Here is a 1,153,433-nt window from a genome sequence, read left to right on the forward strand (position 1 = left end):
CCTAAATCACAACCCTAACCATAAGCTTAATCACAACCCTAAGCCCAACACACCCCTAATCCTAATCTCAACCCTAACCTCAAACCTAACCCTAATCCTAATACACCCCTAATCCCAACCCTAACCTTAACCCTAATCCCAAACCTAACCCTAATGCCAACCCTAACCCTAAAACCAACCCTAACCCAAACCCTAATCCCAACCCTAACCCCAGCTCTAACCCTAACTTTAGCCCCAACCCTAGCCCTAACTTTAGCCCCAACCCTAACCCTAGCCCAACCCTAACCCCAACTCTAACCCTAACTTTAGCCCCAACCCTAGCCCTAACCCTAACTTTAGCCCCAACCCTAACCCTAGCCCAACCCTAACCCCAACCCCAACTCTAACCCTAACTTTAGCCCCAACCCTAGCCCTAACCCTAACTTTAGCCCCAACCCTAACCCTAACTTTAGCCCTAGCCCAAACCCTAGCCCAAACCCTAATTGGAAAATAGAAATACATACTTTTTTATTTTATTATTTTTTCCTAACTAAGGGGGTGATAAAGGGGGGGTTATTTACTTTTTTTTTTATTTTGATCACTGTGATAGGATCTCACAGTGACCAAAATAAAATAAGAGGAAACTCTTCCTCTGCCGGCCGGCATATCACAGCGCACTGCGCATGCGCCCGCCATTTTCTTAATGAAGAAAGAAGCTGGGACCAGGAGAGGAAGCAGGAGGACCCAGGGACACCAGTAAGTATAACAGGGTCCCCGATCCCCTATTTCTCTTTCCTCTGATGTGCGATCACATCAGAGGACTGAGAATAACACACCGCATTTTTTTTTGCGGTCGCCGGTAAACGGTTATTTACTGGCGATCACAGAACAGGGGTCGGTAAAAACCGACCCCGATCATGTTCTTTGGGGTCTCGGCAGCCGATACCCCAAAGATCTTCCGGGTGCCGTCCGGCGGGCGCACTCCGCCCGCCATTTATTGCCGGAAGATGGCGGTGCCCATGGGGAACCACGAGGAGCACCGGGGGAGACAGGTGAGTATTGGGGGCGATCAGGGACCCCATTTCTCTGTCCTCTGATGTGCGATCACATAGGAGGACAGAAATTAAATGGCAAATCGCTTTTTTTTTTGCTACCGCCGGTAAACGGTTAATTACCGGTGATCGCAACCCAGGGGGCGGTAGAAACCGACCCGAATCATGCTCTCTGGGGTCTCTGCTACCCCCAGCAACCGAGACCCCAGAGAAAATCTGACTGGGTGGTGCTATACACTTTTTCCACAGCGCCGTGGTTTAAGTACCCTTAACTGCTGCCGTTAAAAGGTGTATCGGCGGTCGTTAAGGGGTTAATGAACATTATGCGTTTTTTTCCGTGATGCATTTTATTCGCGGAAAAAAAGCGCAACATATGCACAAAAATTGCAGATTGCATTCTATTAATAGGATGCTTAATGGCTGCGCATTTTTTGTGTTTTTATAGCGAAAAAATCGCGAAAAATCCGGAAAGTGTGCACACAGCCTTACAGACACAAATTCAAACAGGGCTGATTTGAACACTCTGGACAGTCGGGATACACAGAGTACTCTGATAGGCACACATTCAGACACACGGATCTTGGTTACGGATTTAGGTACTGGCCCACATGGGCTGGGAAATGAGGTTCAGGCTCGGGCCGCACTAGGACCAGAAGACTTCACAACTAAACTATCAAACTACCTAATGATTCAATGTTGCTTCAGCACCACCCTATTGGGAGGGTTTCCTTTTAAACAGGATGCCGGTAGAGGGAAGCAGGTAGCCGGAGTCTCTGCATGGAGGGGAGCAATGAGGGGAAGATAACGTTACATGGACCTAATGGAAAAGAGAAGAATTATCTGGGTAGAAATACAAAATGAGCAATTTAAAGTACAAAGTGTTGTATAACATGATTGCAATATATTAAGATAATTTTGATTGAAGTGCCTCTTTAATGGTGTTCTCAATGCCAAGAAATACAGGCAGGTAGCCATCCATCATGAAATACCACTCAAGAGTAGTCTGGTTCCCTTTGATTCTGCAGCAGGACAATGACTCCACACATACAACCAATGTATGAAGAATTCACTCCATTATAAAGAACAAGGAGTCTTAAAAGCAATGGAATGATCCCTAGAGAGCCCCTATTTCAACATCAAAGTGGTGTGCAATTACATGGAGACAGAAGGATTTGCATATGCCTACACCAACCGTTCTGTGGCTGGTGCTTCAAGATATTTGGAAAACCTTTTTGCCGAGTTCTTTCGAAAACTGTAGTAGTATACTTAAGTCAACTGATGCTGTTTTGAAGGAAATTGATGATGCAAAAAAAAAAAATATTTTGTTCATTAACTTTTTAATCAATTAAAATGCAAACTATAAAACGTTTTTTTCTTAATATTCTTATTCTGCTGCATTTTATAAAACCTATTTTTGCACAGTACTGTATATTACACATTCAAATGATTCATAAACTTTTTAAAGCATTATGGTCATGCACTGCCTTAGCAATGTGTTTTCTCCTTTTCATAATAGTATAACATTCAATAGGAAGCATTAACATTTGGAGGAAAAAAATTAAGAACACAGTCACAACTAAACAATCTCTAATAGCATAGCACACTCTAGTGGTTATTGTTACCACTGCATGTGCGCAGAATATGCTCTCCTAATTATTCAACTATTTCCTCTTAAAACTATATAAACATTTGGACTAAATCATGGAAAGGTTGATTTTTTTTTTTTTTTTTTTTAGTATTTTCAAGAATTCTGAGCGACAACACAAGCGAGGAGTGGATTGATCAATTGACTATTAAGTTTGCATAAAATTTCCTGAAATTTGTGGTTTAATAGGAATCTGAATATTCAGATTCAATTTTAGGTTTGCAAAAAAAAAAAAAACTCTTGCTAATCACCATTTACCACACTACTGAAGCATCAGAGAGCAGACAAAAGTCAATTTGTGTTCTCGCGCTGGCTTCCTCATAATGCTATGCAGCTATGACATCTTACCTGGGACATCACAGATCAGCGGTTCCCAGTGGAGCCGTGTATGCAGCCATTTCCCTTCTCCAGAGTCACTGTGTATGTCTCTCACACCTGTAGAGAGTAAGCTCTTAAGGTCACCAGGCACTCTCTTAACCTCTCACCTATAGAGAGAAAGTTAATATGGTTAGCCAGGCACTTTCTCTTAAGGCCCCGTCACACTTAGCGACGCTGCAGCGATACAGGCAACGATGCCGATCACTGCAGTGTCGCTGCAGCGTCGCTGTTTGGTCGCTGGAGAGCTGTCACACAGACAGCTCTCCAGCGACCAACGATGCCGAAGTCCCCGGGTAACCAGGGTAAACATCGGGTTGCTAAGCGCAGGGCCGCGCTTAGTAACCCGATGTTTACCCTGGTTACCAGTGTAAAATGTAAAATAACAAACAGTACATACTCACCTTCGCGTCCCCCGGCGTCCGCTTCCTGCACTGACTGAGCGCCGGCCCTAACAGCAGAGCGGTGACGTCACCGCTGCGCTTTCACTTTACGGCCGGCAGTCAGTCAGTGCGGGAAGCAGGCGGCAAGGGACCTGACGGACACTGGAATGTGAGTATGTACTGTTTTTTTTTTTTTACTTTTACGATGGTAACCAGGGTAAACATCGGGTTACTAAGCGCGGCCCTGCACTTAGTAACCAGATGTTTACCCTGGTTACCAGTGAAGACATCGCTGAATCCGTGTCACACACACCGATTCAGCGATGTCAGCGGGACCTCAACGATCAAAAAAAGGTCCAGGCCATTCCGACACGACCAGCGATCTCACAGCAGGGGCCTGGTCGCTGGTACGTGTCAAACATAGCGAGATCGCTAATGAGGTCGCTGTTGCGTCACAAAACTTGTGACTCAGCAGCGATCTCGCTAGCGATCTCGCTAAGTGTGACGGGGCCTTTACTGTCTCTCACCTGTAGAGAGTAAGCTCTTATGGTCAGCCAGGCGATTTTACTCTCACACCTGTAGAGAGTAAGATGTTATCATTAACCAGGCACTTTCTTTTACTCTCACCTACGGAGTGTAAGCTCTTATGGTTAGCCAGACATTTTCTCTTACTCTTTCACCTGTAGAGAGTAAGCTCTTATTTTTAGCCAGACAATTTTACTATCTCACCTGTAGAGAGCAAGCTATTATGGTTAACCAGGCACTTGCTCTTACTGTCTCTCACGTGCAGAGAGTAAACTCTTATGGTGAGCCAGACGATGTTACTCCCTCTCACCTGTAGAAAGTAAGCTCTAATGCTTAGCCAGATGATTTTACTCACTCTCCTGTAGAGAGTAAGTTCTTATGGTTAGCCAGACAATTTTATTGTCTCACCTGTAGAGATTAATCTCTTGTGGTCAGCCAGGCACTCTGTCTCCCCTGTAGAGAGTAAGCTCTTATGATCAGCCAGGCACTCTCTTAATGTCCCTCACCTGTAGAGAATAGACTCTTGTGGTTAGCCAGGCGATTTTACTCACTCACCTGTAGAGAGTGAGCTCTTATGCTTAGCCAGACTATTTTACTCTCTCTCCTGTAGAGAGTAAGCTCTTGTGGTCAGCCAGGCACTCTCTTACTGTCTCATCTGTAGAGAGTAAGTTCTTATGGTTAGCCAGACAATTTTACTGTCTCACCTGTAGAGAGTAAGCTCTTATGGTCAGCCGCCTGTCTCACCTGTAGAGAGTCAGTTCTTATGGTTAGTCAGACGATTTTACTCCCTCTCACCTGTAGAAAGTAAGCTCTTATGCTTAGACAGACGATTTTACTCTCTCCTCTAGAGAGTAAGCTCTTGTGGTTAGCCAGGCACTCTCTTACTGTCTCACCTGTAGAGAGTAAGTTCTTATAGTTAGCCAGGTACTTTCTTTTACTGTCTCTCCCCCGTAGAGAGTAAGCTCTTATGGTCAGCCAGGCACTCTTAATGTCAATCACCTGTAGAGAGTAAACTCTTATGGTTAGCCAGACGATTTTACTCCCAATTCACCTGTAGAGAGTAAGCTCTTATGGTTAGCCAGACAATTTTACTGTCTACCTCATTTTCTCTTATTGTCTTTTATCTGTAGAGAGTAAGTTCATATGGTCAGCCAGGTACTTTCTCTTACGGTCTCTCACCTGTAGAGAGTAAGCTCTTATGGTCATCCAGGTACTTTCTCTTACGGTCTCTCACCTGTAGAGAGTAAGCTTATATGGTTAGCCAGTATAGAATAGTAATAACGGTCCTAGGAGCGCTGGAAATGAGACCAAAACAAGGATTTTAGTGTTGAACCACAACGCGTTTCAATGGTTAAACCGTCTTCATCAGGTGGAAGTTTATTAATGGAGAGCAGGAAGGGGAATTTAAACAAATAGCAACCAATAAAATTCACAGTCAGCAGGTCACATGATAAGAACAAGTCACATGATAAAATAGTAAGGTCACATGGTAAAAACACAATAGGAATAAAAATATGTATATATAAAAAAAGATTAAATAAAGCCCCTAGACCTGATTAGAATATAAACATGATTAAAACCAGAAATAAGACAACATATAATAAAATGACAATATAAAAACGACTTAAAAACAGAGAGATCACTTGTTAACCCATTCAATGGTAAGATTTAACCCTGATAGGAATAATTTTATGTTGCATAGCCTAATATTATGGCGATGCTTGTTCAGTCTTGCGTGCATGGTCTGTATAGTCCGTCCAACGTATTGGAGCCCACATGCGCATTCTATTAGATATACTACAAATGAGGATTGACGGTTAACATGGTAGCTGATTCTGTAATTAATAGTAGTATTGGATGTGAATTCTTTAACACCATTTCTGATGGAGTTACAACATAGACATTTTGCAGATCTGCAAGCAAAACAGCCGGGATTTTTTGTTAGCTGGGTCGCTGATATGGCACTGGGCTAATAACTGTATTGCTGGGTGCAACTAGGTTGCGGAGTGTGCGATTCCGCCTATAAATTATTCTGGGGTGGGTAGGGATGTGACCTGAGAATATAGGGTCACCTTCCAACATGAACCAATATTTTTTCAAAAAACTTTGGATAGTAGCATGAGATTGATTAAAAGTTGTAACCAAGCTCCACTTGGCAAATTCAGAGGTCACGGATTTAGCACCCCTACTAGTATTACTTTTAATTTTCTGTATACATTCATATTGGGACAATATTCCTGTTTTAGAAAGGGCATCTTGAACCAGTTTTTTAGGGTAGCCTTTTTGTAAAAAACGTTGCTCTAAGACATTGGCCTCTTCAAAAAAATCCTTGTCTCTTGTGCAATTTTTTCTTATGCGCCAATACTGCCCATACGGGATGTTACGGATCCATTTGGGAAGGTGTCCACTATTAAAATTCAAGTAACTATTCACATCCACCTTTTTAAAGTGTGTAGTGGTGGAGAAACAGCCCTCAGTGTCAACATGTACCATTAGATCTAAAAATTGAATTGTGGAGCGTGAGAAATTAGCTCTAAAGGTAAGACCCCAAGAATTAGAGTTGAGACTGTGAACAAATTCAAGGGCTTCCAATTCAGCGCCTGTCCAAATTAAAAAGAAATCGTCTATGAAGCGACGATAAAAAACAAGCTTACCAGCAGCCAGATGGGACTGTTAAAGAATTCACATCCAATACTACTAATATTAATTACAGAATCAACTACCATGTTAACTGTCAATCCTCATTTGTAGTATATCTAAAAGAATGCACATGTGGGCTCCAATACATTGGACGGACTATACAGACCATGCACGCAAGACTGAACAAGCATCGCCATAATATTAGGAATGGTTTTATGTTGCATAGCCTATCAAAGCATTTTTTAACCAAGCACCAAAAAAATTTAGAATCTCAAACTAACGATTATAGATTTTATACCAGACAATGTTTCTGATCGGTATGGGAGCTTGATTAATAGGGAAAGTTTCTGGATTTTTAAGTTGGGGACTCTGGCGCCTGAAAGATTAAACTTACCATTGAAAGTGACCCGTTGAAGCGCCGGACCTAGGCGCAAAACGGCCGTTGTCTCGTCCGTTGCACTCCTGCACTTTCTTTCTCCCGTCCCTCGTGCCGTGAAGACTCGTTGTTTCTCCTATGAATCAATAAAGAATCATTGAACTGCAAGACTGGTGAGTGCTATGGCGCTTCTTCCTATTTTTGTCCTTACCATTGAAAGGGTTAACAAGTGATAATCTCTGTTTTTAAGTCGTTTTTATAGTGTCATTTTTTATATGTTGTCTTATTTCTGGTTTTTATCATGTTTTATATTTTAATCAGGTCTAGGGGCTTTATTTAATTGTTTTTATATATACATAATTTTGTTCCTATTGTGTTTTTACCATGTGACCTTACTATTTTATCATGTGACTTGTTCTTATCATGTGACCTGCTGACTGTGAATTTTATTGGTTGCTATTTGTTTAAATACCCCTTCCTGCTCTCCATTAATAAACTTCCACCTGATGAAGACGGTTTAACCGTTGAAACGCGTTGTGGTTCAACACTAAAATCCTTGTTTTGGTCTCATTTCCAGCACTCCTAGGAGTGTTATTACTATTCTATACTGCATTTTGTATCCTCCTAGAAGGTTAACGGCTGGAGCTGCGGTGAACCCTTTGCTTTTAATTTTAACTGTGACCCTCACAGCGCTCCCCAGTGACCGCTTTCTTTTCCCTTGAATTTCATAAATGGTTAGCCAAGCACTTTCTCTTACGGTCTCTCACCTGTAGAGAGTAAGCTCTTATGGTCAGCCAGGCACTTTCTCTTACCGTCTCTCACCTGTAGAGAGTAAGCTTATATGGTTAGCCAGGCACTTTCGTTTATGGTCTCTCACCTGTAGAGAGTAAGCTCTTATGGTCAGCCAGGCACTTTCTTACTCTCCTTCACCTGTAGATAGTAAGCTTTTATGAACAGTAATGCAATTTCTTTTACCCTCTCTCACCAGTAGAGAGTAAATTCTTATGGTCAGCACGTTTCTCATGTCCCCATGTGTATTTGCTGAGCAATTACAAGCTTTACAGGATTGACATTCACAAATTATTTTGCTGCTAATCGAATTTGGGAAAATTAGCCAAAGTCAGCGAACGTTTATTCAAAAGATTTGCGCATCTCTAAGCAGGATCAGTTTTGTTCACTTAAATCTTACAAATACATGAACAATCATGCAAGTATTTTGTAGCAACTGTTGAAAATTCAGCAGCCAATGCTCTTATAAAACAGAATGCTTTAATTACTTCTCAGCAATTGCTCATATCTTTCAATGACCCACATCTGATTTCTAATATAATATAAAGCTAAGACCTTAAAAAAATTGTCTCAAATCCATAACACAGTAAAGTACTTGTAGGAACACACAACTTGGTAGTTTACCCCTTATTAAAAACTAGATGGTGGCCAGATTCTAAGGCATCGGGTATTCTAGAATATGTATGTCCACGTAGTATATTGCCCAGCCACGTATTATATTGCCCAGCCACGTAGTATATTGCCCAGCCACGTAGTATATTGCCCAGTGACGTAGTATACAGCACAGAGCCACATAGTATATTGCCCAGTGACGTAGTATATTGCCCAGTGACGTAGTATATTGCCCAGCCACGTAGTATATTGCCCAGCCACGTAGTATATTGCCCAGCCACGTAGTATATTGCCCAGTTACATTGTATATTGCCCAGTGACGTAGTATACAGCACAGAGCCACATAGTATATTGGCCAGTTACGTAGTATATTGCCCAGCCATGTAGTATATTGCCCAGTGACGTAGTATACAGGACAGAGCCATGTAGTATATTGCACAGCTCATGTAGTATATTGCCCAGCGACGTAGTATATTGCCCAGCCACCCATGACAAAGGTTAAAAAAATAAACCTATACTCAGGCGCGTTGTAGCTCTGTCGCCTGTGTGGGGTGCAGGCGGAAGCTTCCGGTCCCAGGGTGTGATGACGTCGCGGTCACATGACCGTGTATCGGTCACATGACTGACATCACGGCAGGTCCTTCCCGCGCAGGCGCGCAGGACTTGTGATGACGTTGCGGTCACATGACCGTGACATCATGGCTGGTCCTTCTGCCAGACCATCCTTGCCACCGGAACGTTCCGCTTGCATCGCGAGGAGCGGGAAAGGCGGCGTAGGTGAGTATATAATCATTTTTTTTTAATTATTATTTTTGACATTAGATGTTTTTACTATTGATGCTGCATAGGCTGCGTCAATAGTAAAAAAAACTTGGTCTCACAGGGTTAATAGCAGCGGTAATGGAGTGCGTTACCCGCGGCATAACGCGGTCCGTTACTGCTGGCATTAACCCTGTGTGAGCGGTGACCTGAGGGGTGTATGCGGGCGCTGGGCAGTGAGTGCGGTAAGTAAAGAGCGGCCATTTTCTTCCGGACTGTGCACATCGCTGATTGGTCGTGGGCGTTTTGCCACGACCAATCAGCGACTTGGATTCCATGACAGACAGAGGCCTGTTATGAACTGGTAGTTTAGGAGCAACATGGGACGTGCTCTGAAGGAGGTGGTACCTGTACTGATCGCAGTTCCTGAGCTTAACACAACACTAGAAGTAGCCGTGGGATGTTCCTGTCACTCCCTAGACACCACGTCACAGCCGGAGGACTAACTACCCCTAAAGATAGAAACAGGAAAGCTATCTTGCCTCAGAGAAAATTCTCAAAGGACAGACAACCCCCCACAAATATTGACTGTGAGTGGAGAGGGAAATGACATACACAGAATGAAACTAGGATGTAGCAAAGGAGGCCAATCTAGCTAGATAGATAGAACAGGACAGAATACTGTGCGGTCAGTATTAAAAACTAGAAAAATCCACCACAGAGTTTACAAAAATCTCCACACCTGACTAAAGGGTAAATCTGTTTCCAGATCTTCCAGCTTAACTGAATAAATCCATACTGACAAGCTGGACTAGAAAAAACATAGAATGTGCTGAACGATAAAGTCCACAACAAGTGGAAAGCAAAAGAACAAAGCAAGGACTTATCTTTGCTAAACTGGTCAGAATATCAGGGAAATCCAAGAGAGATGTGAATCCAAGCAGGAACCATTGACAACTGGCACTGGCTGAAGGATAGAGCCAGGATAAATAGCCAAGCAAGAATAGACGATCAGTGGAAGCAGCTGCTGACTGCTAAATCCAAGGAGCAGCAGTTCCACCTAAATCCACCGGAGGGAGCCCAAGAGCAGAACACACAAAAGTGCCACTTACAACCACCGGAGGGAGCCCAAGAGCGGAATTCACAACAGTACCCCCCCCTTGAGATGGGGTCACCGAACCCTCACCAGAGCCCCCAGGCCGATCAGGACGAGCCAAGTAAAAGGCACGAACCAAATCGGCGGCATGGACATCGGAGGCAACAACCCAAGAATTATCCTCCTGGCCATAACCCTTCCACTTGACGAGATACTGAAGCCTCCGCCTCGAAAAACGAGAATCCAAAATTTTCTCCACCACATATTCCAACTCCCCTTCAACCAACACCGGGGCAGGAGGATCAACAGAGGGAACAACGGGCACCACATATCTCCGCAACAAAGATCTATGGAAAACATTATGGATGGCAAAAGAGGCTGGAAGGGCCAAACGAAAAGATACCGGATTGATAATCTCAGAAATCTTATAAGGACCAATAAACCGAGGTTTGAACTTAGGGGAAGAAACCTTCATAGGAACATGACGAGAAGATAACCAGATTAAATCCCCCACCCGAAGCCGGGGACCAACACACTGACGGCGGTTAGCAAAACGTTGAGCCTTTTCCTGAGACGTCAAATTGTCTACCACATGAGTCCAAATCTGCTGTAACCTGTCCACCACAGAATCCCCACCAGGACAATCAGAAGGCTCAACCTGCCCCGAAGAAAAACGAGGATGAAAACCAAAATTACAAAAGAAAGGCGAAACCAAAGTAGCCGAACTAGCCCGATTATTAAGGGCAAACTCGGCCAACGGCAAGAAAGCCACCCAATCATCCTGATCAGCAGACACAAAGCATCTCAAATAGGTTTCCAAGGTCTGATTAGTTCGCTCAGTTTGGCCATTTGTCTGAGGATGGAACGCCGAAGAAAAAGACAAATCAATGCCCATCCTAGCACAAAAGGCCCGCCAAAACCTAGAAACAAACTGGGAACCTCTGTCAGACACAATATTCTCCGGAATGCCATGCAAACGAACCACATGCTGAAAAAACAATGGAACCAAATCAGAGGAGGAAGTCAATTTAGGCAAAGGTACCAAATGGACCATTTTAGAGAACCGGTCACAAACCACCCAGATAACAGACATCTTCTGGGAAACAGGAAGATCCGAAATAAAATCCATGGAAATATGCGTCCAGGGCCTCTCAGGGACCGGCAAAGGCAAAAGCAACCCACTAGCGCGGGAACAGCAAGGCTTGGCCCGGGCACAAGTCCCACAGGACTGCACAAAAGAACGCACATCCCGCGACAAGGAAGGCCACCAAAAGGACCTAGCAACCAAATCTCTGATACCAAAAATCCCAGGATGACCAGCCAACACTGAACAATGATCCTCAGAAATTACCTTACTAGTCCATCTATCAGGAACAAACAGCTTCCCCACAGGACAGCGGTCAGGTTTATCAGCCTGAAATTCCTGAAGCACCTGCCGCAAATCAGTGGAGATGGCAGAAAGAATCACCCCTTCTTTAAGAATGCCAACCGGCTCAAGGACTCCAGGAGAATCAGGCAAAAAACTCCTAGAGAGGGCATCAGCCTTAACATTCTTAGATCCCGGAAGATACGAGACCACAAAATCAAAACGGGAGAAAAACAGGGACCATCAAGCCTATCTAGGGTTCAGCCACTTGGCCGACTCGAGGTAAATCAGATTCTTATGATCGGTCAAGACCACAATGCGGTGCTTGGCTCCCTCAAGCCAATGTCGCCACTCCTCAAATGCCCACTTCATAGCCAACAACTCCCGATTACCAATGTCATAATTGCGCTCCGCAGGCGAAAACTTTCTGGAAAAGAAGGCACACGGTTTCATCAAGGAACCATCAGAATTCCTCTGAGACAAAACGGCCCCTGCCCCAATCTCAGAAGCGTCAACCTCAACCTGAAAAGGAAGAGAAACATCCGGCTGACGCAACACAGGTGCAGAAGTAAATCGGCGTTTAAGCTCCTGAAAGGCCTCAACAGCCGCAGAGGACCAATTCGTCACATCAGCGCCTTTCTTCGTCAAATCAGTCAGGGGCTTAACCACACTGGAAAAGTTGGCAATGAAACGGCGATAAAAATTAGCAAAGCCCAAAAATTTCTGAAGGTTCTTCACCGATGTGGGTTGAATCCAGTCATGAACGGCTTGGACCTTAACAGGATCCATTTCTATGGACGAGGAAGAAAAAATAAAACCCAAAAAAGACCTTCTGAACTCCAAATAGGCACTTAGACCCCTTCACAAATAAAGCATTATCACGAAGGATCTGAAATACCATCCTGACCTGCTTCACATGAGACTCCCAATCATCGGAAAAAATCAAAATATCATCCAAATACACAATCATGAATTTATCAAGATAATTGCGGAAAATATCATGCATGAAGGACTGAAATACAGAAGGAGCATTAGAGAGCCCGAAAGGCATCACAAGGTATTCAAAATGGCCTTCGGGCGTATTAAATGCAGTTTTCCATTTGTCACCCTGTTTAATACGAACAAGATTATATGCCCTGTCATGATTCTCAATGGCGAGAGAACATAGCCCAGCATATATGAGAACTAGCTCTTGGAAGATGGAAACTATACTGACCATGAACTAAACCTGCCGCACAACTAGAAGTGGCCGGGTAGCATGCCTACGTTTTTTATCCCTAGATGCCCAGCGCCAGCCGGAGAACTACCTAATCCTAGCAGAGGAAAAGACAGTCCTGGCTCACCTCTAGAGAAATTTTCCCAAAAGGCAGACAGAGGCCCCCACATATATTGGCGGTGATTTTAGATGAAATGACAAACGTAGTATGAAAATAGGTTTAGCAAAATCGAGGTCCGCTTACTAGATAGCATGAAGACAGAAAGGGCACTTTCATGGTCAGCAGAAAACCCTATCAAAACACCATCCAGAAATTACTTTAAGACTCTAGCATTAACTCATAACACCAGAGTGGCAATTTCCGCTCACAAGAGCTTTCCAGACACAGTAACGAAACAGCAGCTGTGAACAGGAACAAAATGCAAAAACACACAAGGACAAAAGTCCAACTTAGCTAGGAGTTGTCTAGTAGCAGGAACATGCACAGAAGGCTTCTGATTACATTGTTGACCGGCATGAAACTGACAGAGGAGCAAGGTTATATAGCGACTCCCACATCCTGATAGGAGCAGGTGAACAGAGGGGATGATGCACACAAGTACAATTCCACAAGTGGCCACCGGGGGAGCCCAGAATCCAATTTCACAACAGTACCCCCCCCTCAAGGAGGGGGCACCGAACCCTCACCAGAACCACCAGGGCCATCAGGATGAGCCCTATGAAAGGCACGGACAAGATCGGAGGCATGAACATCAGAGGCAGTGACCCAAGAATTATCCTCCTGACCGTATCCCTTCCATTTGACCAGATACTGGAGTTTCCGTCTGGAAACACGAGAGTCTAAGATCTTTTCCACAACGTACTCCAACTCACCCTCAACCAACACCGGAGCAGGAGGCTCAACGGAAGGCACAGCCGGTACCTCATACCTGCGCAACAATGACCGATGAAAAACATTATGAATCGAAAAGGATGCAGGGAGGTCCAAACGGAAGGACACAGGGTTAAGAATCTCCAATATCTTGTACGGGCCGATGAACCGAGGCTTAAACTTAGGAGAAGAAACCCTCATAGGGACAAAACGAGAAGACAACCACACCAAGTCCCCAACACAAAGCCGAGGACCAACACGACGACGGCGGTTGGCAAAAAGCTGAGTCTTCTCCTGGGACAACTTCAAATTGTCCACCACCTGCCCCCAAATCTGATGCAACCTCTCCACCACAGCATCCACTCCAGGACAATCCGAAGATTCCACTTGACCGGAGGAAAATCGAGGATGAAACCCCGAATTACAGAAAAACGGGGACACCAAGGTGGCAGAGCTGGCCCGATTATTGAGGGCGAACTCCGCCAAAGGCAAAAAAGCAACCCAATCATCCTGATCCGCAGACACAAAACACCTCAAATATGTCTCCAAGGTCTGATTAGTCCGCTCGGTCTGGCCATTAGTCTGAGGATGGAAAGCAGACGAAAAAGACAAATCTATGCCCATCCTAGCACAGAATGCCCGCCAAAATCTAGACACGAATTGGGTCCCTCTGTCAGAAACGATATTCTCCGGAATACCATGCAAACGAACAACATTTTGAAAAAACAGAGGAACCAACTCGGAAGAAGAAGGCAACTTAGGCAAGGGAACCAGATGGACCATCTTAGAGAAACGGTCACACACCACCCAGATGACAGACATCTTCTGAGAAACAGGCAGATCCGAAATAAAATCCATCGAGATGTGCGTCCAAGGCCTCTTCGGGATAGGCAAGGGTAACAACAATCCACTAGCCCGAGAACAACAAGGCTTGGCCCGAGCACAAACGTCACAAGACTGCACAAAGCCTCGCACATCTCGTGACAGGGAAGGCCACCAGAAGGACCTTGCCACCAAATCCCTGGTACCAAAGATTCCAGGATGACCTGCCAACACAGAAGAATGAACCTCAGAGATGACTCTACTGGTCCAATCATCAGGAACAAACAGTCTACCAGGTGGGCAACGATCAGGTCTATCCGCCTGAAACTCCTGCAAGGCCCGCCGCAGGTCTGGAGAAACGGCAGACAATATCACTCCATCTTTAAGGATACCTGTGGGCTCAGAATTACCAGGGGAGTCAGGCTCAAAACTCCTAGAAAGGGCATCCGCCTTAACATTCTTAGAACCCGGTAGGTAAGACACCACAAAATTAAACCGAGAGAAAAACAACGACCAGCGCGCCTGTCTAGGATTCAGGCGCCTGGCAGACTCAAGGTAAATTAAATTTTTGTGGTCAGTCAATACCACCACCTGATGTCTGGCCCCCTCAAGCCAGTGACGCCACTCCTCAAAAGCCCACTTCATGGCCAAAAGCTCCCGATTCCCAATATCATAATTCCGCTCGGCGGGCGAAAATTTACGGGAAAAAAAGGCACAAGGTCTCATCACGGAGCAGTCGGAACTTCTCTGCGACAACACCGCCCCAGCTCCGATTTCAGAAGCGTCGACCTCAACCTGAAAAGGAAGAGCAACATCAGGCTGACGCAACACTGGGGCGGAAGAAAAGCGGCGCTTGAGCTCCCGAAAGGCCTCCACAGCATCAGGGGACCAATCAGCAACATCAGCACCCTTCTTAGTCAAATCAGTCAATGGTTTTACAACATCAGAAAAACCAGCAATAAATCGACGATAAAAGTTAGCAAAGCCCCAAAATTTCTGAAGACTCTTAAGAGAAGAGGGCTGCGTCCAATCACCAATAGCCTGAACCTTGACAGGATCCATCTCGATGGAAGAGGGGGAAAAAATGTATCCCAAGAAGGAAATCTTTTGAACCCCAAAAACACACTTAGAAGCCTTCACACACAAGGAATTAGACCGCAAAACCTGAAAAACCCTCCTGACCTGCTGGACATGAGAGTCCCAGTCATCCGAAAAAATCAGAATATCATCCAGATACACAATCATAAATTTATCCAAATAATCGCGGAAAATGTCATGCATAAAGGACTGGAAGACTGAAGGGGCATTTGAAAGACCAAAAGGCATCACCAAATACTCAAAATGGCCCTCGGGCGTATTAAATGCGGTTTTCCACTCATCCCCCTGCTTGATTCGCACCAAATTATACGCCCCACGGAGATCAATCTTAGAGAACCACTTGGCCCCCTTTATACGAGCAAACAAATCAGTAAGCAGTGGTAACGGATATTGATATTTAACCGTGATTTTATTCAAAAGTCGATAATCAATACACGGTCTCAAAGAGCCGTCTTTCTTAGACACAAAGAAAAAACCGGCTCCTAAGGGAGATGACGAAGGACGAATATGTCCCTTTTCCAAGGACTCCTTTATATATTCTCGCATAGCCGCGTGTTCAGGCACAGACAGATTAAATAAACGACCCTTAGGGTATTTACTACCCGGGATCAAGTCTATGGCACAATCGCACTCCCGGTGCGGAGGTAGTGAACCAACCTTGGGTTCTTCAAAAACGTCACGAAAGTCAGACAAGAATTCAGGAATCTCAGAGGGAATAGATGATGAAATGGAAACCAAAGGTACGTCCCCATGAGTTCCTTTACATCCCCAGCTTAAAGGGAACCTGTCACCTGAATTTGGCGGGACCAGTTTTGGGTCATATGGGCGGGGTTTTCGGGTGTTTGATTCACCCTTTCCTTACCAACTGGCTGCATGCTGGCCGCAATATTGGATTGAAGTTCATTCTCTGTCCTCCGGAGTACATGCCTGCGTAAGGCAAGATTGCTTGCGCTGGTGTGTACTCCGGAGGACAGAGAATGAACTTCAATCCAATATTGCGGCCAGCATGCAGCCAGCGGGTAAGGAAAGGGTGAATCAAACACCCGAAAACCCCGCCCATATGACCCAAAACGGGTCCCGCCAAATTCAGGTGACAGGTTCCCTTTAACACAGACATAGCTCTCCAGTCGAGGACTGGGTTATGAGATTGCAGCCATGGCAATCCCAGCACCAAAACATCATGTAGATTATACAGCACCAGAAAGCGAATAACCTCCTGGTGATCCGGATTAACACGCATAGTCACTTGTGTCCAGTATTGTGGTTTATTACTAGCCAATGGGGTGGAGTCAATCCCTTTCAGAGGTATCGGAGCCTCCAATGGCTCCAAATCATACCCACAGCGTTTGGCAAAGGACCAATCCATAAGACTCAAAGCAGCGCCAGAGTCGACATAGGCGTCCGCGGTAATAGATGACAAAGAACAAATCAGGGTCACAGATAGAATAAACTTAGACTGTAAAGTGCTAATTGAAACAGACTTGTCAGGCTTCTTAGTACGCTTAAAGCATGCTGATATAACATGAGTTGAATCACCACAATAGAAGCACAACCCATTTTTTCGTCTAAAATTCTGCCGCTCGCTTCTGGACAGAATTCTATCACATTGCATATTTTCTGGCGTTTTCTCAGTAGACACCGCCAAATGGTGCACAGGTTTGCGCTCCCGCAGACGCCTATCGATCTGAATAGCCATCGTCATGGACTCATTCAGACTCGCAGGCACAGGGAACCCCACCATAACATCCTTAATGGCATCAGAGAGACCTTCTCTGAAAATCGCCGCCAGGGCGCACTCATTCCACTGAGTAAGCACAGACCATTTGCGGAATTTTTGGCAGTATATTTCAGCTTCATCTTGCCCCTGAGACAAGGACATCAAGGCCTTTTCCGCCTGAAGCTCTAAATGAGGTTCCTCATAAAGCAACCCCAAGGCCAGAAAAAACGCATCCACATTGAGCAACGCAGGATCCCCTGGTGCCAATGCAAAAGCCCAGTCCTGAGGGTCGCCCCGGAGCAAGGAAATTACAATCCTGACCTGCTGTGCAGGGTCTCCGGCAGAGCGAGACTTCAGGGACAAAAACAATTTGCAATTATTTTTAAAATTTTGAAAGTGAGATCTATTCCCCGAGAAGAATTCAGGCAAAGGAATTCTAGGCTCAGACATAGGTGCATGAACAACAAAATCTTGCAAATTTTGTACCTTTGTGGCGAGATTATTCAAACCTGTAGCTACACTCTGAAGATCCATTTGAAACAGGTGAACACAGAGCCATTCAAGGATTAGAAGGAGAGAAAGAGAGGAAGGCTGCAGCATAGGCAAACTAGCAAGTGATTCAATTAAGAGCACACTCAGAACTAGAGGGGGAAAAAAAAAAAAAAAATTGTAGCAGACTTCTTTTTTCTCTCCTTTCTCAGCCAGTAATTTAACCCTTTTTTGGGCCGGTCAAACTGTCATGATTCTCAATGGCGAGAGAACATAGCCCAGCATATATGAGAACTAGCTCTTGGAAGATGGAAACTATACTGACCATGAACTAAACCTGCCGCACAACTAGAAGTGGCCGGGTAGCATGCCTACGTTTTTTTATCCCTAGATGCCCAGCGCCAGCCGGAGAACTACCTAATCCTAGCAGAGGAAAAGACAGTCCTGGCTCACCTCTAGAGAAATTTTCCCAAAAGGCAGACAGAGGCCCCCACATATATTGGCGGTGATTTAAGATGAAATGACAAACGTAGTATGAAAATAGGTTTAGCAAAATCGAGGTCCGCTTACTAGATAGCATGAAGACAGAAAGGGCACTTTCATGGTCAGCAGAAAACCCTATCAAAACACCATCCAGAAATTACTTTAAGACTCTAGCATTAACTCATAACACCAGAGTGGCAATTTCCGCTCACAAGAGCTTTCCAGACACAGTAACGAAACAGCAGCTGTGAACAGGAACAAAATGCAAAAACACACAAGGACAAAAGTCCAACTTAGCTAGGAGTTGTCTAGTAGCAGGAACATGCACAGAAGGCTTCTGATTACATTGTTGACCGGCATGAAACTGACAGAGGAGCAAGGTTATATAGCGACTCCCACATCCTGATAGGAGCAGGTGAACAGAGGGGATGATGCACACAAGTACAATTCCACAAGTGGCCACCGGGGGAGCCCAGAATCCAATTTCACAACAATGCCCCTCGAAGGTCAATCTTAGTAAACCAACCAGCCCCCTTAATTCGAGCAAACAAATCAGAAAGCAAAGGTAAAGGGTATTGGAATTTGACCGTGATCTTATTAAGAAGGCGATAATCAGTACAGGGTCTCAAGGAGCCATCCTTCTTGGCAACAAAAAAGAATCCCGCTCCCAATGGTGACGAAGACGGCCGAATATGCCCCTTCTCCAAAGACTCCTTGACATAACTCTGCATGGCGGCATGCTTTGGCACAGACAGATTGAAAAGTCAGCCCTTAGGGAACTTACAGCCAGGAATCAAGTTAATAGCACAATCACAGTCCCTATGTGGAGGAAGGGAACTGGACTTGGGCTCATCAACTACATCCTGGAAATCCGACAAAAACTCAGGGACTTCAGAGGAGGGGGAAGAGGAAATTGACATCAAAGGAACGTCACAATGTACCCCTTGACAACCCCAACTAGTCACAGACATAGATTTCCAATCCAGCACCGGATTATGTTCCTGTAACCATGGAAAACCCAGTACAACAACATCATGCAAGTTATGCAACACCAGAAAGCGGCAATCTTCCTGATGTGCTGGAGCCATGCACAAGGTTAGCTGAGTCCAATACTGAGGTTTATTCTTGGCCAACGGTGTAGCATCAATCCCCCTCAAAGGAATAGGGCTCTGCAAAGGCTGCAAGGAAAAACCACAGCGCCTGGCGAATTCCAAGTCCATTAAGTTCAGGGCAGCGCCTGAATCCACAAATGCCATGACAGAAAAGGACGATAATGAGCAAATCAGGGTCACAGATAAGAGAAATTTAGGCTGTACAGTACTGATGGTAACAGACCTAGCGACTCTCTTCGTACGCTTAGGGCAATCAGAAATAACATGAGCAGAATCACCACAGTAAAAACACAGCCCATTCTGACGTCTGAATCCCTGCCGTTCTGCTCTAGTCAAAATTCTATCACATTGCATAGGCTCAGGACTCCGCTCAGAGGACACTGTCATATGGTGCACAACTTTGCGCTCGCGCAGGCGCCGATCAATCTGAATGGCTAGAGACATAGATTTGCTCAAACCAGCAGGCGTGGGGAACCCCACCATAACATCTTTAAGGGCTTCAGAAAGACCCTTTCTGAAAATTGCTGCCAGAGCCTCCTCATTCCATTTAGTGAGCACAGACCATTTTCTAAATTTCTGGCAGTATAATTCTGCCGCTTCCTGACCCTGACATAGGGCCAACAAGGTTTTTTTTCTGCATGATCCACAGAATTAGATTCATCATACAATAATCCGAGCGCCTGAAAAAATGCGTCTACATTAAGCAATGCCTGATCCCCTGATTCAAGGGAGAATGCCCAGTCCTGAGGGTCACCACGCAGCAGAGAGATGACGATTTTAACCTGCTGAATGGGATCACCAGAGGAACGGGGTTTCAAAGCAAAAAACAATTTGCAGTTATTTTTAAAGTTCAAAAACTTGGATCTGTCCCCCCCAAAAAAATCAGGAGTAGGAATTTTAGGCTCCAAAGCCGGAGTCTGGACAACGTAATTTTAGATACTCTGTACTCTTTCAGCAAGTTGATCCACACGAGAAAACAAACCCTGAACATCCATGCCAGAGCCAAAATCCTGAACCACCCAGAGATTAAGAGGAAAAAAAAGACAAAACAGACTGCAGAAAAAAAAATGGCTCAAAATTTTTCTTTTTTCCTTCTTTTGAGATGCATTTAATTCATTTTTGGCCAGTTGTACTGTTATGAACTGGTGGTTTAGGAGCAACATGGGACGTGCTCTGGAGGAGGTGGTACCTGTACTGACCGCAGTTCCTGAGCTTAACACAACACTAGAAGTAGCCGTGGGATGTTCCTGTCACTCCCTAGACACCTTGTCACAGCCGGAGGACTAACTACCCCTAAAGATAGAAACAGGAAAGCTATCTTGCCTCAGAGAAAATCCCCAAAGGATAGGACAGCCCCCCACAAATATTGACTGTGAGTGGAGAGGGAAATGACATACACAGAATGAAACTAGGATGTAGCAAAGGAGGCCAATCTAGCTAGATAGATAGAACAGGACAGAATACTGTGCGGTCAGTATTAAAAACTAGAAAAATCCACCACAGAGTTTACAAAAATCTCCACACCTGACTAAAGGTGCGGAGGGTAAATCTGCTTCCCAGAGCTTCCAGCTTAACTGAATAAATCCATACTGACAAGCTGGACTAGAAAAAACATAGAATGTGCTGAACGATAAGTCCACAACAAGTGGAAAGCAAAAGAACAAAGCAAGGACTTATCTTTGCTGAACTGGTCAGAATATCAGGGAAATCCAAGAGAGATGTGAATCCAAGCAGGAACCATTGACAACTGGAACTGGCTGAAGGATAGAGCCAGGATAAATAGCCGAGCCAGAATAGACGATCAGTGGAAGCAGCTGCTGACTGCTAAATCCAAGGAGCAGCAGTTCCACTTAAATCCACCGGAGGGAGCCCAAGAGCAGAACTCACAAAAGTGCCACTTACAACCACCGGAGGGAGCGGAATTCACAACAGAGGCCGCGACCAATGAATATCCGCGACAGACAGAAAGACGGAAGTGACCCTTAGTATGAGAATGGAGAGGATCTACTATATAATTGTCTATTAAGAAATCATAGCATGTTCCATCAGATGTCATCTACGTTGAGGTATTCTTCTCTGGGTACACATGGTTCCCAGGAATTAACCTATATTGTCTTTCTGCTGAGCAGCATGTTTGAACCTTAAAGGGTTATTCTCATCTCTGCCTTTCATGGCCAATGTGGGAATAACTTGTAGATTTCAGGCAACAGAGGCAGGGTACTGAAAGCAGCTGAGCACAGCGGCTCTGTGCCATGTGAGCTACTCCCATAGAAATGAATGGCGGTTACAGAAACGGTAGTACAGCGAGCATATTGATGCACAAAGGAATAGATACACTTATACCATTTTTACACATTACAGCATAATTTAAAAAAATGAAAGCATTTAATTTAAATAATGCTTTATTTCAAATAATCAATTTCCAAAATACAGTAAAATAGAGAACCATCATCATTCTAGAGAAGTGAAGCCTGTATCCATTCAGTCCTCTAAAACATAATTCGGATTCACTACCAAAATATGATTTTCCTCTGAAGCTTCATCATCATTTTTCTCATCTAGGGATTTTAAATCAGATTTGCTGAGTTCTATCAATATATGATCCTTAAAAAAAAAAATGGAGAAAAGCGAATTAACAGTAGAAAGTTGTATATGAAAGGCATTTCCTAGAGCTCAACTAATTTATTCCAGTGGAATTGAATTCTCAAACTTTATACAAATTTATATTGTTCAGAAAATTGATTTTTTGTAATTTTCTGCAAGTGAATTCCAGCCAGCATTTTGTTGAGCCATAGATCGCTGGCAAAAGGATAACAACCAACCTTGCTTTGCTTACATGTTTAGCCTTTCACACTATGCTGTTAGCTTTTGGAAATCGAAAACAGCTGATAACACTGTGCGCCATTCTGTTATGACATATCGAACTTCTACATTTGTAAATGTGGTTGTAATACTTAGTAACATGGACCAGTTGAAGCGCAAGTTAAGCGCGAAACGTTCATTGTCAGTCATGTCTCTCCCTTGAAATCCCTGCACCTGCCTTCACGCTGATAGCACCATCATACTTTATGATGCAGTTGTCCTGAATGAATTGAAAATAAAAATGGACTGACTTATTCAAACCGGGTAAGTGCGGTTTTTCTTCAACTTATTTTGATTAAATTTTTACCATTTATCTTAGTTTGACTGTTTTTATGACTGTCTTACTACACAAAATTGCTTTTTTTCCATTAATATTACTTATGTTATTTACATTTGGTGATAAGAGCATGATCATTTCATTGGAGGATCTCGAATAATAAGGCTGTTCTTTACTTATACACTATTGGCTTTTCTGTATGGATCTTGCTGAATCTTGTGTACCAGACAATAATTTACCGATTCTGCAGGGGATTGGGGTTGTATTGTGCATATAATGGTTCCTACCCTGGCGGGTGGAAGCCTGCTATGGTGTACCATGTCAATTGGCACATTTGTTTCTCATATAGGGATTCATGGAGCTAAACGGGTGTTATACGACCAGTCTCTGAAAGATAAACCTGTCATTCTAGCTCTGCTGATGTTCTTTCATCTTTGGAACAAACTCAGCTTTGTCACATAGTTGGCGGCATTTTCCACCACATTTTGCCCTTTATTCCAGTTCAGTTTATTTTTCCTGCTACAATATACGCAAATGCAAAACAACTGTTTTGTTAGCAAAACCAAGTTTTATATTCAGCCAATTTGTTTTTAGGGGCATGTCTTCCTCTGTGAGTAATAATTACTTGAAGAATTTTCTTGTTTGCTCAATGTCTCTGAAAGCTTAGAATGAGTCCTGGAATTCCTTCAATTTTACCTTAAAGACCAAATGGTGTGCTATCTGTTATTCTAGGCACAGCTGTGTGTCCAAAACTCACATTGGTACCATATTGGATGTACTTTTGAACACTGAAAAGCAAGTGCAATAAAATTTGAGGTGTGTTCCTTAGAACGTACAAAAAAAGTCGTAAAAGACAGTGAAAAAAATGCAAATTGGAATATTTCAAACTTGTGTTCCATCAACTGCATAAAAAATGGTGGTATCAAACTACTCACTACCTCCATAGATAAAAACATTAGAGGGTATGATTCACAGAAAATACATTAATGGGGATTTCTGTTGGTCTTGAACCACACAGGCTCTGCAAATATGACAGCCTATTCTAAATAGTGCCAAATTTGTGTTCCAAAATTCGCATAGTGCCCCTTCCGCTAAAATATCTGCCATTTTTGTTTGGATACCTCTTGACTAGTTATGGGCAAGCACTAAAATGATCGAGTGCTTGTTGGTCGGGTCGAGCAAATTGGAATACTCGGGTACTCGATCCGAGCCGCGAGCCTTATGCAAGTCTATGGGAATCCCGAGCATTTTTACAGCGATCCCCCCAGGGGTCCTTTAGAGGTCTAAAAAAGTCTGAAAATGATGGAAGCACTGCACAGATGACAAGGAAACATCATGGTGATCACCCCTGGAAGCATTTGTGACTCCTAGGTCACAGCTGTAAACAATGTTGTCAGAGTTTCATGCCATTTTTACAGGTGCACCAAAAAATACAAAATAAAACCAAAATGGATTTTTGCTGGGAAATATGTTAAGGTACATCCTTTCCAGGGTAATGACTTGTATATAAGGTAAAATAATTAACCTCAGACCAGAATGCTCCTCCACCACTTGGGCTATGTTCACACGCAGTGTTTTTTATGCGTTTTTCAACTTTAACATTGCTTTCAACCAATACAAATGCATTCACTGGGAAATGTCATTGTAAGATTTAACAACCCTAGCTGGCCATGTGGTGTGTGACACATAAGGTGACACATCTTGTTTCATTTATGATGGTGGGACTCTTAAAGTCACAAAGCCTATTTTTAGAGGGGCATCAGGTGGCATTAATATTCTTAAAGGGCCATTATTAACCCCTTAAGCCCCAAGGGTGGTTTGCACGTTAATGACCGGGCCAATTTTTACAATTCTGACCACTGACCCTTTATGAGGTTATAACTCTGGAATGCTTCAACAGATCCCGGTGATTCTGACAATGTTTTCACATAACATATTGGACTTCATGATAGTTGTAAAATTTCTTTGATATTTTTTGCCTTTATTTGTGAAAAAAACTGAAATTTGCCGAAAATTTATAAAATTTTCCAATTTTCCAATTTTGAATTTTTATGCCCTTAAATCACAGAGATATGTCACACAAAATACTTAATAGGTAACATTTTCCACATGTCTACTTTACATCAGCACTATTTTGGAACCAACATTTTTTTAGTTAGGGAGTTATAAGGGTTAAATTTGACCAGCAATTTCTCATTTTTACAACACCATTTTTTTTTTTAGGGACCACATCACATCTGAAGTCATTTTGAGGAGTCTATATGAGAAAATAACCAAGTGTGACACCATTCTAAAAACTGCACCCCTCAAGATGCTCAAAACCACATTCAAGAAGTTTATTAACCGTTCAAGTGTTTCACAGGAATTTTTGGAATGTTTGAAAAAAAAAATGAACATTTTACTTTTTTCCCACAAAAAATTTACTTCAGCTCCAATTTGTTTTATTTTACCAAGGGTAACAGGATAACATGGACCCCAAAAGTTGTTGTAAAATTTGTAAACCATTTGGGCGCATGGCAGAGCTCAGAAGTAAAGGAGCGCCGTTTGACTTTTCAATGCAAAATTGACAGGAATTGAGATGGGACCCCATGTTGCGTTTGGAGAGCCACTGATGTGCCTAAACATTGAAACCCCCCTACAAGTGACACCATTTTGGAAAGTAGACCCCCTAAGGAACTTATCTAGATGTGTGCTGAGCACTTTGACCCACCAAGTGCTTCACAGAAGTTTATAACGCAGAGCCGTGAAAATAAAATTATTTTTTTCCACAAAAATTCAATTTTAGCCTCCAGTTTTGTATTTTCCCAAGTGTAACAGGAGAAATTGGACCCCAAAAGTTGTTTTCCAATTTGTCCTGAGTACACTGATACCCCATATGTGGGAGGAACCACCATTTGGGTGCATGGCAGAGCTCGAAAGGGAAGGAGCGCCATTTGGAATGCAGACTTAGATGGATTGGTCTGCAGGCATCACGTTGCATTTGCAGAGCCCATGATGTACTTAAACAGTAGTAACCCCCACAAATGACCCCATATTGGAAACTAGACCCCCCAAGGAACTTATCTAGATGTTTTGTGAGAACTTTGAACCCCCAAGTATTTCACTATGGTTTATAACGCAGAGCCGTGAAAATAAAAAATCATTTTTCTTCCACAAAAATTATTTTTTAGCCCCCAGCTTTGTATTTTTCAAAGAGTAACAGGAGAAATTGGACCCAAGAAGTGGTTGTCCAATTTGTCCAGAGTATGCTGATACCCCATATGTTGGGTAAACCCCTGTTTGGGCGCACGGGAGAGCTCGGAAGGGAAGGAGTACTGTTTTACTTTTTCAACGCAGAATTGGCTGGATTGAGATCGGATGCCATGTCGCGTTTGGAGAACCCTGATGTGCCTAAATAGTGGAAACCCCCAATAGTAACTGAAATCCTAACCCAAACACACCCCTAACCCTAATCCCAACCACACCCCCTAACCCCAACCACGCCCCTAACTCCAACACACCCCAACCCTAACTTTAGCCCCAGCCCCAACCCTAACTGTAGCCCTAACCCTAATTCTAGCCCCAACCCTAACCCTAGCCCAAGCCCTAACGGGAAAATGGAAATAAATACATTTTTTTACTTTTATTATGTTCCCTAACTAATGGGGTGATGAAGGGGGTTTGATTTACTTTTACAGCGTTTTTTTAGCTGATTTTTATGATTGGCAGCTGTCACACACTAAAAGACACTTTTTATTGCAAAAAATAGTTTTTGCGTCTCCACATTTTGAGAGCTATAATTATATTTTGGTCCACAGAGTCATGACTTTTGGATATGGGATGGACCCAATCCTTCTTAAAACCACCATAACTACTGTAAACCTAGGTACTAAAATAAATACACAAAACACATTATTTTGGTTGTCAAAATGGCCACAGCTTTTATTCAAATCACAGGATTAAATAATCACAGTAGGATTCAGGTGGAGCGCTAGTACATTGGGATTCACAAGTACTGCGATATCCCCAGCTGTCTGACATACAGCACCAGGACAGACAGCCATAAAGGGGCGGCATGCACTGGCTTGCCATTCAAGCAGAGCCAGTAAACTTTCAGGGAACCAATGACCCTATTATCCTCACACCTGTGCTTAACCACTGTGCCCGCCCCTGATTGATGTTACCATTACAACGTCCTTGACGCTGGCCACAAAAGCCGAGCTTGCTCACCACCATGAGGTTTTACATCCTCTATTAGTTAAAATGAGTCTACCTTAACTTGTCTGCAACTTCCACCTGACTACTAAACCGCCACCAGCGAGGCCATTTGACACCTTGAATGGACTCGACCCCCATCACCCATGCCTAATAAAGTCATCAACCAGTTATGCATGCTATGGAAACACTGTGCATATAAGTAACAAAATTCCAGGACTACAGATTAATTTTAACAATGCAACACTTCCAAATTATGATCGATAATACGGTAACTACAGCAAAATAACAGCCGCTAAACATCCTCCAATGTGAATCCTATAATGGGTAATGCAGAAACTAAACCATAATAAAGGGGTAGCCTGCCTCAAAAACTATTATACCGCATGTATTGTAGCCAGCTCTAATAACTCACTAATTCACAGATTTTAGTTCTAGAAACCACCATTACATACAGTAGCTGGGCTGTGTAGTAACCAATTCTTAAACCCACTTACTATTACTACCCAAAAAGTGATGTGTATATAAAGAGAAAGATACTATAAATAAGGAGTAATTAAAAGCCATACACAATATAATATTAACATTATAACCGATCATTAAATAATTTAAACAATTTCCGTAATATTTGGACATAGTAAATCAAATAAGCCTATAGCAAAAAAGTCTACAAAAGCATTATTGATAACCTTGCCATGCCATTGTTAATTGCTTTATAGGCACTTGATAACAAATACCATTCACCCTCTCTAACTGGGACAAAGGCATTGGGAATAAGCACATCGCCCTTCGTGTTAATGCGCTTGATTTCTTCACCTTAGCTGCTCCCACTGGCTCAAGGGCATCGGGATGCACTTTATTACCTTTCCCTTAGTCACTCCCACTGACACCAGGGCACCCATATTAGGTACATTGCTCTTCAGTTTAATGCCCCCGATTACTGCATTGTTCAGATGACAACCTTGAAAGAACCAGGAGTTGGTCAATATAAACAGTAAAAATCTGTGCCTCAGCATTCTCAAGTCACATGGAAAAAGAGAGCGTCCTTGAAGCTACAGATTGTATTGAAATGCATGACCACTTTTTTTTTTTTTTTTAAGCTATTGTTCCGAGCTCATAGGACCCAATTTAATTTGCAGGCATGTAGAATATGATTGCCATGACCACAGGGATTTTACCCTAACTGGGTCTTGTAAGATATAAATGCTTCTGGAGACCAGGGGGCCATACTGTGATGGTCACTCCTCCACACCAGGGGGCCAAACCAAAGATGGTTACCCCTCCATACCAGGGGGTCATACTATAATGTACACCCCTCCATCCAGGGGCCATACCCGAGATGTTTACTCCACCACACAAAGGGTCATACTATGATGAATACCCCCCTAAACAGAGGGTCCATACCTGAGATGGTTACCCCTACTGACCAAATCATAATTACCTTCAAGGACCCACTAAAATAGAAACAAGTGTTTTTTTGTTTGTTTGTTTTTTCAATACACACCTTTATTAAAACAAACATACAATAACCCAACAAAGCATAAATAACCTTAGCTCGCTGGGAGGAGTCCTTGAAGCTCATAAGATCTGGTGATTACCAAACATAAAGTGAACATAAAATGTACCAACAATTACTTCCAGCCGTTACCCCACTGGCTCGGGAGCACCATAACCACAGGGTTCCAATGTTCACTTGAACTTCCTGAGGATCCGACAAACCCTTGCCGAAACTCCCCTCCACATTTCACCAGATCCAGAACCATATTTAATGCCAAAAGGAAGAATCCATATCCCAATGGATCCCCCAGACCAATTTGCAACCAACTTCAAGGACCCCCCCAACTGCCCGGCTCCAGGTAATCCACTCAGTCTGTGCTATCCACCATCTTAGGTAATATAAAATTAAGCACTAGGTGGATTATACACCATTCCTGCAAATATATGAAGGGGACAATATAAAAAATAAAACAGCATACAATAAAACATCACAGCATAAAGAACATTAACATGCTGGGAGGAGTCCTTGAAGCTCATAAGATCTGGTGATTACCAAACAAAAAGTGAACATAAAATGTAACAATTACTCCTAGCCGTTACCCCACCAGCTTGGGAGCATCAAACCACAGGGTTCCAATGTTCACTTGAATTTCCTGAGGATTCAACAAACCCTTGCTTAAAATCCCCTCTACCATTCACCAGATCAAGAACCAAATTAAATTCCAAAAAGAGGAATCCATATCCCAATGGATCCCCCAGACCAATTTATAACCAACTTCAAGAACCCCCCCAACTGCACAAGATGTGGGATAAGTGAAGATGAAAACACTATGTAAGTTTACAACCAAGGTATATTACAGGGTGATACTGGAAAATGTCCCATCATAAGGTCAGATACATTCGATGATGGGCAATGCTGTGTTATATGCTGTAACACTAAAGAAGCCGCCTGCTCCTATACAGCAGTTACAGACAGGCTCTCTAATCACCAGCTGCACATACATCGTAGGAAAATATATATGTAGGTCTAGTATAAGCTGCCTGCAGCCATAAGTGTATGTGCAGAAAACTGCAAGGTCTGTGTCCCCAGTCAGTCACACCACCTACATACAATAGACAGGGCTGAAAACTGGGCCCATGATGTGTTCTCCAGCGTAAGGTGCAGCATCACACTAGGAGTGCCCACTCACTGCCTGCCATGTGCTGAGTTATTAGCGCCCACTCACTGCCCGCCATGACTGCGCTAGGAGTGCCCACTCACTGCCTGTCATATGCTGCATTATTAGTGCCCCACTCACCACCACGCCATGTGCTGAATTACTCCCCGAATAATTATTGGCACCTGATAAAAATATATATAGTAAGGCTCCAGGTAATCCACTCAGGCTTGTACTATCCACCATCTTAGGTAATATAAATGAGCGCTCAGTGGGTATAACCCGATCCTGCAAGCATATGAATAACAATATACAGAAAGAGGGGGTGGATATATCAGGCAGGACAGCATGCAACATAATAGGACTAAAGGCTGACATATCTCCAGAAATAAAGCACGGATTTTGAAGTCATGCACAGATTATATGTGCAGCAAGGAAAGTAAGCTGGATACCCAGGATCTAACATGTACTCAAAGTCTGCATACATGATAAGCATGCTGCACAGAGATGGAGCCTTTACTCATATCACATATATAGTGAGTAACCTGGTTATGCTGGATCTGTACACCCAGCATCATCAGACTGTACTGTAGCAGAGATGGAGCCTTTACTCACATATCACATATATATAGTGAGAGTAACCTGTTATGCTGGATCTGTACACCCAGCATCACCAGACTGTACTGTAGCAACAATGAGGTCACATACAGGTCACCAGACTCCATAAATGGGAAGGGGGGAATCAGCACACAGCAGCATGCAATGCACAGACATGAAGTGCAGCCTCTTCCCTCATATATACGGTATAAATACACACCATCCCCTGTTACTGCTCCCCCTCACCAGTGACTAATCCCTGTAACTGCCCAGCTCCACGCTAGCAATAGCAGACACTGTATGTGTCAATGCTCTAACCTATCAGACATATACCAAAACTCATGAAGACTCTGTATAATACAGCAGAAATGTGATACAACAGCCATGTCTGTATGGAGGTCACACAGGAGCTGTCTCTGCAGTGTGTGAGGCAGCTTGTAACAGACCGATGAAGGAACATGGCAGCTACATGAATCTCTGAGGCAATATTGCTCCCAAATAAGATGTAAGAGATGATACTACACTAATACATGATGAATGTGGAGTAGTACAGTCATGGACAAAAATTTTGAGAATGAGACAAATATTAATTTTTCCAAAGTCTACTGCTTCATTTTTCTAATGGCAATTTGCATGTACTCCTGAATGTCAGAGTGATCAGCTTTACAGCAATTACTGTACTTGCAAAGTCAATATTTGCCCAGAAAATGAACTTTAACCCCCAAAACACATTTGAACGTCATTGCAGTCCTGCCTTGAGGGTACTGTCACACAGTGGCACTTTGATCGCTCCGACGGCACGATCCGTGACGTTGCAGCGTCGCTTGATTATCGCTCCAGCGTCGTAGACTGCGGTCACACTTTGCAATGCACGGCGCTGGAGCGATAATTTCATGACGTAGTTTCGATGTATCGTGCACACCTTTGTTACACGCTGCGATCATGCCGCCACAGCGGGACACTAGACGACGAAATAAAGTTTCAAACGATCTGCTATGACGTACGATTCTCAGCGGGGTCCCTGATCGCAGTAGCGTGTCAGACACAGCGATATCGTAACTATATCGCTGGAACGTCACGGATCGTGCCGTTGTAGCGACCAAAGTGCCACTGTGTGACAGTACCCTAAAAGGAGCAGCTAACAATTTTAGTGATTAATCCATTAACACAGGTGTGGGTGTTGATGAGGACAGGGCTGGCGATCAGTCATGATTAAGTAAGAATGACATCACTGGATACTTTAAAAGGAGGCTGGTGCTTGGTATCATTGTTTCTCTTCAGTTAACCATGGTTATCTGTAAAGAAACACGTGCAGCCATCATTGCACTGCACAAAAATGGCCTAACAGGGAAGAGTATCGCAGCTACAAAGATTGCACCTCAGTCAACATTCTATCGCATCAAGAACTTCAAGGAGAGAGCTTCCATTGTTGTCAAAAAGGCTCCAGGGCGCCCAAGAAAGACCAGCAAGCGCCAGGACCGTATCTTAAAACTGTTTCAGCTGTGGGATCGGACTACCAGCAGTGCCGAGCTTGCTCAGGAATGGCAGCAGGCTGGTGTGAGTGCTTCTGCACGCACTGTGAGGCGGAGACACTTTGAGCAAGGCCTGGTTTTAAGGAGGGCAGCAAAGAAGCCACTTCTCTCCAGAAAAAACATCAGGGACCGACTGATATTCTGCAAAAGGTACAGGGAGTGGACTGCTGAGGACTGGGGCAAAGTCATTTTCTCTGATGAATCCCCTTTTCGATTGTTTGGGACATCTGGAAAAAAGCTTATTCGGAGAAGAAGAGGTGAGCGCTACCACCAGTCTTGTCTCATGCCAACTGTAAAGCATCCTGAAATCATTCATGTGTGGGGTTGCTATTCAGCCAAGGGAATCGGCTCACTCACAGTCTTGCCTAAAAACACAGCCATGAATAAAGAATGGTACCAGAAAGTCCTCCAAAAGCAACTTCTCCCAACCGTCCAAGAGCAGTTTGGCGCCCAACAATGCCTTTTCCAGCATGATGGAGCACCTTGCCATAAAGCAAAGGTGATAACTAAATGGCTCATGGAACAAAACAGAGATTTTGGGTCCATGGCCTGGAAACTCCCCAGATCTTAATTCCATTGAGAACTTGTAGTCAATCATCAAGAGACGGGTGGACAAACAAAAACCAACAAATTCTGGCAAAATGCAAGCATTGATTATGCAAGAATGGACTGCTATCAGTCAGGAGTTGGTCCAGAAGTTGATTGAGAGCATGCCAGGGAGAATTGCAGAGGTCTTGAAGAAGAAGGGTCAACACTGCAAATATTGACTTGCTGCATTAACTCATTCTAACTGTCAATATAACCTATTGGTACTCATAATATGATTGCAATTATATTTCTGTATGTGATATAAACATCAGACAAACACTGATAAAAACCAGAGGGCAGCAGATCATGTGAAAATATAATTTTGGTGTCATTCTCAAAACTTTTGGCCATGACTATATATCAGCCATGTCTGCAGGAAGGTACACATGAGGGAACATGGTGGCTACATGAATTTCTGAGGTAAAATTCATCCCATATATGATGTAGGAGCTGATACTACACTAACACATGATGTGTGAGGTGAATGTACTCCTATCAGCTACAATGTGAGGTGATAACCCCAGTATTATACTCCTTGACACTGCAGACATGTTTCCTCCTGTCCATCCTGTAAGAGAAAGAGGGAGAGCCAGAGTTGCCTCCCCTATATAAGCCCCACCCTCCTCACAGTAAGGCCGGCCTCACACTGGGCGTAAGACAATACGCCACGTATTATACGTCCGTACTACGGCCGTAATACGGAGAAATGTTCCCAAAATATTGATCCGTAGTCAGGGTGTGTCAGCGTATTTTGCGCATGGCATCCTCCGTATGTAATCCGTATGGCATCCGTACTGCGAGATTTTCGCGCAGGCTTGCAAAACCGACATCTAATGGATTTATGTGCTCAAATGTTCGGGAAAACATATATACAGTATATATATATATATATATATATATATATATATATATATATATATATATATATATGTGTATATATATATATATATATATATATATATATGTCATTGAGACACATATATATATATTCTGTATTTAGATTTCATTCAGCGCGATATGTGTTAAAAGCCGGTAATTCAATTGCCGGCTTCTCATTTCTCCTGCACAAACCCGACAGGATATGAGACATGGTTTACATACAGTAAACCATCTCATATCCCCTTTTTTTTGCATATTCCACACTACTAATGTTAGTAGTGTGTATGTGCAAAATTTCAGCGCTGTAGCTGCTGAAATAAAGGGTTAAATGGCGGAAAAAATTGGCGTGGGCTCCCGCACAATTTTCTCCGCCAGAATGGTAAAGCCAGTGACTGAGGGCAGATATTAATGGCCAGGAGAGGGTCCATGGTTATTGGCCCCCCAGTGGCTAAAAACATCTGCCCCCAGCCACCCCAGAAAAGGCACATCTGGAAGATGCGCCTATTCTGGCACTTGGCCACTCTCTTCCCACTCCCTGTAGCGGTGGGATATGGGGTAATTAAGGGTTAATGCCACCTTGCTATTGGAAGGTGACATTAAGCCAGATTAATAATGGAGAGGCGTCAATTATGTCACCTATCCATTATTAATCCAATAGTACAAAAGGGTTAAAAAACACACACACGATTTAAAAGTATTTTAATGAAATAAACACAGCGGTTGTTGTAATAATTTATTGTTCTCTCAATCCATCAGGAACACCCTCGCTTGGAAAAATAATAAACGCACAAGATACATACCTTCTGGTGAACCGTCTCGTCCCACGAAGTAATCCATCTGAAGGGGTTAACTAATATTACAGGCAGGAGCCCTGCTAAATGCAGCTGTGCTCCGTGCTTGTAATTCCCCAGCGAATGAATGAAATGTAGGTCATTGACCTACATTTCCTTTAGTCGCGGTGATGCGCCCCCTGGTGGATGTCCTCATATGACCTGGAGCGTGGGAAAAAGTTCCCAGGCTGCAGTTCATCAGAACATCCACCAGAGGGCGCCTCACCGCGACTGAAGGAAATGTAGGTCAATGACCTACATTTCATTCATTCGCTGGGGAATTACAAGCACGGAGCACAGCTGCATTTAGCAGGGCTCCTGCCTGTAACATTAGTTAACCCCTTCAGATGGATTACTTCGTGGGACGAGACGGTTCACCAGAAGGTATGTATCTTGTGCGTTTATTACTTTTCCAAGCGAGGGTGTTCCTGATGGATTGAGAGAACAATAAATTATTACAACAACCGCTGTGTTTATTTCATTAAAATACTTTTAAATCATGTGTGTGTGTGTTTTTTAACCCTTTCCAACAATTGGATTAATAATGGATAGGTGTCATAATTGACGCCTCTCCATTATTAATCTGGCTTAATGTCACCTTCCAATAGCAAGGTGGCATTAACCCTTCATTACCCCATATCCGACCGCTACAGGGAGTGGGAAGAGAGTGGCCAAGTGCCAGAATAGGCGCATCTTCCAGATGTGCCTTTTCTGGGGTGGCTGGGGGCAGATGTTTTTAGCCACTGGGGGGCCAATAACCATGGACCCTCTCCTGGCTATTAATATCTGCCCTCGGTCACTGGCTTTACCATTCTGGCGGAGAAAATTGCGCGGGAGCCCACGCCAATTTTTTCCGCCATTTAACCCTTTATTTCAGCAGCTACAGCGCTGAAATTTTGCACATACACACTACTAACATTAGTAGTGTGGAATATGCAAAAAAAAAGGGGATATGAGATGGTTTACTGTATGTAAACCATGTCTCATATCCTGTCGGGTTTGTGCAGGAGAAATGAAAAGCCGGCAATTGAATTACCGACTTTTCACTAACACCGCTGCGTATTTCTCGCAAGTCACACTGCTGGTCAGTGTGGAATCCGTATTTTTCTCGCCCCCATAGACTTTCATTGGCAATTTTTTTGCGCAATACGGTGACAAACGCAGCATGCTGCGATTTTGTACGGCCGTAGAAAGCCGTATAATACTGAACCGTAATATACAGCTAATAGGAGCAGCCCCATTGAGAATAATTGTGCCGTTTATTTTGCGAGTTTTACGGACGTAGTTTATGCGCTCATACGTCCGTAAAACTCGCTAGTGTGAGGCCGGCCTAATACACCAGGCACAAACATCTAAACTCCTTCCTCTTAAAGCAACAACACTTTTTAAAATCTGCAATACAAACAAAAGCTGCAGGAGTTTTGGGTCCACCCATCCCCAAGTCATGTCATCCTCCGTCTAGTCTCCGGTGGTTTCTTGTGAAGTCTTGTTTTTTGCGGGACGAGTTGACATTTTTATTGGTAACATTTTTGGGCACGTGACATTTTTTGATCGCTTTTTATTCTGATTTTTGACCAAAAACCAGCTATTCATGAAATTCTTTTGTGGGAGGCGTTTATTCCGTTCCATGTTTGGTAAAATTGATAAAGCAGTTTTATTCTTCCGGTCAGTACGAATACAGAGATACCTCATTTATATCATTTTTTTATGTTTTGGCGCTTTTATACGATAAAAACTATTTTATAAAAAAAAATATTTTTGCATCGCTTAATTCTGAGGACTATAACTTTTTTATTTTTTCACTGATGATGCTGTATGGCAGCTCGTTTTTTGCAGAACAAGATGACATATTCTGCGGTACCATGGTTATTTATATCCGTCTTTTTGATCGCGTGTTATTTAACTTTTTGTTCGGCTGTATGATGATAAAGCATTGTTTTTTGCCTTTTTTTACGGTGTTCACTGAAGGGGTTAACTAGTGGGACTGTTTTATAGGTCGGGTCGTTAAAGACACGGCGATACAAAATATGTGTGCTTTTATTGTTTTTTTATATTTAGATAAAGAAATGTATTTATGGGAACAATTTTTTTTCTTTTCTTTATTTATGATTTTTTTTTTTTAAACACATCTAAAAAAAATTTTTTTACATTATCACATTGTCCCGGGGGGGCATCACTATACAGTGAAAGATTGCCGATCTGACGCTTTGCAGAGCACTGTGTCATTTCAGCGATCTGACGTGCATTGCTCCAGGCTTACAGGCGCCTGCTCTGAGCAGGCGCTTGTAAGCCACCTCCCTGCAGGACCCAGAAGTAGCCCCGTGGCCATTTTGGACCCGAGGTCTGCAGGGAGGAGACGCTCGGTACAAGGTGAGCACATCGCCTTGTACCGAAGGTCTCAGGGAAGCCCGCAGGGAGCCCCCTCCCTGCACGATGCTTCCCTATGCCCCGGAACGCTGCAATCACATTTGATCTCAGTGTGCCGGGGGTTAATGTGTCGGGGGGCGGTCCGTGACCGCTCCTGACACATAGTGCCGGATGTCAGCTGCGATAGTCAGCCAACACCCGGCCGCGCTCCCCCAGTGAGCGCGGCTGATTACATATGACATACTATCTAGTCACTGGGAATTAAGTCCCAGGTCACCTCGACGGGATAGTACATCATATTGGATTAAGGGGTTAAACAGTGTGTCTCCTTTTCTGTTATTGCCTATGCAGTGAGTGGCTGGGCTGCAAAGCATTACGATGCACCCCATTACCCCTTTCATGAGAGGTATAGGAGGGCTTCCTGAAAAAAATTTGCTTTGAATGCAAGTCCTGCTCTGCTATCAAGTCATATGCACCAAAGGAAGCCTTTGACCCCAGGTAATGTATGTCCCCAGGAAAACCCACTTCACATTCATTTTGTACTCCAATACAATTTTCTTATGTTTTGACTGCAAGGCCTGCTGTGCTACCAAGTCATATGCACCCCAATAAGCCTTTGAACCCAGGTATTGGATGGCCACAGGAAAGCCCACTTCACATTCTTCAGTTGGTCCTGCCATACAGTTTTTATGCATTGAATGCAAGGGCCGCCTTGACCCAAATTTGCACTCACCCCAATCCCCCCTTGGAAGAAAGATGGAGGAGGGCCTCATAAAAAACAAACTGTCCCATTACAAAGGGGCGGGTCTCCTAGAGTTGTAATTCCCATACACTAAGTGTATGGGCTGACAAAGATTTCCCCATGGGGGTACATTATCTAAAAATTTTTTATGGGGATCATAGACACCCTTGGCAAAAAACAGACTGCTGTAGGAGCATAGAACACGTTCACCCTGGTGTTCTAGTGGCGGTGGATGATGAGACGTGGAAGAAGGCCTCATTAAAAAACAGGTCCGAATTAAAGGAGCGGGTCTCCTAGACTCGAAATGCCCATACATTAAGTGCATGGGCTGACAAACATGTCCCCCTGGGAAATACATTTTTTTTTGCTTCAAATTCGTAACAGGCATCATAAAAAACACCCTAGCACAAAAATGTTGTGACTTTTGCATCACGGAATACATTTGCCCTGGTGTTACAGTGGTTGTGGATGTTGAGGATGAGGATAAGAAGGAGGATAACACCAAAAAGACAAAATTAGGAAGCCTATACCCATGTGTGGATGTGAAGAGGTGCATGAGAATACACCTCTCCAAAAAAGAATGTAATTGAGGTTATGTTTCTCTGTTTTTATTCAATGGTGTACAGAAGTCTTGCCCAATTCAGCCCTTGTTCATTTTTATAAGAGTCAGCCTGTCAGCATTTTCAGTTGACAGGCAGATGCGCTTATCAGTTATAATTCCGCCAGTGGAACTAAAAACCCGCTCTGACAAAGCTAGCAGCAGGGCAGGCCAGGACCTCCAAGGCGTAGAGAGCAAGTTCATGACACATGTGTCATGGGAGACCTAGGTAGGAAAGAGCTAATAACCCGGCAATTTCCCTCAGACTAGGGAAACCCTGACTGACCCTCTCCCAGAGTTTACACTGATGGTGTGCATGTCTGGGCCTCCACCCTCGCCCTATCTCCTGTTTCAACCCTAGGCTGAAACCACCACCCCCCCACCAGTGAAGAGACCACACTCCAATACCCACAGTTAGCACAGACAAGGATAACAGAAAAATAAGCACCACGCCGCAGTCACTCAGGAATACACTATAAATGCAAAGGGCAAAACAAATACAAATATGGGAAGGAGAAAATAAGACAAAGGGAAATACACCACCAGCAACGATACTCCAACTACTTAGCTCACCACTCCAGACCGAGATAACCACGCACAAGACAGAAGCTATAATCATCGACGCCCAATGTTCAGGAGAACTATTTAAAGGCAGTGGGCATGGCCCAGCTTCCAATCCGAGCACCAGGTAAATTAACCCCGGACCAGCTAGATAAAATCTAGCCGACGCCAATGAGCGCATAGTGGACAAAAGCGGAATTACATCTGTCTGTCGGATGACCTGGTCTGAACAGCGTCCAACATGACAGTACCCCGCCTTCTCCAAGGGACCCCAGGGCCCTCATGGCTTATAGGACCCGGCTTGTCCGGATGGCGGCGGTGAAACAACCTGACCAGCCGATCCGCATGAACGTCCGAGGCTGGTACCCAGGACCTCTCCTCAGACCCATAACCACGCCAGTGTATCAAGTACTGTAAAGTGCGGTGCACTACACTAGAGTCAACCACCTTGGAGATTCCAAATTCCAAATTACCATCCACCAAGACTGGAGAAGGCATTGGTGTCGTGTCCACAAGACCCACAACCTTCTTTAACAACGATCTGTGGAACACATTGTGTATTTTATACACCGTAGGAAGCTCCAACCGGTACGCTACTGGGTTAATGACAGCGGCGACCCTAAATGGACCAATAAACCGTGGACCCAATTTAAGGGATGGTATTTTGAGTCTTATGTTTTTTGTGGATAACCACACCCAGTCATCCACACTCAGGCCAAGACCTGGCACACGCCTACTATCAGCCACACGTTTGTACCTAGCACCCACACTCAACAGGCGCTGTTTAACTCTCCTCCAGACTGATGATAATTGTGCTCCTAACTGGTCTTCCTCCGGGACGCCGGAAGAGCCCCCCTGACAAAGTACAAAATTGAGGATGAAGCCCGTAAACAAAAAAACGGAGACTCCCCAGATGACTCCTGGCAGTGATTATTGATGGCAAACTCAGCCAAAAGAAGGAACTTCGACCACTCCTCCTGGTTATCCGAAACAAAGCAGCGCAAGTACTGTTCCAAATTTTGGTTCATACGCTCGGTCTGACCATTTGACTGAGGATGAAACGCCAAAGAATGAGACAACTTGATCCCCAGCTGTGAACAAAATGCTTTCCAAAATTTTGCCACAAACTGAGACCCCCTATCAGAAACGATGTCAGATGGAACCCCATGAAGTCTTACCACCTCCTGCACAAATACCTGAGCCAGAGTCTTAGCGTTAGGCAACGAAGGCAAAGACACAAAGTGCGAAATTTTTGAGAACCGATCAACAATCACCAAGATGACCGTGTTCCCAGCTGAGGAGGGCAAGTCAGTGATAAAATCCATGGAGATTTCCGTCCATGGCTTACTAAGTACCTCGAGAGGAAGTAGAGTGCCAACAGGACGGGAGCGGGGCGTCTTAGTCCTTGTGCACGTGGTGCAAGCTGACACGTATGAGACCACGTCCAGTCCTTGGGCCACCAAAACCGACGTGACACCAACTCCAAGGTACCCCTAACCTCTGGATGGCCAGCCAGGACAGCATCATGATGCTCCGCCAAAACCTTTAAGCGGAGATGAAGCGGTACAAATGTTTTGTTGATGGGAAGCTCAGATGGTACCTCCTCCTGGGCCTCGGCAATCTCAGCCTCAACCTCGGTAGTGAGAGCCGAAACCACAACACCCTTTTGGAGGATGGGTACTGGATCTTCCTGAGACTCTCCCCCCGGAAAACACCTGGACAAAGCATCCGCCTTAGTGTTTTTAGAACCAGGTCTGTAAGTGACAACAAAGTTGAACCGCGTGAAAAACAATGCCCAGCGAGCCTGCCTGGGAGACAGACGCTTGGCAGGCTCCAAATAAAGCAAATTCTTATGGTCGGTAATAACAGTAACCTGATGAACCGACCCCTCCAAGAAGTGTCGCCATTCCTCAAAGGCCAATTTGATTGCCAACAACTCTGTTGCCGATATCGTAGTTACGTTCGGCGGGTGACAGTTTCTTGGAAAAATAGGCGCATGGACGCAAACCGCTCAAGGATGAGCCTTGTGACAGCACCGCCCCCACACCAACCTCAGACGCATCGACTTCTACAACAAAAGGTTTCAATACATCTGGCTGCACAAGAATGGGAGCCGAAACAAACCTGTTCTTAAGAGATTCAAATGCGCACACAGCAGCCTCAGGCCAAACAGAGAAATTGGTACCCTTTTTAGTCATGTCAGTTAGCGGTTTAGCAATGATAGAAAAATCCTTGATAAACTTCCTATAGTAGTTAGAAAATCCAAGGAACCGCTGGAGTGCTTTTAGGTTATCAGGCCGTTCCCAATGCGACACCGCTTGCACCTTAGCAGCGTCCATTTTAAAACCAGAAGCAGACACACTATAGCCCAAGAAAGGCAACTCCTGTACCGAAAATACACATTTCTCCAGTTTTGCATATAGCTTATTCTCTCTGAGAAGCTGTATCACCTGCCTGACATGATCTAAATGAGTATCACGGTCGCAAGAATATATGAGGATGTCATCTAGGTACACAATAACGAATTTCCCCAAAACATGCGAGAACACATCATTTATGAAATGTTGAAACACTGCAGGTGCGTTTGTCAACCCAAATGGCATCACCAAATTTTCAAAATGACCCTCAGGGGTATTAAAAGCCGTCTTCCACTCATCACCTTGATGGACTCTTATGAGGTTGTACACCCCCCTGAGGTCAAGCTTGGTAAACCACTTAGCACCTGCCACCTGGTTGAACAAATCCGGTATCAATGGCATAGGGTATGGATCACGAACCGTAATCTGGTTTAACTCCCTGAAATCCAGACACGGCCGTAGTCCACCATCTTTCTTCTTAATGAAGAAGAACCCTGCTGCCACTGGTGAGGATGAAGGCCTGATGTGCCCTTTGCTCAAACTTTCAGCAATGTAATCCTTTAGTGCTTGTCTCTCCGGACCGGAGATGTTAAACATCCTTGCTTTAGGCAATTTGGCCCCTGGTTTAAACCGGATAGTACAGTCATAGGAGCAATGTGGTGGCAACTCTGTACAACGCTTCTCAGAGAACACATCCACAAAATCCAGAAGTGACTCAGGAATGCTTGAAGTCACAGGAGAAACACATGTGGCCAAGCAATTCTCCTGATAGAAATCACTCCATTGAATTATGTCCTGAGTTTTCCAGTCAATAACCGGGTTGTGTGTAGACAACCATGGAAAACCCAGAACCAATTGTGCCGGAAGACTCTTGAGCACCTTACATGTAACCTGCTCGAAATGAAGAACCCCAGTGTGGAGTTTAACCTCAGCCACAAACTCAGTAATCTCCCCCTGTGGGAGAGGAGCAGAATTGATGGTGACCACGCAGATAGGATAAGGCAGTTTTTCGATCCTAAAACCAGCAGTGCACGCAAACTCCTCATCAATGAGATTTGTAGCAGAACCACTATCCACAAAAACAGTGATTGGCAGCTCTCTGCAAGCGACAACAACTTTGGCAGGGAGCATGCACTTAGAAACCATCATGGAGGATATACATAAGCTCAGATTGGACTCCTCCACACCCTCTGAGCTTAGAAGTTTTCCACCGTTGCGTTTTTCTTTGACAGCAGAGGACAGATATTACTAAAATGACCAGTTTTACCGCAGTAAAAACAGGCTCCCTGCTTCCTGAGTACAGGGGCTCGATGCTTAACATGTGACACCCCTGCGATTTGCATAGGTTCCGTGGGCTCACCTGCAGCAACCTCACGTGAACCTAAACCTTCTCCCACAGGCGGCGTCTCATGATCCCCCTGACGCAAACGGCGATCAATGCGGACAACAAGACTCATAGCGGAATCTAGTGAAGCAGGAGTCTCGTACATCAGGAGGGCTTTTTTAACCCTATCAGAAACTCCGTGAATAAAGTGACTCCACAGCGCGGGATCATTCCACTGTGTGTCGAACGCCCAGCGGCGAAATTCCGAACAGTAATCCTCTGCAACACGCTCCCCCTGGCGAATAGTGCGTATCTTAGATTCTGCTAGAGCCATTCTGTCCAGATCATCATAAATGTGTCCTAGAGCAGAAAAAAAACTCTCCACTGAGTTAAATGTAGCAGAATCAGACGGCAAAGAGAACGCCCATGCTTGGGGATCCCCGCTTAATAATGACAACACCAGGCCCACACGCTGAGCCTCATTACCGGAGGAGATCGGGCGCATACGGAAATACAGTTTGCAAGCTTCACGAAAAGAAACAAATTTACTGCGTTCCCCAGCAAACTTTTCAGGCAAAGGAAACTTAGGCTCAGCAATTTTACCTGTAACTCCGGCTTGCACATTAGATACTGCTAGTCCCTGTTGCTGCACTGCCCCCCTCAACTCAGTGACATGTAGGGATAGCGCCTCCAACTGGCGGGTTGTGGAAATCATGGGATCCATGGAAATAATGTTGGCCGATTATAATGTCATGGGAGACCTAGGTAGGAAAGAGCTAATAACCCGGGCCCCTGCGATTTCCCTCAGACTAGGGAAACCCTGACTGACCCTCTCCCAGAGTTTACACTGATGGTGTGCATGTCTGGGCCTCCACCCTCACCCTATCTCCTGTTTCAACCCTAGGCTGAAACCACCAGCCCCCACCAGTGAAGAGACCACACTCCAATACCCACAGTTAGCACAGACAAGGATAACGGAAAAATAAGCACCACGCCGCAGTCACTCAGGAATGCACTATAAATGCAAAGGGCAAAACAAATACAAATATGGGAAGGAGAAAATAAGACAAAGGGAAATACACCACCAGCAACGATACCCCAACTACTTAGCTCACCACTCCAGACCGAGATAACCACGCACAAGACAGAAGCTATAATCGGCGACGCCCAATGTTCAGGAGAACTATTTAAAGGCAGTGGGCATGGCCCAGCTTCCAATCTGAGCACCAGGTAAATTAACCCCAGACCAGCTAGATAAAATCTAGCCGACGCCAATGAGCGCATAGTGGACAAAAGCAGAATTACCGCTGTCTGTCGGACGACCTGGTCTGAACAGCGTCCGACATGACAACGTGTCCAGCTTGGATACCCAATAATTAAAAGGCACAGAGGAATCACGGAGGAAATTTGCACAGTCAGCAAAGTACTCCCTCAGCACTTTCCCAAACATTGCACTTTATGTGAAAGCACCCCTTGTCTGTGTGCCAGCACGATGGAAGGGTCTGAGAAAACGGTCCCAGAACTTTGCCATTTTTACCCTGCCTGTGCTGGATTGTACTTCTGTCTCTCTCACCTGTACTCCTTGGTTGTACAACAAACTCTGATGTCTGCTGCCAGCGTTGTCAGATGGGAGGTTTATTAGTAATTCCACTACAAGGGCCCTCTGGTACTGCACCATTTTAGTACACCTGTCTGCCTCTGAAAGAAGAGATTGAAAGTTCTCCTTGTAGCGTGGGCCTAGAAATGTTACCAACCAGTAATGAGTGTCACCAAAAATTGTAATAATGCACAGTGCAGCAAAGTCAGCCATGGGTGCCAGACTGCTAACATGCAAGACTTCCATGTCCTCACCAACAGGAAGACTGACCATGCTGTCCTCAGACCAACCACGCTGAACAGACGGTGTGACAGCTGTGCTTGTAGTACAGTTTATACACATGAAAGTAGCTCCTGCTCTTCCTCCTCTTCTTCATTTTCTGCCAATCCACATTGGGACAACATGAGGCTGGGCTGTGTGTAATCACCCTGTACAGTTCCTTGCTCCATGTCCTCATGCTCCGCCTGCAATGCATCCTCTAATTGTGAACAGAGAGGTTTTCAGAATGCTGAGAAGATGGATGGTGATGCTAATTATGGCATCATCGCCGCTCACCATCTTGGTGCAGTCCTCAAAAATTTGGAGGATTGTACATAGGGTTGAGCGAAACGGATCGTTCATTTTAATAAGTCGCTGACTTTTGGCAAAGTCGGCGTCTCATGAAACCCGACCGATCCCTGTGTGGGGTCGGCCATGCGGTACGCGACTTTCGCGCCAAAGTCGCGTTTCAATGATGCTAAAAGCGCCATTTCTCAGCCAATGAAGGTGGACGCAGAGTGTGGGCAGCGTGATGACATAGATCTCAGTCCCCACCATCTTAGAGAAGGGCATTGCAGTGATTGTCTTGCTTTCTGCGGCGTCACAGGGGCTATAAAGGGGCGTTCCCGCCGACCGCCATCTTACTGCTGCTGATCTGAGCGTAGGGAGAGGTTGCTGCTGCTTCGTCAGAAGCAGGGATAGTGTTAGGCAGGGTACATTCACCCCCAAACCGCTTGTGCTGTAGCGATTTCCACTGTCCAACACCACCTTTTGTTTGCAGGACAGTGGAAGCTACATTTTTTATTCCTCAGCGCTGTAGCTCATTGGGCTGCCCTAGAAGGCTCCCTGATAGCTGCATTGCTGTGTGTGTACGCCGCTGTGCAAACCAACTGCTTTTTTCAAAGCACAAATCCTGTTGTTCCTTCCTTTCTGCACAGCTATCTTGTTTGTTTGTCTACACTTTTGTGTGCAGCAGTCCTTTTTATAGCTGCCTGCCATACTTTTCTGAGATTACTGCAGGGAGATAAAGATTGGCAAGTCTGCCTCTGTGCCAGTGCTGTGTGTGGCATCTGTCTCTCCTTGTGTGCCACCGAAAACCAGTGTGCAATATTGGGCCATTTTTTTTTTTTGGTAAATTCTCCCTGTAAAAAAAAAAAAATAGAGGGAGATTAAGATTGGCATTTCTGCTTGAGTGCCGGTCCTGTGTGTGTCATCTGTCTCAGATTATTGGGGCACAGAAAACCTAGTGTGTAACATTGGGCCTGATTTTCCTTTCAGTGTCAGGCACCTATAAAGGTATATATAAATCCTACAGAAGTTTGAGTTCCCCTTATAAGTTGTTTTACAGTAACAAATACCGTTACTTTGGTTACGTTTTGCAAACAATGAGGAAGTCTAGTGGAAGAGGTCGTGGCCGTGGGCGGTCATTGTCAGCTGGTAATGATGGTAGTGGAGCATCAGGTGGTCATGGTAAAAGCAGTACAGCACCTAAGTCTCGAGTTGTTGAGCCAGGTTCGTCGTCTGGCTACACAAGGCCTCGAACGCTCTCTTTTCTGGGAGTAGGAAAACCACTTTTGAAGCCGGAGCAGGAGGAACAAGTATTGGCTTTCATTGCTGACTCTGCCTCTAGCTCTTTCGCCTCCTCCTCGGAAAGTGCCAAATGTCAGAGCAGTGCATCGTCAGTGGATGCTCCCGGTCAAGAACAAGTCGCTTCCTTGTGTCCTTCACCCAGAACAACAGTGAAGGATGCATCAGGAGACACAACGGGTTACTCCATGGAGCTCTTTACACATACCGTTCCTGGGTTAGACAGTGAAACAGTTAACAGGCCATGCCCATTAGAAGTTGAATCGGACATGGAGTGCACAGAAGCACAGAAGCACAGCCACAGCCAGATTACTATGCTGTTCCTTTGACTCAGACCAGAACATTGCCCTCGCAGTGTACTGAGGCAGAATCAAAACCAGCGGAGACTATGGTGCCCCGTCACGAACACTACCACCGGCTTACACGGTGACACAGACGAAGTTGCACACGACATAGAAGAGGAGGTCATAGATGACCCAGTTGTTGACCCCGATTGGCAGCCATTGGGGGAACAGTGTGCAGGCGGCAGTAGTTCTGAAGCGGAGGAGGAGGAGCCACAGCAGGCATCAACATCACAACAGGTTCCATCTGCCGGGCCCGTATCTGGCCAAAAACGCTTGGCAAAACCAAAACCAGTTGGAGGACAGCGTGGCCATCCAGTTAAAAAAGCTCAGTCTGCAATGCCTGAAAAGGTATCCGATAGTAGAAAGAGTGCAGTCTGGCATTTTTTTAAACAACATCCAAATGATCAGAGCAAAGTCATCTGTCAAAAATGTTCAACTACCTTAAGCAGAGGTCAGAATCTTAAAAGTCTAAATACAAGTTGCATGCATAGACATTTATCCACCATGCATTTGCAAGCCTGGACTAACTACCAAACGTCCCTAAAGGTTGCAGCACCCTCGGCCAATGAAGCTAGTCAGCAACGCTACATCCCTTCCCTCCCTGTAAGCCCACCATTTCCCGCACCACCTGCAGTATCTGTGCAGCTTTCGTCGCCAGGCCAAAGCAGTCAGGGAATCACCAGGTTAGTAGTAGGAAACACTGCATGTAGGGCACCGGCAAGAATACCATCTCCAACCCTCTCTCAGTCACCAAGGTCCACCGGCACCCCCGCTAGTTCCACCGTATGCAGCTCTCCAGTCCAGCTCACCCTACATGAGACTCTTGTTAGGAAAAGGAAGTACTCATCCTCGCATCCGCGTACACAGGGTTTGAACGCCCACATTGCTAGACTAATCTCATTAGAGATGATGCCCTACCTGTTAGTTGAAAGCGAAGCTTTCAAAGCGCTGATGGACAACGCTGTACCACGCTATGAGCTACCCAGTCAGCACTTCTTTTCTAGAAAAGCCATCCCAGCCCTCCAACAGCATGTTAAAGACCGCATCGTCCATGCACTCAGGCAGTCTGTGACTACAAAGGTGCACCTGACAACAGATGCATGGACCAGTAGGCATGGCCAGGGACGTTACGTGTCCATCACGGCACACTGGGTGAATGTGGTAGATGCAGGGTCCACAGGGGACAGCAATATTGGGACAGTTCTGCCTAGCCCACGGTCAAGGAAAGAGTTGGCTGTAGGCATCCGCCCCCCCTCCTCCTCTTCCTCGTCCTCCTGCAGAAGCGAGAGCTCGTCCACAGACCGCAGTCGCACATCCACTCCATCCGCAGCTGCCACTGTTGCACACCAGGTGTGCCATTATGGGACAGCTAGTGGCAAGCGTCAGCAGGCTGTATTGGCAATGAAGTGTTTGGGCGACAACAGACACCGCGTAAGTTCTGTCCGAGTTCTTGCAGAAAGAACTCAGTCATGGCTGGGCACTGTACATCTTGAGGCAGGCAAGGTAGTGAGTGATAACGGAAGGAATTTCATGGCTGCCATAGCCCTTTCCCAACTGAAACACATTCCTTGCCTGGCTCACACCTTAAACCTGGTGGTGCAGTGCTTCCTGAAAAGTTATCCAGGGTTACCCGACCTGCTTCTCAAAGTGCGCAGACTTTGCTCGTATATCCGCCGTTCGCCCGTACACTCCAGCCGTATGCAGAACTAACAGCGGTCTTTGAACCTTCCCCAGCATCGCCTAATCATCGACATTGCCACAAAGTGGAACTCCACACTGCACATGCTTTAGAGACTGTGCGAACAGAGGCGTGCTGTTATGTTTTTGTGGGAGGATACACATACACGGGCAGGCAGTTGGATGGCAGACATGGAGTTGTCAGGTGTGCAGTGGTCGAAGCTACAAGACCTGTGTCAAGTCCTTCAGTGTTTTGAGGAATGCACACGGCTGGTTAGTGCAGACAACGCCATAATAAGCATGAGCATCCCCCTAATGCGTCTGCTGATGCAAAGTTTGACGCACATAAAGGAGCAGGCGTCTGCAGCCGAGGAAGAGGAAAGCCTTGATGACAGTCAGCCATTGTCTTGTCAGGGCCGTGTAGAGGACGCGGTAGCGGGCAAAGAGGAGGAGGACGAGGAGGATGATGGGGATGAGTACTTTTTTAATGAGGAAGTTTCTCCTGGGCCAACCGAAATTAGTGGCGTTGCAAGGCCGGGTTCTGTTTTTTTAAGGGCGACAAGTGACGTAGATTTGCCTGTAACTGCCCCTCAAACCAGCACAACCGCAGATTTGACAACTGGAACTTTGGCCCACATGGCGGATTATGCCTTACGTATCCTCAAAAAGGACCCACGCATTACTAAAATGATGAGCGATGACGATTACTGGTTGGCCTGCATCCTTGACCCTCGCTATAAAGGCAAATTGCAAAATATTATGCCACATGAGAACCTCGAACAAATATTAGCAACCAAACAAGCTACTCTTGTAGACCGTTTAATTCAGGCATTCCCAGCACAGCGCCGGTGATGGTTCTCACACGAGCTGCAGGGGGCTACAGGGCAGAGGTGTTAGAGGTGCACAAATCAGAAGTGGCGTTGGACAGAGGGGTTTTCTGACCAGGTTGTGGAGCGATTTCACAATGACCGCAGACAGGACAGGTACTGCAGCATCTATTCAAAGTGACAGGAGACAACATTTGTCCAGTATGGTTACTAACTATTTTTCATCCCTTATCGATGTTCTCCCTCAACCGTCATTCCCATTTGATTACTGGGCATCCAAATTAGACACATGGCCTGAATTGGCAGAATATGCATTGCAGGAGCTTGCTTGCCCAGCAGCTAGTGTGCTATCAGAAAGAGTATTCAGTGCTGCTGGTTCAATATTAACCGAAAAAAGGACTCGTCTGGCTACCCAAAATGTGGATGATCTAACCTTCATTAAAATGAACCACTCCTGGATTTCAAATTATTTTGCCCCACCTTTCCCGGCTGACACCTAGCTTTCCTATAAAAAGGTCTTGCTTGTGGACTGGTCTTACTGAGTGTTCCAATCTCTTAATTTGCAGCAGCTGTTTGTCCAGCATACGACATGTTTACACCTCCCTCAATGGGAAAAGTCCCCCCACGGGGCCGTGGTCTCGCCACTTGGCGCAAGCACCCGTTAGAGTGCCGTTTGTCTGAAGAGGTGGGTGTGCCCGCTTTTGGTCGACGGCACTGCCACTGGGTCCCTCATAGTACAATAAAGTGTCTCTGGCGGTGGTGGCGCGCACCCAATGTCAGACATACCGTTGTAACATGAGGGGCCCTGGGACAGTACCGCCGGCCACAAGAGAGTTCACCCCCCCAGCTCAAACTGTGCTCTACCACGTGCAAAATTATCTCTCACAGCTCCACCAATGTTTAGTCTATGCGCTGACATCATTCAATGCCTGGCACTGACAATACCAATTTGTTGACATCTATGATGCTAGTTAAAGTAGTCTGGGTCAGTGTCCTATATTGACACCAGTAAATACTTACTGCCAAATTACTATGTCAGAAACTCAGCAGATGAGCCCACCCCTGTACCTAAGTATGCCACACTTTTTTTTTTTTTGTTTTTTGGCGAGACATTAACATCTATTTATTTTTTGTGAGTACTAACTGTGTCAGACACTCCTTGCAATCGTCCTCCGCTGACCACACTAATGCTGCCTGTGTACCCCTGCGAGATAACTCTGTGCCTTGAGCCTATTTTTATTTATTTTAGGCCTAGTAAGCCTGTCTGCGGTCCCTCCTTGCAATCCTCCTCCGCTGACCACAATGCTGCCTGTGTATCCATGTAACCGATTTAAAACTGCCTTGAGCCTACTTTTTGTTATTTTAGGCCTAGTAAGCCTGTCTGTGGTCCCTCCTTGCAATCCTCCTCCTCCGCTGACCACAATGCTGCCTGTGTATCCATGTAACCGATTTAAAACTGCCTTGAGCCTACTTTTTGTTATTTTAGGCCTAGTAAGCATGTCTGCGGTCCCTCCTTGCAATCCTCCTCCTCCGCTGACCACAATGCTGCCTGTGTATCCATGTAACCGATTTAAAACTGCCTTGAGCCTATTTTTAGTTATTTGAGGCCTAGTAAGCCTGTCTGCGGTCCCTCCTTGCAATCCTCCTCCGCTGACCACAATGCTGCCTGTGTATCCATGTAACCGATTTAAAACTGCCTTGAGCCTACTTTTTGTTATTTTAGGCCTAGTAAGCCTGTCTGTGGTCCCTCCTTGCAATCCTCCTCCTCCGCTGACCACAATGCTGCCTGTGTATCCATGTAACCGATTTAAAACTGCTTTGAGCCTACTTTTTGTTATTTTAGGCCTAGTAAGCCTGTCTGCGGTCCCTCCTTGCAATCCTCCTCCTCCGCTGACCACAATGCTGCCTGTGTATCCATGTAACCGATTTAAAACTGCCTTGAGCCTATTTTTAGTTATTTGAGGCCTTGTAAGCCTGTCTGCGGTCCGTCCTTGCAATCCTCCTCCTCCGCTGACCACAATGCTGCCTGTGTATCCATGTAACCGATTTAAAATTGCCTTGAGCCTACTTTTTGTTATTTTAGGCCTAGTAAGCCTGTCTGCGGTCCCTCCTCCTCCGCTGACCACACCAATGCTGCCCGTGTACCCCTGGAACCTATTTTAAAGTGCATAGAGCCTATTTCTTTATTTTATGTAATATTAAAAAAGCCATGATGGACTACGCTGTCCCACGCTACGAGCTACCCAGTCGACACTTCTTTTGCAAGAAAAGCCATCCCAGCCCTCCACCAGCACCACCTCCATTGTCCATGCACTCTGGAAATCTGTGAGTACAAAGGTGCACCTGACAACAGACGCATGGACCTGTAGGCATGGCCACGGAAGGTTACGTGTCCATTACGGCGCAATGGGTTAATGTGGTGGATGCATGGTCCACAGGGGACAGCCTACTAAGTCTGTCTGCAGTCCCTAATTCAAATTGTCCCCCACTGTCTAAATCTGAGCTTCAACCTTCTGGCTGTCATTAAGTGCTTTTTTTAAAAAAATTGGTGGTTGGGGCCTAATAACTGTTTGCCGCTCCCTGGTGTTGTCCTCAACTGAATAAATCTGAGCTTCAACCTTCTGGCTCTCATTAAGTGCTTTTTTAAAAAAAATTGGTGGTTGGGGCCTAATAACTGTTTGCCGCTCCCTGGTGTTGTTCTCAACTGAATAAATCTGAACTTCAACCTTCTGGCTCTCATGAAGTGTTTTTTTAAAAAAAATTGGTGGTTGGGGCCTAATAACTCTGTTTGCCGCTCCGTGGTGTTGTCCTCCTCCTGAGTGTTCTCCTCCTCCTTGGTGTTCTCCTCCAGGTTGCCTTGTCTGAGCTTCAACCTTCTGGCTCTCAAGTGCTTTTTTAACTAAAAATTGGTGGTTACGGCCTACTAACGGTGTCTGCCACTCCATGGTGTTGTCCTCCACTGTATAAAGCTGAGCTTCAGTCTTTAGGCTTTATTCTTTGGCCCTGTATCTGTGTTTCCTCCTCATCCTGCCCATTGCCCAGCCACTGCTAGATGAGTCTGCTGGTACATTGACCTAGACCACTACATTCCCCTTGCACTCTACACAGCCAGAATCTGACCCTGCTGAAAGTAAGGTTCCCCTTCCCACATGTTATACCACCTTACACAGGGACAAAGAGGAAGGTGCAGATGAAAGTGCAGGTTCCTTCATCAGGTGGGGGGGCATACTCGTTGGTGACGTCACTGGCACAGGGCCCCTCAGAGTACGCAAAAGTGTCGCTGCTGGTGGGAGGCGCCCCCGCCGTGCAAACACACCGCTGTACTTTGAGGGGCCCTGTGCCAGTGCCAATGCCAACGAGTGGGCTCCCCCCTGCTTGCTTAGGATCACAGCACTTGCAAACTTGACATACTTACCTCTTTCCCTGCTCCACCGCCGTGACATAGTCCACGTTTCCTGGGCCCACTAAAAACTTGAACCAGCCCTACCCCCCACAACTTTTGCCAAATGACCCCCAATTTCCAATGCCCAACTATTATTATAAAGTTAATTAAGATTGACAAGCTTCAGAAACAAGAATGGATGTTTTTGACATTAAAATTGGCACTGTAGGTGTTTTCCTGGCCTCCACTCACTGCCGATTATGCTTCCCCATTGACTTGCATTGGGTTTCGTGTTTCGGTCGATCCCCGACTTTTAACGATAATCGGCCGACTGCACTCGACTCGATTTTGGACAAAGTCGGGTTTTGCAAAACCCGACTCGATCTTAAAAAAATGAAAGTCGCTCAACCCTAATTGTACATATGTCTGACATCCATGTCCACTCCAGAGGTCTTATTTGTGGAGTCTGAACTGAATAACAATGGCCTTGTTGATGCTGGTAGTCAACTTCTGCTCACCAATCCTTTCCAACATATGCAGTGTAGAGTTCCAATGCGTGGGGACGTCACACTCCAGTCAGTGAGCTGGAAGCTGCAAATGCTGCTGAAGCATAGCAAGGGTGGCTGAAGCTGTAGCTGACTTTCTAAAATGGGTAGACAGATAGTGTACTTTCACTAGCAGATCCGGCAGCTCCGAGTAGCTTTTGAGAAAACGTTGAAACACGAGGTTAAGCACATGGGCCTGGCAAGGTACGTGTGTGAGCTCACCTTGCCTCAGAGCCCCCACCAGGTTCTGGCCATTGTCACTCACGACCATGCCTGGATGTAGGTTTAGCAGTGTCAGCCAAAAATCTGACTGCTCTTTCAGCGCTGTCCACAACTCTTCAGCATTGTGCGGTTTGTTATTTAGGCAGATTAGCTTCAGCACAGCCTGTTGCCGCTTGGCTGAGGTAGTGCTTCCAGCTTCTGACTGATGCGCTAATTTCAGAGATGGAGGCTGAAGAGGAGGAGGTGGTGCAGGAGCTGTAGACTGTGGGGTCAACCCTGATTGACATTGGGCCCGCAATCCTCGGTGTGGGGAGGATGTGTTCCATCCCAAGGTCCAACAGGCTCCTGGCTTCCACTATGTTAACTCAGTGTGCAGTCAGTGGGATGTACCGTCCCTGCCCACAAGCATGTGTCCACGTGTCTGTGGTTAGGTGGACTTTCCCAGTATTAGTATTGTTGAGGGCATGGGTAATGTTGTGGGACACGTGCTGGTGTAATGCCGGTATGGCACACTGGGAGAAATCATGGTGACTGGGGACACAGTACCTTGGGACTGCCGCCGCCAACAGGTTGCGGAACGCTTCCATCTCAACATGCCTAGAAGGCAACACTTTGACAGCAAACAGACGAGAAATGTGAGAATTTAGTACTCTCCTGGTTCTCCTCCTACCTCTCCTTCACTGTATCCTTTGCCGGCTCCTCTTCCTCTCCTTGTCCCCTTTTTATCGGGGTTCCACAGGGCTCAGTCCTAGGCCCCCTCCTCTTCTCTCTATACACGGCCCCTATTTGACAAACAATCAGCAGATTTGGGTTCCAGTATCATCTCTATGCTGATTACACCCAATTATACACTTCTTCCCCTGTCATCACCCCTACCCTAATTCAAAATACCAAGGATTGTCTGTCTCCTGTCTCTAACAACATGTCCTCCCTCTGTCTGAAACTAAATCTCTCCAAAATGGAACTTCTTGTGTTTCTCCCTTCTACTAACCTCACTCTTCCCAACATTGAAATTACTCTGGAGGGTTCAACCATAAATCCCAAACAGCATGCCCGCTGTCTTGGGGTCATATTCGACACCGAACTTTCCTTTACTCCCTATATCCGATCACTCACTCGCTCTTGTCATGTGCATCTTAAAAACATCTCCAGAATCCGACCTTTTCTCACCGTTGAAACTGCTAAGACTCTTACTGTCGCTCTTATTCATTCTCGTCTGGACTACTGCAACTCTCTTCTGATTGGTCTCCCTCTTACCAAACTTTCTCCTCTCCAATCCATCTTGAATGCGGCAACCAGGGTCATATTTCTGTCCAACCGCTTCACCGATGCCTCCATCTTGTGCCAGTCATTACACTGGCTACCCATTCGCTACAGGGTCCAGTATAAACTCATCTCTCTCACCCACAAAGCCCTCCACAGTTCTGCACCGCCTTATATCTCCTCTCTCATCTCTGTCTATCACCCTACACGTGCCCTTCATTCTACAAATGACCTAAGGCTAACATACCCCATAATCCGAACCTCGCACCTCCGTCTCCAAGACTTCTCTCGTGCTGCGCCAGCTCTCTGGAATGCACTTCCCCAGACCATCAGACTGATACCTAGCCCCGACCTATTCAAGCGGGCTTTAAAAACCCATCTCTTCAAACAAGCCTACCACATCAACTACTCAGTAAACCAACTTTGCCCTGTTCCCTCCTTCCAAATATTATTCTAAATCTGCACCCTACTATTCATCTGTCTCCACACCCTCCATGCACATGATAACTACACTTGATACTTGACTATTGCACTTAAACACACAGGCTGATGACCGGATCATGCAGCTTTATATGAAAATCCCTATTTATTATAATTGCCAGACCTGAAATAACAAGCACTTTTCACCTATTGTATCCACCCCCCCATTTCCTTGTAGATTGTAAGCTTGCGAGCAGGGACCTCACTGCTAATGTCACTGTTTAAATTGTCTTAACTTGTTTTGATTTTGTCTGTACATGTCCCGGCTTAATTGTAAAGTGCTGCGGAATATGTTGGCGCTATATAAATAAAAAATAATTTTATTATTACTGTGGCCTGTGGGCATTGGCTGGGTATTTACGCTTGCGTTCCAATGACTGGGATATAGACAACTGAAGGCTGCACTGTGACAAGGACGTGGACAGGCTTGATGTTGGTTCTAGTTGACTCTAGGCAACAACAGGTGCAGGGCATGAGACATCTTCGCATGCACCATGGATTGGCTTGTACACAAAACAGTGGAAGAGGCAGGGGTGTCACCTGCACACAGTGTTCCTTGAGCCTGGGGTTTGGCCCTCAAAGTCCGGTGCTTTGCAGCCATGTGCCTGATCATGCTGGTGGTGGTGGTCAGGCTGGTAGCTTTGCTACCTCTGCTGATGGCAGGGCATGGCAGGTGCTGCAAATGGCCTGTTGGGGGTTATCGGCAGAGTCTTTAAAAAATAACCAGATTCAGGAAGATCTAACAGTTGGAATGGCAACTTCTGTCATGTTGGTGTTACGGGGAATGGATGCACGCCTTCTGTCTGCGACCACTATACTGCTTGTTCCTGCCTGTTGAGGTGCTATGCCTCCTTCCCCATGTGTGCTGCTGTCCTCGCTCTGCATGTCCTCCTGCCATGTTGGGTCAGTTACTATGCCATCCACCACCTTGTCTTCCACATCCGCACCCTGCTCATCCTCCTGACTTTATGGCAATTGTGTCTCATCATCATCCACCTCTTGTGACTTTCCCACCATCGCCTTCGTGTGACCGTGGCTGCTCAAATCTTTGGGCATCTCTACATGTGATCTCATCTTGCCCCACTTCAAGTTGACTGGCCGAGAGTCCGGAACGTTTAAAGGAAAAAGTGAACAGCTCTTCGGAGTGTCCAAGTGTGGGATCAGTTGTCTCAGGGCACTCGGCATGCTGGGAGGAAGGAGGATCAGGGTGAGTAATATCCGGTCCACACTCACGGTTACTCAGACTTGACCATGTGGAAGACGTGGTGGTGGTGGCTAAGTGACTGGAATTATCCACTATCAAACCAACAACTGTTACACACTGCTCTTGCTTCAGTAGTGGTGTGCTGCGGTGCCCTAGAAACTGGGAGAGGAAGGTCGAAGAAGAAGATGTGGGTCTTTGTTGTGGCCCAATTTAAGCTTTGTCACGGCCTCGTCCTCTGCATGCACCATAAGCATCCACTTCCCCGTCCCTTGCCCCTTGTCCATTTTAAATGGACTACTGAAATATTTTAAAAGTTCAATACAAATGGCTTAATTTAGAGAAAACTTATATGTAATCAGTGTGCCAAAAAAACACACTTTTAATTCAATGGAATGATGGTAATTTTTTTATTTTGTTTTTAACAAATTTTAACCCCTTCACCCCCGGAGCTTTTTCCGTTTTTCCGTTTTCGTTTTTCGCTACCCTCCTTCCCAGAGCCATAACTTTTTTATTTTTCCGTCAATTTGGCCATGTGAGGGCTTATTTTTTGCGGGACGAGTTGTACTTTTGAACGACATCATTGGTTTTAGCATGTCATGCACTAGAAAACGGGAAAAAAATTCCAAGTGCAGTGAAATTGCAAAAAAAGTGCAATCCCACACTTGTTTTTTGCTTGCCTATTTTGCTAGGTTCACTAAATGCTAAAAGTGACCTGCCATTATGATTCTCCAGGTCACTACGAGTTCATAGACACCTAACATGACTAGGTTGTTTTTCACCTAAGTGGTGAAAAAAAATTCCAAACTTTGCAAAAAACAAAACAAAATTGCGCCATTTTCCGATACTCGTAGCGTCTCCATTTTTCGTGATCTGGGGTCAGGTGAGGGCTTATTTTTTGCGTGCCGAGCTGGCGTTTTTAATGATAGCATCTTGGTGTAGATACGTTCTTTTGATCGCCCGTTATTGCATTTTAATGCAATGTCGTGGCGACCAAAAAAACGTAAATCTGGCGTTTCGAATTTTTTTCTCATTACGCCATTTAGCGATCAGGTTAATGCTTTTTTTTATTGATAGATCGGGCGATTCTGAACGCGGCGATACCAAATATGTGTAGGTTGGGTTTTTTTTTTATTGATTTATTTTGATTGGGGCGAAAGGGGGGGTGATTTAAACTTTTATATTTTTATTTTTTTCACATTTTTAAAAACTTTTTTTTTTTTTACTTTTGCCATGCTTCTATAGCCTCCATGGGAGGCTAGAAGCAGGCACAGCCCGATCGGCTCTGCTATGCAGCAGTGATCATAAGATCGCTGCTACACAGCAGATTTGCAGGTGTGCTGTGAGCGCCGACCACAGGGGGGCGCTCACAGCCACCGGCAATCAGTAACCATAGAGGTCTCAAGGACCTCTATGGTTACAATGGAGGAGCATCGCCGACCCCCGATCATGTGACGGGGGTCGGCGATGCGCTCATATCCGGCCGCACGGCCGGATGCGGTAGTTAAATGCCGCTGTATGCGTTTGACAGCGGCATTTAACTAGTTAATAGCGGCGGGTGATCGCGATTTCACCCGCCGCTATTGCGCGCACATGTCAGCTGTAAAAAACAGCTGACATGTCGCGACTTTGATGTGCGCTCACCGCCGGAGCGCACATCAAAGCGGGGGTCCCGACATGTGACGTACTATACCGTCACATGTCGGGAAGGGGTTAATGATAACTAGGGTAAGACACACCAAAACCAGTTCAAATGAGCACTCTAATGGAACAATTTTAAACTTCAGATAGAGGAGGCGACTGACAGAGAAACCACAATATTCAATATGTGGCCTTATTTTAGTATTTGATAAGAAAATTACTGTCATGAAGTAGGCTAACAACGCCAAAAAAATGGAATGTATGTCTGAAAAGCAAGTTTTTGAAGCCCACAGATAGACCAGGAGTCGGACGGAGATAACAGACTGTTGTATTATGTGTTACCTAAAAAAAAAGTATTCAAACGAGAGAGAAGATATGCAAACCAATGGGATCAACCTTAAATAATCAATTTTATTGTACAAAAGTCATAATCCACATAATCCATAAACAGAGCCAGGCAAGACATACATTTAAAAACATTTAAAACAATGGTATGGCAAAATAGACCATAAAGAATTTTACCCGAGGGGAAAAGGGAAGCTAATACTTCACAACATATGTAGAACAGGAAAGATTACCAAAAAGTGCTAAGTATGCGAATACACCAATCTTAGTCAAATATAAATCCTATTGTTTGCTGCCAACTGACCCCCTGAGTACTATGACAAATAACATGTACTCCAGCCTAAGGGTATGTGCACACGTTGCGGATTTCTTGCAGAAAATTTCCGGTTTTCTTCAGGAAATTTCTGCAAGAAATCCGCATTTTTTTTTTTGCGTTTTTTTTCCATTTTTTTTGCGTTGTTTTAGCATTCTGCAAGCGTAATTAGCTTGCAGAATGCTAAAGTTTTCCAAGCGATCTGTAGCATCGCTTGGAAAACTGACTGACAGGTTGGTCACACTTGTCAAACATAGCGTTTGACAAGTGTGACCAACTTTTTACTATAGGTGCAGCTTATGCAGCATCTATAGTAAAAGATAGAATGTTTAAAAATAATAAAAAAAATAAAAAAAAAAAGGTTATACTCACCCAGACATCTCCTCAGCGGCGTCCGTTCCTCTTCCTATAGCTGGTCTGTGCGCACAGGACCTTCCGTGACGTCACGGTCACGTGAGCGGTCACATGACCGCTCACGACCAATCACAGGACAGTGACGTCATCGGCAAAGTCCTTCACCGCACATCAGCTACAGGAACCGAAGCGACAGCATGCAGTGGAGGCGGGAAGACATCGAGGGTGAGTATAGGACTATTTTTTATTTTAATTCTTATTTTTTGACCACTTATATGGTGCCCAGTGCGTGGAGGAGAGTCTCCTCTCCTCCACCCTGGGTACCAACCGCACATAATCTGCTTACTTCCCGCATGGTGTGCACAGCCCCGTGCGGGAAGTAAGCAGATCAATGGACCCCTAGGTGTGCGGAATCCCCTGCAATTCCACATTTTAATGAACATGTTGCTTTTTTTTCCGCGATGCGATTTTTTCGCAGAATAAAGGCTACATTTGCACAAAAAATGCGGAATACACTTAAAATAATAGGAGGCATATGTAAGCATTTTTTTCGCGTTTTTATCACGTTTTTATAGCGAAAAAAAAAACGCGAAAAAAACGCGAAAAATACTTAACGTGTGCACATGGCCTAATATCAGGAGAAGATATATCGTGGATCCTATCTTGTCCAAAACAGCATGTGTGCAAACAGATGGTAAACAAGTAAGAGCAGACCCCTGTAGAAAAATAATCAGTGAAATAAATATACTGCAATACTACAATGTCCTAGTTATTTAAATAAACATATGCATACACACACCATATGGAAATACAAGAAATCAAGATCCAATGTCCTAAGGCATGAATAAGTGTCAGTCTATGCAAGAAATAAATAGGTGTAATTCCACAGCAGTTATAGAGGTAAGTTACCCAGTCCTATCCCTCGGGAAAAAAAGCCCTGAATCCCTGATTATTTTTCTACAGGGGTCTGCTCTTACTTGTTTACCATCTGTTTGCACACATGCCGTTTTGGACAAGATAGGAACCACGATATATCTTCTCCTGATATTAAGGCCCCGTCTCACATAGCGAGATCGCTAGCGAGATCGCTGCTGAGTCACAAGTTTTGTGACGCAACAGTGACCTCAGTAGCGATCTCGCTATGTGTGACACGTACCAGCGATCAGGCCCCTGCTGCGATGTCTTCACTGGTAACCAGGGTAAACATCGGGTTACTAAGCGCAGGGCCGCGCTTAGTAACCCGATGTTTACCCTGGTTACCAGCGTAAATGTAAAAAAAAACAAACAGTACATACTCACCATCTGATGTCCGTCAGGTCCCTTGCCATCTGCTTCCTGCTCTGAGTGCTGCCGTACAGTGAGAGCACAGCGCAGCAGTGACGTCACCGCTGTGATCTGCTCTCACTGTACGGCGGCACTCAGAGCAGGAAGCAGACGGCAAGGGACCTGACGGACATCAGAAGGCGAGTATATACTGTTTGTTATTTTTGGTAACCAGGGTAAACATCGGGTTACTAAGCGAGGCCCTGCACTTAGTAACCCGATGTTTACCCTGGTTACCCGGGTGCTGCAGGGAGACTTCGGCATCGTTGAAGACAGTTTCAACGATGCCGAAGTCGTTCCCCTGATCGTTGGTCGCTGGAGAGAGCTGTCTGTGTGACAGCTCCCCAGCGACCACACAACGACTTACCAACGATCACGGCCAGGTCGTATCGCTGGTCGTGATCGTTGGTAAATCGCTATGTGAGACGGGGCCTTAAGGCTGGAGTACATGTTATTTGTCATAGTACTCAGGGGGTCAGTTGGCAGCAAACAATAGGATTTTTTAAGGTACCGTCACACTTAGCGACGCTGCAGCGATATAGACAACGAGCCGATCACTGTAGCTGTAGAGACGTCAAACACAGCAGCTCCAGAACGATGCAGGAACGATCCTGTGATGTAATGGTGACTCACTTATCATTCTCACAGGTCGTTAGCTCCATGTAAAACATTGCTGACATAGTTGCTTTTGCTGTCAAACATGACGATACACGCCGACCTGACGACCAAATAAAGTTCTGGACTTTTAGCCCCGACCAGCGATATCACAGCCGGATCCAGATCGCTGCTGCGTGTCAAACACAACGAGATCGCTATCCAGGATGCTGCAACGTCACGGATCGTTGTCGTTCTCGTTGTAAAGTTGCTGAGTGTGAAGGTACCTTTATATTTGACGAAGATTGGTGTATTCGCATACTTAGCACTTTTTGGTAATCTTTCCTGTTCTACATATGTTGTGAAGTATTAGCTTCCTTTTTCCTCTCGGGTAAAATTCTTTATGGTCTATTTTGCCATACCATTGTTTTAAATGTTTTTAAATGTATGTCTTGCCTGGCTCTGTTTATGGATTATGACTTTTGTACAATAAAATTGATTATTTAAGGTTGATCCCATTGGTTTGCATATCTTCTCTCTCTGTTCAGTAATTATTTATATGCAATGGTTGATCCCTAATTTTTGTATTGGAGTGGTGCTCGCTTTTCTTTCTCTTTATCTAAAAAAGTATTCAAAGTGAGAGCTAGTAAAAAATGTTAAACTTTGTTAAAAATTACTAATACATAATTACCCAAAAATACATAAGAGCAAATGGAGCGCCCCCAGACGCAGGGCCGCGGGGTACTCGGTACCGGGCCTCTCTGTCTCGGTCTTGGGGTTGTCATGGTGGCTAGACCCGGTCCGTGACCCTGCTAAGGGGCGTCCAATGAAAGGTGTGATGATGGTGCGTGGTGTAGGTCGCGGTGAATAACGAGGACACAGGGTTGCAGTCTCTTTACCTCTTTACTGAAGGCTTCAGGGTCCGCAATCCAGAGTACTGTTAACAGGGCTGGCTGAGACCGGCCGGTCCGAAGGCACATCCAGAGTTCCCTTTGCAGGTGGAAATCAGTGTCTACCTTCTAGCACCTGTGTTTTGTAGTACTTCCCTGCTGAGCACCACGGGATAGTCCTCACAACTGTTGTGTCTGTTTCTGATGTTCTTTCTCTCTCCGTCGCCCAGATGATATGGATGGGACGCACCGGTATGATGGGTAGGCCTGGAGCTATTTTATAGGGACCCTAGGGACGCCCCTCTCCCACAGTTTGCCTCCGTTGTCTTCGTTAGGTGTAATGGTGAGACAGCCAACCTATGGTTAACTGCCCGGCCGTAGTCTAATGTAATGCGTGGAGTCTCTTACTTTCTCGGCGTTCCGGCCACTGGCTACGCGCCTCAGAAGGATGTTGCTGATCTTGGGGCACGACTCCTTCTGGTATTATCTCCTTTTTGCTGTATTTCTGTTCCTCTCTTCTCCACAATAAACCTCGCTTCTTGTCCTTTCATAGGAGTCTGCCGCTGTAAGGCACAGGCACAACTCCGTAACGATCTTGTCTCTTTCTAGGACTCTGCCAGGATCCCACCCCTGACAGGTCCTCTCTCTAGCTCTTCCCAGCTACGTTCTCCCTGACTTCCTGTCCAATCCCCAGTTTTACCAGAGCGTGAGGAGTGGCCTACTAGATAGAACCACTCCCCCTGGTGGCCGGAGTGTGAGGTGTAGTGTGTGTGATACCTGGTCAGGTGAACTCCTTTAGTGCAATCAGACATAACATCACTCCCCTTAGTGGCAGAGCGACATTACTGCAACGACCAGGACTCTGGGGCGCTGCACAAATATTTCTCTTACAGGAAAATTGATGTAAAAGACAATATCAAAATCAATGTGTGACAAGGGACAAGGAATGGCAGGTGGCCCATAAAGATATACGAGAGTCTCACTGGAAAAATTCATATACACAAATAATGTGGCACAAGATAAAAATGACACCAAAAGCTACTTCATAAAAAACATAAATGTGGAATAGAAGGTGTTAAAAATATATTTTATATGTAATATATAATTAACAACATTGTTCATACTGTATACCTATGACTAAGAACTTTGTTCGAAACGCGTCAGGTGTTTAGGGGCTGTGTCTCCACAAGAGGTTTTCTTCATTGACATGAGAATAAAATACTGAAGATTTTATTTAGAGACACCTGGTGCTGGAACCCCCTATTTTTTCTTTTTGCTATTGCTACTGAGTGGCATCCAGCCACTTGTTCCTGGCACCTGTGTTCATTTGGATTCCGGTGAGGCACCACTAATCCTTTTTCCCTGCTCCCTGTATGATGTTACACATTGATTTTGATATTGTCTTTTTATGCTAGTAATTTTTAATAAAGATTCTTTTATATCAATTTTTCTGTAAGAAAAATATTTGCTCTTACGTATTTGTGTAATCATGTATTTGTAATTTTTAAAAAAGTTTATCATTTTTTACTAGCTCTCACTTATGAATGCTTTTTTGTGTAATATATTATATTTGGTATTCTTTGTTTTTATGATCAATATATTTATGGTATTTCTTTTCTATATGGGTGTTCTATTGTAATATGTGGTCTAGAGTTTTAAAAAAAAATGTAACCATAAAATACTGTATAGACCAAGGGTAGCAGACAGACAAAACAGTGGAATGTATGCATGAAAAGCAAGTATTTGGAGACCACAGATAGACTGATCAAAATGTGACCTTGATTTATTTGGGCCCACCAAATGTGTGTCAATAAGTAGGCTAGGACACTGAAAAAAAAATTGGAGTACTAAAATTGTAAAATATTTAGCGCAATGATATGTTACGCGTGTGGCGTACAAATCACAGTGATAAATATAAGAGCTGTAGCTAAATATTTTTGGGCCAGCTAAAGATTTTTTGTCAGCAAAATGGTGTCCAAAAATGTTGTAAGACACTCCAAAAAATACTATAGTACCAAAAAAAGGCAGAATTTTCTGCGCACTCACATCTGATGCCTGGGACAAAAAACGTTTAAATTGTTAGATTTTCACGCTCTTGTATTAAAATGACCTGGCTGTAGTCTGCAGTGTGACCAAGCAAATAAATGTAGAAAAAAGGGGGCTATGGGTTGCTTTGTAATAAAATTAGCAGGTATAAGGTGCAAAAAACAAAAAAAATAATAGCCATGGATACCTGCAGCTACGAATATATAAAATTTAAACAAATAAACATGAAGTGCAATCTTATTTTGTGGCCGAGAGCAGAAAAATCGAGCTCTCCCAGAATTAATGCCCAGACTCACTGGGTCACCAGGACAACTCCAACAACCATAAAATAAAACGAAGAAACGGAGTATACAAATCCCAAAAACCATAGTAATCATAAAAGAAAAAAACTTTATTTTTACAAATATACATATCAATAAATAACAGGTATTGTCACCCATAGATAGGAAATACGGAAGAAACCTAAAGGTAAGCTGGTTTAGGTGGGAAGAGCTAAGTACATCCAGGGCAAGCACACTATCAACAATTATAATATTCCAAGTATTACCCACATAGCGAGGGATATTTCAATACAGTACAAGGGTGCCAAAGGCAGTACCCTGCATAACGCTCCTAGTCAATTAATTATCCATGCATGCTTACCCATGAAGTGAACGGACGACTCTCTCACTTGCCCCAGCAGCCCCCTGTATATATAAAATACGCAGCAGCAGACAGTAATGGAGCCTTTTGATGTATGCACGGAGATCAATATGCTCACATACAGTGCCTGCATGCCTTGCACTGATGTAGGAAAGATATATATCTTGGTACAGTGTTAGCCAGTAGATAGAAAAATATTTAGAATTGAGAGTCCTCAGTGGTTGATACCTTTTAATGGCTAACTGAAAAGATGGTAATAAATTGCAAGCTTTCAAGACTACTCAGGTCTCTTCATCAGGCATAGACTAATAGAAATTCTGGAGAATTACATATTTATGCACAAAATAAAAGTGTTGAGCATTCCAATACCGCAAGTATCGGGTATCGGCCGATACTTAGCGGTATCGGAATTCCGATACCGAGATCCGATACTTTTGTTGTATCGGGAATCGGTATCGGGATCGATATAATGTGTAAAATAAAGAATTAAAATAAAAAATATTGCTATACTCACCTCTCCGACGCAGCTGTTCTGTTTGATGAATTCTGTCATGAATCACACTCTGAGTATCTCCAGGCTCTTTATTCACATCATGCCTCAACCTCCATTACATGAATCCAGTGAACAACAACATCCAACAAGTTGCAAACAAAGAATATAGAACACACATAAAAGTAGTGAGACCCCTAGAGGCCACATGAACATATAACATATTGCTACATCCTTTCTCTTTTAACTGGAGGAACAATAAAAGATACTAAACTAAAGTATACTATGACAAAGTTAGAAATTAACCTAGTACGTCCAGTTAGATATAATCTTTGAGGTGCGCCGGCTTTTTGCTAATTCTGCCAGCTCTGGTAATATAAGATGTGTCCCTTTCTACATCTGGTACATCTGGTAGTTCTTCTGATATTGTCTGTCTCTGGCCAGAGTCCTCACCCTGATGGTCAGCTGTCACTGTTGGTGCCTGACTTGTACTTTCTGCCTCGTTGTCTTGGGTGTCTGGATACTGTTCAAAAGGCCATGAATCATCTCTTTCTCGCGTTTTCCTCAAATGTCTCCGATTCCTCCTTAGTCTTCTTCCGTCGTCTGTTAGAATTTCGTAGGACCGAGGTCCCAGTTTCTGGACAACCTTTGCCTTTTGCCAGTGTTTGTCAAATGTGCTGCTTGGCTGCAGCCGAATGTTGTCATTTCTCTGGAGCTCAGGCAGATCCTTTGCCGATTTATTGTAATAGAAAGCTTGCCTCGCTTGATTCCTCTGTAATTTAGCTTCGATGTTTCCCATCAGCTTTGGCTCTAACAGATGACACGCAGTTGGTACGAGTGTCTTTGTACGCCTACTCATGAGCCTCTGTGCCGGACTGCTGTCTAGGCCTTGGGTGGGTGTGTTTCTATGATCCAGTATAGACAGATATACATCAGCACCCGCCTGGTTTGCTTTCTGCATGAGTCTTTTGGCCGTTTTTACTGCTGACTCTGCTTTCCCATTACTCTGAGGATATCTCGGAGAAGACGTCTGGTGTTCAAATTCCCACTTCTTACTGAAAGTTTTGAATTCTTCCGACGTAAACTGTGCCGCATTGTCAGAGAAAACGATATCTGGAATGCCATACCTGGCAAAATGGGCCTTGAGTTTTTTAATCACTGTTCTCGCCCTTGTGTCCTGCACCAAATCAACCTCCCAGAAGTTAGAGAAATAGTCCACTGTAATCAGGTATTCTTTGTCATTCCATGTGAACAAGTCTGTTCCTATTTTTGACCAAGGCCTATGTGGAATTTCATGAGGTTGCAATGTCTCCTTTGGTTGCTTATCTGTTGTGAAATTGGATTCTGGGCTCCCCCGGTGGCCACTTGTGGAATTGTACTTGTGTGCATCATCCCCTCTGTTCACCTGCTCCTATCAGGATGTGGGAGTCGCTATATAACCTTGCTCCTCTGTCAGTTTCATGCCGGTCAACAATGTAATCAGAAGCCTTCTGTGCATGTTCCTGCTACTAGACAACTCCTAGCTAAGTTGGACTTTTGTCCTTGTGTGTTTTTGCATTTTGTTCCTGTTCACAGCTGCTGTTTCGTTACTGTGTCTGGAAAGCTCTTGTGAGCGGAAATTGCCACTCTGGTGTTATGAGTTAATGCTAGAGTCTTAAAGTAATTTCTGGATGGTGTTTTGATAGGGTTTTCTGCTGACCATGAAAGTGCCCTTTCTGTCTTCATGCTATCTAGTAAGCGGACCTCGATTTTGCTAAACCTATTTTCATACTACGTTTGTCATTTCATCTAAAATCACCGCCAATATATGTGGGGGCCTCTGTCTGCCTTTTGAGAAAATTTCTCTAGAGGTGAGCCAGGACTGTCTTTTCCTCTGCTAGGATTAGGTAGTTCTCCGGCTGGCGCTGGGCATCTAGGGATAAAAAACGTAGGCATGCTACCCGGCCACTTCTAGTTGTGCGGCAGGTTTAGTTCATGGTCAGTATAGTTTCCATCTTCCAAGAGCTAGTTCTCATATATGCTGGGCTATGTTCTCTCGCCATTGAGAATCATGACACTTATCATTGCAGGATGCACATATTTCACATTGTGCTATGTAATTTTTTATGTTGTCATTCATTCCTGGCCAATAAACTGATTCTCGTGCACGACGTAGGCATCCTTCCATGCCTAAGTGAGAAGAGTGCAATGTTTTCAATATGTCTCTTCTGAGAACTTCAGGTATAACAGCCCTGTCTCCTTTAAAGATGATTCCTTGCTGCACTGACAATTCATCTCTTATGTGGAAGAATGGTGAGACTTCCCTCGGAGCATGCTGCTTGTATTTTGGCCAGCCCTGCAAGATGACAGTTTTTAAACTCTGGAGACTTTTATCCTTCTCTGTAAAAATCTGGATTTGCTTGACCTTTTCTTTTGACACTGCAAGGTAGTTACACATGTTGATGGTTTCAATGTCTTCCTCCTCATCCTTTGTGCTAGGAAGGTAAGCTCTGCTTAGCGTATCTGCAATCAGTAAGTCTCTTCCTGGACAGTACCCGATGTCAACATCATATTTCTGAAGTCGCAACAGCATGCGCTGTAGTCTCTTTGGGGCATTTAGTAATGGTTTCTTTGTAATGCTCTCCAATGGTTTGTGATCCGACTGCACTGTTACCCGTCGACCATAGGTGTACTGGTGAAAGTTCTCCATCCCAAATACCACAGCCAGTAGTTCCTTCTCAATCTGCGCATATCCCTGCTCTGTTGTTGTAAGGGCTCTGCTTGCAAATGTAATTGGCTGTTTGTTCTGCATTAATGTGGCTCCAAGGCCTTTTTCCGAAGCATCACATTGTACCACCACTTCTCGATCTGGATCGAAATACTTTAGGGTTGCTGTATCTGCAATGGCATTCTTTACTGCTCGGAAAGCAGTCTCCTGGCTTTCTGTCCATTCCCAGCGCACATCTTTGTGGGTTAGCTGTCTCAGTGGCTCACACATGTCTGACAGATGTCTGCAAAATTTTGAGAGATAATTCACCATGCCCAAAAATCGTTGTACTCCAGAAACATCAGTAGGGGTAGGCAAATCTTGTATTGCTCTCACCTTTTCAGGATCCACTCTGACCCCAGTTGAAGTCAGTCGATGACCAATATAGGCCACTTCTGTAATTTTCAATTTGAATTTGTCCAAATTCAGCTTTATGTTTTTTTCTCTGCATCTGACCAAAAATTGTATCATCTTCTGATCGTGATCCTTGACTGCAGATTCCATATTTTCACCTTCTCCCACTACCAGGATATCATCCGCTATTGTCTTCACTCCAGTAAGTCCTTCCAAAGCCTGCATCAATTTCTGCTGGAATATCTCTGGAGCAGGTTTTAGTCCCATGGGCATTTTCAGCCATTTAAAGCGTCCAAATGGTGAAGAAAATGTTGTCAATAAACTTGAATCTTCAGTCAGGGCCACATGCCAGAATCCATTTTTTACATCACATACAGAAAATATTTTAGCCTTTGATAAATCTGGTAGGACATCATCTAATGTTGGCATTGGGTAATGGTTTCGTTTCAGCGCCTTGTTGAGTGGCTTAGGATCAATAAATATTCTTAACTTGCCCGATGGTTTCTGCACTATGACCAAACTGCTGATCCAATCTGTGCTCTTGTGGACTGGTGCTATCATGCCTCTTCTCTGTAGATCTTGCAGTTCTACTTTCAGCGGTTGCATTAAAGCTACAGGCACTCTTCTTGTGGGTAATCTGGTGGGCTGCACTGTGTTGTCAATTTCTAGCCTATATTTACCTTCAAAGCACCCATCACCTTCAAATACATCAGCATACTCTGCTTTTATTTTCTGCATGTCCAAGTTGTGCTCTGCATTTAGTTTTGGATTTTGTATATCCTGGGCAACTTCAACAGACATAATGTTCTGAGACTGTACTTTTATTAAGTCCATTGCCTGAACTGCTTTTACTCCCAGTAATGGTACATGGTTACCACCCCGTAACACGGTAAATTCAACTCTATAACTCTTTCTGTTACATGGGTTTCGTATTTTTAGCTTACATGTCCCCATTGGTTTCAGAACACTTTTGTTGTACATCACCAGTACCTTGTCAGTTGGCTCAATAGAAACCTGTTTGTTTAGCAGATCAAATGAAATTACATTGCAGCTTGCTCCACAATCCAGCTGAAATCTAATGGGCTTCTCATCCAACAAGAATGTTGCATAAAGCTGCTTGGCATCCTTCACTACTGCCTGCCCGACTACATTGACTTTCTCTGTTGTAGACTGCATTTGTAGCCATGTAATGTCCTCTGCACTGTCAGTGTCTGGTGTCACAGTGTGGAGCTGTCTGTACTGTTTGCCTCTTCCCTGCCTGCAGACAGCAGTGTAATGATTCTTCTTGCCACATGACCTGCAGGTTTCCCCATATGCTGGACACTTGGTTTTGTCTCTCTCATGTCTTTTCCCACAATACTTGCAGTGGACAGTGTTTATAGGGGAGCTTGGTCTTGTCTTTCCTTCCATAGATACTGCATGTACCTTGTCATCATCATTCTCACTGGTGCCTGCCATCATCTTCAGGCTGTGCTGTGTGAGCTCAGCAGCCCTGCAGATTTGCATACATTTCTCTAAAGTCATGCCTTCCTCTCTCAGTAATCTTTCTTTGAGATGACTGTCCTTTATGCCACACACCATTCTGTCCTTGATTAGACTGTCCCTGATCTCTCCAAAGCCACATGTTTCTGCAAGTCTCCTCAGCTCTGTCAGATATCTGTCCACATTTTCACCATCCTCCTGATGTCTTGTGAAAAACTTATATCTTTCCACTGTCTCATTCTTCTTTGGGTCACAGTGTTTATCAAATGCCTGCACAATGTCTGCTAGGAGGAGGTTGTCTGTGTCTGGGAGCAAGGTGTGGGCTAATTCTCTGCCATTTTCCCCAATTAGGTAATAAAACAGCTTTACTTTCCGTTTGTTGTCAGTGGGGCCCACAGTCAGATCCACATACAGTGTAAACTCTTCCTTCCAATGTCTCCAGGTCTGGGACAGATTACATGAAGTGACATCCAGTCTCTGAGGGGGCTTCAGACCAGTCTCCATTTTGCTGTACTGTCAGGGAATCTGTACTTACAGTTGCAGTGATCTGTGCAGTTCCAGCCTCATATAAGCTCTGAGAATTTGTAGTGTCATGATTCTCAATGGCGAGAGAACATAGCCCAGCATATATGAGAACTAGCTCTTGGAAGATGGAAACTATACTGACCATGAACTAAACCTGCCGCACAACTAGAAGTGGCCGGGTAGCATGCCTACGTTTTTTTATCCCTAGATGCCCAGCGCCAGCCGGAGAACTACCTAATCCTAGCAGAGGAAAAGACAGTCCTGGCTCACCTCTAGAGAAATTTTCCCAAAAGGCAGACAGAGGCCCCCACATATATTGGCGGTGATTTAAGATGAAATGACAAACGTAGTATGAAAATAGGTTTAGCAAAATCGAGGTCCGCTTACTAGATAGCATGAAGACAGAAAGGGCACTTTCATGGTCAGCAGAAAACCCTATCAAAACACCATCCAGAAATTACTTTAAGACTCTAGCATTAACTCATAACACCAGAGTGGCAATTTCCGCTCACAAGAGCTTTCCAGACACAGTAACGAAACAGCAGCTGTGAACAGGAACAAAATGCAAAAACACACAAGGACAAAAGTCCAACTTAGCAGGGAGTTGTCTAGTAGCAGGAACATGCACAGAAAGGCTACTGATTACATTGTTGACCGGCATGAAACTGACAGAGGAGCAAGGTTATATAGCGACTCCCACATCCTGATAGGAGCAGGTGAACAGAGGGGATGATGCACACAAGTTAAATTCCACAAGTGGCCACCGGGGGAGCCCAGAATCCAATTTCACAACATTGTAGGTTCTGTGCCCGGCTGCCACCATGTTCTGTTTGATGAATTCTGTCATGAATCACACTCTGTGAGTATCTCCAGGCTCTTTATTCACATCATGTCTCAACCTCCATTACATGAATCCAGTGAACAACAACATCCAACAAGTTGCAAACAAAGAATATAGAACACACATAAAAGTAGTGAGACCCCTAGAGGCCACATGAACATATAACATATTGCTACAGCAGCCTACACCTTACCGAGGAAACCGGCAGCCTTGTTTGCTTGCTTGTTGTGATTGGTCGCGTCGCGGTCACATGGGCGGCACGCGACCAATCAGAAGCCGTGATGTCACGGAAGGCAGTAAACGCGCGCATTTTAAGCAAACAAGGCTGCCGGTTTCCTCGGTAAGGTGCAGGCTGCGTCGGAGAGGTGAGTATAGCAATATTTTTTATTTTAATTCTTTATTTTACACATTAATATGGATCCCAGGGCCTGAAGGAGAGTTTCCTCTCCTTCAGAACCTGGGAACCATCAGGGATACCGTCCGATACTTGAGTCCCATTGACTTGTATTGGTATCGGGTATCGGTATCGGATTAGATCCGATACTTTGCCGGTATCGGCCGATACCGATACTTTCAAGTATCGGACGGTATCGCTCAACACTACACAAAACATCACACAAAAAAAAAACATGGCTAAGACAGGTGACATGAAGGAGAATTATCATGAGTGCTAAATAGTTTTTTTCTGTGATGTTTTGTGCATAAATATGTGATTATTCAGAATTTCTTTTAGTCCATGCCTGATAAAGAGGCCTGAGTAGTCTCGAAAGCTTGCAATTTGTTACCATCTTTTCATATTTTGCACTGATGTAGTAATATACCTTGTAGTAAAGAAAAAGCACAAATAGTGTCTTATCTCACGATTTAAAGGAAGATTCGCCAGTAATGTAACTGCTCACCTGATGTATAATATTCATAGGCATACAGTGCCGGCTGCCGCAGATCCAACGATCGACACAGATCCACCGGTCGACACGCGACCATAGCTAAATCGCTGAATAGGAAGATTTGTGGGTTATGATCCACGCTGCCAGCTCATCCAGAAACAGACAAAATGTACAATTAAGCAGTGGTTTATTCTACATTTTTCGGAGTGCATATGACTCCTTCAGGAAAATACCACATAGACTTGTGGTATTTTCCTGAAGAAGTCATATGCACTCCAAAATGCGTAGAATAAACCACTGTTCAATTGTACATTTTGTCTGTTTCTGGATGAGCTGGCAGCATGGATCATAACCCACAAATCCTCCTATTCAGCGATTTTGCACTGATGTAGATAAGCGCACATAGACTTCCCTGCCTACCAAGCACTGCAATCTATGTACCCCCCTAATTAGCCCTAAAAAGGACTGTTTGTTTATCAGGATTTGTGGACTGAACACTAGCTGACCCACACTAACTAATAAAAGAACAAATCTGACCCTATCTCAACAGCAGCTCTCCCAACACTAGCTGAATCCGGTGCAGAGTGCACCGAGCAGGGCGGCACCAGGTCTCTTATGGACCTGATGACGCTGTGCGGCCAGCCAATCACTAATACCACAACAAAGATGGCTGCGGTATTACAGTGCATGGCAGACAATTCCTGCATGTTCATTGGCACTCTAAAAAGCACCAAAATTTAAAGACGGAGACCCAAAATGCTCAGTGTTTGCAGTGTACACCGAGTACTGTGATACTTGGGCGAGTACCGAGTAGTTGTAACACCCCAGGTTGTTACAGTGATGTTGCCTTCCTTTCAGAGAGGGCGATATCATGATTGGAAGCAATGGAGTTCTCTTAACCAGGTAAGCACACACATGCACCACATTCTGAATCCAGGGCATAAGGGGGAGCTCTGAACCAGGATTCACGGGAGCGTCCCCCAACTTTATGTGCTCTGGCCTGGAGGAGGAGTTAGAGAGTTAATCCTGAGAGACCACAGAGAGCAGATGTCTAGAAGAGATGTGGAGCAGACAGCCGGAGCCGTGCAGCCAGTGAAGTGCTGCAGCTGCAAGAAAGGATAGAGAACCTGAAGCGTGAAGTGCAGTGTAGCACAGGGGAAAAGAGCATGGGAGTGGAAGAGGGCTCATCAGTTGAACAGCGGCAGGACACCCTCAGAGCCAGAGCGAAGCAGCCGGGTACCGGGAGCCTGAGGCCTTAGTGAAACTGTAGGACACTTGGCAGAACCGGAGGACTAAGAACTTTATGTGATTGTCCCACACCACAACTGAGACACAGCAGCACCTGAAGAGCCCGGGGCATGATAGAGTCCCTGTAAAATGGCTCAAGCTGTCCGTCATGCAGCTCCTTGTCTTAGGACAGGGGGATAAGAGGACTTTGCTAAACAGCTTCAAGCAGTAGGGACCTCATAGAACAGTGCTAGTTGGAAAGGCTTACAGACCACACCTGGGAGAGGGATTTCCCCAATTGCCTCCAAGTCGGCCAGACCCTAACTACACCTGTACCTGGTACCCTGGACTGAGGCCTGTTACATCTACAGTAAACCAGGTAAAGACTTTACAACTTGTGTCCTCTCCTTATTAGTCGGCTTACACCATCTGGCCCACATACCTTGAGAGCCCTGGGGACTCCGCTTCACCTGTGGGAAGCGTCACAATCATTGCTGCAACAATATCCCCAGAGGACACCTTTTAAAGCAGTGGCGGTCCCCCTATTGACTGAACACCACAGGTGGCATCACGACAGACTTTACCACAATTCCCCTTAAGGCCATGTGCACACGTTCAGTATTTTTTGCGTTTTTTGTGCGTTTTTTCGCTATAAAAACGCGAAAAAAATGCTTACGTATGCCTCCTATTATTTACAGTGTATTCCGCATTTCTTGTGCAAATGTTGCATTTTTTTCCGCAAAAAAATCGCATCGCGGAAAAAAAAGTTCATTAAATTTGCGGAATTGCGAGGATTCCGCACAACTAGGAATGCATTGATCTGCTTACTTTCCGCATGTGGCTGTGCCCACCATGCGGGAAGTAAGCAGATCTTGTGCGGTTGGTACCCAGGGTGGAGGAGAGGAGACTCTCCTCCACGGACTGGGCACCATATAATTGGTAAAAAAAAAAAAGAATTAAAATAAAAAATAGTCATATACTCACCTTCGATGGCCCCCGGAGTCTTCCCGCCTCTCAGGAAGGACCTGCGATGACGTCGCGGTCTTGTGATTGGTCGCGTGACCGCTCACGTGACCGCGACGTCATAGAAGGTCCTGCACACACACACCATCTATAGGAACGGACGCCGCTGAGGAGTTCGGCTGTCTGCACGTGAGTATAAGCATTTTTTTAATTTTTTTATTATTTTTAAACATTCTATCTTTTACTATTGATGCTGCATAGGCAGCATCTATAGTAAAAAATTGGTCACACTTGTCAAACACTATGTTTGACAAGTGTGACCAACCTGTCAGTCAGTTTTCCAAGCGATGCTACAGATCGCTTGGAAAACTTTAGCATTCTGCAAGCTAATTTCGCTTGCAAAATGCTAAAAAAAAAACGTGAAAAAACCGGGAAAAAAACGCAAAAAAAAAAAAAATTTTCTTTGCAAGAAATCCTGACGTGTGCACATACCCTAAAAGTCTATTCCCTTTTAATTGGATGCCCAGGGCCACGGACCAGGTCACAGCCACCATGACATCCCCTTTAAGAGCGACCGGACCCAGTACTGAGTAGGGCGCGTCAGTGGCGAACATGCTCGCTCATCACTACTTTTGACTACATGTGGGGTATCGCTGCGCTCGTAAGTAACAACCTGTGGGTTCACGTTTTGGTCTAATCTCTGGCCAAAGTGAGAAATTTGGGTGTAAAACAAGATTTTTGTGCAAAATATGAGCTTTTTTAATAAGACGACCTAATGTGTAATGTTTTGTGTCATATCTGTTCAATCTCATAAAACCCTTGAGGAATGTAGTTTCCAAAATGGGGTCAGTTGTGGGGGGTTTCTGCTGTTTAGACACATCAGATCCACTCTCAATTACAGTTAATTTTGTGTTCAAAAAGTTAAACTGTGCTCCTTCCCTTCCAAGCTCTTCCGTGTGCCCAAACACTGGTTTTCCCCCACATATGGAGTATCAGCATGCTTAGGAGAAATTGCACAATAAATATTTTGGTTCATTTTCTCTTTTTACCCTTGTAAAAATAAAAAAAAAATGTTTCTGAACTAAAATTTGTGAAAAAAAGTAAAATGTTTATTTTTTTCCTTTGACATTGCTTCAGTTCCTGTGAAGCACGTGAAGGGATAAACTATGAATGAGGTTTTGAGCACCTTGTGGGGTGCAGTTTTTAGAATGGTGTCACATTTGGGTATTTATCATATAGATCCATCAAAGTCACTACAAATGTGAGGTGGTCCCTAACCCCATCATTACCTTGGGATTTTCCGTTTTTCCGGGTTTGTTTTTTGCTCCTCTCCTTCCCAGAGCCATAACTTTTTTATTTTTCTGTCAATTTGGCCATGTGAGGGCTTATTTTTTGCGGGACGAGATGTACTTTTGAACGACATCATTGGTTTTACCATGTCATGTACTAGAAAACGGGAAAAAAATTCCAAGTGAGGCGAAATTGCAAATAAGTGCAGTCCCACACTGGTTTTTTGTTTGGCTTTTTTGCTAGGTTCACTAAATGCTAAAACTGACCTGCTATTAATATTCTCCAGGTCAGTACGAGTTCATAGACACCTAACATGACTAGGTTATTTTTTATCTAAGTGGTGAAAAAAAATTCCAAACTTTGCTTAAAAAAAAAATAAATTGCGCCATTTTCCGATACTCGTAGCGTCTCCATTTTTCATGATCTGGGGTCGGTTGAGGGCTTATTTTTTGCGTGCTGAGCTGGCGTTTTTAATGATACCATTTCGGTGCAGATATGTTCTTTTGATCGCCCGTTATTGCATTTTAATGAAATGTCGTGGCGACCAAAAAAATTCTGGCGTTTCTTATTTTTTTCTCGCTACGCCGTTTAGTTATCAGGTTAATGCTTTTTTTTATTGATTGATTGGGTGACTCTGAACCTGGTAATACCAAATATGTGTAGGTTTGATATTTTTTTATTGATTTATTTTGATTGGGGCGAAAGGGGGGTGATTTAAACTGTTATATATTTTTTATTTTTTTCACATTTTTTTTTACTTTTTTTTTTTTTTTAATTTTGCCATGCTTCTATAGCCTCTATGGGAGGCTAGAAGCAGGCACAACGTGATCGCCTCTGCTACATAGCAGCGATCTAATGTTCGCTGCTATGTAGCAGAAATGCAGGTGTGCTGTGAGCGCCGACCACAGGGTGGCGCTCACAGCTGCCGGGGATCAGTAACCATAGAGGTCTCACAGACCTCTATGGTTACAATGTACAAGCATCGCCGACCTCCGATCATGTGACGGGGGTCGGCGATGCGCTCATTTCCGGCCGCCTGGCCGGAAGCGCAGGTTAAATGCCGCTGTCTGCATTTGACAGCGGCATTTAACTAGTTAATAGGTGCGGCCAGATCGCGATTCTGCCCGCGCCTATTACGGGCACATGTCAGCTGTTCAAAACAGCTGCCATGTCCCGGCTTTGATGCCGGAGCCCGCATCAAAGCGGGGCTTCTGACCTCGGACGTACTATCCCGTCAGGTCAGAAAGGGGCTAAAAAAAATAATTTTTACGTTTTTTTGTAAAAATTAAAAAGTGCTGATCAACTTTCAACTTGTCTCAAAAATTGTGCTCATGTAAAGTAAACATGTGGGAAATCTTATTAACCATTTTGTGTGACATCTCTCTAATTTAAGAGCATAAGAATTCAAGTTTGAAAATTGCAACATATTCAAAATTTTTGCCAATTTTTCATTTTTTTTTTTAACAAATAAACGCAGGTCATAGAGAAGAAATTTTACCACTATCATGAAGTACCATAGGTCACGAAAAAAAAAACTCAGAATCAGTGGGATCCGTTGAAGCGTTCCAGAGTTATAACCACAAAGTGACAGTGGTCTGAATTGTAAAACTTGGCTTGGACATGGTCAAAATTGGCTTGGTAATTTAAGGGTTAAATTACTGCAACTCCTATCTTGATTGACAGTGCTATTTGCACAAAGTGGAGGCTTATTTTTAGGCCATGTGCACACGTTCAGGATTGTTAGCGTTTTTTTCGCGTTTTTTCGCTATAAAAACGTGATAAAAACGCGAAAAAAAACGCTTACATAAGCCTCCTATTATTTACAGGGTATTCCGCATTTTTGGTGCAAATGTTGCGATTTTTTCCGCGAAAAAATCGCATAGCGGAAAAAAAAGCAACATGTTCATTAAAAATGCGGAATTGCAGGGATTCCGCACACCTAGGAGTGCATTGATCTGCTTACTTCCCGCACGGGGCTGTGCACACCATGCGGGAAGTAAGCAGATTATGTGCGGTTGGTACCCAGGGTGGAGGAGAGGAGACTCTCCTCCACGCACTGGGCACCATATAAGTGGTCAAAAAATAAGAAATAAAATAATAAACAGTCCTATACTCACCCTCGATGTCTTGCCGCCTCCTCGCACGCTGCCGTTCGGTTTCTGTACCTGGTGTGCGCTGAAGGACCTCGCCCAATGACGTCACTGTCCTGTGATTGGTCGTGAGCGGTCATGTGACCGCTCACGTGACCGTGACGTCACGGGAGGTCCTGTGCGCACAGACCAGCTATACGGAACGGACGCCGGTGAGATGTCTGGGTGAGTATAAGCATTTTTTTATTTTTTTTATTATTTTTAAACATTCTATCTTTTACTATAGATGCTGCATAGGCAGCATCTATAGTAAAAAGTTGGTCACACTTGTCAAACGCTATGTTTGACAAGTGTGACCAACCTGTCAGTCAGTTTTCCAAGCGATGCTACAGATCGCAGGGAAAACTTTAGCATTCTGCAAGCTAATTACGCTTGCAGAATGCTAAAAAAACGCGAAAAAAACGGAAAAAAAACGCAAAAAAAAAAATGCGGATTTCTTGCAGAAAATTTCCGGTTTTCTTCAGGAATTTTCTGCAAGAAATCCGCAACGTGTGCACATACCCTTACTGTCTTGGTGCAGGAGAGAAATCACAAATCAGTCTCCATGCAGCTGATCATGCTCCACAGAAATACCCAAAAGAAGTCCTCAGCAAGAGGAGAGGGATTTGTATGCTCTCCTGATAGGAAGTGATAAGTGTGACAAGGCAATGTCAGAAGTGAGGAGAATGATTTGCATGCTCTCTCCAGCAGAGGGATAGTGATTACATTAGGATAATACAGAGGATAATCTTCAGACCATGCTGTCAATTAACCCCTTAGTGAACACCAATACCTTTTTTTATTGACCTCACATATCAGACAATAGCATTCCCCTACTGGTGAAAATGCAGCAGCTGATGCCTTGCTGTATCAGCATTGATAGGTGTTGGCACCAACCATGGTTTTTTAACCCCTGAGATGCTGCTTTCAATAGTGACTACTACTTCATCTAGATGGTTAACAGAGTGTGGGGGTTCCCTCTTTAACCCCATCGGCATCCTGAGATCATGATTGTGTGGTCCTGATGTTTACCATGGCAATTCACTGCCAAATAACGGCCTTAGAGTCCGACAGCTATAGCGGCCTGTTGAAATGATATAAAAATGTAGGTGGTAAAATAACATTTTTCCTTCTTTTCATGCCTCTGCATTAATTCATGAAAAGCACCTGAAGGGTTAATAATCTACCAGACAGCAGTTTTCAATACCTTGAGGGGCGTGGTTTTTAAAAATTGTCTTATTTTTGAGGATTTTGCTACATGTAGGTATGCTAAAGTCACCTCAAATCTGAATAGGTCTCTAATAAGTTTTTGCAAATTTCCTTGAAAAAAAAATTTAAAATTGCTGCTACAGCATGCTTCTAGCATCCTAACAAAATAAACGGATATTTTAAAAATGGTGTTGATGTAATGCAGACATGATGTAAATGTTATTTACTGAGTATTTAATGTGGTATGACTCTCTGGATTAAAGGAATAAACAGTCAAAGTTTGAAAATTACTAATTTTTTGAATTTTGAAACATTTTGGATATTTTTTTATAAACAAACACAGAAAATAAATTTACTTTTAACATAAAGTATAATGTGTCACGAGAAAACAGTCTCAAACTCAATGACATCTGTTGAAGTGTTCTAGAGTTATTACCACAAAGTGACAGTGGTCAGATTTGAAAAATGTGGCCCGGTCACTAAGGTGTTAACAGAAGGAATAGCTGTAATCTAAATGGGTGGAATGGTACTCATTGGATAAACAGATTAAAAAAAAAATCTAACCAGGTGTAATGTAATGTAAATTTGGAATGAAAGACTACTTTTAAAACCGGTAACTGATTTGGAGAACCACCACAATTATGTTACCATTCAGTAACCACTTGTTATGGTTATGATACCAGTTCAGAACCAGACAACTTTCCTCTGCTCCTGACCAGGCACATTTTCAGGCAGTAATGCTCAGAGGGGACGCAAAATAAAGATCAATACCAGGTAGTGAATAGAGTTGAGCAATGTTGGAATAAGTTTAAATGCAACAACTCCATTCCTGTTGTAGTCTGCATTGAATGTCTATGAGTGTTCATTTGTCAGCTATGCTGTGATTGTTAAAGTTTGTAAAAAAAAAAAAAAAGGGTCAGAGGACACTCACTGATTGCATCAGTCTGCTGCTGTTTCCTTCACAGAGAGACATGTGTTACATGGACTAGATTATATCGGTAGTTACTGTCAAAGCTTTCTTATTTTGTTCCAGTTCAAGCTGCATATATTAAACACAGTTTGCCTTACGTTGGATTCTGCTGCTTATATGAAGTAACACGCGCTGCTGTGGTAATACTCCGGCTAACAGGTTATGGGCCCAGCCACCGGAAAGTAAATGGTAAAAAGCCCAGTCACCGGAATAAGCAGCGAGCCAAGCGCAGACAGCACAGAGGAACCCCCGGAATACAAGGACACCGGAACGCAAAGGTACCGCAGTGTACAGAGCACCGGACAGCGCAGCTTAAAGGGCCAGTAACAAAAAAAAAAGAGGTACAAGAGACAAGAATGTCTACAGAAAGGAATGCAGTGAAGTACACAGTGCCAAGTCTCACAAATCACAATTACAGCTCCTGGAAATTCAAGGTAAAGATGTTACTTATAAGAGAGGGTACATGGAAATGTATTGAACAGCCTGTGCCTGACCCAGTACCGGGTGATTGGCTAGAGACTGATCAGAAAGCACAAAGCACTATTTCCCTCAGCATAGATGATAACCAGATTGTACATGTATGCAAATGTGATACTGCAAAGAAAATGTGGGAAGAATTACAGAAAGTGCATGAAAGGTCAAATCTCAGCAATAAGCTATATCTTATGAGAAAGCTGTATCAGTCTAAATTAAGTGATGGCCAGCATATGCAGGACTATATCAGAAACACCCTAGAGATTGTGGAGCGCCTAAGGGGTATTGGTGAAGAAATTAAAGATTTTCATGTTGCTGCATTACTATTAAGTGGTCTTCCAGAAAGTTATGACACGCTTGTGACTGCATTAGATGCCAGACCAGATGATGAACTCACACTAGAATATGTGAAAGGGAAACTTGCAGATGAATACAAGAGAAAGTCAGAGACTATTAGCAATAATATATGCAAAGCAGAAACAGCATTAAAGACACAGTACTTTTCTAAAGCTCAGAGTCATTTAAAGGAAACTCGTGAATGTTTTGTCTGTAAAAAACCTGGTCACCTTAAAGCAGACTGCAGAGTGTGGAAAGCAAGAATGAATCAGTTTAAAAAGCAGGACAGTCATCAAAAGGTTAAAACAGCTGTAAAGAAGGAAGATGCATGTATTGCGACTGCATTTGGGGTCAGCACAAGCCCATATGCAAACCATGTTTGGTGTATTGACTCTGGAGCGACTGCTCACATGACACGTGATAAGGATTTCTTCATTAATCTAGATGAAAGCAAGTCTGAAAAGGTAATTTTAGCTAATGGTCACTATATGACATCAGAAGGAATAGGAGATGGTTATTTCCATTGTCAAGTTCAATCCTCAGCACAAGTCAGAAAAATCCCAGTTAAAGACGTGCTGTATGTTCCCAAACTTGAAAGTAACCTTTTATCTGTAAAGAAGCTTGCACAACAAGGAAATATAGTTACATTTAAGGATGACAGATGCATCATTTCAAAGAAGGGTCATACCCTTGCCGAAGGAAAAATCAAAGATGAACTTTATCAGCTGAAATGCAATGAAACTGTTTACAGTGCTAGACAAGATTTTCATAAGGACTGTATTCATGTGTGGCACAGACGCCTAGGCCACAGAGATCCAGAAGCAGTAAAGAAACTAGCTCAACTTGCAAATGGTATTGCAATCAACCAGTGTAATCAAACAATGAAGTGCACAAGTTGCCTAAAAGGGAAAATGTCCAGAAAATCGTTTCCTAAAGTAAGCACTACTAAATCTGCACAGATACTGGATTTGATACATACAGATGTGTGTGGTCCAATGAGTGTTCTTACTCCCAGCAAGAAGAGATATTTTCTCACATTCATTGATGATTATTCCAGATATACTGTTACTTACCTACTTCAAAGTAAAGATGAAGTTCCACAGAAACTTGAAGAATATCTTGCTGCAGTTCTTAACAAATTTGGAAGAATACCAAAGGTACTGCGAGCAGATAATGGAACTGAATATACAAGTGGTAAAGTGCAAACCATCCTGAAAAAGAATGGAATCGTGTTCCAGACAACCGTTCCATACAACCCAGAGCAGAATGGCACAGCAGAGAGAAAGAACCGAACTCTTTGTGAAAGTGGAAGAAGTATGCTATTTGATGGAAACCTACCTACAACATATTGGGGAGAAGCCATCATGACTGCTACCTATCTTCAAAATCGACTGCCAAGTAAAGCTACAAGTAAAACTCCATATGAGCTATGGAACTGTGAGAAGCCCAACCTGAAGCATCTCAGGATATTCGGAAGCAAAACTTTTGTGCATGTTCCCAAAGAAAAACGTTCTAAGTGGGAATCTCATGCAAAGGAAGGAGTTCTTGTGGGGTACAGTGAAACTCAGAAAGGATACAGAATCCTGCATCCACAGACCAACACAGTAACAATCAGCAGAGATGTAGTGATTGATGAAAACTCAGTATCGCTCAAATTTCATGAGGTTACGCAAATAATTCAACCTAAGGAACAAGAATTTCAGTCAGTGATTCCAGACATTGAAGAGAATCTCAAAGAAAATACTGAAGTCTGGATATGCTCTGAAAGTACTGAAAAAGAAACAGAAGAACCAAGCCAACCTCAGGAGATCAGAAGATCAGAAAGATCAAATAAAGGAATTCCAGCTAAACGCCTTTCTTATATGGTCAGATCAATTCCAGAAGAAGAGCCACAGTCATGGCAGGAAATGCAAAAACTGCCTATTCATAAGAAGCAAAAATGGATAAAAGCTGCTGATGAAGAAATGGAATCCCTTCATAAGCTCAAAACATGGGAGCTCACAGAGCTACCTCAAGGCAAGAAAGCAATTGGATGTAAGTGGGTCTTTAAGAACAAATATGACTCCGAAGGTAATATTCACCGTTTTAAAGCAAGATTGGTCGCAAAAGGATATTCACAAAAATATGGTGAAGATTATGATGCTACTTTTGCTCCAGTTGCCAAGCAAACTACATTCAGAACTTTATTATCCATAGCTGCTGTTCAGCAGATGAAAGTAAGACATTTTGACATCAAAACAGCCTTTCTACATGGAGACATTGAAGAAGAGCTGTACATGACTCAACCAGAAGGCTATGTTAAAAGGGGTAAAGAGAACCTTGTTTGCAGAATGCAAAAATCTCTCTACGGCCTTAAGCAATCAGCAAGAGCATGGAACACTAAGATGAACAAAGTGTTAATCGACGAAGGATTTAAAAGGTCTCAAGCGGATCCATGTTTGTATACAAAAAGTGTATCACAAGATTGGATGTATGTTATTCTATATGTGGATGATGTAATAATAGCGCATCAAGAAGAGAGAGAAATTTCAAAACTAGGTCAAATTCTGAACAAGCATTTCGAGACCAAGGACCTTGGAGATGTGACATACTATTTGGGAATCCAAATCCAGAGAGAGGAAGATGGAAGTTTTCTTCTTAATCAAAATTCTAAAATCTCCACAGTTCTAAACCAGTTTGGAATGTCAGAAGCCAAAGGCATATCAACTCCAATGGATCCATCTTACCTAAAATTGGAAGGAGAAGAAGATCTGCTACCCACAAATGACAGTTACAGACAAGCAGTGGGGGCACTTCTATACATAGCAACCACAACCCGTCCAGATATCTCAGCCACAGTGGGAATTCTCTGCCGACGTGTAAGCAAGCCACGCCAAAGAGATTGGAATGCAATTAAGAGACTTCTTCAGTATCTTAAGGCAACCCAAGAGTTAAGTCTAAAGATTTCTGCATCAGGAGATCTAATTCTCAGAGGATATGTAGATGCAGATTGGGCTGGAGACTCAAGTGATCGAAGATCAACAAGTGGTTACTTGTTCAAGTTAGGACACACTTCAATCTCATGGTCGAGTAGAAAACAAGTGTCAGTTGCATTGTCTTCTACAGAAGCAGAATATACATCAGCTGCTCATGCAAGTCAAGAGTTAATTTGGTTGAAGCAACTTTTGGAAGAATTCGGCAAACCACTAGCTGAACCAACTGTTATCTATGAGGACAACCAAGGATGTATCAAGCTCGCCAGCAGTGAAAGGATAAGTGCAAGAACAAAGCACATTGATGTTAAACATCATCACTTGCGTGACTTAGTAGAGCGTGAAGTTCTAAAGTTTGTTTACTGTGAATCTGACAAGATGTTAGCAGATGTTTTGACAAAGCCATTGTCAAGAGCCAAGTTTGAAGAATTCAGAACTGCAATGGGACTAACAGGATAAGCAGTTGTTGAGTGGGGGTGTTGGAATAAGTTTAAATGCAACAACTCCATTCCTGTTGTAGTCTGCATTGAATGTCTATGAGTGTTCATTTGTCAGCTATGCTGTGATTGTTAAAGTTTGTAAAAAAAAAAAAAAAGGGTCAGAGGACACTCACTGATTGCATCAGTCTGCTGCTGTTTCCTTCACAGAGAGACATGTGTTACATGGACTAGATTATATCGGTAGTTACTGTCAAAGCTTTCTTATTTTGTTCCAGTTCAAGCTGCATATATTAAACACAGTTTGCCTTACGTTGGATTCTGCTGCTTATATGAAGTAACACGCGCTGCTGTGGTAATACTCCGGCTAACAAGCAAACTTGCTTGGGTCCCTGCTTATTCGGCAAGCTATAGCGCTTACCGAATAAGTTGCAGAGGGAACCCGGCTTCCTGGATCGCTCCAGCTGATCAGTTCTGCAGTTGCATGTGTCACGGCTGTGTGACAGTCATGACACATGCATGGAGAGTCCAACAAACAGGCTCTCCATGCATGTGCCGTGATGGTCACATGCAGCCAAACAGCTGATCAGCCGGCGTGATCCAGGAAGCCGGGTTCCCTCTGCAGCTTGTTCAGTAAGCTCTATAGCTTGCCTAATAAAGAGGGACCCGAGCAAATTTGCTCAACTCTGGTAGTGAATCTCTCTGCTTATACGTTAACAACAGCTCAACTTAAAATATTATCTGGGGGTTAACCTTCTCTCCTTCACATCATCTAGAGGCATTCACATCAGTGAAGGACACACCTCTTCACCAGGAAATTTATCCGTAAGAAGTTTCATACTAAAAATCCTGAACCATATCAATTATTTACTAAAGAAGAAGGAAGCACAGGAGATTTGGACCTCTTTAATAGAGTTGAGCGAATTTCTTCGGATCCCCGCTTATTCATCAAGCTATAGCGCTTCCCGAATGAGCTGCAGAGGGAACTCGAATACATAGAGAGCATTGGCTGATCAGCTGATTTCTTTGGGTACCCACTTGCTCAGTAAGCTATAGCACTTGCCGAATAAGCTGCAAAGGGAACCCAGATACATGGAGCGTGCCGGCTGATCAGCTGCTCCGGGCCCAGCTGCATGTGTCGTGGCTGTATCACTACCACAGTACACGAATGTAGAGCCCAATAAACTGGCTCTCCATGCATGTGCTATGACAGTGACACAGCTGCCACACATGCAGCTGCGGCGCCGAGCAGCTGATCAGCCGGCACGCTCCATGTATCCGGGTTCCCTCTGCAGCTTATTCGGCAAGCGCTATAGCTTGCCGAGCAAGTGGGGACCCACAGAAATTTGCTCAACTCCACTCTTTAGAAGAGGAGAGTACCCTCCACAGGTAAGTGTGATCCCACAGCAATTGCTTACCAAATCTGAAAAATTTCCAACTTTAGGCTTTTGCCCAGCAATTGATATTTTTAGTAGGCTGGTAACTCAAGACATTGAAGCTTTAGCAAGGGACCAAAAAGGCCTCTCCAATTTACCTATGTATGCGCATACTGCCCTCAAGGAGCTTAAATCATGGAAGGATGTCATATATAAGCCAGTTGACAAGGGTTGGAACCTTGTCATTTGACCCACAAAACAATATGAACAACAGGCTAACAAGTTATTGAATGACCACATTGCTATCGAAAACTTACTTTTAATCCCTTGCTTTTCTTTCACAGCCAATTGACGGACATTATGGAGAAGGCCTTTTCCCAGGGCATTATCTCCAAAAAACAACTTCTTGACAATATCAGAGATGACCACCCTAAGCTTCCAACCTTCTCTCTGATCCCGAAACTGCACAAAAACCCCATGGATCCCCCAGGTCGCCCAAATGTTGCAGTTATCAATGGGCCTTGGGAATTGATTTCAGAGATTGTGGGTTATTTTCTAAAACCGTTGGTTACTACCTTACCATCTTACATTAGGGACACCACATCTGCCCTTCAGCAATTGGACCAGCTGTTTCTTGATGACCGTATGGTCATCATAACGGCAGATGTGGAGTCCCTCTATACTTCCATCCATTACATGGATGGATTAGAAGCTGTACGCTGGTTCCTTAACTCCAATTGGAGTTAGAGCTGGTCCTGCGGGTCATTTAAATACAGATATCTTAAGAAAATCCACGGCTACAAATTCCTTCTTAGCAGCTGATTGCTCTCATGCCAGGTCTACCATCCGGGGGATCCCCATAGGCCAATTTCTCCATGCCAAGAGAATTTGTTAAAGTGTGGAGAATTATGATATTCAGGCTTCTGACCTTACACGGAGATTTATCAAAAGAGAATACTGCAAAAAAAAAAAAAAACAATTAAAAAGCTTAGAGCTGAAAAAAAAAAAATGTGTAATCAACTAGTCTACGGCCCATCAACATCTGGGATGCAGGATAATTCCAATCAGGGACAATTTATTTCTTCCTACAACAACCAACGGAACAACTTGACCAATATTCTGTGTAAATATTGGTAGGTCTTTTTGGTTGATCCCACTCTACGGCACATGAGACCGGTCCCACTATGATTTGTGGCCAAGAGATCGACCATCTTGACAGATTTTCTGATTCACAGTCACTATGAATCAGCAAAGACCAGAACCAGCCTAGTGATGCAGCTTGGATCACCAGGCTTTTTTCCATGTGGCCTCTGCAAGGGTTGTCTCAATCATGTTAAATCCATAACCTTCACCAACCACGATTGTTCCCATTCTTATGACATTCATAAACATCTGTGTTGTACTTCTGATGAAGTCATCTGTCATGCTCAATGTCCATGTGGGAAAGCATATATCGGCATGACTACTAGAGAACTCAAGGTAAGAACACATGAACATGTTAGGTATATAGAAAAAAGCTAAAACCTAGATTCCTTGCCGAGAGCTTGGGGTTTTCATCGTTTCCCTAATGTAGGCATGCAGAGGCATCTTTTTTAGGATGTGGAGAGGGATTTGTTTAGTTTGCTAAATTGCTGCACTATTCTGTTTTTTCTTTATTTTAGATTATATGTCTAATTTGTTGTTATATCTATATCATATGATGGGGATGTTCACCCTGCATGGTTACCTTTGGGTTAAGCTGATGGTCCGCTATCCTCATGAACACATGTTTTTGTTCTGATGGTTCCAGAGATACCCAGGTGGGAAGAAAAATTCACATGTTTTTGGGATTCCCTTGGCTCCCAACAGGTCTTCAGTAGAGTTGAGCGAATTTGATCAGGTCCCTGCTTATTCGGCTAGCTATAGCGCTTGTTGAATAAACTGCAAAGGGAACCAGGATACATGGAGTGTGCCAGCTGATCACCTGTCCGGCACTGCGGATACATATGTGGCGCGGCAGTGTCACTGTCACAGCACATGCATGGAAAGCCCAACATACAAGCTCTCCATGCATGTGCTGTGACAGTGACACATCTGCGCCACATGCAGCTGTGATCCTGGACAGATGATCAGCGGGCACACACTTCATGTATCCGGGTTCCCTCTGCAGCTTATTCGGCAAGCGCTATAGCTTGCCAAATAAGCAGGGACCCAATCAAATTTGCTCAACTCTAGCCTTCAGCCATGGTCCTGTGTATCCGATGGATGAATATGATCCTGTGGTTACTTGAAAAATGAAGTACTTACTGGATTCGTGGTTCCTGTAAAACATACTGCCCTCTGCATCAGTTCCCCACTCTCCTCTGATGGTGAGATAAGTAGCTCATGAAGCAAATGAAGTGAAGAAAGAAGGTTCCGTTTATTGTGCATCTAACAAATGTTAAACGTTTTCTGTCCACAAGAGGACATTCATCAGAACTAACTGGATGCCGGAGCGGAGCCTGTATGTAGCAGCGCATATGTAGTATGCGACCGACATCACTGACAGCGCTCATCCCCAGCGACATCGGTCGCATACTACATATGCGCTGCTATATACAGGCTCCTCTCCGGCATCCAGTTAGTTCCGATGAAGGTCCTCTTGTTGGCCAAGACCTTAAACATTTGTCGGATGCACAATAAATGGAACCTTCTTCACTTCATTTGCTTCATGAGTGCCAAGTTTTTGAACATTAGATACAACGGGCTGGATACCCTACTAGGGCAACGATAACTATTTTTTGAGTGCCGTGCTTTTTGCTTGTTTCGGTGAGAAAAGTAGCATCGGATAATTATTTTCTCGAGCTGGACTAGAGAAGGAATCCTATGTATTTGATGCCCCCCCTCCACTGCCTTCTTCCCCCCTTCTTGGACGGCCAATGGGACTATGCAGCTATCATCGAACTCAAATTTTTCACCCCAGGGTGACCATCATGACAGCACCACCAGGAAGTTGCCCTTCATATCCTTGATCGGGACAGTAACAGGGGAGGTTAAATAGCCCCTCCCCACCTCCACCCCTCAGTGATTTTACAAAGTACCACACCAGGATGGATATAACGCAGTTTTATTGAACATCCGCTCTACACGTTTATATCACATATCAGACAGAAATTCAAGGAAGGGTAAATAATGGGAGCTGTCATGATGGACTCCTGGAAATACCATTACCGGTAGGACCAATTCCTAGTTTCCAGGTCATCCCTCCTGAGAGCACCACCAGGAGAAATACCAAATAACTCCTATTCAGGGCGGGATTACAGCTTGGAGGACTTTCCTCCCAAAGATAGTCTGTTGATTTGACAGAATGTCCAGCTTGTAGTGTTTGCAAAAGGTATTTGAGATAGACCAAGTTGCCGCCCGGCAAATTTGGTCCATGGATGCTGTTGTGAATTAGACTTTTTTGGCTCCCTCTTGTGGTCACTAGTGATATGACTCTGGGATTGTCTTTCCTCAGTTTGGCACCCACCTGGGTCGTTAGTCCAGGGGTGTTGCTATATGAACTCCCTGAATTCTCAGTCTGGTGCCTGGCATCGTTGTAATCAGTTCTTTCTGTTTGCTCCTGTCTGCTGGTCCTGGTTCGTGCAAAATTAAGCTAAGTCCTGCTTCCTTGTTTTTTGGTTATTTGTATTGCTCTTATTTTTTGTCCAGCTTGTACTAAATGTGATTCCTGATTTTGCTGGAAGCTCTAGGGGGCTGGTATTCTCCCCCCGGGCCGTTAGACGGTTCGGGGGTTCTTGAATATCCAGCGTGGAAATTTTGATAGGGTTTTTGCTGACTGTAGAAGTCATCTTACTATATTCTGCTATTAATCAGTGGGCCTCTCTTTGCTAAATACCTAGTTCATTCTTACATTTGTCTTTTCTTCTTACCTCACCGTTATTATTTGTTGGGGGCTTGTATCCAACTTTTGGGGTCTTTTCTCTGGAGGCAAGAAAGGTCTATCTTTTCCCTTCTAGGGTTAGTTAGTTCTCCAGCTGGCGCGAGACGTCTAGAACCAACGTAGGCACGTTCCCCGGCTGCTGCTATTTGTGGTGCTAGGATTAGATATACGGTCAGCCCAGTTACCACTGCCCTATGAGCTGGTTTTTTGTGTTTGCAGACTTAGTATTTATTTCTGAGACCCTCTGCCATTGGGGTCATAACAGTATGCCAGGCCAAAGTTGAATGTTTAATGCATTGCAGAAGTGGGATTATAAGAAAGGAAATTCTGAGTTTTTTTTTTTTTTTTTTTTCTTTCTTCTTCCCCTTTACCTTTGAGTGGCTTGAGCTTGCTGAAGACATGAATGTCCAGACCTTGATTACAAGTGTGGACCAGCTTGCTGCTCGTGTGCAGGGCATACAAGATTTTGTTACCAGTAGTCCTATGTCTGAACCTAAAATACCTATTCCTGAACTGTTCTCTAGAGACCGATTTAAGTTTAGGAATTTCAGGAATAATTGTAAATTGTTTCTGAGACCCCGTTCATCTGGAGACTCAGCTCAGCAAGTAAAAATTGTTATCTCTTTCTTACGGGGCGACCCTCAGGATTGGGCCTTCTCGCTAGCGCCAGGAGATCCGGCATTGGCAAATATTGATGCGTTTTTTCTGGCGCTCGGATTGCTTTACGAGGAACCCAATCTTGAAATTCAGGCAGAAAAAGCCTTGCTGGCTATTTCTCAGGGCCAGGATGAAGCTGAAGTGTATTGCCAAAAATTTCGGAAATGGTCCGTGCTTACTCAGTGGAATGAGTGTGCTCTGGCCGCAAATTTCAGAAATGGCCTTTCTGAAGCCATTAAGAATGTGATGGTGGGTTTCTCCATTCCTACAAGTCTGAATGATTCCATGGCGCTGGCTATTCAAATTGACCGGCGTTTGCGGGAGCGCAAAGCCGCTAATCCTCTTGTGGTGTTGTCTGAACAAACACCTGATTTAATGCAATGTGGTAGAATTCAGACTAGAAATGAACGGAAAAATCATAGACGTCAGAATGGGTTGTGTTTTTACTGTGGTGATTCTACACATGTTATATCAGCATGCTCTAAACGCCTAACAAGGGTTGTTAGTCCTGTCGCCATTGGTAATTTGCAACCTAAATTTATTTTGTCTGTGACTTTAATTTGCTCATTGTCTTCCTACCCTGTTATGGCGTTTGTGGATTCAGGTGCTACCCTGAGTCTTATGGATCTGTCATTTGCCAAGCGCTGTGGTTTTGTTCTTGAGCCGTTGGTAAATCCTATCCCTCTTAGAGGTATTGATGCTACGCCATTGGCGGAAAATAAACCACAGTTTTGGACACAGGTAACATCGGGAGGTGATTCGTTTTCTTGTTCTGCATAAAATGCATGATTTGGTCGTTTTGGGGCTGCCATGGTTACAGACTCATAATCCAGTCTTGGATTGGAAGGCAATGTCTGTGTCAAGTTGGGGCTGTCAGGGAATTCATGGTGATTCCCCGCCGGTGTCTATTGCTTCCTCTACTCCTTCGGAAGTTCCTGAGTATTTGTCTGATTTTCAGGATGTATTCAGCGAGTCCAGGTCCAGTGCTCTGCCTCCTCATAGGGACTGTGACTGCGCTATAGATTTGATTCCAGGCAGTAAATTTCCTAAGGGAAGACTATTTAATCTGTCTGTGTTATGACCCCAATGTCAGAGGGTCTCAGGAATAAATACCAAGTCTGCAAACACAAAAAACCAGCTCATAGGGCAGTGGTAACTGGGCTGACCATATATCTAATCCTAGCACCACAAATAGAAGCAGCCGGGGAACGTGCCTACGTTGGTTCTAGACGTCTCGCGCCAGCCGGAGAACTAACTAACCCTAGAAGGGAAAAGAAAGACCTTTCTTGCCTCCAGAGAAAAGACCCCAAAAGTTGGATACAAGCCCCCAACAAATAATAACGGTGAGGTAAGAGGAAAAGACAAACATAAGAATGAGCTAGGTATTTAGCAAAGAGAGGCCCACTAGCTAATAGCAGAATATAGTAAGATGACTTATATGGTCAGCAAAAACCCTATTAAAATATCCACGCTGGATATTCAAGAACCCCCGAACCGTCTAACGGCCGGGGGGAGAACACCAGCCCCCTAGAGCTTCCAGCAAGGTCAGAAATCACATTTAGTACAAGCTGGACAAAAATAGTAGCAAAGCAAGTAACTGAAAAAACAAAGAAGCAAGACTTAGCTTAATTTTGCAAGAGCCAGGACCAGCAGACAGGAGCAACAGAAGGATCTGATTACAACGATGCCAGGCACTGGACTAAGGATCCAGGAAGTTAATATAGCGACACCCCTGGACTAACGACCCAGGTGAGTGCCAAACAGAAAAAAGACAGTCCCAGAGTCATACCAGTAGTGACCACAAGAGGGAGCCAAAAAGTCTAATTCACAACATGTCTGTACCTGAGCATACCGCAATGCGTTCGTATATCAAGGAATCTCTGGAGAAGGGGCATATCCGTCCATCCTCTTCCCCTCTTGGTGCTGGATTCTTTTTTGTGGCCAAGAAAGACGGATCTTTGAGACCTTGTATTGACTATCGGCTTCTGAATAAAATCACTGTTAAATTTCAGTATCCTTTGCCTCTGTTGTCGGACTTGTTTGCCCGGATTAAAGGTGCCAAGTAGGGTTGAGCGACTTTCATTTTTTTAAGATCGAGTAGGGTTTTAGGAAACCCGATTTTGTCCAGAGTCGAGTCGAGTGCAGTCGGCCGATTATCGCTAAAAGTCGGGGATCGACCGAAACACGAAACCCAATGCAAGTCAATGGGGAAGCATAGTCGGCAGTGAGTGGAGGCCAGGAAAACACCTACAGTGCCCATTTTAATGCCAAAAACATCCATTCTTGTTTCTGAAGCTTGCCAATCTTAATTAACTGTATAATAATAGTTGGGCATAGGGAATTGGGGGAAAGTTGTGGGGGGAGTAGGGCTGGCTCAAGTTTTTCGTGGGCCCAGGAAATGCGGACTACGTCACGGCGGTGTTGCAGGGAAAGGTAAGTATTTAAACGTTGCAAGTGCTGTGATCCTGAGCAAGCAGGGGGGGGCCCACTCGTTCGCATTGGCACTGGCACAGGGCCCCTCAAAGTACGGCGGTGTGTTTGCATGGCGGGGGCGCCTCCCACCAGCAGCGACACTTTTGCGTACTCTGAGGGGCCCTGTGCCAGTGACGTCGCCAACGAGTATGCCCCCCCACCTGATGAAGGAACCTGCACTTTCATCTGCACCTTCCTCTTTGTCCCTGTGTAAGGTGGTATAACATGCGGGAAGGGGAACCTTACTTTCAGCAGGGTCAGATTCTGGCTGTGTAGAGTACAAGGGGAATGTAGTGGTCTAGGTCAATGTACCAGCAGACTCATTTAGCAGTGGCTGGGCAATGGGCAGGATGAGGAGGAAACAGATATAGGGCCAAAGAATAAAGTAGGCTAAATGCAGTTCAAAATTGGTAACAGGACTAAACAGGCGGCATTGCTTTGTTCAGTGGAGTAGCAAACCCAAGAGCAGCAGACACTATTTCAAGGGCCTAACCACACTAGTAGGCCAAATGCAGTTTAATATCTGATAGTATAGGGCGAAAGCCAGAATGTGGAAGCTCAGCTTTGTTCAGTTGAGGACAACACCAGGGAGGGGCAGACACCTTTAGTAGGCCGGAAAAGCCTATTGCATTTTTTAAAATGGTAATTTGGAGCAGAAGGTTGAAGCTCAGCTTTATTTAGTTGAGGACAACACCAGGCAGGGGCACACAGACAGACACCTTTAGTAGGCCGGAAAAGCCTATTGCATTTTTTAAAATGGTAATTTGGAGCAGAAGGTTGAAGCTCAGCTTTATTTAGTTGAGGGCAACACCAGGCAGGGGCACACAGACAGACACCTTTAGTAGGCCGGAAAAGCCTATTGCATTTTTTAAAATGGTAATTTGGAGCAGAAGGTTGAAGCTCAGCTTTATTTAGTTGAGGGCAACACCAGGGAGGGGCAGAAGCCGTTAGTAGGCCCTAACCACCATTTTTTTTTTTAAAAACCACTTAATGAGAGCCGGAAGGTTGAAGCTCAGCTTTATTCAGTTGAGGACAACACCAGGCAGGGGCACACAGACAGACACCTTTAGTAGGCCGGAAAAGCCTATTGCATTTTTTAAAATGGTAATTTGGAGCAGAAGGTTGAAGCTCAGCTTTATTTAGTTGAGGGCAACACCAGGGAGGGGCAGAAGCCGTTAGTAGGCCCTAACCAAAGTTGAAGGCCAAATGCAGTTTAATTTCTGATACTATAGGCCGAAAGCCAGAAGGTGGAAGCTCCGATTTAGACAGTGGAGGACAATTTGAATTAGGGACTGCAGACAGACTTAGTAGGCTGTCCCCTGTGGACCATGCATCCACCACATTAACCCATTGCGCCGTAATGGACACGTAATCTTCCGTGGCCATGCCTACAGGTCCATGCGTCTGTTGTCAGGTGCACCTTTGTACTCACAGATTGCCAGAGTGCATGGACAATGCGGTCTTCTACATGCTGGTGGAGGGTTGGGATGGCTTTTCTCGCAAAAGAAGTGTCGACTGGTTAGCTTGTAGCGTGGTACAGCGTAGTCCATCATGGCCTTATTAATAGTAAATAAAATATATAACTAGGCTCTATGAACTTTTAAATAGGTTCCAGGGGTACACGGGCAGCATTGGTGTGGTCGGTGGAGGAGTATTGCAAGTAGGGGCTGCAGACAGGCTATCAAAGGCCTAAAATACCAAACAGTAGGCACTCATGGCAGTTTTACATCGGTTACATGGATACACAGGCAGGCACTCCAGGCAGCATTGTGGTCAGTGGAGGAGTATTGCAAGTAGGGGCCGCAGACAGGCTATCAAAGGCCTAAAATAACAAACAGTAGGCAGTCATGGCAGTTTTACATCGGTTACATGGATACACAGGCAGGCACTCCAGGCAGCATTGTGGTCAGTGGAGGAGTATTGCAAGTAGGGGCCGCAGACAGGCTATCAAAGGCCTAAAATAACAAACAGTAGGCAGTCATGGCAGTTTTACATCGGTTACATGGATACACAGGCAGGCACTCCAGGCAGCATTGTGGTCAGTGGAGGAGTATTGCAAGTAGGGGCCGCAGACAGGCTATCAAAGGCCTAAAATAACAAACAATAGGCTCATTGCAGTTTTACAGCGGTTACATGGATACACAGGCAGCTAGGTGGTGAGTGGAGGAGTATTTAAAGTAAGGACCGCAGACAGGCTATCAAAGGCCTAACATAACAAACAATAGGCTCATGGCAGTTTTACAGCGGTTACATGGATAGACGGGCAGGCAGCTTGGTGGTGAGTGGAGGAGTATTTAAAGTAGGGACCGCAGACAGGCTATCAAAGGCCTAACATAACAAACAATAGGCTCATGGCAGTTTTACAGCGGTTACATGGATACACGGGCAGGCAGCTTGGTGGTGAGTGGAGGAGTATTTAAAGTAGGGACCGCAGACAGGCTTCAAAGGCCTAACATAAGAAAATGGGCTGGCTGTAGGCACTTTATAATTGGTTCCAGGGGTACACGGGCAGCAGTGGTCTGGCCAGTGGAGGACTAGTGGAAGGAGGGACCGCAGACAGGCTTCAAAGGCCTAACATAAAAAAATGGGCTGGCTGTAGGCACTTTATAATTGGTTCCAGGGGTACACGGGCAGCAGTGGTCTGGCCAGTGGAGGACTAGTGGAAGGAGGGACCGCAGACAGGCTTCAAAGGCCTAACATAAAAAAATGGGCTGGCTGTAGGCACTTTATAATTGGTTCCAGGGGTACACGGGCAGCAGTGGTCTGGCCAGTGGAGGACTAGTGGAAGGAGGGACCGCAGACAGGCTTCAAAGGCCTAACATAAAAAAATGGGCTGGCTGTAGGCACTTTATAATTGGTTCCAGGGGTACACGGGCAGCAGTGGTCTGGCCAGTGGAGGACTAGTGGAAGGAGGGACCACAGACAGGCTTCAAAGGCCTAAAATAACAAACAATAGGCTCATGGCAGTTTTACAGTGGTTACATGGATACACGGGCAGCTTGGTGGTGAGTGGAGGAGTAGTGCAAGGAGTGTCTGTCCCAGTACTCCCAAAATATAAATAGATGTTAATGTCTCGCAAAACAACCAAAACAAAAAAAAAGGTGGCATACTTAGGTACAGGGGTGGGCTCATCTGCTGAGTTTCTGACATAGTAATTTGGCAGTAACTATTTAATGGTGCCAATATAGGACACAGACTACTTTAAGTTGCATCATAGATGTCTACAAATTTGTATTGTCAGTGCCAGACATTGAATGATGTCAGCGAATAGACTAAAGATTGGTGGAGCTGTGCGACATAATTTTGCACGTGGTAGAGCACATTTTGAGCTGGGGTAGGGGGGAACTCTCTTGAGGCCGGCGGGACCGCCCCAGGGCCCCTCATGTTACAACGGTGTGTCTGACGTTGGGTGCGCACCACCACCGCCAGAGACACTACATTGTACTATGAGGGACCCAGTAGCAATGCCGTCAACCAAAAGCGAGCACACCCACCTCTTCAGACAAACAGCAGTCTCACGGGTGCTTGCGCCAAGTCGCGATACCATGGCCCCGTGTGGGGAGTTTTGCCATTTAGGGAGGTGTAAACATGTCATATGCTGTACAATCAGCTGCAGCAAATTAGACATTAGAAAAGTAATTCACAGGCAAGAGCTTTTCATAGGAAAGCTAGGTGTCGGCCGGGCAAGGTGGGGCAAAAGATTTCGAAATCCAGTTGTGGTTCATTTTAATGAATGTTAGATCGTCAACATTTTGGGTAGCCAGACGAGTCCTTTTTTCGGTTAATATTGAACCTGCAGCACTGAATACTCTTTCTGATAGGACACTTGCTGCCGGGCAAGCAAGCTCCTGCAATGCATATTCTGCCAATTCTGGCCAGGTGTCTAATTTGGAGGCCCAGTAATCAAATGGGAATGACGGTTGAGGGAGAACATCGATAAGGGATGAAAAATAGTTAGTAACCATACTGGACAAATGTTGTCTCCTGTCACTTTCAATTGATGCAGCAGTACCTGTCCTGTCTGCGGTCATAGCAAAATCACTCCACAACCTGGTCAGAAAACCCCTCTGTCCAACGCCACTTCTGATGTGTGCACCCCTAACACTCCTAGTCTGCTGCCCCCTGGAGCTCGTGTGAGAACGATCACGTGCGCTGTGTGCTGGGAATGCCTGAAGCAAACGGTCAACAAGAGTTGATTGTTTGGTTGCTAATATTAGTTCCAAGTTCTCATGTGGCATAATATTTTGCAATTTGCCTTTATAGCGTGGATCAAGGAGGCAGGCCAACCAGTAATCGTCATCGTTCATCATTTTCGTAATGCGTGTGTCCCTTTTTAGGATACGTAAGGCATAATCCGCCATGTGGGCCAAAGTTCCAGTTGTCAAATCTCCGGTTGTGATTGGTTGAGGGGCAGTTGCAGGCAAATCTACGTCACTTGTGTCCCTCAAAAAACCAGAACCCGGCCGTGACACGCAACCAATTTCCTGTGCCCCCGGGAAAGGTTCGGCATTAAAAATATACTCATCCCCATCATCCTCCTCGTCCTCCACCTCCTCTTCGCCCGCTACCTCGTCCTGTACACTGCCCTGACCAGACAATGGCTGACTGTCATCAAGGCTTTCCTCTTCCTCTGGTGCAGACGCCTGCTCCTTTATGTGCGTCAAACTTTGCATCAGCAGACGCATTAGGGGGATGCTCATGCTTATTACGGCGTTGTCTGCACTAACCAGCCGTGTGCATTCCTCAAAACACTGAAGGACTTGACACATGTCTTGTATCTTAGACCACTGCACACCTGACAACTCCATGTCTGCCATCCTACTGCCTGCCCGTGTATCCTCCCACAAATAAATAACAGCACGCCTCTGTTCGCACAGTCTCTGAAGCATGTGCAGTGTTGAGTTCCACCTTGTTGCAACGTCTATGATTAGGCGATGCTGGGGAAGGTTCAAAGACCGCTGATAGGTCTGCATACGGCTGGCGTGTACAGGCGAACGTCGGATATGTGAGCAAAGTGCACGCACTTTGAGGAGCAGGTCGGAGAACCCAGGATAAGTTTTCAATAAGCACTGCACCACCAGGTTTAAGGTGTGAGCCAGGCAAGGAATGTGTTTCAGTTGGGAAAGGGAGATGGCAGCCATGAAATTCCTTCCGTTATCACTCACTACCTTGCCTGCCTCAAGATCTACTGTGCCCAGCCACGACTGCGTTTCTTGTTGCAAGAACTCGGACAGAACTTCCGCGGTGTGTCTGTTGTCGCCCAAGCACTTCATAGCCAATACAGCCTGCTGACGCTTGGCAGTAGCTGGCCCATAATGGGACAACTGGTGTGCAACAGTGTCATCTGCCGATGGAGTGGTTGGCAGACTGCGTTCTGTGGAAGAGCTGTAGCTTCTGCAGGAGGACGAGGAGGAGGAGGAGGAGGGGGTGCGAACACCTACAGCCAACTGTTTCCTAGACCGTGGGCTAGGCACAACTGTCCCTAAATTGATGTCGCCTGTGGACCCTGCATCCACCACATTCACCCAGTGTGCCGTGATGGACACATAACGTCCCTGGCCATGCCTACTGGTCCATGCATCTGTAGTCAGGTGCACCTTTGTACTCACAGATTGCCTGAGTGCATGGACGATGCGCTGTTTAACATGCTGGTGCAGGGCTGGGATGGCTTTTCTGGAAAAAAAGTGTCGACTGGGTAGCTCGTATCGTGGTTCAGCGTACTCCATCAGGGCTTTGAAAGCTTCGCTTTCAACTAACCGGTAGGGCATCATCTCTAACGAGATTAGTCTAGCTATGTGGGCGTTAAAACACTGTGTACGCGGATGCGAGGATAAGTACTTCCTTTTTCTAACCAGAGTCTCATGTAGGGTGAGCTGGACTGGAGAGCTGGAGATCGTGGAACTTTCGGGTGTGCCGGTGTACATGGCAGACTGAGAGACGGTTGGAGACGGTATTGTTTCCGCCGGTGCCCTAGATGCAATATTTCCTCCTACAAAACTGGTGATTCCCTGACCCTGACTGCTTTTGGCTGGCAAAGAAACCTGCACAGATACTGCCGGTGGTGCGGAAAATGGTGTCCTTACAGTGACGGAAGGGATGTTGCGTTGCTGACTAGCTTCATTGGCCGAGGGTGCTACAACCTTGAGGGACGTTTGGTAGTTAGTCCAGGCTTGAAAATGCATGGTGGTTAAGTGTCTATGCATGCAACTAGTATTTAGACTTTTCAGATTCTGACCTCTGCTTAAGCTAGTTGAACATTTTTGACAGATGACTTTGCGCTGATCAGTTGGATGTTGTTTAAAAAAATGCCAGACTGCACTCTTCCTAGACTCGGATCCCTTTTCAGGGATTGCAGACTGAGCTTTAACCGGATGGCAACGCTGTGCTCCAACAGGTTTTGGCTTTGACACGCGTTTTGGGCCAGATACGGGCCCGGCAGATGGAACCTGTTGCGATGTTGATGCCTGCTGCGGCCCCTCCTCCACCTCCGCTTCTGAACTACTGCCGCCTGCACCCTGTTCCCCCAATGGCTGCCAATCGGGGTCAATAACTGGGTCATCTATTACCTCCTCTTCGAGCTCGTGTGCAACTTCGTCTGTGTCACTGTGTCGGTCGGTGGTATAGCGTTCGTGGCGGGGCAACATAGTCTCATCAGGGTCTGATTGTGGATCTGTACCCTGAGAGGGCAATGTGGTGGTCTGAGTCAAAGGAGCAGCATAGTACTCTGGCTGTGGCTGTGCATCAGTGCACTCCATGTCAGAATATACTTGTAATGGGCATGGCCTGTTAAATGTTTCACTTTCTAAGCCAGGGACGGTATGTGTAAAGAGCTCCATGGAGTGACCCGTTGTGTCGCCTGCTGCATCCTTCTCTCTTGTTGTAGTTTTTGCTGAGGAGGACAAGGAAGCGACTTGTCCCTGACCGTGAACATCCACAAGCGACGCGCTGCTTTTACATTTACCAGTTTCGGAAGAGGAGGCAAAAGAGCTAGAGGCGGAGTCTGCAATGTAAGCCAAAACTTGCTGTTGCTGCTCCGTCTTTAAAAGCGGTTTTCCTACTCCCAGAAAAGAGAGCGTTCGAGGCCTTGTGTAGCCTGACGACGAAACTGGCTCCACAGCTCCAGACTTAGGTGGAATATTTTTATCCCCACGACCACCTGATGCTCCACTACCACTACCATCATTACCAGCTGACAATGAACGCCCACGACGACCTCTTGCACCAGACTTCCTCATTGTTTTAAAATCTTAACCAAAGTAACTTTATTTGTTGCTGTCAAACAACTTACACGGTGAGCTATAACTTCAGTATGATTTCAATATCCCTTAACAGGTTGGTGAGACCACAAGGAAAATCAGGCACAATGTTACACACTCTGTTTTCTGTGGCACAAAATCACAGAGATGACACACACGCAGGACTGTCACTCAAGCACTAATGTCAATATTAATCTCCCACCTAATTTATTTTTTTTTTTTTCTCAGGGAGACTTTAGAAACCAAATAATATTAAAAAAAAAAAAAAAAAAAAAAAGGCTTTCTATGGCCCACAATTAGAGAGAGAGAGGTGGCACACCCAGGAGTCAAGACTGGCGCACAAGCTGAAAGGGCAATATTACTCTCCCACTGTTTTTTTATGTTTTTTTTTTTTTTTAAGGGAGACTTTAGAAACCCAATAATATTTAAAAAAAAAAATAAATAGGCTTTCTATGGCCCACTGAATGAGAGGGAGAGAGGTGGCACACCCAGGAGTCAAGACTGGCACACAAGCTGAAAGGGCAATATTACTCTCCCACTGTTTTTTTATGTTTTTTTTTTTTTTTTTCAGGGAGACTTTAGAAACCAAATAATATTAAAAAAAACAAAAAAAAAATAGCCTTTCTATGGCCCACTGAATGAGAGAGAGAGGTGGCACACCCAGGAGTCAAGACTGGCACACAAGCTGAAAGGGCAATATTACTCTCCCACTGTTTTTTTATGTTTTTTTTTTTTTTTTTTCAGGGAGACTTTAGAAACCAAATAATATTAAAAAAACCAAAAAAAAAAATAGCCTTTCTATGGCCCACTGAATGAGAGAGAGAGGTGGCACACCCAGGAGTCAAGACTGGCACACAAGCTGAAAGGGCAATATTACTCTCCCACTGTTTTTTTATGTTTTTTTTTTTTTAAGGGAGACTTTAGAAACCCAATAATATTAAAAAAAAAACAAATAGGCTTTCTATGGCCCACTGAATGAGAGGGAGAGAGGTGGCACACCCAGGAGTCAAGACTGGCACACAAGCTGAAAGGGCAATATTACTCTCCCACTGTTTTTTTATGTTTTTTTTTTTTTTTTTCAGGGAGACTTTAGAAACCAAATAATAAGAAAAAAAATAAATAAATAAATAGGCTTTCTATAGCCCACTGAATGAGAGATAGCACACACAGCAGTGGCACACAAGCCCTGACTGAGGCCAATATTTTTCTCCCACTGATTGATGTAGTGTTTTTGTGTTGAGGTAGATTTTAGAACACAAATCAAGGAAAAAAAAAAAATGCTTTCTATGGCCCACTGAATGAGAGAGAGGTGGCACACCCAGGAGTCAAGACTGGCACACAAGCTGAAAGGGCAATATTACTCTCCCACTGTTTTTTTATGTATTTTTTGTTTTTTAAGGGAGACTTTAGAAACCCAATAATATTTAAAAAAAAAAATAAATAGGCTTTCTATGGCCCACTGAATGAGAGGGAGAAAGGTGGCACACCCAGGAGTCAAGACTGGCACACAAGCTGAAAGGGCAATATTACTCTCCCACTGTTTTTTTATGTTTTTTTTTTTTTTTTTCAGGGAGACTTTAGAAACCAAATAATATTAAAAAACCCCCCCAAAAAATAGCCTTTCTATGGCCCACTGAATGAGAGAGAGAGGTGGCACACCCAGGAGTCAAGACTGGCACACAAGCTGAAAGGGCAATATTACTCTCCCACTGTTTTTTTATGTTTTTTTTTTTTTTTTTCAGGGAGACTTTAGAAACCAAATAATATTAAAAAAACCAAAAAAAAAAATAGCCTTTCTATGGCCCACTGAATGAGAGAGAGAGGTGGCACACCCAGGAGTCAAGACTGGCACACAAGCTGAAAGGGCAATATTACTCTCCCACTGTTTTTTTATGTTTTTTTTTTTTTTCAGGGAGACTTTAGAAACCAAATAATATTAAAAAAAACAAAAAAAAAAATAGCCTTTCTATGGCCCACTGAATGAGAGAGAGAGGTGGCACACCCAGGAGTCAAGACTGGCACACAAGCTGAAAGGGCAATATTACTCTCCCACTGTTTTTTTATGTTTTTTTTTTTTTTTTAAGGGAGACTTTAGAAACCCAATAATATTTTAAAAAAAAAATAAATAGGCTTTCTATGGCCCACTGAATGAGAGGGAGAGAGGTGGCACACCCAGGAGTCAAGACTGGCACACAAGCTGAAAGGGCAATATTACTCTCCCACTGTTTTTTTATGTTTTTTTTTTTTTTTCAGGGAGTCTTTAGAAACCAAATAATAAGAAAAAAAATAAATAAATAAATAGGCTTTCTATAGCCCACTGAATGAGAGATAGCACACACAGCAGTGGCACACAAGCCCTGACTGAGGCCAATATTTTTCTCCCACTGATTGATGTAGTGTTTTTGTGTTGAGGTAGATTTTAGAACACAAATCAAGGAAAAAAAAAAAATGCTTTCTATGGCCCACTGAATGAGAGAGAGGTGGCACACCCAGGAGTCAAGACTGGCACACAAGCTGAAAGGGCAATATTACTCTCCCACTGTTTTTTATGTATTTTTTGTTTTTTAAGGGAGACTTTAGAAACCCAATAATATTTAAAATAAATAAATAAATAGGCTTTCTATGGCCCACTGAATGAGAGGGAGAGAGGTGGCACACCCAGGAGTCAAGACTGGCACACAAGCTGAAAGGGCAATATTACTCTCCCACTGTTTTTTTATGTTTTTTTTTTTTTTTCAGGGAGACTTTAGAAACCAAATAATATTAAAAAAAAACAAAAAAAAATAGCCTTTCTATGGCCCACTGAATGAGAGAGAGAGGTGGCACACCCAGGAGTCAAGACTGGCACACAAGCTGAAAGGGCAATATTACTCTCCCACTGTTTTTTTAGGTATTTTTTTTTTTTTCCAGGGAGACTTTAGAAACCAAATAATATTAAAAAAAAAAAAATAAATAAATAGGCTTTCTATAGCCCACTGAATGAGAGATAGCACACACAGCAGTGGCACACAAGCCCTGACTGAGGCCAATATTTTTCTCCCACTGATTGATGTAGTGTTTTTGTGTTGAGGTAGAATTTAGAACACAAATCACGGAAAAAATAAATAGGCTTTCTATGGCCCACTCAGTGAGAGATGGCACACACAGGGATGGCACTGTAGCAGAAATGCCAATCTTAATCTCCCACAAAAAAAACAAAAAAAAAACAGGGACTGTCCTACAATTACTATCTCCCTGCAGTAATCTAAGCCAGGTATGGCAGGCAGCAATAGGAGTGGACTGATGCACAAATTAAATAAAAAGTGTGGACAAACAAAAAAGATAGCTGTGCAGAAAGGAAGGAACAAGAGGATATGTGCTTTGAAAAAAGCAGTTGGTTTCCACAGTGGCGTACACACAGCAATACAGCTATCACGGAGCCTTCTAGGGCAGCCCAATGAGCTACAGCGCTGAGGGGAAAAATAAAAAAAAATAGCTTCCACAGTCCCTGCACACCGAAGGTGGTGTTGGACAGTGGAAATCGCTGCAGCACAAGCGGTTTGGTGGTTAGTGGACCCTGCCTAACGCTCTCCCTGCTTCTGACGAAGCGGCAGCAACCTGTCCCTAAGCTCAGATCAGCAGCAGTAAGATGGCGGTCGGCGGGAACGCCCCTTTATAGCCCCTGTGACGCCGCAGACAGCAAGCCAATCACTGCAATGCCCTTCTCTAAGATGGTGGGGACCAGGATCTATGTCATCACGCTGCCCACACTCTGCGTTCACCTTCATTGGCTGAGAAATGGCGCTTTTCGCGTCATTGAAACGCGACTTTGGCGCGAAAGTCGCGTACCGCATGGCCGACAAGCACAGGGGTCGGATCGGGTTTCATGAGACGCCGACTTAGCCAAAAGTCGGCGACTTTTGAAAATGATCGACCCGTTTCGCTCAACCCTAGTGCCAAGTGGTTCACCAAAATAGATCTTCGTGGTGCGTACAACCTTGTGCACATTAAGCAAGGAGATGAATGGAAAACTGCATTTAATACGCCCGAAGGTCATTTTGAGTACTTTGTGATGCCTTTTGGGCTCTCTAATGCTCCTTCAGTGTTTCAGTCCTTTATGCATGATATTTTCCGGAAGTATCTGGATAGATTTATGATTGTTTATCTGGATGATATTCTGTTTTTTTCTGATGATTGGGACTCGCATGTAGAGCAGGTCAGGATGGTGTTTCAGGTTTTGCGTGAGAATGCTTTGTTTGTTAAGGGCTCAAAGTGTCTCTTTGGAGTACAGAAGGTTCCCTTTTTGGGTTTTATTTTTTCCCCTTCTGCGGTGGAGATGGACCCAGTCAAGGTCCGAGCTATTCATGATTGGACTCAACCCACGTCAGTTAAGAGTCTTCAGAAGTTCTTGGGTTTTGCTAACTTCTACCGTCGTTTTATCGCTAATTTTTCTAGCGTTGTTAAACCTTTGACGGATATGACCAAGAAAGGTTCTGATGTTGCTAACTGGGCTCCTGCAGCCGTGGAAGCTTTCCAAGAGTTGAAGCGCCGGTTTACTTCAGCGCCTGTTTTGTGCCAGCCTGATGTCTCACTTCCTTTCAGGTTGAAGTGGATGCTTCTGAGATTGGGGCAGGGGCCGTTTTGTCGCAGAGAGGCCCTGGTTGCTCTGTAATGAGACCATGTACTTTTTTCTCTAGGAAGTTTTCGCCTGCTGAGCGGAATTATGATGTTGGCAATCGGGAGTTGCTGGCCATGAAGTGGGCATTTGAGGAGTGGCGTCATTGGCTTGAGGGTGCTAAGCATCGTGTGGTGGTCTTGACTGATCACAAAAATCTAATGTATCTCGAGTCTGCTAAACGCCTGAATCCTAGACAGGCCCGTTGGTCATTGTTTTTCTCCCGTTTTGACTTTGTGGTCTCGTATTTACCAGGTTCAAAGAATGTGAAGGCTGATGCTCTTTCAAGGAGCTTTGTGCCTGACTCTCCTGGAATCGCTGAACCAGTTGGTATTCTTAAAGAGGGAATAATCTTGTCAGCCATTTCTCCGGATTTGCGACGTGTGTTGCAGAGATTTCAGGCTGATAGACCTGACTCTTGTCCACCTGACAGACTGTTTGTTCCTGATAAGTGGACCAGCAAAGTCATTTCCGAGGTTCATTCCTCGGTGTTGGCAGGGCATCCGGGAATTTTTGGCACCAGAGATTTGGTGGCTAGGTCCTTTTGGTGGCCTTCCTTGTCACGGGATGTGGGGTCATTTGTGCAGTCCTGTGGGACTTGTGCTCGAGTTAAGCCTTGCTGTTCTCGTGCCAGCGGGTTGCTCTTGCCTTTGCCTGTCCCGAAGAGGCCTTGGACACACATTTCCATGGATTTCATTTCAGATCTTCCGGTGTCTCAGGGCATGTCTGTCATCTGGGTGGTATGTGATCGCTTTTCCAAGATGGTCCATTTGGTATCTTTGCCTAAGCTGCCTTCCTCTTCCGATCTGGTTCCTCTGTTCTTTCAGAATGTGGTTCGTTTACACGGCATTCCTGAGAATATCGTGTCTGACAGAGGATCCCAGTTTGTTTCCAGGTTCTGGCGATCCTTTTGTGCTAAGATGGGCATTGACTTGTCGTTTTCGTCTGCCTTTCATCCTCAGACTAATGGACAAACGGAGCGAACTAATCAGACTCTGGAGGCTTATTTGAGGTGTTTTGTTTCTGCAGATCAGGATGATTGGGTGACCTTCTTGCCGTTGGCTGAGTTTGCCCTTAATAATCGGGCTAGTTCCGCTACTTTGGTTTCGCCATTTTTCTGCAACTCTGGTTTCCATCCTCGTTTTTCCTCAGGACATGTGGAGCCTTCTGACTGTCCTGGGGTAGATTCTGTGGTGGATAGGTTGCAGCAGATTTGGAATCATGTGGTGGACAACTTAAAGTTGTCACAGGAGAAGGCTCAGCGTTTTGCCAACCGCCGCCGCGGTGTGGGTCCCCGACTTCGTGTTGGGGATTTGGTATGGCTGTCTTCTCGATTTGTTCCTATGAAGGTCTCCTCTCCTAAATTTAAGCCTCGCTTCATCGGTCCTTACAAGATATTGGAAATCCTTAATCCTGTGTCCTTTCGCTTGGATCTTCCGGTGTCGTTTGCCATTCACAACGTGTTCCATAGGTCTTTGTTGCGGCGGTACGTTGTACCTGTGGTCCCTTCTGTTGAGCCTCCTGCTCCGGTGTTGGTTGAGGGCGCGTTGGAGTACGTGGTGGAGAAGATCTTGGATTCTCGTCTCTCCAGGCGGAGGCTCAGTATCTGGTCAAGTGGAAGGGCTATGGTAAGGAGGATAATTCCTGGGTGGTTGCCTCTGATGTGCATGCGGCCGATTTAGTTCTTTCTGTTTGCTCCTGTCTGCTGGTCCTGGTTCGTGCAAAATTAAGCTAAGTCCTGCTTCCTTGTTTTTTGGTTATTTGTATTGCTCTTATTTTTTGTCCAGCTTGTACTAAATGTGATTCCTGATTTTGCTGGAAGCTCTAGGGGGCTGGTATTCTCCCCCCGGGCCGTTAGACGGTTCGGGGGTTCTTGAATATCCAGCGTGGAAATTTTGATAGGGTTTTTGCTGACCGTATAAGTCATCTTACTATATTCTGCTATTAATCAGTGGGCCTCTCTTTGCTAAATGCCTAGTTCATTCTTACGTTTGTCTTTTCTTCTTACCTCACCGTTATTATTTGTTGGGGGCTTGTATCCAACTTTTGGGGTCTTTTCTCTGGAGGCAAGAAAGGTCTATCTTTTCCCTTCTAGGGTTAGTTAGTTCTCCGGCTGGCGCGAGACGTCTAGAACCAACGTAGGCACGTTCCCCGGCTGCTGCTATTTGTGGTGCTAGGATTAGATATACGGTCAGCCCAGTTACCACTGCCCTATGAGCTGGTTTTTTGTGTTTGCAGACTTAGTATTTATTTCTGAGACCCTCTGCCATTGGGGTCATAACAGGATGCACCCGCACGCTCTGCCCATGAAGCAGAGATTGCTCTCAGTGAGTGAGCTTTTAGGTGTTCTGGATGAGATTCACCGGCTGAAATATGCACAGCGCAAATGGTAGATTTAATCCATTTGACTAGAGTAGCCTTTGAGGCTTTTTTGCCTCTATTCTTCCCAGACATCTGGATAAAGAGGTTTGAGTCAATCCTCCAGCCATCTGTAGGTTTTAGATATTGCAATACTGTTCTTTTAACATCCAGGGAATGGAGAGAACGTTCTTTGTCATTGTTTTAGTTCTGGCAGAACGTAGGCAATACAATTTCCTGGTTTCTGTGAAAGCCTTTCACTATTTTTGAGAGAAACGAAGGATCCAATTTTAGAATGATGAAATCTTCTTGTATTTTTAAGTATGGATCTGTTATGGACAGGGCTTGGATCTCACCTATTCGCCTTGCAGACGTTATTGCGACTAGGAAGACAGTCTTGAATGTTACAGACTTTAGGTCTGCCTGATCTAGTGGCTCGTATGGAGCTTTCCGTAATTCGTTTATTACCAAGCTGAGGTTCCAGGGGGGTACTGAACTATGTATTGTTGGTCTGATACGTTGCATAGCTTTGATGAAGCTCACTACCCAGGGGTGATCAGCTAGTGGATAATCATAAAAGGTGCTTAAAGCTGAAATTTGTACCTTTAGCGTACTAGGCATCAAACCCATATCAAAGGCTGCTTGAAGAAAATTTAAGATCTGAGGAAAATCTGGTTCTTGGAAAACGGATATTGGAGTTTTGCTCTGTGTGCAAAATTTATTCCAAATTTTTTGGTATATAGCCAAGGTCACTGGCTTCCTGCTTTTTGCATGGTTGAGAAAACCAAATCCGATAGTCCTTTTGATCTTAGGATCTCTTTTTCAAGATCCATGCTGAAAGTTGTAGCATGTCTAGATTTTGATGGACCAGCGGTCCTTGCGTCAGAAGGTCTTGCCTTAGCGGTAGTAGAACTGGTTCTTCCAATGCCATCCACTTCAGCAGGGGAAACCAGCTCCTCTTGGGCCAATATGGCACTATTAGGATTACCACTGCCAGACTTTCCTGAATCTTTCTCAGAACTCTGGGAATTAAAGCGAGTGGAGGGAATGCATACGCAAGTTCCATGTCCCAGTGTTGAGCGCCAAGGCGTCTACGCCAGTTGGATTGTCTCTTGGATTTCATGAAAAGAATTCTTTTGTCTTTGTATTTTGCTTTGAGGCGAATAAATCTATTTGTGGAGTGCCCCATTGATGAGTTAGCTGAACAAAGACTTTTCCATTTAGAGACCACTCCGAAGGTTGCACCTTTTCTCTGCTGAGAAAGTCCGCTATCTGGTTCTCTGAACCTTTTAGATGTACTGCTGTGATGGACTTCACGGTGCCTTCTGCCCAAGAGAGTATTGATTCTGCTAGTCCCTGGAGGGGACAGTGCCTCGGATGTCCCTGATGAAGAAGAAAGGATATCGTGATCGAGTTGTCTGAGAAGATTCTGATGTGATGCCCCTGCATCTCCTCTTGGCACCTTTTTAGTGCTTCCTAAACCGCTCTGAGTTCCCTGTAATTGGAGGAACTGTTGCGTACCGATGTGGGCCATGTTCCTTGAAGGTAACGTCCTTCTATGTGGGCTCCCCAGCCTCTTAAGCTTGCATCGGTGGTTATATTTACACATGGAGATACTCTCCAGGGTCTCCCTTTTTTGAGGTTTTCTATGTTGACCCACCATGAGAGGGACTGTTTTACCTCGCTGGGTAACAACATCTTGTTGTCTAATAAATTTCTTTCCATTCCATACCAAAAGGACTTCCCGTTAGTGTTGAGCGATACCGATACTTTCAAGTATCGGAAGGTATCGGATAGTATCAGCCGATACCCGAAAAATATCGGATATCGCCGATACCGATACCCGATACCAATACAAGTCAATGGGACACCAAGTATCGGAAGGTATCCTGGATGGTTCCCAGGGTCTGAAGGAGAGGAAACTCTCCTTCAGGCCCTGGGATCCATATTAATGTGTAAAATAAAGAATAAAAAAAAATATTGATACACTCACCCCTCCGACGGAGCCTGGACCTTACCGATGTAACCGGCAGCCTCCGTTCCTAAGAATGAGCGCGTGAAGGACCTTCGATGACGTCGCGGCTTGTGATTGGTCGCGTGAGCGGTCACATGACCGCTCACGCGACCAATCACAAGCCGCGACGTCATCGAAGGTCTTTCACGCGCTCATTCTTAGGAACGGAGGCTGCCGGTTACATCGGTAAGGTCCAGGCTCCGTCGGAGGGGTGAGTATATCAATATTTTTTTTTATTCTTTATTTTACACATTAATATGGATCCCGATACCGATTCCCGATATCGCAAAAGTATCGGAACTCGGTATCGGAATTCCGAAACCGCAAATATTGGCCGATACCCGATACTTGCGGTATCAGAATGCTCAACACTACTTCCCATTGAAGAGTTCTGGAGTGAAACTGGCTCCATTGTACGCTGGGAATACATGAGGTCATCAGACCTAGAATCCTCATAGCTTTCCTGATGGAAATGTATTTGTGTTTCCTTAATGTTTGAAGTTCGTTTTTGATTGTCCGTTGTTTTTGGTCTGGTAGGAAGGAGTATTCCTGTTTGGAATCTAGTAGCACTCCCTGAAATATTTTCTGTGTTTCTGGTTTGAGCCTTGACTTTTTTGAATTTATTATCCACCCTAGACGCTTCAGGAATGATATGGTCATTTTTAAGGATTCTTCCATCTGCGGAGACGAATCTGCTATCAGCAGCAGATCGTCGAGGTATGGAGCGATGAGAACTTCCTTTTCTCTTAGGTGAGCATGACCTCCGTCATGAGTTTTGTGAATATTCTTGGGGCAGAGGCGAGACCGAATGGTAGACACTGAAACTGGAAATGAAGTATCTTCTTGTGGCTTCTTATTGCAAACCTGAGGAATCTTTGGTGTGAGGGATGGTCGGGCACATGATAGTATGCATGTTTGAGATCTAGCGCGCACATTACTGAGTTATTTTTTTATTAAAGGTATGATTGATCGGAGACACTCCAACTTGAAGCGTTTGTAAGCCACCCATTGGTTTAATGGTCTTAAGTTTATTATTGTATGGTATTCTCTGCTTGGTTTCTTTATGGAGAATAGGCTGGAGTAATGTACCTGAAACCGCTGGTGATGGGGTACCGGAACTATGACTTGCAGCTCTAAGAGTTCCTGTATGTCTGTTAGCAGTCTTTGATGAACTGCTGATGACTCTGTACGCTTCAGACAGTACCTTTTGGGGGGTAGGTGAGTAAATGCTATCCTTTTCCCCTGTGCAACTGTCTGTAGAATTCACTGATTCTGAGTAATATTCTACCATCCCTCTAGGAAGTACTGTAGTCTTCCTCCTATATTGTTGGCGTCATTGTCTGCTGGGTCCTGATGATTAGTCTAGAAAGGAACCTCTTCCTCTGCCACTTTTAGGGTAGCTCCATCTACTGGACTTCCCTTTCCCTCTGTAGTCCTGCCTCGGGTGGGAGCGAGTTTTCCGAAAGAATGGCATCTTCTTTGGCTTTTCTTCGGGAAAGCCTTTTCCCTTGTCGGATGCTTTCTTGAGCAGCTCATCTAGGACTGGACCGAAAACATGTGACCCTGAGAATGGAATTGAACACAGTTTGTTTTTCGATTGAGTATCTCCCGTCCAAGATCTCAGCCACAAGGCCCGTCTTGCCGCATTTGACAGTGCATTGTTTCTGGCAGCAAACCGCACTGACTCCTCTGAAGCATCTGCCATGAAATCAGTCGCCATTTTCAGCACTGAGAGGGACTTCAGAAATTCTTCCCTGGGAGTCCTGTCTTTAATATGACCTTCCAGCTCGTCTACTGAGACTCTCATGGATCTTGCTACAGAGGTGGCGGCTATCTTTGTCTTCATAATGGCCGCTGACGACTCCCAGGCTTTTTTAAGGAGATCTTCTGATCTTTTATCCATCGGATCTTTTAACCCTGACGAGTCTTCAAAAGGAATAGATGCTTTCCTTGAGACTTTAGCTACCGGAATATCAATTTTTGGGACAGATTCCCAGACTTTAGTTTTTTCTGGATCAAAGGGAAGACTGTACTTGAAATCCCTTGGGACTACTAGCTTTTTTCCCCCACATCTTCCCATTCCTCCAGTATCATCACCGTTATATGGTTGTTGACTGGAAATACTCTATTTCTGCGGGTCCTCAGGCCCCCGAACATTTTGTCCTGAACCGATAGTGGTTCAGTGGAGTCCTCTATTTTCATAGTGCTCCTAACTGCTTTTAGTAGCACATCCGTGTTTTCGGACGAGAACAGGTATCTCTTGCATTCCTCTGGAAATACAACCGAGGAATTGCCACCTTCACCAGAGTCCGGGTCGGAATATCCTGAAACCTCTCCTTCTGAACTTAAGTCCATATCCTATCTGGGCCTCTTAGGGTGATGAGAGTGGGGTGGCACCAATGTTGATATTGTAGCCTGGACTTCGTCTCTAATCATGGTTTTAATGTTAGTTAATAACGAAGCTTGTTCGTCTTTGAGTAGTTTAGCGATGCACACTTCGCATAACTTCTTGTTATAACCATCTGGTAGTTTGGTGGCACATAACGGACATCTGATAGCCTTTTTCTTAGTGGCAGACAGCTTGGGAATGTCCTTGTCCTAAAAATGTAAAGGAAAGCCCTGTAGCTACGGATCTAAAGTCCCACTAGGTACTTCCACATCACGTCTACTCAAATGGTCCGTGGGCAGCTCTAAGGACTGGACTTCTGGACGACTAGCACCTTCCATCTTACTAAGTCAGGTGTGCTGTCAGCTGTCAGTCATTAAATAGTCAGTCTTACCCGACTTCAAGACATCTGATTCGTCCTCCTTCCGAGTTCAGCTGCTTTCATCTACGGTGATTGCAGGTCCCAAGCTGTACTGCGCATGCGCCATCTGGAACGCACGCTGACCAGCCTGGGACCCTGATCCTGGCGCCATCATGTCCCGGACTCCTGTTCCGCCGACGTATCTCGGTGCACCCGGAAACCACCAGTGCCGCCGACTGCAGGAACCTGGCCGCACACCCCAGAAGTCGTCACCAGTGCCATCTGACACAGAGTGCCGGACCAGAAGTTCGGGGAAAGCCACCGGCACCATGTGGAGACTGAGGGAACAGCGCCAGACACCGCATCAGCAGCCGCTGCTTCAACCATTCACAAAGGGAGCACTCAGCTCTACCTTGTCACGTGGGGGACCTCCGTCGATATCCTGCAATTTGGGGAGTCTGTTATGATCTGGTGGCCTAGGAGCAGCATGAGACGTACTCTGGAGAAGGTGGTACCTGTACTGACCGCAGACCCTGAACTTAACACCACAACTAGAAGTAGCCGTGGAATGTACCTAACACTCCCTAGACATCTCAACACAGCCAGAGGACTAAATACCCCTAGAGATAGAAAAGGGAAAACTATCTTGCCTCAGAGAAAATCTCCAAAGGATAGACAGCCCCCCACAAATATTGACTGTGAGAGGAGAGGGAAATAACTTACGCAGACTGAAATCAGGATTTAGCTAAGGAGGCCGCTCTAGCTAAATAGAAAGGATAGGACAGAGTACTATGCAGTCAGTATTAAAACACTAGAACATATCCACCACAGAAAATACAAAATCTCCACATCTAACTAAAGATATGGAGGGTATATCTGCCTCTCCGGAGATACCAGCTTGGCTGAACAAATCCTTATACAGACCAAGCTGGACAAGACAAAACATGGGAAAGAACTGAACAATTAGGCCCACAGCATGTGGACTGCAAAAAACAAAGCCAGAACTTATCTTTGTTGAAATGAACAGCAAGCAGGAGAGACCAGGCAGGGATGTGAATCCTCCAGGAACAATGGACAACTGGCACTGACTAAAGGGTCAAGCAAGACTAAATAGCCCAGTCAGAATTGCAATAAGTGGACACACCTGATGAATGCAGCGATCCAAAGACAGCAGCGCTACCACTTATAACCACCGGAGGGAGCCCAAGAGCAGAATTCACAACAGTACCCCCCTTGAGGAGGGGTCACCGAACCCTCACCAGAGCCCCCAGGCCTATCAGGACGAGCCAAATGAAAGGCACGAACCAAATCGTCAGCATGAACATCGGAGGCAACAACCCAAGAATTATCCTCCTGGCCATAACCCTTCCATTTGACAAGATACTGAAGCTTCCGCCTCAAAAAACGAGAATCCAAAATCTTCTCAACCACATACTCCAACTCCCCATCAATCAACACCGGGGCAGGAGGATCAACAGAGGGAACAACGGGCACCACATATTTCCGCAACAAAGATCTATGAAAAACATTATGGATGGAAAAAGAGGCTGGAAGGGCCAAACGAGAAGACACTGAATTGATAATCTCAGAAATCCTATAAAGGACAAATAAACCGAGGCTTGAACTTAGGGGAAGAAACCTTCATAGGAACATGACGGGAAGACAACCAGACCAAATCCCCAACCCGAAGCCGGGAACCAACACACCGACGACGGTTAGCAAAACGCTGAGCCTCCTCCTGAGACAACACCAAATTGTCCACAACATGAGCCCAAATTTGCTGCAACCTGTCAACCACAGAGTCCACCCCAGGACAATCAGAAGGCTCAACCTGCCCTGAAGAAAAACGAGGATGAAACCCAGAATTACAAAAGAAGGGTGAAACCAAGGTAGCAGAACTAGCCCGATTATTAAGGGCAAACTCGGCCAATGGCAAGAAAGCTACCCAATCATCCTGATCAGCAGACACAAAGCATCTCAAATAAGTTTCCAAATTCTGATTAGTTCGCTCGGTTTGGCCATTTGTCTGAGGATGAAATGGGGAAGAAAAAGACAAATCAATGCCCAGCCTAGCACAAAAGGCCCGCCAAAACCTAGAAACAAACTGGGAACCTCTATCGGACACAATATTCTCCGGAATGCCATGCAAACGAACCACATGCTGAAAAAACAATGGAACCAAATCAGAAGAGGAAGGCAACTTAGGCAAAGGTACCAAATGAACCATCTTAGAAAACCGGTCACAAACCACCCAGATAACCGACATCCTCTGGGAAACCGGAAGATCAGAAATAAAATCCATAGAAATATGCGTCCAAGGCCTCTCAGGGACCGGCAAAGGCAAAAGCAACCCACTAGCGCGGGAACAGCAAGGCTTGGCCCGCGCACAAGTCCCACAGGACTGCACAAAAGAACGCACATCCCGTGACAAAGAAGGCCACCAAAAGGACCTACCAACCAAATGTCTGGTACCAAAAATCCCAGGAAGGCCAGCCAACACAGAACAATGAACCTCAGAAATCACTTTGCTAGTCCATCTGTCAGGAACAAACAGTTTCCCCACTGGACAGCGGTCAGGTTTATCAGCCTGAAATTCCTGAAGAACCCGTCGTAAATCAGGGGAGATGGCAGAAAGAATCACCCCTTCCTTCAGAATGCCGACCGGCTCAAGGACCCCAGGAGAATCAGGCAAAAAACTCCTAGAGAGGGCATCAGCCTTAAAATTCTTAGAACCCGGAAGATACGAGACCACAAAATCAAAAAGGGAGAAAAACAGGGACCATTGGGCCTGTCTAGGATTCAGCCGTTTGGCAGACTCGAGGTAAATCAAATTCTTATGATCGGTCAAGACCACAATACGGTGCTTGGCCCCCTCAAGCCAATGTCGCCACTCCTCAAATGCCCACTTCATAGCCAACAACTCACGATTGCCGACATCATAATTGCGTTCCGCAGGCGAAAACTTTCGAGAAAAGAAGGCACACGGTTTCATCAAGGAACCATCAGAATTCCTCTGAGACAAAACGGCCCCTGCCCCAATCTCAGAAGCGTCAACCTCAACCTGAAATGGAAGAGAAACATCCAGCTGATGCAACACAGGGGCAGAAGTAAATCGGCGTTTAAGCTCCTGAAAGGCAGAAACAGCCGCAGAGGACCAATTCGTCACATCAGCGCCTTTCTTCGTCAAATCGGTCAGGGGTTTAACCACACTGGAGAAGTTGGCAATGAAACGGCGATAAAAATTAGCAAAGCCCAAAAATTTCTGAAGGCTCTTCACGGATGTGGGCTGGATCCAATCATGAATGGCCTGAACCTTAACCGGATCCATTTCTATAGATGAGGGAGAAAAAATGAAGCCCAAAAAATTAACCTTCTGTACTCCAAAGAGGCACTTAGACCCCTTCACAAACAAAGCATTATCTCGAAGGATCTGAAATACCATCCTGACTTGTTTCACATGAGACTCCCAATCATCTGAAAAAATCAAAATATCATCCAAATATAAAATCATGAATTTATCAAGATAATTCCGAAACATATCATGCATGAAGGACTGAAACACAGATGGAGCATTAGAGAGCCCGAATGGCATCACAAGGTATTCAAAATGGCCTTCTGGCTTATTAAACGCAGTTTTCCATTCGTCACCCTGCTTAATACGAACAAGATTATATGCCCCTCGAAGGTCAATCTTAGTAAACCAACTAGCCCCCTTAATCCTAGCAAACAAATCCAAAAGCAAAGGCAAAGGGTATTGGAATTTGACCGTGATCTTATTCAAGAGGCGATAATCAATACAGGGTCTCAAGGAGCCATCCTTCTTGGCAACAAAAACCCCCCCTGCTCCCAATGGTGAAGAAGATGGCCGAATATGCCCCTTCTCCAAAGACTCCTTAACATAACTCCGCATGGCGGCATGTTCTGGCACCGACAGGTTGAAAAGTCGGCCCTTAGGGAACTTACAGCCTGGAATCAAGTCAATAGCACAATCACAGTCCCTATGCGGTGGAAGGGAACTGGATTTGGGCTCATCGAATACATCCTGGAAATCTGACAAAAACTCAGGAATTTCAGAAGAGGGGGAGGAGGCAATTGACATCACAGGAACGTCACCATGAACCCCCTGACAACCCCAACTAGTCTCAGACATAGATTTCCAATCTAATACCGGATTATGCACCTGTAACCATGGGAACCCCAGCACAATAGCATCATGCAAATTATGCAACACCAGAAAATGACAATCTTCCTGATGGGCTGGCGTCATGCGCATGGTCAGCTGTGTCCAAAACTGAGGTTTATTTTTAGCCAACGGTGTAGCATCAATGCCCCTCAAAGGAATAGGACTCTGCAAAGGCTGCAAAGGAAAACCACAATGTCTGGCAAATTCCAAGTCCATTAAGTTTAAAGCGGCGCCTGAATCCACAAATGCCATGACAGAAAATGACGATAATGAGCAGATCAGGGTCACAGATAACAGAAATTTAGGTTGTACAGTACTGACGGTAACGGAACTAGCGATTCTCTTGGTACGCTTAGGGCAATCAGAAATAACATGAGCAGAATCGCCGCAGTAAAAGCACAACCTATTCTGACGTCCGAATCCTTGTCGTTCAGCTCTAGACACAATCCTATCACACTTCATAGGCTCAGGACTCTGCTCGGAAGACAACGCCATAGTGTGCACAACTCTGCGCTCGCGCAAGCGCCGATCAATCTGAATGGCCAGAGACATAGAATCACTCAGACCAGCAGGCGTGGGGAACCCCACCATAACATCTTTAACGGATTCAGAAAGTCCCTTTCTGAAAATTGCCGCCAAGGCATCCTCATTCCATTTAGTCAGCACAGACCATTTTCTAAATTTCTGGCAATACGATTCTGCCGCTTCTTGACCCTGACACAGGGCCAACAAGGTCTTCTCAGCATGATCCACTGAATTAGGTTCATCATACAATAACCCTAGCGCCTGAAAAAAGGTGTCTACATTAAGCAAGGCCGGATTCCCAGATTCCAGGGAAAATGCCCAATCCTGAGGATCACCACGCAGCAGAGAGATGACAATTTTAACCTGCTGTATGGGATCACCAAAGGAACGGGATTTGAGAGCAAAAAACAGTTTACAGTTATTTTTAAAGCTCAAAAATTTGGACCGGACTTCAAAAAACAAATCAGGAGTAGGAATTTTAGGCTCCAAAACCGGAGTCTGAACGATATAATCGGAAATACCCTGTACTCTAGCAGCAAGTTGATCCACATGAGCAGCCAATTCCTGAACATCCATGCCAGCGCCAAACTCCTGAGCCACCCAGAGGTAAAGAGGGAAGAAAAGACACAACAGACTGCAGAAAAAAAAATGGCTCAGCACTTTCCTTCCCTTCTTCTGAGATGTGATTAACTCATTGTTGGCCAGTTGTACTGTTATGATCTGGTGGCCTAGGAGAAGCATGAGACGTACTCTGGAGAAGGTGGTACCTGTACTGACCGCAGACCCTGAACTTAACACCACAACTAGAAGTAGCCGTGGAATGTACCTAACACTCCCTAGACATCTCAACACAGCCGGAGGACTAAATACCCCTAGAGATAGAAAAGGGAAAATTATCTTGCCTCAGAGAAAATCCCCAAAGGATAGACAGCCCCCCCACAAATATTGACTGTGAGAGGAGAGGGAAATAACATACGCAGACTGAAATCAGGATTTAGCAAAGGAGGCCGCTCTAGCTAAATAGAAAGGATAGGACTGAGTACTATGCGGTCAGTATTATAACACTAGAAAATATCCACCACAGAAAATACAAAATCTCCACATCTAACTAAAGATATGGAGGGTATATCTGCCTCTCCAGGGATACCAGCTTGGCTGAACAAATCCTTATACAGACCAAGCTGGACAAGACAAAACATGGGAAAGAACTGAACAATTAGGCCCACAGCATGTGGACTGCAAAAAACAAAGCCAGAACTTATCGTTGTTGAAATGAACAGCAAGCAGGAGAGACCAGGCAGGGATGTGAATCCTCCAGGAACAATGGACAACTGGCACTGACTAAAGGGTCAAGCAAGACTAAATAGCCCAGTCAGAATTGCAATAAGTGGACACACCTGATGAATGCAGCGATCCAAAGACAGCAGCGCTACCACTTATAACCACCGGAGGGAGCCCAAGAGCAGAATTCACAACAGGAGTCCTTCCATGAGACTCCTGCGGCCCAGAGCCCCCTCCAGGAGGAAAAGACCGCCCTCGGGAGCGCCTGTTCTACCAAAACCTGACTCCGGCATCAGGTAAATCCGTTCTCTTCTGGAGAACTCTCTCCTGCGTCTGTCCCTGATAGGGACAGGAAATACACTGAGGGGTGGAGGTGGGGAGGGGCTATTTAACCTCTTCTGTGTTCCTGTCCCTATCAAGGATATGAAGGGCAACCTCCTGGTGGTGATGTCAGGAGGGACGACCTGGAAAATAATATTATAGTGTCTTAGTTTATGCACAGCTAATGGTTTACTCTTATGATGCCATTGTAGTATGCTTAATTTGCATTCCTAATCTCTCCACTGTGCAGTTTATTACACTGACCTTGCTTAGAACCTGCTCTGTGAACCTTTATGGATTTGTCCTTTACTATATTGGTTGGGTAGGTGTTGGAGTTGCCCCTACTGGGTGCTTTGTGTATTATTGATCTAAGTCTTTTAAAATTATTTTACGTTAACCCCTTTGCGACATGCGTTGTACAGTACAGATGTCGCATCTCCCCCTTTGATGTGGGCTCCAGCAGTGAGCCTACATCTTTCCCGGCACAAGTCAACTGTTGTGAATTTTTCTATTTTTATTTTAACACAGCTTGGAATTATTATTTTTTTCACCACTTCGATAAAAAAGAACCTAGACATGTTTTGTGTCTTACCTGAAGAATCATAATAGCAGGTCAGTTTTAGCATTTAGTGAACATGGTGGAAAAAAAAAAAAACAAGTGTGGGATTGCACTTTTTTTGCAATTTCACTGCACTTGGAATTTTTTTCCAATATTTGAGTACATGATAAGGTAAAATCAATGTCTTTCAAAATATCAACTTGTCCTGCATTGATGGAAAAACGAAAAAAGTTATGGTTCTGGGAAGAAGGGGAGCAAAAAACAAACGCAAAAATGAAAATGGGCTTCAGCGTGAAGGGGTTAATGTAATATTTCAATAAATAATTCAGTTTTATCTATGGATTTCTTCACTTAGCCAAATTGCTTACTACAGATAGGATACTGGTTGTCTTACATTTTCAGGCAGTGTCAGAAAGGCCGAACAGAGAACCAGAGGATCCTCTAGTATCCCTTCCTCCTTGCATCTGTAGGTTTGGAGAATCATTTAAAGCATGATTACATTGAGTTCTACAGTACTACCTTATCTAAACTATGTGCCACTTAATGCCTCCTTTCCCCTCACACACTACTCTCTTCCTTGCTGTAAAGGTAGATAGTGGGCTAGGGTCTGCAGCTACATTGAGTAAAGCCTTTTTCTAGTACTCCACAACTCAGCAGTAAAATTAAAGTTTTTTGTATGTGTACTTATTTGGTATATGTGTTTATTGTGTACAGTGTGTGAGTACTTATACTCCTTTTGTATTAACTGTCAATGTGAGCAAGGGATGATGTAGGAAGAGGGCCCCCAGTCGCCCATAACCTTCAACATCCATATTATCCTTAACTGAATGAGAGCCCCCACACAACTATACACATACATTATATATGCATATAAACATTCATACTTCATATACACACTCACTTCCTGACAGATACATGGGTTGAGCTAGAGGCCTTCAATCAGTTACAGAGGTTGAGAGCTAGAGAAAGTGCTCTTTCTATATTAATAAAGCCATAAAGGGAACCTGTCACCCCGAAAATCGACAATGAGCTAAGCCCACCAGCATCAGGGGCTTATCTACAGCATTCTGTAATGCTGTAGATAAGCCCCCGATGTATCCTGAACGATAAGAAAAAGAGGTTATATTATACTCACTCATGGGCGGTCGCGGTCCGGGGCCTCCCATCTTCTTACGATGACGTCTTCTTCTTGTCTTCACGCTGCATCTCTGGTGCAGGCTTACTTTGTCTTCCCTGTTGAGGGCAGAGCAAAGTACTGCAGTGCGCAGGCGCCGGGAAAGGTCACAGAGGCCCGGCGCCTGCACACTGCAGTACTTGTACTTTGCTCTGCCCTCAACAGGGCAGACAAAGTACGCCTGCGCCAGAGCCGCAGCATGAAGACAAGAAGAGGAAGTCATCGTAAGAAGATGGGAGGCCCCGGACCACGACGCCCACCGCAGCGGGCCGCCCCTGAGTGAGTATAATCCTGGGTAAAAGTTTAAAGTGGAGGTCCCAAATGCTCACATATTGCTCCATCACACAAACATTTCTGTTGCATTTACATGCGCTGAGTTCAGGCCGCTTAAAGAGCGCGATCAACAATATTGAAGTCATTCGATGCTTTTTTCCTAGCCTCTTTACTTCGGCTGAGGAAGAATGATGGGGACAGATAGTCCTCAATACAGTATAATGCAGGCCCCATATAGTACATATAATAGAATGCACTCCCCTTGGTCCTTGATAAAGTATACTGCAGCCTCCTCAGAGTATAATACAGCCACGCACAAACACAATGTAATGCAGCCCCCACACATAACAATTTAGCCCCCGTACAAACACACAGACACACAGACACAGTATAGTGCAGCCCCCCTACACACAGTATAATGCAGACACCCAGAGTATAAAGCAGCCCCCACACACAGTATTATGCAGCCATCCCCCACACATGGTATAATTCAGCCCCACAACACACAGTATAATGTGGTGCCCCCACACACTGTATAGTGCAGAACCCACAAACACACAGTATAGTACAGTTCCCCAACACAGTATAATGCAGCCTCCCCACATAGACAGTATAGTGCAGTCCCCACATACACACACAGTATATTGTGGTTCTCCCACACACAGTATAATGCAGACCTCACAAACACACAGTATAGTGCAGCCCCCACACACAGTATAATGCAGCCCCCCTACACAAAGTATAATGCAGCAGCCACACACAAAGTATAGTGCAGCAGCCACACACACTATAATGCATGCACACAATACTTACCTCTTCTTCATTTCCCCACTGCTCTGGTGTCGCTCCACTGCTGGCACACACTAAGTCAGAGGCAGAGGGGGAGTGATGGGAGAGGGAGTGTCATCTGATGCTTCCTCTCCATCACAGCTTTCAACTGTATCGGCATCTATGATGTTGATAAGTTGAATGCGCAATGCGAGGGGTGGCACTGGGCCCCTCTTACTCACAGTCCCCATAGCGGCTAGCTGGAGGCCCCTGGATGAACGTGGACCCTAGGCAGCTGCCTGGTCTGGCTGCCCCTAACACCGGCCCTGCATATACCTCAGGTGCACACTTGAGCACTAGATTATTTTTTTCTTCATCCATTGTAAGAAAATGTACACATTCCACCTGAAATACGCTTGAAAAAGTGCTACAAAAGCAAACCATAAAATAAACTAAATGCACAGCAATGTCAAAGAAACATTGGCGTGTACATATTCCTTATTGTGCATAATCTTAACTGCTTCAGGGTTCAGAAACCATGGAATGGAAAGTGGTATACTCATTATTCTTGACAGTATTAAATAAAAGACGCTGGCAGCAGAGCCGCCACAAGAATGACAGAAAAATGGCAGGTAAAGCCACTTTAGGAAAAGGAGTTTTCCTGACATGGCATCACCTAGGTAAACTCCGTAGCTGTGTCAGAGTCTAAAAGATGCCATGTGCATATAGCCTAACAAACCCAACAAATATAAATTGGAATGTTTTCCTTTGTTACATAAAACAATAATACTTACGAAGTGAATTAATCTGTAAATTACTTTTTCAATTAAACTTTTTCGAAGGATTAATTCAGTTTCAGTTTCGATGTCACTTTCAATTTCTTTCAGATACCAGTTAACCAGGTCACTTTTCCTCAGCTGGCAGTCATCTTCCGCTGTATGAAAAACATCATTAGGTATGAAATCAAAAGTCTGACAAGTGCACGACACCGAGTCTTTTTCCCTTAGTACTTTTTAATTTATTTTTCATAACTTAAAAGTACATTTCACTAGTTTTTATGCTAAATATTAACGTATGTTCTCATGTGGGATTTAAAATAGTAATAGTATAGTAAAAGCACTGAAGAATTTATGCAGAGTATGTTTATCAGTGAGACTTAAGGCCCCGTCACACACAGCGACGCTGCAGCGATACAGACAACGATGCCGATCGCTGCAGCGTCGCTGTTTTGTCGTTGTGTGGTCGCTGAGGAGCTGTCACACAGACCGCTCTCCAGCGACCAACGATGCCGAGGTCCCCGGGTAACCAGGGTAAACATCGGGTTGCTAAGCGCAGGGCCGCGCTTAGTAACCCGATGTTTACCCTGGTAACCAGTGTAAAATGTAAAATAACAAACAGTACATACTCACCTTCGCGTCCCCCGGCGTCCGCTTCCCGCTCTGACTGAGTGCCGGCCCTAACAGCAGAGCGGTGACGTCACCGCTGTGCTGTGGTTTCACTTTACGGCCGGCAGTCAGTCAGTGCGGGAAGCAGACGGCAAGGGACCTGACGGACACCGGAATGTGAGTATGTACTGTTTTTTTTTTTTACATTTACGATGGTAACCAGGGTAAACATCGGGTTACTAAGCGCGGCCCTGCGCTTAGTAACCCGATGTTTACCCTGGTTACCAGTGAAGACATCGCTGAATCAGTGTCACACACACCGATTCAGCGATGTCAGCGGGACCTCAACAACCAAAAAAAGGTCCAGGCCATTCCGACACGACCAGCGATCTCACAGCAGGGGCCTGGTCGCTGGTACGTGTCAAACATAGCGAGATCGCTACTGAGGTCGCTGTTGCGTCACAAAACTTGTGACTCAGCAGCGATCTCGCTATGTGAGACGGGGCCTTTAGGCCCCCTGTCAAAGGCCTCTCACTTGGAAATACAGTTCTCCTGCTTTGCAATGATGAGGGGCAAACACCCTGAAACAATTCTACAAATGGAGCTTCTTATTTGGCTTGTTATTATCCTATGTATTGTGGAAATGCTTCTTAAAAGGGATTGTCCAGCCTTAGAGTGACTGGAGACTTGTGAATCCTCACAGTGCATGCGCTACGCACTGAGAATTCTCCTGGGCTGGTGCCAGGAGTGGGCACTTTCTGACTAGAAATGTCCAGTCTCTCTCAATACACTTGCACTAAGCAAGGCCACGCACGTCTACCTGGCATATGACCACATGCATGCAAATCAAATACTAGTGGTGGCATGGATAACAAGAAAAAAAAAAGGTAAAATTTTGGAGGAGTGTGTATTTTCATTAAATTCCAACTTAAAACCTTTGCTCAATGAGGACATTGGGGGGAGCTGTGACAATCTTTAGTCTGTATGGGCAAGTATACACTGTGTACAGAATTATTACACAAGTTGTATTTTGATCACATGATGCTTTTTATACATGCTGTCCTACTCCAAACAGTTCAAACTTGAGAGCCAACTACCAATTAAGTAAATCAGGTGATGTGCATCTCTAATGAGGAGGGGTGTTGTCTAATGACATCAAAACCCCATATAAGGTGTTCTTAATTATTAGGCAACTTCCTTTCCTTTGGCAAAATGGGTCAGAAGATAGATTTGACTGGCTCTGAAAAGTCCTAAATTGTGAGAGGTCTTGCGGAGGGATGCAGCAGTCTTGAAGTTGCCAAACTTTTGAAGCGTGATCACCGAATAATCAAGCGTTTCATGGCAAACAGACAGCACGGTCGTAAGAAGTGTGTTGGACAAAAAAAGCGCAAAATAACTGCCCATAAATTGAGGAAAATCAAGCGTGAAGCTGCCAAAATACCATTTGCCACCAGTTTTGCCATATTTAACAGCTGCAACATTACCGGAGTAACAAAAAGCACAAGGTGTGCGATACTCATGGCAAAAGTGACATGGCAAAGTTAAGGAAGGCTGAAAAACGACCACCGTTGAACAAGAAGCATAAGATAAAACATCAAGACTGGGCCAAGAAATATCTTAAGACTGACTTTTAAAAGGTTTTATGGGCTGTTGAAATGAGAGTGACTCTTGATGGGCCAGATGGATGGGACAGACGTTGGATCAGTAAAGGGCAGAGAGCTCCACTCCGACTCAGATGCCAGCAAGGTGGAGGTGGGGTACTAATATGGGCTGGTATCATCAAAGATGAACTTGTGGGACCTTTTCGGGTTGAGGATGGAGTGAAGCTCAAATCCCAGACCTACTGCCAGTTTCTGGAAGACAACTTCTTCAAGCAGTGGTACAGGAAGAAGTCGGTATCGTTCAAGAAAAACATGATTTTCATGCAGGACAATGCTCCATCACATGCCTCCAACTACTCCACAGCATGGCTGGCCAGTAAAGGTCTCAAAGAAGAAAAAATTATGACATGGCCCTCTTGTTCACCTGATCTGAACCCCATAGAGAACCTGTGGTCCCTCATAAAATGTGAGATCTACAGAGAGGGAAAACAGTACACCTCTCGGAGCAGTGTCTGGGAGGCTGTGGTGGCTGCTGCACACAATGTTGATCGTAAACAGATGAAGCAACTGACAATCTATGGATGGAATGCTGTTGAGTGTCATCATAAAGAAAGGTGGCTATATTGTCATTAATTTTGGGGGGTTTTGTTTTTGCATGTCAGAAATGTTTATTTCTACATTTTGTGCAGTTATATTAATTTACCAGGTGAAAATAAACAAGTGAGATGGGAATATATTTGGTTTTTATTAAGTTGCCTAATAATTCTGCACAGTAATAGTTACCTGCACAAACAGATATCCTCCTAAGATAGCCAAATCTAAGAATAAACCCCACTCCATCTTCCAAAAAATATTAAGCTTTGATATTTAGGAGTCTTTTGGGTTGATTGAGAACATAGTTGTTGATCAATAATAAAAATAATCCTCTAAAATACAACTTGCCTAATAATTCTGCACGCAGTGTAAATGGCAATAATAAAGAGATGATAATTGCAGTTTGCTCCTAATGGAGCTGAACAGGTATTTGCTGATACAAATTAAGAAGGCAGCAAATAATAGGGCCCTTATTTTGGTTGATGTTAACTATCCAGACATTCAATGGGACATCTTCTGGTTGTGCTAAAATCTGCAATTTCTTATCTGCAGTTCAGGACAATTACGTCTCTCAGTTGGTACATAAACCACCCAGGGGAGGCTATCTGCTAGATCTGGTCATGTCAAACAGACCAGATACAATTTCAGATCTACAGGTCAGGGAACATTTGGGAGGCAGACAACATAATATGGTAAGTTTCATTGTAATTTTGAGTACAACATTTTAAAAGGGGAAATGCAAAAACCAGGAACATAGGAAAAGCTGAATTCAACAAATTAAGGGAAGAGTTAATTGTGTAGAATGGGACCATATATGGTAACTAGGAATACCAAACATAAAAAGTGCACGTATAAAGATATACTATTAGAATCCTGTAGAAAACATATACCCTCTGGTAATGAAATGTCCAGGAATAAAACGAAATCATTATGGATACATAAGACAATACAAAGTAAAAGATAAAAACAAAGGGCATTAAAAACTTGAATACCGAGAGAACAGAAATAGCATTTCAGAAGTATAAAGATTTCAATTAGAAATGGAAATAAGAAATCAAGCTAGTAAAGGTATCTACATAAAAAAAAAAACAATTTGCCAATGGCAAACTAAATCCCAAATATTTTCTTAATAAATACAGCTCTGGCAAAAATTAAGAGACCACTGCAAAATGTTCAGTTTGTCTAGTTTTTCTTTTTATAGGTATATTTTTGAGTAAAATTTAAATTGTTAATTTATTCTATAAACTTCTGACAACATGTCTCCGAATTTCCAAGCAATAATTTTTGTATTTTTGTTTTTTACAAAAAAAAGCTTTGTTCAGTGGAGGAGAAAAGCAAGGAGCGGCAGACACCGTTAGTAGGCCCAACCAAACAAGTAGGCCAAATGCAGTTTAATATTCGAAACAGGAGTAAACAGGCGGCATAGCTTTGTGCAGTGGAGGACAACTGTAATGGGAGGCTGACAGTTAGTAGGCCCCAAAAAGTAAGTAAACTAAACGCAGTTCAAAATTTGGTAACAGGAGTAAACAGGCGGCATAGCTTTGTGCAGTGGAGGACAGCTGAAATGAGTGACGCAGACACAGTTTGTAAGCCCACATTAAAAAAGTTGGCTCCAAGCAGTTCAAAAATGGAAACAGGAGTAAACTGGCGGCATAGGTTTGTTCAGCGGAAGACGATTGTAATGAGTGGCGCAGACAGACTTAGTAGGCCTAAAATAAAAAAGTAGGCTCAATGCAGATTAAAATTGGTTACAGGGGTACACAGGCGGCATAGCATTGTTCAGCAGAGGACGATTGTAATGAGTGGCGCAGACAGACTTAGTAGGCCTAAAATAAAAAAGTATATGAAGGAACAGATGAATGACCTCGGGGAGACCAAAACATCCAACACTGCGGAGACACCATCACGTGTTTCTCAATGCAGTGATCCAGAACACTGCCCCCATCCCTTATGGGAAATATGCAAATGCATGTAAAGTAAGCTGCGGAGACACCATCACGTGTTTCTCAACGCAAGCAATGAATAGCCAGGCCTTTCTCCGGGAAGGAACAACCACGGGAAGGGCAGCATCCAATAAAGGAGAATATCCAATAAAGGAAGACCACCTATGCCAAGCATGGTATCCATCCACAAACAGCTGTTTCGGGGTTTTTGCCCCTCATCAGTGTGGAGTAGGAAACTGGCTATTAGGAGCAGTGCCTGGTGAAAGGCTATGAAGGAACAGATGAATGACCTCGGGGAGACCAAAACATCCTGTGGATGGATACCATGCTTGGCATAGGTGGCCTTCCAAATAATTTGAAATCCATGATTGGTTCATTTTAATGAAGGTTAGATCATCAACATTTTGGGTAGCCAGATGAGTCCTTTTTTCGGTCAGTATTGTACCAGCAGCACTGAAGACTCTTTCTGATAGCACACTAGCAGCTGGGCAAGCGAGCTCCTGTAATGCATATCCTGCCAATTCAGGCCTGGTGTCTATTTTAGATGCCCAGTAATCAAAGGGGAATGACATGTGAGGGAGAACATCAATAAGGGAGGAAAAATAGTTTGTAACCATACTGGACAAATGCTGTCTCCTGTCACTTTGAATCGACAGTACCTGTCGTGTCTGTGGTCATTGCGAAATCACTCCAAACCTGGTCATACAACCCCTCTGTCCAATGCCACTTCTGATTTGTGCACCTCTACCACCTCTGCCATGTTGCCCCCTACAGCTCGTGTGAGAACCATCACCGCTGCTGTGTGCTGGGAATGCCTGAACCAAACGGTCTACAAGAGTTGCTTATTTGGTAGTCAATATTTGCTCAAGGTTCTCATGTGGCGTGATATTTTGTAATTTCCCTTTATATCGTGGATCCAGGAGGCAGGCCAACCAGTAATCGTCATCGGTCATCATTTTTATAATGCGGGGGTCCCTTTTAGGATACGCAAGGCAAAATCAGCCATGTGGGCCAATGTTCCAGGTGTCAATTCACTGCTTGTGCTGGGTTGAGGAGCACTTTCTTGCAAATAAACATCACTTGTCTCCCGCTAAAACCCTGTACCTGACCTTGCTACGCCACCAGTTTCTATTGCCCCCTGAGAAGCATCCTCCTCCCATAAATATTCATCCCCATCCTCCTCCTCATCTTCGTCCGCCACCTCATCCAGGAGAGTTCCCAGAGCAGACAATGGCTGACTGTCATCAAGGGTTCCCTCATCCTGGGCTGCAGACGCCTGCGCCTTAATGTGCGTCAAACTATGCATCAGCAGATGCATTAGTGGGATGCTCATGCTTATGATGGCATCGTCTGCACTTACCAGCCCTGTGCATTCCTCAAAACACTGAAAGACTTGACAGAGGTCTTGTAGCTGCGACCACTGCACACCTGACAACTCCATGTCTGCCATCCAACTGCCTGCCCGTGTATGTGTATCATCCCACAAATACATTACAGCACGCCTCTATTCGCACAGCCGCCTCTGAAGCATGTGCAGTGTGGAGTTCCACCTTGTTGCAAGTTTGATTATTAGGCGGTGCTGGGGAAGCTTCAGCAATCACTAATGGTTCTGCATACAGCTGGAGTGTACGGGCAACCGGCGTATGTGCGAGCAAAGTCTTCGCACCTTCAGGAGCAGGGCTGGTAACCCCAGATAACTTTTCAGGAAGCACTGCACCACCAGGTTCAAGGCGTGAGCCAGGCAAGGTATGTGTTTCAGTTCTGAAAGGGCTATGGCAGCCATGAAATTCCTTCCGTTATCACCGACTACCTTGCCTGCCTCAAGATGTACACTGCCTAGCCATGACTGAGTTTCTTGCTGCAAGTACTCTGCCAGTACTTCCACGGTGTGTCCGTTGTCACCCAAACACTTCATTTGTAACACAGCCTGCTGACACTTACCACTAGCTGTTCCATAATGTGACACCTCGTGTGCAACACTGGCAGCTGTAGATGGAGTGGTAGGGCGACTGCGCTCTGTGGACGAGCTTTCGCTTCTGGAGGAGGAGGAGGAGGAGGGGTGTCGAACGCCTACCGCCAACTGTTTCCTAGACCGTGGGCTAGGCAGAACTGTCCCACTATGGCTGTCCCCTGTGGACCCTGCATCCACCACATTAACCAGTGCGCCGTGATGGACATTTAACGTCCCTGGCCATGCCTACTGGTCCATGCATCTGTTGTGAGGTGCACCTTTCTACTGACTGATTGCCTGAGTGCATGGACAATGCGGTCTTTGACATGCTGGTGGAGGGCTGGGATGGCTTTTCTCACTAAGAAATGCCGACTGGGTAGGTCATAGCATGGTACTGCGTATGCCATCAGGGCTTTGAAAGCTTCGCTTTCAACCAACCGGTAGGGCATCATCTCTAACGAGATTAGTCTAGCAATGTGGGCGTTCAAACCCTGTGTACACGGATGAGAGGATGAGTACTTCCTTTTCCTAATGAGAGTCTCTTGTAGGGTGAGCTGGACTGAAGAGCTGCATATGGTGGAATTAGTGGTGGTGGCGGTGGTGGACATGGCGGATTGAGAGAGGGTTGGTGATGGTATTCTCGATGTTGGCCTGCATACATTGTTTCCTACCAATAACCTTGTGATTCCCTGACTGCTTTGGCCTTGCGACGATACCTCCACATTTGCTGCTGGTGGTGTCCTAAATGGTGGGCTTACAGTGAGGGAAGCAATGTAGCGTTGCTGACTACCTTCATTCTGAGCGGGTGCACCAACGGTACGGGACGTTTGGTAGTTAGTCCAGGCTTGCAAGTGCATGCTGGTTAAATGTCTACGCATGCACGTTGTATTTAAATTTTGGACTTTCTTCGCTCTGCTAAAGGTCTTTGAGCATTTCTTACAGATAACCAAGATCCGAATGATCAGTGCAAAGTTAAAAAACTCCCACACTGCACTCTTCCTACTATCGAATACCTTTTCAGGCATTGCACGCTGTGCTACCTTAACTGGATGGCCACGCTGTCCTAAAAGTGTTTTTGGCCAGATACGGGCCTGCCAGATGAAAGTTGTTGCGATGTAGATGCCTGCTGCGGATCATCCTCCTCTACTTCAGAGCTACTGCCAGCGGCACCCTGTTCCCCCAATGGCTGCCAATCTGGGTCAACAACTGGGTCATCTATCACCTCCTCTTCAATGTCATGTGCACCTTCCTCTGTGTCACCGTGTAAGGTGCTATAGCGTTCGGGACGGGGCACCATAGTCTCATCAGGGTCACATTCTGGCTCAGTACACTGCGATGGCAATGTAGTGATCTGATTCAATGGAACAGCATAATAATCAAGCTGTGGCTGTGCATCTGTGCACTCCATGTCCGATTCATCTTGTAATGGGCTGTTAACTATTTCCCTTTCTAACCCTGGCACGGTATGTGTAAAGAGCTCCATGGAGTAAACTGTAGTGTCGCCTGCCGCATCCTTCACTTTTGCTTTGGGTGAAGGACACAAGGAAGCGACTTGTTCCTGACCGAGAACATCCACTGACGACTCGCTGCTTTTAAATTTGGAACTTTCGGAAGAGGAGGCGAAAGAGCTAGAGGCTGAGTCAGCAAGGAAAGCCAAAACTTTTTCCTGCTGCTCCAGCTTTAAAAGCGGTTTTCCAACTCCCAGATAAGGGAGCCTTAGAGGCCTTGTGTAGCCAGAAGATGACGCTGGCTCAACAACTCGAGCCTTAGGTGCTATTTTGCTTTTCCCACTACCACCAGGTGCTCCACCACCACCATCATTACCAGCTGGCAACGACCGCCCATGGCCTCTTCCACCAGACTTCCTCATTTTTGGGAAAATGTAACCCAACTAACAACCGTTATATGGTACTGTAAAACAAGGTAGAAGGTGTATATAAACTTGTTGGCAATTTAAATCTCCCTTTTTTTTGCGGGGTTGACTGGAGCAAAAAACAGGCCCTGTGTATTACACTGTACAATGTAAGTGGCAGCACGTGGATGGAAGATATACGACAAACAGAACTGACGTATATGAACTTGTTGGTAGTGTTGAGTGATACCTTCCGATATTCAAAAGTATCGGTATCGGATTGGATCGGCCGATATCCAAAAAATATCGGATATCACCGATACAGATACCCGATACCAATGCAAGTCAACGGGACACAAATATCAGAATGTAAATAAGCCCTTTCTGTCCTATATGCTGTTCCGGAGGGGGGAAGAGTGTGGGCGGTGCATGGGTGGACACTGAGTGTCTGTGTGTGCGGGCGGGGTCTGTGCGGGCCTGCCAGAGATTTAATTCTATGTGGGGCTGTATGCAGGCTTCCCAGGCTCTATGCAGCGTGCCGGGGCTGTATGTGGGCGGCCCGGGCTCTATGCGGCGTTGGGGGGGGTGTCTGTATGGCGTGGGGGGGGGGTCTGTGTGCGACGTGGGGGGGGGTCTCTGTGCGGCGTGGGGGGGTCACTGTGCGGCGTGGGCGGGTCACTGTGCGGCGTGGGGGGGTCACTGTGCGGCGGGTCAGGGCTCTGTTTGGCATGCTGGAGCTCTGTGCATGTGTGCAGGCATCGTCTGATGGGATTAGAAGTCCCATCGGACGATGCCTGCTACACTGACAGTGATTGACACATTAGCCAATGATGGGACAGTACTAGTTGAATGTAAAATAAAAAAATACTCCATATATGCATGCATGCATGCTACATGCATGCTACATACATGCTACATACACACATGCTACATGCCACATACATGCTACATACATGCTACATACATACATACTACATACATACTACATACATACATACATATTACATACATATAGACATACAGTACATTAAACATAGATTACAGACTCACCATTACTTGTCATTTTGATCCCCGAAGCCAGTGTCAACCTGTAAAAAATATGAAAAAAAACAAACAACCAATATACTCCCTGTCCGCAGAAATCCACGACGATCTCCTGTGGAGAACGGCAGCAAGAGCTGTTGCAACCGCTCTCCAGGGGCTCCAGGAACACAATGACAGGAGGAAGGTATCCTTCCGCATTGTATTCCTCCGCCGCTGTAAAAAAGAAAAGTCCCTAGTCTCACTTTATGGCATTGCTGGTTGAGAAATTTTCCCAGGCAGCAATTGCCACAAAGTGAGACTTTGTCCTAAGGTAACCTCTCAGTGATGCACTGCAGGAGCCATTGTCTCCTGTCAGTGTGTCACTGAGGGTTCTATAGAGCAGTAACATCACCCGATGTCACTGTTCTATAGGGGAGATCATCGTGGGATACTCGTTATTAATTGGACTACGGCAGACAGGTAGTATGCGGTTTAATATTTTACGTTTTTTGCAGGTGCTGAAGTATGGTAAGTATGGTGAAATGAAGAATATTAAAATACTTTTTCCTAAAGTGTGCGTGTTTTATTAACCCTTTCTTACTATTGGATTAATAATGGATAGGTGTCTTTTTGACGCCTCTCCGTTATTGACCCGGCTTAATGTCACCTTACAATAGCAAGGTAACATTAACCCCTTATTACCCCATATGCCACCGCTACACGGGAGTGGGAAGAGAGGGCCTAGGTGCTGGAATTGGCGCATCTTATAGATGCGCCATTTCCGGGGCGGCTGCGGACTGGTATTTGTAGCTGGGGGGGCCAATATCCATGGCCCCTCTCTAGGCTATGAATATCAGCCCACAGCTGTCTGCGTAGCCTTTCTGGCTATAAAATATAGGGGGACCCCACGTCATTTTTTGGGGAGGTCTCCCTATTTTAATAGCCAGTAAAGGCTACGCAGACAGCTGTGGACTGATATTCATAGCAGGCTACAAATATTGGTCCCCAGCCATCTGCTTTCCCCCTCTGGCGCAGAAAATTGTGCGGGAGCCCACGCCGTTTTTTTTTTTTTTTTTTTTTTTTTAAATTCAACGCTCAAAAGGGCCTGTTTCACACTTGTGTCGGTACGGGTCCGTCGCTATGCGTCGGGCCGACGTACCGACGCACGTTGTGAAATTTGTGCACGACGTGGGCAGCGGATGCAGTTTTTCAACGCATCCGCTGCCCATTATGAAGCGCGGGGAGGAGGGGGCAGAGTTTCTGCCGCGCATGCGCGGTAGAAAGTGGCGAACGCGATGGACAAAAAAACGTTCACTTGAACTTTTTTTCGTGCCGACGGTCCGCCAAAACACGACGGATCCGTTGCACGACGGACGCGAGTCTATGGGAAAAAAACGCATCCTTCGAGCACATTTGCAGGATCCATTTTTTCTGCCAGATCAGTATTTTCTCATAGAGTTGTATTAGCGCCGGATTGCACCTGATGGCCACACGTTTCATCCGTTTTTTGCAGGATCCATCAAAAAGGCTGTTTCCGCTGGACGGAATACACATACAGAGGAACGGTTTTTCTGTCCGGCGAAAAAACGCACAGCGACGGATCCAGCAAAAAACGGATGAAACAGATGTTAAATGATGAATACGGCCTCCGAATCCGTTTTTTCATGCATGTTTCCATTCAAATCATTAACATTTTCTATTTATTTCCAAAAACTGCATCAAAACCGGTCAAAAAAACGGAACAAAAACTGCATCAAAAATAGCATCAAAAACAGCATCTAAAACCGCACCAAAAACCACACCAAAAACTACATGTCGTGTTTTGGCGGACCGTCGACACGAAAAAACGTTCAAGTGAACGTTTTTTGGTCCGTCGCATCCACCATTTTCTACTGTGCATGCGTGGCAGAAACTCCACCCCCTCCTCCCCGGACTTCAGAATGGGCAGCGGATGCATTGAAAAACTGCATCCGCTGCAAACGTCTGGCACAAATTTCACAACGTGCGTCGGTACGTCGGCCCGACGCATAGCGACGGACCCGTACCGACGCAAGTGTGAAAGAGGCCTTTAAGAGCATTGAATTTAAAAAAAAAAAAAAAACCGGAAAAAAACTGTGTGGGCTCCCGTGCAATTTTCTGCGCCAGAGGGGAAAAGCCGACAACCGGGGGCCAATATTTGTAGCCTGCTATGAATATCAGCCCGCAGCTGTCTGCATAGCCTTTACTGGCTATTAAAATAGGGGGACCACCCAAAAAATGACGTGGGGTCCCCCTATATTTTATAGCCAGAAAGGATACGCAGACCGCTGCGGGCTGATATTCATAGCCTAGAGAGGGGCCATGGATATTGGCCCCCCCGGCTACAAATACCAGTCCGCAGCTGCCCCGGAAATGTAGGATGTGCCAATTCCGGTACTTAGCCCCTCTCTTCCCACTCCCGTGTAGCGGTGGGATATGGGGTAATAAGGGGTTAATATCACCTTGCTATCGTAAGGTGACATTAAGCCGGGTTAATAACAGAGAGGCGTCAATAAGACGCCTATCTGTTATTAATCCAATAGATTAACCCAAAGAAAGGGTTAATAAAACACGCACACATTAGGAAAAAGTATTTTAATATTCTTCATTTCACCATACTTATCATACTTCAGCGCGTGCAAAAAACGTAAAATAATAAACCGCACACTACCTGTCCGCCATAGTCCAATTAATAACGAGTGTCCCTCGACGATCTCCCCTATAGAACAGTGACATCGGGTGATGTCACTGCTCTATAGGACCCTCAGTGACACACTGACAGGAGACAATGGCTCCTGCAGTGCATCACTGAGAGGTTACCTTAGGACAAAGTCTCACTTTATGGCAATTGCTGCCTGGGAAAATTTCTCAACCAGCAATGCCATAAAGTGAGACTAGGGACTTTATTTTACAGCGGCGGAGGAATACAATGCGAAAGGATACCTTCCTCCCATCATTGTGTTCCTGGAGCCCCTGGAGAGCGGTTGCAACAGCTGTTGCTGCCGTTCTCCACGGGAGATCGTCGTGGGACACTCGTGGTTTTCTGCAGACAGATTATATTGGTTGGTTGTTTTTTTTCATATTTTTTACAGATGACACTGGCTTCGGGGATCAAAATGAAAAGTAATGGTGAGTATGTAATCTATGTTTAATGCACTGTATGTCTGTATGTTTGTATTGTATGTAATGTATGAATGTATTGATTGTATGTATGTATGTATGTATGTATGTATGTATGTAGCATGTATGTATGTATGTAGCATGTATGTATGTATGTAGCATGTATGTATGTATGTAGCATGTATGTATGTATGTAGCATGTATGTATGTATGTAGCATGTATGTATGTATGTAGCATGTATGTATGTATGTAGCATGTATGTATGTATGTAGCATGTATGTATGTATGTAGCATGTATGTATGTATGTAGCATGTATGTATGTAGCATGTATGTATGTAGCATGTATGTATGTAGCATGTATGTATGTAGCATGTATGTATGTAGCATGTATGTATGTAGCATGTATGTATGTAGCATGTATGTATGTAGCATGTATGTATGTAGCATGTATGTATGTAGCATGTATGTATGTAGCATGTATGTATGTAGCATGTATGTATGTAGCATGTATGTATGTAGCATGTATGTATGTAGCATGTATGTATGTAGCATGTATGTATGTAGCATGTATGTATGTAGCATGTATGTATGTAGCATGTATGTATGTAGCATGTATGTATGTAGCATGTATGTATGTAGCATGTATGTATGTAGCATGTATGTATGTAGCATGTATGTATGTAGCATGTATGTATGTAGCATGTATGTATGTAGCATGTATGTATGTAGCATGTATGTATGTAGCATGTATGTATGTAGCATGTATGTATGTAGCATGTATGTATGTAGCATGTATGTATGTAGCATGTATGTATGTAGCATGTATGTATGTAGCATGTATGTATGTAGCATGTATGTAGCATGTATGTATGTAGCATGTATGTATGTAACATGTATGTATGTAACATGTATGTATGAAGCATGTGTGTATGTAGCATGTGTGTATGTATGTATGTAGCATGTATGTATGTAGCATGTATGTATGTAGCATGTATGTATGTAGCATGTATGTATGTATGTATGTAGCATGTATGTATGTATGTAGCATGTATGTATGTATGTATGTAACATGTATGTATGTAACATGTATGTATGTAACATGTATGTATGTAACATGTATGTATGTAACATGTATGTATGTAACATGTATGTATGTAGCATGTATGGAGTATTTATTTATTTTTTTACATTCAACCCATTAGCTGGATGATGGGACGACTACTGTCCCATCATTGGCTAATGTGTCAATCACTGTCTTTGTAGCAGGCATAGCCCGATGGGACTTGTAGTCCCATCGGACCACGCCTGCACAGACACAAAGACCCCCGGCAGTCCGCACAGAGCCCCGGCAGGCCGTACAGACCCCAGAGAGGCCGCACAGACCCCCCGGCAGGCCGTACAGACCCCCCGGCAGGCCGTACAGACCCCCCGGCAGGCCGTACAGACACCGGAGAGGCTGCACAGACCCCGGAGAGGCCGCACAGACCCCCCGGCAGGCGTACAGACCCCCCGGCAGGCACGCACAGACCACCCACAGTCCCGCACAGACCCCTCCCGCACAGACACGCCCCACCCACACTCAATTATACTACATTTTTGCACTGTGGGAACTTCCGATTCCGGTATCCGATATCGCAAAAATATCGGAACTCAGTATCGGAATTCCGATACAGCAAATATCGGACGATACCCAATATTTGCAGTATCGGAATGCTCAACACTACTTGTTGGCAATTTAAATCTCCTTTTTTTTTGGGGGGGGGGGAGGCTGGAGCAACAAACAGTCCCTGTGTATTACACTATACAATGTAAGTGGCAGAACGTGGCTGGCAGATATACGTCAGTTCTGTTTGTCGTATATAAACTTGTTGGGAATTAAAATCTCCCTTTTATGGGAGACTGGAGCAAAAAAGGCCCTTTGTATTACACTATACAATGTAAGTGGCAGAACATGGCTGGAAGATATACGACAAACAGAACTGACATTTATAAACTTGTTGGCAATTTAAATCTCCCTTTTTTGGGCGGGAGACTGGAGCAAAAAACAGGCCCTGTGTATTACACTATACAATGTAAGTGGCAGAACGTGGCTGGAAGAGATATATATATATATATATATATATATATATATATATATATATATATATATATATATATATATATATATATATATATATATATATATATATTTAAAAAAAAAAAAGAAAAAAGGACTGTACTACAATTTCAATCTCCCTACAATGATCTCAGGACAAGTATGGCAGCCAGCAATAAAAAGGACTGCTGCACACAAAAGTGTGGACAAATAAACAATAGAACTGTGCAGAAAGGAGCAACAGGATTTTTGCTTTTAAAAAAGCAGTTGGTTTGCACAGCGGCGTACAAATAGCAATGCAGCTATCAGGGAGCCTTACAAGGCAGCCTAATAAGCTACAGAGCTGATGCACAAAAATCTAGCCTCCACTGTCCCTGCAAAGAAAAGGTGATGTTAGACAGTGGAAATCGCCACCGCACAAGCAGTTTGGGGGTTAATCTTCCCTCCCTAAGTATATCCCTGCTTTTGACGAAGCTGCAGCAACCTCTCCCTATGCTCAGATCGGCAGAAGTAAGATGGCGGTCGGCGTGCACGCCCCTTTATAGCCCCTGTGACACCGCAGAAAGCAAGCCAATCACTGGCATGCCCTTCTCTAAGATGGTGGGGACCGAGACCTATGTCATCACGCTGCCCACACTCTGCGTCCACCTTCATTGGCTGAGAAATGGCGCTGAACGCATCAGACGAAACGCGACTTTGGCGCGAAGATCGCCGACCTCATGGCCGATCCCACACTAGGATCGGGTCGGGTTTCATGAAACCCAACTTTGCTTAAAGTCGGCGATTTTTGAATTTGTCCAATCGGTTTCACTCAACCCTACTTGTGACTATCCATCATCCTCTTGATTATATTCCAGAGGTTTTCAATGAAGTTCAGGTCTGGAGATTGGGCTGCCCATGACATATATGGTGGTCTCTTAATTTTTGCCAAAGCTGTACATTAATGTCAAAAAGAAATAAAAATGGATGGTATCTGCTCCTTAAAAGATAATAGTAACAAGAATTTTAGAGGACAAATAAAAAAGGCTGAGATATTAAAACAGGCAAGTTTCATCTGTGTTCACCAATGAAGTGAATGTTCCAAAGATCATTTTTCAAGGGCAAAAATCAAAGTTCACCAACTGATTTAACTAATTTTAAACATGAACCATGCCTGTGTCTGAGAAAATTAATATTTATAAATTTCCAGGCCCAGATGGCATTTATCCACGGATATTGAGGGAATTCAGCTCAATGATTGACAGACCAATGTACCGTATCTCATCTTGTTAGACTTTCTTGTAACAGGGGTGGTGCCAGGGGATTGAATGACGGATGTGGTGGATACCGGAAAGCAGCGGTAACTGCAGTATTGTGCAAAGTTTGAGAACATTATATTAGTCTCTGCAATATATTCTTATAACAACAGGCAACCAGCATGGATTCATGAAAGAGAAGACAGGTCTAATATGTTGGATTTCTATGAGGAGGTCAGTGCATATCTGGATATTGGTAATGTGACAAATGTGATTTATTTGGACTTTGCAAAAGCATTTGATACTGTACCACAACAGTGACTATTGAAAGCTACATGGAGATGGGTGAAGAACTGGCTAAAAGACCAGAAAAAGTTGTAAACGGTACATTCTCTAAATGGGATATAGTCAGCAGTGGGCCCACAGGGATCTGTGCTAGTACCGATTCTTTTTAATCTCTTTAATCTTAATCCCATCCACAAGGTTATTAATAAAGTGTTCGTCTTTGGTAACGAAACCGAACTACGCAGGATATTAAAATCTGACCTTGGTATTAGAATATTACAAAATGATCTGGGTAATATGACCGAATGGACAAACACTTGGCAAATAAGATTATATGTATAAGATTGTATTGTGTAAGATGTATAAGATATAAGATTATATGTAGCTGAACAGAGTATTGCACCTATTGCAGCATACACATTAAATGGGAGTATACTCTGGACTGCAGAACAGGAGAAGGACTTTGGTATTCTGGTTACAAGTAAGCGGAGCAGCAGCACTCAATGTCAAGCAGCAGGAGCAAAGTCAAACAAGATTTTAGGCTGTATAAAAGATAAAATTCAGTGATCCTAACATATTATTACACCTCTATAAATCACTTGTGAGGTCATATCTAGAATATGGGATACAGTTTTGCGCTCCACATTTAAAAAAATGATATTTGGAAGTTAAAGCCAGATCAAAGGCGGGCAAATAGATTCTTACTAGCAATGGAAGGCCTTTGTTATGATGAGAGTTTGGAAAAGTTGGGCTTGTTAGCTTGGGATAAAAAAAAAAAAAAAAGTTTTAGAGAAGTTCTCATTTCTATGTGTAAATATGTGTGGACCAGGAGCACACAGTACGGGTGGAAGAAAGGCAATTCCAGCAGCTAAATACGAACGGGTTCTTTACAGTTAGAGCAGTCAGACTGTGGAATGTCCTACCACAAGAGAAAGTAATGGCAGAGACTATAAAAGCTTTTTAAAGGGGCTAGATTATTTCCTAATCACAAATGGCATTGTGCGTTATAGATAATTTAGTGACAAAGAATGCAAAATTAGTGGAGAAAGGTTTAACTTTATGGACCTAGGTCTGTTTTCAACCTACGTAACTATGTAATAGATGGCACTAGAGTCTGTCCTTCCTCTATAAAGAGGTTAATTGCAAATTAAAATGCACAGCATGTCAATTTATACTGTGGATGTTGCTACATATTTCACCTTTTGTCGTTGGTTGCACATTCAAGACTACTGTATCTGTGGTGGTATTTATCACTATGGATTCTGTAGGAATATACCCTTAGAAAAGCAAATTGCATCAACTGGAGTTTAGACATACTGGTTCCAATTCATTTTAGCCATCTTTTTGTCTAGAATAACGCATTTTAAGAAAATGCTCAGATGGCGTCTTTAATGCAGAATTTTCCATGGCAAAAAATGATTAAGGAAAATATTGGTCATTTTTGTGAAGCTTCTTCTTGGTGCCTGTTCAGTCACTGTTACAGGAGTTCTGACTTAGCTCTATAAAGTCATGTACATAAAACAGGCAGCCAGAAAAATTTATATATGTTACTTCCTTAAACCACTTTCTGAACCCTGAAGTGATTAAAAGAAGTGAGAAAAGAAGGTACATGTGTAACTCTGCCTAAATCCCTTCCGCTTCACCATGCCTGTCTAATCTCCTGCCCTGGACACCGGCAAGTCACTGGTACAGTGCATAGAAGTTAGGCACCAAAACCCTAATCTTGCCAATAAATCTCACCCCCTATTCCTCCTTACTGACTGAACATGCTCTAGTGTTATATGATACATGGATGGGCCATGGGGGAGAGATATACGACTATGGGAGAGCAGTAGAGGGAGAAATGTTTCAGGAAGCATGGGCCAACTGTGTGTGCAACAGCATGCACAAACGCAATGGGCCCTGATCAATGACTCCATGCCCATCATCCCAGCATAGAAATTCACATGTTTGTGCCTCATGTCAGATTCCAGAGCCAGGAACTTGGGGATAATCTGACGTGACATCACTGGAAGTGAAGAGATTCTCAGGCAGGCATCATGTGATCAGGAGAGCATCTTGGGTTACTGAAAGATTTGGGAAAGCAAATTAATTAACAATAGACTTAAAAGGAGTTAGCACTAAATAAGGATTGGAACGAACATTGCTGTTTAACTTACACTCTTCCATCTTTTGCATGTAGAAAACAAGCAAGTTAGAGATTTGTTTATACTCCGAAAAAGACATTTTTAATGGAACACTTTGATCTGATTTTTCTGTTACATCAGGTTGGTTTGTTTCCATAGCCTCTTCTTTGTGATACGCACTTGGGTTGTCATCTTCCCCTGTGATGATAAATAATCAATAGTCAAGTGGAGTGAAAATGTGCTGAAGGTAAGTAGTATGTGGAAGATCAACACTGTTTTTTTTTTTGCTGCAGCCAATCGCTGGCCACAGCTGTCATGTGTTTGTCACTGCTGCAGTCAGTGATCAGGTGTGTCAGACACATGCCTGTTGCAACCTGAAAATTACCAGCTCTGTTCCCATGCAACATTAGCAGAAAACCAGAGGTCGCTAAGATGAGCATGCTGTTATGATCCTAGTGGCAAGGATCGCAGGTCAGACTAGCTAAGTAACTGAACAGACTACTAGCTCTGGGGAAGTGGAAACTAGATTGACCGCAACCTGATCCTATCCGCAAACAACTATAGGCAGCCGTGGAACGTTATCTAAAAAATCCTAGACGTCTCGTCACGGCCTGAGAAACTGACTATTCCTGGAGGGAAAGTAAGTCCTCACTTGCCTCAGTGGAAGACCCCAAAGATATAGAATAGCCCCCCACAAATATTAATGGTGAGTTAAGGGGAAAGCACAAACGCAGAGATGAAATCAGATTTAGCAAATGAGGCCCGCTAATACTAGATAGCAGAAAATAGGAAGGAAGCTGTGCGGTCAATAAAAAACCCTATTCAAAATATCCACGCAGAGATTGCTCGAGCCCCCGCACCAACTAACGGTGCGGGGGAAGCAACTCCGTACCCCAGAGCTTACCAACAAAAAGAAATCACATGTTAGCAAGCTGGACTAGACTCATCATACACAGAAATCATATTGCAGGCAGATGAGCAAAACATATTCAAACAGAACTTAGCTTATCCTGAAGAGGCAGAAAACGAGATAATCAGGAGTAATCAGAATAGCACTGAATACATTGACAGCCGGCTACAAGTGGAAGTGAAGCAGAGCTAAATAGGAGCCTCCCTGGTGAATAACGAGGCAGCTGATCCAGCAGACCTGCAGGATAATAAACCAAACCACCAGGGGGAGCCAAAAAACCAAAGTCACACAATACCATCTGTGACCACAAGAGGGAGCCTGAAAACGGAGTTCACAACAGCATGCATTGTATTAATGCCAGTTGAATGAGGGGGTATGAGGATATGGGGGTAGAAGAATAGTAGGATGAAGGTGGTTGTGGAAAACTCCTAGAAACATTTACAGACATTTTCTGTATTATGCTGTAAAGAATGGTAACACTATAGTCTTGGTACTAGCTGCACAATTTTCCAATTGATCAATTAAAATTGGTTGTGCAATGACTGTTTAATAAATGCATGTGCACTTTTGCTGGTGAACCTGCAAATACAGTGCAACCCTATCACTCAATTTACATTTTTTTTTTCAAACCGCTAGGGACCTGTTTTTGACAGATTAGAGGAACTGTATTTTTATGCTGCATTCACACATTTCTGTGAAATACAAGAAATCTTGTGGTTCTTGTATAATTAGTGTTACAAGTTTTCAGCTAGTGATATGCCTGTGCTCCAGGGCAGGACTGTAGGCAAAGTCTTATCTTCCTGCGTAACGTCAGAGAAACCAAGGTAAAGGTACCTTCACACTAAGCGACTTTACAACGATAACGATAGCGATCCGTGACGTTGCAGCGTCCTGGATAGCGATATCGTTGTGTTTGACACGCAGCAGCGATCAGGATCCCGCTGTGAGATCGCTGGTCATTGCTGAAAGTCCAGAACTTTATTTCGTCGCTGGATCTCCCGTAGACATCGCTGGATCGGTGTGTGTGACACCGATCCAGCGATGTCTTCACTGGTAACCATGGTAAACATCGGGTTGCTAAGTGCAGGGCCACGCTTAGTAACCCGATGTTTACCCTGGTTACCATTGTAAAAGTAAAAAAACAAAACACATACTCACATTCCGGTGCCCGGCGTCCGCTTCCCTGCACTCCTCCTGCATCCTGTTTAAGCGCCGGCCGTAAAGCAGAGCGGTGACGTCACCGCTCTGCTCTGTGGGAGATGCCGGAGATGTTCGGCGCTGACACAGGATGCAGGAGGAGTGCAGGGAAGCGGACGCCGGGCACCGGAATGTGAGTATGTGTTTTTGTTTTTTACTTATACAATGGTAACCAGGGTAAACATCGGGTTACTAAGCGCGGCCCTGCGCTTAGTAACCCGATGTTTACCCTGGTTACCAGGGGACTTCGGCATCGTTGGTCGCTGGAGAGCTGTCTGTGTGACAGCTCTCCAGCGACCACACAACGACTAAACAGCGACGCTGCAGCGATCGGCATCGTTGTCTGTATCGCTGCAGCGTCGCTAAGTGTGAAGGTACCTTTAGACTCTGCCTACAGTCTTGCCACAGAGCACAAGCATATCATTAGGTGAAAGCTTCTAACACTGATTATGCAAGATGGATTTCTTCACCCCAGGTATCATTTTAATCAGCTTAACACTGTCAGTCTGACAGTGCTTGTAGTTTATTTAGCAATATCCTGGTGACAAGTTCGATTTAAGTTGACAGGTTGGTCAGCATATGCAATGTTTGCTTAAGGTACAACCATAGAATCTTAAAAGGTATGAGGTCTGTTTTTGACTGGGCCACTAAACACCTTTGATAATATTTTGCTTGCAATTTTAGTGTAGATTTTCTAGGGTGCTTCGGATCATTGTTCTGTCACATGACCCAGTTCAGGCTTTAGCTTTTGGATAGGTGTCCTCACACTTGACTCTAGAATACTTTGGTAAATAAATGTGTCAATTGTTAATTCAATGACTGCAATGTGCCCAGATGTTGTGGCAGCTAAACCAGCCTAAATTATCACCTCTCCTGCCAGGGATATAATTTGTCAGAACTTTCTTAGGGTACTGTCACACATTGGCACTTTGATCGCTACGACGGTACGATCCGTGACGTTCCAGCGATATCCATACGATATAGCTGTGTCTGACACGCAGCAGCGATCAGGGATCCTGCTGAGAATCGTACGTCGTAGCAGATCGTTTGGAACTTTCTTTCGTCGCTGGATCTCCCGCTGTCATCGCTGGATCGTTGTGTGTGACAGCGATCCAGCGATGCGTTCGCTTGTAACCAGGGTAAACATCGGGTTACTAAGCGCAGGGCCGCGCTTAGTAACCCGATGTTTACCGTGGTTACCAGCGTAAAAGTAAAAAAAAAACAAACAGTACATACTCACATTCCGGTGTCTGTCCCCCGGCGTTCTGCTTCTCTGCACTGTGAGGGCCGGCCGGAAAGCGAGCACAGCGGTGACGTCACCGCTGTGCTTTCCGGCTGGCACAGACACAGTGGAGAGAAGCAGAACGCCGGGGGACAGACACCGGAATGTGAGTATGTACTGTTTGTTTTTTTTTACTTTTACGCTGGTAACCACGGTAAACATCGGGTTACTAAGCGCGGCCCTGCGCTTAGTAACCCGATGTTTACCCTGGTTACCCGGGGACTTCGGCATCGTTGGTCGCTGGAGAGCTGACTGTGTGACAGCTCCCCAGCGACCACACAACCACTTACCAACGATCACGGCCAGGTCGTATCGCTGGTCGTGATCGTTGGTAAATCGTTTAGTGTGACAGTACCCTTAATCCCAGAAATTCCTGATATCACAGGCAGGGAAGGTCTCGAGTACCACCCACTGTGATCTTTGGAGCAAACAGCTCTTTTCTGCCCCCCTATAGTCCGGACAATTACACGATTGGCCGACGATCAGCGGAGAAAGCCACAGCCTGCTTGCACTACTAGGCCGGCTATTGGAAAACTAACGGTGAGTGTATAGCATTATACACGTCAGGATTCCAACACATGGAATATGTGTATACACCCCTGTATGGTCTCTGCTAACTCTCCGATGACCCCAGTCTACTCGCCGCCACTACTAATCTGTCTTCGTCGATTAGGGTACCGTCACACATTGAAATTTCCATCGCTACGACGTTACGATTCGTGACGTTCTAGCGATATCGTTACGATATCGCAGTGTCTGACACGCAGCAGCGATCAGGGATCCTGCTGAGAATCGTACGTCGTAGCAGATCGTATGGAACTTTCTTTCGTCGCTTGATCACCCGCTGACATCGCTGGATCGTTGTGTGTGACAGCGATCCAGCGATGTCTTCGCTTGTAACCAGGGTAAACATCGGGTAACTAAGCGCAGGGCCGCGCTTAGTAACCCGATGTTTACCGTGGTTACAAGCGTAAATGTAAAAAAACAAACCGTACATGCTCACCCGTCGGTGTCCTTCAGGTCCCTTGCCGTCTGCTTCCTGCTCTGAGTGCCGGCCGGAAAGTGAGAGCAGATCACAGCAGTGCTGCGCTCTGCTCACTGTACGGCTGCACTCAGAGCAGGAAGCAGACGGCAAGGGACCTGAAGGACACCGACGGGTGAGTATGTACTGTTTGTTTTTTTACGTTTACGCTGGTAACCAGGGTAAACATCGGGTTACTAAGCGCGGCCCTGCGCTTAGTTACCCGATGTTTACCCTGGTTACCCGGGGACTTCGGCATCGCTCCAGCGCCGTGATTGCAACGTGTGACCGCAGTCTACGACGCTGGAGCGATATTCATACGATCGCTGCGACGTCACGGATCGTGCCGTCGCAGCGATGAAAATTTCAATGTGTGACGGTACCCTTAGACACAGTTTACGATAGCTTATGCCTTCGAGGCATAGTTTACAGAACAGAAGGAACAGAATTATTAAATTTCATATTTAATCCAAAGTGAGGTAGTGTTTATGAAAAATATACAAAAGATTTTACAAAGGGGTCAAAATAATACAGCATAAACAGTTACATAAAATAAAAGGGATTAACAGGAGAACTTACTACACCAATCACAGATGATTCAGTTTAGCCGAAGGATACCGCTTCGATTTGGCTGTCAAACTGGATCCGTGCATACAGGATATGTAGCTCTCGGCACGAACACTAATGATAATTGGGATTGATCTTTTATCAGACCCCGAGTCCCACCTACACCCCCCTCCTGTGATGACCTCACAAGGGCCGGTTGTGGGCTGTCTCAGCCCTTCATGATTTTAAGAAATCCCAATTTATGCAATAACTCCTCATCGTGCAATCACAGAAGTTTGAGACTGATGTCATCTTTTGTATCCGGATTTTATCTACGCTTAGAGACCAAACATGGCCTAGCTAGTGTTTATATGGCCCCTATGGATTTGGGGCCTTTTGGCAGGGGTTATAATTAAGAGACTAGTCATGCCAGTGCTGAAAATGTGCATCTCATTAATATCTGATGTATAGACATTCCAATACTCTCTATTTTCTCCTGGAGACATACTGTCTGTCTTAAGGTACCTTCACATGAAGCGACGCTGCAGCGATAGCGACAACGATGCCGATCGCTGCAGCGTCGCTGTTTGATCACTGGAGAGCTGTCACACAGACCGCTCTCCAGCGACCAAGGATGCCGAGGCCCCCGGGTAACCAGGGTAAACATCGGGTTGCTAAGCGCAGGGCCGCGCTTAGTAACCCGATGTTTACCCTGGTTACCAGCGTAAAAGTAAAAAAACCAAACAGTACATGCTCACCTGCGCGTCCCCCAGCGTCCGCTTCCTGACACTGACTGAGCTCCGGCCCTAACAGCAGAGCGGTGACGTCACCGCTGTGCTTTCACTTTCACTTTAGGGCCGGCGCTCAGTCAGTGTCAGGAAGCAGAGGCTGGGGGACGCGCAGGTGAGTATGTGCTGTTTGTTTTTTTTACTTTTACGCTGGTAACCAGGGTAAACATCGGGTTACTAAGCGCGGCCCTGCGCTTGGTAACCCGATGTTTACCCTGGTTACCAGTGTAAAACATCGCTGGTATCGTTGCTTTTGCTTTCAAACACAATGATACACAGCGATCGGACGACCAAATAAAGTTCTGGACTTTATTCAGCGACCAGCGACATCACAGCAGGATCCTGATCGCTGCTGCGTGTCAAACGAAACGATATCGCTAGCCAGGACGCTGCAACGTCACGGATCGCTAGCGATGTCGTTTCGTGTGAAGGTACCTTAACTCATTATAACTGCAGTGACCATGGCTATTTGTAAAGGAGATCTCTTTTGATCCACTCAAAATCTGATGAAACTTTTCCTGTCTATTGATCTATGGACAATAGACATACTCTTTGGTCACCTGGGCATAAAGAGAAATCCTTGCATTTAAATTAAGCGGCTTAAAATCTCTGTACACTGCATTTTACATAAAGACAGCATGGAGCACTAGCTCCTGCCTCATCAGGACAAATGGTAGAGGGAGAAAAAGGAAGGAGGGATATGAGGGACCTCAAGTATTTAAAGGGAACCTGTCACCCCGTTTTTTCAAGATGAGATAAAAATAGCGTTAAATTGGGGCAGAGCTGTGCTTTACATTAGTGTATTTTTTGTGCCTTTATTCCCCACCTATGCTGCCAAAATACCTTTGTAAAGTCACTGTTTTGGGCTGTCACTCACGCTGGTCTGGCCAAATGGGCGTGGTGACATCGCTGTTTCTCCCCCAGATCTTGCTCATCTTTCCGTTGGTGGTGTAGCGGTGTGCGCAGGCCCAACAGGCGAATCCACTGCGCAGCTGAAGGAAAAGAGCGCAATCTGCACTATTCAGCTGTTTATCGGTGGGCGCGGCCATCTTCCTGAGGCCGCGTGTGCGCAGATGGTAGTGCTCGGCTTCCCGGGGCTTCAGGAAAATGGCCGCGGGATGCCGCACGTGCGCAGATGGAGATCGCGGCGGCCATGTGAACGGCGGCAGATGTGAACTCAGCTTCAGGAAAATGGCCGCCGTGATCTCCATCTGTGCACGCGTGGCATCCCGCGGCCATTTTCCTGAAGCCCTGGGAAGCCGAGCACTAACATCTGTGCACGCGCGGCCTCAGGAAGATGACCGCGCCCACCGATAAACCGCTGAATAGCGCAGATCGCGCTCTTTTCCTTCAGCTGCGCAGTGGATTCGCCTGTTGGGCATGCGCACACCACTACGCCACCAACGGAAAGATGAGCAAGATCTGGGGGAGAAACAGCGATGTCACCACGCCCATATGACCAAACCAGCGTGAGTGACAGCCCAAAACGGCGACTTTACAAATGTATTTCGGCAGCATAGGTGGGGAATAAAGGCACAAAAAATACACTAATGTAAAGCACAGCTCTGCCCCTATTTAACGCTATTTTTATCTCATCTTGAAAAAACGGGGTGACAGGTTCCCTTTAAGTATTTTCTATGACACCTCCTTTTACACTTGAAAAACACGCCAGTCCGGTGTCAAAACGTGTCGTGGAATAAAAACCACTTCTATTGCAGGATCTTGATATCAGTAGCTCAGCCTAAAACAGTGATTTATTTCTTTGCGACAATTTCCTGTAGGATGTTTTAGGGTGTTCAAAGATGCCATTTACTGTGTGGCACATGAGATGTTGAAGATTTTGACATTCTAGTTCTGTGCAGAAGGAGGAGACAAAATTTACTGGGATCTTTTGATTTAATGTTTTATAGCCTCAGCATCTAAATTTTAGGAACATTTTTCAACTAAGGTGGAAAAGGTTTATATACTGCCAGTAGTGTAGCTACCGGGGGGGGGGGGGGGGGCAGAGGGTGCGGTGGCCCCGGGCCTGGTGCTCTGAGGGGGCCCACCCTGAGCTATGCTTCTGTAACTGTATCGGTGTGCGCAGCGCGCCGATACAGTTACCTTCTGCCGTCTGACGTCGGTGATGCTGACAGGGGGCGCGATGAGTCACTGCCCGGTGCAGAGTCGAGCGATAGCTCAGAGCAGCGCAGAAACTAGTAGGAGGAAAGGTGAGTATTTATTTATTGTTTTAAGGGGTGCTGCCTTATAGTACAGAATCTGCCTATGGGGGGGGGTCTGCCTAATACTACAGGGTCCGCCTATAGGGGGGTCTACCTAATACTACAGGGTCTGCCTATGGGGGTCTGCCTAATACTACAGGGTCTGCCTGTGATGGGGGTTCTGCCTAACACTTCAGGGTCTGCCTATGGGGGGTCTAATACCACAGGGTCTGCCTATGAGGGGGGTTCTACCTAATACTACAGGGTCTGCCAATGGGGGTCTGCCTAATACTACAGGGTCTACCTATGGGGAGGGGAGTCTGCCTAACACTACAGGGTCTGCCTATGGGGGGGGGGGTCTGCCTAATACTACAGGGTCTGACCTATGGGGGGTCTGCCTAATACTACAGGGTCTGCCTTATACTACAGGGTCTGCCTATGGGCGTCTGCCTAATACTACAGGGTCTGCCAATGGAGGGGTCTGCCTAATACTACAGGGTCTGCCTATGGGGGAGTCTGCCTATGGGGGGTCTGCCTTATACTACAGGGTCTGTATTATACTACAGGGTGTGCCTATGGGGGGCTTGCCTTATAGTACAGGGTCTGCTTACGGGGGTACTGCCTTATACTACAAGGTCTGCCTATAGGGGTGCTGCCTTATAGTACAGGGTCTACCTATGTGGGTGCTGTCTTATACTACAGGGTCTGCCTATAGGGGTGCTGTCTTATAGTACAGGGTCTGCCTATAGGGGTGCTGCTTTATACTACAGGGTCTGCCTGCGGGTGCTACCTTATACTACAGGGTCTGCCTATGGGGTGCTGCCTTATACTACAGAGTCTGCATATGGGTGCTGCCTTGTGCTATAGAGTCTGCCTATGGGGGGTGTAGAGCGCCCCCACACTGCCGCAGGGCCTAGGGGTACCCGGAGCCGGGCCTCTGGGTCTCAGTCCTGAGGTTGTCACGGTGGCTAGACCCGGTCCGTGGCCCTGTCTGTCAGTGGGGGACGTCCGGTAGAATAAGTGATGATGATGGTGCAGTAACGGTGGTGTAGCGGTGCAGTTGTGGGGTGTAGGTCGCGGTAAATAACGAGGACACCAGGTTGCAGTCTCTTTACCTCTTTACTGGAGATCTCTCAGTCCGCAGTCCAGAATACGGTTCACCAGGCTGCGCAAGTCCGGTCGGTCCGATGGCACTTCCAGAGTTCTCCTCACAGGTGGAAATCAGTGCCCTCCTTCTTAGCGCTATGTGTTGTAGTCCTTCCCTGCTGTGCTCACGGAAAGTACCCCACAACTGTTGTGTCTGTTTCTTAAGTTCCCTCACAACTCGATTCACTGATGTTTTTCTCGTATTCCATCCCTCCCTGTTATTCAGGTTGGAACGGCACCCGTTTGTCAGGTAGGCCTGGAGTTCTTCCGGGACCCTATAGACGCCCCTCACCCGCAATTGCCCCCCAAGACTTCATAGGTGATATGTGGTAGACAGCCCGCCTTAAACTGACTGCCCTGCCGCTGTTTGGAGTATGGGTTGAAGCTGTATGCTATTCCACTCCCTCGGCGTTCCGGCCACCGGTAATGCGCCTCAGTAGGATGTTGCTCCGGTCCTACAGCATGACCCCTACTGGTATTCTCCTTTTTGCTTGATCTCGTTTCTCACTCAGCACAATCTATCTCGCTTCTAGTCCTTTCTTGGGCACCGCCGCTATGCTGAGCAGGCACGGTCCCGTTACGTTCTTTCCAATGCCAAGCCTCTGTCAGGATCCCACCCCTGACAGAGACCCTACTGTCTATTCCTCCACAACACCCTCTGTCACAAGGTGTTGCTTCGTTCAATCCAGTCAGCTTTCTCCTCTAACTTCCTGCCTGACCCCCAGTTTACCCACTATGGTGGGGAGTGGCCTAATGAATAGAACCCTTAGCTCCCCCCGGAGGCCCTGCTGTGAAACATATTGGTGTCTGTGATACCTGGTCAGATGAACTCCTTCAGTGCCATCGAACGCACCATGGCTCCCCATAGTGGCGGATCCACAGTACTGCAACGACCAGGACTCTGGGGCGCTGCACTTGCATTATACAATATAGAGTAGGCCTATGGGGAGTGCATTATACTATATTGAGGACTATCTGGTGCATTATACTATATGGAGGCTATCTAGAAGGGCATCATACAGTGTGGGGATGACAGTGCTGAAACCATCAGTTTAGAGGATACTAAGGGGTCAGTATGCTGTGTATAAGAGAGCATCATGCTGTGTATAGGGGAGCTGTACAGGAGGCAGACTCAGGACATTATTAAATGTAAAGTGGGCACTTATTGTTATAGGGGAACTCCGCTTACTGTGACTATCAAAGGGGCACACAGGACAATATTACTTTCCAGGGGGCAAAATATGGGCACAGTTTTCTAGGGCACTTGCACCCGGCATTGCTATATTATAGAGGGGTGCCTTAGAATTTAGAGGGCACAGAGAATCACACAGCAGTGGCAGTAATAGGGACACATACGGCAGCAGTGGTTCAGTATTGGGCTATCAGGTGCAGTAATAGGGACACCTACGGCAGGAGCGGTTCAGTATTGGTGTATCAGGGGCAGTAATAGGGACCCATATGGCAGCAGCGGCTCAGTGTTGGGATATCAGGGGCAGTAATAGGGACACATACGGCGGCGGCTCAGTATTGGGGTATCAGGGGCAGTAATAGGTACGTTTGAGGCAGCAGCGGCTCAGTATTGGGGTATCAGGGGCAGTAATAGGGACACGGTGGCAGCGGCTCAGTGTTGGGATATCAGGGGCAGTAATAGGGACACATACGGCGGCAGAGGCTCAGTATTGGGGTATCAGGGGCAGTAATAGGGACACATACGGCGGCAACGGCACAGTATTGGGGTATCAGGGGCAGTAATAGGGACACATACGGCAGCAGCGGCTCAGTTTTGGGGTATCAGGGGCAGTAATAGGGACACATATGGCAGCAGCGGCTCAGTATTGGGGTATCAGGGGCAGTAATAGGGACACATACGGCAGCAGTGGCTAAATAATGGGGTATCAGGGGCAGTAATAGGGACACGGCAGCAGCGGCTCAGTGTTGGGATATCGGGGGCAGTAATAGGGACACGGCAGCAGCGGCTCAGTGTTGGGATATCAGGGGCAGTAATAGGGACACATATGGTGGCAGCGGTTCAGTATCGGGGTATCAGGAGCAGTAATAGGGACACATACGGCAGCAGCGTCTCAGTATTGGGGCATCAGGGGCAGTAATAGGGACACATACAGCAGCAGCGGCTCAGTATTGGGGCATCAGGGGCAGTAATAGGGACACATACAGCAGCAGCAGCTTAGTATCGGGGTATCAGGTGCAGTAATAGGGACACATACGGCAGCAGCGGCTCAGTATCGGGGTATCAGGTGCAGTAATAGGGACACATACGGCAGCAGCGGCTCAGTATTGGTGTATCAGGCGCAGTAATAGGGACACATACGACAGCAGCGGCTCAGTATTGGGTTATCAGGTGCAATAATAGGGACACATACGGCAGCAGCAGCTCAGTATTGGGGTATCAGGGGCAGTAATAGGGACACATACGGCAACAGTAGCGCAGTATTGGGGTATCAGAAGGATGAGGAGTTTGTGCAGGTTGGGAATAGATGGTGACGGGGCTGGAATATGAGAAGTGAAATGTGTCTTTGTTATATTCTCTACAGACGAGTCCTGGTTGGAAGAAGTTGTCATGTCAGTCTGCGTCAGATGGAAAAAGACAGGAAAAGTGACGACTCCATCATAAAGAATGTCAGCGGTAAGTCATTATCTGTAACTGTACTTTGATCTGTTATATGATCTGTAGGACTGGTATCTACCACTGACCATATGGCGGGAATATCCATGTTGGTCGTTATATAGAGATTATCTTGAGTAACAGCGCTGTCATCTGCTGAGGTTCTCCTCCACTATTAGGGCACGTCACCGAGTTGTAATCAAGGTTACCTGGTTAGGGGCCCACTCAGAAGCTTCGCCCACCCTGAACTAAAACCCTAGCTATGCCTCTGTATAGTACAGTCCACATTGTACCTGTCTGGAAGTTGTATTTGACCACTGTTTGGCAGGATCTATTTGACAAATAGTATTCTTCATTCTCTGTAAGGGAGCTGTCACACAGACATCTCTCTCCAGTGACCAACGATCAGGGGAACGACTTCAGCATCGTTGAAACTGTCTTCAACGATGCCGAAGTCCCCCTGCAGCACCCGGGTAACCAGGGTAAACATCGGGTTACTAAGTGCGGGGCCGCGCTTAGTAACCCAATATTTACCCTGGTTACCATTGTAAAAGTTAAAAAAACCCAAAAAAACTACACTCACATTCTGAGGTCTGTCACGTCGTCCACCGGCGTGCACTGAATGTGTCAGCGCCGGCAGTAACAGCGGTGACGTCACCGCTGTGCTCTGCTTTACGGCCGGCGCTGACACATTCAGTGCAGAGAAGCTCTTGGCAGCAGCGCATGCATATTACAGGGCTCTTGCCAAAAGCAGTTTTAACCCGGTGGACGCCGGGGGACGTGACACATCAGAATGTGAGTATGTACTGTTTTGTTTTTGTTTTTTTTAACTTTTACAATGGTAACCAGGGTAAATATCAGGTTACTAAGCGCGGTCCTGCGCTATGTAACCCGATATTTACCCTGGTTACAAGTGAACACATCGCTGGATCGGCGTCACACACGCCGATCCAGCGATGACAGCGGGTGATCAGCGACCAAAAAAGGTCCTGATCATTCCCATCGACCAACGATCTCCCAGCAGGGGCCTGATCGTCAGTCGCTGTCACACATAACGAGATCGTTAGCGGGATCGTTGCTACGTCACCAAAAGCGTGACGTTGCAACGATATCGTTAGCGATATCGTTATGTGTGACTCAGCCTTAAGGTAGAATGATTCAATTTTTCAGTGGTGGTCTGATTTAATTACTATGTGTTTGCATTCTTTGATCACACATTTTTGAAGCTAAACTATTCTATATAGAAAGTTTATTAGGAACACTGACAAGTGAAAAAGTACATAAGCTGCAATGAGTTAATATAGCCAATTTCTCACAAGCATTTTTGCTGCGTATTTTCATATGCCGAAATGCAGCTTATTACAGTTCCAGCAAAGTGGATGAGATTTATATAAAAGCTAATGTTAACTTTAAAAAAAACAAACAAACAAAAAAAAAAACACGCTGCCAGGATGTGCAATTTTAAAATCTGCAGAATATAAATTTCTCTTGCTGTAAAAATGTGTTTTATTTGCATAATTTCCTCAGTCTTGAAGATGTGGACAATACACAGATAAAAAGCAGTACAGACCCATATAATCAGCACATTACTATTAATGCAGTTTTATCAAAGGTAGATTACTGAGAAATCTGGAAGTTTCCAAGACCAAAGTAGTTTATTTCAAACATGACTGATCAAAGCTATAAAACCTTCAGCATAAAACTCAATATGCATTAAAAAAAAGCAATAAAATAGTAAGTAATCTTACATCAGCTAATTGGCACAGAAATGCTGTGGAACATCTGTATCAAAAACACAGCCAATTCTCATTGAGGCTTCATATGTTTCATTGCTACTTTCCCACAGAGCATAGGGTGATGAGACATAAATACAGTCCTGAAATGTGCCTTAGGGTATGTTTCCACGTTCAGGAAACGCTGCGTTTTTGACGCTGCGTTTTTCTGCTGCGTCAAAAACGCAGCGTCCAGATGTTACAGCATAGTGGAGGGGATTTCATGAAATCCAGACTCCACTATGCGTTTAAAAACGCATGCGTTTTTGCCGCGAAAACGCATGCGTTGTGCGTTTTTTCAAAACGCTGCATGTTGCTACTATGAGCAAAACACGCAGGTACACCACACCGCAGGTGACCTGCCAGTGACCTCAGGTGCAGTTTTGGTCAGGATTTTACTTGCATAAAATCCTGACCAAAGACTGATGCAATCCTGAACGTGGAGACATACCCTTAGGCTTGAGTCACACCAGCATATGGCATCAGATGCGAGATGATTGGATGCAATATGCCAATGACCCTCGGCTCCTGCTCTGCTGCACCCTGTATATCAGAGCATTCAATGAAAACAATTGGCTAAATACCATTTTTAATTCAAACTATTCAAAAAACACAAAATTAGTTTAATACATTTATCTGGAGCTCTAGAAATCTCATAATGAACATTCCTAACATGCAATTTCTACTGCAGATGTCCCTCACAGTAGAAATTCTGCAGTAAGTCTTAATGGCATAGCGTTCCAAAAATGCATTACAAATGATAAAATCTGTGGCAACATTCTCAGCCTAAAAATTTATATACTGCAACTTTCAATTCCCCAGTGCCAGTCAATTTACGCTGTAAATATTCTCTACAACACATGTATGGGATTTCTTAAATTCCCATAGACAGCACTGTGGCTGAAAACCTAAATCAGATTTTCTTGTCTGAAAATTTTAGATCCCATGAGAACATGTACCATATGGAATCACATGCTCACCACATAGTAAAATAATTATTGGAAAACAAAAACTTTAAGGGATATTCAAGCCTAAAGCCTAGAAAAATGAATAAAAGTTAAAACTTCTGTAATTAGAAAGGCAGGCAACTTACAGATGGATAGTGGACTTGAGATCAGAATGGTTCTTTAATATTTAGCCATCAGCTCTGATCCCTAGGAGAATTGTCAGTATCAGTAAGCAACTGGGGCCATTTGTCACAGCTGGCCGTCAGCCCACTTTACAGAAAAGAGGCTGCCTTAGCGACTAAACTGAGCAGATTTCTAGATATATAAAAGCTGGCTTGGCCATTACATTGAGTAATCAACTAGCCTCATTAACACACAGCTCTAACCACATCCTAGCACAGATTATCCCCATAGAAGCAGAAAAAAAGCTTTTGTGAATACTTTTCTGCCCAATGATGACAAAAGGCACCAAAATATATTGATGGTTAAAACTTTAGTAAATTTGGTCATTGTATGCTCTGAAAAATCCACAGTCCAACCATAGAGCATCTTAATCTTTCAGTCCAATACATTATTGTGCAACAGTGTTGAATCTGCAGCATGAATAATATTCAAATTGCAACCTAAATAGAAGGTCAGTGCAAGACTGAGTGAGTGGGAATCGATGAACTCATTTGATTTTCTAACAAATCAAATGTGGGAAAGTGTGACATATATTTATAGATTACATCTCCAATCATATGATAAGCACTTTACACTTTTTTCTAAAATTAACAGCTGTTATATTGAGAGCGAACTTATGTTCCAGACAATAAAAACTGTTCATATTTTCCAAAATGTTATATATTTATTATTAATGATAGCTAAACCATACCTTCCACAATCTTTTCTTCATCTGGATCAAAACTGACATCAGGTGTGTCTACACGAATGATGGATTTGTTCAGCAGTCTGAAGGCTTCTTTCACATGTTTTGGTTGAACCTGAAGTTTGCAAAAATGTTCAACAGTGTCCCATTTCAGTAAAATTCACAGCATTATTTTCTTCTAAGCCAGACAACAGCTACCAAATAATTTAGACTTGGCAAGACTAGTTACCTCATCGGAGCAGTGCATACGAGCCATGCTTTCAGATAATCTGATCAAACTTTCAAGCTGCCTGACTGTAATTCTCCATGCAGATTTTGTGACACCACTACCATCACGCTGTCGGAGGCGCCGATATTGTTCAACAATGAACTCTTCTGCTTCCTTAATTATCTTTAGATTGCAAGAAAAGATCGTAAGCATAAATATGAATAAAAACCAATTTACACAACACTGGAGATGGCTAGAGATAGATGGAGGGAGAATCTGTCAAAAGGTGAGATACATTATTGAGCAAATGAACAAACTATGGTACTTTTAAAGTTGATGTCTTAGTGTTACACAGATCCTTTCTCTTGACCATTTTACCTGCAACTGACAAAATTTGATGAGTTCATGACTGTCAGACTTTTTTTTTGTTTTTTGTTTAAAGCATGTATTGTGGGTAATTCCAGTATGCATAGTGTCATAGGTGCTAAAGGGAGAAAAGCTACCACATGTGGTTCAATCCCGCAAAAAAATAAATAAAAATAAAGCTCATGTAGCATAAAAAAAAGTTGTAAAAAGTTATGGTAGTTAGAAAGGTGGCTAATCATCACTTGCTGCATATGGTAACAATAGACCAGTCAGTGTGTGCCCATATTGACCTGACCCCTCTCTACTGAAGAAAGTGTGTCAGAACTGGACTATAAATGTATCAATGTAAAAAGCCTGATTACATTTCAAGATGCACATCACATTTTGACGCAAGAGTGCTATCCACAATTTCCACGGACAGCACTCGTATTTGTGATGGTCTATGGTACCATACAAATTTCCGTGATTTTTTTGGCAAACTGAGTGGTCCGCTGAAATTTGCTGTGACGTGTCAAATTTTGATCAGACAGTTGAACATTGGATGTCTGAATGAGGCGTAAAACACATTATGATGCTTTAAGCCAGTGTTTCCCAAACTCGTGTCTTCACGGCCGCAAAAAGAACATGATTTCTGGATTTCATTGGCATTACAGAGGAGAGTGTAGGGAGGAGAGCCAAATTAATGGTCTCTCCTGCGTGTCCGGGCCGGAACCGGTCGGGGCTGTCACCTGTGTTGCAGGGGGAAGAGACTGCTGACTGGAGCAGTACAGGACACCTGACTGATGGGGGCGAGTCCGACTTAAATAGCAGTTTGAGCGGGAAGACAGGACAATTTGTGGGGACCAAGCTTTGATTAGAAAGACTGTTAACTCCCTCTTCATAGACCCACACCCGGTAGCTGTGCCCATACCCCCAGCTAGCCAGACTGCCAACATGTTCTACCCTCAGCCCAGGGAGACTTCCTCATTGGGTAGCGACCAGGATAGAGTACGTACCTTCGCGCCGCTCACCACCGCAGAGACATCGCTTAGTTCTATCCTTGCGGTGCTTGCTAAGGACCGCCCCGTGCCTGTGGCTGTCTCCGCTGGACTGTGTGCTCCTACTGCGGCCTTGCTCACTCAACTCTCTGCTTCTTTTCCTGTGCCTCTGACCATCACCGCTGCCTCACCGTGCGCACGGATCAGGAGATCGCGGGTCAAAGAACCCGGAGGATTCGTCGTCGCAAGGAGAAAGTGCATCGCTCATCTGCAGGACCGGATCGGAGAAACCTTGCGCTGCCAGAGGCGCCGCCAAGAGATTTTTCAGCCACCTTCCTCCAGCGCACAGAGACCGATCAGTTAACCGGTTACATTCTTTTTTTGCATTTGACCTTTCCCCCATCTTCCAATCACATCATTTACCCCTCTGCTTGTATAATTACTGCTCATATCTATATAAAGAATCTATTAACCCTTGCTCTGCTTCCTGTGTGTCACTGCATCCTACGCACCTACTAGCATCCTACAAGAGCACCTCTGGCAATTTCTGATGCCTTGATAATTGCATCAGCTGTGTAATGGTAAAGAAATCCTTAAAACATGATGTGCTGCGGGCAGTGTGGACTGTAATTTGGGAAACTTTGCTTTTGGCAGTGAAATGTTGCTAAACCTTGTGCTCTCAAAAAGGGAATAAATATCCAATAACTGGATAAAGACTGTAGAAGAAAAAAATTAAATCCATGAATGACAGTCAAGGATGTCCATAATTCACACAAACAAAAAGTTAGACCAAGAACCAAAACATTCATGTGAAGTTCTATTTTCTAAGGAATCTTAAAAAACATACTTCTAGTACTGCTCAACTGAGGAAATTACTTCAAAGTATTTTGCATAGTCAGGGACTGCATACACATGTTGCAGGCTGATGAAGCTGGGCTTAACAGGCATTTATTTGTTGGAGTATGCTATGTTTGGAGATTATTTTGAGCAAACAGATGGTGGTGTGTTAACCATTATAGTGCACTATAAAGAGGACCTACAGATTCTACAAAACTTGTGTCATATTTTCCAATATGCTTGCTGATGACGCAAATGACTGTTATATGTTCTAAGTGAAACTGTTTCTTCTCCAATGATGTCCCAGTGCCAATTCTGCTGAATGAAATATGAAACATGATCTGAAAACACTGTAGTATGTATGCAAATCTGTAAAAAGTCAATGATCCCCAAAAGGATTCTGCTTCCTGCATAAGGAAATGCATACTTTGTTTTCGGCTTATGAAAAAAACTTATATAGTTAAATCAAAATGTACAAATATATATTTTGCTATCAACATAATATATTTTATTCTGACTACTAAAATGATTGGTGCAAATTGCATCTTGACAAATTTTGCAAAGTCAACCTATAAAAGTAATTACAGACTGCAATACTTGGTTGTTACAAGTCCCAAAAATAATTGACATTGGAGCACTGAGTTACTGCAAGTCCCAGAATAATGAAATAAATACATATACAGTAGAATACAACCAGGCATGGACTTGTAATCTGCCATGCTGTGTAGATTCTTTGAGGGTCGAATTTTTTTTTTTTTTAAAAGATAGTAGTGACTACACTGATTATGCAGGCTCGGCATAATTCATGCAGTCACCATAGATAAAAGGGCCTGTGGTCAAATCAGTCACAGATACTGAACACATCAGGAGCTTGGAACAACACAAACAGGTGGGTAAGAGGAGCATGGAAAGCCTCCTTACACACTCGCTCTACTTCCAATACTCCATGTGCACCGGTCCGATAGGTTGGCAGTTAATAAAATGCTAGCAGGGAAGGAAGGTTTAGGGGAGGAGTTTCCTATTCTCCCACGCAAAGTCACCTAGAATAGAGTCAAGATATGTGAACACGTTGGCTTAATTTAAATATTTTGGGGAAGGTACAGAGGCTGTATAATCTTAATGATACTAACCTTACATGCCATTTAACAGGAACCTATAGGCTCCCCAGCCCCTCCTAAACCACCACCATAATTTTGTGCAAAATATTCTTGAATTGGAAGATCTTGTATGTGCCAGAAAGTTCTTTCCAGGTCTTAAAAAAAAGTTATAAATCTGGCTTGTGGAATGCAAATTAGCCTGGCGTTGTCTCACAGAAAGTTGATTCATTCAGACTAGCCTTGCCTCCGTTTTTTTTTTTAATCATACCCAAGTGAACTTGCTCTCATGCATTGCAAATGTATGTTCCGGCTCATTTCTTTGGTTTTTCTGTAGTTTCTTGTACTTTGTACAAACAGAGGCTCACCTCTTTTTTGAGCTAGGCATTTCCTCTTTATAGATTCCCATGGCCATGTCTCTGAACAGTCGGACCCACGTTCTCCTCTGTACTGTACATTGAGGTCAGCTGACAAGATGAGGTTTTAATACTATAAGAAAGGACGGTACCAACTAGGTATTTCGTATACACCTTTTGATCAAAATAGTGTTAAATACCCTATGTTATTTACATGTGCAATGCCCACAAGGGCCGTGGGGTACTCGGAACTGGGTGGGGCAGTTCTTTGGGGAAGTCACGGGGTCATGACCCAACTCTGTGGCCCTGGGTGTGCAATAAAAATGCAAAGGGAAAAGTTATATGGGATTGATTCGTGATGACACCCGTGGTACTCGGCAAGGGATTGCAGACGCTGCGGTTCAGGTCCACTGGGGCCGATGGTGACACAGCAAGGATGTTTCAGCTCTCCACGGGTAGAGCGGTGCCCATGGGCAGATATAGAGTAGATTAGATGATGGGTACTTTTGCAGTACAGGGCAGGTGACGCAGCAAATAATTCTGAGGACACAGCAGGGTGCAATCTTCACACTTTACTCAGTTTGCTTGGTACAATCACCAGCCGGGTGCTGTGTCCTCCGGGTTAGTGGTCCAGCCAGCTCTCAGGTAATTTTGGGGTGCACTTTTCCAGGACCCCCTTCTTGTGTACCTTTCCAGGTCATCTCTCCCTGCGCTGGCCCACGCTCTCCTGCCCTGCGCCTTACACACAGTGTCCCAAGCCGGCAGCCTCAGGTCCTGTCAGGCGATGTCCCTCTGGTCCCCTTGACCCTAGGTGGCTGCCTTTTTAGCGAATGTGCTTAGATTTGGCTGTGGCACATACAGACACCAGAGCCTCTGGTTTGCTAGCCGAGTCCTACAGTCTCTCCACTAGTCTGGGGCCAGTCCCCCACTGCGACCTGGTCCCTCCACCTGATTACAGTTGGCTTGGATTCAGGTGCCATGGGTGGATTCTTCACTTCCCTTGCCCCTAAGAATCCATATCCCTTGAGCTCCTCTCACTCCGCAGCAGCTCTCTCCTTCCTCACACTAACTAACTCACTAACTCACTCCCCTCACTTCCATTTACATGACAACGCCTCACTCCACCCACACCCTCTACTTATTTCCCCTTTGAGCCTGAAATGGGGCCCTCCCTCAATATGGTCCACCCAGATCCCCTGGCCTGGAGTGGTGTGGTGTTGGATGCTAGTGTACGGGTACCTGGTAGTGCCTCCTCCTTGCCAGAGAGTGGGGTACCACACCACTGGCTGAGGTGCAGTACCTCTGTGGCGACTGGACCCTCGGGGTGCCACATACCCCTCCTCTGTTAAACACAGCATGCTGGAACAGAGTACAACAGATATTACAAACATGCAAATAATTTTCTGAAATGCATTTCAACTGGTAAAACAATTAAACAAATAAGTATTTCTTCCCTTTATGGAAGGTATTTCCTTACTTAAACGTTGCATGTAAACAAAAACAAAACCAAGCATTATTCTCAATAAAACTCTCTCAATCAAATTTAATAGGTTGCAGTGAGATCCCGAACCGGGTGTCTTTCTCAGTGCACTATGAGGGAACCCGTCTCAACCCCCAATGTAGGCCCTGGGCGTGGCTACAAGGCATAACTGGTCAACTCATTGTACCACTTTTCAGCCATGCCAGACGGTTTTTATTCTTTGGTCAGCTGTGAAATGTAGAGTGTCCTACTCACACTCAAGGTTTGCTGTAAAACCAACAAGGAGCACATTAAGTGCTAACTATTTACAATAAGAGTTCTGGTCATTCACCGTCCATGACCACACTGTCTTTAAACTCCACAAGCACACACTCTAACTTCCCTTAGCAATCACTTACTTCCTCTTCCAAGGCAGTTCTTGATGCCTGCAACCTCCTGGCCAGGAAAGTTCTCTTTCAGGTATCACGCCGGGTGACACAAACTGTCCAGATTCTGCAGCTGATGTCGGAGTGGCCTGTGTGTGCACTGCTTTTTTGCTGAATCTTCAGGGACTGGTGCAGCATCTGGGGTTGAAGCTGCTGGTTGCCCTTCTGGAACTGCACCTGATGGCATGGGAGCAATACATCCCCACCTTTTTTTTTTTTTTTTTTTTTTTAACATTGAGGGCAGACCACCACCTTTCACCCACATGCAAGGTGTAGGTCACTAAGTCTCCTGGGTGCAAGTGTCCCTCTAGCAGGTGTGACTCTGTCTCTGCGGGTCACAAATAGTTCTGAGACCATCCCAAACTCTGATGAATCCCCAGCCCTTATTCAAGTCAAATGACACTACGGTACCCTGCCTCAGCGGACCCCGGTCAGCATGTCTAGCCTTGCGGGCCTGGGCCTTGGCCTTCATGTTCCACTCTTCCATTGTTCTCCATTGGGCCCTTTGCTCCAGTTCCCCTGCCTCCCTTCTGGGCACTTGCTGCTGGCAGTGGACCTCCCAAGTAAGAGTCTCTACCTGGTTTTCTCCCACTTGGGCCTCCCCTGGGAACCCCATCAAATCCGTCCCCTGTTGCTCCCAACAGATAACCACTCTCTCACTATGCACCTCCCGGGACAAGAGTTCCGCCTGGCTGGGTTTTAGGGCTGGTGGGGTTTTTAAACTTTTTCTGACATATGATGTACTATCCCGTCAACGTGGTATGGGCCCGTATGACCACCGATGGGACAGTACGTCATCACCGATCAGCCGCGCTCATGGGGGGAGCACGGCCGATGGGGTCCGGGTATCAGCTTACTATCGCAGCTGACATCCGGCACTATGTGCCAGGAGTGGTCACAGACTGCTCCTGGCACAGTAACCCCGGAACACTGTGATCAAACATGATCGCAGCGTTCCGGTGGCATAGGGAAGCATCACGCAGGGAGGGGGCTCCCTGCATGCTTCCCTGAGAACCTCGGAGCAACGCGATGTGATCACTTTGATCCGAGGGTCTCCTACCTCCTCCTCCCTGCAGGCCCCGTATCCAAAATGGCCACGGGGCTCCTTCTGGATCCTGCAGGGAGGTGGCTTGCAAGCGCCTGCTCAGAGCAGGCGCCGGCAAGCTTCCTGAAATGCCTGTCAGATGGCTGATCTGAAACAATGCACTGCAAAGTGTCAGATCACCGATCTGACACTATACAGCCATGTTCCCCCCTGGGACAAAGTAAACAAGAAAAAGAAATATTTACATGTGTAAAAAAAAAACCTAAATAAAGAAAAAAAAAATATTGGTCCAATAAATACATTTCTTTTTCTAAATAAAAAAAAAATAATATAAGTTACACATATTTAGTATCGCCGTGTGTTATGTTTGGCTGGTGGTTAGGAGCACTAGAAATGACCAGATGAGCAAACTAGCAATACAGGACGAGCTCTGGGAAGTGGGAGCTCTGCTGACCGCAACCCCTAATCCTATCACAACAACTAGAAATAGCTGTGGAGCGTTCCTGACTCTGCCTAGACGCCTCTTCGCAGCCTAAGAGCTAACTACCCCTAAAGATAGAAAATACAGCCTACCTTGCCTCAGAGAAATTCCCCAACGAAATAGGCAGCCCCCACATATATTGACTGTGAGTTAAGATGGAAGTCACAAACACAGGAATGAAACAGGTTTCAGCATAGGAGGCCAGACTAACTAAACAGACAGAGGATAGAAAAGGTATCTTTGCGGTCAGCATAAAAAACTAACAAAAAACCACGCAGAGTGTGCAAAAGAAACCACTGCACCGACTCACGGCGCGGTGGTGCCACTCTGCATCCCAGAGCTTCCAGCTAACAAGATTAAATCATACTAGCAAGCTGGATAAAAACACAGTGGTAACAAATAAGCTAGCAGGGACTTAGCTTTTGCTGAAATAGACAGGTCATCTGAAAGATCCAAGAGAACTGAACCAGTACTAGGACATTGACAGCTGGCATCAAGTAACGATCTGAGTGGAGTTAAATAGAGCAGCCAGCCAAGACCTGAACGAGATCAGCTGGAGAAGGAATCTCAGAACCAGCAGCTCCACTCACAGCCACCAGAGGGAGTCCATGAACAGAACTCGCCGAAGTACCATTCATAACCACAGGAGGGAGCTCGAGAACAGAATTCACAACAGCCGTGTCTGTAACAACCCGACCTATAAAACTGTCCCAGTAGTTAACCCCTTCAGTGAACACCGTAAAAAAAGGCAAAAAACAACCCTTTATTATCATACCGCCGAACAAAATGTGGAATCACGCGATCAAAAAGAGGGATATAAAAAAACATGGTACCACTGAAATCATCATCTTGTTCTGCAAAAAATGAGCCTCCATACAGCGTCATCAGCGAAAAAATAAAGTTATAGTCCTCAGAATAAAGCAATGCAAAAATATATTTTATATAAAATAGTTTTTATCGTATAAAAGTGCCAAAACATAAAAAAATGATATAAATGAGGCATCGCTGTAATCGTACTGACCCGAAAAATAAAACGGCTTTATCAATTTTACCAAATGTGGAATGGTATAAATGCAGCCCCCCAAAAGATAGTCATGAATTGCTGGTGTTTGGTCATTTTGCCTGACAAAAATCGGAATAAAAAGCGATCACAAAATGACACATGCCCAAAAATATTACCAATAAAAACATCAACTCATCCCGCAAAAAACAAGACCTGACATGACTCTGTGGATCAAAATATGGAAAAATCACAGCGCTCAAAATGTGGAGGTGCAAAAACTATTTTTTTGCAATAAATAGCGTCTTTTATGTGTGTGACAGCTGCCAATAACAAAAATCCGCTAAAAAACCTCTATAAATAGTAAATCAAACCCCCTCTTCATCACCCCCTTAGTTAGGGAAAAATAATAAAATAAAAAAAATGTATTTATTTCCATTTTCCCATTAGGGTTAGGGTTGGGGTTAAAGTTAGGTTTGGGTTAGGATTAGGAGTGGGGCTGAAGTTAGGGTTAGGGCTAAAGTTAGGGTTAGAGTTGGGGCTAAAGTTAGGGTTAGAGTTGGGGCTAAAGTTAGGGATGGGGCTAAAGTTAGGGATGGGGTTTGGATTACATTTACGGTTGGGATTAGGGTTAGAAGTATGTCAGGGATAGGGGTGTGGTTAGGGTTATGGTTGGGATTAGGGTTAGAGGTGTGTTGGATTTAGGGGTGTGGTTAGGATTGGGATTAGGGATGTGTTGGGGTTAGGGGTATGGTTGAAATTAGGGTTAGGGGCGTGTCCAGGTTAGTGGGGTGGTTAGGGTTATGGTTAGAGTTGGGATTAGGGTTAGGGGTGTGTTGGGGGTTTCCACCGTTTAAGCACATCAGGGGCTCCCCAAACGCAACATGGCGTCCGATCACAATTCCAGCCAATTCTGCATTGAAAAGTCAAATGGCGCTCCTTCCCTTATGAGCTCTGCCATGAGCCCAAACAGTGGTTTACCCCCACACATTGGGTATCAGCATACTCAGGACAAATTGCACAACAACTTTTTGTTTAAAAAAATATGATTTTTTATTTTTACGGCTCTACATTATAAACTTCTGTGAAGCACATGGTGGGTCAAAGTGCTCACTACACATCTAGATAAGTTCCATAAGGGTCTACTTTCCAAAATGGTGTCACTTGTGGGGGGTTTCAATGTTTAGGCACATCAGGGGATCTCCAAAACACGACATGGCTTCCTATCTCAATTCCAGTCAATTTTGCATTGAAAAGTCAAATCACGCTCCTTCCCTTCCGAGCTCTGCCATGCACCCAAACAGTGGTTTACCCCCACATATGGGGTATCGGCGTACTCAGGACAGATTTCACAACAACTTTTGGGGTCCAATTTCTCCTTTTACCCTTGGTAAAAAAAACAAACAAATTGGAGCTGAATTACATTTTTTGTGAAGAAAAGTTTTAAATGTTAATTTTTTGTTAAACATTCCAAAAATTCCTGTGAAACACCTGAAGGGTTAATAAACTTCTTGAATATGGTTTTGAGCTCCTTGAGGGGTGCAGTTTTTAGAATGGTGTCACACTTGGGTATTTTCTATCATATAGACCCCTCAAAGTGACTTTAAATGTGATGTGGTCCCTAGAAAAAATGGTGTTGTAAAAATGAGAAATGGCTGGTCAACTTTTAACCCTTATAACTCCCTAACAAAAAAAAATTTGGGTTCAAAAATTGTGCTGATGTAAAGTAGACATGCGCAAAATGTTACTTATTAATTAAGTTTGTATGATATATATCTGTGATTTAAAGGGCATAAAAATTCAAATTTGGAAAATTGCGAAATGTTCTACATTTTTGCCAAATTTCCATTTTTTTACAAATAAACACAGGTAATATCAAAGAAGTGTTACCACTATCATGAAGTACTATATGTCACAAGAAAACATTGTTAGAATCATCAGGATCCCTTGAAGCGCTCCAGAGTTATAACCTCATAAAGGGACAGTGGTCAGAATTGTAAAAATTGGCCCTGTCATTAACGTGCAAACCACCCTTGGGGGTAAAGGGGTTAAGGGCCCAACTAAGGTATCCTCGGCTACCAGGGCAACTACAGCTGCCATATCTTTTTCCTCTCCAGAGCCAGTCTCCTCCTCCTCTACTGCTGGTCGCGAGGTGACCATCTGCTCAGACGTCTTCAGCAGGGCCTCCTTCCACCTCGCTACCGCAGTAAGTTGCATCTTCATGAGCTGGCGACTTAACTCCTTCACCTCTGCTCCATGGGACTCCTGGTCCACTGCGGGCAGTTGGTCTGAGTCCTCCTGTTGGCTGGGGGAGTCCACTGCTTCCACAACACGCTCCGGAGCCCTTCATCCACCGCTCGCCATGGTGCTCACCGGGTAACTTGTTGCCTCTCCTGCAGCACACTCTCTCACATCTCCACAGGCACTCCCTCCATACTCCACCCTTTGTGGGTGGAACTTCCTCCTTTTCCCACCAACCATAGCAGAAGGAGGATTCTTCTCGCTGACAGACAAGTCCTTCTTGCATTGAAGTATTTACAGTGGGTGGGTATGGCTTTTTGCGCCATTTGGCAACCCGGCCCACAATAGGCACACGGGACTCTGTTTGCAGATCCAGTCCATCCTGTTCGTGATGCCAAAATGGAGCACCCGCTAGGGCCATGGGGTACTCAGGCCAAGTCTGACGGTTCCTCGGGGGGTATTGTCACAGCAGCAGTTACCCGGTCTGTGGCCCTGGGCATCCAATAAAAGTGAATTTAAGGGGGAATAAAGTTTATAGAGGATTAGTTTCTGACGCCACCCTTGGTGTTCGGCAATAGGGAAGTGGCTGACGCTGCGGTTCAGGTTCACTGGGGCAGATGGTGAAGCAGCTGAGGTGTTGCAGCTCTCCACAGGTAGAACTAGGCCACAGGACAGTAAAAGTGTTAGGGTACCGTTACACTAAACGATTTACCAACGATCACGACCAGCGATACGACCTGGCCGTGATCGTTGGTAAGTCGTTGTGTGGTCGCTGGAGAGCTGTCACACAGACAGCTCTCCAGCGACCAACGATGCCGAAGTCCCTGGGTAACCAGGGTAAACATCGGGTTACTAAGCGCAGGGCCACGCTTAGTAACCCGATGTTTACCCTGGTTACCATTGTAAATGTAAAAAAAAAAAAAACCACTACTCACATTCCGATGTCCGTCAGGTCCCTCGTCGTCTGCTTCCCGCACTGACTGTCAGTGCCGGCCGTAAAGCACAGCACAGCGGTGACGTTACCGCTGTGCTTTGCTTTTACTTTACGGCCGGCGCTCACAGTCAGTGCGGGAAGCCGCCGGCGAGGGACGTGACAGGCACCGGAATGTAAGTATGTAGTGGTTTTTTTTAACATTTACCATGGTAACCAGGGTAAACATCGGGTTACTAAGCGCGGCCCTGCGCTTAGTAACCCGATGTTTACCCTGGTTACAAGCGAACGCATCGCTGGATCAGTGTCACACACACCGATCCAGCGATGACAGCGGGTGATCCAGCGACGAAAGAAAGTTTCAAACGATCTGCTACGACGTACGATTCTCAGCGGGGTCCCTGATCGCAGTAGCGTGTCAGACACAGCGAGATCGTATGTATATCGCTGGAATGTCACGGATCGTGCCGTCGTAGCGACCAAAGTGCCACTGTGAGACGGTACCCTTAGAGTCAATGATGGTCAATGTTGTAGTGCAGGGCAGGTGATGCAATAAATAATTCCGAGGACACAGCAGGGTACAGTTTCCACACTTTACTCACAGTTCCTAGATGCAATCCCCACCCGGGTGCTGTGTCCTCTGGGTCTGTGGTCCAACCACCTCTCAGGTAATTTGGGGTTCACTTTCCTAAGACTCCCTTTCTTATGTTCCTTCCTTGGCCACCTCTCTGCGCTGGCTTCATCCTCCTGCCCTGCGCCTCACACACAGTGTCCCGAGCCAACAGCCTCGGATGTTGTCGGACAACGTCCTCCTGGTCTCCTTGATCCTATTTGCCTTTTCGACGAATTTATCGATGTGGCTTTTGCACCTACAGTTACCACAGCCTCCAGTTTGCTAGTTGAGACTTGCAGTTCCTCCACTAGTCTAGAACCGGTGCCTCACTGCGACCTGGTCCTTCCACCCGACTACAGTCGATGGATTCCTCACTTTCCTGGCCCCTAGGACCCCTTCTTCCTCTGTCTCAGGAGCTTCTCTCTTCACGTCTGCTCTGATCAACTCCTCCCCACCAAATCCTAATTGACTGACTAATTCCTCCCTCTTTTTTCAATGACAACTCCTCACAACTGTCACTATCTCCACCCACACCCACTACCTAGTTCCCCATCCAGCCTGAGATAGGGCCCTCCCTCAATATGGTCCACCCAGATCCCCTGGCCTGCAGTGGTGTGGTGTTGGATGCTAGTATGGGTCTAGGGTAGTGCCCCCTCCTTACATGAGAGCAGAGTACCACACCTCTGGCTGAGGTGCAGTACCTCTGTGGTGACTGGACCCTCATGGGAGCCGCACTTAGGTATCCATTGAGTAGTGCGGGTGTTTGAGTTAGATGTTTACGGCTGCTTGTTTTGCGGCTGTCACATAGTCATAAAACATGAGGGGATTGCCCATGTTTGTCAGGCAATCCCCACATTTTATGACTAACAGCCACAAAACGTGGCCACAGGGTTGCATACATCTCATTCAAGCACCTGCGCTACTCAGTGCATACCAGAGAATCCTTAGCAAACTTGAGTAACGAGCACTTGCGCTCATCACAAATGGACACTGAAGCAATGTACAAAGGAAGGGAATTTTTTTTTTATTGAAGCAGCATCCAAGGCACTGAAAAATAGGGCGCAAGTCGTGGATTCATGTAGACCCCTAAAATGGGGAGAAGGTCCCCAATAATTATTTTCCATCCCTCCAAACCAGAAGGCCACAGAGAGGGTAAGTGATATTCTGTGCTCTCCATAGTCAAAGCCGGTGGAGGGTTGCTTTCATGCTCCCAGAGTACAACCAGGCTTCAAACCTAGTGGAGCAGGAAACTCTGTGCAGTGTTTACCTGCCCAAAGCGGACCAGATCTTCAGCTGGGTTAATAAAAATGTCCCTTTCTAGCCAGAAGGCCAAGAATAAAGTCAAGGTGTGGCCTGCTAGGCAGCCCGAGATTCAGCTGGGGTCTCACGCCTAGTAAGTTCAGATTCCCACCATGGCAGCTACTCCTGGGCACGTTGCAGAGAAAACTGATAAAGCACTTACTTCTAGAGACTTGTCTACTGAAGTGATATCCCCGGCAGCTGCGTGTACACCATCAAGCCCTTTGCGATCTCTCTGCATTAAGCAGCGAGATCTTGCAAATTATCATGAAATCTTGCTTTTTAATGCAGAGACACATATGGTACTTGTGGCTGTCAGGGACAATACTGAAAGTAAAGCAAGCCGCCCCCCCTCCAGCGTGGGCCGAGGTCAGCATAACAATGGGTTAGAGGGGGTGGGGACAGGGATTTAGTGGGGGGTTATGCTAAGGGGGGCATTTATAGGGTAAGGTAGGAGTGGGGACACTTTAGTTTTCCTAGCTTTCCACTCACAGTAGGCAATAGTGATGGGCAGTCCGGCTCTTTTTGGTGATCCGGCTCATGGCTCCGCTCACCAAAAAGAACCAGCTCTTTCGGCTCACAAAACGGCTCTTTTTGGATCCTAAATGGATCCCTATTGAATAGCTGTTCAGGCGTCTGAAACTCCGCCCACCTACCACAGAAACTCCGCCCACTTCTAAGAGCCAATTAAATTGAAGAGTGGGCGGGGTTTTGCTAAGGTGGGCGGAGTTACGCCTCCTGAAGTCCGGGATTTTACGCCCAGTGAGAGCCATTCAGGAATTTTAGTGGCTCTCACTGGTGTGCCGGCTCCCATCGTTCACAGCAGGGAGCCGGCTCTTTGCGTCGGCTCGTTCGCGAACGACACATCACTCGTAGGCAAGAACAGTCCCCTTGTCACACTGCTGCTCTTACTATGTCATCAGTGCAGCAGATTATGGAGAGCCTCAGGTTAGCAGTGGAGGTGCAGCCACCTAACTGGCTGCAGGAGCAAGTTTCCAGGATAATAAGTGGGGGAGCAGGGACAGTGGTGGTGGAATCCCCACGTGAGCCGCGTCCTAGTCTTGTGCGGCCCCCAGAGCACATGTCTCCTGACATGGCTCCCCGGACCCAGTGCAGGTGCAGGAGCACCTCCAGGGACCCTCCAGACAGGGTGCCAGGTTGCAAGCATGTTAGCAAGCCCTGACCTGGGAGGAATCTACAGGCCAGGCTGGGTCCAGCGGTGGTTAGCAGGCCTTCGCCTCAGCCTGTGTTGGGGTAGAGCCTGCGCACGCCAGGAATTGTGGGACCAGTAACTTCATGGCAGGTCATCTTGGCGATGATACAGTTGGGAGGCCCCCCTCTTCCTCTGCCTCTGACAACAGGATGTTCTAGGACGTCCAGCCATACTCCGGCAGTCAGAGCAATCAGCCCTGTTATAAACACCTGGAGTGCCCCCTATGGCTTCAGGATCCTCAGTGAATGCCGCGCAGCCTCTGTTTCCAGTGGATGTATCGGGCTGATTCTATGGGGCAGTGGGGTAACAGCTGGGAGCAATCTATGGTCTGTTTATTTTATGTCCACAGTTTATGTTTGGTTAATCACTAGTGTTGAGCATTCCGATACTGCAAGTATCGGGTATCGGCCGATACTTGCTGTATCGGAATTTCCGATACCGAGATCCGATACTTTTGTGGTATCGGGTATCGGGTATCGCAACAACATTAATGTAATAATGTGTAAAAAAGAGAATTAAAATAAAAAATATCGCTATACTCACCTGTCCGACGCAGCCGGGATCTCAGCGAGGGAACCGGCAGCGTTGTTTGTTTAAATTTCGCGCTTTTACTTGGTTACGTGAAGTCCCGGCTTGTGATTGGTCAGGGCGGCCATGTTGCCGGGACGCGGACCAATCACAGCAAGCCGTGACGAAATTACGTCACGGCTTGCTGTGATTGGTCCGCGTCCCGGCAACATGGCCGCCATTAACCAATCACAAGCCGTGACGTCACGGGAGGCTGGACATGCGCGTATTTTGAAAAGCGCGCGTGTCCAGCCTCCAGTGACGTCCCGGCAACATGGCCGCCATTAACCAATCACAAGCCGGGACGTCACGGGAGGCTGGACATGCGCGTATTTTGAAAAGTGCGCGTGTCCAGCCTCCCGTGACGTCACGGCTTGTGATTGGTTAATGGCGGCCATGTTGCCGGGACGCGGACCAATCACAGCAAGCCGTGACGTAATTTCGTCACGGCTTGCTGTGATTGGTCCGCGTCCCGGCAACATGGCGCCGTGACCAATCATAAGCCGGGACGTCACTGGAGGCTGGACACGCGCGCTTTTCAAAATACGCGCATGTCCAGCCTCCCGTGACGTCACGGCTTGTGATTGGTTAATGGCGGCCATGTTGCCGGGACGCGGACCAATCACAGCAAGCCGTGACGTAATTTCGTCACGGCTTGCTGTGATTGGTCCGCGTCCCGGCAACATGGCCGCCCTGACCAATCACAAGCCGGGACCTCACGTAACCAAGTAAAAGCGCGAATTTTAAACAAACAACGCTGCCGGTTCCCTCGCTGAGGTCCCGGCTGCGTCGGACAGGTGAGTATAGCAATATTTTTTATTTTAATTCTTTCTTTTACACATTAATATGGTTCCCAGGGCCTGAAGGAGAGTTTCCTCTCCTTCAGACCCTGGGAACCATCAGGAATACCGTCCGATACCTGAGTCCCATTGACTTGTATTGGTATCGGGTATCGGTATCGGATTGGATCCGATACTTTGCCGGTATCGGCCGATACTTTCCGATACCGATACTTTCAAGTATCGGACGGTATCGCTCAACACTATTAATCACCAGATTTTGGGAGCTTCAAGGACCCTCCCAGTGTTATTTATATTATTGTTAAGTATTTGCATGTTGTATAAATAAAAGGTTGCTGTGGCTGAAATTATCCAAAATTATGGTGTCTGTTTTAATTTTGGTTCTTGCAGTTGAGGGGAGGTTATTGGGTATTTAATTTGGTGGGGTGGGTTAAGGTTATGAGAGGGTTCCCTCCGGAAACATCGACAATACCAGTATCAAGCACTTGCTTCTGAATACTTCTTTTTATCAGTTTTCCCTGTCTTTGTTCACTGCTTCAGTGTCCATGACTGTTATCCTTATGTTGTGTTTGTATGAGAACATGCCGATCAGAGGACATTCTAGCATGACAGTGATGGACAGTGAAACAGAAAGCAGTTGGAACAACACTGGTCCCTGTTGCAGATTCATGCCACAGTGCTGAACATGATCTCTCTTTTCTAAGCAGTGAGGTCAGTTCTGAGTTATGGCATTACAGTGCGACTCAGAATTCTGGGTACTGCTGGCAACTTTTTACAGATTGCATACCATCCATGGGTCATTAGCTTGATATGCAAATGTGTTTACCTTGCGATTTTTAATTAGTTATAATTATATTATGCATTATATTAATTATTATATCAATTTTTATGGGTAACTAAAATAATAAAAAGGAGGGGTGATGTTTGGTGATCAGTACTTTTAAAAGTAACAAGTTAATTATTACAGATATTACAAAACAATATTTTGCACTACATTGGAAATTTTATATTGAGGGTGAGGATTTTTTCCTTTCATAATTTCACACACAACCCCAAAAATTATGTCCAATTTGCCTTTTTTCCCCTCTTTTTTGTGTTGTTCAAATACACTCAAAAAGGAAATAAACAGGTGTATAACAAAACGTATAAATGCAACAATTTTCTGGGAGAAATACTTCATTTTCTAACTATGCCCATATGGTTGAAAGGAAAATTTGCAGCTTTATTACCAAGGACACAATTTTGTAATGGTGAGGCACAGAGGAAAATAAAAAACTGTTCCAGAATCAGTGGAGGAGCACCATTTGAATGAAGTGCACAGTTTAAATTAAAAAAAAAATATATCAAGAGAAAGATCCTTTTTCAAGGAGGCTTCCCAAGGACAAAATTCACTTGAATCACAATCCAATCACAAACTAAAATGTTTCTATACAAATGCACAAAGCATGGGCAACAAACAAGGAAAATTGGAACTACTAAACGCAGGAGAAGAAATATGATGTCATTGGAATCTCTGAAACTTGGTGGGAAGATACACATGATTGGATTACAAGGCTAGAACAACACAACTTATTTGCAAGAAACAGACTTGATAAACGAGGAGGAGGTGTTGCATTGTATGTTAGGGTACTGTCACACTATACGATTTACCAACGATCACGACCAGCGATACGACCTGGCCGTGATCGTTGGTAAGTGGTTGTGTGGTTGCTGGGGAGCTGTCACACAGTCAGCTCTCCAGCGACCAACGATGCCGAAGGCCCCGGGTAACCAGGGTAAACATCGGGTTACTAAGCGCAGGGCCGCGCTTAGTAACCCGATGTTTACCGTGGTTACCAGCGTAAAAGTAAAAAAAAAAAAACCGTACATACTTACATTCCGGTGTCTGTCCCCCGGCGTTCTGCTTCTCTCCACTGTGTCTGCGCCAGCCGGAAAGCACAGCGGTGACGTCACCGCTGTGCTCGCTTTCCGGCCGGCCGGCGCTCACAGTGCAGAGAAGCAGAACGCCGGGGGACAGACACCGGAATGTAAGTATGTACGGTTTGTTTTTTTTTACTTTTACGCTGGTAACCACGGTAAACATCGGGTTACTAAGCGCGGCCCTGCGCTTAGTAACCCGATGTTTACCCTGGTTACAAGCGAACGCATCGCTGGATCGCTATCACACACAACGATCCAGCGATGACAGCGGGAGATCCAGCGACGAAAGAAAGTTCCAAACGATCTGCTACGACGTACGATTCTCAGCAGGGTCCCTGGTCGCTGCTGCGTGTCAGACACTGCGATATCGTATGGATATCGCTGGAACGTCACGGATCGTACCGTCATAGCGACAAAAGTGCCACTGTGTGACAGTACCCTTAGATAAGCGTATATCTGCACAGAGATTGAAGCTTCAGAGACTGGGAGTTCAGTGGAAACTGTTTGGGTAAGAATACAAGGAGAGAAAAATTGAATGCACACCATTGTAGTCATTTACTACAGGCCGCCTGTGCAAGCTGAAGATACGGATAAACTCTTTATGCATCAAATGGCCAAGTTCTCCAAAAAATATGACAGTGGTCATGGAGATTTCAACTATCCAGACATTTGTAGGGAATCTCACTCAGGCAAAACTAACAGGTCAAGCAAATTCATATCCTGTCTTACCGACAGCTTTATCTTCCAAAGGTAAGGGAGAAAACAAGGGGATCTACTACCTTGGATCTAATCGAGAGGAGGAAGACTGGTGAAGACTCAGACTTCAAGGTTATATTTCAGAAAGGCAGATTTTAAGGGACTCAAAGAGAATCGGAGGGATCCAATGGCTGTATATCCTTAAGGACAAAAATGTCCAGGAAGGATGGGAAATCTTGAAAAATTAGATTCTCAAAGCACAATCGTTAACAATTCTAAAAAGAGGGATGAATACAAAGCATTTAAGGAAACCAGGATGGATGGACACAGAACTTAAACACATGCTAAAAAGAAAGAAAAATGTTTATCAAATGGAAAGAGGGAGGCATATCTAAAGAAGAATATAATGGTGTCTGCAGAACCTGCAGGGCACGAATCATTATCTAAAGCTGACAATGATTTAAGGGTTGCAAGAGACGTCAAAAGCAATAAAAATGGATTTTGGGGATATGTCAAAAGTAAAAGAAAAGTCAAAGATGCTATAAGATTTTTACAGGATGAAAATGATGAAATGGTAAGAAACGATGTTAAGAAGGCTGAACTTTTAAATTCCTATTTTGCATCTGTTTTCTCTCAGAAAGAAAATGTATCAACTGATCTTCACTGTCCTATTAAATTAATAGAAGAATCCAGGATATCTATAAACAGGAAGATAGGGAGGAAACACTTAACTAACAAATGAATTCAGGTCTCCAGGTCCAGATGAATTACACCCCAGAGTACTGAAGGAGAAAGCAGAAGAAATTTTTGAACCACTCACCATAATCTTTGAAAATTCTTGGATAACAGGAGAAGCCCCAGAAGACTGGAGAAGAGCAAATGTTCCAATCTTCAAAAAGGTGAAGAAGGTGGACCCAGGGAACTATAGGCCGGTGAGTCTGACTTCTATACCAGGAAAAGTATTTGAAAAAATTATTAAACAACATGTATGTAAGTACTTGGATAAGAATGAAGTGATTAACCAGAGTCTGCATGGGTTTGTAACTAATAAGTCATGTCAGACTAGCTTAATTTCCTTTTATGACAGAATCACTGACTGGGTGTATCAGGGAAATGCTGTACATATAGTATATCTTGACTTCAGCAAAGCATTTGACAAAGTATCTCACACAATCCTCATTGAAAAAAATTACTAAGTATGGAATGGACAAGGCAACTGTTAGATGGATTCATTACTGGCTTAGTGATCGGACACAAAGTGTTCATAAATAGCTGTACATCCAGTTGGAAGAATGTCTCAAGTGGGGTACCACAGGGTTCTGTCCTGGGCCCTGTATTGTTCAACATCTTTATCAATGATTTAGATGAAGGAATTGAGGGTACACTGATTAAATTTGCTGATGACACAAAGCTAGGAGGGATAGCTAATACTATAAAAGAGAGGATTCAAAAAGATACATTAACTGGAGTAGTGGGCAGCAACTAACAGAATGGTTTTTAACAAGGAAAAATGCAAAGTACTGCATCTGGGCAATAAAAATGAAAAAAAGCATATAAAGAATGGGAGGAATAGGGCTAAGCAACAGTGCAGTGCCCCAGGGTCCTGGTCGTTGCAGTAATATAATTCTCCTCTAGGAGGGAGTGATGTTACATTTGAAGGCAATAAAGGAGATCTCTTTACCAGGTAACACCAACACACATCATACTCCAGTCCGCCAGGGGGAGCTATGCTCCTATTTATTAGGGCACTCTTCACAATTAGGCAAAACTGGTGGTCTGGATAGAAAGTGAGGCAGAAAGAAGCTGACTGAGCTTGACTCAGGCAGCTGCTAGCTGAGCTCCACTCAGTTAGTGGGTCCTTGACGGGTGGGATCCTGTCTGAGGCCTAGACAGAAGGCCATGGAGCTGCGCCTGCCCCACGTGCGGTAGCCCCTAAGAAAGACACAAACAGAGAATTGTATTGTAAAGCGTGAGGAGAAGTCATAGCAAAAGGAGAGGAAACCAGAAGGAGTTCTATCCTGCACAGGCTGCCTCCTTCTGAGGCGCAGGATCCCAGTAGCCGGAACACCGAGGGAGCAACAGTCCTTTATGCCTTGCTCTGGAGACCAACAGGACAGCTAATTCCATGTTACTGATCCGCCCTATACCCAGGTGGCACGGTGGCAATTTGTGGAGGCCGGGGCATGCAAGAGTCCCTGTAAAAAGCCTCAGGCCACCAGTCATATGGGTTTGTCCTATCCATCAGGGGGACAGAGAAAGAGACATAACATCTAGAACATCTACAACAGTTGTGAGGACCTTTTGAGAGGCTCAGCAGTAAGGTACTACAACACCCAGGCGCTAGAGGAAGGCCACTGATTTCCACCTGGATAATGGGACTCTGGATTTACCTCCAAACCAGCCGGACTCTGCCTACCCTGTGATCTGGTGCTCTGGACTGTGGATGCTGATGCCTTCAGTAAAAAGGTAAAGAGACTGCAACCTTTTGTCCTCGTTCTTCCCTGCGCCTCTCACCATCCACCATCTACACACTGGGAAGTCCTGGGGATACACTTCACCTGTGGGAAGATATACCATCTAGCTGCCATAACATCGCCCCAGCGGACCCCTTAAAGCAGGGTCGGTCACCTGTTATGATCCGGTGGTAGGATCACAAAACTGACCTGACCTGTAAAGAAGAATATTAGGACAAGTTCTGGGGATGTGGAAGCTATACTGACCGCAATCCTGATCCTATCCACACACACTAAAGGCAGCCGTGGAGTGTTACCTAAAAACCTAGACGCCTCTTCACAGCCTGAGAAACTGGCTACCCCTAGAGAGAAAGCAAAGACCTCACTTGCCTCAGAGAAATAACCCCAAAGTTTTAGACAGCCCCCCACAAATAATAACGGTGAGATAAGGGGAAAATACAAATGTAGAAATGAAACAGGTTTAGCAAATGAGGCCCGCTAACACTAGACAGACTGAAGATAGCTAGGAATCTGTGCGGTCAGTACAAAAACTATCAAAAACAAACCACGCAGAGAATACAAGAACCCCCACACCGACTCACGATGTGAGGGGCGCACTCTGCACCCCAGAACTAACCAGCAAGCGAAAAATCACATTAAAGCAAGCTGGACTGAACTCATCATATACTGAGAAACGTTTTCAAGGAAATAATGAGCAAAATGAACAAGCAAGACTTAGCTTCTCCAGTAGGAGACAGGTCACAAGGAAGATCCAGGAGTGATCAGAATCAGGACTGAATACAACGACAGCAGGCAACAAGTGAAGGTCCAGGTGAGTTAAATAGGAACAGCAAAGCAGGAAATGAAGCAGCTGAACCCAGCCACAGACCAGCCATATCGCTAAAGGCCACCAGAGGGAGCCCAAGAACAAACTCACACAGTACCACTCATGACCACAGGAGGGAGCCAGAGAACGGAATTCACAACAGTCACCCTGACCGAATACCACAGGTGGCGTCACGAACATTTCCCCTTTAAAAGACCTTTCTCCCCCCCATTTACAACAGACGTCCCTAGGGCCATGGACCGGGTCAGCCACCGTGACATCCCCCGAAGGACCCGGTACCGAGTACCCCACTGCCCTACGGGGGCGCTCCAACAGCACATGTGAAAAAGACTTGGGTATACTAATAAATCAAAAACTGAACATGAGTTAACAGTGCGTTGCAGCAGCAAAAAAGGCAAATGCAATTCTGGGATGTATTAACAGAAGCATACAGTCTAGATCACGCAAAGTCATTATTTCCCTCTACTCCTCTTTGGTCAGACCGCATCTGGAATACTGTGTCCAGTTTTGTGCACCACATTTTAAAAAAAGACATCAACAAACTGGAGCAAGTTCAGAGAAGAGCGACCAGAATGGTCTGCAAACCATGTCCTACGAGGAACGTTTACAGGAATATGGGAATGTTTAGCCTGCAAAAAAGACTGAGAGGTGACTTAAAAGCTGTCTACAAATATCTCAAGGGCTGTCACATTGTAGAAGGATCATCTTTATAATCATTTATATAGATTTGTGAAGGGTGCACTCCTATGACAATAACATATGACACTAACAATACAGGGTGCAAAACCTAGTCTGTATAAACCGTAAACTAAGCAAAAAGAGAAAAAGACTAGACTAAATAATGGTATGCACATCCACAATTTGTAAGAAAACGGAAAAAACTTATTACACATAACACAATGATAGTAACATAGTAAGATAGTTATTAAGGTTGAAGGAAGACTTTAAGTCCATCTAGTTCAACTCCTAGCCTAACCTAAGATGCCCTAACATGTTGATCCAGAGGAAGGCAAAAAACCCATGTGGCAAAAAACCCATATGGCAAACAGTAAGCTCCACATTGTGGAAAAAAATTCCTTCCCGACTCCACATACGGCAATCAGACTTGTTCCCTGGATCAACGCCCTATCATAAACCATGATAAAACCATTCAAAAACATATATACATAACCAATAATCCAACACCCCTCCATGCTATATAGGCCATATAATTAAGGAAGTAGTTGATCTTGCTATGAATACACACATCAATATTAAATCATGGTCCGTAAACCTAATGAACTAGTCACATGTATGTTTGACAATTGTATACTAACAGCCGCCCATATTGCATCAAAATTGTGTTATAATCGCAGATAAAAAAATATATTACATTGGTGCTCAGCCAAACAATTAACAATGGTGTACCTGAACCGTTGTATGTGGCACAGTGTAAAGCACATACAATGCCATATAATAAATCCCAACATGCAGATTCATTCCCCCCCTATGGTGCCACGGGCGTCAATTCCCAAAGGTGTAGGATCCCATATAAAGGAACAAATATACATATAATATATATATATATATATATATATATATATATATATATATATATATATATATATATATATATATATATATATATATATATATATATATATATATATATACACACACACACATATATATATACACATATATACACACACACACATGCATACATACATACACACACTATGTTCCAAATTATTATGCAAATTACATTTTTATCAGATTTTTCTAAATGGTCGGTGCAAATGACAGTCAGTCTAATAAAAGTCATCACCTGTTAGATTATACAAAGAGTTTTATTGAAGAAACCTCCCAATGATAACAGTATAATCTCCAAAATGAATAAAAACTCAAAATGCACTGTTCCAAATTATTATGCACAGTAGAATTTTTATACATTTGATAGGTTTTAAAGAACTGAAAATGCTCATTTGTGGAATTTGCAGCATTAGGAGGTCACATTCACTGAACAAAAAAGCTATTTAATGCCAAAACATCCTAACAGGCCAAGTTACATGTTAACATATGACCCTTCTTTGATGTCACCTTCACAATTCTTGCATCCATTGAACTTGTAAGTTTTTGGAGAGTTTCTGCTTGTATTTCTTTGCATGAAGTTGGAATAGCCTCCCAGAGCTGCTATTTGGATGTGAACTGCCTCCCACCCTCATAGATCTTTTGCTTGATGATACTCTAAAGGTTCTCTATAGGGTTGAGGTCAGGGGAAGATGGTGGCCACACCATGAGTTTATCTGCTTTTATGCCCATAGCAGCCAATGACTCAGAGGTATTCTTTGCAGCATGAGATGGGGCATTGTCCACTTGAAGATGATTTTGCTCCTGAAGGCACGTTTCTGCTTTTTTGACCATAGAAGAAAGTTGTCAGTCAGAAACTCTATATACTTTGCAGAGGTCATTTTCACACCTACAGGAACCTTAAAGGGCCTTACCAGCTGTTTCCCATGATTCTGGCCCAAAACATGACTCCTCCACCTCCTCGCTGACGTTGCAGCCTTGTTGGGACATGGTGGCTATCCACCAACCATCCACTGCTCCATCCATCTGGACCATACAGGGTTGCTCAACACTTATCAGTAAACAAGACTGTTTGGAAATTAGTCTTCATGTATGTGTGGGCCCAATACAACCATTTCTGCTTGTGAACACTGTTTAAGGGTGGCCGAATAGTAGGTTTATGCACCACAGCAAGCCTTTGAAGGAGCATAGACCTTGAGGTTCGAGGGACTCCAGAGGCACCAGCAGCTTCAAATATCTGTTTGCTGCTTTGTAATGGCTTTTTAGCAGCTGCTCTCTTAATCCAATAAACTTGCCTGGCAGAAATCTGCCTCATTATGCCTTTATCAGCACAAACACATTTGTGCTCAGATACAGCCACAAATCTCTTAACAGTACGATGGTCACGCTTATGTTTTTGGAAAATTTCGAATGTTTTCATCCCTTCACCAAGGCATTGCACTATTTGATACTTTTCAGCAGCAGAGAGATCCTTTTTCTTTCCCATGTTACTTGAAAACTGTGATCGGCCTAATAATGTGGAACATCATTTTTAAGTAGTTTTCCTTTAATTAGAATCACCTGGAAAACCAATTATCACATGTGTTTAAGATTGATTTCAGTGATCCATTGAGCCCTGAGACACAATACCATCCACGAGTTTATTTGAAAAACAAAACAATTAAATCTTTATGACACTTAAATCCAATTTGCATAATAATTTGGAACACAGTGTATATATATATGTATAGTGACATACATATACTATACACACACACCAAACATGAGGGGAAAAAAATGCCGCAATAACCGTTGTATCACAGAACTGGGAAATAAAAGCCAAATACACAACCCGGCAGGAAATCACCCAGCAGGTCTCATGAGAATTTAAAGAGGCTGTGTTTGCCTATGAGCTGTCAATAATGTGGTCATAATGCCAGTTCTAAGAAGATAGTCAGAGCCAAATCAGCCCAAGAGCAAAAGGAGGAGTGAGGCAAGAGCCCCACGTGTATCCCTGCCACCTCATTTGCATAAGGAAAGACTAGAAGCAATGGAATGCAACTGAATGGGAGGAGACACAAATTAGAAATTAGAAAAAACGTTTTGACAGTTAAAGTGATCAATGAGTGGAACAGGCTGCCACGAGAGGTGGTGAATTCGCATGGCTAATGTTGTGGGACAAGTGCTTGTGTAATGCCAACGGGAGAAATAGTGGCAGCTGGGGACCTAGTACCAAGGGATGGTCACCGCCCTCAGGTTGTGGAAAGCCTTCGTCTCCACGATCCTAAAAGGCAAAATTTTCAGCGCAAGCAGTCACGAAATGTGTGAATTTATTAGTGTGGCCTGTGGGGCATGGGCTGCATATTTGCGCTTGCATTCCAAGGACTGTGGAATGGACAACTGAATGCTGCACAGGGACAAGGACGTAAACATGCTTGCTGATTGTGCTAGTTGAGTGTGTGGAATGACAGGTGCAGGGCAGGAGGTCTCTCTGCATGCACAATGGACAGGGGATTGGCTTGCATGCACAACAGTAGAAGAAGCAGTGGTGTCACCCGCAGACACTGTCCTGGACACTGAGGTTAAGCCCACAAAGTCAGGTGCTTTGCAGCCATGTACCTGATCATGTTGGTGGTGGTCAGGCTGGTAGTTTTGCTACACCTGCTGATGCTGGCCTGTCAGGTGGTCCAAATGGCCTGTTTGGGGTTATCAGCAAATCCTTTAAAAAACAACAACTTCCGCCGTGTTGGTGTTAGACGGAATGGTTGCCCACCTTCTGTCTGCAGCCACCACACTGCTTCTTCCTGCCTGTTGGTGTGCTGCGCCTCCCTCCCCGTGTGCTCCTGTCCTCACTCTGCATGTCCTCCTGCCAGGTTAGGCTACGTTCACACTAGCGTTGTGCGCCGCTGCGTCGGCGACGCAACGCACAACGCACGCAAAAACGCGGCAAAACGCACGCAAAAACGCTGCGTTTTGCGACGCATGCGTCGGTTTTTGCCGAAAATCGGACGCAAGAAAAATGCAACTTGTTGCGTTTTCTTGGTCCGACGCTTGCGGCAAAAAAGACGCATGTGTGGCACAACGCAACAAAAAAAACCGCATGCATCCCCCATGTTAAGTATAGGGGGCGCATGACGCATGCGTCGCCGCTGCGTCGCCGACGCAAACCCGACGCACATTAGCTTAACGCTAATGTGAACGTAGCCTAAGGTCAGTTATTACATCATCCACCACCTCTGTCTGTCTGGGATGATTTAGTGAATCCGGCTTCGAGTAGGGGGTTGGACCAGATGACCCAGGAGGTCCCTTCCAACTCTACCATTCTATGAATCAAGAGATGTTGAAGTAAAAATGGATGTGTTTAAAAAAAATGTTCCTGTGCTGAGAATATATTAAATGTGCCTTTTCTGTTAACGGTGTAATGGCCGTGTCTGACAGTGCAGTGACATGGTCTGATCATACCACAGCTCCTCAGCGGGAATGTAAGGGGAGCAATTTTCTCCAGATAGCTGGACAATTTTGTAACTCTATTAACTTGCAAATTACCTTATAATTGCAGATTAATGTGTGTTTGGCAACATGGCATGTTCCATATATTGTTTACAGCAGCACAAAATATGGTGATATTCTCTGCCCTGCAGGTGGACATGGCAGTTGGAAATTTAAGTTAACACTTGCACTCTATAAAAGGTACCTCAAACTGTACCCAATTTGTGATTTTTCTGTCCTGTTGAGCTTATAGGGAACAGGTCACATGAAAAAAAATGCCATTAATGTGCAGATATAGGATTAATCTATAGATTAATAACATTGTGAATATGCCTGGTGCTAGTACTTAGACCCCAGCTTTCAGGTTTTAGTCAATCGGGTAGCGCCAGTTCAGTCACGTCTTTCTCTATACACAGAGCGGTGTCTGAACCCCGAATGTTACCAGGAGGAATAAAATGTATTTCTTGCCAGCAGTGGGGATCTAATTGTCACCACCGGCAGGCTAAGAACTCCATTAACCCCATATCTGAAGGTTAGTACAAAGGGCTCAGACCCAATCCCAGGACTGTCCCTCTGTATTTAGGATCAAACAAAGCATAAATGCAGATATTTTTCTGTATGTTTTCTGCAGTTGTCTGAACAAAACTACACAATAACAATCTTCGATTATTGCATTTTTGCTATTTGTTTTAATGTAGTTTTAGCTTCTCCTTTATATGATTGTTGCCTAGTACAAAAAACTTTTATTCTGCACTTAAAAATTTTATTTTATTTTTTTTTTAAACATGCAATTTTTCAGGGTCCCCGTAAAAGCTTAGAGAAATAAAAGCAGCACCAGAAATGTTCAACAGTCTTTAGACACACAGTGGGCAGAGTCTTTGTAAGGGGGTGTGGCCTGTACTGTCGTTTTCATGCCCCTGAAGACACCAATCGTATTGTCTTGTAATTTGAATACGATTATGAGTCTTACTATAAATTTTTTTTATTTATGTGGATTTATATATAGTGTGATATGATAAAGTATACTGTATAAGTAATGCATAGTGTTGGTAGTTCCAGGGCAGTGAGGGCTGATAGCAAAAGTGAGTACATATTGTTCTGGGCGGAATGAGGCCTTACATAAATTCACTGCGGACATTGCTGCTACACCCAAAGTTTAAAGTTCCATTCAGGTGCCATGGTAAGCAACTCAACCCCTTCCATACAGAAGAATATGCATGTGGAACAGCGGGTGGAACAGGAAAACGGACCTCAGGTATACTCTGGAACTTGACTAACCAGCATGCAGGAGAGCACATGTGCAGCTTTATCTCTCCTGACTGGATGGGGCTTCACACCATTGAGGAGGAGATTATATGGAGAAAGATGTTCCCCCAGCATGGACTGGCACGGAGACAAAATAAAAAATAAAAAAAAAAACAATCCTGGGAGCAGTAGTGTCTGCTTCCCCTGCGATATTGGCAGCTTAAACCGACCCTAACTGGTTTATACCAGTGTTCAGGAAGTGTGCGAGCTCTGATCTGGGAGGTTCCTCCCAGCCATTTCTATGGCAGCTTGTTGTGAGAATGATCATTTAACTTTCATATACACATATTGGCCAGTAGATGGCAGTAAAGCACATTTATGAATTGTCGGTATACAATGCAATGTATTACATCTTCTAGCCAGTGGCATAACTAGGGGGGCAGCCGGGGCATGTGCGGGTCCGCAGTGTCTCCCCCGGCTACTGCATTCTGCCACCCCCGGTCTGGGAGTCAGCTGTTCTCTATGCCGACTGTCAAGCTGACAGCCGGCACAGAGAAGCTACAGAGTGCCGGCTCCCAACATGTGCAAAGATGGAGGGGGGCCCCTGCAGGGTGGCTGCGGCAGGCAGGGAGAGATACCTGCAGCTCTGCTGCCTACAAGACAAAATAGCAGCAGAGCTGCAGCGATCTGTCTTCCTGCCCGCACTTCCTCTCACACAGACGCGCCGCTGGATGATGTCATCATTCAGCGGCCGGCTGTGTCAGAGGAAGGCGATGGAGATGCTGTGGCAGAGCGAGGAGAGGTGAGAGGAGTGTGTGTGTGTGTGTGTGTGTGTGTGTGTGTGTGTGTGTGTGTGTGTATGCGTGGTGCGCTGCAGGGGAATGTGCAGAAAAGTAAATGGTGTGTGTGTGTAGGGGAGGAGAGGGCAATGATGGGGATGGTGGGGGAGGGGAGGACAATGATGGGGCTGACGGGGAGAGAGCAATGATGGGGATGGTGGGGGAGGAGAGGGCAATGATGGGGCTGACGGGGAGAGAGCAATGATGGGGATGGTGGGGGAGGAGAGGGCAATGATGGGGCTGACAGGGAGAGAGCAATGATGGGGATGGTGGAGGAGAGGGCAATGATGGGGCTGACAGGGAGAGAGCAATGGTGGGGGAGGAGAGGACAATGATGTGGCTGATGGGGAGAGGGCAATGATGGGGATAGGTGGAGGAGGAGAGGGCAATGATGGGGCTGACGGGAGAGCAATGAGGGGATGGTGGAAGAGGAGAGGGCAATGATAGGGCTGACTGGGAGAGAGCAATGATGGGGATGGTGGGGGAGGAGAGGGCAATGATGAGGCTGACGGGGAGAGAGCAATGATGGGGATGGTGGGGGAGGAGGAAATGATGGAAGTGGTGGAATGGGCAATGATGGGGATGGTGGTAGAGGAGGAAATGATAGAAGTGGTGGAATGGGCAAAGATGGGGATGGTGGGGAAGGAGGAAAGGATGGATGTGGTGAAAAGGGCAATGATGGGATTTGGGGGAGGAAATGCTGGAGGTGGTGAAATGGGCAATGATGGGCGTGATGGAGAATGCAATGATGGAGGTGGAGAAGAGAGCAATGATGGGGTGGGGTAGAGGACAATATTATGTGTGTGGACAATTTGAGTGGGGATAGGGGGATTTATTATGTGTGGGCAGAATTTGGGGTGGGGCAATTTTTTATTCAGCAGGACTCCAGGAGCACTTTAATGACACTTGTATCTTTAACCCCTTCACGCCATGAGCCGTACTATTATGGCGCTGCCGTCACTGCATTTGTGCCAGCCGCAGTACTAGTATGGCGGACCGATCACCGCGGTCTCGCGTTGAGCGCCGCCGTGATTGGGTGCGGGTGTCAGCTGTATATGACAGCAGACACCCCGCAGCACTACCCACGATCGGCGCTATCGCCGATCGTTGGCATTTAACCCCTCTGATGCCGCTGTCAATCGTGACAGCGGCATAGAGGTGGATCGCGCAGGGATGGGGGCTCCCTGCGCTCTCCCACCGGAGCAACGCGATGAGATCGTGGAACCAAGATGGCCGCGGGACTCCTTCCGGGTCATTTACTGACCTGGCTTGCCGGCGCCTGCTGAGAGTTCCTAATAGCAGGCGCCGGCAAGCCTCTGTAAGTTGCCTGTAAGATCGTTGATCTGACAGAGTGCTATGCACACTGTCAGATCAACGATCTGATCTAAAACAGTGATGTCCCACCTGGGACAATGGTAAAAAGTAAAAAAAAAAAAAATACAATGTATAAAAATAAAATAAAAAAATCCCCAAATAAAGGAAAAAAAAACATTTCCCAATAAATACATTTATTTATGTAAATAAAAAAAACACAATAAAAGTACACATATTTGGTATCGCCGCGTCCGTAACGTCCCGCTCTATAAAACTAGCCCACTAGTTAACCCCTTCAGTGTACACCACAAAAAAAAAACAAAGCAAAAAACAACGCTTTATTATCATACAGGCGAACAAAAAGTGGAAAAACACGCGATCAAAAAGACATAAATAAATAACCATGGTACCGTTGAAAACGTCATCTTGTCCCGCAAAAAAAAGCCGCCAAACAGCATCATCAACAGAAAAATAAAAAAGTTATAGCTCTCAGAATAAAGCGATGCAAAAACAATTATTTTTTTATATAAAATAGTTTTTATTGTGTAAAAGCGCCAAAATATAAAAAAATTACATAAATGAGGTATCGCTGTAATCGTACTGACCTGAAGAATAAAGCTGCTTTATCAATTTTACCACACGTGGAATGGAATAAACGCCCCCCTAAAAGAATTTCAGGAATTGCTGGTTTTTGTTCATTCCGCCTCCCAAAAATCAGAATAAAAAGCGATCAAAAAATGTCATGTGCCCGAAAATGTTACCAATAAAAACGTCAACTCGTCCCGCAAAAAACAAGATCTCACATGACACTGTGGGCCAAAATATGGATAAATTATAGCTCTCAAAATGTGGTGATGCAAAAACTATTTTTTGTAATAAAAAGCGTCTTTTAGTGTGTGATGGCTGCCAACCATAAAAATCCGCCAAAAAAACGCTATAAAAGTAAATCAAACCCCCCTTCATCACCCCCTTAGTTAGGGAAAAATTATATAATTTTAAAAAATGTATGTATTTCCGTTTTCCCATTAGGGTTAGGGCTACGGTTAGGGCTAGAGTTAGGGTTAGAGTTGGGGTTAGGGCTAGGGTTAGGGCTGGGGTTAAGGTTGGGGTTAGGATTTCAGTTATAATTGGGGGTTTCCACTGTTTAGGCACATCAGGGGCTCTCCAAACGTGACATGGCGTCCGATCTCAATTCCAGCCAATTCGGCTTTGAAAAACTAAAACAGTGCTTCTTCCCTTCCGAGTTCTCCTGTGTGCCCAAACAGTGGTCCCCCCCAACATATGGGGTATGAGCGTTCTCATGACAAGTTGGACAACAAATTTGTCCTGTTACCCTTGGGAAAATAAAAACGTGGGGGTTAAAATATCATTTTCGTGGGAAAAAATATATTTTTATTTTCACGGCTCTGCGTTATAAACTGTAGTGAAACACTTGTTGGTTCAAAGTTCTCACAACACATCTAGATAAGTTCCATAGGGGGTCTAGTTTCCAATATGGGGTCACTTGTGGGGGGTTTCTACTGTTTAGGTACATCAGGGGCTCTGCAAATGCAACATGACGCCTGCAGACCAATCCATCTAAGTCTGCATTTCAAACGGAGCTCCTTCCCTTCCGAGCTCTGCCGTGCGCCCAAACAGTGGTTCCCCCCATTTAGGGGGTATCAGCGTACTCAGGAAAAATTGGACAATAGCTTTTGTGGTCCAATTTCTCCTGTTACCCTTGGGAAAAAAAAATTGCGGGCTGAAACATTTTGTGGAAAGAAAAAATGATTTTTTAATTTTCACAGCGCTACATTCTAAACTTTAGTGAAACAATTGGGGGTTAAAAGTGCTCACCACACATCTAGATAAGTTCCTTAGGGGGTCTTCTTTCCAAAATGGGGTCCATTGTGGGGGTTTCCACTGTTTAGGCATGTTAGGGGCTCTCCAAAGGCAACATGGGTTCCGATCTCAATTCCAGCAAATTTTGCATTGAAAAGTCAAACAGCGCTCCTTCCCTTCTGAGCTCTGCCATGTGCTCAAACAGTGGTTTATCCCCATATATGAAGTATCAGCGTACTCAGGACAAATTGCACAATAACTTTTGGGGTCCAATTTATCCTGTTACCCTTGGGAAAATAAAAAATTTGGGGCAAAAAGATCACTTTTTGTGAAAATTAATATGACATTTTTTTTACGGCTCTACATTATAAACTTCTGTGAAGCACTTGGAGGTTCAAAGTGCTCACCACACATCTAGATTAGGTCCTTAGAGGGTCTACTTTCCAAAATGATGTCACTTGTGGGTGTTTCCACTGTTTAGGCACGTCAGGGGCTCTCCAATCGAGCCATGGGTTCCGATCTCAATTCCAGCAAATCTTGCATTGAAAAGTCAAATGGCGCTCCTTCCCTTCCGAGCTCTGCCATGTGCCCAATCAATGGCTTACCCCCACATATGGGGTATCAGCGTACTCAGGACAAATTGTACAACAAAATTTGTGGTCCAATTTCTCCTGTTACCCTTGGTAAAATAAAATAAATTGGATCTGAAGTAAAAATTGTGAAAAAAAAGTTAAATGTTCAATTTTTTTTAAACATTCCAAAAATTCCTGTGAAGCACCTGAGGGGTTAATAAACTTTTTGAATGTGGTTTTGAGTACCGTGAGGGGTGCAGTTTTTAGAATGGTGTCACTTTTTGGCATTTTCTATCATATAGACCCCTCAAAGTCACTTCAAGTGTGAGGTGGTCCGTAAAAAAAATGGTTTTGCAAATTTTGTTGCAAAAATGAGAAATCACTGGTCAACTTTTAACCCTTATAACTCCCTAACAAAAAAAAATTATGTTTCCAAAATTGTGCTGATGTAAAGCAGACGTGGGAAATGTTGTTTATTAACTATATTATGAGATATAACTCTCTAATTTAAGGGCATAAAAACTAAAAGTTTGAAAATTGCTAAATTATCATAATGTTCGACAAATTTTTGTTTTTTTCACAAATAAATGCAAGTCATATCGAAGAAGTTTTACCACTATCATGAAGTACAATACGTCACGAGAAAACAATGTCAGAATCACCAGGATCTGTTGAAGCTTTTCAGAGTTATGACCTCATAAAGTGACAGTGGTCAGAATTGTAAAAATTGGCCCTGTCACTTAGGTGAAAACAGGCTTCGGGGTGAAGGGGTTAAGGGCGTCATGTGGAGATTTTCTGCAAAAGAGCGGAGAAGATGGAAGTCTGCAGCGACGAGCTGTGGATGAGAAAACGCATCATGGGATTTGGACAAGATGAAGAAAAGAAGGAGAACGACTCCAGAGACGACGTCATCTATAAGGTACCTGGATGTAAATGTTATTTGTGATACTGATTAACTCATGTTTTCATTTATGTTAGGAGCATTAAACGGGATCTCCAGACTGAGTTCTCACAGTGCGCACTGCACACTGTCAGGATTCTCTCATGCTGGCGATTTACATACATGCCGTCACATGCTGACTAGACATGTGTGGCCTCACTCAATGAAAATGAACTGAGTGAGGCCGGGCACGTCTAGTCGGAATGTGGTCAAAAGTATACAAATCGCATGCTTGTGCTGACATGACTGTCCACCGGCAAGGGAGAATCCTAAAAGTGTGCAGTGCATTCGTTGTGAGAATTCAGAAGTTTGCAATGTCAGGATTCAGCTCTGCAGGTTCCAATAGTCATCACATGGACACTTCACTCATATGCGATTTTCATACTTATGGTCCTGTGACAACGAGCTTCTCTTCTGCTTTTCGGTTTTTCACTGAACATTGAGAGCATTAGAGAGAGGAGCTCGTGGGTACATGTCTAAGTGTGAAAATCGCATATGTCCTTGGTTGGGGGGGTGCGCCAAAATGAATACTTGCCCCGGGTGCCAGAAACCCTAGATACACCTCTGCTTCTAACTCAGAGTGGCCAAACTAATTCTGACACACTGGAACAAATAATGCCACACTACAACTGTCTCATTCATTCAGTAGCATTAGAACTGGTCCTGGGGTACTACATTAGTTCAGCAATATACACATCAGAAAAGTAGGAATTATGTTGTTTCCAGGAGTCCAACATGACAGCACCATGAGGAGGTAGTCCTTGTCCTTGATAGGGACAGGAACACAGAAGAGGTTAAATAGCCCCTCCCCACCACAACCCTCCAATGATTTTTCCAAGTGCAACACCAGGATGGATGAATTTTTTTTTTCTTTTTTTATTGAATTTCCTCTCTACATACGTTCAGATCACAGACAGGAAATCCAAGGGAGGGCATATATAAGGAGGAGTGCTGTCATGTTGGACTTCTGGAAACACCAATATCGGTAGGACAAATTCCTACTTTCCAGGACATCCCTCCTGACAGCACCACCAGGAGAAATACCAAATAACTCCTAGTAGTGTGGAATCACTGCTTGAAGGATTTTCCTTCCAAAGGCCGTCTGTTGGCTTGACAGAACGACCAACTTATGGCTGCCAAAGGTATTTACATTTTACCAGGTTGCAGCTCTGCAGATTTGATTCATAGCTGCCCCTGCGCTCTCTGCCTACGAAGTCGAGATTGCCATCAATGAGTGAGCCTTGAGGTTTTCTGGCCGAGTTTTCCCCGCAGAGACGTACTCTGCGCTAACTGTTGACTTTATCCACCTAGCGAGCGGAGATTTTGATGCTTTCTTCCCTCTGTTCCTTCCTGCCATTTGGACAAAGGTTTGAGTCCATTCTCCAGTCTTCCATGAGTTTTAAGTACTGTAGAACTGTCCTCCTCACGTCCAAGGAGTGAAGTGAGTTCCTTCTCATTATATAGTTTTGGCAGAAAGCAGGCAAGATGATCTCTTGGCTTCTGTGAAAGTTGGTAACGAATTTAGGAAGGAACACTGGATCCAGCCTTAGGATGCTACAGTCCTCTCAAATTTTTAAGTAAGGGTCTTTTATAGAAAGGGCCTGAATCTCACCTATACTTCTGGCTGAAGTTCTTGCCACCAAGAAGACTGCTTTAAGGGATACAAACCTTAGGTCAGCCTGGTCCTAAAGGTTTGTATGGCATTTTGCGCAAAGTGTTCAAGACTAGTTAGATTCTATTGGGGCTCAGAGCTCCGTATCGTAGGCTTAATATGCTCAATAGCCTTACCGAATCTCACTATTCAGGGATGATTGGCCAGCGGATAATCAAAGAATGACCCCAAAGTGGATATATGCACTTTCAGCATACTAGGTGTCAAACCCTGATTGAAGGAAATTAATATGTGAGGAATATCTGGACCTGAAGTGATGGAGGCTGGGACTCTACCTTGGAGACACAATTTCTTCCAGATCTTGAGATATATAGCCAAAGTTACCGGCTTCTTGCTTTTTGAACTGTAGAGATGACTGACTGCTCTTTTGACCTCAGGATCTCCCTCTTAGGATCCAGGCTGACAGGTGCAGCATTTTTAGGTTCTGATGGTAAAGTGGGCCCTGAATTAGAAGGTCCTGTCTTTTTGACCGGAGAATTGGATCTTCTAATGATATCCACTTCAGTAGGGAAAACCAACTTATCTTGGGCCAGTAAAGGTACCGTCACACTCATCGACGCTGCAGCGATATAGACAACGAGCCGATCGCTGCAGCGTCGCTGTTTTGGTTGCTGGGGAGCTGTCACACAGACAGCTCTCTCCAGCGACCAACGATCAGGGGAACGACTTCGGCATCGTTGAAACTGTCTTCAACGATGCCGAAGTCCCCCTGCAGCACCCGGGTAACCAGGGTAAACATCGGGTTACTAAGTGCAGGGCTGCACTAAGTAACCCGATATTTACACTGGTTACCAATGTAAAAGTAAAAAAAAGCACTACATACTCACCTTCTGATGTCTGTCACGTCCCCCGGCGTCCGCGCTGCTGCTCAGAACTTCCTTCACTGAATGTGTCAGGGCCGGCAGAGCACAGCGGTGCCGTCACCGCTGTGCTCGGCTTTACAGCCGGCACTGACACATTCAGTGCAGGAAGCTCTGAGCAGCAGCGCGGACGCCGGGGGACGTGACAGACATCAGAAGGTGAGTATGTACTGTTTTTTTTTTACATTTACAATGGTAACCAGGGTAAATATCGGGTTACCAAGCGCGGCTCTGCGCTTAGTAACCCGATATTTACCCTGGTTACCATTGTAAAACATTGCTGGCATCGTTGCTTTTGCTGTCAAACACGACGATACACACCGACCCAACGATGAAATAAGGTGCTGGCCTTCTAGCTCCGACCAACGATATCACAGCGGGATCCAGATCGCTGCTGCATGTCAAACACAACGATATCGCTATCCAGGACGCTGCAACGTCACGGATCGTTGTCGTTCTCGTTGGAAAGTTGTTCAGTGTGAAGGTACCTTTAGGGACTATTAGAAACACCCGGCTCGCCTTGATTTTCCTTAATACTGTTAGTCTTAATGCAAGTGGTGTGAAAGCATATGCCAGCTTCATATCCAAGCTTTGGGCCAAGGCATCCACATCAATCAGATTGTCTCTTGGATTTAACAAAACAACTCTTGTTTTGGCATTTTTCCTGGAGGTAAATAAATTTATTACTGACAGCGCTGTGTCAGCTGACAAAAGACTTCCTTGTTTAGAGACCACTCTGAAGGCTAAACCTTTTCTTTGCTTAGGAAATCTGCTACCTGATTTTTTTGAGCCCTTCAGGTGTACTGCCATGACTGACAGTGTCTTCTGCCCAGGAAAACATTCTTCCCGATATCTCCTGTAGGTGATGTGCCTTGGACCTCCCTGTTGCAGAAAAAGCAATACTGTGGTAGAATTGTCTGAGAAAATTCTGACGTGTTGATTAGCGATGAGCGAGAGTAGTCGTTGCTCGGGCTTTCCCGAGCACGCTCGGGTGACCTCCGAGTATTTATAACTGCTCGGAGATTTAGTTTTCATTGTGGCAGCTGAATGATTTACAGCTACTAGCCTGCTTCATTACATGTGGGGATTCCCTAGCAACGAGGCTACTCCCACATGTACTCAGCCTGGCTACTAGCTGTAAATCATTCAGCTGCTGTGATGAAAACTAAATCTCCGAGCAGTCAAATACTCGGAGGTCACCCGAGCAACGAGTACACTCGCTCATCACTAGTGTTGATCCTTTAGCTGTAACTGATATCTCTGTAGTGCTTCCCATACTGCTCTGAGCTCTCTCTAACTCGAGGAGCTGTTGTGCACTGATGCGGGCCCTGTTCCTTGAAGGTATTGCCCTTCTATGTGGCCTCAAAAATCCCTGTGGCTCGCATCCGTAGTGATGTTTATGCATGGTGAGACTTTCCAGTGTCTTCCTTTCCCGAGGTTTGATATCTTGGCCCACCAGGACAGAGATTACTTTGCCTCCTCAGAAAATATCATCCTGTTTTCTAGCGAGGTGTCTCTGCCACCCCAGGCTGAAAGGACTTCCCGCTGCAAGACTCTCAAATGGAATGGACTCCATTGTATGCTGGAGATGCATGAGGTCATTAGACCTAAAATTCGCATGGCTTTCCTGATCAGAACACACTTCAGTTTCTTGATAGTTTGCATTTCTTCCTTGATTGCTTGCTGTTTGTGCTGTGGGAGGAATGAGTACTCCTCCTTGGAATCTAGGAGTACACTCAGGAACACATTCCTCTTTTCTGGTCTGAGGCTTGATGTTTTTAGATTTATTAATCATCCCAGACGTTCCAGGACTGTAATAGTTGTTGTTGGATGCAACTCCATTTGCTCTGGCAAGTCTGCTATCAGGAGTTGGTCATTTAAGTACGGGATGATGAGGATTTCTCTTTCTCTCAGGAAGGCCATTATTTCCACCATGAGCTTTGTGAAAATCCGAGACGCAGAGGAGAAACTGAACGGAAGACAACAAAATTGGAAATGCTGTATCTTTCCCTGGTCCTTTATTACAAATCTGAGGTATTTCTGTTGCGAAATATGGATGGGTACATGACAGTAGGCACTCTTCAAACCTAACATGCTCATGACAGAGTCCTTTTTTATCAGAGGTTTGACCAACTTCAATGACTCCATCTCAAACTGTTTGTGAAGTACCAGCCGATTAAGCAGTTTCAGATTGATTATTGTTCGGTACTCCCCTCCTGGCTTCTTTATGGAGAACAGATTAGAACACTGTCCCTGTTGTTGTAGGGACCGTGGCACATTAACTATGACCTGCAAGTCTATAAATTCTTGTATGTCTTAAGAGTCTCTGGTGGACTGCTGGAGACTGGGTAGATGTTAGACAGTATCTTCTGGGAGGCAACTGCGTGAACTCTATTCTGTACCCCTGAGCGACTGTCTGCAGAATCCTTGTATCCTGCCAGCCCCCCAAGGAAGTACTGAAGCCTCACCCCATTGCTCCTGGCATTATTGTCTGCTGGGTCTTGTGATCCTTGGTTCTGAAAGGAGCCTCTTTCTCGATCACCCTTGGGGTAGCTCCACTTGCCCGACTTCTCCTTCTCCCTATAGTCCTATCTGGGATGAGACAGTCTCCGAAAGGCAGGCATTCTCTTTGGCTTTCCTTCCCAGAAAGCCTTTCTTTTTATCAGACGCCTTCTTAAGTAACTCATCTAGGACTGGTCCAAACACCTGTAGGCCAGAGAAGGGAATCAAACATAACTTAATTTTTGACTGGGAATCCCCTGTCCACGCTCTTAGCCATAAAGCCTGCCTTGCTGCATTCGATAGTGAAACGACTCTGCCAAAGCGTCCACCATGAAGTCTGTTGCCATTATTAGCAATGGTAGTGATCTCAGGATCTCTTCCCTTGGAGTCTTGTTCTTTATACAACTCTCCAACTCATCAACCCACAGACTCATTGATCTGGCTACTGAAGTGGCTACTATGTTCACCTTAGTAGCTGAAGATTATTCCAATGTCTTTTTAAAGGAGATCCTTTGCCGTTTTGTCCATCTGGTCTTTAAATGTAGAGGAGTCCTCAAAGGGAATAGCTGTTTTTTTGGAGACCCTCGTTACTGGTATATCAATTTTTGGGACCGTTTCCTAAACTTTGCTCTCATCCAGATCAAAGTGGAGGCTGTATTTAAAGTACCTCAGAACAACCAGCTTCTTCCTTACATCTTCCCACTCTTCCAGTATCATTGCTATAATGTCATTATTTACTGGGAAGACTGTTCCTACGGGCCCTTAGACCCCCAATCATATATCAGAGGTTCAGCGGGGTCCTCAATTTTCATATTACTCCTGATGGCTTGTAAGAGTACGTCCATGTTCTCAGAGGAAAATAAGTATTTCTTTCTCTCCTCAGGAAGCAATACTGTGGAACTTTCGCCTTTGCCCGTGTCGAGATCAGAGTAGTAAGACAACTCTCCTTCCTCTGAGCTTGGGTCCACATCCCACCTGGGTCTTTTAGGTCTAGGTGACTGAGACGGCATTAGAGTGGAATATGTATCTCTTCCCTAATCATGGTTTTCATGCTGGCTAGCAATGAGACTTGCTCTTTAGGGAATTTAGTAATGCAATCCTCACAGAGCTTTTTATCATAGCTCTCTGGGAATCTGACATTACATATGGCACATCAATTAGCCTTCCTTTTGGTCAATGAGGTGGACTTCCTAGGTGTCCCTTGTCTCAAAAGACAATATATGAAAGACCCTTGTAGGCTATTTGGATAGTGAAAGTAATGCGAATTAATACACTTCACTCACATGATCCAAGGATGGCTCCAAGTACTGGACATCAGAACAGCTAGCACCCTCCATTGTAAAGTAGGAGTGCTGCCAGTTGTCCCTCACCCTTAAGTAATTAGTCTCACCAAGCTTCAGGACATCCAATTTTCAGATCCTTCCGAGCCCCAGCTGCTGCCAATCCTGATGAATGTGTCCTGCAGGTGTTCAGCAGTTTTGAGGCAGCTCTGCCTGGAATGCATGCTGGAACACAGGAGAGAAACACTGGTATCTGGCACCATATTCCCGGGTGTGCACCATTCATGTGACCCCCATCGTGCGTACACAGCCCTGGAAGCCGTGTCACCGGCGTGCACACCAATGACACGGTCTGCTACATCGGAAGTTCAGCCGAGAGCACAAGCTGTCTGCTGGAAGCAGACCATCATTGTGTGAGACTCAGAACTGGAAGCAGATGCCCAGAACCCTCAAGAGAGGGAAGCGGCTAAGCCCAGGAGCCCACAGCTCGACCAGATGCTGAGGGACCCTCTGAGGTGTCAGCATGGTTCACCATAAGCCCGAATGCCAGCATGCGCTGCTTCATAATCAACACACCTCCTGGACATGGCATCCGAAGCCCAGAGTCCCCTAGAGAGGGATGTGTCTATCCCCGGGAGCCCCCAGCTTGACCGGATGCTGAGGGACTCTTCCAGAGAGTGTCATCGAGGCTCCAAGCACAGGTACGGTCCGCAGAGTCTATTCCTTGTTCAGAGAACCTTTCCACATGTGTGCTCCTCTTCTGCATCGGTCACTGATAGGGACAAGAAAAACATTGAGACCTATGGCTTTATTATTTGTTCATTCATTCACGGTCGTAGCAGCCAGAACTTTCTCATCTTTATGTAGCTTCACTATACGACATCTGACTTTGTATCTGTAAGGGCATGTTCACACGTTGCAAAAAAAAGTGTTTTTTGTTTTCTACAGGTGTGTGCACCAAATTATCCAAAACAGTCATCTCTGATAGTTGCTGCATTTTTTCCCCTTTATTTGATGAGTTTCTGGTTCTTGTGCAGATGTGAAGCTCCATTTTGAATGTGTTTTTATAGTACAAAAAAGCTTTGCTTCTGCACTAAAAGTAACGCTAGCTTTTACATGTGTTTTATTTTTTTGGCTCCACTTAGAAGCCTAGAGAAAAAAAAAAAATCTAAATCTCACAGTTTAGCAGCATCATCATCATTTGACGCACAGAGGATGCAGTTTCCATAAAAATTACATCCACTTTGTTTCGACAGTTAAACACACAGAAATTTCAGTGCAAAACAAAAGCAGCAGAAAATTTACAGCATTTATGCTACATGTTAACACGGCCTAAACTTCCAAGCAAAATGGATGTGATCCCATGAAATCCCCACCCTTGGTGTCTAAAGATGCTGCTAAACACTAGATTTTTTCAAAGTCTTCATCTAAAAAAAAGATGAAAAAGAAAACAAAAAACAACAAAAACACGCTGTTGCAGTGTTTAAGTTCAGAATCAAAGCTTTTCTGTTCTAATAAAACAGGTAACACTTTTTAAAATCTGCATTACATAAGGAGAAAACGCATAAAAGAAAAGCAGCAAACATGCAATAATCAGATGACTGTTATTGTGCTACATGGTGAAGAAACCTGTTCAACGTTGCATTATTTTTTCTTTATTAAACCCATAAAAGAAAAAAACAATTTAATATTTTAAGACATTTACCAGTCCCTGTAAATCTGATGGCAGTGTTGTGCTAGTCATTACAATTACAGAGACACCAAATATGTATGCAATTTGCCAATTTGTAATATTATTTTAATGCACTTTAAAAAAAAATTATAATTTGAATGGTTTTATTTTTTAGTAATTTTATGGGATGAAAAAAAAATCTTATTCTCCCTCTAGAATAAAAATACATAAATTGTACACAGTAGTATATTTCTAACAGTACAATTTGCATTTGGAGTCGCCAATATAAATTCAAGTACACAAAATTCTCCCTGACATCACTACATCCTGTGGCTCAATAGGTTTAGCTCCTGCCTGTAATGTTGAAGGTTGTTGGCTCAAGTACCAAGGAGACTTACAAAAAGAAAAAAATACATTTTTGTAATTGCTCTTTATTATTTTTAGTAGTTTTATGGGAACAAAAAAATTACTTTCTTCACCTCTATTATACAGGGAACATAGAAACACATTGTTATATACCGTACATTGTATCTCTACATACATGTATAATTTGCTTCTGGGTTCACTGCCTGCAATACAGCTTACGATTTCCAAATTATCCTATGTTGATCATTTTTTTGTCTGTGGCTCATAGATAGAGCTGTTGCCTGCAAATATAGAGACGCGAGTTTGAGTCCCTGGGAGGCCCGACCACAGGAGTAGTTAATATTATAATTTAGTTTATGTCTGTGCAGGGATATGCAGCCCCAACCCCTGAGGAGGAGAAATGGAGTGATGACTATGCCAGGGAGAGGAGTATATTAGAAGTCGGGACAAAGCCCTGACGTGCCTGGACCGAGCTCTAAAATCGGGACACTGCCACTGAATCTGGGTGGGTTGGGAGCTATGAGTTTAATCATGATTGCATTTAATAAAGCAGCATTACAGCAGGCCTAGGCTTCTCTAACTCAAGATCCTGCCATTTATATGTGCTTTTACCACGCATGCATGTCGAGACTGTTTGTTGGGCTCTCCATGCATGTGTTGTGACTGTTACACAGCCGGTACACATGCAGCTGTGGCGCAGCTGATTACATCGGTAACATGGATACCTGAAACACTCCCGATAGCTATTAAGGTTACCGATACAGCTATTTGTGAAGCTCTTATCCAAAGCCATTCGATCAACCCTAACCTCTCCACCATGGCCAAGACTATAGAGCTGTCCAAGGACACCAGGGACAAAATTGCAGATCTGCACAAAGCTGGAATGGGTTATAGGACAGTAGGCAAGCAGCTTGGTGAGAAAGCAACAACTGTTGATACAATTATAAGAAAAGTGAAGAAACAAGAGATGACTGTCAATCTTCCTTGGTCATGCAAGATCTCGCCTCGTGGGGTGAGAATTCTGAGAAATGTCAGGAATCAGCCCAGAACTACATGGGAGAACCTGGTAAATGACCTGAAGAGAGCTGTGACAAGTGTCTCAAATGTTTCAGTTCGTTACACTATGCAGTAATCCTGCAGGGCATGCAAGGTCCCCTTGCTCATGCTAGTACTAGGGTTGAGCGACTTACTTTTTTGGGGTCGAGTCGGGTTTTGCGAAACCCGACTTTGTCAAAAGTCGAGTCGAGTGAAGTCGGACGATTATCGCGAAAAGTCGGGGATCAACCGAAACATGAAACCTAATGCAAGTCAATGGGGAAGCATAGTCGGCAGTGAGTGGAGGCCAGGAAAACACCTACAGTGCCCATTTTAATGGCAAAAACATCCATTCTTGTTACTGAAGCTTGTCAATCTTAATTTACTTTATAATAATAGATAGGCATTGGAAATTGGGGGTCATTTGGCTAAAGTTGTGGGGGGTAGGGCTGGTTCAAGTTTTTAGTGGGCCCAGGAAACGTGGACTACGACACGGCGGTGGAGCAGTGAGAGGCAAGTATGTCAAGTTTGCAAGTGCTGTGATCCTGAGCAAGCGGGGGGGTCCACTCGTTGGCATTAGCACTGGCACAGGGCCTCTCAAAGTACAGCGGTGTGTTTGCATGGCGGGGGCGCGTCAAACCGGCAGCGACACTTTTGCGTACTCTGAGGGGCCCTGTGCCAGTGACATCGCCAACGAGTATGCCCCCCCCCACCTGATGAAGGAACCTGCACTTTCATCTGCACCTTCCTCTTTGTCCCTGTGTAAGGTGGTATAGCATGCGGGAAGGGGAACCTGAATTTCAGCAGGGTCAGATTCTGGCTGTGTAGAGTGCAAGGGGAATGTAGTGGTCTGGGTCAATGTACCAGCAGACTAATATGGCAGTGGCTGGGCAATGGGCAGGATGAGGAGGAAACACAGATATAGGGCCAAAGAATAAAGTAGGCTAAATGCAGTTCAAAATTGGTAACAGGACTAAACAGGCGGCATTGCTTTGTTCAGTGGAGGAGCAAACCCAGGAGCAGCAGACACCGTTTTAAGGGCCCAACCACACTAGTAGTCCAAATGCAGTTTAATATCTGCTACTATAGGCCGAAAGCCTAAAGACTGAAGCTCAGCTTTATACAGTGGAGGATAACACCAGGGAGCGGCAGACACCGTTACTAGGCCCCAACCAAAGTAGTAGGCCAACTGCAGTGTGACATTAAAAAATACTTAATGAGAGCCTGAAGGTTGAAGCTCAGACAAAGAAACCTGGAGGAGAACACCAAGGAGGAGGAGAACACCAAGGAGCAGCAGACACCGTTACTAGGCGCCGACCAAAGTAGTAGGGCAACTGCTGTCTTATATAAACAACTACTTAATGAGAGCCTGAAGGTTGAAGTTCAGCTTTTTCAGTGGAGGACAGCGTGATTGAGTGGCGCCGCAGACAGACAAAGGTAGTATGTGTTAACTTAAAAAGTTGGCTCTATGCATTTTTAAATTAGTTACAGGGGTACACAGGCAGCATTGGTGTGGTCAGCGGAGGACAATTGGAAGGAGGGACCGCAGACAGACTTCCTAGGCCCAAAATATTAAAATAGGCTCTATGCAGCTTACACTTGGCTACAGGGGTACACAGGCAGCATTGGTGTGGTCAGTGGAGGACAATTGGAAGGAGGGACCGCATACAGACTTCCTAGGCCTAAAATAATAAAATAGGGTCTATGCAGCTTCCATTAGGTGGAAGGGGTACACAGGCATCATTGGTGTGGTCAGTGGAGGACAATTGGAAGGAGGGACCGCAGACAGACTTCCTAGGCCTAAAATAATAAAATAGGCTCTATGCAGCTTCCATTACGTGGCAGGGGTACACAGGCAGCATTGGTGTGGTCAGCGGAGGACAATTGGAAGGAGTGTCTGACACAGTAAGTACTCCAAGTCCCAAAACCTAAATTGATGTTAATGTATCCCAAACAAAAACCAAACCAAAAAAAAAAAGGGTGGCATACTTAGGTACAGGGGTGTGCTCCTATGCTGACTTTCAGACATTGCACCGTATATACTCGAGTATAAGCCGACCCCCCTAATTTTGCCACAAAAAACTGGGAAAACTTATTGACTCAAGTATAAGCCTAGGGGGGAAAATGCAGCAGCTACCGGTAAATGTCAAAAGTAATAATAGATACCAATAAAAGTAAAATTAATTGAGACATCAGTAGGTTAAGTGTCTTTGAATATCCATATTGAATCAGGAGCCCCATATAATGCTCCATACTGTTCATTATGGCCCCATAAGATGTTCCATATTAAAATATGCCCCACATAATCCTGCATAAAGGTTAATAAAGGCCCCATAAGATGCTCCATAGACACATTTGCCCAATATAATGCTGCACAAATGCTGTTTATGGCCCCATAAGATGCTCTATAAAGATATTTGCCCCTTATAGTGCTGCACAAACGTTATGGCCCTATAAGATGCTCCATACAGACACTTGCCCCATATAGTGCTGCACAAACATTATGCCCCTATATAGTGCTGCAGAAACGTTATGGCCCCATATAGTGCTGCAGAAACGTTATGGCCCCATATAGTGCTGCAGAAATGTTATGGCCCCATATAGTGCTGCAGAAACGTTATGGCCCCATATAGTGCTGCAGGAATGTTATGGCCCCATATAGTGCTGCAGGAACGTTATGGCCCCATATAGTGCTGCAGGAACGTTATGGCCCCCATATAGTGCTGCAGGAACGTTATGGCCCCATATAGTGCTGCAGGAATGTTATGGCCCCATATAGTGCTGCAGGAATGTTATGGCCCCATATAGTGCTGCAGGAATATTATGGCCCCATATAGTGCTGCAGGAATGTTATGGCCCCATATAGTGCTGCAGGAATGTTATGGCCCCATATAGTGCTGCAGGAATGTTATGGCCCCATATAGTGCTGCAGGAATGTTATGGCCCCATATAGTGCTGCAGGAATGTTATGGCCCCATATAGTGCTTCAGGAATGTTATGGCCCCCATATAGTGCTCCAGGAATGTTATGGCCCCCATATAGTGATGCAGGAATGTTATGGCCCCCATATAGTGCTGCAGGAATGTTATGGCCCCATATAGTGCTGCAGGAATGTTATAGCCCCATATAGTGCTGCAGGAACGTTATGGCCCCCATATAGTGCTGCAGGAATGTTATGGCCCCATATAGTGCTGCAGGAATGTTATGGCCCCATATAGTGCTGCAGGAATGTTATGGCCCCATATAGTGCTGCAGGAACGTTATGGCCACATAGATGCTCCATACAGACACTTGCCCCATTTGCTGCGATAAAAAAAATAAATCACATACTCACCTCTCCGTCGCTCAGGCCCCGGGCACTTTCAATAGTCACCTCTCCTCGTTCCGGCGCCGATCAGTCTCCAGCACTGACGTTCAGCATAGGGCGCGCACTGACCACGTCACCGTGTCCTCTGACCTCAGCGTCACTGCTGGAGACAGATCGGCGCCCGGAACGAGGAGCAGGTGACTATCGCGCAGCGCTGCGCTCCCCTCCCATATACTCACCTGGTCTTGCCGCTGTGTAGATCCTGCTTCTCCGACGCCGCAGCGCTTCATCCTGTACTCAGGGGTCACATGGTACCGCTGATTACAGTAATGAATAGGCGGCTCCACCCCTATGGGAGGTGGAGCCGAATATTCGTTTACTGCAATGAGCAGGACCATGTGACCGCTCAGTGCAGGAAGACGCTGAAGCTGCTGCTGCCGGTGCTGGGGAAGCAGGGACCGCGCCTGGACTAGGTGAGTATTTTTAGACAGCCCCCACTCCCCCTCCCCTGCCGACCCCCGGTATGACTCGAGTATAAGCCGAGAGGGGCAATTTCAGCCCCAAAAAGTGGACTGAAAATCTCGGCTTATACGGTAATTTGGCGCAAAGTACTTACTGGTGTAAATGTAGGACAGGGCCCCTGACTATTTTAACTAGCATCATACATGTCAACAAATTGTTATTCTCTGTGCCAGGCATGGAAGGATTTCAGCGCATAGACTAAACAGTGGAGCAGCGACAGATAATTTTGCAAGTGGTAGAGCACTGTTTGACCTGGGGGGACACTCTCTCGTGGCTGGCGGTACAGGCCCAGGGCCCCTCATGTTACAACGGTGTGTCTGAAGTTGGGTGTGCGCCACCACCGCCAGAGACACTTCATTGTACTATGAGGGACCCAGTGCCAGTGCCGTCGACCAAAAGTGGGCACACCCACCTCTTCAGACAAATGGCACTCTGACGGGTGCTTGCGACAAGTGGCGAGACCACGGCCCCGTGGGGGGAGTTAGGCCATTTAGGGAGGTGTAAACATGTCGTATGCTGGACAAACAGCAGCTGCAAATTAAGAGATTGGAACAGTCAGTAACACCAGTCCCAAAGCAAGACCTTTTTACAGGAAAGCTAGGTGTCAGCCGGGAAAGGTGGGGCAAAATAATTTGAAATCCATGAGTGGTTCATTTTAATGAAGGTTAGATCATCAACATTTTGGGTAGCCAGACGAGTCCTTTTTTCGGTCAGTATTGAACCAGCAGCACTGAATACTCTTTCTGACAGCACACTAGCTGCTGGGCAAGCAAGCTCCTGCAATGTGCAGCGCCCCAGAGTCCTGGTCGCAGTAACGTCGCTCTGCCGCTAAGGGGGGCGATATTGCGTCTGATTGCACTAAAGGAGTTGACCTGACCAGGTAACACTTACACTACACTTCACACTCCGGCCACCAGGGGGGGTGGTTCTATCTACTAGGCCACTCCTCACACTCTGGTAAAACTGGGGGTTGGACAGGAAGACAGTGAGAAGTAACTGGGAAGAGCTAGAGAGAGGACCTGTCAGGGATGGGATCCTGACAGATTCCTAAGAAAAGACAAGAAGCGAGGTTTATTGTGCTGAGTGAGAAAACGGGAATACAGCAAAGAGGCGATAGGACCAGAAGGAGTCGTGCTGTAAGATCGAGGCAACATCCTTCTGAGGCGCAAACAGTCGGTGGCCGGAACGCCGAGAAAGTAAGAGACTTTAAGCAATACTTCAAACCACGGCAGGACAGCCAATTATAGGTTGGCTGTCTCACCCAAATCACCTAAGCAGACAACGGAGGCAGCTGTGGGAGAGGGGCGACTCTAGAGTCCCGGAAGATCTCCAGGCCTACCCAGTCATACGGGTGCGTCCTAGCCATATCATCTGGGGGACGGAGAGAGAACGAACATCAGAGGCAGACAGAATCAGTTGTGAAGACTATCCCGGGGTGCTCAGCAGTGAAGGACTACAACACATAGGCGCTAGCAGGTAGACGCTGATTCTCACCTGTAAAGGGGAACTCCTAATGTGCCTTTGGACCGGCCGGTCTCAGACAGCCCGGTTAACAGTGCTCTGGATTGGCTAACTCGAAGCCTTCAGTAAAGAGGTAAAGAGACTGCAACCTGTTGTCATCGTTATTTACTGCGACCTGCACCGCACCACCACAACATCATCACCATTCCCTCCACCTTTATTGTACGCCCCTCAGCAGGGTCACGGACCGGGTCTAGCCACCGTGACAACCCCAGAACAGAGACTCAGAGGCCCGGTACCGGGTACCCCTTGGCCCTGCGACAGTGGGGGCGCTACAAATGCATATTCAGCCAATTCAGGCCAGTCTATTTTGGATGCCCAGTAATCAAAGGGGAATGACGGTTGAGGGAGAACATCGGTAATGGAGGAAAAATAGTTAGTAACCATACTGGACAAATGTTGTCTCCTGTCACTTTGAATGGATGCTGCTGTACCTGTCATATCTGCGGTCATTGCGAAATCACTCCACAACCTGGTCGGAAAACCCTTCTGTCCTACGCCACTTCTGATCTGTGCACCTCTAACACCTCTGCCCTGTTGCCCCCTGCAGCTCATGTGAGAACCATCACCGGCGCTGTGTGCTGGGAATGCCTGAATCAAATGGTCTACAAGAATAGCTTGTTTGGTTGCCAATATCTGTTCGAGGTTCTCATGTATCATGATATTTTGCAATTTGCCTTTATAGCGAGGATCAAGGAGGCAGGCCAACCAGAAATCGTCATCTGTCATCATTTTTATAATGCGTGGGTCCCTTTTGAGGATACGCAAGGCATAATCCGCCATGTGGGCCAATGTTCCAGTTGTCAAGTCAGTGCATATGCTGGGTTGAGGAGCACTTTCTGGCAAATCAACGTCACTTGTCTCCCTCAAAAACCCTGAACCCGGCCTTGCACCGCCATCAGTTTCTATTGCCCCCTGAGAAGCTTCCTCATCCAAAAAATAGTCATCCCCATCATCCTCCTCTTTGCCCGCCACCTCGTCCTGTAGACTTCCCTGAGCAGTCAATGGCTGACTGTCATCAAGGCTTCCCTCGTCCTCGGCTGCAGACGCCTGTTCCTTTATGTGCGTCAAACTTTGCATCAGCAGACGCATTAGGGGGATGCTCATGCTTATTACGGCGTTGTCTGCACTAACCAGCCGTGTGCATGCCTCAAAACACTGAAGGACTTGACACAGGTCTTAAGAGCTTTGACCACTGCACAGCTGACAACTCCATGTCTGCCTTCCAACTGCCTGCCCGTGTATGTGCATCCTCCCACAAATACATAACAGCACGCCTCTGTTCGCACAGTCTATGAAGCATGTGCAGTGTGGAGTTCCACCTTGTTGCAACGTCGATGATTAGTCGATGCTGGGGAAGGTTCAAAGACCGCTGATGGTTCTGCATACGGCTGGAGTGTATGGGCGAACGGCGGATGTGAGAGCAAAGTCTGCGCACTTTCAGCAGCAGGTCTGGTAACCCCGGATAACTTTTCAGGAAGCACTGCACCACCAGGTTTAAGGTGTGAGCCAGGCAAGGAATGTGTTTCTGTTGTGAAAGGGCTATGGCAGCCATAAAATTCCTTCCGTTACCACTCACTACCTTGCCTGCCTCAAGATGTACAGTGCCCAGCCATGACAGAGTTTCTTGCTGCAAGAACTCGGACAGAACTTCCGCGGTGTGTCTGTTGTCACCCAAACACTTCATTGCCAATACAGCCGGCTGACGCTTGCCACTAGCTGTTCCATAATTGGACACCTCGTGTGCAACAGTGGCAGCTGCGGATGGAGTGGTCATGCGACTGCGGTCTGTGGACGAGCTCTCGCTTCTGCTGGAGGACGAGGAGGAGGAGGGGGGACGAACGCCTACAGCCAACTGTTTCCTAGACCGTGGGCTAGGCAGAACTGTCCCAATATTACTGTCCCCTGTGGACCCTGCATCCACCACATTAACCCAGTGTGCCATGATGGAGACGTAACGCCCCTGGCCATGCCTACTGGTCCATGCATCTGTTGTCAGGTGCACCTTTCTACTCACAGATTGCCTGAGCGCATGGACAATGCGGTCTTTTACATACTGGTGGAGGGCTGGGATGGCTTTTCTCGAAAAGAAGTGTTGACTTGGTAGCTCGTAGCGTGGTACAGCGTAGTCCATCAGGGCTTTGAAAGCTTCGGTTTCAACTAACTGGTAGGGCATCATCTCTAACGAGATTAGTCTAGCAATGTATAACGCTCGCGCCGAGACTGGATGGCGCGGGCGCCTGGGGGTGTGGCCCCACTGGACCACAGACCGAACTTCCCTGGAAGGGGCGTAACTAAGTAGCTTCCTAGGTGTTCGCTGGAGCCTCTGATGGTGAGGTCAGACTTGTGCAATAGGAAGCTACCAGGTACCACTCCAGGGTGGAGTCGGACTGTGGATGCTGATCCCACCGGGAACAAGACACAGGCAGGCAGGCACGGCTGTGAAACTGGCTGACAGACGGGTATGGCTGAGGCCCTGACGGGCAGACTGGCTTGACAGAGATACAGGCAGACAGGCGGGCACAGCTGGCACTGGCAGACAGGATTGATACTCTGGTAGGAACTGGTATTCAGGTGGGTGTATGGAAACAGGTAAGAACCTGTTCAGACTGGAGAATATAAAGAAACAGGTAGAGTAAGAGCAGGAGGAGGAGCTAAGAGTAGAGAAGAAGGCAGAGCCCAGGAAGAGCAGAGGAGGAGAGGGTAGAGCAAAGAGTAGAGAAGGAGAAGGTAGCACCAAGAGCGGAGGCGCTGGAGGCGGAGCCAAAAGCGGAGGCGCTGGAGGCGGAGCCAATAGCGGAGGCGCTGGAGGCGGAGCCAAGAGCAGAGGCGCTGGAGGCGGAGCCAAGAGCCAGAACCGCAGGAGGTAATGCCAAGAGCAAGAGAGTGAGGAAACAGGTTGTGGAGAGGAAAGCTGAGAGGCACAGATCCACAGGTTGTGGAAGAACTGAGCAGAGTAGCGCAGAGGCACGGGTAGTGGCGAACAAGGCAGAGAGATGCAGAGCCACAGATAATGGCAAGCAGAGCAGAAAGATAAGGCGGAGGTACACACAGCAGAGTGGGAAATGACAAATGACAAATAAGGAACAGGAACGGACATAGACCAGAGTACAGACAGGAACGGACACGGATACGGATAAGGATACACAAACAGAACACAGATGAAGGCCTGCTAGTTGCAGCCCTCAGAGACAGGAACAGACACGACCTGGCAGCTCAGTAGCAAGTGCTAACTGAGGGAAATAGTTTGCTCAGGCATCCTCCAATGGGTGAGGATGCCTTAAGTATCAGAGGCCTCAAGGCTATTGGTCAGGAACACCCCAGGGAGGTACACACAGTCTCAATAAGAATCCGGAGTGGCTGGCGCCGCCCCCCTATGCACACAGCCAGGAAGTGTACACAGAGCAGGCGGCCATGAAGCACATGGCATGGAGCCGGCAGCAGACAGATCTCACAGCATGGCACTGGGTGAGTGAGTTGATGTAACAGGCAGGTGGGGAATGGAAGGCCATGCAGTGATGCCGGCAGGGTTGTTACTCAATGTGGGCGTTCAAACCCTGTGTACGTGGATGCGAGGATGAGTACTTCCTTTTCCTAACGAGAGTCTCATGTAGGGTGAGCTGGACTGGAGAGCTGCATACGGTGGAACTAGCGGGGTGCCGGTGGACATGGGTGACAGAGAGGGTTGGTGATGGTATTCTTGATGGTGCCCTACATACAGTTTTTCCGACCACAAACCTGGTGATTCCCTGACTGCTTTGGCCTTGCGACGAAACCGCAACATTACCTGCAGGTGGTGTGGTAAACGGTGGGCTTACAGTGAGGGAAGGGATGTCGCGTTGCTGATTAGCTTCATTGTGAGAGGGTGCTACAACGTTAAGGGACGTTTGGTAGTTTGTCCAGGCTTGCAAGTGCATGGTGGTTAAATGTCTATGCATGCAACTTGTATTTAAATTTTTAACATTCTGACCTCTGCTGAAGGTCCTTGAGCATTTCTTACAGATGACTTTGCGCTGATCATTGGGATCTTGGTTAAAAAAATTCAAGACTGCACTCTTCCTATCTGATACCTTTTCAGGCATTACACACTGAGCTACTTTAACCTGATGGCCACGCTGTCCTACAACTGGTTTTGGTTTTGCCACACGTTTTTGGCCAGATACGGGCCTGCCAGATGGAACCTGTTGCAATGTTGATGCCTGCTGCGGCTCCTCCTCCTCCGCTTCAGAGCTACTGCCGCCTGGACCCTGTTCCCCCAATGGCTGCCAATCTGGGTCAACAACTGGGTCATCTATGACCTCCTCTTCTATGTTCTGTGCACCTTCCTCTGGGTCACCGTGTAAGCTGGTGCTATAGCGTTCGTGACGGGGCTCCATAGTCTCATCGGGGTCAGATTCTGGATCAGTACACTGCGAGGGCAATGTTCTGATCTGAGTCAAAGCAACAGCATAATAATCTGGCTGTGGCTGTGCATCTGTGCACTCCATGTCCGTTTCATCTTGTAATGGGCATGGCCTGTTAATTTCCCTTTCTATCCCAGGCACGGTATGTGTAAAGAGCTCCATGGAGTAACCAGTTGTGTCGCCTGACGCATCCTTCACTGTTGTTCTGGGTGAAGGACACAAGGAAGCGACTTGTTCCTGACCGGGAGCATCCACTGATGACGCACTGCTCTGACATTTGGCACTTTCCGAGGAGGAGGCGAAAGAGCTAGAGGCAGAGTCAGCAATGAAAGCCAATACTTGTTCCTGCTGCTCCGGCTTCAAAAGTGGTTTTCCTACTCCCAGAAAAGGGAGCCTTCGAGGCCTTGTTTAGCCAGACGAAGACGCTGGCTCAACAACTCGAGACTTAGGGGCTATATTGCTTTTCCCATGACCACCTGAAGCTCCACGACCACCACCACCACCATCATTACCAGCTGGCAATGAACGCCCACGGCCACGACCTCTTCCACCAGACTTCCTCATTCTTGGAAAAATGTTACCAAACTAACAACCGTTATGTGATCCTGTAACACCAGGTACAAGGTGTGCGTGAACTTGTTGTGAATGTAAATCTCCCTTTTTTATGTGTGGGAGAATGCAGTGAAAAATGAGGCCCACTGTATTACACTAGACAGTTTGATTGGCAGAAAGAGGCTGGCAGATATGGCACTAACAGGAGTGACGCAGATAAAAACACTGGCAATAGAAATGTCCCTCTTTGTGTGTGGGAGAATGCAGTGAAAAATCAGGCCCACTATATTACAGTAGAGAGTTTGATTGGCAGAAAGAGGCTGGCAGATATGGCACTAACAGGAGTGACGCAGATAAAAACACTGGCAATAGAAATGTCCCTCTTTATGTGTGGGAGAATGCAGGGAAAATCAGGCCCACTGTATTACACAACACAGTTTGATTAGCAGAAAGAGGCTGGCAGATATGGCACTAGCCGGACTGACGCAGATGCACACACTGGTAATAGAAATGTCCTTTTTTTTTATATGGGAGACAAGGGATTGAATCAGGCCCACTATATCACGGTATAGTTCCTGTGGCACAAAATGACTGACAGATACCACAGTGTTGTGAATTAGACTTTTTTGGCTCCCTCTTGTGGTCACTAGTGGTATGACTCAGATTGTCTTTCCCTAGTTTGGCACCCACCTGGGTCGTTAGTCCAGGGGTGTTGCTATATGAACTTCCTGAATTCTTAGTCTGGTGCCTGGCATCGTTGTAATCAGTCCTTTCTGTTTGCTCCTGTCTGCTGGTCCTGGTTCATGCAAAATTAAGCTAGTCCTGCTTCCTTGTTTTTTGGTTATTTGTATTGCTCTTATTTTTTGTCCAGCTTGTACTAAATGTGATTCCTGATTTTGCTGGAAGCTCTAGGGGGCTGGTATTCTCCCCCCGGGCCGTTAGACGGTTCGGGGGTTCTTGAATATCCAGCGTGGATATTTTTGATAGGGTTTTTGCTGACCGTATAAGTCATCTTACTATATTCTGCTATTAGTCAGTGGGCCTCTCTTTGCTAAATACCTAGTTCATTCTTACGTTTGTCTTTTCTTCTTACCTCACCGTTATTATTTGTTGGGGGCTTGTATCCAACTTTTGGGGTCTTTTCTCTGGAGGCAAGAAAGGTCTATCTTTTCCCTTCTAGGGTTAGTTAGTTCTCCGGCTGGCGCGAGACGTATAGAACCAACGTAGGCACGTTCCCCGGCTGCTGCTATTTGTGGTGCTAGGATTAGATATACGGTCAGCCCAGTTACCACTGCCCTATGAGCTGGTTTTTTGTGTTTGCAGACTTGGTATTTATTGCAGAGACCCTCTGCCATTGGGGTCATAACACCACAGACCGCACTCGCACAGATGCACAGGTTTGGCAAGATTATTCTCCCTTTATTTAAATTTTTTGGGGGGATATGTGAGACAAGTGATTTAATTAGGCCCACTGTTATACAGTAGGTTTTCTGTGGCAGAAAAAAAAATAAATAAATAAATGATGCCACACACAGGACTGGCACTAATGCAGATTTGCCAATCTTAATCTCCCACTTTTATTTTTTTTTCTGGGAGAATTGTGAATAAATCGGGGCCACTGTATTAGAGTATATTTTCTGTGGCAAAAAGTAGCTTGAAGAGATATAACCAAAAAAAAAAAAGGAACTGTACTACAATTACTATCTCCCTACAGTAATCTCAGAAAAGTATGTCAGGCAGCAATAAAAAGGACTGCTGCACACAAAAGTCAAAAGTGTGGACAAACAAACGAGATAGCTGTGCAGAAAGGAAGGAGCAACAGGATTTGTGCTTTGAAAAAAGCAGTTGGTTTGCACAGCGGCGTACACACAGCAACGCAGCTATCAGGGAGCCTTATAAGCTACAGAGCTGTTGCACAGAAATCGAGCCTCCACTGTCCCAAAAAGAAAAGGTGGTGTTGGACAGTGGAAATTGCTACAGCACAAGCGGTTTGGGGCTTAATTTACCCTGCCTAACGCTATCCCTGCTTCTGACGAAGTGGCAGCAACCTCTCCCTATGCTCAGATCAGCAGCAGTAAGATGGCGGTCGGCGGGAACGCCCCTTTATAGCCCCTGTGATGCCGCAAAAAGCAAGCCAATCACTGCCATGCCCTTCTCTAAGATGGTGGGGACCAGGACCTATGTCATCACGCTGCCCACACTCTGCGTGCACCTTCATTGGCTGAGAAATGGCGCTTTAAGCGTCATAGGAAATGCGACTTTGGCGCGAAGATCGTGTACCGCATGGCCGATCCCACGCTGGGATCGGGTCGGGTTTCATGAAACCCGACTGCCAAAAGGCGGCGACTTAATGAAAATGACCGATCCGTTTCGCTCAATCCTAGCCAGTACATGTCCAGGCCCCATTGAAGTTTGTCAATGATTATCTGAATGATCCAGAGGAGGCATGGTATTAGGTCATGTAGTCAGATGAGAAAAAAAATAGAACTTTTTTTGCATCAACTTCACATGCCATGTTTGGAAAAAGAAGGATGAGTGAAGCCCCAATGACACCGTTCCAACCGTTAATCATGGTAGGGGAAACATAATCAATGCTTCAACATATCTCACTGATTCGGAGACTGTTTTTTGTTGACATATTGTACTTCATAATAGGGGTAAAATTTGTTAAATATAACTTGTGTTTATTTCTGAAAATATCAGAAATTTGGCAAAAATTTTGAAAATGTCGCAATTGTTAGACTTCTTTTTTATGCCAGTAAACCAGAGAGTAATGTCGCACAAAAAAATAGTTACCTAATAACATTTTCCACATTTATACTTGACATCAGCACAATTTTTTAAACAACTTTTTCTTTCTTAGGAAGTTATAAGAGTTAAAAAGTTGATAATCAATTTCTCACCTTTACAACAAAACTTCTGAAACCAGTTTTTTTTTTTTTTTTTTTACAAACCACATCACATTTGAAGTGACTTTGAGGGGCCAATATGACAATACACAAGTGACACCATTCTAAAAACTGCACCCCTCAAAGTGCTCAAAATCATATTCAAGCAGCTTATTAACCCTTCAGATGCTTCACCGTAATTAATGGAATGTCAAAGGAAAAAAAAAATGAATGTTTTACTTTTTCCCATGAAAATGTTACTTTAGCCTGAAATTTTTAATTTTCACAAGGGCAACAGGAGAAAACAACAAATTTCATGGTGCATTTTCTCTTGAGTACGTTGATACATCATATGGTGGAAAGCTACTGTCTCGGAGAGCGGCAGGGCTCGGAAAGGAAGAAACAGGATTTGCCTTTGGAATTCAAAATTGTCTGGAATTGATTGCGGATGCAAGGTCGTGTTTGGAGAGCCCCTGAGGTACCTAAACAATAGAAACCCCCAATAAATGACCCCAATTTTTAAACCAAACCCCTCAAGCGGTACAGTGAGCATACTTACACCACAGCTGTTCCATAGAAATCTATACCATTGGGCAGTGAAGAAAAAATAATTAAATTTGCACCACAAAAAATAGGTTAATAGGAAAATGGTCACTACACCCATAGATGAATTCCCAGACGGTGTCATTTCCAAAATAGGGTCACTTCAGGGGTGATTCTTCTGTTCTGGCACTTGCAATGACACCCCTCTGAGATTGCATCTAGGAGTGTAGTGACCATTCTCACTCCACGGTTGAGTTCCAGAATCAAGCACGCAGTGGAAGTTTAAGAGCAAAAATTGCACATATGCCATAGTAGTGAACAATATATTGTGCCCAGCTTGTGTCTCTGGAGCCATCCTCCCACCTCCCCCTGGAAATTGTTAAGTGAGCTCTACTTGAATGTGTCATTCACCAAATAAACCAAATGCTTGAATGACAAAATGGGATAGATTTATACAGTTTAAAAACGTGGTTTTGGGTGGAAGATTTTAAAGCAGTCACTGAGGCATCAGGCTGGTAATGATGGGCATTGTGGGTAATAGTAGCAAGTATCAGGCTTCATTCTTCTCTTGGAACAGACATCTTCTCTGGGGGTTCTTCCTCTTTCTGTTGCTAGGATGGGTGGAATAAAATGTCACTCAGTGAGTCTTTTGACATCTTCAGATTCTAATAGATGGGCAGGGACAATATTTTCAAAAACAAGATTTTTAATGACCTTTTCCTGATCATCAAGGAAAGTACCATATTTTTCGGCGTATAAGACGACTTTTTAACCCCTAAAAATTGTCCCGGAAGTCGGGGGTCGTCTTATACGCCGGGTACGGGTGCACAGAGTGATCCTGGATGGTTCCCAGGGTCTGAAGGAGAGGAGACTCATTCAGGCCCTGGGATCCATATTCATGTAAAAAATAAAGAATAAAAATAAAAAACTATGGATATACTCACCCCTCCGACGGACCCTGGCTCTCACCGGTGCAAGCGTCTGCCTCCGTTCCTAAGACTGCAGTGAGTGAAGGACCTGCAATGACGTCGCGGTCACGTGACCGCGACATCATCGAAGGTCCTTCATTCACTGCATTCTTAGGAACGGAGTCAGACGCTTGCACCGGTGAGAGCCAGGGTCCGCGGGAGGGGAGAGTATATCCATATTTTTTATTTTTATTCTTTATTTTTTACATGAATATGGATCCCAGGGCTTGAAGGAGAGTCTCCTCTCCTCCAGACCCTGGGAACCACACGCCATATAAGATGACTGGGCGTATAAGATGACCCCCGTCTTATACGGCGGGTATATCCCAAATTCCATATTTTATATGGAAAAGTTGGGGGTCGTCTTATACGCCCAGTCATCTTATACACCAGAAAATACGGTATCTTAATTCCCTGCATTTTTATTTAACAAAAAATTATATGTGGCCACCTGAAACAAATAAATGACTAAGTTTTTATACCAGGTATAGGATTTTCATGATGATACCTGGTATGGCTGTAGAACCTGGTCTGCAAAGTCCACACCCACCATGTATTTGTTGTAGTTAATGACTAACAGGTTTTTACTTTGGAGTAGTGGATCCTAGTTCTACAGTGGCCCTTGTGGCATATGAGGATAAAAATAACTTTCTTATGCTTTTACTGGAGAGCAAGCAGCTCTCCATTGCGCACAGCCCCTGACCGGCCCTATTGGAGCTTTTCATAGACCAATGATTTTGGAAACCCCTAACAGTTTTTATGAATGGTCCCACAAGCAGCTATGTTATGTTCAACAAGACTTAAATAGGAGCATGCTGGTGTAGTAATTGCCTAAATACAAATTGTAGCCTTTTTGTAAAAATGGATTTTGCTCCTCAACTTCTTTTCTAGATGTCCCCATATAAGTAGGGTATCCTGGTGGGTTAAGTTGGCTTTCACCTCATAAGTGTGAAAAGCCGACGTGCAACTGGTTGAACTCTTGCACATTTTATAGAGCGTTATTACGAACCTTGCCCTCTGAGATGGAATACATTGCTTGAGGTGCAGCCTTCCTTTGAATTTTACAAGGGACTCATCAGAAATATTTTGTGTTGGGGTTTAGAGCTTTAAGAACGTTTCTGTCAAGTCTTTGAAGGTGGGTCAAATTTTATATAGTTGTCATGTTCTGGGGCATTTCTGAGAAGGCAGAATCTCATGGCCATTTCATAACATAGGGGTGGCTTTACCAGGGCAGTTGGACCAGTAGGACCGAATGCTCGTTCTTTTAACAAGTCCCATGACAAAATGTAAGTCCTAAAAAATGTTTTAATTTCCGGAACATTAGTTATTGTTGAAAAATTGGACCTAACCTAATAGTATTGTGGATTCTGACTGATAATTTAGGACGTGTACAAATTTGTTTGCAGGACAATAAGCTGTAGCAAGCTGTCAAATTATTATTATATATATATATATATATATATATATATATATATATATAAATAAATATTGGTCAAAATCTTGCACTCCTGCATTTATACCTGGAGTGGAATTAAAATCAAGGATTAATGGAGTTGCCAAATCTGAAGCCTACCACCTGGGAAATGCTACATCAAGTGGCAAAGCCCCTTCTACAATGGCATGCGCCAATTTACTAGTACCAGGGACATCGCTTATACCTGGCAGTGTTCTTAGATTTGAAGACGTTTCTCTAGTAACGCCATTTGCCCCTCTTGTTGTACTACTCCTTGTGTTTGAGGATAGACCAGAATCACTGCTCATTTCTGAGCCATCACTGCCGCCGCTACTAAAGCTCTCGATACGCATATAGTCATCTGAAAATTGCACTTTCTTCACTGTCATAGCATAAAATGGAATATGACTTCTCTGCAGTTTAAGACTGATGGGCTATGTTATTAGTTTTTATATATTTTTTTTCCAGACGTAATAGAAAACTCAACAGTATTCGTTATAGTTTAGTACAAACTAAGCGCCCTACCAAATTATGCATAATTACCTATAATATATATATATATCCTAATTGATGTAACTAACTTTTGTGACTACTATTATATTATTGGTAAAACAATTGCAAACAAGCCAAAACCCAAAAGGCTTTACTTTTTTCTTTTTTTTTTTTTTTACTACATGGCAAGATCACTGACAGCTGCTTGCCAGCACCACTTGTCGCACTGTTTCTCATCTGAGCTCTTATTGACAGGAGATCAGAGGAATAACAACATTTTTATAATGTTGATAGCTCAGAAAAGTTTTTTGCTATAACTAACTTTACCAGTGATTGATCTCATTGGCTGTCATGAGACTGACATCACCAGGACCTGAACCAATCAAGTCTCAAGGTCAGCAGTCAGTGTCAGCATTTTACACCGGAATACCAACGTTATAAAGGTATGTAGGGGTCCTGAGCAACACAAAACCACTGATGATGGACAAACTTTGGTGCTGCCTGAAGCCCTGCAAGCGCCAATGTTTATCTAGCATTGGTGGTTGGGAAGTGGTTTAAAAGATTTTGAAAAAAATAATTTAAGTAAACCAAAACTGAATCTTATTAAACCATTAGAAATTTCAGTGTAATTTAGGAAGGAAGCAAGAACTGCCAAAATGTGATGGAAGAGGGACTTAAACAACCTGTATTAGACAAAAAGGAGGGCCTCATACCCATTCTGTTCAAATTGTCATGTAGTGGTACTCCTACACTTATAAAAGCTCTGCATACAGTGCAAAGCCTGTTAAAAATTACAAGCGTCATTAATACACTCTTGAAAGCACCAACTAAAGTGCCTCATTCAAATATTAATAAAGTGTATTTATGGTATTTCTAGACTCAAAAGGCTCTGTACACAGAGCAAAGTAAAAAAAAAAAAAGTTATATGAAGGGTCATCCATGCAATTTTGAAGGCAACAACTGGAGGGCCTCATTCAAATATTGAAGATTAACCCCTTACCGAAATGAGCAGTACTACTCTGCAGGAGCTGAGTTACCACAAAGAAGTATATGCACCGCACTTGAGCGGCGCGACGATCATGGGCATTCAACCCCTCTGATGCCTCTGTCAGTGATGGCGACATTGAGGAGCATAGCACAGGGAGTTGGCTCCCTCTATACTTCCATCAGCACAATGCAATCACGTTGTGCTGATTGGTGGCCGCAAAGTATCAGATCAGCGATATGCTACTATTTCAGTGATGTCCCATCATGAAACATTGTAAAACATTTTTTAAAAAGTGTAAAAAGATTTTCAAAAATCCCCAAAGAAAACAAGATTATTTCAATAAATTAATTTATGTGAAAAGTAAATGAAAAAAAAAGTACACATTTGGTATCAAGGTGTCCGGAACAACACACTCTATAAAACTGTCCCACTAGTTAAACCCTTCAGTGAACAACGTAAAAAAATTAAAATAAAAGCAAAAAACAATGCTTTATCATACTGCTGGACAAAAAGTGCAATATAACGCGATCAAAAAGATGAATGTAAATAAAAATGGTACCACTAAAGTCATCTTATCCTGCAAAAAACAAGTCATACAGCTCCATCAGCAGAAAAATAAAGTTGTAGCTCTAAGAATAAAGTGATGCAAAATTATTTTTTCTGTAAAAATAGTTTTTATTGTGTAAAAGTACCAAAACCTAAAAGCAATATAAATGTGGCTGTAATCGTACTGATGCAAAGAATAAACTGCCTTCTCAATTTTACCACATGCAGAACTGTATTTATGGAAAAAAAAAATTCCTGACTTGCTTTTTTTTTTTTTTTTTTTTTTAATTCTACCTCCCAAATTCCGGAATAGAAAGCGATAAAGTGTCATGTGTCCAAAAATGGTGCCATTAAAAAAAGTCAACTCGTCCTGCAAAAAACATGCCCCCACTTGACTCTGTGGCCAGAAATATGGAAAAAATTAGAACTCAAAATATGGGATGCAAAAACTAATTTTTGCCATAAAAAGTCTTCTAGTGTGTGAGAGCAGTCAAACATAAAAACCTGATATAAATCAGATATCACTGTAATCGCACCGACCTGAAGAGGAACAGCATAAAAAAAATAAATTAAAAATTATTCACTTGCTGTTTTGTTCATTCTGCCTCCCAAAGACAGCAGTAAGGCTTGGTGCATATTTATCCTGCGCTCTGTGTTTACACCGGGGTTTCCGTGTAAATCTCTGAAATACGTGATGGAACCTGTGGTGGAAGATTCCCTATAATGAGGCACATGGAGACACTGTGGACGCCGTCTGACCTGTGATATGGCGGTGTCCATCCTTTTAGGCGTGCATAAAACCGAATTTGACCAGAGTTTTGTGCACTTCTGAAAAGAAGGACACAGCTGAACAGAGGCCAGACTGAGTCCAGAGTAACTCTGCTACCTGATTATAGTGAATGGATCCATCTGTGGTCTCATCCGAATTATGTCACTTGGGGATTTAGATGGAAACACCAAAGTAAGTGCTCAACGTAGAGTGCCAGATAAATGTGACCCTAAATGTTAAGTAAAATGTTTCCAATAAAAGCTTCAACTTAATCCACAAAAAAAATAAGTCCCCACTCAGGTCAGTCATCTGTTAACGGAAATAAAGGGTGCTTCCACGTTTCTGGTTTCACAAAGTCTCTGTAAAAGCAAATTCAAATGCCAAACTCCTTTCTGAGCCCCAGTGTGTCTAAACCACATAACACCCACATTTGGCTTTTCTGTAGTGATGAGAGCCTGCCTAATTTACAGGTTCATGTCTCCAGAAGCATGAGCTGTGCATAACATACGGGTGACTACAACACACTGGTCACTACAATGGCAATTTGCAATTTTCACTCAGCAACATCCACTGCTGCTTGTTTCTGGAAAACACCCATGGAGTCAAAATCATCACTACACCTGTAGATAATTTCCCAAAGGGGTAGCATTTCCAAAATCGGGTCACTTGAGAATGAATTTGGCTTTTCTAGCCCTTAGGGGGCTCTGTATATGGACTCTGCAAACTATTCTAGGAAAATCTGAGCTCTGACACAAATAGCGCTCCGTTCTTCCAGAGTTTCTCCGTATGGCTATGCAGTACCGTACAGCCACATATGGGGTATTGCTACATTCAGAAGAAATTGTGGGACAATTGTGGTGCCAATGTAAAATTTGGGGCTAACACAATTTTGGTGGTAAAAATGTAAATTATTTTTTCTTCACTGCCCAATGGTATACAATTTTGTGACACCTATGGTGTCAATATTATCACTGCACCCCTAGATGAATTAATTGAGAGGCTTAGTTTGTAAAATAGGGTCACTTATGTGGGGTTTCTGCTGTTCTGGCACCTCAGAGGCTCTGCCAATGTGACATGGCACGCTCAAACCAGTCCAGCAAAATGTTAACTCCAATATGGCTCTTCTTCCCTTCTGAGATTTGCACTGTGCCTTAAAAGTAGTTTATGACCTCATATGAATCATCTGTGAACTCAGGAGAAATTGCACAACACATTTTGGGGTCTATTTCCCCTGTTAACCTTCTGAAAAAAAAAAATTGGTCTAAAGGAAAATCTGTGAAAAAGTTACTTTTTTTCCTTCCACACTCCATTGAAGTACCTGAAGGGTTAATAACCTTCTTGAATGTGATTTTGAGCATCTTGAGGGGTGTAGTTTATTTTGTTTTTGTCATATAGGCCCCTCAAAGTCACTTCAAATGTGTCCCTAAAAAAAAAAAATGGTTGTAAATTGTTTGTTTTAACCCTTCAAACTTCCTAACAAAAAAAATTGTTTCAAAAATTGTGCTGATGTAAAGTAGAAATGTGGGAAATATTAACCATTTTGTGAGAAATGACAGATTTAACAGCATAAAAATTAAAAGTTTAAAAATTCCTAAATTTTCACCAAATTTCTGATTTTTTCACAAATAAACAAGTCATATCAAATAAATTTTTACCAATATCATGATCTACAATATGTAACAGAAAAACCATTCAGTGGGATCTGATGAAGACTTTTAGAGTTACGACTTCATAAAGTGACACTGGCCAGAGTTGGAAAAATTTGCCTGGTCAGAAAGGTGAAAACAGGCTTCTGGGTGAAATGGTTAAAAGCACTGTGCTGCTGTCACTTGGTGGTGTGGAAAAGTCAGGGCCAACCCAGGCTTTGTTCATTTTTATCAGAGTGAACCCATGCCAGGTGTCCAACTTTGAGACTCAATAGTTGAATGTCGCAGAGGAATTAGAAAGTATGATGGTTTTATCGGCCAGGTACTTGACAGTATTAAAAAACAATTTTCTCCTTGTCAAAAACACCCAGTCATCAGGGCCTGAATACTGGGAAGGTGTCAAGAAATTGGCCCAGATTAGATGGGACAAAGCTTGTGTGGGTTCTAGCTTTTGTTGCGCTAATAATCAGCTTTTGTTCATCCTCCAACACCTCATTGCTACCCAATCTGCACTGAGAACATGAAGGCTGTGTGCCCACGTTGAGTTTTTTTATGCCTTTCCGCCGCAGCAGAAACGCTTAAAAAATGCTTAAAATACGCATTCCCATGCAGTCCTATGGGATTCCGCAGTTGCTAGTTGGTAAAATCCGCAGCATGTTCATTATTTCTACGGAATTGCGGCAATTCCACCGCCATAGGATGACATGGAGACACTCACTTTACGCATGTGGCTATGCCCATGATGCGTAAAGTGAGCTCTTCATGTGCATTGAATTTCCATGGTATGCACTGACTTTTCCCCAGCTCTCCCTGGCTCCTGAATGTCTCTGTATATTGCATTGAATTCTCTATGCCTTCCCTGGATCTGAGTGTCTTGGTGCAGCACATATAATCCTTTTTTGGTATGCTTTCTTACCTATCAGCCTGTTTCCATGACCTGTTTCATGTATCTCATTGTGTTATTCTGGCATCTCTCTGAGTGGTCACTCCAACCCCCCCTCTCTATGACCTCTGCCTAAATCTCTACATCTGGTCTCCCATACCCAGCCACCTCCTCATTCACACCTGATTGCCCTTAACTGGGGATATATTCACATGCAGGCGTCTGCTACAGACGCAGTCTGCTGCATTTCATCTTTTAACTTCCATCTTTTAACTTCCATCTTTTTAATTATGAATTTGAATTAGACTGAATTGGACTGGAATTGACTGGAAGGTAACAGAACACCAAACCACTACGTTTCGGTTTCTTTTCTCATTCACCCCCATACTACTTTCCTTCTTACAATCTCCTGCAATCCCTCCACCTTGTAAGGAACTACTCATTTCTCCCTCAATACTCCCCAGCCACCTCACCTCCTCCTCAGAACTGTTCCTCCACATACAATCCTTTTTCTCCAGACACACACGGCCGCATCATGTCCTATCCTGCAACCACCTTCTAACGCTCTCTCTGCTACTCCTCATTGCTGGTGATGTATCCCCTAATCCTGGCCCACCTCAACACATCCCCACGCTCATTTCTAACCCCCTACCTCGATCCTCCGCACGTTTTCCAAACCATGACAACCTCATACCCATTCTTCCAGCCCCCACTCCCCCAGTCCCCTTACCTGGAGCACTATGGAACGCATGCTCCGTCTGCAATAAACTGCCATTTATCCATGACCTCTTCATCACCAAGAAACTCTCCTTCCTTGGCATCACGGAAACCTGGCTCACCCCCTCTGACTCAGCCTCTCCAGCTGCGCTTTCCTACGGCGGTCTCCACCTCTCTCACACCTCTCGCTCCACCAACAAACGTGGTGGAGGAGTTGGCTTGCTCCTGTCCGACACCTGCTCCTTCACTCCAATCTCGCTACCACCCTCCGCTACTCTTCCCTCATTTGAGGTGCACTCCATCCGCATCTATTCCCCCTCCAACCTCCAGCTGGCTGTCATCTACCGCCCCCCAGAACTAGCCATCTCCACCTTTCTCGACCACTTCACCACATGGCTACTTCATTTCCTCTCTGTTGACATCCCCACTATCATCATGGGTGATTTCAACATCCCGATTGACACTTCCACCTCAGCTGCCTCTAAACTTTTATCACTGACTACCTCCTTTGGCCTCACTCAATGGTCCTCTGAGGCCACTCACAATGATGGCCACACGCTGGACCTAGTCTTCACCCGCCTCTGCTCCCTTACTAATCTCACTAACTCTCCCCTCCCCCTGTCTGACCACAACCTACTGACATTCTCTTCCCTCTCCTCTCCTAGTGTGCAACCCCCACTCCACGAACTCCCTCGCAGAAATCTCAAACATCTCAACTTACAATCACTCTCTGAGTCCCTTCTCCCTCTTACAGACATAGCCTCCCTTCATGACAGATGCTGCTGCTGCTTTTTAGAACGCCACAATAATAGCAACACTTAATCCGGCCGCCCCGCTCATGCATAGCAAAACTCGAACAATCACCAGGCAGCCCTGGCTGACCAGCCTGACTAAAGAACTGAGACGGGCTTCCAGGATCGCTGAGTGGAGATGGAAGCTATCCCGCTCTGCTAACCACTTCACCGCATACAGGCAGTCCCTTGCCAGCTTCAAGTCTGCGCTCACTGCCGCAAAACAAACTTACTTCTCATCTCTCATATCCTCCCTGTCTCACAACCCTAAACAGCTTTTCAACACTTTCAATTCTCTACTCCGTCCCCCTGCACCCCCTCCCTCCCCTCTCATTTCTGCTGAAGACTTTGCCTCTTTCTTTAAACAGAAGATCGATACGATCAGAGAAAGCTTTGGCCCACAGCGCCCACTGCCCCTCTTAGCTGCTCACCCCTGCTCCTCCAAAACCAGCTTCTCCACCATGACAGAAGATCAGCTCTCCACCCTCCTGTCAAGATCACACCTCACCACCTGCACGCTTGACCCGCTCCCATCCCACCTCATCCCTAACCTTTCCACGGTCTTCATCCCAACCCTAACGCACCTCTTCAACCTCTCACTCACAACAGGTGTCTTTCCCTCATCCTTCAAGCATGCCAAGATCACACCCATCCTCAAATAGCCCTCCCTCGACCCATCCTCTGTGTCTAGCTATCGCCCGATATCTCTTCTTCCTTATGCCTCCAAATTGCTGGAGCAACACATCCATCTTGAACTGTCCTCTCACCTCTCCTCCTGCTCCCTCTTTGATCGATTACAATCTGGCTTCCGTTCCCATCACTCAACTGAAACTGCCCTAACTAAAGTCACCAATTGCCTACTAACTGCCAGGAGCAAGCGACACTACTCTGTCCTCCTTCTCCTGGACCTGTCTTCTGCCTTTGACACCATGGACCACTCTCTTCTGCTACAAATCCTCTCATCTCTTGGCATCACAGACTTGGCCCTTTCCTGGATCTCATCATATCTGACAGATCGGACATTCAGTGTCTCCCTCCGCCACACCACCTCCTCACCTCGCTCCTTGTCAGTCGGTTTTCCTCAAGGCTCTGTTCTAGGACCCCTACTCTTCTCCATCTACACCTTCGGTCTGGGACAGCTCATAGAATCCCACGGTATGCAGTACCATCTCTATGCTGATGACACGCAGATCTACCTATCCGGACCTGACCTCACCTCCTTACTTACCAAAATCCCGCACTGTCTGTCTGCTATTTCAGCCTTCTTTTCTGCTCGCTTTCTACAACTGAACATGGACAAAACAGAATTCATCATCTTTCCCCCATCTCACTCTACCCCTCCACCAGACCTATCCATCAATGGCAATGGCTGCTCACTTTCCCCAGTCCCACACGCACGGTGCCTCGGGGTGATCCTCGACTCTGCCCTCTCTTTCAAGCCACAAATCCAAGCCCTTGCCTCCTCCTGCCGCCTTAAACTCAAAAACATTTCCCGGATCCGCACATTCCTTGACCGCGACACCGCAAAAACACTAGTGCATGCCCTTATCACCTCCTGCCTCGACTACTGCAACCTCCTACTCTCTGGACTCCCCTCTAGCACTCTGGCACCACTCCAATCCATCCTACACTCTGCTGCTCGACTAATCTACCTGTCTCCCCGCTATTCCCCAGCCTCTCCCCTATGCCAAGCCCTTTACTGGCTTCCTTTCGCCCAGAGACTCCAGTTCAAAACCCTCACAATGACCTACAAAGCTATCCACAACCTATCTCCTCCATACATCTGTGACATGATCTCCCGGTACCTACCAACACGCAACCTCCGATCCTCTCAAGACCTCCTTCTCTACTCCCCTCTCATCTCTTCTTCCCACAACCGCATCCAAGACTTCTCCCGTGCTTCCCCCACACTCGAACTCTCTACCCCAGCACATCAGACTCTCGCCTACCATAGAAACTTTCAAAAAGAACCTGAAGACTCACCTCTTCCGACAAGCTTACAGCCTGCAGTGATCCTGAACCTACTGAACCGCCGCACAACCAGCTCTACCCTCTCCTAGTGTATCATCACCCATCCCCTGCAGACTGTGAGCCCTCACGGGCAGGGTCCTCCCTCCTTATGTACCCGTGTGCCTTGTTTTTGCTCATGTTTAATGTATTTGTCTATATTTGCCCCGTATTTCACATGTAAAGCGCCATGGAATAAATGGCACTATAAAAATGAATAATAATAATAATAATAATAATAATAATAATAATAATAATAATGGAACCCAGGGTCTGGAGGAGAGGAAACTATGCTCACTCTTCAGCTGTTATGAGCAAAGTCTGACGAGAATACTTACTGCGTTTTTCAGCTGGCGTTGCACAACTGGCCTCTGCTGCTCACAAAGCCTTGCCAACATGTGCAATGTGGAGATCCAGAGCATGTTACATTGCCCACCAGTCAGTGAGATGGAACTTGCATGCACTGCCAGAGCGGCTGCAGGTGTAGCTGTCTTGCGGAAATGGGTGCTGACACGGCACACCTTGACCAGAAGCTCTGGCAAATCTTGGTAGGTTTTTAGAAACCAAAAGGACTACCAAGTTGAGCACATCGGTGAAGCATGGTCCGTGTGTGAGCTTGCCAAGCTTCACAACCATCACCAGGTTACACGACCATGCCTGGTTGGAGGGTTCAGTGGCGGAATCTGTGTAGTCTATCATTTCTTTCAATAACTGTGCTGCAGTGTGTGGTTTGTCTCAGAAAAATTAGCTTCAGCATAGCCTATTGCCACTTTGCTGAGGCAGTGCTGCAGAGCTTCCGGGTAATGTGGACAATGTGCTTTGAAATAACACATTTCATCCAGAGGTGTGGGATTCCGGTTTCAGGTAAGGAGGGGGCACTAACCGGGACTCCACACCAGCACCCAACACCACAACACTCTAGTCAGGGCATCTGGGTGTACCCTATGGGAGGATGGCCTCATCCCAGTCTGGAGAGGGATATTAGGTAGAGGGTGTGGGTGGAGCTCCCTGTCAGAGGGAGCTAGAGAAAGGAGAAGCTACAGAAAGAAGAGAAAGGAGGGGTCCTCGGGGCACAGATAGTAAGCAATCCATCAGTGGGGCCCGCATCCACGCTGACGATCGCCAGGTGGAGGGACTAAGTTGCAGTGGGGAACCGGCACCCAAGACTAGTGGAGGACTATAGGACTCTGCAAGCCAGCCGGAGGCTGCAGCAGCTGCATGTGCTGCAGCCACATACAACACATTCGCTGAAAAGGAAGCCACATAGGATCCAGGGGACCAACAGAGTGTTGCCCGACAAGATCTCAGGCTGCTGGTTGGGACAGTGTGTGAAGGTGCAGGGCAGAAGGGTGCGAGCCAGCGCAGTGAGACAGACAGGAAAGAAGCATAGATAGGGGGTTCTAGAAAGTGCACCTAATTTACTTGAGAGCCTCTATCCTGAAGAACACAACACCCCTGCTGGGGACTACAACTAAGAACTGTAAGTAAACGTGTAGAAACTGCACCCTGCTGCGACCTCTAAATTATTATTGCATCACCTGCCCTGCACACAACCACCATCATCACGTTTAACACCATCACTGCCCTGGGGTGTAGCTCTACCTATGAAGAGCTGTAACAACACTGCTGCATCACCATCAGCCCCAGTGGTCTCTTCAAGCAGCGTCGGCTAACCTCTCCTATTTGCCGAATACCACAGGTGGCGTCACAAACAATTCCCCTTTTGCCATAAACTTTATTCCCATTTCATCATCACTCTTATTGAACACCCAGTGCCACGGACCGGGTCACTGCTGCCATGACACATCCCTTTAAGAACCGGCCCAGTATAGAGTATCCCCACGGCCCTGGCGGGTGCTCCAGATGCAAATGCCCATTTTGATTGTTTCATAACTTTTAAAAAAAGCCTCTGACTGGGGAACACCTAATGCTTTGACCGAGAAATTTATTAGTGTGTGTGTGTGGAACAGATACCCACCTTCTCGCTCTGACCACCCCACTGCCTCTTCCTGCCGGTTTCGGTGTTTCGCTGCTGCCAATCCCTCACCCAAATCACTTCTAGCCTTGCTCTGCATGCCAGCTTCCTAGGTTTAATCAGTGACTTAATCATTCACCACCTTGTCTTCCACCACCGCACCTTGGTACTCAGGATTTGGTGACTTAATAGGCCAAGAAAGCAAAAATTCTGCTGGGGTATGTAAACTTTTGAGCCCAACTGTATATATTCAGCTATGGACTGCAAAGCCCCAAGTCCTGCCTAGAGGCTGTATTCATCCACTCTCCCTGCTCCAGCTGTCTCTAGGCCAAATGCATGATGTATTGCATAGAGACAGCAATGCACAAGATTAGCAAATAGAAGAACTTCGTATGATGGTTCAGAAAAGTACCACCATTAGTGCACTCTGATTGCACGATAGCTCAGTGGTTAGCACTGCAGCCTTGTAGTGCTGTGGTCATGGACTCAAATCTCACCCCATGTTTGTGAGGGTTTCCTCCAGGTACTCTGGTTTCCTTTCACATTCAAAAGACATACTGATAAGGAATTTAGATTGTGAGCCTTAATGGGGACAGTGCTGATAATGTACGTTAGGTCACCATTAATCCTAACCAATGCATATAGGGAACACTCCAAAAGATCTGCTATTTTCTTTTAGATCCTGTGCCAGTCACCTATCCATGACAAATTGGCCCTTTTCAAAGTGCCCAGATGCTTAGTTCTGCCCATTTTACTACTTCCAACATATGAATTTCAGTAGCTGACTGTTTATTTGCTGTCTAATGTAACCCACCCCGGCGCCATTCTCACAAGATCAATGTTATTGACTTCACTTATTGTAACTATTCTAAACACACAACATATGTTGTACAACATTAGAAATACATAGTTATATAATGTAAGTTTCATTGGTATTATGTCATCATAAACCATACAGTAATAATGATACATTAAACATTTAGATATTTTTCAACATTGGTGACTATGGGGGTTTAATGTAGAAAAGCAGCGGAGACTAGAGTTGAGCGACTTACTTTATTAGGATCGAGTCGGGTTTCGCAAAACCCGACTTTGTCAAAAGTCGGGTCGAGTGAAATCGGCCGATTATCGCGAAAAGTCGGGGATCGTCCGAAACACGAAACTCAATGTAAGTCAAAGGGGAATCAAAGTCGGCAGTGAGTGGAGGACAGGAAAACACCAACAGCGCCCATTTTAATGTCAAAAACATCAATTCTTGTCACTTAAGCTTGTGAATCTTAATTTTCCTTATAATAATAGTTAGGCATTGAAAATTGGGGGTCATTTGGCTAAAGTTGTGGGGAGGGGGATAGGGCTGGCTCAAGTTTTTTGTGGGCCCAGGAAACACGGACTACGTCACGGCGGTGGAACCGGGAGATGTAAGTATTAAAACTTTGCAAGTGCTGTGATCCCGAGCAAGCAGGGGGGGCCCACTTGTTCGCATTGGCACTGGCACAGGGCCCCTCAAAGTACGGAGGTGTGTTTGACGGCGGGGGCGCCTCCCACCGGCAGAGGCACTTTAGCATACTATGAGGGGCCCTGTGCCAGTGACGTCGCCAACGAGTATGCTCCCCCATCTGATGAAGGAAAATGCACTTTCATCTGCACCTTCCTCTTTGTCCCCGTGTAAGGTGGTATAGTATGCGGGAAGGGGAACCTGACTTTCAGCAGGGTCAGATTCTGGCTGTGTAGAGTGCAAGGGGACTGTAGTGGTCTAGGTCAATGTACCAGCAGACTCATCTAGCAGTGGCTGGGCAATGGGCAGGATGAGGAGGAAGCACAGATATAGTCCCAAAGAATAAAGTAGGCTAAATTCAGTTCAAAATTGGTAATAGGAGTAAACAGGTGGCACTGCTTTGTTCATTGGAGGAGAACAACAAGCAGCGGCAGACACGGTTAGTAGGCCCAACCAATCTAGTAGGCCAAATGCAGTTTAATATCTGATGTAGGCCGAAAGCCTGAAAATTGAAGCTCAGCTTAGTTCAGTGGAGGAGAAAAGCAAGGCGCGACAGACACAGTTACTAGAGCCCAACCAAACAAGTAGGCCAAATGCAGTTTAAAATTTCCTATAGGCCGAAAGCCTGAAGATTTAAGCTCAGCTTTGTTCAGTGGAGGAGACAAGCAAGGAGCGGCAGTCACCGTTACTAGGGCCCAACCAAACTAGTAGGCCAAATGCAGTTTCATGTGTTATGTAGGCCAAAAGCCTGAAGATTGAAGCTCAGCTTTGTTCAGTGGAGAACACCAAGCAGCGGCAGACACCATTAGTAGGCCCAACCAAACAAGTAGGCCAAATGCAGTTTAATATCTGACATCGGATGAAAACTGAGGCTCAGCTTTTTTGAGTGGAGGACAACTGTAATGGGAGGTAGACCGTTAGTAGGCATAAATAAGAAAGTAGACAAAATGCAGTTCAAAATTGGTTAGTGGAGTATACAGGCGGCATAGCTTTGTTCAGCGGAGGACAACTGTAATAAGTGGCTCAGACAGACAGAGTAGGCCTACAATTAAAAAAGGTGGCTAATTGCAGTTCAAAATTTGTAATAGGAGTACACAGTCGGCATAGCGTGGTTCAGCGGAGGAGGACAAGTGTAATTAGTGGCTCTGACACACTGAGTAGGCGTAAAATAAAAAAGAACGATATATATGCAGTTCACAATTGGTAAGAGGAGTACACAGGTGGCCTTGCTGGGTTCAGCGGTGGAGGACAACTGTTGTGAGAGTCTGACACAGTTACTAGGACAAAATAAATAAGTAGGCTAAATGCTGTTCTACATTGGTAAGAGGAGTACACAGGCGGCCTAGCTTGTTTCAGGGGGGGACAGTTGTAATGTGTGGCGCCGACAGACAGAGGCCTAACCTAAAAAAAGTTGTCTAAATGTAGTTCAAAACTGCTAGCAGGACTAACCAGGCGGCCTAGCTTGTTTCAGGGGGGGACAGTTGTAATGTGTGGCGCCAACAGACAGAGGCCTAAAATAAAAACCGGTGGCTTCATGCAGTTCTAGACTGCTAGCAGGACTAACCAGGCAGCCTAGCTTGTTTCGGGGTGGGGACAGTTGTAATGTGTGGAGCAGACTGACAGACAGAAGCCTAACATAAAAAAGGTGGCTAAATGCAGTTCAAAACTGCTAGCAGGACTAACCTGGCGGCCTATCTTGTTTCAGCGTGGGAGGACAACTGTTATGAGAGGCTCACACAGTTACTAGGCACATAAGTAAGTAGGCTACATGCAGTTCACAATTGGTAACAGGAGTACAGAGGTGGCATAGCTTTGTTCAGCGGAGGTCAACTGTTAGAAGTGGCTGACAGTTAGTAGGCCAAAATACTAAAGTGGGCTAAATGTCAGCCAAGGAATTGGTCATAAATAAACTGGTGGCATAGCGAGGTACAGGGGTGGTCTCCTCTGCAGAGTTGCAGACAGGGGTCGTTAGCGCAAAGTATTAAGGGGTCTAAATGGAGGCCAGGCCCCTGTATATTTTTACTATCATCTATCATTGCAACAAATTTGTTATGGCAGTGCCATTTAAGGATTTAACAGCACAGACTACACAGTGGTGGGGCAGGGAGAGTTAAGTTTTGCAAGTGGTAGAGCACAGTTCGAGCTGGGGGGGGGGGACACTCTCTCATGGGCGGCGGTACTGGGCCAGGGCCCCTCATATTACAACGGTGTGTCTGACGTTGGTTGTGCACCACCACCAGAGACACTTCATTGTACTATGAGGGACCCTGTGCCAGTGCCGTGGCCCAAGAGTGGGCACATCCACCTGTCCAGGCAAACTGCACTCGCACGGGTGCTTGCGCCACGTTGTGACCACGGCCCTGTGGGGGGAGTCAGCCCATTTAGGGAGGTATAGAAATGGCCTATGGTGGACATTTGGCAGCTGCAAATGGCGGAATTGGAGCCGTCAGTAAGAGGAGGCCAAAAGCAAGACATTTTTCAGGCAAGCTACGTGTCAGCAGGGGAAGGTGGGGCAAAATACTTTGAAATCCATGATTGGTTCATTTTAACCCCTTCATGACCCAGCCTATTTTGGCCTTAATGACCTTGCCGTTTTTTGCAATTCTGACCAGTGTCCCTTTATGAGGTAATAACTCAGGAACGCTTCAATGGATCCTTGCGGTTCTGAGATTGTTTTTTCGTGACATATTGGGCTTCATGTTAGTGGTAAATTTAGGTCGATAATTTCTGAGTTTATTTGTGAAAAAAACGGAAATTTGGCGAAAATTTTGAAAATTTTGCAATTTTCACATTTTGAATTTTTATTCTGTTAAACCAGAGAGTTATGTGACACAAAATAGTTAATAAATAACATTTCCCACATGTCTACTTTACATCAGCACAATTTTGGAAAGAAATTTTTTTTTTGCTAGGAAGTTATAAGGGTTAAAATTTGACCAGTGATTTCTCATTTTTACAACAAAATTTACAAAACCATTTTTTTTAGGGACCACCTCACATTTGAAGTCAGTTTGAGGGTTCTATATGGCTGAAAATACCCAAAAGTGACACCATTCTAAAAACTGCACCCCTCAAGGTGCTCAAAACCACATTCAAGAAGTGTATTAACCCTTCAGGTGTTTCACAGCAGCAGAAGCAACAAGGAGGGGAAAAATTAACATTTAACTTTTTAGTCACAAAAATGATCTTTTCGCAACAATTTTTTTATTTTCCCAAGGGTAAAAGGAGAAACTGGACCACGAATGTTGTTGTCCAATTTGTCCTGAGTACGCTGATGCCTCATATGTGGGGGTAAACCACTGTTTGGGCGCACGGCAGGGCTCGGAAGGGAAGGAGCGCCATTTGACTTTTTGAATGAAAAATTGGCTCCAATCTTTAGCGGACACCATGTCGCGTTTGGAGAGCCCCCGTGTGCCTAAACATTGGAGCTCCCCCACAAGTGACCCCATTTTGGAAACTAGACCCCCCAAGGAACTTATCTAGAAGCATAGTGAGCACTTTAAACCCTCAGGTGCTTCACAAATTAATCCGTAAAAATTAAAAAGTACTTTTTTTTCACACAAATTTTCTTTTAGCCTCAATTTTTTCATTTTCACATGGGCAACAGAATAAAATGGATCCTAAAATTTGTTGGGCAATTTCTCCTGAGTACGACAATACCTCATATGTGGGGGTAAACTACTGTTTGGGCACATGGTAAGGCTCGGAAGGGAAGGAGCGCCATTTGACTTTTTGAATGAAAAATTATCTCCATCGTTAGCGGACACCATGTCAGGTTTGGAGAGCCCCTGTGTGCCTAAACATTGGAGCTCCCCCACAAGTGACCCCATTTTGGAAACTAGACCCCCCAAGGAACTTATCTAGATGCATAGTGAGCACTTTAAACCCTCAGGTGCTTCACAAATTGATCCGTAAAAATGAAAAAGTACTTTTTTTTCACACAAAATTTGTTTTTGCCTCAATTTTTTCATTTTCACATGGGCAACAGGATAAAATGGATCCTAAAATGTGTTGGGCAATTTCTCCTGAGTACGCCGATACCTCATATGTGGGGGTAAACCACTGTTTGGGTGCACGGCAAGGCTTGGAAGGGAAGGCGCGCCATTTGACTTTTTCAATGGAAAATTAGCTCCAAACGTTAGTGGACACCATGTTGCGTTCGGAGAGCCCCTGTGTGCCTAAACATTGGAGCTCCCCTACAAGTGACCCCATTTTGGAAACTAGACCCCCCAAGGAACTTATCTAGATGCATAGTGAGCACTTATAACCCCCAGGTGCTTCACAGAAGTTTATAACGCAGAGCCATGAAAATAAAAAAATATTTTTCTTTCCTCAAAAATGATTTTTAGCCCGGAGTTTTTTATTTTCCCAAGGATAATAGGAAAAATTGGACCCCAAATATTGTTTTCCAGTTTGTCCTGAGTACGATGATACCTCATATGTGGGGGTAAACCACTGTTTGGGCGCACGGCAGGGCTCGGAAGGGAAGGCACGCCATTTGGCTTTTTGAATGGAAAATTAGCTTCAATCATTAGCGGACACCATGTCGCGTTTGGAGAGCCCCTGTGTGCCTAAACATTGGAGCTCCCGCACAAGTGACCCCATTTTGGAAACTAGACCTCCCAAGGAACTAATCTAGATGTGTGGTGAGCACTTTGAACCCTCAAGTGCTTCACAGAAGTTTATAACGCCGAGCCATGAAAATAAAAAATTATTTTTCTTTCCTCAAAAATGATTTTTTAACCCACAATTTTTTATTTTCCCAAGGGTAACAGGAGAAATTGGACCCCAAAAGTTGTTGTGCAGTTTCTCCTGAGTACGCTGATACCCCATATGTGGGGGTAAACCACTGTTTTGGCACACGTCGGGGAGCGGAAGGGAAGTAGTGACGTTTTGAAATGCAGACTTTAATGGAATGCTCTGCGGGCGTCACGTTGTGTTTGCAGAGCCCCTGATGTGCCTAAACAGTAGGAACTCCCCACAATTGACCCCACTTTGAAAACTAGACCCCCAAGGGAACTTATCTAGATGTGTGGTGAGCACTTTGAACCCCCAAGTGCTTCACAGAAGTTTATAACGCAGAGCCGTGAAAATAAAAAATGTGTTTTCTTTCCTCAAAAATATTTTTTTAGCCCAGAATTTTTTAATTTTCCCAAGGGTAACAGGAAAAATTTGACCCCTAAAGTTGTTGTCCAGTTTCTCCTGAGTACGCTGATACCCCATATGTGGGGGTAAACCACTGTTTGGGCACATGGCGGGGCTCGGAAGGGAAGTAGTGACGATTTGGAATGCAGACTTTGATGGAATGGTCTGCGGGAATCATGTTACGTTTGCAGAGCCCCTGATGTGCCTAAACAGTAGAAACCCCCCACAAGTGACCCCATTTTGGAAACTAGACCCCCCAAGGAACTTATCTAGATGTGTGGTGAGCACGTTCAACCCCCAAGTGCTTCACAGAAGTTTACAACGCAGAGCCGTGAAAATAAAAAATAATTTTTCTTTCCTCAAAAAAGATGTTTTAGCAAGCAATTGTTTATTTTCACAAGGGTAACAGGAGAAATTGGACCCCAATATTTGTTGCCCAGTTTGTTGTGAGTACGCTGATACCTCATATGTGGGGGTAAACCACTGTTTGGGCGCACGTCAGGGCTCGGAAGGGAAGTAGTGACATTTGAAATGCAGACTTTGATGGAATGGTCTGCGGGCGTCACGTTGCATTTGCAGAGCCCCTGATGTGCCTAAACAGTAGAAAAAACCCACAAGTGACCCCATTTTGGAAACTAGACCCCAAAAGGATCTTATCTAGATGTGTGGTGAGCACTTTCAACCCCCAAGTGTTTCACATAAGTTTATAACGTAGAGCCGTGAAAATAAAAAATAATTGTTCTTTCCTCAAAATTATGTTTTAGCAAGTAATTTTTTATTTTTGCAAGGGTAACAGGAGAAATTGGACCCCAATAGTTGTTGCCCAGTTTGTCCTGAGTACGCTGGTATCCCATATGTGGGGGTAAACCACTGTTTGGGCGCACGTCGGGGCTTGGAAGGGAGGGCACACCATTTGACTTTTTGAACGCAAGATTGGCTGGAATCAATGGTGGCGCCATGTTGCGTTTGGAGACCCCTGATGTGCCTAAACAGTGGAAACCCCTCAATTCTAACTTCAACACTAACCCCAACACACCCCTAACCCTAATCCCAACTGTAGCCATAACCCTAATCACAACCCTAACCCCAACACACCCCTAACCACAACCCTAACCCCAACACACCCGTAACCCTAAATCCAACCCTAATCCTAACCCTAATTCCAACCCTACCCACAACTGTAACCCCAACACAACCCTAACCCTATCCTTAACCCTAACCACAAGCCTAATCTTAACCCTATTTCCAACCCTAGCCCTAATTCCAACCCTAAGGGTACCGTCTCACATAACGATTTTCCAACGATCACGACCAGCGATACGACCTGGCTGTGATCGTTGGAAAGTCATTGTGTGGTCGCTGGGGAGCTGTCACACAGACCGCTCTCCAGCGACCAACGATGCCAAGGTCCCGGGTAACCAGGGTAAACATCGGGTTACTAAGCGCAGGGCCGCGCTTAGTAACCCGATGTTTACTGTGGTTACCAGCGTAAAAGTAAAAAAAAAAAAACGTACATACTCACATTTCGGTGTCCTTCAGGTCCCTTGCCGTCTGCTTCCCGCTCTGACTGAGTGCCGCCGTACAGTGAGAGCAGAGCGCAGCGGTGACGTCACTGCTGTGCTGTGCTCTCACTTTCCGGCCGGCAGACAGTCAGAGCGGGAAGCAGACGGCAAGGGACCTGAAGGACACCGAAATGTGAGTATGTACGGTTTTTTTTTTTTTTTTTTTACTTTTACGCTGGTAACCACGGTAAACATCGGGTTACTAAGCGCGGCCCTGCGCTTAGTAACCCGATGTTCACCCTGGTTACAAGTGAACACATCGCTGGATCGCTGTCACACACAACGATCCAGCGATGACAGCGGGAGATCCAGCGACGAAAGAAAGTTCCAAACGATCTGCTACGACGTACGATTCTCAGCAGGGTCCCTGATCGCTGCTGCGTGTCAGACACAGCGATATCATATGGATATCGCTGGAACGTCACGGATCGTACCGTCGTAGCGACAAAAGTGCCACTGTGAGACGGTACCCTAACTCTAATTCCAACCCTAACCCTAAGGCTATGTGCCCACTTTGCGGATTCGTGTGAGATTTTTCCGCACCATTTTTGAAAAATCCGCAGGTAAAAGGCACTGCGTTTTACCTACGGATTTACAGCGGATTTCCAGTGTTTTTTTGTGCGGATTTCACCTGCGGATTCCTATTGAGGAACAGGTGTAAAACGCTGCGGAATCCGCACAAAATTGACATGCTGCGGAAAATACAACACAGCGTTTCCGCACGGTATTTTCCGCACCATGGGCACAGCGGATTTGGTTTTCCATAGGTGTACATGGTACTGTAAACCTGATGGAAAACTGCTACGAATTCGCAGCGGCCAATCCGCTGCGGATCCGCGGCCGATCCGCTGCGGATCCGCGGCCGATCCGCTGCGGATCCGCGGCAATCCGCTGCGGATTCGCAGCCAAATCTGCACTGTGTGCACATGCCCTAACCCTACCCCTAACCCTACCCCTACCCCTAATTCTAACCCTAGTTCTAACCCTAACCCTAGCAGAAAAAAAAATAAAAATATTTTATTTATTTTTATTATTCTCCCTATGGGGGTGATAAAGGGGGGGGGGGGTCATTTACTTTTTTTTATTTTGATCACTGCGATAGGCTATATCGCAGTGATCAAAATAGATCTGGAACGAATCTGCCAGCAGGCAGACTCTGCGGGCGCAGTGCGCGTGCGCCCGCCATCTTGGACAATGGCGGCGCCCATGGAGAAGCCGGACGGACACCGGGAGGCCAGGTAAGTATGTAGGGGGGGTGATCGGATCACGGGGGGGGGACCGGAGCACAGGGAGGGGGCACCGGAGCACGGGGGGAGCGGGCAGGAGGACGGAGGAGCCGGCAGGCGGACGGAGGGGACCGGACCCCGTAACGGAGCACCGGGGGGGCGATCGGTGGGGTGGGGTGGGGGCAGGTTAGGTTTTCCAGCCATGGCCGATGATATTGCAGCATCGGCCATGGCTGGATTGTAATATTTCACCGTTTTTTTGGGTGAAATATTACAAATCGCTCTGATTGGCAGTTTCACTTTCAACAGCCAATCAGAGCGATCGTAGCCATGAGGGGGTGAAGCCACCCCCCCTGGGCTGAAGCACCACTCCCCCTGTCTCTGCAGATCGGGTGAAATTGGAGTTAACCCTTTCACCCGATCTGCAGGAGCGCGATCCCTCCATGACGCATACGCTGCGTCATAGGTCGTTTTGGCACCGACTTTCATGACGCAGCGTATGCGTCAAAGGTCGCTAAGGGGTTAATGAAGGTTAGATCATCAACATTTTGGGGAGCCAGACGTGTCCTTGTTTCGGTCAGTATTGAACCAGCAGCACTGAAGACTCTTTCTGAGAGCACACTAGCAGCTAGGCAAGCGAGTTCCAGTAATGCATATTCTGCCAATTCGGGCCAGGTGTCTAGTTTAGATGCCCAGTAATCAAAAGGGAATGACCTGTGAGGGAGAACATCGATAATGGCGGAAAAATAGTTTGTAACCATACTGGACAAATGCTGTCTCCTGTCACTTTGAATCGATGCAGCAGTACCTGTCGTGTCTGCGGTCATTGCAAAATCACTCCACAACCTAGTGAGAAATCCCCTCTGTACAATGCCACTTCAGCTTTGTGCACCTCTAGCACCTCTGCCATGTTGCCCCCTACAGCTCGTGTGAGAACCATCAGCGCCGATGTGTGCTGGGAATGCCTGAACCTACAAGAGTTGCTTGTTTGGTAGCCAATAATTGCTCAAGGTTCTCATGTGGCATGGTATTTTGTAATTTGCCTTTGTATCGTGGATCCAGGAGGCAGGCCAACCAGTAATCATCATCGGTCATCATTTTGATAATGCGGGGGTCCCATTTTAGGATACGCAAGGCATATTCTGCAATGTGGGCCAAAGTTACAGGTGTCAATTCACGGCTTGTGCTGGGTTGAGGAGCACTTTCTTGAAAATCTACATCACTTGTGGCCCGCAAAAACCCTGTACCTGACCTTGCAATGCCACCAGTTTCTATTGCCCCCTGAGAAGCATCCTCCTCCCATAAATATTCAGCCCCATCCTCCTTCTCCTCCTCCTCCTCCTCCTCTTCATCCACCACCTCGTCCCGGAGACTTCCCTGACCAGACAATGGCTGACTGTCATCAAGGCTTCCCTCCTCCTTGGCCGCAGACGCCTGCTCCTTGATGTGCGTTAAACTTTGCATCAACAGACGCATTAGTGGGATGCTCATGCTTATGATGGCGTCGTCCGCACTGACCAGCCGTGTGCATTCCTCAAAACACTGAAGGACTTGACAGAGGTCTTGGAGCTTCGACTACTGCACACCAGACAACTCCATGTCTGCCATCCAACTGCCTGCCCGTGTATGTGTATCCTCCCACAAATACATGACAGCACGCCTCTGCTCGCACAGCCTCTGAAGCATGTGCAGTGTAGAGTTCCACCTTGTTGCAACGTCTATTATTAGGCGGTGCTGGGGAAGATTCAGCGCTCGCTGATGGTTAAGCGTACGGCTGGAGTGTACGGACGACCGGCGGATGTGCGAGCAAAGTCTGCGCACCTTCAGGAACAGGGCTGGTAAATCAGGGTAATTCTTAAGGAAGCACTGCACAAGGTTCAAGGTGTGAGCCAGGCAAGGTATGTGTTTCATTTCGGAAAGGGGTATGGCAGCCATAAAATTCCTTCCGTTATCACTGACTACCTTGCCTGCCTCAAGATGTACACTGCCCAGCCATGACTGAGTTTCTTGCTGCAAGTACTCAGCCAGTACTTCCGCGGTGTGTCTGTTGTCGCCCAAACACTTCATTTGCAGCACAGCCTGCAGACGCTTACCACTAGCTGTTCCAAAATGGGACACCACGGGTGCAACACTGGCAGCTGCGGATGGAGTGTTCGTGCTACTGAGCTCTGTGGATGAGCTTTCGCTTGTGGAAGAGGAGGAGGAGGAGGTGCAAACGCCTACAGCCAACTGTTTCCTAGACCGTGGGCTAGGCAGAACTGTGCCACTATGGCTGTCCCCTGTGGAACCTGCATCCACCACATTAACCCAGTGTGCCGTGATGGACACGTAACGTCCCTGGCCATGCCTACTGGTCCATGCATCAGTTGTTAGGTGCACCTTTCTACTGACCGATTGCCTCAGTGCATGGACAATGCATTCTTTGACATGTTGGTGGAGTGCTGGGATGGCTTTTCTCGCAAAGAAGTGTCGATTGGATAGGTCATAGCGTGGTACTGCATAGGCCTTCAGGGCTTTGAAAGCTTCGCTTTCAACCAACTGGTAGGGCATCATCTCTAATGAGATTAGTCGAGCAATGTAGCCGTTCAAACCCTGTGTACGCGGATGAGAGGAAGAGTACTTTCTTTTCCTATCTAGAGTCTCTTGAAGGCTGAGCTGGACTGGAGAGCTGCATATGGTGGAACTAGCGGGGGTGGTGGTGCACATGGCAGATTGAGAGAGGTTTGGTGATGGTATTCTTGATGTGGGCCTACCTACAGTGTTTCCAACCAAGAACCTTGTGATTCCCTGACTGCTTTGGCCTTGTGACAATACCTCCACATTTGTTACTGGTGGTGCCATAACCGGTGGGCTTCCAGTGAGGGAAGCAAAGTTGCATTGCTGGCTAACTTCAATATGAGCAGGTGCATCAACGGTACGGGAAGTTTGGTAGTTAGCCCATGCTTCCAAGTGCCTGCTGGTTAGATGTCTACACATGCACGTTGTATTTAAACTTTGTAGATTCTTCCCTCTGCTAAAGGTCTTGGAGCATTTCTTACATATAACTTTGGACTGATCATTCGGATCTTGGTTAAAAAATTGCCACACTGCACTCGTCCTACTATGGAATACTTTTTCAGGCTTTGCACGCCGTGTTTTTTGACACACATTTTGGGCCAGATGCGGGCCTGCCAGATGACAGCTTTTGCGATGTAGATGGATGCAGCAGATCCTCCTCCGCTTCTGAGCTACAGGCAGCGGCACCCTCTTCCCCCAATGGTTGCCAATCTGGGTCAACAACTGGGTCATCTACCACCTCCTCTTCAATGTCATGTGCACCGTCCTCTGTGTCAACGTGTAAGGTGCTATAGCGTTCGGGATTGGGCACCATAGTCTCATCAGGGTCAGATTCGGGCTCAGTACACTGCGAGGGCAAAGTAGTGATCCGAGTCAATGGAACAGCATAATAATCAAGCTGTGGCTATGCATCTGTGCACTCCATGTCCGATTCATCTTGTAATGAGCTTTTAACAATTTCCCTCTCTAACCCAGGCACGGTATGTGTACAGAGCTCCATGGAGTAAAGTGTAGTGTTGCCTGCCACATCCTTCACTTTTGTTTTGGGTGAAGGACACAAGGAAGCAACTTTTTCCGGACTTGGAGCAGCCACTGACGACTCGCTGGTTTTAGATTTCGAAGCTTCTGAAGAGGAGTTGAAAGAGCTAGAGGCTGAGTCAGCAAGGAAAGCCAAAACTTGTTCCTGCTGCTCCGGCTTTAAAAGCTGTTTTCCAACTCCCAGATAAGGGAGCCTTCGAGGCCTTGTGTAGCCAGACGATTACGCTGCCTCAACACCTCAAGCCTTTGGTGCTATCTTGCTTTTCCCAGTACCAACAGATGCTCCACTACCACCACCACCACCATCAGTACCAGATGGCAACGACCGCCCACGGCCTCTTCCACCAGACTTCCTCATTTTTGCGGAAATGTTACCAATATAAAAACCGTTATATGCTACTGTTAAACAAGGTAGAAGATGTATATTAACTTTTGGAGAATTTATATCTCCCTTTTTTTGGCGGGAAGACTGCAGGAAAAAACAAGCCCTGTGTATTACACCACACAATGTACAAGGCAGAACGTGGCTGGCAGATATACGCCAAACAGAACTCACGTAGATCCACTAAGTGGCAATTTAAAGTTCCCTTTTTTTTGTGGGGGGAGACTGCAGGGAAAAACAGGCCCTGTGTATTACACCACACAATGTACAAGGCAGAACGTGGCTGGCAGATATACGCCAAACAGAACTCACGTAGATCCACTAAGTGGCAATTTAAAGCTCCCGTTTTTTTGTGGGGGGAGGGGGGGGGGGGGGAGACTGCAGGGGATAACAGGCCCTGTGTATTACACCACACAATGTACAAGGCAGAACGTGGCTGGCAGATATACGCCAAACAGAACTCACATAGATCCACTAAGTGGCAATATAAATCTCCCTTTTTATGTGTGGGACACTGCTGCAAAATTCAGGCCCACTGTATTACACTACACAGCATAAGTGGCAGAAAGTGGCTGGCAGATCTACGCCAAACAGAACTGATGCAGATGCACTGAGTGGCAATATAAATCTCCCTTTTTTTGTGTGGGACACTGCAGTAAAAAAAACAAAAAAACAGGCCCACTGTATTACACTACACGGTATATGTGGCAGAAAGTGGCTGGAAATATATATAAAAAAAAGGGACTGTACTACAATAACTATCTCCCTACAATGATCTCAGGACAAGTATGGCAGCCAGCAATAAAAAGGACTGCTGCACACAAAAGTGTGGACAAATAAACAATAGAACTGTGCAGAAAGGAGCAACAGGACTTTTGCTTTTAAAAAAGCAGTTGGTTTGCACAGCGGCGTACAAACAGCAATGCAGCTATCAGGGAGCCTTATAAGCTACAGAGCTGATGCACAGAAATCTAGCCTTCACCGTCCCTGCAAAGAAAAGGTTGTGTTGGACAGTGGAAATCGCTACAGCATAAGCGGTTTGGGGGTTAATATTTCCTCCCTAACAATATCCCTGCTTCTGACGAAGCTGCAGCAACCTCTCCCTATGCTCAGATCGGCAGAAGTAAGATGGCGGTCAGCAGGCACGCCCCTTTATAGCCCCCGGGATGCCGCAGAAAGCAAGCCAATCACTGTCATGCCCTTCTCTAAGATGGTGGGGACCGAGACCTATGTCATCACGCTGCCCACACTCTGCGTCCATCTTCATTGGCTGAGAAATGGTGCTTAAAGCATCATACGAAACGCGACTTTGGCACGAAGATCGCCAAACGCATGGCCGCTCCCACGCTGGGATGGGGTCGGGTTTCACGAAACCCGACTTTGCCAAAAGTCGGCGATTTTTGAAAATGTCCGATCCGTTTCGCTCAACCCTAGCAGAGACACCATCACGTGTTTCTCAACGCAAGCATTGAATAGCCAGGTCTTTCACTGGGAAGGAACAACCACGGGAAGGGCAGCATCCAAGAAAGGAAAACCACCTATGCCAAAACATGGTATCCATCCACAGACAGCTGTTGCGGGGTATTTGCCCCTCATCAGTGTGGAGTAGGAAACTGGCTATTAGGAGCAGTGCCTAGTGAAAAGGCTATAAACATAAGGATGAATGACCTCGGGGAGATCAAAACATCCAACACCGCGGAGACACCATCACGTGTTTCTCAACGCAGTGATCCAGAACACTGCCCCCCATCCCTAAAGGGAAATATGCAAATGCATGTAGAAAAGCCGCGGAGACACCATCACATGTTTCTCAATGCAAGCATTGAATAGCCAGGTCTTTCACCGGGAAGGAACAACCACGGGAAGGGCAGCATCCGAGAAAGGAAAACCACCTATGCCAAAACATGGTATCCATCCACAGACATCTGTTGCAGGGTATTTGCCCCTCATCAGTGTGGAGTAGGAAACTGGCTATTAGGAGTAGTGCCTAGTGAAAAGGCTATAAACATAAGGATGAATGACCTCGGGGAGATCAAAACATCCAACACCGCAGAGATCACTGTGTTGAGAAACACGTGATGGTGTCTCCGCGGTGTTGGATGTTTTGATCTCCCCGAGGTCATTCATCCTTAGGTTTATGGGGGTTGAATGGCATCTTTGGGATCTATACTTTTTTTTTTTTTTAAACTTTTGTTAAAGGATTTTTAGAAAATGCCCAGCCAGTCACCTACTATATAGAGGATATTTCCTTCCAGTTCCTTTTCATCAGGAATGGGAAATTTGAGGAGATTAGGATTTCTTTTTAATTTTATGTAATCCATTCTAAACCATTGAGAAAACCACTTTATATATTGAAGAAAATAGATTCTGAACACTCACTTTTGGCTGGAATTGACGAGCAAACAGTAAATATCGCTGAATGTCTTCTAGGGAGTAAATTCGTTCTATAGATTCCTCATTTCTTGCATGTAAATCAACAATCCTTCGTGCTATAGCGTAGTCTGTTACCTAAGCAAAAAAACAAACAAAACATTTCAAAATATTAGAATTAATTTGGTATTCCATTTTTCATCTTTAAAAGATTCTAGCAGCAAAGAATAACTGTTTAACCCAATTACTGTTTTCCCATTTTTCTCTGCTCTTCTGACTTTATAAAGCCAGAGGTGTCAAAGAAGAGGGCAGGGTGGAGATAGAGGGAAAACAATTTGATGGGAAGATGCTCTTAAATGTTTGGCCACACCAAGGGTGAACAGAGTACCTGTACTTTATTTGGACAGTCAATCTGTCCTATAGAATCCATTTAAAATCTTATGTGTATAACTTACAGTCTTAGGATGTCCAGATTAGTCATAGGTTGATAAATGTGTGAAGTTGGCTCAGGAGCCAAATCCGTTTCGCATAGCTGCCATCTACTGGTCACTAAAGCATCTAAAGCTTGTTCTTATGTCTACAGTTTAACTATTTAAATACCACTGTCAATCTCTGCCAGGGGTGATTAACCCTTTCACGACATGCGTCGTACATGTGCTGGGCATGTCGTGTCTCCCCCTTTGATGTGGGCTCTGGCGGTGAGCCCACATCAAAGTTGCGACATGTCAGCTGTTTTGTACAGCTGACATGTGCGCGCAATAGCGGCGGGTGAAACTGCTATTCACCCGCCGCTATTAACCTGTTAAATGCCGCTGTCAAGCGCAGACAGCGGCAATTAACCGGCGCTTCCGGCCAGGCGGCCGGAATTGACGTCATCGCCGACCCCTGTCACATGATCGGGGGTCGGCGATGCATCAGGATGGTAACCATAGAGGTCCTTGAGACCTCTATGGTTGCTGATGCCGGATTGCTGTGAGCGCCACCCTGTGGTTGGCGCTCATAACAAGCCTGCATTTCAGCTAAATAGCAGCGATCTGATGATCGCTGCTATGTAGCTGAGCCAATCGAGTGGTGCCAGCTTCCAGCCTCCCATGGAGGCTATTGAAGCATGGCACAAGTAAAAAAAAATGTTTTTAAAAATATGAAAAAAATATAAAAAATAACTGTTTAAATCACCCCCCTTTCGTCCCATCCTAAATAAAACAATAAAAAAAAAATCAAACCTACACGTATTTGGTATCGCCGCGTTCAGAATCGCCCGATCTATCAATAAAAAAAGCATTAACCTGATCGCTAAACAGCGTAGCAAAAAAAAATTAGAAACGCCAGAATTACTTTTTTTTTGGTCGCCGCGACATTGCATTAAAATGCAATAACGGGCGATCAAAAGAAAGTATCTGCACCGAAATGGTATCATGAAAAACGCATGCGGCCACGTGGGGCCGCTCATTTACAGTAATGAATATGCGGCTCCACCTCCCATAGGGGTGGAGCCGCATATTCATTACTGTAATTGGCAGCCCCACGTGACCGCATACAGGAGAAGATGCGGCCAGACCAGGAAGCAGCGACAGCCAACAAGGGAGGCGGGTGAGTATTTTCAGAAGAGCGGGGGGGGGGGGGGCGCACAGGGGGTGGGAGGGCGGGGGACACAGATCTTTATTTTAAACACTATTATTCATATTTTCTCTGCAGCAAACGCTGCTGCAGGGAACATATGAATCGCGAATTCAGCACAATGCAGGGGACAGCGCTAAACTTTAGCGCTGTCTCCTGCACGGTGCGTGTAGTACCCAGTGTGCACACGGGCGGCACACGTTAGCCCCATTAGAGGATTTGAAGATGCAATTGTCTGATTGTGGAAATCATGGTCTCCTTTGAGGCACAGTTTCAGAGGAGCTACATACTGACAGGCAGGAGGCCAGCAGCTGACCCCAGCTGTCTAACCTATCGGTGACTCGGGATCACGTCACATGCATGATGATGGAAGGAGATAATCACACGCACGTCAGCGCTTGACACCGGCGCTTAAAACTCAGCCCCATCACCTACAAAGTATTGAGTAGGCTCACCGTGCGAGCGCCTCCGTACACCAGCTTCGTGTGTGTGTGTGTGTGTGTGTGTGTGTGTGTGTGTGTGTGTGTGTGTGTGTGTGTGTGTGTGTGTGTGTGTGTATATATATATATATATATATATATATATATATATATACACACTCACTGGCCACGTTATTAGGTACACCTGTCCAACTTCTTGTTAACACTTAATTTCTAATCAGCCAATCACATGGCGGCAACTCAGTGCATTTAGGCATGTAGACATGGTCAAGACAATCTCCTGCAGTTCAAACCGAGCATCAGTATGGGGAAGAAAGGTGATTTGAGTGCCTTTGAACGTGGCATGGTTGTTGGTGCCAGAAGGGCTGGTCTGAGTATTTCAGAAACTGCTGATCTACTGGGATTTTCACGCACAACCATCTCTAGGGTTTACAGAGAATGGTCCGAAAAAGAAAAAAAATCCAGTGAGCGGCAGTTCTGTGGGCGGAAATGCCTTGTTGATGCCAGAGGTCAGAGGAGAATGGGCAGACTGGTTCGAGCTGATAGAAAGGCAACAGTGACTCAAATCGCCACCCGTTACAACCAAGGTAGGCCTAAGAGCATCTCTGAACGCACAGTGCGTCGAACTTTGAGGCAGATGGGCTACAGCAGCAGAAGACCACACCGGGTACCACTCCTTTCAGCTAAGAACAGGAAACTGAGGCTACAATTTGTACAAGCTCATCGAAATTGGACAGTAGAAGATTGGAAAAACGTTGCTTGGTCTGATGAGTCTCGATTTCTGCTGCGACATTCGGATGGTAGGGTCAGAATTTGGCGTAAACAACATGAAAGCATGGATCCATCCTGCCTTGTATGGAGCATCTTTGGGATGTGCAGCCGACAAATCTGCGGCAACTGTGTGATGCCATCATGTCAATATGGACCAAAATCTCTGAGGAATGCTTCCAGCACCTTGTTGAATCTATGCCACGAAGAATTGAGGCAGTTCTGAAGGCAAAAGGGGGTCCAACCCGTTACTAGCATGGTGTACCTAATAAAGTGGCCGGTGAGTGTATATATATATATATATACACTCACTGGCCACTTTATTAGGTACACCTGTCCAACTTCTTGTTAACACTTAATTTCTAATCAGCCAATCACATGGCGGCAACTCAGTGCATTTAGGCATGTAGACATGGTCAAGACAATCTCCTGCAGTTCAAACCGAGCATCAGTATGGGGAAGAAAGGTGATTTGAGTGCCTTTGAACGTGGCATGGTTGTTGGTGCCAGAAGGGCTGGTCTGAGTATTTCAGAAACTGCTGATCTACTGGGATTTTCACGCACAACCATCTCTAGGGTTTACAGAGAATGGTCCGAAAAAGAAAAAAAATCCAGTGAGCGGCAGTTCTGTGGGCGGAAATGCCTTGTTGATGCCAGAGGTCAGAGGAGAATGGGCAGACTGGTTCGAGCTGATAGAAAGGCAACAGTGACTCAAATCGCCACCCGTTACAACCAAGGTAGGCCTAAGAGCATCTCTGAACGCACAGTGCGTCGAACTTTGAGGCAGATGGGCTACAGCAGCAGAAGACCACACCGGGTACCACTCCTTTCAGCTAAGAACAGGAAACTGAGGCTACAATTTGTACAAGCTCATCGAAATTGGACAGTAGAAGATTGGAAAAACGTTGCTTGGTCTGATGAGTCTCGATTTCTGCTGCGACATTCGGATGGTAGGGTCAGAATTTGGCGTAAACAACATGAAAGCATGGATCCATCCTGCCTTGCATGGAGCATCTTTGGGATGTGCAGCCGACAAATCTGCGGCAACTGTGTGATGCCATCATGTCAGTATGGACCAAAATCTCTGAGGAATGCTTCCAGCACCTTGTTGAATCTATGCCACGAAGAATTGAGGCAGTTCTGAAGGCAAAAGGGGGTCCAACCCGTTACTAGCATGGTGTACCTAATAAAGTGGCCGGTGACTGTATATATAATATATATATATATATATATTCCTTGTGGCAGACTAATGTATTTCAAAGTGAACCAAACGAGCTACATTCCATGTTTATAGATTATACCCACATTGATACACCATAGAAAACTGCCAGGACAAAACCATTTAAAGTTTTGCTGCAAATGTATTAAGCTCAGGGGATTGCTTAGACTAGGTACAGTTCTATCCAGTTCTCCTCCTTCTGTAAAAAAAAATGTTAATACAAAATTATAACTATTGTTCCACATATTTTATTACACCACCCAAGTTAGAAGAAAATAAAATATTTCAAGAAATCTGCTACAAAATGATAATGCTATAATTAATAGAATTCATACACTTTAAAAAGCACAAAATAAAGATAAAAGTTAAAATCTTTTATCTGTACAAAAATCAGAACACTGGAAAATAAATACTTTTGAAAAGTTTATACCTCATTGCATTCATCTACAAGAATGAAGAAAAGGTCAAATCTGGACATTATTGGAGCTGAAAGATTTACATTTTGCTTCAATGACTTTGATCGTTCATATCTTCCACCAACAGGATTTGCTGCTGCCAGGATGGATGTACGAGCATTTAATGTGGCCTTACAGAAAATAAAAACATAACAGATTGTTGCGATTGCAACAGTTATTATACTACTCTACATAACACTAATAGAAGCAGGATGTCAAATACATAATGACCCAAATACATCTGTGAAAGTTACAACAAAATTTAAAGGGAACCAGTTAGTGGGTGTTTGCTTTGTAATCTAAAAGCAACAATGTGCAATGGCTGAGACCCCAATTCCAGTGTAGCTCACTGGTCTGCATAATTTACAAAAAAAAAAACGAGAATATATATATATATATATATATATATATATATATATATATATATATATATATATATATATATATATATATATATATATATATATATATATATATATATATATATCCACCTGGACCTGAAGGAAGACACGTGGTATCAAAACATGTCGTCCATGAGGGATTGAAAGTATGAAATATTGTGACTGAAGAAATCTGGAACTTTTCAATGGATAAATAAAAGGTATATTTTACTCTACCATTGGACTGATCGCTGGAGAAACAAAGTTTTTTTTCTTTACATGTGTGGATCTGTCCCAATCAGTTTTCCGTGCAACCACAGGTTGGATGTATTTCCGGTTTCTTTAAAGTGGTGAGCTGGCTTTGCCAAAAACACACACACATATACATACATACACATACATACATACATAAATACACACATACATACACACACACATATACATACATATATATATACACACACACAAAAAAAAAAAAGAAATGTACACATATATACAAACACACATACATATGCACAAAGCAGTTTACTCCGCATCAGTTCTTGCAGCCCTGTATAACCCTTCCTACACTACTGATTAGCTGCTTTCTGTCACTGTAGACAGAAAGCTGCTAATCAGTGGTGGCAGTGGACTTACACAGAGCAGTGGACTAGGATTCACCAGACACTTTGTCCTGCAGCAATGATAACCTGCTGATAAAAACTCTGATTTGATTGTAACAGCAATCATAATCAGATATTGTGCGGATTCCACCTGCTGTTTTACACCTGCGGATTCCTATTGAGGAGCAGGTGTAAAACGCTGTGGAATTGACATGCTGTGGAAAATAAACTGCAGCGTTTCCGAGTGGTATTTTCCGCACCATGGGCACTGCGGATTTGGCTTTCCATAGGTTTACATGGTACTGTACAACGCATGGAAAACTGCTGAGCATCCGCAGCCAAATCTGCAATGTGTGCACATACCCTAAAGCTGTGTGCACACGTTGCGGATTTGCCTCTGGAATTTTTTGTGCGAATTCTGCATCTCTTGGCAGAAAACGGAGGTGCAGATTTGATGCATTTATGCGGATTTTGTGTGGATTTCATGTGTTTTTACCCCTGCGGATTTCTATAATGGAATGGATACAAAAATGCTGCACATCCGCACAAATAAATGACATGCTCCTTTTAATCAACAGCGTTTTCCGTGTGGAATATTCCGCACCATTAGCACAGCATTTTTTTTTCTATTGATTTATATTGTACTGTAAATCACTTGCGGATCTACAGTGTTTCTGCACGGAAAAAAATGCTGCGGATCCGCAATAAATCCGCAACGTGTGCACATTGCCTTATAAGTAACATCCTGCCCATTAATCACCTGAAAAGGCAGCCATTTAGTAGCCTAAAGGAAGAGATATTAAGTTTGGGTCCAAACTGAAAACACCAGAGTGGCAGTGGTTTGAAAGTTTAAGTAAAATCTCAATTTTATTAAGCTCTGGACACTTTTCAAAAATGTGTAAAAACTATGTTAATATTAGGCTGTAATAAATAGCAATTCCCCCTCCCATATATTGAGTTATTACTATTTTGATCCTAATTATTCTAACGTATAAAGGGAACCATATACACTGTGTGTAGAATTATTATGCAAGTTGTATTTTGGTCACATGATACTTTTTATACATGTTGTCCTACTCTAAGCTGTTCAGGCTTGAGAGCCAACTACCAGTTAAGTAAATCAGGTGATGTGCATCTCTGTAATGAGGAAAGGTGTTGTCTAATGACATCAAAACCCTATATAAAGTGTACTTAATTATTAGGCAACTTCCTTTTCTTTGGCGAAATGGGTCAGAAGAGAGATTTAGCGGGGCTCTGAAAAGTCCAAAATTGTGAGATGTCTTGCAGAGGGATGCAGCAGTCTTAAAATTGCCAAACTTTTGAAGCATGATCACCGAACAATCAAGCGTTTCATGGCAAATAGCCAACAGGATCGCAAGAAGCGTGTTGAGCAAAATAGCTCCCCATGAATTGAGGAAAATCAAGCGTGAAGCTGCCAAGATGCCATTTGCCACAAGTTATGCCATATTTCAGAGCTGCAACATTACTGGAGTAACAAAAAAAGCACATGATGTGCGATACTCAGGGACATGGCCAAGGTATGGAAGGCTGAAAAATGACCACCTTTGAACAAGAAACATAGGATAAAACGTCAAGACTGGGCCAAGAAATATCTTAAGACTGACTTATCAAAGGTTTTATGGACTGATGAAATGAGAGTGACTCTTGATGAGCCAGATGGATGGGCCAGAGGCTGGATCAGTAATGGGCAGAGAGCTCCACTCCGACTCAGACGCCAGCAAGGTGGAGGTGGGGTACTGTTATGGGCTGGTATCATCACAGATGAACTTTTGGGACCTTTTCGGGTTGAGGATGGAGTGAAGCTCAACTCCCAGACCTACTGCCAGTTTCTGGAAGACAACTTCTTCAAGCAGTGGTACAGGAAAAAGTCGGTATCGTTCAAGAAAAACATGATTTTCATGCAGGACAATGCTCCATCACATGCATCCAACTACTCCACAGCGTGGCTGGCCAGTAAAGGTCTCAAAGAACAACAAATAATGACATGGCCCCCTTGTTGACCTGATCTGAACCCCATAGAGAACCTGTGGTCCCTTATAAAATGTGAGATCTACAGGGAGAGAAAACAGTACACCTCTCGGAACAGTGTCTGGGAGGCTGTGGTGGCTGCTGCACGCAATGTTGATCGTAAACAGATCAAGCAGCTGACAGAATCTATGGATGGAAGGCTGTTGAGTGTCATCATAAAGAAAGGTGGTATATTGGTCACAAATTCTTGGGGGTTTTGTTTTTGCATGTCAGAAATGTTTATTTCTAAATTTTGTGCAGTTATATTGGTTTACCTGGTGAAAATAAACAAGTGAGATGGGAATATATTTGGTTTTTTATTAAGTTGCCTAATAATTCTGCACAGTAATAGTTACCTGCACAAACAGATATCCTCCTAAGATAGCCAAATCTAAAAATAAACACACTCCAACTTCCAATAATATTAAGCTTTGATATTTATGAGTCTTTTGGGTTGATTGAGAACATAGTTGTTGATCAATAATAAAAATAATCCTCTAAAATACAACTTGCCTAATAATTCTGCACACAGTGTAGGTTATTAGAGACAATTTAAATTACTTTGCCATCAGTAATAATAATATAATACACCAGTCTTATTAAAAAACACCTTTTCTTGTTTATGCCTTTTTTCTGCATAGAAATCATCATTACACACTACAAGTCAGTATACAAGTGTGAAAAGCTACAAGCATTGCACGTTTGTGGCATTTTCCTTGTTGATTTTGCCTTTGGACTGCAGTTTACAGATAGATAATATATATACACACAAATACAAACACTTGATACCCTTACCTTCACCCCAGCTTTTGTGATTGATATGGTCTGCTGTTCCATAGCTTCATGAATAGCCACCTGATCTTTTAAATCCATTTTGTCAAATTCATCGATGCAACAAACGCCCTATACAGGTATTAAGGTAAATAAAAGTGATTATAGATCATGCATGTGAAAAAAAATTATTGGTGTAATACACTCAACATTGAAATTCTAACACTAGTAAGAAAAGTCACGGAAGTCACAGGATGGATAGACATGTTTAAATGCAAATGTTGTAAAATGGAAACAATTTTCCAAACATCTCGTAACTAGTGTTGAGCATTCCGATACTGAAATATTGGGTATCGACCGATATTCACGGTATCGGAGTTCCGATACTTTTAGTATATCGAATTCCGGAATCGGAAGTTCCCATAATGCAATGAGCCAGTTTGATTTTATTCTGCCAATGAGGATCCTAAGAAGTGTGGGCACATCCTGTTATGCATGTTAAGCATGTTAACTAATGGCATGGCTGTGATTGGCTGCTGAAATGATGTCATGATGCACTATGAAAGCCGCCGCCATTTTGGGTTAACTCTGCTGTGAATTCAGTTAGGGACAGGACGCTGCTGTTCTGACTGAGGGACAGTTTAAGCTAGTGATTTGCTTTATTGTGCTTTACCCAGGCTACTTTATCCACCGCTGTAGCTTTCTTTTGCCTTGGAGCGCTGTTCACGGCTGTCTACGAGGTCTCTGTGTGTGAGTGCAGCTCACGCTTTAGTGTGTTCTGCAGCCACCTCCGGTTGTAGTCCGCTCAGCGTGCGTCACTGCCTCGTACATTGTCCTTTATTGCATTAGTGCTGCTCATTTTTCCTGATTTCTCCTATTAGTGTGGTTCATCCGTATCCAGCTAGATTGCATGCTAAAAACTATAAAGGAGTAGCTAGAGGAGCCCTTCTGCAGCCTTGTGACCTGCAGTCCCAGCCAGATTAGTATTAGCCTATTTTTTGGAGCCTCATCTATTGCATTGTAGGTTACCTTCCTGCATTGCAATAGCTAAAAAAGTTTGCGATACTATCGGCTTTACATCTTTGGGCACATCCAGTGTCTTTTTGTAAAAAAAAACAAAAAGTTAATAAAGTTCACCAAACACTCCACTTTAATATGAGCTAATGTGGCCTATACAACTGTAAAATCTAGTCCACTCTTTATAAAATAAGTGTTTCTTATACCTGTTAGCAGCTGTTCAGGAATAAGCACACTAAGCCCTTAGTACTTTTCTGCCTATCTTTATCAGTCTACCAAGATGAAGAAGGCAGGGAGCAAGACACGTGGTTGTGGAGTTTCTGCAGGGACAGGACGTGGGGATTCTGTGCCTGCTGCGGGCACCAGTGACTCTGCATCCCCCAGTTTTACCAGGGAACAGCCTTTATGCGCAGCTTTGTAGGAGCTCGCCGTACCCCACTGCTGCAGGAAGAACAAATTGAAGCCGTTGTCGGATGGATGGCAGCTAACATATCAACTTCAATTAGTGCCACATCCTGTCAGGTCCAGAGCACTGAAGAGCACCCATTTGTCTCTTCACCACCTGCCAAATTGCCCAGGCAGTCAGAGAGCTCTGGACAGGAGCCATCTCTTCTACTGTTCTATGAATCTCTTTGCTTGGAAAGAGGGGGCCAGCCAAGCAGCATTCGAGAATTTGAAGAAGAGGTAGTATGCAGTGATGTGCAACAGATTTGCCTCTCTGAATCTGAAGAGGCGGGTGGGCCAGTGCCTGTGGTCAGCACACCTCAGTACGCATCTGATGATGAGACTCAGGTGCCACTTTCAGGTGTGTACTGTGCTGTCGAGACTACCCAGGAGAAGCAGTTGTTTGAAGAGGGTAGTGTAGATGAGGTCCTTGACCCATCATGGCATGAGGTACAGGAAGGTGGTGGGAGCAGCTCTGAGAAAGATTCCCCTAATGGCCCAAAAAGGAGAAAGAGGGAGGGGGCGGACTTGGTTGCCTGTAGCCTCCACTTCGGCACCCATTAGGAGCATGCATCTTCCAAAACCAAAAACGGGCGCTCCCAAGACTTGCAGTGCCTGGTCCTTTTTTGATACAGTTGCAGATAACATTTGCTTTGTCAAATGCAAGCTGTGTAATCAGAAAGTGAAGAGAGGGAGAAGTGTCAGCAACCTCAATACCACAAATATGTGGAAACATGTGTGGACCAAGCACGTGGTGGAGTTACAAAGACACACCGAAGACCTAGGCCAAACTACAGCGCCACCTACACCTCTTCAGCTCGTGTTGTAGCCTCTTCCTCCAGCTCACACACAGCTGGTTTGGCTTCCTCACAGGATCGCCATGGAAGAACCTCTGGCACTGTTGTACAGAGACACAGTGCAATTCCACCCACAGCACTATGTTTCCTGTCATCCTCACACTCCCAGGCCAGTCTACAGCCATCGGTAGCACAGGCATAGGAGAAAAGGCGCCCATACTCGGCAAACCACCCCCGAGCACAGGCTCTGAATGCTGGCATTGCAAAACTACTGTCCCTTGAAATGCTCTCATTCAGGCTGGTGGAGACTGACACCTTCCGTAACTTCATGGCATTAGCAGTCCCACAATACAACAGGCCCAGTCGCTTTTATTTCAGCAGGCAAGCCATCCCTGCCCTGCAAAAGCATGTGGAGGGAAACATTAAACATGCGCTACTAAACGCTGTCAGTAGCAAGGTCCACCTGACCACCGATGCATGGACCAGTAACCATGGACAGGGATGATACTTTTCCCTCACTGCCCATTGAGTAAATGTTGTGTAGCTGGGTACAGATCTTGAGAGTGGCGCTGTACGTGTTCTGCCAACTCCAAGGATTGCAGAAATCCTGTCTGTACACATTGACTCCTCCTCATACTCCAGTTCCTCTGAATCAGCGCTGCAGGAGCTCCAATTAAACCTCTGGCTACACTCTGTTTCTCATGGGCTCCAACACCGCCAGTTGCTGCTCAGAAGTGTCTTTGGGACAGGTACTCCCGCCTGTCCAGCCTGGTGCCAGTACGCCAGCTGTTTCCGGGTAGTGTCAACGTCACTTTGCCTCCAATACGTTGTCCTGTCGGGTTGCGGTCGGGTTAGCTGACTATGGTGCCTGCAGTTTAGGTGCTTCCTATGTGGCCTGCAGGATCTGGCAATGAAGGCTGGTTCCGTAGTGCCAATAGGACAAGCACCCCCTGTAGGACTGTGGGTTTTGGTAACTCCGGCCGGCTCGCAGCCTTGCAACTTTTTTTTTTTAGGTGTACCTTCTGCTGCCTGAGTTCCAGTACCATTAGCTGGTTCTTTGGAAGTCAATCTTGAATACGTCCCCGTGGGTTCCAGTAACATCAGCTGGTTCCAGGCAGAGCCTTTGGCTTAGGTGCCTCCTTCTCGGTATCCGAGTTCCACCATCGTCTGCTGGTCCTTGGTAGTGCTTTCTGGCACGGGTACCTCCTGTTTAGTAACCGGGTTCCAGTACCATCAGCTGGTCCTCGGTAGTTCCATTGGCTCTTGTACCTTCGGCTACCCATCCAGGTTCCAGTACCGTCAGCTGGTTCTCGGCAGTTCCTCAGCCTTCTTGTACCTTCTGCTACATTTCCAAGTTCAAGCTTTTTGAAATGGTTTTCACACTAGATCTCCCTGACAACGACCCTGAAGACAATGACCCTGAAGACCACCCCGAAGTAGATGACGACCCCGAAGACCCCCCCGAAGGAGACACAGAAGATGACCCTGAAGAAGATGACCAAGAGGACAAAGAACAAGAAGACAAACACCAAGATACAGAAGAACAAGAGACAGAAGACCAAGAAGCAGAAGAACAAGAAACTGCAGAACAAGAAGCAGAAGAACATTAAGCATAAGACTAAAAATCAGAGCAAAAGATATTATCTAAATTATAAGCAGAAGACGACTAAGCAGTGTATGGGGGTGAGTCCTTTCCTCCTCGTGGTGCCCCTGGAAAAGACCTGCTGCTGCAGGCCAAACTGTTGTAAATCTTTTGTGACAGGCAGAACAAAACAACACAGCCAAACTAGGTCACGTGTTGCTTGTGCTACTGTGAGCAGTGTTTGTAGTCTAAACTAACTATCATGGAATGCAGTGTCTCTAATCACACAAACCAGTCAGACTTGCAAAGGGAATGCCAGCAGCTGACTGTAATTTCTTGCACAACTGCAGTCAGCTTGGCACACAATTCATTTGCCAGCCATAAATAACATTGATAGCATGCCAAGATGTGCGTTTCTGCGTGTGGCACTTATACTCCATACTGAAGAGATATAGAGGTTTTCACAATTTGTTTCCATGTGTACATCATTTGCATATCATTAACATGACTTGCTACTGTGATTTTCCTTCTTGGTATTGCGATATAAATGTTGTGGAATATGTTAATTTCACCAATATTAAAACAGTCTTAAGACTTCATATGAAATAGGGTGATCACCTTGGCCTCAGATTTACTGTATGAAAAGGAGATTAAACAGAGTATAGGCTCAAACAAAATGTGCTCAGCAGGTCCACTACTTTTATAGCAAATGTAACAAATCTAAAAAAAAAAAATTTTGTGTTGTGGAGCATTTATTATACAGCTCTGGCAAAAATTAACAGACCACTGCATAATTTTCAGTTTGTCTGATGTTTCGCTTTTACAGTATATGTATATTTTTGAGTAAAAAGTAAGTTGTTCTTTTATTTTATAAATGTCTGACAACGCCTCCGAATTTCCAAGCAATACATTTTGTTTTGTTTTTTTCAGAAAAAAAGAAATGGTCAAAAAAAACAAAACAAAAAAAAAACAGTGCTTTCAGACCTCAAATAATGTAAAGAAAACAAGTTCAAAATCATTTAGAAACAATATTAATGTTTTAACTCAGGTAGAGTTCAGAAATCAATATTTTGTGGAATAACCATGATTTTTAATTACAGCTTTCATGCGTCTTGGCATGCTTTCCACCAGTCTTTCACACTGCTTCTGACAGAAAAATGTAAGCAGTTCTTTGATTGCTTGTGACTATACATTATCCTCTTTATTACATTCCAGAGGTTTTCAATTGGGTTCAGGTCTGGAGATTGTGCTGCCCATGACAGGGTTTTGATGTGGTGGTCTCTTAATTTTTGCCAGTGCTGTATATTTTTAGGAGTTGAATGTTTGGCATCTATGACAACAAAACGGATTATTAAATTGCTCATCTCACATTCCTTTGAATTCACAATTTTGACATGAATGTGGGCTTTCAACCCCAATTAATTTTCATAGTTCTGGAACCCATACAAAAGGACTAGAATAAGGGTATGTGTCCACGGGCTGGATTACATCTGGATTAGCTGCGGATTGAACGCTGCGTACAACTGCAGCGTTCAATCCGCAGTGTTCAGATGTTACAGCATAGAGGAGGGGATTTTATGAAATCCCATCTCCACTAAGCGCGCAAACACGCATCCAGCGGCGCTGCCTTTCCGGACATGCGGCACATCTTTTTTAGACCGCAGCATGTCTGTTAACCTTGCAGCAATGCTCCATCTCCACAAGGTAAATAATACAGTCCTATCTATAGGGTGCGGCGATTCCGGATGTGTTCAATGAACACATCCAGAATCATGGCGCATACAGAAGGGGGCGGCGCTTTGGGCGGAGCAGGTTTTCCACTCAGTCCAAAGCACCGACAATCCGGCCCGTGGAGATGCACCCTGAAGTGTGTGCATCTATGAAAATGCTATACTCTTTGCACTAGTAATTAAATTAGTGGAGAGCACTATGGAGACAGAGGGACCTGGCCTGGATGCAGTGGTAAGACTTATCTGATTGTTGGCTGAGTGCAAAATGGCTGTTAAATGTGTTTATACCATTTGATCTTTTGCATGTGTGGGTGTTAAGGCAAGGGGATGGTCAGGAATGGAATTCTGACAACTATTTAAAAGGTTTATGGGGAGTAGGGCTGTGAACAAATTTGGAGTCAGGAAGCCTCCTTCATAATTGTCACTGTCCTGTGTCAGTCTAACACACAGAACCTGCGGTAGCATGTGAACCTGGGATCAGAGGAGATTATAGCTGAATATAAAGACACCTGTCAAAATAGAAGAAAATTTGTGTACTTTACACACTGATCTGTACTGCAGGTCATGCACTCTGAATGGAGGATAAACCGAAGGAGGAGGAATAAACAGACTGAAGAGTGCACAGCAGAATAAAAAGACAAGGCTGTCAGTAAATCTGTCCCCCTAATCCCACAACCATCACTAACCAATAAACTGGTTGCAGCCAACTTAAATAAGGTGGTCATGCAACAATGAGCAATTGCTCCCAACCAAATTCCAAGTAGGAGTGCTCAGACTATCAACACATGTGAACTGAGTGAAGCAGAGCACGTCTAACCAGCATCTGACCTATATACATGCAAATCTCACACTTACTGCCACTTGACCACCTGCTCTTGCAACTGGCATTAGAGAATCCTGACTGCGTATGATGGGACTATGGAGATGCAAGCACATGGATATCCAAAATAAAAAGGTACTGTCCATGTCCCATTGATCATGGGATCTAACCAAATTTAAAAAGGTAGCTAGGATCTACCACTAATTAAAAACAGTTCATTAATAATACTATTAACCACCGCGCTAAACCGAAACTGGAATATCAATGTACTTACTTTTGATATGGCTATTACTATGTTGTCTGGGGTCCCTTGTGAGTGAAGGGTTACACCTGGTTACAGTGGTTTGCTGAAAGGTAAAGTGTGCTGCACACTTTACCTTTCAGCAAACCACTGTAACCAGGTGTAACCCTTCACTCACAAGGGACCCCAGACAACATAGTAATAGCCATATCAAAAGTAAGTACATTGATATTCCAGTTTCGGTTTAGCGCGGTGGTTAATAGTAGTATTAATCAACTGGTTTAATTTTTAACAGAGTTTTGCACAGAACCTGTTTTAACCACCTGCAGCTTCCGTGGCTTCCTACCTCATCCTTCCAGGTGAATAAGCGCCAGTGTATATACGTTTTTATTCACTAATTAAAAACAGTTTTAAGCCTCCTTCATACTTCTGATTTTTCCATATAGCAGAATTAATGAACTGATTATTCTTATCAGACTTTGATCAGAGTGTGGTCCATTTTTCTCATAGGTGGAGAGAAAAAAAATTCTCCACCTTCTCCATTCTTACAGCCCGTGAAAATCGACCTCAATGACGTCATCCAAGTGTATTCTGATTCATGGTCACATTGAATTGAATGACAGAGTGCGATCTAACCCTTGGATATAAGTCACCCAGGTCTCTAAAACCAAAATCATGTGAATGGCTAAATAGACTATCACAGATACTAGTGCAAGCCTTTAAGACCATGGTTAGCACTCTTATTGTATATTCAACCTGCAAATGAGGCCTTAGGCTGATTGGAGGAGATCAAGCCTCTTTCACACATCTGGTTTTGGCACTTAAATATTCATAAAATAATGGAGTGTCTCCAAAACACAAAAACAAGTGTCAATCTTTCAATTATAGTTTTTTATTATAAGTTATACTCCTGTTTTTTGCTTAGAAAGCTGTTGCAAAATACTGACGTGTGAATGAGGCCTTAAGCTATTTTTTTGGTCTTTAGTTTGGCATATTCCTTTACGACCCGTAAGGCAGGCAAGGTTATAATACACCTTTTGGGGCTCATCAGTTAGATAGAATGCTAGCACATCTACCCAGTGCTCAGCAAAAGCTACCCCTGCTCTGTGACTCTTTCAAATACCGTATATAAATGCCTCAATATCATACCCCTGGGGCATCTCTTGCATGGCACATTTTTCCACTATACAGACTTGAGAGTAGTCATCTGGACCTGGTGGTGGGGCGGTTTCTCTGCTGCAGACATGACCTGCCAGGACTTACATATTCCATTGCTGCTGTTGTGTTAGGCATTTTTCTCCTACTGGGCTTGCTGCTGCTGGGGCTACTGCTGGCTTTGGAAAAGGTGCATGATCAGCTTCTCCACCATTCGAACACCATTTCATCCTTAAAGCCACCTTCACTTCGAACATGCAGTTTGTCTACAGCATTCTGGCTATTCCGGGCACATGTCAGCTGCTCAAAACAGCTGACAAGTACCGATGGCGCCGGAGCCCACATCAAAGGGAGATTCCCTAGTAACCAGGCAACCCCCACATGTACTTATGTTGGCTAACAGATTTAAATCATTCAGCTGCGGCAATAAAAACTAAATTTCCGAGCACTAAAAAATACTCGGAGGACACTCGAGGGTGCTCGGGAAATCAAGTAACGAGTACCAGTGGCGTACCACTAATAGCGGCAGACCAAATGGCCACTTTTGAGACCATGAGTTGAACAAACTTGTTGCTAAAAGGCTCCTCTACTGTGCCATTTAGCTGGAAGTCTGTCTCAGCACAGCAGGCATAGTCTCAGTTCACACAATTCATTCAGCAGCTTATTGGGGGAACAGGGATAGGCAATTAGTTCATATATATTTTATATTCATCATTTGGGAATTTGTGGGGCCTTATACTGTAGTAAGGACTACTGTGGGGGTACAGTGTGTGGGGGAGCTCGTGGGAACAGTGTTTGTGGTGGAGACTGTACAGACCATCATACTGTGGGTACCTTCATCCTACTGTGTGGGGTTCTGTGAGGGCCATCATACAGTGTGGGAATGTGGGGCCAATCATCCTGAGTTGGGGTGATTTTGTAGTCATCATACTGTGTAGGTGGTTGTAGAGTCATCATGCTTTGCAGAGGGGACTATATTGTCATCATATTGTGCGTGTGGGGAATTTACTTTATGGGGTATCATACAGTGTGGTCGATGCATTTAAATCTATAGGGCGGTAAAGACAGTATCATAATGGGTGAGAACACTAAAGTACTTCAGTATGGGCACATTTACTTTGTACATGCCACAAGACATTTCCCGGTCTTCAAAAGTTGAGAGATATGGACTTTTGTGACTACACCTATATGTTTTGATTTCACTTAGGCCAGGGTCACACTTGCAAGTGTGATGCAAGAAACTCACGCGAGTCTCTTAGATCAATAGCTGGCACTGCCGCCGGCACTCAGGATCGGAGTGTGCGGCTGCATGTATTTCGATTTTGACTTGCAGATTTAAATGTGCACCATGTTAATTCTTTCAGCTTTCTCGCTGCAGATTTCACCCATACTAATAAGTGTGGAAAAATCTGTACCAAAAACACACATAAAAACCATGGCAGAAAAGTACCAAAGATACCCCCTATATATTACGCAGCATTATTCCTGCCAAGAGATGCAAAAATAATTCAGAAATTATCACTGCAAGGACCCAGGATGGGCAACATCTGTACAGGATCTTTTCATCTACGATGCTACTGCAGGGTACATAATGCATTACATAGCAGCTCCAAATTAAATCAATCAGCTCTATAATGCATAGATTAACCAGCATATAGGTAAAGGGTCATAAATGAGAACAGGTAAAATACTGGGGAATTCATTTACAGTGTGAAATAAGAAAATGGAATGTAGTTGTGCTTCACTGATCCCATACATTCACTCATTTCTGTGTAAGAGTTTATTATGAAGAATGACAATGTTAGAATTTAAGTTCCATAATTAAAGTTACATTAGTGCTGCTCCATGAAATAAAATACCTAAAAGCACATACATTATCTGCCAACATCAGTGCTCCAGCTTCAATGACAAATTCATGAGATTCTTCATCCTTTACAACAGCAGCTGTCAAACCTGCAGCACTGCTAGCTTTGCCACTAGTGTACACTGCTCGGGGACTAAATTCTTCAACATGCCTGTAGTTAGGAAAATAAGGCAAAAAGTTGCAAGTACTGTTTTTTAATAATGTATTTTACAGTATATTCCTATTATAGATAGGTTTGATGCAGTGCAGTGACAGTAACGTTCCATGGCAGCATCAACAAACACAAAGCATTGTTCAGACCAACATAATAGTCCAATCAGAAGGAGGAATTGCTCTTGTAGAGTTGAACTTCAAAAATGCCTTACAACCACATTATCCAGAATGTAGTAGTTCTACTCCATTACACAATATTTGCTTGCCAGGTATTTTTAACGTCTACTTAAGTAGAACTGATCGGGTCACCTGAAAACCCATTACTATGGACATTGTTTTCTTATTTTGAAGTGTGTGTGAGTAAATTTGAGAAGAGTCCAAAATTTTAAAAGTAAAATCACACAAGATGGAAGCAGGACACTGTCATGGATCGTTATTTTGCTGCAATATGAGCTTAAAATGCATACTAGTCTTTGTAAATGCAGCCAAATTTAAGTTATAGCTGACAATCCAAAGTGTTCTCAGTGCAAAGGTCTCAAATCAATGGTTCAAGTTTAAAAATAATCTTTTTGAAGAATTTTGTTTAGGGAGCGAACGTACTCTCATAATATTTTCGAGTCCCTGCGCCTGCATGTTTTGCGGCGGTAAACAACAGCAACACATATGGGGATTTCGAAACAAACAGGTAATCCCTGAATGTGTGGCTACTGTCCATGCAGCTGTAGGAACTCGAATATATTTGAGCACGCCCAAGATACTCAGCTAACACTAGGGCATGCTCGAATAACATTATCTAACCATCTTGGCTCTACACTAATTTTGTTTCATCAAGTCTTCTATGCTAGCAGTTCTATCTGGGCCAGAGCTTCAATCTATTTTCTCATAGAAGGCTACAATTCTAAAGATCAACCTTGCTGAGAAATTCTGGAATTGGTTTAGGGAGACATTTTTTTAAAACAGTCAATACAGTGTGGACAAAGCACATTTATACAATCAGCAAATAGACCTTAAATATGGAAATCGGTCAGCAGATTTTTGATACCCCATCTGAAAGGAGCATGGTGTAGGCATACATCACACACATAAAGCTGTTATTCGGTCTAAGGGTAGGGTTATATCGAGCTAATGAAAACAGAATACAACATATCTGCAGGTTTAGTAGCCCCCTGATAAAATCACTTAGCAGGAGATTATCAAAACTACAGCAAGCAGACCAGTAAGTGACATCACTGCAGTCAGGGACTTCATTGCTTAATCGGAGATCAGCTTAATGTAATGTTAAACAAAGATGTGGTAGCAGACTCCCTTTTAAAAAGGTTGGCCAGGTCAGCTTTATTTTCACCAATATAATGGGTGGGAGGGTGGTGAGAATGGTGTTCCACTCCTTTGATAACTCCTGTCATTTAAATGTATTTTACCCTATTGTATATTATTCTCCTCTGACTGTAGTTCCTGTTTTGTTGGGTATCACAGGGTCAATTGCATTGCTCGGCCTATAGCGGGGAGGAAGATTGGGAATCTCTGGGTTAGTTGTACATTAAGTGAGTGGAGTTCAAAACGTGGCAGGAAAAAAAGGACACTTTGGTCAAGGTAGAAAAAGAAAAGCAGAAAGGTAACTTCTAGGAAGAGGATCTCCATTTGTGGCAGCAGAATACTCTTTGCAGGTAAGTTGGGGAAGGGGGACGTATGGCCAGGAAACTTTGTTACTTAGTAACAGCTAGTAAGGCCAAAAAAACACATTTGTTTTCCGTCAGAATAAATCCCCAGATCTACGTCCTTCTAAAGAACCTAATAACTTTAAGATACAATATTGTTATGCTCCAGGAAGACATCCAGGCCTCTCTTAAACCCCTCTGCAGAGCGCTCAGATGAAAGTCGCAGGGGGCCAGTGGTGGAGAGAATAAAAACCTTTAATCCACAACGGGTTTCAACGCCATATCGCAGTCTTCATCAGGTGGCGGCGATATGCCGTTGAAACGCGTTGTGGATTTAAGGTTTTTATTCTCTCCACCACTGGCCCCCTGCGACTTATCTGAGCGCTCTGCAGACTGCATTGTATTTTTTTTTTCTTCACACTCCATCCCTCCCTCGGGGGGAACACAGCTGGAGCTGCTACAGGTGAACTGCATGCAGGGCCGGACTGGGACTAAAATTCAGCCCTGCATTTGAAGTTACACAGGCCCACTTGTCACATGGTGACTGTATAATATCTTTGTACACTTGTAGGCAGGGCCGGTTTTAGGCAAAGTGGGGCCCTAGGTAAAGTTTAAAATGGGGCCCCAAATGCTAACATATTGCACATCACACAAAAGCATTTCTGTTGTATTTACGTGCGCTGAGTTCAGGCCGCTAAATGAGTTTGATCGACAATACGGACGTTGTTCAACGCTTGTTTCCCGGCCTCTTTCCACCAACTGAGGAATAATGATGGGACAGAACGATCACTAATAGATCACTAACAGACCACCATACAGTATCATGTTATCAGCAGCACATCTACAGTTTACGCTGGCGATGTGCTGCTGAGAACAATGATTTTTGTTCCAGCAAGAACAATCTGAATATGCAGCATTTTACTTGTTTAGTAAAATACACCCCATAGTCCTCCATATATTATAATGTGCCCCACAGTCCTCCATATAGTATAATACACTCCCTATAGTCCTCCATATTAAAATACACTGCTCAGTCCTCCACATAGTATAATACACTCCTCACAGTGCTCCATATAGTATAATGCACCGCCATAGTCATCCATGTACTACAATTCACTTCCCATAGTATAATGCACCCCATAGTTCTTCATATAGTATAACATATTCCCCATAGTCCTCAATACAGTATAATGCAGCCCACATATAGTATAATGCAGCCACCCCACAGAGTATAATGTAACCCCCCGTAGAATATAATACAGCCCACCTCCCTTATAATATATAATGTAGCCCCCCATAGAATATAATGCAGCCCCCCATAGTATATAACACAGCCTCCCCCATAGTATATAATATACCCCCACAATAGTATATAAAACAGCCACATAGTACATAACATGGCCTCCCCCATAGAATATAATATACTCCCCATAGTATATAGCACAGCCAGCATAGTATATAGCACAAACCGTATAGTATATAGCACAGCCTGCATAATATAGCACAGCGCGTGTAGTAGATAACACAGCCCACGCAGTAGTATACAGCACAGACCAAACAGTAGTATACAGCACAGCCCAGAGCACTATATACAGCACAGCCCACAGAGCACTATATACAGCACAGCCCACAGAGCACTATATACAGCACAGCCCACAGAGCACTATATACAGCACAGCCCACAGAGCACTATATACAGCACAGCCCACAGAGCACTATATACAGAACAGCCCACAGAGCACTATATACAGCACAGCCCACAGAGCCCTATATACAGCCCAGCCCACAGAGCACTATATACAGCACAGCCCAGAGTAATATATACAGCACAGCCCACACAGTAGTATACAGCACAGACCAAACAGTAGTATACAGCACAGCCCAGAGTACTATATACAGCACAGCACACAGAGCACTATATACAGCACAGCCCACAGAGTACTATATACAGCACAGCACACAGAGCACTATATACAGCACAGCTCACAGAGCACTATATACAGCACAGCCCACAGAGCACTATATACAGCACAGCCCACAGAGCACTATATACAGCACAGCCCAGAGAGTAATATATACAACACAGCCCAGAGAGTAATATATACAGCACAGCCCACAGAGTACTATATACAGCACAGCCCACAGAGCACTATATATATATATAGCACAGCCCAGAGAGTAATATATATATATATATATATATATATATATATATATATATAAATCAAGTATTGATATGCACCAGTCTATTGGAATGTCAAAAAGCACGGTGTGACTAATAGTATAAAATATAACTTTTAATATATATCTATTAAAAAGTTGGTGTGTCCAACTACATAAAAAACACACAGAAGACTCCACAAAAAATCCCCAAATCAGGGGAATAGCATCAAAATCCAACCCTCGAAGTTACTACACACACATCAGTGCATCAGTAATATACGGGGTACAATATGCGCTCTTATGTCGGAGTGTTTGAGCACAACCATATATCACAAAGTTGTGACCGTCCGCTGCCCCCACATATCATATGGGGATGCAGTATTTGAACATAACCATAAATCACAAGGTTTATATGTCCATGAGCGATCGCATATCAGCTGTCCCCACCTGTCACAAGAAGATACAGTAAAATGCGAACAAGTGCCAAAATAATTGGAACAATCTCACCTCGGAATTTCCTGTGATATGGGTGAGAGTTCCCGTGGTAACAGCATCCAGAGGGGGGGGGCCTATAATTCTGGCCGCACATCAACCCGTCCACACTTTTTGAGCGAGTAATCAAGACCCCATAAATCACCGCATCACCCATATCACAGGAAATTCCGAGGTGAGATTGTTCCAATTATTTTGGCACTTGTTCGCATTTCACTGTATCTTCTTGTGACAGGTGGGGACAGCTGATATGCGATCGCTCATGGACATATAAACCTTGTGATTTATGGTTCTGTTCAAATACTGCATCCCCATATGATATGTGGGGGCAGCGGACGGTCACAACTTTGTGATATATGGTGGTGCTCAAACACTCCGACATAGGAGCGCATATTGTACCCCGTATATTACTGATGCACTGATGTGTGTGTAGTAACTTCGAGGGTTGGATTTTGATGCTATTCCCCTGATTTGGGGATTTTTTGTGGAGTCTTCTGTGTGTTTTTTATGTAGTTGGACACACCAACTTTTTAATAGATATATATTAAAAGTTATATTTTATACTATTAGTCGCACCGTGCTTTTTGACAATATATATATATATATATATATATATATATATAGCACAGCCCACAGAGCACTATATACAGCACAGCCCAGAGAGTAATATATACAGCACAGCCCACAGAGTAGTATACAGCACAGCCCACAGAGCACTATATACAGCACAGCCCACAGAGTAATATATATAGCACAGCCCACACTGTAGTATACGGCACAGCCCACATCTCTTCTCTTCCTCCACCCCCCCGAGAATGGCCCCACACAGTCCAGTAAAAAAAAACAACTCTCCTCACCTCTCCTCGTGCCCCGCGTTGCTTCCTGGTTCCTGCTCCTGTCTCAGCAGCTGCAGTCTGCCCGGGGGACACAGCAGGTGCGCGATGATATGACGTCATCGCGCACTCGCAGTGTCAGAGCGGGGAATGATGGGAGAGGGAGCGTCTGTAGACGCTCTCTCCTCCATCATTGCGTTCAACTGTACAGGCGTCTATACGCCGGTATAGTTGAATGCGACGGCGGGGGCGGGGGGAGGCGGATCGAGCGACCCACTACTGGCACCGGCCCTTCTGGCATTTGCCAGAAGTGCCCGATGGCCCGTCCGGCCCTGACTGTATGTAACTCCCCTTACCTGCCGACAGGACTATTCCCCAGCGTTCCCCAGACTGCACTTCATTTCCTCTCTCTTGAACCCCTCGACTGAGTTCAGCTTCACCACCTCTCCTCAGACAAGGAATTCCAGATTCTCACTGCCCTAACAGTAAAGAATCTTCTTCTATGTTGGTGGAAAAAACTTCTCTCCTCCAGATGCAGAGAATGAACCCTTGTGACCGTCACCTTCCTTGGTATAAACATATCCTAGGAGAGATATTTGTATTGTCCCCTTATACTTATACATGGTTATTAGATCACCACTCAGTCATCTTTGGTCTAGATTGAATAATCCTAATTTTGCAAATCTCTCTGGGTATTGTAGTTTCCCCATCCCCTTTATTAATTTTGCTTCCCTCCTTTGTACTTGCTCTAGTTCCATTATATCCTTCCTGAGCACCGGTGCCCAAAGCTGTACACAGTTCTCTATGTGCGGTCTAACCAGGGATTTATACAGAGGCAGTATAATGCTCTCATCATGTGTATCCAAACCTCTTTTAATGCACCCCATGATCATGTCTGCCTTGCCAGCTGCTGCCTGGCACTGGCTGCTCTACCTAAGTTTATCATTAACTAGGATCCCCAAGTCCTTCTCCATGTCAGATTTACCCAGTGGTTTCCCGTTCAGTGTGTAATGGTAATATTGATTCCTTCTTTCCATATGCATAACATTACATTTATCATTGTTAAACCGCATCTGCCACCTTTCGGCCCAAGTTTCCAACTTATCCAGATCCATCTGTAGCAGAATACTATCTTTTCCTGTATTGACTGCTTTACATAGTTTTGTATCATCTGCAAATATTGATATTTTACTGAGTAAACCTTCTACCATATCGTTAATAAATCTGATGAAGCGAATAGGCCCCAACAACGACCCCTGCGGTACCCCACTGGTCACAGCGACTCAGTTAGAGAATATACCATTTATAACTACCCTCTGCTTTCTATCACTAAGCCAGTTACTTAACCATGTACACACATTTTCCCCCAGACACAGCATTCTCATTTTGTGTACCAACCTCTTGTGTGGCAAATGCTTTGGAAAAATCAAGATATACCACATCCAATGACTCACCTTGGTCCAGCCTATAGCTTACCTCTTTATAAAAATGGATTAGATTGGTTTGACAGGAGCGATTCCTCATAAACCCATGCTGATATGGAGTTAAACAGTTATTCTCTTTGAGATAATCCAGAATAACATCCCTCAGAAACTCTTCAGATATTTGTTAGAGTGTTAGAGGCCCTAAGTGTACCTTGGGAACAGAAAAGGGTCAACCAAGTCTTCCTAGAAGTGAGTCAGGCTAGGGGCACATACAGGGTACCGTCACACAATGGCACGATTCGTGACGTTCTAGCGATATAGTTACGATCTCGCAGTGTCTGACACGCAGAAGCGATCAGGGACCCTGCTGAGAATCGTACGTCGTAGCAGATCGTTTGAAACTTTCTTTCGTCGCTGGATCTCCCGCTGTCATCGCTGGATCGGTGTGTGTGACAGCGATCCAGCGATGCGTTCGCTGGTAACCAGGGTAAACATCGGGTTACTAAGCGCAGGGCCACGCTTAGTAACCCGATGTTTACCGTGGTTACCAGCGTAAAAGGAAAAAAAAACAAACCGTACATACTCACCATCTGATGTCCTTCAGGTCCCTTGCCGTCTGCTTCCCGCTCTAACTGACTGCCGGCCGGAAAGTGAGAGCAGATCACAGCGGTGACGTCACCGCTGCACTCTGCTCTCACTGTACGGCGGCACTCAGTCAGAGCGGGAAGTAGACGGCAAGGGACCTGAAGGACATCAGATGGTGAGTATGTACGTTTTTTTTTTTTTCCTTTTACGCTGGTAACCACGGTAAACATCGGGTTACTAAGCGCGGCCCTGCGCTTAGTAACCCAATGTTTACCCTGGTTACCAGCGAACCTCGGCATCGTTGGTCGCTGGAGAGCGGTCTGTGTGACAGCTCCCCAGCGACCACACAACGACTTACCAACGATCACGGCCAGGTCGTATCGCAGGTCGTGATCGTTGGTAAATCGTATAGTGAGACGGTACCCTAAAGTGGCAGCCACAGGCACTTAGTTTATGTGGTTATGGAAAGAGGGTAGAAGGAGAGTAATCTCTGGAAAAGCGCAGCTAAAGTTTTTCTATATCTAGAAAGGTTGGAGGTTCCCGACTTGTTTTACAAATTAGCAACTGCTGCTGAAAATGTGCTTTGTTTACAACTAAAGCTTACAGTAAAGTTGACTGGTGTGGTGTGGTTTCCCATTCGTGGGGTCACTAGGAAATCAGGGCCATGCAATGTATGGCAGACCAGAGGAGCTGGAAAGTGTCCATTGAGGTAATCTGTTCACACACTGAAAACTTACCCCATTTTTCTGTAGTGGTCGGGGGTGCCAAAAAGTAGTCTCTCGCCCATGGCTACTGCCTCGTGACATAGCAACAGTGTTTCGTAGCACTTAATATACAAGCATTATAGGTTCTCTTTAGCTATTTAACTTGAAGCTCTTGGGCCCCCCAATGTAGAATGTCCAACAAGGCCCCATCTATCATGGTTGTTTAATTGCATTAGTTTTCATATATGGGCAAAATAGACCATTTAGGCACCCTTAGGCTCCATGAACTGAGTGAGCCAGCACCCAATATAGTTACACCCTTGGTTATCTTCCTACACTTGTTGTAGCCTTGTCACAGACTGATCAGAGCTCTAGTCCACAAAATTTAAGTCTAAAAAAATAGCCTTTCCAAATTAGCAACAAAACACATGGGAAGTTTAACAGACCAAAACGACAGATTCCACCAATTGTCATGGAAGACAGTCTCACAATTTACGAACGAGAGATTGGCTTGTAGGCAATTTTTTGAGTACTTTCACAGTGAACGCATTTACAGTATATATATATATATATATATATATATATATATATATATACATATATACATATATACATATATACACTCACCGGCCACTTTATTAGGTACACCATGCAAGTAACGGGTTGGACCCCCTTTTGCCTTCAGAACTGCCTCAATTCTTCGTGGCATAGATTCAACAAGGTGCTGGAAGCATTCCTCAGAGATTTTGGTCCATATTGACATGATGGCATCACACAGTTGCCGCAGATTTGTCGGCTGCACATCCCAAAGATGCTCCATACAAGGCAGGATGGATCCATGCTTTCATGTTTACGCCAAATTCTGACCCTACCATCCGAATGTCGCAGCAGAAATCGAGACTCATCAGACCAAGCAACGTTTTTCCAATCTTCTACTGTCCAATTTCGATGAGCTTGTACAAATTGTAGCCTCAGTTTCCTGTTCTTAGCTGAAAGGAGTGGTACCCGGTGTGGTCTTCTGCTTCTGTAGCCCATCTGCCTCAAAGTTCGACGCACTGTGCCTTCAGAGATGCTCTTAGGCCTACCTTGGTTGTAACGGGTGGCGATGTGAGTCACTGTTGCCTTTCTATCAGCTCGAACCAGTCTGCCCATTCTCCTCTGACCTCTGGCATCAACAAGGCATTTCCGCCCACAGAACTGCCGCTCACTGGATTTTTTTTCTTTTTCGGACCATTCTCTGTAAACCCTAGAGATGGTTGTGCGTGAAAATCCCAGTAGATCAGCAGTTTCTGAAATACTCAGACCAGCCCTTCTGGCACCAACAACCATGCCACGTTCAAAGGCACTCAAATCACCTTTCTTCCCCATACTGATGCTCGGTTTGAACTGCAGGAGATTGTCTTGACCATGTCTACATGCCTAAATGCACTGAGTTGCCGCCATGTGATTGGCTGATTAGAAATTAAGTGTTAACAAGAAGTTGGACAGGTGTACCTAATAAAGTGGCCGGTGAGTGTATATATATATATATATATATATATATATATATATATATATATATATATATATATATATATATATATATATATATATATTTGTCTAAGGTCCACTTCCTTCTGTTTGTCACAGAAATCCCGTGTCGCTGATTGGTCGCGCCTAGCCGGCCGCGATCATTTAGCGACAGTCATAGTCCGGCCGCGAATTGGCCCCTCCCTACTCTCCTCCAGTCAGTGCCCCCTCCATACTCGCAGTCCGCTAACGCGGCCATTAACCCTGTTAAGTGTGACCAACTTTTTACTATTGATGCTGCCTATCCATTTTTTAATTAAAAATAATTTTAAAAAATCAATCATATTCTCACCTTCCGGAGTTCGCGGCAACCTTTCCCGCTCCTCGCGATTCTCCGGTCCCAAGAATGCATTGCGGCAATGACCCCAGATGATGTAGCGGTCTCGCGAGACCGCTACATCATCACTGGTTATTGCCGCAAGACATTACTGGGAGCGGAGCATCGCGGGGAGCATCGCTAAAGGCCTGGGCTGGATCCGGGAGCCACCGGAAGATGAGTATATAACTTTTTTATTTTAATTCTTTTTTTTAACAGTGATATGGTGCCCACATTGCTATATACTGCGTGGGCTGTGTTATATACTGTGTAGGCTGTGTGATATACTTCGTGAGCTGTGCGATATACTACGTGGGCTGTGCGGCCGGCTGAATCCTGTGTATTCACTGCATTATTCTGAAATCTTCATAAATAGACTACAAACATATTCTAGATTACCCGATGCATTAGAATCGGGCCACCATCTAATAAATAAATATATATATATATATATATATATATATATATATATATATATATATATATATATATATAGATCTAAGGTCCATGTCTGTGTCTGTCTGTCATGGAAATCCCGCGTGACTGATTGGTCATGCCCAGCCGGCCTTGACCAATCAGCAACAGGCACAGTCCAGCCGTGAATTGGCCCTTCCCTACTCCCCTCCAGTCAGTGCCCCCTCCATTCTCCCCTCCAGTCAGTGCCCACATGGCGTTTTAGCAGTCCATTAAACGGACTGCGTTACACCATGGCATAACACTGTGTAACGCAGTCTGTTAACGCTGCCATTAACCCTGTAAGTGTGACCAACTTTTTACTATTGATGCTGCCTATGCAGCATCAATAGTAAAAACATATAATGTTAAAAATAATAATAATAAAAATCATTATATTCTCAACTTCCGGCGTCCGCGGCAGCCTTTCCCGCTCCTCGCGACGCTCCGGTCCCAAGAATGCATTGTGGCAAATACCTGTGATGACGTAGCGGTCTCCCGAGACCGCTACATCATGGGTTACTGCTGCAAGGCATTACTGGGAATGGAGCATCGCTAAAGGCCTGGGTTGGATCTGGGGGCCGCCGGAAGGTGAGTATATAACTTTTTTATTTTAATTCTTTTTTTTTAATTTTTTTTAACAGGGATATGGTGCCCACATTGCCATATACTACGTGGGCTGTGTTACATACTACGTCGCTGTGCTCTACACTAAGTGGCTGTGCAATATACTGCGTGGGCTCTGCTATATACTGCGTGGGCTGTGCTATATACTACATGGCTGCCATATACTACGTAGCTGTGCTATATACAGTACAGACCAAAAGTTTGGACACTTTCTCATTTAAATATTTTTCTGTATTTTCATGACTGTGAAAATTGTACATTCACACTGAAGGCATCAAAACTATGAATTTACACATGTGGAATTATATACTTAACAAAAAAGTGTGAAACAACTGAAATTATTTCTTATATTCTAGGTTCTTTAAAGTAGCCACCTTTTGCTTTGATGACTGCATTGCACACTCTTGGCATTCTCTTGATGAGTTTCAAGAGGTAGTCACCGGGAATGGTTTTCACTTCACAGGTGTGCCCTGTCAGGTATAATAAGTGGGATTTCTTGCCTTATAAATGGGGTTGGGACCATCAGTTGTGTTGTGCAGAAGTCTGGTGGATACACAGCCGATAGTCCTACTAAATAGACTGTTAGAATTTGTATTATTGCAAGAAAAAAGCAGCTAAGTAAAGAAAAACGAGTAGCTATCATTACTTTAAGAAAGGAAGGTCAGTCAGTCTGAAAAATTGGGAAAACTTTGAAAGTGTCCCCAAGTGCAGTGGCAAAAACCATCAAGCGCTACAAAGAAACTGGTTCACATGAGGACCACTCCAGGAAAGGAAGACCAAGAGTCACCTCTGCTTCTGAGGATAAGTTTATCCAAGTCACCAGCCTCAGAAAATCGCAGGTTAACAGCAGCTCAGAGTAGAGACCAGGTCAATGACACACAGAGTTCTAGCAGCAGACACATCTCTACAACAACTGTTAAGAGGAGACTTTGTGCAGCAGGCCTTCATGGTAAAATAGCTGCTAGGAAACCACTGCTAAGGACAGGCAACAAGCAGAAGAGACCTGTTTGGGCTAAAGAACACAAGGAATGGACATTAGACCAGTGGAAATCTGTGCTTTGGTCTCATCAGTCCAAATTTGAGATCTTTGGTTCCAACCATCGTGTCTTTGTTCAAAGCAGAAAAGGTGAACGGATGGACTCTACATGCCTGGTTCCCACCGTGAAGCATGGAGGAGGAGGTGTGATGGTGTGGGGGTGCTTTGCTGGTCACACTGTTGAGGATTTATTCAAAATTGAAGGCATACTGAACCAGCATGGCTACCACAGCATCTTGCAGCGGCATGCTATTCCATTCGGTTTGCGTTTAGTTGGACCATCATTTATTTTTCAACAGGACAATGACCCCAAACACACCTCCAGGCTGTGTAAGGGCTATTTGACCAAGAAGGAGAGTGATGGGGTGCTACGCCAGATGACCTGGCCTCCACAGTCAACAGACCTGAACCCAATCGAGATGGTATGGGGATGAGCTGGACGCAGAGTGAAGGCAAAAGGGCCAACAAGTGCTAAGCATCTCTGGGAACCCATTGAAGACTGTTTGAAGACCTTTCCCGGTGACTACGTCTTGAAGCGCATCAGGAGAATGCCAAGAGTGTGCAAAGCAGTCAAAGCAAAAGTTGGCTACTGTGAAGAACCTAGAATAAAAGACATAATTTCAGTTGTTTCACACTTTTTTGTTAAGCATATAATTCCACTTGTGTTAATTCATAGTTTTGATGCCTTCAATGTGAATGTACAATTTTCATAGTCATGAAAATACAGAATAATCTTTAAATGAGAAGGTGTGTCCAAACTTTTGGTCTGTACTGTACTACGTGCTTGTGCTATATACTACGTGGCTGTGCTATATACTACGTGGGCTGTGTTATATGCTACGTGGGCTGTGAGACTCTTTCGCCCGGGGCCCTCAAAAACCTGCAGCTGGCCCTGGCTTCACTGATTGATTGATTGGTCGCGCAAGGGATTTGAACCACGCTTCGCTAATTGGTCGCGCCCGGCCGGCCGAATCCTGTGTATTCATTGCATTATTCTGAAATCTTCATAAATAAACTACATACATATTCTAGATTACCCGATGTGTTAGAATCGGGCCACCATCTGCAATTGTGTGACTCACGATATAGATATATAGACACACACACACCTGTGAGTGCTTACCGCTCTACAATGTCAACAATAAATTAAGAATATTCCTTAGGCTAGGGTCACATTGCGTTAGGGCAATCCATTTAGCGCTAAGCGCTAGCGGATTGCGCTAACGCAATGTCTTTTTCGGGGTCGCGCTAAATGTCCCCGCTAGTGCAGATCCCCGATCTGCGAGAGCGGGGAATGGACCGCGGGCGCGCCGCGTACGCTGCAAGCAGCATCCGAGGCGCGCTACAAAAGACCGGCACATCACTAGCGCGTGCCGAAAATGACACGCGCTAGCAATGCGCTTTAACATTGCCGGCAATGGGAGCGCTAACGGACGCGGTGCACGGCGTTAATTTTGCTGTGCAACGCTGTCCGTTAGCGCCCTCACATTAACGCAATGAGAACCTAGCCAACTTAGCACTAGCACACTAGTGACCATTAAATGTGGCATATACCAATGTGATTCACTGCCCCCATTGCTGTTCTGCATATGATTGAACCCCCTCAGTCAGATAATCAGAGTCTGGCTATAGAGTGGAAGTACCATTAGCCATCTCCTCTACATGGAGGACATCAAGCTGTATTAATAAAATGAACAAGATATAGATACATTGATCCAACCTGACAAGCCTCTACAACGTTGACATGGGGATGTCCTTCGGATTGGAGAAGTTTGGCTGGTTGGTAATAAAGAGAGGCAAGGTAACTAAGACTGATGAGTAGAACTACCAATAGGGCTCATATTGAGACCGGTTACAATTACCTTGGCATCCCATGAAGATACGGTAACCAAGATGAAGAGGCAAGGAAAACAGCAACATCCAAATACCATAAACGAGTAACAAATCCTGAAAGCCAGCTCAATGGGAAGAATAAGATCCGTGCCATCAATACATATGACCTGCCAGTTATCAGATACCATGCTGGCATAGTGTGCTAGCCAAAAGAAGAGATAGAAGCTGAAGATGTGAAGACCCGGAAGTTCCTTACATGGAGGTTTCCACCCCAAGTCCAACACCCAAACATTGTATACCAACAGAAAAGAGGGTGGTCGAGGCTTGATAAGTGTTCAAGCCACCATCATGGACGAAACAAAGAGTATCCAAGAATATATCAGACATATGGAAGCAAAGAATGAGATGCTGAAAGAGAGCCTGAGGCAGCAACAACAGTCCTAATAGGAAGAAAAGGAAAATGAAATACCATGGCAAGATGAGCCGCTGCACACAATGTACCATCACCAGATAACGGAGGTGGCTGATAAGGGAAAATCCTACAAATGACTGGAGAAAGCTGAACTTCAAGATAGTTCAGAGGCACTGATCATACCGGCACAAGAACAGGCACCAAGTACCAGATCCATAGAAGCAGGAATCTACCATACAAGACAAGACCCAAGGTGCAGACTATGCAAAGAGGCCTCGGAAACAGTCCAACACATGGTGGCAGGATGCAAGCAGGAACAGCGTATATATCGAATGCCACAACCAAGTAGCTGGAATTGTATGCAGGAACATCTGCACATCGTATGGGCCAAGTCCTCCAAAGTCCAGATGGGAGACCCCACAAAAACAGCAGTAGCAACAGCAGGCACAGTGTGTCAGACTGCAATAACGCGAGATCAATGTATCACACTAAAAACTGCATCACCAACTAGTTTGCAACTGGGATGCAAAAGTCATTGGAGATCCACGAGTTGTTCATTTTGATGAAAGTTAGGCAATCTACACTTTCGGAGGACAGCCATATGCACGTATCCATCAGGACAACACCAGCAGCGCTGAAGACACGTTCTGATAGAACACGGACAGACATCACAAAACCTCTAAGGAGTGACTTTCAAGTTGTTTACAATGTGTCCAACTTGTACTCTGTTCTGCTGGAGCACGTGTTGGTCTAAAAAAATGTGTGACGACTCAAATTGCTTATGCCACTTCCACTGCTAATGTTTTTGCGTAGATGACTCGACAATCCCAAGGTTAGAAGTCTTTAACTGCGACGCACACTCTGTGCCTTACTGCTGTCTTGGGGAAAACCACTCTTAAGATTGTCTACAAAGTCATGTTTTGATACTCCAGCATGCACGCACATCACTTTTAAGGGAGGGGAATATCTGGCAAAATTTGCCCTTGTATCGTGGAACAGAGTGACAACCCAGTAGTCAGCCCTAATTCTAATCCTAATAATACGGGCATTATGTTGCAGATAGCGTAGCAAGAAAGCGCTCATGTGTCAGTCGCATCCATGAGGTTCAAGTCCATAGTGTGTTGGTAGATGGGCAACACTCACGGTTGCTTCCGCTGTCCCCTCCTGCCAACCTTGGAAAACAGAGAGGGGATCACTATCCTCTTCATCTCCTTACTATTCCACGACCATCAACTCTTCCTCCTCCATTTGTTTCTCAGCTCTGCACATTTACTAGTAGTTGGTTTGGTACAATAAGCCCCCTCTCGATGGCTGTAATCCATGCTTCTATGGCACCTGCCTGTGCGAATACAGTCTGGAACTTAGAGATATTGTTATTCATTCCGCGTTCTCCTCTGCTTCCACCTCTTCCACTGGGACGACCACCTCCTCCCGCAGACTATTCAAAGTGTGCTCCAGCATGTAGATGACCGTAATAGAGATGCTGGTGACTGCATTTTCAGCGCTAACCATCTTAGTAGCCATTTAAAAACTATGCAGAGGGTGCAGAGGTCCTTCATCTGTGTCAACTCCACAAGCATGAATTGCGCCATGTCTGTACTGCATTGGCCCAGGCTATGCAGAAAGAACATACTGCCCCAGAGTTCGTCGCTGCTGCCGTAGTCGCTGCAACATGTGCAGAGTGGAATTCCACAGTGTCGGCACATCACATATCAAATGATTAATCTGTAGGCCAAAAGACCTTTGAAGCGATCCAAGTCAATGACCTGCAAGTGTGAATGTTGGAAATGAGCACACTGCAGCCGTGCTTTCTACAGCAACACATCCAGGCCAGTATTGTGGCAGAGAAATTGCGGTACCACCAGGCTGAGGATGTGATCCGTGCCATGTGTGAGGCTGCCCCAGGTAGCTCCACCTCCAGGTTTGCACAGTTATCACACACGGCCTTCCCAGTTCTGGGTTTAGTGGAGACAGTCATTGATCAAACTTGGCCTGGATAGCTGTCCACATCTCTTGAGCAGCGTGACTGCCATCTCCAAGGCATATTAATTTAAATGTTGGAATGCTTGTCTCATTAAGGTACAGGGTGCAGGTAGAAGCCATAGAGAAGGTGGAGCAGGCAGAAGCAGTGGAGGAAGCGTTATATACAGAGGTTTGTCCCAGAAGCCTTGGGGATTCCAAGACTTGTGGAGCAACCTCTCCTCTGCCTGCCCCCACAGCCACCCACTGCCCAGTTAGTGAGATGTAACACCCCTGGCCAGGACTGCTTTTCCAGGTGTCAGTGATGAAATGCTCACTGGCAGATAGATTTTTATTTATTTATTTTTAAGGAACAGGCGATTTTGTCTGCGACATGCTGGTGTAGCGCAGTCACAGCTTTCTTAGAGAAGTAATGGCAACTGGGCAACTGGTACTGTGGGACTACGATGGTCATCGTCTTTCAGAAACAGTCTGTATCCACGAGGTGGAAAGGCAGCATTTTCGTGGCCAATAGATTCAAGATGGTGGAGTTCAACCTCAGCTTTAGAATGTGTAGGAGGAAACATTCTTTTACGTGACCACAACTTTGGGACCGAGGGCAGTTTGTTGTGCTGAGAGTTTGGAGTAGGGTGAACACGACAAATTGTTGGACTGAGTAAGTCTACGTTCACATTTGCGGTCGGCGCCGCAGCGTCGGGCGCCGCAGCATCGCCGCATGCGTCGTGCGCCCCTATATTTAACATGGGGGCCCATGGACATGCGTTGCACTTGCGTTTTGCGATGCATGCGTCACTGCGGCGCACGCGTCCGGGCGCAGAGGACGCAGCAAGTTGCATTTTTGCTGCGTCCAAAATCAAACAAAAAAAGGATGCATGCGTCGCAAAACGAATCGTTTTGCATGCGTTTTGCTGCGTTTTTGTTTGCGTTGTGAACGTAGCCTAAGGTGCAGGTGGAGATGTTATGGTGGATTAAAAAAAGATGTGTTGTGGTCGGTGAAACAAAAACCAGCAGGCACCTCCACTTCCGTGGACAGTGACGAGCCCTCACTCAACCTGACAGTAGGGGGGTAAACAAGTGGAGGTTCTATGGTTGGAAACCTGTGTGTGAACACATGCCATGGTGACAGAGTAGGATCATGCAGCAGATGTGGTTGATGGGATGATTTGTGGATGGCAAGGCCCACTAGTCTATTTTAGCGCAGTGAGATTCTCAGGCTAAGGCATGTTGATCTCGCATATGCCAGTTCACGCATGTAGTAGTCAAATTATTAAAATTTTTGTCTCTACTGATTTTTTTTTGCAAAGTTGGCAGATGCTGGTTGGCTTATCCTTTGCAGTCTCAAAAAAGGCTCATACTAGGCAAACCTTGCCACCCCTGTGACTGCAGACTTGCAACCGCTGCTGGCCACTGCTAGAGTTGTGGCTGAGAATCCAGTGCTTGTTGTGGTTTCATCATTCAGTGTGTGCAGCAAGCGGCAATGTAACCTCCTCCTCTTCCGCCTCTGCTGAGCTACTCAGCTGCATGCCTAAAGGTTCACTCCAAGTGGGATCTACAATCTCAATCATTCTCTGTTCTCCCACTACTCACCCCAATAATTACCCTTCTTCTTGCCGTGACATCACAGTACAGTCTCATCAGGGTCACCTCCACTCTCTGGGGTTAATGTTTGGTGATGAGGGTCTGGATTTTGGCGTCCGAGCTAAGAGGAAAAAAATGTTGGCATTTGTGCAGATGCTTTCCTTCTCTGGATTCTGTGAATCTTTGAAGCAGACCTCTGATGCCCATGGAATAGAATGTGTGAACAGCTCTGCAGACTCTTCCATCTGTGGTTCTCCACAGTTAGTAGGGCAGTTGGAGAGATGTGACGCGGGGGTTATTAGGGTGCCACCTCTGAGAACTGTATTGTGTGTGATAAGTTGGAGGAAGAGAAGGAGAGGCCACTTGGTGCAGCACTTGCCTTCCACTGGAGCACATGAGGTTTCTGGCTCTCATCTACAAAGCGTACTGCTGTGCGGCTGCCAAATAAATGGAGTCGAGTAGCCCATCCAGTAACAGATGTCAGTGGCTCTTGGATAGGAGACTGTTCAGTAGAGCTTTCAGTAACATTACCACCTAACTCACGTACACATCGAACACCAAGCCTATTCCCCCTTCCACCATGATCTCGCCATTTCCCCACTTTTAACCAGCTTTTTCACAAACCAAGGCCCAGATCTGTCAGTCTTCTGTAATTAAATTAACAATCATTATTAAGGTTTTGAGATAGTTTGCCTGCACAACAATATTCGCTCAAATGATTTTACATTAGCTCAAAGGATTAGGAAATATGGGCTCCTGTCTGCACAACACTATTAGCAACCTAGTTAGGTGCTGGAAAGTCAATTTCACACAGGGCAGGATCCTATCTAACTAAATGACAACTTTCAGCAGCCTCTCTATGCTGCTACACTGACAAAATGACGCCAGCAAGACAACATGTCCACTTTTTTTTTTTTTTTACATGGAGCAGAACGTGTAACTTTGGCAACCAATGACAAAGCTCTTGTGTGGACTTTGTGGGCCCTTGTGTGGATATTGTGGATGGTCTATGCGCCCTGATTGGCTGCCAAAATCTATACATATTAGGTCACAAAAAAAAAAAAAAAAAATAGGTACCTACGGATAATTAGGTTTCCAGGAGTCCAACCTGACAGCACCATGGAGGACTTCCTACTCCTCCTTGCATGGACAGGAAAAGAACACAAGAGGTTAAAAGGCCCCTCCCCACCTCATTCCCTCTGTGTTTTAACAAGTACCACACCATGGATGATGCAACTTAACACATTTGCTTAACAGTGTCATATTACGACATATGACATAACATTCAGGGAGGGAACTACCCGTGCTGTCAGGATGGACTCCTGGAAACATAATTACCAGTAGGTGCAATACCTATTTTCCAGGACATTCCTCCTGACCGCACCATGGAGAATATCAAAGTATCTCCTCAGGGCAGGATCACTGCCTGGAGAACCATTCTCCCAAAGGCAGTTTGTTGGCTAGACAACATGTCTAATTTGTAATGTCTACAGAACATATCCAGCCTGGACCAGGTTGCGGCCCTACAGATCTGGTTTACTGATGCCTCCACCATTTCGGTCCAGGAAGTAGACACCGCTCTTGTCGAGTGGGCTTTCAAGGTCTCGGGGGGGGGGGGGATGCCCTGTGAGTGATAGGTAAGGGAAATCACTGAAGTTATCCACCAAGCAATGGTGGCCTTAGAGGCCTTCTTCCCTCTATTACCCCCCCAGTCGAGACAAACGAGTTATGGTCCTGTCTCCAGCTGCAAGTGGCTTCGATGCAATCGATGACAGCCTGTCTGACATGTAATGTGTGCAAGCCGCTCCCTCTAATTCAAGTTGAGGTAGTAGAACACGGCACTCACACTGAAGGAGGGGAGGTTCTCAAGTAGGGTATCCAGTCCCAAATATCCAGAATTAGAAAAATAAAAAAGGCACTCAATTGGTATTGTAGCTTAAAAATAAATCATTTAATGTGCATCCATAGGCAAATCGTTGAACGTTTTCGGTCCACATCCGGACCTTCATGAGAACAAATTACTGGTACGGTAGATAATGTTAATGTCCTGCCGTTTGCAGATCCAACGAGGGTCGCGGAGGGTGAGCGCTCGGTCGCATACCACTTTGCGCTGATGCACACAGGACTCAAAACAGCATCCAGGCATTCTGAAACCATCACTGGACCTGCGAATGGCAGGATATTAACATTATCTACCATACCAGTAATTTGTTCTGATGAAGGCCCAGATGTGGAACAAAAATGTTCAACCATTTGCCTATGGATGCACATTAAATGATTTAATTTTCATCCTTCTCATTCGAGGGGGATTTTACAGAATGAGAGTAGAACAATCTCCTGGTTTAAATTTTAGCAGGAAGCTACTTTTGGTACAAAGGCGGGGTCTAATTTTAGTGTTATATGGTCATCCCAAATACGAAGATAAGGGTCCTGAACGGACAAGGCCTGAATCTCACCTATACGCTTTGCTGTGGCAATGGCTACTAAAAATGCTGTTTTCATGGTTCGATGTGAAATGGACATCTTTTCCCCTGGGACGAAAGGCTTCGAACATAGGGACCTAAGGATCAAGTTAAGATCCCAAGGGGGAACTGACTGTGGGGCACAGATGCTGAATTGCCCCAAAACACCTTATTACCCATGGATGAGAGGCCAGGGAGTAGTCAAAGAAGGTGCTTAAGGCCAATATCCGGACCTTAACGGTACTGGGTCTAAGCCCTTTATTAAAGCCCACCTGGAGAAAGTCTAAGACGCTTGGGATATCTGGTTTCCCTGCAGTCAAGTCAGATCTGCCACCTTCCAGACAGAACCTCTTCCACATCTTAAAATATATAAGATAAAATATATATAATATATATATATAAGAAGTAACTGGCTTCCTGCTGGATTGGATCATGCATATGACCTGGTGCGACAGCCCCAAGCCCTCAAGATGTCCCGTTCAGGATCCAAGCCGAAAGATGAAGTCTTCCTGGATCCTGATGGAAAACTGGACCCTGGTGGATGAGATCATCCCTCTGTGGAAGCAACACCGGATCTTCTGTTGCCATAAAACCCAGAAGCGTAAACCAGCTCTTTTTCAGTCAATATGGGGCAATCAAAAGTACCCTCGCCTGATCCTCTTGTATCTTCCTGAAGACCGCAGGAATGAGTGCTATTGGGGGAAAAGCATAAGAGAGGGACTGTCCCCAACTCTGACTCAGTGCATCGATGCCTTTTGGATCGTCGAAAGGGTTCATCAAGTAAAACCTGTCTGTCTTTGCATTCTTCCTGGTAGCGAACAGATCTATGAGAGGCCTGCCGCAGCGAAGTCAAGTACTGGAACAACTCCTTGTTTAGCTTTCATTCCGTGGGCCAGATCTTCCGTCTGCTCAGGTAGTTCGCCACAACATTTTGAGACCCCTCGAGATGGACCGCTGTTATTGGCAGGACTGTCTTCTCCACCTAGAAAAAAAAAAAAGAAAAACATCACCCTTGCCAGATCCTGAAGCATTCAATGTCTGGTGGTGCAGGAAGGATGCCACTGTCCGAAAGCATCTTGACGCGCTGGCCTCTTAGTCAAGACTGGTTTCGTCTATAGCAATGTACACACGGTGCAGATTTGCCTGCGGATCTGCAGCAGTTTTCCATCAGGTTTACAGTACCATATAGACCTATGGAAAACCAAATCTGCTGTGCCCATGGTGTGGAAAATACCACACAAACGCTGCGTTGTATTTTCCGCAGCATATCAATTCTTTGTGTGGATTCCGCAACATTTTACACCTGCTCCTCAGTGCGTTTTACCTGTGGATTTTTCAAAAACGGTGCAGAAAAATCCGAACAAGAATCCGCAGCATGGGTACATAGCCTTAGGGCTTCCCACACGGCGAAGAGTTCTCTGTAATTGGAGGATCTGGACTTTATGTCCGGAGGCCACTTTACCAGGAGAATTCTTGGGGAGGAAACCCAAGAAATCCCCACTTTTAAATTTCTTGGCTGAATCCACCACAGAAGGGAGCTCTTCCCTGCCGGGCACGAGGATATTTTGTTGTCGAGGGAGGACTGGCGATGATTCCAGACTGACAGGACGTCCCTCTGCAAGGCTCTTGAGTGAAACTGTGCCCAGCGGACACAAGGGATACATAACGTCATGAGGCCTAAGACAGCATTGCGGACCTGATAGAAAAACAGACAGTGCAGCTCACCTCCAGGCGTCCTGCTTCCTGTTTGAGACAGCTCAGCTGGATGACATCATCCAGAGTGCTGTCTCAGACCGAAAGCTGCCAGTGAGGAAGAGGCTGCCTGGATGAGGGGGGAGACAATGATGGTGGTGGAGGAGGCAATGATGGAAGTGATGAGCAATGATGGTGGGGGAGGCAATGATGGAGGTGATGGGCAATGATGGTGAGGGGGGCAATGATGGTGAGGGAGGCAATGATGGAGGTGATGGGCAATGAGGGTGAGGGGAGGCAATGATGGAGGTGATGGGCAATGATGGTGGTGATGGGCATTGATGGTGAGGGGAGGCAATGAAATGGGCAATGATAGTGGTGGGGGAGGCAATGATGGAGGTGGTGGAATGGGCAGTGATGGGGGTGGTGGGGGAGAATGATACGGGTGGTGGGGAGAAGGCAATGATGGAGGTGATGATGAGGAGAATTATGGGGGTGGAGAGGGGCTGCATTATACTTAATGAGGGGGCTACATTATATTCTGTGGGGGGACTGCATTATTATCAGGGGACTACATTATATTATGGGGACTACATCATACTATATGAGGGGGCTACAGTATACTCTATGGGGGGCTGCATTATTCTCTCAGTAGACTACATTATATTTTGGGGGCTACATATTATATGAGGGGGCTACAGTGTACTCTGGGGGGCTCCATTATATTCTGTAATGGGGCTGCATTCTCAGGGGACTACATTATATTCTGGGGGGCTACATCATACTATATGAGGGGGGCAGCATTATAACCTATGAGGGGGCTACAGTATACTCTATGGGGGGCTGCATTATATTTTGTGGTGGGCTGCATTATACTATTTGAGGGGGGCTGCAGTGGGCTGCATTATATTTTGTGGTGGGCTGCATTGTACTATTTGAGGGGGGCTGCATAATACCATATAAGGGTGCTACATTATATTCTATGGTGGGGACTGTGTTATACCTGAGGGGGTTGCATTATATTTTGTGGGGTGAGGCATTATATTCTATGAGACTGCATTATATTTTATGAGGGGGGCAACACTATATTGATGGCTGGACCATCATTGTAAATACATTATTGTAAATACACACCTGTGCTTTGTATCTCCGCCACCTCATTGTAGATTGTAAGCTCTCACGAGCAGGGTCGTCTTATTTTGCGTTATTATTGTATTGTTAACGTTGTTACCTATGACTGTTGTGTTTGAAACTGTTAAACTGTAAAGCGCTGCGGAATATGTTGCACTATATAAATAAAGATTATTATTATTATTATAATATTCTATGAGGGGGCGACATTATATTCTATAAGGGGTCTACCCCTCTATGATTCTACCCAAACCCTTGCTACATAATTAGGACATGTTCTACCTTATATTATACCCTGATATTAGCGTGTTTTACCACACAATTGGTGGTCTTGTATCTATTTCTATGTAGCTACATACTGGGCCCCAAGAATGATTTTCTCTGGTGGGCCCAAGGTGCTCCAGTCCGATGCTGGAGAATACTGTATGAACTTTTAAACATGCATAATAACTAGTGATGAGTGAGTGTACTCGTTGCTCGGGTGACCTCCGAGTATTTGTTAGTGTTCAGAGATTTAGTTTTCGTCACCTCAGCTGAATGATTTACAGCTACTACCCAGCCTGAGTACATGTGGGGGTTGCCTGGTTGCTAGGTAATCCCCACATGTAAGCAAGCTGGCTAATAGCTGTAAATCATGCTGCTGAGGCGATGAAAACTTAATCTCCGAGCAGTTATAAATACTCAGAGACCACCCGAGCAACAAGTACACTCGCTCATCACTAAGGCTGGTTTCACATTTGCGTTTGTTTCCACAGCGTTTGTACCGCATATAAACGCATGGGTCGTGTATTCCTATATTTAACATTAAAAATGCATGCTTTTTTTTGGTTCGCGTTTTGCCGTCGTCTCGTCGTTTGCGGCTTGGCGCGGAAATGCAACATGTAGTAATTTCTGGAGGCATCCATTTGCCGCAAGGAAACGCATGCGGTCGATTGTGCAAGGATTGCGACAAAAAACACATTGCTGTCTATGTAAACGCATGTGTTTTTTTGCACATGCGTTTGGTTGCGTTTTTGAACGCATGCGTTTCAATTGAGAAAAACATGTCTAGACACTGATAAGCCACCCCCCACCATCAAGGTGATAAAAGGGAGGGTGTGGACAGTTGCATGTCACTTCTCACCAGACGAGACACAGACAGGCTACATCTTGGAGGAAAAGACCCTGAACAATGTGAGTATATCCTAGCCAATGCTTTTATTTTCTATTTTCTGTCTCTACATTTCCTAATTTCTGCCATTTCTTTCTACATGCATCAGAATGTCTTCTTCGGATTCTTCATCTGGTGAGGAGTTTCGGCCAGGACAGTCGGAAGTGGAGCATGTCCTCAGTGAGGTGAGTACTTGCCTCGTCAGATTGGTAAGTATTCACTGTCACATCGACACATGTGACAATTTGATTTTTTCTGTTTTTTAGAGCTCTTCTACTGCGGCTGAGACAGGGCAGAAGCAGCGAAGTCAAGGTCCGGTGGAAAGGCGGCAGCGGGTACGTATACAAGGCTGACTGTCCACAGTGTATTATTCTTGAATCTTACTTTCTTTACACTCATATTTCTTTACTTTTTTCTTCTGGAATCCTTTTGTATGTTGACTTTCCTATTCATGCCATTTCTCAGCATCTTTTTTCTTTCTTTTCCTTATGGGTAATTCCACATCAAGTGGACCAGTTTTAAACATCGTCCCCACTCGACCTTCTCAGATTTTGCAGAAAATTTATAAGGATGTACATGTATGTTTGAAAAGAGGTTCTGTAAATTTTTAGGGCCAGATCTCAAATACATTGGGCACTGTTGACCTTTCACTGGAGGTTCCACCAAGCATGCTGCTTCAGCTAAGAGGATTTTGCAAACTTTGGCACATAGCCATTAGAGTTCTATACTGGCTATGATGCTGAAATTTGGCATACTAGCTCAACTTTTGCTGCTTAACACGATAAAATTATTACCGGCTATGACAAAACAATATTTTGGCCGCAATTTTGTGTCAAAGTAGCTTGAAAAACGCATCGCATAAAATGTATGCCAAACTTTGCCCATATATAACTCAAGACCAAAAACCAATAGTAACTGGTGCTTTGCCCTGTACACCAAACATCTACATGACTTTGCATTGCTGCAATATCACGGTCAAAGCATATGTATTTGTGGAAATATTCACACCCACATATGATGAAAAACTTTAAAAAAACGAATTTTACCTATTTTTAGGTCAAATTTCTCAAAAAGGGTTCCCCTAAAATATATTAATTCTGATATCATTAGAAAGAGCACATTTTTCTCTACAAGGATCATTGTTTGTTTTTTTGGAGTCTCTCAGTTTAAGAAATGAAAAATGCCACTGAACATGGTGTTATTTATTAATACGCAATGAATGGTAACTGCACTATTCAAACCCTTGCGTTGGTCCATGGTGGTTATACCACAACCAATTCCCTACGAATTGGTATTATAATCCTATTAAGAATTGTAATAATGCTGTCTTTCGAGAATTGGCAGCCCCATCGCCTAGGAGCCATGGCCGATAGCCGTGCAAGGCGAGCCTCGGGCGGTCTCTTTATCGCAGGTTCCGAAGCCTGAGGGTGGGTGTCTTTGCCTAGGATCCCAAGCCTAATATTGGGTATCTTTTGTTGGTTCCCAAGCCATAATGTTCAGTCTAAGTGGTCTGGAATTGTTGCTGAATTTGCAACATAATCGGTTCAGAAAAGCTATATTGTCGGCCCATTGCTGTCCAAAAAGGTCCAAATCTTGACATTGGCACCTAAAAGTTGGTCCATTAAGGCTATATCAGACGAATTCGGTGTCTCTGAACGAATGGTCAAACAAGCTCGAAAGCTTAAATGTGAACATGGGATCTTAGCCTTACCTAGAATCAAGTGTGGCAAGAAGGTTTCTGAGGAAGTGAAGAAATAGGTGCAGGCATTTTTTGAGGATGATGAATTCAGTCGAATGTGCCCTGGTAAAAAAGACTACGTATCAGTGCGAATAGCAGGAGAAAAAAAGCAGATTCAAAAGCGACTATTACTGAGCAATATGAGGGAAATGTTTGTTGCCGATCGGAATGGCCCTGAAATTGGATTTTCCAAGTTTTGTGAGCTTCGGCCAAAGTGGTGTGTAACCGTTGGATCTGCTGGAACACATTCCGTTTGTGTGTGTACCATTCACCAAAATGTCAAACTAATGCTTGCAGCATGCCCAATCAATGATGACTACAAAGAGCTCATATGCAAAATGGTCTGTGGAATTGAATCCAAGGACTGTATGCTTGGCCGTTGTGATAAATGCCCGGGTCCTGAAGTTTTAAAAGAATTTCTAGTTAATGTGTTTGTCAACAGTGACCCTGAAGATATTATTGAGTTCAAACAATGGATTCACACTGATCGAGATACGCTTGATACCAAACAACTGACTATAGAAGATTTCACTGAAGAATTGGTTTTGAAAATTTCTAAACTTTGTAGCCATCACTACATCGCCAAGCATCTAAGTTGATATCTGAAATCTTTGAAGGAAAATCTGAGACCTGGAGAGTTTGTGATCCTTATGGACTTTGCTGAAAATTACTCATTTATTGTTCAAGATGCCATTCAAGGTTTCCACTGGGAAAATAGTCAAGCTACAGTACACCCATTTGTAATTTACTTCAAGGAGTTAAATGTTGAAGCTGCGCGGAACATCAGCTTGTGCATAATCAGTGATTGCTCAAGACATGACATTTATATATGTGTGCTGCATACGTATGATATGGGAGTGTGAGGGACGAGGGAGACTCCGTTTTGGATTTATTAATTCAGGACCAATATGTTGCCCAGAGATCTTCCTCCATTCCTGAAGTTGCAGTCCACACTCACTTTCTTAACAGTAATTGTGGAGTATCTCAAGACTCTCATCTATGGGATTCGTCATATCCACTACTTCAGTGATGGATCTGCAGCCCAATACAAAAATTTCATAAATTTTCTCTATTTGTGCCACCACAATGCTGATTTCAATATCAGCGCTGAAAGGAATTTTTTTGGTACCAGTCATGGGAAGTCGCCCTGTGATGGGATTGGAGGGACAGCAAAGAGGTTGGCAGCTCGTGCCAGTCTTCAACGCCCAACTGAAAACCAAATACTGACCCCGGTGGATTTATTCAACTTTTGTAACAAGCAACTGCATGGAATCAAGTCTTTTTTGTTCCAAAAGAAAAAATTGACGAAATACTGGTAGTTCAAGAAAAAAGGTTGAAAGATGGACATACGATTGCTGGAACAAGAGAAAATCACCAGTTTGTGCCAATTGATGACAAAAAGATTTGCATTTCAAGGGTGTCAAATGACCCATCATCTTTCATTGCCCATGTAGATAGATCTGTCAGATCAGAAATGCCTTTTGTGCCAATTGCAAACCTCCAGCCAGGGCAATACATTGCCTGCATTTACGATAGGAACTGGTGGATTGGAAATATTTCTGAAATTTCAGTCGACGAGCATGATGCATTAATAAATTTTATGCATCCTAACTTTTCACTGGCCTGTGAGAAATGATACATTCTGGATTCCCGAGCAGTCAATCATTGCAATAATTCCAGCACCAGCTGCAACAGCAATGGGCCGACAATACAGCTTCTCTGAACCGATTGTTGCAAATTCAGCAACAATTCCAGACTCCAAATTCGTTTTTTTTAAGTTTTTCATCATATGTGGGTGTGAATATTTCCACAAATACATATGCTTTGACCGTGATATTGCAGCAATGCAAAGTCATGTAGATGTTTGGTGTACAGGGCAAAGCACCAGTTACTATTGGTTTTTGGTCTTGAGTTATATATGGGCAAAGTTTGGCATAAATTTTATGCAACGCGTTTTTTAAGCTACTTTGACACAAAATTGCGGCCGAAATATTGTTTTGTCATAGCCGGTAATAATTTTATCGTGTTTAGCAGCAAAAGTTGAGCTAGTATGCCAAATTTCAGCATCATAGCCAGTATAGAACTCTAATGGCTATGTGCCAAAGTTTGCAAAATCCTCTTACCTGAAGCCGCAGGCTTGGTGGAACCTCCAGTGAAAGGTCAACAGTGCCCAATGTATTTGAGATCTGGCCCTAAAAATTTACAGAACCTCTTTTCAAACATACATGTACATCCTTATAAATTTTCAGCAAAATCGGAGAAGGTCGAGTGGGGACCACTGGTCCACTTGTCATTGAATGACCCCTATGTAAATTGAGCAAACTTTAATTACTTTCTTTAATTTTTAGGTTTCACAACGGGAGGATGACCTAATCGAAAATGACCTCCTTATCACCCTGGTCCAGGAGCGAGTCCCGTTGTGGGACACCCGGGATCCACTGCACTCAAACAACATCACGATCCGGCGGTTATGGAATGAGGTGGCCCAAGCGATGTGGGATGGCTGGGACAACGCCCTGACACGGGTCCGAGCTGCATTTGGTAAGTATTGCACTGCAGTGTGAAGCAGCAGAGACCTTGGTCGTGCTCACTCGACTGTGTGTGATGAAAGAAACTCTCAGGAGTTTCTCTCATCACACACAGTTGTGTGAGCAGGGCCAAAAGTCCTTTTTCTGACCACAATTTTTTTTTTAACAGTATCCAAAGTCAAAACACGTTGGCGTTCGATGAAGGACCGCTTCAACAAGGACCTGAGTCAAGAGAGCCGTGTTCCCAGTGGTTCAGGAGCAAGGATCAGAGGCTACAAATATCATCGAGTACTGTCATTCTTAAGACCGGTCCTTGCCCAGGGCTTCAGTAGGTTTTCACACATCTGAAAGGCCTCATCCCCAACCATAACAAATGGCATCGGTGGTCCTTGAGTGTTGGGAAGAGGTTGTGGCGGGGGAAAATTGAAATTTTTTCCATACACACGGCGGCCCATATCCGAGTTCTTGAAAGTCTGCGAATCGTTGCCACGGCCAAAAGCTCCAATGTCCACGGCAATGAAGCGACAGTTCGCATCGTCTATTGCCATGAGCACAACAGAAAAATATTTTTTGTAATTGAAGTACTCCGATCCTGTTCTGGCTGGTTTGGTAATGCGAATGTGCTTTCCATCCACAGCTCCTAAACAGTTGGGGAAATCACACACACTCCAGAATTTCTCCGCAATTTCTAGCCACATGTCCAAGGTGGGTAGGGGTATAAACTCATCCCGGAGTACATTCCACAAAGCCCGGCAGGTGTCCGCAACTAGTCCGGACAGGGTGGATATTCCAAGCCGGTATTGGAAGTGGAGGGATGATAAACACTCTCCGGTGGCCAGAAATCTGTAAGAAAAACAAACACAAAAACCATTACAATCTATTCTTTTTATGGTGTGGTTACGCTAAAGAAAGAAAGGAAAATACCCAAAAAATACATGGCAGAAAACAGTAAATTTGGACTATAATTGGTTTAGATTTGGAACGTACCTTAATGTAACCAGCAGACGTTCCTCGGGTGGAATCGCTTTACGGAGCTGGGTGTCCTGTCGCCGTATGGCCCCTTGGACACGAGACAGCAAATCCAGGAATGAGTCTTGCGACATTCGTGTGTATTCCTGGAATTTCTCCGGGTTGGCATTAAGCTTGGCATAGAGCGTGTGTTAGGCTCCACGGCTCTCACGTAGTTCGATAATGGGGTGCCTCCAAAAACGCCTACATTGTCTCCTTCTCCATCTTTGGCAATTTCTGTCTTGCTCCCAAGCGAAAGCACAGGCAAGAAACAGTTTGAAGCTGAAATCCAGGTTGAAATAAAAGCTCTCCATGCGAAGATCCATCATGACACAGGATACAGTAGCAAACTGTTAAAATTTCAGTAGCCCTAGGGTCTATATATAGAGATCCCATAATACACGCCCTATGTAGTCCCATTGGCGGTGTCTGGTTATCTTGATTTTTCTCTTGTGAAATTTCTCATCATGCGCACCAAAAACGCAAACGCAGGAAAAAAACGCATGTAAACGCGTACAAACGTGGCGTTTTTTTAACCGCATGCGTCAACGCATGCGTCCAAAAAACACCGCGTTTGTACGCGTTTACATGCGTTTTCTCCACCACTTGCGGATGCGTTTTAAACACTGCAGATTTAAACGCAAATGTGAAACTAGCCTAATAATTACCTGTTAAAGGACAAGTGGGCCACAGGACTATGTGTGGTCAGGACCTTCATTGTATATAGTTCCTCGACCTGACGCAAGTATAAACCATCAGCGTGGCCGAAGAGCCAGAAAACGTCAGGTCTAGAATCCCATAGCCACGCCCGAGAATGAAGCAAAGGTGGGTTGGGGCGGTTCCCACTGAGGAAACTCAAAAGTCCTTAGGGAAACGCAAATGGAACAGTGTTGCCCTCATGAACTTAATTGTCAATGGTTTACCATTTTTGAGGTTTTTGTAATTTTTCATTTTTGAAATCTTGTAACAGTTCTAATTGTTAACCTGTTTGTGGGATTGGGGGGGAGGGTATTCATTTTATAGGAGGGGAAGATAGTGCAGATAGAGAGCTGGGCACAAATAAGGAAGTTGGGGGTGGCGGTGGCATGGGGGGTGGGGTTAGAACAGTTAATAATTTAAGAAAGAATAGAGGTACAGAGAGTAACATCAAGTGCATGTATACTAATGCCAGAAGCCTCGCCAACAAAATGGACGAATTAGAACTAATGTTGTTGGAGCATAATTATGACATGGTGGGGATATCTGAGACGTGGCTGGATGAGAGCCATGACTGGGCTGTTAACTTGCAGGGCTATAGCCTGTTCAGAAATGACCGTACAGATAAGCGAGGGGGAGGGGTGTGTCTATATGTAAAATCTTCCTTAAAACCCATCCTGCGTGATAATATAGGTGAATTTAATGAAAATGTGGAGTCCCTGTGGGTGGAGATAAGGGGAGGGGGAAAAAATAATAAATTACTGATAGGGGTTTGTTATAAATCTCCAAAAATAATGGAAGCAATGGAGAATATCCTCGTAAAGCAAATAGATGAAGCTGCGACTCAAGGAGAAGTCATTATTATGGGGGACTTCAACTACCCTGAAATAGATTGGGGAACAGAAACCTGCAGTTCCAGCAAAGGTAATCGGTTTTTGACAACTATGAGAGACAATTACCTTTCACAGCTGGTTCAGGACCCAACAAGGAGGGGGGCACTGCTAGACCTAATATTAACCAACAGGCCAGACCACATATCAAATATAAGGGTTGGGGGTCACTTGGGGAATAGTGATCATAAAATAATAAGTTTTCATGTAACCTTTAATAAGATGGGTAGTAGGGGGGTGACAAGGACACTAAACTTCAGGAGGGCAAATTTCCAACGGATGAGAGAGGATCTTGGTGCAATTAACTGGGACGATATCCTGAGACACAAAAATACACAAAGTAAATGGGAGACGTTTATTAGCATCCTGGATAGGACCTGTGCACAGTATATACCGTATGGGAATAAACATACTAGAAATAGGAGGAAACCAATATGGCTAAATAGAGCTGTTAGGGGCGCAATAAGGAACAAAAAGAAAGCATTTAGAGAATTAAAGGAAGAAGGTAGTGATGAGGCATTAAATAAATACAGAAAATTAAATAAATTCTGTAAAAAGCAAATCAAGGCAGCAAAGATTGAGACAGAGAGACTCATTGCCAGAGAGAGTAAAAATAATCCCAAAATATTCTTTAACTATATAAATAGTAAGAAACTAAAAAATGACAGTGTTGGCCCCCTTAAAAATAGTCTGGGTGAAATGGTGGATGAGGATGAGGAAAAAGCCAATCTGCTAAATGACTTTTTTTCATCAGTATTTACAAAAGAAAATCCCATGGCAGCCAATATGACTAGTGATAAAAATTCCCCATTAAATGTCACCTGCTTAACCCAGCAGGAAGTACAGCGGCGTCTAAAAATCACTAAAATTGACAAATCTCCGGGCCCGGATGGGATACACCCCCGAGTACTGCAGGAACTTAGTACAGTCATTGATAGACCATTATTTTTAATCTTTAAAGAGTCCATAATAACAGGGTCTGTACCACAGGACCGGCGTATAGCAAATGTGGTGCCAATATTCAAAAAAGGGGCAAAAACTGAACTCGGTAATTATAGGCCAGTAAGTTTAACCTCTACTGTGGGTAAAATCCTGGAGGGCATTCTAAGGGATGCTATACTGGAGTATCTGAAGAGGAATAACCTCATGACCCAGTATCAGCACGGGTTTACTAGGGACTGCTCATGTCAGACTAATTTGATCAGCTTCTATGAAGAGGTAAGTTCCGGACTGGACCAAGGGAACCCAATGGACGTAGTGTATATGGACTTTTCCAAAGCTTTTGATACGGTGCCACACAAAAGGTTGATACATAAAATGAGAGTAATGGGGATAGGGGAAAATATGTGTAAGTGGGTTGAGAGCTGGCTCAGGGATAGGAAACAAAGGGTGGTTATTAATGGAGCACACTCGGACTGGGTCGCGGTTAGCAGTGGGGTACCACAGGGGTCAGTATTGGGCCCTCTTCTTTTTAACATATTTATTAATGACCTTGTAGGGGGCATTCAGAGTAGAATTTCAATATTTGCAGATGACACTAAACTCTGTAGGGTAATCAATACAGGGGAGGACAATTTTATATTACAGGATGATTTATGTAAACTAGAAGCTTGGGCTGATAAATGGCAAATGAGCTTTAATGGGGATAAATGTAAGGTCATGCACTTGGGTAGAAGTAATAAGATGTATAACTATGTGCTTAATTCTAAAACTCTGGGCAAAACCATCAATGAAAAAGACCTGGGTGTATGGGTGGATGACAAACTCATATTCAGTGGCCAGTGTCAGGCAGCTGCTACAAAGGCAAATAAAATAATGGGATGTATTAAAAGAGGCATAGATGCTCATGAGGAGAACATAATTTTACCTCTATACAAGTCACTAGTTCGACCACACTTAGAATACTGTGCACAGTTCTGGTCTCCGGTGTATAAGAAAGACATAGCTGAACTAGAGCGGGTGCAGAGAAGAGCGACCAAGGTTATTAGAGGACTGGGGGGTCTGCAATACCAAGATAGGTTATTACACTTGGGGCTATTTAGTTTGGAAAAACGAAGACTAAGGGGTGATCTTATTTTAATGTATAAATATATGAGGGGACAGTACAAAGACCTTTCTGATGATCTTTTTAATCATAGACCTGAGACAGGGACAAGGGGGCATCCTCTACGTCTGGAGGAAAGAAGGTTTAAGCATAATAACAGACGCGGATTCTTTACTGTAAGAGCAGTGAGACTATGGAACTCTCTGCCGTATGATGTTGTAATGAGTGATTCATTAATTAAATTTAAGAGGGGACTGGATACCTTTCTGGAAAAGTATAATATTACAGGGTATATACACTAGATTCCTTGATAAGGCGTTGATCCAGGGAACTAGTCTGATTGCCGTATGTGGAGTCGGGAAGGAATTTTTTTCCCCATGGTGGAGTTACTCTTTGCCACATGGGTTTTTTTTGCCTTCCTCTGGATCAACATGTTAGGGCATGTTAGGTTAGGCTATGGGTTGAACTAGATGGACTTAAAGTCTTCCTTCAACCTCAATAACTATGTAACTATGTAACATGTTGTTATGTTTCCTCAGTCTGGGAGTACTGAACTTCACTAAGGGGGAATGTGGCACCTCGGGAGTCCAGATGCCACAGTGGCAATGCCTCCCTCACAAGTGGTAATGCCATGCCTGGAAGCAAGAAGGGATCCCCTTAACAGGTAACACTAGCATGCAACACTTTCCTGACTCCGGACCAGAAGGGAGAGCACTAAACACAGTTTCAGGGGGATTTCGCTATAAGTGCTGGTCTGGAGGCGGGGTTGGTTAGTCAGACAGTGAATGAAGAGGAAGCAAGTGAGGAGAAGCTGGCAATAGGAGCCTCGATTGAGCTCACCCCAGGACTGAGCGCAAGAGACCGGACACCGGAGTATGTGGTTGTGTGGGAACTGTATGCCACGCAATTGAATCCAGAGAACAGGAGATTGCAGGTCTCCTGAAGGCACAGCAGCAAACTAGAGAGCCTCGAATCACCACGAGGGAGTGACATCAGGAAAAGTCTTAAGCTGCCTGCCATGAGGGTAGAGTTCCACTAAAAAAACAAAGAGGGATTTGAAGAGAGCTTAAGGCATCAAGAACCTAAAGAACAGCGCAGTAGGGAGGTTTCCAACCCCACCTGGCTAGGGGAATTCTGAACTGCCTCTAGGCTGCCCGGATTTCCAATACCACCTGTACCTGTGCTCCAGACTGCACCTACAAGTAAGGGTAAAGAAACTACAGTCCCTGTGACCTCCAATAACTCCTGCACCACAACTTCCACAACCCATCAGACTATTCTGGTAGCCCTGGGGCCATGCTCCACCAGTGGGGAGCAGGACCATCCTTGCTTCATCACCATCAGCCCCAGCGGTCCCTCCTTTAAGCAGAGTCAGCCATCTATACCCGAATACCAAAGGTAGCGTTATGAACAATCCCCTACAAATATTCCCTCATCCCTTTTAATTGTGTGCCCAGGGCCACGGACTGGGTCACTGCTACCGTGACCACCCCTTTAAGAATGTCTGACCTGGTTCAGAATACCCCACTGCCCTAGCAGGTATTGCACAGCTGAGCATGTATACAGCTTAGTGAGAAAATAAATCTTCATGACCTACTTTTTAATAATTTTAACTTTGTCTCTTTCTGGGATTTTAAATCCAACCTTGGACCAACTGGGGGTGGGGGTGGTGAGGCCCTTGCATTTGGGGACACTGGCATGCTGTGTGGCTTGTGAGTGAGTTGGGAGCATGGAGTCCGCACTAGCATTGCCCCCCCCCCCCCCACACACACACACAAATACTCACCTCTCCCTGCTCCCCGCTGCTCTGGTCTCTGCAGCGTTTTCTCACTCTGATGTTTCAGGGCATCCTCTGTCCTGAGCAGTGCAGAGAGTTAGAAGATGCTAAAGAGACCAGAGCAGCGGGGAAACAGAAAAGGTGATTATTTGATTTTTTTTTTTTTATGGAGCACCATGTGGGGCCATTACATACTGTATGGCACACCATGCGGAGCCATTACATACTGTATGGGCCCATTACATACTATATGGAGCACTGTATGGGGCCATTATATACGGTATGGGGCAATTTATGGGGCCATTTTATACTATATTGGTCAATATACAGGGCCTTTATATACTGTATTGGGCAATATATGGAGCCCTTTTATACTATATTGGGCAATATACGGGGTCCCTATATACTGTATGGGGCAACATATGGACCATTATATACTGTATGGAGCAATATATGGGGCCATTTTATACTATAGTGTGCAATATATGAGGCCTTTATATACTGTATGGGGCAATATATGGGCCATTATATACTGTGCGGGGCACTATATTGGCAAATATGCGGGTCCTTATATTCTCTATGGGGCAATATATGGGCCATTATGTACTATACGGGGCAATATATTGGGCCCTTTTATACTATATTGAGCGATATACGGGGACTTTATATACTGTATGGGGCAATTTATGGGCCATTACATACTGTATGGGGAAATATATTTGGCCCTTTTATACTATATTGGACTTTATGGAAGTGCATTGAACAGCAGGGTTGATTACTGCGGAGGGGAAAAAAAAAATTATTTAAGGCTGTGTGTCCACTAGAGATGAGCCACCTCCCTAGTGTTCGGGTTAGGTTCGTCGAACAGGGAGATATTCGCCGAACTGTTCGACGAACACCGTCGAACCCCATTGAAACCAATGGCAGGCAAACACAAACACATACAAACACATGGAAAACACCTTAAAAGGTGTCCAAAAGCTAACAAACTGCTCAGAAGACACAACATGGAAAAGTCACAACTACACATAGTCATGCGAAAAGAAAAGAGGTGGAGGAGTAAAACGAGGAGGAGACACAGATATAGGCATGTCATGCCCTTCTAAAGTTAAGAAAGGCTGGAGTAAAAATCTAAACTCACTCTACCAACACCCAGATGTCTTGACAAAAAAAAAAAAAGAAATCTTTAGGTAGAATGGAGGTGGGTCCATTCAGAACACTTTTCTTAGAAGACGTAGTGGTAACCCCGTTGGGAGTTGTGCCAAAAAATGAACCCAATACATTCAGACTAATCCACCATTTGTCATATCCAAGGGGCAGGTCAGTAAACGACAACATCGACGCGGAACCAAGTACAGTACTATGTACTGTACCTCCTTTGACGAGGCAATCAGGTGGGTCAAGAAGTTGGGAAGGGGCACCCTAATGGCCAAAACAGACATTGAGGGGGCGTTCCGGTTACTACCTGTGCCTCCGAATAGTGTCCTCCCATTGGGCTGCTTCTGCTACATAGATCGCCATTTGCCCATGGGGTGCTCCATATCCTGCTCATTATTTGAGGCGTTTAGTTGCTTCCTCGAATGTGTCGTCATGGACGTTTGTAAGGCGGCACATATTATCCATTACCTCAATGACTTCTTATGCCTGGGCCCAAAAGATTTGCCACAGTGTGAAAACACACGTTAGTCCACCTGTGAGAAGGAGAGAGCTGGAGGGAGAGTGGACACCCCAGAGCCGAGGAGTTAGATTGAGAAAGAAAGAAGGCGGTGTAGCTTGCTTCATGGGTGGGGTACTCTGCTGAGTAGCAGAAACTGATACTAGGCCCAAAAGGATTTCCTTGGCCAAATGCCATTAAAAAATAGTAGTTAGGTAAACAGGCGGTGTAGCTTGCTTCATGGGTGAAGTACGCTGCTGAGTAGCACCAAATTCTACTAGGCCCCAAAGGATTTCCTGGGCCAGATGCTGTTAAAAATAGTACTTCGGTAAACAGGTGGTGGGTGGCTGGGCTACTCTGCTGACTAGCAGACACTGAATCTTTGGAGCAGACCTCTGAATCCCAGGCCATAGTATGAGTAAACAACTCTGCAGACAACCCCACCCACCTGGAATTGACGATGGCAACGTCATGTAAAACTCAGCAAGGAGACTAAATCAAAGAGTCTCCATTTTTTCCAAAAATTCGGCCACAGACACCACTTAAGTGGCATCAATTTCGCCAGAGTTCTTTAAAACGGTTGGTGAGGTGATTTTCAAAAATCATCAAGCTTTTAGTCTCCCCAAGATGACAAAGGTAGAAAAGTCATTGCGGATCCAGGATTTGTTCATCTTGATGAACGTTAGTCTGTCTACATTGTCACTGGACAGCCGCATGCGCTTATCTGACAGCACACCACCAGCAGCGCTGAACACACGTTCAGAGAGAACGCTGGCTGCGGGGCACAACAAGATCTCCAAGGCGTGAGTGGCGAGCTCAGGCCATTTTTCAAGATTGGAAGCCCAAAATGAGCAAGGGTCCAGTTCCACAGTCATGGCATCGATGTTAACTTGGAGATACTCTTGTACCATTCTTTCTAGGCGTTGGCTGTGCGTCAGACTTCTTGTCTCCTGTGGCCTTGCAAAGGATGGTCTAAAAAAATAATGAAATGATTGGAAAAATTGCTGTTACCACCAGATACGATGTTACTGTTACGGTTTGAATGATGACTCGATGGCAAGTTAGAACTCAGAGATTGACTACGTGCACCTCTGGTGTTTTGTGGAAAAGCAGATGTTAGATTCTGTAACAGTCTCTGCTGATACTCCTGCTTGCGTGAATCCCTTTCTATGGCAGGAATTATTTCGCCAAATTTGCTTTTGTACCGGGGATCTAAGAGTGAGGTAACCCAGTAGTCGGCATTACTTCGGATTCTGACAATCCGAGGGTCATGTTGCAGGTAGTGCAGCAAGAAGGCACTCGTGTGTCTTGCGCATCCAGGAGGACCAAGTCCTTGTTGTCTTGGTGGTGGCGAGGTGAGAATCATGCTTCCATCGTCTGCCCTCTCCCCCCAACCTCGCACAACAGAAATTTGATCAAGGTCTCCCTCATCTGATGAGTCTTCCATGCCCAGCGCCAGTTCGTCCTCCACTTCTTCCTCGCCTCCTGCACCTTCCTCAACAGTTTGGCTGCTACCATGCGCCCTCGGTAATCCCTCTTCCCCCAGCCTCCAATGCCAGCCGTCTTGGTGCTGCCAACCTTCTTGACCTTGGAGATATGATCCCTTCCGCATACGACTCCTCCTGTTCCTCCTCCTCCTCCTCTTGTTCCACCACCTGACTCTGAACACTGTGTAAGGTGTGCTCCAGCATGGAAATCACTGGAATGGTCATGCTGATAAAGGCATCGTCAGCACTAAACATCTTCGTTGCTATTTCAAAACTGTGCAGAAGGGTGCATAGGTCCCTGATCTGAGACCACTCCTGCAGCGTGATTTGCCCCACCTCTTGATGTCATTGGCCCAGGCTATACATCATAATGTATTGCACCAGGGCTCGTCGGTGCTGCCACAGTCGCTGCAACATGTGCAGAGTTGAATTCCACCGTGTGGGCACATCGCATTTCAGCCAGTGAACTGGCAGGCCCAACGACTTCTGTAGAGATGCAAGTCGTCGAGCTGTGGGATGCAAACGGCAGAAGTGAGCACACAGTGACCGTGCCCTCTGCAGAAGCCCATCTAGTCCGGGATAGTGGGATAAAAATTGCTGGACAACCAGGTTCAAAACGTGAGCCATACAAGGCACGTGTGTGACATTGCCCCGGCGAAGGGCCGCACCCAGGTTTGCAGCATTGTCGCACACGGCCTTCCCTGGCTGCAGGTTCAGTGGAGACAACCATTGATGGAACTCGGTCTCCAGAGCTAACCACAACTCTTCAGCTGTGTGACTCACATTTCCCAGACATTTCAATGTAAACACTGCCTGATGCCATTGAGCCCTGGTGACAGCATAGTGAGGAGGTGTGCAGGATTCCTTCTGCGCAGTTACAATGCGGGTGGCATTACCAGACAGGCTTTGGGTGCAGGTGGAGGACCGAGAGGAGGCAGAAGCAGTGGAGGAACTTCTAGATACAGAGGATCGACGAGCAACTCATGGGGACAGCAAGACTTGGACAGCAGCCCCTTCTCCTGATGTCGCCGTAGTTACCCAGTGCCCAGTCACCGACATGTAATGCCCCTGTCCATGTCTACTCGTCCAAGTGTCTGTTATGAAATGCATCCTGTCACACACAGAGTTTCTCAAGGAAGCAGTGATGTTGTGTGCGACATGCTGGTGTAGCGCAGGCACAGCTTTCTTTGAGAAGTAGTGGCGACTGGGCATCTGGTACTGGGGCACTGCGATGAACATAAGGTCTCAAAAATCCTCTGTGTCCACCAGGCAGAAAGGCAGCATTTCTGTAGCCAACAGCTAGCAGATGGAGAAATTCAATCTCTTAGCTTTGTCATGGCTAGGAGGAAATGGTCTTTTACTTTTCCACATCTGAGGGACTGAGGGCTGGCTGCCGTGCATAGACGGAGTTGAGTAGGGTGTCCCCGGCAAACTGCTGGTCTGTGAGGAAGGTGCAGGCGGAGATGTTATGTTGCCTTGATCAAAATGTGGTGTCGATGTCGGAGAGTGCTTAACACCAGCTGGTGTTTCCACTTGCAAATGTCCTGACGACCTGCCAATCACACTGGCTGTTGCGGGTAAAGAGGTGGAAGGTCTGCTTCCAAAACCATGTGGGACTGCTGTCCCCACAGTCATAGAGGATGAAGAGGACGTGGATGCACTTGATGGGGCAGACGGTGGTTGACCCGGCCCACTAGGCCGCATTGTAGCACAGTGAGCTTCCCACTGCAATTTATGCCTTATATCCATGTGATGGTTCATGCATGAAGTACTCAAGCTAGTGATTTTGTGGCCTCTACTGAGATTTTGTTGACAAATCTTACAGACAACATGAGTTGGGTCATCCTTTGCGACGTCAAAAAATGCCCAGGCTATGCAAGGCTTAGAGCCCGTGCAACCTGAAGAGCCACAACGACTTCTGGTCTGAGGCACAATTGGGGTTGAGGATGCAGTTGTTGACGTGCTTCCAGTACTCCGTCTCTGTCCAGGAAGGCGCACCGTTACCTCGTTGTCAGACTCATCACTATCATGCTACTCCACCTCCTCTGCTGACCTCATGGACTGGCGGACTGGGGGTTGACAGTAAGTGGGGTCTACAACCTCGTCATCATCATCCTGTGTGTTCTCACACCCGTCGTCCTCAGAGCCAACCTCTTCCTGCCCCGACCGAAAAGTCAAGTTTTCGTTCCAATCAGGTATCTCAGTCTCATCATCGTCTTCTTCATTGTCTCCACCAACAGGAGTTACAGTTTGGGAACATTATGCATACATTATGCTCAGAACCTTCTTCATCTGGGCCTGGACCTGACTCACAAAGATTCTGGGCATCAGTGCAGATCATTTCCTCGTCTGGATTCACAGAAGCTCTGGAGCAGACCTCTGATTCCCAGGCTATAGTATGCGTAAACAGCTCTACAGACTCAACCATGTGTGCTACCCCATGCTCAGACAGGCATCTGGAGACTTGGGAGCTGTGAGGAAGCAAGTGCGATTGGGGTGACAACTCTGAGGACTGAAATAGTTGTGATGTTGAAGTTGACATGGAGGAGAGCCCACTTGAATGAGCAGTTGATATCCGTTCAAGCACCTGCTGTTTTTGTGCCTCATCTGGAATATTTGGCGATGCTTGTAGCGATGGTCGTAAGAAAGGGATCATATCAGATTGTCCATGAAAAGAAGTAGACATCTTACCTTGGCTGGAAGATGGTCTTTCTCCTGCAGATGTTACTGTTGCTTTACCACCTACCCCACGGACACAACCTTTTTTTTCCCTTTCCAACACGCCTATTCCCCTTTTCACCAGCAGCAGGCCTTTTGCCACTCATTTTAGTGCTTAATTGGCAACTCTGTATCTGAAGTTGTTGGCACAACAACCGATGGATGAAAACCGAGCAGAACTGAGTGGCCAAACTGTGGTACTAGGCCTAAAACTATCAACTGGATTAGATGCAGTGAAAATAGAGATACACAGGTGAGGCGGTGTAGCTACCTTCACAGGCGGGCTACTCTGCGGACGTGCAGACAATGCTACTAAGCCCAAAACCCCGAAACTATTTACTGGGTTAGATGCCGTAAAAATTGAGATACACAGGCGGTGTAGCTAGCTAGGTGGGGTACTCAGATGACTATCAGACAATGCTACTAGCCCAAAAGGATTGGCTGAGCTAGATTACACCAAATGCTGTGACTAACACTTGCACGACACTGGCTCAGACCTGCCTGGCAAACAGTGCTATGAACTGCTGTAACCTACCTGAAAAGGGCTGATATTACAACTAGTCCCAACTCCCTAAACCTCTCTCAGAAAATTCGCTGGCAAAAAAAGACTCTTTGACTGTATAGCGCCCACAGCAGCAGCGGTGCCGTCTAACACTAAGTTGCAGCAGTGAGGAAATGGTGACGACGGAGCAAATGGCTGGTTCTCATTGCGCCAGGAGTGACATGTGACATACACAGCCAATGACACATGCCCTTGCTTGTCTGCATCACATGCACATTGCTGTGTGTGTGCGCACTGCTGATAGGCTGAGAGACTGCACCGCCCCTCTGTAAATGCGGGAAAGAAAAAAAAAATGGAGATCGGCGTTATTTCAGCACAGATCTATCCCCCGCCCACTATACACTGAAACAGTCTATTAACAATGATAAACAGTTTTAATGTGCAAATCAAGCTAGGCTTTTGGTGAACAAACAGTTATCGAACAGAAACTCGAACAGCCGAATTTTAAGCAAATTGTTCGGGTTCGTCGAATGACTCGAACACCGCCCCAAAACAGCTCGAATTTGAAATTGGCGAACAGTTCGACTCGAACACCGCTCATCTCTAGTGTCCACGTTGTGGAAACGCTTAAAAAACGCTAACAAAACGCATCTTATTAACTTTAATTGCATTCCGAAATTGCTGTGCCCATGCTGCGTGTTTTTCCGCAGCAGAATCGCATTGCAGTAAAATATGAAGCATGTTCATTAATTTTGCGGAATCGCATCGATTCTGCCGCCATAGAGTGGTATAGGAAAATGCTTGGAAAAAACGAATGAAAAACGCGACAAAAATGTATCAAAATCCGCATGCGTTTTCACCAGTAAGGCCATGCAGTTTTGATGAAGAAAATTCTGCAACGTGGGCACATACCCTAAATCTTCTGCGTAGCGAGTGTGAACAAGCTGAGTGTGACCGGAGCGTAAGTGTGAACGGTGGTGTGTGACTTTGGATTCAGGGAGTTTCCAAGGGAGGAATTACTGAATTGCTGTCTGTATTTTATTAAATTTTATTAATACTTTGTATTTATTTTTATTTACCGTAACTTTTCTGCCTGGTGCAATCCCCAATAGGAAATGTGCTCCACTATTGTTAACCCCTTTCTGACATCGGACAGGATAGTACGTCCAGGTCAGAACCCCCGCTTTGATGCGGGCTCCGGTGGTGAGCCCGCATCAAAGCCGGGAGGTGTCTGCTGTTTTGTACAGCTGACATGTGCCCGCAATAGCGGCGGGTGGAAGCGTGATCCACCCACTGCTATTAACTAGTTAAATGCCACTGTCAAACGCTGACAGCGGCATTTAATTAGTACTTCCGGCCATCGGGACGGAAATGAGCGCATCACTGACCCTCGTCAGCAATGCGTCGGCATGACAAACAGATGTCTATTGATGACCATGGAGGCTATTGAAGCATGGCAAAAGTAAAAAAAATATGAAAAAAATAAAAATATAAAAGTTTAAATCACCCCTTTTGCCCCATTCAAAATAAAACAAACAAAAAAAATCAAATATACACATATTTGGTATCGCCGCGTTCAAAATGGCTAGAAAAAAAGAAAAAAGAAAAAAGGATTAACCTGATCGTCAAACGGCGTTGAAAGACAAAAAAAAAAAAATTGGGTCGCCGCGACATTGCATTAAAATACAATAACAGGCGATCAAAAGACCATATCTGCACAAAATTGTATCATTAAAAACATCAGCTCAGCACGTAAAAAATAAGCCCTCACCAACCCCAGGTCACGAAAAATGGAGACGCTACGGGTATCGGAACATAGCGCAATTTTTTTTTAACCTAAGTTTGGAATTTTTTTCACCACGTAGATAAAGAATAACCTAGACGTGTTTGGTGTCTATGAACTCAATGACCTGGAGAATCATAATGGCAGGTCATTTTGTGAACCTAGCAAAAAAGCCAAACAAAAAACAAGTGTGGGATTGCACTTTTTTTGCAACTTCACCGCACTTGGAATTTTTTTCCCCGTTTTCTAGTACATGACATGCAAAAACCAATGATGTCGTTCAAAAGTACGACTTGTCCCGCAAAAAATAAGCCCTCACATTGCCATATTGACAGAAAAATAAAGAAACGTTATGGCTCTTGGAAAGAGGGGAGCGAAAAACTTCAACACAAGACTGAAAAAAGCTGGGTTCATGAAAGGGTTAATGCCATCCAGTGTACATATTGCCACATGTATGCAATCCTTGAACAGCTGGTCGAAGGTGCATACTGCTGTGCGAGATGTGAGCACGTTGTGCATTTGGAGGCCCAGATACTGGATCTAAATGTGCAGCTGGCAACACTGAGATCCATAGACAATATGGAAAGGAGTCTTCTGCTCACTGAGCAGACGCTCAATGGGATAGATGAGGGGGGATGGTAGGATGGAGCTGCAGGACAGTGAAGCAGCTAGCTGGGTGACAGTTAGAAAGCGGGGTAGAGGGAAGAGTGCCAGGGAGGCTAGTCCTGATCTGGCACACCCCAATAAGTTTGCTGAGTTGGCAGATGAGGGGGGTGCCAGTACAGGGGTAGCACTGCTGCAGCCAGGCATGTCCTCTGAAAGCCGGAGGAGTGTCTGCTCCAGTAAGGAGGGAAATAAGAGAGCAGGGCAGGCCAGACAGGTGCTGGTAGTGGGGTACTCAATTATTAGGGGAACAGATAGGGTAATCTGTCACAAAGACAGGGCTCGAACAGTGTGCTGCCTACCTGGCGCTCGAGTCTGACACATCGCTGATCGGGTTGACAGATTACTGGGAGGGGCTGGTGAGGACCCAGCGGTCATGGTGCACATTGGCACAAATGACAACATTAGAGGTTGGTGGAAGGTCCTTAACCCCTTCATGACCGTGGGATTTTTCGTCTTTCCGTTTTCGTTTTTCACTCCCCTCCTTCCCAGAGCCATAACTTTTATATTTTTCCGTCAATTTGGCCATGTGAGGGCTTATTTTTTGCGGGACGAGTTGTATTTTTGAATGACACCATTGGTTTTACCATGGCGTGTACTAGAAAACGGGAAAAAAATTCCAAGTGCGGTGAAATTGCAAAAAAAGTGCAATCCCACACTTGTTTTTTGTTTGTTTTTTTTGCTAGGTTCACTAAATGATAAAACTGACCTGCCATTATGATTCTCCAGGTCAGTACGAGTTCATAGACACCAAACATGTCTAGGTTATTTTTCACCTAAGTGGTGAAAAAAAATTCCAAACTTTGAAAAAAAAAAAATAAATAAAATTGTGCCATTTTCCGATACCTGTAGCGTCTCCATTTTTCGTGATCTGGGGTCAAGTGAGGGCTTATTTTTTGCGTGCCGAGCTGGCGTTTTTAATAATAGCATTTTGGTGCAGATACATTCTTTTGATCGCCCGTTATTGCATTTTAATGCAATGTCGCGGCGACCAAAAAAACGTAATTCTGGCGTTTCGATTTTTTTTCTCGTTACGCCGTTTTGCGATCAGGTTAATGCTTTTTTTTATTGATAGATCGGGCGATTCTGAACGCGGCGATACCAAATATGTGTAGATTTGATATTTTTTTTATAGATTTATTTTGATTGGGGCGAAAGGGGGGTGATTTAAACTTTTATATTTTTTTTATTTTTTTCACATTTTTTTTTACTTTTTTTTTTAAACTTTTGCCATGCTTCTATAGCCTCCATGGGAGGTTAGAAGCACGCACAGCCCGATCGGCTCTGCTACATAACAGCGATCATCAGATCGCTGCTATATAGCAGAATTGCAGGTGTGCTGTGAGCGCCGACCACAGGGGGGCGCTCACAGCCACCGGCGATCAGTAACCATAGAGGTCGGTCTCAAGGACCTCTATGGCTACAATATACAAGCATCGCCGACCCCCGATCATGTGACGGTGGTCGGCGATGCGCTCATTTCCGGCCGCCCGGCCGGTTAATTGCCGCTGTCTGCGTTTGACAGCGGCATTTAACTAGTTAATAGCGGCGGGTGATCGCGATTTCACCCGCCGCTATTGCGCGCACATGTCAGCTGTAAAAAACAGCTGACATGTCGCGACTTTGATGTGCGCTCACCACCGGAGCGCACATCAAAGCAGGGGACCCGACATCGGACGGTATAGTACGTCCGATGTCGGGAAGGGGTTAAAGATGATTTCAGGGAATTAGGCTGCAAACTTTAAGCAAGGCCCTCCAAAGTGGCATTTTCCAAAATACTGCCTGTACCACGTGCCACGCCAGAGAGGCAACGGGAGATTATGGAGGTTAATAAGTGGCTCAAGAATTGGTGTAGGAAGGAGGGGTTTGGGTTCCTGGAGAACTGGGCCTACTTCTCAGCTACAGGTTCTATGCTAGAAATGGCTGCACCGCAATGGGGAGGGTACAGCTGTGCTGGGGGAGAAAATGGCTAGAAGGTTGGAGGAGTGTTTCAACTAGGGATTGGGGGGAGGGTATTCATTTTATAGGAGGGGAAGAAAGTGCAGTTAGAGACCTGGGCACAAATAAGGAAGTTGGGGGTGGCGGTGGCATGGGGGGTGGGGTTAGAACAGTTAATAATTTAAGAAAATAGAGGTAGAGATATACATAAAGTGCATGTATACTAATGCCAGAAGCCTCGCCAACAAAATGGACGAATTAGAATTAATGTTGTTGGAGCATAATTATGGCATGGTGGGGATATCGGAGACATGGTTGGACGAGTGCCATGACTGGGCTGTTAACTTGCAGGGTGTAAGCAGGGCCGGCGTTATGCACAGGCAGACCAGGCAGGTGCCTGGGGCCCCCTCTCCTCCAGGGGCCCCATGCTGCCTGCTGGTTCCACAATGGAGCTTACTTACAATTCAAATAGCACAAGGCAGTGCTTCGCTTTGCAGAAGAGGCAGACATATAAGTGTATCTGTGTCTTATCTGTTCTGCAATGCGAGCGTCTCCCAGCGCTGCACTGCCTTGTGTTATCTATTGTAATGTCAGCAACTCGGCACTTGGCTGCAATTCCGGAGGCAGAAGCAGTCAGGCGCGTTATACTGACCTGACCTGCGCTCTGCATGTTCTCCTGTTCTTCCACTATGGTCATCCATCCTCACTCTGCAGCAGGCGTCAGGGTTATAATTTATACTGTGTCCTGGGCTGGCAGCTGCTGTTCAGTGGCAGGACCTTCCTATGTAATACCTGACCACTGATGTTGTCCTGACACTGCACAGCAGCCCCTGTCAGGAGGACACAGTACAGGAGCTGTGCTGCCACCCAGGAGAAGTGTTCCCATATAGACACTTCATCACTGCTCACTGGTGAGTTTTTTTGAACTGCACTACGACACCAATCACACACTGCAGTCTGCACAGCAACCAAAACTCCAATGTAATTAATGTAAAAAAGTGATATAAAAAAAATGAATGATACCTTCTGTCACTCGTCAGCATCCTGCACAGGCTGCTCTGCAGTGTGCTTTGGCACAGGAGTGATGATGTCACTCAGGGCCGGACTGGCAAATGCCAGAAGGGCCGGTGCCAGTAGTGGGCCGCTGCACACTGTGCCGTTGTCAGCGGCGCCAGCACCGACTCGCCCCCCCCCCCCCCCGCCAGCACCGCTGCATTCAACTATACCAGTGTCTATGACGCCTGTACAGTTTAATTCAATGATGGAGGAGAGAGCCTCTGATGACGCTCCCTCTCCCATCATTCCCTGCTCTGCCTCTGACACTGTGGGTGCGCGATGACATCGCGCACTGTGTGCCAGGCAGTGCAGCGGCAGCCGCTGAGACTGGAGCAGGGAGCAGCGCGAGTACGAGGAGAGGTGAGGAGTGTATTTTTTTATTTTTTTTTTAACTGGACTGTGAGGCCACTCTCGGGGGGGGGGGGGGGGGCTGTGCAGTATACTACTATGTGGGATGTGTGTGCTGTATACTACTGTGTGGGCTGTGCTGTATACTACTGTGTGGGCTGTGCTGTATACTACTATGTTGGCTGTGTTATATACTACGTGGGCTGTGCTATATTATGCGGGCTGTGCTATATACTATGCGGGTTGTGCTACATACTATGCTGCATTATATTCTATGGGGGGCTACATTATATATTATGGGGAGGTGGGCTGTATTATATTCTATTCAGGGCTACATTATATTCTATGGGGGGCTGTATTATATTTATATTCTATGAGGGGTGATTGCATCATACTCTATGAGTTGGCTGCATTAAACTATGAGGGGGGCTGCATTATATTATATGGGGGGTTACATTATACTCTGAGGGGTGGCTACATTATACTCTGTAGGGTGGTGGCTGCATTATACTATATGTGGGCTGCATTATACTGTATCGAGGACTATGGGGAATACATTATACTATATGAAGAACTATGGGGTGCATTATACTGTGGGAAGTGAATTGTCCTACATGGATGACTATGGCGGTGCATTATACTATATGGAGAACTATGAGAAGTGTATTATGCTATATGGAGGACTATGAGGAGTGTGGAAGACTATGTGGAGGATTGAGCAGTGTATTTTAATATATGGAGGACTATAGGGAGTGTACAGTATTATACTATATGGAGGACTGTGGTGCACATTATAATATATGGAGGACTATGGGGTGTATTTTACTAAACAAGTAAAATGCTGCATATTCAGATTGTTCTTGCTGGAACAAAAATCATTGTTCTCAGCAGCACATCGCCGGTGTTAACTGTAGATGTGCTGCTGATAACATGATACTGTATGGTGATCTGTTAGTGATCTATTAGAGATTGTTCTGTCCCATCATTATTCCTCAGCTGGTGGAAAGAGGCCCGGAAACAAGTGTTTTACAACTTCAGTATTGTTGATCAAACTTATATAGCGGCCTGAATTCAGCGCATGTAAATACAGCCGAAATGCTTTTGTGTGATGTGCAATATGTTAGCATTTGGGGCCCCATTATAAACTTTGCCTAGGGCCCCACTTTGCCTAAAACCGGCCCTGACAGTATCGCACTGTTCCTGGACCCTGGGGTTCGGCCGACAAAGTTGGGTGATTTGCTGCCATGCGCCTGATCATGCTGGTGGTGGTTAGGCTGATAGTTTTGCTACCCCTGCTGATGCTGGCCTGGCAGGTGGTGCAAATGGCCTTTTGGGGGTTATTGGCAGACTCTTTAAAAAACAACCAGGCTGTTACGGAGACATTCAGTGTCTCCCACACCACCTCCTCACCTCAACCCCTGTCTTTCGGTGTTCCCCAAGACTCAGTTCTAGGACCCCTACTCATACCCATCTACACCTTCAGCTTAGGACAGCTGATGTAATGGCAAGGTTTGCAATATCATCAGTACGCCGATGACACGCAGATCTACCTATCTGTACCGGACATCACCTCCTTACTGATCAAAATCACACGTCTTCCTGCTATTTCATCCTTTTCTGCTCACTTTCAAACAGCAGACATGGACAAAACAGAATACATCATCTTTCAACCATCTCACGCTAAATAGACATGAGAGCTGTGTGTGCATCTTTCCATACCACTTTAGTAAGAAGGAAAGTTTGCCCAAGAGAAAATGATTTTCCAGACATTCATGGCCTTTTTTGCACATTTTTTGCAGGTGTGATCTTAATCTTCTTGGTATGGATGTGGTAAGCTTCAAAGTCCTCATCCTGAAAAGGATGTGCCTTAACATATTTCCCAGCAAAATCCATTTTGGTTTTGTTTTTACATGTTTTTTGGTGCACCTGTAAAAATGGCGTGAACACCTGGATGAAGTTCTTACAGGTGGCATATGCAGCAGATTTGGTGGTCTGGTCAGAGTCACGACAGCAAACTTTGTTAAGTGATCTGTCATCACCAAGCAATGTTCATATCCCCAATGTGCTAGGCCAATTGTCAGAAAGTCTATCAATAATACCACTAGAGGGGCCGAAGTCACTATGGTCTGAGTGGGAGCCCTCTGTTCCGGCAGCTTGGCCAATTCGCAGCTTCTACATAGCCGACAAGTATCCTTCACTACAGCCTTCAGTTGAGGATGATAAACTAATCTTTGTTCCTGAGAAGACGTTTCAGTGGCTACAAAGTGAGCTCCTCATGTGCCTCTGTGGCCATCTTGGACAGCACCGCTTTGGGGATCAACGCCTGAAAGGTAACACCCAGCTCCAGCTGAAGTTGGATTCTACAATACAATATTCCGTTCTTTAGCTGGAGTCTTTCCCACTGTTGTATCTGCAGAGCTCCCAGGGGCAGAGTATCTATTTCTCGCTGGCCAGGCAACTGCTTTATCGCCACCCACTGTCTCATCCGAGCGAGTTCTTAGTCTTGTTGCAACCGGACCCATTAGTCATGAGATTGTGCCAATATGTACTCTCAGGGTGCCATCGACACCTGCCCCAGCATGGCTGCCACTGTCCTGGCAGAATCCTGGAACTCAGGAACTTCCTCAGCCTCCAGCTCTTCATCCCGATTGGGCCCGGCGCCTGCGCACTGCAGTACTTTGCTCTGCCCTCAACAGGGCAGACAAAGTATGCCTGCGCCGGAGCCGCAGCGTGAAGACCAGAAGAGGACGTTATCTGATGAAGATAGGAGGCGCCGGATTGGACCGCGACACCCATCGGACCAGACGCGGGAACGCCCCTGGGTGAGTATAATATAACTTCTTTTTCTCATCTTTTAGGATACATCGGGGGCTTATCTACAGCATTCCAGAATGCTGTAGATAAGACCTTGATGCTGGTGGGCTTACCTCACTCTCGATTTTGGGGGTGACAGGTTCCCTTTAAGAAGAAATATTGTTATAGGAGCACTCCGTATTGTGGTTGTCAAAGATACACATGAGACATTATCACTTTCTAGTGGCAAAATGTGGACACATTTCAAAGGCACTTGCACAGGGAATTAGTATTTTCTAGGGGCTAATTTTACTATCTAGAGGGCCCCAAGGAGGCATTACATTAAAAAGGGTACAGTGGTGGCATTACTCTGTGAGGCAATAAGAGGAGCACTATTATTGTACTACACAGTAGGTGCAGCAAGGGAGACACCTCAGCAGTGGCGACTCAGAAATGGGGTAACATGATTTTTAGATTGTGCAGGTTGAAAATAGATTGGGACTAGGCTGGAAATATTTAGTATATTGAGTCTCTTTCTCTGCAGACGATCCCTGGCTGGAGGAAGTTGTCATTTTGGTCTGGGCCTGCTGGAAAAGATGTAAAAAATGAACAATTCCATCAAATGTAAGTCACCATCTATAACTGTACTGTAATCTCCTATACCATCTACAGCACTGGTATCTACCACTATATTGGCACCATATGGCGGATATATATATATTTTGGACAAAATAATGGAAACACCTAACATTTTGGCATCAATCTTCGAACATGTGATAAACATGCAAACCGTGACATATGGTAATGTTTTGTAGTTGATTGTTTGGGTTATGTGATATGTGTATGTAAATTAACTGTTAGTTTTGCATAATTGTAAGAACATTGATGAGAACCTGATACCAATGGCAGATCTCTCGGATTTTCAAAGAAACCAAAATTGTTGGTGCTCGAATGGCAGGCGCTAGTGTAACAGAAAGTGCCCAATGCTTGGCGTGTCAAGAGGTACTGTCAAAGTAATGACTGCGTTTGAAAGAAGGAAAAACGTCTGCAGCAAGGCACAGGTCCTGCCGAAAGTCAAAGTTGACAGAGACCGTCGGACTCTAAAGCGAATTGTGAGAGAGGTTCGCAATACCACGGCTCCGAAAATCACTGCTGAGCTCATTGAACACCTACAGAACCCTGTTTCCACGAAAACGGTTCGTCGGGAGCTGCACAAATCTGGATTCCACGGAAGAGCTGCAATTAGAAAACTGCTGCTCTCAATGACAAATGGTTCCAAGCATTTAGAGTGGTGTAGAAACCTCCAGAATTGGTCCCTCGAGCAGTGGAAACTTTGATATTCTCAGACAAATCATCGTTTACTCTATTTCCGACCTCCGGCCGAGTGTACGTTTGGAGACAGCCGAAAGAAGCATTCCATCCAGACTGCCTTCTCCCAACCGTAAAACATGGTGGAGGTTCTGTGATGATCTGGGGTGCTATTTCGTGGAGATCCGCCGGGCCAGTGATATCCCTTCATGGAAGAATTATCAGCCGAGATTATTTAGGCATTTTGGGCGACCAAGTGCATCCAATGGTTCAAGCACTGTTTCCGGAGGGGAACGCCATCTTTCAGGATGATAATGCACTAATTCATACAGCTCGAATCATTAAAGCATGGCACGAGGAACATTCTAATGAAGTTCAGTATCTCATCTGGCCCCCACAATCCCCAGACCTCAACATTATTGAGCATTTTTGGTCGATTTTAGAGATTCAAGTTAGACGTCGATTTCCGCCACCATCATTGCTCAAAGAACTGGAGGGTGTTTTAACTGCAGAATGGGTTAAAATTCCTTTGGAAACAATTCACACCTTGTATGAATCCATACCTCGGAGAATTGAGGCTGTAATAATCGCAAAAGGTGGACCTACACCATATTAAACTACCTTTTCTGTATATAATATAATTTTTTTTTTTTTTTATAGGAGATTTATTTTCAGTACTACCAGGTTCTTGCTCAGGTACTTGCTCAGGTTCCGCCAAGCCCACAATAAGGGTGCTCCGCTATAGCTAAGGTTACATGGTTAGCTCTCCTCTCACGTCACCGTCAGCTCTGGTCCTTCTCCCAGCTCCTGCTTATGATTTGGCAATATCATGCCTCCAGAGAAGAATTTCCAGTAATGGCACATTGGACTTAAATTATAACCTGAAATGTACAAACTAATATGCCCACATTGGAGATGAACTAAAAATAAAAAAATGTATTCAGCTATGCAGCCATCATTCCATGACATTTCCAGTTTAACTGTGCTAAAAATGGTGAAAGGTCCTCCTTTATGTATGGATCACGTTTTACTTTATACAAGCACTTAAAAATGGAGAAGCTACTTACAATATCAGTTCAAAGTGTTAGGCTAGTTTCACATTTGCGGTAGAATCCGCAGCGTTTAATCCGCAACCTGAAATGCACGATAAACCATATGCAAACACGTGCAAATGCAGGTTTGTTTTTTTTGTTTGTTTTTTTAAACCCCTTCACCCCGAAGCCTGTTTTCACCTAAGTGACAGGGCCAATTTTTAGAATTCTGACCACTGTCTCTTTATGAGGTCATAACTTTAAAACGCTTCAACGGATCCTGGTGATTCTGATACTGTTTTCTCGTGACATATTGTACTTCATGATAGTGGTAAAACTTCTTCGATATGACTTGCATTTATTTGTGGGAAAAAAAAAAAATTGTCGAAAATTATGAAAATTTAGCAATTTTCAAACTTTTTTTTTTATGCCCTTAAATTAGAGAGTTATATCTCATAACATAGTTAATAAACAACATTTCCCACATGTCTGCTTTACATCAGCACAATTTTGGAAACATCATTTTTTTTGTTAGGGAGTTATAAGGGTTAAAAGTTGACCAGCGATTTCTCATTTTTGCAACAAAATTTGCAACACTTTTTTTTTTTACAGACCACCTCACACTAGAAGTGACTATGAGGGGTCTATATGACAGAAAATGCCCAAAAGTGACACCATTCTAAAAACTGCACCCCTCAAGGTACTCAAAACCACATTCAAAAAGTTTATTAACCCCTCAGGTGCTTCACAGGAATTTTTGGAATGTTTAAAAAAAATTGAACATTTAACTTTTTTTTCACAAAATTTTTAATTCAGATCCAATTTGTTTTATTTTACCAAGGGTAACAGGAGAAATTGGACCAAAAAAGTCGTTGTACAATTTGTCCTGAGTACGCCGATACCCCACATGTTGGGGTAAACCATTGATTGGGCACATGGCAGAGCTCGGAAGGGAAGGAGCGCCATTTGACTTTTCAATGCAAGATTTGCTGGAATTGAGATCGGAACCCATGTCGCGATTGGAGAGCCCCTGATGTGCATAAACAGTGGAAACCCCCACAAGTGACACGATTTTGGAAAGTAGACTCTCTAAGGAACTAATCTAGATGTGTGGTGAGCACTTTGAACCCCCAAGTGCTACACAGAAGTTTATAATGTAGAGCCGTAAAAAAAATTCATATTAATTTTCACAAAAAATGATTTTTTTGCCCCCAATTTTTTATTTTCCCAAGGGTAACAGGATAAATTGGACCCCAAAAGTTGTTGTGCAATTTGTCCTGAGTACGTTGATACTTCATATATGGGGATAAACCACTGTTTGAGCGCATGGCAGAGCGTGGAAGTGAAGGAGCGCCATTTGACTTTTCAATGCAAAATTGGCTGGAATTGAGATCGGAACCCATGTCGTGTTTGGAGAGCCCCTGACATGCCTAAACAGTGGAAACCCCAACAAATGACACCATTTTGGAAAGAAGACCCCCTAAGGAACTTATCTAGATGTGTGGTGAGCACTTTTAACCCCCAATTGTTTCACTAAAGTTTAGAATGTAGCGCTGTGAAAATTAAAAAATCATTTTTTCTTTCCACAAAATGATGTTTTAGCCCGCAATTTTTTTTTCCCAAGGGTAACAGGAGAAATTGAACCACAAAAGTTATTGTCCAATTTGTCCTGAGTACGCTGATACCCCATACATTGGGGGAACCACTGTTTGGGCGCACGGCAGAGCTCGGAAGGGAAGGAGCGCCGTTTGAATTGCAGACTTAGATGGATTGGTCTGCATGTGTCATGTTGCATTTGCAGAGCCCCTGATGTACCTAAACAGTAGAAACCCCCAACAAGTGACCCCATATTGGAAACTAGACCCCCCAAGGAACATATCTAGATGTGTTGTAAGAACTTTGAACCAACAAGTGTTTCACTACAGTTTATCACGCAGAGCCGTGAAAATAAAAAATATTTTTTTTTCCACAAAAATAATATTTTAGCCCCCACGTTTTTATTTTCCCAAGGGTAACAGGACAAATTGGACCCCAAAAGTTTTTGTCCAACTTATCCTGAGAACGCTGATACCCCATATGTTGGGGGGGACCACTGTTTGGGCACACAGGAGAACTCGGAAGGGAAAGAGCGCTGTTTTAGTTTTTCAAAGCAGAATTGGCTGGAATTGAGATCGGACGCCATGTTGCGTTTGGAGAGCCCCTGATGTGCCTAAACAGTGGAAACCCCCAATTCTAACTGAAACCCTAACCCCAACCCCAGCCCTAACCCTAGCCGTAACCCCAACCCTAACCCTAGTCCTAACCCTAGCGCTACTTTCACACTAGCGTTTTTTGCATACGTCGCAATGCGTCGTGTTGGCGAAAAAACGCATCCTGCAAAGTCATCTGCAGGATGCGTTTTTTCCCCATAGACTAACATTAGCGACGCATTGCGACGTATTGACACACGTCGCAACCGTCGTGCGGACCGCCGGCAGCAAAAAATGTTACATGTAACTTTTTTTGTGCCGACGGTCCACCATTTCCGACCGCGCATGCGCGGCTGGAACTCCGCCCCCACCTCCCCGCAACTCACAATGGGGCAGCGGATGCGTGGAAAAACAGCATCTGCTGCCCCCGTTGTGCGGCGCTTGCACAGTATGCGTCGGTACGTCGGGCCGACGCAGCGCGACGGCCCCGTACCGACGCTAGTGTGAAAGTAGCCTAACGGGAAAATGGAAATAAATATATTTTTTAAAATTTTATTATTTTTCCATAACTAAGGGGGTGATGAAGGGGGATTTGATTTACTTTTATAGCGTTTTTTGTGCGGATTTTTATGGTTTGCAGCCATCACACACTAAAAGACGCTTTTTATTGCAAAAAATAGTTTTTGCATCACCACATTTTGAGAGCTATAATTTATCCATATTTTGGCCCACAGAGTCATGTGAGATCTTGTTTTTTGCGGGACGAGTTGACGTTTTTATTGGTACTATTTTCGGGCACATGACATTTTTTGATCGCTTTTTATTCCGATTTTTGGGAGGCGGAATGAACAAAAACCAGCAATTCCTGAAATTCTTTTAGGGGGGGCGTTTATACCATTCCACGTGTGGTAAAATTGATAAAGCAGTTTTATTCTTCAGGTCAGTACGATTACAGCGATACCTCATTTATGTATTTTTTTATGTTTTGGCGCTTTTACATAATAAAAACTATTTTATATAAAAAAATTATTGTTTTTGCATCGCTTTATTCTGAGAGCTATAACTTTTTTTTTTTTCTGCTGATGATGCTGTGTGGTGGCTTTTTTTTTGCGGGACAAGATGACGTTTTCAGCGCTATCATGGTTATTTATATCTGTCTTTTTGATCGTGTGTTATTCCACTTTTTGTTTGGCGGTATGAGAATAAAGCCTTGTTTTTTGCCTTTTTTTTTACGGTGTTCATTGAAGGGGTTAACTAGTGATATAGTTTTATAGGTGGGGTCGTTACGGACGCGGCGATACTAAATATGTGTACTTTTATTGTGTGATTTTTTTTTTATTTAGATAAAGAAAAGTATTTATGGGAATATATACAGTAGGGCAAAAAAGTATTTAGTCAGTCAGCAATAGTCAACTATGGGAGACAAACTGAAAAAAAAATCCAGAAAATCACATTGTCTGTTTTTTTATCATTTTATTTGCATATTATGGTGGAAAATAAGTATTTGGTCAGAAACAAACAATCAAGATTTCTGGCTCTCACAGACCTGTAACTTCTTCTTTAAGAGTCTCCTCTTTCCTCCACTCATTACCTGTAGTAATGGCACCTGTTTAAACTTGTTATCAGTATAAAAAGACACCTGTGTACACCCTCAAACAGTCTGACTCCAAACTCCACTATGGTGAAGACCAAAGCGCTGTCAAAGGACACCAGAAACAAAATTGTAGCCCTGCACCAGGCTGGGAAGACTGAATCTGCAATAGCCAACCAGCTTGGAGTGAAGAAATCAACAGTGGGAGCAATAATTAGAAAATGGAAGACATTCAAGACCACTGATAATCTCCCTCGATCTGGGGCTCCACGCAAAATCCCACCCCGTGGGGTCAGAATGATCACAAGAACGGTGAGCAAAAATCCCAGAACCACGCGGGGGGACCTAGTGAATGAACTGCAGAGAGCTGGGACCAATGTAACAAGGCCTACCATAAGTAACACACTAAGCCACCATGGACTCAGATCCTGCAGTGCCAGACGTGTCCCACTGCTTAAGCCAGTACATGTCCGGGCCCGTCTGAAGTTTGCTAGAGAGCATTTGGATGATCCAGAGGAGTTTTGGGAGAATGTCCTATGGTCTGATGAAACCAAACTGGAACTGTTTGGTAGAAACACAACTTGTCGTGTTTGGAGGAAAAAGAATACTGAGTTGCATCCATCAAACACCATACCTACTGTAAAGCATGGTGGTGGAAACATCATGCTTTGGGGCTGTTTCTCTGCAAAGGGGCCAGGACGACTGATCCGGGTACATGAAAGAATGAATGGGGCCATGTATCGTGAGATTTTGAGTGCAAACCTCCTGGTCCTGGAGTCCTGGAGTGGCCTAGCCAGTCTCCAGATCTCAACCCTATAGAAAACCTTTGGAGGGAGTTGAAAGTCCGTGTTGCCAAGCGAAAAGCCAAAAACATCACTGCTCTAGAGGAGATCTGCATGGAGGAATGGGCCAACATACCAACAACAGTGTGTGGCAACCTTGTGAAGACTTACAGAAAACGTTTGACCTCTGTCATTGCCAACAAAGGATATATTACAAAGTATTGAGATGAAATTTTGTTTCTGACCAAATACTTATTTTCCACCATAATATGCAAATAAAATGATAAAAAAAACAGACAATGTGATTTTCTGGATTTTTTTTTCTCAGTTTGTCTCCCATAGTTGAGGTCTACCTATGATGTAAATTACAGACGCCTCTCATCTTTTTAAGTGGTGGAACTTGCACTATTGCTGAATGACTAAATACTTTTTTGCCCCACTGTATATATTTTTTTTCTTTATTTAGGATTTTTTTTTCTTTTTTTTTTTTTTTTTTTTTTACACATGTGGACATTTTTTTTTTTTACTTTTTTTCTTTGTCCCAGGGGGGGACATCACAGATCGGTGATCTGACAGTGTGCACAGCACTCTGTCAGATCACCGATGTGACAGGCAAGGGCAGAGGCTTGCCGGCGCCTGCTATTAGGAACTCTCAGCAGGCGCCGGCAAGCTAGGTCATCTCATGACCCGGACGGAGTCCCGCGGCCTTCTTGGATCCGGGGACTCCTTCCAGGTCACCGGAGCAGCGCGATCTCATCGCGTTGCTCCGGTGGGAGAGCGCAGGGAGCCCCCGTCCCTGCGCGATCCCCCTCTATGCCGCTGTCACTATTGACAGCGGCATCAGATGGGTTAAATGCCCGCGATCGGCGATAGCGCCGATCGTGGGCATTGCTGCGGGGTGTCAGCTGTCATATACAGCTGACACCCGCACCCGATCACCGCGGCGCTCAGCGCGAGACCGCGGTGATCGGTGCGCCGTACTAGTACTGCGGCTGGCACAAATGCAGTGGCGGCAGCGCCGTACTAGTACGGCACATGGCACGAAGGGGTTAAAGACACATAAGGTAACGCATGCAGTTAAAAAAAAAAAACTGCGTTTCCACACCTTTTCATGTGTTTGCGTTTTCTGTGGGCATGGTGGAAAATTTAACAGGAGAAAAGTCTCCTGGTTACAATAATGCACGTAATAATTCTAAACAAATGCCAGTCAATTATTGTTGGTTTGCCATGTATTATTTGTATTTTCCTTTATGTGTTCAGCTAAACACCAGCATAAATAGAATTGATTGTAATTTTTTTTAATTTTATTTCAGATTTCTGGCTACCGGAGAGAGCTTATCATCGCTACACTTTCAGTACTGGCTTGGAATTTCCGCCTTGTCTGGAATAGTTGCAGACACCTGCCGGGCTTTGTGGAACATTCTCCGGGATGAATTTATCCCCCTACCCACCGCAGACATGTGGATGGAAATTGCTGAAAAATTCTGGAGTGTGTGTGATTTCCCCAACTGTTTGGGAGCGGTTGATGGAAAGCACATACGTATTATCAAACCAGCCAGAACAGGATCGGAGTACTTCCACTACAAAAAATATTTTTCTGTAGTGCTCATGGCAATAGCAGATGTGGACTGTCGCTTCATCGCCGTGGACATTGGAGCTTTTGGCTGTGGCAATGACTCACAGACTTTCAAGAACTCTGATATGGACCGACGTGTGTATGGCAAAACATTTAATGTCCCCTGCCATGACCTCTCCCCAACACTCAAGGCCCACAGATGCCATTTGTAATGGTTGTGGATGAGGCCTTTCAGATGTGTGAAAACCTACTGAAGCCATATTGCAGTCGGGAGTTGAACCACACTAAAAGGAATTATAACCACAGACAGTCCAGGACCCGAAGAACAGTAGAGTGTACCTTTGGGATTCTTGACTCAAAATGGCACATTCTTGGGACAGCCATTAATGTAAAAATGGAGACAGTCGATGAGGTGGTCAAAGCCTGTGTGGATCTCCACAATTACATAATGGCTAAGAAGCGACCCAACATTGAACTGGATGAACCAGTTGCAAACCCATTGCCAGATTACCAGCATCACCCGCTGCGGTCAACTGTTGAAGTTTGCCACATGCGGGACCAATTTACTGCCTATTTTGATTCTGATATTGGACATGTGGCATGGCAAGATAATTTTGTGTAAAATGTGCTGTTGGGTTTGAGTCTGTACCAGTTATGTTTTAAATGTTAGTAACATTTTTGCTTAATAAATAACATGTTTTGAGCTCTTTACCGAGTCTCCTATGTATTTCCTCTAAAAACCACTTAGGTTGCTAGTGGTAAGGTAGTTGACGTCATTACATCCTGATTCTGTTCTGCAGTATCTATTTTTTTATTATCCACTGAACACATTTTTCAAGTGAATAAAGAAAAGAGTTTTTTCACTATCTCGTTGAGCTGGATTCCTCATTTCTTCCCTGACTTCTCCACGTCTTGACCAAGGATGTCAATCATGATGAGCTGGACTTTGTTCGATAGTATCTATTGAATGCAGACTGAAGAGATGATGGAGGTATAATACAAAGCAGATCTATACTCACCAGGTCAGGTGTCAGAAATAATGAATTCATGATGTGCAAAACCCAGCCTCATGAATTCACCATTTCTGACACCTGTCCAGGTGTGTATAGATATGCATTGTATGGCCTCCATGGTCTCTTCAGTTTGTGTGAAATAGATTACATAGACTGAAGAGAAAATGGAGGCTATACAAGGCAATTCTCTACTCACCAGATCAGGTGTCATAAATAATTAGTTTGACACATCACCTGTGGAGTATAGTTCTGCTTTGTATTACCACCACTGTCTCTTCAGTCTGCGACACAGATTAAGCAGACTGAATAGATTATGGAGAAAATAGTACTTTTTTGCCACCTCATAGCTCTATACCAAACACACAAGCTGCAGTGTTGTACTAACTAACTACTGGAGCTATGAGGTGGCAAAAAAATAAAGTGTATGGCGCAGTGTGTTTATTCGGCACACGGTGTGTGTTGCTGATGGCGAAATACACAAATAACCAAACAGTATTGGGGCAAAATACATTAACATTTATTTTTAACCCCCCCAAAAAATTAACTGCGCCTGCTTGGGGTAGAGTGACAGAACTGGGGTGTGTGTAGCTATGAGGCCTGGCAAACTGTGGACAACACAGGGGTTGCAGGAGAAGGGGCAATTAAAGTAGTGGGGTCTGGGAGTTCGGCGATGGTGCTTGACGCATGAAAGGGCAGAGACACACTGGAAGGGTGAGACAAACCTGACATTACAGACACATTGGGAGTTGAGGGGGGAGGAATTGAGATAGTCCTTTGCTTTTTATTTTTTTTCCCTTTTTGATCGACGCGAAAGTCTGGGGTGCCTCGATGGGCTGATTTCTTGCAGCCTGGTCATGGTGGCCGACCTGTCAGGATCAGTGTGCCGCTGCTGCTGCATGGTTGTGGTGGTGGGGAAGGCCATGCCAGGGTCCTGCTGCTGCATGGTTTTGGTGTTGAAGGCCAACCCAAGGTCCAGTTGCTGCTGCTGCATGGTTGTGGTGGGGAAGGCCATGCCAGGGTCCGGCTGCTGCATGGTTGTGGTGGGGAAGGCCATGTCAGGGTCCAGCTGCTGCATGGTTGTGGTGAGGAAGGCCATGCCAGGGTCCTGCTGCTGCATGGTGGTGGTGTGGAAAGCCATTCCAGGGTCCGGGTGCTGCTGTTGCTGCTGCTGCATGGTGGTGGCAGTGGAGGAGGTCCAAGCAGGAGCAGCAGTTGTCATGGTGGTGGAGGTGGGCTGTCCAACAGCACTCGGCATGGTGGTGGTGCTGTAGTGGTGTCCGGCAGTGCTTGGAATGGTGGTGGCCATGCAGTGGTATGCAGCAGAGCTCAGCATTGAGGTCAGGCATGACAGTGTTGGCACAGGTGGAAATGCCACCACTGGCTGCTGAAAATACCGACTCTGCTGCATAGCCTGCACGTAAGCAGCATTGCAGGCCTGCATGACACTAAGCTGGAGATCAGGAGTAAGGTGATCCAGCATGCCCTTTCCTATTTGATCATTTTGTTTTTATGTGTTGGCCTCTGGAGGTCAGCTTTCGCTTGGTCAAGGCTTTTGGTGACATCCTGGATAAGTGTATCCATATGGTTTATTGCACTATCCAGTCGGTCACCCATCTCCTTGAGTCCATCATGAAAGACCGAGCTCAAGTGCAAAAACTCGGGCATGAGTGACCTGTCTGAGGCCCTCTGTCGCTGCCGTGAAGAGCACCCCCCTCAAAAAAAAAAAAAAAAAAAAAAAAAAAAAGAGGCAGAGGTCTGGGACAGGAGAACACCTGATGGACCAGCTTCCTGGTCTCCAGTCTGTGTTGCAGGCCCACTTGCTGCAGCTCTGCTGGATGGCTGAGATGGGTCCGTGGCTGTTTGATGAAGGACCGCTCCAGCACCAGGGTCAAGAGTGCTGCTCCATGTGCTGTGAAAAAAAGAAAAAAAAAAAACATTACTACCAAACATTTACAATAGTAAAGCGCCAACTCCTGTGGAATAGAACAATACAGATTAGGCAATACAACAACCCATTACACCACAAAAAATACTTATCCGTATTTTTCAGACTATAAGACGCACCGGACTATAAGACGCACACAGGTTTTAGAGGTGGAAAATAGGGAAAAAAAATAATAATTGGTAAAATTGAATAACATACTATTATATGTGGTGTTATTATATATAATAGTATGGTATTATATTGGAAGCTGCGGGCAGAAGATGGTGGTGCGGGACCAGTGTGGTGTCTGTAAAGTACTATATGAAGATGCTGGAGGGTGAGTGTAAGAATGGTGGTACAGGGCTTATATTTAAAGCACCACTCCAGAACTGAAAAATAAAAATAACACTGGAGTGCTGCTTTAAGATCCCACTGGGAGAACTATAACTCCCAGCATGTCCTGTAGATCCTATGGCATTCTGGGAGTTATAGTTCAACACAGGAGTGGCAGAGTGCTTTATTGTGTGTTGTAAAGACGAACCTTTTAATTGTGCCACCCAGCCAGCCACATGGAGCATCCCATGACTGCACACACGGAGCTCTCCCTCGTGATGCCTCTCCACATTACCGGTCATAAGAGGAAGCAGATTCTAGTGGGGAGTCTGAAAGACCTGTGATGACATCAGAAGAGGGAGGGCTCTGTGCTGCCATGTGACGCTTCAGCCTGCCCACTTCATGACATCACACAGGTCATTATATCAGCATCCAGCACAGCCAGGCAGGTATGCGGAGATCTTGTTTCCACAGGCCCCTGCTGCTGCCCCCTCCTCCACCGGACACACATTTCACCCCAGCTGCTGCAGGAATCCAGCGCTGAGGAAACCATGTGTGTTTCAGTGAAGGACTATTCATTTGCTGCTCCCCTGCTCACTGCTCAGCTGACAAGTGGGCGTGGAAGCGACTAATGAATATTCACTGCACTTTAATCGTCGGGACCATGTGGTTTCCCCAGTGCTGGATTCCGGACAGCTGGGACATTTTTCTGCCTCCTGCAAATGGGATCACAGTGCGATCCCACTCGCTGCTGCCCCCTCCCGACATGCTACATTCCGACCATAAGACGCACCCACACTTTCCTCCCATATTTGGAGGAAAAAAAGTGCATCTTATGGTCGGAAAAATACGGTACGTTCTCTGGGCAAGGACTGGTCTCAAAATGCAAGGATGCGGTGATATTTATATTTGTGGATCCTTGCTCCAGAACCACTAGGAACCCGGCTCTCTTGAGGAAAGTCCTTGTTGAAGCGATCCTTCATCAAACACCAACGTGTTTTGACTTTGAGCACTGTTGAAAAACATAAATAATGATTAGACAATGCACTTTTAACCGTGATCACACAACTGTGTGTGATCCCGGCCAAGGTCACTGCTGCGGCACACCGCATTGCAATACTTACAAAATGCATGTAGGACCCGAGTCAGGGCATTGTCCCAGCTAGGGTTGAGCGAAACGGATCGTTCATTTTCATAAGTCGCTGACTTTTGGCAAAGTCCGGCGTCTCATGAAACCGAGCCGATCCCTGTGTGGGGTCTGCCATGTGGTACGCGACTTTCGCGCCAAAGTCGCGTTTCAATGACGCTAAAAGCGCCATTTCTCAGCCAATGAAGGTGGACCCAGAGTGTGGGCAGCGTGATGACAGTTCTCAGTCCCCACCATCTTAGAGAAGGGCATTGCAGTGATTGGTTTGCTTTCTGCAGCGTCACAGGGGCTATAAAGGGGCGTTCCCGCCGACCGCCATCTTACTGCTGCTGATCTGAGTGTAGGGAGAGGTTGCTGCAGCTTCTTCGGAAGCAGGGATAGTGATAGGCAGGGTACATAAAGCTACAAACCGCTTGTGCTATAGCGATTTCCACTGTCCAACACCACCTTTTGATTGCAGGGACAGTGGAAGCTACATTTTTTTTCCTCAGTGCTGTAGCTCATTGGGCTGCACTAGAAGCCTCCCTGACCCTGATAGCTGCGTGTGCCTGTGTGTACGCCGCTGTGCAAACCAACTGCTTTTTTCAAAGCACAAATCCTGTTTTTCCTTCCTTTCTGCACAGCTATCTTGTGTGTTTGTCCACACTTTTGTGTGCAGCAGTCCTTTTTATAGCTGCCTGCCATACTTTTCTGAGATAACTGCAGGGAGATAAATATTGGCAAGTCTGCCTCCGTGCCATTGCTGTGTGTGGTATCTGTCTCTCACTGTGTGCCACCGAAAACACTGTGTAATACTTGGCCATTTTTTTTCTTTTTTTAGGGTAAATTCTCCCAGAAAAAAAAAAAAAAATAGTGGGAGATTAAGATTGGCATTTCTGCTTGAGTGCTGGTCCTGTGTGTGCCATCTGTCTCAAATTATTGGGGCACAGAAAACCTAGTGTGTAACATTGGGCCTGATTTTCCTTTCAGTGTCAGGCACCAATAAAGGTATATATAAATCCTACAGAAGTTTGAGTTCACCTTATAAGTTGTTTTACAGTAACAAATAGCATTACTTTGGTTACGTTTTGCAAACAATGAGGAAGTCTAGTGGAAGAGGTCGTGGCCGTGGGCGGTCATTGTCAGCTGGTAATGATGGTAGTGGTGGTGGAGCATCAGGTGGTCGTGGTAAAAGCAGTACAGCACCTAAGTCTCGAGTTGTTGAGCCATGTTCGTTGTCTGGCTACACAAGGCCTCGAACGCTCTCTTTTCTGGGAGTAGGAAAACCACTTTTGAAGCCGGAGCAGGAGGAACAAGTATTGGCTTTCATTGCTGACTCTGCCTCTAGCTCTTTCGCCTCCTCCTCGGAAAGTGCCAAATGTCAGAGCAGTGCATCGTCAGTGGATGCTCCCGGTCAGGAACAAGTCGCTTCCTTGTGTCCTTCACTAAAAACAACAGTGAAGGATGCGTCAGTCGACACAACAGGTTACTCCATGGAGCTCTTTACACATACCGTTCCTGGGTTAGACAGTGAAACAGTTAACAGGCCATGCCCATTAGAAGTTGAATCGGACATGGAGTGCACAGATGCACAGCCACAGCCAGATTACTATGCTGTTCCTTTGACTCAGACCAGAACATTGCCCTCGCAGTGTACTGAGGCAGAATCAAAACCAGCGGAGACTATGGTGCTCCGTCACGAACGCAATACCACCGGCTTACACGGTGACACAGACGAAGTTGCACACAACATAGAAGAGGAGGTCATAGATGACCCAGTTGTTGACCCCGATTGGCAGCCATTGGGGGAACAGGGTGCAGGCGGCAGTAGTTATGAAGCGGAGGAGGAGCCGCTGCAGGCATCAACATCACAACAGGTTCCATCTGCCTGGCCCGTATCTGGCCAAAAACGCGTGGCAAAACCAAAACCAGTTGGAGGACAGCGTGGCCATCCGGTTAAAGAAGCTCAGTTTGCAATGCCTGAAAAGGCATCCGATAGTAGAAAGAGTGCAGTATGGCATTTTTTTAAACATCCAAATGATCAGCGCAAAGTCATCTGTCAAAAATGTTCAACTACCTTAAGCAGAGGTCAGAATCTTAAAAGTCTAAATACAAGTTGCATGCATAGACATTTATCCACCAAGCGTGGACTAACTACCAAACGTCCCTAAAGGTTGCAGCACCCTCGGCCAATGAAGCTAGTCAGCAACGCTACATCCCTTCCCTCCCTGTAAGCCGACCATTTCCCACACCACCTGCAGTATCTGTGCAGCTTTCGTCGCCAGGCCAAAGCAGTCAGGGAATCACCAGGTTAGTAGTAGGAAACACTGCATGTAGGGCACCGGCAAGAATACCATCTCCAACCCTCTCTCACTCACCTATGTCCACCGGCACCACCGCTAGTTCCACGATCTCCAGCTCTCCAGTCCAGCTCACCCTACATGAGACTCTTGTTAGGAAAAGGAAGTACTCATCCTCACATCCGTGTACACAGGGTTTGAACGCCCACATTGCTAGACTAATCTCATTAGAGATGATGCCCTGCCGGTTAGTTGAAAGCGAAGCTTTCAAAGCGCTGATGGACAACGCTGTACCACGCTACGAGCTACCCAGTCAGCACTTCTTTTCTAGAAAAGCCATCCCAGCCCTCCAACAGCATGTTAAAGACCGCATCGTCCATGCACTCAGGCAGTCTGACTACAAAGGTGCACCTGACAACAGATGCATGGACCAGTAGGCATGGCCAGGGATGCTACGTGTCCATCACGGCACACTGGGTGAATGTGGTGGATGCAGGCTCCACAGGGGACAGCAATATTGGGACAGTTCTGCCTAGCCCACGGTCAAGGAAAGAGTTGGCTGTAGGCGTTTGCCCCCCTCCTCCTCTTCCTCCTCCTCCTGCAGAAGCGAGAGCTCGTCCACAGACCGCAGTCGCACATCCACTCCATCCGCAGCTGCCACTGTTGCACACCAGGTGTGCCATTAAGGGACAGCTAGTGGCAAGCTTCAGCAGGCTGTATTGGCAATGAAGTGTTTGGGCGACAACAGACACACCGCGGAAGTTCTGTCCGAGTTCTTGCAGAAAGAAACTCAGTCATGGCTGGGCACTGTACATCTTGAGGCAGGCAAGGTAGTGAGTGATAACGGAAGGAATTTCATGGCTGCCATAGCCCTTTCCCAACTGAAACACATTCCTTGCCTGGCTCACACCTTAAACCTGGTGGTGCAGTGCTTCCTGAAAAGTTATCCGGGGTTACCCGACCTGCTCCTCAAAGTGCGCAGACTTTGCTCGTATATCCGCCGTTCGCCTGTACACTCCAGCCGTATGCAGAACTATCAGCGTTCTTTGAACCTTCCTCAGCATCGCCTAATCATCGACGTTGCAACAAGGTGGAACTCCACACTGCACATGCTTCAGAGAGTGTGCGAACAGAGGCATGCTGTTACGTATTTGTGGGAGGATACACGGGCAGGCAGTTGGATGGCAGACCTGGAGTTGTCAGGTGTGCAGTGGTCGAAGCTACAAGACCTGTGTCAAGTCCTTCAGTGTTTTGAGGAATGCACACGGCTGGTTAGTGCCGACAACGCAATAATAAGCATGAGCATCCCCCTAATGCGTCTGCTGATGCAAAGTTTGACGCACATAAAGGAGCAGGCGTCTGCAGCCGAGGAAGAGGAAAGCCTTGATGACAGTCAGCCATTGTCTGGTCAGGGCCGTGTAGAGGACGCGGTAGCGGGCGAAGAGGAGGAGGAGGACGAGGAGGATGATGGGGATGAGTACTTTTTTAATGAGGAAGCTTCTCCTGAGCCAACAGAAATTAGTGGCGTTGCAAGGCCGGGTTCTGTTTTTGTAAGGGAGACAAGTGACGTAGATTTGCCTGTAACTGCCCCTCAAACCAGCACAACCGCAGATTTGCCAACTGGAACTTTGGCCCACATGGCGGATTATGCCTTACGTATCCTCAAAAAGGACCCACGCATTATTAAAATGATGAGCGATGACGATTACTGGTTGGCCTGCATCCTTGACCCTCGCTATAAAGGCAAATTGCAAAATATTATGCCACATGAGAACCTCGAACAAATATTAGCAAGTATAGCAACCAAACAAGCTACTCTTGTAGACCATTTGATTCAGGCATTCCCAGCACACAGCGCCGGTGATGGTTCTCACACGAGCTGCAGGGGGCTACAGGGCAGAGGTGTTAGAGGTGCACAGATCAGAAGTGGCGTTGGACAGAGGGGTTTTCTGACCAGGTTGTGGAGTGATTTCGCAATGACCGCAGACAGGACAGGTACTGCAGCATCTATTCAAAGTGACAGGAGACAACATTTGTCCAGTATGGTTACTAACTATTTTTCAGCCCTTATTGATGTTCTCCCTCAACCGTCATTCCCATTTGATTACTGGGCATCCAAATTTGACACATGGCCTGAATTGGCAGAATATGCGTTGCAGGAGCTTGCTTGCCCAGCAGCTAGTGTGCTATCAGAAAGAGTATTCAGTGCTGCTGGTTCAATATTAACCGATAAAAGGACTCGTCTGGCTACCCAAAATGTGGATGATCTCTTCTTCATTAAAATGAACCACTCCTGGATTTCAAATTATTTTGCCCCACCTTTCCCGGCTGACACCTAGCTTTCCTATAAAAAGGTCTTGCTTGTGGACTGGTCTTACTGAGTGTTAAAATCTCTTAATTTGCAGCAGCTGTTTGACCAGCATATGACATGTTTACACATCCCCCAATGGGAAAACTCCCCCCATGGGGCCGTTGTCTCACTCTCGACACTTGGCGCAAGCACCCGTTAGTTACAGTGCTGTTTGTCAGAAGAGGTGGGTGTGCTCGCTTTTGGTCGACGGCACTGCCACTGGGTCCCTCATAGTACAATGTAGTGTCTCTGGCGGTGGTGGTGCGCACCCAACATCAGACACACCGTTGTAACATGAGGGGCCCTGGGGCGGTACCGCCGGCCACAAGAGAGTCCCCCCCCCAGCTGAAACTGTGCTCTACCACGTGCCAAATTATCTCGCACAGCTCCACCAATGTTTAGTCTATGCGCTGACATCATTCAATGCCTGGCACTGACAATCAATACCAATTTGTTGACATCTATGATGATAGTTACAGTAGTCTGGGTCAGTGTCCTATATTGACACCAGTAAATACTAATTTACTGCCAAATTACTTTGTCATAAACTCTGCAGATGAGCCCACCCCTGTACCTAAGCATGCCACCCTTTTTTTTATTTATAGTTGTTTTGCGAGACATTAACATCTATTTATTTTTTGGGAGTACTAACTGTCAGACACTTCTTGCAATACTCCTCCACTGACCACAATGCTGCCTGCCTGTGTATCCATGTAACCTATTTTAAACTGCCATGCCTGCCTATTGTTTGTTATTTTAGGCCTTTGATAGCCCGTCTGCGGCCCCTACCTGCAATACTCCTCCACTGACCACAATGCTGCCTTGAGTGCCTGCCTGTGTATCCATGTAACCGATTTAAAGCTGCCATGCCTGCCTATTGTTTGTTATTTTAGGCCTTTGATAGCCTGTCTGCGGCCCCTACTTGCAATACTCCTCCACTGACCACACCAATGCTGCCCGTGTACCCCTGGAACCTATTTAAAAGTTCATAGAGCCTAGTTATATATTTTATTTACTATTAATAAGGCCATGATGGACTACGCTGTACCACGCTACAAGCTAACCAGTCGACACTTCTTTTGCGAGAAAAGCCATCCCAACCCTCCACCAGAATGTAAAAGACCGCATTGTCCATGCACTCTGGCAATCTGTGAGTACAAAGGTGCACCTGACAACAGACGCATGGACCTGTAGGCATGGCCACGGAAGATTACGTGTCCATTAAGGCACAATGGGTTAATGTGGTGGATGCATGGTCCACAGGGGACAGCCTACTAAGTCTGTCTGCAGTCCCTAATTCAAATTGTCCTCCACTGTCTAAATCAGAGCTTCCACCTTCTGGCTTTCGGCCTATAGTATCAGAAATTAAACTGCATTTGGCCTTCAACTTTGGTTCCGGCCTACTAACGGTGTCTGCCCCTCCCTGGTGTTTGTCCTCACCTGAATAAAGCTGAGCTTCAACCTTCTGGCTCTCATTAAGTGCTGTGTTTTTAAAAATTGGTGGTTAGGGCCTACTAACGGTGTTTGCCCCTCCCTGGTGTTTGCCCTCAACTGAATAAAGCTGAGCTTCAGTCTTAGGCTTTTGGCCTAAAGTATCAGATATTAAACTGCATTTGGCCTATTAGTGTGTTTGGGCCCTTAAAACAGTGTCTGCTGCTCCTGGGTTTGCTACTCCACTGAACAAAGCAATGCCACCTGTTTAGTCCTGTTACCAATTTTGAACTGCATGTAGCCTACTTTATTCTTTGGCCCTATATCTGTGTTTCCTCCTCATCCTGCCCATTGCCCAGCCACTGCTAGATGAGTCTGCTGGTACATTGACCTAGACCACTACATTCCCCTTGCACTCTACACAGCCAGAATCTGACCCTGCTGAAAGTAAGGTTCCCCTTCCCGCATGTTATACCACCTTACACAGGGACAAAGAGGAAGGTGCAGATGAAAGTGCAGGTTCCTTCATCAGGTGGGGGGGCATACTCGTTGGCGACGTCACTGGCACAGGGCCCCTCAGAGTACGCAAAAGTGTCGCTGCTGGTGGGAGGCACCCCCGCCGTGCAAACACACCGCTGTACTTTGAGGGGCCCTGTGCCAGTGCCAATGCGAACAAGTGTGCCCCCCTGCTTGCTCAGGATCACAGCACTTGCAACGTTGAAATACTTACCTCTCCCTGCTCCACCGCCGTGACATAGTCCACGATTCCTGGGCCCACTAAAACCTTGAACCAGCCCTACCCCCCACAAATTTGCCAAATGACCCCCAAGTTCCATTGAACAACTATTATTATAAAGTTAATTAAGATTGACAAGCTTCAGAAACAAGAATAGATGTTTTTGGCATTAAAATGGGCACTGTAGGTGTTTTCCTGGCCTCCACTCACTGCCGACTATGCTTCCCCATTGACTTGCATTGGGTTTCGTGTTTCGGTCGATCCCCGACTTTTAGCGATAATCGGCCGACTGCACTCGACTCGACTCTGGACGAAGTCGGGTTTCACAAAACCCGACTCGATCTTTAAAAAATGAAAGTCGCTCAACCCTAGTCCCAGCCATTCCACATCGCTTTGGCTACCTTATTCCATAGATGCCAGATCATCACGTTGTCCGAGTGCTGCAGAACCCGGGTGTCCCACAACGGGACTTAATCATGGACAAGGGAGATTAGGATGTCATTGTCAATGAGGTTCTCATCCCGTTCTGGAACCTAAAAAATTAATAAAGACATTGATGTTGGATACATTAACATAAGGAAAAGAAAGAAAACAACAGAGACAGAAAACTGGCATGAATATTCAAAGTCAAGAAAAAAAGTAGTCAAGAAGAAAAAGGGAGAGACGGAGGAAAATAAAGAAATGAACAGTGAAGAACAGTAAAGTCAGGATACAATAAGAAGTCAGCCAGCCGCTGCTGCCTTGCCACCCGACTGTGTCCACACTGCTCCTGCTCAGCCTCTGCCGCAGTGGAAGAACTGTTCTAAAAAAAGGAAACAAAAAATGTGTCACATGTGTAGATGCGAAAGAGAATACTTACCAATCTGAAGAGGTGAGTACTCACTACACTTTCATTTCCACCTTGTGCAGGCCCAAACCATTGCTCCTCAGAAGATGATGACATTCTGATGCATGCAGCAAGAAAAAAAAAAAGACTGAAATTAGGACATATAAAGACGGAAAATAGAAAATAATGACATTGCCTTTGATACTCACATTGTTCAGAGTGTTGATTCCTCCCAGGTTCTTTCCTGCGTCTGTCTGCTCTTATTCCCAGTCTGATGGACTGCAAATGCCCACTCCCTCCTTTTATCAGTTTGTATGAGGGGGTGGCTAATCAGTGTCTATACATGTTTTCCTGTGATACAACGCATGCGTTCACAAACGCAAGCAAACGCATGTGCTTGCGAATGCATTCATTCACATAGACCGTAATGTGCGTGTTCTTTTTGCCACATGCATACCACTAACAGCCGCATACGTTTCGAGGCGGCAAATTGACGCCTCTGAAATTACTACATGTAGCGTTTACCGCGCCAAGCCGCAGACAACGAAACGACGCATGCATCGTCAGACGCAGCAAAACGCAACCCATCGCAGGCACCTGAGTCCCTAATGTTAAAGATAGGAATACACAACGCATGCTGAAAATTGCAGCACAAACGCTGCGGACACAACCGCAAATGTGAAACCAGCCTTAAAAACATTTTTTTTTTAATCTATAATTATTGCATACTTTCATTTTATCCTATTTACCGCTTGTTTGACAGCAACATTTTATGGTGTACTTGATTCTATTTGTACTGCAAATAAATGTAACCTCTTCACGACTTTTGATGTACATTTACATCAAAGGTAGTGTCCATGACATTGATGCCAGTTATGCAAATTGTCTCTTCAGAGAGGATGAGAACTAGAACTCTAGTGCCACCTATTGGAAGGTAGCAATCCTATAAGTCAATGTTGACCCTTTAATGAGCCCTGTCACATGACTTAGGATAATAGCCAAACCAGAATCTCATTTTGCAGACACTGTTCCAGGGTACTGACCCTCGTCAGTGCAAAGCGGAGATCTGGTTTGGCTGTGCCAGCTCACATATTATGGCCAATTTACTCAGTCATTGTGTGCCTTTAACAGCTGTGGCTAGAGAAGTGCACCATCCGCAGCTGTTAACCCACCCATTGTCATGCCCGTCACATTCATCCCCACTCATCGCCATGCCACACGATTGTGGGGCACCGATGGTTTATCATAACAGCCAAGGTTCTGCTGATGACCCCTATAACTCTCATAACTATTTGCCTATGAATGCTGGCCCTTAGTCGATTTTCAAAAGAGGTCACTTCTGCTTCACCGCTGCAATGTATAGCACAAGCGATTGCTTCAAGTCTTAACAGGATTATTCATTGCAGAAGAAGAAAAAAACACATTTGGTATCACTGCTTTTGTAAAACTTCGTTCTATCAGTATAGAAAAAAAGATCTGATTGGAAAATGGTGTAACTATAAAAGTTAAAGTCCTATGTCCCCAAAAATGTTATAGTCTTTGAAAATTGGGCCATAAGCAAATTTTTTATCTTACAAAATTCCACATTCACACCACATTAAAAAACAAAAAACAACAAAAAAAACAAACAAAACACACACACACACACACACACACACTAACTATACATGTTTGGTATCTGCATACATGAACTGACTCATATTGCCAGGTCAGTTTTTACCATACAGTGAATGGGACGCCCGCCAGGGCCTAGGGGTACTCTGTACCGGGTCCGGTACTGTAAGAGGGTAGTGCTGATATGGACAGTAACACGCTGCCAATTTAAGAGACAGAACCCCCTTGTCTGGTGTGATGAAATGTCCTGCTTCCCCCTGCTATAGACTGTGAAGATGAACTGCCCTAGAATGAGGGGAGGTGTTGAGCCTGAACTGTGTGTGAGCTGAAGCTGCTAGAGAGAACTGTGTGCTGTTTGCTACAAGAAAGGTCCCACAGTCTGGGATAGAGTGTACTTGTGAAATTTGCAAGACTTTTCTGGGTACAGCAAAGGTGGCTGTTCTGTGCTAGTTTGTGAAGCCACGAAGATACTGAGAAAGGGACTTACAGTTTCCAGGAGCATCCCTAGGATCCAGAAGCAAGGAGAAGACCACGCTTCATAGAGCTGACAGAAAGCCATGCGCACCGCCATATTAGACTGCTGGGGGCCCCCCTGGGACTGGACCTGAGTCCCCAACATCACCGTGAGTCTGTTCCTGTTTGATGCACCTGTTAGGGCCTAGTGTAGGCTTCAGTAGTCAGGACACGGAAGCCGTGTGGCCTGCTTAGTAAAGGCCAGGGAGGTTATATGTAGAGTAGTATCGTTATTTGTTTATTGTTTAAATTTGCGTGAGAGACATATTCTGAGTCTGTAATAGTTGGAGCACTGTGCTATGTTGCGGACAAGATAAAGTTTATAACTCTTGTAAAGTGTCTCTTGCCATTGCAGAACCCTGTTTGCATCTTCCTCACCCACATCATTCCTTGCCTCCCAATAAATCTACCCTTGGTTGTTTGCACCTCATCTTGTGTACAGTAGTCTTCCTGCACCGTGGTGGTCCCCCGGCCATCGCTTCAGTACTTAAAGGGGATTTGACACAGCGGCAGCGACCCGGTTCGTAGCCCTGGGCGCCCAAGTAAAAGGGATAGTCTTTAAATGGAGTTGCAAAGTGATAATGGAGCGCCCCCAGATGCAGGGCCGCGGGGTACTCGGTACCGGGCCTCTCTGTCTCAGTTCTGGGTTGTCACGGTGGCTAGACCCGGTCCGTGACCCTGCTAAGGGGCGTCCAATGAAAGGTGTGATGATGGTGCGTGGTGTAGGTCGCGGTGAATAACGAGGACACAGGGTTGCAGTCTCTTTACCTCTTTAATGAAGGCTTCAGGATCCTCAATCCGGAGTACTGTTAACAGGGCTGGCTGAGACCGGCCGGTCCGAAGGCACCTCCAGAGTTCCCTTTGCAGGTGGAAATCTGTGCCTACCTTCTAGCACCTGTGTGTTGTAGTACTTCCCTGCTGAGCACCACGGGATAGTCCTCACAACTGTTGTGTCTGTTTCTGATGTTCTTTCTCATAACTTTTTTCTGTTCTGATGTTCTTCTCCGTCCCCCAGATGATATGGCTAGGACGCACCCGTATGACGGGTAGGCCTGGAGTTCTTCCGGGACCCTAGTGTCGCCCCTCTCCCACAATTGCCCCCTATGTCTGCTTAGGTGATTTAGGTCAGACAGCCAACCTATAATTAACTGTCCTGCCGTTGGTTTGAAGTAATGCTTGGAGCCCAATACTTCCTCGGCGTTCCGGCCACCGGCTACGCGCCTCAGTAGGATGTTGCCTCAATCTTACGGCACGACTCCTACTGGTGTTATCTCCCTTTTGCTGTGATCTCGTTTCTCACTGCTTCACAATAAACCTCGCTTCTTGTCCTTTCTTGAGATACCGCCGCAATGTCGTGCAGGCGAGGTTCCTTAACGTTCTGTTTTGTTCGCTAGGCCCCTGTCAGGATTAACCCCTGACAGAGACCCCCCTGAATCTTCTCAAGCAACCCCTTCTCTCACTCGGTGTTGCCTGGGCAAAACCCAGTCAGCTTCTCTCACTTTCTATCCAACCCCCAGTTTTACCAGATTGTGAGGAGTGGCCTAATGCCTAGTATCCTTAGCTCCCCCTGGAGGCCAGACTGTGAAGTGTATTGGTGCCTGTGATACCTGGTCAGGTGAACTCCTTCAGTGCAATCAGACGTACCATCACTCCCCTTAGTGGCAGAGCGATGTTACTGCAACGACCAGGTCTCTGGGGCGCTGCAATAACAGTTTGTGATGCCACCTGTGGCATTCCGTCAGGGGTGACCGACGCTGCTTAAAGGGGTCCCCTGGGGGTAATGACACTGCAGTAAAGATGGTATCACTTCCCACAGGTGAAGCTGGGTCCCCAGGGCTCCCAGTGTGTGTGATAAGAATGGTGTGGTGTCAGAATAAACAGAGGACACAGGGTTGCAGTCTCTCTACCTGGTTTACTGATGTAGTCAGCTTCAGTCCAGGGTACCGGCAACAGGTGTCAATGGAGTCCAGGCAGCCTGAAGATGAGTGAGATTCCCTTTGCCAGGTCAGATGGCGAGCCTTCCACTATGCGCTGAATATTAGTCCCTTGCTGCCTGTGGCTTCCTTACAAGGTCCTCTTTTACCCCCTGTCCTGGGACAGTACCTGCACGGTAGTCAACTCAAACTGATTCTTTGGGGTCTCTATCCACGGTGACTCCGGGCTTTGGTTATTGCTGTACCTCAGGTGCAATGTGGGCAAGTGCCATTCAGTTTCCTGCCCACTGGTTCTGCCGTGGGACTTGTAGTTCCACACAGTCTCGGGCTCTCGGTGTCCGGTTTCGGAGCCTCAGCCTGGAAGGTGCCCAGTCACGATTCCCTTCCAGCTACTGTTTCTCCTGTGCTCCTTCACTGTTCTTTGTCTGCTCCAGACTAACTAGCTCGTCCTCCAGATCAGAATGTATATAGGGAAGTTCCCCTGAAACCAGGGTTAGCGCTCCCCCTTCTGGCCTGGAGTCAGAAAGTGTTGCATGTACAGGTTACCTGCCAAAGGAACTCTCCTCGTTTCCAGGCATGGCATCACCCTCCCCGAGAGGAAGGCAATACCACTGTGGTACCTGAACTCCTGAAGTGCCACATGAACATGGTTAATAAAATAAAAAATAAAAAATGTGGAATTGCACTTTTTGCAGTTTCAATGCACTAGGAAAGCAAAAAACTCCTTGATTAAATGAATGGTGTAATTCAGAAGTGCAAGTCATCCCACAAAAAACAAGCCCTGATACGGCTATGGAGAAAAATGGATCTTGGAATAAGAGGAGGAAAAAAATAAATAAAAAAATAACAGAAAATCACAAGGTCATGAAGGGGTTAAACAATTTTCCCATTAAATTATAAGTACACAAAAATACGCAGAATTTACATCTGTTTGTGAACATTTATTTTCCAGGATGTAAAAACCTTAGTCATATGGTCACGTTTTTATCCGTTTTTCAGGTTTTTTTTCCCAGCACTGGGGTTGTGTGTGTGGAATGTGTTTAGGGGCAGTGCTCTCCCCATACACTATAGATGCTGGCTATGTTAAATATCCAACATATGCCTAACAACAGGGGCTGGAGTTGAGCCCTTATCTCTGTTAACCAGTTAGATGCTGCTGTCAAAGTCCGGCGACATTTAAATACTTCTCTTGCCTGTGCGTGGCTGGACTGGACTTCCATTGATGCCCGTGATGTTATCACAGGACACAGATGGGTTACCATTAGTGATGAGGGAATGTACCCGTTGCTCGGGTTTTCCCGAGCACGGTCGGGTGACCTCCGAGTATTTATGACTGCTCGGGAGATTTAGTTTTCATCGGGGCAGCTGAATGATTTACAGCTACCAGCCAGGCCGAGTACATGTGGGGGTTGCCTGGTTGCTAGGGAATCCTCACATGTAATCAAGCAGGCTAGTAGCTGTAAATCATTCAGCTGCGGCGATGAAAACTAAATCTCCGAGCAGTCAAATACTCGAAGGTCTCCCGAGCGTGCTCTGGGAAAACCCGAGCAACGAGTACACTCGCTCATCACTAGTTACCATGGCAGAAAGAGAAAAATGCCTGCCAGCCAGCTTTTTATTATTTTTTTTTTTTTCACAAACACCACAATGGTGAGAATTTATTATCCCAATCTCATCCCACTGGGATTATTTTACTGTATAATTCAATATGTTGTGGAATAAAATAAATGGTGTACTTCAAAACCACAGCTCAGAGGAGAAACATTACCCCCTGGTTTCTGGTGAGACGCCGCCCCTCACACAGCCAAACCAGATCTCCACTTTGCACTGACGAGGGGCAGTACCTGAAACACAGTGTCTGCAAATTGAGATTCTGGTTTTGGCTTTTATCCAAAGTCATGTGACAAGGCTCGTTAAAGGGAACCTGTCACCCCCAAAATCGAAGATGAGCTAAGCCCACCGGCATCAGGGGCTTATCTGATAAGCCCCCGATGTAACCTGAAAGATGAGAAAAAGAGGTTAGATTACACTCACCCAGGGGCGGTCCTGCTGCGGTCTGGGTCCGATGGGAGTCACGGTCCGGTCCTGATGGGCATCGCGGTCCGGTCTGGGGCCTCCTATCTTCATAGGATAACGTCCTCTTCTTGTCTTCACGCTGCAGCTCCGGCGCAGGCGTACTTTGTCTTACCTGTTGAGGGCAGAGCAAAGTACTACAGTGCGCAGGCACTGGGCCTCTCTGACCTTTCCCGGCGCCTGCACACTGCAGTACTTTGCTCTGCCCTCAACAGGGAAGACAAAGTACGCCTGCGCCGGAGCCGCAGCGTGAAGACAAGAAGAGGATGTGATTGTATGAAGATGGGAGGCGCTGGACCCGGACCGCAGCGGGACCGTCCCTGGGTGAGTATAATCTAACCTGTTTTTCTCATCTTTCAGGATACATCGGGGGCTTATCTACAGCATTCCAGAATGCTGTAGATAAGCCCCTGATGCTGGTGGGCTTAAATCATCTTCGATTATGGGGGTGACAGTTTCCCTTTAAAGGGTTGAGATTGACTTTTAGGATTGCTACTTCCTATAGGTGGCACAAGCGTTCTAGTCCTCTTCCTCTGTGAAGAGACAATTTGCATATTCCCAGAGGAGCATTGCACCTCATCTCAGCATGCTTCACTTGTCACTCTCCACAAGGAGAAATGTTACTCATTGGAAAAATACAGATCATAATCCACATACAGATATGTGGATTGAAAAGTAAAAAAAAAAAAAGGTATGGCCCTTGAAAGAAGTGTTTGGAAAAAATGCAAATGTTAAAATAAACTTCATTGTGGAGGTGAGGGGTTAATATTTATATATACAAAAAAAAACAATTAAAATTCTTACTTTAGAAACTGGCTTTTAGATGTACTGGGATCTCCAATAATGCACACATTAATATCGCCTCTCAGAGATGTACCTTCCAGCGTTGTTTTAGGTACACCTCCAAATAACATTAAAAGTACACCTCTCTTTATTTCATCATTACCTAGGAAATGAAAAGCAGCATGTTAAAAATCTAAATTCTGTATTTCTACCATATGCAGGAAAATAATAGGCTTCAATACAATTGTACAACAAACACAAAAAGGGGCAAACATACCCGGATGCAACTACTTCAGCGGCACAGAAGTCCAGAGGTTTACAGAGGCTCTTAACTGTGCAAGGGCAGCTGGTGAGGGAAATGTGGCTTAATACTTGGGATTGTGGCTCAAACAATGGGGATGCATGATTGGTGGCAGGGAGGGAGGTTGTTGGAGGATATAAGATGGGGTTGCCATAAAATTGGGGGTGAGGGGACATGTATAAATATCAGAGATAATGGGAGTAATACTCCTTTTTGAAATCCGTGTCCCTTAAGCTACAAATGTCTAGGAGCTGCCAGGTTTATTGGATGGCACACAGGGTCGCCATCAGGGCATTACTGCCCTGACTCTTGTATGGGGCGAAGTGAGCCAAGGTAAAGGGAGAGTAAACAGTAAAAGGAATTAAATGGGCTTGGGGTGGAGAAAGTGATAATAAACGGAAGGTGGAGTACATGGGGCAGTGAATGACAAACTGAGGATGGGAGGGTGCAAATTATAATGAATTGAGGGTGGGGCAGGAGAGAGGACATGACATTGAACTGAGTTGGAGGGGAGCATGTAAATATAATGAATCGGCGGTGATGGGGGTACAAAGTGAAAGAGTTGGGGATGCAGCAGTGACTGGAAAGAATTTAGGGGAAAAAGTACAAGTTCTAATTAACATTTATTGGGTGGTGAAAGTGGCAATTTATAGTTAGTGGGGGCACAGTGGAGGATTACAATTTATATTTGGAATGGTGGGTTGCATAATAAATTTTAAATTAATGGTGGATGCACATCTGTAATCAGCTGCGTAGTGAAGTAGTTGGGAAAAAAAGTGGAGAATATGCTCTGGAAGTGGTGCTCTAGATAACTTATTTTCTACAGAAATGACTCCTGGCCTGAAGAAGAGATGGTCTACACTGGATGAAGAAGAAAATCAAAGATTAAGGACTTCAACGAGAGATGTCACTGGTGAGTCAGTGTCATACACTTAAATTATACACTGTATACTCTATACATAGCTCCTGTATATATTGTCACTACTGATCATTATTACCTGTACACTGACACTATATACAGAGCTCCTGTGCATAATGCCAATATTATTGTGTTTTTTTTTTTGTTTTTTTTTTTAAATTATCAACATTGCATTATTCGATCAATATGTGGTGGCAACATGAGGTCCATCCAGGGTTTGACGGTATTTGTACCTTGTATGTGATATTATTGGACATTTTAAAATATATATACGACAAATTCCCTTAAATGAAAATAAATACAAGTGCCTAAAAAGATTTTGCCAAAAGATTATACCTTTTCATGGTGGCGGTTTAAAAAGTCTTTTGGCCAAAACAAAAGCTGATGGCTATATGTGTAATATGGTGCTAGATGGGAACTGTTCATGTGTGATTCATGAGGACGTAGTGCAGAAGTGTAGTTTTTCCAAGAGTGGACAGTGGGACTGTGGGAGATTTGAGAGATGGAGGTAAAGCTTGCGTTTAGCCTCAAGGGATCCTGAAAATGTTGCCAGTATGAGGCCTTGAAATTCCTGGTGGAAACCCTGGGCACACAGTTTCATAGAATCACTCATCCATGAAAATCACAGATCAGAGAATTAAATCCATGAGACTCAGTATGGAGACCAAGCATTGTATCTTAATTAGGCTACTTTCACACTAGCGTCGGGCTCGGCCCGTCGCGGTGCGTCGGGCTGAGGTTCCCGATGCTAGCGTTGTCTCCACCGCACAACGGGGGCAGCGGATGCATTTTTCCAGCGCAACCGCTGCCCCATTGTGAGGTGTGGGGAAGTGCGGGGAGGTGGGGGCGGAGTTCCGGCCGCGCATGCGCGGTCGGAAAAAGCGGACCGTCGGGAGCAAAAAATGTTACATGTAACGTTTTTTGCTCCCGACGGTCTGCCACTGCACGGCGCAACCGTCGCAAATTCGTCGCTAATGTTAGTCAATGCAGAAAAAAACACATCCTGCAAGCACTTTTGCAGGATGCGTTTTTTCGGCAAAACGACGCATTGCGACGTAATGCAGTTAACGCCAGTGTGAAAGTAGCCTTAACCAAGCGACAATATGTAGCAAACCAAGAAGAATAGACTTATCTGTATGTGTTGGCTTTTCAATTTAAGTGTTGTTTTCTGGTTGGTCAAGAAAACAAACTTTTGTTTGTGACCGCATGTAATATTGACTTGTAAACTGATATTTCATACAAGAGTGTGCTTTTATCCTGGATAACTAGTGAGATTTACTGATATATTAATTGTACATTGTCTAGCCAACGTAGTCTGTTGAAAATAGTTTTCAAATTTTTAGTTTAAAATATAGGAGGAAAATCTATGCAAACCGATTACATAATCAAACAAGGCAACTGGGTCGTCACCATTCTTACCCTTATCTATGAGGCTGGACTGGAGGACACTTGTTAAAGGGAATCTGTCACCCCAATTTTCGTCTATAAGATGCGGCCACCCTATTCTTTAATGCTGTAGATAAGCCCCCGATGTAACCTGCAAGATAAGAAAAAACGGTCATATTATACTCACCAAGGGGCAGTCCTGGTTCGGTCCAATGGGCTTCGCGATCCGGGTCCGGCACCTCCCATCTGACATCCTCTTTTGCTTCCTGCAGAGGCTCTTGCTCAGGTGTGCTTTATCTGCGCTGTTGAGTGCAGAGAAAAGTACTGCAGTGCACAGGCGCCGGGCCTCTCTGACCTCTCCCGCCTGCGCACTGCCTTGCTCTGCCCTCAACAGTGCAGATAAAGTACGCCTGCACAGGAGCTGCCACTGGAAGAAAATAAGAGGACGACATCGTATGAAGATGGGAGGCACTGGACCCAGATCGCGACGCCCATCGGACCAGAGCGAACTGGGACCGCCCCTGGGTGAGTATAATATAACCAGTTTTTCTTATCTTGCAGGTTACATCGGGGGCTTATCTACAGCATTACAGAATGCTGTAGATAAGCCCCTGATGTCGGTGGCCACATCTTATAGGCTACAATTGGGGAGACAGATTCCCTTTTAAGAGAATCTGTCACCTAATTTTGGCCCTATAAACTGCGACCACCGCCATCAGGGGCTTATCTACAGCATTCTGTAATGCCAATGATAAGCCCCCCGATCTAACCTGAAAGACAAGAAAAACAAGATATATTACACTCATCTGGGGGGGCAGTCTGGTCCGATGGGCATCACGGTCCGGGTCCAGCGCCTCCCTCTTCATACGATGTCGTCCTCTTCTCTGCTACTGTCATGGCTCCTGTGCAGGTGTGGTTCTCTGCACTGTTGAGGGCAGAGCAAAGTACTGCAGGGTGCAGGCGCCGGAAAAGGTCAGAGGCGCCCGGGGCCTGCGCACTGCAGTACTTTACGCTGCCCTCAACAGGGCAAACAATACGCCTGTGCAGGAGCCACAACAGAAGCAAGGAGGATGAAGACATTGTATGAAGATGGGAGGCCCCGGACCCACGACACCCATCAGACCCGAACCGAACTCGGACCACCCCTGGGTGAGTATAATCTAACTTGTTTTTCTTATCCTTCAGGTAACATCGGGGGCTTATCTACAGCATTACAGAATGTTGTAGATAATCCCCTGATGGCAGTGGCCACAGTTTATAGGGCCAAAATGAGGTGACAGATTCCCTTTAATCATAAAAAGAGGCAATATGGCTCTGCATAGGCTGACAGATAGAGAGACAGCCAGAGATTCTGCCAAGACATCCATAAATCCAAAAGGACCAGACAGAGGACACCTGACAATTCATCATGGTTCTATCACATGGTTCTAACGCAAGGGTTTGAATAGTGCAGTTACCATTCATTGCGTATTAATAAATAACACCATGTTCAGTGGCATTTTTCATTTCTTAAACTGAGAGACTCCAAAAAAAAACCCAATGATCCTTGTAGAGAAAAATGTGCTCTTTCTAATGATATCAGAATTAATATATTTTAGGGGTACCCTATTTGAGAAATTTGACCTAAAAATAGGTAAAATTCGTTTTTTTTAAGTTTTTCATCATATGTGGGTGTGAATATTTCCACAAATACATATGCTTTGATCGTGATATTGCAGCAATGCAAAGACATGTAGATGTTTGGTGTACAGGGCAAAGCACCAGTTACTATTGGTTTTTGGTCTTGAGTTATATATGGGCAAAGTTTGGCATAAATTTTATGCGACGCGTTTTTCAAGCTACTTTGACACAAAATTGCAGCCAAAATATTGTTTTGTCATAGCCGTTAATAATTTTATCGTGTTTATCAGCAAAAGTTGAGCTAGTATGCCAAATTTCAGCATCATAGCCAGTATAGAACTCTAATGGCTATGTGCCAAAGTTTGCAAAATCCTCTTAGCTGAAGCCACAGGCTTGGTGGAACCTCCAGTGAAAGGTCAACAGTGCCCAATGTATTTGAGATCTGGCAATAAAAATTTACAGAACCTCTTTTCAAACATACATGTACATCCTTATAAATTTTCTGCAAAATCGGAGAAGGTCAGTAGTAGAGCATAGATATGTCTTGTCAAACTCAATTTGACAGGTGGACACGCCCCTATCAAAGTGTATCAAAGTGTGTAACCCCCCCCTCCTCCCCTCCCTGTCAGCCAGCTGTCCACCCTGTCAGCCAGCTGTCCTCATTGTCTGGCTGTTTTTGATATAGATTAATATTATTATCACAGTGTTTTAATATTGTTAATACTGTGATTATTATCACAGTAAGTGTTTTTTATATTAGATCTTTCGTTTACTGGTTTGGGATTATTGAGTCTGATACTATATTTGCTAGATTATCCCATCTCGCTGTCTATTCTGAATGAGCCTGTGTACAGGCTGCAGGGCTGCAGTCAGAAAGTGTGTGAGTCTCCTCTATTCCTTAAATAAACACAAAACAGGTGTGTGTCTGCATGACATACATTCAAGCCAGAGTTTCTGAGTTTAACAAGATATAGTATCACTGATTTTACAAGTGTTCAGAAAGTGGTGATAGAATAATTTTCAACACTGTCAGAGTGTGTGTTAAGAGGTGTTTACCAATTATGTGTTCTGACCAGCAGATAATTAATTAAAATCGCATAAAGCGTGTTAAGTAGACATTACACCAAAATCATGGTGAATCAAAATGTATTAAATTGGTTACTGATACGATTCCAGCAAATTGATAATAAATTGTTATCAAAGTGGCAGCAAAGCATATTAAATAGCTATCGCACCGAAATCATAGTGTATCAAAGTGTATTATTACAATTTATTTGACCACCAGATAATTAATTAAAATCGCATAAAGCGTGTTAAGTAGACATTACACCAAAATCATAGCGAATCAAAATGTATTAAATTGACTACTGATACGCTTCCAACAAATTGATAATAATATCAAAAGTGTACCAATAATATTTATTCTCTTTTATTGACATTTTCATAAACCTATAGTCCCAATAATATTTATTCTCTTTTTATTGACATTTTCATAAACCTATAGACCCAATAATATTTATTTGACCAGCAGGTAATTAATTAAAATCGCATAAAGCGTGTTAAGTAGACATTACACCAAAATCATAGCGAATCAAAATGTATCAAATTGATTACTGATACGCTTCCAACAAATTGATAATAATATCATGGGAGAATGAGGCTGTGTTTCTGTAGTATTATTCTGCAGTGAGCTTGAAGTCTGGTACTATAACTGCTAACAGCTGCCAAGAGTTTCTGTGGTGGTGATTCAAACAACCCACTTGCTAGCAGCTGTTAAAATGTATCAGTACTGGCCACTAACTAGATGTCAGGGGTGTGTGTGTTAAGAGGTGTTTACCAAATATGTGAAACTTCTTACAAAATAGAGAACTTTTCAGATAAAAGTAATAACGTTTATACAAACTTCTTACAAAATAAATATCAATGCTGCAACGTACAAAATAAATAGCACGATGATTACACATCATTACACTTCTTATAATGTGCTAAGGAACCTCTTTTTATTGACATTTCATAAACCTATAGTCCCAATAATGTTTATTTGGCCAGCAGATAATTAAAATCGCATAAAGCGTATTAAATAGATATCACGCCGAAATCATAGTGTATCAAAGTGTATTATTACAACTATTATTACATAGGCCCCTTTATTTATAGTCCCAATAATATTTATTTGACCAGCAGATAATTAATTAAAAGTGCATAAAGTGTGTTAAATAGACATCATACGGATACCGTAGTGAATCAAAATGTATTAGCAGCGCCAGAGCCACGTATATTATTCCATCTTTCTTTAATTCAACATTATTTTATCACATATTAATTTCACAGCTGTCTGTGCCGTCTATTTGCACACAACCATTTGAATCCATGTTTTGCTGACCTTAATCATGTTGTATAACAGATGTGTTTCTCCTGGTTTTTCTAGCGCAGCTCGCTGAGCGTTACCACTGTACTCATTTCTCTTTGCTGCTTCTGAATGTACACTATTCTCGACCATGGACCGTTTTCCTTTAAAAAATAAGAATATTATTGAATATAATGTTTTACATATGTTGCAGTATTTTATTTTCCTGGTGTTACTTTAATAATAATAATAATAATCATACACCGCAAAATTGTGTCAATATTGGGGCTACTATGAAATTTTCCATAAAAATCTTCTCGGCTATCCGAAGACACGTAAGAAACAAATGCATGACTTTTAGCAGCGCCAGAGCCACGTATATTATTCCATCTTTCTTTAATTCAACATTATTTTATCACATATTAATTTCACAGCTGTCTGTGCCGTCTATTTGCACACAACCATTTGAATCCATGTTTTGCTGACCTTAATCATGTTGTATAACAGATGTGTTTCTCCTGGTTTTTCTAGCGCAGCTCGCTGAGCGTTACCGCTGTACTCATTTCTCTCTGCTGCTTCTGAATGTACACTATTCTCACCCACGGACAGTTTTCCCTTAAAAAATATGAATATTATTGAATATAATGTTTTGCACATGTTGCAGTATTTTATTTTTATTAATAGTTACTTTTAACTATTCTTTTAGAGTGTCTAGTAGATTTGTATTCTTTGCCTGATATATTTCTACACAAAGCTTCAAAACTATTTTGTAATTTATAATGTATCACAGTAGTTTCATATGAAGTTACATCTTAGGCTCTGTTCAGACTATTGTAATATCTGTAGCTTAAAATAGAGCCAAATAACTACTTACAAATCCGGACATACAGCATTGATTTTAATGTGGTCTAAGGGGGTTCTATCAAGGTCTCCACATAATAGTTATGGAAAGAATAATGCTACAGAATTGGTCGCTCCAGTTATAAAACAAAAGTGATGAAAATTATCCATGATGATAATGTGAAAAAGGCTTATGCAGTGGGTTTATGGATCTCTACAATAAACAACATGTGTAGAAATTTGGTTCTAGAACTTGCTGGATTAGTGAATATAATAACGTTTGTCATATTTTATAACATGCAGCTAATATTTATTGCTTCTACTACACGGCAATTGTCACATTCAGTTATTTTTATTTATTTATTTATTTATTTATTTCTTTCCTTGGAATTTGTTAGTCATTACAATTATTTTTGCTCCCAAGATAGGTTTTTAGAGTCACCAAGTTACATAAATGTGCAGGCTCCTGAATATTACAATTACAAAACATTCAAAGTTTGTTTCTCCACTTTTTGCAGATAATAAATCTTAATTTCTTTATAATTTGACTTTTAGTTATAGTTTGTTTCAGTTCTTTGCCGTTCTATGTATACCGTAAATTTTGCCTCCTTTCACTGAATAATATAAGACAAATTATTTTTATTCAAAAACATCTAACTTACGTATACTTTTAAAGCTTTGTTACATTTCTAGCCAGTCTACACCATGCTGTGTAACATAAATACATGTGGTCTTGTAGTGTTCTAATATAGTGCACCAAACATGATATGGTTTTTGGTTTCTCTGAACTGTCGCAAACAAAACATATAAGGTAGTACGGCACAAGATGTGAGCGTACCCGCAGCTCACTGAGCATTACCACGGTACTCACTTCTCTTTGCAGCTTCTGAATGTACACTACTCTCACCCATGGAGAGTTCTCCTTTAAAATATGAATATTATTGAATATAATGTTTTACTTATGTCACAGTATTTTATTTTCCTGGTGTTACTTTTGTTCATGTATTACTGGTCTCTGCTGCAGTTGTGATTCGTACCTTTCTATATAAATATGGGTAAATGAATTGTCCATTATAGATTTTGAATCCGTGTTTGTAGACCATAAACATTTTGTATAACAGATGTGTTTCTCCTGATTTTATTTTTTTTCTTGGTTAAGGGATCACAGATGTTTTAATAAACTTTGAATAAATAACTGTGCATACATAAGAAACCTTGCAATATATCTTTATAGAAATAATACTTCTGCACTCATGGCCACTTCTCCTCCGCCTTTGCCTCCTGAACTCATCATTCACTGTGAAACAATGCAAAAATCCATCTTTGGGCTGTGTGTGTTCTGTATGTTGTGTGTGTGTGTGTGTTGTATGTGTTCTGTATGTTGTGTGTATGTTTGTTGTGTGTGTTGCATGTGTTGTGTGTGTTTTCTGTATGTTGTGTGTGTATGTTTGTTGTGTGTGTTGCATGTGTTGTGTGTGTTCTGTATGTTGCGTGTGTGTGTGTGTTGTATGTGTTCTGTATGTTGTGTGTTCTGTATGTTGTGTGTGTTGTATGTGTTCTGTATGTTGTGTGTATGTTTGTTGTGTGTGTTGCATGTGTTGTGTGTGTTTTCTGTATGTTGTGTGTATGTTTGTTGTGTGTGTTGCATGTGTTGTGTGTGTTCTGTATGTTGTGTGTGTATGTTTGTTGTGTGTTGTATGTGTTGTGTGTGTTCTGTATGTTGTGTGTGTATGTTTGTTGTGTGTGTTGTATGTGTTGTGTGTGCTCTGTATGTTATGTGTGTTTGTTGTGCATGTGTTCTGTGTGTTTGTTGTGCGTGTGTTCTATCCTTTCGACAATTCTCATCTTTCTTTACAGAGCCATAAACTTTTAATGGCAAAATGTTGATGCCTCCAACAGCCCAAAGATGGATTTTTGCATTGTTTCACAGTGAATGATGAGTTCAGGAGGCAAAGGCGGAGGAGAAGTGGCCATGAGTGCAGAAGTATTATTTCTATAAAGATATATTGCAAGGTTTCTTATGTATGCACAGTTATTTATTCAAAGTTTATTAAAACATCTGTGATCCCTTAACCAAGAAAAAAAATAAAAATCAGGAGAAACACATCTGTTATACAAAATGTTTATGGTCTACAAACACGGATTCAAAATCTATAATGGACAATTCATTTACCCATATTTATATAGAAAGGTACGAATCACAACTGCAGCAGAGACCAGTAATACATGAACAAAAGTAACACCAGGAAAATAAAATACTGTGACATAAGTAAAACATTATATTCAATAATATTCATATTTTAAAGGAGAACTCTCCATGGGTGAGAGTAGTGTACATTCAGAAGCTGCAAAGAGAAGTGAGTACCGTGGTAATGCTCAGTGAGCTGCGGGTACGCTCACATCTTGTGCCGTACTACCTTATATGTTTTGTTTGCGACAGTTCAGAGAAACCAAAAACCATATCATGTTTGGTGCACTATATTAAAACACTACAAGACCACATGTATTTATGTTACACAGCCTGGTGTAGAGTGGCTAGAAATGTAACAAAGCTTTAAAAGTATACGTAAGTTAGATGTTTTTGAATAAAAATAATTTGTCTTATATTATTTAGTGAAAGGAGGCAAAATTTACGGTATACATAGAACGGCAAAGAACTGAAACAAACTATAACTAAAAGTCAAATTATAAAGAAATTAAGATTTATTATCTGCAAAAAGTGGAGAAACAAACTTTGAATGTTTTGTAATTGTAATATTCAGGAGCCTGCACATTTATGTAACTTGGTGACTCTAAAAACCTATCTTGGGAGCAAAAATAATTGTAATGACTAACAAATTCCAAGGAAAGAAAAAAAAAAAAATAAATAAAAATAACTGAATGTGACAATTGCCGTGTAGTAGAAGCAATAAATATTAGCTGCATGTTATAAAATATGACAAACGTTATTATATTCACTAATCCAGCAAGTTCTAGAACCAAATTTCTACACATGTTGTTTATTGTAGAGATCCATAAACCCACTGCATAAGCCTTTTTCACATTATCATCATGGATAATTTTCATCACTTTTGTTTTATAACTGGAGCGACCAATTCTGTAGCATTATTCTTTCCATAACTATTATGTGGAGACCTTGATAGAACCCCCTTAGACCACATTAAAATCAATGCTGTATGTCCGGATTTGTAAGTAGTTATTTGGCTCTATTTTAAGCTACAGATATTACAATAGTCTGAACAGAGCCTAAGATGTAACTTCATATGAAACTACTGTGATACATTATAAATTACAAAATAGTTTTGAAGCTTTGTGTAGAAATATATCAGGCAAAGAATATAAATCTACTAGACACTCTAAAAGAATAGTTAAAAGTAACTATTAATAAAAATAAAATACTGCAACATGTGCAAAACATTATATTCAATAATATTCATATTTTTTAAGGGAAAACTGTCCGTGGGTGAGAATAGTGTACATTCAGAAGCAGCAGAGAGAAATGAGTACAGCGGTAACGCTCAGCGAGCTGCGCTAGAAAAACCAGGAGAAACACATCTGTTATACAACATGATTAAGGTCAGCAAAACATGGATTCAAATGGTTGTGTGCAAATAGACGGCACAGACAGCTGTGAAATTAATATGTGATAAAATAATGTTGAATTAAAGAAAGATGGAATAATATACGTGGCTCTGGCGCTGCTAAAAGTCATGCATTTGTTTCTTACGTGTCTTGGGATAGCCGAGAAGATTTTTATGGAAAATTTCATAGTAGCCCCAATATTGACACAATTTTGCGGTGTATGATTATTATTATTATTATTATTATTATTATTATTATTATTATTATTATTAAAGTAACACCAGGAAAATAAAATACTGCAACATATGTAAAACATTATATTCAATAATATTCTTATTTTTTAAAGGAAAACGGTCCATGGTCGAGAATAGTGTACATTCAGAAGCAGCAAAGAGAAATGAGTACAGTGGTAACGCTCAGCGAGCTGCGCTAGAAAAACCAGGAGAAACACATCTGTTATACAACATGATTAAGGTCAGCAAAACATGGATTCAAATGGTTGTGTGCAAATAGACGGCACAGACAGCTGTGAAATTAATATGTGATAAAATAATGTTGAATTAAAGAAAGATGGAATAATATACGTGGCTCTGGCGCTGCTAATACATTTTGATTCACTACGGTATCCGTATGATGTCTATTTAACACACTTTATGAACTTTTAATTAATTATCTGCTGGTCAAATAAATATTATTGGGACTATAAATAAAGGGGCCTATGTAATAATAGTTGTAATAATACACTTTGATACACTATGATTTCGGCGTGATATCTATTTAATACGCTTTATGCGATTTTAATTAATTATCTGCTGGCCAAATAAACATTATTGGGACTATAGGTTTATGAAATGTCAATAAAAAGAGGTTCCTTAGCACATTATAAGAAGTGTAATGATGTGTAATCATCGTGCTATTTATTTTGTACGATACAGCATTGATATTTATTTTGTAAGAAGTTTGTATAAACGTTATTACTTTTATCTGAAAAGTTCTCTATTTTGTAAGAAGTTTCACATATTTGGTAAACACCTCTTAACACACACACCCCTGACATCTAGTTAGTGGCCAGTACTGATACATTTTAACAGCTGCTAGCAAGTGGGTTGTTTGAATCACCACCACAGAAACTCTTGGCAGCTGTTAGCAGTTATAGTACCAGACTTCAAGCTCACTGCAGAATAATACTACAGAAACACAGCCTCATTCTCCCATGATATTATTATCAATTTGTTGGAAGCGTATCAGTAATCAATTTGATACATTTTGATTCGCTATGATTTTGGTGTAATGTCTACTTAACACGCTTTATGCGATTTTAATTAATTACCTGCTGGTCAAATAAATATTATTGGGTCTATAGGTTTATGAAAATGTCAATAAAAAGAGAATAAATATTATTGGGACTATAGGTTTATGAAAATGTCAATAAAAGAGAATAAATATTATTGGTACACTTTTGATATTATTATCAATTTGTTGGAAGCGTATCAGTAGTCAATTTAATACATTTTGATTCACTATGATTTTGGTGTAATGTCTACTTAACACGCTTTATGCGATTTTAATTAATTATCTGGTGGTCAAATAAGTTGTAATAATACACTTTGATACACTATGCTTTCGGTGCGATAGCTATTTAATATGCTTTGCTGCCACTTTGATAACAATTTATTATCAATTTGCTGGAATCGTATCAGTAACCAATTTAATACATTTTGATTCACTATGATTTTGGTGTAATGTCTACTTAACACGCTTTATGCGATTTTAATTAATTATCTGGTGGTCAAATAAATTGTAATAATGAAAATGTCAATAAAAAGAGAATAAATATTATTGGGACTATAGGTTTATGAAAATGTCAATAAAAGAATAAATATTATTGGTACACTTTTGATATTATTATCAATTTGTTGGAAGCGTATCAGTAATCAATTTAATACATTTTGATTCGCTATGATTTTGGTGTAATGTCTACTTAACACGCTTTATGCGATTTTAATTAATTACCTGCTGGTCAAATAAATATTATTGGGTCTATAGGTTTATGAAAATGTCAATAAAAGAGAATAAATATTATTGGTACACTTTTGATATTATTATCAATTTGTTGGAAGCGTATCAGTAGTCAATTTAATACATTTTGATTCGCTATGATTTTGGTGTAATGTCTACTTAACACGCTTTATGCGATTTTAATTAATTATCTGCTGGTCAGAACACATATTTGGTAAACACCTCTTAACACACACTCTGACAGTGTTGAAAATTATTCTATCACCACTTTCTGAACACTTGTAAAATCAGTGATACTATGTCTTGTTAAACTCAGAAACTCTGGCTTGAATGTATGTCATGCAGACACACACCTGTTTTGTGTTTATTTAAGGAATAGAGGAGACTCACACACTTTCTGACTGCAGCCCTGCAGCCTGTACACAGGCTCATTCAGAATAGACAGCGAGATGGGATAATCTAGCAAATATAGTATCAGACTCAATAATCCCAAACCAGTAAACGAAAGATCTAATATAAAAAACACTTACTGTGATAATAATCACAGTATTAACAATATTAAAACACTGTGATAATAATATTAATCTATATCAAAAACAGCCAGACAATGAGGACAGCTGGCTGACAGGGTGGACAGCTGGCTGACAGGGAGGGGAGGAGGGGGGGGGGGGGGTTACACACTTTGATACACTTTGATAGGGGCGTGTCCACCTGTCAAATTGAGTTTGACGAGACATATCTATGCTCTACTACTAAGGTCGAGTGGGGACGATTTTTAAAACTGGTCCACTTGATGTGGAATGACCCTATACTGAAAGTATCGGAACTCCGTATCCAATACAGCAAATATCTTCTGATACCCGATATTTGCAGTATCGGAATGCTCAACACTACTTGTGACCATTAGGGTTGAGCGACTTTCATTTTTTTAAGATCGAGTCGGGTTTTGCAAAACCCGACTTTGTCCAGAGTCGAGTCGAGTGCAGTTGGCCGATTATCGCTAAAAGTCGGGGATCGACCGAAACACGAAACCCAATGCAAGTCAATGGGGAAGCATAGTCGGCAGTGAGTGGAGGCCAGGAAAACACCTACAGTGCCCATTTTAATGCCAAAAACATCCATTCTTGTTTCTGAAGCTTGTCAATCTTAATTAACTTTATAATAATAGTTGGGCATTGGAAATTGGGGGTCATTTGGCAAAAGTTGTGGGGGGTAGGGCTGGTTCAAGGTTTTAGTGGGCCCAGGAAACGTGGACTACGTCACGGCGGTGGAGCAGTGAGAGGTAAGTATGTCAAGTTTGCAAGTGCTGTGATCCTAAGCAAGCAGGGGGGGCCCACTCGTTGGCATTGGCACTGGCACAGGGCCCCTCAAAGTACAGCGGTGTGTTTGCACGGCGGGGGCGCCTCCCACCAACAGCGACACTTTTGCGTACTCTGAGGGGCCCTGTGCCAGTGACGTCGCCAACGAGTATGTCCCCCCACCTGATGAAGGAACCTGCACTTTCATCTGCACCTTCCTCTTTGTCCCTGTGTAAGGTGGTATAACATGCGGGAAGGGGAACCTTACTTTCAGCAGGGTCAGATTCTGGCTGTGTAGAGTGCAAGGGGAATGTAGTGGTCTAGGTCAATGTACCAGCAGACTCATTTAGCAGTGGCTGGGCAATGGGCAGGATGAGGAGGAAACACAGATATAGGGCCAAAGAATAAAGTAGGCTAAATGCAGTTCAAAATTGGTAACAGGACTAAACAGGCGGCATTGCTTTGTTCAGTGGAGGAGCAAACCCAGGAGCAGCAGACACTGTTTTAAGGGCCCAACCACACTAGTAGGCCAAATGCAGTTTAATATCTGCTACTATAGGCCAAAAGCCTAAAGACTGAAGCTCAGCTTTATACAGTGGAGGACAACACCAGGGAGCGGCAGACCCCGTTAGTAGGCCGTAACCACCAAGCTTTTTAAAAAACAGCACTTAATGAGAGCCAGAAGGTTGAAGATCAGATTTAGACAGTGGAAGACAATTTGAATTAGGGACTGCAGACAGACTTAGTAGGCTGTCCCCTGTGGACCATGCATCCACCACATTAACCCATTGCGCCGTAATGGACACGTAACCTTCCGTGGCCATGCCTACAGGTCCATGCGTCTGTTGTCAGGTGCACCTTTGTACTCACAGATTGCCAGAGTGCATCGACAATGCGGTCTTTTACATGCTGGTGGAGGGTTGGGATGGCTTTTCTCGCAAAAGAAGTGTCGACTGGTTAGCTTGTAGAGTGGTACAGCGTAGTCCATGATGGCTTTATTAATATTAAGTAAAATCTATAAATAGGCTCTATGAACTTTTAAACAGGTTCCAGGGGTACAAGGGCAGCATTGGTGTGGTCAGCGGAGGAGGATTGCAAGGAGGGACCACAGACAGGCTAATGAAGGCCTAAAATAACTAAAAATAGGCTCAAGGCAGTTTTAAATCGGTTACATGGATACACAGGCAGCATTGTGGTCAGTGGAGGAGTATTGCAAGTAGGGACCGCAGACAGGCTAATGAAGGCCTAAAATAACTAAAAATAGGCTCAAGGCAGTTTTAAATCGGTTACATGGATACACAGGCAGCATTGTGGTCAGTGGAGGAGTATTGCAAGTAGGGACCGCAGACAGGCTAATGAAGGCCTAAAATAACTAAAAATAGGCTCAAGGCAGTTTTAAATCGGTTACATGGATACACAGGCAGCATTGTGGTCAGTGGAGGAGTATTGCAAGTAGGGACCGCAGACAGGCTAATGAAGGCCTAAAATAACTAAAAATAGGCTCAAGGCAGTTTTAAATCGGTTACATGGATACACAGGCAGCATTGTGGTCAGTGGAGGAGTATTGCAAGTAGGGACCGCAGACAGGCTAATGAAGGCCCGCAGACAGGCTAATGAAGGCCTAAAATAACTAAAAATAGGCTCATGGCAGTTTTAAATAGGTTACATGGATACAAAGGCAGCATTGTGGTCAGTGGAGGAGTATTGCAAGGAGGGACCGCAGACAGGCTAATGAATGCCTAAAATAACTAAAAATAGGCTCATGGCAGTTTTATATAGGTTACATGGATACACAGGCAGCATTGTGGTCAGCGGAGGAGGATTGCAAGGAGTGTCTGACAGTTAGTACTCACAAAAAAAAATAGATGTTAATGTCTCGCAAAACAACAAAAAAAAAAAGTGTGGCATACTTAGGTACAGGGGTGGGCTCATCTGCTGAGTTTCTGACAAAGTAATTTGGCAGTAAATATTTACTGGTGTCAATATAGGACACTGACCCAGACTACTTTAACTAGCATCATAGATGTCAACAAATTGGTATTGTCAGTGCCAGGCATTGAATGATGTCAGCGCATAGACTAAATATTGGTGGAGCTGTGCGAGAGAATTTTGCACGTGGTAGAGCACAGTTTGAGCTGGGGGGGGGTGAACTCTCTTGTGGCCGGCGGTACCGTCCCAGGGCCCCTCATGTTACAACGGTGTGTCTGACGTTGGGTGCGCACCACCACCGCCAGAGACACTTCATTGTACTATGAGGGACCCAGTGGCAGTGCCGTCGACCAAAAGCGGGCACACCCACCTCTTCAGACAAACAGCACTGTAACAGGTGCTTGCGCCAAGTGGCGAGACCACGGCCCCGTGGGGGGAGTTTTCCCATTGAGGGAGGTGTAAACATGTCGTATGCTGGACAAACAGCTGCTGCAAATTAAGAGATTGGAACACTCAGTAAGACCAGTCCACAAGCAAGACCTTTTTATAGGAAAGCTAGGTGTCAGCCGGGAAAGGTGGGGCAAAATAATTTGAAATCCAGGAGTGGTTCATTTTAATGAAGGCGAGATCATCCACATTTTGGGTAGCCAGACGAGTCCTTTTTTCGGTTAATATTGAACCAGCAGCACTGAATACTCTTTCTGATAGCACACTAGCTGCTGGGCAAGCAGCTCCTGCAATGCATATTCTGCCAATTCAGGCCAGGTGTCTAATTTGGATGCCCAGTAATCAAATGGGAATGACGGTTGAGGGAGAACATTGATAAGGGATGAAAAATAGTTAGTAACCATACTGGACAAATGTTGTCTCCTGTCACTTTGAATAGATGCTGCAGTACCTGTCCTGTCTGCGGTCATTGCGAAATCACTCCACAACCTGGTCAGAAAACCCCTCTGTCCAACGCCACTTCTGATTTGTGCACCTCTAACACCTCTGCCCTGTAGCCCCCTGCAGCTTGTGTGAAAACCATCACTGGCGCTGTGTGCTGGGAATGCCTGAATCAAACGGTCTACAAGAGTAGCTTGTTTGGTTGCTAATATTTGTTCGAGGTTCTCATGTGGCATAATATTTTGCAATTTGCCTTTATAGCGAGGGTCAAGGATGCAGGCCAACCAGTAATCGTCATCGCTCATCATTTTAATAATGCGTGGGTCCTTTTTGAGGATACGTAAGGCATAATCCGCCATGTGGGCCAAAGTTCCAGTTGGCAAATCTGCGGTTGTGCTGGTTTGAGGGGCAGTTACAGGCAAATCTACGTCACTTGTCTCCCTTACAAAAACAGAACCCGGCCTTGCAACGCCACTAATTTCTGTTGGCTCAGGAGAAGCTTCCTCATTAAAAAAGTACTCATCCCCATCATCCTCCTCGTCCTCCTCTTCTCCCGCTACCGCATCCTCTACACGGCCCTGACCAGACAATGGCTGACTGTCATCAAGGCTTTCCTCTTCCTCGGCTGCAGACGCCTGCTCCTTTATGTGCGTCAAACTTTGCATCAGCAGACGCATTAGGGGGATGCTCATGCTTATGGCGTTGTCTGCACTAACCAGCCGTGTGCATTCCTCAAAACACTGAAGGACTTGACACAGGTCTTGTAGCTTCGACCACTGCACACCTGACAACTGCATGTCTGCCATCCAACTGCCTGCCCGTGTATGTGTATCCTCCCACAAAAACATAACAGCACACCTCTGTTCGCACAGTCTCTGAAGCATGTGCAGTGTAGAGTTCCACCTTGTTGCAACGTCGATGATTAGGCGATGCTGGGGAAGGTTCAAAGACCGCTGATAGTTCTGCATACGGCTGGAGTGTACGGGCGAACGGCGGATATGCGAGCAAAGTCTGCGCACTCTGAGGAGCAGGTCGGGTAACCCCGGATAACTTTTCAGGAAGCAGTGCACCACCAGGTTTAAGGTGTGAGCCAGGCAAGGAATGTGTTTCAGTTGGGAAAGGGCTATGGCAGCCATGAAATTCCTTCCGTTATCACTCACTACCTTGCTTGCCTCAAGATGTACAGTGCCCAGCCATGACTGAGTTTCTTTCTGCAAGAACTCGGACAGAACTTCCGCGGTGTGTCTGTTGTCGCCCAAACACTTCATTGCCAATACAGCCTGCTGACGCTTGCCACTAGCTGTCCCATAATGGCACACCTGGTGTGCAACAGTGGAAGCTGCGGATGGAGTGGATGTGTGACTGCGGTCTGTGGACGAGCTCTCACTTCTGCAGGAGGAGGAGGAAGAGGAGGAGGGGGGGCGAACGCCTACAGCCAACTCTTTCCTTGACCGTGGGCTAGGCAGAACTGTCCCAATATTGCTGTCCCCTGTGGACCCTGCATCCACCACATTCACCCAGTGTGCCCTGATGGACACGTAACGTCTCTGGCCATGCCTACTGGTCCATGCATCTGTTGTCAGGTGCACCTTTATAGTCACAGACTGCCTGAGTGCATGGACGATGCGGTCTTTAACATGCTGTTGGAGGGCTGGGATGGCTTTTCTAGAAAAGAAGTGCTGACTGGGTAGCTCGTAGCGTGGTACAGCGTTGTCCATCAGCGCTTTGAAAGCTTCGCTTTCAACTAACCGGCAGGGCATCATCTCTAATGAGATTAGTCTAGCAATGTGGGCGTTCAAACCCTGTGTACGCGGATGCGAGGATGAGTACTTCCTTTTCCTAACAAGAGTCTCATGTAGGGTGAGCTGGACTGGAGAGCTGGAGATCGTGGAACTAGCGGTGGTGCCGGTGGACATAGGTGAGTGAGAGAGGGTTGGAGATGGTATTCTTGCCGGTGCCCTACATGCAGTGTTTCCTACTGCGAACCTGGTGATTCCCTGACTGCTTTGGCCTGGCGACGAAAGCTGCACAGATACTGCAGGTGGTGTGGGAAATGGTGGGTTTACAGTGAGGGAAGGGATGTAGTGTTGCTGACTAGCTTCATTGGCCGAGGGTGCTGCAACCTTTAGGGACGTTTGGTAGTTAGTCCAGGCTTGCAAATGCATGGTGGATAAATGTCTATGCATGCAACTTGTATTTAGACTTTTAAGATTCTGACCTCTGCTTAAGGTAGTTGAACATTTTTGACAGATGACTTTGCGCTGATCATTTGGATGTTGTTTAAAAAAATGCCAGACTGCACTCTTTCTACTATCGGATGCCTTTTCAGGCATTGCAAACTGAGCTTCTTTAACCGGATGGCCACGCTGTCCTCCAACTGGTTTTGGTTTTGCCAAGAGTTTTTGGCCAGATACGGGCCCGGCAGATGGAACCTGTTGTGATGTTGATGCCTGCTGTGGCTCCTCCTCCTCCGCTTCAGAACTACTGCTGCCTGCACCCTGTTCCCCCAATGGCTGCCAATCGGGGTCAACAACTGGGTCATCTATGACCTCCTCTTCTATGTCATGTGCAACTTCGTCTGTGTCACCGTGTAAGCCGGTGGTATAGCGTTCGTGACGGGGCACCATAGTCTCCGCTGGGTTTGATTCTGCCTCAGTACACTGCGAGGGCAATGTTCTGGTCTGAATCAAAGGAACAGCATAGTAATCTGGCTGTGGCTGTGCATCTGTGCACTCCATGTCCGATTCAACTTCTAATGGGCATGGCCTGTTAACTGTTTCACTGTCTAACCCAGGAACGGTATGTGTAAAGAGCTCCATGGAGTAACCTGTTGTGTCGACTGACGCATCCTTCACTGTTGTTCTTGGTGAAGGACACAAGGAAGCGACTTGTTCCTGACCGGGAGCATCCACTGACGATGCACTGCTCTGACATTTGGCACTTTCCGAGGAGGAGGCGAAAGAGCTAGAGGCAGAGTCCGCAATGAAAGCCAATACTTGTTCCTCCTGCTCCGGCTTCAAAAGTGGTTTTCCTACTCCCAGAAAAGAGAGCGTTCGAGGCCTTGTTTAGCCAGACAACGAACCTGGCTCAACAACTCGAGACTTAGGTGCTGTACTGCTTTTACCACGACCACCTGATGCTCCACCAACACTACCATCATTACCAGCTGACAATGACCGCCCACGGCCACGACCTCTTCCACTAGACTTCCTCATTGTTTGCAAAACGTAACCTAAGTAACGGTATTTGTTACTGTAAAACAACTTATGTCAGGTGAACTCATACTTCTGTAGGATTTATATATACCTTTATAGGTGCCTGACACTGAAAGGAAAATCAGGCCCAGTGTTACACTCTAGGTTTTCTGTGCCCCAATAATTTGAGACAGATGGCACACACAGGACCAGCACTCAAGCAGAAATGCCAATCTTAATCTCCCACTAATTTTTTTTTTTTATGGGAGAATTAAAAAAAAAAAAAAAAAAACAAACAAACACAATATTACACACTAGGTTTTCTGTGGCACACAATGAGAGACAGATGCCACACACAGGACTGGCACAGAGGCAGACTTGCCAATCTTTATCTCCCTGCAGTAATCTCAGGAAAGTATGGCAGGCAGCTATAAAAAGGACTGCTGCACACAAAAGTGGGGACAAACACACAAGATAGCTGTGCAGAAAGGAAGGAACAACAGGATTTGTGCTTTGAAAAAAGCAGTTGGTTTACACAGCGGCGTACACACACAGCAACGCAGCTATCAGGGTCAGGGAGCCTTCTAGGGCAGCCCAATGAGCTACAGCGCTGAGGAAAAAAAAATGTAGCTTCCACTGTCCCTGCAAACGAAAGGTGGTGTTGGACAGTGGAAATCGCTACAGCACAAGCGGTTTGGGGGTGAATGTACCCTGCCTAACACTGTCTATCCCTGCTTCTGACGAAGCGGCACCTCTCCCTACGCTCAGATCAGCAGCAGTAAGATGGCGGTCGGCGGGAACGCCCCTTTATAGCCCCTGTGACGCGGCAGAAAGCAAGCCAATCACTGCAATGCCCTTCTCTAAGATGGTGGGGACTGAGATCTATGTCATCACGCTGCCCACACTCTGTGTCCACCTTCATTGGCTGAGAAATGGCGCTTTTAGCATCATTGAAAAGCGACTTTGGCGTGAAAGTCGCGTACCGCATGGCCGACCCCACACAGGGATCGGGTCGGTTTCATGAGACGCCGACTTTGCCAAAAGTTGGCGACTTATGAAAATGAACGATCCGTTTCGCTCAACCCTAGTGACCATCCATCTTCCTCTTGATTACATTCCAGAGGTTTTTAATGGGGTTCAGGTCTAAAGATTGGGCTGCCTACGACAGGGTTTTGATGTGGGGATCTCTTAATTTTTGCCAGAGCTGTAGATGTCGATGTGCATGTGTATGGAGCTCCCAATAGGACCATGGGGATACTTGATACCGGGTCTGGCAGTACTTAAAGGAGTGGTCACGGTGGCAGTGACCCAGTCCGTGGCCCTGGGTTTCCAATTAAAGGGGAATGAGGTGTAGTGGAAAATAAAGTCTATGGGGAAATGTTCATGATGCCACCTGTGGTACTTGGCCAGGGATGGCTGACGCTAAAAGGGATCCGCTGAGGCCGTTGGTCATGCAGCTAGATGGTTTTGCTCTTCACACGAGGAGCGGAGGCTCCTGTGCTACCAGGACAGTCTATGAGGGGTTGTAGATGCTAGGGTCCAGGAAATATTTGCTGGTGACAGGTGATCTTGGAAATCTGGTCAGCCTGGAAGCGTTTCAGAAACCCCCTAGCCAGGTGGGGTTGCAAGCCTTCCTTCTGCACTTAATTCTCTGTTCTTGGTGCCTTAGCTTTCTTCAAGTCCCTTTCTCAGTCTGTTTTTCAGGTGGAACACTACCCGCATGGCAGGCAGCTCGAGCCTTTTTCAGGTGTCCCTCTCTCATGGTGACTCCGGGCTCTAGTCTGCTGCTTTGCCTTTGTGTGTCAGTTGCAGCCAGGAGACCTGCTATCTCCTGCCCTCCCGTTTCAGTTGTGGGACATACACTTCTCACACATCCTCAGACCCCAGTGTCCGGTTTCCTGCCCTCAATCCTGGGGTGAGCTCAATCGCAGCTCCACTCCCAATTTCTCTCCTTTCACTTTCTGACACAGACTGACTTCTAAGTCCTCCTCCAAGCAAGAACTTACAGGGAAGTTACCCTGAAACCTGGTTTAGAGCTCCCCCTTATGGCCTGGAGTCAGGAAAGCATTAAGCTACTTACTGGTAGCGGCATTTTTTGGAGGCCCATGACAGCACTACGAGAGAGGGGATCCGCCCTTCAGGAACAGGAAACCTACAGATACAAAAGGGCGGCACCTCTCCCATGAATCAGTTGTATTTCAGAGCCTGAGAGGACTACCGCGGTTAGTGGCACACAATTATACAATATATTCAATATATACAGTTTAAACCGAAAAATATTTTATTACAATGTAGCTAGACACCACACATGAGATCTATATATCTCCTTAAATACATATATACAGGTTCAGGAAGTGCAACCCCCACGTGAATAGGGAGGGAACTAAGGGTGCTGTCATGTCATGTTATATATTCACATGCAGGCGTCTGCTACAGACGCAGTCTGCTGCATTTCATCTTTTAACTTCCATCTTTTAAATTACATCTTTTTAATTATGAATTTGAATTAGACTGAATTCTAGAATGCATTTGGCTACTCATCACTACTACAATATTATCATCATCTGTACCATCTAATCAAGCTGTTCTCCTCTTCCCACAGTTATGCATAGACTTTTTCCCAGCTCTCCCTGGCTCCTGAATGTTTCTGTTTATTGCATTGAATTTCCATGGTATGCATATACTTTTCCCCAGCTCTCCCTGGCTCCTGAATGTTTCTGTTTATTGCATTGAATTTCCATGGTATGCATAGACTTTTCCCCAGCTCTCCCTGGCTCCTGAATGTTTGTTTATTGCATTGAATTTCCATGGTATGCATAGACTTTTCCCCAGCTCTCCCTGGCTCCTGAATGTTTCTGTTTATTGCATTGAATTTCCATGGTATGCATAGACTTTTCCCCAGCTCTCCCTGGCTCCTGAATGTTTCTGTTTATTGCATTGAATTTCCATGGTATGCATAGACTTTTCCCCAGCTCTCCCTGGCTCCTGAATGTTTCTGTTTATTGCATTGAATTTCCATAGTATGCATAGACTTTTCCCCAGCTCTCCCTGGCTCCTGAATGTTTCTGTTTATTGCATTGAATTTCCATGGTATGCATAGACTTTTCCCCAGCTCTCCATGGCTCCTGAATGTTTCTGTTTATTGCATTGAATTTCCATGGTATGCATAGACTTTTCCCCAGCTCTCCCTGGCTCCTGAATGTTTCTGTTTATTGCATTGAATTTCCATGGTATGCATAGACTTTTCCCCAGCTCTCTCTGGCTCCTGAATGTTTCTGTTTATTGCATTGAATTTCCATGGTATGCATAGACTTTTCCCCAGCTCTCCCTGGCTCCTGAATGTTTCTGTTTATTGCATTGAATTTCCATGGTATGCATAGACTTTTCCCTAGCTCTCCCTGGCTCCTGAATGTTTCTGTTTATTGCATTGAATTTCCATGGTATGCATAGACTTTTCCCCAGCTCTCCCTGGCTCCTGAATGTTTCTGTTTATTGCATTGAATTTTCTATGCCTTCCCTGGATCTGAGTGTCTTGGTGCAACACATATAATCCTTTTTTAGTATGCTTTCTTACCTATCTGCTTGTTTCCATGACCTGTTTCACGTCCCTCATGTTATTCTGGCATCTCTTTGAGTGGTCAGTCTAACCCCTCCCTCTCTTTATGACCTCTGCTTAACTCTCTACATCTGGTCTCCCATACCCAGCCACCCCTTCATTCACACCTGATTGCCCTTAACTGGGGATATATTCACATGCAGGCGTCTGCTACAGACGCAGTCTGCTGCATTTCATCTTTTAACTTCTATCTTTTTAATTATGAATTTGAATTAGACTGAATTGGACTGGAATTGACTGGAAGGTAACAGAACACCAAACCACTACAATGTTTCGGTTTCTTTTCTCAGTCACCCCCATACTACTTTCCTTCTTACAATCTCCTGCAATCCCTCCACCTTGTAAGGAACTAGTCATTTCTTCCTCCATCCTCCCCAGCCATCTCACCTTATCCTCAGAACTGTTCCTCCACATACAATCCTTTTTCTCCAGACACACACGGCCGCATCATGTCCTATCCTGCTCCCACCTTCTAACACTCTGTCTGCTACTCCTCATTGCCGGTGATGTATCCCCAAATCCCGGCCCAGCTCAACACATCCCCACGCTCATTTCTAACCCCCTACCTCGATCCTCCGCACGTTTTCCCAACCATGACAACCTCATACCCATTCATCCAGCCCCCACCCCACCCCGGTCCCCTTACCTGGAGCACTATGGAACACATGCTCCGTCTGCAATAAACTGCCATTTATCCATGACCTCTTCATCACCAAGAAACTCTCCTTCCTTGGCATCATGGAAACCTGGCTCACCCCCCTCTGACTCAGCCTCTCCAGCTGCACTTTCCTACGGCGGTCTCCACCTCTCTCACACCTCTCGCTCCACCAACAAACGTGGTGGAGGAGTTGGCTTGCTCCTGTCCGACACCTGCTCCTTCACTCCAATCTCGCTACCACCCTCCGCTACTCTTCCCTCATTTGAGGTGCACTCCATCCGCATCTATTCCCCCTCCAACCTCCAGCTGGCTGTCATCTACCGCCCCCCAGAACTAGCCATCTCCACCTTTCTCGACCACTTCACCACATGGCTACTTCATTTCCTCTCTGTTGACATCCCCACTATCATCATGGGTGATTTCAACATCCCGATTGACACTTCCACCTCAGCTGCCTCTAAACTTTTATCACTGACTACCTCCTTTGGCCTCACTCAATGGTCCTCTGAGGCCACTCACAATGATGGCCACACGCTGGACCTAGTCTTCACCCGCCTCTGCTCCCTTACTAATCTCACTAACTCTCCCCTCCCCCTGTCTGACCACAACCTACTGACATTCTCTTCCCTCTCCTCTCCTAGTGTGCAACCCCCACTCCACGAACTCCCTCGCAGAAATCTCAAACATCTCAACTTACAATCACTCTCTGAGTCCCTTCTCCCTCTTACCGACATAGCCTCCCTTCATGACACAGATGCTGCTGCTTTTTATAACGCCACAATAACAGCAACGCTCAATTCGGCCGCTCCGCTCATGCATAGCAAAACTCGTACAGTCAACAGGCAGCCCTGGCTGACCAGCCTGACTAAAGAACTGAGACGGGCTTCCAGGATCGCTGAGCGAAGATGGAAGCGATCCCGCTCTGCTGACCATTTCACCGCATTCAAGCAGTCCCTCGCCAGCTTCAAGTCTGCGCTCACTGCCGCAAAACAAACTTACTTCTCATCTCTCATATCCTGCCTGTCTCACAACCCTAAACAGCTTTTTAACACTTTCAATTCTCTACTCCGTCCCCCTGCACCCCCTCCCTCCCCTCTCATTTCTGCTGAAGACTTTGCCTCTTTCTTTAAACAGAAGATCGATACGATCAGAGAAAGCTTTAGCTCACAGCGCCCCCTCTTAGCTGCTCACCCATGCTCCTCCAAAACCAGCTTCTCCACCATGACAGAAGATCAGCTCTCCACCCTCCTGTCAAGATCACACCTCACCACCTGCACGCTCGACCCGCTCCCATCCCACCTCATCCCTAACCTTTCCACGGTCTTCATCCCAACCCTAACGCACCTCTTCAACCTCTCACTCACAACAGGTGTCTTCCCCTCATCCTTCAAGCATGCCAAGATCACACCCATCCTCAAAAAGCCCTCCCTCGATCCATCCTCTGTGTCTAGCTATCGCCCGATATCTCTTCTTCCTTATGCCTCCAAATTGCTGGAGCAACACATCCATCTTGAACTGTCCTCTCACCTCTCCTCCTGCTCCCTCTTTGATCGATTACAATCTGGCTTCCGTTCCCATCACTCAACTGAAACTGCCCTAACTAAAGTCACCAATGACCTACTAACTGCCAGGAACAAGCGACACTACTCTGTCCTCCTTCTCCTGGACCTGTCTTCTGCCTTTGACACCGTGGACCACTCCCTTCTGCTACAAATCCTCTCATCTCTTGGCATCACAGACTTGGCCCTTTCCTGGATCTCAACATATCTGACAGATCGGACATTCAGTGTCTCCCTCCGCCACACCACCTCCTCACCTCGCCCCTTGTCAGTCGGTGTACCCCAAGGCTCTGTTCTAGGACCCCTACTCTTCTCCATCTACACCTTCGGTCTGGGACAGCTCATAGAATCCCACGGTATGCAGTACCATCTCTATGCTGATGACACGCAGATCTACCTATCCAGAACTGACCTCACCTCCTTACTTACCAAAATCCCGCACTGTCTGTCTGCTATTTCAGCCTTCTTTTCTGCTCGCTTTCTACAACTGAACATGGACAAAACAGAATTTATCATCTTTCCCCCATCTCACTCTACCCCTCCACCAGACCTATCCATCAATGTCAATGGCTGCTCACTTTCCCCAGTCCCACACGCCCGGTGCCTCGGGGTGATCCTCGACTCTGCCCTCTCTTTCATGCCACATATCCAAGCCCTTGCCTCCTCCTGCCGCCTTAAACTCAAAAACATTTCCCGGATCCGCGCATTCCTTGACCGTGACACCACAAAAACACTAGTGCATGCCCTGATCATCTCCCGCCTCGACTACTGCAACCTCCTACTCTCTGGACTCCCCTCTAGCACTCTGGCACCACTCCAATCCATCCTACACTCTGCTGCTCGACTAATCTACCTGTCTCCCCGCTATTCCCCAGCCTCTCCCCTATGCCAAGCCCTTCACTGGCTTCCTTTCGCCCAGAGACTCCAGTTCAAAACCCTCACAATGACCTACAAAGCCATCCACAACCTATCTCCTCCATACATCTGTGACATGATCTCCCGGTACCTACCAACACGCAACCTCTGATCCTCTTAAGACCTCCTTCTCTACTCCCCCCCTCTCATCTCTTCTTCCCACAACCGCATCCAAGACTTCTCCCGTGCTTCCCCCATACTCTGGAACTCTACCCCAGCACATCAGACTCTCGCCTACCATAGAAACTTTCAAAAAGTACCTGAAGACTCACCTCTTCCGACAAGCCTACAGCCTGCAGTGATCCTGAACCTATTGAACCGCCGCACAACCAGCTCTGCCCTCTCCTAGTGTATCATCACCCATCCCCTGCAGACTGTGAGCCCTCGCGGGCAGGGTCCTCCCTCCTTATGTACCCGTGTGCCTTGTTTTTGCTCATGTTTAATGTATTTGTCTATATTTGCCCCATATTTCACATGTACTGTAAAGCACCATGGAATAAATGGTGCTATAAAAATGAATAATAATAATAATAATGATAATAATAATAATAGGCCTCCGAAAAATGCCGCTACCAGTAAGTAGCTTAATGCTTTATTCGGACTCCCATGACAGCACTACGAGAGATTTACAGAGATGTAAGCTACCTTAGGGAGGGACTATAGATTGTAGCACCCTTAACCCGAAGGCGAGATCAGAAGAGTACCCCAAATCCAACCGATAGTGCTTAAAAAAGGTGGAAGGGGATGACCATGTGGCCGCCTTACATATCTGTTCCACTGATACTCCAGATCATTCCGCCCAAGATGATGCCATGGCCCGGGTGGAATGTGCCTTCAGATTCTGCGGAGCTGGCCCCCCACCTGCTGTGTAAGCCAGAGAGATAACCTCCCTAATCCACTTAGCTAGCAAATACTTTGATACTCTACACCCTTTCCTCAGACCTTGGAAGGAAAGAAGCAGTGCGTTATCTTTCTTCCAAATATCGGTGACAGATATATGGCAAAAGAGATCTCCTAACATCTAACGTATGGAGTTCATGCTCTTTAGGATTGGAAGGATTAGGAATAAAGGCTGGCAAGACTATGTCCTGCTATCTATGAAATCATGTTGCTACCTTCGGTAGGTATGCTGGATCCGGTTTAAGGACCACTCTGTCTGATAAGAATTCCATGTATGGGGGAAGTCTAGAAAGCGCCTGGATATCCCCTCTCCTGCGAGCTGAGGGTATGGCGACTAGAAAAGCTGTCTTAAGAGTCAACATTTTAATTGAGGCATCCTGTAGAGGTTCAAAGGGGGGTTTTGTTGAGGATGACAGAACTAAATTTAGATCCCACGGAACCGTTCTGTCTTTATGTATTGGTCTAGATCTATTAACCGCTTTAATAAATCTTGCTATCCAATATTTGTTAGCTATATTACAGGAAAATAGGGCACCCAGGGCTGAAACCTGCACTCTTAGGGACCCCTTCTTGGATATTACATTTTGAGCAGGATAAGAACTTCCTCCAGGTCCTAGAGTAGATTCTTGTAGTTATTTGCTTTCTACTCTTTAGGAGCGTTCTACAAAGTTTGGAAAAAAACCTCTATCTAACAACCGTGACCGTTCAAACTCCAAGCCGTTAAATGGAGCGATGCCACTTGTGGATGGAAGACCGGTCCTTGAGAAAGTAAGTTCTGGATCTCTGGTAGTACCCAGGGAGCAGATACTGACATTGTCCTGAGCGAGGCAAACCATGTTCTTCTGGGCCAAAAGGGGGCAACAAGGATGACTTTTGCTCGATCTTCACTGATTTTCCTCACCACTAGAGGTAATAGGTTCAACGGTGGGAACGCATAGGCCAGTGGGAAATCCCATTTTATTAGGAACGCATCCACTGCCAGGGGATTCTCCCTGGGATTTAGAGAGCAAAAATTTTTTTACTTTTTTGTTGCTTTTGGTGGCAAACAGATCCACCACTGGCTGACCCCATCTGTGGACAATATGATTGAAAATGTCCTCGTTGAGATACCATTCTCCTTGCTTTAGTATGTTTCTGCTGAGGAAATCTGCTGTCATATTTTCCTTTCCTTTGATGTGAAGAGCCATCAAAGATCGAAAATTTGACTCTGCCATCCGGAACAAGCGTTCCGTGATCTGCATTAACGTTTCGGAATGTGTTCCCCCTTGGCGGTTTATATAAGCGACTGCAACTCTGTTGTCCAATAGGATTCTGACGTGCTGGCCCTGCAGATATATGAGGAATTTTTTAACAGCTAATTCAACCGCCAACAACTCTCTTTGATTGGATGAGAATGTTGTGAAGGGTTCCCATTGTCCATGGACCACCATGTCTCCCATACAGGCTCCCCACCCTGAAGAGCTGGCATCTGTGGTTATTACCCGGGTAACATCGATTATCCAGGGAACCCCTACTGATAAATTTTGTTTATCTAGCCACCATTTAAGGGACTCTAATGTTATTGACCCCAACGTTAATTTTTCATTTAAAGTGCCCCATAAGGCTCTGTCATAGAATAGGACTTCTTTTTGTAGGGTTCTGATATGAAACTGAGCCCATTTAACTGCTGGAATGCATGATGTGAGTGAGCCTAGTAGGGACATTGCTTGTCGAAGCGTCATGGAGGGTGTATTAATTGCTCTCGACACTTGATTTTGAATCTGTTCCAATTTCTCTATAGGGAGAAGACACTGTTGTGTTTTTGAATTTAACAGTAACCCCAGGAATTTTTGAACATTTTGGGGCTGTAATTTAGATTTTTCGAAGTTTATGACCCAACCAAGGTGTTATAATTTAGTTTTAGTAATTTCTCATTGTGACAGGCAATGATCTACCGAATTTCCCACAATGAGGAAATCATCTAAGTAGGGGATTATAAGGATGTTCGATTCTCTTAAATGCGCCATGACTTCAGCGATTATTTTAGTGAACACTCTAGGGGCAGAAGTGATCCCAAAGGGGAGTGCTCTGAACTGAAAATGTTGAATCATTCCCCCCATTAACACTGCTACCCTCAGGTATTGCTGGTAATCTGCATGAATAGGTACATGATAGTAGGCATCTTTTAAATCCACTACTATCATAAAACAGTTGACAAAAAGCATTTTTACTGCTGAATTAATGGATTCCATTTTAAAAGTATGTTTCACCAAAAATGTATTGAGACCTTTAAGATTTATAATAGTTCTATAAGTCTTATCAGGTTTTTGAATCAGGAATAGGGGAGAGTAAAACCCTTTCCCTTCCTGAGAATGCGGCATGTCTACTAGGACATTTTTAGAGCACAGAGTCATTACTTCTTCTAACCCAGATTGTTCAGTGGGAGATGAGCGCAAGGGGGTTAACTTACATTTATTTTGTGGAGTCTGAATGAACTCGAGTTTAAGTACTTGAGATAGTGTTTTTTATCCAAACATTGTTTGTGATTGTCGACCATTCTGCAGAGAAATGCAACAATCTCCCCCCCACGGGAATTGCTAGTCATTGATCCTGTTTTCTTCTTTCTGTCGAAGAATGACGAAACATGAATCCTGTACCTCGTTTTCGTTTATCATCCCATCTGGATCTATCTCTAACTGGTGAGAAGGTACGCTTCCTTCCCAGATTGAACTTCCTTTTGTTGAAGGGACGACAACATGAACCAAATAAGTTTGGAAATTTCTTTTTGTCATCTCCCGCTTTTTCTAATAGTTCATCCAAGGTGGGTCCAAATAAGTATTCACCTTTACAAGGGATAGCACAGAGCTTTGCTTTCGCTTGCATATCCCAGGCCAGCATTTTAACCACAGGGCTCTTCTAGCAGCATTAGAGAATCCTGCTGCTCTGGCTGCCAATTTAACGGAATCAATGGAAGCGTTTGACAAAAAAGCCGCCCCCTCCTGAATTACTGGTAATGCTGCGAGTATAGTCTCTAGAGGCTTCCTGTTTTAACTGCTCCTCCAATTGGTCCAACCAGACCATCATTGACCTTGCCGTACAGGTCGACGCCACTGCAGGTCTTAAGGAGCCGGGCTGCCATCTCCCAAGTACCTTTTAGGAAGGTGTCCACTTTCCTATCTAGGGGGTCTCTAAAGGTTCCCATATCCTCAAATGGGAGAGAGGATCTCTTCGCCACCTTGGCAATTGCCGCATCTAATTTAGGGGCTTTCTCCCAATTGTTGACTGCTGGGTCCTCAAAAGGATATCTACGCTTCTGCGCTGGTGGCACAGACCCTTTTTTCTCAGGTTTTTCCACTCTTTGTTAATAAGCTCTTGTATTTTCTCAGAGGGAAAACTCTACGCCTCCTTTGCTCTAGTCCACTGAACATCATTTGTTCTTTGGACAGCTGAGGCTTGGGCTCTGTTATACCCATAGTGCCTCTGACTGCCTTAATTTATCTACCCTCTCTATGGGTAAACAAAAACGAGCAGCGTCTTCTTCCGAAGAGGATGATGACGCTGCTGAATCGTCTGAGATTCCACTCTTGTCTTTATCCTCAGATGAATCGGATGTCCACTGAGTTTTTTGCTTAGAGCCTCCTGCTTGTGAAAGGTTCTTAATGGACTGTCTGACCTCCATTCTAACCATTTCCTTCAGACTGGCCGCCATAGAAGAGGATTCTTCCGCTGCCTGAGGGGGCAAGTAAGGCAGACTAGCCTATATAAGATCTAAATGCCATATCCCCTCCCTTTCCAAGACCTCACCGTCTGCTGGATACAGGGGTCACAGTTTTTTAGGGTGTGAGTCAGGCAAGGGAGCCCCGCAGATGGCACATACCCTATGCTTCGTCTTACTGACGTTTTTTCTTCCCTGTGCAAAAACATATGAGGGGAGACTAGTCACTGAGTGAACTTTCCCGAAGATCACTTACCGGTGGTTGCCCACACCCAGAGAGATACCGAAGTACGAGGGGGATTTTTCTTGGCTGATGCTCCAGACCCCTGTCTGGAGGAACTTTTGCGTCTAGATCCATCGCTCCTTCTCTCGTGTTCGTTCTCCTTAGGCTTCTGGGATGCTTCATCCAGCAGCAAAACCTGCTGATCCTGATCAGACTCCATCTTGAGCAATTTGGAGCCAGAAGCAGGGAATACGCAGCTGGAGCTCTCTTATATAGCCCCTCCTTCGGTCAGCATACCTTGCTCAGCGTCGGTCCGGATTTTCCACCTCCCCTGCAGCTGTAGGGAATCACCCGGGCCCTGAGGGAGAGCGGCGTGCAATCTCCGGTGGGTGCCACCATCTTGGAGCTCCCGTGCATGCGCAGAAGCCCTGCGACCCGGAAGTCGTCGCCGGCTCCGCCTTCCGATGTCACCACAGTTCACAGCGCTTCCTGTCAGCGCTGCAACCCTTGTGGAATGCCAAGGCCAGCCAGCTGCACTCCTGGCGGCGCCACCTAGATGCTGCTGCCCCGTTAGAGCCCACAGCACTCGAGGGAGGGACCGACATACTTACCGCACGCTGGCTCTGGAGACAGGAAATCCCCTGGCGACCGCTCCTTGCTGTTAAGGCCACAGCCGTGCAGCCCTGCCAGGACCACCATGACCACATCAGGTACCCCGCACCGGCCGAAGTAGGAGACCCCCTCGCTACCTGAATCGGCCGGTCGGCCTGGAATCCCTGTAGAAATTATTCTGTAGGATCCAGTCCCTTTAGGAACAGGAAACCAACTGATGCATGGGAGAGGTGCCGCCCTTTTGTATCTGTAGGTTTCCTGTTCCTGAAGGGCAGATCCCCTCTCTCGTAGTGCTGTCATGGGAGTCCGAATAAAGTGTTGTATGCCAGTGTTACCTGCTAAGGAAATCTCATCTTGCTTCCAGGCATGGCATCACCATCCCCGGCAGGAATTCAATATCACTGTGGCAAGCGGACTCCTGAGGAATCACATGTACATATACATACACACACACACACAGCGGGTACAGAAAGTATTCACACCCCTTTAAATGTTTTCACTCTTTCATTGCAGCCATTTGGTAAATGAAAAAAAGTTAATTTTCTCATTAATGTACACTCTGCACCCCATCTTGACTGAAAATAAAAGGTAGTAATTTTTGCAAATTTATTATAAAGAAAAACTGAAATATCACATGGTCATAAGTATTCAGATCCTTTGCTCAGAATTGCGTAGAAGCAGCCTTTAGAGCTAGTACAGTCATGAGTCTTCTTGGGAATGATGCAACAAGTTTGTCACACCTAGATTTGGTGATCCACTGCCATTCTTCCTTGTAGACCCTCTCCAGTTCCATCAGGTTGAACGGTGAATGTTTGTGGACAGCCATTTTCAGGTATCTCCAGAAATGCTCAATTGGGTTTAGGTCAGGGCTGTGGCTGGGCCAGTCAAGAATGGTCACAGAGTTGTTCTGAAGCCACTCCTTTGTTATTTTAGCTGTGTGCTTAAGGTCATTGTCTTGTTGGAAGGTAAACCTTCTGCCAAGTCTGAAGTCCAGAGTACTCTGGAAGTGGTTTTCATCCAGGACATCTCTGTACTTAGCCGCATTCATAGCATGATGCTGCTACCACCATGTTTCACTGCTGGGATTGTATTGAGCAGGTGATGAGCAGTGCCTAGTTTTCTCCACACATACCACTTTGAATTATCACCAAAAAGGCCAATCTTCATCTCATCAGACCAGAGAATCTTATTTTTTCAGTCTGGGAGTCCTTGTGTTTTTTTTTTTTTAGAAAACTCTGTGGGCTTTCTTCTGTCTTGAACTGAGGAGAGGCTTCAGTCAGACTACTCTGCCATAAAGGCTCAGCTTGTGGATGGCTGCAGTGATAGCTGACTGTGGAACTTTCTCCCATCTCCCTACTGCATCTCTGGACCTCAGCCACAGTGATCTTAGGGTTCTTCTTTACCTCTCTCACCAAGGCTTTTCTTCCAAGATTGCTCAGTTTGGCTGGACGGCCAGGTCTAGGAAGACTTCTGGTGGTCCCAAACTTCTTCCGCTTAAGGATTATGGAGGCCACTGTGCTCTTATGAACCTTGAGTACTGCAGAAATTCTGTTATAATCTTGTCCAGATCTGTGCCTTGCCACAATTCTGTCTCTAAGCTACTTGGCCAGTTCCTTTGACCTCATGATTCTCATTTGGTCCGACATGCACTGCGAGCTGTGAGGTCTTATATAGATAGGACTATTTGGAAAAGCCACACCTATCAGTTTAATTAAACAGCTGGTCGCCAATGAAGGAGTAGATCCATCTCAAGGAGGATCACAAGGAAATGGACAGTATGTTACTTAAATATGAGTGTCTGAGCAAAGGGTCTAAATACTTATAACCATGCGATTTTTCAGTTTGTCTTTATTAAATTTGCAAAAATGTCTACATTTGTTTCTTTTCAGTCAAGATGGGGAGCAGAGTGTACATTATTGTAAAAAAATGAACTTTTTTGAATTTACCAAATGACTGCAATGAAACAGTAAAAAATTTAAAGGGGTTTGAATACTTTCCGTACCCACTGTATATAGTACTTTAGGGGAGATGCCCAATATGGAGCATGTTTTTAAAGATAGTCCGCAATCAATCAGCCTATATACACAATACCGGAGACAAATATAGCGATATTCATGCTCGACATCCTATGTTTTAAATGCCAAACCCATGGACAATCATGTAAACTAATACCAACTATAATGGGGGCGGTTTTGTTTGAATTAAGATGTCCATCTTGTGTCAGATAGCTAGGGATGAGCGAGTACCATAATCGCTATACTCATAACAAGTAATTTGTAAAAATCGTGTATTCTTTCTGAATAGCGAGCACAATGCAAGTCAATGGGAAATGCGAGTAATTTTCTGCTGGATCCTACAAAGGGTTGTGGGGACCTGAGGAAAAGGCTGAAATGGATGGCAATGTGATGAAACAGAATGGGAAGAGCCTGGAGAATATTACTGCATGCATTTCTGTCTCACGTATACACAAGATACAAGAACAACTACCAAGCCTAAAAAACTATTGAATATATATCCCACATGTCAGACACAATGTGGGGCAACCTGTCACAAGGGCCTCCAATGACAAATATTAGTTTGGTAGCACCAGTCTACATTCAAGGTTTGTCCACTCTACAATGTATATAGGGTTTGTAAAAATTAGCTCTATGGGCCGTGTCATTGTTGCGCATGAAGCCACTATTCCAAGGGCCTTCAATCACAAATAGTAGATAGGCTGGAGTAGGAACACTATCCTGATTTGTCCACTGCACAATGTGCATAGGGTTTGTAAAAATTAGCCCTATAGGCCGAGTCATGGTTGATGGAAGGAAGGAAATGGGTTTTTATGGGAAAGGGTTGACGTTAAACAGTAGTAGCATGAATCAGCATTTTTGGTGAATTTAGGTTGGCTTGTTGTCATCTGGAGGGATTGCAAACTGTGGAGATATCCAGTCCTTGTTGAATTTAATCAGAGTTAGGGTATGTGCACACATTGCGGATTAGGCTTAGGAATTTCTAGTGCGGATTATGCCTCTCCTGGCAGAAAACGCACCTGCGGATTTGTAGCGTTTTTTGTGCGGTCCCGCAGCGGTTTTTTGTGCATTTTTTGCTGCGGTTTTCTTGCGGATTTTCTGTGTTTTTTACCCCTGCAGTTTTCTATAATGGAATGGGTACAAAAACGCTGCAGATTCATAAAAAAGAAGTGACATGCTACTTCTTTTAACCGCAGCGTTTCTGCAGCGGATTTTCCGCAAAGTGTGCACAGCAGTAGTTTTTTTCTCATTGATTTACATTGTACTGGAAATCAATTGCAGATCTGCAGCGTTTCTGCACTGCAAAAATGCTGCGGATCCTCAGAGAATCCGCAACGTGTGCACATACCCTAAGGCTGTCTGCATTTTCCGTGGAGAGGCGTGTGCGCTTATCAGTAATGATTGACCCAGCGGAACTGAAAACACCCTCTGACATCACACTAGCAGCCGGGCAGGCCAGCACCTCCAAGGCATATAAGGAGAGATTCCGCAAAGTGTTCAGCTTTAACACTCAATTAAAAGGGACTTGAAGCATCAGAAATGACGCACGTAAGGTTATTTAAGCACCCGTTGACCATGTTCTGCAGCTTCTCCCTCCTTGACATTGTTTGTGCACATTTTACCCCACCTCTGTTGGACCTGGTGATTGTGTCTCTCCCCATTATCCCTTGGTTTTGAAAACTGCCACTAATTCTGCCACCAGTATTGTCTGAGGGTGATGCTTTCAGAAACTGATCTACAACGGCCCTCTTGAACAATTCCATTGTAAAACTTTTTGGCGACTCCAAAAGGAGAGAAGTAAAAAATTATTTTTGTACCGAGTATTGAGAAAGGTGGCCAACCAGCATTATTTGTTGTATAAAATATGTATCACGTGAGGGTCTTGCCATAGACTCTTACACATGAACTGCACCATGTGAGTCAAGCTGTAAAAAGCAAATGTTCTGTATCCCAACAGTAGGAACAGTACCCATCCTCTCCTCATGCTGACTCACCTCCTCATCCTCCTCCTCTCCAGCCCATCCACGCTGCACAGACATGAAACTTAGGTTGGGTGTCCCCTCTGTAGCATTAGGAGTCCCATAGTTGCCTCTGAATATTGGCTGAGTTGGGTAGTATCACCCATTGTGAAATTTGGCTCCATACCAACATGCTGGGCACTCAACGCTTCTTCTTTAAGAATAAGAATATGCAGTGATTGTTTCAAGAGACACAGCAGCAGGATGGTTACACTGACAATAGCCTGATCACCACTCACGAACTTGGTGCAGTACTCAAAGTTCTCAAGAACCTCACAATGTCAGCAATCCACACCCACTCGACAGTTATGTGTGGTGGCTGACAGTCTGACAGGAATGTCAAAGCTGGTATTCAGCTACTGTCCTATGCTGCTCACCAATCCTTGCCAACATATGATAGGTTGAGTTCCACTGCATGGGCAAGTTGCAAATGAGTCGGCGACTTGGCAAATTCAAGTGCTTTTGCAGCGCTGTAAGACCAGAAAAAGCGGTAGAAGAATGGTGGAAATGGGCACTAATACGGTGCATCTTCTCAAGTAGGTACGGCAAGGCAGGGTAACTTCACAAATTTCAGAACTTGGTTCAGCACATGAGCCATGCATGGCATGTGTACCAGCTTGCCTACTTTTAAAGCTGCCACCAGGTTACGCCCATTATCGCAGACGACCAGACCGGGTTGGAGGTGCAGAAGGGAGAATCACTGATTGGTTTGTTTTAAAGCTTGTCACAGCTCTGCTGCAGCATGTGGTTTGTGACCTAAACAGATCAGCTTCAGCAGCGTGTGTTCCTGCGCCTTCTTTCCTAGCTCTCAGGCACGGACAATCAGATGCTTCGCTGGGACAAGGAAGTGGATGTGGTTGATATTTCTTGTGTGTGAGCAACCTCAGCTTGTGAGCAGGAGGTATGATCACCTACTTCCGGAGCATCACTTTCTGAAGAACATAGCCCAGCCGACATAGCAGTGGTTTGACCGACAGATACAGATTTGGTACCTTGATGTTCCGCCCATCTACTGGGGTGATTGGCTGCCATGTGGTTTTGCATACTGGTGGTGCTCAGGCTGCCTTTGACCTGGCCTCTGCTCAACTTTGTATGGCAGATGCTACAGACTGCAATGGTTTTCTCTGAAGGACTTTCAGAAAAAAAATTTCCACACAGTGGCTGAAGGTCCACTTGCCGTTACTTGGTGCACAGCGGGATGCTCTTGGGAACAACTGACCCAGTTCTCACTCTGGGCAAACCACAACCCCTTGATGCCTGTGTTGGTGCTACATATCCATCTTCCTCTGTGTTGCAGTGATAGCTATGTGTGCCAACGGTCTAGGTCGGATCAGTGGACTCATCATTGACCACTTCATTTTCCATCTCAGCCTCCCTCCCAGTTGACATTGTAGGCTGACATGATGGCAACTTAGTCTCATTATCATCAGCCTCCACCTCTGGATACTGTAAATGATGTTCCTCCAAGTGGCTTTCTTATGGCCGTAGGTCCTCAAATTCTTGAGCATCAATGCACGCCACCTTCTCCCGTCCCTCTTCAATGCTGCATGGTGATAGGCCAGAGTCTCCTGTGACTGATAATGGTGGGAGGAAGGAAAACCAGCTTCAGGAATGGATGGGCCAGCCTTCTGTGTATCGACAGAAGACTGTGTGGTTGTGGAAGATTTGCTGTGGCTTGACAAATGCGTAGAGGCCTTGTCTGCTATCCAAGACAATCTGCTCATGCTCTTCTCGCTTCCACACACATTTAGGTTCCAGACCTGTAAATTTTTCCAGGAACATAATGGATGCAGCAAGCTTCTTCTCACCTGACACAGACCCCGTGCCTTTTCGCACACCACTGAAAACACCACATCCCTGTCCGTTAACAGGCTTTTTTGGCATTCTGGGTATTAATCGCATATTTACTGTTGTTGATGGAACAAGCCAAGCTAGCTGCCACAGCCAAAATAGTGGGGAAAATGGCCTGGTGCTTGCTTGGTAGCAGGCAGTAGGAAAGGTTTGGATTACTGATTTGCATAGGGCACTAACCGCCTTTTTAAGTGGACTAATGTGAACAGCATAAGCCAGACCCGGAATAAAAAAAACACAGCAGAGAAAGTAGACCAGTGCTTAAAAAACAAACAAACAAAGAGGTAGCACTAACTGCTAGTACTCTGTGCTGGAAAAATATTGTTTTGCCTCTACAAGAGCTGTTTTAAGATGGTCACTGGAAGAAAACTTTAACCTCTCCCTACCAATACACAATCTCTCCCTCCCTGTACTCTGACTTTGTTGTGTGTCTTCAGCTCTGAAAAGCTAAATCACAGTAATGCCACAACCAAGATGTCTGCAGCTTTACTGTGATTGGTTAAGAAGGCCAGCATGTTTAGTGGCTGCAAAGGAGGTGCCAAACCTGCAGGGTGGGACATCCGAATATAGCGAGGCAAGTACAAAAATACTCATTGTAACGAGTAACCCGAATACTGCACTATCCATGCGAATAGTAACGAATACACTTGCTCATCACTACAGATACCCTAATGAAAGCCAAATAGTACTCATAAATAAAGCAATGTCTGATGGTTTTAACATCCAGCATGTGACAAAAAAAAAAAAAGTTTGCAGCAAAACTGATTGTATTCTTGTGCCATATTCCTATATGGCTATATGGATAACTGTTCTGGTTAAGTATATATGTACTGATGCTGGTTCAGCTGATATTCATAAAGTGATGGTTGTTCTGGTGCTGTATTCATGTACTACTAGTGGCACTGATGATGTGTTCATGTAGTGATGATGGTTCTGGTAATGTATTCTTCACCAAAACCATCATCATTACATGAATATGATGCAAAATCATCAGAACAAAAACAGAACATGCGAGCCATCAATAGCACATAAATATGGCACCAGAACCATCATCAGTGCATGAGTACATCACCAGCTTAGTACAGCAATTATAATGTCAAATCAGGCCCATATACATTTGTATTTCATTAACCTGCAAGTCTGAGCATGTCCTTAAGGGTAAGGAGCTGCTAGGAGTTTTCAGTCATTATCAGACTGCAGATCATACAGGAACTACAGAACTGATGGACATAGTCAGTATGAACAAGTAAATATTGACAGCTAGGTACCTTATATGCAACATCTCTGATTGGAGTTGTTTGCTTCTTTCCATCTCCATCTTGTCCAGATGCCATGATAGTGTTTCACAATTTGACCATCTGGTAAATTGTGTTGCCTTATGTAAATGTCATTATGATGCTATTTTATGATGTCATGTACACTGCCAGCTAATAAGATCATATTGAACACTGCAGAATTTGGTGGCAAAGTCAAACTAAACTTATGTTCTCTAAACCAATATAATCAAGCAGCTTGTCTGCATCCCATAGTGCATCTGGGCACCACGTATTTCACAGGTAAATAGATCACACACATTTAATCTATTCCCATGATTTGGACCAGGTCTCTGCTTTACTTTGCTTCATATTGGCACTTTTGGTGATCGAGTCCACATGGGTGCTCTTACTGATTTCCAGCAATATGCATTGCAATCGCAAGTCAATGGTTTTAATGATTTGACTATCATTATATACAAAGATAATTTTTAGATTTGGTTTAGTGTTTAACAGTATTTTTTACTCCAATTTCCATTTTTGGAGAAAAAAACACAAAAGCAAAGCGGAAGAGTGGCACTTCCAGCAGCTCAAAAAACAAGGATTTTATATATCAAGCAGTAAAAAAGAAACAGGGTTACAATATTGATGTATTTCTGATGTCCAGGAAGGCTTTAATCAAAGTAATACTATTGATAAAATCCTTGTTTTAATGAGCTGCTGGAAGTGCCACTCTTACTCTTTTTCCTTCTATTATTGCGGTGCTGCACCAGGTGGAGACATGGCACCCTCCAGTTTTGCCTCCCATGGACTATAATCTTACAAGCGTGGTAAGCTCCATCCATCCCCTTTTTTTCTCTAATTTATATTAGTATGATTAGTGTGATAGTATTATATATGAATCCCTGAAAGCCCCCAGAGGCTTAAAAATATTCTGTTAAAAAGTACAACTCATTAAAACATTGACTCAGTCTACAGCTCTGGCAAAAATTAAGAGACCACAGCAAAATGTTCAGTTTGTCTGATATATGTTAGAGTAAAATGTAAATGTTTCTTATACAACTTCTGACAACATGTTTCCAAATAATACATTTTGTATTTTTTCTGAAAAAGAAGAAATGGTTAAAATGACAAAACAGTGCTTTCAGACCTCAAACAATGCAATGAAAACAAGTTCAGAATTATTTAGAAACAACAATACTATGGCGTGGCTTCGGTCTCTGGCTATGTGAGACGTGCGATCAGGGAGCTCCTGAGGTAAAAACCTCCAATCCAACTTTAATCCCTACTTTTACAAACCATCCACACAATTTTATATGGGTGATTGATACAGCCTTCCCCAGGCTTATTTTAGACCAAAAAGAACAAAAATTGGCCCTTCACTTAGGAAGATTTATTTACCTCATGGTAATCTGAGGCCTACTAGGAGCATGTGAGGACAGCCATTGCCGCCATCAACAACAGTGTCTTCAACCCCGGAGCACACTCCTGCCCGCAGCACAGACCCGGAAGCCTTCGCCGCTGCAGAGAACACAAGGAGACGGCTGCAGCTCTTGACGCGATCACCGGACCCGGAGCAACTGCCTGCTAAACAGCCGCCCCAACGCAATGGGACCCTCAAACAGCACCGTCGCTGTGCCCGACCACCAGACCCGGTGTCTCCACAGGACCACGAACGGAGAAGACGCTCCGGACACAGGACATCGACGAGGTGGTGAACAGGGACGCCATCACTGCACCCGAATACAAGATCAGAATTCCCCTCCAGACCACCAGCAGGACCACCAGCAGAGAGGACACTCCGGACACCGAACATCAACGCTGCGGTGAGGCCTTGTAGTGATTTCCCACCCCCCTGTTACCAGAGGAATATCGGTTTCCTTAACATTTTCCCGCCTTCCAGTCAACTCAGGTACGCTCGACCACACTGAGGTGCCATTAATACTCCGGCTGTACCCCGCTTAATATACCCGGACTCAGAGTCCACACTTGTGGCTCCATTAACTTATCATACCTGCCTGGGGCTGTGGGCTGTTATGTCACATTAACAATACTTCTCAGGGTATGCTGGGCCTTATGGTCCCCATCTCCCTTCAGCTACAACTTGCTTATTTTTGCTAACTTCACCTTATCAGGGTACTAACCCAAGATAGCTGCTATACTATAGCATTGTTTCTCAGGGCTTGCTGCGCCCTGTGGTACTCCTTCTAACAAAGGATCTGCAGGTCATCTGCTGTACTAAATCACACTGGGGCTGTGGAATAACAAGTACCCTCTCACCCCTGATACAGGAGTACTATAAACAGCACTGGCAAGGCCTTTGGTAGCAGGCCATACATTTAAACTACAGCAGCGTTTTACAGGGCTTGCTGCGCCCTGTGGTACCCCCCCTTCTCACAGTCTTCCAACAAAGGAACTGGACATTTGCTATACTAAACCTCCCTGGGGCTTTGGGAAAACAAATACCCTCTCTCCCCTGATATAGGAGCACTGTAAACAGTCCGTAGCAAGGCCTTTGGTATCAGGCCACACGTTTATACTACAGCAGTGTTTATCAGGGCTTGCTGTGCCTTGTGCTACCCCTCTTTCCACAGTCTGCATTCCAACAAAGAAATTGGTAAATCCCCGCCCTTGGGGCTGTGGGAAAACAAATACCCTCTCACCCCTGATACAGGAGGACTATAAACAGACCTTGGCAAGGCCTTTGGTATCAGGCCACAAGTTTATACTACAGCAACGTTTTTCAGAGCTTGCTGCGCCTTGTGGTTCCCCTCCCTCCACAGTCTTCTCAGACTAGAGAATTCTTTTACATCTACTGTACTCTCTCTACAGGCTCCTGACCCTAACCTCTGGAGAGGTAGATTACTACTGGATACACTTGCTTAAATTCTTGTTTATATTTGCTGCAATATATTTTCTTTTCTTCCCTCCTGACAGGATTTGATAAGATCTAATTGACATAAATTACTATCAGTACTCTGCTTTTTCTTAACAGGTTTAAATATCTGTGTAGTTCTGTAAGCATATTTGATAGTTATTATTGACGAAGATACTCTGAATAGCATCATCACCATGGGGAAAAAAGAGGGAACCATTTCTAAATCTAACATTCCCCAACTCTCTAAGCAAACCAAAATGCAAGGAGAGGAAAGAATACATTACCACTGCTACTCTCCAGGGGACAAGGTTAACACTTTGAGCCCTGAAAAATCCAGATCCCCCATAAGAGATGAGAGAAAAACCTATAATACCCCTCAAAAAATAAAAAAATGGAATCCTCCAAAATTACCTCAGATAGAGGGTCAACCTGAAAGTATGGACTCATCTCAGTCCAACAAAAGAAAAGAACGAGAGGAGGAGAGACAAAAAATCTTCACACCATCTCAAGGAACAGAACAAGGGGAAGAAGATTACTCCAGCTTTAGTGACTCTTCCCCTAACATAAGGCCACTAAAAAATAAACTCAAGTTAGACAATGACCAAGATACAACCCCACCGAACTTATTGGCCACAAACCCTAATCAAATCTCCTCCCTCAGCAACAACACTAGTACTGAGGCATATATGCTTAATCTAGCTAACAAAATTAACGAAAATATGTCAAAAAGCTTCGACATCCAAGCCAAACGGTTTGAGACTACTCTTGAACAACTTAACATAAAAATCTCTGATCACGAAACAAGAATTGATGCAGTAGAAAAAACTACTACAAAATCCTCCAAAATTATCCATGATCTATCTTCAGAGGTCAAAAGGCTAAAAATCAAATTGGCTGACATAGAAGACCGTAATCGTAGGAATAACGTAAAAATACGAGGTATTCCGGAACATATCCACACGGACAACCTCTCAAACCATGTAAAATCCATCTTTAAAAAAGCTATTCCTACTCTATCAGACTCAGATCTAATCATAGATAGAATCCACAGACTCCCAAAACCCTCCAAAATTGCACCAGATATCCCCAGAGATGTAATTCTCAGAATTCATTTCTACAACACCAAGGAAAGAATATTGCAATACTTAAAAAATGAAAAAACCTTTCCAGAGCCTTATAACAACCTCAAAATATTTGCAGACCTGTCCAAGGAGACACTGGATTCCAGGAAAACGTTTAATGCTATTACCTCCACACTCAGGGACAACAATATCCCATATAGATGGGGATTCCCTCTCAAACTCCTAGTTTTTTCAAATGGAAAAACCATTCCAATCTTCACACCTGAAGAAGGCCAAAAATTTATTGCTTCATTAAAAGACAACCCCTCACATAGAGGTTACCGTTGAAAATACATAGGTCATGGTCATGATCTTGTCTTTGAACTTTCGGTTTAGATAATTCATTCATCATAAGCGGTTATTACATATGGTTTGCTTCCCTATACAAGAGGTTAATTTTCTTCTTCCTCAGTTCCCGTTTAGTTCATACCCCCAGGAAGATATATACCACTGTGAGTGGGTTCTTGTATTAAACAAACTTCTCAATTGTTGGTGTATTCTATACACCCCATTTTTGAATTGTAGAATTGTAAATATTTAATTCACTTATAGGTGTACCACATACACCTTAATTCTTGATCAATAGAGGTACGTTCTAGTATTGACGAGTGAGACTTTTATTTCTACTTTAACTTCCACTTTCCCCAACTCTTTCTACACAAGACACTATAAACATGAACCTTAAAATCATGACATACAATATTAAAGGATTCAATAGTCGTAGGAAAAGATTTTCCCTATGGAGAGAACTTGAAAACTCCAAAACAGACATAATATGTGTCCAAGAGACCAAATTTAAAAATGAAGACCACCCAAAATTTGAACACAAAAATTTCCCACATATATACCAATCTAACAATTCAAAAAAGAAAGCGGGGGTAATGACAATAATAAAAAACTCGATCCCATTTGAATTTATTGAAGAAGTCAAGGACAATAACGGCAGATACCACATCCTAATTTGCCATATTAACAGCATAACCTGCACAATCGCCAACATCTATGCTCCTAATAAAAACCAAAAAAAATTTCTAAATAAATTCATTAAAAAATTCGACCAAAACAAAAAAGGTATACCCATTATACTGGGAGACTTTAACTCCACCCCAGACCACCTCCTTGACTCTTCTTCCAAAAAGAGACCACAAAAAGGAGATCTCAACCCTTGGCTGTTCCAGAATGAGCTCTACGATACGTTTCGATGTATCAACGCCTCTTCCATTGAATACTCCTTCTCAGAGACTCATCAATCAGCGTCCAGAATAGACCTAATTATTGCCGACGTCTTTACTTTGGCAAGGTTTACAAAAATTTATATAAAAGACAGAACAATTTCAGATCATTCCCCGGTGGTTGGAGAGCTCGTTCTGGGACCCCCAATAAACAACAAAACTCTGTGGAAATGTAACTCTAATATAATCAACAATCCCATACATAAATCCTCAATAGAATCCTCGATTAAACTGTACTTTAAAGAAAATTGTTCTGACTCCACTAACCCCATCATTAGAGGCAGTGATTAGAGGTTTGCTGATCCAGATTTCTTCCAGAAAAAAGAAAGAAAAAAGGGCGGAAACAGAAAGAATCCAGTCTCTTCTAAAAAATAAAATTAATGAACAAATTGCACTCCCCTCCTTCTACGTTACAGTCTGAAATATTGAAATTGACACAAGAACTAAAATTACTATTATTCTCCCCTTATGAAGCAGCAGTCAAAAACTCTAAATATAAATTGTATACATCTTTAAACAAGCCCACTAAATTTATGTGCAATCGCATTAAAAAACGAAGGCTCCATAACAGAATTGACAAAATAAAAAATTCAAAAGGAACAACAATATCCCACCCCCAAGACATAGTAAATGAATTTGCAAAATTCTACGAGAGGCTATATAACATCAACCCCCCCAAAAAACCCCTTCAACCCCACCAAGATGCCATAACCTCATTCCTTTCTTCAATCAACCTCCCAAAAATAACAACGGAAGACAAGTCAATCCTATCAGCTCCCTTTGATTTAGAGGAGATAGAGGATTGTATTAAGCAACTAAAGCCATCAAAATCCCCAGGTCCCGATGGCTTTGGCAACGATTATTATAGAACTTTCTACAAAACTCTCTCCCCCCATCTCTTGCAATCATTTAACATGGCCTCATCCTCGGGTACCTTCCCTACTGAAATGCTCGAAGCTTCTATTGTTTTAATTCCCAAGCTCAAAGATAACCCTGAAGACATTGCCAATTTTAGACCCATTTCCTTAATCAATTGCGACATCAAAATATATGCCAAAATTCTAGCTAATAGGCTTAATCTGATACTTCCCACCTTAATAAATAATGACCAGATCGGGTTTGTCGTGGGTCGCCACGCTTCAGACGGTACCAGGAGAATCATCAACGCCATCAAAATAGCTAATCAATCAAAACAAAGCACCCTGATTGTCTCTCTAGATGCAGAAAAAGCTTTTGACCGTCTGGAGTGGGGCTTCCTACGACAGACCCTCATCAAATTTGGGTTTGATAATTCCTTTATTACTACAATTATGGCCCTCTACTCCAACCCTAGAGCAAAAATCGTTGCTAACAATCATGTATCTCCCTCCTTCGCTATAACAAATGGTACAAGGCAGGGATGTCCCTTATCCCCACTCCTTTTTATCTTAGCCATGGAGCCCCTTGCACAAATGGTCAGACAAAATAATAACATCAAGGGATTGGAAACCCCCTCTCGCCAATACAAACTAAGTATGTTTGCTGATGACATCATTCTCACCCTAACAGACCCTATCAACACCATGTCAGAACTTCACAAGATATTGGATTCTTTCTCAAATGTCTCCTATTTCAAAATTAACGCAACAAAATCAAAAATCCTACCCTTAAATGTAGATGAAGAGCAAATTAAAAAAATTAAAGCTTTTTCCCCCATTACCTGGGCTAATAAAGAACTTACCTATTTAGGGATTAAGATCACTAAAAATCTAAACAACATCATAACAAATAATATTAATTACTTAATTAAAACTATAAAAAATGACACTACCACCTTTGGGCATAAATTCCTCTCCTGGTGTGGCAAAGTCCTCACAATAAAAATCTTTACGCTACCTAAGATTCTATACATTCTGAGCTCCATTCCTCTTCCCATTTCAGTATCATACCTTACATCTCTCCAAACCATCATTAATAAATTTATTTGGAATAATAAAAAACCCAGGACACCCTCAAGTATCACTTACAAAAAAAGAGCATATGGGGGCTTGGGGATTCCCAATATAGCTGCCCATTATTACACATCCTTGATAAAACAAAGCAGATTCTGGCTAACAGTATCAAAACCCCCAGCGTGGTTAGATATGGAAACCCTTCTAAATAAAAACAACCACCCCAAAGATTTAATTATAAAAACACTAACTGGTCATCAACTCAACTCAGTGACTCACCCAATATTCCAGGCCACCATACATGCTTGGGAAAAATTGTCCAGATCAAGAAAGGGAACATCCAAAAAATCTATCTTGGTTAAAATTCCTCTCTCCACTATTTCTACATGTAACAATATTACACTTCCAACTCTATGGGAAGAAAGGGGAATTAAGAGATTGGGAGAAGTCTATGATGGTAGCTCTTTCATAAAATTTAGCAACCTAAAAGAAAAGTTTAGACTCCTGTCATCGACGTTTTTACAATTTGTAATGTTAAAAGAACAAGTCACAAAGTTTCTCCAGAAGGGTCCTAAATTCTCCGAAGCATCCTTAAATTTAGTAAGTAACACGGAACACGGAGTCTTTTGGAGTCACAAATATATTTATGACTGGTTTAATCATGATTGGGAAATGCCTAAACATCCCTATATACGCAAGTGGGAAAGGGAACTGCAGTCTACCTTTACCAGAGAAGATTGGGAGGACGCTCTGTCTTCCACATATGATTCCACGTTATCTATGTCTCTTCAAGAATGTCATTTCAAAGTAAATACCCGCTGGTACTATACTCCAGCAAGATTAGCTCATATTAATCAAGATGGATCAGCCTCCTGTTGGAGAAAATGTGGCATTAAAGGGGACCTCCTTCACATGTTTTGGCATTGCCCAAAACTAAAACCTCTCTGGACACAAATATCTACCCTTATTGACAAAATTTATGGCAAACCACTAAATTTAACTCCCCATATAGCTTTGCTTTCCCTGGGCCTCGAGGACCTTAATCTAGATAAAAGGAATATGATTATACAAATATTACTGGTAGTAAAAAACAGCAGCATAGCTTTTAACTGGAAACATCTCCCTCCTTCATTTTCAGACATAATAGAACAACTATCTCTCCATAGGACATATGAATTATCCTTCGTCCTAGCGAATAACCAACTAGAGAAATATACAAATAAGTGGTCTCACTGGGACAATATATATCCATAACATCTATTCTCATAGATATATATCCAATATACGTACCTTAAAAATTGTTGTATAAAGTTTACTTTATTTTTGTACATTTCAGTTTATTTTTACTGTATATCTATAAAGTGATATAAAGCGTTTATAATACCCAAAATTGATATTGAAGCAAAATAAAGCTTTATAGAGAATGATTAAACATAAAAATATTATATGGTATGTTATGTTACATATTGGCAAAAATGCCTATAAAAATGAGTCATGTTTTGTTACGAAAACGAAAATATTGGAATGTACTTTTTCTGTACTTTCTCTAAATCTTTAAAACGATATGAAGCGTTTGATACGCTTAAAATTGTTAATGATACAATACAAAGTCTTATAGACACCCATTATATGTCAAATGTCTATTATAATATGGAATATTATATGTTATATGTTACCTAATGACAAACAATGCCTTCAAACTTGAATCTTGCCATGTTGCTAAAATGAAAATAAAAACATTGGAAAAGAAACAACAATACTAATGTTTCAGCTCAGGAAGAGCTCAGAAATCAATATTTTGTGGAATAACCATGATTTTTAATCACAGCTTTCATGCATCTTGGCATGCTTTCCACCAGTCTTTCCCATTGCTTATGGAGCAAAAATTTAAGCAGTTCTTCTTTGTTTGATGACTTGTGACTATCCATCATCCTCTTGATTACATTCCAGAGGTTTTCAATTGGGTTTAGGTCTGAGATGGGGATGCCCATGACTGGGCTTTGATGTAGTTTTTGCCAGAGCTGTATATGAAAAAGGGACTTGAGATGTATTGTATTTTTGTATATATTATTATTATTTTGTATATATTATTGTACTTACCATGTATTGTAGGAAACAGACTTGTGCATAAGTTATGGTACAAATTCTTGTCTTGACTCATTTCAAATACCTTTTCCCATTCTTGAACAGTCATTTGATTTTTTATACTTTCTGCGGTTTGATCTTCCTCTCTCAAATCTTTTCCTCCAAACTGTAAATATGTTTAACATTTAGATGAACTGATCACAGTATGCAAATAGGTTTAAAACAGTCACATTCGATGTTTTAAAGGGAACTCGTCACCAGAACAAATGCTATTAACCTGCAGATATGGGGTTAATTTGTAGGTAAATAGCATTATTTACCTGCCCGATGCCCACAATTAGCCAAAATCTGCAAGGTAACACGGCTGCGGGCCCAGGCACTGCTCTAAGAATACATAATGGTGGCTATAACAGCAGCCCTGAACTTGAGTGACAATGGTTCAACACTGGGGTCGGCTGTCAGTCAGTGCCAGGGCCGCAGTTACCTCTATACTGAATCAGCACTAGCCTTGCCCCATGATTGAAACTAGCCTTATAGTTCTGTGTGTACACGTTGTGGATTAGCCTTATGAATTTCTGGTGCCGATTCTGCCTCTCCTGGCAGAAAACGCAGCTGCGGATTTGTTGCGTTTTTGTGCGGATCCACAGCGTTTTTTGTGCGTTTTTGCTGCATTTTTTTTGCGGATTTGCTGCGTTTTTACCCCTGCGGATTTCTATAATGGAATGGGTACAAAAACGCTGCAGAGACACAAAAGTAGTGACATGCTAATTTTAAACCGCAGCGTTTCCGTAGCGGATTTTCCACAACGTGTCACCAGCTTTTTTTTTTTCTCATTGATTTACATTGTACTGTAAATCAATTGTGGATCTGCAGCGTCTCTGCACCGCAAAAAATGCTGCGAATCCGCAGAGAATCTGCAACGTGTGCACATAGACTAACAGGAGGAATAAAGTTCATGTAATCCCAGCAGCGTTCAGCTAAGTGTGGGCGCCAGGCAGGTTAATAATGATATTAACCTGCAAATTAATCCCATGTCTGCAGGTTAATAATATTTTTTCTGGTGACAGTCTCCTTTTAAAAACTACTTACATGAGGGTTTGTAGCCCCCACATGACATGCTAAAAAGGCCAGGCGGTATGACAAGTCTCTGACTCCCAAGGCTTTTAGACCCTGAATTCCTTCAGCATTAAATCCTTCGCCACCTGTGACTTTTGCTCCAGTTTCCATTCGGGCATCTACAAACAGAAGGTAATATGAAAAAGTAGGCATGCGAGTAACTTGTATATGATATATACAATATTTTATTTAACCCCTTCACCCCCAAGCCTGTTTCACCTTCCTGACCAGGCCAAATGTTACAATTCTGACCAGTGTCAATTTATACAGTTGGAATGTAAAGTATTCAGACCCCTTTAAAAATGTTCACTCTGTTTCATTACTGCCATTTGGTAAATTAAAAAAAAGTTCATTGTTTTCTCATTAATGTACACTCTGCACACTTTTGCTTATTTATTAAAAAGAAAAACTGAAATATCACATGGTCAAAGTATTCAGACCCTTTCCTCAGTCACTCATATTTTAGTCACATAGTTAATTTCCTTGTGATCCTCCTTGAAATGGTTCTACTCCTTCATTGGAGTCCAGCTGTGTTTAATGAAACTGATAGGACTTGATTTGGAAAGGCAAACACCTGTCTATATAAGACCTCACAGCTCAAAGTGCATGTCAGACCAAATGAGAATCATGAGGTCAAAGGAACTGGCCAAGGAGCTCAGGCAGAATTGTTCCAAGGCACAGATCTGGCCAAAGACTACAACAGAATTTTCAGTACTCAAAGTTGCTAAGAGCACAGTGGCCTCCGTAATCCTTAAACAGAAGAAGTTTGGGACCACCAGAAGTCTTCCTAGACCTGGACGTTGAGCCAAACTGAGCAATCATGGGAGAAGAGCCTAGGTGAGAGGTAAAAAAGAACCCCAAGATCACTGTGGCTGAGCTTCAGAGATGCAGTAGGGAGAAAGTTCCACAAAGTCAACTATCACTGCAGCGCTCCACCAGTCAGGCCTTTATGGCAGAGTGGCCAGACAGAAGCCTCTGGTTAGTGCAAGACATATGAAAGCCAGCATAGCGTTTGATAAAAAAAAACACATGAAGGACTCCCAGACTATGAAAAATAAGATTCTGTGGTCTGATGAGACGAAGATAGACCTTTTTGGTGATAAATCTAGTGGTATGTGTGAAGAAAATCAGGCACTAATCATCACCTGCCCAATACAATCCCAATAGTGAAACATGGTGGTGGCAGCATCATGCTATGGGGGTGTTTGTCAGCTGCAGGGACAGGACGACTGGTTATTATTGAAGGAAACATGAATGTGGCCAAGTACAGAGATATCCTAGCTGACAACCTCTTCCAGAGTGCTCTGGACCTCAGACTTGGCCTAAGTTTCACCTGTTCAGACCTAATTTATGTTTGGATGTGACGGTCAGTTTTTTGAGATTTGTACTCCTTGGTTGTCCAACGAACTGTGACCTCTGCCGCCAGGGTTTTCAGATGGGAATTTTTATTTATATTTTTAATTCCACAACAAGGGCCTTCTGGTACTGCCCCATTTTAGTAGACCTATCCGCCTCTGGAATAAGAGATACAAATTTCTCCTTGTAGCATGGGTCTAGAAGTGTCACCAACCAGTAATGACTGCCCCCCAAAATTTTGAGAATGCATGGGTCATGGGAAAGGCAGCTAAAGCTCAGCCATGCGTGCCAGACTGCTAACAAGCAAGACTTCCTTGTCCTCACCAAGAGAATGACTGACCATGCTCTCGTCCTCCTCCCTGTCCTCAGGTGATCCATGCTGAACAGACGGTATATGACAGTTGTGCAGGTGATACCGTCTAAAGCGCATGAAACTAGCTCCTGTTCATCCTCCTCATTGTCACCCAATCCACATTGAGATGAGATGAGGTTGGGCTGTGTGTAATCACCCTGTATTGTTCCTTGCTTCATCTCATCGTGCTCCGCCTGCAATGCATCCTCCGATTGTGAGCAGATAACATTTCAGAACACAGAGAAGATGAATGGTGTTGCAAATTATGGCGTCATCGCTGCTCACCTTGCTGATGCTGGTAGTAAACAACTGCCCTCTTCTGCTCACAAATCCTTCCAAATATCTGGCAGTGTAGAGTTCCAACGTGTAGGGACATTACACACCAGTCGGTGAGAGCCAGAAGCTCCAAACGCTGCTGAAGCATGGCAAGGGCAGCAGAAGCTATAGCTGACATTCGAAAATGGTCACACATGTGGCGTACCTTGACAAGCAGATATGGAAGTTCCTGGTATGGTTAGAGAAACTGCTGAACCACGAGGTTAAGCACATGGGCCAGGCATGGAACGTTTGTGAGCTAGCTTCACATCAGAGCTGCTACCAGGTTCCAGCCATTGTCACATATGACCATGCCTGGCTGTAGGTTTAGCGGTGTCAACCACAGATCTGCCTGCTTTTTTAGAGCTGTAAACAGCTCTTCAGCATTCTGCGGTTTGTCACCTAAGCATATTCGCTTCAGCACAACCTGTTGCCACTTGGCTGAGGCAGTGCTTCCAGCTTGTTCCTGATGTGATCATTTCAGAGATAGAAGCTGAGAAGGATGTGCTGGTGCAGGAGCTGTAGACTGGGGGGCAACCCTGATTGTCGTAGGGCCCACAATTCTTGGCGTTGGGAGGACGTGTTCCATCGCAAGGTCCGACTGGGTCCCGGCTTCCACTATGTTAATCCAGTGTGCCATCAGCGAGATGTACTGTCCCTGACCACAAGCACTTGTCCACGTGTCCGTGGTTAGGTGGACTTTCCCAGCAACTGCATTGTTGAGGGAATGGCTAATGTTGTGGGACAAGTGCTTGGATAATGCGAAAATGGCACATCGGGAGAAATAGTGGTGGCTGGGGACCTAGTACCAACGGATGGCCACCGCCATCAGGTTGCGGAAAGCCTTCGTCTCCACGATCCTAAATCCAAAATTTTGAGCACAAGCAGTCACAAAATGTGTGAATTTAGTAGTGTGGCCTGTGGGACATGGGCTGCTTATTTGTGCTTGCGTTCCAAGGACTGGGGAATGGACATCTGAATGCTGCGCTGGGACAAGGATGTAAACATGCTTGCTGATTGTGCTAGTTGAGTGTGTGCAATTACAGATGCAGGGCAGGAGGCATCTTCGCATGCAACATGGACAGGGGATTGGCTTGCACGCACAACAGTGGAAGAAGCAATGGTGTCACCCGCATACACTGTTCAGCCCACAAAGTCAGGTGCTTTGCAGCCATGTGCCTGATCATGTTGGTGGTGGTCAGGCTGGTAGTTTTGCTACACCTGCTGATGTTCCACCTTTCAGGTGGTCCAAATGGCCTGTTTGGGGTTATCAGCAGATTCTTTAGAAAAAAAACAAGTCTCGGGAAGACCTAACAGTTGTACTGGCAACTTCCGCCGTGTTGGTGTTACGCGGAACGGTTGCCCACTTTGTCTGCAGCCCCCACACTGCTTCTTCCTGCCTGTTAGTGTGCGGCGCCTCCCTCCCCGTGGGTGCTGCTATCCTCACTCTGCATGTCCTCCTGCCAGGTTAGGGCAGTTACTATATCATCCACCACCTCGTCTTCCACTTCCACACCCTAGTCCTCCTCTTGACTTTCTGGCAATTGTGTCTCATCTTTATCCACCTCTTGTGACACTTTTCCACCGACACCTTCGTGTGACCATGGCTGCTCAAATATTTGGGCATCGCTACATGCGATCTTCTCTTGCCCTGCTTCAAGTGGACCGGGCAAGAGGCCCAAATGTATAAAATGATAAAGTGAACAGCTCTTTTGAGTGTCCAAGTGTGAGAGAGATCAGTTGTCTCCGGGTACTCGGCATGGTGTGAGGAAGGAGGATCAGGGTGAGGAATATGTGGTCCAGACTCATGGCTACTGAGACTTGCAATGTGGAAGACAGGGTGGTGGCGGTGGCAAAGTGACTGGAAGCATTATCAGCTATCCAACCAACAACCTTTTGACACTGCTCTGGGTTCAAAAGCAGTGTTCTGTGGTCCCCTAGTAATTGGGACAGGAAGGTCGGGCAATTAGATGTGGGTGTTTATTGTGGCACAATTACAGCTTGCCCATGGCCTCGGACTTGGAATGCACCATCACGCCTTGCCCATTTTAAGTGGAGGACAATATTTTTCGCATTCAGTACAAATGGCTGAATTTTGAGCACAATTATTTGTGATCTGTGTGACAGACAAACTACAGTTTTAAATAGCTTGCCTGTAGGTAACTATTTTTTACCAGAAAACTGGTGTTAACACACTGCAACAAAATTTAAATGGAGGACAGAAAGGGCAGAATTTTGAACGCAATTATATGTGATCCGTGTGACGGACAAAAAAAAAAAAAAAAGTTTTAAATAGATGGATTTTCAGAGCCGTAATATGGAAAGCATCTGGCTGTATTCTGCAGTGCCAACAAGGAAAAGGAGCAGAAAAACTGTTCACTGGATTGCTTTTTAAGCAAATAATCAGGATTAAGATCGGAAAAAAATATATATATTCCTGGCCCCTGATACCTGGGCTTGGTCTAGAAATATCTGTCAAAGCAGCAGCAGCAGCAGACAGAACTGGAATGGACCCTTTGCTATATGCACTGTAGTCTACCACATACATTGCCTGCCTGCCTAGCATGGACATCTATGCAGCTGGATTAGTCCTCAGAAGGACTTAGTTGAGATGGATGTGTGTCTAATGCAGCGCCCCAGGGGTCCAGTCACCACAGAGTACTGCAACTCATCCAGAGGTGTGGTATTCCACTCTCTGGTAAAGAGGGGGTATGGCTCAGAATCCTACACCTGCATCCAACATTAGACAATTCAGTCAGGGCACCTGAACATACACTAAGGGAGGAAGGTCTCATCTCAGGCGGCATAGGAAAGGGTGTTGGAGGAGTGGGTGAGGTAGATAGAGTAGTGGAGGAGCTTGTTAAGACATCAGCTTAGGCAGAGATTGTGAGATAAGTGGAGCTGAGCAGACATGGGGGTCTGCAGCTTCTGTGAAACAAACAAACGAGTTCCCAGAAAGTGACGGAACTTAAGAAAAGTGAAATGACAGAAAGAACCAAAGGAAGGGGTCCTAGAGGCATGGGTAGTGAGAAGTTCACCCATGTGGCTCGTATCCACACTGACCATCGGGAAGAGGAACCAGGTCGCAGTGCGGGACCAGCCCTCAAACTAGTGGAGAAATTAAGAACTCAGCTAGCTAATTGGAGGCTGTGGCTTTTGAAAGAAGCAGGGCTACATCTGAACACATTGGCTGAAAAGGCAGCCGAATAGGATTCAGGGAGGACTTAACACTCACTGCCCGGCAGGGTCTGTGGCTGCTGGCTTGGGACACTGTGGCAGGCGCAGGGCAGTAGAGTCGATAGCCAGCGCAGAAAGACGGCCAGAGAAAGGAACATAGAAGGAGGGTTTTGGAAGGTGCACCCAAATTGTTTGAGCACTGGCTGGACCACAAAGCTGGAGGACACAGCACCCCGGCTGGGGCAAATAAGAACTGTGAGTAAAGCATTGAATACTGCACAACAATGTGTCCTCACTAGTGTTGAGCGATACCGTCCGATACTTGAAAGTATCGGTATCGGATAGTATCGGCCGATACCCGAAAAGTATCGGATATCGCCGATACCAATACAAGTCAATGGGACACCAAGTATCGGAAGGTATCCTGATGGTTCCCAGGGTCTGAAGGAGAGGAAACTCTCCTTCAGGCCCTGGTATCCATTTTACTGTGTAAAATAAAGAATTAAAATAAAAAATATTGATATACTCACCTCTCCGGAGGCCCCTGGACATCACCGCTGGTAACCGGCAGCCTTCTTTGCTTAAAATGAGCGCATTTAGGGCCTTCCATGATGTCACGGCTTCTGATTGGTCACGTGCCGCTCAAGTGACCGCCACGCGACCAATCACAAGCTAAGACGTCATTCTCAGGTCCTAAATTCCTAGAATGAGGAGTTTAGGGCCTGAGAATGACGTCACGGCTTGTGATTGGTCGCGTGGCGGTCACATGAGCGGCACGCGACCAATCGGAAGCCGTGACGTCATGGAAGGCCCTAAATGCGCTCATTTTAAGCAAAGAAGGCTGCCGGTTACCAGCGGTGATGTCCAGGGGCCTCCGGAGAGGTGAGTATATCAATATTTTTTATTTTAATTCTTTATTTTACACAGTAATATGGATCCGATACCGATTCCCGATACCACAAAAGTATCGGATCTCGGTATCGGAATGCTCAACACTAGTCCTCACTTTAATTTACTGTGCCATCCACCCTGCACTACAGCCACCACATTTGCCATCATCACTACTTACAATCTACGTGCCCTAGGACTAAAGCTCTGCCTGTGGAGAGAGTGTATCAACACTGCTGCATCACCATGAGCCCCAGCAGTCTCTTAACCCCTTAACGACCGCCGATACGCCTTTTAGCGACAGCAGTTAGGGGTACTTAAACCACAGTGCCTTTAATTAACGGTGATGTGAAAAAAGTGAATAGCTCCCCCCAGAGTCGGATTTTCAATGGGGTCTCGGTTGCCGGGGGTAGCCGAGACCCCAGAGAACATGATTCGTGGTTTTTTTTTTACAGACCCCCAGGTTGCGATCTACAGTAATTAACTGTTTACTGGCGGTCACAGCTAGAGGAGTTGGGCTAAAGCTAGGACTTGGGTTAGGGCTAACGTTAGGGCTAGGGCTAAAATTAGGGCTAGGGTTGGGGCTAAAGTTAGGGCTTGGGTTGCGGCTAAAGTTAGGGTTAGAGTTGGAAATGTGAAAGAGGCCTTACCCTAATCCCATCGGTACGGGGCCTTTGCAATCCAATGGCCCAACGTACCAATGGACGTTGTGCAAAATTGTGCACAACGTGGGCAGTGGATGCAGTTTTACGATGCATCCGCTGCCCATTCTGAAGTGCAGGGAGGAGGGGGCGGAGTTCCGGCTGCGCATGCACGGTCGGAAATGGCGGATCTGACGGATGAAAAACATTCCCTTTAACGTTTTTTCGTCACGACGGTAAGCGAAAACACAACGCATCCGTCACAATCCGTTGTCAATAAAAGTATATGGCAAAAAAACGCATCCTGCAAGCACATTTGCAGAATCCGTTTTTTTTACCAAAACGATGGATTGTGACGGATGGCAAAAAAGGAAGTGTGAAAGAGGCTTTAGGGTTTGGATTAGGGTTGGTATTAGGGTTAGGGTTGGCATTAGGGTTAGGCTTGGGATTATGGTTAAGGTTAGGGTTGGCATTAGGGTTAGGGGAGCGTTGGATTTAGGCTAAGTGCACACATCGCAAAATTGCCGCGGAAATTCTGCAACTCCTGCTGCGGGTATATTGCATGCGGAATTGGCATGCGTATTCCCGCTAAAAACCAGCATTTTGCAAGCATAATTAGCTTGCAGAATGCTAGCGTTTTCCAAGCGATCTGTAGCATCGCTTGTAAAACTGATTGATAGGTTGGTCACACTTGTCAAACATAGCGTTTGACAAGTGTGACCAACTTTTTACTATTGATCCTGCCTATGCAGCATCATTAGTAAAATATATTGTAACGGGGTCTACCGTGCTGGGGTACCTCTTTCAGTACCACCCCGTGGTTCAGGAGGTCCACTCTGCTTTGGCTGGAGTCTGAATGAAGGACGCTGGCTGGAATTATTTTATTACATGGGCGCATATAAAAGATCACTGCTTCTCCACGTATTTCCAGTGTGACAACACTTTACTCACTGGACACAGAATATATCACACAGATACAGAGGGCAGGCCAATTGAAAAGCAGCAGGCCAGACATACATTACAATAGCCGATATTTACTGTGGGAGTTACAAAGGTGGGGGAGGTCAGAAGGACAATATCTTGTCCCCTCTGCCCAGGGGCGCAGCGTGTGGACTGATGCATTTCACATGGAACCTATTATACATACATATGACTGCACAACACATTCTGGGTGCTGCGGGGTTCCGTAACAGATATAATGTTAAAAATAATTTAAAAAAATATTAAAAAAATGGTTATTCTCACCTTCCGAAGGTAGCCGATCTCCTTCCTATAGATGCTTTGTGTGCAGGACCTGCGGTCACGATGTCATCACAGGTCCTTCACACAAAGCATCCATGGGAACAGAACCGGCCGCGTGCATAGCTGAGAGGCGGGAAGACACCGGGGGCCATCAGAAGGTGAGTATATAACAATTTTTTTTTAAATTCTTTTTTTACCAATTATATGGTGCCCAGTCCGTGGAGGAAAGTCTCCTCTCCTCCACCCTGGGTACCATCCGCACATGATCCGCTCACTTCCCGCATGGTGGGCATAGCCCCATGCAGGAAATAAGATCAATGCATTCCTTGGTGTGCGGAATCCCTGCGATTCCGCAAATTTAATGAACATGCTGCCTTTTTTTCTGGAATGCGATCCCGCTCAGGAAAACAACGCAGCATGTGCACAAAAAATGTGGATTGCATTCTATTAAATAGGATGCTTAATGTGAGCGTTTTTTTCATGGTTTTATAGCATTTTTATAGCGAAAAACCACAGAAAAAATGCGAAAAATCTGCTACATTTGCACACAGCCTTAGGGTTTTGATTAGGGTTATGGTTAGGGTTGGTATTAGGGTTGTTTTGGGGTTAGGGTTGTGATTATCGTTAGGGTTGTGATTAGTGTTGAGCATTCCGATACTGCAAGTATCGGGTATCGGCCGATACTTGCTGTATCGGAATTTCCGATACCGAGATCCGATACTTTTGTGGTATCGGGTATCGGGTATCGCAACAACATTAATGTAATAATGTGTAAAAAAGAGAATTAAAATAAAAAATATCGCTATACTCACCTGTCCGACGCAGCCGGGACCTCAGCGAGGGAACCGGCAGCGTTGTTTGTTTAAATTTCGCGCTTTTACTTGGTTACGTGAAGTCCCGGCTTGTGATTGGTCAGGGCGGCCATGTTGCCGGGACGCGGACCAATCACAGCAAGCCGTGACGAAATTACGTGACGTCACGGGAGGCTGGACATGCGCGTATTTTGAAAAGCGCGCGTGTCCAGCCTCCAGTGACGTCCCGGCAACATGGCCGCCATTAACCAATCACAAGCCGGGACGTCACGGGAGGCTGGACATGCGCGTATTTTGAAAAGCGCGCGTGTCCAGCCTCCAGTGACGTCCCGGCAACATGGCCGCCATTAACCAATCACAAGCCGGGACGTCACGGGAGGCTGGACATGCGCGTATTTTGAAAAGCGCGCGTGTCCAGCCTCCAGTGACGTCCCGGCAACATGGCCGCCATTAACCAATCACAAGCCGGGACGTCACTGGAGGCTGGACACGCGCGCTTTTTAAAATACGCGCGTGTCCAGCCTCCCGTGACGTCACGGCTTGTGATTGGTTAATGGCGGCCATGTTGCCGGGACGCGGACCAATCACAAGCCGTGACGTCACGGGAGGCTGGACACGCGCGTATTTTAAAAAGCGCGCGTGTCCAGCCTCCAGTGACGTCCCGGCTTGTGATTGGTTAATGGCGGCCATGTTGCCGGGACGTCACTGGAGGCTGGACACGCGCGCTTTTCAAAATACGCGCATGTCCAGCCTCCCGTGACGTCCCGGCTTGTGATTGGTTAATGGCGGCCATGTTGCCGGGACGTCACTGGAGGCTGGACACGCGCGCTTTTCAAAATACGCGCATGTCCAGCCTCCCGTGACGTCCCGGCTTGTGATTGGTTAATGGCGGCCATGTTGCCGGGACGTCACTGGAGGCTGGACACGCGCGCTTTTCAAAATACGCGCATGTCCAGCCTCCCGTGACGTCACGGCTTGTGATTGGTTAATGGCGGCCATGTTGCCGGGACGCGGACCAATCACAGCAAGCCGTGACATAATTTCGTCATGGCTTGCTGTGATTGGTCCGCGTCCCGGCAACATGGCCGCCCTGACCAATCACAAGCCGGGACCTCACGTAACCAAGTAAAAGCGCGAATTTTAAACAAACAACGCTGCCGGTTCCCTCGCTGAGGTCCCGGCTGCGTCGGACAGGTGAGTATAGCAATATTTTTTATTTTAATTCTTTCTTTTACACATTAATATGGTTCCCAGGGCCTGAAGGAGAGTTTCCTCTCCTTCAGACCCTGGGAACCATCAGGAATACCGTCCGATACCTGAGTCCCATTGACTTGTATTGGTATCGGGTATCGGTATCGGATTGGATCCGATACTTTGCCGGTATCGGCCGATACTTTCCGATACCGATACTTTCAAGTATCGGACGGTATCGCTCAACACTAGTTGTGATTAGGGTTATGGATCGGGTTGGGATTAGGGTTAGGGGTGTGTTAGGGTCAGGGTTGGAGTTAGAATTGGGGGGTTTCCACTGTTTATGTACATCAGGGGGTCTCCAAATGCGACAGCCAATTTTGCGCTCAAAAAGTCAAATGGTGCTCTCTCCCTTCTGAGCTCTGCCGTGCGCGCAAACAGTGGTTTACCCCCACATATGGGGCATCACCATACTCGGGATAAATTGGACAACAACTTTTGGGGTCCAATTTCTCCTGTTACCCTTGTGAAAATATAAATGGGGGCTAAAAAATCTTTTTTGTGAAAAAAAATATTTTTTATTTTCACGATTCTGCATTATAAACTTCTGTCAAGCACTTGGGCATTCAAAGTTCTCACCACACATCTAGACAAGTTCCTTGGGGGGGTCTAGTTACCAAAATGGGGTCACTTGTGGGGGTTTCTACTGTTTAGGTACAACAAGGGCTCTGCAAACGCATCATAACGCCCTCAGACCATTCTATCAAAGTTTGCATTCCAAAACGGCGCTCCTTCCCTTCTGATCTCTGCCGTGCGCCCAAACAGTGGTCCCCCCACACATGGGGTATCAGTGTACTCAGGACAAATAGGACAACAACTTTTGGGGTCTAATTTCTCTTGTTACCCTTGCAAAAATACAAATTTGGGGACTAAAAAAATCTTTTTTGTGGAAAAAAATATGATTTTTTTTCATGGCTCTACATTAGAAACTTCTATGAAGCAGTTGGGGGTTCATAGTGCTGACCACACATCTAGATAGGCTCTTTTGGGGTCACTTGTGGGGGGTTTCTACTGTTTAGATACATTAGGAGCTCTGCAAATGCAACATGACGCCCGCAGACCATCCCATCAAAGTCTGCATTCCAAGCGGCGCTCCTTCCCTTCCGAACCCCGATGTGTGCCCAAACAGTGCCCCCTCCCACATATGGGGTATCAGCATACGCAGGACAAACTGGTCAACAAATTTTGGGGCCCAATGTCTCCTTTACCCTTGAGAAAATAAAAAATTGCAGGCTAAAAAATCATTTTTGAGGAAAAAAAAGGATTTTTTTATTTTCACGGCTCTACTTTATAAATTTCTGTGAAGCACTTGGGGGTTCAAAGTGCTCAACACACATATAGATAAGTTCCTTAAGGGGTATACTTTCCAAAATTGTGTCATTTGTGGGGGGTTTCCACTGTTTAGGCACATCAGGAGCTCTCCAAATGCGACATGGCGTCCGAACTCAATTCCAGCCAATTCTACATTGAAAAAGACAAACGGCACTCCTTCTCTTCCAAGCTCTGCGGTGCGCCCAAACAGTGGTTTACCCCCACATATGGGGTATCGTCGTATTCAGGAGAAATTGCACAACAAAATTTATGGTTAAATTTCCGTTTTTATACTTGCGAAAATAAAAAAAATTGGTTCTGAAGTAAAATGTTTGCAAAAAACGTTAAATGTTCATTTTTTCCTTCCACATTGTTTCAGTTCCTGTGAAGCACGTAAAGGGTTAATAAACTTCTTGAGTGTGGTTCTGAGCACCTTTAGGGGTGCAGTTTTTAGAATGGTGTCACACCTGTTTTTTTTCTATTACATAGACCCCTCAAAATGGCTTCAAATGTGATGTGGTCCCTAAAAAAAAAGGTGTTGTAAAAATGAGAAATTGCTGATGGTCAACTTTTAACCCTTATAACTCCCTAACAAAAACAAAATTATTTCCAAAATTGTGCTGATGTAAAGTAGACATGTGGGAAATGTTATTTATTAACTGTTTTGTGACATCTCTCTCTGATTTAAGGGCATAAAAATAAAAATGTTGAAAATTGCTAAATTTTAAAAATCTTCGCCATATTTCCGTTTTTTCATAATTAATTGCAAGTAATAGCGAAGAAATCTTCAGAACAAACTTGAGTGAATGGCACCAGGACGCACAATACTATAATGGAGCGGATGTACCGTATGTAACCCTTTTCAGACCCACAGCATGCAGTGTAAATTTTAACTGGAAAGTGGTGCTCAGCTTTCAAAAATACAAAAGCATGCAACACAAACAGAGCGGAGAACAGAAAAAAGCGGCACTCACCAATGTCAGCGCAGTGATGTTCTTTAATGTGTCATATTTGTTAAAATACAACAGCAGGACATCAACCCGTGGACCCATGGAAGCGCTGATTGCGTGAAACGGCTGTCGTCCAGTTCACCCTCCCCGCACCCTCATCGCCTACAACCTGCTGTTGTAGTTTAACAAATATGACACATTAAAGAACATCACTGCGCTAACATTGGTGAGTGCCGCTTTTTTCTGTTCTCGGCTCTGTGTTTGTGTTAATAGCGAAGAAATGTTACCACTAACATGAAGTACAATATGTCACGAAAAAACATTCTCTGAATCAGCGGGATCTGTTAAAGCGTTCCAGAGTTATAACCTCAAAGTGACAGTGGTCAGAATTGTAAAAATTGGCTCGGTCATTAAGTACCAAATTGGCTCTGTCACTAAGGGGTTAAAGCAGTGTTGACTAACACCTCATATTTGCCGAATACCACAGATGGCATCTTGAACATTACAATATTACACTTTATTTCCATTTTCATTAACCCCTTTTACTGGATGCCCAGGGCCACGGACCGGGTCATGACCACCGTGATCACCCCTTTAAGAACAGAACCGGCTGGTACCGAGTACCCCACGGGCGCTCCACTAATATAATGTAGTATACTTACACTAACTAAAACAAGTGCGACACCCGCTAGGGCCGTGGGGTACTCGGAACTGGGTTGGATGGTTCTTAAAGGGGTGGTCACGACAGAAGTGACCCGATCCGTGGCCCTGGGCATGCAATGAAATAAAAGGGTTTGATGATGGAAATAAAGTTTGTAAGGGATAAGGGGAATGTTCGTGACACTACCTGTGGTTTTCGTCAAGGGATAGCAGACGCTGCTTTAAGAGACTGCTGGGGCTGATGGTGGTGCAGCATAGTTGGTCCAGATCTCCACAGGCAGAGCTAAGTCCCAGAGCACTTATGATGTTAAAGATGGGGATGATGATGATGTAGCGCAGGGTGAATGGTGCAATAAAGAGGACACAACAAGATGCAGTCTTCACATTTTACTCACAGTTCAGATGTTATTCCCCAGCTGGGGTGCTGTGTCCTCAAGGTCTGTGGTCCAGCCAACTCTCCAATAATTTGGTGCACTTGTCCAGAACCCCCTTTGTATGTGCCTTTCCTGGTGGCTCACCTCTCCTGCCCTTCACACCCAGTGTCCCGAACCGGTAGGACCGGGTCCTGTCAGGCAATGTCTTCACTGTCCCCTTGATCCGCTTTGTCTACCTTTTCAGCAAAATAGATGTGCTTGTGGCTGTCGCGCTTGCAGACATGACAGCCTCCGGGTTCCTAGATGGGACATGTAGTTCCTCACTAGATCAGGGGCCGGTTCCCCTACTGCAACCTGGTCCCTCCATCTGGCGATGGTCAGTGTGAATGTGGGCCCCAAGGGTGGTCTCCACACTTCCCGTGCCCCTAGGACCCCTTTGTTCCCTCTGGGAGCTTCTTTCTTTTCTATTCAGACTGTCTGGAGCTTCAGACCTACATGTCTGCTCTGCTCCACTTCTCCTTATAGACTCCTCCCTCCTGTCTCCCCTGCAACTCACTCTCCACCCACACGTACTACCCAATTCCTCCCTTACCTGGGGAGGTCAGGTGTTGGGTGCTAGTGTTAGGGTTCTGTGCAGTGTCTCCTCCTTACCTGAGATTTGGGGTACCACACCTCCGGCTGAGATGCAGTACCTCTGTGGCGACTGGACCTTCAGGGGCAACACACAAGGAAATCTTTCCCTAGCTCCGCAGCAATTCTCCCTACACTGCCCGATTCCAGAGTAGTCTAATGAGCAAGGCGGTGTCAGGTTTGATATAGACCTGATAACGCGGTGCGGCCAGCCAATCACTAATGCCACAACCAACATGGCTGCGACATTAGTGTGTGGCAGACAATCCCTGCATGTTCTTTGGCTCACTAAAGAGTGCCAAACATGCAGGGTGGGGACCTGAGCTCCTGTTGAGCAACCCTGGAAATACTTGGCGAGCAGTGAGATGCTCAGGCGAGTACCAAGTAGTGTCGAACATGCTCACTCATCACGGTTTATTATGGAAATGTTAGATGTGGTGGCCAACTGCTGTTTAAGAACACTAGAGTTCAGAGGGGAGGGGCATTTGAAAGCAAAGAATTCACTATTTTCATTTGGGAAGCGAGGAGTCATTTAGCTTTTCTAGAGCCTTTGTATTACCAGTAATGTGGAAGCCCCATATAGTTCCATTGATAGATGATGGACCTGAGTGGGGACTTGCTTTTTTCGGGTTGAGTTTAAGTTTTCATTGTAAACATTTTGGATCAGAATTATCCCGTGCTCTACACTAAGCACTTACATCAGTTTTTCCATCTAAATAGGATAAGTGTGCGAAGAGACTTACTGCGATTTTTGTGAAGCAAAATGAACAAAATCAATAGTCTGTCAAGAATCTGTTTAAAAGTTTCACATCCCTCCTCATGCGGTATAAGCAATTATAAAGACATTCTATTGGTTGGTGCAATTTATAGCGAGAACAGATTTATTTTTTTTCATGTTTGGCTGCTGTCACTAAAAGATGCCCCCAGACGCAGGACCGCGGGGTACTCGGTACCAGGCCTCTCTGTCTCGGTCCTGGGGTTGTCACGGTGGCTGGACCCGGTCCGTGACCCTGCTAAGGGGCGTCCAATGAAAGATGTGATGATGGTGCGTGGTGCAAGGTGCGATGAATAACGAGGACACAGGGTTGCAGTCTCTTTGCCTCTTTACTGAAGGCTTCAGGATCTGCAATCCAGAGCACTGCTAACAGGGCTGGCTGAGACCGGCTGGTCCGAAGGCACATCCAGAGTTCCCTTTGCAGGTGGAAATCAGTGCCTACCTTCTAGCGCCTGGGTGTTGTAGTACCTCCCTGCTGAGCACCACGGGATAGTCCTCACAACTGTTTTTTCTGTTTCTGATGTTCTTTCTCTCCGTCCCCCAGATGATTTGGTTAGGACGCACCCATATGACGGGTAGGCCTGGAGTTATTCTGGGACCCTAGAGACGCCCCTCTCCCACAATTGCCTCCTATGTCTGCTTAGGTGATTTAGGTGAGACAGCCAACCTATTATTAACTGTCCTGCCGCTGTTTGAAGTAATGCTTGGAGCCCAATACTTCCTCGGCGTTCCGGCCACCGGCTACGCGCCTCAGTAGGATGTTGCCACGATCTTAAGGCACGACTCCTACTGGTCCTATTCTTTGTGCTGTGATCTCGTTTCTCACTTCTCCACAATAAACCTCGCTTCGTGTCCTTTCTTAGGATGCCACCGCAATGGGTGCAGGCGCGGCTCCGTAACGTTCTGTCCTTTTCGCTAGGCCGCTGTCAGGATCCCACCCCTGACAGAGACCCCCCCTGAATCTTCCCAGGGACTCCCTCTCTCACAGGATGTTGCCTGGGCAAAACCCAGTCAGCTTCTCTCTAACTTCCTATCCAGCCCCTAGTTTTACCAGATTGTGAGGAGTGGCCTAATACATAGAACCCTTTGCTCCCCCTGGTGGCCAGAGTGTGAAGTGTAATGTGTGACTCTGATACCTGGTCAGGTGAACTCCTTTAGTGCCATCAGACGTAACATCACTCCCCTTAGTGGCGGAGCGTCGGTACTGCAACGACCAGGACTCTGGGGCGCTGCAGCTTTGTTTTTACATCGCCATTTTGGAGAGCAATCATTTTTCTATATATTATTGCTGAAAGTCATGAGAAAGACATTTTTTGGCAGGATGAGTTGCCATTTTTATTGGTACCATTTTTGGGCACAACATTTTTTGTTTGCTTTCTATTCTGATTTATGGAAGGCAGATTTAACAAATTAGCAGTTCTGGATTTTTTTTTTGCGCTGTCCCATGTGTGGCAAAATTGAAGACAGCTTTATTCTTTGAGTCAATACAATTACAGCAATATCATTTTTATATCATATTTTATGTTTTCCGGCTTTCATGCAAAAAAAAATATGTTTTTTACCTGCTCTTTCCCAGCCTCCTAAAGGTTATGATTAGGGTTGAGTGAAACGGATCGGACAAATGGAAAAATCGCCGACTTTCGGCAAAGTCGGGTTTCGAGAAACCCGACCCGATCTGTTATGATCCTTAGTGGCTGAGGATCACAGATAGGACTAGCTAAGTTACTGAACATAGAACAAGCTCTAGGGAGGTGGTAACTGGACTGACCGCAAAACCTGATCCTAACCAAAACACACTAAAGGCAGCCGGTGAACGTGCCAAATTCCTGGACGTCTCGACGCAGCCTGAGAAACTTGCTACCCCTATAGAGAAAGTAAGACCTCACTTGCCTCAGAGAAATGACCCCAAAGATATAGTAAGCCCCCAACAAATATTAACGGTGAGGTAAGGGGAAAATACAAAACGTAGAAATGAAAACAGATTCAGCAAATGAGGCCCACTAATACTAGATAGCAGAAGACAGGCAGGGAACTGTGCGGTCAGTAAAAAACCCTATACAAAATATCCACGCTGAGAATACAAGAACCCCCACACCAACTAACGGTGTGAGGGGAGAAACTCAGCCCCCTAGAGCTACCAGCAAGCAAGGAAATCACATATTAGCAAGCTGGACAAGGACAAGTAAATAACCAAGAAAACATATTGAACACTAATGAGCAAAAAATAACCAAACAGAAAACTTAGCTTCTCTTGAAGAGACTGATAGCGAAGGAATTCAGGAGAGATCAAGATAGCACTGAATACATCGACAGCAGGCAAACACTGAAAGTCCAGGTGAGCTAAATAGGAAACCAGCTAACAGATAACGAGACAGCTGATCCACCTCAGACCTGCAGAAAGACACAAAGAGCCACCAGGGGGAGCCCAAAGACAGCACTCACACAGTACCACTTGTGACCACAAAAACAGAGTTCACAACACCGATCCCACTGTGGGATCGGCCATGAGGTCGGCGATCTTAGCGCCAAAGTCGCGTTTCGTATGATGCTTTCAGCGCCATTTCTCAGCCAATGAAGGAGGACGCAGAGTGTGGGCAGCGTGATGACATAGGTCTCGGTCTCCAACATCTTAGAGAAGGGCATGACAGTGATTGGCTTGCTTTCTGCAGCATCCCAGGGGCGTGCACGCCGACCTCCATCTTACTTCTGCCGATCTGAGCATAGGGAGAGGTTGCTGCAGCTTCGTTAGAAGCAGGGATATTGTTAGGGAGGAAATATTAACCCCCAAACCGCTTGTGCTGTAGCGATTTCCACTGTCCAACACCACCTTTCCTTTGCAGGGACAGTGGAGGCTAGATTTCTGTGCATCAGCTCTGTAGCTTATAAGGCTCCCTGATAGCTGCATTGCTGTTTGTACGCCGCTGTGCAAACCAGCTGCTTTTTTAAAAGCAAAAGTCCTGTTGCTCCTTTCTGCACAGTTCTATTGTTTATTTGTCCACACGTTTGTGTGCAGCAGTCCTTTTTATTGCTGCCATACTTGTCCTGAGATCAGATCAGATTTTCTCCTTTGCCTCATTGGGGGACACAGGACTGTGGGTGTATGCTTCTGCCGCCAGGTGGCTGACACTAGGTAAAAATAAAAAAAAGTTAAGCTCCTTCTCCATCATATACACCCTGACACTGGCTACCAGAGAATCCAGTTCTTGCTTAGTGTCTAAAGGAGGCACACCATCTGGGTCCCGGATCCTTTGGACCCCTTTTTTTCATCTCTACATCGTATGGATTGAGAGGGGCAACGGACCCTTTTGAGGGTCCGATCTCCCAAAAACCAGCAACGGGCAAGTACGTGCGAGTATCCTCCACATATCCTTCCCCGTGACGTGGGATCATTCACCGGACTTGGCCCTGACCACCCTGAGGTATTTAGACCCTAGGCTGTACAGGTGCCCCTAAACATCCGTGTGGCCCCCCTTGTTTCTACACCTCTTCTCCACTGCGGTGATATATGGGGTGATGGACGGTCCCTCTCCTTGTCCTAGTGCAGGAAATGGAGCTAGGGTTCCTGCACCGTCATTTTGCTCAGGCTCTCCCTTGCTGGATTTCCTGCTTACGTTGGAAGTATATACAGGATACTTCGCTTGCATAAGGGGAGAAAATGTGGGGCTCCTGACTCCGGCGCTGTTTACCTTAGAGGCCTCCAGGCATCTCTGCGCCTATCTAGCTTAGGGGAATGAGAGACGCTGCAGTCCACAGAGCTCCGTCGGCACTGCGATCCCGGCGCCGCAGCCTCTTCCGAATCTTCAGGCCCCGGCCCGGCATCCAGCATGCTCTTCCGGGTCAATCTGGCACCAGCAAACCGTGCTATGAGGCTCCGCCCCCTCCGGAACATCTACTTCCGGTTCCGCCCCCTCCTTTCCCGGCCTAGGAAAAAAATCGAGGCCCCGGCTTCAGGCCTACTACAGGCCACATCGTATCTCGGCGGTTCCGCCTCCTGTGATCTGCTGGGGATAAGGGAAGCACATGGGTTCTGCATCGGGGTTTCGGTCCACACCATACTCGTGGGGACACAGGACTGGGGTAAGTGCTTCTCTCTCCAGCCGACTGCAGAAGCATTGTTTTTTTCCCCAGACTCCGGCCCCGGGTATAGCATTTACGTATTACCATGTCTAGAAGGGTCAAAACTCACACGGTTTTATATACAGTTTGTGCGGTTTGTCATGCTGCATTTCCGCATGCCCAGAGGTAATCGTCTCTGCGAGGCCTGCGACTCTGAACACGCCCAGGAGCCCCCCCTGCTAGCTCCCCAGCAATCTCTCCGGCTCGTGCCTCTCAAGCAGAGGCTCGAGCAGTTCCACCGGAGTGGGTCACGTCCTTGTCGCAATCCATGGCATCCCTAACTGAAGCAATCAAATCCCTTCAGACCCCGGCAGTCAGGGCCAGCAGTCCATCTGTCTCAGAGAGGGCCTCGGGGTCCCAGGAGCCTTCAGCCTGCAGGGGCCGCGCTCGCGCTAGACAGACGCATGGAAAGTGAATTCGCACAGCGCCGTTTAGACCGTTAGGTGCTTCAGCATCCTGGAGCTCTGTATCACGTTCTCCTTCCCCAGCAGAGAGCGGGGAAGTTGAGACAGACTGAGTCAGAAGAGTCCCTTAATTTTGAGACTCCTGGGTTTCAGGAATCTGTAGATAGCCTGATTGAGGCTGACAATCAGTCCCTAGGGATAGAAGACGAACTCGCCCTATCCTCAGATCACAAAGTCTCATTTAAGCGGGCCAAATGGGCCCACAGAGTTTTTTCCTCTCACCTCGAGCTTGAGGACCTGATTCGGCGTAACCGGAGCACCCGGACAAGCGTTTTTCGGGGCAAAAAGCCTTGACTAGGTATCCCTTCGCTACTGAGCTATGTAGTAAATGGGCAGAAAATCCTTCTGTAGATCCTCCGGTGTCCCGTTTAGCCTCTAACACTTTGCTCTCTCTTCCTAGTGGCTCATCAATTAAGGATCCTACAGATCGTCTTATAGAGAGCTTGACTCGTTCCGTTTTTGAGGCTTCAAGTTCTGCACTTTTTCCCTCTTTTGCGGCAACTTGGGTTGCTAAAGCTATGATGTCTTGGTCAGAGTCTTTAACAAAAGCTCTTCAAGAGAGGGATTTGCCAGCAGAGTTAGCGGAAATGTCCTCTCAGATAGCACTTGCTGGTAGCTATCTGATCAATGCATCCTTAGATGCTGCAGACTGTGCCTCTTCTGCTGCAGCTAATGCAATTGCCATTAGAAGGGCACTCTGGTTAAGGACATGGCAGGCAGACTCTACCTCTAAAAAGTCGCCTACAACCCTTCCATATCAGGGGGGGGGGGGGTCGCTTATTCGGAGAGAAACTGGATCAGCTGATTTCTGACTCCACAGGAGGGAAGAGCAGGTTTCTTCCGCAGCAGAGGGCTAGACAGCCTTTTTGTCGCCAATTCCAGGCCCGTTTCAGACCCTTTCGTAATGCTAGATGGGCTCCAGCATCGGGCTCTGCTGCACAGGGTCGACCCAATCAGGATCAAGACACTCGGGTCTCCTATACGGCCAACCAGGGGGGGAAGGATGCATTCCCAGTCAACTAGATCCAGAGGATCTAGGACTCAAAGGTTTTCGGCCAAGTGACTGGAAGCCTCCAACTGAGAAGGCGGATGTCTTCCCATCCCGTCTTCCCAGGTCCGAGTCCCACCGACAAGACCTATACAACTCCATAGAGTCCCTTCGTCTCAGCGGAGTCATTTCTCCTGTTCCAAGGAAAGAAAAGTTTCAGGGGTTTTATTCCAATCTTTTTGTAGTACCCAAAAAGGACGGAACAGTAAGACCTATTCTGGATCTGAAACGCCTAAACAGGTTTGTCCGCGTTCGTCACTTTCGGATGGAATCTCTCCGGTCAGTCATTGCCTCAATGGAAAGGGGAGAGTTCTTGGCCTCAATAGACATTCAGGATGCCTACCTACTAGTGTTGAGCATTCCGATACAGCAAGTATCGGGTATCGGCCGATACTTGCGGGTATCGGAATTCCGATACCGAGATCCGATACTTTTGTGGTATCGGGTATCGGTATCGAAACAACATTAATGTAAAAATGTGTAAAAGAGAGAATTAAAATAAAAAATATTTCTATACTCACCTCTCCGACGCAGCCTGGACCTCACCGAGGGAACCGGCAGAGTTGTTTGCTTAAAATTTGCGCGTTTACTTCCTTACGTGAAGTCCCGGCTTGTGATTGGTCGCGTGCCGCCCATGTGGCCGCGACGCGACCAATCACAGCAAGCCGTGACGTAATTTCAGGTCCTTCAGGATTTTAAAATTACGTTCTGGCTTATGATTGGTCGCGTCACGGTCACATGGGCGACGCGACCAATCACAAGCCGGGACGTCACGGGAGGCTGGACACGCGCGCATTTTAAAATGCGCGCGTGTCCAGCCTCCCGTGACGTCACGGCTTGTGATTGGTCGCGTCGCCCATGTGACCGCGACGCGACCAATCACAAGCCAGAACGTAATTTTAAAATCCTGAAGGACCTAAAATTACGTCACGGCTTGCTGTGATTGGTCGCGTCGCGGCCACATGGGTGGCACGCGACCAATCACAAGCCAGGACTTCACGTAAGGAAGTAAACGCGCAAATTTTAAGCAAACAACGCTGCCGGTTCCCTCGGTAAGGTGCAGGCTGCGTCGGAGAGAGTAGAGCAATATTTTTTATTTTAATTCTTTCTTTTACACATTAATATGGATCCCAGGGCCTGAAGGAGAGTTTCCTCTCCTTCAGACCCTGGGAACCATCAGGGATACCGTCCGATACTTGAGTCCCATTGACTTGTATTGGTATCGGGTATCGGTATCGGATTGGATCCGATACTTTGCCGGTATCGGCCGATACTTTCCGATACCGATACTTTCAAGTATCGGACGGTATCGCTCAACACTACTACCTACATATTCCCATTTTTCCTCCTCATCAAAGATTTCTCCGGTTCGCTCTAAACAACCTACACTTCCAGTTCACGGCTTTACCCTTCGGGCTGGCCTCCGCCCCCAGGGTTTTCACGAAAGTCATGTCAACTGTGGTGTCCATTCTGCACTCCCGAGGCATAGTAGTCTTACCATATCTAGACGATCTCCTGATCAAAGGGCCAACCTTTCAAGATTGCAAAGAAAATGTCAGCATTGCCGTAGACCGTAAATTTGAGGAAGTCATCCCTGCAACCATCTCGGAGGATTTTGTTTTTAGGCATGATTTTCGACACCTCAAGCCCTATCAATCCTTCCCCAGGACAAGGTCCTAACCCTTCGGTGGGAGGTGAGGAATCTCCAGCAACCATACCCTCATACGATCTGGGCCTGCATGAGGGTGTTAGGAAGGATGGTCGCAACATAAGAAGCAGTACCGTTTGCACAGCTTCACCTTCGACCTCTCTAACAGGCAATATTAACGGTATAGAACAGGAATCCACTCTTCCTCAACCACAGATTTCGGTTGTCTCCCCAGGTCAGGCAGGCTCTTTCATGGTGGTTAAACAGTTCGTCCCTACTCAGGGGAAAACCCTTTACTCCAACCAATTTGGCTAGTGGTTACAACAGATGCCAGTCGCCTGGGTTGGGGAGCAGTTTTTTTTTTTTTTTTTTTTTCCACCACACAGCTCAGGGGCGTTGGTCTCCTCGGGAATCAGATCTCCCCATCAATCTCTTAGAGATTCGGGCAGTTCGACTAGCTTTGCAGTTTTTTCACCATCTTCTGGTGGGTCGCCCTGTCCGAATTCAATCTGACAATGCCACAGCCGTGGCCTACATAAATCATCAGGGGGGCACCCACAGCAAAGCAGCCATGCAGGAGGTAAAGTACATACTGTTCTGGGCCAAGAGGAATCACTGATTTCAGCAGTCCACATTCCGGGCGAAGAGAACTGGGTGGCAGATTTCCTCAGCCGTCAGGGTCTAGCATCCGGGGAATGGTCTCTCCATCCTGAGGTATTTCAGCAAATATGCCAGCTATGGGGGACTCTGGACGTGGATCTATTGGCGTCCAGGAAGAATGCCAAGATAACCAGATTTGTCTCCCGGTACCGAGATTCACAGGCAATCGCAGTGGATGCGCTAGTGCTAACTTGGAGCCAGTTTCAGCTCTCTTATCTGTTCCCTCCTCTGGCGCTACTCCCGGGGGTAATCAAGAAGATCAAATTGGAAAGAGTGCCTGCTATTCTAATCTCCCCGGATTGGCCACGGTGAACCTGGTATGCGGACCTAGTACAGTTTCTCGCCGGGGTCCCATGGCAGCTCCCCGATTGTCCGGATCTTCTATCTCAAGGCCCGATTTTCCACCAGAACTCAGAGGTCCTACGTTTGACGGCCTGGCCATTGAATCTTGGTTTTGACCCAGGCAGGTTTCTCCCAAGTGGTAGCAAATACCATGATCAGTGCACGTAAAGCTGTTTCGGCCAGAATCTACCATCGCACTTGAAAAGTTTTTCTTTCTTGGTGTAGAGAGCACGGGCTGCTGCCTTTGCGTTTTTCTGTCCCAAATATTCTAGCCTTTCGCCAGGCAGGCCTGGATTCAGGGCTTGCTCCAAGTACTCTTAAAAGACAGATTTCGGCCTTAGTCGGTACTTTTTCAAAGCAGGATTGCTACTAACAGTCAGGTCAGGACTTTTTTTTCAGGGAGTAGCTCATAAGGTCCCTCCTTATAGAACTCCTTTGGAAGCTTGGGACCTTAATTTGGTTTTAAGGGCATTGCAGGAAGCTCCTTTTGAGCCTCTTCAAGATATTTCCTTGACTTTCCTTTCTTGGAAAGTTGTATTTTTAGTGGCCATAACTTCCATAAGGCGGGTATCAGAGCTGGCAGCCCTCTTCTGTCGTACTCCCTTTCTACGTTTTCATCAGGTCAAGGTAGAGCTCAGACCAGCACCTTCCTTTTTGCCGAAGGTGGTTTCCTCGTTCTACATTAATGAGGATATAGTTCTTCCCTCCTTTTGTCCGGCGCCTACGCACCGTGTGGAAAAAGCTCTTCATACGTTGGATCTAGCGAGAGCACTGAGGAGATACATTTCCCGAACAGCTCCTTTTCGTCAGACGGATGCTCTGTTTGTCCTCCCAGAGGGTCGCAGGAAGGGTTGCGTGGCCTCGAAATCTACCCTGGCCAGGTGGATAAGAGCGGCCATTCAGGAAGCCTATCGTGCCAAGGGCATGATGGTTCCGGCTGGAATCAAAGCCCACTCCACTAGAGCAGTGGGGGCTTCCTGGGCGATTCGGCATCAGGCCTCAGCAGAACAAGTTTGCAAAGCTGCAACCTGGTCTAGTTTGCATACCTTTGCCAAATATTATAATGTCCACTCCCAGATCTCTGCAGATGCAAGTCTGGGTAGAAGGATTCTTCAAGCGGCAGTGACGCACTTATAGACAACGGTTGTCTGGATAATTATTACTGGTGAGTTATTTCCCTCCCAGGGACTGCTTTAGGGCATCCCACAGTCCTGTGTCCCCCAATGAGGAGAAGGAGAAATAGGGATTTTTGTGTTTCTCACCGTAAAATCCTTTTCTCCGAGACGCTCATTGGGGTACACAGCTCCCTCCCTGGTAGCCTGATGGCTGTCTTTTTTTTTTTTTGTTATATCTGGATTTATCAGTCAGTAGGACTTTTCTAGACATGAGTTTTCTGTATTTATGCTGTTATATTATTTTTTCTCCTACTGCTTTTGCACCAAACTGGATTCTCTGGTAGCCAGTGTCAGGGTGTATATGACGGAGGAGGAGCTTAACTTTTTTTTATTTTTACTTAGTGTCAGCCTCCTGGCGGCAGAAGCATACACCCACAGTCCTGTGTCCCCCAATGAGCATCTTGGAGAAAAGGATTTTACGGTGAGTAACACAAAAATCCCTATTTTTTATATATATATATCTTCCAGCCACGTTCTGCCACTTAAATTGTGTAGTGTAATACAGCGGGCCTGATTTTTGCAGCAGTCTCCCACATAATAAAGGGAGGTTTAAATTGCCCCTTAGTGGATCTGCGTCAGTTCTGTTTGTCGTATATCTGCCTGCCACTTTCTGCCACTTACATTGTGTAGTGTAATACAGCGGGCCTGGTTTTTGCAGCAGTCTCCCACACAAAAAAGGGAGATTTAAATTCTCAACAAGTTTATATACACCTTCTACCTTGTTTTATAGTACCATATAACGGTTGTTAGTTTGGTTACATTTTCCCAAAAATGAGGAAGTCTGGTGGAAGAGGCCGTGGGTGGTCATTGCCAGCTGGTAATGATGGTGGAGCATCTGGTGGAGTGGGAAAAGCAAAATAGCACCTAAGACTCGAGTTGTTCAGACAGCGTCATCATGTGGCTACACAAGGCCTCAAAGGCTCCCTTATCTGGGAGTAGGAAAACCGCTTTTAAAGCCAGAGCAGCAGGAACAAGTTTTGGCTTTCATTGCTGACTCAGCCTCTAGCGCTTTCGCCTCCTCTTCCAAAAGTTCGAAATATAAAAGCAGCGAGTCATCAGTGGATGCTCCCGGTCAGGAACAAGTCGCTTCCTTGTGTCCTTCATCCAAAGCAAAAGTGAAGGATGAGGCAGGCGACACTACAGGTTACTCCATGGAGCTCTTTACACATACCGTGCCAGGGTTAGAAAGGGAAATAGTTAACAGTCCATTACAAGATGAATCGGACATGGAGTGCACAGATGCACAGCCACACCTAGATTATTATGCTGTTCCATTGATTCAGATCACTACATTGCCCTCGCAGTGTACTGAGCCAGAATCTGACCCTGATGAGACTATGGTGCCCCGTCCCGAACGCTATAGCACCTTACACGGTGACACACAGGAAGGTGCACAGGACATTGATGAGGTGATAGATGACCCAGTTCTTGACCCAGATTGGGGGAACAGGGTGCCGCTGGCAGTAGCTCTGAAGCGGAGGAGGATGATCCGCACCAGGCTTCAACATCACAACAGCTTTCATCTGGCAGGCCTGTATCAGGCCAAAAACGTGTGTCTAAACAAAAAACAGTTTTAGGACAGAGTTGCAATCCGGTGAAAGTAGCACAGCGTGCAATGCCTGAAAAGGTATTCGATAGTAGGTAGAGTGCAGTGTGGCAATTTTTTAACCAAGATCCAAATGATCAGTGCAAAGTTATCTGTAAGAAATGCTCAAAGACCTTTAGCAGAGGGAAGAATCCCCTAAATTTAAATACAACGTGCATGCGTACACATTTAACCAGCATGCACTTGTAAGCCTGGACTAACTACCAAACGTCCCGTACCGTTGGTGCACCCGCTCAGAATGAAGGTAGTCAGCAACGCTACATTGCTTCCCTCACTGTAAGCCCACCGTTTAGGACACCACCTTCAGCAAATGTGGAGGTATGGTCGCAAGCCCAAGGCAGTCAGGGAATCACCAGGTTCTTGGTAGGAAACACTGTATGTAGGCCAACATCAAGAATACCATCACCAACCCTCTCTCAATCTGCCATGTCCACCACCACCCCCGCTAGTTCCACCATATGCAGATCTCCAGTACAGCTCACCCTACAAGAGACTCTCATTAGGAAAAGGAAATACTCATCCTCTCATCCGCGTACACAGGGTTTGAACACCCACATTGCTAGACTAATCTCGTTAGAGATGATGCTCTTCCGGTTGGTTGAAAGCGAAGCTTTCAAAGAACTGATGGCCTACGCAGTATCATGCTATGACCTACCCAGTCGGCATTTCTTTGCGAGAAAAGCCATCCCAGCCCTCCACCAGCAAGTCAAAGACCGCATTGTCCATGCACTGAGGCAATCAGTCAGTAGCACAAAACCAAACTACTATAATTCGGAATCCTAGAACCGACAACTAACCTACAAAAACAAGGATCCCTAAAATATAACCTTTAATAGGGTAATTTAAAAATAGACTTTATTAATCAATAAATTTAAAAGGTAAGAAGGCAATAAATGTACCTAAGCCACCCTGTATAATATACTAGTACACCCTACCTGACAGTGGAGGTAGGCACCCTACTTTACCGCGGTAGGCGCCCCCACTCCTCGAAGGCTAACCCTGTTATAGCCCTCAAGACTCCCTACAATGCAGGAAACCTAGTAAGCACTACAATAGGCCACTATAATAGCAACTACCTAACAGTGGAGGTAGGCACCCTAAGTTGTTACGGTAGGCGCCCTTACTCAGCGGTGGCTGACCCTAGGGTCCCTTACTCGCCCTGTATTCAGGAGAGATAAAAGATAAATGTCCCAATACACCACAGGAACTCGTGAAGACACAAAACAGAAAAAAATGGAAAAAATATATAGAAAAAAATATCAAAAATGAACAGAAAAATATGGATACACTTCAGACTACTGCAGCCCAGAAAGATGATTTATAAAATATACTGGTCAAATAGGCAGTAGACTGACAAGTCCCAGAGGGAACACGGGTAACCAGAGTGTAATAATACACCTTAATCCGAATAGATAATCATATACAATTGTAGCACATGGATATCTTATAATGTGCAAAAAATACTCTCAGCATTCCTCTATTGTCTTTAGAGAAATATAGCCTTATATAGCCTTATCTTGCGATATAGTGCTCAGAACGTGAAAAGCTGGAATTTATATAAGCACTAGGCTCTCTAATAGTCTATTAGTATACTGGCTCAATGGCCGATATCACATCTGTCAGAGCAAGACAAGGGTATAAGTAATTAGGAGAGAAGATTTACAGATAGTGGGGACATGCTAACCACCAATTCTTGTTAACATTTAGGAGACAATTACCAGTTCATTCACATGTGAATATTTAGAAGACTCAATCATCCTGCTGATATAGATAAATCAGAAAAATTGCAAAAACTATACTTATCAGCATGCTGGAAGCTCACATTTTTGTTCGTCCCACTACTGTCTCAAATGAGGATGGTTTCAGTAATCAACTCTTTAACTTCTTTACAGCTCCTCTATCTTCTCATCGGTATATGTGGCTGTGTTACCCCTGATGAACCCCCGTTACCCCAAAAAAGGGGGGGGAAACGCGTCGGGCATTGTATGGGGACTGCTCGAGAGAGTTGATTACTGAAACCATCCTCATTTGAGACAGTAGTGGGACGAACAAAAATGGGAGCTTCCAGCATGCTGATAAGTATAGTTTCTGCAATTTTTCTGATTTATCTATATCAGCAGGATGATTGAGTCTTCTAAATATTCACATGTGAATGAACTGGTAATAGTCTCCTAAATGTTAACAAGAATTGGTGGTTAGCATGTCCCCACTATCTGTAAATCTTCTCTCCTAATTACTTATACCCTTGTCTTGCTCTGACAGATGTGATATCGGCCATTGAGCCAGTATACTATTAGACTATTAGAGAGCCTAGTGCTTATATAAATTCCAGCTTTTCACGTTCTGAGCACTATATCGCAAGATAAGGCTATATAAGGCTATATTTCTCTAAAGACAATGGAGGAATGCTGAGAGTATTTTTTGCACATTATAAGATATCCATGTGCTACAATTGTATATGATTATCTATTCGGATTAAGGTGTATTATTACACTCTGGTTACCCGTGTTCCCTCTGGGACTTGTCAGTCTACTGCCTATTTGACCAGTATATTTTATAAATCATCTTTCTGGGCTGCAGTAGTCTTAAGTGTATCCATATTTTTCTGTTCATTTTTGATATTTTTTTCTATATATTTTTTCCATTTTTTTCTGTTTTTTGTGTCTTCACGGGTTCCTGTGGTGTATTGGGACATTTATCTTTTATCTCTCCTGAATACAGGGCGAGTAAGGGACCCTAGGGTCAGCCACCGCTGAGTGGGGGCGCCTACCGTAACAACTTAGGGTGCCTACCTCCACTGTTAGGTAGTTGCTATTATAGTGGCCTATTGTAGTGCTTACTAGGTTTCCTGCATTGTAGGGAGTCTTGAGGGCTATAACAGGGTCAGCCTTCGAGGAGTGGGGGCGCCTACCGCGGTAAAGTAGGGTGCCTACCTCCACTGTCAGGTAGGGTGTATTAGTATATTATACAGGGTGGCTTAGGTACATTTATTGCCTTCTTACCTTTTAAATTTATTGATTAATAAAGTCTATTTTTAAATTACCCTATTAAAGGTTATATTTTAGGGATCCTTGTTTTTGTAGGTTAGCAATCAGTCAGTAGAAAGGTGCACCTCACAACAGATGCATGGACCAGTAGGCATGGTCAGGGACATTACGTGTCCATCACGGCACAGTGGGTTAATGTGGTGGATGCAGGGTCCACACAGGACAGCCATAGTGGGACAGTTCTGCTTAGCCCACGGTCTAGGAAACAGTTGGCAGTAGGCGTTTGACACCCCTCCTCCTCCTCCAGAAGCAAAAGCTCGTCCACAGAGCGCAGTCGCCCTACCACTCCATCCGCAGCTGCCAGTGTTGCACACAAGGTGTCCCATTATGGAACAGCTAGTGGTAAGTGTCAGCAGGCTGTGTTAGAAATGAAGTGTTTGGGTGACAACAGACACACCTCGGAAGTACTGGCAGAGTACTTGCAGCAACAAACTCAGTCATGGCTGGGCAGTGTACATCTTGAGGCAGGCAAGGTAGTCAGTGATAACGGAAGGAATTTTATGGCTGCCATAGCCCTTTCAGAACTGAAACACATACCTTGCCTGGCTCACACTTTGAACCTGGTGGTGCAGTGCTTCTTGAAAAGTTATCCGGGGTTACCAGCCCTGCTTCTGAAGGTGTGAAGACTTTGCTCGCACATCCGCCGGTCGCCCGTACACTCCAGCCATATGCAGAACCATCAGCGATCGCTGAAGCTTCCCCAGCACCGCCTAATAGACGTCAGGGCTGCCACTAGAAATTTCGGGGCCCCCTTAAGACTCCGCCCAGGCTCCACCCCAGCCCCGCCTCCAACCCTCGAACTGTCCACAGCACCACCGCTGTCTCTTGGAAAAACTCCACTTCTCACCAATCACACATTAACAGTTCCCCATCACCAGATCACACACAGCCAGCAGATTTTGTTTTGGCCAAAAGGTTTTTTTAATCTGCCACGATGACAAGGTAGAGACTCTTTTGGCCGGGCGCTACTCTACTCTAACTTATTAAACATTTGTTAAAATATGCAATACAATTTAGGTATATTTTTATTTATTTTTCAATTTTTCAAATGACCAATAATACCACATACAAGGGACAAATACCACAACACCATGACCAGACACCACATTATCACCACATAGTGACATATAATACTATCTACAAGGAATAAATACTGCCACACCATGTGCAGACCAGATATTACCACCACAGTGACCGAACAATATCGCATACAAGGGACAAATACCACCGCAGCATGTACAGACCACATATTACCACCACATGGTGACCAAATAATAGCACATACAAGAAACAAATACCGCCACACCATGGCCGGACAACATATTACCACCACATTGTGACTAAATAGTACAATACTGATCATTAATAAAAAAAATACTATCACCATAAGTGTCATTATACATAGGAGATCTGTACTTAGTATGCAGTGTCTGTGTACAGGTAATACAGTGGTCACCGGTGCCATTATACACAGTAGCTCTATATATAGTGTCAGTGTACATGTAATACAGTGATCACTAGTGACATTATACACAGGAGCTCTGTATATAGTGTATAGTGTACAGATAATATAGTGATCACCGGTGACATTATACACAGGAGCTCTGTATACAGTATATGGTGTCAGTGTACAGGTAACATACTGACTCACCAGTGACGTCTCTAGCTGAAGTCCTTCATCTTTGCGTTTCTTTTTAATCCAGCGCAGACCGCCATCACTTTTTTCAGCCAGGACTCGTCTCTGCATAAAATAACAGTTATCTAGAGCACCGCTTCCAGAGCACATTCCCCACTTTTTCCCTTTCTTCTACACTACACATCTGAATACAGACATTCACCCACCATTAATATATACTGTAATTGGTTATTATGCAACCCACCATTCCAAATATAAATTATAATATGCCACTGAGCCCCTTCTAGCTATACATAGCCACTTTCCCCATTTAAAATATAAATTAATTAGCACCTGTACTCTTTCCCCAATTTATTTCCAGTCACTTTATCCTCAACGATCCCACTATGTACCTCCCGCACTAACCCTAACTCCGATTCATTATAGTTACATGCCCCTTCTTCCTCAATTCATTGTCATGTCTTCTCTCTCCCACCCTCTATTCATTATCATCTGCTCTTCCCCCACCCTCAAAATTCATTATTTGCTCCCCCTACCTTCAATACACCATTGGCTCTCCCCCACCCCCACCTTCATCAAGTGAATGTGAGGGATGGTGGACAGCAATTGAATTGAACAGTCCCCATCACCCCCACTTCATCATTTGCAGTCCACCTTACTTCATCATTTAGTCGACTGTTCCCCCTTCACTTCATCTGCAGTCCCCTATCATTTCATCATGCGCAGTGCCCCGTCAAACACACTTCATCATCTGCAGCCCCCTATCATTTCATCATGCGCAGTGCCCCCTCAAACACAATTCATGATCTGCAGCCCCTATCATTTCATCATGCGCAGTGACCCCTCAAACACACTTCATTATTTGCAGTCCCCTATCATTTCATCATGCGCAGTGCCCCCTTAAACACACTCCATCATCTGCAGTCTCACTCCCCCCCACAGAAAAAAACAAGAGAAAGGATATGCACATACAAGGGATCAACCTGAATATTCCACTTTATTTAAATGACTTATATAAACAAGGCAAAAAGGGGTAACACATTTAAAAACATTTAAAAACCACAAGTGTCGGTAGTGCACTTTAATTGTACGTTACATAGGGTTGACAGGACACATAGGGGCTATACTGGATTTGTATTAAACTATGGGGACAAGATACCCACCAGTATATCTCCTATGTCCTATATATATTTAGAACAAGCCTTTTTTGATGGGTCAGCTAGCAGCCTATTGTATTGTATATATTTTTTGATTAACATGAGAGTTTGCGTATTTGGAGATTTGTATTTAATCTATTTATATATCCTGTATGAGCACTGCCATCATTGCATCATTGGGTCCGTTTGGGGTGATTATGTTTGGGCTATTTAGCCTTTTGTGGTTTTAAATGTGTTACCCCTTTTTTGCCTTGTTTATATAAGTCATTTAAATAAAGTGGAATATTCAGAGTGATCCCTTGTATGTGCATATCCTTTGTCTTGTTTTTTTTTCTGTGTTGTTTCATATGCAGTTGGTAGATCCCTGTTGAGTACATTGATGTGGTGCCCGCTATATCTGCTTTTCTCACTCTACCCCACCTCACCCATATAAAAAACATTTTTATATTGTTTTTTTTTTAAACTTACCTCCGTCGTTCCCGGGCCGTCTAGTGTTTCCAGTTGTGAAGCAGCAGCTAGAATGTATGGGCTGCTGAGAGGACCTGACAGGAGCCCCTACATTCTAGCACATTCACTACTGAGATTGCTAGAATGTATGGGCTGTAGTCAGGACCTGCAGGGAGCCCATACATTCTAGCTACAGCCGAGCAGGAGCAGCACAGCCGACTAGGTAAGACGGCGGTGCACAGCTCCAAAACGGCTCCCGGGCCCCAGCGCCGACATGTGCGCCGCAGTGCACAGTATTTTAGTGCACGATGGGGCCCGATCAGTAAAAGCACAACAGTGGGGCCCCGGATCTGCGGGCCCCTCTGTGCACTGCTGCTGACCGGGCCCCATACAGCAGTAACGGCTGTAATGCCCTGATGGCGGCCCTGATAGACGTTGCAACTAGGTGGAACTCCACACTGCAAATGCTTTAGAGGATGTGCGAACAGAGGCGTGCTGTAATGTATTTGTGGGAGGATACACAAACGGGCAGGCAGTTGGATGGCAGACATGGAGTTGTCAGGTGTGCAGTGGTCGAAGCTACAAGACCTCTGTCAAGTCCTTCAGTGTTTTGAGTTATGCACACGGCTGGTAAGTGCAGACGACGCCATCATAAGCATGAGCATCCCACTAATGCGTCTGCTGATGCAAAGTTTGATGCACATTAAGGAGCAGGCGTCTGCAGCCGAGGAGGGGGGAAGCCTTGATGACAGTCAGCCATTGTCTGCTCAGGGAACTCTCCTGGACGAGGTGGCGGACGAAGAGGAGGAGGAGGAGGAGGAGGATGATGGGGATGAATATTTATGTGAGGAGGATGCTTCTCAGGGGGCAATAGAAACTGGTGGCGTTACAAGGTCAGGTACAGGGTTTTTGCGGGAGACAAGTGATGTTGATTTGCAAGAAAGTGCTCCTCAGCCCAGCACAAGCAGTGAATTGACACCTGGAACATTGGCCCACATGGCTGATTATGCCTTGCTTATCCTAAAAAGGGACCCCCGCATTATAAAAATGATGACCGATGACGATTACTGGTTGGCCTGCCTCCTGGATCCATGCTACAAAGGGAAATTACAAAATATCATGCCACATGAGAACCTTGAGCAAATACTGGCTACCAAACAAGCAACTCTTGTAGACCGTTTGGTTCAGGCATTCCCACCACACAGCGGCGGTGATGGTTCTCACACGAGCTGCAGGGGGCAACATGGCAGAGGTCTTAGAGGTGCATAAATCAAAAGTGGCGTTGGACAGAGGGGTTTTATGACCAGGTTGTGGAGTGATTTCGCAATGACCGCAGACACGACAGGTACTGCTGCATCAATTCAAGTGACAGGAGATTTGTCCAGTATGGTTACGAACTATTTTTCCTCCCTTATTGATGTTCTCCCTCACACGTCATTCCCCTTTGATTACTGGGCATCTAAAATAGACACCTGGCCTGAATTGGCAGAATATGCATTACAGGAGCTCACTTGCCCAGCTGCTAGTGTGCTATCAGAAAGAGTCTTCAGTGCTGCTGGTTCAATACTGACCAAAAAAAAAGACTTGTCTGGCTAGCCAAAATGTTGATGATCTAACCTTCATTAAAATGAACCAATCATGGATTTCTAATTATTTTGCCCCATCTTCCCCTGCTGACACGTAGCTTGCCTGAAAAATGTCTTGCTTTTTGGCCTCCTCTTACTGACTGCTCCAATTCCTCCATTTTCAGCTGCTGAATGTCCACTATAGGCCATTTTTTACCTCCCTAAATAGGCTGACTCCCCCCACAGGGCCGTGTTCACCACCTAGCGCAAGCAGCCATGCGAGTGCCATTTGCCTGGACAGGTGGGTGTGCCCACTCTTGGGCGACGGCACTGGCACAGGGTCCCTCATAGTACAATGAAGTGTCTCTGACTGTGGTGGTTCACAACCAACGTCAGACACATCGTCGTAATATGAGGGGCCCTGTGCCAGTACCGCCGCCCACGAGAGAGTGTTCCCCCCCAGGTCGAACAGTGCTCTACCACTTGCATTACTTACCTCTCCCTGCTCCACCACAGCGTAGTCTGTGCTGATAAATCCTTCAATGGCACTGCCAATACAAATTTGTTGAAATGATAGATGATAGTTAAAATATAGAGGGGCCATGGCCTCCATTTAGACCATTTAATACTTTGCGCCAACTACCACTGTCTGCTATTCAGCAGAGGAGCCCACCCCTGTACGTAGCTATGCCACCTGTTTATTTTCGAAAATTATTTTGGCAGACATTTACCTCACTTTATTATTTTGGCCTACTATCTGTGCCAGACACTCCTTACAGTTGTCCTCCACTGAACAAAGCTATGCTGCCAGTTTACTGCTGTTACCAATTTTGAACAGCATTTAGCTTATTACTTTTTTGGGCCTACTAACTGTGTCTGCCACTCCTAACAATCGTCCTCCGCTGTACAAGGCTATGCCGCCTGTGTACCCCTGTATCCAATTTTAAACTGCATTGAGCCTAATTTTTTTATTTTAGCCCTACTAAGTCTGTCTGCGCCACTCCTTACAGTTGACCTCCACTGAACAAACCAATGCTGCCTGTATACCCCTGTAAGCAATTTTAAACTGCATTTGCCCTACTTGTTTGGTTGGGCCTACTAACGGTGTCTGCCGCTGCTTGCTTTTCTCCTCCACTGAACAAAGCGGAGCTTCAAATTTCAGGCTTTCAGCCTATATGAACTATGAAACTGCATTTGGCCTACTTGTTTGGTTGGGCCTACTAACGGTGTCTGCCGCTCCTTGCTTTTCTCCTCCACTGAACAAAGCGGAGCTTCAATTTTCAACCTATATCAGATATTAAACTGCATTTGACCTACTTGTTTGGTTCGGCCTACTAACGGTGTCTGCCGCTCCTTGCTTTTCTCCTGTACTGAACAAAGCCGAGCTTCAATTTTCAACATATATCAGATATGAAACTGCATTTGGCCTACTTGTTTGGTTGGGCCTACTAACGGTGTCTGCCGCTCCTTGCTTTTCTCCTCCACTGAACAAAGCTGAGCTTCAATTTTCAACCTATATCAGATATTAAACTGCATTTGGCCTACTTGTTTGGTTGGGCCTACTAACTGTGTCTGCCACTCATTACAGTTTTCCTCCACTGAACAAAGCAATGCCGCCTGTTTAGGCCTGTTACCAATTTTGAACTGCATTTAGCCTACTTTATTCTTTGGGCCTATATCTGTTTCCTCCTCATCCTGCCCATGTACCAGCAGACTCATCTAGCAGTGGCTGGGCAATTGACCCAGACCACTACATTCCCCTTGCACTCTACCAGCCAGTATCTGACCCTGCTGAAAGTATGGTTCCCCTTCCCGCATACTATACCACCTTACACGGGGGACAGAGGAAGGTGCAGATGAAAGTGCAGGTTCCTTCATCTGGTGGGGGGGGGGCATACTCGTTGGCGACGTCACTGGCACAGGGCCCCTCATAGTACGCAAGTGTCTCTGCCGGTGGGAGGCGCCCCCGCCGTCAAACACACCGCCGTACTTTGAGGGGCCCTGTGCCAGTGCCAATGCGAACGAGTGTGCCCCCAATGCTTGCTCAGGATCACAGCACTTGCAAAGTTGAAATACCTCTCCCTGCTCCACCGCCGTGATGTAGTCCGCGTTTCCTGGGCCCACAGAAAACTTGAGCCGGTCCTACCCCCCCACAACTTTAGCCAAATGACCCCCAATTTTCAATGCCTAACTATTATAAGGCAAATTAAGTTTGACAAGCTTAAATAACAAGAATTGATGTTTTTGGCATTAAAATTGGCACTGTAGTGGTTTTCCAGTACTCCACTCACTGCCGACTTTGCTTCCCCATTGACTTGCAGTGGGTTTCGTGTTTCAGTCGGCCCCCGACTTTTTGCAATACTCGGCCGATTTCACCAGACCCGACTTTTGACAAAGTCGGGTTTTGCGAAACCCGACTCGATCCTAATAAAGTAAAACTCGCTCAACTCTAGTTATGATCGATATCGCTCGTGGCATTTTAGGGAGTTAAACAGTCAGGGGCGGTGCTGGCAACACTCCAAGCTATTGGAGCGCCCCCAGACACAGGGCCGCGGGGTACTCGATACCGGGCCTCTCAGTCTCAGTCCTGGGGTTGTCACGGTGGCTACACCCGGTCCGTGACCCTGCTAAGGGGCTTCCAATGAAAGATGTGATGATGGTGCGTGGTGCAGGTCGCGATGAATAAAGAGGACACAGTATTGCAGTCGCTTTACCTCTTTACTGAAGGCTTCAGGATCCTCAATCCAGAGTACTGCTAACAGGGCTGGCTGAGACCGGCCGGTCCGAAGGCACATCCAGAGTTCCCTTTGCAGGTGGAAATCAGTGCCTACCTTCTAGCGCCTGTGTGTTGTAGTACCTCCCTGATGAGCACCACGGGATAGTGGTTTGAAGTATTGCTTGGAGCCTAATACTTCCTCGGCGTTCTGGCCACCGGCTACGCACCTCAGTAGGATGTTGCCTCGATCTTACGGCACGACTCCGACTGGCTTTATCTCCTTTTTGCTGCGATCTCGTTTCTCACTTCTCCACGATAAACCTCGCTTCTTTTCCTTTCTTAGGATGCCACCGCATTCGAGTGCAGGTGCAGCTCCGTAACGTTCAGTTCTGTTCACTAGGCCACTGTCAGGATCCCACCCCTGACAGAGACCCCCCTGAATCTTCCCCTGCAACACCCCCTGCCACAGGATGTTGCCTGGTTCCAACCCAGTCAGCTTCTGACTAACTTCCTATCCAGCCCCCAGTTTTACCAGATTGTGAGGAGTGGCCTAATGCATAGAACCCTTTGCTCCACCTGGTGGCCAGAATGTGAAGTGTAAAGTGTGACTGATACCTGGTCAGGTGAACTCCTTAAGTGATATCAGATGTACCATCACTCCCCTTAGCGGCGGAGCGTCAGTACTGCAACGACCAGGACTCTGGGGCGCTGCACTATCATAGCCCGGTCTCTATCATGTAAGCCAAGCTCCTGTGCATTGCACGATTGCCATGACCTACCTACACAGGTCGGGAAACCACACACACACACACACACACACACACACACACACACACTTTCTAGAAAATTTTATTCTTAAAATTTGTGGTGGTGGTTGGCATGCATTGGTGGTGGGCAGTAGCGTAGGTCCCGGGGGGGCAGAGGGTGCGGGCGCCCTGGGCCCGGTGCTCAGAAGGGGCCCACCTGGAGCTAAGCTACTGTAACTGTATCGGTGTGCTGCACGCGTCGATACAGTTAACTTCTACGGCAGAGCAGGGAGAATCGATCTCTCTGCTCTACCGCCCGCTATGGGTCCCCTGAGCATGTGGGGGGGCCCGGTGCCAGGAGTGGGCCCCCCGCTTGTCATCACAGGGTCAGGTGTACCGCCATTTAGCCGATACAGCTGACAGCAATGATGAGGGAAGGAGCGCTGCGCTCTGCTCCTTCCCCCATCATCCCCCTGTCAGCGTCTGACATCGGCGACATCAACAGAGGGCGCGATGAGTCACTGCCCAGCGCTCGCTGTCAGGAGACAAGCGGGCTCTCAGAGCCACGCAGGAACCAGGAAGAAAAGAGGTATTTTTTAAGGGGTGCTGCCTAATACTACAGAATCTGCCTATGGGGGGTCTGCCTAATACTACAGGGTCTGCCTATGCGAGGGGGATGTACAAAAGCCGCAGAGACCCCATCACGTGTTTCTCAACGCAAGCAATGAATAGCCAGGTCTTTCACAGGGAAGGAACAACCACGGGAAGGGCAGCATCCAATAAAGGAAAACATCCAATACAGGAAAACCACCTATGCCAAAACATGGTATCCATCCACAGACAGCTGTTTCGGGGTATTTGCCCCTCATCAGTGTGGAGCATGAAACTGGCTATTAGGAGCAGTGCCTAGTGAAAAGGCTATAAACATAGGTGGTTTTCCTTTATTGGATGCTGCCCTTCCCGTGGTTGTTCCTTCCCGGTGAAAGACCTGGCTATTCATTGCTTGCATTGAGAAACACGTGATGGTGTCTCCGCGGCTTTTCTACATGCATTTGCATATTTCCTATAAGGGATGGGGGCAGTGTTCTGGATCATTGCGTTGAGAAACACGTGATGGTGTCTCCACGGTGTTGGATGTTTTGATCTCCCCAAGGTCATTCATCCTTATGTTTATTGCCTATGGGGGGAGTCTGCCTAATACTACAGGGTCTGCCTAATAATACAGGGTCTGCTTAAGGGGGGTCTGCCTAATACTACAGGGTCTGCCTATGAGGGGGTCTGCCTAATACTACAGGGTCTGCCTATGGGGAGTGCATTATACTATATTGAGGACTATCTGGTGCATTATACTATATTGAGGAGTATCTGGTGCATTACAGTGTTGGAGCCATCAAGCAGTTTGGAGGCTACTAAGGGGTCAATATACTGTGTATAAGAGCATCATACTGTGTATAAGGAAGCTGTACAGGGGGAAGATTCTGGACATTATTAAATGTAAAGTGGGCACTTATTGTTATAGGGCAGAGGTTCCCAACGTTTCTGACCTTGAGAGCCACATTCAGCTCAGAGAGGGACACGAGCCACATCTAGCCTTGAGAGAGGGTCACAAGGCACATTGAGTTCCCAACCCCCTCAATAGTGGCAACCAAAGCCCCTATTACAGACATAATAACAAAAGCTTTTCCACAAAAATCACCCTAAAGAAGTAGATTAAAATGCAGGGGTTCCCACAATACCCCCATTTAGTATTCTCCTATAAAGCACTCCCAAGACACTGTCACATTCAGCTTCAAAAACCTCCTCTGACAGGATTATCATCTGGTCTCCAGCGAACCAAACTTAAATTATCTCTAAACCCCTAAGACGAGTACATGTTCATGGAGATCTGCTCTTCCGTGCAGAGCTGCTCACAAAATTCACCATTTTCAGATGTGCTCTTCATACCAGTTTGCTAGATCTGGAGATAATGCACCAAGCTGGCAGAGAGCCGTGAGCCACAATTCATGGGACCGCAAGCCACATGTGGCTCCCGAGCTACAGGTTGGGGACCCGTTATAGGGGAACTCAGGTTACTGTGACTATCAAAGGAGCACACAGGGAAATATTACTTTCTAGGGGGCAAAATATGGGCACTGTTTTCTAGGGCACTTGCACCCGGCATTACTATATTATAGAGGGGTGCTTTAGAATTTAGAGGGCACACAGAACCACACAGCAGGGGCAGTAATAGGGTCACATAGGCAGCAGCGGCTCAGTATTGGGGTATCAGCAGGATGAGGAGTTTGTGCAGGTTGGGAATAGATGGTGATGGCTGGAATATGAGAAGTGAAATGTGTCTTTGTTGTATTCTCTGCAGGCGAGTCGTTGCTGGAAGAAGTTGTCATGTCGGTCTGGGCCAGATGGAAAAGACGGAAAAAGTGACGACTCCATCATAAAGAACGTCAGTGGTAAGTCACTATCTGTAACTGTGCTGTGATCTGTTATATGTTCTGTAGGGCTGTTATCTACCACTGACCCTATGGCGGTAATATCCATATTGGTCTTTGTATAGAGATTATCTTCAGTAACAGCGCTGTCATCCACTGAGGTTCTCCTCCACTATTAGGGCGCATCACCGAGGTTACCTGGTTAGGGGCCAACTCAGAAGCTTCACCCCCCTGAAATAACACCCTAGCTATGCCTGTGGTGGTGGGGGATGCTCAGACATTACAGTTTTCATTCTGGTGAGGATTCAGTAGAAAGACTAAAGCAGTTTAGAAGGTGGTAAAGTTCTGGGTTTTTGTTTGAGCGATTTGACTGTTATAGAGCTTTCTGCAGACAAATAGTAAAGTCTGCATGGATGCTCTCTCACTGGCTTCACTCAAGCTGCACTACACATCCACATTACATGTATAGTTGCAGAGAGGATCCAGTGAGATTCTCTCTCAAACCAGGAAAAAAAGAAGCAAAAAACAAACGTACCTCCAACTGATAGTGCAGAAACATCAGGCACAACAATGAGTGTTCCTGTAAAATCACATCGATCTCCCGCCATTGCAGTTTCAACAGCTTCTGCTCTGAGAATAATTTCCACACTGCGCGGTATGGCACCCCTAGGCAACTCTGCCTGAGTTTCTTGAATTCTCACCTAAGACCAGAGTAAGTGAAACAATAATACAGAATTATGAAAAAAAAGTTAAAGATATTTTGGAAAAAAAAAAAAAAAGTAATGGTAAAACACTACCCATTGAGTAAGAATTGTTTTACGTGAAGAAACAAAATTAAATTCATAGAGTAAACACTAGAGGTCTCCATTTCCCATAACATTGTGCTTCAAGCTCCTCTATAAACCATAAATCTTAACTACAATATTCAACATTACCACTGCTCTAGTTTTCAGTGTCCATCCTCCGTCCTTTCTGCTATGAAAATATTATAGAACAGTTATCTTTAGTTTTAAAAATAAGGTTCCATGTTTAAATGGCACACCTTTACACATCTACCCTAGTGATGATCATCGTCGGACTGGAGCACCTTGGGCCCACCAGAGAAAATCATTCTTGGGGCCCACTATGTAGCTACATAGAAATAGATACAAGACCTCCATTTGTGCGGTAAAAAGCGCTAATATCAGGGTATAATATAAGGTAGTTCACGTCTTAATTATGTAGCAAGGGTTGGGGTAGCCCCCTCACAGAATATAATTTAGCCCACTCATAAAATATAACGCAGTCCCCTCTCAGAATATAATGCAGCACCCCACAAAATATAATGCCACCCCCTCAGGTATAACGCAGTCCCTACCATAGAATATAATGCAGCACCCTCATAGGGTATAATACAGCCCCCTCATATAGTATAATGCAGCCACCACAGAATATAATGTAGTCAACTGTGAGAATGCAGCCCCACCACAGAATATAATGCAGCCCCCCATAGACTATACTGTAGCCCCCTCATATAGTATGATGTAGCCCCCCATAATATAATGCAGTCCCCTGAGAATAATGCAGTCCCCCCACAGAATATAATGTAGCCCCCTCAAAGTATAATGCAGCCCCTCTCCACCCCATCATTGTCCTCATCACCACCTCCATCATTGCCTTCTCACCCACCACCCCTATCATTCTCCCCAACCACCCCCATCACTGCCCATTTCACCACCTGCATCATTGTCTCCTCCCCCACCATCATTGTCCAATTCATCACCTCCATCATCACCACCATCATTGCCCATCACCTCCATCATTGCCTCCCATACCATCATTACCCATCACCTCCATCATTGCCTCCCCCCATCATTACCCATCGCCTCCATCATTGCCTCCCCCACCATCATTGCCCATCACCTCCATCATTCCCTCCCTCATCATGATTGCCCATTACCTCCATCATTGTCTCCCCCACCAATATCATTGTCCTTCACCACACACAGCTCACCGCAGCAGCAGCTTCACACACACTCACTCACAGCTCACCTCCCCACAGCAGCAGCCTCTTCCTCGCTGGATTCCTGGAAGCTTTCGGAGACAGCAGCATTCTGGTTGATGACGTCATCCAGCTGGGCTGTCTCAGACAGACAGGAAGCAGGATGCTCTGAGTCTGTGTGCCTGCATATATGTGTGTGCGTGTGCGTGTGCGTGTATGTGTGCAGTGCAGTGTGTGTGGGGTGCGGCTTTACATGCGGGCAGTATTAGCTGCACCCTGCGGCTAATGCTGCCCTCTATTAAAGAGAAATTGTATTCACACCTCTCCACGCCCATAGAGGCGTGGGGAAGCGTGAATATTCATTTGGCTTTAGCAGCAGGGACAGGATCCTGTCTCCAGCTGCGGCTACTGGCACAGGGTGGGCCCCCTTGACTCAGGGGCCCTATAGCCACTGGCACGGGGCCCCTGGAGCAGTGGGGGCCCTAGGCAGCTGCTGGCCAGTATGCCAGCAGGTGTCAGTGCCTGGGCCCACCGGAGAATCCTCCGGTTCTCCGGTGGGCCAGTCCGAGCCTGGTGATAATGGAGCAATACATCATCACCAGGGGATTGGTGTTGGGGATTTGGTGTTAGGGGAGTATAAGGTTTTTTATTTTGATGTGAATATGTATGTAATTTTACTTTTATTTTTTATTTATTTTTTAACAGTGAGCACAAGCGCGGGCAGAAGAGATTGCTTCTCCCATCAACGGCACCTGCCGTCACTGTTATCAGTGACAGCAGACATAGCCCGTTGAGAGCAGTAGTCTCATCGGCCCACGCCTGCTAACTTGAGGTAAGCTTTTTATCACAGGCCAATGCTGCGGGTCACAGTCACAGCTACGGGGACACGCCAACATGATAGCATGACCCCGCAGCTCTCTGACCGACGGTCTTACCGGCAGTAGCGTTACCACCGATAACTACCCAGTGATGATGACAGTGTGGTAAACACCGTAGGAAGCTGACAAAATGCAAAACACAAACTCAGCAAATCCACAAATATTTTTATGCCTGTGTTTGAAGTCAATGGGTGAAAAACGCTGCAGAAACGCACAAAGAAAGGACATGCTGCAGAAAAACAACCAACAAAAAAAACGCACTGCAAATACTTACGGAAATTTACTGATCAAGTACACAACACTTCAGGAATGTCATTGAATTAGCTCGCACAAGGATTCAATGGCGTTTTTAGGCCCTTTTCCGCCCTTAAAAAGTTCTGCAAAAACGCATAAAAAACGCACTGTGTGCACAAATCCTTACTCTGGATTCCTTCTGGCCTCTGTTCAGCATTCTCCTTTTATGAAGTGCACAAAACTGACCAACTGCACTCTTATACATGCCTCAAAAGACGGACACTGCTGGATCACAGTTCCAACAGCGTCCACAGTGCCTCCCATCTGCCTCATTATAGGGAATCTTCTGCTGGGGGTGCAGTCTGTAATACTTATTTCAGAGATTTATATCGAAGGATAAATGTCAGCTAAGCCTTACTGCGATCTTGGAACAAAATCAACAGCAGGTGAAGAATTTGATTTATTTTTTGCGCCATTTCCTATGCAGTATAAGTTATTAGACAACGTTATTCCTCAGGTTGGTGCGATTACAGCGGAATCAAATTTAACTAGTTATCTTTGTTTGGCAGCTGTAGCACACTAAAAAAAAAAAATTTCTGCCAAAAACTAGTTTTTGCATTGCCATATTTTGAAAGCTATAGTTTTTCTATATTTCGGCAGACTAATGTGAGGGCTTGTTCTTTGCTCGATGAGTTGACTTATCTTATTGGTTCCATTTTCGAACACAATACTTTTTTGATCACTTTCTATTCTGATTTTTAGGAGGCAGGATAAACACCCACCAGCAATTCAGGAATTAAAAAAAAAAAAAAATGTTATGCTGTTTCACATGTGGTAAAATTGATATGGCAGCTTTATTTTTCTGGTCAGTACAATTACTGGGATACCATAATTATATGTTTTTATGTTTTGGCACTTTTACACAATAAAACTTTTATGTAAAAAAATTACTATTTTGGCATCACTTTATTCTGAAAGCTATAATTCTTTCCCCCCGCTGATTGAGCTCTATGGCAGCTTGTTTTTTTTTGCAGAAGATGAAGCTTTCAGCTGTACCATTTTCATTTAAATTTGTCTTTTTGATCTTATTTTGTTCCACTTTGTTTGGCAGTTTGATAAAGCATCGTTTTTTACCTCCCCCCCTACAGTGTTCACTAAAGTGGTTAACTAATGAGACAGTTTTGTGGGTTGGGTCGTTCCAGATACTGCAATAACAAATGTGTACTTTTTTTTTTTTTGTAAAATTATTTATGGGTACAATATATTTCAATATTTTTTTTTTTTTTATCATTGTGATTTTTGTATTTCTACAATTTTTTTTTTGTGCTACTATGGGACTTTCACTTTTTGCAGCCTGATCGTTTGTACAGTATAGGAATGCTCTTAGGAATGCTCTTAGAATCCTATGCTTTAGAAACTGTCAGTGCAACACTGACAAACTTGCACTTAGCATGGTCTAGCAAATTTGCTACCTCTGGTGACCTGGATGTTGTCATGATGACATCCGGTCACCATAACAACGGTCAGACTCCAGTGGAGCGCCATTGCATGGGCAGAAGGGGCTTCCTTCCTCTGCCTGCTCTACAAATGCTGCGATTGATTTTGATCACAGCATTTAGGGGGTTGAATGGCAGGAGTGGTGCGACGCCCTATGTATGGGTGATTTCAATGACTTAACCATACGTCCAAGGTCGTTAAGCTCCGGGCGACCTGGACGCATGAATCCATTTAAGACCGTAAAGCTGTTAAAAGAGAAAAAAAAATTATATATATATATATCCAATAATACCTCAACCTCATGCAGAGCTTTTCCAACCAGCAGTCCAAAAGCCTCCAGTGATAGTATCAAAGAAAGAAAAGCAGCACAAACCAAATAGAAAAAAGTGGACTTTAATGCCTGAACGGCGTGGCAACGTTTCGGATACAAAAATCCTTTTTCAAGCAGTGAACACGTGAGTGAGACAGCCATTTATACAAAACACATACATATCCAATTATAAAATTCATTATGTGTAATATTATAACCATAAATAAACTGTATATATTAATTTAACAGTCCATAAAAAAGTGCATCCATGTGAATAGCGGTAGCCTTACTAAATCCATCAACAGTGAACGTAGTATATTGCATATTCCGTGATTATTCTTTAAAATACATTTAATGAGCAATTAATAAAAACCAGGTGTCCCTATCCCAGAAATCATGATTACAAAGAACTTACATAAACATTACTTCACCATGCAACACACGGTCCTCGGCGTCATACTGCATATGTCAATGACACCATGTCAAAGACCCATAATGCACAGCTGCGCAATTGCGCAGAAACACCATGAAGATCGCGGCACCATGTTGCTAAAGGGAAGAAAGTCACACAAGGTGACGGATCTCCACAACCATTAATATAAAAAAAAAAAAAAATACGTAAAAAAATACAACCGCCCTGCATCTCCAGATTCATCGGACATTTAAAAAAAAAAAAAGAGAAAAAAAATAAGAAATGGCAACGGAAGTAAAATATAGGACAACTAGATATTCATTCTTTTTCTGAAAAGGGTACAAGTGTGTCGCCAGATTTAAAGGGCCAAGGCATAAGCCCAAAGATGTCATAAGGTTTGAGGAAAACCCCACGTTCAAGTAGGGCATCCCATTCCCCAATATGGATACAGAGACCTTTGGAGGCGGATACCCCCCCGCATTTCTCCAATCCAATCAATGACACAACTCGACCCACATTCTTGGCAAAATCACACACCCCAATAAAAATATTTTAAACATAAATAAAGACACAAAGATTACTCCCAATATTCAACATTTATTTTTTATTATAATATTTTTTATACCATTATATTTACTCTCCATCCTCATATTTAATATGTACTATGTAACCAAGGGATCAGGAGATGCACGGACTGAAAAAATATACATAAAATGGAATATATACATAAGGAGATCAGCCAATTCATGGACACAAAAAATCCCTTGCAACAATATTCATTTTAAGAAAGGGACACCTGGAAAAAGGAAGAAAAAGAAACAAATTACCATTTTTATCCAAAATTCAACAAATTTTGAATCTATAAAATAATATACAGTTTGGGTTTCTTTCTCCGTATATATTACATAACTTGGCTAAGTTTAAAGTCTACATTAAGGCCATAAGGTTTCAAGGTATTTAACCTTGTTATCCACTCTAATTCTTTTCTCTTTAATAAACGCACACGGTCACCCCCTCTTCTTTGAATCGGTACCGTATCAATAATACGGAGCCGTAACTCCCTTTCCGTGTGTGATTTTTCCACAAAATGCTTGGAAACGTGCAAATCCATGCGTTTCTTCCTTATGGTATGTCGGTGTTGATTAATTCTCGTCTTACAATTAAATGTAGTCTCACTGACATAGCACAAGGAACAAGGACACTGTAACAAATAGATAACAAATTCTGAATCGCATGTCAAAAAATGCTGAATCTTAAATTCCTCATTAGTAATAGGATGAAAAAAAATTGTACCTTTTGATCATCAGATTACAATTAATACATGACAAACATGGATAACAGCCCTTTTTATTGAGGCCAGTAAGTGTAATTTGGCCCGGTTTCTTAAAGGAACCTATATCTGATTTAATCAGGGTGGAGGCAATGGTACGATTTCGTTTATATGAAAAAATTGGTAATTTAGAGAATTCTTTCACCTGGGGTAGACATTTATGTAACATTCCCCAGTAATTGCATACAATGTCAGCAATCCTGTTACTTCCCTTACAAAAGGAGGTTACAAAAGGAATACGATAAAGTTCTTTTGATTTTGATGTTTTTTTAAGTAGATTTTCTCTTGGTATTTTGTCTACCTTTATTCTTTTGTTTTTGTAAAAGATTTTTTGGATAGCCTCTATCAGAAAATTTATTTAGGGTTACTGCAGATGATTTATCTAGAGAGTAGTGTTGAGCATTCCGATACCGCAAGTATCGGGTATCGGCCGATACTTGTGGGTATCGGAATTCCGATACCGAGATCCGATACTTTTGTGGTATTGGGTATCGGTATCGAAACAACATTAATGTGTAAAAGAAAGAATTAAAATAAAAAATATTGCTATACTCACCTCTCCGACGCAGCCTGGACCTCACCGAGGGAACCGGCAGCGTTCTTTTCTTAAAATGCGCGCGTTTACTTCCTTCCGTGACGTCACGGCTTGTGATTGGTCGCGTGCCGCCCATGTGGCCGCGACGCGACCAATCACAGCAAGCCGTGACGTAATTTTCAGGTCCTCAATGCCCAATTCTAGGCATTCAGGATTTTAACCCCTTCCCGACATGTGACGGAATAGTACGTCACATGTCGGGACCCCCGCTTTGATGTGCGCTCCGGCGGTGAGCGCACATCAAAGTCGCGACATGTCAGCTGTTTTTTACAGCTGACATGTGCGCGCAATAGCGGCGGGTGAAATCGCGATCACCCGCCGCTATTAACTAGTTAAATGCCGCTGTCAAACGCAGACAGCGGCATTTAACTACCGCATCCGGCCGTGCGGCCGGATATGAGCGCATCGCCGACCCCCGTCACATGATCGGGGGTCGGCGATGCTCCTCCATTGTAACCATAGAGGTCCTTGAGACCTCTGTGGTTACTGATTGCCGGTGGCTGTGAGCGCCCCCCTGTGGTCGGCGCTCACAGCACACCTGCATTTTAGCTACATAACAGCGATCTGATGATCGCTGTTATGTAGCAGAGCCGATCGGGCTGTGCCTGCTTCTAGCCTCCCATGGAGGCTATAGAAGCATGGCAAAAGTAAAAAAAAAAAGTTTTTAAAAATGTGAAAAAAATAAAAAAAAATATAAAAGTTTAAATCACCCCCCTTTCGCCCCAATCAAAATAAATCAATAAAAAAAACCCCAACCTACACATATTTGGTATCACCGCGTTCAGAATCGCCCGATCTATCAATAAAAAAAAGCAATAACCTTATCGCTAAATGGCGTAATGAGAAAAAAATTCGAAACGCCAGATTTACGTTTTTTTGGTCGCCACGACATTGCATTAAAATGCAATAACGGGCGATCAAAAGAACGTATCTACACCAATATGCTATCATTAAAAACGCCAGCTCGGCACGCAAAAAATAAGCCCTCACCTGACCCCAGATCACGAAAAATGGAGACGCTACGAGTATCGGAAAATGGCGCAATTTTGTTTTGTTTTGTTTTTTGCAAAGTTTGGAATTTTTTTTCACCACTTAGGTGAAAAATAACCTAGTCATGTTAGGTGTCTATGAACTCATAGTGACCTGGAGAATCATAATGGCAGGTCAGTTTTAGCATTTAGTGAACCTAGCAAAATAGGCAAGCAAAAAACAAGTGTGGGATTGCACTTTTTTTGCAATTTCACTGCACTTGGAATTTTTTTCCCGTTTTCTAGTACACGACATGCTAAAACCAATGATGTTGTTCAAAAGTACAACTCGTCCCGCAAAAAATAAGCCCTCACATGGCCAAATTGACGGAAAAATAAAAAAGTTATGGCTCTGGGAAGGAGGGGAGCGAAAAATGAAAACGGAAAAAGCTCCGGGGGTGAAGGGGTTAAAATTACGTTCCGGCTTGTGATTGGTCGCGTCGCGGTCACATGGGCGACGCGACCAATCACAAGCCGTGACGTCACGGGAGGCAGGAGACGCGCGCATTTTTAAATTACGTCGCGGCTTGTGATTGGTTGCGTGCCGCCCATGTGACCGCGAAGCGACCAATCACAGCAAGCCGTGACGTAATTTTAGGTCCTGAATGCCTAATTCTGCATTCAGGACCTGAAAATTACGTCACGGCTTGCTGTGATTGGTCGCGTCGTGGCCACATGGGCGGCACGCGACCAATCACAAGCCGTGACGTCACGGAAGGAAGTAAACGCGCGCATTTTAAGCAAAGAACGCTGCCGGTTCCCTCGGTGAGGTCCAGGCTGCGTTGGAGAGGTGAGTATAGCAATATTTTTTATTTTAATTCTTTCTTTTACACATTAATATGGATCCCAGGGCCTGAAGGAGAGTTTCCTCTCCTTCAGACCCTGGGAACCATCAGGGATACCGTCTGATACTTGAGTCCCATTGACTTGTATTGGTATCGAGTATCGGTATCGGATTAGATCCGATACTTTGCCGGTATCGGCCGATACTTTCCGATACCGATACTTTCAAGTATCGGACGGTATCGTTCAACACTACTAGAGAGTCTTCATCACTCTCAATTCTTTTCATTCGCATTAATTGACTGTACGGAACAGACTCCTTCATTTTCCTTGGGAGTTGACTATTAAATAGCAACAAATCATTTTTATCAGTTGTTTTTGTATATAACTGGGTGATCAATTTGTCATTCTCAATTCGAACATTAACATCTAAAAACTGTATATTTGAATCCGAGTACACAAGGGTAAACTTAATTGTTTCATCAATCTTATTTAAGTAATCATGAACCATAAAAATAAAAGAGTGGTTTTCATGTAATGTAAGTGTAGAAAAAATTCCCACTAGTGAACTTGATCTTAAACAACTAAATCTAAAGAAAAAAAGTAATTTTACTCCATCTGATAGTTCTCCAGTATTTGATGCTTTCATTCTGGCTGTGTGTAGTGATGTTGAAAACTTGAAAAAAAACTGTTGAAAAAAATTTAATCATCCTAATATGACAACATGTGAAATTGAGGCTTTATACAATTTGGCACATGATGGTGAAATTATTATAAAAAAAGCCGATAAAGGTGGCGCAGTAGTTCTCAATAAGAATGATTATATTGAAGAAATAAAGGGACAGTTGGTGGATTCGGGGGTGTACGAGAGATTATCTGGTGACCCTAAGTTTTCTATTGCAAAAGAGATTAAAATTGTTTTGGACAGTGCGTTTGATAAAGGGATCATTGATCAAGATTTATATGATTTTTTTTGACTGTTAAATTTCCGATCACTCTTGTGATGTATACATTGCCAAAGATACATAAGTCTTTCGTACACCCTCCGGGTAGACCAATTGTTTCAGGTTGTCGTTCTATTTTTTATAAGATTGGGATTTTTTGGGATAAGGTTCTTAACCCGATTGCTTGCTGTGCGGAGTCTTTTATCCGAGATACAACTGGCTTCCTTAAAAAGATAGGGGGTATTGAATTGACAGGTGAAGTTATGTTGGCATCTTTTGATGTCACATCGCTTTACACGTCCATTGATCATGGCCGAGGGTTAGATGCAATAAATAAAAAAATATTGACCACACATTACTCTATGGAAGCTAGAAAATTTAAAATTCAACTTTTGGAATTAGTTTTAACTAAAAATAATTTTTTGTTTGGTGATACTTTTTATTTTCAATTACGTGGGACCGCCATGGGCGCAAACATGGCGCCCGCATATGCAAATATTGTTATGAGTGTCCGAGGAGGACCTCGTCTGTGTCCCACCACTTTTGCTATGTGGCTGCATGGTGGAGATACATAGACGATGTCTTCCTCATTTGGACAGGGACTGAAGATTTGTTACACGAATTTCATGATTACTTAAATAAGATTGATGAAACAATTAAGTTTACCCTTGTGTACTCGGATACAAATATACAGTTTTTAGATGTTAATGTTCGAATTGAGAATGACAAATTGATCACCCAGTTATATACAAAAACTACTGACAAATGATTTGTTGCTATTTAATAGTCAACACCCGAGGAAAATGAAGGAGTCTATTCCGTACAGTCAATTAATGCGAATAAAAAGAATTGAGAGTGATGAAGACTCTCTAGATAAATCTGCTGCAGTGACCCTAAAGAAATTTTCTGATAGTGGCTACCCAAAAAATCTTTTACAAAAACAAAAGAATAAGGTAGACAAAATACCAAGAGAAAATCTACCTAAAAACACGGGTATTACATACCTGGTAATGTGTTTTTTCATGAGACATGACGGCACCACAAGAGAGGGGATCCGCCCATCAAGGACAGGAAACCTTCAAGATAAAAGGGGCGGCTCCTCTCTCCACATCAGTTGTTTTACAGAGTACGAGAGGAACTCCGCTGGTTAGTGTACACATAAATAATACATCCTATATGGTTCTATTTACCGATACCCCAGGGAGTGTATAATATAAATAATGTTAATAATGCACCCAACTAATGATGTGATCAAAAGGGTGGGAATATAAGGGTGCCGTCATGTCTCATGAAAAAACACATTACCAGGTATGTAATGCCTGTGTTTTTCCATCATACATGACGGCACCACGAGAGAGTTACAGAGATTTGTATTCTCTTTTAGGGAGGGATCACTGCTTGTAACACTCTTCTCCCAAATGTGAGATCAGAGGTAGCAGATAGGTCTAGCCTATAATGTTTAAAAAAATGTAGACGGAGAGGACCAAGTGGCCGCCTTACAGATTTGGTCGATGGTAGCATCTGCTCTCTCCGCCCACGATGTCGCCATGGCCCTCGTGAAATGGGCTTTCAGACCCTGTGGAATAACCCTGCCTGCACTACTATGCGCTAGAATAATGGCCTCTCTCACCCATCTAGCTATAGTCTGTTTTGAGGCTTTAAGGCCCTTCCTTGAACCCTGGAACGAAACAAATAAAGCCCTCTGCTTCCTCCAGGATTTTGTCACCTCTAGATACTGTAGGATACATCTCCCAACGTCTAGGCAATGGAGGCTCTCCTCTTTTTTGTTACTGGGATTGGGACAGAAAGAGGGTAGGGTTATGTCCTGAGCTCTATGGAATCTCGATACCACTTTGGGGAGATATGCCGGATCTAATTTTAATACAACCCTATCGTCCATAATTTGTGTGTAAGGGGGGTCAGCTGACAACGCGTGTAAATCCCCCACCCTACGGGCCGATGTAAGTGCCACTAACAAAGCTGTTTTTAATGTTAGTATTTTATCAGAAGTTGTATTTAACGGCTCAAAGGGGCTTTCCGTCAGGGCTGTTAACACTAGATTTAGATCCCATGGTGGAGAAGTTGGAGATGGAACAGAGTCAGCTCTACTACAGGCTCGGACAAACCTCACCACCCACCTTTTACTTGCCAGGTCACAGTTGAATAGGGCTGCTAAGGCTGAAATGTGTACTTTGAGGGTACTAACAGCTAACCCCAGATCTAAGCCCTTTTGCAGGAACTCCAGTATTGCCACTATCGGGACCTCCCCTTCCCGTATTAGCCCTGAGCTGGACAGGAATTTCTTCCATATCCTCCCATAGATCTTGGTCGTTACTGGTTTTCTGCTGCTGAGCAAGGTGGATATTAACCCAGCTGAGCACCCTTCTTTCTCTAGTAACGACCGCTCAAATGCCAGGCTGTCAAATGAAGCCCGGAGTTCTGCGGGTGGTTGAAGGGACCCTGCGTTAGAAGGTCCTGGTCTTCCGGGAGAACCCACGGGTCTGTCACTGACATCACTCTCAGCCAGTAAAACCATGGCCTTTTTGGCCAGAAGGGTGCTATCACAATCACTCTGGCCTTGTCTTCCCTGATCTTCCTCAGAACTGCTGGGATTAGACATATTGGTGGGAAGGCATACAGGAGTCCCGACGTCCATTCTATGCTGAAGGCGTCTACTGCCACGGCCTGTCTGCTGGGTTCAGGGAGCAGAACTTTTGGACTTTCTTGTTGACTTTTGAGGCAAAGAGGTCTACCTTGGGTTTTCCCCACATGTGCACTATCCATTGAAAAACGGACTTTTTTAGGGACCATTCTCCTTGCCTCAAGTGGTTCCTTTTTACTGCCGGTATGCAGGAGGTTAGGGACCCTAACACCGACATGGCCCTTCTTAAAGTCATTTCCGTTTTTTTTAATGTGGCCATAATCATCTGTTTGATTTTTCCTTCTTTTTCTTCTGGGAGTCGACACTCCTGTGCCACGGAGTCTACCGTTATCCCCAGGAAATTCTGGACCATTGCCGGCTCTAACTTGGACTTCTTGAGATTTAGTTGCCATTCCAGTGTCTGAAGAGTGTCCATCACTATCCTGACCTGCTCCTGACAGTGAGAAAAGTTCTTCCCCACTATCAGGAATTCGTCCAAGTAGGGAATTATTAGAGTGTCTTTTTTTTTCCCTGAGATGTGCTGTGACCTCTGCCATCAGTTTCGTAAATATGCGTGGGGCAGTTGCTATCCCAAAGGGCAGAGCCCTGTACTGGAAGTGACGCAGCTGGGACCCCATCTGAACTGCCACTCTGAGAAACTGACGATCTTGTTGTCTGATTGGGATATGATAATAAGCGTCCTTGAGGTTGAGGACGGACATGTAACACTGGGGATAGAGGAGTTTCACGGCTGATTTTATGGTTTCCATCTTGAACGATGGCATTACAAGAAATTTGTTGAGACCTTTTAAATTTATTATTGTCCTCCAAGAGTTGTCCGTTTTTTTTATGAGAAAAAGAGGGGAATAAAATCCTTCCCTCCTTTCCTCTATAGGAACCTCTTCCAAGACGTGCTTGTCTAGGAGTGATGTTACTTCCCCCTCCAGACTGTCTTGTTTTTCTTGGGAGGACTGTACCGGGGTCTGCATATATCTTCTTGGAGGCCAGTGGTGGAATATTACTTTTAGGCCTGATCCCACGATCTGCCGGATCCATATGCTGGATGAGATCCTCTCCCAGGCTGGAAGAAAGTGAGAGAGCCTCCCTCCCACCTGAGAAGGACAGTCACTGGGAGGGTTTTTTGGTGTGTCTGGGGAACTTGCCAAAATAGAAGCCCTTTCCTCCCCTGGGTCGCTTGTCCAGGTTGCTCCTGTCTCGGTCTCTGTACTGCTGCCTCCGGATTTTTTTACCTCTCCGAAAGGGCTGAAATGGCTGTTTTGGAAAGTTTTTCTTTTTATCCCCGGCTTTCTCCAATACCTCGTCTAATGCCGGTCCGAAAAGGAATTTCCCCTCACAAGGCAAAGAGCAGAGCTTCATCTTTGCCTGAGTATCTCCCGGCCAGCATTTAAGCCATACGGCATGGAGTCCTGTGTTGGCTAACGCTGCTGATTTTGCTGCCAGCCTAGCCGAGTCCGCTGCTGCTTCAGCTAGAAACACAGCCGCTGCTCTCATGGTTGGTATTGATTCTAGAATAGCTTCCCTGGGAACTTTTTGCTCTACCTGTTCCTCCAGGTTGTCTATCCAGACTTTTAAGGATCTGGCTACACAAGTGGCCGCGATAGCTGGCCTTAGTGCACCTGCCGAGGCTTCCCATGCCGTCTTTAGGGAACTATCCACCTTCCTGTCCAGAGGCTCTTTTAGAGAACCTAGGTCCTCGAATGGCAGGTAGGATTTCCTGGCAACTTTTGAGACTGCCACATCAATCTTTGGGGTTTTATCCCAAGATGAGGACGCCTCTTCCTCAAACGGATACCTTCTCTTTAGGGAGGTGGTTATTTGGGACCTCTTTTCTGGTTTTTGCCATTCCCTTTTAATCAGTTCTTGTAATTGTTCATTAACAGGGAATGACCTCCGTTTTCTTTTCTGTAGGCCACTGAACATAAGTTCCTGGGCTGTCTTTTTTGCCTTCTCATCTACCAGCCCCATGGTAGAACGGACAGCTTTTATAAGCCTGTCCGTAGCCTCTGCTGGAAATGTATCCTCCTCCTCTGAGCTACTATTTGAGTAGTGAGCTGTATCCGAGTCCCCCTCTGACTCTGAGGAATCCCTCTGGGATGCTACGGAGGGGCTGGATCTGTCCCTGGATCTGGCATCTGTGTCGGCTGTTTGCAATGCTTTAACGGACTTGGAGACCTCGGACTGGATCAGAGATCTTAGGCTGTCCGTAAAGGAGGGTGTTTCCTCAGCCACCGTCCTATTGATACACTCCTGGCAAAGTCTTTTATCCCAAAATGTCTTTAAAGGCTTTTTACATAAGAGACACTCATTTTTAGTTTGTCCCTTATATTTTTTGGGGACCTCCTATACTCCACCCTGCAATGTATGTAAGAAAAGAGGGGAGAGACGGAGATAAGAGAAGAGAAAAGAACAGACATTAGCGTACTGGACTTTCTCGCAGTTCACTCACCACTCAGACGCTTTCAAAGTACGGGTACCGGATCCGGAGGATGGCTGGTTTTCTCCGTGTCTCCCAATGAGACTAGGGATTCCTCCTTGGTACGGCGATCCGTCCGTACGCTGTCCAAGCGGCTTCTGCTGCTGTCATGGCGGTTCTGGCTCTTTTCGCTTGAGCGAGACCGCCTCTCCTGCACCTCTTGCTGTGGCATCAAATGCTCTGGTGAAAAGCTCTCCATTATACACACCACCACGCAACAAGAGTAGTCACCTTCAACCTGACCTGTTTTAGTGACACAGGGCAGCGCAACTGGCTTGTTTAAATAGATTCAGCCTTTTTTTTTTTTTTTTTTTTTAATGGATCACCTGGTTGATCCTGCCTTTACTGGCCGTTTCAGAAATCAGGTGTATGATCGCACCTGTCATAAATGATTACCTGGCTGATTGTGCCCGCACCACTTCCGGTGCTCCTATAAACAATCAAACACCTGGTTGATCCTGCCACCGCAAGCGCAACGCCTGCGCTGTAAAATCATGTCAGAGCGCGCACCCGGCAACCACCTCCGGTGCACGCTTTTAGAGCCACCATCTATCTGGCTGATCCTGCCATTGTCGGCCGCCCTGCGCAACGCCTGCACTGTAAAATCATGTCAGAGCGCGCACCCGGCAACCACCTCTGGTGCACGCTCCATTCACCTGGCTGATCCTGCCTCTGAGTGCTGCCGCCGGGTCCCATGCGTGCACACGCTATTACTGCACGCTCATTGACTTCCGGGCGCTCACCCAGCCTTTACTTCCGGTGCGCACCGAAGATTCTGGTCCCCCTGCCCTTCTGCCCACATTTAACGTTCCCCTTGCACACGTACCTCCATTCCTAGGTACCTGGTGCCGGCTGGAGCCCACGCCACGGATCTCAGCCGCAGCTCTCAGCATGTCAGATGTTCCAGCTCCGGACACTGCTCCAAAAAGCTCTGTAGCTTCAGGTACACAGGGAAGAGGGGGGAAGGGGGGAGATCTTTACACTCGACAGGGAGGCCCAAAAACCTCCGAGGAGCTTACCTAGCCCGGGCACCGATGTGCCACATGGGCTGCATGGCCACCTTTGGTCAACAGGGGGGGCACCAAAAGGTGACCCCCGTGGACAGCAGGATTTCTACTCGACAGAGGGGGGCGTGCCTGCGGTCCCCGTGGAGAATCTTCACCCGGGCGTTCGCCTCACGGGCTGTGGCCATGCTTCGCTCAGGGGGGGGCATGGTATACATTGACCCCCGAGGCGACTACGAGTACCTGGTGACGGGTGCAGCAGACAGCGCCTGCCCAAATCCACCCGACACAGGTCCCGGCATCCTCTTCTGTCTTCATCAGACGTCTTCCATCTTGAGGGTTCCCTGTCAAGGACAGGAAACCAACTGATGTGGAGAGAGGAGCCGCCCCTTTTATCATGGTTTCCTGTCCTTGATGGGCGGATCCCCTCTCTCGTGGTGCCGTCATGTACGATGGAAAAAACCCATCAAAATCAAAAGAACTTGATCGTATTCCTTTTGTAACCTCCTTTTGTAAGGGAAGTAACAGGATTGCTGACATTGTATGCAATCACTGGGGAAGGTTACATAAATGTCTACCCCAGGTGAAAGAATTCTCTAAATTACCAATTTTTTCATATAAACAAAATCGTACCATTGCCTCCACCCTGATTAAATCAGATATAGGTTCCTTTAAGAAACAGGGCCAAATTACACTTACTGGCCTCAATAAAAAGGGCTGTTATCTATGTTTGTCATGTATTGATTGTAATCTGATGATCAAAAGGTACAATTTTTTTTCATCCTATTACTAATGAGGAATTTAAGATTCAGCATTTTTTGACATGCAATTCAGAATTTGTTAATTTGTTACAGTGTCCTTGTTCCTTGTGCTATGTCAGTGAGACTACATGTAATTGTAAGACGAGAATTAATCAACACCGACATACCATAAGGAAGAAACGCATGGATTTGCACGTTTCCAAGCATTTTGTGGAAAAATCACACACGGAAAGGGAGTTACGGCTCCGTATTATTGATACGGTACCGATTCAAAGAAGAGGGGGTGACCGTGTGCGTTTATTAAAGAGAAAAGAATTAGAGTGGATAACAAGGTTAAATACCTTGAAACCTTATGGCCTTAATGTAGACTTTAAACTTAGCCAAGTTATGTAATATATACGGAGAAAGAAACCCAAACTGTATATTATTTTATAGATTCAAAATTTGTTGAATTTTGGATAAAAATGGTAATTTGTTTCTTTTTCTTCCTTTTTCCAGGTGTCCCTTTCTTGAAATGAATATTGTTGCAAGGGATTTTTTGTGTCCATGAAGTGGCTGATCTCCTTATGTATATATTCCATTTTATGTATATTTTTTCAGTCCGTGCATCTCCTGATCCCTTGGTTACATAGTACATATTAAATATGAGGATGGAGAGTAAGTATAATGGTATAAAAAATATAATAAAAAATAAATGTTGAATATTGGGAGTAATCTTTTTGTGTCTTTATTTATGTTTAAAATATTTTTATTGGGGTGTGTGTGATTTTGCCAAGAATGTGGGTCGAGTTGTGTCATTGATTGGATTGGAGAAATGCGGGGGGGTATCCGCCTCCAAAGGTCTCTGTATCCATATTGGGGAATGGGATGCCCTACTTGAACGTGGGGTTTTCCTCAAACCTTATGACATCTTTGGGCTTATGCCTTGGCCCTTTAAATCTGGCGACACACTTGTACCCTTTTCAGAAAAAGAATGAATATCTAGTTGTCCTATATTTTACTTCCGTTGCCATTTCTTATTTTTTTTCTCTTTTTTTTTTTTTTTAAATGTCCGATGAATCTGGAGATGCAGGGCGGTTGTATTTTTTTACGTATTTTTTTTTTTTTTATATTAATGGTTGTGGAGATCCGTCACCTTGTGTGACTTTCTTCCCTTTAGCAACATGGCGCCGCGATCTTCATGGTGTTTCTGCGCAATTGCGCAGCTGTGCATTATGGGTCTTTGACATGGTGTCATTGACATATGCAGTATGACGCCGAGGACCGTGTGTTGCATGGTGAAGTAATGTTTATGTAAGTTCTTTGTAATCATGATTTCTGGGATAGGGACACCTGGTTTTTTATTAATTGCTCATTAAATGTATTTTAAAGAATAATCACGGAATATGCAATATACTACGTTCACTGTTAATGGATTTAGTAAGGCTACCGCTATTCACATGGATGCACTTTTTTATGGACTGTTAAATTAATATATACAGTTTATTTATGGTTATAATATTACACATAATGAATTTTATAATTGGATATGTATGTGTTTTGTATAAATGGCTGTCTCACTCATGTGTTCACTGCTTGAAAAAGGATTTTTGTATCCGAAACATTGCCACGCCGTTCAGGCATTAAAGTCCACTTTTTTCTATTTGGTTTGTGCTGCTTTTCTTTTTTTGATTATATATATATATATATATATATATATATATATATATATATATATATATATATATATATATATATATATATATATATATATATATATATATATATATATATATATTTGTCTAAGGGTTTAATTGTCTGTCTGTCCTGGAAATCCCGTGCCCCTGATTGGTCGAGGCCTCGACCAATCAGCAACGGGCATTGTCCACCACTGCTGTCAAGTGCTGCCATTGTGTTGTCTAAGGGTACCGTCACACAGTGCAATTTTGATCGCTACGACGGTACGATTCGTGACGTTCTAGCGATATCGTTACGATATCGCAGTGTGACACGCAGAAGCGATCAGGGATCCTGCTGAGAATCGTACGTCGTAGCAGATCGTTTGGAACTTTCTTTCGTCGCTTGATCACCCGCTGACATCGCTGGATCGTTGTGTGTGACAGCGATCCAGCGATGCGTTCGCTGGTAACCAGGGTAAACATCGGGTAACTAAGCGCAGGGCTGCGCTTAGTAACCCGATGTTTACCGTGGTTACCAGCGTAAAAGTAAAAAAATAAAAAACCGTACATGCTCACCATCTGATGTCCGTCCGGTCCCTTGCCGTCCGCTTCCCGCTCTGACTGTCTGCCGGCCGGAAAGTGAGAGCAGATCACAGCGGTGACGTCACCGCTGCACTCTGCTCTCACTGTACGGCCGGATCTGTCAGAGCAGGAAGCGGACGGCAAGGGACCGGACGGACATCAGATGGTGAGCATGTACGGTTTTTTTTTTTTTTTTACTTTTACGCTGGTAACCACGGTAAACATCGGGTTACTAAGCGCGGCCCTGCGCTTAGTAACCCGATGTTTACCCTGGTTACCCGGGGACTTCGGCATCGCTCCAGCGCCGTGATTGCAACGTGTGACCGAAGTCTACGACGCTGGAGCGATAAACATATGATCGCTGCGACGTCACGGATCGTGCCGTCGTAGCGATCAAAATTGCACTGTGTGACGGTACCCTAAGGGTCTAGTTGTCTGTCTCGGAAATCCCGCCTTGCTGATTGGTCGAGGCAAGCCGCCTCGACCAATCAGCGATGGGCACAGTCTGCCGCGAATTCTGGAATCATCATTGTCCTCCACTGCTGTCAAGTGCCGCCATTGTGTAGGGTGTGTGCCTGCGTCTCCCTGTATGGGCGACATCTCCCTGTGTTTCTATCTTAGAATGGGTCGTAAACAAAAATAAGCCAATGAGGATGACAGAAAAGCAGCAGCAAGAAAACGACAACATCGAGAATAGGAGACACCACAAAAAACTGCCGCCAGACAAGCCCAGGATGTGGAATCTCACAGACAACGTTGCCAACAGGAGACACCACAACAAACTGTTGTACGACAGGAACAACATGATTGCCAAATTCATAAAAAACGAATGCTCTACCAACTAAGGCACGACCAGGACAATATTCAACAACTTGCACATTACGTAACAGACAATGAAAGTACAATTCATGAACACTACTGTTCACACAGGCGACACAGCTACAACGCGCCTGCGGAAGGTGAGTATATGTTTATTTTTTATTTTTTTAACCTTTGTCATACGTGGCTGGGCAATATACTACGTGGACATGCATATTCTAGAATACCCGATGCGTTAGAATCGGGTCAATTGTCTAAGGGTCACTTCCGTCTTTGTCTGTCTGTAACAGAAATCCCAAGTCGCTGATTGGTCATGGCCAAACAGCCACAACCAATCAGCGACGAGCACAGTCCGGTGGCAAAATGGCCGCTCCATACTCCCCGCTCACACAGGGTTAATGGCAGCATTATCGGACCGCGTTCTGCCGTGGTGTAACGCACTCCGTTAATGCTGCTATTAACCCTGTGTGACCAACTTTTTACTATTGATGCTGCCTATGCAGCATCAATAGTAAAAAGATCTAATGTTAAAAATAATTTAAAAAAAAATCAAAAATAGGTATATTCTCACCGTCCGTCGGCCCCTCGGATCCTGAACAGGCCTTTCCCACTCCTCGCGACACTCCGGTGACCGCTCCATGCATTGCGATCTCGCGAGATGATGTCTGTCTGTAACGGAAATCCTGTGTCGCTGATTGGTCAGGGCCCAGTCGGCCGCGACCGATCAGCTACGCGGGATTTCCAGGAAAGGGTGTGGTCTCCACCATCTCTGACGATGTACAGGAGAGAGGAGCGGGACAGTGTACCGACCAGGAGGGAACGTGGAGGCGTATGGACAGTGCGTGTACCGTCCCGGGTGAGCGAGGGAGGCGGGGAGGAAGCTGGGGACCAGGAGAGGGCAAAGAGTGAAGGGTAGAGGGGGCTGCGAGAATGCCGGCCTGTGACGACATATTGTGTGTGGGACACCCGGAGTCCTGCATGTGCGGACAGCCGGGGCGCGGGAGCTGGGGCACCGGGGAGAAGGAGCAGGGTCCCCCGGACAGTGCGTGTACCGGCCCGGGTGAGCGAGGGAGGCGGTGAGGAAGCTGGGGACCGGGAGAGGGCAAAGAGTGGAGGGGAGAGGGCAAAGAGTGGAGGGCAGAGGGCACTGCGAGGACGCCGGCCTGTGACTACCTATTGCGTGCGGGCACCCGGAGTCCTGCATGTGCGGAGAGCCGGGGCGCCGGGGTGAAGGAGCAGGGTCGGCGCCTGAGTGAGAAGCAGTGGCGCCAGGGAGAAGGAGCAGAGTCCCCCGGGAGAGGGAGCAGAGGTGCCCGAGTGAGAAGTAGGGGCGCCGGGAAGAGGGAGCAGAGCTGCGGCTACGCCAAGCATGTGCACACCTCCAACATCCTGCGTCCAGAATCCCCGACATCCTGCGCCCCCAACCCCAGACAGACGCAGTCGTCCCACGCATTGGTGCGGGATTTGAGACATGCTTCGCTGATTGGTTGCTCCCGGCCGGCCGCGACCGATCAGCGATATTTGTGCGGGATTTAAACACCACTCACAGCGCAACATACATACATACATACATATTCTAGAGTACCCGATGTGTTAGAATCGGGCCACCGTCTGTCCTTATGTCTTTCACGGATATTCATTGGTCGCGGCCTCTGTCATTGAAATCCAAGTCGCTGATTGGTCATTTACCGCTGCTATTAACCCTGTGTGACCAACTTTTGACTATTGATGCTGCCTATGCGGCATCAATAGTTAAAAGATCTAATGTTAAAAATAATAAAAAAATAAAAATCGTTATATACTCACCGTCCGTCGGCCCCTCGGATCCAGAACCGGTCTTTCCCGCTCCTCGCGACGCTCCGGTGACCGCTCCATGCATTGCGGACTCGCGAGATGATGACGTAGCGGTCTCGCGAGACCGCTACTTCATCATCTCACGAGACCGCAATGCACTCTTGGGACCGGAGTGTGCGAGGAGCATCGGTAAATGCCTCGCTTGGATCCGGGGCCAACGGAAGGTGAGTATATAACTATTTTTTATTTTAAGTCTTTTTTAACAGGAATATGGTGCCCACATTGCTATATACTACGTGGGCTGTGCAATGTGCTGCGTGGGCTGTGCAATGTGCTGCGTGGGCTGTGCAATGTGCTGCGTGGGCTGTGCAATGTGCTGCGTGGGCTGTGCAATGTGCTGCGTGGGCTGCGCAATGTGCTGCGTGGGCTGCGCTATATACTACGTGGGCTGCGCTATATACTATGTGGGCTGCGCTATATACTACATGGGCTGTGCTTTACACTATGCATAAATATTCTAGAATACCCGATGCGTTAGAATCGGGCCACCATCTAGTACACTATATAATTGTCTAAGGGTCACTTCCATCTGTCCCCTTCTGTCTTTCTGTCTGTCACGGATATTCATTGGTTGCGGCCTCTGTCTGTCATGGAATCTGTTGTGATCCGCTTTTTGGCTCCCCTGGTGGTGGCTGGTGGTACTGGAGACTTGTGTGTGCTTTTCTGCCTCAGCTCACCTGCTTCCATCAGTTTTGGGAGTTCCCTATTTAGCCTTGCTCTCCAGTCACTTCCTTGCCGGTCATCATTGTAACCTGAGTCATTCAGTTGCATGTTCCTGCTACTAGTCTGCTGATCAGCTAAGTGGACTCTTGTCCTTATTGTTTTGTTTTTCTTGTCCAGTTTACAGTTTTGTCATTTCCTGTTACTGGAAGCTCTTGTGGACTGAAATTGCCACTCCTGTGTCATGAGTTGACACAGGAGTCTTAAAGTAATTTCAGGATGGGTTTTTTTAAAGGGTTTTTCAGCTGACCGTGAAGTCCTCTTTTGTATCCTTCCTCTAACTAGTAAGTGGACCTCGCTTTGCTAAATCTACCTTCATACTGTGTATGTCTTTTCCTCTGAACTCACCGTTAATATACGTGGGGGCTACTAATCAAACTTTGGAGACGTATTTGAGGTGTTTTGTGTCTGCGGATCAGGATGATTGGGTTGCCTTTTTGCCGTTGGCGGAGTTTGCTCTTAATAATCGGGCCAGTTCTGCCACTTTGGTTTCCCCTTTCTTTTGCAATTCGGGGTTTCATCCCCGTTTTTCTTCTGGTCAGGTGGAGTCTTCGGATTGTCCTGGAGTAGATGCTGTGGTGGATCGGTTGTATCGGATTTGGGAACAAGTGGTGGACAATTTGAATTTGTCCCAGGAGAGGACTCAGCGGTTTGCTAACCGCCAGCGTCGGGTTGGTCCTCGCCTTCGTGTTGGGGACTTGGTGTGGTTGTCTTCCCGTTTTGTCCCAATGAGGGTTTCTTCTCCTAAATTTAAGCCTCGGTTCATCGGTCCCTATAGGATTTTGGAGATTATTAACCCTGTTTCCTTTCGTTTGGACCTTCCGGCATCTTTCGCTATCCATAATGTGTTCCATCGGTCGTTGTTGTGGAGATACGAGGTGCCGGTGGTTCCTTCTGCTGGGCCTCCTGCTCCTGTGCTGGTTGAGGGTGAATTGGAGTACGTTATAGAGAAGATCTTGGACTCCCGTATTTCCAGGCGGAGACTCCAGTACCTGGTTAAATGGAAGGGCTATGGTCAGGAAGATAATTCTTGGGTAACTGCCTCTGATGTTCGTGCCTCGGATTTGGTTCGTGCCTTTCATAGGGCTCATCCAGGTCGCCCTGGCGGTTCTTGTGAGGGTTCAGTGCCCCCTCCTTAAGGGGGGGGTACTGTTGTGATCCGCTTTTTGGCTCCCCTGGTGGTGGCTGGTGGTACTGGAGACTTGTGTGCTTTTCTGCCTCAGCTCACCTGCTTCCATCAGTTTTGGGAGTTCCCTATTTAGCCTTGCTCTCCAGTCACTTCCTTGCCGGTCATCATTGTAACCTGAGCCATTCAGTTGCATGTTCCTGCTACTAGTCTGCTGATCAGCTAAGTGGACTCTTGTCCTTATTGTTTTGTTTTTCTTGTCCAGTTTACAGTTTTGTCATTTCCTGTTACTGGAAGCTCTTGTGGACTGAAATTGCCACTCCTGTGTCATGAGTTGACACAGGAGTCTTAAAGTAATTTCAGGATGGGTTTTTTGAAAGGGTTTTTCAGCTGACCGTGAAGTCCTCTTTTGTATCCTTCCTCTATCTAGTAAGTGGACCTCGCTTTGCTAAATCTACCTTCATACTGTGTATGTCTTTTCCTCTGAACTCACCGTTAATATACGTGGGGGCTACTATCATCTTTGGGGAATTTCTCTGGAGGTAAGCCAGGTCTGTTCCTTCCTCTTCCAGGCGTAGTTAGTTCTCCGGCTGGCGCATGGCATCTAGGCAGCCGTAGGAATGCTTCCTGGCTACTGTTAGTTGTGTGGTAGATTTAGGTCACGGTCAGCTTGAGTTTCCATCACCCGAGAGCTAGTCTGTTATTTTTGTGTTTCTGATGTTCCCATGCCATTGGGGAATCATGACAGGAATCCAAGTCGCTGATTGGTCATGGCAAAACGCCCACGACCAATCAGTGACGGGCACAGTCTGGCTGCAAAATGGCTGCTTTTTACTCTCCGCAGTCAGTGCCCGCTCCATACTGCCCTCCATTCAGCCCTCACACAGGGTTAATGCCAGCGTTACCGGAGCGTGGTGTAACACACTCTGGTTACGCAGCTATTAACCCTGTGTGACCAAATTTTTACTATTGCTGCTGCGTATGCAGCATCAATAGTAAAATGATCTAATGTTACAAATAAGATTAGATAAGATAAGGTTATTCTCACCCGCCGACGTGGCATGGTGCCCTCGGCAGTGCAAGCGGCAGGTTCCGGTACCAAGGATGCTATGCGAGAAGGACCTGCCATGACATCACGGTCATGTGACAACGACGTCATCACAGGTCCTGCGCGCCTGCGCGAGAAGGACCTGCCATGACGTCACGGTCATGTGACCACGACGTCATCACAGGTCCTGCACGAGAAGGACCTGCCACGACGTCACGGTCATGTGACCGCAATGTTATCACAGGTCCTGCGCTCATACCAACACTGGGACCGGAAGCTGCCGCGTGCACCGTACACAGGCGCCAGGACTTCAACGGCACTTCGGAAGGTGAGTATATGTTTATTTTATGTCACTGGGCAATATACTACGTGGCTGATCAATATACTACGTGGCTGGGCGATATACTACGTGGCTGGGCAATAAACTACGTGGACATGCATATTCTAGAATACCCGATGCATTAGAATTGGGCCACCATCTAATATATATATATATATATATATATATATATATATATATATATATATATATATATATATATATATATATATATATATATATATATATATATATATATATACACATATACATATACATATATACATACACATACATACATACATACATATATATATATACATACATACACATATACACACACATACACATATACACACAAGCATTTATTATACGTATACATATCTTGCTAAATGCAAGCATGACCTGCTGTTAAATCAGCCATTGCTTTACAGATATCTGTTTGTCTCTTTGGATGTAAAACTTTTGGTATATCTAGGCCACCAGGATGCCAACCTGCATTGACAAATAACTAATGTGATCGCTATAAGCAGGAGCATCACTTCTAACTATATTCAGGAGGTTTCCATTGTAGGAAAAATACCTCACAAGCATGCAGGGTCTATTGTAGCAACTGAAAGCCATATAGTTATTAGTGAAAATAATTTTGCAAAGGATCATTTAGGTACGGTCATTCCAAACAAACAGTTATATTTGGTTATTCAGACTGATATCTCAATCCTATAAACCACAGAATTATAAAATATTGGCAACATTTGGAACAATTTAACACATTTGCCTACAAAGTGGACTTAGAAGATATTTGGTGGTGATCAGAATGCAGCCATTGAGGAAAATGCTGGTACGTTTTTCTAACTACATATACCATACATTCAAAAGCATTGGTATTAGTTTATTTGAACATGTTAAATTGCAATTTATGAATCAATTTGGAAAGTCTAACACTAATTGGTGTTCAGATTCAAGTAAATTATTTTGATTCCTATAATTGAATATAAAAAAGGTGAGTAGATGGTCTTTAAGAAAAAAAACAAACAAAAAAACATACCTTTTGAAAATCAACAAATCGTGATTTATTCGTGTCCAGTGTAAACCTGCGACGGTTGGCACAAACTGGATTTTTGCATATAGTTGGCTGTGTATATTTGAACTGCTGTTCCACATCTTTTACTACCGATTGGCAATCCATACATAGAAAAGTGCCACTGACAAGTTCTGGATGAACTGGATGAGTCCTCACAACTTGACCGCTAAGGCTACTTTCACACTAGCGTTAACTGCAATACGTCGCAAATGCGTCGTTTTTGCGAAACGCCGCATCCAGCAAAAGTTTTTGCTGGATACGTTGTTTCGTCATAGAGTAACATTAGCGACGCATTCGCGACGCATTTGCGACGCATTTCCAAACGGTGAATGCGTTTGGCGGCGTTTGGGCGTATGGTAGCGGTCCGTCGGGAAAACAAAACGCTACATGTAACGTTTTTTGCTCCCGACGGTCCGCTTTTTCCGACCGCGCATGCGCAGTCGGAACTCCGCCCCCACCTCCCCGCACTTCCCCGCACATCACAATGGGGCAGCGGATGCGTGGGAAATATGCATCCGCTGCCCCCGTTGTGCGGCGGAGACCACACTAGCGTCGGGAACGTCGGCCCGACGCGCAGCGACGGGTTGTTCCCGACGCTAGTGTGAAAGTAGCCTAATACGAAGCAAAGTTCCAATTTTTAAAGAACTAAGTTCTCGTATCCTATTAGAAAGGATATAACATTGAAAACATTTGTTGCATATAGTATTTCTGTCAAATGTAGATCAAACCCCCGTTTTTACTACTCAAAAAAAAAAAAAATCTTACTTTTGTCTTGACGGAAAGTCAGAGAATGCAACATAGAATTCTTTATTGATCGGGACATTTCCAATTTGTCTTACAAAGTGTCGAACAGCCCGGCAGAGATGCGGATATACCCTGTTAAAGAATGTAGATTGGATGTTTCATAAGATATGAATTGTTTTAGAGATTTACAAGTATAGTTAATATGGGAGAACAATACTCACTTGTTTTTGGGCAAGTCAAGTATCAGGTCATTTAGCATGGCTTGTTAAAGGGAACCTATCACCCCGTTTTTTTCGGTATGAGATAAAAATACTGTTAAATAGGGCCTGAGCTGTGCATTACAGTAGTGTAGTTTGTGGACCCCGATTCCCCACCTATGCTGCCGAAATACGTTACCAAAGTAGTCATTTTCGCCTGTCAATCAGGCTGGTCAGGTCGGATGGGCGTGGCTTCTTCCCCCAGATATTGCGTAGTTTTCCGTTGGTGGCGTAGTGGTGTGCGCATGTCCAAGGTCCCCAATCCTGCACGGGGGGGTGAAAATAGCAGCGATGTCCGTTATTCCATTGGTGGTCGGTGGGCGCGGCCATCTTCCTTTGGCCGCGCGTGCGCAGAAGCGGCGCTCTGCTGGCCGCGGCTTCAGGAAAATGGCCGCGGGATGCCGCGCGTGCGCAGATGGAGATCGCGGCGGCCATTTTCCTGAAGCCGCGGCCAGCAGAGCGCCGCTTCTGCGCACGCGCGGCCAAAGGAAGATGGCCGCGCCCACCGACCACCAATGGAATAACGGACATCGCTGCTATTTTCACCCCCCCGTGCAGGATTGGGGACGTTGGACATGCGCACACCACTACGCCACCAACGGAAAACTACGCAATATCTGGGGGAAGAAGCCACGCCCATCCGACCTGACCAGCCTGATTGACAGGCGAAAATGACTACTTTGGTAACGTATTTCGGCAGCATAGGTGGGGAATCGGGGTCCACAAACTACACTATTGTAATGCACAGCTCAGGCCATATTTAACAGTATTTTTATCTCATACCGAAAAAAACGGGGTGATAGGTTCCCTTTAAAAAGGTCAGAACTTAGCGGATATTAAAAAGGTACCTACCCAACGTGCCACCAAAACAGTTTTCCTTGTATCTGGCATAACTAATGTGCATGTTTTTCCCCATCGGACATCAGCAATACTTCTCCACTCAACAGGTCTCCCCAAATAAATTTAGCATATAAAACACTTTAAAGATCTGTCATGATTTTTGCAAAATCTTTTTTTTTCTTTTCAGATATTTAGTCTTAAATTGATTATTTCCATCTTCACAGATTAGTGTTGACAAAGAGCAATAACAAAAAAGCCGGATTACTTACCGGTAATGCTCTTTTAATGAGTCCACGACAGCACCCCACATGACAGAGAGGGATCCGCCCATACGAACAGGAAACCTACAGAATAAAAGGAGGCGGTCCCCCCTCCTCCTCAGTTTAGTTTACAGAGTATAAAAAGGGAACCGCAAAAGCTTTAGTATTCATTCTTATTCAGCAATATCAATTTCTTAAACTCTATACAACCATTATTCGTGAACTTAAAAGAAAGAGCTGTGCATAATTTAGTGAGGGTAATAAATGGGTGCTGTCGTGGACTCATTAAAAGAGCATTACCGGTAAGTAATCCGGCTTTTTACCCTTCGCCACGACAGCACCCCACATGAGAAATTTTCAGAGAGTCATTATCTGGGTGGGATTACTGTACTAAGAACAGCTCTACCAAAGGTTAGATCAGAAGATGTAGATAGATCAAGTCTATAATGGTTGTGGAAGGTAGAAGGTAGAAGGTGTAGACCAAGGAGGAAGCCCAGGAGGAAGCCATGGCTCCTGTTGAATGTGCCTTTATCCCCACTGGAGGAATTTCGCCCTTTGACCTATAGGCCAAACAGATTGCTTCTCTGATCCACCAAGATGTGTTGGCCCCCTTAAAAATAGTCTGGGTGAAATGGTGGATGAGGATGAGGAAAAAGCCAATATGCTAAATGACTTTTTTTCATCAGTATTCACAAAAGAAAATCCCATGGAAGCCAATATGACTAGTGATAAAAATTCCCAATTAAATGTTACCTGCTTATCCCAGCAGGAAGTACGGCGGCATCTAAAAATCACTAAAATTGACAAATCTCCGGGCCCGGATGGGATACACCCCCGAGTACTGCAGGAACTAAGTACAGTCATTGATAGACCGTTATTTTTAATCTTTAAAGAGTCCATAATAACAGGGTCTGTACCACAGGACTGGCATATAGCAAATGTAGTGCCAATATTTAAAAAGGGGACAAAAACTGAACTCGGAAATTATAGGCCAGTAAGCTTAACCTCTACTGTGGGTAAAATCCTGGAGGGCATTCTAAGGGATGCTATACTGGAGTATCTGAAGAGGAATAACCTCATGACCCAGTATCAGCACGGGTTTACTAGGGACCGTTCATGTCAGACTAATTTGATCAGCTTCTATGAAGAGGTAAGTTCTGGACTGGACCAAGGGAGCCCAGTGGATGTAGTGTATATGGACTTTTCAAAAGCTTTTGATATGGTGCCACACAAAAGGTTGATACATAAAATGAGAATAATGGGGATAGGGGAAAATATGTGCAAGTGGGTTGAGAGCTGGCTCAGGGATAGGAAACAAAGGGTGGTTATTAATGGAGCACCCTCGGACTGGGTCGCGGTTAGCAGTGGGGTACCACAGGGGTCAGTATTGGGCCCTCTTCTTTTTAACATATTTATTAATGACCTTGTAGGGGGCATTCAGAGTAGAATTTCAATATTTGCAGATGACACTAAACTCTGCAGGGTAATCAAGACAGAGGAGGACAATTTTGTATTACAGGATGATTTATGTAAACTAGAAGCTTGGGCTGATAAATGGCAAATGAGCTTTAATGGGGATAAATGTAAGGTCATGCACTTGGGTAGAAGTAATAAGATGTATAACTATGTGCTTAATTCTAAAACTCTGGGTAAAACTGTCAATGAAAAGGACCTGGGTGTATGGGTGGATGACAAACTCATATTCAGTGGCCAGTGTCAGGCAGCTGCTACAAAGGCAAATACAATAATGGGATGTATTAAAAGAGGCATAGATGCTCATGAGGAGAACATAATTGTACCTCTATACAAGTCACTAGTGCGACCACACTTAGAATACTGTGCACAGTTCTGGTCTCCGGTGTATAAGAAAGACATAGCTGAACTAGAGCGGGTGCAGAGAAGAGCGACCAAGGTTATTAGAGGACTGGGAGGTCTGCAATACCAAGATAGGTTATTACACTTGGGGCTATTTAGTTTGGAAAAACGAAGGCTAAGGGGTGATCTTATGTTAATGTATAAATATATGAGGGGACAGTACAAAGACCTTTCTGATGATCTTTTTAACCCTAGAACGCGTACCTGGGGCCTCGCAGGCCTGCTAGGTTACTTGTTTTCTATTATCTGTAAAACTACATTAGTTAGAATTTTGAAACTCAAGGTAATCCTCAGGTATATAGTTGTTAGTAATATCCAGTTGTTCATATATTTTTATGTTATAGGCATCTCGTATAGCAACGCTTTTTTTGTGACTACCCCAGATTCACGTACCTGGGGCCTTTGAGGCCTGCTTTGGTTTACATGTACTCCTCAGTCTTTTTGTCTGTACTGTTGTTGGGGAAGAACTTATGACTCAGTCTTTATGACTATTGGTCGATGGCTGTTGCTGGGAAGAGTGTGGATTCTGCCTGACATGGTAATGTGATCCTGGAAGGGAGTTTCCCCTCACAAAGTAACGTGATTATGATGTCAGTACAGGTCCTTTAGTCCTAAATCCTAGTTGCTGGAGAGACTTTGGAGGAAGAAGTCAGCTTTCTTTGGTCTGTAACAAAGAACCTTTCTGAGCTCCAAAACCAGAGGTTTCTACTGCACTTACAAGAAAGTGATCTGTTGAAGGTAAGAGTAGGGGGGCTGTACTTTACCCTAAGCACACAAACACTAACAAAGTCTTAGCACACACAGTGTATAGTGCACAAGCCTGATTGTAATCTTTATTTTTTACTTTTCATTTTAGTTTACTCACATCTAAGATTACAATGGCACAGTCTACATCAAGGGGATTGACTGTCCAAGAAATTGAGGCGATTATTTTCAATAGTGATGAAGACAGTGACATTTCTTTGTCGGATGAAGAGTATATTCCACCAGCTAATGTATCAACTTCATCGTCCAGCGATTCCTCAGATGATGAAGAAGTAATGGATCCAGCAGAATGTGCAAGTAGAACATCTAAAACAAATGTTTTTTGGAACAGTACTGCTGTGGCTCATGCACGCACCCCATCACATAACATTATTAGAGTTCCTCAAGGAGCTGTCGGAATTTCCCAATTCATGTCCAAAAAAGATGTTTTCAGTAAATTTGTTTCAGATGATATTGCAGATGAGGTAGTTTTGTGTACGAATGTGGAAGGTAAACGTATTGCTTCGGAAAAAAAAAAAACTTGGAAAAATTTAACTAAAGAGGAACTATATGCCTATATTGGCCTTACTCTTCTGGCAGGGTCGACTAAATCATATGATGTGCCAATCAGAGAGTTATTTCTGAACCCATTTGCAGATCCACATTACAAAGCCACTATGTCCGTAGATAGATTTGAGGCTATTCGGAGATGCATTCGTTTTGATGAAAAGAGAACTCGGCCTGTGAGGTTGGCAACCGATAAATTAGCGCCTAATAGCTATATATGGAATCTTTTTATCAAGAACTGTTACAAACTTTACAATTCTAGCGAATATGTGACAGTGGACGAACAACTTCTTGCCTTTAGGGGACGTTGCAAATTTATCCAATATATGCCCAGTAAGCCAGCTAAATACGGCATAAAAATTTTCTAGATGTGCGATTCAGCAACTTATTATGGGATGAATGGCATGATTTACTGTGGAAAAGAAGCTGACGCTCCAGTCCAGAAAGATCTATGTTCCAACATAGTGAAAACACTAGCTTTACCAATTTTCCATTCTGGAAAAAATATCACTATGGATAATTATTTTACTAATTTAGAACTGGCCAATTTTTTGCTTCAGAAACAACTAACACTTGTTGGTACAATGAGACCAAACCGCCGCGAAATTCCACCAATAATGAAGCACAATGCACAGCGACCAATCTACGAGAGTGTATTCGGTTTCTGCAATGAGGCAACAATGGTGTCCTATAAAGCCAAGAAAGAAAAATCTGTGATATTACTGAGCACAATGCATCACGATGAAAGTATTGACACCAATGACAGGAAACAAAAACCTGAAATTATACTTCATTATAATAAGACAAAAGGAGGTGTCGACAAGATGGACGAAATGATTACTGAATATTCGTGTAAAAGGCAGACTAAACGTTGGCCTGTTGCCCTTTTTTCCAATATCCTTGATGTGTCATCCCTCAATAGCTATAGTTTATTGTCAAACTAATCCAGAATTCCATGCCAACAGGAAGGACAATAGACGTATATTTTTGACAGAACTTTGTTATGAACTTTTGATGCCTACTATGCTAGAGAGAAGCAGCACAAAATGCTTATCAAGGCAAATTACAGAGGCAATGATCCGATGTGGAATATGCTTTCAGGAACAGCCAGAGCAAAGAGAAAAAAAAAGAAAGGGCTGCTATATTTGTCCAGCAAAGAAAGAAAGAAAATCGGAGCGTTTCTGTTCTACTTGCGGACAAAATGTATGCAGGGAACATTCTGAAGAAAAAATAATATGCAAGAATTGTCGGGGGAATATGTAAAGTGGAAAATAAATATTCCTGCACCAAGTTTGCTACAGACTTTATGTAAAAACTTTTTATAAGAAAAAATGTATCCATCATAAAAAATTGTACTGAGTGAATATATTGGGCGTGCCTGTTTAGTTACATTTTTGTTGTTTTATGTACATAATTTTTGGGGGGAATTATACACATCTTAGGCTATGTTCCAAGTAGCGCTGGGGTTCACCAGAATGGGATCCATAATGGATCTGACCTCCTGGTAACTCCAGCTAAGGCTGATGGAATGCCGGGATTCCACCAGCCTTAGCTGAGGTCACCAGGAGGTCAGATCCATTACGGATCCCCTCCTGGTGGACCCCAGCGCTAGTGGGAATGCATCCTTACTTTGCAAATTTAAAATAAACTTTGAAAAGTATTTTTATTTGAGTTATTCCATGTTATTTGCACACAGGCCTAAAAGGCCCCAGGTACGTGAATATGGGGTAGTTACAAAAAAAGCGTTGCTATACGAAATGCCTATAACATAAAAATATACGAACAACTGGAAATTACTAACAACTATATAGCTGAGAAATACCTAGAGTTTCAAAATTGTAACTAAAGTAGTTTTACAGAAAATAATAAAAAAGTAACCTGACAGGCCTGCGAGGCCCCAGGTACGCATTCTACCAGCCTTAGCCGGGGTCACCAGGAGGTCAGATCCATTACGAAATCCCGTCCAGGCGGACCCCAGAGCTAGTGGGAATGCATGCTTATTTTCAAATCACTTTGAAAAAAAATTTTTTTTTAGTTATTCCATGTTATTTGAAAACAGGCCTCAAAGGCCCCAGGTACGTAATAGTGTAGATTTCTATGGTCACGCATTCTAGGGTTAATCATAGACCGGTGACAGGGACAAGGGGGCATCCTCTACGTCTGGAGGAAAAAAGGTTTAAGCATAATAACAGACGCAGGTTCTTTACTGTAAGAGCAGTGAGACTATGGAACTCTCTGCCGTATGATGTTGTAATGAGTGATTCATTACTTAAGTTTAAGAGGGGACTGGATGCCTTTCTGGAAAAGTATAATGTTACAGGGTATATACACTAGATTCCTTGATAGGGTGTTGATCCAGGGAACTAGTCTGATTGCCGTATGTGGGGTCGGGAAGGAATTTTTTTCCCCATGGTGGAGCTTACTCTTACCACATGGGTTTTTTTTGCCTTCCCCTGGATCAACATGTTAGGGCATGTTAGGTTAGGCTATGGGTTGAACTAGATGGACTTACAGTCTTCCTTCAACCTTAATAATAACTATGTAACTATGTAAGATATGGTAGCTCTTGTAACCCCATGTCCTTTCTTGTGGCCCTGAAAGGAGATAAACAGAGCCCTACTCTGCCTCCACGTCTGAGACCTCTCTATGTAAGTCAGGATGGCTCTTCTGACATCTAAGGGTACTGTCACACAGTACCATTTTGATCGCTACGACGGTACGATTCGTGACGTTCTAGCGATATCGTTACGATATCGCAGTGTCTGACACGCAGCAGCGATCAGGGATCCTGCTGAGAATCGTACGTCGTAGCAGATCGTTTGGAACTTTCTTTCGTCGCTTGATCACCCGCTGACATCGCTGGATCGTTGTGTGTGACAGCGATCCAGCGATGTGTTCGCTTGTAACCAGGGTAAACATCGGGTAACTAAGCGCAGGGCCGCGCTTAGTAACCCGATGTTTACCCTGGTTACAAGCGTAAACGTAAAAAAAACAAACAGTACATACTCACATTCCGGTGTCTGTCCTCCGGCGTCTCAGCTTCTCTCCACTGTGTGAGCGTCTGCCAGCCGGAAAGCGAGCACAGCGGTGACGTCTGACGTCACCGCTGTGCTTGCCGGCTATGGCGCTTACACAGTGGAGAGAAGCAGAACGCCGGGGACAGACACCGGAATGTAAGTATGCACTGTTTGTTTTTTTTACGTTTACGCTGGTAACCAGGGTAAACATCGGGTTACTAAGCGCGGCCCTGCGCTTAGTTACCCGATGTTTACCCTGGTTACCGGGGACTTCGGCATCGCTCCAGCGCCGTGATTGCAACGTGTGACCGCAGTCTACGACGCTGGAGCGATAATCATACGATCGCTGCGACGTCACGGATCGTGCCGTCGTAGCGATCAAAATGGTACTGTGTGACAGTACCCTAAGGTGTGGAACTCATGTTGTTCTGGGGTTACAGGGGAATCAAGAAAAGGAAGGGAGAAAAATTTCCTGAGATCTGTGATAGGTGGATGCCACCTTAGGGAGATATAAGGGATCAGGTTTTAGGACTATTCGATCTTGAAATACTAGCAAGAAAGGTGGGTCTACTGATAGGGCCTGGATGTCACTAACCCTCCTAGCTGAGGTTAGGGCTACCAATAGGGCTACTTTATACGTTAGAACATTCGGAGGTATGGAATCTAGTGGTTCAAACGGGGAGCCAGTTAAGGACTCTAGTACTAAATTTAAGTCCCACGGAAGTAGACGGGGAATATGGACCGGATTACTTCGTTCACAAGATTTTATAAATCTGGAGACCCACCTATTAGCTGCTATATTGCATCCATATAGGGCTCCTAACGCTGAGACCTGAACTCTTAAGGTGTTTACCGATAATCCTAATTCTCTACCTTTTTGTAGGAACTCTAGGATAGGTGTCACCGGAACTTGGTTAGTGAACGGTATTGTATAGAAATTTAAGAATTTATTCCATACCCTACTATATATTAGGGTTGTAGATATTTTCCTACTTAGTAACAGGGTGTTTACTAGTTGTTCCAAAAACCCCCTTGAACTTAACTGCCGCTCAAATTCCACGCCGTCAAGTGAAGCCCTTTCACTTGTGGGAGGAAGAAGGGCCCCTGGAACAGCAGTTCCTTGTCTAATGGAAGAATCCTTGGATCACATAGACACATGCTCTGGAGACAAGAGAACCACGGTCTCTTTGGCCAAAAGGGTGCAATGAGGATTACCCTTGCTTGTTCCCTCCTGATCTTCCTGATCACTAGTGGAATCAGAGACATTGGAGGAAAGGCGTATGCCAGTTTGAACTTCCAAGGATGGTGGAGAGGGTCCAACATGTCTGGATAATCCATGAAGTTCAGGGAAGTGAACCTTTTTACCTGTCTGTTGCCTCTTGTGGCAAACAGATCTATTTTTGAGGTATACCCCATGCTCTTGTTATTACTCTGAATACGTTTCTGTTTAGGGTCCATTCTCCCTGGCATAGCATGTTTCGACTGAGGTAGTCTGCTTTGGTATTTTATACCCCTCTGATGTGTAGGGCTGTTAAGGATGCAAGAGTCTCTGCCAATTGGAAGATCACTGCTGCTATGGTCAGACTCCCTGACCATGTACCACCTTGACGGTTTACATATGCCACTGTGGTGGAATTGTCCGAGAAAATTCTTACATGTGCTCCTCGAATCTGTGGAAGAAAATGATTTAAGGCATTTTCTACCGCTCTTCATTCTTTCCAATTGGAAGAACATGTTAATTCGGCCTGATTCCAGGTGTCTTGGACCAAATTATCCTCCATATGTGCACCCCACCCTGTAGGGCTGGCGTCGGTAGTGATTATTTTAGAAGGGTCTATTATCCAAGGTACACCCCCTGAAAGGTGTTCCTTATCTAGCCACCAGGAGAGGGATCTTATGACATCCCTGGAAAGAGTTAGTTTACTCTCCAGATGTAGTTTTCTTCTCTGGACTGATAATACGTCGTACTGTAGCTGGCGGGTATGAAATTGAGCCCACGGTACAGCTGGAATACAAGAGGATAATGATCCTAGTAAGGACATAGCCTTTCTTAGTGTCATGTGGGGGTTTTCTATTGCCTCTGACACCTTTGACTGTATAATTACTTTTTTTCAATGCAGGAGGAAGCCCTTTTGACTTACGGAGTCTAGTTGGATCCCTAGAAATATTTGAATGGTTTCTGGGTTCAGTCTGGACTTTTCAAAGTTGACGATCCAACCCAACTCCTGTAGGGATGAGATCGTATTAGACAATCGCATTTTACATTGAGTTATAGAATCTCCTACCACCAGAAAATCATCCAGGTAGGGTATTATCAAAGTGTCCCGTTGGCGTAGATGAGCCATCACTTCTAATATCACCTTAGTGAAGATGCGGGGAGCCATAGAAAGCCCAGAGGGCATTGCTGCATACTGAAAGTGACGAACCTGTCCCGCCAGTATGACTGCTACCCTTAGGTACTGCTGGTGTTCGGCATGTATGGGAAGATGATAGTAGGCATCTTTTAGGTCTATCCCGGCCATGACACACCTAGGGAACAAAAGTTTGATGGCAGAACTAATAGATTCCATCTTGAAAGTATGGTTATGCATAAAGGAATTTAATTTTCTGAGATTTATGATGGTTCTAAATGAACCATCCGGTTTATTGATCAAAAACAAAGGGGAATAGAACCCCTTTCCTTTTTGATCCCAGGGAACCTCTATCAATACTTTTTTAGATAGAAGAGATAGGATCTCTGATTCTAGGGCTTTTTGTTGTTCCCGTCCTTTTGGAGATGTTACTATAAAAGATTCCCAAGGGATTCTCTCAAACTCTAATTTTAATCCATATTTAATAATGTCCAGAATCCAATGGCTAGATGTTATTTGCTCCCATTTAGAAAATTAATATCTTAATCTGCCGCCCACTTCATAGTTAGCGGTACTTGCTACACTTTGAATTATAGGATCCGGTAAACAGAGCACCTTTTTGCTTTGGATCTTTTGTCTCCCAGCGCTCCCTTTGCTCAGACGGTTTGTTCCTGGTAAAGGGGCATCTTCAGACGGCTCTCCTGTAAGATGGAAGATATTGGTTAGGGAAGCCCTTCCTTCGCTCTCCCGCTTTATTTAAGAGCTCATCCAGGGTTTTTCCAAAAAGGAACTCACCCTGGCAGGGGATCGCACAAAGTTTTGCTTTGGCCTGTGCATCCCCTTTCCAGTTTTTTAACCAGAGTGCTCGCCGGGCTGTGTTTACTAGGCCGGCTGACCTGGCTGCTAGGCGTAGTGAATCCACAGAGGCATCTGCTAGGAACGCTACTGCCTCCTTTATTAGAGGGATTTTCGGTAGGATTATCTCTCTCGAAGCTGTACCTCCAATTTGTTCCCCCAGCTGCTCCATCCACACTAGCAGCGATCTTGCAGTGCAGGTACCAGAAATAGCTGGCCTGAATGCCCCAGTGTTGGCCTCCCATGATCTTTTGAGTAAGGCCTCTGCTTTTCAGTCTAACGGGTCTGTTAGAATCCCCGAGTCTTCAACAGGCAAGACCGATTGTTTGGAAGTTGAAGCTACTGCGGCATCAGCTTTTGGTACTTTTGACCAAGATTTCAGCTCTTCATCACTGAAGGGAAAGCGTCTCTTAGCGGACGATGGTAAGAATCCCCTTGTATTCTGTTTATCCCACTCCTTCTTAATTAGTTCTTTAATTGTGGGAATGATGGGGAAGGATCTACGCTTTTTCTGTCCTAACCCCGCAAACATAATGTCTTGAGCTGACTTATTTCCCTTCTCGTCTGGGCACCCCATCGTGCTTCTAACAGCTTTTACTAAGTTGTCTATGCTACTATTAGGTAGAAACAGTCCCCCTTCATTTTCGGATGAACTCGGCTGAGATTTGTTTTCGTCTGAGGATCTATGTACCACCTCTGACTCAGCCTGCTGGAGATTGCGACCTGCTTGGCTTTCGGGTACTGGTGCTACTTGCATGCGCCAACCCCTGCATTTCTTCACGGATTATGGCTCTAACGTCAGACGAATCATTATATTTTCCTGTCGTAAGGTTAGTATGATGCATTCTGAGCATAGCCTTTTCGTATAAGAATCCGGAAGGGGTTGCGAACATAAGGCACATTCCTTGTGTTTAGATTTATGTGTCCTTTTCTTAGTCTAGAGGAAGGGGATACAGGAGGAACATACATCAGCATATAGGAAGAGGATTTTAAAAACTCACTCAGTGAAGCTGACAGGTACCGGTTCTGGAGGCGGATTCTTTGATAAAGTATCTCTGTTTGGTGGTAGATCGTTTTTCCTGGGGTCGACCTCCACTCTTAGTGCTGCTCCTGGTGCTTGTCTCCTTGCTAGGAGAATGCTCTGTCGCAGGCAAGTGCGGTTCGTCGGCCGGTGAAGCCATACTTACACACACCGGCCGACGCTTGCGCTGCATTTTTAAATCTGGCGCCGTAACTCCTGCCTTCCCGGACCCAACCCGGAAGTGCTCCAGCGACTTCCGGGTTAGACGCACCGCTCCTCCTCACCATGCGGCGGCTGCTGGATAAGAAGCCGGCCGCTGAGCGCGCGCGTCCTCATGGAGCCGGGCGGACCAGCGGTGACCGGACCCGGACCATGGCGACTGACCAGACGAGGGGGGAGGCTGCAAACCGTGGCTCCCCCACCGCTGCCTCTGGAACCGCAGCCCCTGCCGTTCCCACAGACACCGACGCAGGCGGGTGCATGGCCCAGGAATCCTCTTGCTGTAGGTACTTCGGATTCCCCTAGAAACAGGAATCCTGAACTGAGGAGGAGAGGGGACCGCCTCCTTTTATTCTGTAGTTTTCCTGTTCCTATGGGCGGATCCCTCTCTCTCATGTGGGGTGCTGTCGTGGCAAAGGGTAAAACAAGCACTTTTGCAATTAACTTTATATTAAACTTTGCAGTCGTTTAGTATCCCTTTTCTTCTGGCAACAGGTTGTTTTGAGTCACCCACCTGGGTAGTGGAGTACTCTGTACCGGGTCCGGATGGGATTTAAAAGGGATGTCACGGTTGTTGTGACCCGGTCCGAGGCCCTGGGCGCCCAACAGAAGGAGAAAGGTCTGTAAGGGTATTTAGGAATATAGTTTATTCATGACGCCACCTGTGGTTCTCGGTCAGAGGGGACTGACGCCACTTAAAAAGGGTCCTCTGGGGTGATGATGTTGCAGCAAGATGGTAACGCTTCCCACAGGTGAAGCGGGGTCCCCAGGGCTCCCAAGATGTTTGGGCAAGGATGGTGTATGCCGGCAAATAAGTGGAGGACACAAAGTTGTAAAGTCTTTACCTGGTTTACTGGCAATAGCAGTCCTCAGTCCAGGGTACCAGGAACAGGTGATGGTATGGCCCAGCTGGCTTGGAGGCAATAGTGAATCCCTCTCACAGATGAGGTCTGTAAGCCTTCCTACTCGTGCTAGTGTGCGAGGTCCCTGCTGTCTTTAGCTGCTGGCAAAGTCCTCGCTCTCCTGTCCTGGGACAGTTACCTGTATAGTGGGCAACTTGAGTCGTTTTATAGGGTCTCTATCATGACTAGGGCTATTCAGATGCCGCTTCACCTTCAGGTGTGGTGTGGGTAAATCACGTACAGTTCTATGCCCTCCCGTTCTGCCGTGTTTCCTGGAGTACGCAACAGCCTCGGGCTCCCGGTACAAAGTTTCTGCGCTTCAGCTCTGAAGGTGCTTGGTCAGTCCCCTCTGAGCCCCTTTCCTTCTCCACTCTGCTCCTTTCCTCAGTGGCTCTACTACATTCAACCCCTCTGGTTCACTTCCTTCCCATGAGCTGCAGCTCAGTCCTGGCTGCATGGCTCCACTGTCTGCTCTCCTCTCCCTTCACTGTCTGCTCCAGACAGACCCAACTCCTCCTCCAGACCAGAACACAAAGCTAGGGAAGCTACCCTAAATCTGGGTTCTGAGCTCCCCCTTCTGGCCTGGATTCAGAATCTGTTGTATGTAGGTGCTTACCTGGTAAAGGAAATCCTCCTTGCCTCCAAGCAGGATATCCCCCTACCAGAAAGGAAAGCAACATCACTGTAACAACCGGCTACCTGGGGTGTTTCAGTTGCTTAGGAGACCAGCTACTGCAGTTGTCCACCTTGTAAGCACATCACTGAAGCTGGCGTTGACTAGGAGATAAGATCACCAACTCCTCCACCAGGTTCAAAGAAGTGCCTAAGATCTCAATAGAAAAGTGCTTGTATTAAGCACTGCATATTCCACCACCACTGCTAGAAAGAGTGGTAGTGGGTCACCTAGACCGTTGGCTCTATACAAAAACTAATAACTCGAAAAAAAAACCAAAAGTGCTTGTAAGCACTATCCAACAATAGCCATTTCTGAAAGGAATAATCATTTAACTGTTATACAGTAACACAATTACCACATAAATGTACAATTTTATGGAGAGGGTATAGCTTTTCAATTTCTTAGAAACATTTGCAATATGCCAAGTTTTTCAAGGACGAGATAACACTGTAAACTTAGTGCTGCTTTAATAAATATTTAAACGGAGAGCTGTCAGGGCAAATTTATCACTGAAAAAAAAACAAAAAAAACAAAAACTGTAGCCTTTTAACAACTTCCAATAATAAATATGCCTGCCTGAGCAATTAAACGTGTCAGTGCTGAGCACTCAAGCTTTGGGGCCACATGCAGTTGATCTGGAAGTGCATTAGTCTAATGAATAGTCGTACCCCAAAAAACTACCAGGCTAACTTGCATCAAACCTTAGTTTTTCAGCACTGGAATATTGGATTACTTAAAAACAGGTCTCATTTTATTTTTGGACTGGGTCCCCTAGTTTCACTAGTAAATCCCCATTGACAGATTCCACTTAATTATATAAATCAGTCATACTAAAATTAAATACCGGTAATACTCTTCTTGGATAGTTGTTGAGAGTTGCTGGTTGTAGTATTCAATATCAGTAAAATTTACCACCAAAGTGTTCCTTTCTGGTCGAATTAACTCTTCAGCTGCAGACACATACAGGTTTCCTCCATCTTTTTTACATCTTTAATAAAAAATAAGGATATTATAATTAGTAAGACGTGTATATGTGCAATAACAGAGCTTTGCTTGTTTTATGCAATAGGCTTAGAACTTAGAAACCAGTAGTTGCTAACCACCTGATTGTGCTGAATGGCACAGATATCCTGTCGGGTCTAGTGATGAGTGAGCAGCACTAAAATGCTTGGGTGGGAAACCTAAGTATTATTACTGCGATCCCCCCAGGGGTCCTTTTAAGGTCTAAAAAGTCTGAAAGTGATGGAAACACTGCTCAAATGACATGGGAACATCATGGCAAATGTCACTGGAAGCATTTCTGACTCCTAGGTCACAGATATAAACAAGGTTATCAGAGTTTCACGCCACTGACAGCTGTACCAAAAAACATACAAAAAAAAAACAAAATGGATTTTGCTGGGAAATACTGTATGTTAAGGTACATCCTTTCCAGGGTAATGACTTATATAAGGAAAAATAATTAACCCCAGACCAAAATGTTCCTCCACCACTTGGGCTATGTTCACACGCAGCGTTTTTGCTGCGTTTTTCAACTTTAACATTGCTTTCAACCAATACAAATGCATTCACCGGGAAATGTCATTGTAACATTTGACAACCCTAGCTGGCCATGTGGTGTGTGACACATAAGCAGACACATCTTGCTTCATTTATGGGGGGGAGGGACTCAAAGTCACAAAGCCTATTTTTAGAGGGGCATCAGGCGGCATTAATATTCTTAAAGGGCCATTAAATAGTGGGTCTCCTATGCCGTTATTGCCAATGCAGCGAGAGGCTGGGCTGCCAAGAGCTTCCTGAAAAAAAAATAAAATGTTGCATTGAATGCAAGGCCTGCCCTGCTACTAAGTCATATGCACCCCAATAAGCCTTTGAACCCAGGTACTGGATGGCCACAGGAAAACCCACTTCACATACTTCAGTTGGTCCTGCAATACTGTTTCCTTATGCATCGAATGCAAGGGCTGCCTTGACACAAATTTGCATGCACCTCAATCCCCCCTTGGAAGAAACATGGAGGGCCTCAAAAAAAAAAAACAAAAAAAAAAAAAGACTGTCCTGTTACAAAGCAGCGGGTCTCCTAGACACGTAATGCCCATACACTAAGTGTATGGGCTGACAAACATTTTCTCCTGGGGAGGTACACAACATACTATGTAAATATTTTTATTACGGGCATCATAAACATCCTTGCAAAAAACTCGAGTGGCTGTAGCAGCACGGAACACATTAACCCTAGTGATCTAGTGGCGGTGGATGATGAGACGTGGAGGAAGGCCTCATTAAAAAAAATATGCCCAATTTTAAAGGAGCGGGTCTCCTAGACTTGAAATGCCCATACACTAAGTGTATGTGTGGCACCCAATGAGTCCGGATGCCACAATGGTATTGTCTTCCTCACGGGGGAGGTGATGTCATGCCTGGAAACAAGGAAGGATCTGGAGCGCCCGCCAGGGCCTAGGGGTACTCGGGCCAGGTCCTGTGGTCCGTAAAGGTGTGGTCACGGTGGCAGCGACCCGGTCTGTGGCCCTGGGCATCCAAATTAAAGGGAAAGACTTTAAAGGGGTTTGTTGAATAAAGTTTGTTTGTGACGCCACCTGTGGTATTCGGTCAGGGATGACTGACGCTGCTTAAAGGGGTCCGCTGGGGTGAGGTTATGGCAGCTGGGATGGTATGGCTTCCCACAGGTGAAGTTGGGTTCCCAGTGCTCCCGGTGTAGTAGGGATAGATGGTATAGAAAGAAACAGAGGACACAAGTTGCAGTCTCTTTACTGTACAGTTCAGGCAGCTGCAGTCCAGGGTAGCGGATCACAGGTGCTGGTATGGTCCGGCCGGCTTGGAAGCGAATCTGGAATCCCCTTAACCAGGTGGGGTTGGAAGCCTTCCTTCTAGAGTAGTGTTGTAGTCCCTTGCTGCCTTAGGCCTCACACAAGGTCCTCACTTTCTCTCTATCCCCATTAGGTAGGACACTAACCTGCATGGCAGGTAAAGCGAGCCTTTTTACAGGATCTCTAATCATGACCCGGGCGATGTGTTACGGTGCCTTCGGGTGTTAATGGTGGACAGGCAAATTGAAATCCAACTGTCCTCTGGTTTCTGCAATGGGGCTAGAGTTACCCCCACAACCTCTGTCTTCTGGCTACCGAAATTCTGCGCTTCAGGGTGGAGGAAGCCCAGTCGCAGCTTCCCTCCAGCAATTTACTTCACCTTTGCTTCTCTTCCAGTCTCCTATAGACTGCTCTGCTCTCTTTCATTCCAGGAGCTGCAGCAACTCAGGTGGCTGCACAGCTCCAGCTCACAGACTCTCCTCACTCCTCTCAGACTTACTGACCAACTCCTCCCCGAGGCCAGAATATATATCTCTAGGGGAAGCTCCCCTGAAACCGGGTTCAGAGCTCCCCCTTCTTGCCTGGAGTTAGAACAGTGTTGCATGTACTGTATACCTACTAAAGGGATCCTTCCTCGCTTCCAAGCATGGCACCACTCTCCCAGTGAGGAAAGCAATGCCACTCTAATAACCGGTTACCTGAGGTGTTACAGATTCCTTAGTCTGTTAACAGTGACTTGCAACACCGTCCTGACTCCAGACCAGAAGGGGGAGCTCTAAACCTGGTTTCAGGGGAACTATAAAACCCTATAAATTCTGGCCTGGGGGAGGGGGTTAGAGAGTCTGTTAGGGACAGTGAGAGGGAGAGGAGGCAAAGGAGAGGAGCCTGGGGTCTAGAGCTGTGGGCTCACCCCAGAGAAAAGCTCCAAGAGACCGGACACTGGGGTCCGTTGTGGCGTGGGAATTGCAGACCCAGCCACTGAACCCAGAGGGAAGAAGATTGCAAGTCTCCTGTCCCTTCTAACACCTGCAGGTACCATGGGGGGAGGGGGAAGGAGAGAGAGAGAGAGAGAGAGAGAGAGAGAGAGAGAGAGAGAGAGAGAGAGAGAGAGAGAGAGAGAGAGAGAGAGAGAGAGAGAGAGAGAGAGAGAACGAGCAGTGCCCATGAAAGGCTCAGGCAGCTTCAGGCAGCAAGGGTCAGATACACAGCACAGAAGGAAGGTGCCACGCAGCTGTCCTGGTGTGACACGACCCAATGAAGGGGCGGTCACAAAATGGCAACACACAAGGGTACACTAACGACGGTGGGCCCTGTCAGTAGGGAGCGGGGAATGGATACCTCCTGCACTCCCCTTAGGATGTGCCCTGCTCTTACTACTGTCCCTATATGGGTTCTTTCACTCTGTCAACAAGCAGGATTCTTAATCCCTCACTTGCTCTGCTCCTATCCCTACGTAGGGAACTGGCAGGTGAGAGCACTGGTCCCACTGCTGCACTATTACAACACAGGGGAAAGTACAGACAACAAAAGGGACAAAGCAACAATGAACACCACACTGCGCTTTCTCTGCTTCAATGCACCGCACAGCAGATTTAGGCACCAAATAACAGTATTCAGCTGAAGAACCACAGCACACAGCAAGCTCCTTCTCTAGCTAGGTTGTTCTCCAAAAGAACCTGTATAACCAACAGTGATGCATCAGGTGACCTTTTGATGGATAGAGGGAGTAGTCACAAACCACATCAACTGACCAGGCAGCAATGCAGTTACACCAGCGGCCACGGGGGGTGGGGGTGGGGGGATGCTGCATTAACCGCAGATGATCTGAAAGGAAAAAAAAAAAGTTTTAATCTGAGAGGCCAGATCTGTCACAGATCCAAATGTGGATCGTGACAGTACCCTCCTTTCAATGAGGGGCCTCTGGACCCTCAACACCGGACCTCACCAGACAACAACTTACGGTGAGGACACCTCAATTCACCAGAGTTCACCTCGGCAGTCACCTGTACCTCAGGTTTATGGCAAAAGCAGCGTGATGGAAATGCCAGCAGTGTAGGCTTTGGAGGCACCACAAATCTCCAGAGCGCCGACCTGGAGAATGAGTTGTGTACATGCATAACTGTGGGTAACTCCAAATGAAAAGTCCCTGGGCTGAGAATGGCAGACACTCGATATGGCCCAATCACCCTGGAACTCCACGTCCCAGTTGCACACTTCCACCTGATGTTTTTGGTGGACACCCATACGTACTCATTCACACACAGGTCCAGACCTGAGCGTTTGTTTCCATGCATACGTTTGCCACAAGATGGTGAATTCTTTGAGAAATTGACAACAGAGGCGTCCCCCTGTGTCACCACACTCACACCCCCACAATGCTCAGAGGGAACCACCACCCTCCCCTGACCCCCTCCTCCTAAGAGGACTCCGATCCTCAGGGTTAGCTTGTGATTAGGATTGAGTCCTGCCCTTACACCCTGCAGCACCTCTGCTGCCCTCAGTGGAGAAGGGGTGGGTTGTAGAAGGACGGCAGAAACAGTAACCCCGGGGCAGCAGCCCTCACAAGATTGATCCCAGCTGACCACTTCCCTTGAGCCCAATCTATGACCTGGGTTGTGTTTTTTCAACCAAGCGAGTCCAAAAACTATGAGTGTTGGCATTCTCAAACCCCCCCCCCCCCCAAGACGTAGCACAACAGGAACTCCTCATGACGATTCCCTATATGCAGGTGTATATCATCCACAACTTGGGTCACCACCCACACCTGGCTGAGTGGTACAGAGTCAATGGCCTGGACGCTTAGGGGTTTAGCTAATGTCCTACACCTCAGGCCATGTTTCTGGACAAAATGAGCATCCACTAGATTGATACCTGCTCCACTGTCCACAAGCCAGGGTGGATAAAAATCAATGTTTTTTTAAAAAAATCAAAAAAATCGGATTTTTTTGATTTAAATCGGATTTTTTTGATTTAAATCGGATTTTTTTGATTTAAATCGGATTTTTTTCAATAAACTGCTTTTTGAGGAAAATATTTTACCATCCAAAGGTTCTTCCATCATGAGATAAAGCTGAGTTGTTTAACTCAGTAGAATAAAGGCTGTATATGTGTAACATTCACAATGCCATGCTCTTCCAGAGGTTTCTGTAGGATGCTGACTATCCAACAAGTTTGGGCATGTCAACTGAATGGAAAAAGAAACTAAACCAAAAGTGAAACCAAGCTAGAAGTGTGGAATTAAAGGGGCAGTATGAACAAAATGTGGAGGCTATTAATAGTTTATACAATTAAGACATGCTGCTTTTAAACACCTACCTATTGCCATATAGTAAAACAAAAAAGATTTTTACTTACTTTGGGGTCCCCCCCTCACCCTGGCGTTAGATCGTTGCCCCTAGTTTCGTCCGTGTAACTATGGGCGCACATGCGCACTGCTCTCACTTCTCATTTTAATCGTGATTTATATTAAAAAAAACCTTTTGATTTAAATCAGTGATTTAAATCATGATTAAAATCATGATTTAAATCGATCCGATTTAAATAGAAAAAAATCTTTTGATTTAAATCGTGATTTAAATCATGATTTAAATCGGCGTGATTTAAATCAATCCACCCTGCCACAAGCACCAGTATACACTCAGTTACCTCGCCAACTACCACTTTAGCAGACAAAGTACACTGAGTAGAAGAAATGGAGGAAATATACACTCCCTGGTCACCCCCTTCCACACGACCAAGGGGACGTGGCTTCTTAGGTGGTACAGGTAGTTTGGTGCGAGCTGGGCAGACACCGATGAAGTGACCAGTCTGCCCACAGTAAAAACCATGCCACCACACCACGGCAAACCACAGGCAACCCCATTTGGGAACCAACTCCTCCCACCAGCATGGGTTTGTCCGCCTGCTCAGGTGTGTGTCCCTTTCCATAGTAAGGAATACCAGGGGCACATTTGGTGTATGTCTCACACTCAAGGGTCTATCTACCCGGATGGCAAGGGACTTGGCTGCCTCCACTGACCAGGGAGTGGTGTACTGCACAAGAGTATCCTGCAACCTTGGAGACAGACCCTGCCTAAAATGGCTCCTAAGGGCAGGGTCATTTCACTGTGCCAGTGGCCCACCTCCTGAACTCCAAGCAGTACTCCTAAGCCGCTGACCCCCCTGCTTGATTTCACACAGTCGGGTTTCCGCCAGGGAGACACCATTGGGATCCCCATACACAAGTACCAAAAAACTCGTCCACCAACTGTAAAGATGGAGAACCAGCCAGCAGGGAGAAAGCCCAGAATTGGGGATACCCCTTAAGAAGGGAGATGATAATCCCCACACGCTGTTCCTCACCTCGCCTGAAGTACAATTTACAGGCTTTCAGAAAAAGCAAAAATGTATCTCTCACCCTAGAGAACCTATCAGGAAGAGATATCTTGGGTTCTGGTTGAACCTGTACCTGGGCCGATGACCCAAACCCAACCAACAGCACCACCTCAGCAGGCAGCACCTTAAAATCCTTGGCGAGTGTCTGAAGCAGTTGGGCAAAGGTTTGCATTTGAGCCATGGCTCACCAAAAAAAAAAAAAAGGGGATGTTAGCTATAATGTCAAGAAGTGACTGTCCTGGAGTGACACGGCCCGATGACGGGGCGGTCACTAGATGGTGAAACACACAAGGGTACACAGGTGACACTAACAATGGTGGGCCCTGTTGGTAGGGAACGGGGAATGGACACCTCCTGCACTCACCTGAGGATTTGCCCTGCTCTTACTACCGTCCCTATACGGGTTTTTTCAGCCCGTCGTCGAACAGGAAACCTAATCCCTCACTGCTCCTATCCCTACATAGGGAACTGGCAGGTGAGAGCACTATTAAAACACAGGGGAAAGCACAGACAACAAATGGGACAAAACAACAATGAACACCACACTGCGCTTTTTCTGCTGCAATGCAGCAAACATCAGAATTAGGTACCAGATAACAGTATTCAGCTGAAGAACCACAGCAAGCTACTTCTCCAGCTAGGTTGGTGTCCAAAAGGACCTGTATAACCAACAGTCAGCTGATGCATCAGGTGACCTTTTTTAAGGATGAGTGAGTGGTCACGAACCACATCAGCAGGAATGGCAGCAATGTAATTACACCAGTGGCCCGGGGAGGGGGGGGGGGTGTATCCTGCATTAACCCCCAATGACCTGGAAGGAAAAAAGTTAATCCGAGAGGCCAGATCTGCCACAGCTTCAAACATGGATTGTGACAGAAGGCCTCCGAACCCACCTAAGTGGAACCCAAGCTGTTTCCAGGCTGCCCGGACCCCACATCACCTGTTACCTGTACCGTACCCGAATTCTACCAGTAAAAGGTTATGTAAAAAGGTAAAGAAAACTTTTTTTTATTATTTCTGGGCATCATAAACACCCTTGCAAAAAACTAGAGTGGCTGTAGCAGCACGGAACACGTTAACCCTGATGATCTAATGGCGGTAGATGATTAGACGTGGAGGAAAGCCTCATTAAAAAAAATAAAAACAATAGGCCCAATTTAAAGGAGCAGGTCTCCTAGACTTAGAATGCCCATACATGAATTGCACGGGCTGACATATTTCCCCCTGGGAATACATAACATAGTATGTACATTTTTTTTTTTTTTTTTTTTTTGGGGGGGGCATCATAAACACCTTTTTTAGTAAAGGTATGGCAGATGAATCATTAGATGAAGTGACCAGGAAAAGGGGCATGGTGATGACAGGAATGGGAACATACATGATTATTAACAGCGGTGGCTATGGGAGGCATGAGATCCAGGATACAGCCTACAATGATTAGTCGTTTAGCCACCACCAATTACCAGAATGTGTTTCATGATCGGTGAAACAGATGCGCGTGAGACTCAGCCTAAAAAATGCCAGTCAAAAATATGTTGCCAAACACGCACATGTCTGTCTAAAGGGCAAAAGGCAACATATTCGTGAGACGCTGAATTAGAGAAAGCAGATCAGTGTTGGAGAAAAACCAAACAAACTTTTGGATGCTTGTGAAAAACTAAGTTTAAAGAGGAGCGCACCTTCCATAACTATAAACACACCCGTGGCACAAGCTTCTTCGTCTTCACCCATACATATAACTTTCGACACTGACATTTGGATATTATTGGTAATATGTTCTAGCGTAACGAACACTGCTAAAGTAATGCCACTAAACGTAGATAACCACGAAACTTAGAAACACCAGATTTCCTCTTTACAAGATATGGACGATAATGGTATTGATGAGGACTTTGAAATTTACCACATCCACACCAAGAAGATGAAGATCACACCTGCAAAAAATGTGCAAAAAAGGCCCTGAATGTCTGGAAAATCATTTACTCTTGGACAAACTTTCCCTCTTACTAAATTGGTATCGAATGATGCATACACAGCCCTCATGTCTATTTAGCGTGAGATGAATGAAAGATTATGTATTCTGTTTTGTCCATGTCCACTTTTTGAAAGTGAGCAGAACAGGATGATATAGCGGGAAGACGTGTGATTTGGTCAGTAAGGAGGTGATGTCAGGTACAGATAGGTAGATATGCGTGTCATCGGCGTACGGATGATATTGCAAACAGTGCCATTACATGAGCGGTCCCAGGCTGAAGGTGTAGATGAAGAGTAGGGTTTCCTAGAACTGAGCCTTGGGGAGGGGGAACACTGAAAGACCGTGGTCGAGGTGAGGAGGTGATGTGGGAGAGGGAGACACTGAATATCCCCATAACAGTCTGGTTGTTTTTTTAACCCCTTCCCGACATCGGACGTACTATACCGTCCGATGTCGGGTCCCCTGCTTTGATGTGCGCTCCGGCGGTGAGCGCACATCAAAGTCGCGACATGTCAGCTGTTTTTTACAGCTGACATGTGCGCGCAATAGCGGCGGGTGAAATCGTGATCACCCGCCGCTATTAACTAGTTAAATGCCGCTGTCAAACGCAGACAGCGGCATTTAACTACCGCATCCGGCCGGGCGGCCGGATATGAGCGCATCGCCGACCCCCGTCACATGATCGGGGGTCGGCGATGCTTGGATATTGTAACCATAGAGGTCCTTGAGACCTCTATGGTTACTGATCGCCGGTGGCTGTGAGCGACACCCTGTGGTCGGCGCTCACAGCACACCTGCATTTTAGCTACATAACAGCGATCTGATGATCGCTGTTATGTAGCAGAGCCGATCGGGCTGTGCCTACTTCTAGCCTCCCATGGAGGCTATAGAAGCATGGTAAAAGTAAAAAAAAAAAGTAAAAAAAATGTGAAAAAAATAAAAAAATATAAAAGTTTAAATCATCCCCCTTTCGCCCCAATCAAAATAAATCAATAAAAAAATAATCAAACCTACACATATTTGGTATCGCCGCGTTCAGAATTGCCCGATCTATCAATAAAAAAAAGCATTAACCTGACCGCAAAACGGCGTAACAAAAAAAAAATCGAAACGCCAGAATTACGTATTTTTGGTCGCCGCGATTTGCATTAAAATGCAATGACGGGCGATCAAAAGAACGCATCTGCACCGAATTGGTATCATTAAAAACGCCGTCTCGGCATGCAAAAAATAAGCCCCCAACCGACCCCAGATCATGAAAAATGGAGACGCTACGAGTATCGGAAAATGGCGCAATTTTATTTATTTATTTTTTTGCAAAGTTTGGAATTTTTTTTCACCACTTAGGTGAAAAATAACCTAGTCATGTTAGGTGTCTATGAAATCGTACTGACCTGGAGAATCATAATGGCAGGTCAGTTTTAGTATTTAGTGAACCTAGCAAAAAAAACAAACAAAAAACAAGTGTGGGATTGCACTTTTTTTGCAATTTCACCGCACTTGGAATTTTTTTCCCATTTTCTAGTACATGCCATGGTAAAACCAATGATGTCATTCAAAAGTACAACTTGTCCCGCAAAAAATAAGCCCTCACATGGCCAAATTGACGGAAAAATAAAAAAGTTATGGCTCTGGGAAGGAGGGGAGTGAAAAACGAAAACGGAAAAATGAAAAATCCCACGGTCATGAAGGGGTTAAAGACTCTGACGATAACCCCAAAAAGGCCATTTGCACCAACGGCCATGCCCGCATAAGCAGGGGTAGCAAAACTCCCATCCCAACCACCACAAGCATGATCAGGCACATGGCAGCAAAGCACCCAACTTTGTTGGTTGAACACAAAGCTCCATGAAGAGTATCTGCAGGTGATGCCACTGCTTTTTCCGATGTTGTGCATGCAAGCCAATCCTCTGTCCATGGTGCATGCAAAGATGCCTCCTGCCCTGCATCTGTAGCTGCACACAAACTCAACTAGCACCATCAACAAGCACATCCACATCCTTGTCCCAGCGCAGCGTTCAGTTGTCCATACCCCAGCCCTTGCAATGCAAGCGGAAATATGCAGCCAACGCCACAGTACTAAATTCACACATTTCTCGTCTGCATGCGCTCGAAATGTTGCATTTTAGGCTCGTGAGATGGAAGCTTTCCGCAACATGATGGTGGTGACAGTCACAAGGTACTCAGTCCCCAGCTGCCACAATTTATCCCGGTCTACCGTCATGACTTTACAAAAGCAAGGACAGGTCCCACAACATTACCCGGGACCTCAACAATGCAGTTACAGGGAAAGGGCACCTAACCACGGCCACGTGGACAAGTGCTTGTGGGTAGGGATGGAACATCTCGATGATGGCACACAGGGTTAGCGTAGAGGAAGCTATGACCTAGTCGGACATTGGGAGACCATGTCACAGATGTATGGAGACAGGTCGTGGAAGGCTTTGTATGTCAGTTAGGGTTTTGAACTGTAGCCTCTGGGCAATTGGAAAGCAGTGACCGGCCTGGCAGAGAGGAGAGGTTGGGGAATAATGGAGGGACAGTTTGATTACTCAGGCAGCAGAGTTTAGGAAAGATTGGAGTGGTGCAAGAGTGCTAGAGGGGAGGCCAGAGAGTAGAAGGTTGCAATAGTCAAGGCGGGAGATCATATGGGCATGCACAAACATTTTTGCAGTTTCTTGGAATGTACGGATCCTGGAAAGGTTTTTGAGTTGGAGTGGGCAGGAGGAGTCAAGGGCTTGGATATGTAGCTTGAAAGAGGGCAGAGTCGAGGATCACCCCGAGACCCCAAACATGCGGGACTATTTGTCCCGATGTGCCGTACAGGCATCGCACAGGCACGTGTCCCGCAATATTACCCATGCCCTCCACAATGCTGTTACTGGGAAAGTCCACCTAACCACAGACACATGGACAAGTGCTTGTGTTCAGGGACTGTACATGTCACTGACAGCACACTGGGTTAACATAGTGGAAGCCCGGACCCAGTCTGACCATAGGATGGTGCACGTCCTCCCAACCCAGAGTATCGCGGGCCCTACGTCCATCTGGGTTGCCCCCACAGTCTAGAGCTCCTGCACCTCCTCCTCCTTCATGTCTTCTTCAGCCTCCATCTCCGAAAGTTGCAGATCAGTCACAAGCTAGAAGCACTACCTCATCCAAACGGCAACAGGCTGCTGAAGCCAATATGCTTAGGGGACAAACCGCACAATGATAAAGAGTTGTGGACAGCTCTGAAAGAGCAGGCAGATCTGTGGCTGACATTTATAGCTTGGGATGCTCTATGAGCATTACCCCTTTCCCAGGCTATTAACATCTGCCCCCAGCCATTGGCTTTCCCTCTGGTGGTTACATTTTTTTTTCCCAAAAAATATTTTTTATTAAACACATGTACTGTAAACTGCATGCACACTGTACGCTGCATGCACACTGTACTAATTGTGTATGTCACAGACATTAGAAATCTATTCTGTGTGTATTTACAGTATGTATAATCTATCTCTTCTATGCTGTCGGCTCCTGCAGTAATTTTACAGTACATGTCAGACGAATTGCCGGCTTTTATTCTAGTGAAAATGATGTGTATATGACATAAGTGCTGTATGTAAAAGCTCATGGTAAAAAAAAAAAAATAAAAAAAAGATTGATAGAGAATGAATATATATATATATATATATATATATATATATATATATATATATATATATATATATATATATATATATATATATATATATATATATATATATATATATATTTGTCTAAGGGGTACTTCTGTCCTTCTGTCTGTCTTTCACGGATATTCATTGGTCGCGGCCTCTGTCTGTCATGGAGTACAAGTCGCTGATTGGTCTCGCCAGCTGCCCGTCATGGCTGCCGCGACCAGTCAGCGACGGCCACAGTCAGATTAGTCCCTCCCTACTCCCCTGCAGTCAGTGCCCGGCGCCCGCTCCATACTCCCCGCAGTCACCGCTCACACAGGGTTAATGCTAGCGGTAACGGACCGCACTCACTCACTCCGTTACCGCCGCTATTAACCCTGTGTGACCAAGTTTTTACTATTGATGCTGCCTATGCAGCGTTAATAGTAAAAACATCTAATGTTAAAAATAATTTTTAAAAAATCATTATATACTCACCTTCCGCCGCCTTTCCCACTCCTCGCGACGCTCCGGTGATCACTCCAGTGGCAAGGATGGTCTGCGAGAAGGAACTGCCATGACGTCACGGTCATGTGACGTCACAGGTCCTGCGCGAGAAGGACCTGCCGTGATGTCACGGTCATGTGACCACGACACGGTCATGTGACCGCGACGTCATCACAGGTCCTGCGAGAGAAGGAGGCGACAGAACTACTCGGAAGGGGAGTATATGTTTATTTTTTAACCTGTGACATACGTGGCTGGGCAATATACTACATGGCTCTGTGCTGTATACTACGTGGCTGGGCAATATACTACGTGGCTGGGCAATATACTACGTGGCTGGGCAATATACTACGTGGCTCTGTGTTGTATACTACGTCACTGGGCAATATACTATGTGGGCTGTGCAGTGTACTACGTGGACATGCATATTCTAGAATACCAGATACGTTAAAATCGGGTATATATATATATATATATATATATATATATATATATATACACACATATACACACACAGTACAGACCAACAGTTTGGACACCTTCTCATTTAATGATTTTTCTTTATTTTCATGACTATGAAAATTGTAAATTCACACTGAAGGCATCAAGACTATGAATTAACACATGTGGAAATGTGTGAAACAACTGAAAATGTGTCTTTGATTCTAGGTTCTTGAAAGTAGCCACCTTTTGCTTTGATGACTGCTTTGCACACTCTTTGACTTCAATTTTGAATAAATCCCCAACAGTGTCACAAGAAAAGCACCCCCACACCATCACACCTCCTCCTCCATGCTTCACGATTGGAACCAGGCATGTGGAGTCCATCCGTTCACCTTTTCTGCGTCACACAAAGACAAGGTAGTTGGAACCAAAGATCTCAAATTTGGACTCATCAGACCAAAGCACAGATTTCCACTGGTCTAATATCCATTCCTTGTGTTTTTTAGCCCAAACAAGTCTCTTCTGCTTGTTGCCCGTCTTTAGCAGTGGTTTCCTAGCAGCTATTTTACCATGAAGGCCTGCTGCACAAAGTCTCCTCTTAACAGTTGTTGTAGAGATGTGTCTGCTGGTTAGAACTCTGTGTGGCATTGACCTAGTCTCTGAACTGCTGTTAACTTGCGATTTCTGAGGCTGGTGACTCGGAAAAAACATCCTCAGAAGTAGAGGTGACTCTTGGTCTTCCTTTCCTGGGGTGGTCCTCATGTGAGCCAGTTTTTTTGTAGCACTTGGTGGTTTTTGCCACTGCACTTGGGGACACTTTTCAAAGTTTTCCCAATTTTTCGGACTGACTGACCTTCATTTCTTAAAGTAATGATGGCCACTCGTTTTTCTTTACTTAGAATTTGTATTATGGTAAGAAAAAAAAGCAGCTAACAGTCTATTTAGTAGGACTATCAGCTGTGTATCCATCAGACTTCTGCACAACACAACTGATGGTCCCAACCCCATTTATAAGGCAAGAAATCGCACTTATTAAACCTGACAGGGCACACGTGTGAAGTGAAAACCATTTCGGGTGACTACCTCTTGAAGCTCATCAAGAGAATGCCAAGAGTGTGCAATGCAGTCATCAAAGCAAAAGGCGGCTACTTTGAAGAACGTAGAATATGAGACATAATTTCACTTGTTTCACACTTTTTTGTTAAGTATATAATTCCACATGTGTTAATTCATAGTTTTGAGGCCTTCAGTGTGAATTTACAATTTTCATAGTCATGAAAATACAGAAAATTCTTTAAATGAGAGGGTGTGTCCAAACTTTTGGTCTGTACTGTTTATGTGTATATATACATATTATATCTATATCTATCTATCAATATATCTATATCTATCTAAATATATCTATATATATCTATCGAAATATATCTATATATCTAGATAGATATATATAGCATTCCATTTAGATGGCAATCACAGATGTAAATCAGAAGGTAGGTGTGAAGAAAAAAATAAATAAAATAATAAATTAACCCCTTCCTGACATCAGACGTACTATCCCGTCGAGGTGGGGTGGGCCCGTATGACCACCGACGGGATAGTACGTCATACGCGATCGGCCACGCTCACGGGGGGAGCGCGGCCGATCGCGGCCGGGTGTCAGCTGCATATCGCAGCTGACATCCGGCACTATGTGCCAGGAGCGGTCATGGACCGCCCCCGGCACATTAACCCCCGGCACACCGCGATCAAACATGATCGCAGTGTACCGGCGGTATAGGGAAGCATCGCGCAGGGAGGGGGCTCCCTGCGGGCTTCCCTGAGACCCCCGGAGCAACGCGATGTGGTCGCGTTGCTGCGAGGGTCTCCTACCTCCTTCCTGGCTGCAGGTCCCGGATCCAAGATGGCCGCGGCATCCGGGTCCTGCAGGGAAGGAGGTGGCTTACCGAGTGTCTGCTCAGAGCAGACACTTGGTAAGCCTGCAGCCCTGCACAGCAGATCGCAGATCTGGCAGAGTGCTGTGCACACTGCCAGATCAATGATCTGTGATGTCCCCCCCTGGGACAAAGTAAAAAAAAAATTTTTCCACGTGTAAAAAAAAAAAAAAAATCCTAAATAAATAATAAAAAAATATATATATTATTCACATAAATACATTTCTTTATCTAAATAAAAAAAACAAAACAATAAAAGTACACATATTTAGTATCGCCGCGTCCGTAACGACCCAACCTATAAAACTGCCCCACTAGTTAACCCCTTCAGTAAACACCGTAAGAAAAAAAAAAAAAAACGAGGCAAAAAACAACGCTTTATTACCATACCGCCAAACAAAAAGTGGAATAACACGCGATCAAAAAGACTGATATAAATATCCATGGTACCGCTGAAAACGTCATCTTGTCCCGCAAAAAACAAGCTGCCATACAGCATCATCAGCAAAAAAATAAAAAAGTTATAGTCCTGAGAATAAAGCGATACCAAAATAATTATTTTTTCTATATTTTAGTTTTTATCGTGTAAAAGCGCCAAAACATAAAAAAATGATATAAATGAGATATCGCTGTAATCGTACTGACCCGACGAATAAAACTGCTTTATCAATTTTACCAAACGCGGAACGGTATAAACGCCTCTCCCAAAAGAAATTCATGAATAGCAGGTTTTTGGTCATTCTGCCTCACAAAAATCGGAATAAAAAGCGATCAAAAACGGTCACGTGTCCGAAAATGTTACCAATAAAAACGTCAACTCGTCCCGCAAAAAACAAGACCTCACATGACTCTGTGGAGCAAAATGTGGGAAAATTATAGGTCTCAAAATGTGGAGACGCAAAAACTTTTTTGCTATAAAAAGCGTCGCTGGTTTCACACTTGCGTTTTTGTCTGCAGCGTTTTTTGCACAAAAAAACGCATGCGTTTTTTCCCTATATTTAACATTGAAAATGCATGCGGTTTTTTTGTACGCGTTTGGTCGCGTTTTCAAACGCATGCGGTTTTTTTCTGCATGCGTTCATTTTCAGAAATACAACCTGCAGTATTTTCTTGCGTTTTTAAGCACATGCGTTTGTTTGCGTTAAAAACGCATGCATTTTTATCGAAAAAAAAAAACAGAAAACACACTGAAAAGCCACCCACCACCATCAAGGTGATAAAGGGATCCAAACCCTAACCCTAACTCTACCCCTAACCATTTAATGAACATTTTCTGACAGTCATAGTGCCACGTATTTCAGTGCCACGTATTTCAGTGCCACGTATTTCAGTGCCACGTATTTCAGTGCCACGTATCACGTATTTCAGTGCCACATATTTTAGTGCCACGTATTTCAGTGCCACGTATTTCAGTGACACGTATTTCAGTGACACGTATTTCAGTGCCACGTATCACGTATTTCAGTGCCACGTATTTAAGTGCCACGTATCACATATTTCAGTGCCACGTATTTAAGTGCCACGTATTTCAGTGCCACGTATTTCAGTGCCACGTATCACATATTTCAGTGCCACGTATTTAAGTGCCACGTATTTAAGTGCCACGTATTTAAGTGCCACGTATTTCAGTGCCACGTATTTCAGTGCCACGTATTTCAGTGCCACGTATTTCAGTGCCACGTATTTCAGTGCCACGTATTTCAGTCACGTTTAGGGTTAGGGGTAGGGTTAGGGTTAGGGTTAGGGCTAGGGATGGAGGTAAAGTTAGGGTTGGGGCTAAAGTTAGGGTTAGGGTTTGGATTACATTTACGTTTGGATTAGGGTTGGGATTAGAATTATGGGTGTGTCAGGGCTAGGGGTGTGGTTAGGGTTACCGTTGGGATTAGGGTTAGGGGTGTGTTTGGGTTAGGGTTTCAGGTAGAATTGGGGAGTTTCCACTGTCCAGGCACATCAGGGGCTCTCCAAGCGCGACATGGCGTCCAATCTCAATTCCAGCCAATTCTGCGTTGAAAAAGTAAAACAGTGCTCCTTCCCTTCCGAGCTCTCCCGTGCGCCCAAAAAGGGGTTTACCCCAACATATGTGTTATCAGCGTACTCGGGACAAATTGAACAACAACTTCTGGGGTCCAAGTTCTCTTGTTATTCTTAGGAAAATAAAAATTTGGGGGGCTAAAAATCATTTTTGTGGGAAAAAAAAAGATGTTTTATTTTCACGGCTCTGCGTTATAAACTGTAGTGAAACACTTGGGGGTTCAAAGTTCTCAACACATCTAGATAAGTTCCTTGGGAGGTCTAGTTTCCATTATGGGGTCACTTGTGGGGGGTTTGTACTGTTTGGGTACATCAGGGGCTCTGCAAATGCAACGTGACGCCTGCAGACCAATCCATTTAAGTCTGCATTCCAAATGGCGCTCCTTCCCTTCCGAGCTCTGTCATGCGCCCAAACAGTGGTTTCCCCCCACATATGGGGTATCAGCGTACTCAGAATAAATTGGACCCCAAAATTTGTTTTCCAATTTGTCCTGTTACCCTTGTAAAAATACAAAGCTGGGTGCTAAAAAATCATTTTTGAGAAAAAAAATAAAAATTATTTTCACGGCTCTGCGTTATAATCTGTAGTGAAACACTTGGGGGTTCAAAGCTCTCAAGACACATCTAGATAAGTTCCTTAGGGGGTCTACTTTCCAAAATGGTGTCACTTGTAGGGAGTTTCAATGTTTAGGCACATCAGGGGCTCTCCAAACGCAACATGGCGTCCCATCTCAATTCCAGTCAATTTTGCATTGAAAAGTCAAATGGCGCTCCTTCCCTTCCAAGCTCTGCCATGCGCCCAAACAATGGTTTACACCCACATATGGGGTATCAGCGTACTCAGGACAAATTGCACAACATTTTTTGGGGTCCAATTTCTTCTCTTACTCTTGGGAAAATAAAAAATTGGGGGCGAAAAGATCATTTTTGTGAAAAAATATGATTTTTTATTTTTACGGCTCTGCATTATAAACTTCTGTGAAGCACTTGGTGGGTCAAAGTGCTCACCACACATCAAGATAAGTTCCTTAGGGGGTCTACTTTCCAAAATGGTGTCACTTGTAGGGGGTTTCAGTGTTTAGGCACATCAGGGGCTCTCCAAACGCAACATGGCGTCCCATCTCAATTCCAGTCAATTTTGCATTGAAAAGTCAAATGGCGCTCCTTTCCTTCCGAGCTCTGCCATACGCCCAAACAGTGGTTTACCCCCACATATGGGGTATCAGCGTACTCAGGACAAATTGTACAACAACTTTGGGGGTCCATTTTCTCCTGTTACCCTTGGTAAAATAAAACAAATTGGAGCTGAAATAAATTTTGTGTGAAAAAAAGTTAAATGTTCATTTTTATTTAAACATTCCAAAAATTCCTGTGAAACACCTGAAGGGTTAATAAACTTCTTGAATGTGGTTTTGAGCACCTTGAGGGGTGCAGTTTTTAGAATGGTGTCACACTTGGGTATTTTCTATCATATAGACCCCTCAAAATGACTTCAAATGAGATGTGGTCCCTAAAAAAAAAATGGTGTTGTAAAAATGAGAAATTGCTGGTCAACTTTTAACCCTTATAACTCAGTCACAAAAAAAAATTTTGGTTCCAAAATTGTACTGATGTAAAGTAGACATGTGGGAAATGTTACTTAAGTATCTTGCGTGACATATGTCTGTGATTTAAGGGCATAAAAATTCAAAGTTGGAAAATTGCAAAATTTTCAAAATTTTCGCCAAATTTCCATTTTTTTCACAAATAAACGCAAGTTATATCGAATAAATTTTACCACTAACATGAAGTACAATATGTCACGAGAAAACAATGTCAGAATCGCCAAGGTCCGTCAAAGCGTTCCAGAGTTATAGCCTCATAAAGGGACAGTGGTCAGAATTGTAAAAATTGGCCCGGTCATTAACGTGCAAACCACCCTTGGGGGTGAAGGGGTTAATAAATAAAAAAATTAAATAAAATCGGATTGTACCCGCATTACACTTTTGAGACTCTCGGCAGGGAGACTCGGACCGACTTATCATACGTTAAGGGTATGTGCACACGTCTGGATTTTATGCAGCAATTTCCTGACAAAACCGGAGATTTTCTGCTGAAAATCCGCATGCGTTTTTCTTGCGTTTAACTCACTTTTTTGCACATTTTTTTAATGCGGTTTTTGTGCAGAGTTTTCGCATTTTTTCCTGAGCTTCCCAATGCATTAAGTAGCGGGAAATCCGCAAAATTAATGAACATGCTGCGTATTTTTCCGCAATGCATTTTTATTGTGAAAAAGTACTCAGCATGTGCACAAAAATTGTGGAATGCATTCCAAATGATGGGATGCTTAATGTATGGATTTAAGCTTTTTTTTGCCGTGGAAAACCGCCGAAAAAACATGAAAAATCCAGAACTTGTGCACATACCCTAAGTGTGACTCTGGCTTTAGGCTGTGTGCACAGGATGCAGAATTTGTGCGGATCAGCAGCGGATTTTTCCGTGCAGAGACGCTGCAGTTCCGCACAGTGATTTACAGTACAATGTAAATCAAATGGAAGAAAAAAAAAAAACTGTGCTAATGGTGCGGAAAAATCCACATGAAAACCGATGCGGAACAAAAGAAGTAGCATTCTACTTTTGTGCGGAACTGCAGCGTTTCTGACCCCTTCCATAATAGAAATCCGCAGGGGTAAAAACCTCAGAAAATCCACACAAAATCCGCATCAATACCGCACAAAATCCGCACCTGCGGTTTCTGTCAGGAGATGCAGATTTTGTGCGGAAAATTCTGCACCCCAATCCGTAACGTGTGCACATAGCCTTAGACTGGATAGCCCCCATTGACACTGCAGCCAATACTGGGAAATTGATATCTAAACGGGCTTGTTAATCACCCGATGCATGAGAAAAACCATTCATTTCTTGGGGGGGGGATGAACTATAAGCTTACTGCAAGGGAGTCTGTCACCCTGAAATGACAGTTACACTGCATAAAGAATTACATAGGGGACGTAGCCCCTACTAAAAGAATACCTGACATATATATATAGTTTACAGTAATATTTGCTGAGAAAGCAACATATAATATGCACAGTAAGACTTCTGTGAACCTTTGGCGTGGCTTAAGCCTTGGTACACCAATATGACCCAACATTTGAACATTGATGGGAAACTGTCACCAGGTTTTCCCCATATAAAGTAGGGCCAGCACCTCTACACCCTCTGTTACAGTATTCTGAAAGCTTTATTTATGTCCCCAATCCCCTGTTATGGTAAATATTGATACTTTGCTTTGATTATTATTTTGGACAATTAAATTTACCTACATATCTTTACTGATTCTTTACTTTAGTATTAGCTTTTTAAGTGTTATTCATAAAGTAAATAACTGTGTTCTCTCGGATATAGAGGTGTCTGTGTTAAACAATCCTTTGTCTCTGAAAGTATAGTAATCTGGGTAGAACTGGTGTGAAAATAATTTGACAGAATCCATAATTTATGACCTTGTTTTTCCCAACTAAAATATCTTCTCTCTTCGGTAATGTTATGCGAGAAGCCATTCCCACTTTCTTATCTCTGTGGTTGTAATAAAGACTTGTGACTGGGCTTCTGAGAACCAGACAAGAATTGTACACGGACAGACACTGTATTTTCTTGCCTTGTATTTATTTTATTTCATTTTAATTTGGACCAATAATGGCAGAGTGGAGATATAAACTCTCAGCTGAAGGGGCTACCACAACATTACATGGTGCCGAAAACCAGGATGGTTAACTGGACCTCTGTGACCCAACTACACGACCTTTCCATATATCACTGAAAATAAAAACCCAAGGTGAGTAACCCTTTGTGTTACAAAGTTTCAGTGCTTTCTGGTGGTCCAAGACTGGTACGTAGTAGTCCTACAAGACCATTCTTAGCAAACCTCTGCCATTGTTTGGATTTTGTGTGCATGACAACTTGTAGAGTTCTAAGATAATTTGTTGTCTATTATATGCTTCAATGTGTCTTTAGATGTGTAACAATTGATGAATGAAATTGGATGAAGTGACCAGTATAATATTTCAGGAGTCAAAGGAATGTTATACGTTATCTTCATTGTGTATAGGACTGTCATGGCTGGAAAGATATTGCTGTAAACTATGAGGATCCTTGGATGTTGGACTGAATGATTTTTGTGGGACCAATAAGGGCCCTGTGCCAGTGACTGCAGTGTGGATGTGTGGATGTGTGACTGACATATTGTGAACTAGTTCTGATGAATCATCTTCCTTGGTGTCTGTGCTGTGTGAACTCAAGAGGAAATCTCATGATAGGAGTAGTAGTCTATTGAGTCATGGGAGACGTAGCGTAACAGATGTCATTGCCATCTGTGCCCCCTGCAGGATGTTGAAAGGAACGTTTTGATTAAGTCATTGAAACCTGCCATTATGCTTGGATCTAGGCAGCTCCTCTTATGCTAGATGTAATCTGCTTGAATCAGAGGATGTTTATAAAGGTTTTAGAGTAAAAAAAACAAAAAAACAAACAAAAAAAAACTTCTCCCATGACATTTTGACCAGTGGAAATACCTGCAATAACTATTTTAAATAAAGTTTTTGTATTGTTATTTGGTAGTGTGTCAAAGTTGCAAGGGTACAAAATGCTGGTTACCTGATGTTATTTCCTAAAAATTAGTCTATTACGAGAACACTGGTTCTGGGAGTTGAAATCGTTCTCTTGCGAGCAATTGGGATGCTGGGAGAAGACTGAGACCATTCAGTGCTTCGATTAACAGCAGGCATAAAGTTGCAGTCATGAGAACTGGCAACTGCAAGGAAATGAGCAACCTCAGAGGTACCACACTTGTCCTTGCATGTGATATAGTGAAATGACTAAGGAATGGGAGAAGTGTATCTGCAATTGGGAAGGATTACTGGACAAATAGATAAGAGAAGACTTGATGAGGCTAGGATGTGGTTCGAAGTAGTTAAAGCATCTCAATGAGTGAAGGTATATTAGATTACATACACAATTCTATGTCTATTTTCACTATGGTAGTATGAAAAACGCAGAGACCCCTGTAGTCTCTATTCTTGATGTAAAACTGGCATCCTTTTTGACACCCCGGCCTTATGCAGGTATGATAGGATGAGATTGCAGTTATTGTGGCCAACAGAATCCTTCGTGGGGTTAATTACTGTGTCCTGTGGGTCCCCACACCATGGATGCCCAAGTTGCCTCTGCTCACCATGAGGACCACAAGTCTTGTACACTTTCTACCTCCTGGGACAGAAAATAACATGATGCACCACAGGTATAGCCAATCTACTATATAAGGCCGGCCTCACACTAGCGAGTTTTTTACGGACGTATGAGCGCATAAACTACGTCCGTAACATTTGCATTACACACGGCCCAGCTCCTATCTACCGTATATTACGCATCCGTAATATACGGTCTTGAACGGCCGTAGAAAATTGCAGCATGCTGCGTTTGTCACCGTATTGCGCAAAAAAAAAAAATCGCCAATGAAAGTCTATGGGGGCGAGAAAAATACGGATTCCACATGGACCAGCAGTGTGACTTGCGAGAAATACGCAGCGGTGTTCGTGAAAAGCAGGTAATTCAATTGCCGGCTTTTCATTTCTCCTTCACAAACCCAACATATGATATGAGATATGGTTTACATACAGTAAACCATCTCACATCCCTTTTTTTTGCATATTCCAAACTACTAATGTTAGTAGTGTGTATGTGCAAAATTTGGGCGCTGTAGCTGCTAAAATAAAGGGTTAAATGGCGGAAAAAAATGGCGTGGGCTTCCGTGCAATTTTCTCCGCCAGAGTGGTAAAGCCAGTGACTGAGGGCAGATATTAATAGCCAGGAGAGGGTCCATGGTTATTGCCCCCCCGGCTACAAACATCTGCCCCCAGCCACCCCAGAAAAGGCACATCTGGAAGATGCGCCAATTCTGGCACTTGGCCACTCTCTTCCCACTCCCGTGTAGCAGTGGGATATGGGGTAATGAAGGGTTAATGTCACCTTGCTATTGTAAGGTGACATTAAGTCAGATTAATAATGGAGAGGCGTCAATTATGTCACCTATCCATTATCAATCCAATTGTATGAAAGGGTTAAAAAAACACACACACACATTATTAAAAATTATTTTAATGAAATAAACACACAGGTTGTTTTAATATTTTATTGCTCTCTCAATCCACCTGAAGACCCTCGCTTGGCAAAATAATAAACCAACAATATACATACCTTCTGATGAACTGTCACGTCCCACGAAGTAAATCCATCTGAAGGGGTTAAATCAATTTACAGGCAGGAGCTGTGCTAAAGCACTCGCTCGTACCTGTAAACCCGGGTGCTGAAAGGAAAGCTGGGTGATCTGTACTTACATTGAGTCGTGGTGAGGTGCCCTCTGCTGGATGTTCTCATGAACTGCAGCCTTGGAAAAGTTCCCACGCTCGAGTTCATGTGAGATCATCCTGCAGAGGGCGCCTCACCGCGACTCAATGTAAGTACAGATCACCCAGCTTTCCTTTCAGCACCCGGGGTTTACAGGTACGAGGGCAATATTATGTGGCTCTGTGCTGTATACTGCGTGGGCTGTGCAGTTTACTGCGTGGGCTGTGCAGTGTACTGCGTGGGCTGTGCAGTGTACTGCGTGGGCTGTGCAGTGTACTGCGTGGGCTGTGCAGTGTACTGCGTGGGCTGTGCAGTGTACTGCGTGGGCTGTGCAGTGTACTGCGTGGGCTGTGCAGTGTACTGCGTGGGCTGTGCAGTGTACTGCGTGGGCTGTGCAGTGTACTGCGTGGGCTGTGCAGTGTACTGCGTGGGCTGTGCAGTGTACTGCGTGGGCTGTGCAGTGTACTGCGTGGGCTGTGCAGTGTACTGCGTGGGCTGTGCAGTGTACTGCGTGGGCTGTGCAGTGTACTGCGTGGGCTGTGCAGTGTACTGCGTGGGCTGTGCAGTGTACTGCGTGGACATGCATATTCTAGAATACCCGATACGTTAGAATCGGGCCACCATCTAGTAGCATAACATTGGCCTTGGCCCTGGCCCCGCAGTGAGCTCATCACTCTTGTTACCAGATCCCAGACCCCTAACATTTAGAATGCGTCTCCAGGGTGTTGTGAGAGCAGGATTTATAGGTTTTATCTATCCTGACTTCATTTTAATTTGTTTCAAAATGAATTTCTTCCTTTCCAAGATGGAGTCAATGATCAGATAAGGGGGCTCAGAAATGTCTTTGTGTAACTAACTGAATTAGAACATGGGAAATCATCAATGAAAAAGTCCAAAATACTGTGGTATCAGACATACTGAAGAAAATCAAATAGTATGATCTAAAAGCAAATAACTGCCAGAGTATGCAGAGATAACCACTTACAAAGAAATTTGATTTTAAAGTTGCAGTAAACCAATAGGGTGTTGTTGTTTCTGCTGGTCATGTGGTGCTCTGTGTAGACACTGTAAGGCTGGTTTCACACGTCCGGATATTTCCGGTACCGGAAAAACCGGTACTAGAGATATCCGTGTCAGTTTTTCACATCCGTGTGTACCGTCCATGAATTGAAACAATTTGTTTCAATTTTAGCCCTATGACTTTAAAAACACACATGGATAGCACACGGATGCCTTTTGTGTGCAGTACGTGTTTACACGGACCAATTGACTTGTGTGACCCGTGCTGTCGCTCAAAAACGGACATGTCAGCATGTGCACAGACTTATTTGTTTGAATGGGTGTGCGCGTGTCTGTCTCCGGTATGTGAGAAAACTGTCACCACACGTGCCGGAGATACTGACGTGTGAAACCAGCCTAATTCCAATTTGGCTGCGTCTATGTTGGCGCAATACCCACTGCACACGTGTCCTGCGACTTCTGGTAAGTGACACAGAAGCCAGCAGCGCAATCAGGAAGTGGATGGCGGTGCATTCCAGCATGCCTCAGGGACCGGAAGCTATCGGAGTCAAGGTCTGTGCACAGATCGAGTGCGCGCAACACACAGACAAAATACAGAATATGGTGACACAGTATGTGATTAGTGTGTTATGTATTGTGAATCCATAAAATATATGAATATATTAAATGTTTTAAAAGTGGTGAAGTGTGTTAATGTCAAAGTCAGGACTTAGGCTATGTGCACACGTTGCAATTCTACGCAGAAAAAAAAAAAAAAACCGCTACGGATCTGCACTAAATCCACAAAGGATTGCTCAAGCAATGTTAATCAATTGGAATCCAGAACTGGTGTGCACATGCTGTGAAAAATTCCATCCTGATTTGCAGCTTTTTAATTTTCTGCATGTCAATTCTTTTTGAAGCTCTGCAGAGTGTCTGCTCCTATTGAGCAAGTCAAATCCACAGCCAAACCGGAGAGTGAGTGTGCGCGAGTGTGAGTGAGTACCCAGGCATCCTCTGATGGGATCACTACTCCCATACTGCTATGTCTTCTGTCACATACAACAGTGACAGCATGAGCTGATGATTTGAGAGTAATCCCATCATCAGGTGCCTGTGTTCAATTGTAAAAAAACAAACAAAAAAACCCCCCACACACTTGCATATAATATACATACTCACCAAACACCTAAACCCTTGAAGCCCACATCTCCTTCAAGCAAACAAAATTACTGCAGTAAGCGATTACCTCCTGTCAGAGTATCGCCAAGTCACCACGAGAGTTCACCAGAGTTCATGAGTTGATCAGCTGTGATGCTGTCTTGTGGCACCGCTGCGTGAGAATATTCTCACGGAGCAGTGCCATAAGTGACAGCACCAGAGCTGATTAACTCCGGTGAACTCTTAGTGATACAGGAGGTAATCGCTCCAGCAGTGTCGGTGTGTCACCGGAAGCCAGGTAGAGTGGTCCCATCTCCCAATGTGACTGTTCTACACTTGAGATCATCGTAGGACACTCGGTAAAGGACTATGCTGGACAGGGAGTATTATATGTTGGTTTATTTTAGTTTTGTTGCAGCAAACGAGGGCATCAGTGATTAGGTGTTCAGTATGTATGGTAAATTAAGATTCAATAAAGAGTCTGATTATTTCAAATAAAGACTTTATTCTGGCCATGTCTTCATTTACCATGTAACTATGGTGTTAGTAATGGATAGGTGTCTTCTAGACGCCTCACCATTACTAACCTCTGGGCTTGATATCACCTGACAATACAAAAGTGACAGCAACCCCACAAATATGAACAGTGCAAGCGGGAAGAGCGAGGTCAAGTGCCAGAATTGGTGCATCTATAAGATGCGCCATTTCTGGGATGGCCAAGAGCTGATGTTTTTAGCCGTGGTGGTGCCAATATCCAAGGCCCCTTCCCAGGCTAATAATATCAGCCCGCAGCTGTCTGCCTAGCCTTTGCCGATTCAATTTTATAGGGGGACCTCATGTCAATTTTTTTCTTGGGTTCCCCTGTAATGGCTGAGCAAATAGCTGTGAGCTGATAATAGCCTGGGAACCTTTATGGCTGTTGGCTCTGGAGCACCCGCCAGGGCCGTGGGGTACTTGGGCCGGGTCAGACTGTTCTTCAGGGGTTGGTCACGGCAGCAGTGACCCAGTCCGTGGCCCTGGGCATCCAATAAAAGTCAATTAAAAGAGAAATAAAAGTTTATAGGGGATTAGTTCGTGACGCCACCCGTGGTTTTCGGCAATATGAAAATGGCTGACACTGCGATTCAGGTCCGCTAGGTCAGTAGGTAACGCAGCTGAGATGTTCCAGCTCTCCACGGGTAGAGCTAGACCCCAGGGCAGTTACAATTTTAAAGTCAATGATGGACTGTTTTGCAGGGCAGGTGATGCAGTAATAATTCAGAGGACACAGCAGGGTGCAGTTTCCACACTGTACTCACAGTTCTTTTATGCAATCCCCAGCCGGGTGCTGTGTCCTCCAGGTCTGTGGTCCAGTAAGATCTCAGGTAATTTGGGGGTACACTTTGCCAGAACCCCCTTCTTATGTTCCTTCTCTGGCCGTCTCACTGCACTGGCTCCCACCTCTCCTGCCCTGCACCTTTACATACAGTGTCCCAAGCCAGCAGCCTTGGATCCTGTCAGGCGATGTCCTCTTGGTCCTATATGGCTGCCTTTTCAGTGAATGCGTGTGGATGTGACACACAGATACCACAGCCTCCAGTTTGCTAGTTGAGTCCTCAGTTTCTGGGTCTGGTCCCCTACTGTGTCCTGGTCCCTCCAGCCAACTACAGTCGGCGTTAATTCAGGCCCCACGGGTGGATTCCTCATTACCCGTGCCCGTAGGATCCCTTCTTCCTCTCTATCTTCCTTGTTCTCTCTCCTTTAATGCTGGGACCAGCTCTTCATTTCACAAGTCCCCTGCTCCAACTCACTCCTATCTCCTCCCTCCTGTCTCCATGACAACTCCTCACAACTATAACAACAAAACTTGGCACACAACTTGATTTAGGAATCCAGTGATATTTTAACCCCTTCGTGACATGCGCCGTACTAGTACGGCGCTGCCGGCACTGCATTAGTGCCAGCCGCAGTACTAGTACGGCGCCCCGATCACCGCGGTCTCACGCTGAGCGCCGCGGTGATCGGGTGCGGGTGTCAGCTGTATATGACAGCTGACACCCCGCAGCAATGCCCACGATCGGCGCTGTCGCCGATCGCGGGCATTTAACCCCTCTGATGCCGCTGTCAATAGTGACAGCGGCATAGAGGGGGATCGCGCAGGGACGGGGGCTCCCTGCGCTCTCTCACCGGAGCAACGCGATGAGATCGCGCTGCTCCGGTGACCTGGAAGGAGTCCCCGGATCCAAGATGGCCGCGGGACTCCTTCCGGGTCATAAGATGACCCTGCTTGCCGGCGTCTGCTGAGAATCCTCATAGCAGGCGCCGGCAAGCCTCTGTTACGTGCCTGTCACATCGGTGATCAGACCGAGTGCTATGCACACGGTCTGATCACCGATCTGTGATGTCCCCTCCTGGGACAAAGTAAAAAAGTAAAAAAAAAATTTTTCCACATGTGTAAAAAAAATAAAAAAAAAAATTCCTAAATAAAGAAAAAAAAAATATATATATTCCCATAAATACATTTCTTTATCTAAATAAAAAAAACACCACACAATAAAAGTACACATATTTAGTATCGCCGCGTCCGTAACAACCCCACCTATAAAACTATATCACTAGTTAACCCCTTCAGTGAACACCGTAAAAAAAAAAAAAAAAAAACGAGGCAAAAAACAACGCTTTATTCTCATACCGCCAAACAAAAAGTGGAATAACACGCGATCAAAAAGACGGATATAAATAACCATGGTACCGCTGAAAACGTCATCTTGTCCCGCAAAAAAAAAGCCGCCATACAGCATCATCAGCAGAAAAATAAAAAAGTTATAGCTCTCAGAATAAAGCGATGCAAAAACAATTATTTTTTTATATAAAATAGTTTTTATTGTGTAAAAGCGCCAAAACATAAAAAAATTATATAAATGAGGTATCGCTGTAATCGTACTGACCCGAAGAATAAAACTGCTTTATCCTTTTTACCAAACGCGGAACGGTATAAACGCACCCCCTAAAAGAATTTCAGGAATTTCTGGTTTTTGTTCATTCCGCCTCCCAAAAATCGGAATAAAAAGCGATCAAAAAATGTCATGTACCCGAAAATGGTACCAGCAAAAAACGTCAACTCGTCCCGCAAAAAACAAGATCTCACATGACTCTGTGGACCAAAATATGGAAAAATTATAGCTCTCAAAATGTGGTGATGCAAAAACTATTGTTTGCAATAAAAAGCGTCTTTTAGTGTGTGACGGCTGCCAACCATAAAAATCCGCCCAAAAAACGCTATATAAGTAAATCAAATCCCCCTTCATCACCCCCTTAGTTAGGAAAAATAATAAAATTTTAAAAAATATATTTATTTCCATTTTCCCGTTAGGCTACTTTCACACTAGCGTCGGTACGGGGCCGTCGCGCTGCGTCGGCCCGACATACCGACGCATACTGTGCAAGCGCCGCACAACGGGGGCAGCGGATGCTGTTTTTCCACGCATCCGCTGCCCCATTGTGAGGTGCGGGGAGGTGGGGGCGGAGTTCCAGCCGCGCATGCGCGGTCGGAAATGGTGGACCGTCGGCACAAAAAAAGTTACATGTAACGTTTGTTGCTGCCGGCTGTCCGCCACAACACGACGCAACCGTCGCACGACGCTTGCGACGTGTGTCAATACGTCGCTAAAGTTAGTCTATGGGGAAAAAACGCATCCTGCAGATGACTTTGCAGGATGCGTTTTTTCGCCAAAACGACGCATTGCGACGTATGCAAAAAAACGCTAGTGTGAAAGTAGCGCTAGGGTTAGGACTAGGGTTAGGGTTGGGGTTAGGGTTTCAGTTAGAATTGGGGAGTTTTCACTGTTTAGGCACATCAGGGGCTTTCCAAACGCGACATGGCGTCCGATCTCAACGCGTTTGTTTGCGTTAAAAACGCATGCGTTTTTATAGAAAAAAAACAGAACACACTGAAAAGTCACCCACCACCATCAAGGTGATAAAGGGATCCAAACCCTAACCCTACCCCTAAACTCATCCCTAACCGTTTAATGAACATTTTCTGACAGTCATAGTGCCACGTATTTCAGTGCCACGTATTTCAGTGCCACGTATTTCAGTGCCACGTTATTTCAGTGCCACGATATTTCAGTGCCACGATATTTCAGTGCCACGATATTTCAGTGCCACGATATTTCAGTGCCACGATATTTCAGTGCCACGTATTTAAGTGCCACGGTATTTCAGTGAAATACGTGGCACTGAAATATCGTGGCATTTACGTGAAATACGTGGCACTTAAATACGTGGCACTTAAATACGTGGCACTTAAATACCGTGGCACTTAAATACCGTGGCATGTACATGAAATACGTGGCACTTATATACGTGGCACTTATATACGTGGCACTTATATACGTGGCACTTATATACGTGGCACTTATATACGTGGCACTTATATACGTGGCACTTATATACGTGGCACTTATATACGTGGCACTTATATACGTGGCACTTATATACGTGGCACTTATATACGTGGCACTTATATACGTGGCCACTGAAATATCGTGGCACTTATATACGTATATAAACGTATTTCAGTGCCACGTATTTCAGTGCCACGTATTTCAGGTTAGGGGTAGGGGTAGGGTTAGGGGTAGGGTTAGGGTTTTTTGGTTTTTTCTTGTTTTCTTGTGTTTTTCTATAAAAACGCATGCGTCTAAAAAAACGCATGCGTTTTACCACGATTACATGCGTTTTTTCACACATGCGTTTTTTAAAAAAACGCAAGTGTGAAACCAGCCTTATCCTTGGAAAAATAAAAACATGGGGGCTAAAATATAATTTTCGTGGAAAAAAATATATTTTTTATTTTCGCGGCTCTGCGTTATAAACTGTAGTGAAGCACTTGGGGGTTCAAAGTTCTCACAACACATCTAGATAAGTTCCGTGGGGGGTCTAGTTTCCAATATGGGGTCACTTGTGGGGGGTTTCTACTGTTTAGGTACATCAGGGGCTCTGCAAATGCAACATGACACCTGCAGACCAATCCATCTAAGTCTGCATTTCAAACGGCGCTCCTTCCCTTCCGAGCTCTGCCGGGCGCCCAAACAGTGGTTTATCCCCATATATGAAGTATCAGCGTACTCAGGACAAATTGGACAACAACTTTTGTTGTCCAATTTCTCCTGTTACCCTTGGGAAAATAAAAATGTGGGGGCTAAAATATAATTTTCGTGGAAAAAAAAAATAATTTTATTTTCATGGCTCTACGTGATAAACTGTAGTGAAACACTTGTTGGTTCAAAGTTCTCACAACACATCTAGATAAGTTCCGTGGGGGGTCTAGTTTCCAATATGGGGTCACTTGTGGGGGGTTTCTACTGTTTAGGTACATCAGGGGCTCTGCAAATGCAACATGACACCTGCAGACCAATCCATCTAAGTCTGCATTTCAAACGGCGCTCCTTCCCTTCCGAGCTCTGCCGTGCGCCCAAACAGTGGTTCCCCCCAATGTATGGGGTATCAGCGTACTCAGGACAAATTGGACAATAACTTTTGTGGTCCAATTTCTCCTGTTACCCTTGGGGGAAAAAAAATTGCGGGCTAAAACATCATTTTGTGGAAAGAAAAAATGATTTTTTGATTTTCACAGCGCTACATTCTAAACTTTAGTGAAACAACTGGGGGTTAAAAGTGCTCACCACACATCTAAATAAGTTCCTTAGGGGGTCTTCTTTCCAAAATGGTGTCACTTGTGGGGGTTTCCACTGTTTAGGCACGTCAGGGGCTCTCCAAACACGACATGGGTTCCGATCTCAATTCCAGCCAATTTTGCATTGAAAAGTCAAATGGCGCTCCTTCCCTTCCGAGCTCTGCCATGCGCCCAAACAGTGGTTTATCCCCATATATGAAGTATCAGCGTACTCAGGACAAATTGCACAACAACTTTTGGCATCCAATTTATCCTGCTACCCTTGGGAAAATAAAAAATTTGGGGCAAAAAGATCATTTTTTGTGAAAATTAATATTAATTTTTTTTTACGGCTCTACATTATAAACTTCTGTGAAGCACTTGGAGGTTCAAAGTGCTCACCACACATCTAGATAAGTTCCTTAGGGGGTCTTCTTTCCAAAATGGTGTCACTTGTGGGGGTTTCCACTGTTTAGGCACGTCAGGGGCTCTCCAAACACGACATGGGTTCCGATCTCAATTCCAGCCAATTTTGCATTGAAAAGTCAAATGGCGCTCCTTCCCTTCCGAGCTCTGCCATGCGCCCAAACAGTGGTTTATCCCCATATATGAAGTATCAGCGTACTCAGGACAAATTGCACAACAACTTTTGGGGTCCAATTTATCCTGCTACCCTTGGGAAAATAAAAAATTTGGGGCAAAAAGATCATTTTTTGTGAAAATTAATATTAATTTTTTTTACGGCTCTACATTATAAACTTCTGTGAAGCACTTGGAGGTTCAAAGTGCTCACCACACATCTAGATTAGTTCCTTAGAGGGTCTACTTTCCAAAATGGTGTCACTTGTGGGGGTTTCCACTGTTTAGGCACGTCAGGGGCTCTCCAATCGCGACATGGGCTCCGATCTCAATTCCAGCAAATCTTGCATTGAAAAGTCAAATGGCGCTCCTTCCCTTCCGAGCTCTGCCATGTGCCCAATCAATGGTTTACCCCAACATGTGGGGTATCGGCGTACTCAGGACAAATTGTACAACGACTTTTTTGGTCCAATTTCTCCTGTTACCCTTGGTAAAATAAAACAAATTGGATCTGAAGTAAAAATTTTGTGAAAAAAAAGTTAAATATTCAATTTTTTTTAAACATTCCAAAAATTCCTGTGAAGCACCTGAAGGGTTAATAAACTTTTTGAATGTAGTTTAGAGTACCTTGAGGGGTGCAGTTTTTAGAATGGTGTCACTTTTGGACATTTTCTGTCATATAGACCCCTCAAAGTCACTTCAAGTGTGAGGTGGTCCGTAAAAAAAATGGTTTTGCAAATTTTGTTGCAAAAATGAGAAATCGCTGGTCAACTTTTAACCCTTATAACTCCCTAACAAAAAAAAATTATGTTTCCAAAATTGTGCTGATGTAAAGCAGACATGTGGGAAATGTTGTTTATTAACTATATTATGTGATATAACTCTCTAATTTAAGGGCATAAAAACGAAAAATTTGAAAATTGCTAAATTTTCATAATTTTCGACAAATTTCTGTTTTTTTCACAAATAAATGCAAGTCATATCGAAGAAGTTTTACCACTATCATAAAGTACAATATGTCACGAGAAAACAATCTCAGAATCACCAGGATCCGTTGAAGCGTTTCAGAGTTATGACCTCATAAAGTGACAGTGGTCAGAATTGTAAAAATTGGCCGTGTCACTTAGGTGAAAACAGGCTTTGGGGTGAAGGGGTTAATGCAGTCCTGTCACAGTAACATGAGACGTTTCGATCCTATATGGACCTTCATCAGTCCGACTGCGGTTGTAGTAAGGAGATATCTCTATCTATCTATCTATCCACATACATACATAGTGAATAATAATGTGTAGCTGTATATTTAGGGGGACAGATCTCTGCAGGAAACTGCTTTATCCCAGTGAAAGATGAGTATGCTGCGTCCATCTCTTGTTGGACCCAACATTTTTTTTCTTTATATTTTGCCAAAAATAATCAGATATTGCATTTCACGCAGACTGCTTTTTTTGTTACAGTATATGTAGGTTAATTATGTTATTGCTCCTGCGTGTGTGTCTTTATTTAATATTAATGAGGGTATCTGGCTGAAGAGGTTGAAAAAACAAATGACAATTTAATTTTTTTTCTAATATACAGTGCCTACAAGTAGTATTCAACCCCCTGCAGATTTAGCAGGTTTACACATTTGGAATTAACTTGGCATTGTGACATTTGGACTGTAGATCAGCCTGGAAGTGTGAAATGCACTGCAGCAAAAAAGAATGTTATTTCTTTGTTTATTTTTTTTTTTAAATTGAGAAAAGTCTTCAGAGGGTCATTTATTATTCAACCCCTCAACCCACCAGAATTTTGTTTGGTTCCCCTAAAGTATTAAGAAGTAGTTCAGGCACAAAGAACAATGAGCTTCACATGTTTGGATTAATTATCTCTTTTTCCAGCCTTTTCTGACTATTTAAGACCCTCCCCAAACTTGTGAACAGCACTCATACATGGTCAACATGGGGAAGACAAAGGAGCATTCCAAGGCCATCAGAGACAAGATCGTGGAGGGTCACAAGGCTGGCAAGGGGTACAAAACCCTTTCCAAGGAGTTGGGCCTACCTGTCTCCACTGTTGGGAGCATCATCCGGAAGTGGAAGGCTTATGGAACTACTGTAAGCCTTCCACGGCCTGGACAGCCTTTGAAAGTTTCCTCCCGTGCCGAGGCCAGGCTTGTCCGAAGAGTCAAGGCTAACCCAAGGACAACAAGGAAGGAGCTCCGGGAAGATCTCATGGCAGTGGGGACATTGGTTTCAGTCAATACCATAAGTAACGTACTCCACCGCAATGGTCTCCATTCCAGACGAGCCCGTAAGGTACCTTTACTTTCAAAGCGTCATGTCAAGGCTCGTCTACAGTTTGCTCATGATCACTTGGAGGACTCTGAGACTGACTGGTTCAAGGTTCTCTGGTCTGATGAGACCAAGATCGAGATCTTTGGTGCCAACCACACACGTGACGTTTGGAGACTGGATGGCACTGCATACGACCCCAAGAATACCATCCCTACAGTCAAGCATGGTGGTGGCAGCATCATGCTGTGGGGCTGTTTCTCAGCTAAGGGGCCTGGCCATCTGGTCCGCATCCATGGGAAGATGGATAGCACGGCCTACCTGGAGATTTTGGCCAAGAACCTCCGCTCCTCCATCAAGGATCTTAAGATGGGTCGTCATTTCATCTTCCAACAAGACAACGACCCAAAGCACACAGCCAAGAAAACCAAGGCCTGGTTCAAGAGGCAAAAAAAATCAAGGTGTTGCAGTGGCCTAGTCAGTCTCCTGACCTTAACCCAATTGAAAACTTGTGGAAGGAGCTCAAGATTAAAGTCCACATGAGACACCCAAAGAACCTAGATAACTTGGAGAAGATCTGCATGGAGGAGTGGGCCAAGATAACTCCAGAGACCTGTGCCGGCCTGATCAGGTCTTATAAAAGACGATTACTAGCTGGAATTGCTAACAAAGGTTATTCCACAAAATATTAAACCTAGGGGTTGAATAATAATTAACCCACACTTTTATGTTTAAAATTTATAAAAATTTAACTGAGCAACAAAACTTTTTAGTTTGTAAGATTTATGCATCTGTTAATAAATCCTGCTCTTGTTTGAAGTTTGAAGGCTCTAACTTAAATGCATCTTATTAAACCTGCTAAATCTGCAGGGGGTTGAATACTACTTGTAGGCACTGTATCTTTAGCTCTATGGATTTACAAAAACGCATGAAAATACGCATAAAAAAAAACACCCGATTTTCAACTGCTTTTTCTGTCAACAGAGGCAGAAAACGGTCAGAATTTTACACAGGCAAATCTGCAATGTGAGCACACAGCCTAAGAATATAAGAAATGACTATTGCAAAACTGCTAAAATGTGCTGGCAACGAACAATATTAATGTGACAACCCAAATTTAATAAAAATACATATACACTGACTGCCATTAGAGGATATAAAATTAGTGAAGGGACTGTGATAGGTGTTAAAATATTCAAGGTATAAAGCCATACATGAGAGTGACAAACAACATCTAAATATAAGTAAATGATCAAAAAGAGATGACTAGTATGGTTAAAGGCCACACTTAAAATCTTTAATCTTAGTTGTAATAATAAAATATTGTTATTTGTTTTAAATCAAATTTCTTTGTAAGTGGTTTTCTCTGTATGCTCTGGCAGTTACTTGCATTTATATCATACTATTTGATTTTCTTTGGGGGGGGGGGGGCAGTACAACACCTAGACCACAAGCAGGTGTCAGCAGTGATAACTTAGCCAATTAGAAGTATGTATGCTAATTTCAGCACATATTTATAGTTAAGATGAGCCAATTATATTGTTATAATGCGTGAATACTAATAACCTATAAAACCCCTGACCAAGGTGTGCAATAGAGATCTACTTTGATTCTTAATGTATTAGAGTGACTCTTCTGTGCACGCATTTTAAATTTACAAGTTAATTTGGAGCAGGCACAACGCCTCAGAACGTCCCACATTATGTGGTGACTACAATGTTGAGGAGCCATATCGGGCCAGAAGAGATGATCTAGTCTCAGTCATTTTATAGTGACCACTCACTTACTATTGCTGCAGTGCTTCATCAATGGTTTTAGATCTACATTAGAGACTGCAGTATGTACTAGTCGCCCGGAGTGGTGAAATATGCAATGGGATGATCTGAAGGAAATAACCCAGAGTGCAGAACTGGAAAGCATGTCAAAGAAAGAGTTAATTAGGACCCATGAAGCCAGAAAGGAAAGAGGGAGAGAGGGAATCAGCTAGTCAGGTAGAAATAGAGATTGCAGCAAAGTAGAATGTTGGTCATGTGAGGGGGGGGGGGGGGGGGGTTGTGAATTACATTTTTCTTCCAAATATTCTAGAAAATCAACAGCTACTGTCCTGAACCTACCATAGAAAACTGGCCATCCAGATGGCCCAGTTGTCACCCCCAGGGCCCCACACCCGCTGTCTGCATTTTCATGGAGAGGGACAAGCTGTTACATTCATGATAAATACTGGGGCAGCCCGTATGGAATTAATGCGAGACCATATCTCAGAGGACATACTGTGCCCCCCGAACATGTAAGTTGTGAAGGTGTAGAGGGACGAACTACTAAATTACAAGTGACTCGGCCCCTCCAACTGAATTTACTAGAATCAATTTCAAATTTTGACCCAGGTTTTAGTTTCCCCTGATGTATTTTTGAATTAGTTAGGGACAGACGTATTGCAGAAAATTGGAACCTGCATAGAATTCACTCCAAATGGCCCCAAGATCACTCCCCCCATAGAGGAAGGCCCCTTGTGTGGTCTCTTGTCCCTGATAGGGTTGAGCGAAACGGGTCGATCATTTTCAAAAGTCGCCGACTTTTGGCTAAGTCGGCGTCTCATGAAACCCGATCCGACCCCTGTGCTTGTCGGCCATGCGGTACGCGACTTTCGCGCCAAAGTCGCGTTTCAATGACGCGAAAAGCGCCATTTCTCAGCCAATGAAGGTGAACGCAGAGTGTGGGCAGCGTGATGACATAGATCCTGGTCCCCACCATCTTAGAGAAGGGCATTGCAGTGATTGGCTTGCTGTCTGCGGCGTCACAGGGGCTATAAAGGGGCGTTCCCGCCGACCGCCATCTTACTGCTGCTGATCTGAGCTTAGGGACAGGTTGCTGCCGCTTCGTCAGAAGCAGGGAGAGCGTTAGGCAGGGTCCACTAACCACCAAACCGCTTGTGCTGCAGCGATTTCCACTGTCCAACACCACCTTCGGTGTGCAGGGACTGTGGAAGCTATTTTTTTTTTTTTTTCCCCTCAGCGCTGTAGCTCATTGGGCTGCCCTAGAAGGCTCCGTGATAGCTGTATTGCTGTGTGTACGCCACTGTGGAAACCAACTGCTGTTTTCAAAGCACATATCCTCTTGTTCCTTCCTTTCTGCACAGCTATCTTTTTTGTTTGTCCACACTTTTTATTTAATTTGTGCATCAGTCCACTCCTATTGCTGCCTGCCATACCTGGCTTAGATTACTGCAGGGAGATAGTAATTGTAGGACAGTCCCTGTTTTTTTTTTGTTTTTTTTGTGGGAGATTAAGATTGGCATTTCTGCTACAGTGCCATCCCTGTGTGTGCCATCTCTCACTGAGTGGGCCATAGAAAGCCTATTTATTTTTTCCGTGATTTGTGTTCTAAATTCTACCTCAACACAAAAACACTACATCAATCAGTGGGAGAAAAATATTGGCCTCAGTCAGGGCTTGTGTGCCACTGCTGTGTGTGCTATCTCTCATTCAGTGGGCTATAGAAAGCCTATTTATTTATTTTTTTTTTTAAATATTATTTGGTTTCTAAAGTCTCCCTTAAAAAACAAAAAATACATAAAAAAACAGTGGGAGAGTAATATTGCCCTTTCAGCTTGTGTGCCAGTCTTGACTCCTGGGTGTGCCACCTCTCTCCCTCTCATTCAGTGGGCCATAGAAAGCCTATTTATTTTTTTTTAAAAATATTATTGGGTTTCTAAAGTCTCCCTTAAAAAAAAAAAAACATAAAAAAACAGTGGGAGAGTAATATTGCCCTTTCAGCTTGTGTGCCAGTCTTGACTCCTGGGTGTGCCACCTCTCTCTCTCATTCAGTGGGCCATAGAAAGGCTATTTTTTTTTTTGGTTTTTTTAATATTATTTGGTTTCTAAAGTCTCCCTGAAAAAAAAAAAAAAAACATAAAAAAACAGTGGGAGAGTAATATTGCCCTTTCAGCTTGTGTGCCAGTCTTGACTCCTGGGTGTGCCACCTCTCTCTCTCATTCAGTGGGCCATAGAAAGGCTATTTTTTTTTTGGTTTTTTTAATATTATTTGGTTTCTAAAGTCTCCCTGAGAAAAAAAAAAAAAAAAATTAGGTGGGAGATTAATATTGACATTAGTGCTTGAGTGACAGTCCTGCGTGTGTGTCATCTCTGTGATTTTGTGCCACAGAAAACAGAGTGTGTAACATTGTGCCTGATTTTCCTTGTGGTCTCACCAACCTGTTAAGGGATATTGAAATCATACTGAAGTTATAGCTCACCGTGTAAGTTGTTTGACAGCAACAAATAAAGTTACTTTGGTTAAGATTTTAAAACAATGAGGAAGTCTGGTGCAAGAGGTCGTCGTGGGCGTTCATTGTCAGCTGGTAATGATGGTAGTGGTAGTGGAGCATCAGGTGGTCGTGGGGATAAAAATATTCCACCTAAGTCTGGAGCTGTGGAGCCAGTTTCGTCGTCAGGCTACACAAGGCCTCGAACGCTCTCTTTTCTGGGAGTAGGAAAACCGCTTTTAAAGGCGGAGCAGCAACAGCAAGTTTTGGCTTACATTGCAGACTCAGCCTCTAGCTCTTTTGCCTCCTCTTCCGAAACTGGTAAATGTAAAAGCAGCGCGTCGCTTGTGGATGTTCACGGTCAGGGACAAGTCGCTTCCTTGTCCTCCTCAGCAAAAACTACAACAAGAGAGAAGGATGCAGCAGGCGACACAACGGGTCACTCCATGGAGCTCTTTACACATACCGTCCCTGGCTTAGAAAGTGAAACATTTAACAGGCCATGCCCATTACAAGTATATTCTGACATGGAGTGCACTGATGCACAGCCACAGCCAGAGTACTATGCTGCTCCTTTGACTCAGACCACCACATTGCCCTCTCAGGGTACAGATCCACAATCAGACCCTGATGAGACTATGTTGCCCCGCCACGAACGCTATACCACCGACCGACACAGTGACACAGACGAAGTTGCACAAGAGCTCGAAGAGGAGGTAATAGATGACCCAGTTATTGACCCCGATTGGCAGCCATTGGGGGAACAGGGTGCAGGCGGCAGTAGTTCAGAAGCGGAGGTGGAGGAGGGGCCGCAGCAGGCATCAACATCGCAACAGGTTCCATCTGCCGGGCCCGTATCTGGCCCAAAACGCGTGTCAAAGCCAAAACCTGTTGGAGCACAGCGTTGCCATCCGGTTAAAGCTCAGTCTGCAATCCCTGAAAAGGGATCCGAGTCTAGGAAGAGTGCAGTCTGGCATTTTTTTAAACAACATCCAACTGATCAGCGCAAAGTCATCTGTCAAAAATGTTCAACTAGCTTAAGCAGAGGTCAGAATCTGAAAAGTCTAAATACTAGTTGCATGCATAGACACTTAACCACCACGCATTTTCAAGCCTGGACTAACTACCAAACGTCCCTCAAGGTTGTAGCACCCTCGGCCAATGAAGCTAGTCAGCAACGCAACATCCCTTCCGTCACTGTAAGGACACCATTTTCCGCACCACCGGCAGTATCTGTGCAGGTTTCTTTGCCAGCCAAAAGCAGTCAGGGTGAGGGAATCACCAGTTTTGTAGGAGGAAATATTGCATCTAGGGCACCGGCGGAAACAATACCGTCTCCAACCGTCTCTCAGTCTGCCATGTACACCGGCACACCCGAAAGTTCCACGATCTCCAGCTCTCCAGTCCAGCTCACCCTACATGAGACTCTGGTTAGAAAAAGGAAGTACTTATCCTCGCATCCGCGTACACAGTGTTTTAACGCCCACATAGCTAGACTAATCTCGTTAGAGATGATGCCCTACCGGTTAGTTGAAAGCGAAGCTTTCAAAGCCCTGATGGAGTACGCTGAACCACGATACGAGCTACCCAGTCGACACTTTTTTTCCAGAAAAGCCATCCCAGCCCTGCACCAGCATGTTAAACAGCGCATCGTCCATGCACTCAGGCAATCTGTGAGTACAAAGGTGCACCTGACTACAGATGCATGGACCAGTAGGCATGGCCAGGGACGTTATGTGTCCATCACGGCACACTGGGTGAATGTGGTGGATGCAGGGTCCACAGGCGACATCAATTTAGGGACAGTTGTGCCTAGCCCACGGTCTAGGAAACAGTTGGCTGTAGGTGTTCGCACCCCCTCCTCCTCCTCCTCCTCCTCGTCCTCCTGCAGAAGCTACAGCTCTTCCACAGAACGCAGTCTGCCAACCACTCCATCGGCAGATGACACTGTTGCACACCAGTTGTCCCATTATGGGCCAGCTACTGCCAAGCGTCAGCAGGCTGTATTGGCTATGAAGTGCTTGGGCGACAACAGACACACCGCGGAAGTTCTGTCCGAGTTCTTGCAACAAGAAACGCAGTCGTGGCTGGGCACAGTAGATCTTGAGGCAGGCAAGGTAGTGAGTGATAACGGAAGGAATTTCATGGCTGCCATCTCCCTTTCCCAACTGAAACACATTCCTTGCCTGGCTCACACCTTAAACCTGGTGGTGCAGTGCTTATTGAAAACTTATCCTGGGTTCTCCGACCTGCTCCTCAAAGTGCGTGCACTTTGCTCACATAACCGACGTTCGCCTGTACACGCCAGCCGTATGCAGACCTATCAGCGGTCTTTGAACCTTCCCCAGCATCGCCTAATCATAGACGTTGCAACAAGGTGGAACTCAACACTGCACATGCTTCAGAGACTGTGCGAACAGAGGCGTGCTGTTATTTATTTGTGGGAGGATACACGGGCAGGCAGTAGGATGGCAGACATGGAGTTGTCAGGTGTGCAGTGGTCTAAGATACAAGACATGTGTCAAGTCCTTCAGTGTTTTGAGGAATGCACACGGCTGGTTAGTGCAGACAACGCCGTAATAAGCATGAGCATCCCCCTAATGCGTCTGCTGATGCAAAGTTTGACGCACATAAAGGAGCAGGCGTCTGCACCAGAGGAAGAGGAAAGCCTTGATGACAGTCAGCCATTGTCTGGTCAGGGCAGTGTACAGGACGAGGTAGCGGGCGAAGAGGAGGTGGAGGACGAGGAGGATGATGGGGATGAGTATATTTTTAATGCCGAACCTTTCCCGGGGGCACAGGAAATTGGTTGCGTGTCACGGCCGGGTTCTGGTTTTTTGAGGGACACAAGTGACGTAGGTTTGCCTGCAACTGCCCCTCAACCAATCACAACCGGAGATTTGACAACTGGAACTTTGGCCCACATGGCGGATTATACGTATCCTAAAAAGGGACACACGCATTACGAAAATGATGAACGATGACGATTACTGGTTGGCCTGCCTCCTTGATCCACGCTATAAAGGCAAATTGCAAAATATTATGCCACATGAGAACTTGGAACTAATATTAGCAACCAAACAATCAACTCTTGTTGACCGTTTGCTTCAGGCATTCCCAGCACACAGCGCACGTGATCGTTCTCACACGAGCTCCAGGGGGCAGCAGACTAGGAGTGTTAGGGGTGCACACATCAGAAGTGGCGTTGGACAGAGGGGTTTTCTGACCAGGTTGTGGAGTGATTTTGCTATGACCGCAGACAGGACAGGTACTGCTGCATCAATTGAAAGTGACAGGAGACAACATTTGTCCAGTATGGTTACTAACTATTTTTCATCCCTTATCGATGTTCTCCCTCAACCGTCATTCCCATTTGATTACTGGGCCTCCAAATTAGACACCTGGCCAGAATTGGCAGAATATGCATTGCAGGAGCTTGCTTGCCCGGCAGCAAGTGTCCTATCAGAAAGAGTATTCAGTGCTGCAGGTTCAATATTAACCGAAAAAAGGACTCGTCTGGCTACCCAAAATGTTGACGATCTAACATTCATTAAAATGAACCACAACTGGATTTCGAAATCTTTTGCCCCACCTTGCCCGGCCGACACCTAGCTTTCCTATGAAAAGCTCTTGCCTGTGAATTACTTTTCTAATGTCTAATTTGCTGCAGCTGATTGTACAGCATACGACATGTTTAAACCTCCCTAAATGGCAAAACTCCCCACACGGGGCCGTGGTATCGCGACTTGGCGCAAGCACCCGTGAGACTGCTGTTTGTCTGAAGAGGTGGGTGTGCTCGCTTTTGGTTGACGGCATTGCTACTGGGTCCCTCATAGTACAATGTAGTGTCTCTGGCGGTGGTGGTGCGCACCCAACGTCAGACACACCGTTGTAACATGAGGGGCCCTGGGGCGGTCCCGCCGGCCTCAAGAGAGTTCCCCCCTACCCCAGCTCAAAATGTGCTCTACCACGTGCAAAATTATGTCGCACAGCTCCACCAATCTTTAGTCTATTCGCTGACATCATTCAATGTCTGGCACTGACAATACAAATTTGTAGACATCTATGATGCAACTTAAAGTAGTCTGTGTCTGTGTCCTATATTGGCACCATTAAATAGTTACTGCCAAATTACTATGTCAGAAACTCAGCAGATGAGCCCACCCCTGTACCTAAGTATGCCACCTTTTTTTTTGTTTTGGTTGTTTTGCGAGACATTAACATCTATTTATATTTTGGGAGTACTGGGACAGACACTCCTTGCACTACTCCTCCACTCACCACCAAGCTGCCCGTGTATCCATGTAACCGCTGTAAAACTGCCATGAGCCTATTGTTTGTTATTTTAGGCCTTTGAAGCCTGTCTGTGGTCCCTCCTTCCACTAGTCCTCCACTGGCCAGACCACTGCTGCCCGTGTACCCCTGGAACCAATTATAAAGTGCCTACAGCCAGCCCATTTTTTTATGTTAGGCCTTTGAAGCCTGTCTGCGGTCCCTCCTTCCACTAGTCCTCCACTGGCCAGACCACTGCTGCCCGTGTACCCCTGGAACCAATTATAAAGTGCCTACAGCCAGCCCATTTTTTTATGTTAGGCCTTTGAAGCCTGTCTGCGGTCCCTCCTTCCACTAGTCCTCCACTGGCCAGACCACTGCTGCCCGTGTACCCCTGGAACCAATTATAAAGTGCCTACAGCCAGCCCATTTTTTTATGTTAGGCCTTTGAAGCCTGTCTGCGGTCCCTCCTTCCACTAGTCCTCCACTGACCAGACCACTGCTGCCCGTGTACCCCTGGAACCAATTATAAAGTGCCTACAGCCAGCCCATTTTTTTATGTTAGGCCTTTGAAGCCTGTCTGCGGTCCCTCCTTCCACTAGTCCTCCACTGGCCAGACCACTGCTGCCCGTGTACCCCTGGAACCAATTATAAAGTGCCTACAGCCAGCCCATTTTTTTATGTTAGGCCTTTGAAGCCTGTCTGCGGTCCCTCCTTCCACTAGTCCTCCACTGACCAGACCACTGCTGCCCGTGTACCCCTGGAACCAATTATAAAGTGCCTACAGCCAGCCCATTTTTTTATGTTAGGCCTTTGAAGCCTGTCTGCGGTCCCTCCTTCCACTAGTCCTCCACTGGCCAGACCACTGCTGCCCGTGTACCCCTGGAACCAATTATAAAGTGCCTACAGCCAGCCCATTTTCTTATGTTAGGCCATTGAAGCCTGTCTGCGGTCCCTACTTTAAATACTCCTCCACTCACCACCAAGCTGCCTGCCCGTCTATCCATGTAACCGCTGTAAAACTGCCATGAGCCTATTGTTTGTTATGTTAGGCCTTTGATAGCCTGTCTGCGGTCCCTACTTTAAATACTCCTCCACTCACCACCAAGCTGCCTGCCCGTCTATCCATGTAACCGCTGTAAAACTGCCATGAGCCTATTGTTTGTTATGTTAGGCCTTTGATAGCCTGTCTGCGGTCCTTACTTTAAATACTCCTCCACTCACCACCTAGCTGCCTGTGTATCCATGTAACCGCTGTAAAACTGCAATGAGCCTATTGTTTGTTATTTTAGGCCTTTGATAGCCTGTCTGCGGCCCCTACTTGCAATACTCCTCCACTGACCACAATGCTGCCTGGAGTGCCTGCCTGTGTATCCATGTAACCGATGTAAAACTGCCATGAGTGCCTACTGTTTGGTATTTTAGGCCTTTGATAGCCTGTCTGCGGCCCCTACTTGCAATACTCCTCCACTGGCCACAATGCTGCCTGGAGTGCCTGCCTGTGTATCCATGTAACCGATGTAAAACTGCCATGAGTGCCTACTGTTTGGTATTTTAGGCCTTTGATAGCCTGTCTGCAGCCCCTACTTGCAATACTCCTCCACTGACCACACCAATGCTGCCCGTGTACCCCTGGAACCTATTTAAAAGTTCATAGAGCCTAGTTATATATTTTATTTACTATTAATAAGGCCATGATGGACTACGCTGTACCACGCTACAAGCTAACCAGTCGACACTTCTTTTGCGAGAAAAGCCATCCCAACCCTCCACCAGCATGTAGAAGACCGCATTGTCCATGCACTCTGGCAATCTGTGAGTACAAAGGTGCACCTGACAACAGACGCATGGACCTGTAGGCATGGCCACGGAAGATTACGTGTCCATTACGGCGCAATGGGTTAATGTGGTGGATGCATGGTCCACAGGGGACAGCCTACTAAGTCTGTCTGCAGTCCCTAATTCAAATTGTCCTCCACTGTCTAAATCGGAGCTTCCACCTTCTGGCTTTCGGCCTATAGTATCAGAAATTAAACTGCATTTGGCCTTCAACTTTGGTTAGGGCCTACTAACGGCTTCTGCCCCTCCCTGGTGTTGCCCTCAACTAAATAAAGCTGAGCTTCAACTTCTGCTCCAAATTACCATTTTAAAAAATGCAATAGGCTTTTCCGGCCTACTAAAGGTGTCTGTCTGTGTGCCCCTGCCTGGTGTTGTCCTCAACTAAATAAAGCTGAGCTTCAACCTTCTGCTCCAAATTACCATTTTAAAAAATGCAATAGGCTTTTCCGGCCTACTAAAGGTGTCTGTCTGTGTGCCCCTGCCTGGTGTTGTCCTCAACTGAATAAAGCTGAGCTTCAACCTTCCGGCTCTCATTAAGTGGTTTTTTAAAAAAAAAAAAATGGTGGTTAGGGCCTACTAACGGCTTCTGCCCCTCCCTGGTGTTGCCCTCAACTAAATAAAGCTGAGCTTCAACCTTCTGCTCCAAATTACCATTTTAAAAAATGCAATAGGCTTTTCCGGCCTACTAAAGGTGTCTGTCTGTGTGCCCCTGCCTGGTGTTGTCCTCAACTAAATAAAGCTGAGCTTCAACCTTCTGCTCCAAATTACCATTTTAAAAAATGCAATAGGCTTTTCCGGCCTACTAAAGGTGTCTGCCCCTCCCTGGTGTTGTCCTCAACTGAACAAAGCTGAGCTTCCACATTCTGGCTTTCGCCCTATACTATCAGATATTAAACTGCATTTGGCCTACTAGTGTGGTTAGGCCCTTGAAACAGTGTCTGCTGCTCTTGGGTTTGCTACTCCACTGAACAAAGCAATGCCGCCTGTTTAGTCCTGTTACCAATTTTGAACTGCATTTAGCCTACTTTATTCTTTGGCCCTATATCTGTTTCCTCCTCATCCTGCCCATTGCCCAGCCACTGCTAAATGAGTCTGCTGGTACATTGACCTAGACCACTACATTCCCCTTGTACTCTACACAGCCAGAATCTGACCCTGCTGAAAGTAAGGTTCCCCTTCCCGCATGTTATACCACCTTACACAGGGACAAAGAGGAAGGTGCAGATGAAAGTGCAGGTTCCTTCATCAGGTGGGGGGGCATACTCGTTGGCGACGTCACTGGCACAGGGCCCCTCAGAGTACGCAAAAGTGTCGCTGCTGGTGGGAGGCGCCCCCGCCATGCAAACACACCGCCGTACTTTGAGGGGCCCTGTGCCAGTGCCAATGCGAACGAGTGGGCCCCCCCCTGCTTGCTCAGGATCACAGCACTTGCAACGTTTAAATACTTACCTTTCCCTGCAACACCGCCGTGACGTAGTCCGCATTTCCTGGGCCCACGAAAAACTTGAGCCAGCCCTACTCCCCCCACAACTTTCCCCCAATTCCCTATGCCCAACTATTATTATACAGTTAATTAAGATTGGCAAGCTTCAGAAACAAGAATGGATGTTTTTGGCATTAAAATGGGCACTGTAGGTGTTTTCCTGGCCTCCACTCACTGCCGACTATGCTTCCCCATTGACTTGCATTGGGTTTCGTGTTTCGGTCGATCCCCGACTTTTAGCGATAATCGGCCGACTGCACTCGACTCGACTCTGGACAAAATCGGGTTTCCCAAAACCCTACTCGATCTTAAAAAAATGAAAGTCGCTCAACCCTAGTCCCTGACACTTCCTACAGCCCTGGACAGTACATACTCCAATACCCTTTCTCTACCTACTTGGTTGGAGAACACACACAGCTAGCTGTGGGCATGTCACAAACTTGATTTCAGACAACTAACCATCCCCAGTGACCGTAAAATTTAAACCTGGTGTACAACTCCCATGTATAATGCAGGACCCTATTAAAGTGCTGTCCAGAATGCGATGATGCATGATAATGTCAGAGCTCCAGACAGGGGTCCTATTGTTCCTATAATCCCTCCATTTCATATTCCCCATATAACAAACGCTGTAATGTTCTAAGGATGGGTCCACACTAACGTTCGGGGGCTTTGCGGAGGGTTGCGTACGCCCTCCGCTAGGTCCCGTCTACTTCCACATGCGTCCAGTGTACTTATCTTTAACATTGGGTATGCAGGACATGTGTATGTATGCGGATGCATACAGATGCGTTGTTTTGACGTGCCCGCTGACAGCATGGAACGCAACAAGTTGCGCCTTGTGCAGAAGGCGGGTGCGTCAAAACAACACATCCGCATGTCCTGCGTACCCAATGTTAAAGATAGGTACGCAGGATGCATGCAGAAACATGAGAAGTTTGCGGGACTTATCGGAGGACTACGCAGCCCTCCGCAAAGCTCCAGAACGCTAGTGTGAACCCGGCCTAAAATCCAAACACTACTATCAGTGGATTTAGAAAAGGGAGAAGAAAATCAGGGTGGGGAGGAGGCTGTAAACTAGCAGACGAGGAAGCTCAGTCTGACATAACACATGAATGTGTCTGTCAGGCACTGATTGAGGCAGAAACACAGGGTGTGTTAGACATCCCCGATGTCCCCCTCACTACCCCCCCTCTGCTTGATCAAAGTCACTTCATCACTGGGTATGCAGTAGTCCACAATGTTAGATCAGAACAACTTACAAACATATTTGGAAATGGCAGACCCTAAGAGGATTCCTCTGAACATTAGTAAAAATAAATAAAGAGAACCCAACAAGGGGTACAAATAAATAAGGGAACAACCCAAGGTGTAAGCGATTGCTGTGCAAAAATATCAATTTTGAGGGGTAATGTACCTTGACAAAAGGAATTTCTTTCCGAAAAGTGCATCAGGGTGTGCGCGATATCGGAACTTGGCGACTCTTAAAGGTACATTATCCCCATATTTTATTCCTCTTTTCTCCTGTTTTGTACAATGCACTTTGAATGTGGCAATGAATTTTACTGTTAATCTGACTCATTCACAATAGGAGATATTTTTCCTGGATTTCTTTAATTATAATTTCTGCACATGCCCTTTAAATGTGGCTATTAATTTTTAGTTAAATTGATATTTTTGCATCTCTCTCATCCTGATACAAGCACGGTGTTGTATGTGATATTTTGCTACTATTACTTTTCTATAAAGGTAATTAATATTATTACTACTCCAACATATTCCTCACCACTTTACAGTTTCAAACAGTCATAAGTAACAATGTTAATACAATAATTAAACCAAAATAAGACGACCCTGCTCGCGAGAGCTTACAATCTACAATGAGGTGGGGGAGATACAAAGTACAGGTGTGTATTTACAATGATGGTCCAGCCATCTTCAGGGGGTGGGGGATAGATGGAAGTTGTGAATTGGCCACACACATAAAATGACTGATTAGGGAACTTGATCGGCCGCTCTGAACAAGTGTGTTTTGAGGGAGCGCCTTAAACTATGCAACTTGTGGATTGTCCTAATATGTTGGGGTAGAGCATTCCAAAGGATTGGCGCAGCACGGGAGAAGTCTTGAAGTCGGGAGTGGGAGGTACGGATTAGTGCAGAGGTTAGTCAAAAGTAGTTTGCAGAGTGCAGTGGTCGCTTAGGCCGATAGACAGAAATGAGGGAGGAAATGTAAGGGGGTGCCGCACTGTGGAGAGCTTTGTCAGCGAGAAAAAGTACTTTAAATTGGATTCTATAATGAATGGGCAGCCAGTATAATGACTGGCGAAAAGAAGATACGTCTGAATACTGATTAGCTAGATGGACAACCCTGGCTGCTTGCATTAAGGATGGACTGGAGATGAGAAAGTCGAGTAATGGGGAGGCCAATTAATAGAGCATTGCATTAATCCAGGGGGGAGTGGATCAAGGCGACAGGGCGGGGTTTTGTTGTTTCTGTAGGGGACATAAAAAGGATTATTGTTCCTTTTTCTTCCCAACCCCTTTAAGAGTGTAAATAATGTGTTATTGATGTGTTCATGAACGGTGATACTGCTACACAAAGTATTGTCACCTTGTACTAGAGCATTGCTATACTGATGTATATTTCTCTATATACATATATTTGTTTACATGTTTTGCACACATAGTTGGTAGGGAAAGTTTGTCCCTGAGCCCAGTTTAGTGTTAGGGGTGTAGTGTCCATAGTTAGCCACTAGAGGGGGGCACTACAGTATATAGTTAGAATAGGAGGGGCACAGTGGGATAAGAGTAGTGTAGCTTCCTGATTTAAGTCAGTCAGGGCCTGGGCGTCCATGCAGCTCACTGGGCTGCCTAGCCAGAAGTCGTTGCGCCCCATAACGTTGAAGAATGGTGTCCAGCATAGAACAGCTACAAGGAAGGACTCCTCTAAGAGGAAAAGAATGGAAGGGCTGCGGATGCAGCTGAAGGAAGTCTGTCCCTATAGAGCAAGAAGACAGGTGAGCAGATCACTACACACGAGATGTGGCAGATGTTTGCCTGCATGGCAATACTTAGAACCGGTGCAAAACGGTATAGGACTCCCCCATGTGAGGCAAGAATTCCGGATGGAATAGATTCTGCGGGACTGAAAGAATCAGTCCGTCCGGGGCTGAAAATAGAGAAGGAAAGGACAATGCAGGGACAGAAGAATGTGTTGTATGTGTTACCCGAAGTGCTTGTAATTGACCAAGCTGTGCTGAATAAGGAAGTTGTCATTGAAGTTAACCTGGAGTGTGTCATTTATTCTGGAGCCGTCTGTGAGGAAACCACCCTTGTATCGGGTAAGTACAGATGGTTCAGAAAGCCAGCACAGAGGTAACGCAGCTGAAAAATGTGAACTTTTACTGGGAAGGGACCAGGGAGTGATCCAAGGATTGCCATCCGGCATGACTACCACACTGGCTCTCCGTTCCTTCATTTCCATGGTGAGAAAAGGGCAGATTCTAGAGATGTTCCTTAGGTGTAAGTGGCAAGAGCGGGCAAGAGATTGTATATGGGATGTGTCAAACATAACACCCATTTAAGCATAACCCAGCACTCAACTTTGTGGTGAAATACTGAAAGAATTTATTGATCCCAATGTGTAATAAAGACGTTTCGGTCCCAACACGGGGCCTTCATCAGTAACTGAAAAAATGCATACAGACATATACAATGTAACAAATCTTCATGAATGGAATAAAAAAAATCAAACGAAAACATAGGGAAAAAAAACAAAAGTATATACAAGAGAATACCACAGATTATATTCATAGTGGCTAAATGACAGATATGGGTAAATAAACTGTGGGGAAAGCTGTCACTTATCAAGGCATAATACAACATTATTAGTTCTTAATAGAAACATACCGTACAGAGGGATGTGTGGTAAAGAAGATGGCTATGGAAGCCTGTGAGGGAAAAAAAAATAGTAATGGTGGCGTTTGAATGCCTATAGGTGAGGCTAAGGTGGTGAGAATGAGACGGTGCAGTCTTACCAGTAATGAGGAAAAGATTTCCACTTATGGTAGGGACATAGCCTGTATAAAGGTATATTAACAGGGGTTAGGATGTAGTCTGTGTACACGTATGCACATATCAGAATAGAAGGCAGAGCGCGCTAGCGCTAAATAAGCGTGCATAATGGAAGCCGGATGATACGTACCTGTGTCCTGTGGTGCCGCGGTATCCACCGCTGTAGAGTGGGCAAGGGGAGATGGACTCCTTTATATCACGATGTAAGGGATCCGGCTAGAGTACAGTTCCGGTTTCCTGTATGTGGACCGGACTGTACTGCGCATGTGCGAAAGTGACGCTTGAGTGGGCGTGTCACTCAATGCGTTCCACCGCTGAGGGGAAATGCGTTCCACTCAGAGTGATGGGGCTCTGCCTATACTGGACTAGGGGCGTGATATGGGCGTATGTCCGCAGTGGGATGTCAAGCATTGGAATTAAACAATGCTAGTGGAATGGATGACTAATTAGTAGCTGCAATGTGGGTAACAGAGTTTAGGAATATATTAATATTTAGAATTGAGAGTCCTCAGGGGTTGATACCTTTTAATGGCTAACTGAAAAGATGGTAACAAATTGCAAGCTTTTGAGACTACATAAGTCTCTTCATCAGGCAAAGACTAAAACAAATTCTGAAGGTGCTCTAGGGTGAGTGTTATCAAATCGAAAGAGCACTTGTTAAGTATCTGTTCGAACTTACTGCAAAACTCAGGACAGTAGTGAAAGAGAGTGGGGCGTAGTGGGACCCTTACACCACGCGGAATTCTCTTAACTCTAAGGTATTCCGAGAGTATTTCACCGCAAAGTTGAGTGCTGGGTTATGCTTAATTGATTACTACAGTTTTGGAACCTACCCGAGTACCATTAAGTTGCTATGCACACGCCCTGCCTTTTCTGTCACAAACATAACACCCAGACAGTGCACTCCTGCGGGGGGTGTTATTATGGTGCCACTCATGGAGAGGGAAATGACAGATTTAGGGAGGTTAGTAGATGGCGGAGCAGAAGAAGTTCAGTTTTGGAGAGGCTGAGTTTCAGATAGAGAGCGGACATGATATTGGAGACTGTGGACAGAGTCACTGGCTTTCTGTAGTACAGCAGGGGTAAGGTAAGGGGATGACTTGTATAGCTGTGAGTAGTGTTGAGCATTCCGATACCGCAAGTATCGGGTATTGGCCGATATTTGCTGTATCGGAATTCCGATACCGAGATCCGATATTTTTGTGGTATCTGGTATCGGTATCGAAACAACATTAATGTGTAAAATAAAGAATTAAAATAAAAAAATATTGCTATACTCACCTCTCCGACGCAGCCTGGACCTCACCGAGGGAACCGGCAGCGTTGTTTGCTTAAAATTCGCGCGTTTACTTCCTTACGTGAAGTCCCGGCTTGTGATTGGTCGCGTGCCGCCCAAGTGGCCGCGACGCGACCAATCACAGCAAGCCGTGACGTAATTTCAGGTCCTTCAGGATTTTAAAATTACGTTCCGGCTTTGTGATTGGTCGCGTCGCGGTCACATGGGCGACGCGACCAATCACAAGCCGTGACGTCACGGAGGCTGGACACGCGCGCATTTTAAAATTACGTCACGGCTTGTGATTGGTCGCGTCGCCCATGTGACCGCGACGCGACCAATCACAAAGCCGGAACGTAATTTTAAAATCCTGAAGGACCTGAAATTACGTCACGGCTTGCTGTGATTGGTCGCGTCGCGGCCACATGGGCGGCACGCGACCTATCACAAGCCGGGACTTCACGTAAGGAAGTAAACGCGCGAATTTTAAGCAAACAACGCTGCCGGTTCCCTCGGTGAGGTCCAGGCTGCGTCGGAGAGGTGAGTATAGCAATATTTTTTATTTTAATTCTTTATTTTACACATTAATATGGATCCCAGGGCCTGAAGGAGAGTTTCCTCTCCTTCAGACCCTGGGAACCATCAGGGATACCGTCCGATACATTAGTCCCATTGACTTGTATTGGTATCGGGTATCGGTATCGGATTGGATCCGATACTTTGCCGGTATCGGCCGATACTTTCCGATACCGATACTTTCAAGTATCGGACGGTATCGCTCAACACTAGCTGTGAGTCATCAGAATAAAGACTACTGAGAGCCAAATCTGCTGATGGTCTGTCCAATTGGGGCCATGTAGAGAGAGAAGAGAAGGGGGCCAAAGACTGAGCCGTGAGGTAGTAGTCCACAATGGTAAAGCAGTAATACAACAACCACTGTCCTCCAGCTGCTGTGCCCCAGAGGCTGAGCTGAAGTCACTCGCTGCAGCGTGCAATCTGGGAAAAAGTAACAAAATTCATGTATTTTCTGCCTCAAGATATGTTTTAAAGGATCTCGCATGATTTTTGCGCCATTTGGCGCAGCTGAAATTTTATGGTCTCTGCTGGTAAACCAATGAGGCAATAGAGCATCTACTCACAGCACTCAACCTTCCCCAAAGGGCAACTATCGGAACACAGGAAAAAAAAAAAAAAAAAACTCCCCTTGCAGTTGGGAATGCCTTGGCTGACCAGGTGGCTAAGGAAGCAGCACGGCTACAACTAACCGGTATATTGACCACAGATGCAGCTACCTCAGGGGACCCAGCACCTGAAAGTGGGGGAAGCCTCCTTTTGACAGAGGAGAATCACCACACCAGCCCCAATGGCAGTTGATCGCAAACTACTGCAGGTCTTCCAAACCCAGGCCTTCCACACGAACAGAGCGAATGGGTCTAAGCAGATGCCGTACAGTCATACTCAGGAGTATGGCAGGTTAACACCTGGATTTGCCTGCCACGCTGCCTGTTCCCTATGATGGCTGCCCTAGCTCATTTTCCCAGTGTACAGCTCAAAGGGTGTTATGTGTGCAGTGGCGCTACAAAACTGGTGTGCCCCAGTGTTCCTGAATGTGGCTACAAAGAATGTCTCGATTGTGCGAAACATAACCCCGGTATACCTAATTGAGTCCCACAGAAGTGCACACCAAAACCAGATAACCCATTTCAGAGACTGCAGGTGGACTACATACAGCTACTTAAGGTAAGTACTTAGCAATACATCCTGGTATGCATTGATCTCTTCTCAAGAACGATCTGAAGCTTGGGCCTTGATTACAGTTTATAAATAATTGATCTGTGAAGTTGTTTATAGTGTGGGTACCTCATATCTGCAGAGAGTGACAGAGGCACACACTTTACAGGATAACTGATGAAACAAATCATGGCCACTTTTGAGCTAGAGCAGTCTTTCCAAGTTCCTTAGTCTCACAAAGTAGTGGGAAGGTGGAATACCTTAATGGAACGCTGAAGTAAAAATCCAGAAGGGCATAGAAGAAACATACTGGTACTGGGAAGATTGCTTGCCATTGCATTCAGTGAGGACCACCCCAAGGGGTAGAGAGAAGCTGTCCCCGTATAAAATACTGTTTGGCTGTCCCTAATATACGGTTGTATTTACCACAGCTGCTGCAGGCCTCCTACAGTTCACTCACTGAATATGTCTTGGGAGTTAAACATCTGACTGTTACTCATAAGTGTTCTTTCCTCCATCCCAGACCTCAACTGTATAAGCGACACACACTAGCACCAGAAGACTGGGTTGTAGTCAAAAGACACATGAGACCACCACTGGGACCCAGATACAGTGAGCCATTTCAAGTACCACTGACCACTGCCACTTATGTCAAGCTTCAAGGCAAAGAAACTTGGATCCATGCCAGCCACTGAAACAGGTCCCAAATCTCGGCAGCAGCAAAGATGACCCTGTTCCCTTTGTACCATGCAGATGACCATTGCATCCCTTGCTCTAATGCTCAATGAGCTACTAAAAGAGGACTAGGAAAGGTGTGTGAGCACATCTGTAATTTGTGAGGATTTATATTTTCAGGAAATAACCATGGATATCTGAACAATATTGAGTTGAGGTTTACAGATTCTGCCCAGATTTGTCAACAACTTTATCCATTTGATTACCCTCTTGAGTTTGACATGCAGAAGGAATGAGATCAGGGTCACGAATCACAGAGGGATATCTTTATCATCTCCACCGCTCACACCAATATGTCATGAACCCGGGTTGTTCGGTTGGCCCCGGTTCTTTTCTGAAGGGGATTTATTTCCCAGTTCTGGTTTGGAACTTGAAGCTCTCTGGCGCCCCCCCTTACCCTCAGGTCAGACAGGGTACGTCACCTAGAATAATTAGTCGCCAGAAAGGCTGCCTTACTATGTACTGGCTAACAGGAACACTGCAGCGAGGTCGACATTACTACTACCACTCAGGCGGGAACATTAATTATCAACGCCGTTCGTCACTGCCAGTTTTCCCAAAAGCATAGGACAATACCACTGCCACCAGCTCCTATCTCTTAATAATGCGTCAGGAGCCACTCAAATTAGTAGCGTTTCATTTCAGAGGACACGACAGTGCGTTATAGGGCAAGGAGAAATGAAGCTAGCAATTTTTATATATTTTACTCCAAAAGGTAGTGTTTACAAAAGGGTAAAAAGATATTATAAAAGACAACAAGTATCGTACGTACAGAATTACAAAAATAACAGGGATTAAAGGTGAAGATCAACTTACAGTTCTTTCATCTTTCATATCATTTAATGGTATGCCATGTTGTGGCAGGGGAGGAGACCTTCCCAATCATCTGGTCAGATTGCACAGGCTGTCGTAGCCCTAGCAAAAGACTCCCCCTTGTCTGGGCTGGAGTTTTCTACCTTTGCCCAAAACTAAGCATCTCCACTCGCCCCCCCCCCGGGAATGACCTTATGTGGTGGGCAGAGCTATGAAATGCACTACTCTTTCTTGAGTATATGAAGAAACATCATCCCACATCTCAGCGTATGAACCTCATAGAAAGACAACACCCGTGTCGTTATGCTCAGCGTGACATGGTGACATGGGGGTTCATTTAAGTAAAAACATGGGGTAGCTGGGTGACCTGGTTAAGTAGTAATCCATTTCTCAATTGTGCTGGTTCTGTAACCTAGAAAACTCACTGGCTGGAAGTACTACCGAGGCACATGCCAAAAATGTATTTCTCCCACTTCTATCATTAATCTGTGCTATGATATTTATGTTTGCAAGGACAAAAATACCTTAGTTTTTCCATGTGCTTCTACATGTACTTTCAGTTTAAGGCCATAAAACTCCTCAGTGAGGCTGCTGGCACGCTGGTCTCACATTACAGCTGTATAGCAGGGGAGAAGGGGAGAGTGAAATCACACACAGGCACATGCAGACAAAAGAAACTGCAGCTTAGAGCCCTGTATGTGTAATTGAAATAAAATATACTTAATATTTCCTGACAGTTGGTTTTCAAAACAATCAAACTTGGTTATGCCAAACCTGCGATGCAAGGACTTTTGACTTTTATACATTGTCTTCGGAGACCCACTGACATCGTACCTTGCATACTGCCTAAGGATTTATATAGTTTGTGGTCACTAGTAGAGATGAGCGAATATTTCAACGTTCAGTTTCCAATCGCAGAATTTGCAATATTCACTAGTGTTGAGCGATACCTTCCGATATTCAAAAATATCGGTATCGGATTGGATCGGCCGATATTTTTTTGGATATCGGATATCGCCAATACCGATACCCGATACCAATGCAAGTCAATGGGACAAAAATATCGGAATTAAAATAAACCCTTTCTTTCCTTGTACGTTAATTCTACATGAAGGAAAACAACTAAGAATAATGTAGGATGTATTGGGGAGGTTGATGAGACATTAAAGGCATAGAGGTTTAGCCCAATCAAATGGAATAGCAGGAATTATTTATTATTATTTTATTTTTTTATTTATTTATTTTTTTTAAGACGTTCGGAGTTAAAGATATTGACCATGTTAAGCTTTGTTAGATTTTGTCAGATATTTATGTTTCACTACTTCCATGTTCACTTTTTTACTTCTCCCACACTTTCTTCTGCATCATCCTCAGCAGCAGCATCTTTTTCATCAACTGATCCTTCACCTTATTCATCTTCCCCTTCTTCCTATTTTTTTTTTTTTTTTTAACATTCTTCATATTCTTTTTATTCAACTATTATTCTTCTTCATATTCTACTTCTTCATCTTCTTCATCATATTCTTATTTGTGACAGGCATTACTGTAGTTGTTATCCATAAAAGTTTGAAGATTACACCTTCCGTTCTGCCTGTCCCAAAAGATTTACAACAGGATTTGTCCGCGTTCAGTTTGGCCTGCAGCAGCAGGTTTTTTCCAGGGGCACCACGAGGAGGAACGGACTCACCTCCATACAGTGCTTAGTCTTCTTCTGCTTATAATTTAGATAATATCTTTTGCTCTGATTTTTCATCTTATGCTTAATGTACTTCTGCTTTTTGTTCTGCAGCTTCTTGTTTTTCTCCTTCTTGGTCTCCAGGGTCGTCGTCTCCTTCGGGGTGGTCTTCAGGGTCGTCGTCTTTAGGGTCATCGTCAGGGAGATCCAGAGTGATTAGCAAAAACCATTTCCAAAAGCTTGAACTTGGAAAAGTAGCAGAAGGTACAAGAAGGGTGAGGAACTGCCGAGAACCAGCTGACGGTACTGGAACCCGGATGGGTAGCCGAAGGTACAAGAGCCAATGGAACTACCGAGGACCAGCTGATGGTACTAGAACCCGGTTACTAAGCAGGAGGTACCCCGTGCCAGAAAGCACTACCAAGGACCACCAGATGTTGGTGGAACTCGGATACCCAGAAGGAGGTACCTTAGCCAAAGGCTCTGCCCGGAACCAGCTGATGGTACTGGAACTAGGATGGGGAGCAGAACGTACAAGAGCAAAAGACACTGCCGAGAACCAGCTGACGGTACAAGAACCCGAATGGGTAGCAGAAGGTACAAGAGCCAATGGAACTAGCGAGGACCAGCTGACAGTACTGGAACCCGGTTACGAAGCAGCAGCACCCATGCCAGAAAGCACTACCAAGGACCAGCAGACGTTGCTGGAACTCGGATACCGAAAAGGGGGCACCTAAGCCAAAGGCTCTGCCTGGAACCAGCTGACAGTACTGGAACCCAGGGGGACCTATTCAAGATTGACTTCCAAAGAACCAGCTAATGGTGCTGGAACTCAGATGGGCAGCATAAGGTCCACATGAACAAAAAATTGCAAGGCCGCAAGCCGGCCGGAGTTACCGAAACCCACAGTCCTACAGGGGGTGCTTGTCCTATTGGCACTACGGAACCAGCCTTCATTGCCAGATACCGCAGCCCACATAAACACCTAAACTGCAGGCACCATAGAGTCAGCTAACCCGACCGCAACACGACAGGACAATGAATTGGTGGCAACATGACTTGGACACTGCCCGGAAACAGCTGGCGTGCTGGAACCAGGCTGGGCAGAAGGGAGTACCCATGCCATGCCAAAGACACTTCTGAGCAGCAACTGGCGATGTTGGAGCCCAGAGATTACATGAGAAACAGAGCGTAGGCTGAGGCCTAATTAGAGCAAGTTGAAAGGGAACCTTTAACAACTCCAGGCGTTTGTAGGTAAAAGCCACTTGTGCAGCACTAATGCTGCACAAGTAAGAGGTGGCTCTTTTACTTATGCTCCATGCACACGCTGAAGTCAACAATTATAAAATGTGCCCCCTCATACCAGGAAACCATCCCTGAGGCAGGACTTTCCTTCCTAATCAGACGCGGCACAGCTGTCATTCATACCCCCTTGGCGCCGTGCGCTACCTCCTGAGCGATGTTTGAATCTGTCCCAGAGCCAGCACTGTTATGCTATCCCTTGGCCATACGCAGTTAGCACTGCCCATCTTCTGACATCATTTGATGTCAGGCTGACTGCGCCTGTGCGGCCGCACTGCCCGAGATCCCGCCATGCAGTGTCTTCTGATTTATTCACACTGCGGGGCTGGGATTCATGTGCTGTGCATATCTTCGCCTCTCACTCATCTCCTTTCACATTCTTCAGACTGTGGCGTCAGCTGATCCCTAAGTGCATGCCACGGCGATTAGGGATCAGCTGACGCCACATAGTCTGAAGGCGGCGGAGGGAGATGAGTGAGAGGCAAAGATATGCACAGTGCATGCCCATGAATCCCAGCCCCGCAGTGTGTATAAATCCGAAGACACTGTGGGGCAGGGTCTCGGGCAGCGTGGCTGCACAGGAGCAGTCAGCCTGACATCAAATGATGTCAGATGACGGGCAGCACTAACGGCGCATGGCCAAGGGTTAGCCTAGCAGCGCAGGCTCCGGGACAGATTCAAACAACGCTCAGGAGGTGGCGCATGGCGCCAAGGGGGTATGAATGACAGCTGTGCCGCGTCTGATTAGGAAGGAAAGTCCCACTTCTGGGACTTTCACGATATGAGGGGACACATTTTATAAGTGTTTAGTTCAGTTTGTGTAAGGAGCATAACTAAAAGAGCCACCTTTCCTTGTGCAGCATTAGTGATGCACAAGGTGGCTCTTTTAGTTAAAAATGCCTGGGGGGGGGGGGGGGGACAGGTTCCCTTTAATTTCTGTAGTAGTGAGAGTGTGGAGGGAGCAGGAAAAATTGCCAGATACACAGCAGGGGGATCAGCTGACATTACTGAACCCCAATAACACGGTAGCAAGTGTTGACTGTGCAGACAGCACCTCCGAGCAGCAACTGGCAGTGTTGGAGCCCAGGGATTACCGGAGAAACAGAGTGTAGGCCGAGGACTAATTGGAGCAAGTTTCAAATCTGTAGTAGTGTCTGAGTGTGGAGGTAGCAGGAGCAATTTCCGGATACACAGCTACGGGGGGGGGGGGGGGGGGGAGAAGTCAGCTGACATTACTGAACCCCAATAACAGAGGAGCAATGGTTGACTGTGCTGAGAGCACTTCCGGGTAGCAACTAGTGGTGTTTGACTCCAGGGTCAAAACTAGAAACTGATGGCAGAAATTGCCGCACACACAGCAGGGGAGCAGCTGACGCTACTGAACCTCACTAACACAGGAGCTAGTGTTTTTCTCTGTGCAGACAGCACTTCTGAGCAGCAACTGGTGGTGTTGAAGCCCAGGGATTGCAGTTCAAGTGGTAGAAACATGAACACAACAGGAGACCTGGACACTGTTGCCAACCAATTATTTAATCTGGAAGAGGAGTGGCAAATTCCTGCGAGATCCAGGCCTTGTTCATTTTCAGAAAAGTAAGCCGGTCAACATTATCAGAGGATAGTCTCATGCGACGGTCTGTTAGTACACCACCTGAGGCACTAAAGACGCGTTCCGATAATACACTAGCAGCAGGGAAAGCCAGCACCTCCAATGCATACTGGCTAAGCTCTGGCCACGTATCCAGCTTAGAGACCCAAAATTTGAAGGGGGAAGAGCCGTCTGGGAGTACACCGAGAGGGCAAGACATGTAGTCTGTCACCATCTGACGGAAACATTGCCTCCTGCTGACTGGAGCCATCTGTGCTGGTGTACACATTTGTGGCGGGCACACAAAACTTTGCCACATTTGGACCATACTGGTCTTGCCTTGTGCTGAGGCACTGCTTCTGCTCCCTGTTTGTGCAGAGCTTCCTCCACTGCCTCAACGCACTGAGCTGCTTTGTGAAGCACTAGCAGCACTGCTCTTAGTTGTACTGGAGAAGATGATGGAATGCACCAGTGTGTCTTGGTACTCCCACATTTTACGCCCCGGTTCAACGGTGTTATGAGGCTTTGTAAGTTGTCCCGGTAGCGAGGATCTAGGAGGGTGTACACCCAATAACCAGCAGTGTTAAGAATGTGGGCGATGCGGCTGTCATTTCTCAGGCACTGCAGCATGAAATCAACCATGTGCTGCAGACTGCCAACTGGCCAAAAAACGCTGTCCCCTGCTTGAGGCGTGATCTCTGCCAGCTCTGCATCACCCCACCCTCGCTCTACATACTGACTATTGGAGTATTGTTTAACTCCCTCCTCTGGACATATGTCTTCCTCCTCCTCCATTGACTCATCCTCATCACAAAGTGTCCCCTGCCTAAACTCAAATCATACCGTATGAGCGGACATTATATCAAAACAGGGGCTGTTTAAAGAAGTTTGATAAGATTTGGGACAGGTGGAACTCTTCTTGTCTTACTGAATCAGGACATGGTAGCCTGGCACCACCATGAAAGTCATGGTTGTAACGCATTAACACATACTCCACGGCATCAGATAGTTATGAGATATATATATATATATATATATATACACACACACACACACACACTGTGTATGTATGTATGTATGTATGTATGTATGTATGTATGTATGTATGTATGTATGTATGTATGTGTATATATATATTAGGATAAGGTAGTTATGACAGGAAGGAGAATACTTTTTTGTTTTTTTATTCCTTTTCCTCTTTTTTCCCCCTCTTTTTGGATATTTGCTACTGGCCGACATGAAGTTATGTTTTTTGTTCACTTGACCAGTGATATATGATATGATAGATATATCTATCAACATATGGACTTATAATACTGAAAGAGTGTGAATAATTTAATGCACAAATTTGTTGTCCATTCGTAATTACCTTGACAAGTGTACTTATTCAGGCTTGGATGCACAAATATGTATATGTTGTTACGGTTTTGGTTAATAAACAAATTAAAAAAAAAAAAAAAAAAAAAAAGTGTCCCCTGCCTAGGCCTTTGTGAGGAACCACGTTGCGCAGACTGTCCAGAAGCAGATGGCATTTGTGACTCCTCATCCTCCACATCTTCCACAACCTCATCCCTTAACGCTTGCAGTGTTTTTTGAAGCAGGCAGATAAGGGGGATAGTGATGCTGACTAGTGCATCATCTGCACTCACCATCCACGTGGAATCATCAAAGGCACGCAAAACCTGGCAGATGTCCTTCATAGTGGCCCACTCAGTGGTTGTGAAGTCTGAACGGCACGCAGTGCGACTTTTTTGTGCCTGATGCAGCTGGTACTCCAGTACTGCTGCCTGCTGCTCACACAACCGCTCCAACATATGTAACGTTGAATTCCACCTGGTGGGTAGGTCACATATGATGCGATGTTCTGGAAGGTGGAATCGGCGCTGCAGAGCTGCAATGCGTGATCTTGCCATGCTGGAACGCCGCAAGTGAGTGCACTCTAGGCAGACCTTGTGCAGCAGTGCATCAAGATCCAGATAGTCCCTCAAAAAACTCTGCACGACCAAGTTGAGTACATGTGCCAGACCTAGGATGTGAGGGAGGTTGCCTAGGCACAGAGCTGCCACCAGATTTCGGCCATTGTCACACACTACCATGCCAGGCTGGAGATTCGCTGGCACAAACCACACGTCGCTCTCCTGCTTGATGGCATTCCAGAGCTCCTGCGCTGTGTGGCTTCGATTCCCCAAAGAAATTCATTTCAATACGGCCTGTTGACGTTTGGCCACGGCTGTGCTCATATCGGTTGTAACAGGTAAGCATTCACAGGTCCATGTGGAGGTGGACTGTGACGGCTCCTGCAGCACTGATTCAGAGGAACTGGAGTATGAGGAGGAGTCAATACGTACAGACTGAATTCCTGCAATCCTTGGAGTTGGCAGAACACGTACAGTGCCACTCCCAAGATCTGTACCCGGCTCCACAACATTTACCCAACGGGCAGTGAGGGAAAGGTATCGTCCCTGTCCATGGTGACTGGTCCACGCATCGGTGATGAGGTGGACCTTGCTACTGATGGCGTTTAGTAGCGAATGTTTCATTTTTCCCTCCACATGCTTGTGCAGGGCAGGGACGGCTTGCCTGCTGAAATAAAAGCGGCTGGGCATGTTGTATTGTTGGACTGCCAATGCCATCAAGTTACGGAAGCTGTCAGTCTCCACCAGCCTGAATGAGAGCATTTCAAGGGACAGTAGTTTTGCAATGCCAGCATTCAGAGCCTGAGCTCGGGGGTGGTTTGCCGAGAATGTCCGCCTTTTCTCCCATGCCTGTGCTACCGATGGCTGTAGACTAGGCTAGGAATGTGAATATGACAGGGAACGTGGTGCTGTGGGTGGAATTACACTGGGTCTCTGTACAACAGTGCCAGAGGTTCTTCCATGGTGATCCTGTGAGGAAGCCGAACCAGTTGTGTGTGAGCTGGAGAAGAGGCTACAACACGAGATGAAGAGGTGGTAGGTGCTGCTGTAGGTTGGCCTAGGCCTTCAGTGTGTTTTTGTAACTCCACCACGCTTCGTCCGCACATGTTTCCACATATTTGTGGTATTGAGGTTGCTGAGACTTTTCCCTCTTTTGACTTTCTGATTACATAGCTTGCATTTGAAAAAGCAAATGTCATCTGCAATTGTATCAAAAAAGGACCAGGCACTGCAAGTATTGGGAGCGCCCGTTTTGGCTTTTGGAAGAGGCATGCTCTTAATGGGTGCCAAAGTGGAGGCTACAGGCAACGCAGTCTTCCCCCTCCCTCCTTTTTGGGCCGTTCAGGGAATCTCTTCCTCAGAGCTGCTCCCACCACCTTCCTGTACCTCACGCCATGATGGGTCAAGGACCTCATCATCTACACTACCCTCTGCCCCCAACTGCTCCTCCTGGGTAGTCTCGGCAGCGCAGTACGCACCAGAGAGTGGCACTTGAGTCTCGTCATCATCAGATGCGTACTGAGGTGTGCTGACCGGAAGCACTGGCCCACCCGCCTCTTCAGATTCATAGAGACAAAGCAGTTGGGCATCACTGCATACCGCCTCTTCCATTTCTCGAATGCTCCTTGGGTGGCCCTATCTTTCCAAGCCAAGAGATTCAGAGAACAGAAGTAGAGATGGCTCCTGTACAGGGCTCTGACTGCCTGGGCAATTTAGCAGGTGGTGAAGAGACAGATGGGTGCTCTTCAGTGCTCTGTGCCTGAGGGGATGTGGCACTAATTGAAGTTGATGCGTTAGCTGCCATCCATCCAACAACGACTTCTATTTGTTCGTCCCGCAGCAGTGGGGTATGGCGAGCTCCTACAAAGCTGCACATGAAGGACTGTTCCCTGCTAAAACTGGGGGATGATGACGAGTCACCGGTGCCGGCAGCAGGCACAGAATCCCCACGCCCACAACCACGTGCCTTACTCCCTGCCTTCATCTTGGTAGACTGATAAAGATAGGCAGAAGTGTACTAAGGGCTTAGCGTGCTTGTTCCTTAACAGCTGCTAACAGGTATAAGAAACGCTAATTTTATAAAGTGTAGACTACACTTTAATATGAACTAATGTGGCCTACACAACTGTAAAGTGGAGTGTTTGGTGAACTTTATTAACTTTTTGTTTTTTTCGCAGAACAGGCTACATCATGAGCTGCACTCACACAGAGACTTTGCAGACAGCCGTGAACGGCGCTGCAAGGCCAAAAACAGCTCCTCTGTGTAATCCTATATAGTGTTTTTCCACAATCTAGCAGGATACAGATGGAAACCCACTAATAGGATAAATCAGAAAAAATGTGCAGCAGGCTGCACTAATTGAAAAAAGGACAATGGAACAGTATGAGGCATTGACGCACGCTGAGCTGACTACAACCAGCTGTGGCTGTAGAACAGACTACAGAGTGAGCTGCACTCACACACATACCTTGCAGACAGCCGTGAACAGTGCTGCAAAGCAAAAACAAGGTTCTCACACAGCGGTTGCTAAATTAGCCTGGTTAAAGCACAATGAAGCAAATCGCTATCTCAAACTATCCCTCAGTGAGAACAGCAGCGTCCTGTCTCTAACTGAATTCACAGCAGAGTGAACCCAAAATGGCAGCGGCAGCTTTTATAGTGCATCATGACATCATTTCAGCAGCCAATCACAGCCATGCCCTTACTTACATGCATAACAGGATGTGCCCACACTTCTTAGGATTCCTCATTGGCTGAATTAAATCACATTGGCCCATTGAATTATGGGAACTTCCGATTCCGGTATCAGATATTGAGAAAGTATCGGAAATCAGTATCGGAATTCCGATACCGCGAATATCAGCCGATACCCGATATTTGCAGTATCGGAATGCTCAACACTAATTCACCTATGTTGAATATTCAGCGAACGTGATTCATGTCAATCGGTGGCAAAAACAAAATGCATGCACAATACCTTATAACTACCACAAATGCTGCCAAAACACATCAAATGAGGGACAGACACCAAGAAAGTGCCTTCAATTCACCTACAGTACAAATTGCTGCAGTGCCATGCTGCAATCAGCCAGGAATGAGGTATCAGGGTCTGGGACAGCACATACAGCTTTCAATTTTACATCACAGTAAGACAAGGTGGGTGAGGGATCAGAGTAGGCCTCCTTTGCTGGGAGCCCTGGTACCACATGAAACAGCTCTACCTGCCTTCATGCAGAGCCACACTCAGGTGCCACAAATATCAGTTTTTTAGACTACCAGTGTCAGAAAAATGTAAGGATAATAACACAGGTAGTTGAGTCCAAGGAAGTGAAAGCCTGCTGGTCTCGGAGGCCTACTGCTACAGGCAACAAACATGAAGGAGACCCAACCAGGAGTGTTCACATTTTCAAAAATTATTGGCAGACAACACCAAATTGGCATAAATTTCACTACAGTATAGATAGTATAATTGGGACCGTCACGTCTACCACTACAGCTAACCAAGAAGATGTAGACCAACCATGACCGTTCAAATTTCCACAAATTTTTGCTAATAGCAGCCACAGAAGCCACAATAAAGATGTCACAGAGTACAGTTTTTTGATGTTAAGGCATCACACAACAAAAAATGCAATATCACCTAGTCTGTATAGTCTGCAATTGGGGTGCAAAAGTACTTGTAAGCTAATGACTTGTTCATCTTCATGAAAGTTAGGGGGTCTACACTTGTAGGGGACAGTATCCATCAGGACCCCACCTGCAGCACTGAGGACACATTCTGAGGGAACGCTGTCTGCCGGGTATGATAAAACTTCCAAGGCATGCGAGGCGAGCTCAGGCCACTCATCCATTTTGGAAGACCAAAACGTGAAAGGGTACAAGCCATCCGTGATGGTATTCATATTCAGTTCTGGATAAGATAATATTATATATATATATATATATATATATATATATATATATATATATATATATATATATATATATATATATATATATATATATATATATATATATATATATATATATATATATATATATATATATATATATATATATATATATATATATATATATATATATATATATCTATGTGTCCAAGGACTCACAGAAATTGCTTCTACCACTTCCACCACTACAGCTAATGTTTTGGCATTGACTTATTGATGTGCCAGAGGTTGAAAGTCTAGAGCTGTGACGTGAACTGTGTGCTTCACTGCTGTCTTGGGGAAAAACTGGTCTTAAGCTTGTGTAAAAGCATGTTTTAATACTCCAGGATTCGCGGGTCCCTTTCCAGGGCGGAAAGCATCTGGCAATATTTGGTTTTATAACGTGGATCTAACAGAAGGGCAACCCAGTAGTCAGCAGTATTCCCAGTCATAACTATATGGGGATCATGTAGCAGATGATGCAGCAAGAAGGCACTCATATGTCGCGCTCTAGCATGAGGTCCAAGCCCATGCTGTGTTGGTGGCTGGTAACAATGAGGCTTGCTTCCTTTGTCTCCTCCAGCCAACCACGAACATAGAGGGATGGATCATCATCTTCATCTGACAGTTGCTCTCCCATTACCTCTTTCTCCATTTGTTACCCTGGATCTTGCACCTTCATGTCTGTTATCACCAGCCCCCCTGATCGCAGTAATCCACCCTCCCTTGGCACTCGCCTGTGTGATGTCAGTCTAGATTTTAGATACAATGTTATCCCTTCTGCATCCTCCTCTGCTTTCTCCTCTTCTTGTGGGACCACCACCTCCTCCCACAGGCTATTCAAAGTCTGCTCCAGCATATAGATGACCGGAATAGTGATGCTGATAATTGCGTCGTCAGCGCCAACCATCTTGGTATCCATTTTGAAACTGTGGAGAAGGGTACAGAGGTCCTTAGTCTGTGCCCACTACATAAACGTGATAAGCGCCACCTCCGTACTGTATTTGCTCTGGCTATGTGACATGACATACTGCGTCAGGGCTCGTTGCTGGTGCCACACTCACTGCAACATGTGCAGAGTGGAATTCTGCCAAGTTGACACATTGCATAGCAACCTGTTAACTGGCATGGACATTTGTATTGATGCAAGTCGATGACCTGAGGTGTGCAAACGATGGAAAGGAGCACACAGCTTACGCACTTTCTGAAGTAGCTCACCCAGGCCAGGATGGTTGCATGGCACCAGGTTCACAGAGTTATCGAACACAGCCTTCCCTAGATGCAAGTTCAGGTGGAGGACACAGGTGGAAGCCCTAGAGGAGATAGAGGAGGAGGCAGAAGCAGTGGAGGAAGTGTTGTATGTAGAGGTTTTTCCTTCAAGCCTTGGGGATTCTAAGACTTGTGGAGCAGCGCCTGCTCCCACAGCTACCCAGTGCCCAGTCAGCAAGATGCAACACCCTTTGCCATGCTTACTCGTCCAAGTGTCTGTGGCGAAATGCACCCCGTCACACAGATTTAGCCAAGGAATGGGTGATGTCTTCTACGAAAGCTGTGCCTGCGCTACACCAGCTTTTCACAAAGTGATTGGGCAATTGGTACTGGGGGACTGCATCAGTTTTCAGAAACCATCTGTAACTGCCCGGTGGAAAGGCAGCATTTCCGTGGCCAACAGATTGGAGATGGTGGAGTTCAACCTCTTACATTTGTCATGCGTAGGGGGAAACAATCTTTTACATGACCACAACTGCAGAACCATGGGCTGTCAGAGCGGAGAGAGGGCAGAGTACGGTGGGACACGTGGGGAAGCAAGGGGTATTAGTGTGTCCCCTGTGTGGACTATACTTGGTGAGATGTTGAGGTGGAGGAAAAGGAGGAGAGGCCACTTGAAACTGCGCTTGACAATTACTCGAGTACATGCTCTTTCTGGGCCTCATCAACAAGGCGTGCCACTGTGCGTCTGCCAAAGAAAGGTAGTGAAGTAGCCCATCTAGTAACAGAAGTTGTCTTTGCATAGGATGTGATGTTGGTTCACTAGTACCTTCACAAACATTACCACCTACCCCACATACACCTTGAACACCAAGCCTAATTCCCTTTTCACCATGGCCTCATTTCTTCCCAGTCATGTTGCTCAGATATTGTGGCAGGAGCACAGTATTAGCAACAAAAATAAAATTAGTGTTAGGCCGGCCTCACACTAGCGAGTTTTACGGACGTATGAGCGCATAAACTACGTCCGTAAAATACGCATAACACACGGCCCAATGATTCCCTATGTCCCAGCTCCTATCAGCCGTATTTTACTGATCCGTATTATACGGCCATACAAAATAGTCACCGTATTGCGCAAAAATCGCCAATGAAAGTCTATGGGGGCGAGAAAAATATGGATTACACATGGACCAGCAGTGTGACCTGCGAGAAATACGCACCGGTGTTAGAGAGAAAAGCCGGTAATTCAATTGCCGGCTTTTCATTTCTCCTTCCCAAACCCGACAGGATATGAGACATGGTTTACATACAGTAAACCATCTCATATCCTTTTTTTGCATATTCCACACTACTAATGTTAGTATTGTGTATGTGCAAAATTTTGGCGCTGCAGCTGCTAAAATAAAGGGTTAAATTGCGGAAAAAATTGGCGTGGGCTCCCGTGCAATTTTCTCCGCCAGAGTGGTAAAGCCAGTGACTGAGGGGAGATATTAATAGCCTAGAGAGGGTCCATGGTGATTGCCCCCCCCTGGCTACAAACATCTGCCCCCAGCCACCCCAGAAAAGGCACATCTGGAAGATGCGACTATTCTGGCACTTGGCCACTCTCTTCCCACTCCCGTGTAGCGGTGGGATATGGGGTAATGAAGGGTTAATGTCACCTTGCTATTGCAAGGTGACATTAAGCCAGGTTAATAATGGAGAGGCGTCAATTATGACACCTATCCATTATTAATTCAATAGTACGAAATGGTTAAGAAAACACACACTTTATTACAAAGTATTTTAATGAATAAAGACACATGTTCTAATATTTTATTAGACTCTTAATCCACCTGAAGACCATCGTCCTGCAACAAAGTCAAAAAAACAAACCCTGGGTACTGAATGGAAAGCAGGGTGATCTGTAGTTACCTTGAGTTGCGGTGATGCGCCCTCTGATGGATGTCCTCATGAACTGGAGCCTTGGAAAAGTTCCCACGCTCGAGTTCATATGAGGACATCCAGCAGAGGGCGTGTATATATGTTTTAACGAACATTTGAGCACATAAATCCATTAGATGTCGGTTTTGCAAGCCTGCGAGAAAATATCGCAGTACGGATGCCATACGGATTACATACAAAGGATGCCATGCGCAAAATACTCTGACACACCCTGCCTACGGATGACATACGGATCACTATTTTGGGGACTTTTCTGCGTATTACGGCCGTAAAAAAACAGACCGTATTTACATACGCTGAGTGTGAGGCCGGCCTTACTGGTAATTCGGTTTCTAGGAACCTTTCACAAGAGCAGCATCGGAGGATGTCTCCCCGCCCTAATGGGGGACAGGAGACACAAAGAAGTTAAATACCCTCCCTTTCCTGCAACCACCAGTGTTTTTTCTGTCTGTTTTCAGTAGCATGAATAGTTACCACTCAAGTGCAAGAATCATCCAATAAGAATATCAGGCAGGGAGGGAAGGTATTGCTGTCGTGGCAGGTTCCTAGAAACCGAATTACCGGGAAGACTAAATCTATTTTCTCTGGTCACCTTCCACGACAGCAGCATCGGGTTAATACCAACAAACCAATTTCTTAGGGAGGGACAACAGCCTGCAGAACTCATCTGCCGAATGTTAAATCCCTATTAAAATTCAGTCTGTAGTGCCTGGTGAACGTATGGACTGGAGACCAGGTGGCAGCTCTGCATATCTGCTCCGTAGATGCGTCTCCTCTCAGCCCATGATTTTGATACTGAATGTGTAGAATGGGCCTTCAATGATGACGGAGGAGATAGGTTCTGAGAGGAGTATGCGAGAGATCTGGCTTGCTTGATCCAATTAGCGATCTTGTTTTTTGCCGCTTCTTGCCTTTGTTTCTTCCGGAGTGTTGAATGAACAAATCCTGATCAATCCTCCAGCTTTCAGTCTGTAGGAGGTAATCGAGAACTACCCTTCGGACATCAAGGGTGTGGAAGGATTCTTCCTTTATATTGGAAGGATTTTGGCAGAATGAGGGCAACACTATGTCCTGCCCTCTGTGGAACTCTGAGGTTACTTTAGGCATGAAAGTGAGGTCTAGACGGAGGATAATACTATCTGTTACAGTTTAGTAAGGCTCATGCATAGACAGGGCCTGTAGTTCTATCCATCTAGCGGAAGTAATTGCCACTAAAAAGACAGTTTTAAGAGTAAGAATCTTCAAACTAGCTAATGACTAATGGCTCAAATGGATTTTGGGTTAAGCTATTAAGAACCAAAATTAAGGTCCCAAGGGGGAGTGCGATTATGAATTCTGGGACGGATTCTAATAGCTGATGTCATGAAGCGTTTTACCCAATGCCAATGGTGACTAAGTTCTGGTCGAAAAAGGAACTAAGAGCTGGAACCTAAACCTGTGAGGCGCTAGGTTTGAGTCATATCAAGGCCTTTCTGCAGGAAATCAAGTAGATGTGCAATATTTGGATGGAACGGATCTGGAGTGTTTGGGGAACGATGTGAATATTTTCCATACCTTGCCATAAATGACATTAGTCACTGGTTTTCTGCCATTTTGAAGCATTTGAATCACTTCATCAGACAGACCCCTTGCTTTTAGTATTTTGGCTTCAGTAGCCAGGCCGCCAGGTTCAACCTGTGTAAATTTGGATGTAACAAGGGACCTTGACGAAGGAGGTCATCCTTTTGAGGTAATAGTAGTGGATCCTCCTGGGTCATGTTCATCAGGGCACTGTACCAGCTCCTTTCTGGCCACATGGGGGTGATCAGAATCATAGTAACCCCATCGGATCAAATTTTCTGTATGGTCCTTGCCAGAATCGGGATTGGAGGGAAGGTGTAGGCGAGTTTGAACCTCCAGGGGTGGGAAAAGGCATCTACATCCCACGCTCTGTCCGTGGCGTTCATGGAGAAATATGTTCCTACTTTTGCATTCCAGCTGTTGGTGAATAAATCCATATCCGGGGTCCCCCATTGCTTTACTAGGAAGAGGAAGACCTCCTGGTCTAGGCACCATTCCCCCAGATGTACGTCCTTCTTGCTGAGGAAATCTGCCTGGGTGTTGGCGGATCCTTTTAGATGGACCGCTGTGATGAATAGGTGGTGTTTTTCTCCCCAGGAAAAAAATTCTTGCAGCAACCAATTTTAATTTTGCGTATCTCCCCTTGGTGTCGGAGGTATGCTACCATGGTCATATTGTCGGAATATATCCGCACATGGTTACCGTGGAGGAGGGCCGATGCAGCCTTCAGCTCTCTGAAGTTTGATGAGCTGGCTCTGATGTCTGGAGACCATATTCCCTGGAAGTGGGTCTAATCCCCATCCCCTTCGATTGGCATCTGATGTGAGTATCTTTAGGGGAAGCTGTCCTAGCTGACCCCTTTTTGGAGATTTTGGCGGCATTGCCACCATGTCAGGGATAACTTGACGTGATTGAGAAGAGGAACTTTTTTGCATAGGGAGTTCTGCTGTCTGTCCCAGGATGAGAGTACATGAGTCTGAAGAGCTCTTGTATGGGCTTGGGACCAGGGTACCATCTGGATGCAGGACGTTAAGGAACCCAGGATAGACAGAGTGCCGAAGGATGGGGGCCTTCCGAACTCTGTATTTGAGATCTTTACTAGATCGAGCTGACGCTCTCTGGGCAGGAAGGATTTCCTTACTTCTGAATTTAGCAGGGCCCCTAGAAATTTCTTTTTTGTGGAGGGAAGAACACGACGAAATGAGAATAATGGCCTTTTCCTGTCTCTTGTAGCGGTACAGGAGAGATTACGCCTGCCTGTAGTAAATCCTTTATACCCGAAAATAGTGTGTTCCAGGAATGGAGATCCTGCAATGAGGTGATTCTTAGGCACTGAGGGGGAGGACTCTCGAATTCTAGTTTTAATCCATACTGGATTGTTCGGAGCACCCACTGGTTTGAGGAGATGGTCCTGCATTGGTGGACAAAGTTCAAGAGTCGACCCCCACAGGCCGAGAGTAGTTACTGTTTGTCAGGGGTTTGCTGGTGTTGAGGGACAAGGATATTTCTGCCCTTCCCCACTTTAGGATAACTCCAGTGGCCTGTTTTGCCTTTCCCCTTGAATTCCCTTTGGGAAGTCTGATCTTTGGGGGGAACGAAAAAAACATTTTTAGGGATTCCTTTGTTCTGGAAGTGCCTTCTTTTTGTCCGTAGCCTTCTCTAAGATATCGTCGCAGGCTGGACCAAACAAATAATGACCCTGAAATGGAATGGCACAAAGTTTTGCTTTTGATTAGTGTTGAGCAGTCCAATACCGCAAGTATCAGGTATCGGCCGATATTTGCTGTATCGGAATTCCGATACCGAGATCTGATACTTTTGTGATATCGGGAATCGGTATCGGGATCGATATTAATGTGTAAAATAAAGAATAAAAATAAAAAATATTGATATACTCACCTCTCCGACGCAGCCTGGACCTTACCGATGTAACCGCCAGCCTCCGTTCATAAGAATGAGCGCTTGAAAGTCCTTAGATGACGTCGCGGCCTGTGATTGGTCGTGTTGCGGTCACATGACCGCTCCGCGACCAATCACAGGCCGCGACGTCATCTAAGGACTTTCAAGCGCTCATTCTTATGAACGGAGGCTGGCGGTTACAACCAGGGCGTGTCAGAGGGTGAGTATATCAATATTTTTTATTTTTATTCTTTATTTTACACATTAATATGGGTCCCAGGGCCTGAAGGGGAGTTTCCTCTCCTCAGACCCTGGGAACCATCAGGATACCTTCCGATACTTGGTGTCCCATTGACTTGTATTGGTATCGGGTATCAGTATCGGCGATATCCGATACTTTTCGGGTATCGGCCGATACTATCCGATACCGATACTTTCAAGTATCGGACGGTATCGCTCAACACTACTTTTGATGTGATATCGCCACTCCAGGACTTCAACCATAGGGCCCTCCTAGCGGAGTTAGAGAGGACCGCGGATTTGGCTGCCAGCCGAACTGATTCCGCTGAGGCATCAGCCAGGAACCCAGTCACCTTTTGGAGAAGGGGAAGGAAATCCAGAATCACCTCCCTAGAAGTACCCTGGGTTAGGTGATCCTCCAGGGTTCGGTCCAGCGAAACAGTGATCTAGCCACACAGGTAGATGCTATGTTCGTTTTTAGGAGGTATCCTAGGATCTCCTTAGCAGGCTTTCAATTTTGCGATCCATGGGGTCCCTGAGTTGAGAGGAGTCCTCAAATGGGAGGGCTGTCTTTTTAGTCACTCTAGACAACTGCACATCTACCTTAGGAGTATTCCAAAGGGAAATATCTCCATCTATAAGGAAGCAATTTTTTAATTCAGAGGGAACACCAAGTCCCTTCTCCGGAGATTCCCATTCGTGAAGAATGCGGCTTTGTACATTTTCATGCACGGGAAATCCTTTTAGCTTCCTAGGTTTGAGGCCCCCAAACATTTCGTCCTGTATGGATTGTTTCACCTCCTCTTGCTCTACCTCCATTGTACCCCTCACCATACTAATTAACTCCTGTATGTCCTCAGAGGAAAAATAATATTTTTTAGTATCATCTTTGGGGGTGGAAGTGGAGCCCTCATTCTCCCATATATCCTCAGAGTCTGAAGTGTGCCAATTCACCAGAATCTGAATCAGACTCCACAGCTGCTAATTTCCTCTTTTTTGCAGGAGGGGGCTGTGGTAATAAGGTATGGGACAGGGCCGATACCGAGGACTGAACCTCTTGTTTAATGAGGGACTTGATACTCTCAAGCAGGGATGGTTGTTCGGCCCGTAACACCTCATCAGTATAGGATTGGCAAAGCTTCTTGTTGTATGTGGAAGGAAACCTGGTAGTACATACACAATACTTGCGACTGGACATTTTTTCCCTTCTAGGGCCTTGTCTCCCTAAAAGAAAAAGAAGGAGGGGCTAAGCCTATTAAACCACCTAGGGGAAAAGGACCTTCATCCTCTACTTACAGAAGGAGCGAGGACGCTGGGCTCAGCAGAGGCAGAGGGGGGAATTTTATCGCCGGCCATGGTCTGTCTGTCCATCCACAGTCACACCCAACAGACAGAGGGTCTTACCTGGTGGCTTCCCTGACCAGGATTAAATAATCGAGATCTCAGCATCATCTAATCGTGCTCCTCCTTTCCCAGGTCTGCAGGTGGTGCGGGTGGGGAACCCCCGGGAACGCCCCATGTGGCAGCGGAATCCTGTAGGATCAGCGGTTATGCCGGCACGCGTGTGTTCCACTCTGGAACACTCTGAAAGTAAACCAGAAGTTCGGGATTGTGTCACTTCCGGTGTGCGCGTACCACGCTGTCCGCGCCAGAAGGAGAGGAGGAAGCCGGGGAGCTAGAGAGGACCCCAGCCACACGAAACCACAATGCTTTACCCCTGGAGGGGGTGCGAGAGGGGCGGTAAAGGAAGGTCCCGAGTCACATGGCAACATGGAGACGGGAGCAGCGTATGGAAGAAGGAGAGCGGAGCCCCCGAACTTCAGCTTCCCGGCAATAGGTAATGGAAAACTGGGTACTCCGGTCGCCGGCCACGGCAGCACCACAGCAGGACTTCTTCATGCCCCATAGGGGGACAGGAAAAAACACTGGCGGTTGCAGGAAGGGGAGGGTATTTAACCTCTTTGTGTTTCCGGTCCCCATTAGGGCGGGGAGACATCCTCCGATGCTGCTGTCGTGGAAGGTGACTAGAGAAACATTAGATTTAAAACTCTGCACCACTTCTGGCATGCTGTATCGTGTTAGTCACAGAAGAAAGAATTGTTTGAGTGAGGATGAGGCCTGTATCACAAAGAATACATGCTAAAAACAATTTGAAAGTCAGATGTCCCCTACCTTACGATGTTAGTGCAGCGCCCCAGGGTCCTGGTCGTTGCAGTAAGATCATTCTCCTCTAGGGGGGAGTGATGTTATGTTTGAATGCAATAAAGGACATCTCCCCACCAGGTAATCACCAACACACAACACACTTCATACTCCAGTCCACCAGGGGGAGCTATTTATTAGGGCACTCTTCACAATTAGGTAAAACTGGTGGTCTGGATAGAAAGTGAGACAGAAAGAAGCTGACTGAGCTTGACTCAGGCAGCTGCTAGCTGAGCTCCGCTCAGTTAGTGGGTCCCTGACAGGGGTGGGATCCTGTCTGAGGCCTAGACAGAAGGCCACGGAGCTGCGCCTGCCCGACATGCGGCAGCCCCTAAGAAAGAGACACTGAAAGAGAACTGTCTTGTAGAGAGAGTGAGAAGAAGTCATAGCAAAAGGAGAGGAAACCAGAAGGAATTCTGCCCTGTACAGGCTGCCTCCGTCTGAGGTGCAGGATCCGGTAGCCGTAACACCAAGAGAGCAACAGTCCTTAATGCCTTTGCTCCAGAGACTGGCAGGATAGCTAATTTTAAGTTACTGATCTGCCCTATAGCCAGGAGGCACGGTGGCAACTTGTGGAGGCTGGGGCGTGCTAGAGTCCCTGTAGAAAGCCTCAGGCCACCAGTCATACGGGTTTGTCCTATCCATCTGGGGGACAGAGAGAGACAACATCTAGAACATCTACTACAGTTGTGAGGACCTTATGAGAAGCTCAGCAGTAAGGTACTACAACATGCAGGCACTAGAGGAAGGCTACTGATTTCTACCTGGTTAAGGGGGACTCTGGATTTGCCTTTGGACCTGCCGCACTGTCTGCCCTGTGATCTGGTGCTCTGGACTGTGGACGCTGAAGCCTTCAGTAAAGGTAAAGAGACTGCAACCTTGTGTCCTCGTTCTTCACTGCGCCTCTCACCATCCACCATCTACACACTGGGAAGCCCTGGGGACATACTTCACCTGTGGGAAGGTACACCATCTAGCTGCCATAACATTACCCCAGTGGACCCCTAAGCAGCGTCGGTCACCCTGACCGAATACCACAGGTGGCGTCACGAACATAAACTATATCCCTTTAAAGACCTTTCCCTTTTACACAGACGTCCTTAGGGCCACGGACCGGGTCAGCCACCATGACATCCCCCTTGAGAACTGAAGGACCCAGTACCAAGTACCCCGCTGCCCTACGGGGGGCGCTCCAACCTTTTGGCATCACGAACAGGATCTACTTAAGCCTGAAAATCGGGTCATGTGTGCCTAAGAACTGTGCCAGAATTGTATTTGAACTGTGATTTGCTAAAGGACTGTGTATTACAAAATATCACCAAAACTGCCGCCATTACACCACGAGGAGTGCAGGAGATGATAGGTGTGTCGTCGTGGGCGTGGGCGTGAACGGACTGAGAAGCATAAATAATAATGGCCGCCCAGTCCAAATATCTCTGTACCTTGAGGACGTGTCCGTCAGCAGCAGAGATCCGCCTCCTGATCCTCAATGGCGGGCGGAGACAAAGAAACCAAAACCGCCCTCGGAGAAGAGAGCGGGAAGAGGACGGGGAAGAAGAAGACATGGCGACCCCCACGCACCTGAGTAGAAATGATCCGGCACAGCGCAGACCCCCGTCACCAGAGGAGTACTCAGGCATGCCGCTGCTGGAGAGTGTGGACCTCTCCGAGCTGTCCATGGAGGAGTCACGGTCCATGCTGCCACTGATCCTAGCGCCTTGGAGGAGTGGAACCTCATTTGTGGAGTAACATCCCGAGCAGGTACCAGAGATGACCACATCCCGGGGATCTGCTTGCCCCCAGTCTCCGCTACCTCGACAGCCCCTCTTACAAGCCCTGGACTAAATGGGCATGATATTAGAGTCCTCCCCTGGGTAGAGTACCAACGACAATTAATATCGCAGTACAGGGAGAAAGCAGAACAAGAGGCCCAGGGTGACCTGCAGGACAGCCTTCCACTAAAATGGGATGTCGTGGCATTTTTCCATCTCCAAAAGGGTTTCATCCAGGAGATTGGATTTCCAGTGAGGGTCCATGTCACCCGGGATGAAGTGGAACCCTGCCTTAGAGGAGAATATCCCAATGGGGTTTATCTGGCACCGGGTGTAACCTTCGACCCTACCCTTCCCAGGCCAAGAAGGATTATGTGCCAAGTGAAGCCCTGGAAGCCGTCCAATTAAGCATCGAAAACAATGCAAATAGTTTGTTTATTCTTTGGTGCTTTAAGCACCCTTCCCCAAACGTGAGGTCAGAGGAGCCACCCAGATCCAATCTATAGTGTTTAAGAAAGGTAGATGGAGAAGACCATGTGGCTGCCTTACAAATGTCTTCAATCGACACCTCTGATCTCTCCGCCCAGGATGTTGCCAGGGCACGCGTGGAGTGAGCTTTTATACCTTCTGGGATCTCCATGCCACCTGCTGTATAAGCGAGAGAGATCGCCTCCCTGATCCATCTGGCTAGTGTGTTTTTAGATACTCTAAGACCCTTTCTAACTCCCTAATAAGATATAAATAAGGAGTTATCCTTTTTCCAGGTATCTGTAACTGAAATGTATTTAAGAAGACATTTTTTTACATCTAAAGAATGAAATCTATATTCCTTATCATTAGTAGGATTAGAACAAAACGAAGATAGGACCACCTCTTGTAACCTATGAAGTTTTGAAGCAACTTTTGGAAGATAAAGGGGATCAGGTTTCATAATAACTCTATCCTCCCTAAACTGCATGTATGGAGGTTGTCTAGATAATGCTTGTAGATCACTAACCCTTCTTGCAGACGTGAGAGCAACTAAAAGGGCTGTTTTGACCGACAGGATTTCTATTGGGACAGTATCAATAGGTTTGAATGGGGCTTGCGTTAAGGCTGAGAGTACAAGATTTAGGTCCCATGGAACTATTTTTTGTTTAATGACTGGTCTGGATCTAGTAACTGCCTTGAAGAACCTGGATATCCAGTGATTGCTGGCTAAGTTAGAATTGTATAGTGCCCCCAGAGCTGACACTTGAACTCTGAGAGTGCTTGTGGCTAAGCCCATTTCTAGACCCTTTTGTAAGAATTCTAAAATTTGATTAATACAAGGTTCCTGGTCAATTTGTGCTCCTGAACTTGATAGGAATTTTTTCCAAACCCTGACAAATGTTTGTCGTAGAGGTTTTCCTACTTTTTAGCAGTGTATTTACAAGATCTCGAGAAAACCCCTTCCCCCTTAGTAACGACTTCTCAAATTCCATGCTGCTAGGTGTAAATTGGCTACTCGTGGATGGAGAACTGGGCCCTGGGAGAGGAGATCTGGTAATTCTCGGAGACTCCATGGTTGGGTAATAGACATCTTCCTCAGCCAAGGAAACCACGACCTCCTGGGCCAGAACGGGGCTATCAGGATTACCCGGGTCCTGTCTTCCCGTATTTTCCTCAGAACTATAGGAATTAGGTTTAGAGGGGGAAAGGCATAAGCGATACTGAACTGCAAAGATATTAGAAGAGCGTCCACTGCATACGAGTTGTCCCTTGGACTTAAGGAACAGAATTGGTGTAGTTTTCTGTTTCCTCGGTTGGCAAAAAGATCTATTTCTGGACATCCCCATAAATGCACGATCTGATTGAAGATGGACGGATTTAATGACCAGTCCCCTTGTCTGAGTTTGTTGCGGCTTAGTTAGTCGGCCATGGTATTGAGCTTTCCCTTTATGTGAAGAGCCGTAAGAGAAAGTAGGTGATTCTCGGCCATCTGAAAAATATGATCCGCGACCTCCATTAATGAACCAGACCGCGTACCTCCTTGATGGTTAATATAGGCTACGGTTACCTGGTTGTCTGAGAACAGCCTGACGTGTCAACTCTGTAGGGGTAGAAGAAAACTATTTAACGCGCGCTCTACCGCTAACAATTCTTTTAGATTGGAGGAGGAGTTTTGTTCAGACTGGGACCAGTTGGAGTTATTCTCCAAGTGTGCCCCCCAACCCTTGGGGCTAGCATCTGTAGTTATTATCCGTGTTACATGATTTGTCCAGGGAACCCCTCTACGAAGATTTGTTATGTGTGTCCACCAATTTAATGAATGAATAGTTTCAATGGACAGTGAAAATTTGCTGTCAAGATGAGCTCCTAGCCGACGAGAATTATGTAGGACATCCCACTGCAATGTTCTGGTGTGATATTGAGCCCAGAGAACCACCGGAATACAAGATGTAAGTGAACCCAAAAGTGACATTGCTCCTCTTACGGAGACTAATGGATTGTTAATCATTCTGGTGGCCAGCCGTTGAATACTATCCACTTTTGAATCCGGCAGGCGACATTCCTGCTGACTAGAGTATGACAAGACCCAAAAATTCCTGTGTTTTTAAGGGTTGCAAACAAGAATTGAGATTTATGATCCATCCTAATCTGTGCAACGCTGCTATCACCTTGCCTAATTGGTCTTTGCAATGTGACTCTGAATGTCCCACAATTAGTGTTGAGCATTCCGATACCACAAGTGTCAGGTATCGGCTGATAAGAATGAGCCCTTGAAGGACCTTCGATGACGTCGCGGCCGACGTCGCGGCTTCTGATTGGTCGCGTGACCGCTCACGCGACCAATCAGAAGCCGCGACGTCATCGAAGGCCCTTCACGCGCTCATTCTTAGGAACAAAGGCTCCCGGTTATAGCGGGATAAGATCCAGGAGCCACCGGAGAGGTGAGTATATCCATATTTTTTATTTTAATTATTTATTTTACACATGAATATGGATCCCAGGGCCTGAAGGAGAGTTTCCTCTCCTTCAGACCCTGGGAACCATTCCGATACTTTGCGTCCCATTGAAATGCATTGGTATCGGTAATATCCGATATTTTTCGGGTATCGGCCGATACTATCCGATACTTTGAAGTATCGGACGGTATCGCTCAACACTATCCACAATCAATTAATCATTTAAGTAGGGAATTATTAAGATGTTCTGTTCGTGAAGGTGCGCCATAACCTCTATCATGATTTTAGTAAATACACGGGGTGCAACTGCGACACCAAAGGGAAGTGCCTGATATTGAAAGTGTTCTCCTGTGCCAGCAAGTGAAACTGCCACCCTAAGAAAACGTTGATGATCGACATGGATTGGGACATGATAATAGGCGTCTTTTAGATCTAAGACAACCATGAAGCAATTGTTAAAGAGAAGCTTTATTGCCGTCTTTACAGACTCCATTTTGAAGGACGGGACCAGCAAAAATTTATTCAGGCCTTTTAAGTTGATGATGGTACGAAATGATCCATCAGGTTTTTTGACCAGGAACAAAGGGGAATAGAACCCCTTACCTCTTTCTTCTGCGGGCCCTTTTAATCAGAATCCTTTTTTGCTGGAGTTCCTGAACTTCAGACTCAAATGCCAATTGCTCTGCAGGGGAAGAACGGATAGGCGTCAGTTTAAATTTGTCCTAGGAACTTGATAGAACTCAAACATCAGACCCCTTTCAATAATACTGAGAATCCATGGGCTATTGGTGATCTGTATCCAGGCCGGATGGTAGGCTAAAAGCCTACCCCCCACCTGGTCCGTCAGTCATTGTGGCTTTTTAAAGTCCCGAGAGGAATTAAACATATATCCTCTACCTCTTCTCCTGTTGCTGTCATATCTGGTTGACTCTCTGTTTGATCTTCTACGGTTATACCATCCCCTGTTGTAATCCAGTCTATAAAAGGGTCTTCTTAAGAAAGGAAAATGTTTTTTATTGTCTCCCGCCTTTTCCAATAGTTCATCCAGAACTGTTCCAAACAAATGAGCTCCTTCACAGGGAATGCTACACAGTTTTGATCTGGCCTGTAAGTCTCCTGGCCAACATTTTATCCACAGTGCTCTACGGGCTGTGTTAGATAGGGCTGAAGATCTGGCGGCTAGTTTAACAGAATCCGCCGACGTATCTGAAAGGGACGCTGCTGCATCCTGAATTATAGGTATAGAAGATAAGATCTCATTTCTGGGAACTTTATTTTTGAGTTGATCCTCTAGGTGACCCAGCCACACCATTAACGACCGAGCTGTGCAAGTGGCTGCAATTGCTAGCCTTAGGGAACCTGCTGATGTTTCCCAAGCACCCTTAAGGAAGACGTCAGCTTTCCTATCCAGTGGGTCCTTTAGATTTCCTAAATCTTCGAATGGAAGAGCGGTTTTTTTGCACACCTTGGCCACTGCTGCATCTAGTTTCAGGGCCTTGTCCCATGAGGATGATGCTTCCTTCTCAAATGGATACCTCCTTTTGAATGCTGGCGGAAGTGAACCCTTCCTTTCAGGTTTTTTCCATTCTCTTGTAATCAATGTTTTTATCTTATCCACCACTGGAAAAGACCTTCTGAATTTCCTCTCTATACCCTTGAACATTATATCTTGAATGGAGCATTCTGACTGGGTCTCCTCAATCCCCATTGTGTTGTTAACAGCTTTAACTAGGTGGTTAACCCTATCCAGTGACAGACAGGCCTGGCTGGATTCTATGTCCCCCGATGAGGAGGATGATGGGAGGGAATCTGAGCTCAGTTCACCCTAGTCTGAACCTATATCCGAGATTGGGGATGTAACTTAGTTCCTCTTTTTGGCATCCGTTTTCTGAGACCTGGATTTTATAGAACCTCTGACTTCTTGTCTAACCATTAGTGTTGAGCATTCCGATACTGCAAGTATCGGGTATCGGCCGATACTTGCTGTATCGGAATTCCGATACTTGCTGTATCGGAATTCCGATATTTTTGTGATATCGGGTATCGGTATCGAAACAACATTAATGTAAAAATGTGTAAAAGAGAGAATTAAAATAAAAAATATTGCTATACTCACCTCTCCGACCCAGCCTGCACCTTACCGAGGGAAGCGGCAGCGTTCTTTGTTTAAAATTCGCGCTTTTCTTTCCTTTACGTGAGTCCCGGCTTGTGATTGGTTGCGTGCCGCCCATGTGACCGGGACGCAACCAATCACAGCAAGCCGTGACGTAATTTCAGGTCCTTAAGGATTTTAAAATTACGTCCCGGCTTTGTGATTGGTTGCGTCGCAGTCACATGGGAGACGCAACCAATCACAAGCCGTGACGTCACGGGAGGCTGGACACGCGCGCATTTTAAAATGGGCGCGTGTCCAGCCTCCCGTGACGTCCCGGCTTGTGATTGGTTGACCGCGGCGCAACCAATCACAAGCTGGGAGGCTGGACACGCGCCCATTTTAAAATTTTAAAATGCGCATGTCCAGCCTCCCGGCTTGTGATTGGTTGACCGCGGCGCAACCAATCACAAGCCGGGACGTCACGGGAGGCTGGACACGCGCCCATTTTAAAAAGCGCGCGTGTCCAGCCTCCCGTGACGTCACGGCTTGTGATTGGTTAATGGCGGCCATGTTGCCGGGACGCGGACCAATCACAGCAAGCCGTGACGTAATTTCGTCACGGCTTGCTGTGATTGGTCCGCGTCCCGGCAACATGGCCGCCCTGACCAATCACAAGCCGGGACTTCACGTAACCAAGTAAAAGCGCGAATTTTAAACAAACAACGCTGCCGGTTCCCTCGCTGAGGTCCAGGCTGCGTCGGAGAGGTGAGTATAGCGATATTTTTTATTTTAATTCTTTTACACATTAATATGGTTCCCAGGGCCTGAAGGAGAGTTTCCTCTCCTTCAGACCCTGGGAACCATCAGGAATACCGTCCGATACTTGAGTCCCATTGACTTGTATTGGTATCGGTATCGGATTGGATCCGATACTTTGCCGGTATCGGCCGATACTTTCAAGTATCGGACGGTATCGCTCAACACTACTAACCATCTCTCTTAGCGTAGAAGTAACATAAGGGGCCTCTTCCTCAATTAAGTGTTGTATGCAGGATCTACATAATCTCCTTTTGTGCCCATCTGGGAGCGGTTCCCCACACTCAGCACACTCCCTATGTTTGGCCTTGGTAACACATTTTCTCCCCTAGCAAGGAGAGAGGGAATATAAGGAGGGATAACAGTCAGTAAGTGAACTTCCACGTAGATCACTTACCCAGCCCTGCAGTGAGTGGTACTGTAAGGAGGTTGCTTTCCCTGCTCCTTGCCTGGAACCACTTAGCCAGACAGCTGGGTTGTTGGGGGGAAGACTTTCTGCCCTGGACAGAGGGGACAGGTTGACTGCTGGGAAAAGAGAGGGGAGTGGTCAGAAAAGTGCGGGAGAGAGAGCGCGCCAGAGAGGGGACAGCGTGCCAGAGAGAAAGCAGGCTGCAGCGCCACGCTCCCCATGACAGAGTGCTCCCCGTGAGGGCACTGAGGCTGAGATACCCACCAGAGTGACGGCTGGATGTGAGGGTGTAGATTTGGAAGCCTCCAGAATCAGAGACAGTGACTGTGCAGCCCTGGTGACCGCAGTGACAAGCAAAGAATCCCTGGTGACCGCAGTGACAAGCAAAGAATCCCTGAGTGTGATAAGTAACCACCCAGAGTGTGTGTGACAGCATTAATACAGGGAGACTGTCAGCCTGGTGCATAGAGGCTCTTGCAGAAGCGACGAGACACTGCTATTTCCTGGTTTCACTTTCACTTTGCGAAGAACAGATTGCAGAGAGACTTAACCCCGGACCTTCCAGGAGACACAGAAGAGACTTCAGGATCCAAAGCCCTGCTGGTGACTGTATCCACATTGGGAAAAGGACCCTCCAGTCAGGACCTCCCTGGGCTGATAAGTTACAAGAACACTCGTTAACCCTTTGATTCCGCTTAACTGTTTACTGTTTTACTTGACTATTAACCCCGTTTACTCCCTGCGAGGAGAATTTTACCCCTGTTAATAAATCCCCTTCAACAGTTGGTCTGTCTGTTCCGTGGTGACATACGCAACCCTGCACTCTATTACAGTACCGTAGTTGGGGGGTCCTTCCTAGCCTGTGATTCTTTACGGCTTGAGGACTTGCTTGATCTTGACTTTTGAGTCTCTAACTCCACCAGCGTGACTACTGCCACTAGAATGCCGCTGGGAGATCACCTGAGAGACTCTTCCAAATCTTGAAGCTGCTGCTGCTTGTCCAGCTGCGGTGCTCCCTCTGGCGATTCCATCCTAAGGATGGGTCAGGAGCACCTTGCAGCTCTCTTACATTCTTTAAATACCCCCAAGGAACCGCCCCCGGATGGGGGTCAGCAGGATCTCCAAGTGGCCTGCCCGGTATCATACACTGAAAGGGCGTACTCCCCTGCCTCAGGACCACGCCCCTGTCACCAACCAGTGAGACCCCCACCCCTCCCTGGGCTCGAGCACGGCTCGGATGCCGGAGCGCCGCCATCGGCCGGAACGGCGCTACTGCACAAGCCCCGCCGCGTCATCAAGCCGCGCCGCCTAGCCGCATCATCCGGACAAGCCCCTTCCTACTGCGACCGCGGCCTTGCAAGCTGACATGCAACCGAGGATGCCAGCACCGCCTGGACTGACGCGCACGCCCCCAGTAGGTAGCGGACGGACCCCAGAGGCCCCAGCAGGTGCAGACACCGAGGAGAGACCCCACACAGTCACCAGGTACCCGCGCGATGGACCACATTGGAAGCCAGCCCTTTTTATCTAACAGCAAAAAGAAAAGAGGGCGCTCCAGCTCCATAAAATTGTAACTCTAATAGTTCATTTAAAATCTTCTTAACAGTATAAATCCTTGCCAATAAACAAATGCCTAGGTGCAGAGCACATGCGACGCGTTTCAATCGCTCCCGTTCTTAATCAATGCATGGTCTTTCAGGAAATGCGGTAATTCTTATATAGTACTAAAGGACCAATACTGTGAATGATTTAGGTCACATGACTATTACCGCAGGTCCTGCAGGTAAGAAAACCCTGCTGTTACTGAGCAGATTGCAATCAGATATATTTAGAATTACATAAAGTGTATTATGAAATAAAAATATACAACCTAAAACATACAAGTAATGCAATTAAGGGCTAGCAGTAATGGTACATAATTTCATTTTTTCTGTTCAAACCACCGGGGTATCTCGTTTGTAAATTGTACACCCAGAAGGCTTGTGAGAAGTCGTCTTCTGACGTCTCCCCCCCGCTGTGGTGAGCTGACCCTTTCTATGCCCTGAATTGTCATCATGAATATATCTCCCGTGTGATATGTGAGAAAATGTTTGGCAACAGCTGATATGTTTCTATTTGTGGCACTATTGTTAGTTAGATCTCTCAAATGTTCTGCTATTCTTGTTTTTAGCATTCTAGTGGTGCACCCTATAAAGGACACATTACAGATGGTACAATCAATTTTATAAACCACATTATTTGTATGACAATTGATAAATTCTTTAATGTGATATGTTTTCGTTTTTTCTTTATTCTGAAAAATCTTTTTTGTTAATGCATTACGGCAAGTGCTACAGGCTGTAACGCCACATTTGAAGAATCCCCTACATTCTAGCCACGTTCTAAAGACTGACTGGGATGGAAAGAAACTGGGAGACAAAGAGCTGCCAATGGTTGGCGCTCTCCTTGCCACCACATTAAGCCCATCTTTTAAGATTTCCGAAAGCATGTCATCTTCTTGTAAGATAGGTAACCTGCTTTGTATTATCTTTTTGATTTCATTAAATTGGTTGCTAAATTGAAAGCAGATATATGGCTTTTTTCTTCTCCCCTCTTTTTTTCTTTTATTTTCCAGATCTGACACTAGAAGACTATCCCTTGATTTATTTCCAACTATTTTCTGTGCTCTTTCTAAAGTCCAGCTTGTGCTGTAGCGATTTCCACTGTCCAACACCACCTTTTTTTTTTTGCAGGGACAGTGGAGGCTATATTTTGTGCATCAGCTCTGTAGCTTAGTAGGCTGCCTTATAAGGGCCTTATGAGGGCTGTTATGAACAGGTGGTCAGGGATGGACACCGTTCCCCAGTACAATATCCAAAATCTCCTCTGAAGTGATCTATCCTCCTACCCTTCACTCAGATAAGTTTTCTATTTCTCTAGTATGTCTCCTGATGAACTGACCTCAGGGAAACGCGTCGAGATAGCATACTGAGATGAGCATATTTATTGTGCTGTGTTTATGCATTATTTAAGACACTGGGGATTTGATGCAAATTATTTTATTTGTATCTAGGGGCTATGGTGTATTTACACTAAGTGCTGTACGCTCGGCCTGCCTCTTTGTATATATATTTTGGCCAATTGGCGGTCTTAGGGCTTATTAGGGCCAGACGACGGGAGCGGGGGCGCCATTTGCGCAGGATATCTAGGGTGCCAACCCCCGCAGGCAGGTAGTGAGCATCTAGGTACAGTTTATTAGGCTATAGGCCGTATGGGGATATGTGCAATTATAGTGTGTGTTATTGAAAATTATTACAGCACTTTTGCACTTTATCATCATTCAGTGCCCCTATTATAGAGTATTCTGATTTATTTGTTTGTTTGTCTGTTTGAATGTTCTGCTGTTTGTCTATCTTCTCTCACTTGAGGGTTTCTCAGGGTGAGTTAGGGGAGCCTACGTTGAGCGGGGGCGCCATTGCGCAGGTTATATAGGGTGCCAACCTCCGCAGCAAGGTTATTAGGGACCCTATGCACCCTGTATCTTTTCTACAGCCAAGCAGTGGACGTTTTTTTAGGTCGTGATTGTTGTTTTTATCTCTATTTACAATAAATGTTATGTTTTATTATATAAGATTTATCTGAAAATCTAGTGCTGGGGTTCGGTGATTCAATTGCCTTATAAGGCTCCCTGATAGCTGCATTGCTGTTTGCACCGCTGCTGTGCAAACCAACTGCTTTTTTAAAAGCAAAAATCCTGTTGCTCCTTTCTGCACAGTTATCTTGTTTATTTGTCCACACCTGTGTGCAGCAGTCCTTTTCATTGCTGCTATACTTGTCCTGAAATCATTGTAGGGAGATTGAAATTGTACTACAGTCCTTGTATTTTTTCATATATCTTCCAGCCATTTTCTGCCACTTACATTGTGTTTTACACTGGGCCTGAGTTTTGGTGGTTCAGTCTCCCAAAAAAAAAAAAAAGAAAAAAAAAAGGGAAATTCAAATTCTGTTAATATACACCTTCTTCCTTGTTTTACAGTACCATATAACGGTTGTTATTTTGGTTAGATTTTCCAAAAAATGAGGAAGTCTGGTGGAAGAGCCCGTGGGCGGTGGTTGCCAGCTGTTACTGATGGTGTAGAAAGAGTCTTCAGTGCTGCTGGTTCAGTACTGACCAATTAAAAAAAGGACACGTCTGGCTACCCAAAATGTTGATGATCTAACCTTCATTAAAATGAACCAATCATGGATTTCAAATTATTTTGCCCCAACTTCCCCTGCTGACACGTAGCTTGCCTGAAAAATGTCTTGCTTTTGCCTCCTCTTACTGACTGCTCCAATTCCTCCATTTGCCGCTGCTGAATGTCCACCATAGGCCATTTTTATACCTCCCTAAATGGGCTGACTCCCCCCACAGGGCCGTGGTCACCACCTGGCGCAAGCACCCGTGCGAGTGCCGTTTGCCTGGACAGGTGGGTGGGCCCCCTCTTGGGTGATGGCACTAGCACAGGGTCCCTCATAGTGCAATGAAGTGTCTGACAGTGGTGGTGCACAACCAACATCAGACACCGTTGTAATATGAGGGGCCCTGTGCCAGAACAGCCGCCACGAGAGAGTGTCCCCCCCAGCTCGAACAGTGCTTTACCACTTACAATACTTACCTCTCCCTGCTCCACCACTGTGTAGTCTGTGCTGTTAAATCCTTCAATGGCACTGCCAATACAAATTTGTTGAAATGATAGATGATAGTTAAAATATACAGAGGCCCTGGCCTCCATTTAGACCAGTTAATACTTTGCACCTACTACCACTGTCTGCTACTCAGCAGAGGAGCCCACCCCTGTACCTAGCTATGCCACCTGTTTATTTATTAACAATTCTTGGGCAGACATTTAGCCCACTTTATTATTCGGGCCTACTAACTGTCTGCCACTCATTGCAGTTATCCTCCACTGAACAAAGCAATGCCGCCTGTTTAGTCCTGTTACCACATTTGAACTGCATTTAGCCTACTTTATTATTTGGGCCTATATCTGTGTTTCCTCCTCATCCTGCCCATTGCCCAGCCACTGCTAGATGAGTTTGCTGGTACATTGACCCAGACCACTACATTCCCCTTGCACTCTACACAGCCAGAATCTGACCCTGCTGAAAGTCAGGTTCCCCTTCCGGCATACTATACCACCTTACACGGGGACAAAGAGGAAGGTGCAGATGAAAGTGCAGGTTCCTTCATCAGGTGAGGGGGAGGCATTCTCGTTGGCGACGTCACTTGCACAGAGCCCCTCATCGTACGCAAAAGTGTCTCTGCCAGTGGGAGGCACCACCCGCCGTCAAACAGACCGCCGTACTATGAAGGGCCCCCCTGCTTGCTCAGGATCACAGCACTTGGAAAGTTGAAATACCTACCTCTCCCTGCTCCACCGCCGTGATGTATTCCACGTTTCCTGGGCCCACAAAAATCTTGAGCCAGCCCTACCCCACACAACTTTAGCCAAGTGACCCCCAGTTTTCAATGCCTAACTATTATTATAAAGTAAATTAAGATTGACAAGCTTAAGTAATAAGAATTGATGTTTTTGGCATTAAAATGGGCACTGTAGGTGTTTTCCTGTCCTCCACTCACTGCCGACTTTGATTCCCCATTGACTTGCATTGGGTTTCGTGTTTCAGTCGGCCCCCAACTTTTTGCAATAATCGGCCGATTTCACCCGACTCGATCTGAAAAAAGTAAAAGTCGCTCAACTCTAGTGCTTTCTACTGGTTTTACAAAGGAGGCTTTTACACAGACTGCCTCTAACAGAAACTACTGTTAATCTTGTTGTGAGAATTGCTTTGCTTTTCAGACCTGAAGAAAAACCCGTTGGTGTGGCAGAATTCCGGGTCAGAATACACGTCTTGTAGCCCGCCCAAGTCCAACGTTGGGGGTTCGTACTGGGTCCCTTGCATCACGTCACCTTTGTTGCTCAATTTACTTGAATATTGATGATGTGATTGATATTTTGCACTACCTCAGAAAAGACTCGAGTTTGCCCTTAAAGGGAATGTTTACTTGTTGCACTTTACTTAAAAGTGATAATGTTTGAGAGTATTGAGTAGTTAGATAGAATTGTGTTATAGAATGTAGTTTAACAGTATAGAGTTAAAGTTAGATAGTCAAATGATGTACTTTGAATAAACTGAATAAAATGCAGTGAGCCCATGGGGGTTGCTAGACTGATCTGCAATTGAATAAAGTGAACCAGTGTGAGTAAAGGTACCTTCACACTAAGCGACTTTGCAACGATAACGATAGCGATCCGTGACGTTGCAGCGTCCTGGATAGCGATATCGTTGTGTTTGACACGCAGCAGCGATCTGGATCCTGCTGTGATATCGCTGGTCGTTGCTGAAAGTTCAGAACTTTATTTGGTCGTCAGATCGGAGTGTATCGTTGTGTTTGACAGCAAAAGCAACGATGCCAGCGATGTTTTACAATGGTAACCAGGGTAAATATCGGGTTACTAAGCGCAGGGCCGCGCTTAATAACCCAATATTTACCCTGGTTACCATTGTAAAAGTAAAAAAAAACAAACAGTATATACTCACATTCCGGTGTCTGTCACACGTCCCCCGCCGTCCGCTTCCCGCACTGACTGAGTGCCGGCCGTAAAGTAAAAGCAGAGCACAGCAGTGACGTCACCGCTGTGCTTTACGGCCGGCACTGACACAGTTAGTGCGGGAAGCAGACGGCGAGGGACCTGACAGACACCGGAATGTAAGTATGTAGTGTTTTTTTTTTTTTTACATTTACAATGGTAACCAGGGTAAACATCGGGTTACTAAGCGCGGCCCTGCGCTTAGTAACCGATGTTTACCCTGGTTACCCGGGGACTTCGGCATCGTTGGTCGCTGGAGAGCTATCTGTGTGACAGCTCCCCAGCGACCACACAACGACTTACCAACGATCACGGCCAGGTCGTATCGCTGGTCGTGATCGTTGGTAAATCGTTTAGTGTGAAGGTACCTTAAGTTAAAAGTTTAGAAAGGAATAATTGTTTTGCACTTGAATAAAAAAAAATTAAAGATGTTTACCTTTGCACTTAATAGATAGCATACCTGTATGGGTAATTACATTTCATAGTTAGTACATCTGTTATTAAAATGTTATATTTATAGGAGTAGGCTGGCAATGTAAATATGTTATTGTTTGTAACGTTCAAGTGTTTTCACCACCCATAAAGGGAAGCTTAGTATAGATTAACTTGTTTTATAGCATTTCAAAAATGTGCATGTCTTTTTGCTAATGTATTGTTGTTTTCCTTTCGCAGACCCAAAGCACTGGATTTAACAGGGAAGGGGGGGGGGCAGATAGTGCAGCGTCCCAGGGTCCTGGTCGCTGCAGTAAGATCATTCTCCTCTAGGGGGAAGTGATGTTATGTTTGTAGGCAGGAAGATCTTCCAAACAGGTAATCACCAACACACAACACACTTCATACTCCAGTCCACCAGGGGGAGCTATGCTCCTATTTATTAGGGCACTCTTCACAATTAGGTAAAACTGGTGGTCTGGATAGAAATTGAGGCAGAAAGAAACTGACTGAGCTTGACTCAGCAGAGCTCAGCTAGCAGCTGCCTCAGTTAGTGGGTCCCTGACAGGGGTGAGATCCTGTCAGAGGCCTAGACAGAAGGCCACAGAGCTGCGCCTGCCCGACGTGCGGCAGCCCCTAAAAAAGAGACACTGAAGGAGAACTGTCTTGTAGAGAGTGAGAACAAGTCATAGCAAAAGGAGAGGAAACCAGAAAGAGTTCTGCCCTGTACAGGCTGCCTCCTTCTGAGGCGCAGGATCCGGTAGCCGGAACACCAAGGGAGCAACAGTCCTTTATGCCTTGCTCCAGAGACTAGCAGGACAGCTAATTTCAAGTTACTGATCTGCCTTATACCCAGGAGGCACGGTGGCAACTTGTGGAGGCTGGGGCGTGCTAGAGTCCCTGTAAAAAGCCTCAGGCCACCAGTCATATGGGTTTGTCCTATCCATCTGGGGGACAGAGAGAGACACAACATCTAGAACATCTACTACAGTTGTGAGGACCTTATGAGAAGCTCAGCAGTAAGGTACTACAACACCCAGGCGCTAGAGGAAGGCTACTGATTTCTACCTGGTTAAGGGGGACTCTGGATTTGCCTTTGGACCGGCGGCACTGTCTGCCCTGTGATCTGGTGCTCTGGACTGTGGACGCTGAAGCCTTCAGTAAAGGTAAAGAGACTGCAACCTTGTGTCCTCGTTCTTCACTGCGCCTCTCACCACCCACCATCTACACACTGGGAAGCCCTGGGGACATACTTCACCTGTGGGAAGGTACACCATCTAGCTGCCATAACATCACCCCAGTGGACCCCTAAGCAGAGTCGGTCACCCTGACCGAATACCACAGGTGGCGTCACGAACATAAACTATATCCCTTTAAAGACCTTTCCCTTTTACACGGACGTCCCTAGGGCCACGGACGGGGTCAGCCACCGTGACATCCCCCTTGAGAACCGAAGGACCCGGTACCGAGTACCCCGCTACTCCACGGGGGGCGCTCCATTAGGAACACTAGAATTTTTTGGTGGCCTCTGGATCAGGCCTCTACAGCATAATTTTATCCAAACAAAATGACAGCATGATACAGCGGGCAACAGAAAATAATTAGATATATATATCTCGGTCTTCAGATCTAAGGCACATTTTAAAATATATATATATATATATATATATATATATATATATATATATATATATATATATATATATATATATATATATATATATCTCTTTTAAATGTGCCTTAGATCTAAAGCCAGCTTCATGTCACCACAGCACAAAATGACAAGGTGAGATACAGCAGGCTGTTTCACATTTAGGGTATGTGCACATGTTGCGGATTCTCTGCGGATCCGCAGCATTTTTTTGCGGTGCAGAAACGCTGCAGATCCGCAATTTATTTACAGTACAATGTAAATCAATGAGAAAAAAAAAAAAACTGTGCAGATGGTGCGGAAACACCAAGGTTACTTACCGGTAGCCGGTTTTTCCGGAGCCCATGACAGCACACCTGAGAGAGGGATCCGCCCAGTCAGGACAGGAAACCTACTGAAATAAAAGGGCGGTACCTCTCCCTCGCTTCAGTACAGTACATGGTAATCCATCACCACATTATAAATATAACAAAATACACCCAGCTAAAAAGTGCACACCAAAGGGTGAAAAAAAGAAGGGAGGGAATATACAGGTGCTGTCATGGGCTCCGGAAAAACCGGCTACCGGTAAGTAACCTTGGTGTTTCCCGTCTCCCATGACAGCACACCTGAGAGATTTTTGGAGAAAGAACCACCTTAGGGAGGGACCACCGCTTGTAGCACCCTTCTACCAAAGGTAAGGTCAGACGAGGAGGATAGATCTAGCCGGTAGTGTCTAAAGAAGGTAGACGGAGAGGACCAGGTAGCGGCTTTACAAATTTGATCTATCGATACCTCTGCTTTTTCAGCCCAGGAAGTAGACACGGCCCTGGTGGAGTGAGCCTTGATGCCATCAGGGATCGGGGCGCCACAGGAAGCATAGGATAAGGAATAGCCTCCCTAATCCACCTGGCAATAGTACCCTTGGATACCCCATATCCTTTCCTACTACCCTGGAAGGCTACGAAAAGGGATTGATCTTTTCTCCACTGACTAGTCAAGGATATGTACTGCACAATAGCTCTCCTCACATCCAGTGTATGAAATTTTGCCTCCCCTGGGTTCCTAGGATTATTACAAAAGGAGGGCAACACAATCTCTTGACTTCTATGAAATTTAAGTACAACCTTTGGAAGGTATGCCGGATCTGGTCTGAGTACTACCCTGTCATCAGAAATTTGCGTGTAAGGAGGGGAGACGGACAGGGCCTGTAAGTCACTCACTCTACGGGCTGATGTTAACGCAACCAGGAGTACCGTTTTAAGAGTGAGTATCTTTAACGATGATTCCTGCAGGGGTTCAAATGGACTATTGGTTAGAGCATTTAATACCAGATTTAAATCCCACGGGGGAACTCTCTGAATTTTTATCGGTCTAGACCTACTACAGGATTTAATAAAGCGGGACACCCATCTATTGGAGGCAAGATTGCAATTATATAAGGCACCTAATGCCGACACCTGGACCTTAAGCGTATTAGTTGCCAACCCCAGTTGTAAACCCGCTTGTAAAAATTCTAAGATGGTACCCACAGGAGCCTTGTCCCCCAAAGGTTGCCCCGAAAAATCCAGAAACTTTTTCCACTTCCTACCATAAATTCTAGATGTTACTGGTTTTCTACTTTTTAATAAGGTGGAAACTAACCCCGGCGAAAACCCCCGCCTACTCAGTAATGCCCTCTCAAATTCCAGGCTGCAAGATGGAAGCCCTTCACCTGAGAGTGGCATATTGGGCCCTGGGTTAGTAGGTCCGGAATCTCTGGTAGGATCCACGGATCGGTTATAGACATTTGTCTCAGGAGGGAGAACCAAGGTCTTTTCGGCCAAAATGGAGCAATCAAGATTACTCTCGCTTGCTCCATTCTGATTTTCCTCACTACTGCTGGAATCATTGCTATTGGTGAAAACACATAAGCGAGACTGAAATCCCATTGAATCTGCAGAGCATCTACCGCGAAGGGATTCTCCCTCGGGTCTAGAGAACAGAACCTGTCTACCTTCCTGTTGTTTAGAGTGGCAAACAAATCTATCACAGGTAAGCCCCAGGCCTGCACTATCTCTTGAAAGACCCGGGGATTAAAAGACCACTCCCCCTGCCTCAGTGTCTTGCGACTTAGGTAGTCTGCTCTCTAATTCTCAATTCCCCTTATGTGAAGAGCAGAGAGGGATAGCAGGTGATGCTCTGCTAGTTGTAGGAGGACAGACGCTGACTTCATTAGGGAAGGGGATCTCGTCCCCCCTTGGTGGTTGATATATGCCACCACTGCGCGATTGTCTGACATGACCCTGGTATGGTGGCCCTGAATGATGGGAAGGAAGTGTTTCACAGCTCTTTCTACGGCCCATAATTCCCTTAAATTTGACGCCTGTTGTGACTCTAGATGGGACCAAGATCCCTGAACTGAGAGAGTCCCTAAATGAGCTCCCCATCCTGTACCGCTTGCGTCTGTGGTGATGACCTGCTCTATCGGAGTTACCCACTGGACCCCAGATGTTAAATGATTTCTTATGGTCCACCATTTTAGGGAATCTGTTACCCCCAATGAAAGACACAGCTTGCCCTCTAAACGCCCTTTTAACAGTTTTTGCGCCGACAGGACCTCCCACTGCAATAATCTTAGACGGAATGGAGCCCATCTTACTGCGGGTATATAGGACGTCAGAGAGCCCAGCAAGGACATTGCTTTTCTCAAAGTCATTACAGGGTGTTGAATTGCTGTTTCCACAAGATTTTGAATTTTGACCAGCTTGTTTTCTGGTAGGAGACAAAGCTGACGCCTGGAGTCCAAAACCAGGCCTAGAAAGGACTGAACCGGCTCCGGCGTCAACCTTGATTTGGCAAGATTTATTTTACACCCCAGCAATTCTAGTGTCGTCATAACCTCTTCTATTTGTGACAGGCAGTGCGCCGCTGAGTTCCCTATTATCAGGAAGTCGTCCAGATATGGAACTATTACCACGTCCCGCGAGCGGAGGAAGGACATGACCTCTGACATCAGCTTGGTAAAAATTCTTGGCGCTATTGACAGGCCGAACGGGAGGGCAGCGTACTGATAGTGCCTGAGACAACCTTGGACATAAACCGCTACCCTTAAGAATTTTTGAAAATCTTGATGAATTGGGACGCGATAATAGGCGTCCTTTAAATCGATAGCTGCCATGAAGCACTGTGGGAACAAGAGTTTTATCGCTGTATTAACAGACTCCATTTTGAAGGAACAGTTTACTACCGATTGGTTGAGGTTTTTTAGATTGACGATAGTTCTTAGTGACCCGTCTGGTTTTTTTATCCAAAAAAAAAAAAAAAAAAGAGGGGAATAAAAACCTTTTCCCTGTTCCTCCCGCGGGACTTCTATCAGAACACGTTTTGAAACCAGCTCTAGTACCTCTGTTTCCAAGGCTAGCTGCTCTTCCGGGGTTTTTCTTTGGGGTGTTGAAATAAAAGTCTGTCGCGGTGGATAAACAAAATCTATTTTTAGGCCGTCTTTGACCACCATCAGAGCCCAATGAGAGGGGGAGATGTTTACCCAGGCTGGGAAAAAAGATGAAAGCCTCCCCCCTACTGGCCTGGCATCATTGGGAGGGCTTTTTAGTTGAAGTTGAGGGACCTTGAAACATATATCCAGATCCCCTTTTGTCTCTGGAGTCCCAGCCCCTTCTGTCTCCCGGGGGGCGGCCCCTACTAAATTTGCCCCTCCGAAAATAAGGCCTTCTAAAGTCCACTGGAAAGCGAGGAAAACCCTTTTTCCTGTCACCGGCTTTTTCCAGAATGTCCTCCAACTTTTTACCGAAGAGGAAATGGCCATCATGCAGCGCCCCAGAGTCCTGGTCGTTGCAGTACTGTGGCTCCGCCACTATGGGGAGCCATGGTGCGTCCGATGGCACTGAAGGAGTTCCCCGGATCAGGTATCACAGACACCAATATATTTCACAGCTGGGCCTCCGGGGGGAGCTAAGGGTTCTATTCATTAGGCCACTCCCCACCATAGTGGGTAAACTGGGGGTCAGGCAGGAAGTTAGATCAGAAAGCTGACTGGGTTGGAACCAGGCAACACCTTGTGGCAGAGGGTGTTGTGGGGGAAGATACAGTAGGGTCTCTGTCAGGGGTGGGATCCTGACAGAGGCTTGGCAACTTGAGCGAACGTAACGGGACCGCGCCTGCTCCGGGTAGCGGCGGTGCCCAAGGAAGGACTAGAAGCGAGATAGATTGTGCTGAGTGAGAAACGAGATCAAGCAAAAGGAGAATACCAGTAGGGGTCGTGCTGTAAGACCGGAGCAACACCCTACTGAGGCGCACTACCGGTGGCCGGAACGCCGAGGGAGTATTATAACATTCAGCTTCAAGCAATACTCTAAACAGCAGGAGGACAGTCAGTCTAAGGCGGGCTGTCTCACCTACATCACCTATGCAGTCTTGGGGGGGCAACTTGTGGAGAGAGGCGACTCTAGGGTCCCGGAAGAGCTCCGAGCCTACCCGTCAAACGGGTGCCGTCCCAACCAGAACAACAGGGAGGGACGGGGGATTAGAAGAACATCATTTAATCGAGTTGTGAGGGAACTTAAGAAACAGACACAACGGTTGTGGGGACTTTCCGTAAGCACAGCAGGGAAGGACCACAACACATAGCGCTAGAAGGAAGGCACCGATTTCCACCTGTGAGGAGAACTCTGGAGGTGCCATTGGACCGGCCGGACTTGCGCAGCCTGGTGAACCGTATTCCGGACTGAGGACCCAGAGATCTTCAGTAAAGAGGTAAAGAGACTGCAACCTGGTGTCCTCGTTATTTACTGCACCGCACCACCACAGCCTCACCCCCCATCTACATCATCCACACCTGTTATTCACTGTGCGCCCCACGGCAGGGTCACGGACCGGGGCCTAGCCGCCGTGACAACCCCAGAGCAGAGACTCACACAGGCCCGGTACCGGGTACCCCTCGGCCCTGCGGCGGTGGGGGCGCTACAATCACATGGTATAGAACAGAGTCTATTCTTTGAGGGCAGGTCTCCCGGGCACCCCTTTAACCAGAGAGCACGCCTAGCTGCATTGGATAAACCTGCAGCTCTGGCCGCCAGCCTTACGGAATCTGCTGATGAGTCTGCTATAAAGGCGGCCGCCCCTTTAGCCATAGTCACATTAGATAAAATTTCGTCTCTTGGAGCTTTAGATCTCAACTGCTCCTCTATTTGCTGTAACCATACAATAAAGGAACGAGACACACAGGTTCCTGCAATTGCAGATTTCAGACCGCCTGCGGTTGCTTCCCAGGTGTGTCTTAAGAAACCGTCCGCCTTTTTATCTAAGGGGTCCCTTAATACACCAGAGTCCTCTAAGGGATGGGATAGCTTTTTAGAAGATTTTGCTACTGCGCCATCAATTTCAGGCACTTTATCCCAAGTCTCTGAATCTTTTTCCTCAAAGGGGTAACGTCTTTTAGAAGCCGAGGGCAGATTACCCGATTTTTCCGGCTTTTTCCATTCTTTTTCAATAAGGGCCTTTATTTTGGAGTTAACGGGAAACGTACATTTTCTTTTTTCCCTCCAACCCTCCGAACATAATGTCCTCCAGGGATTTGGCTGTTTTCTCGTCTTTTAGGCCCATAGAAGCTCTAACGGCTTTAACCAGTTTGTCCATGTTCTCGGTAAGAAAGCATGGACGTCCCCCAATATCACTATCTGAAGAGGAGCCAGAGGACTTAGAGGCGGAGGAGCAGGGAGACAATGGATCCTCCTGATATTCCTCATCAGAATGAGAAACCTCCGACGCGGAAACCGGTTCTGGGTCTCTACTACCCTTTTTCTTAAGGGCTGCTTTAACCAAGCCTTCTACCTCTGCTCTAATTATCGCCCTAAGACTAGAGGCAAAGTCAGGGGTTTCTTCCTGGATGGTTTTTTGAATACAATCTATGCAAAGACTTTTCTGCCACTGGACTGCCAACGGAGCTCTACAGAGGGCACATTCCTTATTCTTTGTCTTGGAGCTAGCCTTCCTCAGCGCCTGCCAAGTAAACAGAAAATGTAGCCCATTACCACCAGGGTGACATTCACGTAGATCACTCACCACCCGCTGACTACAAACGGTACCGGATTCTGAGGCGGACTAGGAGCACGCGGAACGATTCTCCTGGGGGTAGAGGAATCCTGAGACGACCGACCAGAGCGTTTGCCACTCCTTCCACTCGAGCGGCTATCTTTCTTGGTACGCTGGTGAGCAGGCGTATCACTTGAAAGGGGCTCACGCTGCTGCTGCTGCTGTAAAGGCTGCTGCTGGAGTTCCATACGATCCTCCATGTCTGGAATAGCTGTATGGAAATGAGCGTTGTTCCAGCGTTATTTCTCCCTTAATAAAGGGTACTCCCCGTGCTCTCCACCTCTTCCGGTGACCGTTGCGCTCTTTTTCCTCCCCCTGGATACCGCCGGGTAGCCTGTGGCATTACCGGCGTTCTTTGCATGGGCGCCGCCATCTTGGATCCGGTGCGCCGGTCTGACGTAACGCGGGCACGCCCACTCCCAGCGTACCTTGCGCGCAACGTCAGCCGCGCACCCGGAAGTGGCCCAGCTGAGGGGGAGAGAGCGGCGTGGCGGACAGAGACCGGCCCCAGGAGTCCGGACCGACGCCCGCAAGAGCCCCATGGGATCTGCGAACGGCGCTACCGCTCCTGAAGGCCGACATACAGGCGCCCTGCCTGTGCTTCCAGTGCCGGGACAGGAGCGGGTAAGTGGATCTTCTATCAACAAAATCAAACCGCCGTTCTTCAGCACAAGGGTTCCCATCAGGACAGGAAACCCAACTGAAGCGAGGGAGAGGTACCGCCCTTTTATTTCAGTAGGTTTCCTGTCCTGACTGGGCGGATCCCTCTCTCAGGTGTGCTGTCATGGGAGACGGGAAAAATTCCATGCGGAAACACTGCGGATTAAAAGAAGTAGCATATCACTTCTTTTTTGCGGATCTGCAACGTTTTTGTACCCATTCCATTATAGAAATCCGCAGGGGCAAAAAAAAACACTGAAAATCCACAAAAAATCCGCAGCAAAGCCGCACAAAAAAAGCGACAAATCCGCAGCTGCGTTTTCTGCCAAGACATGCAGAATCCGCACCAAAAACTCCTAAGGCGAATACGCAACGTGTGCACATAGCCTTAGCTAGTCAAAAAATATTATTTAGAATGCTATACTCTTGCATAAAACACAATATAAGCAGTGCACAACACACTTGTAGGACATGTGCCCTGCTGGCTTTGTCTGTGGACCTCAATAATGGCAAAAAAAAAAAAAAAAAATGCTGTGAGATAAATTTTACAGCCACACTGGATACTAGCTAGCTACACTATCTGACTGATCTACAACCTCCTAGCTAAAATCTTGTTGCCAACAGTGCCACCGTCAGGAGCAGCCTCTGCACTGTTACGGTGTCAAAATGGCATTAAAACAAGATGTCCGCTATTTCTATGGAGTTGGACATGTGATTTCAGCAGCCAATAACACAAGCCATAGTGTCAAGACATTGTGCATGTTTCCTGCACCCTGATTGGCTAGCCAATAATTTACAATAACGCTGCGCCTCCGAGCTCTGCAGACCCGTCCCCTCATCAAACACGTGCCAAACGCTCATGATGCACCACCATTATCATTGCTTTGGTGCTGAAAATACTTTTGTACTTCTTACCGAATGTTACCTTTTTTTGCCGAATTTATGTTTGGCAATCATTTTCCCAATAAATTTGCTCATTACTAGTCACCAGGCCTATAAATGGCTTCTCCCGGGTGCAGAAGGAACCTGCACCTTGGCACGCCTTACACCTGCAACCTTCCCACTTCTGTAAGGTGACCTAGATATTAAAGGGAATCTGTCACCCAAAAATTTAATGAACTGCGGCCACTGGCATCAGGGACTTATCTACAGCATTCTGTATGCTGTAGATAAGCCCCCGATGTAGCCTGAAATATAAGAAAAACAGGTTAGATTATACTCACCCAGGGGCGGTCCCGGTGCGGTTCGAGTCCGATGGGTGGCGTGGTCCGGCGCCTCCCATCTTCATGTGATGATGTCCTCTTCTTTTCTTCCTGCCGCGGCTGCTGCACAGGCGTACTTTATCTGCCCTATTGAGGGCAGAGCAAAGTACTGCAGTGCACAGGAGCTGGGCCTCTCTGACCTTTCCCGGCGCCTGTGCACTGCAGTACTTTGCTCTGCGCAGGAGCCGCAGCAGGAAGAAAAGAAAAGGACATCATCGAATGAAGATAGGAGGCGCCGGACCAGGACCTGCAACACCTATCAGACAACCCATGCATTACAGAATGCTACAGATAAGACCCTGATTCCGGTGGCAGCAGCTCATGCTCGAATTTTGGGGTGACAGATTCCCTTAATGCTGTCCCCAAACATTCCCTATGTAAATGAGCTGCAGACAATCGCCCCGAATGGTAGACCTCATATAGTGGAAATGGGGATATGGAATAAAGATTATATTCATTTACCCTTTTATTACATAAATGTTGGTATTACTAGTATATGTAACCACTAGAACTGGTATATTTATTATGACGAGATTTATATACAAGGTATCTGTCAGTGAATGAGATTTGTCCCCTGCAGGCTACCATAGCATGGGGAAGCAGCTGATAATATCGGATAAATTGTCTGTAATAATAAAAAGGGAGGAATTGTTATGGTAAATATACTGTATATATTCTTTGCTTTGATTAATATTTTGGACAATTAAATCTACCTATACATATTTGATAGTTATGTATTGTAGTAGTATTAGCTTTATAAGTGTTAGGGCTCCAGAGCGGAGCGTGCGGCCGCATAGGAACACATGGAGCGCACGCTCCGCTCCAAAGTGCTGGCGCCAGAGCTTGGTTTCCACATGCGAGACACGGACGTGTTTCTCGCATGTGGAAATGAGCCCTAACTCATAAAAGCAATAATACAGGGTGTTCTCTCCATGACCACCGTGATGATAGTCAAAGCCATCTCACTGAAAAACAGACCATTTGTCGCCATCTCATAAAGGCAGTACACTTTTATCTAAGAGTCCCCACCTTAAACACATTCGGAATTCCTGTATTATCCACTCTCACTTCACTATTGCATCCAGCATAGGATGTTTCTGATCGCAGAACCATTATCCAGCTTATATTGTTATCTCTGTCCTAAAGGCCAGTATAAGCACATCCAGATCGGCTCTTTTGTATGAGGCTATGCAAAAAAAAAGTCACCATCTGGAGACCTTCTTGTCTTAACTGGTTTCCAGACCTGATGCAAATGCACCAAACTAGCAGCAAGCCCATGAGCCACATTTGGCTCTGGAGACACCAATTGGGCAACCCTTGTCCGACACATTAATTCTGCGCTAATTTTCACAGACCCATAGACTTGGATGTGTAAGGCTGGTTTCACATTTGTGTTGGGTAGAGCTGCGTACTTCCTTCGTTAAGCCCCACCCACTGCCACACCTCTTCCATTCAGCTCCGCCTACGTCTGCATGTATCCTATGTACCCATCTTTAACATTGGGTATGCAGGCCATGCGGATGTATGTGGATGCGTTCCCATGAGTCGTTTTCATGTGCCCGCAACATGTAGCGTTCAACTCTGCATCAAAACGACACATCCGCATGGCCTGCGTAACCAATGTTAAAGATAGGTAAGCAGGACGCATGCAGATGTAGGCGGAGCTGAATGGAAGAGGTGCAGCAGGGGGTGGGGCTTAACAGAGGAAGTACGCAGCTCTGCCCAATGCAAATGTGAAACCAGCCTAATTTGAATCAGAACATGACACCCCCCAAAGTGTTAATTTAAAAAAAAAAAAAAAAAAAAGCTGCGCTTTACAGTACCAGCAAAAGATTTCAGAAATCTCATGAACGCACTTTTTCCCTGACTGAATTGGAACACTGCTACATGTTACGGCTTTCAGTTTTTTTTTTTCTCAGCCATAGAAAGCAAAGAGTAAGTGGAAAAAACCCCACAAATATCAGGTTTTGCTGCTTTTTTGATGCAAAGAACTCAAGAACACCATAACAAAAATTGTATCAGCATGGAAAACCTTAAAACCTGTGTTTTTTTTTCAAAGCAGCTTCTTTACTGCTAAAAAAAAAGTAAATTTTGCCTACAGAAAAAAAAAACCCAGCAAAAACACAACAACTGAAAATAAACTATTTGGCCATCCTTTAGACATGGGTAGAACATGTGTGTGGCTCATCTGCATGAGGCCTTAAAGCCATACAAATGACATTGTGAACTGGTTAAATATTGACACACACAATTTTCCCAGCTTGTTCTTTGCAGAATTTACTTGCTGTATGTGAATGAGGTTTTATCACCTGCACTGCACTGCACCACAAAATACATTACACCAAACAACCCAGCTTACAGAAATAAGGAATCAGTCCTTTCTCAAATATAATATTGAGAACAAGAAAAGCAGCACTTACTCTTCCAAAAACTCCAGGAACAGTTTTTGACACTTATCAGACAGCTCATCTTTCACTTGCTGCCCTGCAGTTTCAGTTGCACCTACTGCTGGGTCACCTAACTCCATACCCACAAGACTAAAGCAGTAATCAGGCACACCCTATGTCTCAAGGTTGTATTTGCTCCTTTGTAGTCTTTGCTCCGCCCTATGGTTCATCCAATATCAATCTGTGTTTGTATGAAACTAAAATAAGAGTACATTTACACATTAAGGATTTGCTGCAGCAAATCCTCAAGTAGTCTGCATTGTCAGTAAATTGTGTGGCTCTTGCTGCAGATATTCCTGCAAACTACCAGTGTATAAAAAAATGGCAGGCACTCACCTCTGCAAATGATTCAAATCCAGAGTATGTAAATTTCTCTTGCAGGTATGTTGAGTTTTCTGTGCAGATTTTCCTCACAGACTTACATTAAATGCAGAAAATCCACAGGAAAAATAGCACACATGCATTTTTAGTGCATTTCCATGTCAGAAATACATGTAATCTGTATCAAAGCATTTCAATAAAATGTTGTCAAAACCAAATAGCAGGAAGTATCAAAAACAAAGCAGCTTTATGTATTATTTATTAAATATGATACAATAGAAAGAGACAGAAAATGCAGCGTAAAAAAAGCAATAAAAATGCATCTTAAAAACACATACAAAAATGCAATGAAAGACAGCAAGCAACATAATTTCAACAATAGATGCAAAAATTATTCAGTGCTTAAAACTGAGCAAAGATCTCATCATGGAAATACAGCCTACAATCCACACTTAGGCTGTGTGCACACGTTCCAGATTTTTCGCAGTTTCTTCGTGTTTTTTCGCTATAAAACCGTGATAAAACTGCAAAAAAAACACATACATTAAGCATCCTATTATTAGAATGCAATCCGCAATTTTTGTGCACATGCTACGTTTTTTTCCGGAGCAATTTCCACGGCAATTCCGGACGTGTGCACATAGCCTAAATCTATGGCTTCATATCTGTATCAAAATATCCATAACCAGATGTGGCTATATGGGGAGATAGCAGGTGCACTAGTCCGCTAACCAAAACTGCACAGACCAGGGATCATCCCACCGAATGCCCACTGTCCTTTTACCCGTGGTCGTAATACTGCTCAGACAACATAGGGTGAGGGTAAGGCCGGCGTCACACTCAGCATATGAAAACACGGTCTGTTTTTTACAGCCATAAGGGCTGTCCCACACGTCCAGATAATTCCGGTACCGGAATAAATCGGTACCGGAGTTATCCGTGTCCGTGTGCCTGGGAACTCACGGAGGCCATACGTGCGGCACACGTGTGCCGCCCGTATGGCGAGTGGGTACCACACGGAGCGTGTGGTACCCACTCTGCATGGTGCTGAAGCTGCGATTCATATCTTCCCTGCAGCAGCGTTTGCTGCAGAGAAAATATGAAGAATAGTGTTTAAAATAAAGATCCATGTGTCCGCCGCCCCCCCCACCCCCTGTGCGCCCCCCCCCCCCCCCCGCTGTTCAGAAAATACTTACCCGCTCCCTCGCTGCTTCCTGGTCTGGCCGCGGCTTCTCCTGCATGCGGTCACGTGGGGCCGATCATTTACAGTCATGAATATGTGGCTCCACCTCCCATAGGGGCGGAGCCGACTATTCATGATTGTAAATGATCGGCCCCACGTGACCGCATACAGTAGGAGGCGCGGGGCAGAGAGGAAGGAGTGACAGCCAACGTGGGAGTGGGTGAGTATTTTCTGAACAGCGGGGGGGCGCACAGGGGGTGGGGGGGCGGCGGACACCTAAATCTTTATTTTTAACACTATTCTTCATATTTTCTCTACAGCAAACGCTGCTGCAGGGAAGATATGAATCGCGGCTTCAGCACCATGTGGGGGGGACAGCGCTTACTGTAGCGCTGTCTCCTGCATGCACACGGACCCCAGACGGAGAATGTCCGTGTGAGGTCCGTGTTTTACGCGGACCCATTGACTCTATTGGGTCCGTGTAAAATGTGCGCTCCCACGAACACTGACATGTCTCCGTGTTTGGCACACGGAGACACGGTCCGCAAAAAATCAATGACATCTGAACAGATGCATTGATTTTTATGGGTCTACGTGTGTCAGTGTCTCCGGTACGTGAGGAAACTGTCACCTCACGTACCGGAATCACTGACGTGTGAAACAGGCCTAATACGCAGAAATGTTCCCAAAATAGTGATCCGTATGTCATCCGTAGGCAGGGTGTGTCAGCGTATTTTGCTCATGTCATCCTCCGTATGTAATCCGTATGGCATCAGTACTGTGAGATTTTCTCGCAGGCTTGCAAAACCGACATCTAATGGATTTATGGGCTCAAATGTTCGTTAAAACATATATACAGTCTATATATATATATATATATATATATGTCATTGAGACACATATATATATATATATATATATATTGTATTTATAATTACTTCAGCGCGAGATATCAGAGAAGCCGGTAATTCAATTGCCGGCTTTTCCTCTCTCCTTCACAAACCCGACATGATATGAGACATGGTTTACATACAGTAAACCATCTCATATCCCTTTTTTTTTGCATATTCCACACTACTAATGTTAGTAGTGTGTATGTGCAAAATTTGGGCGCTCTAGCTTGTAAAATAAAGGGTTAAATCGCGGAAAAAATTGGCGTGGGCTCCCGCGCAATTTTCTCTGCCAGAGTGGTAAAGCCAGTGACTGAGGGCAGATATTAATAGCCTAGAGAGGGTCCATGGTTATTGGCCCCCCCGGCTACAAATATCTGCCCTCAGCCACCCCAGAAAAGGCACATCTGGAAGATGCGACTATTCTGGCACTTGGCCACTCTCTTCCCACTCCCGTGTAGCAGTGGGATATGGGGTAATGAAGTGTTTATGTGTCGCATGCTGCGATTTTCTACGGCCGTACAATACCGTATATTACGGATGCGTAATATACGGCTGATAGGAGCAGCCCCATAGAGATTCATTGGGCCGTGTGTAATGCGTATTTTACGGACTTATTTTCTGCGCTCATACGTCCGTAAAACTCGCTAGTGTGACGCCGGCCTAAAATAGCGTGACAATACTTTATTGAACCACGAAACAAGAAAATAACACCTGGAACAGTCCCAGCAAAATACCCAAAATGGTGCAAATTACAGAGTTTTACCCTTCAGCCAGAGTCACACTAGCGTATAGCATCCAATGTGAGAGCATCAGATGCAATATGCTAATTTTCCTCGGCTCCTGCTCTGCTGTGAGCGGGAGCCGAGTGTCATACCACTGTGCGCTGAGCCTCTCGAACAGAGAAAATCGGAGCACAGCTGCGGAGGAGGTGGAAAAAGTAATTTCTCCATTTCCTCCACTGCCGGAATCAGCGTATATCACACCGCACTTTGATGATATCCGAGTGATGTGCGTTGTGTCACTCACACCCATAGACGCGGGGTGCGAGTGAGCCGAGACTCCGACGAGTCTCGGTGCAATTCGCAGCATGCTGTGATTGTTCTCGCATGTCGATTAGACATGAGAAAATAATCGCAGATGTGATCTGCCACATAGATTAACACTGGTCCGAGTGTTATGCGATGTTTTCTCATATATATTCTAAGCTAGTGTGAATCAGGCCTTCTGCTGACTCGCTGCGATAAGAGCATCTGTTACTTCAGAGCTTGCGGGGCCGACTATCCCACCTGTGGCATGTACAGAGAGGAGATATGACAGGCTTAGAAAGATGACAGTCCATTGAGATACAAGGGCAATTGGAGTATCACAACCTGGCATCTCTGAACATCTCCATGGAGCTAGATGACCGGTAGGTCTCATTCATGGCTTTCCCAAATGTATCCATGGGGCTCTGGTGACTGAGGGGACAAATCCTGACTACTCCAAACCTATCCATGGTTCAGTAATGGTCAATGGAGTAGAACTGCATTCTTTCAGCTGAGGCTGCGGTCACCCAAGCTGGTGATGAAGCAACAACGTCTTTGCTGCTGTCCCGCAAAGAGTCCCTGGTTCTTTTCGTTGTCTGGATCTTTTGGCTGTCTTGATTACTGGATGGATATATCTCACTTATATAGCTCACATAGCTGTTGTCCTTCAAACCAGCATGCACAGGTAGAAGAGAAAAATGGTGATAAGATCAACTCACACCATTCGATTATTTAATCTAGTTGCATAGTTTTTCCTAATCTTTTTTGCAAGTTAACAAACTAATTGGCCTGGACAATGTGTAATCAACAGATCAGCAAACATCATTGCTCAATTATCCTGCATCCATTATCCAGGATAACAGCACAATATGTTAAAACAAATTGTCAATATCACAGGGTTATACTAACAAAACTCTGTGTTTTCTTGAAAAACTAGAAAGAAACACATAAATTCAAAAGTCATCATATAGATAAAAATCTATTGCTCCTGTATTGCCGAAAATAGACATCTGGTTAATTAAGATAAAATGATGTGCTGTCACACCAGAGAAGATTCTTATTGTTTAGTTTGGTGCAGATGTAAGTGGGTTCATGCCCCACATTCTCTGCATACGTCCGTGAAGGACTGGTATATTTCTTGTGGTAATGTTATGTTGTGTATTGTCCTGTATATATGTGTAAGCAGGTTGCGGGATACAGTGACTGACAGGAGGCAGATCAAGGGTTAAGAGAATTTAATAAACCGGCTCCACGCAGTGAGATATGGAAAACAGGAGGAAAAATGTAAGCAGAATAAGGAAAATGGGAGGTAAAATGCGGACAGAATAGGGAAAACATGATGTAAAATGCAGGCAGAATACGGAAAACGTGAGGAAAAATGCAGATAAAACAAAGAAAGTCATTCTCAATAAAGTCACTTATCCATCAGGCGTCTTCCTGACAGGAATGGTTCCTGAGAAGATAATGGTGCCAACAGCCGTCGACGCAATGTGGATCCGATGTGGTCCTGGGAGGATGGCATTCTGGATTCTGGTGGTGAACTCAATAGCACCAGCAACAGCTGGCGTGGTGTCTTTACTAATGGGATTAAGCAAACAACAATAAACTGCCTTCTGGTGACAGTGGTTGGTCTCTGGTACCTTCCACTGCCCCTAGTCCATATACTGTGGCTACTTAATGGTGAGGGCCACAGTCCAGTACGAGACCAGCGCGGCTCTGCTAACTTACTCTGGCGAAGTCAGGTCACAAGTCTCTGGGCCGATATTCACTAGTACAGTCAGGATGTAAATAATGGTCACACTCCCGGACTCCTTCAGGCGTCATGCGCACGGTACTCACGATCTTGAAAAGTCTGGCACCTGGCTTTATAATGGTCACTGGGCACACACTGCCTGTATCTCTCTCTTTGGTCACCGCTGTTGACGGGGGCAAGAGTCACTGGTCTGTGTGGCTCTAATGCTTCCAGGATGGAGCACTCCTCTCTCTGGCTCCTGCAGCAACCAGCTTGGCTCTGTTCTGCAGGCACGGCTCTGCTCCACACTACTCTGCTCTGCAGGCGATGGGGGGCTCCTTCTTTACAGCCCATTGTCACGCCAATACTCTCTGATGAGGGAAGCACCTCACCATTCTGTGCGCTGCTCCCTACGCTGCCCCTTCAGTGCTCTTAAACTGACTGACTTGCTTCACGCGCTTTTTCTCTTTTTTTCTCACGCTGCTGCACACACTCTTTCGGCTCTGGACCCAGCATGGAGGTACCTGCTGTCCTGTCTATTGCCTTACATTTGCATATAACCTCATATGTAGTGTTGAGCGATACCTTCCGATACCGGAAAGTATCGGTATCGGATTGGATCGGCCGATATCGGCAAAATATCGGATCTCGCCGATACCGATACCCGATACCAATGCAAGTCAATGGGACTAAAATATCGGAATTAAATTAAACCCTTTCTTTCCTTGTAGGTTCATTCTACATGAAGGAAAACAACTAAGAATAATGTAGGATGTACTGGGGGAGGTGGCGGAGACATTAAAGGCATAGAGGTTTAGCCCAATCAAATAGAATAGCAGGAATTTTATTAAATTTTTTTAAGACATTCGGATTTACCAAGATATTGACTATGTGAATATTTTTTTTATTTTGTCAGATATTGATGTTTCACTACTTCCATGCCCTTCTCCTTTTTTTTTTACTTCTCCCACACTTTCTTCTTCATCATCCTCAGAAGCAGCATCTTTGACATCAACTTCTTCTTCACCTTATTCATCTTCTTCATCTGCTACCTATTTTTTTTTTTTTTTTTTTTTACATTCTTCATATTCTTTTTTTTCAACTATTATTCTTCATATTCTACTTCTTCATCATATTTCTATTTGTGACAGGCATTCCTGTAGTTGTTATCTATGAAAGTTTGAAGATTACACCTTCCGTTCTGCCTGTCACAAAAGAGTTACAACAGGATTTGTTCAGTTTGGCCTGCAGCAGCAGGCTTTATCCAGGGGCACCACGAGGAGGAACGGACTCACCCCCATACACTGCTTAGTCTTCTTCTGCTTATAATTTAGATATCTTTTGCTCTGATGTTTAGTGTTATGCTTAATGTTCTTCTGCTCTTTGTTCTGCAGCCTCTTGTTCTTCTGCTTCTCGGTCTTCCATGTCGTCGTCTCCAGGGTCGTCGTCTCCAGGGTCGTCGTCTCTGGGGTCATCGTCATCATCGTCATCGGGGTGGTCTTCAGGGTCATCGTCTCCAGGGTCGTCGTCATCTCAGTGGTTGTCGTCTCTGGTGTCGTCGTCATCTTAGGGGTGGTCTTCCGGGTCGTCGTCTTTAGGGTCTTGAACTTGGAAATGTAGCAGAAGGTACAAGAAGGCTGAGAAAATGCCGAGAACCTGCTGATGGAACTGGAACTCGGATGGCTACCCGAAGGTCCTAGAGCCAATGGAACTACCGAGGACCAGCTGATGTTACTGGAACCCGGTTACTAAGCAGGAGGTACCCATGCCAGAAAGCACTACCAAGGACCACCTGACGTTGGTGGAACTCTGATACCCAGAAGGAGGCACCTAAGCCAAAGGCTCTACCCAAAACCAGCTGACAGTACTGGAACCAGGATGGGGAGCAGAAGGTACAAGAGCAAAAGACACTGCCGAGGACCAGCTGACGGTACTGGAACCCGGATCGGTAGCCGAAGGTCCAAGAGCCAATGGAACTACCGAGGACCAGCTGACGTTACTGGAACCCGGTTACTAAGCAGGAGGTGCCCGTGCCTGAAAGCACTACCAAGGACCACCTGATGTTGGTGGAACTCGGATACCCAGAAGGAGGCACCTATGCCAAAGGCTCTACCCGGAACTAGCTGACAGTACTGGAACCAGGATGGGGACCTATTCAAGCTTGTCTTCCTAGAGCCCCAACTAGCGGTGTTGGAGCAAAGGGTCAGCAGGGGGAGCAGAGTGTAGGCCGAAGCCTGCACTGGAGGCATTTGGAGGTCTGTTGTGTCTGCGTGGCATTTGCAGGACACGATGCCGGCTACACAGCAGGGGAACAGCTGGCGTTGCTGAACCCCACTGACACATTGGCGGGTGTTTTTCTCTGTGCAGCCAGCACTTCCGAGCACCAACTGGCGGTGTTAGAGCCCAGGGTCAGCAGGAGGAGCAGAGGAGCAGAGTGTAGGCCGAAGCCTGCACTGGCGGCAGCTTTGTGTCTGCGTGGCGTTTGCAGGACACGTTGCCGGCTACACAGCAGGGGAACAGCTGGCGTTGCTGAACCCCACTGACACAGTGGCGAGTGTTTTCTCTGTGCAGCCAGCACTTCTGGGCACCAACTGGCGGTGTTAGAGCCCAAGGGACAGCAGGAGGAGCCTGGTGTAGGCCGAAGCCTAATTGAACCAATTTTAAAGGTAACCTTTAATCCCCCCTCAGGTGTTACAAACTAGAAGAGCCTCCTTGTGCAGCAGTAATGCTGCACAAGTAAAAGGTTGCTCTTTTAATTTTGTTCCTTGCACACGCTGAATGAAACACGTATAACATTTAGCCCCTTATACAGTCAAACTGTCTTGGAGGCGGGACTTTCCTTCTTAATGAGACGCAGCACAGCTGTCAAAAATACCACCTTGGTGCTGGGCGCAGCCTCCTGAGCGTGGTGTTTTGCTGTACAGGAGTCTGCGCTGTTGTGTTATCCCATGGCCATGCGCTGTTAGCGCTGCCCGTCTTCTGACATCATTTGATGTCGGCCGGTGCGGTTTGCGATGCCCATGAATCCCAGCCCCGCAGTGTCTTTTCATTTATTCACACTGCGGGGCTGGGATTCATGGCCTTGCGCAGTAAATATGTTCACCTCTCCCTCATGTCCTTACACCTGCTTCAGACTGTGCGGCGTCAGCTGATCCCTTATCGCATGCCACGGCCATGAAGCCACACAGTCTGAAGAAGGCGGAATGAGATGATTGACAGGCGAAGATATGCACTGCTCATGCCCATCAATCACACCCTCGCAGTCAAAATAAATAAGACACCGAGGGGCGTTGTGTCGGGCAGGGCGACCGCACTGGCGCAGCCAGCCTGCCAACCAATGATGTCAGAAGATGGGCAGCGCTACCAAGGGGGTTGCTGCGTGTCATTACAAAGGAAAGTCACACCTCAGGGACGGTTTAATGGTATCAGGGGACACATTTTATACGTGTTGAGTTCGACGTGTGCAAGGAGAATAACTTAATGAGTCACCTTGTACAAATGCAGCATTACTGCTGTACAAGGTGGCTGTTATACATACAAACGCCTGGGGGGGGACAGGTTCCCTTCAATTTCAGTTGTTGTGTCTGCGTGGTGTTTGCAGGACACGATGCCGGCTACACAGCAGGGGAACAGCTGGCGTTGCTGAACCCCACTGACACATTGGCTTGGTGTTTTTCTCTGTGTAGCCAGCACTTCCGGGCACCAACTGGCGGTATTAGAGCCCAGGGACAGCAGGAGGAGCAGAGTGTAGGCTGAAGCCTGCACTGAAGCAAGTTGAAAGGGAACCTTTAACCCCCCCCCCCCCAGGCGTTTGTTGCTGAAAGAGCCATCTTGTACAGCACTAATGCCGCAAAAGGAAAAGTTGGCTCTTTTAATTATGCTCCTTGCAAATGCTGAACTAGACACTTATGTAATGTGTCCCCTCACACCGTAAAACCGTCCCGGAGGTGGGACTTTCCTTTGTAATGTGACGCAGCACAGCTGTCATTCCTACCCCCTTGGCGCCATGCGTGGCCTCCTCAGCGTTGTTTGATTCTGTCCCGGAGCCTGCGCTGTTATGTTATCCCTTGGCCAGGCGCACTTAGCACTGCCCGTCTTCTGACATCATTTGGTGTCAGGCTGGCTGCGCCTGTGCGGCCGCGCTGCCCGAGATCCCGCCTCCCAGTGTCGTCTAATGTAATCCCACTGCGGGCCTGGGATCCATGGGCATGCGCAGTGCATATCCTCGCCTCTCACTCCCCTCCCTCCGGCTTCTTCAGACTGTGCAGCGTCACGGCCATGGCATGCTATTAGGGATCAGCTGACGGCGCACAGTCTGAAGAAGGTGGAGGGAGATGAGTGAGAGCCTGAGGTTAAGATATGCACTGCGCGTGCCCATGGATCCCAGGCCCGCAGTGTGATTAAATCAGAAGACACTGCAAGGCGGTATCTCGGGCAGCGCGGCTGCACAGGCGCAGCCAGCCTGACACCAAATGATGTCAGAAGATGGGCAGCGCTAAGTGTGCCTGGCCAAGGGAAAACATAACAGCGCAGGCTCCGGGACAGAATCAAACAACGCTGAGGAGGCCGCGCACAGCGCCAAGGGGGTAGGAATGACGGCTGTGCTGCGTCACATTACGAAGGAAAGTCCCACCCCCGGGATGGTTTTACGGTATCAGTGGACACATTTTATAAGTGTTAAGTTCTGCGTGTGCAAGGAGCTAAACTAAAAGAGCTACCTTTTCCTTGTGCAGCATTACTGCTGCACAAGGTGGCTCTTTCAGTAACAAACGCCTGGGGGGGACAGGTTCCCTTAAATTTCAGTTGTTGTGTCAGCGTGGCGGTCGCAGGACACATAGTTACATAGTTACATAGTTATTGAGGTTGAAGGAAGACTTTAAGTCCATCTAGTTCAACCCATAGCCTAACCTAACATGCCCTAACATGTTGATCCAGAGGAAGGCAAAAAAACCCCATGTGGCAAAGAGTAACTCCACCATGGGGAAAAAAATTCCTTCCCGACTCCACATACGGCAATCAGACTAGTTCCCTGGATCAACGCCTTATCAAGGAATCTAGTGTATATACCCTGTAATATTATACTTTTCCAGAAAGGTATCCAGTCCCCTCTTAAATTTAATTAATGAATCACTCATTACAACATCATACGGCAGAGAGTTCCATAGTCTCACTGCTCTTACAGTAAAGAATCCGCGTCTGTTATTATGCTTAAACCTTCTTTCCTCCAGACGTAGAGGATGCCCCCTTGTCCCTGTCTCAGGTCTATGATTAAAAAGATCATCAGAAAGGTCTTTGTACTGTCCCCTCATATATTTATACATTAAAATAAGATCACCCCTTAGTCTTCGTTTTTCCAAACTAAATAGCCCCAAGTGTAATAACCTATCTTGGTATTGCAGACCCCCCAGTCCTCTAATAACCTTGGTCGCTCTTCTCTGCACCCGCTCTAGTTCAGCTATGTCTTTCTTATACACCGGAGACCAGAACTGTGCACAGTATTCTAAGTGTGGTCGAACTAGTGACTTGTATAGAGGTAAAATTATGTTCTCTTCATGAGCATCTATGCCTCTTTTAATACATCCCATTATTTTATTTGCCTTTGTAGCAGCTGCCTGACACTGGCCACTGAATATGAGTCTGTCATCCACCCATACACCCAGGTCTTTTTCATTGACGGTTTTGCCCAGAGTTTTAGAATTAAGCACATAGTTATACATCTTATTACTTCTACCCAAGTGCATGACCTTACATTTATCCCCATTAAAGCTCATTTGCCATTTATCAGCCCAAGCTTCTAGTTTACATAAATCATCCTGTAATATAAAATTGTCCTCCCCTGCATTGATTACCCTACAGAGTTTAGTGTCATCTGCAAATATTGAAATTCTACTCTGAATGCCCCCTACACAGCTGGGGATCAGCTGACGTTACTGAAACCCAATAACACTGGGTCGTATGTTTGCACTGTGCAGCCTGCTCTTCTGAGCCTCAACTGGCGGTGTTGGAGCCCAGGAATTACAGTTCAGGTGGCAGAAAGATGAACACAACAGGAGACCTGGATACTGTAGACAGTCACCCAATTATTTAAACAGGAAGAGGAGTGGCAAATTCCTGTGAGATCCAGGCCTGGTTCATTTTCAGAAAAGTAAGCCGGTCAACGTTATCGGAGGATAGTCGCATGTGACGGTCTGTTAGTACACCACCTGCAGCACTAAAGACGCGTTCCGATAATACACTAGCCACAGGGCAAGCCAGCACCTCCAATGCATGCTGGCTTAGCTCTGGCCATGTATCCAGCTTAGAGACCCAAAACTTGAAAGGAGAAGAGCCGTCTGGGAGTACAGTAAGAGGGCAAGACATGTAGTCTGTCACCATCTGACGGAACCGTTGCCTCCTGCTGACTGGAGCCGCCTGTGATGGTGTAGACATTTGTGGCAGGCACACAAAACTGTGCCACAGTTGAGCCATATTGGTCTTGCCTTGGGCAGAAGCGCTGCTTCTGCTCCCTCTTTGTGCAGAGCCTCCTCCACTGCCTCGACGCACTGAGCTGCTTTGTAAAGCACTAGCAGCACTGCTCTCAGTTGGACTGGAGAAGATGATGGAATTCACCAGTGTGTCTTGGTACTCCCGCATTTTATGCTCCCGGTTCAACGGTGTGATGAGGCTTTGTATGTTGTCCCGGTAGCGAGGATCGAGGAGGGTGTACACCCAATAATCAGCCATGCTGAGAATGTGGGCGATGCGGCGGTCGTTTCTCAGGCACTGCAGCATGTAATCAACCATGTGCTGCAGACTGCCAACTGGCCAAGAAACGCTGTCCCCTGCTTGAGGCGTGATATCTGCCCGCTCTTCATCACCCCACCTTCGCTGTACACACTGACTACTGGACAACTGTGTAACTCCCTCCTCTGGATGGATGTCTTCCTCCTCCATTGACTCCTCCTCATCCTCCTCACAAAGTGTCCCCTGCCTACGCCTTTGTGAGGAACCACGTGGCGCTGACTGTCCAGAAGCTGATGGAAATGGTGACTCCTCATCCTCCACCTCTTCCACAACATCATCCCTCCATGTGGAGGTGGACTGTGACGGGTCCTGCAGCGATGATTCTGAGGAACTTGTGTATGAGGAGGAGTCAATGCGTACAGACTGGATTCCTGTAATCCTTGGAGTGGGCAAGACACGTCCTGTGCCACTCGCATGATCTGTACCAGGCTCAACAACATTAACCCAATGGGCAGTGAGGGAAAGTTATCGCCCCTGTCCATGGTGACTGGTCCACGCATTGGTGGTGAGGTGGACCTTGCTACTGACGGCGTTCAGTAGCGCGTGTTTTATGTGTACCTCCACATGCTTGTGCAGGGCAGGGACGGCTTGCCTGCTGAAATAAAAGCGGCTGGGCACATTGTACTGTGGGACTGCCAATGCTATCAAGTCACGGAAGCTGTCAGTCTCCACCAGCCTGAATGACAGCATTTCAAGGGACAGTAGTTTTGCAATGCCAGCATTCAGAGCCTGTGCTCGGTAGTGGTTTGCCGAGAATGGACGCCTTTTCTCCCATGCCTGTACTACCGATGGCTGTAGACTGGGCTGGGAGTGTGAGGATGACTGGGAACGTGGTGCTGTGGGTGGAATTACAGTGGGTCTCTGGACAACAGTGCCAGAGGTTCTTCCATGGCGATCCTGGGAGGAAGCTGAACCAGCTGTGTGTGAGGTGGAGGAAGAGGCAACACGAGCTGAAGAGGTGGTAGCTGCCGCTGTTGGTTGGCCTAGGTCTTCAGTGTGTTTTTGTAACTCCACCGCGTGCCTGGTCCGCACATGTTTCCACATATTTGAGGTATTGAGGTTGCTGACATTTCTCCCTCTTTTGATTTTATGATGACACACTTTGCATTTGACAAAGCAAATGTCATCTGCAACTGTGTCAAAAAAGGACCAGGCACTGCAAGTCTTGGGAGCGCCCTTTTTGGCTTTTGCAAGAGGCATGCTCTTAATGGGTGCCGAAGTGGAGGCTACAGGGTCCGCAGTCTTCCCCCTCCCTCTCCCTCTTTGGCCCGTTCGGGGAATCTCTTCCTCAGAGCTGCTCCCACCACCTTCCTGTACCTCACGCCACGATGGATCAAGGACCTCATCATCTACACTACCCTCTGCCACCAACTGCTCCTCCTGGGTAGTCTCAGCAGCACAGCACGCACCAGAAAGTGGCACCTGAGTCTCATCATCAGATGCGTACTGCGGTGTGGTGACCGGAGGCACTGGCCCACCCGCCTCTTCAGAGTCAGATAGACAAAGCTGTTGCGCATCACTGCACACTGCCTCTTCTTCCATTTCTCCAATGCTGCTTGGCTGGCCCCCTGTTTCCAAGCCAAGAGATTCAGAGAACAGAAGTAGAGATGGCTCCTGTCCTGGGCTCTCTGACTGCCTGGGTAATTTGGCAGGTGGTGAAGAGACAGATGGGTGCTCTCCAGTGCTCTGTGCCTGAGAGGATGTGGCACTAATTGAAGTCGATGTGTTAGCTGCCATCCATCCGACAACGGCTTCAATTTGTTCTTCACACAGCAGCGGTGTACGGCGATCTCCTACAAAGCTGCGCATGAAGGACTGTTCCCTGCTGAAACTGGGTGATGATGAGTCACCGGTGCCCGCAGCAGGCACAGAATCCCCCCGTCCTCTCCCTGCTCCGCGCCCACGCCCATGCCCACGTGCCTTATTCCCTGCCCTCTTCATCTTGGTTGACTGATAAAGATAAGCAGAAAAGTACTAAGGGCTTAGTGTGCTTATTCCTGAACAGCTCCTAACAGGTATAAGAAACACTAATTTTCTAAAGTGTGGACTAGACTTTAATATGAGCTAATGTGGCCTACACAACTGTAAAGTGGTGTGTTTGGTGAACTTTATTATTATTATTTTTTTTTTTTGGCAGAACCGACTATAGGGCGAGCTGCACTCACACGGAGACCATGCAGACAGCCGTAAACGGCGCTGCAAGGCCCAAAAAACCTCCTCTAGGTTATCCTATGTAGTGTTTTTCCACAATTTAGCTGGAAACGGGTGGAAAGCCACTAATAGGAACTATTTGAAAAAATGTGCAGCAGGCTGCACTATTAGCAAAAATGGACAATGGATTTTACGGTATGAGGCAGTGACGCACCCTAAGCTGAATACAACTGGCTGTGGCTGCACAGAGACTACAGAGTGAGCTGCACTCACACACACACACAGAGACCTTGCAGACAGCTGTGAAAACAGCGCTGCAAGGCAAAAGCAAGGTGAACACACAGCGGTTGCTAAATTAGCCTGGGGAAAGCACAATGAAGCAAATCGCTATCTCAACTGGCCCTCAGTCAGAACACAGCGTCCTATGCCTAACTGAATTCACAGCAGAGTGAGCCCGAAATGGCGGCAGCGTTTTTTATAGTGCATCATGACATCATTTCAGCAGCCAATCACAGCCTTGCCAGTAGTTACATGCCCACCATGCTGAACAGGATGTGCCCACACTTGTAATCATTGCTCATTGGCTGAATTCGTGCAGTTTGAATTCTGGGAACTTCCGATTCCGGTATCCGATATGCGGTAAATATCTTAACTCGGTATCAGAATTCCGATACCGCAAATATCGGCCGATACCCGATACTTGCGGTATCGGAATGCTCAACACTACTCATATGTCTTATAATGCTGCTATAATGTCTAATGTAATGTACATATATTCCCTGTATTATGTGGATGTAGGCAAAGTGTAGAATTTAGACTTAGTCCACTAGGGGAGCACCATAGAACACCATAGAATAATATAGGAATCAGTTTACCAATAAGATTTAGTTAGGAGGGGCCAATTGGGAGTAAGTAAGAGAGAGATTCCTGAGTTGAGTTAGTTGGGGCTGGGAGCCTGAGAAGTCAGATGAGTCCCGTAATGTTTAAGCAAGGAGCCCAGCCATCCAGGGCCTATGGGCTGAAGGTCACTTGGTAGTGGCGGAATACAGGGCAGCATCAGAATGGTAGTGGCTAACTTTGGGGGAACAATCCCAAATGTCTGCTGTGAAACGGACAGGGGATCCCTGAAGTGGGTTGATCTGGCCAGTCATGAAGCTGCAGTACCGAAGGTGATGGTACGACCCTGCGATATTCCTGGAGGAATGAGGGACAGTACAGGGACAGGAAAAGTTATACTTTGTGGAGCATCTTGCACTTCCCTTGTTACGAAACTACATGCTTTGTAAAGAACTGAGTAAAGTTATTTTGTTGGAACTGGATATGGACTCTCATTGCGTGATATTCAAAGGAAGAAAGCCCCAGCAGACTGGAGTGGATGTGCAAGTAAATGAATCACAAAGTGCACAACTGAAGGGATAATGTGTTTATGTGACAGAGGGCCAGGGTGTGCTATTACTTCCACCCTTAGCCACGACTACCTCCCTGGCTCCTGTTTCACAGACACCTGCAGAAAACAAAAAATCACAGTACTTACACAAAATGTGATCTAGGTGTTACAGAAACAAAAATGCAAAACCTCATATAGTGAAGTTAATATAAGGCCAAGTTTACACGTTCAGTATTTGCTCAGTATTTTACCTCAGTATTTGTAAGCCAAAACCAAGACTGGGTGAAAAATGCAGAAGTGGTGCATGTGTTTCTATTATACTTTTCCTCTGATTGTACCACTACTGATTTTTGCTTACAAATACTGATACAAAATACTGAGCAAATACTGAACGTGTGAATGTGGCCTAAAAATGAGAAAGTTCTGGCTGCTGCAACTAAGAATGAATAAGTCAAAAATAAATACATTGGTCCCTACTGGAGATGAGAAAGACACACAGCTCACGTCGCACTAAATTGTGCCGAGGATGCTGGAAGGTAAGGGATCCACAGGACTCCCATCCAGCCTCCAGGTACCACTGACCTGGACACTGGAACAGAGTCCCATGAACAGATCCGCTTATCCATAGACCGAAACATCTTGACTACAGCAGGACAGTCCCAGATTTGAGTCTATGCCCTGCAGTTTCGGGCATCTGCTGAATGTCCTTCACCACCACTGGCCCTCTAACATCTCCTCCTGCCATGGTAGAAAGAAATTGTAAATGGGTGTGGCATGGGAACGTGGACAAAATGTTGCAGCAGCGCTCTAGGCGTGCTGCATGGTTTGCCCCTCTTTCTCTTCTGTAATTGGGAGGTATGATGTACAGTTGTGTGAAAAAGTGTTTACCCCTTTCTTGATTTCCTATTCTTTTCCATGCTTTTCACACTTAAATGTTTCAGATCACCAAACAAATTTAAATATTAGTCAAAGTTTACACAAGTAAATGCAAAATGCAGTTTTTAAATGAAGATCTTTAATGGATTAAATTTAAGAATTCCAAACCTACTGGGCCCTGTTTTGAGTGGTGTAATGCGAGATAGGATAATAGATTGCAACTGAATCTGAGACATCTGCTCTTCTATAGTGAGCCAAGGTTTCTCTCTAGTCATCATCCTGACCCAATCAACCGTCCTTGAAAATATAGCGTCTGAATAGTAGAAATGGATATTGGGGGCTCCCATACCTCTATTTCTCCTTGGTAAAGATAGCGTGTGGGAGTTAAGCCTTGAACGATGTTTATTCCATATGAAGTTAAAAAAAGAGCAATTGACTCTGGTCAGGAATGCCTTGGACAGCTCTATAGGCAGTATTTGAAGTAGATAAATTAGTTTAGGTAATTTAGCAGGTTTTTTCTGCCAATCCAAGAAAAATATGGGGCCCTCCACTTCTTTGTATGGTCTGCTATTAGGGTAAGGAGTTGTTTATAATTTAAGTTAAATAAGTCCTTATAGGATGAGCTGATCTTATCCCCTTCAAGACGCAGCCCTTTTCCGTTTTTGCATTCTCGTTTTTCGCTCCCCTCCTTCCCAGAGCCATAACTTTTTTATTTTCTGTCAATATGGCCATGTGAGGGCTTGTTTTTTGCGGGACAAGTTTCACTTTTGAAAGACATCATTGGTATTAGCATGTCATGTACTAGAAAACGGGAAAAAAATTCCAAGTGCGGTGAAATTGCAAAAAAGTGCAATCCCACACTGTTTTTTTGTTTGGCTTTTTTGCTAGGTTCACTAAATGTTAAAACTGACCTGTCATTATGATTCTCCTGGTCATTACGAGTTCACAGACACCAAACATGTCTAGGTTCTTTTTTATCTAAGTGGTGAAAAATAATTCCAAACTTTGCTAAAAAAAATTGTGCCATTTTCCGATGCCCGTAGCGTCTCCATTTTTTGTGATCTGGGGTTGGGTGAGGGCTTATTTTTTGTGTGCCGAGCTGATGTTTTTACCAAAATTATACCATTTTGGTGCAGATACGTTGTTTTGATCGCCCGTTATTGCATTTTAATGCAATGTTGCGGCGACCAAACAAACGTAATTCGGGTGTTTCGAATTTTTTTCTCGCTAAGCCGTTTAGCGATCAGGTTAATCCTTTTTTTTATTGATAGATCAGGCGATTCTGAACTCGGCGATACCAAATATGTGTAGGTTTGATTGTTTTTTATTGTTTTATTTTGAATGGGGTGAAAGGGGGGTGATTTTTTTAAATTTTTTTCATATTTTTTGAAACTTTTTTTTTACTTTTGCCATGCTTCAATAGCCTCCATGGGAGGCTAGAAGCTGGCACAACTCGATCGGCTCTGCTACATAGCAGCGATCATCAGATCGCTCTTATGTAGCTGAATTACAGGCTTGCTATGAGCGCCGACCACAGGGTTGCGCTCACAGGAAGCCGGCATCAGCAACCATACAGGTCTCAAGGTGACCTCTGGTTGCTATGCCGATGCATCGCTGACCCCCGATCATGTGAAGGGGGTCGGCGATGCGCTCATTTCCGGCCCGATGGCCAGAAGCACCAGTTACATGCCGCTGTCAGCATTTGAGGGATTGCCCCGGAGCACTTCATTACACAAGTTAAGAAAATGGGGTTCAAGGGTCTCAGAGAAAGTTTTATAGTATATAACAGGCAATCCATCGGGTCCAGGAGCTTTCCCTGTAGTACTGTTTGACAGAGTTGATCGCACCTCGCCTCGAGTAAAGGGTTTAGTAAGGGATTCTTGTTGTTCTAAAGTAAGTTTGGGCAGATTAAGGCCAGATCAAAAGGACTGGATTTCTGCACGTTTTCTTGCCTTATCTAAGTCAGACTCGTCTGGTTGTAAATTATAAAGGTTCGAGTAATATTTTTAAAATTCAGATGAGATTTGGTTAAGGTCTGATGTACTATGGCCACTAGAGGTTTTCAGCGAGTGAATATAAGTCTTGGCTTGTCTTGTTTAAATTAGTGACATCATAAGCTTGGAGGCCTTAGTTATTGCCATGTACATACATGCGATTTCTGCAGCCAAGATACTGTTTGGCAGACTGCTTGTTAAGCAAGTCTTTTAGTTGTAATAGCCGTCAGGGCCTCCAAGCTTTGACAAAGAAAGGTTCTTTTATGTTGTGTTTCTAATTTAGCTATTTCTTCATAGAGATCATGAAGCATTATCTTTTTGCGTTGTTTGTTGAGATGGGAAGCTATGGAAATCAGCTCACCCCTAACTACCGCTTTGTGAGTTTCCCACACTATTGGAAAGTTCACCTTGCAGAGTAATATTAGTGTTAAAGAAGTATATTAACCCCTTAATCCCATATGACGTACTATACCGTCGAGGTGGGGTGGGCCTTAATTCCCGGTGACGGTATAGTACGTCATACGCGATCGGCCGCGCTCACGGGGGGAGCGCGGCCGATCGCGGCCGGGTGTCGGCTGCATATCGCAGCTGACATCCGGCACTATGTGCCATGAGCGGTCACGGACCGCCCCCGGCACATTAACCCCCGGCACACCGCGATCAAACATGATCGCAGTGTACCGGCGGTATAAGGAAGCATCGCGCAGGGAGGGGGCTCCCTGCGGGCTTCCCTGAGACGATCGGTACAAGGTGATGTACTCACCTCGTACCGAACGTCTTCTCCCTGCAGGCCCCGGATCCAAAATGGCCGAGGGGCTGTATCCGGGTCCTGCAGGGAGCACTTCCGGGTCGGAGCAGGCTGCAGATGAAAGCTGCAGCCTGCTCCGATGAAAGTATGATCGCAGATCTGATAGAGTGCTGTGCACACTATCAGATCTGCGATCTGTGATGTCCCCCCCTGGGACAAAGTAAAAAAGTAAAAAAAAAAATTTCCACATGTGTAAAAAAAAAAAAAAATAATTCCTAAATAAATAATAATAAAAAAAAAAATATTATTCCCATAAATACATTTCTTTATCTAAAAAAAACAAACAAAAACAATAAAAGTACACATATTTAGTATCGCCGCGTCCGTAACGACCCAACCTATAAAACTGGCCCACTAGTTAACCCCTTCAGTAAACACCGTAAGAAAAAAAAAAAAAAAAACGAGGCAAAAAACAACGCTTTATTACCATACCGCCGAACAAAAAGTGGAATAACACGCGATCAAAAAGACGGATATAAATAACCATGTTACCGCTGAAAACGTCATCTTGTCCCGCAAAAAACGAGCTGCCACAGCATCATCAGCAAAAAAATAAAAAAGTTATAGTCCTCAGAATAAAGCGATGCCAAAATAATTATTTTTTCTATAAAATAGTTTTTATCGTATAAAAGCGTCAAAACATAAAAAAATGATATAAATGAGGTATCGCTGTAATCGTACTGACCCGACTAATAAAACTGCTTTATCAATTTTACCAAGCGCAGAACGGTATAAACGCCTCTCCCAAAAGAAATTCATGAATAGCTGGTTTTTGGTTATTCTGCCTCACAAAAATCGGAATAAAAAGTGATAAAAAATGGTCACGTGTCCGAAAATGTTACCAATAAAAACGTCAACTCGTCCCGCAAAAAACAAGACCTCACATGACTCTGTGGACCAAAATGTGGAAAAATTATAGGTCTCAAAATGTGGAGACGCAAAAACTTTTTTGCTATAAAAAGCGTCTTTTAGTCTGGTTTCACACTTGCGTTTTTATCTGCATGCGTTTTTTAAAAAAACCGCATGTGTGAAAAAATGCATGTAAACGCGGTAAAACGCATGCGTTTTTATAGAAAAACACAAGAAAACAAGAAAAAAACAAAAAACCCTAACCCTACCCCTAACCTGAAATACGTGGCACTGAAATACGTGGCACTGAAATATACGTTTATATACGTATATACGTATATAAGTGCCACGATATTTCAGTGGCCACGTATATAAGTGCCATGTATTTAAGTGCCACGTATTTAAGTGCCACGTATTTAAGTGCCACGTATTTACGTGCCACGTATTTACGTGCCACGTATTTTTCAGTGCCTGAAATACGTGGCACTGAAATACGTGGCACTGAAATATCGTGGCACTGAAATATCGTGGCACTGAAGTATTTACGTGCCACGTATTTTTCAGTGCCTGAAATACGTGGCACTGAAATACGTGGCACTGAAATACGTGGCACTGAAATACGTGGCACTGAAATATTGTGGCACTGAAATATCGTGGCACTTAAATACGTGGCACTTAAATACGTGGCACTTAAATACGTGCCACTTAAATACGTGGCACTTATATACGTGGCACTTATATACGTGGCACTTATATACGTGGCACTTATGACTGTCAGAAAATGTTCAGTAAACGGTTAGGGGTAGGGTTTCAGGTAGAATTGGGGAGTTTCCACTGTTCAGGCACATCAGGGGCTCTCCAAACGCGACATGGCGTCCAATCTCAATTCCAGCCAATTCTGCGTTGAAAAAGTAAAACAGTGCTCCTTCCCTTCCGAGCTCTCCCGTGCGTCCAAAAAGGGGTTTACCCCAACATATGGGGTATCAGCGTACTAGGGACAAATTGAACAACAACTTCTGGGGTCCAAGTTCTCTTGTTATCCTTGGGAAAATAAAAATTTGGGGGGCTAAAAATCATTTTTGTGGGAAAAAAAATATGTTTTATTTTCACGGCTCTGCGTTGTAAACTGTAGTGAAACACTTGGGGGTTCAAAGTTCTCACAACACATCTAGATAAGTTCCTTGGGAGGTCTAGTTTCCAATATGGGATCACTTGTGGGGGGTTTGTACTATTTGGGTACATCAGGGGCTCTGCAAATGCAACGTGACGCCTGCAGACCAATCCATTTAAGTCTGCATTCCAAATGGCGCTCCTTCCCTTCCGAGCTCTGTCATGCGCCCAAACAGTGGTTCCCCCCCACATAGGGGGTATCAGCGTACTCAGGACAAATTGGACAACAACTTTTAGGGTCCAATTTATCCTGATACCCTTGTGAAAATACAAAACTGGGGGCTAAAAAATCATTTTTGTGAAAAAGAAAAATAATTTTTATTTTCACGGCTCTGCGTTATAAACTGTAGTGAAACACTTGGGGGTTCAAAGTTCTCACAACACATCTAGATAAGTTCCTTGGGGGGTCTAGTTTCCAATATGGGGTCACTTGTGGGGGGTTTGTACTGTTTGGGTACATCAGGGGCTCTGCAAATGCAACGTGACGCCTGCAGACCAATCCATTTAAGTCTGAATTCCAAATGGCGCTCCTTCCCTTCCGAGCTCTGTCATGCGCCCAAACAGTGGTTCCCCCCCACATAGGGGGTATCAGCGTACTCAGGACAAATTGGACAACAACTTTTAGGGTCCAATTTATCCTGATACCCTTGTGAAAATACAAAACTGGGGGCTAAATTTCATTTTTGTGAAAAAAAAAAAATTATTTTCACGGCTCTGCGTTATAAACTGTAGTGAAACACTTGGGGCTTCAAAGTTCTCACAACACATCTAGATAAGTTCCTTGGGGGGTCTAGTTTCCAATATGGGGTCACTTGTGGGGGGTTTGTACTGTTTGGGTACATCAGGGGCTCTGCAAATGCAACGTGACGCCTGCAGACCAATCCATTTAAGTCTGCATTCCAAATGGCGCTCCTTCCCTTCCGAGCTCTGTCATGCGCCCAAACAGTGGTCCCTCCCCACAAATGGGGTATCAGCGTACTCCAGACAAATTGGACAACAACTTTTGGGGTCCAATTTATCCTGATACCCTTGTGAAAATACAAAACTGGGGGCTAAAAAATCATTTTTGTGAAAAAAAAAAATAATTTTTATTTTCACGGCTCTGCGTTATAAACTGTAGTGAAACACTTGGGGGTTCAAAGCTCTCAAAACACATCTAGATAAGTTCCTTAGGGGGTCTACTTTCCAAAATGGTGTCACTTGTGGGGGGGTTTAATGTTTAGGCACATCAGGGGCTCTCCAAACGCAACATGGCATCCCATCTTAATTCCAGTCAATTTTGCATTGAAAAGTAAAATAGCGCTTCTTCCCTTCTGAGCTCTGCTATGCGCCCAAACAATGTTTTACACCCACATATGGGGTATTGTCGTACTCAGGACAAATTGCACAACAACTTTTGTGGTCTAATTTCTTCTCTTACCCTTGGGGAAATAAAAAAATGGGGGTGAAAAGATCATTTTTGTGAAAAAATATGATTTTTTATTTTTACGGCTCTGCATTATAAACTTCTGTGAAGCACTTGTTGGGTCAAAGTGCTCAACACACATCTAGATAAGTTCCTTAAGGGGTCTACTTTCCAAAATGGTGTCACTCGTGGGGGGTTTCAATGTTTAGGCACATTAGGGGCTCTCCAAACGCAACATGGCGTCCCATCTCAATTCCAGTCAATTTTGCATTGAAAAGTCAAATGGCGCTCCTTCCCTTCTGAGCTCTACCCTGCGCCCAAACAATGGTTTACACCCACATATGGGGTATCAGTGTACTCAGAACAAATTGCACAACAATTTTTGGGGTCCAATTTCTTCTCTTACCCTTGGGAAAATAAAAAATTGGGGGTGAAAAGATCATTTTTGTGAAAAAATATGATTTTTTATTTTTACGGCTCTGCATTATAAACTTCTGTAAAGCACTTGTTGGGTCAAAGTGCTCACCACACATCTAGATAAGTTCCTTAGGGGGTCTACTTTCCAAAATGGTGTCACTTGTTAGGGGTTTCAATGTTTAGGCACATCAAGGGCTCTCTAAATGCAACATGGCGTCCCATCTCAATTCCAGTCAATTTTGCATTGAAAAGTCAAATGGCGCTCCTTCCCTTCCGAGCTCTGCCCTGCGACCAAACAATGGTTTACACCCACATATGGGGTATCAGCGTACTCAGGACAAATTGCACAACAATTTTTGGGGTCCAATTTCTTCTCTCACCCTTGGGAAAATAAAAAATTGGGGGTGAAAAGATAATTTTTGTGAAAAAATATGATTTTTTATTTTTACGGCTCTGCATTATAAACTTCTGTAAAGCACTTGTTGGGTCAAAGTGCTCACCACACATCTAGATAAGTTCCTTAGGGGGTCTACTTTCCAAAATGGTGTCACTTGTGGGGGGTTTCAATGTTTAGGCACATCAGGGGCTCTCCAAATGCAACATGGCGTCCCATCTCAATTCCAGTCAATTTTGCATTGAAAAGTCAAATGGCACTCCTTTGCTTCCAAGCTCTGCCATGCGCCCAAACTGTGGCTTACCCCCACATATGGGGTATCAGCGTACTCAGGACAAATTGTACAACAACTTTTGGGGTCTATTTTCTCCTGTTACCCTTGGTAAAATAAAACAAATTGGAGCTGAAATAAATTTTGTGTGAAAAAAAGTTAAATGTTCATTTTTATTTAAACATTCCAAAAATTCCTGTGAAACACCTGAAGGGTTAATAAACTTCTTGAAAGTGGTTTTGAGTACCTTGAGGGGTGCAGTTTTTAGAATGGTGTCACACTTGGGTATTTTCTATCATATAGACCCGTCAAAATGACTTCAAATGAGATGTGGTCCCTAAAAAAAAATGGTGTTGTAAAAATGAGAAATTGCTGGTCAACTTTTAACCCTTATAACTCCGTCACCAAAAAAAATTTTGGTTCCAAAATTGTGCTGATGTAAAGTAGACATGTGGGAAATGTTATTTATTAAGTATTTTGTGTGACATATGTCTGTGATTTAAGGGCATAAAAATTCAAAGTTGGAAAATTGCGAAATTTTCAAAATTTTCGCCAAATATTCGTTTTTTTCACAAATAAACGCAAGTTATATCGAAGAAATTTTACCACTAACATGAAGTACAATATGTCACGAGAAAGCAGTGTCAGAATCGCCAAGATCCGTTGAAGCGTTCCAGAGTTATAACCTCATAAAGGGACAGTGGTCAGAATTGTAAAAATTGGCCCGGTCATTAACGTGCAAACCACCCTCGGGGCTTAAGGGGTTAAGGAACTACAAATTCATTCTTTGTTAGAATCTGAAGTTAAAATGATTAGTTTAGCCTCCAAGGTCTGTGTATAGAATGGGATTTTGAAGTTGAGAAGCATATCGACACTATTGAGTGGTCAGAGTGGATTGAGGGGAGTATCTCTGCTTTAGAGATTTTTGGCAGTAGAGACCTTGAAAAAAAAAACAGTCAAATCTGTGGTAAGAATTATGTGGATAGGAGAAAAAAGTAAAGTCAAGATCAGTAGGGTGCAGATGTCACCACACGTCAACTAATGAGAGGTTATGGAGTGATTTCTTTACCTTGATAATATTTTAATATGAGATGTGGCATTTCTTTGTAGATGAATCCCAGGTTGGGTCTAGGGGTATATTAACCCCTTAATCCCATATGACGTACTATCCCGTCGCGGTGACCTGGGACTTAATTCCCAGTGACGGAATAGTACGTCATAGGCGATCGGCCGCGCTCATGGGGGAAGCGCGGCCAATCGCCGCCGGTTCTCAGCTGATTATTACAGCTGACATCCGGCACTATGTGCCAGGAGCGGTCATGTCATATTAACCCCGGCACACTGCGATCAAAGATGATCGCAGCATTCCAGTGGCACAGGGATGCATAGCGCAGGGAGGGGGCTCCCTGCGTGCTTTCCTGAGACCCTCGGAGCATCGCAATGTGATTGTGTTGCTCCGAGGGTCTCCTACCTCCTCCTCCCTGCAGGCCCCGGATCCAAAATGGCAGCGGGGGTCCTGCAGGGAAGTGGCTTTCAAGCGCCTGCTCAGAGCAGGTGCCGGGAAACCTCCCTGCAGTGCCTGTGTGATCGCTGATGCACTGCAAAGTGTCAGATCAGCGATCTGTCACTATACAGTGATGTCCCCCCCTGGGGCAATGTTAAAAAGTAAGAAAAAAAAATTACATGTGTAAAAAAAAGAAAAATTCCTAAATAAAGAAAAAAAAATATTGTTCCAATAAATAAATTTCTTTATCTAAATAATAAAAAAAATAATAAAAGTACACATATTTAGTATCGCCACATCTTTAACGACCCGACCTATAAAACTATCCCACTAGTTAACCCCTTCAGTGAACACTGTAAAAGAAAAAAACAAACAAAAAAAAAAACAACGCTTTATTATCATACAGCAGAACAAAAAGTGGAATAACACGTGATAAAAAAGACTGATATACATAACCATGGTACCGCTGAAAACATCATCTTGTCCCGCAAAAAACGAGCCGCCATACAGCATCATCAGCAGAAAAATATATAAGTTATAGTCCTCAGAATAAAGCGATGCAAAAATAATTATTAAATTAAATTAAATAGTTTTTATCGTATAAAAGCACCAAAACTTAAAAATTAATATAAATGAGGTATCGCTGTATTCATACTGACCCAAAGAATAAAACAAAAATCAGAATAAAAAGCAATCAAAAAATGTCACATGCCCGAAAATGGTACCAATAAAAACGTCAACTTGTCCTGCAAAAAAAATGACTCTGTGGGCCAAAATATGGAAAAATTATAGCTCTCAAAATGTGGAGACACAAAAACTATCTAGATAAGTTTATTGGGGAGTCTAGTTTCCAATATGGGGTCACTTGTGGGGGGCTTCTACTGTTTAGGTACATCAGGGGCTCTGCAAATGCAACGTGACGCCTGCAGACCAATCCATCTAATGCTAGTTTCACATTTGTGTTTAAAAACGCAGCGTTTAAAACGCAAAGGCAGGTGGTGAAAAAAACGCATGTAAACGTGTGCAAACGCTGCGTTTTTTAGACGCATGCGTTTTCTCATGCGGTAAAAAAAATGCGGCGTTTTGACGCATTTACATGCGTTTTTTCCTGCGTTTGCGTTTTGAAACGCATGCTGAGAAGTGTGTGACAGCTGCCAATCATCAAAATCATCTAGAAAACCCACTATAAATAGAAATAGCTAGGGTTGGGGTTAGGGTTAGGGTTAGGGTTAGGATCCCTAGGGTTAGGGTTAGGATCCCTAGGGTTAGGGTTAGGGTTAGGGTTAGGATCCCTAGGGTTAGGGTTAGGGTTAGGATCCCTAGGGTTAGGGTTAGGGTTAGGGGTAGGGTTAGGGTTTGGATCCCTTTATCACCTTGATGGTGGGGGGTGGCTTATCAGTGTGTATTCTTGTTTTTTTCTATTGAAATGCATGCGTTTAAAACGCAACCAAACGCATGTGCTTAAAAACGCATGCGTTTACATAGACAGCAATACGTTTTTTTGCGGCAAAAAAACACCTCTAGAAATTACTACATGTTGCATTTTTGCAACAAAACGCAAGCATAGAAACGACGCATGCGTCGTTAAACGCGGAAAAACGCATACAAAAAAACGCATGCGTTTTTAATGTTAAATATAGGAAAAAAATGCATGCGTTTTTTTGCGCTAAAACGCAGCGGCAAAAAACGCAAATGTGAAACCAGCCTAAGTCTGCATTCCAAATGGCGCTCCTTCCCTTCCGAGCTCTGCCATGCGCCCAAACGGTCGTTCCCCCCACATATCAGCGTACTCAGGACAAATTGGACAACAACTTTTGGGGTCCAATTTCTCCTGTTACCCTCAGGAAAATACAAAACTGGGGGCTAAAATATAATTTTTGTGGAAAAAAAAGATTTTTTATTTTCACGGCTCTGCGTTATAAACTGTAGTAAAACACTTGGGGGTTCACAGTTCTCACAACACATCTAGATATGTTCCTTAGGGGGTCTACTTTCCAAAATGGTGTCATTTGTGGGGGGTTTCAATGTTTAGGCACATCAGGGGCTCTCCAAACGCAATATGGCGTCCCATCTCAATTCCAGTCAATTTTGCATTGAAAAGTCAAACTGCGCTCCTTCCCTTCCGAGCTCTGCCATGTGCAGAAACAGTGGTTTACCCCCACATATGGGGTATCGGCGTACTCAGAACAAATTGTACAACTACTTTTGGGGTCCAATTTCTTCTGATACCCTTCTGAAAATAAAAAATTGGGGTGAAAATTCATTTTTGTGAAAAAATATGATTTTTTATTTTTATGGCTCTACATTGTAAACTTCTGTGAAGCACTTGGTGGGTCAAAGTGCTCACCACACATCTAGATAAGTTCCTTAGGGGGTCTACTTTCCAAAATTGTGTCACTTTTGGGGAGTTTTTAATGTTTAGGCACATTAGGGGCTCTCAAAAAGGAACAACTTTTGGGGTTCAATTTCTCCTGTTACCGTTGGTAAAATAAAACAAATTGGAGCTGAATAGTGTTGAGCGATACCTTCCGATATGCAAAGGTATCGGTATCGGATTGGATCGGCCGATACCGGCAAAATATTGGATCTCGCCGATACCGATACCCAATACCAATGCATATCTATGGGACACAAAATATCGGAATGGTTCCCAGGGTCTGAAGGGAGAGGAAACTCTCCTTCAGGCCCTGGGATCCATATTCATGTATAAAATAAAGAATAAAAATAAAAAATATTGATATACTCACCCCTCCGGCGGCCCCTGCTCTTAGCGGTGCCTCCGTTCCTAAGAATGCCGAGTTAAGGACCTTCGATGACGTCGCGGCTTGTGATTGGTCGCGTGACCGCTCATGTGACCGCTCACGCGACCAATCACAAGCCGCGACGTCATCGCAGGTCCTTCACTCGCTCATTTTTAGGAACGGAAGCTGCCGGTTGCAGCGGTTACAACCAGGGCGCGTCAGAGGGTGAGTATATCCCTATTTTTTATTTTTATTCTTTATTTTACACATGAATATGGATCCCAGGGCCTGAAGGAGAGTTTCCTCTCCTCCAGACCCTGGGAACCATACACTGGGAACTTCCGATTCCGATATCACAAAAATATCGGAACTCGGTATCGGAATTCCGATACCGCAAATATCGGCCGATACCCGATACTTGCGGTATCGAATGCTCAACACTAGAGCTGAATTAAATTTTTTGCGAAAAAAAGTTAAATGTTAATTTTTTTTTTAAACATTCCAAAAATTCCTGTGAAACACCTGAAGGGTTAATAAACTTCTTGAATGTGGTTTTGAGCACCTTGAGGGGTGCAGTTTTTAGAATGGTGTCACAATTGGGTATTTTCTATCGTACAGACCCCTCAAAGTGACTTCAAATGTGATGTGGTCCCTAAAAAAAATGTTGTTGTAAAAATGAGAAATTGATGATCAAATTTTAACCCTTATAACTCCCTAACAAAAAAAAATTTTGGTTACCAAACTGTGCTGATGTAAAGTAGATATGTGGGAAATGTTACTTATTAAGTATTTTGTGCGACATATCTCTGTGATTTAAGGGCATAAAAATTCAAATTTGGAAAATTGAGAAATTTTGAAAATGTTTGCCAAATTTCCATTTTTTTCACAAATAAACGCAGGTAATAGCAAAAATTTTTTACCACGATCATAAAGTACAATATGTCACGAGAAAACAGTGTCAGAATCATCAGGATCCGTTGAAGCGTTCCAGAGTTATAACCTCATAAAGGGACAGTGGTCAGAACTGTAAAAATTGGCCTGGTCATTAATGTGCAAACCACCCTTGGGGGTTAATGTGTTAAAGGGAACCTGTCACCCCCAAAATCAAAGGTGAGCTAAGCCCACCGGCACCAGGGGCTTATCTACAGCATTCTTTTGTATCCTGAAAGATGAGAAAAAGAGGTTAGATTATACTCACCCAGGGGCGGTCTCGCTGCGGTCTGGTCCGATGGGCGTCGCGGTCCGGGGCCTCCCATCTTCTTACGATGACATCCTCTTCTTGTCTTCACACTGCTGCTCTGGCGCAGGCGTACTTTGTCTGCCCTGTTGAGGGCAGAGCAAAGTACTGCAGTGCGCAGGCGCCGGGAAAGATCAGAGAGGCCCGGCGCCTCTCTGACCTCTACCTTAGCTTTTTGGTAGAGCATTGAACAGCAAGGTGGATTGTTGCTGAGGGGAAAAAAAAAAAAAAATCTTTAAATCTTCAACTTAGCGTGTGCACGAGCTGAGTGTGACCTGAGTGTAAGTGTGAACGGCGGTAAGTGTGACTTGTGATTCAGTGACTTTGGAATCAGGGAGTTTCCAAGGGAGGAATTGCTGAATTGCTGTCTGTATTTTGCTGAATTGCTGTCTGTATTTTATTAATACTTTGTATCTATTTTATTTAACATTTCTGTCTGGTGCAATCCCCATTAGGAAATGTGGTCCACTATTTTTAATGCCACCCAGTGCACATCTTGCCACATGTATGCAATCCTTGATCAGCCGGTCGAGGGTGCATACTGCTGTGCGAGATGTGAGCACATTGAGCATTTGGAAGCCCAGATTCTGGATGTAAATGTGCAGCTGGCAACACTGAGATCCATAGACAATATGGAGAGGAGTCTTCTGCTCACTGAGCAGATGCTCAATGGGATAGATGAGGGTGGGATGGTAGGATGGAGCTGCAGGACAGTGAAGTAGCTAGCTGGGTGACATTCAGAAAGCGGGGTAGAGGGAAGAGTGCCAGGGAGGCTAGTCCTGATCTGGCACACCCCAATAATTTTGCTAAGTTGGCAGATGAGGGGGGTGCCAGTACAGGGGTAGCACTGCTGCAGCCAGGCATGTCCTCTGAAAGCCGGAGGAGTGACTGCTACAGTAAGGAGGGAAATAGGAGAGCAGTACAGGCCAGACAGGTGCTGGTAGTGGGGGACTCAATTATTAGGGGAACAGATAGGGCAATCTGTCACAAAGACAGGGATCGTCGGACGGTGTGCTGCCTACCTGGCGCTCGAGTCCGACACATCGCTGATCGGGTGGACAGATTACTGGGAGGGGCTAGTGAGGACCCGGCGGTCACGGTGCACATTGGCACAAATGACAAAGTTAGAGGTAGGTGGAAGGTCCTTAAAGATGATTTCAGGGAATTAGGCTGCAAGCTGAAAGCAAGGACCTCCAACGTGGTATTTTCCGAAATACTGCCTGTACCTCGTGCCACGCCAGAGAGGCAACGGGAGATTAGGGAGGTTAATAAGTGGCTCAAGAATTGGCGTAGGAAGGAGGGGTTTGGGTTCCTGCAGAACTGGGCCGACTTCTCAGTGGGCTACAGGCTCTACGCTAGGGATGGGCTGCACCTCAATGGGGAAGGTGCGGCTGTGCTGCGGGAGAAAATGGCTAGAAGGTTGGAGGAGTGTTTAAACTAGGGATTGGGGGGAGGGTATTCAATTTATAGGAAGGGAAGATAGGGCGGATAGAGACCTGGGCACAAATAAGGAAGTTAGGGGTGGCTGTGACATAGGGGATGGGGTTAGAACAGTTAATAATTTAAGAAAAAATAGAGGTACAGAGAGGAACATCAAGTGCATGTGTACTAATGCCAGAAGCCTCGCCAACAAAACGGACGAATTAGAATTAATGTTGTTGGAGCATAATTATGACATGGTGTGGATATCTGAAACATGGCTGGATGAGAGCCATGACTGGGCTGTTAACTTGCAGGGCTATAGCCTTTTCTGAAATGACCGTACAGATAAGCGAGGGGGAGGGGTGTGTCTGTATGTAAAATCGTCCTTAAAACCCATCCGGCGTGATAATATAGGTGAATTTAATGAACATGTAGAGTCCCTGTGGGTGGAGATAAGGGGAGGGGGAAAAAATAATAAATTACTGATAGGGGTTTGTTATAAATCTCCAAAAATAATGGAAGCAATGGCGAATATCCTCGTAAAGCAAATAGATGAAGCTGCGACTCAAGGAGAAGTCATTATTATGGGGGACTTCAACTACCCTGAAATAGATTGGGGAACAGAAACCTGCAGTTCCAGCAAAGGTAATCGGTTTTTGACAACTATGAGAGACAATTACCTTTCACAACTGGTTCAGGACCCAACAAGAAGGGGGGCATTGCTAGACCTAATATTAACAAACAGGCCAGACCGCATATCAAATATAAGGGTTGGGGGTCACTTGGGGAATAGTGATCACAAAATAATAAGTTTTCGTGTATCCTTTAATAAGATGTGTAGTAGAGGGGTGACAAGGACACTAAACTTCAGGAGGGCAAATTTCCAACGGATGAGAGATAATCTTGGTGCAATTAACTGGGACGATATCCTGAGACATAAAAATATACAAAGAAAATGGGAGACGTTTATTAGCATCCTGGATAGGACCTGTGCACAGTATATACCAGAGGTGTCAAACTGCATTCCTCGAGGGCCGCAAATAGGTCATGTTTTCAGGATTTCCTTGTATTGCACAGGTGATAATTTAATCACCTGCACAGAATGATTCCAGCACCTTGTGGAATGCTAAGGAAATCCTGAAAACATGACCTGTTTGCGGCCCTCGAGGAATGCAGTTTGACACCTCTGGTATATACCGTATGGGAATAAACATACTAGAAATAGGAGGAAACCAATATGGCTAAATAGAGCTGAAAGGGGTGCAATAAGTGACAAAATGAAAGCATTTAGAGAATTAAAGGAAGTAGGTAGTGATAAGGCATTAAATAAATACAGAAAATTAAATAAATTCTGTAAAAAGCAAATCAAGGCAGCAAAAATTGAGACAGAGAGACTCATTGCCAGAGAGAGTAAAAATAATCCCAAAATATTCTTTGACTACATAAATAGTAACAAACTAAAAAATGAAAGTGTTGGCCCCCTTAAAAATAGTCTGGGGGAAATGGTGGATGAGGATGAGGAAAAAGCCAATATGCTAAATGACTTTTTTTCATCAGTATTTACACAAGAAAATCCCATGGCAGACAATATAATCAGTGATAACAAAAATTCCCCTTTAAGTGTCACCTGCTTAACCCAGCAGGAAGTATGGCGGCGTCTAAAAATCACTAAAATTGACAAATCTCCGGGCCCGGATGGGATACACCCCCGAGTACTGCAGGAATTAAGTACAGTCATTGATAGACCATTATTTTTAATCTTTAACCCCTTCCTGACATCTGACGTACTATCCCGTCGAGGTGGGGTGGGCCCGTATGACCACCGACGGGATAGTACGTCATACGCGATCGGCCGCGCTCACGGGGGGAGCGCGGCCGATCGCGGCCGGGTGTCAGCTGCATATCGCAGCTGACATCCGGCACTATGTGACAGGAGCGGTCACGGACCGCCCCCGACACATTAACCCCCGGCACACCGCGATCAAACATGATCGCGGTGTACTGGCGGTATAGGGAAGCATCGCGCAGGGAGGGGGCTCCCTGCGGGCTTCCCTGAGACCCCCGGAGCAACACGATGTGATCGCGTTGCTCCGAGGGTCTCCTACCTCCCTCCTCGCCGCAGGTCCCGGATCCAAGATGGCCGCGGCATCCGGGTCCTGCAGGGAGGGAGGTGGCTTACCGAGTGTCTGCTCAGAGCAGACACTTGGTAAGTCTGCAGCCCTGCACAGCAGATCGCAGATCTGGTAGAGTGCTGTGCACACTGCCAGATCAATGATCTGTGATGTCCCCCCCTGGGACAAAGTAAAAAAGTTAAAAAAAATTCCCCACATGTGTAAAAAAAAAAATAAAAAAAATATCCTAAATAAAGAAAAAAATATATATATATTATTCCCATAAATACATTTCTTTTGCTAAATAAAATAAAAAAGACAATAAAAGTACACATATTTAGTATCGCCGCGTCCGTAACGACCCAACCTATAAAACTGCCCCACTAGTTAACCCCTTCAGTAAACACCGTAAGAAAAAAAAAAAAAAACGAGGCAAAAAACAACGCTTTATTATCATACCGCCGAACAAAAAGTGGAATAACACGCGATCAAAAAGACTGATATAAATAACCATGGTACCGCTGAAAACGTCATCTTGTCCCGCAAAAAACGAGCCACCATACAGCATCATCAGCAAAAAAATAAAAAAGTTATAGTCCTGAGAATAAAGCGATACCAAAATAATTATTTTTTCTATAAAATAGTTTTTATCGTATAAAAGCGCCAAAACATAAAAAAAATGATATAAATGAGATATCGCTGTAATCGTACTGAACCGACGAATAAAACTGCTTCATCAATTTTACCAAACGCGGAACGGTATAAACGCCTCCCCCAAAAGAAATTCATGAATAGCTGGTTTTTGATCACTCTGCCTCACAAAAATCGGAATAAAAAGCGATCAAAAAATGTCACGTGTCCGAAAATGTTACCAATAAAAACGTCAACTCGTCCCACAAAAAACAAGATCTCACATGACTCTGTGGACTCAAATATGGAAAAATTACAGCTCTCAAAATGTGGTAACGCAAAAAATATTTTTTGCAATGAAAAGCGTCTTTCAGTGTGTGACGGCTGCCAATCATAAAAATCCGCTAAAAAACCCGCTATAAAAGTAAATCAAACCCCCTTCATCACCCCCTTAGTTAGGGAAAAATTAAAAAATTAAAAAATGTATTTATTTCCATTTTCCCATTAGGGTTAGGGTTAGGGCTAGAGTTAGGACTAGAGTTAGGACTAGAGTTAAGGCTAGGGTTAGAGCTAGGGTTAGGGCTAGGGTTAGGGTTAGGGTTAGGGCAAGGGTTAGGGCTAGGGTTGGGGCTAGGGTTAGGGTTAGGGCTAGGGTTGGCCTAGGGTTAGGGCTAGGGTTAGGGCTAGGGTTAGGGCTAGTGTTACGGCTAGTGATAGGGCTAGTGATAGGGCTAGGGTTATTGCTCGGGTTAGGGCTAGGGTTAGGGCTAGGGTTGGGGCTAGGGTTGGGGCTACAGTTAGGGTTGGGGCTAAAGATAGGGTTAGGGTTTGGATTACATTTACGGTTGGGAATAGGGTTGGGTGTGTCTGGGTTAGAGGAGTGGTTAGGGTTACTGTTGGGATTAGGGTAAGGCGTGTGTTTGGATTAGGGTTTCAGTTATAATTGGGGGGTTTCCACTGTTTAGGCACATCAGGGGCTCTCCAAACGTGACATGGCATCCGATCTGAATTCCAGCCAATTCTGCGTTGAAAAAAAAACAGTGCTCCTTCCCTTCAGAGCTCTCCCGTGTGCCCAAACAGGGGTTTACCCCAACATATGGGGTATCAGCGTACTCAGGACAAATTGGACATCATCTTTTGGGGTCCAAGTTCTCCTGCTACCCTTGGGAAAATACAAAACTGGGGGCCAAAAAATAAGTTTTGTGGGAAAAAAAAGATTTTTTATTTTCACGGCTCTGCGTTGTAAACTGTAGTGAAACACTTGGGGGTTCAAAGTTCTCACAACACATCTAGATAAGTTCCTTGGGGGGTCTAGTTTCCGATATGGGGTCACTTGTGGGGGGTTTGTACTGTTTGGGTACATCAGGGGCTCTGCAAATGCAACGTGACGCCTGCAGACCAATCCATTTAAGTCTGCATTCCAAATGGCGCTCCTTCCCTTCCGAGCTCTGTCATGCGCCCAAACAGTGGTTCCCCCCCACATATGGGGTATCAGCGTACTCAGGACAAACTGGACAACAATTTTTGGGGTCCAATTTATCCTGATACCCTTGTGAAAATACAAAACTGGGGGCTAAAAATCATTTTTGTGAAAAAAAAAAGAATTTTTATTTTCACGGCTCTGCGTTATAAACTGTAGTGAAACACTTGGGGGTTCAAAGCTCTCAAAACACATCTAGATAAGTTCCTTAGGGGGTCTACTTTCCAAAATGGTGTCACTTGTGGGGGGTTTTAATGTTTAGGCACATCAGGGGCTCTCCAAACGCAACATGACATCCCATCTTAATTCCAGTCAATTTTGCATTGAAAAGTAAAATAGCGCTCCTTCCCTTCCGAGCTCTGCTATGCGCCCAAACAGTGGTTTACCCCCACATATGGGGTATCGTCTTACTCAGGACAAATTACACAACAACTTTTGTGGTCTAATTTCTTCTCTTACCCTTGGGGAAATAAAAAAATGGGGGCGAAAAGATCATTTTTGTGAAAAAATATGATTTTTTATTTTTACGGCTCTGCATTATAAACTTCTGTGAAGCACTTGTTGGGTCAAAGTGCTCAACACACATCTAGATAAGTTCCTTAAGGGGTCTACTTTCCAAAATGGTGTCACTTGTACAGGGTTTCAATGTTTTGGCACATCAGGGGCTCTCCAAACGCAACATGGCGTCCCATCTCAATTCCAGTCAATTTTGCATTGAAAAGTCAAATGGCGCTCCTTCCCTTCCGAGCTCTGCCCTGCGCCCAAACAATGGTTTACACCCAGATACGGGGTATCAGCGTACTCAGGACAAATTGCACAAAAATTTTTCGGGTCCAATTTCTTCTCTTACCCTTGGGAAAATAAAAAATTGGGGGCGAAAAATCATTTTTGTGAAAAAATATGATTTTTTATTTTTACGGCTCTGCATTCTAAACTTCTGTGAAGCACTTGTTGGGTCAAAGTGCTCAACACACATCTAGATAAGTTCCTTAAGGGTCTACTTTCCAAAATGGTGTCACTTGTACAGGGTTTCAATGTTTAGGCACATCAGGGGCTCTCCAAACGCAACATGGCGTCCCATCTCAATTCCAGTCAATTTTGCATTGAAAAGTCAAATGGCGCTCCTTCCCTTCCGAGCTCTGCCCTGCGCCCAAACAATGGTTTACACCCACATATGTGGTATCAGCGTACTCAGGACAAATTGCACAACAATTTTTCGGGTCCAATTTCTTCTCTTACCCTTGGGAAAATAAAAAATTGGGGGCGAAAAGATCATTTTTGTGAAAAAATATGATTTTTTATTTTTACGGCTCTGCATTATAAACTTCTGTGAAGCACTTGTTGGGTCAAAGTGCTCACCACACATCTAGATAAGATCCTTAGGGGGTCTACTTTCCAAAATGGTGTCACTTGTGGGGGGTTTCAATGTTTAGGCACATCAGGGGCTCTCCAAATGCAACATGGCGTCCCATCTCAATTCCAGTCAATTTTGCATTGAAAAGTCAAATGGCGCTCCTTTCCTTCCGAGCTCTGCCATGCGCCCAAACAGTGGTTTACCCCCACATATGGGGTATCAGCGTACTCAGGACAAATTGTACAACAAATTTTGCGGTCTATTTTCTCCTGTTACCCTTGGTAAAATAAAACAAATTGGAGCTGAAATACATTTTGTGTGAAAAAAAGTTAAATGTTTATTTTTATTTAAACATTCCAAAAATTCCTGTGAAACACCTGAAGGGTTAATAAACTTTTTGAAAGTGGTTTTGAGTACCTTGAGGGGTGCAGTTTTTAGAATGGTGTCACACTTGGGTATTTTCTATCATATAGACCCCTCAAAATTACTTCAAATGAGATGTGGTCCCTAAAAAAAAATGGTGTTGTAAAAATGAGAAATTGCTGGTCAACTTTTAACCCTTATAACTCCGTCACAAAAAAAATGTTGGTTCCAAAATTGTGCTGATGTAAAGTAGACATGTGGGAAATGTTACTTATTAAGTATTTTGCATGACATATGTCTGTGATTTAAGGGCATAAAAATTCAAAGTTGGAAAATTGCGAAATGTTCAAAATTTTCGCCAAATATTTGTTTTTTTCACAAATAAACGCAAGTTATATCGAAGAAATTTTACCAATATCATGAAGTACAATATGTCACGAGAAAACAATGTCTGAATCGCCAAGATCCGTTGAAGCGTTCCAGAGTTATAACCTCATAAAGGGACAGTGGTCAGAATTGTAAAAATTGGCCCGGTCATTAACGTGCAAACCACCCTTGGGGGTGAAGGGGTTAAAGAGTCCATAATAACAGGGTCTGTACCACAGGACTGGAGTATAGCAAATGTGGTGCCAATATTCAAAAAGGGGACAAAAACTGAACTCGGAAATTATAGGCCAGTAAGCTTAAAGGGAACCTGTCACCCCGTTTTTTCCGTATGAGATAAAAATACTGTTAAATAGGGCCTGAGCTATGCATTGCAATAGTGTATTTTGTGGACCCCGATTCCCCACCTATGCTGCCGAAGTACGTTACCAAAGTAGTCGTTTTCGCCTGTCAATCAGGCTGGTCTGGTCAGATTGGCGTGGTGTCTTCCCCCAGATCTTGCTTAGTTTTCCGTTGGTGGCGTAGTGGTGTGCGCATGCCCAAGGTCCCGAATCCACTGCACACGAGAGTGAAAAGAGCGCGATGTGCGCTATTTCCCTGGTGATCGGTGGGGGCGGCCATCTTCCTTTGGCCGCGCGTGCGCAGAAGCGGCGCTCTGCTGGCCGCGGCTTCAGGGAAATGGCCGCGGGATGCCGCACGTGCGCAGATGGAGATCGCAGCGGCCATTTTCCTGAAGCAGAGTTTGCATCTCGGCTTCAGGAAAATGGCCGCCGCGATCTCCATCTGCGCACGTGCGGCATCCCGCGGCCATTTTCCTGAAGCCGCGGCCAGCAGAGCGCCGCTTCTGTGCTCACGCGGCCAAAGGAAGATGGCCACCCCCACCGATCACCAGGGAAATAGCACACATCGCGCTCTTTTCACTCCCCTTTGCAGTGGATTCGGGACCTTGGGCATGCGCACACCACTACGCCACCAACGGAAAACTAAGCAAGATCTGAGGGAAGACACCACGCCCATCTGACCAGACCAGCCTGATTGACAGGCGAAAACGACTACTTTGGTAACGTATTTCGGCAGCAAAGGTGGGGAATCGGGGTCCACAAAATACGCTATTGCAATGCACAGCTCAGGCCCTATTTAACAGTATTTTTATCTCATACGGAAAAAACGGGGTGACAGGTTCCCTTTAACCTCTACTGTGGGTAAAATCCTGGAGGGCATTCTAAGGGATGCTATGCTGGAGTATCTGAAGAGGAATAACCTCATGACCCAGTATCAGCATGGGTTTACTAGGGACCGTTCATGTCAGACTAATTTGATCAGCATTTATGGGAGAGGTAAGTTCCGGACTGGACCAAGGGAACCCAGTAGATGTAGTGTATATGGACTTTTCAAAAGCTTTTGATACGGTGCCACACAAAAGGTTGATGCATAAAATGAGAATAATGGGGATAGGGGAAAATATGTGCAAGCGGGTTGAGAGCTGGCTCAGGGATAGGAAACAAAGGGTGGTTATTAATGGAGCACACTCGGACTGGGTCGCGGTTAGCAGTGGGGTACCACAGGGGTCAGTATTGGGCCCTCTTCTTTTTAACATATTTATTAATGACCTTGTAGGGGGCATTCAGAGTAGAATTTCAATATTTGCAGATGACACTAAACTCTGCAGGGTAATCAATACAGGGGAGGACAATTTTATATTACAGGATGATTTATGTAAACTAGAAGCTTGGGCTGATAAATGGCAAATGAGCTTTAATGGGGATAAATGTAAGGTCATGCACTTGGGTAGAAGTAATAAGCTGTATAACTATGTGCTTAATTCTAAAACTCTGGGCAAAACCGTCAATGAAAAAGACCTGGGTGTATGGGTGGATGACAAACTCATATTCAGTGGCCAGTGTCAGGGAGCTGCTACAAAGGCAAATAAAATAATGGGATGCATTAAAAGAGGCATAGATGCTCATGAGGAGAACATAATTTTACCTCTATACAAGTCACTAGTTCGACCACACTTAGAATTCTGTGCACTGTTCTGGTCTCCGGTGTATAAGAAAGACATAGCTGAACTATAGCGGGTGCAGAGAAGAGCAACCAAGGTTATTAGAGGACTGGGGGGTCTGCAATACCAAAATAGGTTATTACACATGGGGCTGTTTAGTTTGGAAAAATGAAGACTAAGGGGTGATCTTATTTTAATGTATAAATATATGAGGGGATAGTACAAAGACCTTTCAGATGATCTTTTTAATCATAGACCTGAGACAGGGACAAGGGGGCATCCTCTACGTCTGGAGGAAAGAAGGTTTAAGCATAATAACAGACGCGGATTCTTTACTGTAAGAGCAGTGAGACTATGGAACTCTCTGCCGTATGATGTTGTAATGAGTGATTCATTACTTAAATTTAAGAGGGGAGTGGATGCCTTTCTTGAAAAGTATAATGTTACAGGGTATATACACTAGATTCCTTGATAGGGCGTTGATCCAGGGAACTAGTCTGATTGCCGTATGTGGGGTCGGGAAGAAATTTTTTTCCCCAATGTGGAGCTTACACTATGCCACATGTTTTTTTTTTGCCTTCCTCTCGATCAACATGTTAGGGCATGTTACGTTAGGCTATGGGTTGAACTAGATGGACTTAAAGTCTTCCTTCAACCTTAATAACTATGTAACCTTCGATTTTGGGGGTGATAGGATCCCATTAAGATCTCCTCCAAGAATTTGTGTGCCCTCTAAAAAGGAGCAGAATCGGTTTAGTTTGGAGGTGATCCATTTGATTTGGTTTTTTGTTAGGGACATATAGGTTACCGATAGTTATCAAGGCTCCCGACAGAAGGCCCTTTACAAAAATTTATCTCCCTTCAGCGTCAACTAAAGAGTCAATTAGCAGGAACGGAGTATTTTTATCAAACACAATTGACACCCCTCTAGTGCCCCTCTGGGGAGAAGTAGCATGATGCCACTGGTTATAGTGTGACCTATCAAAGGAGGGAAGTTTTTTGATTTGGAAATTAGTTTCTTGCAGAAGGAGAATATTAAAATGTTCTTTTCTAAATCTATTCAGTGTTTGCGATCTTGGGATAGGCGAATTTAAGCCATGCACAATTTTGCCATTAAGAGGTGGACTTGTTGGTGTATTTTGCATCATTGTACTGCTGCATTACCCAAGTGTGCTTCAGCTTGAGATCATGATCATATTGCCAGACATTCTCGTTCAGGATTTTTTGGCAGACAGCAGATTTCATACTTCCATTTACTACAGCAAGTCTTCAGGTCCTGAAGCGCAAAACAGCCCTATACCTCTTGGATGAGTTATCACTGCGCTCTTCTGGTAATTTTGATTGGCCAGCCACTCCTGGGAAAGTTCACCACTCTTCCATGTTTTCACTATTTGTGATATTGGCTCTCACTGTGGTTCGCTGGAGTCCAAAAGCTTTAGAAATTGTTTTATAATCCTTCCCAGACTGAAAGATCTCTGTTAGGCCGGGGTCACACTAGCTTATTGCATCCGATGTGAGAGCATCGGATGCAATATGCTAATGACTCTCGGCTCCTGCTCTGCTGCGAGCGGGAGCCGAGTGTCATGCGTCTGTGCTCCAAGCCTCTCGCAGAGAGCAGATCGGAGCACAGCTGCGGAGGAGGGGGAGAAACTAATTTCTCCATCTCCTCCATTGCTGGGGTCAGCGTTCAACGCACATCACTCGGATGATATCCGAGTGATGTGCGATGTCTCACTCGCACCCATTGAAGCAAAAGAACAGGAAATCAGGAAAGGGTCAAGCACTTTTTCACACAACTGTATATATAATGTATATGTACAAATTAGGTTTATGCTTAAACTAGATGGTGGCCCGATTCTAACGCATCGGGTATTCTAGAATATGTATGCGTAGTATATAGCACAGCCCACGTAGTATATTGCGCAGCCCATGCAGTACATTGCGCAGCCCATGCAGTACATTGCACAGCCCACGCAGTATATTGTGCAGCCCACGCAGTACATTGCGCAGCCAACGCAGTACATTGCGCAGCCAACGCAGTAAATTGCGCAGCCCACGTAGTACATTGCATGTAGAGTAGCTGCGGAGACACCATCACATGTTTCTCAACGCAAGCAGTGAATAGCCAGGCCTTTCCCCAGGAAGGAACAATCACGGGAAGGGCAGCATCCAATAAAGGAAAACATCCAATACAGGAAAACCACCTATGCCAAGCATGGTATCCATCCACAGACAGCTGTTTCAGGGGTTTTGGCCCTCATCTGTGCCTTTACAGCCTTTTTACTAGGCACTGCTCTTAATAGCCAGCTATTAGGAGCAGTGCCTAGTAAAACGGCTGTAAAGGCACAGATGAGATTGGCCTTGGGGAGACCAAAACATCCAACACCGCGGAGACACCATCACGTGTTTCTCAACGCAGTGATCCAGAATACTGCCCCCATCCCTTATGGGAAATATGCAAATGCATGTAGAGTAGCTGTGGAGACACCATCACGTGTTTCTCAACGCAAGGATGGGCAGCATCCAATAAAGGAAAACATCCAATACAGGAAAACCACCTATGCCAAGCATGGTATCTATCCACAGACAGCTGTTTCAGGGGTTTTGGCCCTCATCTGTGCCTTTACAGCCTTTTTACTAGGCACTGCTCTTAATAGCCAGCTATTAGGAGCAGTGCCTAGTAAAACGGCTGTAAAGGCACAGATGAGATTGGCCTTGGGGAGACCAAAACATCCAACACCGCGGAGACACCATCACGTGTTTCTCAACGCAGTGATCCAGAACACTGCCCCCATCCCTTATGGGAAATATGCATAATACTGGCTATTCACTGCTTGCATTTGATGCTTTGCATTTTTGCATTTGCCAGTTGATGCTCAGAAGTGCCATCTGCACAGTCAAAACACATGACCCAGTGGGTTTCAGTAACATCAGCTGATCCCCAGCTGTGTAGCCGGCAATGTGTCCTGCGACCGCCACGCTGACACGCCTGGGATCTATGGGCATGCACAGTGCATATCTTCACCTCAGGCTTTCACTCTTCTCCCTCAGCCTTCTTCAAACTGTGTGCTGTCAGCTGATCCCTAATAGCACGCCACGGCCGTGACGCCACACAGTCTGAAGAAGCCGGAAGGAGGGGAGTTTGAGGCAGCCAGCCTGACAACAAATGATGTCAGAAGACGGGCAGCACTAGCTGCACATGGCCAAGGGATAACATAACAGCGCAGGCTCTGGGACAGAATCAATCAACGCTGAGGAGGCGGCATACGGCGCCAAGGGGGTAGGAATAATGGCTATATTGCGTCCCATTATGAAGGAAAGTCCCACCTCTGGGACAGTTTCACAGTAACAGGGGACACATTTTATAAGTGTTTAGATCTGCGTTTGCAAGGAGCATAATTAAAAGAGCCACCTTTTCCTTTTGCATCATTAGTTGCTCCTCTGTTATTGGGGTTCAGTAACGCCAGCTGCTCCCCTGCTGTGTTGCGGCAATAACTCTAGCCTGCTCCTCCTGCATTTCCTGTGCTCCAACACCGCCAGTTGCTGTCCGGAAGTGCTGTCTGCACAGTCAACAGTTGCTCCTCTCTTATTGGGGTTCAGTAACGCCAGCTGCTCCCCTGCTGTGTTGCAGAAATAACTCTAGCCTGCTCCTCCTGCATTCCCTGGGCTCCAACACCGCCAGTTGCTGTCCGGAAGTGCTGTCTGCACAGTCAACAGTTGCTCCTCTGTTATTGGGGTTCAGTAACGCCAGCTGCTCCCCTGCTGTGTTGCGGCAATAACTCTAGCCTGCTCGTCCTGCATTCACCTGGGCTCCAACACCGCCAGTTGCTGTCCGGAAGTGCTATCTGCACAGTCAACAGTTGCTCCTCTGTTATTTGGGTTCAGTAACGCCAGCTGCTCCCCTGCTGTGTTGCGGCAATAACTCTAGCCTGCTCCTCCTGCATTCCCTGGGCTCCAACACTGCCAGTTGCTGTCTGGAAGTGCTGTCTGCACAGTAAACAGTTGCTCCTCTGTTGTTGGGGTTCGGTAGCGCCAGCTGCTCCCCTGCTGTGTTGCGGCAATAACTCTAGCCTGCTCCTCCTGCATTCCCTGGGCTCCAACACCACCTGTTGCTGTCCGGAAATACTGTCTGCACAGTCAACAGTTGCTCCTCTGTTATTGGGGTTCAGTAACGCCAGCTGCTCCTCTGCTGTGTTGCGTCAATAACTCTAGCTTGCTCCTCCTGCATTAACTGGGCTCCAACTCCGCCAGTTGCTGTCCAGAAGTGCTGTCTGTACAGTCAACAGTTGCTCCTCTGTTATTGGGGTTCAGTAACGCCAGCTGCTCCCCTGCTGTGTTGCGGCAATAACTCTAGCCTGCTCTGTTGTGAATTCCATCTGGGCTCCCTCTGGTGGCCTTTAGCGATACTGCGGGTCTGGAGCTGGGCTCAGCTGCCTCATTTCCTGCTATGCTGGTTCCTATTTAACTCCACCTGGACCTTTACTTGTTGCCTGCTGTCGTTGTATTCAGTACTGGTTCTGACCTCTTCTGGATCTCCCTGGTGACCTGTCTCTTTCTGAGAAGCTAAGTCTTGCTAGTTCTTTTTGGTCATTGTTTCCTTGAATATGTTTCTCAGTATATGATGTGTTCAGTCCAGCTTGCTTATATGTGATTTTTCGCTTGCCGGTAGCTCTGGGGTGCAGAGTGCGCCCCTCACATCGTGAGTCGGTGTGGGGGTTCTTGTACTTTCTGCGTGGATAGTTTTGATAGTTTTTGTACCGACCGCACAGATCCCTTGCTTTCTTCTGTCTATTTAGTGTTAGCGGGCCTCATTTGCTTAAACCTGTTTTTCATTCCTACGTTTGTATTTTCCCCTTAACTCACCGTTATTATTTGTGGGGGGCTGTCTAAACTTTGGGGTTATTTCTCTGAGGCAAGTGAGGCTTTGCTTTCTCTGTAGGGGTAGCCAGTTTCTTAGGCTGTGAAGAGGCGTCTAGGTTTTTAGGTAACGCTCCACGGCTGCCTTTAGTGTGTGGATAGGTTCAGGATTGCGGTCGGTATAGTTCCCACAATCCCGGAGCTTGTCCTACAATTCAGGTTTACCTATCAGGTCAGTTTTGTGATCCTACCACCGGATCATAACACTGCTCCTCCTGCATTCCCTGGGCTCCAACACCGCCAGTTGCTGTCCGGAAGTGCTGTCTGCACAGTCAACAGTTGCTCCTCTGTTATTGGGGTTCAGTAGCGCCAGCTGCTCCCCTGCTGTGTTGCGGCAATAACTCTAGCCTGCTACTCCTGCATTCCCTGGGCTCCAACACCACCAGTTTTTGTCCGGAAGTACTGTCTGCACAGTCAACAGTTGCTCCTCTGTTATTGGGGTTCAGTAACGCCAGCTGCTCCCCTGCTGTGCTGCAGCAATAACTCTAGCCTGCTCTTCCTGCATTCCCTGGGCTTCAACACCACCTGTTGCTGTCCGGAAATACTGTCTGCACAGTCAACAGTTGCTCCTCTGTTATTGGGGTTCAGTAACGCCAGCTGCTCCCCTGCTGTGCTGCGGCAATAACTCTAGCCTGCTCTTCCTGCATTCCCTGGGCTTCAACACCACCTGTTGCTGTCCGGAAGTGCTTTCTGCACAGTCAACACTTGCTCCTGTGTTATTGGGGTTCAGTAACGCCAGCTGCTCCCCTGCTGTGTTGCGGCAATGTGTCCTGCGAACGCCACGCTGACACCACAACTGAAATTTAAGGGAACCTGTGTCCCCCACAGGCGTTTGTTACTGAAAGAGCCACCTTGTGCAGCAGTAATGCTGCACAATTAAAAGGTGCCTCTTTTTGCTGTGATCCTTGCATACGCTGAACCTAACACTGCGCATGCCAATGGATCCCAGGCCCGCAGTGTGATTACATTAGATGACACTGCCAGTCGGGATCTCAGGCAGCGCGTCCACACAGGCGCAGCCAGCCTGACACCAAATGATGTCAGAAGACGGGCTGCGCTAACTGCGCATGGCCAAGGTTGAACAGAACAGCGCAGGCTACGGGACAGATTCAAACAACGCTGAGGAGGTGGCGCACGGCGCCAAGGGGGTAGGAATGACGGCTGTGCTGCGTCCCATTTTGAAGGAAAGTCCCACCTCCGGGACGGTTTCACGGTATCAGGGGACACATTTTATAAGTGTTTAGTTCTGCGTTTGCAAGGAGCATAATTAAAAGGGCCACCTTTTCCTTTTGCATCCTTAGTGCTTCACAAGATGCCTCTTTCAGCTACAAACGTCTTGGGGGGGTTAAAGGTTCCCTTTCAACTTCCTCCAATCAGGCTTCGGCCTGCACTCTGCTCCTCCTGCTGTCCCTGGGCTCTAACACCACCAGTTGGTGCCCGGAAGTGCTGGCTGCACAGAGAAAAACACTCGTGACTGTGTCAGAGGGGTTCAGTAACGCTAGCTGTTCCCCTGCTGTGTAGCCGGCAACGTGTCCAGCAAACACCACGCAGACACAACAGACACTAAGCTGCCTCCAGTGCAGGCTTCGGCCTACACTCTGCTCCTCCTGCTGTGCCTGGGCTCTAACACCACCAGTTGGTGCTTGGAAGTGCTGGCTGCACAGAGAAAGACACTCGCCACTGTGTCAATGGGGTTCAGTAACGTCAGCTGTTCCCCTGCTGAGTAGCCGGCAACGTGTCCTGCAAACACCACGCAGACACAACAGACAATAAGCTGCTTCCAGTGCAGGCTTCGGCCTACACTCTGCTCCTCCTGCATTCCCTGGGCTCTAACACCGCCAGTTGGTGCTTGGAAGTGCTGGCTGCACAGAGAAAAACACTCGCCACTGTGTCAGTGGGGTTCAGTAAAGTCAGCTGTTCCCCTGCTGTGTAGCCGGGAACGTGTCCTGCAAACACCACGCAGACACAACAGACACTAAGCTGCCTCCAGTGCAGGCTTCGGGCTACACTCTGCTCCTCCTGCATTCCCTGGGCTCTAACACCGCCAGTTGGTGCCCGGAAGTGCTGGCTGCACAGAGAAAAACACTCCCCACTGTGTCAATGGGGTTCAGTAACGCCAGGTCTTCCCCTGCTGTGTAGCCGGCAGCATGTCCTGCAAACGCCACGCAGCCACAACAGACAATAAGCTGCCTCCAGTGCAGGCTTCGGCCTACACTCTGCTCCTCCTTGATTCCCTGGGCTCTAACACCGCCAGTTAGTGCCCGGTAGTGCTCGCTGCACAGAGAATAACACTCGCCACTGTGTCAGTGGGGTTCAGTAACGCCAGCTGTTCCCCTGCTGTGTAGCCGGCAACGTGTCCTGCAAATGCCACGCAGACACAACAGACACTAAGCTGCCTCCAGTGCAGGCTTCGGCCTACACTCTGCTCCTCCTGCTGTCCCTGGGCTCTAACACCGCCAGTTGGTGCCCGGAAGTGCTGGCTGCACAGAGAAAAACACTCCCCACTGTGTCAGTGGGGTTCAGTAACGCCAGCTCTTCCCCTGCTGTGTAGCCGGCAGCGTGTCCTGCATACGCCACGCAGCCACAACAGACAATAATCTGCCTCCAGTGCAGGCTTCGGCCTACACTCTGCTCCTCCTTGATTCCCTGGGCTCTAACACCGCCAGTTGGTGCCCGGAAGTGCTGGCTGCACAGAGAATAACACTCGCCACTGTGTAAGTGGTGTTCAATAACGCCAGCTGTTCCCCTGCTGTGTAGCCGGCAACGTGTCCTGCAAACGTCACGCAGACACAACAGACACTAAGCTGCCTCCAGTGAAGGCTTCGGCCTACACTCTGCTCCTCCTGCTGTCCCTGGGCTAAAACACCGCCAGTTCGTGCCCGGAAGTGCTGGCTGCACAGAGAAAAACACTCGCCACTGTGTCAGTGGAGTTCCGTAACGCCAGCTGTTACCCTGCTGTGTAGCCGGCAACGTGTCCTGCAAATGCCACGCAGACACAACAGACACTAAGCTTCCTCCAGTGCAGGCTTCGGCCTACACTCTGCTCCTCCTGCATTCCCTGGGCACTAACACCGCAAGTTGGTGTTCGGAAGTGCTGGCTTCACAGAGAAAAACACTCGCCACTGTGTCAGTGGGGTTCAGTAACGTCAGCTGTTCCCCTGCTGAGTAGCCGGTAACATGTCCTGCAAACGCCACACAGACACAACAGACAATAAGCTGCTTCCAGTGCAGGCTTCGGCCTACACTCTGCTCCTCCTACATTCCCTGGGCTCTAACACCGCCAGTTGGTGCCCGGAAGTGCTGGCTGCACAGAGAAAAACACTCCCCACTGTGTCAGTGGGGTTCAGTAACGCCAGCTCTTCCCCTGCTGTGTAGCCGGCAACGTGTCCTGCAAACGCCACGCAGACACAACAGACACTAAGCTGCCTCCAGTGCAGGCTGCGGCCTACACTCTGCCCCTCCTGCTGTCCCTGGGCTATAACACCGCCAGTTCGTGCCCGGAAGTGCTGGCTGCACAGAGAAAAACACTCGCCACTGTGTCAGTGGGGTTCAGTAACGCCAGCTCTTCCCCTGCTGTGTAGCCAGCAGCATGTCCTGCAAACGCCACGCAGCCACAACAGACAATAAGCTGCCTCCAGTGCAGGCTTCGGCCTACACTCTGCTCCTCCTTGATTCCCTGGGCTCTAACACCGCCAGTTGGTGCCCGGAAGTGCTGGCTGCACAGAGAAAAACACTCGCCACTGTGTCAGTGGGGTTCAGTAACGCCAGCTGTTCCCCTGCTGTGTAGCCGGCAATGTGTCCTGCAAACGCCACGCAGACACAACAGACACTAAGCTGCCTCCAGTGCAGGCTTCGGCCTACACTCTGCTCCTCCTGTTGTCCCTGGGCTATAACACCGCCAGTTCGTGCCCGGAAGTGCTGGCTGCACAGAGAAAAACACTCGCCACTGTGTCAGTGGGGTTCAGTAACGCCAGCTGTTCCCCTGCTGTGTAGCTTGCAACGTGTCCTGCAAACACCACGCAGACACAACAGACACTAAGCTGCCTCCAGTGCAGGCTTCGGCCTACACTCTGCTCCTCCTGCTGTCCCTGGGCTCTAACACCGCCAGTTGGTGCTCGGAAGTGCTGGCTGCACAGAGAAAAACACTCGCCACTGTGTCAGTGGGGTTCAGTAACGTCAGCTGTTTCCCTGCTGTGTAGCCAGCAACGTGTCCTGCAAATGCCACGCAGACACAACAGACACTAAGCTGCCTCGAGTGCAGGCTTCGGCCTACACTCTGCTCCTCCTGCTGTCCCTGGGCTCTAACACTGCCAGTTGGTGCTCAGAAGTGCTGGCTGCACAGAGAAAAACACTCGCCACTGTTTCAGTGGGGTTCAGTAACGTCAGCTGTTCCCCTGCTGTGTAGCTGGCAAAGTGTCCAGCAAACGCCACGCAGAAACAACAGACAATAAGCTGCCTCCAGTGCAGGCTTAATAATAATAATAATAATTTTTATTTATATAGCGCCAACATATTCCGCAGCGCTTTACAACTTATAGAGGGGACTTGTACAGACAATAGACATTACAGCTTAACAGAAATCACAGTTCAAAATAGATACCAGGAGGAATGAGGGCCCTGCTCGCAAGCTTACAACCTATGAGGAACAGGGGAGACACGAGAGGTGGATGGTAACAATTGCTTTAGTTATTTGGACCAGCCATAGTGTAAGGCTCGGGTGTTCATGTAAAGCTGCATGAACCAGTTAACGGCCTACACTCTGCTCCTCTGCTCCTCCTGCATTCCCTGGGCTCTAACACTGCCAGTTGGTGCTCGGAAGTGCTGGCTGCACAGAGAAAAACACTCGCCACTGTGTCAGTGGGGTTCAGTAACGCCAGCTGTTCCCCTGCTGTGTAGCCGGCAACGTGTCCTGCAAACGCCACGCAGACACAACAGACAATAAGCTGCCTCCAGTGCAGGCTTCAGCCTACACTCTGCTCCTCTGCTTCTCCTTGATTCCCTGGGCTCTAACACCGCCAGTTGGTGCCCGGAAGTGCTGGGTGCACAGAGAAAAACACTCACCACTGTGTCAGTGGGGTTCAGTAACGCCAGCTGTTCCCCTGCTGTGTAGCCGGCAACGTGTCCTGCAAACACCACGCAGACACAACAGACACTAAGCTGCCTCCAGTGCAGGCTTCGGCCTACACTCTGCTCCCCCTGCTGACCCTTGGCTCCAACACCGCCAGTTGAGGCTCTAGGAATACAATCTTGAACAGGTCCCCCTGGTTCCAGTACCGTCAGCTGGTTCCGGGCAGAGCCTTTGGCTTAGGTGCCTCCTTCTGGGTATCCGAGTTCCACCAATGTCAGGTGGTCCTTGGTAGTGCTTTCTGGCACGGGTACCTCTTGCTTTGTAACTGGGTCCCAGTAACGTCAGCTGGTCCTTGGCAGTTTCATTGGCTCTTGTACCTTCGGCTACCCATCCTGGTTCCAGTACCACCAGCTGGTTCTGGGCAGAGCCTTTGGCTTAGGTGCCTCCTTCTGGGTATCCGAGTTCCACCAACATCAGGTGGTCCTTGGTAGTGCTTTCTGGCACGGGTACCTCCTGCTTAGTAACCGGGTTCCAGTAACGTCAGCTGGTCCTCGGTAGTTCCATTGGCTCTTGGACCTTCGGGTAGCCATCCGAGTTCCAGTTCCATCAGCTGGTTCTCGGCATTTTATCAGCCTTCTTGTACCTTCTGCTACATTTCCAAGTTCAAGACCCTAAAGATGACGACCCGGAAGACCGAGAAGCAGAAGAACAAGAGGCTGCAGAACAAAGAGCAGAAGAACATTAAGCATAAGACTAAACATCAGAGCAAAAGATATTATCTAAATTATAAGCAGAAGAAGACTAAGCAGTGTATGGGGGTGAGTCCGTTCCTCCTCGTGGTGCCCCTGGAAAAAGCCTGCTGCTGCAGGCCTAACTGAACGCGGACAAATCCTGTTGTAACTCTTTTGTGACAGGCAGAGCGGAAGGTGTAATCTTCAAACTTTTATAGATAACAACAACAGGAATGCCTGTCACAAATAAGAATATGATGAAGAAGTAGAATATGAAGAAGAATAATAGTTTAATAAAAAGAATGTGAAGAATGTAACAAAAAAAGATAACACAGGGGAACAATTTGAAAAAAAATTTCTATTGAGTTAGGTTTTTGAGCTGATTTATACTAAAATTGGCATGCTGATTCCAAAAATGTAGTCAGTTTTTTTCTAGCACGTCAAGTTTTTCCTACACAACTTACCTGCCAGAGAAGCACAATTGCACTGATATCTGTAATAAGACTTGTTATCTGATTACAATTCGACTCATATAGAGCTACGTGGCAACTTGTAAGAGTAGTCACAACTTTGTCATGCCTATTTCTTATATATTTAATTTTTTGTTCATATTTTTACTATTTAAAAAAAACAAAACACTTTTTAGGTACAGTAGTTTACATAGTTTTGAGAAGACAAAAATCCTATAGTTCAAAAACTTGTCGTGATAGAGAAAAACTGAGATCATTTCTGGATTCAGCATCCAAAAATTCAGCAGTCCTTCCCAGGATATTCGGGGCTTACAGTCTGAATTAGATATGGAAGTGGGTGCCTTATTCACCTCCCCAGAAGGGGAAGCTGGATGTGAAACTGTCAGAGATGTGGGCAAGAAAGCATGGGAGCAGCAGAGCCGGATAGAGCATCTCAGGGGCCAGAGGTACTAGGAAACAAAGGGGGAGCTGAGGTTGAAATAACAGGTAGAGTGCAAACATACTGTGCTATAACTGCCATTGAACAACTGATGTTAAGTAAAATTGAATGAAATAAGTGAAAAAACAACTTGGGGTCCCCCCTATTTTTGGTAAACTGCAAAGGTAAAGCAGACAGCTGAGAGCTGATATCACCTGGTTACTGGGCCCTTCCCAGCCTAGAAATACCACCCTACAGCTGTCCCAAAAGTGTTGCATCATATTAGATTTGCCAATTTGGCACTTCGCTTTCGCTCTTCCTGATTGCCCTGCTGTAGTGGCAATTAGGGTAAGGGGCTTGGGGTTGATGTCAGATGTGAATTGCCCAAAAACACAGCTGACATAAAGCCTGTTGTCTATCAGAACTACTAACTAACATGGTAACAAAAAGAAAACATGCAAAAAATACTTTATTTTAATAAGCATCGACTCACACTATCCGTAGTTCATTACTTTATTTAAAAAAATCCCTCAAATTTCCTGCAAAGCCTATTGAGTCTAGTAATGAGTAGTAGGGTTGAGCGACTTTCATTTTTTAAAGATCGAGTCGGCTTTTGTGAAACCCGACTTTGTCCAGAGTCGAGTCGAGTGCAGTCGGCCGATTATCGCTAAAAGTCGGGGATCGACCGAAACACGAAACCCAATGCAAGTCAATGGGGAAGCATAGTCGGCAGTGAGTGGAGGCCAGGAAAACACCTACAGTGCCCATTTTAATGCCAAAAACATCCATTCTTGATTCTGATGCTTGTCAATCTTAATTAACTTTATAATAATAGTTGTTCATTGGAACTTGGGGGTCATTTGGCAAAAGTTGTGGGGGGTAGGGCTGGTTCAAGGTTTTAGTGGGCCCAGGAATCGTGGACTACGTCACGGCGGTGGAGCAGGGAGAGGTAAGTATTTCAACGTTGCAAGTGCTGTGATCCTGAGCAAGCAGGGGGGGCCCACTCGTTCGCATTGGCACTGGCACAGGGCCCCTCAAAGTACAGCGGTGTGTTTGCATGGCGGGGGCGCCTCCCACCAGCAGCGACACTTTTGCGTACTCTGAGGGGCCCTGTGCCAGTGACGTCGCCAACGAGTATGCCCCCTCACCTGATGAAGGAACCTGCACTTTCATCTGCACCTTCCTCTTTGTCCCTGTGTAAGGTGGTATAACATGCGGGAAGGGGAACCTTACCTTCAGCAGGGTCAGATTCTGGCTGTGTAGAGTGCAAGGGGAATGTAGTGGTCTAGGTCAATGTACCAGCAGACTCATCTAGCAGTGGCTGGGCAATGGGCAGGATGAGGAGGAAACAGATATAGAGCCAAAGAATAAAGTAGGCTAAATGCAGTTCAAAATTGGTAACAGGACTAAACAGGCGGCATTGCTTTGTTCAGTGGAGTAGCAAACCCAGGAGCAGCAGACACTGTTTTAAGGGCCCAAACACACTAATAGGCCAAATGCAGTTTAATATCTGATACTTTAGGCCAAAAGCCTAAAGACTGAAGCTCAGCTTTATACAGTGGAGGACAACACCAGGGAGGGGCAGACACCGTTAGTAGGCCCTAACCACCAAGTTTGTAAAAAACAGCACTTAATGAGAGCCAGAAGGTTGAAGCTCAGCTTTATTCAGTTGAGGACAAACACCAGGGAGGGGCAGACACCGTTAGTAGGCTGTAACCACCAAGTTTTTTAAAAAACAGCACTTAATGAGAGCCAGAAGGTTGAAGCTCAGCTTTATACAGTGGAGGTCAACACCAGGGAGGGGCAGACACCGTTAGTAGGCCGTAACCAAAGTTGAAGGCCAAATGCAGTTTAATATCTGATACTATAGGCCGAAAGCCAGAAGGTTGAAGCTCAGCTTTATTCAGTTGAGGACAAACACCAGGGAGCGGCAGACACCGTTAGTAGGCCCTAACCACCAAGTTTTTAAAAAACAGCACTTAATGAGAGCCAGAAGGTTGAAGCTCAGCTTTATTCAGTTGAGGGCAAACACCAGGGAGGGGCAGACACCGTTAGTAGGCTGTAACCACCAAGTTTTTTAAAAAACAGCACTTAATGAGAGCCAGAAGGTTGAAGCTCAGCTTTATACAGTGGAGGTCAACACCAGGGAGGGGCAGACACCGTTAGTAGGCCGTAACAAAAGTTGAAGGCCAAATTGAGTTTAATATCTGATACTATAGGCCGAAAGCCAGAAGGTTGAAGCTCAGCTTTATTCAGTTGAGGACAAACACCAGGGAGCGGCAGACACCGTTAGTAGGCCGTAACCAAAGTTGAAAGCCAAATGCAGTTTAATATCTGATACTATAGGCCGAAAGCCAGAAGGTTGAAGCTCAGCTTTATTCAGTTGAGGACAAACACCAGGGAGCAGCAGACACCGTTAGTAGGCCCTAACCACCAAGTTTTTAAAAAAACAGCACTTAATGAGAGCCAGAAGGTTGAAGCTCAGCTTTATTCAGTTGAGGGCAAACACCAGGGAGGGGCAGACACCGTTAGTAGGCCGTAACCAAAGTTGAAGGCCAAATTGAGTTTAATATCTGATACTATAGGCCGAAAGCCAGAAGGTTGAAGCTCAGCTTTATTCAGTTGAGGACAAACACCAGGGAGCGGCAGACACCGTTAGTAGGCCGTAACAAAAGTTGAAGGCCAAATGCAGTTTAATTTCTGATACTATAGGCCGAAAGCCAGAAGGTTGAAGGTCCGATTTAGACAGTGGAGGACAATTTGAATTAGGGACTGCAGACAGACTTAGTAGGCTGTCCCCTGTGGACCATGCATCCACCACATTAACCCATTGCGCCGTAATGGACACGTAATCTTCCGTGGCCATGCCTACAGGTCCATGCATCTGTTGTCAGGTGCACCTTTGTACTCACAGATAGGGTTGAGCGACTTTCATTTTTTTAAGATCGAGTAGGGTTTTGGGAAACCCGATTTTGTCCAGAGTCGAGTCGAGTGCAGTCGGCCGATTATCGCTAAAAGTCGGGGATCGACCGAAACACGAAACCCAATGCAAGTCAATGGGGAAGCATAGTCGGCAGTGAGTGGAGGCCAGGAAAACACCTACAGTGCCCATTTTAATGCCAAAAACATCCATTCTTGTTTCTGAAGCTTGCCAATCTTAATTAACTGTATAATAATAGTTGGGCATAGGGAATTGGGGGAAAGTTGTGGGGGGAGTAGGGCTGGCTCAAGTTTTTCGTGGGCCCAGGAAATGCGGACTACGTCACGGCGGTGTTGCAGGGAAAGGTAAGTATTTAAAAGTTGCAAGTGCTGTGATCCTGAGCAAGCAGGGGGGGGGCCCACTCGTTCGCATTGCCACTGGCACAGGGCCCCTCAAAGTACGGCGGTGTGTTTGCATGGCGGGGGCGCCTCCCACCAGCAGCGACACTTTTGCGTACTCTGAGGGGCCCTGTGCCAGTGACGTCGCCAACGAGTATGCCCCCCCACCTGATGAAGGAACCTGCACTTTCATCTGCACCTTCCTCTTTGTCCCTGTGTAAGGTGGTATAACATGCGGGAAGGGGAACCTTACTTTCAGCAGGGACAGATTCTGGCTGTGTAGAGTACAAGGGGAATGTAGTGGTCTAGGTCAATGTACCAGCAGACTCATTTAGCAGTGGCTGGGCAATGGGCAGGATGAGGAGGAAACAGATATAGGGCCAAAGAATAAAGTAGGCTACATGCAGTTCAAAATTGGTAACAGGACTAAACAGGCGGCATTGCTTTGTTCAGTGGAGTAGCAAACCCAAGAGCAGCAGACACTGTTTCAAGGGCCTAACCACACTAGTAGGCCAAATGCAGTTTAATATCTGATAGTATAGGGCGAAAGCCAGAATGTGGAAGCTCAGCTTTGTTCAGTTGAGGACAACACCAGGGAGGGGCAGACACCTTTAGTAGGCCGGAAAAGCCTATTGCATTTTTTAAAATGGTAATTTGGAGCAGAAGGTTGAAGCTCAGCTTTATTTAGTTGAGGGCAACACCAGGCAGGGGCACACAGACAGACACCTTTAGTAGGCCGGAAAAGCCTATTGCATTTTTCAAAATGGTAATTTGGAGCAGAAGGTTGAAGCTCAGCTTTATTTAGTTGAGGGCAACACCAGGGAGGGGCAGAATCCGTTAGTAGGCCCTAACCACCATTTTTTTTTTAAAACCACTTAATGAGAGCCGGAAGGTTGAAGCTCAGCTTTATTTAGTTGAGGACAACACCAGGGAGGGGCAGAAGCCGTTAGTAGGCCCTAACCACCATTTTTTTTTTTTTAAACCACTTAATGAGAGCCGGAAGGTTGAAGCTCAGCTTTATTTAGTTGAGGACAACACCAGGGAGGGGCAGAAGCCGTTAGTAGGCCCTAACCACCATTTTTTTTTTTAAAACCACATAATGAGAGCCGGAAGGTTGAAGCTCAGCTTTATTTAGTTGAGGACAACACCAGGGAGGGGCACACAGACAGACACCTTTTGTAGGCCTGAAAAGCCTATTGCATTTTTCAAAATGGTAATTTGGAGCAGAAGGTTGAAGCTCAGCTTTATTTAGTTGAGGGCAACACCAGGGAGGGGCAGAAGCCGTTAGTAGGCCCTAACCACCATTTTTTTTTTTAAAACCACATAATGAGAGCCGGAAGGTTGAAGCTCAGCTTTATTTAGTTGAGGACAACACCAGGGAGGGGCAGAAGCCGTTAGTAGGCCCTAACCACCATTTTTTTTTTTAAAACCACATAATGAGAGCCGGAAGGTTGAAGCTCAGCTTTATTTAGTTGAGGACAACACCAGGGAGGGGCAGAAGCCGTTAGTAGGCCCTAACCACCATTTTTTTTTTTAAAACCACATAATGAGAGCCGGAAGGTTGAAGCTCAGCTTTATTTAGTTGAGGACAACACCAGGGAGGGGCAGAAGCCGTTAGTAGGCCCTAACCACCATTTTTTTTTTAAAACCACATAATGAGAGCCGGAAGGTTGAAGCTCAGCTTTATTTAGTTGAGGACAACACCAGGGAGGGGCACACAGACAGACACCTTTTGTAGGCCTGAAAAGCCTATTGCATTTTTCAAAATGGTAATTTGGAGCAGAAGGTTGAAGCTCAGCTTTATTTAGTTGAGGGCAACACCAGGGAGGGGCAGAAGCCGTTAGTAGGCCCTAACCACCATTTTTTTTTTTAAAACCACATAATGAGAGCCGGAAGGTTGAAGCTCAGCTTTATTTAGTTGAGGACAACACCAGGGAGGGGCAGAAGCCGTTAGTAGGCCCTAACCACCATTTTTTTTTTTAAAACCACATAATGAGAGCCGGAAGGTTGAAGCTCAGCTTTATTTAGTTGAGGACAACACCAGGGAGGGGCACACAGACAGACACCTTTAGTAGGCCGGAAAAGCCTATTGCATTTTTCAAAATGGTAATTTGGAGCAGAAGGTTGAAGCTCAGCTTTATTTAGTTGAGGGCAACACCAGGGAGGGGCAGAAGCCGTTAGTAGGCCCTAACCACCATTTTTTTTTTTTAAAACCACTTAATGAGAGCCGGAAGGTTGAAGCTCAGCTTTATTTAGTTGAGGACAACACCAGGCAGGGGCACACAGACAGACACCTTTAGTAGGCCTGAAAAGCCTATTGCATTTTTCAAAATGGTAATTTGGAGCAGAAGGTTGAAGCTCAGCTTTATTTAGTTGAGGGCAACACCAGGGAGGGGCAGAAGCCGTTAGTAGGCCCTAACCAAAGTTGAAGGCCAAATGCAGTTTAATTTCTGATACTATAGGCCGAAAGCCAGAAGGTGGAAGTTCCGATTTAGACAGTGGAGGACAATTTGAATTAGGGACTGCAGACAGACTTAGTAGGCTGTCCCCTGTGGACCATGCATCCACCACATTAACCCATTGCGCCGTAATGGACACGTAATCTTCCGTGGCCATGCCTACAGGTCCATGCGTCTGTTGTCAGGTGCACCTTTGTACTCACAGATTGCCAGAGTGCATGGACAATGCGGTCTTCTACATGCTGGTGGAGGGTTGGGATGGCTTTTCTCGCAAAAGAAGTGTCGACTGGTTAGCTTGTAGCGTGGTACAGCGTAGTCCATCATGGCCTTATTAATAGTAAATAAAATATATAACTAGGCTCTATGAACTTTTAAATAGGTTCCAGGGGTACACGGGCAGCATTGGTGTGGTCAGTGGAGGAGTATTGCAAGTAGGGGCTGCAGACAGGCTATCAAAGGCCTAAAATAACAAACAGTAGGCAGTCATGGCAGTTTTACATCGGTTACATGGATACACAGGCAGGCACTCCAGGCAGCATTGTGGTCAGTGGAGGAGTATTGCAAGTAGGGGCCGCAGACAGGCTATCAAAGGCCTAAAATAACAAACAATAGGCTCATGGCAGTTTTACAGCGGTTACATGGATACACGGGCAGGCAGCTTGGTGGTCAGTGGAGGAGTATTTAAAGTAGGGACCGCAGACAGGCTATCAAAGGCCTAAAATAACAAACAATAGGCTCATGGCAGTTTTACAGCGGTTACATGGATACACGGGCAGGCAGCTTGGTGGTCAGTGGAGGAGTATTTAAAGTAGGGACCGCAGACAGGCTTCAAAGGCCTAACATAAGAAAATGGGCTGGCTGTAGGCACTTTATAATTGGTTCCAGGGGTACACGGGCAGCAGTGGTCTGGTCAGTGGAGGAGTATTTAAAGTAGGGACCGCAGACAGGCTTCAAAGGCCTAACATAAGAAAATGGGCTGGCTGTAGGCACTTTATAATTGGTTCCAGGGGTACACGGGCAGCAGTGGTCTGGTCAGTGGAGGAGTATTTAAAGTAGGGACCGCAGACAGGCTATCAAAGGCCTAACATAACAAACAATAGGCTCATGGCAGTTTCACAGCGGTTACATGGATACACGGGCAGGCAGCTTGGTGGTGGTGAGTGGAGGAGTATTTAAAGTAGGGACCGCAGACAGGCTTCAAAGGCCTAACATAAGAAAATGGGCTGGCTGTAGGCACTTTATAATTGGTTCCAGGGGTACACGGGCAGCAGTGGTCTGGTCAGTGGAGGAGTATTTAAAGTAGGGACCGCAGACAGGCTTCAAAGGCCTAACATAAGAAAATGGGCTGGCTGTAGGCACTTTATAATTGGTTCCAGGGGTACACGGGCAGCAGTGGTCTGGTCAGTGGAGGAGTATTTAAAGTAGGGACCGCAGACAGGCTATCAAAGGCCTAACATAACAAACAATAGGCTCATGGCAGTTTCACAGCGGTTACATGGATACACGGGCAGGCAGCTTGGTGGTCAGTGGAGGAGTATTTAAAGTAGGGACCGCAGACAGGCTATCAAAGGCCTAAAATAACAAACAATAGGCTCATGGCAGTTTTACAGCGGTTACATGGATACACGGGCAGGCAGCTTGGTGGTCAGTGGAGGAGTATTGCAAGTAGGGGCCGCAGACAGGCTATCAAAGGCCTAAAATAACAAACAATAGGCTCATGGCAGTTTTACAGCGGTTACATGGATACACGGGCAGGCAGCTTGGTGGTCAGTGGAGGAGTATTTAAAGTAGGGACCGCAGACAGGCTATCAAAGGCCTAAAATAACAAACAATAGGCTCATGGCAGTTTTACAGCGGTTACATGGATACACGGGCAGGCAGCTTGGTGGTCAGTGGAGGAGTATTTAAAGTAGGGACCGCAGACAGGCTTCAAAGGCCTAACATAAGAAAATGGGCTGGCTGTAGGCACTTTATAATTGGTTCCAGGGGTACACGGGCAGCAGTGGTCTGGTCAGTGGAGGAGTATTTAAAGTAGGGACCGCAGACAGGCTATCAAAGGCCTAACATAACAAACAATAGGCTCATGGCAGTTTCACAGCGGTTACATGGATACACGGGCAGGCAGCTTGGTGGTCAGTGGAGGAGTATTTAAAGTAGGGACCGCAGACAGGCTATCAAAGGCCTAAAATAACAAACAATAGGCTCATGGCAGTTTTACAGCGGTTACATGGATACACGGGCAGGCAGCTTGGTGGTCAGTGGAGGAGTATTGCAAGTAGGGGCCGCAGACAGGCTATCAAAGGCCTAAAATAACAAACAATAGGCTCATGGCAGTTTTACAGCGGTTACATGGATACACAGGCAGCTTGGTGGTGAGTGGAGGAGTAGTGCAAGGAGTGTCTGTCCCAGTACTCCCAAAATATAAATAGATGTTAATGTCTCGCAAAACAACCAAAACAAAAAAAAAAGGTGGCATACTTAGGTACAGGGGTGGGCTCATCTACTGAGTTTCTGACATAGTAATTTGGCAGTAACTATTTAATGGTGCCAATATAGGACACAGACACAGACTACTTTAAGTTGCATCATAGATGTCTACAAATTTGTATTGTCAGTGCCAGACATTGAATGATGTCAGCGAATAGACTAAAGATTGGTGGAGCTGTGCGACATAATTTTGCACGTGGTAGAGCACATTTTGAGCTGGGGTAGGGGGGAACTCTCTTGAGGCCGGCGGGACCGCCCCAGGGCCCCTCATGTTACAACGGTGTGTCTGACGTTGGGTGCGCACCACCACCGCCAGAGACACTACATTGTACTATGAGGGACCCAGTAGCAATGCCGTCAACCAAAAGCGAGCACACCCACCTCTTCAGACAAACAGCAGTCTCACGGGTGCTTGCGCCAAGTCGCGATACCACAGCCCCGTGTGGGGAGTTTTGCCATTTAGGGAGGTGTAAACATGTCGTATGCTGTACAATCAGCTGCAGCAAATTAGACATTAGAAAAGTAATTCACAGGCAAGAGCTTTTCATAGGAAAGCTAGGTGTCGGCCGGGCAAGGTGGGGCAAAAGATTTCGAAATCCAGTTGTGGTTCATTTTAATGAATGTTAGATCGTCAACATTTTGGGTAGCCAGACGAGTCCTTTTTTCGGTTAATATTGAACCTGCAGCACTGAATACTCTTTCTGATAGGACACTTGCTGCCGGGCAAGCAAGCTCCTGCAATGCATATTCTGCCAATTCTGGCCAGGTGTCTAATTTGGAGGCCCAGTAATCAAATGGGAATGACGGTTGAGGGAGAACATCGATAAGGGATGAAAAATAGTTAGTAACCATACTGGACAAATGTTGTCTCCTGTCACTTTCAATTGATGCAGCAGTACCTGTCCTGTCTGCGGTCATAGCAAAATCACTCCACAACCTGGTCAGAAAACCCCTCTGTCCAACGCCACTTCTGATGTGTGCACCCCTAACACTCCTAGTCTGCTGCCCCCTGGAGCTCGTGTGAGAACGATCACGTGCGCTGTGTGCTGGGAATGCCTGAAGCAAACGGTCAACAAGAGTTGATTGTTTGGTTGCTAATATTAGTTCCAAGTTCTCATGTGGCATAATATTTTGCAATTTGCCTTTATAGCGTGGATCAAGGAGGCAGGCCAACCAGTAATCGTCATCGTTCATCATTTTCGTAATGCGTGTGTCCCTTTTTAGGATACGTAAGGCATAATCCGCCATGTGGGCCAAAGTTCCAGTTGTCAAATCTCCGGTTGTGATTGGTTGAGGGGCAGTTGCAGGCAAATCTACGTCACTTGTGTCCCTCAAAAAACCAGAACCCGGCCGTGACACGCAACCAAATTCCTGTGCCCCCGGGAAAGGTTCGGCATTAAAAATATACTCATCCCCATCATCCTCCTCGTCCTCCACCTCCTCTTCGCCCGCTACCTCGTCCTGTACACTGCCCTGACCAGACAATGGCTGACTGTCATCAAGGCTTTCCTCTTCCTCTGGTGCAGACGCCTGCTCCTTTATGTGCGTCAAACTTTGCATCAGCAGACGCATTAGGGGGATGCTCATGCTTATTACGGCGTTGTCTGCACTAACCAGCCGTGTGCATTCCTCAAAGCACTGAAGGACTTGACACATGTCTTGTATCTTAGACCACTGCACACCTGACAACTCCATGTCTGCCATCCTACTGCCTGCCCGTGTATCCTCCCACAAATAAATAACAGCACGCCTCTGTTCGCACAGTCTCTGAAGCATGTGCAGTGTTGAGTTCCACCTTGTTGCAACGTCTATGATTAGGTGATGCTGGGGAAGGTTCAAAGACCGCTGATAGGTCTGCATACGGCTGGCGTGTACAGGCGAACGTCGGATATGTGAGCAAAGTGCACGCACTTTGAGGAGCAGGTCGGAGAACCCAGGATAAGTTTTCAATAAGCACTGCACCACCAGGTTTAAGGTGTGAGCCAGGCAAGGAATGTGTTTCAGTTGGGAAAGGGAGATGGCAGCCATGAAATTCCTTCCGTTATCACTCACTACCTTGCCTGCCTCAAGATCTACTGTGCCCAGCCACGACTGCGTTTCTTGTTGCAAGAACTCGGACAGAACTTCCGCGGTGTGTCTATTGTCGCCCAAGCACTTCATAGCCAATACAGCCTGCTGACGCTTGGCAGTAGCTGGCCCATAATGGGACAACTGGTGTGCAACAGTGTCATCTGCCGATGGAGTGGTTGGCAGACTGCGTTCTGTGGAAGAGCTGTAGCTTCTGCAGGAGGACGAGGAGGAGGAGGAGGAGGGGGTGCGAACGCCTACAGCCAACTGTTTCCTAGACCGTGGGCTAGGCACAACTGTCCCTAAATTGATGTCGCCTGTGGACCCTGCATCCACCACATTCACCCAGTGTGCCGTGATGGACACATAACGTCCCTGGCCATGCCTACTGGTCCATGCATCTGTAGTCAGGTGCACCTTTGTACTCACAGATTGCCTGAGTGCATGGACGATGCGCTGTTTAACATGCTGGTGCAGGGCTGGGATGGCTTTTCTGGAAAAAAAGTGTCGACTGGGTAGCTCGTATCGTGGTTCAGCGTACTCCATCAGGGCTTTGAAAGCTTCGCTTTCAACTAACCGGTAGGGCATCATCTCTAACGAGATTAGTCTAGCTATGTGGGCGTTAAAACCCTGTGTACGCGGATGCGAGGATAAGTACTTCCTTTTTCTAACCAGAGTCTCATGTAGGGTGAGCTGGACTGGAGAGCTGGAGATCGTGGAACTTTCGGGTGTGCCGGTGTACATGGCAGACTGAGAGACGGTTGGAGACGGTATTGTTTCCGCCGGTGCCCTAGATGCAATATTTCCTCCTACAAAACTGGTGATTCCCTGACCCTGACTGCTTTTGGCTGGCAAAGAAACCTGCACAGATACTGCCGGTGGTGCGGAAAATGGTGGCCTTACAGTGACGGAAGGGATGTTGCGTTGCTGACTAGCTTCATTGGCCGAGGGTGCTACAACCTTGAGGGACGTTTGGTAGTTAGTCCAGGCTTGAAAATGCATGGTGGTTAAGTGTCTATGCATGCAACTAGTATTTAGACTTTTCAGATTCTGACCTCTGCTTAAGCTAGTTGAACATTTTTGACAGATGACTTTGCGCTGATCAGTTGGATGTTGTTTAAAAAAATGCCAGACTGCACTCTTCCTAGACTCGGATCCCTTTTCAGGGATTGCAGACTGAGCTTTAACCGGATGGCAACGCTGTGCTCCAACAGGTTTTGGCTTTGACACGCGTTTTGGTCCAGATACGGGCCCGGCAGATGGAACCTGTTGCGATGTTGATGCCTGCTGCGGCCCCTCCTCCACCTCCGCTTCTGAACTACTGCCGCCTGCACCCTGTTCCCCCAATGGCTGCCAATCGGGGTCAATAACTGGGTCATCTATTACCTCCTCTTCGAGCTCGTGTGCAACTTCGTCTGTGTCACTGTGTCGGTCGGTGGTATAGCGTTCGTGGCGGGGCAACATAGTCTCATCAGGGTCTGATTGTGGATCTGTACCCTGAGAGGGCAATGTGGTGGTCTGAGTCAAAGGAGCAGCATAGTACTCTGGCTGTGGCTGTGCATCAGTGCACTCCATGTCAGAATATACTTGTAATGGGCATGGCCTGTTAAATGTTTCACTTTCTAAGCCAGGGACGGTATGTGTAAAGAGCTCCATGGAGTGACCCGTTGTGTCGCCTGCTGCATCCTTCTCTCTTGTTGTAGTTTTTGCTGAGGAGGACAAGGAAGCGACTTGTCCCTGACCGTGAACATCCACAAGCGACGCGCTGCTTTTACATTTACCAGTTTCGGAAGAGGAGGCAAAAGAGCTAGAGGCTGAGTCTGCAATGTAAGCCAAAACTTGCTGTTGCTGCTCCGCCTTTAAAAGCGGTTTTCCTACTCCCAGAAAAGAGAGCGTTCGAGGCCTTGTGTAGCCTGACGACGAAACTGGCTCCACAGCTCCAGACTTAGGTGGAATATTTTTATCCCCACGACCACCTGATGCTCCACTACCACTACCATCATTACCAGCTGACAATGAACGCCCACGACGACCTCTTGCACCAGACTTCCTCATTGTTTTAAAATCTTAACCAAAGTAACTTTATTTGTTGCTGTCAAACAACTTACACGGTGAGCTATAACTTCAGTATGATTTCAATATCCCTTAACAGGTTGGTGAGACCACAAGGAAAATCAGGCACAATGTTACACACTCTGTTTTCTGTGGCACAAAATCACAGAGATGACACACACGCAGGACTGTCACTCAAGCACTAATGTCAATATTAATCTCCCACCTAATTTATTTATTTTTTTTTCTCAGGGAGACTTTAGAAACCAAATAATATTAAAAAAAAAAAAAAAAAAGGCTTTCTATGGCCCACAATTAGAGAGAGAGAGGTGGCACAACCAGGAGTCAAGACTGGCGCACAAGCTGAAAGGGCAATATTACTCTCCCACTGTTTTTTATGTTTTTTTTGTTTTTTTCAGGGAGACTTTAGAAACCAAATAATATTAAAAAAACCAAAAAAAAAAAAGGCTTTCTATGGCCCACTGAATGAGAGGGAGAGAGGTGGCACACCCAGGAGTCAAGACTGGCACACAAGCTGAAAGGGCAATATTACTCTCCCACTGTTTTTTTAGTTTTTTTTTTTTTTTTCAGGGAGACTTTAGAAACCAAATAATATTAAAAAAAAAAAAAAAAAAAATAGGCTTGCTATAGCCCACTGAATGAGAGATAGCACACACAGCAGTGGCACACAAGCCCTGACTGAGGCCAATATTTTTCTCCCACTGATTGATGTAGTGTTTTTGTGTTGAGGTAGAATTTAGAACACAAATCACGGAAAAAATAAATAGGCTTTCTATGGCCCACTGAATGAAAGGGAGAGAGGTGGCACACCCAGGAGTCAAGACTGGCACACAAGCTGAAAGGGCAATATTACTCTCCCACTGTTTTTTTATGTATTTTTTGTTTTTTCAGGGAGACTTTAGAAACCCAATAATATTTAAAAAAAAAAATAAATAGGCTTTCTATGGCCCACTGAATGAGAGGGAGAGAGGTGGCACACCCAGGAGTCAAGACTGGCACACAAGCTGAAAGGGCAATATTATTCTCCCACTGTTTTTTTAGGTTTTTTTTTTTTTTTTCAGGGAGAATTAGAAACCAAATAATATTAAAAAAAAAAAATAAATAGGCTTTCTATGGCCCACTGAATGAGAGGGAGAGAGGTGGCACACCCAGGAGTCAAGACTGGCACACAAGCTGAAAGGGCAATATTACTCTCCCACTGTTTTTTTAGGTTTTTTTTTTTTTTTCAGGGAGACTTTAGAAACCAAATAATATTAAAAAAAAAAAAAAAAAAAAAAAAAATAGGCTTGCTATAGCCCACTGAATGAGAGATAGCACACACAGCAGTGGCACACAAGCCCTGACTGAGGCCAATATTTTTCTCCCACTGATTGATGTAGTGTTTTTGTGTTGAGGTAGAATTTAGAACACAAATCACGGAAAAAATAAATAGGCTTTCTATGGCCCACTGAATGAAAGGGAGAGAGGTGGCACACCCAGGAGTCAAGACTGGCACACAAGCTGAAAGGGCAATATTACTCTCCCACTGTTTTTTTATGTATTTTTTGTTTTTTCAGGGAGACTTTAGAAACCCAATAATATTAAAAAAAAAAAATAAATAGGCTTTCTATGGCCCACTGAATGAGAGGGAGAGAGGTGGCACACCCAGGAGTCAAGACTGGCACACAAGCTGAAAGGGCAATATTATTCTCCCACTGTTTTTTTAGGTTTTTTTTTTTTTTTTCAGGGAGAATTAGAAACCAAATAATATTAAAAAAAATAAATAAATAGGCTTTCTATGGCCCACTGAATGAGAGGGAGAGAGGTGGCACACCCAGGAGTCAAGACTGGCACACAAGCTGAAAGGGCAATATTACTCTCCCACTGTTTTTTTAGGTTTTTTTTTTTTTTTCAGGGAGACTTTAGAAACCAAATAATATAAAAAAAAAAAAAATAAAAAAAAAATAGGCTTGCTATAGCCCACTGAATGAGAGATAGCACACACAGCAGTGGCACACAAGCCCTGACTGAGGCCAATATTTTTCTCCCACTGATTGATGTAGTGTTTTTGTGTTGAGGTAGAATTTAGAACACAAATCACGGAAAAAATAAATAGGCTTTCTATGGCCCACTGAATGAAAGGGAGAGAGGTGGCACACCCAGGAGTCAAGACTGGCACACAAGCTGAAAGGGCAATATTACTCTCCCACTGTTTTTTTATGTATTTTTTGTTTTTTCAGGGAGACTTTAGAAACCCAATAATATTTAAAAAAAAAAATAAATAGGCTTTCTATGGCCCACTGAATGAGAGGGAGAGAGGTGGCACACCCAGGAGTCAAGACTGGCACACAAGCTGAAAGGGCAATATTACTCTCCCACTGTTTTTTTAGGTTTTTTTTTTTTTCAGGGAGACTTTAGAAACCAAATAATATTAAAAAAAAAAAAAAAAAATAGGCTTGCTATAGCCCACTGAATGAGAGATAGCACACACAGCAGTGGCACACAAGCCCTGACTGAGGCCAATATTTTTCTCCCACTGATTGATGTAGTGTTTTTGTGTTGAGGTAGATTTTAGAACACAAATCACGGAAAAAATAAATAGGCTTTCTATGGCCCACTCAGTGAGAGATGGCACACACAGGGATGGCACTGTAGCAGAAATGCCAATCTTAATCTCCCACAAAAAAAAAAAAAAAAAAAAAAAAAAAACTGTCCTACAATTACTATCTCCCTGCAGTAATGTAAGCCAGGTATGGCAGGCAGCAATAGGAGTGGACTGATGCACAAATTAAATAAAAAGTGTGGACAAACAAAAAAGATAGCTGTGCAGAAAGGAAGGAACAAGAGGATATGTGCTTTGAAAAAAGCAGTTGGTTTCCACAGTGGCGTACACACAGCAATACAGCTATCACGGAGCCTTCTAGGGCAGCCCAATGAGCTACAGCGCTGAGGGGAAAAAAAAAAAAAAATAGCTTTCACAGTCCCTGCACACCGAAGGTGGTGTTGGACAGTGGAAATCGCTGCAGCACAAGCGGTTTGGTGGTTAGTGGACCCTGCCTAACGCTCTCCCTGCTTCTGACGAAGCGGCAGCAACCTGTCCCTAAGCTCAGATCAGCAGCAGTAAGATGGCGGTCGGCGGGAACGCCCCTTTATAGCCCCTGTGACGCCGCAGACAGCAAGCCAATCACTGCAATGCCCTTCTCTAAGATGGTGGGGACCAGGATCTATGTCATCACGCTGCCCACACTCTGCGTTCACCTTCATTGGCTGAGAAATGGCGCTTTTCGCGTCATTGAAACGCGACTTTGGCGCGAAAGTCGCGTACCGCATGGCCGACAAGCACAGGGGTCGGATCGGGTTTCATGAGACGCCGACTTAGCCAAAAGTCGGCGACTTTTGAAAATGATCGACCCGTTTCGCTCAACCCTACTCACAGATTGCCAGAGTGCATGGACAATGCGGTCTTTTACATGCTGGTGGAGGGTTGGGATGGCTTTTCTCGCAAAAGAAGTGTCGACTGGTTAGCTTGTAGCGTGGTACAGCGTAGTCCATCATGGCCTTATTAATCGTAAATAAAATATATAACTAGGCTCTATGAACTTTTAAATAGGTTCCAGGGGTACACGGGCAGCATTGGTGTGGTCAGTGGAGGAGTATTGCAAGTAGGGACCGCAGACAGGCTAACAAAGGCCTAAAATAACAAACAATAGGCTCATGGCAGTTTTAAATTGGTTACATGGATACACAGGCAGGCACTCCAGGCAGCATTGTGGTCAGTGGAGGAGTATTGCAAGTAGGGACCGCAGACAGGCTAACGAAGGCCTAACATAACAAACAATAGGCTCATGGCAGTTTTAAATCGGTTACATGGATACACAGGCAGCTTTGTGGTCAGCGGAGGAGGAGTATTACAAGAAGGGACCGCAGACAGGCTAACGAAGGCCTAAAATAACAAACAATAGGCTCATGGCAGTTTTAAATCGGTTACATGGATACACAGGCAGCTTTGTGGTCAGTGGAGGAGGAGTATTGCAAGAAGGGACCACAGACAGGCTAACGAAGGCCTAACATAACAAACAATAGGCTCATGGCAGTTTTAAATCGGTTACATGGATACACAGGCAGGTGTTGTGAATTTGCTTTTTGGCTCCCTCTAGTGGTTACTAGTGATTTGACTCTGGGTATGTCAGTCATCCCTTGTATGCTCACCTGGGCCGTTAGTTCAGGGGTGTTGCTATATAAGCTCCCTGGACCTTCAGTTCAATGCCTGGCAACGTTGTAATCAGAGCTAATCTGTTGTGCTCTTGTCTACTGATCCTGGTTCCTGCTAGATTAAGCTAAGTCTGCTTTCTTGCTTTTTGCTATTTGTTTTTGTTTGCATTTTTGTCCAGCTTGTACATAATCTGTATCCTAACCTTGCTGGAAGCTCTAGGGAGGCTGGAGTTCTCCCCCCGGGCCGTTAGACGGTTCGGGGGTTCTTGAATTTCCAGTGTGGAATTTTGATAGGGTTTTCGTTGACCATATAAGTTATCTTACTACATTCTGCTATTAGTAAGTGGGCCTCTCTTTGCTAAACCTAGTTCATCTCTGTGTTTGTCATTTCCTCTTACCTCACCGTTATTATTTGTGGGGGGCTTGTATCCAACTTTTGGGGTCTATTATCTGGAGGCAAGAGAGGTCTTTGTTTTCCTCTTCTAGGGGTAGTTAGTCCTCCGGCTGGCGCGAGACATCTAGCGACCAACGTAGGCATGTTCCCCGGCTACTTCTAGTGTTGGCGTTAGGAGTAGATATATGGTCAACCCAGTTACCACTGCCCTATGAGCTGGATTTTTGTACTTCGCAGACTTACTTGTTCCTCTGAGACCCTCGCCTTTGGGGTCATAACAGGCAGGCACTCCAGGCAGCATTGTGGTCAGTGGAGGAGTATTGCAAGTAGGGACCGCAGACAGGCTAACAAAGGCCTAAAATAACAAACAATAGGCTCATGGCAGTTTTAAATCGGTTACATAGATACACAGGCAGGCACTCCAGGCAGCATTGTGGTCAGTGGAGGAGTATTGCAAGTAGGGACCGCAGACAGGCTAACAAAGGCCTAAAATAACAAACAATAGGCTCATGGCAATTTTAAATCGGTTACATGGATACACAGGCAGCTTTGTGGTCAGCGGAGGAGGAATATTGCAAGAAGGGACTGCAGACAGGCTAACGAAGGCCTAACATAACAAACAATAGGCTCATGGCAGTTTTAAATCGGTTACATGGATACACAGGCAGGCACTCCAGGCAGCATTGTGGTCAGTGGAGGAGTATTGCAAGTAGGGACCGCAGACAGGCTAACAAAGGCCTAAAATAACAAACAATAGGCTCATGGCAGTTTTAAATTGGTTACATGGATACACAGGCTGGCACTCCAGGCAGCATTGTGGTCAGTGGAGGAGTATTGCAAGTAGGGACCGCAGACAGGCTAACAAAGGCCTAAAATAACAAACAATAGGCTCATGGCAGTTTTAAATTGGTTACATGGATACACAGGCAGGCACTCCAGGCAGCATTGTGGTCAGTGGAGGAGTATTGCAAGTAGGGACCGCAGACAGGCTAACAAAGGCCTAAAATAACAAACAATAGGCTCATGGCAGTTTTAAATTGGTTACATGGATACACAGGCAGGCACTCCAGGCAGCATTGTGGTCAGTGGAGGAGTATTGCAAGTAGGGACCGCAGACAGGCTAACAAAGGCCTAAAATAACAAACAATAGGCTCATGGCAGTTTTAAATCGGTTACATGGATACACAGGCAGGCACTCCAGGCAGCATTGTGGTCAGTGGAGGAGTATTGCAAGTAGGGACCGCAGACAGGCTATCAAAGGCCTAAAATAACAAACAATAGGCTCATGGCAGTTTTAAATCAGTTACATGGATACACAGGCAGCATTGTGGTCAGTGGAGGAGTATTGCAAGGAGTGTCTGACACAGTTAGTACTCCCAAAAAATAAATAGATGTTAATGTCTCACAAAACAACAATAAATTAAAAAAGGGTGGCATGCTTAGGTACAGGGGTGGGCTCATCTGCAGAGTTTATGACAAAGTAATTTGGCAGTAAATTACTATTTACTGGTGTCAATATAGGACACTGACCCAGACTACTTTAACTAGCATCATCGATGTCAACAAATTGGTATTGTTTGTCAGGACCATGCATTGAATGATGTCAGCGCATAGACTAAACATTGGTGGAGCTGTGCGAGATAATTTTGAACGTGGTAGAGCACAGTTTGAGCTGGGGGGGTGGGAACTCTCTTGTGGCCGGCGGTACCGCCCCAGGGCCCCTCATGTTACAACGGTGTGTCTGACGTTGGGTGCGCACCACCACCGCCAGAGACACTACATTGTACTATGAGGGACCCAGTGGCAGTGCCGTCAACCAAAAGCGGGCACACCCACCTCTTCAGACAAACAGTACTGTAACGGGTGCTTGCGCCAAGTGGCGAGACCACGGCCCCATGGGGGGAGTTTTCCCATTGGGGGAGGTGTAAACATGTCGTATGCTGGACAAACAGCTGCTGCAAATTAAGAGATTGGAACACTCAGTAAGACCAGTCCACAAGCAAGCAATTTTTATAGGAAAGCTAGGTGTCAGCCGGGAAAGGTGGGGCAAAATAATTTGAAATCCAGGAGTGGTTCATTTTAATGAAGGTGAGATCATCCACATTTTGGGTAGCCAGACTAGTCCTTTTTTCAGTTAATATTGAACCAGCAGCACTGAATACTCTTTCTGATAGCACACTAGCTGCTGGGCAAGCAAGCTCCAGCAATGCATATTCTGCCAATTCAGGCCAGGTGTGTAATTTGGATGCCCAGTAATCAAATGGGAATGACGGTTGAGGGAGAACATCGATAAGGGATGAAAAATAGTTAGTAACCATACTGGACAAATGTTGTCTCCTGTCACTTTGAATAGATGCTGCAGTACCTGTCCTGTCTGTGGTCATTGCGAAATCACTCCACAACCTGGTCAGAAGACCCCTCTGTCCAACGCCACTTCTGATCTGTGCACCTCTAACACCTCTGCCATGTAGCCCCCTGCAGCTTGTGTGAGAACCATCACCGGCGCTGTGTGCTGGGAATGCCTGAATCAAACGGTCTACAAGAGTAGCTTGTTTGGTTGCTGATATTTGTTCGAGGTTCTCATGTGGCATAATATTTTGCAATTTGCCTTTATAGCGAGGGTCAAGGATGCAGGCCAACCAGTAATCATCATCGCTCATCATTTTTATAATGCGTGTGTCCCTTTTGAGGATACGTAAGGCATAATCCACCATGTGGGCCAAAGTTCCAGTTGTCAAATCTGCGGTTGTGCTGGTTGGAGGGGCAGTTACAGGCAAATCTACGTCACTTGTCTCCCTTAAAAAAAACAGAACCCGGCCTTGCAATGCCACTAATTTCTGTTGGCCCAGGAGAAGCTTCCTCATTCAAAAAGTACTCATCCCCATCATCCTCCTTGTCCTCCTCCTCTTCGCCCGCTACCGCGTCCTCTACACGGCCCTGACCAGACAATGGCTGACTGTCATCAAGGCTTTCCTCTTCCTCGGCTGCAGACGCCTGCTCCTTTGTGTGCGTCAAACTTTGCATCAGCAGACGCATTAGGGGGATGCTCATGCTTATTATGGCGTTGTCTGCACTAACCAGCCGTGTGCATTCCTCAAAACACTGAAGGACTTGACACAGGTCTTGTAGCTTCGACCACTGCACACCTGACAACTCCATGTCTGCCATCCAACTGCCTGCCCGTGTATGTGTATCCTCCCACAAAAACATAACAGCACACCTCTGTTCGCACAGTCTCTGAAGCATGTGCAGTGTGGAGTTCCACCTTGTTGCAACGTCGATGATTAGGCGATGCTGGGGAAGGTTCAAAGACCGCTGATAGTTCTGCATACAGCTGGAGTGTACGGGCGAACGGCGGATATGCGAGCAAAGTCTGCGCACTTTGAGGAGCAGGTCGGGTAACTCCGGGTAACTTTTCAGGAAGCACTGCACCACCAGGTTTAAGGTGTGAGCCAGGCAAGGAATGTGTTTCAGTTGGGAAAGGGCTATGGCAGCCATGAAATTCCTTCCATTATCACTCACTACCTTGCCTGCCTCAAGATGTACAGTGCCCAGCCATGACTGAGTTTCATTCTGCAAGAACTCGGACAGAACTTCCGCGGTGTGTCTGTTGTCGCCCAAACACTTCATTGCCAATACAGCCTGCTGACGCTTGCCACTAGCTGTCCCATAATGGCACACCTGGTGTGCAACAGTGGCAGCTGCGGATGGAGTGGATGTGCGACTGCGGTCTGTGGACGAGCTCTCGCTTCTGCATGAGGAGGAGGAAGAGGAGGAGGGGGGGCGAACGCCTACAGCCAACTCTTTCCTTGACCGTGGGCTAGGCAGAACTGTCCCAATATTGCTGTCCCCTGTGGAGCCTGCATCCACCACATTCACCCAGTGTGCCGTGATGGACACGTAACGTCCCTGGCCATGCCTACTGGTCCATGCATCTGTTGTCAGGTGCACCTTTGTAGTCACAGACTGCCTGAGTGCATGGACGAAGCGGGCTTTAACATGCTGTTGGAGGGCTGGGATGGCTTTTCTAGAAAAGAAGTGCCGACTGGGTAGCTCGTAGCGTGGTACAGCGTAGTCCATCAGCGCTTTGAAAGCTTCGCTTTCAACTAACCGGTAGGGCATCATCTCTAACGAGATTAGTTTAGCAATGTGGGCGTTCAAACCCTGTGTACGCGGATGCGAGGATGAGTACTTCCTTTTCCTAACAAGAGTCTCATGTAGGGTGAGCTGGACTGGAGAGCTGGAGATCGTGGAACTAGCGGTGGTGCCGGTGGACATGGGTGACCGAGAGAGGGTTGGAGATGGTATTCTTGCCGGTGCCCTACATGCAGTGTTTCCTACTGCAAACCTGGTGATTCCCTGACTGCTATGGCCTGGCGACAAAAGCTGCACAGATACTGCAGGTGGTGCGGGAAATGGTGGGTTGACAGTGAGGGAAGGGATGTAGCGTTGCTGACTAGCTTCATTGGCCGAGGGTGCTGCAACCTTTAGGGACGTTTGGTAGTTAGTCCAGGCTTGCAAATGCATGGTGGATAAGTGTCTATGCATGCAACTTGTATTTAGACTTTTAAGATTCTGACCTCTGCTTAAGGTAGTTGAACATTTTTGACAGATGACTTTGCGCTGATCATTTGGATGTTGTTTAAAAAAATGCCAGACTGCACTCTTTCTACTATCGGATACCTTTTCAGGCATTGCAGACTGAACTTCTTTAACCAGATGGCCACGCTGTCCTCCAACTGCTTTTGGTTTTGCCACGCGTTTTTTGCCAGATACGGGCCCGGCAGATGGAACCTGTTGTGATGTTGATTCCTGCTGCGGCTCCTCCTCCTCCGCTTCAGAACTACTGCCTCCTGCACCCTGTTCCCCCAATGGCTGCCAATCGGGGTCAACAACTGGGTCATCTATGACCTCCTCTTCTATGTCGTGTGCAACTTCGTCTGTGTCACCGTGTAAGCCGGTGGTATTGCGTTCGTGACGGGGCACCATAGTCTCCGCTGGGTTTGATTCTGCCTCAGTACACTGCGAGGGCAATGTTCTGGTCTGAGTCAAAGGAACAGCATAGTAATCTGGCTGTGGCTGTGCATCTGTGCACTCCATGTCCGATTCAACTTCGAATGGGCATGGCCTGTTAACTGTTTCACTGTCTAACCCAGGAACGGTATGTGTAAAGAGCTCCATGGAGTAACCTGTTCTGTCGACTGACGCATCCTTTACTGTTGTTCTGGGTGAAGGACACAAGGAAGCGACTTGTTCCTGACCGGGAGCATCCACTGACGATGCACTGCTCTGACATTTGGCACTTTCCGAGGAGGAGGCGAAAGAGCTAGAGGCAGAGTCAGCAATGAAAGCCAATACTTGTTCCTCCTGCTCCGGCTTCAAAAGTGGTTTTCCTACTCCCAGAAAAGAGAGCGTTCGAGGCCTTGTGTAGCCAGACAACGAACCTGGCTCAACAACTCGAGACTTAGGTGCTGTACTGCTTTTACCACGACCACCTGATGCTCCACCACCACTACCATCATTACCAGCTGACAATGACTGCCCACGGCCACGACCTCTTCCACTAGACTTCCTCATTGTTTGCAAAACGTAACCAAAGTAACGCTATTTGTTACAGTAAAACAACTTATAAGGTGAACTCAAACTTCTGTAGGATTTATATATACCTTTATAGGTGCCTGACACTGAAAGGAAAATCAGGCCCAATGTTACACACTAGGTTTTCTGTGCCCCAATAATTTGAGACAGATGGCACACACAGGACCAGCACTCAAGCAGAAATGCCAATCTTAATCTCCCACTCTTATTTTTTTTTTAAAAGGGAGAATGTACCCCCCCAAAAAAAATGGCCAAGTATTACACAGTAGTTTTCGGTGCCACACAATGAGAGACAGATGCCACACACAGGACTGGCACAGAGGCAGAGTTGCCAATATTTATCTCCCACTAATTATTTTTTTTTGAAAAGGGAGAATGTACCCAAATAAAAAAAAAATGGGCAAGTATTACACAGCGGTTTTCGGTGCCACACAATGAGAGACAGATGCCACCCACAGCAATGGCACGGAGGCAGACTTGCCAATATTTCTCTCCCACTAATTTTTTTTTTTGAAAAGGGAGAATGTACCCCCCCCAAAAAAAAATGGCCAGGTATTACACAGTGGTTTTCGGTGCCACACAATGAGAGACAGATGCCACACACAGGACTGGCACAGAGGCAGAGTTGCCAATATTTATCTCCCACTAATTATTTTTTTTTGAAAAGGGAGAATGTACCCAAAAATAAAAAAATGGCCAAGTATTACACAGTGGTTTTCGGTGCCACACAATGAGAGACAGATGCCACACACAGGACTGGCACAGAGGCAGACTTGCCAGTATTTAGCTCCCACTAATTTTTTTTTTTTAAAAGGGAGAATGTACCCCCCCCAAAAAAAAATGGCCAAGTATTACACAGTGGTTTTCGGTGCCACACAATGAGAGACAGATGCCACCCACAGCAATGGCACGGAGGCAGACTTGCCAATATTTTTCTCCCACTCATTTTTTTTTTGAAAACGGAGAATGTACCCCCCCCAAAAAAAATGGCCAAGTATTACACAGTGGTTTTCGGTGCCACACAATGAGAGACAGATGCCACACACAGGACTGGCACAGAGGCAGAGTTGCCAATATTTTTCTCCCACTAATTTTTTTTTTTTGAAAAGGGAGAATGTACCCAAAAATAAAAAAATGGCCAAGTATTACACAGTGGTTTTCGGTGCCACACAATGAGAGACAGATGCCACACACAGGACTGGCACAGAGGCAGAGTTGCCAATATTTATCTCCCACTAATTTTTTTTTTTTGAAAAGGGAGAATGTACCCAAAAATAAAAAAATGGCCAAGTATTACACAGTGGTTTTCTGTTATGACCCCAATGGCAGAGGGTCTCAGAAATAAATACCAAGTCTGCAAACACAAAAAACCAGCTCATAGGGCAGTGGTAACTGGGCTGACCGTATATCTAATCCTAGCACCACAAATAGCAGCAGCTGGGGAAAGTGCCTACGTTGGTTCTAGACGTCTCGCGCCAGCCGGAGAACTAACTAACCCTAGAAGGGAAAAGATAGACCTTTCTTGCCTCCAGAGAAAAGACCCCAAAAGTTGGATACAAGCCCCCAACAAATAATAACAACGGTGAGGTAAGAAGAAAAGACAAACGTAAGAATGAACTAGGTATTTAGCAAAGAGAGGCCCACTGACTAATAGCAGAATATAGTAAGATGACTTATACGGTCAGCAAAAACCCTATCAAAATTTCCACGCTGGATATTCAAGAACCCCCGAACCGTCTAACGGCCCGGGGGGAGAATACCAGCCCCCTAGAGCTTCCAGCAAAATCAGGAATCACATTTAGTACAAGCTGGACAAAAAATAAGAGCAATGCAAATAACCAAAAAACAAGGAAGCAAGACTTAGCTTAATTTTGCAAGAACCAGGACCAGCAGACAGGAGCAAACAGAAAGGACTGATTACAACGATGCCAGGCACCAGACTGAGAATTCAGGAAGTTCATATAGCAACACCCCTGGACTAACGACCCAGGTGGGTGCCAAACTGAGGAAAGACAATCCCAGAGTCATATCACTAGTGACCACAAGAGGGAGCCAAAAAAGTCTAATTCACAACAGTTTTCGGTGCCACACAATGAGAGACAGATGCCACCCACAGCAAAGGCACGGAGGCAGACTTGCCAATATTTATCTCCCACTACTTTTTTTTTTTGAAAAGGGAGAATGTACCCCCCCAAAAAAAAATGGCCAAGTATTACACAGTGGTTTTCGGTGGCACACAATGAGATACAGATGCCACACACAGCAATGGCACGGAGGCAGACTTGCCAATATTTTTGTATAAATCATGTTTATTGATGAAAGCAAAAAATAAAGGTAAACAGTACAATCAAGTAAGTTGGCAGGGTACTAAGCAAAGTTACAAGTTAATCACGTGAGACATTAAGACATCACCATGAATCTTGAAATTTAACATTCTAGTAGATAATAATAAATGCCGGTTATATTGATATTATAAAGTAGTAACATAAAGAACAACAGTAACCATTGGAAACCATTACCAACTTTCTTTATGATTATTCTGGAATCACAATGAACATTTAAGCTGAATAAGGGGGAGACAAACAAAGAAAGTAGGATAAAGAAGAAGAAGAAGAATAGATGGAAGAGGAGAGGAAGGGGCAAGGGAGTGAGGTATGAGGGAAGAAGTGTGGCCATCGTCACGCTCCGGCAGCTAGGGCGCGAGTTGAAAAATGATCTAATGACAAACGATATACGAAAAAACGAAAAAAAAACGAAGGCGAGCTATGTAATCTGTCGGGTTCTGGAAATCCAGAGATCTAGATCAGGGGTTTCCCTGAAAGCGATCCAGGGAGCCCATGTATTATAAGTTTTGTCTGCATTACCTGGGGACTGATTTATCAACTGCTCCATTCTGTAAATGTCATTAAGTTCTGCCACGAACTCCGCACGTGAAGGAAATTTATCTTGTTTCCAGAAGCGTGGAATTAGGTTCCTAACTGCAGTAAGAAAGTGTCTGAGGATGCCTCTCTTAAACCGAGAAATCGACCAGTCACAAAGAGACAATAATGCTAGGCTTGCTGAGGGTTGAATCTGTGTGATAGACATCTTATTATGGAGTTCAAAGACAGCCAACCACAAGTCCTTTATGGGGGGGCAATCCCACCAAATATGCATATAGGAGCCTATCTCTTTTAAGCATCTCCAACAAGTATCAGGAGTCGTGGGGAACACTGCATGCACCATTGAGGGACATCTATACCATCTTGTTAGAATCTTGTAGCTCCTCTCCTGTGACACCGCGCATAATGACGATCTAAACATGAAGAGAAGAATTTTTTCTCTGTCTTCAGGTGATAAGGACCTTCCCAGATCGTTTTCCCATTTCGAGAAGAACAATGGCGAACCCCGCGGTGGAATCCCTCCTCCTTGGAAGAGTTTGTATAGCAGTGAGACAGTATGGTCCGGAGGGTTTAGTGATATGCAAAGTATCTCAAAGGGAGTCAGCGGTCTGCCAATATTAGTTTGTTTAGAGATCGCGTGAATAAAAATCTTAAGTTGTTCATAGAAAAAACAATCAGCAGAGGGTGCTTCTTCCTCCGGAAATAATTCCTGAAGGGACTTCATTCCGGTCTCTTTTAAGTAATCATGAAGAATGGGTTTGGAATCTTTTTCTCTTGTGCAGATACATCTCTCTATTTAGCCCCGCAGGGAAGGCAGGATTATCATAGATTGGGATCACGGGGCCAGGGAGGGTTGTGAGTTGAAAGTCTTTATTTCTATTTTTAATAATAAGCAATATGTTTCGTGTAAGGAAGGGTATGTAGACACCTGGCCCCATCTTTTTACCCCCGGACCAGAGGACAACCTGGGAGTCGCAGCCGTTAAGATCGTTTTCTAGCTTTACCCATTTTTTGCTATTTTTGCTGTGGTAGAGGTCCAGAATACATGTTGCTATTGAAGCATAACTATAGATCGCAAGATCTGGGAGGCCAAGGCCGCCCGTCAACTTGGACCTGCTTAATAACGTATATGAAATACGCGCCCGATTGTGAGACCAAATAAATCGGGTGATTATTTGTTTAAGGCGAGAAAAGAAAGAGGCTGGTAAGTATAAGGGTATTGTTTGAAAGAAATATAAGAGGCGTGGTAATAGGTCCATTTTAACTGCGTTAATCCTGCCCAACCAAGATAGTTGAAGCCTATGCCATTTTCCTAAGTCTGAGTCGATTTTCTGCAGAGCTGTTGTAAAATTAGCCTCTAGCAATTTAGATGTCTTGCTTGTAATTTTAATACCCAAGTAGGTGAGAAAGTCAAAACGCCATTTAAATGGAAAGGTCGTTCGCAATTGGTCGACCAAAGGGAGTTGTAATGAAATGTTTAAGATTTCGGATTTGTGAGAGTTCATTTTAAAATTGCTTAAGAGACCAAATCTGTGCAATTCCGAAACAATGTTTGGTAGGCTTGTAGATGGAGATGTGATGTATAAAAGGATATCATCTGCAAAGAGGGCAAGCTTGTGTTCTTCTGAATGTAGTTTTATGCCTTTGATTGAGGTGTTATTTCTCAATGCCACTGCTAAATGCTCCATTGTTAGTACATATAAGAGGGGAGAGAGTGGGCACCCCTGCCTTGTACCATTTCCGACCGGGAACACACCTGAAAGTGCGCCGTTGACCTTGACCTGGGCACTAGGAGAGGTATATAAGGCGGAGATCCTGCGCAACATATTTTCCTTTAGGCCAATTTCCTCAAGGGTCTGGAAAATAAATTCCCAATGAACCCGGTCAAAAGCTTTTTCAGCGTCAATTGACATGATACACAGGGGGTCCCCGTCTCCGCCCACCTTGTCAAGTAAAGAAATAGTTCGGATTGTGTTGTCTCTCGCCTCCCGCCCCGGGACAAAGCCTACCTGGTCCTGATTTATTAATTTTGGTAAAAGGGGGCATAATCTATTTGCTAACATCTTCACGTATATTTTAATATCTAAGTTTATCAAAGAAATCGGGCGGTAGTTATTACACGTAGAAAGGTCCTTACCAGGCTTGGGAAGTACCGTGATGTGGGCAGTGAGTGCCTGTGTAGGGAAAGAACCTTCATTGGAGACAGAGTTACAAGCTTTCAGGAAAATTGGGCTAAGCAGTGTGCTGAACGACTTGTAGAAGCCTGCTGAGAACCCATCAGGGCCCGGGCTCTTTCCTTGTTTTAAGGCGCTAATGGTTTCGGAAACCTCCTCTATTGAGAATTCCTTTTCAAGATCAACCAGGTCGTCCTCAGATAGAGTGGGCAGTTTGTTTTCCTGTAAGTATGCCTTAATTTTATTGCGGAGGAATTGTAATGGTGCATCTTTATAGTGTCCTGCTATATTATATAGGGATTTATAATAATCGCTAAAGTTGGAAAGAATATCTCTAATGTTGAACACTTTTTTCCCCTCTTTGTTTTTAATAAAAGGAATGTAGGTATTAGGATTACGTTGGTTAAGAGCTCTGGCTAAAAGTTTACCACTTTTATTGCCGAGTTGGTAGAAGCGGCTTCTGAGTCTCTCCCTAAGACATTTGGATTTTTGGTCTAGAATAGTCAACAATTTCTGCCTGACTGATGAGAGCCGCGCAAATGTACTGGCCTCAAGATCTCGTTTATGTTGTTTCTCTAGTTGATGGATTTGTTCTGTTAAGTTAATTATTTCCGCCGCTCTCTCTTTTTTCAACCGAGCACCATGGGAGATGAGAACACCTCTCACTACACTTTTCAAGGCTTCCCATTTCATAGTGGGAGACGTGGTGTCCCCCTCATGGTCGGCCACGAAATCTACAATTGTCCGTTCAATCTCAGATTTACATATGGGGTCTTGAAGCAGATTTTCATTCAGACGCCAGGAGAAACCCGATCTCAAAGTAGTATGAAGCGAGATTGATAAATATATAGGTGCGTGATCCGACCATAGTATCGACCCCACCTCCGCCTCTACTCGCAGGTCAAGCAGCTTATGTGAAACAAAGAAGTAATCTATTCTACTATAGGTATTATGAATTTTCGAGAAGAAACTATAGTCCTTGGTTGTAGGATTAAGAACCCTCCAGACGTCTACCAATCTCAAACTGCGTAACTGGGATCTTATTTTATTAATGGAAGATGAAGAATAGGAAGACTTACCCGAAGAGACATCCACCTCAGGGCTCATTGGGATATTAAAGTCGCCTCCAAGTATCACTGGAGAGGAGCCAGCAAACTCCTCCAGGCGCCTTTTGCAGTCCGCTCCAAAATTATGTTGCCCCTGGTTTGGGAAATATACGTTAGCTATTACAAGTTTATATGTTGCCCATGAGATGAGTAAGAAGATATATCTACCATTTTTGTCGATTAGAGAGTCCAGGATCTCGGGCACAAAGGACTTATGGAAAGCTATGGAAACCCCTTTTGATTTAGAATACGGGTTTGGGCTATGATACCATTTGGGATAATTTTTCGTGATACAAAGTGGCACTACTCCAGTTTTGAAATGTGTCTCTTGAAGCAGTAACACAGAGACCCGTTGTTTGTGGCCATCAAACAAGACCCACCTTCTTTTTTCTGGGATATTTAGCCCCTTTACATTAAAGGAGCAAAATTTGATTTTATCCATTATCTAAAATTTTTCCAATAGCTCGTAGAGTCATGCGCCCCGTCCGCTGAAGCAAAGGACAGCCAAGAGTAGTAAGGAAAAAACAATGGGGAAGAAGGAGGAAAGGTAGGGTAAAGAGAAGGTAATAGAACAAGAAGAACATAGAAAGAGGTGTGCTAAAGTTGACGCACCATGACTGGTCTTGCATCTGTGTGGCTGGTTCAAAAAGGAGGAGAAGAGGAAATTCCCCTCCCCTCCCCCAGCCCGAGTACCTTAAACGGGAAAAGGAAGCCGAGGAGAGTACTGGCCCCCCCATTTCCCCGTGGACTTAATAAATCCTATGAACCAAAACTTAAAAACATGTAAAGTCTAAACAAATCAGAATAATAATAACCCTAATAGGGTCAAGGTGTTCAGCATACTAACAAAAAACTAAAAGCAATAATGACATTTGTGACACCATATGCTCAATTGTTCAGAAACTAAGACTAAGCCCCCATGGCTAACCCACAATAAATCTGTTAGCTCAGCCAGGGGATTCAGTCAATTGACAATAGGTTGACATAGGACCCATTTAACTACAGCAGAGCATCTAAACACATTGCAGTACTAAGCTGGAACTTGATTGAAACTAGAGAAAAATAGAAATGAAAGGAAAAAGACTTCATGGAGGGTCAGAAGGGCCTTCGTTGGTGTGCCTTTTCTTAGGATGAGGGACCTTAAGCCATCTCGGAGGAGCATCTGGAAGTGTTGGTACTAAAGGCCATTCTGGGAGATCTATTAGCGGAAGTTCAAATGTTCCCAGGAAGTTAGTCAAGTCTCCAATCCGACGAAAATATGCGCTTTTGCCACCTTTGAATGCTGTTAGTTGGAATGGGAACCCCCATCTATAGGAGATATCTCTTTCTTTGAGAACCGCCAACAGAGGTTTCAAGGCTTTGCGTAAAAATAGGGTACGCCTGGATAAGTCTGACAAGAGTAGTATTGGTTGGCCTTCAAACTGGAGGGATCCCTTTTTCCTGGAGGCCATCATGATGGCTTCTTTGACTCTGAAGTAATGCACCCTACAGATGACATCCCTGGGGCGTGAGTCAGACATGGGTTTAGGACCAAGGGATCTATGGATCCTGTCAAATTCAATGGAGCTGTCCTTGCAGTCGCCAAGAATGTCCAGAAATATTCTCTGAACTGTGTGGTCTAAATCCTGGGGACTAACTGATTCTGGGAGGCCTCGTATGCGAATGTTATTACGCCTGTTGCGGTTTTCCAAGTCCTCAAGGCCAGATGACATTTCCTCCAGTTTCAAAGTATGTTCCATTAAAATTTCCCTGTGTGCCTGAAGTTCTTGTGAGATATCTTCTTGTGTCTGTTCCACGTCCTCTATGCGTGATGTAAATTCCACTTGCAGGTTATGTATCTCCTTTTTGTATGAGTTCTCGAGCCTGCACGCAAAGCTTTCTAGGTCTGTTTTTGTTGGGAGAGCTTTAATATATTTGCTTAGCTCAGCTATATTCATGTCTTCAGGTAAATCTTTATCTCCTTTGCTGTTATCTGTTGATTTTATAGGAGAGGCATGTGAAGTCTGAGGCTCTTTTGAATTGGAGCTATTTTTATGCGAGGCTTGCGACATTGTTGATCTCGTGTTTCTTGTTTGGAGTGGCTGGTTTAGAAACCGTTTCATGTCCTCCAAGAGAGGCTCCTTGTGTAAGCTTGTGGGTTGACCAGAAGTCTTTTTAGTTTTGCCCATAGATGTCTGCTGCAGCTATTAAATGCACATGAAGATGTTTAGGGGAACATGGGGGTGCAACATCACCGCATTAATCGTGGACCCCCATCAGCAAGCCCCCCCTGAGGTACATGTGTTTATGTTCTTAGAGTTGAAGGGAGCATGTGCTGTGTCTCAGGCGAGGAGAGGGAGAACCCCCAGCTGTTATTATCAGTTCCAGCACTAGGTGTCGCCAGAGATCTAAGATTGTAAAGTGTAGGTCTATTAGATGGTATGCTGATGAGTTGTTTTCCAATGTTAATATAACAAAAGCACAGCAATGATCGGGTGGGAGACAACGGCAGAGTGGCTGCACCACTTCCTCAGCAGGAAAAAAGGTAAGGAGCGAGTCACTAGACAGGCGCATCAAGGGCCTCAAATATGCCCATGTCATGGAAGTGTTCCTTTATGAAAAAGCCTGTCCCCAAGATGGCGTCCACCTCCCAGTGGCGGGAAAATGACCGAAGCAGGAGACACAATGGCGGGTGTTCCAGGAGCCCTCTGTCCCACCTATACCAGTCCTACCTCAGTCTCTCTCCACCTCGCTGGGGCCCGGACTGTGTATTCCCTGGGGCCTTTTCTGTGGAGGCTCTGGCTGGGCACGTCTGCGGCACACTCCACTCGGGCGCCGCGGAAGATCCGGGGGTGGGAAGGCCTCTCTCACCTCTCCTTCGCCGCCTCCTCAGCTCAGTGAAGAGCCTGTAGCTGTCTCTCCTCCACCGCGTCCCGTACTGAGCACCGCTTGCCGGTCCTCTCTGTGCCTCCTGCAGGGCCCGCGGTGTCCTCACTGGGAGTCTGCTTCTGTCGCGTCTGTGCTGCGGGGCTGTCTCACTTCTGAGGGTCTTCGTCGCTAGGAGCCGCCCGTTGAGGGTCTCCCTTGATCCAGGTATATTAATATAAAATATCTGGTGGTCCGTGTCTCGATTAAGGCTGGGGAAAAGCCTATATCTCCTTTTTGCTAGAGGAGATCTCCACCATGCGTCCTTCCTCTCCAGAAGCTGGACACGCCCCCCAGACTTGCCAATATTTATCTCCCACTAATTTTTTTTTTTTTGAAAAGGGAGAATGTACCCCCCCCAAAAAAAATGGCCAAGTATTACACAGTGGTTTTCGGTGCCACACAATGAGAGACAGATGCCACACACAGGACTGGCACAGAGGCAGAGATGCCAATATTTATCTCCCACTAATTATTTTTTTTTGAAAAGGGAGAATGTACCCAAAAATAAAAAAATGGCCAAGTATTACACAGTGGTTTTCGGTGGCACACAATGAGAGACAGATGCCACACACAGCAATGGCACGGAGGCAGACTTGCCTATATTTATCTCCCACTAATTTTTTTTTTTGAAAAGGGAGAATGTACCCCCCAAAAAAAATATGGCCAAGTATTACACAGTGGTTTTCGGTGCCACACAATGAGAGACAGATGCCACACACAGGACTGGCACAGAGGCAGACTTGCCAATATTTATCTCCCACTATTTTTTTTTTGAAAAGGGAGAATGTACCCCAAAAAAAAAAATGGCCAAGTATTACACAGTGGTTTTCGGTGGCACACAATGAGAGACAGATGCCACCCACAGCAATGGCACGGAGGCAGACTTGCCAATATTTATCTCCCACTAATTTTTTTTTGGAAAAGGGAGAATGTACCCCCCCCAAAAAAAAATGGCCAAGTATTACACAGTGGTTTTCGGTGCCACACAATGAGAGACAGATGCCTGTTGTGAATTTGGTTTTTGGGCTCCCCCGGTGGTCACTGGTGGTACTGGACTTGTGTGCTTCACTTTCTCTGTTCACCTGTTTCCATCAGGATATGGGTGTATCCTATTTAGCCTTGCTGCTCAGTTATTCTAGTGCCGGCCATCAATGTAACCAGAGCCTTTCTGTTGCATGTTCCTGCTTCTAGACTACTATCAGCTAAGTTGGACTCTTAGTCCTAAGTTTGTTTTGCATTTTTGTTCCAGTTCACAGTTATGTTATTTTTCTGTAGCTGGAAGCTCTTGTGGGCCGAAATTGCCACTCCGGTGTCATGAGTTGACACATGAGTCTTAAAGTAATTTCGGGATGGTATTTTAATAGGGTTTTCAGCTGACCGTGAAGTTCCCTATTGTATCTTCTTGCTATCTAGTAAGCGGACCTCGATTTGCTGAACCTACCTTCATACTGCATATGTCTTTTCCTCTGAACTCACCGTCATTATATGTGGGGGGCTTCTGTCTCCTTTTTGGGGGAATTTCCCTAGAGGTAAGCCAGGTCTGTCTTTTCCTCTATTAGGGTTAGTTAGTCCTCCGGCTGGCGCTAGGCGTCTAGGGATAAAACGTAGGTACGCCACCCGGCCACTGTTAGTTGTGTGGTAGGTTTAGCTCACGGTCAGTTTGAGATTCCATCGCCCAAGAGCTGTTCTGTTATTTATGTTCTCTGACGTTCCCTTGCCATTGGGAACCATGACAGTATGGCCGGCCAAGGGTTAAAACCGTTGGCAGAAGAAAGGAGAGAAAAAGAAGTCTGCAGATTTTTTTTTTTTCTTCTGAGCTTGCTTTTTAGTTGACTCAGTTGCATTTCTGCTCTAATTGCAGCCTTTCTCTCTCTCTCTCTCTCTCTCTCTCCTTCTAATCCTTGAATGGCTCTGATCTCACCTGATTAAAATGGATCCTCAGAGTTTGGCTACAGGTTTGAATAATCTTGCTACGAAGGTTCAAAATTTACAGGATTTTGTTATTCATGCTCCTATATCTGAACCTAGAATTCCTATACCATAATTTTTCTCCGGGGATAGATCTCGTTTCCTGAATTTCAAAAATAATTGTAAATTATTTCTTTCCCTGAGATCTCGCTCCGCTGGAGATCCCGCACAGCAGGTTAAGATAGTAATTTCCTTGCTGCGGGGTGACCCTCAAAACTGGGCATTTGCATTGGCACCCGGGGATCCTGCGTTGCTCAATATGGATGCGTTTTTTCTGGCTTTGGGGTTGCTTTATGAGGAACCTAACTTAGAGATTCAGGCTGAAAAAGCCTTGATGGCCCTATCTCAAGGGCAAGATGAAGCTGAAATATACTGCCAAAAATTTCGTAAATGGTCTGTGCTTACTCAGTGGAATGAGTGCGCCCTGGCGGCGAATTTCAGAGAGGGTCTCTCTGATGCCATTAAAGATGTTATGGTGGGGTTCCCTGCACCTACAGGTCTGAATGAGTCCATGACAATGGCTATTCAGATTGATCGGCGTTTGCGGGAGCGCAAACCTGTGCACCATTTGGCGGTGTCTTCTGAGAAGGCTCCAGAAAATATGCAATGTGATAGAATTCTGTCCAGAAGCGAACGGCAGAATTTTAGGCGAAAAAATGGGTTGTGCTTCTATTGTGGTGATTCAACTCATGTTATATCAGCATGCTCTAAACGTACAAAAAAGGTTGATAAGTCTATTTCAATTGGCACTTTACAGTCTAAGTTTATTCTGTCTGTGACCTTGATTTGTTCATTATCGTCAATTACCGCGGATGCCTATGTCGACTCTGGCGCCGCTTTGAGTCTAATGGATTGGTCCTTTGCCAGGCGCTGTGGGTTTGATCTAGAGCCTCTGGAAGTTCCTATACCTCTGAAGGGTATTGACTCTACACCATTGGCTAGTAATAAACCACAATACTGGACACAAGTGACTATGCGTATGAATCCAGACCATCAGGAGATGATTCGCTTCCTTGTGTTGTACAATCTACATGACGTTTTGGTGCTCGGATTACCATGGTTACAATCTCATAACCCAGTCCTTGACTGGAAAGCAATGTCTGTGTTAAGCTGGGGATGTCAGGGGGCTCATGGGGACGTACCTTTGGTTTCCATTTCGTCATCTATTCCCTCTGAGATTCTGGAATTTTTGTCTGATTATCGTGATGTTTTTGAGGAGCCTAAGCTTGGTTCACTACCTCCTCACAGAGATTGCGATTGTACCATAGATCTGATTCCGGGCAGTACATTTCCAAAGGGTCGTTTATTTAATCTATCTGTACCTGAACATGCTGCTATGCGAGAATATATTAAGGAGTCCCTGGAAAAGGGACATATTCGTCCTTCTTCATCTCCCTTAGGAGCCGGTTTTTTCTTTGTATCTAAAAAAGATGGCTCTTTGAGGCCGTGTATTGATTATCGACTCTTGAATAAAATTACAGTCAAATATCAGTATCCTCTGCCACTGCTGACTGATTTGTTTGCTCGAATAAAAGGGGCTAAGTGGTTCTCTAAGATTGATCTCCGTGGGGCGTATAATTTGGTGCGAATTAAGCAGGGGGATGAGTGGAAAACCGCATTTAATACGCCCGAGGGCCATTTTGAGTATTTAGTAATGCCTTTTGGTCTTTCAAATGCCCCTTCAGTCTTTCAGTCCTTTATGCATGACATTTTCCGTGAATATTTGGATAAATTTATGATCGTGTATCTGGATGATATTTTGATTTTTTTCGGATGACTGGGATTCTCATGTCCAACAGGTCAGGAGGGTTTTTCAGGTTTTGCGGGCTAATTCCTTGTGTGTGAAGGGTTCTAAGTGTATTTTTGGGGTTCAAAAGATTTATTTTTTGGGGTACATTTTTTCCCCCTCTTCCATTGAGATGGATCCTGTCAAGGTTCGGGCTATTTGTGATTGGACGCAACCTTCTTCTCTTAAGAGCCTTCAGAAATTTTTGGGATTTGCTAATTTTTATCGTCGATTTATAACTGGTTTTTCTGATGTTGCTAAACCTTTGACTGATTTGACCAAAGAGGGTGCTGATGTTGCTGATTGGTCCCCTGCTGCTGTGGAGGCCTTTCGGGAGCTTAAGCGCCGCTTTTCTTCCGCCCCTGTGTTGCGTCAGCCTGATGTTACTCTTCCTTTTCAGGTTGAGGTCGATGCTTCCGAGATCGGAGCTGGGGCGGTCTTGTCGCAGAAAAGTTCCGACTGCTCCGTGATGAGACCTTGTGCGTTCTTTTCTCAAAGATTTTCGCCCGCCGAGCGAAATTATGATATTGGTAATCGGGAGCTTTTGGCTATGAAGTGGGCTTTTGAGGAGTGGCGTCATTGGCTTGAGGGGGCTAGACATCAGGTGGTGGTATTGACCGATCACAAGAATTTGATTTATCTTGAGTCTGCCAGGCGCCTGAATCCTAGACAGGCGCGCTGGTCGTTGTTTTTCTCTCGGTTTAATTTTGTGGTCTCATACTTACCAGGTTCTAAAAATGTGAAGGCGGATGCCCTTTCTAGGAGTTTTGAGCCTGATTCCCCTGGTGATTCTGAACCTACAGGTATCCTTAAGGATGGGGTGATATTATCTGCTGTTTCCCCAGACCTGCGACGGGCTTTGCAGGAGTTTCAGGCGGATAGACCTGATCGTTGCCCGCCTGGTAGACTGTTTGTTCCTGATGATTGGACCAGTAGAGTCATCTCGGAGGTTCATTCTTCTGTGTTGGCAGGTCATCCCGGGATCTTTGGTACCAGGGATTTGGTGGCTAGGTCCTTCTGGTGGCCTTCCCTGTCTCGAGATGTACGAGTTTTTGTGCAGTCTTGTGATGTTTGTGCTCGGGCCAAACCTTGTTGTTCTCAGGCCAGCGGATTGTTGTTATCTTTGCCTATTCCGAAGAGGCCTTGGACTCACATCTCTATGGATTTTATTTCTGATCTTCCTGTTTCTCGGAAAATGTCTGTCATCTGGGTGGTGTGTGACCGTTTTTCAAAGATGGTTCATTTGGTGCCCTTGCCTAAGTTGCCTTCCTCATCCGAGTTGGTTCCTCTGTTTTTTCAAAATGTGGTTTGCTTGCATGGTATTCCGGAGAATATCGTTTCTGACAGGGGGACCCAGTTCGTGTCTAGATTTTGGCGGGCGTTCTGTGCTAGGATGGGCATTGATTTGTCTTTTTCGTCTGCGTTCCATCCTCAGACTAATGGCCAGACTGAGCGAGCTAATCAGACCTTGGAGACTTATTTGAGGTGTTTTGTGTCTGCGGATCAGGATGACTGGGTTGCCTTTTTGCCGTTGGCGGAGTTTGCCCTCAATAATCGGGCTAGTTCTGCCACTTTGGTTTCTCCTTTCTTTTGCAATTCGGGGTTTCATCCTCGTTTTTCTTCCGGTCAGGTGGAGTCTTCGGATTGTCCTGGAGTGGATACTGTGGTGGATAGGTTGCATCGGATTTGGGGACAGGTGGTGGACAATTTGGAGTTGTCCCAGGAGAAGACTTGGCATTTTGCTAACCGCCGTCATCGTGTTGGTCCTCGTCTTCGTGTTGGGGACTTGGTGTGGTTGTCTTCTCGTTTTGTCCCTATGAGGGTTTCTTCTCCTAAGTTTAAGCCTCGGTTCATCGGCCCGTATAAGATTTTGGAGATTCTTAACCCCGTGTCCTTTCGATTGGACCTCCCGGCATCTTTTTCTATCCATAATGTCTTCCATCGGTCATTATTGCGCAGGTATGAGGTACCGGTTGTGCCTTCCGTTGAGCCTCCCGCTCCGGTGTTGGTTGAGGGTGAATTGGAGTACGTTGTGGAGAAGATCTTGGACTCCCGTGTTTCCAGACGGAAACTTCAGTATCTGGTCAAGTGGAAGGGCTACGGTCAAGAGGATAATTCTTGGGTGACAGCCTCTGATGTTCATGCCTCTGATTTGGTCCGTGCCTTTCATAGGGCTCATCCTGATCGCCCTGGTGGTTCTTGTGAAAGTTCGGTGCCCCCTCCTTGAGGGGGGGGGGTACTGTTGTGAATTTGGTTTTTGGGCTCCCCCGGTGGTCACTGGTGGTACTGGACTTGTGTGCTTCACTTTCTCTGTTCACCTGTTTCCATCAGGATATGGGTGTATCCTATTTAGCCTTGCTGCTCAGTTATTCTAGTGCCGGCCATCAATGTAACCAGAGCCTTTCTGTTGCATGTTCCTGCTTCTAGACTACTATCAGCTAAGTTGGACTCTTAGTCCTAAGTTTGTTTTGCATTTTTGTTCCAGTTCACAGTTATGTTATTTTTCTGTAGCTGGAAGCTCTTGTGGGCCGAAATTGCCACTCCGGTGTCATGAGTTGACACATGAGTCTTAAAGTAATTTCGGGATGGTATTTTAATAGGGTTTTCAGCTGACCGTGAAGTTCCCTATTGTATCTTCTTGCTATCTAGTAAGCGGACCTCGCTTTGCTAAACCTACCTTCATACTGCGTATGTCTTTTCCTCTGAACTCACCATCATTATATGTGGGGGGCTTCTGTCTCCTTTTTGGGGGAATTTCCCTAGAGGTAAGCCAGGTCTGTCTTTTCCTCTATTAGGGTTAGTTAGTCCTCCGGCTGGCGCTAGGCGTCTAGGGATAAAACGTAGGTACGCCACCCGGCCACTGTTAGTTGTGTGGTAGGTTTAGCTCACGGTCAGTTCGAGATTCCATCACCCAAGAGCTGTTCTGTTATTTATGTTCTCTGACGTTCCCTTGCCATTGGGAACCATGACAGATGCCACACACAGGACTGGCACAGAGGCAGAGTTGCCAATATTTATCTCCCACTAATTATTTTTTTTTGAAAAGGGAGAATGTACCCAAAAATAAAAAAATGGCCAAGTATTACACAGTGGTTTTCGGTGCCACACAATGAGAGACAGATGCCACCCACAGCAATGGCACGGAGGCAGACTTGCCAATATTTATCTCCCACTAATTTTTTTTTTGAAAAGGGAGAATGTACCCCCCCAAAAAAATGGCCAAGTATTACACAGTGGTTTTTGGTGGCACACAATGAGAGACAGATGCCACACACAGCAATGGCACGGAGGCAGACTTGCCAATATTTATCTCCCACTAATTTTTTTTTTTAAAAGGGAGAATGCACCCAAAAAAAAAAAATGGCCAAGTATTACACAGTGGTTTTCGGTGGCACACAATGAGAGACAGATGCCACACACAGCAATGGCACGGAGGCAGACTTGCCAATATTTATCTCCCACTAATTTTTTTTTTTTAAAAGGGAGAATGTACCCAAAAAAAAAAAAAATGGCCAAGTATTACACAGTGGTTTTCGGTGCCACACAATGAGAGACAGATGCCACACACAGGACTGGCACAGAGGCAGAGTTGCCAAAATTTATCTCCCACTAATTATTTTTTTTTAAAAGGGAGAATGCACCCCAAAAAAAAAAAATGGCCAAGTATTACACAGTGGTTTTCGGTGGCACACAATGAGAGACAGATGCCACACACAGCAATGGCACGGAGGCAGACTTGCCAATATTTATCTCCCACTAATTTTTTTTTTTGAAAAGGGAGAATGTACCCCAAAAAAAAAAAATGGCCAAGTATTACACAGTGGTTTTCGGTGGCACACAATGATAGACAGATGCCACCCACAGCAATGGCACGGAGGCAGACTTGCCAATATTTATCTCCCACTAATTTTTTTTTTGAAAAGGGAGAATGCACCCAAAAAAAAAAAATGGCCAAGTATTACACAGTGGTTTTCGGTGGCACACAATGAGAGACAGATGCCACACACAGCAATGGCACGGAGGCAGACTTGCCAATATTTATCTCCCACTACTTTTTTTTGAAAAGGGAGAATGTACTTCCCCCCAAAAAATGGCCAAGTATTACACAGTGGTTTTCGGTGGCACACAATAAGAGACAGATGTCACACACAGCAATGGCACGGAGGCAGACTTGCCAATATTTATCTCCCACTAATTTTTTTTTTTGAAAAGGGAGAATGTACCCAAAAAAAAAAAATGGCCAAGTATTACACAGTGGTTTTCGGTGCCACACAATGAGAGACAGATGCCACACAAAGGACTGGCACAGAGGCAGAGTTGCCAATATTTATCTCCCACTAATTATTTTTTTTTGAAAAGGGAGAATGTACCCAAAAATAAAAAAATGGACAAGTATTACACAGTGGTTTTCGGTGCCACACAATGAGAGGCAGATGCCACCCACAGCAATGGCACGGAGGCAGAGTTGCCAATATTTATCTCCCACTAATTTTTTTTTTTGAAAAGGGAGAATGTACCCCCCCAAAAAAAATGGCCAAGTATTACACAGTGGTTTTCAGTGGCACACAATGAGAGACAGACGCCACACACAGCAATGGCACGGAGGCAGACTTGCCAATATTTATCTCCCACTAATTTTTTTTTTTGAAAAGGGAGAATGTACCCCCCCAAAAAATGGCCAAGTATTACACAGTGGTTTTCGGTGGCACGCAATGAGAGACAGATGCCACACACAGCAATGGCACGGAGGCAGACTTGCCAATATTTATCTCCCACTATTTTTTTTTTTTGAAAAGGGAGAATGTACCCCCCCAAAAAAATGGCCAAGTATTACACAGTGGTTTTCAGTGGCACACAATGAGAGACAGATGCCACACACAGCAATGGCACGGAGGCAGACTTGCCAATATTTATCTCCCACTAATTTTTTTTTTGAAAAGGGAGAATGTACCCCCCAAAAAAAATGGCCAAGTATTACTCAGTGGTTTTCGGTGGCACACAATGAGAGACAGATGCCACCCACAGCAATGGCACGGAGGCAGACTTGCCAATATTTATCTCCCACTAATTTTTCTTTTGGAAAAGGGAGAATGTACCCCCCCCAAAAAATGGCCAAGTATTACACAGTGGTTTCGGTGCCACACAATGAGAGACAGATTCCACACACAGGACTGGCACACAGGCAGATTTGCCAATATTTATCTCCCACAAATTATTTTTTTTTGAAACGGGAGAATGTACCCAAAAATAAAAAAAATGGGCAAGTATTACACATTCACTATTTGGTCTGCCAATCCATTTAACATTCACTATTTGGTCTGCCAATCCATTTAACATAGCCCTCTTCCAGTTTTCCTACAGTGTAACTATTACTACAGGTCCTACACTATCTACACCATCAACCAGCGCAGGTGATTCACATTTATTACTTTCATTGTTTAACGTTAGACAGAGTTCAGCACAGACTCTGTCACATCACCAGCAGCTTTGTTTTCTCAGCCCCCTCCCCCTATCGTATACATCCATCCATTTTCCCTAATTTTTGTCCTGTTGGTGCAGCGCCAGTGTTTATTTTGTTTTCTAGTATTACACAGTTGTTTTCGGTGCCACACAATGAGAGACAGATGCCACCCGCAGCTATGGCACGGAGGCAGACTTGCCAATATTTATCTCCCACTAATTTTTTTTTTGAAAAGGGAGAATGTACCCCCCCCAAAAAAAATGGCCAAGTATTACACAGTGGTTTTCAGTGCCACACAATGAGAGACAGATGCCACACACAGGACTGGCACAGAGGCAGAGTTGCCAATATTTATCTCCCACTAATTTTTTTTTTTTGAAAAGGGAGAATGTACCCAAAAATAAAAAAATGGCCAAGTATTACACAGTGGTTTTCGGTGCCACACAATGAGAGACAGATGCCACCCACAGCAATGGCACGGAGGCAGACTTGCCAATATTTATCTCCCACTAATTTTTTTTTTTGAAAAGGGAGAATGTACCCCCCCAAAAAAAATGGCTAAGTATTACACAGTGGTTTTCAGTGCCACACAATGAGAGACAGACGCCACACACAGCAATGACACGGAGGCAGACTTGCCAATATTTATCTCCCACTAATTTTTTTTTTTGAAAAGGGAGAATGTACCCCCCCAAGAAAAAATGGCCAAGTATTAAACAGTGGTTTTCAGTGCCACACAATGAGAGACAGACGCCACACACAGCAATGGCACGGAGGCAGACTTGCCAATATTTATCTCCCACTAATTTTTTTTTTTTGAAAAGGGAGAATGTACCCCAAAAAAAAAAAATGGCCAAGTATTACACAGTGGTTTCCGGTGCCACACAATGAGAGACAGATGCCACACACAGGACTGGCACAGAGGCAGACTTGCCAATATTTATCTCCCACTAATTTTTTTTTTTGAAAAGGGAGAATGTACCCCCCCCAAAAAAAATGGCCAAGTATTACACAGTGGTTTTCAGTGCCACACAATGAGAGACAGACGCCACACACAGCAATGGCACGGAGGCAGACTTGCCAATATTTATCTCCCACTAATTTTTTTTTTTGAAAAGGGAGAATGTACCCCCCCCAAAAAAAATGGCCAAGTATTATACAGTGGTTTCCGGTGCCACACAATGAGAGACAGATGCCACACACAGGACTGGCACAGAGGCAGACTTGCCAATATTTATCTCCCACTAATTTTTTTTTTGAAAAGGGAGAATGCACCCAAAAAAAAAAATGGCCAAGTATTACACAGTGGTTTTCGGTGGCACACAATGAGAGACAGATGCCACACACAGCAATGGCACGGAGGCAGACTTGCCAATATTTATCTCCCACTACTTTTTTTTGAAAAGGGAGAATGTACCCCCCCAAAAAAATGGCCAAGTATTACACAGTGGTTTTCGGTGGCACACAATAAGAGACAGATGCCACACACAGCAATGGCACGGAGGCAGACTTGCCAATATTTATCTCCCACTAATTTTTTTTTTTGAAAATGGAGAATGTACCCCCCCCAAAAAAAAATGGCCAAGTATTACACAGTGGTTTTCAGTGCCACACAATGAGAGACAGATGCCACCCACAGCAATGACACGGAGGCAGACTTGCCAATATTTATCTCCCACTAATTATTTTTTTTTGAAAAGGGAGAATGTACCCAAAAATAAAAAAATGGCCAAGTATTACACAGTGGTTTTCGGTGCCACACAATGAGAGACAGATGCCACCCACAGCAATGGCACGGAGGCAGACTTGCCAATATTTATCTCCCACTAATTTTTTTTTTGAAAAGGGAGAATGTACCCCCCCCCAAAAATGGCCAAGTATTACACAGTGGTTTTCGGTGGCACACAATGAGAGACAGATGCCACACACAGCAATGGCACGGAGACAGACTTGCCAATATTTATCTCCCACTAATTTTTTTTTTTGAAAAGGAAGAATGTACCCCCCCCAAAAAAATGGCCAAGTATTACACAGTGGTTTTTGGTGGCACACAATGAGAGACAGATGCCACACACAGCAATGGCACGGAGGCAGACTTGCCAATATTTATCTCCCACTATTTTTTTTTTTGAAAAGGGAGAATGTACCCCCCCAAAAAAAATGGCCAAGTATTACACAGTGGTTTTCGGTGGCACACAATGAGAGACAGATGCCACACACAGCAATGGCACGGAGGCAGACTGGCCAATATTTATCTCCCACTATTTATTTTTTTTTGAAAAGGGAGAATGTACCCCAAAAAAAAAAATGGCCAAGTATTACACAGTGGTTTTCGGTGCCACACAATGAGAGACAGATGCCACACACAGGACTGGCACAGAGGCAGAGTTGCCAATATTTATCTCCCACTAATTTTTTTTTTTTTTTAAAAGGGAGAATGTACCCAAAAATAAAAAAATGGCCAAGTATTACACAGTGGTTTTCGGTGCCACACAATGAGAGACAGATGCCACCCACAGCAATGGCACGGAGACAGACTTGCCAATATTTATCTCCCACTAATTTTTTTTTTTTGAAAAGGGAGAATGTACCCAAAAAAAAAAAAATGGACAAGTATTACACAGTGGTTTTCGGTGGCACACAATGAGAGACAGATGCCACACACAGCAATGGCACGGAGGCAGACTTGCCAATATTTATCTCCCTGCAGTTATCTCTGAAAAGTATGGCAGGCAGCTATAAAAAGGACTGCTGCACACAAAAGTGTGGACAAACACACAAGATAGCTGTGCAGAAAGGAAGGAAAAACAGGATTTGTGCTTTGAAAAAAGCAGTTGGTTTGCACAGCGGCGTACACACAGGCACAGCCACGCAGCTATCAGGGTCAGGGAGCCTTCTAGTGCAGCCCAATGAGCTACAGCGCTGAGGAAAAAAAATGTAGCTTCCACTGTCCCTGCAAACAAAAGGTGGTGTTGGACAGTGGAAATCGCTACAGCACAAGCGGTTTGGAGCTTTATGTACCCTGCCTATCACTATCCCTGCTTCTGAAGAAGCGGCAGCAACCTCTCCCTACGCTCAGATCAGCAGCAGTAAGATGGCGGTCGGCGGGAACGCCCCTTTATAGCCCCTGTGACGCCGCAGAAAGCAAGCCAATCACTGCAATGCCCTTCTCTAAGATGGTGGGGACTGAGATATATGTCATCACGCTGCCCACACTCTGCGTCCACCTTCATTGGCTGAGAAATGGCGCTTTTAGCGTCATTGAAACGCGACCTTGGCGCGAAAGTCGCGTACCGCATGGCAGACCCCACACAGGGATTGGCTCGGTTTCATGAGACTCCGACTTTGCTAAAAGTCGGCGACTTATGAAAATGAACGATCCGTTTCGCTCAACCCTAATGAGTAGTGTTGGGAGAGCACTAAAATACTCGGGTGGTCGTTGCTTGGGTAGAGCAAATTGGAATACTCAGGTACTCGACCCAAGCAACGAGCCCAATGTAAGTCTATGGGAAACCTGAGTATTTTTACTGCGATCCCCCTCGGGGGTCCTTTTAAGGTCTAAAAATGTCTGAAAATGATGGAAACACTGCTCAAATGACACTGGAACAAAATGGGGATCGCCCCTGGAAGTATTTCTGACTCCTAGGTCACAGCTGTAAGCAATGTTGTCAGAGTTTCAAGCCATTTTTACAGGTGCACCAAAAAACATACAAAAACAAAACCAAAATGGATTTTGCTTGTAAATATGTTAAGGTATATCCTTTCCAGTCTAATGACTTGTATATAAGGCTAAATAATTGACCCCAGACCAAAATATTCCTCCACCACTTGGGATAAGTTTACACGCAGCATTTTTGATGTGTTTTTCAACTTTAACCCCTTTCTGATCTCGGACGGGATAGTACGTCCGAGGTCAGAAGCCCCGCAATATTGCCTTGCGCAGGCGTGTATTCCGGAGGACAGAGAATGAACTTCAATCCAATATTGCGGCCAGCATGCAGCCAGCGGGTAAGGAAAAGGTGGATCAAACACCCGAAAACCCCGCCCATATGACCCAAAACTGGTCCCGCCAAATTCAGGTGACAGGTTTCCTTTAATAGCTAGAGTGCACAAATTTTGCACATACACACTACTAACATTAGTAGTGTGGAATACGCAAAAAAAAAAAGGGATATGAGATGGTTTACTGTATGTAAACTATGTCTCATATCATGTCGGGTTTGGGAAGGAGATAGCAAAAGCCGGCAATTGAATTACCGGCTTTTATGGTATCTAGCGCTGTATGAAATATAAATAAATATATATATATATATATATATATATATATATATATATATATATATGTGTGTGTGTGTCTCACTGACATATATATATATATATATATATATATATATATATATACCTATTCTATGTGTAGACATTTATTCTACCTGTTCTTTTCTATTCTGTCAGTGTGATTTTACTGTACACCGCACTGAATTGCCGGATTTTCAGGAGAACACCGGTGCGTATTTCTCGCAAGTCACACGCATGGTCCGTGTGTAATCCGTATTTTCCTTGCCCCCATAGACTTTTATTGGCGATTTATTTGCGCAATACGGTGACAAACGCAGCATGCTGCGATTTTCTACGGCCGTAAAAGAGCGTATAATACGGATCAGTAAAATACGGCAGATAGGAGCTGGGACATAGAGAATCATTGTACCGTATGCAATCCGTATTTTCTGCACCTCTCATACGTCCGTAAAACTCGTTAGTGTGAAGCCGGCCTAACAATCGAAGCCCAGGATATATAAACCTGCTTATTGGCCCCTGACAACACGCCACCCGAAGAAGCATTGAGTGAAACGCAGTTGTTGGGGGTCTTCTGCAGCGCCCCAGAGTCCTGGTCGTTGCAGTACTCATGCTCCGCCGCTAAGGGGGGCTATGGCACGTCTGATGGCACTGAAGGAGTTCACCTGACCAGGTATCACAGACACCAATACACTTCACAGTCTGGCCTCCAGGGGGAGCTAAGGGTGCTATGTATTAGGCCACTCCTCACAATCTGGTAAAACTGGGGGTTAGGTAGGAAGTTAGTCAGAAGCTGACTGGGTTGGAACCAGGCAACATCCTGTGGCAGAGGGTGTTGCAGGGGAAGATTCAGGGGGGTCCCTGTCAGGGGTGGGATCCTGACAGAGGCCTAGCGAACAGAGAAAACATTTGGGGACCGCGCTTGCACGTCATTGCGGCGGTACCTCAAGAAAGGACAAGAAGCGAGGTTTATTGTGCTGAGTGAGAAACAAGATCAACGCCTCAAGGAGAATTACCAGTAGGAGTCGTGCTATAAGACGAGGCAACATCCTACTGAGGCGCGTAGCCGGTGGCCGGAACGCCAAGGAAGTATTGAGCTCCAGGCCTTACTTCAAACCTACGGCAGGACAGTCAGTTATAGGCGGGCTGTCTCACCCAAAATCACCTAAGCAGACACAGGGGGCAACATCTGGAGAGGGGCGACTCTAGGGTCCCGGAAGACCTCCGAGCCTACCCGTCATACGGGTGCTTCCTAGCCATATCATCTGGGGGACGAAACAGAACATCATAATCGAGTTGTGAGGGAACTTCAGAAACAGACACAACAGTTGTGAGGACTATCCCGTAAGCACCGCAGGGAAGGACTACAACACACAAGCGCTAGAAGGTAGGCACAGATTTCCACCTGCAAAGGGAACTCTGGAGGTGCCATCGGACCGGCCGGACTCACGCAGCCCGGTTAACTGTATTCCGGACTGAGGATCCTGAAGCCTTCAGTAAAGAGGTAAAGAGACTGCAACCTGGTGTTCTTGTTATTTACTGCGACCGGCACCACATCACAACATCATCACTCTCCACCTTCATTGGACGCCCCTCAGCAGGGTCACGGGCCGGGTCTAGCCACCGTGATAACCCCGTAGCTGAGACAGAGAGGCCTGGTACCGGGTACTCCTCGGCCCTGTGGCAGTGGGGGCGCTCCAACTTGGCGTCACGAACAGGATCCACCTAAGCCTGAAGATTCAGGTCATGTGTGCCTTGGAACTGTGATTTATTATACTTGGACAGTGACTTATTGCAAAGACTGTGTATTGCCACTTGCCGCCAAAATTTCCCACCAGAGACTGCCGCCATTACAGCGCTGAGGAGAGCGCAGGAAGAGAAGAGGGGCGTGGAGTAGGCGTGGATCAGCTAAAGAGCGCGAAAAGACAATGGCCGCCCAGTCTAAATATTATTGCACCGTGAGGACGTGTCCGTCAGCAGCTGAGATCCGCCTCCTGATCCTCAATGGTGGGCGGAGGCAGAGAAAACGAAACCGCCCACGAAGGAGAGAACGGGAAAAGGATCAGGAAGTGACCCATGTGGAGGATGAGATGGCTGATCGCTCAGACCCAGAATGTGGGGTTGAAGTGGAGAACTCCCCCAACTACCCGGAGGAGCGTAGCGGCCCCATCTCCACGGCTGATGTGGGTCTCCTGTAACTCGAAATGGAGGACCTGATTGAACAACTTCTCCAGCTGCGGGTGGAGGCCAAGATTGCCTCCCAGGAAACGCCAGCGGAGGATCCCCCGACCTCGGTCCCTGCATCACTGCTCGAATTGCTGCCTACGTCTCCACCGAAGTCAACGCCTGTGGTACCAGCCGCGAGGGAGGACGTTGCACCAGCCGGTAAGCCCTCCGACCCTGCCCCGTCAGCAGAGGACCTGCTGATAGGCCCAGTTGCAGCGCCACCTCCCCCTGGGACCCACCGACTCCAGCAACTCCTTCCCTGGGACCAGGCCACCGGCATAGAACACCTTCTAAAGGCCCCGATCGTACCAGTCACCCTGCCGGGTGCAGTATATGCCGAGCGCACGGTGTGCCGCTGGGTAAACCCTGGGTCTGACTTTATGGGGTTCCCCGGGGTGGCGACCCAAGAAGGAGAGATGGTGCAGGCCCTCAGCTGGGGGGAATACCAGGCCCAGCTAGCACAGCAGTGGGAGAAGAAGGAGGAGGCATACTGGGCCGGGTTGGAGGCCCACCATCAAAAAGACTTGGCGGTTAAGGACCGGGCCCGCAAGGACCCCACCGCTCACCAGGCCCCACACAGACAGGGCACCGTCATCGCCTTCAAGCTCCGCGGAGGCTGGGGCTTTATTAAAGAGCCGGGCCTGTACGCGGAAGTGTTTGGCAACCGGAGGGATGTCAAGTCTCACCTGAGGGAGGGCCATCCGGACCGGGATCTCTACCCAGGGGATGAAGTCACCTACACCCGGCACTTTGGGGAGAAGGGGTGGTTCGCTCTGAACGTTCATAAAAAAAAGCCTACGATGCCCCCAACCCAGGTACCCGCAACACCGCCCCCTGTGGTGAAGATGCCCTCCTGTGACCGCCCCACCATCACTACAAAGACCACGGTGGTTACTCCAACTTGCACCGTGGTAAAGACCACAACCTGCACTGTTACTACCACCACTGCTGTAGTGGCCGGGAGCTTGGCCGCAGTGGTAACAGGTGCCCCGGCTGGCGTTGAAACCAAAACGGTGGCCACCCAGACCCCTGTCTGGGAGAAGGAGGCCGCCTCCTGACCAGCCCGAAACTGAGTAAGCAAGAATGCTTCATCACTTGTATATAGTTAACTGTCTGTCTTTCTATGTGTCTTCTTGCTGCTATAACCCGATTAGGGTTAACTCTTAAAGGGATCCCTTAGTTTACCCGGGATCCCTACTTTTGTTTTTGCTTTTGTTTCTTGTTCATCATTGTTGAAAAGAACTGCTGGATCATGAACACTGCATGATTACAAACTTATTGTAAATAGTTTGCACCTTCTTAAAGGTGCCCTCTACTGGTTTTACAAAGAAAAGGACTCTTTGCGAAGAAACTGTTCTTGGAAACAGCACCGGAGTCCTTGCTGTATACGAACTTGCAGCTTGAGGAGTTGTACTACCTCCAAGGGACTTGGTCCCCTCTTAAAGGGGACGTTCACCAATAGCACTTAAAGTCGAATAATGCTTACATGTCAAAGTTATATGTAGATAGCTAGTTAATTGTAAGAAATGCTTAATAATGTGTTAGAGAATGAGGACAGGAAGTGAACCCATATGGGGTTAGTCGGTGAGTCCTCCTAGGAGCCATACAGAGATGGCTCAGCGATCTTGAACTGAGAGAAGGATGATAAGTTCTATACTGTGTATAGTAGCAGAAAGGCAGTAGGCCCGGATGAGAGATGGGGCGGTCCTGCAACAGAGCGAGAGGCAGTAGGCCTGGGGCAGATAGACAGGTGGTCCTGCAGATGTAAAGGTGGAAAATGAAGAAAAGTTAATTAGCCTTATAGTGTTTTATAAGAGGTCTTTAGTGGATTCAGCGTGTACGTCCTTAAAGGCAACGTTAAATTATTGTTCAGAAATTGCACTAAGTAGAATACCCGGTTGGGTAAGAGAAGTTATTTATAGTATGTTATTTAAAATATTTAACCATGTTTGTAACGTTCACGTGTCCTCACCTCCCATAAAGGGAAGCTCTGTTCAAATTTACTTGTTATTGCATTTCAAAATTGTATGTCTTTTTGCTGACATGTATTGTTGTTTTCTTCGCAGTCCAGGAGTACTGGATTTAACCGGGGGGGAGTGCAGCGCCCCAGAGTCCTGGTCATTGCAGTACTGATGCTCCGCCGCTAAGGGGTGCTATGTGTCATGATTCTCAATGGCGAGAGAACATAGCCCAGCATATATGAGAACTAGCTCTTGGAAGATGGAAACTATACTGACCATGAACTAAACCTGCCGCACAACTAGAAGTGGCCGGGTAGCATGCCTACGTTTTTTAACCCTAGATGCCCAGCGCCAGCCGGAGAACTACCTAATCCTAGCAGAGGAAAAGACAGTCCTGGCTCACCTCTAGAGAAATTTTCCCAAAAGGCAGACAGAGGCCTGTTGTGAATTTGCTTTTTGCTCCCTCTAGTGGTTACTAGTTTTTTGACTCTGGTTTTTCTGTCATTCCTTTTATCCGCACCTGGGTCGTTACTTAGGGGTGTTGCTATATAAGCTCCCTGGACCTTCAGTTCAATGCCTGGCAACGTAGTTATCAGAGCTAGTCTGCTGTGCTCTTGTCTACTGATCCTGGTTCCAGTTATTTCAGCTAAGTCTGCCTTTTGCTTTTTGCTATTTGTTTTGGTTTTGTATTTTTGTCCAGCTTGTTCCAAATCTATATCCTGACCTTTGCTGGAAGCTCTAGGGGGGCTGGTGTTCTCCCCCCGGACCGTTAGACGGTTCGGGGGTTCTTGAATTTCCAGTGTGGATTTTGATAGGGTTTTTGTTGACCATATAAGTTACCTTTCTTTATTCTGCTATCAGTAAGCGGGCCTCTCTGTGCTAAACCTGGTTCATTTCTGTGTTTGTCATTTCCTCTTACCTCACCGTCATTATTTGTGGGGGGCTTCTATCCAGCTTTGGGGTCCCCTTCTCTGGAGGCAAGAAAGGTCTTTGTTTTCCTCTACTAGGGGTAGCTAGATTCTCCGGCTGGCGCGTGTCATCTAGAATCAACGTAGGAATGATCCCCGGCTACTTCTAGTGTTGGCGTTAGGAGTAGATATATGGTCAACCCAGTTACCACTGCCCTATGAGCTGGATTTTTGTATTCTGCAGATTTCCACGTTCCTCTGAGACCCTCGCCATTGGGGTCATAACAGTTTGCCAGGCCAGTATTAAATGTTTAATGCATTGCAGAAGAGGGATTATAAGAAAGAAGATTCTGAGTTTTTTTTTTTTCTTCTTCCCCTTTACCTCAGAGTGGCTATGCTTGCTGCAGACATGAATGTCCAGACCTTGATTACAAGTGTGGACCAGCTGGCTACTCGTGTGCAGGGCATACAAGACTATGTTATCAGAAATCCTAGGTCAGAACCTAAAATACCGATTCCTGAACTGTTTTCCGGAGACAGGTTTAAGTTTAGGAATTTCGTGAATAATTGTAAATTGTTTTTGTCCCTGAGACCCTGTTCATCTGGAGATTCTGCTCAGCAAGTAAAAATTGTTATTTCGTTCTTACGGGGCGACCCTCAGGATTGGGCTTTTTCGCTGGCGCCAGGAGATCCGGCATTGGCTGATCTTGATGCGTTTTTTCTGGCGCTCGGTTTACTTTATGAGGAACCCAATCTTGAGATTCAGGCAGAAAAGGCCTTGCTGGCTATGTCTCAGGGGCAGGACGAGGCTGAAGTGTATTGCCAAAAATTTCGGAAATGGTCCGTGCTGACACATTGGAACGAGTGTGCACTGGCCGCTAATTTTAGAAATGGCCTTTCTGAAGCCATTAAGAATGTTATGGTGGGTTTTCCCATTCCCACAGGTCTGAATGATACCATGTCCCTGGCTATTCAAATTGACCGGCGGTTGCGGGAGCGCAAAACCGCAAATTCCCTCATGGTGTTGTCTGAACAGACACCTAATTCGGTGCAATGTGATAGAAAAACCGCAAATTCCCTCATGGTGTTGTCTGAACAGACACCTGATTTAATGCAATGTGATAGAATCCTGACTAGAAATGAGCGGAAAATTCATAGACGCCGGAATGGCTTGTGCTACTACTGTGGTGATTCTACACATGTTATCTCAGCATGCTCTAAACGTATAGCTAAGGTTGTTAGTCCTGTCACCGTTGGTAATTTGCAACCTAAATTTATTCTGTCTGTAACTTTGATTTGCTCACTGTCATCTTATCCTGTCATGGCGTTTGTAGATTCAGGTGCTGCCCTGAGTCTCATGGATCTCTCATTTGCTAAGCGCTGTGGTTTTACTCTTGAACCATTAGAAAATCCTATTCCTCTTAGGGGTATTGATGCTACACCATTGGCAGCAAATAAACCGCAGTATTGGACACAGGTTACCATGTGCATGACTCCTGAACACCGCGAGGTGATACGTTTCCTGGTTTTACATAAAATGCATGATTTGGTTGTTTTAGGGCTGCCATGGTTACAGACCCATAATCCAGTCCTGGACTGGAAGGCTATGTCAGTCTCAAGTTGGGGCTGTCGTGGTATTCATGGGGATTCCCTGTCTGTGTCTATTGCTTCTTCTACGCCTTCGGAAGTTCCGGAGTATTTGTCTGATTATCAGGATGTCTTCAGTGAGTCTGAGTCCAGTGCACTGCCTCCTCATAGGGACTGTGACTGTGCTATAGATTTGATCCCAGGCAGTAAATTTCCTAAGGGAAGACTGTTTAATCTGTCGGTACCTGAACATACCGCTATGCGTTCATATATCAAGGAGTCTCTGGAGAAAGGACATATTCGTCCGTCTTCTTCCCCTCTTGGTGCGGGATTCTTTTTTGTGGCAAAAAAGGACGGATCTTTGAGACCTTGTATTGATTATCGACTTTTAAATAAGATCACTGTCAAATTTCAGTATCCTTTACCGCTGTTGTCTGACTTGTTTGCCCGGATTAAGGGTGCCAAGTGGTTCACCAAGATAGACCTTCGTGGTGCGTACAACCTTGTGCGCATTAAGCAAGGTGATGAATGGAAAACCGCATTCAATACGCCCGAAGGTCATTTTGAGTACTTGGTGATGCCTTTTGGGCTCTCCAATGCGCCTTCAGTTTTTCAGTCCTTTATGCATGACATTTTCCGGAAGTATCTGGATAAATTTTTGATTGTTTATCTGGATGATATTTTGGTTTTTTCTGACAATTGGGATTCGCATGTGGAGCAGGTCAGGTTGGTCTTTAAAATTTTGCGTGAAAATTCTTTGTTTGTCAAGGGCTCAAAGTGTCTCTTTGGTGTGCAGAAGGTTCCCTTTTTGGGGTTCATTTTTTCCCCTTCTGCTGTGGAGATGGACCCAGTCAAGGTCCGAGCTATTCTTGATTGGACTCAGCCCTCGTCAGTTAAGAGTCTTCAGAAGTTCTTGGGCTTCGCTAACTTCTACCGTCGTTTTATCGCTAATTTTTCTAGCATTGTGAAACCTTTGACGGATATGACCAAGAAGGGCTCCGATGTAGCTAACTGGGCTCCTGCTGCCGTGGAGGCTTTCCAGGAGTTGAAACGCCGGTTTACTTCGGCGCCTGTTTTGTGCCAGCCTGACGTCTCACTTCCCTTTCAGGTTGAGGTGGATGCTTCGGAGATTGGGGCAGGGGCCGTTTTGTCGCAGAGAGGCCCTGGTTGCTCTGTTATGAAACCTTGTGCCTTTTTCTCTAGGAAGTTTTCGCCTGCCGAGCGAAATTATGATGTGGGCAATCGGGAGTTGTTGGCCATGAAATGGGCATTTGAGGAGTGGCGTCATTGGCTCGAGGGTGCTAAGCATCGTGTGGTGGTCTTGACTGATCACAAAAATCTGATGTATCTCGAGTCTGCTAAACGCCTTAATCCGAGACAGGCCCGCTGGTCATTGTTTTTCTCCCGCTTTGATTTTGTTGTCTCGTATTTACCAGGTTCAAAGAATGTGAAGGCCGATGCTCTTTCTAGGAGCTTTGTGCCTGATGCTCCTGGAGTCGCGGATCCTGTTGGTATTCTTAAAGATGGAGTTATCTTGTCAGCTATTTCTCCGGATCTGCGACGTGTGTTGCAGAGATTTCAGGCTGATAGGCCTGAGTCTTGTCCACCTGACAGACTGTTTGTCCCGGATAAGTGGACCAGCAGAGTCATTTCCGAGGTTCATTCCTCGGTGTTGGCAGGTCACCCGGGAATTTTTGGCACCAGAGATCTGGTGGCCAGGTCCTTTTGGTGGCCTTCCTTGTCAAGGGATGTGCGGTCATTTGTGCAGTCCTGTGGGACTTGTGCTCGAGCTAAGCCTTGCTGTTCTCGTGCCAGCGGTTTGCTCTTGCCCTTGCCTGTCCCGAAGAGACCTTGGACACATATCTCCATGGATTTCATTTCTGATCTTCCGCTATCTCAGGGCATGTCCGTTATCTGGGTGATATGTGATCGCTTCTCCAAGATGGTCCATTTGGTTCCTTTGCCTAAGCTGCCTTCCTCTTCCGATCTGGTTCCTGTGTTTTTCCAGAACGTGGTTCGTTTGCACGGCATCCCTGAGAATATTGTGTCAGACAGAGGATCCCAGTTCGTTTCCAGGTTCTGGCGATCCTTTTGTAGTAGGATGGGCATTGATTTGTCGTTTTCGTCTGCTTTCCATCCTCAGACTAATGGACAGACGGAGCGAACCAATCAGACTTTGGAGGCTTATTTGAGGTGTTTTGTCTCTGCTGATCAGGACGATTGGGTGACATTCTTGCCGTTGGCTGAGTTTGCCCTTAATAATCGGGCTAGTTCCGCCACCTTGGTTTTGCCTTTTTTCTGCAACTCTGGTTTCCATCCTCGCTTTTCTTCGGGTCATGTGGAGCCTTCTGACTGTCCTGGGGTGGATTCTGTGGTGGATAGGTTGCAGCAGATCTGGAATCATGTGGTGGACAACTTGAAGTTGTCACAGGAGAAGGCTCAGCGCTTTGCCAACCGCCGCCGCGGTGTGGGTCCCCGACTACGCGTTGGGGATTTGGTATGGCTTTCTTCCCGCTTTGTTCCTATGAAGGTCTCCTCTCCCAAATTTAAACCTCGTTTTATCGGGCCTTACAAGATATTGGAAATCCTTAATCCTGTATCTTTTCGTCTGGATCTTCCTGTGTCGTTTGCTATTCACAATGTATTTCATAGGTCCTTGTTGCGGCGGTACATTGTGCCTGTAGTTCCTTCTGCTGAGCCTCCTGCTCCGGTGTTGGTTGAGGGCGAGTTGGAGTACGTGGTGGAGAAGATCTTGGATTCTCGCCTCTCCAGGCGGAGGCTTCAGTACCTGGTCAAGTGGAAGGGCTATGGTCAGGAGGATAATTCCTGGGTGGTCGCCTCTGATGTTCATGCGGCCGATTTAGTTCGTGCCTTTCATGCCGCTCATCCTGATCGCCCTGGTGGTCGTGGTGAGGGTTCGGTGACCCCTCACTAAGGGGGGGGTACTGTTGTGAATTTGCTTTTTGCTCCCTCTAGTGGTTACTAGTTTTTTGACTCTGGTTTTTCTGTCATTCCTTTTATCCGCACCTGGGTCGTTAGTTAGGGGTGTTGCTATATAAGCTCCCTGGACCTTCAGTTCAATGCCTGGCAACGTAGTTATCAGAGCTAGTCTGCTGTGCTCTTGTCTACTGATCCTGGTTCCAGTTATATCAGCTAAGTCTGCCTTTTGCTTTTTGCTATTTGTTTTGGTTTTGTATTTTTGTCCAGCTTGTTCCAAATCTATATCCTGACCTTTGCTGGAAGCTCTAGGGGGCTGGTGTTCTCCCCCCGGACCGTTAGACGGTTCGGGGGTTCTTGAATTTCCAGTGTGGATTTTGATAGGGTTTTTGTTGACCATATAAGTTACCTTTCTTTATTCTGCTATCAGTAAGCGGGCCTCTCTGTGCTAAACCTGGTTCATTTCTGTGTTTGTCATTTCCTCTTACCTCACCGTCATTATTTGTGGGGGGCTTCTATCCAGCTTTGGGGTCCCCTTCTCTGGAGGCAAGAAAGGTCTTTGTTTTCCTCTACTAGGGGTAGCTAGATTCTCCGGCTGGCGCGTGTCATCTAGAATCAACGTAGGAATGATCCCCGGCTACTTCTAGTGTTGGCGTTAGGAGTAGATATATGGTCAACCCAGTTACCACTGCCCTATGAGCTGGATTTTTGTATTCTGCAGACTTCCACGTTCCTCTGAGACCCTCGCCATTGGGGTCATAACAGTTCGCTCCGTCTGTCCATTAGTCTGAGGATGGAAAGCAGACGAAAACGACAAGTCAATGCCCATCCTACTACAAAAGGATCACCAGAATCTGGAAACGAACTGGGATCCTCTGTCTGACACAATATTCTCAGGGATGCCGTGCAAACGAACCACGTTCTGGAAAAACACAGGAACCAGATCGGAAGAGGAAGGCAGTTTAGGCAAAGGAACCAAATGGACCATCTTGGAGAAGCGATCACATATCACCCAGATAACAGACATGCCCTGAGACACCGGAAGATCAGAAATGAAATCCATGGAGATATGTGTCCAAGGTCTCTTAGGGACAGGCAAGGGCAAGAGCAACCCGCTGGCACGAGAACAGCAAGGCTTAGCTCGAGCACAAGTCCCACAGGACTGTACAAATGACCGCACATCCCTAGACAAGGAAGGCCACCAAAAGGATCTGGCCACCAGATCTCTGGTGCCAAAAATTCCTGGGTGACCTGCCAACACCGAGGAATGAACCTCGGAAATGACTCTGCTGGTCCACTTATCAGGCACAAACAGTCTGTCAGGTGGACAAGAATCAGGCCTATCAGCCTGAAATCTCTGCAACACACGTCGCAGAACAGGAGAAATAGCTGACAAGATAATACCATCCTTAAGAATACCAAAAGGTTCAGCGACTCCAGGAGCATCAGGCACAAAGCTCCTGGAAAGAGCATCGGCCTTCACATTCTTTGAACCTGGTAAATACGAGACAACAAAGTCAAATCGGGAGAAAAACAATGACCAGCGGGCCTGTCTAGGATTCAGGCGTTTAGCAGACTCGAGATACATCAGATTTTTGTGATCAGTCAAGACCACCACACGATGCTTAGCACCCTCGAGCCAATGACGCCACTCCTCAAATGCCTATTTCATGGCCAACAACTCCCGATTGCCCACATCATAATTTCGCTCCGCAGGCGAAAACTTCCTAGAGAAAAAGGCGCAAGGTCTCATAACAGAGCAACCAGGGCCTCTCTGCGACAAAACGGCCCCTGCTCCAATCTCTGAAGCATCCACCTCAACTTGAAAGGGAAGCGAGACATCAGGCTGGCACAAAACAGGCGCCGAAGTAAACCGATGTTTCAACTCCTGGAAAGCCTCCACGGCAGCAGGAGCCCAATTAACCACATCGGAGCCCTTCTTGGTCATATCCATCAAAGGTTTCACAATGCTAGAAAAGTTAGCGATAAAACGACGGTAGAAGTTAGCGAAACCCAAGAACTTCTGAAGACTCTTAACTGACGAGGGCTGAGTCCAATCAGGAATAGCTCGGACCTTGACTGGGTCCATCTCCACAGCAGAAGGGGAAAAAATGAACCCCAAAAAGGGAACCTTCTGTACACCAAAAAGACACTTTGAGCCCTTGACAAACAAAGAATTTTCACGCAAAATTTTAAAGACCATCCTGACCTGCTCCACATGCGAGTCCCAATTATCAGAAAAAACCAGAATATCATCCAGATAAACGATCAGAAATTTATCCAGATAGTTCCGGAAAATGTCATGCATAAAGGACTGAAAAACTGAAGGGGCATTAGAGAGCCCAAAAGGCATCACCAAGTACTCAAAATGACCTTCGGGCGTATTGAATGCGGTTTTCCATTCATCCCCTTGCTTAATGCGCACAAGGTTGTACGCACCACGAAGGTCTATCTTGGTAAACCACTTGGCACCTTTAATCCGGGCAAACAAGTCAGACAACAGCGGCAAAGGATACTGAAATTTGACAGTGATCTTATTTAAAAGCCGATAGTCAATACAAGGCCTCAAAGATCCGTCCTTTTTAGCCACAAAAAAGAATCCCGCACCAAGAGGGGAAGAAGACGGACGGATGTGTCCTTTCTCCAGAGACTCCTTGATATATGAACGCATAGCGGTATGTTCAGGTATCGACAGATTAAACAGTCTTCCCTTAGGAAATTTACTGCCTGGAATCAAATCTATTGCACAGTCACATTCCCTATGAGGAGGCAATGCACTGGACCTGGACTCGCTAAAGACATCCTGATAATCAGACAAGTACTCCGGAACTTCCGAAGGCGTAGAAGAAGCAATAGACACAGGCAGGGAATCCTCATGAATACCACGACAGCCCCAACTAGACACTGACATAGCCTTCCAGTCAAGGACTGGATTATGGGTCTGTAACCATGGCAGCCCCAAAACAACCAAATCATGCATTTTATGTAGAACGAGAAAACGTATCACCTCGCGGTGTTCAGGAGTCATGCACATGGTAACCTGTGTCCAATACTGCGGCTTATTTTCTGCCAATGGCGTAGCATCAATACCCCTAAGAGGGATAGGATTTTCTAATGGTTCAAGAATAAAACCACAGCGCTTAGCAAATGAGAGATCCATAAGACTCAGGGCAGCACCTGAATCTACAAACGCCATGACAGGATAAGATGACAGTGAGCAAATCAAAGTTACAGACAGAATAAACTTAGGATGCAAATTACCAACGGTGACAGGACTAACAACCTTAGATATACGTTTAGAGCATGCTGAGATAACATGTGTAGAATCACCACAGTAGTAGCACAAGCCATTCCGGCGTCTATGAATTTTCCTCTCATTTCTAGTCAGGATTCTATCACATTGCATCAAATCAGGTGTCCGTTCAGACAACACCATGAGGGAATTTGCGGTTTTTCTATCACATTGCATCACATCAGGTGTCTGTTCAGACAACAACATGAGGGAATTTGCGGTTTTGCGCTCCCGCAACCTCCGGTCAATTTGAATAGCCAGGGACATGGTATCATTCAGACCTGTGGGAATGGGAAAACCCACCATAACATTCTTAATGGCCTCAGAAAGGCCATTTCTAAAATTAGCGGCCAGTGCACACTCGTTCCAATGTGTCAGCACGGACCATTTCCGAAATTTTTGGCAATACACCTCAGCCTCGTCCTGGCCCTGAGACATAGCCAGCAAGGCTTTCTCTGCCTGAATCTCAAGATTGGGTTCCTCATAAAGTAAACCGAGCGCCAGAAAAAACGCATCAATATCAGCCAATGCCGGATCTCCTGGCGCCAACGAAAAAGCCCAATCCTGAGGGTCACCTCGTAAGAATGAAATAACAATTTTTACTTGTTGAGCAGAGTCTCCAGACGAACAAGGTTTCAGGGACAAAAATAATTTACAATTATTCCTGAAATTCCTAAACTTAAATCGGTCTCCTGAAAACAGTTCAGGAATCGGAATCTTGGGTTCAGACCTAGGATTTCTGGTAACATAATCTTGTATACCCTGCACACGAGCGGCAAGCTGGTCCACACTTGTAATCAAGGTCTGGACATTCATGTCTGCAGCAAGCTTAAGCCACTCTGAGGTAAAGGGGAAAAGAAAAAAAAAAATGAGAGAGGGAAAAAAAAAACTCAAAATTTTCTTTCTTATAATCCCACTTCTGCAATGCATTAAACATTTAATACTGGCCTGGCATACTGTTATGACCCCAGTGGACAGGGTCTCAGAGGAACGTGTAAGTCTGCAAGATACAAAAATCCAGCTCATAGGGCTGTGGTAACTGGGTTGACCAAATAGCTACTCCTAACGCCAACACTAGAAGTAGCCGGGGATCATGCCTACGGTGATCGCTAGATGACTCGCGCCAGCCGGAGAATCTAACTACCCCTAGGAGAAGAAAACAAAGACCTCTCTTGCCTCCAGAGAAAGGGACCCCAAAGCAAGATACAAGCCCCCCCCAAATAATAATAACGGTGAGGTAAGAGGAAATGACAAACACAGAAATGAACCAGGTTCAGCAAAGAGAGGCCAGCTTACTAATAGCAGAATATAGCAAGATAACTTATCTGGTCAACAAAAACCCTATAAAAATCCACGCTGGAGATTCAAGAACCCCCAAACCGTCTAACGGTCCGGGGGGAGAACACCAGCCCCCTAGAGCTTCCAGCAAAGGTCAGGATACAGATAGGAACAAGATGGACAAAAATACCAAACAAAAGCAAAAAGCAAAGAAGCAGACTTAGCTTGAAAAACAGGAACCAGGATCAGAGGACAAGAGCACAACAGATTAGCTCTGATTTCAATGATGCCAGGCATTGAACTGAAGGTCCAGGGAGCTTATATAGCAACGCCCCTGAACTAACGGCCCAGGTGAGGATATAGGAAAAGACAGACGCTCCAGAGTCAAATCACTAATGACCACTAGAGGGAGCAAAAAGCAAAATCACAACAGGGTTTCAATGTTTAGGCACATTAGGGGCTCTCCAAACGCAACATGGCGTCCCATCTCAATTCCAGTCAATTTTGCATTGAAAAGTCAAATGGCGCTCCTTCCCTTCTGAGCTCTGCCCTGCGCCCAAACAATGGTTTACACCCACATATGGGGTATCAGTGTACTCAGGACAAATTGCACAACAATTTTTGGGGTCCAATTTCTTCTCTTACCCTTGGGAAAATAAAAAATTGGGGGTGAAAAGATCATTTTTGTGAAAAAATATGATTTTTTATTTTTACGGCTCTGCATTATAAACTTCTGTAAAGCACTTGTTGGGTCAAAGTGCTCACCACACATCTAGATAAGTTCCTTAGGGGGTCTACTTTCCAAAATGGTGTCACTTGTTAGGGGTTTCAATGTTTAGGCACATCAAGGGCTCTCTAAATGCAACATGGCGTCCCATCTCAATTCCAGTCAATTTTGCATTGAAAAGTCAAATGGCGCTCCTTCCCTTCTGAGCTCTGCCCTGCGCCCAAACAATGGTTTACACCCACATATGGGGTATCAGTGTACTCAGAACAAATTGCACAACAATTTTTGGGGTCCAATTTCTTCTCTTACCCTTGGGAAAATAAAAAATTGGGGGTGAAAAGATCATTTTTGTGAAAAAATATGATTTTTTATTTTTACGGCTCTGCATTATAAACTTCTGTAAAGCACTTGTTGGGTCAAAGTGCTCACCACACATCTAGATAAGTTCCTTAGGGGGTCTACTTTCCAAAATGGTGTCACTTGTTAGGGGTTTCAATGTTTAGGCACATCAAGGGCTCTCTAAATGCAACATGGCGTCCCATCTCAATTCCAGTCAATTTTGCATTGAAAAGTCAAATGGCGCTCCTTCCCTTCCGAGCTCTGCCCTGCGCCCAAACAATGGTTTACACCCACATATGGGGTATCAGCGTACTCAGGACAAATTGCACAACAATTTTTGGGGACCATTTTCTTCTCTCACCCTTGGGAAAATAAAAAATTGGGGGTGAAAAGATCATTTTTGTGAAAAAATATGATTTTTTATTTTTACGGCTCTGCATTATAAACTTCTGTAAAGCACTTGTTGGGTCAAAGTGCTCACCACACATCTAGATAAGTTCCTTAGGGGGTCTACTTTCCAAAATGGTGTCACTTGTTAGGGGTTTCAATGTTTAGGCACATCAGGGGCTCTCCAAATGCAACATGGCGTCCCATCTCAATTCCAGTCAATTTTGCATTGAAAAGTCAAATGGCGCTCCTTTGCTTCCAAACTCTGCCATGCGCCCAAACTGTGGTTTACCCCCACATATGGGGTATCAGCGTACTCAGGACAAATTGTACAACAACTTTTGGGGTCTATTTTCTCCTGTTACTCTTGGTAAAATAAAACAAATTGGAGCTGAAATAAATTTTGTGTGAAAAAAAGTTAAATGTTCATTTTTATTTAAACATTCCAAAAATTCCTGTGAAACACCTGAAGGGTTAATAAACTTCTTGAAAGTGGTTTTGAGTACCTTGAGGGGTGCAGTTTTTAGAATGGTGTCACACTTGGGTATTTTCTATCATATAGACCCGTCAAAATGACTTCAAATGAGATGTGGTCCCTAAAAAAAAATGGTGTTGTAAAAATGAGAAATTGCTGGTCAACTTTTAACCCTTATAACTCCGTCACAAAAAAAAATTTTGGTTCCAAAATTGTGCTGATGTAAAGTAGACATGTGGGAAATGTTATTTATTAAGTATTTTGTGTGACATATGTCTGTGATTTAAGGGCATAAAAATTCAAAGTTGGAAAATTGCGAAATTTTCAAAATTTTCGCCAAATATTCATTTTTTTCACAAATAAACGCAAGTTATATCGAAGAAATTTTACCACTAACATGAAGTACAATATGTCACGAGAAAACAGTGTCAGAATAGCCAAGATCCGTTGAAGCGTTCCAGAGTTATAACCTCATAAAGGGACAGTGGTCAGAATTGTAAAAATTGGCCTGGTCATTAACGTGCAAACCACCCTCGGGGCTTAAGGGGTTAAAGGATACATGAAAACTTATTATTTTGTGATCACTATTCCCCAAGTGACCCCCAACCCTTATATTTGACATGCGGTCTGGCCTGTTGGTTAATATTAGATCTAGCAGTGCCCCCCTTCTTGTTGGGTCCTGAACCAGTTGTGAAAGGTAATTGTCTCTCATAGTTGTCAAAAACCGATTACCTTTGCTGGAACTGCAGGTTTCTGTTCCCCAATCTATTTCAGGGTAGTTGAAGTCCCCCATAATAATGACTTCTCCTTGAGTCGCAGCTTCATCTATTTGCTTTACGAGGATATTCTCCATTGCTTCCATTATTTTTGGAGATTTATAACAAACCCCTATCAGTAATATATTATTTTTTCCCCTCCCCTTATCTCTACCCACAGGGACTCTACATTTTCATTAGATTCACCTATATTATCACGCCGGATAGGTTTTAAGGATGATTTTACATACAGACACACCCCTCCCCCTCGCCTATCTTTACGGTCATTTCTGAAAAGGCTATAGCCCTGCAAGTTAACAGCCCAGTCATGGCTCTCATCCAGCCATGTTTCAGATATCCCCACCATGTCATAATTATGCTCCAACAACATTAATTCTAATTTGTTCATTTTGTTGGCGAGGCTTCTGGTATTAGTATACATGCACTTGATGTTCCTCTCTGTACCTCTATTCTTTCTTAAATTATTAACTGTTCTAACCCCACCCCCCATGCCACCGCCACCCCCAACTTCCTTATTTGTGCCCAGGTCTCTATCTGCACTATCTACCCCTCCTATAAATTGAATACCCTCCCCCCCAATCCCTAGTTTAAACACTCCTCCAACCTTCTAGCCATTTTCTCCCCAGCACAGCTGCACCTTCCCCATTGTGGTGCAGACCGTCCCTAGGGTAGAGCCTGTAGCCAACTGAGAAGTCGGCCCAGTTCTGCAGGAACCCAAACCCCTCCTTCCTACACCAATTCTTCAGCCACTTATTAACCTCCCTAATCTCCCGTTGCCTCTCTGGTGTGGCACGTGGTACAGGCAGTATTTCGGAAAATACCACGTTGGAGGTCCTTGCTTTTAGCTTGCAGCCTAATTCCCTGAAATCATCTTTAAGGACCTTCCACCTACCTCTAACTTTGTCATTGGTGCCAATGTGCACCATGACTGCTGGGTCCTCACCAGCCCCCCCCAGTAATCTGTCCACCCGATCAGCGATGTGTCGGACTCGAGCGCCAGGTAGGCAGCACACTGTTCGACGATCCCTGTCTGTGTGACAGATTGCCCTATCTGTTCCCCTAATAATTGAGTCCCCCACTACCAGCACCTGTCTGGCCTGCCCTGCTCTCCCATTTCCCTCCTTACTGGAGCAGTCACTCCTCCGGCTTTCAGAGGACATGCCTGGCTGCAGCAGTGCTACCCCTGTACTGGCACCCCCCTCATCTGCCAACTTAGCAAACTTATTGGGGTGTGCAAGATCAGGACTAGCCTCCCTGGCACTCTTCCCTCTACCCGGCTTTCTAACTGTCACCCAGCTTGCTACTTCACTGTCCTGCAGCTCCATCCTTCCATCCCCCCCCTCATCTATCCCATTGAGCGTCTGCTCAGTGAGCAGAAGACTCCTTTCCATGTTGTCAATGGATCTCAGTGTTGCCAGCTGCACAATTAGATTCAGAATCTGGGTTTCCAAATGCACAACATGCTCACATCTCGCACAGCAGTATGCACCCTCGACCGGCTGCTCAAGGATTGCATACATGTGGCAAGATGCGCACTGGATGGCATTAACAATAGTGGAGCACATTTCCTAATGGGGATTGCACCAGACAGAAATGTTAAATAAAAATAAATACAAAGTATTAATAAAATACAGTCAGCAATTCCTCCCTTGGAAACTCCCTGAATCCAAAGTCACTGAATCACAAGTCACACTTACCGCCGTTCACACTTACGCTCAGGTCACACTCAGCTTGTTCACACTCGCTAAGCTGAAGATTTAAAGATTTTTTTTTCTCCCCTTAGCAGCAATCCACCTTGCTGTTCAATGCACTTCCAAAAAGGACTTGAGTCCCAAACAACTGCCCCTTATGACCCCTTAATTATGAGCCCACACCCTAAGTTAACCCCTTGTGAATATAGCTACTCCCAATTCAGCAACTCACACCAATTCAGACAGGTATTTGTTAAAGGCTTTCCAAATACCTCTTCACTGAGTCACACTTACCGCCATTCACACTTACGCTCAGGTCACACTCAGCTCGTTCACACTTGCTAAGTACCTTCTCAGGATATCCGTGTGGTTTACAGAAATACCATTGAAAGGCCTTGGCTGCTGTTCTTGCTGTCAGATCCTTGACAGGTACAACTAACAGGAATCTGGAGTAGTGATCCACAATGGTCAGAGCATAAACATAGCCTGATCGGCTGGGCGTTAGCTTCACGTGGTCTAAGGCCACCATTTCAAGTGGCTGTTTGGTGACTATGGGCTGTAGGGGAGACCTCTGACTGTCACGGTCCTTCCTGCGCAGGATGCATGGGCCACACTCTCGTCATCACTTTTCAGTGGCTTTTCTCATGTCAACCCAGTAGAACCTTCCACGAAGTAGACTCTCCAACTTCTTCCATCCGAAGTGTCCTGCTCCATCGTGGTACGCTTCCAGAACTATTGACGCATCTTGTCTTGGAACCACTATCTGCCAAACTAACTCATGAGTGCGTGGGTCAATGTTTCTCTGGCACAGCTTACTATCGTAGATAAATAGTTTGCCTTTCTCCTTCCACAGTTGTTGCGTCTCTTGTGCATCATCTGGACCAGGGTGTGAACCTGCCTGCGTCAGGAGTTCTTTCGCCAGATGGACCGCGGGGTCACTGTCCTGGGTCTCTGCCCATCCATGGTGGGCAGGGGATTCAGCTTGGCTTCTGGCTTGTTTCTGTGCCGGTTCCTCACATGATGAGAATACTGAGTTGCCTTGAGGTGATGGAAAGCTGGCAATTCTATTTCTTTGAGTGTTTCTGAATCTTCTCCCATCTCTGGCAAGTTGGGCATTCTGGACAATGCATCGGCTTTCGCATTCTTGTGCCCTGCGCTTTACTTGATGGTGAAATCATAATCATAATTGGACAACCGGGCCATCCACCGTTGCTCCAGGGCACCAAGTTTTGTGGTGTCCATGTGTGTCAGTGGATTGTTATCCATGAAGATGGTGAATCTTTCCGAGGCCAGGTAGTGCTTGAATCTCTCCGTCACTGCCCAGACGATGGCAAGGAACTCCAGCTTAAAGGAACTGTAGTTTTCAGGGTTCCTTTCAGTGGGACGAAGTTTCCTGCTGGCGTAGTTGGTCATATTCAGGGTAAGCCAGTACATCATCTCCCATCTGAGCCAACTTCAAACCAGTGAAGGATCTCTCCAGTCTGTTGTCCCAGTCAAATGGGGTATCCTTACCCTTGGTTTTCTTGGATTGGCCCACTAACAGGTCTTGTAGTGGCGCAGCTTTCTTGGTGAAGTCTCTGATAAATCTTCTGTAGTAGCCTACCAACCCGAGGAACTGCCAGACTTCATGGAGGTTGCTGGGCTTTGGCCAGTCTCTTTTCACAGTGACCTTGTCAGGGTCTGGGGTCACTCCTTCGGCACTCAACACATGGCCCAGGTACTGCACTTTGGGCTTTAACAGATGGCATTTGGATGGCTTTACCTTCAGACCAAAGCTAGACAGAGCTTTGAACACCTCAGCCAGGTGCTCCAGATGGTCCTCATAAGTCTTGGAGAAGACGATGACATCGTCCAGATACAGCAAGATGGTTTCAAAATTCTTGTGTACAAGACAGCACTCCATCATCCTCTGAAACGTCCATGGGGCATTGCACAGTCCGAATGGCATGTAGTTGAATTCACGGAGACCCATCGGTGTGGTGAAGGACGTCTTTTCCTTGACCGCCTCTGCTACAGGAACCTGCCAGTACCCACTGGTGAGATCCAAGGTGGAGAAGTAGTTAGCAGATTTTAAAGCAGCTAATGACTCTTCTATTCTAGGCAAAGGGTATGCATCCTTGTGTGTAATGCGGTTTATCTGCTGATAATCTACACACATTCTCATGGTGCCGTCCTTTTTCCTGATGATGACTAAAGGTACCTTCACACTGAACAACATAACAACGATAACGATAGCGATCCGTGACGTTGCAGCGTCCTGGATAGCGATATCGTTGTGTTTGACACGCAGCAGCGATCTGGATCCCGCTGTGATATCGCTGGTCGGAGCTAGAAGTCCAGAACTTTATTTGGTCGTCAGATCGGCGTGTATCGTTGTGTTTGACAGCAAAAGCAACGATGCCAGCAATGTTTTACAATGGTAACCAGGGTAAACATCGGGTTACTAAGTGCGGCCCTGCGCTTAGTAACCCGATGTTTACCCTGGTTACCCAGGGACTTCGGCATCGTTGGTTGCTGGAGAGCTGTCTGTGTGACAGCTCTCCAGCGACCACACAACGACGAAACAGCGACGCTGCAGCGATCGACATCGTTGTCTATATCGCTGCAGCGTCGCTTAATGTGACAGTACCTTAAGGGAGCTGCCCAGGGGCTACAACTATCTCTGATTACCCCAGCCTCCTTCATCTCTCGTAACATGTCTTTGGCTCACTGATAATGAGCTGGAGGTATGGGACGGTAACTCTCTTTAATGGGTGTATGATTTCCCGTGGGGATATGATGTTGAATCCCTTTTACCTGCCCAAAATCTAGGGGGTGCTTGCTGAATACCCGCTCATACTCATGGACCACCCTGTAAGCCCCTTGTTTCTGATGTGATGGTGTAGAATCAGTGCCCACATGTAGTTTCTAACACCAATATTCCATTTGTCCTGCAGAGCCATTGTCCTCTGCCTGGTTGGACGAGACCAAGGGTTCTGTGGCCTGATTTACATTATTATCAACAGTAAACAGTTTGGCAATTGTGGCATATTTGGTTAGGTGGACCTCTTTCTCTCCACAGTTAAGGACTTGTCCTGGCACCCTTCCCTTGCGGACTTCAACCACCCCTCGGGCTGTCAGGATTGTGGGCCTACTATCTGAATGCACAGGTTCTACCAGGGCCTGGTAGTCTTTACCTCTGAGGCCTATTGCTGCCTGACACCATATTAACATTTCACTCATGGGGGGGTATTGCGATGGGGATTGAATCACTCACTGTGGCACGGCCAATTTCTCCACTAGATAGTTCTACCTGCTGTCTCTGTACACGAGCTCTGATTTCTTTCTGCAAAACACGTTGCTCACTGGAACCAGCAGTTTCGGCCCCCTGTTGTAATAAGACAATAACTTCTGCAAGACAATTTTCTATGACATTAGTACTAATGGTCATCATGGGGTTACTTTCACGTCGGTCAATATCAACAATCACCATTGCTTGGGCCTTCAATTCTACCTGCCCCACCTTAATGGTGACCTCTTTGTACCCCACTTGTGGTAATGGTTGACCGTTACTGGCTACTATGGTGAAATCATCATCAGGGCCACAAGTAATGTCTGTGTCAGCCCAATAACGTTTATATAGAATGTAAGGCATAGTTGTCACCTGAGAACCAGTGTCCAACAAAGTGTTCATAGGGATGCCATCGATCACAATGGGGAGAACAGGTCGTCCTCCCACGTATTTGGCTCGCCAGTTGTTTGGGCCTGGTCATCCTTCTCCTTGGGATTGGTCCTCTGCCTCCATGGGTTGCTCGTTTAAATGACAGTACCTTGCAATGTGGCCTGCCTGATTGCAGCGGCGGCAGATGGGTCGTCCGTCCTGATGATAGCGATCGTCATCTCTTCCTCTGGTCGGCAAGATCCTCTTCTGTCATCACCAGGGAACATCCTTCGGTCTGGAAGCCAGCTTGATCTTCACCTTGGTGGCCTCCTGTAGGGACTGCATGGTCCTGGCTAATGCAGCAAAGTTCTCGGTTAGCTCCACCATCTGGAGGCGTAGTCCTGCGGGAGAATCATCATCGAGGACCTGGGCATTGGCCTCAGCAGGGACTTGAGGGTATGGTGCCACCTCCTGGTGGTACGTGAGGGCTGGACGTCTAGGAGGTATTGCACGGCTGGTTGGAGATTCGTGCAACAACCGGACGGCATTGTCCTTAAATTGCGCAAAGTCTAGGTTAGGGTCCTGCAAAGCCAGGATAATTAAAATTGTGCCCTGTGGGTGGGGGACAGGAGCCCCTCAATGAACTGCTCTTTCAAAAGTTTATCCGCATCCTGTGCGCTGTTAGGGTCTACTTGATTTACAGCCCGGAGTGCCTCTTGCAAATTAAGAGCATAATCCAGTATACTGTCTTGGGCTTTTTGTTTACACCCAAAGAACCTCATTTTTATCTCTGCAGCGGTGCGGGTATCAAAAGTAACTTTAAACTTAGCAAAGATCTGCTGCGCAGTCCCTTTATTCACCACTGATCAGGATTTCACCTCCCTCAGGGCCGCTCTGGACAGTTGGCCAGTCAAAATGTTAATCTTCTGATGTTCTGTCAAGGGAAAAACTTCAAAAAGGCTACAGAGTCTTTCTTTAAAGTCATCTAGTGTATGCGATTCTCCAGAATATTGCGGGAGCCAGGCTGCTCCAGGTATGTATGGCATGGACAGAGGCATGATGGCCGCTGTAGCTGTGGCGGTGTCTGGCCGGTCTATGGGAGCTGCTATCATGCGGGTACTGGGTAGACTACAGCTGATTACCCGGGCCCCTGCGATATCCCTCAGACTAGGGAAAACCCTGTCTGTCCCTCTCCCAGAATTTACACTGATGGTGTGCTTGTCTGGGCTGCCAGGCATGACCCTGACTCCTGTTTCAGTCCTATGCTGAAACCTCCACCCGCTACCCAGTGATTAGACCACACACCAACCCCTACAGAAAGCAGACAGGGAAAACTAAAAAGGCACCACGCCGCAGACACACAGGAAAACACTATAATGTGCACAGGGCAAAACAAATACAAATATAGGAAGGAGAAATATGACAAAGGATAATACACCACCAGATACGATATTTCTTCTCCTAGACCACCACTCCAGACCGAGATCACCAGGCACAAGACACAAGCTATAATTGGCGACGCCTAAAGTTCAGAATGACTATTTAAAGGCCACGGGCGTGACCCAGCCTCCAACCCGATTACCAGCTAGATTAACCCCGGACAACCTGGATAAAGTCTAGCCGGCGCCACTGAACGTATAGTGGACGAATGTGGAATTACTGTTGTCTGTCGGATGCCCTAGTGTGAATAGCGTCTGACATGACAGTACCCCGCCTTCTATGAGGGATCCCAGGGCCCTCACGACTTATAGGACCCGGCTTGTCTGGATGGTGGCGGTGAAACATACTGACCAGCCGGTCCGCATGTAAGTCCGAAGCTGGAACCCAAGACCTCTCCTCCGGCCCATAACCACGCCAGTGTACCAGGTACTGTAATGTGCGGTGCACTATACGAGGTTCAACCACCTTGGAGACTTCAAACTCCAAATCGCCATCCACCAAGACTGGAGGTGGAGCAGTACAAATGATTTGTTAATGGGAAGCTCTGGTGGTACTTCCTCCCCAAGGTTCTCCCCCCGGAAGACACCTGGATAAAGCATCTGCCTTAGTGTTCTTAGACCCCGGTCAGTACGTAACAAAAAAGTTGAATCGCGTAAAAAACAATGCCCAGCGAGCCTGCCTGGGGGACAGACGCTTGGCTGACTCTAAATAAAGCAGATTTTTATGGTCGGTGATAACTGTAACCTGGTGGACCGACCCCTCCAAGAAGTGTCGCCATTCCTCAAAAGCCAACTTGATAGCCAACAACTCCCTGTTGCCGATATCGTAGTTACGTTCGGCGGGTGACAGCTTCTTGGAAAAGTAGGCGCATGGACGCAACTCGCCGAAGGATGAGCCTTGCGACAGCACCGCCCCCACTCCAACCTCAGACGCATCGACTTCCATGGTAAACGGTTTTGATACGTCCGGTTGCACCAGAATGGGGGCCGAAGCAAAACTGTTCTTCAGAAATTCGAATGTGCGCACAGCATCCTCAGACCAGGCGCAGAAATTGGTACCCTTTTTCGTCATGTCAGTAAGCGGTTTAGCAATGGTAGAAAATTCTTTGATAAATTTTCTATAATAATTAGAAAATCCAATGAACCGCTGGAGTGCTTTTAGGTTATCAGGCCGTTCCCAATGCAGCACCGCTTGCACCTTAGCGGCGTCCATTTTAAACCCTGAAGCAGACACAATATAACCCAAGAAAGGCAACTCCTGAACCGAAAAAACACATTTCTCCAGTTTTGCATAGAGCTTATTTTCTCTGAGTAGCTGTAACACCTGCCTCACATGCTCTAAATGAGTATCACGGTCGCATGAATAAATGAGAATGTCATCTAGGTACACAATAATGAATTTCCCCAGTACATGCGAGAACACATCATTTATGAAATGTTGAAATGCAGCAGGCGCGTTTGTCAACCCAAATGGCATCACCAAATTTTCAAAATGACCCTCAGGAGTATTAAAAGCCGTCTTCCACTCATCACCTTTACGGACTCTTATGAGGTTGTACGCCCCCCTGAGGTCAAGCTTGGAAAACCACTTAGCACCAGCCACCTGGTTGAACAAATCAGGTATCAGTGGCATAGGGTATGGATCACGAACCGTAATCTGGTTTAACTCCCTGAAATCCAGATACGGGCATAGTCCGCCATCTTTCTTCTTAACGAAGAAGATCCCCGCTGCCACCGGCGAGGATGAAGGCCTGATGTGCCCTTTGCACAAACTCTCAGCAATGTAGTCTTTTAAAGCTTGCCTCTCAGGACCAGAGATGTTAAACATCCTAGCTTTCGGCAACTTGGCCCCTGATTTAAACCTAATAGTACAGTCATAGGGTCGATGTGGTGGCAATTCTGAGCAACCCTTCTCAGAGAACACATCTGCGAAATCCAGCAGTGACTCAGGAATGCTAGGAGTCACAGTGGACACACATGTGGCCAGGCAATTGTCCTGGCAGAATCTGCTCCACTGAATTATGTCCTGAGTTTTCCAGTCAATCACCGGGTTGTGCATAGACAACCATGGAAAACCCAGAACCATTTGTGCAGGAAGATTACTGAGCACCCTACATGTAACTTGCTCAGAATGTAGGACTCCAATGTGGAGTTTAACCTCAGCCACAAACTCTGTAATCTCCCCCTGTGGGAGTGGAGTAGCATTGATGGTGACCACCCGGATAGGATGAGGCAGTTTTTCGACTGTGAACCCGGCTGTGCGCGCAAACTCCTCATCAATGAGATTAGTGGCCAACCCACTATCCACAAAAACAGTGATTGGCAGCTCTCTGCCAGCGACCATAACTCTGGCAGGAAGCATACATTGAGAGACCACCATGGAGGATATGCATAAGCTCAGATTGGCCTCCTCCACACCCTCTGAGCTTAGTAGTTTTCCGCCGTTGTGCTTTTCTTAGAAAACAGAGGACAAGAATTAACATAATGCCCTTTTTTACCACAGCAAAAACAGGCTCCCTGCTTCCTGAGTGAGGGGGCTCGATGATGTGACACCCCTGCAATTTGCATAGGCTCCGTGGGCTCACCTGCAGGAACCTCACATGCACTTACGCCCTCCCCCAAAATCGGCGTCTCTTGCACCCCCTGACGCAAACGGCGATCAATGCGGACAACAAGACTCAGAGCAGACTCTAGAGAAGCAGGAGTCTCATACATCAGGAGGGCTTGTTTAACCCTTCTCAAAACCCCATGTACAAACTGACTCCGCAGCGCCGGGTCATTCCATTGTGTGTCCACCGCCCAGCAGCGAAATTCAGAACAGTAATCCTCCGCCATTCGCTCCCCCTGGCGGAGAGCGCATATTTTAGATTCTGCTAAAGCCAATCTGTCAGGATCATCATATATGAGCCCAAGAGCAGAAAAAAAATCTCCACTGAGTTAAATGCAGCTGAATCAGATGGTAATGAAAATGCCCATGCTTGGGGGTCTCCGTTCAGTAATGATAATACCAGGCCCACACGCTGAGCCTCATTACCTGAGTAAACTGGGCGCATACGAAAATATAATTTGCAAGCCTCACGAAAAACAACAAATTTACTGCATTCCCCAGCAAACCTCTCAGGTAAAGGAATCTTTGGCTCTGCAACTCTACCTGCATTTTCAGCTTGCATATTAGATACTACAAGACCCTGTTGCTGAACTTCCCCCTTCAACTCAGTGACCTGTAAGGACAGCGCCTCCAACTGGCGGGTTATGGAAATCATGGGATCCATGGCATCCAAAATTTATTTTGGCCGATTATAATGTCATGCGGGTACTGGGTAGACTACAGCTGATCACCCGGGCCCCTGCGATATCCCTCAGACTAGGGAAAACCCTGTCTGTCCCTCTCCCAGAATTTACACTGATGGTGTGCTTGTCTGGGCCGCCAGGCCTGACCCTGACTCTTGTTTCAGTCCTATGCTGAAACCTCCACCCGCCACCCAGTGATTAGACCACACACCAACCCCTACAGAAAGCACAGACAGGGAAAACTAAAAAGGCATCACGCCGCAGACACACAGGAAAACACTATAATGTGCACAGGGCAAAACAAATACAAATATAGCAAGGAGAAATATGACAAAGGATAATACACCACCAGATATGATATTTCTTCTCCTAGACCACCACTCCAGACCGAGATCACCAGGCACAAGACACAAGCTGTAATCGGCGACGCCCAAAGTCCAGAATGACTATTTAAAGGCCACGGGCGTGATCCAGCCTCCAACCCGATTACCAGCTAGATTAACCCCGGACAACCTTGATAAAGTCTAGCTGGCGCCACTGAGCATATAGTGGACGAATGTGGAATTACTGCTGCCTGTCGGACGCCCTAGTGTGAATAGCGTCCGATATGACAGCTGCGGCCTCGACTGGCGGTAAGAGGACGGCGGCTGCATTCTCTGCAGGGCTCGGGGGCATCACTGGGCCTGCGGGCACGTCCGCTGCGAGGCCGGGGGTGCTATTAGGTCCGCGGCTGCGACTGCCGCCAACTCCCCTCCCAGATTAGACATGGCTCTTTCCCCTCGCAAACCTGACAGAAGCCGGCGTCTCCTTTTGCAGCTCCGCTGTACGACGTCTTCACTTCTGGCGTTCCAGGCAACAGAGCGGCACCCGTTCTTCCTGCTTTGTGCTCTTTTTGGCTAGCTCTGCCCACGAAGGTATGTCTCCTCTCCCTCGCGCTCCACGTGGCGTGGCAATGGCGGCAGTTCTGGCGGCAATTTATGGCGGCAATGCTCAATGCGCAGTCTTTTAGCACATATCAGTTAGGCACAGTCTTTTAGGCGCACATGACCCGATTCACGGGGTTTAGTAGATCCAGTTTGTGACGCCAAAGTTGGAGCGCCCCCATGGAGCCATGGGGTACTTGGTACCGGGTCCTGCGGTTCACAGGGGGATGTCAAGGTGGCTGACTTGGTCCGTGGCCCAGGGCTGTCCGTGTAAAAGGGGAAAGGTCTTTAAAGGGATAGAGTTAATGTTCGTGATGCCACCTGTGGTATTTGGTCAGGGTGACCGACGCTGCTTTAAGGGTTCCGCTGGGGTGATGTTATGGCAGCTAGATGGTATACCTTCCCACAGGTGAAGTATGTCCCCAGGGCTTCCCGGTGTGTAGATGGTGGATAGTGAGAGGCGCAGTGAAGAACGAGGACACAAGGTTGCAGTCTCTTTACCTTTACTGAAGCTTCAGCATCCACAGTCCAGGGCACCAGATCACAGGGCAGGCAGAGTCCGGCCGGTTTGGAGGCAAGTCCAGCATCCCCTTGTCCTGGTGGAAATTAGTAGCCTTCCCTTGCGCTGTAGTGGTGTAGTCCCTTACTGCCTATGGCTTCACATAAGGGTCTCACAGATGTGGTGTTTCTCTCTCTGTCCCCCGAAGTCGGATAGGGCAGTACCCGTATGACTGGTGGCTTGAGGCTGTTTATAGGGACTCTAGCATGCCCCAGCCTCTGAGGGGTGCTGACGTGCTTCCTGGGTGTAGGTGCAGACAGGTAACCTTCAATTAGCTGTCCTGCCGGTCTCTGAAGTAAAGCATAAAGGTCCTTACTCCCTCGGTGTGCCGGCTACTGGGATTCTGTGCCTCAGACGGAGGCAGCCTTTGCGGGGCTGGTCCCCCTCTGATATACTCTCCTTTGCACTGACTTCCTTTGCATGCTCACTGCAATATGTTCGGCTTTCTATGTCTCTTTCCTAGGAGCTGCAGCACTTCAGACTACACGGCTCCTCTGTTTCCTTTCCCTCTGTCTTTCTGACAGGAACTGACCCTTTCCCTCCAAATCAGGATGTTTTTATAGGGGACTTCACCTTAAACAGGTTTAGAGCTCCCTCTTCTGGTCTGGAGTGTGAACATGTTGCATGCATTGTGTTACCTTGATGCAGTTATCCTTCTTTGCCTCCAAACGTAACATCACTCTCCCTGAGAGGAAAGCAATACCACTCCGACGACCAGGACCCTGGTGCACTGCATTTCCATCATTTTCAGAAGTTTTTAGACCTTAAAAGGACCCCCGGGGGAAGGGGATCGCAGTAAAAATACTCTGGTGTCCCATAGACATACATTGGGCTCCTTGCTCAGGTCAAGTACCCGAGTATTCCAATCTGCTCGACCCGAGCAACGAGCACCCGGGCATTTTAGTGCTCGCTCATCACAACCTAGTAAGTGTAACTAGAAAAATATATGTTAAAGACAGCACACCAAATTCTTATAATAAAATAATCATGACTAACTCAGTCACCAAGCTCTGATGCGCTGTACTAACAGCTGATGAACACTCACAGCCTCCTGTCATGATGATTTGGGCATAGTAATTAGTTCTCACCAGTATGAATGCGCTTGATAGGAGAAATTCTTGTCTTCAAATAGACGTCCCTACAACTTGCATTGCCGGATCCTTCGTCTGTCAGCAGAACGGAATGTTTCAAACTCCCTCACTTCAATTTATCTCTAATGTATGTGCACTATATCACATTATGCTACTTATATCTTCATAATCACAGGCATTTGGGTTATATAATTACTACCATATGGCTTTTTATCATGGCTTTATTTGCTGCGTGCAGATGTAATTGGGTTATATGTTCATGTATTGATTGTCACCCTAGATTGACTCATCCCTTTTTCACGTGACAGCATATGTATGTGTATTAGCAACTTACATTTTCTGCATTTGTATCATTAATTAATAAAAATCTTAAACCTTCAGTGCAATGCAAATGAATGAACACACACTCCGTTCCACTAATAGTGTTAGAAAAGAACATGACGAGCCAAGTTTGAATCTACTTATTTTATTTCCAAACATTCTTTAATTCGCATTTTTGTCACATTTAATATGATGAGATAACCAGACAACATGTATTAGGCCGGTTTCACATTAGTGTTTGGAGGAGCTGCGGAGGGCTGCGGACTTCCTCCGTGAAGCCCCGCCCTCGGCCGCACCTCCGCCGTTAGCTCTGCCTACTTCTGAATGTGACTAGCATGCGGACTGTGTACCTATCTTTAACATTAGGTACGCAGGTCGTGCCGCTGAATTCGGATGCTTCCGCATGCGTCGTTTTGACGATGCTTGTAGCAATTTCTTTTTTTTTCCGCATCGTCAAAACGACGCATGCGGAAGCATCCGCATACAGCCGCATGACCTGTGTACCTAATGTTAAAGATAGGTACGCAGGCCGCATGCCGGCCGCATGCAGAAGTAGGCGGAGCTAGCGGCAGAGGTGCGGCCGAGGACGGGGCTTCACGGAGGAAGTCCGCAGCCCATTCTGTATTACCAGTTCCAAATTTTGTTTGTACAATTAATGATTGCAACATGTGATTTGTAACTGCTGACCTCGGTGACTCCTTGGTCATATGATCTTCCTTAATTCTTTTTTCCTGCTCCTTTGTTTTTCACATGTATCTATTTCTACCTGCTTCTGCTGAATGTATTTTTATCGTGGGTGTCCTGAAAAAGAAGTATGTATACTTCGAAATGAGTTGATAAATAAACCACTTACTCTCAGCATCTTTTATATTTTCCACATGGCCAATTAGCTTCTCCATTACCTGCACTTTCATCTTTTTGTGGGTCTGTTTGCAGCAGCCTAAAGGTACCGTCACACTAAACGATATCGCTAGCGATCCGTGACGTTGCAGCGTCCTCGCTAGCGATATCGTTTAGTTTGACACGCAGCAGCGATCAGGATCCTGCTGTGATGTCGCTGGTCGCTGAATAAAGTCCAGAACTTTATTTGGTCGTCCGATCGCCGTGTATCGTTGTGTTTGACACCAAAAGCAACGATACCAGCGATGTTTTACACTGGTAACCAGGGTAAACATCGGGTTACTAAGCGCAGGGCCGCGCTTAGTAACCCGATGTTTACCCTGGTTACCAGCGTAAAAGTAAAAAAAACAAACAGTACATGCTCACCTGCGCGTCTCCCAGCGTCTGCTTCCTGCTCTGACTGAGATCCGGCCCTAAAGTGAAAGTGAAAGTACAGCGGTGACGTCACCGCTGTGCTGTTAGGGCCGGAGCTCAGTCAGTGTCAGGAAGCAGACGCTGGGAGACGCGCAGGTGAGCATGTACTGTTTGTTTTTTTTTACTTTTACGCTGGTAACCAGGGTAAACATCGGGTTACTAAGCACGGCCCTGCGCTTAGCAACCCGATGTTTACCCTGGTTACCCGGGGACCTCGGCATCGTTGGTCGCTGGAGAGCGGTCTGTGTGACAGCTCTCCAGCGATCAAACAGCGACGCTGCAGCGATCGGCATCGTTGTCGCTATCGCTGCAGCGTCGCTTAATGTGACGGTACCTTTAGCGTCATCAGTGGCTGTGTGCTCACAACATGACAAGGTGAGCACCATTAGACAATTCTTTTGGTATTTCAACCAGATAAGACCATATTTGCTCTTTGTGTCTTTCCAGTCTTCTTTTATTTAGCTCTAATGTAAGCTCTAACTCCTAGATCAACTCTCCCTGAACAGCTTCCAGAGGAGAGTGTGCCGAGCATTGCATCAATACATCTTATATAAGGCCTGATAATGCAATGCTGCCTGCCAATCACAGTAATGCCAGTAGCCAGCATGGTTATGGTGTTACTGTGCATGGGAAGCAATCCCTGCATGTTTGTTGGCTGTGTATCTGTAGGGAGAAGAGCCAAGTAATGGTCTCTCCTGCGTGTCTGAGCCGGAACTGTCGGGGCTGTCACCAGTGTTTCAGGGGGAAGTGATTGCTGACCGGAGCAGTTCAAGGCACCTGACTGATGGAGGTGGGTATGATATAAATAGCAGTGTTAGCGGTAAGACGGGACACTTGGCCAGGAACGAGCTTGTGAGTAGGGAGACGGTTAACTCCCTCTCCATGGACCCACTCCCGCAAGCTGTGCCTATATCCCCAGCTGGCCAGACTGCCGACACATCCTACCCTCAGCCCAGAGAGACTTCCGCACCCTGGTATTGATCAGGATAGAGTACATACCTTGGCTCTGCTCACCACCGCGCACGCACTGCTTAGTCCCATCCTTGCGGTGCCTGCTAAGGACCGGCCAGTTCCTGTGGCTGTATCTGCTGGACTGTGTGCTTCTACTGCGGCTTTGCCTACTAAACTTTCTGTTTCTTCTTCTGTGCCGCCGATCATCGCCTCTACTCCACCGTGTGCACGGATCAGGAGATTATGTACCTAAGAACCCCTGAGGATTCGTCGTTGCAAGGAGAAAGTGCATCACTCATCTGCGGGACCGGATCGGAGATATCTCGCGCCACCTGCGGCGCCACTGAGGAACCTTCCAACCACCTTCCTCCAGCGCACATAGACTGATAAGTTAACCTGTTATTTTCTATTGCATTTGACTTTCCCCCATCCTCCAATCACATCCTTTACCCCCTGCTTGTACCATTACTGTTCCTATATATAAAGAACCTGTTAACCCTTGCTCTGCCTCCAGTTTGTCACTGCATCCTACGCACCTGCTAGTATTCTACACTTGGCGTAGTCAGCAGGATGCAGTCCAATAGCATGCAGGCTGCAGACCAAGCAGTTGGGGGTGGCCCCAGGACTAGCTTTTCCTTCGGGGCCATGATGAGCAATTTGCCCAAGTTCACAGGGAGCAACACTATGCTTTGGAGCTGGACTGAACGCCTTAGAGGCATGATGAGAATGCACCCCATGACCCCTGAGGCTGGAGGCTGATGTGGCCATTATGGCTCTGGACAGAGAAGCCAGGGATTCAGTAATGTTATGGACCCCACGAGACCGTGATACCTTTAATAAGGTGCTGCAGATCTTGGAGGAGACTCACGGGGACCCCACAGACGTAGAGGAACTGAGAACACAACTTTTTAGTAGGATGCAGAAGGAGGGGGAGACCATGACCCAATATATGAATGCATTGCAAGAGCTACACACTGCAATTATTAGGAAAGACTGCAGGGGAGTAGGACCCACAGACATAATGTTGCGAGACCTCCTAGTGACAGGTCTGCGAGATGTGCTCACAAAACAAGCCCTGCGAGAATGTGTATGGGTGAACCCCCAAATGACTTTCCCTGAAATAGGGAGTGAGGCATGCATGTGTGAACAGGAGCAGGTGGTTACAGTCCTGGTGGGAAATGTCCAGAGCGTGGGGGTGTCTGTAAATGCTGCTGCTGAACCCCAATGGGTGGAAGAACTGAGGAGAGAACTTCTGAGTGTGAAAGCAGAACTGGCTGACAACAGGAGAAAAACAGAGGCTACCAGTAACCCTCCAGAGGTCAGGGAAGGTCTGGAGCCTCGCCGCGACACCAGAACATTTCATTGGCCAAGGCTCATCACTTGTTACAACTGTGGATAGAGTAGTCATATTGCACGGGAGTGCACTCGCCGTGGAAGAGTGACGTCGCGCTGCCCATTAAAGCAGAGGGCTCCGAGCTAGTGGGGATGTCGCCCGGAGCCACAACAGGTGAGGAAGAGTAGTGGAAGTCCCCCAAGTTAAGTGTAAACATGCCCCCTGATATGGGCAGAAATGGATGGATGTGCAGTGCAATGCCGGGTGGACACTTGCTCGCAGGTGACAATGATGCCAGAGGCTTATTATGGCCACATTTTCCCCAGGCAAACCGGCCCAAATGGGGCTCTGAGATAAAGTTAATGGACGCCAATCAACTACCCATGCCGGTCGCAGGGGTGGTATGGAAGCAAGTGTCTATCTGTGGGAAAGACCTGGGATGGAAAGGTGTGGTACTGACACAGGGAAAGGTGAGTTATGGACCTGTTGTCACCTTGGAGATGAATGTGCTGAAGGAGTCTGGAAGCCTTCTCCTCAGAGACCCCTCTAACAAGACTTTGAAACAGTGGGGCCCACATACACCACAGAGAAGAATTTTCCAACAACTAGCACGAGTGGCACAAGTACAGGAGTCTAACTGTCAGGTAAGAGTTGTAGGAAAATAATTGTCCTGGCCTCCACCAAAATTGTTCATCCACCAGGACAAACATTGCTGCCCCTGCCCGTTCGTGTTTGTGTCCCCTGTAGGGGGTTGAGGTCCAAATCAAACCATCCTCTTTTGAAAAGCTACCTGTGAGACTCCTAGTGGCGCATACGTTGGCCATTGTAAGGAAAGGGCCATTCTGTTGCGGTGCATTAACTTAGGAGATCAGGACATTACTGTCGTCCCCAGAAGTGTGGTGGCCTGAATAATGAACCTACCTGAAGAAGTAATGCCCCCTCGAGCAGTGCAATTGGAGGTACAACTGGGAGACCCCTGGACTGTGTCTGTGATCTCCATTTCAGTGTGTCAGGACTCTGAACATTTTTTACCTTTTGTGCATTACTGCCCTTTTCCAACATGGCGTCTTTGGTCTCATGTGCACTTGTCTTCCTGCTATAAAACTCCACCCCAGCCTTCAGTCTGTGCTAGATTATTCTGCTTTGCATCCAGCTCCTGATTACTCCCTGGCCTTGCACCTGCACCTGCTCCTGTGAACCTGTGTTGGAGATCCTGCCACTCTGCTCTGAGTTCCTGCTGCATACACCAGTGTTCAGTAATCCTCCTTCATCTGCTGCTCCTGTTACTTCCATCTGCATTTGTTGGACATGTAAGCTGTTTGCTGCTCTGCAAAACCTGAGACTATTAACCAGGCCTCCCTGGTTGAGCTAAGATATGATTTGAACTGCCTTATAGCATATCTATCTGTGTCTGGACTAAGTCAAGGATCTATTCGTGTCAAGTTTCCTCAAGAATAACTGTGCTTCATAGACTTTCTGTTTGTTTGCATCTACCTCTGAAGTTTCCTATTGACTGCTAAGCTGCGTTTATTATTTGCACCAAGTGTTGTGGACTTGAGTTTTTCTCTGCACCTGTTTGAATCACCGTGTGATAATATAAACTTTACCACTTATAAAACTGTGTCCTGTTGTCTTGTTCCACGCAAAGAGTCTCCAGAATTATCCCCTATAATTATTACAGGATAATCTAGCCATAAAAAAAAGGAGACTGCTGGAACAATGACTGCAGAGATCAGATTAGAGCAGGTGTTTTCCATAATTAGATCACTGCAGAAAGATGGGGAAGGTCTGCAAAAGAAGTTTGGAAGCTTTGAACACAATCAACAAGTGTTTGGACAAACTTTGCAGGACTTAAGCAATCGCATGGCAGCCCAGGAAAACAAACTTGCTGGCATAGAGTCCCAGTATGGACGGGCTTTTCAGGACATAAGCACGCAAATAGCTGCACAAGTGACTTTACCCTCTGGGCAACCGCCACCAGCTAGCCCACTTAAGTTGCCCCCATTCAGATTTAATGGTGATCCCGACAAGTTTCATGGCTTTGTGAATCAATGTATGCTATATTTTGATGTGTATGCTGATGGTTTTCCTACTGATAGATCCAAAGTATTGTGTGTAATAATGCTACTGAGCTCACGAGCGCTCGCCTGGGCGAATCCGATGATTGAGTCTCGTGACCCACGGTTAAATGACTTGGATGATTTCTTGGCCGCTATGGCATTAATGTTTGATGACCCTAATCGCCGTGCAACCGCTGAATCTGCTTTTTTGTCTTTACGCCAGGCTAAACGTTCTGTTATTGAGTATGCCACTGAATTCAGGAGATTGGCGGTAGATACCAATTGGGACAGTTATGCACAATTGCCTATTTTTAAAAGGTGTCTTTCTAGTATTATAAAAGATGAAATAGCTCGCTCGGAGTCACCACAAGAACTAGAGACATTTATACAGCATTGTGTGTGCATAGACATTCGCCTTACTGAGCGTAGGCAGGAGAAATTTGCTGCATATAACCGTATTTCTAACTTTTCCCTTCCTTCCAAAGAGCCTGCAGGTAAAACATCTCGGGAAGTGGAGGAGGTGCCCATGCAAATTGATTCCATTCAGATACGCGAGATCAATGAGCTCCGGGAGCATCGCCTTCGTGAAAGTCTATGTTTCTACTGCGGCCAGTCTGACCACTTCTTGATCAATTGTCCTATGTGTCCTAGACGGCCTAACAAGGTGCTAGCAGCAATAGGGGAGTATGACAACTGTGATGATGAATCTGACATCTCTGAATGTAGCCTGCCTTTAAACGCTGTATTCCATTCACTTTCTATGACTTCACCCCTTAAGGAGCTGAAGGAAAAGAACTCACTGTTCTCTCCCTATTAAGATCCTGTGTTCAGGACAGTGGATTTCCAGTTCAGCTATGATTGACTCTGGTGCAGGTGGCAATTTCATGGATATCGCATTTGCCAAGGAACATGGTATTAAAATTCAGCAAAGAGCCTCTCCAACTACCATGGAAACAGTGGATGTGTCACCTTTAATCTCTGGGCCTGTAGATCAGGAGACCGTACCCCTTGAAATTTTGTTGGAGCCTAATCATCAGGAGCAACTTTCTTTCTTGCTAATTTCTTCTCCTCATTTTCCTGTGATTTTAGGCATTCCTTGGCTGCGTTCTCAGAACCCAATTATCAACTGGGAGACAAAGGAGATTGTCTTTCCAACAAGGAGCAACTCGGCGTTAACAGAAGGCGTCCCTGAGTCCACAGCTACGGAACCACATGTACAGGTATTTTCTTTACCTCCAGCATATAAAGAGTTCTCTGACCTCTTTGACAAGAAGAATGCAGATCAGCTTCCTCCACACAGGCATTATGACTGTTCCATTGAGTTGCTTCCTGGGGCAGATATTCCTTTTGGTCACGTATACCCTTTGGCGGCACCTGAGCTTCAAGCCTTAAAGGAGTATATTGATTAAAATCTGGCCAAAGGCTTCATACGTCCTTCTTCCTCACCAGCAGAAGCACCCATTTTTTTTGTAAAGAAGAAGGATGGGACCCTGAGACCCTGTGTTGACTATCGGGAACTCAATAAGGTAACCGTACGAAACCGTTACCCTTTCCAGTAATTCGGGAATCAGAGGCAAAGAGTCCGCCATGCTAAGGTGTTCTCTAAGCTGGATCTTCGTGGGGCTTATAATTTGGTGCGTATTCATCCAGGGGATGAGTGGAAGACAGCATTCAGATGCCGGTATGGACACTTTGAATCTCTTGTGATGCCCTTCGGGCTTTGTAACGCCCCTGCAGCATTTCAACACCTTGTTAATGACATCTTCAGAGATTTGTTGGACCAGTTTGTGGTGATCTATTTGGACGATATACTAATCTTTTCTGACTCTCTACAGGAACATGAAGAACATGTCAAAACTGTTTTAAGACGTCAGAAAGAGAACCAACTGAATATCAAGCCGGAGAAATGCGAGTTCCATCGTTCTGAGATACAGTTCTTGGGTTATTGTTGTGAAATTGGATTCTGGGCTCCCCCGGTGGCCACTTGTGGAATTGTACTTGTGTGCATCATCCCCTCTGTTCACCTGCTCCTATCAGGATGTGGGAGTCGCTATATAACCTTGCTCCTCTGTCAGTTTCATGCCGGTCAACAATGTAATCAGAAGCCTTCTGTGCATGTTCCTGCTACTAGACAACTCCTAGCTAAGTTGGACTTTTGTCCTTGTGTGTTTTTGCATTTTGTTCCTGTTCACAGCTGCTGTTTCGTTACTGTGTCTGGAAAGCTCTTGTGAGCGGAAATTGCCACTCTGGTGTTATGAGTTAATGCTAGAGTCTTAAAGTAATTTCTGGATGGTGTTTTGATAGGGTTTTCTGCTGACCATGAAAGTGCCCTTTCTGTCTTCATGCTATCTAGTAAGCGGACCTCGATTTTGCTAAACCTATTTTCATACTACGTTTGTCATTTCATCTAAAATCACCGCCAATATATGTGGGGGCCTCTGTCTGCCTTTTGGGAAAATTTCTCTAGAGGTGAGCCAGGACTGTCTTTTCCTCTGCTAGGATTAGGTAGTTCTCCAGCTGGCGCTGGGCATCTAGGGATAAAAAACGTAGGCATGCTACCCGGCCACTTCTAGTTGTGCGGCAGGTTTAGTTCATGGTCAGTATAGTTTCCATCTTCCAAGAGCTAGTTCTCATATATGCTGGGCTATGTTCTCTCGCCATTGAGAATCATGACAGTTTGACCGGCCCAAAAAAGGGTTAAATTACTGGCTGAGAAAGGAGAGAAAAAAGAAGTCTGCTACAATTTTTTTTTTTTTTTTTTTTTTTCCCTCTAGTTCTGAGTGTGCTCTTAATTGAATCACTTGCTAGTCTGCCTATACTGCAGCCTTCCTCTCTTTCTCTCCTTCTAATCCTTGAATGGCTCTGTGTTCACCTGTTTCAATGGATCTTCAGAGTGTAGTTGCAGGTTTGAATAATCTCGCCACAAAGGTACAAAATTTGCAAGATTTTGTTGTTCATGCACCTATGTCTGAGCCTAGAATTCCTTTGCCTGAATTCTTCTCGGGGAATAGATCTCACTTTCAAAATTTTAAAAATAATTGCAAATTGTTTTTGTCCCTGAAGTCTCGCTCTGCCGGAGACCCTGCACAGCAGGTCAGGATTGTAATTTCCTTGCTCCGGGGCGACCCTCAGGACTGGGCTTTTGCATTGGCACCAGGGGATCCTGCGTTGCTCAATGTGGATGCGTTTTTTCTGGCCTTGGGGTTGCTTTATGAGGAACCTCATTTAGAGCTTCAGGCAGAAAAGGCCTTGATGTCCTTGTCTCAGGGGCAAGATGAAGCTGAAATATACTGCCAAAAATTCCGCAAATGGTCTGTGCTTACTCAGTGGAATGAGTGCGCCCTGGCGGCGATTTTCAGAGAAGGTCTCTCTGATGCCATTAAGGATGTTATGGTGGGGTTCCCTGTGCCTGCGAGTCTGAATGAGTCCATGACGATGGCTATTCAGATCGATAGGCGTCTGCGGGAGCGCAAACCTGTGCACCATTTGGCGGTGTCTACTGAGAAAACGCCAGAAAATATGCAATGTGATAGAATTCTGTCCAGAAGCGAGCGGCAGAATTTTAGACGTAAAAATGGGTTGTGCTTCTATTGTGGTGATTCAACTCATGTTATATCAGCATGCTTTAAGCGTACTAAGAAGCCTGACAAGTCTGTTTCAATTAGCACTTTACAGTCTAAGTTTATTCTATCTGTGACCCTGATTTGTTCTTTGTCATCTATTACCGCGGACGCCTATGTCGACTCTGGCGCTGCTTTGAGTCTTATGGATTGGTCCTTTGCCAAACGCTGTGGGTATGATTTGGAGCCATTGGAGGCTCCGATACCTCTGAAAGGGATTGACTCCACCCCATTGGCTAGTAATAAACCACAATACTGGACACAAGTGACTATGCGTGTTAATCCGGATCACCAGGAGGTTATTCGCTTTCTGGTGCTGTATAATCTACATGATGTTTTGGTGCTGGGATTGCCATGGCTGCAATCTCATAACCCAGTCCTCGACTGGAGAGCTATGTCTGTGTTAAGCTGGGGATGTAAAGGAACTCATGGGGACGTACCTTTGGTTTCCATTTCATCATCTATTCCCTCTGAGATTCCTGAATTCTTGTCTGACTTTCGTGACGTTTTTGAAGAACCCAAGGTTGGTTCACTACCTCCGCACCGGGAGTGCGATTGTGCCATAGACTTGATCCCGGGTAGTAAATACCCTAAGGGTCGTTTATTTAATCTGTCTGTGCCTGAACACGCGGCTATGCGAGAATATATAAAGGAGTCCTTGGAAAAGGGACATATTCGTCCTTCGTCATCTCCCTTAGGAGCCGGTTTTTTCTTTGTGTCTAAGAAAGACGGCTCTTTGAGGCCGTGTATTGATTATCGACTTTTGAATAAAATCACGGTTAAATATCAATATCCGTTACCACTGCTTACTGATTTGTTTGCTCGTATAAAGGGGGCCAAGTGGTTCTCTAAGATTGATCTCCGTGGGGCGTATAATTTGGTGCGAATCAAGCAGGGGGATGAGTGGAAAACCGCATTTAATACGCCCGAGGGCCATTTTGAGTATTTGGTGATGCCTTTTGGTCTTTCAAATGCCCCTTCAGTCTTCCAGTCCTTTATGCATGACATTTTCCGCGATTATTTGGATAAATTTATGATTGTGTATCTGGATGATATTCTGATTTTTTCGGATGACTGGGACTCTCATGTCCAGCAGGTCAGGAGGGTTTTTCAGGTTTTGCGGTCTAATTCCTTGTGTGTGAAGGGTTCTAAGTGTGTTTTTGGGGTTCAAAAGATTTCCTTCTTGGGATACATTTTTTCCCCCTCTTCCATCGAGATGGATCCTGTCAAGGTTCAGGCTATTGGTGATTGGACGCAACCCTCTTCTCTTAAGAGTCTTCAGAAATTTTTGGGCTTTGCTAACTTTTATCGTCGATTTATTGCTGGTTTTTCTGATGTTGTAAAACCATTGACTGATTTGACTAAGAAGGGTGCTGATGTTGCTGATTGGTCCCCTGATGCTGTGGAGGCCTTTCGGGAGCTCAAGCGCCGCTTTTCTTCCGCCCCAGTGTTGCGTCAGCCTGATGTTGCTCTTCCTTTTCAGGTTGAGGTCGACGCTTCTGAAATCGGAGCTGGGGCGGTGTTGTCGCAGAGAAGTTCCGACTGCTCCGTGATGAGACCTTGTGCCTTTTTTTCCCGTAAATTTTCGCCCGCCGAGCGGAATTATGATATTGGGAATCGGGAGCTTTTGGCCATGAAGTGGGCTTTTGAGGAGTGGCGTCACTGGCTTGAGGGGGCCAGACATCAGGTGGTGGTATTGACTGACCACAAAAATTTAATTTACCTTGAGTCTGCCAGGCGCCTGAATCCTAGACAGGCGCGCTGGTCGTTGTTTTTCTCTCGGTTTAATTTTGTGGTGTCTTACCTACCGGGTTCTAAGAATGTTAAGGCGGATGCCCTTTCTAGGAGTTTTGAGCCTGACTCCCCTGGTAATTCTGAGCCCACAGGTATCCTTAAAGATGGAGTGATATTGTCTGCCGTTTCTCCAGACCTGCGGCGGGCCTTGCAGGAGTTTCAGGCGGATAGACCTGATCGTTGCCCACCTGGTAGACTGTTTGTTCCTGATGATTGGACCAGTAGAGTCATCTCTGAGGTTCATTCTTCTGCGTTGGCAGGTCATCCTGGAATCTTTGGTACCAGGGATTTGGTGGCAAGGTCCTTCTGGTGGCCTTCCCTGTCACGAGATGTGCGAGGCTTTGTGCAGTCTTGTGACGTTTGTGCTCGGGCCAAGCCTTGTTGTTCTCGGGCTAGTGGATTGTTGTTACCCTTGCCTATCCCGAAGAGGCCTTGGACGCACATCTCGATGGATTTTATTTCGGATCTGCCTGTTTCTCAGAAGATGTCTGTCATCTGGGTGGTGTGTGACCGTTTCTCTAAGATGGTCCATCTGGTTCCCTTGCCTAAGTTGCCTTCTTCTTCCGAGTTGGTTCCTCTGTTTTTTCAAAATGTTGTTCGTTTGCATGGTATTCCGGAGAATATCGTTTCTGACAGAGGGACCCAATTCGTGTCTAGATTTTGGCGGGCATTCTGTGCTAGGATGGGCATAGATTTGTCTTTTTCGTCTGCTTTCCATCCTCAGACTAATGGCCAGACCGAGCGGACTAATCAGACCTTGGAGACATATTTGAGGTGTTTTGTGTCTGCGGATGATTGGGTTGCTTTTTTGCCTTTGGCGGAGTTCGCCCTCAATAATCGGGCCAGCTCTGCCACCTTGGTGTCCCCGTTTTTCTGTAATTTGGGGTTTCATCCTCGATTTTCCTCCGGTCAAGTGGAATCTTCGGATTGTCCTGGAGTGGATGCTGTGGTGGAGAGGTTGCATCAGATTTGGGGGCAGGTGGTGGACAATTTGAAGTTGTCCCAGGAGAAGACTCAGCTTTTTGCCAACCGCCGTCGTCGTGTTGGTCCTCGGCTTTGTGTTGGGGACTTGGTGTGGTTGTCTTCTCGTTTTGTCCCTATGAGGGTTTCTTCTCCTAAGTTTAAGCCTCGGTTCATCGGCCCGTACAAGATATTGGAGATTCTTAACCCTGTGTCCTTCCGTTTGGACCTCCCTGCATCCTTTTCGATTCATAATGTTTTTCATCGGTCATTGTTGCGCAGGTATGAGGTACCGGCTGTGCCTTCCGTTGAGCCTCCTGCTCCGGTGTTGGTTGAGGGTGAGTTGGAGTACGTTGTGGAAAAGATCTTAGACTCTCGTGTTTCCAGACGGAAACTCCAGTATCTGGTCAAATGGAAGGGATACGGTCAGGAGGATAATTCTTGGGTCACTGCCTCTGATGTTCATGCCTCCGATCTTGTCCGTGCCTTTCATAGGGCTCATCCTGATCGCCCTGGTGGTTCTGGTGAGGGTTCGGTGCCCCCTCCTTGAGGGGGGGTACTGTTGTGAAATTGGATTCTGGGCTCCCCCGGTGGCCACTTGTGGAATTGTACTTGTGTGCATCATCCCCTCTGTTCACCTGCTCCTATCAGGATGTGGGAGTCGCTATATAACCTTGCTCCTCTGTCAGTTTCATGCCGGTCAACAATGTAATCAGAAGCCTTCTGTGCATGTTCCTGCTACTAGACAACTCCTAGCTAAGTTGGACTTTTGTCCTTGTGTGTTTTTGCATTTTGTTCCTGTTCACAGCTGCTGTTTCGTTACTGTGTCTGGAAAGCTCTTGTGAGCGGAAATTGCCACTCTGGTGTTATGAGTTAATGCTAGAGTCTTAAAGTAATTTCTGGATGGTGTTTTGATAGGGTTTTCTGCTGACCATGAAAGTGCCCTTTCTGTCTTCATGCTATCTAGTAAGCGGACCTCGATTTTGCTAAACCTATTTTCATACTACGTTTGTCATTTCATCTAAAATCACCGCCAATATATGTGGGGGCCTCTGTCTGCCTTTTGGGAAAATTTCTCTAGAGGTGAGCCAGGACTGTCTTTTCCTCTGCTAGGATTAGGTAGTTCTCCAGCTGGCGCTGGGCATCTAGGGATAAAAAACGTAGGCATGCTACCCGGCCACTTCTAGTTGTGCGGCAGGTTTAGTTCATGGTCAGTATAGTTTCCATCTTCCAAGAGCTAGTTCTCATATATGCTGGGCTATGTTCTCTCGCCATTGAGAATCATGACAGGTTATATCATGTCTCCCCAGGGGCTGAACATGGAATCTGGTAAGATTCAGGCTATCCTTGACTGGCCGGCATCCAAGAACGTTAAGAAGGTCTAACGTTTTATTGGTTTTGCAAATTTCTACAGACGCTTCATTCGAAATTTTTCTGATATTGTCCGTCCCATTACTTCCTTGACAAAGAAGGAAAAGCCCTTTAAGTGGTCATCACAGGCTCAAGAAGCTTTTGATCGGCTGAAGATCTGTTTCACATCAGCACCGCTGTTGATACACCCAGATCCAACACATCCTTTCATTGTGGAGGTGGACGCTTCTGATAATGCTTTGGGGGCTATTCTCTCCCAAAGAACTGGAGAGAAGGGTCTGTGTTATAGACCTGGTGGTTAGGTGCACCAGGAATGACCTGATAGTTAAACACGGAATCGGGACGAGCTCTGGGGAAATAAGAACTCTGCTGACCGCAAATCCTACTCCTATCAACACAACTAGAAATAGCCGTGGAGCGTGCCTGACTCTGCCTAGATGCCTCTTCACAGCCTAAGAGCTAACTACCCCTAAAGAAAGGAAACAAAGCCTCACTTGCCTCAGAGAAATTTCCCCAAAGGTAAAAGCAGCCCCCCACAAGTATTGACTGTGAGTTAAGAGGAAATCACAAACACAGGATGAAATAGGCTTTAGCAAAGAGAGGCCAGTCTAACTAAACAGATTGAGGATAGAAAAGGGATCTTTGTGGTCAACACAACAAACTACAAAAACCACGCAGAGTGTGCAAAAAATACCCCCGCACCGACTCACGGTGTGGTGGTGCCACTCTGCACCCCCAGAGCTTCCAGCTAGCCAGGCAGTTTCATGAAAGCCAGCTGGACTAGAACTTAGCAAGAAAAACCATAAGAACAAATGGACAAGCCGGAACTTAGCTTTTGCTGGAGTAGTCAGGTCCTCAGAAAGATCCAGGAGAGATCTGAACCAGTACTAGAACATTGACAGCTGGCATGGAGTAATGATCTGATTGGAGTTAAATAGCGAATCCAGCCTAGCCCTAAACGAGGGCAGGTGGGGAAGGAATCTCAGAACCAGCAGCTCCACTCACAGCCACCAGAGGGAGTCCACGGACAGAACTCACCGAAGTACCATTCATGACTACAGGAGGGAGGTCGAGAACGGAATTCACAACAGTACCCCCCCTTGAGGAGGAGTAACCGAACCCTCACCAGAGCCCCCCGGCCGATCAGGATGAGCCAAATGAAAGGCACGAACTAAATCGGCAGCATGGACATCAGAGGCAACAACCCAGGAATTATCCTCCTGACCATAGCCCTTCCATTTGACCAAGTACTGAAGTTTTCGTCTCGAAATACGAGAATCCAAAATCTTCTCCACCACATACTCCAACTCCCCCTCGACCAACACAGGAGCAGGAGGATCAACGGAGGTAACCATAGGCGCCACATATCTCTGCAGCAACCACCTATGGAACACATTATGGATGGCAAAAGAAGCAGGAAGGGCCAAACGAAATGACACAGGATTAAGAATTTCAGAAATCTTATAAGGACCAATGAAACGAGGCTTAAACTTAGGAGAATAAACCTTCATAGGAACATAACAAGATGATAACCAAACCAAATCCCTAACACGAAGTCGGGGACCAACACGGCGACGGCTGTTAGCGAAACGTTGAGCCTTCTCTTGGGACAAGGTCAAATTGTCCACCACATGAGTCCAAATTTGCTGCAACCTGTCCACCACAGAATCCACACCAGGACAGTCCGAAGGCTCAACCTGCCCTGAAGAAAAACGAGGATGAAAACCAGAATTACAAAAAAAAGGCGAAACCAAAGTAGCCGAACTGGCCCGATTATTAAGGGCGATCTCAGCCAATGGCAAGAAGGTCACCCAATCATTCTGATCCGCAGAAACAAAGCATCTCAGATAGGTTTCCAAAGTCTGATTGGTTCGTTCGGTTTGGCCATTTGTCTGAGGAAGGAAAGCCGAAGAAAAAGACAAATCAATGCCCATCTTAGCACAAAAGGAACGCCAAAACCTTGAAACAAACTGGGAACCTCTGTCAGACACGATGTTCTCCGGAATGCCATGCAAACGAACCACATGTTGGAAAAATAATGGAACCAAATCAGAGGAAGAAGGCAATTTAGGCAAGGGTACCAAATGGACCATTTTAGAGAAGCGATCACAAACCACCCAGATGACCGACATCCTTTGAGAAACAGGAAGATCTGAAATAAAATCCATGGAAACATGCGTCCAGGGCCTTTTCGGGACCGGCAAGGGCAAAAGTAACCCACTGGCATGAGAACAGCAGGGCTTAGCCCGAGCACAAATCCCACAAGACTGCACAAAAGAACGCACATCCCGTGGCAAAGAAGGCCACCAAAAAGACCTAGCCACCAAATCCCTGGTACCAAAAATCCCAGGATGACCAGCCAACACCGAACAATGAACCTCAGAGATAACTCTATTAGTCCATCTATCAGGGACAAACAGTTTCTCCGCTGGACAACGGTCAGGTCTATCAGCCTGGAACTCCTGCAGCACCCACCGCAAATCAGGGGAGATGGCAGACAGAACTACCCCCTCTCTGAGAATACCAGTGGCTCAGGAACCCCAGGAGAATCAGGCACAAAACTCCTTGAAAGGGCATCAGCCTTCACATTCTTAGAATCCGGAAGGTACGAAACCACAAAATTGAAACGGGAGAAAAACAGCGACCAACGAGCGTGTCTAGGATTCAACCGCTTGGCAGACTCGAGATAAGTCAGATTCTTGTGATCTGTCAAGACCACCACGCGATGCTTGGCTCCTTCAAGCCAATGTCGCCACTCCTCGAATGCCCACTTCATAGCCAACAACTCCCGATTGCCAACATCATAATTACGCTCAGCAGGCGAAAACTTTCTTGAAAAGAAAGCGCACGGCTTCATTACAGAGCAATCAGAATTTCTCTGAGACAAAACAGCCCCTGCTCCAATTTCAGAAGCATCAACCTCGACCTGAAAAGGGAGCGAAACATCTGGCTGACACAACACAGGAGCCGAAGAGAAATGACGTTTCAACTCCTGAAAAGCCTCAATGGCCGCAGAGGACCAATTCACCACATCAGCACCCTTCTTGGTCAAATCAGTCAACGGTTTAACAACACTAGAAAAATTAGCGATGAAGTGACGGTAAAAATTGGCAAAGCCCAAAAATTTCGGAAGGCTCTTCACAGATGTAGGCCGAGTCCAATCATAAATAGCTTGGACTTTAACAGGATTCATCTCGATAGTAGAAGGGGAAAAAATGAAACCCAAAAAGGAAACCTTCTGAACTCCAAAGAGACACTTAGATCCCTTCACAAACAAGGAATTAGCACGAAGGACCTGGAACACCATTCTGACCTGCTTCACATGGGACTCCCAATCATCCGAAAAGACCAAAATATCATCCAAATATACGATCATGAATCTATCCAGATACTTTCGGAAGATGTCATGCATAAAGGACTGAAACACAGAGGGAGCATTAGAAAGGCCGAATGGCATCACCATGTACTCAAAATGGCCCTCGGGCGTATTAAATGCTGTTTTCCATTCATCGCCCTGTTTAATACGCACGAGATTATACGCCCCTCGAAGGTCTATCTTGGTGAACCAACTAGCCCCCTTAATCTGAGCAAATAAATCAGACAATAGAGGCAAAGGGTACTGAAATTTGACCGTGATTTTATTAAGAAGGCGGTAATCTATACAAGGTCTCAGAGAACCATCCTTCTTGGCCACAAAAAAGAACCCTGCTCCCAATGGTGACGACGACGGGCGGATATGCCCTTTCTCCAAGGACTCCTTTATATAACTCCTCATAGCGGCGTGTTCTGGCACAGACAAATTGAAAAGTCGTCCCTTAGGGAACTTGCTACCAGGAATCAAATTAATAGCACAATCACAATCCCTATGAGGAGGTAGGGTACTAGACTTGGGCTCATCAAATACATCCCGGTAATCTGACAAAAACTCAGGGACTTCAGAAGGAGTGGAGGAAGAAATTGACAACAATGAAACATCCCCATGTACCCCTTGACAGCCCCAACTGGACACCGACATTGATTTCCAATCCAATACTGGATTATGGACCTGCAGCCATGGCAAACCCAACACGACCACATCATGCAGATTATGCAACACCAAAAAGCGAATATCCTCCTGATGCGCAGGAGCCATGCACATGGTCAACTGGGTCCAGTACTGAGGCTTATTCTTGGCCAAAGGCGTAGCATCAATTCCCCTCAAAGAAATGGGATGCTGCAAGGGCTCCAAGAAAAAACCACAGCGCCTGGCAAACTCTAAGTCCATCAAATTCAGGGCAGCACCTGAATCCACAAATGCCATAACAGAATAGGATGACAAAGAGCAAATCAGAGTAACGGACAAAAGAAATTTAGGCTGTACAGTACCAATGGTGACAGACCTAGCGAACCGCTTAGTGCGCTTAGGACAATCAGAGATAGCATGAGTGGAGTCACCACAGTAAAAACACAGCCCATTCTGACGTCTATGTTCTTGCCGTTCAGCTCTGGTCAAAGTCCTATCACATTGCATAGGCTCAGGCCTCTGCTCAGAGGATACCGCCAAATGGTGCACAGTTTTGCGCTCACGTAAGCGCCGATCGATCTGTATGGCCAAGGACATTGATTCATTCAGACCAGCAGGCGTGGGGAACCCCACCATAACATCCTTAAGGGCTTCAGAAAGACCCTTTCTGAAAATTGCTGCCAGGGCACACTCATTCCACTGAGTAAGCACAGACCACTTTCTGAACTTCTGGCAATATACCTCCGCTTCATCCTGACCCTGACACAAAGCCAGCAAAATTTTCTCTGCTTGATCCACAGAATTCGGTTCATCATAAAGCAATCCCAGCGCCAGAAAAAACGCATCTACATTATGCAATGCAGGATCTCCTGGCGCCAGGGCGAATGCCCAGTCTTGAGGGTCGCCACGCAACAAAGAAATAATGATTCTCACTTGCTGAATAGGGTCACCAGAAGAGCGGGGTTTCAGAGCAAGAAACAGTTTACAATTGTTTTTGAAACTCAGAAATTTAGATCTATCCCCAGAAAACAAATCAGGAATTGGAATTCTAGGCTCCAACATAGGATTCTGAACAACATAATCTTGAATGTTTTGTACCCTTGCAGCGAGTTGATCTACACTAGAGGACAGACCTTGAATGTCCATATCCACACCTGAGTTCTGAACCACCCAGAGTTTAAGGGGAAAAGGCAAAACACACTGCAGAAAAAAAAATGGTCTCAGAACTTCTCTTTTCCCTCTATTGCGATGCATTAACACTTTGTGGGCCAGCTGTACTGTTATAGACCTGGTGGTTAGGTGCACCAGGAATGACCTGATAGTTAAACACGGAATCGGGACGAGCTCTGGGGAAATGGGAACTCTGCTGACCGCAAATCCTACTCCTATCAACACAACTAGAAATAGCCGTGGAGCGTGCCTGACTCTGCCTAGACGCCTCTTCACAGCCTAAGAGCTAACTACCCCTAAAGAAAGGAAACAAAGCCTCACTTGCCTCAGAGAAATTTCCCCAAAGGTAAAAGCAGCCCCCCACAAGTATTGACTGTGAGTTAAGAGGAAATCACAAACACAGGATGAAATAGGCTTTAGCAAAGAGAGGCCAGTCTAACTAAACAGATTGAGGATGGAAAAGGGATCTTTGCGGTCAACACAACAAACTACAAAAACCACGCAGAGTGTGCAAAAAATACCCCCGCACCGACTCAAGGTGCGGTGGTGCCACTCTGTACCCCCAGAGCTTCCAGCTAGCCAGGCAGTTTCATGAAAGCCAGCTGGACTAGAACTTAGCAAGAAAAACCATAAGAACAAATGAACAAGCCGGAACTTAGCTTTTGCTGGAGTAGTCAGGTCCTCAGAAAGATCCAGGAGAGATCTGAACCAGTACTAGAACATTGACAGCTGGCATGGAGTAATGATCTGAGTGGAGTTAAATAGTGAATCCAGCCTAGCCCTAAACGAGGGCAGGTGGGGAAGGAATCTCAGAACCAGCAGCTCCACTCACAGCCACCAGAGGGAGTCCACGGACAGAACTCACCGAAGTACCATTCATGACTACAGGAGGGAGTTCGAGAACGGAATTCACAACAGGTCTGCTACATCCTTGTGCTTTCTTTTCCCGTAGACTAACCTCAGCAGAGAAGAATTACAATGTGGGAGACAAGGAATTGCTGGCTATTATTGCGGCTTTCAAAGAATGGAGGCATCATCTGCAAGGAGCTGCACAACAGATCATAGTGCTAACTGACCATCACAATCTAGAGTTCCTTAGATCCGCTAGATGTCTTTCTCCTCATCAGGCTCGTTGGAACTTATTCTTAAATCAATTTAACTTTGTTATCTCGTACCGTCCAGGTTCTCGTAATGGGAAGGCTGATGCTTTATCCCGAATCCATGCTGCGGATTCCGTACCTGGAGCCCCGTCCAAGACCATTCTATCTGATGCCAATTTCATCGGAGTTATCCACGATCAGGACTTGTGGAAGGAGTGCAGGGAGGCCTATGAAGGTGATGTATTTCTGGCCAACCCAACTGTGGATATTAATCTTGTCTTTAAGGGTGGAATGTGGTTCAGAGATCGACGTATCTACGTCCCGGAGGTCGTCCGTCTGCAGATCCTCAAGTTGGTACATGACTCCAAGTTGGCTGGTCACAGGGGGGCACAAGAGTTCCTGAGCTGATTCTTCTGGTGGCCAAGTTGCCTGAAGGATACCAAGAACTATGTTCTCTCTTGCGAGGTATGTGCCCATTACAAGACTCCTCATGTGGCACCTACCTGACCGTGGAGTACAGTTCACTTCAAGATTCTGGAAGGGGTTTTTCTCTTCACTCAATATTAAGGTCTGTCTCTCTTCTGCTTACCAACCCCAGACAAATGCTCAGACTGAGCGTGCCAACCAGACACTGGAACAATATCTAAGATGCTATGTCAGCCATCTCCAGGATGATTGGTTGGAGTTGTTGCCGTTAGCCGAATTTTCATATAATAATTCTCAGAGCGCCTCCACTAACTTTACACCTTTCTTTGCCAATCTGGGTTATCATCCATGTATTTTACCTAGGTCTCCAATTAATTCTCCGGTTCCAGCAGTGGAGGAAAGGCTGACTGCGATGAGACAAAATCTGGAGGTTCTGAAGGAATCCCTGACCACGGCTCAAGAACGTTATAAGAGATCGGCTGATAGATTCCATAAACCTGCACCCATGTTCAAGGTAGGAGATTCCGTGTGGTTAGCAACTAAGAATCTGAAGTTAAACGTTCCTTCACAAAAACGTGGACAGAAATTCATTGGCCCTTTCAAGATCAACGGTATTGTGAGCTCTGTGGCCTGCCGGCTGAAGCTACCTAGGACAATGAAGGTACACCCAGTTTTTCATGTATCTTTACTAAAGCCTGTATCTCCTAATACCTTCCAGGGACATGTTGTGCCACCTCCGCAGCCTGTGTTGATTGATGGGCAAGAACAATTTGTGGTGGAGGAAATTATTGATGCCAGGATTCGCAGGAATCGGCTCCAATATCTGATAAGATGGCAGGGATATCCCCCTGAGGAAGACTCTTGGGAACCTGTGGAAAACATCAATGCCCAACAGAAGATTTCTCCTTTTCATCAGAGATTCCCTGAGAAACCAGGTCCAGGATCATCCTGAGGCCGCTTCTAAGGAGGGAGTAATGTCAGGACTCTGAACATTTTTTACCTTTTGTGCATTACTGCCCTTTTCCAACATGGCATCTTTGGTCTCATGTGCACTTGTCTTCCTGCTATAAAACTCCACCCCAGCCTTCAGTCTGTGCTAGATTATTCTGCTTTGCATCCAGCTCCTGATTACTCCCTGGCTTTGCACCTGCACCTGCTCCTGTGAACCTGTGTTGGAGATCCTGCCACTCTGCTCTGAGTTCCTGCTGCATACACCAGTGTTCAGTAATCCTCCTTCATCTGCTGTTCCTGTTACTTCCATCTGCATTTGTTGGACATGTAAGCTGTTTGCTGCTCTGCAAAACCTGAGACTATTAACCAGGCCTCCCTGGTTGAGCTAAGATATGATTTGAACTGCCTTATAGCATATCTATCTGTGTCTGGACTAAGTCAAGGATCTATTCGTGTCAAGTTTCCTCAAGAATAACTGTGCTTCATAGACTTTCTGTTTGTTTGCATCTACCTCTGAAGTTTCCTATTGACTGCTAAGCTGCGTTTATTATTTGCACCAAGTGTTGTGGACTTGAGTTTCTCTCTGCACCTGTTTGAATCACTGTGTGATAATTAGTGTTGAGCGATACCTTCCGATACTTGAAAGTATCGGTATCGGATAGTATCGGCCGATACCCGAAAAATATCGGATATCGCTGATCCCGATACCAATACAAGTCAATGGGACACAAGTATCGGAAGCTATCCTGGATGGTTCCCAGGGTCTGAAGGAGAGGAAACTCTCCTTCAGGCCCTGGGATCCATATTCATGTAAAAAATAAAGAATTAAAATAAAAATATGGATATACTCACCCCTCCGGCGGCCCCTGGACCTTACCGATTGTAACCGGCAGCCTCCGTTCCTAAGAATGAGGAGTTTAGGACCCTCGATGACGTCGCGGATTGTGATTGGTCGCGTGCCGCTCATGTGACCGCTCACACGACCAATCACAAGCCGCAACGTCATCGAGGGTCCTAAACTCCTCATTCTAAAGAATGGAGGCTGCCGGTTACAATCGGTAAGGTCCAGGGGCCGCCGGACGGGTGAGTATATCCATATTTTTTATTTTAATTCTTTATTTTTTACATGAATATGGATCCCAGGGCCTGAAGGAGAGTCTCCTCTCCTCCAGACCCTGGGAACCATACACTGGGAACTTCCGATTCCGATTTCCGATACCACAAAAATATCGGAACTCGGTATCGGAATTCCGATACGGCAAGTATCGGCCGATACCCGATACTTGCGGTATCGGAATGCTCAACACTAGTGATAATATAAACTTTACCACTTATAAAACTGTGTCCTGTTGTCTTGTTCCACGCAAAGTCTCCTGAATTATCCCCTATAATTGTTACACAGTGTCAGAACCACGTTACATCAAGAAGGGCCAACCTATATTGGAACAAATGCGGGCTGAACTGGCCAAACTTGAACCCGCTCAGATGCAACTGGTAAATGCTCTGCTGGGAAAGTAAAAGGAAGTCTTCGCCCTCCACGAAGATGATATTGGCTGCACCACGGCCATTAAGCATGAAATACCAACTGGAAGTTCCGCGCCAATATGGGAGCATTACCATCAAATTCCCCTACAGTTGTACAAGGAAGTGAAGAGCATATTGAATCAGATGTTGCAGGCCGGTGCGATCCGGGAAAGCCAGAGTCCTTGGGCTGCCCCAATTGTGTTGGTACGAAAGAAAAACAGTACCTTGCGTTTTTGTGTGGATTAGCAAAAACTCAACACCTGTATGGTGAAGGACTCGTACCCGCTGCCTTGGATTGAGGAGTCTCTGTCTGCTCTGGGGAAGCCAGGTTCTTCTCTACTCTGGACCTTGCCAATGGCTACTGGCAAGTCCCCATGTCTGAACAGGATTGAGCAAAGACTGCCTTCATTCTCCCCATGGGATTGTACAAGTTCAACCTCATGCCATTCGGCCTAGCCAATGCTCCCGGAACTTTTCAACGTCTCATGGAGAGATGTCGCGGGGACTTGAACTTTGAGTCAACGCTCATCTATCTGGACGACATTAAAGTCTTTGTGGCTTCCTTCGAGGAACATCTGCAATGCCTCTAACAAGTGTTGGCCTGCCTTCAGAAGCACAGACTAAAAGTCAAGCCCCAGTAATGCCATCTGTTCCGCACACAAATTGAATACTTGGGCCATGTTGTTTCTGCTGAAGGAGTAGAGCCCTCCAGAGAGAAGATCGCAGTGATTCAAGACTGGCCCACTCCAGAGACCGTGAATGATGTGCGGGTATTCCTGGGACTGACCGGTTATTACAGGCGGTTTGTGAAGAATTTTGCTCGACGGGCAAAGCCCTTACAGATGCTGTTGAAAAAGGTACCCTCGGGAGCCAAGAACTGGAAGATCTGCTAGGAGGTGTCCCAAGAAGACGCTTTTCAAAATCTCAAAAAAACACTCACTGAAGCTCCTATCCTGGCTTTCGTGGATTTCTCACAACCGTTCATTCTCCACACCTACGGGAGTCTGCTGGAACTTGGGGATGTGTTGTCGCAGATGCAGGACAGAAGAGAGAGGGTGATCGCTTATGTAAGTCGGTCCCTTCACGATTCCGAATGCAATCCAGAAAATTACAGTTCTTTCAAGTTGGAGCTGCTAGCATTGGTGTGGGCTATGACGGAGAGATTTGCGGAATATCTGTCCGGCTCTGAAGTGTTGATGCATACTGATTATAACCCACTTACACACCTGGAGAATGTGAGATTGGGGGTCTTAGAACAGTGATGGGTAGCCAGAATATCGAAATTCCATTATAAAATCGCCTACAGAAGGGGTGCAGAAAATATCCACGCCGATGCCCTGTCCCAGAGGAAGAGTACCAGACCCGAGCGGGACAGAAACGAAAATCTAGAGGATGAAGAGGTCCCTAGATTCTGGAGGTCCACCAGGATGGTGGTGGCAATGCAGGGACAGAAACATACCTCAGTCCAAGATGACATACTGGGATGAACTCGAGATGAGTGGGTTCAGCTTCAACAGGAAGATGGCGAACTGGCTTTGTTAAGATGATGTGTGGCTTCTCAAAGACTTCCAAGCCCGTCAGAAAGGGGTACCTTGTCCCCGAAGGTGTTACGGATCCTATGACCATGGGAACAACTATGGATGAAGTCCTCATTCCAACAACGTCATTATTTGAAATTGCTGTCGCTGCACACGAGCAAAGAGCCCACTTTGGTTCTCTACAATGGTTCATCTTCCATCCCCAGTTGAAGCCGAAAGTGGATGAGGCCTGTAGGAAGTGCCGGACATGTGAGCTGGCTAAGCCATCAGAACAGAAGGCTCTCGTTCAGTCCATTATCACCTCCGCTCCTCTGGAACTCTTGATAATAGACTATCTAACCATCTGCCCGGCCCACCAGGACTACGAACATTGCCTGGTAATGGTGGATCATTTCACAAAATTTGCCGTGGTGACACCGACATGGGATCAGACTGCAGAGTCCACTGCGTATGCAATATTTAAGAACTTCATTCTAACCTATGGTTGTCTGGAGAGAATTTACTCTGATCAGGGAGCTTGTTTCTTGGGAAAAGTAATAGATGAATTGCACCGTCTGTACGGGATTGACTAGCCATGCACTACACCGTACCACCCTAAAGGTAATGGTGCATGCGAATGGTTCAACCATACGCTGATTCAGATGTTAAAAACTCTAGAGGAAGATCGGAAGGCCTGGTGGCCAGAGTACGTTTATGAATTGGTGTAGGTATATAATAATCGAATACACTAAACCATGGGATATTCACCTTACTCCCTTCTGTTCAGCCAAGAAGGAAAAGGAATCATCGAGTTGGCATTGGACCCAGAAGAAGATTACCCACGAATGGGGGTGTCCTCCTGGGTTCAAGAACATCGACACCACCTGCAGACCTTACACCAGTTGGTCCAGACCAGATTACTGGAGCTAGAACATGCAGAGAGGACGTCGTCTGGAGCAACAGAGTTTCAAGCTAGTGACCATGTCTTAGTGCAGGAGAAGCACCCTTGAGACAAGCTGGAAAATCTTTGGGAGAAAGACCCATATCAGGTGAAGAGAAGAGAAAAGTCCAGAGGGACCTGTCTACAAAGTCCAACCTGAAGGAAAAGAAGATGCCCCTGAGTCGCCCGCTAGGGCCGTGGGGTACTCGGTACCGGGTCTGGTACTTAAAGGGATGTGTCACGGTGGCGGTGACCTGGTCCGTGGCCCTGGGTGCCCATGTTAAAGAGACGGTCTTTAAAGGGGTTTTTGAAATAAAGAAAGTTTGTGACACCACCTGTGGTATTCGGTCAGAGGTGATCGATGCTGCTTAAAGGGGTCTTCTGGGGTGATGTTATGGCAGCCAGATGGTATAACTTCCCACAGGAGAAGAAGGTCCCCAGGGCTCCCGGTGAATAGATGGAAGATGGTGAGTAGTGCAGTAAAGAACGAAGGATGCAGTTGTGCAGTCATTTTACCTGGTTTACTGATGGTAGCAGGCAGCCACAGTCCAGGGCACCAGATCACAGGTACAGGCAGGGTCTGGCCAGCTTGAAAGCAAGTTCAGAGTTCAGCTTTACCAGGTGGAGTTAAAAGCCTTCCTTATAGTGCTGTGGTGTAGTTACTTACTGCCTATGGCTTCTTAGCAAGGTCCTCTCAGATATCTCTGTCCTTTATTGAAGTGGGACACAAACCCGTATGGCAGGTGACTGGAGCCTTTTTACAGGGTCTCTATCAAGGCCCAGGCTCTATGTATCACTGTGTCTCATGGGCATTAGAGCAGACAGGTTATGTGTAGTCTAGCTGTCCTACCGGTTTCTGCTGTGCCTCCTAGAGTATGACACAACCTCGGTCTTCCGGTTACTGGTATCTGTGCTCTATCAAGGAGGTAGCCCAGTTGTAGCTATTCTCCCTTGTTGTCACTCTCCTGTGCTTCTCTCTCTGGCATGTTAGCTAAAGGCTGTGCTTCCTTCTGTATCTCGCTATCTAGGAGCTACAGCACCTCAGGCTGTACAGCCTTTCACTCGTCCTTCTGCCTCAGACTGCTCCAGTCTCATGTCTGGCACCAACTGTCTAATTCTTCCCAACTGCCTAGCAACTGCCTAGAAACTAACTCCTCCTGACCAGAGGGAGCAGCTCCCCTGAAGTCGGGTGTAGAGCTCCCCCTTCTTGCCTGGAGTCAGAACGGTGTTGTTTGTGCTAATTACATGGCAAAAAGGAATCCTCCATGGCTTCCAAGCATGACAACTCTCTCCCCATGAGGAAAGCAATGCCACTGTGAGAACCTGCTGATAAACAGGTTAAACATATGTAAACTTGAGCTTCCCTTTATGGGAGGAAATTTCTTAAACGTTACATAAAACAAGTGCAAACATTTTTCAGGTGCACAACATTACATTAATAACATTTTTGCTTCTTCTAGGGCAGATCCTCAGGCCTGCATCCTCCTGGACTGGAGGCCAGCTGGATCTTCTCCTTTGGGGGCACTTGCATGGACTGCATAATTTTGGTTAGTGCAGCCACACTTTTGGTCAGTTCCTTAACCAGGAGATGCAGTCCTGCGGAGGGGTCATCATCTAAAGTCTGTGTGTCAGCCTCAACAGGGACCTGATAGAAGGATGTTGCTTCTTTATGGTAGTTGATTACTGGGCATCTAGGGGGCGCTGTGTGGCTGGAATTTGGTTCATGCAGCACCTGAATGGCCCTATCTTTGAATTGTGCAAAGTCCAGGTAAGGGTTTTGCAGGGCCAGGATGCATAGCTGTGTTCTGTGAATGCTGGACAGGAGTCCTTCAATGAACTGTTCCTTTAAGAGCCTGTCCCATTCTGCACGCTGTTAGGGTCAACCTGTTTAGTGGCCAGCAGTGCCTCCTGGAGATTGAGGGCATAGTCCCTTATATTGTCTTGTGCCCGTTGTTTGCACCCGAAAAAACTCATTTTTATTTCTGTAGCAGTGCGGGTGTCAAAAGTATTTTTCAGTTTGGCTAATATTTGCTCAACAGTTCCTTTTTCAATATCCAGCTATGATTTTACTTCTCTTAGGGCTGCGCCAGTTAGTTGGTCAGTTAAGATGCTGACCTTTTGATGCTCAGTCAGGGACCTCAAATAGGCTGCAGAGCCTTTCCTTAAAGTCACTCAATGTATGGGACTCCCCAGAATATTGTGGCAGCCAGGCCACTCCAGGTATTTAGGGCATAGACAGCGGCATTATTGGAGCTGTTACTGTGGCGGGGTCTGGCCTATTTGCAGGTACTGAAAGGACTGGTGGCATTATGGGACCTGCGGCTGTGACTGCCACTAGTTCTTCTCCCAGGTCCGACATTTCCATTCCCCCATGCTAATCTTCAGTGTGGCTGACATCTCTCCTCCGGAGTCAGCAGCGGTTCCTCCTGTGCGCGGTTAGTCACTCTTTCCGGTCCTTCATCCAGGACTTTGCAGCATCTTCATTTGCGTTTCTCCTGCATGGTGTCCTCACTTGTGATTCCTCTCACAGCACGACACCCGCTTCCTCTTCGCGCTCTCTCTTTAGGCTCCGCCCACAATGGCACACCACTCTTTTCCTGCGCTCCTCACGGCGCTCTTTCTGGCTGCTGTTTTTGGCAGTTATTTTGAAAAAAGAGTGCGCGCACCGTGTGATGCAGTTATGGTGATGTTTTGATGGCGATGTTTTAAAAGCTCATTTAAGTCTCTGGCACACAATTTAATAAAGTCTGTCTTTTAAGCACAGTCTCTTAAGTGCACAAGACCCGTTTTGGGTCGGTTCATCCTGTTTGTGACGCCAAAATGAGTTGCCCGCCAGGCCGTGGGGTACGCGGTACCGGATCCGGTACTGAAAGGGATGTGTCACAGCGGCAGTGACCCGATTAGTGGCCCTGGGCGCCCATGTTAAAGGGATGATCTTTAAAGGGATTTTTGAAATAAAGAAAGTTTGTGACACCACCAGTGGTATTCGGTCAGAGATGACCAACGCTGCTTAAAGGGGTTGTCTGGGGTGATGTTATGGCAGCCAGATGGTATAACTTCCCACAGGTGAAGTAGGTCCCCAGGGCTCCCGGTCAATAGATGGAAGATGGTGAGTAGTACAGTAAAGAATGAAGGAGGCAGTTGTGCAGTCTTTTTACCTGGTTTACTGATGGTAGCAGGCAGCCACAGTCCAGGGCACCAGATCACAGGTACAGGCATGGTCCGGCCGGCTTGGAAGTGAGTTCAGAGTTCAGATTTACCAGGTGGAGTTAAAAGTCTTCCTTCTAGCACTGCGGTGTAGTTCCTTACTGCCTATGGCTTCTTAGCAACGTCCTCTCAGTTATCTCTGTCCTTTATTGAAGTGGGACACAAACCCGTATGACAGGTGACTCGAGCCTTTTTACAGGGTTTCTATCATGACCCAGGCTCTATGTGTCACTGTGTCTCCTGGGCATTAGGGCAGATAGGTTACGTGTAGTCTAGCTGTCCTACCGGTTTCTGCTGTGCCTCCTAGAGTATGACACAACCTCAGTCTTCCGGTTACTGATATCTGCACTCTATCGGGGAGGAAGCCCAGCTGTAGCTATTCTCCCTTGTTGTCACTCACCTGTGCTTCGCTCTCCAGCATGCTAGCTAAAGGCTGTTCTTCCTTTTGTATCTTGCTATCTAGGAGCTACAGCACCTCAGGCTGTACAGCCTTTCACTCGTCCTTCAGCCTCACACTGCTCCAGTCTGCTGTCTGGCACTAACTGTCTAATTCTTCCCAACTGCCTAGCAACTAACTCCTCCTCCCGACCAGAGGGAGCAGCTCCCCTAAAGTAAGGTGAAGATCTTCCCCTTCTGGCCTGGAGTCAGAACGGTGTTGTATGTGCTGATTACCTGTCAAAAAGGAATCCTCCATCGCTTCCAAGCATGACAACACTCTCCCCGTGAGGAAAGCATTGCCACTGTGACAACCAGCATCCTGGGGTGTCACACCCCTATTTGAATTCTTCATCGGAATACGCTCCGACCCGGCTTGTCTAAGAACCCTGTTTGAGTAGAAGTGGCTCCTGAGATGGTCCATATGCCAGTAGAAGCAGAGGACGAAGAAGGGGGTGAAGGATTAAGCTCCAAGAGGATGCGAGCTCCCCCATTGCTCTTCCCCCTTCTCTTCAGTCAGATTCGACCCCACAAGAGAGCTCCACTACTTTTCCTAATCTGAGATGCTCCGAATGAACAACAGCTGGCAAGCTCCCCAATCACTATGACCAAGAGAATTTCGTCTGGCAACAATTCACACAGAAAAAGAGTACATGGTCATACACTTCTCGAAGAGTCTCTCCCATGGATGGTGAGGAAAAAGAGCACCTGACTGATGGGGGTGGGTGTGACAAATAGCAGTTTTAGCGGGAAGACGGGACACTTGGCGGGAAACGAGCTTGTGAGTAGTGAGATGGTTAACTCCTTCTCCATGGATCCACTCCCGCTAGATGTCCCTATACCCCCAGCTAGCTAGACTGCCAACACATGCTACCCTCAGCCCAGAGAGGCTTCCGCACCAGGTAGTGACCAGGATAAAGTACATACCTTGGCTCTGCTCACCACTGTGGAGGCACCGCTTAGTCCCATCCTTGCAGCGCCTGCTATGGACCGGCCTGTGACTGTGGCTTCGTCTGCTGGACTGTGTGCTTCTACTGCGGCCTTGCCTACTGAACTTTCTGCTTCTTCTTCTGTGCCGCCGACCATTGCCTCTACTCCACCGTGTGCATGGATCAGGAGATCATGTGCCAAAGAACCCGGAGGATTCGTCGTTACAAAAAGAAAGTGCATCGCTCATCTGCGTGACCGGATCGGAGACATCTCGCGCCGCCGAGGGATCTTCCAGCCACCTTCCTCCAGAGCACAGAGACTGATAAGTTAACCTGTTACATTCTATTGCATTTTACTTTCCCCCATCCTCCAATCACATCCTTTACCCGCCTGCTTGTACCATTACTATTCCTATATATAAAGAACCCATTAACCCTTGCCCTGCCTCCTGTTTGTCACTACATCCTACGCACCTGCTAGCATCCTACATATCAGCCGCAAAACGTGCAGGGCAGGTACTTGAGAATGGCACTCGAGCACCTTCAACACTCTATCAAGTAGCGAGTGTACCCAAGCACTCCAATATTCGATCATTGAGCAGTGACGAGCACTGGTAATGATGAGCATTGTACTATAAATAAACTTATTTTGTACAACCAGTATCTGGTGCAGTCTACACCACCTAAACTGAGATTATTTTGAGATGAAAATGAACAGAGCAAATACAGATAGTCCAAACAATGAGTAATAAAATAAAGGTCTCAATATGAACCCACTAGTTAGATAACAAAAGTGAATATACTGTCAGTATTCGAACCCAGCAGCTCATGTGCACCAGCTCTTCCCTCTGAGCTATTCAGCTCGCTGGACAGTTCATTGCTAAATTAGATACTAGTCCCTGTGTTGTTTCTGATGTCTCCACCCTAAGATCCTGATTGGCTCACCCTGTGATCTCCTGTCTAAGCACCCCACTTAAACCTGGCAATGCACTTCCTTCCTTGCAAGATAATTGAGCTCCCAGCCTTTAGTCTAACTTCTTCCCACCTGCTGCTTAACCTCAAGATCCTACTGCTGCTCTGTGTACTGACCTCTGGCAATATCCTGACTATGATTCCTGCTTATCCTTCCAACTACACTAGTTCTCCATGTACTGACCTCTAGCTATATCCTGAGGACTCTACTTGCCAGTGCTGCCCCTAATGGTTGCAATATCACTACTCCAACTCAAGTAATTTCATAACAGTAAAGAAGCAAGCATGAGAATGGATAAATCTGTATGGACAGGCAGAAAAATAAATGATGAAGAAACCCACTCAAATATAACTCACTCACAGTCAAAAGTAAAATATGTTAGAACATTAATATTGCTACCTAATAGGACCCTACAGTATTTATGTCCCCCATTTACCACCATAAATCAATAATGTTCCTCATTTTGCCTCCCCCATTCTGAAATTGTGTCCCCTTTCCTGTCCCCCTTTACTTGATAATGTACCCCATACACTTTCCCTTTTTTTAACAAGGGCTCCCATTCTGGACCATTTATTTAATAAAGTCTTCCATATTATCTCTATTATTTTATAAAGTCCCCCATGCTGAGCCACTTTATTTAATAATGCACCCCTTTAGAGCCGCCAACCTACCCTCCAGCTGCTGGACGTACCGCTGTAGACGCTTATCGTCCGCCATGCCGGAGGTGCCAGCATTCTAAGGGCTTATTTTTTACGGTGATGGCATTAAGACCCCTATAATCTATGCAAGGACGTAACTCTCCATTCTTCTTCTGCACGAAGAAGAACCCCACCCCTGCAGGTGACACTGACTTCCTAATGAACCCTCTTGCCAAATTCTCCTGGATGTATTGGGACATAGCCTCCGTTTCCGGGAGAGAGAGGGGATAGACACATCCCCGAGGAGGTTCTGCTCCAGGCAAGAGATCAGAAGGACAGCCATAGGGACGGTGAGGCGGGAGGGTCTCCGCAGCCTTTTTGGAGAAGACGTCTGCATAGGACCAATAGCATTTGGGAAGAGAAGAGAGATCTGTGGGTATCTCAGTGGTGGAAACCTGAACGCATTCTTTCACACATCTGCCCTTACAAGCTTCACTCCAACCCAATATCCTCCCTGAGGTCCACTCAATATGTGGGGAGTGGAAACGGAGCCAGGGTATCCCCAACAGAATCTCATCCATTCCCTCGGGAAGGACAAGAAGGGAAATTATCTCCTGGTGGGATGGAGACATGGCTAACATGAAAGGGACAGTCTGATGTGTGATTTGTAATGGAAGTGTTGACCCATTCACCACTCTAACTGTTACTGGTTTAGCAAGCATAACCAGAGGTATTGTGTGGCGCAAAGCAAAAGCAGAGGACATGAAATTTCCCTCTGCTCCAGAATCCACACAAAGCTCAACTGTATGAGTGGATGAGCCTAAGAGGATTGTCCCTTTAAAGGACAACTTGGAGGAAAATGCTGCTGAGTCTAGTGAACCCCCTCCTATGGTCAATAGATGCCATCGTTTTCCCGACCACCGTGGACATTGTTTAGCATAATGTAGTAGAACACGGCACTCTGGGTATCTGAGAGGTGCTCAAGTTAGGTATCCAACCCGTAATACATCAGCAATAATATATCAGCGATAATATACTTGGCACTCAGGAGAACTTTGTAGTGAAGTCAAACATCATTTATTCAGTGCATCCAGTTCAACATGAACGTTTTCGGTCCAAACATAGGACCTTCATCAGACAGGAATTTTTGAATACTGTAATGTACATATACAAAAAATACAAAAAGATATTTTTTAGAGACAAAATTCATGATGCACTTTGAGGATACAATGTACTATAATGTATTATATTCAAAGATATGTAATACAAAAAACCAAATATCACTAGTAAGGTGACAAACAACAATAGTGACGGACTTTGGTGAATCCTGACTTGGAGCGTGAGATGTGAGCTTCTTATCGAAGAAACAGAGAGCTGTGAATGTGTTGGTAAGAAGATTACGATAAAGTGACCATGCTGGGTCTGGACAGGGGCCTGCCAGAATGGGGAGATAATGGTGAGATTGTCCCTGAATCATGCAGGGTGAGCTGCCTAAAATACAAGAATACAGACACGTAAAACATGTGACAACATATGAGGATACAAAAGGGTATACCAAAACATCGGGCTGCCATATATGAGAGTAAGTACTAGAGTATATAACGTGTGTGACCACCGGAGCCGTGTATAAACCCTTATGGATCAAAATGGCTACCAAACTTCATGATGACATGCTAAGGGTAGGTGTAAGCAGTCCCCCCACTAGGAGTAATACTACTATATACCTGGAATACACAGTATGTCTGTATGTCAGACAGAATCCAGGAGGTGTGGTACCGCCTACGGAGAAAGACATATTGTGGCAAGTGTGAGTAAATGCCAATAGGTACTATAGAGGACCTCATGGTAAGTATAGGGCAGAGGGACACATTACCTTGTACAGTATGTGAAGATGCGCTGCAAAAGGGCGAGATACTCGCTGGTGCATGGAGCGCTGCAAGAAATGAAGGTAGTGCCAAATAAATAAATAAATAGTTTGGGCACGAGAGGTAAAGGCCGAAAAAATGCCAATCCTATGTTTGGACCGAAAACGTTCATGTTGAACTGGATGCACTGAATAAATGATGTTTGACTTCACTACAAAGTTCTCCTGAGTGCCAAGTATATTATTGCTGATGTATTACGGGTTGGATACCTAACTTGAGCACCTCTCAGATACCCAGAGTGCCGTGTTCTACTACAATATACATTGGATCCTTTCACGAGCACCTGGAACGATGTCATGTGAGACCTTCTCCTTCAACGCAACAGAAGCGGCGGACATTCTTTCCAAAGTGACCGCTCCAAGCGACTTTCTTCAAATCCCTACAAAAGAGCTAAAGAACCGTGACCTAGAACGTGAGTCCAGACGAGCAGTTAACCTAGAACTGCATATCATCACAATAGCTGAGTACCTCCGAGTCCAGAGGATCCCACGGGGCCTAAGGGTCTCTCTACAACCGACCTTTTTTAGGGAAGATAAAGATTATTGCACTAAGTTCGAACACATCCGGAACAAATGTTCGGCAGATCTGATGACTCTAACTCTCTCTTACCTCCAAAAGAACCTGGAAACGGTGAATACTCAAATAAGTGCCATAGAAAACCAACTGATCAGTACCATGCCCCAGGAAGAGTTCCAGGAACTCAAACTAAAGAATCAAGATCTTTTAAAATCACACAGAGTGGAAGTGGAAAAGAGGAAAAGATCAAAATTTCTACGAGATACCGAGGACTACCTGCAGAACCAGGTCTACCAGTGGCGAGATACTCGTCATTCTTCCAGACGACACAGTTCTCTAAGCTCATCCGGCTCTGTCGACAGCAGACCTGGCACCTCAAACTCTTCCACTTTCCACTCTTCTTCTTTTTTAGGGCACAATCGTGGCCGTCAAAGGGGAAGACGAGGCGGGGGGGCCAATGCCGCCGTGGAAAACAGAAACCAGATGGCGACACGCTCGCAGGTAAGGACCTCCCACTGGTAGTTAACATCTCCTCAAAAATCCTGGACACTCATCAATTGGCTGTACTCCAGAAAGGTCTGTCCTTTTGCCCAATGTATAAGTTCAACTCGTTTGAGCTTAATATGGACCTTCAGAGATTTTTCCGTAACCTCAGACTGCGTGTCCATTTTTCGGAACTGCCTCCTGTATTGAACCCTCCAAGGCAGGACAAGACCCTACTCGAACTTCATGATCTAGGGCTACGAAGTCACAGCGGGTACATGCCTCCACGGTCAAACCCACCAGTGGAAACTTTTGTTTGCCTTGTTGAAAGAGACATCCACACGTTGACTCGTGATATGGACCGGGGGAGATTCCAGTTCCAGACTAATCTCTCACACTCGGAGAAACTCTCGTTGGAGCAACTAGCGTCGGATAAGTCTCTTGTAATCAAACCAGCTGATAAGGGTGGGGCAACAGTGGTTATGGACAGGACTGACTACATTGAGGAGATCACTAGACAATTAAGTGACACCACGGTTTATAAGGTAATACCCCACAATCCCCTTAATCGACTGGTCCAACAAATTGCAGCCGTTATAGATTTTCATTTCCAAACAGGTACGATCGACAGTAAAATGAGGGATTTCCTGATTAAAAAAGACCCCATCACTCCTATATTCTACATTCTGCCTAAAATTCACAAAAGACTGAACAAACCACCGGGCAGGCCCATTGTTTCCTTGACTGATTCAGTCTTGTCACCTTTATCTATGGGTCTTGAAAAAATCTTAACACCTCTAATTAAAACCACATGTTCCTTTGTGTTGGACACTAATGACTTCATACAGGTCATCAGGTCCTTGGGCCCCATATCCTCTTCCTCCCTGCTAATCACCTGGGACGTCAACAGTCTTTACACGTCAATAGTGCATGAGAAAGGTATGGCAGCCACAGACAGACTTCTGAGCGACAACAAGGTAGACACTAAAATACGTCATTTCTGCGCTGACCTTTTAGGTTTGGTACTTAAAGAAAACTATTTCATGTGTCAGGATACCTTTTATGCCCAGCAACAAGGCACTGCAATGGGCGCGAACGTAGCGCCCCCGTATGCCGTGGCATATATGGCGGCCTTTGAAAGCGACTATGTGTACGACCATCCCCTCTTTAAAGACTACTGCAAGTTATGGCGGAGATATATCGACGACATATTCTGCGTCTGGGACGGCCCTATTGAGTCGCTCCTTTCCTTTGATCAACATATCAATAACATCTGGCCCGAGCTCAAATTCTCCATTCAACAGGACACACATAGGATCAGCTTTCTGGATACCCTGATATACAAGGAGAGGGATGGCACCCTAGCAATTGACCTATTCACCAAGCCCACCGACCGTAATGGCCTCCTACATTTCACCAGCTGTCACCCTCCCTCGGTTAAGAATTCCATTCCAAAATCGCAATTCCACAGGGTAGAGAGGATTGTCTCTGATATGGAAATTAAGAAAGTCAGACTTACCGAAATGGAGCACAAGTTCATAGAGAGGGGTTATCCCCGGGGGGTGCTGACAGAGGCCAGAAGAAACCTATCCAACACTAGACCCAAAGACAATCAAAAGAGAATTCCTTTTGTTTCCACTTTCCATCCGTTTTCGGGTTTGGTGCAATCTGCCATCAAAAAACACTGGAATATCCTAACAAGGAGTTATCCCAATATCCCAGAATTCACTAGGCCTTTCCTCCCTTGTTTTAAATGAGCAAAAAACCTCAAAGATAGACTTGTAAAGGCTGACATTGGTTCAAGCACAGTGGTCCCCAGGCAGACTTTCCTTCAAACTCAAAGACAGGGGACATTCCCCTGCTTGAATTGTCTTCAGTGTAGCAACATACAGAGGGGCTCCGCTGTTTTTCACCCACAAACTGGCAAGGCAATTCCCATAAAAGGATTTTACACCTGCGAATCCACGTTTGTGGTATATCTTACAAAGTGCCCGTGTGGTTTAGCCTATGTGGGGGAGACTACTCAAATGGTGAGGGATAGAGTGGCCCAACATAAGTCCACGATCCGATGTAAAAAGACACATCTCCCCCTCCCATATCACTTTTCTGAACAAAATCATAGTATCGGCCAGCTCCGGTTTCAGGTTCTGGAACAAGTTGATACCCCTAGGAGAGGTCAGAACCGTACCAAAATGCTCCAGAGAAGGGAAGCTTTTTGGATTTACACGTTACAGACTTTAGAACCAAAGGGATTGAACAGGGACTACGACGTCTCAGCTTTCTTGTAAAATTACTGTGAATATTGCATTGTGATTCCTGTTATGTTTTGTAAGTTATATTGACTTTTTCTTCTCCTTTTATATCCTCACAGAATCGCTAGCTGCACTACTATGCACTGAGCACCGACTATCCTTCACATGGTATAGTATTTCCACACCATGCCATTCTAATATAGAGTATTAGCTTTGTCTCTATATTACAGTTGTGTGACCACCATTGGGAACCTCCCGGGGTTTGACTCATTTACCCCTTATGTGTACATGTAACTCCCACATGCAGCCACCCTGCGGTTTTTATTCCTCATTTTTTCCTCTTTTCTATTCCTCATTCATATGCTGCAGTGCCCACTAAATCTCCCCTATTGTGGCTTTGACATTTTAGCTGTGCGGTGCATTAGTACACTTTATATGTCTCATACAGGCGCCAGTTGGCCTGTTAATCTGCCCAGCGCTCCCCCCGATCCTGCGCATGCGCGGCCAGCACCGTCATGTGACGCCGATGACGCAGCGGGTCAGCTGACCCTCTGACGGCGCACACATAAACCCGGAAGTAACGCTGGAGTGCCAGCGTCTCCGGGAGGACTCTCTGCACGGCGCCTTTCTCCTCTGCAGCACCAGGTACAGCGGCGCTCTGTCACACTTCTATCCTTATTCCCTATGCCCGGATTATTCATCTTATGGCACCTCCTTTATTCCTTGCAGCGCTCTTCTCAACAGCGAGTACCTCGCCTATCTGCAGCGCAGCTCCGTTTATTACACAAGGTATTGTGTCCCTCTGCCCAGGATGTACCATGGTTCCTCTATAGTGCCTATTGGCATTTTTTCGGCCTTTACCTCTCGTGCCCAAACTATTTATTTATTTATTTGGCACTACCTTCATTTCTTGCAGCGCTCCATGCACCAGCGAGTATCTCGCCCTTTTGCAGCGCATCTTCACATACTGTACAAGGTAATGTGTCCCTCTGCCCTATACTTACCATGAGGTCCTCTATAGTACCTATTGGCATTTACTCACACTTGCCACAATATGTCTTTCTCCGTAGGCGGTACCACACCTCCTGGATTCTGTCTGACATACAGACATACTGTGTATTCCAGGTATATAGTAGTATTACTCCTAGTGGGGGGACTGCTTACACCTACCCTTAGCATGTCATCATGAAGTTTGGTAGCCATTTTGATCCATAAGGGTTTATACACGGCTCCGGTGGTCACACACGTTATATACTCTAGTACTTACTCTCATATATGGCAGCCCGATGTTTTGGTATACCCTTTTGTATCCTCATATGTTGTCACATGTTTTACGTGTCTGTATTCTTGTATTTTAGGCAGCTCACCCTGCATGATTCAGGGACAATCTCACCATTATCTCCCCATTCTGGCAGGCCCCTGTCCAGACCCAGCATGGTCACTTTATCGTAATCTTCTTACCAACACATTCACAGCTCTCTGTTTCTTCGATAAGAAGCTCACATCTCACGCTCCAAGTCAGGATTCACCAAAGTCCGTCACTATTGTTGTTTGTCACCTTACTAGTGATATTTGGTTTTTTGTATTACATATCTTTGAATATAATACATTATAGTACATTGTATCCTCAAAGTGCATCATGAATTTTGTCTCTAAAAAATATCTTTTTGTATTTTTTGTATATGTACATTACAGTATTCAAAAATTCCTGTCTGATGAAGGTCCTATGTTTGGACCGAAAACGTTCATGTTGAACTGGATGCACTGAATAAATGATGTTTGACTTCACTACAAAGTTCTCCTGAGTGCCAAGTATATTATTGCTGATTGTTTAGCATAATGTCCCAGTTGTTGGCAATTTTTACACACCACCGGTACTCGAGCGGTCTGAGACCTAGGTCCCGCTTGAGAAACCTCCATGGCCTCATGGGAGTCGGACGCCAGAACAGGAGATTCTAGAGGTTTGGCAAAGGTGGGAGCCAGCCAAAACCTCTGCCTACACTGGATCTGCTCCAACCTCCCCTCGCTAAAACGGAGATCGATGTGGGTAGAGATGGAAATGAGCTCCTCCAGTGTGGCGGGAATCTCCCTGGTGGCTAAGGCTTCCTTTACATGATCTGCCAGACCTTTCCAAACCACCGGAATAAGGACTTTATCTGGCCATTCTAGCTCAGAGGCTAGAGTCCGGAATTGGATGGCAAACTGGCTGACCATGGACGAACCCTGAGTATTTGCCAACAATTGGAGCGCGGTATCGTGGGTGACACGTGGTCCCAAAAAGACCTGCATCAGAGCGTCCAAGAAGAGAGGAGCACTCTGTACCACACGATCATCACGCTCCCAAAGCGGCGTTGCCCACTCCAATGCCCTGCCCGACAAAAGAGATATAATGAAGCCCACTTTCGCCCGTTCCGTAGGGAAACGTGCAGCCAGAAGCTCGAGATGTATGGTGCACTGGCTCACGAATCCCTGACATAGCTTACTATCACCAGCAAACTTGTCTGGAAGCGGGAGACGGGATACAGACGGAGCAGGGGTGGCAGCGGACAAACTGTCTGCAGCTACACTCGCAGCCTGAACAGCGATAGCAGTGACGTCCAGAGCTGAGGTTGTACGCTCTAGAGCCGCCAACCCACCCTCCAGCTGCTGGACGTACCGCTGTAGACGCTGATCGTCCGCCATTTACTAGCCAGACCCTGGGGCTAGTGTACTGTTAGGGCTAGCGGAACGCACCGAGTAAATATAAATGTTTTATTGAAGTAGATGCGTTCGCAGCCCGGGGTCCACCGTGCAGGAGAACCTGCTCCTAGTAAACGGCGGCACTATATGGCGGTATGAACTAGCTCTGTTAGTTTCACAGAGTAGCCGAGAAAGCAAAGCTCTGTGTCCTGTTTGACTTCACAGAGGCACAGGCTAACTACCCAAATGAGAGCAGTCAGTGGTCATGCATGCACACAATCTCCTCGCCGGAGGTGCCAGCATTCTAGGGGCTTATTTCAGCCGGGTCCCTGAACACACACTCACATGACCACACTAGCGCAAAGCACATAACTTTAGATAGACACTAGCGCATGGCCGTGCGGCCATGCGAGCCTAAAATAGTTGCAGCACGTACAGGACCTTCCTAGGAAGACCAATGAGAGGCTGCTACAGAGCCTGCACACCTACAGGACCTTCCTAGAAGGACCAATAGATTAGCCTGCAGTATCTGAACATGTGACCCTCGATCTCCACTGAGAGATCTTACCCTGGGCATGCTCAGAACGGGAAAAGCAGGACTTGGTCCCAGAAGCGTCTTCTCGCCGCTGCCCAACACTGGCTTCAATGGCAGAAGCAGGAGAAGCAGCAGTAACTCTTTGTACAGAGTCAGCCTGAGCGAGATGCTGGGACCGACGTCTCCGCTGAGCAGGCTCCACTGCGGCAGGAGAAGAATGGGAGACCGCAGCGGAGATGGCCAGAGATTCCCCCTGTGCAGAGGGGGAAACTCGACCCCTAACACATAGCACATTCGGATTTGTGTTCGCTTTCTCAAGCATTTCACAGTTTGGTAAATCATCGCATTTTTACTAATGCTTTTGTTATGACTTTGGCTATGACAGTGCTGCTGTATGATGAATGGGGTACGTGTTTGTTGAGGGGAGGGGGGGTGTCTAAGTCAGAGGAGCATGTGGAGAGGTTACAGCAGTGGTGCGCGCTTTTATTTTTTTCTTCCCTTAACTTTATGTGTGTTGATTCCGGCAACCAATCAAGGCGCAGAAACTATTCACAACGTCATGACACAAGGTCTTTTGTGATTCGTTGCCAAAGTCACATGCCCTTGGCCATATAAAAAGCGGACATCTTGTTTTGCTGGCGTTATTTGCTCAGTGTTACAGTGCAGAGAGGTCGCACCTGCACCAGTAGTGCTGGTGCTGAAAGTGAACTTATCCTTTGTGATCTTCCAGCATTGAAGTAGATTGTGCAAAAACTGTGTGGCAGTCTACAGAAGTCTCATTAGCTACTCCAAATAGTTTGTTAACACTGTGTTTCAGTGGCAAATCAGAAGGCCAGATTTCCACATAAAAATCATTAGGCCTAATATAATAGTGCAGCCATGAAGCCCAATTAGCTATTCCAAATCGTTTGTGCTAAAATTCTGTTTCAGTAGCAAATCAGAAGGCCAGATTTCCACATAAAAAAATCATTAGCTCTACCATAGTGGTGCAGCCATGAAGCCCAATTAGCTACTCCAAATTGATTGTGCTAAAACTGTGCTTCATTGGCATATCAGTAGGCCAGACTTCCATGTAAAAATAATTAGGCCTAATATAGTGGTGCAGCCACTAGGCATAATTAGCTACTTCAAATTGTTTGTGCTAAAACTGTGTTTCTGTGCAAATCAGAAGAATATATTTCCACTTAAAAATCGTTTCGCATAACAGTGTTGTTCAGGCACACTATCTAAGAAAATAAATGGTGATTTTTCATTTAGTGACAGGTAACTGGCTGCTGTGGGCCTAAGGTTGTGAAACATCAGGGTACAAGAGGGGGAAGACACTTACAAAATGAGTGGGAAAAACTGAGGTTCTGCTGGAAGAGGGAATAGGCTTGGTGTTTCATGAAAGCTCAAATGAGAAAACATTGTCTCGTCCTATCCAAAAACCACTGACAACATCTGTTACTGGCCAGCATACCTGACTCCCTTTATTTGGCTGCCGCATAGCAGTACGCCTTAAAGATGAGCATACGCTCCAATGGATGGCAAACGCTGCATCATGTGGTCTCTCCTCCTCTTTTCCTCCTTACCATCAAAGACAGTACAATCCTCAGCACCCCAATCACCTTTATTTCCTCTTGTGTCAAAAATTTCCAAATGCCCAATTGACTATGGGGAACCTTCAATGGGCCATTGGGCCATGAGTTGTTCACACATTGTATTCCATGGGCATCAGAGGTCTGCTGCAAAGAATCACAGATTCTAGAGGAGGAAAGCATCTGCACCAATGCCTAAAATGTTTTCATGTTCAATACAGAGCCAAATGAAACAGGGTCCAAGAAGAATCCAGACCCTCATCACCAGACGTTAACCACCAAGGATGGAGGTGATCCTGATGCAACTCAGATACCAGAGGCGCAAGCAGACTGTACTGTGGTGTCAGGGCAGGAAGAGGAGGAGGGTGAGTCTCGGAGTTAGGAGTGTGAGAATAGAGAGGATGATGAAATTGTAGATCCCAATTGGTGTGAAACCAGAGGTATAAAGCTAAGTAGCTCAGCAGAGGATGTGGAGGAAGAAGATTAGGAGTTTACGTTGCAGCTTCCCACACAGACATGGAGTGACACAACCACAACAAGCACTGGATACTCAGCCCCAACTCTGCCTTTGGCCAGTACCGGTTGTGAGTGTGAAGTTCACAGGGATGACAAGGGTTGCCTAGCCTGGGCCTTTTTTGAGACTGCATAGGATGACCCAACACATGTTATCAATCAAATTTGCAAAAAAAAACTCAGTAGAGGCAAAAATTGCAATAATTTGACAACTACATGCAAGAGTGTGGGAATCTCATTGCACTAAAAAGCATATTAGAGGGTCTCACCAACAACTGGCCATCCCATCAAACTCACCAGCTGCTTTCTCCTTCTCAGTCACCATTCCTTGTATTCACACACAGGTCTCCGACTGCAAAAACTACAATTGTTTACCCACCACAGTCAGGGTGAGTGAGAGCTGGTCAGCTGTTAAGGAAGTAGATATAACTGCTGCTTTTGTGTTACCTGGCACAACATGTCTTTCTCAATCACCATAACATCTCCGCCTGCAAGTTTAAATTTTGTTTTATTTTTTTTTCTGTAGTGTTTCACTTGTCTGCTGCCTGCTCTTCAACCATGTCCTCAAGTGAAGAAGTGACTGCTTCCCAGGGTGGACATGACACCGATTATGTAATCACATTTGGTATACTGATTGGTATGTATTGACTGGCAATACTATACCTGTGTTAAATCTTGCAATTTCTTTACAGGTACCGTCCACTGATGAAGAGCAGGAGCAGTCGAGTGGAAATTAATCCTCCCAGGGTCACCAGGCTCATGTGTCTCAGGATGAAAGACTTAGTGTAAGTATTCTTTTCATCAGAGTTGTAATTGATTTTTGTTTTATTTTTACTTAAAATTATTTTGTTTTATTGGATCTATAGGTTCCATAATGGGAAGAAGCCAAATAGGACATTCAGAATGAGCAACTAATTCACCTTGTGCAAGAGCTGGTACTGCTGTGGGACACCCGTGATCGTCAGCACTCCGACATTGCTGTGATTTGACGACTCTGGGAAAAAGTGGCCAGATCACTGCTGCATGATTGGGACCGTGCCACGCCATGTACCAGAAATGATTTTGGTAAGTATTGTAATGTGGGGTGACGTGCCAGTGAAACTGTAAATGTAGGTGCATTGTTTTACAATTAATTTTTTCCTTCTTTTCCCCCTTCAAAATGAAGAGAATAAGAGTGTGTTGGTGCTTGATGAAGGATTGCTTTAACAAGGACATTAGACAGGAGAACCAGGTTAAAAGTGGTGCTGCTCAAAGGATACTCAGAAAATACAAATACTACCGGAACCTTGCTTTTCTGAGACCTGCGCTTGCTTCGTGAACGTGAGTATCTTTTATGTTGTCTTACTATTATTTAACTTTTTTTGTGTTTTACTAATGTTTTTCTTTTTTTTTTCACCACAGAACCTGGTGCAGCACCACACAACCTGGATCGTCCTCTGTTGGAGCAGACCCTTATCGACCAGCCAACGAACAGGCACAATACCAATCATCCACCAGCAATGCGGCAACCTGTCAGGCCTCACAGGCTGAGGAACAGGCAGCTTCCAGTTTATCAGGTCTCCCCTCTCCCATCCCTCTGCCACTGCTTTTTGGGGTTTTCTTGTCAGCAGCAGAGGGTCTGGGAAAGGTCACTCATGCCCAAGTTTATGCACTTAAGCTCGGTCTTCCAGGATGGGATTAAGGTGCTTGGTGATAGACTGATGAGTGGGTTCACCCATGTGAACACACTTCTACAGGATGTCAACAAATGCCTTGACAGCCTGGAAGTCAACCTTGAGAGACCGGCACAACATTTATTTTCTTCAATAGAGCGAGAAGTGTCAGAAAACCTTACGCCTCAATTCCAGATCAATGTCATGCAGGCCTGCCAGGCTGCTTACAGCCATGCATTGCAGCAGCAGCAGCAGTCCCAAAGCTACAATCCACAAGCCGGAGGATATTACCAGCAGCTGAACATCTACTTTCAACTCACACAACATCGAACTATCCACCACCACCACAGCCTCCAGTTAACAGATCCACCACGCTGCCGACTTCATCATCCCTACAGCCAGCAACATCCACGATGCTCCCAAGTTCAGCACTCATGCAGCCAGCAGCATCCACCACTATTTTCCCAAGTTGAGCACCCCTGCAGCCAGCAGCATCCACCATGCTGCCCAGTCCAGCACCACGCCAGAAGATTGCTACAGAGGCCACCACTCCCACTCGGCCAAGAAAGCAAAGGTCCAAAACTAAATACATTCCCACCAGGACGAAGACCCGGAGTCAAAAAACCCTGCTAAAATTGGACCCATCACCTCCACCCTCACCTACGAATGTGTCTCTGTTGTCAAATGTGTCACTATCTTCCCTTGTGTCTGTCCCTTCCAGTTTGTCTATCCATTCCCATGATTCCACTGTGTTGTCTACTCCCAATGTGTCCAGTCCCATCCATGATCCAATCCTTCAACTTGTTTCCCCTTCCCCTGTAACCCCTTCATCAACTACCACCAAATCCTCACAGCTCCACACCCCCAAGATCCACCACATCTCACCCTCAGATAGAGCCTGATCCTAAACCCAGTTATTTTTTGTTAAGTAAATGTTTATTTTCTTTGCACAATATCTGTGTTTTCTTTGTCTCTTTAAACGCCGCCACCACAAACACACACATGTGTATTGTATTGTTGAGAGAACTTGCAACGGGTGTTTTACTACAGGTATTTTACTATTTAATTCAGCAAATATTACAGGTACATTTAAGTATTACAGGTACATTTTTACATCACGGATACATTTTTACATTACAGGTACATACTTAGTGGCTTAAACCATTTCGTCTTGCCATTCCACACATCCATTGTCAGAAATAAAGTATGCAGCAAACTTATCCCTCATCTGGGCAATTTCCACTGTAGTCCTCAGAGGGTGATCTTGGTAATCATGCAACTTAACAGGTTCCTCAGGTTCTACGTTGGGTCGCTCTTTTGCCAGGTTGTAATTGTGCATAACAACACACGCTTTTACAACCTCATCAATTGTCTCAATTTTTAGATTTATTGTTGTTCCCAAAATGCGCCATTTAGATACCAGCAAGCCAAAGGCACACAGTTCTTTGTGCCCATGTATATTACGGTGCACTGTGATACTCACCTAACTTCCTGGGTTCCGCACCGCGTTCCTCCTCTTCCGGGACCTCGGCCACGTTGGGGATCCCGTTCCCCACGCATGCACACTAGGCCACTTAGGTTGTGGTCGCTCGCACTCTCGGCTTCTTTAGATGCCAGGTTGTACTGACCCGGAAGCGCTGTTCTGCCTGGGCAGCGGCCTCCGGGTATATCAGGTCGCTTCCTGCTAGAGGAAGCACCTGGTTATTATTGTGTCCCTCTGTGCTCACACCAGGTCCACTTAGGCTCCAGTACGTCAGGTCCCTGTAGACTTCCAGTGCGTGGGTGCTCTGCTCAGACCCTGTTCGCTTCCAGTGCATGCGTGCTCTGCTCAGTCCCTGTACGCTTCCAGTGCGTGCTCTGCTCTGTCACTGTATGCTTCCAGTGTGTGTGTGCTCTGCTCAGTCCATGTACGCTTCCAGTGTGTGTGTGCTCAGCTCAGTCCCCTTACGCTTCCAGTGTGTGCGTGCTCTGCTCCATCCCTGTACCCTTCCAGTGCATGCTCTTCTCAGCCCCTGTACGCTTCCAGTGCATGCTCTGCTCAGTCCCTGTATGCTTCCAGTGCGTGTTCTGCTCAGTCCCTGTATGCTTCCAGTGTGTGTGTGCTCTGCTCTGACCCTGTACGCTTCCAGTGCGAGCATGCTCTGCTCAGTCCCAGTATGCCTCTAGTGCATGCCCTGCTCCATCCTTTATCTGGTACACTCTGTGTCCTGAGTCCTGAGTTTTCTCTGCAGCTGCTCCATCTGTCTGGTCCTCGGTGAGTACCCTGATTCTCCTAGTTGTCCCCGAGCCGCTCCTAGGCTTGCCCCTAACGGTCTCTGTATAGGGGTCGGTTCCACCTGGTCATCTCGCCTAGGAGCGGTCATCACCACGATCCAGTGGGTCCACTCCAGGAATTGTAACACGGTAATTGAAAATCCATTTGGTGTGATTCAAGTCCCTACTTGAGTAAGGTTTTAGGAGGTTTGCACACATTTGAAAGGCCTCATCCCCAACCACAACATATGGCTTTGGCGGTTCTTCAGTGTTGGGAAAAGGTTGTGGGTGTGGAAAATTGAAATTATTATAATACAAAAGTCAGCCCATGTCAGAGTGAAAGTCTGAGAGTAATTTCCTCATCCAAATGATCCAAAGTCCGCAGCGACAAATTGACATTCAGCATTTGCAATCGCCGTGAAAACAATAGAAAAGTATTTTTTGTAATTAAAATACTCAGTTCCACTTCCAGCAGGTTTCATAATCAGAATGTGCTTGTCATCCACAGCCCCCACACAGTTAGGAAAATTAAAAATGCCCTTGAATTTTTCAGCATTTTCAAGCCAGAGTTCAGTTATGGGTTGGGGGAGGAATTCTTGATGCAGAACGTCACATAAAGCTCTGCAGGTGTCTCCAACTATCCCAGAAAGAGTGAACCCTCCAATCCGGAACTGGAAATGGAGAGATGATTAGGTCTCTCCGGTAGCCAGGAATCTGCTGAATGGAAAATGGAAATAAAAAAATTAATACGTGGGTTTTCTAACAATAATAATATGAACATGTGCTTGTTTTTCACAATTACGTACCTCAGGGTCACCAACAGACGTTCTTCAGCAGGAATTGCTCTACTGAGTTGTGTGTCATGCCTACTAGTGGATCCTCGGACACGTTGCAGCAAGTCATTGAAACTCCGTTCAGACATCCTCATGTAGTCAAAAAAACTTCTGAGGGTTTGCACGCAGCTCGGTGTATAATGAGTGGTAGGCTCCACGGCTCTCTCGCAGTTCAATGATGGGGTGTTGCCAGTAGCGATGACGACATCTTCTCAGTCTTTGTCTTCTTCTTTCTTCTTGACAAGCAAAAGCAAAGGCAATAGCCAATTTTAATTGTAATTCCAGATTGTCATAGAAGCTCTCCATGTCAAGATCCATCTTGCAGCAGGATATAACAGCAAAAGATGAGGATTTCCTTAGTGCATTGTATTCTGCCACCGATATATGTGGATGTATCTGAGGGATGTGATTACGAATCGCTATATAAACAATGGCGGACAGCGTTACTCACTAACTGTGCTCCTAGTCCTTATCAGCTGCGCGTGGTGATCCGGAAAGATGATGCAGTGATACATTCAACAGGTTTTATTTACAGTACCTTGGTGAGAGTGAGGACTGTAGGTTAGAGCTGTTACAGAATCACCAGATAGAGAAAATAGAAGCTTCAGGTTAGAGGTAACAAGAGAATCCTTTCTCCAGCTCTGCAGCACATGTGAGATCTAAGATGGCACAGAGTACAAAACAGGAAAAGAAGGAAGAAGATAGGAGGAGCTAAAGACAGAAAGGTGTTGTGGGAAAGTTCCATAACGAATATTACAGTGTGATACAACAATGGCCAGTAGATGGCAGCAAAGTACAACAAATACAATAAATGAAAGAACTAGGTATATTAGCACTACATAAATGTCCATGTATGACTGAAAGTCTATCAGAATAAACTGAACAGCACACATTGTGTCTATATATATAGAAATCCCATGAGACACGCCCATTGGGTGTCTGATGTCAAGGAAAAGCTACTGGAAAATATTGGAAATATCGAACACATGCACATAAACAACCCAAATGCATGCAAAAATGCATGCAAACCCATGCACACGCAGCTTTTTTTGGCGTGATGCATTAGATGATGCAAATAAAAAACGCTGCGTAAGCATGCGATTGCATGCATTTTTTCATGTGTTTGTGTATGCGGATGATATGTAGCAGACTTAAACACTAATGTGAAGCTAGCCTAGCTAAATATTTATTTTTTCTTGTTATAAGCTGCGAGTTAAAGCCAAAGACCTCAATTTTTGTCTCATGTGACCACAGCACCTTCTCCCAATCACTCACAGAATCATCCAGGTGTTCATTGGCAAACTTCAGAAGGGCCTGTATGTGTGCCTTCTTGAGCAGGGGAACCTTGTGGGCACTTCAGGATTTTAAACCTTTAAGGCGTAATTTGTTAGCAATAATTTTCTTGGTGACTGTGGTCCCAGCTGCCTTGAGAGCATTAACAAGTTCCCCCAGTGTAGTTTTATGCTGATCTCTCACCTTTCTCATGATCAAGGATACTCCACGAGGTAAAATTTTACTTGGTGCCCAAGACTGACAGTCATTTGGTATTTCTTCCATTTTCTTACTATTGCACCAACAGTTGTCTCTTTCTCACCCAGGGTCTTAATAATGGTTTTGTAGCCCATTCCAGCTTTGTGCAGGTCTATGATCTTGTCCATGACATCCTTATAATGCTCTTTGGTTTTGCCAATGCTGAAGAGGTTAGGGTCTGACTGATTGAGCCTGTGGACAGGAGTCTTTTATAAAGGTGACTATGTAAGGCAGCTGTCTTCAATGCAGGTAACAAGTTGATTAAGAGCATCTAACTGGTCTTTTGGGGACAGAACTCTTAATGGTTGGTAGGGGATCAAATACTTATTTCTCAATGCAAAATGCTAATAAATTTATATAATTTATACAATGTGATTTTCTAGATTTTATTTTTGATATTCTATTTCTCAATGTTAAAATTAACCTACCTTTAAAACTATAGACTGCTCATGTCTTTGTCAGTGGGCAAACTTACAAAATCAGTAAGGGATCAAATACTTATTTCCCCCCACTGTAGGTAGAACAGTCCTTAGTAAAGCAACAGCCAGGACACTGGTAGTTTCAGAGACTGCAGATTAACTACATAAAGCTTCCCAAGTTGAAAGTTTCTGAATATGTCCTGGGATGTGAAAACATCTTTTCATGTTTGGAAAAAGTGCCACAGCCAAACAACTGCAGACAGGGCCGGACTGGGACTAAAATTCAGCCCTGGCATTTGAAGTCACACAGGCCCACTTGTCGCATGGTGACTGTATAATATCTTTGTACACTTGTAGGCTACAAGAAGTGAGGGGAGTGTAACACGACTATATAACATATAATTACAGCTGTATCCAGCATTACAGCTCAGTCCCCATAGAATGTAATACAGCACAGCCCCCATAGACTATAATACAGCACAGCCCCCATAGACTATAATACAGCACAGCCCCCATAGAATGTAATACAGCACAGCCCCCATAGAATGTAATACAGCACAGCCCCCATAGAATGTAATACAGCACAGCCCCATAGAATGTAATACAGCACAGCCCCCATAGAATGTAATACAGCACAGCCCCCATAGAATGTAATACAGCATAGCCCCATAGAATGTAATGCAGCCAGCCCCATAGAATGTAATACAGAACAGCCCCATAGAATTTAATGCAGCACAGTCCCCATAGAATGTAATACAGCACAGCCCCCATAGAATGTAATGCAGCCAGCCCCATAGAATGTAATGCAGCACAGCCCCCATAGAATGTAATGCAGCCAGCCCCTTAGAATTAAATGCAGCACTGCCCCATAGAATGTAATACAGCACAGCCCCATAGAATGTAATAAAGCACAGCCCCATAGAATATAATGCAGCACAGCCCCATAGAATATAATGCAGCACAGCCCCATACAATATAATGCAGCACAGCCACCATACAATGTAATGCAGCCAGCCCCATAGAATATAATGCAGCACAGGCCCATGGAATGGAATGCAGCCAGCCCCATAGAATATAATGCAGCACAAGCCCATGGAATGGAATGCAGCCAGCCCCCATAGAATGTAATGCAGGCAGACACCATACAATATAATGCAGCACAGCCCCCATAGAATGTAATGCAGGCAGGCAGACCCCCATAGAATGCAATGCAGGCAGGCAGCCCCCATAGAATGTAATGCAGGCAGGCAGCCCCCATAGAATGTAATGCAGGCAGGCAGCCCCCATAGAATGTAATGCAGGCAGGCAGCCCCCATAGAATGTAATGCAGGCAGGCAGCCCCCATAGAATGTAATGCAGGCAGGAAGCCCCCATAGAAAGTAATGCAGGCAGGCAGACCCCATAGAAAGTAATGCAGGCAGGCAGCCCCCATAGAAAGTAATGCAGGCAGGCAGCCCCCATAGAAAGTAATGCAGGCAGGCAGCCCTCATAGAAAGTAATGCAGGCAGGCAGCCCCCATAGAATGTAATGCAGGCAGGCAGCCCCCATAGAATGTAATGCAGGCAGGCAGCCCCCATAGAATGTAATGCAGGCAGGCAGCCCCCATAGAATGTAATGCAGGCAGGCAGCCCCCATAGAATGTAATGCAGGCAGGCAGCCCCCATAGAATGCAATGCAGGCAGGCAGCCCCCATAGAATGCAATGCAAGCAGGCAGCCCCCATAGAATGTAATGCAGGCAGGCAGCCCCCATAGAATGTAATGCAGGCAGGCAGCCCCCATAGAATGTAATGCAGGCAGGCAGCCCCCATAGAAAGTAATGCAGGCAGGCAGCCCCCATAGAAAGTAATGCAGGCAGGCAGCCCCCATAGAACGTAATGCAGGCAGGCAGCCCCCATAGAAAGTAATGCAGGCAGGCAGCCCCCATAGAATGTAATGCAGGCAGGCAGCCCCCATAGAACGTAATGCAGGCAGGCAGCCCCCATAGAAAGTAATGCAGGCAGGCAGCCCCCATAGAATGTAATGCAGGCAGGCAGCCCCCATAGAATGTAATGCAGGCAGGCAGCCCCCATAGAATGTAATGCAGGCAGGCAGCCCCCATAGAATGTAATGCAGGCAGGCAGCCCCCATAGAATGTATTGCAGGCAGCCCCCATAGAATGCAATGCAGGCAGCCCCCATAGAATGCAATGCAGGCAGGCAGCCCCCATAGAATGCAATGCAAGCAGGCAGCCCCCATAGAATGTAATGCAGGCAGGCAGCCCCCATAGAATGCAATGCAGGCAGGCAGCCCCCATAGAATGCAATTCAGGCAGGCAGCCCCCATAGAAAGTAATGCAGGCAGGCAGCCCCCATAGAATGTAATGCAGGCAGGCAGCCCCCATAGAAAGTAATGCAGGCAGGCAGCCCCCATGGAATGTAATGCAGGCAGGCAGCCCCCATAGAATGTAATGCAGGCAGGCAGCCCCCATAGAATGTAATGCAGGCAGGCAGCCCCCATAGAATGTAATGCAGGCAGGCAGCCCCCATAGAATGTAATGCAGGCAGGCAGCCCCCATAGAATGTAATGCAGGCAGGCAGCCCCCATAGAATGCAATGCAGGCAGGCAGCCCCCATAGAATGCAATGCAAGCAGGCAGCCCCCATAGAATGTAATGCAGGCAGGCAGCCCCCATAGAATGCAATGCAGGCAAGCAGCCCCCATAGAATGTAATGCAGGCAGGCAGCCCCCATAGAAAGTAATGCAGGCAGGCAGCCCCCATAGAAAGTAATGCAGGCAGGCAGCCCCCATAGAAAGTAATGCCCCCCCCCCCAATAGCTCCACAATCCAGTCATCACTCATTGATAAAAAAAAACACTCTACTCGTGCCCCGCGCTGCTCCTGGCTCCGGCCTCAGCAGTCGCAGTCTGCCCGCCCGGTCACACAGCAGGTGCGCGATGATATGACGTCATCGCGCACCCGCAGTGTCAGCGGCAGGCAGAGCGGGAAATGATGGGAGAGGAACCGTCAGCAGACGCTCTCTCCTCCATCATTGCATTCAACTGTACCGGCGTCTATGACGCCGGTATAGCTGAATGCGGGGCCGGGAGTGTGCCACGACAGCGTGGGGAATGTGCCGACAGCGGCACATTCGAGCAGCCCACTACTGCCATCGGCCCTTCTGGCATTTGCCAGAACTGCCCTATGGCCAGTCCGGCCCTGACTGCAGACAAACCAATGAAAGATCAAGTCTGCAGAAACCTTAGACAGTTGAGCACTACACACTACACTGGGGAAGTAATGAGGAAAATTAAATAGGACACTTAAAGCGTAACTGTAGTTTTAATTTTTAATTCATAAATCAATAGCACACATGAAAACAAGCAACTTTGTAATATACTTACTCAGAGACATTTGCTTCTTTGCCAAAATTGATTATTCGCTGTCAAAATTCTCAGTTCTGAGGTGGAATCTGTGTTCATTACTGAGACAGGAGATGGCAGCTGCTGCTGATAAGATTCTATAGAACAAAAACCTGACAAGCACCTCCATATAGTAAGAACAGGTGCCTACTGCAATGAATAAAAACTTGCAAAAAGGAGGAGTGCAGTAGCACTCTGTAGAGACCAATATATATGAGAACAAAAAAATCTATCATAATTGCTGAGTAAACTGTAATAAAAAGTAAAAACATTTTTTTAAAAATGACTTACGAACGAGAAGGTTCTTAGTGCATAAATTGGCCAATTCATATGAGCCCATCAACCCCGACAAGGTGACACTTCTCTGATAGGTCCTATCATGTAATAAATGCATCTTTTATGCTATAAAAGTGTACAGTGTGAATGGGAAACATGCCTCTCTTGGGTTACAAACTTGCACATTAAAGTAAGCTGGTAGGAACAAGAGTTGATTATAAACACCCTTGGGCTGATGGATCGGGTGCAGAGTCAGAAAGGTGGAGGTAACAACCTCCAATGGATAACTGATAAGATCCTATGTAGATAGAATGAGGGTAGGGAGTAGCTCTGTCTCTAGCTCTTTACTCCACCTGTCTACATAGAATCTTACCAGCAGTAGCCACATCTCCTGTCTCAGTAATGGAACAGTCTGTCTTCACTGAGCACAGATTTTTCCTCAGAATTCAGAATTTTGATAATGACTGATCAATTCTGGCAGAGAAAGAAGCCAATATGTCTGAGAAAAAATATTACAAAGTTGCTTGTTTTCATGTGTACTATTGATTTATGAAATTAAAATGTAACTGACATTTAATATTTAAACTAAAAGTCGAAAATGCCATGGCGGACACAGGAAAGAACTGGGTAGAGTACTTGACTTGTTGCCATTTGAAACCTTTTTTTGGTAGTGCCCCAATGATGGATCTGCACTTCCCACAAGTGTTATAGATGCAACGTGGTACTATGACAGCCTACAGTGCCTTGAAAAAGTATTCATATCTTGTGAAACTTTCCACATTTTTTCACATTTTTAGAATACCATGTATTCTTTCTTTTATGCTTAACAAATACTTGCTAATTTGTGTTGACATATCACATAAAAAGACACTAAAATACATTTAAGTTTATCGGTGTAATGTGAAGAAATGCGGAATAGTTCATGGAATATGAATATTTTTTCAAGGCACTGTACGTCCAGGCCTTTGAGGAAAGATTTAATGTGGTGCATAAACATGTGTTTTCATCAATTCTACATCCCAAACCAAGTGCAGCTGTGCAACAGCTGAATCCAGGTGATTGGGTGGTCATAGACAGACCATGATAGCCCATTTAACCCCTTAACCCCCGGAGCTTTATTTGTTTTCTTGTTTTTTTGCTCCCCTTCTTATCAGAGCCATAACTTTTTTATTTTAATATGGCCAAGTGAGGGCTTATGTTTTGCGAGACAAGTTGTACTTTTGTATGATACCATTGAATTTACCATGTCGTGTAACAGAAAACATAAAAAAAATTCTGAGTGCGATGAAATTGCAAAAAAGTACAATCCCACACAGTTTTTTTGTTTAGCTTTTTGCTAGGCTCACTAAATGCTAAAACTGATCTGCCATTATGATTCTCCAGGTCATTACAAGTTCATAGACACCAAACATGTCTAGGTTCTCTTTTATCTAAGTGGTAAAAAACAATTTCAAAATTTGCTAAAAAAAAAATGTAATGAAAAATTACGCAATTTCACGATACCCGTAGCGTCTCCATTTTTTGTGATCTGGGGTCGGGAGAGGGCTTATTTTTTTTGCATGCCAAGTTTTTATGCAGATACGTTCTTTTGATCGCATGTTATTGCATTTTAATGCAATGTCGCGGGGACCAAAAATAAGTAATTTTGCCATTTTGATTTTTTTTCTCGCTATGCTGTTTAACGATCAGGTTTATCTTTTTTTATTGATAGATTGGGAGATTCTGAACCTGGCAATACCAAGTATGTGTATGTTTGATTTTTTTAAATTTTATTTTGATTGGGGCGAAACGGTGGTGATTTTTATATATTTTTTTTTTACATTTTTAAACACATTGTTTTTTAATTTTGGCATGCTTCAATAGCCTCCATAAGGAGGCTAGAAGCATGCACTACTCGATCGCCTCTGTTACATAGAGGTGATGCACAGATCACCTCTATGCAGCAGAATTGCAGGCTTGCTATGTGCGCCGACCACAGGGTGGTGCTCATAGATAGCAATCTGCCATCAACAACCATAGAGGCCTCGAGGAGACCTCTGGTTGTGATGGCAATGCACCGATTACCCCTGATCACCTGACGGGGTCAATGGTGCGAGTACTTCCAGCCGCGCGGCAGGGAGCGCTTGTTAAATGCCACTGTCAGAGTTTGACAGCTGCATTAAACTAGTTAATGGGTGCGTGCGGATCGCAATATCGCTCGCGCCTATTAGGGTTGAACAATTAATAAAATGTTCAATTCTCTAGTTGCCTACTCCTGGCCTAATGGATATTGATCATGTGCACTAAAGAAATACACCAGACACAGTCAGCTGTAACTCTCCTTGATCAATGTGTGGCTCAGCTCCAAGAAGAGAAGTTTATTAGTCAAACACAATGTTATATATCTCCTGTAAGGGGGCTCGGTTAGCTCTCAAATGGGAGTGATCGAATGTATTCCATTGGTTAGTGGGTTGGGCAATGTTGTGAATTTACCTTTTGGCTCCCTCTAGTGGCTACTAGTGATTTGACTCTGGGTATGTCATTCATCCCTTGTATGCTCACCTGGGTCGTTAGGTCAGGGGTGTTGCTATATTAGCTCCCTGGACCTTCAGTTCAATGCCTGGCAACGTTGATATCAGAGCTAATCTGTAGTGCTCTTGTCTACTGATCCTGGTTCCTGTTTGATTAAGCTAAGTCTGCTTTCTTGCTTTTTGCTATTTGTTTTTGTTTGCATTTTTGTCCAGCTTGTATATAATCTGTTTCCTGACCTTGCTGGAAGCTCTAGGGTGGCTGGTGTTCTCCCCCCGGGCCATTAGACGGTTCGGGGGTTCTTGAATCTCCAGTGTGGATTTTGATAGGGTTTTTGTTGACCATATAAGTTATCTTACTACATTCTGCTATTAGTGAGTGGGCCTCTCTTTGCTAAAATCTAGTTCATCTCTGTGTTTGTCATTTCCTCTTACCTCACCGTTATTATTTGTGGGGGGCTACTATCCTACTTTTGGGGTCTATTCTCTGGAGGCAAGAGAGGTCTTTGTTTTCCTCTTCTAGGGGTAGTTAGTCCTCCGGCTGGCGCGAGACATCTAGCGACCAACGTAGGCATGTTCCCCGGCTACTGCTAGTGTTGGCGTTAGGAGTAGATATATGGTCAACCCAGTTACCACTGCCCTATGAGCTGGATTTTTGTACGTCGCAGACTTACTTGTTTCTCTGAGACCCTCGCCATTGGGGTCATAACAGTTTGCCAGGCCAGTATTAAATGTTAAATGCATTGCAGAAGCGGGATTATAAGAAAGAAAGTTCTGAGTTTTTTTTTCTCTCTCTCATTTTTTTTTCTTTTCCCCTTTACCTCTGAGTGGCTTGTGTTTGCTGCAGACATGAATGTCCAGACCTTGATTACAAGTGTGGACCAGCTTGCTGCTCGTGTGCAGGGCATACAAGATTATGTTTTCAGAAGTCCTATGTCAGAACCTAAGATACCGATTCCTGAACCGTTTTCCGGAGACCGATTTAAATTTAGAAATTTCAGGAATAATTGTAAATTGTTTTTGTCCCTGAAACCCTGTTCATCTGGAGACTCCGCTCAGCAAGTAAAAATTGTTATTTCTTTTTTACGGGGCGACCCTCAGGATTGGGCCTTCTTGCTGGCGCCAGGAGATCCGGCATTGGCTGATATTGATGCGTTTTTTCTGGCGCTCGGTTTGCTTTATGAGGAACCCAATCTTGAGATTCAGGCAGAAAAGGCCTTGCTGGCTATGTCTCAGGGCCAGGACGAGGCTGAAGTGTATTGCCAAAAATTTCGGAAATGGTCCGTGCTGACCCATTGGAACGAGTGTGCATTGGCTGCTAATTTTAGAAATGGCCTTTCTGAAGCCATTAAGAATGTGATGGTGGGTTTTCCCATTCCCACAGGTCTGAATGATTCTATGGCCCTGGCTATTCAAATCGACCGGCGGTTTCGGGAGCGCAAAACCGCTAATTCCCTCATGGTGTTGTCTGAACAGACACCTGATTTAATGCAATGTGATAGAATCCTGACTAGAAATGAGCGGAAAATTCATAGACGCCAGAATGGCTTGTGTTACTACTGTGGTGATTCTACACATGTTATCTCAGCATGCTCTAAACGTCTTACTAAGGTTGTTAGTCCGGTCGCCATTGGTAATTTGCAACCTAAATTTATTCTATCTGTAACTTTGATTTGCTCACTGTCATCATATCCTGTCATGGCGTTTGTGGACTCAGGTGCTGCTCTGAGCCTTATGGATCTGTCATTTGCCAAGCGCTGCGGATTTGTTCTTGAGCCATTGGAAAATCCTATCCCTCTTAGGGGTATTGATTCTACGCCATTGGCAAAAAATAAACCGCAGTTTTGGACACAGGTTACCATGTGCATGACTCCCGAACATCGGGAGGTAATACGTTTTCTTGTTCTGCATAAAATGCATGATTTGGTTGTTTTGGGTTTGCCATGGTTACAGACCCATAATCCAGTCTTGGACTGGAAGGCTATGTCAGTGTCAAGTTGGGGCTGCCATGGAATTCATGGAGATTCCCTGCCCTTGTCTATTGCTTCTTCTACGCCTTCGGAAGTTCCGGCGTATTTGTCTGATTATCAGGATGTCTTCAGCGAGTCTAAGTCCAGTGCACTGCCTCCTCATAGGGAATGTGACTGTGCAATAGATTTGATTCCTGGCAGTAAGTTTCCTAAGGGGAGACTGTTTAATCTGTCGGTACCTGAACATACCGCGATGCGTTCATATATCAAGGAGTCTCTTGAGAAGGGGCATATCCGTCCTTCTTCTTCCCCTCTTGGTGCGGGATTCTTTTTTGTGGCCAAAAAGGACGGATCTTTGAGGCCTTGTATTGACTATCGGCTTTTAAATAAGATCACTGTCAAATTTCAGTATCCTTTGCCGCTGTTGTCAGATTTGTTTGCCCGGATTAAAGGTGCCAAGTGGTTCACCAAGATAGACCTTCGTGGTGCGTACAACCTTGTGCGCATTAGGCAGGGCGATGAATGGAAAACCGCATTCAATACGCCCGAAGGTCATTTTGAGTACTTGGTGATGCCATTCGGTCTCTCTAATGCACCTTCAGTTTTTCAGTCCTTCATGCATGACATTTTCCGGAAGTATCTGGATAAATTTTTGATTGTTTATCTGGATGATATTCTGGTTTTTTCTGATGATTGGGACTCGCATGTGGAGCAGGTCAGGATGGTTTTTAAGATTCTGCGTGAAAATTCTTTGTTTGTAAAAGGCTCAAAGTGTCTCTTTGGTGTACAGAAGGTTCCCTTTTTGGGGTTCATTTTTTCCCCTTCTGCTGTGGAGATGGATCCAGTCAAGGTCCGAGCTATTCATGATTGGACTCAACCCTCGTCAGTTAAGAGTCTTCAGAAGTTCTTGGGTTTTGCTAACTTTTACCGTCGTTTTATCGCAAATTTCTCTAGCGTTGTTAAACCGCTGACGGATATGACCAAGAAAGGCTCTGATGTAGCTAACTGGGCTCCTGCTGCCGTGGAGGCTTTCCAGGAGTTAAAACGCCGGTTTACTTCGGCGCCTGTTTTGTGCCAGCCTGACATCTCACTTCCTTTTCAGGTTGAGGTGGATGCTTCGGAGATTGGGGCAGGGGCCGTTTTGTCACAGAGAGGCCCTGGTTGCTCTACTATGAGACCTTGTGCCTTTTTCTCTAGGAAGTTTTCGCCGGCAGAGTGAAATTATGATGTGGGCAATCGGGAGTTGTTGGCCATGAAGTGGGCATTTGAGGAGTGGCGTCATTGGCTCGAGGGTGCTAAGCATCGTGTGGTGGTCTTGACTGATCACAAAAATCTGATGTATCTCGAGTCTGCTAAACGCCTGAATCCTAGACAGGCCCGCTGGTCATTGTTTTTCTCCCGTTTTGACTTTGTGGTCTCGTATTTACCAGGGTCTAAGAATGTGAAGGCCGACGCTCTGTCTAGGAGCTTTGTGCCTGATGCTCCTGGAGTTGCTGAACCTGTGGGTATTCTTAAGGAAGGAGTTATCGTGTCTGCTATTTCTCCAGATCTGCGACGTGTGTTGCAGAGATTTCAGGCTGGTAGGCCTGACTCTTGTCCACCTGACAGATTGTTTGTGCCTGCTAGATGGACCAGCAGAGTCATTTCCGAGGTTCATTCCTCGGTGTTGGCAGGGCACCCGGGAATTTTTGGCACCAGAGATCTGGTGGCCAGGTCCTTTTGGTGGCCTTCCTTGTCAAGGGATGTGCGGTCATTTGTACAGTCCTGTGGTACTTGTGCTCGAGCTAAGCCTTGCTGCTCTCGTGCCAGCGGGTTGCTCTTGCCCTTGCCTGTCCCGAAGAGACCTTGGACACACATCTCTATGGATTTCATTTCTGATCTTCCGGTGTCTCAGGGCATGTCTGTCATCTGGGTGATATGTGATCGTTTCTCCAAGATGGTCCATTTGGTTCCTTTGCCTAAGCTGCCCTCTTCTTCTGATCTGGTTCCTGTGTTCTTCCAGAACGTGGTTCGTTTGCATGGCATTCCTGAGAATATTGTGTCGGACAGAGGATCCCAGTTTGTTTCCAGGTTCTGGCGATCCTTTTGTGGTAGGATGGGCATTGAGTTGTCGTTTTCATCCGCTTTCCATCCCCAGACTAACGGACAAACGGAGCGAACTAATCAGACTCTGGAGGCTTATTTGAGGTGTTTTGTCTCTTCTGATCAGGATGATTGGGTGACCTTCTTGCCGTTGGCTGAATTTGCCCTTAATAATCGGGCTAGTTCCGCCACCTTGGTTTCGCCATTTTTCTGCAACTCTGGTTTCCATCCTCATTTTTCCTCGGGACATGTGGAGCCTTCTGACTGTCCTGGGGTGGATTCCGTGGTGGATAGGTTGCAGCGGATCTGGGGGCATGTGGTGGACAACTTGAAGTTGTCACAGGAGAAGGATCAGCGTTTTGCCAACCGCCGCCGCGGTGTGGGTCCCCGACTTCGCGTTGGGGATTTGGTATGGCTGTCTTCTCGATTTGTTCCTATGAAGGTCTCCTCTCCCAAATTTAAGCCTCGCTTCATTGGTCCTTACAAGATATTGGAAATCATTAATCCTGTATCCTTTCGCCTGGATCTTCCGGTGTCGTTTGCCATCCACAACGTATTTCATAGGTCCTTGTTGCGGCGGTACGTTGTGCCTGTGGTTCCTTCTGCTGAGCCTCCTGCTCCGGTGTTGGTTGAGGGCGAGTTGGAGTACGTGGTGGAGAAGATCTTAGATTCTCGTCTCTCCAGGCGGAGGCTTCAGTACCTGGTCAAGTGGAAGGGCTATGGTCAGGAGGATAATTCCTGGGTGGTCGCCTCTGATGTGCATGCGGCCGATTTAGTTCGTGCCTTTCACGCCGCTCATCCTGATCGCCCTGGTGGTCTTGGTGAGGGTTCGGTGACCCCTCACTAAGGGGGGGGTACTGTTGTGAATTTACCTTTTGGCTCCCTCTAGTGGCTACTAGTGATTTGACTCTGGGTATGTCATTCATCCCTTGTATGCTCACCTGGGTCGTTAGGTCAGGGGTGTTGCTATATTAGCTCCCTGGACCTTCAGTTCAATGCCTGGCAACGTTGATATCAGAGCTAATCTGTAGCGCTCTTGTCTACTGATCCTGGTTCCTGTTTGATTAAGCTAAGTCTGCTTTCTTGCTTTTTGCTATTTGTTTTTGTTTGCATTTTTGTCCAGCTTGTATATAATCTGTTTCCTGACCTTGCTGGAAGCTCTTACTACATTCTGCTATTAGTGAGTGGGCCTCTCTTTGCTAAAATCTAGTTCATCTCTGTGTTTGTCATTTCCTCTTACCTCACCGTTATTATTTGTGGGGGGCTACTATCCTACTTTTGGGGTCTATTCTCTGGAGGCAAGAGAGGTCTTTGTTTTCCTCTTCTAGGGGTAGTTAGTCCTCCGGCTGGCGCGAGACATCTAGCGACCAACGTAGGCATGTTCCCCGGCTACTGCTAGTGTTGGCGTTAGGAGTAGATATATGGTCAACCCAGTTACCACTGCCCTATGAGCTGGATTTTTGTACGTCGCAGACTTACTTGTTTCTCTGAGACCCTCGCCATTGGGGTCATAACAGGCAATGAGCAAGTCCATGGGCGGATCCATGAGGTCATCAGGGTGGGTTGGTCCATGAGGTCATCAGGGTGGGTGTCACTGTGGGTGGATCCATGAGGTCATCAGGGTGGGCATCATCTTGGATACCAGAGCACACGGCATGCTGATACAGGAAATGGCGGCCATCTTTAGTGTCTTCATTGTTCATCTTGGATACCAGAGCACACGGCTCTGGTACAGGAGATGGCGGCCATCTTTAGTGTCTCACTCTGTCTGAGGAAAACTTATGTAAGGTTAAACAATACATGTTATGGGTTGCTTCTCTCAATTACCTTATGTGTTGAGGTTAATTAAGTATTTGATCTTATGGCTCTCCTCAACAGTCCCCCCTAAATACTTTATTAACCTTTTCTTTTATCTTGATCCCACCGTGGTTCCCTAACCCACCGATGTTAAGTGTTATTATGACATCAGAGGCTTCATGACAATACGGATGCTATAGACACCAGAGAATGTGTGACCAATTATGGGTATATCAGGAGGTATATCGGAGTGCGTTACCCATGTCCTCGGTACTTCCTTACGTGCTGGATCTATTACTCTCCAATCTCCCATCTCCATGGTTACATAAAATACACATGTGCGACTAACCCTGATGTACACATCCTAGATCTGACCGTCTTGCCCGGGGGAGGAAATTGGAGTTTTCACCAGTTTGAGACAAGTTTTCCCTTGTGGAAAACCTCCCTTTGTAGCTGGACTTTGACAAGCAGGTCAGATCCTACTCTGTCCCTAACTGTCTAACAAGTTTATAGTGTGAGAGATGGATCCAGGAGGCGCTCAGCAACCCTGACCGAAGTAGGAGTAGTCAGGAGCAATTGGTAGGGACCCTCAAATCTCGACTCCAGGGATGTCTTTCTGATGAACGTCTTTACCAGCATGTAGTCACCAGGTTGGAAAGTATGGGTACCTTCAGTGGACTCTGGACCTGGAATGAATGATAAAACTTGTACATGTGTTACTGACAGTTCTTTAGTAAGGACAATGACATAATTTACAAGGGTATCACTTCCTAAGGCTAGCTGTTGTGAAAAATATTGACCCAACCTTGGAGGCCCCCTAAAAAGAATCTCGTATGGTGTGAGTTTAGTGGGACCCCTTGGAGTCCCCAGACCCCAGGCAGGCAGCCCCCATAGAAAGTAATGCAGGCAGGCAGCCCCCATAGAATGTAATGCAGGCAGGCAGCCCCCATAGAATGTAATGCAGGCAGGCAGCCCCCATAGAATGTAATGCAGGCAGCCCCCATAGAATGCAATGCAGGCAGGCAGCCCCCATAGAATGCAATGCAAGCAGGCAGCCCCCATAGAATGTAATGCAGGCAGGCAGCCCCCATAGAATGCAATGCAGGCAGGCAGCCCCCATAGAATGCAATGCAGGCAGGCAGCCCCCATAGAAAGTAATGCAGGCAGGCAGCCCCCATAGAATGTAATGCAGGCAGGAAGCCCCCATAGAAAGTAATGCAGGCAGGCAGCCCCCATGGAATGTAATGCAGGCAGGCAGCCCCCATAGAATGTAATGCAGGCAGGCAGCCCCCATAGAATGTAATGCAGGCAGGCAGCCCCCATAGAATGTAATGCAGGCAGGCAGCCCCCATAGAATATAATGCAGGCAGGCAGCCCCCATAGAATGTAATGCAGGCAGGTAGCCCCCATAGAATGCAATGCAGGCAGGCAGCCCCCATAGAATGCAATGCAAGCAGGCAGCCCCCATAGAATGTAATGCAGGCAGGCAGCCCCCATAGAATGCAATGCAGGCAAGCAGCCCCCATAGAATGTAATGCAGGCAGGCAGCCCCCATAGAAAGTAATGCAGGCAGGCAGCCCCCATAGAAAGTAATGCAGGCAGGCAGCCCCCATAGAAAGTAATGCCCCCCCCCCCCAATAGCTCCACAATCCAGTCATCACTCATTGATAAAAAAAAACAAACACTCTACTCACCTCACTCCTCGTGCCCCGCGCTGCTCCTGGCTCCGGCCCAGCAGTCGCAGTCTGCCCGCCCGGTCACACAGCAGGTGCGCGATGATATGACGTCATCGCGCACCCGCAGTGTCAGCGGCAGGCAGAGCGGGGAATGATGGGAGAGGGGGCGTCAGCAGACGCTCTCTCCTCCATCATTGCATTCAACTGTACCGGCGTCTATGACGCCGGTATAGCTGAATGCGGGGCCGGGAGTGTGCCACGACAGCGTGGGGAATGTGCCGACAGCGGCACATTCGAGCAGCCCACTACTGCCATCGGCCCTTCTGGCATTTGCCAGAACTGCCCTATGGCCAGTCCGGCCCTGACTGCAGACAAACCAATGAAAGATCAAGTCTGCAGAAACCTTAGACAGTTGAGCACTACACACTACACTGGGGAAGTAATGAGGAAAATTAAATAGGACACTTAAAGCGTAACTGTAGTTTTAATTTTTAATTCATAAATCAATAGCACACATGAAAACAAGCAACTTTGTAATATACTTACTCAGAGACATTTGCTTCTTTGCCAAAATTGATTATTCGCTGTCAAAATTCTCAGTTCTGAGGTGGAATCTGTGTTCATTACTGAGACAGGAGATGGCAGCTGCTGCTGATAAGATTCTATAGAACAAAAACCTGACAAGCACCTCCATATAGTAAGAACAGGTGCCTACTGCAATGAATAAAAACTTGCAAAAAGGAGGAGTGCAGTAGCACTCTGTAGAGACCAATATATATGAGAACAAAAAAATCTATCATAATTGCTGAGTAAACTGTAATAAAAAGTAAAAACATTTTTTAAAAAATGACTTACGAACGAGAAGGTTCTTAGTGCATAAATTGGCCATTTCATATGAGCCCATCAACCCCGACAAGGTGACACTTCTCTGATAGGTCCTATCATGTAATAAATGCATCTTTTATGCTATAAAAGTGTACAGTGTGAATGGGAAACATGCCTCTCTTGGGTTACAAACTTGCACATTAAAGTAAGCTGGTAGGAACAAGAGTTGATTATAAACACCCTTGGGCTGATGGATCGGGTGCAGAGTCAGAAAGGTGGAGGTAACAACCTCCAATGGATAACTGATAAGATCCTATGTAGATAGAATGAGGGTAGGGAGTAGCTCTGTCTCTAGCTCTTTACTCCACCTGTCTACATAGAATCTTACCAGCAGTAGCCACATCTCCTGTCTCAGTAATGGAACAGTCTGTCTTCACTGAGCACAGATTTTTCCTCAGAATTCAGAATTTTGATAATGACTGATCAATTCTGGCAGAGAAAGAAGCCAATATGTCTGAGAAAAAATATTACAAAGTTGCTTGTTTTCATGTGTACTATTGATTTATGAAATTAAAATGTAACTGACATTTAATATTTAAACTAAAAGTCGAAAATGCCATGGCGGACACAGGAAAGAACTGGGTAGAGTACTTGACTTGTTGCCATTTGAAACCTTTTTTTGGTAGTGCCCCAATGATGGATCTGCACTTCCCACAAGTGTTATAGATGCAACGTGGTACTATGACAGCCTACAGTGCCTTGAAAAAGTATTCATATCTTGTGAAACTTTCCACATTTTTTCACATTTTTAGAATACCATGTATTCTTTCTTTTATGCTTAACAAATACTTGCTAATTTGTGTTGACATATCACATAAAAAGACACTAAAATACATTTAAGTTTATCGGTGTAATGTGAAGAAATGCGGAATAGTTCATGGAATATGAATATTTTTTCAAGGCACTGTACGTCCAGGCCTTTGAGGAAAGATTTAATGTGGTGCATAAACATGTGTTTTCATCAATTCTACATCCCAAACCAAGTGCAGCTGTGCAACAGCTGAATCCAGGTGATTGGGTGGTCATAGACAGACCATGATAGCCCATTTAACCCCTTAACCCCCGGAGCTTTATTTGTTTTCTTGTTTTTTTGCTCCCCTTCTTATCAGAGCCATAACTTTTTTATTTTAATATGGCCAAGTGAGGGCTTATGTTTTGCGAGACAAGTTGTACTTTTGTATGATACCATTGAATTTACCATGTCGTGTAACAGAAAACATAAAAAAAATTCCGAGTGCGATGAAATTGCAAAAAAGTACAATCCCACACTGTTTTTTTGTTTAGCTTTTTGCTAGGCTCACTAAATGCTAAAACTGATCTGCCATTATGATTCTCCAGGTCATTACAAGTTCATAGACACCAAACATGTCTAGGTTCTCTTTTATCTAAGTGGTAAAAAACAATTTCAAAATTTGCTAAAAAAAAATGTAATGAAAAATTACGCAATTTCACGATACCCGTAGCGTCTCCATTTTTTGTGATCAGGGGTCGGGAGAGGGCTTATTTTTTTGCATGCCAAGTTTTTATGCAGATACGTTCTTTTGATCGCATGTTATTGCATTTTAATGCAATGTCGCGGGGACCAAAAATAAGTAATTTTGCCATTTTGATTTTTTTTCTCGCTATGCTGTTTAACGATCAGGTTTATCTTTTTTTATTGATAGATTGGGAGATTCTGAACCTGGCAATACCAAGTATGTGTATGTTTGATTTTTTTAAATTTTATTTTGATTGGGGCGAAACGGAGGTGATTTTTATATATTTTTTTTTTTACATTTTTAAACACATTGTTTTTTAATTTTGGCATGCTTCAATAGCCTCCATAAGGAGGCTAGAAGCATGCACTACTCGATCGCCTCTGTTACATAGAGGTGATGCACAGATCACCTCTATGCAGCAGAATTGCAGGCTTGCTATGTGCGCCGACCACAGGGTGGTGCTCATAGATAGCAATCTGCCATCAACAACCATAGAGGCCTCGAGGAGACCTCTGGTTGTGATGGCAATGCACCGATGACCCCTGATCACCTGACGGGGTCAGTGGTGCGAGTACTTCCAGCCGCGCGGCAGGGAGCGCTTGTTAAATGCCACTGTCAGAGTTTGACAGCTGCATTAAACTAGTTAATGGGTGCGTGCGGATCGCAATATCGCTCGCGCCTATTAGGGTTGAACAATTAATAAAATGTTCAATTCTCTAGTTGCCTACTCCTGGCCTAATGGATATTGATCATGTGCACTAAAGAAATACACCAGACACAGTCAGCTGTAACTCTCCTTGATCAATGTGTGGCTCAGCTCCAAGAAGAGAAGTTTATTAGTCAAACACAATGTTATATATCTCCTGTAAGGGGGCTCGGTTAGCTCTCAAATGGGAGTGATCGAATGTATTCCATTGGTTAGTGGGTTGGGCAATGAGCAAGTCCATGGGCGGATCCATGAGGTCATCAGGGTGGGTTGGTCCATGAGGTCATCAGGGTGGGTGTCACTGTGGGTGGATCCATGAGGTCATCAGGGTGGGCGTCATCTTGGATACCAGAGCACACGGCATGCTGATACAGGAAATGGCGGCCATCTTTAGTGTCTTCATTGTTCATCTTGGATACCAGAGCACACGGCTCTGGTACAGGAGATGGCGGCCATCTTTAGTGTCTCACTTTGTCTGAGGAAAACTTATGTAAGGTTAAACAATACATGTTATGGGTTGCTTCTCTCAATTACCTTATGTGTTGAGGTTAATTAAGTATTTGATCTTATGGCTCTCCTCAACAGTCCCCCCTAAATACTTTATTAACCTTTTCTTTTATCTTGATCCCACCATGGTTCCCTAACCCACCGATGTTAAGTGTTATTATGACATCAGAGGCTTCATGACAATACGGATGCTATAGACACCAGAGAATGTGTGACCAATTATGGGTATATCAGGAGGTATATCGGAGTGCGTTACCCATGTCCTCGGTACTTCCTTACATGCTGGATCTATTACTCTCCAATCTCCCATCTCCATGGTTACATAAAATACACATGTGCGACTAACCCTGATGTACACATCCTAGATCTGACCGTCTTGCCCGGGGGAGGAAATTGGAGTTTTCACCAGTTTGAGACAAGTTTTCCCTTGTGGAAAACCTCCCTTTGTAGCTGGACTTTGACAAGCAGGTCAGATCCTACTCTGTCCCTAACTGTCTAACAAGTTTATAGTGTGAGAGATGGATCCAGGAGGCGCTCAGCAACCCTGACCGAAGTAGGAGTAGTCAGGAGCAATTGGTAGGGACCCTCAAATTTCGACTCCAGGGATGTCTTTCTGATGAACGTCTTTACCAGCATGTAGTCACCAGGTTGGAAAGTATGGGTACCTTCAGTGGAATCTGGACCTGGAATGAATGATAAAACTTGTACATGTGTTACTGACAGTTCTTTAGTAAGGACAATGACATAATTTACAAGGGTATCACTTCCTAAGGCTAGCTGTTGTGAAAAATATTGACCCAACCTTGGAGGCCCCCTAAAAAGAATCTCGTATGGTGTGAGTTTAGTGGGACCCCTTGGAGTGTTTTTGACTGAGTATAAGGCAACGGGCAAAATGTCTGTCCAAGGCTGACCTCCTAACTGGCTTTCAGTATTTTATTTTTGAAGGTGCCATTCAGTGTTTCTACTTTCCCACTGCTCTGGGGGTGATATGGAGTATGTAAACCCAAATCAGCTCCCACCAATGTCCATAGTTCCTTAGTCAGTGCTGCAGTGAATGCGGTTACTTGTTCACTCTCAATTACCTCTGGGACCCCATATCTGCAGTCTACTTCAGTCATCAGTCTCTTAACAGTCACTCTTGCGGTCATGTTGGTTACTGGATAGGCTTCGGGCCATCCTGAGAACATGTCAGTCACTACCAGTACATTTTTGTACTTCCCTACTTTTGGCATTTGAATGTGATCAATCTGAATCCTCTGAAAGGGATAAAGTGGTTTAGCCAAATGTTTCTGAGAAACTTTCTGAGGCGGTGCTGGATTTTATGCTGCACACACACAAGGCAGGACTTGAAATATTTTTGGGTGACAGTAGAAATCCCAGGTGCCATGTAGGTCTTCCAAATCGGGTCATTCATCTGATTCTTGCCTCTGTGGGTGATACCGTGTGCCCATTCTGTCACCGAGGGGTTCAGATTACGGGGTAGACAGAGCTTTTTGTTCACCCTCCAGACTCCATCTTCATCCTTTTTAGCTCCTCCTTCTTGCCATGACTTCTTTTCATCATCTGATGTCTTGCCTTGATGTAGATGGATAATCCTCATAAGAGAGGCTTTAGTCCCTTCTTCAGTGTCTTGTGACACATACACAGCTGCTTTCTCTTTCCCAAATGGATCCACAGCATAGGTTTTTGCTGTTTTGTCAGCAAAGAAGTTCCCCCTTGCTTCTGGAGAATCCAATCTCCCGTGAGCTTTGATCTTGATCACTGCAACCTCTGAAGGTAGATCCAGAGTGACCACAAATTCTTGCATGGTAGCAGCATGTTTTACAGGAGTTCCACTGGACGTTAGGTATCCTCTGGCTGCCCAGATACTGCCAAAGTCACGAGCCACTCCGAAAGCAGATCTTGAATCCGTGTAGATGTTGACCACCTTCTCCGTCGCTTCCTGACAAGCCAACGTCAAAGCCTTAAGTTACGCTTCTTGTGCAGACGTGCGGTGTTAGGGATCCAGCTGAGATGACCTGGTCTTGCGTAACCATGGCATATCCCATGTGGAACCTTCCTGTTTCATCTGCAAATCTGGAACCATCAGTGAAGAACGTCAGGTCAGCATGTGGGAATGAGTCTTCAGACACGTTTTTCTGGGAGGCTACTTCTTCCTGCATTTGTTCGAGACAGTCATGATCCTCTGGGTGTGTAGAGGCATCTTCTCCGAGAGCATCAGTATCATCATCCACATCCCCCCTGGAAAGAGGAAGCAGCGTGGACAGTTTGAAGATGCTGCAGCGGACAAGAGTGACATTATCTGGAACCAAGAGCGAACATTGGAGTCTCATATGACGCTGCACCAACAGATGTTTAGGTTCCAAGAATAGCAATTATGTCGTGTGGAGCTGCAGCACCCCAGAGTCCTGGTTGTTGCAGTACTGTGGCTCCGCCACTATGGGGAGCTATGGTACGTCTGATTGCACTAAGGAGTTTCTCTGACCAGGTAACACCTCACTACACTTCACACTCCGGCCACCAGGGGGGGTGGTCCTATCTAGTAGGCCACTCCTCACACTATGGTAAAACTGGGGGTTGGACAGGAAAACAGGGAGAAGTAGCTGGGAAGAGCTAGTGAGAGGACCTGTCAGGGATGGGATCCTGGCAGAATCCTCAGAGCAGAACAAACCAGTGAACAACGGGAATACAGCAAAGAGGAATTAATACCAGAAGGAGTCGTGCTGTTAGACCGAGGCAACATCCTTCTGAGGCGCAAACAGTCGGTGGCCGGAACGCCGAGCAAGTAAGAGACTTTAAGTACACTGCAAACCACGGCCGGACAGCCAATTATAGGTTGGCTGTCTCACTTAACACCTAAGCAGACAACGGAGGCAGCTGTGGGAGAGGGGCGACTCTAGGGTCCCGGAAGAACTCCAGGCCTACCCCGTCATACGGGTGCGTCCTACCATATCATCTGGAGGACGGAGAAAACGAACATCAGAGACAGACAGAAACAGTTGTGAGGACTATCCCGGGAGCTCAGCAGGGAAGAACTACAACACCCAGCGCTAGCAGGTAGACACTGATTCCCACCTGTAAAGAGAACTCCTGGTGTGCCTTTGGACCGGCCGGTCTCTGACAACCCAGTTAACAGCGCTCTGGACTGAGGTCTCCAAAAACCTTCAGTAAAGAGGTAAAGAGACTGCAACCTGGTGTCCTTGTTATTTACCGCGACCTGCACCTCACAACTGCACCGTTACAACACCACTTATTGCACCGGACGTCCCCCACTGACAGACAGGGCCACGGACCGGGTCTAGCCACCATGACAACCCCAGGACTGAGACCTAGAGGCCCGGCTCTGGGTACCCCTCGGCCCTGCGGCGGTGTGGGGGCGCTCCAAATCTTGGCGTCACGAACAGGATCTACTTAAGCCTGAAGAATCAGGTCATGTGTGCCTTGGAACTGTGATTTATTGCGCTTGAATTGTACTTTACTGAAAAGACTGTGTATCGCCATTTACCGCCAAAAATTCGCCATTGCCGCGCACGGAGGGAGGAGCCTTAGCTACGTGGGCGGAATCAGCCAAAAGAAGCGCGGAACGGAAAGCACGGTAAAGCGCCAATCCCGGAAGAGGAACTCCGACCTCCAGCAGGGTCGTGGGAGGAAGGGACAGCCATGTCTGAGTCGGGAGGAGAGGAGGTGGCGGTCGCAGCCGCGGACGCAGGGGCAGCTCCGGTCCCCGCAGCGGACGGAGCCGCGGCCCTAATATCACCACCGGTAGCCGCAGAACCCGCTGTTCCTCCCAACCAGCCGGACGCTGCCGCTAACACAAAAGCCATAATGCCCTTCTCTATGCCGTACCTGCCCGGAGCGGCTTGGCTTCCGCGATACTCTGGGGAGTCGCATACGTTCACTGACTTTAAAGAGGGGCTCTGCAGCCTGCTCGAGTTCTATCCCCTAACCGAGCCTCAGAAGGTCCATATGATAGCCGGCCAACTCTTTGGGGCGGCTCTGAGAGAATTGAAATCCTGGCCCGCTGAGGATAAAGAAACTGCACAACAGATTTTTGCCAAGCTTAAAGCCACCTTTGATACTCGCACTGCTACAGAAATTAAACTGACTTTTTATGGATGCAAACAAAGGCCACAGGATAGCTTACGGGACTATGCCCTTAATCTCCAGGAAGCGATGCGGGCCATTAAGCAGAGTGACCCCGGCAGCATGCAGGATGAGGATAAAATCCTGAAGGAGCGGTTCATTGAGGGGCTCCTGTGCAGTCACCAGCAGGGCCAATTGCACTTCCTGGCCATGCAAAATCCAGACTTGACTTTTGTGCAGTTTAAAGATAAAGCTATCCAGGCATTGCAGGAGCGACAGCCCAGCCGCGCAGTACCACCCAGGCGCCCCGCTCTCACATACCACCAGGAGGTGGCATCGGATACCCCAGTTGCCGCGGAGGCCGACGCCCAGAGCTTCGAGGACGACTCCCCTGCAGGACTCCGTCTCCAGATGCAAGAGCTAACCAAGAGCGTTGCTGCCCTGGCCCGGACGGTGCAGTCCCTACAGGAGGCCCCCAAAGAGAAGATCCAGTTGGCTTCCAGCCCGGAGGATGTCCCTTGGATGCGACAGAGGAGGACTCCGCCGACCAGGAGCCGGCCCGACGATCGCTTCCACCAGGATGGACGACCCATCTGCCGCCGCTGTCACCAGGTGGGCCATCTTGCAAGGTACTGTCCTTTAAACGAGCAACCCCTGGGGCAAAGGGCCAACCCCCAGGAGTAGGACGGTCAGGCCCGCAGCATTGGAGAACCAAGTATATTGGAGGACGACCAGTTCTCCCTGTAGTGATTGATGGAATCCCCTTGAATGCTTTGCTGGACACCGGTTCTCAGGTGACGACTATACCTTACGTGCTCTACAAACGGTATTGGGAGGACGCTGATATTACTCGTGGCCCTGACGATGATTTCACCATAATCGCCAGTAATGGTCAGCCGTTGCCACAAGTGGGGTATAAGGAGGTCACCATCAAAGTGGGGCGGGTGGAATTGAAAGCCCAAGGGATTGTGATTGTTGATATTGATCGTCGAGAATGTAATCCCATGATGACTCTTGGTACTAATGTTATAGAAAATTGTCTTGCAGAAGTGATTGTTTTGTTGCAACAGGTGGCAGAAACTGCTGGCCACAGTGAGCAACGTGCCCTGCAGAAGGAAATCAGAGCTCTGATGCAGAGACAGCAGGTAGAGCTGACTGGTGGTGAGATTGGTCGTGTCACTGTGAGTGATTCAAACCCCATCGCGATACCCCCCAAGAGTGAAATGTTAATATGGTGTCGAGCAGCCATAGGCCTCAGGGGTAGGGACTACCAGGCCTTGGTAGAACCCGTATATTCAGACCATAGGCCTACTGTTCTGACAGCCCGGGGGGTGGTCGACGTCCGTCAGGGGAGAGTGCCCGTACGTGTCCTCAATTGTGGGGAGGAAGAGGTTCACCTCACCAAGTATACCACGCTCGCCAAATTGTTCACTGTTAATAATAATGTGATACAGACACCTGAACCCTTGGTCCCGTCAAACTTGGCGGAGAACAAAGGTTCTGCAGAGCCCTCGAAGGACTGGTGTCGGGAATTGCATGTGGGCACTGACTCTACCCCATCCCATCAAAAACAGGGGGCCTACAGGGTGGTACACGAGTACGAGCAGATATTCAGCAAACACCCCTCAGATTTTGGGCAGGTGAAAGGGATCCAACATCACATCCCCACGGGAGATCACCGACCCATAAAAGAGAGATATCGCCCTGTACCCCCAGCTCATTACCAGTGTGCCAAGGACATGTTGCGGGAAATGAAGGAGGCTGGGGTGGTGAGAGACAGCTGTAGCCCCTGGGCAGCTCCGTTAGTCCTTGTTAAAAAGAAAGATGGTACAATGAGGATGTGCGTTGATTACAGGCAGTTGAATCGCATTACACATAAGGACGCATACCCACTGCCTAGGATAGAGGAGTCTCTGGCTGCCTTAAAATCTGCTAATTACTTCTCTACCTTAGATCTCACCAGTGGGTACTGGCAGGTTCCTGTAGCGGAGGCGGACAAGGAGAAGACGGCCTTCACGACGCCAATGGGTCTCTGTGAGTTCAACTACATGCCCTTCGGATTGTGCAATGCTCCCGGAACGTTCCAGAGGATGATGGAGTGCTGCCTGGGACACCTGAACTTTGAAACCGTGCTGCTATATTTGGATGATGTCATTGTCTTCTCTAAGACCTACGAAGACCACCTGAAGCACCTGGCCGAGGTGTTTGAAGCCCTATCCAACTTCGGCTTAAAGGTGAAACCGTCCAAGTGTCATCTGCTGAAACCTAAAGTGCAGTACCTGGGCCATGTGGTGAGCGCTGAAGGAGTGGCCCCAGACCCCGACAAGGTCACAGTGATTAAGGACTGGCCAAAGCCCAGTGACCTCCACGAAGTCCGGCAGTTCCTCGGGCTGGTAGGCTATTACCGGAGGTTCATTAAGGACTTCACCAAGAAGGCCGCACCCTTGCAAAACCTGTTGGTGGGCCAACCAAAGAAGACCAAGGGGAAGAACACCCCCTTTGATTGGAACGAAGAGCTGGAGGAATCCTTCACCTGTTTGAAGTCGGCACTGACGGGAGAAGAGGTACTGGCTTACCCCGAATACGACCAACCGTTTGTGCTGTACACAGATGCCAGTAATGTGGGACTAGGAGCCGTGCTGTCTCAAGTCCAGAAAGGCAAGGAAAGAGTGATCGCTTACGCCAGCAGGAAACTCCGTCCCACGGAAAGGAACCCTGATAACTACAGTTCCTTCAAACTGGAATTCCTTGCCCTTGTCTGGGCAGTGACAGAGAGGTTTAAGCACTACCTGGCCTCCGCGAAATTCACCGTCTTCACGGACAACAATCCGCTAACGCATCTGGGTACTGCCAAACTCGGGGCTTTGGAACAGCGGTGGATGGCCCGGCTGTCCAACTATGATTTCACCATCAAATACCGGGCAGGACACCAGAATGCCAATGCCGATGCTCTGTCCCGAATGCCCAATTTACCAGAAGTGGGAGAAGACCCAGAGGCACTTGAAGAGGTGGAGCTGCCTGCCTTCCATCGCCCCAAAGCCACTCAGCACTCTCACCATGTGAAGAACAGGCACAAGAACCAACCGGATGCCACGCTGAATCCCCTGCCCCACCATGGATGGGCAGAAACCCAGGATAGTGACCCCGCGGTCCGTCAGGTGAAGGAGCTCTTGACGCAGGCTGGGTTGCACCCTGGCCCAGATGATCCACAAGAAACCCAACAGCTGTGGAAGGGGAGAAGCAAGCTGTTTATCCATGATGGCAAGCTGTGCAGGAGGAGCATCGACCCACGTACTCATGAATTGGTGTGGCAGATAGTGGTGCCAAGGCGAGATGCGCCCATGGTTCTGGGAGCCTACCATGATGGAGCCGGACACTTCAGATGGAAGAAGCTGGAGAAGCTACTCCGAGGGAGGTTCTATTGGATTGGCATGAAGAGAACCATTGAGAAGTGGTGTCGGGAGTGTGGTCCATGTAGTCTGCGCAGAAAGGACCGTGACAGTCAACGGGCTCCCCTGCGGCCTATCATCACCAAACGGCCGCTTGAACTGGTCGCGCTGGATCATGTGAAGCTGACACCTAGCCGGTCAGGCTATATCTACGCCCTTACCATCGTGGACCACTACTCCAGGTTTTTGGTGGTTGTGCCTGTTAAAGACCTAACGGCCAGGACTGCCGCCAGGGCCTTCCAGCAGCACTTTTGTAGACCCCATGGCTACCCAGAGAAGGTACTGACCGACCAGGGACCTGCCTTTGAAGCAGAAGTGTTCCAAGAATTCTGCCAGCTGTACGGGTGTAAGAAGATCAGAACCACCCCGTACCACCCTCAAACCAACGGGATGTGCGAGAAGATGAACCAGGTAGTGATCGATTTATTGAAGACCTTGCCTGTGGAGGAACGGAACCTGTGGCCGACAAAGTTGCCTGACCTGGTGGATATGTACAACCACATCCCAGTAAGTTCCACCAACTGTACTCCAGCATACCTGATGCGAGGAAGGTCTAGTCGGTTACCCGTTGATCTGGACATGGGGGTCCTAGTACCCGAAGATACCTCGCCGGAGGCAGATTGGGATACAGAAAGGCAGCAAAGATACCGTGAAGTACAGGAGTGTGTAGAGAGAAGTCTCGCCCAGGCTAGGCAGAAACAAGAAAAGGACTACAATCAACACGCTCCTGCGATTCCCCTGTCACCTGGTGAGCAGGTACTTAAACGAAAGAGGAGATTACATAAGCTCGATGACCAATGGGAAGCGGAACCGTATACCATCCTGCCATCCGACTTCGACAACACAAAGGTCTGTCTCATCAGCAAGGACAGAGGGGAGACCTCAACAGCGGTATCCAGGGATCACCTTAAGGTCTGCCCCGATAAGTTGAAAGAGAGGGGCACGGCCCCAGAAATCTCCCCGCCGGTGGAAAAGGAGAAGATGTTCCATACCGTCCTTGGTGACTTTCCCCAATCCTGGACTCAGATAAACCAAGCCATCGCGGTGCCTGTTCTAATGTTTCAACAGCCGGACCCACCAGAACCAATGGTGGTACCAGATCATCTGGCCCCGCTACCTCAACAAGCCTTACCTGATGAAGCCATGCCAACCATTGAGCCGGCAAATCCTCCCTCTGCTATCAGTGAATCTGCTGTACCCACTGTTGATAACCGCAGCTCTGAGAGCCCCAACCTGCCAGTGCTACCCAGACTCACTAGAAGTGTAGTTAGAAGACAGTGCACTACACCAGCAGTAGCAAGCATAGCGGGCCCTGTTAGGCCAATAGCAACCCCTGCGCTGCGAAGGTCCACACGCAGCACTCAAAATCAAACTCCCCTCCGCTACAAAACTTGGAGGTATTGATAAGGGCTGCTATTTAATTGAAAATGTTTGTATGCATATATTTTGTTACAGGTTTTTAAATGGACACTAGAGTAATGGACGGTGAATTGCTCAAAAAACTTTCATACGGGGGACCCCTTTGTTTACCCGGGGTCCCCGCTGTTTCAACCACTGAACTGAGAGTCATAAACTGTGCATGACCTAACTTTTGCAACATTCAAGAATCCTCACCTCCCGTAAAGGGAAGCATAGTTATGTTCAATTGTTATGCTATTTCAAAAATTTGTGTGTTTCCTGTTAACATGTATTATTGTTCTTGATTTCCCAGTCCCGGAGTACTGGATTTAACCGGGGGGGAGTGCAGCACCCCAGAGTCCTGGTTGTTGCAGTACTGTGGCTCCGCCACTATGAGGAGCTATGGTACGTCTGATTGCACTAAGGAGTTTCTCTGACCAGGTAACACCTCACTACACTTCACACTCCGGCCACCAGGGGGGGTGGTCCTATCTAGTAGGCCACTCCTCACACTATGGTAAAACTGGGGGTTGGACAGGAAAACAGGGAGAAGTAGCTGGGAAGAGCTAGTGAGAGGACCTGTCAGGGATGGGATCCTGGCAGAATCCTCAGAGCAGAACAAACCAGTGAACAACGGGAATACAGCAAAGAGGAATTAATACCAGAAGGAGTCGTGCTGTTAGACCGAGGCAACATCCTTCTGAGGCGCAAACAGTCGGTGGCCGGAACGCCGAGCAAGTAAGAGACTTTAAGTACACTGCAAACCACGGCCGGACAGCCAATTATAGGTTGGCTGTCTCACTTAACACCTAAGCAGACAACGGAGGCAGCTGTGGGAGAGGGGCGACTCTAGGGTCCGGGAAGAACTCCAGGCCTACCCCGTCATACGGGTGCGTCCTACCATATCATCTGGAGGACGGAGAAAACGAACATCAGAGACAGACAGAAACAGTTGTGAGGACTATCCCGGGAGCTCAGCAGGGAAGAACTACAACACCCAGCGCTAGCAGGTAGACACTGATTCCCACCTGTAAAGAGAACTCCTGGTGTGCCTTTGGACCGGCCGGTCTCTGACAACCCAGTTAACAGCGCTCTGGACTGAGGTCTCCAAAAACCTTCAGTAAAGAGGTAAAGAGACTGCAACCTGGTGTCCTTGTTATTTACCGCGACCTGCACCTCACAACTGCACCGTTACAACACCACTTATTGCACCGGACGTCCCCCACTGACAGACAGGGCCACGGACCGGGTCTAGCCACCGTGACAACCCCAGGACTGAGACCTAGAGGCCCGGCTCCGGGTACCCCTCGGCCCTGCGGCGGTGTGGGGGCGCTCCAGAGCCATTAAGAGAACTGGATGTCCTCAGATGATATCAGGATTTGGGATTCCAAGAGCTGGTGCAGACTGTATGGCCTGTTTAATAGCGTAGAAAGCTTCCACGGATTTGGTACATAGTGGAAACGCTGACGTCTTGAGGTCATCGTACAATGGCTGCATCAGCTTTGAGGCATCTGGAAACCTTTGGCGACAATAAGCGATAGGTCAGCCAACTCATCCGAGGCCCATGTCTTAGGTTCTTGGCAGAACTCAACACCAGAGTTCCATGTCTCGTCACTGGCAAGTGAGTCATCATTGAACACGATATCCATAACAGGCCAATATGCATCGCCTGCTCTAAGATTTGGCAGGGAAATGAGATCTTGCCACATGGCTGGGTGATTCCTTTGGATTTGAAGCATGCTTCTGTTGAAAGGCATCAGCTGTTTTTCTGGATCTGGAAGTTGGTTCAACAGAGTAGCCGCTTGCTGGGGTGTAAACTTGACATACAGGGTGGGCTCCTCAGACATGAGCATTGGCACTGTTGGTGGTGGCACCTGAGGCGGGAGTAGAGATGGCACCAGGAGTGCAGATGTAGTCCCTTGTGTATGAGGAGCCGGAGCAGGTAACAGTCCTGGAATGAGGGGCTCTATTTGGGCAGCTCCAGTATCATGGTGTGGGCTCCAGGTGACGCAGGCAGTCTTAAAAGCTTTAACAGTCCTGTCCTCATTAATGGGAGTTATTGCTGCATGAAGTTGTTGAGCACTAATGTCTGGATGAATAGGGTCATAAGTAGGGGTCACAGTGTGTATGATCATTCTACATGGAAGATTGCCAGCTTTAGTCACCGCTATGTCCCCAACAGCTATCTGACCACGTGACTCAACAATGATATGACTGTCAGCTTGAATAGTCGCCCCTCCTGCTTTCACTATAGCTCTAGCTACACCTCCATTGTGTCCTAACCGAGAATTGGCAGCATTAACAATAGCGTCTGTCTCCATTGTTGTTATGTCACCATTTCCCACCACTAACAAGGGTCCCTCAGGAAGTTCCTTTTCAAAAATAGGTTGCCAACATTCCCTCCCCTTTGTGCTTCCTGTGCTATTGGTATCCCCCTCCCAGATTGAGCCCCCCTTGTTACAGTTGCCACCGTCCCATACAGGTGTGCGCTTGGCTGCGAGACAGCCTGTGAGGTACCGGGTATAGGGTTAGGTAGACTGCGTGAGAGTGCTGTTATAGCAGAAGCATTGGGAGGAGAGGCCGCTGCTTGGAGCATCTCATGTGGGTGTGCGGCTAAATTGGCATTGGAAGTGAGAGTAGAAAGGGTTGGTGCCTCATTGGAAACCACTGAGATAGGAAACATGGGTAAAGCCTGTTCACTTCCCAAAGGAATATAGTATTCCTTTGGCCGTTAGTGGTCATTACTGGGTAACAAGGATTTGGTGATGTGGTGTGTAGCCTTAGTCTGAGATGTTCACCACCAGGAGCAGCACATTTGCCATCCACAACATGGCCGCCGTCAGAATTACATTTGCCATCCACAAAATGGCCGCTGTCAGAATTACATTTGCCATCCACAAAATGGCCGCTATTAGAATTACATTTGCCATCCACAAAATGGACGCTATTAGAATTAACACCTTTTGCCATCACAAAAATGGCTGCCGTTAGAATTACATTTGCCATCCACGAAATGGCTGCTATCAGAATTACATTTGCCATCCACAAAATGGCCGCTATTAGAATTACATTTGCCATCCACAAAATGGCCGCCGTCAGAATTAACAATTTTTTTTTTTTCCATCCACAAAATGGCTGTCGTCAGATATAGCACATGGCTCTTGGCCACCATTATAGCTGCTATTACATTTAACACATTTGCCATCAACAAAATGGCCGCTATTAGAATTAAAATATTTGCCATCCACAAAATGGCTGCTGTTAGAATCAACACTTTTGCCATCCACAAAATGGCTGCCGTTAGCATTACATTTGCCATCCACAAAATGGCCGCTATCAAAATTACATTTGCCATCCACAAAATGGCCGCTATTAGAATTAACACCTTTTGCCATCACAAAAATGGCTGCCGTTAGAATTACATTTGCCATCCACGAAATGGCCGCTATCAGAATTACATTTGCCATCCACAAAATGGCCGCTATCAGAATTAACACCTTTTGCAATCATCAAAATGGCTGCCGTTAGAATTACATTTGCCATCCACAACATGGCCGCCATCAAGATTTAGCACATGGCTCTGGGCCACCATTATGGCTGCTATTACATTTAACACATTTGCCACCAACAAAATGGCCGCTATTACATTTAGCACATGGCTCTGGGCCACCATTATAGCTGCTATTACATTTAACACACTTGCCATCAACAAAATGGCCGCTATTACATTTAGCACATGGCTCTGGGCCACCATTATACGGTGGTGGCCGCTCACAGGATATATTTTTGCAATACACACAACTCAAAACTCTATTCTTTCTATTCCTTTCCTCTTCCACCCAATTTTCTCTATACAGACTTTGAGACTCTTTCTTCTGCCCTAGCAATAGACAACAATCCATTATCTTCTAGGATACCTTTTCTTTCTTTTAAGACAATCTTCTACTCCAGGGGCTGTAACCATCCCCCCTTCTGGCATTCCACACAACTTCCACTAATTTACACGAGTCTAACTTGCCATCTGAATTTGACTTAGTGCCCATACGGCAGAACTGCATTAATTTCTCCATCTTTCTATAGATACACAGTATATACACTCACCGGCCACTTTATTAGGTACACCTGTCCAACTTCTTGTTAACACTTAATTTCTAATCAGCCAATCACATGGCGGCAACTCAGTGCATTTAGGCATGTAGACATGGTCAAGACAATCTCCTGCAGTTCAAACCGAGCATCAGTATGGGGAAGAAAGGTGATTTGAGTGCCTTTGAACGTGGCATGGTTGTTGGTGCCAGAAGGGCTGGTCTGAGTATTTCAGAAACTGCTGATCTACTGGGATTTTCACGCACAACCATCTCTAGGGTTTACAGAGAATGGTCCGAAAAAGAAAAAAATCCAGTGAGCGGCAGTTCTGTGGGCGGAAATGCCTTGTTGATGCCAGAGGTCAGAGGAGAATGGGCAGACTGGTTCGAGCTGATAGAAAGGCAACAGTGACTCAAATCGCCACCCGTTACAACCAAGGTAGGCCTAAGAGCATCTCTGAACGCACAGTGCGTCGAACTTTGAGGCAGATGGGCTACAGCAGCAGAAGACCACACCGGGTACCACTCCTTTCAGCTAAGAACAGGAAACTGAGGCTACAATTTGTACAAGCTCATCGAAATTGGACAGTAGAAGATTGGAAAAACGTTGCTTGGTCTGATGAGTCTCGATTTCTGCTGCGACATTCGGATGGTAGGGTCAGAATTTGGCGTAAACAACATGAAAGCATGGATCCATCCTGCCTTGTATGGAGCATCTTTGGGATGTGCAGCCGACAAATCTGCGGCAACTGTGTGATGCCATCATGTCAATATGGACCAAAATCTCTGAGGAATGCTTCCAGCACCTTGTTGAATCTATGCCACGAAGAATTGAGGCAGTTCTGAAGGCAAAAGGGGGTCCAACCCGTTACTAGCATGGTGTACCTAATAAAGTGGCCGGTGAGTGTATATCTATCTATCAAGATAACAAACACCAAACAAACAATAAGACGGGGGAGATGACTCAAACCTGAGATTCTAAAGGGAACTGAGTCTGCAGTACTCAGTTCCTATTGCTTCTTGTCACGTGGTCCCTGTCTGACTTCCGTGCTCCGTACTTTACAAACCAATTATTCCCTACTTTGTCAAATTGCTCCCTAACTTACCGGTCCCTGTGCAGAGTCACTCACTCGATGTCACGGGGCAAAAACTATAAATTTAATTATTTGGCTCAAACTGAGTCAATCACTCCAAGTTTTTAATGAGCCGCTACACAATTTATTATGCCCGAACTGAGTCAATCACTCCAAGCTTTACCGGGCCCCCCTAGGCCGAGTCAATCACTCCAGGTCCTAGTCTCTCTTATACAGAACTGAAAATCTTATCACAGGCGACAACCGTATACCAGAGACAAAAATTTATTATTATTATTATTATTTTTTTTTTCCCTAACGCTTGCTCTCCTTCTCTAAAAAAAAAACTGTTAATCCCGTTCTACCACATGCTTTTCCTTCTGTAAACACTTGCTTCTTTTCCTTCCTAAAAACCTGTTCTTCCTGTTCCAAACACAATGCTTCTCTTAACTACCAGTCATCTCCTTCTGTAAAAAAAACAAAACAAAACAAACTTGCTCTTCCTGTTTTCTCACTTGCCTCTGTAGAAAAAAAAACTTGCTTCTCTTAACTATTAGTCATCTCCCCTCTTCACAACATGTAACAGGCAGCAGGCAACTAAAAACATGTGACGGTTCTTGCAATTAAATGACCAGCAGCGGAGATACCCTTTCTGCCGTCTTACAGATACCAAGAAAACCGGACACGGTCAGGCAATCTGCACAGGATACCCCGAAGGACACAAGGTAAAGACTACAGATTATAAAAATCAGCAGACTTACCGTGTTCTGTTAAGGAGGTGATCAGTCTCCAGGTTCGGGGTACTCAGTGCATCCAGCCGTTCCAGTCGCCGGTCCTCAGGGTTCAGGGCTCTCCTCTGCTGGCCCCAGGTTGGGCGGCCAAATATTAGGGTTGAACAATTAATAAAATGTTCAATTCTCTAGTTGCCTACTCCTGGCCTAATGGATATTGATCATGTGCACTAAAGAAATACACCAGACACAGTCAGCTGTAACTCTCCTTGATCAATGTGTGGCTCAGCTCCAAGAAGAGAAGTTTATTAGTCAAACACAATGTTATATATCTCCTGTAAGGGGGCTCGGTTAGCTCTCAAATGGGAGTGATCGAATGTATTCCATTGGTTAGTGGGTTGGGCAATGAGCAAGTCCATGGGCGGATCCATGAGGTCATCAGGGTGGGTTGGTCCATGAGGTCATCAGGGTGGGTGTCACTGTGGGTGGATCCATGAGGTCATCAGGGTGGGCGTCATCTTGGATACCAGAGCACACGGCATGCTGATACAGGAAATGGCGGCCATCTTTAGTGTCTTCATTGTTCATCTTGGATACCAGAGCACACGGCTCTGGTACAGGAGATGGCGGCCATCTTTAGTGTCTCACTTTGTCTGAGGAAAACTTATGTAAGGTTAAACAATACATGTTATGGGTTGCTTCTCTCAATTACCTTATCTGTTGAGGTTAATTAAGTATTTGATCTTATGGCTCTCCTCAACATGCCCATTACGTGCACATGTCAGCTGTTGAAAACAGCTGACATGTCACGGCTTCGAGGTGGGCTCACCGGAGCCCACCTCAAAGCAGGGGATAATGCCAGCTGACGTACTATCCCATCAGCTGGCAGAAAGGGGTTAAAGTCCAGCTGACCGCATCCACCTCAATCAAACTTGAGGGAAAGTCTTTCTGAATCGGCACCATTCACTGCAAAAAGGTCTCTTCACCGGCAGAATGACCATTCTAATATTTGTCTTGTGGGAATAGCAGGGTTATTGACCTTAACAATAACACTGAATAACATGGGGAATGGGACAATAGACTCATACTTCATCATACGTCACTTGTAAAGGATATGGAGTAGAAAATCTGTAGGATTGCTGGATCTGAACACACAGTCTGATATCTTGCAGGACTATGCCATATTTAGCTGTACCCTTTGAACTACAGGAGATATTGAGATCACATTTCATGCACATACTGTAATACACATTTGCATGCAGATATTAATACTTTGTTTCTTGCTCTAGGTAGGGGTAACATATGTATTATCCAAGTTATTGAATAGTGCATGTATCAAGAGTTTCAGTAAGTAATTATCTGTGGTATATTATAGGCATCAGATGATTGATGACAATTTTGTGGGTTGTGGGTGTCCAACTGAAGGTGGATGGGTGAAGCAATTAGGAAGTTACCTCATGTCCACTAAATCCATGAGACAAAAGCCCCTGTGTGGATAGCAAAAAAACATTTGATGGGGAAAATTGATGTAGAGGAGTTAAAATGTCATATTTGGTGTAATATTTTCTTACCTTACATGTGATGTTATGATAAACTGTGTTTTATGGGTAGTATACTGGGAACGGCTTGTTCACTAAGAGTTATAGTGGCATACTCCTGAAAATGGGAGAATGGAGAGTCTGGTTGAACTTCCAATGGGATCTTTGCATGGATTATTACTTTGTCTGTAAATGGTATAAGAAAACTTGTTGCAGGGCAATAAACAGAACTGCTTATGCTCATTACCTGTGTGCATTCTCTTCTCTGAGTGCTTGTGACTAAGGCCCCTTTCACACATCAGTCACAATCCGTTGGCTTGACAGATTATGAAAAACTGATGTGACAGATTTATTATTTCGATTGATCTGACTAGTGGATCTGGCTAATTGGATCCTAAATAAATCGGAGCATGCTCAGTAAAAAAAATGGAATCCATTGCCTGATTCCGTCATTTGATGGCTCAGGCACCCATAGACTTCCATTCGAGCAAACAACGAACGGCGACAGATCCGTCGCTGTCTGATTTTTTGACATACCCAAAAAACGTTACTTTGTCCATCATCTCCGGCTGCCGGACAAACAATTTTCGACGGATCCGGTGAATGACGGATGAGGCCATCCATCACAATCCGTCGCTAATACAAGTCTATGAGAAAAAATCAGATCCTGCAGCATCAGTCGCAGGATTTGTTTTTTAAAAAATTGGACAGATTGCAGCTGATAGCAAAAAACTGATGTGCGAAAGGGGCCTAAGAGGCCTAAAAGACAATTAGACCTAGTCACACTGGTGATCTAATAGTCTGATTTTGGGTCAAAACTAAACAGCTACAACAACATTTTCTGGGTCAACAAATACTGAGGCACTACCGCCCAAAATTAATGTTTGAAACTTTAATGGAGGTGAGAGTTAGATTTATATAAAGCCTGGTTACTTAGCAATAATTTCATCCAGTTACAATGTTTCATCACAAAACCAATTGGTTTGTCAAGAAACAATTATAGGACTGTTTATTAAAAAATACTGGCATTACCTGAGAGCAATAAAACAGGTATGAAAATCCCTTTAATATGCAACCTAACTTAAATATATATATACGATGAAAACACAGTTTACTCTCCTTTTATCTTTAGCACAGTGTAATTTTCATCAAAGATTAAATCATCTATAATCACCCATTTTTTACCCAAGAGTAAATCTAACATCTCACATTTCTTCGGATCTATCATTTTCCTATTTTACCCAAAGCAATCATACTTGCTTCCTCACAAAATGAAAAGGGAGATTGCTGAAGTCATTGGTCATATGCTTCAAGCAGATGAATTTCATTTAATCTTTATAAATAAAACTGCATCTGAAAAACATGGAATGCTGCAGTGAATTTCAAAGAAAAGAAATTGTTATAATCTAGAGGGTCATATCATGTCACTCTAATCTATTATTGTGAAAGAAATCTGAAATATTCAATTCAAATTAGTGTCGTCTTGCTACTCCAGGATTTTCAGCGCTGGATAGCAAATCTACTTTACAAAATTGTTCTTCAGCTTTTTAAGTCGTTTGTGTGCAGAAGAGATAGGCTGTTATATATTATATCTATGCAAAGGCAGTGGGTAAAATACATAAATCCTGTGCTCTTTTCTTACTTCTATACGGTACTTATAATTTCTACCTCTTTGTACTAAGGCAGTGTCAGGTCATATCCAGACTAATGTTGAGCGAATTTGCTTGGAAAACGATCGGCAAACATAAATTAGGCACAAATTCGTGATAGGAAACCTGAGCAAAATTTTATAAAATCGGTAAAAATCGGTAACATTTGGTAAAGGTGCGGGAAAATATTTGTGTTGCAACAAAAATATTTTCAGCACTCTTGCAACGATAATGGTGGTGTATTATGATCGTTTGGCACGTGTTTGATGATGGGAAGGTGTTACAGAGCTCAGAGGTGCGGCGTTCTTGTAAGCACAGCAATATTTTTTTTTTTTCTGAAATCTATGTGTGCACATTGCGGCTAGCCAATCAGGGAACAGGAAACACCCACAATGTCCTAATACTATGGCTTGTGTCATTGGCTGCTGAAATCACATGTCCCTCTCCATATAAATAGCGGACATCTTGTTGTAAAGACACACACAGTGTGTCCTTCTATTGGTTGCTGCATGTGAAACGCAGGACAGCCAGAGGATGCACGGACAGCGTAGTGTGCGAGGAAAAGTGGAGCAGGACCTGGCAGATCACGTGATGGCCAGGACGGTGCCTGGGGTTGGAGCCAAGCTCCAAGAATGGACGTTAGCTGATAGCTGGGTGAACACTGGGTACTTGGTCAGGCAAGCCGAGGTCAGAAGCTGGGAAGACAAGCAGAAGCCAGTGATAGGGTAGTCAGAGACCACCATAGCGTATCTCTATGTATAAAGATTCTGAAATAACTTGTATCTCACCTCTCTTGCTGAATCACTGTGATCTTACATGAAACTACGTGACTAAAATTGTTTCCAAGTGCTGTATTGCTCAAAAGGGATAGCTAATATGGGTGTTGGTGATGGGAAGTCAGAGAGTAATGATTAACGATCGTTGTCCAGTTTAATTATATTAATTAAGTTAGTAAATTAGGTTTTAAATAATCAATAGTTTGCACACAGTAATAATATACACGCTCTTCATAAAAGGGTATATAATGGCAGATGTTCAAAAAAGATGCTATGGCTTTTGTACAGATACAACTTGTCTCTGTGTGAATCCATCTCGGTCGAGCAATCATAATAATAATATTTGACAACCACTCAATATACAGTATATACTCGAGTATAAGCCGAGATTTTCAGCCCAAATTTTTGGGCTGAAAGTGCCTCTCTCGGCTTATACTCGAGTCACGGTCGGTGGGTGAGGGGGAGAGAGGTATGTCATATACTCACCTGCTTCCAGGGCTCCTGGCGCTCCCCCTGCCTGTCCCATGGTCTTCGGGTGCCGCAGCTCTTCCCCTGTTCAGTGGTCACGTGGGACCGCTCATTAAAGTTATGAATATGGACTCCACTCCCATAGGGGTGGAGCCGCATATTCATTTCTCTAATGAGCGGTAACGGTGACCGCTGACAGAGGAAGAGGCTGCGGCACCCGGAGACCATCTGTCCGGGATAAGGAGCCAGGGACGCCGGGAGCAGGTGAGTATTACATATTTACCTGTCCACGTTCCACACGCCGGGCGCCGCTCCATCTTCCCGTCCTCTCGCTCTGACTGTTCAAGTCAGAGGTCGCGACGACGTACTAATCTGCGCGCCGCCCTCTGCCTGAACAGTCAGTGCGGAGAGACGCCGAGACGGGACGCTGAGGAGCTGCGGGCAGCAAGAGAGGTGATTATGTCACTTTTTTTTAATTGCAGCAGCAGCATTATATATTGCACAGCTTTATATGGAGCATCTATGGGGCAATAATGAACGGTGCAGAGCATTCTATATGGCACAGTTTTGTATGGAGCATCTATGGGGCAATAATGAACGGTGCAGAGCATTCTATATGGCACAGCTTTATATGGAGCATCTATGGGGCCATAATGAATGGTGCAGAGCATTCTATATGGCACAGCTATATATGGATCATCTATGGGGCAATAATGAATGGTGCAGAGCATTCTATATGGCACAGTTTTGTATGGAGCATCTATTGGGCCATAATGAACGGTGCAGAGCATTCTATATGGCACAGCTAAATATGGATCATCTATGGGGCAATAATCAACAGTATGGAGCATTAAATATGGCATAGCTTTATATGGAGCATCTTATGGGGCAATAATGAACAGTATGGAGCATTATATGTGGCACAGTTTTATGTGGAGCATCTATGGGGCCATAATGAAATGTAAGGAGCATTATATGTGGCACAGTTTTATATGGAGCATCTTATGGGGCCATAATGAAATGTATGGAGCATTATATGTGGCACAGCTTTATATGGAGCATCATATGGGGCCATAATGAAATGTATGGAGCATTCTATATGGCACAGTTTTATATGGAGCATCTATGAGGCCATAATGAAATGTATGGAGCATTATATGTGGCACAGCTTTATATGGAGCATCTTATGGGGCAATAATGAACGGTATGGAGCATCTATTTTTATTTTTGAAATTCACCAGTAGCTGCTGTATTTCCTACCCTAGGCTTATACTCGAGTCAATAAGTTTTCCCAGTTTTTTGTGGCAAAATTAGGGGGGTCAGCTTATACTCGGGTCAGCTTATACTCGAGTATATACGGTTAGGGTTGAGCGAAACGGGTCGGCCATTTTCAGAAGTCGCCGACTTTTGGCAAAGTCGGGTTTCATGAAACCCGACCCCTGTGTGGGGTCAGCCATGAGGTTGGCGATCTTCTGAATCTGGTATCGGAATTCCGATACTGAGTTCCGGTATGTTTGCGATATCGGAACTCGGTATCGGAATCCACATTTAAGTGTAAAATAAAGAATTAAAATAAAAAAATATTGATATACTCACCTCTCCGACGCAGCCTGGACATCGCCGCTGGTAACCGGCATCTTCCGTTCCTAAGAATGGCGCTTGAAAGACCTTTCGATGACGTCACGGCTTGTGATTGGTCGCGGCGGCCCACGTGACCGCTGAGCGACCAATCACAACAAGCCATGACGTAATTTTCAGGTCCTAAATTCCTCATTCTAGGAATTTAGGCCATGAGAATTACATCACGGCTTGTGATTGGTCGCTGAGCGGTCACGTGGGCCGCCGCGACCAATCACAAGCCGTGACATCATCGAAAGGTCCTTCACGCGCTGATTCTTAAGAAGGAAGGCTGCCGGAAAGAAGCAGGGTGCGTCCGAGGGTGAGTATATACCTAATAATAATAATAATAATAATAATTTTTATTTATATAGCGCCAACATATTCCGCAGCGCTTTACAACTTATAGAGGGGACTTGTACAGACAATAGACATTACAGCATAACAGAAATCACAGTTCAAAATAGATACCAGGAGGAATGAGGGCCCTGCTCGCAAGCTTACAAACTATGAGGAAAAGGGGAGACACGAGAGGTGGATGGTAACAATTGCTTTAGTTATTTGGACCAGCCATAGTGTAAGGCTCGGGTGTTCATGTAAAGCTGCATGAACCAGTTAACTGCCTAAGTATGTAGCAGTACAGACACAGAGTGCTATTTACTGCATAAAGTGTATGAGAACACGATGCAAGGAACCTGATTATGTGTTTTGTTTTTTTTCTATTTTTAATAGGCCACACAGGGATAGTTAGGTTAATGCGTTGAGGCGGTAGGCCAGTCTGAACAAATGCGTTTTTAGGGCACGCTTAAAACTGTGGGGATTGGGGATTAATCGTATTAACCTAGGTAGTGCATTCCAAAGAATCGGCGCAGCGCATGTAAAGTCTTGGAGACGGGAGTGGGAGGTTCTGATTATTGAGGATGCTAACCTGAGGTCATTAGCGGAGCGGAGGGCACGAGTAGGGTGGTAGACTGAGACCAGAGAGGAGATGTAGGGTGGTGCTGAGCCATGGAGTGCTTTGTGGATGAGGGTAGTAGTTTTGCACTGGATTCTGGAGTGGATGGGTAGCCAGTGTAATGACTGGCACAAGGTAGAGGCATCGGTGTAACGGTTGGTGAGGAATATGATCCTGGCAGCAGCATTCAGGACAGATTGGAGCGGGGAGAGTTTGGTAAGAGGGAGGCCGATTAGTAGAGAGTTACAATAGTCCAGACGGGAATGAATAAGAGAAACAGTAAGAGTTTTTGCAGAGTCGAAAGTAAGAAAAGGGCGAATTCTAGAAATGTTTTTGAGATGCAAATAAGAAGAGCGAACCAGTGATCGGATGTGGGGGGTGAATGAAAGCTTGGAATCAAGGATAACCCCAAGGCAGCGGGCATGTTGCTTTGGAGTAATGGTGGAACCACACACGGAGATGGCAATGTCAGGCAAAGGTAGGTTAGTAGAGGGAGAGAACACGAGGAGTTCAGTTTTTGACAGGTTCAGTTTCAGATAGAGGGAGGACATGATGTTAGAGACAGCGGTAAGACAATCACTGGTGTTTTCTAAGAAGGTTGGAGTGAAAGCAGGAGAAGAGGTGTATAATTGGGTGTCGTCAGCATAGAGATAGTACTGGAAACCAAATCTACTGATTGTTTGTCCAATAGGGGCAGTATACAAAGAGAAGAGGAGGGGGCCTAGGACTGATCCTTGAGGAACCCCAACAGTAAGGGGAAGGTGAGAGGAGGAGGAACCAGCAAAACATACAGTGAAGGATCGGTCAGAGAGATAGGAGGAGAACCAAGAGAGAACGGTGTACTTGATGCCGATGGAGCGGAGCATAGTGAGGAGGAGCTGATGATCCACAGTGTCGAATGCTGCAGAAAGATCCAATAGAATTAGCATGGAGTAGTGACCATTAGATTTAGCTGTTAGTAGGTCATTAGAGACTTTAGTGAGGGCAGTTTCAGTAGAGTGTAAAGAGCGGAAGCCAGATTGAAGAGGGTCAAGAAGAGAGTTCTCTGAAAGATAGCGGGTAAGACGGGAGTGGACCAGGCGTTCCAGGAGTTTAGAGATGAAGGGAAGATTAGAGACAGGTCTATAATTAGCAGCACAGTTTTGGTCGAGGGAGGGTTTTTTAAGTAATGGATGTATGATGGCATGCTTAAATGAGGAGGGAAAAATACCGGAAGTGAGAGAAAGGTTGAATATTTTTGTTAGGTGAGAGGTGACAGCCGGGGAAAGGGACTGGAGGAGATGTGACGGAATGGGGTCACTGGTGCAAGTGGTCAGGCGAGAAGATGCAAGGAGCCTGATAGCCTAATAGGAATATACTCACCCTCGGCTTCTTTCCGGCAGCCTTCCTTCTTAAGAATGAGCGCGTGAAGGACCTTTCGATGACGTCACGGCTTGTGATTGGTCGCGGCGGCCCACGTGACCGCTCAGCGACCAATCACAAGGCGTGACGTAATTCTCATGGCCTAAATTCCTAGAATGAGGAATTTAGGACCTGAGAATTACGTCACGGCTTGTTGTGATTGGTCGCTCAGCGGTCACGTGTGCCGCCGCGACCAATCAAAAGCCGTGACGTCATCGAAAGGTCTTTCAAGCGCCATTCTTAGGAACGGAAGATGCCAATTACTACCAGGGCGCGTCAGAGGGTGAGTATATCAATATTTTTTATTTTAATTCTTTATTTTACACTTAAATATGGATCCCAGGGCCTGAAGGAGAGTTTCCTCTCCTTCAGACCCTGGGAACCATAGTATCCCATTGCACTGCATTGGGTTTCGCGTTTCGGCTGACCCCGACCCCGACTTTTTTATAGGATCGGCCGATTTCACTCGACCCAACTTTTGAGAAAGTCGGGTTTCGTGAAACCCGACCCGATCCTATAAAAATAAAAGTCGCTCAACCCTATATACGGTACTCTATGGTCTGTTTGAGGCCAGCGAAACATTTTGGCATCCCTGGGTGGGTTGGTCAAAACAGAAGACTACCAATATCTGAAGTCCGGCAACCGAAGGCTGGGGACCAGAGGACACACAGACTAACTCCCAGGAAGGTAAGAACCTTAATTTCTTAATTTCTTACAAACTGTCTCTGTGTCTCCGCTTTTCTCTCAATCTGCAGACCGAGCTCCGGGTATGCTATAGTCAAGTATTTCTACATGACCACCCAAATTGTTTGGCAAAGAACCGTAGAATATCCTAGTGATACTTAGAGTGTATATAGGATTGGATAATCTTCTGTGTTGCTGTCCCTGTTATTTGTGTTTTGTTATATGTCTAGCGTGTGACTGAAGTGTGAATATATGATTCAGCCATGAGGAGTGATAGAGATACTGTGCAAAAAGCCAATTGAATAGGGATAGGTCCTCTGCTGTTCTCTCCGGTCACCCAGTGGGCGCCCTGAGTCAGAGGATTACTCTGTCTGTCTTCTGTCTTGTCCTACATGTACTAGCTGCTCCCATATTGTGTTAAGAGATCTTGAGAGAATTGATCATACTAGTCTTCAATAAGAGGCCATGAGGATTTGATGATGGTGACCCTGGAGAAGTCACATTAGCCAAGTCACAAATCATTGTTCCTGAGGTCCGCACACCTACAAACTGTAAATTCAGTTTAGGTTAGGTAAGTTAACAATAAGAGGAACTATTGTTTTTGGGGGACCGCATACCTACAATCTGTGAAAACAGTTTAAGGTTTTGTACATTGTGGGCAAAATGGGCACTATAGAAGCCAATTGAGGGCCAGGTGAAGTAGGCATAAGTAGGGCTGCACATCAGGACTGCAGTAAGGTATCAACCAGAGAAAGAGAGAGAGAGACTAGGCAGAAATAGAGAATATAGACAACAAAGAGCACCAGGAAAGGGGGAGTATAAGTCGTGTAGCTGTGAAAGGTATTAACTTTTGTTTGATCGAATAATTGTGTGTGGAAGAAGTTGATTGATATATAAGACTCCCTGAATGAACTGGAAGATCGGATGCATGTAATAAGGATTTAAAGATAAAAATCCTGACTGTATAAGGGAGGCCACTTACAGTAGGTGTGATCTCTGGTCAACTGGCACCAGTGATAAAATAGAGGAACATCAGCAAGTGAAACACATAGTCACACGTGTAAGAGAGAGATAAGCTGAACACAATTTTTTTTTAAATGTTGTGGAGCTAAGCAGAAAGACTGGGAAGCACGTAGTCAGACCTGTCCTGTCCATGCCACTGGTGGTCTATGACTCTACTATAATTTGACTAATATTTGGGGAGCCTGTAAGTAGAACAACTGTGCTAAATGCTCTTCAGATTTAGTGTGGGTTGTGCATGTTTTAAAAAAAGAACAGATGAGAATCGTGTCCTTTATGGTACTGGTACGTGGTTAGTAACCAAAGTATTTTCAAAGACCACATTTCCAAAAATAAGATATGCTAAACGAGTGAATACTTGGTGGGCACTCTGATATGTGAATATCCATGCCCTTATAAGTAATTCTCATTTACATCATACCCCAGTAGACTTGAAAGACAATGCCCTGTATGTAAATCAAAGCCCGGACGGACAGGTTTTTCATGGGTGTAAATTTGGATTAATGTTAGCTATATCATCTGAGGGTTGGAGAATTATTAAAATTGTTCACAAAGGTTATAGTCAAGAGTATACTGGGTTTGGACCTCTGTCAGAAAGATGTCCAGATGATAAAGTATTCCGACTTAATGCCCATGGAATCCCCATTGTTCAGTGGACCCCTGGAACATTGTTGAATCACATAGAGGAACATAATCTCTGGTATCCTAAAAACATACCATTCAGGTGTTCCCTAAATAATGGAAAACCAGAGGATCACACTCAGTCTGCAAAACTTTCTGTTCCCCTCAGTGGATTCAAACTATAGAATGGGTAACGTGTCAGGTTAAAGAATAGCATGGGACTGTTTGATGTCTGTCACAAGGACAGACCACTAGAAGGTGATGTGATCCAGAATGTGTAAAGTATGTTGTTGATAGGTGGGATAAAAAGTATGGTTTTAAAAAAATGTTCAGTTTGAAAAAGTGTGAGATATCGGTGAAGGAAATTGGAAAGTGCAATGATAAAAATAAAAGGAAGGTTGTTAGTTGAAGACAGGAACTCCGAGAGGAATAAGATATACCCCAGATGGAAAAGCAGAATATTGAGAAATATTGTGAACAACTGTTGGCAATCTGCCAATTGTCAAAAATTTGCACACGGGTTCTGTTCCCCAAGGACATGTTACCCTATGAACAAAATTGTCTACATTTATTTACTTAAAAAGATATTGAAGTTCTAAAAATTTGTCTCTTTGCCAAAAACCTTTTTTCTCTTCTCTCCTTAGTCTATATCTCCTTTTACTTTTGTAGCCAGATGGTACAGTTAAACTGACAATAGGGATGCCAGAATCTGCATTGTGCAAAGGTTTGGTATGTTGGCACATGTCTGATTCTCCCTCCCCACTTGATGATGAGGTACTTGGACAGGTCCCAGAGACACTATGGGCAACGTCAAAAATTGATATTGGACATATGTCAGTCCTTCCAGTAATGATTCATTTTTCAGCCGGGGCAAAGGCCTCTCAAATCAGACAGTACCCTGTCACAGGGGTACTGGGTAGACTACAGCTGATTACCCAGGCCCCTGCGATATCTCTCAGACTAGGGAAAACCCTGTCTGTCCCTCTCCCAGAATTTACACTGATGGTGTGCTTGTCTGGGCCGCCAGGCCTGATCCTGACTCCTGTTTCAGCCCTATGTTGAAATCTCCACCCGCCACCCATTGATTAGACCACACACCAACCTCCACAGGAAGCACAGACAGGAAAAAACTAAAAAACGCACCACACCGCAGACACACAGGAAAACACTATAATGTGCACAGGGCAAAACAAACACAAATATAGGAAGGAGAAATATGACAAAGGATATTACACCACCAGATACAATATTTCTTCTATAATCGGCGATGCCCAAAGTCCAGAATGACTTTAAAGTCCACTGGCGTGACCCAGCCTCCAATCAGATTACCAGCTAGATTAACCCCGGACAACCTGGATAAAATCTAGCCAGCGCCACTGAGCATATAGTGGACGAATGTGGAATTACCGCTGTCTGTCGGACGCCCTAGTGTGAATAGCGTCTGACATGACAGTACCCCACCTTCTACGAGGGACCCCAGGGCCCTCACGACTTATAGGACCCGGCTTGTCCGGATGGCGGCGGTGAAACATATTGACGAGCCGGTCCGCATGTATGTCCGAAGTTGGTACCCAAGACCTCTCCTCCGGCCCATAACCATGCCAGTGTACCAGGTACTGTAATGTGCGGCACACTATACAAGAGTCAACCACCTTGGAGACTTCAAACTCCAAATTGCCATCCACCAAGATTGGAGGTGGCATCAGCGCCGCGTCCACGGAACCCACCGCCTTCTTTAAAAGAGATCTGTGAAACACGTTGTGTATTTTATATACCGTAGGAAGCTCCAATCGGTAGGCTACCGGGTTAATCATGGCGGCGACCCTAAATGGACCAGTAAACCTTGGACCCAATTTCAGGGATGGTACTTTGAGTTTTATGTTTTTTGTGGACAACCACACCCAATCACCCACACTCAGATCCAGACCTGGCACACGTCTACTGTCAGCCACTCGTTTGTACCTAGCACCCACGCTCAGCAAGCGCTGTTTCACTCTCCTCCAAACGGATGACAGTTGTGCTCCTTACTGGTCCTCCTCCAGAACGCCAGCAGAGCCACCCTGACGTAGAGTACAAAATTGAGGATGGTGCCCGTAAACACAAAAGAACGGGGACTCCCCAGATGATTCCTGTGGGTGATTATTAATGGCAAACTCAGTCAAAGGAAGGAATGTCGACCACTCCTCCTGGTTGTCAGAAAAAAAACAGCGTAAGTACTGCTCCAAATTCTGGTTCATACGCTCGGTCTGACCATTTGACTGAGGATGAAACACCGAAGAATGCGACAACTTGATCCCCAGTCGTGAGCAAAATGCTTTCCAAAACTTTGCCACAAACTGAGTACCCCAATCAGACACTATGTCAGACAGGACCCCGTGAAGTCTGACCACCTCCTGCACAAAAACCTGAGCCAGAGTCTTCGCGTTAGGCAACGAAGGCAAGGACACAAAGAGCGACATCTTTGAGAACCGATCAACAACCACCAAGATGACCGTGTTCCCAGCTGAGGAGGGTAGGTCTGTAATAAAATCCATGGAGATCTCCGTCCATGGCCTACTGGGTACCCCTAGAGGATGTAGTGAGCCAGCAGGACGGGAGCGAGGCGTCTTAGCCCTAGCACATGTGGTACATGCTGATACGTACGAGACCACGTCCTGTCGGACTTTGGGCCACCAAAACCGACGCAACACCAACTCCAAGGTACCCCTAACCCCTGGATGGCCAGCCAGAACAGCATCATGATGCTCACCCAACACCTTTAGGTGAAAATGGAGCGGTATAAATGATTTGTTAATGGGAAGTGTTGTGAATTCCGTTCTCGGGCTCCCTCCTGTGGTCGTGAATGGTACTTCGGTGAGTTCTGTCCGTGGACTCCCTCTGGTGGCTGTGAGTGGAGCTGCTGGTTCTGAGATTCCTTCTCCAGCTGCCCTCGTTTGGGGCTAGGCTGATTCTCTATTTAACTCCACTCAGATCGTTACTCCATGCCAGCTGTCAATGTTCTAGTACTGGTTCAGATCTCTCCTGGATCTTTCTGAGGACCTGTCTACTCCAGCACAAGCTAAGTTCCTGCTTGTTGATTTGTTACATATGGTTTTTCTTGCTAAGTTCTAGTCCAGCTTGCTATCATGAAACTACCTGGCTAGCTGGAAGCTCTGGGGGTGCAGAGGGGCACCACCGCATCGTGAGTCGGTGCGGGGGTATTTTTTGCACACTCTGCGTGGTTTTTGTAGCTTTTTGTGTTGACCGCAAAGATCCCTTTTCTATCCTCAATCTGTTTAGTTAGACTGGCCTCTCTTTGCTAAAACCTATTTCATCCTGTGTTTGTGATTTCCTCTTATCTCACAGTCAATACTTGTGGGGGGGCTGCTTTTACCTTTGGGGAAATTTCTCTCAGGCAAGTAAGGCTTTGTTTCCTTTCTTTAGGGGTAGTTAGCTCTTAGGCTGTGAAGAGGCGTCTAGGCAGAGTCAGGCACGCTCCACGGCTGTTTCTAGTTGTGTTGATAGGAGTAGGGTTTGCGGTCAGCAGAGTTCCCATTTCCCCAGAGCTCATCCTGATTCTGTGTTTAACTATCAGGTCATTCCTGGTGCACCTAACCGCCAGGTCCATAACAGGGAAGCTCTGGTGGTACTTCCTCCTGAGCCTCGGCAATCTCAGCCTCAACCTCTATCGTGAGAGCCGAGACCACTACACCCTTTTGGAGGATGGGTACCGGATCTCCAGAGGTTCTCCCCCCAGAAAACACCTGGATAAAGCATCTGCCTTAGTGTTCTTAGACCCCGGACGGTATGTGACAAAAAAGTTGAATCGCGTGAAAAACAATGCCCAGCGAGCCTGCCTGGGGGACAGACGCTTGGCTGACTCTAAATAAAGCAGATTTTTATGGTCGGTGATAACTGTAACCTGGTGGACCGACCCCTCCAAGAAGTGTCGATATTCCTCAAAAGCCAACTTGATAGCCAACAACTCCCTGTTGCCGATATCGTAGTTAAGTTCGGCGGGCGACGCTTCTTGGAAAAGTAGGCGCATGGACGCAACTCGCCCAAGGATGAGCCTTGTGACAGCACCGCCCCCACTCCAACCTCAGATGCATCGAGTTCCACGGTAAATGGTTTTGATACGTCCGGTTGCACCAGAATGGCGGCCGAAGCAAAACTGTTCTTCAGAAATTTGAATGCGCGCACAGCAGCCTCAGGTAGGGTTGAGCGAAACGGATCAGTCATTTTCAAAAGTCGCCGACTTTTGGCAAAGTTGGGTTTCATGAAACCCGATCCGATCCCAGCGTGGGATCGGCCATGCGGTACACGATCTTCGCTCCAAAGTCGCGTTTCCTATGACGCTTAAAGCGCCATTTCTCAGCCAATGAAGGTGCACGCAGAGTGTGGGCAGCGTGATGACATAGGTCCTGGTCCCCACCATCTTAGAGAAGGGCATGGCAGTGATTGGCTTGCTTTCTGCGGCGTCACAGGGGCTATAAAGGGGCATTCCCGCCGACTGCCATCTTACTGCTGCTGATCTGAGCGTAGGGCGAGGATGCTGCCGCTTCGTCAGAAGCAGGGATAGCGTTAGGCAGGGTAAATTAACCCCAAAACCGCTTGTGCTATAGCGATTTCCACTGTCCAACACCACCTTTTCTTTGCAGGGACAGTGGAGGCTAGATTTCTGTGCAACAGCTCTGTAGGTTATAAGGCTCCCTGATAGCTGCGTTGCTGTGTGTACGCCGCTGTGCAAACCAACTGCTTTTTTCAAAGCACAAATCCTGTTGCTCCTTCCTTTCTGCACAGCTATCTTGTTTGTTTGTCCACACTTTTGACTTTTGTGTGCAGCAGTCCTTTTTATTGCTGCCTGCCATGCTTTTCTGAGATTACTGTAGGGAGATAGTAACTGTAGTACAGTCCCTTTTTTTTTTTTTTGTTATATCTCTTCAAGCCACTGTCTGCCACAGAAAATATACTCTAATACAGTGGCCCAGATTTATTCACTAGTCTCCCTGAAAAAAAAAAAAGGGGCAGATTAAAATTGGTAAATCTGCATCAGTGCCAGTCCTGTCTGTGGCATCTGTCTTTCATTTTCTGCCACAGAAAACCTACTGTATAACAGTGGGCCTGATTTCTTCACAATTCTCCCATAAAAAATAAAACAAGTGGGAGATTAAGATTGGCAAATCTGCATCAGTGCCAGTCCTGTGTGTGGCATCTGTCTTTGTTTTTCTGCCACAGAAAACCTACTGTTTAACAGTGGGCCTGATTTCTTCACAATTCTCCCAGAAAAAAAAAAAACAAATGGGAGATTAAGATTGGCAAATCTGCATCAGTGCCAGTCCTGTGTGTGGCATCTGTCTTTGTTTTTCTGCCACAGAAAACCTACTGTATAACAGTGGGCCTGATTTCTTCACAATTCTCCCAGAAAAAAAAAAAGTGGGAGATTAAGAATGGAAAATCTGCATCAGTGCCAGTCCTGGGTGTGGCATCTGTCTTTGTTTTTCTGCCACAGAAAACCAACTGTATAACAGTGGGCCTGATTTCTTCACAATTCTCCCATAAAAAATAAAACAAGTGGGAGATTAAGATTGGCAAATCTGCATCAGTGCCAGTCCTGTGTGTGGCATCTGTCTTTGTTTTTCTGCCACAGAAAACCTACTGTATAACAGTGGGCCTGATTTCTTCACAATTCTCCCAGAAAAAAAAAAAGTGGGAGATTAAGAATGGAAAATCTGCATCAGTGCCAGTCCTGGGTGTGGCATCTGTCTTTGTTTTTCTGCCACAGAAAACCAACTGTATAACAGTGGGCCTGATTTCTTCACAATTCTCCCATAAAAAATAAAACAAGTGGGAGATTAAGATTGGCAAATCTGCATCAGTGCCAGTCCTGTGTGTGGCATCTATCTTTGTTTTTCTGCCACAGAAAACCTACTGTATAACAGTGGGCCTGATTTCTTCACAATTCTCCCAGAAAAAAAAAACTAGTGGGAGATTAAGATTGGCAAATCTGCATCAGTGCCAGTCCTGTGTGTGGCATCTGTCTTTGTTTTTCTGCCACAGAAAACCTACCGTATAACAGTGGGCCTGATTTCTCCACAATTCTCCCATAAAAAATAAAACAAATGGGAGATTAAGATTGGCAAATCTGCATCAGTGCCAGTCCTGTGTGTGGCATCTGTCTTTGTTTTTCTGCCACAGAAAACCTACTGTTTAACAGTGGGCCTGATTTCTTCACAATTCTCCCATAAAAAATAAAACAAGTGGGAGATTAAGATTGGCAAATCTGCATCAGTGCCAGTCCTGTGTGTGGCATCTGTCTTTGTTTTTCTGCCACAGAAAACCTACTGTATAACAGTTGGCCTGATTTCTCCACAATTCTCCCATAAAAAATAAAACAAGTGGGAGATTAAGATTGGCAAATCTGCATCAGTGCCAGTCCTGTGTGTGGCATCTATCTTTGTTTTTCTGCCACAGAAAACCTACTGTATAACAGTGGGCCTGATTTCTTCACAATTCTCCCAGAAAAAAAAAAGTAGTGGGAGATTAAGATTGGCAAATCTGCATCAGTGCCAGTCCTGTGTGTGGCATCTCTCTTTGTTTTTCTGCCACAGAAAACCTACCGTATAACAGTGGGCCTGATTTCTCCACAATTCTCCCATAAAAAATAAAACAAATGGGAGCTTAAGATTGGCAAATCTGCATCAGTGCCAGTCCTGTGTGTGGCATCTGTCTTTGTTTTTCTGCCACAGAAAACCTACTGTTTAACAGTGGGCCTGATTTCTTCACAATTCTCCCATAAAAAATAAAACAAGTGGGAGATTAAGATTGGCAAATCTGCATCAGTGCCAGTCCTGTGTGTGGCATCTGTCTTTGTTTTTCTGCCACAGAAAACCTACTGTATAACAGTTGGCCTGATTTCTCCACAATTCTCCCATGAAAAATAAAACAAGTGGGAGATTAAGATTGGCAAATCTGCATCAGTGCCAGTCCTGTGTGTGGCATCTATCTTTGTTTTTCTGCCACAGAAAACCTACTGTATAACAGTGGGCCTGATTTCTTCACAATTCTCCCAGAAAAAAAAAACTAGTGGGAGATTAAGATTGGCAAATCTGCATCAGTGCCAGTCCTGTGTGTGGCATCTGTCTTTGTTTTTCTGCCACAGAAAACCTACCGTATAACAGTGGGCCTGATTTCTCCACAATTCTCCCATAAAAAATAAAACAAATGGGAGATTAAGATTGGCGAATCTGCATCAGTGCCAGTCCTGTGTGTGGCATCTATCTTTGTTTTTCTGCCACAGAAAACCTACTGTATAACAGTGGGCCTGATTTCTCCACAATTCTCCCAGAAAAAAAAAAACAAGTGGGAGATTAAGATTGGCAAATCTGCATCAGTGCCAGTCCTGGGTGTGGCATCTGTCTTTGTTTTTCTGCCACAGAAAACCTACTGTTTAACAGTGGGCCTGATTTCTTCACAATTCTCCCAGAAAAAATAAAACAAGTGGGAGATTAAGATTGGCAAATCTGCATCAGTGCCAGTCCTGTGTGTGGCATCTGTCTTTGTTTTTCTGCCACAGAAAACCTACTGTATAACAGTGGGCCTGATTTCTTCACAATTCTCCCAGAAAAAAAAAAGGTGGGAGATTAAGAATGGAAAAGCTGCATCAGTGCCAGTCCTGGGTGTGGCATCTGTCTTTGTTTTTCTGCCACAGAAAACCAACTGTATAACAGTGGGCCTGATTTCTTCACAATTCTCCCATAAAAAATAAAACAAGTGGGAGATTAAGATTGGCAAATCTGCATCAGTGCCAGTCCTGTGTGTGGCATCTGTCTTTGTTTTTCTGCCACAGAAAACCTACCGTATAACAGTGGGCCTGATTTCTCCACAATTCTCCCATAAAAAATAAAACAAGTGGGAGATTAAGATTGGCAAATCTGCATCAGTGCCAGTCCTGTGTGTGGCATCTATCTTTGTTTTTCTGCCACAGAAAACCTACTGTATAACAGTGGGCCTGATTTCTTCACAATTCTCCCAGAAAAAAAAAACTAGTGGGAGATTAAGATTGGCAAATCTGCATCAGTGCCAGTCCTGTGTGTGGCATCTATCTTTGTTTTTCTGCCACAGAAAACCTACTGTATAACAGTGGGCCTGATTTCTTCACAATTCTCCCAGAAAAAAAAAAACTAGTGGGAGATTAAGATTGGCAAATCTGCATCAGTGCCAGTCCTGTGTGTGGTATCTGTCTTTGTTTTTCTGCCACAGAAAACCTACTGTATAACAGTGGGCCTGATTTCTTCACAATTCTCACAGAACAAAAAAAAAGTGGGAGATTAAGATTGGCAAATCTGCATCAGTGCCAGTCCTGTGTGTGGCATCTGTCTTTGTTTTTCTGCCACAGAAAACCTACTGTATAACAGTGGGCCTGATTTCTTCACAATTCTCCCAGAAAAAAAAAAACAAGTGGGAGATTAAGATTGGCAAATCTGCATCAGTGCCAGTCCTGTGTGTGGCATCTGTCTTTGTTTTTCTGCCACAAAAAACCTACTGTATAACAGTGGGCCTGATTTCTTCACAATTCTCACAGAACAAAAAAAAAGTGGGAGATTAACCCCTTTCTGACATTGGAAGTACTATCCCGTCGAGGTGGGGTGGGCCCGTAAGACCACCGACGGGATAGTACGTCCAGCGCGATCAGCAGCGCTCACGGGGGGAGCGCGGCCGATCGCGGCCAGGTGTCAGCTGATTATCACAGCTGACATCCGCCACTATGTGCCAGGAGCGGTCACGGACTGCCCCCGGCACATTAACCCCCGGCACACCGCGATCAAACATGATCGCGGTGTGCCGGCGGTACAGGGAAGCATCGCACAGGGAGGGGGCTCCCTGCGTGCTTCCCTGAGACCCCCGGAGCAACGCAATGTGATCGCGTTGCTGCGAGGGTCTCTTACCTCCTCCTCGCTGCAGGTGTCCGGATCCAAGATGGCCACGGCATCCGGGTCCTGCAGGGAGGGAGGTGGCTTACCGAGTGCCTGCTCAGTGCAGGCGCTGGTAAGCCAGGAGCGCTGTAAGTCAGATCGGTGAGTGCTGTGCAAACTGTCAGATCACCGATCTGTAATGTCCCCCCCGGGACAAAGTAAAAAAGTAAAAAAAAAAATTTCCACATAAGTAAAAAAAAAAAAATAATAATAATTCTTAAATAAAGAAAAAAAATATATATTATTCCCATAAATACATTTAGTTATCTAAATAAAAAAAATAAAACAATAAAAGTACACATATTTAGTATTGCCGCGTCCGTAACGACCCCACCTATAAAACTATATCACTAGTTAACCCTTTCAGTGAACACCGTAGGGGAAAAAAAAAAAAGGGGCAAAAAACAACGCTTTATTATCATACCGCCGAACAAAAAGTGGAATAACACGCGATCAAAAAGACAGATATAAATAACCATGGTTTCGCTGAAAACGACGTCTTGTCCTGCAAAAAACGAGCCACCACACAGCATCATTAAAGAAAAAATAAAAAAGTTATAGTCCTCAGAATAAAGCGATGCCAAAATAATTATTTATTCTATAAAATAGTTTTTATCGTATAAAAGCGCCAAAATATAAAAAAAATGATATAAATGAGGTATCACTGTAATCGTACTGACCCGGAGAATAAAACTGCTTTATCAATTTTACCAAACGTGGAACGGTATAAACACCTCCCCCAAAAGAAATTCATGAATAGCTGGTTTTTGGCCATTCTGCCTCACAAAAATCGGAATAAAAAGCAATCAAAAACTGTCACGTGTCCGAAAATGTTACCAATAAAAACGTCAACTCGTCCCGCAAAAAACAAGACCTGACATGACTCTGTGGACCAAAATATGGAAAAATTATAGGTCTCAAAATGTGGAGACGCAAAAACTTTTTTGCTATAAAAAGCTTCTTTTAGTGTGTGACGGCTGCCAATCATAAAAATCCGCTATAAAAAATGCTATAAAAGTAAATCAAACCCCCCTTCATCACCCCCTTAGTTAGGGAAAAATAATAAAATTAAAAAAATGTATTTATTTCCATTTTCCCATTAGGGTTAGGGCTAGGGTTAGGGTGTTATGATCCTTAGTGGTTGAGGATCACAAATTACTCCAGCTAAGTAACAAACATAGGACAAGCTCTAGGGAGGTGGCAAACTGGACTGACCACAAATCTGAACCTATCCAAACACACTAGAAATAGCCGGTGAACGTGCCTAAAAATCCTAGACGTCTCGAGCCAGCCTGAGGAACTAACTACCCCTAGAGAGAAAGAAAGACCTCTCTTGCCTCCAGAGAAATAATCCCCAAAGATATAGAAGCCCCCAACAGATAATAACGGTGAGGTAAGAGGAAGGCACATACACAGGGGTGAAAGCAGATTGAGCAAATGAGGCCCACTAATACTAGATAGCAGAAAATAGAAAAGGGAATCTATGCGGTCAGTAAAAAACCCTTACAAAATATCCACTCTGAGATTTCAAGAACCCCCACACCAACTAATGGTGTGGGGGGAGAAACTCAGTCCCCTAGAGCAACCAGCAAGTGAGGAAATCACATTTTAGCGAGCTGGACTAAAAACATAATGAACACTGATAATCAAAAAATGATCAAACAAAAACTTAGCTTGTCTTGGAGAGACTGGGAGCAAGGAAGACACAAGGAATCTGAAGAGCACTGAATACATCGATAGCAGGCAAGGAACTGAGTCTCCAGGTGAGATAAATAGGAAACCCAACCACGGATAACGAACCAGCTGATGCAGCCAACCTGCAGAAAGACAACACTACACAGTACCGCTTGTGACCACTAGAGGGAGCCCAAAAATAGAATTCACAACAGTACCCCCCCCTTGAGGAGGGGTCACCGAACCCTCATCAAGACCCCCAGGGCGATCAGGATGAGCCGCGTGGAAGGCACGAACCAAATCGGCCGCATGAACATCAGAGGCGACAACCCAGGAATTATCCTCCTGACCATAGCCCTTCCACTTAACCAAATACTGAAGCCTCCGTCTAGAGATACGAGAATCCAAAATCTTCTCCACCACGTACTCCAATTCGCCCTCGACCAGCACCGGAGCAGGAGGCTCAACAGAAGGAACCACAGGTACCACATACCTCCGCAACAAAGACCTATGGAACACATTATGAATGGCAAACGATGCTGGGAGATCCAAACGAAAAGACACCGGGTTAAGGATTTCCAAGATCTTATAATGACCGATGAAGCGAGGCTTGAATTTAGGAGAGGAGACCTTCATAGGAACATACCGAGAAGACAGCCACACCAAATCCCCAACTTGACACAGACATAGCTTTCCAATCTAAAACTGGATTATGAGCTTGCAGCCATGGCAGACCCAAAATGACAATATCATGCAAATTATGCAGAACAAGAAAGCGAATCACCTCCTGATGTACGGGAGTCATGCACATGGTCATTTGCGTCCAATACTGAGGCTTATTCTCAGCCAATGGCGTAGCATCAATTCCCCTCAGAGGAATAGGAGATTCCAAAGGCTCCAGGACAAAACCACAGCGCCTGGCAAACGACAAATCCATCAGATTCAGGGCAGCACCCGAATCCACAAAAGCCATAACCGGGTAGGACGACAAAGAACAAATCAAAGTAACAGACAAAATAAATTTAGGCTGTATAGTACCAATGGTGACAGGTTTAGCGATTTTTTTTAAGCGTTTAGAGCATGCTGAGATAACATGAGTAGAATCACCACAGTAAAAGCACAACCCATTTTGACGTCTATGACTTTGTCGCTCAATTCTGGTCAGAGTTTGGTCACATTGCATAGACTCAGGTCTCTGTTCAGAAAATACCGCCAAAGGATGAGCAGATTTGCGCTCCCGCAAACGCCGATCAACCTGAATGGCTAAAGCCATAGAATCACTCAGACTTGCAGGGGTGGGAAACCCCACCATAACATTCTTAACGGCCTCAGAAAGACCTTCTCTGAAATTTGCAGCCAGGGCACACTCATTCCATTGAGTAAGCACCGACCATTTCCGAAATTTTTGACAATACACCTCTGCTTCATCCTGACCCTGAGAGATAGCCAGCAACGCTTTTTCTGCCTGATTCTCAAGATTAGGCTCCTCATAAAGCAGTCCAAGAGCCAGAAAAAATGCATCTACATTAAGCAATGCAGGATCTCCTGGCGCCAGAGAGAAAGCCCAATCTTGAGGGTCGCCACGCAACAAGGAGATAACAATTTTAACTTGCTGAGCGGAATCACCAGAGGAACGAGGTCTCAGAGATAGAAATAACTTACAATTATTCTTAAAATTTAGAAACCCAGATCTATCTCCAGAAAACAACTCAGGAATGGGTATCTTTGGTTCTGACATAGGGCTATGAATAACAAAATCCTGAATACTTTGCACCCGTGCAGTAAGATGATCCACACTAGAAGTCAGAGTCTGAACATTCATGTCTGCAGCTGAGCTCAAAACCACCCAGAGTTCAAGGGGATGAAAGAAGCTAAACAGACTGCAGCAAAAGAAAAGCGGGAGGGAAAAAAAAAATATATACTCAGGTCTTCTTTTTATCCCACTTCTGCGATGCATTAAACACTTTTTGGCCTGCTATACTATTATGATCCTTAGTGGTTGAGGATCACAAATTACTCCAGCTAAGTAACAAACATAGGACAAGCTCTAGGGAGGTGGCAAACTGGACTGACCGCAAATCTGAACCTATCCAAACACACTAGAAATAGCCGGTGAAGGTGCCTAAAAATCCTAGACGTCTCGAGCCAGCCTGAGGAACTAACTACCCCTAAGAGAGAAAGAAAGACCTCTCTTGCCTCCAGAGAAATAATCCCCAAAGATATAGAAGCCCCCAACAGATAATAACGGTGAGGTAAGAGGAAGGCACATACACAGGGGTGAAAGCAGATTGAGCAAATGAGGCCCACTAATACTAGATAGCAGAAAATAGAAAAGGGAATCTATGCGGTCAGTAAAAAACCCTTACAAAATATCCACTCTGAGATTTCAAGAACCCCCACACCAACTAACGGTGTGGGGGGAGAAACTCAGTCCCCTAGAGCAACCAGCAAGTGAGGAAATCACATTTTAGCGAGCTGGACTAAAAACATAATGAACACTGATAATCAAAAAATGATCAAACAAAAACTTAGCTTGTCTTGGAGAGACTGGGAGCAAGGAAGACACAAGGAATCTGAAGAGCACTGAATACATCGATAGCAGGCAAGGAACTGAGTCTCCAGGTGAGCTAAATAGGAAACCCAACAAAGGATAACGAACCAGCTGATGCAGCCAACCTGCAGAAAGACAACACTACACAGTACCGCTTGTGACCACTAGAGGGAGCCCAAAAATAGAATTCACAACATTAGGGCTAGGGTTAGGGTTATGGCTAGGGTTCGGGCTAGGGTTAGGTTAGGGTTACGGCTAGGGTTAGGGTTAGGGCTAGGGTTAGGGTTAGGGCTGGGGTTAGGGTTGGAGCTAAAGTTAGGGTTAGGGTTGGGGCTAAAGTTAGGGTTAGGGTTGGGGCTAAAGTTAGGGTTAGGGTTTGGATTACATTTACGGTTGGGATTAGGGTTGGGATTAGAGTTAGGGGTGTGTCAGGGTTAGGGGTTTGGTTAGGGTTACCATTGGGATTAGGGTTAGGGGTGTGTTTGGATTGGGGAGTTTCCACTGTTTAGGCACATCAGGGGCTCTCCAAACGTGACATGGCGTCCGATCTCAATTCCAGCCAATTCTGCATTGAAAAAGTAAAACAGTGCTCCTTCCCTTCCGAGCTTTACCGTGCGCCCAAACAGGGGTTTACCCCAACATATGGGGTATCAGCGTACTCGGGACAAATTGGACAACAACTTTTGGGGTCCAAGTTCTCTTGTTACCCTTGGGAAAATATAAATTTGGGGGGCTAAAAATCATTTTTGTGGGAAAAAAAAGGATTTTTATTTTCACGGCTCTGCGTTGTAAACTGTAGTGAAACACCTAGGGGTTCAAATTTCTCACAACACATCTAGATAAGTTCCTTGGGAGGTCTAGTTTCCAATATGGGGTCACTTTTGGGGGTTTGTACTGTTTGCGTACATCAGGGGCTCTGCAAATGCAACGTGATGCCTGCAGACCAATCCATCTAAGTCTGCATTCCAAATGGCGCTCCTTCCATTCCGAGCTCTGCCATGCACCCAAACAGTGGTTCCCTCCCACATATGGGGTATCAGCATACTCAGGACAAATTGGTCAACAGCTTTTGGGGTCCAATTTCTCCTGTTACCCTTGGGAAAATACAAAACTGGGGGCTAAAAAATCATTTTTGTGAAAAAAAAAAGAATTTTTATTTTCACGGCTCTGCGTTATAACCTGTAGAGAAACACTTGAGGGATCGAAGCTCTCAAAACACATCTAGATAAGTTCCTTAGGGGGTCTACTTTCCAAAATGGTGTCACTTGTGTTTTTTTTTTACTGTTTAGGTACATTAGGGGCTCTGCAAATGCAATGTGACGCCTGCAGACCATTCCATCTAAGTCTGCATTCCAAATGGCGCTCCATCCTTTCTGAGCCCTCCCATGCGCCCAAACAGTGGTTCCCCCCCACATATGAGGTATCAGCATACTCAGGACAAATTGGAAAACAACTATTGGGGTCCAATTTCTCCTGTTACCCTCGGGAAAATACAAAACTGGGGGCTAAAAAATAATTTTTGTGGGAAAAAATTTTTGTTTTACTTTTACGGCTCTGCACTATAAACTTCTGTGAAGAACTTGGTGGGTCAAAGTGCTCACCACACCTCTAGATAAGTTCCTTAGGGGGTCTACTTTCCAAAATGGTGTCACTTGTGGGGGGGTTTCAATGTTTAGGCACATCAGTGGCTCTCCAAACGCAACATGGCGTCCCATCTCAATTCCTGTCAATTTTGCAGTGAAAAGTCAAACGGCGCTCCTTCCCTTCCGAGCCCTCCCATGCACCCAAACAGTGGTTTACCCCCACATATGGGGTATCAGTGTACTCAGGAGAAATTGGACAACAACTTTTGGGGTCCAATTTCTCCTGTTACCCTCGTGAAAATACAAAACTGGCGGCTAAAAAATAATTTTTGTGGGAAAAAAATTTTGTTTTATTTTTACGGCTCTGCACTATAAACTTCTGTAAAGAACTTGGTGGGTCAAAGTGCTCACCACACCTTTAGATAAGTTCCTTAGGGGGTCTACTTTCCAAAATGGTGTCACTTGTGGGGGGTTTCAATGTTTAGGCACATCAGTGGCTCTCCAAACACAACATGGCGTCCCATCTCAATTCCTGTCAATTTTGCATTGAAAAGTCAAATGGCGCTCCTTCCCTTCCGAGCTCTCCCACGCGCCCAAACAGTGGTTTACTGTTATGATCCCGAGTGGCTGAGGATCACAAATAGATCAGCAAGTGATTAAACTAAGGACGAGCTCTAGGGAGATGGTAACTGAACTGATCGCAAATCTGAACCTATCCAAAACAACTAGAGGTAGCCAGTGAACGTGCCTAAAAAATTCCTAGACGTCTCGAGCCAGCCTGAGGAACTAGCTACCCCTAAAGAGAAAGAAAGACCTCGCTTGCCTCCAGAGAAATAATCCCCAAAGATATAGAAGCCCCCAACAAATATTAACGGTGAAGTAAGAAGAAGGCACATACATAGGGATGAAATCAGATTCAGCAAAAGAGGCCCACTAGTACTAGAAAGCAGAAAATAGAGCAGGGTTCTATGCGATCAATAAAAAACCCTTACAAAATATCCATCCTGAGATTTCAAGAACCCACACACCAACTAACGGTGTGTGGGGAGAAACTCAGCCCACTAGAGCAACCAGCAAGCGAGGGAATTACATTTTAGCAAGCTGGAACAGAAAACATGATAAACACTGCTGATCAAAAAATGAGCAAACAAAACTTAGCTTATCCTGGATGGACTGGGAGCAAGGTAGTCAGAAAGAATCTGAGTAGCACTGATTACATCGACAGCCGGCAACAAGTGAAAGTTAAACAGAGCTATATAGGAACCTCCCAGAGGATAACGAACCAGCTGATAGCCAGAGACCAGCAGGATAACAGGCAAAGCCACCAGGGGGAGCCCAAAGCAAAAGTCACACCATACCACCAGTGACCACAAGAGGGAGCCTGAACACAGAGTTCACAACAGTACCCCCCCCCTTGAGGAGGGGTCACCGAACCCTCATGAAAACCACCAGGGCGAACAGGATGAGCCACATGGAAGGCACGAACCAAATCGGCTGCATGAACATCAGAGGCGACAACCCAAGAATTATCCTCCTGACCATAGTCCTTCCATTTAACCAAATACTGAAGCCTCCGTCTAGAAATACGAGAATCCAAGATCTTCTCCACCACTTATTCCAATTCTCCCTCAACCAGCACCGGGGCAGGAGGCTCAACCGGAGGAACCACAGGCACCACATACCTCCGCAACAACGAGCGATGGAACACATTATGAATAGCAAATGATGCTGGGAGGTCCAGACGAAATGACACAGGGCCAAGGACTTCCAGAATCTTATAAGGACCGATAAACCGAGGCATGAAACTTAGGAGAGGAGACCTTCATAGGAACGAAGCGAGAAGACAACCACACCAAGTCCCCAATGCGAAGTCGGGGACCCACACAGCGACGGCGGTTGGCAAAGAGCTGAGCCTTCTCTTGAGACAGCTTCAAATTGTCCACCACATGATTCCAAATCTGATGCAACCTATCAACCACAACATCCACTCCAGGACAGTCAGAAGGCTCCACCTGACCCGAGGAAAAACGAGGATGAAACCCCGAATTACAAAAGAAAGGAGAAACCAAAGTAGCAGAACTAGCCCGATTATTAAGGGCAAACTCGGCCAACGGCAAAAAAGTAACCCAGTCGTCCTGATCAGTAGAAACAAAACATCTTAAATAAGTCTCCAAGGTCTGATTAGTTCGCTCGGTTTGGCCATTCGTCTGAGGATGGAAGGCCGACGAAAAAGACAAATCAATGCCCAATTTAGCACAAAAGGTCCGCCAAAATCTAGACACAAACTGGGATCCTCTGTCAGAAACAATGTTCTCAGGAATCCCGTGCAAACGAACCACATTTTGAAAAAACAGTGGAACCAACTCGGAGGAGGAAGGCAACTTAGGCAAGGGCACCAAATGGACCATCTTAGAAAAACGATCACACACCACCCAGATGACAGACATTCTCTGAGAGACAGGGAGATCTGAAATAAAATCCATGGAAATGTGCGTCCAAGGCCTCTTTGGGACAGGCAAAGGTAACAGCAAACCACTGGCTCGAGAACAGCAAGGCTTAGCCCGAGCACAAATTCCACAAGACTGCACAAAGGAACGCACATCCCGCGACAAGGAAGGCCACCAAAAAGACCTGGCCACCAAGTCTCTGGTACCAAATATTCCAGGATGGCCCGCCAACACCGAAGAATGAACCTCGGAGATGACTCTGTTGGTCCATCTATCCGGGACAAACAGTCTCTCCGGTGGACAGCGATCAGGTCTATCCGCCTGAAACTCTTGCAGCACACATCGCAAATCTGGGGAGATGGCAGACAAAATCACCCCTTCTCTAAGAATACCAGCCGGCTCTGAATCTCCAGGAGAGTCAGGCACAAAACTCCTAGAAAGAGCATCAGCCTTCACATTCTTCGAACCAGGCAGGTACGAAACCACGAAATCAAAACGAGAGAAAAACAACGACCAACGAGCCTGTCTGGGATTCAGCCACTTGGCCGACTCGAGATAAATCAAATTCTTGTGATCAGTCAAGACCACCACACGATGCTTAGCTCCCTCGAGCCAATGTCGCCACTCCTCAAATGCCCACTTCATAGCCAACAACTCCCGATTACCGACATCATAATTCCGCTCGGCAGGTGAAACCTTTCTTGAAAAGAAAGCACATGGCTTCATCACAGAGTCATCGGAGCTTCTCTGCGACAAAACAGCCCCCGCTCCAATCTCGGAAGCATCAACCTCCACCTGGAAGGGAAGTGAGACATCTGGCTGACATAAGACCGGAGCCGAAGAAAACCGGCGCTTCAGCTCCCGAAAGGCCTCCACAGCCGCAGAGGACCATTTAGTCACATCAGAACCTTTCTTGGTCAAATCCGTCAAAGGCTTAACAACACCAGAAAAATTAGCTATGAAGCGACGGTAAAAATTAGCAAAACCCAAGAACTTCTGAAGACTCTTAACCGATGTAGGCTGCGTCCAGTCATGAATAGCCTGAACCTTGACTGGGTCCATCTCAATAGTAGAAGGAGAAAAAATGAAACCCAAAAAAGAAATCTTCTGGACTCCAAAAAGACATTTTGAGCCCTTCACAAATAAAGCATTGTCACGCAGGACCTGAAAGACCATCCTGACCTGCTTAACATGAGACTCCCAATCATCCGAAAAAAACAGAATATCATCCAGATACACAATCATAAACTTATCCAGATATTCACGGAAGATGTCGTGCATAAAGGACTGAAAGACTGAAGGAGCATTAGAAAGTCCGAAAGGCATCACCAGGTACTCAAAATGGCCTTCAGGCGTTTTAAATGCAGTTTTCCATTCATCACCCTGTTTTATACGCACAAGGTTATACGCACCACGAAGATCTATCTTGGTGAACCAACTAGACCTCCTAATGCGAGCAAACAAATCAGTTAACAATGGCAAAGGATACTGAAATTTGACCGTGATTTTATTCAAAAGGCGATAATCAATACAAGGTCTCAGGGAACCATCCTTCTTAGCCACAAAAAAGAATCCTGCACCAAGAGGGGAAGAGGACGGGCGAATATGTCCCTTCTCCAAAGACTCCTTTATATAACTCCGCATGGCAGCATGCTCCGGCACAGATAAATTGAAAAGTCGTCCCTTAGGAAACTTACTACCAGGAATCAAATTGATAGCACAATCACAGTCCCTATGAGGAGGTAGAGAATTGAGTTTGGGCTCCTCAAATACATCCTGGTAGTCTGACAAAAACGTAGGGACTTCAGAAGGAGTGGACGAAGCAATTGACACCACAGGAGCGTCACCATGAATTCCCTGACAACCCCAACTTGACACAGACATAGCTTTCCAATCCAGGACTGGATTATGAGTCTGCAACCATGGTAGACCCAACACGACAATATCATGCAAATTATGCAATACAAGAAAGCGAATCACCTCCTGATGAACAGGAGTCATGCACATGGTCACTTGTGTCCAGTACTGAGGTCTATTCGTAGCCAATGGCGTAGAGTCAATTCCCCTTAGTGGAATAGGGAATTTTAAAGGCTCCAAATCAAAACCACAGCGCCTGGCAAATGACCAATCCATCAGACTCAGGGCAGCACCTGAATCTACAAAGGCATTAACCGGGTAAGATGACAGGGAACAAATCAGGGTAACAGACAAAATGAACTTAGGCTGTAAAGTACCAATGGTGACAGATTTATCAACCTTTTTTTTGCGCTTAGAGCATGCTGAGATAACATGAGCTGAGTCACCACAGTAAAAGCACAACCCATTTTGCCGTCTATAATTTTGCCGTTCACTTCTGGTCAGAATTCTGTCACATTGCATAGATTCAGGTGTCTGTTCAGAAGACACCGCCAAATGGTGCACAGGTTTGCGCTCCCGCAACCGCCGATCAATCTGAATGGCCAGAGTCATTGACTCATTCAGACCTGCAGGCGTAGGGAACCCCGCCATGACATTCTTAATGGCTTCAGAAAGACCTTCTCTGAAATTTGCAGCCAGGGAACACTCATTCCACTGAGTAAGCACTGACCATTTCCGAAATTTCTGGCAGTACACCTCTGCTTCATCTTGCCCCTGTGAGAGGGCCAATAACACTTTTTCAGCCTGGTTCTCAAGATTAGGTTCCTCATAGAGCAATCCAAGGGCCAGAAAAAACGCATCCACACTGAGCAATGCAGGATCCCCTGGCGCCAATGCGAAGGCCTAATCTTGAGGGTCACCGCGCAAAAAGGAAATAATAATCTTAACTTGCTGAACGGCATCACCAGAGGAACGAGGTTTCAAAGAAAGAAACAACTTACAATTCTTAAAATTCAGGAACCTAGATCTATCTCCAGAAAACAACTCCGGAATAGGTATCCTAGGCTCAGACATAGGACTGTGAACAACAAAATCCTGAATACTTTGAACTCTAGCAGCAAGATGATCCAGACTGGAAGCCAAGCTCTGGACATCCATGTCAGCAGCTGAACTCAGAGCCACACCAAGATTAAGAGGAGGAGAGAAGCTAGCACAGAAGCTAGACACACGGCAACAAAAAGAAAAAAAAAGAAAAAAAAAATTTCTCAAGGCTTCTTTTCTCTTTCTTCTGCCATGCAATTAACACTTTGCTGGCCGGCTGTACTGTTATGATCCCGAGTGGCTGAGGATCACAAATAGATCAGCAAGTGATTAAACTAAGGACGAGCTCTAGGGAGATGGTAACTGAACTGATCGCAAATCTGAACCTATCCAAAACAACTAGAGGTAGCCGGTGAACGTGCCTAAAAAATTCCTAGATGTCTCGAGCCAGCCTGAGGAACTAGCTACCCCTAAAGAGAAAGAAAGACCTCGCTTGCCTCCAGAGAAATAATCCCCAAAGATATAGAAGCCCCCAACAAATATTAACGGTGAAGTAAGAAGAAGGCACATACATAGGGATGAAATCAGATTCAGCAAAAGAGGCCCACTAGTACCAGAAAGCAGAAAATAGAGCAGGGTTCTATGCGATCAATAAAAAACCCTTACAAAATATCCATCCTGAGATTTCAAGAACCCACACACCAACTAACGGTGTGTGGGGAGAAACTCAGCCCACTAGAGCAACCAGCAAGCGAGGGAATTACATTTTAGCAAGCTGGAACAGAAAACATGATAAACACTGCTGATCAAAAAATGAGCAAACAAAACTTAGCTTATCCTGGATGGACTGGGAGCAAGGTAGTCAGAAAGAATCTGAGTAGCACTGATTACATCGACAGCCGGCAACAAGTGAAAGTAAAACAGAGCTATATAGGAACCTCCCAGAGGATAACGAACCAGCTGATAGCCAGAGACCAGAAGGATAACAGGCAAAGCCACCAGGGGGAGCCCAAAGCAAAAGTCACACCATACCACCAGTGACCACAAGAGGGAGCCTGAACACAGAGTTCACAACAGTTTACCCCCCACATATGGGGTATAAGCGTACTCAGGACAAATTGTACAACAACTGATGGGGTCCAATTTCTTCTCTTACCCTTGGGAAAATAAAACATTGGGGGCAAAAAGATAATTTTTGTGAAAAAATATGATTTTTTATTTTTACGGTTCTGCATTATAATCTTCTGTGAAGCACTTGGTGGGTCAAAGTGCTCACCACACCTCTAGATAAGTTCCTTAGGGAGTCTACTTTCCAAAATGGTGTCACTTGTGGGGGGGTTTCAATGTTTAGGCACATCAGTGGCTCTCCAAACGCAACATGGCGTTTTCAACATGGCATTGAAAAGTCAAATGGCGCTCCTTTCCTTCCGAGCTCTGCCATGCGCCCAAACAGTGGTTTACCCCAACATATGGGGTATCGGCGTACTCAGGACAAATTGTACAACATATTTTGCGGTCCATTTTCTCCTGTTACCCTTGGTAAAGTAAAACAAATTGGAGCTGAATTTAATTTTGTGTGGAAAAAAAGTTAAATGTTCATTTTTATTTAAACGCTCCAAAAATTCCTGTGAAACACCCGAAGGGTTAATAAACTTCTTGAATGTGGTTTTGAGCACCTTGAGGGGTGCAGTTTTTAGAATGGTGTCACACTTGGGTATTTTCTATCATATAGACCCCTCAAAATGACTTCAAATGAGATGTGGTCCCTAAAAAAAAAGTGGTGTTGTAAAAATGAGAAATTGCTGGTCAACTTTTAACCCTCATAACTCCGTAACAAAAAAAAATGTTGGTTCCAAAATTGTGCTGATGTAAAGTAGACATGTGGGAAATGTTACTTATTAAGTATTTTGTGTGACATATCACTGTGATTTAATTGCATAAAAATTCAAAGTTGGAAAATTGCGAAATTTTCAAAATTTTTGCCAAATTTCCATTTTTTCACAAATAAAGGCAGATAATATCAAAGAAATTTTACCACTATCATGAAGAACAATATGTCACGAGAAAACAGTGTCAGAATCACCAGGATCCGTTGAAGCGTTCCAGAGTTATAACCTCATAAAGGGACAGTGGTCAGAATTGTAAAAATTGGCCTGGTCATTAATGTGCAAACCACCCTTGGGGGTGAAGGGGTTAAGATTGGCAAATCTGCATCAGTGCCAGTCCTGTGTGTGGCATCTGTCTTTGTTTTTCTGCCACAGAAAACCTACTGTATAACAGTGGGCCTGATTTTTTCACAATTCTCCCAGAAAAAATAAAACTAGTGGGAGATTAAGATTGGCAAATCTGCATCAGTGCCAGTCCTGTGTGTGGCATCTGTCTTTCTCTTTCTGCCACAGAAAACCTACTGTATAACAGTGGGCCTGATTTCTTCACAATTCTCCCAGAAAAAAAATAAAACAAGTGGGAGATTAAGATTGGCAAATCTGCATCAGTGCCAGTCCTGTGTGTGGCATCTGTCTTTGTTTTTCTGCCACAGAAAACCTACTGTATAACAGTGGGCCTGATTTCTTCACAATTCTCCCAGAAAAAAAAAAAAAACTAGTGGGAGATTAAGATTGGCAAATCTGCATCAGTGCCAGTCCTGTGTGTGGCATCTGTCTTTGTTTTTCTGCCACAGAAAACCTACTGTATAACAGTGGGCCTGCTTTCTTCACAATTCTCCCAGAAAAAATAAAAAAAGTGGGAGATTAAGATTGGCAAATCTGCATCAGCGCCAGTCCTGTGTGTGGCATCTGTCTTTGTTTTTCTGCCACAGAAAACCTACTGTATAACAGTGGGCCTGATTTCTTCACAATTCTCCCAGAAAAAAAAAGTGGGAGATTAAGATTGGCAAATCTGCATCAGTGCCAGTCCTGGGTGTGGCATCTGTCTTTGTTTTTCTGCCACAGAAAACCTACAGTATAAGAGTGGGCCTGATTAAATCACTTGTCTCCCATATCCAAAAAAAAAATTAAAATAAAGGGAGAATAATCTTGCCAAATCTGTGCATCTGTGCGAGTGCTGTCTGTGGTATCTGTCAGTCATTTTGTGCCACGGGAACTATACCGTGATATAGTGGGCCTGATTAAATCCTTTGTCTCCCATATAAAAAAAGAGGGACATTTCTATTGCCAGTGTGTGCATCTGCGTCAGTCCTGTTAGTGCCATATCTGCCAGCCTCTTTATGCCAATCAAACAGTGTAGTGTAATACAGTGGGCCTGATTTTTCCCTGCATTCTCCCACACATAAAGAGGGACATTTCTATTGCCATTGTGTGCATCTGCGTCAGTCCTGTTAGTGCCATATCTGCCAGCCTCTTTCTGCCAATCAAACAGTGTAGTGTAATACAGTGGGCCTGATTTTTCCCTGCATTCTCCCACACATAAAGAGGGACATTTCTATTGCCATTGTGTGCATCTGCGTCAGTCCTGTTAGTGCCATATCTGCCAGCCTCTTTCTGCCAATCAAACTGTGTAGTGTAATACAGTGGGCCTGATTTTTTCCTGCATTCTCCCACACATAAAAAAGGGAGATTTAAATTCACAACAAGTTCACGTACACCTTCTACCTGGTTTTACAGGACCACATAACGGTTGTTAGATTGATTACATTTTTCCAATAATGAGGAAGTCTGGTGGAAGAGGTCGTGGCCATGGGCGTTCATTGCCAGCTGGTAATGATGTTAGTGGTGGTGGTCGTGGAGCATCAGGTGGTCGTGGGAAAAGCAATATAGCCCCTAAGTCTCGAGTTTTTGAGCCAGCATCATCGTCTGGCTACACAAGGCCTCGAAGGCTCCCTTTTCTGGGAGTAGGAAAACCGCTTTTGAAGCCGGAGCAGGAGGAACAAGTATTGGCTTTCATTGCTGACTCTGCCTCTAGCTCTTTCGCCTCCTCCTCGGAAAGTGCCAAATGTCAGAGCAGTGTGTCGTCAGTGGATGCTCCCGGTCAGGAACAAGTCGCTTCCTTGTGTCCTTCACCCAGAACAACAGTGAAGGATGCGTCAGGCGACACAACAGGTTACTCCATGGAGCTCTTTACACATACCGTGCCTGGGTTAGAAAGGGAAATTGTTAACAGGCCATGCCCATTACAAGATGAATTGGACATGGAGTGCACAGATGCACAGCCACAGCAAGATTATTATGCTGTTCCTTTGACTCAGATCAGAACATTGCCCTCGCAGTGTACTGATCCAGAATCTGACCCCGATGAGACTATGGAGCCCCGTCACCAACGCTATAGCACCGGCTTACACGGTGACCCAGAGGAAGGTGCACAGGACATAGAAGAGGAGGTCATAGATGACCCAGTTGTTGACCCCGATTGGCAGCCATTGGGGGAACAGGGTGCAGGTGGCAGTAGCTCTGAAGCGGAGGAGGAGGAGCCGCAGCAGGCATCAACATTGCAACAGGTTCCATCTGGCAGGCCCATATCTGGCCAAAAACGTGTGGCAAAACCAAAACCAGTTGTAGGACAGCGTGGCCATCCAGTTAAAGTAGCTCAGTGTGCAATGCCTGAAAAGGTATCCGATAGTAGGAAGAGTGCAGTCTGGAATTTTTTTAACCAAGATCCCAATGATCAGTGCAAAGTCATCTGTAAGAAATGCTCAAGGACCTTCAGCAGAGGTCAGAATGTTAAAAATCTAAATACAAGTTGCATGCGTAGACATTTAACCACCATGCACTTGCAAGCCTGGACAAACTACCAAATGTCCCTTAACGTTGTAGCACCCTCTCACAATGAAGCTAGTCAGCAACGTGACATCCCTTCCCTCACTGTAAGCCCACCGTTTACCACACCACCTGCAGGTAATGTGGCGGTTTCGTCGCAAGGCCAAAGCAGTCAGGAAATCACCAGGTTCGTGGTAGGAAAAACTGTATGTAGGGCAACAGCAAGAATACCAACACCAACCCTCTCTCAGTCAACCCCGCTAGTTCCACCCTATGCAGCTCTCCAGTCCAGCTCACCCTACATGAGACTCTCGTTAGGAAAAGGAAGTACTCATCCTCGCATCCGCGTACACAGGGTTTGAATGCCCACATTGCTAGACTAATCTCGTTAGAGATGATGCCCTACCGCTTAGTTGAAAGCGAAGCTTTCAAAGCCCTGATGGACTACGCTGCACCACGCTACGAGCTACCCAGTCGACACTTTTTTTCCAGAAAAGCCATCCCAGCCCTCCACCAGCATGTAAAAGACCGCATTGTCCATGCGCTCAGGCAATCTGTGAGTAGAAAGGTGCACCTGACAACAGATGCATGGACCAGTAGGCATGGCCAGGGGAGTTACGTCTCCATCATGGCACACTGGGTTAATGTGGTAGATGCAGGGTCCACAGGGGACAGTAATCTTGGGACAGTTCTGCCTAGCCCACAGTCTAAGAAACAGTTGGCTGTAGGCATTCGTCACCCCTCCTCCTCCTCGTCCTCCAGCAGAAGCGAGAGCTCATTCACAGACTGCAGTCGCACGACCACTCCATCTGCAGCTGCCACTGTTGCACACGAGGTGTCCAATTATGGAACAGCTAGTGGCAAGCGTCAGCAGGCTGTATTGGCAATGAAGTGTTTGGACGACAACAGACACACCGCGGAAGTTCTGTCCGAGTTCTTGCAGCAAGAAACTCAGTCATGGCTGGGCACTGTACATCTTGAGGCAGGCAAGGCAGTGAGTGATAGCGGAAGGAATTTTATGGCTGCCATAGCCCTTTCACAACTGAAACACATTCCTTGCCTGGCTCCCACCTTAAACCTGGTGGTGCAGTGCTTCCTGAAAAGTTATCCGGGGTTACCCAACCTGCTGCTGAAAGTGCGCAGACTTTGCTCTCACATTCGCCGTTCGCCCGTACACTCCAGCCATATGCAGAACCATCAGCGGTCTTTGAACCTTCCCCAGCATTGCCTAATCATCGACGTTGCAACAAGGTGGAACTCCACACTGCACATGCTTCATAGACTGTGCGAACAGAGGCGTGCTGTTATGTATTTGTGGGAGGATACACATACACGGGCAGGCAGTTGGATGGCAGACATGGAGTTGTCAGCTGTGCAGTGGTCGAAGCTCCAAGACCTGTGTCAAGTCCTTCAGTGTTTTGAGGAATGCACACGGCTGGTTAGTGCAGACAACGCCGTAATAAGCATGAGCATCCCCCTAATGCGTCTGCTGATGCAAAGTTTGACGCACATAAAGGAGCAGGCGTCTGCAGCCGAGGACGAGGGAAGCCTTGATGACAGTCAGCCATTGTCTGCTCAGGGAAGTCTATAGGACGAGGTGGCGGGCGAAGAGGAGGAGGACGAGGCGGATGATGGGGATGAGTATTTTTTGGATGAGGAAGCTTCTCAGGGGGCAATAGAAACTGCTGGCGGTGCAGGTTTTTTGAGGGAGACAAGTGACGTTGATTTGCCAGAAACTGCTCCTCAACCCAGCATATGCACTGACTTGACAACTGGAACATTGGCCCACATGGCGGATTATGCCTTGCGTATCCTCAAAAGGGACCCTCGCATTATAAAAATGATGACCGATGACGATTACTGGTTGGCCTGCCTCCTTGATCCTCGCTATAAAGGCAAATTGCAAAATATCATGCCACATGAGAACCTCGAAAAGATATTGGCAACCAAACAAGCTACTCTTGTAGACCGTTTGATTCAGGCATTCCCAGCACACAGCGCCGGTGATGGTTCTCACACGAGCTGCAGGGGGCAACAGGGTAGAGGTGTTAGAGGTGCACAAATCAGAAGTGGCTTAGGACAGAGGGGTCTTCTGACCAGGTTGTGGAGTGATTTCGCAATGACCGCAGACACGACAGGCACAGCAGCATCAATTCAAAGTGACAGGAGACAACATTTGTCCAGTATGGTTGCTAACTATTTTTCCTCCATTACCGATGTTCTCCCTCAACCGTCATTCCCCTTTGATTACTGGGCATCCTAAATAGACACCTGACCTGAATTGGCCCAATATGCATTGCAGGAGCTTGCTTGCCCAGCAGCTAGTGTGCTATCAGAAAGAGTATTCAGTGCTGCTGGTTCAATACTGACCGAAAAAAGGACTCGTCTGGCTACCCAAAATGTTGATGATCTAACCTTCATTAAAATGAACCACTCATGGATTTCAAATTATTTTGCCCCACCTTTCCCGGCTGACACCTAGCTTTCCTGTAAAAAGGTCTTGCTTTGTGACTGGTGTTACTGACTGTTCCAATCTCTTAATTTGCAGCTGCTGTTTGTCCTGCATACGACATGTTTACACCTCCCAAAATGGCCTAACTCCCCCCACGGGGCTGTGGTCTCGCCACTTGGCGCAAGCACCCGTCAGAGTGCCGTTTTTCTGAAGAGGTGGGTGTGCCCACTTTTGGTCGACGGCACTGGCACTGGGTCCCTCATAGTACAATGAAGTGTCTCTGGCGGTGGTGGCGCGCACCCAACGTCAGACACACCGTTGTAACATGAGGGGCCCTGGGCTTGTACCGCCGGCCAGGAGAGAGTGTCCCCCCCGAAGGTCAAACAGTGCTCTACCCCTTGCAAAATTATCTGTCGCTGCTCCACCACTGTTTAGTCTATGCACTGAAATACTTCAATGGCTGGCACAGACAATAACAATTTGTTGACATGTATGATGCTAGTTAAAATAGTCAGGGGCCCTGTCCTACATTTACACCAGTAAATACTTTGCGCAAAATTACAATGTCTGAAAGTCAGCATAGGAGCACACCCCTGTACCTAAGTATGCCACCCTTTTTTTTTTTTTTAGTTTTGTTATTTTTTGGGATACATTAACATCAATTTAGTTTTTGGGAGTACTTACTGTGTCAGAAACTCCTTCCAATTGTCCTCCGCTGACCACACCAATGCTGCCTGTGTACCCCTGCCACATAATGGAAGCTGCATAGAGCCTATTTTATTATTTTAGGCCTAGGAAGTCTGTCTGCGGTCCCTCCTTCCAATTGTCCTCCGCTGACCACACCAATGCTGCCTATGTACCCCTGTAGCCAAATTTAAGCTGCATATGCAGCGCCCCAGAGTCCTGGTTGTTGCAGTACTGTGGCTCCGCCACTAAGGGAAGCTATGGTACGTCTGATGGCACTGAAGGAGTTCATCTGATCAGGTATTACAGACACCAATACATTTCACAGTCGGGCCTCCGGGGGGAGCTAAGGGTTCTATTCATTAGGCCACTCCCCACCATAGTGGGTAAACTGGGGGTCAGGCAGGAAGTTAGATCAGAAAGCTGACTGGATTGGACGAAGCAACACCTGGTGGCAGAGGGTGTTGTGGAGGAAGAGACAGTAGGGTCTCTGTCAGGGGTGGGATCCTGACAGAGGCTTGGCAACGAGAAAGAACGTAAAGGGACCGCGCCTGCTCTGGGTAGCGGCGGTGCCCAAGAAAGGATTAGAAGAGAAATAGATTGTGCTGAGTGAGAAACGAGATCAAGCGATAGAAGAATACCAGTAGGGGTCATGCTGTAAGACCGGAGCAACACCCTGCTGAGGCGCACTACCGGTGGCCGGAACGCCGAGAGAGTATTTCAACATTCAGCTTCAGGCAATACTCTAAACAGTGGCAGGACAGTCAGTCTAAGGCGGTCTGTCTCACACAAATCACCTATGAAGTCTTGGGGGGCACCTTGTGGAGAGGGGCGACTCTAGGGTCCCGGAAGAGCTCCGAGCCTACCCGTCAAACGGGTGCCGTCCCACCCAGAACACCAGGGAGGGACGGAGGATTAGAAGAACATCGTTTAATCGAGTTGTGAGGGAACTTAAGAAAGAGACACAACGGTTGTGGGGACTCTCCGTAAGCACAGCAGGGGAGGACCACAACACATAGCGCTAGAAGGAAGGCACCGATTTCCACCTGTGAAGAGAGCTCTGGAGGTGCCATTGGACCGGCCGGACTTGCGCAGCCTGGTGAACCGTATTCTGGACTGAGGACCCAGAGATCTTCAGTAAAGAGGTAAAGAGACTGCAACCTGGTGTCCTCGTTATTTACTGCACCGCACCACCACCACCGTCTTCTACATTTATTATTCACTGCGCGCCCCACGGCAGGGTCACGGACCGGGGCCTAGCCGCCGTGACAACCCCAGAGCAGAGACTCAGTGGCCCGGTACCGGGTACCCCTCGGCCCTGCGGCGGGTGGGGGCACTACAATTTGGCGTCACGAACAGGATCTACTTAAGCCTGAAGAATCAGGTCATGTGTGCCTTGGAGCTGTGATTTATTGTGCTTGGACTGTGCTTTATTGCAAGGACTGCGCTGCGCCATTTACCGCCAAAAGTTCGCGCCAAAAACCGCCGCCATTGCAGCGTCACAGGGAGCGCAGAGGAAAAAGGAGGGTGTGCCATGGGAGGAGACTACCAAAGCGGCGCCAGAAGTAGCGACCGCCCCCTCCAATTCCTGCTGCGAGATGACGACCTGCCCAGCAGCAGAGGAGAACCGCCCCCTGACTTGCGACAGCGGGAACGAGGTGAAGAAGGAGCCCGACCTCGGAGAAATGGCGGAGCCAGGTGCATGCGTTGCCGCCGAATGCCAGACAGCGACGATGAGCAGCAAGTGCCCGAGCAACGGCGAGGTGTTCCCGGCTTGCCCTCACCCATCAGAGGCGGACTCGCGTCCACCGCCGGTAATGGACCTGAACTCCTTGGAGCCGCCAGTGGAGGAGCCGAGCCTGCCTATCCCAGTCACGGAGCCCTGGAGGGCGGAGCTACATCAAGAGGCCACTCCGGAAGAGCCGCGGTCCGGGCTGCAGCCGATTCCAGTGTCCTCATTAACGGAACAGATCGACATCGGTGGAATCACATCAGGCACAGGTATGGACGGCATCCCTAATCCCCCGGCCGATTCTGCTCCCCTGACCGATCCCGCTCCTGTGACCGCTCCTCACCCCAGCAATAATAACCGTTTCTTCTCGGTGGAGCGGGTAGTCCTCACCCCCGACGCGATGGGGAAGCTGTTACCTCCACTACCGACTAAGATAGGGGAACCCATAGATGTAGGCCCGGACGGGGTGATCCTCCGGTGGGACACCCCCTGGAACGAGCCGTATGGAGCTCCGGGGGAGAGCCTCACCCTTGCGGTACTTACTTGGGAACAGTATAAGCAGTGCCTGATTCAACACTGGAAAAATCGAGATGAGACTGAACAACATAAGACACAACGTAAAAAGTCTGCGCATGGCAGGAAAGACGTGGTAAAGCGGGGCACTGTGTTGGCCTATCACCCGAAGAGGGGATGGGGCTCCATACAGGAACCGGGGCTACCAACTGATGTCTTTGTTACTAGCTACAACGTGAAAACTCCTTGCTGCAGTCGAGACGGTGACCCATTGCAAAGAGGGGATCAGGTGACTTACACTCGCCACCGGAATGCACAAGGATGGTGCGCTCGGAACGTCCAACGGTGTGAGCCTGAGGGAGCGTCACCTGTTGCCCCGATAATGGTTGATCCAGATTTGCCAGATCTTGTTACCGTCACCACTGTACGCCTTGTAGCGGCTACTGAACTTGCAAGCAGGGTTAGCCTTCAAATCCAGACACCGGCTGATGTGATGGCACCTGAGAGACCAACTACCAGCACGGGTGCTGCCTCAGCCGGGGGTGGGAAACCACCTTCCTCCCCGAAGAACGAGTAAGCATAATTGCTTTATTAATATGTACATAGTTTTTAACTGTTTGTTTCCTGTTTTGCTAAACCCGTTCAGGGTAAACTTTTAAAGGGATCCCTTTGTTGACCCGGGATCCCTATTGTTTTTGGTTATTTTCTATTTTTCTACGTTATTTAAAAACTGCTGAAATCATGAACAGTGCATGATCCGAACTTCTTGTATATAGTTTGCACCTTATTAAAGGCGCTCCCTACTGGTTTAACTTAAAGAAGGACTCTTTGTGAAGATACCGCACTGGAACCTTTGCTGAGTATGGACTGGTAGCTTGAGAAGATACGCTACCTCACAGAGACTTGGTCCCCTCTTAAAGGGGATGTTAATTTGTTGCGCTTAAACTGTGGTATTGCTTTAAGATTGGAAGCAATAATGTCTTGACCAAAGAAAGTGATGATAATGTTTACATGAGAAAGTTATATGTATTTAATTAGTTAATTGTGAAGAAATAGTGATGATGTTCTCTGAGAAGAAAAAGGTGAAAGATAGAAGAAGGATGCAGTGGGCCCGTAGGGATTGACGTGGTGTCCAGCAGGCATGATAGAAAGAAAGAAAGATAATGAGAATTCTTAATGTTCGATAGAAAATGTTTTGATAATGTTGATGGATAGTTAGGATAGAAGGTAAACCCTGAGTCCTCATAGGAGTCATGTAGAGATGGCTCAGTGCTCTTAAACTGAAAGAAATGTTATGTTCTATACTGTGTATAGTAGTTGAAAAGGCAGTAGGCCCTGGCTGAACAGGGCGGTCCTGTAACTGAAAGGAGAGGCAGTAGGTCTGGTGCCGATAGGACAGGCGGTCCTGCAGATTTAAAGAAGGAGAATGAAAAAGTTAAATTACCTTATAATGTGATTATAGGAAGGTCTTTAGTGGATTTAGAGTGTATGTCCTTAAAGGCAATGTTAAATTAATGTTCAACAAATTTTGCACTTAGTAGAATACCCGGTTGGGTAAGAAAAGTTATTTGTAGCATGTTGCTATGATATCTAGCCACATTTGTAACGTTCAAGTGTCCTTACCTCCCATAAAGGGAAGCCTGTTTAAATATGCTTATTGTTATTACACTCAACAAAACTGTATGTCTTTTTGCTAACTTGAATTGTTGTTTTCTTCCCAGTCCCGGAGTACTGTGTTTAACCAGGGGGGAGTGCAGCGCCCCAGAGTCCTGGTCGTTGCAGTACTGTGGCTCCGCCACTAAGGGGAGCTATGGTACGTCTGATGGCACTGAAGGAGTTCATCTGATCAGGTATCACAGACACCAATACATTTCACAGTCGGGCCTCCGGGGGGAGCTAAGGGTTCTATACATTAGGCCACTCCCCACCATAGTGGGTAAACTGGGGGTCAGGCAGGAAGTTAGATCAGAAAGCTGACTGGATTGGACGAAGCAACACCTGGTGGCAGAGGGTGTTGTGGAGGAAGAGACAGTAGGGTCTCTGTAAGGGGTGGGATCCTGACAGAGGCTTGGCAACGAGAAAGAACGTAAAGGGACCGCGCCTGCTCTGGGTAGCGGCGGTGCCCAAGAAAGGATTAGAAGAGAAATAGATTGTGCTGAGTGAGAAACGAGATCAAGCGATAGGAGAATACCAGTAGGGGTCGTGCTGTAAGACCGGAGCAACACCCTGCTGAGGCGCACTACCGGTGGCCGGAACGCCGAGAGAGTATTTCAACATTCAGCTTCAGGCAATACTCTAAACAGCGGCAGGACAGTCAGTCTAAGGCGGGCTGTCTCACACAAATCACCTATGAAGTCTTGGGGGGCACCTTGTGGAGAGGGGCGACTCTAGGGTCCCGGAAGAGCTCCGAGCCTACCCGTCAAACGGGTGCCGTCCCAACCAGAACACCAGGGAGGGACGGAGGATTAGAAGAACATCACTTAATCGAGTTGTGAGGGAACTTAAGAAACAGACACAACGGTTGTGGGGACTCTCCGTAAGCACAGCAGGGGAGGACCACAACACATAGCGCTAGAAGGAAGGCACCGATTTCCACCTGTGAAGAGAGCTCTGGAGGTGCCATTGGACCGGCCGGACTTGCGCAGCCTGGTGAACCGTATTCTGGACTGAGGACCCAGAGATCTTCAGTAAAGAGGTAAAGAGACTGCAACCTGGTGTCCTCGTTATTTACTGCACCGCACCACCACCACCGTCTTCTACATTTATTATTCACTGTGCGCCCCACGGCAGGGTCACGGACCGGGGCCTAGCCGCCGTGACAACTCCAGAGCAAAGACTCAGTGGCCCGGTACCGGGTACCCCTCGGCCCTGCGGCGGGTGGGGGCGCTACACATAGAGCCTATTTTATTATTTTGGGCCTAGGAAGTCTGTCTGCGGTCCCTCCTTCCAGTTGTCCTCCGCTGACCACACCAATGCTGCCTGTGTACCCCTGTAGCCAAATTTAAGCTGCATAGAGCCTATTTTATTATTTTGGGCCTAGGAAGTCTGTCTGCGGTCACTCCTTCCAATTGTCCTCCGCTGACCACACCAATGCTGCCTGTGTACCCCTGCCACATAATGGAAGCTGCATAGAGCCTATTTTATTATTTTAGGCCTAGGAAGTCTGTCTGCGGTCCTCCTTCCAATTGTCCTCCGCTGACCACACAAATGCTGCCTGTGTACCCCTGTAGCCAAATTTAAGCTGCATAGAGCCTATTTTATTATTTTGGGCCTAGGAAGTCTGTCTGCGGTCCCTCCTTCCAATTGTCCTCCGCTGACCACACCAATGCTGCCTGTGTACCCCTGTAGCCAAATTTAAGCTGCATAGAGCCTATTTTATTATTTTAGGCCTAGGAAGTCTGTCTGCGGTCCCTCCTTCCAATTGTCCTCCGCTGACCACACCAATGTTGCCTGTGTACCCCTGTAACCAATTTAAAACTGCATAAAGCCAACTTTTTGAGTTAACACATACTACCTTTTTCTGTCTGCGCCACTCAACCACGCGGTCCTCCACTGAAAAAGATGAGCTTCAACTTTCAGGCTCTCATTAAGTAGTTTTTAATGTAACACTGCAGTTGCCCTACTACTTTGGTTGGGGCCTAGTAACGGTGTCTGCCGCTCCTTGGTGTTCTCCTCCTCCTTGGTGTTTTCCTCCAGGTTTCCTTGTCTGAGCTTCAACCTTCAGGCTCTCATTAAGTAGTTGTTTATATAAGACAGCAGTTGCCCTACTACTTTGGTTGGGGCCTAGTAACGGTGTCTGCCGCTCCTTGGTGTTCTCCTCCAGGTTTCCTTGTCTGAGCTTCAGCCTTCAGGCTCTCATTGAGTAGTTGTTTATATTAGACAGCAGTTGCCCTACTACTTTGGTTGGGGCCTAGTAACGGTGTCTGCCGCTCCTTGGTGTTCTCCTCCTCCTTGGTGTTCTCCTCCAGGTTTCCTTGTCTGAGCTTCAACCTTCAGGCTCTCATTAAGTAGTTTTTAATGTAACACTGCAGTTGCCCTACTACTTTGGTTGGGGCCTAGTAACGGTGTCTGCCGCTCCTTGGTGTTCTCCTCCAGGTTTCCTTGTCTGAGCTTCAACCTTCAGGCTCTCATTAAGTAGTTTTTAATGTAACACTGCTGTTGCCCTACTACTTTGGTTGGGGCCTAGTAATGGTGTCTGCCGCTCCTTGGTGTTCTCCTCCAGGTTTCCTTGTCTGAGCTTGAACCTTCAGGCTCTCATTAAGTAGTTGTTTATATAAGACAGCAGTTGCCCTACTACTTTGGTTGGGGCCTAGTAACGGTGTCTGCCGCTCCTTGGTGTTCTCCTCCTCCTTGATGTTCTCCTCCAGGTTTCCTTGTCTGAGCTTGAACCTTCAGGCTCTCATTAAGTAGTTGTTTATATAAGACAGCAGTTGCCCTACTACTTTGGTTGGGGCCTAGTAACGGTGTCTGCCGCTCCTTGGTGTTCTCCTCCTCCTTGGTGTTCTCCTCCAGGTTTCCTTGTCTGAGCTTCAACCTTCAGGCTCTCATTAAGTAGTTTTTAATGTAACACTGCAGTTGCCCTACTACTTTGGTTGGGGCCTAGTAACGGTGTCTGCCGCTCCTTGGTGTTCTCCTCCAGGTTTCCTTGTCTGAGCTTCAACCTTCAGGCTCTCATTAAGTAGTTTTTAATGTAACACTGCTGTTGCCCTACTACTTTGGTTGGGGCCTAGTAATGGTGTCTGCCGCTCCTTGGTGTTCTCCTCCAGGTTTCCTTGTCTGAGCTTGAACCTTCAGGCTCTCATTAAGTAGTTGTTTATATAAGACAGCAGTTGCCCTACTACTTTGGTTGGGGCCTAGTAACGGTGTCTGCTGCTCCTTGGTGTTCTCCTCCTCCTTGGTGTTCTCCTCCAGGTTTCCTTGTCTGAGCTTCAACCTTCAGGCTCTCATTAAGTAGTTTTTAATGTAACACTGCAGTTGCCCTACTACTTTGGTTGGGGCCTAGTAACGGTGTCTGCCGCTCCTTGGTGTTCTCCTCCAGGTTTCCTTGTCTGAGCTTCAACCTTCAGGCTCTCATTAAGTAGTTTTTAATGTAACACTGCTGTTGCCCTACTAATTTGGTTGGGGCTTAGTAATGGTGTCTGCCGCTCCTTGGTGTTCTCCTCCAGGATTCCTTGTCTGAGCTTCAACCTTCAGGCTCTCATTAAGTAGTTTTTTTTATAAGACAGCAGTTGCCCTACTACTGTGGTTGGAGCCTAGTAATGGTGTCTGCCGCTCCTTGGTGTTCTCCTCCTCTTGGTGTTCTCCTCCAGGTTTCCTTGTCTGAGCTTCGAACAATCAGGCTCTCATTAAGTAGTTTTTAATATAACCCTGCAGTTGCCCTACTACTTTGGTTGGGGCCTAGCAACGGTGTCTGCCGCTCCTTGTGTTCTCCTCCAGGTTTCCTTGTCTGAGCTTCAACCTTCAGGCTCTCATTAAGTAGTTTTTAATGTAACACTGCTGTTGCCCTACTACTTTGGTTGGGGCCTAGTAACGGTGTCTGCCGCTCCTTGGTGTTCTCCTCCAGGTTTCCTTGTCTGAGCTTCAATCTTCAGGCTCTCATTAAGTAGTTGTTTATATTAGACAGCAGTTGCCCTACTATTTTGGTTGGGGCCTAGTAACGGTGTCTGCCGCTCCTTGGTGTTCTCCTCCTCCTTGGTGTTCTCCTCCAGGTTTCCTTGTCTGAACTTCAACCTTCAGGCTCTCATTAAGTAGTTGTTTATATAAGATAGCAGTTGCCCTACTACTTTGGTTGGGGCCTAGTAACGGTGTCTGCCGCTCCTTGGTGTTCTCCTCCTCCTTGGTGTTCTCCTCCAGGTTTCCTTGTCTGAGCTTCAACCTTCAGGCTCTCATTAAGTAGTTTTTAATGTAACACTGCAGTTGCCCTACTACTTTGGTTGGGGCCTAGTAACGGTGTCTGCCGCTCCTTGGTGTTCTCCTCCAGGTTTCCTTGTCTGAGCTTCAACCTTCAGGCTCTCATTAAGTAGTTGTTTAGATAACACTGCATCAGGCCTACTAGTTTGGTTGGGGCCTTCTAACGGTGTCTGCCGCTCCTGGGTTTCCTCCTGTTTGTTTTTCTTGAGCTTCAACCTTCAGGCTCTCATTAGGTAGTTGTTAATGTAACACTGCAGTTGGCCTACTAGTTTGGTTGGGGCCTAGTAACGGTGTCTGCCGCTGCTTGGTGTTCTCCTCCACTGAACAAAGCAGTGCCGCCTGTTTCCTACTGTTACCAATTTAGAACTGCATTTAGCCTAGTTACTTATTTTGCCCTACTCACTGTGTCAGCCTCTCATTACAGTTGTCCTCCACTGAACAAAGCAATGCCGCCTGGTTATTTCTGTTACCAATTTTGAACTGCATTTAGACCACTTTATTATTTGGGCCTAGATCTGTGTTTCCTCCTCATCCTGCCCATTGCCCAGCCACTGCTAGATGAGTCCGCTGGTACATTGACCCAGACCACTACATTCCCCTTGCACTCTACACAGTCAGAATCTGACCCTGCTGAAAGTCAGGTTCCTCTTCCCGCTTACTATACCACCTTACACGGGGACAAAGAGGAAGGTGCAGGTGAAAGTGCAGGTTCCTTCATCAGGTGGGGGGGCATACTCGTTGGCGACGTCACTGGTCACATAGTACACAAAAGTGTCACTGCCGGTGGGAGGCGCCCCGGCCGTGCAAACACCGCCGTACTGTGAGGGGCCCTGTGCCAGTGCCAATGCTAACGAGTGTGCCCCCCCTGCTTGCTCAGGATCACAGCACTTGCAACGTTGAAATACTTACCTCTCTCTGCTCCACTGCCGACGTAGTTCACGTTTCCTGGGCCCACTAAAAACTTTAACCAGCCCTACCCCCCACAACTTTAGCCAAATGTCCCCCAATTTACAATGCCTAACTATTATTATAAAGTAAATTAATATTGACAATCTTCAGTAACAAGAATGGATGTTTTTGCCATTATAATGGGCACTGTAGGTGTTTTCCTGGCCTCCACTCACTGCCGACTATGCTTCCCCATTGACTTGCATTGGGTTTCATGTTCGGTCGATCCCCGACTTTTCGCGATAATCGGCCGACTTCACTCGACTCGACTTTTGACAAAGTCGGGTTTCGCAAAACCCGACTCGACCCCAAAAAAGTAAAAGTCGCTCAACCCTAGCCTCAGGCCAGGCGGAGAAATTGGTACCCTTTTTCGTCATGTCAGTAAGCGGTTTAGCAATGGTAGAAAAATCTTTGATAAATTTTCTATAATAATTAGAAAATCCAAGGAACCGCTGGAGTGCATTTAGGTTATCAGGCCGTTCCCAATGCAGCACCGCTTGCACCTTGCGTCGTCCATTTTAAAGACTGAAGCAGACACAATATAACCCAAGAAAGGCAACTCCTGAACCGAAAATACACATTTCTCAAGTTTTGCATAGAGATTATTTTCTCTGAGTAGCTGTAACACCTGCCTCACATGCTCTAAATGAGTATCACGGTCGCATGAATAAATGAGAATGTCATCTAGGTACACAAAAACGAATTTCCCCAGTACATGCGAGAACACATCATTTATGAAATGTTGAAATACAGCAGGCGCATTTGTCAACCCAAATGGCATCACCAAATTTTCAAAATGACCCTCAGGAGTATTAAAAGCCGTCTTCCACTCATCACCTTGACGGACTCTTATGAGGTTGTAAGCCCCCCTGAGGTCAAGCTTGGAAAACCACTTGGCACCAGCCACCTGGTTGAACAAATCAGGTATCAGTGGCATAGGGTATGGATCACGAATAGTGTTGAGCATTCCGATACCGCAAGTATCGGGTATCGGCCGATACTTGCGGTATCGGAATTCCGATACCGAGTTCCGATACTTTTGTGGTATCGGGAATCGGTATCGGAACCATATTCATGTGTAAAATAAAGAATTAAAATAAAAAAATATGGATATACTCACCTCTCCGGTGGCCCCTGAATCTTACCGCTGTAACTGGGAGCCTCCGTTCCTAAGAATGAGCACGTGAAGGGCCTTCGATGACATCGCAGCTTCTGATTGGTCGCGTGACCGCTCATGTGACCGCTCATGCGACCAATCAGAAGCCGCGACGTCATCGAAGGTCCTTCATGGGCTCATTCTTAGGAACGGAGGCTCCCGGTTACAGCGGTAAGGTCCAGGGGCCGCCGGAGAGGTGAGTATATCCATATATATCCATATACTCACCTCTCCGGTGGCCCCTGGATCTTACCGCTGTAACCGGGAGCCTCCTTTCCTAAGAATGAGCAGTCAGTGGTCACGCATGCACACAAAACTCCTCGCCGGAGGTGCCAGCATTCTAGGGGCTTATTTCAGCTAGGTCCCTGAATACATACAAACACAAACTCCTCGCCGGAGGTGCCAGCATTCTAGGGGCTTATTTCAGCCGGGTCCCTGAACACACTCTCACGTGACCACACTGGCCCAAAGCACATAACAAAGAACAATACTAGCGCATGGCCGTGTGGCCTTAAATAGTTGCAGAACGTACAGGACCTTCCTAGAAGGACCAATGAGAGGCTGCCTCAGAGCGTGAGCACCTACAGGACCTTCCTGAAGGACCAATGGCCTTAGCTGCAGTATCTGATCATGTGACCCTCAATCTCCACTGAGATATCTTACTCTGGGCATGCTCAGAACGAGAAAAGCAGGACTTAGTCCCAGAAGCATCTGCTCGCCACTGCCCAGCACTGACTTCAATGGCAGAAGTAGGAAAGGCAGCAGTAACTCTTTGTACAGAGTCAGACTGAGCGAGACGCTGGGACCGACGTCTCCGCTGAGCAGGCTCCACTGTGGCAGGAGAAGAATGGGAAACCGCAGCGGAGATGGCCCAAGATTCCCCCTGTGCAGAGGTGGGAACTCGACCCCTAACACCGGGCACATACGAAAATATAATTTGCAAGCTTCATGAAAAACAACAAATTTACTGCGTTCCCCAGCAAACCTCTCAGGTAAAGGGATCTTTGGCTCTGCAACTCTACCTGCAGTTTCAGCTTGCACATTAGATACTACAATACCCTGTTGCTGAACTGCCCCCTTCAACTCAGTGACCTGTAAGGACAGCGCCTCCAACTGGCGGGTTATGGAAATCATGGGATCCATGGCATCCAAAATTTATTTAGGCCGATTATAATGCGACACCCAAAGTCCAGAATGACTATTTAAAGGCCACCAGCTAGATTAACCCCGGACAACCTGGATAAAATCTAGTGAACGAATGTGGAATTACCGCTGTCTGTTGGACGCCCTAGTGTGAATAGTGTCCTACATGACATACCCACTGAGTGCTGCCCAGGAAGATGCAATAGGGAAAAACATTGCAGACCTAATTGCTTCTGGTTCTGGGGCCATAAAATCTACAAAGTCTGTAGCAAACACTCCTTTATTTCCAGTAAAGAAAAAGGGCAGGAAAGGGGAGCCAGTCGCTTACAGAATGGTCCATGACCTCAGGGCCATAAATGCTGTCACTGAACTGCTCAACCCAGTGGTACCCAATCCACATACAATGCTGTCACAGATCCTGATGACATCAGCTTGTTTCAGCTCCATTGATCTAGCAAATGCCTATTTTTCTGTGCTTCTACATCCAGACTGTCAATATCGGTTTGCTTTCAAAGGGTGTAAAGCGTCTAGGGAAAAATTATAATTTTGTCAACTAAAAGTTGTGTTTTTGGGTCACTGCATATTACAGGGAGCATGCCACTTGACAGAGGATAGGAAAAAGGAAATAAAGCTGCTACAGCCACCCCCCATAGGGGTGAAGCACCTACTCACTTTCCTGGGGCTGGCATCATTTTATAGGCCTTGGATTCATTCTGCATCCAATCTCATGCAGACACTCTATGATTGTCTACCCACACAACCTTCCCACCTCACTCAGGAAGCATTAGATGGCTTTTACTCGCTCAAACTGGCAATCATCTCTGCTCCAGTCCTAGGCACACCAGACTATGCAAAACTCTTCCTCCTTTACTGTACAGAAATGCAAGGACATGCTACAAGGTTTCTAGCCCAAAATCATGGCCAACAGAACAGGCCTGTCACATATAACTCAGCCACGTTGGATTCGGTTGCCAGAAGAGCCCCATCATGTGTTTGAGCAGTAGCCCTACCCCCGAAGAGACTGTTTCACTTCTACTAGACAAAGCATCAGAGATTGTACTGGACTATCCAGTTACCATCTACACTCCACATTATTTACACAGTATTCTCAGCCAGGTCCAACCCAAACATATTGCGGTAGCTAGGCATTTAAAATTTGAATGCGTTTTTTTAATGTTTTCCAATGCAACCTTGAAACGATGCATGACTTTGAACTCAGCTACTCTAATTCCAATTGATGTAGTGGATTCAAAATGGGGAGAAGGAAAGGAGGGGACAAGGAAAACCACTGTTTTTGCAATATTTGACAGAGGATGAACTATTTAATGCAGACAATGAACATGATTGTATAGCCCTTATGGCTCAAGAAACTGCAGGATTTTCGCATGCTTCTGATGTACCTCTCACTTATCCAGATGTTGACCTTTTTTGTAGATGGTTCAAGGAGCATCAGTGAGGTCGTCCGGTTCTACACTGGGTATGCAGTGATCACATGGCATGAGGTAATAAAAGCAGAACCACTCCCTCTTCATACAACTCACAAGAGGTGGAGTTGACTGCACTCATTGAAGCGCTTAGAGGGGCAGAAGGTAAGCATACAACATATACATTTACTCTAGGTATTGTTTTGGGGTGACCCACGACTACGGTCCTATATGGAGGGCGAGAGACTTCCTTACATCAACAGGAACTCCTATTAAACATGGGCACCTCATAAAACAGCTAATGGAGGCGTTGCTGCTCCCAACAGAGTTTGTCATAGTGAAGGTAAAGGCACACACAAAACTCACTACTGATGAAAGCACGAGGTAATAACAAGGCAAACCGAGCAGCCAAGGAAGCCGCAAGGAAGCCAAGTCAAAACGAGACCCCTTAGATGCCTCCACTGATCATGGTAAGCACTGAGGTTAACCAGTTAGACTTAAGTATCTTACAGGCTCTGACTAAGCAAGCCACTGGGGAAGAGAGAAAGGTTTGGTCAAAAGCTGGAGCTCAGGACCATGAAGGCTTGTGGATGGTGGGACAGCAGGTATGCCTGCTAAGATTTCTGTACCCGGTAATGGCTCAAACGGCTCATGGTCCAACACATCTGTCCAAAAATGCCATATGTGCTTTGGCAGGTAAGCAATGGGTCGCCCCTGGTTTCACAATGGTTGCTACTAGATTTACACAGGCATGTCTAACGTGCACAACACAGGAAGTATAGTGAAGGCACCACAAACACATGCCTAAGCCCCTCTACCTGTTTCAACGACTGCAGATTGGCTTCATACAACTACCTCAGGTAGGAACGTATGTGCTCGTGTGTATTGATCTCTTCTCAGGGTGACTGGAAGCTATCGTGAAGCCAAAAGCCACTACAGTGGAGCTACCCACTTCACTGGAGGTATTACAGAATGTTATGCACATGTTGGGGGTCACACAGGCATTTCACACAACCTAAGACTGCAACCAAGCAGCAAGGTGGAATGAATAAATGGTACATTTAAGCTAAAAATTCTAAAACCAAATGAGGAGTTGGGAAAACCTTGGCCAGAGTGATTGCAATTGGCTCTGTTCTCCATTAGGTACACATTGAACAGAAAAACAAAAATGTCCCCCTTTGAGGTTTTGTTCAGGTCAGCACCAAAGCTAGGCCTGTACTTCCCACAGACATTGTAACCACAGTGTGACAATCTCACCAGCAATATCCAGAGCCTCCAAAAGAGACTCTCACTCATGCATAAACAAGTCTTTGATTCCATTTCAGATGTCAGCGAGTCAAGAAGGAACCCATTCTCTCCAGCCTGGAGATTCGGTAGTGGTCAAAAGACATACAAGGAAACCACTGGAGCCAAGGTTTGACAGTCCCTTCCAAGTCCTCCTCACTACAGCCACATCAGTAAAGCTTGAGGGAAAACCTACTTGGATCCATGCAAGCCACTGTAAAGTTCTGGAGATAAAGAATAATGATCCTGTTCCTGATGATGCTGGCAACCTCACCTAAGGAGGGACAGATGGCTGAGATAACCCAAAAGGATACAACAATAACTATGTGGACTGATACCTCTAAGAACTTTGCATCCTTTAGATTTGATTTTGGTAGAATAGGAAAATGCCAATGGAATCTTAACCATGGTAGAAAAAGTAGTAATGATCACTGTGAATATCTTAAAGGGACTGAAGGGGCTGTAAGCAATAAAGATGTGGACTGGATAAAGTACATCTATTATAATCAGAAAAGGTTTATAACGTCCACGAGGGATGAAATAAACGGAATAGCAGAACAACTAGGCCCAACTTCTTTTATAGCATGGCAGAACAGAATGGCTTTGGACATGTTGCTAGCAGAAAAAGGAGGGGTTTGTAAAATGTTTGGCACTTATAGCTGTACTTTTATCCCTAATAATACCACTCCTATCGGAAGCATCACAAAGACAAAAGAGGATCTTACATCACTATGTGACGAAGTAGCAGAAAGTTCTAGTATCAGCAACCCGTTCTCAGAGTGGCGTGAGTCATGGTTTGGAAAATGGAGTAATCTGGTGTCCAGCCTTTTTATTTCTCGAGCAGTTGTGACAGCGATACTTGTTACCTGTGGATGTTGCTGCATACACTTCATCAGATGACTCCTCCAAAGACTGATAGAAGCATCCATTAGTAAAACTATGCACAACGAATTGAGACTCCGTGATGATGAGTATGAAAAGATGCTATAATTGGGAATAGAATATGATCGTCCACCTATGGGGCATTCGGCCGAAGAGAATAAAGGGGAAAGTCTGACACTGGAATTAGGCCTTTGAAGTACTTGTGGGTCAAGGGAAGAATAATATCTGTTCTCAAAAAAAGGGATTGATAGGGTAGTCAGAGACCACCATAGCTTATCTCTATGTATAAGGATTCTGATATGACTTGTATCTCACCTCTCTTGCTGAATCACTCTGATGTTGCAAGAAACTACCTGACTAAAATTGTTGCCAAGCACTGTATTGCTCAAAAGGGATAGCTAATATGGGTGTTAGTGATGGGAAGTCAGTTAGTAATGATTAACGATCGTTGTCCAGTTTAATGATATTAATTATGAGTGTGACCTGAGCGTAAGTGTGAACAGCGGAAAGTGTGACTTGTTATTCAGTGAAGAGGTATTTGTAAAGCCTTTAACAAATACCTGTGTGAATTGGTGTGAGTTGCTGAATTGGGAGTAGCTGTATACACAAGGGGTTAACTTAGGGTGGGGGCTCATAATTAAGGGTTTATAAGGGGCAGCTGTTTGGGGCTCAAGTCCTTTTTGGAAGTGCATTTGAACAGCAAGGTGGATTGCTGTTGAGGGGAAATAGAGAAAAAAAAAATCTATAAATCTTCAGCATAGCGAGTGTGAACGAGCTGAGTGTAACCTGAGTGTAAGTGTGAACAGCGGTAAGTGTGACTTGTGATTCAGTGACTTTGGATTCAGGGAGTTTCCAAGGGAGGAATTGCTGTCTGTTTTTTATTAGTACATTGTATTTATTTTTAATTTAATGTTTGTGTGGTGCAATCCCCATTACGAAATGTGCTCCACTATTGTTAATGCCATGCAGTGAGATAAGGGGAGGGGGAAAAATAATAAATTACTGATAGAGGTTTTTATAAATCTCCAAAAATAATGGAAGCAATGGAGAATATCCTCGTAAAGCAAAGAGATGAAGCTGCGACTCAAGGAGAAGTGATTATTATGGGGGACTTCAACTACCCTGAAATAGATTGGGGAACAGAAACCTGCAGTTCCAGCAAAGGTAATCGGTTTTTGACAACTATGAGAGACAATTACCTTTCACAACTGGTTCAGGACCCAACAAGGAGGGGGGCACTGCTAGACCTAATATTAACCAACAGGCCAGACCGCATATCAAATATAAGGGTTGGGGGTCACTTGGGGAATAGTGATCACAAAATAATAAGTTTTCATGTATCCTTTAATAAGATGTGTAGTAGAGGGGTGACAAGGACACTAAACTTCAGGAGGGCAAATTTCCAACGGATGAGAGAGGATCTTGGTGCAATTAACTGGGACGATATCCTGAGACATAAAAGTACACAAAGAAAATGGGAGACATTTATTAGCATCCTGGATAGAACCTGTGCACAGTATATACCGTATGGGAATAAACATACTAGAAATAGGAGGAAACCAATATGGCTAAATAGAGCTGTAAGGGGCGCAATAAGGGACAAAAAGAAAGCATTTAGAGAATTAAAGGAAGTAGGTAGTGAGGAGGCAATAAATAAATACAAAAAATTAAATAAATTCTGTAAAAAGCAAATCAAGGCAGCAAAGATTGAGACAGAGAGACTCATTGCCAGAGAGAGTAAAAATAATCCCAAAATATTTTTTAACTACATAAATAGTAAGAAACTAAAAAATTATAGTGTTGGCCCCGTTAAAAATAGTCTGGGTGAAATGGTGGATGAGGATGAGAAAAAAGCCAATATGCTAAATGACTTTTCTTTTTTTCATCAGTATTTTAAAAAGAAAACCCCATGGCAGACAAAATGACTAGTGATAAAAATTCCCCATTAAGTGTCACCTGCTTAACCCAGCAGGAAGTACGGCGGCGTCTAAAAATCACTAAAATTGACAAATCTCCGGGCCCGGATGGGATACACCCTCGAGTACTGCAGGAATTACGTACAGTCATTGATAGACCATTATTTTTAATCTTTAAAGACTCCATATTATCAGGATCTATAACACAGGACTGGCGTATAGCAAATGTGGTGCCAATATTCAAAAAGGGGACAAAAACTGAACTCGGTAATTATAGGCCAGTAAGCTTAACCTCTACTGTGGGTAAAATCCTGGAGGGCATTCTAAGGGATGCTATACTGGAGTATCTGAAGAGGAATAACCTCATGAACCAGTATCAGCACGGGTTTACTAGGGACCGTTCATGTCAGACTAATTTGATCATCTTCTATGAAGAGGTAAGTTCTGGACTGGACCAAGGGAACCCAGTGGATGTAGTGTATATGGACTTATCAAAATCTTTTTATACGGTGCCACACAAAAGGTTGTTACATAAAATGAGAATAATGGGGATAGGGGAAAATATGTGTAAGTGGATTGATTGCTGGCTCAGGGATAGGAAACAAAGGGTGGTTATTAATGGAGCACACTCGGACTGGGTCGCGGTTAGCAGTGGGGTACCACAGGGGTCAGTATTTGGCCCTCTTCTTTTTAACATATTTATTAATGACCTTGTAGGGGGCATACAGAGCAGAATTTCAATATCTGCAGATGACACTAAACTCTGCAGGGTAATCAATACAGAGGAGGACAATTTTATATTACAGGATGATTTATGTTAACTAGAAGCTTGGGCTGATAAATGGCTTTAGTGGGGATAAATGTAAGGTCATGCACCTGGGTAGAAGTAATAAGATGCATAACTATGTGCTTAATTCTAAAACACTGGGCAAAACCGTCAATGAAAAAGACCTGGGTGTATGGGTGGATGACCATCTCATATTTAGTGGCCAGTGTCAGGCAGCTGCTACAAAGGCAAATACAATAATGGGATGTATTAAAAGAGGCATAGATGCTCATGAGGAGAACATAATTTTACCTCTATACAAGTCACTAGTTCGACCACACTTAGAATACTGTGTACAGCTCTGGTCTCCGGTGTATAAGAAAGACATAGCTGAACTAGAACGAGTGCAGAGATGAGCGACCAAGGCTATAAGAAGACTGGGGGGTCTGCAATACCAAGGTATGTTATTACACTTGGGGCTATTTAGTTTGGAAAAACGAAGGCTAAGGGGTGATCTTATGTTAATGTATAAATATATGAGGGGACAGTACAAGGACCTATCTGATGATCTTTTTAATCATAGACCTGAGACAGGGACAAGGGGGCATCCTCTACGTCTGGAGGAAAGAAGGTTTAAGCATAATAACAGACGCGGATTCTTTACTATAAGAGCAGTGAGACTATGGAACTCTCTGCCTTATGATGTTGTAATGAGTGATTCATTACTTAAATTTAAGAGGGGACTGGATGCCTTTCTTGAAAAGTATAATGTTACAGGGTATATACACTAGATTCCTTGATAGGGCGTTGATCCAGGGAACTAGTCTGATTGCTGAATGTGGAGTCGGGAAGGCATTTTTTTCCCCAATGTGGAGCTTAGCATTTGCCAAATGGTTTTTTTTGCCTTCCTCTGGATCAACATGTTAGGGCATGTTAGGTTAGGCTATGGGTTGAACTAGATGGACTTAAAGTCTTCCTTCAACCTTAATAACTATGTTACTATGTTACTAAGTAATTAAAACGTATGGTGTGGGGACCCCTCTATTCTTGATAACTAGCCTTGCTGAAGCTGACAGTTGAGGGTTGCAGCCCCCAGCTTTGAGTTTTGCCTGGCTGCCTACAACAAGCCATTTTTAAAAAAAATATATTTATTTAAAGCGCAGGAGTGGCTGATGAATACTCTCATCCGCTGCTCCTGCTCGCGCTGTTATTAGTGACAGCAGGTGTCGGATGATGGGAGTGTTGTTCCATCAGCTGAAACCAGTGACCACAGCTGAGCGCTCACGCTGTCTTCAAATAGCGTGGGAACTGCGGCTCTCTGACCGGCGGGGATGATTTTGGAGCACCTCTAGGACCGTGGGGTACTCCATACTGGGCCGATTCTGTTCTTAAAGGGGTGTTCATGGTGGTAGTGACCTGGTCCGTGGCCCTGGGAATCCAGTGAAAGGGGGCTAATGAAAATGGAAATTAATTCTAATGTAGTAATGTTCGTGATGCTACCTGTGGTATTCGGCCAGGGGTGGTGACGCTGCTTAACCCCTTAATTGCATATGACGCACTATCCCGTCGAGGTGGTGTGGGCCCGTATGACCACCGACGGGATAGTATGTAATAGCGATCGGCCGCGCTCACGGGGGGAGCGCGGCCGGGTGTCAGCTGACTATCGCAGCTGACATCCGGCACTGTGTGCCAGGAGCGGTCACGGACAGCCCCAGGCACATTAACTCCTGGCACATTGCAATCAAACATGATCGCAGTGTTCCAGTGGCATAGGGAAGCATCGCGCAGGGAGGGGGCTCCCTGCGGGCTTCCCTGAGACCCTCGGTACAAGGCGATGTGCTCACCTTGTACCGAGCATCTCCTCCCTGCAGGCCCCGGATCCAAAATGGCTGTGGGGCTACTTTCGGGTCCTGCAGGGAGGTGGCTTACAAGCGCCTGCTCAGAGCAGGCGCCTGTAAGCCTGGAGCAGTGCACGTCAGATCGCTGATCTGACATAGTGCTCTGCAAAGTGTCAGATCAGTGATCTGACCCTATAACATGATGCAATGGCCAATGTTATAAAGTAGAAAAAAAATATTTAGATGTGTAAAAAAAAAAAAAGAAAAAAATTCCTAAATAAAGAAAAAAAAAATATATTGTTCACATAAATACATTCCTTTATCTAAATAAAAAAAACAATAAAAGAACACATATTTAGTATCGCTGCATCCATAACAACCCGACCTATAAAACTATCCCACTAGTTAACCGCTTCCATAAAAAAAGAGGCAAAAAACAATCCTTATCACACCTTCGAACAAAAAGTGGAATAGCACGCGATCAAAAAGACAGATATAAATAACCATGGTACCGCTGAAAACGTCATCTTGTCCCCCAAAAACGAGCCACCATATAGCGTCATCAGAGAAAAAATAAAAAAGTTATAGTCCTCAGAATAAAGCGATGCAAAAATAATTATTTTTTCTAGAAAATAGTTTTTATCGTATAAAAGCGCCAAAACATAAAAAAAATATAAATGAGGTATCACTGTAATCGTACTTACCCAAAGAATAAAACTGCTTTATCCATTTTACCAAATGCGGAATGGTATAAATGCCTCACCCCCAAAAGAAATTCATGAATAGCTGGTTTTTGGTCATACTGCCTCACAAAAATCGGAATAAAAAGCGATCAAAAAAGTCACATGCCCAAAAATGTTACCAATAAAAATGTCAACTCGTCCCGCAAAAAACAAGACCTCACATGACTCTGTGGACCAAAATATGGAAAAATTATAGCTCTCAAAATGTGGTAACTAGTGTTGAGCATTCCGATACTGCAAGTATCGGGTATCGGCCGATACTTGCGAGTATCGGAATTCCGATACCGAGATCCGATACTTTTGTGGTATCGGGTATCGGTATCGAAACAACATTAATGTGTAAAAGAAAGAATTAAAATAAAAAATATTGCTATACTCACCTCTCCAACGCAGCCTGGACCTTACCGAGGGAACCGGCAGCGTTCTTTGCTTAAAATGCGCGCGTTTACTGCCTTCCGTGACGTCACGGCTTGTGATTGGTCGCGTGCCGCCCATGTGGCCACGACGCGACCAATCACAGCAAGCCGTGACGTAATTTTCAGGTCCTGAATGCCTAATTCTAGGCATTCAGGATTTGAAAATTACGTTACGGCTTGTGATTGGTCGCGTCGCGGTCACATGGGCGCCTCGACCAATCACAAGCTGTGACGTCACGGGAGGCAGGAAACGCGCGCATTTTAATATTACATCACGGCTTGTGATTGGTTGCGTGCCGCCCATGTGACCGCGACGCGACCAATCACAGCAAGCTGTGACGTAATTTTCAGGTCCTGAATGCAGAATTAGGCATTCAGGACCTGAAAATTACGTCACGGCTTGCTGTGATTGGTCGAGTCGCGGCCACATGGGCGGCACGCGACCAATCACAAGCCGTGACGTCACGGAAGGCAGTAAACGCGCGCATTTTAAGCAAAGAACGCTGCCGGTTCCCTCGGTAAGGTCCAGGCTGCGTCGGAGAGGTGAGTATAGCAATATTTTTTATTTTAATTCTTTCTTTTACACATTAATATGGATCCCAGGGCCTGAAGGAGAGTTTCCTCTCCTTCAGACCCTGGGAACTATCAGGGATACCGTCCGATACTTGAGTCCCATTGACTTGTATTGGTATCGGGTATCGGTATCGGATTAGATCCGATACTTTGCCGGTATCGGCCGATACTTTCCGATACCGATACTTTCAAGTATCGGACGGTATCGCTCAACACTAGTGGTAACGCAAAAAAATATTTTTTGCAATAAAAAGCGTCTTTTAGTGTGCGACAGCTACCAATCATAAAAATCCGCTAAAAAAAAGCTATAAAAGTAAATCACCCCCCCCTTCATCACCCCCTTAGTTAGGGAAAAATAAAAAAATTAAAAAAATGTATTTATTTCCATTTTCCCACTAGGGTTAGGGCTAGGGTTAGAGTTAGGGCTAGGGTTAGGGCTAGGGTTAGGGCTAGGGTTAGGGATAGGGTTGGGGCTAGGGCTAGGGTTAGGGCTAGGGTTAGCGTTGGGGCTAGGGTTGAGGCTAGGGTTAGGGTTAGGGCTAGGGTTAGGGTTGGGGCTAGTGTTAGGGTTTGTATTACATTTGCGGTTGGGATTAGGGTTACGGGTGTGTCAGAGTTAGGGGTGTGGTTAGGGTTAGGGTTGGGGGTGTGTTGGAGTTAGGGGTGTGGTTAGGGTTGGGGTTAGGGGTTGGTGGTTGGGATTAGGGGTGTGTTTGGGTTAGGGTTTCAGTTAGAATTGGAGGTTTCCACTGTTTAGGCACATCAGGGCTCTCCAAACGCGACATGGCATCCGATCTCAATTCCAGCCAATTCTGCGTTGAAAAAGTAAAACAGTGCTCCTTCCCTTCTGAGCTCTCCCATGCGCCCAAACAGGGATTTACCCCAACATATGGGGTATCAGCGTACTCAGGACCAATTGGACAACAACGTCTGGGTTCCAATTTCTCTTGTTACTCTTGGGAAAATAAAAATTTGGGGGGCTAAAAAAACATTTTTGTGGGAAAAAAATGATTTTTTAATTTCACGGCTCTGCATTATAAACTGTAATGAAATACTTGGGGGATCAAAGTTCTCTCAACACATCTAGGCAAGTTCCTTGGGAGTTCTAGGTTCCAATATGGGGTCACTTGTGGGGTTTCTACTGTTTAGGTACATCAGGGGCTCTGCAAATGCAACATGATGCCTGCAGACCAATCCATCTAAGTCTGCATTCCAAATGGTGCTCCTTCCCCTCCGAGCTCTGCCATGCGCCCAAACGGTGGTTCCCCCCCCACATATGGGGTATCAGTGTACTCAGGACAAATTGGATAACAACTTCTGGGATATAATTTCTCCTGTTACCTTTGGAAAAATACAAAACTTGGGGCTAAAAATAATTTTTGTGAAAAAAAATATATATATTTTCACGGCTCTGCGTTATAAACTGTAGAGAAACACATGGGGGTTCAGAGCTCTCACAACATATCAAGATAAGAACCTTAGGGGGTCTACTTTCCAAAATGGTGTCATTTGTGGGGGTTTCAATGTTTAGGCACATCAGGCGCTCCTCAACGCAACATGGCATCCCATCTCAATTCCAGCCAATTCTGCATTGAAAAGTCAAACGGCGCTCCTTCCCTTCCAAGCTCTGCCATGCACCCAAACAGCGGTTTACCCCCACATATGTGGTAGCATCGTACTCAGGACAATCTGCACAACAACGTTTGGGGTACAATTTCATCTGGCAACCCTGGGAAAATAAAAAATTGGGTGAAAAAATTCATTTTTGTGAAAAAATATTATTTTTTATTTTTACAGCTCTACATTATAAACTTCTGTGAAGCACTTGGTGGGTCAAAGTGCTCACCACACATATAGATATGTTCCTTAGGGGGTCTACTTTCCAAAATGATGTCACTTGTGGGGGGTTTCAATGTTTAGGCACATCAGGGGCTGTCCAAACACAAAATGGCGTCCCATCTCAATTTCTGCCAATTTTGCATTGAAAAGTCAAATGGCGCTCCTTCCCTTCTGAGCTCTGCCATGCGCCCAAACAGTGGTTTACCCCCACATATGGGGTATCGGAGTACTCAGGACAAATTGTACAATAACTTTTGGGGTCCATTTTCTCCTGTTATCCTTGGTAAAATAAAACAAATTGGAGCTGAAGTAAATTTTGTGCGAAAAAAAATTAAATGTTCATTCCAAAAATTCCTGTAAAACACCTGAAGGGTTAATAGACTTCTTGAATGTGGTTTTGAGCACCTTGCGGGGTGCAGTTTTTAGAATGGTGTCACACTTGTTTATTTTCTATCATATAGACTCCTCAAAATGACTTCAAATGTGATGTGGTCCCTAAAAAAAAAATGGTGTTGTAAAAATGAGAAATTGCTGGTCAAATTTTAACCCTTACAACTCCCTAACAAAAAAAAAAATATTTCCAAAATTGTGCTGATGTAAAGTAGACATGTGGGAAATGTTACTTATAAAGTATTTTGGTGACATAGCTCTGTGATTTAAGGGCATAAAAATTCAAAGTTGGAAAATTGCAAAATTTTCACAATTTTCGCAAATTTTCTGTTTTTGCACAAATAAACACAGGTAATATCAAAGAAATTTTACCACGATCATGAAGTACAATATGTCTGAGAAAACATTGTCAGAATCACCAGGATCCGTTGAAGCATTCCAGAGTTATAACCTCATAAAGGAACAGTGTTCAGAATTGTAAAAATTGGCCCGGTCATTAAAGTGCAAACCACCCTCGGGGCTTAAGGGGATAAAGGGGTCCTCTAGGGCTGACGGTTTTGCAGCTTAGATGGTATAGTTTCCCACAGGTAGAGCTTGGTCCCCAGGGCTCCTGGTGTAGTTGGTAAGAGGGATGATTGATGGTAGGGTGCAGGACTGAGGGTGCAGGAAATAATTGCAGGAAAAAGGGATAGCAGTTTCCTTTACCTTTTACTGGTAGAATTCAGGTACAATCCAGGATACATGTAACAGGTGATGATGGGGTCCGAGCAGCCTGGAAACAGCTTGGGATACACTTAACAAGGTGGGTTCGGAGGCCTTCCTTCTGCACTGTATATCTGACCCTTGCTGCCTGAAGCTCTGCATGAGTCCTCTCAGTGTCTGTATTCTCAACCTGTATGGCTGACAGGCTGAATCTTTCATGGGCACTGTCCTCTCTCTCTGGCAGCCCCAGGCTCCTGACTTGCTGTGGTACCTGCAGGTGTTAGATGGGACAGGAGACTTGCAATCTCCTGCCCTCCGGGTTCCGTGGGTCTGCAATTTCCACACCACCATGGACCTTGGTGTCCGGTCTCTTGGTGCTTTTCCTCTGGGGTGAGCCCACTCGCAGCTCTAGACCCCAAGCTCCTCTCCTTTCCCTCTTCTCCTCTCACTGTCCCAAACAGACTCTCTAGCTGACTGTCTAACCCCTCCCCCAGGCCAGAATTTATAGGGAAGTTCCCCTGAAACTGGGTTTAGAGCTCCCCCTTCTGGTCTGGAGTCAGGACGGTGTTGCATGTCAGTGTTACTTGATTAAAGAATCCCTCCTTGTTTCCAGGCATGACATCATCTCCCCGTGAGAATGACAATACCATTGTGGCATCACTCCTGTGCCACATTTTCACCGCCGATCAGAAGCAGTGTTTGTTGTGCTGTCATGCACATTACAGTGCAGAAAATGCTGGAAGTTCCTGTCCCCATTCAAGTGAATGTGGTCCGGGTTTGATTTGGGGTCCGGGTACTGTTCTGGTACCTGAACCTGAACTTTCCAGGTCACCACCTGACAGCACACTGGAGGACGTCCTTCTTATCCATGATGGGACAGGAAACACGAGAGGTTAAAAGGACCCTCCCCCTACCACCCTTCAGTGTTTTTCCTGTCCCATTTTGGATAGGAACGGACGAGAGGAAGCTACCGTTCTGTGTGGGGGGATGTGGATCGGGGGGGCTTTGCCTCACCCTTCCCTCCATGAGGCGCCCGCTGGCCGACACCCGACCGAGGGTCCCTCTGCCTACCAGTGTAGGGCTGCTCCTGGTATGAGGATCGCTTCCCCCTGCCGGGGGCTCTCGATCCTTCCGTCGCGCCCCCTGGTGCATGCGATACCAGCGGCGGCCTCTGCTGATGTTGGCGTCTCCATGCGGCCGGCATGGGGAAGGAAATCCTCGCTGCACCATCCTCTCTTTCTGGCCGCGCGTCACTTCCGGTTTGCAGCTGAGGGGGGCGGGCAGCGTCTCTGCAAGCGGTAGTGAGCGCGGGAGCGCTGTACAGATGAACAGAGGAACAGAAATATAAAGGTATGTGCGGGGGCAGTAAGCGATCTCCAGTGCATCATGGAGGACGCAGCTAGAGCAGAGGGGCAGGAGTCCACGGTGCTAGTAAGTAGAGCAGGGGCCCTGTATTACAGATATCTTTAAAAAAAAAAAAAATGGGGCATTATCCTAGAGTTTGTTATTTCCTATAGGCTGCCTCATTACCTGAAAAACCGTTAAAGAAGCCTGGCAAAAGCAAAAAGTGTCCTATTTGTGCAGCCAAACTGAAAGATACCTGGCAGAAACCCCTATGTGAAGCATGCACCTGCAGAATCATAGGAGAGGAGCAGGCTTCTCTTATGTCAAATATGAGAGCCATGATAAGAGAGGAGGTTCAGGCTTCCGTATCAGGTCTGGCACTACCTCAAGCCTCACCTTCGGAGAGACCGAGCAAAAGGCAGAGGGTCGATTACTCTTCAGGAGACTCGTCATCTTCTGTATCGGATATAGAAGAGGAAGAGGAGAGCAGAGACCCTCCGGAGAGAGGGAGAAAATACTTATTCTCCGCAGCAGACACAGGAGAACTGTTGGAGGCTGTGCGGCATACTATGCAAATTGATGATCCACAACCATCTTGTTCGGTTCAGGATGAAATGTTTGGTGGCTTGCGCTCACAGACTGCGAAGGTGTTTCCGGTAAATTCCCATATCCGATCCATGATTTTGGATGAATGGGAGGAGGCGGAGAAGAGATTGACTATCCCTAAAGATTTACGACTCCGCTTGCCGTTTGACCCGGATGAAGTTAAAGAATGGGTCGATATTCCTAAAATAGACATTCCATTGGCTAAAGTATCCAGAAGAACCTCAATCCCTTTTGAGGACTCTTCCAATCTGAAAGAGCCCATGGATAGGAAAGCAGATGGCCTTTTAAAAAGGGCCTGGGAGAGTTCTTCGGCAGTTATTGGAGCTAATATTGCAGCAACATCAGTGGCTCGTTCCATGGACCTGTGGCTAAATGATCTTCAGAATCAATTAATAGCCAAGACTCCTAGGGATACTATCCTGAAATCTCTGTCTCTGTTAAAATTGGCGACCACCTTTTTGGCAGACGCGTCCGCAGAGACTGTTAGATTTGCGGCTAGAGGTCAATCTCTCTCTAATGCAGCCCGAAGAGCTATCTGGCTCAAAAGCTGGTCGGGTGATATGCACTCCAAAAATAAATTGTGTTCCATTCCCTTTTCTGGGGGCAGGGTCTTCGGACCGGTCCTCGACGATATCTTAGAGAAAGCCTCAGATGTAAAAAAGGGGTTCCCCGAAGAAAAGCCTAAAAAATTCCAGCCCTTTCGGAGACCCCGCTATAATCAGAAACCAGATTACAGGGGTAAAGGGAAGCAAGGTAGATGGAGCTACCAGAAAGGGGGAGACAGTAGACCCAAAACCAAGGACTCGAGTTACTCAGGTCCGAGGTCTAGCTACCATAGAAAATGACGCCATCAGAGTAGGGGGTCGTCTAGCCGGATTCCTAGAAGGTTGGAGGGAAATAACAACAAGTCCTTGGGTGTTACAGGTGGTGTCCCAGGGGTACAAAATCGAATTTTCCTCCCTTCCGCCCGAAAGATTTCTGGTGTCCAGCACACATCTAAAATCATCATCCCCCATGTGGTCGGATATACAGGACCTCCTAAAAATGGCGGCAATTGTTCCGGTCCCCTCTCAAGAAGAGTACAGAGGTCATTACTCGAATCTCTTCTCGATAACAAAACCATCGGGAGAATCGAGAACGATAATAAATCTGAAGCACCTAAACAATTGGGTGGTATACAAAAGATTCAAAATGGAGTCAATTCGGTCTACCATTCCTCTGTTGGGAAGGGGTATGGTGATGTGCACTCTAGATCTAAAGAGTGCATATTACCATGTTCCCATTTACTTAAACCACCAAAAGTTCCTGCGGTTCGCGGTAAACATGGAAGGGAAGATCTATCACTTTCAATTTCGCTGTCTCCCCTTCGGCCTGGCGTCGGCTCCCAGGGTTTTTACAAAACTTATGGTAGAGGTGGTCGCATATCTGAGAAATCAGGATTTGATGGTAATCCCTTATTTAGACGACTTTTTGGTAGCGGCAGAGTCAGTAGACCAGCTCAGGATCAACTGTCAATTCCTCATTTCCACACTAGAGAGTCTCGGATGGATTATAAATTGGAAGAAATCAGATCTAATACCGAAATCCAGAATAAAATTCCTAGGAGTCATGCTCGATTCAGAAACAAGAATGTCCTACCTTCCGGAAGACAGGCTAAAGGGTATAGTAAAAAAGGTCCATCATTTCTCCCGAGGCCGAAATACGATCAGAGACGGGATGATAATACTGGGGTTAATGACGGCCTGCATCCCTTGCGTGAGATGGAGCCAGTTTCATTCCCGACAGCTTCAGCAGGGAGTTCTGAGGAGCTGGAACAGAAGACAAAACTCTCTAAATCAAAGACTGAATCTTTCTTTTCAGATCAAGAGATCTCTGGTGTGGTGGACTCTCTCCAAAAATCTCCGACTGGGAGTAACATGGCTTCAAACCCCGAATGTGTCAGTCACGACAGACGCAAGTCAGGAAGGTTGGGGAGGTCATGTCCTAGGAAGATATTTCCAAGGTCGTTGGGAAAGAAAGGACAGCAAGAAGTCATCAAACCACAGAGAGTTGCATGCGGTTTGGAAGGTCTTAACGGCGGCACAACATTTGCTGAAGAACAAGCATGTAAAAATCTTCTCGGACAATACGACGACTGTAGCCTTCCTTCGACATCAGGGGGGCCCAAGACATTTGGCATTACAAGATCTGGCGGAACAGATCTTCAGGTGGGCAGAGAAGTCCGTACGGTCAATCTCGGCTGTACATCTGGAGGGATCCAAGAACCAGTTGGCGGATTTCCTGAGCAGGAAAAGTGTATCCCCTACAGAGTGGGAACTGAACAGCGAAGTATTCAGGGATCTTTGTCATCGTTGGGGGAAGCCGACTGTGGATCTATTTGCTACAAAGCAAAACGCAAAGGTCAAAACCTTTTACTCCCTAAACCCCTGGGAAAGCCCAGCTGCGATCGATGCCCTGTCACAGCCCTGGAACAACGGTCTTCTGTATGCGTTTCCGCCTCTAGCATTGATTCCAAGAACACTCAGGAAAATCTGCGAGGACGGGGCCAAAGTCATCCTCATAGCTCCTCACTGGCCGAAACGAAGTTGGTTTCCATTGTTAAAAAAATTGTCAGTGGAAGAACCCCTCCTGTTACCAGAAAGAGAGGATCTTCTTCTACAAGGTCCAGTTCTACACCAGAACCCAGGAGCACTTCAGTTGGCAGCCTGGATCCTGAACGGAAGGTCTTGAGGGCAAAAGGTCTTTCAGATGACGTCATTTCTACCCTTCAAGCCAGCAGAAAGCCGGTGACATCTGCCATCTACACAAAAATATGGAAAAGATTTTGTGGATTCTGTGGGGAGATGACAGTTGATACTGACCATCCAGATATCCCGAAAATTCTTGACTTCTTGCAGTCAGGATTTCAAAAAGGTCTTAGACCAAGTACATTAAGAGTCCAGATAGTGGCCCTGAGTGTATTTTTTGATTTTTCTCTATCTACCCACCCCTGGATTAGTCGATTCTCTAGAGCAGTCCAGAGGCTAAGGCCATTCATTAGGAAATCAGTCCCGCCGTGGGATCTTAATCTGGTCCTGAATTTTCTGTGTGATCAGTCCTGGGATATAACTGGAGACATAGATATTAACAAACAACTCTCTCTTAAAACCGCGTTTTTAGTTGCGATCACATCGGCAAAAAGATTGGGGGAACTACAGGCTCTTTCGGTACAGAACCCGTATTTACAGGTCTTTGATGATAAAATAGTACTAAGGCTTGATCCGGCCTTTCTCCCTAAGGTCGTCTCTGATACCAATATGAATCAGGAGATTGTTTTACCGTCATTTTGCCAATTCCCTAAAAACCAAAAAGAAAGATTTTTCCATAACCTTGATGTAAGAGAGTCAGTACTCAGGTACCTTGATTTATCTAGACCCTGGAGGCGGGACAATAACTTGTTCGTTCAGTTCAGGGGTTCAAATAAGGGGAAAAAAAGCGTCTAAAGCGACTATCGCACGGTGGATAAAATCTACAATCGATATAGCCTACAAAGCTAAAGGTCTAAATTCCCCGGTTAATCTTAAAGCCCACTCATCTAGGGCCATGGCCACATCATGGGCGGAGAAAGGGGGGGCTACGGCAGACCAGATCTGTAGAGCTGCATCATGGTCTAATCTTAGTACCTTTTCTAAACACTATAAGTTAGATGTAGTTTCGCCTCAGTTGGCCTTTGGTAGAAAGGTACTTCAAGCAGTGGTCCCACCCTAAATACCATTCTCCTTTGGTATTTCTCCAGTGTGCTGTCAGGTGGTGACCTGGAAAACAGTAATTAGACTTACTGGTAATTGTATTTCCAGGAATCCATCCTGACAGCACTGTTAGTTCCCTCCCTATTGTTTGATCTTTATACTTATGTGATGTAACATTTGTATGATTGATTATTTTGTTGGAATAAAACTTGTTTTTTGCATCCATCCAGATGTGTTACTTTGGAAAAACACTGAAGGGTGGTAGGGGGAGGGTCCTTTTAACCTCTCGTGTTTCCTGTCCCATCATGGATAAGAAGGACGTCCTCCAGTGTGCTGTCAGGATGGATTACTGGAAATACAATTACCAGTAAGTCTAATTACTGTTTTTTGTAACTCTTTGGCCAGACCCAAACATCCAGGTGTCCACCCATCTCTACTTCTGTGTCATTATAAAAGATGGTACTGTGGGTCAATTAATCAGTCAACTACCTGTCTTACTTTCCTTACATTTTTCTACCAATAGTACTGTATGAAACTGATGTATGTGCCATCTGAGTGTGGCTAGAAAAAAAAGGAGTTGTTACATGAGGTATGAGCGCTCCCAGCTAAGAAGGCTTACACTGCTCCCTTAACCAGCATTTTTTAATAGAAACTGCAATTCCAAGCTGTAAATATTGGCCCAGACCCTGTTACCTCATCCATGGCCAATGGCTGACTACTGATGTGCCATTTGCAAATATGTACTGTACGTCAATTGATGCCACTTTTTATGGTTTAACGTGTTAATAACGAATTAATGTATATATTTGGTTTGGCCTTCCATCTAATATATAATTGCCTAGAATACTACTTCCTGCAATGTGTGCCAACTTCCGTGGCTTTGTCCGGAGCTAATGTCCGGAGCTAATGTCCGGAGCTAATGTCCGGAGCTAATGTCCGGAGATTAATTGCCTAGAATACTACTTCCTGCAATTTGTGCCAACTTCCGTGGCTTTGTCCAGAGATAATGTCCGGAGATAATGTCCGGAGCTAATGTCCGGAGCTAATGTCCGGAGCTAATGTCCGGAGATTAATTGCCTAGAATACTACTTCCTGCAATTTGTGCCAACTTCCGTGGCTTTGTCCGGAGCTAATGTCCGGAGATAATGTCCGGAGATAATGTCCGGAGATAATGTCCGGAGATAATGTCCGGAGCTAATGTCCGGAGATAAGTGACGTCACCAGTGTCCTACACCCAGGCAGAGCACAGGGGCCCCAGGCAGCATATGGGGCCCCAGGCAGAGCACAGTGGCCCCAGGCAGAGCACAGGGGCCCCAGGCAGCATATGGGGCCCCAGGCAGAGCACAGTGGTCCCAGGTAGAGCACAGGGGCCCCAGGCAGCCTATGGGGCCCCAGGCAGAGCACAGGGGCCCCAGGCAGCATATGGGGCCCCAGGCAGAGCACAGGGGCCCCAGGCAGCATATGGGGCCCCAGGCAGAGCACAGTGGCCCCAGGCAGAGCACAGGGGCCCCAGGCAGCATATGGGGCCCTAGGCAGAGCACAGTGGTCCCAGGCAGAGCACAGGGGCCCCAGGCAGCCTATGGGGCCCCAGGCAGAGCACAGTGGCCCCAGGCAGAACATGGGGCCCCAGGCAGAGCACAGGGGCCCCAGGCAGAGCACAGGGGCCCCAGGCAGCATATGGGGCCCCAGGCAGAGCACAGGGGCCCCAGGCAGCATATGGGGCCCCAGGCAGAGCACAGGGGCCCCAGGCAGAGCACAGGGGCCCCAGACAGAACATGGGGCCCCAGGCAGAGCACAGGCAGAGCACAGGGGCCCCAGGCAGCATATGGGGCCCCAGGCAGAGCACAGGGGCCCCAGGCAGCATATGGGGCCCCAGGCAGAGCACAGGGGCCCCAGGCAGAGCACAGGGGCCCCAGGCAGCATATGGGGCCCCAGGCAGAGCACAGGGGCCCCAGGCAGCATATGGGGCCCCAGGCAGAGCACAGTGGCCCCAGGCAGAGCACAGGGGCCCCAGGCAGAACATGGGGCCCCAGGCAGAGCACAGGGGCCCCAGGCAGAGCACAGGGGCCCCAGGCAGCATATGGGGCCCCAGGCAGAGCACAGGGGCCCCAGGCAGCATATGGGGCCCCAGGCAGAGCACAGTGGCCCCAGGCAGAGCACAGGGGCCCCAGGCAGCATATGGGGCCCCAGGCAGAGCACAGTGGTCCCAGGCAGAGCACAGGGGCCCCAGGCAGCCTATGGGGCCCCAGGCAGAGCACAGTGGCCCCAGGCAGAACATGGGGCCCCAGGCAGAGCACAGGGGCCCCAGGCAGAGCACAGGGGCCCCAGGCAGCATATGGGGCCCCAGGCAGAGCACAGTGGTCCCAGGTACAGCACAGGGGCCCCAGGCAGCCTATGGGGCCCCAGGCAGAGCACAGGGGCCCCAGGCAGCCTATGGGGCCCCAGGCAGAGCACAGGGGCCCCAGGCAGCATATGGGGCCCCAGGCAGAGCACAGTGGCCCCAGGCAGAGCACAGGGGCCCCAGGCAGAGCACAGGGGCCCCAGGCAGAGCACAGGGGCCCCAGGCAGCATATGGGGCCCCAGGCAGAGCACAGGGGCCCCAAGCAGCATATGGGGCCCCAGGCAGAGCACAGCGATATTTTGGACCACTGTGCGGTGTTTCAGACCCCCTGTGTGATGTCTGGGGCCCTGTTCTTAAGTATATTAAAGATTAAAGGAACGTTTATTAAAGTATATTATAGATCAAATTTGACACGTTTATGAGCACCATTGAGTGATATACTCAAGAATGACATAATTTTTCAACATTTTATGGTTTCAAACTGTAAACACTCAGAGTTTTTTTTACTTCAACCAGAAAACCTTAACGGTTCATAAAAAACTTGACTGTTCAGGATATGATAAAAGTCATAGTATTCTGAATCTTTAACTTATAAAGATACCTTTACATGGGGTGATTATTGGTTCCAGAGAGGCTTTCGGCCGATAATCGTACACATGGCTGGTGACAGGACAATACAATTATAAACGTTCAAAGGTAAACACTGATAACATTAAAATCTAATATATAATTGCCTAGAATACTACTTCCGGCAATTTGTGCCAACTTCCGTGGCTTTGTCTGGAGATAATGTCCGGAGATAAGTGACGTCACCAGCGTCCTACACCCGCTCAGGGTGGACAAAGATATATGCCTTCGTGGTGCGTGGCACTTTTCTGATTGGTTGCCGCCTGCCGCGAGCGACCAATCAGAAATGTGCCGTACTGTGACACACTCCGCCCGCCATTTTGGTGTGATTTTTGAATTTTTACCTCACAGCAAGTTTCTACTGCGTGGAGGCGGTCCCAGTGACGTCGCTCTTCAAGCTCCTGCCGAATTTCGTCAAAAAAATGATAATACCATTTACCAAAACTATATATATTTAGTTGTGAAGTGGTTCAGTGACATTTTCACACCAATTTTGAACTTTTGTTTGGTGTTTTCTCCATATACTGCCTATTATTCACTGACTGTTATACTGAGAGACTGCCATTTATTAACCTCTTCTTTGCCACACTGGGTATATTGCTCTATTATTTGCCACATAAGGACATTGTCCATTATTGCCCAGCAATTTCTCTGCAATATAAACTGCCTATTTATTAATATCTGTGTTCCTGCAAAGAACTATTGCCTATTATTAACTGGCTATTTTCCTACTACCTGACACTGCCTCTTATTAACCTGTTGTTTGCCACCACCACGCTTAAAGCTGTTTAGCTTAGCCAACATGAGCTCTAATAGTAAGGATACTAATGACACAGAGCCCAAAGCTGCTGATGGCGCACGTAAGATTAGGTCTGATATAAAGTATACTAATAATGCATTGCAGAGCAAAAAGACGCCGATGCCGCACGTAAGCGTAAACAGCGTGCTAACAAGAGTACAGAGGATAGATGCAAGCGCCTGGACACTGTTAAGTATAGTAATGACACAGAGTCCAAAGCTGCTGATGGCGCACGTAAGATCAGGTCTGATATAAAGTATGGTAATGATGCAGAGCGAAAAGCCGCCGATGCCGCACGTAAGCGTAAACAGCGTGTTAACAAGAGTACAGAGGATAGATGCAAGTGCCTGGATACTGTTAAGTATACTAATGACACAGAGCCCAAAGCTGCTGATGGCGCATGTAAGATCAGGTGTGATATAAAGTATGGTAATGATGCAGAGCGAAAAGCCGCTGATGCCGCACGTAAGCGCAAACAGCGTGTTAACAAGAGTACAGAGGATAGATGCAAGCGCCTGGATACTGTTAAGTATACTAATGACACAGAGTGTAAAGCTGCTGATGGCGCACGTAAGATCAGGTCTGATATAAAGTATGGTAATGATGCAGAGCGAAAAGCCGCCGATGCCACACGTAAGCGCAAACAGCGTGTTAACAAGAGTACAGAGGATAGATGCAAGCGCCTGGATACTGTTAAGTATACTAATGACACAGAGTCCAAAGCTGCTGTTGGCGCACGTAAGATCAGGTGTGATATAAAGTATGGTAATGATGCAGAGCGAAAAGCCGCCGATGCTGCACGTAAGCGCAAACAGTGTGCTAACAAGAGTACAGAGGAGAGATGCAAGCGCCTGGACACTGTTAAGTATACTAATGACACAGAGCCCAAAGCTGCTGATGGCGCACGTAACATCAGGTCTGATAATAAGTATACCAATGACGCAGAGCGAAAAGCCGCCGATGCTGCACGTAAGCGTAAACAGCGTGCTAACAAGAGTACAGAGGATAGATGCAAGCACCTGGACACTGTTAAGTATACTAATGACACAGAGCCCAAAGCTGCTGATGGCGCACGTAACATCAGGTCTGATAATAAGTATACCAATGACGCACAGCGAAAAGACACCGATGCTGCACGTAAGCGCAAACAGCGTGCTAACAAGAGTACAGAGGATAGATGCAAGCGCCTGGACACTGTTAAGTATACTAATGACACAGAGCCCAAAGCTGCTGATGGCGCACGTAACATCAGGTCTGATAATAAGTATACCAATGACGCAGAGCGAAAAGCCGCCGATACCGCACGTAAGCGCAAACAGTGTGCTAACGAGACTACAGAGGACAGACAGAAGCGCCTGGACACTGTTAATGCTGCTTGCAATAAACGCATTACTAATGAGTCTTTTGAGGTCAAAACTAATCGATTAAGTAATAAAGCTGCTGCTGCACGCTCTCAACGTTGCAAACATAATATTTCCACGTCCTCAGTCATAGATTCTGCCCACAATACAGCTTCTTTGTCTCCATTCATAGAATGTGTGCAGCCTGAAGCTCCTTTAACCGTTGGTAAATCTGCATGTAAGCCCAAACACTGTCCTACTTACACTCCAAATGATAAACGCCGTCGCCTGTACACCGTTAAGTCTGCTTATAGGACATGCTTCACACCTGACTCTTCTAAGGCAACAAACAAACCATTACCAAATGCAGCTGGTGCACGCCGTGAACGGCGAAAAAAAACCGCTTGCACCTCCATATTAATAAACCCTGACCACGATACACCTTCCAACTCCTCAGTGATTGAATCTGTGGACAGTGAAGATCCTCTACCAGGTCCACGCTTTATATATGTTGGCTTAAAGAAACTTCCAATGCTCCGTTACCACAACCTGTACCTCAACATCCTACAGGTTTTACTAATGATGACTAGTGTTGAGCGATACCGTCCGATACTTGAAAGTATCGGTATCGGAAAGTATCGGCCGATACCGGCAAAGTATTGGATCCAATCCGATACCGATACCCGATACCAATACAAGTCAATGGGACTCAAGTATCGGACGGTATTCCTGATGGTTCCCAGGGTCTGAAGGAGAGGAAACTCTCCTTCAGGCCCTGGGAACCATATTAATGTGTAAAAGAAAGAATTAAAATAAAAAATATTGCTATACTCACCTCTCCGAGGGAACCGGCAGCGTTGTTTGCTTAAAATTCGCGCTTTTCTTTCCTTACGTGAAGTCCCGGCTTTGTGATTGGTTGCGTCGCAGTCACATGGGCGACGCAACCAATCACAGCAAGCCGTGACGTAATTTCAGGTCCTTAAGGATTTTAAAATTACGTCCCGGCTTTGTGATTGGTTGCGTCGCAGTCACATGGGCGACGCAACCAATCACAGCAAGCCGTGACGTAATTTCAGGCCCTTAAGGATTTTAAAATTACGTCCCGGCTTTGTGATTGGTTGCGTCGCAGTCACATGGGCGACGCAACCAATCACAAGCCATGACGTCACGGGAGGCTGGACACGCGCGCATTTTAAAATGCGCGCTTGTCCAGCCTCCCGTGACGTCCCGGCTTGTGATTGGTTGCGTCGCGGTCAACCAATCACAAGCCGGGAGGCTGGACACGCGCGCATTTTAAAATGCGCGCTTGTCCAGCCTCCCGTGACGTCCCGGCTTGTGATTGGTTGCGTCGCGGTCAACCAATCACAAGCCGGGAGGCTGGACACGCGCGCATAAAATGCTGCGATACTTGCGGTATCGGAATGCTCAACACTAATGATGACAGTACCATAGTAGAACACTCCTGTGGTCCTATGAACTATTTATGTGAACATTGTCAAGCATTACATTTTAATGCTGAGATACCAGCAGATAAAAATTTTACTCTGACTGTGTTGTCACAAGAGTAAAGTGCATATACCTATACCCCAATATCCCGAGGTCTTTAAACGATTGCTGACAGGGGAGAGTGAGTTCAGTAAGAATCTCATGGAAAATATTCGTAGTATTAACAGCTCCTTTGCTTTCGCCTCCATGGGTGCCAATATATCCCCTCCATCTGGACATGGCCCTTACTGTTTCCGTATACATGGACAAATATATCATCGTACTGGAACCCTACATCCCAGTGATGATCAAGTTCCAGCTTATGCCCAACTGTATATTTTGGATACCGCTACCGCGAATGAACAACGTTTAAACTGTGAACAAAATCAAAAATGTCATCCCACTTTGATGAGTATAATTGCTCTTCAGTTAGACAATGTGAATCCCTTTGTTGCTGCCTACAAAATGTTACGAGATGTGGAACATGAAGAACATCTTAAAGCTGAAGCTAATGGCACTCTCATGCCAAATATCATCATGGCCCTTAAACAAGATCGGAATCAAGACCCTCGCCGATATAATAATCCAACTGTCAATGAGGTTGCTGTCGTATTTGAAAATGACAATGGAGAGCCACCATTTAATCGTGATATTTTAATACATTTACAACCGGACCCCAAAAATCCTTTGGCGCCAAGAACACAACAGGTCAGCATTCTACACAGTAATTTAGATGCTTTACTCTATCCTTTATTTTTCCCTTACGGAGACCAGGGCTGGCATGATGGCCTCAAGCAACAAGGGCAAAGTCCATGCAGAGTTACACAACTGCAATATTACTGCTATGTGCTGTCTGTCCGTAATCAGTTTAATCCACTCCTGAATGGTGGCAAACTCACTCAGCAGTACTTAGTGGATGCTTATGTGAAAATCGAGGCAAATCGCCTAAATTATATCCGTCAACACCAAAAGGATTTGAAAGTAGAGGATTATTGTGTACTCCAGGAACATCTCCAGAAAAAATCCATTGAGAAGGGCATCCCCATTGGAAAAACGGTCATTTTACCATCTTCGTTTGAAGGCAATCCCAGGAATATGCAGCAGCGGTACCAGGATGCCATGGCTATTGTGACTAAATATGGTCGTCCTGATCTATTCATCACCATGACCTGTAATCCGAAATGGAATGAGATTACTGAGAATTTGGAACCTTGGCAGCGTGTGGAACATAGACCTGATTTGGTGGCACGTGTTTTCAAAATAAAACTGGAAGCACTCTTAAAAGACATTAACAACGGATTATTTGGGAAAGTTTGCGCTATGGTTCATGTAATTGAATTTCAAAAACGTGGCCTTCCACACGCTCACATTTTGATTATTCTGGACAGCAACTCCAAATTAAGGACTGAGGAGGACATAGACAATACAGTGTGGGCTGAAATTCCCAATCCTACCCACTACCCTCAGCTCCATAAAATTGTTCTCCAACATATGATTCATGGTCCGTGTGGAGAACACAACCCAAATTCTCCCTGTATGGATCTGGGGAAGTGTACAAAAGGTTTCCCTAAAGATTTGCAACCAAGAACCATCATAGCTAAGGACGCCTATCCCACTTATCGCAGACACTTTGGCCCATCTTTTCAACACCATTCTAACATGATTGACAATTCGTGGGTGGTTCCATATAATCCGTTCCTGCTATTAAAATACAAGTGCCATATAAATGTCGAAGTTTGTGGTTCCATTCAGGCTGTGAAATATTTATTTAAATACGTCTACAAAGGACATGATAAAGCCAATCTTGAAATCTGCCAGACTAACATCCAACATGATGAAACACACCAATTCATGGATTCAAGATATGTCAGTGCACCAGAGGCAAAAAAGAAAGAAAGTCTAGCACTCAACTTCGGTAAACGTGAAAAGACGTTTTTTATTTTGTAGCACTCGAAACGTTTCAGTCCTATCATGGACTTTCATCAGTCACTACAATATCATAAAGAATAAAGAAAAATAGTACAGCCAGTACAAAAAATAAAGAAAGTATATACAACCAAACATAATAAACATGAACAAATAAACATACAAAGTTTACGCGAAGTACAGGTCAAAATATACTGCAGTGTGAAGAAGAAATGCATGCAGTGGAACTTAGTTAATAGCTAGGCTCAGTAATACAATGGAAGTGGTGCTGTGGGATGTATAACGTGATAAGAAAAAATGGTATCTGACATACCGTGCCAGTGTGGGCCTGTGGGGCCAGGTAAGAGCCAGGAGATGTAGGCTAAAAAAACGGAAGGTCTGTGGTGGAACGTATAAGTCCAAGGGAGAAAAGATACATAATGGTAAGTAAGGAGCCCTGGTGGTGAATGAAAGGAGGTTTGTATATCATACTTACACAGAGAGAAAACCCTATACGGCACAAATAAGGGAAGTAGTATATGCTGTAAAATAGATAAACAGAAAGGTTGTATAATGTGCCAATAGAGGAGGTGTAAGGGTGCCAAGCAAAAGTTGGTGATGATACCTTAATTGCGGTGTAACATGTGGATGTAAATACCTCCGGTATACAGTGGCACCTATGGGCTAAGAGGGTTGTAAGGATATAAGTAAGTACCGGTGCAACATGGTGGTTATAATATCGCCAAATGGAATATAAGTGGGGACCTTACCCGAGACAGTGCCGATTGCAGGATGAGGGTGCAGCCTTCAGACGCGGTATCCGCCGCTAGTCTGAGGAGGGGGAGCCCCTGCACGCTATATATATTGTCCGAAATCAGCGCCGGGAGTGTGGGGGTAGGACCGCTGGAACCGGAAGTGACGTAGCCGCTAGGAGCGCAAACCGGAAGAAGATGGCCGCCTAGATGCTGAAGATGTTTTGCGTTCCACCATATGAAAAACCCGGCTGGAGGGGTGGAGAGGGGAGGAGAGTGCGCCGAAAACATGCGCAGGGTAGTTAAAGGCAAAGCTCACTGCGGGTACTATTAGTGAATGAACTAAGTGCGGCAGAAGAAGTCGCATAGGATAATGTGGCATAATGGTGGAACGCTAGAAGCGTCCACTTGAGATGACATAATGGTGGGAAAGCCACCACCTGTATAAGAGAACATAGTGGAATAGTGACAACAGTCATATATATGCAAAACAGATGGTGGTGCCCCAGAGATAACTGTGGCAGATAATCTGTGAGATGTGTCAGATCCATAGTGGAGTGGCAGAATTATAGGTGATGGTGATAACATGCCCCTTCATCCAGTCTAGTAGAGACGGTTCTAAAAGGAACAAGAACATGGGTTAGGGAACAATATATACACAGATGTCAATATGAACAGATCAAATCAGCATAAATAATTATACAGTTTTACGTGAAAGCAGACAGTTCATATTCCCTGTTTAGACCTTTTGGGGACAGTGTGTCAAGGGTGTGGATCCAGAAGGCCTCACGTCTTTTGAGGGTGAAGATCCTATTGCCGCCACGTCGTAAAGGTGGTATTTGTTCCAGAACTCGGAATTTAAGTTGGGATATATTATGGCCCTTAGTGATGAAATGATGGGGTATTGGCAATAAGAGATTTTGGCAGCGTATTGTAGATTTATGTTTGGACACACTGTCCCGAATTGGTTGGGATGTCTCACCAATATACAGGAGTCCGCAGGGGCATTTAATGACATATATGACGAATGTAGAGTCACATGTGAAATATCCGTGGATCTTAAATTCCTTCCCGGAGTAAGGGTGCGTAATTTTGTCACCTTTAAGGACATTATTGCACTGCGCGCAATGCAAGCATGGGAAGGTCCCTTCCCTAGGATTGTTGATAAAACGTTGCCGTATTGTGGTTTTAGGTCCTATGTCGGCTTTGACAAATGTGTCCCTCAAGCTCGGGGCGCGTTTAAAGCATGGCATGAATGGTTGTCTAAATTCAGCGACCTCAGGATATGCAGTGGAAAGAAGTGGCCAATGTTTTCGTATTGCTTTATGAATTATATATGCGGAGGGATGGAATGTATGGATAAACGGTATCCGTTTATTGGTGTTTTTAGTGGATCTATCCGATACTGTCATGGAATCCTCTAAAAGAGAATGGGGATAACCCCTGGCCTCAAATTTCTTTGTCATGTCCTGGAGGCGGGAATGTCTTACCCCCGTGTCTGACACAATACGATTTACCCGGTGAAACTGTGCCCTGGGTATGGACTTTTTGGTAGCAGGGGGGTGGAAACTCGTAAAGTGTAGAAGACTGTTACGGTCCGTGTCCTTGGTGTATAGGTCTGTACTTAGGAAACCATTTGGATCTTTAATGATAAGAGTATCAAGAAAATTCATCTTATCTCGACTATAGCTCATGGTAAAGCTAATGCCAGGCCAGGAGGTATTGAGAGTGTTAAAGAAAGTCTGTAGAGAGTCTATGGGGCCCCGCCATATACAGAAGACGTCATCTATATAGCGCTTCCATAGTAAGACGTTTTCCTGAAATAGCGAGTCTCCGTAGATGATGCTCTCCTCAAAATCCATCATATAGGCATTAGCATAAGGGGGTGCTGCGTGTGAGCCCATCGCGGTCCCCCTTATCTGCATATAAAATGTTTCCTGGAAGAGGAAAAAATTACATGTTAACACAATTCTTAGGAGATCAATGCATAGTGACACCTGGTCAGCATGGAAATCGGTGTCCTCCAGGAGGCGGCGTATAGAAAGGAGACCCTCAGTATGGGGGATAGAGGTGTAAAGATCTTTAACATCCATAGTCACTAAAAGGGCATCTGTGGGTATAGTATGGGTATCACGAATGAGATTTAGGAAGGACCCTGTATCCAATAGGAAGGACTTAGACTTTTGTATGAGTGGAGTAAGGATTTTCTCCAGGAACCTGGCAATGGGGGATAGAAGGGAATCGGTGGAGGCTACAATGGGCCTGCCGTGTGGATTCTCCAAGTTTTTGTGGATTTTAGGTAGCGTGTAAAATACTGGAATAATTGGGTCTGGATTTGTAAGAAAGTTGCATGTTTTTTGATCCAGGACCCCAAGTTGTAAATATCTGTGGAGAACAGTCTCAATCTCACGGCGAATGGAGAAGGAAGGGTCTCTATTCAACACCTGGTATATAGAACTATTGCTGAGTTGCCTAGTGATCTCTGTTAAATACATAGTCTTGTCCATAATAACCAGAGCACCACCCTTATCGGCTGGTTTGATTATGATGGATTTGTCATTCTGTAGGTTAGAGAGAGAGTGTCTCTCTTCTATTGACAGATTGGGTGGGTGAAACAGGGTACCTTTCTCAACACTACTTTTAAAGGACGCAAAAGAGTCCTGTACAAAACCAATGAAGGTTTCCACGGCATGGTAGGAGTGTGGAGGTCGGAAATGACTCTTTTGACGTAGGCCTAGGTTGGAAGAAGACAGTAATTTAGGGTTACATACAGCGACAGCATCATCCCCCCCAGGGGGAGTTACAGCAAAATGTGCTTTGAGTCTGATCTGACGAAAGAAACGCTGTAGGTCCATGTCCAGGTCGAAGGTTCGGCAGCGGTATGAGGGACAAAACGAAAGTCCCTTTTGTAGCAGAGAATGTTCTGCTACACTCAGAGTCCTAGATGAAATGTTAATTACCAGGTTCTCCATACCTTCGATCTGGTGGTTCGGTTTGAGTCCTGGTTCCTTCTTTGATTTCTGTCCACGTCGCGTCTTCTTCTTGGGTAGCGATGGCCTAAAAAAGAAGAGGAAGAAGAGGAGGAGGGAAGGGATAATGTAGAGGGTCCCTGTTCGTGGTCCGAGCCCGATGTAGACACTTCTGATGCCGTTGGTGGATTCCCTCGTGGATTCGTGCGCCAGGAATTGTCTTGCCATTGGTAGACTTTATTGTTCCTATAGTCCTCCGCGTCCCTTGCAAACTTATTCCGTTTCCTGGTTTCGATGTCCCTTTTATGACGGCTGATACGGTCCTCTATTTCGGTTTTGAGAGTGCTCAGTTCATCAGCAGTTCCCGTAGTGGATAATTGTGCTTCGATAGACTTGATTCTTTCTGAGCTGTCCGAAATCGCCCGCTGTAAATGCTCAACAGTGAGAGTGATTAAATCCAAGGAACACTTATTAAGGATGTGTTCAAATTTAGAGCAAAATTCTGGTGATTCCTTAAATAACGTGGGGCGCAGAGGAACCCGTAAACCTCTGGGTATGCGTTGTACCCTCAGATATTCTGTCAAAGTGGCACAGTGTAACTCCAAGTTAACGGAGGATCTAAGTTCACGCTCCAAATCCCTCCCACGAGTTTCACGTGGCGGGATGGAGAGGAACTCGCTGGATAATTTAGACTGAGCTAAGATATTTGCAGTTTCCTCTGCGTTGTATGAGAAGGTAGGGAGGGTGGACATGACCTTGTGACGTGCAACACGTATAGGAGAATCAATGTATGAGAGAACACCGTGTGCACAGTCACAATGTGGTGCATAGACTAGGTTCCCAAACCGTTAGTATAAGCAAAAAAGAAAGTCTAGCACTCAACTTCGGTAAACGTGAAAAGACGTTTTTTATTTTGTAGCACTCGAAACGTTTCAGTCCTATCATGGACTTTCATCAGTCACTACAATATCATAAAGAATAAAGAAAAATAGTACAGCCAGTACAAAAAATAAAGAAAGTATATACAACCAAACATAATAAACATGAACAAATAAACATACAAAGTTTACGCGAAGTACAGGTCAAAATATACTGCAGTGTGAAGAAGAAATGCATGCAGTGGAACTTAGTTAATAGCTAGGCTCAGTAATACAATGGAAGTGGTGCTGTGGGATGTATAACGTGATAAGAAAAAATGGTATCTGACATACCGTGCCAGTGTGGGCCTGTGGGGCCAGGTAAGAGCCAGGAGATGTAGGCTAAAAAAACGGAAGGTCTGTGGTGGAACGTATAAGTCCAAGGGAGAAAAGATACATAATGGTAAGTAAGGAGCCCTGGTGGTGAATGAAAGGAGGTTTGTATATCATACTTACACAGAGAGAAAACCCTATACGGCACAAATAAGGGAAGTAGTATATGCTGTAAAATAGATAAACAGAAAGGTTGTATAATGTGCCAATAGAGGAGGTGTAAGGGTGCCAAGCAAAAGTTGGTGATGATACCTTAATTGCGGTGTAACATGTGGATGTAAATACCTCCGGTATACAGTGGCACCTATGGGCTAAGAGGGTTGTAAGGATATAAGTAAGTACCGGTGCAACATGGTGGTTATAATATCGCCAAATGGAATATAAGTGGGGACCTTACCCGAGACAGTGCCGATTGCAGGATGAGGGTGCAGCCTTCAGACGTGGTATCCGCCGCTAGTCTGAGGAGGGGGAGCCCCTGCACGCTATATATATTGTCCGAAATCACCCCCATTGCCAGGTTCCTGGAGAAAATCCTTACTCCACTCATACAAAAGTCTAAGTCCTTCCTATTGGATACAGGGTCCTTCCTAAATCTCATTCGTGATACCCATACTATACCCACAGATGCCCTTTTAGTGACTATGGATGTTAAAGATCTTTACACCTCTATCCCCCATACTGAGGGTCTCCTTTCTATACGCCGCCTCCTGGAGGACACCGATTTCCATGCTGACCAGGTGTCACTATGCATTGATCTCCTAAGAATTGTGTTAACATGTAATTTTTTCCTCTTCCAGGAAACATTTTATATGCAGATAAGGGGGACCGCGATGGGCTCACACGCAGCACCCCCTTATGCTAATGCCTATATGATGGATTTTGAGGAGAGCATCATCTACAGAGACTCGCTATTTCAGGAAAACGTCTTACTATGGAAGCGCTATATAGATGACGTCTTCTGTATATGGCGGGGCCCCATAGACTCTCTACAGACTTTCTTTAACACTCTCAATACCTCCTGGCCTGGCATTAGCTTTACCATGAGCTATAGTCGAGATAAGATGAATTTTCTTGATACTCTTATCATTAAAGATCCAAATGGTTTCCTAAGTACAGACCTATACACCAAGGACACGGACCGTAACAGTCTTCTACACTTTACGAGTTTCCACCCCCCTGCTACCAAAAAGTCCATACCCAGGGCACAGTTTCACCGGGTAAATCGTATTGTGTCAGACACGGGGGTAAGACATTCCCGCCTCCAGGACATGACAAAGAAATTTGAGGCCAGGGGTTATCCCCATTCTCTTTTAGAGGATTCCATGACAGTATCGGATAGATCCACTAAAAACACCAATAAACGGATACCGTTTATCCATACATTCCATCCCTCCGCATATATAATTCATAAAGCAATACGAAAACATTGGCCACTTCTTTCCACTGCATATCCTGAGGTCGCTGAATTTAGACAACCATTCATGCCATGCTTTAAACGCGCCCCGAGCTTGAGGGACACATTTGTCAAAGCCGACATAGGACCTAAAACCACAATACGGCAACGTTTTATCAACAATCCTAGGGAAGGGACCTTCCCATGCTTGCATTGCGCGCAGTGCAATAATGTCCTTAAAGGTGACAAAATTACGCACCCTTACTCCGGGAAGGAATTTAAGATCCACGGATATTTCACATGTGACTCTACATTCGTCATATATGTCATTAAATGCCCCTGCGGACTCCTGTATATTGGTGAGACATCCCAACCAATTCGGGACAGGGTGTCCAAACATAAATCTACAATACGCTGCCAAAATCTCTTATTGCCAATACCCCATCATTTCATCACTAAGGGCCATAATATATCCCAACTTAAATTCCGAGTTCTGGAACAAATACCACCTTTACGACGTGGCGGCAATAGGATCTTCACCCTCAAAAGACGTGAGGCCTTCTGGATCCACACCCTTGACACACTGTCCCCAAAAGGTCTAAACAGGGAATATGAACTGTCTGCTTTCACGTAAAACTGTATAATTATTTATGCTGATTTGATCTGTTCATATTGACATCTGTGTATATATTGTTCCCTAACCCATGTTCTTGTTCCTTTTAGAACCGTCTCTACTAGACTGGATGAAGGGGCATGTTATCACCATCACCTATAATTCTGCCACTCCACTATGGATCTGACACATCTCACAGATTATCTGCCACAGTTATCTCTGGGGCACCACCATCTGTTTTGCATATATATGACTGTTGTCACTATTCCACTATGTTCTCTTATACAGGTGGTGGCTTTCCCACCATTATGTCATCTCAAGTGGACGCTTCTAGCGTTCCACCATTATGCCACATTATCCTATGCGACTTCTTCTGCCGCACTTAGTTCATTCACTAATAGTACCCGCAGTGAGCTTTGCCTTTAACTACCCTGCGCATGTTTTCGGCGCACTCTCCTCCCCTCTCCACCCCTCCAGCCGGGTTTTTCATATGGTGGAACGCAAAACATCTTCAGCATCTAGGCGGCCATCTTCTTCCGGTTTGCGCTCCTAGCGGCTACGTCACTTCCGGTTCCAGCGGTCCTACCCCCACACTCCCGGCGCTGATTTCGGACAATATATTTAGCGTGCTGGGGCTCCCCCTCCTCAGACTAGCGGCGGATACCGCGTCTGAAGGCTGCACCCTCATCTTGCAATCGGCACTGTCTCGGGTAAGGTCCCCACTTATATTCCATTTGGCGATATTATAACCACCATGTTGCACCGGTACTTACTTATATCCTTACAACCCTCTTAGCCCATAGGTGCCACTGTATACCGGAGGTATTTACATCCACATGTTACACCGCAATTAAGGTATCATCACCAACTTTTGCTTGGCACCCTTACACCTCCTCTATTGGCACATTATACAACCTTTCTGTTTATCTATTTTACAGCATATACTACTTCCCTTATTTGTGCCGTATAGGGTTTTCTCTCTGTGTAAGTATGATATACAAACCTCCTTTCATTCACCACCAGGGCTCCTTACTTACCATTATGTATCTTTTCTCCCTTGGACTTATACGTTCCACCACAGACCTTCCGTTTTTTTAGCCTACATCTCCTGGCTCTTACCTGGCCCCACAGGCCCACACTGGCACGGTATGTCAGATACCATTTTTTCTTATCACGTTATACATCCCACAGCACCACTTCCATTGTATTACTGAGCCTAGCTATTAACTAAGTTCCACTGCATGCATTTCTTCTTCACACTGCAGTATATTTTGACCTGTACTTCGCGTAAACTTTGTATGTTTATTTGTTCATGTTTATTATGTTTGGTTGTATATACTTTCTTTATTTTTTGTACTGGCTGTACTATTTTTCTTTATTCTTTATGATATTGTAGTGACTGATGAAAGTCCATGATAGGACTGAAACGTTTCGAGTGCTACAAAATAAAAAACGTCTTTTCACGTTTACCGAAGTTGAGTGCTAGACTTTCTTTTTTGCTTATACTAACGGTTTGGGAACCTAGTCTATGCACCACATTGTGACTGTGCACACGGTGTTCTCCCAGTGCACCAGAGGCAGCTTGGCGAATATTCTCATATCCAATGCATAAACAATCTCATAGCATCATTCGCCTTGCTGTACATCTACGGCATTCTCAGCCACTCTATTTTCATGAGGATGACTCTATTGGAAACATCAAACAAAAGCTCCATCAAAATTCTACACTTATGGCCTACTTCAAGCTTAATCAGAATGACCATCATGCTCATATTTATTTATACCGTGAAATTCCCGAAAACTATGTTTGGAAAGAAGGTTCTTGGGAAGTTAGAAAGCGAGCAGGTGGTTCTGTGATTGGACGAATGTATACTGTCAGTGTGAAAGACCAAGAACGCTACTATTTAAGATTGTTATTGTTACATGTCAAAGGTGCAACCAGTTTTGACAGCATAAAAACTGTACACGGAGTCACACATGAAACCTTCAAAGATGCGGCATTAGCTCTTGGCTTACTATTTGATGATAGTCTGTGGAGAAATACATTACTTGATGCCAGTATTCTCAACATGCCAGCACAGCTACGTGACATGTTTGCCTACATTTGTATTTTTGGTCCTCCAGCTAAACCTCGGGACTTATGGGATGAATTTAAGGAACACTTTGTAGAAGACTACTGCTATGCATACCACTCCGACACTCTGGAGTGTGTCAATTGTGAAGGCTATGCTATGACAGATGTCCAACATGTTCTTAAAGCTCATGGCAAAACTTATACTGATTTTAATTTGCCACGTCCAGTCAAGAAACAACACCTCCTCCCACAGTATGATAAAGATTATGAGTTACTAGATGGCAGCCCGATTCTAAAGAATCGGGAGTCTAGAATCCATATATACTTTATTTATTCAAATGTAAGAATAATACAATTAATAAATAATAGTAAGAAAGAACAAAAAATGGCTGCACTCACCAGCTCTTGACAATTCTTGACAGTACGGCACATTTCTGATTGGTCGCTCGCGGCAGGCGGCAACCAATCAGAAAAGTGCCGCGCACCACGAAGGCATATATCTTTGTCCACCCTCAGCGGGTGTAGGACGCTGGTGACGTCACTTATCTCCGGACATTATCTCCGGACAAAGCCACGGAAGTTGGCACAAATTGCCGGAAGTAGTATTCTAGGCAATTATATATTAGATTTTAATGTTATCAGTGTTTACCTTTGAACGTTTATATTGTATTGTCCTGTCACCAGCCATGTGTACGATTATCAGCCGAAAGCCTCTCTGGAACCAATAATCACCCCATGTAAAGGTATCTTTATAAGTTAAAGATTCAGAATACTATGACTTTTATCATATCCTGAACAGTCAAGTTTTTTATGAACCGTTAAGGTTTTCTGGTTGAAGTAAAAAAAACTCTGTGTTTACAGTTTGAAACCATAAAATGTTGAAAAATTATGTCATTCTTGAATATATCACTCAATGGTGCTCATAAACGTGTCAAATTTGATCTATAATATACTTTAATATATGTTACTTTAATCTTTAATATACTTAAGAACAGGGCCCCAGACATCACACAGGGGGTCTGAAACACCGCACAGTGGTCCAAAATATCGCTGTGCTCTGCCTGGGGCCCCATATGCTGCCTGGGGCCCCTGTGCTCTGCCTGGGGCCCCATATGCTGCCTGGGGCCCCTGTGCTCTGCCTGGGGCCCCTGTGCTCTGCCTGGGGCCCCATGTTCTGCCTGGGGCCCCTGTGCTCTGCCTGGGGCCACTGTGCTCTGCCTGGGTGTAGGACACTGGTGACGTCACTTAGCTCCGGACATTATCTCCGGACATTAGCTCCGGACATTAGCTCCGGACATTAGCTCCGGACAAAGCCACGGAAGTTGGCACAAATTGCAGGAAGTAGTATTCTAGGCAATTATATATTAGATCAGCAGCTGCTGAAATGAAAGCTACTCTAAATGAGGACCAACTTTTTGCTTTTGATGCTATCACTCAAGCTTTAGAAGACACTAATTCTACAGCAAAGTGTTTTTTCCTTGATGGTCCTGGTGGCAGTGGAAAAACGTACCTATATCATCTACTCCTACATCAGCTAAGAGGACAAGGAGACATTGTGTCACCTGCTGCCACTACTGGAATTGCCGCCAACTTGCTACAAGGTGGACGAACCATTCATTCTCTTTATGGGATTCCAATTCCTGTGAATGAAACATCTGTTTCCAGGATTAAGAATGATACCGATGCAGCAAAAGATTTGCACAGCACTAAACTTTTTATTATTGATGAGTGCACAATGCTATCCAAATATGCATTACATGTCATTGATAGAGTTTTACGTGATGTCATGACAACAAATGTAGCTCACAAAGAAAAAACACCATTTGGAGGTAAAGTGATTGTTTTTGGAGACGACTTTAGACAATGTCTTCCTGTCATCCCTCATGGGACAAGAACTGATGTTGTAGAGAGCTGTATAAAATATTCACAACACTGGCAACATTTTACTCGCCTGCCACTTATTAACAACATGCGCTCCATTGATCCTCACTACAGCAGTTGGTTGCTTCAACTGGGAAATGGTGAACTATCTAATGAACATAACCTTGGAGATGATGTAATTGAAATTCCTCCAGACATGGTATGCACTGGCTCTTTAATAATTGAAATTTTTGGAGATAATCTTTGTATTGATGTGAATGACACCGAAAGCATAAATACAGCTGCATCTCATGCAATTTTATGTCCAAAAAATGAGGACGTTGAGAAAGTCAATTCCCAAGTCATGGATTTATTGATAGGTGACTATACTGAATATATCAGTGATGATTCCATCGATCCTGATGAAGCTGATGACCTCGATCAATACCCACTTGAGTTTTTGAATTCACTAACACCAACTGGAATGCCTTCACATCGGCTGAAACTTAAAATTGGCACCATTGTCATGTTATTACGTAATCTGAACACGAACAAAGGTCTCTGCAATGGTACGCGGCTCATTGTCACTGCCTTACATGCCAATATCATACTGGCTAAAGTAATTAGTGGGTCAGCAGCAGGAAATGTGGTATTCATTCCACGAATTGATTTGTGTCCATCAGAGACTGGATTACCTTTTAAATTAAGACGGAGACAATTTCCCATCAAGCCCGCATTTGCAATGACCATAAATAAATCTCAAGGCCAGACCCTCCATCGAGTTGGCATTTATCTACCAGAACCTGCTTTTGCCCATGGTCAATTGTATGTTGCTTTTTCCAGGGTGAAGCAATGTTGCAATGTGAGGGTTAAAGTGGTTAATACACCACTTCAAGGACAATTATTGGCTGATAGTACTAAAGTCTTCACACGTAATATTATCTACAAAAATATTTTAGTTTAAAGTTACTTTTCTTTTTTTTCATTATTCAGTTTTTCTAATAACATAGACAGCAATAGGCAAATTCTATGTATAGAGATAAGGAAAAAAAACAAAAACAAAAAAAAATTAGTGTAGCCATAGACATATAGATTTTAAGTACTTATGTAGGAAACTAGACTGTGGCCCGATTCTAATGCATCGGGTATTCTAGAATATGCATGTCCCCGTAGTATATGGACAATGATGATTCCAGAATTCACGGCAGACTGTGCCCGTCGCTGATTGGTCGAGGCAACCTTTATGACATCGTCGTCGCCATGGCAACCATTATGACATCTACGTCGATACTGTGCCCGTCGCTGATTGGTCGAGGCGAATTCACGGCAGACTGTGCCCGTCACTGATTGGTCGAGGCAACCTTTATGACATCATCGTCGCCATGCTGTGCCCGTCTCTGATTGGTCGAGGCCTGGCGGCCTCGACCAATCAGAGACGCGGGATTTCCAGGACAGACAGACAGACAGACAGAAAGACAGACAGACAGACGGAAAAACCCTTAGACAATTATATATATAGATACGTATATAACATAAGTACTCATTAGCATATAGGGTTAATAACTCTATATCATATCTACATAAATTTAGAAATATGATATATCAATACATATTTTTATAGGTAAGTAGAACACACATTAAGTACAAGATGTAAGATGTGTATCATCCAAATGCCTGTATTTGGTGATAGGAACCTGTATTTGAAGCTCCAGCAGTATAGCTGCTGAGAGATTTCATTTTGTTTTTAAAAAGGGTGAGGTTTTTGTGAACAGGTAAGAGACGGGTGGGATGGCTGTTCACACACATCTCTATCTCCAGGTGTGTTCTGTACATAGAAATAGATATATAGATAGGTACATATTTAGATAGATAGGGAAAGAATAGAGATTTTGCTTTCACATCAACATTTTTCTGCGATTTGGAGAATTTATGGTGGAAAAAAGGCTATTTCTGCACTTCCTGCCTAAGGGCTGACCCACGCCACTCTTGCTGTAAGTTGCATGCAATGTATACGGAATTTGTACTTCACTTGCGGCAGGTGCGGCACATGTGGTTTCTGCAGTTTTCGCCACAAAATCTCCACTTACCAGTGTTTTTGTTGTGGCTGCATTTAATGCAATTGTCGAAGCCGCGTTTGCCGCATTTACTGCAAGTTAACTTCAAGCTTCATCTACATTGCATGGCACTTGCTGAAAGTGTGTTGTAGGTCAGTTCTTTGGTGTCAAGTGTGGAAGTTGTATTGTTTTTAACATTACTTCTGCAAATATCAGAAACATGCAGATGTGAAAGAGGTTTGAGTATTAAGAAATAGGAATTAGTTAGTTAGGACCCATCAGTTCAAAGGCTACCGTGACGTGGTTGATGGGCATGCTTATATTAGCCCATCGGTGTACTATGAACGTTGATTTCTTAAATTTTACACTTCTGTAAAAATAAACACAAAAAATTTGGATACACAAAAAGGCTTTTATTTCTGTTGTACTTATTAGAATTATTTAAAATGAAGGCTTAGCTAAGCCCAAGAGATGATTAAAAACGTTTCATACCAACCCATCAGATGTAAAATTACTGTGAAAATACCTGATGGGCACACAAGTATGCGCCAGTATGGGTACTAAGAGCTTTTCCACATAATAATGAAATATTTTAAAATGTCATAGAACATACCAATATACATAGTTATTGATACATATTATTTATTATTTACATTATTGTTCTTAAGCAATGAACCGTTGTTGTGGCATTTGCCACAACACGCAAAGTTGTTGTCTGATGTCTTTCATCACTCCCCTCATAAGCATGTTCATGGATCCTTTGTAACTGTACCTTAAATAACAAGAATTGTCAAGAGCTGGTGAGTGCAGCCATTTTTTGTTCTTTCTTACTATTATTTATTAATTGTATTATTCTTACATTTGAATAAATAAAGTATATATGGATTCTAGACTCCCGATTCTTTAGAATCGGGCTGCCATCTAGTTGAACATAATGGGGTTGGGTATGTTAGTCGAACATCAAAATGTTTGGCGAATCAAACTGAACCTTAAAAGGTTCACTCATCTCTAGCCACAGTTTGTTAAGGACCTAAATAAAAAAAAAATACTTTACAATTGTCACTCATAAACAATAATAAAGACATCCCACAATGGACAAAAATACTTTAAATCCTCACACGTATGTTGTAAGAGAGATGGCCACATACAAAAATCGTATAGCCGATCAAGAACACTCCCAAAGAACATTGAATTGACCAGAGAATAATAAATGGAGTATAAGTCCCATTTTATAAACAAGATAAAAAATACACGTTTTTATTTGTAGAAAAGTATATTACAGCAATTAATCACAAAATCCAATAATACAGCAAGGGAACATTACGGACAACACTGAAAAAAATCATCACGGCAGTAACTACCCTTAAGGCGCAATAAAACTATTTCATTAGTAAAGTGCTACTAGTGCATAATGGACGGTAACAGAACAGTTTGAAACAAAATACACTGCTAGTCAGATTCTGTCCAGCCCACAATGGGGACCCATTTTGCTCAATCAGCATATGTTAGACTAGCGTTGGTTCAATAGTTCTTACCCATCAGGCCAGTGCCAGGGGAATCACCGCCGCAGCCCCAACGTGCGTTTCGCGTCGGCTTCGTCAGGGGGCAGTGAGTTTTCCCTTTAGTTAAACCACTACCTCTTCTTGCTTGTTTTTTGTTACGGACCAAACCCTGTCTGCACTGCTATGCTCACTAGGCATGCCACCGTGCCAGGTTGGATCAGTGGTCTCATTAATTACCACATCATCTTCCAATTCCTCAATCTGTCCTTCCTTCTGAGTTGCGATTTTAGGCTGATCTCATAGCAACTCTGCGTTATTGTTATCCTCCACCTCTTCAGACATGAATTGACCTTCCCCACCGTGGCTTTCTCCTGGTTGTGAGTGCTCAAATGTTTGGGTATCACGGCATTCCACCTCCATAGGACCCTTTTTAATGGTGCATGTTGATAGGCCTTACAAATTACAAGGGAATGTAAACAGTTCCTCAAAGTGGCCAAGGTTGGAGTCATATGTCTTCTGGGACTCTTGATGGTGGGAGGAAGAAGGAACAGGTTGAGGATCAGAGGCCCAGCCTCTTGGCTACTGAGACTGGACCGTGTGGAAGACTTTGTGGTGCTGCTTGTCAACACACTGGAGCCTCTGTTTGCTATCCACCCCAATACATCCTAGCAATTGTCTGGGTTTGTCAGTGGTGTATCGTGCTGACCACATTTTGACAGGAAGCAACAAGATTCAGTCATCTTCTGATATGTAAGGCACTACCACATCCACATCCTTTAATATCACCGTTTCTCATATTGAATGCTTTATGCTTATGAAAAAAATTCCTGGCTTTCTTTATGACAAGTACCCTCACAGAGGTGTTATGAACAAATTCAATATATCAAGCAATGTGTGGCATTTTTTTTTAAGATATCAGATTTATTACACATGGCCACAGCAGACTCACGAAAATTAGAGATAAATGGTCACATTTGTGAATCTCTGCAGGCTTTGCGCCAGTCGCACAACTGCTAGATAAAGATATGCTGTTTATTAAACCAATAGAAAATGCCTAAGCTTGTGCAGATTGGTCAATGGCACTCCTGTGTCTTTCCATTGAGGAGGCTTTTTTCAAGTAAAATGAGGCTTGTACATGTTCCTAACATGGGTTTCGGGCATAACCGACTGACCACAATATAGGACCTCGCTTGCATGCACTGTGTTCAGAATTTAATTCTAATGCTTTTGTTGTCTAGTAGATTCCAATTTACTGACATTGATCATACATCTCCCTGAACTCCTGTATTACATTCATCTTACAGTGGCATCACTCACTATGACAATTGTTCCATTGGGATCCGGTGACAAAAATTAACTGTGGAGCTTACAAAATGCTGGTTTCACAGCACCTGCTGGACCTCTGCAAATTGTATGTGAGGGACGCATAATGACATGGTGGTAGACGTGGAGGTGGAAAAGCCCAAAATTCAATTGGGCATGTATTTAAATGGCATTCTAAAGGGATGGGGAATATGTATTCCACTATCTGGCTAACTATTTAGCATAAAGGAGGAACTTCCCAAATGTAGGAGTGAGAGCTCTCCCAAATGTATGATACAGGCCTTACCAAATTCAGGTTTCACTGCCCCTGCTGGCATTCTGCTAATTCTCATCGAGGGCCCCAAAATAACATGGCAGTGGACATGATGGTGGTGGAAGCCAAAGCCCAAAATTCAAATGGGCATATTTAAAATGACATTGCAAATGGATGAGGAATAAGTATCTCAATATCTTGCTAACTATTTGGCATGAGGGAGGGACCTCCCAAATGTAGGCGTGCAAGCTCTCCCAAATGTATGATTTAGGGCCACCTGAGGGCCCTTACCAAACTCAGGTTTCACGGCACCTGCTAGCACTCTGCTAATTGTCACCAAGGGCCGCATAATGACATGGCGATGGACATGGTGGCGGTGGTGGGCAAAGCCCAAAATTCAAATGGGCATGTTTGAAATGGCATTGTAAAGGGATGGGGAATATGTATTCCACTCTCTTGCTAACTATTTGGCATGTAGAAGTGAGAGCCCTCACAAATGTTAAGGTAAAAAATGAAGCCAAAACGCTCTGTGTGAACATGTGCTTTTTTTTTTTTCGATTTGCATTATATACATATAATTATGAAGGAAATAATGTTTCTTAGCATTTTTATCTTTAAAAAAATGTTGGTTTGTAGTGTTGAGCTATACCTTCCGATATGCAAAGGTATCAGTATCGGATAGGATCGGCCGATATCCAAAAAATATCGGATATCGCCGGTACCGATACCCGATACCAATGCATATCAATGGGACACAAAATATCGGAATGATTCCCAGGGTCTGAAGGAGAGGAAACTCTCCTTCAGGCCCTGGGATCCATATTCATGTATAAAATAAAGAATAAAAATAAAAAAATATTGATATACTCACCCCTCCGGCGGCCCCTGCTCTTAGCGGTGCCTCCGTTCCTAAGAATGCATAGTTAAGGACCTTCGATGACATCGCGGCTTGTGATTGGTCGCGTGACCGCTCATGTGACCGCTCACGCGACCAATCACAAGCCGCGACGTCATCGAAGGTCCTTCACTCCCTGCATTCTTAGGAACGGAGGCACCGCTAAGAGCAGGGGCCGCCGGAGGGGTGAGTATATCAATATTTTTGATTTTTATTATTTATTTTATACATGAATATGGATCCCAGGGCCTGAAGGAGAGTCTCCTCTCCTCCAGACCCTGGGAACCATACGCACTGCACACTTCCGATTCCGATATCGCAAAAATATCGGAACTCGGTATCGGAATTCCGATACAGCAAATATCGGCCGATACCCGATATTTGCAGTATCGGAATGCTCAACACTATTAGTTTGGTTTGGTAGGTCTTTTTAAAAATATACAAAAGCGACGCATTAGTTTGACAACATTATTCCCAGATAAAATATGTGCCTCAGAAAGGCATGCAGGCATCTTCTCCATGCTGTTCCCATTTAGTTTTAGCTCTTTTCCATTACGTCCCTCAGGACAGCACAATGGAGGATGTCCTTCCTTTGACCTATAGCAGGACAGGATCATAGAGAGGTTAAAAGGACCCTCCCACCTCCACCCTCCAGTGTTTTTCCTGTCCCTACAGGGGACGGTTGTATGAGAGGTTGCTCCTAGAGCGAAGATAGCCTGTGGATTCTCTCACCCCTGTCAAGTGGACCGTGGCCGACTCCTCTTTGAGAGGTTCCTCAGCCAACAGTCAGCCTGTGCAATGGGCTCAGGGGGATCGTGCGGCTGGTCCAATCCTTCCACCTGTCAAGTAGCCCAGGGTGGAAACTCCCCGGTGGGGAGTCCCTCAGCCCCAGAGACCAGTCGAGCGGACGGGCTCCTGGGTAGAGCCGCTTCCTCCCGGTGGGGGGCTCTCGGCTCGGACGCCAACCGGCAAAACACCTCTATGTCCGAAAGTCGTGTGGTGGAGAAGGCCGTGGCGCTTACAGTGATGCCAGAGAGGAGCGCCGGCACATAGGTTTGGCGTGCGTTCCACGATGGAACACGGAAGGGGGCACAGGAGAGGAGTAATGGGGACGCCGCTTCCTTCCACAGTAGGCTTTCGGCGTTACCAGCTCCCCCTGTCTTCTAGCAGGTATGGAGCCAGAACAAGTGAGTGCATGGTTTAAATATTGCATTGATGGCCTGGGCCTCTGGGCTGACTCTAGTCTCATGCCTTTGTGTCAAAGCTGTACCTGGAACCCATTTGCAGCTAGGCCTTGGACCTCTAGGCTATGGTAGGGTCATATGTCCAGGCTACATCTCATGACTGGACTTCAGTTAGTGCAGGTTTGTCTGCACAGAGCCTTATGATTGGGCTTCAGAGTGATTTTTTTTTTTTTGGAAGCATGCTTTCCATTTTTTGGTTCAATAAACAAGTGTTTCACTTTTCTTTGCAACTTAACTACTCCGTCCGTAGGAGGACACAAGGTGTTTATTCAGCACATTATCTTCATGAAGTCTGCCCTCCAGCTGCGGCTCATTAATTAGCTCCTTCGGGTGGAGTCAGTCTGACAAATGAGAGGTACTGTTCAGAGTGGAGATTTATCTGGACCTCTGATAGATTGCTCTTTTGCTTAAAAGTGTAGGCCTGGTCTCTTGTTTGGCACCTTCAAGCATGGCCTAGTCTTTCTGTGCATCATATCAAGTGCCTCCGTGCATAATACTGCATCATACTGCTTTTATGCATCATATGGAGGGTCTCTGTGCATGATACTGAATCATAGTACATCTATGCAACATATTGAGTGCCTCTGGGTTATCATACGGCATCATATTGCTTTATAGTTCCTATATGCATCATAGCGCTTCATAGTTACTTCGTGTATCATATTGCATCATATTGCTTCATGGTTCCTTTCTGCATCAGAGTGCTTCATATTGCCTTTCTGCATCATATATTGCATCTCTGTTCCTATATGCATCATAGTGCTCATATTGCCTTTGTGTATCATATTGCTTCATGGTTCCTATATGCATCATAACGCTTCATATTGCTTCTGTGCATTATATTACAGCATATTGCTTCATGGTTCCTATACGCATCATAGCGCTTCATATTGCCTCTGTGCATTATATTACAGCATATTGCTTCATGGTTCCTATACGCATCATAGCTCTTCATATTGCCTTTGTGCATTAGGTTACAGCATATTTCTTCATGGTTCCTATACGCATCATAGCGCTTCATATTGCCTTTGTGCATTAGATTACAGCATATTGCTTCATGGTTCCTATATGCATCATAGCGCTTCATATTGCCTTTGTGCATTAGATTACAGCATATTGCTTCATGGTTACTATACGCATCATAGCTCTTCATATTACCTTTATGCATTATATTACAGTATATTGCTTCATGGTTCCTATACACATCATAGCGCTTCATATTGCCTTTGTGCATTAGATTACAGCATATTGCTTCATGTTTCCTATATGCATCATAGCGCTTCATAGTGACTTTGTGCATTATATTACAGCATATTGCTTCATTGTTCCTATATGCACCATTGTGCTTTATAGTTACTTCATGCATCAAATTGCTTCATAGTTCCTGTATGCATTATAGTGCTTTGTTCCTATATGCACCATAGCGCTTCATAGTTACTTCATGCATCATATTGCTTCATTATTCCTATATGCATCATATTGCTTCATTGCTCGTGTATGCATCATAGTGCTTCAGATTGCCTTTGTGCATCATATTTCTTCATAGTTGCTATATGCATTATAGCGCTTCATAGTGACTTTGCATCATATTGCATCGTATTGAATCAGATTACTTAATAGTGCCTTTGGACATCATATTGCATTATATTGCTTCATAGTTCCTATATGCATCATTTTGCCTCATAGGGTTTTGGTGCCCTGTGCCTCAGGGGGTATCATTAGTGTGTCAGGCTTGGTGCTTTTTTTTCGCCTCTGGCGGTGAACCACTGTGTTAGACCTTCTGTCTTGTGCCTTGTGTGGCTGCACATTGTATCATCGGCCTACCACTTCACATTTTGTCTTGGGCCGCAACTCTGGATATGGAGTCCTTGTGTTTTTGGGCCCAGATCCAGCTTCTGTTACTTCATTCTTTACAACAGGGCTTAGTCAAGCAAACAGATATGCTTGAATTGTCTTAGTAGAATTGGCATTTCTTCTGTTTGGAACAGATCTGTCAGGTAGGTTCTACCTTGAGTGCTAAAGGCAAGTCTATTACATAATTAGCTTTAAAAGATGACATATGTCATTTTGGTACATCCTATAATCCTATAAAAGGACATACTACTGTCCTGGGAATGGGAAAAATCCCACGAGTTGAAAGGAAGGATTCCTTCCTCCTTGGAATGATTTGCCCTAAAATATTAGGACCATCTACAATTTGCATAGTTTTGGGCACTCCCTCAAAACACATTTGTTCAGAGCGGCCTATCACGTTCCCTAATCAGTCATTTTGTGTTTGTGTGTGTGTGTGTAGCCCATTCACTATCTCCATCTATCCCCCACCCCCTAAAGATGGCTGTGCCATCATTGTTATACAACATTGTTAATACTTGTACATTGTATCTTCCCCGCCTCATTGTAGATTGAACTCTCACGAGCAGGGTCGTCTTATTTTGCTTTAATTATTATATGGTGGTTACTTATGACTGTTGCGTTTGAAACTGTCAAGCTGTAAAGCGCTGCGGAATATGTTGACTTTATATAAAGTTTATTGTTGTTGTTATTATTGATCCTTCCCAAACTCTACATTCGGCAATCAGACAGATTCTTGTCCCATAAGTCTGTTGCGTTATGTTTACCAGGGACATCAGCACTGCCTTCTGTACCTTGTGGTGAAGTAGCAGCACTGTGTCGTGTGGCAGAGGATCCCATACTCGTGGCTCTTACAGCAGTCACGGCTCCTAAGATAAATGAAAATGGATACAGGGCTCTTACTGTTAAGACCCCATAGTCTCACTGCCCCACAGTAGATAATCTCCCTCCGTAATGGGGAAGAGACCTACTTTTTCTGTAGCCATGGAATATGGTTACTCCCACAATGGCAGTCTGGGTGTATAAAGATCCCTGAAAAGATTGCCTCTTGGATATGTACAGTTAGGTCCATATATATTTGGACAGAGACAACATTTTTCTAATTTTGGTTATAGACATTACCACAATGAATTCTAAACAAAACAATTTAGATGCAGTTGAAGTTCAGACTTTCAGCTTTCATTTGAGGGTATCCACATTAAAATTGGATGAAGGGTTTAGGAGTTTCAGCTCCTTAACATGCGCCACCCTGTTTTTAAAGGGACCAAAAGTAATTGGACAATTGACTCCAAGGCTATTTCATGGACAGGTGTGGGCAGGCCCTTCGTTATGTCATTCTCAATTAAGCAGATAAAAGGCCTGGAGTTGATTTGAGGTGTGGTGCTTGCATTTGGAAGGTTTTGCTGTGAAGTAAACATGCGGTCCAAGGAGCTCTCCATTCAGGTGAAACAAGCCATCCTTAAGCTGTGAAAACAGAAAAAACCCATCCGAGAAATTGCTACAATATTAGGAGTGGCAAAATCTACAGTTTGGTACATCCTGAGAAAGAAAGAAAGCACTGGTGAACTCATCAATGCAAAAAGACCTGAGCGCCACAGAAGACAACAGTGGTGGATGATCGCAGCTTAATCTCCATGGTGAACAGAAACCCCTTCACAACAGCCAACCAAGTGACCAACACTCTCCAGGAGGTCGGCGTATCAATATCCAAATCTACCATAAAGAGAAGACTGCATGAAAGTAAATACAGAGGGTTCACTGCACGGTGCAAGCCACTCATAAGCATCAAGAATAAAAAGGCTAGACTGAACTTTGCTAAAAAACGTCTAAAAAAGCCAGCACAGTTCTGGAAGAACATTCTTTGGACAGATGAAACCAAGATCAACCTCTACCAGAATGATGGAAAGAGAAAAGTATGGCGAAGGCGTGGTACAGCTCATGACCCAAAGCATACCACATCATCTGTAAAACACGGCGGAGGCAGTGTGATGGCTTGGGCATGCATGGCTGCCAGAGGCACTGGGTCACTAGTGTTTATTGATGATGTGACACAGGACAGAAGCAGCCGAATGAATTCTGAGGTATTCAGAGCCATACTGTGTGCTCAGATCCAGCCAAATGCAGCCAAACTGATTGGTCATCGTTTCATACTACAGATGGACAATGACCCAAAACATAAAGCCAAAGCAACCCAGGAGTTTATTAAAGCAAAGAAGTGGAATATTCTTGAATGGCCAAGTCAGTCACCTGATCTCAACCCAATTGAGCATGCATTTTACTTGTTAAAGACTAAACTTCAGACAGAAAGGCCCACAAACAAACAGCAACTGAAAACCACCGCAGTGAAGGCCTGGCAGAGCATCAAAAAGGGGGAAACACAGCGTCTGGTGATGTCAACGAGTTCAAGACTTCAGGCAGTCCTTGCCAACAAAGGGTTTTCAACCAAGTACTAGAAATGAACATTTTATTTAAAATTATTGAATCTGTCCAATTACTTTTGGTCCCTTTAAAAACAGGGTGGCACATGTTAAGGAGCTGAAACTCCTAAACCCTTCATCCAATTTTAATGTGGAAACCCTCAAATGAAAGCTGAAAGTCTGAACTTCAACTGCAATTGTTTTGTTTAAAATTCATTGTGGTAATGTCTATAACCAAAATTAGAAAAATATTGTCTCTGTCCAAATATATATGGGCCTAACTGTATGTGCGTATATGCATATATGGACAAATAGTCGACATACTTATAATGTCTGGACTAATGACTCGTATAAATGCAGTTTCGAATAATTTCAAGTGTCGGAAGATTTTTAATAGCACCACCACATTTATTGATTGAGTCCGGACTCCCTGTGTCTAACATCAAGGAAAACAGGAGTGATGATCCACGTTTCTCTTTCAGCGCTTCTAATAGAAGCCCAGCATTGGTAATGGCAGGAGATATTACCTGCCGGATGGTGTATCCCTTAGTTTCAATAATATCCAACCCTTACTTGGGATTAGACATCTAAGGATTTAGAATAGACGTGATCTCCTGGATGAGTAATGTGTGTACATCCCAATGCTGTGCCATTATCCATGTACTAACTGTTATTGGTTTGATCTTTCCCAGTCCAGGGCCTCTGTCCTGCAGGTCTCCTTGTAGTACGGTAAGTTGGTCGGTTACCAAGACTTAACCTGAGCCCAGAAGGTCCGATGAAGGAACAGTCCTGTTATAAGCACATCCAGTTTATTATTGGTCGGTACAGTCCTCATTGTGTGGTGGCTGTGACTTTCACCATATTTTGCTGGGCAGTAAGGTTCTCTATCCCTATTCTGGGGCAGTGATGTCTATAAGTATCTATCACAATAAATAACTTGCTGTGGTTCATTATTGGTATTGGAGTACAATGGGTGAATTTCCCTCTCTGTTTCTGATGCTTATTTCGTTTACCACATTCATACTGAAATTGGCCATTATAGATGTATATCAGACACTCACTACGGTGATTTTCTTTGCGGATCTCTTTAGATATCTATGGTTTTTCTGATCTTTCATATCATGTATTCATCTAGTCTGGTTTTAGCCTGGGACTTTGATTCCTGGGCTTCTGTACCCACCCTGGGAGAGTTTCTTTGGTATTCTCCATTGTGCTGTCCTGAGGGACGTAATGGAAAAAGGGAATTAGACCTACCGGTAATTCGGTTTCCAGGTAGTCCCTCAGGACAGCACCCTTAGTTCCCTCCCTTATGTTTCTCTTTTTAGGCTTGTACGGGATTAATCTACCGGCAGATCGTTCGTCCTTTGAGTCACCATGGCTCAAAATTAAGATGAAGCCGTTAAATGGATTATAACACACGTGTTTGTAAGGGCATGTTTAGACCATTTATTTCCATCCTTCTGTGGTACTTTGAAAAAGCACTGGAGGGTGGAGGTGGGAGGGTCCTTTTAACCTCTCTATGATCCTGTCCCGCTATAGGTCAAAGGAAGGACATCCTCCATTGTGCTGTCCTGAGGGACTACCTGGAAACCGAATTACCGGTAGGTCTAATTCCCTTTTTCTATCCATTTCATCTTTTTTCTCATCCCCCCAGACCTGTTTGTTGGGTCCAGCAGAAAAATATTCGGCTTTCCCACTGACTTGCATTGGATTTGTTATTCGGTACGAATACACGGATATCAGAAATTATTTGTGCCGATTTTCCTGATTTCACTATTTTCCCGATTTCACTATTCGCTCATCACAAGTAACTTGTAGTTCCAGATTTCGAGGATTGTTGATTATTGTCTTCAGGGTCGTTCTCTGCAGTACTTTGAGCACTGGAGTGTTTATGGTCCAGAAAAGAGGATGTGGGTTTAAGCATCAGAGATGAATGCCCCTAGACTGGTTCATTCGTTTCATGCCTCTCATCCTGAGAAACTGGGTCCTGAGTGTCTGGAGGCCACTGGTAGAAGTAGGGGTACTGTCACGGGTGTGTCAGGTGTGACAGACAAAAAATATCAAACGATAACTCCGGCACATTAAAAGTTCTAAATAAATGGTATAATTTATTGTATGTTTTCCAAAAATTGATGATGCATTTCATAACATATCCCGCACATGGTAGTCAAGCATTATGAGTAAACAAGGTATATAGTTTGATGTTAGGCTGGTTTAAGCCTTTATCAAAAATACCTATATCTGTAATGACATGAATAAATTCTCAATCTTATGTCAAACATCATAAAATGAAAATATATCAATAAAGATCCATGATAAAATAAACATAATATAGATCATCAACAAAAATATACATAAATTAATAACTCTGTATATAAGTATATACATATTAATTTATATCGATTACACATCCATCATAATCCTAAACACCGAATTAGACATGTAAAATTCCATGTGAAAAAAGACTTTTAAAGCATGTCCACAGAATATGAGCATATAAATGTGTAACTATCCCCATCCTTAATTTAGTCCATATATAGATAAGAAATACGTCCATAATGGACACATGCCAACAATAGTATAGGTAATACAGGTGTGTTAAAAGAAGATACTGTGAAAAGAAAACTACTGAACTGGTGCTCTGTGTACGACTCTACATGCCGCAAGATTGTGCTATATATTAGAGCATGTTGAAATGATGACTACATATCTGGGAAACTGCCAATCCCAAGTCGCAATGAAAAATCAACGATAAAGAGATCACAAACAAAAAGATACAATACCTCACATACAGGAAGTTTCCAGGTGATCAGAGTCCATGGCGGGGTAATATGTGACCGCACGTGTGTCTTCATATATGCCCATGGTGACCTTAGTAAGGAAGAATTTCCGGGTGACCGGGAAAGAGTCGTGGTGCAAAGTGCTCAGGCGTGTATGACCGAAAAGACGCCAATATAATCGAAAAAGACCGAGTGACTCCTTCCCAACTGCGCATACGTGTTTAATGAATCACGAACGGTGATCCGTGCCCACCTGCTGATCACAGGAAAAAGAGAAAGGAAAAGGGAAAAAAAAGAAAAGGAAAAAGAAAAAAACAATATATTGTTACAGATCTTATGTATTGACAGATCTTATATATTGACCATACAGTTGATATCTAATGGCCTAATTGAAAAATATACAAATAAAAGGACCAATAGGATAGCATACACATAAAGGATAGGTCTCATATAAATGGTAATATAAATGTAACCTCCATATCCTCTATAAAAAGGATAATAATACCTATGGACACATCTATGCAAATTTATATCGAAATACATAGTTAATGGTCTACATATTAATATATAGCTACATTATAATAACTCAATATATAACTTTGTATTCCCTTTTGAGACCCCATGGGAAAAGTGTCTGCAGTGTGCCTATCCAATAAGCTTCACGTACCGTATTTTTCGGACTACAAGATGCACTTTTTTCCCCAAAAATGTAAGGGGAAAATGGGGGTGCGTCTTGTAGTTGGAATATACTTACAAATTATGCGGCAGCGGCAGCGGCGGCGGTCCCGATGCATCCTCCCTTCCCATGCTGGTGCAGCTGTGGCTGTGCTTTCCGGCAGGGGCTGTGCTGTGGGGCTGTGGCAGTGGCTCTCTGGGCTCAGTGGGGGCTCCGACAGCATTTCTTCAAAGCCCGGAGGCCCCCTGCTCATCCGCCATGTTGCGGTGGCCTCCGAGAACACAGGCGCCAGGAAAATGGCTGCCGGGCCGGCGCACGCTCAGATTCAAATCTCGTCAACGAGATCTCGTCTCGCGAGATCTCGGGGCGAGATCTCGGCAACAAGATCTGAATCTGAGCGTGCGCCAGCCCGGCGGCCATTTTCCTGGCGCCCATGTTCTCGGTGGCCACCGCAACATGCCGGATGAGCGGGGGGCCTCCGGGCTTTGAAGAAATGTCGTCGGAGCCCCCACTGAGCCCAGAGAGCCGCTGCCACAGCCCCGCAACCCAGCTTGTGCCCCAGAGCCCAGCCTGTGCCCCAGAGCCCAGCCACTGCCCGCAGCACAGCCTGTGTCCCGGAGCCCAGCCTGTGCCCCAGAGCCCAGCCACTGCCCACAGCACAGCTTGTGCCCCAGAGCCCAGCCTGTGTCCCGGAGCCCAGCCTGTGCCCCAGAGCCCAGCCACTGCCCGCAGCACAGCTTGTGCCCCAGAGCCCAGCCTGTGCCCCAGAGCCCAGCCACTGCCCGCAGCACAGCTTGTGCCCCGGAGCCCAGCCTGTGTCCCGGAGCCCAGCCTGTGCCCCAGAGCCCAGCCACTGCCCGCAGCACAGCTTGTGCCCCAGAGCCCAGCCACTGCCCGCAGCACAGCTTGTGCCCCAGAGCCCAGCCTGTGCCCCAGAGCCCAGCCACTGCCCGCAGCACAGCTTGTGCCCCGGAGCCCAGCCTGTGCCCCGGAGCCCAGCCTGTGCCCCGGAGCCCAGCCTGTGCCCCGGAGCCCAGCCTGTGCCCCAGAGCCCAGCCACTGCCCGCAGCACAGCCTGTGCCCCAGAGCCCAGCCTGTGCCCCAGAGCCCAGCCTGTGCCCCAGAGCCCAGCCACTGCCCGCAGCACAGCTTGTGCCCCAGAGCCCAGCCTGTGCCCCGGAGCCCAGCCACTGTTCTGGAGCGGAGCACAGCCCCTGCTTTAACACACCTGCATTACCTTTACTATTGTTGGCATGTGTCCAATATAGACGTATTTCTTATCTATACATGGAATAAATTAAGGATGGGGATAGTTACACATTTATATGCTCATATTCTGTGGACATGCTTTAAAGTCTTTTTTTCATATGGAATTTGACATGTCTAATTCGGTGTTTAGGATTATGATGGATGTATATCCGATATAAATTAATATGTCTATACCGTATATACTCGAGTATAAGCCCACCCAAGTATAAGCCGAGACCCCTAATTCTGCCACAAAAAACTAGGAAAACATAATGACTCGAGTATAAGCCTAGGGTGGAAAATGCAGCAGCTACCGGTAAATGTCAAAAATAAAAATAGATAACAATAAAAGTAAAACTGTCACGGCCACTCCTTCCGCTCATTCTTACCCGCTGCGGCACGCTCCTCCTGCAGGCGCGCGTCCTCTCCTTCATTCTTCTCCGCTCCCTGGTTCTCGTCGGGTGCGCGTGCGCACCGCCCACTCCAGCACTTCCTCTTTCTGATTTACAGGCGCTCTGTATCTCCTCTCTGTGATCCTGGAGGACCGTGACCTGGAAGTCCTCCAGCACTCCATGTATATAAGGCGTTTCCTTCCTCTGCTCCTTGCCTGTCTGTCATTTGTGCTTCTGTGACTCAGGTCCACCTTTGTCTTTGTACTGCCTGTTTTGAGTCTCCACTCTGTCCAGCCAGTTCCGCTTCTCTGTCTCTCCCAGGCTTCCTTGTCTCCTCGTCCTGTCCTCCCAGTGTCCTCTCCGTACTCTGTTAGTCTGGTGTCTCTGTCCTGTCCTGCTTCCTTTGTGTCTTCCCCTTCTCAGTGCTCCTTTGGTCTCACCTGTACCCAGCTCTTACCTCCTACTACCTGTCTCCGGGTTCCAGCTTCTGCGGCAATAGTCTCCCTTGGGTCTGCCCCTAATGTTCCCTGTATAGGGGGTGGTTTACCTGGTCAGCTTACCCTTGGGAGGTTCGTTGTCGTGGATCTGCGGGTCCACCCCAGGTATTCCAAAAGATCTCACAATAGGACTGCACTCGGACGACATTTGAGTGCAGTCTGATTCTCTCAGTACAGACAGGACATGGACCCCGCTGGGACCTCAACTCCAACTCTGAAGGAGTTATTGTTCCTACGGGAAAACCAGTCCAGGATTATGTCCCTTTTGAAGTCCATGGAGTCTCGTCTCTCCGTGCTACAGGCTTCTGATCTGGGTAGTGCTTCGCAGCTGGCTACTTTTCAACAGGAGCTAGCTCAACAGCAAGATACTCAAGCCCATATACTTAATTTTATGGCTTCAGTGGATGTCCGCCTTTGTGCTCTTCAGGCTTCTGCTCCCCTTTCCTCTCCGGCTTCGGTCCCTCACCCACCTCCTCGTCTGGCGAAACCTCCTTGCTATAGTGGGGATCCCAAATTGTGTAGAGGGTTTCTAAACCAATGCCAGCTCCACTTTGAGTTACTTCCCTTGCAGTATCCCACGTACCATGCTAAAGTAGCCTTTGTAATTTCACACCTGGAGGGTGAGGCTTTGGCATGGGTTAATCCTCTCTGGGAGCGGGATGATCCTCTCGTTTCTCAACATTCCATCTTTCTTGATACTTTCCGCAAGGTATTTGACGAACTGGGTCATTTGGCCTTTACCACCGAGTCCTTTTTTAACCTCCATCAAGGTACGCTTTCGGTGGGTCAATACGCCATCCGGTTTCGCACTCTTTCATCCGAATTAGGATGGAATAATGAGGCTCTGGTAGGAGCTTTCTGGCGGGGGCTTTCTCCTCGGATCAAGGACGAGTTAGCGGGTCGTGATACTCCGACCTCCCTGGAGGATCTTATTTCTTTGGCGACCCGGATCGATTTACATTTTCAAGAACATTCTCGGGAAACCGCTAGAGAGAGAAGGTCTCCTCGTCTTCTTCCAGCTATTCCTAGTTCTTCCAGTCCTCATTCAGATTTGACTTCTGCTAGTACTGCTCCAGAACCTATGCAGGTGGATCGCCTAAAACCTGTAGACCAGCGTCGGAAGGAAAGGCTAACCCAAGGTCTTTGCTTCTATTGCGGCAGTGCATCACATCTTTTGCGTTCTTGTCCAGTCAGGCCGGGAAATGCCTCCACCTAGGGCAGGTAAGAGAGGTCTCTGTTGTGAACTCTGTTTTTGGGCTCCCTCTTGTGGTCACAAGTGGTACTGTGTGAGTGCTATCTTTGGGCTCCCTCTGGTGGCTCTTTTTGTCATTCTGCAGGTCTGTGGCTGGGATCAGCTGTCTCGTTATCTGCTGGTTGGTTTCCTATTTAGCTCACCTGGACTTTCAGTTGTTGCCTGCTGTCAATGTATTCAGTGCTATTTTGATCTCTCCTGACTACCTTCGTTATCAGTCTCTCCAAGAGAAGCTAAGTTTCTGTTTGTTCATTTTTTGATCATCAGTGTTCAATATGTTTTCTGGTTTATTATCAGTCCTAGTCCAGCTTGCTAATATGTGATTTCCTCGCTTTCTGGTAGCTCTAGGGGGCTGAGTTTCTCCCCTCACACCGTTAGTTGGTGTGGGGGTTCTTGAATTCTCAGCGTGGATATTTTGTATAGGGTTTTCTACTGACCGCACAGTTTCCTATCTGTCTTCTGCTATCTAGTATTAGCGGGCCTCATTTGCTGAATCTGTTTCATTTCTACGTTTGTATTTTCCCCTTACCTCACCGTTATTATTTGTTGGGGGCTTTCTATATCTTTGGGGTTATTTCTCTGAGGCAAGTGAGGTCTTACTTTCTTCTCTCTAGGGGTAGCTAGTTTCTCAGGCTGCGTCGAGACGTCTAGGAATTCAGGCATGTTCACCGGCTACCTTTAGTGTGTTCGGTTAGGATCAGAATTGCGGTCAGTCCAGTTGCCACCTCCCTAGAGCTCGTTCTATGTTCAGTAACTTAGCTAGTCAGTTCGGTGATCCTCAGCCACTAAGGATCATAACAGTACAGCAGGCCAAAAAGTGTTTAATGCATCGCAAAAGTGGGATAAGAGAAGTCCTGAGTGCAATTTTTTTTTCTCCCTTTGCTGCAGTCTGTCCAGCTTCTCTCATCCCCTTAATCTCTGGGTGGCTTTGAGTTCAGCTGCAGACATGGATATTCAGAGTCTGACTTCTAGTGTGGATCATCTTGCTGCAAGGGTGCAAAGCATTCAGGATTTTGTTGTTCACAGTCCTATGTCTGAGCCAAAAGTACCTATTCCTGAGTTGTTTTCTGGAGATAGATCTAGGTTTCTGAATTTTAAGAATAATTGTAAATTATTTCTTTCCTTGAGACCTCGTTCCTCTGGTGATTCCGCTCAGCAAGTTAAAATTGTTATCTCCTTGTTACGTGGCGACCCTCAGGATTGGGCTTTCTCCCTGGCGCCAGGAGATCCTACATTGCTGAATGTGGATGCGTTTTTTCTGGCGCTTGGACTGCTTTATGAGGAACCTAATCTTGAGAACCAGGCAGAAAAGGCTTTGCTGGCCCTCTGTCAGGGACAGGATGAAGCAGAGGTGTATTGTCAAAAATTTAGGAAATGGTCGGTGCTTACTCAATGGAATGAGTGTGCCCTGGCTGCAAATTTCAGAGAAGGTCTTTCTGAAGCCATTAAGAATGTTATGGTGGGGTTCCCCACGCCTGTTAATCTGAATGACTCAATGGCTTTGGCCATTCAGATTGATCGGCGTTTGCGGGAGCGCAAATTTGCGCACCATCTGGTCTGGTGGTGTTTTCTGAGCAGAGACCTGAGTCTATGCAATGTGACAGAATTCTGACCAGAATTGAGCGGCAAAGTCATAGACGTCAAAATGGGTTGTGCTTTTACTGTGGTGATTCTACTAATGTTATCTCAGCATGCTCTAAGCGATTAAAAAAGATCGCTAAACCTGTCACCGTTGGTACTATACAGCCTAAATTCATTTTGTCTGTTACTTTCATTTGTTCTTTGTCATCCTACTCGGTTATGGCTTTTGTGGATACAGGTGCTGCCCTGAATCTGATGGATTTGTCGTTTGCCAGACGCTGTGGTTTGGTCCTGGAGCCTTTAAAATTCCCTATTCCACTGAGGGGAATTGATGCTACACCATTGGCTGAGAATAAGCCTCAGTATTGGACTCAAGTGACCATGTGCATGACTCCTGTACATCAGGAGGTGATTCGCTTTCTTGTGCTGCATAATTTGCATGATGTTGTCGTTTTGGGTCTGCCATGGCTGCAGGCCCATAATCCAGTTCTGGATTGGAAAGCTATGTCTGTGTCAAGTTGGGGTTGCCAGGGGATTCATGGCGATGCTCCTTTGGTGTCAATTGCTTCTTCCACTCCTTCTGAGGTCCCTGAGTTTTTGCCGGACTAGCAGGATGTATTTGATGAGCCCAGATCCGGTGCCCTACCTCCTCATAGGGATTGTGATTGTGCTATAAATTTGATTCCTGGTAGTAAGTTCCCTAAGGGACGACTTTTTAATTTGTCTGTACCAGAACATGCCGCTATGCGGAGTTATATAAAGGAGTCTTTGGAGAAGGGACATATTCGGCCGTCCTCGTCCCCTCTTGGTGCAGGATTCTTTTTTGTGGCCAAGAAGGATGGTTCTTTGAGACCTTGTATAGATTATCGTCTTCTAAATAAAATCACGGTCAAATTTCAGTATCCTTTGCCATTATTGTCTGATCTGTTTGCTCGGATTAAGGGGTCCAGTTGGTTCACCAAGATAGATCTTTGTGGTGCGTATAACCTTGTGCGTATTAAGCAGGGGGATGAATGGAAAACAGCATTTAATACGCCCGAAGGCCATTTTGAGTACTTGGTGATGCCTTTTGGACTCTCTAATGCTCCTTCTGTGTTTCAGTCCTTCATGCATGACATCTTCCGAGAATTTCTGGATAAATTTATGATTGTGTATCTGGATGACATTTTGGTCTTTTCTGAGGATTGGGAGTCACATGTGAAGCAGGTCAGGATCGTATTTCAGGTCCTGCGTGCTAATGCCTTATTTGTGAAGGGCTCAAAATGTCTCTTCAGAGTACAGAAGGTTTCCTTTTTGGGTTTTATTTTTTCTCCTTCTACTATTGAGATGGACCCAGTCAAGGTCCAGGCTATTCATGACTGGACTCGGCCTACATCTGTTAAGAGTCTTCAGAAGTTCTTGGGTTTTGCTAATTTTTACCGTCGCTTCATTGCTAATTTTTCTGGCGTGGTTAAACCCTTGACGGATTTGACCAAGAAGGGTTCTGATGTGACTAATTGGTCTACTGCGGCCGTGGAAGCCTTTCAGGAGCTGAAGCGCCGGTTTTCTTCGGCTCCAGTTTTATGTCAGCCTGATATCTCTCTTCCTTTTCAGGTCGAGGTTGATGCTTCTGAGATTGGAGCTGGGGCTGTTTTGTCGCAGAGAAGCTCTGATTGCTCTGTGATGAAGCCTTGTGCTTTCTTTTCAAGAAAGTTTTCGCCTGCCGAGCGGAATTATGATGTTGGTAATCGGGAGTTGTTGGCTATGAAGTGGGCATTTGAGGAGTGGTGACATTGGCTCGAGGGAGCTAAGCATCGTGTGGTGGTCTTGACTGATCACAAAAATCTGATTTATCTCGAGTCTGCCAAGCGGCTGAATCCTAGACAGGCTCGTTGGTCGTTGTTTTTCTCCCGTTTCGATTTCGTGGTCTCGTACCTGCCTGGTTCGAAGAACGTGAAGGCTGATGCTCTTTCTAGGAGTTTTGTGCCTGACTTTCTGGGAGTTTCAGAGCCGGCTGGTATCCTCAGAGAGGGAGTGATTTTGTCTGCCATTATTTGCGACGAGTGCTGCAGGAATTTCAGGCGGATAGACCTGACCGTTGCCCACCAGAGAGACTGTTTGTCCCAGATAGATGGACCAGCAGAGTTATTTCCGAGGTTCATTCTTCGGTGTTGGCAGGTCATCCTGGGATTTTTGGTACCAGAGATTTGGTGGCTAGATCCTTCTGGTGGCCTTCCTTGTCGCGGGATGTGCGTTCCTTTGTGCAGTCCTGTGGGATTTGTGCTCGGGCTAATCCTTGCTGTTCTCGTGCCAGCGGTTTGCTTTTGCCTTTGCCTGTCCCGAAGAGGCCTTGGAAGCACATTTCCATGGATTTTATTTTGGATCTTCCAGTCTCTCAGAGAATGTCTGTCATCTGGGTGGTGTGTGATCGTTTTTCTAAAATGGTCCATTTGGTGCCCTTGCCTAAGTTGCCTTCCTCCTCCGATTTGGCTCCTCTATTTTTTCAGAATGTGGTTCGCTTGCACGGCATCCCTGAAAATATTGTGTCTGACAGAGGATCCCAGTTCGTTTCCAGATTTTGGCGGATCTTTTGTGCTAATATGGGCATTGATTTGTCTTTTTCGTCTGCCTTCCATCCTCTGACGAATGGCCAAACCGAGCGAACTAATCAGACCTTGGAAACTTATTTAAGATGTTTTGTTTCTGCTGATCAGGATGATTGGGCTACTTTTTTACCATTGGCCGAGTTTGCCCTTAATAATCGGGCTAGTTCTGCTACTTTGGTTTCGCCTTTTTTTTGTAATTCTGGCTTTCATCCTCGTTTTTCCTTGGGTCAGGTGGAGCCGTCTGACTGTCCTGGGGTGGATTCTGTGGTGGATAGGTTGCAGCAGATTTTGAACCATGTGGTGGACAATTTGAAGTTGTCACAGGAGAAGGCTCAGCGCTTTGCCAACCGCCGTCGCGGTGTGGGTCCCCGACTTCGTGTTGGGGATTTGGTATGGCTGTCTTCTCGGTATGTCCCTATGAAGGTCTCCTCTCCTAAGTTCAAGCCTTGTTTTATCGGTCCTTATAAGATTTTGGAAATCCTTAACCCTGTGTCATTTCGTTTGGACCTCCCAGCGTCGTTTGCCATTCATAATGTGTTCCATAGGTCTTTGTTGCGGAGGTATGTGGTGCCTGTGGTTCCTTCTGTTGAGCCCCCTGCTCCGGTGCTGGTTGAGGGCGAATTGGAGTACGTGGTGGAGAAGATCTTGGATTCTCGTATTTCTAGACGGAGGCTTCAGTATTTGGTTAAGTGGAAGGGCTATGGTCAGGAGGATAATTCCTGGGTTGTCGCCTCTGATGTTCATGCGGCCGATTTGGTTCATGCCTTCCATGTTGCTCATCCTGATCGCCCTGGGGGTTTTGATGAGGGTTCGGTGACCCCTCCTCAAGGGGGGGGTACTGTTGTGAACTCTGTTTTTGGGCTCCCTCTTGTGGTCACAAGTGGTACTGTGTGAGTGCTATCTCTGGGCTCCCTCTGGTGGCTCTTTTTGTCATTCTGCAGGTCTGTGGCTGGGATCAGCTGTCTCGTTATCTGCTGGTTGGTTTCCTATTTAGCTCACCTGGACTTTCAGTTGTTGCCTGCTGTCAATGTATTCAGTGCTATTTTGATCTCTCCTGACTACCTTCGTTATCAGTCTCTCCAAGAGAAGCTAAGTTTCTGTTTGTTCATTTTTTGATCATCAGTGTTCAATATGTTTTCTGGTTTATTATCAGTCCTAGTCCAGCTTGCTAATATGTGATTTCCTCGCTTTCTGGTAGCTCTAGGGGGCTGAGTTTCTCCCCTCACACCGTTAGTTGGTGTGGGGGTTCTTGAATTCTCAGCGTGGATATTTTGTATAGGGTTTTCTACTGACCGCACAGTTTCCTATCTGTCTTCTGCTATCTAGTATTAGCGGGCCTCATTTGCTGAATCTGTTTCATTTCTACGTTTGTATTTTCCCCTTACCTCACCGTTATTATTTGTTAGGGGCTTTCTATATCTTTGGGGTTATTTCTCTGAGGCAAGTGAGGTCTTACTTTCCTCTCTCTAGGGGTAGCTAGTTTCTCAGGCTGCGTCGAGACGTCTAGGAATTCAGGCACGTTCACCGGCTACCTTTAGTGTGTTCGGTTAGGATCAGAATTGCGGTCAGTCCAGTTACCACCTCCCTAGAGCTCGTTCTATGTTCAGTAACTTAGCTAGTCAGTTCGGTGATCCTCAGCCACTAAGGATCATAACAGGTCTCCCTAGGTATCTCTGATCCCTCTCAACCCCTTACTCTTTCTGTTCTTTTGCATTTGGGTGATAAGTGTTTTTCTGATTTTGCCTATATAGATTCTGGGGCTGCTGGGAATTTCATCCATCTCGAGGCTGTTAGGAGATTGCGGATTCCGGTCAGAACCCTTGAGTCTCCTCGACAGATTGCTTCGGTCAACGGTCAACCTCTACGGGAGTCCGTTACCTTGGTTAACGAAGAATTGTTGCTTCAAATTGTAATTCTGCATCGGGAAAAGATCGCCTTCTATGTGCTGCCTTCCTTGTCTCATACTATTTTGCTTGGTCTTCCTTGGTTGAGGATTCATGAGCCTACTCTTGACTGGCGGTCAGCTGAAATCCTGCGTTGGGGTCTCTTCTGTCAGAAGAACTGTCTTCTTCCGGTTCAGCCAAGAAAACCTTCTCGTCTTATTTCTGAGTCCTCAAATTTACCTTCCTCGTATCAGGCTTTTTTGGATGTCTTCAATAAGAGAGAAGCAGAGACCTTGCCTCCGCATCGACCATACGACTGCCCAATAGATCTTGTACCAGGCTCTACTCCGCCTCGAGGTCGAATCTACCCATTGTCTCCTACCGAGGCACAAGCCATGTCTGAATATGTTCAGGAGAATGTAGCTAAAGGCTTTATCCGCAAACCTTCCTCTCCAGCAGGCGCAGGTTTTTTCTTCGTTAAGAAGGAGGATGGAACCCTCCGTCCTTGTATAGACTACCGTGGTCTCAACAACCTCACGATCAAGAACAAGTATCCACTTCCACTCATTCCTGAGTTGTTTGATTGTCTTAGGGGAGCACTTATTTTTATGAAACTGGATCTTCGTGGAGCCTACAACCTCATCCGTATTCGCTCTGGTGACGAATGGAAAACCGCCTTCAACACCCGAGATGGCCACTATGAATATTTAGTCATGCCTTTCGGCCTGTGTAATGCTCCAGTGGTGTTTCAGGAGTTTGTGAATGATGTTTTCTGGGACTTACTCTACTCCAGTGTAGTGGTATATCTGGATGACATACTTGTGTTTTCTTCGGATCTAGCTTCCCACAGAAGACATGTCCACCAAGTTCTGTCTCGACTAAGAGAAAACCATCTTTACGCCAAACTCGAAAAGTGCGTTTTTGAACAAACTTCGCTACCATTTCTTGGCTATGTAATTTCTGATTCTGGTTTGCGGATGGACCCGGATAAAGTGTCTGCTGTGCTTAACTGGCCGCGTCTGCAAGGAGTAAAGGCAATTCAACGCTCTCTCGGATTCGCAAATTATTATCGGCAGTTTATCCCGCATTTTTCCTCTCTGGTCACCTCAATTTCAGCCTTGACTCGTAAAGGATCTAACCCTCACGTTTGGTCTTCGGAGGCTGAAGATGCTTTTCGCTCTCTAAAACAAGCCTTTGCCTCGGCTCCTGTACTCCGTCGACCTGAGATCAATAAGCCCTTCATTTTAGAAGTAGATGCCTCTGCCATCGGTGCTGGCGCAGTACTTTCCCAGAGATCTTCTTCCGGACAACTGGCTACCTGTGGTTTCTTTTCCAAGATCTTCTCCGTCTCTGAAAGAAATTACACCATTGGCGACAAGGAACTATTGGCCATCAAGTTGGCGTTGGAGGAGTGGCGGTATCTGCTAGAAGGAGCTGTTCATCCTTTCAAGATCTATACTGACCACAAGAATCTGGAGTATATCCACTCAGCGCAAACACTTAAGCCCCGACAAGCCAGATGGTCGTTATTCTGTGCCCGCTTTGACTTTGAATTACATTTCTGTCCTGGCGACAAGAATCTCAAGGCTAATGCTTTATCCAGATCTTTTCTCGCATCCGATGCGGAAGAGGAGCCTTCACATATCATGGATCCAAGCAGAATCATTCTTGTGGCTCCGGTTAGCATGTCTTCCTTGCCTCCTGGTAAGACATTTGTCCAGGAGAACGAGAGGACTCAAGTTCTTCGTTGGGGTCATGCCTCTAAACTGGCAGGCCATGTGGGATATAAGAAGACACTTGCCCTCATTTCGCGCCACTATTGGTGGCCATCTCTTCTTCCGGATGTCTGAGGTTTTGTCGCTGCATGTCCTTCGTGTGCAAGGAACAAGGTTCCTAGACGTCTCCTGCATCTGCTTCCAGTTCCTTCGGCTCCATGGCAATATATTGCAATGGATTTCACTACCGATTTACCCAGGTCTTCTGGTCATACAGTCATATTTGTGGTCGTAGATCGATTCTCCAAGATGGCTCATTTCGTTCCTTTGCCAGGCTTACCTTCTGCTCCAGAATTGGCAAGAATCTTCATTACTCATATCTTCCGGATTCACGGTTTCCCGCTACACATTGTCTCTGATAGAGGAGTCCAGTTCACCTCTCAATTCTGGCAGGCTCTTTGCAAACTAATGAACGTTGCTCTAGATTTCTCTACAGCTTACCATCCACAGACCAACGGACAAGCAGAGCGCACAAACCAAATTCTAATGACTTATTTTCGTCACTTTTCCAACGGTCATCAAAATGACTGGTCTGATTTGCTTCCATGGGCCGAGTTTGCATACAATAACCATATCAATGTTTCTTCTTCCAAGTCTCCCTTCTTTATCGTCTACGGGCACCATCCTGGTATTCCTCTGCCAGTACTTCCTGTCTCGGGTGTGCCGGCAGCCGATCTTCTGTCCGAGGAGTTTTCCAGGGTCTGGTGGGAGACCAAAATCGTATTAAAACAGGCACAGGCCAGGACTAAGAGATATGCTGATAAGAGACGCCTGGATCCTCCGTTATTTCAGCCTGGTGATAAGGTGTGGTTGTCTTTCAAGTTTATTCGTCTTAAAATCCCCTCGTATAAACTGGGTCCACATTACGTAGGTCCTTTCGAAGTTTTGTCTCGTATCAATGATGTTGCCTACAAATTGAAATTGCCCACTTCTCTTCGCATCCCCAACTCTTTTCATGTCTCCCTTCTACAACCTGTCGTTTTCAATCAGTTCCATGTTTCTCCTGCTCAAACTCCTTTACCTGTCTCCGACCCAGATGTCATTGAGGTTAAGGATATTCTTGCCATGAAAAAGTCTCGAGGTAAAACTCTCTTTTTGGTTGATTGGAAGGGTTTTGGTCCCGAGGAGAGGTCTTGGGAGCCCCGTGAGAACATACAAGCTCCTCAGATTTTATCTAGGTTTCTCTCTGGTCTTAGAAAGGAGGGAAGTAAGGGGAGGGGTACTGTCATGGCCAATTCTTCCGCTCATTCTTACCCGCTGCGACACGCTCCTCCTGCAGGCGCGCGTCCTCTCCTTCATTCTTCTCCGCTCCCTGGTTCTCGTCGGGTGCGCGTGCGCACCGCCCACTCCAGCACTTTCTCTTTCTGATTTACAGGTGCTCTGTATCTCCTCTCTGTGATCCTGGAGGACCATGACCCAGAAGTCCTCCAGCACTCCATGTATATAAGGCGTTTCCTTCCTCTGCTCCTTGCCTGTCTGTCATTTGTGCTTCTGTGACTCAGGTCCACCTTTGTCTTTGTACTGCCTGTTTTGAGTCTCCACTCTGTCCAGCCAGTTCAGCTTCTCTGTCTCTCCCAGGCTTCCTTGTCTCCTCGTCCAGTCCTCCCAGTGTCCTCTCCGTACTCTGTTAGTCTGGTGTCTCTGTCCTGTCCTGCTTCCTTTGTGTCTTCCCCTTCTCAGTGCTCCTTGGGTCTCGCCTGTACCCAGCTCTTACCTCCTACTACCTGTCTCCGGGTTCCAGCTTCTGTGGCAATAGTCTTCCTTGGGTCTGCCCCTAACGCTCCCTGTATAGGGGGTGGTTTACCTGGTCAGCTCACCCTTGGGAGGTTCATTGTCGTGGATCTGCGGGTCCACCCCAGGTATTCCAAAAGACCTCACAATAGGACTGCACTCGGATGACATCTGAGTGCAGTCTGATTCTCACAAAAACTAATTGAGACATCAGTAGTTTAAGTGTTTTTGAATATCCTTATTGAATCAGGAGCCCCATATAATTCTCCATACAGTTCATGATGGGCCCCATAAGATGCTCCATACAAAATATGTCCCATATAATGCTCCATACAGTTCATGATGGGCCCCATAAGATGTTCCATATTAAAATATGCCCCATATAATGCTGCACAAATGCTGATTACGGCCCCATAAGATGCTCCATACAGATATTTGCCCCATACAATGCTGCAGAAATGCTGATTATGGCCCCATAAGATGCTCAATACAGATATTTGCCCCATATAATGCTGCACAAATGCTGATTATGGCCCCCTAAGATGCTCCATACAGATATTTGCCCCATATAATGCTTCACAAATGCTGATTATGGTCCCATAAGATGCTCTATAGACACATTTGCCCCATATGCTGTTGCTACGATAAAAAAAATCACATACTCACCTCTCGTCGCTCAGGCCCCAGGCACTTGCTATAGTCCACCACTGGGCTCCGCTCCATCTTCCTCTGCACTGACGTTCAGGCAGAGGGCAGTGCACACACTAATTGCGTCATCGCACCCTCTGACCTGAGTGTCACTGCAAAAAAAGACGGAGCGGTGCTGGCGGTGGAACGCGGCCAGGTGAATATCGCACTCTGCCCCCATACTCACCTGCTCCTGGGGCGGTCCCTGCATGTCCCTGGCTCTCCGTGCACCGGCAGCTTCTTCCTGTGTTGAGCGGTCACATGGTACCACTTATTACAGTAATGAATATGTGGCTCCACCCCTATGGGAGTGGATTCGGGTCCATATTCATTACTGTAATGAGCGGTACCATGTGACCGCTCAACGCTGGAAGAATTACACTGTGAATTACACTGTGAATCTATCGGTAGCCATTGCTGAGCGGGGGTGCCAATTTGCATCCATGCTAGAATGCCAACCTCTGCTGTTAGGTAGGGCTGTATTAGGGATTATCAGGGTCAAAAAGTTTTGGCGTGGTTCCAATAGTATACCATTGTATCGATTTTTTTACCTTTTTCTAGCTTGGTAAGGCGTACTACAGTTAGTTTGTTTGCCGTGTCTGTTTTTATTGTTAAAAAGGTATATTTTAAAGGAATTACCGTATTTTCCGGCGTATAAGACGACTTTTTAACCCCCGAAAATCTTCTTAAAAGTCGGGGGTCGTCTTATACGCCGGGAATCGACTTGTACGCCGGTGTATATGGTGGGTGGGGAGGGGGAGTGATCCTGATGACGAGGGGGCGTCTCACAGGAAAGTGAGTAATCCCCATTACCTTATCCTAGCGGTGCAGCGTGGGGGTGTCAGTGCTGGGAGCGGCGGCAGCTGCTGTGTTCTGGTGCGGCGGCTCCTCTTCTGTGTGGGGCCTCTGTGCTGTGAGGTGGCGGCGGCAGCGGCGTATCTTTATCCAGTTGGGGCTCCTCCGGCATCTCCTTAGCCCTGGAGGCCCCGCCGCAACTCCATCGGTGCAATGTGGTGGCCTCCGGGAAAATGGCCGCTGCTCAGATTCAGATCTCGTGTCCCGAGATTTCGGGACGAGATCTGAATCTGAGCAGCGGCCATTTTCCCGGAGGCCACCGCATCGCACCTATTGAGCTGCCTCCGGGAAAATGGCCGCTGCATTGCACTCATGGAGTTGCGGCGGGGCCTCCAGGGCTAAGGAGATGCCGGAGGAGCCCCAACTGGATAAAGATATGCCGCCGCCACCGCCACCGCACAGCACAGAGGCCCCACACAGAAGAGGAGCCGCCGCACCAGAGCACAGCAGCCGCCGCACCAGAGCACAGCAGCCGCCGCACCAGAGCACAGCAGCCGCCGCCGCCACTCCCAGCACTGAGACCCCCACGCTGCACCGCTACGATAAGGTAATGGGGGATACTCACTTTCCTGTGAGACGCCCCCTCGTCATCAGGATCACTCCCCCCCCCCCCCAAAAGGCACATATTCACCGGCCCTATAAGACGACATAGGGTGTATAAGAAGACCCCCGACTTTTAAGAAGATTTTATATTTTAACTGGTAAAGTTGGGGGGTCGTCTTATACGCCCAGTCGTCTTATACGCCGGAAAATACGGTAGTTTTTGGTGAACACTTTTTTGCTAAAATCTTATCATCATTATTGGTATTTATGATACCCCATATGTCATCATAAATTACTGTTAGGCCATAGGTCAGGGCTGATAAGGAAGATGTGCTATTGGGATTTTGGAGCACAGATTTTCCTAGAATAGATTGAGGTCGACAGTTGCGGAGCCTTAAAGGTGCCAGAACAGCAGAAAAACCACAAACCTTACCCTATTGTAGAAATTGCACCTATCATTGAATTCATCTATAGTTGCAGTGACTATTTTTTAACATCCACATTGTGTTTTATTTTGGGGAATTGCAACTATGCCAGTTTAGTGTCCATACATTGTGCCCGCATACAGCGTAGAGCCCTCATATATTATATTGCCCCCATACATTGTGGCCAGCTTGTGGTTCAGGCAACACACACCCTGTAAATTGTTAAGTGCTCTCTCCACACTACAACAATGCCAAACATGTGTTCGCTTACTGTGGTTTAAGCACAGTGGGGCTCAGAAAGAGCATTCAGATTTGTGAGCTCAGAATTCACTGGATTTCATTTGAGGGGGTGGGAGCCATGTCCCTTTAATAGTCTTTGTTCTGCCAGTAGCGTGGGAAGCTCTTATAATATTAGTGACAGATGACATGAGTGGGTGCTAGTTCTGTGCGGGATAAATCAGGGATCTAAATTATTAACATTTTGGGGTGAATAATAATTTTTGAAAGCTTCCAGTATAAGGCGGAATCGAATTACATTCTTGTGTTCTACACTCAGCACTTATGTTGGGGTTTCCATGTAAGTCCCATAAAAATGCAATTCAGACAAAGCCCCCAACAGAACCATCAACCATGAGGCAGATGGAGACATTTTGGAGTCTGTGTGGCATCTGCTTTGGTCACCAACACTTGGGCACTTAAAAGACACCTAAAATGATGGGACTCCGCCCAAACACAGACCAGTCCAAAGTGACTTAATCTGCCTCGTGAGTGAGTGGTTCTGTTGGTGTTATTGTCTGAATTGTGTTTTTTGAGAATTTGAACAGAAACCCTGACACATGTGCTCAATGGAGAGCACAGGATAAATGTGAAAAGAGCTTTATTCCGATCCGATTTTTGGGAGGTAGAATGAATAAATTGACAGCAGTACAAGAATAGTTCTTATATTTATTTTTACGCAGTTTGCTGTGCAGCATACAGTTGTGCTTAAAAGTTTACAAACCCCCAGGAGAATTTTTGCTTTCTTGGGCTTTTCTCAGAGAATATGAATGATAACACCAAGACTTTTTCTCCACTCATAGCTAGTGGTTGGTGAAGCCATTTATTGTCAAACTACTGTGTTTTCCCTTTTTAAATCATAATGAAAACCCAAAACATCCAAATGATCCCAATCAAAAGTTAACATACCCCATTTCTTAATATCGTGTATTGCCCCCTCTAACATCAATGACAGCTCTAAGTCTTTTGTGGTAGTTGTGGATGAGGTTCTTTATTTTCTCAGATGGTAAAGCTGTCCACTCTTCTTGGCAAAAAGCCTCTAGTTCCTGTAAATTCCTGGGCTGTCTAGCATGAACTGCATGCTTGAGATCTCCCCAGAGTGGCTCATTGATATTGAGGTCAGGAGACTGAGATGGCCACTCCAGAACCTTCACTTTGTTCTGCTGTAACCAATTCCAGGTCAACTTGGCCTTGTGTTTTGCATCCTTGTCATGTTGAAACATCCAAGTAGGACCCATACAGAGCTTCCGGGCTGATGAGTGCAAATTTGCTTGAAATATTTGCTGATAATGTGCTGCATTCATCTTTTCTTCAACATTGACTAAGTTTCCTGTGCCTTTGTAGCTCACACATCCCAAAAACATCAGAGATTTACCTCTATGCTTTACAGTAGGAATGGTGCTCCTTTCATCATAGGCCTTGTTGACCTCTCTCCAAATGTAAAGTTTATGGTTGTGGCCAAAAAGTTAAATTTTGGGCTCATCACTCCAAATAACCTTGTTCCAGACGTTTTGAGGCTTGTCTCTGTGCTGGTTTGCATATTGTAGGCGAGATACGTTGTGGCATTTGCACAGTTATGGCTTTCTTCTGGCGACTCGACCATGCAGCCCATTTTTCTTAAAATGCCTCCTTATTGTGCATCTTGAAACAGCCACACCACTAGTTTTCTGAAAGTCCTGTATTTCAGCCGATGTTATTTGTGGGGATTTTCTTTGCATCCCATACAATTTTCCTAGCAGTTGTGGGCGACATTTTTGTTGGTCTACCTGACTATGGTTTTGTTTTTACAGAGCCCCTGATAATCCGTTTGGTAATCACAGTTTGAATGCTGCTGACTGGAATTATCAATTTCTTGGATATCTTTTTGTATCCCTTTCCTGTTTTAAACAGTTCATCTACCTTTTCCCATAGATCCGTTGACAATTCTGTTGCTTTCCTCATGACTCACAATCCAGAAACGTCAGTTGCTGGAAGAAAGAGGCAAGAGTCTGTCTGTATGGCCGGGGTCACACTTGCGAGTTCAATGCGAGAAACTCACGCCAGTCTCTTGCATCAAATCCTGGCACTGCTGCTGGCAATCGGGACTGGAGTGTGTGGCTGCATGTATTTCTATGCAGCCGCATGCTCCGGTCCTGAGTGCTGGCTGTAGTGCCATGAATTGATGCGAGTTTCTTGCATTGAACTCGCAATTGTGACCCCAGCCTATCCAAGAAACTCACTCAGCTTTTAAGCACGTACACTTATTACAAGCAAACAGGTCACAGGTGAGGATGTTACCTTCAGTAGCCATTCAAACCCATTTGTGTCATCTTCTGTGCATGTTATCAGGCCAAAATCACAAGGGTATGTGAACTTTTGATCAGGGTCATTTGGATGTTTTGGGTTGTCATTAGAGTTGAGCGACTTTTACTTTTTTCGGATCGAGTCGTGTTTCGCGAAACCCGACTTTGTCAAAATTATTGCGAAAAGTCGGGGGCTGACTGAAACACGAAACCCAATGCAAGTCAATGGGGAATCAAAGTCGGCAGAGAGTGGAGGACAGGAAAACACCTACAGTGCCCATTTTAATGCCAAAAACATAAATTCTTATTACTGAAGCTTGTCAATCTTAATTTACTTTTTAATAATAGTTAGGCATTGAAAACTGGGGGTCATTTGGCTAAATTTGTGGGGGGGTAGGGCTGGCTCAAGTTTTTCGTTGGCCCAGGAAACGCAGGATACGTCACGGCGGTGGAGCAGGGAGAGGTAAGCATTTAAACATTGCAAGTGCTGTGATCCTGAGCAAGCAGGGGGGGCCCACTCATTTGCATTGGCACTGGCACAGGGCCCCTCAAAGTACGGCAGTGTGTATGACGGCGGGGGAGCCTCCTACCGGCAGAGACACTTTTGCGTACTATGAGGGGCCCTGTGCCAGTGACATTGCCAATGAGTATGCCCCCCCACCTGATGAAGGAACCTGCACTTTCATCTGCACCTTCCTCTTTGTCCCTGTGTAAGGTGGTATAGTATGCGGGAAGGGGAACCTGACTTTCAGCAGGGTCAGATTCTGGCTGTGTAGAGTGCAAGGGGAATGTAGTGGTCTGGGTCAATCTACCAGCAGACTCATCTAGCAGTGGCTGGGCAATGGGCAGGATGAGGAGGAAAAACAGAGATAGAGGCCCAAATAATAAAGTAGGCTAAATGCAGTTCAAAATTGGTAACAGGACTAAACAGGCGGCATTGCTTTGTTCAGCGGAGGAAAACTGTAATGAGTGGCAGACACAGTTAGTATGCCCAAGTAATAAAGTGGGTCAAATGCAGTTCAAACTTGGTAACAGGAGTAAACAGGCGGCACTGCTTTGTTCAGTGGAGGATAAAAGCAAGGAGCGGCAGACACCATTAGTAGGCCCAAAGAAACAAGTAGGCCAAATGCAGTTTAATATTCGACACAGGATGAAAATTGAGGCTCAGCTTTGTTCAGTGGAGAACAACAAGCAGCGGCAGACACCGTTAGTAGGCCCAACCAAACAAGTAGGCCAAATGCAGTTTAATATTCGACACAGGATGAAAATTGAGGCTCAGCTTTGTTCAGTGGAGGAGAACAACAAGCAGCGGCAGACACCGTTAGTAGGCCCAACCAAACAAGTAGGCCAAATTCAGTTTAATATTCGACAAAGGATGAAAATTGAGGCTCAGCTTTGTTCAGTGGAGGAGAAAAGCTAGGAGCGGCAGACACCGTTAGTAGGCCCAACCAAACAAGTAGGCCAAATGCAGTTTAATATTCGACACAGGATGAAAATTGAGGCTCAGTTTGTTCAGTGGAGAAGAACAACAAGCAGCGGCAGACACCGTTAGTAGGCCCAACCAAACAAGTAGGCCAAATTCAGTTTAATATTCGACACAGGATGAAAATTGAGGCTCAGCTTTGTTCAGTGGAGGAGAAAAGCAATGAGTGGCAGACACCGTTAGTAGGCCCAACCAAACAAGTAGGCCGAATGCAGTTTAATATTCAACACAGGATGAAAATTGAGGCTCAGCTTTGTTCACTGGAGGAGAACAACAAGCAGCGTCAGACACCGTTAGTAGGCCCAACCAAACAAGTAGGCCAAATGCAGTTTAATATTCGACACAGGATGAAAATTGAGGCTCAGCTTTGTTCAGCGGAGGACAATTGTAAGGAGTGGCTCAGACAGACTTAGTAGGCCTAAAATAAAAAAGTCGGCTAAATGCAGTTCAAAATTGGTAACTGGAGTACACAGGCGGCATAGCTTAGTTCAGTGGAGGACAGCTGGATTGAGTGGCGCAGACAGACACAGGTAGTAGGCCTAAAATAAAAAAGTAGGCTAAATGCAGTTCAAAATTGGTAACTGGAGTAAACTGGCGGCATTGCTTTGTTCAGTGTTGGAAAATTGTAATGAGTAGCAGACTAAGTTAGTAGGCCCAAATAATAAAGCGGGCTAAATGTCTGCCAAAAAATTGTTCATAAGTAAAATGGTCGCACAGCTAGGTACAGGGGTGGGCTCCTCTGCTGACTAGCAGACAGTGGTAGTAGGTGCAAAGTATTAACTGGTCTAAATGGAGGCCAGGGCCCCTGTATATTTTAACTATCATCTATCATTTCAACAAATTTGTATTGGCAGTGCCATTGAAGGATTTAACAGCACAGACTACACAGTGGTGGAGCAGGGAGAGGTAAGTATTGCAAGTGTTAGAGCACTGTTTGAGCAGGGGAGAACACTCTCTCGTGGGAGGTGGTACTGGCACAGGGCCCCTCATATTACGACGGTGTGTCTGACGTTGGTTGTGCACCACCACCGTCAGAGACACTTCTTTGTACTATGAGGGACCCTGTGCCAGTGCCATCGCCCAAGAGTGGGCACACCCACCTGTCCAGGCAAACGGCACTCGCATGGGTGCTTGCGCCAAGTGGTGACCACGGCCCTGTGGGGGGAGTCAGCCTATTTAGGGAGGTATAAAAATGGCCTATGGTGGACATTCAGCAGCTGCAAATGGAGGAATTGGAGCAGTCAGTATGAGGAGGCCAAAAGCAAGACATTTTCCAGGCAAGCTACGTGTCAGCAGGGGAAGGTGGGGAAAAATAATTTGAAATCCATGATTGGTTCATTTTAATGAAGGTTAGATCATCAACATTTTGGGTAGCCAGACAAGTCCTTTTTTCGGTCAGTATTGAACCAGCAGCACTGAAGACTCTTTCTGATAGCACACTAGCAGCAGGGCAAGCGAGCCCGGAATGCATATTCAGCCAATTCAGGCAAGGTGTCTATTTTAGATGCCCATTAATCAAAGGGGAATGACCTGTGAGGGAGAACATCGATAAAGGAGGAAAAATAGTTCATAACCATACTGGACAAATGCAGTCTCCTGTCGCTTTGAATTGATGCAGCAGTACCGGTCGTGTCTGCGGTCATTGCAAAATCACTCCACAACCTGGTCATAAAACCCCTCTGTCCAATGCCACTTCTGATTTGTGCACCTCTAACACCTCTGCCATGTTGCCCCCTTAAGCTCGTGTGAGAACCATCTCCGCCGCTGTGTGCTGGGAATGCCTGAACCAAATGGTCTACAAGAGTTGCTTGTTTGTTAGCCAATATTTGCTCAAGGTTCTCATGTGGCATGATATTTTGTAATTTTCCTTTATATCGTGGATCCAGGAGGCAGACCAACCAGTAATCGTCATCGGTCATCATTTTGATAATGCGGGGGTCCCTTTTTAGGATGCGCAAGGCATACTCAGCCATGTGGGCCAATGTTCCAGGTGTCAATTCACTGCTTGTGCTGGGTTCAGGAGCACTGTCTTGCAAATCAACATCACTTGTCTCCCGCAAAAACCCTGTGCCTGACCTTGCAATGCCACCAGTTTCTATTGCCCCCTGAGAAGCATCCTCCTCCCATAAATATTCATCCCCATCATCCTCCTCTTCTTCGTCCACCACTCGTCCAGGAGAGTTCCCTGAGCAGACAATGGCTGACTGTCATCAAGGCTTCCCTCCTCCTCGGCTGCAGACGCCTGCTCTTTAATGAGCGTCAAACTTTGCATCAGCAGACGCATTAGTGGGATGCTCATGCTTATGATGGCGTCGTCTGCACTTACCAGCCATGTGCATTCCTCAAAACACTGAAGGACTTGACAGAGGTCTTGTAGCTTCGACGACTGCACACCTGACAACTCCATGTCTGCCATCCAACTGACTGCCCGTGTATGTGTATCCTCCCACAAATACATTACAGCACGCCTCTGTTTGCAAAGCCTCTGAAGCATGTGCAGTGTGGAGTTCCACCTTGTTGCAACGTTGATTATTAGGAGGTGCTGGGGAAGATTCAGCGATCGCTGATGGTTCAGCATACGGCTGGAGTGTACGGGCGACCGGCGGATGTGCGTGCAAAGTCTTCGCAACTTCAGGAGCAGGGCTGGTAACCCCGGATAATTTTTCAGGAAGCACTGCACCACCAGGTTCAAGGTGTGAGCCAGGCAAGGTATGTGTTTCAGTTCCGAAAGGGCTATGGCAGCCATAAAATTCCTTCCGTTATCACTGACTACCTTGCCTGCCTCAAGATGTACACTGCACAGCCATGACTGAGTTTCTTGCTGCAAGAACTCGGCCAGAACTTCCACGGTGTGTCTGTTCTCGCCCAAACACTTCATTTCCAACACAGCCTGCTGACGCTTACCACTAGCAGTTCCATAATGGGACACCTCGTGTGCAACACTGGCAACTGCGAATGGAGTGGTCGTGCGACTGCGCTCTGTGGATGAGCTTTCGCTTCTGCTGGAGGAGGGGTGGCGAACGCCTACAGCCAACTGTTTCCTAGACCGTGGGCTAGGCAGAACTGTCCCACTATGGCTGTCCCTTGTGGACCCTGCATCCACCACATTAACCCAGTGTGCCGTGATGGACACGTAACGTCCCTGGCCATGCCTACTGGTCCATGCATCTGTTGTGAGGTGCACCTTTCTACTGACTGATTGTCTCAGTGCATGGACAATGCGGTCTTTGACATGCTGGTGGAGGGCTGGGATGGCTTTTCTCGCAAAGAAGTGTTGACTAGGTAGGGCATAGCATGGTACTGCGTAGGCCATCAGGGCTTTGAAAGCCTCACTTTCAACCAACCGGTAGGGCATCATCTCTAATAGAGATTAGTCTAGCAATGTGGGCGTTCAAACCCTGTGTACGCGGATGAGAGGATGAGTATTTTCTTTTCCTAATGAGAGTCTTTTGTAGGGTGAGGTGCACTGGAGAGGTGCATATGATGGAACTAGCGGTGGTGGTGGTGGTAGACATGGCGGATTGAGAGAGGGTTGGTGAGGCTATTTTTGATGTTCACCTACATACATTGTTTTCTACCAAAAACCTTGTGATTCCCTGACTGCTTTGGCCTTGCGACGATACCTCCACATTTGCTGCTGGTGGTGTCCTAACTGGTGGGCTTACAGTGAGGAAAGCAATGTAGCTTTGCTGACTACCTTCATTCTGAGCAGGTGCACCAACGGTACGGGACGTTTGGTAGTTAGTCCAGGCTTGCAAGTGCATGCTGGTTAAATGTCTATGCATGCACGTTGTATTTAAATTTAGGGGATTCTTCCCTCTGCTAAAGGTCTTAGAGCATTTCTTACAGATAACTTTGCACTGATCTTTCGGATCTTGGTTAAAAAATTGCCACACTCCACTCTTCCTACTATGCAATACCTTTTCAGGCATTGCACGCTGTGCTACTTTCACCGGATGGCCACGCTGTCCTAAAACTGTTTTTTTGGTTGACAAACATTTTTGGCCTGAGACGGGCCTGCCAGATGAAAGCTGTTGTGATGTTGACGGCTGCTGCGGATCATCCTCCTCCGCTTCTGAGCTACTGTCAGCGGCACCCTCTTCCCCCAATGGCTGCCAATCTGGGTCAACAACTGGGTCATCTATCACCTCCTCTTCAATGTCATGTGCACCTTTCTCTGTGTCAACGTGTAAGGTGCTATAGTGTTCGGGACGGGGCACCATAGTCTCATCACGGTCAGTTTCTGGCTCAGTACACTGCGAGGGCAATGTAGTGATCTGAGTCAATGGAACAGCATAATAATCTTACACCAAATTATGATATGGCGGAACCCTAGAACAACAACTAACCTAAACCAAAACAAGAATTCCTAAAATTTAACCTTTATTATGGCAATTAAAAATTTACTTTATTATTAAATAGTTATAAAAAATTGGAGGTATGGAATGTACCTACGCCACCCTGTATAGTGGGCTAGTGGGTCCTGCCTGACTGTGGAGGTAGGCACCCTACTTTGCCGCGGTTGGCGCCCCCACTCGTTGGAGGCTAGCCCTGTTAAGTCCCTAGGGTTCCCTGGTATGCTGAAGCCCTAGTACATTCTACCTGATACCTAGAGCTTCCCCTACCTAACAATGGAGGTAGGCACCCTAAATTACTGCGGTAGGCGCCCCCACTCAGCGGTGGCTGACCCTAAGGTCCCTTACTGACCCTCTAATAAGGATAGATAAAAGATTTATGTCCCCATACACCACTAGAGCCCGTGAAGAAAAAAGAAAAAAATAGAAAATCAATTCAGAAAAAATTAGCAAAAATAAACAAAAAAGTACATTTCAGACTTATATAAGCCAGAAAAATCATCTTTTTAGATATTGATTAAATAGATAATTGCTTCCAACCTCTAGAGCCGAGGACATAGTGCGGGGAATTTACCTCTCACTTCCGGTTCACCAGTTCCGGTCTTGTCACAGCATGGAGCGGTAATCTGACTGCACGTTGTGGACGACACGCCATGTGCTCCTCTATCTTTCTACGGACACTTGTGGCTGTGCTTTCCCTGATGAACCCCCGCAAAACCCCAGAAGAAAGAGAGAGGGGGGGAAACGCGTCGGATATTAAATATGGGGACCATGTGAGAGTGGACTATTGAGACAACCTGCATACAGATATCATATGGGGACAACTTGAGGGAGTCTAATGGACGAAACGGGAACATCCAAATGCTGATAAGTATACCTCGTACAAATGACAACTGTGTGCATATATCAGCAGGGTGACAGAGTGTCTGGCATATCTGCAAGATAACTTAGAATAACTCCCCTGAAAGTATAAGGGAGTAGATACTACTTTGTCCTTATTGTTTATTAAAACACCCCTCTGTATCGATATATCTGTGTTTCAAAGGAGCACAGATAGAGTGGACCCCAGCCATTGGGCCATCTAATAGGCAGAGTATCAAAGTCTCAATTAATCTGGAACTCTCAGCCCTTTTAATAATTTGGGCATATTTGATAAGACCAGACCATATCTCTCTAAGATAATAGAGGAAGTCTGATAATATCCTTCAAGCATCATGGAAGGTGTGCAGATGTTTTAATCAGTATCTTTTAGTATCATGGAAGGTATTCAGATGCCTTAAATACATATAATTATCTGCGTAAATTAAGGCATATTACTACACCCTGGCTACCCGTGATTTCCTATAGGACATATTAGTCAAATAGTCTATTATACCAGTATTCTATGTTAATCATCAGCCTGGTTGATAGGAGTCTGAAATAGACGTACATTATTCGGTTTATTTTTGCTAATTTTTTCTGACTATAATTTGAGTATTTTGTTTTGTTTTTTTCTCTTTTCACTGGATAGAGGGATACATAGTTATCCAGATAAAGGCACATTGTTATACATAGGCCATCCAAGATGTTCCATTGGAAGCAATTATCTATTTAATCAATATCTAAAAAGATGATTTTTCTGGCTTATATAAGTCTGAAATGTACTTTTTTGTTTATTTTTGCTAATTTTTTCTGAATTGATTTTCTATTTTTTTCTTTTTTCTTCACGGGCTCTAGTGGTGTATGGGGACATAAATCTTTTATCTATCCTTATTAGAGGGTCAGTAAGGGACCTTAGGGTCAGCCACCGCTGAGTGGGGGCGCCTACCGCAGTAATTTAGGGTGCCTACCTCCATTGTTAGGTAGGGGAAGCTCTAGGTATCAGGTAGAATGTACTAGGGCTTCAGCATACCAGGGAACCCTAGGGACTTAACAGGGCTAGCCTCCGACGAGCAGCATAATAATCTAGCTGTTGCTGTGCATCAGTGCACTCCATGTCCGATTCATCTTGTAATGGGCTGTTAACAATTTCCCTTTCTAACCCAGGCATGATATGTGTAAAGAGCTCCATGGAGTAACCTGTAGTGTTGCCTGACGCATCCTTCACTTTTGGTTTGAGTGAAGGACACAAGGAAGCGTCTTGTTCCTGACTGGGAGCATCCACTGACGACTCGCAGCTTCTATATTTGGAACTTTCTGAAGAGGAGGCGAAAGAGTTAGAGGCTGAATCAGCAAGGAAAGCCAAAACTTTTTCCTGCTGCTCCGGCTTAAAAGCAGTTTTCCAACTCCCAGATAAGGGAGCCTTCGAGGCCTTGTGTAGCCAGACGATGACGCTGGCTCAACACCTCCAGCCTTAGGTGCTCTTTTGCTTTTTCCACTACCACCAGATGCTCCACCACCACCACCACCATCAGTACCAGCTGGCAACGACCGCCCACGGCCTCTTACTCCAGACTTCCTCATTTTTGGGAAAATGTAACCAAAATAACAACCGTTATATGGTACTGTAAAACAAGGTAGAAGGTGTATCTAAACTTGTTGAGAATTTAAATCTCCTTTTATGGGGGTGAGACTGCACCCAAACTCAGGGCCAGTGTATTACACTACACAATGTAAGTGGCAGAACGTGGCTGGCAGATATACGACAAACAGAACTGACGTATATCCACTTAGTGGCAATTTAAATCTCCCTTTTTTGGGGGGAAACAGCACCACAACTCAGGCCCAGTGTGTAACATAACGCAATGTAAGTGGCAGCAAGTGGCTGGAAGATATCTGAAAAAATCCAAGGACTGTAGTACAATTTCTATTTCCCTACAATGATCTCAGGACAAGTAGGGCAGCAACAAAAAGGACTGCTGCGCACAAAAGTGTGGACAAATACACAAGATAACTGCAGATCGCCGACCGCATGGCCGATCCCACACTGGGATCGGGTCGGGTTTCACGAAACCCGACTTTGCCGAAAGTCGGCGATTTTTTTATTTGTCCGATCCATTTCGCTCAACCCTAGTTGTCATTATGATTTAAAAAGAGAAAATACAGTAGTTTGACAATAAATGGCTTCACCCAACCACTAACCATGAGTGGAGAAAAAGTTTTGGTGTTATCATTCATAGTCTCTGAAAAAAAGCCAAGAAAGCAAAAATTCTGCTGGGGTCTGTCAACTTTTGAGCACAACTGGAACTTAGGGCATATTTATTATTCGGGTCGGTGAGATTACAGCGATACCAGATTGATATTGCTATTTTTTAGGTTTTGCTGCCATCACAAAATAAAAATGCTTCTTTATAAAAAGTATTTTTTTTCATTGCCATATTCTGAGAGCTATACATTTTTTTGGCAAACAGAGCTGTATAAAGGCTTATTTTTTGAGGGACAAGTTGCAGATTTTTTTGGCACTATTATCTCATATATAATATTTTTTGATAACTTTTTATTCAGATTTTTCAGTCACAGATTGAACAAAAACCAGCAATTCAGTTATTCTTTTAATTTTTTTTATCTTTAAAGACCGATTGTTCGTCAGGTTATTACGATTACAGCAATACCAGTTTTATATTTTTTTTATGCTTTGCTATCTTAGCACACTAAAAACAAAATTTTACAAAAATGATTTTGTTTGGTATCACTATATTCTGAGAGTTGTATCTTTTTCACTTTTTTGCTGAAAGAGCCATATTAGGGCTATTTTTTGCAGAATTATTTGGCATTTTCATTTATACCTTTTTTATATTTGATTTTTTTATCACTTTTTATTCACTTTTTTGTGAGTCAGTATGTTGAAAAAGTAACATTTTTGGCATGTTTTTTACGATGTTCGCCATATGAAATAAAAAATGAGCCAATTTTATAAAGCAGGTTGTTCCGAACACGGCAATAACAATTATGTATACTTTTTTTGTTTATTTTTGTTTTATCACAAATGCTGCATTTTGAGTGGTGAAACGGCTTTTCTTGATTTTTGTGTACATTTTTGTGCTTGTTTTTATATTTTTACATATTTTATGTAAATTATCTTTCACTATTTTACTTACTTTCACTGTTGGACATGTATAATTTTTATTTTTGGTCTCATGCACAGCTGTACTTGTGTACTGCAGTGCATGAGACTGTTAGTGTATCATTGGCAGTCTGTGAGACCCAGGTTGTAGCTGAATCTCACAGGCCACTGTACCCTGAAGTCATCACATGATCTCAGGGTACATTGGTAACCATCGAGACACACATTTCTCATCTATGGGGTCTGATAGTTACAAAAGGGTTCTTTTAACTCCTTTTAACCAATTTAATACTACTGTCATGACTGACAGTGATATTTCAGAGATTAATAGGCACCTATCAGTTACAAAACCGGCTGAGGCCCATACCACAGGGTGTCAGCTGTCATGTACAGCTGATACCCACTGGAATTGCAGCCTCCGTGTGGTGATACACACTTATACCTAATCACCACTTTAAAACAGAGATGAGGGAATAAAGCCCGTTAAAGACCACTGTTTTAATATGTATCAGATGTATTTAAGGGGTTAAGTCAGTTATGCAAGGAGACCATGTCAATACTTTTACTCTGACAGTTGGTCCCATGCACTGCAGCAATCATATACTGCAGTGCCTGAGACCTGACGGTGACTTACTGACTCTTGCTGTGAGACACTGCTTATAGCTTGATCTCATAGGTCACCATACCCTGGGGTCATCAGGTGACCTCATGGTACCATGGCAATGATCAGCACTCACTATCACGATTGCAAGTGTTGATCCTACAATAGAGATTCTTTAAAATCCATTTTAGGCCGGTTTCACACGTCAGTGGCTCCGGTACGTGAGGTGACAGTTTCCTCACGTACCGGAGCCACTGACACACGTAGACCCATAAAAATCAATGCATCTGTGCAGACGTCATTGATTTTTTGCGGACCGTGTCTCCGTGTGCCAAACACGGAGACATGTCAGTGTTCGTGGGAGCGCACGTATTACACGGACCCATTAAAGTCAATGGGTCCGTGTAAAACACGGACCTCACACGGACGTTCTCCGTCTGGGGTCCGTGTGCGTGCAGGAGACAGCGCTACAGTAAGTGCTGTCCCCCCCACATGGTGCTGAAGCCGCGATTCATATGTTCCCTGCAGCAGCGTTTGCTGCAGAGAAAATATGAATAATAGTGTTTAAAATAAAGATCTATGTGTCCGCCGCCCTCCCACCCCCTGTGTGCCCCCCCGCTGTTCAGAAAATACTCACCCGCTCCCACGTTGGCTGTCACTCCTTCCTCTCTGCCCCGCGCCTCCTACTGTATGCGGTCACGTGGGGCCGCTCATTTACAATCATGAATAGTCGGCTCCGCCCCTATGGGAGGTGGAGCCACATATTCATGACTGTAAATGATCAGCCCCACGTGACCGCATACAGGAGAAGATGGGGCCAGACCAGGAAGGAGCGACAGCCAACGAGGGAGCGGGTGAGTATTTTCTGAACAGCAGGGGGGCGCACAGGGGGTGGGGGGGCGGCGGACACATAGGTCTTTATTTTAAACACTATTATTCATATTTTCTCTGCAGCAGAGAACATATGAATCGCGGCTTCAGCACGATGCAGGGTACCACACGCGTGGGTACCACACGCTCTGTGTGGTACCCACTCGCCATACGGGCGGCACACGTGTGCCGCCCGTATGGCCTACGTGAGTTCCCAGGCGCACGGACACGGATAACTCCGGTACCGATTTATTCCGGTACCGGAATTATCTGGACGTGTGGGACAGCCCTTAACTACTGAGAAACAGCTGTTGCTAATGATAGCGGTATTTGGGGGGTTAATTGGCATTGATCGGCTCCAAAACAATCCGTGGCCAATTCCGCAAGGTGTCAGTTGTCATATCCAGCTGTCATCCAAGGGAATTTTGGCGCTATTCTCTTATCTCAAATCGCTGTTAAAAACTTAATGGCTGCTGTTTTTATGACCATCGACGATCAATAAGGAGTTAAATCTTTCTTGTACCCAGAACCCCAGTGCTACCCCAGTCCTTTTGATCAGTAAACATTATAATTTTATAAATTCTGATTAGTTTTACAAATTTTTCATTAATGCTTTTCCCATTTTGTCTTGTAAAAACCAAATTTTCTGCATTTCTGTGCTTTTTCTGTTACACATAATCTTTATTTTTATATAGCGCTAACATATTCCGCAGCGCATTACAGGTTGCACACATTATCATCGCTGTCCCCAATGGAGCTCACAATCTAAATTCCCTATCAGTATGTCTTTGGAATGTGGGAGGAAACCGGAGAACCCGGAGGAAACCCACGCAAACACAGGGAGAACATAGCAGATGTTGTCCTTGGTGGGATTTGAACCCAGGACCCCAGTGCTGCAAGGCTGCAGTGCTATCCACTGAGCCACAGTGATGCATAAAACTAATATTTAAATCTATACTATTTTGATCAACTTTTCAGCTAATTTTGTCTGTTTTTAGTAAATCTGTACAATTGTTTTTGTGCAATTTTGTAACTGTTTGCTCCTAGCCATGCAGATACATCTTGATGCAATTGCTATTTCAGTTTGACTGGTAAAATTGACACTCAATAATTACAAGCAATAGCTGCTGAAATGGTTCAATGCTTGCCTCCAGGCCACAAGGACTCCATTTTCCACCGACACTATGCATTATGGTATAATTCTAGGCATATGTAAACAAATTATCTTTCTTTTCCTGTGGCTTTGTTATATTTATGGGCTCAGTAGTGGGAAATTGCTTTTGGCAAAACACTGTAGGTGATTAATGTTTTCCATATTGCATTTCCCAAACATTTAACACAATGAAAATGCTATCTTTGAAAATGTGTACAATGTTATGTTTTATTTAACAGCTTTATGAAACATTAAAAGGATTTTTTTTTTTTTTTAAATGCAAATGTGGGCAGATTTTTTTGGTTTCATTGTATTCAAGCTAAAGCTTCTGTTTTGAGGTCACGTTAAGGCTTATAGAGTGAGGTTATTTTGTTGCACTCTGTGGCATGAGATCGATCCATTTTCATAAAAAGCTATAGCTAAAAATGTTCTTAAAAATGTGTCATCTTTCTGATATATGAAAGTATTCATTGGAATTTAACCCTGATGGCCGGCTATTAATGGTTGTGGAAGTCTGAGATCTAGGACTACTCATCATCGCAAGGGCTTGCTCACATTAGCGTATAAATTAGAATATAAGATAAAAGAAAATCGGATTGTACTCGGACCAATTCTATTCAATAAATCAGTGCTGAAACGCATTTTTTTTTCAGCTGTATTTGGCATGAGGTAAAAATCGTAGCTTACTGCGATTTCACTCTGAAATCGGACAGTGCGAGAAAAAAATTGCATGCCGTACAGACCATCAGAGCGGCATCCAATTTTTATGGAAACATTACAATTCTGTAGTATATCTGTAAGTGGTCGTGTAAAAGATTAATAACTGCTGAGTCAAAAACAGATTGTACACATATGATGAGTGAGAAAAAATCATCCCACTGTCCTGGATGAGAATAGGACTGATCATTTAAACTCAAGTGTGAGTGACCCATAATCCAGCAGCCATGGCACTCCTGCAGGGATTGGTTACACAGACTGCTTGTTTTTGTGGACACATCACACCATTCCAGCTAAATCTACATTTTGTTATAGGTTATAAATTGTGATGGCCGAGCAATAAAATGCTCAGGTGCTTGTTGCTCTGGTAGAGCAAATTGGAGTGTTTGGGTGCTCACCCCGAGCAACGAGCCCAAAGTAAGTCTATGGGTAACGCAAGCATTTTTCCGGCGGACACCCAGTGGTCTGTAGAGGGACTAGAAATTGCAGAAATAGATGGGAACAGTGCTCAAATGACATGGGAACAGCATGGGGAAGACCCCTGGAGGCATTTTTGACTCCCAGGTCACTGCTGTGAACAATGTTGTTAGAGTCTTAGTTTGCCTATGCAGTGAAACAACGGCTGCCAAAAATTTAGATGAACTCAAACGCACCTTGTCAGAGACGTAGAGGTCAGTGGGCCGCCTGAAAACAATGTTCCCATTACTAGGAAGTGGGTCTCCCATACTGTTTGCATATGCAGTAAATGCAAGGGCTGCCAAAAATTTGGAGGAACCCCAATGCCCCTTTGGCAAGATGTAGAGGAGTGCCACATTAAAATTTTTTTCCCATTATTAGGAATTGGATCTCTCATAGTGTTTGCCTATGCATTGAATGCAAGGACTGCCAAAAATTTGGAGGTACTCCAATGCCCCTTGGAAGAGATGTGGAGAAGGCCTCATAACAAAATTTGCCCATTAGAAAGGAGCGGGTCTCTAAGACTTGTAATGTCCATGCACTAAGTGTATGGGCTGGCAAACATTTACCCCTGGGCGTACGCATGAACATACTGTATACCAATATTTTTTTTACAGGCATCATAAACATCCTTTAAAATGTTATGTTGGTGTTGCATCACGCACCACGGTCAACCAGGTGATATGTTGGTTGAGGATGAGGATGAGCAGAGGGAGGACAACAGCAAAAAGCCAAAATCAGGAAGCATATACCCATATGTGGGTGTGAAGAGGTCCATGGGAATAGACGTCCCAAAAAAGACACTGGATTTGAGTTTATGTTATGCTGCTATCATTTGGTGGTGTTGAGAATTCTAGCCCAATCAAGTCCTTGTTCATATTTATCAGAGTCAGCCTGTCAGCATTTTCAGTTGACAGGCAGATGTGCTTATCAATTATAATTCCACCAGCGACACTAAAACCCACTCTGACAAAATGCTAGCGGCATGGCAGGCCAGGACCCCCAAGGTGTAGAGAGCCAGTTATTGCCATGTGTCCAGCTTGGATAACTAATAATTATAAAGCACAGAGGAATCACGGAGGACGTTTGTACAATAAGCAAGGTACACCCTCAGCATCTTTCCAAATTTTGCACTCCTTGTGAGAGTACCCCGTGCTCAGGGCCTGTGTGATGGGAGGGTCTGAAAAAACTCTCCCAGAACCTTGACAGTGTTCCCCTGTGCTTGATTGATTGGCAGCATAACATAAACTCAGCCATCCGTGCCAGACTACTAACAGGCAAGACTTCTGTGTCCTCACCAAGAGGATGACTGACCATGCTATCTTCCTCCTCCTCCTCCCTGTCCTCAGGTAATCCACACTGAACAGAGAGTTTGACAGTTGTGCAGGTAGTACCATCTATAGCTCATGAAACTAGCTCCTGTTCTTCCTCCACCGCCTCCTTTTCCTTCTCTTTCTCATTGTCACCCAAACAATGTTGGGATGAGATGAGGCAGCATCCAATCCGCAGCGAATACTGAACTTGGAAACAAACTGTACCCTTATTGCTAATGTTGGAAACTGATGTTTAGTCGATCCTGGAAAATTATTCAATTGCTGTAGGAATCAGAAAGTAAAAATGTCTTCAACTTGAGGCAAAACAGTCTTTTGTTGTTTTTTTTTTTTAACTTGGAGCCCGATTCATTGTAGCATTTGAACCATTTTTGCCAAGTTTTTAGTGTTTTGCTATTTTTTTTGCATTCTAATCATCTTTCCATTTGTGTCTTTGTAATTATTTCATTTGTTATCCTGTATATATTTGTTTACCATTGTAGGCAGAGTTTAGAGTTTCCAGATATTTTTGCCTGAAAAGTTGCAAAATTTGCTGAAAATGTACCCTAGTTCCTCCTGGAGTCATTTTTTATATGCTACATAATTTGGTGCAATTTTAGTGAAACGTGCAAAAAAATTAAAATAGCAGGTTAAAGACAAATATTAAGACATTGTATAAAATTCACAAATCTTTTGCGCCTTATTAAACAACTTGGTACAAAAAACAGCAACAAATATCACAGGACAAAAACAAATGTGACTTTAAGAAAAAACACAACTGATGAATCAGGGTGGTAGTGTGGAGCTTGACATGAATAAAACTTGTTATCAGTCTCAAAATTACACTCAAGGATAAACAGCACATAAATCACACAGAGCAGTTTGCCTGGCTCATATGGGCCATCACTAGCTTTTCATGAAAAGTTAATGATTTCTTAAAGGGCGGTTTCCCGTGTTACTTTTCTGCAACCAAGCATAATATAAAATAGAAAACAGTATGCAGCAATCCTTCACTTCCAATTACCGATTGAGATTTTCTTTATGCATGTATGTACAATGCAGGATCGAGGTCTAATTGCTAGCACCCAATTTTACTTTTTCATAGTGCTGTTAACCACCCACCCCTTTTAGTATGATAGATAGATAAATAGATAAATAGCTAGATAGATAGATACAGTGGCAGGTAAAAGTTTGGGCACACCTGGTCAAAATTACTGTTCATTATCTGTGCACACAAATCCCCAAAGGTGCCCAAATAAAGGGTTCACAATAACAGAAACTTTTACTTTCCACTCTGGATAGATAGATATAAAAAAGTGCCATCACTTTAAAAAAAATGTTGCACAAATACATTGGTGGATAAACATAGCCAAGTCAAGAGAGTTCAATGTACCCTATCCAAATAGATTAGGATGTTATTGTATACATAGAAAATCTCTATTTTCGACTCTGAGCTCTGTTCCTTTGTTCCTTTTCAATCCCTGTTTATTGTTCGTTATTCATTCTTATATGATGTTAAAATATATACTTAAAAAAGGATGACCAAAAATCTCAGTAATAAGAAGAGAGAGCGCATTTCATAATGAATAGAGTTGAGCGAATTTGTTTGGGTTCCCTCTTATTCGGCTAGCTATAGCGCTTACCGAATAAGCTGCAGAGGGAACCCTGGAGCGCACCGGCTGATCAGATGTTTGGCGCTGCAGCTGCAGGTGTCGTGGCTGTGTCACTGTCACAGCACATGCATGGAGAGCCTGTTTGTTGGGCTCTCCATGCAATTGTTATGTCACACAGCCACAACACATGCATCTGCGGAGCTGAACAGCTGATCAGCCATCGTGCTCCAGGTATCCAGGTTCCCTCTGCAGCTTATTCGGTAAGCGCTATGGACACAGGTGTTGAACATGGGCCTTGTTTGATTGATATAGCACTGATATTGGTTTTGTTCATTCATACTGAGTATGCAGAGCTGGATTTCTTTAATTGGTGAGCCACTTTTAATAATTATACTTCATATGTGATGAAAACATGGTAATTAACCCCTATGTTTCAAAGCTAATTCAGGCCTTCATGACCAAGCCAGAGTTTTCAATTTTGACATGTCATTTTATGTGTGAAAAAGTGGATTGTTTTAAGATATCATGGCACATTTTTCTTCATTTTAGTGGTAAATTTATGTTGATATGCTTTATATTTATTTTAGAAAATATCTGATATTTGATAAAAATTTCCAAAACAGGGTGTGGCTTGGTTCTCAGGACATGTGAGACACTGAAATTGGGAGCTCCTGAGGTTTTGCCTACAATCCAACATTTATTGCATTTTTTTCAAGCCATTCGCTAGCCATGGACTCTTAAGTTGTCTCTGCCTTGCCCCAGGCACAGTTTGAGACCTTATTTTTAAAAATTGGACTATATCCCAAAGCGTCTCGGACCTTGAAAGTCTGAGGCCTGCTAAGGCCTTACTGAGGCCTACTATCCGGGCTCTGGGCCTCATCACAGCCTGCACTATTGCCTCAATGCCTCATAGCTAGTGTTGAGCATTCTGATACCGCAAGTATCGGGTATCGGCCAATATTTGCGGTATCGGAATTCCGATACCGAGTTCCGATACTTTCAGTATATCGGATACCAGAATCGGAAGTTCCCATAATGCAAAGAGCCAGTTTCATTTAATTCAGCCAGTGAGGAATCATTAGAAGTGTGGGCACATCCTGTTCTGCATGGTAGGCATGTAACTACTGGCATGGCTGTGACTGGCTGCTGAAATGATGTCATGATGCACTATTAAAAGTCGCCGTCGCCATTTTGGGTTCACTCTGCTGTGAATTCAGTTAGGGACAGGACGCTGTGTTCTGACTGAGGGCCAGTTTTGAGATAGCGATTTGCTTCATTGTGCTTTACCCAGGCTAATTTAGCAACCGCTGTGTGAGAACCTTGTTTTTGCCTTGCAGCGCTGTTCACGGCTGTCTGCAAGGTGTCTGTGTGAGTGTAGCTCACTCTGCAGTCTGGTCTGCAGCCACTGCTGGTTGTAGTCAGCTCAGGGTGCGTCACTGCCTCATACTGTTCCATTGTCCTTTTTTCAATTAGTGCAGCCTGCTGCACATTTTTTCAAATTTATCCAATTAGTGGCTTTCCATCCGTATCCAGCTAGATTGTGGAAAAACACTATATAGGATTACATAGAGGAGCTTTTTTCAGCCTTGCAGCACCATTAACGGCTGTCTGCACAGTCTCTGTGTGAGTGCAGCTCACTCTGGAGTCTGTTCTGCCACCACAGCCAGTTGTAGTCAGCTCAGGGTGCGTCACTGCCTCATACCGTCCCATTGGTCTTTTTCAATTAGTGCAGCCTGCTGCAAATTTTTTCAAATTTATCCTATTAGTGACTTTCCATCCGTATCCTGCTAGATTATGGAAAAACACTATATAGGATTACATAGAGGAGCTTTTTTTGGCCTTGCAGCGCCGTTCACGGCTGTCTGCACGGTCTCTGTGTGAGTGCAGCTAACTCTGTAGTCTGTTCTGCGAAAAAAACAAAAAGTTTATAAAGTTCACCAAACACTCCACTTTACAGTTGTGTAGGCCACATTAGCTCATATTAAAGTCTAGTCCACACTTGATAAAATTAGTGTTTCTTATACCTGTTAGCAGCTGTTCAGGAATAAGCACACTAAGCCCTTAGTACTTTTCTGCCTATCTTTATCAGTCTACCAAGATGAAAAAGGCAGGGAGTAAGACACGTGGGCGTGGGTGTGGGCGTGGAGGTGGAGCAGGGAGAGGATGTGGGGATTCTGTGCCTGCTGCGGGCACCGGTGACTCATCATCCCCCAGTTTTAGGAGGGAACAGTCCTTCATGCGCAGCTTTGTTGGAGCTCGCCGTACCCCGCTGCTGCGGGACGAACAAATTGAAGCCGTTGTCGGATGAGTGGCAGCTAATGCATCAACTTCAATTAGTGCCACATCCTCTCAGGCACAGAGCACTGAAGAGCACCCATCATTCTCTTCACCACCTGCCAAATTGCCCAGGCAGTCAGAGAGCCCAGGACAGAAGCCATCTCTACTTCTGTTCTCTGAAGCTCTTGGCTTGGAAAGAGGGGACCAGCCAAGCAGCATTCAAGAAATGGAAGAAGAGCCAGAATGCAGTGATGCCCAATTCCTTTGTCTCTCTGAATCTGAAGAGGCGGGTGGGCCAGTGCCTATGGTCAGCGCACCTCAGTACGCATCTGACGATGAGCATCAGGTGCTACTTTCTGGTGTGTACGGTGCTGCCGAGACTACCCAGGAGAAGCAGTTGGTGGAAGAGAGTAGTGTAGATGATGAGGTCCTTGACCCATCATGGCGTGAGGTACAGGAAGGTGATGGGAGCATCTCTGAGGAAGAGATTCCCCGAACGGCCCAAAGAGGGAGAGGGAGGGGGAAGACTGAGTTGCCTGTAGCCTCCACTTCGACACCCATTAGGAGCATGCCTTCCAAAAGCCAAAATGGGCGCTCCCAAGACTTGCAGTGCCTGGTCCTTTTTTGACAGTTGCAGATGACATTTGCTTAGTCAAATGCAAGGTGTTGTGAATTTGGTTTTTGGGCTCCCCCGGTGGTCACTGGTGGTACTGGACTTGTGTGCTTCACTTTCTCTGTTCACCTGTTTCCATCAGGATATGGGAGTATCCTATTTAGCCTTGCTGCTCAGTTATTCTAGTGCCGGCCATCAATGTAACCAGAGCCTTTCTGTTGCATGTTCCTGCTTCTAGACTACTATCAGCTAAGTTGGACTCTTAGTCCTAAGTTTGTTTTGCATTTTTGTTCCAGTTCACAGTTATGTTATGTTTCTGTAGCTGGAAGCTCTTGTGGGCCGAAATTGCCACTCCGGTGTCATGAGTTGACACATGAGTCTTAAAGTAATTTCGGGATGGTATTTTAATAGGGTTTTCAGCTGACCGTGAAGTTCCCTATTGTATCTTCTTGCTATCTAGTAAGCGGACCTCGTTTTGCTGAACCTACCTTCATACTACGTATGTCTTTTCCTCTGAACTCACCGTCAATATATGTGGGGGGCTTCTGTCTCCTTTTTGGGGGAATTTCCCTAGAGGTAAGCCAGGTCTGTCTTTTCCTCTATTAGGGTTAGTTAGTCCTCCGGCTGGCGCTGGGCGTCTAGGGATAAAACGTAGGTACGTCACCCGGCCACTGTTAGTTGTGTGATAGGTTTAGCTCACGGTCAGCTCGAGATTCCATCACCCAAGAGCTGTTCTGTTATTTATGTTCTCTGACTTTCCCTTGCCATTGGGAATCATGACAGTATGGCCGGCCAAGGGTTAAAACCGTTGGCAGAAGAAAGGAGAGAAAAAGAAGTCTGCAGATTTTTTTTTTTTTTTTTTTCCCTCTGAGCTTGCTTTTTAGTTGACTCAGTTGCATTTCTGCTCTAATTGCAGCCTTTGTCTCTCTCTCTCCTTCTAATCCTTGAATGGCTCTGATCTCACCTGATTAAAATGGATCCTCAGAGTGTGGCTACAGGTTTGAATAATCTTGCTATGAAGGTTCAAAATTTACAGGATTTTGTTATTCATGCTCCTATATCTGAACCTAGTATTCCTATACCAGAATTTTTCTCCGGGGATAGATCTCGTTTCCTGAATTTCAAAAATAATTGTAAATTATTTCTTTCCCTGAGATCTCGCTCCGCTGGAGATCCCGCACAGCAGGTTAAGATAGTAATTTCCTTGCTGCGGGGTGACCCTCAAAACTGGGCATTTGCATTAGCACCCGGGGATCCTGCGTTGCTCAATGTGGATGCGTTTTTTCTGGCTTTGGGGTTGCTTTATGAGGAACCTAACTTAGAGATTCAGGCTGAAAAAGCCTTGATGGCCCTATCTCAAGGGCAAGATGAAGCTGAAATATACTGCCAAAAATTTCGTAAATGGTCTGTGCTTACTCAGTGGAATGAGTGCGCCCTGGCGGCGAATTTCAGAGAGGGTCTCTCTGATGCCATTAAAGATGTTATGGTGGGGTTCCCTGCACCTACAGGTCTGAATGAGTCCATGACAATGGCTATTCAGATTGATCGGCGTTTGCGGGAGCGCAAACCTGTGCACCATTTGGCGTTGTCTTCTGAGAAGGCTCCAGAAAATATGCAATGTGATAGAATTCTGTCCAGAAGCGAACGGCAGAATTTTAGGCGAAAAAATGGGTTGTGCTTCTATTGTGGTTATTCAACTCATGTTATATCAGCATGCTCTAAACGTACAAAAAAGGTTGATAAGTCTATTTCAATTGGCACTTTACAGTCTAAGTTTATTCTGTCTGTGACCTTGATTTGTTCATTATCGTCAATTACCGCGGATGCCTATGTCGACTCTGGCGCCGCTTTGAGTCTAATGGATTGGTCCTTTGCCAGGCGCTGTGGGTTTGATTTAGAGCCTCTGGAAGTTCCTATACCTCTGAAGGGTATTGACTCTACACCATTGGCTAGTAATAAACCACAATACTGGACACAAGTGACTATGCGTATGAATCCAGACCATCAGGAGATGATTCGCTTCCTTGTGTTGTACAATCTACATGACGTTTTGGTGCTCGGATTACCATGGTTACAATCTCATAACCCAGTCCTTGACTGGAAAGCAATGTCTGTGTTAAGCTGGGGATGTCAGGGGGCTCATGGGGACGTACATTTGGTTTCCATTTCGTCATCTATTCCCTCTGAGATTCCGGAATTTTTATCTGATTATCGTGATGTTTTTGAGGAGCCTAAGCTTGGTTCACTACCTCCTCACAGAGATTGCGATTGTGCCATAGATCTGATTCCGGGCAGTAAATTTCCAAAGGGTCGTTTATTTAATCTATCTGTACCTGAACATGCTGCTATGCGAGAATATATTAAGGAGTCCCTGGAAAAGGGACATATTCGTCCTTCTTCATCTCCCTTAGGAGCCGGTTTTTTCTTTGTATCTAAAAAAGATGGCTCTTTGAGGCCGTGTATTGATTATTGACTCTTGAATAAAATTACAGTCAAATATCAGTATCCTCTGCCACTGCTTACTGATTTGTTTGCTCGAATAAAAGGGGCTAAGTGGTTCTCTAAGATTGATCTCCGTGGGGCGTATAATTTGGTGCGAATTAAGCAGGGGGATGAGTGGAAAACCGCATTTAATATGCCCGAGGGCCATTTTGAGTATTTAGTAATGCCTTTTGGTCTTTCAAATGCCCCTTCAGTCTTTCAGTCCTTTATGCATGACATTTTCCGTGAATATTTGGATAAATTTATGATCGTGTATCTGGATGATATTTTGATTTTTTCGGATGACTGGGATTCTCATGTCCAACAGGTCAGGAGGGTTTTTCAGGTTTTGCGGGCTAATTCCTTGTGTGTGAAGGGTTCTAAGTGTATTTTTGGGGTTCAAAAGATTTCTTTTTTGGGGTACATTTTTTCCCCCTCTTCCATTGAGATGGATCCTGTCAAGGTTCGGGCTATTTGTGATTGGACGCAACCTTCTTCTCTTAAGAGCCTTCAGAAATTTTTGGGCTTTGCTAATTTTTATCGTCGATTTATAACTGGTTTTTCTGATGTTGCTAAACCTTTGACTGATTTGACCAAAAAGGGTGCTGATGTTGCTGATTGGTCCCCTGCTGCTGTGGAGGCCTTTCGGGAGCTTAAGCGCCGCTTTTCTTCCGCCCCTGTGTTGCATCAGCCTGATGTTACTCTTCCTTTTCAGGTTGAGGTCGATGCTTCCGAGATCGGAGCTGGGGCGGTCTTGTCGCAGAAAAGTTCCGACTGCTCCGTGATGAGACCTTGTGCGTTCTTTTCTCGAAAATTTTCGCCCGCCGAGCGAAATTATGATATTGGTAATCGGGAGCTTTTGGCTATGAAGTGGGCTTTTGAGGAGTGGCGTCATTGGCTTGAGGGGGCCAGACATCAGGTGGTGGTATTGACCGATCACAAGAATTTGATTTATCTTGAGTCTGCCAGGCGCTTGAATCCTAGACAGGCGCGCTGGTCGTTGTTTTTCTCTCGGTTTAATTTTGTGGTCTCATACTTACCGGGTTCTAAAAATGTGAAGGCGGATGCCCTTTCTAGGAGTTTTGAGCCTGATTCCCCTGGTGATTCTGAACCTACAGGTATCCTTAAGGATGGGGTGATATTATCTGCTGTTTCCCCAGACCTGCGACGGGCTTTGCAGGAGTTTCAGGCGGATAGACCTGATCGTTGCCCGCCTGGTAGACTGTTTGTTCCTGATGATTGGACCAGTAGAGTCATCTCGGAGGTTCATTCTTCTGTGTTGGCAAGTCATCCCGGGATCTTTGGTACCAGGGATTTGGTGGCTAGGTCCTTCTGGTGGCCTTCCCTGTCTCGAGATGTACGAGTTTTTGTGCAGTCTTGTGATGTTTGTGCTTGGGCCAAACCTTGTTGTTGTCGGGCTAGCGGATTGTTGTTATCTTTGCCTATTCCGAAGAGGCCTTGGACTCATATCTCTATGGATTTTATTTCTGATCTCCCTGTTTCTCAGAAAATGTCTGTCATCTGGGTGGTGTGTGACCGTTTTTCAAAGATGGTTCATTTGGTGCCCTTGCCTAAGTTGCCTTCCTCATCCGAGTTGGTTCCTCTGTTTTTTCAAAATGTGGTTCGCTTGCATGGTATTCCGGAGAATATCGTTTCTGACAGGGGGACCCAGTTCGTGTCTAGATTTTGGCGGGCGTTCTGTGCTAGGATGGGCATTGATTTGTCTTTTTCGTCTGCGTTCCATCCTCAGACTAATGGCCAGACTGAGCGAACTAATCAGACCTTGGAGACTTATTTGAGGTGTTTTGTGTCTGCAGATCAGGATGACTGGGTTGCCTTTTTGCCGTTGGCGGAGTTTGCCCTCAATAATCGGGCTAGTTCTGCCACTTTGGTTTCTCCTTTTTTTTGCAATTCGGGGTTTCATCCTCGTTTTTCTTCCGGTCAGGTGGAGTCTTCGGATTGTCCTGGAGTGGATATTGTGGTGGATAGGTTGCATCGGATTTGGGGACAGGTGGTGGACAATTTGGAGTTGTCCCAGGAAAAGACTCGGCATTTTGCTAACCGCCGTCGTCGTGTTGGTCCTCGTCTTCGTGTTGGGGACTTGGTGTGGTTGTCTTCTCGTTTTGTCCCTATGAGGGTTTCTTCTCCTAAGTTTAAGCCTCGGTTCATCGGCCCGTATAAGATTTTGGAGATTCTTAACCCCGTGTCCTTTCGATTGGACCTCCCAGCATCTTTTTCTATCCATAATGTCTTCCATCGGTCATTATTGCGCAGGTATGAGGTACCGGTTGTGCCTTCCGTTGAGCCTCCCGCTCCGGTGTTGGTTGAGGGTGAATTGGAGTACATTGTGGAGAAGATCTTGGACTCCCGTGTTTCCAGACGGAAACTTCAGTATCTGGTCAAGTGGAAGGGCTACGGTCAGGAGGATAATTCTTGGGTGACAGCCTCTGATGTTCATGCCTCTGATTTGGTACGTGCCTTTCATAGGGCTCATCCTGATCACCCTGGTGGTTCTTGTGAGGGTTCGGTGCCCCCTCCTTGAGGGGGGGGTACTGTTGTGAATTTGGTTTTTGGGCTCCCCCGGTGGTCACTGGTGGTACTGGACTTGTGTGCTTCACTTTCTCTGTTCACCTGTTTCCATCAGGATATGGGAGTATCCTATTTAGCCTTGCTGCTCAGTTATTCTAGTGCCGGCCATCAATGTAACCAGAGCCTTTCTGTTGCATGTTCCTGCTTCTAGACTACTATCAGCTAAGTTGGACTCTTAGTCCTAAGTTTGTTTTGCATTTTTGTTCCAGTTCACAGTTATGTTATGTTTCTGTAGCTGGAAGCTCTTGTGGGCCGAAATTGCCACTCCGGTGTCATGAGTTGACACATGAGTCTTAAAGTAATTTCGGGATGGTATTTTAATAGGGTTTTCAGCTGACCGTGAAGTTCCCTATTGTATCTTCTTGCTATCTAGTAAGCGGACCTCGCTTTGCTGAACCTACCTTCATACTACGTATGTCTTTTCCTCTGAACTCACCGTCAATATATGTGGGGGGCTTCTGTCTCCTTTTTGGGGGAATTTCCCTAGAGGTAAGCCAGGTCTGTCTTTTCCTCTATTAAGGTTAGTTAGTCCTCCGGCTGGCGCTGGGCGTCTAGGGATAAAACGTAGGTACGTCACCCGGCCACTGTTAGTTGTGTGATAGGTTTAGCTCACAGTCAGCTCGAGATTCCATCACCCAAGAGCTGTTCTGTTATTTATGTTCTCTGACTTTCCCTTGCCATTGGGAATCATGACAGCAAGGTGTGTCATCAGAAAGTCAAAAGAGGGAAAAGTGTCAGCAACCTCAATACCACAAATATGTGGAAACATGTGCGGACCAAGCACGCGGTGGAGTTACAAAAACACACTGAAGACCTAGGCAAACCTACACCGGCACCTACCACCTCTTCAGCTTGTGTTGTAGCCTCTTCCTCTAGCTCACACACAGCTGGTTCAGCTTCCTCACAGGATCGCCATGGAAGAACCTCTGGCACTGTTGTCCAGAGACCCAGTGTAATTCCACCCACAGCACCACGTTCCCAATCATCCTCACACTCCCAGCCCAGTCTACAGCCATCGGCAGCACAGGCATGGGAGAAAATGCCATTCTCGGCAAACCACCCCTGAGCACAGGATCTGAATGCTGGCTTTGCAAAACTACTGTCCCTTGAAATGCTGTCATTCAGGCTGGTGGAGACTGACAGTTTCCGTAACTTGAAGGCATTGGCAGTCCCACAATACAACGTGCCCAGCCGCTTTTATTTCAGCAGGCAAGCCGTCCCTGCCCTGCAAAAGCGTGTGGAGGGAAACATTAAACATGCGCTACTAAACGCCATCAGTAGCAAGGTCCACCTCACCACCGATGCGTGGACCAATCAACATGGACAGGGATGATACCTTTCCCTCACTGCCCATTGGGTAAATGTTGTGGAGCCGGGTACAAATCGTGAGAGTGGCACTGTACATGTTCTGCCAACTCCAAGGATTGCAGGAATCCAGTCTGTACACATTGACTCCTCCTCATACTCAAGTTCCTCTGAATCAGCGCTGCAGGAGCCATCACAGTCCACCTCCACATGGACCCATGAACGCTTACCTGTTACGACCGATATGAGCACAGCTGTGGCCAAATGTCAACAGGCCATATTGAAATTAATTTCTTTGGGGAATCGAAGCCACACAGCGCAGGAGTTCTGGAATGCCATCAAGCAGGAGAGCGACGTGTGGTTTGTGCCAGCGAATCTCCAGCCAGGCATGGTAGTGTGTGATAATGGCCGAAATCTGGTGGCAGCTCTGGCCCTAGGCAACCTCATTTACATCCCATGTCTGGCACATGTGCTCAACTTGGTCGTGCAGAGATTTTTGAGGGACTATCTGGATCTTGATGCACTGCTGCACAAGGTCCGCCTAGAGTGTGCTCACTTGCGGCATTCCAGCATGGCAAGATCGCGCATTGCAGCTCTGCAGCACCAATTCCGCCTTCTGGAACATCGCATCATATGTGACCTACCCACGAGGTGGAATTCAACGTTACATATGTTGGAGCGGTTGTGTGGGCAGCAGCCAGCAGTAATGGATTACCAGCTGCATCAGGCGCAAAGAAGTCGCACTATGCGCAGTTCAGACTTCACAACCACTGAGTGGGCCACTATGAAGGACATCTGCCAGGTTTTGTGCGTCTTCAATGATTCCACACGGATGGCGAGTGCAGATGATGCACTAATCAGCATGACTGTCAGGACTCTGAACATTTTTTATTAACTTTTTGTGCATTACTGCCCTTTTCCAAGATGGCGTCTTTGGTCTCATATGCACTGTGTCTTCCTGCTATAAAACTCCACCCCAGCCTTCAGTCTGTGCTAGAGTATTCTGCCTTGCATCCAGCTCCTGACCTCTGGTGACTCCCTGGCTATATACCCACTCCTGTGAACCAGTGGGGTTATCCTGCTACTCTGCTCTGATATCCTGCTGCATACACCACTTCCAGTAATCCTCCTTCATCTGCTGCTCGTGTTTGCTTCCATCTGCATTTGCTGGACATGTAAGCTGTTTCTGCTCTGCAAGAACCTGAGACTATTACCCAGACCTCCCTGGTTGAGCTAAGATATTATTTGAACTGCTTTATAAGCATATCTATCTGAGTTTTGGACTAAGCAAGGACTTATTCGTGTCAAGTATCCTCAAGAATAATTGTGCTTCATAGACTTTCTGCGTGATTGCATTTTCCTCTGAAGTTTCCTATAGACTGCTGAGCTGCATTTGATCTTTGCACCAAATGTTGTGAACTTGAGTTTCTCTCTGCACCTGTTTGAATCACCGTGTGATAATATAAACTTTACCACTTATAAAACTGTGTCATGTAGTTGTCTTGTTCCACGCAAAGAGTTTCCTAATCCCCTATAATTATTACAATAACTATCCCCCTTATCTGCCTGCTTGAAAGAACACTGCAAGCGCTAAGGGATGATGTTGTGGAAGAGGTGGAGGATGAGCAGTCGCAAATGCCATCTTATCAGGACAGTCTGCGCTACGTGGTTCCTCACAAAGGCCTAGGCAGGGGACACTTTGTGAGGAGGATGAGGAGGAGTCAATGAAGGAGGAAGACATCTGTCCAGAGGAGGGAGTTACACAATTCTCCCGTAGTCAGTATGTAGAGTGAGGGTGGGGTGATGCAGAGCAGGGAGAGATCATGCCTCAAGCAGGGGACAGCATTTCTTGGCCAGTTGGCAGTCTGAAGCACATGGTTGATTTCATGCTGCAGTACCTGAGAAATGACTGCCGCATCGCCCACATTCTCAACACGGCTGATTATTGGGTGTACACCCTCCTAGATCCTTGCTACCGGGACAACTTACAAAGCCTCATAACACCGTTGAACCGGGAGCGTAAAATGCGGAAGTCCCAAGACACACTGGTGCAGTCCATCATCTTCTCCAGTCCAATCGAGAGCAGTGCTGCTAGTGCTTTACAAAGCAGCTCAGTGCGTCGAGGGAGTGGAGGAAGCTCTGCACAAAGAGGGAGCAGAAGCAGTGCCTCAGCACAAGGCAAGACCAATATGGCCCAACTGTGGGAAAGCTTTGTGTGCCCGCCACAAATGTCTACACCATCACAGATGGCTCCAGTCAGCAGGAGGCAATGTTTCCGTCAGATGGTGACAGACTACATGTCTTGCCCTTTCAGTGTAATCCCAGATGGCTCTTCCCCCTTCAAGTTTTGGGTTCTCTAAGCTGGATACATGGCCAGAGCTTAGCTAGTATGCATTGGAGGTGCTGGCTTGCCCTGCGGCTAGTGTATTATCGGAACGCGTCTTTAGTGCCACAGGTGGTGTACTAACAGACCGTCACATGCAAACTATCCTCCGATAATGTTGACTGGCTTACTTTTCTGAAAATGAACAAGGCCTGTGTTAATTATAAAATACAGTCTGTATAGAGTCTTGTGCTTGGGTGCAAGGAAACACAGAAGACACAGGCTTGTTTAAGTAGTTCTTGTATTACTTCATACAAGTAAGGGTTAACACAGTTGCAGGCAGGAATAAACCTTAAGTCCATCTAGTCACAGAAACAGGTTAAAGGTAGTGTTGAGCGATACCTTCCAATATCGGAAAGTATCGGTATCGGAAAGTATCGGCCGATACCGTCAAAGTATCGGATCTCGCCGATTCCGATACCCGATCCCAATGCAAGTCAATGGGACGAAAATATCGGAATTAAAATAAACCCTTTCTTTCCTTGTAGGTTCATTCTACATGAAGGAAAACAACTAAGAATAATGTAGGATGTATTGGGGGAGGTGGCGGAGACATTAAAGGCATAGAGGTTTAGCCCAATCAAATAGAATAGCAGGAATTTTATTTTTTTTTAAATACGTTCGGAGTTACAAAGATATTGACTATGTTAAGATTTTTTTTATTTTGTCAGATATTAATGTTTCACTACTTCCACGCCCTTCACCCTCTTTTTTACTTCTCCCACACTTTCTTCTTCATCATCAACATCTTTGACATCAACTTCTTCTTCACCTTATTCATCTTCTTCATCTTCTACCTATAATTTTTTTTTTTTACATTGTTCATATTGTTTTTATTTAACTATTATTCTTCTTCATATTCAACTTCTTCATCATATTCTTATTTGTGACAGGCATTCCCGTAGTTGTTATCTATAAAAGTTTGAAGATTACACCTTCCGTTCTGCCTGTCACAAAAGAGTTACATTTGTCCACGTTCAGTTTGGCCTGCAGCATCAGGCTTTATCCAGGGGCACCACGAGGAAGAACGGACTCACCCCCATACACTGCTTAGTCTTCTTCTGCTTATAATTTAGATAATATCTTTTGCTTTGATATTTAGTGTTATGCTTAATGTTCTTCTGCTCTTTGTTCTGCAGCCTCTTGTTCTTCTGCTTCTCGGTCTCCCATGTCGTCGTCGTCTCCAGGGTCGTCGTCTCCGGGGTCATCGTCTCCGGGGTCGTCGTCATCGGGGTGGTCTTCAGGGTCATCGTCTCCAGGGTCGTCGTCATCTCAGTGGTTGTCGTCTCTGGTGTCGTCGACATCTTAGGGGTGGTCTTCCGGGTCGTCGTCTTTAGGGTCTTGAACTTGGAAATGTAGCAGAAGGTACAAGAAGGCTGAGAAAATGCTGAGAAACAGATGATGGAACTGGAACTCGGATGGCTACCCGAAGGTCCAAGAGCCAATGGAACTACCGAGGACCAGCTGACGTTACTGGAACCCGGTTACTAAGCAGGAGGTACCCGTGCCTGAAAGCACTACCATGGACCACCTGACGTTGGTGGAACTCGGATACCCAGAGGGAGGCACCTAAACCAAATGCTCTGCCTGGAACCAGCTGACGGTACTGGAACCAGGATGGGGAGCAGAAGGTACAAGAGCAAAAGACACTGCCGAGAACCAGCTGACGGTACTGGAACCCGGATGGGTAGCCGAAGGTCCAAAAGCCAATGGAACTACCGAGGACCAGCTGACGTTACTGGAACCCGGTTACTAAGCAGGAGGTACCCGTGCCTGAAAGCACTACCAAGGACCACCTGACGTTGGTGGAACTCGGATACCCAGAAGGAGGCACCTAAGCCAAAGGCTCTGCCCGGAACCAGCTGACGGTGCTGGAACCAGGATGGGGACCTATTCAAGCTTGTCTTCCTAGAGCCCCAAGCAGAGTGTAGGCCGAAGCCTGCACTGGAGGCATTTGTAGGTCTGTTGTGTCTGCGTGGCTGTTGCAGGACACGTTGCCGGCTACACAGCAGGGGAACAGCTGGCGGTGCTGAACCCCACTGACACATTGGCGGGTGTTTTTCTCTGTGCAGCCAGCACTTTGGGGCACCAACTTGCGGTGTTAGAGCCCAGGCTCTGCAGGGGGAGCAGAGTGTAGGCCGAAGCCTAATTGAACCAATTTTAAAGGTAACCTTTAACCCCCCCTCAGGTGTTGCAAACTAGAAGAGCCACGCCTTATGCAGCAGTAGTGCTGCACAAGTCAAAGGTTGCTCTTTTAATTTTGTTCCTTGCACAAGCTGAATGAAACACGTACAACATTTTGGCCCTTATACAGTCAATCTGTCTTGGAGGCGGGAGTTCCCTTCGTAAAGAGACGCAGCACAGCTGGAAAAAATACCACCTTGGTGCTTGGCGCGGCCTCCTGAGCATCGCATTTTGCTGTACAGGAGTCTGCGTTGTTGCGTTATCCCTTGGCCATGCGCTGCCCGTCTTCTGACATCATTTCATGTTGGCTGGTGCGGTTCGCGATGCCCATGAATCCCAGCCCTGCAGTGTCTTTACAGTGTTTAACACTGCGGGGCTGGGATTCATGGCCTGGCGCAGTACATATGTTCGCCTCTCGCTCGTGTCCTTACACCTGCTACAGACTGTGCGGCGTCAGCTGATCCCTTATCGCATGCCACAGCCATGAAGCCGCACAGTCTGAAGAAGACGGAAGGAGCTGAGTGACAGCCTGGCGAAGATATGCACTGCTCATGCCCGTCAATCACACCCTCGCAGTCAAAATAAATAAGACACCGAGGGGCGTTGTGTCGGGCAGGGATGCCGCAGAGGCGCAGCCAGCTAAACAATGATGTCAGAAGGGCTGTGCTACCAAGGTGGTTGTTGCGTGTCATTACAAAGGAATGTCACACCTCAGGGACGTTTTAATGGTCTCAGGGGACACATTGTAGACGTGTTCTGTTCCACGTGTGCAAGGAGAATAAGTTTATGAGCCACCTTGCACACATGCAGCATTACTGCTGTACAAGGTGGCTGTAAAACATACAAACACCTGGGGGAGGGGCGACAGGTTCCCTTCAATTTCAGTTCTTGTGTCTGCATGGCTTTTGCAGGACACGATGCCGGCTACACAGCAGGGGAACAGCTGGCGGTGCTGAACCCCACTGACACATTGGCTGGTGATTTTCTCTGTGCAGCTAGCAGTACCGGGCACCAACTGGCGGTGTTAGAGCCCAGGGTCAGCAGGAGGAGAGGGAGCAGAGTGTAGGCCGAAGCCTGCACTGGCGGCAGCTTTGTGTCTGCGTGGCTGTTGCAGGACACGTTGCCGGCTACACAGCAGGGGAACAGCTGGCGGTGCTGAACCCCACTGACACATTGGCGGGTGTTTTTCTCTGTGCAGCCAGCACTTCGGGGCACCAACTGGCGGTGTTAGAGCCCATGCTCTGCAGGGGGAGCAGAGTGTAGGCCGAAGCCTAATTGAACCAATTTTAAAGGTAACCTTTAACCCCCCTCAGGAGTTACAAACTAGAAGAGCCATGCCTTATGCAGCAGTAGGGCTGCACAAGTCAAAGGTTGCTCTTTTAATTTTGTTCCTTGCACAAGCTGAATGAAACACGTACAACATTTTGGCCCTTATACAGTCAATCTGTCTTGGAGACGGGAGTTCCCTTCGTAATGAGACGCAGCACAGCTGGCAAAAATACCACCTTGGTGCTTGGCGCGGCCTCCTGAGCATCGCATTTTGCTGTACAGGAGTTTGCGTTGTTGCGTTATCCCTTGACCTTGCGCTGCCCGTCTTCTGACATCATTTCATGTCGGCTGGTGCGGTTCGCGATGCCCATGAATCCCAGCCCCGCAGTGTCTTTACAGTGTTTCACACTGCGGGGCTGGGATTCATGGCCTGGCGCAGTACATATGTTCGCCTCTCGCTCGTGTCCTTACACCTGCTACAGACTGTGCGGCGTCAGCTGATCCCTTATCGCATGCCACGGCCATGAAGCCGCACAGTCTGAAGAAGGCGGAAGGAGCTGAGTGACAGCCTGGCGAAGATATGCACTGCTCATGCCCGTCAATCACACCCTCGCAGTCAAAATAAATAAGACACCGAGGGGCGTTGTGTCAGGCAGGGCGGCCGCAGAGGCGCAGCCAGCCAAACAGTGATGTGAGAAGACGGGCAGCGCTACCAAGGGGGGTGCAGCGTGTCATTACAAAGGAAAGTCACACCTGAGGGACGTTTTAATGGTCTCAGGGGACACATTTTAGACGTGTTTCGTTCGGCGTGTGCAAGGAGAGTAACTTAATGAGCCACCTTGTACAAATGCAGCATTACTGCTGTACAAGGTGGTTGTTATACATGCCAACGCCTGGGGTAGGGGGACAGGTTTCCTTCAATTTCAGTTCTTGTGTCTGCGTGGCTTTTGCAGGACACGATGCCGGCTACACAGCAGGGGAACAGCTGGCGGTGCTGAACCCCACTGACACATTGGCGAGGTGTTTGGCTCTGTGCAGCCAGCACTTCCGGGCCCCAACTGGCGGTATTAGAGCCCAGGGTCAGCAGGAGGAGTAGAGGGAGCAGAGTGTAGGCCGAAGCCTGCACTGGTGGCAGCTTGGTGTCTGAGTGGCGTTTGCAGGACACGTTGCCGGCTACACAGCAGGGGAACAGCTGGCGTTGCTGAACCCCATTGACACATTGGCTGGTGTTTTTCTCTGTGCAGCTAGCACTACCGGGCGCCAACTGGCCGTGTTAGAGCCCAGGGTCAGCAGGAGGAGCAGACTGTAGGCCGAAGCCTGCACTAGAGCAAGTTGAAAGGGAACCTTTAACCCCCCCCCAAGGCGCTTGTAGCTGAAAGAGCCATCTTGTACAGCACTAATGCTGGAAAAGGTAAACTTAGCTCTTTTAATTATGGTCCTTGCAAACGCTGTACTTGACACTTATGAAATGTGTCCCCTCACACCGTTAAACCATCCGGTAGGTGGAACTTTCCTTCGTAATGTGACGCGGCACAGCCGTAATTCTTACCCCCTTGCCTCCGTGCGCCGCCTCCTCAGCGTTGTTTGAATCTGTCCCGGAGCCTGCGCTGGTATGAGGAGTATGGAGGAGAGAGGAGGGATTGCCACACACACAGAAGGGGAACAGCTGACGTTACTGAACCCCAATAACAGAGGAGCGACTGTTGACTGTGCGGACAGCACTTCCAGACAACAACTAGCGGTGTTGGAGCCCAGGGACAGAAGGAGGAGGAGGTGGAGGAGAGAGGAGGGATTGCCACACACACAGCTGGGGAACAGCTGACGTTACAGAACCACAATAACAGAGGAGCGACTGTTGACTGTGCGGACAGCACTTCCAGACAACAACTAGCGGTGTTGGAGCCCAGGGACAGAAGGAGGAGGAGGTGGAGGAGAGAGGAGGGATTGCCACACACACAGCTGGGGAACAGCTGACGTTACTGAACCCCAATAACACGGCAGCAAGTGTTGACTGTGTGGACAGCACTTCCAGGCACCAACTTGCGGTGTTGGAGCCCAGGGACAGCAGGAGGAGCAGAGGAACACAGTGTAGGCCGAAGCCTGATTGGAGAAAGTCGAAAGGGAACCTTTAACCCCCCCCCAAGCGTTTGTAGCTGAAAGAGCCAGCTTGTGCAGCACAAAGGATGCAAAAGGAAAAGGTGGCTCTTTTCATTATGCTCCTTGCAAACATAGAACTAAACACTTATAAAATGTGTCCCCTGATACCGTGAGACCGTCCCGGAGGTGGGACTTTCCTTCGTAATATGACGCAGCACAGCCGTCATTCCTACCCCCTAGGCGCCGTGCCCCGGCTCCTCAGCGTTGTTTAATTCCGTCCCATAGCCTGCGCTGTTATGTTATCCCTTGGCCAGGCACACTTAGCGCTGCCCATCTTCTGACATCATTTGGTGTCAGTCTGGCTGCGCCTGTGCGTCCGCGCTGTCCGAGATCCCGCCTCGCAGTGCCGTCTAATGTAATCCCACCGCGGGCCTGGGATCCGTGGCCATGCGCAGTGCATATCCTCGCCTCTCACTCCCCTCCCTCCGGCTTCTTCAGACTGTGCGGTGTCACGGCCGTGGCATGCTATTAGGGATCAGCTGACGGCGCACAGTCTGAAGAAGGCGAAGGGAGATGAGTGAGAGGCGGAGGTGAAGATATGCACTGCGCATGCCCATGGATCCCAGGCCCGCAGTGTGATTAAATCAGAAGACACTGCGAGGCGGGATCTCGGCCAGCGTGGACGCACAGGTGCAGTCAGGTTGACACCAAATGATGTCAGAAGAGGGGCAGCGCTAAGTGTGCCTGGCCAAGGGATAACATAACAGCGCAGGCTTCGGGACAGAATCAACAATGCTGAGGAGCCGGCGCACGGCGCCAAGGGGGTAGGAATGACGGCTGTGCTGCGTCACATTACGAAGGAAAGTCCCACCTACGGGACGGGTTTACGGTATCAGTGGACACATTTTATAAGTGATAAGTTCTGCGTGTGCAAGGAGCTAAACAAAAATAGCTACCTTTTCCTGCCCAAGGTGGCTCTTTCAGTAACAAACGTCTGGGGGGGGGGGACAGGTTCCCTTACATTTCAGTTGTTGTGTCAGCGTGGCGGTCGCAGGACACATTGCAGGCTACACAGCTGGGGATCAGCTGGCGTTACTGACACCCAATAACACTGGGTCGTATGTTTTGACTGTGCAGACGGCACTTCTGAGCCTCAACTGGCGTTGTTGGAGCCCAGGAATTAAAGTTCAGGTGGTAGAAAGATGAACACAACAGGAGACCTGGATACTGTAGACAGTCACCTAATTATTTAATCAGGAAGAGGAGTGGCAAATTCCTGCGAGATCCAGGCCTGGTTCATTTTCAGGAAAGTAAGCCGGTCAACGTTATCGGAGGATAGTCGCATGCGACGGTCAGTCAGTACACCACTTGCAGCACTAAAGACACGTTCCGATAATACACTAGCTGCAGGGCAAGCCAGCACCTCCAATGCATACTGGCTTAGCTCTGGCCATGTATCCAGCTTTGAGACCCAAAACTTGAAAGGGGAAGAGCCATCTGGGAGTACAGCAAGAGGGCAAGACATGTAGTCTGTCACCATCTGACGGAACCGTTGCCTCCTGCTGACTGGAGCCATCTGTGATGGTGTAGACCTTTGTGGCGGGCACACAGTTGGGCCATACTGCTCTTGCCTTGGGCAGAGGCACTGCTTCTGCTCCCTCTTTGTGCAGAGCCTCCTCCACTGCCTGGACGCACTGAGCTGCTTTGTAATGCACTAGCAGCACGTCTCTCAGTTGGACTGGAGAAGATGATGGAATTCACCAGTGTGTCTTGGTACTCCCGCATTTTTCGCTCCCAGTTCAACGGTGTGATGAGGCTTTCTACGTTGTCCCGGTAGCGAGGATCGAGGAGGGTGAACACCCAATAATCAGACATGTTGAGAATGTGGGCGATGCGGCGGTCGTTTCTCAGGCACTGCAGCATGTAATCCACCATGTGCTGCAGACTGCCAACTGGCCAAGAAACGCTGTCCCCTGCTTGAGGCGTGATCTCTGCCCGCTCGTCATCACCCCACCCTCGCTGTACACACTGACTACTGGACAATTGTGTAACTCCCTCCTCTGGACGGATGTCTTCCTCTTCCATTGACTCCTCCTCATCCTCCTCACAAAGTGTCCCCTGCCTACGCGTTTGTGAGGAACCACGTGGCGCTGACTGTCCAGAAGATGATAAAAAAGGTGAATCCTCATCCTCCACCTCTTCCACAACATCATCCCTTAGCGCTTGCAGTGATTTTTCAAGCAGGGAGATAAAGGGGACAGTCATGCTGACTAGTGCATCATCTGCACTCGCCATCCGCGTGGAATAATCGAAGGGACGCAAAACCTGGCAGACGTCCTTCATAGTGGCCCACTCTGTGGTTGTGAAGTCTGAACGGCGCGGAGTTCGACTTCTTTGCACCTGATGCAGCTGGTACTCCATTACTGCTTGCTGCTGCTCACACAACCGCTTCAACATATGTAACGTGGAATTCCACCTGGTAGGTAGGTCACATATGATGCGATGTTCCGGAAGGCGGAATCGGCGCTGCAGAGCCGCAATGTGCGATTTTGCCGTGCTGGAAAGCCGCAAGTGAGCACATTCTAGGCGGGCCTTGTGCAGCAGTGCATCAAGATCCGGATAGTCCCTCAAAAAACTCTGCACGACCAAATTGAGCACATGTGCCAGACATGGGATGTGAGTGAGGTTGCCGAGGCCCAGAGCTGCCACCAGATTTCGGCCATTATCACACACTACCATGCCTGGCTGGAGATTCGCTGCCACAGACCACACATCGCTCTCCTGCTTGATGGCATTCCAGAGCTCCTGCGCTGTGTGGCTTCGATTCCCCAAAGAAATTAATTTCAAGATGGCCTGTTGACGTTTGGCCACGGCTGTGCTCATGTCGGTCATAACAGGTAAACGTTCACGGGTCCATGTGGAGGTGGACTGTGACGGCTCCTGCAGTGACGATTCTGAGGAACTTGTGTAAGAGGAGGAGTCAATGCGTACAGACTGGATTCCTGCAATCCTTGGAGTGGGCAGGACACGTCCTGCGCAACTCGCACGATCTGTACCCGGCTCAACAACATTAACCCAATGGGCAGTGAGGGAAAGGTATCGCCCCTGTCCATGTTGACTGGTCCACGCATCGGTGGTGAGGTGGACCTTGCTACTGACGGCGTTCAGTAGCGCGTGTTTTATGTGTCCCTCCACATGCTTGTGCAGGGCAGGGATGGCTTGCCTGCTAAAATAAAAGCGGCTGGGCACATTGTACTATGGGACTGCCAATGACATCAAGTCACGGAAGCTGTCAGTCTCCACCAGCCTGAATGACAGCATTTCCAGTGACAGAAGTTTGGCAATGCCTGCAGTCAGAGCCTGTGCTCGTGGGTGGTTTGCCGAGAAAGGCCGCCTTTTCTCCCATGCCTGTACTACCGATCGCTGTAGACTGGCCTGGGAGTGTGAGGATAACTGGGAATGTGGTGCTGCGGGTGGAATTACAGTGGGTCTCTGGACAACAGTGCCAGAGGTTCTTCCACGGCGATCCTGGGAGGAAGCCGAACCAGCTGCGTGTGAGCTGGAGGAAGAGGCAACACGAGCTGAAGAGGTGGTAGCTGCCGCTGTTGGTTGGCCTAGCTCTTCAGTGCGTTTCTGTAACTCAGCCGCGTGCCTGGTCCGCACATGTTTCCACATGTTGGAGGTATTGAGGTTGCTGACATTTCTCCCTCTTTTGACTTTGTGATGACACACCTTGCATTTGACATAGCAAATGTCATCTGCAACTGTGTCAAAAAAGGACCAGGCACTGCAAGTCTTGGGAGCACCCTTTTTGGCTGTTGGAAGAGACACGCTCCTAACGGGTGCCAAAGTGGAGGCTACAGGATCCGCAGTCTTCACCCTCACTCTCCCTCTTTGGCCCGTTCGGGGAATCTCTTCCTCAGAGCTGCTCCCACCACCTTCCTGTCCCTCACGCCACGATGGGTCAAGGACCTCATCATCTACACTACCCTCTGCCACCAACTGCTCCTCCTGGGTAGTCTCAGCAGCAGAGCACGCACCAGAAAGTGGCACCTGAGTGTCATCAGCGGATGCGTTCTGCGGTGTGGTGACCGGAGGCACTGGCCCACCCGCCTCTTCAGACTCAGAGAGAAAAAGCTGTTGGGCATCACTGCACACTGCCTCTTCTTCCATTTCTCCAATGCTGCTTGGCTGGCCCCCTGTTTCCAAGCCAAGAGATTCAGAGAACAGAAGTAGAGACGGCTCCTGTCCTGGGCTCTCTGTCTGCCTGGGCAATTTGGCAGGTGGTGAAGAGACAGATGGGTGCTCTCCAGTGCTCTGTGTCTGAGAGGATGTGGCACTAATTGAAGTCGATGCATTAGCTGCCATCCATCCGACAACGGCTTCAATTTGTTCTTCACGCAGCAGCGGTGTACGGCGCTCTACGACAAAGCTGCGCATGAAGGACTGTTCCCTGCTGAAACTGGGTGCTGATGAGTCACCGGTGCCCGCAGCAGGCACAGAATCCCCATGTCCTCTCCCTGCTCCGCGCCCACGTGCCTTACTCCCTGCCTTCTTCATCTTGGTTGACTGATAAAGATAAGCAGAAAAGTACTAACGGCTTTGTGTGCTTATTCCTGAACAGCTCCTAACAGGTATAAGAAACACTAATTTTCTAAAGTGTGGACTAGACTTTAATATGAGCTAATGTGGCAACTGTAAAGTGGTGTGTTTGGTGAACTTTATTATTTATTTATTTTTTGGGGGCTGGACTGACAACAGGGCGAGCTGCAGTCACACGGAGACCGTGCAGACAGCCGTAAACGGCGCTGCAAGACCCCAAAAACCTCCTCTACGTTATCCTATGTAGTGTTTTTCCACAATTTAGCTGGATACGGGTGGAAAGACACTAATAGGAATTTTTTGAAAAAATGTGCAGCAGCCTGCACTACTTAGAAAAAAGGAAATTGGATTTCACGGTATGACGCAGTGATTTACCCTGAGCTGGATACAACCGGCTATGGCTGCACACAGACTACAGGGCGAGCTGCAGTCACACGGAGACCGTGCAGACAGCCGTAAACGGCGCTGCAAGACCCCAAAAACCTCCTCTATGTTATCCTATGTAGTGTTTTTCCACAATTTAGCTGGATACGGGTGGAAAGACACTAATAGGAATTTTTTGAAAAAATGTGCAGCAGCCTGCACTACTTAGAAAAAAGGAAATTGGATTTCACGGTATGACGCAGTGATTTACCCTGAGCTGGATACAACCGGCTATGGCTGCACACAGACTACAGGGCGAGCTGCAGTCACACGGAGACCGTGCAGACAGCCGTAAACGGCGCTGCAAGGCCCAAAAACACTCCTCTACGTTATCCTATCTAGTGTTTTTCCACAATTTAGCTGGATACGGGTGGAAAGACACTAATAGGAATTATTAGAAAAAATGTGCAGCAGCCTGCACTACTTGAAAAAATAAAATAAAATAGAACAGTATGAGGCAGTGAACCACCCTCCCTGAACTGAATACAACCAGCTATGGCCTATGGCTGCACACAGACTAGAGAATGGGCTGCACACACACACACACACACACACACACACAGAGACCTTACAGATCGCTGTGAAAACAGCGCTGCAAGGCAAAAGCAAGGTGATTAGTAGGTGAACACAGCGGTTGCTAAATTAGCCTTGGAAAAGAACAATAAAGCAAATCGCTATCTCAACTGGCCCTCAGTCAGCAAACAGCGTCCTGTCACTAACTGAATTCACAGCAGAGTGAGCGCAAAATGGCGCCAGCGACTTTTAAACTGCAGCATGACATCATTTCAGCAGCCAATCACAGCCTTGCCAGTAGTTTCATGCCCACCAGGCTGAACAGGATGTGCCCACACTCAGAATCATTCCTCATTGGCTGAATTCGTGCAGTTTGAATCCTGGGAACTTCCGATTCCGGTATCCGATACGCGTCAAGTATCGGATCTCGGTATCGGAATTCCGATACCGCAAATATCGGCCGATACCCGATACTTGCGGTATCGGAATTCTCATCACTAGTTAAAGGTTCTCTCTCTACTTCCCTTGCCAATGTTGATTGTAATCTGAGGGATTCCTGAGTCCACACATGTCCAAGGATCTGAAGTAGAAGGTGGTTAGGATTAGAGTTGAGCGACTTTCATTTTTTTGTGAAACCCGATTTTGTCCAGAGTCGAGTCGAGTGCAGTCGGCCGATTATCGCTAAAAGTCGGGGATCGACCGAAACACGAAACCCAATGCAAGTCAATGGGGAAGCATAGTCGGCAGTGAGTGGAGGCCAGGAAAACACCTACAGTGCCCATTTTAATGCCAAAAACATCCATTCTTGTTTCTGAAGCTTGTCAATCTTAATTAACTTTATAATAATAGTTGGGCATAGGGAATTGGGGGTCATTTGGCAAAAGTTGTGGGGGGAGTAGGGCTGGCTCAAGTTTTTCGTGGGCCCAGGAAATGCGGACTACATCACGGCGGTGTTGCAGGGAAAGGTAAGTATTTCAACGTTGCAAGTGCTGTGATCCTGAGCAAGCAGGGGGGGCCCACTCGTTCGCATTGGCACTGGCACAGGGCCCCTCAAAGTACGGCGGTGTGTTTGCATGGCGGGGGCGCCTCCCACCAGCAGCGACACTTTTGCGTACTCTGAGGGGCCCTGTGCCAGTGACGTCGCCAACGAGTATGCCCCCCCACCTGATGAAGGAACCTGCACTTTCATCTGCACCTTCCTCTCTGTCCCTGTGTAAGGTGGTATAACATGCGGGAAGGGGAACCTTACTTTCAGCAGGGTCAGATTCTGGCTGTGTAGAGTATAAGGGGAATGTAGTGGTCTAGGTCAATGTACCAGCAGACTCATCTAGCAGTGGCTGGGCAATGGGCAGGATGAGGAGGAAACAGATATAGGGCCAAAGAATAAAGTAGGCTAAATGCAGTTCAAAATTGGTAACAGGACTAAACAGGCGGCATTGCTTTGTTCAGTGGAGTAGCAAACCCAAGAGCAGCAGACACTGTTTCAAGGGCCTAACCACACTAGTAGGCCAAATGCAGTTTAATATCTGATAGTATAGGGCGAAAGCCAGAATGTGGAAGCTCAGCTTTGTTCAGTTGAGGACAACACCAGGCAGGGGCAGACAGACACCTTTAGTAGGCCGGAACAGCCAATTTTTTTAAAAAACAGCAGTTAATAAGAGGCAGAAGGTAGAAGCTCAGCTTTATTCAGTTGAGGACAACACCAGGCAGGGGCAGACCCCTTTAGTAGGCCGGAACAGCCAATTTCATTTTTAAAAATGGTAATTTGGAACAGAAGGTTGAAGCACAGCTTTATTCAGTTGCAGCTTCTTGGCAATAATATAAAGAAGACGAGACAGGACAACACTCGTTGGATGCCATATCTGTGTTTTCACTGGAAAAAAAACTGTCAGTTAACTACTTGTAGGAGAAAATTTTTGTAGCTGGAGGCCACTTTTTGTATTGTACCAGTTTTTTGTTGTATGTTTGGAACTGAAGGTTGAAGCTCAGCTTTATTCAGTTGAGGACAACACCAGGCAGGGGCAGACCCCTTTAGTAGGCCGGAACAGCCAATTGCATTTTTAAAAATGGTAATTTGGAACTGAAGGTTGAAGCTCAGCTTTATTCAGTTGAGGACAACACCAGGCAGGGGCAGACAGACACCTTTAGTAGGCCGGAACAGCCAATTGCATTTTTAAAAATGGTAATTTGGAACTGAAGGTTGAAGCTCAGCTTTATTCAGTTGAGGACAACACCAGGCAGGGGCAGACAGACACCTTTAGTAGGCCGGAACAGCCAATTGCATTTTTAAAAATGGTAATTTGGAACTGAAGGTTGAAGCTCAGCTTTATTCAGTTGAGGACAACACCAGGCAGGGGCAGACAGACACCTTTAGTAGGCCGGAACAGCCAATTGCATTTTTAAAAATGGTAATTTGGAACTGAAGGTTGAAGCTCAGCTTTATTCAGTTGAGGACAACACCAGGCAGGGGCAGACAGACACCTTTAGTAGGCCGGAACAGCCAATTGCATTTTTAAAAATGGTAATTTGGAACAGAAGGTTGAAGCACAGCTTTATTCAGTTGCAGCTTCTTGGCAATAATATAAAGAAGACGAGACAGGACAACACTCGTTGGATGCCATATCTGTGTTTTCACTGGAAAAAAAACTGTCAGTTAACTACTTGTAGGAGAAAGTTTTTGTAGCTGGAGGCCACTTTTTGTATTGTACCAGTTTTTTGTTGTATGTTTGGAACTGAAGGTTGAAGCTCAGCTTTATTCAGTTGAGGACAACACCAGGCAGGGGCAGACCCCTTTAGTAGGCCGGAACAGCCAATTGCATTTTTAAAAATGGTAATTTGGAACAGAAGGTTGAAGCACAGCTTTATTCAGTTGAGGACAACACCAGGCAGGGGCAGACAGACACCTTTAGTAGGCCGGAACAGCCAATTGCATTTTTAAAAATGGTAATTTGGAACAGAAGGTTGAAGCACAGCTTTATTCAGTTGCAGCTTCTTGGCAATAATATAAAGAAGACGAGACAGGACAACACTCGTTGGATGCCATATCTGTGTTTTCACTGGAAAAAAAACTGTCAGTTAACTACTTGTAGGAGAAAGATTTTGTAGCTGGAGGCCACTTTTTGTATTGTACCAGTTTTTTGTTGTATGTTTGGAACTGAAGGTTGAAGCACAGCTTTATTCAGTTGAGGACAACACCAGGCAGGGGCAGACAGACACCTTTAGTAGGCCGGAACAGCCAATTGCATTTTTAAAAATGGTAATTTGGAACTGAAGGTTGAAGCTCAGCTTTATTCAGTTGAGGACAACACCAGGCAGGGGCAGACAGACACCTTTAGTAGGCCGGAACAGCCAATTGCATTTTTAAAAATGGTAATTTGGAACAGAAGGTTGAAGCACAGCTTTATTCAGTTGCAGCTTCTTGGCAATAATATAAAGAAGACGAGACAGGACAACACTCGTTGGATGCCATATCTGTGTTTTCACTGGAAAAAAAACTGTCAGTTAACTACTTGTAGGATAAAGTTTTTGTAGCTGGAGGCCACTTTTTGTATTGTACCAGTTTTTTGTTGTATGTTTGGAACTGAAGGTTGAAGCTCAGCTTTATTCAGTTGAGGACAACACCAGGCAGGGGCAGACCCCTTTAGTAGGCCGGAACAGCCAATTGCATTTTTAAAAATTGTAATTTGGAACAGAAGTTTGAAGCACAGCTTTATTCAGTTGAGGACAACACCAGGCAGGGGCAGACCCCTTTAGTAGGCCGGAACAGCCAATTGCATTTTTAAAAATGGTAATTTGGAACAGAAGGTTGAAGCACAGCTTTATTCAGTTGAGGACAACACCAGGCAGGGGCAGACAGACACCTTTAGTAGGCCGGAACAGCCAATTGCATTTTTAAAAATGGTAATTTGGAACTGAAGGTTGAAGCTCAGCTTTATTCAGTTGAGGACAACACCAGGCAGGGGCAGACAGACACCTTTAGTAGGCCGGAACAGCCAATTGCATTTTTAAAAATGGTAATTTGGAACAGAAGGTTGAAGCACAGCTTTATTCAGTTGCAGCTTCTTGGCAATAATATAAAGAAGACGAGACAGGACAACACTCGTTGGATGCCATATCTGTGTTTTCACTGGAAAAAAAACTGTCAGTTAACTACTTGTAGGAGAAAGTTTTTGTAGCTGGAGGCCACTTTTTGTATTGTACCAGTTTTTTGTTGTATGTTTGGAACTGAAGGTTGAAGCACAGCTTTATTCAGTTGAGGACAACACCAGGCAGGGGCAGACAGACACCTTTAGTAGGCCGGAACAGCCAATTGCATTTTTAAAAATGGTAATTTGGAACAGAAGGTTGAAGCACAGCTTTATTCAGTTGCAGCTTCTTGGCAATAATATAAAGAAGACGAGACAGGACAACACTCGTTGGATGCCATATCTGTGTTTTCACTGGAAAAAAAACTGTCAGTTAACTACTTGTAGGAGAAAATTTTTGTAGCTGGAGGCCACTTTTTGTATTGTACCAGTTTTTTGTTGTATGTTTGGAACTGAAGGTTGAAGCTCAGCTTTATTCAGTTGAGGACAACACCAGGCAGGGGCAGACTGTTATGACCCCAATGGCGAGGGTCTCAGAGGAACGTGGAAGTCTGCAGAGTACAAAAATCCAGCTCATAGGGCAGTGGTAACTGGGTTGACCATATATCTACTCCTAACGCCAACACTAGAAGTAGCCGGGGATCATTCCTACGTTGATTCTAGATGACACGCGCCAGCCGGAGAATCTAGCTACCCCTAGTAGAGGAAAACAAAGACCTTTCTTGCCTCCAGAGAAGGGGACCCCAAAGCTGGATAGAAGCCCCCCACAAATAATGACGGTTAGGTAAGAGGAAATGACAAACACAGAAATGAACCAGGTTTAGCACAGAGAGGCCCGCTTACTGATAGCAGAATAAAGAAAGGTAACTTATATGGTCAACAAAAACCCTATCAAAATCCACACTGGAAATTCAAGAACCCCCGAACCGTCTAACGGTCCGGGGGGAGAACACCAGCCCCCCTAGAGCTTCCAGCAAAGGTCAGGATATAGATTTGGAACAAGCTGGACAAAAATACAAAACCAAAACAAATAGCAAAAAGCAAAAGGCAGACTTAGCTGATATAACTGGAACCAGGATCAGTAGACAAGAGCACAGCAGACTAGCTCTGATAACTACGTTGCCAGGCATTGAACTGAAGGTCCAGGGAGCTTATATAGCAACACCCCTAACTAACGACCCAGGTGCGGATAAAAGGAATGACAGAAAAACCAGAGTCAAAAAACTAGTAACCACTAGAGGGAGCAAAAAGCAAATTCACAACAGTACCCCCCCCTTAGTGAGGGGTCACCGAACCCTCACCACGACCACCAGGGCGATCAGGATGAGCGGCATGAAAGGCACGAACTAAATCGGCCGCATGGACATCAGAGGCGACCACCCAGGAATTATCCTCCTGACCATAGCCCTTCCACTTGACCAGGTACTGAAGCCTCCGCCTGGAGAGGCGAGAATCCAAGATCTTCTCCACCACGTACTCCAACTCGCCCTCAACCAACACCGGAGCAGGAGGCTCAGCAGAAGGAACTACAGGCACAATGTACCGCCGCAACAAGGACCTATGAAATACATTGTGAATAGCAAACGACACAGGAAGATCCAGACGAAAAGATACAGGATTAAGGATTTCCAATATCTTGTAAGGCCCAATAAAACGAGGTTTAAATTTGGGAGAGGAGACCTTCATAGGAACAAAGCGGGAAGAAAGCCATACCAAATCCCCAACGCGTAGTCGGGGACCCACACCGCGGCGGCGGTTGGCAAAGCGCTGAGCCTTCTCCTGTGACAACTTCAAGTTGTCCACCACATGATTCCAGATCTGCTGCAACCTATCCACCACAGAATCCACCCCAGGACAGTCAGAAGGCTCCACATGACCCGAAGAAAAGCGAGGATGGAAACCAGAGTTGCAGAAAAAAGGCGAAACCAAGGTGGCGGAACTAGCCCGATTATTAAGGGCAAACTCAGCCAACGGCAAGAATGTCACCCAATCGTCCTGATCAGCAGAGACAAAACACCTCAAATAAGCCTCCAAAGTCTGATTGGTTCGCTCCGTCTGTCCATTAGTCTGAGGATGGAAAGCAGACGAAAACGACAAATCAATGCCCATCCTACTACAAAAGGATCGCCAGAACCTGGAAACGAACTGGGATCCTCTGTCTGACACAATATTCTCAGGGATGCCGTGCAAGCGAACCACGTTCTGGAAAAACACAGGAACCAGATCGGAAGAGGAAGGCAGCTTAGGCAAAGGAACCAAATGGACCATCTTGGAGAAGCGATCACATATCACCCAGATAACGGACATGCCCTGAGATAGCGGAAGATCAGAAATGAAATCCATGGAGATATGTGTCCAAGGTCTCTTCGGGACAGGCAAGGGCAAGAGCAAACCGCTGGCACGAGAACAGCAAGGCTTAGCTCGAGCACAAGTCCCACAGGACTGCACAAATGACCGCACATCCCTTGACAAGGAAGGCCACCAAAAGGACCTGGCCACCAGATCTCTGGTGCCAAAAATTCCCGGGTGACCTGCCAACACCGAGGAATGAACCTCGGAAATGACTCTGCTGGTCCACTTATCCGGGACAAACAGTCTGTCAGGTGGACAAGACTCAGGCCTATCAGCCTGAAATCTCTGCAACACACGTCGCAGATCCGGAGAAATAGCTGACAAGATAACTCCATCTTTAAGAATACCAACAGGATCAGCGACTCCAGGAGCATCAGGCACAAAGCTCCTAGAAAGAGCATCGGCCTTCACATTCTTAGAACCTGGTAAATACGAGACAACAAAATCAAAGCGGGAGAAAAACAATGACCAGCGGGCCTGTCTCGGATTAAGGCGTTTAGCAGACTCGAGATACATCAGATTTTTGTGATCAGTCAAGACCACCACACGATGCTTAGCACCCTCGAGCCAATGACGCCACTCCTCAAATGCCCATTTCATGGCCAACAACTCCCGATTGCCCACATCATAATTTCGCTCGGCAGGCGAAAACTTCCTAGAGAAAAAGGCACAAGGTTTCATAACAGAGCAACCAGGGCCTCTCTGCGACAAAACGGCCCCTGCCCCAATCTCCGAAGCATCCATCTCAACCTGAAAGGGAAGTGAGACGTCAGGCTGGCACAAAACAGGCGCCGAAGTAAACCGGCGTTTCAACTCCTGGAAAGCCTCCACGGCAGCAGGAGCCCAGTTAGCTACATCGGAGCCCTTCTTGGTCATATCCGTCAAAGGTTTCACAATGCTAGAAAAATTAGCGATAAAACGACGGTAGAAGTTAGCGAAGCCCAAGAACTTCTGAAGACTCTTAACTGACGAGGGCTGAGTCCAATCAAGAATAGCTCGGACCTTGACTGGGTCCATCTCCACAGCAGAAGGGGAAAAAATGAACCCCAAAAAGGGAACCTTCTGTACACCAAAGAGACACTTAGAGCCCTTGACAAACAAAGAATTTTCACGCAAAATTTTAAAGACCAACCTGACCTGCTCCACATGCGAATCCCAATTATCAGAAAAAACCAAAATATCATCCAGATAAACAATCAAAAATTTATCCAGATACTTCCGGAAAATGTCATGCATAAAGGACTGAAAAACTGAAGGCGCATTGGAGAGCCCAAAAGGCATCACCAAGTACTCAAAATGACCTTCGGGCGTATTGAATGCGGTTTTCCATTCATCACCTTGCTTAATGCGCACAAGGTTGTACGCACCACGAAGGTCTATCTTGGTGAACCACTTGGCACCCTTAATCCGGGCAAACAAGTCAGACAACAGCGGCAAAGGATACTGAAATTTGACAGTGATCTTATTTAAAAGCCGATAATCAATACAAGGTCTCAAAGATCCGTCCTTTTTTGCCACAAAAAAGAATCCCGCACCAAGAGGAGAAGAAGACGGACGAATATGTCCTTTCTCCAGAGACTCCTTGATATATGAACGCATAGCGGTATGTTCAGGTACCGACAGATTAAACAGTCTTCCCTTAGGAAATTTACTGCCTGGGATCAAATCTATAGCACAGTCACAGTCCCTATGAGGAGGCAGTGCACTGGACTCAGACTCACTGAAGACATCCTGATAATCAGACAAATACTCCGGAACTTCCGAAGGCGTAGAAGAAGCAATAGACACAGGCAGGGAATCCCCATGAATACCACGACAGCCCCAACTTGAGACTGACATAGCCTTCCAGTCCAGGACTGGATTATGAGTCTGTAACCATGGCAGCCCTAAAACAACCAAATCATGCATTTTATGTAAAACCAGGAAACGTATCACCTCGCGGTGTTCAGGAGTCATGCACATGGTAACCTGTGTCCAATACTGCGGTTTATTTGCTGCCAATGGTGTAGCATCAATACCCCTAAGAGGAATAGGATTTTCTAATGGTTCAAGAGTAAAACCACAGCGCTTAGCAAATGAGAGATCCATGAGACTCAGGGCAGCACCTGAATCTACAAACGCCATGACAGGATAAGATGACAGTGAGCAAATCAAAGTTACAGACAGAATAAATTTAGGTTGCAAATTACCAACGGTGACAGGACTAACAACCTTAGCTATACGTTTAGAGCATGCTGAGATAACATGTGTAGAATCACCACAGTAGTAGCACAAGCCATTCCGGCGTCTATGAATTTTCCGCTCATTTCTAGTCAGGATTCTATCACATTGCATTAAATCAGGTGTCTGTTCAGACAACACCATGAGGGAATTTGCAGTTTTTCTATCACATTGCACCGAATTAGGTGTCTGTTCAGACAACACCATGAGGGAATTTGCGGTTTTGCGCTCCCGCAACCGCCGGTCAATTTGAATAGCCAGTGCCATAGCATCATTCAGACCTGTGGGAATGGGAAAACCCACCATAACATTCTTAATGGCTTCAGAAAGGCCATTTCTAAAATTAGCGGCCAGTGCACACTCGTTCCAATGTGTCAGCACGGACCATTTCCGAAATTTTTGGCAATACACTTCAGCCTCGTCCTGCCCCTGAGACATAGCCAGCAAGGCCTTTTCTGCCTGAATCTCAAGATTGGGTTCCTCATAAAGTAAACCGAGCGCCAGAAAAAACGCATCAAGATCAGCCAATGCCGGATCTCCTGGCGCCAGCGAAAAAGCCCAATCCTGAGGGTCGCCCCGTAAGAACGAAATAACAATTTTTACTTGCTGAGCAGAATCTCCAGATGAACAGGGTCTCAGGGACAAAAACAATTTACAATTATTCACGAAATTCCTAAACTTAAACCTGTCTCCGGAAAACAGTTCAGGAATCGGTATTTTAGGTTCTGACCTAGGATTTCTGATAACATAGTCTTGTATGCCCTGCACACGAGTAGCCAGCTGGTCCACACTTGTAATCAAGGTCTGGACATTCATGTCTGCAGCAAGCATAGCCACTCTGAGGTAAAGGGGAAGAAGAAAAAAAAAAAAAAAAAAAAAACTCAGAATCTTCTTTCTTATAATCCCTCTTCTGCAATGCATTAAACATTTAATACTGGCCTGGCAAACTGTTATGACCCCAATGGCGAGGGTCTCAGAGGAACGTGGAAGTCTGCAGAGTACAAAAATCCAGCTCATAGGGCAGTGGTAACTGGGTTGACCATATATCTACTCCTAACGCCAACACTAGAAGTAGCCGGGGATCATTCCTACGTTGATTCTAGATGACACGCGCCAGCCGGAGAATCTAGCTACCCCTAGTAGAGGAAAACAAAGACCTTTCTTGCCTCCAGAGAAGGGGACCCCAAAGCTGGATAGAAGCCCCCCACAAATAATGACGGTTAGGTAAGAGGAAATGACAAACACAGAAATGAACCAGGTTTAGCACAGAGAGGCCCGCTTACTGATAGCAGAATAAAGAAAGGTAACTTATATGGTCAACAAAAACCCTATCAAAATCCACACTGGAAATTCAAGAACCCCCGAACCGTCTAACGGTCCGGGAGGAGAACACCAGCCCCCCTAGAGCTTCCAGCAAAGGTCAGGATATAGATTTGGAACAAGCTGGACAAAAATACAAAACCAAAACAAATAGCAAAAAGCAAAAGGCAGACTTAGCTGATATAACTGGAACCAGGATCAGTAGACAAGAGCACAGCAGACTAGCTCTGATAACTACGTTGCCAGGCATTGAACTGAAGGTCCAGGGAGCTTATATAGCAACACCACTAACTAACGACCCAGGTGCGGATAAAAGGAATGACAGAAAAACCAGAGTCAAAAAACTAGTAACCACTAGAGGGAGCAAAAAGCAAATTCACAACAGCAGACCCCTTTAGTAGGCCGGAACAGCCAATTGCATTTTTAAAAATGGTAATTTGGAACAGAAGGTTGAAGCACAGCTTTATTCAGTTGAGGACAACACCAGGCAGGGGCAGACAGACACCTTTAGTAGGCCGGAACAGCCAATTGCATTTTTAAAAATGGTAATTTGGAACTGAAGGTTGAAGCTCAGCTTTATTCAGTTGAGGACAACACCAGGCAGGGGCAGACAGACACCTTTAGTAGGCCGGAACAGCCAATTGCATTTTTAAAAATGGTAATTTGGAACAGAAGGTTGAAGCACAGCTTTATTCAGTTGCAGCTTCTTGGCAACAATATAAAGAAGACGAGAAAGGACAACACTCGTTGGATGCCATATCTGTGTTTTCACTGGAAAAAAAACTGTCAGTTAACTACTTGTAGGAGAAAGTTTTTGTAGCTGGAGGCCACTTTTTGTATTGTACCAGTTTTTTGTTGTATGTTTGGAACTGAAGGTTGAAGCTCAGCTTTATTCAGTTGAGGACAACACCAGGCAGGGGCAGACAGACATCTTTAGTAGGCCGGAACAGCCAATTGCATTTTTAAAAATGGTAATTTGGAACAGAAGGTTGAAGCACAGCTTTATACAGTTGCAGCTTCTTGGCAATAATATAAAGAAGACGAGACAGGACAACACTCGTTGGATGCCATATCTGTGTTTTCACTGGAAAAAAAACTGTCAGTTAACTACTTGTAGGAGAAAGTTTTTGTAGCTGGAGGCCACTTTTTGTATTGTACCAGTTGTTTGTTGTATGTTTGGAACTGAAGGTTGAAGCTCAGCTTTATTCAGTTGAGGACAACGCCAGGCAGGGGCAGACAGACATCTTTAGTAGGCCGGAACAGCCAATTGCATTTTTAAAAATGGTAATTTGGAACAGAAGGTTGAAGCACAGCTTTATTCAGTTGAGGACAACACCAGGCAGGGGCAGACAGACACCTTTAGTAGGCCGGAACAGCCAATTGCATTTTTAAAAATGGTAATTTGGAACTGAAGGTTGAAGCTCAGCTTTATTCAGTTGAGGACAACACCAGGCAGGGGCAGACAGACACCTTTAGTAGGCCGGAACAGCCAATTGCATTTTTAAAAATGGTAATTTGGAACAGAAGGTTGAAGCACAGCTTTATTCAGTTGCAGCTTCTTGGCAACAATATAAAGAAGACGAGACAGGACAACACTCGTTGGATGCCATATCTGTGTTTTCACTGGAAAAAAAAATGTCAGTTAACTACTTGTAGGAGAAAGTTTTTGTAGCTGGAGGCCACTTTTTGTATTGTACCAGTTTTTTGTTGTATGTTTGGAACTGAAGGTTGAATGTTATGGTTCTCAATGGCAAGAGAACATAGCCCAGCAAACATAAGTACTAGCTCTTGGAAGGATGGAAACTAAACTGACCATGAACTAAACCTGCCGCACAACTAACAGTAGCCGGGTAGCGTTGCCTACGTTTTTTATCCCTAGACGCCCAGCGCCGGCCGGAGGACTAACTAATCCTGGCAGAGGAAAATATAGTCCTGGCTCACCTCTAGAGAAGTTTCCCCGATAGGCAGACAGAGGCCCCCACATATATTGGCGGTGATTTTAGATGAAATGACAAACGTAGTATGAAAATAGGTTTAGCAAAATTGAGGTCCGCTTACTAGATAGCAGGAAGACAGAAAGGGCACTTTCATGGTCAGCTGAAAACCCTATCAAAATACCATCCTGAAATTACTTTAAGACTCTAGTATTAACTCATAACATCAGAGTGGCAATTTCAGATCACAAGAGCTTTCCAGACACAGAAACAAAACTACAGCAGTGAACTGGAACAAAATGCAAAAACAAACGAGGACAAAAGTCCAACTTAGCTGGGAGTTGTCTAGCAGCAGGAACATGCACAGAAAGGCTTCTGATTACAATGTTGACCGGCATGGAAGTGACAGAGGAGCAAGGTTAAATAGCGACTCCCACATCCTGATGGAAACAGGTGAACAGAGGGGATGATGCACACCTGTTCAATTCCACCAGTGGCCACCGGGGGAGCCCAAAATCCAATTTCACAACAGTACCCCCCCCTCAAGGAGGGGGCACCGAACCCTCACCAGAACCACCAGGGCGATCAGGATGAGCCCTATGAAAGGCACGGACCAGATCGGAGGCATGAACATCAGAGGCAGTCACCCAAGAATTATCCTCCTGACCGTATCCCTTCCATTTGACCAGATACTGGAGTTTCCGTCTGGAAACACGGGAGTCCAAGATTTTTTCCACAACGTACTCCAACTCGCCCTCAACCAACACCGGAGCAGGAGGCTCAACGGAAGGCACAACCGGTACCTCATACCTGCGCAACAATGACCGATGAAAAACATTATAAATAGAAAAAGATGCAGGGAGGTCCAAACGGAAGGACACAGGGTTAAGAATCTCCAATATCTTGTACGGGCCGATGAACCGAGGCTTAAACTTAGGAGAAGAAACCCTCATAGGGACAAAACGAGAAGACAACCACACCAAGTCCCCAACACAAAGCCGAGGACCAACCCGACGCCGGCGGTTGGCAAAAAGCTGAGTCTTCTCCTGGGACAACTTCAAATTGTCCACTACCTGCCCCCAAATCTGATGCAACCTCTCCACCACAGCATCCACTCCAGGACAATCCGAAGATTCCACCTGACCAGAAGAAAATCGAGGATGAAACCCCGAATTACAGAAAAAAGGAGACACCAAGGTGGCAGAGCTGGCCCGATTATTGAGGGCAAACTCCGCTAAAGGCAAAAAAGCAACCCAATCATCCTGATCTGCAGACACAAAACACCTCAAATATGTCTCCAAGGTCTGATTCGTCCGCTCGGTCTGGCCATTAGTCTGAGGATGGAAAGCAGACGAGAAAGACAAATCTATGCCCATCCTAGCACAGAATGCTCGCCAAAATCTAGACACGAATTGGGTTCCTCTGTCAGAAACGATATTCTCCGGAATACCATGCAAACGGACCACATTTTGAAAAAACAGAGGAACCAACTCGGAAGAAGAAGGCAACTTAGGTAGGGGAACCAAATGGACCATCTTAGAGAAACGGTCACACACCACCCAGATGACAGACATCTTCTGAGAAACAGGAAGATCCGAAATAAAATCCATCGAGATGTGCGTCCAGGGCCTCTTCGGGATAGGCAAGGGCAACAACAATCCACTAGCCCGAGAACAACAAGGCTTGGCCCGAGCACAAACGTCACAAGACTGCACAAAGCCTCGCACATCTCGAGACAGGGAAGGCCACCAGAAGGACCTTGCCACCAAATCCCTGGTACCAAAGATTCCAGGATGACCTGTCAACGCAGAAGAATGAACCTCAGAAATGACTTTACTGGTCCAATCATCAGGAACAAACAGTCTACCAGGTGGGCAACGATCAGGTCTATCCGCCTGAAACTCCTGCAAGGCCCGCCGCAGGTCTGGAGAAACGGCAGACAATATCACTCCATCCTTAAGGATACCTGTAGGTTCAGAGTTACCAGGGGAGTCAGGCTCAAAACTCCTAGAAAGGGCATCCGCCTTAACATTCTTAGAGCCCGGCAGGTAGGACACCACAAAATTAAACCGAGAGAAAAACAACGACCAGCGCGCCTGTCTAGGATTCAGGCGTCTGGCGGACTCAAGATAAATTAGATTTTTGTGGTCAGTCAATACCACCACCTGATGTCTAGCCCCCTCAAGCCAATGACGCCACTCCTCAAAAGCCCACTTCATGGCCAAAAGCTCCCGATTCCCAACATCATAATTCCGCTCGGCGGGCGAAAATTTACGCGAGAAAAAGGCACAAGGTCTCATCACGGAACAATCGGAACTTCTCTGCGACAAAACTGCCCCAGCTCCGATTTCAGAAGCGTCGACCTCAACCTGAAAAGGAAGAGCAACCTCAGGCTGACGCAACACAGGGGCGGAAGAAAAGCGGCGCTTAAGCTCCCGAAAGGCCTCCACAGCAGCAGGGGACCAATCAGCAACATCAGCACCCTTCTTAGTCAAATCAGTCAATGGTTTAACAACATCAGAAAAACCAGCAATAAATCGACGATAAAAGTTAGCAAAGCCCAAAAATTTCTGAAGACTCTTAAGAGAAGAGGGTTGCGTCCAATCACAAATAGCCTGAACCTTGACAGGATCCATCTCGATGGAAGAGGGGGAAAAAATATATCCCAAAAAGGAAATCTTTTGAACCCCAAAAACGCACTTAGAACCCTTCACACACAAGGAATTAGACCGCAAAACCTGAAAAACCCTCCTGACCTGCTGGACATGAGAGTCCCAGTCATCCGAAAAAATCAAAATATCATCCAGATACACAATCATAAATTTATCCAAATAATCACGGAAAATGTCATGCATAAAGGACTGAAAGACTGAAGGGGCATTTGAAAGACCAAAAGGCATCACCAAATACTCAAAGTGGCCCTCGGGCGTATTAAATGCGGTCTTCCACTCATCCCCCTGCTTAATTCGCACCAAATTATACGCCCCACGGAGATCTATCTTAGAGAACCACTTGGCCCCCTTTATGCGAGCAAACAAATCAGTCAGCAGTGGCAACGGATATTGATATTTAACCGTGATTTTATTCAAAAGCCTATAATCAATACACGGTCTCAAAGAGCCATCTTTCTTAGCCACAAAGAAAAAACCGGCTCCTAAGGGAGATGACGAAGGACGAATATGTCCCTTTTCCAAGGACTCCTTTATATATTCTCGCATAGCAGCATGTTCAGGCACAGACAGATTAAATAAACGACCCTTAGGGTATTTACTACCCGGAATCAAATCTATGGCACAATCGCACTCCCGGTGCGGAGGTAATGAACCAAGCTTAGGTTCTTCAAAAACGTCACGATATTCAGTCAAGAATTCAGGAATCTCAGAGGGAATAGATGATGAAATGGAAACCACAGGTACGTCCCCATGCTTCCCCTTACATCCCCAGCTTAACACAGACATAGCTTTCCAGTCAAGGACTGGGTTATGAGATTGCAGCCATGGCAATCCAAGCACCAACACATCATGTAGGTTATACAGCACAAGAAAGCGAATAATCTCCTGATGATCCGGATTAATCCGCATAGTTACTTGTGTCCAGTATTGTGGTTTATTACTAGCCAATGGGGTGGAGTCAATCCCCTTCAGGGGTATAGGAGTTTCAAGAGGCTCCAAATCATACCCACAGCGTTTGGCAAAGGACCAATCCATAAGACTCAAAGCGGCGCCAGAGTCGACATAGGCATCCGCGGTAATAGATGATAAAGAACAAATCAGGGTCACAGATAGAATAAACTTAGACTGTAAAGTGCCAATTGAAACAGACTTATCAAGCTTCTTAGTACGCTTAGAGCATGCTGATATAACATGAGTTGAATCACCGCAATAGAAGCACAACCCATTTTTTCGTCTTAAATTCTGCCGTTCACTTCTGGACAGAATTCTATCACATTGCATATTCTCTGGCGTCTTCTCAGTAGACACCGCCAAATGGTGCACAGGTTTGCGCTCCCGCAGACGCCTATCGATCTGGATAGCCATTGTCATGGACTCATTCAGACCCGCAGGCACAGGGAACCCCACCATAACATCCTTAATGGCATCAGAGAGACCCTCTCTGAAATTCGCCGCCAGGGCGCACTCATTCCACTGAGTAAGCACAGCCCATTTACGGAATTTCTGGCAGTATATTTCAGCTTCGTCTTGCCCCTGAGATAGGGACATCAAGGCCTTTTCCGCCTGAAGCTCTAACTGAGGTTCCTCATAAAGCAACCCCAAGGCCAGAAAAAACGCATCCACATTGAGCAACGCAGGATCCCCTGGAGCCAATGCAAAAGCCCAATCCTGAGGGTCGCCCCGGAGCAAGGAATTCACAATCCTGACCTGCTGAGCAGGATCTCCAGCAGAGCGAGATTTCAGGGACAAAAACAACTTGCAATTATTTTTGAAATTTTGAAAGCAAGATCTATTCCCCGAGAAAAATTCAGGCAAAGGAATTCTAGGTTCAGATATAGGAACATGAACAACAAAATCTTGTAAATTTTGAACTTTCGTGGTGAGATTATTCAAACCTGCAGCTAAACTCTGAATATCCATTTTAAACAGGTGAACACAGAGCCATTCCAGGATTAGAAGGAGAGAGAGAGAGAGAAAGGCTGCAATATAGGCAGACTTGCAAGAGATTCAATTACAAGCACACTCAGAACTGAAGGGAAGGGGAAAAAAAAAAAAATCTTCAGCAGACTTCTCTTTTCTCTCCTTTCTCTGTCAATTAATTTAACCCTTTTTTGGGTCCGGTCAAACTGTTATGGTTCTCAATGGCAAGAGAACATAGCCCAGCAAACATAAGTACTAGCTCTTGGAAGGATGGAAACTAAACTGACCATGAACTAAACCTGCCGCACAACTAACAGTAGCCGGGTAGCGTTGCCTACGTTTTTTATCCCTAGACGCCCAGCCCCGGCCGGAGGACTAACTAATCCTGGCAGAGGAAAATATAGTCCTGGCTCACCTCTAGAGAAGTTTCCCCGATAGGCAGGCAGAGGCCCCCACATATATTGGCGGTGATTTTAGATGAAATGACAAACGTAGTATGAAAATAGGTTTAGCAAAATTGAGGTCCGCTTACTAGATAGCAGGAAGACAGAAAGGGCACTTTCATGGTCAGCTGAAAACCCTATCAAAATACCATCCTGAAATTACTTTAAGACTCTAGTATTAACTCATAACATCAGAGTGGCAATTTCAGATCACAAGAGCTTTCCAGACACAGAAACGAAACTACAGCAGTGAACTGGAACAAAATGCAAAAACAAACGAGGACAAAAGTCCAACTTAGCTGGGAGTTGTCTAGCAGCAGGAACATGCACAGAAAGGCTTCTGATTACAATGTTGACCGGCATGGAAGTGACAGAGGAGCAAGGTTAAATAGCGACTCCCACATCCTGATGGAAACAGGTGAACAGAGGGGATGATGCACACCAGTTCAATTCCACCAGTGGCCACCGGGGGAGCCCAAAATCCAATTTCACAACAGTTGAAGCTCAGCTTTATTCAGTTGAGGACAACACCAGGCAGGGGCAGACAGACATCTTTAGTAGGCCGGAACAGCCAATTGCATTTTTAAAAATGGTAATTTGGAACAGAAGGTTGAAGCACAGCTTTATTCAGTTGCAGCTTCTTGGCAATAATATAAAGAAGACGAGACAGGACAACACTCGTTGGATGCCATATCTGTGTTTTCACTGGAAAAAAAACTGTCAGTTAACTACTTGTAGGAGAAAGTTTTTGTAGCTGGAGGCCACTTTTTGTATTGTACCAGTTTTTTGTTGTATGTTTGGAACTGAAGGTTGAAGCTCAGCTTTATTCAGTTGAGGACAACACCAGGCAGGAGCAGACAGACATCTTTAGTAGGCCGGAACAGCCAATTGCATTTTTAAAAATGGTAATTTGGAACAGAAAGTTGAAGCACAGCTTTATTCAGTTGCAGCTTCTTGGCAATAATATAAAGAAGACGAGACAGGACAACACTCGTTGGATGCCATATCTGTGTTTTCACTGGAAAAAAAACTGTCAGTTAACTACTTGTAGGATAAAGTTTTTGTAGCTGGAGGCCACTTTTTGTATTGTACCAGTTTTTTGTTGTATGTTTGGAACTGAAGGTTGAAGCTCAGCTTTATTCAGTTGAGGACAACACCAGGCAGGGGCAGACACCTTTAGAAGGACGGAAAAGCCAATTTTTTTAAAAACAGCAGTTAATCAGAGCCAGAAGGTAGAAGCTCAGCTTTATTCAGTTGAGGCCAACTTGAATTAGGGACTGCAGACAGACTTTGCAGGCTGTCCCCTGTGTGGACCATGCATCCAATACATTAACCCATTGAGCCACAAAGGACATGTAACCTTCCGTGGCCAGGCCTACAGGTCCATGTGTCTGTTGTCAGGTATACCTTTGGACTGACAAATTGACAGAATGCAAGGACAATGCGGTCTTTAACATGCAGGTGGAGGGGCCTAATATAATTAAATTGGGCTGGCTGTAGGCACTTTATTATTAGTTACAGGGGTACACGGGCAGCAGTGGTCTGGTCAACGGAGGCCGATTGTAATGAGTGTCTGCCAGTTAGTAGTCCAAAACAACAACTAAATGTGAATGTCTCGCATTAAAACAAAACAAAAACACTAAAGGGTGCAATCATTAGGTTCAGGGGTGGGATCCTCTGCGTTGTTTCAGACCTACTAATTTTGCGCAAAGTATTTACTGTGGTAAATAGAGGACACTGCCCCTGACTATGTTAAGTACCATCATACATGTCAACACAATGGTATTGTCAGTGGCAGGTATGGAAGGATGTCAGCGCATAGACTTAACATTGGTGGAAGTGTGAGAGATAACTGTGGAAGTGGTAGAGCAATGTTTGACCTGGGGGTGGGTGAACTCTCTTGTGGCCCAAGGCCCCTCATGTTACAACAGTGTGTCTGACGTTGGGTGCGCACCACCACCGCCAGAGACACTTTATTGTACTATGAGGAACCCAGTAGCAATGCCGTCGACCAAAAGCGAGTACACCCACCTCTTCAGACAAACAGCAGTCTCACGGGTGCTTGCGCCAAGTCGCGATACCACGGCCCCGTGTGGGGAGTTTGGCCATTTAGGGAGGTGTAAACATGTCGTATGCTGGACAATCAGCTGCAGCAAATTAGACATTAGAAAAGTAATTCACAGTAGTCCACAGGCAAGAGCTTTTCATAGGAAAGCTAGGTGTCGGCCGGGCAAGGTGGGGCAAAAGATTTCGAAATCCAGTTGTGGTTCATTTTAATGAATGTTAGATCGTCAACATTTTGGGTAGCCAGACGAGTCCTTTTTTCGGTTAATATTGAACCTGCAGCACTGAATACTCTTTCTGATAGGACACTTGCTGCCGGGCAAGCAAGCTCCTGCAATGCATATTCTGCCAATTCTGGCCAGGTGTCTAATTTTGATGCCCAGTAATCAAATGGGAATGACGGTTGAGGGAGAACATCGATAAGGGATGAAAAATAGTTAGTAACCATACTGGACAAATGTTGTCTCCTGTCACTTTCAATTGATGCAGCAGTACCTGTCCTGTCTGCGGTCATAGCAAAATCACTCCACAACCTGGTCAGAAAACCCCTCTGTCCAACGCCACTTCTGATGTGTGCACCCCTAACACTCCTAGTCTGTTGCCCCCTTGAGCTCGTGTGAGAACGATCACGTGCGCTGTGTGCTGGGAATGCCTGAAGCAAACGGTCAACAAGAGTTGATTGTTTGGTTACTAATATTAGTTCCAAGTTCTCATGTGGCATAATATTTTGCAATTTGCCTTTATAGCGTGGATCAAGGAGGCAGGCCAAAGAGTAATCGTCATCGTTCATCATTTTCGTAATGCGTGTGTCCCTTTTTAGGATACGTAAGGCATAATCCGCCATGTGGGCCAAAGTTCCAGTTGTCAAATCTCCAGTTGTGATTGGGTGAGGGGCAGTTGCAGGCAAATCTACGTCACTTGTGTCCCTCAAAAAACCAGAACCCGGCCTTGACACGCAACCAATTTCCAGTGCCCCCGGGAAAGGTTCCGCATTAAAAATATACTCATCCCCATCATCCTCCTCGTCCTCCACCTCCTCTTCGCCCGCTACCTCGTCCTGTACACTGCCCTGACCAGACAATGGGTGACTGTCATCAAGGCTTTCCTCTTCCTCTGGTGCAGACGCCTGCTCCTTTATGTGCGTCAAACTTTGCATCAGCAGACGCATTAGGGGGATGCTCATGCTTATTACGGCGTTGTCTGCACTAACCAGCTGTGTGCATTCCTCAAAACACTGAAGGACTTGACACATGTCTTGTATCTTCGACCACTGCACACCTGACAACTCCATGTCTGCCATCCTACTGCCTGCCCGTGTATGTGTATCCTCCCACAAAAACATAACAGCCCGCCTCTGTTGGCACAGTCTCTGAAGCATGTGCAGTGTTGAGTTCCACCTTGTTGCAACGTCTATGATTAGGCGATGCTGGGGAAGGTTCAAAGACCGCTGATAGGTCTGCATATGGCTGGCGTGTACAGGCGAACGTCGGATATGTGAGCAAAGTCCACGCACTTTGAGGAGCAGGTCGGAGAACCCAGGATAAGTTTTCAATAAGCACTGCACCACCAGGTTTAAGGTGTGAGCCAGGCAAGGAATGTGTTTCAGTTGGGAAAGGGAGATGGCAGCCATGAAATTCCTTCCGTTATCACTAACTACCTTGCCTGCCTCAAGATCTACTGTGCCCAGCCACGACTGTGTTTCTTGTTGCAAGAACTCGGACAGAACTTCCGCGGTGTGTCTGTTGTCGCCCAAACACTTCATAGCCAATACAGCCTGCTGACGCTTGCCAGTAGCTGGCCCATAATGGGACAACTGGTGTGCAACAGTGTCATCTGCCAATGGAGTGGTTGGCCGACTGCGGTCTGTGGAAGAGCTGTAGCTTCTGCAGGAGGACGAGGAGGAGGAGGAGGAGGGGGTGCGAACGCCTACAGCCAACTGTTTCCTAGACCGTGGGCTAGGCACAACTGTCCCTAAATTGATGTCCCCTGTGGACCCTGCATCCACCACATTCACCCAGTGTGCCGTGATGGACACATAACGTCCCTGGCCATGCCTACTGGTCCATGCATCTGTAGTCAGGTGCACCTTTGTACTCACAGATTGCCTGAGTGCATGGACGATGCGCTGTTTAACATGCTGGTGCAGGGCTGGGATGGCTTTTCTGGAAAAGTGTCGACTGGGTAGCTCGTATCGTGGTTCAGCGTACTCCATCAGGGCTTTGAAAGCTTCGCTTTCAACTAACCGGTAGGGCATCATCTCTAGCGAGATTAGTCTAGCTATGTGGGCGTTAAAACCCTGTGTACGCGGATGCGAGGATAAGTACTTCCTTTTTCTAACCAGAGTCTCATGTAGTGTGAGCTGAACTGGAGAGATGGAGATCGTGGAACTTGCGGGTGTGCCGGTGGACATGGCAGACTGAGAGACGGTTGGAGACGGTATTGTTTCCGCCGGTGCCCTAGATGCAATATTTCCGCCTACAAAACTGGTGATTCCCTGACCCTGACTGCTTTTGGCTGGCAAAGAAACCTGCACAGATACTGCCGGTGGTGCGGAAAATGGTGGCCTTACAGTGACGGAAGGGATGTTGCGTTGATGACTAGCTTCATTGGCCGTGGGTGCTACAACCTTAAGGGACGTTTGGTAGTTAGTCCAGGCTTGAAAATGCATGGTGGTTAAGTGTCTATGCATGCAACTAGTATTGAGACTTTTCAGATTCTGACCTCTGCTTAAGCTAGTAGAACATTTTTGACAGATGACTTTGCGCTGATCAATTGGATGTTGTTTAAAAAAATGCCAGACTGCACTCTTCCTAGCATCGGATCCCTTTTCAGGGATTGCAGACTGAGCTTTAACCGGATGGCAACGCTGTGCTCCAACAGGTTTTGGCTTTGACACGCGTTTTGGGCCAGATAGGGGCCCGGCAGATGGAACCTGTTGCGATGTTGATGCCTGTTGCGGCCCCTCCTCCACCTCCGCTTCTGAACTACTGCTGCCTGCACCCTGTTCCCCCAATGGCTGCCAATCGGAGTCAACAACCGGGTCATCTATTACCTCCTCTTCGAGCTCGTGTGCAACTCCGTCTGTGTCACTGTGTCGGTCTGTGGTATAGCGTTCGTGGCGGGGCAACATAGTCTCATCAGGGTCTGATTGTGGATCTGTACCCTGAGAGGGCAATGTGGTGGTCTGAGTCAAAGGAGCAGCATAGTACTCTGGCTGTGGCTGTGCATCAGTGCACTCCATGTCAGAATCTACTTGTAATGGGCATGGCCTGTTAAGTGTTTCACTTTCTAAGCCAGGGACGGTATGTGTAAAGAGCTCCATGGAGTGACCCGTTGTGTCGCCTGCTGCATCCTTCTCTCTTGTTGTAGTTTTTGCTGAGGAGGACAAGGAAGCGACTTGTCCCTGACCGTGAACATCCACAAGCGACGCGCTGCTTTTACATTTACCAGTTTCAGAAGAGGAGGCAAAAGAGCTAGAGGCTGAGTCTGCAATGTAAGCCAAAACTTGCTGTTGCTGCTCCGGCTTTAAAAGCGTTTTTCCTACTCCCAGAAAAGAGAGCGTTCGAGGCCTTGTGTAGCCAGACGACGAAACTGGCTCCACAGCTCCAGACTTAGGTGGAATATTTTTATCCCCACGACCACCTGATGCTCCACTACCACTACCATCATTACCAGCTGACAATGAACGCCCACGGCCACGATCTCTTGCACCAGACTTCCTCATTGTTTTAAAAAATTAACCAAAGTAACTTTATTTGTTGCTGTCAAACAACTTACACGGTGAGCTATAACTTCAGTATGATTTCTATATCCCTTAACAGGTTGGTGAGACCACAAGGAAAATCAGGCACAATGTTACACACTCTGTTTTCTGTGGCACAAAATCACAGAGATGACACACACGCAGGACTGTCACTCAAGCACTAATGTCAATATTATCCTCCCACCTAATTTTTTTTTTCTCAGGGAGACTTTAGAAACCAAATAAGATAAAACGTTTTTTTCAGGGACAATTTAGAAACCAAATACTAATAAAAAAAAAAAAAAAAAAAAATAGCCTTTCTATGGCCCACAATTAGAGAGAGAGAGGTGGCACACCCAGGAGTCAAGACTGGCACACAAGCTGAAAGGGCAATATTACTCTCCCACTGTTTTTTTATGTATTTTTTTTTTTCAGGGAGACTTTAGAAACCCAATAATATTAAAAAAAACAAAAAAATAAATAGGCTTTGTATGGGCCACTGAATGAGAGATGGCACACACAGGAGTGGCACACAAGCCCTGACTGAGGCCAATATTTTTCTCCCACTGATTGATGTAGTGTTTTTGTGTTGAGGTAGATTTTAGAACACAAATCTAGGAAAAAAATAAATAGGCTTTCTATGGCCCACAATTAGAGAGAGAGAGGTGGCACACCCAGGAGTCAAGACTGGCACACAAGCTGAAAGGGCAATATTACTCTCCCACTGTTTTTTTATGTATTTTTTTTTTTTCAGGGAGACTTTAGAAACCAAATAATATTAAAAAAAGCAAAAAAATAAATAGGCTTTCTATGGCCCACAATTAGAGAGAGAGAAGTGGCACACCCAGGAGTCAAGACTGGCACACAAGCTGAAAGGGCAATATTACTCTCCCACTGTTTTTTATGTATTTTTTTTTTTTTCAGGGAGACTTTAGAAACCCAATAATATTAAAAAAAGCAAAAAAATAAATAGGCTATCTATGGCCCACAATTAGAGAGAGAGAGGTGGCACACCCAGGAGTCAAGACTGGCACACAAGCTGAAAGGGCAATATTACTCTCCCACTGTTTTTTTATGTATTTTTTTTTTTTCAGGGAGACTTTAGAAACCCAATAATATTAAAAAAAGCAAAAAAATAAATAGGCTTTCTATGGCCCACAATTAGAGAGAGAGAGGTGGCACACCCAAGAGTCAAGACTGGCACACAAGCTGAAAGGGCAATATTACTCTCCCACTGTTTTTTTATGAATTTTTTTTTTTTCAGGGAGACTTTAGAAACCCAATAATATTAAAAAAAACAAAAAAATAAATAGGCTTTGTATGGCCCACTGAATGAGAGATGGCACACACAGGAGTGGCACACAAGCCCTGACTGAGGCCAATATTTTTCTCCCACTGATTGATGTAGTGTTTTTGTGTTAAGGTAGATCTTAGAACACAAATCTAGGAAAAAAATAAATAGGCTTTCTATGGCCCACAATTAGAGAGAGAGAGGTGGCACACCCAGGAGTCAAGACTGGCACACAAGCTGAAAGGGCAATATTACTCTCCCACTGTTTTTTTATGTATTTTTTTTTTCAGGGAGACTTTAGAAACCAAATAATATTAAAAAAGCAAAAAAATAAATAGGCTTTCTATGGCCCACAATTAGAGAGAGAGAGGTGGCACACCCAGGAGTCAAGACTGGCACACAAGCTGAAAGGGCAATATTACTCTCCCACTGTTTTTTTATGTATTTTTTTTTTTCAGGGAGACTTTAGAAACCCAATAATATTAAAAAAAACAAAAAAATAAATAGGCTTTGTATGGCCCACTGAATGAGAGATGGCACACACAGGAGTGGCACACAAGCCCTGACTGAGGCCAATATTTTTCTCCCACTGATTGATGTAGTGTTTTTGTGTTGAGGTAGATTTTAGAACACAAATCTAGGAAAAAAATAAATAGGCTTTCTATGGCCCACAATTAGAGAGAGAGAGGTGGCACACCCAGGAGTCAAGACTGGCACACAAGCTGAAAAGGCAATATTACTCTCCCACTGTTTTTTTATGTATTTTTTTTTTTTTTCAGGGAGACTTTAGAAACCAAATAATATTAAAAAAAGCAAAAAAATAAATAGGCTTTCTATGGCCCAGAATTAGAGAGAGAGAGGTGGCACACCCAGGAGTCAAGACTGGCACACAAGCTGAAAGGGCAATATTACTCTCCCACTGTTTTTTTATGTATTTTTTTTTTTTCACGGAGACTTTAGAAACCCAATAATATTAAAAAAAGCAAAAAAATAAATAGGCTTTCTATGGCCCACAATTAGAGACAGATGACTTTGCGCTGATCAATTGGATGTTGTTTAAAAAAATGCCAGACTGCACTCTTCCTAGCATCGGATCCCTTTTCAGGGATTGCAGACTGAGCTTTAACCGGATGGCAACGCTGTGCTCCAACAGGTTTTGGCTTTGACACGCGTTTTGGGCCAGATAGGGGCCCGGCAGATGGAACCTGTTGCGATGTTGATGCCTGTTGCGGCCCCTCCTCCACCTCCGCTTCTGAACTACTGCTGCCTGCACCCTGTTCCCCCAATGGCTGCCAATCGGAGTCAACAACCGGGTCATCTATTACCTCCTCTTCGAGCTCGTGTGCAACTCCGTCTGTGTCACTGTGTCGGTCTGTGGTATAGCGTTCGTGGCGGGGCAACATAGTCTCATCAGGGTCTGATTGTGGATCTGTACCCTGAGAGGGCAATGTGGTGGTCTGAGTCAAAGGAGCAGCATAGTACTCTGGCTGTGGCTGTGCATCAGTGCACTCCATGTCAGAATCTACTTGTAATGGGCATGGCCTGTTAAGTGTTTCACTTTCTAAGCCAGGGACGGTATGTGTAAAGAGCTCCATGGAGTGACCCGTTGTGTCGCCTGCTGCATCCTTCTCTCTTGTTGTAGTTTTTGCTGAGGAGGACAAGGAAGCGACTTGTCCCTGACCGTGAACATCCACAAGCGACGCGCTGCTTTTACATTTACCAGTTTCAGAAGAGGAGGCAAAAGAGCTAGAGGCTGAGTCTGCAATGTAAGCCAAAACTTGCTGTTGCTGCTCCGGCTTTAAAAGCGTTTTTCCTACTCCCAGAAAAGAGAGCGTTCGAGGCCTTGTGTAGCCAGACGACGAAACTGGCTCCACAGCTCCAGACTTAAGTGGAATATTTTTATCCCCACGACCACCTGATGCTCCACTACCACTACCATCATTACCAGCTGACAATGAACGCCCACGGCCACGATCTCTTGCACCAGACTTCCTCATTGTTTTAAAAAATTAACCAAAGTAACTTTATTTGTTGCTGTCAAACAACTTACACGGTGAGCTATAACTTCAGTATGATTTCTATATCCCTTAACAGGTTGGTGAGACCACAAGGAAAATCAGGCACAATGTTACACACTCTGTTTTCTGTGGCACAAAATCACAGAGATGACACACACGCAGGACTGTCACTCAAGCACTAATGTCAATATTATTCTCCCACCTAATTTTTTTTTTCTCAGGGAGACTTTAGAAACCAAATAAGATAAAACGTTTTTTTCAGGGACAATTTAGAAACCAAATACTAATAATAAAAAAAAAAAAAATAGCCTTTCTATGGCCCACAATTAGAGAGAGAGAGGTGGCACACCCAGGAGTCAAGACTGGCACACAAGCTGAAAGGGCAATATTACTCTCCCACTGTTTTTTTATGTATTTTTTTTTTCAGGGAGACTTTAGAAACCCAATAATATTAAAAAAAACAAAAAAATAAATAGGCTTTGTATGGGCCACTGAATGAGAGATGGCACACACAGGAGTGGCACACAAGCCCTGACTGAGGCCAATATTTTTCTCCCACTGATTGATGTAGTGTTTTTGTGTTGAGGTAGATTTTAGAACACAAATCTAGGAAAAAAATAAATAGGCTTTCTATGGCCCACAATTAGAGAGAGAGAGGTGGCACACCCAGGAGTCAAGACTGGCACACAAGCTGAAAGGGCAATATTACTCTCCCACTGTTTTTTTATGTATTTTTTTTTTTCAGGGAGACTTTAGAAACCAAATAATATTAAAAAAGCAAAAAAAATAAATAGGCTTTCTATGGCCCACAATTAGAGAGAGAGAGGTGGCACACCCAGGAGTCAAGACTGGCACACAAGCTGAAAGGGCAATATTACTCTCCCACTGTTTTTTTATGTATTTTTTTTTTTCAGGGAGACTTTAGAAACCCAATAATATTAAAAAAAGCAAAAAAATAAATAGGCTATCTATGGCCCACAATTAGAGAGAGAGAGGTGGCACACCCAGGAGTCAAGACTGGCACACAAGCTGAAAGGGCAATATTACTCTCCCACTGTTTTTTTATTTTTTATTTTTTTTTTTCAGGGAGACTTTAGAAACCCAATAATATTAAAAAAAGCAAAAAAATAAATAGGCTTTCTATGGCCCACAATTAGAGAGAGAGAGGTGGCACACCCATGAGTCAAGACTGGCACACAACCTGAAAGGGCAATATTACTCTCCCACTGTTTTTTTATGAATTTTTTTTTTTTCAGGGAGACTTTAGAAACCCAATAATATTAAAAAAAACAAAAAAATAAATAGGTTTTGTATGGCCCACTGAATGAAAGATGGCACACACAGGAGTGGCACACAAGCCCTGACTGAGGCCAATATTTTTCTCCCACTGATTGATGTAGTGTTTTTGTGTTAAGGTAGATCTTAGAACACAAATCTAGGAAAAAAATAAATAGGCTTTCTATGGCCCACAATTAGAGAGAGAGAGGTGGCACACCCAGGAGTCAAGACTGGCACACAAGCTGAAAGGGCAATATTACTCTCCCACTGTTTTTTTATGTATTTTTTTTTTCAGGGAGACTTTAGAAACCAAATAATATTAAAAAAAGCAAAAAAATAAATAGGCTTTCTATGGCCCACAATTAGAGAGAGAGAGGTGGCACACCCAGGAGTCAAGACTGGCACACAAGCTGAAAGGGCAATATTACTCTCCCACTGTTTTTTTATGTATTTTTTTTTTTTCAGGGAGACTTTAGAAACCCAATAATATTAAAAAAAACAAAAAAATAAATAGGCTTTGTATGGCCCACTGAATGAGAGATGGCACACACAGGAGTGGCACACAAGCCCTGACTGAGGCCAATATTTTTCTCCCACTGATTGATGTAGTGTTTTTGTGTTGAGGTAGATTTTAGAACACAAATCTAGGAAAAAAATAAATAGGCTTTCTATGGCCCACAATTAGAGAGAGAGAGGTGGCACACCCAGGAGTCAAGACTGGCACACAAGCTGAAAAGGCAATATTACTCTTCCACTGTTTTTTTATGTTTTTTTTTTTTTCAGGGAGACTTTAGAAACCAAATAATATTAAAAAAAGCAAAAAAATAAATAGGCTTTCTATGGCCCAGAATTAGAGAGAGAGAGGTGGCACACCCAGGAGTCAAGACTGGCACACAAGCTGAAAGGGCAATATTACTCTCCCACTGTTTTTGTATGTATTTTTTTTTTTTCACGGAGACTTTAGAAACCCAATAATATTAAAAAAAACAAAAAAATAAATAGGCTTTCTATGGCCCACAATTAGAGAGAGAGAGGTGGCACACCCAGGAGTCAAGACTGGCACACAAGCTGAAAGGGCAATATTACTCTCCCACTGTTTTTTTATGTATTTTTTTTTTCAGGGAGACTTTAGAAACCCAATAATATTAAAAAAAGCAAAAAAATAAATAGGCTTTCTATGGCCCACAATTAGAGAGAGAGAGGTGGCACACCCAGGAGTCAAGACTGGCACACAAGCTGAAAGGGCAATATTACTCTCCCACTGTTTTTTTATGTATTTTTTTTTTTCAGGGAGACTTTAGAAACCCAATAATATTAAAAAAAACAAAAAAATAAATAGGCTTTGTATGGCCCACTGAATGAGAGATGGCACACACAGGAGTGGCACACAAGCCCTGACTGAGGCCAATATTTTTCTCCCACTGATTGATGTAGTGTTTTTGTGTTGAGGTAGATTTTAGAACACAAATCTAGGAAAAAAATAAATAGGCTTTCTATGGCCCACAATTAGAGAGAGAGAGGTGGCACACCCAGGAGTCAAGACTGGCACACAAGCTGAAAGGGCAATATTACTCTCCCACTGTTTTTTTATGTATTTTTTTTTTTCAGGGAGACTTTAGAAACCAAATAATATTAAAAAAAGCAAAAAAATAAATAGGCTTTCTATGGCCCACAATTAGAGAGAGAGAGGTGGCACACCCAGGAGTCAAGACTGGCACACAAGCGGAAAGGGCAATATTACTCTCCCACTGTTTTTTTATGTATTTTTTTTTTCACGGAGACTTTAGAAACCCAATAATATTAAAAAAAACAAAAAAATAAATAGGCTTTGTATGGCCCACTGAATGAGAGATGGCACACACAGGAGTGGCACACAAGCCCTGACTGAGGCCAATATTTTTCTCCCACTGATTGATGTAGTGTTTTTGTGTTGAGGTAGATTTTAGAACACAAATCAAGGAAAAAAATAAATAGGCTTTCTATGGCCCACTCAGTGAGAGATGGCACACACAGGGATGGCACTGTAGCAGAAATGCCAATCTTAATCTTCCACAAAAAAAAAAAAAAAACAGGGACTGTCCTACAATTACTATCTCCCTGCAGTAATGTAAGCCAGGTATGGCAGGCAGCAATAGGAGTGGACTGATGCACAAATTAAATAAAAAGTGTGGACAAACAAAAAAGATAGCTGTGCAGAAAGGAAGGAACAAGAGGATATGTGCTTTGAAAAAAGCAGTTGGTTTCCACAGTGGTGTACACACAGCAATACAGCTATCACGGAGCCTTCTAGGGCAGCCCAATGAGCTACAGCGCTGAGGGAAAAAAAAAATAGCTTCCACTGTCCCTGCACACCGAAGGTGGTGTTGGACAGTGGAAATCGCTACAGCACAAGCGGTTTGGTGGTTAGTGGACCCTGCCTAACGCTATCCCTGCTTCTGACGAAGCGGCAGCAACCTCTCCCTAAGCTCAGATCAGCAGCAGTAAGATGGCGGTCGGCGGGAACGCCCCTTCATAGCTCCTGTGACGCCGCAGACAGCAAGCCAATCACTGCAATGCCCTTCTCTAAGATGGTGGGGACCAGGACCTATGTCATCACGCTGCCCACACTCTGCGTTCACCTTCATTGGCTGAGAAATGGCGCTTTTCGCGTCATTGAAACGCGACTTTGGCGCGAAAGTCGCGTACCGCATGGCCGACAAGCACAGGGGTCGGATCGGGTTTCATGAGACGCCGACTTAGCCAAAAGTCGGCGACTTTTGAAAATGAACGACCCGTTTCGCTCAACCCTAGTTAGGATAATAAGTCCAAGTCTTCCAGGAGCAAGGTGACAGGTAAACTGCAAACTTGATTCTGAAGCACTGATTAAACAGCTGATGCTGCTTAAAAGGGCAAGTGGCAGAGAACAGGGTGGAAACATTGAAACTGAGAACTCCATGCTGGTTAAGGGCAAAGTAGATGCAGCAGAACAGAAAGCAAAATGGAAAAACTAGGTTCTATTAAAAATAACAGCAGATATAGCAAATTGTCTAAAACCTTACATAACTCCCCCCTTAGGGACAGCCTCCGGATGACCCCAGGCCCGGCTTTTCTGGGTACCTCTGATGGAACTGGCGAAGTAAGCGAGGAGCATTAAGATTATTAACCAGTTCCCATGAGTTGTCTTCAATTGAGTAGCCTTGCCACTTAATCAGGTATTGTAGCTGATTTCTATGCAACCTATAATCCAGAATCTTTTCCACTACAAATTCCTCCTGACTAGGGTTGAGCGAAACGGATCATTCATTTTCATAAGTCGCCGACTTTTGGCAAAGTCGGCGTCTCATGAAACCCGACCCGATCCCTGTGTGGGGTCGGCCATGCGGTACGTGACTTTCGCGCCAAAGTCGCGTTTCAATGACGCTAAAAGTGCCATTTCTCAGCCAATGAAGATGGACGCAGAGTGTGGGCAGCGTGATGACATAGATCTCAGTCCCCACCATCTTAGAGAAGGGCATTGCAGTGATTGGCTTGCTTTCTACGGCGTCACAGGGGCTATAAAGGGGCGTTCCCGCCGACCGCCATCTTACTGCTGCTGATCTGAGCGTAGGGAGAGGTGCCGCTTCGTCAGAAGCAGGGATAGTGTTTTGCAGGGTACATTCCACCCCCAAACCGCTTGTGCTGTAGCGATTTCCACTGTCCAACACCACCTTTTGTTTGCAGGGACAGTGGAAGCTACATTTTTTTTTCCTCAGCGCTGTAGCTCATTGGGCTGCCCTAGAAGGCTCCCTGATAGCTGCGTTGCTGTGTGTGTACGCCGCTGTGCAAACCAACTGCATTTTTCAAAGCACAAATCCTGTTGTTCCTTCCTTTCTGCACAGCTATCTTGTTTGTTTGTCCACACTTTTGTGTGCAGCAGTCCTTTTTATAGCTGCCTGCCATACTTTTCTGAGATTACTGCAGGGAGATAAAGATTGGCAAGTCTGCCTCTGTGCCAGTGCTGTGTGTGGCATCTGTCTCTCATTGTGTGCCACAGAAAACCTAGTGTGTAATACTGGGCCTTTTTTTTTTTTTTTTTTTTTTTATTCTCCTTGAAAAAAAAAAAAAATAAATAGTGGGAGATAAAGATTGGCAAGTCTGCCTCTGTGCCATTGCTGTGTGTGGCATCTGTCTCTCATTGTGTGCCACCGAAAACCAGTGTGTAATACTGGGCCATTTTATTTTTTTTTGTAAATTTTCCCTGTAAAAAAATGAATAAATAGTGGGAGATAAAGATTGGCAAGTCTGCCTCTGTGCCATTGCTGTGTGTGGCATCTGTCTCTCATTGTGTGCCACCGAAAACCAGTGTGTAATACTAGGCCTTTTTTTTTTTGTAAATTCTCCCTGTAAAAAAAAAATAAATAGTGGGAGATAAAGATTGGCAAGTCTGCCTCTGTGCCAGTGCTGTGTGTGGCATCTGTCTCTCATTGTGTGCCACCGAAAACCAGTGTGTAATACTGGGCCATTTTTTTTTTATTGTAAATTCTCCCTGTATAAAATAAATAAATAGTGGGACATAAAGATTGGCAAGTCTGCCTCTGTGCCAGTGCTGTGTGTGGCATCTGTCTCTCATTGTGTGCCACCGAAAACCAGTGTGTAATACTGGGCCTTTTTTTTTTGTAAATTCTCCCTGTAAAAAAATAAATAAATAGTGGGACATAAAGATTGGCAAGTCTGCCTCTGTGCCAGTGCTGTGTGTGGCATCTGTCTCTCATTGTGTGCCACCGAAAACCAGTGTGTAATACTGGGCCATTTTTTTTTTATTGTAAATTCTCCCTGTAAAAAAATAAATAAATAGTGGGACATAAAGATTGGCAAGTCTGCCTCTGTTCCAGTGCTGTGTGTGGCATCTGTCTCTCATTGCGTGCCACCGAAAACCAGTGTGTAATACTGGGCCTTTTTTTTTTTTGTAAATTCTCCCTGTAAAAAAATAAATAAATAGTGGGACATAAAGATTGGCAAGTCTGCCTCTGTGCCAGTGCTGTGTTTGGCATCTGTCTCTCATTGTGTGCCACAGAAAACCAGTGTGTAATACTGGGCCTTTTTTTTTTTTTTTGTAAATTCTCCCTGTAAAAAAATAAATAAATAGTGGGACATAAAGATTGGCAAGTCTGCCTCTGTGCCAGTGCTGTGTGTGGCATCTGTCTCTCATTGTGTGCCACCGAAAACCAGTGTGTAATACTGGGCCATTTTTTTTTTTTTGGTAAATTCTCCCTGAAAAAAAAAATAGTGGAAGATTAAGATTGGCATTTCTGCTTGAGTGCCGGTCGTGTTTGTGCCATCTGTCTCAAATTATTGGGGCACAGAAAACCTAGTGTGTAACATTGGGCCTGGTTTTCCTTTCAGTGTCAGCCACCTATAAAGGTGTATATAAATCCTACAGAAGTTAGAGTTCACCTTATAAGTTGTTTTACAGTAACAAATACCGTTACTTTGGTTACGTTTTGCAAACAATGAGGAAGTCTTGTGGAAGAGGTCGTGGCAGTGGGCGGTCATTGTCAGCTGGTAATGATGGTAGTGGTGGTGGAGCATCAGGTGGTCGTGGAAAAAGCAGTACAGCACCTAAGTCTCGAGTTGTTGAGCCAGGTTCATCGTCTGGCTGCACAAGGCCTCGAACGCTCCCTTTTCTGGGAGTAGGAAAACCGCTTTTAAAGCCGGAGCAGCAAAAACAATTTTTGTCTTTCCTTGCTGACTCAGCCTCTAGCTCTTTTGCCTCCTCTTCTGAAAGTGCAAAATGTAAAAGCAGCGCGTCGTTAGTGGATGTTCACGGTCAGAGACAAGTCGCTTCCTTGTCTTCTTCACCCAGAACAAGAGAGAAGGATGCGTCAGGAGACACAACGGGTTACTCCATGGAGCTCTTTACACATACCGTTCCTGGGTTAGACAGTGAAACAGTTAACAGGCCATGCCCATTCGAAGTTGAATCGGACATGGAGTGCATTGATGCACAGCCACAGCCAGATTACTATGCTGTTCCTTCGACTCAGACCAGAACATTGCCCTCGCAGTGTACTGAGCCAGAATCAAACCCAGCTGAGACTATGGTGCCCCGTCACGAACGCTCTACCACCAGCTTACACGGTGACACAGACGAAGTTGCACACGAGATAGAAGAGGAGGTCATAGATGACCCAGTTGTTGACCCTGATTGGCAGCCATTGGGGTAACAGGGTGCAGGCGGCAGTAGTTCTGAAGTGGAGGAGTAGGAGGAGCCGCAGCAAGCATCAACATCACAACAGGTTCCATCTGCCGGGCCCGTATCTGGCCAAAAACGCGTGGCAAAACCAAAACCAGTTGGAGGACAGCGTGGCCATCCGGTTAAAGAAGCTCAGTCTGCAATGCCTGAAAAGGTATCCGATAGTAGAAAAAGTGCAGTCTGGCATTTTTTTAAACAACATCCAAATGATCAGCACAAAGTCATCTGTCAAAAATGTTGAACTACCTTAAGCAGAGGTCAGAATCTTAAAAGTCTAAATACAAGTTGCATGCATAGACATTTATCCACCATGCATTTGCAAGCCTGGACTAACTACCAAACGTGCCTAAAGGTTGCAGCACCCTCGGCCAATGAAGCTAGTCAGCAACGCTACATCCCTTCCGTCACTGTAAGCCCACCATTTACCGCAACACCTGCAGTATCTGTGCAGCTTTTGTCTCCAGGCCAAAGCAGTCAGGGAATCACCAGGTTCGTAGTAGGAAACACTGCATGTAGGGCACCGGCAAGAATACCATCTCCAACCCTCTCTCAGTCTGCCATGACCACCGGCACCACCGCTAGTTCCACGATCTCCAGCTCTCCAGTCCAGCTCACCCTACATGAGACTCTTGTTAGGAAAAGGAAGTACTCATCCTCACATCCGCGTACACAGGGTTTGAACGCCCACATTGCTAGACTAATCTCATTAGAGATCATGCCCTACCGGTTAGTTGAAAGCGAAGCTTTCAATGCGCTGATGGACTACGCTGTACCACGCTACGAGCTACCCAGTCGACACTTCTTTTCTAGAAAAGCCATCCCAGCCCTCCAACAGCATGTTAAAGACCGCATCGTCCATGCACTCAGGCAGTCTGTGACTACAAAAGTGCACCTGACAACAGATGCATGGACCAGTAGGCACGGCCAGGGACGTTACGTGTCCATCACGGCACACTGGGTGAATGTGGTGGATGCAGGGTCCACAGGGGCCAGCAATATTGGGACAGTTCTGCCTAGCCCACGGTCAAGGAAAGAGTTGGCTGTAGGCGTTCGCCCCCCCTCCTCCTCTTCCTCCTCCTCATGCAGAAGCGAGAGCTCGTCCACAGACCGCAGTCGCACATCCACTCCATCCGCAGCTGCCACTGTTGCACACCAGGTGTGCCATTATGGGACAGCTAGTGGCAAGCGTCAGCAGGCTGTATTGGCAATGAAGTGTTTGGGCGACAACAGCAGACACACCGCGGAAGTTCTGTCCGAGTTCTTGCAGAAAGAAACTCAGTCATGGCTGGGCACTGTACATCTTGAGTCAGGCAAGGTAGTGAGTGATAACGGAAGGAATTTCATGGCTGCCATAGCCCTTTCCCAACTGAAACACATTCCTTGCCTGGCTCACACCTTAAACCTGGTGGTGCAGTGCTTCCTGAAAAATTATCCGGGGTTACCCGACCAGCTCCTCAAAGTGCGCAGACTTTGCTCGCATATCCGCCGTTCGCCCGTACAATCCAGCCAAATGCAGAACTATCAGCGGTCTTTGAACCTTCCCCAGCATTGCCTAATCATCGACGTTGCAACAAGGTGGAACTCCACACTGCACATGCTTCAGAGACTGTGCGAACAGAGGCGTGCTGTTATGTATTTGTGGGAGGATACACGGGCAGGCAGTTGGATGGCAGACATGGAGTTGTCAGGTGTGCAGTGGTCGAAGCTACAAGACCTGTGTCAAGTCCTTCAGTGTTTTGAGGAATGCACATGGCTGGTTAGTGCAGACAACGCCATAATAAGCATGAGCATCCCCCTAATGCGTCTGCTGATGCAAAGTTTGACGCACATAAAGGAGCAGGCGTCTGCAGCCGAGGAAGAGGAAAACCTTGATGACAGTCAGCCATTGTCTGGTCAGGGCCGTGTAGAGGACGCGGTAGTGGGCGAAGAGGAGGAGGAGGACGAGGAGGATGATAAGCATCAGTACTTTTTTAATGAGGAAGCTTCTCCTGGGCCAACAGAAATTAGTGGCGTTGCAAGGCCGGGTTCTGTTTTTTTAAGGGAGACAAGTGACGTAGATTTGCCTGTAACTGCCCCTCAAACCAGCACAACCGCAGATTTGACAACTGGAATTTTGGCCCACATGGCGGATTATGCCTTACGTATCCTCAAAAGGGACCCACGCATTATTAAAAAGATGAGCGATGACGATTACTGGTTGGCCTGCATCCTTGACCCTCGCTATAAAGGCAAATTGCAAAATATTATGCCACATGAGAACCTCGAACAAATATTAGCAACCAAACAAGCTACTCTTGTAGACCGTTTGATTCAGGCATTCCCAGCACACAGCGCCGGTGATGGTTCTCACAAAAGCTGCAGGGGGCTACAGGGCAGAGGTGTTAGAGGTGCACAGATCAGAAGTGGCGTTGGACAGAGGGGTTTTCTGACCAGGTTGTGGAGTGATTTCGCAATGACCGCAGACACGACAGGTACTGCTGCATCTATTCAAAGTGACAGGAGACAACATTTGTCCAGTATGGTTACTAACTATTTTTCATCCCTTATCGATGTTCTCCCTCAACTGTCATTCCCATTTGATTACTGGGCATCCAAATTAGACACCTGGCCTGAATTGGCAGAATATGCATTGCAGGAGCTTGCTTGCCCAGCAGCTAGTGTGCTATCAGAAAGAGTATTCAGTGCTGCTGGTTCAATATTAACCGAAAAAAGGACTCGTCTGGCTACCCAAAATGTGGATGATCTAACCTTCATTAAAATGAACCACTCCTGGATTTCAAATTACTTTGCCCCACCTTTCCCGGCTGACACCTAGCTTTCCTATAAAAAGGTCTTGCTTGTGGACTGGTCTTACTGAGTGTTCCAATCTCTTAATTTGCAGCAGCTGTTTGTCCAGCATATGACATGTTTACACCTCCCTCAATGGGAAAACTCCCCCCACGGGGCCGTGGTCTCGCCACTTGGCGCAAGCACCCGTTAGAGTGCCGTTTGTCTGAAGAGGTGGGTGTGCCCGCTTTTGGTCGACGGCACTGCCACTGGGTCCCTCATAGTACAATAAAGTGTCTCTGGCGGTGGTGGCGCGCACCCAACGTCAGACACACCGTTGTAACATGAGGGGCCCTGGGACGGTACTGCCGGCCACAAGAGAGTTCACCCCCCAGCTCAAACTGTGCTCTACCATGTGCAAAATTATCTCTCACGGCTCCACCAATGTTTAGTCTATGCGCTGACATCATTCAATGCCTGGCACTGACAATACCAATTTGTTGACATCGATGATGCTAGTTAAAGTAGTCTGTGTCAGTGTCCTATATTGGCACCAGTAAATACTTACTGCCAAATTACTATGTCAGAAACTCAGCAGATGAGCCCACCCCTGTACCTAAGTATGCCAAATTTTTTTTTTTTTTGCGAGACATTAACATCTATTTATTTTTTGTGAGTACTAACTGTGTCAGACACTCCTTGCATTCGTCCTCCGCTGACCACACCAATGCTGCATGTGTACCCCTGCGAGATAACTCTAAGTGCCTTGAGCCTATTTTTAGTTATTTTAGGCCTAGTAAGCCTGTCTGCGGTCCCTCCTTGCAATCCTCCTCCACTGACCACAATGCTGCCTGTGTATCCATGTAACCTATTTAAAACTGCATTGAGCCTATTTTTAGTTATTTTAGGCCTAGTAAGCCTGTCTGCGGTCCCTCCTTGCAATCCTCCTCCACTGACCACAATGCTGCCTGTGTATCCATGTAACCTATTTAAAACTGCCTTGAGCCTATTTTTATTTATTTTAGGCCTAGTAAGCCTGTCTGCGGTCCCTCCTTGCAATCCTCCTCCGCTGACCACACCAATGCTGCCCGTGTACCCCTGGAACCTATTTAAAAGTTCATAGAGCCTATTTATATATTTTATTTAATATTAATAAAGCCATGATGGACTACGCTGTACCACGCTACAAGCTAACCAGTCGACACTTCTTTTGCGAGAAAAGCCATCCCAACCCTCCACCAGCATGTAAAAGACCGCATTGTCCATGCACTCTGGCAATCTGTGAGTACAAAGGTGCACCTGACAACAGACGCATGGACCTGTAGGCATGGCCACGGAAGGTTACGTGTCCATTACGGCGCAATGGGTTAATGTGGTGGATGCATGGTCCACAGGGGACAGCCTACTAAGTCTGTCTGCAGTCCCTGCTTCAACCTTCTGGCTCTTATTAAGTGCTTTTTTAAAAAAAATTGGTGGTTGGGGCCTACTAAAGGTGTCTGCCGCTCCCTGGTGTTGTCCTCCTCCTGAGTGTTCTCCTCCTCCTTGGTGTTCTCCTCCAGGTTGCCTTGTCTGAGCTTCAACCTTCTAGCTCTCATTAAGTGCTTTTTTAACAAAAAATTGGTGGTTACGGCCTACTAACGGTGTCTGCCGCTCCCTGGTGTTGTCCTCCTCCTGAGTGTTCTCCTCCTCCTTGGTGTTCTCCTCCAGGTTGCCTTGTCTGAGCTTCAACCTTCTGGCTCTCATTAAGTGCTTTTTTAACAAAAAATTGGTGGTTACGGCCTACTAACGGTGTCTGCCGCTCCCTGGTGTTGTCCTCCACTGTCTAAATCTGAGCTTCAACCGTCTGGCTCTCATTAAGTGCTTTCTTTAAATAAATTGGTGGTTAGGGCCTACTAACGGTGTCTGCCGCTCCCTGGTGTTGTCCTCCACTGTCTAAATCTGAGCTTCAACCTTCTGGCTCTCATTAAGTGCTTTTTTAACAAAAAATTGGTGGTTACGGCCTACTAACGGTGTCTGCCACTCCCTGGTGTTGTCCTCCACTGTCTAAATCTGAGCTTCAACCTTCTGGCTCTCATTAAGTGCTTTTTTAACAAAAAATTGGTGGTTACGGCCTACTAACGGTGTCTGCCACTCCCTGGTGTTTTCCTCCACTGTCTAAATCTGAGCTTCAACCTTCTGGCTCTCATTAAGTGCTGTTTTTTAAAAAATTGGTGGTTACGGCCTACTAACGGTGTCTGCCGCTCCCTGGTGTTGTCCTCCACTGTCTAAATCTGAGCTTCAACCTTCTGGCTCTCATGAAGTGCTTTCTTTAAATAAATTGGTGGTTAGGGCCTACTAACGGTGTCTGCCGCTCCCTGGTGTTGTCCTCCACTGTCTAAATCTGAGCTTCAACCTTCTGGCTCTCATTAAGTGCTTTTTTAACAAAAAATTGGTGGTTACGGCCTACTAACGGTGTCTGCCACTCCCTGGTGTTGTCCTCCACTGTCTAAATCTGAGCTTCAACCTTCTGGCTCTCATTAAGTGCTTTTTTAACAAAAAATTGGTGGTTACGGCCTACTAACGGTGTCTGCCACTCCCTGGTGTTTTCCTCCACTGTCTAAATCTGAGCTTCAACCTTCTGGCTCTCATTAAGTGCTGTTTTTTAAAAAATTGGTGGTTACGGCCTACTAACGGTGTCTGCCGCTCCCTGGTGTTGTCCTCCACTGTCTAAATCTGAGCTTCAACCTTCTGGCTCTCATGAAGTGCTTTCTTTAAATAAATTGGTGGTTAGGGCCTACTGACGGTGTCTGCCGCTCCCTGGTGTTGTCCTCCACTGTCTAAATCTGAGCTTCAACCTTCTGGCTCTCATTAAGTGCTGTTTTTTAAAAAATTGGTGGTTACGGCCTACTAACGGTGTCTGCCGCTCCCTGGTGTTGTCCTCCACTCTATAAAGCTGAGCTTCAACCTTCTGGCCCTCATTAAGTGCTTTTTTAACAAAAAGTTGGTGGTTACGGCCTACTAACGGTGTCTGCCGCTCCCTGGTGTTGTCCTCCACTGTATAAAGCTGAGCTTCAGTCTTTAGGCTTTTGGCCTATAGTAGCAGATATTAAACTGCATTTGGCCTACTAGTGTGGTTGGGCCCTTAAAACAGTGTCTGCTGCTCCTGGGTTTGCTACTCCACTGAACAAAGCAATGCCGCCTGTTTAGTCCTGTTACCAATTTTGAACTGCATTTAGCCTACTTTATTCTTTGGCCATATATCTGTGTTTCCTCCTCATCCTGCCCATTGCCCAGCCACTGCTAGATGAGTCTGCTGGTACATTGACCTAGACCACTACATTCCCCTTGCACTCTACACAGCCAGACTCTGACCCTGCTGAAAGTAAGGTTCCCCTTCCCGCATGTTATACCACCTTACACAGGGACAAAGAGGAAGGTGCAGATGAAAGTGCAGGTTCCTTCATCAGGTGGGGGGGCATACTCGTTGGCGACGTCACTGGCACAGGGCCCCTCAGAGTACGCAAAAGTGTCGCTGCTGGTGGGAGGCGCCCCCGCCGTGCAAACACACTGCTGTACTTTGAGGGGCCCTGTGCCAGTGCCAATGCCAACGAGTGGGCCCCCCCTGCTTGCTTAGGATCACAGCACTTGCAAACTTGACATACTTACCTCTCACTGCTCCACCGCCGTGACGTAGTCCACGTTTCCTGGGCCCACTAAAACCTTGAACCAGCCCTACCCCCCACAACTTTTGCCAAATGACCCCCAATTTCCAATGCCCAACTATTATTATAAAGTTAATTAAGATTGACAAGCTTCAGAAACAAGAATGGATGTTTTTGGCATTAAAATGGGCACTGTAGGTGTTTTCCTGGCCTCCACTCACTGCTGACTATGCTTCCCCATTGACTTGCATTGGGTTTCGTGTTTCGGTCGATCCCCGACTTTTAGCGATAATCGGCCGACTGCACTCAACTCGACTTTGGACAAAGTCGGGTTTCGCAAAACCCGACTCGATCTTAAAAGAATGAAAGTCGATCAACCCTACTCCTGACCATCAATCAGCACTGGGTCAGGATGAGGAGAAGAACGTCCAGGAAACATATTGGGTACTGCTGCCTTTAGTAGGGAAACATGAAAAACAGGGTGAATTCTCATGGTTCTGGGCAGACGAAGATGACAAGCCACAGCACTTACAATCTTACTGATCCTGTAGGGACCAATGTACTTATGTCCCAATTTGGATGATGGAATCCTTAACTTAAGGTTTTTAGTTGACAGCCAGACCAAATCTCCTACCTTGAAGGCTGGTTGTCAGTATTCCGGGTTTTCCAAGTTACCTTGTGAATGTTTTTGCCCTTTGTTAAGATGGAGTTTGCTGTTTTTGTCTGCCCTACTTCCTGTTCATTTGTTTAAAACCCAGGTCAGGTGTCAGCCTCACTGCTGGAGTATTCTGCTTGGTTTCTCCATCAGCTCAGCTGCTTGTCTGCTGTACTTCTATCCGTGGCTCTGGACATTCTCTGCCTATGTAAGTTACGCTCTCAGTCTGTTGGCTTGGGAACTTAACCCTTGGTTCTCTCCTCCGGGTAAGAACTCTGTTTGGAACTGTGTTTGGGGCTTTGCTGCTGGACTTAGACTGTGTTTGCTACCTAATCCTTATTTACTCCCCCCGGTGGGAGCTACTGGAAATTACACCAGTATAATTCTTTATGTGAACTTGTTTTTGGACTTACCCTTGTTCGTCCCACACCTGGGATTAACTTGTGAACTTGTTTCTGGACTTACCCGTGTTCGTCCCACACCTGGGATTAACCTGAGGACTTGTTTCTGGACTTCCCTGTGTTTACTTCATACCCGGATTTGACTCTTTCTGCACCAGCTGTGTTTGGATCTGAACGTCACCCGTCTCACTCACCTTGCCAAGGACTTTGGCCTAAGAACTCTTCTGTTTTGCTGTATATGGCTAAGGGACTTGTTTCATTGCAAGTTATCAGTATATTGTTTGTGTGTTTTTGCTGTGTTACAAATACACTATTTTGCACTAAAGAAACCCGTCTCTGTCTGTTCATTGCCCCATGCTACCAGAATCTTAAGAGTTCCTACAATAGTATTACACTGGTGCGGGTTTACGAAACTTATCAGCTGCTCTCTTATATTTCTCCTGAGCCGATTCCAGATTCTCTTTTAAAAGATCAACATTCCGTTGTAGGGAAGCGATTCTGTCGTCCACAGCTGGCAAAGGCGTATCTATAGGAAATCGAGGAAGTGTGTTAGGATGATAACCTAGGTTAGCATAAAAAGGAGACTGCTTAGTGGAAGCACTCTGAGCATTATTATAAGAAAATTCAGCCAAAGGAAGTAAATCCATCCAATCATCCTGTAGGTGGCAGATAAAGCAGCGGAGATACTGCTCCAGGGTCTGGTTGGTCCGTTCTGTCTGGCCATTAGTCTGAGGATGAAAGGCAGAAGAAAGATTTACTTTAATGTCCAATGTGGCACAGAAATTCTGCCAAAACCTTGAAGTGAATTGCACCCCTCGATCAGAAATGACCTCATCTGGTAGTCCATGCAAGCGAAACATATCTTGAATTATTAAATCTGCGGTCTGTTTAGCAGTGGGTAAGCCGCTACAGGGAATAAAGTGAGCTGCCTTTGTCAAATGATCCACCACCACCAAAATGGTGTTTTTTCCCTTGTGAGGTTGGCAACTCTACAATGAAATCCATGGAAATGGATCCCCATGGACGGGATGGGGTGGGTAGGGGTTGTAATAAACCCGTCGGTGAAGAACGTGGTGTCTTGCATCTCGCACACACTTCGCATGAAGAGACATAATTTAGAACATATTTTCTATAAGTGGGCCACCAAAAGAAATGAGAAAGGAATCCTTGAGTCTTTAGGACTCCTCTATGTCTCGCTATCTTAGAGTCGTGGATGAGTTGTAGTACTCTCAATCTGACTGTCACGATTCACACCGTGACTGTCAAGATCCCTTAGCCGCTGCCCACAATATGTCACGGATTGGGGTGACCTTAGACCAGCAGACGGCTATCACATGTGCCGGGGGGCTTATCCTAGTTATCCCTCCACTGCCACAATGTGATGAAAAAAACACACACGAGGCTATTGACCTCTTGTTTACAGCAGAGGCTTATTTTAGGTATCCCACTGCTCTTCAATATACCATGAACTGCAGGGATTTGTGTCTATCCCGCTTACAGTTCCACTTAACACTTGCAGCTCTCTGGCGCCCCCTTACTCTCAGGTCAGATTAGGTACTGCACCTGGGGTAATTAGTCGCCAGAAAGGCTGCCTGCTATGTACTGGCTATTGGGCGCACTACAGCAACGCGATAACTACTCCCACTCAGGCAGGAACAATAATTATCAAGCCGCAGTCGCTACAGTGACCCCCCAACAGCCGGCACACGGTAAGCTGCCACCAGCGCCGATTAAACGGGTTCGGCTGCTAACCCCCAAAATAGTAGCGTAATTCCCTTCAGAGACAGGGTACGGTTTAGGGCAGGAAGAACGAACTAGTATTAAATAATATACCCCATAAATGATTTTTAGGCAGTGTTTATAAAAATATTTTACAAAGATGTTACAAATGAGACAATTGCAAATATGTACAAGGTAATTATGAAAATAAAAGGATTAAATGAAGAAAAGATAACACTCACATATTCTCAGATCATTGCATTGCAGGCTAGGCTAGGAGAGCTTTCCATCTATCCCAGTGCATTTGCACTCGCAGTCTGGTCGCTTCAGGTAAAAACTCACAACTCTCCCCCTGGAAACCTGCCAGCAACTTTATAACCTACAGCCTGTGACCTCACAGAAAGGGCTGGTTTTTCCAACCCCTCCTACTTCTTCAGTATTGCTCACTGGGCATTAAATATATCTGATGCCCGTAACTTCGCTACAGAACATAAAATAATCGCACCCTACCCATCGTTCATCTCATAGTATCGTGGGCATTCCGATGAGATCAAATATGTCCTATTTGTCACGCACACTGACAGAGAAATCCCTACCTCTGTACCCGATGGAGCTACAAGCCTGTGATTAGAGTGATGCGTAGATCCTCCGAGTGTGATTACGACGATATATTTTGGTGTTCGTAACTTAACCGGTTTGCATAATATCTTCCAAAAACAGAACAAAAGACTTTCATTTTCTGGAAGGTTCTAATCTAGTTAAAGCTGGGCACTTTCCCCCCACAAGAAATACTGGTCGTAAATACCTTTCGTCAATAAAACTCTTCCCCCATGCACAGTGGAAAGGCAGCTCAACTCTGAAGAAAAAGAGAAGGGGGGTTTCTTAGCCCACATCCTGGGCTAACAAGAGAAACTAAACTTATATGATATTTCATACCATATCGTGACACCTCCCCCTTTTAGCGTGCGCTACGGCGGCAGAACCTCTCGGTATGCCTCCATGCGCACCTCCGTGGGTTCACCCTGGCGGGAGAGTCCATCTGCATTCCCATGCTCTTTGCCCGCTTTGTGTTTAATGGTGAAGTCAAATTGCTGAAGGGCAAGGCTCCAGCGTAGCAACCTGCCATTGGTTCCACACATGGTGCTTAGCCAGCGCAGAGGGTCGTGGTCGGTCACCACAGTGAAGGTGCGCCCGTACAAGTAGGGCTGCAAGCGCTGCAGGGCCCAGACTATGGCCAGGCACTCCTTCTCAATGGTGGAGTAGGCCACTTCCCTCGGCAAAAGTTTCCGGCTCAGGTACAACACGGGGTGCTCTTGGTCCTCCGAGTCCACCTGGCTGAGCACAGCACCAAGGCCAAACTCGCTGGCGTCGGTCTGTACCAAGAATGGTCGACTGCTGTCGACTGCTTTCAACACAGGGGCGTTGCACAGTGCGGTTTTCAACGCCTGGAAGGCCCCCTCACAGCCATCTGTCCAGTTGACGATGTGGGGTAGCTTCTTCCTGGTGAGGTCCGTCAAAGGTTTTGCCAGGCTACTATAGTGCTGCACGAAGCGCCTATAGTACCCTGCAGTGCCCAGGAAGGACATCACCTGTTTCTTGTTCCTGGGAGTGGGCCAGTTCACGATCACGCCCACTTTGTCAGGCTCCGGTTTCAGGGTGCCTCCGCCTACCCGGTGCCCCAGGTAGTGAACCTCCCTCATGCCCATCTGGCACTTTCCCGGCTTGATGGTCAGTCCTGCTCGGTGAATTCGCCCGAGCACCTCCTCGAGATGCTGCAGGTGTTCATCCCAGGAGGGACTGAAGATGGCAATGTCATCTAAGTACGCCACAGCGTACTTCTCCAGTCCCTGAAGCAGGAGATTGACCATCCGCTGGAAAGTGGCAGGGGCATTCTTCATGCCGAAGGGCATGACCGTGGACTCGTACAGTCCAAAGGGTGTGATAAAGGCGGACTTCTCCTGCGCCTCGGGGCTCAGGGGAATCTGCCAGTATCCGCGACTCAGATCCATTATTGTCAGGTATTCTGCGCCAGCTAACTTCTCAAGCAGCTCCTCGATGCGCGGCATTGGGTGCGCGTCAGAGGCTGTAATGGCGTTGAGCCCCCTGTAGTCCACGCAGAACCGGGTGGTCCGGTCCTTCTTTGGCACGAGAACTACAGGTGAGGCCCACGCGCTCTTTGACCGTCGAATCACCCCCAGCTGTAACATCTCATCGATCTCCTGGCGCATAATCTGCTGCACCTGGTCAGAGATTCGATAGGGTGTTCGCCGTAGTGGGGCGTGATTCCCGGTGTCCACCTCATGGACCGCTAACTCAGTCCTTCCAGGCCGGTTGGAGAACACGACCCGGAAGGGTTCCAGTGTGGTTTGCAACTGCCACCGCTGTGGTTCATCTAGCGAGGCGCTCACCTCCACGTCCTCAATGGACCCACGGGCCTTGGCTTGGGCCAGCATGTCCAGGAGGGTGTCTTCCTCCCCGTCTTCGGGTAAGCTGCAGACCGGTAGGACGAAAGGTTCACGTTCGTGATGAGCCTTCATCATGTTGACGTGAAAGGCCTTTCGCCTACCCCGAGCGTGGTCAAGCGTGACCACGTAGGTGACCGGGTTGAGCTGTTGGTGGACGACGTATGGGCCCTCCCAGGCTGCCTGAAGCTTATCTGTTGGTACAGGAACCAGCACCCACACCTTTTGACCCACGTGGTAGGTCCGCTCCCGGGCGTTCTGGTCGTACCAGTGCTTCTGATCAGCCTGAGCCTGCGTCATGTTGTCATGCACCAACTGCGTCAAGGTCTGCATCTTGTCACGGAAGCGCATGACATACTCCACTATGGACACTTCAGAAGGGTTCGGCTCCTCTTCCCAGGATTCTCTTACCAACCCAAGGGGTCCCCGGACTCGCCTGCCGTACAGGAGCTCGAAGGGGGAGAACCCCGTCGAGGCCTGCGGAACCTCTCGGTAAGCGAATAGCAGGTGTGGGAGGTACCGCTCCCAGTCGCGCCCTTGAGTCTCAACCAGCATGCGTAGCATCTGTTTGAGGGTACCATTGAAACGTTCACACAAGCCATTGGTCTGTGGGTGATACGCACTCGATACCAGGTGCTTCACCTGCATTTTCTTACAGAGAGCCTCCATTAGGTGAGACATAAATTGGGTCCCTCGATCAGTAAGCATTTCCCTGGGAAATCCTACACGTGAAAAGATGGCCAACAGGGCATCCGCCACCTTATCTGCCCTAGTTGACGACAGAGCTACTGCCTCTGGGTACCAGGTAGCGTAGTCTACCACAGTAAGAATAAATCGCTTTCCAGAGCTGCTGGAGACGGCCAGCGGGCCCACAATGTCCACCGCAATCCTCTGGAAAGGCTCCTCTATCACTGGCAAAGGGATCAGGGGAGCCTTAAGAGCAGGCCCCGCCTTCCCCACTCTTTGACAGGTGACACAGGAGCGGCAGTAGTTTGACACATCTGTCCCCATCTTAGGCCAATAGAAGTGTTGAGACAGCCGGGCCTTAGTTTTGCTGATCCCCAAGTGTCCAGCTAGCGGGATCTCATGGGCAATCCGCAACAACTCACCCCGGAATTGCTGTGGGACGACCAGCTGTCTTTCCCTCAACCACTCCTTTTGTGATTCTACGGGTACTGTCTCCCGGTACAACCTTCCTCCTTCCCAGAACACCTTCTCCTTATCAGTCTCGGAGAATGACGTCCCGGCGAGTTGTCTCAAACTCTCTAGGCTCGCATCTGTGTGCAGAGCGGCCTGAAACTCCTGGCTAGGGGAAGCCAAAAGCGATGTCAGGGTCCCTTCCCCACGGGAGCCCTCTGGGACCTGCTCTGGGTCCACCTCTGGGTCAGTCACACTGATGACTGAGGAGGGTCCGGAAGGCAGACAGGTATCTGCGTTCCGGGCACTCTGACTGCGGGTGACAGCAGCTACGTAGGCTGTCTCCCCGGGGATTTCTACAGACCCATCAGCTGATGCTGCTATGGGCTCTACCTCCCCATCCACCCCCATTACCTCAGGAGCATTGCTACTTATGGGCCAGTTACCTTCCTCGGTGGCACTGGTCAATTGCATGGCATCACCTTCCTCACGGTTCCCATGTATCTCCCCATTTCTTGTAGCACCGACACTTGCCCCTGCTAGGGGTTCCTCAGCCGTCTCACTCCGCAGAGCAACGTGGCTGAGCACTCCTGTACCTATGGACACATCAACTTTTACAGAAACATCATTATCAGATACAGTTGGCACAGGTACAACATTTTCACCATCAATCCTAGGGAAAAAATGGTTAGCAGATGCATCACTACAAGATAAAGCATGGTCAGGTAACACATGCGATTTCCCATCATCATCATCATCATCATCATCATCCCCAGGGTTTTCCCCGGAATGATTTCTTCAGGGGCCGCCAGTTCGGGTCGGATGAGGGTTCGTTCAGCCCCGGTGTCCTTGAGGCCTGTAGCAACACGACCTCCCACAGTGACGGGCTGTACGTTGTCACACACCCTCCCAACCACACCACCCACCAAAAGAACAGCTGCATTAGGCCCTGGGGCCTGGGATGAGGGGTTCTTCTGCTTGGCTGGACATTGGTGACTGAGGTGTCCAGTCTGCCTGCAGTGGTAACACTGGCAAAGTTCGGTGGTAGGTCTGGTGCTGTTGGCCACGGGGACAGGACCTCTGGTGTGTTGGCTGGCAGGGGTACTGGCGTTGGCTGCAGGCTTACCCCCTCTCCAGCTGGTGGTGACTGGCTTCCGCACTTCCGATCTACGGTTGGCCTCATAGGCATCGGCAATCTGCGCTGCTTTCATCACATCGTTGGGTTCTCTGTCCATCACAAACTGTCGCACCTCAGTTGGGCAAAGACGGAAGAACTGGTCTTTGATCATCAGGTCTCGCAGCTGTACAAAGGTGGTCACTGACAGTCCTTGGGTCCACTGGTCAAAGTGGGTCCCCAGTCCATGCACCACATCACTGTAACTGTCGTGTGGGCCACGTTGGAGGGTCCGGAACTTTTTACGGTACACCTCGGGTGTAAGCTGGTACTTGGCTATCAGAGCCTGCTTGATGGCCTCATAGTCACCATCTTGTTCTTGAGGGAGTGCAGCAAACGCTTCCAGAGCTTTTCCTCTCAGCCCTGGTGTCAGGTACCGTGCCCATTCTTGTGTAGGCAGCTGGTACTGCCTGCAGGCTTTCTCAAAGGCCCGCAGAAAAGTGTCCAAGTCCCCATCCTTTTCCATAACAGGAAAGTGGTCGGGCCGGGGCTTTGGCGTCTGAGCGCTGCTGGGCTCACGACTGGACTGGGACGACCCCTGCATTTGCAGTCGGGCCATCTGCAGCTGGTACTCCCGCTGCGCTTGGGCCTCTCGCTCGGCTCGCTGGGCCTCTCGCTCGGCTCTCTCTGCCTCTCGCTGGGCCTCTCGCTCAGCTCTCTCGGCCTCTCGCTGGGCCTCTCGCTCGGCTCGGGCCTCAGCCTCCTGTCGGTATTGCTGAATCAGCTGCCGACGTCCCTCATGGTCATCAGTGGGGAATTCTTTCAAGGCTGCCTGCAGGTGGGGGTCCAATTCGCCCGGATTGCTAACGGGGCGAGCATTCAGTGGTTGGACCTCTGCTGCAGCACCATGTTCGCTGGTGCTGGCATCTGCGGCTTCTGGGCTCTGTGAGTGGTCTAGAGCGGCTTCCCATTGCATTAGGACTGCGACCAGTTGGCTTTTGTTTTTGTTTGCATAGTCAATGTGCTGTGACTTGCACAAGGCCACAAGGGTGTCTTTGGTCTGCTGCTCATAAAAGGTTTCTCCCAGCACAACCATGGTTGCCAAATAAAAGATAGGATAGAAAAACGAAGAAAAAGGGAAGGGATAATTACCAGTACACAATTGTCTCACAACTAATAAACACTGAGTTCGTTCTCCAAACTTATTTGCGCAGAGTTCTCGCAAGAACTTTCTGCAAGTTTTTAGTGAGAGGAATGATTGCTCAAACCAAATCACTAATGCTCTAATATCCCACCGCCTTGCCACCAATTTGTCACGATTCACACCGTGACTGTCAAGATCCCTTAGCCGCTGCCCACAATATGTCACGGATTGGGGTGACCTTAGACCAGCAGACGGCTATCACATGTGCCGGGGGGCTTATCCTAGTTATCCCTCCACTGCCACAATGTGATGAAAAAAACACACACGAGGCTATTGACCTCTTGTTTACAGCAGGGGCTTATTTTAGGTATCCCACTGCTCTTCAATATACCATGAACTGCAGGGATTTGTGTCTATCCCGCTTACAGTTCCACTTAACACTTGCAGCTCTCTGGCGCCCCCTTACTCTCAGGTCAGATTAGGTACTGCACCTGGGGTAATTAGTCGCCAGAAAGGCTGCCTGCTATGTACTGGCTATTGGGCGCACTACAGCAACGCGATAACTACTCCCACTCAGGCAGGAACAATAATTATCAAGCCGCAGTCGCTACAGTGACCCCCCAACAGCCGGCACACGGTAAGCTGCCACCAGCGCCGATTAAACGGGTTCGGCTGCTAACCCCCAAAATAGTAGCGTAATTCCCTTCAGAGACAGGGTACGGTTTAGGGCAGGAAGAACGAACTAGTATTAAATAATATACCCCATAAATGAATTTTAGGCAGTGTTTATAAAAATATTTTACAAAGATGTTACAAATGAGACAATTGCAAATATGTACAAGGTAATTATGAAAATTAAAGGATTAAATGAAGAAAAGATAACACTCACATATTCTCAGATCATTGCATTGCAGGCTAGGCTAGGAGAGCTTTCCATCTGTCCCAGTGCATTTGCACTCGCAGTCTGGTCGCTTCAGGTAAAAACTCACAACTCTCCCCCTGGAAACCTGCCAGCAACTTTATAACCTACAGCCTGTGACCTCACAGAAAGGGCTGGTTTTTCCAACCCCTCCTACTTCTTCAGTATTGCTCACTGGGCATTAAATATATCTGATGCCCGTAACTTCGCTACAGAACATAAAATAATCGCACCCTACCCATCGTTCATCTCATAGTATCGTGGGCATTCCGATGAGATCAAATATGTCCTATTTGTCACGCACACTGACAGAGAAATCCCTACCTCTGTACCCGATGGAGCTACAAGCCTGTGATTAGAGTGATGCGTAGATCCTCCGAGTGTGATTACGACGATATATTTTGGTGTTCGTAACTTAACCGGTTTGCATAATATCTTCCAAAAACAGAACAAAAGACTTTCATTTTCTGGAAGGTTCTAATCTAGTTAAAGCTGGGCACTTTCCCCCCACAAGAAATACTGGTCGTAAATACCTTTCGTCAATAAAACTCTTCCCCCATGCACAGTGGAAAGGCAGCTCAACTCTGAAGAAAACAAGGGCTAACAAGAGAAACTAAACTTATATGATATTTCATACCATATCGTGACACTGACCGTTTCAGGTATAAACAAATGTTGGCCCTGAAACCACACACCATTCATATAAACAAGACTTACATCCCTAGGAGGTTGCGCCAGAAAGGAATCCGAATTGTATGCCTCCTTGATGTCTTTACGTAGGTCATGATTGTGAATCACTCCCTGGAATCGGGAAGAATAGTCTTAGAAGTAGTGAGTGGAGAGGTCTCAGTTGAATGGATCATAGAGAGTGCATCTGCCTTTCCATTGCACAGCCCTGGCCTATAAGAGATTACAAAATTGAATTGATTCAAGAACAGACTCTAACGAGCCTGGCAAGGAGTCAGGCACTTTGCTGATCTGATAAATTCAAGATTGCGATGGTCGGTCAGGATGACTATCTGTTGTGCAGTTCCCTGAAGATGATGTCTCCATTCCTTGAAGGCAGCAATGATGGCCAACAATCAGGGCCGGACTGGCCATCGGGCAGTTCTGGCAAATGCCAGAAGGGCCGATGGCAGTAGTGGGCCGCTTGAGTGTGCCGCTGTCGGCACTCTTGCCCCCGCTGTCGCGGCACACTCCCGGCCCCGCATTCAACTATACCGGCGTCATAGACGCCGGTACAGTTGAATGCAATGATGGAGGAGAGAGCGTCTGCTGACGCCCCCTCTCCCATCATTCCCCGCTCTGCCTGCCGCTGACACTGCGGGTGCGCGATGACATCATATCATCGCGCACCTGCAGTGTGACCGGGCGCCGGGCAGACTGCAGCTGCTGAGACCGGAGCCAGAGGAGAGCAGCGCGGGGCACGAGGAGAGAGGTGAGTAGAGTGTTTGTTTGTTTTTTAACAAAGAGTGATGAGTGAATTGTGGAGCTATTGGGGGGGGGGGACTGCCTGCCTGCCTGCATTCCATTCTATGGGGGCTGCCTGCCTGCATTCCATTCTATGGGGGCTGCCTGCCTGCATTCCATTCTATGGGGGCTGCCTGCCTGCATTCCATTCTATGGGGGCTGCCTGCCTGCATTCCATTCTATGGGGGCTGCCTGCCTGCATTCCATTCTATGGGGGCTGCCTGCCTGCATTCCATTCTATGGGGGCTGCCTGCCTGCATTCCATTCTATGGGGGCTGCCTGCCTGCATTCCATTCTATGGGGGCTGCCTGCCTGCATTCCATTCTATGGGGGCTGCCTGCCTGCAGTACATTCTATGGGGGCTGCCTGCCTGCAGTACATTCTATGGGGGCTGCCTGCCTGCAGTACATTCTATGGGGGCTGCCTGCCTGCAGTACATTCTATGGGGGCTGCCTGCCTGCAGTACATTCTATGGGGGCTGCCTGCCTGCAGTACATTCTATGGGGGCTGCCTGCCTGCATTCCATTCTATGGGGGCTGCCTGCCTGCATTCCATTCTATGGGGGCTGCCTGCCTGCAGTACATTCTATGGGGGCTGCCTGCCTGCAGTACATTCTATGGGGGCTGCCTGCCTGCAGTACATTCTATGGGGGCTGCCTGCCTGCATTGCATTCTATGGGGGCTGCCTGCCTGCAGTACATTCTATGGGGGCTGCCTGCCTGCAGTACATTCTATGGGGGCTGCCTGCCTGCAGTACATTCTATGGGGGCTGCCTGCCTGCAGTACATTCTATGGGGGCTGCCTGCCTGCAGTACATTCTATGGGGGCTGCCTGCCTGCAGTACATTCTATGGGGGCTGCCTGCATTACATTCTATGGGGGCTGTGCTGCATTATATTGTATGGTGGCTGCCTGCATTACATTCTATGGGGCTGGCTGCATTATATTCTATGGGGCTGGCTGCATTCCATTCCATGGGCATGTGCTGCATTATATTCTATGGGGCTGGCTGCATTCCATTCCATGGGCCTGTGCTGCATTATATTCTATGGGGCTGGCTGCATTCCATGGGCCTGTGCTGCATTATATTCTATGGGGCTTGCTGCATTCCATTCTATGGGCCTGTGCTGCATTATATTCTATGGGGTTGGCTGCATTCCATTCTATTGGAGCTGTTCTGCATTATATTCTATGGGGCTGTGCTACATTATATTCTATGGGGCTGTGCTGCATTGCATTCTATGGGGCTGTGCTGCATTGCATTCTATGGGGCTGTGATGCATTACATTCTATGGGGCTGTGCTGCATTATATTGTATGGTAGCTGCCTGCATTACATTCTATGGGGCTGGCTGCATTATATTCTATGGGGCTGGCTGCATTCCATTCCATGGGCATGTGCTGCATTATATTCTAGGGGGCTGGCTGCATTCCATTCTATGGGAGCTGTGCTGCATTATATTCTATGGGGCTGTGCTGCATTATATTCTATGGGGGCTGTGCTGCATTAAATTCTATGGGGCTGTGCTGCATTATATTCTATGGGGCTGGCTGCATTCCATTCCATGGGCCTGTGCTTCATTACATTCTATGGGGCTTGGCTGCATTCCATGGGCCTGTGCTGCATTACATTCTATGGGGCTGGCTGCATTCCATTCTATGGGCCTGTGCTGCATTATATTCTATGGGGCTGGCTGCATTCCATTCTATGGGAGCTGTGCTGCATTATATTCTATGGGGCTGTGTTGCATTATATTCTATGGGGCTGTGCTGCATTGCATTCTATGGGGCTGTGCTGCATTACATTCTATGGAACTGTGCTGCATTACATTCTATGGGGGCTGCGCTGCATTAAATTCTATGGGGCTGTGCTGTATTATATTCTATGGGGCTGGCTGCATTCCATTCTATGGGGCTGTGCTGCATTGCATTATATGGGGCTGTGCTGCATTACATTCTATGGGGGCTGTGCTGTATTACATTCTATGGGGGCTGTGCTGCATTAAATTCTATGGGGCTGGCTGCATTACATTCTATGGGGGCTGTGCTGTATTACATTCTATGGGGGCTGTGCTGTATTACATTCTATGGGGGCTGTGCTGCATTACATTCTATGGGGGCTGTGCTGTATTACATTCTATGGGGGCTGTGCTGTATTACATTCTATGGGGGCTGTGCTGTATTATAGTCTATGGGGGCTGTGCTGCATTACATTCTATGGGGGCTGTGCTGCATTAAATTCTATGGGGGCTGTGCTGCATTACATTCTATGGGGCTGTGCTGTATTATAGTCTATGGGGGCTGAGCTGTAATGTTGGATACAGCTGTAATTATATGTTATATAGTTGTGTTACACTCCCCTCACTTCTTGTAGCCTACAAGTGTACAAAGATATTATACAGTCACCATGCGACAAGTGGGCCTGTGTGACTTCAAATGCCAGGGCTGAATTTTAGTCCCAGTCCGGCCCTGCCAACAATTCTCTATTGCCCATGTCGTACTGTAGTTCTTTTCTGCTGCAAACAACCGCTGTGAAAAAAAGCACAGGGATGGAAAACATTCTTTTCACCTGTTCTCTGGGAGAGTATAGCTCCGATGGCACAGTCAGAGGAATCCACCTCTACTATGAAGGCCAGTTCAGGGTTGGGATGCACTAGGATAGGTGCTGTGGTAAATTTACTCTTCAGGAGAGAAAACGCTTCTTGGACTTCAGGAGTCCAGGTGAAGATAGATCTTTTACGGGTAAGTTGCGTGATAGGTGACACTACCTCAGAAAAGTTCCTAATAAAACGCCTGTAGAAATTGGCAAACCCGATGAAGAGCTGTACTTCCTTCACATTCTTAGGAACTGGCCAATTCTTGATGGCTTGGGTCTTACTTTCATCCATACAAATTCCTCGTGATGACATTACATACCCCAAAAATTGAATCTCAGTCTGATGGAATTCACATTTTTCAAGTTTGATATAAAGATGATTCTGTCGTAGGCGTTCTAAGACCAACTTCACGTGTCCATGATGTTCTTCTGTAGAGTTAGAAAAAACCAAAATGTTATCTAAATAAATCACTACAAAAGTATCCAAAAGATCCCTGAAAATATCGTTCACTAAATGTTGGAAAGTTGCTGGGGCATTACGCAGACCGAAAGGCATGACTAAGTATTCAAAATGTCCATAACGTGATCTGAATGTGGTCTTCCATTCATCCCCAGGTCTAATACGGACCAAATTATAGGCCCCACGGAGATCCAGTTTAGAAAAAATTTTGGCATGCCGTACTCTCTCCAATAACTCAGGGATCAAAGGCAGTGGGTAATGGTTTCTGATAGTAACCTTATTAAGCTCCCGGTAATCTATGCAGGGTCTAAGAGATCCATCTTTCTTCTTCACAAAGAAGATGGGTGCACCTGCAGGAGATGAGGAGTGGCATATGAAGCCTTTGGCTAAATTCTCATCAATATAGTCCTTCAAAGCCTTTAGCTCAGCCTCAGGCCCTGCCAAAGGGTAGATCTTACCAAAGGGTATACCTGCTCCTGGCAAGAGTTCAATTGGACAATCATATGGACGATGAGGGGGAAGCTGGTCAGCGTTCCTCTTGTCACATACGTCGGCATACTCATGGTACATAGCTGGTAGCTTTGAAAGCATTGAGAATCCCTCAGGAACAGCACAAGCTGCAACTTCTGGACCTATCTGTTTCTCCGGGAAGTGCAGCTCCTTGGTCTCCCAGTTAATTGTAGGGTTCTGAGCCTGCAGCCATGGCAGCCCTAAAATGATGGGAAAATGGGGAGAAGCGATAAGCATAAAAGACAGTCTTTCATGATGATTTTTACCCATGAACACCTTCAATGGTTCGGTCTCCTGATCCACTGGTCCAGAGTTTAACTGGGAGCCATCCACAGTTTCCATCTGTACAGGAGTAGCCTTCTTCAAGGGAAGTATCCCATGTTTCTGGGCAAAAGAGATGTCCATAAAATTGCCGCTTGCCCCTGAGTCAATCATGGCAGAGCTACACACCCATACCGAGTCAACCCAGAGTTTGATGGAGAGGGAGCAATGAGAGTTGTTCTTCTTACAGCTCAACTGGGATACTGTTGGGGAAACTTGAAAAATTGCTGCATTTATAAAATCATCGTGCTCTGAAATAATGGAGTTTAAGTCCGAGAAGTCAGTATCTATAGCTGCAGATCTCCCTAGAACTTGAGATTCAGATTTGACAGATCCTCTTTCGCAGCACTCAGTGTACGACTGCTGCAGCAGTCTTATGAGAACGGTTGGTGCAGCTTGTAATAAAGTGTCCTGACTTACCACAATAGAAACATAGATTTTCTTTTAGTCGATGTTCCTTGCGGGCATCACTCACCCATCTCTGTAAGGAGTCCACCTGCATTGGTTCAGGTTCTGGTTCCCGTGTGGTCTGGCTCACAGACTCCTTAGCTGGGGAGGAAGACAGGAAATGATTAGGATGATTCATTTCAGACCATCTCTCCTGTCTGCATTCAGTAAGACAGGCATCAATACGGATGCAGTAGTTAATAAAGTCTCCCAACGCGGTGGGAGGGTCGGCACAAGCAAGTTTGTCCTTAATCATTGGAGACAACCATTTACGGAAAATGGATTTTTTTGTGGAACTGTCCCAAGTGGTATCGAGAGCCCATCTCCTGAAATCCAAGGCATATTCAGCTACTGAGCGCTTACCTTGGCGCAAAGCCAACATGGCTGCTTCAGCTGTTGCACCTCGGTTTGGGTCATCAAAAACTTGCCCCATAGCTGAAATGAAAGCTTCCAAATTATTTAGACATTCATCCTCAGTCTCAATCAGGGGGTTTGCCCACATCAGAGCTTTGTTGGAGAGCAGCATGATAATGGTTATCACTAGAGTTGAGCGACTTTAACATTTTTAGGATAGAGTCGGTTTTCGCGAAACCCGACTTTGTCAAAAGTCGGGTAGGGTGAAATCGGCCGATTACTGTGAAAAGTCGGGGGCCGACTGAAACACGAAACCCAATGCAAGTCAATGGGAAATCAAAGTCGGCAGAGAGTGGAGGACAGGAAAACACCTACAGTGCCTATTTTAATGCAAAAAACATCAATTCTTATTACTGAAGCTTGTCAATCTTAATTTACTTTATAATAATAGTTAGGCATTGAAAATTGGGGGTCATTTGGCTAAAGTTGTGGGGGGTAGGGCTGGTTCAAGTTTTTCGTGGGTCCAGGAAACGCGGACTACGTCACGGCGGTGGAGCAGGGAGAGGTAAGTATTTCAACTTTGCAAGTGCTGTGATCCTGAGCAAGCAGGGGGGGGCCCACTCATTCGCATTAGCACTGGCACAGGGCCCCTCAAAGTACGGCGGTGTGTTTGACGGCGGGGGCGCCTCCCACCGGCGGAGACACTTTTGTGTACTATGAGGGGCCCTGTGCCGGTGACGTTGCCAATGAGTATGCCCCCCACCTGATGAAGGAACCTGCACTTTCATCTGCACCTTTCTCTTTGTCCCCGTGTAAGGTGGTATAGTATGCGGGAAGGGGAACCTGACTTTCAGCAGGGTCAGATTCTGGCTGTGTAGAGTGCAAGGGGAATGTAGTGGTCTGGGTCAATGTACCAGCAGACTCATCTAGCAGTGGCTGGGCAATGGGCAGGATGAGGAGGAAACACAGATATAGGCCAAAATAATAAAGTGGGCTAAATGCAGTTCAAAATTGGTAACAGGAGTACACTGGCGGCATAGCTTTGTTCAGCGGAGGACAATTGTAAGGAGTGGCAGACACAGTTAGTAGGCCCAAAAAAGTAAGTAGGCTAAATGCAGTTCAAAATTGGTAACAGGAGTAAACTGGCGGCATAGCTTTGTTCAGCGGAGGACAATTGTAAGGAGTGGCAGACACAGTTAGTAGGCCCAAAAAAGTAAGTAGGCTAAATGCAGTTCAAAATTGGTAACAGGAGTACACTGGCGGCATTGCTTTGTTCAGCAGAGGACAACTGTAAGGAGTGGCAGACACAGTTAGTAGGGCCAAGTAATAAAGTGGGCCAAATGCAGTTCAAAATAAGTAACAGGAGTAAACAGGCGGCTCAGCTTTGTTCAGTGGAGGAGAACAACAAGGAGCAGCAGACACTGTTAGTAGGCCCAACCAAACAAGTAGGCCAAATGCAGTTTAATATTTGATATAGGCTGAAAATTGAAGCTCAGCTTTGTTCAGTGGAGGAGAAAAGCAAGGAGCGGCAGAAACCGTTATTAGGCCCAACCAAACAAGTAGGCCAAATGCAGTTTAATATTTGATATAGGTTGAAAATTGAAGCTCAGCTTTGTTCAGTGGAGGAGAACAACAAGCAGCGGCAGACACCAATAGTAGGCCCAACCAAATAACTAGGCCAAATGCAGTTTAATATTCGAAACAGGAGTAAACAGGCGGCATAGCTTTGTTCAATGGAGGACAGCTGTAATGAGTGGCACAGACAGAGGTTGTAGGCCCACATTTAAAAAGTAGGCTCCAAGCAGTTCAAAGATGGTAACAGGAGTAAACAGGCAGCATAGCTTTGTTCAATGGAGGACAGCTGTATTGAGTGGCACAGACAGACACAGGTAGTAGGCAGGTAGTAGGCCTAAAATAAAAAAGTAGGCTCAATGCAGTTCCAAACGGGTTACAGGAGTGAACTGGCGGCATAGCGTTGTTCAGCGGAGGACAATTGTAAGGAGTGGCGCAGAAAGACTTAGTAGGCCTAAAATAAATAAAGTAGGCTCAATGCACTTTAAAATTGGTTACAGGGGTACACAGGGGGAATTGGTTTGTTCAGCGGATGACGATTGTAAGGAGTGGTGCAGACAGACTTAGTAGGCCTAAAATAAAAAAGTAGGCTCAATGCAGCTCAAAACGGGTTACAGGAGTGAACTGGCGGCATAGCGCTGTTCAGCGGAGGACAATTGTAAGGAGTGGCAGACACAGTTAGTAGGCCCAAAAAACTAAGTAGGCTAAATGCAGTTCAAAATTGGTAACAGTAGTAAACTGGCGGCATAGCTTTGTTCAGTGGAGGAGAACTGTAAGGAGTGGCTAACACAGTTAGTAGGCTAAAATAATAAAGTGAGGTAAATGTCTGCCGAAATGTTTTTCAAAAATAAACAGGTGGCATAGCTACGTACAGGGGTGGGCTCCTCTGCTGAGTAGCAGACAGTGGTAGTTGGCGCAAAGTATTAAATGGTCTAAATGGAGGCCAGGGCCCCTGTATATTTTAACTATCATCTATCATTTCAACAAAATTGTATTGGCAGTGCCATTGAAGGATTTATCAGCACAGACTACACTGTGGTGGAGCAGGGAGAGGTAAGTATTGCAAGTAGTAGAGCACTGTTCGACCAGGGGGGAACGCTCTCTCGTGGGCAGCGGTACTGGCCCAGGACCCCTCATATTACGATGGTGTGTCTGACGTTGGTTGTGCACCACCACCGTCAGAGACACTTCATTGTGCTATGAGGGACCCTGTGCCAGTGCCGTCGCCCAAGAGTGGGCACACCCACCTGTCCAGGCAACGGCACTCGCACGGGTGCTTGCTCTAGGTGGTGACCACGGCCCTGTGGGGGAGTCAAACCCATTTAGGGAGGTAAAAAAATGGCCTATGGTGGACATTCAGCAGCTGCAAATGGAGGAATTGGAGCAGTCAGTAAGAGGAGGCCAAAAGCAAGACATTTTTCAGGCAAGCTACGTGTCAGCAGGGGAAGGTGGGGCAAAATAATTAGAAATCCATGATTGGTTAATTTTAATGAAGGTTAGATCATCAACATTTTGGGTAGCCAGACGAGTCCTTTTTTCGGTCAGTATTGAACCAGCAGCACTGAAGACTCCTTCTGATAGCACACTAGCAGCTGGGCAAGCGAGCTCCTGTAATGCATATTCTGCCAATTTAGGCCAGGTGTCTATTTTAGATGCCCAGTAATCAAAGCGGAATGACATGTGAGGGAGAACATCGATAAGGGAGGAAAAATAGTTCGTAACCATACTGGACAAATGTTTTCTCCTGTCACTTTGAATTGATGCAGCAGTACCTGTCGTGTCTGCGGTCATTGTGAAATCATTCTACAACCTGGTCATAAAACCCCTCTGTCCAACGCCACTTCTGATTTGTGCACCTCTAACACCTCTGCCATGTTGCCCCCTGCAGCTCGTGTGAGAACCATCACCGCCGCTGTGTGCTGGGAATGCCTGAACCAAACGGTCTACAAGAGTTGCTTGTTTGTTAGCCAATATTTGCTCAAGGTTCTTATGTGGCATGATATTTTGGAATTTCCCTTTATAGCATGGATCCAGGAGGCAGGCCAACCAGTAATCATCATCGGTCATCATTTATATAATGCGGGGGTTCCTTTTTAGGATGCGCAAGGCATAATCAGCCATGTGGGCCAATGTTCCAGGTGTCAATTCACTGCTTGTGCTGGGTTGAGGAGCACTTTCTTGCAAACCAACATCACTTGTCTACTGCTGCAAAAACCCTATACCTGACCTTGCAACGCCACCAGTTTCTATTGCCCCCTGAGAAGCATCCTCATCCCATAAATATTCATCCCCATCATCCTTCTCCTCCTCCTCTTCATCCACCACCTCGTCCAGGAGAGTTCCCTGAGCAGACAATGGCTGACTGTCATCAAGGCTTCCCTCATCCTCGGCTGCAGATGCCTGCTCCTTAATGTGCGTCAAACTTTGCATCAACAGACGCATTAGTGGGATGCTCATGCTTATGATGGCGTCATCTGCACTTACCAGCCATGTGCATTCCTCAAAACACTGAAGGACTTGACAGAGGTCTTGTAGCTTCGACCACTGCACACCTGACAACTCCATGTCTGCCATCCAACTGCCTGCCCGTGTATGTGTATCCTCCCACAAATGCATTACAGCACGCCTCTGTTCGCACAGCCTCTGAAGCATGTGCAGTGTGGAGTTCCACCTTGTTGCAAGGTCAATCATTAGGCGGTGCTGGGGAAGCTTCAGCGATCGCTGATGGCTCTGCATACGGCTGGAGTGTACGGGCGACCGGCAGTTGTGCGAGCAAAGTCTTCGCACCTTCAGGAGCAGGGCTGGTAACACCGGATAACTTTTCAGGAAACACTGCACCACCAGGTTCAAGGTGTGAGCCAGGCAAGGTATGTGTTTCAGTTCTGAAAGGGCTATGGCAGCCATAAAATTCCTTCCGTTATCACTGAATACCTTGCCTGCCTCAAGATGTACACTGCCCAGCCATGACTGAGTACTCGGCCAGTACTTCCGCAGTGTTTCTGTTGTCGCCCAAACACTTCATTTCCAACACAGCCTGCTGACACTTACCACTAGGGTTGAGCGACTTTCATTTTTTAAAGATCGAGTCGGGTTTTGTGAAACCCGACTTTGTCCAGAGTCGAGTCGAGTGCAGTCGGCCGATTATCGCTAAAAGTCGGGGATCGACCGAAACACGAAACCCAATGCAAGTCAATGGGGAAGCATAGTCGGCAGTGAGTGGAGGCCAGGAAAACACCTACAGTGCCCATTTTAATGCCAAAAACATTCATTCTTGTTTCTGAAGCTTGTCAATCTTAATTAACTTTATAATAATAGTTGTTCATTGGAACTTGGGGGGTCATTTGGCAAAAGTTGTGGGGGGTAGGGCTGGTTCAAGGTTTTAATGGGCTCAGGAATCGTGGACTACGTCACGGCGGTGGAGCAGGGAGAGGTAAGTATTTCAACGTTGCAAGTGCTGTGATCCTGAGCAAGCAGGGGGGGCCCACTCGTTCGCATTGGCACTGGCACAGGGCCCCTCAAAGTACAGCGGTGTGTTTGCATGGCGGGGGCGCCTCCCACCAGCAGCGACACTTTTGCATACTCTGAGGGGCCCTGTGCCAGTGACGTCGCCAACGAGTATGCCCCCCCACCTGTTGAAGGAACCTGCACTTTCATCTGCACCTTCCTCTTTGTCCCTGTGTAAGGTGGTATAACATGCGGGAAGGGGAACCTTACTTTCAGCAGGGTCAGATTCTGGCTGTGTAGAGTGCAAGGGGAATGTAGTGGTCTAGGTCAATGTACCAGCAGACTCATCTAGCAGTGGCTGGGCAATGGGCAGGATGAGGAGGAAACAGATATAGGGCCAAAGAATAAAGTAGGCTAAATGCAGTTCAAAAATGGTAACAGGACTAAACAGGCGGCATTGCTTTGTTCAGTGGAGTAGCAAACCCAGGAGCAGCAGACACTGTTTTAAGGGCCCAAACACACTAATAGGCCAAATGCAGTTTAATATATGATACTTTAGGCCAAAAGCCTAAAGACTGAAGCTCAGTTTTATACAGTGGAGGACAACACCAGGGAGGGGCAGACACCGTTAGTAGGCCCTAACCACCAAGTTTTTAAAAAACAGCACTTAATGAGAGCCAGAAGGTTGAAGCTCAGCTTTATACAGTGGAGGTCAACAACAGGAAGGGGCAGACACCGTTAGTAGGCCGTAATCAAAGTTGAAGGCCAAATGCAGTTTAATATCTGATACTATAGGCCGAAAGCCAGAAGGTTGAAGCTCAGCTTTATTCAGTTGAGGACAAACACCAGGGAGCGGCAGACACCGTTAGTAGGCCCTAACCACCAAGTTTTTTAAAAAACAGCACTTAATGAGAGCCAGAAGGTTGAAGCTCAGCTTTATACAGTGGAGGTCAACAACAGGAAGGGGCAGACACCGTTAGTAGGCCGTAATCAAAGTTGAAGGCCAAATGCAGTTTAATATCTGATACTATAGGCCGAAAGCCAGAAGGTTGAAGCTCAGCTTTATTCAGTTGAGGACAAACACCAGGGAGCGGCAGACACCGTTAGTAGGCCCTAACCACCAAGTTTTTAAAAAACAGCACTTAATGAGAGCCAGAAGGTTGAAGCTCAGCTTTATACAGTGGAGGTCAACACCAGGGAGGGGCAGACACCGTTAGTAGGCCGTAACCAAAGTTGAAGGCCAAATTGAGTTTAATATCTGATACTATAGGCCGAAAGCCAGAAGGTTGAAGCTCAGCTTTATATAGTGGAGGTCAACACCAGGGAGGGGCAGACACCGTTAGTAGGCCGTAACCAAAGTTGAAGGCCAAATGCAGTTTAATTTCTGATACTATAGGCCGAAAGCCAGAAGGTTGAAGCTCCGATTTAGACAGTGGAGGACAATTTGAATTAGGGACTGCAGACAGACTTAGTAGGCTGTCCCCTGTGGACCATGCATCCACCACATTAACCCATTGCGCCGTAATGGACACGTAATCTTCCGTGGCCATGCCTACAGGTCCATGCGTCTGTTGTCAGGTGCACCTTTGTACTCACAGATTGCCAGAGTGCATGGACAATGCGGTCTTTTACATGCTGGTGGAGGGTTGGGATGGCTTTTCTCGCAAAAGAAGTGTCGACTGGTTAGCTTGTAGCGTGGTACAGCGTAGTCCATCATGGCCTTATTAATAGTAAATAAAATATATAACTAGGCTCTATGAACTTTTAAATAGGTTCCAGGGGTACACGGGCAGCATTGGTGTGGTCAGTGGAGTATTGCAAGTAGGGACCGCAGACAGGCTAACAAAGGCCTAAAATAACAAACAATAGGCTCATGGCAGTTTTAAATTGGTTACATGGATACACAGGCAGGCACTCCAGGCAGCATTGTGGTCAGTGGAGGAGTATTGCAAGTAGGGACCGCAGACAGGCTAACAAAGGCCTAACATAACAAACAATAGGCTCATGGTAGTTTTAAATCGGTTACATGGATACACAGGCAGCTTTGCGGTCAGCGGAGGAGTATTGCAAGAAGGGACCGCAGACAGGCTAACGAAGGCCTAACATAACAAACAATAGGCTCATGGCAGTTTTAAATCGGTTACATGGATACACAGGCAGGCACTCCAGGCAGCATTGTGGTCAGTGGAGGAGTATTGCAAGTAGGGACCACAGACAGACTAACAAAGGCCTAAAATAACAAACAATAGGCTCATGGCAGTTTTAAATCGGTTACATGGATACACAGGCAGCTTTGTGGTCAGTGGAGGAGGAGTATTGCAAGAAGGGATTGCAGACAGGCTAACGAAGGCCTAACATAACAAACAATAGGCTTATGGCAGTTTTAAATCGGTTACATGGATACACAGGCAGGCACTCCAGGCAGCATTGTGGTCAGTGGAGGAGTATTGCAAGTAGGGACCGCAGACAGGCTAACAAAGGCCTAAAATAACAAACAATAGGCTCATGGCTAGTGTTGAGCATTCCGATACCGCAAGTATCGGGTATCGGCCGATACTTGCGGGTATCGGAATTCTGATACCGAGATCCGATACTTTTGTGGTATCGGGTATCGGTATCGAAACAACATTAATGTGTAAAAGAAAGAATTAAAATAAAAAATATTGCTATACTCACCTCTCCGACGCAGCCTGGACCTCACCGAGGGAACCGGCAGCATTCTTTGCTTAAAATGCGCGCGTTTACTTCCTTCCGTGACGTCACGGCTTGTGATTGGTCGCGTGCCGCCCATGTGGCCGCGACGCGACCAATCACAGCAAGCCGTGACGTAATTTTCAGGTCCTGAATGCCTAATTCTAGGCATTCAGGATTTTAAAAATACGTTCCGGCTTGTGATTGGTCGCGTCGCGCACACATGGGCGACGCGACCAATCACAAGCCGTGACGTCACGGGAGGCAGAAAACGCGCGCATTTTAAAATTACGTCACGGCTTGTGATTGGTTGCGTGCCGCCCATGTGACCGCGACGCGACCAATCACAGCAAGCCGTGACGTAATTTTAAGGTCCTGAATGCAGAATTAGGCATTCAGGACCTGAAATTACGTCACTGCTTGCTGTGATTGGTCGCGTCGCGGTCACATGGGCGGCACACAACCAATCACAAGCCGTGACGTAATTTTAAAATGCGCGCTTTTCCTGCCTCCCGTGACGTCACGGCTTGTGATTGGTCGCGTCGCCCATGTGACCGCGACGCGACCAATCACAAGCCGGAACGTAATTTTTAAATCCTGAATGCCTAGAATTAGGCATTCAGGACCTGAAAATTACGTCACGGCTTGCTGTGATTGGTCGCGTCGCGGACACATGGGCGGCACGCGACCAATCACAAGCCGTGACGTCATGGAAGGAAGTAAACGCGCGCATTTTAAGCAAAGAAGGCTCCCGGTTCCCTCGGTAAGGTCCAGGCTGCGTCGGAGAGGTGAGTATAGCAATATTTTTTATTTTAATTCTTTCTTTTACACATTAATATGGATCCCAGGGCCTGAAGGAGAGTTTCCTCTCCTTCAGACCCTGGGAACCATCAGGGATACTGTCCGATACTTGAGTCCCATTGACTTGTATTGGTATCGGGTATCGGTATCGGATTAGATCCGATACTTTGCCGGTATCGGCCGATACTTTCCGATACCGATACTTTCAAGTATCGGACGGTATCGCTCAACACTACTCATGGCAGTTTTAAATTGGTTACATGGATACACAGGCAGGCACTCCAGGCAGCATTGTGGTCAGTGGAGGAGTATTGCAAGTAGGGACCGCAGACAGGCTAACAAAGGCCTAAAATAACAAACAATAGGCTCATGGCAGTTTTAAATCGGTTACATGGATACACAGGCAGGCACTCCAGGCAGCATTGTGGTCAGTGGAGGAGTATTGCAAGTAGGGACCACAGACAGGCTATCAAAGGCCTAAAATAACAAACAATAGGCTCATGGCAGTTTTAAATCGGTTACATGGATACACAGGCAGCATTGTGGTCAGTGGAGGAGTATTGCAAGGAGTGTCTGACACAGTTAGTACTCCCAAAAAATAAATAGATGTTAATGTCTCGCAAAACAACAATAAATTAAAAAAGGGTGGCATGCTTAGGTACAGGGGAGGGCTCATCTGCAGAGTTTATGACAAAGTAATTTGGCAGTAAATTACTATTTACTGGTGTCAATATAGGACAATGACCCAGACTACTTTAACTAGCATCATCGATGTCAACAAATTGGTATTGTTTGTCAGGGCCAGGCATTGAATGATGTCAGCGCATAGACTAAACATTGGTGGAGCTGTGCGAGATAATTTTGAACGTGGTAGAGCACAGTTTGAGCTTGGGGGGGGGGGGACTCTCTTGTGGCCGGCGGTACCGTCCCAGGGCCCCTCATGTTACAACGGTGTGTCTGACGTTGGGTGCGCGCCACCACCGCCAGAGACACTTTATTGTACTATGAGGGACCCAGTGGCAGTGCCGTCGACCAAAAGCGGGCACACCCACCTCTTCAGACAAACAGCACTGTAACGGGTGCTTGCGCCAAGTGGCGAGACCACGGCACCGTGGGGGGAGTTTTCCCATTGGGGGAGGTGTAAACATGTCGTATGCTGGACAAACAGCTGCTGCAAATTAAGAGATTGGAACACTCAGTAAGACCAGTCCACAAGCAAGCAATTTTTATAGGAAAGCTAGGTGTCAGCCGGGAAAGGTGGGGCAAAATAATTTGAAATCCAGGAGTGGTTCATTTTAATGAAGGTGAGATCATCCACATTTTGGGTAGCCAGACAAGTCCTTTTTTCGGTTAATATTGAACCAGCAGCACTGAATACTCTTTCTGATAGCACACTAGCTGCTGGGCAAGCAAGCTCCTGCAATGCATATTCTGCCAATTCAGGCCAGGTGTCTAATTTGGATGCCCAGTAATCAAATGGGAATGACGGTTGAGGGAGAACATCGATAAGGGATGAAAAATAGTTAGTAACCATACTGGACAAATGTTGTCTCCTGTCTCTTTGAATAGATGCTGCAGTACCTTAAAAATAGTCTGGGTGAAATGGTGGATGAGGATGAGGAAAAAGCCAATATGCTAAATGACTTTTTTTCATCAGTATTTACAAAAGAAAATCCCATGGCAGACAAAATGACTAGTGATAAAAATTCCCCATTAAATGTCACCTGCTTAACCCAGCAGGAAGTACAGCGGCGTCTAAAAATAACTAAAATTGATAAATCTCCGGGCCCGGATGGGATACACCCCCGAGTACTGCAGGAACTAAGTACAGTCATTGATAGACCATTATTTTTAATCTTTAAAGACTCCATAATAACAGGGTCTGTACCACAGGACTGGCGTATAGCAAATGTGGTGCCAATATTCAAAAAAGGGGCAAAAACTGAACTCGGTAATTATAGGCCAGTAAGCTTAACCTCTACTGTGGGTAAAATCCTGGAGGGCATTCTAAGGGATGCTATGCTGGAGTATCTGAAGAGGAATAACCTCATGACCCAGTATCAGCACGGGTTTACTAGGGACCGTTCATGTCAGACTAATTTGATCAGCTTCTATGAAGAGGTAAGTTCCGGACTGGACCAAGGGAACCCAGTGGACGTAGTATATATGGACTTTTCCAAAGCTTTTGATACGGTGCCACACAAAAGGTTGTTACATAAAATGAGAGTAATGGGGATAGGGGAAAATATGTGTAAGTGGGTTGAGAGCTGGCTCAGGGATAGGAAACAAAGGGTGGTTATTAATGGAGCACACTCGGACTGGGTCACGGTTAGCAGTGGGGTACCACAGGGGTCAGTATTGGGCCCTCTTCTTTTTAACATATTTATTAATGACCTTGTAGGGGGCATTCAGAGTAGAATTTCAATATTTGCAGATGACACTAAACTCTGCAGGGTAATCAATACAGGGGAGGACAATTTTATATTACAGGATGATTTATGTAAACTAGAAGCTTGGGCTGATAAATGGCAAATGAGCTTTAATGGGGATAAATGTAAGGTCATGCACTTGGGTAGAAGTAATAAGATGTATAACTATGTGCTTAATTCTAAAACTCTGGGCAAAACCGTCAATGAAAAAGACCTGGGTGTATGGGTGGATGACAAACTCATATTCAGTGGCCAGTGTCAGGCAGCTGCTACAAAGGCAAATAAAATAATGGGATGTATTAAAAGAGGCATAGATGCTCATGAGGAGAACATAATTTTACCTCTATACAAGTCACTAGTTCGACCACACTTAGAATACTGTGCACAGTTCTGGTCTCCGGTGTATAAGAAAGACATAGCTGAACTGGAGCGGGTGCAGAGAAGAGCGACCAAGGTTATTAGAGGACTGGGGGGTCTGCAATACCAAGATAGGTTATTACACTTGGGGCTATTTAGTTTGGAAAAACGAAGACTAAGGGGTGATCTTATGTTAATGTATAAATATATGAGGGGACAGTACAAAGACCTTTCTGGTGATCTTTTTAATCATAGACCTGAGACAGGGACAAGGGGGCATCCTCTACGTCTGGAGGAAAGAAGGTTTAAGCATAATAACAGACGCGGATTCTTTACTGTAAGAGCAGTGAGACTATGGAACTCTCTGCCGTATGATGTTGTAATGAGTGATTCATTAATTAAATTTAAGAGGGGACTGGATACCTTTCTGGAAAAGTATAATGTTACAGGGTATATACACTAGATTCCTTGATAAGGCGTTGATCCAGAGAACTAGTCTGATTGCCGTATGTGGAGTCGGGAAGGAATTTTTTTCCCCATGGTGGAGTTACTCTTTGCCACATGGGTTTTTTTTGCCTTCCCCTGGATCAACATGTTAGGGCATGTTAGGTTAGGCTATGGGTTGAACTAGATGGACTTACAGTCTTCCTTCAACCTTAATAACTATGTAACTATGTAACTATGTAACCTGTCCTGTCTGCGGTCATTGCGAAATCACTCCACAACCTGGTCAGAAAACCCCTCTGTCCAACGCCATTTCTGATCTGTGCACCTCTAATACCTCTGCCATGTAGCCCCCTGCAGCTTGTGTGAGAACCATCACCGGCGCTGTGTGCTGGGAATGCCTGAATCAAACGGTCTACAAGAGTAGCTTGTTTGGTTGCTAATATTTGTTCGAGGTTCTCATGTGGCATAATATTTTGCAATTTGCCTTTATAGCGAGGGTCAAGGATGCAGGCCAACCAGTAATCATCATCGCTCATCATTTTTATAATGCGTGTGTCCCTTTTGAGGATACGTAAGGCATAATCCGCCATGTGGGCCAAAGTTCCAGTTGTCAAATCTGTGGTTGTGCTGGTTGGAGGGGCAGTTACAGGCAAATCTACGTCACTTGTCTCCCTTAAAAAAACAGAACCCGGCCTTGCAATGCCACTAATTTCTGTTGGCCCAGGAGAAGCTTCCTCATACAAAAAGTACTCATCCCCATCATCCTCCTCGTCCTCCTCCTCCTCTTCGCCCGCTACCGTGTCCTCTACACGGCCCTGACCAGACAATGGCTGACTGTCATCAAGGCTTTCCTCTTCCTCGGCTGCAGACGCCTGCTCCATTATGTGCGTCAAACTTTGCATCAGCATACGCATTAGGGGGATGCTCATGCTTATTATGGCGTTGTCTGCACTAACCAGCCGTGTGCATTCCTCAAAACACTGAAGGACTTGACACAGGTCTTGTAGCTTTGACCACTGCACACCTGACAACTCCATGTCTGCCATCCAACTGCCTGCCCGTGTATGTGTATCCTCCCACAAAAACATAACAGCACGCCTCTGTTCGCACAGTCTCTGAAGCATGTGCAGTGTGGAGTTCCACCTTGTTGCAACGTCGATGATTAGGCGATGCTGGGGAAGGTTCAAAGACCGCTGATAGTTCTGCATACGGCTGGAGTGTACGGTCGAACGGCGGATATGCGAGAAAAGTCACCTGCACCACCAGGTTTAAGGTGTGAGCCAGGCAAGGAATGTGTTTCAGTTGGGAAAGGGCTATGGCAGCCATGAAATTCCTTCCATTATCACTCACTACCTTGCCTGCCTCAAGATGTACAGTGCCCAGCCATGACTGAGTTTCATTCTGCAAGAACTCGGACAGAACTTCCGCGGTGTGTCTATTGTCGCCCAAACACTTCATTGCCAATACAGCCTACTGACGCTTGCCACTAGCTGTCCCATAATGGCACACATGGTGTGCAACAGTGGCAGCTGCGGATGGAGTGGATGTGCGACTGCGGTCTGTGGACGAGCTCTCGCTTCTGCATGAGGAAGAGGAGGAGGGGGGGGCGAACGCCTACAGCCAACTCTTTCCTTGACCGTGGGCTAGGCAGTACTGTCCCAATATTGCTGTCCCCTGTGGAGCCTGCATCCACCACATTCACCCAGTGTGCCGTGATGGACACGTAACGTCCCTGGCCATGCCTACTGGTCCATGCATCTGTTGTCAGGTGCACCTTTGTAGTCACAGACTGCCTGAGTGCATGGACGATGCGGTCTTTAACATGCTGTTGGAGGGCTGGGATGGCTTTTCTAGAAAAGAAGTGCTGACTGGGTAGCTCGTAGCGTGGTACAGCGTAGTCCATCAGCGCTTTGAAAGCTTCGCTTTCAACTAACCGGTAGGGCATCATCTCTAATGAGATTAGTCTAGCAATGTGGGCGTTCAAACCCTGTGTACGCGGATGCGAGGATGAGTACTTCCTTTTCCTAACAAGAGTCTCATGTAGGGTGAGCTGGACTGGAGAGCTGGAGATCGTGGAACTAGTGGTGCCGGTGGACATGGGTGACTGAGAGAGGGTTGGAGATGGTATTCTTGCCGGTGCCCTACATGCAGTGTTTCCTACTGCAAACCTGGTGATTCCCTGACTGCGATGAAAGCTGCACAGATACTGCAGGTGGTGCGGGATATGGTGGGTTGACAGTGAGGGAAGGGATGTAGCGTTGCTGACTAGCTTCATTGGCCGAGGGTGCTGCAACCTTTAGGGACGTTTGGTAGTTAGTCCAGGCTTGCAAATGCATGGTGGATAAGTGTCTATGCATGCAACTTGTATTTAGACTTTTAAGATTCTGACCTCTGCTTAAGGTAGTTGAACATTTTTGACAGATGACTTTGCGCTGATCATTTGGATGTTGTTTAAAAAAATGCCAGACTGCACTCTTTCTACTATCGGATACCTTTTCAGGCATTGCAGACTGAGCTTCTTTAACCAGATGGCCACACTGTCCTCCAACTGCTTTTGGTTTTGCCACGCATTTTTTGTCAGATACGGGCCCGGCAGATGGAACCTGTTGTGATGTTGATGCCTGCTGCGGCTCCTCCTCCTCTGCTTCAGAACTACTGCCGCCTGCACCCTGTTCCCCCAATGGCTGCCAATCGGGGTCAACAACTGGGTCATCTATGACCTCCTCTTCTATGTCGTGTGCAACTTCGTCTGTGTCACCGTGTAAGCCGGTGGTATTGCGTTCGTGACGGGGCACCATAGTCTCCGCTGGGTTTGATTCTGCCTCAGTACACTGCGAGGGCAATGTTCTGGTCTGAGTCAAAGGAACAGCATAGTAATCTGGCTGTGGCTGTGCATCTGTGCACTCCATGTCCGATTCAACTTCGAATGGGCATGGCCTGTTAACTGTTTCACTGTCTAACCCAGGAACGGTATGTGTAAAGAGCTCCATGGAGTAACCTGTTCTGTCGACTGACGCATCCTTCACTGTTGTTCTGGGTGAAGGACACAAGGAAGCGACTTGTTCCTGACCGGGAGCATCTACTGACGATGCACTGCTCTGACATTTGGCACTTTCCGAGGAGGAGGCTAGAGGCAGAGTCAGCAATGAAAGACAATACTTGTTCCTCCTGCTCCGGCTTCAAAAGTGGTTTTCCTACTCCCAGAAAAGAGAGCGTTCGAGGCCTTGTGTAGCCAGACAACGAACCTGGCTCAACAACTCGAGACTTAGGTGATGTACTGCTTTTACCACGACCACCTGATGCTCCACCACCACTACAATCATTACCAGCTGACAATGACCGCCCACGGCCACGACCTCTTCCACTAGACTTCCTCATTGTTTGCAAAACGTAACCAAAGTAACGCTATTTGTTACAGTAAAACAACTTATAAGGTGAACTCAAACTTCTGTTGGATTTATATATACCTTTATAGGTGCCTGACACTGAAAGGAAAATCAGGCCCAATGTTACACACTAGGTTTTCTGTGCCCCAATAATTTGAGACAGATGGCACACACAGGACCAGCACTCAAGCAGAAATGCCAATCTTAATCTCCCACTCTTTATTTTTTTTTTAAAAGGGAGAATGTACCCAAAAATAAAAAAATGGCCAAGTATTACACAGTGGTTTTCGGTGGCACACAATGAGAGACAGATGCCACACACAGGACTGGCACAGAGGCAGAGTTGCCAATATTTATCTCCCACTAATTTTTTTTTTTTGAAAAGGGAGAATGTACCCAAAAATAAAAAAGGCCAAGTATTACACAGTGGTTTTCGGTGCCACACAATGAGAGACAGATGCCACCCACAGCAATGGCACGGAGGCAGACTTGCCAATATTTATCTCCCACTAATTTTTTTTTTTGAAAAGGGAGAATGTACCCCCCAAAAAAACAAATGGCCAAGTATTACACAGTGGTTTTCGGTGCCACACAATGAGAGACAGATGCCACACACAGGACTGGCACAGAGGCAGAGTTGCCAATATTTATCTCCCACTAATTATTTTTTTTTTGAAAGGGGAGAATGTACCCCCCAAAAAAAAATGGCCAAGTATTACACAGTGGTTTTCGGTGCCACACAATGAGAGACAGATGCCACCCACAGCAATGGCACGGAGGCAGATTTGCCAATATTTATCTCCCACTAATTTTTTTTTTGAAAAGGGAGAATGTACCCCCCCCCAAAAAAAATGGCCAAGTATTACACAGTGGTTTTCGGTGCCACACAATGAGAGACAGATGCCACCCACAGCAATGGCACGGAGGCAGACTTGCCAATATTTATCTCCCACTAATTTTTTTTTTTGAAAAGGGAGAATGTACCCCCCCCCCAAAAAATGGCCAAGTATTACACAGTGGTTTTCGGTGCCACACAATGAGAGACAGATGCCACACACAGCAATGGCACGGAGGCAGACTTGCCAATATTTATCTCCCTGCAGTTATCTCTAAAAAGTATGGCAGGCAGCTATAAAAAGGACTGCTGCACACAAGTGTGGACAAGCACACAAGATAGCTGTGCAGAAAGGAAGGAAAAACAGGATTTGTGCTTTGAAAAAAGCAGTTGGTTTGCACAGCGGGGTACACACAGGCACAGCAACACAGCTATCAGGGTCAGGGAGCCTTCTAGTGCAGCCCAATGAGCTACAGCGCTGAGGAAAAAAAAAAGTAGCTTCCACTGTCCCTGCAAACAAAAGGTGGTGTTGGACAGTGGAAATCGTTACAGCACAAGCGGTTTGTAGCTTTATGTACCCTGCCTATGTCATCACGCTGCCCAGACTCTGCGTCCACCTTCATTGGCTGAGAAATGGTGCTTTTAGCGTCATTGAAACGCGACTTTGGCACGAAAGTCGCGTACCGCATGGCAGACCCCACACAGGGATCGGCTCGGTTTCATGAGACACCGACTTTGCCAAAAGTCGGCGACTTATGAAAATGAACGATCCGTTTCGCTCAACCCTACTTACCACTAGCTGTTCCATAATGTGACACCTCGTGTGCAACACTGGCAGCTGTGGATGAAGTGGTAGGACGACTGCACTCTGTGGACGAGCTTTCGCTTCTGAAGGAGGAAGAGTAGGGGTGTCGAATGCCTACTGCCAACTGTTTCCTAGACCATGGGCTAGGCAGAACTGTCCCACTATGGCTGTCCCCTGTTGACCCTGCATCTACCACATTAACCCAGTGCGCCGTGATGGACACGTAATGTCCCTGGCCATGCCTACTGGTCCATGCATCTGTTGTGAGGTGCACCTTTCTACTGACTGATTGCCTCAGTGCATGGACAATGCGGTCTTTGACATGCTGGTGGAGGGCTGGGATGGCTTTTCTCGCAAAGAATTGTTGACTGGGTAGGTCATAGCGTGGTACTGTGTAGGCCATCAGGGCTTTGAAAGCTTCGCTTTCAACCAACTGGTAGGGCATCATCTCTAACGACATTAGTCTAGAAATGTGGGCGTTCAAATCCTGTGTATGCGGATGAGAGGATGAGTACTTCCTTTTCCTAACGAGAGTCTCTTGTAGGGTGAGCTGGACTGGAGAGCTGCATATGGTGGAACTAGCGGTGGTGGCGGTGGTGGGCATGGTGGATTGACAGAGGGTTGGTGATGATATTCTCGATGTTGGCCTACATACAGTGTTTCTTACCAATAACTTTGTGATTCTCTGACTGCTTTGGCCTTGCGACGATACCTCCACATTTGCTGCTGGTGGTGTCCTAACTGGTGGGCTTACAGTGAGGGAAGCAATGTAGCGTTGCTGACTACCTTCATTCTGAGCGGGTGCACCAACGGTACGGGACGTTTGGTAGTTAATCCAGGCTTGCAAGTGCATGCTGGTTAAAGGTCTACGCATGCACATTGTATTTAAATTTTGGACATTCTTCCCTCTGCTAAAGGTCTTTGAGCATTTCTTACAGATAACTTTGCACTGATCATTCGGATCTTGGTTAAAAAACTCCCACACTGCACTATTCCTACTATCGAATACCTTTTCAGGCATTGCACGCTATGCTACTTTAACCGGATGGCCATGCTGTCCTAAAAGTGTTTTTGGTTTTGTCAAACATTTTTGGCCAGATACAGGCCTGCCAGATGAAAGCCGTTGCGATGTACACTATGTTCCAAATTATTATGCAAATGACATTTTTCTCGGATTTTCCTAAATGGTTGGTGCAAATGACAGTCAGTCTAATAAAAGTAATCACCCGTTAGAGTATACATCAAATTTTATTGAAGAAACCTCCCAATGATAACAGTATAATGTCCAAAATGAATAAAAACTCAAAATGCACTGTTCCAAATTATTAGGCACAGTAGAATTTCTAAACATTTTATATGTTTTAAAGAACTGAAAATGCTCATTTGTGGAATTTGCAGCATTAGGAGGTCACATTCACTGAACAAAAAAGCTATTTAACTCCAAAACATCCTAACAGGCCAAGTTACATGTTAACATAGGACCCCTTGTTTGATATCACCTTCACAATTCTTGCATCCATTGAACTTGTGAGTTTTTGGAGAGTTTCTGCTTGTATTTCTTTGCATAAAGTCAGACTAGCCTCCCAGAGCTGCTGTTTTGATGTGAACTGCCTCCCACTCTCATAGATCTTTTGCTTGATGATACTCCAAAGGTTCTCTATAGGTTTGAGGTCAGGGGAAGATGGTGGCCACACCATGAGTTTATCTCCTTTTATGCCCATAGCAGCCAATGACTCAGAGGTATTCTTTGCAGCATGAGATGGTGAATTGTTATGCATGAAGATGATTTTGCTCCTGAAGGCACATTTCTGCTTTACATACCATGGAGGAAAGTTGTCAGTCAGAAACTCTATATACTTTGCAGAGGTCATTTTCACACCTTCAGGAACCTTAAAGGGCCCTACCAGCTGTTTCTCCATGATTCCGGCCCAAAACATGACTCCTCCACTTCCTTGCTGACGTTGCAGCCTTGTTGGGACATGGTGGCCATCCACCAACCATCCACTACTCCATCCATTTGGACCATCCAGGGTTGCTCAACACTTATCGGTAAACAAGACTGTTTGGAAATTAGTCTTCATGTATGTGTGGGCCCAATGCAACCATTTCTGCTTGTGAACACCGTTTAAGGGTGGCCGAATAGTAGGTTTATGCACCACAGCAAGCCTTTGAAGGAGCCTACACCTTGAGGTTCGAGGGACTCCAGAGGCACCAGCAGCTTCAAATATATGTTTGCTGCTTTGTAATGGCTTTTTAGCAGCTGCTCTCTTAATTCGATGAACTTGCCTGGCATAAATCTTCCTCATTATGCCTTTATCAGCACAAACACATCTGTGCTCAGATACAGCTACAAATCTCTTAACAGTACGATGATCACCCTTAAGTTTTCGGGAAATTTCTAATGTTTTCATCCCTTCACCAAGGCATTGCACTATTTGATGCTTTTCAGCAGCAGAGAGATCCTTTTTCTTTCCCATGTTACTTGAAAACTGTGACCTGCTTAATAATGTGGAACATCATTTTTAAGTAGTTTTCCTTTAATTAGAATCACCTGGAAAGCCAATTATCACATGTGTTTAAGATTGATTTCAGTGGTCCATTGAGCCCTGAGACACAATACCATCCACGAGTTTATTTGAAAAACAAAACAATTAAATCTTTATGACACTTAAATCCAATCTGCATAATAATTTGGAACACAGTGTAGATGCCTGCTGCGGATCATCCTCCTCCGCTTCAGAGCTGCTGCCAGCGGCACCCGGTTCACCCAATGGCTGCTAATCTGGGTCAAGAACTGGGTTATCTATCACCTCCTCTTCAATGTCATGTGCACCTTCCTCTGTGTCACCGTGTAAGGTGTTATAGCATTCGGGATGGGGCACCATAGTCTCTTCAGGGTCACATTCTGGCTCAGTGCACTGCGAGGGCAATGTAGTGATCTGAGTCAATGGAACAGCATAATAATCTAGCTGTGGCTGTGCATCTGTGCACTCCATGTCCGATTCATCTTGTAATGGAATGTTAACTATTTCCCTTTCTAACCCTGGCACGGTATGTGTAAAGAGTTCCATGGAGTTAACTGTAGTGTCACCTGCAGCATCCTTCACTTTTGGTTTTGGTGAAGGACACAAGGAAGTGACTTGTTCCTGACCGGGAGCATCCACTGATGACTCGCTGCTTTTAAATTTCGAACTTTCTGAAGAGGAGGCGAAAGAGCTAGAGGCTGAGTCAGCAATGAAAGCCAAAACTTGTTCCTGCTGCTCCGGCTTTAAAAGCAGTTTCCCTACTCCCAGATAAGAGAGCCTTCGAGGCCTTGTGTAGCCAGACGATGACACTGTCTGAACAACTCGAGCCTTAGGTGCTATTTTGCTTTTCCTACTACCACCAGATGCTCCACCACCACCGCCATTATTACCAGCTGGCAATGACCGCCCATGGCCTCTTCCACCAGACTTCCTCATTTTTGGGAAAATGTAACCAAACCAACAATCGTTATATGGTACTGTAAAACAAGGTAGAAGGTGTATATAAACTTGTTGAGAATTTAAATCTCCCTTTTTTGGGGGGAGACTGCACCCAAACTCAGGCCCACTGTATTAAACTACACAATGTAAGTGGCAGAACGTGGCTGGCAGATATACGACAAACAGAACTGACGCACATCCACTTAGTGGCAATTTAAATCTCCCTTTTTGGGGGTGATACTGCACCCAAACTCAGGCTGTTGTGAACTCTATTTTTGGGTTCCCTCTAGTGGTCACAAGCGGTACTGTGTAGTGTTGTCTTTCTGCAGGTTGCAGCATCAGCTGGTTCGTTATCCTTGGTTGGTTTCCTATTTAGCTCACCTGGATACTCAGTTCCTTGCCTGCTATCAATGTATTCAGTGCTCTTCAGATTCCTTGTGGCTACCTTGCTCCCAGTCTCTCCAAGACAAGCTAAGTTTTTGTTTGATCATTTTTTGATTATCAGCGTTCATTATGTTTTTAGTGCAGCTCGCTAAAATGTGATTTCCTCGCTTTCTGGTTGCTCTAGGGGACTGAGTTTCTCCCCCCACACCGTTAGTTGGTGTGGGGGTTCTTGAAATCTCAGAGTGGATATTTTGTAAGGGTTTTTTACTGACCGCATAGATTCCCTTTTCTATTTTCTGCTATCTAGTATTAGTGGGCCTCATTTGCTCAATCTGCTTTCACCCCTGTGTATGTGCCTTCCTCTTACCTCACCGTTATTATTTGTTGGGGGCTTCTATATCTTTGGGGATTATTTCTCTGGAGGCAAGAGAGGTCTTTCTTTCTTTCTTTCTAGGGGTAGTTAGTTCCTCAGGCTGGCTCGAGATGTCTAGGATTTTTAGGCACGTTCACCGGCTACTTCTAGTGTGTTTGGATAGGTTCAGATTTGCGGTCAGTCCAGTTTGCCACCTCCCTAGAGCTTGTCCTACATTTGTTACTTAGCTGGAGTAATTTGTGATCCTCAACCACTAAGGATCATAACAGTATAGCAGGCCGAAAAATGTTTAATGCATCGCAGAAGTGGGATAAAAAGACCTGAGTACATTTTTTTTTTCCTCCCGCTTTTCCTTTGCTGCAGTCTGTTTAGCTTCTTTCATTCCCTTGAACTCTGGGTGGTTTTGAGCTCAGCTGCAGACATGAATGTTCAGACTCTGACTTCTAGTGTGGATCATCTTACTGCACGGGTGCAAAGTATTCAGGATTTTGTTATTTGTAGCCCTATGTCAGAACCAAAGATACCCATTCCTGAGTTGTTTTCTGGAGATAGATCTAGGTTTCAAAATTTTAAGAATAATTGTAAGTTATTTCTATCTCTGAGACCTCGTTCCTCTGGTGATTCCGCTCAGCAAGTTAAAATTGTTATCTCCTTGTTGCGTGGCGACCCTCAAGATTTGGCTTTCTCTCTGGCGCCAGGAGATCCTGCTTTGCTTAATGTAGATGCATTTTTTCTGGCTCTTGGACTGCTTTATGAGGAGCCTAATCTTGAGAATCAGGCAGAAAAAGCATTGCTGGCTATCTCTCAAGGTCAGGATGAAGCAGAGGTGTATTGTCAAAAATTTCGGAAATGGTCGGTGCTTACTCAGTGGAATGAGGGTGCCCTGGCTGCAAATTTCAGAGAAGGTCTTTCTGAGGCCGTTAAGAATGTTATGGTGGGGTTTCCCACCCCTACAAGTCTGAGTGATTCTATGGCTTTAGCCATTCAGGTTGATCGGCATTTGCGGGAGCGCAAATCTGCTCATCCTTTGGCGGTATTTTCTGGACAGAGACCTGAGTCTATGCAATGTGACCGAACTCTGACCAGAATTGAGCGACAAAGTCATAGACGTCAAAATGGGTTGTGCTTTTACTGTGGTGATTCTACTCATGTTATCTCAGCATGCTCTAAACGCTTAAAAAAAATCGCTAAACCTGTCACCATTGGTACTATACAGCCTAAATTTATTTTGTCTGTTACTTTGATTTGTTCTTTGTCATCCTACCCGGTTATGGCTTTTGTGGATTCGGGTGCTGCCCAGAATCTGATGGATTTGTCGTTTGCCAGGCGCTGTGGTTTTGTCCTGGAGCCTTTGGAATTTCCTATTCCTCTGAGGGGAATTGATGCTACGCCATTGGCTGAGAATAAGCCTCCGTATTGGACGCAAATGACCATGTGCATGACTCCCGTTCATCAGGAGGTGATTCGCTTTCTCGTTCTGCATAATTTGCATGATGTTGTCGTTTTGGGTCTGCCATGGCTGCAAGCTCATAATCCAGTTTTAGATTGGAAAGCTATGTCTGTGTCAAGTTGGGGTTGTCAGGGAATTCATGGCGATACTCCGTTGGTGTCTATTGCTTCTTCCACTCCTTCTGAGGTCCCTGAGTTTTTGTCTGACTACCAGGATGTATTTGATGAGCCCAGGTCCAGTGCCCTGCCCCCTCATAGGGATTGTGACTGTGCAATAAATTTAATTCCTGGTAGTAAAAGGGACGACTTTTTAATTTGTCTATACCAGAGCATGCCGCGATGCGGAGTTATATAAAGGAGTCTTTGGAGAAGGGACATATTCGCCCATCCTCTTCCCATCTTGGTGCAGGATTTTTTTTTGTGGCCAAGAAGGACGGTTCCTTGAGACCTTGCATAGATTATCATCTTCTGAATAAAATTACAGTCAAATTTCAGTATCCTTTGCCACTATTGTCTGATTTGTTTGCTCGGATTAAGGGTGCCAGTTGGTTCACCAAGATAGATCTCCGTGGTGCGTATAACCTTGTGCGCATTAAGCAGGGAGATGAATGGAAAACAGCATTTAATACGCCCGAAGGCCATTTTGAGTACTTAGTGATGCCTTTTGGACTCTCTAATGCTCCTTCTGTGTTTCAGTCCTTCATGCATGACATCTTCCGAGAATATCTGGATAAATTTATGATTGTTTATTTGGATGACATTTTGGTCTTTTCTGATGATTGGGAGTCCCATGTGAAGCAGGTCAGGATGGTGTTTCAGGTCCTGCGTGCTAATCCTTTATTTGTGAAGGGCTCAAAATGCCTCTTCGGAGTACAGAAGGTCTCCTTTTTGGGTTTTATTTTTTCTCCTTCTACTGTGGAGATGGACCCAGTCAAGGTCCAGGCTATTCATGACTGGACTCAGCCCACGTCTGTTAAGAGTCTTCAGAAGTTCTTGGGTTTTGCTAATTTTTACCGTCGTTTCATCGCTAATTTTTCTAGCGTGGTTAAACCTTTGACGGATTTGACCAAGAAGGGTTCTGATGTGACTAATTGGTCTCCTGCGGCCGTGGAGGCCTTTCGGGAGCTGAAGCACCGGTTTTCTTCAGCTCCAGTCTTATGTCAGCCAGATGTCTCTCTTCCCTTCCAGGTCGAGGTTGATGCTTCTGAGATTGGAGCAGGGGCTGTCTTGTCGCAGAGAAGCTCTGATGGCTCTGTGATGAAGCCATGTGCTTTCTTTTCAAGAAAGTTTTCGCCTGCCGAGCGGAATTATGATGTTGGTAATCGGGAGTTGTTGGCTATGAAGTGGGCATTTGAGGAGTGGTGGCATTGGCTCGAAGGAGCTAAACATCGTGTGGTGGTCTTGACTGATCACAAAAATCTGATTTACCTTGAATCTGCCAAGCGCCTGAATCCTAGACAGGCTCGTTGGTCGTTGTTTTTCTCCCGTTTCAACTTCGTGGTCTCATACCTGCCTGGTCCGAAGAACGTGAAAGCTGATGCACTTTCTAGGAGTTTTGTGCCTGACTCTCCGGGAGTTTCTGAGCCGGCTGGTATTCTCGGAGAGGGAGTGATTTTGTCTGCCATTTCCCCAGATTTGCGACGAGTGCTGCAGAAATTTCAGGCGGATAGACCTGACCGTTGTCCACCAGAGAGACTGTTTGTCCCGGATAGATGGACCAGCAGAGTTATTTCCGAGGTTCATTCTTCGGTGTTGGCGGGTCATCCTGGGATTTTTGGTACCAGAGATTTGGTGGCTAGGTCCTTCTGGTGGCCTTCCTTGTCGCGGGATGTGCGTTCTTTTGTGCAGTCTTTGTGGGATTTGTGCTCGGGCTAAGCCTTGCTGTTCTTGTGCCAGCGGTTTGCTTTTGCCTTTGCCTGTTCCGAAAAGGCCTTGGACGCACATTTTCATGGATTTTATTTCGGATCTTCCAGTATCTCAGAAAATGTCTGTCATCTGGGTGGTGTGTGATCATTTTTCCAAGATGGTCCATTTGGTGCCCTTGCCTAAGTTGCCTTCTTCCTCCGATTTGGTTCCTCTATTTTTTCAGAATGTGGTTCGCTTGCACAGCATTCCTGAAAATATTGTGTCGGATAGAGGATCCCAGTTTGTGTCCAGGTTTTGGCGGACTTTTTGTGCTAAGATGGGCATTGATTTGTCTTTTTCGTCGGCCTTCCATCCTCAGACTAATGGCCAAACCAAACGAACTAATCAGACGTTGGAAACTTATTTGAGATGTTTTGTTTCTGCTGATCAGGATGATTGGGTGACTTTTTTGCCTTTGGACGAGTTTGCCCTTAATAATCGGGCTAGTTCTGCTACTTTGGTTTCACCTTTTTTCTGCAATTCTGGTTTCCATCCTCGTTTTTCCTCGGGTCAGGTTGAGTCTTCTGACTGTCCTGGGGTGGATTCTGTGGTGGATAGGTTGCAGCAGATTTGGAACCATGTGGTGGACAATTTGAGGTTGTCACAGGAGAAGGCTCAGCGCTTTGCCAACCGCCACCGCGGTGTGGGTCCCAGACTTCGTGTTGGGGATTTGGTGTGGCTGTCTTCTCGGTATGTTCCTATGAAGGTCTCCTCTCCTAAATTCAAGCCTCGCTTCATCGGTCCTTATAAGATCTTGGAAATCCTTAACCCGGTGTCTTTTCGTTTGGATCTCCCAGCATCGTTTGCCATTCATAATGTGTTCCATAGGTCTTTGTTGCGGAGGTATGTGGTACCTGTGGTTCCTTCTGTTGAGCCTCCTGCTCCGGTGCTGGTCGAGGGCGAATTGGAGTACGTGGTGGAGAAGATTTTGGATTCTCGTATCTCGAGACGGAGGCTTCAGTATTTGGTTAAGTGGAAGGGCTATGGTCAGGAGGATAATTCCTGGGTTGTCGCCTCTGATGTTCATGCGGCCGATTTGGTTCGTGCCTTCCACGCGGCTCATCCTGATCGCCCTGGGGGTCTTGATGAGGGTTCGGTGACCCCTCCTCAAAGGGGGGGGGGGACTGTTGTGAACTCTATTTTTGGCCTCCCTCTAGTGGTCACAAGCGGTACTGTGTAGTGTTGTCTTTCTGCAGGTTGCAGCATCAGCTGGTTCGTTATCCTTGGTTGGTTTCCTATTTAGCTCACCTGGATACTCCGTTCCTTGCCTGCTATCAATGTATTCAGTGCTCTTCAGATTCCTTGTGGCTACCTTGCTCCCAGTCTCTCCAAGGCAAGCTAAGTTTTTGTTTGAACATTTTTTGATTATCAGCGTTCATTATGTTTTTAGTCCAGCTCGCTAAAATGTGATTTCCTCGCTTGCTGGTTGCTCTAGGGGACTGAGTTTCTCCCCCCACACCGTTAGTTGGTGTGGGGGTTCTTGAAGTCTCAGAGTGGATATTTTGTATGGGTTTTTTAATGGCAGCATAGATTCCCTTTTCTATTTTCTGCTATCTAGTATTAGTGGGCCTCATTTGCTGAATCTGCTTTCACCCCTGTGTATGTGCCTTCCTCTTACCTCACCGTTATTATTTGTTGGGGGCTTCTATATCTTTGGAGATTATTTCTCTGGAGGCAAGAGAGGTCTTTCTTTCTTTCTAGGGGTAGTTAGTTCCTCAGGCTGGCTCGAGACGTCTAGGATTTTTAGGCACGTTCACCGGCTACTTCTAGTGTGTTTGGATAGGTTCAGATTTACGGTCAGTCCAGTTTGCCACCTCCCTAGAGCTTGTCCTATGTTTGTTACTTAGCTGGAGTAATTTGTGATCCTCAACCACTAAGGATCATAACATCAGGCCCACTGTAATAAACTACAAAATGTAAGTGGCAGAAAGTGGCTGGCAGATATACGACAAACAGAACTGACGCAGATCCACTTAGTGGCAATTTAAATCTCCTTTTTTGTGTGGGAGACTGCTGCAAAACTCAGGTCCACTGTATTACACTACACAATGTAAGTGGCAGAAAGTGGCTGGCAGATATATGACAAACAGAACTGACGCAGATCCACAAAGTGGCAATTTAAATCTCCCTTTTTTGTGTGGGAGACTGCTGCAACAATCATGCCCAGTGTATTACACTACACAATGTAAGTGGCAGAATGTGGCTGGAAGATATATACATAAAAAAGGGACTGTACTACACTAACAATCTCCCAACAATGATCTCAGGACAAGTATGGCAGCCAGCAATAAAAAGGACTGCTGCACACAAATGTGTGGACAAATAAACAATAGAACTGTGCAGAAATGAGCAACAGGATTTTTGCTTTTAAAAAAGCAGTTGGTTTGCACAGCAGCGTACAAACAGCAATGCAGCTATCAGGGAGCCTTATAAGGCAGCCTAATAAGCTATAGAGCTAATGCACAAAAATCTGGCCTCCACTCTCCCTGCAAAAAAAGGTGGTGTTGGACAGTGGAAATCGCTACAGCACAAGCGATTTGGGGGTTAATCTTCCCTCCTTAAGTATATCCCTGCTTCTGACGAAGCTGCAGCAACCTCTCCCTATGCTCAGATCGGCAGAAGTAAGATGGCGGTTGGTGTGCATGCCCCTTTATAGCCCCTGTGATGCCGCAGAAAGCATGCCAATCACTGTCATGCCCTTCTCTAAGATGGTGGGGACCGAGACCTATGTCATCACGCTGCCCACACTGCGTCCTCCTTCATTGGCTGAGAAATGGCGCTGAAAGCTTCATACGAAACGCGACTTTGGCGCGAAGATCGCCGACAGGATGGCCGATCCCACACTGGGATCGGGTCGGGCTTCATGAAACCCGACTTTGCTGAAAGTCGGCGATTTTTCAATTTGTCCGATCCGTTTCGCTCAAGCCTAGTTAGCACCTTCGATCGTTCAGAGAGAAATTGTGAAGCATGAGCAGAGAAAAACAGTTTGCATTGATTAATAAATCCCCTAAATTTTTCCCATTCACTGCCAAAACGGAAAGGTGGCAACTTTGGAAACCCAGAACCCGGGGGTGTTGATGGTGCCAGGACTCGTTCCTCCAGAGCCTCAATCCTGGTTCGCAATTCCTACGTATTTTGTCCGAAAACTTGCAAATTGTGATTATTAAGATCTTGCTGGCTTGCAAAGCTGGTCTTTGAAGCCTGAATATCCACAAGAATCTTATCAGTAACTCCACATAAGTTTTTTACACGAGCCTCCATCTTCCCAGATACTTTAAGGCAGAAAAGCTGGAAGAGAGAAAAGAGCGCACAATAGTGTTTACCTGTGGTAACTCACCTGGCTGAAAAAAAAAAGAATGCGCTCACCTGAAATGGTTGTGAGAAGTCACAACCACTATCATCACAGAAGGTATAACTGGATATCTGGCATTCATGGTCCATAGCAGACTTGGTGTTCCCGGACCCAGCAGACACTATCGTTGGTTTCAGAATCTTGTCAAATATAAAATAGAGTCTGTATAGAGTCTTGTGCTTGGGTGCAAGGAAACACAGAAGACACAGGCTTGTTTAAGTAGTTCTTGTATTAGATTAATCAGAATAAACACCGGCGCTGAAGTGGCACTGTAACCCCCCCTGTCAAGCTGCAGGCAACTATGCAGGTGGTGTGTGCACACCTGCTGATACTGAAAACAAACTAGTAGTTACAAACTTAGATGCCGCGCTATAGGGGATGTGGCTGGTTTTTAGTGCAACATAAACCATACAATATATAAATCCTAAGGTAGGTTGCTGTTATGGACCTGGTGGTTAGGTGCACCAGGAATGACCTGATAGTTAAACACGGAATCAGGACGAGCTTTGGGGAAATGGGAACTCTGCTGACCGCAAACCCTACTCCTATCAACACAACTAGAAACAGCCGTGGAGCGTGCCTGACTCTGCCTAGACGCCTCTTCACAGCCTAAGAGCTAACTACCCCTAAAGAAAGGAAACAAAGCCTTACTTGCCTCAGAGAAATTTCCCCAAAGGTAAAAGCAGCCCCCCCACAAGTATTGACTGTGAGATAAGAGGAAATCACAAACACAGGATGAAATAGGTTTTAGCAAAGAGACGCCAGTCTAACTAAACAGATTGAGGATAGAAAAGGGATCTTTGCGGTCAACACAAAAAGCTACAAAAACCACGCAGAGTGTGCAAAAAATACCCCCGCACCGACTCACGATGCGGTGGTGCCACTCTGCACCCCCAGAGCTTCCAGCTAGCCAGGTAGTTTCATGATAGCAAGCTGGACTAGAACTTAGCAAGAAAAACCATATGTAACAAATGAACAAGCAGGAACTTAGCTTGTGCTGGAGTAGACAGGTCCTCAGAAAGATCCAGGAGAGATCTGAACCAGTACTAGAACATTGACAGCTGGCATGGAGTAACGATCTGAGTGGAGTTAAATAGAGAATCAGCCTAGCCCCAAACGAGGGCAGCTGGAGAAGGAATCTCAGAACCAGCAGCTCCACTCACAGCCACCAGAGGGAGTCCACGGACAGAACTCACCGAAGTACCATTCATGACCACAGGAGGGAGTTCGAGAACGGAATTCACAACAGGTTGCCTTATGGCTGTACCTGAAATATCCCCGTAGAAGCAGTGGGCAGTGGGCTGCTGTGGTGATCGTGCTCTCCGTGCTGTTGAGAGTGGCACGGTGCAGACCACACACGCAAGGGAGCGTCCTCCCGATATAGGTACAGCCATAAGGCAACCTACCTTAGGATTTATATATTGTATGGTTTATGTTGCACTAAAAACCAGCCACATCCCCTATAGCGCGGCATCTAAGTTTGTAACTACCAGTTCTTGTATTACTTCATACAAGTAAGGGTTAACACAGTTGCAGGCAGGAGACAAGACAGGCAGGAATAAACCTTAAGTCCATCTAGTCCCAGAAATAGGTTAAAGGTTCTCTCTCCACTTCCCTTGCCAATGTTGATGGCAAGCTGAGAGATGATCTGAAGTAGAAGGTGGTTAGGATAATAAGTCCAAGTCTTCCAGGAGCAAGGTGACAGGTAAACTGCAAACTTGATTCTGAAGCACTGACTAAACAGCTGATGCTGCTTAAAAGGGCAAGTGGCAGAGAAAAAGGCGGAAACATTGAAACTGAGAACTCCATGCTGGTTAAGGGCAAAGTAGATTCAGCAGAACAAAAAGCAAAATGGCCGACAGGAAAAACTAGGTTCAATTAAAAATAACAGCAGATATAGCAAATTGTCTAAAACCTTACAGCCTGGATCTCACAGGAATTTGCCACTCCTCTTCCAGATTAAATAATTGGTTGGCAACAGTATCCAGGTCTCCTGTTGTGTTCATGTTTCTACCACCTGAACTGCAATCCCTGGGCTCCAACACCGCCAGTTGCTGCTCAGAAATGCCATCTGCACAGTCAACACATGACCCAGTGTTATAGGGTTTCAGTAACGTCAGCTGATCCCCTGCTGTGTGTGCGGCAAGTTCTCCACTCAGTTTCTTGCATTGACCCTGAGCTCCAACACTGCCAGTTGCTGCCCGGAAGTGCTGTCTGCACAGTTAACAGTTGCTCCTCTGTTATTGGGGTTCAGTAACACCAGCTGCTCCCCTGCTGTGTGTGCAGCAATTTCTGCCATCAGTTTCTAGCATAGACCCTGGGCTCCAACACCGCCAGTTGCTGCCCACAAGTGCTGTCTGCACAGTCAACACCTGCTGCCGTGTTATTGGGGTTCAGTAACATCAGCTGATCCCCAGATGTCTATCCGGCAATTTCTCCTGCTCCCTCCACACTCACACTGCTACAGAAATTAATGGGAACCTGTCTCCCCCAGGCGTTTGTAACTGAAAGAGCCATCTTGTGCAGCACTAATGCTGCACAAGGAAAAGGTGGCTCTTTTAAGTTATGCTCCTTGCAGACGCTGAACTTAACACTTATAAAATGTGGCCCCTCATACCGTGAAATCGTCCCGGAGGCAGGACTTTCCTTCTTAATGAGACGCAGCATGGCCGTCATTCATACCCCCTTGGCGCTGTGCACAGCCTCCTCAGCATTGTTTGAATCTGTCCCGGAGCCAGCGATGTTATGTTATCCCTTGGCCATGCGCAGTTAGCGCTGCCCGTCTTCTGACATCATTTGATGTCAAGCTGGCAGCGCCTGTGCGGCCGCACTGCCCGAGATCCCACCCCGCAGTGTCTTCAGATTTATTCACACTGTAGGGCTGGGATTCCTGGGCATGCGCAGTGCATATCTTGGACTCTCACTCATCTCCTTCTGCCTTCTTCAGACTGTGCCACGTCACGGCCATGGCATGCAATTAGGGATCAGCTGATGCCACACAGTCTGAAGAAGGCGGAAGGAGATGAGTGAGAAGCAAAGATATGCACTGCACATGACCAGGAATCCCAGCCCCGAAGTGTTTTCTGATTTATTCACACTGCGGTGCTGGGATTCCTGGGCATGCACCGTGCATATCTTGGCCTCTCACTCATCTCCTTCTGACTTCTTCAGACTGCCGCGTCACGGCCGTGGCATGCGATTAGGGATCAGCTGACGCCGAACAGTCTGAAGAAGGCAGAAGGAGATGAGTGAGAGGCGAAGATATTTACTGCACATGCCCAGGAATCCCAGCCCTGCAGTGTGAATAAATCTGAAGACACTGCGGGGTGGGATCTTGGGCAGGGCGGCCACACAGGCGCAGCCAGCCTGACAACAAATGATGTCTGAAGACAGGCAGCGCTAAATGCGCATGGCTAAGGAATAACATAACAGCGCAGGCTCTGGGACAGATTCAAACAATGCTGAGGAGGCGGTGCACGGCGCCAAGGGGATATGAATGACTGCTGTGCTGTGTCTCATTAAGAAGGAAAATCCCGCCTCAGGGACCGTTTAATGGTATGAGGGGACACAGTTTATAAGTGTTAACTTCAGCGTGTGCAAGGAGCATAATTAAAAGAGCCAACTTTTCCTTGTGCAGCATTAGTGCTGCACAAGGTGGCTCTTTTAGTTTGAAATGCCTGGGGGCCTGGGGGCCTCAGCCTACACTCTGTTTCTCATGTAATCCCTGGGCTCCAACACCACCAGTTGCTGCTCAGAAGTGTCTTTGGCACGGGTACTCCCTCCTGCCCAGCCCGGTTCCAGCACACCAGCTGTTTCCGGGTAGTGTCAAGGACACTTTGCCTCCAATACGTTGTCCTGTCATGTTGCGGTCGGGTTAGCCGACTCTATGGTGCCTGTAGTTTTGGTGCTTCCTATGTGGGCTGCGGGAACTGGCAATGAAGGCTTGTTCTGTAGTGCCAATAGGACAAGCTTCCCCTGTAGGATTGTGGGTTTTCGGTAACTCCAGCCGGCTTGCGGCCTTGCAATTTTTTGTTCATGTGGACCTTCTGCTGACTATCTGAGTTCCAGCACCATTAGCTGGTTCTTTAGAAGTCAATCTTGAATAGGTCCCCCTGGGATTCAGTACCGTGAGCTGGTCCCAGGTAGAGCCTTTGGCCTAGGTGCCTCCTTCTCGGTATCCGAGTTCCACCAACATCTGGTGGTCCTTGGTAGTGCTTTCTGGCATGGGTACCTCCTGCTTAGTAACCGGGTTCCAGTACCGTCAGCTGGTCCTCGGTATTTCCATTGGCTCTTGTACCTTTGGCTACCCATCCGGGTTCCAGTACCATCAGCTGGTTCTCGGCAGTGTCTTTTGCACTTGTACCTTCTGCTCCCCATCCTGGTTCCAGTACCGTCAGCTGGTTCCGGGCAGAGCCTTTGGCTTAGGTGCCTCCTTCTGGGTATCCGAGTTCCACCAATGTCTGGTGGTCCTTGGTAGTGCTTTCTGCCATGGGTACCTTCTGCTTAGTAACCGGGTTCCAGTACCGTCAGCTGGTCCTCGGTAGTTCCATTGGCTCTTGTACCTTTGGCTACCCATCCAGGTTCCAGTATCATCAGCTGGTTCTCAGCAGTGTCATTTGGTCTTGTACCTTCTGCTCCCCATCCTGGTTCCAGTACTGTCAGCTGGTCCCGGCAGAGCCTCTGGCTTAGGTGCCTCCTTCTGGGTATCCGAGTTCCACCAATGTCTGGTGGTCCTTGGTAGTGCTTTCTGGCAGGGGTACCTCCTGCTTAGTAACCGGGTTCCAGTACCATCAGCTGGTCCTCGGTAGTTCCATTGGCTCTTGTACCTTCGGCTACCCATCCGGGATCCAGTACCGTCATCTGGTTCTCGGCAGTGTGTTTTGCTCTTGCACCTTCTACTCCCCATCCTGGTTTCAGTACCGTCAGCTGGTTCCGGGCAGAGCCTTTGGCTTAGGTCCCTAATTCTGGGTATCCGAGTTCCACCAACGTCTGGTGGTCCTTGGTAGTGCTTTCTGGCAGGGGTACCTCCTGCTTAGTTACCGGGTTCCAGTACCATCAGCTGGTCATCGGTAGTTCCATTGGCTCTTGTACCTTCGGCTACCCATCCGGGTTCCAGTACCGTCAGCTGGTCCTCAGTAGTTCCATTGGCTCTTGTACCTTTGGGTAGCCATCCGGGTTCCAGTACCATTAGCTGGTTCTCGGCAGTGTCTTTTGCTCTTGTACCTTCTGCTCCCCATCCTGGTTCTAGTACCGACAGCTGGTTCCGGGCATAGCCTTTGGCTTAGGTGCCTCCTTCTGGGTATCCAAGTTCCACCAATGTCTGGTGGTCCTTGGTAGTGCTTTCTGCCACGGGTACCTCCTGCTTAGTAACCGGGTTCCAGTACCGTCAGCTGGTCCTCGGTAGTTCCATTGGCTCTTGTACCTTCGGTGTTGTGAATTAGACTTTTTTGGCTCCCTCTTGTGGTCACTAGTGGTTTGACTCTGAGATTGTCTTTCCCTAGTTTGGCACCCACCTGGGTCGTTAGTCCAGGGGTGTTGCTATATGAACTTCCTGAATTCTTAGTCTGGTGCCTGGCATCGTTGTAATCAGTCCTTTCTGTTTGCTCCTGTCTGATGGTCCTGGTTCATGCAAAATTAAGCTAAGTCCTGCTTCCTTGTTTTTTGGTTATTTGTATTGCTCTTATTTTTTGTCCAGCTTGTACTAAATGTGATTCCTGATTTTGCTGGAAGCTCTAGGGGGCTGTCTTCTCGATTTGTTCCTATGAAGGTCTCCTCTCCTAAATTCAAGCCTCGCTTCATCGGTCCTTACAAGATATTGGAAATCCTTAATCCTGTGTCCTTTCGCTTGGATCTTCCGGTGTCGTTTGCCATTCACAACGTGTTCCATAGGTCTTTGTTGCGGCGGTACGTTGTACCTGTGGTTCCCTCTGTTGAGCCTCCTGATCCGGTGTTGGTTGAGGGCGAGTTGGAGTACGTGGTGGAGAAAATCTTGGATTCTCATCTCTCCAGACGGAGGCTTCAGTATCTGGTCAAGTGGAAGGGCTATGGTCAGGAGGATAATTCCTGGGTGGTTGCCTCTGATGTTCATGCGGCCGATTTAGTTCGTGCCTTTCACGCTGCTCATCCTGATCGCCCTGGTGGTCTTGGTGAGGATTCGGTGACCCCTCCTTAAAGGGGGGGTACTGTTGTGAATTAGACTTTTTTGGCTCCCTCTTGTGGTCACTAGTGGTATGACTCTGAGATTGTCTTTCCCTAGTTTGGCACCCACCTGGGTCGTTAGTCCAGGGGTGTTGCTATATGAACTTCCTGAATTCTTAGTCTGGTGCCTGGCATCGTTGTAATCAGTCCTTTCTGTTTGCTCCTGTCTGCTGGTCCTGGTTCGTGCAAAATTAAGCTAAGTCCTGCTTCCTTGTTTTTTGGTTATTTGTATTGCTCTTATTTTTTGTCCAGCTTGTACTAAATGTGATTCCTGATTTGCTGGAAGCTCTAGGGGGCTTGTATTCTCCCCCCGGGCCGTTAGACGGTTCGGGGGTTCTTGAATATCCAGCGTGGATATTTTTGATAGGGTTTTTGCTGACCGTATAAGTCATCTTACTATATTCTGCTATTAGTCAGTGGACCTCTCTTTGCTAAATACCTAGTTCATTCTTACGTTTGTCTTTTCTTCTTACCTCACCGTTATTATTTGTTGGGGGCTTGTATCCAACTTTTGGGGTCTTTTCTCTGGAGGCAAGAAAGGTCTATCTTTTCCCTTCTAGGGTTAGTTAGTTCTCCGGCTGGCATGAGACGTCTAGAACCAATGTAGGCACGTTCCCCGGCTGCTGCTATTTGTGGTGCTAGGATTAGATATACGGTCAGCCCAGTTACCACTGCCCTATGAGCTGGTTTTTTGTGTTTGCAGACTTGGTATTTATTGCAGAGACCCTCTGCCATTGGGGTCATAACACTTCGGGTAGCCATCCGCGTTGTAGTACCGTCAGCTGGTTCTCGGCAGTGCCTTTTGCTCTTGTACCTTCTGCTCCCCATCCTGGTTCCAGTACCGTCAGCTGGTTCCAGGCAGAGCCTTTGGCTTAGGTGCCTCCTTCTGGGTATCCGAGTTCCACCAATGTCTGGATGGCCCTTGGTAGTGCTTTCTGCCACGGGTACCTCCTGCTTAGTAACCGGTTCCAGTACCGTCACCTGGTCCTCGGTAGGTCCATTGGCTCTTGTACCTTTGGCTACCCATCCGGGTTCCAGTACAGTCAGCTGGTTCTTGGCAGTGTCTTTTGCTCTTATATCTTCTGCTCCCCATCCTGGTTCCACTACCATCAGCTGGTTCTCGGCAGTGTCTTTTGCACTTGTACCTTCTGCTCCCCATCCTGGTTCCAGTACCGTCAGCTGGTTCCAGGCAGAGCCTTTTGCTTAGGTGCCTCCTTCTGGGTATCCGAGTTCCACCAACGTCTGGTGGTCCTTGGTAGTGCTTTCTGCCATGGGTACCTTCTGCTTAGTAACCGGGTTCCAGTACCGTCAGCTGGTCCTCGGTAGTTCCATTGGCTCTTGTACCTTTGGCTACCCATCCGGGTTCCAGTACCGTCAGCTGGTTCTCAGCAGTGTCATTTGGTCTTGTACCTTCTGCTCCCCATCCTGGTTCCAGTACCGTCAGCTGGTTCCGGGCAGAGCCCTTGGCTTAGTTGCCTCCTTCTGGGTATCCGAGTTCCACCAATGTCTGGTGGTCCTTGGTAGTGCTTTCTGCCACGGGTATCTCCTGCTTAGTAACCGGGTTCCAGTACCGTCAGCTAGTCCTCGGCAGTTCCATTGGCTCTTGTACCTTCGGCTTCCCATCCAGATTCCAGTACCATCAGCTGGTTCTCGGCAGTGTCTTTTGCTCTTGTATCTTCTGCTTCCCATCCTGGTTCCACTACTATCAGCTTGTTCTGGGCAGAGACTTTGGCTTAGGTGCCTCCTTCTGGGTATCCGAGTTCCACCAACGTCTGGTGGTCCTTGGTAGTGCTTTCTGGCACGGGTACTTCCTGCTTAGTAACCGGGTTCCAGTACTGTTAGCTGGTCCTCAGTAGTTCCATTGGCTCTTGTACCTTTGGGTAGCCATCCGGGTTCCAGTACCATCAGCTGGTTCTCAGCAGTGTCTTTTGCTCTTGTACCTTCTGCTCCCCATCCTGGTTCCAGTACCGTCAGCTGATTCCGGGCATAGCCTTTGGCTTAGGTGCCTCCTTCTGGGTATCCGAGTTCCACCAACGTCTGGTGGTCCTTGGTAGAGCTTTCTGGCATGGTTACCTCCTGCTTAGTAACCGGGTTCCAGTATCGTCAGCTGGTCCTCAGTAGTTCCATTGGCTCTTGTACCTTCGGGTAGCCATCCGGGTTCCAGTACCGTCAGCTGGTCCTCGGCAGTTCCTCAGCCTTCTTGTACCTTCTGCTACATTTCCAAGTTCAAGACCCTAAAGACGACGACCCTGAAGACCACCCCGTAGACGACCTCGGAGACGACGACCCTTGAGACGACAACCCTGGAGGCCATGACCCTGAAGACCAACCCAAAGAAGACGATGACCCCAGAGACGTTGACCCTGGAGATAACAAACCTGAAGACCGAGAAGCAGAAGAACAAGAAGCTGCAGAACAAAAAGCAGAAGAACATTAATCATAAGACTAAAAATCAGAGCAAAAGATATTATCTAAATTATAAGCAGAAGAGGACTAAGCATTGTATGGGGGTGAGGCAGTTCCTCCATGTGGTGCCCCTGGAAAAAACCTGCTGCTGCAGGCCAAACTGAACACGGACAAATCCTGTTGTAAATCTTTTGGGACAGGCAGAACGGAAGGTGTAATCTTCAAACTTTTATAGATAACAACTACAGGAATGCCTGTCACAAATAAGAATATGATGAAGAATATGAAGAAGAAGAATAGTTGAATAAAAAGAATATGAAGAATGTAAAAAAAAGAATAATAGGAAAAAGGTGAAGAAGAAGAAGATGAATAAGGTGAAGGAGAAGTTGATGAAAAAGATGCTGCTGCTGAGGATGATTAAGAAGAAAGTGTGGGAGAATTAAAAAAGAAGGTGAAGAGTATGGAAGTAGTGAAACATATATATCTGATAAAATATAAAAAATCTTAAATTAGTCAATATCTTTGTAACTCCGAACGTCTTAAAAAAAAATTAATTCCTGCTATTCCATTTGATTGGCCTAAACCTATATGCCTTTAATGTCTCCTCCACCTCCCCCAATACATCGTACATTATTCTTAGTTGTTTTCCTTCATGTAGAACTAACCTACAAGGAAAGAAAGGGTTTATTTTAATTCCAATATTTTGGTCCCTTTGACTTGCATTGGTATCGGGTATCGGCGATATCCGATATTTTTTGAATATCGGCCGATCCAATCCGATACCGATACTTCTGGATATCGGAAGGTATCGCTCAACACTACTCATAGCCTAATCGGAATCTAACCCAGGCTTGGGACTTCTTAAGCCCATTTTCATCAAGATCCCCCTCCAAGACACCAAGCGACCCCTCACCCATTTTGGGTGAGTCTGTCGCCAATCAAGGCCTGCGCCCGATGGACACCCAGGTGAAATAGGCCGGGATCAGCACCAGGGCAAGCAGGAGCCTTGCCTCGCACCAGCCGCCTGCCTCTAGAGAAGCCACAGCACTGATTAAGAAGAGGACCCGGCAGGAACCCAGAGGTCAGGCGGCGAACGCACACTATAAGCAACAGCGGGGTGGGGAGCGCTGAGTCCGCCAGCATTCTGCAAGACCCATCGAGTCCTCTGAGCCCGTGATCTCCCGCCCGGCACTCCCGGATCACTCACTGACCTCGCTGGCACCTGGGGATTCTTCTGGAGTCGTCGCCTCGCCGTCTCTCCAGGTATGCAGCGGCCGCGCCACAGGAGGAGTGCGGCTGAGACAAGGTAACGGCGGCTCCCTGCTTCCTGCACCCGACAGCACAGAGCTTCATACGCTGCTCTCTTGAGACACTCTTTATCCCCTCCTGGGGCTGTGGGCGGCTAGCTACAGTGACACGGCCACTGGGAGATCTAGTGAAGGACGGCCACAATATCGATTATTACTAGCAGCACTACCCGAGGCTTGCTGCGACCTGTGGTCCCCCCACAGTCCGCCTATACAAAAGACACAGCTCATGATTTAGCAGTGCGGTCATCGCAGAACAAATAGCCAAGGAGGCCCAGAGTCACAAAACTTAAATATATAAGACATTATTACAGCTCAGACGGTTTTCCTGCCAATACTGACGCCATCTTTAACCCTCGACTGACTGCAGAGGGATACATCTGCTCTTATCTCTAGTGAGGAAGCAGCTCAGACCCCAGCATTCTATGCTGCATAGCTGCCCCATACTCTGATCTTCAGGGCATAAAGATCTCAAACCGGACCTCCTAGAGCTAACATCTACAGGACCATACAAATAACTAATAACTAGCTCAACCCACGAGCCTTCTAAGCCAGCTGTCAATTCTGCTATATATATCAACTCTTGCTGCTGTATTTTTACAATTGAATAGCTTTGTGGCTACTTTTCTGATTTTTGAGCAAGGTTCGCCACCTCCTGGTCATCTTAAATTTCTCAAATAAATAATGTCCATTCTATAAATATACCTATCTAACCACATTTCTGGACCCAATCGGCGATCCCAGCACGCCCGTGTTTATTTGCTAACAAAATGGTATGCTCCAGTAAAGAATGGGCAAAAAGTTTAACCAGAAATCCCTCTGCAAGCCTGAAGTCTACCCTACGCAGTGAACTTGATAAATTTCTAATGAAAAAATCAGAGGCTAGACGGTCTATAGACAAATTACAAGAACAGGATAATGAATCCCCTGTACTATACTACCTGAAAATTCAGATGTCAGCCCAGATGAGTCAGAATGTGAATCTACAACAGACGACCAGGTTCCTATCTCATGAAATTTCATAAAAAAAACTGTTAGCCACCAGTATGAAACCCCTGATTGCAGAGGTCGCGGGTTTAAGGTCTGACGTGAAACATATTGGCCATAGAGTTGAAGCACTGGAAAGCACCCGTCTGACATAACTGTAACCTCTTATACGATGAGAGAACACCTATTGGCCCACCAAAAACATATAAATTTGGTCTCTCTGGGCATAGAAGATCAAGAGAACAGAAGTAGGAAGAAAAATATAAGACTTTGGGGTATACCAGAGTCCTTTGCCCCAGAATCACTTAATAAAGTCTGCAAAGAGATTTTTTCCACCATCTTGAGCCAAGACCGAGCGGATCCTATTATAATTGAAAGAGTCCATACAGCGCTCAGACCGAAACCTAAAGTCGCTGAACCACCCAGGGATATAATTTGCTGTCTTCTTAATTACCTTGATACTGTAGGAATCTTGGTGGGAGCAAGATAAAAATCTCTATAGATGTATGGGGACACGAATTTTCAAATTTTTCAAGATATTTCACCCTCTACTCTATCCAAGAGAACAATTTTGAAACCGCTTACAGAATTACTGATATCTAAGGGACTAAGATTTAAATGGCTCTTTCCATTTGGTATCGGGATCACTAAAGATGGCCGTCAGATCACCATTTGAACCCCGGAGGACTTGGAAGACTCTTGGGACTTACTGCAAATTAACCCATTTCAAGTCCCTTCCTGGATGCCTAAGGATCTTGGGCTGGACATTCCGAAACTTGACAAGCAACAGGAGTGGTCCACAAAGAAGTAATCTGCTTCTCCAAAGGTCAAGAAGACCTCCTTTAAATGACATCTAACATGAGTGGCTCTATGGTTTTTCTTTTTCTTTTTGTTTTGTCAGATCCGAACTCATCCCAGAGGTATACTGGTCGAATAGGAGCTATTGTAGTTCCTTGGATCTAAACAGGGCTCCGGAGACCTCTAATCTTAATTTTCACCCCATTTATATTTGCATTGTTTATTAACATTGATATCTTAAAGGGTGTAGGAGAAAAAGGTCAGTTTTGATTAGCTCAAATTCATGTGAGAGTTTTTTCAGGTTATTTATTCCGTTTAACCATTTTTGATTGCTGATTAAGTCAACTATGTCTCATCTTTAATGTTGGGGTCTCTAACCCCCCTGCCAAAGATGACAATGTTTATGTATATAGTTCCATGTTGATTAACCTGTTATTCTACCCCAGGTGTACACTTCTAGCGTTAAAACCTTTTGTTTCACATGCCAATGGCTGAAAAGAACCAGGGAGACTTGGTCACTGTGGCCTCATTCAATGCAAAAAGGTATTAATACTCCTGCAAAGCGTAGTCAAATACTCACATTACTAAGGAAAAGTGGTGCATAGATTCTTCTCATCCAAGAAACACATTTCAAGGTAGGCAGAGCTCCTAACACCTCATTTTCTCGTTATCCTATTTAGTCCATTAGCTGCTCCTCCTCGGCAACGAAGAGAGTTAGCATTGCTTTCAAAAAAGGGTTACCTTTCACCTTAAAAGACTCCCTAGCTGATGCAGAAGATAGATATATCTTTGTGAAAGGTTTTCTAGTCAATACCATGATCACATTTGGGAATTTATATGCAACAAGGGGCAGGCGCATTGGTTATCTTTGACTTTAGACACACTGGCCTTGTTTAAAGAAGGTCTTTTGGTTTTGGGAGGAGACCTGAACTTAACATTGAACCCGCATCTTGATACATCAAATGGCAGGTCTTCCATACCATTAAATGAGAGGGAAAACATCTCACACAACCTAAACTCATTAAATCTGATAGACCCATGGAGACTTATACACCCTACTACAAAGGATTTTACTTTTTACTCAACATCACATGACTTTTACCAAAGACTAGATTATATTTTGTTGCAATCTTCATCTATCTCACTAATTGAAGACACTTCTATAGGCTCTATAACAATATCAGATCACGCACCTATCTTTTTAAAACTATGCATCACCTCTCTTCCCCGAACTGTCCTGACATGGAGACTAAATGACTCCCTATTAGATAATTTGAATCACGTATCCCAATTAACCCCTTTACCCCCAAGGGTGGTTTGCACGTTATGGACCGGGCCAATTTTTACAATTCTGACCACTGTCCTTTTATGAGGTTATAACTCTGCAACGCTTCAACGGATACCAGTGATTCTGACACTGTTTTCTTGTGACATATTGTACTTCATGATAGTGGTAAAATTTCTTTGATATTACCTGCATTTATCTGTGAAAAAAAGGGAAATTTGGCGAAAATTTTGAAAATTTCGCAATTTTCCAAATTTGAATTTTTATGCAATTAAATCACAGAGATATGTCACACAAAATACTTAATAAGTAACATTTCCCACATGTCTACTTACATCAGCACAATTTTGGAACCAAAATTTTTTTTTGTTAGGGAGTTATAAGGGTTAAAATTTGACCAGCAATTTCTCATTTTTACAACACCATTTTTTTTTAGGGACCACATCTCATTTGAAGTCATTTTGAGGGGTCTATATGATAGAAAATACCCAAGTATGACACCATTCTAAAAACTGCACCCCTGAAGGTGCTCAAAACCACATTCAATAAGTTTATTAACCCTTCAGGTGTTTCACAGGAATTTTTGGAATGTTTAAATAAAAATGAACATTTAACTTTTTTTCACAAAAAATTTAATTCAGCTCCAATTTGTTTTATTTACCAAGGGTAAGAGGAGAAAATGGACACCAAACGTTATTGTACAATTTGTCCTGAGTACGCCGATACCCCATATGTGGGGGTAAACCACTGTTTGGGCGCATGGCAGAGCTCGGAAGGGAAGGAGCGCCGTTTGACTTTTCAATGCAAAATTGACAGGAATTGAGATGAGACGCCATGTTGCGTTTGGAGAGCCACTGATGTGCCTAAACATTGAAACCCCCCACAAGTGAAACCATTTTGGAAAGTAGACCCCCTAAGGAACTTATCTAGAGGTGTGGTGAGCACTTTGACCCATTAAGTGATTCACAGAAGTTTATAATGCAGAACCATAAAAATAAAAAATCATTTTTTTTCACAAAAATTATCTTTTCACCCCCAATTTTTTATTTTCCCAAGGGTAAGAGAAGAAATTGGACCCCAAAAGTTGTTGGATAATTTGTCCTGAGTAGGCTGATACCCCAAATGTGGGGGTAAACCACTGTTTGGGTGTATGGGAGAGCTCAGAAGGGAAGGAGCGCCGTTTGACTTTTCAATGCAAAATTGACAGGAATTGAGATGGGACGCCATGTTGCGTTTGGAGAGCCACTGATGTGCCTAAACATTGAAACCCCCCACAAGTGACACCATTTTAGAAAGTAGACCCCCTAAGGAACGTATCTAGATGTGTGGTGAGCACTTTGACCCACCAAGAGCTTCACAGAAGTTTATAATGCAGAGCCGTAAAAATAAAACAAAAATTTTTTCCCACAAAAATTATTTTTTAGCCCCCAGTTTTGTATTTTTCCGAGGGTAACAGGAGAAATTGGACCCCCAACGTTGTTGTCCAATTTGTCCTGAGTGCGCTGATACTCAATATGTGGGGGGGAACCACCGTTTGGGCACATGGGAGGGCTCGGAAGGGAAGGAGCACCATTTGGAATGCAGACTTAGATGAAATGGTCTGCAGGCCTCACATTGCGTTTGCAGAGCCCCTAATGTACCCAAACAGTAGAAACCCCCCACAAGTGACACCATTTTGGAAAGTAGACCCCCTAAGGAACTCATCTAGATGTGTTGTGAGAGCTTTGAACCCCCAAGTGTTTCACTACAGTTTATAACGCAGAGCCGTGCAAATAAAATTATTTTTTTTCCACAAAAATTATTTTTTAGCCCCCAGTTTTGTATTTTTCCAAGGGTAACAGGAAAAATTGGACCCTAAATATTGTTGTCCAATTTGTCCTGAGTATGCTGATACCTGATATGTGGGGGGAACCACCGTTTGAGCGCATGGCAGAGCTCGGAAGGGAAGGAGCATAATTTGGAATGCAGACTTAGATGGATTGGTCTGCAGGCGTCACATTGCGTTTGCAGAGCCCCTAATGTACCTAAACAGTAGAAACCCCCCACAAGTGACCCCATATTGAAAACTAGACCCCCCAAGGAACTTATCTAGATGTGTTGTGAGAACTTTGAGCCCCCAAGTGTTTCACTACAGTTTATAACGCAGAGCCGTGAAAGTAAAAAATCTTTTTTTTTCCCACAAAAATTATTTTTTAGCCCCCAGTTTTGTATTTTCCCAAAGGTAACAGGAGAACTTGGACCCCAATAGTTGTTGTCCAATTTGTCTTGAGTACGCTGATACCCCATATGTTGGGGTAAACCCCTGTGTGGGCACACGGGAGAACTCGGAAGAGAAGGAGCACTGTTTTACTTTTTCAACGCAGAATTGGCTGGAATTGAGATCGGACGCCATGTCGCGTTTGGAGAGCCCCTGATGTGCCTAAACAGTGGAAACCCCAATTATAACTGAAACCCTAATGCAAACACACCCCTAACCCTAATCCCAACGGTAGCCCTAACCACACCTCTAACCCAGACACACCCCTAACCCTAATCCCAACCCTATTCCCAACCGTAAATGTAATCCAAACCCTAACTTTAGCCCCAACACTAAATTTAGCCATAACCCTAACTGTAGCCTTAACCCTAGCCCCAACCCTAACCCTAGCCCTAACCCTAGCCCTAACCCTAGCCCTAACCCTAACCCTAGCTCTAGCCCTAACCCTAGTCCTAACCCTAACCCTAGCCCCAACCCTAACCCTAGCCCTAACCCTAACCCTAACCCTAACCCTAACCCTAGCCCTAACCCTAGCCCTAACCCTAACCCTAATCCTAACCCTAACCCTAGCCTAATGGGAAAATGGAAATAAATACGTTTTTTTTATTTTTCCCTAACTAAGGGCGTGATGCAGGGGGGTTTGATTTACTTTTATAGCGGGTTTTTTAGCAGATTTTTATGATTGGCTGCCGTCACACACTGAAAGACGCTTTTTATTGCAAAAAATTTTTTTTGCGTTACCACATTTTGAGAGCTATAATTTTTCCATATTTGAGACCACAGAGTCATGTGAGGTCTTGTTTTTTGCGGGACGAGTTGACGTTTTAATTGGTAACATTTTCGGGCACGTGACATTTTTTGATCGCTTTTTATTCCGATTTTTGTCAGGCAGAATGTCCAAAAACCAGCTATTCATGAATTTCTTTTGGGGGAGGCGTTTATACCGTTCCGCGTTTGGTAAAATTGATAAATCAGTTTTATTCATCGGGTCAGTACGATTACAGCAATATCTCATTTATATCATTTTTTTATGTTTTGGCGCTTTTATACGATAAAAACTATTTTATAGAAAAAATAATTATTTTGGCATCGCTTTATTCTGAGGACTATAACTTTTTTATTTTTTTGCTGATGATGCTGTATGGTGGCTCTTTTTTTGAGGGACAAAATGACGCTTTCAGCGGTACCATGGTTATTTATATCTGTCTTTTTGATCGCGTGTTATTCCACTTTTTATTCGGCAGTATGATGATAAAGCGTTGTTTTTTGTCTCGTTTTTTTTTTTTCTTACGGTGTTTACTGAAGGGGTTAACTAGTGGGACAGTTTTATAGATTGGGTCATTACGGACGCGGCGATACTAAATATGTGTACTTTTATTGTTTGTTTGTTTTTATTTAGATAAAGAAATGTATTTATGGGAATAATATATATATTTTTTTCTTTATTTAAGAATTTTTTTTTTATTTTTTTTTTACTTTGTCCCAAGGGGGGACATCACAGATTGGTGATCTGACAGTTTGCACAGCACTCTGTCAGATCACCGATCTGATTTAGAGCACTGCAGGCTTACCAAGCGCCTGCTCTGAGCAGGCACTCGGTAAGCCACCTCCCTTCCTGCAGGACCCGATGCCGCGGCCATCTTGGATCCGGGACCTGCAGCGAGAAAGGAGGTAGGAGACCCTCGGAGCAACACGATCACATCACATTGCTCCGGGGGTCTCAGGGAAGCACGCAGGGAGCCCCCTCCCTGCGCGATGCTTCCCTGTACCGCCGGCACATCGCGATCATGTTTGATCGCGGTGTGCTTGGGGTTAATGTGCCGGGGGCGGTCCGTGACTGCTCCTGGCACATAGCGCCGGATGTCAGCTGCGATAGGCAGCTGACACCCGGCCGCGATCGGCCGCGCTCCCCCCGTGAGCGCGGCCGATCGTGCTGGCCATACTATTCCGTCCTTGGGAAGTAGGGCCCACCCCACATGGACGGAATAGTACGTCCAATGACAGAAAGGGGTTAAAGGTCTCTATTACTAGATTTTTCAGAGAAAATATATTGGATAATGGCACTACTTCCATTATCTGGGAAACCCATAAGGCGGTCCTCAGGGGTGAACTAATAGCATTAAGTGCCTACATTAAACGAGAGAGAGATAAAGAAATATCTTCTCTCTTGCATCAAATTTGATTGATGGAGGGGTTCCATAAGAGAGATAGGTCTGAACTTACATTGGGTGACCTATGCTCTTTGCGTGGTCGACTTAAAGATTTACTAAACATTACTACTGGCAAAATGTTTGCACGATGTAGACAAAAAATGTATATGCACGGCAAGAAAGGTAGTAAACTTACTTCCAGGATGCTTAAAAAGCAAAAGGAAAAATATTCTATAAAACAGATTTGCTTAACACCTTTACCCCCAAGGGTGGTTTGCACGTTAATGACAGGGCCATTTTTTACAATAATGACCATTGTCCCTTTTACGAGGTTATAACTCTGGAATGCTTAAACAGATCCTGATGATTCTGACACTGTTTTCTCGAGACATATTGTACTTCATGATAGTGGTAAAATTTTCTTGATATTACTTGCATTTATTTGTTTAAAAAACGGAAATTTGGCGAAAATTTTGAAAATTTTGCAATTTTCCAACTTTGAATTTTTATGCCCTTAAATCACAGAGATATGTCACAAAAAATACTCAATAAGCAACATTTCCCACATGTCTACATCAGCACAATTTTGGAACCAATTTTTTTTTGTTACGGAGTTATAAGGGTTAAAATTTGACCAGCAATTTCTCGTTTTTACAACACCATTTTTTTTTTAGAGACCACATCACATTTGAAGTCATTTTGAGGGGTCTATATGCTAGAAAATAACCAAGTGTGACACCATTCTAAAAACTGTACCCCGCAACGTGCTCAAAACCACTTTCAAAAATGGACACCAAACGTTATTGTACAATTTGTCCTGAGTACGCTGATACCCCATATGTGGGGGTTAACCACTGTTTGGGGGCATGGCAGAGCTCGGAAGGGAAGGAGCGCCATTTGACTTTTCAATGCATAATTGACTGGAATTGAGATGGGACGCCATGTTGCGTTAGGAGAGCTCCTGATGTGCCTAAACATTAAAACCCTGAACAAGTGACACTATTTTGGAACGTAGACCCCCTAAGGAACTTATCTACATGTGTGGTGAGCACTTTGACCCACCAAGTAATTCGCAGAAGTTTATAATGCAGAGCCGTAAACATTAAAAAAATCATATTTTTTTACAAAAATGAACTTTTCACCCCAAATTTTTTATTTTCCCAATGGTAAAAGAAGAAATTGGACCCCAAAAGTTGATGGGTAATTTGTCCTGAGTATGCCGATACCCCATATGTTGGGGTAAACCCCTGTTTGGGCGAACGGGAGAGCTCGGAAGGGAAGGAGCACTCTTTTACTTTTTCAACACAGAATTGGCTGGAATTGAGATCAGACGCCATGTTGCATTTGGAGAGCCCTGATGTGCCTAAACAGTGGAAACCCCCAATTCTAACTGAAACCCTAACCCAAACACACCCCTAATTCCAACCACACCCCTAACCCCAATCCTAACCACACCGCTAACTCCAACACACCCCTAACCCTAATCCCAACCATAACCCTAACCACACCCCTAACCCTGACACACCCCTAACCCTAATCCCAACCGTAAATGTAATCCAAACCATAACCCTAGCTCCAACCCTAACCCTAGCCCCAACTCTAACCCTTATCCTAGCCCCAACCCTAGCCCCAACCCTAACCCCAACCCTAACCCTAGCACCAACCCTAGCCCCAACCCTAACCTTAGCCCTAACCCTAGCCCCAACCCTAACCCTAACCCTTGCCCTAACCCTAATGGGAAAATGGAAATAAATACATTTTTTCATTTGTTTTATTTTTCCCTAACTAAGGGGGTGATGAAGGGGGGTTTGATTTACTTTTATAGCCTTTTTTTTAGCGGATTTTTATGATTGGCAGCTGTCACACAGTAAAAGACACTTTTTATTGCAAAAAATATTTTTTTGCGCTACCACATTTTGAGAGCTATAATTTTTCCATATTTTGGTCTACAGAGTCATGTAAGGACTTGTTTTTTGCAGGACGAGTTGATGTTTTTATTGGTACCATTTTCGGGCATGTGACATTTTTCGATCACTTTATTCTGATTTTTGTGAAGCAGTATGACCTAAAATCAGCTATTCATGAATTTCTTTTGGTGGTTGTTTATACCATTCTGCGTTTGGTAAAATGGATAAAGCTGTTTTATTCTTCGGGTCAGTTCGATTACAGCGATACCTCATTTATATTATTTTGTTTATGTTTTGGTGCTTTTATACGATAAAAGCTATTTTATAGAAAAAATAATTATTTTTGCATCGCTTTATTCTGAGGACTGTAACTTTTTATTTTTTCACTGATGACGCTGTATGGTGGCTCATTTTTTGCGGGACAAGATGACGTTTTCAGTAGGGTTGAGCGAAACGGATCGGACATTTTCAAAAATCGCCGACTTTCGGCAAAGTCGAGTTTCGTGAAATCCCAGCGTGGGATTGGCCATGCTGTCAGCAATCTTCACGTTTCGTATGACGCTTTCAGCGCCATTTCTCAGCCAATGAAGGTGCACGCAGAGTGTGGGCAGCGTGATAACATAGGTCTCGGTCCCCACCATCTTAGCGAAGGGCATGACAGTGATTGGCTTGCTTTCTGCGGCATCACAGGGGCTATAAAGGGGCATGCACGCCTCCCGCCATCTTACTTCTGCCGATCTGAGCATAGGGAGAGGTTGCTGCAGCTTCGTTAGAAGCAGGGATATTGTTAGGGAGGAAATATTAACCCCCAAACCGCTTGTGCTGTAGCGATTTCCACTGTCCAACACCACCTTTTCTTTGCAGGGACAGTGGAGGCTAGATTTCTGTGCATCAGCTCTGTAGCTTATAAGGCTCCCTGATAGCTGCATTGCTGTTTGTAAGCCGCTGTGCAAACCAACTGCCTTTTTAAAAGCAAAAGTCCTGTTGCTCCTTTCTGCACAGTTCTATTGTTTATTTGTCCACACATTTGTGTGCAGCAGTCCTTTTTATTGCTGGCTGCCATACTTGTCCTGAGATCATTGTAGGGAGATTGTTATTGTAGTACAGTCCCTTTTTTTATATATATGTCCAGCCACTTTCTGCCACTTATACTGTGTAGTGTAATACAGTGGGCCTGAATTTTGCAGCACTGTCCCACACATAAAAAGGGAGATTTACATTGCCACTAAGTGCATCTGCGTCAGTTCTGTTTGGCGTATATCTGCCAGCCACTTTCTGTCACTTATACTGTGTAGTGTAATACAGTGGGCCTGATTTTTTTTTTCTGCTGCAGTGTTTCACACATAAAAAGGGAGATTTATATTGCCACTAAGTGCATCTGCGTCCGTTCTGTTTGGCGTATATCTGCCAGCTACTTTCTGCCACTTATACTGTGTAGTGTAATACAGTGGGCCTGTTTTGTTTTTTTTGCTGCAGTGTCCCACACATAAAAAGGGAGATTTATATTGCCACTAAGTGCATCTGCGTCTGTTCTGTTTGGCGTATATCTGCCAGCCACTTTCTGCCACGTACACTGTGTAGTGTAATACAGTGGGCCTGAATTTTGCAGCAGTGTCCCACACATAAAAAGTGAGATTTATATTGCCACTAAGTGCATATGCGTCAGTTCTGTTTGGCGTATATCTGCCAGCCACTTTCTGCCACTTATACTGTGTAGTGTAATACAGTGGGCCTGAATTTTGCAGCAGTCTCCCACACATAAAAAGGGAGATTTATATTGCCACTAAGTGCATCTGCATCCGTTCTGTTTGTGTAACCACTTATAGAAACAGTATGCATGGTATATATAAATACAATCAATAATAATTCACCATGAATACGACTATAGTATGACCTATCATCATATGTAACACATACCACAGAAGAACAGATGATACTCAGTCAGAAAATCTATGTAGAAATAACAAAACACCTTTATTTATCACACATGTTAAAAAATGACAACAGGTAACTGGAGAAGGTGTAGCACACAAGTAAATTGGTGCAATAAAAACAACATTGACGGGAGGCATGAAACAGGGAGTTACCAAATATGCATCTAATAACCCTGATGAGATAGGCACCACAAGGGCAATGGATTCAAAATCGCTTCAATAGTGAGGAACTATAGTTTAATACCCCCTAGTGGTGGGTCCCCATCCACAACAGTATGCCAGACTAATGGACATAACAATGGCACACACGGTGAGGCTAATCATAGTATGTGACCATAATGGCGCCGCTATAGTGTAAAACAGTCAAAGGTAGCAATAATCAATATATAAGGCAAAGACAGCATAATACCCACCGCAGTGATGCAACTCGCCTGGAACACGCCTCACCCCAACGCGCATTTCGGTTAAAAAACCTTCGTCAGGGGGCGATAGTTGGATTGTGGAGTGTACTTAAATAGGAATATATCCGGAAGTGATAAGGTAACAATGTCGGAAGTAGAGCCACATAACCATAGTGATCATATGATGCTAGTATCACGCCGAAGACGCGCTACCGGAAGTGATCACCCGCGATGCCGGAAGTCACTTGGTGTAGTCATAGCAACCCCTAATGCTGGCGCATGCCGAGACCTACAACGGGGAAAGACGATCATGGGGGCCCCCATGCTCATCAACCACCCGGCAAACACTCGGACCAGCGGCAGCGCAGGGGACCTAAGAGGATCACAACAAATGAATGTAAGTATATAATAGTGAATGTCCGACTGCGCCGAATAGTAATGGGCACCGCAACTGGTAAACCTGGCTTTTATGGGCAAAGCCCTGAGAAATAGCATAATGCACACCAACCGCAACCCATCACAGGAAGCTAGATTGTCACCAAGAAAAGTATACAAAAACAATATAGTATATAATGAACAGCATGTGCTAAGATACCTGAATATTAAAACCATAAATGCTCTAAATGTTCCATAATCGAATATAAATTAACAGTATACATAAGCACAGTGCTGTAAAGATAGGAAGTCATTTCATAAGATGTTAACAAATGATATCGTGACACATGATGTCAAAGCATGCAAATAAATAAATACATCACAAGTGAATATAATGTCCACTAAATGAGGTAGATCTAAGCCATCTTCCACCAGAAGAATCAGGATTCTTTATAGATGTCCAATATCCGGCAGATACCTTCATTCACAATCCGTTTCAAGGAATAAACCACAATCGAAACTAGAAAAAACTGAAAAACAAATAATGAAAACAAAACACTACAATAGATAAAAACAATTAAAAACAACAATGCAGTAATATTGCACCAAACCACCAGCGCTTGCTATGCGCTAGACTCAACCAATGTCTACAAAAATGGGGCATAACTAATATTTTCATTCAATCCTCCTGGGTGGACTGTTTTTAAAGCCCATATCCATCTTGATTCCATTTGGGATAAACGTTGAAAGGTACCGCCTCCCCGAATACCAACTTCCAATGAGTCAATGCCCCTCACTCTCAAAAGGCTTGCGTCGCAATCATGAAATTCCTTGAAATGGCGCGGCAGGGTCTTCAATGTTGAAATGTCATTGGCCGTAACTGCCGCACCAATCCCCAACACATGTTCTCTGACTCTGATCTTAAAATGTCTCGTTGTCATGCCAATGTAAATTTTGTTACATGGGCAGACTGCATAATAGATGACATTTTTACTAATGCAGGTGATACGCTTTCTGATGGTATATTGGCGAGAACCATCAGAGTCAGAGAAAATGCGGGTGCGCTCGATATTAGGGCACGCAACACAACGCCCACATGGGCTGCAACCTACATCTCCTGTAAACGTGTCCAAAAAAGTTTGATTCGGCATCCCCGTATAGTGGCTATGCACCAGGATATCTCGCAGATTCCTGGAGCGTCTAACTGCAATGCCAACATTTTTAGGAAGATACCGAGCCACTATGGGATCAGCCCTCAATACATGCCAAGATTTGGCCAAGACCAAGACCTAGCGCGTCTTCGACGTGATACTAGCATCATATGATCACTATGGTTATGTGGCTCTACTTCCGACATTGTTACCTTATCACTTCCGGATATATTCCTATTTAAGTACACTCCACAATCCAACTATCGCCCCCTGACGAAGGTTTTTTAACCGAAACGCGCGTTGGGGTGAGGCGTGTTCCAGGCGAGTTGCATCACTGCGGTGGGTATTATGCTGTCTTTGCCTTATATATTGATTATTGCTGCCTTTGACTGTTTTACACTATAGCGGCGCCATTATGGTCACATACTATGATTAGCCTCACCGTGTGTGCCATTGTTATGTCCATTAGTCTGGCATACTGTTGTGGATGGGGACCCACCACTAGGGGGTATTAAACTATAGTTCCTCACTATTGAAGCGATTTTGAATCCATTGCCCTTGTGGTGCCTATCTCATCAGGGTTATTAGATGCATATTTGGTAACTCCCTGTTTCATGCCTCCCGTCAATGTTGTTTTTATTGCACCGATTTACTTGTGTGCTACACCTTCTCCAGTTACCTGTTGTCATTTTTTAACATGTGTGATAAATAAAGGTGTTTTGCTATTTCTACATAGATTTTCTGACTGAGTATCATCTGTTCTTCTTTGGTATCTGTTCTGTTTGGCGTATATCTGTCAGCCACTTTCTGCCACTTATACTGTGTAGTGTAATACAGTGGGCCTGATTTTGTTTTTGCTGCAGTGTTCCACACATAAAAAGGGAGATTTATATTGCCACTAAGTGCATCTGCGTCCGTTCTGTTTGGCATATATCTGCCAGCCACTTTCTGCCACTTATACTGTGTAGTGTAATACAGTGGGCCTGAATTTTGCAGCAGTCTCCCACACATAAAAAGGGAGATTAAAATTGCCACTAAGTGCATCTGCGTCAGTTCTGTTTGGCGTATATCTGCCAGCCACTTTCTGCCACTTATACCGTGTAGTGTAATACAGTGGGCCTGTTTTTTTTTGCCGCAGTGTCCCACACATAAAAAGGAAGATTTATATTGCCACTAAGTGCATCTGCGTCAGTTCTGTTTGGCGTATATCTGCCAGGCACTTCTGACACTTATACCGTGTAGTGTAATACAGTGGGCCTGAATTTTGCAGCAGTACCCCACACATAAAAAGTGAGATTTATATTGCCACTAAGTGCATCTGCGTCAGTTCTGTTTGGCGTATATCTGCCAGCCACTTTCTGCCACGTACACTGTGTAGTGTAATACAGTGGGCCTGATTTTTGCAGCAGTCTCCCACACATATAGAAATGGAGATTTAAATTCACAACAAGTTTACATACACCTTCTACCTTGTTTTACAGTACCATATAACGGTTGTTAGTTTGGTTACATTTTCCCAAGAATGAGGAAGTCTGGTGGAAGAGGTCGTGGCCGTGGGCGGTCATTGCCAGCTGGTAATGATGGTGGTGGTCGTGGTGGAGCATCTGGTGGTAGTGGGAAAAGCAAAATAGCACCTAAGGCTCGAGTTGTTGAGCCAGCGTCATCGTCTGGCTACACAAGGCCTCGAACGCTCCCTTTTCTGGGAGTAGGAAAACCGCTTTTAAAGCCGGAGCAGCAGGAAAAAGTTTTGGCTTTCCTTGCTGACTCAGCCTCTAGCTCTTTCGCCTCCTCTTTGGAAAGTTCAAAATTTAAAAGAAGCGAGTCGTCAGTGGATGCTCCCGGTCAGGAACAAGTTGCTTCCTTGTGTCCTTCACCCAGAATAACAGTGAAGGATGTGTCAGGCGACACAACAGGTTACTCCATGGAGCTACTTACACATTACAAGATGAATCGGACATGGAGTGCACAGATGCACAGCCACAGCTAGATTATTATGCTGTTCCATTGATTCAGATCACAACATTGCCCTCGCAGTGTACTGAGCCAGAATCTGACCCTGATGAGACTATGGTGCCCCGTCCCGAACGCTATAGCACCTTACATGGTGACACAGAGGGAGGTGCACAGGACATAGAAGAGGAGGTGATAGATGACCCAGTTGTTGACCGCGATTGGCAGCCATTGGGGGAACAGGGTGCCGCTGGCAGTAACTCTGAAGCGGAGGAGTATGAGCCGCAGCAGGCATCAACATCGCAGCAGCTTTCATCTGGCAGGCCCGTATCTGGCCAAAACCGTGTGTCAAAACCAAAAACAGTTTTAGGACAGCGTGGCCATCCGGTGAAAGTAGCACAGCGTGCAATGCCTGAAAAGGTATTCGATAGTAGGAAGAGTGCAGTGTGGGAGTTTTTTAATCAAGATCCGAATGATCAGTGCAAAGTTATCTGTAAGAAATGCTCAAAGACCTTTAGCAGAGGGAAGAATGTCCAAAATTTAAATACAATGTGCATGCGTAGACCTTTAACCAGCATGCACTTGCAAGCCTGGACTAACTACCAAACTTCCCGTACCGTTGGTGCACCCGCTCAGAATGAAGGTAGTCAGCAACGCTACATTGCTTCCCTCACTGTAAGCCCACCAGTTAGGACACCACCAGCAGCAAATGTGGAGGTATCGTCGCAAGGCCAAAGCAGTCAGGGAATCACAAAGTTATTGGTAGGAAACACTGTATGTAGGCCAACATCGAGAATACCATCACCAACCCTCTCTCAATCCGCCATGTCCACCACCGCCACCACCGCTAGTTCCACCATATGCAGCTCTCCAGTCGAGCTCACCCTGCAAGAGACTCTCGTTAGGAAAAGGAAGTACTCATCCTCTCATCCGCGTACACAGGGTTTGAACGCCCACATTGCTAGACTAATCTCATTAGAGATAATGCCCTACCGGTTGGTTGAAGGCAAAGCTTTCAAAGCCCTGATGGCCTACGCAGTACCACGCTATGACCTACCCAGTCGACACTTCTTTGTGAGAAAAGCCATCCCAGTCCTTCACCAGCATGTCAAAGACTGCATTGTCCATGCACTCAGGCAATTAGTCAGTAGAAAGGTTCACCTCACAACAGATGCATGGACCAGTAGGCATGGCCAGGGATGTTACGTGTCCATCCCGGCACACTGGGTTAATGTGGTGGATGCAGGGTCCACAGCCATAGTGGGACAGTTCTGCCTAGCCCACAGTCTAGGAAACAGTTGGCTGTAGGCATTTACCACCACTCCTCCTCCTCCTCCAGCAGAAGCGAAAGCTCGTCCACAGAGCGCAGTCGCACGACCAATCCATCCGCAGCTGCCAGTGTTGCACACGAGGTGTCCCATTATGGAACAGCTTATGGTAAGCATCAGCACCCTGTGTTGGAAATGAAGTGTTTGGGCGACAACAGACACACCGCGGAAGTTCTGGCCGAGTTCTTGCAGCAAGAAGCTCATTTATGGCTGGGCAGTGTACATCTTGAGGCAGGCAAGGTAGTCAGTGATAACGGAAGGAATTTTATGGCTGCCATAGCCCTTTCAGAACTGAAACACATACCTTGCCTGGCTCACACCTTGAACCTGGTGGTGCAGTGCTTCCTGAAAAGTTATCCGGGGTTACAAGCCCTGCTCCTGAAGGTGCGAAGACTTTGCTCGCACATCCGCCGGTCACCCGTACACTCCAGCCGTATGCAGAACCATTAGCGATCATTGAAGCTTCCCCAGCACCACCTAATAATCGACGCTGCAACAAGGTGGAACTCCACACTGCACATGCTTCAGAGGCTGTGCGAACAGAAGCGTGCTGTAATGTATTTGTGGGAGGATACACATACACGGGCAGGCAGTTGGATGGCAGACATGGAGTTGTCAGGTGTGCAGTGGTCGAAGCTACAAGACCTCTGTCAAGTCCTTCAGTGTTTTGAGGAATGCACACGGCTGGTAAGTGCAGACGATGCCATCATAAGCATGAGCATCCCACTAATGCGTCTGCTGATGCAAAGTTTGACGCACATTAAGGAGCAGGCGTCTGCAGCCGAGGATGAGGGAAGCCTTGATGACAGTCAGCCATTGTCTGCTCAGGGAACTCTCCTGGATGACGTGGCGGATGAACAGGAGGAGAAGGAGGATGATGGGGATGAATATTTATGGGAGGAGGAAGCTTCTCAGGGGGCAATAGAAACTGGTGGCGTTGCAAGGTCAGGTACAGGGTTTTTGCAGGAGAAAAGTGATGTTGATTTGCCAGAAAGTGCTCCTCAACCCAGCACAAGCAGTGATTTGACACCTGGAACATTGGCCCACATGGCTGATTATGCCTTGCGTATCCTAAAAAGGGACCCCCGCATTATCAAAATGATGACCGATGACGATTACTGGTTGGCCTGCCTCCTGGATCCACGCTATAAAGGGAAATTCCAAAATATCATGCCACATGAGAACCTTGAACACATATTGGCTACCAAACAAGCAAATCTTGTAGACCATTTGGTTCAGGCATTCCCAGCACACAGTTGCGGTGATGATTCTCACACGAGCTGCAGGGGGCAACATGGCAGAGATGTTAGAGGTGCACAAATCAGAAGTGGCATTGGACAGAGGGGTTTTATGACCAGGTTGTAGAGTGATTTCGCAATGACCGCAGACACGACAGGTACTGCTGCATCAATTCAAAGTGACAGGAGACAACATTTGTCCAGTATGGTTACGAACAATTTTTCCTCCCTTATCGATCTTCTCCCTCACACCTCATTCCCCTTTGATTACTGGGCATCTAAAATAGACACCTGGCCTGAATTGGCAGAATATGCATTACAGGAGCTCGCTTGCCCAGCTGCTAGTGTGCTATCAGAAAGAGTCTTCAGTGCTGCTGGTTCAATACTGACCGAAAAAAGGACTCGTCTGGCTACCCAAAATGTTGATGATCTAACCTTCATTAAAATGAACCAATCATGGATGTCTAATTATTTTGTCCCACCTTCCCCTGCTGACACGTAGCTTTCCTTTAAAAAGTTCTTCCTTTTGGACTCCTCTTACTGACTGCTCCAATTCCTCCATTTGCAGCTGCTGAATGTCCACCATAGGCCATTTTTATACCTCCCTAAATGGGCTGACTCCCCCCACAGGGCCGTGGTCACCACTTGGCGCAAGCACCCGTGCGAGTGCCGTTTGCCTGGACAGGTGGGTGTGCCCACTTTTGGGCGACGGCACTGGCACAGGGTCCCTCATAGTACAATGAAGTGTCTCTGGCGGTGGTGGTGCACACCCAATGTCAGACACACCGTCGTAATATGAGGGGCCCTGGGCCAGTACCGCCGCCCACGAGAGAGTGTTCCTCCCGCAGCTCGAACAGTGCTCTACCACTTGCAAAACTTACCTCTCACTGCTCCACCACTGTTTAGTCTGTGCTATTAAATCCTTCAATGGCACTGCCAATACAAATTTGTTGAAATGATACATGATAGTAAAAATATACAGGGGCCCTGGCCTCCATTTAGACCATTTAATACTTTGCGCCAACTACCACTCTTTGCTACTCAACAGAGGAGCCTACCCCTGTACCTAGCTATGCCACCTGTTAATTTTTGAAAATTTTTTTGTTTTTGGCAGACATTTACCTCGCTTTATTATTTTGGCCTACTAACTGTGTCAGCCACTCTTTACAGTTGTCCTCCGCTGAACAACGCTATGCCGCCTGTGTACCCCTGTAACCAATTTTAAACTGTATTGAGCCTACTTTTTCATTTTAGGCCTCCTAAGTCTGTCTGCGCCACTCCTTACTATCGTCCTCCGCTAAATAAACCAATGTTGCCTGTGTACCCCTGTAACCAATTTTAATGTGCATTGAGCCTACTTTTTTTATTTTAGGCCTACTAAGTCTGTCTGCGCCACTCCTTACAATTGTCCTCCCCTGAACAACGCTATGCCACCTGTGTACCCCTGTAACCAATTTTAAACTGCATTTGTCCTACTTGTTTGGATGGGCCTACTAACGGTGTCTGCCGCTCCTTGTTATTCTCCTCCACTGAACAAAGCTGAGCTTCAATTTTCAGCCTATATCAAATATTAAACTACATTTGGCCTACTTGTTTGGTTGGGCCTACTAACGGTGTCTGCCGCTGTTTGCTTTTCTCCTCCACTGAACAAAGCTGAGCTTCAATTTTCAGCCTATATCACATATTAAACTGCATTTGGCCTACTTGTTTGGTTGGGCCTACTAACGGTGTCTGCCACTGCTTGTTGTTCTCCACTGAACAAAGCTGAGCTTCAATTTTCAGCCTATATCACATATTAAACTGCATTTGGCCCACTTTATTGCTTGGCCCTACTAACTGTGTCTGCCACTCCTTACAGCTGTCCTCCGCTGAACAAAGCGATGCTGCCATTTTACTCCTGTTACCAATTTTGAACTGCATTTAGCCTACGTACTTTTTGGGCCTATTAACTGTGTCTGCCACGACTTACAATTGTCCTCTGCTCAACAAAGCTATGCCGCCAGTTTACTCCTGTTACCAATTTTGAACTGCATTTAGCCCACTTTATTATTTGGGCCTATTTCTGTGTTTCCTCCTCATCCTGCCCATTGCCCAGCCACTGCTAGATGAGTCTGCTGGTACATTGACCCAGACCACTACATTCCCCTTGCACTCTACACAGCCAGAATCTGACCCTGCTGTGAGTCAGGTTCCCCTTCCCGCATACTATACCACCTTACACGGGGACAAAGAGAAAGGTGCAGATGAAAGTGCAGGTTCCTTCATCAGGTGGGGGGCATACTCGTTGGCAATGTCACTGGCACAGGGCCCCTCATAGTGCACAAAAGTGTCTCCGCCGGTGGGACAGTTTTATAGGTCGGGTCGTTACGGACGTGGCAATACTAAATATGTGTACTTTTATTGTTTTTTTATTTAGATAAAGGAATGTATTTATTGGAACATTATATATATTTATTTATTTATTTAGGATTTTTTTTTTTTTTTACACATGTAAATATTTTCTTTTTTTACTTTATAACATTGCCCCGGGGGGGGGGGGCATCACAGTAAAGTGACAGATCGCTGATCTGACACTTTGCTGTGCACTGTGTCAGATCAGCGATCACACAGGCACAGCAAGGAGGCTTCCCGGGCCTGCTCTGAGCAGGCGCTTGTAAGCCACCTCCCTGCAGGACCCGGATGCAGCCCCGCGGCCATTTTGAATCTGGGGCCTGCAGGGAGGAGACGCTCGGTACAAGGTGAGCACATCGCCTTGTACCGAGGGTCTCAGGGAAGCCCGCAGGGTGCCCCCTCCCTGCGCGATGCTTCCCTATGCCCCCAGAATGCTGCGATCATGTTTGATCGCAGTGTGCCGGGGGTTAATGTGCCGGGGGCGGTCCATGACCACTCCTGGCACATAGTGCCGGATGTCAGCTGCGATAGTCAGCTGACACCCGGCCGCGATCGGCTGCGCTCCAACCGTGAGCGCGGCCGATCGCTATGACGTACTATCCCGTCGGTGGGCATACGGGCCCACCCCACCTCGACGGGATAGTATGTCTAATGTCAGAAAGGAGTTAAACGATAAAGTTAGAATTAACGAATCAAAGCATATAGCTAAAGCCTTTCAAAACTATTACCACTCGCTGTATAATTTAGACACACCAGTTTCCATGGTAGATCCCCATCAGGCTTCACAGAACAAAAACAATTTCCTTGCATCACTCTCTTTACCTGAGATTTCCCCTTTGGGTCATGCTATGCTCCTGAAAGAAATCACGACCCAAGAGGTGACAGACATACTAGCGTCTGTCCTGAATGGGAAATCCCCAGGCCCAGACAGTTTTCCCATAATTTACTATAAAAAATTTGCAGATACTTTAATCCCACACATGGTCGAACTTTTTGATTCCTTTCTATGAGGCACAACCCCTCCTCCTCAGACTTTAGAAGTATTATGGAAATTTGGTTTGGATAAATCTATCCCTGTGTGTGCTGCGGCCATTCCCAATAAGACTGAGTATTTTGAGCGCTCATCAAGAATGGACTGTACACCATTGTGACAGAAAAACATTCCATCAATACTGATGATTTATTGTACATATATAGTTTTATAATTACATATAGAAAGGAGTGGTTAGGGGTGGTTAGTTAATTACCATATTGTCTAGCTCCTCTGTCATTGGTTATCTAAATATATATGTAATATTGTGATTAATGCACATATGAATGCTGATTAAGCAACTAAAATGTAGCTCTCTGCATCTAGGACAAAGTTGAGACATCTGATCAGCACTTAATACATCTGGCACTGTTCCGCTTTTCGGGTATCTGGAAAGCACCGAGGAACCATCTGGCCTAGCTCATGTGGTCAAATTGAGCAATTGGTTATAAATTAGCTGTGGATATATGAGTATATATGATTATAGAGGAGTATACATGCAAGTGAGATCTACATGATATATATATTTTTATCACAAGCCCCCCTTAGATATCACTTGCCCTAATCCTAGCCTCCTTTCCCAAAGCGCTGCAACTCTTTTGTGCTGCCGGTGAACTGACGCAAGCCTAGCGCCTATGCCCCACTGCGTACAGACTTTTCACAAATGGGCGGTCAGGAGATGTGTCCCTAACGGGGGTTCGTTGCAATCAGTCTCTTAGTCAATAGCATGTGTAGTGTATTCTTTATCAGGTAGGTCATCTATTCGGTCAGACAGGGCATCCACAACATCATTCTGGCTTGGGTGTCATCATCTGGTAGGGGAGCTTTATCTTGCAATGATGAGTGGATCCAAGTGGGTCTTCCCTCCAGTTTCACAGAGGTTGGTGTCATCAGCGGCACCTGGACAGGACCATCAGATCTGGGATCGAGTGGTGTTCTTCTTGCAAACTTTTTTCACCAACACCCAGTCTCCTGGCTTCAAGGAGTGCGTACCGGACACTGAATCTGGATCTGGCAATGAAGCAAAATACTCGAGAATGGATGTTAGCAAGTTTCTTGGTGAGTTCAATTACATAAGCAGACAAAGTATCATATTACATACTCAGCTGCTGAGGGAAAGAATACCCCTAACCTGGGGCTAGACCCAAACAAAATTTCATATGGTGACAGCTTTTCTGGGCCTCTGGAAGTGTGTCATGGTTTGTGTGTCTCTTGGGCAACTTTCAACATCCTGTTCTTAAGTGTCCCATTCAGTCTTTCCACTTTCTCGCTACTCTGGGGATTGTAAGGAGTATGTAGGCCTAAGTCTGACCCTACTGCTGACCAGATCTCTCGTGTGAGATTTGCTGTGAATGCAGGTCCCTGGTTACTCTCTATCACTTCTGGGACCCCATATCTGCATATCTCATCTCTGAGAGTAGCTTCTTTGCAGTAGTCTTTGCTGACTGGTTCCTCACTGGGAAACTTTCTGGCCATCCTGAGAACACATCCACGACAACAAGGGCATATTCGAATCCTCCACTTGGCGGCATTTGGATGTGGTCTATCTGGATCCTCTGGAAGGGTTACAGTGGTCTGGCAAGATGATGTGTGGGAACTTTCTCCATTTTTCCGGGGTTGCATTTGCAGCAGATCAAACAGCTGCTAGTGAACTTGGCAGTTAAGGTGGAGATCCCTGGAGAGAACCAGTAAGCACCAATCAGATCATTCATCTGTGTCTTTGATCTGTGTGTGAGCCCATGTGCCTACTGGACCACCATAGAGTACATGCTTCGGGGTAAACAGGGTTTGTAGTCCATTGAGTATACCCGTCCTTCTTCATGTGTTGCTCCCTTCCTCATCCAGCATTCCTTCTTGTCCTTCTGGGGCTTGCTCCTGCAGCTTTTTGAGCAGATCCCAGGATGTCACTTGGTCAGGTTTTTTGTCTTCAGTTGTCATGTAGTAGCCGTCCGGCTCTACGACCTCTCCCACTTCTCCATATTGTCTTCCTTTGGTGGCTTCTTTGGCTGCCATATCTGCCATGTTGTGGCCCTGTGCCTCTACTGTGTTCAATTTTCCATGTGCTTTGATTTTTAGTACTGCCTCAATTTTTTGAAGTTGGAGTGCATCCAACAGGTCCTTGATGGCTCCATGATGCTTCACGGTTGTTCTGCTTGCTGTGATGGGTCCAAAGTCGTGTGCTATGTCATGCGAGTACCTTGGATCGGTATATATGTTCGCAGTCTTGTCTTCTGCCATCTGGTAGGCCTTTGTCAGCGCTATCAGTTCTGCTTCCTGGGCTAACAGACTAGGCAGCAGACTTCTGGACCACAGGATCTCTTGATTGCTGGCCACTGCACATCCCTTGTGGAATCTACCTTCATCATCTGCAAATCTGGAGCCATTCACATAGATGATCAACTCTGGGTTGGTCAGTGGCTCTTCTGCCACCTTGGGTAGTCCTGCTGTTTCCTGTTGCATGATGCTGAAGCAATCATGGTCACCTGTCCGGAGCAAATCCAGGTCCCTATGGAAGGTATCATGCAGATTTTGAATTTTGATCTGAGGGTCCATATCTGTATCCCCCCCTTGGGAGTGGGAGTAGAGTGAACAGGTTGAGGATGGTGCATCTGGAGATGGTGACATTGTCGGGCAGGAGTAGAGAGCACTGGAGGCGAAGATGCCTAGCAGTGGAGAGATGTTTTGGCTGGGTTTGGTTGAGGATTGCTGGGATGTCATGCGGAGCCAGGATTTCCAATGGTTTTTCCAATGATGTCAGCAGTCCTGTCCAGGAGGGCATGTGCTGCAACTGCTACTCTCATGCAGGAGGAAGAGGCTCCCCTTGCAACTGGATCCAGTTGAACTGAAAAGTAGTCTAAAGGTCTCTGCTTTCCCCCCTGAAGCTGCGTCAGGACTCCTGTAGCAAGGCCTTCTTTTTCCATCAGGTAGACACGGAATGGCTTTTCGTAGTCGGGTAGGCCTAGTGCTGGCATCAGGTATCCAGGCTCTGCAATACGAAGCTAGACCAAGGAAGGCCTTTAGCAACTTTGGAGTTGTTGGAGGAACCATCTTCTCCACTGTGGTCTTCCGGTCATTTGTCAGGTGTTTCGTCTGGTGAGCAATACAGTGTCCCTGGAACGTAACTCGCTTCAGACACCACTGGACTTTGTTCTTTGAGACCTTGCAGTGCTGCTCCGCCAGGTAGAGTAGGAGAGACAATTAATGGGCTTTACACGTGCACAAAGGAGTAGATTGTCCACGTATTGTAGCAGGGTTACTTCTGCATGTTCTGTGACCCTGTTGGCGAGGACTGTGAACATTGCTTTGGTGAACTGTGAAGGGCTGTTCTGGGCCCGCTGTGACATCACTGTCCATGTGTGCTGTCCCCCTGGTGAGCTAAGGCAAACAGAAACTGGTCTTCCGGATGAAGGGGAACACTGGAGAAAGTATTAGCCAGGTCGGACACTGTGAACACTTTTGCTGTGGAAGGCACATTTGAGAGCAGAGTGTGCGGATTCGGCACATATAGAGTTTCAAACACCGTGAAGTCATTCACAGCTCTCAGGTCATGTACCATTCTGAACTTGGCTGGCTCTCCTTTTACAGTCTTTTTCTTGACAGGGAAAAGCGGGGTATTGCAAGGAGACGTGCAGGGGATAACGACCCCTATTTCCAGGAACACCTTCAATTGGTCTGAGACAGCTTGACTCTGGGCGATGGGCAGGGCATACTGGACCTTACGAAGATATGGAGTGCCTGGCTTGAGTGATACCTGCACTGGGGCAACTTGAGGTTTTCCCACGTCCTGGGGTCCCTTAGACCATATACTTTCTGGTACTACGTCCAGTACCTCCTTGGGTAGGCCTCCATTGGTCGTTTGAGGTTCCTGTAGGGCCGCCAGCATAATTCTTCTTGGGTCAGGGATGAAGAAAGTGTCACGGTCCCATCTTCCTGGAACACTGTGGTTGCCTTCAGCTTCTGCAGTAGGTCCGCTCCCAGCAGGTTGAGTGGCAGGTCCCTGACACCATAAACTGGGACAGTATAGAGTGTCCAGGCTGAGTGCACACGCTCAGAGGCTTTGCAGGCTGGGAATGTCTGACTTGACCATCAATGCCCATGCGAGACACAGAGGATTCTGATAGGCAGGTGCGATCGAGGAGTTCCACAGGTCTCATCACACTTGCACCGGTGTGCAGAAGAAAAGATCTGACAACGCCATCCACTTTCAGGGTAATTTGAGGTATTGGTCCTGCAGATGGGGTTTTACATGTCAGGAGCGTAGTGTCTTGCGGACCTGGCTTGCTTGCCCCTGTCCTATGGACGGGGTACTTCACTGCTTTCTGTACTTCTTCCTTGACCTGTTTCTCAGGACCAACTCTTGGGTTGCATGGGTGCTCTGCACTGGTTCCGGAAATGGCCAAACTTGCCCCAGATGCAACACTTGACACTTCTTCTGTCTTTGTAGGGTGGTTGTGCTTCCAGGTCAGTGGTCACCATGAGAGGGGCTGTCTTCTGCACCCCTGGTTGGGACTCAATCCCTTTGGCTAGTGTGGATAACGGCATGATGGGCACTGTAGCGGCAGCGGGGTCCAGCCTGCTGATTGAAGCTGCGGTGGTAAGATGGGGCCTGCAGGTGCGTCCGTGGCGAGGCCCGAGGGTGCCATGAGACCGGCGGCTGCATTCAACCCAAGGTCTTGGGGCATTACAGGGGCTGCGGCTGCATCTGCCATCACTTCTTCCCCCTTTGCTAACCTTTGGTGTCTCCTCTCCGGAGTCTGCAGCGGTTCTTCTGGTGTGTTGCTCTGCCATGAAACTTCTTTACAGACCCTGTCTTGGCTCATGTCATGTAAGCTGAGGGCTTGTCCTACCAATCTGCCTTTGGCCCACTCTCTGAGCTGTTCAATTATCTGTGGCCCTGACTCCCAAGCATGTACATCTAATTCTGCTGGAAGTTTGAATTGTTCCTTCATGATTGGTCAGAGTGCATCACCTGCTTTTATTTCCATTTATGGCCCAGAGATCATTCCAGGTGGATGCATTTGTTCTCTGGTTCTGCTACATTCTTCAGTAAAATGGCATGGGATGCATCCCTGGGTCTGGAAGACTGTTGAGAATGCTGGTCACCTGACTTGGGGTGAAGTGCACATAGAGTAATGGTGGTGCCTCTATCTGCCCCTGCATTCTTGGTGCCTGTGGGCTTCTTTTCCTAGTACTAGGCAGCATGTATGGTGTTCCCTCCTCATCTTCATCAGAGGAATAGTTGTGAGAGCATGTGCTGGGGTCATACACTGGCTGATTTTGGACTTAGAAGTTGCCTTTTTTTGTGTGTGAGGATGTCTCCCTCCTTGCTGAAGCTGTGATGGATTAGGCTTATAATTTTATGTTGGTGTGAATGTAGGCAGCTCTGACCGGTGCTGAAGTTGTACATTATCAACAGATGGTGATGTCAGTCCTCCGCCCTCTGCACCCAGGGCTGAGCTGTCTGCTGCCTGATGTGTCTGGGGGCTGCCCACTGCATTGTGTGTAGGGGGATTTCCCCCGATATCACAACTGGCAATGGCTGGACTGAGCCAGGGACATAGAAGGGGTGCCTTGTGCCCTAAGCACTACATTGTTTGAATTGGGCGTTGGCTGATATGAACTGGTGGTTTAGGAGCAACATGGGACGTGCTCTGGAGGAGGTGGTACCTGTACTGACCGCAGTTCCTGAGCTTAACACAACACTAGAAGTAGCCGTGGGATGTTCCTGTCACTCCCTAGACACCTCGTCACAGCCGGAGAACTAACTACCCCTAAAGATAGAAACAGGAAAGCTATCTTGCCTCAGAGAAAATTCCCAAAGCATAGACAGCCCCCCACAAATATTGACTGTGAGTGGAGAGGGAAATGACATATGCAGAATGAAACCAGGATGTAGCAAAGGAGGCCAGTCTAACTAGATAGATAGAACAGGACAGAATACTGTGCGGTCAGTATTAAAAACTGGAAAAATCCACCACAGAGTTTACAAAAATCTCCACACCTGACTAAAGGTGTGGAGGGTAAATCTGCTTCCCAGAGCTTCCAGCTTAACTGAATAAATCCATACTGACAAGCTGGACTAGAAAAAACATAGAAAGTGCAGAACGATTAAGTCCACAACAAGTGGACTGCAAAAGAACAAAGCAAGGACTTATCTTTGCTGAACTGGTCAGAATATCAGGCAAATCCAAGCAGAGATGTGAATCCAACCAGGAACCATTGACAACTGGCACTGGCTGAAGGATAGAACCAGGCTAAATAGCCGAGCCAGAAAGACAATCAGTGGAAGCAGCTGCTGACTACTAAATCCAAGGAGCAGCCGTACCACCTAAAACCACCGGAGGGAGCCCAAGAGCAGAACTCACAAAAGTGCCACTTACAACCACCGGAGGGAGCCCGAGAGCGGAATTCACAACAGTACCCCCCCTTGAGGAGGGGTCACCGAACCCTCACCAGAGCCCCCAGGACGATCAGGACGAGCCAAGTGAAAAGCACGAACCAAATCGGCGGCATGGACATCGGAGGCAACAACCCAAGAATTATCCTCCTGGCCATAACCCTTCCACTTGACAAGATACTGAAGCCTCCGCCTCGAAAAACGAGAATCCAAAATTTTCTCCACCACATATTCCAACTCCCCATCAACCAACACCGGGGCAGGAGGATCAACAGAGGGAACAACGGGCACCACATATCTCCGCAACAAAGATCTATGGAAAACATTATGGATGGCAAAAGAGTCTGGAAAGGCCAAACAAAAAGATACCGGATTGATAATCTCAGAAATCTTATAAGGACCAATAAAACCGAGGCTTGAACTTAGGGGAAGAAACCTTCATAGGAACATGACGAGAAAATAACCAGACTAAATCCCCCACCCGAAGCCGGGGACCAACACACCGACGGCGGTTAGCAAAACGTTGAGCCTTTTCCTGAGACAACGTCAAATTGTCTACCACATGAGTCCAAATCTGCTGTAACCTGTCCATCACAGAATCCACACCAGGACAATCAGAAGGCTCAACCTGCCCCGAAGAAAAACGAGGATGAAAACCAAAATTACAAAAGAAAGGCGAAACCAAAGTAGACGAACTAGCCCGATTATTAAGGGCAAACTCGGCCAACGGCAAGAAAGCCACCCAATCATCCTGGTCAGCAGACACAAAGCATCTCAAATAGGTTTCCAAGGTCTGATTAGTTCGCTCCGTATGGCCATTTGTCTGAGGATGAAACGCCTAAGAAAAAGACAAATCAATGCCCATCCTAGCACAAAAGGCCCGCCAAAACCTAGAAACAAACTGGGAACCTCTGTCAGACACAATATTCTCCGGAATGCCATGCAAACGAACCACATGCTGAAAAAACAATGGAACCAAATCAGAGGAGGAAGGCAATTTAGGCAAAGGTACCAAATGGACCATTTTAGAGAACCGGTCACAAACCACCCAGATAACAGACATCTTCTGGGAAACAGGAAGATCCGAAATAAAATCCATGGAAATATGCGTCCAGGGCCTCTCAGGTACCGGCAAAGGCAAAAGCAACCCACTAGCGCGGGAACAGCAAGGCTTGGCCCGGGCACAAGTCCCACAGGACTGCACAAAAGAACGCACATCCCGCGACAAGGAAGGCCACCAAAAGGACCTAGCAACCAAATCTCTGGTACCAAAAATCCCAGGATGACCAGCCAACACCGAACAATGAACCTCAGAAATTACCTTACTTGCCCATCTATCAGGAACAAACAGCTTTCCCACTGGACAGCGGTCAGGTTTATCAGCCTGAAATTCCTGAAGCACCCGCCGTAAATCAGGGGAGATGGCAGAAAGAATCACCCCTTCCTTAAGAATGCCAACCGGCTCAAGGACTCCAGGAGAATCAGGCAAAAAACTCCTAGAGAGGGCATCAGCCTTAACATTCTTAGATCCCGGAAGATACGAGACCACAAAATCAAAACGGGAGAAAAACAGGGACCATCGAGCCTGTCTAGGGTTCAGCCGCTTGGCCGACTCGAGGTAAATGAGATTCTTATGATCGGTCAAGACCAAAACGCGGTGCTTGGCTCCCTCAAGCCAATGTCGCCACTCCTCAAATGCCCACTTCATAGCCAACAACTCCCGATTGCCGACATCATAATTGCGCTCCGCAGGCGAAAACTTTCTGGAAAAAAAGACACACGGTTTCATCAAAGAACCATCAGAACTCCTCTGAGACAAAACGGCCCCTGCCCCAATCTCAGAAGCGTCAACCTCAACCTGAAAAGGAAGAGAAACATCCAGCTGACGCAACACAGGGGCAGAAGTAAATCGGCGTTTAAGCTCCTGAAAGGCCTCAACAGCTGCAGAGGACCAATTCGTCACATCAGCGCCTTTCTTCGTCAAATCGGTCAGGGGCTTAACCACACTGGAAAAGTTGGCAATGAAACAGCGATAAAAATTCGCAAAGCCCCAAAATTTCTGAAGACTCTTCACAGATGTGGGTTGAATCCAGTCATGAATGGCTTGGACCTTAACAGGATCCATTTCTATAGACGAGGGAGAAAAAATAAAACCCCAAAAAGAGACCTTCTGAACTCCAAATAGGCACTTAGACCCCTTCACAAATAAAGCATTATCACGAAGGATCTGGAATACCATCCTGACCTGCTTCACATGAGACTCCCAATCATCGGAAAAAATCAAAATATCATCCAAATACACAATCATGAATTTATCAAGATAATTGCGGAAAATATCATGCATGAAGGACTGAAATACAGAAGGAGCATTAGAGAGCCCGAAAGGCATCACAAGGTATTCAAAATGGCCTTCGGGCGTATTAAATGCAGTTTTCCATTCGTCACCCTGTTTAATACGAACAAGATTATATGCCCCTCGAAGGTCAATCTTCGTAAACCAACTAGCCCCCTTGATCTGAGCAAACAAATCAGAAAGCAAAGGTAAAGGGTATTGGAATTTGACCGTGATCTTATTAAGAAGGCGATAATCAATACAGGGTCTCAAGGAGCCATCCTTCTTGGAAATAAAAAAGAATCCCGCTCCCAATGGTGATGAAGACGGCCGAATATGCCCCTTCTCTAAAGACTCCTTAACATAACTCCGCATGGCGGCATGCTCTGGCACAGACAGATTGAAAAGTCGGCCCTTAGGGAACTTACAGCCAGGAATCAAGTTAATAGCACAATCACATTCCCTATGTGGAGGAAGGGAACTGGACTTGGGCTCATCAAATACATCCTGGAAATCCGACAAAAACTCAGGAATTTCAGAAGAGGGGGAAGAGGAAATTGACATCAAAGGAACGTCACTATGTACCCCTTGACAACCCCAACTAGTCACAGACATAGATTTCCAATCCAGCACCGGATTATGTCCCTGTAGCCATGGAAAACCCAGCACAACAACATCATGCAAATTATGCAACACCAGAAAACGGCAATCTTCCCGATGTGCTGGAGCCATGCACATGGTCAGCTGAGTCCAATACTGAGGTTTATCCTTGGCCAACGGCGTAGCATCAATGCCCCTCAAAGGAATAGGGCTCTGCGAAGGCTGCAAGGAAAAACCACAGCGCCTGGCGAATTCCAAGTCCATTAAGTTCAGTGCAGCGCCTGAATCCACAAATGCCATGACAGAAAAGGACGATAATGAGCAAATCAAGGTCACAGATAAGAGAAATTTAGGTTGTACAGTACTGATGGTAACAGACCTAGCAACCCTCTTAGTACGCTTAGGGCAATCAGAAATAACATGAGCAGAATCACCACAGTAAAAACACAGCCTATTCTGGCGTCTGAATCCCTGCCGTTCTGCTCTAGTCAAAATCCTATCACATTGCATAGGCTCAGGACTCTGCTCAGAGGATACTGCCATATGGTGCACAACTTTACGCTCACGCAGGCGCCGATCAATCTGAATGGCTAGAGACATAGATTCGCTCAAACCAGCAGGCGTGGGGAACCCCACCATAACATCTTTAAGGGCTTCAGAAAGACCCTTTCTAAAAATTGCTGCCAGAGCATCCTCATTCCATTTAGTGAGCACAGACCATTTTCTAAATTTCTGGCAGTATAATTCTGCCGCTTCCTGACCCTGACACAGGGCCAACAAGGTATTTTCTGCATGATCCACAGAATTAGGTTCGTCATACAATAATCCGAGCGCTTGAAAAAATGCATCTACATTAAGCAATGCTGGATCCCCTGATTCAAGGGAGAATGCCCAGTCCTGAGGGTCACCACGCAGCAGAGAGATGACAATTTAAACCTGCTGAATGGAATCACCAGAGGAACAGGGTTTCAAGGCAAAAAACAATTTGCAGTTATTTTTAAAGATCAAAAACTTGGATCTGTCCCCAAAAAACAAATCAGGAGTTGGAATTCTAGGCTCTAAATCCGGAGTCTGGACAACATAATCTTGGATACTCTGTACTCTTGTAGCAAGTTGATCCACACGAGAAAACAAACCCTGAACATCCATGCCAGCGCCAAAATCCTGAACCACCCAGAGATTAAGAGGAAAAAAAAGACAAAACAGACTGCAGAAAAAAAATGGCTCTGAACTTCTTTTTCCTTCTTTTGAGATGCATTTAATTCATTTTTGGCCACTTGTACTGTTATGAACTGGTGGTTTAGGAGCAACATGGGACGTGCTCTGGAGGAGGTGGTACCTGTACTGACCGCAGTTCCTGAGCTTAACACAACACTAGAAGTAGCCGTGGGATGTTCCTGTCACTCCCTAGACACCTCGTCACAGCCGGAGAACTAACTACCCCTAAAGATAGAAACAGGAAAGCTATCTTGCCTCAGAGAAAATTCCCAAAGCATAGACAGCCCCCCACAAATATTGACTGTGAGTGGAGAGGGAAATGACATATGCAGAATGAAACCAGGATGTAGCAAAGGAGGCCAGTCTAACTAGATAGATAGAACAGGACAGAATACTGTGCGGTCAGTATTAAAAACTAGAAAAATCCACCACAGAGTTTACAAAAATCTCCACACCTGACTAAAGGTGTGGAGGGTAAATCTGCTTCCCAGAGCTTCCAGCTTAACTGAATAAATCCATACTGACAAGCTGGACTAGAAAAAACATAGAAAGTGCAGAACGATTAAGTCCACAACAAGTGGACTGCAAAAGAACAAAGCAAGGACTTATCTTTGCTGAACTGGTCAGAATATCAGGGAAATCCAAGCAGAGATGTGAATCCAACCAGGAACCATTGACAACTGGCACTGGCTGAAGGATAGAACCAGGCTAAATAGCCGAGCCAGAAAGACATTCAGTGGAAGCAGCTGCTGACTATTAAATCCAAGGAGCAGCTGTACCACTTAAAACCACCGGAGGGAGCCCAAGAGCAGAACTCACAAAAGTGCCACTTACAACCACCGGAGGGAGCCCAAGAGCGGAATTCACAACAGTTGGCCCAGCAGAAGAAGAAGAAGAGGCAGAAGAAGGAGGAGGGGTGGATGAAAAGTGTATAGGAGGAGGAGGTGAGGAGTGAGAAAAAGGAACAGAAGGAGGAGAGAGATGTGAGGTGTGGAGAAGGAGAATGAGGAGTAGAGAGGTGTGGAGGAGAGAGATAGAGAGAGAGAGAGAGAGAGAGAGAGAGAAGTGTGGAGAAAGAGAAGAGGAAAGGAGAGTGAGAGAGAAGGAGGAGAGAAAGAGTGACAGAGAAACAGGAGGATAGAGAAGAACAACAAGAACAATAGAGAGGAGCAATGATGCCTTCTCCCTGTAGGGAGGGACTGGGCGCGCCACATACTGTGCAAAAAAAACCTCCCTATACCATGGATTCTGCTGAGAGCAGACTGCACAGATCCAACATTTTCCCATCCCCTTAGGTGGAGGCGCTGATGGTTTAACACCTTTCCCCATCCTATACACATAAAAATCACTTCCTGGTTTGCTCACATATCTTTCTGTACCACTTAAGCGATGTAAGCTCTGCTGCTACTGTATACCATGTATCAGCATTCAGCAATTTAACATCAGCTAACTTCCCTTATTTTCCTTTCTACGTCATGCCATTCCGCAGCTTGCAGTCTGCCATTCTTATGGATTTCCCATACTTTATACCTTCTAAAATTCTTCACATACTTAACACCTTCGTGTTCTGCCACTATCTGGGGTATCTGGGGGGTCGTTTTCTCATCAGGGAGCAAAAAAGACCCTCCTGTTGCTTGGCCACCTTATTCCCCATGGCAAAAACAAAAATGAAAAACAAACAAAAAATGAAAAAGAAAACAACAAAAAACTTCAGAAAGATTGGTATATAAAAACACAAAAACCAAAAGAAAAGAAAACCTTCACAAAAGTTGGTGCAAGAAGTTGAAACCAAAAGAAAAGAAAACCATCAAAAACTTGATACACAACCAAAAACATTAAATTTTGATACAGAAAGAAAAATTTTTAAATGTAAAAAAACAGAAGGAAAACCTCCAAAAGAGTAAAAAGTTAAAACGGCTTCTCTTTTTTTTCCAAACTCTCTGCGTTCAAACGCAGTCAGACACAGACTTCCCTTTTTCTTATGCTGCTATCTCCAATGTCACTAAAATCACGTATCTGAAAACAAGTATGTCACAGCAAAAATGATAGATACCATTTAGTTTCACTTCTTCAAAAATGGCTACACCATAGCCAGCACTGCAGAAACAGGAAACTTGCAAAAAAAGAAAAAAAAAACAGATGTGACAGTGTGATTTACAATGCATATATCTTTGCTACAGCAGAAGGGGAAGGAAAAAGAAAAAATAAAAAAACTTCTCTATACAATTGTATGCATTTAAAGCAGTAATACGTGATACAAACTGAACAGATACAGACGTCCGGGAGATGCCCTTTTTATTATTATGTGACACATGCAGGCCGTTCTGGGAACAGACAACTATGAATCGCACTGGGCACACATATGCCCGGGAAATTCTACCACCCTCCGCTCCGGTCGTCCTGACTGGCTCACCGGCTACGGGAATCTGTGGCAGCCCTCTAAGCTATCACCATCCGAGCCTGGAACATGGGACTACCTGCCCCGGGACCACCTGTCCCTCCCGCTGCATGGGAATCTGTGATAGCTTATCGAGCGATTTGACCTCCTGCCGTCTGTTATCCAACAATCACAAACAAAACAGTCACCGTTCCAACTTTTCTCCCGGATCTCACACAAACATGGAACACATACACGGCACACAGCAGACACCTTGACTTATGTCCCAGGGTTTGTTGGATACGGGCTTTGACTTTTTACACTACTTGGGAATGCAGTGGTGACCACACCTGACCGGCAAGAGGTATAGACCTGGACTGGGCACAGGGGACTTTCAGGTAAGATGATAACATTTTCTTACCTTACTTATGAAGCTGCGCAGTCTCCGTCCCGTGAACCAAGGCTGTGGCCAGCACCTCCATCTCTCTGGTCAGCAGGGTCCCCTGTGTGTTTCGTCCATGCCTCGCAGTAGGCGCCAGTTGTTATGGAAATTTGGTTTGGATAAATCTATCCCTATGTGTGCTGCGGCCGTTCCCAATAACAGAGGTGTCAAACTGCATTCCTCGAGGGCCGCCAACAGGTCATGTTTTCAGGATTTCCTTAGCATTCCACAAGGTGCTGGAATCATTCTGTGCAGGTGATTAAATTATCACCTGTGCAATACAAGGAAATCCTGAAAACATGACCTGTTGGCAGCCCTCGAGGAATGCAGTTTGACACCTCTGCCCAATAAGACTGAGTATTTTGAGCGCTCATCAAGAATGGACTGTACACCACCGTGACAGAAAAACATTCCATCAATACTGATGATTTATTGTACTTACATAGTTTTATAATTACATATAGAAAGGAGTGGTTAGGGGTGGTTATTTAATTACCGTATTGTCTAGCTCCTCTGTCATTGGTTATCTAAATATATATATATATATATATATATATATATATATATATATATATATATATAATATTGTGATTAATGCACATATGAATGCTGATTAAGCAACTAAAATGTAGCTCTCTGCATCTAGGACAAAGTTGAGACATCTGATCAGCACTTAATACATCTGGCACTTTTCCGCTTTTCGGGTATCTGGAAAGCCTAGCTCATGTGATCAAATTGAGCAATTGATTATAAACTAGCTGTGGATATATGAGTATATATGATTTAGAGGCGTATACATGCAAGAGAGATCTACATGATATATATATTTCTGTCACAGAAGCTTATATTACAATAATTCCTAAGGAGGGGAGAGATGACACCCTGTTTAGTAGATACCGCCCTATATCATTGCTTAATACAGATGTTAAATTATGGGCCAAGCTCTTGGCAACTAGGATTAATTTGATTCTGGCAGTCCTGGTCCATCCCGACCAAGCTGGGTTTGTACGAAGCAGAGAAGGTAAAGATAATTCCAATTGGATTCTGCAGGCCATCTCCTATGCAACACATACTCATCAGACACTCACGATCCTTTCTACTGATGCTGAAAAGGGTTTTGATTGTATAAGCTGGCACTTTTTGGTGTGTGTCTTGCAGAAATTTGCCTTCCCAGCTTCCTTTATTGGAGCTATAATGTCCTTGCATGCTCAACCTACAGCTAAAGTTAGAGCTTATGGAATTTTAGCAGAATCCTTTAAGATAGGCAATGGTACTAGACAGGGTTGTCCTCTCTCCCCTTCCTTATTTATTTTGGTTATGGAGACACTTATACAACATATTAAGCCAGACAGTGATATTAGGGGAGTTAGAATTAACCAATGAGAAGTAAAAGCAGCGGCCTTTGCAGACGATCTCTTATTGCTGATTTCCAACCCAAAGATCGCCTTCCCAAGTTGTTGCAAACCTTCTCATTATTCGGGGATTTATCTAATTTTAAGATCAGACACGTCAGATATTTAATTTCTGAAAAACACTACGCCCTTCAAATAGCCTAAAGATAAAATTAAATATCTAGACATCTTTATCTCCAAAGATCCAAACTCTTTTCCTACATAACTTCTTCCCTATCCTGGTGAACATTAAAAGCCTCCTTACCTCTTTTGATTTGCCTTCCCTGTCTTGGATAGGTAGAGTGAATATATGTAAGTCATACATCCTGTCCAAAATCCTCTATGTCCATGAACATGGTTCCTATCTCACTTCCGAAATCTTTCTTTAACACACTAAACAAAATTATCTCAAAATTTATCTGGAAATCTAAAAAAGCTATAATACCTTTTAAGACACTTACCCTCCTGAAACAACTTGGGGGTCTGGGCCGACCAGATCTTCTATCTTATTATTACACCATGCATATAGCCAGAGGGATTAAATTAACACATTTGGTTGACCAAAATGCGCAAACACATATCGAAATGCAATTATTGGGCCAGGACGTGGGAAAATTGTTATGGACTAATCACTAGTGTTGAGCATTCCGATACCGCAAGTATCGGGTATCGGCCGATACTTGCTGTATCGGAATTCCGATACCGAGATCCGATACTTTTGTGGTATCGGGAATCGGTATCGAAACAACATTAATGTGTAAAATAAAGAATTAAAATAAAAAATATTGATATACTCACCTGTCCGGAGGCCCCTGGACATCACCGCTGGTAACCGGCAGCCTTCTTTGCTTAAAATGAGCGCGTTTATGGCCTAATTCTAGGAATTTAGGACCTGAGAATTACATCACGGCTTGTGATTGGTCGCGTGGCAGTCACCTGAGCGGCACGCGACCAATCAGAAGCCGTGACGTCATGGAAGGCCATAAACGCGCTCATTTTAAGCAAAGAAGGCTGCCGGTTCACAGCGGTAAGGTCCAGGCTGCGTCGGAGAGGTGAGTATATCAATATTTTTTATTTTAATTCTTCATTTTACACATTAATATGGATCCCAGGGCCTGAAGGAGAGTTTCCTCTCCTTCAGACCCTGGGAACCATCAGGGATACCTTCCAATACTTGAGTCCCATTCACTTGTATTGGTATCGGGTATCGATATCGGTATCGGATCAGATCCGATACTTTGCCGGTATCGGCCGATACTTTCCGATACCGATACTTTCAAGTATCGGACGGTATCGCTCAACACTACTAATCACCCTATTTCAAACATTGGCTTTAATGAAATTCTTTCCACGACTATCCTAATTAAATGCGCACTGTTATCTAACCACACACCTTCTGGTCTTTCCTGGAGAAAATTCCAATTGGCTTGATCCCATACATTAAGATCCGGATTTCACGGACCCCTATAGTATTTGGTCCTCTCTCCCAAAAAAAACAATCTCTCACTTATTAAACAACAAGATTCCTTGCTATAATTCATGGCCCTTAGGGGCTTCAAAGCGTCCTCATAATTTTATCCAACAGATACATGCAGGGCCGGACTGGCCATCGGGCAGTTCTGGCAAATGCCAGAAGCGCCGGTGGCAGTAGTGGGCCGCTCGAGTGTGCCGCTGTCGGCACACTCCCCCCCACTGTCGGCACACTACCCCCGCTGTCGGCACACTCCCCTCGCTGTCGGAACACTCCCCGCCCCGCGTTCAACTATACCGGCGTCATAGACGCTGGTACAGTTGAATGCAATGATGGAGGAGAGAGCGTCTGCTGTCGCTCCCTCTCCCATCATTCCCCGCTCTGCCTCTGACACTGCGGATGTGCGATGACGTCATATCATCGCGCACCTGCTGTGTGTCGGTCGGGCAGATTGCAGCTGCTGAGACCGGAGCCAGGAGCAGCGCGGGGCAAGAGGAAAGGTGAGTAGAATGTTTTTTTTTAATTATATATATATCAATGAGTGATAACTGGATTGTGGGGATATTGGGGGGGCTGCTTTACATTCTATGGGGCTGTGCTGCTTTACATTCTATGGGGACTGGCTGCATTACATTCAATGGGGCTGTGCTGCATTACATTCTATGAGGGCTGGCTGCATTACATTCTATAGGGGCTGTGCTGTACTACATTCTATGGGGCTGTGCTGCATTACATTCTATAGGGGCTGTGCTGTATTACATTCTATGGGGGCTGGCTGTATTACATTCTATGGGGGCTGTACTGCATTACATTCTATGGGTGTTGGCTGCATTACATTCTATGGGGCTGTGCTGCATTACATTCTATGGGGACTGACTGCATTACAGTCTATGGGGGTGTGCTGCATTTCATTCTATGGGGGCTGGCTGCATTACATTCTATGGAGGTTGTGCTGCATTACATTCTATGAGGCTGTGCTGCATTACGTTCTATGGGGACTGGCTGCATTACGTTCTATGGGGGCTGGCTGCATTACATTCTATGGGGGCTGTGCTGCATTACATTCTATGGGGGCTGGCTGTATTACATTCTATGGGGGCTGTGCTGTATTACATTCTATGGGGGCTGTGCTGTATTACATTCTGTGGGGGCTGTGCTGTATTACATTCTATGGGGGCTGTGCTGCATTACATTCTATGGGGGCAGTGCTGTATTACATTCTATGGGGACTGAGCTGCATTACATTCTATGGGGCTGAGCTGTATTACATTCTATGGGGGCTGTGCTGCATTACATTCTATGGGGGCTGTGCTGTTTTACATTATATGGGGGCTGTGCTGTATTTCATTCCATGGGGGCTGTGCTGCATTACATTCTATGGCGGCTGTGCTGCATTACATTTTATGGGGGGCTGGCTGTATTACATTCTATGGCGGTTGTGCTGTATTACATTCTATAGGGGCTGGCTGTATTACAATCTATGGGGCTGTGCTGTATTACATTCTATGGGGGCTGTGCTGTATTACATTCTATGGGGGCTGTGCTGTATTGCATTCTATGGGGGCTGTGCTGTATTACATTCTATGGGGGCTGTGCTGTATTACATTCTATGGGGGCTGTGCTGTATTACATTCTATGGGGCTGTGCTGCATTACATTCTATGGGGGCAGTGCTGTATTACATTCTATGGGGACTGAGCTGCATTACATTCTATGGGGCTGAGCTGTATTACATTCTATGGGGGCTGCGCTGTATTACATTCTATTGGAACTGTGCTGTTTTACATTCTATGGGGGCTGTGCTGTTTTACATTCTATGGGGGCTGTGCTGTATTACATTCCATGGGGGCTGTGCTGCATTACATTCTATGGCGGCTATCTGTATTACATTCTATGGGGACTGAGCTGCATTACATTCTATGGGGGCTGTACTGTATTACATTCTATGGGGACTGAGCTGTAATTCTGGATACAGCTGTGATTATATGTTATATAGTCGTGTTACACTCCCCTTACTTCTTGTAACCTACAAGTATACAAAGATATTATACAGTCACCATGCGACAAGTGGGCCTGTGTAACTTCAAATGCCAGGGCTGAATTTTAGTCCCAGTCCGGCCCTGGATATATGTGACACATTTTATGACACGAGCTCTGGTTGGACTTATTGATCAAAATCAAACCACCTGTCCCACAACTATTATCAAAAGTCTATGTTAACCTCCTAAAATCAACACTAAACCCATATTCCTCCATTCTTGAGAGGTAGAACTTGAAATTTCCCTATCATCTCAGGGCATACAGAGGATTTGTTTGAACTCCCAGGCAAAGACTAAAAGAAATTCTGAAGAATCACATATTTATGCACAACATAGCACAGAAAAAAAAAGGAAAAATCTATGGATAAGATAGGTGACATGAAGCAGAATTACCATGAGTGATAAACAGTTATGTCCATAAATATTGGGCCAGTTCTTAGATAAAGAATGTTTTATTGTCCTCTGATTGTGGTTGGTTCTGTTGTGATGACCCCACATAGTCTGAGGGGCAAGTTCCTTAGTTGATGTAAAAAGACATAAATCCATGCGACACATTCATTCCTGCAGTGAGAGTGTCAAAGGTTGTCATCAGTTTATATTCCCAGACTCTTCTGTCTCTCTTAGATTTGAAGCTACCTTTTAACACAAGTAATTTCATGTCCATAATGTTATGATTTGGGAGACAAAAATGTATTGCCACAGGTAGATCCCTTCTTTTTTATCTTATTGTGTGGCGGTGAGAATTCATTCTTGTTCTAAGCTTTTGCCCTGTTTCCCCCACATACAGACCCCCAGTTGGACATTTAGTACAAATAATTAAGTACACCACATTAGAAGTGTCGCAGCTGAAAGTACCTGGTATCTTGTAGACCTGAAGTGAATTGGGGATCTTTATCTTGTCCGTGGTCATTATAAATGGACAGGTTTTACATTTTTTCTGATTGCAAGGAAAGGTACCTGCAGCTGTTGGAGAGGACAGGGAGCTTCTGACAATGATGCTTCTTAGATTTGGGGGCTGCCTAAAACACAGTAGTGGGGGGTCTGGAAAAATGGATTGTAAGCGGGCATCTTTTTGTAGTAAAGGTTGTAATTTCCATGCAGCTCCCCTTAGCACCTCCAGATTTGGATTGTAGGTAACTACTAGAGGTACCCAGTTATTTTCTTCTTTAGCTTTGTAATGTAGCAGGTGATTCCTTGATATTCTGGTGGCTCTTGTAATCTGGTTTTCAATTGTTCTTGGATGGTAGCCCTGATTCAAAAAGGTCTTTCTGAGGCGACCAAGGTGTTCATCCCTGTCCATTGGGTTGGAACATATACGATTGTATCTGATGGCTTGGCTGTAGACAATGGAGTTTTTTATGTGTTTTGGATGGAAACTGTCCCATTTAAGGTATGTTGGACGGTCGATTGGCTTCTGATACAGGGATGTCTCCATTTTATTGTTCTGCAGCTTAATGATGGTGTCCAAAAAGTTAATTTCAGTACAGGAGTAGTTGAGTGTCAAGTTGATGGTTGGATGAAATTGATTAAACTGTTCATGGAACGTCTTTAGCTGTGGCTCAGACTCCGTCCAGATGAATAAAATGTCATCAATGTAGCGGTAGTAGGCCAGAGGCCTGATGGGACATGAGGACAAAAAGTCGCTTTCAAGCTTGGCCATGAAAAGATTTGCATCCTGTGGGGCCATTTTACTTCCCATTGCTGTGCCAGTCTCCTGTAGATAGATCTTCTTGTCAAATTCAAAGTAATTGTGGGTGAGGATGAATTTTATAAGTTTCACCACAGAATTTTCATCAGTCCCTGTGTTTTCCAGGAAGAATTTGCAGGCATTTAATCCATCCTGGTGTGGGATATTGGAGTACAAAGATTCCACATCCATGGTGGCCAGGATGGTTCCTCCTGGCAGAGGACCTATTGCTGATAGTTTATTCAATAGGTCAGTTGTGTCCTGAATGAAGCTGGGTGTATCCTTTACCAGGGGTTTAAGAATACCCTCTACCCATCCAGATACCTGCTCAGTAAGGGTGCCCACACATGAAATAATTGGAAGCATGTATAATATCCCTGTTCTTGGACTTTCTGGTATCAGGTCATTGGCTCTTATGGATTCATCGGGCAGACAAGATACCAACTTGTTTAGTTCCTTGAAATAGTCCTGTGTAGGATCTGACTCCAATTTTTTGTAGTATCGTGTGTCCATAAGTTGTCTGTTTGCTTCCTTCATATAGTCTGATGTGTTCATCATGAATATTGCACCTCCCTTGTCAGCAGGTTTGATGATCATTTCTTTGTTGGTTTTCAGAGACTGTATGGCCTTTCTCTCCTGGGCACTGATGTTGGATGCTTGTCTCCTGTTAGTATCTATGATGGTGGATTTTATCAAATGTCCGAAGAAGTCTATATATTTATCCAAATGAGGGTTGCGTCCAGGTGGAGGTGTCCAGTCTGACCTCTTCTTTGTTGTTAGAATCCCTTTTACTTCAGTCCGAGTGTTTTCTGAATCTTCTGTATCACTGAAATATTCCCTCAGGCTCAGTCTCCTGAAAAAAATGTTCCATATCATTAAGCTGCAGAACAATAAAATAGAGACATCCCTGTATCAGAAGCCAATCGACCGTCCAATGTACCTTAAATGGGACAGTTTCCATCCAAAACACATAAAAAACTCGATTGTCTACAGCCAAGCCATCAGATACAATCGTATATGTTCCAACCCAATGGACAGGGATGAAAACCTTGGTCGCCTCAGAAAGACCTTTTTGAATCAGGGCTACCATCAAAGAACAATTGAAAACCAGATTACAAGAGCCACCAGAATATCAAGGAATCACCTGCTACATTACAAAGCTAAAGAAGAAAATAACTGGGTACCCCTAGTAGTTACCTACAATCCAAATCTGGAGGTGCTAAGGGGAGCTGCATGGAAATTACAACCTTTACTACAAAAAGATGCCAGCTTACAATCCATTTTTCCAGACCCCCCACTAATGTGTTTTAGGCAGCCCCCAAATCTAAGAAGCATCATTGTCAGAAGCTCCCTTTCCTCTCCAACAGCTGCAGGTACCTTTCTGTTGTGAAATCCGTTCTCGAACTCCCTCCTGTGGTCATGAATGGTACTTCGGTGAGTTCTGTCCGTGGACTCCCTCTGGTGGCTGTGAGTGGAGCTGCTGGTTCTGAGATTTCTTCTCCAGCTGCCCTCGTTTAGGGCTAGGCTGATTCTCTATTTAACTCCACTCAGATCGTTACTCCATGCCAGCTGTCAATGTTCTAGTACTGGTTCAGATCTCTCCTGGATCTTTCTGAGGACCTGTCTACTCCAGCACAAGCTAAGTTCCTGCTTGATCATTTGTTACATATGGTTTTTCTTGCTAAGTTCTAGTCCAGCTTGCTATCATGAAACTACCTGGCTAGCTGGAAGCTCTGGGGGTGCAGAGTGGCACCACCGCATCGTGAGTCGGTGCGGGGGTATTTTTTGCACACTCTGCGTGGTTTTTGTAGCTTTTTGTGTTGACCGCAAAGATCCCTTTTATATCCTCAATCTGTTTAGTTAGACTGGCCTCTCTTTGCTAAAACCTATTTCATCCTGTGTTTGTGATTTCCTCTTATCTCACAGTCAATACTTGTGGGGGGGCTGCTTTTACCTTTGGGGAAATTTCTCTGAGGCAAGTAAGGGTTTGTTTCCTTTCTTTAGGGGTAGATAGCTCTTAGGCTGTGAAGAGGCGTCTAGGCAGAGTCAGGCACGCTCCACGGCTGTTTCTAGTTGTGTTGATAGGAGTAGGGTTTGCGGTCAGCAGAGTTCCCATTTCCCCAGAGCTCGTCCTGATTCCGTGTTTAACTATCAGGTCATTCCTGGTGCACCTAACCACCAGGTCCATAACAGTACAGCTGGCCCACAAAGTGTTAATGCATCTCAATAGAGGGAAAAGAGAAGTTCTGAGACCATTTTTTTTTTCTCTGCAGTGTGTTTTGCCTTTCTTTTCCCCTTAAACTCTGGGTGGTTCAGAACTTAGGTGTGGATATGGACATTCAAGGTTTGTCCTCTAGTGTAGATCAACTCGCTGCAAGGGTACAAAACATTCAAGATTATGTAGTTCAGAATCCTATGTTGGAGCCTAGAATTCCAATTCCTGATTTGTTTTCTGGGGATAGATCTAAATTTCAGAATTTCAAAAACAATTGTAAACTGTTTCTTGCTCTGAAACCCCGCTCTTCTGGTGACCCTATTCAGCAAGTAAGAATCATTATTTCTTTGTTGCGTGGCGACCCTCAAGACTGGGCATTCGCCCTGGCGCCAGGAGATCCTGCATTGCGTAATGTAGATGCGTTTTTTCTGGCGCTGGGTTTGCTTTATGATGAACCGAATTCTGTGGATCAGGCAGAGAAAATTTTGCTGGCTTTGTGTCAGGGTCAGGATGAAGCGGAGGTATATTGCCAGAAGTTCAGAAAGTGGTCTGTGCTTACTCAGTGGAATGAGTGTGCCCTGGCAGCAATTTTCAGAAAGGGTCTTTCTGAAGCCCTTAAGGATGTTATGGTGGGGTTCCCCACACCTGCTGGTCTGAATGAATCAATGTCCTTGGCCATACAGATCGATCGGCGCTTACGTGAGCGCAAAACTGTGCACCATTTGGCGGTATCCTCTGAGCAGAGGCCTGAGCCTATGCAATGTGATAGGACTTTGACCAGAGCTGAATGGCAAGAACATAGACGTCAGAAGGGGCTGTGTTTTTACTGTGGTGACTCCACTCATGCTATCTCTGATTGTCCTAAGCGCACTAAGCGGTTTGCTAGGTCCGTCACCATTGGTACTGTACAGCCTAAATTTCTTCTGTCTGTTACTCTGATTTGCTCTTTGTCATCCTATTCTGTTATGGCATTTGTGGATTCAGGCGCTGCCCTGAATTTGATGGACTTGGAGTTTGCCAGGCGCTGTGGTTTCTTGGAGCCCTTGCAGCATCCCATTCCTTTGAGGGGAATTGATGCTACACCTTTAGCCAAGAATAAGCCTCAGTACTGGACCCAGTTGACCATGTGCATGGCTCCTGCGCATCAGGAGGATATTCGCTTTTTGGTGTTGCATAATCTGCATGATGTGGTCGTGTTGGGTTTGCCATGGCTGCAGGTCCATAATCCAGTATTGGATTGGAAATCAATGTCGGTGTCCAGTTGGGGGTGTCAAGGGGTACATGGGGATGTTTCATTATTGTCAATTTCTTCCTCCACTCCTTCTGAAGTCCCTGAGTTTTTGTTGGATTACCGGGATGTATTTGATGAGCCCAAGTCTAGTACCCTACCTCCTCATAGGGATTGTGATTGTGCTATTAATTTGATTCCTGGTAGCAAGTTCCCTAAGGGACGACTTTTCAATTTGTCTGTGCCAGAACACGCCACTATGCAGAGTTATATAAAGGAGTCCTTGGAGAAAGGGCATATTCGCCCGTCGTCGTCACCATTGGGAGCAGGGTTCTTTTTTGTGGCCAAGAAGGATGGTTCTCTGAGACCTTGTATAGATTACCGCCTTCTTAATAAAATCACGGTCAAATTTCAGTACCCTTTGTCTCTACTGTCTGATTTATTTGCTCGGATTAAGGGGGCTAGTTGGTTCACCAAGATAGACCTTCGAGGGGCGTATAATCTCGTGCGTATTAAACAGGGCGATGAATGGAAAACAGCATTTAATACGCCCGAGGGCCATTTTGAGTACCTGGTGATGCCATTCGGCCTTTCTAATGCTCCCTCTGTGTTTCAGTCCTTTATGCATGACATCTTCCGAAAGTATCTGGATAGATTCATGATCGTATATTTGGATGATATTTTGGTCTTTTCGGATGATTGGGAGTCCCATGTGAAGCAGGTCAGAATGGTGTTCCAGGTCCTTCGTGCTAATTCCTTGTTTGTAAAGGGATCTAAGTGTCTCTTTGGAGTTCAGAAGGTTTCCTTTTTGGGCTTCATTTTTTCCCCTTCTACTATCGAGATGGATCCTGTTAAAGTCCAAGCTATTTATGATTGGACTCGGCCTACATCTGTGAAGAGCCTTCAGAAATTTCTGGGCTTTGCCAATTTTTACCGTCGCTTCATCGCTAATTTTTCTAGTGTTGTTAAACCATTGACTGATTTGACCAAGAAGGATGCTGATGTGGTGAATTGGTCCTCTGCGGCCGTTGAGGCTTTTCAGGAGTTGAAACGTTGTTTCTCTTCGGCTCCTGTGTTGTGTCAGCCAGATGTTTCGCTCCCTTTTCAGGTCGAGGTTGATGCTTCTGAAATTGGAGCAGGGGCTGTTTTGTCTCAGAGAAGTTCTGATTGCTCTGTAATGAAGCCGTGCGCTTTCTTTTCAAGAAAGTTTTCGCCTGCTGAGCGTAATTATGATGTTGGCAATCGGGAGTTGTTGGCTATGAAGTGGGCATTCGAGGAGTGGCGACATTGGCTTGAAGGAGCCAAGCATTGCATGGTGGTCTTGACAGATCACAAGAATCTGACTTATCTCGAGTCTGCCAAGCGGTTGAATCCTAGACAGGCTCGTTGGTCGCTGTTTTTCTCCCGTTTCAATTTTGTGGTTTCGTACCTTCCGGGTTCTAAGAATGTGAAGGCTGATGCCCTTTCAAGGAGTTTTGTGCCTGATTCTCCTGGGGTTCCTGAGCCACTGGTATTCTCAGAGAGGGGGTAGTTCTGTCTGCCATCTCCCCTGATTTGCGGCGGGTGCTGCAGGAGTTCCAGGCTGATAGACCTGACCGTTGTCCAGCGGAGAAACTGTTTGTCCCTGATAGATGGACTAATAGAGTTATCTCTGAGGTTCATTGTTCGGTGTTGGCTGGTCATCCTGGGATTTTTGGTACCAGAGATTTGGTGGCTAGGTCCTTTTGGTGGTCTTCCTTGTTGCGGGATGTGCGTTCTTTTGTGCATTGTGCAGTCTTGTGGGACTTGTGCTCGGGCTAAGCCCTGCTGTTCTCGTGCCAGTGGGTTACTTTTGCCCTTGCCGGTCCCGAAAAGGCCTTGGACGCATGTTTCCATGGATTTTATTTCAGATCTTCCTGTTTCTCAAAGGATGTCGGTCATCTGGGTGGTTTGCGATCGCTTCTCTAAAATGGTCCATTTGGTACCCTTGCCTAAATTGCCTTCTTCCTCTGATTTGGTTCCATTATTTTTCCAACATGTGGTTCGTTTGCATGGCATTCCGGAGAACATCGTGTCTGACAGAGGTTCCCAGTTTGTTTCAAGGTTTTGGCGGTCCTTTTGTGCTAAGATGGGCATTGATTTGTCTTTTTCTTCGGCTTTCCATCCTCAGACAAATGGCCAAACCGAACGAACCAATCAGACTTTGGAAACTTATCTGAGATGCTTTGTTTCTGCGGATCAGGATGATTGGGTGACCTTCTTGCCATTAGCTGAGTTCGCCCTTAATAATCGGGCCAGTTCGGCTACTTTGGTTTCGCCTTTTTTTTGTAATTTTGGTTTTCATCCTCGTTTTTCTTCAGGGCAGGTTGAGCATTCGGACTGTCCTGGTGTGGATTCTGTGGTGGACAGGTTGCAACAAATTTGGACTCATATGGTGGACAATTTGACCTTGTCCCAAGAGAAGGCTCAACGTTTCGCTAACCGCCGTCGCCGTGTTGGTCCCCGACTTCGTGTTGGGGATTTGGTTTGGTTAGCATCTCGTTATGTTCCTATGAAGGTTTCTTCTCCTAAGTTTAAGCCTCGTTTCATTGGTCCTTATAAGATTTCTGAAATTCTTAATCCTGTATCATTTCGTTTGGCCCTTCCTGCTTCTTTTGCCATCCATAATGTGTTCCATAGGTCGTTGCTGCAGAGATATGTGGCGCCTATGGTTCCCTCCGTTGATCCTCCTGCTCCGGTGTTGGTTGAGGGGGAGTTGGAGTATGTGGTGGAGAAGATTTTGGATTCTCGTATTTCGAGACGAAAACTTCAGTACTTGGTCAAATGGAAGGGCTATGGTCAGGAGGATAATTCCTGGGTTGTTGCCTCTGATGTCCATGCTGCCGATTTAGTTCGTGCCTTTCATTTGGCTCGTCCTGATCGGCCTGGGGGCTCTGGTGAGGGTCCGGTGACCCCTCCTCAAGGGGGGGGTAGTGTTGTGAATTCCGTTCTCGAACTCCCTCCTGTGGTCATGAAAGGTACTTCGGTAAGTTCTGTCCATGGACTCCCTCTGGTGGCTGTGAGTGGAGCTGCTGGTTCTGAGATTCCTTCTCCAGCTGCCCTCATTTGGGGCTAGGCTGATTCTCTATTTAACTCCACTCAGATCGTTACTCCGTGCCAGCTGTCAATGTTCTATGTTGTGAATTCCATCTGGGCTCCCTCTGGTGGCCTTTAACGATACTGCGGGTCTGGAGCTGGGCTCAGCTGCCTCATTTCCTGCTATGCTGGTTCCTATTTAACTCCACCTGGACCTTTACTTGTTGCCTGCTGTCGTTGTATTCAGTACTGGTTCTGACCTCTCCTGGATATCCCTGGTCACCTGTCTCTTTCTGAGAAGCTAAGTCTTGCTAGTTCTTTTTGCTCATTGTTTCCTTGAATATGTTTCTCAGTATATGATGTGTTCAGTCCAGCTTGCTTATATGTGATTTTTAGCTTGCTGGTAGCTCTGGGGTGCAGAGTGCGCCCCTCACATCGTGAGTCGGTGTGGGGGTTCTTGTACTTTCTGCGTGGATAGTTTTTGATAGTTTTTGTACCGACCGCACAGATCCCTTGCTTTCTTCTGACTATTTAGTGTTAGCGGGCCTCATTTGATTAACCCCTTCACCCCCAAGGGTGGTTTGCACGTTAATGACCGGGCCAATTTTTACAATTCTGACCACTGTCCCTTTATGAGGTTATAACTCTGGAACGCTTCAACGGATCTTGTCGATTCTGACATTGTTTTCTCGTGATATATTGTTCTTCATGATAGTGGTAAAATTTCTTCGATATAACTTGCGTTTATTTGTGATAAAAATGAATATTTGGCGAAAATTTTGAAAATTTCGCAATTTTCCAACTTTGAATTTTTATGCCCTTAAATCAGACATATGTCACGCAAAATACTTAATAAGTAACATTTCCCACATGTCTACTTTACATCAGCACAATTTTGGAACCAAAATTTTTTTTTGTGACGGAGTTATAAGGGTTAAAAGTTGACCAGCAATTTCTCATTTTTATAACACCATTTTTTTTTAGGGACCACATCTCATTTGAAGTCATTTTGAGGGGTCTATATGATAGAAAATACCCAAGTTTGACACCATTCTAAAAACTGAACCCCTCAAGGTACTCAAAACCACTTTCAAGAAGTTTATTAACCCTTCAAGTGTTTCACAGGAATTTTTTGAATGTTTAAATAAAAATAAACATTTAACTTTTTTTCACACAAAATTTATTTCAGCTCCAATTTGTTTTATTTTACCAAGAGTAACAGGAGAAAATAGACCCCAAAATTTGTTGTACAATTGGTCCTGAGTACGCTGATACCCCATATGTGGGGGTAAACCACTGTTTGGGCGCATGGCAGAGCTCAGAAGAAAGGAGCGCCATTTGACTTTTCAATGCAAAATTGACTGGAATTGAGATGGGACGCCATGTTGCATTTGGAGAGCCCCTGATGTGCCTAAACATTGAAACCCCCCACAAGTGACATCATTTTGGAAAGTAGACCCCCTAAGGATCTTATCTAGATGTGTGGTGAGCACTTTGACCCAACAAGTGCTTCACAGAAGTTTATAATGCAGAGCCGTAAAAATAAAAAATCATATTTTTTCACAAAAATGATCTTTTCGCCCCCAATTTTGTATTTTTCCAAGGGTAAGAGAAGAAATTGGACCCCAAAAATTGTTGTGCAATTTGTCCTGAGTACGCTGATACCCGATATGTGGGTGTAAACCATTGTTTGGGCGCAGGGCAGAGCTCGGAAGGGAAGGAGCGCCATTTGACTTTTCAATGCAAAATTGACTGGAATTGAGATGGGACGCCATGTTGCATTTGGAGAGCCCCTGATGTGCCTAAACATTGAAACCCCCCACAAGTGACACCATTTTGGAAAGTAGACCCCTTAAGGAACTTATCTAGATGTGTGTTGAGCACTTTGACCCAACAAGTGCTTCACAGAAGTTTATAATGCAGAGCCGTAAAAATAAAAAATCATATTTTTTCACAAAAATGATCTTTTCGCCCCATTTTTTTATTTCCCCAAGGGTAAGAGAAGAAATTCTGCGCAAGTGCGGTGGGATTAACCTGGTAAACCGGAAGTGTATGCTGGCTTGTACATGCCTCCAGATCTCTGCACGCCATAGCAATACTCACAGGTGATATTTATTTCGCTTCATTATTTGGCTATATTAAAACGAGTTTAGGCTGTTTACTTCACATTTCCACTGAGGAAGATGCCCTTGTAGCATCGATACGCGTGGGGCTCAAGTGCTCCCCAGTATGAGCACTTTATATTTGAACTACCTCATATCTGCTTGGCATCTTTGCACTTTAGGCTCCTTTGGAGTTTACTATCTGCCTTGCTCCTGGTCTTTAGGTGGTATATTCCTTTATAACTTGGCTATTGTTTCTGGGTGGTATATCTTGATCTAATACATGGTTATCTTACCCCCAGTTTTCTGGTTATCATCTTATATATTGTTTTGCTTTCATTGGAATTTTTAGGGTGCATGAGGAGGCATACTCTGACCCTAAATTTTGTATATATTATACCTTTGTCCTTAATACTGTTTGATGTCTGTAGGGTATAAGTTGGTGGTATATGAGTGTATATTAGTGTACATGTTTCAATTCATATGCACGCACCTTCACTAAATATTTGTCACATTGTTCAGTGCTAAAACGACATTTGTCTCCAACTGTCTGGGGGGTTGCATGTAGCTTACTAGCCATGTGCTGTTTTTTCCATTTTTAAATGCTTTTAAATGTATGTCTTGTTTTGATGTGCCTTTTTGTATGAATAAAGTTGTTATCTTTTGATGGTCGATCCCAGTGTTATGCATATCCTTTTTCTTAGTTTTTCTTGCTGTCCTAAAACTGTTTTTGTTTTTGACAAACGTTTTTGGCCTGATACGGGCCTGCCAGATGACAGCTGTTGCGATGTAGATGGCTGCTGCGGATCATCCTCCTCATCTTCTGAGCTACTGGCAGCGGCACCCTCTTTCCCCAATGGCTGCCAATCTGGGTCAACAACTGGGTCATCTATCACCTCCTCGTTATGTGCACCTTCCTCTGTGTCACCGTGTAAGGTGCTATAGCGTTCGGGACGGGGCACCATAGTCTTATCAGGGTCAGATTCTGGCTCAGTACACTGCGAGGGCAATGTAGTGATCTGAGTCAATGGAACAGCATAATAATCTAGCTGTGGCATCAGTGCACTCCATGTCCGATTCATCTTGTAATGGGCAGTTAACAATTTCCCTTTCTAACCCAGGCACAGTATGTGTAAAGAGCTCCACGGAGTAACCTGTAGTGTCGCCTGACGTATCCTTCAATTTTGGTTTGGGTGAAGGACACAAGGAAATGTCTTGTTCCTGACTGGCAGCATCCACTGACTACTCGCTGCTTTTATATTTGGAACTTTCTGAAGAGGAGGTGAAAGAGCTAGTGGCTGAGTCAGCAAGGAAAGCCAAATTTTTTTCCTGCTGCTCCGGCATTAAAAGCTGTTTTCCTACTCCCAGATAAGGGAGCCTTTGAGGCCTTGTGTAGCCAGACGATGACGCTGGCTCAACACCTCCAGCCTTAGGTGCTATTATGCTTTTCCCACTACCACCAGATGCACCACCACCAGTACCAGCTGGCAATGATCACCCACGGGCTCTTCCACCAGACTTCCTCATTTTTTGGAAAATCTAACCAAAATAACAACCGTTATATGGTACTGTAAAACAATGTAGAAGGTGTATATTAACTTGTTGAGAATTTAAATCTCCCTTTTTTTTGGGAGACTGAACCAAAACTCAGACCCAGTGTCTAAAACAACACAATGTAAGTGTCAGAAAGTGGCTGGCTGATATACGACAAACTAACAGGACAGAAGTATGTCCACTTTGTGAGAATTTGAATCCCACTTTTTTTGGGGGGAGACTGAACCAAAACTCAGGCCCAGTGTATAAAACAACACAATGTAAGTGGCAGAAAGTGGCTGGTTGATATACAACAAACTAACAGGACAGAAGTATATCCACTTTGTAAGAATTTGAATCTCACTTTTTTGGGGGGAAACTAAACCAAAACTCAGGCCCAGTGTATAAAACAACACAATGTAAGTGGCAGAAAGTGGCTGGCTGATATATGACAAACTAACAGGACAGAAGTATATCCACTTTGTGAGAATTTGAATCTCACTTTTTTTGTTGGGAGACTGAACCAAAACTCAGGCCCAGTGTATAAAACAACACAATGTAAGTGGCAGAAAGTGGCTGTCTGATATACGACAAACTAACAGGACAGAAGTATATCCACTTTGTGAGAATTTGAATCTCACTTTTTTTTTTTTTTTAGACTGAACCAAAACTCAGGCCCAGTGTATAAAACAACACAATGTAAGTAGCAGAAAGTGGCTGGAAGATATATGATAAAATACAAGGACTGTAGTACAATTTAAATCTCCCTACAATGATCTCAGGACAAGTATGGCAGCAATAAAAAGGACTGCTGCGCACAAAAGTGTGGACAAATAAACAAGATAACTGTGAAGAAATAAGCAACAGGATTTTTGCTTTTGAAAAATCAGTTGGTTTGCACAGCAGCATGCAAACAGCAATGCAGCTATCAGGGAGCCTTATAAGGCAGCCTAATAAGCTACAGAGCTGATGCACAAAAATATAGCCTCCACTGTCCCTGCACATAAAAGGTGGTGTTGGACAGTGGAAATCACTACAGCACAAGCAGTTTGGGGGTTAATCTTCCCTCCCTAACTATATCCCTTCTTCTGATGAAGCTGCAGCAATCTCTCCCTATGCTAAGATCGGCAGAAGTAAGATGGCGGTCGGCGTGCACGCCCCTTTATAACCCCTGTGACGCCGCAGAAAGCAAGCCAATCACTGTCATGCCCTTCTGTAAGATGGTGGGGACCGAGACCTATGTCATCACGCTGCCCACACTCTGCATCCTCCTTCATTGGCTGAACAATGGCGCTGAAAGCGTAATACAAAACGCGATTTTGGCGCGCAGATTGCTGACCGCATGGCCGATCCCACACTAGGATCGGGTCGGGTTTCATGAAACCTGACTTTGCTGAAAGTCGGCGATTTTTGAATTTGTCCGATCCGTTTCGCTCAACCCTAAAGAGGAGGCGAAATTGCTAGAGGCTGAGTCAGCAAGGAAAGCAAAAACTTTTTCCTGCTGCTCTGGCTTTAAAAGCTGTTTTCCTACTCCCAGATAAGGGAGCCTTCGAGGCCTTGTGTAGCCAGACGATGACGCTGGCTCAACACCTCCAGCCTTAGGTGCTATTGTGCTTTTGCCACTACCACCAGATGCACCACCACCATCACCATCACCACCACCATCAGTACCAGCTGGCAATGACCGCCCACGGCCGATCCCACACTAGGATCGGGTCGGGTTTCATGAAACTTGACTTTGCCGAAAGTTGGCGATTTTTGAATTTGTCTGATCCGTTTCGCTCAACCCTAATTTAATATATTACACACATTTACAATTAGGCATTCTGCCATACCCAGTTTTTTTAATTACTGTTCCTAACATAAAGATGTAGTAATCCTTAATTTGTCAAACAGCACAATACATTGCTAACATAGCCATTCATAATGTTAGCAGAAAATCATAGACCTCTAAAAATTAACCTTTAATTGAAATATTTAAAAAGGTATATTAAATAATATTATATTAGTTATCCAAAAAGGTGCAAAAAATTGTAAAAAAAATTGAAAATGAAAGGGGAATATAATAACTGAACTAGGGCTAATCTCTTCCTAGATTGATCCTATATTCACCCTTCCTACCAGCGGAAGTTGGCACCCTAGTTTGCTGACGCAATGGCGACCCCGCTCAATGTCGTCAGTCTAAAGGCCCTAATGCACCCTAAAAAAAAAATCATATAGACTAAGTTATACACAGAAAAAGCACACACATACAAAAATATTAGACAGTAAAACCCAATTTGAAAATTATCTTGTATTAAATATCAGGAAAAATACTGCAATGAAAAAGAGGGTCACAGAATCACATAAATGCCCTGTTTTAATAATAGGGCCAAAATCTCACGGTACTAGTATTTTGAGATTGCAGTTAAGGTAATAAACTCAGATCAATATTCTTATTGCACAATACCCATCAATTTTAGATAGTCTTATAGCATGCACATTCTTTGTCAAATGACATATACAGTACACCAACAATAGATGCCTGATCAAAAAATAGCAAATGCAGCATTGAATATCTCTATTGCTTAATGCCCATAAAGTTCAAATAGTCATGTGCCGTGTCTATCAACGACAAATCCATGACAAAAAAAGCAACAGAGTACTGACAAACTGAACATAGTTCAGAGATCCCACAAGTAAATCAGTGGCCTCATTTCTCTCCTGATTAAACAGAACAGCACATCAATGAGTATACAGTCAAGTAGTTCCAAAAAAAGTTTCCACATAGCCATGGTACTTATCAGCCATTGTTCAGCTCACTCTATTGCACAACGTGTTTCCCTCTTAGATATTAGGGTATGTGCACACGTCAGGATTTTGTGCAGAATTTGTGCAGAATTTTCCTGAGATTTTCCTGAGGAAAATCTGGCACCACTCCCAGGAAATCCTTATGCGTTTTTTGTGCATTTTTTGTGCGTTTTTTAATGCGTTTTTTGTGCGTTTTTTAGAACACAAAGTTGGTTGTAAAAAAAAAAACTCCCATGAGGTCATTTCCTGGTCCAACCCCTCTTCTCCATTTTGCTTCCTTGTTGGATTCAACATGCCGCACCATCATCTTACTCCACAACAGAACCGGCTACTGTTGCATACGGCACTGCTTTTGCTGCACCACCACAGCGAGCAGGTAAGATAATGTCATTAGATGTGAACACTTTGCGTATTAGGCTGGTTTCACACTGTGTACAGCAGCCCGTTCAACACATACGTTTACGGGCTGCTGTAACGCAAGTGCTGACTTTGGCACATCGCTAGCGCAGATAGAGCATCTGCTAGCTCTATCAGCACTAGCAGTGACAGACACGGCAACGCTGCAGTCCGAGTCTCGGGGTCCGACCGTCACTCAAATGATGGCACATGGCTTGCGATGCGTCCGACATAGGAGTCAATGACGGCGCTAGCAGACTACGTTTCACCGCGTTACGCAGCGGTGTAACGAAATCCGGCTAACGGACTGGGGGAACGCAATGTTAACCCAGCCTTAGGCTGCGGAGATGCCGAGTTTATGACGCTGCGGATTGGCAGCAGTTTTCCATGCGTTGTACAGTTCCATGTAATAATACATTCTATATTCTCCCATAGGAGCAATCTCGGAGAAGAAGGAATAGCAGACGTCAAAAAAGGATGTGGGTTCATCCCATTATTCAGGAACGGGAGGAAAAGGGACACTTCCATGTCCTTTACTGGGATTTAAGGAGGTAAGATATAGGGAGAAATTGTATATTGACAGCTGATTTTATTTGTAACTTTTTATTGCGGTATACAACGTACATTATGTTTAAAATGTGTGTTTAAAATTATTTGACTTTAATTTTTTTTTTCTTTTTCTTTTCAGCTTTCCAGATAAATTTACTCAGTTTTGCCGGCTTTCCATTGAGGCATTTGATCGTCTTCTAATTCTTCTTGGTCCACACCTCAGTTATGAAGATACGGTCATGCGAAGAGCAATCTCTGCAGAGGAAAGGCTGCTCATCACCTTGCGGTAAGGCCTTGCTGCGAGTGCCCCCTAAATGCTGCCACAATGCTGCCAGTTTCCCTATTAATGCTGCCGCAATAGTGCGAGTGCCCCATAATGCTGCCAGTTCCCCCATAATGCTGCCGCAATGCTGCGATTGCCCCCATTATGCTGCCATAATGCTGCCAGTTCAACCATAATGCTGCCGCAATGCTGCGAGTGCCCCCATAATGCTGCCAGTTCCCCCATAGTGCTGCCGCAATGCTGCGAGTGCCCCCATTATGCTGCCACAATGCTGCCAGTTCCCCCATAATGCTGCCTCAATGCTGCGAGTGCCCCCATTATGCTGCCATAATGCTGCCAGTTCAACCATAATGCTGCCGCAATGCTGCGAGTGCCCCCATAATGCTGCCAGTTCCCCCATAGTGCTGCCGCAATGCTGCGAGTGCCCCCATTATGCTGCCACAATGCTGCCAGTTCCCCCATAATGCTGCCGCAATGCTGCGAGTGCCCCCATAATGCTGCCAGTTCCCCCACAGTGCTGCCGCAATGCTGCGAGTGCCCCCATTATGCTGCCACAATGCTGCCAGTTCCCCCATAATGCTGCCGCAATGCTGCGAGTGCCCCAATTATGCTGCCATAATGCTGCCAGTTCAACCATAATGCTGCCGCAATGCTGCGAGTGCCCCCATAATGCTGCCAGTTCCCCCATAGTGCTGCCACAATGCTGCGAGTGCCCCCATTATTAGTTATTCTAAAGAATTTTTTTTTCTCTCATCAGGTTTTTAGCTACAGGAGAGAGCTACACATCCCTGCACCTCCAATTTAGGCTAGGCAAATCCACCATCTCACAAATTGTACGGTGCACATGTACCGTCATCTGGCAGACGTTGCAGCCCATCGTGATGCCTTGCCCAACCGAGGAGACTTGGCTGCAGGTTGCAGCTGGTTTTCAAACTGTGGCCAATTTCCCCAACTGCGTAGGTGCTGTTGATGGCAAACATGTAAGGGTTCAGCAGCCACCACGATCAGGATCAAGCTTCTTTAATTATAAGAAGTATTTTTCTGTTGTCCTGATGGCGGTGGCTGACGCACATTACAAGTTTGTTGCCATCGACGTCGGTGCTTATGGCAGTTCTGGGGACTCTCGGGTGCTGCAAATTCTTCGAGATGGCGGCACGCTCCCAGCCCCAAGACCTTTGCCGGGTTCCACACATCCAGTGCCCTTTGTGATGGTATTGGATGAGGCATTTCCCTTAAAGCCCAACCTGCTGCGCCCATACCCACGAAGAGCACTGGATGATCGGCGTAGGATTTTTAATTACAGGCTGTGCCGTGCACGAAGATATGTGGAATGTACCTTCGGGATCATGTGTAGTCGGTGGAGGATTTTTCACACTGCCATCCAGTTAGATCCGGAGACCGTGGACACTGTGATAAAGGCATGCTGTGTGCTCCACAACTATGCTCGGGAATACAGCACAGAGGTAGTTGAGGAGCCACAGGTGTCGGAATTAGTTGCAGTGGACAACTTTGGTCAAGGAAGGCAATGTAACTCAGGTGTGCGTGTGAGAGAAACATTCGCAGACTACTTCATGAGTCCTGAAGGTGCCGTGCACTGGCAATACTCTTGTGCCGGTGTTGAGCAGCCTGAACTGCAGAGAAGATCGGATGCCTAAACCGAATCAAGGCCCAAGCCTGGACGTCAGCGATAACAGCAGAGAACATATGATGGCCAAACCCATACAAATAAGGAACCAGTCTGTACGGCAGAGATGATAACAACAGAGAAAATGCGAGGCCTAATCCCTATCTAGCAAAGCCTATTTCCTATCTACCAAGGCCCCTTTTTAATCATCAATATGAAAGCAAATAATCGTTAATAAATACAAAATATGATTTTAATAATTATCGTTTCCATGTTTGGTTTTTTTGTTAATGTTGCTTCATCAGATCACATTATCCGGTCTTCACATTTTGTAATCATTCCAACTCAGAGTAGTATAACAAAACTTTTTTTATTAAATTAAAAAATAATTTTATTACATAACAGAAAATGTTGTGAAGATTATTAAAGGAAGATACATTAGCTGATGTAATATCCAAAAATCAATAACAAAATTTTTTTTTCAATAAACTTATATATTTTTTTAAAAAAAACGTAAATAACTTATTCACATTTGGGCTGGAACTCTCATCACAGTAAAACATTGTCTACACTCCCATCTCTACTCAAAAAGGAGGAGACATCAAATCTCAAAAATTGTGATATTCCGGTTGGTATCCATAATCCGTAAATGAGTCATGTTGGGAGGAGAGACTGGAATTGGGTGTACTGGTACGATGGCCAGTTGCTGTAGATCCAGGTGTATGGCCATAACTGTAGGCCTCTACGTGGTCGGCCCTGTATGTTGCCGCCTGCCCATAACGCTGCGGTGCGGCTGCTGGTGGTGGTGGTGGAGGCACAATGGGGTTATTAAAAATATTAAAAATACCCATCATAATTTGTTGGGCTGGGGGTAGGGTGGATGTCCCATCAATTGCCGTTAACAGACAATTGGCTGCTGTCATGTACATTTGCTGCTTGTCCCGTGGCAGTGTTCTAAGGCGGTCTGCCAAAAGTGACCCAAATTTGTCTTGCTCATCTTGCTTTGCCGAATTGTCTAGCAGATTGAGCGTACGGCTTGTTAAGTTTTCTATAACTTGAGCTTGTTTAGACTTCTTTGGTGCCGCCCTTCTCAAAGCCACGGGACGGGCAGAAGCAGCCCCCATCCCCATGTGCCTCGACACACCACCACCAGAGTTGGCTGCAGCGTCCGAGGAAGTAGAAGCAGTGTTAGAGTCCAAAACTTCTCCCGCACGAGGTGCTATGTCACGTTCTCCAAAGGTATCGGTAACCTCTTGTGACCTTCCGGACAAAGACATGTCCCCCGGAGAAGCTTGGCTGCCCATCCTGCATTCTTCTACTTCCTCTCCAATATTGTCCTCCGTGGTGTCACCTAGGTCCGGAGGTGTTTGGGCACAGACGTTGCTTTCAGTTCTGCAGACCAAAGAAAAAAAACAATGTTAAAAAAATACTATTTTCAATCATTACGTCAAGCTAAACAATTTTTATATATAAACTACCTCCTCAAACTCCGGCTTCCCAATATAAACTGCAGCTGGTCTGCATATGGCACCCTCTTCCTTGGCGGTGAGCTGCCACTCGGAGTCTTGAGGGACTTCATGAATTGATCTGTCACTGACCGCCACCTCTTCCTCACATCGCCCACTGAAATGAAAGAATTTAAAAATAAAATATTACAAATCCCATTTCCTTACTTTTTCAAAAAAATTTAAAAAATCAATACTTACAAATTGTTGTTTGCCACTGTTTAGGTAGATTCGGCCACTCAGGCCGAAATAGAGTTGTTACAATCTTGGGCCAGGCATCACGCTTTGACCCCTTGTAATTCTCATTTGACCGGTCCCAGACCTCAGGGTGTTTTTCAATCTGAAAAATAACAGATTACAAGGGAAAATTTGTATTAAAATTTATAGTGAACGAAAAGAAATATACGGTTATCTACAGATGCACAAAGATCGTGTGCAAGAAAATACATGTAAGTGAAGGTTTTTTGGGTCGTTACACACAAAATTTTTCTCCCTGCTACTACGTGGCTGGGCTATATACTACGTGGCCTGTGCTATATACTACATGGGCTGTGCTATATACTACATGGGCTGTGCTATATAAGTGGCTGGGCAATATACTACATGGCCTGTGCTATATACGTGGTTGGGCTATATACTACGTGGCCTGTGCTATATACGTGGCTCGGCAATATACTACATGGGCTGTGCTATATAAGTGGCTGGGCAATATACTACATGGGCTGTGCTATATACGTGGCTGGGCAATATACTACGTGGCCTGTGCTATATACTACATGGGATGTGCTAAATAAGTGGATGGGCAATATACTACATGTGCTGTGCTATATACTACATGGGCTGGGCAATATACTACATGGGCTGGGCAATATACTACATGGGCTGTGCTATATACGTGGCTGGGCAATATACTACATGGCCTGTGCTATATACTACATGGGCTGTGCTATATACGTGGCTGTGCTATATACTACATGGGCTGTGCTATATAAGTGGCAGGGCAATATACTACATGGGCAGTGCTATATACTATGTGGCCTGCACGATATACTATGTGGGCTGTGCGACATACCACATATATCGGGCCACCATCTAGTGTGTGTGTGTGTGTGTGTGTATATATATATACATATATATATATATATATATATATTTTACTATTGCATACAGCGCTAGATTGCAGAAAGGCCTGTAATTAAATTCCCGGCTTTTTATATCTCCTCTCTTCTCTTATATGGAATAACATACAGTAAACCATGTCATTTTTTTGGAGGGGGCCATATTTGGGCGCTAAAGCTATTAAAGGGTTAAATCACGGGAAAAAATGGCGTAGGCTCCCGCGCAATTTTCTCCGCCAGAGTGGTAAAGCCAGTGACTGACGGCAGATATTAATAGCCAGGAGAGGGTCCATGGTTATTGGCCCCCCCTGGCTACAAACATCTGCCCCCAGCCACCCCAGAGAAGGCACATCTGGAAGATGCGCCTATTCTGGCACTTGGCCACTCTCTTCCCACTCCCGTGTAGCGGTGGGATATGGGGTAATGAAGGGTTAATGTCACCTTGCTATTGTAAGGTGACATTAAGCCAGATTAATAATGGAGAGGCGTCAATTATGTCACCTATCCATTGTTAACCCTTGCATATGAAAAGGGTTAATAAAGACAGACACAAATGATTTCAAAATTTTAATGAAATAAAGACACCCAGTTTTTAACCACATTTTATTAAACTGGTAATCCAAGGGTTAAAAAAAAAATTTGATTTACAAAGGAACCGGTGCTAATGCACCAGTCCCCTTGTAAACATCACTGCACATGACATATATCATCTCTGCGCAGCCTCAGCGGCTGAACGGAGATGAACAGATAGCATGAGAAAAAATTTCCCACGCTCCAGAGTTCATCTCCGGTCAGCCGGAGAGTCCGCGCAGCCGCAGTGACTACCGAACGAGTTCACCCGAACAGCGCGAGCTGCCTTCGGGAGAACTCGGTATACAGTGAACGGGATCGCTTTACGATCCCGTTCATTGTATCGGCGGCCGCGGTTTAGAGCAGTCACATGTTATGTGGCTGCTCTAAACTTAAGATCCTCGTGGGACACTCGTTTAATTGGATGCTGCGGAGGGTAGGTATACTTTGTGGTTTGTTTTTTTACTTTTTTTCTGACGAGGGATTCGTGGAATTGGGCGTTTAGGTGAGTATGGGTTTGTTTTTTTTAATTTATTTTAGGTGGCGATCGGCGGGGACAGGTGTATATATAATTTATTTCCACAGGTAGCCACTGGCCACCAATGAAAAGGAATATTATGGAAAGTGGAAACATTTTTTTTTGGTTTTCCACTGCCCACCAATGAAAATGAAATTTAATGGGGACATAATAGAGTTATATATTATTTCCACTGGCCACCAATGTTAATTATTAAACATTGGCCACCAATGTAAATTAATTAAAGGGACTATAACAAATATTTAATACATTAATTTACCACTGGCCACCAATGATAATTTTGTGTGGGGGTGATTGTATTGTTAGGGGGAATGGGGCCGTAACCACTGGTCACCAATGACAATTATTTTTGGGGACATTTTATGGGGGAAATTATTGGTACAATTTATTTGGATATTTAGGGGGTGGGGGCCACAATAACATTACAGTAAATAACAGCAGGGACAGTTCGATGGGAAATACTGCTCCCATCGAGCTGAGCCTGCTGCAACGACTTGGAGGTAACAGACAAAAGCCGATGGGTGTAGTCTCATCGGCCGATGTCCGAACACACGCACACACACATATATACACAGACACACACACATATATACACACAGACACACACACATATATACACTATATACACAGACACACACACACACACACTTACCACACTTATCATCTGCACCACATCCAGGCTCATGCGATCGTAGCACTCCATGACGGCAGCTATAAGCAGGAAGACGGGAATGTGGGAGTTTCCGCTTCCTGGATTTTATGGGATATGCATGCATGGCATGATGGGATGGCCATTATGGGATTGACATTGTGTTGTCACTTCCTGTTTTACCGCAAAAATAACGCTAGAAATCCGCATTTTTTTATATGTTTGTGGATTTCTAGCGTTTCAATGCAAGGCTATGTGTGCGGGAAATCAGAGATTCCGCAAAATTAATGAACATGTTGCTTTTTTTTCAGCGATTCGTTTTTTTTGCGGAAAAAAACGCAACGTTTGCACTATTTTTGCGGAATACATAAAAACGATTGGGAACCATATGTAAGCAGTTTTTTTACGTTTTTATCGCGATTTTATTGCGAAAAAACGCGAAAAAAACGCGAAAAAACCTGAACGTGTGCACATGGCCTAAGGGTTCATGGTCTGTCTCTATAGGGATGTCGCTAAAACGATAACTGCAAATATTATAGCAGAAATATGCCAGAAAAATAACCCCCTGCTATAGATGCTTCATTTTTATTTTTATCTTTGCTATGCTTTGTTATTGCTATCAATCTGACAACCTATCTGCTTCATCCTCAGGTATGTCTGCTGGCTGCTACCCCAATCCCATCACCATCACCCAACTTTCCTGATCTTCCTCACCCTGCTATTCCTTCCTGGTATGTCCGCTGGCTGCTATGACTGTTTTTTTTTTTGGTTTGTTTTTTTCTCCATTCCCCTGCATGTTTTCTCATTTTAATTCCTTGATGCCAATACACAGTTTGGCTTTATCTTTCCATTTTGATCTATTTCCCCTTGCATTTTCCCTTCTGACTTCTAATTAATCCCCTCCTGTGTCTGTGACCAGTCTTCCTGCTGCCCCTCCCTCCTGATCACACCTGGCCTTTTTCATGAGCCCTTAGCCTGTTATAAATTCAGAGTCACTGGTCTGTCTCTATAAGGATGTCGCTAAAAGGATAACTGCAAATATTATAGCAGAAATATGCCAGAAATGAGCTAGAAGTGAACAGAAGGTAAGACTAACCACTGTTAATAACTGTACTAAATTTCATTCCATTTCCCCATACATATTCTCATCATGCTGACATACGCTCTAACAGTTCTGGCTTCCTTACTCCTCACTCTCCTTCACTATCCTCAAACCCCAGCACCCCCTAACCAAGTAATAATCTCTCTTTCCCTCCTGCCTCCCCACCTGACCTCCTCCGTTGACCTGCTCCTCAACCTCAGATCTCTAATAACACACAAAATAAGCCGCCCACTCTCCTTCTCCCACCTGCTCTGTCTCTCTCTGCTTCTCCTCAGTGCTGGAGACATATCTCCCAATCCTGGACCCCCACAGCTCATACCTCCCATTACTACCCCCTCCTATCGCTCCCAACCCTATATAAACACCCAAAATCTTGCCCACCTCAAATCCGTGCCCATGACACCCACCCCTTTGCACCCTCTCTCTGGATCACTATGGAATGCCCGCTCCATCTGCAATAAACTCCACGTGATTCATGACCTCTTTACCTCTCGTAATCTTTTCTTTCTGGGCATCACTGAAACATGGCTGACACCCTCTGACACAGCCTCCCCTGCTGCACTATGTTACGGTGGCCTCCACTTCACCCACACTCCTCGCCCTGGCAACAAACATGGTGGAGGAGTGGGCCTTCTCCTTTCTTCCAACTGTACCTTTAACCCAATCCCACCTCTACCCTCCCTTATCCTCCCCTCTTTTGAAGTCCACTCTGTCCGCATCTACTCCCCCTACAACCTCCAAATGGCCATCATATACCGACCTCCGGGCCCGACCACTGCCTTTATTTACCAATTCTCCACCTGGCTCCTTCACTTTCTCTCTGCTGACATTCCTACCATCATCATGGGTGACTTCAATATCCCCATTGACACCCACCAGTCAGCAGCCTCCAAACTCCTGTCCCTTACTTCATCCTTTGGACTTACTCAGTGGTCCTCCTCAGCCACCCACACAGACAGACACACATTAGACCTGGTCTTCACCAGTTTATGCTCCCTATCTAACTTCACCACCTCCCCTCTCCCTCTATCTGACCACCATCTACTCACTTTCTCATCCCTCTCCTCCTCACCTGTCACCCATGTCCAGCACCATGCGCACCCACGCTGTAACCTCGCACACCTAGACACCCACACACTCTCTGACTCTATCCTACCACTGTCCTCTATATCCTCACTCCACGACACAGACACTGCCACTGCTTTCTACAATGCCACTCTTGCATCAGCTATTGACACCGTTGCCCCTGTCATGCATAGCAGAGCGCGACGAACCAATAGACAACCCTGGCACAATAACATCACTAAAAAGCTTTGTTATGTCAAGTATTGAGATTTGCAGAACGGCGTTGGAAGAAAACGCATTCACAAGATGATTTCACTGCACTCAAACAAGCAACACTGGCATTCAAATCAGCTCTCACCTCTGCTAAACAGGCCTACTTCACAACCCTCCTATCTTCCTTATCCCACAACCCCAAACAGTTGTTCAACACTTTTAACTCCCTCCTCTGCCCACCACTGCCCCCTCCGACTTCCCTAATCGTTGCCGAGGACTTTGTCACGCACTTAAAAAATAAGATAGACCAAACAAGGCAAGTCTTTGTTGTCCAACCACCACAACCCCTTTGTATGAGAGACCAATGCCCAAACCCCATAACTTCACTCTCCAAAAATCTCTGAAGGGGAGCTTGCTCATCTTCTCTCCAAATCACACCTCACCACTTGTGCACTTGACCCCATCCCATCCCACCTCCTCCCCAACCTCACCACCACACTAATCCCATCCCTAACCCATCTCTTCAACCTTTCACTAACTTCTGGTACCTTCCCCTCTGCCTTCAAACATCCCACAATCACACCTATCCTCAAAAAGCCATCCCTTGACCCAAGCGGTATGTCCAGCTATCGCCCCATATCTTTGCTCCCATTTGCATCCAAACTCCTTGAGCAGCACGTCCATGCTGAACTTTCCTCTCACTTTGCATCTAACTCTCTCTTCGACAACCTACAATCTGGCTTCCGTCCCCACCATTCCACTGAGACTGCCCTGACCAAAATTACTAATGACTTACAGCCAAAGCTAACAGACAATTCTCTATACTCCTCCTCCTAGACCTGTCCTCTGCCTTCGACACAGTTGACCACTGCCTTCTACTACAGATCCTCTCTTCCTTTGGGGTCAAAGACATTGCCCTATCTTGGATCTCCTCATACCTTGCTAACCGCACATTTAGCGTTTCCTTCTCCCATACTACCTCTTCATCTCGCCCCCTCTCTGTTGGTGTCCCCCAAGGCTCTGTCCTAGAACCCTTACTCTTCTCAATATATACACTCGGCCTGGGACATCTCATAAGGTCCTATAGCTTCCAGTACCATCTATATGCCGATGACACTCAGATCTACCTCTCTGGCCCAGATGTCACCTCTCTGCTCTCCAGAATCCCAGAGTGTCTATCAGCCATATCCTCCTTCTTCTCCTCTCGCTTCCTCAAGTTCAATGTGGACAAATCTGAACTAATTATCTTTCCTCCATCTCGCATATCTTCCCTACCTGATCTATCTATCAAAATAAATGAAATTACACTTTCCCCTGTCCCCAAAATACGCTGCCTCGGAGTAACCCTTACATAGTTATTAAGGTTGAAGGAAGACTGTAAGTCCATCTAGTTCAACCCATAGCCTAACCTAACATGCCCTAACATGTTGATCCAGGGGAAGGCAAAAAAACCCCATGTGGCAAAGAGTAACTCCACCATGGGGAAAAAAATTCCTTCCCGACTCCACATACGGCAATCAGACTAGTTCCCTGGATCAACGCCTTATCAAGGAATCTAGTGTATATACCCTGTAACATTATACTTTTCCAGAAAGGTATCCAGTCCCCTCTTAAATTTAATTAATGAATCACTCATTACAACATCATACGGCAGAGAGTTCCATAGTCTCACTGCTCTTACAGTAAAGAATCCGCGTCTGTTATTATGCTTAAACCTTCTTTCCTCCAGACGTAGAGGATGCCCCCTTGTCCCTGTCTCAGGTCTATGATTAAAAAGATCATCAGAAAGGTCTTTGTACTGTCCCCTCATATATTTATACATTAACATAAGATCACCCCTTAGTCTTCGTTTTTCCAAACTAAATAGCCCCAAGTGTAATAACCTATCTTGGTATTGCAGACCCCTCAGTCCTCTAATAACCTTGGTCGCTCTTCTCTGCACCCGCTCCAGTTCAGCTATGTCTTTCTTATACACCGGAGACCAGAACTGTGCACAGTATTCTAAGTGTGGTCGAACTAGTGACTTGTATAGAGGTAAAATTATGTTCTCCTCATGAGCATCTATGCCTCTTTTAATACATCCCATTATTTTATTTGCCTTTGTAGCAGCTGCCTGACACTGGCCACTGAATATGAGTTTGTCATCCACCCATACACCCAGGTCTTTTTCATTGACGGTTTTGCCCAGAGTTTTAGAATTAAGCACATAGTTATACATCTTATTACTTCTACCCAAGTGCATGACCTTACATTTATCCCCATTAAAGCTCATTTGCCATTTATCAGCCCAAGCTTCTAGTTTACATAAATCATCCTGTAATATAAAATTGTCCTCCCCTGTATTGATTACCCTGCAGAGTTTAGTGTCATCTGCAAATATTGAAATTCTACTCTGAATGCCCCCTACAAGGTCATTAATAAATATGTTAAAAAGAAGAGGGCCCAATACTGACCCCTGTGGTACCCCACTGCTAACCGTGACCCAGTCCGAGTGTGCTCCATTAATAACCACCCTTTGTTTCCTATCCCTGAGCCAGCTCTCAACCCACTTACACATATTTTCCCCTATCCCCATTACTCTCATTTTATGTAACAACCTTTTGTGTGGCACCGTATCAAAAGCTTTGGAAAAGTCCATATATACTACGTCCACTGGGTTCCCTTGGTCCAGTCCGGAACTTACCTCTTCATAGAAGCTGATCAAATTAGTCTGACATGAACGGTCCCTAGTAAACCCGTGCTGATACTGGGTCATAAGGTTATTCCTCTTCAGGTACTCCAGTATAGTATCCCTTAGAATGCCCTCCAGGATTTTACCCACAGTAGAGGTTAAACTTACTGGCCTATAATTACCGAGTTCAGTTTTTGCCCCTTTTTTGAATATTGGCACCACATTTGCTATACGCCAGTCCTGTGGTACAGACCCTGTTATTATGGAGTCTTTAAAGATTAAAAATAATGGTCTATCAATAACTGTACTTAGTTCCTGCAGTACTCGGGGGTGTATCCCATCCGGGCCCGGAGATTTGTCAATTTTAGTTATTTTTAGACGCCGCTGTACTTCCTGCTGGGTTAAGCAGGTGACATTTAATGGGGAATTTTTATCACTAGTCATTTTGTCTGCCATGGGATTTTCTTTTGTAAATACTGATGAAAAAAAGTCATTTAGCATATTGGCTTTTTCCTCATCCTCATCCACCATTTCACCCAGACTATTTTTAAGGGGGCCAACACTGTCACTTTTTAGTTTCTTACTATTTATATAGTTAAAGAATATTTTGGGATTATTTTTACTCTCTCTGGCAATGAGTCTCTCTGTCTCAATCTTTGCTGCCTTGATTTGCTTTTTACAGAATGTATTTAATTTTCTGTATTTATTTAATGCCTCCTCACTACCTACTTCCTTTAATTCTCTAAATGCTTTCTTTTTGTCCCTTATTGCGCCCCTTACAGCTCTATTTAGCCATATTGGTTTCCTCCTATTTCTAGTATGTTTATTCCCATACGGTATATACTGTGCACAGGTCCTATCCAGGATGCTAATAAATGTCTCCCATTTTCTTTGTGTATTTTTGTGTCTCAGGATATCGTCCCAGTTAATTGCACCAAGATCCTCTCTCATCCGTTGGAAATTTGCCCTCCTGAAGTTTAGTGTCCTTGTCATCCCCCTACTACCCATCTTATTAAAGGTTACATGAAAACTTATTATTTTGTGATCACTATTCCCCAAGTGACCCCCAACCCTTATATTTGATATGCGGTCTGGCCTGTTGGTTAATATTAGGTCTAGCAGTGCCCCCCTCCTTGTTGGGTCCTGAACCAGTTGTGAAAGGTAATTGTCTCTCATAGTTGTCAAAAACCGATTACCTTTGCTGGAACTGCAGGTTTCTGTTCCCCAATCTATTTCAGGGTAGTTGAAGTCCCCCATAATAATGACTTCTCCTTGACTCTGCCCTGTCCTTCAAATCGCACATCTAAGCTCTCGCCACCTCCTGTCGCCTCCAGCTCAAAAATATTTCCAGGATCCGTCCTTTCCTCAACCCACACTCTACCAAAATGCTCGTGCATGCTCTAATCATCTCCCGCCTCGACTAATGCAACATACTCGTCTGTGGCCTACCTTCTAACACTCTCGCACCCCTCCAGTCCATCCTTAACTCTGCTGCCCGACTAGTTAATCTCTCTCCTCGCTACACTCCTGCTTCTCCTCTTTGCAAATCCCTTCACTGGCTCCAAATTTCTCAGCGTATCCAGTTTAAATTACTAACACTGACCTACAAAGCCATCCATAATCTTTCTCCTCCGTATATTTCCACACTAATCTCTCAATATCTTTCCTCACGTACTCTCCGGTCCTCCCAAGACCTCCTCCTCTCCTCCACGCTTATTCGCTCCTCACCCAATCGCATCCAAGACTTCTCCCGAATATCACCCATCCTCTGGAATTCAGTGCCCCAACACATCCGGTTATCCACTACTTTTGAATCCTTCAAAAGAAACCTGAAAACCCATCTCTTCAAAGAAGCTTACAGCCTGTAAAGACCACACGGCCACCTCAACACCATTGGAGCTACTGCAACCCTCGACCTACTGTCTCCTTCCCCATAATCCTGTAGAATGTAAGCCCGCAAGGGCAGGGTCCTCTTCCCTCTGTACCAGTTTGTCGTTGTTAGTTTTGTTTACTGTAAGTGATATTTGTATTTTGATGTAACCCCTTCTCATGTACAGCACCATGGAATTAATGGTGCTATATAAATAAATAATAATAATAATAATCAGGGGACTTATTGTTGTGGGCTTCAATGTCCCCTCTGGCCGTGGTCAGTGCTGTGTGCGGCAGAGTCCTGGTACTGACACCAGTTTTTTTTATAATAGGTGCCTCACTACTAGTGAGGACATTATCTAAGGACGGCACCTATTATAAAAAACTGGCGCTGGTACCAAGACTCTGCCGCACACAGCACTGACCACAGCCAGAGGGGACATTGAAGCCGGTGTGTAATGACAGTTATACATCTCAAATACGTCAGCTCCTGTGCACTGGAGTCTGTATTCGGTCTCCGACCACATCTACTACATTTTGGCTACCTTCTCCCGTGAACTGGGCACATCCATTGTGATGTCAAGTTCAAAGCTATGGGAGGAGATCGGCACCATTTTTATGAAGCCCACAGCTATGCTGTGAGCTCCAATTTCCCCTGCCACTGCCCACAGTGCTCAGGCCCAGCAGTGACAAGATGGTCAAGGGATTATGTCACAGAAGGGAGTGGGGCACTCCTACAGTGCAGATCCAGTCTGAGGATGTATTATGGGGTAAAAGAAACATGAGTGGTCTTACTATATGGTGGCTGCAAGGTGGAAGATTGCACAGGGAAAGGGGCGGCTGGAACTTGCATGGAGCTGCTTATTGTGGTGGTTTTTGTAGGAAAGTGGCTGCTGCTATTTGTATGGGGCTAATTATTAGGGGGGCGTTCATAAGAAGGCAGCTGCTGCTTCTTGTATAGGGCTGCTTTCATAGGAAAGGTGCCGCTGCAACATGTAGGGGGGCTTTCACAGAAAAGGGGTTGATGTTCTTTGTGTGGGGCTGCATTAAGTCTGCGTGGACAAGGGGATGAAGATAATAATGCTACATGATGGGGGTCTGTGTGGCAAAAGGGGATGATGATAAAGATGCTGCATGCTGGGGTTCTGTGAAAAAGTATTCATATATAAGGGTAGATGACTAAAGTTTAACTTCCCCCCATATTAAATACAGTGGAGTGAAGCAGTGGAGTACTACTAGCATAAGCAGAACACCGGAAAATTGGAGCAACCATAAACCACCAATGAAATAAAAAACAATTTTTTTGAAGAAATTCATAAAAAAAGTTCCATTAATTACAAATGTGTCAAAATAAGGAGTAAAGATTGAAGGGCAACAAATGGATCCCAAACATATCACACAGCACTCAATGTGGAAAGCACCTATACAGACTGTTTCTGAACACCATATGTAATAACAAAGCACAGATGGAAATAAACAAAGGGTGAAGCTGAGAGGAGAGGTAATAGGTGATATTACTTACCGATGGAGAGTACAGCCCTGACACGCGTTTCGCATGTAGCTTTCTCAAGGGGAAATGAGAATGATGATAATGATGATGCATGCTGGGAGCTGTGCTGTATAGGGGGAGATATTACTTCAGTGGGGTTTCATGCAGGAAAGCTGTGCAGGGATAAGGTTTATGATGATGTTGCCTGCTGGTGGCTGTGAGAGGAAGGGGGATAATGTTATTCGTGGGGAAGGGTTTCTGCATTTTTACTATTGGTTTTTGTAATATAAAAAAGTTACGGATTGGAAATCTACTTTTCCCCTGGGTACACAAGTCTCTGTACCACAATTTTGAAGAGTGAGCGTCGATTTGCAGAGATGGGGAAGACCTTGACGGATCATAGCCAACAGTCATCATGATTTACATCACAGAACTGGCATAATTTACGATAAATCACCAGATACAATTCGTTCATCATTTAAGTCACTTGTGTTGTAAATTATTAAAGGGAACCTGTCACCCCCCCTGGCATTTTTAACTAAAAGAGCCACTTGTGCAGCACTAATGCTGCATTCTGTGAAGGTGGCTCTTTTATTTTGGGTCCCTTCCACCACTGAAATATTCATTTTTACAATTTGCCCCTCATACCTGTAGTGTGTCTGGGGGCATGTCTTTTCCCCCAGACACAAACGCCTCCCAGCCATCCCTCAGCTCCTCTGTGTGCCAGGCTCCACCTCCTTTGCAGTCATTAACGTCCCCGGCGCCTGCGCTGTAAGCCCCCATCATGTGATGGGAGTCGAGGGGCAGCACAAACCCCCCCAAAAAAAACTTACAGCGCAAGCACCGGGGACGTTAATGACTGCAAAGGAGGCGGTGCCCGGCTCACAGAGGGGCTGAGCGATGGCTGGGAGGCATTTGTGCCCAGGGGGAAAAGACATGCCCCCCGGACAGACTACAGGTACGAGGGACAAATTCTGAAAATAAATATTTAAGCGTTGGAAGGGACCCCAAATAAAAGAGCCTCCTTGATAGAATGCAGCATTAGTGCTGCACAAGGTGGCTCTTTTAGTTAAAAAGGCCCGGGGGGGGGGGGTGACAGGTTCCCTTTGATGATTATTTCAGCTGCGATTTGTCATGTCTTTCCTGGCAAAGCTAAACCCACTCTTCAAAATGTTGGGAGTGGCCAAGACTTTTGTACATACTGGAAAAGTTTACTTCTATATACTGTAAACTGAACAATCAACGCTATGTGTAATTTTTTATATTACAAAAATCGATAAGAAATATGCAAGATTTATTGATTAAAAAAAGACAATCTTGCATAATTTGTTGGCCATATAGAAATGCATACACATATTTTAAAACTGTACAATTTTTTATGTTTACTCCGTTAAAAACTTGAGCGATATCACAAAAAAAAGCATTAAAAAGCCAAGAAATCATTACATTTATAAAGCTTGTTCAATATATGACTTAATTTTTGCTCTAGAAAAAAAACCCCCTCCTGTAATATTTATCCCTGCATCTCATTATAACCTGGGCTCCTCACTTCAGTAACTCCATTCTAGCCAGTTCTGTAATAAGGCAACTAGTTTAGAGTGTCTGTGAGAATCTTCTCTGTTCTACAATCTTCTTCCTTTCTATTCCTGTCAGGGATGAGAAGTCTAGATTGCAGTTGCTCCTGTGAGGACCTTGCTCCAGAAACTTCACTCCAGTCACCTCATAGAGAGCAACTGCTGGAAAGAGGTTCTCATAGGAGTAACTCCATTCTAAACACAGCCATGACAGGAGGTGCCGAGATGCAGAGGTCCGGTATGAGGTATGTTTAGTGGTGAGCGATGTTTGTAGCCTGACGTTAGTAGTACAACACTAGCTGCTGATTGCCTTTCTGCACCGTGTTCAGAGCACAGCAGAGTTATCATCGCACTTCTGTACTCTGATCACTGACTCAGCTCTGCTTTATCAGAGTAAGTCTTTACTGGAGACTTAGGCTACTTTCACACCAGCGTCGGTACGGGGCCGTCGCCTTGCGTTGGCCAAACGTACCGACACATGCTGTGAAATAAAAGCACAACGGGGGCAGCGGATGCAGTTTTTCAATGCATCCGCTGCCCCATTGTAATGTCCGGGGAGGAAATGGCGGACACGACGCACAAAAAAAGTTACATGTAACTTTTTTTGTGCCGACGGTCCGCCAAAACACGACTCATCTGTCACACGACTTATATATATTTACCTATATAGTAGAGGCCACATGGGCAAAAAATAGCATAAACCATGTGAGTAGTTTTACAAGAGATAAAATCCCATGCCATATGGTCTATGGGGCCAATTTTAAAGGTCTTTCCGGTAAGATGAAAAGAGCAAAAATTACATTACCCACACCTGTAATTGCCCTTAGGTGCCCCTGTGTCAACCAATTATTACAATCAGATTGTACGTGGTTATGCACCGACATATCTTTAATGCTCTTACTACGTCAGCTTGCAAAGAGACCATTACTAGCCCTAGTCATTATCTTTGCGGAGCGGGCGATCGGGGGGGTGAGTCGGCGCTGGAGGGAGGAGTCGGCCCTGGCGCCGCTGATAGCGGCAGCGGCCCACTCCTGGCACCAGCCCTTCTGGCATTTGCCAGAAGTGCCCGATGGCCAGTCCGACCCTGCCCATGGTCCTAGTGGGCGCTCCAAATGCATAGGGCAGGGTCATTCATTACACCACTGCTCCCATAGAAGTGGACCAAGCTGATTCACATATTTCAAAAAAAGAAGAAAAAAATCTTACCTGCACTGCTACTTCTCACGCTCATCTATCAGTGTACCATATACTGTGGCTCCAGCATTTAAATCACCACCTCTAAACAAGGGCACTTTGGGTGCAACACCGAAAAGTAAACGATAATTCAAAAAAGAAGAAAAAAAACGGTTGCACTCACCAGTCCCTATGAATAAAACTAGTCTATATTAGGACATGTGCGATTCAGACAGGGAGAACATGCAACCAAAGGATGACAGCAGTTTTGCGCACACTGCGTTTCTACAGATCCAGATAATCAAAGGGGAAATGAGGTAACCATTTAAACATGTATACCCCTCCCACCTCATGACATCATACATGAAAACAACCCCTTTTACCCAAATGTGAATCAAAAATACATCAATAAACAAACATAAGAGAACTAAACAAATTACAAACAGTTTATGGATAAAAAGAACAGAACTGCGGAAATAAGCGTTATTCTAATAATAATTACAAAAAGCACACAAGAATACCGACACGTCTATTTTTTCATTAAGACCCATTGGTCCCGTAGCGCCCGTGCGCAATATCCACTTCACCTCCCTCCTCAAAAGGATCCTATTGAGATTGTCGCCCCGTCGCGGTAAAGCTACGCTTTCCAAACCCACAAATGAGAGTGATCTAGTGTCCGCATTATGGCATTGTGTCACATGATTGATGAGACGGGGAACTCCTTTGCCGGTACGGATTGAGTTAAAATGTTCCCTCACACGTACAAAAAGTGGACTAAAGGTTTTACCTATGAACAGATACCACTGATACATCTCTTAGAAAAAGGTACCGGGATATAATATCCTATACATGTGGACAATATCACTGTCACAAGGACACTCCGCTTGTGACAGTGATATTGTCCACATGTATAGGATATTATATCCCGGTACCTTTTTCTAAGAGATGTATCAGTGGTATCTGTTCTTAGAATTTTTCTGTGTGTTCACAGCCTTTTCCATTGATCAAATGGACTTCAAAGCGTGTGAAAAGACGTGGCTTTTACAGCTGGACAAGGTTTTCAGCGGTGGTGCTTGTACAGTTTTAGAATCCAGATCCAGAGACCTATCTGACCTGACTACCAAGTATAAAGACTTATTACAAAAAAGAACCCGCCTATGGTGGAATAAGTCCTTTTCGGAAAGATATATTTCATGTGGGTTGATCCCAAGAGGACTTCGGGTCCAGGTTTTCCCCTCATTCAATATAGAGGACGAAACATTTAAGAATCAATGGGAGGAAGTTGCATCAGCATGCTCCAAAGGTTTCATGGCACTTTTGATTAAGAATAATGAAGCAACTATGAGTGAGATTGACAAAGATTTAAATGAGATTCAGCAAGAGATTAACAACATGCTCACCCCTGAGAATGATAATACCTTTAAAAATGATTTGGATACAGAGATTCAGAAATGGGAGAAGGACATTGTGGCCATTAAAACAAAAAAATACCAAAGAGACGTTGCAGATGCCCAGAATAATAGGGTGTATAGATGGAGGATGAATCAGACCAATAGGAGACAGATTTCAAGGGCGAGGTCAGTGTCCTTTTCATCCGTTTCATCTGTGGATGAGAGGTCATCTGTTAGCGATAGGGGAAGAAATGGACCTGAGAAAGTTGATACACAGAAGGATCGGTGGCAAAAAGTGACTAGATTTGGGAATAAAAGGAAAACCCCTACGTCTCCACAGAAGGAGAAGAGATCCAAAAACGCCAATTTAGAGGTAATCAATCTCTCACAAATCCCACTCACGGAGGCACAATGTGAAGTGTTGAGCCTCGGTCTATCATTTTCCCCATGTAATAATTATGATTACTTTACAGCGCTAAAAGACCTTCACCTTTTTTCACGGAAGCTTGTCTTGAAAAAGCTTCACTCACGCCCTGTAACGGAGAGTACTTATATCACCGAACAAGAAGCTATTTCTATCTTGGAGGAGTTGGAGAATGAGTCCGCTGGCCCATCCACAGGTATCCCCCCTCCATCTATTTCTGCTAAATCCACCACGTTTCCTCCCTTGTCACTCTGCCCACAGGTTGAAATTTTTACCAATCTGGTTGCTGCAGAATTAAAAAATATTAATAACAAAAATAAAAATGATAATCTCACGTGGCGTCAGAGGAACGCTTTACGTGAGATTATGGCACTAGAGGATGTTGTAATTAAACCCTCTGACAAGGGTGGAAACGTGGTGGTTTGGCCTTCCGACAAATATGAGAGAGAAGCATTCAAACAGCTACGTAATAGAGAAACGTACACATTACTTACTCAGAATCACCTTTCTGACTTTATGGCTGAGTTGGTTGAGATACTTGAAGAGGCGCTTTATAAGGGTACTATTAATAAGAAATTGTTTGATGGATTGGTGGTGAAATACCCGGTAGTACCTACTTTTTATCTCCTCCCCAAGGTCCACAAAGACTCTGTCAATCCTCCAGGGCATCCGATTGTCTCTGGCATAGGAGGGATGTGTGATCCCATATGTAAATTTATAGATCATTACCTTAGATCACAGGTAGAGACTCTACCCTCCTATGTCAGGGACACTACGGACGTCTTGAGAAGACTTGATGGCCTTACATTAGAACCAGAAATGCTCCTAGTCACGGCGGATGTAGAGACACTCTACACTTCTATCCGCCATGATGATGGTTTAGAGGCCGTTAACTTTTTTCTCGGGTCCAGCAGCATAGACTCAGAGATGTGTGACCTGGTGTTGAGGCTCTTGCGTTTCATCCTGACACATAATTTTTTTACTTTTAAGGACCGATACTACCTCCAGAGCCGCAGTACAGCTATGGGGGCGGCGTGCGCACCCTCTTATGCTAACCTCTTCCTTGGCCACTGGGAGAGGGGCATATTTCAGGGGGGCGCGCACTCCGCCTTGCGGATTCTGGGGTGGTATCGGTACATTGATGACATTTTATTTATTTGGCATGGCTCGGTGGAACAACTTAAGCTATTTATGCAGGATTTGAATTGCAACAGCCTCAACATCAGGCTCACCTATAGCTATAGTAGTAAAGAGTTATCATTTTTGGATATACGGCTGCTGGTCCAGGAGGATGGTTATGTACACACTGATGTGTTTCGGAAGGATACTTCTGTTAACGCACTCCTCCATGCTTCTTCGTCCCATCTTAACGCCACGATTGGAGCTATACCTATTGGGCAGTTTCTCAGGATGAGAAGAATCTGTTCTACGGAGGAGGCCTTTGACAGACAATCTGTGGACCTTGGGGAGAGATTCCACGCACGCGGATACAGCAATAGGAGCATAAACCAGGGTCTTACTCGTGCCAGAAACAAGAAGAGATGTGATCTACTCTCTCAATCATGTAAACCAAGGAAAGAAGAGGAAGGTAAAATTCACTATATATCTACATTTAATCATCAATGGGGATTAATGAGAAATGTTCTAAGTAGACACTGGCCCATTCTAAAAACCGAACCCACACTCGCAAAATGTCTCTCAGATGAACCACTTATGACAGCAAGGAGGGGTAAGAATCTGAGAGATATGCTGGTCAAAAGCCATTATACAACTAAGGCCCCGACCATTTTTGCAGCGGGCAAACGTAGGTGGGGATTTTATCCTTGTGGAGACTGTTTGGCATGTCGTAACCATATAAGGGCCATGTCTTTTACCTCGGCAGATGGCCTCAAAGAATTTAAAATCACAGATTATATTAGCTGCAGCACCACATTTGTGGTATATATGGCTAAATGCTCATGTGGCCTGTCCTATGTGGGTCTTACTTCACGAGAACTAAGGGTCAGGACACGTGAGCATATAAGAGATATCATGGCAGCCAGCAAGGTGGAAGACATTGCTACTTTAAAAACTATACCCCGCCATTTTAGGTTACACCATGTATGCAACCCAAAAGATCTAAAAATTGTTGGCATTGACCATGTGAGATGTGGAATTAGAGGTGGGGACACAAAACGGAAACTAGCACAACTGGAATGTCGCTGGATAGCAATTTTAGGCACCATGTCCCCACAAGGCCTGAACGAACAACTTAGTTTCTCACCTTTCCTATAATCTATTTTGGATCAGTTTTTAGGTATCTCTGGATGTTTCTGGATTTTAATTGTGTGTGTTTTATATATTTTCTCTATGTAGTACTGTTTCTTCATTGTTACATCGTCCTCAATAATCTATCTCCTGAATATCTGGGGTTTGTCACGATATCAAGAGGCATTTTCAGCTGGACATCGGATGAAAACCTTATATTGTCCAAGATTGAAATGGAGGCAGGAGTACATCGATTTGTTTATCTTATTTGTATATGTATAAATAATTTTTCTCTGTTTTTGAGTTTCACATTTGGAGTCTTGTGCCTCATTTTAATTTTAATTTAATTTAATTTTATTGATATGAGTAGAGTATCTCTACCTAATTTCTACCTAATGGGGTGTGAGTCTCTTCTGCATACACTCACTATTTTAGATATATATATTATATGTATCACTTCTACACTTCTGTATACCTTGTCTTTTCAAGCTATTAGTATGCCTCCTTTTTTTGGGGGAGAGCCTCAGTGTATATTGTTATTTTAATATTTTCACTGTGTATATGATCACAGATATATAGTACCCTTATCACATTTTAGTATTTTTCACTCCATACTTACAATCGGTAATCTTCCCTATTCCAAAATGGCGATCGCGACATCTCCTCCTGCCTCCAGTATGTGATGCGGCGGATTATTGACGTCACGAGGGATTTCCCTCTCCCCGCCCCATCACAGGATGTGCAGGAGCTGCTGCACAATAGCGTGCCTGCATGACACTGCGCATGCGCCGATAATGGCGCTGATGATCACACACAGGTGCTTCTTTGATATAAATAAACCCTCAGCACACACATGTTTACAGCCCCCCGAGGAAGCCCAACGCAAAACGCGTGTCGGGGCTGCTGCAGACACAGACTGGCTTAGATTCATGGGTAAGATGAGCGTTTCACTTCTTGTTTCTATATCCCCTTTAACCATATATATGGCATGATTTATATGGAGACTCTATCCTCTATAGGGATGTAGTTGCATATACTTAAGCACTTTATGCTGCACTATGCACTTTCTATGACATAGCTATATTATGTTTAGTACTGTGTGATCCGTTTTGTTAAGCCCACTCTGCGACTACAGCCTGTGTCCTCTGTATGTGCACCATCCTGGACCATGTCTTGTTAGTCTGTATTTATTTTGTTATATCTAATAAAATTTATTGTTACCATTTTTTATACGCTTGTATGGGACTTTTTACTCCAGTGTTTGTTGTAGGATAGTAAAGGTTTTACCTATATAGTAGAAGCCACACGGGCAAAAAATAGCATAAACCACATGAGTAGTTTTATAAGAGATAAAATCCCGTACCATATGGTCTATGGGGCCAATTTTAAAGGTCTTTCCTTTCGGATATCCACGCTCTTGAAACGATTGACTATACTTGTGAAGGCTTGTTTTTTGTTCTTAATCATAATGCTTTTCAATTTGATGACTCATGGTATAAACAGAAGTAAGGTACTGCCATGGGTACATCGGTCTCATGTACCCTGGCTAATCTCTTCTTAGCCATCTTCGAGGAAAAATTGGTTTATTCTATTGACAACCCTTTTTTGAAGCACATCAAGCTGTATATAAGGTATGTCGATGATATCTTTATTGTGTGGGATGGTGCGCAGGATGTGTTTGCTCAATTTGTGGAATATCTGGGGCGCGTGAACACAATGAATATGAAATTTACATCTCATTTTGGGGGTACGGTTTTAGAGTTTTTGGATGTGAAAGTGGAATTAAGAGAGGGCAGCATTTATACTGGCATCTTCCGAATACCAACCTCTTCCAATTCGTTACTTCATTATAATAGTGCACATCTGCATTATACCAAGCATGCTTTGCCTTATAGCCAGTTCCTCAGAGTAAGGAGGATTAACAGCACGATGGCTGGGTTTAGAGCACAATCTGGGGAATTAGATATTATATGAATTAGATAAAATAGAAGATTTCAAGAGCGTAGATATCCGAGTTTTGCTTTGGATGCTGCTCTAGCGAGGGCAGAAAATAGTGTCAGTAATTTTTCCACAAAATCTATAAAAGGGAGACATAAGGAAGAGGACAAACGTTTCGTTTTTTCTTTCAAATTTGGTCCCATGGATGATTGTATTAGGTCAGTGGTTAGGAAAAACTGGTACATTTTGAGCAAAGATAATGACTTGGAGGATAGGGCTAGTAATGGTCCGCTCTTTGCCAGCCACCGTAGTAAGACCATTAAAGATATGTTGGTGCATAACCGCGTATAATCTGATCGTAATAATTGGTTGACACAGGGGGCACCTAAGGGCAATTACAGGTGTGGGCAATGTAATTTTTGCTCTTTTCATTTTACCGGAAAGACCTTTAAAATTGGCCCCATAGACCATATGGTACGGGATTTTATCTCTTATAAAACTACTCATGTGGTTTATGCTATTTTTTGCCCGTGTGACCTCTACTATATAGGTAAAACCTTTAGTCTGCTTTTTGTACGTGTGAGGGAACATTTTACCTCAATCCGTAAGGGCGAAGGAGTTTCCCGTCTCATCAATCATGTGACACAATGCCATAATGCGGACACTAGCTCACTCTCATTTGTGGGTTTGGAAAGCGTAGCTTTACCGCAACAGGGCGACAATCTCAATAGGATCCTTTTGAGGAGGGAGGTGAAGTGGATATTGCGCACGGGCGCTACGGGACCAATGGGTCTTAATGAAAAAATAGACATGTCGGTCTTCTTGTGAGCTTTTTGTAAGGATTATTAGAATAACGCTTATTTCCGCAGATCTGTTCTTTTTATCCGTAAACTGTAATTTGTTTAGTTCTCTTACGTTTGTTTATTGATGTATTTTTGATTCACATTTGGGTAAAAGGCGTTGTTTTCATGTATGATGTCATGAGGTGGGAGGGGCATACATGTTTAAATGGTTACCTCATTTCCCCTTTGATTATCTGGATCTGTAGAAACGCAGTGTGTGCAAAACTGCTGTCATCCTTTGGTTGCATGTTCTCCCAGTCTGAATCGCACATGTCCTAATAAAGACTAGTTTTATTAATAGGGACTGGTGAGTGCAAACCGTTTTTTTCTTCTTTTTTGGATTATCGTTTACTTTTCGGTGTTGCACCCAAAGTGCCCTTGTTTAGAGGTGGTGATTTAAATGCTGGAGCCACAGTATATGGCACACTGATAGATGAGCGTGAGAAGTAGCAGTGCGGGTAAGATTATGTGAAATCAGCTTGGTCCACTTCTATGGGAGCAGTGGTGTAATGAATGACCCAGCCCTGTGCATTTGGAGCGCCCACTAGGACCATGGGCAGGGTCGGACTGGCCATCGGGCACTTCTGGCAAATGCCAGAAGGGCTGGTGCCAGGAGTGGGCCGCTGCCGCTATCAGCGGCGCCAGGGCCGACTCCTCCCTCCAGCGCCGACTCACCCCCCCGATTGCCCGCTCCGCATTCAACTATACCAGCGTCTATGATGCCAGTACAGTTGAATGCAATGATGGAGAAGAGAGCGTCTGCTGATGCTCCCTCTCCCATCATTCCCCGCTCTACCTCGCTCTTACACTGCGAGTGCGCAATGATGTCATATCATCACGCACCTGCTGTGTGGTCGGGCAGACTGCAGCTTCTGAGACCAGAGCCGGGAGCAGCGCTGGGCACGAGGAGTGGTGAGGAGAGTATTTTTTTTATTTTTAATATATCAATGAGTGATAACTGGATTGTGGGCCAATTGGGGGGGCTGTATTACATTCTATGGTTTTTCTTAATTACATTCTATGGGGGCTGGCTGCATTACATTCTATGGGGGCTGGCTGCATTACATTCTATGGGGGTTGGCTGCATTACATTCAATGGGGGCTGGCTGCATTTCATTCTATGGGGCTGTGCTGTATTACATTATGTTGGGGGGCTTTATTACATTCTATGGTGGCTGGCTGCATTACATTCTATGGGGGCTGGCTGCATTACATTCTATGGGGCTGTGCTGCTTTACATTTTATGGGGAAGGGCTGTATTACATTCTAATGGGGTTGTGCTGTATTACATTCTATGGCTGGCTTTATTACATTCTATGGGGGCTGGCTGCATTACATTCTATGGGGAAGGGCTGTATTACATTTTATTGGGGCTGTGCTGTATTACATTCTATGGGGGGGGGCTTTTTTTCTATCCTAGGGGGTTGGCTGTATTACATTCTATAGGGGCTGTGCTGTGTTACATTCTATGGGAGCTGGCTGCATTACATTCTATGGGGGCTGGCTGCATTACATTCTATTGGGGGGCTTTATTACATTCTATGAGGTGCTGTATTATATTCTATAGGGGCTGTATTACATTCTCTGGGGGCTACGTTATATTTTACGGGGGCTGTATTATATTCTATGAGGGGTGATTGCATCATACTCTATGAGGGGGCTACATTATATTCTATGGGGAGCTGCATTGTACTATATGAGGAGGGCTGCATTGTATTCTATGGAGAGGCTACATTATATTCTATGGGGGGCTGCATTATGCTCTATGAGGGCACTGCCATATATATGCAGGGGCTGCATTATACTATATGAGGGGGCTGCATTATATTCTCTGGGGGGTTACATTATACTCAGGGGGCTACAATATATTCTGTGGGGTGGCTGCATTATACTCTGGAGTGGCATCCTTATACTATATGTGGGCTGCATTATACTGTATCGAGGACTATGGGGAATACATTACACTATATGAGGAACTATGGCGGTGCATTATACTATATGGAGCACTATGAGGAGTGTATTATACTATTTAGAGGATTGTGGCAGTACATTATACTATATGGAGGACTGAGGAGTCTATTATACTATATGGAGGACTGAGCAGTGTATTTTAATATATGGAGGACTATGAGGAGTGAATTATACTATATGGAGGACTGAGGAGTGTATTATACTATATGGAGGACTGAGGAGTGTATTATATTATATGGAGAACTGAGGTGCACATTATAATATATGGAGGACTATGGGGGGTATTATATTAAACAAGCAAAATGCTGCCTATTCATCGAGTGATTGGATTGTTTATGTAGGAACAGAAATCCTTGTTATCAGCAGCACATCGCCGGTGTAAACTGTAATTGTGCTGCTGATAACATGATACTGTATGGGGACAGGTTGATCTAATTGTGATTGTTCTGTTCCCTTCATTCTTTCTCAGTTGTGTAAAGAGGCCGGGAAACAAACGAACCACTTCAGTATTGTCGATCACACTCGTTTAGTGGCCTGACATCAGCGCATGTAAGTACAGCCGAAATGCTTCGCAGGAAGATCAGGCAAGGATGATGACAGTTGTAGTTAGCACCCGGCGCCTGGGAATAACGTTAACTCTACTGCTTTTCCCAGCCGCCAGAGCATTTAATTCTTGTATGTGTAATGATTTTTAGGGTTGATGTCAGCTGCGTAATGTCAGCTGCTATCAATCCCTGGTGTAAGTAATGGAGAGGTGTCTATCAGAAACCTCCATTACTAGCCCAGATCTGGCGAGACCCAGCGACTCTGAAGAGCGGTGACGGTAGTAACAATACCGCTCTTCACAGTCGCCGAGCTCAGCGCAAGACCTGAAATATCTGAAGAGCGGTGACGTTACTGATGTCACCGTTCTTCAGAGTCACTGGGTCTCGTGCTGTGCAGCGGAACCAAAAGTGGCTGTAGGCAAAGTTTATGGAGCATCAGAATGAGGTTCTAAAGCCTTTGGTCATCTCAATCCCTTCATTATCTATGAGATCCAGTTATGTAGGTAAAGTAGCAGCTTTTCTTGGTACTGCAACTAAAAGCCATAAATAGGACTGAGCTGTAATGCCGGATACAGCTGTGATTATATGTTATATAGTCGTGTTACACTCCACTCACTTCTTGTAACCTACGAGTGTACAAAGATATTATACAGTCACCATGTGACAAGTGGGCCTGTGTAACTTCAAATGCCAGGGCTGAATTTTAGTCCCAGTCCAGTCGTGACCATGGGGTACTCAGTACCGGGTTGGTTGGAACATAAAGGTGTGGTCACAGTGGCAGTGACCCGGTCTGTGTCCTTGGGCATCCAGTGAAAGGGGATGTGGATGAAAGTGGAAATAAAATATTTAACAGATGATTTGTGATGCCACCTGTGGTGTTCGGCTGGGATGGCTGACACTGCTTAAAGGAACCACTGGGGCTGATGTCAATGCATCTTGGATGGTTCTGTTCTCCACAGGTAGAGCGGGGCCCAAGGGCTACCTGATACAGTTGTTAAGGTATGGTAAACGATGGGGTGCAGGACTGAGGGTGCAGGCAATGATTGAGGAATACAAGGGTAGCAGTTTCCTTTACCTTTTACTGGTGAAATACAAGTACAGTCCTGGGTACAGGTAGCAGGTGGTGTTGGGGTCCAGGCAGCCTGGAAACAGCTTGAGATCCACTTGGCCAGGTGGGTTCGGAGACCTTCCTTCTGCGCTTTGCACTCTGACCCTTGCTGCCTGAAGCTCTAAGTCCTCTCAGTGTCTGCACTCCCTACCTGTATGGCTGACAGCCTGAGCCTGTCATGGGCACTGCCTTCTTACTGAGAGCCCCAGGCTTCTCACCTGCTGTGTTGCCTCTGGGTGTCAGTTGGGGTCAGGAGACTTGGAATCTCCTGCCCTCTGGATTCGGTGGCTGGGTATGCAGTCCTCTCACCACCACGGACTACGGTGTCTGGTCTCTTTGCGCTTTATCTTGGGGTGAGCCCAATCGCAGCTCCAGACCCCAGTCTCTCTCCTCATGTCCTTCCTTTCCCTTTGGTGTCTCACACTCAACTCACTAACTCCGCCTCCGGGCCAGAACTTATAGGGAAGCTACGCTGAAACCGGGTTTAGAGCTCCCCCTTCTGGTCTGGAGTTAGGAAGGTGTTGTATGTTTGTATTACCTGCAAAGTGGATCCCTCCTTACCTCCAGGCATGACATCACCCTCCATGAGGAAGGCAATGCCATTGTGGCAACTGGACTCCTGGGGTGCCACATTCCCCCCTAGTACAATTCAGTACATCATAACAGGTGAACAATTACTAGAGTTTACAAGGTTTCAAAAATGGAAAAATTACAAAAACCAAAACAAATAGTCAGAATTGGCCAATTAAGTTCCTGGGGCAATACTGGTCATTTGGGTTCCTTCCAGACTTTTGAGTTGCCTAGGTGGGAGCCACCCCATCCCACCTTTGCTTTGTTCCTGGGCGTGGCTGCAGGACTCTTTGTTGATGGGCCTAATTATTGGCCTCGCCGGCTGTTAATTTCTAGGCCAAACCAGGGTAACTATGTACAAACAAAGGGTCCTGACCATACATAGTCCTGTGGCTCAATTGTCCTTTTCTAGGTTATGATGCATTTTTAAAAGTTCTTACAGTAGTGTTATGGTTCTCAATGGCAAGAGAACATAGCCCAGCAAACATAGAACTAGCTCTTGGAAGGATTGAAACTAAACTGACCATGAACTAAACCTGCCGCACAACTAACAGTAGCCGGGTAGCGTAGCCTGCGTTTTTATCCCTAGACGCCCAGCGCCGGCCGGAGGACTAACTAATCCTGGCAGAGGAAAATATAGTCCTGGCTCACCTCTAGAGAAATTTCCCCGAAAGGCAGACAGAGGCCCCCACAAATATTGGCGGTGATTTTAGAAGAAATGACAAACGTAGTGTGAAAATAGGTTTAGCAAAATTGAGGTCCGCTTACTAGATAGCAGGAAGACAGAAAGGGCACTTTCATGGTCAGCTGAAAACCCTATCAAAACCCCATCCTGAAATTACTTTAAGACTCTAGTATTAACTCATAACATCAGAGTGGCAATTTCAGATCACAAGAGCTTTCCAGACACAGAAACGAAACTACAGCTGTGAACTGGAACAAAATGCAAAAACAAACAAGGACTAAAGTCCAACTTAGCTGGGAGTTGTCTAGCAGCAGGAACATGCACAGAAAGGCTTCTGATTACAATGTTGACCGGCATGGAAGTGACAGAGGAGCAAGGCTAAATAGCGACTCCCACATCCTGATGGAAACAGGTGAACAGAGAGGATGATGCACACCAGTTCAATTCCACCAGTGGCCACCGGGGGAGCCCAAAATCCAATTTCACAACAGTACTCCCCCCTCAAGGAGGGGGCACCGAACCCTCACCAGAACCACCAGGGCGATCAGGATGAGCCCTATGAAAGGCACGGACCAAATCGGAGGCATGAACATCAGAGGCAGTCACCCAAGAATTATCCTCCTGACCGTATCCCTTCCATTTGACCAGATACTGGAGTTTCCGTCTGGAAACACGGGAGTCCAAGATTTTTTCCACAACGTACTCCAACTCGCCCTCAACCAACACCGGAGCAGGAGGCTCAACGGAAGGCACAACAGGTACCTCATACCTGCGCAATAATGACCGATGAAAAACATTATGAATAGAAAAAGATGCAGGGAGGTCCAAACGGAAGGACACAGGGTTAAGAATCTCCAATATCTTGTACGGGCCGATGAACCGAGGCTTAAACTTGGGAGAAGAAACCCTCATAGGGACAAAACGAGAAGACAACCACACCAAGTCCCCAACACAAAGCCGAGGACCAACCCGACGCCGGCGGTTGGCAAAAAGCTGAGTCTTCTCCTGGGACAACTTCAAATTGTCCACTACCTGCCCCCAAATCTGATGCAACCTCTCCACCACAGCATCCACTCCAGGACAATCCGAAGATTCCACCTGACCAGAAGAAAATCGAGGATGAAACCCCGAATTACAGAAAAAGGGAGACACCAAGGTGGCAGAGCTGGCCCGATTATTGAGGGCAAACTCCGCTAAAGGCAAAAAAGCAACCCAATCATCCTGATCTGCAGACACAAAACACCTCCAATATGTCTCCAAGGTCTGATTCGTCCGCTCGGTCTGGCCATTAGTCTGAGGATGGAAAGCAGACGAGAAAGACAAATCTATGCCCATCCTAGCACAGAATGCTCGCCAAAATCTAGACACGAATTGGGTACCTCTGTCAGAAACGATATTCTCCGGAATACCATGCAAACGGACCACATTTTGAAAAAACAGAGGAACCAACTCGGAAGAAGAAGGCAACTTAGGCAGGGGAACCAAATGGACCATCTTAGAGAAACGATCACACACCACCCAGATGACAGACATCTTCTGAGAAACAGGAAGATCCGAAATAAAATCCATCGAGATGTGCGTCCAGGGCCTCTTCGGGATAGGCAAGGGCAACAACAATCCACTAGCCCGAGAACAACAAGGCTTGGCCCGAGCACAAACGTCACAAGACTGCACGAAGCCTCGCACATCTCGAGACAGGGAAGGCCACCAGAAGGACCTTGCCACCAAATCCCTGGTACCAAAGATTCCAGGATGACCTGCCAACGCAGAAGAATGAACCTCAGAAATGACTTTACTGGTCCAATCATCAGGAACAAACAGTCTACCAGGTGGGCAACGATCAGGTCTATCCGCCTGAAACTCCTGCAAGGCCCGCCGCAGGTCTGGAGAAACGGCAGACAATATCACTCCATCCTTAAGGATACCTGTAGGTTCAGAATTACCAGGGGAGTCAGGCTCAAAACTCCTAGAAAGGGCATCCGCCTTAACATTCTTAGAACCCGGCAGGTAGGACACCACAAAATTAAACCGAGAGAAAAACAACGACCAGCGCGCCTGTCTAGGATTCAGGCGTCTGGCGGACTCAAGATAAATTAGATTTTTGTGGTCAGTCAATACCACCACCTGATGTCTAGCCCCCTCAAGCCAATGACGCCACTCCTCAAAAGCCCACTTCATGGCCAAAAGCTCCCGATTCCCAACATCATAATTCCGCTCGGCGGGCGAAAATTTACGCGAGAAAAAAGCACAAGGTCTCATCACGGAGCAATCGGAACTTCTCTGCGACAAAACCGCCCCAGCTCCGATTTCAGAAGCGTCGACCTCAACCTGAAAAGGAAGAGCAACATCAGGCTGACGCAACACAGGGGCGGAAGAAAAGCGGCGCTTAAGCTCCCGAAAGGCCTCCACAGCAGCAGGGGACCAATCAGCAACATCAGCACCCTTCTTAGTCAAATCAGTCAATGGTTTAACAACATCAGAAAAACCAGCAATAAATCGACGATAAAAGTTAGCAAAGCCCAAAAATTTCTGAAGACTCTTAAGAGAAGAGGGTTGCGTCCAATCACAAATAGCCTGAACCTTGACAGGATCCATCTCGATGGAAGAGGGGGAAAAAATATATCCCAAAAAGGAAATCTTTTGAACCCCAAAAACGCACTTAGAACCCTTCACACACAAGGAATTAGACCGCAAAACCTGAAAAACCCTCCTGACCTGCTGGACATGAGAGTCCCAGTCATCCGAAAAAATCAAAATATCGTCCAGATACACAATCATGAACTTATCCAAATAATCACGGAAAATGTCATGCATAAAGGACTGAAAGACTGAAGGGGCATTTGAAAGACCAAAAGGCATCACCAAATACTCAAAGTGGCCCTCGGGCGTATTAAATGCGGTTTTCCACTCATCCCCCTGCTTAATTCGCACCAAATTATACGCCCCACGGAGATCTATCTTAGAGAACCACTTGGCCCCCTTTATGCGAGCAAACAAATCAGTCAGCAGTGGCAACGGATATTGATATTTAACCGTGATTTTATTCAAAAGCCGATAATCAATGCACGGCCTCAAAGAGCCATCTTTCTTAGCCACAAAGAAAAAACCGGCTCCTAAGGGAGATGACGAAGGACGAATATGTCCCTTTTCCAAGGACTCCTTTATATATTCTCGCATAGCAGCATGTTCAGGCACAGACAGATTAAATAAACGACCCTTAGGGTATTTACTACCCGGAATCAAATCTATGGCACAATCGCACTCCCGGTGCGGAGGTAATGAACCAAGCTTAGGTTCTTCAAAAACGTCACGATATTCAGTCAAGAATTCAGGAATCTCAGAGGGAATAGATGATGAAATGGAAACCACAGGTACGTCCCCATGCGTCCCCTTACATCCCCAGCTTAACACAGACATAGCTTTCAAGTCAAGGACTGGGTTATGAGATTGTAGCCATGGCAATCCAAGCACCAACACATCATGTAGGTTATACAGCACAAGAAAGCGAATAATCTCCTGGTGATCCGGATTAATCCGCATAGTTACTTGTGTCCAGTATTGTGGTTTATTGCTAGCCAATGGGGTGGAGTCAATCCCCTTCAGGGGTATAGGAGTTTCAAGAGGCTCCAAATCATACCCACAGCGTTTGGCAAAGGACCAATCCATAAGACTCAAAGCGGCGCCAGAGTCGACATAGGCATCCGCGGTAATAGATGATAAAGAACAAATCAGGGTCACAGATAGAATAAACTTAGACTGTAAAGTGCCAATTGAAACAGACTTATCAAGCTTCTTAGTACGCTTAGAGCATGCTGATATAACATGAGTCGAATCACCGCAATAGAAGCACAACCCATTTTTTCGTCTAAAATTCTGCCGTTCACTTCTGGACAGAATTCTATCACATTGCATATTCTCTGGCGTCTTCTCAGTAGACACCGCCAAATGGTGCACAGGTTTGCGCTCCCGCAGACGCCTATCGATCTGGATAGCCATTGTCATGGACTCATTCAGACCCGCAGGCACAGGGAACCCCACCATAACATCCTTAATGGCATCAGAGAGACCCTCTCTGAAATTCGCCGCCAGGGCGCACTCATTCCACTGAGTAAGCACAGCCCATTTACGGAATTTCTGGCAGTATATTTCAGCTTCGTCTTGCCCCTGAGATAGGGACATCAAGGCCTTTTCCGCCTGAAGTTCTAACTGAGGTTCCTCATAAAGCAACCCCAAGGCCAGAAAAAACGCATCCACATTGAGCAACGCAGGATCCCCTGGAGCCAATGCAAAAGCCCAATCCTGAGGGTCGCCCCGGAGCAAGGAAATCACAATCCTGACCTGCTGAGCAGGATCTCCAGCAGAGCGAGATTTCAGGGACAAAAACAACTTGCAATTATTTTTGAAATTTTGAAAGCAAGATCTATTCCCCGAGAAAAATTCAGGCAAAGGAATTCTAGGTTCAGATATAGGAACATGAACAACAAAATCTTGTAAATTTTGAACTTTCGTGGTGAGATTATTCAAACCTGCAGCTAAACTCTGAATATCCATTTTAAACAGGTGAACACAGAGCCATTCCAGGATTAGAAGGAGAGAGAGAGAGAGAAAGGCTGCAATATAGGCAGACTTGCAAGAGATTCAATTACAAGCACACTCAGAACTGAAGGAAAAAAAAAAAAAAAAAAAATCTTCAGCAGACTTCTCTTTTCTCTCCTTTCTCTGTCAATTAATTTAACCCTTTATGGCCGGTCAAACTGTTATGGTTCTCAATGGCAAGAGAACATAGCCCAGCAAACATAGAACTAGCTCTTGGAAGGATGGAAACTAAACTGACCATGAACTAAACCTGCCGCACAACTAACAGTAGCCGGGTAGCGTAGCCTGCGTTTTTATCCCTAGACGCCCAGCGCCGGCCGGAGGACTAACTAATCCTGGCAGAGGAAAATATAGTCCTGGCTCACCTCTAGAGAAATTTCCCCGAAAGGCAGACAGAGGCCCCCACAAATATTGGCGGTGATTTTAGAAGAAATGACAAACGTAGTGTGAAAATAGGTTTAGCAAAATTGAGGTCCGCTTACTAGATAGCAGGAAGACAGAAAGGGCACTTTCATGGTCAGCTGAAAACCCTATCAAAACCCCATCCTGAAATTACTTTAAGACTCTAGTATTAACTCATAACATCAGAGTGGCAATTTCAGATCACAAGAGCTTTCCAGAAACAGAAACGAAACTACAGCTGTGAACTGGAACAAAATGCAAAAACAAACAAGGACTAAAGTCCAACTTAGCTGGGAGTTGTCTAGCAGCAGGAACATGCACAGAAAGGCTTCTGATTACAATGTTGACCGGCATGGAAGTGACAGAGGAGCAAGGCTAAATAGCGACTCCCACATCCTGATGGAAACAGGTGAACAGAGAGGATGATGCACACCAGTTCAATTCCACCAGTGGCCACCGGGGGAGCCCAAAATCCAATTTCACAACACAGTAGTCTCTGTAGGTACTCATGCTTTAACTGTTGCAATGCATACATTTTAACTTATTTACACATTTTCAATACATTCAAATTTTAGTCACATTTTAGTCCTTATACTGGGCTGGAATCTGACCTTTAGTACTATGGGTAGATCTACGCAGTACAGGTATTGAAAGTGTCCTGACTGGATTCAATATATTTGCTACCACTAGTGTAGTGTGCTCACTATTAGCTACGCTACGGGTGACTCTACGTAGCACAGGTATACCTGATTTCCTAAGATTACTCCTGCTCACTGTGGGCATGACAGATTCACCGCTGGCAGGGAATGGATTCTCTTGCTCCGCTGGTGTGGCATCTGCTGCTTGAGTCTGCTGGTCTTCAGGTTGATCGAAAGTCACATCTCTTTCTGGAACTACCAACTGGGGAAAGGTCAAAACAGGCACTACAATAGCTTGGCTTACTTGTGTCCATGACGGGTGAAAGTCTCCTCCTCCATCTTGGCTTAAGAGGCACACCTTGGTGTTATCAAAGTTTGAGGGCATGATGGTGTATGATTCAGCCTCCCACTGATCATCTAGTTTGTGCATTCTTTTTCTTTTGAGAACTTGTTCTCCAGGTGACAAGGGAACTGCAGGGGTTTGCTGATTATTGTTTCTCTCCTCCCTCTGTCTTGCTTGAGACAAACTTCTTTTCACGCATTCTTGTACTTTGCGGTATTGCTGCTGCCGCTCTGTATCCCAATCTGCATCTGGTGATGTGGTGTCAGGTGTTAAGACTTCCATGTCGCAGTTAACAGGTAACTTGCCAGGTCTCACTCTCATTAGGTAGGCTGGAGTGCAGTTGGTGAAGTTCACCTTGATATGGTTGTATATGTCTACCAAGACCAGCAACTTCTCTGGCCATTGGTTTCTCTCTTCCAGGGGCAAGATCTTCAACAAGTCAATTACCACCTGGTTCATTTTCTCACACATGCCATTTATCTGTGGATGATATGGCGTTGTCGTGATTTCCTTGCATCCGTACAGGTTACAGAACTCCTGGAACACTTCTGCTTCAAAGGCTAGACCTTGGTTGGTGAGCATCCTCTCAGGGTAACCATGTGGTTGACAATAGTGTTGTTGAAATGCCTTGGCTGCCATCTTTACTGTTTGGTCTTTAACAGGCATGACTACCAGGAACCTTGAGTAATGGTCCACTATTGTCAGGGTGTAGACATTGCCTGATCAGCTTGAGTTCAGCTTCACGTGGTCCAAGGCTACCAATTCAGGTGGTTGTTTGGTGACTATGGGCTGTAGGGGAGCCCTCTGGCTGTTACGGTCTTTCCTGCACAGGCTGCAGGGGCGACATTCTCGGCATTGTGTCTCATTGGCTTTTCTTATGCCAATCCAGTAGAATCTTTCACGAAGTAGAACCTCCAACTTCTTCCAACCAAAGTGTCCTGCTCCATTGTGATATGCTTTTAAGACCATTGGTGCATCCTTCCTCGGGACTACCACCTGCTAGACCAGCTCGTGAATGCGTGGGTCGATGTTCCTCCGACACAGCTTACTCTCATAGATAAACATCTTGCCCTTCTCTTTCCACAACTGTTGGATCTCTTGTGGAGCATCTGGACCAGGGTGTGAATCAGTTTGTGTCAGCAATTTCTTTACCAGGTGGACTGCCGGGTCACTATCCTGCATTTCTGTCTATCCATAGTGAGGCAACGGGTTCAGCATGGCTTCTCGCCTGCCATTGCGCTTGCTCCTCAGACAATGGGAGTACTGGGCTGCCTCGGGGCAGTGGAAGACTGGTAACTTTACCTCTTTGAGTGCTTCTGGATCTTCTCCCTCTTGTAGTAAATTGGGAATCCTGGACAGCGCATCAGCATTAGCATTCTTATGCCCTGCTCGATACTTGATGGTAAACTTGTAGTTAGACAACCGGGCCATCCATCGCTGTTCCAATGCACCTAGCTTTGCCATTTTCGGGTGAGTCAGTGGATTGTTGTCCATGAAAATGGTGAACTTTGCTGAAGCCAGGTATTGATTGAAGAGCTCCGTTACAGCCCAGACTATGGCGAGAGACTCTAACTTAAAGGAACTGTAGTTGTCGGGGTTCCTTTTGGTGGGACGAAGCTTCCTGCTGGCGTAGGCAATCACTCTCACTGTACTCTCGCTCGCTGGCATCTGTGTAGAGTACAAATGGTCGGTCATAGTCAGGATAGGCAAGGACTTAACCTCCCATGAGAGCCAACTTCAAATGGATGAAGGATTCTTCCAACCTGTCATTCCATTTGAATGGAGTATTCTTGCCCTTGGCCTTCTTTGATTGGACCATTCCACTAGCATGTCTTGCAGGGGTGCAGCTAGCTTGGTGAAGTCCTTGATGAATCTTCGGTAGTATCCTACCAACCCAAGGAACCGCCAAACATCATGAATGCTGCTGGGTTATAGCCAGTCCCTGATAACGGTGACTTTGTCAGGGTCCGGTGCCACACCTTCAGCGTTTGTGACGTGATCAAGGTACTGCACATTGGGCTTCAGCAGGTGGCCACCTTCAGGCCAAAGTTGGACAGGGCTTCAATCACCTCAGCCAGGTGCTTCAAATGGTTTTCATAGGTTTTGGAGAAGACAATGATGTCTGTTATGGTTCTCAATGGCAAGAGAACATAGCCCAGCAAACATAAGAACTAGCTCTTGGAAGGATGGAAACTTAAACTGACCATGAACTAAACCTGTCGCACAACTAACAGTAGCCGGGTAGCGTTGCCTGCGTTTTATCCCTAGACGCCCAGCGCCAGCCGGAGGACTAACTAATCCTGGCAGAGGAAAATATAGTCCTGGCTCACCTCTAGAGAAATTTCCCCAAAAGGCAGACAGAGGCCCCCACAAATATTGGCGGTGATTTTAGATGAAATGACAAACGTAGTATGAAAATAGGTTTAGCAAAATTGAGGTCCGCTTACTAGATAGCAGGAAGACAGAAAGGGCACTTTCATGGTCAGCTGAAAACCCTATCAAAACACCATCCTGAAATTACTTTAAGACTCTAGTATTAACTCATAACATCAGAGTGGCAATTTCAGATCACAAGAGCTTTCCAGACACAGAAACGAAACTACAGCTGTGAACTGGAACAAAATGCAAAAAACAAACAAGGACTAAAGTCCAACTTAGCTGGGAGTTGTCTAGCAGCAGGAACATGCACAGAAAGGCTTCTGATTACAATGTTGACCGGCATGGAAGTGACAGAGGAGCAAGGCTAAATAGCGACTCCCACATCCTGATGGAAACAGGTGAACAGAGAGGATGATGCACACCAGTTCAATTCCACCAGTGGCCACAGGGGGAGCCCAAAATCCAATTTCACAACAGTACCCCCCCCTCAAGGAGGGGGCACCGAACCCTCACCAGAACCACCAGGGCGATCAGGATGAGCCCTATGAAAGGCACGGACCAAATCGGAGGCATGAACATCAGAGGCAGTCACCCAAGAATTATCCTCCTGACCGTATCCCTTCCATTTGACCAGATACTGGAGTTTCCGTCTGGAAACACGGGAGTCCAAGATTTTTTCCACAACGTACTCCAACTCGCCCTCAACCAACACCGGAGCAGGAGGCTCAACGGAAGGCACAACCGGTACCTCATACCTGCGCAATAATGACCGATGAAAAACATTATGAATAGAAAAAGATGCAGGGAGGTCCAAACGGAAGGACACAGGGTTAAGAATCTCCAATATCTTGTACGGGCCGATGAACCGAGGCTTAAACTTGGGAGAAGAAACCCTCATAGGGACAAAACGAGAAGACAACCACACCAAGTCCCCAACACAAAGCCGAGGACCAACCCGACGCCGGCGGTTGGCAAAAAGCTGAGTCTTCTCCTGGGACAACTTCAAATTGTCCACTACCTGCCCCCAAATCTGATGCAACCTCTCCACCACAGCATCCACTCCAGGACAATCCGAAGATTCCACCTGACCAGAAGAAAATCGAGGATGAAACCCCGAATTACAGAAAAAGGGAGACACCAAGGTGGCAGAGCTGGCCCGATTATTGAGGGCAAACTCCGCTAAAGGCAAAAAAGCAACCCAATCATCCTGATCTGCAGACACAAAACACCTCCAATATGTCTCCAAGGTCTGATTCGTCCGCTCGGTCTGGCCATTAGTCTGAGGATGGAAAGCAGACGAGAAAGACAAATCTATGCCCATCCTAGCACAGAATGCTCGCCAAAATCTAGACACGAATTGGGTACCTCTGTCAGAAACGATATTCTCCGGAATACCATGCAAACGGACCACATTTTGAAAAAACAGAGGAACCAACTCGGAAGAAGAAGGCAACTTAGGCAGGGGAACCAAATGGACCATCTTAGAGAAACGATCACACACCACCCAGATGACAGACATCTTCTGAGAAACAGGAAGATCCGAAATAAAATCCATCGAGATGTGCGTCCAGGGCCTCTTCGGGATAGGCAAGGGCAACAACAATCCACTAGCCCGAGAACAACAAGGCTTGGCCCGAGCGCAAACGTCACAAGACTGCACAAAGCCTCGCACATCTCGAGACAGGGAAGGCCACCAGAAGGACCTTGCCACCAAATCCCTGGTACCAAAGATTCCAGGATGACCTGCCAACGCAGAAGAATGAACCTCAGAAATGACTTTACTGGTCCAATCATCAGGAACAAACAGTCTACCAGGTGGGCAACGATCAGATCTATCCGCCTGAAACTCCTGCAAGGCCCGCCGCAGGTTTGGAGAAACGGCAGACAATATCACTCCATCCTTAAGGATACCTGTAGGTTCAGAATTACCAGGGGAGTCAGGCTCAAAACTCCTAGAAAGGGCATCCGCCTTAACATTCTTAGAACCCGGCAGGTAGGACACCACAAAATTAAACCGAGAGAAAAACAACGACCAGCGCGCCTGTCTAGGATTCAGGCGTCTGGCGGACTCAAGATAAATTAGATTTTTGTGGTCAGTCAATACCACCACCTGATGTCTAGCCCCCTCAAGCCAATGACGCCACTCCTCAAAAGCCCACTTCATGGCCAAAAGCTCCCGATTCCCAACATCATAATTCCGCTCGGCGGGCGAAAATTTACGCGAGAAAAAAGCACAAGGTCTCATCACGGAGCAATCGGAACTTCTCTGCGACAAAACCGCCCCAGCTCCGATTTCAGAAGCGTCGACCTCAACCTGAAAAGGAAGAGCAACATCAGGCTGACGCAACACAGGGGCGGAAGAAAAGCGGCGCTTAAGCTCCCGAAAGGCCTCCACAGCAGCAGGGGACCAATCAGCAACATCAGCACCCTTCTTAGTCAAATCAGTCAATGGCTTAACAACATCAGAAAAACCAGCAATAAATCGACGATAAAAGTTAGCAAAGCCCAAAAATTTCTGAAGACTCTTAAGAGAAGAGGGTTGCGTCCAATCACAAATAGCCTGAACCTTGACAGGATCCATCTCGATGGAAGAGGGGGAAAAAATATATCCCAAAAAGGAAATCTTTTGAACCCCAAAAACGCACTTAGAACCCTTCACACACAAGGAATTAGACCGCAAAACCTGAAAAACCCTCCTGACCTGCTGGACATGAGAGTCCCAGTCATCCGAAAAAATCAAAATATCATCCAGATACACAATCATAAATTTATCCAAATAATCATGGAAAATGTCATGCATAAAGGACTGAAAGACTGAAGGGGCATTTGAAAGACCAAAAGGCATCACCAAATACTCAAAGTGGCCCTCGGGCGTATTAAATGCGGTTTTCCACTCATCCCCCTGCTTAATTCGCACCAAATTATGCGCCCCACGGAGATCTATCTTAGAGAACCACTTGGCCCCCTTTATGCGAGCAAACAAATCAGTCAGTAGTGGCAACGGATATTGATATTTAACCGTGATTTTATTCAAAAGCCGATAATCAATGCACGGCCTCAAAGAGCCATCTTTCTTAGCCACAAAGAAAAAAACGGCTCCTAAGGGAGATGACGAAGGACGAATATGTCCCTTTTCCAAGGACTCCTTTATATATTCTCACATAGCAGCATGCTCAGGCACAGACAGATTAAATAAACGACCCTTAGGGTATTTACTTCCCGGAATCAAATCTATGGCACAATCGCACTCCCGGTGCAGAGGTAATGAACCAAGCTTAGGTTCTTCAAAAACGTCACGATATTCAGTCAAGAATTCAGGAATCTCAGAGGGAATAGATGATGAAATGGAAACCACAGGTACGTCCCCATGCGTCCCCTTACATCCCCAGCTTAACAGAGACATAGCTTTCCAGTCAAGGACTGGGTTATGAGATTGCAGCCATGGCAATCCAAGCACCAACACATCATGTAGGTTATACAGCACAAGAAAGCGAATAATCTCCTGGTGATCCGGATTAATCCGCATAGTTACTTGTGTCCAGTATTGTGGTTTATTGCTAGCCAATGGGGTGGAGTCAATCCCCTTCAGGGGTATAGGAGTTTCAAGAGGCTCCAAATCATACCCACAGCGTTTGGCAAAGGACCAATCCATAAGACTCAAAGCGGCGCCAGAGTCGACATAGGCATCCGCGGTAATAGATGATAAAGAACAAATCAGGGTCACAGAAAGAATAAACTTAGACTGTAAAGTGCCAATTGAAACAGACTTATCAAGCTTCTTAGTACGCTTAGAGCATGCTGATATAACATGAGTTGAATCACCGCAATAGAAGCACAACCCATTTTTTCGTCTAAAATTCTGCCGTTCACTTCTGGACAGAATTCTATCACATTGCATATTCTCTGGCGTCTTCTCAGTAGACACCGCCAAATGGTGCACAGGTTTGCGCTCCCGCAGACGCCTATCGATCTGGATAGCCATTGTCATGGACTCATTCAGACCCGCAGGCACAGGGAACCCCACCATAACATCCTTAATGGCATCAGAGAGACCCTCTCTGAAATTTGCCGCCAGGGGCACTCATTCCACTGAGTAAGCACAGCCCATTTACGGAATTTCTGGCAGTATATTTCAGCTTCGTCTTGCCCCTGAGATAGGGACATCAAGGCCTTTTCCGCCTGAAGTTCTAACTGAGGTTCCTCATAAAGCAACCCCAAGGCCAGAAAAAACGCATCCACATTGAGCAACGCAGGATCTCCTGGAGCCAATGCAAAAGCCCAATCCTGAGGGTCGCCCCGGAGCAAGGAAATCACAATCCTGACCTGCTGAGCAGGATCTCCAGCAGAGCGAGATTTCAGGGACAAAAACAACTTGCAATTATTTTTGAAATTTTGAAAGCAAGATCTATTCCCCGAGAAAAATTCAGGCAAAGGAATTCTAGGTTCAGATATAGGAACATGAACAACAAAATCTTGTAAATTTTGAACTTTCGTGGTGAGATTATTCAAACCTGCAGCTAAACTCTGAATATCCATTTTAAACAGGTGAACACAGAGCCATTCCAGGATTAGAAGGAGAGAGAGAGAGAAAGGCTGCAATATAGGCAGACTTGCAAGAAATTCAATTACAAGCACACTCAGAACTGAGAAAAAAAAAAAAAATCTTCAGCAGACTTCTCCTTTCTCTCCTTTCTCTGTCAATTAATTTAACCCTTTTCTGGCCGGTCAAACTGTTATGGTTCTCAATGGCAAGAGAACATAGCCCAGCAAACATAAGAACTAGCTCTTGGAAGGATGGAAACTTAAACTGACCATGAACTAAACCTGTCGCACAACTAACAGTAGCCGGGTAGCGTTGCCTGCGTTTTATCCCTAGACGCCCAGCGCCGGCCGGAGGACTAACTAATCCTGGCAGAGGAAAATATAGTCCTGGCTCACCTCTAGAGAAATTTCCCCAAAAGGCAGACAGAGGCCCCCACAAATATTGGCGGTGATTTTAGATGAAATGACAAACGTAGTATGAAAATAGGTTTAGCAAAATTGAGGTCCGCTTACTAGATAGCAGGAAGACAGAAAGGGCACTTTCATGGTCAGCTGAAAACCCTATCAAAACACCATCCTGAAATTACTTTAAGACTCTAGTATTAACTCATAACATCAGAGTGGCAATTTCAGATCACAAGAGCTTTCCAGACACAGAAACGAAACTACAGCTGTGAACTGGAACAAAATGCAAAAAACAAACAAGGACTAAAGTCCAACTTAGCTGGGAGTTGTCTAGCAGCAGGAACATGCACAGAAAGGCTTCTGATTACAATGTTGACCGGCATGGAAGTGACAGAGGAGCAAGGCTAAATAGCGACTCCCACATCCTGATGGAAACAGGTGAACAGAGAGGATGATGCACACCAGTTCAATTCCACCAGTGGCCACAGGGGGAGCCCAAAATCCAATTTCACAACAGATGTCATCCAGGTGCAGCAAAATGGTCTCAAAGTTTTTTTGCCCAAGGCAACACTCCATCATCCTCTGAAATGTTCTGGTGCGTTGTACAGCCCGAACGGCATGTAGTTGAACTCGGAGAGGCCCATTGGTGTCTTGAATGTGGTTTTCTCTTTGTTTGCCTCTGCCAAAAGGAACCTGCCATTACCCACTGGTAAGATCTAATGTGGAGAAATAGTGAGCGGATTTCAGTGCAGCTAACGATTTCTCTATCCTGGGTAACAGGTAGGCGTCCTTATGTGTAATGCTGTTAATCTACCTGTAGCCAACACACATCCTCATTGTACCATATTTCTTTCTAAAGAGGACTAACAGAGCTGCCCAGGGGCTACAACTGTCTCTGATCACCCCAGCCTCCTTCATCTCTCGTAACATACCCTTAGCACATTGATAGTGAGCTTGGGGTGCAGACCGGTACCTTTCTTTAATGGGTGGATGATTTCCAGTGGTGATATGATGTTCAACCCCTTTTACCTGCCCAAAGTCTAGTGGGTGTTTGCTGAATACCTGCTCATATTCTTGGGCCGCCCGGTAAGCCCCATGCTTTTGGTGCAAAGGAGTAGAATCAGTGCCTACATGTAACTTCTGACACCAATCCTCCATCTGTTCTGCTGGGCCATTGTCCTCCTCTTGGTCGGTTGGGACCAAGGGTTCTGTTGTTTCTATGGCGTTGTTACTGACAGTTGTCATGATAATGTAAAAATGTCATATTGTGAGTTGTGTTTCAGAAGGTTACATGGCTTTCCAGACACACACTGTAGAAAGCGCTCCTTCTCTGTCCTGGCCTGCAGGCAACTCCCTCCCCCCTGAATACAGGTGTAACTTGAAACTCCAGTGTGGGATCCTGTTCCCCTCCTCCCTCTCCAAGGCAGGAGTGTGTACAAATCCTTTGTCTAAATACCATATGCTGATAATGGTGACTTTGTCAGGGTCCGGTGCCACACCTTCGGCGTTTACGACGTGATCAAGGTACTGCACCTTGGGCTTCAGCAGATGGCCACCTTCAGGCCAAGGTTGGACAGGGCTTCAAACACCTCAGCCAGGTGCTTCAAATGGTTTTCATAGGTTTTGGAGAAGACAATGATGTCATCCAGGTACAGCAGAATGGTCTCAAAGTTCTTGTGCCCGAGGCAACACTCCATCATCCTCTGAAATGTTCTGGTGCGTTGCACAGCCCGAACGGCATGTAGTTGAACTCAGAAAGGCCCATTGGTGTCTTGAGTGTGGTTTTCTCTTTGTCTGCCTCTGCCAAAAGGAACCTGCCAATACCCCCTGGTGAGATCTAATGTGGAGAAATCGTGAGCGGATTTCAGTGCAGCTAACAATTTCTCTATCCTGGGTAATGGGTAGGCGTCCTTATGTGTAATGCTGTTAAAGGGAACCTGTAACCCCCAAAATCGATGGTGAGGTAAGCTCACTGTCATCAGGGGCTTATCTACAGCATTCTGTAATGCTGTAGAAAAGCCCCCCATGTTACCTGAAAGAGGAGAAAAAGAGGTTAGATTATACTCACCCAGGGGTGGTCCCGCTGCGGTCCGGTCAAATGGGTGTCTCAGGTCCGCTCCGGCACCTCCTATCTTCATTCCATGATGTCCTCTTCTGGTCTTCATGCCGCGGCTCCGGCGCATGCGTACTTTGTCTGCCCTGTCGAGGGCAGAGCAAAGTACTGCAGTGTGCAGGTGCTGGGCCTCTCTGACCTTTCCGGCGCCTGTGCACTGCAGTACTTTGCTCTGCCCTCAACAGGGCAGACAAAGTACACCTGCACTGGAGCCACGGCGTGAAGACCAGAAGAGGACGTCATGGAATGAAGATGGGAGGTGCTATACCGGACCTGAGATGCCCATCGGAGCGGGACCACCCCTGGGTGAGTATAATCTAATGTCTTTTTCTCCTCTTTCAGGTAACATCGGTGGCTTATCTACAGCATTACAGAATGCTGTAGATGAGCCCCTGATGCCGATGAGCTTACCTCACCATCGATTTTGGGGGTGACAGATTCCCTTCTACCTGTAGTCAACACACATCCTCATTTTACCATATTTCTTTCTAAAGAGGACTAACAGAGCTGCCCAGGGGCTACAACTGCCTCTGATCACTCCAGCCTCCTTCATCTCCCGTAACATACCCTTAGCACATTGATAGTGAGCTGGGGGTACAGTCCGGTACCTTTCTTTAATGGGTGGATGATGTCCAGTGGGGATATGATGTGGAACCCCTTTTACCTGCCCAAAGTCTAGTGGGTGTTTGCTGAATACCTGCCCATATTCTTGGGCCGCCCGGTAAGCCCCATGCTTTTGGTGCAAAGGAGTAGAATCAGTGCTTACATGTAACTTCTGACACCAATCCTCCATCTGTTCTGCAGAGCCATTGTCCTCCTCCTGGTCGCACGGGACCAAGGGTTCTGATGTTTCTATGGCATTGTTACTGACAGTTGTCATGATATTGTAAAAATGTCATATTGTGAGTTTAGTTTCAGAAGGTTACATGGCTGTCCAGTCACACACTGCAGAAAGCGCTCCTTCTCTGTCCTGGCCTGCAGGCAACTCCCTCCCCCCTGAATACAGGTGTAACTTGAAACTCCAGTGTGGGATCCTGTCCCCCTCCTCCCTCTCCAAGGCAGGAGTGTGTACAAATCCTTTGTCTAAATACCATATGCTGTCTTGTTCATGTACAACCTTAATAGTAAGGCACAACTTGACCCCAATTAGTTACAGAGTTATGGAAGCTACACTTCTGGCCCCTGCATTGACCGGCCATCACCAAGTGTGTTTCCCAATTTCCTGTACCCTTGGTAGCCGAGAAACGAATTACTGTTTACTCGCTGTGCCTAAGAAGGGCATGTTTGGTCTCAATAGAATGCTAGTTGCAAAACAAGATCAATGATAATTCCCTCGTCACTATATGAGGTTGCATCCTGGAGCTACGGTGGATATGAATGTTCCATACCTCGGAGACCCTGCGAGAAAGTAAGATTACATTTTGTAGCTCCACCTACTCAGTGATGTCACAACCTAATGGTATAGGAACTTGAGAGCTCAGTTTTCACTAACCTTTGACCAGGAAGCTAGCTGAGAAATGCTCTGTAATGCATTTTGATGTATCCCCCTCCCCCGAGCCACATGGTTTTCCATGATCTGAAATGATGAGAGAAATGTAAGTGTTCTTTTCAATTTTAATCCCAATTTATTTGTAATTGCATTGTACACATGATTTTGTCTTCTTTATAATATCTTTTTATACCTTGTAAGCGCTGCCTACCTTTTTTTGAAGTAAAATATAAAATTACTAGTTTGTCTCTCCATGCTCTAAACGAACTGTCACATCCTCTGAGATGAATTACGCTACTTATTTGGGTTGGCTCCGGACCCGTTAACCCTTGGGAAATTGGAGCTAGTGGCAGTGGATTTGTCCTGTGCGTTGGGAGGCTTTGTAGCGACGGCGGAGTTGATAATTATTGTTCCCACCTGAGTTGGAGTAGTTATATCGCCCTTCCTGCAGTGTGCCCAATAGCCAGAACAAAGCAGGCAGCCTTTCTGGCGACTAATTACCCTTGTTGCAGTACCCTGACTGACCTGAGGGTGAGGGGGCCACCAGAGAGCTGCAAGTTCCAAACCTTAACTGGGAAGTGGGATATAGATAAATCCCTTTCAGAAGGAACCAGGGGCAACCAAACAACCTTGGTTCGTGACAAGTTGGTGTGAGTGGTGGGGATGATAAAGTTATCTTCCCCGTGAACTGTGACCGATTGGTGGGATCCCAGACATATCTGGTAGGATTTGTGACATATTGGTGGCAGCACGGTGGGATTCCTGACAACAGTGAACAGTTTATCAAGGCTGGCATATCAAGGTAAATGGACCTCTTTTCCCCCACAATTCAGGATAAGTATTGGTACCTTCCCCTTGTGGACATCGACTAACCCCCTGGCTTTCAGGACAGTGGGCCTACTGTCAGAGTACACCAGTTCTACTAGGGCCTGGTAATCTTGGCCCCTGAGGCTTATGGCTGCCCAACACCAAATTAACATTTCACTCCTTGGGGTACTGCAATGGGGATCGGATCACTCACTCTGACACTGCCGACTTCTCCACCAGATAGTTCTACCTGTTGTCTCTGCATCAGTGCTTTGATCTCCTTCTGTAGGACCTGTTGCTCACTGGAACCAGCAGTTTGGCCACCTGTTACAACAACACAATAACCTTGCCAAGACAATTTTCTATCACATTAGTACCTAAGGTCATCATTGGGTTACATTCTCATCTATCAATATCTACAATTATCAGACCTTGGGCTTTCAACTATACCCACCCACCTTAATGGTCACCTCTAGGGTTGAGCGACTTTCATTTTTTAAAGATCGAGTCGGGTTTTGTGAAACCCGACTTTGTCCAGAGTCGAGTCGAGTGCAGTCGGCCGATTATCGCTAAAAGTCGGGGATCGACCGAAACACGAAACCCAATGCAAGTCAATGGGGAAGCATAGTCGGCAGTGAGTGGAGGCCAGAAAAACACCTACAGTGCCCATTTTAATGCCAAAAACATCCATTCTTGTTTCTGAAGCTTGTCAATCTTAATTAACTTTATAATAATAGTTGTTCATTGGAACTTGGGGGTCATTTGGCAAAAGTTGTGGGGGGTAGGGCTGGTTCAAGGTTTTAGTGGGCCCAGGAATCGTGGACTACATCACGGCGGTGGAGCAGGGAGAGGTAAGTATTTCAACGTTGCAAGTGCTGTGATCCTGAGCAAGCAGGGGGGGCCCACTCGTTCGCATTGGCACTGGCACAGGGCCCCTCAAAGTACAGCGGTGTGTTTGCATGGCCGGGGCGCCTCCCACCAGCAGCGACACTTTTGCGTACTCTGAGGGGCCCTGTGCCAGTGACGTCACCAACGAGTATGCCCCCCCCACCTGATGAAGGAACCTGCACTTTCATCTGCACCTTCCTCTTTGTCCCTGTGTAAGGTGGTATAACATGCGGGAAGGGGAACCTTACTTTCAGCAGGGTCAGATTCTGGCTGTGTAGAGTGCAAGGGGAATGTAGTGGTCTAGGTCAATGTACCAGCAGACTCATCTAGCAGTGGCTGGGCAATGGGCAGGATGAGGAGGAAACAGATATAGGGCCAAAGAATAAAGTAGGCTAAATGCAGTTCAAAATTGGTAACAGGACTAAACAGGCGGCATTGCTTTGTTCAGTGGAGTAGCAAACCCAGGAGCAGCAGACACTGTTTTAAGGGCCCAAACACACTAATAGGCCAAATGCAGTTTAATATCTGATACTTTAGGCCAAAAGCCTAAAGACTGAAGCTCAGTTTTATACAGTGGAGGACAACACCAGGGAGGGGCAGACACCGTTAGTAGGCCCTAACCACCAAGTTTTTTAAAAACAGCACTTAATGAGAGACAGAAGGTTGAAGCTCAGCTTTATACAGTGGAGGTCAACACCAGGGAGGGGCAGACACAGTTAGTAGGCCGTAACCAAAGTTGAAGGCCAAATGCAGTTTAATATCTGATACTATAGGCCGAAAGCCAGAAGGTTGAAGCTCAGCTTTATTCAGTTGAGGACAAACACCAGGGAGCGGCAGACACCGTTAGTAGGCCCTAACCACCAAGTTTTTAAAAAACAGCACTTAATGAGAGCCAGAAGGTTGAAGCTCAGCTTTATTCAGTTGAGGGCAAACACCAGGGAGGGGCAGACACCGTTAGTAGGCTGTAACCACCAAGTTTTTTAAAAAACAGCACTTAATGAGAGCCAGAAGGTTGAAGCTCAGCTTTATACAGTGGAGGTCAACACCAGGGAGGGGCAGACACCGTTAGTAGGCCGTAACCAAAGTTGAAGGCCAAATTGAGTTTAATATCTGATACTATAGGCCGAAAGCCAGAAGGTTGAAGCTCAGCTTTATTCAGATGAGGACAAACACCAGGGAGCGGCAGACACCGTTAGTAGGCCGTAACCAAAGTTGAAGGCCAAATGCAGTTTAATATCTGATACTATAGGCCGAAAGCCAGAAGGTTGAAGCTCAGCTTTATTCAGTTGAGGACAAACACCAGGGAGCGGCAGACACCGTTAGTAGGCCGTAACCAAAGTTGAAGGCCAAATGCAGTTTAATATCTGATACTATAGGCCGAAAGCCAGAAGGTTGAAGCTCAGCTTTATTCAGTTGAGGACAAACACCAGGGAGCGGCAGACACCGTTAGTAGGCCCTAACCACCAAGTTTTTAAAAAACAGCACTTAATGAGAGCCAGAAGGTTGAAGCTCAGCTTTATTCAGTTGAGGGCAAACACCAGGGAGGGGCAGACACCGTTAGTAGGCTGTAACCACCAAGTTTTTTAAAAAACAGCACTTAATGAGAGCCAGAAGGTTGAAGCTCAGCTTTATACAGTGGAGGTCAACACCAGGGAGGGGCAGACACCGTTAGTAGGCTGTAACCAAAGTTGAAGGCCAAATTGAGTTTAATATCTGATACTATAGGCCGAAAGCCAGAAGGTTGAAGCTCAGCTTTATTCAGTTGAGGACAAACACCAGGGAGCGGCAGACACCGTTAGTAGGCCGTAACCAAAGTTGAAGGCCAAATGCAGTTTAATTTCTGATACTATAGGCCGAAAGCCAGAAGGTTGAAGCTCCGATTTAGACAGTGGAGGACAATTTGAATTAGGGACTGCAGACAGACTTAGAAGGCTGTCCCCTGTGGACCATGCATCCACCACATTAACCCATTGCGCCGTAATGGACATGTAATCTTCCGTGGCCATGCCTACAGGTCCATGCGTCTGTTGTCAGGTGCACCTTTGTACTCACAGATTGCCAGAGTGCATGGACAATGCGGTCTTTTACATGCTGGTGGAGGGTTGGGATGGCTTTTCTCGCAAAAGAAGTGTCGACTGGTTAGCTTGTAGCGTGGTACAGTGTAGTCCATCATGGCCTTATTAATAGTAAATAAAATATATAACTAGGCTCTATGAACTTTTAAATAGGTTCCAGGGGTACACGGGCAGCATTGGTGTGGTCAGTGGAGGAGTATTGCAAGTAGGGGCCGCAGACAGGCTATCAAAGGCCTAACATAACAAACAATAGGCTCATGGCAGTTTTAAATCGGTTACATGGATACACAGGCAGCTTTGTGGTCAGCGGAGGAGGAGTATTGCAAGAAGGGACTGCAGACAGGCTAACGAAGGCCTAAAATAACAAACAATAGGCTCATGGCAGTTTTAAATCGGTTACATGGATACACAGGCAGCTTTGTGGTCAGCGGAGGAGGAGTATTGCAAGAAGGGACCGCAGACAGGCTAACGAAGGCCTAACATAACAAACAATAGGCTCATGGCAGTTTTAAATCGGTTACATGGATACACAGGCAGGCTTTCCAGGCAGCATTGTGGTCAGTGGAGGAGTATTGCAAGTAGGGACCGCAGACAGGCTAACAAAGGCCTAAAATAACAAACAATAGGCTCATGGCAGTTTTAAATCGGTTACATGGATACACAGGCAGGCACTCCAGGCAGCATTGTGGTCAGTGGAGGAGTATTGCAAGTAGGGACCGCAGACAGGCTAACAAAGGCCTAAAATAACAAACAATAGGCTCATGGCAGTTTTAAATCGGTTACATGGATACACAGGCAGGCACTCCAGGCAGCATTGTGGTCAGTGGAGGAGTATTGCAAGTAGGGACCGCAGACAGGCTAACAAAGGCCTAAAATAACAAACAATAGGCTCATGGCAGTTTTAAATTGGTTACATGGATACACAGGCAGGCACTCCAGGCAGCATTGTGGTCAGTGGAGGAGTATTGCAAGTAGGGACCGCAGACAGGCTAACAAAGGCCTAAAATAACAAACAATAGGCTCATGGCAGTTTTAAATCGGTTACATGGATACACAGGCAGCATTGTGGTCAGTGGAGGAGTATTGCAAGGAGTGTCTGACACAGTTAGTACTCCCAAAAAATAAATAGATGTTAATGTCTCGCAAAACAACAATAAATTAAAAAAGGGTGGCATGCTTAGGTACAGGGGAGGGCTCATCTGCAGAGTTTATGACAAAGTAATTTGGCAGTAAATTACTATTTACTGGTGTCAATATAGGACAATGACCCAGACTACTTTAACTAGCATCATCGATGTCAACAAATTGGTATTGTTTGTCAGGGCCAGGCATTGAATGATGTCAGCGCATAGACTAAACATTGGTGGAGCTGTGCGAGATAATTTTGAACGTGGTAGAGCACAGTTTGATCTGGGGGGGGGGGAACTGTCTTGTGGCCGGCGGTACCGCCCCAGGGCCCCTCATGTTACAACGGTGTGTCTGACGTTGGGTGCGCACCACCACCGCCAGAGACACTACATTGTACTATGAGGGACCCAGTGGCAGTGCCGTCGACCAAAAGCGGGCACACCCACCTCTTCAGACAAACAGCACTGTAATGGGTGCTTGCGCCAGGTGGCGAGACCACGGCCCCGTGGGGGGAGTTTTCCCATTGGGGGAGGTGTAAACATGTCGTATGCTGGACAAACAGCTGCTGCAAATTAAGAGATTGGAACACTCAGTAAGACCAGTCCACAAGCAAGCAATTTTTATAGGAAAGCTAGGTGTCAGCCGGGAAAGGTGGGGCAAAATAATTTGAAATCCAGGAGTGGTTCATTTTAATGAAGGTGAGATCATCCACATTTTGGGTAGCCAGACAAGTCCTTTTTTCGGTTAATATTGAACCAGCAGCACTGAATACTCTTTCTGATAGCACACTAGCTGCTGGGCAAGCAAGCTCCTGCAATGCATATTCTGCCAATTCAGGCCAGGTGTGTAATTTGGATGCCCAGTAATCAAATGGGAATGACGGTTGAGGGAGAACATCGATAAGGGATGAAAAAGTCTTAGTTACTCACCGGCTAACGGTGTTTTTCGGAGTCCATGACAGCACTACGGAGAGAGGGGATCTGCCCTTCAGGAACAGGAAACCTACAGATACATAAGGGCGGCACCTCTCCCACACATCAGTTGGTTTACAGAGCACAAGAGGACCACCAAGGTTAATAGCATACATAATAAACAATGACACAAATAACTAACTATTCACTACCCGTGAAATATATAAATAAAGGAAGAGGTGTACACCCAGAACTTAAGAAGATGGGAGGGTATGTACAGGTGCTGTCATGGACTCAGAAAAACACCGTTAACCGGTGAGTAACTAAGACTTTATCGGTCGTCCATGACAGCACTACGGAGAGAATTACAGAGAGTAACTAACTAGGGAGGGACTACAGCTTGCAGCACCCTTACACCAAAAGAGAGGTCAGAAGAGGCACCCAAATTCAATCTATAGTGGTTATAGAATGTGTTTGGGGAAGACCAAGTAGCAGCCTTACAAATTTGGTTGATCGACACCTCCAATCTTTCCGCCCACGAAGCCGCCATAGCTCTAGTGGAATGCGCTTTCAGACCTTCAGGCGCCGGCTTGCCCTTTGAGATGTATGCCAGCGAGATAGCCTCCCTGATCCATCTAGCTAAAGTAGATTTTGATGCCCTGTGACCCTTCCTACTACCCTGATAGGACACGAATAGGGCGTTATCTATCTTCCAGGGATCAGTTACTGCCAGATATTCCAGGATACATCTTTTTACATCTAAAGTGTGTAGCTTCCTTTACTTATCGTTAGTAGGACTGGGGAGGAAAGATGGAAGAACTATTTCCTGTGTTCTGTGGAACCTGGACACTACTTTAGGAAGATATGCTGGATCAGGGGATAGTATCACTCTATCATCCCTAAGCTGCATGTAAGGGGGAACCCTGGATAATGCTTGGATGTCGCCTATCCTACGCGCCGATGTTAGTGCCACCAGGAAAGCTACTTTAAGGGATAAAGTTTTAATAGAGGCTGATGCAATTGGCTCAAATGGAGCCTCTGTCATGGCTGAGAGGACTAGGTTCAGGTCCCATGGCATGACCCTATTCTTCACCATTGGCCTAGACCGTTTTGTCGCTCTGATGAATCTGCTGACCCAGTGATTCTCAGCAATGTTGCAGCCAAAGAGGGCCCCTAAGGCTGATACCTGCACTTTAAGTGTTTTTGGGGATAACCCCATATCCAACCCCTTCTGTAAGAATTCTAAAATCTGGTCTATTGGTATTGACTGACCAGCTATTACCCCCGAGTTTTGAAGGAACTTCTTCCAGATCCTAACATATATCTTTGTGGTGATTATTTTTCTGCTCTTCAGCAGAGTGTTAATGAGGCCCGGAGAGAACCCCCTATCCTTTAACAGCGCCCGCTCAAAATCCACGCCGTCAGATGAAGGCCAACCGCCCGAGGATGGTAGACTGGGCCCTGGGATAGGAGATCCGGGATGTCTGGCAAGACCCATGGGTCGGATATTGACATAGCCCTCAGGCATGGAAACCACGTTCTTCTGGGCCAGAAGGGGGCAATTATTATCACTGTGGCTTTGTCCTTCCTGATTTTCCTCACCACCAGAGGAAGTAGAGACAGGGGATGAAAGGCGTAGGCTAGCCTGAAGTTCCAGTCTATGAGGAGGGCGTCTACTGACAGAGGATTTTCTCTGGGGTTGAGAGAGCAGAATTGTGCCACTTTCCTGTTTTCTTTTGTGGCTAACAGGTCTACCTCTGGTTGACCCCATCTTTCCACGATGAGGTTGAAGATGGAGTCGTTCAGGGACCACTCTCCCTGCCTCAATGTGTTGCGGCTTAAGAAATCCGCCGTAGTGTTTTCTGCCCCTCTTATGTGAAGAGCCGTCAATGAGAGAAGATGTTGCTCTGCTAGATGGAATAGACGATCTGCTACGCACATTAGGGATTTGGAACGAGTCCCGCCTTGGTGATTTATGTATGCCACGGCGACCCGATTGTCCGAGAATACCCGCACGTGGTGGCCATGTAGATAGACAAGGAGTGATTTAACTGCCTGTTCCACAGCCGTTAACTCCTTTAGGTTGGAAGACATTTCTATCTGATCCCGATCCCAAAGCCCCTGGACCAACGTATCCCCCATGTGAGCCCCCCACCCAGAAGGGCTAGCGTCCGAGGTGACTATACGAGTTACATTATATTCCCAGGGGACCCCTGTGGACAGGTTCTCTTGGTCTAGCCACCATCCGAGGGACATAATAGCGTCTTGGGATAGGGTCATCAGGCTCTCCAGACATCCCCCCAACCTTTTTTGTTGTAACAGCACCTCGCCCTGAAGTATCCTCGTATGATACTGGGCCCATCGGACCGCTGGAATACAGGACGAGAGAGAGCCCAACAGAGACATGGCTCTTCTAAGGGACATGGTGGGGTTTTTAGAGGCATTCAGCACCTGAAGGTGCAGGCGATCAATTTTCTCTTGAGGCAAACGGCATTCCTGAACCTGGGAATCCAGGGTCAGGCCTAAAAATCGCTGCACCGTCATGGGCTGTAAGCGTGATTTTTTAACATTTAGCATCCACCCCAGACGCTCCAGAGCAGACATCACTTTATGTAACTGTTCCAGACAGTGATCCGCCGTTTTACCTACGATAAGGAGATCGTCCAGGTAGGGGATTATTAGAATGTTGGACTCATGCAGGTGTGCCATAACTTCCGCCATAACTTTGGTAAACACTCAAGGGGCGACCGATATACCAAAGGGGAGGGCCCTATACTGGAAGTGTCTGATTACCCAATCCAACCTTACCGCCACCCTCAGGTATCGTTGGTGACCTGCATAAATAGGGATATGGTAATAGGCGTCCTTCAAATCCAATACTACCATAAAGTAGTTTTTAAACAGCAGCTTTATTGCGGTGTTAATAGTTTCCATCTTAAATGATTGGACGGTCAGGAAATTATTAAGAGCCCTAAGGTTAATAATTGTTCTGAAGGAACCATCAGGTTTACTTATTAGGAATAGAGGAGAGTAGAATCCTCTACCCTGTTCTCCTTCCGGAACCTCTGACAGGACATTCTTATTGAGCAGGTCGTGAACTTCTGCTTCCAGGGCCGCCTGTTCTGCTGGAGAGGACCTGAGTGGGGTAACTCTGAAGAAGTTCTGAGGGATGGAAGAGAACTCTAGCCGCAGACCCGTAGCTATTAACCCCAAAATCCAATCACTACTGGAGATTTTGGACCAGGCCGGGTAGAAGGCAGATAGTCTACCTCCCACCAAGGCGACTAGTCATTGGGGTGGTTTTTTGACCTCACGGGATGGCTCCTGACGTCCTCCACCTCCAAACATAAATCCAGTACCTTTCCTCTTTTTCTCATCCCATCTGCTCTGGTCTCTGGCTGGTCTCCTCCGAAAGAATCTCTTCCCTGCGAAGGGACGCCTGTAAGAGGTAGTTGGTAGATTGGGAAACTTTTTCTTCTCGTCTCCAGCTTTCTCCAGCAGTTCGTCTAGGACTGGACCAAACAGGTATTCCCCTTCGCATGGGATAGAGCACAGACGGGATCTGGATTGAAGGTCACCCGGCCAACATTTCAGCCATAGGGCCCTGCGTGCTGCGTTTGATAGTCCGGCCGCCCTAGCCGCCATTCTTGCCGAATCTGCAGATGCGTCCGCGAGAAAGGAAGCGGCATTCTGAATTGTTGGCAGGAATTTCAACATAGAATCTCTGGAAACACCGTCTTCCAACTTAGACCCTAGCTGATCCAGCCAGACCATCATCGATCTGGCTGCACATGTTGCGGCTACAGCAGGTCTCAGGGCACCCGCCGACATCTCCCATGTCCCTTTAAGGAATGAGTCAGCCTTCTTATCGAGAGGATCCTTTAGGAAAGCCATGTCGTCGAAGGGGATAGATGATTTTTTAGACGCCTTAGACACCGCTGCGTCCAATTTCAGCGCCTTATCCCATGTATTCACCATGGGGTCCTCAAAGGGATATCTGCGTTTGAAGGCAGGTGGAAAAGAGCCTTTCTTCTCTGGTTTTTTCCATTCCCTTTTGATGAGGTTCTGGACCTTGTCATTGAGCGGAAAAGACCTACGTTTTTTAGGGTCTAGACCGCCAAACATTAGGTCCTGTGTAGAGAGTTCTGGCCTTTCATCAGCCACACCCATGGTGGATCTAACTGATTTAATTAGTTTGTCCATTTGGTCCAATGGGAAACAGAACCGGTTAGACTCCTCTTCCGAAGAGGACGCTGAGGAGGCAGAGGCGTCTGACTCATTCTCCCTACTGGGGCCAGCGGACGAATCTGAGGCGCTAGGCTCCCTTCTTCTTTTGGAAGGCTCCCGGGACAGGGATTTCAGGGAATCTTTCACCTCCTTCCTGATAATCTCCCTAAGGTTTGATGTGAAATCAGGAGATTCTTCCGCCACCTATGGGAGCGGAGAAAAAGGCTATGTAATTTTTCTGGCGCTACCGCTATCAGAGTCCCCATCAATTTATTTCCTACCGTCTGCCGTACACACGACTGACAAAGTCTCTTAGGGTAGGCGTTTGGCAAAGGGCAAGCGCATAGCGCGCACTCCTTGTTTTTTGCTTTACCAGCGCTTTTTTTCCCCTACGGAAATAAACATAGGAAAAGACTGCATTAGGGTACATTCACGAAGATCTCTTACCCAGGCAGTAGCGGTAGGTACCGGATTACTGGGGGGTCGGTCCAGATCCTTCTGTTTATATCTGCGACCGGGCTGGTTACTGCGTCCGCGGGCCTTCGTCTGGGGGTTCGCATGAGACTTCTCCGAGGATCTGTCCTGCTCCTGCTCCAGCAGACCGACGGCAGCTTACGGCTCATCCATAGCTGCAGATGGGCTCACAAGCAGCCCTGCAGCATTATGCTCGGCTATATATAGCCCACCCCCGAATCCGGAACATGTGCAGGTGTGTGGCCAGAATCTTTTCCTCCACCTGCAAATCCGTGCCCCACCCCCTGCCCCCGCCGCATGCAGGACAGTGGTGATTTTTGCAAAAAAACCGTCCGGCGTCCAACTTCCGGTTTTAGCCCCGCCCCCTGCGCGTCACTTCCGGTATCGGCCTGAGGGCTCAGGAACGCACCCGGAAGCCGGGGACAGCGTCGCCGGACCCCCTAGCCGCCCGCCGCTACACCACCGCCGCCCGTGGCCTCAGCACAGCGGCGAAAGCGGCAGAAGCCGGCGCCCGACCCCCGGCCTGCTGACCAGAAAGGAGCGCACAGGGCGCCGCACCACACCGCACCGCACCGACGGGGACTAGAGGCGGGGAAGACCGAGGCCCAGGAGGGTGAGCGGACCCCGGGGGGCATACTCACCTCGCTGACCACTGGGGATGGACCTCCTCCGGACGTCGCTCCACCCTGCACCGCTCACTGTCGTGGAGTCCTACCCGGACCCACCGTGGCGCTTCCAGGGACCCGCACTGCCCGAGGTAGGAGACCCCCTCGCTACCTGGGTCGGACAGCCGGCCTGGGTATTGATAGGAGAAATGAAGTCGTATCTGAAGGGAATCCTGTCCTCTCAGGAACAGGAAACCAATTGATGCATGGGAGAGGTGCCGCCCTTATGTATCTGTAGGTTTCCTGTTCCTGAAGGGCGGATCCCCTCTCTCCGTAGTGCTGTCATGGACGACCGATAAATAGTTAGTAACCATACTGGACAAATGTTGTCTCCTGTCACTTTGAATAGATGCTGCAGTACCTGTCCTGTCTGCGGTCATTGCGAAATCACTCCACAACCTGGTCAGAAAACCCCTCAGTCCAACGCCACTTCTGATCTGTGCACCTCTAACACCTCTGCCATGTAGCCCCCTGCAGCTTGTGTGAGAACCATCACCGGCGCTGTGTGCTGGGAATGCCTGAATCAAACGGTCTACAAGAGTAGCTTGTTTGGTTGCTAATATTTGTTCGAGGTTCTCATGTGGCATAATATTTTGTAATTTGCCTTTATAGCGAGGGTCAAGGATGCAGGCCAACCAGTAATCATCATGGCTCATCATTTTTATAATGCGTGTGTCCCTTTTGAGGATACGTAAGGCATAATCCGCCATGTGGGCCAAAGTTCCAGTTGTCAAATCTGCGGTTGTGCTGGTTGGAGGGGCAGTTACAGGCAAATCTACGTCACTTGTCTCCCTTAAAAAAACAGAACCCGGCCTTGCAATGCCACTAATTTCTGTCCCATCATCCTCCTCGTCCTCCTCCTCTTCGCCTGCTACCGCGTCCTCTACACGGCCCTGACCAGACAATGGCTGACTGTCATCAAGGCTTTCCTCTTCTTCGGCTGCATTAGGGGGAAGCTCATGCTTATTATGGCGTTGTCTGCAATAACCAGTCGTGTGCATTCCTCAAAACACTGACGGACTTGACACAGGTCTTGTAGCTTCGACCACTGCACACCTGACAACTCCATGTCTGCCATCCAACTGCCTGCCCGTGTATGTGTATCCTCCCACAAAAACATAACAGCACGCCTCTGTTCGCACAGTCTCTGAAGCATGTGCAGTGTGGAGTTCCACCTTGTTGCAACGTCGATGATTAGGCGATGCTGGGGAAGGTTCAAAGACCGCTGATAGTTCTGCATATGGCTGGAGTGTACGGGCGAACGGCGGATATGCGAGCAAAGTCTGCGCACTTTGAGGAGCAGGTCGGGTAACCCCGGGTAACTTTTCAGGAAGCACTGCACCACCAGGTTTAAGGTGTGAGCCAGGCAAGGAATGTGTTTCAGTTGGGAAAGGGCTATGGCAGCCATGAAATTCCTTCCGTTATCACTCACTACCTTGCCTGCCTCAAGATGTACAGTGCCCAGCTATGACTGAGTTTCATTCTGCAAGAACTCGGACAGAACTTCCGCGGTGTGTCTGTTGTCGCCCAAACACTTCATTGCCAATACAGCCTGTGACACTTGCCACTAGCTGTCCCATAATGGCACACCTGGTGTGCAACAGTGGCAGCTGCGGATGGAGTGGATGTGCGACTGCGGTCTGTGGACGAGCTCTCGCTTCTGCATGAGGAGGAGGAAGAGGAGGAGGGGGGGCGAACGCCTACAGCCAACTCTTTCCTTGACCGTGGGCTAGGCAGAACTGTCCCAATATTGCTGTCCCCTGTGGAGCCTGCATCCACCACATTCACCCAGTGTGCCGTGATGGACACGTAACGTCCCTGGCCATGCCTACTGGTCCATGCATCTGTTGTCAGGTGCACCTTTGTAGTCACAGACTGCCTGAGTGCATGGACGATGCGGTCTTTAACATGCTGTTGGAGGGCTGGGATGGCTTTTCTAGAAAAGAAGTGCCGACTGGGTAGCTCGTAGCGTGGTACAGCGTAGTCCATCAGCCCTTTGAAAGCTTCGCTTTCAACTAACCGGTAGGGCATCATCTCTAATGAGATTAGTCAAGCAATGTGGGTGTTCAAACCCTGTGTACGCGGATGCGAGGATGAGTACTTCCTTTTCCTAACAAGAGTCTCATGTAGGGTGAGCTGGACTGGAGAGCTGGAGATCGTGGAACTAGCGGTGGTGCCGGTGGACATGGGTGACTGAGAGAGGGTTGGAGATGGTATTCTTGCCGGTGCCCTACATGCAGTGTTTCCTACTGCAAACCTGGCGATTCCCTGACTGATTTGGCCTGGCGACGAAAGCTGCACAGATACTGCAGGTGGTGCGGGAAATGGTGGGTTGACAGTGAGGGAAGGGATGTAGCGTTGCTGACTAGCTTCATTGGCCGAGGGTGCTGCTGCCTTTAGGGACGTTTGGTAGTTAGTCCAGGCTTGCAAATGCATGGTGGATAAGTGTCTATGCATGCAACTTGTATTTAGACTTTTAAGATTCTGACCTCTGCTTAAGGTAGTTGAACATTTTTGACAGATGACTTTGCGCTGATTATTTGGATGTTGTTTAAAAAAATGCCAGACTGCACTCTTTCTACTATCGGATACTTTTTCAGGCATTGCAGACTGAGCTTCTTTAACCAGATGGCCACACTGTCCTCCAACTGCTTTTGGTTTTGCCACGCGTTTTTTGCCAGATACGGGCCCGGCAGATGGAACCTGTTGTGATATTGATGCCTGCTGCGGCTCCTCCTCCTCCGCTTCAGAACTACTGCCGCCTGCACCCTGTTCCCCCAATGGCTGCCAATCGGGGTCAACAACTGGGTCATCTATGACCTCCTCTTCTATGTCGTGTGCAACTTTGTCTGTGTCACCGTGTAAGCCGGTGGTATTGCGTTCGTGACGGGGCACCATAGTCTCCGCTGGGTTTGATTCTGCCTCAGTACACTGCGAGGGCAATGTTCTGGTCTGAGTCAAAGGAACAGCATAGTAATCTGGCTGTGGCTGTGCATCTGTGCACTCCATGTCCGATTCAACTTCGAATGGGCAAGGCCTGTTAACTGTTTCACTGTCTAACCCAGGAACGGTATGTGTATAGAGCTCCATGGAGTAACCTGTTCTGTCGACTGACGCATCCTTCACTGTTGTTCTGGGTGAAGGACACAAGGAAGCGACTTGTTCCTGACTGGGAGCATCCACTTACGATGCACTGCTCTGACGTTTGGCACTTTCCGAGGAGGAGGCGAAAGAGCTAGAGGCAGAGTCAGCAATGAAAGCCAATACTTGTTCCTCCTGCTCCGGCTTCAAAAGTGGTTTTCCTACTCCCAGAAAAGAGAGCGTTTGAGGCCTTGTGTAGCCAGACAACGAACCTGGCTCAACAACTCGAGACTTAGGTGCTGTACTGCTTTGACCACGACCACCTGATGCTCCACCACCACTACCATCATTACCAGCTGACAATAACCGCCCACGGCCACGACCTCTTCCACTAGACTTCCTCATTGTTTGCAAAACGTAACCAAAGTAACGCTATTTGTTACAGTAAAACAGCTTATAAGGTGAACTCAAACTTCTGTAGGATTTATATATACCTTTATACCTGCCTGACACTGAAAGGAAAATCAGGCCCAATGTTACACACTAGGTTTTCTGTGCCCCAATAATTTGAGACAGATGGCACACACAGGACCAGCACTCAAGCAGAAATGCCAATCTTAATCTCCCACTCTTATTTTTTTTTTTAAAAGGGAGAACGTACCCAAAAATAAAAAAATGGCCAAGCATTACACAGTGGTTTTCGGTGGCACACAATGAGAGACAGATGCCACCCACAGCAATGGCACAGAGGCAGACTTGCCAATATTTATCTCCCACTAATTTTTTTTTTGGAAAAGGGAGAATGTACCCCCCCCCAAAAAAAATGGACAAGTATTACACAGTGGTTTTCGGTGCTACACAATGAGAGACAGATGCCACACACAGCACTGGCACAGAGGCAGAGTTGCCAATATTTATCACCCACTAATTTTTTTTTTTTGAAAAGGGAGAATGTACCCAAAAATAAAAAAATGGGCAAGTATTACACAGTGGTTTTCGGTGCCACACAATGAGAGACAGATGCCACCCACAGCAATGGCACGGAGGCAGACTTGCCAATATTTATCTCCCACTAATTTTTTTTTTGGAAAAGGGAGAATGTACCCCCCAAAAAAATGGCCAAGTATTACACAGTGGTTTTCGGTGCCACACAATGAGAGACAGATGCCACACACAGGACTGGCACAGAGGCAGAGTTGCCAATATTTATCTCCCACTAATTATTTTTTTTTGAAAAGGGAGAATGTACCCAAAAATAAAAAAATGGGCAAGTATTACACAGTGGTTTTCGGTGCCACACAATGAGAGACAGATGCCACCCACAGCAATGGCACGGAGGCAGACTTGTCAATATTTATCTCCCACTAATGTTTTTTTTTTTAAAAGGGAGAATGTACCCCCCCCAAAAAAAAATGGCCAAGTATTACACAGTGGTTTTCGGTGCCACACAATGAGAGACAGATGCCACACACAGGACTGGCACAGAGGCAGACTTGCCAATATTTATCTCCCACTAATTTTTTTTTTTGAAAAGGGAGAATGTACCCCCCCCCAAAAAAAATGGCCAAGTATTACACAGTGGTTTTCGGTGCCACACAATGAGAGACAGATGCCACACACAGGACTGGCGCAGAGGCAGACTTGCCAATATTTATCTCCCACTAATTTTTTTTTTTGAAAAGGGAGAATGTACCCCCCCCAAAAAAAAATGGCCAAGTATTACACAGTGGTTTTCGGTGCCACATAATGAGAGACAGATGCCACCCACAGCAATGGCACGGAGGCAGACTTGCCAATATTTATCTCCCACTAATTTTTTTCTTTTGAAAAGGGAGAATGTACCCCCCCCCAAAAAAAATGGCCAAGTATTACACAGTGGTTTTCGGTGCCACACAATGAGAGACAGATGCCACACACAGGACTGGCACAGAGGCAGAGTTGCCAATATTTATCTCCCACTAATTATTTTTTTTTTGAAAAGGGAGAATGTACCCAAAAATAAAAAAATAGCCAAGTATTACACAGTGGTTTTCGGTGCCACACAATGAGAGACAGATGCCACCCACAGCAATGGCATGGAGGCAGACTTGCCAATATTTATCTCCCACTAATTTTTTTTTGGGGAAAAGGGAGAATGTACCCCCCCCAAAAAAAATGGCCAAGTATTACACAGTGGTTTTCGGTGCCACACAATGAGAGACAGATGCCACACACAGGACTGGCACAGAGGCAGAGTTGCCAATATTTATCTCCCACTAATTATTTTTTTTTGAAAAGGGAGAATGTACCCAAAAATAAAAAAATGGGCAAGTATTACACAGTGGTTTTCGGTGCCACACAATGAGAGACAGATGCCACCCACAGCAATGGCACGGAGGCAGACATGTCAATATTTATCTCCCACTAATGTTTTTTTTTTTAAAAGGGAGAATGTACCCCAAAAAAAAAAAAATGGCCAAGTATTACACAGTGGTTTTCGGTGCCACATAATGAGAGACAGATGCCACCCACAGCAATGGCACGGAGGCAGACTTGCCAATATTTATCTCCCACTAATTTTTTTTTTTGAAAAGGGAGAATGTACCCCCCCCAAAAAAAAATGGCCAAGTATTACACAGTGGTTTTCGGTGCCACACAATGAGAGACAGATGCCACACACAGGACTGGCACAGAGGCAGAGTTGCCAATATTTATCTCCCACTAATTATTTTTTTTTTGAAAAGGGAGAATGTACCCAAAAATAAAAAAATGGCCAAGTATTACACAGTGGTTTTCGGTGCCACACAATGAGAGACAGATGCCACCCACAGCAATGGCATGGAGGCAGACTTGCCAATATTTATCTCCCACTAATTTTTTTTTTGGGAAAAGGGAGAATGTACCCCCCCCAAAAAAATGGCCAAGTATTACACAGTGGTTTTCGGTACCACACAATGAGAGACAGATGCCACACACAGGACTGGCACAGAGGCAGACTTGCCAATATTTATCTCCCTGCAGTTATCTCTGAAAAGTATGGCAGGCAGCTATAAAAAGGACTGCTGCACACAAAAGTGTGGACAAACACACAAAATAGCTGTGCAGAAAGGAAGGAAAAACAGGATTTGTGCTTTGAAAAAAGCAGGTGGTTTGCACAGCGGCGTACACACAGGCACAGCAACGCAGCTATCAGGGTCAGGGAGCCTTCTAGTGCAGCCCAATGAGCTACAGCGCTGAGGAAAAAAAATGTAGCTTCCACTGTCCCTGCAAACAAAAGGTGGTGTTGGACAGTGGAAATCGCTACAGCACAAGCGGTTTGTAGCTTTATGTACCCTGCCTATCACTATCCCTGCTTCTGAAGAAGCGGCAGCAACCTCTCCCTACACTCAGATCAGCAGCAGTAAGATGGCGGTCGGCGGGAACGCCCCTTTATAGCCCCTGTGATGCCGCAGAAAGCAAGCCAATCACTGCAATGCCCTTCTCTAAGATGGTGGGGACTGAGATCTATGTCATCACGCTGCCTGTTGTGAATTCTATTTTTGGGCTCCCTCTAGTGGTCACAAGCGGTACTGTGTAGTGTTGTCTTTCTGCAGGTTGGCTGCATCAGCTGGTTCGTTATCCTTGGTTGGTTTCCTATTTAGCTCACCTGGAGACTCAGTTCCTTGCCTGCTATCAATGTATTCAGTGCTCTTCAGATTCCTTGTGTCTACCTTGCTCCCAGTCTCTCCAAGACAAGCTAAGTTTTTGTTTGATCATTTTTTGATTATCAGTGTTCATTATGTTTTTAGTCCAGCTCGCTAAAATGTGATTTCCTCGCTTGCTGGTTGCTCTAGGGGACTGAGTTTCTACCCCCACACCGTTAGTTGGTGTGGGGGTTCTTGAAATCTCAGAGTGGATATTTTGTAAGGGTTTTTTACTGACCACATAGATTCCCTTTTCTATTTTCTGCTATCTAGTATTAGTGGGCCTCATTTGCTGAATCTGCTTTCACCCCTGTGTATGTACCTTCCTCTTACCTCACCGTTATTATCTGTTGGGGGCTTCTATATCTTTGGGGATTATTTCTCTGGAGGCAAGAGAGGTCTTTTCTTTCTCTCTAGGGGTAGTTAGTTCCTCAGGCTGGCTCGAGACGTCTAGGATTTTTAGGCACGTTCACTGGCTACTTCTAGTGTGTTTGGATAGGTTCAGATTTGCGGTCAGTCCAGTTTGCCACCTCCCTAGAGCTTGTCCTATGTTTGTTACTTAGCTGGAGTAATTTGTGATCCTCAACCACTAAGGATCATAACAGCTGCCCACACTCTGCGTCCACCTTCATTGGCTGAGAAATGGCGCTTTTAGCGTCATTGAAACGCGACTTTGGCGCGAAAGTCGCGTACCGCATGGCAGACCCCACACAGGGATCAGCTCGGTTTCATGAGACTTTGCCAAAAGTCGGCGACTTATGAAAATGAACGATCCATTTCGCTCAACCCTAGTCACCTCCTTGTACCCCACTTGTGGCAAAGGCTGACCATTGCTGGCAACTATTGTTAGATCATTATCTGGGCCACAGGTAATATCAGAGTCAGCCCAGTACCGTTTGTAAAGAATATATGGCATAGTCGTCACCTGAGAGCCGGTGTCCAGTAAAGCGTTCATCGGGATGCCATCAATCACAACTGGGAGGACAGGTCATCCTGACGTACTTGGCTTGCCAGCTTTGTGGGCCTGGTCATCTTACTCCTGGGGGTTGGCCCTCTGCCCCAGGGGTTGCTCATTTAAATTGCAGAATCTTGTGATGTGTCCCGACTTGCTGCAGAGGCGGCAAATGGGTTGGCCATCCTGGACACAGCTGTCCTTGTCTCTCCCTCTGGTTGGTGGGATCCTCTTCTGCCATCTCCATGGGACATCATCTGAATGGTAGGCCCACTGAATCTTCTCCCCGGAACTTGCATAGACTGCACGGTTTTAGCTAATGCAGCCACACTTTTGGTCAGCTCCTGGACCTGGAGATGCAGTCCTGCATCAGAGTCATTAACCAGGGTCTGTGCATTAGCCTCAATGGGTTCCTGAAGAAAAAATGCCGCCTCCTGGTGGTTTGTAATTACTGGGTGCCTAGGGGGTGCCGTGCCGCTGGAATTTGGTTCATGCAGCACCCGGATGGCCCTATATTTAAAATGTGCAAAGTCCAGGTCCGTGTTTTGTAGGGCCAAGATGCGCAGCTGTCTTCTGTGGGTGCTAGACAGAAATCCCTCAAACATCTATGGGAGCAGTAGTGTAATGTGTGACTCTGCTGTGTCTACATTTACGGGAGCATTAGTGCAATGTGTGACTCTGCTCTGTATATGTCTATGAGAGCAGTATTGTAATGTGTGACTCTGCTCTGTCTACGTCTACGAGAGCAGTAGTGTAATGTTTGACTCTGCTCTGTCTATAGGAGCAGAAGTGTAATGTGTGACTCTACTTTGTCTATGTCTACGGGAGCAGTAGTCTAATTGTGACTCTGCTCTGTCTACTTCTATGAAAGCAGTGGTGTAATGAGTGACCCCGCTCTGTCTATGTAACAATTATAGTGAAACACTCAGGAATTTCTTGGCTTGAGACAAATAAGCAGCAGAACCAAATATAGTGATAAGTCTGTAGTGTTCAAAGCAAACACTGGTGCAAAGCATGAGCAAGTTCAAAACACAGCAACTAATGTGAAATCAGGATAAGTTCCTTGCAGCTCGGCTGCAGGCAAAGTCAATATTCAAACGCACAAAAGAAGGTGCAGCATGCGCACAACAGTTCAAGTGGACGGCAAACTTGGTCCTTCTTAGGAATAGTTTGTTTGCAGCCTGACTGCAGGCAAAGTCTTATCGGCGTAGCACTTTCTGGGGAAATGCAGATCATAAAACACAGTTCATACCAGGGCTGGCAGTATTAGGAAAAAGTCCAGAAGCAGTGCAGAGCTTCGAGTCCAGAAACAGTCAAATAAACCAGCAGTGGAAATCAAACAAGCTTAGCTGTAGCAGGATGAGCTTACATGTCCCAGCAGGTAGAAGAAGAATGCAGAGTAATGCAGGAGAATCTCTGAGAGCTGAGAAGGTTAGCTGAATAGGCGGAGCCAGAGTATCTGGAGAGGGGAAGTCTCTTGCTGCACAAGCCAGGGATTTAGGCAGAATACACAAGCAAGGAGTATGAGGCAAGCCAGGCTTATAAAGACAGGGAAGTCAGATCACTTGAGCAGATTTGAGGCAGCAGACACCATCTTGGAAAATGGCAATAAAACACCAGATAAACAAGAAATCCAGAGTCCTTACAGTCTACTTCTGTGGGAGTAGTAATGAGTCGTCTGCCAGGGCTGTGGGGTACTCGGTACTGGGTCCGGCACTTAAGGGGATGTGTCATGGCGGCGACCTGGTCCGTGGCCCTGGACGCCCATATAAAATGGAAATTGAATAAAGTTTGTGTTCGTGATGCCACCTGTGGTATTCGGTCACTGAGGACCAACACTGCTTAAAGGGGTCCTTTGGGGTCATGTTATGGCAGCTAGATGGTTTAACTTCCCACAGGTGAAGTAGGTCCCCAGGGCTCCCGATTTATAGGTGAAATATGGTGACTGGGGCAGTAAAGAACGGAGGAGGACACATGTTTGCAGTCTCTTTACCTGGTTTACTGAAGCTTCCAGCAACCGCAGTTAAGGGCACCAGATCAGAGGTACAGGCAGGGTCCGGTTGGCTTGGAAGCAAATCCAGAGTCCCCTTTACAAGGTGGAGATGAAAGCCTTCCTCAAAGTGTGGTGGTGTTGTAGTCCCTTACTGTCTGTGGCTTCTGATGAAGTCCTCACAGTTACTCTCTGTCCCCCCATATAAGTTAGGACACAAACCCATTTGACAGGTGACTCGAGCCTTTTTACAGGGTCCTAATCATGACCCAGGCCCTATATGTCACTGTGCCTCCTGGGTATAAAGGCGGATAGGTAACTTTAAGTCCAGCTGTCCTGCCGGTTTCAGCTATGCCCCTTAGAGTCCAGCATGGCCTCGGTCTTCCGGCTACCGGAATCTGTGCTAGCCAGGGAGGTAGCCAAATCACTGCTCTGCTCCCCTGGTGTCACTCTCCTGTGCCTTTTCTCTCCTGCACACTTTCCACAAGTTGGTCTTTCCTTCTAATTTTCCTTTCTCCAGGAGCTGTAGCAACTCTGGCTACACTGCCCCTTCAGACGTTCTGATACTCTATCTCCATCTGCCTTCGTCTCTGTCCTCTGACAGAATGCTCAAGACTCTTTCCCTCCAGTCCAGAATGTATTTATAGGGGAGTTCACCCTAAACCAGGTTTAGAGCTCCCCCTTCTGTCCTGAAGTATGAACGTGTTGTGTATATGATTACCTGGTGAAAGGTATTCTTCATTGCTTCCAAGCGTGACATCACTCTCCCCGTGAGGAAAGCAATGCCACTGTGATGACCAGGACCCTGGGCCATCACTGTAATGTAGTCACACATTACATATATTAGATACTGAGTATCTAATCCCTGTATCATCCTGTGTAGTACATCAAACTGAGCCCTGCATCAAATCCCAGCATGTGTTGATCTAAGCATATGTAAGGAGGTGGCTCCTCTCTCCTTTATAATGGGCACATATGTCCCCTGCAGCACTCTGATGGATTACTAATGGGGATGATGCAACAGGCTTATAGGGAATGGGCTTCCTGCTCTTACAGCAGAGCAGGGGCAGGCTTGCCCAGGGCGAGACCAGCACCATAGTGTGGACTGAGGATCCCCCGTATGGGGGAGAAAAGAGCTGCCCCAGGCTGATGGTGAGCATAAATGGACACTGGCTCTGCAGGATTGACCCCAGGAGAAATACGGGGTTCGGGACAAAAGCAGGAGCTGGTGTCAAGCAGCTTACTGAAGTCACAGGGAAAGTACAAACCATTGTCTTATTTGCACCATGTTCAGTAAAGTTTCTTCAGTTGGAATAGAAATCTGTCCTGTGGTGTTTCCTGATCCCTGGCAACTGAACTGAGCATGTGATGAAGGTAACTGACTGTACTGCAGGACTGGGACTCCATGTGTTAATCTATGTACAAGGCACCAGGTGCTCACTGACTGTTGTTTGATGGACTCGGCCATGATTACCAACCTGAGCCACATTGTTACACATGTCCAATAGCAGCACGTGATACATGCCACATATCTAACCCCAGCTTATGACACAGCGCAAGCAGCCACAACTAACAGAAGCTGTGCGGCTAGCCATCAGACAGTTATGGTAAATATTTATAGTTTGATTTGATTATTATTTTGGACAGTTAAATGTACCTATATATCTTTAATAATGCTGTGTTTTATTATTAGCTTTATAAGTGTTATTCATAAAAGCAATAACACAGGGTTTTGTTTCTGATGTAGAGGTGTCTCTGTGTTAAAAATTTCTTTGTCTCTGAAAATACGGTAAGCTGGTTAGAAACAGTGTAAAATGAATTTTGGCAAAATCATTTATGACCTTGCTATTTCCATCTAAAATATTTTCTCACTTATTAGGTAATGTAATGTAAGAAGCCATTCCCATTTCCTTATCTCTGTGGTTGTAATAAAGACTTGTGACTGGGCATCTGAGAACCAGACAAGAATTGTACACGGACAGAAACTGTCTGTGTGTATTTTCTTGCCTTGTATTTATTTTATTTCATTTTAATTTGAACCAATAATGGCAGAGTGGAAATCATTTTTATCTCTACCCATATTTGCTCTCCTTGGATGGGGCTACCTCAACATTACATGTTGCCGAAAATCGGGATGGTTAACTGTACCTCTCTGTGAACCGACTACACGGATTTTTCCACAAATCAAGAAAAAAACCTGCGGTGAGTAGAGAAGAGTGAATTTGCTCTGGTCCCTGCTTATTCGGCAAGCTATAGCGCTTACCGAATAAGCTGCAGGGGGAACTCGAATACATGGATCGCTCCGGGTGAATCAGCTGATCGGCGCTGCAGCTGCATGTGTCACGGCTGTGTGACAGTCACAGCACATGCATGGAGAGCCTGTTTGTTGGGCCCTCAATGCATTCTGGGAGACCAAGACCAGTGTTCCTGCAAGACCTTTCTTCTCAAAGCTAAGCCAATGTTTGGATTTTGTGTACATGACTGAACTTATAGAATTATAAGCCGAGGCGTAGCTAGGATCTTGGTTCGGCTGGCGGGGGGTGGGGGCGGGGCGGGGGGGGGGGTTGGGTGCAACTTCTGAGTGGGCCCCTAACCAGGTAACCTTGATTACAACTGGGTGACACACCCTAATAGTGGAGGAGAGACTCATCAGATGACTGCACTGTTGCTGAAAGGAATCTCTATATAAAGACCAATATTGATAGTACCGCCATATGGTCAGTGGTAAATAATACCAGTCCTACAGAACATATAAGATATTGTAGCACAGTTACAGATAGTGACTTACTGCTGACGTTCTTTCTGATGGAATCGTTCACTTTTCACCTCTTTTTCATCTGGCCCAGACCAACATGACAACCTCTTCCAGCCAGGACTCGTCTGCAGAGAATACATCAAAGACACATTTTATGTCTCATATTTTCAGCACTGTCCGAAACAGGACTATTCCCAACCTGCACAAACTTCTCATCCTGCTGATACCCCAATGCTGAGTTGCTACTACCATATGTGCCCCTAATACTTCACCTATTGTGTGGTTCTGTGTGCCCTCTAAATTCTAAAGCAACCTTCTAGAACACAGTAATGCCAAGTGCAAGTGCCCTAGAAAACAGTGCCCACATTGTGGCCCCTAGAAAGTAATAATGCCCTCTGTGCCCCTTAGTCAGAGTAACCTGAGTTCCCTTATAACAATAAGTGCCCACTTTACATTTAGTAATGTCCCGAGTCTCCCCCCTGTGTAGCTCACCAATACACAATATAATGCCCCCTCACTGTATATATAGTGACCCCTTAATATCCCTCAAACTATCAAACTATTTAATGGCTTCAACACTGTATGATGGCTATACACTATAATCTGTACACTGTATGATGGCCCCCTAGATAGCCTCCATATAGCATAATGCCCCAGATAGTCCTCAATATATTATAATGCACCCCCTCTCATAGGCAGCCTTTGTATTATCATGCAGCCCACTTCTCATAAACAGCCTCTGTATTATCATGCACCCCCCTCTCATAGGCAGCTTCTGTATTATCATGCACCCCCCTCTCATAGGCAGCCTCCGTATTATAATGCAGCCCCCCCTCTCATAGGCATTCTTTGTATTATAATGCACCCCCATTAAAAAAATAAATAAATACTCACCTCTCTTTCTCCTGGGTCCTGCTCTGCTCCAAGGTCCAGCTCATCTCCTGACAGCGGGCGCCGGGTAGTGACGTCATCACGACCCCTGTCAGTGTCTGCGTCTGACGCATTCAGGGGAATGAGAAAAGAGGGAGTGTAAGCTCATTCTCTCATCAATGCAGTCAGCTGCTATGGCTAGATGGCGATACAGTTGACCCTGCGATGACGGGCAGGGGGCCCACTGCTGGCACCGGGATCCCCACCGCCTGCTAAGGGGCTCCATAGTGCAGGGAGATCGATTCTAATGAGAATCAGCATCACAACTAAACATTTACAACCTGGTACCACACCATCAGAAACACAATGATAAGCTTAACTGAGGGCTAGCAAATTTCACAAAAAGCTCACTTCCTCCAGGACTGGACTAAAGGGGCTGTCCACTACTGGGACAATCCATTTTAATTCTAGTATTTACTTCATTAAAATAAAAATATTTATACTTATCTCATGTGCCAGCGCCATTCCAGAGGTGTTGGCACACATTAGGGGCTCACATTAGGCTCTTAATGCATGGAGGCTCTACCCGCAATCAGTGCTGGTGTGACTGTCCCTGCCTTTCAATGTATATGTAATCAAGAGTAGGTGAGTGGCCAGCCACAGCTCTCATTTCCTTTTGAATACTTGTATGTTCAAAGGCCAGGACAGTTATGCCAGTGTAGCGCCCCCACTGCCGCAGGGCCAAGGGGTACCCGGTACCGGGCCTCTGAGTCTCTGCTCTGGGGTTGTCACGGTGGCTAGACCCGGTCCGTGACCCTGCTGAGGGGCGTACAATGAAGGTGGAGGGTGTAGTGATGATGTTGTAGTGGTGCGGTGCAGATCACAGTAAATAACGAGGACACCAGGTTGCAGTCTCTTTACCTCTTTACTGAAGGCTTCAGGATCCTCAGTCCGGAATACGGTTAACCACGCTGCGCAAGTCCGGCCGGTCCGATGGCACCTCCAGAGTTCCCTTTGCAGGTGGAAATCTGTGCCTACCTTCTAGCGCTTGTGTGTTGTGGTCCTCCCCTGCTGTGCTTACGGGATAGTCCCCACAACTGTTGTGTCTGTTTCTGAAGTTCCCTCACAACTCGATTATGATGTTCTTCTTCGTCCCCCAGATCATATGGCTAGGACGCACCCGTATGACGGGTAGGCTCGAAGCTCTTCTGGGACCCTAGTGTCGCCCCTCTCCAGTTGTTGCCCCCTATGTCTTCTTAGGTGATTTGAGTGAGACAGCCCGCCTATAACTGACTGTCCTGCCGTAGGTTTGAAGTAAGGCCTGGAGCTCAATACTTCCTCGGCGTTCCGGCCACCGGCTACGCGCCTCAGTAGGATGTTGCCTCGTCTTACAGCACGACTCCTACTGGTGTTTCTCCTTGTTGCGTTGATCTCGTTTCTCACTCAGCACAATAAACCTTGCTTCTTGTCCTTTCTTAGGGCACCGCAGCTATCTCGTGCAGGCGCGGTCCCGTAACGTTCTCTCTGTTCGCTAGGCCTCTGTCAGGATCCCACCCCTGACAGGGACCCCCCTGAGTCTCTCCCCGCAACACCCTCTGCCACAGGATGTTGCCTGTTCGATTCCCAGTCAGCTTCTCTCTAACTTCCTGTCTAACCCCCAGTTTTACCAGACTGTGAGGAGTGGCCTAATACATAGTACCCTTAGCTCCCCCTGGAGGCCAGACTGTGAAATGTATTGGTGTCTGTGATCCCTGGTCAGGTGAACTCCTTCAGTGCCATCAGACATACCATAGCCCCCCTTAGCGGCGGAGCATCAGTACTGCAAGGACCAGGACTCTGGGGCGCTGCACCAGCACTGATTGGGAGCAGCACTCTCGTGAGGTA

At 45.7% G+C, this 1,153,433-nt stretch overlaps 2 protein-coding genes and 2 long non-coding RNA genes across 9 annotated transcripts; 2 read left to right on the top strand and 2 right to left on the bottom strand.

Moving 5' to 3' along the window:
* Positions 1 to 21,792: 21,792 nt before the first annotated feature.
* Positions 21,793 to 566,624, bottom strand: LOC143782201 (maternal DNA replication licensing factor mcm6). Of its 6 annotated transcripts, none has more exons than XM_077269397.1 (19): positions 566,479 to 566,624; positions 465,470 to 465,613; positions 451,063 to 451,173; positions 450,910 to 450,957; positions 450,262 to 450,463; positions 424,731 to 424,896; positions 384,636 to 384,781; positions 383,562 to 383,712; positions 334,684 to 334,825; positions 283,318 to 283,407; positions 257,368 to 257,509; positions 247,733 to 247,840; positions 243,903 to 244,058; positions 239,439 to 239,567; positions 153,910 to 154,071; positions 153,687 to 153,795; positions 138,413 to 138,577; positions 119,944 to 120,083; positions 21,793 to 22,009 (listed from the first exon to the last, which is right to left on the bottom strand). In XM_077269397.1, the coding sequence occupies exons 1-19, from the start codon at positions 566,583 to 566,585 to the stop codon at positions 21,887 to 21,889; spliced, it is 2,541 nt and encodes an 846-aa protein (XP_077125512.1). In that variant the 5' UTR covers positions 566,586 to 566,624; the 3' UTR covers positions 21,793 to 21,886. The 6 variants fall into 6 exon arrangements, with proteins under 6 accessions (XP_077125512.1, XP_077125514.1, XP_077125517.1 ...); XM_077269398.1 differs by lacking the exon at positions 21,793 to 22,009 and adding an exon at positions 84,020 to 84,963; XM_077269399.1 differs by lacking the exon at positions 283,318 to 283,407.
* Positions 566,625 to 724,313: 157,689 nt separating this feature from the next.
* On the bottom strand, positions 724,314 to 725,210 carry LOC143781065 (uncharacterized). The gene is made up of 3 exons (XR_013216526.1): positions 725,098 to 725,210; positions 724,949 to 725,003; positions 724,314 to 724,715 (listed from the first exon to the last, which is right to left on the bottom strand). It is a non-coding gene; the product is annotated as an uncharacterized LOC143781065 (long non-coding RNA).
* Positions 725,211 to 729,263: 4,053 nt separating this feature from the next.
* Positions 729,264 to 730,137, top strand: LOC143781066 (uncharacterized). Its single transcript, XR_013216527.1, has 3 exons — positions 729,264 to 729,376; positions 729,471 to 729,525; positions 729,759 to 730,137. It is a non-coding gene; the product is annotated as an uncharacterized LOC143781066 (long non-coding RNA).
* Positions 730,138 to 1,080,337: 350,200 nt separating this feature from the next.
* LOC143783251 (uncharacterized) lies at positions 1,080,338 to 1,083,028 on the top strand. The gene is made up of 5 exons (XM_077271667.1): positions 1,080,338 to 1,080,421; positions 1,080,877 to 1,080,992; positions 1,081,130 to 1,081,276; positions 1,082,031 to 1,082,306; positions 1,082,899 to 1,083,028. The coding sequence occupies exons 1-5, from the start codon at positions 1,080,338 to 1,080,340 to the stop codon at positions 1,083,026 to 1,083,028; spliced, it is 753 nt and encodes a 250-aa protein (XP_077127782.1).
* The last annotated feature ends 70,405 nt before the right edge of the window (positions 1,083,029 to 1,153,433 follow it).

Source organism: Ranitomeya variabilis, chromosome 6 (genome assembly GCF_051348905.1).
Source record: "Ranitomeya variabilis isolate aRanVar5 chromosome 6, aRanVar5.hap1, whole genome shotgun sequence".
In the NCBI taxonomy this organism is placed as follows: domain Eukaryota; kingdom Metazoa; phylum Chordata; class Amphibia; order Anura; family Dendrobatidae; genus Ranitomeya; species Ranitomeya variabilis.

What these genes read in the sequence shown, in the direction of transcription:
- LOC143782201 (XM_077269397.1), bottom strand. Translation starts at nt 566,585, where the DNA reads ATGGAGTTAGGTGACCCAGCAGTAGGTGCAACTGAAACTGCAGGGCAG. An exon ending in TCTGTTTCCTACAATACATG is followed by an intron (nt 334,826 to 383,561) that starts GTAAGTACAATA and finishes TTCATTTCCTAG; the next exon opens with GTAATGATGAAATAAAGAGA. An exon ending in TCACAAAAGCTGGGGTGAAG is followed by an intron (nt 244,059 to 247,732) that starts GTAAGGGTATCA and finishes ATTTTCTGTAAG; the next exon opens with GCCACATTAAATGCTCGTAC.
- LOC143783251 (XM_077271667.1), top strand. Translation starts at nt 1,080,338, where the DNA reads ATGCCGCACCATCATCTTACTCCACAACAGAACCGGCTACTGTTGCAT. An exon ending in AGGCTGCTCATCACCTTGCG is followed by an intron (nt 1,081,277 to 1,082,030) that starts GTAAGGCCTTGC and finishes TTCTCTCATCAG; the next exon opens with GTTTTTAGCTACAGGAGAGA. An exon ending in AGCTTCTTTAATTATAAGAA is followed by an intron (nt 1,082,307 to 1,082,898) that starts GTATTTTTCTGT and finishes GGTGTTGAGCAG; the next exon opens with CCTGAACTGCAGAGAAGATC.